Genomic DNA, 1,153,433 nt, shown 5'->3' with positions numbered 1-1,153,433 from the left:
ACCCCTAATGAGGGCATGCCTCTGTCTGTCTGACTGTTCGGCTTTGACTTGTTCACCTATCTCGATTAATTCTCTTTCTTGGGCTCGTTCTTGGGATTCTCTACTTAACTCTGACTTTCTGACTTCCTTTTCGGTTCTTCTATGCGCTTCTTTGCGCCATAACTCGATGGCATCTTTCTGTGACTGTCTGGCTTTCTTTTTCCATAATGCTTCTTCTACTCGCATGATACATTCGGCATCCCATGTACCCGATACGGGCCATCTATACTTTTCTTCTAACTGTTTGGTATACTCTACCCATAAATCTAGATACAATATGGCGCTTATGCCATGTTTCTGATACATAAAATGACCTGGACTGTCCCTAGGCGGAACAGGAACTGCTTCTTCTAATAAACCCTTCTTAGTTTTTAACTGTCGTAACTTGGAAAAGAGCGGCATTGTAAACTTGAATCGGAACACAATACAATACACAAAGAACAATAACAATTGGGAAAACAATTCAGGCATACCACGATATTGGAAATACATTGAACAACATCATAACATAACAGTTCGGACAGAATACTACCTGAAAATACTGAGAACAGAAACAGAACAGATTTTCTCGAGAACGGAACAGACTAGAGTTACTGGATGCACTGCTGTAACAGTACGGAACATACCGGTCCCATAAAGGGACGCATCAAGACCCGTATCCACCTAGGTGAACACTTCGTTTGTGAGTCTGGGTACCACCAACCCACGGACCAGGAGTCAATTTAGATTGGTCCTGTCTAGATACTACCCCAGCAATGGTACTCACCGGGCAGCACGGAACGGAAGGCCTCGGACTGGACTGGACGACGGACGACGAACTTCGGACTTCAGTTACAGGTGGGCCTCCGGATACCTCGGACCTTGGACTCTCGGCTTGGGCTCTGGTCGGGACTCGCCGCGTTCCTCCACCGTCTCGTTCGGATGCTGGACCGCCTCCTCCGTCTCCTCCGTGGGCCTGAGGGATACTTGGAGCAGAAATATCTGCCAGTGCACGGTATGGTTCCGTCACGACTGCAGAGGGTCAGGGGGTCGGCGTGGCTTCACCGACGCGTGGGGAAAGGGCAAGTCCCTATTCGGGCGCCATTATGTGGTATATAAATAAATAATACCGGATCTATTTTTGAATGAATGAATAAATAACAGATAGCTCAATAAAATAAGAGTCAAGATTCGAGGTAGTAGGAGTTTCTGCAGGTTTATTACAGCATAAGGACAGGATCAGGACAACCTGCATAGAACAGGGGTAACAGGGCCCGGCAGGACAACCGGGGCCCAGCAGCTGCCGGGGCTTGATCTGGGATGAGCGCGCTGACTTTTAATAGCAATACATCAACTTATATACATAGCGCAAACACATAGCATTACATTGCAGTAGGCGTAACAGTGGGTGGAGCAGAAGGCGTGACGCGTAGCAGTCACGAGAGATAACAGTAAAAGTAGGTGTAACTGGGAGTATACATAGACATGTGATGCAAACGTAACAGAATATGTCATGAATGGGGCGGAAACATAGGAGGGGGCTACCTAAGGAGCCGGGACCTCTAACCTAATGGTGCGCGAAAACTGGCAATGACGTATTACTAGGAGAAGCTGGGGGCTACGAACTCTGTGCTAGGAGCAGAGACTAGAGTCTGGAGGGTCGGAGCGACATGTACCTAAACCCTATCTGGTATCTGATGTTTAGGGAACATGTTGATATAAACTAGAAGTCATGAGGGGAAAAGCTAACTTGACTCTAAGACTGGACCATGCATTATTCTACATGTAGTGCGAGATGAAGAATATTAAATGACCATTAATACAGTATTTCTCTAACGTGGAGCCGAATAGGCTAGACAATGACGGAAACTATTGATGCAGTTCAGTAGCTCAGGAATGCAGAGAAGGAGGACTGAACTGATAACTGGAACTATAACATACTTTTGGCAGACTCAGAGGCAGAGCCAAGCTGCACCGGGCACTGCGAGGCAGGAAGTAAGTGAAGGGTCGAGGATACAGGTGGGGGCTGTATCGCTCCTCAGCGAGGCTTTCAGGAGACAGGAGCTGAATCTGTTGTCCGGGCCCTTTTGAGGCCTGGAAACGGGGACATTATTATGGAGTAACGTGCACACTGAGAAACGTGGCAACATAACTTTACCTAGGCCTGATATTCGTAGTATTCACGAGGACTGGAAAATGACATACCAGAGGTGGACACTACTGGAATTGCGTCATTAATCGGACATGGGGAATAACATATGCATATTGGTCATGCACACATGACATATGATGGATGAGGCGTAGGGACACAGAACATGGCAAAATTTACTTTTCCACAATGGTCATAGGTAGAACTTTGCTGCTAATGGTGCTAACAGTGGAGGTGGACAGTGCTCTGCTGCTGTGGTGTTTCTGATAATGGGAATGCTATGGCTGTATCCGTTATGTAAAGGGTGCTAGGCTGTGCAAGGGGCTGTCCAAGGTGTTAGTGGTGCCTTGCAGCCCAAGGGGCTGTCTAAGGTGTTACTGGTGCTGAGCTGTTGGAGATGCTCTTGGTGATGTCAGTGGTGCTGCAATGTTGGAGGTTCTGTCCACGGTGCTGGTGGTGCCTTGCAGCACAAGGGGCTGTCCAAGGTGTTACTGGTGCTGAGCTGTTGGAGGTGCTCTTGGTGATGTCAGTGGTGCTGCAATTTAGTAGGTTCTGTCCAAGGTGCTGGTGGTGCCTTGCAGCACAAGTGGCTGTCCAAGGTGTTAGTGGTTCTGTGCGACACGATTTGTGGATTGTGGTGTAAGTGTTGCGTTGATAACTAGATGATCTCCCCATGTTGTCAGAGGTCTAGTGCTGTTAGATGGTGCTTGCATAATCAACTTCCAGGCACATGTATGCAGCGTTAGAGGTTCAGAGACACCTTATCACACACCTCCAGTGCTGAGCACTCACAACCTGCTGAAGCTTCTTCATTAGTCTTGTGACATGCATATCAACGCTGGACTCACTCATAGACAATGTGTAAACTTTTCATTAACACAAACTTTATTGCATTTTCATCAAAATTAAGCATTACAGGACAATGACTCTTCAATAAGCAAGTTAGTGCAGTCAAATCGAAACAATAGCATGTGTATACAATGCCCAGGGTGTGCCATTTAATCTCAGTCCCAGTCATGCCAAGATGGGAGTAAAATAATTGTATAATATAACCAACTCCCCACCCGGATCCCAAAACAATCAAAAAGTGTCACCAAGGAGCTTTTGTATCCATTGTCAGGGGAGAAATGCGTGTGCGTGTGTGTTAAAGTCTGGATATGGACCAGTACATCCATTGGCGCTGGAACCTCTGCAGCATACAGCTACACAAGGGCGCAGTTAGCACTGGACTCATGTGGCCAACCCGCTTTGCCATAGTATCACATTAGGGATCTGAGCCTTGTGCTTTTAAGCCCCAATATCGTATCCCATTCCATGGAGATGGGCGTTTTACGCAGACCCCTGTATTCCTCCGCCTGAGTGCTGCACTTTCTGCAAGACCCCCACAATGGACCTCCCTCTGCCAGTCCTCCACTTTTGGGGCAGATCAGCACTTCCAGCATTAGTGAGGAGGCATTTCGCTAGTAGTGATGCTAAATTTGTGAACCGCACTCCCATCTTGGATACTCTAGGTCTCATGTGCAGCCCAATATACACTGTTCTAAGTCATCCCCACTTGCCTGTGTAGGAAGCTGGCTCTGTATAAACTATACCAAAGTCATTTATAGTGTGCACAGAGTCCAGGGAGTCCCAAGAGGTATAGCAGAGGCTAAATTAGACAAGTACCACAGCTCTCTTTGTGGTAGTGTGGGTGAGCAGTTAGGCTTATGACTTAGAGATCCTAGTACTGGTCAGCCCGTGAAGCCCAAGCGGGCCCATGTACAACAAATACAGGTCGTGTGGGAGTTATTCTAGTTTTTGTATTAGTTCTTCCCTCTTTCTCCCAAACCTACAAGTATCTTTACAGGGGTACCTTTTTCTTTTTTTTTTGCTGTTTTTATGACACACTCAGTGACTGAATCCACACCCATTAGATAAGTCTAAGAAAGGTATATGTATATTTTATTTTGTAGACCCAACCAGGACTTGGTACAGGCAAGTAAGAAATACTTTTGAATTCTAAAGCTGTACACATAAATGCAATTGTGGATTACATTGGAATTGGTTACAGGTTTGTATACATTTCAGAACAGTTTGAAATACAGCCAAATTTCTTTTGATAACTCTTGAATTACTTTTCAGTTACTTTCAGGATTTTAAGTGATATGCTGAGATATCACACACTGGATGTTGCCGCTTACAGGTAAGTAAGACAATTCTTAAGTTAAGTTAAAGCACAGTTACTTTCTTTTCATACAAAACAGTAGGTCAACACAGTTATTTTTTAGAAACTAAACACGTAAAATTGGTTATTATGGAAAAAAGAGTGTTATCGGTTCTCAGGTAAGTAAACGACTTACGAGAAGTAGTTTTGGGCGTTAGGACCAAAGTTCCCCAACGTCCAGTTGGGCATTCAAATAGCACCACCAGTGACACTAGGGCGTCCGGGTGCAGGGACCCAATGTTAGCCGATGGAGTTAAGTGGGCCTCTGGTCAGGGACTGCTTGCGAGCCGGTCACTTGTAGGAGCAGAGCTCCTGGGGTAGAGATCAGCACTACAGGGGACAACAATCAGCACAGGAGCTGCACCATCATCGTCACAGGGGTGGCCGGATGCAGAGGGCAAAGGAGACGTCTGGGACCCTGTGGATTCCAATGGAGTTCGGAAAAGATGCTGCAGGTTCGGTCAGGGAGGTTTTGTAGTGCACCCTGCTAGCGGGGTGCCTTACCTAGGCCACAGGCAGTGGATCGCAGGAATGGCACACAGGGATGTGTGTTATGTCGACTCTTCACTTTTCTTTGCACTAAAATACGCAGCCTTCAATAGCAGTGTATGAGTGTTAAGGTACAGGGCCTCTAAGGGTGGCAAAAAAGGTGCTGCAGCCCTTAGAGGCCTTCCCTGGTCACAGTGCCCTTGGCACCCATGATGGGAAAAAGCATTTACAACACCTTGCTGTAGATCACATGTAATTACAACGTGAACCATTACATCGCAAGGAGTTACAATGACTTGCTATAGGGGGCAGAAGGTGCTGGATTTACAGTCCAACACCTTCCCCGCTGTTGCACAAACTGGAGTAGGAATAGTAAATTATACTATTCCTAAGTCCAGCGCGCCCCGTACAGCAAGTCGTTGTAGCGACTTGTGATGTAATGGTTTGCATTGTGACAACACGATCGTTGTAACGACCGCAGTGTATTGGCCTGCAATCTAAAGCATACGTTGTAAAGACATATATTCACCCATGATATCTTTTACAAGGGGCTTACCCTTGGCCAGAGATGTGCCAATTGTGGTTACAAGGTACAGCTTTGGGAGAGAACGTAGGCCCTGAGAACCTGATTAGTAGGAACCCACGGCACACCAACTCAAAGAACATCATGTGTCAGGCACAAAGTGGTGGGTAACCATGCCAAAAAGGGGCACTTTCCCACATCCTACCCCATGTCATTGCCTAATGTTCCCTGCTATTCCCACCCAGTAGCTTGAGAGTTGTGGACAAGACCACAGCATATGAATTAGGTCAGGCCGGAGCACAAGGCAAGAGGACACATCAAGGATGCAGTGGGGTTCATCTAGTTGATTTTGTGTGATGTTAAATATGATCTGTGTAGTATAGCAAATTGAATGAATTTGAATCTCGAGTTGCAGATAGTATAATGGGTTATTGTAGAATACATGGGCACTCATTTTCTGAGAGTTCCCTAGCCAAATCCGTCTCCCACCTACATTTCAAGGAAGCGAGTGATGCCATGAGGTGTTTCCGGAATCCCTTGTACAGCCACCGCACCAAGCACTGACCGTGCCCCATCGTGTGCAGCACCCGGAGGAGTTTGTGGATCAAGGGGGCATATTATCAAGGGGCTTTATCTCCGCTTTTTTGGCTTTAAAAGCCAAGAAAGCGGAGATAAAATGATCTCCCTATTACCAAGCTGTCGCTAACACCAGTTAGTGACAGCTAATAGGAGATAGTGACCATCTTGGGCCCCGCTTTGCATGTCAGTGATATTTATCACTAATGACATGCAAAGTGGGCGTGCCAAGATGTTAGCGACTGAAAACAGTCGCTAACATCGCTATCTCCTATTACCAACTTTTGGAGATATTCGCGCTAAGCGCGAATATCTCCAAAAGCTAACACTTGCCCAGGAGCAGTTCTTAGCCATGTTATCCAATGGGAGGTGGATAACATGGCTAAGAGCATTTGCTCGATAATGCATGAATATCGCTGACTTTTCAGCGATATTCATGCATTGCGGCCGTTTTTTATCGCATTTGCGATAAACCTTGCTAATAGCAAGGTTTATCTGCGATAAAAATCGCCGATGTGCGGCGATAATTTTTGTCTCTAAACAAGTTAGAGACAAAAATTATCTCTATTGGTTGGTAATATGCCCCAAGAACTCTTGTCTGTCTGCCGCCCAATATTTATGCACATATCAAAGGATACTAGCATGAGTGAGGAATAGGGAGTCGGAGAGATTACGAGGGTGTATAAAATCCTCGTGGGTCATTAGGGAGCCACTTCTAACTAACTTCCCAACCATAGTGACCCCAGCTTCCTCCTAGAGTTTTAGTCTGCATCTAGTTAGAGTGCCTGAGGTGGTAGGGAGACCTTGTGGAAAATTAGTACGGTTTGTTAAACATTATCTGCGCCATCTTGCCTTCTCCCCTGATGCCACACTTTTTGTCGTGCGCACCCGCCATTTTAGGTGCCTCGATCAGAACCACCCTCTGCATACCACTAACCCCCACTCACTGGCCACCCCCGCTCTCACATGCCCTGGGTCATAAACCCCTCTTCAGCGCAGCCCTGCCTCAGAATCCCATCCTGTTCCTAGCGCGACACCTCCCTCCATTCCTTTCATGGTCCCAGGTCCTTTGATACAAGCCCTGTTTTCCTGTTTGCCCGTTTGTCTTCCTCGTTCCCAGGCCGCCACCTGGCCCTGCGGATATTGTTTATTGCCCCCCCCCTCCCCGTACAGTAGGAAGCTTCCCCCCATTAAAGGACCCTCGAATTGATCAAAGCCCCCACCCTATAAGATCCGATCAACCCCACACATTCCGTGAATCGGCGGAATGTCCAGCTGCGCGATAATCATCACCTGTTGTGACCGGGGTGGGGACTTCAACTGTAAATGTGTGTGGGAACGGGCCTGAAGGAGGGATTCAGAGGATGTCTTTTCATACTACAAAGCATTACAAGAATGTGTTACCTGCAATAAAGATCATAAACGTGTGTATAAGAGGCCAGGCCTCAGAGATGCGGTTAGAGCACCTCGTGACGATACTTGCTGTCCGAACTGATGTGTTCTCCTCCGGAGAGAATAAACCCTTGTTTCCTGCCTTCCCGTCTCCAGCGCCTGCCTCTTCATTGATTAATATTTTGTGGGTTAAAGAGGCGATACCGCCGGGCAATACTTAAGGATCTTTGTTTATCAGTTGTCCGTGACCTTTTTTACAATTGGCGTCCCAAACGTGGGGCCCATCAGTGACTCGTGGATCCAGTGGGAGAGGTCCTGACGACAGAGTGAACGACTGCAACGATCGGGAAGTGCACCTGTCCGATAGACCCTCGTCTGACAGCCGATCATCCGAACTTCACTAGTTCCGAACAGACCTCTCTCGAGTGATCTACAGTCCTGACTGGGAACCATCAGGAGTGCCGCGAGGATTACGAAGAAAAGAGGACGATCGGGCGCTGGATTCGGAAGACAAGAAACTGTCCATGCGGTCCGGGTAAGGTCGTGTAAACACGACGAATTGCGAAATGATTGTTTAATTGTTTAGAAAATACTAGTATTACTCTTTGTTGATTTGTTTGGAGATTCGCTGTCTGCAAACGGAGAAACAACAGGCTCTCCCTTTGCAAGCAGTGAAGGATAGGTAAGGCAGCCGTCGTGCCTATCTTTCTCCCCCACTGATTAATTATTTGAACACGAACTATTGTTCACGGATTGTTTTCTGGAGATTCTCTGTCTGCAAACAGGAAAGAGCAGCCCCCCTTTACAGATAGTGAAAGGGTAGGTAACGCAGACCTTTGCGGGCCTACTTATTCTCCCCACTGAATTGTTTTGATTGACCGAACGTTGACTATTCGATATTGGTTCATGAGGTATTCACTGCCTGCAAACAACGTAGAATAGGAATATTCTGTCTAGTCTTTGCACGCAGTGATAAGATAGGCAGTGCTGACTTTTGTCCCCGTTGTGATCCGTCATGTCTGTCTTCTCCCCACTGATTGGTAGCCTGTTTAGCCCGGACCGCTTATTAGAGATGAACCATCCGGCTCCACTGGAAGGCACCCCTAATAAGGACATGTTCATGAAGCATGGATTGATCGCTATAGCCTATAACAAACTGTGGCATAAATATACGAAAAAGGATCGAGAAAGTCAGTGGCCACTGATAGGATCCTTCGATCTTGATAAAATAGAAACGTTAGAAATAGCCCTTTGTAATAGTAAGACAACACCTATTATGCTCGACAGTCTCGGTATGTGGCGCAAAGAAGCAATGCAACGAAAGAAAAGAGACGAAGTCAGAGTAGGTAAAGAAACGCGACAGACAACCTTCCAAGCATCTGGTAGGCAAAAGGAAGGGATAGCGGCAACACGGTTCCAAGGAGTAAACGCAGGAAGGGAACGGTGTAAAGGAATATATCGACAGGACAACCCCAAGACACAACGACCCGAAAGTAATCCCCCGACACTACGCGTAGGACAACCAGACTTAGGGCAAAACCAATGTGCTTTTTGTAAATATTCCGGGCACTGGAAAGCCCAATGCCCGACTCTACTGAATGAGGGTAAGAGCAGAGGGCCGACAGAAATAACAGGCCGGCAGAAAGGGAAAAGGCGTGAGACAAAGATGAATCAGACTGACACGGACAGGCCAGATAGAACCACCACGTTTGATTACGCCCGACGGCACAGATTTCGCCAGACCGATTTCAGCGACATGTTTGAATCCTCATAGATCGAACAACGATAAGACGGGAAACCCAGACTAGCTCTAAGTTACCCGGTGACGAACCCCGTACTACCGCTACCATTCCCTGACACAAAAAGCCACCCTTTTCGGATAACATACAGAAACAATACACAGAGTAGTCTCGGACAGATTAGTATACATTCCATTAATGAACTCAAACTTCGAGTGCAATGGGACTGATTACTCTCTGCCGCCCCCCCCACTCTGTAAAAAGAAAAAGCAATTACAGGCCTGCATAGACAACCCCCCATTACCCAGACATGCCTGTCCAAACAAAATACCTACCCCCACTCCGGAAGTTCCCGAAATGCCGCAGGTCACCGGTCACGCCCATCCGGAAGGTGAAACACACAGCACGTGTGGGGCGGGGCCTGCTGACAGCCATCGATCGAAAAGATCGCCAGTGGGATGTCCAGGAGGCACCACGGGCCCGGCATGAAATGGCCTTCCCGTCCTCTTCTTCCTGGGGCGGCGTCCCCCGGGCCACGAGTAGGGAGGGGGCGGATGCAGATGACCCCCTCCCTCGGATCTCCTGGTCCGGCCATCACAAATACCTCCGCCGAAGAATTGGTGCAGGGTGGGCTGGGAAGGAGAGGCGACGCGGACGGGCCTCTCCCACCTCCCCGGGTAGGAGGTTTCCCAGCCCCGGCCCGGCGCCGAAATCCTCCAGCCGGGCGGCGCCCATACTTCCGCAGCACAGGCCATAGAACAGCGGCGCCCATACTTCCGCAGCACCGGCCATAGAACTGCGGCGGCCATACTTCCGCAGCACAGGACATGCACCGCGGCGGCCATACTTCCGCAGCACAGGCCATACAATGGCGGCGACCATACTTGCGCAGCACAAGACATACGATGGCCCTCAAGTGCACTTGTGGAGTACGGGATATGGGGTGGCCATCATGCATGCCCATGAAAGAGGGCAGCGTGGAGTGCACCGGGAGAGGGAGACGGCGCGAACGAGTCTCCCTCGCCTCCCCAGGTGGAGGCGCCACAGTTGCACCCTAGCGCCTCGAGCTGAATGTCCTGCTCCTTCGGCATGGTGTTCCATTTTTCGCCCCAAGAAGTCTCTTCCACTCTTGTAGACACGACGAAGGGCGGCTGCTGCGGAGTCTCAAAATGGCGTCTGGTCCCCCTGGAAGGCGGGTCTAGGCCGCTAGAGTAACTTTGACCAGCGATGTAACTCGGACGCTTGCCCACCGGGGCATGAGCCCCCACCTCCGACAGCATCCCCACAGCCTTGAAGATTCTGCAAAAAAGTCCCAGGAGCCCTCGGCCCCTACAGGCTTCCGGTGAGGAACAACTGCCTTGATCGCTAACGAAATAAGCATGACATAGCCACTCCTTCTGTTAGCACAAGTCTTTTTGAACTGCCAAAAGGGACTCTGGTCCAACCGCCGGTTGTGGAAAACATTTTTCCTGATGCTACTTCCGGACTAACCCGGCCTCGCCCAAAATGGCGCCGGTATCAATAGGAACTTACGAACACCTCGTGGTGTTTTTAGCTAATAAAACTTGATGTTCTGAGATATGTATATGCTCTTTTGTACACTTCACTTGGCGAACATGTAAAAGGATCCCGTTAAAATGTTGATTTCAATGTACGATTTATTATGATATTATTGTAACTGATACGTAACCTCGCTTATGACACACGCCCACGGTATGCATATAGGAAATTTGATTGCAACTAGTCCGACTGTGCTTCCAATTATGAAATGAATGCCCCTTGATCCCTCAACTATTGATAGACGTTTTTAGTTTCCTGCAAATGAATGAATAAACCCTTTTTTATTACATGTTTTTAATGCTGCAAAATAGCCCCCCCCTACTGTACGCACTTTAGCCATCGCCGTGTCCGGCCAAATACAATTGCATTCTCATATCTACATGCTGAACGATTGTGCAAATAAAGGTTTTCCAAACTATGAACAGGTATTGCATGCTTTTTGTAAAATGTGGGATCAGCGGGAGAGTTTTTTGTGCGCTCTGCTTTGTTCTCTTTTTAAGGTTATTAGAAGACGGTTGCTCAGCCCCGGATGGAGGATCGAATCTAAGGCACGATACTCTGCCCCCCGAATAAGCGACTGGATCAGGAACTAATGCATGGAGAAGGACCTCGACTTCCGAGGGCGGGTAAAGTGAAGTGGTGTAAATGATAGAATGTTATAAAGGTATGGTACTCAAAGGTACTAGGGAACAGGGTTGGCCGAAGAGCTGATATGCCTTAGGACAATCACAGCGTTGGAAAAAAAAGAAATTTAAGGACCCCGATAGCTAGATACATCTACAAACTAGATACCTCGCACTAAGCGCCTCTGATTTTTAACGTTTCCCTATACACGGCCTATAATGTCACACTCGGACCGTCTCCCTCATGAACAACCTATCGCTCGCCATCCTTGCCACACTACCCACCCCCCCCCCGGCTTCGGAAACCAAGACCCCAGGGATTATATCCCGAGGAGATAAGACGAGTATGTGGTAAGTAAAGGATTTTCGTGCCCGTACGTTTGATATGCCCGAATGTTGTCCCCCTCCCTTCCCCTCTTTTCCTCCCTCTACAGGTTACATTGGAATTACGACTGAGATATGGTGAAGATCTGAAACCTCGCCATGTCTGATACATGAAGCGGACTAGCGCTGCAAGGTGGCACCTAAGGACACCCACAAACTACTCTTGTAACGAAAGAGCCAATAAGTTGTATGATATGATGAAACACGATCACCCCTAATCCGTGTTGCGTGAATGAGCACGTGTCATGTACGTCTGAAACTATGAGAAAATGTTTTTATACGACTAAAGCATTGACTTAACTAGTCAAAGGACCGAGAGTGCGAGAAGTGCGACACAATGATGCCTTTTACTCAATGCATGTCCCTTTGTACCCGGCCTAATGCTCATCCGTCCCAAACTGCATGCTTTCAAAGTTCTAACACAGACCCGTAATGTCTCATGTTGTTTAATGCGCTGAATAGCCTATCTTAATACACGGCCACTCCCTATGTCGCACGTGTACTATTTAGCCTATTGTTGCACACCTCTCTCTCTCTCTCTCTCTCTCTCTCTCTCTCTCTCTCTGTCTCTCTTCTCCACACTCTCACTCTCCCTAACGACTGACTCCAAATTGGCAAACCACCACCCAATTTGCTCCAAATACCGCAAGTATTTGCACAAATTTGTCTTCGATAAAATCACTTTGATGCCATGTTACTACCTCTCCTTTCTACTAAATATTGATGAAACCTAAAATTGGCCGAAAAGGAAAGGACAGGTAAGACGACTGAGGTTCCCTAATCTGACCCATAATAAGGGAACTACATGTCAGTGGCTACTATGATAAAAATGCCTCAGGTAACACGACCTTCCCCGTCCCGAACTGTCTCGATGCCCAAACAGTAAAAGTGATCGAAGCATCCCCGTCTTCCCAGAACGCCCCCAGTTTCGTATCAGCTGATCCGGACGAGAGTTTTAAAAATGTCCCTCACCCCCAGTTGTAAGAGATGGGTCGACTTACAACTAACACAGGCCAGCCGTTGTCCCTAGGAATGATTTGTTGATGAGCAAGCTACAGAGTTTAGAATTCGAGAAATGTCACTGAACGCTTACCAACTGAACTGTGGCCTTCTGCTAGATAACGCCCTCATGACACAAAGCAAGACGATAGTCCCTCACCCCAGTTCGCTATGCTCCTAGTTGTTTTCCATAAGACCCCGGTTTTTAATGAAGTAGTCAGGTTGTAAGAGACTCTGTAGGAATTAGGATGATGTTTGCAAAGTTAAGATTAGACCGAAATGAAGAAATTGTTGCAATAAACCCTGTTAAAAGTAAAATGTTTAGCTGAAAGGTGAGATGCATTGATATAATGGAAAATTGTTTAGCCTATGTTCCTTCCTCAGAAAGATACCTGTCAGACCATGGTGATAGCACGTTGCACTTTTTCGTAAAATACAAAGCCCTGGAGAACGGTGTAGCTTCGTGAGGCTCGTACTAGGAAAGTGGGTCTCTGCCAGAAGAACTGACATGACTGTAATAAACAAATGCAATGAATAGGTATCAGATCTCGTACCACGACAATGAATGTAATACCAACAAACACCAAAGAAATAGTTACGAAGGAAAGTCATAGGAAAATCCAGCAAACCCATCATCAATTATTTATATGTTGGTTGTAAACCCCAATGTAACGGATGTTTCTCAGTTGCTTGGAGTTGGGAGAGAAATAGACTTATGTGATTACCTTCCTTTGTCAATTCTCTAAAGACTGTCTTTTCAAACTCATTTAAGGGTACCCCTGTCGGAGGAGAGAAAGACCGGATGTGGGAGCACGCGGCCTGACTGCAGATCGTGGAACATCTGCGACATTGGCCAAGGCGAGACCGCAACAGTAAGGAGTCGCAGGACGAGGCACTGTTTTCGACAAAATGAGAGGAAAGGGCTGACCTGATGCCCCTGCTCGATGATCAACATGTGCCGAAAAGTCCATGCCCTCTGAACCCGGTCATGGGCCCGCCCACCTGAAGTTTTCCGTCCCCCTGGTCTGTTCCCGATCTGGCCCTGCTCCATCCCCTTTTCCTCCGACCTACCCTAAGGACTACTCGCACACCCCCTTCTTCCACCTGAACTCTTTGACAATCGACTCGACACAGGGCGAAAAAGGACCTTTTTGACCAGGAAAACGAGGAAAAGGTCATGCCCTGCAACGCAGGACCTAGAATAGAGCTGGACACATAGCTCCACCGCCGGTGCTCAACAGTGCCAACAGAAGACGACAAAGAATGCTGAGAACTCACTTATAATGGTCCACGACGATAAGACTTCCCCTTCGAACAATGACACCCCTGATTATCGTTTTTACTACGTCTTATTTCTCTCCCAGCCACCATTGTATTGATTATGCTCCAACCGAATGCGAAATGAACTTACATATGTAATAACCTATCAGTCCATATTCCGAATGACTATAAGCATCTATGAAATGTACCCAATGCTCTCACTACAGAATCGTTTTTGTCCGATATTGCATTACTATGACTTCCCTGCAACGAGCTTAACGATAGGCCCGCCTCCTAGGATGAAAGATTTTAAATGTAATGTTTACAGCTCCTTCACTTGGGTTCCTACTCCTTTACTCATGACCGCCACAGTAGACATGGATAGGAAATAGGCCAGCAAGATGTCTTGGAAATGTTAAAGGGAGGACTGTGGAAAATTAGTACGGTTTGGTAAACATTATCTGCGCCATCTTGCCTTCTCCCCTGATGCCACACTTTTTGTCGTGCGCACCCGCCATTTTAGGTGCCTCGATCAGAACCACCCTCTGCATGCCACTAACCCCCACTCACTGGCCACCCCCGCTCTCACATGCCCTGGGTCATAAACCCCTCTTCAGCGCAGCCCTGCCTCAGAATCCCATCCTGTTCCCAGCGCGACACCTCCCTCCATTCCTTTCATGGTCCCAGGTCCTTTGATACAAGCCCCCTTTTCCTGTGTGCCCGTTTGTCTTCCTCGTTCCCAGGCCGCCACCTGGCCCTGCGGATATTGTTTATTGCCCCCCCCCTCCCCGTACAGTAGGAAGCTTCCCCCCATTAAAGGACCCTCGAATTGATCAAAGCCCCCACCCTATGAGATCCGATCAACCCCACACATTCCGTGAATCGGCGGAATGTCCAGCTGCGCGATAATCATCACCTGTTGTGACCGGGGTGGGGACTTCAACTGTAAATGTGTGTGGGAACGGGCCTGAAGGAGGGATTCCGAGGATGTCTTTTCATACTACAAAGCATTACAAGAATGTGTTACCTGCAATAAAGATCATAAACGTGTGTATAAGAGGCCAGGCCTCAGAGATGCGGTTAGAGCACCTCGTGACGATACTTGCTGTCCGAACTGATGTGTTCTCCTCCGGAGAGAATAAACCCTTGTTTCCTGCCTTCCCGTCTCCAGCGCCTGCCTCTTCATTGATTAATATTTTGTGGGTTAAAGAGGCGATACCACCGGGCAATACTTAAGGATCTTTGTTTATCAGTTGTCCGTGACCTTTTTTACAACCTCACAGGGAAATATTAGGTTCAAGAGGCTCCCGGACCAACATATATTTCTTTGGTAGTTTCCAGTACGTCAGTGCAGTGCGCAATAGCAATGTAGGTGTGGCCAGCAAAGGGGCATCAGGGCATAACAATCTATGTAACTGGCCACGCTCTAGCTGAGCCTCAGTATGGTTCTATTTCGGTTATGACCAGCCAGTATGCCAATCACTGCAGCAGCACAGTGTAGGAAATTGCCTCTTTTGGTCACGGTTAGCCCCACCTTTTTGCCTGGAAAATGGTGTAACTTCGACTAGAAGATCACAGGGTCCCTGCCAACCGGATCCCTTGTGCCAAGCTCTTTCCCTAAACTAGGTCTTTTGTTTCCCAATTGGCACAACTTCAGCACCCCTTGTAAGTCCTTAGTAAATGGTCCCCCTGGTACTTGTGGCATTGGCACTGAATAGGGATCCCAACTGTAGCAGCATGAATTGTGCCACCCTAGGCTTCCCTCACCAATGCCATGCTCACTGCCATTGCAGCCTGTAAGCATTGTTGCAGACAAAACCAAAGAGTCGACATAGCAGACATCCCTGTGTGCCATACCCACTGACACTGCAGGGGATATAGGTAAGACAACCCTCAGGCAGGCCTTATAGCCCTAAGGCAGGATATACTATATCTTCTGTGAGGACAAATCTATCAGAGTAGATATGCCCCTGTAATATCCATATCAATTCTTGGATATTGTAGGTGAAACGGGAAGCCATAAGGAGTGCATGGGCTAGACACTCGCCATTACGAGTTCCCAGCTCCATGATGGTTTCACAGTATTATAGGATGATTGGTACTGAATATCTCATCTTAATAAACCAGCACTGATTCCAGTAATTGTAACTTTGATTATTACATTTATTGTGATTTTATCGTATTGCAAAATGTATTTACCTTGTATTCGAAATTCTTGGTCTAAATATTTATATAAAAAGAAGTACTACTTTTCCAATTTGGTCTCGACTTCCTTAATTGACTGTATCATTTATTGCCTCTGTGAGTACAACAAAGGCTTAGCACTACCGTCTAATAAACCTAACTGCTTCCCCACACTATAACAAAATAGTGTACGTATTATCTACTTTTGCCTCTGTAAACCAGTAAGGGTTTCCGCGACCTCCCTGCACAGTGTACCCCATTGTGGTGCACTATATAGAGAGGTGGGCTTTCTACATCCAACTCTGCATTAGGCTTTGAAGTCTGGGGCCCCCATTCCTCCCCTCTCTTTTTGCACTGGTAGTTCTCCTAGGCTGACTTTGAGGCACCCCTGTCCCCATACCAGGTCCAATTCCAATTTGACTTTATTCGGTTAAAAGAATAAATAACCATAAAAGTACATAAAAAAAAGCAGTTCATAATAGTACAATATCAGTACATAGTACAGAAAATTCAAGTACAACATGGATTAAGTTTCAGTATACATATGGGACCCCTTCCCAGCAGATGGGTATAGTCCGCCTTTGATCGTATTGTCGGGATATATGTGGTGCTTTGGGTAAAAATCATGTAAGTCCCACACAGATATAGGGCTGTCTCTTTTTTGGGGCCGGTTAGATCGTAGATAGGGGACAATGTTCCTATTTCTAAATTTCACTAGGACCAGATCCCCACTAATGTCTTTGGTTAAGGACCCTAGCCAGCCCACCCTTCTGACACAAAGGATTCCACCGTCGTGATTGGGTGCAAGTGGTCTGTTTTTAGATAGCCAGAATATAACCTTATTGAGAAGTTCCTGGCGTCCTTCAGGTTTCCCGTGGGAGGGTGCCGGTATTCCCGAAAGAACAAGAACAAATGGGGCGGCTTCTGGGGGTAGATGTATAAATGCTGCTCTTTTTGGGTCCCGTCTGGCAGCAGTATGCTTAATAAACCCAGATTTGGGGGCGACTTTAGGGACAGTTATAGCAGTTTTATTAGAAAGTTGTGGAGAAGTCTGGGCATATTTACTTATGTTAATAGACAAAGGAGCATTGGGGGTAATAGATAGGTCAGAACCATTGATTATTACCTTCTTAGTAAAGGACGGAGAATTGATTTTAGTGTTTTTCTCTTTTATTATGATAGTAGCCGGAGGGGCTCTTCCCCCATTAGATGGATCTTTGATAATTGGTGGATAGTTGGCTTGAATGATTTTCTCTATACCTGTAAATCTATCACCCAAGACATTAATTTTTTCTACCAATGGTGATACGATGGAATTTAACAGTAGCTCTAGCTGAGACAGTAGAGGGAAATAGGGAGAAGGTACTTAGTCTTCACATTTTCCAGTCTCCACCGTAATTAAGGTAGGGTTAGTGACTGGTGATGTGGGGCCAACACACATTTTTGGTAATTTCGGATGATTCCCGCTGTCATTAGACCCATTGTACTTCCTTTTAGCATTTGGGCCCTGAAAACATGCAATACCTTGGGTATTATCTATTAGAGATGGTAGAGATAAATCACAAGGTTTCCTATTACGGGTAATGGTACTGGTGCTTTTTACGGGGGATGGCGATGCCACAGGGGCATACTTAGTGCCACATAAAACGTTTATTTCCTCCCAAAGAGAGAAGTTCTGCGGACTATCAGGGATCAATGGGGAAGATTGCCTAGTTGCTATCGTTTGGCGCAGCTCATTCTCCTCTTCACTAGTAGTGGGCTGAGTTCTACTGGTCACAGTAAAGTTTAAAGTCCCTTGACCTGGGTCGCGCTGTGAAGGAGATTTATTATAGGTCCCCTTGCGTGACATGATACAGTGTGGTAATATTTAAACGGTGAAGATGGCTTACTGGGGTAAATACACTGTCCGCAGAGTGTTGATGTATAGTTCAAAACAGTGTACCTCCTCTTGTCGCCGATCCAAAGGGGGTGGCCCGTCCCGTCCTCCTCTGGCCTCAGAGGGCCACAGAGGGCCCGCCCTTTGCTTGGGCTTAGCCCGGCGTCCCGCGAGGGAGGGCTGACGGTAGTTTTATGCGCCTCCTGGCGCTAGGATTGATCACGTGGTTCTCTGGGCTGGTGGGGCTTGTAGTTTCCCTAGCCTGCACTCCGCGCAACGGCCAGCGCGTCCCCTGATGGTAGTGGGAGAGGGCAGTGGGAGGCAGGCAGGCAGGTGGCAGGCAGGCGGCAATCCCTGCGGGTCAAATTGGTCAGCAGTCCTCCACCCGGTCTCCCAGCGGCAACAGGCAAGTTCCTGATTGCTCTCCCCCGCTCAGCAAGGCTGACGGTAGTTTTATGCGCCTCCTGGCGCTAGGATTGATCACGTGGTTCTCTGGGCTGGTGGGGCTTGTAGTTTCCCTAGCCTGCACTCCACGCAATGACCAGCGCGTCCCCTGATGGTAGTGGGAGCGGGCAGCGGGAGGCAGGCAGGCAGGCGGAAGGCAGGCGGCAATCCCTGCGGGTCAAATTGGTCAGCAGTCCTCCACCCGGTCTCCCAGCGGCAACAGGCAAGTTCCCGATTGCTCTCCCCCGCTCAGCAGGGCTGACGGTAGTTTTATGCGCCTCCTGGCGCTAGGATTGATCACGTGGTTCTCTGGGCAGGTGGGGCTTGTAGTTTCCCTAGCCTGCACTCCACGCAACGACCAGCGCGTCCCCTGATGGTAGTGGGAGAGCGGGCAGCGGGAGGCAGGCAGGCAGGCGGCAGGCAGGCGGCAATCCCTGCGGGTCAAATTGGTCAGCAGTCCTCCACCCGGTCTCCCAGCGGCAACAGGCAAGTTCCCGATATCTCTCCCCCGCTCAGCAGGGCTGACGGTAGTTTTATGCGCCTCCTGGCGCTAGGATTGATCACGTGGTTCTCTGGGCTGGTGGGGCTTGTAGTTTCCCTAGCCTGCACTCCACGCAACGGCCAGCGCGTCCCCTGATGGTTGTGGGAGCGGGCAGCGGGAGGCAGGCAGGCAGGCGGCAGGCAGGCGGCAATCCCTGCGGGTCAAATTGGTCAGCAGTCCTCCACCCGGTCTCCCAGCGGCAACAGGCAAGTTCCCGATTGCTCTCCCCCGCTCAGCAGGGCTGACGGTAGTTTTATGCGCCTCCTGGCGCTAGGATTGATCACGTGGTTCTCTGGGCTGGTGGGGCTTGTAGTTTCCCTAGCCTGCACTCCACGCAACAGCCAGCGCGTCCCCTGATGGTAGTGGGAGCGGGCAGCGGGAGGCAGGCAGGCAGGCGGCAGGCAGGCGGCAATCCCTGCGGGTCAAATTGGTCAGCAGTCCTCCACCCGGTCTCCCAGCGGCAACAGGCAAGTTCCCGATTGCTCTCCAGGTCAATCTGTATGGTATTCAATAGCTTAAACACCACAGCCACTACTACAAGGTTGACGAAACAACGCAGGAAAATACTCTGCATGCCTTTACCACGCATTTTTTGGAACGCATATGCTTTTACAATGCCCCAAACTTACTTTAAATGTGTGGTAAAGGGATACGTTGTATAAGCAGATGTGTTCTAAAAACATGTGTGGTAAAAAAAGTGTGGTAAAGGTACAACGTGGTAAAAACCACCTTGTAAAGGCAGTTTCCTGTACTGCAATATGTTTGTTCATGAGGTGATACAACAGGCGTGGTAGCATCATCATTTTCGCAAAGGCCAGCCATCCAGTTACAGAAAGGGGTAAGGTAACCTAGAAGGCCACCTGAGATTTCAGTGCTGTGCTGTGATCGTACATGTGAGATTGCTTTCCAATAAATCAGGGGCGTCTCTGTATACTTGAACCCAAGATACCGAAAGGAGCAAGGGGCCACTCGAATCATAGAATCGCTGAAATGGAGTGTGGGCTCCACATACGTGCTGGCAAAGGAGTTAGCACGCTATTTGTCCATATTTATGCAGAGGCCTTTCTAAAGCTGGACAACAATTGCGCCATCTCTACCTGAGCCTCCCAAATATCTTTGAAATACAAGATCTTATCATCATCATAGAGTTTTATAGTATGTACTGCTTTGCCTATGGGGATCCCCGGTGACCTGCCTTCTGTCGAATCCTTTGAGCTATCCGCTCAATTTCCAGTATGAAAAGAAGGGGAGAAAGGGGACAACCCTGCCTCGTGCCCCGCCATACCGGGTAGGTATCGGATATGTATAGACCTGTTCAAACTTTAGCCGTGGGAGCAGTACATAGCAGTTTAACCTATTTAATGTATGCTGGCGGTATCCCAAATTGGGTCTGGGCTGCTATTTTGAAATCCCTGCTCAGGGTATCAAAAATTTGTCGAACATCCAAGGAGAGGCATCCGCAAACAGGTAAAGGTCCATGAATCCATTATCTTGAACAGTCACTGAATATTCAAGGAGGTATTTCGGCGAGGAACAAAACCACACTGGTCAATATGTATCAGTTGTGGGAGCAACGGGAGCCAGAATCTTGCCAACTATTTTATATTCAGTGTTTAGTATCGACTGTGGGCAATACGAGGATAATTCTCACTGGGCTTCCCTGGATTTAGCAAGGATGTCACTAGCGCCTCTCTAGTAGATGAGGGTAGAATGCCCATGTCAAGGGATGTGTTGTAAACTTTTTCAAGATGTGAGACTAGCTTAGTGGAGTATGTGGAATAGAACTCCACTGGGAGTCCATCATACCCTGGCATTTTATTGCATGCCAGCTCCTCCAGAGCCCCTCTGATTTCTTTCGTCGTGATAGGAGCAGATAAATCCTCCCTGTCAGCTACCTGTACCCTTGGAATTATCACCTGCTTGAGGAAAGCTGCCACCTCTGCCGGGAGGAAGGTGTGCTGAGTATAACTGTAATAGTCATAAAACGCTGTGTTGATCCCGATTTGAGTTACTTTGTGCCCAAGGCTGGAGTATTAACTGCTAGAATCGATGTGGCGGAGTGCTGGATGTATTTGGTGCACCAGTAGTGCACCCATTTAACTGCCTCAGTGTGCACCTTCAGCGTATACATCATATGGTCCATCACTAAGAGGCATTCTAGTAATTCCACATATGGTACCCTGGCTTCCGGTAACTGAGACGCTATGTCAGCATTATCGATCACTGCCATCACAAGTTGACCCAGGGAGTCCTCTACACAGGATTACCTTCCTAGCCCTCACCATTGTGTTGATGGTGTGTGCCCCAGAAGCTCACCTTAAATGCCTCCCCTTCCACCATGGGCAGGGAAGCAGTGCCAGCGTTGTCTGAGAAGTATGTGTCAATGGCAGTTGCCAGGGTGTCCCGTAATACTACATCCTTTAAAAGGCAGGGTTGGGGTCTCCAAGTGGGGATTGAAGCTGGTACACGGCCGTAAGAAAGTGTGATCTATAGAGGATTATGATCCGCTATGGTCTTACCCAAGTAGATGGCATGGGTACCGCTCTTCTTGAGATGTGCTGGGTGGAGGAATCGGTCCAATCTTGAGTGTAGTGCATGTGGATGTGAATGAAATGAATCCTCCATCATGTCCTCATTGCGACCATACGATACATTGAACACCCTCCAACTGTCCCTCCATTGTTTCAACATTAGGGCTTGCTGTGCCAGCACGGCACCCAGTATTAGGGGGAGTGACCTATCCAAAAAGATATCTAGTACAGCATTGAAATACCCACCCAGTACCCACGGTAAGGGGCCCAGTCTGCTAATACTGATAAAAAATGTGTGTAAAAGGCTTCCTGATCTGTATTAGGCACATAAATACACACTAGCATGATTGCCTTTCCATCTAGAGTGCCCCTCTACAGCACACAGTACCCTCTGTGCCTATCCTGGAGTCTTGGACCCCAAATGGCATTCCTTCCCAGATCCAGAGCGCCACCCCCTGTGTGTTGGCCAAATAAGACATGTGAAAGAGTTGTCCTCGCCATCGCTTGTGCAGTTTGGTAACCTCAGAGGCAACAAGATGTGCTTTCTAGAAAAAATGTATTTGTGCTTGACGTCAATGCAATTGGGCCAGTATTCTTTGTCTCTTTTGTATGGATTCAATACCCCGCACATTCCTATATCTGTGGAACTGCATATATGGTATGGCTCGAGCACCCCACAGAACTACTCGCTTATCATCATTGCAGTTGCCACAATCAAACAGATCAAAACATTTCCCCAATACTCGGTCCAGCGAGTCTCCGTCATTCAACTAAGCCTGAAAAAAGATAATTTTAATACAATACAAACATTGTAAACTAGGTGCACCTGCTATAGGGGAGTGAGCACTCAAACCAGCAAAAGATGTTGCTGCTATGCAACATTGACAGAGACCCTTCAAGAGACTCCCTGATCCCTGAAACAGTACTAACAACATGACAGTAACGGGTCTCGACTGAGAGCAAGCTGCCTGTGGTAGAGTGCAGGCAACGAAGAGCTTTCTATCTTAATAGGACCTCTAGCCATAGTGGTTTGAGGGCGTCCTCCCATAAGGGGAGCAAGGACGCATTAGCAGTGGGTAGCAGCATACTGACAACTTAGCTCACCCCCCCGCCCCCAGCTGAGTGCAGGAATTGACAACGGCCCTACAATTTACCCACGGTTTGTGGAGTGACCGTCAGGAACAAAAATATACTCCCATTAGTGTCTGAGTCTAAAGCATTGTCTTGGGACAAACTAGAGCTAATGTGCAGATGAGAGGTCTGTAGGGTTGCCGAACAAATAGCCACCAGTTGACCTGCCAAGACATATTGCGGGGAAGGGGGTCCCTCTGCGACCCTACGGACTGTCAGCCTGGGCCGCCATCTCCACTGTCTTGCCAACCCGATCTGTTCCCACCTGCAGGATTAAGGAAAGTGGCAATCCAGCCAGCCACTTCAAGGCTTGTTCTGGGGCCTCAAAGAAATTAGCCTTTTGGTCATGCAGCACTTTAGGTTTGGCTGGGAAGAGAAGCACATGTAGTTGCTTTTTAACCTCCTGAAAAGAGGCCCGTGTGCGCTGTACTGCGATGGAATAGTTCGGGAAGAAGAAGACTCTCACATTGTCCACTAGGGTGGGTGCTTTTTCCCTGACTGCTTTCAACATCACATCTTGGTTTCTAAATTTAAGGATCTTGGCCACTATGGGTGACTATGGGTCTCCGAAGTTCTCCCGGGAAACGTTTTCTGATGTGGACCCTGTGGGCCTGCTCAACCACAAACATGTCAGATATGCCCTTGCTGGCCACCACCATCCAGAGTCAATCCTCCACAAATTGAGTTTCTTTGGGGAATCCAATTATTTGCATATTGTTCCATTGAGCTCACCCCTCTGCATCCTCGGCCCAGTCCTAAAGAAGATCCACCCGATGTTGTAGCTGTGCCACATGTGTGGTGAGTACCCCGTGGCTAGGGGACATATTTAAGAGTGCCAGCTCGTTAGCTTTGGCCCTGTCAAACAGTTGATGATGGTCATCTTTCAAAAGGCCTAAGTTTGTGGTCATAACCCCCAGCTGTTGCTCAATGACAGTCCTAGATTCCTGTATTTACTCCAGAATAATATTTCGCTTATCAATTGGAGTTGCCACTTCAGATGAGGGTAGGTCAGCAGCTGGTGTCTTGTCTGGAGAAATCTCCGACTGAGTCAAGTGGGAGCACACCGGAGGTGCCAGCCGGTCATTTGAGGACCTAGGGTGTCCCATGTTAAAAAACAACCAAGGGTTAACCCTGTGAGTGGGTTAGGTGTAGCGCTCCAGTGGCATTGTAGTATGGCCTGAGGCCTGCTTTGCGCGCATGTTATATTAGCATGCCTCATTAGAAGTTTACCTTTTGCTTCTTTTGCACACAACACTGCATAGCTGTTTTTGTAAGTTAGCCTTCACGAATGTCTTCACATGAGAACATTTTTTTATTTTCGACATCTCTAGACTTACATCGTGCCCCTAGTCTGTACAGTGAGTGCTGAAGCCGTCAAGGTTATCAAAACATGTTAGCTGTTTTTTTACATGTTCGAGTAACGCTTTCTAGACACAACATTTTGGCAGCTGTGAGCCAAGTAAAATTCTGGTGCCTTTATTATTCCACACTTGCCATGATTTCACACACTTGGTATATTTCCTTTTCCAGGGAAGCAGAGAGCCTATGCTGATCCAGATGTAATTTACTCTTACTGAGCTGAAAGGTAATGGGGTTCCCCACACAAGCCTAAGAGACCTTCTATAGTTTATAATATAATAGTTTATAATACATAGTTCCTATATAGGGAGGGTGTTAAAACTAGGCATTATAGGGCCTGTTTTCACCATCATTGTAATATGATTTCTCCTTTTGTATTTTATGGAATTGTAACCATGCTGATCATATTATTTTTAATCATATGTCTGCTTATGTTGGCTAAGATACTGCACCTGAGATCACGTTGTTAAAATAAATATTTTAACCTTACTGTGTCTCTTATTTACTCCTGTTATGGACTGGTATGAGAGTATAACAAAAGAGTTTTCTCACTTCCCACCATTCCTGAGATGGTCCTAAGTCGCATGTTCTAGGTTGTCTAATCATTGGTTACTTTGCTATAGGATGAAGAGCTAATGTGACACTGATGCTAGCTGGTTGGGGGTTTTCTAGGTACGGAGGTGAGTTTCTGGTACACCACAATTCACTTACATCCTAGGTCTCGGTGCACAGTGCTGTGTATGAGCAGGATGCTTGCAACATGGCGCCCAACGTGGGTCCTATAGCGCCTAGTTTTAACACCCTCCCTATATAGGAACTATGTATTATAAAATATAGAAGGTCTCTTAGGCTTTGTGGGGGACCCCATTATCTTTCCACTCAGTAAGAGTAAATTACATCTGGATCAGAATAGGCTCTCTGCATCCCTGGAAATGTAAATCTTCCAAGTGTGTGAAATCATGGCAAGTGTGCAATAATAAAGGTGCCAGAATCATACTACAAAAGGGGTGGTTATGGACGGAGCATCTGAACCAATCAAACGCTCACACCCAGTGAATAGATCTGGGTTTAATCCATCACCGTTCTTTAGCCCACTCTGCTACCCCAGTTCAGACATGGCCATATGCAAATCAGTCTGACCCTGTGCCTCATTGGAACAGTCCAGCCCGAACTGCCAAGCCATGCCTTCCCTGGACCAGAAACAAGCTTCAGAGGACCGGTTTCTGGCATTTCAGCCGTCTTCAGCCTCGCTTGCTTGAATCCAGTGGCAAAGTGAGCAAGCACAGACGTGAGTCCCTTGCTCACTTTGCCACTGGATTCAATCAAGCTGGGCTGAAGACGGCTGAAATGCCAGAAACCGGTCCTCGGAAGCTTGTTTCCGGTCCAGGGAAGGCATGGCTTGGTACTTCGGGCTGGACTGTTCCCATGAGGCACAAGGTCAGACTGATTTGCATATGGCCATGTCTGAACTGGGGTGGCAGAGTGGGCTAAAGAACGGTGATGGATTAAACCCAGATCTGTTGACTGGGTGTGAGTGTTTGATTGGTTCAGAGGTTCCGTCCATCACCACCCCCTTTTGTACCAGAATCATACTACAGCATCAGCCCTATATCACCAAATCAGATGGGTAAGTATAGCCCCCAAGCCTCCAGGAGTGTCCCCAGCTCTGTGGCAGCCAGGTGCAGTGGCCACCAGCACCCAAGCGTGCACTGATCATTGAGGCCTAAGGAGACACCAAGAACCTCATTGGTTCCTCAGCACCAGCCAGGATAGAGGCACAGGCTCAACACTCTATCTCTAGGTGCTTAGTCCCTCCAGTCATGGGGATTTCATTTTGCGTACGGCCCGCCGTTGTCTGTGCCTTCCACGTGTGCCTGCCGACTGCTGGCCGCCCCCACCACAGTAGAAGGCACAGGAGCAGTGCGATGGCCCTAATTTCACAGAAACACATATCCTCATTGACGTGAAGCATGGGTTGACTTTAACAAGGGGTATCAGGCCTACCCTCATTTTGACGAGACCACGAAGAAGATCGTGTTGGTTATGATATCTAAATGGTTAATGAAGAGGGAGTACTGGACCTCGAGTTAGTGTGCTTGGTATGTCTCAGTGCCATACAAGTATCTCCATTACAGATTCTTCTGTGGTCAGTGGGCTTCTATGATAAGGTACGCACGCGTTGTCAAGTTCGCACTGTGAATAATTATGCCATAGCACATCCTACTATGCTCCCTTGTGCAAGATCACACTTTGCTAATTTCAGATCTTGAGTTTGACTCAATGTTTTTTACATTTTCGGTGATGTTCGCTGATTGTAAATATTTGAATCAGCGAAGAACCTGCATTGAAACTGTTTAAAAACTGCACTGTACCCTCATGGTGGTCAGAACGTCCCACCTTATGAATACAATCAATCTTTTCTACAGTGCGTGTTCTTATTTTTGTTGGAGTGTGTTTTTATATTTTCTACTCTTTGAGCAAAGCAAATACCAGTGGACTTGTTGGCGCTATAAAAATACACGAGCAATGTCAGCACCTAGCATTTGATGCAGGAGACTTATTGACGCACAGGGTCTTTTTTTTAAATAATTGCTCTTTATTGTGTTGTAGTTGCATTTATGTTGTGGTCACTACCCCTGACGAGGTATGGAAGCAATTTACTCCATGAACCGCGCTACTGTGGAATCCACGGTTAGTGGTAAATTTATGGTTAGGTTGGAGGGGTATGACTTTCGAAGGAGGAGAGGTTGTGATCTTTCAAATGAGTTGTGACAAGTTAGCAGGAATACAATATTGGTCATTGAGGCCAGCATGCATGCACCTTAGTGTAGGCTGTGTTTACGGATAGGAGGTATGCATGAGGTGGAAAGTAAGAAGAAGGTAATCAGTTTCAGATGTATGCTGACAGTATCTGTTAAAAAGGTCACGGACAACTGATGAACAAGAGATCCTTAAGTATTGCCCGGCGGTGTCGCCACTTGAACCCATAGAACATTAACCAATGAAGAGGCAGGCGCTGGAGACGGGAAGGCAGGAAACAAGGTTTATTCTCTCCGGAGGAGAACACATCAGTTCGGACAGCAAGTATCGTCACAAGGTGCTCTAACCGCATCTCTGAGGCCTGGCCTCTTATACACAGTTAACTGAATTTTATTGCAGGTAACACAGTCTTGTAATGCTTTGAAGTATGAAAGGACATCCTCTGAATCTCCCCTACAGGCCCGTTCCCACACACATTTACAGTTGAAGTCCCCACCCCGGTCACAATAGGTGATGATTATCGCGCAGCTGGACATTCCGCCGATTCACGGAATGTGGGGGTTTGATCGGATCTCATAGGGTGGGGGCTTTGATCAACTCGGGGGTCCTTTGATGAGGGAAGCTCTCTAGTGTACGGGGAGGGGCGAAAAACAGTATCGGCAGAGCTAGGTGTCGGCCTGGGAACGAGGAAGACAAACGGGCACAGGAAAAGGGGTTTTGCATCAAAGGGCCTGGGACCATGAAAGGAATGAGGGGAGGTGTCGCGCTGGGAACAGGATGGGGCTCTGAGGCAGAGCTGCGCTGAAGAGGGGTTTATGACCCGAGGCATGCGAGAGCGGAGGGGGGGGGGTTGTCAGCGTGCGGGTTTTGCGAGGGTGAAGGGCTATGCTGGGGGGCCTGTGGCGTGCAGAGGGTGGTTCTGATCGAGGCACCTAAAATGGCGGGTGCGCACGACAAAAGTGTGGCATCGGGGGAAAAGGCAAGATGGCGCAGATAATGTTTACCAAAACATATTAATTTTCCACAGTCCTCCCTTTAACATATCTAGCCAACTTGTCTACTCAATGTCAATCTTCATCAAATTCTTAACCTCGGCATCATATAAAGCTCCCATGCATTCGTTTCCAAAGTCCACAGTCTTAGGGCAAATACAGTTTGCGCATAATGAACACAGGGGTGGCAGACATTGGATTCCCAAGCATAGACCACATATTACAACTACAGGAATCAGGATAATGGTGAACAGTCTCCAGCCCCAGGTCTTAACGGTGTTCCAGAACCAACCACCAAGCGACCATTCTTCCTGATCCTGGTGGACTTCTGAAGAGAGTCTGTGAAGATGTTCGATGGCCTTGTACACTGAGGGCGAGTTGTCCGGTATGTATGTACAGCAGCTGGACCCAATAATGCGGCATGCTCCCCCACGGTCCGCAAGAACCACATCTAGGACAAGGCGGTTCTGGAGGGCCACCAGGCGGACCGCCTGAAGCTCGGCGGTGTTGTTAGCAAAGATACCAGCGGTGATGTTCATTGTGGTTTCAACTGCCTGAGTCAGATGTCGGATGGCACGGCTGTTTGCCATCAGGCCCCAGAGGGGAACGAGTCCCTTGATAGCATCGAGGAACTGCGCTCCTGTTGAATCGGCTTGCTCAATGTCCTTGGCTCGTTTTTGTCTATGGTGATTCGCTGGGGCCACATAAGTCGGAGGAAGGATGAAGGAGATGAAGCAAGTGCCCCCCCAGCCTTTGGGGAGCCAGGTGTAAGCTTTTGTGCCGCAGACGAAATACATGTTTGGGGACGACACAAAGGAAGGTGGATCCATGGAGTCCAGAGTCCTGGTAAAACGGCAAGCACTGTGACCCACCAGCTGTGTCCCAAGTCCTTCTATGCACAGGTGGCCTGTGACGTTGATGACTGACAGGGCTACAGTCAAGGTGGCGGCCGTTCGTTTCCGCAGGTAGGAGAAGGTGGGCCTGGTTGGATTGTTGAACACCTGCATTTCAATTCGCTCTTTAGCAGGGATGTCCATTTGGGTTGAGTCGTTGGAGGTCTGCGGGCAGAAGTGTGTCTTTGTTCTGTTTCGCCTGACCCCGTGGGAGAAATGCGTTACGGTTTTGCTGGAGGTGGTATTGTCCTTATAGCTTTCCTGCAGGAGGATCAGCCAAGCAAGGCAGGAGCCATGAACTGAGAAGGGCGAAGGGATGAATGGTATCGAGTGTCCAGTGGCGTGGGGTAGCAACCCACAGATCCAACAGTTGGTAGCATTGGTAGCAAGATTGTGTTGGTGAAGTAGTTGTACGAAAGAGTTATTCCAAAACTCCTTTCGTCTCTCTCGGAGTTGAGGAGAGAGCGGAATCAGATAATGTTCCTTTATGGTGGTAGGCTGAGCGGTGGTCAAGAATGTTTCGTGAGCGGGTGCATTCTCTTCCACAATCCAGAGTGTGGTCATGAGGAGAAAGCAAAAAAGGATTGTGATGAAGAGTGCGATTGTCTTTGAGCTGTGGAGTCTGTCTGTTCTTGGGTTTCTGTAGTGGGTATTTCCTGCTGCCTCCATCATCTTCTTATTTGGCGCTTCCATCATCTTCTTATCTGGCGCTTCCATCATCTTCATCTTCAAGGTGCTCGGTAGTGGGCAGAACCACAGACTTAGTTAGCTTCTCTCCAGGTAACCCTTGGTTGCTTTGGGTCACCGTTCTGAGATTCAACTTGTTTGTGGTCTACTTAGCCGAAGCTCCCTCCTTTCGACGCAGGAAATACCCTTCTCTGGATGGCACGGTGGGATCAGAGAATCTCGAAAGTTCAAGTGCCTCGGTATCAGGATAGCAGGTTAGCGACGGTCGATCCTTGTTCAGGAGCTCTTCTTGGTTGTCGATGTTGTCTGTCGTGGCCAGGGTCGAGGAGACCTTCTTACAGTGGTGTGCGTGCAGCCAATGCCTTTTCCCCTCCACACGAAGAGCTGTCTGGGTGGTGATTAACACTTGCCAGGGGCCCGTCCACCGGGGTTCCAAACTCTTCGACCGCTGAAAATTTCGGATCAGCACGAAATCCCCGGGTTGGATGGTGTGTCCCGGACCCCTGGAAGCATCGGGGATGGCCTGCTGCACCTGCTGATGAATGACAGACAGAGTTTCAGTCAATTTATACAGATAATCAGACATTAGGACGTCCGGGACGTCATGAATGGAAGTCGGTTTCGGTGCTGACCAGGCGCTCATGGGTCGGCCGAAAACAACTTCATAAGGTGTCAAGTGATGTTTGGTGGGGGTGGAACGCATCGATAGCAATGCCAATGGGAGGGCGTCTGGCCACTTCAGACCTGTGGTAGCCACTATCTTGGCCAGTTTAATCTTCAGTGTGGCATTGTGTCGTTCAACAAGTCCAGCAGACTGGGGGTGGAAGACTGCGTGGAACATCTGTTTGATGCCCAACCCCTTTAAGATGAGTTGGATGACTTCGGCTATGAAGTGGGGGCCATTATCGCTCCATAAAATACGACAAAGGCCGTAACGGGGGAAAAACTCCTTTAACAGTACTTTTGCAGTGGCCATAGCAGTGTTGTCACGGGTTGGATATGCTTCCACCCATTTGCTAAATGCGCACACCACGACAAGTACATATTTCAGGCCTTGACATCTGTCTAGTTGGATGTAGTCCATCTGCAGGACTTCGAACGGGTGATCTGGGACCCCAAATCCCCCCCAGGGTACTACAGTTCCCTTCCCGGGGTTGTGTTGCAGGCATATCAAGCACTGTTGGACCAGACGTTTGGCGGAGTCTGCGATTTTATCATTGTGCCAAACTCTGGAGACAAGTTCAATCATGGGGGCTGATCCTATGTGGGCAGGGGAGTGTGCCATAGTCAGTATGGGAATCAGGTACGAGTCAGGTAGCAACCATTTGTTCGTGTCTCTTGTCCGCCAGCAGCCTTCGTCATCTTTCAACCCCACCCGTGCCCATTCAGTCAGTTCGTGCTGTGTGCTAGCCATTTGAATGTCTCTAATAGTGTCCCTAGCGTCAGTCCATTTTTCTGCTTGTGACCTGGTCACGTACATACGTGTTGTCGTCCTGTTTTCAGCTGTCGTTCGGGCAGTGATGTCGGCTAGTGCATTTCCCTGTCCAATAATGTCTGTCACCTTTTTGTGTGCCTGGCATTTGATGACGGCAAGCTTCTTGGGGAGGAGGACAGCTTCGATCAAGGCGGAGACTAGATCCCCGTGCAAAATGGGGGTGCCGTGTGAGGTCAGGAATCCCCTTTCCCTCCAAAGGAGTCCAAAATGGTGAGCCACCCCGAAGGCATACTGGCTGTCGGTGTAAATGTTCGCTGTGGTTCCTGCTGCCAGAATGCAGGCTCGTGTCAGGGCGATCAGTTCTGCTGCCTGGGCGGATCGTTGCGTGATGCGGGCTGTCTCGACTACAGTTCGAGCCGTGGTGACCGCATAGGCAGCGGAAGTGGTGCCGTCGGGGAGCTTGATGCAAGAACCGTCCACCCACAGCTCCCCGTCAGGGTCAGGGAAAGCTGTGTCTCTGAGGTCAACCCTACTTCTAGTCTGTTCGTCCGTAAGAGTCACGCAGTCATGTACGGGATGCGCATTGGGATCGTTCTCTGGCAAGGGTAACAGAGTTGCCGGGTTCAGTGTGGTGCATCTTTTCAGGGTGATGTGGGGTGCAAGCAAAGTCAGTTCGTATTTAGTCAGTCGTGCACTCGTTAGGTGTTGTGTCTTGGTTTGGTTCAGGAGGGTGTCAACTGCATGGGGCACCAGTACCGTGAGGGAGTTCGAGAGTACGATCCCCTCACTCTGTCGGATAGAGATTGCAGCGGCAGCTACAGCTCGAAGGCAGGCAGGCAAGGCTCTGGCTACAGGGTCAAGAGTGGCAGAGAAGTAAGCGCACGGTCGTTGCTTTGGGCCAATGGCCTGGGTCAGGACAGATAAAGCGCACCCCTCCCTTTCGTGAGTGTAAAGGGAGAAGGGCTTTTTGTAATCGGGGGTACCTAAGACAGGGGCCGAACAAAGGGCATCTCGTAGTTCCGTGAAGGAGGTTTGACACTCAGGGGTCCAAGGGAGTGGGAAGGGGACATCTTTACCTAGCAGAGAAAGCAGCGGTTTCACAACGAGACTAAAGTTTGGTAACCACTGTCGGCAGAAAGAGGTGAGGCCTAGTAGGGAGCGAACCTGTTTCTGGGTCTTAGGGACAGGAGTGTCGAGAATGGTTTGGATTCGATCAGGAGTGAGTTTCCTTCCCTCTTTGGACAAAAGGTGGCCGAGGTAAGTGACCTGGGGTTGACAGAATTGCAACTTCTTCTTGGAGACCTTGTGGCCATTTTCCGCAAGGAAGCGCAGGAGCTGAATGGTGGCTGTAACTGCCAGTGGAGTGGTGTCGGCCGCCAAGAGGATGTCGTCGACATATTGCACTAACACTACTCCATCGGGTAACTGGACTTGATCCAGTTGTCTCTTGAGGGCCTGGCTGTAGATGCTAGGGCTTTCTGTGTAGCCCTGGGGTGCTCGACAGAACCTATATGAGCGGGCTTTTAGGGTGAAGCCAAAGAGATATCGGCTGTCTGGGTGGATGGGAATGGAAAAGAATGCGTTCTTAAGGTCAATGACAGTGAAGGTGGTGGCAGTAGAAGGAATCAAAGTCAGGATGGTGGTGATGTCTGAGACCACAGGGTACTGGGGTACTACCACTTTGTTGATCTCTCGAAGGTCGATGATAAAACGGTATGCCTTCTCATCTCCCTCTCCCTGTTTCTTGATGATGGGCAAGATAGGGCTATTGCAAACGTTGCTTACCACTTCCTCTACCACTCCTGCATCTATTAGTGACTGAATAATCTTCACCAATGCCTTCTCGCCCTCGGGCGATATCCGATATTGTGGAAGTTTCGGGAGTGTTGCATCGGGTTGGACAGTAATGTGTACTGGGTCAATCAACATACGCCCTACGTCCGAATCCGTTTTGGCCCACAGATACGGAGGCAGGGTGTCGAGCAGGGAGGTGTCGGCATCGGTGATGGAAAACATGCGTCGTGGAGGGCAATGTCTAAGCAGAACGGGGTTGTCGTAAAGGAAAACTCGAACTCCGTCTTGAGAACATCTGATTGTCGCTCGGAAGTGTTTCAATAAATCAAGTCCCATAATGGCGTCAGGGCTATTTGAGGAGAGCAAAAACGTGGTGTCAGTGGTGTTATTTTCTATGTCAAAGAGGATTGGGGCAGACAAAGGGTTAGTGGAGGGCGTTCCATCGAAACCTGTCGATGTTATAAGTGAGCCAGACAAGGGTGCCCCCGGAATCAGTTGTTTAGATAACGCACTACGTGTTGCGCCAGTGTCTACCAGAAATGGAGACTTGGTACCCAGGACCTTAGCAGTGACGTAAGGGCCTTGCTGGTCAACATAGAGCTCGACTGGATCCCTCCCTTGCCCCTGGCAGTCCTATGCAAAGTCGTGGGCGTCATCGTAGTCAGATTGCTGGTATTGGTTCTGTCTGGGTCGATCAAATGTATTTGGTCTGCCTGATCTATCGTTAGTTGTGTCGTTTGGAGGCCCTCGCTGTTGTCCCTTATTTCTCGGTCCACTTACTATGTCCTTGGGGTCTTTGTTTCTGATTATTTCCAGAAGAACTGGGCACTGGGATTTCCAATGGCCAGTTCCTTTGCAAAAAGCGCACTGGTCCTGTCTAAGGTCTGTACGTCCGGTGTGGGGAGTCAATGTGCGGTCCTGGGGAAATGCAGCCTTAGGGGCGTTCGTCTGGTAGTTTCCCCGGTATTGGTCTCATCCTATAGTCACCCCTTGCAGTTGGGCCATCATCACCCTCTCTTTCAAGTCCTTCTTCTTTCTCTCTGTTGCCCTATCGTTTTAATTTTTCTGATGCTCATAATATTGGGCCATCTGGAGGATAGCCGTAGGTTTGGAGGCTGCCCAACTACTCTCGCTAGCCTGCAGTTTCTGGGAGACCTCCGATGACAGACCCTTAACATAATTCTGGACAAACAGATGGTGTCCGGTTGCAGTGGTCATGTCCTGGCCGCTGTAATCGGAGAACACCGTTTCAAACCGGGAGAAGTATTCCGATACATCCTCCTGGGGTTTCTGGCGACAGGCCGTTACTATCGACCAGTCCACTTTCTTTTCTGGGATCAGGGTTTTCAATTTCAGCACTATTTTATCTGGAAGGTCTAGAATGGATTTTATAGGCTTTTGTCCAGGTCCTCGTTGTTTATCGATGGTATCGAGTTGTGACCAGGTATGTCCAAACAGCTCAAGGTGGTCGACCTTTCGGATTTGCTTCCACACATCAGCTGGTAGACATAACCCGAAAAACAAGTCGATGTCAGCCAGGGTCATGATCGTGGAACCTAGGGCTGTACCCAATTCAGTGTAGAAGGCCATGGGGTTTTTACGTAGGTCAGGCAGAGATTTCCGGAATGTCAGAATCTCTTGCCGGTCCCAAGGCTGGTAGACCCAGTTGTACACTACCCTTCCTTTTGCATCTGGGTGGTTTGCATCATCGTTAGTCCCTGCACCTCGTGGTGGAACCCAGTAAGGGGCAGCCTCTCGTATCGGCATCATGGTGTTAGATTGCTCAGTTTGTGGCTCGGTCACTACGGAGGTCGTGGGTTTAATTCCCGACTCTCGTTCAGTGAGGTGGCGGAAGACCTCAAGCGTACGCATAAGGAGGTCCGTCACATCACACTCGCCCTCATCCCCGATATCGACCTTCCGGTACAGAGTCGTAAGGCTCTCGGGACCTTTGTCTCGATATCGGTCCTTGTATGCGTTCAAGACATGGTAACACAGTCGTACGGTAAAATGTCGTCTGTGACTCCCAGTATACGATTTAAACATATCCGTGATGTACCCTTCACCTTCCTTCCTTTCTACCAGTGTCCTTGCTATCTTTTCGATCCCTGTTCGCTCATCTTTGCTTAGTCTGTTTGTTCTTGCAGAACCAGCCCTTCGGGTCTCAGGGTCGTCCAACGTTGTCGTTTGCGTAGTATTTAATACAAGGGGTTCGGCCGGTACAGAGGCCACGGGGCCGAAGCTGTGGCGGTACCCTCGTTCGTACCTGGGGGAGGTGGGTGCTGTGCTAAGGGTTGGGAAGGGGCATATGGAGGGGGCATGTAGATGATCGGAGGACCTAACAGCAGATCATCATTGGCTCGTTGTTTCGAGGGTAAATCAGGGTAGAGCGTGGAGGACGTTCTAACCGGACACTGGCTTGATGTTTCCCTATCTAGTTTCTGTTTGGCTTTCTCTCTCTCCTTTATCTCCCCTTCTAGTTTCTGAGCAGCTAGGTGGGCTGCTTTTCGCAGCTCTTTTCCCAACCTACTCTCGGTTTTCTTTTTACGTTGTTCAGTTTCTTTGCGCCACATGCCGAAACTATCGAGCATAGTGGGTGTTGTTTTATTTTTACCAAGGGCTGCTTCTGGCGCGCTTATTTTGTCATCATCAAAGGATCCTATCAGTGGCCACTGACTTTCTCGATCCTTTTTCGTATATTTATGCCACAGTTTGTTATAGGCTATAGCGATCAATCCATGCTTCATGAACATGTCCTTATTAGGGGTGCCTTCCAGTAGAGCCGGATGGTTCATCTCTAATAGGCGGTCCGGGCTAAACAGGCTACCAATCAGTGGGGAGAAGACAGACATGACGGAGCACAATGGGGACAAAAAGTCAGCACTGCCTATCTTATCACTGTGTGCAAAGACTAGACAGAATATTCCTATTCTACGTTGTTTGCAGGCAGTGAATACCTCATGGACCAATATCAAATAGTAAATGTTCGGTCAAAACAATTCAGTGGGGAGAATAAGTAGGCCCGCAAAGGTCTGCGTTACCTACCCTTTCACTATCTGCAAAAAGGGGAGGGGGCCCTTTCCTGTTTGTAGACAGAGAATCTCCAGAAGACAATCTGTGAACAATAGTTCAGTTTCAAGTAATTAATCAGTGGGGGAGAAAGATAGGCGCGGCGGTTGCATTACCTATCCTCCACTGCTTGCAAAGAGAGAGCCTGTTGTTTCTCCGTTTGCAGACAGTGGATCTCCAAATAAATTAAAAAGAGTAATACTAGTATTTTCTAAACAATTCAAATAATTATTTCGCCATTCGTCGCGTTTACACGACCTTACCCGGACCGCATGGACAGTTTCTTGTCTTCCGAATCCAGCGCCCGATCGTCCTCTTTTCTTCGTAATCCTCGCGGCACTCCTGATGGTTCCCAGTCAGGACCGTAGATCACTCGAGAGAGGTCTGTTCGGAACCAGTGAAGTTCGGATGATCGGCTGTCAGACGAGGGTCTATCGGACAGGTGCACTTCCCGATCGTTGCAGTCGTTCACTCTGTCGTCAGGACCTCTCCCACTGGATCCACGAGTCGCTGATGGGCCCCACGTTTGGGACGCCAATTGTTAAAAAGGTCACGGACAACTGATGAACAAGAGATCCTTAAGTATTGCCCGGCGGTGTCGCCACTTGAACCCATAGAACATTAACCAATGAAGAGGCAGGCGCTGGAGACGGGAAGGCAGGAAACAAGGTTTATTCTCTCCGGAGGAGAACACATCAGTTCGGACAGCAAGTATCGTCACGAGGTGCTCTAACCGCATCTCTGAGGCCTGGCCTCTTATACACAGTTAACTGAATTTTATTGCAGGTAACACAGTCTTGTAATGCTTTGAAGTATGAAAGGACATCCTCTGAATCTCCCCTACAGGCCCGTTCCCACACACATTTACAGTTGAAGTCCCCACCCCGGTCACAATAGGTGATGATTATCGCGCAGCTGGACATTCCGCTGATTCACGGAATGTGGGGGTTTGATCGGATCTCATAGGGTGGGGGCTTTGATCAACTCGGGGGTCCTTTGATGAGGGAAGCTCTCTACTGTACGGGGAGGGGCGAAAAACAGTATCGGCAGAGCTAGGTGTCGGCCTGGGAACGAGGAAGACAAACGGGCACAGGAAAAGGGATTTTGCATCAAAGGGCCTGGGACCATGAAAGGAATGAGGGGAGGTGTCGCGCTGGGAACAGGATGGGGCTCTGAGGCAGAGCTGCGCTGAAGAGGGGTTTATGACCCGAGGCATGCGAGAGCGGAGGGGGGGGGGTTGTCAGCGTGCGGGTTTTGCGAGGGTGAAGGGCTATGCTGGGGGGCCTGTGGCGTGCAGAGGGTGGTTCTGATCGAGGCACCTAAAATGGCGGGTGCGCACGACAAAAGTGTGGCATCGGGGGAAAAGGCAAGATGGCGCAGATAATGTTTACCAAAACATATTAATTTTCCACATATCCATGTCAAAATCCACCTCAAATGCAACCTAGCAGTGCACAGATAGGACTGGCCTGGGCAAGGGGTCCTCAAGCCATAGTGAACACAGCCGCATATATGCTTTGCTTTCACCAAGAACTAAAACAGATCATTGCTGCTGCCCTGATCCTTTAGGGTTTGCAAGCATTGTTTAATGCAGTGGATCATGATGTCCTATGTAAAGCATTTGGGGGATTTAGGACTAAATAATCATGTGCTGAATTCGTTTATTTAATTTGGAAACTCCGGTGCTACTCGGTGATGGTTTCTACATATCACTCTAATGAGCAGGATAACGTGTGGGGAGCACCACAAGGGACTTCCATGTCACCCACACTTCTTAACATCTATTTACGACCTCTATTCCCCCGGGTTGAATTGTTTAGGTAATCTGTTGTCTCTTATGCTGATGACACCAATCTGATTCTAAGACTAGACCAAAAAGCCATTGTCTCTGCAGGGAGCATGACTTGGTGTTTCTTGGCAGTACTCATGGATGGCAAAGGATTTTTTTGCCGCTCCATTCCAGTAAGATGAAGCGTCCACGTTAGTCCTGCTCTTGAGTAAAGTTATACCTCCGAACTAAGCAGAAGGTTCTTTTTAAAACCCTTTGCTTCATTTTTAAGAAGTTTTTCTGATCTGAAACAATCTCCCTAAGGAAATTGATTTCAGCCCTACCTAACTATCAATTGATGTAAGTGTTACCTAGGGTTACAGTCAGGAATGGGAGGCAGAAGTCTTGCTCACTTTAAACCTTATCTTTGGAATAAATTGCCGATTTAAATTTTAAGCAATCAGCTCATTAACCTGAGGACCCTTAAAACTCAATTCTTTTTATGGGCAAGGTAGTTTTTTGTGTGTAATTCTGTCCTGCTTCTATTGGTCTTTATTGCCAAAATGTGTTTTGGGGTGAATTTCTTTACTCTGTAAATGTTTCTCTTTTCCCTTCAACTTGATTTAAATTGTGGCATACTAAGATTTTAACAAAAGCAGCACTACAAGATGCCAGAATAAAAAGAAGTTACCTATAGTGAAACCTATTTTCACCATAGCAAGAGCTTTCATATCAAAGAAACATATCTGATAAGATGCTTTATACAGAAACAATGAATACAAAAATCTGTGGAGATAAAATTAAGCTGTATGCCACCCCGCAGAGACAGAATCTTTTCAAGGCCTGGAATGAGACCCGAGACACTTAAAAGCATCTCTGAGATAAAAAGTTGAGAAACCAGAGAAAAGTTTGTCTATCAATGGCATGTTCAGAGAGCTGGATCAAAATTACAACGTGATTAACCATATCAAAAGCTGCTGTGAAATCCAGCACGCAGTAGTGGCCAGTATTAAGGCAGAGTGCCGGGCGAGCTTTGGGGGGGGCGGGGAAACAGACTACGACAACACAAAAACAAAATACAGAACTTTCCTGCTTTTCTGCCCTCCACATCTCCGCTCTTCTGCTCCTCACTGCAGCACAGGCTCCCAGTCTCCACTGCGGCCAATCCTGACATTGCTCTTAGGCATTAGAGCAGCATCAGGATTAGCCTGAGCACTCGCGATTTGTGCTCCCAGGGAGACCTGGCGCGTGTGCTTTGCTGTCTCCAACCTGGCAAAGCAGCTGGGTTGGAGACAGCTCAGTGCGCATGTTAGTTTGGTTGTCCTGAGACGGCTGGCCAAACCGTCATGCTCACTGACAGCAGGGCACCTACCACTCCTCCTGGTGATTGCCCTGTGATGGCCCCGCCCCCCAGGACTCGCCCCGGCCCAGAACTTGAAAAATAAAATGATAGTAAACCTGTTTTATTATCGTTTTCTTTCTCAAGTTTTGGAGGCTGCAGGCAGGGGGGTCAACGGTCTCTGCCAGAGTGGAGGAGCCGCCGCTGCCAGTAGGACCAATGCAGTAGGGAACATAGGCATTGGCAGCCAGTCATAAATAGTTCAGAAATGAGACAGCGATGATGTACAGAATACCACCTGGGAGCAGTGTAGGAGTCCATTGATGGTCGCAAAGCACATACGTTGTTGGAAGACCACTCGCGTCAATAGCTTACTGGGCAAAGGCAGCTGGGAAGTCGCATCTCTGTGTTTGTTGCAAACAACACATTATGTCTTGTTCGTCCCTATGTTTGCGAAGTTAGGAAAGGCACCATCGCCCTCAACCGGCACCCCAAAAATGTCACTTTCTCAGGTCTGGCCGTTGAGGCAGTGCAGGTAAGTTGCCAGACTATTGGTTTTCCTGCATAAGTCATACATAATACACATACATCGAGTGGCTTTCAGTCAGCAGGTTTCATCCGTTAGCCTGTTAAATTGCCACTTTCACCTACCACACACAGCATGCATCACGGGTCGCCGTGTCAGCCATTTTACCCCTCAGATCCCATCACTTTGAGGGCCCGCAGAGAGCCGGTGCACATTGGTGACATCCGCATAAAATAGTTTCTTTCTCTTCAGTTGCAGAGCTAGTTCTAAAGGTGCTTTTCATTTTTTTTGTATTTTATATATTCAAATTAAATATCAGTTTTTTTATGTACTACTTTGTTTAAATTCATGTTATAAATCCTAGCCTTATTTGATTAGTATCTACCTAAGCAGTGTGTCTTTGTTGCAATCAACCAATCTGATCGTGAGACACATCGGAATGCAAAGCAATGCTGCTTCATGATCGTCCTACAGCCTTAAACGATAAAAGACGCTGACGTGAAAGAAGCGCCCTCCTAGAACCAGAAGTGACAATGATGCATCCATACTTACATGTCACATCAGAACCAAACTGAAAATGAATAGAAAAGCAGCATCAATATGTCTACGAAGTTTCAAAAAATTACATCACCAGGAACAAGGAACTCTATCAAAAAATGACAGAAACCACTCAGGTGCCTAGAATGTAAAAAGGATCTCAGACCACTTCAAGACAACCATGATTTAAAAAATCATTTCATCGAAAGTGAGATTAAAAACAACAGTGGTCGCATTAGTAAAGACCTGAAGGAATGCATACCAGATGTGTGTCATAGCCAATTCAAAAGCACCTTGTTATGTTGTGGTATTTACTGCTTTGTTAAATATTGGGTGTATTTCTTTACATGGTTTGGTACCTCTGTTTCCTTTTGGTATGTTGGAACAAGTGGCGGTTGTTATTTAATAGCGGTGGGGCGGAGGGAATGAAAAAAAGATGTAAACACTTACCTGTTGTCACCAGCTCTCGTTCCTCTTCGCGCTCTTCATAGCCAATCACAATGCTGCAATGCAGTTTTGTGATTGGTCTGAGCGTCGTGGTTCGGCTTGGACTGGGAGCCTGGGCATGTCCTCCACACAGGCTGTAATGCAGCCCCTGGGTGGAGAACATGCAAACGGCGCATGCTGGTTTGGCCGGCCCGAGACTTTGCTCACTTGGAGTGGGCAAAACACTCCTGCCCTGCTCTGTGCGCAGAGCGGCCCTGCCCCGCCCCTACCCATCTGAGAAAGGATGGAAAATAAAATGATAATAACAATGAGATCTTTTTTCTGTATTGGCCTGCTCAGTTGGGTGATGCTCCTCCGCCTTAGAGGAGGAGCCGCCACTGGTTGGAACATTGCTTTAACCCTTGCCTGCTGATGCTCTGGATTTGGGTCACTTCTTACCTGGAACTGGTGCGATCACCTGGGTACCTTGAGTACTTTCATACCTTCAAGCTATATATGAAGCATTTTATCAAGCTTCCTGTCTGTTCTGTTACCCATCACACCACGCCTGTCTCTGGAACAGTTTCCCAGATTGAAATGCTGAAGCCACCGTCCAGAGGTGCAGACAAAACAACCAGAAAGAGACTACAGAAAAGAAAAACATATACTCATTTTTATTTGCACATCATATCGTCACTGATGTGTTATCGTAGAACTGCTAACATGGAACACATCCTTTAATGAAAGGGAGCACTAATTCTGACATCCTGGAGAAAGGCCATAAACTGCAGAATCGTTTGTGAGAAGTAGTTCCATGGAGTAGGATACGCTCGCATTCCAGTTACCCAGTCGATTCAAGATCTTGTAGCCTGGTGGTTGATTACCTCAACCTTAGACCAGGGGGTTTGTTTGCGCAAGATCTTGAACACAGATGACAGCAATCTGAGTTGGAGGGAAGTTGAGGGATCTCAGTTACTATAAACCCTAAATCGTCTCTGAGAAGGTCGTCCCCCAAGCCAGGGTAAAGAAGGCAAAGTAAACCACAGGGAGGAAAATAGCATCCAACCGCAGGACTTATGACCAGTAAGGAATCCATTATTCCCTTCATCATTCTATTCCTTCTGCACTGTGGTAATCCATCAGGTGCAAGCCTTTTTTTGTTATTACTCAAATAGGGACAACAGATAAAGCTTGAAGTAATAAAACACAACATTTAATACATCACGCAGACCTGAAGAAAGCTCACAATGACATAACCTCCAGTGCACAGCACTGCATGGACCGGGTAGCATCCACCCTATAGCTGTCCACACCTGAGATCAGAACAGAAGGCAAAGTTAGCGCTGTTTCCCTTGAGAGCAGCATCCCTTCAATGCACTCCGTAGAACAGGTTAACCAAAACCCAGCCTGAATTTGTCCTTTGCATGACAAAACCAATATACATTATCTAATGCATATACAATTATCAGCATCAGTATTATGATATATTAAATGTGTGCCTTACTTGGTTGCTTTCAGAATTATGTCCCCTGATGAAGGGCGAACGCCCGAAATGCATTGGGCTGACAAGAAATATACGTTTGAATACATTATGAATTAATAATGTGGAACATGAAAATCATTGAAAAAGAATAAAAAGACTACGCACGAACCATCGTAAGAAATTTTTATTAAGCAAATTCAAAGAACGTGTTCTTCGGAGTGCATTGAAGGGACGCTGCTCTCGAGGGAAACAGTGCTAACTTTGCATTTTTACAACCCTCAGCACAGGGGGTTTTACTTCAAAGCACCACCCAACTCATTAACCGATCGCACCTTTACTCGACTCGTGTGCGATTTCCACACCCCATTCTTTTGGACTTCATATTATCCCAGCTGTGCTACCGTGGAATCAGCACCAATTATGCACAATGCAATTTGAAGATATCTCACACGCAACTGACCAAAGAGCAGATACCTTGGCATTCACCGATGCAGATTCACAGCGCATTTACTCACTCATCCCAGATGATGAAGGCCCAAGTACAAGCACTGGTTCTACACAAGCAAACCTAAAACAACTGATCTACATGTCAAAACGGATTATCAATCAGCGTCTTCACGCCAGTATGTTGATAAAATACCACAAGGCACAACAAATTCTGCGTGGCCTCAGGATATCATTGAAATCTACCCTGTGCAAAAACAACGCACGATTTACAGAAAAATGGTTCGCCATACTTAATAAATGTTCGCTAGATCTTATACTACTAATAATTGAAGAGTTGGCGAAACTTTTAGAGGATCTTAACAAAGAAGCATCCCAACTTAAAGAAGAGCTTAATTCCATGATGACTAAGGATGAATGTGACCAGGCTCTCAAAGATATAAATATCCAATTGGACTCATATACTAAAGAAATCAATGAACGCAAACTAAGGAAATTTAAGAGAGACACCACTGACTATTGTACCAGAGAAGTATACAGTTGGGCCGACATGTACGCCCGCCGACGACAACAGAGACCAACCCAAGACAGGTCATCGGATGAAAGTTCGTCAGACGATTGATTCACAGCATCACAGAAGAGGTCCCATGTACCAAAGAAAAGAATCACAAGTTCAGAGTGATATCCTCACTGAAGACAATTGAAGGTAAGAATCAACCACTCCTTTTTTAGAGAGAGGCCGAGGATCCCAGAAAGAACCAGGAGGGGCAGGAATAGGAGCAAAAACAGGACCCTCAACAGAATCGGTTTCCAAAAACACGAGGAGCCACAGAACCTAATAATCAACATATCCAAACATGAAATAATAAGATTTCAAACACAAACACTACAAAAAGGAACATCGTTTGTCCCCGCGAACCATTCGAACATTCTAGAGACACAAGTTTGCGTGTACAAATTCTTAAGGAGTTTGCGCCTCAGGCATTTCTTTACCAACATTATTGAGAGACCAAATCAAGAGGAAATCATGAAACCTGATATACTTATGGGACTCAGAAATCCGAGCAAATTTCAACCTCCTATCAGTCATAAAGTACTCGACGCGTTTGAAAAAGTAGTGAGCCAGGATATCGTTAAGATCTTCAAATCTCCAAGAACCAAAAAGACCAACATGACACAAAAAGAGTGACAGGCAATTCAAACCTTAGCGAACAACAAAGACATCCAGTATGCCAAGCAGACAAGGGCGGTGCCCTAATAATCATGGACACTGAGTTTTACGGGAAAAATGTAATGGAACACATTAATGACAAGGACACCTACATGCGATTGGAAAGTGATCCGACTAAGGAATTCGTCAAAATCTTAACCAAAATCATTGACACATCTATTGAGATAGGTATCATCACCACAAAGGACAAAGAATTTTTGGGGAAACAAAATCAATCCATCCCATATATCTACATGATCTCCAAAATCCATAAACATCCAACCATTCCTCCATTCCGTCCAATCGTGTCCACCATCAATTCCATCCACGAACCGGTGGGCATATTCATTGATAAGCATCTGCAACCACTAGTCCAAAAGATACCCACGTACATCAAAGATACCACGCATTTTTTGAACATTCTGGAAGAACAAAAAACATCATTCACCACCAATATGATTTTAAGCACCATTGATGTCAAGGCATTATACACCTCCATCCCCCACAACCTGGGATTACCTGCAATTGAGAACGCACTGCTAAACAGTGACAAGGAAGAAAACTTGAAACTACTATTGATGGAACTAATGCACTTTACGGTGTTTCACAGCTACTTTCAATGGGAAAACCAATTTTATGCTCAATGTTCAGGTACATCCATGGGAAATTGTGCGGCTCCATCTTTCGCCAATATCTTCATGCACCAATTTGAAACAGAACACATATTAACCAACACGGAGTGGCAAGACAATCTCATTCTATATAAACTTTACATCGATGACATTTTCATCTTATGGAAGGGATCAACCATTGAACTACAAACAGCTATCCAAAACCTCAACAATGTTAATGATCGCATTCAATTCACATCCAACATTAGTGACACACAGTTATCTTTTTTGGACGTCCTGGTCACAAACAACCAGGGCACATTACAAACCAGTGTATACCAGAAATCCACTGACAGAAACAACCTCCTTCACTTTCACAGTTTCCACCCTCCATCACTCAAAAAACATCTACCATTTTCCCAATTACTTCGTTTTAAGCGAAGAGCTTCCTCTCAAGACACCTACGAACAACAACAAATCACCACTATCAAACAATTTAAAGATCGAGAATATCCTGAAACCACGTTGCATCAGGCCGTTGACCGAGCACAAGAAATAAACAGAGCCCAACTGTTACAATCATTCCATGCAAAGGACGAACAGAGGGCTGTATTCATCTCCAAATACTCCACCAGAAGTGAAAACATCAAAAGAGTAATTCTAAAACATTGGCCATTACTAGCAGTGGAGGAAGACTTCAATGGCATGTTTTCATTAAACCCAAGATTCGCCTATGAAAGAACCAAAAATATCAAGGAATTACTGAATTGTAGGACTAATGTCCCCACAAAAGAATTCAGAGGAACGCTACCGTGCCACAACTGTGGGAACTACAATTCTATTATCAAAGGCAATGAAATCACTCACCCACTACACGGAACTAAAATTAAACTCAACATAAATGGAACGTGTGATAGCATTAATTTGGTGTACATGTTAAAATGCCCGTGTGGCCTCACATACGTGGGAAAAAGAGCCAGAAAAATAAAAACACGAATAGTGGAACACAAGAGTAACATTCGTTTACGATCCACGAAATCCACAGTGGCCGCCCACTTTAATGAACATAATCACAATCCCAGTCAACTGCGATATTGTATCTTAGAAATGGTACCTATATTACCTGGAAGAGACAATGCCCAGTACCTACTCAGAAGAGAACTCTACTGGATACACCGGTTGTCTTCGGTACAGCCCATAGGACTCAACGAACGTTTGGAATTCAGTTGTCACCTATAAATGAACTTTGTAGTTGAAAGTTACTGAAAGTCATTGTAATTTACTCCCATTTAATTAGGTTCATAACTGTGTCTATTACCTTTATTGTTTCCATTATATCTTTTCCACTACTATCCTTACCCATTCTTTCTTTCCAGCATTTTTGTACACATTCAATCCTAACAGGTGATCCCACACTCCTATCGCTGTACGATAAAGTTTTTGCCCAAAAAACACGATTACGGTTCACGTCACCATAGAAACGCACCATCTGACCTCTTTTCCACCTAACGGAAAGTAGTACGTATTCCATCGGACACGGTTACGGTTCACGTCACCATAGTAACACACCTATCAGAAATTAATACGCATTCCACTGGTCACATGATCGCTCCGAACCTAATGGAATTCTCCACACATGCCCGAGTTATTTAGATCATGGCGGTGGCCGTCCAACACTTTGGAATCTCATACCCGTGTGGAGAGGACTACACGTTACACCCACAAGAGCTCGAGGTAAGCCTTAGTGCCGTTTTACGCGCCCAAACACCTGACCTCTGTGATCAGGTTGTTTAAACCGTATCAATCTTATCATGCATTTACATTTCTTACAGACGGCAGCCACGATCTGTACACGGTACCGAGCGTACTTTTACGCATCAGTAACAGGTCAGATTTAAAGGCGTGACTTGATTTACTCTATTTGCACAAGCGCATGAGTCACACGCACTTGGTAATCCTAGTTCACACCGTTGTCATACACATCTTGGTGTATTTAGCACTGATAACTATGTTCTCATATTCAGCCTTTTCTCACCGAAATGACCACTCCTTTCTTTTCTTTGTTTTTCTTGAGTCTAACACTCCCCTTTCGTTTTCCTTCATCGAGATTTATAGGTTAACCAAACCCAGCCTGAATTTGTCCTTTGCATGACAAAAACAATTATCAGCATCAGTATTATGATATATTAAATGTGTGCCTTACTTGGTTGCTTTCAGAATTATGTCCCCTGATGAAGGGCGAACGCCCGAAATGCATTGGGCTAACAAGAAATATACGTTTGTATACATTATGAATTAATAATGTGGAACATGAAAATCATTGAAAAAGAATAAAAAGACTACGCACGAACCAATCTTAAGAAATTTTCATTAAGCAAATTCAAAGAACGTGTTCTTCAGAGTGCATTAAAGGGACCCTGCTCTCGAGGGAACCAGCGCTAACTTTGCATTTTTACAACCCTCAGCACAGGGTGTTTTACTTCAAAGCACCACCCAACTCATTAACCCATCTCACCTTTACTCGACTCGTGTGCGATTTCCACACCCCATTCTTTTGGACTTCATATTATCCCAGCTGTGCTACCGTGGAATCAGCACCAATTATACACAATGCAATTTGAAGATATCTCACACGCAACTGACCAAAGAGCAGATACCTTGGCATTCACCGATGCAGATTCACAGCGCATTTACTCACGCATCGCCGGATTTTATAGCAGAGATAACGTGCTATTAGCAACGGGTATCTACAAAGCGATAAAATATCCGGCGAAAGTGGCGAAATGCGTGAATATCGCTGATAATTCAGCGATATTCAGGCATTATCGCTATTAGGGACTTAACCTCCCATTGGATATACAGGCTAAGAAGTGGTCCGAGCAGGCGTTAGAATTTGGCGATATTCGCGCTTAGCGCAAATATTTGAATCGCTACGCCTGCGTTGATAATAGGCGATAGCGAAGTTAGCGACTGCCTTCAGTCGCTAACAGGTTGGGTACACCCACTTGCATGTCATTAGCGATAAATATCGCTGACATGCAAAGCGGGCCACAAACCACTCGCTATCACCTAAAAGCTGTCGCTAACTGATGTTAGCCACAGCTTTCTAATAGGGCGATGAAATTATCGCCGCTTTTCATTTTGCTTGCCTTGGTAACAACATCAGTGGTGCTGGTGTTAGGTGAACGTTGTTAGAAGCTTTACTGATGCTCTTAATTGGCAGTGTGTAAACAATGGTGTACTTAAGTGTTGATCAGCAATTGTGTAAGAGTCTCGAGTTTTTTGTTATGAAAACGTAATCAATAAATACATTTTAAAAAAAAATGTGGGTGTTTTGAAAAAAATCATATACATAGCCTTATAAAACAACATCACTGTCAAGGCTTGACTTCTGGGGCTCTGATGTACTGGGTGGTTTCCAGATCCTGGTGTCAAGGAGGATGACATAACATATTGGATGGCCCAAGTTATCGGTACACTGCAAAGATTGAGGCTATTGACGCATACATTTACCTGTTATTGGTTCCTTCGTCCTGTCCATTGTGAGTGGGAGACCCGCTAGCCTCAGACTGGCCTGTAATTGGCTGTACCAACGCTCTGTCCATGGGGAATCTTGAATATCCTTTGGAGTCTTGATGCTATCCAGGCAGGTCTCTTTATCACATGGAGACTTCATCAAATCGTAAGACCTGAAGTTAGGGCTCTCTGTATTAGATTGATCCATGTCCTTAGAAACAAAAGGCGACTGATGGGGAATCTGATCCTGAGACATCTGTGGGAAAGAAAGTGAAGTGTCAGACTTCCAAACCTTACCTGCTCTCAGTGCAGAAGGCATGTATCAAGATTGGTGGCCTGGTTGTGACCACTAAAGCCTTTGTGTAATATGGCCACGACTGCTACATGTAAATACAAATAATGCAATCATTTAAAAAATGAGGATATAAAAAGTCAGATTTAGCGTGGCAGCAGCTCGCCTTTGGAACAGCCTCCCCTTAGAAATAAGGAGAACGCAAGGCTTGCTGCTGTTCCGCAAGAAAAGAACCTTGTTATTCCCCAGGATATAATATGCCTCTTTGTGAGGGGTAGAAGTAGATTCTCTGGTTAGCATGTCTATCCCCTATTATGTAGCTGACTAGCGCCAGGATGCCCGTTGGGTTGCAGTGCGCTCTATAAGTGTTTATAATAATAATAATTGGGCTACTTTTGAGAATTCAGAAGCACAATGTTAATTTCCTTAGTTTATAAACTACACCTTTTTATAATTTCTGCCATCCCTTTATAAATGGCCAGTGTGTACAAGTCCTCCTTGGGAAGCAGTGTTCTAGGAAATTCCTGTGAAACTGCATGTTGAAGAGTTTGGCAGAGTTCCCTCAACCAAGCGCAGTTTCCACTTGAAGGATGGGCAAACCATCTCACTCTACATAGTAAGTAGGTGTAGGTGTGTGTGGGGGAAGAGTGTTTTGGAGCAGGCAGTTCATTGAGAGTTAGTTTGAGTATCTACAGAGCTGACACTATCTTGGGCACTTGTAATGTTTGTTTGTGCTTAGCGAGCCGTGGTTTTGACCATGAGCTGCACACACAAGGAGGCCTCAGTAGCTGCCCACCTCCATTTCCAACATTTTGCTGTTTCTTTTCTTATCTGTGGTGCTTGTGTGAATACATACTTTGGGGCCTACAGGCAGGTGGTCCCTATCCTTCTTCTGTCGCTCCATAACTGGTTGTTGACAGACCGTTGTACTCATATTAAGTTTGAAACAGGGGTCCCCCATTCTTCTAACATGCAATACAATGATTGATCCCTGTGCACAAGTGCTGCTCTAACTGGTAACTGGAAATTCAGCTCAAGTGAGCGCCATTTTGTCTTGGGGGTCGTACATGTGTACCGCAGTCTTGTGGAAATAGAACGTGTTTGTATTGGGTTTTTTTAGATCATTTTTATTGGCTTTTCAACAGTGTACAATGTTACAGGAGATACATCATCGAAGCGCAGCATATGGATCCCAGTGACCTTTTACAGTTTGACGATAGTAGCAATTTGAAGGCTGTCAGCACATCTGTTGTGTCATATGCAAGTATCACATGCCAGTAAATTCAATGAGATCCAAGAGAATAAACAAGAAACCTACAAAGATTAAAGAAAATGATGCCCCTCTCCCACCCACACTCTGATTCAGTACCAATAAGCGCAGCACAGTATTAGATTGCTGCTGTGTTAGGGCAGTAAAGAAGAGATCTCTCCACAGCATTAACAGTGCACCCAGCCCATGTCAGAGTTCATGCAGCTTTTTCACAGTGTTTGTGTGTCAACAGTACCAGGAGGTACATCTTCTGACATCTTTCCTGCAGCAGAGCAGTCGTTGTTGTCATCAGCGGTCAACTTCTGAACCATGCCTGCCAACGCCATTAAATCATCTGCCACTTTATCAATCAATCAGTCAGGGAATTGAAAGCGCACTACTCACCCGTGAGGGTTTCAAGGCGCTGCAGTGGTGGGGGTGGGTAAGAAGTTCCGTTCAGTCAAAGAGCCAAGTCTTGAGTGCCTTCCTGAAAGCGTTCCGGGAGGGGGCGCGTCTGATGTCGAACGGGAGCTTGTTCCAGGTCTTGGCCGCGATGTAGGAGAAGGCTCTTCCTCTTGTTCTGCCTCTGCGGATGTGCGAGGTTTTGGCGAGGGCGAGGTTGGCAGATCAGAAGTTTCTATTAGGTACATTGAAGGAGATTCTCACATTGAGGTAATGGGGTCCGGTGTTGTGGAGGCATTTGTAGGCGTGGGTGAGTACCTTGAAAATGGCTCTCTTCTTGACGGGTAGCCAGTGGAGGTTTCGTATTTGTTGGCTGATGTGTTCGTGTCAAGGGGTGCTGAGGACGAGTCTGGCTGCGGTGTTCTGTATTGTCTAGAGCTTGCTGAGTAGAGACTTGTTGATCCTGGGACCTTATAGTCGCGTCTTATTTTTTCATATGGATTTCTTCTGTCCCAGCCCATTCCATTGGAGCTCTCAGCCATTCAACCAACAAGGGAGGTCTAGGGCTCAGCCATCTAATGGCAATAGGTTGCTTAGCCAGTGTCAACCCAAGTATTACAAAATATCTGCTAAGTTTCTGTAATCTCTTTGTAGAACTAGCCCCAGTAAACAGTGTTTCAGCTCTATTGGGAGTATCCAGCCTGGGACCCTCTGTAAGTGTTGCCAGATCTTATCCCAGTAAGGTGTGATTTGAGAACCCCACATGACGTGGAAAAAGTCAGCTGCTGTGTGTCCACATTGCACACACCCAGGATCGCTGTCTGGGAAAATAGCATGCAGGATTTTGGGGGAGAGGTATGCAATGTGAATTATGTTGTATTGGATTAGTTTAAATCTAGAATTTACTGACACTTCCCGCACCCTTCTGTGTACTTTAGACCATTCTGCAGATGTGCTGGGAGGTTCCTACATCTGATGCCATGTGTCCTCGATCTTTAAAGAGTGCTCCCACCTGTCTGTTCGGAGGGCATGATATATGTGAGTGAGTCGGTCGAAGTAGGCAAGAGTAGCATCGGCTGACAATGCAGCCTTGGTCTGTCTAAATGTTTCTACTTGCTCTGCCCCCACGCCCGAGCACTAGACGACTTGGTGAGCTCTCTGAGTGGGGCAGTGATGTCCGACAGGTTCTGCATGAAATGCCTGCAGTACGTTGCCATCCTCAGGAAGCTGCAGATTCCTAACATTGAGGAGGGAGTGGGGGCATCCTGCATGTCTTTCACTTGGATCGGGCCAATGCCTCTGTGCGAGAAGTGATACCTGAAGAAGCTGATGTCCTTCCACAAGAAGTCACATTTTTCATGATGAAGCATCAGCCCTCATTCTTAAAGCCATGTGACGACTGCATGGAGATGGGTCAAGTGTTCTCCTAACATGGGAGCGTGGATGGGAATGTCGTCACTCACATTCAGCACGCCAGGCAGGCCCTGTAGAACATTTCCATTTTGGAAAACTTTGTCTGCGCTTGAAATATCAAAGTTTAATTGGGTGTACCTCCAAAGGCTGGTATGTGTGTAGAATGTGGTGATAGGGTGGGACTTCGGGTTTCGAGGGATCTGGTATTAACCAGATCAAAGTTCCATTTTGGAGAACCACTTGGAACCCTCCAGATACCCAATGATGTCATCTATGGTTGGTGTGAGATGACGTTCTCGCTTGATCACCAGCTTAGGGACCCTCATGTCTACACAAATGCGGATTGCCTCTGGTTGTTTGGGCTTCTTCATCACCATGATTGGGGAGACCCATGGTGCGGGGCCTCTCATACATTTGATAATGCCCGCTCTCTCAAGTAGTTTTTGCCACAGGGGTGACAAATTCATTGATGTCTGGTTCCACTGTGCAGACCGCTTTCCTTGGAGCTTTGGCCTGTTGTCGCTGAGATGAGCAGCATGCTTTAGAGAAGTGGTTTGGTTTGCCACATGCACTGCAGGTGTTGCCGCTGGTGAGGCAGGCTCCAGTGTGAGGGTATGAGACAGCACACCAGCCACACGTGCAGGCTTGTGCTACCTGTTTTGTGGGGATTGATGACGGCTTGGTGGGCTCTGGTTCTGAAGTCCGTGCCCTTTTTTGGACAGCGTTGACAGGCTCTTTTTTGATGGAGGTTGATGCTTTGGGGGTCCATGTGCATAGTGTGAGCTTTACAAAGCTCCTTGGAGTGACACAGTGTCATGATGTCCCTCATGGACATGTTGTGCTCTTGGAGGATTGTTTCTTGAAGTTTGGAGGACGTGCATCCTTGAATGAATTGGGTGCATACTTCATTGTTCTCATCCGGATGACTGCATGTACTGGCAAGTTCACTCAGCCAACTATGGAAGACATCCATTGATTTGTTGGGTTGCTGCCTGGCGCAGAATGAACCTTTTGTAGTCAGGTTGGCATAATGCATGAAGTGCGTTGTGATGGCGTCCCTCAGGGTGGTATAGTTCCGTGGGGAACTGGCCTCAACAACAGTCTTTGAGATTTTATGGATGTCAGCACCCCCTAGATGTAGATGCATGGTATGCCTACAGCTTACAAGCATCTTTGAAATAGTTCTCCAAATGTTCCAGCCACCCCACCCAGCGGTAGCTTGAGAGGCTGGAGGCCCTGTGACCGTGAAGTGTTCCAAAGCAGTCCAGAGAAGCAGCAGGGCTGGCAGCTGGAGAAAGAAGGCCACGTGCCTGGGTGAGACAGGGAAGTGGGCCTCAATGGAGAAAAGTAGCAGGGTGGCCGGGGATCATGCACAGTTCACAACCCTGGCCCCAACCAGAGGAGCAGAGAAGACAGATGGGCCTGGACTGCAGTAGCGAGAGTGGGAGGGGGGGAGTGGTTGGACCACTGAACTTCGTGAGACTCACCGAAATGGCAGAACAGCGTCGGCCTGCCACGTGGAGATGGCCCAAAGCTGGGAGAGGCAGGGGCGCTTGCTCTTGCGAGAAGGAGGAGCCTCCGCCCACCATGTCCACTCGAAGCGGCTCTGCATGGAGGAATGCAGCGTAGGCCACAGCATGAGGCTGACGAGGGTTCTAGCTGGAGGAATCTTGCATGTCACAGTTGGCAGCGCTGCCCTCTGCATGTGTTGAGGGGGTCAGCGCCAGCTGAGGGAGCAAGATGGGCCGCAGGTAGCGACAAGTTGAAGGGGAGGCCATTTAGGCCCCCTCGTCGCCAGTGTAGTGTGTTAGCGGCCAGGCTTGGAAGAAAGACCACTCAGGTGTTAAGGTGGTGGTCTCAACTCTGACTATGCCTGGGTCCACGAGCTATTTATTCTTACGTCTGCTGCATACACATGACACTAGCACCTTACTTACACATGCGGGGTCTACGTGCCTTGCCCCTGCGCAGCGAACAACATAGTGTAGCCCACCTTCCCGCAACACTACAGGCCGGTCCCAGGCCAACAGAATTTGCCTCCCAAGATAGTAATGAAGTCCATTCACGCTCTGGATCGCCAAGTCATCAGTTTGGCGTACCAGCCAGGTTGGCGCGGTCGCCAACCGCAGCCCCCAGAAGTCAGCTCACTCGCTTTGGAATAAAGTGGTACGGGGTGTCTCTGCATGACCTCAGCAGGGCCCCCACAAATTACCTTAGTCTCATAGGCCCCAAGACCACCACAAAGGCATTGTTTTATAGTGAATGGACAAGGATTAATCAGCGGAAGCTTACAGGAGTCACAACCAGGCAGCCATCTTGCCAGGCCAAACACCCCTGTTTGTATGGGTTATTTAGAGTATGTTGGAAACCCTGTTGGATGTCCCAGGGACCAAATGTGCCCCACTCTGATTAAAGCTAGCAAACCTCATCTCCAGATATACTTACCAAAGGATACCTCAGTTCACTCTAAAGACATCTGGGGACATCTCAAGAGGTGTAGTCAGTCCTTCTCATGTGATGTGTGAGGAAGGGAACACATTTTGTGTGACTCAGCTGTGTGGTAACTGGAGAGTTTGGTCTATTGCCCAATTAAAAAGCTGTTTAATCTTACAGGGACTTGAACCTCATTTCAACACAATGCTACTTTAGCTGGCTTCACTTCATTGCATCATATCATGATAGGCGCTGACACTCAAAACTATCACTCACACACTTCAAATGCCATTTATGATTAATTGTACTCTGTTTATTTTGACAGGCTTCCCAGTTGAGCAAAGGTAATGAGTGAGGAATGAAAACAGTGAAAAGAAGTAAAGAAGAGAGGTTGAAAGAAGGAAAACAGTGGGATCAGTTTAAAGAGAGTGAGGATACAATGTGGGTAGGGATAAAAGGCAGACAGAAGTAAATCAGACTCTTACCTTTCTCCTAGGGTGAATGCCACTGTGAAGAAACAAATACACGTTTAGGATCAGAAACTGTTCTGAAGTACAAGCAATCCAGCTTAATGGCACAGTTATTATTGTACACACACAGTGGAGCCCCCCAGGGAAGTGGCTAACCCACCTTCAGAGTGGGGAGATATAAAGAGTAACAACAGGTACACTATATGGAATAATCAACACAGGGCATTACACTTTTTCTCAGTTCCTCAATTATGAAAGGATCAGTATTGGCACAACCTGTAATTGCAAATAGGAGGGAACCAATATTACCAATCATCGGGTGCCCCTAAACAACCCGGTGGCAGGGAAGACTTACATGATGGTGTCAGGATGGTTTCTCGGTCCTTCAAGCATCTACTCGTCTGAATGAAACCCATAGAAAAAAAGACTTGGGGCCTGATTTAGGTCTCGGTGGGTGGGTTACTCCGTCCCAATGGTGATGGATATCCCACCAAAATATAAATCCCATCGGATATAATGAGATTAATATTTTGCCGGACGTGATTTCCATCACCGTTGTGACATGGTAACCTGTAAGCCAAGATCTAAATCAGGCCAAAGTTAGAGCAAGATAAATAGAAAGGAAGGACTAGAGAAGAAAGAAACAAACAGGGAATACAGACTAGAAAGACTCAGGAAAGGAGATGGTGGACATAGAAAGCGTGAAAAAGATCTCATGACTACTCAACAGTAAGAAGGAAGCTATAATGACTTACTCCAGGCATAAAGAAGTTTATAATGCTGTTTATTAGAGCATCAAATATCAGCTTGTTAGCCTCTGAGGTCTCTCCATACAATTGAACTTGTATCTCTTTAAAGACCCCCAACCTTTCATACCAGAACGTCCCTACATCATAATGATGTACATCATTACATTCTCCCCCTCTTTGAAATAAAAAGAAAAATAATAAATAATAAATAAAAGAAAAACACATTTAGCAATGTTCAATTAAACGTAAGGGTTTCTTTGAAACTTTTTCAGACTTCCTGTTTAGTTGTACGTCTTGTTGATTATTTGACTGCATGTTTTCATGCTCATCAAGGTTAACTTTCTTACAGAATGTCTTGTTTCTTGTTATAGTCTTATTTTCATTTTCAGCCGTTAAGGCTGTTCCATGGACTTTTGTTATTTCCAAAGGCTTTAGATAAAATCTTTGAGATGTTTTTGTTTGTTGTTGACGAACAAGTACTAGATCACCTACTTGCTACTCTCGATTTTGACATCTTCCTCTGCTCTCTGCATAGTATTTTATTTTTTATTTTGCTTCTTTGTCTTTTTTTAATACTTCATTATGAATTCTTGGCAGATTTGCTGGCAAGTGAGGTATGTCTTGATTGACCAAACATTAATTCTGACAGGCACTTTCCAGTTGATGTATGAGGAGTACTTCTGTAATCTCTTAATACTTGACATAGTGCTTGATTTATTGAAACTTGTGTCAACTTTGCTCTTTGTACAGCCTTTTTAATGGTGGCCATTAACCTTTCCACCATTCCATTAGCTTGGGGCCACATAGGAGTTATTTTCCGGTGCACAATTCCTAAATAATTCATGATTTTTTTTAAAGTAATTTCCATTGAACGGAGGACCATTGTCTGTTTTAAGCACATTAGGTATTCCCCATGTTGAGAAAATGTCATCTAGACCTGGAAGTACTGCTGTTGTTAACGTTGAAGATACTACTTTAACAACAGGGAATCGAGACTATTCATCTATTATAGCTAACAGATAATGTCCTGAATCTAAAGGTCCATAGAAATCTGCTGCCACATTAACCCATGCAGCGTCTGGAAGTTCTGACATGTGAAGCTCTTCTATTCCTTTTTCTCTTGAGGTACATTGGCATATATGACATGACTGAATTACTTCTTCCACTTGTTGATCCAACTTTGAGAACTCTGGACCCGATTCACAGAAAGAACTTAAGACTCAATCCTAAACTTACTACTATTTTGGTATTCACAGAATGCACTTACTACTTTTGGCATTCACAGAATGAACTTACTACTTTTGGTATTCACAGAAGTTAGGATTTTGTCTTAAGTTTGTCTTAAGACAAACTTAAGACAGACTTAAGACAGACTTAAGACAGACTTAAGACAAACTTAAGACAGACTTAAGACAAAATCCTAACTTAAGTCTGTCTTAAGTTTGTCTTAAGACAAACTTAAGACGAAATCCTAACTTCTGTGAATACCAAAAGTAGTAAGTTCATTCTGTGAATACCAAAAGTAGTAAGTGCATTCTGTGAATACCAAAATAGTAGTAAGTTTAGGATTGAGTCTTAAATTCATTCTGTGAATCGGGCTCCATAATTTTTCTCTTACGATATTTTTAGTAGCAGATATACCTCTATGGCTTTCATGAGCTAAATTAATAACTCGTCGCTGTAAAGAAGCTGGAATAATTTTCTTATTTCCTCTGAGTAATATTCCCAAGGATGCTACTGATAGTTCTGACTGAATGTTCTTAAAGTCCAAAATATCACTTTTTTTCACACTTGGTTTGAAACGACTTGCACCATTTATTAATCTCCAAAATCTTTTCATGTATTATTCTAATTACCTCTTGCACAGTATGATCCGAACATGTGGCTTCAACCAATTATTTTTCTGTAATAACTCCAGGTATTGCTGATTTAATTAAAAAACAAATGTATTTCTCTGCTTCTAGATGTTGGTCTGTTTTTGAGTTAGAAGGGTGCCTGGATAAATAATCTGCTGGATTATACTCTTTTCCGGGTTTATTAATAATTCTAAAATCGTTAATTCCCTTAGAGGTGAACTTAATGTTTTAAAATTGTTGACGTATCTTGCACAATAGCTGGCCATTCCTAGAAATGATCGCAGGTGTGTTATATCTTTGGGTCTTTGTATTGCATTTAGAGCAATTATTTTTTTGGGATCTGGTTTCATTCCTTCACGAGAAAATATATGTCCATAAAATGTTAATTCATTTTTAATAATTTCTAATTTTTTTAAGATTGAGTTAAACCAGCTTTGATGAGTTGTTTACATACACCATCTAGGGCTTGATCATGCTCTTCCTGATCTTTACAAAAAACTAAAATGTCATCATTATAATTCATGCTATTCTGTATCGGCCTTACGACATTTTTTATAATTTCCTGAAAGATTTCTGCAGCAGAACATATTCCACAGTTTAGACGTTTGTATCTAAACAAACCTAAATGAGTTGAAAACATTGTAATATATCTTGACTGATTGTCAATTTCCAACTGATGATACCACTTACCTAAGTCAAGTTTTGAAAAAACAACGGCACCATTGATATTACTGATCATATCATTCAAATGAGGGCCTGGGTATCTCTCTCTTTCGATAGCAATGTTCGGAATTCTCATATCTACACAGATCCTAATATCTTCAGTGTCTTTTTTAGAATGATTACAATGGGAGATACCCATGGTGTTGGACCTGTTGCTTCTTCAATTATGTCTTGTTCCAGAAGTGCTTTGATTTCTTTTCCAACTTTTGCTTGCATATGAATTGGAACTCTTCTGTGAGTTGCACTACAGGCTTTATTGTTTCATTTATATGCAAGGTGATTGTTTTATCTTTTAATTTTCCTAGACCATCAAATAATTGTGGATACTTTCGCAAAATAGGATTGTCATTAGTTAAATTACAGGTTACTGCTAGTAACCCCATAAACCGAGCAGTTATGTTGCTTAATATGCATGATCCTTGAACTTCCCCTTGTAAGACATGTATTACTTCTTTGCTGCTTATATCTTGATGCTTTAAGATTTCTTAAAATTTTCCTAAACAGGAAACAGGACGCTTAGCTCCCCACTCAAAAACACTTACATTCGAAGGTTTAAGAGTAGGTTTTTCAGTCATTTTGCATACTCAGTAACACACATTATATTGCATGTTGCTCCACTATCAAGAACCAAAGGTACTTTTTGAGAACCCACTAATAAATCAACTGAAGTTGTTTTTTAATGTCATCTTTTCTTATCATGTTGAGTTGTAGAACTTCATTTCCTTCTTGCATCATGTATAACCTTTCACTATGTTCAAATTCTTTTTCAGATTCTTCTTCTCTTTCAATTTCTTCCATTCCTTTTATGTATTTTATATTTTCATTTCTTCTTTTTCCATCTAAATCAAATTGTTTGTTTCCACTTTCTTTCTTTGTCCAGCTTTCCTTCTTCCCTTTCTTGAATCTACACATACTTGCAAAATGGTTATATCTTCCACATTCTTTTTACATTGTTGGCCCATTGCTGGACAAAGGTTTTGGTGAGGAAATTGAAACCCGCACTTATAACACAATCTCTTTTCCTTGTAAGGTAGCTCAATTTTTCTTGCGTTGTTTACTTTTTTCTGACATTTGTCTCACTTGCTCTAAAGCTTTTATTCTTCCTTCTTCCATGTTCATGGCATGTTTCTCAGCTCGCACCTCTGTTCTTGCCATGTGTAAAATTTCTTGTAAATCATGTGTTTTCTCTAAAAGTTTTTTTCTGAATTTCTTGGAGTTACAAACTTGTATTACTCTTAGCCTTATTGCTACTTCATTATTACATTTTTCAAATTCACAAAATGTTACCAATTTTTTAAGCCTTGTAACAAAATTATCTAATGTTTCATCTTCTTTTTGACATGTTATATTGAAATTATATCTCTCAAAATCTGAGTTTCTCTGAGGGTCAAATTTATCATTTAAACATGTTATAAGTCCCTTATATGGGTACCGTTCTTGTTCTGGAAACGTAATTATTAAATCTACCTTGTCTCCAACAAGATTAAGCAGCAGATCTTTTGCTTGCTCATCGGTATGATTTTTACATGTTGCATTTAAAAAATGCTCAAATCTTCTTGTCCACTTCTCCCATCTTTGAGTAACATGTTGTTGTTCTGAAAGATCAAAAGGTAGTGTCTTCTTAAAACAGTACTCAATATTTCTCCTGTATCATTTTCCTCATCATTTACTGTTACTTCCCTTTGTGTTGTCATGGCAGTTATCTTATTGTGTAATTTTTCTTATTAACAAATATTTTAATATTGTTTCTTTCTTCTAGTGCTTACTATTGCTGTAACAAACGCTATTATTGACTATAAGCAAAACAAAACACACACAAGCTGTGTGCATCAGCGGTGCAAATTGAGCTGTGTGTATCAGCGTTTTAAAATACACAATTCCAACATTCCAAATTAATTTTCTCACTTTAATGCACCTGTGCACATCAGCGTGTTGTATAATTATTAGCTGAAATGCACTTTGACGATCGAGATCGGAGCGTCTTTACTGCCTGACCTAAATATGGCAACATACCTGACGTGCGTTGCCTGATGTGCTTTGCGCATGCGCACAGTCAACAGTCACTGAGGTCCAAATAGTGAGAAAAAAAAAGTTCAATACTCGCATGGGCGCTTGCCTCTGTTTTCGTCTCTTCACAACTTGGCAATGCGCAAAGAACTCAAAGATCGCGATTATACCCCAGAGAAAAAATGCGGCGCTACACTCATCACATATCCTCCACTGGCAAACAGCGTGTCACTCACCACCATTGGCTCCTCATTGGACCGGATTTAGAGAGCCTTAAATTGCAGCAATACTCTTCGAAGAAGAAAACAGTCTCAGGTAATGTTTCAATGCACGTTGATATCCAGTGAATTTCAATGTTCGTGGATTCTTCCTCCTCGTCGCCAGTATAATGACTTACTCCAAGTATAAATAAGTTTATAATGCTGTTTATTAGAGCATCAAATATCAGCTTGTTAGTCTCTGAGGTCTCTCCATATAACTGAACATGGATGCCTAGAGCGAGAGAAAAAGAGGATTTTTTGCATTACAGAAGGAATTGTTCATCGACTAAAGACTATATGGAGCAATCCCAGAGATTAACAATGAAGTTACATCAGAGAAATTATCCTTCAAGAGTTATCAAACAAGCCAAGAAAAGAGCTTTGAGTACCCCCAGAAGTGTCCTCTTAGAGAAAAATGTGAAAGAAAAAGACGAGTGCGTCCCAGTAGTCATTACCTTTGATCCGTTATCAACTAGGATCAGGCAGTCCATTCGTAAGCACTGGACGATTTTATCAAACAGGGATTTTAAAATCCCACCACCCAGGTTTGCTTTTAAGAGATCTAGCAATCTGAAGGACAAACTGGTCCATACTCGAGTTCCACCTATTTTGAAAACGAAGGTGACCACCATCCCTAAGGGACATTTCCACTGTGGTTCTTGCTCAGTCTGCCCTCTTACTAAAAAAAACTAAGAGCGTGTTTCTAAAATCAGGAAGGGAGTGGTTTCTTAACCACTTTAGCAATTGTAATAGCACTAATGTGGTATATAGACTACTCTGTGAATATGGCCTTCAATATATAGGGCTCACGTCTAGAAAAATCAAGACCAGGATGCAAGAACACTTGAGCACTATAAAGACGGGGAAACTAACAACTAAATTGGTACAACACTGCCACACTGCAAAATAATAAATAGCTTCACCTGGGTAGTCCTTGAACAGGTACTGGGTAATTTGCAGAATGTTGATAAGATCCTGCTTTCAAAGGAAGCACGGTGGATCGATCACGAAAAGAGTGATCAACAGGGACTTAATGAGGTTATTGAGTGGAATAGGGTTGGCTAATCCTTTTCGCACATATTACTTTCAGCACACATTATTTGTCCTTTCCTTATTTTCTGAGCCTTTGGTATCAGTGATGGTTAATCTGACATTTTTCCTCTGAGGCTCCATGTTGTGGAGTCTTATTGTAGGAACAGATATAAAATGATGCTATTGGCAGAAGAGATCACACATGAACTTGACTGGTATAGTCTGCTTGAGTGATGGTAGACATAAATAACAGCCTAAGTATAAGATATGGAGATTACAAATTATTTTAATAAAGACCTTGGTAATTGTTCTACACAATTCCAGCAAGGACCGCATGAGGAGTGTCTATTAAAAAGTGTTCGTGCTACCTAATATAGTTTGGTGGTTTCAAATACATACCGCATAAAATAAGTAAATAGTGTGGTTGTATGTCAATACAACGCGGGCTTTTACCCCGCATTTCATTACAACGCGGGGATTACAACGAAAGTCGTTACAACGACTTTCTCTGGAGGGCGCTGGATAGTGGAATAGTTTAATTTTCTATTCCAACTCCAGCCCACGTTGACAGTACGGAAGGTGTTGGATAGAAAATTAAACTATTCCCTATCCAACAGCTCTCTCCAGCGAAAGTCGTTGTAACGACTTTCGTTGTAATCCCCGCGTTGTAATGGCAGTGCGGGGTAATCCCCACGTTGTTATGGCTGTTCTCCGCCTGGACCATAGTTTTCAATCCTTTTTTTAAATGAGGCGATATTATTGTGTTCGGGAAAAGTAAAAGAAAGAGAGAAAGTTTTCCCTTTCAAAGATGGCGGATACGCATAACAAGTTGGCCGCGGTATCACGTGACCGCTTTTTGAAGAGGCTTTAACATCGAAACGAAGTGGTAGCGGGATGCAGGAGGAGACGCCACGCTCCATGAGGCCCCAGCCGGTGAGGAGCAGGGGGGCCGGGCAAGGAGATTTTAGTTGCGTGTCTGAGGACTTATTGATTGCTTATTTATGCACTCTGTAGCGGCACAGGATAGAACTCCACTCCTAAGTGAAATAAGAATGTAATAGGAGATTTGTAGGATGCTAAATCAGGATTAATGGTCATGAGGCAACAATATACTGAGGCTGTGTGGTGTAACAATACGTTGTGTGTGCAAGTGTTTATAGCTCAAGAAAACGTATTAAGTTTTTTTAACATCTTACTCCTCTCTGGGGGCATGGGTCTAGATTGACACAATGACTGAAGGGTCAATCAAAAAGGAGGACTCACAAGAGGAGTTTTGTTCTTCGTTATTTTTACCTCACAAGCTGGTATGAGAGACATAAGCTGAGTGAAGGTAATTATAATGTTTTTAACTTCAAAATATGGTTTACTATGGGGGTGAACTAATGTGTTCATTACACAGTGTTTTGTTTTCTGTACTTTTCTCAATCGACAGTCAACCAGAATGGTATGTCCAACACTGGTGCTGTGGCGAAGTGTCTGGCCCTGAAGAACTTTCCTAAAATTTCATGGGAAAGAAACATGTTGGCATGTAGCATTGGTATGCAAGGTTAGCAACCAGCTCATTTTTAATTTGACAGCACACACTTAGTGACTAATAAAGTAATTGTAATACAAGTGTGGCTGCCAATGTTATTCACTTTTTGTCACAAGAGTGGAGTGTTACTGTTTGTCACTCTAATGCACTTACACAGTTTTATTTCATTTCTTTGGGACAAAATGACCGCCAATGATGAGAATAGTGGGCTTATCTGGTGAGTACCTACCAGTTACCCTGTTGGTGATGCGCCCGTTAGGGGTCATTTTGTCCACCGCACATTTTTTCCACATTTTGTTGGTGGTTTTTGGTGAACTGAATGTATTGAGAATTGCTTAAAGTCATATTTTCAGTCACTATCTACCTTCTTGGGTACTGTCTGTTGAGAAAGGTCTTTTAAAAGTAGGCAAAAAAGTATTAAAAAACCACCATATAGGAAATAAAGAATAGTGGGTTTTGTAGAGTAAGAAATTGGCTTCTGATTTAAAAGGGGGGAGGCGGACTCTTTGGGTTCTTCCGGCAAGGAATGAGATGATCCAGTCCAAAGCTTTTCCTTGTATTCCGACGTCGTTGAGGCGTTGTATGAGGGTGCTATGACAGACTGTGTCGAAGGCAGCGGATAGGTCAAGTAGGATGAGGGCAACTGTTTCTCCTTTGTCCAGTAGTTTTCGGATGTCGTCTGTTGCTGCGATGAGGGCGGTCTCGGTGCTGTGTTTGGCTCGGAAGCCGGACTGTGAAGGATTGAGGGATTTGTTGGATTCGAGGAAGGCAGCGAGCTGACTATTGACGGCCTTCTCAATGACTTTGGCGGGGAATGCGAGGAGCGAGATGGGGCGGTAGTTCTTAAGTTCGGTGGGGTCTGCTGTGGGTTTCTTCAGAAGGGCGCTGAGTTCGGCATGTTTCCAGATTTCCGGGAAGGTAGCGGAGTTGAAGGAGCAGTTGATGAAATCGCAGAGGTGGGGTGCGAAGACGGAGTCTGCTTTGTTGAAAATGTGGTGGGGACATGGGTCGGTTGCCGATCGTGAGTGGATGGAGTTCATCAGTCGGATGGTGTCTTCGGTGGTGATTGGTTTCCAGGCGCAGAGGTTGCTAGATTGTGGTTTTTGTTCGGGGGGAAGGTGGAGTGGGCTGGTCTTTGGACTGGTTTTCAAAGCTGGTATGTATTTCGGCGATTTTGTTGTGGAAGAATGAGGATAGAGAGTCGCAGAGATCTTGGGAGGGAGTGATGTCGTTGGTGCCGGCGGTGGGGTTTGTAAATTCTTTGACGATGTTGAATAATTCCTTGCTGTTTTGGGTATTGTTGTCAAGTCGGTCTTTGAATGCTGATTTCTTGGTGGATCTGATCAGTTGGTGGTGTTTGCGGGTGGCGTTCTTGAAGGTGGCTAGGTTGTCAGTGGTTGGGTTTTTTATCCAGGTTTTTTCGAGAGTACGACAGAGCTTCTTGGATTTCTTAAGGTCATTGTTGAACCAGGAGGCTTTTTTGTTACCTTGCTTGATTAGTTGGTTTTTCAGTGGTGCTAGTTCGTCGGCGCTGTGGCTGATCCATTGTGTGAGGTTAGTGGCTGCTTGGTTTGGGTCCGATGATTTGACAGGGGGGTTTTGGTGAAGCGATGTGAAGAGCTGGTCGGTGGTGATTTTGTTCCAATTTCTTCGGGGAATAGGTTGTGGGGTCGTGGTCTTTTTGTAGTTGAAGTAAACGCAGCTGTGGTCCGTTCATTGGAGAGCTGTGGTGTGATCGAAGGAGATGTGCTTGCTGGAGGTGAAGATAGGGTCGAGCGTGTGTCCTGCAAGATGGGTGGGGGTGTCGACAAGTTGTTTGAGTCCTAGATTGGCCAGGTTGTCCAGAAGGGTGGTGGTGTTGCTGTTGTTGTTCTTTTCCAGGTGGAAATTGAGGTCTCCCAGTAGAATGTAGTTCTCGGAGGGGAGGGCATGTGGGCTGATGAAGTCAGTGATGTCTTCGCAGAATTGTGTGCGTGGTCCTGGTGGTCTGTAGATGAGGGTGCCTCTGAGTGTGGTTTTGGGGTCGGTGTGAATCTGGAAGTGAAGGTGTTCGGCGGAAGTGAGGTTATCGTCGGAACTGGTCGTGATGCGGATGGTGTTCTTATGGACGATAGCGATGCCTCCTCCTGTTTGGTTGGTGCGATCCTTTTGGATGATCTTGTAGGCATCCGGGATAGCTATGGCGATGTCGGGTGCTGATGAGGCGTTCATCCATGTTTCTGGAAGGAAGGCGACGTCCGGCGATGTGGTGTCGAGTAGGTTCCAGAGGTCAATGGAGTGTCTGTGGACTGAGCGGGTGTTCAGCAGGATGCACTTTAGGTGGTTAGTGTCGGAGTTCTGATTGTAGTTTGTGGATTTGGTGTGGGTCCTGATGCAGTCGAACTTGCAGGAGTGGCAGGTGAAGGGTCCATGGGTGTGTCCAGGCGCAGCTAGATAGCAGTTCGGGTGTCGGCCGGGGTTAAGGGCTGAGAGGGTTGCGGCGTCGTACGTTATGCGGGTGGAGAGGGTTTTGCGAGGGCCAGGGCGTCTGGCGCTGCGCGCGGTCCAGGCGCAGACGGGCGTAGACGGGCTTACCTTTGGCGCACCTTCGGCGCACATGGGGCGCGATCGCTGTGCGTGAACGCTGCGCGCAAAGGCATCTGTCATATATGGATGGTGGAGGGGGAGGGGCGAGGGAGGAGCAGCTGGGAGGCGGTAGCGGGGTGGAGGTCCGGGCAGGGAGTCACAACAACAAACAACAAAATGGCTGCAGGCCAAAAGCAAAACTGGATTGGGGCACAAGCTAACCCCAGGATCATCACTCAGTCCCACCCTCTTCAACGTATACATGAGTCCCCTCGCATCCATCGCACGCCAACACAACCTCAACATCATCTCCTACGCAGACGACACCCAGCTAATCCTCTCCCTCACCAAAGACCCAAACACAGCCAAAACCAATTTACACGAAGGAATGAAAGAAGTAGCCGAGTGGATGAAGAACAGCCGTCTTAAACTTAACTCGGACAAAACGGAAGTCCTCATCTTAGGATCCTCCCCCTCTGCCTGGGACGACTCATGGTGGCCACCGGCCCAGGGAACTGCACCTATACCTACGGATCACGCACGCAACCTGGGTTTCATCCTGGACTCCACCCTCTCGATGACCAGACAAGTCAACGCTGTCTCATCATCATGCTTCAACATCCTACGCACGCTAAAAAAAATCTTCCGTTGGATCCCCACCAAAACAAGGAAGACGGTCACCCACGCACTGGTCACAAGCAGACTGGATTACGGTAACACCCTTTACGCCGGAACCACAACCAAACTACAGTAAAAACTCCAACGCATCCAAAACGCCTCAGCCAGACTCATTTTGGACATCCCTCAGCAAGCGCACATTTGCGGCCACCTAAGAGACCTCCACTAGCTCCCTGTCAACAAAAGAATAACGTTCCGTCTCCTCACCCACGCACACAAAGCCCTCTACGACCTAGGACCCGATTGCCTCAACACATGACTTTCCTTCTACACCCCCTCCCGCCAACTACGATCGTCCACCCAAGCCCTCGCCGCAATCCCGCGCACCCACAGATCCACCATGGGGGGAAGATCATTCTCCTACTTAGCGGCCAAAACCGGGAATTCCCTACCCACCCACCTCCGCCTTACACAGAACCACCTCTCCTTCAGAAAACAACTAAAAACCTGGATATTCGATAAGTAAAGCACCTCCCTCCCTCAAGCACCTTGAGACCCTCTGGGTGAGTAGTGCGCTATACAAATTCTGAACTTGAACTTGTAAGGATACATACACTACGCAATGTAGAAAACCATTGGGATATACACACTCCGTTTATAAATTAAATTGCCTCAGAGACCGGGTTTTTTGTGTGTTTATGATTTTTGAGTGGAGGGCGACCCAGAGTCTCTTGTTCCCTCTGTGCTCCTATTTGATTAGAGGACTATATAAGAGACTAACCAGAACTGAGTAAAATGATATTTAGAGATTTGATCTGTAGAAATGAAATGAAATGAAATTTAATTTATAAAGCGCATGGCTGCCCGAAAGCGTCCCAGCGTAGAAACAAAAATAGAAGTATGAGAGCTAGAAAAAGACATTTTTTCAAAAGGAAATAAGAAAAAGTGAAGCATGAAGGTGATGGAGCGAGGGGGAAAACAAAAATTTTTGTATACCCCTGATGAAGTCACCTTCCCATAACCGTAATATGTTTGAATTGTGTGGTTTTAAAATTAATCAACGTAGAATAGAAAGCACACACACAAATATACGTGGGATACTAATTTGCTTGTGTTGCAAACCGTAATACATTAATTGTGTGAAACTGTCTTACTAATATAGTGCGCAAATGCTATAATCTAAAGGCTATGCGTGTATGCTTCTTAAAGGTATAATTGTGGCAGAAATGACGGAGAATGGTAAGAAACAACGCATATGTGTGGCTTTTAAGCTAGGTAATAACTAACAGGGTGAACTTAGAAGGAGGGAGGTAAACAGAAGGGCTTTACTTTGAAATCTAACGTTTAATTGTGTTTGTTTCTATGATAGTTCCCGTTATGGCCCATGCAGCCTAGTAAAACATGGAGGGTTTGCAGGAATCCAAAAGAATGTCTTTTTTCTACGCATGCGAGACTGTGCTAGAGAGATGTGCAAGCAGTCTTTGCCTGTGCGGCTGGTGTCTAGGTCAGCGTGGCCTGAAGAGCAGAATGGTGCGAAGTTAAGATGTCCGTGTTGTGAGCCTGGGAAAGTTCAGCAAAGTGACAAGTTAACCCTTTTCCTGCGGCTGCGATTTTGTGGCAGTGCGGCACTTCCGCAAAATGGGCGGGGCAACGTCTGCCATTGGCCGACGGCAGCACCAGGGAGGTAGTGCTGACGTCGGCCAACAGCCGACAGAAGCAGGCAAGGGGTTAAAGAACAAGGTGAAAGAATGCCATAACAAACAATCGGAACTTTATTGTGCTTAGAACTATGACTAGGCGGCAATAAGGACAATGAGGAGATGAGGTTATCCTCATACACCCCTTGAATGGACCAATGAGGATTGAGTGTGGACCCTAAAAGTTTCAAATTTTAGCTAGATAGTTAGGGAAAAAGGGTATAAAAGAGGTCGTTTGGAATAGAGAAAAAAGCTTGCTTTGAATTACTTTTCAAACCACAACATGCTGTCGGACTGATCGATTTGCCTTGGTGCAAAGACTTTGACATTTTTCTTGACTTTAACTTTTGATGGGTCGGAGTCCTGATGGGTGGTGAACATCGAGAAAGAATAGAGAGGCTGTTTTGGGGAACTTTGCTGTTCTAATCCGGATTTCCATTGCCGAGAAGATTGGTAATATATCTTTGACTTATTTTTCTGAACTATTCTGCTAATAAATGTAAACTGTTTGAATTAATTATCTCTTTCTTTAGATGATAAATAAAATGTTTAAATTGAATTAGAACCAAAAGTTTAATAAAGTGAGGTCATGCTAGGAGATCCAACATTTTAAATAAAATTTAATAAATGGAGAATTAAGCTGGTCTTATTGTCCATTAGTTAACTTTTACTAGCTGATCCATTGACCAAAAAGTGGGGTGTCTTAAATGTTTTCTCGAGAATTAAAACCATGGTAAGATCTAATAAAATGCATATGTATATATTGTATAGAATTTAGATTAAATAGATGAAGTAGGACACTTTGCAATTCCAGCAGCTCATCCTCTGGTTTTCACTGATCTTGGGAACAGGGTGATTTGTGTGAATGAGTGACTCGCTGTGTTATGGGCCCCACTGACGAGTAAAGCGTGATTGCTCCTGGGAGATATAGTGATGGTTTAGAGGCTTGTTTTAGAGCAGCGCTGGATCCGTTTTTCTTGGTAGCGGGAGTCTGGTTGCTATAGGTTATCTTGGACAGGCAACCCGGAACACATTAACAAAGAAAAAACTAAATAAACTGATACGTGCTCAATATCTAAATTTTTTTCCTACAAAAAAGAAAGAAATAAACAAACTGAAAAATCAACTGAGAAGAGAAAAAACCAGTAAGAAAAAGACCTTTCACGATCGCAACTGGGTTGACTTACAAATTGCTGCAAAAGAACACAACCAGAGAACATATTGGTCCCTAATAGCTAAACTAACAGGAACAAAAAAGAAATTATTAGCTGTACCGGTTCCGCCGAAAGAGTGGGAAATTTATCTGACTGATCTCTATAAATCAAATATGGTTAAACTACAAGAAAATAGTACAGATAAAGTAAAGGAAAAACATAAATTCTTAATTCCTCAAACAACGGCAATAATGGTAGAAACCCATATTCGAAAAGCCAGAAGCACAGGTGCCTTCGGTCCCGACCAAATACCGATCAAGGCCCTGCAGGTAGATCCTAAGGAATGGAGTTTTATGTTAACCCCACTTTTTAACTATATTTTGACCACTGGACAAGTACCAAAATCATGGCAGGGGAGCATAATTATCCCTATACACAAAAAAGGTAGCAAAACGGTAGCAGGAAACTACCGTCAAATAGCATTGATGGATGCCACCGGAAAAATCTTCGCTGCGGAAGTATTATATCATCTGAAAAATTGGGCTTTTTCGCTGGGTCTAATACCTATGTTTCAGGCTAGATTTAGACCTAAGCATTCTGTCACGGATAATATTGCAATTATTCAGGTCATCCTCGACAAATATGTGACACGAAAAATTCAGACTGTCTATATGGCATTTATAGATTATTCGACTGCATTTGATCGTGTCGATCGACCCACATTATGGAATAAATTGAGGAGTCTTGGAATCAACGAACACCTATTACAAGTAATAATAAGCCTTCACACCAAAACTTGGTGTCAAGTCCAAATGGGGGGCGAAAAAGGCTTAACGAAAAGAATAAATACAGCTAATGGTCTTAAACAGGGATGTCTCCTAACCCCTATGTTATTTTCGTTATACCTCAGCGACCTGCCAAATCAGTTACAACAGGGCTCGAGCCTGCCTCCAAAAATAAACAAACAAAGTATACACTCGTTGCTTTATGCGGACGATATAGTGATGTTTGATCTCACTCCATTTGGTTTGCAAAATTCTCTGGACATCTTGTATCAATATTCAAAAGTAAATTTCCTAATCCCAAATATAAAGCAAACAAAAGTTATAGCTTTCTCTGGGAGAAAAAAAAGTGTTAAATACAACTGGAGGCTAGGCGGAGAAAAAATCGATGAAGTTAATGAATATATATATCTTGGTAGGATTCTCTCAAAGAATCTAACAAACACAAAACATTTAGATAATTTAATAAAGAAATCTGATTTACATGCTGGAGCACTCTCAAGACTTTATAGCGCTACTGGGAGCAGGCATTTCTCCTCACTATTAAAAATATATAAAGTAAAAATTCCGGCAGTCCTGTCGTACGCAATGGAATATATCCCTATCAAACAATGGGGCTTCATGGATCGCCAAGAAGGAAAAATCTTGAAAAGAATCATGAAGGTCCCAGCTGCAACACCAGTACAAGTTCTAAGGCTAGAATTTGCTATAACAAGTGCTTATGCCACGGCTGTGGCCAATATCATTAGGTGGGCCTACAACCTCCTCCACGCAAAGGAGGGAACACTTAGATTCCTGCTGAACAAAGAAACTTTTGATACAGAAGCAGCTAAGCAAACCTTCCTAGGGAACATGACAGCTGCATTTCGAATGGCTGAAATTACTACAGATATATTACTCACCTGGTCTGCATCGCAATTAAAACTTTTTCTTAAATGTTTCACCCCAAGGCTGAGTTTTGATCTGGACCTTGCGCATAGTAAAAAATTACCAACATACAAATCTTTCACTGACCCATTAGAGTATAAACACATCCAGCCTTATATTGGGTTTTCCCTTACACATAGTGCAAGGAGGGTGATCCTGATGTTACGATTAGGTATTTTACCTGTGCAATCCTATAAATCAAAATGGTCAGCGGGGAAATTCTCCTCTCTCTGTTCTTTATGTCAAGGGGGCGAGCAGACCATGGAGCATTTACTATTTGTTTGCCCTAGTTCTAAAGTAGTAGTAGCTCGTGCTATGTATCTTGATCCAATATATCGTACCTGCAGGATAACAAAGGAAAAAGAACTATTAACAGTGGGCAAATTGCCCCCGAACGAACTTGTATGTTATAATTTGTACAAATTCTTTAAAACTATGTTGTTTTTATATTAATTAATGATGTATATTCCTTTTTACTTTCGTTTTAAAATGCTATATTTGTGGTCCTCTGTCGAGTACCAACACAAATAAAATCTTTTTGACTTTGACTTTGACTTTGACTTTGACTTTGACTTTGACTTTGGACAGGCAATGTATAGATTTACTAGGGTAATGCATATAGAGTTTTGATGTACAGAAATTATGACTGACATTATATGTTGAGTCTGTATTACGTTATGTGTAGGCGGAATTGTAAGGCTTCTCGGAAGTAGGAAGCTGGTTACTCTGCCTAGGAAGGAAGAGGAAAGTGTGGCAAGTAAGTCGCACATTACATAGTCTGTTTCAAAGTGGTAATATCGTCGTGTATTACAAGATAGGGACATTTTACGTGTAAAAGTGGTGAATGAATAGCGAAGGCAACATATAAAATCTTGGGCTTAAGCACAAGAATCAATTGGGTATTCCGATTAAAACTTATCCCTGAGAGAGTAATAGAGTTTTCACCTAAGCTTAAGGTAGAGGAAGTGCTACTTTATCGGCGAAACTTAATTCTGTGGTAGAGAAGAGGTAAGCGCTGTCTACTGGAAATACAGCATTCTTGTGAGTTTGAAGAAACTATCACTTTAGTTTTATCGAAACAGACAAATGGAAATGTTTTATGTGGTTACTAACTGGTTTTAGATGTATAAAGGTGTAGATACAGTGTGCCAATAAATTTTGTAAAGGAGGGGTCAGCCAGGGCTACAGAAGTCGAAGCAGGGCTGATTCAGAGGTGTCGCGCTGGGATTGGTCCGCGTGACTGGAACGTAGTGAATACTGATTGGTGCGTTATCAAAAGCTGTGAAAGCATTCGCTGAAAGTGATTGTGACGTATTCTGTGCTGATTGATGCTTTAGTGTGAACCGCTCTGTGATAGGTTGGTGTAGCGAAGCAGTTTGCAGAAGAGTGCGCGATTGTTTGAAAATTAGGAGACAATTGAAAAAATTGAGTTTTATTATGGGGAAGAAAGAGAAAAACCTACATGGTTTAAGAAATTGAATAACATGTTTAAAAAGGACATCGTTAACTATTCCTTTGAATCCGAGTTTACAAAAAGTCAGAGAAAAGGTTTATCCAGATTTATCTGAAGTTAGGCATACTAGACATATGACACCACCTGATTTGACCTTTAATCAGAGTCTCCCATATAAGTTCCCGATGGGTGAAAAATCAGATTCTGCAACTCCTGAAAGGAGTGTAGAGAAAATTGATTTAATGCAAACTTCTGTAGGACCGACAGAAAAGGAATTAGGGAATTGGCTCAAAACGTTGAAATTAAAAGATCAAGAACTTAAAGCATTAGATGTGGTTAGATAAAAAATCGACATGGAAGAATTAATAATTGGAACAATTGGGACGGATAGATTAAAAGCATGCCAAGATGATGAATTAATGTTCGTTACATGGAGAGCTAAAAATCTGCATGACCGATTAGAGGGATTGGCAAATGAACTTGATGTAGACTTTGCAAAGATTGGGACATTACAAAAGCCTTACAGAGTAGATTTTACTCAAAAAGATATTGATAATATGAATACTGCCGGAAGATTAACTCAGATAAAAGAATTCATTGTGTGGTTGAGGAAGTGATGAGATGTGGAACGGTGCAAGAGTAAATGGACAAAGAATAGAGAAGAAACTAATGACAAAACATCATTAGCGTTTCCAGTTGGAGAAAAAGAGCATGTAGCGAATGAGTTCCCTATGGGAGAAATACCAGGAGGAGGGTATGTGCATGTTCCCTGGACTAGACAGGTTATTTTGTCATTTACAAATGATTTCCCTAGGTTACGAGAGAAACCAGTGGAATGGTACCGACAAGCGGATCGATTTGTAAAGGTCTCAAAAGTGTTATGGGAAGATTTAGATGGGTTGTTTGACATAGTAGTATCAGCAGATTTATGGTCTGAATGCAAGATTACTGTGGATTGGCCAAAAACAGAGTACAAAAGAGATTAAAAAACGGATGCTCCAGGACCTGAAGTAATGCGGAAATATGGACAGGTAATAACATTCTTGAAGAATAAAATTCCTCCAAAAGAAACATATTGGGTAAAGATTGACAGAACATTGCAAGAACCCAAAGAATCAGTACATTCATATAATGAAATATTGCTGTTAGTGTTTAAGCAGATCTGTTGATATGAGGAATTAAGCGAAAAGGACATGAGTCATTTCGTGTATCGATTTGTCTTTGAATTAAGACCAGAGATAGGGGGATATGATCAAGCATAACTTGATGGGCTGGCAGTCATGCTCTGTCGATGAAGTGTTGAGGCATGCAAAATATTGTAGTGATGAGATTGAAGTTAAGCAAATAAAGCTTAAAGAGAAAGCCATGTGGTCAAAAGTGAAAGTAGCTGAACATCAAGTAGCTCAATTAGAGAACAAAAGTTATGATGGAGGTCAAGTGAAAATGAAAGGGCTGATTGTTTCGGAAACGCCGTCTCGGTCGGGTTTTAAGTAAATGAAGACCTGAGTATCTTGAAGTAGCACGAACAAGCAAACTGAAAGAGTTGAGCCAGGACCTTTGTTTACTGGCTGTGCCTTTAACTAGCAGCGTTTTTGGAAACTTGGGTCATTTTGAATAAGCTGCTCTGACCCGCTTTCGGAATTGACTTTTCCGGCGAACATTTCTCGTCATTGATGGACTGAGAGAACACTTTTCTCATTTATTTGATGATTGGAGCACATCATTTATTGGTGGCTAACCTCCCTTTTTTGGGGTGCTGTCCTACTACAATTTAGGTTCTCTCCTACCCCCCCCGTCCTGATGAAGACCCGTAGCTGAGGTGTTAATCCTCCCACCAATGCGCAAGGGTTGAAACGTAGACAAAACCCCCACCCCCAATTGTTAAGCCTGAACCCTAACCCCTTTTCTTTCCCGCCCCCCTCCTTCCCTGAATAATGCCATTTAGAATCATTTGAATAAAGACGTGGTCAGGCTCATATGTAGGGAATTAAACCTTATTTTTGAAATTATTTGATTTTGCTTTAACATCCCTTTCTTATTCTTTCACTTGAGCACAAACCTTTTTGCACCCTTCACTGCATCTGGCAGCATCCCGTTGATTTTTGTAAACTGTTTTTATTAATATGTATATACTAATGTGAAATAAATTAAATAAATAATGAAATTAAATAAATTGTGAATTGATATGTCTGGATGTAACATCATGTTATGTATTATTGATGGGTAATTCTTTTTATTTGGCTTACAGAAACGCATTTGGCTCTTTTCTATGTTTCTCCATTTTAGGATTAAGTCCTATGTAATATATAATTTTTTGATTCATTAGCAGTATTTTCTTGAACATAATCATAGATCTAGGACCATTTCTTTATTATACCTCCAGGCAGGGAGGCAGAGAACCTTTTTATGGGGTCACAGCCCCTCTTTTATACATATATTCCCTTTGTCTCAGGCTGCAGGGTTAAGGAAAAACCAGATGCAACTGGTTTTGGAGCACTCTGTTGTGCTCAGCCCCTCTCCCCATTCACAGGACAGGCTAGGGACATCAGGCGCACCACAGGGGGCTGAGCCAGCATTGTGTAGGGAAGGCCCAGTCCTATTCAGCTTCCAGGTGCACTCCTCCCTGCCATCAACATGCAGCTCTCTCCATTCACCACCGGGGCAGACCCATCCTGACTCCTGGAGCCAGGCACATCAGCCAGCTCCAGCCAATCACAAGCCAGACAGTCAATTCACATTTATTACACAGACACACCAACTTCTAGAAGTGGCACTTCCACACCAGACACATTAAATCTGCGCACATCATCGCACAGCATTTAATCACACAAGTCCACACATACCAAACTAGACCCTGCACTCCCCACACATCAGGAACTACCATGTACACACATATCCCCCATGCATTCCTATGGGAGGGCAGGCCAATCTCACAACATGCACTCAGAGTGCGCACGCACTTTACACTGGGACACAGGGCCCGATTCACATAATGAACTTAAGACTCAATCATATATCAAAGTCATATATCAAAGCAAAAACTTTAGGGGTGAACCTGCCAAACGGGCCAAGTGCAACAGTAGGTTATTGTCGGCAATGAATCCGTTGATTTTCCCTGATAGCAAAGTCATTGCAGAGATTGACAAGAGCAGATGTAAAAGACCCCATAGTGCTAAACAAGACAGAAATGGAGGCCTATGAATGACTGAAAACCAGTCTGTGTGAAGCACCAGCATTGGGTATGCCTGATGATGAGAAAGAGTATGAACTGTATTGCTGTGAACGAGAGGGATGTGCATTATCAGTTCTAATTCAGAGACATGGGAAATTGAGAAAGTCAATTGCATACTTCTCAGCTGTATTGGATCCAATTGCCAAGGCATTGCCAGGATGTCTGAAAGCAGTAGCTGCTACAAGTGTGAGTTTGGAACAGAGCGTAGTCATTGTGATGGGATACCCGGTGAAGGTATATGTACCTCATTCAGTGGAAATTCTCCTCACTAGGACTAAAACACAGTTCCTTACAAATAACAGGATGACAAAGTATGAAAAGGTAATTCTAGGTGCAGATAATGTGACAATAACACGATGTGTAAATGTGAATCCTTCTACATTGCTACCTGATGTCATGGATGGGGAGGTGAAAAAGGAAGTTGATCATAAATGTTTGGATGTTCTTGAGTATTGTACCAACCCAAGACCTGGCTTTAAGGATGAGCCATTACCTGAATCTGATTATGTGATGTTTGCAGATGGTTCATGCTTGAGAACAGATGAGGGTGCTTTGAGTGCTGCATATGCTGTATGTACAGTGACAGATGTCCTGGAAGCATCTTGTCTGAAAGGAATTTGTTATGCTGAAGTAGCGGAGTTGATTGCTTTGATTCGAGCATGTCAACTGGGAAAAGAAATCAGAGTTACCATAGTGACTGACAGTCAGTATGGCTTTAGGGTTGTCCATGATTATGGTCAACTGTGGTCCCAAATAGGTTAGTTAACTTCAGCAGGATCCCCCATCAGAAATGCTGAGTTTGTGAAAATGTTGATTGATGCAATCCAGTTACCTAAGAAAATTACTGTTGTGAAATGTGCAGCTCACAAGAAAGGAGATGATTATGTCACTAGAGGCAACCGCTTTGTTGACTCTATTGCTAAATACAGTGCTAAAAATCTTGCATCTATAAATCGGGACAGAAAAGAGGAACATGTTTCAAGTCCTTTAATGCTAACAACAGTGGTTGAGACTCGGCAGGAGGTAAAACAAATGCAAGAAGAAGCAAATGAGGAAGAAAAAGACATTTGGTTATAAGCAGGATGTAGACAAAAAGAGGAGGATGAAATTTGGGTTTACAAAGATGAAAGACCAGTAATGCCTGATAGCATGATCTCTAACATGGCCCGAATGTACCATGGTAAAGCTCATGTTGGAAGGGATGCGATGATAAGACTGTTTAGGCAAACCTGGTACAATCACAAATTCAGGATGATCGCTGAGAGCCTTTGTCAGCGATGTCTTGTATGTCAGCAGATAAACCCAAGAAGGAAAACAGTTGTGAGTTTGGGAACCACAGGGCAGTAGGAAGGAACATTTACAAGAATGCAGTTGGACTTCATTGAGTTGCCACCCTGTAATAGGCTTCGATATGTACTTGTGATCATTTGCCTGTTTTCCTGGTGGGTGGAGTCCTTCCCTACCAGACGAAATGATGGAGTGACTGTTGCAAAACTATTGTTAAGAGAGATCATTCCACGTTTTGGTTTCCCAATAATGATTGAAAGTGACTGAGGAGTTCATTTTCAGAATGAGTTAATACAGATGATTTGTGAGGCACTGGACATTCATCAGAAATTAGATTGTGCTTACAGACCAGAGGCTTCTGGGGTAGTTGAGCAGGTAAGTGAAACAATAAAGGACAGAATTTCAAAAATGTGTTTGGTCACTGGACTGAAATGGCCCGATGCTTTGCCACTTGTTCTGATGACCCTAAGGAATATACCTGATAGAAAGACAGGATTGAGTCCTCATGAGATTCTGATGGGAAGAGTGATGAGACAAGCATTTGTGCCAGTTGATAAACTGTTGACTATTAATGATGATATCATACTGGATAATTGCAAGAACCTGTCTGACATGGTAACTTCTGTGTTCCATCAGGTGGGACCTGAGGCCACCTCAAAAGAGAAACATCCAGCTCATGATCTAGTCCCTGGAGATTGGGTTCGGATAAAGGTACTCTTGAGAAGAAACTGTCTAGTTCCTCGTTGGCAGAAACCAAGACAAGACATTCTAGTTAGCACCACTGCAGTTAAGTGTGCTGGAGTAAAGAGATGGGTACATGCCAGCCTTACAATCCGTGTACCTGAGCCTGAGAATCCACAAGAAGAAGCAGAAAGCACAACTGACTCGGATTCTGAAGCTGAACCGGACAGAAATCCAGATACGGAAGTTCGACCTGTTTGTCGACATCTGGAAATATCAGATACAAGCTCTGCATCTGAAGGAGAAAGTGAAGTCATTGAAGTACCAGATTCTGAAGATTGACCCGAAAGTTGAGATCTGGCAAGGTCTGATACCAGTGTGAACAATGATCAAAATAAAGATAAACCTGGTAGTCAGAAAAGTGTTAAAGGACAGTTTGAAAGCTCTGGAAGCAGGAAGGCAAATCTTGAAACTGGTGAAAAGCAAACAACTCACGATAAAGATGAGCTTCCAAGTACCAGCTATGGAGTGGTTCCTAACAGAGTGAAAGAACTGACAAAAGAAAAAACTCATTCCGTGAATGAAATAGACATTATAAAGTTCACCATAAAGGAAACTGATGAAAAATCTGAAACTGAGTCTGATGACAGTGAGGATGAAACTCAATTAAGGAGGAGCAAAAGAAAGAGTGCTTGGAGAGTGGAATGTGGTACTGTCGAACCTGAAAACAAAAGACCACGTAAAGGAGATAATTGGCCTAAGGGAAATGATGGACTGAAATTCAAACTGGTCAACAAAGCTAAAGTTTAAGAAGATCAAGTAAACGAAATAACCAGTCAGAAGGATTTGTTGGGAGTAAAGATAGAGATTTTGCAAAGGCCAAAAAGAGTAAGGAGACCAAATAAAAAATACAAGTAACCTGATTGGTCATATGTTGCACTGCCTCCAATAAAGGAAGTCAACAGCAGTCAAGAGAATTTGGATCATCAAAGTGAGGAAAAACAAAATGAGTGAACTGAAACTTAAAAGAGACAAAAGAGTACATAAATTGGGAAACCAAAGATAGATATAGAAAGGTGAAAGGAACAAGATTGTTGATTTTGGATGATAAGGACACTTTTAAGTGCAAAATGATTTGAAAAAGACACTATAAGGTCAGAAAAGATTGTAATAAACGTGCTGTAAAAAAAATGGCTACTAATGATGTACAAAGATTGAAATGTACTATTTTTAGAAAGTGGTGTAGAATATGGTTAATATGCACAGGGTTATTAATGTTGGTATGGTTGATATTAGCTATTGTGATTTCTTTCAAGCCTGATTTTGAAAAAGCAAAGGCAAATGAGAGTATGAAAGAAAAGGCCTATGAGTCAAAGGGTGAAATGAAACACATATACAAAACAGAAGTGCATCAAGATAATTCCATTAGTGACTACTCTAGAAACATATTTTCGAAGTTATTGTCTGAATATGTGAGAACTATGGATGCCAGTGATTGTTACGTTTGTGTGAAATTACCTGCATTGGTATCAGAAGGTGTGACATATCACTACCTTCCAATAACATATGGGGTTACATGTACTGTGTTAGCTAGTCTGTTTTACAAAACCACTAAATTAGAGTACTATTATTCAAATTTGGATGATGTTTTTGCAAAATTGAAAGTGGTAGCTGGATTGAACAAAATCAAACCTGTGAAATTTGACTTGTAAAATGAGAATTGAGGAGAAAGTCTTTTTGGACATGGTAGAGGAAAGGAGAATCCAAAAGAAAAGAAAAGAAAATGCAAAGAAATCTAAATCTACAATGTGGACATTTGAGGATGACAATATTGAGGGACATAATGTGTATGTGGCCATAAGTATAGATACTCCACTATTAGGAAAGCTATGTATTTGAAGAGACAACACTGTGTATGATAATTATTTTGTGGGAGCGAGTCAATGTGAAGATACATATATTAATAAAGGGGGTTGGGGATTTAAAGGAGGTAATGATCCTGTTTTTCCTGATATCTATTTCTTGTGTGGGAACAAAGCTTATTATAGATTGTCTGATCACTGTTATGGGTCATGCTATATCTGGTCTTTCCTAAAATTTTCCATGTAGATAGGGGAACTAACGGAATTCATGAGATAGGTAACCCTTTAAGTCATAAAAGAAGAGAGAGTGTGATAGAAATAATAGGTGATGTTTTTGGAGCATTGATACCAGCAGTGGGTATATCTTTTAATGCAAACAAAATTCGGAAATCGTCAACGATAGTAGATCGTTTATAAGCAGACACTGCAGGGGGATTTTTAATGGTAAACACAGAAATGTTTGCCATGAGAGCTATGGTGATGCAAAATCGACTTGCTCTTGATATAATCTTGGCAAAAGAGGGAGGAGTCTGTGGAATTTTAAAGGTACAGCACTGTTGTACCTATATTCCTGACAAAAGTCAAAACATTGAAAGGTATATTACAAACCTTACAGAATTGCATAAAGAAATTATACAACTGGAGGTTGATGGTGTTCTTGAGAAACTTGGTAAGAGTATTTCAGCTGTTAAGAAATGGTTTTATGAAATAGGTAGATCAATAATAGGGAAAGCATTAATTCTAGTAACCATAATGATAGTTATATTCTTAGTCTTAGGTTGCAAACTTAGAAAAAGAAGAAAGCTTAAAAAGTCTATAAAAAAGAAAATTAAAGAAAGCAAAGGAAGAGAACGTGAATGGGGGACATTGAAATGGAAGAGTTTAAATAGAAACTGTATCAAGATAGAAAGAAAATGGAAAATACCCTAGTGTAAACCATACTAATTGAAAAGATCTTGAAACATGTGTTGAACATGTTATGAAAAAGTTTGGGTGTTATTTGGTGACTATTCACCAAAGGGGGGAGTTCATGGAGCGAGGGTGAAAACAAACATTTTTGTATACCCCTCATGAAGTCTCCTTCCCAGAACCGTAATATGTATTATTTGTGTGGTTTTAAAATTAATTAACGTAGACTAGAAAGCACACACACAAATACACGTGGGATACTAATTTGCTTGTGTTGCAAACTGTAATACATTAATTGTGTGAAACTGCCTTACTAATATAGTGCACAAATGCTATAATCTAATGAAAGGTTATGCATGTATGCTTCTTAAAAGTATAATTGTGGCAGAAATGACGGAGAATAGTAAGAAAACAACGCATATGTGTGGCTTTTAAGCTAGGTAAGAACTAACAGGGTGAACTTAGAAGGGAGGGAGGTAAATAGAAGGGCTTAACCTCGAAATCTAATGTTTAATTGTGTTTGTTTCTATGATAGTTCCCGTTATGGGCCATGCGGTCTAGTAAAACATGGAGGGTTTGCAAGCCTCCAAGAGAATGTCTTTCTACGCATGCACAACTGTGCTAGAGAGATGTGCAAGCAGTCTGTGCCTGTGCGGCTGGTGTCAAGGTCAGCGTGGCCTGAAGAGCAGAATAGTGCAAAGTTAAGATGTCCGTGTTGTGAGCCTGGGAAAGTTCAGCAAAGTGACAAGTTAAAGGACACGGGTGAAAGAATGCAATAACAAACAGTTGGAACTTTATTGTGCTTAGAACTATGACTAGGCGGAAATATGGACAATGAGGAGATGAGGTTATCCTCATCCACCCCTTGAGTGGACCAATGAGGATTGAGTGTGGACTCTAAAAGTTTCAAATTTTAGCTAGATAGTAAGGGAAAAAGGGTATAAAAGAGGTTGTTTGGAAGAGAGAAAAAAGCTTGCTTTTGAATTACTTTTCACACCACGACATGCTGTCGGACTGATCGATTTGCCATGGTGCAAAGACTTTGAGATTTTTCTTGACTTTAACTTTTGATGGGTCGGAGTCCTGATGGGTTGTGAACATAGAGAAAGAATAGAGAGGGTGTTTTTGGGAAGTTTGTTGTTTAAATTGAATTAGAATCAAAAGATTAATAAAATAAGGTCATGCTAGGAGATCCAAAATGTTAAATAAAATTAAATAAATGGAGAATTAAACTGGTCTTGTCGTCCATTAGTCAACTTGTACTAGCTGATCCATTGATCAAAAAATGGGGTGTCTTAAATGTTTTCTCGAGAATTAATACCATAGTAAGAGCTAATAAAATGCATATGTATATAATGTATAGAATTTAGATTAAATAGATGAAGTAGGACACTCCGCTATTCCAGCAGCTCATCCTCTGGTTTTCACTGATCTTGGGAACAGGGTGATTTGTGTGAATGAGTGACTCGCGGTGTTATGGGCCCCAGTGAGGAGTAAAGCGTGATAGCTCCTGGGAGATATAGTGATGGTTTAGAGGTTTATTTTAGAGCAGCGCTGGATCAAAGGCAAAGAAAGTAATAAGGTGGTTCATGGGACAGTACGGCCTACTGAAAGTTTGAGAGTACTGATATATTTATTTTCCTTCCTACTAATTTCACAAATGACTGCTTTTTTTATGAGTGGAATACTCCTCTGGGGAAGAACAGAGAGGTGGTAAAGAGACATTTTACCACGTCATTGCTTTTTTGCTGTTGGGGGAAAGACTTGATACGTTTGACCTGTTGGGGAAAAGACTAGATAAGACTTGACCACATACTACCTCCTAGTTCGCCTTCTGTTGTCCTAACCTGAGTCCCACGTTAACAAGTATTGTCTTAATTGGGATTTCTTTGGCTGACAGAATATGGAAGCATTAGTTCAGCAGCGCGCAGAGGGTCAGATAAAGCTGGAATGGGCTCTAGAAAGATATATTCAGTCATCACCACAAGATAGTCATTCTCAGCAGATTGGACTATTGTAACGCCTTATTATTGGAGGCCCCATAATCTTTGGTTGAACGTCTTCAAAGAGTCTAAACCTTGGGGGCCAAACTAGCACTGGCTAAACCACGTCGTTCATCAGGCTCTTTGGCCCTTGCAGAGCTTCATTGGTTACCTATAAAGCAGAGGGCCTAGGTCAAGTCTCTCTGCCTGGTTTTCAAGGCTTTGCATGGTTTTGGACCTAAACCTCTTCAGGAGACTTTTGTATGGTATACTCCATCGAGGTGCCTTCGCTCTTCCACAGCTTGTTTGGTGAGAGCTCCTAAAATTTGCAAAGCCAAATCAGGAAGCAGGGTGTTTAGCTCTGCCGCTGTTAATCTCTGGAATAACCTCCCTCTGGAAATCAGACAGTCTCAAGATCTTCTGCAGTTCAGGAAGGAGGTTAAAACATGGTTGTTCCCTAGAACCTGACAGTTCGGAGGGTCTCTTTCTAAACTCATTTCTGGTATCTTCCACTGACTGACGGTTCACGTACTATGGCGCCAAGATACCCATTGGGTGATAGTTGCGCTCTATAAATACTGCATACAATACAATACAATATAATAGTCACTCTTTACAACAAACTCTTCAGATTCATTTGGAACAGACAAGTCAAATAACTGTTTCTCAAGATACAATCCCGGTCAAACTAGCCAATGTACTGTCCCAACAGAGAGCCAGTTCGAAAGTTCCATCTGTGATATTACAAAAATATATCCCACAAGAAGACACACATCTTTTTCACCAATTTTGAGCGAAATCTCAAAATTAATGCTGGCCAAAAGAAAGGAGAGGACTCTATGGAGCACTGCTATTAGTGGGAGAGCTCCAAGCAGCTAACTAAGCTGCCTCTCTAGGGTGGAACATACCAAACACTAAAATTATCATTTTTAAAAATAAATATTCTTGAGAGACTAGTCATTGACATGGAGACATATTGCTTGTGTTTCATGAAAGAGAAATGCTTTGTGGGAGAGACTCAAAGGCATTATATTAATAAATTGAAGACAAATGATATGTGGCACACGCCTAAACTTTCCACTAAGAAAGTAATTGTGGGAAAAATGTATATTAAACAGATTTTAAAATACCTTACTTCCTAATATCCCGAGAAGGGTTTGACAATGAAGCAAACGTACTTTACTTACTTCTACATAGATAACATGTGACTTTTCATGAGCTCTGGACTGGAAAAGTAAGACTGGGAAAAAAATTTCTCCATCAAAGAAGGTAGAACAGTAGTTCTACAAAACATGAGACACCTTCAAACCACACACCAGGTGGTCGCACTGCTCTTCCTCAAAAACCGGTTTGTTTTGATTGTGGGGACTGGGACCATATAGCCCGAGTTCCCCCTAAAAAGAAGGAAGAGTAACCCATGAAGATTGGGATAATAAATAGTTATATGTATTTTATCAAAGAACAAGTCACATATTTCTATTGTCAAGTGAAAGTTAGTGGAAAAAGAGTAATTACCTAGATAGATATCAGCTGCGAACTGAGTGTGTTCTTGGGCATAAGAAGAATTATCCTTTATGACAAATACAACTCGAAGAGGAAATGTTCCAGCACAAGTCAGAAAAATGCCAAATGTTCCAAATGAACTATTTGTCATGGGAATTGACAATCATCAATGTGATGTCCTGCTAAAAGAAACTATTCAGCAGGAAGACCATTGGCTGCTAGAAGCTCCTTTTTTCCCATTAAGTTAATACATTGTATACAAAATTGTTAATATTGTGAATATTGTAAACACTGTCCAGTATGTTACTCCAAAAGCAGTTTTACAAAAGAGGCCTTTTATTGATTTTCCCTTTCATCAAATAGGTGTAGACATAGTAGGATCTCTGATACCCTCTTTTAAGGGGCACACGTATATATAGTGATAATCTTTGAGTACACCACGCAATATCTCGAGACTATACTCCAGAAACAGATTGGTACCTTACAAATAGCTGCGGCAATGAAAGAAGTCTTCCCTCAAACTGGAGTTCCTAAAGAAGTCCTGACTGATCATGGACCTTTTTCTGGCACCAAACTGTTGGCTCAGATATGTGACATAGGTTTCAAACAACTCCAGACCTTTGCCTACCACCCACAGATAGATTGGTTAGTGAACGGGTATTTTGCTACTCTAAAGTTAACTTTAAAAACTATGCTTGATACGAAGGGCATACATTGGGATAAAATTGCTACCTAAAGCCCTCTATGTTATTATGTGTCAAACTCAAGCAAGCACTGACGTTTTGTTTTTAGAACTATTGTTTGGCAAAATCAAACCAACACATTATTAGAAGTGGCAGAAGAGGCTTGGGAAGAGAAGCCAAATAATAGTAAACCCTCAGTGGAATATCTTATCCAGTAACCCTTTAGTTAAAATGAGAAAATGAGTTACAGAAACTTTTGAGTAGCTCAATGTCATGAATAACATAATTAGAATCACTGTATTAAAATAAGAGAATTTCGGGCCGGATGACTGGGTCACTTTTGATCACTACAGGAGATCCCCGGCTTGGGGCTGAGGCAGGGCGATATCCATCAGTCACTCTGCCCTTAGTTGGCCATGTGCATCACTGCCACTTATTGGTACTATAGTAGCTTGCACCCAGTGCACATTCACCCTACTGAAAATTACATAAATGACTGGAATTCAGTCACAAAACATTGATAAATAGCTTAACAAATCGCTATTAGCAATAGATGCCCTAACACGCCTCTTCCAAATAGTGATTCATTACACCCTTTTTGCGATTCCATAACCTGTTACCAAATCACAGACTAAATTTAGTATGTCACAGAAAGCCATTTTGCATTCACAAACCATGGGTTTTTCCAAATCACAGGCTTTGAGACTTAAAAATGGCTTTGTACGGGGGGCATCGGAGTGCTAGCGAAGAAGATAGCCACCCGATAAGCAAGCTCCGGTGGTGGCCTCCAAACACCTATTTCTGCCTGTACTGACCTGCGGGGAAGCTTCTACACCATGGTGTGTGTGTGACATAGATCTCCAGGAATGGACCCCTGGACCTCCTCAGCTTGCTACCTGTGCCTCTGTGTGCATTGGGGTGCGTCCTATTGCTGTATTGTGCCGGGTCGGCCGTCTCGCTCTGCCTTGGTGCCACTTGGGCCCCCATCGGACTCAGCACCTCGCTGACAGCAGTGGTCACCTCTCGGGGGACATGGCTCAGCATCACACTAACTTCACGCACCTCCTCGGGGGCCCATTGGGGTTTGGTGCTAAACTGAGCAGCCGACCCCTTCTCTTCCTCGACGGAATCTGCTGTCTGCAGACTCAATATGCTGAGCAGTCCGAGCGCAGCCCTAGTCGCCGCTCTCTCTCCAATGTCCGTGCCGCCCGCCTCCCACTGCTCTGTGGCAGGTCCAGTCTCCAAGTGTTGTCAGGGAGGCTGTGGGCAACTACTGTGTGGTTATTGTCCCTTGCGGTGGCAATTTATTTCACGCTGGACCTGGCCGCAGACTATGTGGGCCCTTTCTTTTCTGGCTGCGGCCTTCCAGAGTGCCCTGTGACCCCGACTTCCTATCCATTGATCTTTGTGCCAGCGCCAATTAGGGCCCACTGATACGTTTGGATTTGACAATCTAGCCTAGTACTGCGGTCAAGCGGCCAGTGCCACCCCTCTTTTGCTTTTGAATTTGGGTGTTCTGTGGCCTGGTCATCTGCCTCACGCTTTCTCATTTGTGCAGCTCAGAATGTGGGGATTGTGATCTGCACGGCTATTTGCTGGGTCATCTACCTTTTAGTCACTCCAGTAGCTTCTTTCCTCCAGCGACACTAGGTGACAGCCCTTCTCTGCCTGTATACTTGCCCACAGTTGCAACACTGGGCATAGTGTTTCCCCTCCACTACAGATCAGGTACTTTTCTCTGTGGGCAAAGTGGATCATAAACAGTCCAAGGCCCAATTTGACAAATGTCAGTCCAGGATGCACAGCGGCTCACCGACAGGCGACTCACACTCACCGGACAATGCTGACATAACTGCCATGTTCATGGAGCCTAGGGAGGGCATACGCTCTATTGATGGCAAGATGGACTTGCTGACAGCTCATCTATACAGAATTCAGGAGGAAGATGATAAGTATTTGTGGACACCCCAACAAGAATGACCTGTCGGTCCAGCCCTGGAATGTGAATGGTCTGGAAAACAAGACTAAGAGGACGCTGGTTCTCCAGTATTTGCGCAGGCACGCCCCGGATCTGGTCCTACTTCAGGAGACACACTTAAAAGGTCAGCATTACGGAGCCCTTGACTGATTTGGGTTTCAGCTAGGTGCACATGCTGGCCATCGAACAGACTCACGAGTGGTGGGAATCCTACTCAAGGGCTCTGTCCCACTTGTAGGCTTGGTTTGGCACAACACCCAAGGCAGATATGTAGCGCTTTCTGAATCCTGAGAGGGCATGACAGTCAAAGTCTGCACAGTGTATGTCCTGCTGAGTTTACATGGGGGTACCCTCCCATTGGTGAGCGTCCTCTGGTTAGACTGAATTCTGGTGATGGGCGGAGATATGAACGCGGTGGTGGAGCCAGGGCTCAATAGGGAGTCTGGATCAGTCCTCCCGGGTAAGAGGGGGCCAATAGTGTCAGGATCCTGGACATGCGCCTACATTGCCTAGCCATCCGGCTTACACCACGCACAGAGGAGGAGTGACATGCCAGGGAAACTACAACTCCCAGAATCTCCGGCAGAGGGGAGGTTAGATTAGTGCTGCTGACACGCATCCTGTTGCGTGTAATTCGTCTTCCTTCCTGTTCCTTGCCGGCTGGCAGAGGAGCACCCTTTTCTCGTCACCCCTGACTGCAGGTTTCCTGTATTCTGAGAAGCCGTTTGTTCGATCCTGTTCCAAGGTAGGAGTGGGAACTAGTGTCTGTGGACTAAAGCCCTCGCTGAGCGCTTTGCCGTTCAGCAGCATTGCAGTTGGAAAGTGCTTGTTTGAGTATTATTCAGAAGCGGAGCGCAGTAGTAATCGGCTACGCGTTGCCGTTTCCACACAGCTTTTGGTAGAGAGCTCATCTTCCAGAAGTGTTTAGATATTGTTTCTTTTGGGACAGACTCGGTGCAGGAGGATAACTGGCGGAGCGCGGTAGTGGTCACAACTACGCGCTGCCGTGCGGTTTAACTTTATTGGTACACCTTGTGACATTCGTGGAATACAGTCAGTGCTGGAGTTCCCAGGGCACTTGGGTATTTCATATGGACTTCAATGTTGTGTACCATGCGTATACTATAGTTTCTTATCCATGACAGAGATGAGTGTTGTGGTTCTTGCACCCTACACACTGCCGTATCTGTAAGACAGTGGGAATCATTTCCGTTTGTTCTTTAAGTTACTTTCCTGACGATTACCAAAGGAAATATTGACCAGGGTGATCATTATATTTCTTTCTTTCATCAGAACCCATTATTGCAAGGCATCCTCACACTATAGTCATGGTAGGTTGAATGGTGGTTGATGTTATTCTTTAAGTGAAAGCCCTATGTGTTTTCCATATGATCCTTATGCTTGTTTATGTTTCGTATAGACGCAATACTGTCAAGGCTGGTGGTGAATGAGGAGGAATACTACAGAATTTTGTTTCCTTTATTTTGCAGGTACTACTGATCATTTAGTGAGACCATTTGAGAGTAGCCAATGTATATGGAATTGTTCTAAGTGTATGTTCTTTGTCGTTACAGGTTACTCCCTTTCCCTGCGGTCCCTTCCCTTTCCCTCCCTTGTCTTTTTTCCCTCACCTAATGGCTCAAACTCTCTGTGTAATATATGAGGAGTGTTTGTGACGTTGGGAGGTGGACTATTATATACTACAACCGGATCCTGCGGAGCTGAATCTGACAGAATTACACGCCCAAGAATATAGCTCTGCCCGGTTCGGTTGTCATTATAATGGCTACTATGGAGGATGTTCTCCAGGCATTAGTGATGGTTCAGCAGGAGTTAGCCTCCTCTAAAGCAGAAACAGCAGCGTTAAAGGAAAAGGTAGACAAGCTGAATAGAAACCCCTTTGATGCATCCTCTCCCCAGGTACAGGTTACAGTACCTCCTCCCACCCCTCTGGCCAGTCCCGAGCGCTATTCTGGAGACCCTGCTAAGACACAGGTATTCCTCACTCAAATTATGCTTCACTTCTCTTGCAAATCAGCATCCTTCCCCAATAATCACTCACGAGTGGCGTTTGCCATTTCCTATCTTGTAGGCGATGCAGCAAACTGGGCGGTTCCCCTCGTAAGGAAGAACGACGCTATTCTATCGGATTGGTCGGCGTTTCGCGCAGAGTTCGAAAGAGTGTTCGATCGAAGGGCCACCACGTTCAGTGCTGACCGAGAACTTCTTACTCTTAGACAGGGAAAGCGTGATTTAGTGTCCTATCTCACTGAGTTTAATAGATTGATAGCGGAAACTGACTGGCCTGAAGAAAAAAGAATGTCTCTTTTCTATCAAGGGCTAAGAGATGGCTTAAAGCATATCATTGCGCAAATTGATCCTCAACCCGTTACCTGTACGGATATGATAAATTTGACGTTACGATTGGATGGTAGGTTAACAGATAGAGGGGGTGATAGGAGACGTTGGGACAAAACTTCTTTTAGTTCTGAGGGTAACCCTCGTAGAGCCCTACCATCATCAGAGACTGGTAGCAAACCCATGGAAATCGGTGCAGTAAGAGCACCGTTATCCAGAGAGGAGAAAGAGAGCCGCAGGGCATTGGGGATTGTGTATGTACTGCGGGAAGAAGGGGCATTTTGTAAAAGAGTGCCCCACCAAACCTAAGACCTCGGGGGTATGGAATAGGAGCAAAAGATTAGCGGTTTCTGTCGTAGGTATACCCGACAGGAGATCCGAGATACCGCAGGATAGGGACACAGCCTTTGAGGATCCCTTCTCTACCATTTTGACCTTACAAGACTCAGAACCCCATATCATTCTTCCCATGATACTTGAGAGTCAACTACAGGTACATCATGTTAAAGTCATGATAGATTCGGGGGCCACGGGCAATTTTATAGACAGTGGTTTGGTGTCCTCCTTATCTTTAGACCGTGTGCCTCGAACTACGCCTGAAGAGGTGTTAGCAGTGGATGGAAAACCATTGAAATCTGGTCTCCTCACAGAACAGACTGATTTAGTGTTTCTGTCTGTGGAAATGCCTGAGGGTAGACATAGAGAGGAACTGATGTTGAACATCATAGAGGCCCCTCAGTATGAGGTCATTTTGGGAATGCCTTGGTTAAGCAATCACAACCCTACTATTGATTGGAAGGCCAAACAGATTCAGTTCCTGTCGGATGAATATATGGAGCACGTGAAAGCAAATAAGACTTCTCATTCTGCAGCTTTGTTGTTACCGGTGGTGGTGGCTACAGCTGCTGAGAAAATGGTTACCTTGCCTTCTGAATATCTGTGTTTTAAGGATGTGTTCAGCGAAAGCAAGGCAGAACAATTACCACCACATAGGATGTATGACTGTCGTATTGATCGAGTGGAGGGGGCCACCATTCCATCATGTCGTGTGTATGCCCTGTCAGTTCCCGAAACCAAACATCTGAAGGAATACCTAGATCACTATGTGAGAATTGGGTTCATTAGGCCGTCCAGATCTCCTGCTGCCTCTCCTTTGTTTTTTATCAAGAAAGCGAATGGTGATCTGAGAGCATGTGTGAACTATCGCATGTTGAACAAGAATACCGTAAGAAATCGATATCCCTTGCCTCTCATATCGGTGCTCTTGGATCAAGTGCGGGATACACAGATATACACCGGACTGGACCTCCGTGGCACGTACCATTTGGTGCGCGTGCGGGAGGGGGATGAGTGGAAAACTGCCTTCAAGACTCGTTATGGGTTGTATGAGTACACCGCCATGCCGTTCGGGCTCTGTAATGCCCCTGTGGCATTCTGATACTTCCTAAACGATGTCTTGAAGGAGTTTGTGGACATCTGTGCGGTAGTCTACATAGATGATATCCTGATATACTCTGAAAGGATCGAAATGCACAGACAGCATGTTTCAGATGTATTACTGAAATTGAGGGAACATAGGCTTTACTGTAAGTTGAGCAAGTGTGAATTCAGTGTGCCCGAGGTGGAATTTTTGGGGGTGATGCTTTGCCCCACGGGTTTACAAATGTCTGATAGAAAGTTACAGGAAGTACAAGAGTGGCCCATCCCCACCTGTGTGAAAGATGTACAGAGTTTTCTAGGGTTTGCGAACTACTATCGCAGGTTTATCCTCCAGTTCTCACAGGTGGCTGTGCCTTTGTCCAGATTGCTCAGGAAAGGGGTGTCTTTTCTTTGGACTAGCGAGGCAGCAGAAGCTTTTAGGAAACTAAAGGAGGCTTTTACCACAGCTCCCATTCTAGCCCATCCAAAACCCGAAAACCCTTACATAGTGGAAGCCGACGCTTCGGATGAAGCGATAGGGGCTATTCTATCACAGAGAAACCAGATCACAGGGCAGCTGCATCCAGTAGCGTATCTGTCAAAGAAATTGAGCATGGCAGAAAAGAACTACACCATTGCTGAGAAAGAGCTGTTGGCAATAAAAAGGGCTTTCCAAGAGTGGAGACAATTCTTGTGGGGAGCAGATTTCCCGATCACTGTATTCACTGACCATAGAAATCTCCAGTTTATGAAGACAGCACGACACCTCACTCAGAGACAAATTAGGTGGATGCTGTTCTTTTCGGAGTATGACTTCGTGATCACTTTCAGATCTGGGGCGGAAAACAGGAAAGCGGACTCGCTGTCCAGACAGGATCAGACCAACAAGGACACTAGCAAGGAAGTATTCGAGGCAATTGTGGATCCTGCAAAGGTGGTCTGTGTGAATCAGGCAGACAGTTTTTTGGACATGATCCGCAGAGCTAAAGATCAGGATGCATGGGTGTTGTGGCCACTAAAGGTAACAGTCGTGTGCTAAAGCAAGGGCTTCCTTTCCACGATAACAAACTGTTATACCTACCAAGACCTTGCAGAAGAAGGCTTTTGAGTGGTGTCACGATTCCCCTTTAGCAGGTCATCAGGGTGTGAGCAAGACTGTTCGATTGTTGCAACGTCATTTCTGGTGGGAGTCCGATAAAGACGACGTCTCAAATTGGGTAAGGCAGTGTGAAGAATGTGCTCGTGCAAAAAATGAGACAGGAAAAAAGAAAGGGATGTTGATGCCTCTGCCCTCACCTAAAAGACCATGGCAATCCATCAGCCTAGATTTCATTACGGGTCTACCACTAGATCAAGGCAAGACGGCCATACTGGTGGTTGTCAATAGTATCACAAAGATGGGACATTTCATTCCTTGTGTTAATCTTCCCACAGCTAGACAAACGGCACAATTACTGCTGAGTAACGTGATACGTTTACACAGAGTACCAGATGTCATAGTGTCGTATAGGGGCCCGCAATTCATCGCTAATTTCTGGAAAGTGTGGTGTCAGGCGATGCATATCCAACCTTCTCTCTCCACTAGTTTCCACCCGCAGACTGATGGGCAAACAGAAAGACTTAACCAAACCCTGAAAAAGTACCTACGGTGTTATGCGGCGGATGCTCATGACTCGTGCGTCTCTTTATTGTGGATGGCCGAGATAGCATACAACAATGCCTGGCATAGTTCAGTGGGGGTGTCTCCATTTTGTGCCACCTATGGTTTTGACGCTCGGATACTGCCTATCAGCATCCCGGAGGGAGTGGCCGAGCAACCCACGGTCATGGGACAAATGCGGAAACTGCAAAAGGTGCACAAGAAGGTCAGGGTGCATCTACAGAAGGCGAAGTTGGAGTACAAGAGGTGGGAGGATAAGCATCGGAGAGCGGGCCCGATATATCAAGTGGGTGACAGGGTATGGCTGTCCACCAAGAACTTCAGGTTCAAGTTGCGAAGCATCTTTCATCCTAGGTACATCGGTCCTTATGTCATCCTGAGGAAAATCAATCCTGTGGCCTTCAAATTGAAATTGCCTGGTACTCTTCGGATACATCCTGTGTTCCATTGCAGCCTGCTGAAGCCCGCTTTCTCTGCTAGGAGACGTGCTCTGTGATGGGGGTTTCGAGTATGTGGTGCGGAGCATAAAGGACTCTAAGTGGAGGAGGGGTGTGTTGTGCTATCTGGTTTCCTGGAAGGGGTACTCGGCGGAGGATGATTCCTGGGAACCTGTGCATAACGTCCATGCCCCTGAAGCCATCCGCTCTTTCCATCGTAGGTTCCCTATGCGGCCTGGTCCTAGGAGGCGCTAGGTGGGAGGACATACTGTCAGGATCCTGGTCATGCGCCTACATTGCCTAGCCATCCGGCTTACACCACGCACAGAGAAGGAGTGACATGCCAGGGAAACTACAACTCCCAGAATCCCCGGCAGAGGGGAGGTTATATTAGTGCTGCTGACACGCATCCTGTTGCGTGTAATTCGTCTTCGTTCCTGTTCCTTACCGGCTGGCAGAGGAGCACCCTTTTCTCGTCACCCCTGGTTGCAGGTTTCCTGTATTCTGAGAAGCCGTTTGTTCGATCCTGTTCCAAGGTAGGAGTGGGAACTAGTGTCTGTGGACTAAAGCTCTCGCTGAGCGCTTTGCCGTTCAGCCGCATTGCCGTTGGAAAGTGCTTGTCTGAGTATTATTCGGAAGCGGAGCGCGGTAGTAATCGGCTACGCATTGTCGTTTCCACACAGCTTTTGGTAGAGAGCTCATCTTGCAGAAATGTGTTGAGATATTGTTTCTTTTGGGACAGACTCGGTGCAGGAGGATAACTGGCGGAGCGCGGTAGTGGTCACACCTACGCGCTGCCGTGCGGTTTAACTTTATTGGTACACCTTGTGACATTCGTGGAATACAGTCAGTGCCGGGGTTCCCAGGGCACTTGGGTATTTCATATGGACTTCAATGTTGTGTACCATGCGTATACTATAGTTACTTCTCCATGACAGAGCGGAGTGTTGTGGTTCTTGCACCCTACACACTGCCGTATCTGTAAGACAGTGGGAATCATTTCCGTTTGTTCTTTAAGTTACTTTCCTGACGATTACCAAAGGAAATATTGACCAGGGTGATCATTATATTACTTTCTTTCATCAGAACCCATTATTGCAAGGCATCCTCACTCTATAGTCATGGTAGGTTGAATGGTGGTTGATGTTATTCTTTAAGTGAAAGCCCTATGTGTGTTCCATATGATCCTTATGCTTGTTTATGTTTCATATAGACGCAATACTGTCAAGGCTGATGGTGAATGAGGAGGAATACTACAGAAGTTTGTTTCCTTTATTTTGCAGGTACTACTGATCATTTAGTGAGACCATTTGAGAGTAGCCAATGTATATGGAATTGTTCTAAGTGTATGTTCTTTGCCGTTACAGGTTACTCCCTTTCCCTGCGGTCCCTTCCCTTTCCCTCCCTTTTCTTTTTTCCCTCACCTAATGGCTCAAACTCTCTGTGTAATATATGAGGAGTGTTTGTGACGTTGGGAGGTGGACCATTATATACTACAACCGGATACTGCGGAGCTGAATCTGACAAATAGGACCATTTGTGGAGGCATAGGGGTTGGTGGACCACTGGTAACTCCACCACCCTCTAGTGAGACAATATTCCTACTATTTGGCATCACACAGCAGTTTTTCTCACATAGACCATCTGTAAACACAGTAATAAAACACTGGTAGATTCAAGAATGCATTGCAGTATGCAAGGGGTTTAATGTTGGAAGGGCCCACGTAGGAATGTGTCCTACATAAAAAGGGCAAGCCACCTGCAGAGTGTGGTTCTGTCCCATATCCCCGTTGAATGTTGAGACAAAAGTGCTGTCCAAAGTGTTGCCAACCAGATTGAGGACCATCATCGCATCCTTAATTCATCCTGATCAGTCCGGCTTTATGCCGAAGCGCAGTACCCGCCTGAATATATTATGCATATTTTGAGTACTCCACGAGACAGGGGGACCTAAGGCAGACCCACCACTGGTAATGTCCCTTGACAGCAAAATGGCATTGGTCTGTATAGAGGGGAATTATATTCTGGCTATGCTAAGAAGGATGGGACTGGGCCCGAGGTTTTGTGCATAGGTCAGACTACTGTATCAGCAGCCGTTGGGCAGAGTGTAGGTCAATGGAGCGGATTATTTTTCAGAATCTTTGCCCTTCATAGGGGTACGAGACAGGGAAGCCCCCTCTCTCCCATGCTCTTTGCTATGGCTCTCGAATCACTCGCAGCATGGGTGAGACAGGACCCATTGGTATGGGGAGTGCAATGTCGGGGACAGTGGGAGGAGCTAATTTCCTTGCATGCCCATTATATTCTGTTGTACCTATCCAGATTCACCTCCTCCATAAGCAGAATTCTACATGTATTAGAGCTCTTTGATAGTTATTCCGGTTATGGTATTAACTGGGCCAAGTCATAGGTCTTCCCATTGGTGAGCAAAGAGCTGCATCTTCCCCGGTCCTGCCTTGTAAGGGACAGTTTCCTATATCTGGGGATACACATTACCCTTTATCCACAGAATTTTATGTGCCTAAACATGATTCCACCACTAGACAGACTGAAGAGTGATGTCCAGGACTGGGTAACCTTGACGTTGACATTGATGGCGAGAGTGGCGTTATACAAGATGATGTCTCTCCCACGCTTGATATATGTTTCATGACAGGTAATTTTGTATCCCTATGGAATTCTTTGTCAAAATTGAACATGAAGTGCGGGACTTCCTTTATCAGGGCGGGTACCCCACGTACTTTGCTGTCCACAGTGATGGCCGGCATGGCTTGTGAGTGGGAGGGCTGGGTGCGGGAGGGTCGTGGGGGAGGTCACCCAGGAGGGGGTTCATAATAAAATTATTTTTTTAACTAACATTGAGGCTGGGTCCCATGCCTTCTCTGCTTCAGCTCTCCTGCTCCCCTGCCTCTGACAGGAACAGGAAGTAGGCAACCAGGCTCCCTCCCCTAAGCTAATCACAACACTGTGTGCAGTGTTGCGATTGGTCTGGAGCACCGTAACACTGTGCTCAGCCAGGGGCTAGAGGGGTGGGTTTGTTCTCTATGCAGGTTGCATTTCAGCCTGCATGGAGAAGGGAAAAGAATGCATGTCTGGTTTGGGCAGCCCAAGAGGGTAACCAAACAGTCTTTGCGCACTCAGGAGTGGGCACACCACTCCTCCCCTGCCCTGCTCCAAGAGTAGAGAAGCCCCGCCCGCCAACAAAGCAAACATAAAATGATAATAATTAAAAGGTATTACCAAATTATGTTTTTGCTTCTCGCACTGGGAGAAAGTAGTGGGGCAACGCTCCTACGCTACAGCGGAGGAGCCGCCGCAGGCTGTCCAGGCTACAGAGGGGGGTTACGATGGTGGTCTTGCGATACCAGACATTCAGGAAGTAACATTGGGCCTCCATATTGTTAATGGGTAATGACGGGGTCTTTGCGAACCGACAGAAGCCTCCATATAGAGTGTGCTGGGCTGCTATGGGCCGAAGAGTTCACAAGGGGGTTCTGTATCAGAAAAGGAAAGAACAAGGCTTACCCCAACATTGGTTCGCACGTGGAGCGAGGCTACAAGGTTCTTAGGCTGGGAGGACAGACTAACCAACATGACTCCGCTATGGAGTAGTGACATGCTGCAGGAGCTGGAGAGCCTGAAAGGGTTCTCTCGATGGAAACTCATATGAGTGGAGCATCTAGGGGATGAGTGGCAGGGTCAGGCTATTGTTTCGTTTGACACTTTAAAAAGGGAATTCCAGTTGAGGGAAACCGAGAGATTTAAATACCTACAAATTGGAAATGCATTGCGGAGGGATTTGCTAGAGGGGGAACAATTGCCGATTGACTCCCCTCTGGAGGACCGTCTCCTCACTGAGGACACTCTGGAGAGGAAGATCTTAGTTATTAACTGTAAGCTGGTTAAAAATTCCCTGGATCCCCTAGTAAGGTAAAGGGAGGCTTGGGGGAAAGATTTGGGAGACCTGGATGATGAGGAATGGGAAGAGGCACTGCAAAGCCTTCAAAAGATAGCTAGGAAGGCATATAGGAGATTTTGAGGTGAGTGTTTGGGGCATGCAAAGACTGAAACTGGGCCGCGAGGAGACACTGAACAGATTGCAGGCTATGTTGGAGTTGAGGTGTAAAAGTGCCCCGTTTACTGTACTATGAATTCGGTACACCACCGAGGGATCTATACACTTGCAATGTATGTAATATATATGAACAGAACTGGTTTTGCTCAATTATCATGTGATGAGCAAAGTTCAATAAAGAGTTCCAAAAAAATAAAAAGAGAGAATTTTGTATTTGCGGCCATAAGACGGTTAGACACAAATCAGCTGGGGTCACTATGGTCAAATAATTGACCAGCTGGAATTATCCGAGAAGCCCATATTTTAGTCAGGAGCTTATAATCTGCATAGAGCAGGCTAATAGGTCAATAGGATTTAAAATTTGTTTGAGTCTTGCCTTTTTTAACAAAGCTCACTTTTGAGGGCTCTTTAAAGGAGAGGGGAACCTCCCCCTTCCTTTATAAAATTAAATAATTCAGTTTGAAAGGGTACAAGTTCTTTTACAAATGATTAAACAATTCGACAGGGTAGTCATCATTGCCAGATGCTTTGTGTTGGGCATATTGACCAACGCTGAAAGAACCTTGGCCTCTGTTATCTTTCTTCACCCTGATGTAATCAGAGACTTGAAAAGTTGAGGCAAGGAAAAGGAACTAAAATACTGCTCCATATAAGAGGGAGACACCGTGTACATAATTTTATATAACTACTTATGATGTTGTAAAAAGATTGAAGCAACCTCGTCTTTCTTTGATACTGATGGAGAAGTGGTTGGATTCTCAATTTTCCTTATAACAGATTTATCCTGCTTGATTTGTGTAGGCCGAGACAGAAATGTACCTATCTGCTGGCTCTCCTCATACTGATGAGCTTTTGAGCTATTCATTTCTTCTAGTACAAATAAGTCTCTCAAAGTTTCTGTAGCCTCTTGTAGGCCGGTTTCTTAGAGCCTACTTCCAGCTGACCCTATAGTTGCCCTTGTAGCATCATTCACGCTAGTTGTAATCTCTGTATTTGGCTGTCATGTTCTTTATTCTGGTGAGCTTTATAAGCAACAATTTGTCCTCGTGCTGTAGCTTTGAAGGCTTCCCATACGGCAAAAAAGAGAAAGCCAAATGCCTATTAATTAAGAAAAACCTCACTATGAATACGCGCATATCCTCTAGCCATTCTCGATTGGATAGTAAAGCTGTATCGAGCTGCCACCTGGGCCCTTCTTTAGCGGGTGTGGCCAATTCGATTGTAATAGAGACTGCCTAATGATCGGAAAAGGCTTTCTCCCATGTATCTGACCCAAGCCTTTTAAGAGACCAGCAAAAAATCAAGACGTGAAGCAGTTTTAAAGCAGTGTGGAAAACATGTATATTGTGCTGTGCGAGGATGATCTGTGTGCCAGGGATCTATTAAAATGAAATCCTGTTTCATTGAGGAAATTACTTTTTTGGTCTTGGGCTTCTGCTATTTGTTAGCCTTATTCGATTTATCAAAAGAAAGATCCTGAATGAAATGAATGCCCCCCCTCATCCCCAATATCACTGGGCTCACTGCACCCATAGCTATATTGTGATTATTTAATAAAGAATCCCCCTCATCAGTAAAGGGGCCATAGTAGCTCAATAGAATACAGGGAAGACCTTGAATCAAGACTTTTAGCCACAGCCATCTACCTCGAGGGACACAAATTACTTCCCTTACCTCCCAGTCAATACCATTCCCTAAATAGATCTCTACACCCCTGAAGTGAAGTAGACCTGAGAATACTTCTTAGTAATAGAAACCTTGGTAGCACTGTTCTTCGAATGTGTCTCCTGTAAGAAAATTACCTCTCTAGAATAAAACATCAGCTAACTTATCAATCGGCCATATTTAGACTTGTTCAAACATACATTAACATTGCCAGCAATTGACTTTACATTTTGCATTACTAAACTTCTGTTTTCTGCTGTCTCTTGCCCTGAACTGCGGCCTCTATAAACCACCTTATTAGATCACGCTCTTTTTTTTCTTCACTGACGGTGCCCCCTCCCACCCAAGCCTCCTCCACATAAAGCACCCGTGCCCCTCTGTGCTCCCTTACCCGGAGGGGGAATTACCCACACTCCCCCTCTCCAAACCCTGCAAAAAAGGGACACCATGGTTCTGCACCCTACTTCACTCATGCCTTGGGTGACCAGCCTCCGTAAATTTCACGGACCGTCCATTAATTGGAAGTCACGTCCATTGTCTGTGACGATCCCTCTTACGGATGCCTTTTTGTCCGTAATTTGGGGGCTGACAGTGACCTGCACTGCTCACCTCTGAGAAACCTCAGTGTTCTGAGAGCTCCCGGCTGGGGCCGCCTCACACTCCTCTGTGCTCAAGAGCAGCCCCTCCCCAGCCTCTCACAGACTGAGATGGTCCCATTGTCATTTTATATGCTGGCTGATTGTGGCATACAGAATGACAATATGCCAGTCTGGGCAATTAAGGCATGTGGTGGGCATGAAGGCAAGGGGGAAAATATTAACACATTAGATGGAAGTAACATTGTCCAGTTAATTTAAAAAAACAAGCATATGCAATTGGTTACTCATTTGTACAAGTTACAGTTTTTGTTGCTCTAATACCTAATATAAACTTATTTTGACTTGCACTTATGTTGGTTGTAGATTTACTTACATATTATTGCGCGATCTCCCCAGATGTGTCTTACCTTCTGTCCGGAATTTTTGTCCTGAATTTTGACCTTTTGTCCTGAATTTTTCAATTTTTACACCCACCGTCCTGAATTTGCACCCATGCCAGTTGGTCACCCTACTCATGCCTCTGGGATAGGGGTGCCTCCCTATCCCCACAGAAGCACCCCCAAAATTGCCCCTCAATTTATATATTAGAGCCCCTACAAGCAAAAAAAAAAAAGGATCGGGCCCAGAAATTAAAACTTCAGACCTAGTGCCATGTGCAAAGTCCAAGAAGTAGTTCGAGATTTTCTGGAGAAACTCCCAGAAAACATGAAAGTGTCCTTTACTCAGCACTTCTTTGAGCTTGGATTGCTGTGCAATGGATGCCTGCCTGGCCTCACTGTGATTTGAAAGAATTGATCATCCAGATAAACTCTCTTTCCAGATGCCGACATGTCCAAGAAGGTTCGAAACTGAGGCGCTTCAGTGGTTGAGAAACTCTTCTTTTCTGTGGAATGTGCTCCTTGATTTGATAGGGAGCGAAATTCATCGAAACAGGGCGGGGGTACTTCGAGCTGGGGAATCGATAGGTTGGTTCTCGATGAGCCCAGTGAGAGTCAAGACCGAAGGCTCACTTGAGGCAGCCATCACCACAGACACAGATTTCATCGGTTTTGAGAACAGCTGGTGTTATTTAGGCTTTACTTTACCCGAGGCTGTTTCCCCTCTAATTTCTCCTACGGGCTCAGTATTGTTGCCCACTAGTCACAAAAACCACCCACTCCGCCGGTCACATGCTTGACCCCATCTTCTCCCCTAGCCCCCACGTCTCCTTCAACCACACCACCGAACTTCACTGGACCGACCATCGCAGCACCCACTTCACCATCAAGAAACTCACCACGCACCACCGCACACAACAGATGCCTCGCCGATGCTGGAGCTGTCACCGAAGACCAGCTAACCACTACCCTCACCCAGAGCCCACCGCCGACCCCGACACCGCTGCCCGCAACCTCAGACAGTGGATCAACAACTGCGCCAACACCCTCGCCCCAATCAAGAAACCCTCCAACAGTCACACCAACAAGAAAGCTAGCTGGTTCACTGAAGACCTCCGTGCCTCTAAGCACATCTGCAGAAAGCTGGAGAAGATCTGGCTCTGTGAATGAGCACCGGACAGCCACGCAGCCCACAAGAACGCCACCCGCAGACACCATCACCTCATCAGATCCTCCAAAAGGGCCTCCTTAATAGACCGCCTACAAAATAACGTGGACAACAGCAAAGAGCTCTTCAACATCTTGAAGGAACTCTCCAACCCCAGCTTCAACACCAACGACGTCGCACCCTCGCAAGACCTGTGCGACTCGCTGGTCACCTTCTTCCACTGCAAAATCGCAGACATCCACAACAGCTTTAACACCACGACCGCCCCGACAACCACTGAGACCTCCGCCCCCACAACCACCATCCGCATCAACCACCTGCTCTCCTGGACCAACATCAACGACGACGACACCATCAACATCATGAACATCATCCACTCCGGATCTCCGTCAGACCCATGCCCACACCACCTCTTCAACAAAGCCAGCACATCCATCACACCCCATCTCCAGAAAGTCATCAACACCTCCTTCGAGACAGCAACCTTCCCGGAGAGCTGGAAGCATGCGGAGATCAACGTCTTACTCAAGAACTTCTGGCCCATCTCCCTGCTCCCTTTCCCCGTCAAAGGTCATCGAGAAGACCGTCAACGAAAAACAGACCCGCTACCTTGAGGAGAACAACATCCTGGATCTTTCCCAGTCCGGGTTCAGCAGCAACCACAGCACCGAGACTGCCCTCATCGCCGCCACCGATGACATCAAGTCCCTGCTGGACAACAGAGAAATGGTGGCCCTCATCCCCCTGGACCTGTCAGCTACCTTTGACACGGTCTGCCACCACACACTACGAACACGCCTCCACAAGGCCGGGATTCAAGAGAAGGCCCTGGACTAGACCACCTCCTTCCTCTCCGGCAGAACACAGAGCGTCTGCCTTCCCCCCTTCCACTCCGAAGCCAACGAGATCATCTGGGGCGTACCCCAGGGCTCATCCCTCAGCCCAACTTTGTTTAACATCTACATGGCACCGCTCGCCCACGTCGCCCGTTGGCACGACCTCAACATCATCTCATATGCCGATGACACCCAGCTAATCCTCTCCCTCACCAAGGATCCCCACACCGCCAAAACCAACCTTCACAAAGGGATGAAGGCCGTCGCTGAATGGATGAGGAACAGCCGACTGAAGCTGAACTCGGACAAGACGGAGGTCCTCATACTCAGATCCACCCCTTCGGCCTGGGATGACTACTGGTGGCCAACCGCACTGGGAACCGCTCCAACACCCACCAACCACGCATGCAACCTAGGAGTCATCCTCAACTCCACCCTCTCGATGACTAAGGTCAATGCCTCCTGCTTGAGCACCCTCCGCATGCTCCACTGGATCTATGAGTGGATCCCCACTGAAACAAGAAGAACGGTCACCCAGGCCCTCATCAGCAGCAGGTTGGACTACGGAAAAGCCTCCTCCAAACTCCTGAGACGGCTCCAATGCATCCAGAATGCCTCTGCACGCTTGATCCTCGACATCCCTTGCCGCAGCCACATCACACCCCACCTGAGAGACCTGCACTGGCTCCCGGTCCACAAGAGGAGAACCTTCAAGCTCCTCACCCACGCACACAAGGCACTCCACAACACTGGACCAATGTACCTCAACAGACGACTCAGATTCTACACCCTCACCCGCCAGCTCCGCTCCGCCGACCTCGCCCTCGCCACAGTCCCCCGCTTCCGAAGAGCGACCTCTGGTGGCAGATCATTCTCCCACCTTGCCGCCAAGACCTGGAACCCCCTCCCCATCCACCTACGGCAGACCCAAGACCTGCTGACCTTCAGAAAACTCCTCAAGACCTGGCTTTTCGAGCAGTAGCAGCATTCCCCACCCCAGCGTCTTGAGACCCTCACGGGTGAGTTGTGCGCTTTACAAGTGATATGATTGATTGATTGATTGATGCTGTAGCAGTTACTTTTGTGGTTACATTTGCTGAGAATGAAACAAGAGGCACAAACTCGGGAAGCTAGGTCTGGCTGACGGCTCCAGTAGCCGCTGTTCTGAATACTGCATGCTTCTTGGCTCAAGCTCCTTACAATCACTCAGGGGCACCCTTATCCTTGATTTTCTCTGTGCCAAAATAGCCATGCAGTAAGGTCGTAATGTTTTATCAACCAAAGGCGACGGGGAACCCTCTGCTGGATAAACAGCCTTAATCAGTTTTTCCCGAATGAAGCACGGGTCGCCAGCTGCTTGCCAGCAACAATCTGGGTCTATATGACCTCAATAAACTTTTTTTAGTTCACTACTTCCTTCCTTCGGAGCCTGAATTTGGGAGCTTCGAACACCGCAAATGCCACTGCCTGGGGAGAGAGACACGTGTCCTTTAAGCTGCAACAACCCCCATCAAGATGAGCCCGTGCCGCCCGACTCCTCGCTCACCTCAGTGTTGTCAGCTACCGGCCACCAGGAAACTGGTGAGCGTACCCGCTGGTCTTTTGCGAATGAAGAAAAGATATGATCGGGGGAATCCGCTGGACGCCAGGGTTAATTTCTTTGTAGGGGGAGTGGCTATATGAGCATGGACCAGTGCGCTCCTGCCCATAAACATTCAACTTCAGTCTGTCTGGCCCTTGAACGGTAATTGCAGGTTTTACCTCCACTCTGCACCAGGCCCAGCTCCAGGAATTTTTTATTTGGGTGAGCCTAGGGTGCAGTTGGGTGGGCCACTGCGGGCACAATTTGTTGCTTCTTGTGGTATCCTACATGACCTAGATTACATCATATCTACTTGCAAACAGTCACCATGATACAACAGATCGATTCTGTGGGTATACAGAGCATGTGGGGAGTTATTTGAAAGTAAGAGCAATATCTGGACCTAAGTGCAAACCCTCAAATTCCAGCGGGCCAGGCTTCAACATAAGTACTTCCAGGTCTGATTATCCACTTTTCTACCATCCCTCTCCTGTGCACCTTAGCTCACAGCTGACCTTGGGCCTCAGCCTCATATCAGCCACCATCCAGCTCCACTTTCATTATTCCACCAAAAAACATTACTAAAATCCCCTTCAAACTTCAAATATTGAATATATCAGTAAATATTATTAGCATGCACTTTAAAATATGTTCCACAGTTGCCCTAATGACCTGACTACTAATTAAATCAACAAAAACAGAAAGACCATGACAGGGCCGGCTTTAGCACTAGAGCGAAAGTATTTTTTGACGCCCCACCAGTGACCACTTTCTCTGCATATACCTTTAGTACAACATTCCCCCTCATCTCTCCATATCCCTTCTCTCATATGCATTTAATTTGTTGTATAGCACTACTTATATCAGTGTAGGGTGTCACAGTGCTTTACATCATGCACACATTATACAGAGACAATGAATCATACAAGTATGTAAATCAGCCTAAAGGGAATGTCACAAACGCCAATGAGGATTACAACGTGTAGGAATCAGTTGTCATCCATACTGGCGGGCAGTATATTTTAAGGGGATTTGGACTGGGGAAGCGCAAACTCAGGATTTAAAGCATACCCCAGTGGTTGGGGGTTCACTTTACTAATAAAATTGTATATCTGCCCAAACTCTTTTAATAAACATTAAAATAATGAAAGACTGGGGAAGTTCTAACTATATAGCAACACAAAAAAAGTGAAGTTCTAACTATACCATTGAGATTTGCATGCAGCTCTTTGATGACAGTTCATAGGCCACTGTCCTGTGTTTGGATTGTCATTTCTGAAGTGCAAGTAACAAAATATTCTCTGTGACAAGGGTAGTAACCGACTGAGCTATCCATATAAAATACATCTTATCTGCATTTCAAAACTACCAACAGACAAAGGATTGCACTCCAGCGGATCACCAGTTACTTGGACATTTTTATTGTTGTTTTGCATCCATGGCCATTATATTGAAAAAACTATTTAAATGAACCTAACTCAAAGTATGTGCCTTGCTGGGCCTGTGCAGATTTAAAAAAAAAAAAGAACAAATAGTAACACATTCTCTTACCTACTCAGTTAGTCACACTTTGTGTTACAGCCTGATCTGATAAGCTGCTGCAGGGGTCAGGAAAGGTGAATAAGGATAATCAAACTTCTTTTCTCCAGCGCTGAATACACAGCAGGATTGAAGTAACTCAGTGGCAAATAAAGAATGTTTCCCCTTCGCCATGCCCCACTGTACTTGCACAACACAGCCCACCTTCTAAAATGAGATGCATGATTGGGGGTGCCTGTGAGAAAGAGCCCAGGCCCAATCACGTAACTCCCAGAAAGGAAGAAAAGCAACGTTTTTAGGAACGTTTTAAATGAAAGATGTCATTTTCTATTGGCCTTCATGTCCTCCCTGCGAGGGCCAAGTCTCTTGTTTGGGTGGTACCCAAGGGGATGATGGACAGAGCGTTTGAATAAATCCCGGGATGCTTGTTTCTGGTCCAGGCAAGACATGGCTTGGCAGTTCGGGCTGGACTGTTCCCATGAGGCACAGGATTGGACTGATTTGCATATGGCCATGTCTGAACTGGGGTGGTGGAGTGAGCTAAAGAATGGTGAGGGATTAAACCCAGATCAGTTGACTGGAGGTGAGTGTTTGATTTGCTCAAACGCTCCATCCATCATCCCCTTTGGTATCGCTTTGTTCGCCCCAAGTTGGCAGGGTATGCCCAGACGTGGGTCCCTTGCTCACTCTACCACTGGATTCAAGATAGCCTGGCTGATGAGGATTATGAATCCGAAACCGGTCCCAAGATGCTTGTTTCCAGTCCAGGGAAGACATGGCTTGGCAGTTCGGGCTGGACTGTTCCCATGAGGCACAGGATCGGACTGATTTGCATATGGCCATGTCTGAACTGGGGTGGTGGAGTAAGCTAAAGAATGGTGAGGGATTAAACCCAGATCAGTTGACTTGGGGTGAGTGTTTGATTTGCTCAAACGCTCCGTCCATCATCCCCTTTGGTATCGCTTTGTTCACCCTAAGTTGGCAGGGTATGCCCAGACGTGGGTCCCTTGCTCACTCTACCACTGGATTCAAGATAGCCTGGCTGATAAGGATTATGAATCCGAAACCGGTCCAAGGATGCTTGTTTCTGGTCCAGGGAAGACATGGCTTGGCAGTTCCGGCTGGACTGTTTCCATGAGGCACAGGGTCAGACTGATTTGCATATGGCCATGTCCGAACTGGGGTGGTCAAGTGAGCTAAAGAATGGTGATGGATTAAACCCAGATCAGTTGACTCGGGGTGAGTGTTTGATTTGCTCAAACGCTTCCTCCATCATGTTCAAGTTCAAGTTCAGAAATTTGTCTCAAGGCACTTGTGGGAGGGGGTGCATTATTTATCGAATAGCCAGGTTTTAAGTTCCTTTCTGAAGGAAATGTGGTTCTGTGTGAGGCGGAGGTGAGTGGGGAGAGAGTTCCAGGTCTTGGCCGCCAGGTAGGAGAAGGATCTTCCTCCCATGGTGAATCTGTGGATGCGCGGAACTGCGGCAAGCGCTTGGTTGGAGGATCTTAGTTGGCGGGTGGGTGTGTAGAAGGACAGTCGTGTGTTGAGGCATTCGGGTCCTAGTTTGTAGAGGGCCTTGTGAGCGTGGGTGAGGAGACGGAACGTTATTCTCTTGTTGACGGGAAGCCAGTGGAGGTCTTTCAGGTGGCCGGTAATGTGAGCTTGGCGAGGGATGTCCAATATGAGTCTGGCCGATGCATTTTGGATGCGTTGGAGTTTTTTCTGTAATTTGGCTGTGGTTCCGGCGTAGAGGGTGTTTCCATAGTCCAGTCGGCTAGTGACCAGTGCGTGGGTGACCGTCTTTCTTGTTTCGGTGGGGATCCAACGGAAGATTTTTTTGAGCATACGGAGTACGTTGAAGCAAGAGGATGAAACTGCGTTAACTTGTCTGGTCATCGAGAGGGAGGAGTCTAGGATGAAGCCCAGGTTGCGTGCGTGGTCTGTGGGTATGGGTGCTGTGGCCAGGGCCGATGGCCACCAAGAGTCGTCCCAGGCAGAGGGTGAAGATCCTAGGATGAAAACTTCAGTTTTGTCTGAGTTAAGTTTTAGGCGGCTGTTTTTCATCCATTCGGCTACTTCTTTCATGCCTTCATGAAGATTGGTTTTGGCGGTGTTAGGGTTTTTGGTGAGGGAAAGGATCAGCTGGGTGTTGTCAGCGTAGGAGATGATGTTGAGGTTGTGTTGTCGCGCGATGGATGCGAGGGGACTCATGTAGACGTTGAAGAGGGTGGGGCTGAGTGATGATCCTTGTGGGACTCCGCAGATGACTTCGGTGGTCTCTGATTTGAATGGGGGGAGTCGGACTTTCTGGGTTCTCCCAGCGAGGAACGAGATGATCCAGTCCAAGGCTTTCCCTTGTATTCCGACGTTGCTGAGGCGTTGTATGAGGGTGCTATGACAGACTGTGTCGAAGGCGGCGGAGAGGTCGAGTAGGATGAGGGCAGCTGTTTCTCCGTTGTCCAGTAGTGTTCGGATGTCATCTGTTGCTGCAATGAGGGCGGTTTCGGTGCTGTGTTTGGCTCGAAAGCCGGACTGTGAGGGGTCGAGGGAGTTGTTGGATTCAAGGAAGGCGGCGAGCTGGCTATTGACGGCTTTCTCAATGACTTTGGCAGGGAAAGGGAGGAGGGAAATGGGGCGGTAGTTCTTAAGTTCAGATGGGTCAGCTGTGGGTTTCTTCAGGAGGGCAGTGAGTTCGGCGTGTTTCCAGCTTCTGGGAAGGTAGCGGAGTTGAAGGAGCAGTTGATGACATCACGGAGATGGGGTGCGATGATGGAGTCTGCTTTGTTGAAGATGTGGTGGGGACAGGGGTCGGTTGGTGAGCCTGAATGGATGGATTTCATTAGGCGGATGGTGTCTTCAGTGGTGATTGGGTTCCAGGCGTTAAGGTTGTTAGGGAGCGGTTCGGGTTTGGAGGTGTGTGAGGTGGGCTGTTCTTTTGAAATGTTCTTAAAGCTGTTATGTATGTCGGCGATTTTGTTGTAGAAGAAAGAGGATAACGAGTCGCAGAGGTCTTCGGAGGGAGTAATGTCGTTTGAGGCTGCGGTGGGGTTGGTAAATTCTTTGACGATGTTGAATAGTTCCTTGCTGTTGTAGGCGTTGTTGTCGAGTCGATCCTTGAAAGCTGATTTCTTGGTGGATCGGATCAACTGGTGGTGTTTGCGGGTGGCTGCCTTGAGGGTGGTCAGGTTGTCAGTGGTTGGGTTTTTTCTCCATGTTTTTTCGAGAGTACGGCATAGTTTCTTGGAATTCTCAAGGTCATTGTTGAACCAGGGGGCCTTTTTGCTACCTTGTTTGATATGCTGGTTTTTTAGGGGTGCTAATTCGTCAGCGCTGTGAGTGATCCATTGTTTGAGTTTGGTGGCAGCTTCGTTTGGGTCCGATGAGAGGGCTGGAGGGTTTTGGTTGAGCGATGTGATGAGTTGGTCGGTGGTGATTTTGTTCCAGTTTCTTCGAGGAATAGGTTGTGGGGGGTTGTGAGCCTTGGTAGTTTTGTAGCTGAAGTGAACACAGCTGTGGTCTGTCCAATGGAGAGCTGTGGTATGATTGAAGGAGATGTGTTTGCTGGAGGTGAAGATAGGGTCGAGCGTGTGACCGGCTAAGTGGGTGGGGGTGTCAACAAGTTGATTGAGTCCGAGATTGGCCAGGTTGTCCAGAAGGGTGGTGGTGTTGCAGTTGTTTTTCTTTTCTAGGTGGAAATTGAAGTCTCCCAGTAGAATGTAGTTTTCGGAGGGGAGGGCATGTGGGCTTATGAAGTCAGTGATGTCTTCGCTGAATTGTTTACGGGTTCCTGGTGGTCTGTAGATGAGGGTGCCTCTGAGTGTGTTCCTGGGGTCGGTGTGGATCTGGAAGTGGAGGTGTTCGGCGGTAGCAAGGTAGTCGTGGAAGCTGGTCGTGATTCTGATGGTGTTCTTATGGACGATGGCGATGCCGCCTCCTGTTTGGTTGGTACGGTCTTTTCGGATGATCTTGTACGCGTCCGGGATGGCGATGGTGACGTCGGGTGCTGATGATGCGTTCATCCAGGTTTCTGTAAGGAAGGCGATGTCCGGTGACGCAGTGTCGAGTAGGTCCCAGAGTTCTGTGGCGTGTTTGTGGATCGAGCGGGTGTTTAGCAGGATGCATTTCAGGTGGTTAGAGTCGGAGCTGTTTTTGGAGGTCGTGGGTTTGGTGTGGGTCTTGATGCAGGCGAACTTGCAGGAGTGGCAAGCGAAGGGACCGTGGGTACGTCCTGGGGCAGCTTCGTAGCATTGTGGTGTGCCTCCGGGGTTAAGGGCTAAGAGGGTGGAGGCGTCATACGTTATGCGGGAGGAGTGCGGTTTGCGGGGGTCAGGGGGTCTGGCGCTGGGCGCGGTCCAGGCGCGGACGGGCGTAGACGGGCTTACCTTTGGCGCACCTTCGGCACGCATGGGGCGCGACCGCTGCGCGTGAACGCTGCGCGCGGGAGCATCTGTCATATGTGGATAGTGGGAGGGGAGGGGCGAGGGAGGAGCAGCTGGGATGCGGGAGGCAGGGTGGAGATCCGGGGAGGGAAGGCAAAACAACAACAAACAAGCCAAAATGGCACTCAGCCAAAAGCGATGCAGGGTTGGGACACAGAAATGGTGAAACGCGAATATAATGACACAGTCAGGTACACATTGAAAATAAAGGCAGCACAAATGACAAGAGTGTTGCAGCGCGCTATCGGCGACTCGCGCTAAGGTGATATGCTAATTAGTCAGGTTCAACAGGTTTAAAGTCGATGTGTAGCGATCTGGCGTTCGGTGCTAATTTAAATACTATATGCGTCTACAATTAAATATTATATGCGTCAACAATGCAGGCGGTCGACTTGCAATAACGATACCCGTCTGGTGTCAGGTGAAGGAGCAGCGTGAGGAGGAGCGACCGTGTCTGAGGAAATCAGGACGGTCACAGAGGACTCGAGGAAGAGTGGAGCCTGACGATCTGTGGGAGGGAGGAGCAGATGGGATGCGGGAGGCGGGGTGGAGATCCGGGGAGGGAAGGCAAAACAACAACAAACAAGCCAAAATGGCACTCAGCCAAAAGCGATGCAGGGTTGGGACACAGAAATGGTGAAACGCGAATATAATGACACAGTCAGGCACACATTGAAAATAAAGGCAGCACAAATGACAAGAGCGTTGCAGCGCACTATGGGCGACTCGCGCTACAGTGATATGCTAATTAGTCAGGTTCAACAGGTTTAAAGTCGATGTGTAGCGATCTGGCGTACGGTGCTAATTTAAATATTATATGCGTCTACAATTAAATATTATATGCGTCAACAATGCAGGCGGTGGACTTGCAATAACGATACCCGTCTGGTGTCAGGTCAAGGAGCAGCGTGAGGAGGAGCGACCGAGTCTGAGGAAATCAGGACGGTCACAGAGGACTCGAGGGAGAGTGGAGCCTGACGATCTGTGGGAGGGAGGAGCAGCTGGGATGCGGGAGGCAAGGTGGAGATCCGGGGAGGGAAGGCAAAACAACAACAAACAAGCCAAAATGGCACTCAGCCAAAAGTGATGCAGGGTTGGGACACAGAAATGGTGAAACGCGAATATAATGACACAGTCAGGCACACATTGAAAATAAAGGCAGCACAAATGACAAGAGCGTTGCAGCGCGCTATGGGCGACTCGCGCTAGAGTGATATGCTAATTAGTCAGGTTCAACAGGTTTAAAGTCGATGTGTAGCGATATGGCGTACGGTGCTAATTTAAATATTATATGCGTCTACAATTAAATATTATATGCGTCAACAATGCAGGCAGTGGACTTGCAATAACGATACCCGTCTGGTGTCAGGTCAAGGAGCAGCGTGAGGAGGAGCGACCGTGTCTGAGGAAATCAGGACGGTCACGGTCATGCCCTCTGGTACGCTTTGTTCGCCCTAAGTTGGCAGGGTCGTGGGTCCCTTGCTCACTCTACCACTGATTCAAGATAGCCTGGCTGATGAGGATTATGAATCCCAAACCGGGCCCAGGATGCTTGTTTCCGGTCCAGGGAAGACATGGCTTGGCAGTTCGGGCAGGACTTTTTTTTAAATTTTTTTGTATTCCTCATATACCAGATTGGGTGTTCTAGCTAGGGCATCTCCTCCTCCCTACATTACGATGCACGAAACCTCGAGGATTATGACCTTTGTAGGGAAGGAGGGTGAAGACCCCGATCTAGACTTGGCTGTTTGCTATGTCCGCTCCATACCATTTCGACCTTGAAAACCCTTTCTTCGGCAGGAGAACAAGCACCAACAGTACCCAGGTGAAATCATAGGAACACTGTCATCGGTTCCGCCAAACCACGAGGGCCGCCCAGATCTTATCTTGACTAGAACTATCACAAGCCATATCGGACTCACTCACATTGATAATATATTTCAGGCATTCCGTGAATGTAGGGGCATTCTCTGACTTCCAGGCCTTACAAATTTCACGCCTTGATAGAATAATTATATAAAAGATGAATTTAGTCATCAGATCCTGAAGCTGGTATTCTGCCCCTAACCCAAAAAAAATTATCCTAGAAGAGATCTCAATATTTATGCCTAGTACGTCAGATATGAACTCTCCAATTTTAGTCCAATAGGGTAACAAACTTGGACATTCTGCGAACATGTGTATATCGTCTACCGCAGGGGCCTTACAACGTGGACAGCTATATTCCAGCTTTGTAATTTTAACCAGTTTTTTTGGAGTTATGTAGACTCTGTTTAGGGTGAACAGATGATTGCGCTTTAAGGGGGCAGATTTCACCACTATGTTTAACAATTTAAAGGAGTCTCCCCATAATGCTAACAAGTTATCACATTGCAGGTCGTCTATACCTCCCCAGAGTTTGTTAAGTTCACTCTCTGAGATTTCATCCTTCTCATTTAAGGCCTCATACCAAAAGGAAATCTCCTTTTTCCATTTACCCTTTCTCATCACAGATTCAAATTTTGGGTTGGTTGTGAACTCCCATGGAATGGTAGACCACCAGCTAGATAGCTGATAGTATTTGAATCTGGTGAGAGTTCCATTTGTCAACCTGGAGAGTGAATCCCACCCCAGTAGCTGGGAATTATCCGTAAGATCCTGCCATTGCATAATACCGGCTGTTTAAAGAGGAATTGATAATTGGTCTCTGAGACATTCTGGCATCCCAGGCGAATCCCATATAGGGGCCTGGGGAGTGTAATAGGGAATACCCAGTTTCTTTCTCACAAACACCCAGTTTCTCAGGGCAGTTCCTAGCACCTTTAATCTAACCTTCTTGTAAAATCTTGGATCCCCAAATTTAAACAAAAAGAATTCTTGCCCTAAAGGGGTGCCATGTAATAACGCCTGGAATAGCCGTCCTAAAGAAGATGTATCAGCTTTGTCTGCCATACACCTGAAGTTTTTAAAGTGAAAAGAATGACAATAATACAAAATATCTGGCATGGCAAGTCCTCCAGCTTTCAATTTCCGTTGCAATTTTTTTAAAGAAATTCTGGGCGATTTACAATTCCAGATGAAGGATCCGATTCTTCCCTGTAGTTTGGCAATATCTTTAGGATCAAATGACAAGGGTATTGAATTAAAAAGGAAAGTAACCTTTGGCAAAATAACCATCTTAATTAAATTAACCCTTTCAAAGATGTTTAGTGGTAGGCCAGACCAACGTTGTAAAGTCCCACAGATGTCCTTGTAAACTCTATCCAAATTCACCTTGGATGTTTCTACAATGTTCTGAACTAAATGAATTCCAAGGTATCTCATCCGGGGTTTTGATTCAGGAAGTTTATCCTCATAATTCCATTGCATGACCTCCGTTTTTTCTTTATTAATTCTATATCCTGAGATCACCCCAAAACTTTTGGCATGATGAAATAGGCGGTGGATGGATATCTCAGGATTAGATGTATACATTAGGAGGTCATCAGCATATAGTGCAAATCTCAGGTCTAACTCATTAATCTGGAAGGGTTTAATCAGAGTATCAGATCTTAACTGGTTTACCAAAGGCTCTATATAAAGATTAAACAATAGAGGAGACAGGGAGCATCCCTGTCTGGTACCCCGTGTTATTTGAACCCAATCTGTTAGCAGATTATTTACAAGGAACTTGGCCTTAGGACTATGATATAGCGCTTTTATGGATGCTATAAAATTAGCTGGAATGCCAAACTTAGACAGAGCCTCCCATAGATATAACCAGTGGACCTGGTCAAAGGCCTTAGCGGCATCGATTGCCACGATAGTCAAGGGTTTTTTTTGCTCTGAAGCATAGTCTATTGCAGCAATGGCTTGATGGGTCAGTTCATTTAACTGCCTGCCTGGCATAAAGCCCCTCTGATCCTCATGTATTAAGGACTTAATTACTTTGGCCAATCTCGCCGCCAAAACCCCAGCAAACATCTTATAATCTATATTTAGCAGCGAGATTGGCCTATATGACTCAACTGTCAGCGGTTCCTTATTGGGCTTTAGAACTAACGTTACTGTGGCTTCCAGCCAGGTCGGTGGGATAGACTGTCCCTCAAAATGTATCTTATTAAATAGAGACATAAGAATTGGAACTACTATGGCTGCCCCCATTTGATAAACTTCAACTGGAAGCCCATCTGGGCCAGCTGATTTTCCTCTGGCCATTCTTTTGAGCTGATCGTGAATCTCCCCCTCTTTAATCAAAGAGCCTAGCATTGAACTATCCTCATTCTTTAAGTGTGGGAGGTTGAGCTCCTCCAGCCAGTGAGCTGCTTCTTCAGTGGAAGTTTTATTGTCTATACCTGTATATAGGTTCTACATATATAGCTTAACTTCTTCCAATAGCTCCTCATTATTAAATGTTATTTCGCCAGAGCTCTGTATCTTTAGCCTGGTTATCTGGTTTCTAGTTCGATCGGACCTGGCCTTCCAAGCCAAAATACGACAACATTTTTCGCCATAGGAGAAGTTCTGCAATCTACTAGCATCCCACCTCTCTTTGATGGTCTTTTCAAGATTTGCCTGGTATTTGACTTTTAAGTTCTCTAGCTCCTTCTGAATGGAAGGCAAGTTGGTTTGTTGCTCTAGTGAGGCTCTTTGTAGCTCTTGCTCCTTTTGTTTGATTTTATAGAGCGAATCTTCCTCTGTCTTCTTCCTACTTATATTTCTCTGTATCATTATGGTAGAAAGTACCCCCCTTAAGTAAGACTTAAATGCTTCCCATACAGTTTGTTCTGACGCAGTGGTGTTATTGATTTCAAAATACTCCTTTATATGCTTTAGTAGGTCATTTTCTTAACCTTCCTGTAATAGGAGGGATCTATCTAGGGTCCAACGTCTTACCTGGACACATTGAGAAAATACAACCGTTCGGGCTGGACTGTTCCCATGAGGCACAGGGTCAGACTGATTTGCATATGGTCATATCTGAACTGGGGTGAGGGAGTCAGCTAAAGAATGGTGAGGGATTAAACCCAGATCAGTTGACTGGGTGTGAGTGTTTGATTTGCTGAAACGCTCCGTCCATCATCCCCTTTGGTATTGCTTTGTTCGCTCTAAGTTGGCAGGGAATGCCCAGACGTGGGTCCCTTGCTCACTCGACCACTAGATTCAAGATAGCCTGGCTGATGAGGATTATGAATCCGAAACCAGTCCCAGCATGCTTGATTCCGGTCCAGGGAAGACATGGCTTGGCAGTTCGGGCTGCACTGTTCCCATGAGGCACTGGGTCAGACTGATTTGCATATTGCCATGTCTGAACTGGAGTGGTGGAGTGATCTAAAGAATGGTGAGGGATTAAACCCAGATCAGTTAACTGGGGGTGAGTGTTTCATTTGCTCAAACGCGCTGTCCATCATCCCCTTTGGTATGGCTTTGTTCGCCCTAAGTTGGCAGGGTATGCCCAGACGTGGGTCCCTTGCTCACTCTACCACTGGATTCAAGATAGCCTTGCTGATGAGGATTATGAATCCCAGGATGCTTGCTTCCGGTACAGGGATGACATAGCTTGACAGTTCGGGCTGGGTTGTTCCCATGAGGCACAGGGTCAGACTGATTTGCATATGGAAATGTCAGAACTGGGGTGGTGGAGTGAGCTAAAGATTGGATGGGATTAAACCCAGATCAGTTTACTGGGGGAGAGTTGATTGATATGCTCAAACGCTCTGTCCATCATCCCCTCTGGTATCACTTTGTTCTTGTTTGGGTGGGCCAGGCTCATGTTTGGATGGGCCTGGCGCACCCGCTAGAACCAGGCCTGCTCAGCACTCACCAAGAAACAAAGAGATGCCAGGAATATTACGATTGGAGGCATCCCACCCAGGCATCAAGGTATGCCATAACAGGCCCATCAGTCTTTCTGCATCTCCTGCCCACCCAGAAAGAGACTAGGAGGTTTACCCTGAATCTGCTCCTCAAGGAGGAGGTTGCAGACAGGTGAAACTTTGTCAAAAAAGGGATGTTTTCGCCAATCAAACAAACTGGCCATGCCCCTCTTGCAAAAATGAACTCAGCATTCTTGTTGCCCACCCCAAGGCCAGCAGGTTGGTGGGTTATCTCCAATCTGCCTCTCTGATTTGGCAATGGACCATTAGACACCAGAACAAAATTAATTAATTAAATTGAAAGGGTGCAGGTCATGCCCCCACCCCATAATGGCCCCACTAGTCATTCCTTGTACGAGGTGGGGGGCAGCTTGGAGAGTTTTACCTCTAATCTTCCCCTCAACTCCCATCAGGCCCCAATACGCCTTCTGGACTCAGAGTGGAATTCAGAGTGGGGTGACGTGCGGATCCCACTTCATTTTCCAATCTATGGGGAGCCACAATGTTGGTAGCACCCAGCATTCCCATATTTCTCATAGTAAAAATGTTATCCAACATTTATGAATGTGCCTATCACCTGAGATAGGTACAGATGAAAACTGTGACCCTCTGAAGTCAATGTATTATCACTGTGGTCTTTGCATGTTCCATGAATTAATCAGTTTTGTCTCAGGTTACAGGCTCAGTCACACACTCACACCACATTGGACTCTCCTGGTGTCTAGTTCTAACAAATATCTGGGTTAAGTAGGTGGCGGACGAGTCCTGGCTCAAATACAACAGCTTCCCACCTTGTCAAAATGGGTCAGTTTCCATGATGAACACTTGATGCTGTCATGGGGATGTGCCTTGCATTTACACTGTGTTAAGTGTGCATTAGCTTATTAGAAGTTTAAACGCCATTTTTCCTTTCTGCTGCCTTTGCACACGGCACACATTATTACAAAATGTTTAGAGTTTAGCAGACTGTTTTGCTTCACACGAGAATAATATGTTTTCCTATAGTAGCAGCTTTGTTTGGTAAGCTTTGTCTGAACACTGAGTGCCGGGGCCTTCAAGGTTATTTCAACACAGTGGTTGTTGTCCGGTCTGATCAGCGCACGTTCAAGACATAACATATATGCAGCTGTGGCCACCTCTGATTTTGGGCGCGTTTAATAATGCACCGCATAGGCATGCAAACACACACTTTGGAGAACATTTGCATGCAGAGAGCTGGTGTAGAAAATTATGTGATCCATTTCTACTAGGACCTGAGGTATGGGGCCGCCCTTGTAAACCCAAGAGACCTTCTGTAGATATAAAATAACCTAATAGCGAGGGAGCGTGAAATCTAGGTGTAATCTAGCCTATTTCCATTTAGCATTTTAACATGCTTTCTCCTTTTGTATTTTATGGAATAGTAACTATGCTGATAATCTTTTTGCTTATAATATGTCTGCTTGTATTAGCTAAGATACTGCGCCTGAGAACACGGCATGAGAAATAAATATTTCAAACTTGCATGTGTCTTCATTTACTCCCAGTTTTTTTGGACTAGTATGAGTGTATAACGAAAGAGTGTTCATGTGTTCCACATTGCCTGAGGTATTCTAAGTTCCATGTTCTGGGTTGTCTTATCATTTGGGGTATGGAAGAACCAATGAGACACTGATTGCTAGTCTGGTAGGGGATTTTGGCTACTAAGGTGAGTTTTGGTACACCCTAATTCACTGAGGTTCCAAGTCTCAATGCACAGTTCTGTGTATGAGCAGAGTCCCTGCTACAATGCCTCCAAATTGCATTTTGGGACCTTTTTGTTGCAGCAAATAGGCCATCCACACAAGTGGGGTATTGTGTTTATCAAAACAAGTGGGGGAAAACAGAATAATAGAATATTTGTTATTAGCAGTTATTGTTTCTTCCAAATGAAATCCAATGTGGAAGAAAGAATACATTTAGATATATGCTCTCTGAATTAAATGATAATATGGATAACTTCAAATTCAGAGTTGTGCAAATATTCATTATTCCTAAACTCAGTATCTGAAGCCCATCTCTAAAATGCGTGCTTCTGCGAACTCATGGTTCATTCATGAAATTTTACCTTATGAATTAATGCATGGTCGGTACACAATGAAATATCATTATGCAAGCTGCAACTCAATTGTCGGCTCTGAGTGTCACCTGTTTGTAGGCAACTAAAAACCACAATATGTTTCTTCAACCAGAAGGGTCTAACGGACAAACTGTAATAATATTTTGGTTAAATCTGTGATAGGGGCAAAAAAATACAGATGAAGACATTGTCTGCTATTGCTGGTTTCCCTATGTATTTTCATATTTTTTTAATTCAATGATTAGTTTCTCGGGGGAAACCGTGATTGATCTACATGAAAAAACCCTTTCTGATTTTAGAACTTAGTGTACATTTCAGAAATGTATAGCTTACCAGATTCACCCATGGATTACACACTTGTATCCACCACAAAGTGGAAAAATTGGCTACTGCTTAGGAAATCAAAAAACTGTGGTAAAAACTATTTTTTTGTTAACTCCTGAAAGTTCAGAAGGGTGTGATCTTACCACAACAAGCCATTTCTTGATGCAATTTGTAGGGAAACAATCGTGTGCTCTCTTGCACAGCACTTTTCCCCATCTTTCAAACAAACTGCATTTTGCTATAATTATGGCTATTTTCCCGGTTTCTTCTAGGGAAATCCACAAACCATGGGTACCTTCAGTATCCCTTAGATGTGTGGGAAAAAGATGCAAATCCGCCTTGGATAGCTTTTGTGGAAAAAAGTTACGAAGGCTTAAGTGTGCAGTACTAAAGACATCAAGAAAAGGAGACAGCACTTTGAATGGGGAATCATCAACAGTTGAGGGGTTGACAGCAGGGATTAGCTTTTACACATCGCCCTTTGTGACAAGAGAACACAGTACCCTCTCCAAACCTTCCTCTCACACATGCATACCCTCTTACTCATCCACACAGAGGAAAACTACTATGACACAACTCTTCACACAGAGACATCCTCTTCAGGTTTTGTAAACCCCAGTCAGCCATGGAGACCACACATGTAACTTCTCCAGTTCCTTATGCGCTCTGAATACTTGCAGAATCCTAATTTAATTAGATTTACCCATCTCATCAACTCTTGTCTAAAACATTCACTCATATAATCATATTTCACTTCGGTCTTATCTTGTTTCTTGTCAAAATATAGGAAACTCATTCAAGATATATTTTATTTTACGGAGTTTTATATAGCGTAAACTTGACCCGATGGTATCGGGTATCAGAGCGCTTTACACCAGCACCAGTTGCATTACAAGACGACACAATCATTTTGTTTGGCACGGGGAGATGAAGGGGCATATTATCAAGAACAGCGATACAATTATTGCCGCTTTAATAGCAGGAAACTGCTGCTAAAGCGGCGATAATATGCTCTTGTGAATTCCCATTGCAGGCCAGGTTCTGGTGTTAACCTGGGCTGCTATAGAAATTTACAAGGGCATATTAGCAAGCCCATTATCGCTGCTTTAGCAGCCGTTTCCTGCTAATTTTATCACCGTTCTTGATAATATGACCCTAAGTGATTTGCCCAGAATCACAGGATGTTGCACGTCTATGCCGAGACTCGAACCCGGTTCCCCAGATTAGAGTTCGACCAACCTAGCCTTTAGGCCAACTCCTCTCCTTGCAACTTGAAGTTAGGCTCCCAGCCTCTTAGCACCTCAGAAAGAATCAGCCCCGCTGTGGCAGGTGGAGTCATCCTATATGTGTTCACCTCTCCCTTCACAACCACCTTACTGCCAGCTCACCATCTTGTGGCATCACTACACTTCTCTTGTGTGTTCACCTAAATCTCTCCACACCCCACTGGTCTGTGTTCCATGGGTTCGGCACCACTGTGTCTAAGATAATCCCCATCTCAGTGAGATGAGTTAAACATCATTGCCTGTGAAAGAGCATCAGGGGTCCCTTCCCTAACTAAAACGCCTCCCGTAAACTCAATGATTGTCTTTGTTTTATTTCATGTCATCAACGCCACATACTTTAATTAATGTAATAATAATCATTTTATTCAGTAGTCATTCATCCAAAAAGGGCATACATACATAAACAGTATTTTGGAATCCAGATTAATCTTCCCATAAAATACATTCAGACACAAAAATGGAGCATTCTAGCTGTCTCCAGTCTAACATCAGCACCTAATACACAGGTAAAGTCATTTCTTCCAGCTGCTTTGTAGCTTTGTACCACCCGAGAACTCCACATTGCCCTGGCCTGTGCAGTCCACCACAAAGTGCTAATTGCTAGATTTATGCATTTTACAAGCCATACATACATGTACTGTAATGAAAGTATTTCTGCATCAGTCCTCACATTCACAACCTGAGCAGTTTTCACACCGCAGGCACAACAATGTATCTGCTCTGGCACCAGCATTCTAAATAACAGTGTCTTAATCCATCACTGTACCTTTGTATCCTCGACCCCGCTGGTTCTGGCACCTTGTCTCCAGCAGTGGACCCCGGGTGTGTTTATAAATGCCTCTCAAGCTGGGAAAGACGTTTGTTCAAATGTTTGAATTTGTATCATTAATATTCATAGGTTTGATCAGTAAATGCTTCCCTAATTTTTTTTTATGTATTTTCCAACCTTGTTGACTTTATTTTAGCATGAGAAGTCATCTGCTGTTTGCACCACCCTCACTGAGCAAGTGCCATGTCACTGCAGAAGAAAACTGTAACAACAAAATGATTTAGGCTGCCTGGTGTCATCCAATCTGTGTTCTTTATGTTTTCGATATTTAGAGGGAAAGATAGTAAAAATCTTCTAATGAATTGAGAGTTTGTTTTGTATTTTTTAAACTGAATTTCCACTTTTCAGAAAAAAGTACAAAACTAGCATGCCATCAGCATTTTTCTTATTTGCTACACACTGTACATTCACATTAATTAAATAGATATGGCATATGGCCCCGCTCAAATGTAATCACCATAAACTGGTTGTTGGTGAGTATATCAGGATCTTCCAGTAGTGAGCCGCCAAAGGGGCCCATATATGTATGTCTAGGGCACGAGGCAGCTGATAACTTCGTATGTCTCCATGCTGTCTCTACAGTTATATCCCATATCCAACACCCATCCTTTAAGCTTGGGTGACACACGCTTTCCCCAATGCATTGGCACCATTCTTTTGGCCAATGCAAGCGCCTGTGCTTCGAAACTGCGCCCTGTAGGCTTCAACTTCTTAACCAGTCCCAGTGTCCACATTGGTATAGTGCAATCTACTGAATCTGACGCCATAGCACATAGAACTTGGAGTTGCTGCTGTTCCAGTAGCCCCCTTTCTCCCGACAGATGCGCTGTAATGGGGTTCCCTGTAGCACCCTCCTCAGCTGGCATTTTGGTACCACCCTTCTTTATTATAGTCTGGACATCGCTCTGAAAAAAAAGAAATATTTTCTGTATGTATTTAGAGCATGTCATTTTATTGCATTGGTGTATTTTTGTGGACCTCCGTAGGAGTTCCATAACAAACAAATAAAAATGGAATTGGGGCACAAAGATCTTGCACCACCTGTTGCTAGTACCTCTGCACCTGGGCACCGCTTCATGCCAGGTGCAGGAAGTCTGCATGGGTCATCCCACACCCTGACAGCGTGTATCCTTTTGCTGTCCATATCTATGTAGTCTGGCAGCTGTATAGTACATTTGCTGAAAGTACTTAAAGTATATGATGCGCAAATTACAATATTGGGTTAGTAGCCCAGTCAGAGTACAGCAGAAACTCCATTCCTCTTGTGTTAAAGGTGTGTCTATTGTGGTGTTCCATTGTTCTAGTGCTTCATCTGCTAGCAGTGGATTGTTTTCCTGTGCTCCAATGTATAATTTCGTAACCATATGGTGGCATAGTTGGCTAGTCAGTAGCATATGTAACATATAAGCATGGGCAGATATAGCGGATCTCGCGTACGCGAATTTGCGAATTTACGGATTCGCAATCCGCAAAATCTGCGAACTCTCGCGGATTTGCGGATTTTTATGTTTTTTGTGTTGGCGAGCGTTCGCGAGGATTTGTGGACCATTTCGCAATTGCGAACTTACTTTTCGGCTCGCAACGGCCGCGACTATGTTGTTTCTACGTCTGGTTTATCATCACAGGTTCACAGCACCCTCTGTTTCACCACTGCCACCCTCTGGTACACCCATGCCACCCTCTGGTACATCCTCACTGCCACCCATTAGGTTTGTTTATCACTGTAGATTATGGGGGTGAAAAAAAGCAAGCACACCTGCCCTGCTTCAACTGCCATGAATTAATTTGGGGTTGATTAATGTGTCAGTGATTTTGAAACTTCCAGTCTGGCTGGCACCTGCTTCCTTCCTTATCTGTAATTTGCTTTCTGTTGCAGTGAAAGCAAGCACACCTGCCCTTCTTCAACTGCCATGAATTAATTTGGGGGTGATTAATGTGTCAGTAATTTTGAAACTTCCAGTCTGGCTGGGACCTACTTCCTTCCTTATCTGTAATTTGCTTTCTGTTGCAGTGCAATTTTTTTTCACAGGACCTTTATGGTCTACTTGTAGCTATTCTATGAGCCTGCTGTTTGGGTCATAGCAGAGTCATAGAATATTTGCAAATAGGCAACTGAACTCTGGAGGGGCCCCTCAGGAAGCACTAGAGTGAATGGTTACTAATGTTAAGTTTGAACTTTTGCACCTGCTGATTGCTTTCAGTTTAGCAAAAATCATTTTTCTACAATTTCGCGCGATTTGCGGGGCGCGAATCCGTGCGAGATCGATTTCGGAAGCCGCGAATGCGTGCGAATACACAATTTTTTTTTTGCGGCGTGTATGTTCGCGTGATTTTTTGCATGTTCGTACACGGGCGAGGCCATCTTCTTTGCGTGACGTAATTCCGTTTCCGGACGCTATGTGTAATCTCGCAAAGTGTGCTGCTCGCTAGTACAATTTTGCGCGTGATCGCAAGGAAAATCTCGCGCGAACTTACCCACGCGGTCGTGAATGGGTGCGGCCATCTTGTTTCTCATTCATTGCTATGGTTCTGGGCATGCTTTCTGTATCCTCTCTGAATCTCTGCCATCCTTTGCTTGTTTGAAGTTTATTTGATCTATTTTACTTATTATCTATCCCTCTATTTTTCTAGCTCTATATTTTTGTGTTTTCTGCTACTTTTTGTTAATTTTAAACTACTTTTTTAAACTCTTTTATTCTTCCCTATTTTATTTCTTTTTTATTATTTAACTTCATTTCTGCCCAGACCATGGTAAAGGGAGCCGGGAAGCACCCTGAGAAGGGGAAGGGTCCCGCACCCCGTGCCCGGCTCCCGTGCGGGCGTTTGAGGGGGGAGACAGTGACAGCCCGGGAGATTTTTAGTGCGGAGGAGGTGGCCGCACTAATATTCCACGTCCAGCGCCGCCTCCCCAAGACCATCCTGGGAGGCGGGCAGATCGCAACCGGCTATGGCATCCGGGAGCGCCGGAAGCGGTGGGAGAAGGTGTGCCGGGCCATGTTTAAACTCTCTGGGGTCCGGAGCACCTATAACCAGGCCACCCACCGCTGGACGGACGTCATGGACCGGGAACGCGACTTGCTGGACGCGCTCGGCGTACAGGTCCCCGGGCTTGGTGAGTAGTAGTAGCTATTTCTAGCTATTTCATCACTACTGTGTTTTACCCGGCTCTGTTATTTGCAAATCTTTGTTCTTTACCAAGAGCAATAATGCTGCCGATTACATTGTAGGTAAATTATATTTCAAAATCTTCTATGCATTTCAGGTGCACTGCTCTCCTTCTCAGTAGCCTTGCTACTATACTTATTTGTTTTGTATTTTGTGTTCATTTCATTGGCCTGAGAAATTATGTATGAGTGTAGTGTAAAGAACTGCGTAATGCTAGACACTAAGGGTCATATTTTCAATTACCGGCGCATCCCTGCAAAGTAGCAGGGATGCGGCAGTAATTGTGCGCCATGCCACCACCACCACCCATGAGCCCAAAACGTCACAGAAGCCTTACGCATCTGTGCCGTAAAGGCGGCCCATTGCTGGAGTAGCGTGCCAACGATGGCGCAGCTCCAGCAATGCTCTGGGGTGCCCTATCTCCCCAATGCTGCATCAAGTCGTACGTCGGCTTCAAGCAGGCGCAGTGTTTCAGTCACGCATCATTGTCCTAAAAGTGACTGATTGACATCTTGTAGATTTCCCTCAGCCACTTTTAGGATTCGTTCCTGCGCAGGAACGCCCTCCCTTGCGCCGGAACGCCCCCTGATGGCGCAGGGCTTTACAACGTGATGCATCTCCCATATGCGTATTTTTTTTTTTTTATATACGCCGCACCATGGCGCCTCTTTTGTTCTGCCGCTGCGTCACAAAAGTCACGCAACAATGGAGGAAAATGAGCCGGAAGGGACTTCTAAATCAGCCCCAACAGACTGAAGTCCAGTACTTCCTTTAGACACATGGCTATAAGAAGAAATAGTGGTGGTGGTCGGTGGATTGATAGTTTGAGTATTCACTGATCTGCAAGCACGATGGACTTTGTCTGTCGCTTCGCGTGCTGCGGACTGCTGCCTGCCAGGCCTAGGCAAACCTTTTTAGTAGTCTGTTTAGTGAGTTACATAGGAACTTTCAAAGTCAACGGTCCGCAAATCAGGCAATACGAATAACGTAGTATACCACATGAGATTGGTCAATATATCCCGTGGGATAGTTGTCTATCTATTTGCTATTTCTCCAAAATATTTTGTTATTGTTCTTTTGAAATGTTTGATTTGGTTGACAAATCTCATCCATGTTTTCTGGTCTTTCTTTCTTTCATGTTGTACATCAGCTCCCCCCAAGGGCAAGAGGACACAGGAGGAGGAGGAGAGTGCTGTTCAGGAGGATGCAGGCCAGGATCGGGCAGGCGAGGGCTCCTTTGCTGGCCCCAGTAAGTTTTAATTTTAATATAGAGTACCTATTTTTTCCTAGCGTTCCTCATTCGATTTTTTCTAAATCGTCTTTGATCTTCTTGTAGACTGGATCTAAATTCTTATCCTGCCTCAACTATGACTCCCTGTGGTATTACTAGATTATTCTTATTAGTCTGTCTGTGTAGCTAACTAAGATTGCACATTTGGCAATTCCATTGGACTCCCATTCTAGTCAGCAATAGCTCTATGCACTGAGTGCAGTCCTCTGGGATTGTCCATAATGTCTTTTCAAGTCTTCTAAATGTTTATGCTTTGACAATTGCCAACAATAAAAAGGTGAATGACCACCAAGACAGAATAAGATACTACTTTACTTTTGGTTTGGATAGGAGGACAATCCATTCTACTACTGTTGCAGGGACAAATCTGCACAAACCGAACTATGAACACTAAATAGTGCATTGTTTATCAATTATAATAGGCGCAGGTAGACTTTCTTTCCACATACCTCAGTGATATCAGACTTTGAAGAACCCCCAATCTCCTTACTGACTAGATAGTGTGGCAGAGTCATTTAGCTCCCAAAGTCACCGATGATTGATCCCCAATGATGATTAGATTATCCAACGCAGGACAAGAGTACGGAGTCACAGTCAAGAAGTGTCGGAGGCACTCATGCTTGCAAAAATTCCAAAACCTTTAGCTCATCCACTCTAGTCTGGAGGACCAAAAACCACAGAGTCTATTTAAGTTTAAAAGCTTTATTAAAACTAAACACATTTATTCAAATCAACTTTGTCATAAAAGTAAACGTTTAACTGAAAATGGAAAAGTGCTTAGTGCTAACGATTAATTGGACACATTTCTTGTGGTCGAGCTGAGCTCTCACCTGGTTTGAACTTGAGCTTGACCCTGATCGTGTTCTTAGAAGTCAAGCTTCTGTTAGGAGAAAAAGTGGTGTGTGTTAAAAATAAAAAGCAAGCATTCATCAGTTGTGCCAAAAAGTGCTGCAAGACAACAGCCTTCCCTGGAAAAAGGGACATTTTTACTTTAGAGTATACAGTTACAAATTATTACATTGTATTTCATTTTTTTAACATTTCTTTATTCCTCCTAGACCAAATATTATATAGTAGTGAGTGGTGTATTTCTAACATTCTTAAATGTACTTTGTAGGTGTAACATCTGGTGGCGGGGACAGCGCGGAGGTGGTGGTGTTGGACGAGGACTCTGGGGAGGATGCGGTGCAAGTGCTATGTAAGCTATATATTCCTTACTTATTGAGATTGAAGACTGCATAGTGTGCTTTCTGCATGGGTGTATTATAAATCAACCAGGTAGTATCCTCCTCTAAATGTACTTCGACTTAGCTGTGAAGTTTTTGGTGAGAAGAATCCCAATAAGATCTTAGATGAACTTGGTGGATGGGATGAACGAAAAGCGAAAGAAGGGTGTAAGTAAGTGTGGAAGGACGAGAAATTTTATGATGGCTGGCAAAGAAGAATGATATGTGTTTGCTTGGTCCCCGAGGTGGCTGGGAAGGAAAGAATATGGTATGGTGCATGGCTGGGTCAATGATGAAGCAAGGATGGGTGGAAGGAGAACAGCCTGGGTGGGTGAAACAGAAACTGTATGTGTGCATATACTTTGAATGGATGGATGCCTGGAGCATGGTATTATCTGACTCTTAGATAGCATATGTGTATCTAGAGAGAGTAGATGGTCACTGGATGAACTAAGTGTTACCTTGAAGAGCATGTAACACCGCACCCGCACGTCCGTTCCAGTGTAGGGAAGGCAAGGAAAAGAAGTTGTAAATTTGTCCAATACTACCATGAATAGTAGCAGTAGTTTGTATTGCAACTGCAAGCACAGCATATATCCGGTTATTACGGTGGACACTCCGTACCTCTCTTAATAACTTTAGTTTAGTAGTAGTACGTCATTCATGTGTGGGTGTATCACTGTTCACTCAATAATAAGCAAAGCACCTAAAGTCATCCCATATGTCATCAAATACATCCCATGTGAAGTGATAGATAATCAAACTATTTAGCTTCTTCATTTTCCTTTTCTAGTACTCATTTGCACTGTAGGGTGAAAGGTAAATTAATTAAGCAGTAGCCCTTGTAACAGAGTATTCTCAGTGCCACCCGTAATAGAAAAGTAATAGCTTCACCACCTGCATGTACTGGACCGGTACAGTAACGCAAGTCTGTCTCACTCATCATGGTGTGCGTCTGTTTTTCTCGGGTGCAAGTTCACTGCGCTGGCATTCTGCCGGCTTGCATAAGATAATGTACCAATTTTCCTAAACAAGAGAGAAGAAGAAGAATAAGACTGGTGTACTGTCATAGTCGACTGTAATGGAAGTCCATAGTGGTCGTAGAATTTGTTCATTAAACTCCCACTAATGTTAGAGCAAGGATGCAGAAGTGGGAGGTTAGATAGATACTGTCCTCAATAGTTATGTACTGTGCTTTCAATTTGCTACTTGTACTGTGACACAACTTTCGGCTCAATCACTTTATGTTATTAATGTTAAGGAGCATTAGTTACAGACTATGTCTTTCTTTCTTCATATAGTTGCTCCTTCCAAATCGATATCACGGAGGGAGCAGGCTCGAATGGCCCGGCAACGGAGGCTGGATGCCACTGTCGCCGAATATCGGCGGCTGGTGTCCCTGGAGGAGGAGGACACGCAGTCAACCGGTGGAACCACAACATCCTCAACTGGGACAGCTGCATCCTCCTCCGTGCCCCCACGGGCTGCCAGCCAGCGCAGTGCTCCAGCGGTACGGAGCCGGGCTACCAAAGCCAACCACCACCGCCAAGCAGCAAAGACATCAGCTGCCCCCCACAGGAGTTGCAAGGCACGCCAGCGCCGCTTATCCCTAAGAGTGTCCTACCTGGAGCAGGAGGTCCATAACTATAAGAACTTGGTGGAGGGCCTCCGCTTCGACCATGCCACCCTCCGCAAGGAGTATGATGCCCTGGCCGCTAAATTCAACAGCACCCTCCAGTAGTGTAGTGTCCCTTGCCCTTTTTTTAGAGACTTTTGGGGGGTGGGATTTGGGAGTTGGGTTCTTTTTGGGACTTTTGAAAGACAATCGTTGGGGTTAGGGAGGGTCTTGAGGGAGATTATTTTGTTAGGGCTACATAAATATACTTTTTTAAACTTTATCTGACCATACCTGTTTTTTACTGCTTTTGAGTCTGGTGGGTGGGGGTTTAACAGTAAGTTTGTTTTCCTGAAGAGTCCTAGGACTTTAGTAGTACTACCGTCAATCTCTCGTCTAGTCCTAATACTCCATTATACTACCTCCCACCAAACGCTTATCTTACCTGTAATTTGTGTTTGAAAGTACGGCTAGGCCCAGGACTGGCTCCACGGGAAATGGGGATTAAGGTTGGCAATCCTGGGCGGATGAAATGTCCTCATTGCGGTGGTACTAGTGGTGTGACACAGTGGCAGTTGCATGCCTATGGAAAAAAAGAAAACGAAACCTGGTTTGTCCTTACTGTAGCATTACAACGGTTACGGTACGATAGAGAATATAGCAGGTGACAGTACACTAGAACAGTGCCACAATGTAGCCTAACAAATGGTAAAGTATTGCAAGTATAACTAGTACTTGCGTTGAATTTATTTGACATTGGCTCCTACTACTACAAGAAATAGTACTGAAGCTGAGTAAGTCTAGAATATATCCTCGGATTCCTTCACCAGCCTGTTGCTATGACCTTATCCTCCCCAGCAAGTGTGTGGAATTATTGATGTCATTTAGTCACACATCAAGCAAAACCACACATGACTAGCCTATCTCTGCACTCAGAGAAACACTTCTTACATTAAAGTAGGTTTAAAAATTAGCCGAAGTAAAACCTATAGAATGGCTGTAGGGATCAATTTAGAAGCAGAGAGAGATCCAAGAAATGCAGTCACACTCATAGAAGAAAACATTGGATACAGTATCTGTATGTTGTTGGAGTTGTCCTGTTGAATTTGGTAAGTAAGTTGCATGCAGCAAACAATTCCTCTTATTAGCGGCACTCCTCCATTCCAGCTGACGCTTCGTCCATCAATGTTGGTGACCACTGACAGAAGACACCCTGTCCACTGCCTGCCTGGCGGATGTTGAATTGCGGCTCGTTAATGTGAAGCCTGACCCCATCTTTTTTCCCCATTGCACAGACTGAAACCCGGCCTGTAATTATTGAACGGAAAACAGTAAGTGCTACTACAATACCACTGATAAATAAATATAAGGTATGTACGCTGTGTGGTGCAAACAGTCACACTTTGATTTTCCTAATAGACAGTACAATATTTTTGAAATTGCGTACTCTGTCTGAGTCACCTTTTGAAGGATAAATAAGTATGGCCAAATTAATTTAGCGGATCTTGGGGGAGGAGCTTCGCGCGCACCCAAGATGGTCGCGTGAGCACGGGGCTCCCGGACCCTCGCCACCTCCATCGACTATCCTGTACTTTATCCTGGTTCGGACGACGGGTGTTTATTGGCGTAGTTCTACTGATCATTTATCTGTTCCAATAAACCTTTTTGGACTTCGGGGTCCAGAGTTACAGATCGCCGCAGTTTTCTGGCCTGCTCCACGGTGACGCCCAGATCTATCTTGTCTGGCCTGCCGTCCAGTAAGTGAACAACAACGGATTGCTGGACTTGCATGGGCTTGGCGATCGCTTTTGGTTTCGATTCCTGTCCGGAGATCGGCCTGACTTTGTTAGCTACGCAGACAGCCAGACGTGCCTATACTTTTGGTCTATCCGCTTCTGATGCCGATCTGTCGTGGCTTTCAGTTCTGAGACTGGCACCACCTTGGCCCTTTTGGTCCTGCATTTGCCACCGCAGTCACCATTTTCACCCGACAACAGGCGACCCGTACGGGTCCAGGATCTAAGATGGCCACCAAGCCAGAGAGTGAGAGGCGCAAGACTAAACCGGGCGTTCGAGGGAGTGCTTTGCAAACGAACATTATGGACCGGTACACCCTTACTAAGGGATCGCCGGGCGCAGCATCTAAACCCTCGACGACAATGCCGGAGGACTCATCGATTGAGGAAGAGCCCTCGTTGCGGGATGTCATGGGCGCCATTACCGGTATGAAGGCTTCATTGGGGCAACAATATGAGGCCTTGACTCTCAAACTGGACACTGTGTCGATTGATGTCAATTTGATCAGGGCGGATTTGGCGAAGACAAACGAAAAGGTCAAATCCCTGGATCTCAAGACCACTAGCCTGGTTACGGACGTCTCTGATTTACAGGCTGAAGTCGGGAATTTGCGGAAAGCTAATGACTATTTCTCTGGGCGCCTGGAGGACTATGAAAGCCGTGCCAGGCGCAATAACATCCGCCTGATTGGGGTCCCGGAATCATCGACTGCTGCCTCGACGGACTTATTGGTGGAAGACCTGGTGCTGAATCACTTGGCGCCCAAGGGTCTTAGCAAGTTTTTCGCTGTCGAGCGTGCACATAGGATCCCCGGCGGCACACCTAAATCGGGTGCTAACCCACGACCCATCATTGCGAGGATCTTTCATTTCCGGGACAGAGACGCTATCCTGCAGGCTTCGAGGCAGTCTGGTCCCATTGCCTTTGAGAACTCTACTGTCAGCTTCTATCCGGACTTTACACAACAGGTCCAGAAACAGAGGCTGGGGTTTCAAGGGGTCAAGAAGAGACTCAGGGACAGGTCTATGAAGTATGCCATGCTCTTCCCGGCCCGTTTGCGGGTGGTTCATAGGGATCGTACTTTTTTCTTCGACCATCCTGGGGTCGTGAGTGACTGGCTTGACTCGCTGCCTGCGGATCGAGAACCTTCTGAGGACTCTGGCAGGTCGGATCGGGCGGAGGGTGGCCCGACGGAGCAGGAGTAGATATTGACTTTGACCCCGTACCCTACACGTTGGCTTTGAACTGTGCTAATGCCGTGTCATTACTGTTTGCTAGTATTAGTCCTTTTGGGGGTGGGTGGGGGGTGAGCGGGTCCTTTCTTCTCCTGGGTTTTCTTTTCGTAGATTAGTTGGGTGGTTGGGCGACAGGCGCACTGCAAGTTTATGGGGCTTTTTGGTCTTCAGCAGGGGTGCGGGGTGGGGGGTATAGTTGTTTTGGCATTGTTGGGGGGACTGGGTTGTTGGTTTGAATTTTAATGTTATTTGCAAGGCGAGGGAAAGGCAAACTCCTGTTTTTTGAAGTTGCTTCGGGTGTGGGGCGGGGGAGGGGCTGAATTCGGGGATGGGGGGTAGGGGACTTCAGATACTGTGTTGGAACGTGAACGGGTTGGGGGATGGGATCAAGAGAAGGGTGGTGCTGCAATTGCTGAAACGTTTGTCTCCTGATGTTGTCTTACTGCAGGAGACACATTTGCTCGGCAACAAGTGCTACGCTTTGAATAGGCGTGGTTATCGCCTTGTGGCGCACTCGGGTTTCACTTCGGGCTCCAGAGGGGCGGGCATTCTGGTTCGGGCCTCCCTCCCCTTGGCCATTGATGATGTCATACTGGATGATAAGGGACGATACGCCGCCATTGTGGGGCGCTGGGAGGGGAAGGTTCTTATTCTGGTTTCCGTGTACGTGCCCCCGGGCCTCCAAGCCACCACATTCGCTGATCTGAGTGGACTTATCCTGGGTCTCCCCGAGGGTCTGCTTTTGGTTGGGGGTGATTTTAATGCGGTGGTCTCTGGGATGTGGGACCGTCACCCTCCCAGGGAACTGCCGAAGGCCCAGACTTGGTTGAGTGACTTCCTAGAGATGCTGGGGCTCACTGATTGCTGGCGCTTGCTTCACCCGGGGCAGTTGCAATATACTTATCATTCTGGTGCTCATGGTAGTCTCTCGAGGTTAGATCATATATTAATGCCCTCGGCCCGTGCATCCCTCATACGGGAAGTTAAACATCTGGCAAGGGGTATCTCGGACCATTCTCCGCTTTGGCTGGTAGTTGATGCACAGCGGGGTTCGGCGGGCCGAGTGGCTCCGATTAACCCCTGGTATTTGAAGGACCCCAGGGTCAGGGCTGAGCTGGTTAAAACACACGATTGTTATTTTGCGGAAAATGTGGGCTCTGTTTCCTCCCCAAGTTTACTTTGGGAAGCTTACAAGACTGTCATTCGTGGCCAGGCCCTCTCGTTGATTGGTAGCGTGAAGTTGGCCAACCGTGCTGAGATGGTTCGCCTGGAGGGAGAGGTCACAGCCCTAGAGGGGTGCTTGGAATCTGGGGTCACCGCTGAAGGGTTACATCTATTGGAGTTGAAACAACATGAATACAGGGCTCTGGTCACGGAAGCTGCTAAGGAAATGGGAAGGGAACAGCAGGGCCGCCTGTATGATGTGGGTGATAAGGCTGGGAAATTACTGGCTTGGCTGGATAAGAGGGAGAATGCAAGTCGTGTTGTCCCTGTGATTGTTGCGGAGAATGGAGAGTGTTGTACTGACCCTGCTGATATTGTTACATGTTTTGCCGATTACTTCCGCGAGGTGTATTCCCAGGTGTCTGATCGATCTGAGCAGGACTCCCACCTATTATTGCAGAATATTGCACTTCCCCGATTGCTTGTTATTGATAGGGATGCTCTGGATGCGCCGCCTACTGTGGACGAGATTGCCGCTGCTATCCGTTCGGTCCGATCCGGCAAGGCTTCGGGCCCTAATGGGCTCCCCATTGAGCTATATAAACTACGCCCGGACACGCTAGCTCCGCATCTGCGCTCTATGTTTCTCGAGTCTTTGGAGGTGGGTTCTCTCCCACCAGACCAGAGACTGGCCTCTATAGTCGTCATCCACAAAGATGGTAAACCTCGGGATCGCTGTTCCTCCTTTAGACCCATTTCGTTGATTAATGCGGAGCCTAAAATCCTGGCCAGACTGCTGGCGACACGTTTGGCGACTGTCATTGGGGACCTGGTTCACCCTGATCAATCCGGCTTTATACCGCAGCGTAACACGGCGCTTAATCTCCGAAGGTTGCATGGCGTCTTGGCGCGAGCCGAGACGCTACGTGAGCCCGCCATCTTGGCGTCCTTGGACGCTACGATGGCGTTTGATACAATAGAATGGCCGTATTTGTGGGCGGTTCTTGCCAAGTTTGGTTTCGGTCCGGAGTTCGTTTGGTGGGTCAAATTGCTTTACGCCGGTCCCATGGCTCAGGTGGTGGTCAATGGTCGGGTCTCTGCACCCTTTGCACTGGGCAGGGGTACGCAACAGGGCTGTCCCCTGTCCCCTTTGTTGTTTGCTCTCGCCTTGGAACCACTGGCGGCCTGGTTGAGGTGGGAACCGTCCCTGAAGGGCATTAGATGGAACTCGGAGTTTGAGGACCGTGTATCTCTCTATGCTGATGATATTCTGCTGTATCTCACATCTCCTCGTAAATCCCTCATTGTACTTTTCGATGTCTTAACGTCCTTTCGTAAAAACTCGGGTCTTGTCATCAATTGGTCGAAGTCCTGTGTATACGTCCTGTCGGGAGACGCCCCTCTTCTGCCGAGTGGTTGTCCCATCGCGATTGTACGGGATGGCTTTAGATACCTAGGCATTTTTATCACTCTGAAACCTGAACTGCGGTTTGAACGGAACTTGCTGCCCCCTCTTCAGCGCCTTCGGGCAGATGTTGTTGCTTGGGGGAAACTCCCTCTCTCTCCCCTAGGTAGAGCGGCATTGTTTAAGATGATGTCACTGCCCCGCTTCCTCTACGCATTGCAAAACACACTTGACGTTGTCCCGGCTAAATATTTCCGTGAGGTTGAGAGTTTACAAAGACAACTGGTGTGGGGGGGGTAGGCCCCGGATCGCCATTGCTAAACTGTCGCTCCCGTGGTACGATGGTGGAATTGCTTTGCCTGATACCCGTCGCTATTATTGGGCGTCTCAACTGGGGGCAATAAATCATTACATGTACGGCCCTTCGCCGAATCCGGCCTTCGAGATGGACAAATGGTTGTTGCCGGGGGGTGACTATAATAGAGCCCTCTACTCGAGACTCACCCCTCGAAACGTAACGGGCCCCACTAGGACGGCTGTCCAGGTGTGGAGACATGCCTCCATGGCGCTTGCGTGGACTGATAAATTGACTCGTGCCACCCCATTGTATGCATCCGATAGACTTGGATCTCTCTGGCAGTCGAAGGGGTTTGATAGGTGGGACTTGATAGGTATCAGCAGGATTGACGACGTTTGGACCAAAGGGAGAATGAAGACGTTTGAGGAATTGAAAACCGAGTACGCTCTGAGCGATCGTGAATTTTTTCGCTATGCACAGGTCCGCCACGCAGTGCTCTCGGTCTTCCCTTCGGGGGTGGAGATTCCGGAGGCGTCCCCGCTTGAGGACAGGGTACTGGACGGACATGTTCCTGATAGTACGATTTCGCTTATTTATAAAAAATTGATCAACTCCAGGTCTGATCTCCTGTTTCGCCTTAGAGAGGTCTGGATTGGTGACGGGCTGGAGCTGGACGATGAGGACTGGCAGGCGGCGATCTCCTCCCCTAGAGAGGTAGCCATCCAGGCGCGCCTTAGATTTGTGCAACTTAAAATCCTGCATAGAGTGTATGTGACTGGTCCCCGTTTGGTGCACATGGGCTTTTCTGTGGATGGTTTGTGCCGGCGTGGATGCGGTCTCCTGGGAACCTTTTTACACATCATCTGGGAGTGCCCTGATATAGTGCGATTCTGGACCCGTGTGCATGAGGTGATGAGTGAGGTTACGGGGGTGCGATCGGTGCCGGAGGCTAGGAGATGCTTGCTGAATGTGTGGGAACCGAACGACTACTCCGTATCGCAGCTTCGATGGGTGACCTTGGGCAATATGATCGCCAAAAGAGACATTGCGCAATTGTGGGGCGCTCAGGGACCGCCCGGAATTCGGAAATGGAAACAAAACATGGATTGGTGTATGTTCAGGGAAAAAACTGTATATATTTCTCGGGGTACGCCCCGAAAATGGGGGAAGATATGGACTCAATGGAACACTTACCGTGGCGATATATGTGCCCCCCCTCTCCCAGACCCAGATGTTGCACCTACGTCCCCGTAACCCGAGGGTTCCTCCACTTGCTGCTGTGTATTGGACTACATTTTGTTCCTTCTGCCCCCCCCATGCGAGACTCTTTCTTGAGGTAACATATGCTCATTGGTTGACCTTCCCGCTCCCACACCATGTAATGCAACGTTGTTTATATTGATGTCTTTTCTTCTTCTCTATGCCTTGCAAGTTGTTTGTGTTTGTATTATAAAATTATTAAAAAGTTTCAAAAAAAAAAATAATAAATTTGCGGATCTTTCCCCTCAAGCTAGGTGTACTGTAAACTGTGTTTTAGAACAAAATTAGACCTTCCCAGCAGTGCTCCTACCCAGACCCTTACTAAAGCCAGTCACAAAAATGTAGAAGACCCCCAATCAGATCTCAAAAAACGAGGCCTAGCAGAAAAATGGTGACAAAACGTACTTTGAAAGTAAAAATAGGCCCAAATACCCCCTTACCCACCGTGGATTGTATTCAAACCACTTGCAAGCAAGCAAAAGTATCCATAGCCAGCATCGCTCCAAGAGTGCTCTAAGACCCCAGAACTCAGTTGCAAAAATCTAGAACACCCCGAAACACATGCAATCCTGCTGCTAGGACTAACCCTAACGAACCCTAAGTTACAAAAAGTGCCAAAAGGCTTTTCCTTATGGATTTTGTCCAAACCACTTCTATCCGGTATTAGACCTTCCCAGGAATGCCCCAAGAGACCCGCCAACCCACCCGCAAAAAAGCACGCGACAACACCCCCAAACAGCCAAAAATCAAAATCTCATACTTACAATATCTCTCGGCCTTCGGTCCAAACGCGCTGTGCAGCTAGGTCATCATCATAACTCCTGTTTTCCACCACGGATTTCCTGAAAAGCAAATGCAATCAAGATTAGACTGTCGCAGCAGTGCTGCGACAGAGACACCAAAACCCACCCACAAACACCAGGAAGCCCCCCAAACAGGCCCCCGAAAACGCTACATTGAGCAAGATGTCAGAAGAAATAGCAAAAAAAAATTCTGCATGGATTTTGTCCAAACCACTTCTATCCGGTATTAGACGTTCCCAGGAATGCCCCAAGACCCGCCAACCCACCCGCAAAAAAGCACGCGACAACACCCCCAAACAGCCAAAAATCCAAATCTCATACTTACAATATCTCTCGGCCTTCGGTCCAAACGCGCTGTGCAGCTAGGTCATCATCATAACTCTTGTTTTCCACCACGGATTTCCTGAAAAGCAAATGCAATCAAGATTAGACTGTCGCAGCAGTGCTCCGACAGAGACACCAAAACCCACCCACAAACACCAGGAAGCCCCCAAACAGGCCCCCGAAAACGCTACATTGAGCAAGCTGTCAGAAGAAATAGCAAAAAAAAATTCTGCATGGATTTTGTCCAAACCACTTCTATCTGGTATTAGACCTTCCCAGGAATGCCCCAAGACCCGCCAACCCACCCGCAAAAAAGCACGCGACAACACCCCCAAACAGCCAAAAATCAAAATCTCATACTTACAATATCTCTCGGCATTCGGTCCAAACGCGCTGTGCAGCTAGGTCATCATCATAACTCCTGTTTTCCACCACGGATTTCCTGAAAAGCAAATGCAATCAAGATTAGACTGTCGCAGCAGTGCTCCCAGACCCCAAAACTCACCCACAAACACCCGGAACCCCGCCAAAGAGCACCTCAAAGGCAAGCAAGTCAGCAAAAACTGCAAGAAATTTCCGCCTCATATTTGGTCCAAAACACTTTTATCCGTTATTAGAGCTTCACAGCAATGGGCCCAGAGCCGTCAACTCACCCGCAAAGAAGTAGAACACCTCCACAAGTGCTGAGTCTTTCTTCATTGGGCGTAATCCAGCCCTCTGCTTTGAGGGAAATAGGAGAATGGAGGAGGAGGATAGAGGAGCATGTTCTTCTGAACTTGTGAACCTGAGGAATGTAGACTGCGGCACCTTCAAATCAATAAGCAAACAAGTGAAGACAGTTCTGCTGATGGGCTTGTTTTTGTGATTAGGGGATTAAAGTTTGAATTAAATTAACTGTGCAAAACAAAGAAAGACAGACACACAGGAATAAAAGTGAATAATTAAGGACGAAAAAGAAAGTTATTGATTCATTGTCTCATTTTCAGGGCTCGGTGTCATGGAATAAGAATAAGAGTTCGTCATCATACTCTGCGAATTCAGGCAGGATGAGGTCAGCGTCACCGAACAGAGAAGAAATTCCCTCATCTACGTTGCTGTCCTCCTCGTCTTCATGCGGCGTGCTTTCTCGTACTTTGTAATCTGGTGGTATGAGGTGCTGATTCATCTTGATCATTGTTAGCCTCTCCACATTTTTGGGCGAGAGGCGGCTCCGTTTGGGAGTTACAATGCCACCAGCAGCACTGAAAACACGTTCAGAAGACACACTTGCGAGTGGGCAAGACAAGTAGTTTATAGCCAGGTTGGAGAGTTGTGGCCACAATTGTTTTTTCCCATGCCAATACTGCAATGGATCATCATTAAGAAAGACCTCTGTTGAGTCATTCAGATAGTCCTGCACCATCGACTCAAGGTCCTCAACGGTTCCTCCACTTTGCTTACTTTTTGCTGTGCTCGTGACCTTTTTTCGAGAACCATACCCAAGACAAGTTAGCCAATCCTCTTCAGCAGCCAATGTTACTCTTGTGTGTGGTGCAGATGATCCGGTTGCCGGTGTCTTTAACGGCTGAGAGGTCACTTGTGCCACAGCCACAGGTGCAGAAGTGGATTCTTTTGACTGGGGATGGCCTGCTGATGCTGATGCTGATGCTGATGTACTGCCTTCTCCTTCAATATCCTGCCGTTCTTTTTCAAACCTCTTGGCTGACCAGGCTAGCCAACGTTTGTACTTTTTAACATCTTCATCAGCAAAAGGAAAGAATGCTTGGCCTGCCAGCGCCTTTTTGTAGCGTGGATCCAGAATAGTAGCACAAATGTAATGCTGTTCTGAGTTGATCATTTTAAGACGTTCATCACCACGTAGGCGCTCTAATAATTTTTCCGACAAAACAAAAGGGTCTTTGTTTTTTTCGTCTTTTTCTAACTCAGAAGACACCGCCTTCAGTTGGTGCTCCAGCATGCACAACAAATGGATAGCTTTTCCCAAATTACAGTCCTCCTTGCTGACTGCACACGTGAAGACCTCAAAAGGACGAAGCATGTCTGTCGGGCTTTTAACTATGTCCCATTGCGCCGCACCCAGCCTCAGGTCCTTCTGAGCTGTACCCTGTTTTAAGAAATAGTGATCGAGTACCGTATACTGCTCATACAGACGCTCAAGCATGAGGAAGGTTGAGTTCCAACGTGTTGCCACCTCCTGGATGAGTGCTTTCACTGGCATTCGACGTTCATGTAGCAGGCTCCTCAGATGCTTCCGGGCCTTAAAAGAATGGCTGAAATGGTTGCACATTTTTCGGCAGGTGGCCATTACCTCGCACGCTGGACTGTCTTTATCACTCAAGAATTTTTGAACTACCAGGTTGATACAGTGCGCCAAACACGGCACTCTGAAATAGTCACCCAGCACCATGGCTTTAACTACATTGGCGCCATTATCCGTGGAAACATAACCAATCCGGCGTTTTTTTGGGGACAGCCAGTGAAAGACCTTTTTGTTAAAGTCGTCCAAAATGTTTCGTGCTGTGTGACTTTTCTCCAAGCCAAACATGGCTAGTGTTGCATGTTTCCGAGCAGCTTTAAAAACTTGGTCCGGGTCAACACCTGCGTTTAGCTTTGCTTTAACACCTGAAAAAGAGACCCAGTGTGCAGTGATGCACATGTAATCCGCGCCTGCGCCACTGGTCCACATGTCTGTTGTCAGATGTATAGTGTGAACAGCACTCTTCTGCAAAGCTGCCCCAATCACCTCCAGCACATCTTCATGTAGTGCTGGAACCGCAACTCTGGCAAAATAGAACCGGCTACGAACCTTCCATTTAGGGCAGAGCCCTGTCACTAATTCTAGAAAACCTACTGCTTCTACAAAAGAAAAAGGGTAAAGGTCCACAGCTAGCATTTTAGCCAGCTTAGTGTTATACAGACGCGTCAGTGGGTGGTTGCGTTCATATGGCGCGTCTGAAGAAAACATGGTTCTAATGTTGCCCTGGACCAAGCATTTACGGGATGATAATGACTTCGTTGACCCAATTATGCTCGCTGGTGAACTTTTTCGCGTTGGTGCCTCACTCGCTCCAACACTCTTAGTGTGCCTTACATGGGGTGTGCTGCTGACAGGGGTACTGGGTGTAAGTGAAGTGTTTGACACGTCTTCTTCCTCCTCGTCATCATCAGATGAAACATCAAAGTTTTCTTGACTTCCAATTCGGGCTTCCTTGATCGCATTTAGGTGCGCATACCATTGGACAGCGTGCTGTCTCCTAAGATGACCTCTCTGGCCTCCGGTACCATAGTTGGTACCAGACTTACCACGACTAACTGCAAGCTTACAAATGCTACAAATGGCGTACTTTTGCCTTTTTGGGCAAACACTAAAGAAGTCCCAAACTGGGGACTTGAATTGTCTGTGGGGGCCGGAGGAGGCGGCGATGCTGGTGGTGGTGGTCATGCTGCTAATGCCAGATGAAGTGGAGGATGTGGATTGCCGAACTTTAGTACGTTGTGCACTTTCACCACCACTAATTGAGATCGAGGTGGATGGAGGTCCCTTCTGGCGAGGAAGAAATATGGCAGCGGTACGAGTTGGTGTACTAGTTAACTCCAATGATTGTGGTGTTTCCACTGCCTCCTCGTCGACAACATCATCATCATCACGCTCAGCAGCTTTTCGGGCTAGGGTCAAAATGTCTGTTTGCTGCATGCCCGCTGGGGCTGCAGTGACCTTTATGATGACTGGGTCGTCGTTGTCAGAGTCTTCATCAGCAGCAGTATCCGCCACTTCTTGTTGAGCCTCATCATCACACTCCATAACTCTGAGACTTTGGACGAGCTTCTTTTTACGCTTAACTACCTTTGTCAGATCACATGGTGTGCCTCACTCTCAGACGGCAGTGGTGCTGGTTCCCAATTTTGATCCGTATCATCAGAAGGAGGTGTGCTTGAAGAAGATGTAGACACCACCCTTGATCTCTTCCTTGCTAGGGGTGTGGAAGACAATGAATGATCATCAGGAGGAGTGGCTTCCTCAAATGATACCTCGCCTTGATTGTCGATTTCCTGATGTGCCCCTACTTCGGGAGGAACAACTATTGTGGGCACTTGTGACCCTCCATGCACCTCTGCTTGCGCATCTCCTTGCGCTGCCTCTCCTTCCACATGTACTTGGGCTTGTACTTGCACATGTGTTTTTTGTTGCGGCTGTGGTTGTTCAACACTCGTCAGATGAGTTACAACAACCTGTGTTGATTGAGGGACATTGCTGCTACTTTCTTGCGATGAGCCAACATCACTGGTCGATGGTGATTGAACAACTAGACTAAGTGCCTCTGCAGCAGTCAAGGGCTTGGACTTAAGTTGGCGTGGTGGTGGTGGTGGCACTGAGCCCAATGGAGCGGGGGTGCTGCTCCCAGCTTGGTCCCCAGCAGATTCCGCTGCTGCTGCAGGCGTACTTTTTTTTTTCCTCCCAAAAAAAGAGGCGGCCGGCACACCAGTCTTCTTGGTAACTTGCTTCTTCTGCTCCTTACTGGCAACTTTCTTGCTAGAGGAGCTACGGGTAACTTTTTTTGGGGCCATCTTCTTCAGAGCAGGTCAGAACAGCAGGCAGCAGTTGCACGAGTTGCAGAGTTGTCTGTGTCCAGACGTGACGTCGCGTGACGTTATGTTGCACACACACACCGCTGCAGGACTTCTTCCTGGCACTGGTGGTTCTCTTGAGTCTTGTGCACCTAAAAGCAATGAAAGACAGAGGAACATCCGTTCAGTTATACACCCCAAAAAATCGAAAAACACAGAAAAATCAGCACAATCCCATGCCATCCATGATGTTTACATTCAAGACACCACACAGAAAGACTAGGCCCATGCAACACTCACTACCCCTGGGGATAATGGATGAAAAGTAGGCAAAATAAGTGCAGGCCTCAGACACTGCCTCTCTTCAAAATGGCCCCTTGCACCCCAAGCGCATGTTGCCTGTACCAGCCAGCACTCAAGATGGCCACCACCACCACCCACATGGCCAGTCCACATCAACAGTACACCCCAAAAAAACCGAAAAACACCCAAAAATCACCACAATCCAATGCCATCCAGGATGTTTACATTAAAGAGAGTGAGACCCCACAGGCACACTCAGTCCATGCACCACTACCCCTGGGCAAAAGGCCACACCAGCAGCCCCAAAAAAACGACAAAAACCACAAAAATCAGCACAATCCCAGCCCATCCATGGCCTCAATGATGTTTAAATTCAAGAAGACACCCCACATAAAGACTAGGCCCATGCAACACTCACCACCCCTGGGCAAAGGGCCCCACCAGCAGCCCCAAAAAACGACAAAAACCACAAAATTCAGCACAATCCCAGCCCATCCATGGCCTCAATGGTGTTTAAATTCAAGAGGACACCCCACAGAAAGACTAGGCCCATGCAACACTCACCACCCCTGGGCAAAGGGCCCCACCAGCAGCCCCAAAAAACCGACAAAAACCACAAAATTCAGCACAATCCCAGCCCATCCATGGCCTCAATGATGTTTAAATTAAAGAGGACACCCCACAGAAAGACTAGGCCCATGCAACACTCACTACCCCTGGGCATAATGGATGAAAAGTAGGCAAAATAGGTGCAGGCCTCAGACACTGCCTCTCTTCAAAATGGCCCCTTGCACCCCAAGCACATGTTGCCTGTACCAGCCAGCACTCAAGATGGCCACCACCACCACCCACATGGCCAGTCCACATCAACAGTACACCCCAAAAAAAAGAAAAACACCCAAAATTCACCACAATCCAATGCCATCCAGGATGTTTACATTAAAGAGAGTGAGACCCCACAGGCACACTCAGTCCATGCACCACTACCCCTGGGCAAAAGGCCACACCAGCAGCCCCAAAAAAACGACAAAAAACACAAAAATCAGCACAATCCCAGACCATCCATGGCCTCAATGATGTTTAAATTCAAGAAGACACCCCACAGAAAGACTAGGCCCATGCAACACTCACCACCCCTGGGCAAAGGGCCCCACCAGCAGCCCCAAAAAACGACAAAAACCACAAAATTCAGCACAATCCCAGCCAATCCATGGCCTCAATGGTGTTTAAATTCAAGAGGACACCCCACAGAAAGACTAGGCCCATGCAACACTCACCACCCCTGGGCAAAGGGCCCCACCAGCAGCCCCAAAAAACGACAAAAACCACAAAATTCAGCACAATCCCAGCCCATCCATGGCCTCAATGGTATTTAAATTCAAGAGGACACCCCACAGAAAGACTAGGCCCATGCAACACTCACTACACCTGGGCATAATGGATGAAAAGTAGGCAAAATAAGTGCAGGCCTCAGACACTGCCTCTCTTCAAAATGGCCCCTTGCACCCCAAGCACATGTTGCCTGTACCAGCCAGCACTCAAGATGGCCACCACCACCACCCACATGGCCAGTCCACATCAACAGTACACCCCAAAAAAAACGAAAAACACCCCAAAATCACCACAATCTAATGCCATCCAGGATGTTTACATTAAAGAGAGTGAGACCCCACAGGCACACTCAGTCCATGCACCACTACCACTGGGCAAAAGGCCACACCAGCAGCCCCCAAAAAACGACAAAAAACACAAAAAACAGCACAATCCCAACCCATCCATGGCCTCAATGGTGTTTAAATTCAAGAGGACACCCCACAGAAAGACTAGGCCCATGCAACACTCACCACCCCTGGGCAAAGGGCCCCACCAGCAGCCACAAAAAACGACAAAAAGCACAAAATTCAGCACAATCCCAGCCCATCCATGGCCCCAATGGTGTTTAAATTCAAGAGGACACCCCACAGAAAGACTAGGCCCATGCAACACTCACTACCCCTGGGCATAATGGATGAAAAGTAGGCAAAATAAGTGCAGGCCTCAGACACTGCCGCTCTTCAAAATGGCCCCTTGCACCCCAAGCACATGTTGCCTGTACCAGCCAGCACTCAAGATGGCCACCACCACCACCCACATGGCCAGTCCACATCAACAGTACACCCCAAAAAAAACAAAAAACACCCAAAAATCACCACAATCCGAAGCCATCCAGGATGTTTACATTAAATAGAGTGAGACCCCACAGGCACACTCAGTCCATGCACCAATACCCCTGGGCAAAAGGCCACACCAGCAGCCCCAAATAAACGACAAAAAACACAAAAAACAGCACAATCCCAGCCCATCCATGGCCTCAATGGTGTTTAAATTCAAGAGGACACCCCACAGAAAGACTAGGCCCATGCAACACTCACTACCCCTGGGGATAATGGATGAAAAGTAGGCAAAATGAGTGCAGGCCTCAGACACTGCCTCTCTTCAAAATGGCCCCTTGCACCCCAAGCACATGTTGCCTGTACCAGCCAGCACTCAAGATGGCCACCACCACCACCCACATGGCCAGTCCACATCAACAGTACACCCCAAAAAAACCGAAAAACACCCAAAAATCACCACAATCCAATGCCATCCAGGATATTTACATTAAAGAGAGTGAGACCCCACAGGCACACTCAGTCCATGCATCACTACCCCTTGGCAAAAGGCCACACCAGCAGCCCCAAAAAAACGACAAAAAACACAAAAATCAGCACAATCCCAGCCCATCCATGGCCTCAATGATGTTTAAATTCAAGAAGACACCCCACAGAAAGACTAGGCCCATGCAACACTCACCACCCCTGGGCAAAGGGCCCCACCAGCAGCCCCCAAAAAACGACAAAAACAACAAAAATCAGCACAATCCCAGCCCATCCATGGCCTCAATGGTGTTTAAATTCAACAAAACAGTTGTATCATGCACCCATAACCAACCCTGGTCCTACTGGATACTGTGGCTACCCACAATATATTTTATTTAATGTTCTGAAAAAGTTCCAAAATTGTAGTTGCAGCAACTGTAATGCCCCAAACAAACTTACTTTTGAAAGTTGATTTCTAATCCAAAAGTGATCCAAAGAAAGTCAAAAAGGCCTCAAACCCAAATATCCAGCAGCACCCACAAAAAGTAATCCTTCCAGGTCAAGGTCCAAATGAAAGTGACCAGCACATGAAGAAAGCACTGGGAGGAGCCTGCTGGACAGGAACAGGAAGTTGGAGACTGTGGGGCACTTCCTTCCTCCCCCCCCCCAAAAATGGACTCCTTGCAAAAAAAAAGGCCATGCAAATGTCAACCTGAGGAGTGATTCTGATAAAAATCATCATTTTCTGAAGGTTTATCCTGTTTGCTGGTGGATTTCTTGTGCAGAATTGCAAAATCTCTATTTCGCGAGTGCGAGATTGTTCCTGTCCGCCGCAACTACGTGTTCGCAATTGCGAACTCTCGCGAGGCATGCTGTGCAAGGTGGCAAGCCGCGATTACGTATTCGCGGGCGCCAAACTCCCGCGGGATCCCGCAGCAAGATCCAAAATGGTGCAGCACTCGCAAAATATGATCGAGAAAAACAACTCGGCAAACGCTTAATGACGGAAAGTGAACGCTGTGCACCACGCCGCGCGCCGCAATATTGTATCACCAAGCAAATAATCCGCCGCGAACGAATTCACGGATTTTCGACAAATTCGCGAGAGTTCGCGGATTGCGAATTTGCCAAAAATCCGCAAAATCCGCGATCGGAGCGGATTTTACGCCCATGCTTAGTAACATACTCAGGGGCCGATTAGGATTGCGGACGGATCGCTACCGCCATGCAGGTGGTGGCGATCAGTCCGCCATCCATGCCCGTCCGCCACCTATTTCCCCCCCGACATATTACAATGGCGGGGGGGACCGCGACGGACGGGAAGACCGTCCACCACTTTTCCACCACGGTCGCTTTGCGACCGCGGTGGAAAAGGTCTAATATGGTTGCGGTGTCTATCAGACACCGCCAGCCATATTAGGATGTGCTGTGGGCAATGCCTTTCTGCCACGAAAAGGCATACGGTCTTTGCTTTGGGGGCCCGTTGCAGGCCCCCAGGGTGAAGGGGAGGTGAGGAGTGCACATGTGGGGTACCTATGGTACCCCACTGAGTTTCAAAACACAACATGGCAGGCACCGCGCGATGCCTGTCATGTTGTGCTTTGAAACGCACAACATGCATTTTTAGCATTGCGGCGGGCGGTGCTTTTAGCACTGCCCGCCACAATGTTAAAAATGCGGTATGCATCCGCCACTGTGGCGGGTGCATCCTAATTCGAGGCACGGGACCTCCGCCCCTCTGGTGCCCCATCCTAATTGACCCCTCAGTGTTGGGGTTGTTCAGGAAACATTAGGAATAAGGCTCTAACAGCCAAGCGGACCCGGTGGTAGGTAAAAGTAATGAGTGTCATCACACTTCTTATGAATGTCAGGTCATTTGAGTCTAGAAACCTTCCCTCTGGGTATATGTCCCCCATCGTCTCGATGCTCACTTGTTTGAAGATTACAAAAACTCCTTCCTCTTGCTTTACAGAGAGGGATAGATGATGTCCTACTGAGAGTGCAGGGGCGTACCATGGGAGTTTACCGGCTCTCACGCCCAGGGAATGCCACACAGTCCTTGTGCAGTTGATTCTGCTTCTTTCTGTGCATGGTACACCCTTACTTGTGCGAGAAGGATGTTTCTAAGTGTGGCAGGATATGTGTACTCATCTTTGATTGCTAAATGGGGCATGTAGGTGTGGGGCCGTACCAGTAGTGGGCACATAAATAGTAATGTTAAAAATCTGGCGCCTCAAAGCCGCCTTTCACGTATGGCTACGTCATTGTATCCAGAGAAGAGGGTATGCAGTTCCTTTAGGGGTAGAGGGACAAGGAGGGAGAGATTCACACTAAAACCTCTTGAGAGTAGAGCGCAGTTAGTGAGATATATTTGTGGCGGGACCAAAGGAAACGAATACTCTGTACGTGCAGGTAAGGCTGGTTTTATTGCTATTAACAAGCGCTTGCGCTGCTGAGGAGGATTGCGATAGTATGGCAGAGGCGCTTCGGTGCTTCTTCTCACAGGTGAACTCTTCTCTTTTCTTATCTCACTCCCGGGTCTTCCTCCCTTGCTTGGAACTCTGGGTCCTGTAGTCCCGTCCGTCTTGACAGGCGGTGTCACCAAGCCGGATATGTAAGGAAGAGAAGAGAATACGTCTTAGGCAGACGTTCCGGGTTGCCAAGACAGTGTGGGAAGGGTAAGTGAGGGGAAACACACGTGCAGCACAGCAAACAGCGAAGTGGCGGCGTGCAGTAGGAAAGGGGCACAGTGAAGGGAGAACGAGTAACGGGTGCACTACGGAGGTTTTAAGCCTCGTTTACCCGCCCAGCCCACGATACGATCCCGTACCTGGGTTAGCCACACTTCCCTTGAAGCGCCGTGTCGGTGGCCTCCTGGCTCAGCTACAGCTGGGCTCGCCTCCTCCGCCGTCCGCTCTTCTCCTTCACTCTCGACCACGGGTCCGTCCTCTTGGTTCGCTTCTTCCTCGTCCTTCTTCCTCCTCACTCCAACTCCTCCGGGTGATGAACACACCCCCGTCTCCGGCGTCTCTACTTTTATTTCCGGGTCCATGGCCGGCCAGGGGGCGTGGTCCGCGACGTCCTCAGTCCACTTAAAGTAACAGTACCCGTCCTCTTCTCTCGTGCTGACCTCCTCCCCAGGCGCTGCCCCAGTCCAGTCCACCGGCCGCTGTAGGGATGATAAAGAGGTGAGCACGGATGTAGTGACAGGGGGGAGATGCCCTTGTGATAGGGACCCCGCCCCCGTGCCACACACCTCCCCCCCAGGAATCTCCCGATCGGGGAGAGGGTAGCGTGAAAGGAAGTCTGCACTACCATTGTCCCTGCCCCTGCGGTGACAGACCGAGAAAGCGAAAGGCTGGAGAGTCAGAAACCAGCGAAGGACCCTCGGGTTGTTGGACTTGTTCCTGCTCATCCAAGTCAGAGGGGCATGGTCGGTGTATAGGGTAAAGGGGTGCCCTTCCAGGTAATACCTTAGCTTGTCCACCGCCCACTTAATGGCCAGGCATTCCTTCTCTATGGTAGGGTACTTGACCTCCCGGGGAAACAGTTTCCGACTAATATAGAGAATCGGATGCTCAGTACCTTCCTCAGACATTTGAGACAAAACCGCCCCCACCCCATAGTCGGATGCGTCGGTGTGGAGAATGAACGGTTTGTGGAAGTCCGGGGACCGCAACACGGGGCTCGTGGTGATAGATTTCTTTAGCGTGGTAAATGCGGCCCACATGGCAGTCGTGGGAGTCCTTAATCCCGCAGGATTGTACCCGTTCTTCAGGGTGTCAGTGAGGGGACTTGCCAGATCGGAGAAGGAAGGGATGAACCGGCGATAGTAACCTATCAAGCCGAGGAAGGCCCTCATGTCTTTCTTGGTTTGGGGAAACGGCGTCTCTGCGATGGCTCTGATTTTCTCGATCTGTGGCTCGATTAACCCGTGTCCCAGTAGGTACCCCAGGTATTTGACTTTCTGGAAACCCATTCTGGTCTTTTTGGAGTTTATGTGTAAGCCTGCCTTTTGGAGCTGGTTCAGAATGGCTGTCAGATGCTGCTGATGTTCCTCCCAGGAGGCGCTGAACACGATGATATCATCCAGATATGCGGAGCTAAAAGCTTGGTGTTCTCGCAGGACGTGGTTCATTAAACGCTGAAACGTCGCGGGTGCTCCGTGAAGGCCGAAAGGCAATACATTAAACTCGTACAATCCGTCCGGTGTGGAAAACGCTGTTTTCTTTCTGTCCTCTTCTTTGAGGGGGACCTGCCAATATCCCTTGGTCAGGTCTATCGTGCTAATGTATTTCGCCCGACCCAATTTCTCGATTAACTCGTCGATACGGGGTATGGGATACGCATCGAAAGATGATACAGCGTTCAAGGCGCCGAAGTCCATACAAAATCGCGTGCTGCCGTCGGGTTTCGGGACCATCACTATGGGGGATGACCACTCGCTCCGTGAGGGTCGGATAACTCCCATCCGTAACATCTCTCGCACCTCTTTTTGGATGGCGTCTCTCCGCGCTGCTGGAATGCGGTAGGGTCTCTGTTTTACAATGGTTCCCTTTGGGGTTGTGATCCTGTGTTCAATATAGGACGTTTTTCCTGGTCTATCCGAAAACAGATGGGCAAAAGGTTTCAGCGTCTCATCCAACTCCTGGCGTTGGCCTTTCCGGAGATCCTCGTTGATGACGAGATGTTCCAGAGTCGTCTCGGGGCCTGACCCAGTGGGCAGGGTGTAATGATGGGCAAGAGGGGGTGGTCCGATCCATTTCTTCAGGATATTGATGTGGTATATCTGTGATTTTCTGGCTGATATCCTCAATTTATATGTTGTCTTCCCGACGGTTTCTAGCACTTGATATGGCCCCTGCCATTCGGTATGGAATTTTTTTGTCGTGGATGGTAGGAGGACTAGGGCCCAGTCACCCTCCTCCAATCTCCTCCATCTCTTCCCCTTGTCGTAACACGTCTTCTGCTTGACCTGGTTTTTCTCCAGTTGGGAATAGGCCAGCTCTCTGATTTTCCCCAGGGTATTCTTCAAAGCTTGGCTGTAGTCGAGAAGACTCCTGACATCGCCCTGTTGGTCGGATTCCCATACCTCTTTAGTCATTTCCAGCAGACTCCGTGGTTGCCGACCGTATAACATCTCGAACGAGGAGCAACCGAGGCTGCTTTGTCGTTGTCCTCTGATCACGTATAAGGCCAAGGGGAGGATTCGGTCCCATTCACTCCCGTTCACTGACAACATTTTCTTCATGGTTGTCTTGAGGGTACCGTTGTATCGCTCCACCAGTCCGTCCGTTTGAGGGTGATACACTGAGGTCCGGATCTGGTGGAGATTCAGCAGCGCACACACCTCCTTCATAAGTCTGGACATGAACGGGGTGCCCTGGTCGGTGATCACTTCCTTCGGAAAACCGACCCTTGAAAATAGGTCCAGAAAACGTTCGGCTATGGCCTTGGTGGTTGGGGCTCGGAGCGGAAAGGCCTCTGGGAACCGTGTCGCATAGTCAACTATGACAAGAGCGTACATGTTGCCTCTCTTTGTTTTCGGAAGTGGACCGATGAGGTCCATGGCGACCCGCTCAAATGGCACCCCTATTATAGGCAGCGGCTGCAGGGGTACGGCCGGGGCACGGGTGGTATTCTTTTTCTGGCATATGTTGCAGGCCTGGCAATGGTTTTTGAGGTCTTTGTACACCCCTGGCCAATAGAAGTAGCGTAAGACGTTCTGAGTAGTTTTCTCCGTTCCGGAGTGTCCAGCTAACAAGTGAGTATGTGAATAGTACATGATTTGTTCCCTGAAGTCTTGTGGGACCAGCAACTGCGGAGCATCTGTGGGGTTCCCCTGTCTATACAGTAGGTCGTTTTGGATCAGAAAACGAGGGTACCTGACAGGGTTGTCGTCCTGTGTGTGATGGGCTTGTTCCCAGGCGTTGTAGAGACTGGCGTCATTTGCCTGCGCGAATTTAAAGCTCCGATCCGTAACCCATGGATCGGCGGTTATCATGGCGGTTGCCGGCCCGTCCTTGTTCTCTTTTTGTAGGGTTTTCCCGAAGGTCTCTAAAAAATGGGGATTGTCCGTCCCTATGATGATCTCCTCCGGTAGAGTCTCTAACACCCCCACTTTCACCGCTATCGTCTTTGCGTCGGGCATTAGAAGGGGAATGTATGCAACCGGATATGATTTTACGTCCCCATGGACGCATTTGATGTGTACCAGAGTATCGGGCACGACCTGTCCCTCTCTCACCAGGGACCCCTGTACTACCGACTGTTTACAGCCGGAGTCTAATAGTGCTTTAGCCCTTGTCCCGTTCACCCAAACACTTACATAAAAGGCACCTCCTAACTCCGCTGAATACATGATGGGTTTCGGAAGGTAGCCGACCTCCATCGGCTCTTCAGGAGGGGCTCTTCGCTGGGGACACATCCGGGCTATGTGGCCCCATAACCCACACTCGAAGCACTGCGGCCCCTTGAACAGCGGTCCCTCGGGTTTAGTTGGTCTCAGTGGCTGGATGTTGGACAGGGGACGGAACGGCTGGACCCCAGGTGGGGGTCGGGTAGTCTTTGCAAACCGGGGTGGTGGTCGGTTCGGTTTTTCCAGTTCCATCGGAAGGGTCTTTGGTTGGGCCCTGGAAAAGGTAGTCGCCATTTCCATCGCCTGAACGGTAGTCAGATTCGAATGCTGTCTCAGCCATTTTTGGGTGGCGTATGGGAGGGCTTCTAGATATTGCTCCAGATATATTTTGTCCATTATTTCTTCTTTGGTGCTCGTTAGGGGAGTCAGCCATTTGTCGGCCGCCATCTTCATCCTGAAAAACAATGTTTTGGGGTTATCTCCAGGCGTCCCCCGTTCCTTCCTGAAACGAACCCTGTAAGCTTCGCTATCCATCCCCAGATGGTCCAATATGATGGCTTTAATTTGGCCGTAGGGGGTCTGTCCCCCGGGGTTGGCCACTTGATAGGCCGCCTGTGCTTCATTGGTCAGGAGAGGGGCAAGGAAGAACGGCCATTTCTCAACCGGCCACCCACAGGCCAACGCCACCCTCTCAAAGTTGGTCAAAAATGCGTCTGGATCGTCCCCAGGGATATATTTTTGCAGTGATATACCTGACGGCGTGGGATGCATAGCTCTGGGCTCTCTAAGGGCCGGACTAGCGGTGTCCCCCATTATTTTCTGTAGTCCCTCCATCTGTGAGGCTACCGTGTTTCTGAATGTCTCTCTGTCCGCCTGGGCGGCCGTGAGCTGTTGTTCTACAGCCCATCCTAACTGTTCTTGGCCTTTTACCAGGGTCTGTAGCAATTCTTCCATCTTGGGTTGACAGATGGTTAGTTGGTTGCCCGCATTCTCCACCACTTGTGGCGGGACCAAAGGAAACGAATACTCTGTACGTGCAGGTAAGGCTGGTTTTATTGCTATTAACAAGCGCTTGCGCTGCTGAGGAGGATTGCGATAGTATGGCAGAGGCGCTTCGGTGCTTCTTCTCACAGGTGAACTCTTCTCTTTCCTTATCTCACTCCCGGGTCTTCCTCCCTTGCTTGGAACTCTGGGTCCTGTAGTCCCGTCCGTCTTGACAGGCGGTGTCACCAAGCCGGATATGTAAGGAAGAGAAGAGAATACGTCTTAGGCAGACGTTCCGGGTTGCCAAGACAGTGTGGGAAGGGTAAGTGAGGGGAAACACACGTGCAGCACAGCAAACAGCGAAGTGGCGGCGTGCAGTAGGAAAGGGGCACAGTGAAGGGAGAACGAGTAACGGGTGCACTACGGAGGTTTTAAGCCTCGTCTACCCGCCCAGCCCACGATACGATCCCGTACCTGGGTTAGCCACACTTCCCTTGAAGTGTGGCTGGGCGAAGCGCCGTGTCGGTGGCCTCCTGGCTCAGCTACAGCTGGGCTCGCCTCCTCCGCCGTCCGCTCTTCTCCTTCACTCTCGACCACGGGTCCGTCCTCTTGGTTCGCTTCTTCCTCATCCTTCTTCCTCCTCACTCCAACTCCTCCGGGTGATGAACACACCCCCGTCTCCGGCGTCTCTACTTTTATTTCCGGGTCCATGGCCGGCCAGGGGGCGTGGTCCGCGACGTCCTCAGTCCACTTAAAGTAACAGTACCCGTCCTCTTCTCTCGTGCTGACCTCCTCCCCAGGCGCTGCCCCAGTCCAGTCCACCGGCCGCTGTAGGGATGATAAAGAGGTGAGCACGGATGTAGTGACAGGGGGGAGATGCCCTTGTGATAGGGACCCCGCCCCCGTGCCACAATATTGTTCTTAGATAGCTGCCGCTCAGGCAGTCAGCCTACCAGAATAAAGGTATTTTTAGGACTAACTGACCTATTTTACTCACTTCCTTTTACCACTAAACCACATCTACACTTTCTAGGCCCTTGACCCCCACTGCACCAATTGGAAGGAACAAAAGATCTCCCCTAAAGAGCCCCTCATTGGGTGCCCGTCGGGTATTGCAGTAGTTAACTTTAGGACTCCTAAACTGCCCATGAATAGTGAACATAAAATTCCATTCTATAGAGTCAAAGGCTTTGGCGGCATCCAATAATCACGGTTCAGCTGTTACAGGATCGTGAAGATTGCGTTTAGGTTATGTGTAGTGGAGCGAGTAGGAGCTAGAGTCTGCTAGCTAGAATTTTCGGCAGGATCTTAGCATCCATGTTTATAAGCGAGAGATGAGATGATATGATTCGTAACATTCTGGCTGTTTGTCGGGTTTCAAGAGTGCGATAACAAGTGCCTTGCGGAGCATTAGCGGGAGGGTCTTCTTGGTATATTTCTCTGCATACATTACTTGGAGTTGGGGGGCTCAAGAGCCAGCATAATCTTTATATAATTCACTGGGAAGCCCATCCATACCCGTGCTGTTCCTTTTGAAAGTGATCATATATCCTTGCGTACATCCTCTTCCTCTATCGGCTGTGAAAAGTATTTTCTTTTCCCCGATGACAGTCACGCAACGGCAATATCATCTAGGTATTCAGTAATCTCTGCTGCCTGTGCTATCCCGCATGTGGTATATATTTTCCCATAGAAGTCAGAAAAAGCGCCCAAGATATCTGCGGTTTCATAGTGGTCAACCCCAATACTGTCCATCATTTCATCACATTCTTGGGTCCCCAGGTGGGTCTTAGCTTCTCCATATGCCTTCGCCGTGTGTCGATGTTATATGAAGTGCAGTTCCTAATGAGAGTTTAAAGCAGGTGGTTATTGTTAGAAATGGGGTCTCTAGTTGGCAGTGATTTGCACCCCCTCCAAGCAGGGACCAACACACTAATCAGGGTAAGTGTGGTACACACTAAGTTTACCTGTGCTCACCCTCTGGTAGTTTGGCTCAGAGCAGTCAGACTAAACTAAAGAGACAATGTGTAAAGTATTTGTGCACATACACACAGTAACACAGTAACAGAACACCATAAAAGGACTCCACACCAGTTTAGACAAATAGCCAATATTTATCTGAGTGAAACAGGACCAAAATGAAAAAAAAACAATATACGCAAGTCAAGATATGAATTTTTCAATATTAAACATAGTTATAGCATGTAGAAACACTATAGCTCTGGCTGGGGCTATCTCAAAGTGCTTGACAGAGTTGAATCCACAAGTTTGGCCAACTGCGATGGAACACCGGCCAGCTGCGGAGTCACACTTATCCCAGTACCATACCCTGGAAACATTGAGAAACTAAGACAGTGCAAGGCACCAGGGAGGTCAGGCGTCGTGTAGGCAGGTGCGGTGTCGGTTTGTTACTGCTGAGCAGGTCGTTGGTGCGTCGGCGCTTGGGGACGGTGCGTTGCACAATGGAAGTGAGGCAACCTTTTTTTTTTTATTAATATTTTTATTTGCATTTTGTTCATAACTCAACAGTACAGTGATGTAATTAGCAACCTTTATCCCCCTGCTCCCTCTCCCGCCTCTCCACAATCGTATTTTTCCGTTACATTTCATATAATACAGGTACATTGTCCATTCATGCGATAAACAGGTGTATCTCAGCATCCCCTCCCAGACCCTCCCTCCGGCTCCCGTGCGGACTTGTATTTCGGTAGTGAGTTCATCTCTCTCCCAGTCCCCCATCCAGACCATGATAGTGTCTCCACCTGGACCAAACTTTCGAAACTTTTTAGGACACCCTCTGGATTTATAGGTCACTCTCTCGGCTACCATATTATGTGATAGAAATCTCCGCCTTCCCTATGGCATCGGAGGCATCTAGTATCCTCTATTTTTCCTAGTTTATGGAGTCTCACCCTGTCATAATAGGTTCTATGGAGCACGTTGTATTGGATGAGGCGGAGCCTAGACTTAATCGCCACCTCTCGGGGATGCATTAACACTATGTACCAATCTAGGTCATCAAGTGTTCCCACTTCACCTTCCCAAGTGTTTCTGAGTTTCGCCAGATCCCCTAGCATATTATTGGTTAGAGTTTTGAACGTGAGTGAGACTGCCTTCCCCTGAATCTGTTCCTGCAGAAGCCTACCCTCCAATGGTGCATAATCCGGAAGCCCTGACAATTGTATGTTCTGTGCTCTCCAGGCATGGCGCAGCTGGGTGTATTTGAAGAGCTGTGAGTGTTGGAGCCCAAACTCTGACTTCAGGGCCTGAAAAGATTTTAGTTCCCCCTTAGCGACCACATCTCCAATAGTGGAGATCCCGATGTAGTCCCACCGTTTAAAACCTTTGAGTTTATGAAGTTCGGTTAGCCACGTGCAATGCCATAATGGCGTCTGCTGGGTGGGTGTCTTCTCCCAGCCTGTACGGCTTGTGGCCTTGTTCCATGCCCGTAACGTTATAAGAGTCGCTGGAAGCAGTGGCTCCTGTACGGGGCCTACGTATACATAATAAAGTATATTGTGCTGGGACAGCTTATGTCGTTCTAGGGCATATGTGGGATGGTCTGCCTGGGTATGTAGCCAGTCATTAATTGGAGTCATGTGTTCCGCCCAGTAGTAGGCTTCAAGGTTTGGGAGTGAGATACCTCCACTATATTGGTGCCTTTGGAGAGTGGTCAGCGCAATTCTGGGTTGTTTTTCTAGCCAGAGAAAAACCCTAAGATCTGAGTGAATTTTACGCAACAATGTCTCCGGGAGGGCATAGTATTCGTTTTGCATGGCATATAGATACTTGGGGAGAATAATCATTTTGTACATGGTCGCTCGACCTAGGAGTGTAAGTGGTAGGTGTCTCCAGCGCTCCATATCAGCATTGGAATTCAGCATGATCCTCTCTATATTTTTCTGTAGCGAGAGTCTCTTATCAAGGGTAATGTATATCCCGAGATATTGAAAGCCCTCCGTTGTTTTAATCAGTTGCTCTGGCAGCTTCGTCCAGCGGCGCCACCCCCGGGGTCGTATAGGATCGATTTATGCCAGTTTATTTTGTATCCGGAGTATCTACCATAGCATTCCTGTTCCAGGAACAGCTCCGGGACCGTAGTTTCGGGGTTGGTGATGTACAGGAGTACATCATCCGCATAAAGGGATAGCTTCTCCTGGACCAATTCCGAATCGGTTCTTCTGAATCCAGTGATCCCTGGATTTTGCCGGACCCTAGCTGCTAGGATCTCGATGGTGAGTGTGAATAAGAGGGGCGACAGAGGGCAGCCCTGGCGTGTCCCTCGCTGGATCTGGAATTCACGTGACAGTCTCCCATTTACCTTTACTTTAGCTCGCGGTGTGGTGTATAGGAGCCAAACCCAGGTCTGAAACTTGGGGCCAGAGCCAAATCTCTGAAGCACCCCTTCCAGGAACGGCCAATGGACCGCATCGAAGGCTTTCTCTGCGTCTAGGGATAGAAACCAGTGCGGTGTGTCTCTACCTCTCACCTCTTGCAGCCAGTTGTGGGTGCGTCTAAGGTTTAGCTTGGTGGCCCTGTCTGGTAGGAAGCCGGTTTGATCCAAATGTATCAGATCCGGGATCACCGACCTCAATCGTAGCGCCAAGACCGTCGCCAGTAGTTTCACCTCAGTATTTAGGAGGGAGATAGGTCGGTAGGACACACAGTCCTCCCGTGGTTTGCCCTCTTTATAAATCGGGATAATTGTCGCCATGGAGAGGTCCGGGGGGAGCCTCCCCTCCTGAAATGCTCCTAGGAAGAGGTTCCTCAAGTGGGGGGCCAAAATATCCACCGTGTATTTGAGAAATTCTGCCGGAAAGCCATTTGGTCCCGGCGTCTTCCCAGCCCTAAGTCTAGCAATGGCTACAGAGATCTCGTCTACCGTGATGTCAGCCTCGAGCGTATTAAGGGCCTCAGGATCTAATGAGGGTAGATCAGTCTGTTCCATGTATTGGAGAGCGGCTTCATGCGTGCCTAAGTCTCTGGCAGTGTAGAAGCGTTCATAGTGGGTAACAAAGGCCTCGGCAATATGTAAATCTGTGCTAACAAGCACTCTGTCTGCATTTCCAACCCGTTCCACCCATCGTTCCGCCTGCTCCTTCCTACTGAGCCACGCCAGGAGTTTGCCCGACTTATCCCCACGTCATACAGGCGGTGGAGGGTGGCCAGGTTCTGAGTCTTAGCCTCAGCAGTTACTAGTTCCCTATATTGGCGCTGTGTATCCACCAGTCTCCGTAGAGTTTCGAGATTTCTTGTATTCAGATGTTCTCTCTCCAAATCTACTATGGCCCGTTCGATAGCCGCCACCTACCCCTGGAGTTTTTTCTTTTCCCCTCCCAGTCTATTTTGTATTCTGTCTCTCATTACAGGTTTCAAGGCTTCCCAAAGAGTTACCCCTGAGTCAACTGATCCCTCGTTCTCGGCTATGTACACCTTTGTATCTGCCCTCACTCAGTATCGTTGGGTTTTTAAGGTCCCATGCAGCGAGACGCCAGGAGGCCCCGCCAGCACCCCGATTCTGACCCACCCTCACCAACAACGGTGAGTGATCCGATACTCCCCTCGCATTGTACTCCGCTGCAGCATCTACGGTCAAGTACTGCCTGGGCATGAATATGTAGTCCAGTCTTGAGAACACTTTATGTGCGGCCGAGTAGAAAGAGTAGGCCGATCGGCCCAGGTGCAGCCATCTCCAGACATCAGTGAGGCCTATAGTGGTGATCATCTGGGCTAGGTGGGTCTGGGTCTCCCTCGTGGGTGGCACCCCTGATCGGTCAATCCCCCTATCCATCACGTCGTTGAAGTCTCCACCTACTATTTGAATGGTATCTGCAGTGTCGAGAAGTATGTTGGCCAATGTCTTAAGTGTGTTTGTCTGTAGCTTGGGGGGTGCGTACACAGATATTAGTGTGTATGTGCATCTACGCCATGTCCCCTGGAACCCTACACAGGTCCCCAGTGGATCTACCCAAGTACGTGTAATAGAAAACGGGGAGGTGTTCTTTATAATGATTGCTACCCCTCTGGAGTCAGTTGTGTACCCCGCGTGTGCCAGAACGTTATGACGTCCCCTGGCTATGAAGGGTCAGTTGGTACCCTTAAGATGGGTTTCTTGTAGGAATGTTATGTCTGGGCTTATTCTTTTAAGGTAGGCGCTTACTAATCCTCTCTTAATCTTGTTATTAAGACCGTTTACATTCCATGTCAGGACACTGAGTTCCCCGTGATCCGCAGGTTGTGGTGCTAATGCACTTGCCATTCTAGGGTACAATCAAGACAGTGTGGACGGTCCCAGGTGTAGGAGTGTATCGTGTCGCGCTCATATACATGACTGTATTCAACCAACTGCTTCCCCTCCCACCCACCCTCCCTTCAATAAAACTGTACTAAAATCCCCGATCCCCACCACCCCCTCCCAACCTTCTCCTCCCGTCCATCCCATCTGTGCAACAAGTGACTTACAGGACTTTCAGGCGGTAAAGGTCTGTCGCCCTCCCACTAACAACCCCAAATAGGTTATCTCAAGGGTTTGACTAAGGCTCCACCGGGACCCTCAGGACTGAACCGTCCAGCTAACAGTGGGGCAGGTCTATCCTTACCGCGTGGGCCACTAGAGGAGCCAACAAACCAACCAACCAACGAACAATGTTGTAAGTCAAATCAGAAAGAAAAAGTGTTCGTAACTTGCGTGCCCCAGCAGCGGTGTGCTGCCGTTACGGATATCAGTTCCATACTTCCTCAGGAGTGGGAATCTTGAGTTTCCACGTCACGATCTTCCGCTGTGCCAGTCGCTCCTTGCTCCATTTCCCGGATCGCTACGGCTAGAGGGTGTAGCGAGGGGTCCGTCCAGTCGTCCACGTCAGACATATGTTCGCTTTCCATGTTTTCCACTTCTGCTCCAGTAAGATGTGCCAGGTTGCTGAACCTGGACCCCGGAGACGGGTTCTCCTCCACGGTCGCATTACATCCCCGTTTCCCCCAGCTCGTCGCGGGTCTCTCCGGGCAGGGCGACGGATGCGAGTATCTTCTCATTCTCGGGATTTGAGACCTTTGTGCCTTGGGCGGGCTCCTTCGGAAGTTGGCTGCCGCCATTTCGGATCGGATTCTTCGACCTTCCTCCTCGGCCTCGCGGAGCAGGGGACGTTCCTCGAGCCACTGCCATGCCTCCTCAGGTCGATTGAAGAAGTGGGATCTGCCTTTGAAGAGTACTTTCAATTTCTCCGGGAAGAGCAGCATGTATGATATATGTAGATCTCGCAGTTTTGCCTTTACTGAATCATATGAGCGCCGTTGTTTCTGTACCTCCTGGCTATAGTCCGGGAAAATCATGATGTTTGTGTTTTCCACTCTAACTTCCCCTTTCTTTCTGGCTTATCTCAGGATGAGGTCCCTATCTGCAAAATTAAGGAAGCGTGCAATGATCGGTCTTGGTCATGCCCCCTCCGGCGGTTTCACCAGCAGGGCCCTTTGCACTCTTTCTATGACGAAGCAGATCGAAAATTGGGCCTGCGAAAAGGTCGTCGTTAGCCAGGTACGTAGGAAAGCTGCTACATCAGTCTTCTTGATGCCCTCTCTAAAGCCTACGTAGCGTAGGTTGTTGCGTCTCGCCCTGTTTTCGGCATCGTCCACAGCAGCTGTCTGTGTGACGCTTGTAGCTCCGCCATATCCTTTCGGAGGGTGGTAAGGGAATCTTCTGCTTCTCCGAGTCTGGTCTCCGCTGTGGTCACCCTCTCTGTCAAGTTTCGAAAGTCTTGGCGGAGCAAGAGGACCTCAGAGCCCACCTCACCAATTTTAGTCTCCAGTGCCGCTCTAGAGTCCTGTATATCTGTCCTAAAGGCCTGAATTGCCTCCAGGAGCATGGCCGTGTCATTGCGTGGGCCCAGCGTCACTGGGGTCGCCTCCTTCTGTGCCCGCGTTGTGGCATAGCTCTCGATGGTTTCCTGCCTCGCCGGCCTCGCAGCCGGATCCCTTTTCCCCATTTTCTCTCCCCGTCACAGGCCGAGCGGCGGGAATGGGAGAGAGGCCCGGGTCAGTTTCCATGTGTCCGCATCGTTCCGACAGTGGGCCTGCCGCACCAACCTATATCCACCGCAGGCAGTGAGATCTCCACCCCACAGACCGCCGCTCTGCAAGGCCCTCAGGGGAACTCCGCTCACGGAAGCCCAGGGGGAGCGATCCACAAGCACCCAATGCGGTCCGCAGGCCGAGCGGTGCACCTCAGGCGCTTCCAGGCTCGTCTCTCTGTGTGGGCCCCTCCAGGAGGAGTGCAGGTATTCAGGGTCGAGACTCCGGGGGGGAGAAGCACTTCCGCAGGCCAGACCCCTAGATGTCGCAGTCCCCAGTCTCCCTACGGGACGGAGGCCTCCTCCTCTGCCGCACGTCCCTCCCCTGGCGCCCGTGGGCAGTCGGCCGTGGCTCAGGATGCGGATTCTGGTCGACACAGTCCAGGGCCTCCACCCGCTCCTAGTGCGTGATGGCGGGGGGGAGGGGGAGATGCGCCCGTTCACTCACCGGCCGGTACAGGATTTGCACAGTTCAGCTGCCGTCTGTGTTCAGGAACACTCGTGATGCGTGGTCTTCGTCTCAGACGGGGCCCCTGCTGATTATCCGAGTGTCTCACCAGGCCTGGGTTCAGGGGTGCAGGTGATCAGGGCACTTGCTCCGGCCGTCTACCGCTGGAGTCCCCGGGCCTCTCCGTGTCTCGGCTCCTCTCGGGCCGCAGGTCCCGCAGCCCCCACCAGCGGCTGTCCCCTCACAGCCCCCGCACGGCCCTCCGCTATGTCCCAGTCAGGCGGCGGTTCTCCGTCCGATGTCCCTTTCGGCCGCCCCAGGCACCGGCCGACCCGGCCCCTCAGTCAGCAGCCACCAGATGGGGGAGGGGGACGAGCGGGGGGGGCCCGCGGGACCACTTCACCGCCGGTCGGGCTCCCTCTCAGGTCTCGCGGACACCGATGCACCCAGGACCGCGGGCTCCGAGGCCAGGGCGAAGTTACCCTCAGACTGCAGGAGCGGACCCGGTTGCCATCTTGGGGAGGGTAGCTCGTAGCAACGGAGTCACCTCGCCGCCGAACAGCGCCCTCAATCAGCAGGATTTCCCGGTGATCTAGGTGGCAAAAGTGTTGGGACTGGTCCGGTCGCCGGTTTTAGTTTTTTTTTGAAGGTTTGCAAAAATAGTTATAGCGTCACCGGGAGCCGAGCAGGAGCACGTCTTACCCCGCCATGCAGTTGGCCACGCCCCTCGGAGGTGAGGCATCATTGACACTAGTGCAGGGTCATTGAGCCACTGCAAGGCGCAGGGGAGGTAATGTGGCTCTTGCGGCAATGCCTTGCTTTCAATGTCGGTGCGGTGTTGATGAAGCTCTGAGGGTCAGCCATGAGGTGTAGACTTTGAAGTGTTGAGGTCACACCATGGGACAACAGGTGCTGCAGCGTAGTCATGCACCACAGATGTCGGTGAAGTGGTACTCAAGACTCATGTTGTGGCAGTTCTTAAGAGGTGCTGTGACAGCATCAGGGCCTGCATTTTAAGTTACGTTTGTTGCATTGAGTAGGGACTGCTGCTTCGGTGCAGGCTGTAGCATGGGGTTGGAGAGCTGCACCGGTTCCGAAGTGAGGCTTAAAGTCGATGTGATAATTTCTTATTTTCTAGCACAGGAAACTCACTTCCAAGGGCCCAGGAACTGGATTTACCACTACTTGACAGAGAAAGGCTCTCAGCAAGAGAGCCCAGGTGCTACAGGTGAAGTCTTTGAGGGCCCTGAGACTTCCAACAAGAGGCAAGCTCAACTCAAGCCCATAAAGAAACTTCGGAAAGCAGGATGCAGAGAGAGAAAACTGCACACACAAGCTCTGCAGTGTTAGGCCCGAGACATGTTTGAAAGGCTACTCATGTGATTGGCACAATCAGTGCTGCCCAATAGTAGCATTTAACTTACAGGCCTTGGGCACCCGTAGTGCACTGTACTAGGGACTTACTAGTAAATCCTATATGCCAAAGCTGGAGAAACCAATTACCATTACCTTTTAGCACTGGTCAGCAGTGGCAAAGTGCCCAGAGTCCAACAATCAGCACACAGTCAAAAACAGGAGGTCAGAAGCAAAAAGACAGGGGAAACCATACGAAGGCAGGCCTAACAGTTATGATTTGCTGTCAATGGATTTTCAGTTACTTATATGTAGCCAGAATTGATCAGGTTCATGCAGTATATCAGTCTTGAATTTTCACACTTTCTTGCTATTATCTTGAAATCTTGGATTGTATTCCTACATACCAGTTGATACATACCAAATATTGGCCCCACCAACTTCCTGTCACAAGACAACAAAGGCTAACTGTTGAAGTACGTGACACGGATATCCAATGATTATACAAATTAGGATATTTATTGTAAAAGTTTGGTCTCTGGAGGAGCTCTAACTCTCCTGCCTCGACATCCGCCTTTCTCACAATACAGAGAATCTGGAACTCTAGAAGTTCCATAGATGACAACATAGATTCTCATGCCTGCACGAGGACAGTGAAAGAAACATCATAACATAAATTCCTTTCTTACAATAAACAAAGAAACATTAAATCCATAAAATATAGAACACAGGTGAGAACAACAACTCATAGAGAAACTTAAATTATATAAGCACACTAAAAATGAAATGAACAAATACATTTTTACAACACATATTTTTTCCCGTTAATCTTCCAATGGTAATTAACACTTAATACATAAGAAAATTATCATATTTGTTTGGAAGACGGCACTGACGTACAGGTTTCATTCGTTTAACTTCCCGAATCTCTTTGCAAGGAAAAGGCTTTCTAAAAATATAATCTCTAGAACCTGTGACATTAATTCTCTTAATATAGGGCAATTCTTCTGAAGGTCCAACATTGCCCCTTTTCCAACACCACATGCCACTTGTGAACCTCCTTAACTCTAAAAGGATCTGAAAATGTATTTATACCATGTTCTCTCCTTCCTAACTTTATTTTGACTAAATCTCCTACTTCTACCCTTGCCATCTTACCAGAGAGAGTAGTAGTAGGTAAGGACGCATCCTTTTCATACAACCAGTGAGGAATTAATTTGGTTTTGGGAACCCTACCACGCATCACCTCAAAAGGAATGGCATTGGTAACACTATGGATAGTGATTTTGTACGACCAAACCAAATCCTCCACAGCTCTTTGAACATCACAATGACCTTGAACAGACATTTGAATAGTACCCTGCACCATTCTATTCATGCGCTCCACAATACCATTCCCTTGTGGGTTATACAAGAAGGTACACATTTGTTTGATCCCATGATTTGAAAGAAACGTGCGCATAGCCAAAGAAGTTAGTTGGGTACCATTATCTGTAAGTAGGACACGTGGAAAACTCTCTTTTAAAAAAATAGATCTGAGTTGCTTAATGACACTATCAGTAGTTACATTCTTCATGAATTCTACACACATCCAACGTGAACAAACATCCACTAAAACCATTGCAAAACAAAATTCAGCAGATAAGAAGTCCATCGGACCAATAAAATCCAAGCAGACTTTCTCCCAAGGTAAGTCTGTACCAAAATAAATAGAACCTTGAGAATGTGAATCGATTTTCAACATTTTCTCACTTTCTTTACATAGTGCACAATTCTCAACCCACAGTTGAACATCATCATCCATTCCAGGCCACCAAAAATTAACCTTGAGACGTTTAGTAGTCATGCTTTGACCAAGATGACCCTCCTGCACCAGAAGAAAAAGTTTTTTCTTGAGTGAATTTGGTGGAATGAATCTTTCACCTCCCATCACCAAATCATTAGAACAACTAAGACTCAGGGGCCTATTACCAAGGGAGGCGATAGGCAATTATCGCAGGTTTAGCGTCCGTTTTCGGCGGCTAAGCGGCGATAATTCTATCGCTCTATTAGCAAGCTGTCGCTAACTGATGTTAGCGACAGCTTTTAGGCGATAGCGAGCGGTTTGGGGCCCGCTTTGCATGTCAGCGATATTTATCGCTAATGACATGCAAAGTGGGCGTACCCAACCTGTTAGCGACTGAAAGCAGTCGCTAATGTCGCTATCGCCTATTAGCAAGGCAGGCGTAGCGATGGAAATATTCCCGCTATCGCCAAAAACCAACACCTGCTCAGACCAGTTCTTAGCCATGTTATCCAATGGGAGGTGGATAACATGGCTAAGAGCATTTTGTCGCTAATGCGTGAATATTGCTGTATTCTCAGCGATATTCACGCATTTTGCCTGGTTTTTATCGCTTTTGAGATAAACCTTGCTAATAGCAAGTTATCTCAGCGATAAAAACCAGTGATGCGCGGCGATAAAAATATTGCCGCTAACCCTACTTAGCGATAAATATTGCTATTTGTTGGTAATATGCCCCTCAGTTCCTCTTGCAATTTAACAAAATTACGTAAGGAAGGTTTCACCTTACCCTCACGTCTCCAAACAAGGCGTATGGCACTAATTAAGTCAACAAAATCTGGGTCTTCAATAACTGCCTGATGCCATTCATCTTTAGAAATAGATTTGACACCACCTGAACACATATCTTCAAAACTTGCTACTAGACATACATTTTCTTCTTCAAACTCATCACAATTTCCAGACTGAATAGGTAAACGAGACAAGCAATCTGCCTGTATACTTTTCCATCCAGAAATGTGTTCCAATTTATACGTATGCTCTTGTAACTTGGCAGCAAATCTCATTAAGCGAGGAGAATCATTATTAGCACCTCCTGGAGATAAAATCCTAATAAGAGGCTTGTGGGCAGTTCTTAATGAGAATTGCACTCTCCACACATAGGTACGATAATGCGAAACTCCACACACAGCAGCTTCACGCACAATCACGGCATAATTACGCTCCGAACAACTGAGTGAAAGAGAAGCGAAAGCAACTGTTTTGGCCTCATCATTTTTCTTTAGGGATAAAATAGCACCAATACAATGAGCACTTGCATCAACAGTTACATAAGTGTCTTTACATAGTTCAAGTGTAGTAAGTATACCTGCTAGGACAATCTCAAGTTTAATTTTCTCAAAAGCTTCAGATTGTTGAGATTCACAAGTGAATAGTACCCCTTTTCTAAGCAACAAGCGCAACGCTTCAGTTTTATGCGCAAAATTAGACACAAATTTGAAGTAATACTCTACTAACCCTAAAAATGATTTTAATTGATCCTTATTGCACACCTAATAGCTTTCAACAAGTCTTCTTTTGGTTTGACTCCTGATTGAGATATGGTATAACCCAAATAGTCTATCTCTGTCATTAGAAATTTGCATTTATCTTTCCTCAACGTAAGACCAGCATTTAGCAAAATATGTAGCACTTTAGCAAAATTTGTATTATGTTCACATTCATCTATACCAGTAATTAGAATATCGTCTTGAAAATAGTGAACGTGTTTCAAATCTTTTAGTAAAGAATGCACCATGCGTTGGAATACGCTGGCCGTTGAGGCCAGCCCGAAGGCAACCTTTAAAACTGAAATACTCCTTCAATGGTTAGAAATGCAGTAAGTTTCCTAGAATCAGGGTGTAATACTACTTGATGGTTGGCTGATCTGAGATCAAGTTTGCTAAAAAAAACTTTGCCTTGCCCATCAAGAGTACCATTTCCGAGATATTAAGAAGGGGAAACTTATCTCCAATAATGTTATGATTAAGAGACCTGATGTCAACACAAAAATGAAGTTTGACATCCTTTTTTTGTGTGACCACTACCGGAGAAAGCCACTCGAAGGCTTCCACTAGTTCTATTATATCTTGTTTCTGCATATCTTCAAGCACTTCATTAACTTCATTTTGTATCGCAATAGGAATTCTTCTAAGAGAATGTTTTACAGGAGTAACATTGTTTTTCAATTTAATTTTATGTACATGCCCCTCCAACTTACCAAAATTAGAGCAAAAAACATCATTGGACTTAGTAAGAACAGCATTATTATTAGAAAAAAAAATCGATGACAAAGACCTTATCCACAGATCTGGGATCCAAAATAATATGTAAATCATGTTGTAGTATCCAACCCAAAATTGCTGGACCATTATCAGAAATATACACCTTTCCTGGCGAAGACCTGCCTTTGAATTCAAAAGAAGTATCCATGACGCCCTTTATGTTAATAACTTCACCTCCATATCCCTTTGGCGTGATATCACTCTCAGAGATTGGCATATGTGGCCAACACTCTTTAAATAAGCGAAAGGGAATGATGGTGAACATGGAACCAGGGTCAACTAAGAGCGTCACTGAAACCCCATTCAAAACAAAAACAGCTTTAGGCCTTTGGAGAACACCATAGAAATTATCTTCGATACACAGAGACATATCAGGAGGAAGAACATTGTTATCAACAAAAGCAACCCTATTGACTGAAGGATTTCTATAAGCTTTGCTAATGAGACCCCTTTTTCCGCATTTCTTGCAGATCTTGTCTGGGGCAAAACAGCCATGAAATTCCGCTGCATGAGTCATACTCTCACAGCAAAAACAACCAACAAATTTGCTTCTACCTTCAGAGAAAGACCCTTTTTGTTTTGACTTAAAAGAAGAAAACTTAGGTCTAACATCAGGATATTTTGTGTCAATAGGTGAAGAAGAATCTTTTTCAGACTTGTCATGCTTGTTGATTGTATTGACTGTATCCTCTTTTTTCATTTCAAGTGCACGCATTTCTTCCATGCATTTATCAGATTCTTCTACGACTTTGGCAATAGCAATTGCTTCCATTAAAGTCGGATTTTTCGCTGCCCAAAGCTTTTGTTGCATTCTTTTGTTTTTACACTGCACAATCAACTGATCTCTGATAAGTTGATCTGTCATTGTACCAAAATCACATTTTAGTGAGAGTTCCCTCAAGCTAGTTACCATTTGATCAACAGTTTCTTTCTCTTTTTGTGGAACAGTGTAAAATTTGTGTCTCTGCATAACAATATTAACTTGCTTTCCAAAATATTTTTCTAGTCTTTGTTGTAAGGATTATCAATGGGTTGGCCATCTGCACCTAAGAGTTCAGGTAAAAATGTAAAGGCATGTTGGCCCGCTTTTCCAAGAGAGTTCAAAGAAGAATTGCTTTTTTTTCTTGTGGCTTGAAATCTAAGACCATCAATGGCTTCTAAATAATTTTCAAAAATGCTTATCCATTCTTCCCATTCAATATTAGGAATGTCGGGGGGCGTGGCTTGAACGCCGGGAAGATGGCGGCGTGATCCGTTTGCTCCTCCGAGCACAAAACACCTCATAGACGCTGGATCTGTAATGGAGAGATATTTCCGAATCTGAGGGAAGAAGCGAGAAGCGGAGTGTCTCGCCCGAGTGCGGAGCAAGTTTGGAACAATTCCGACACTCGTGCGCGAAGAAAACGCACTTATCATCTCCACCGCTGGCGAGCATGGGGAAGGCGGAGCTCGGCGGTGGCTAGACTAGCAGCATGACTCCCGGGGCGGAGCGGTAAAAAGTACGAACACCGGCATTATTGACCCCCTCGCTACACATGGAGAAGAAAGTCCCTGTAACTACAAAACAGCAAGTATATGACCCCCGACACTGAGAAATTAATCTTGTTTTGTTATTAGAGCAGGAATGAAAGGCGTGAAAACGGCTCTTTTTTAAAATGGCGGCATAAGCGTTCGACTCACCAATGCACCGCTTACAGCCAATGCCCTCGCTCAGTTAGCCTAAACTGCGGACTTGGGGATAATTTGTGTCCGACCATCTACTGCATGCTATTAGCACCCAGCTGGGAGGAAGGTGAGGGTTGCATATCTGAAGGCTCGCAGACGGGCCCCAAGAGGCACTTGTGTACCAACACCTACCGAGCATCAGAGTAGCGGTTGGGCCGGCACCCGTATGCTGCAATTGACCAAATGCTGACCTGGGTGGTTAAATAAGGAGCTAAAGACTGTCGAAATACTACCCTGTGACCTCATCTGCAAGACACGTCCATATTGCGGACAACAGCTCACCGCAGCCCTAAGGTCACGTTGAGCGATCAGATAATGGAGAGGATCGTCATGGGGGAATTAACCACCTAAGGCATGTTTGCATGTTTGCATGATATCTACTTAGTGATCTGTAATGTGCCTCCCAGACTCCACTAACAGAGGGCTAATGTATGTTAAAAGTGATACTGTGTACTTCACGACCGGCCCATAAATCTGACTCTAAGCGCGAAACTGCAAGACGCTCTCACAAAATGGCGGCTATCATCCTCGAGATCGAACACAAGAACTGGCCAACTACGCTACACTAGCGATGCACCTCTTGACTTACCTTCCTTCTCAAACATAAAACGAACACTGCAGGGTCTCAGATGTGCTAATATGGAATGCTAGGAACGCAAGGAATTGTACAGCTCATGAGACCGATGTGTGCAGTTGAGACATAGCCTCATATTCTAGCATAGTTTTGCTCTCGCTGGCTTCTCCGGGCTTCATTTCTCTACGCCTGCTTACCCCGTGTACAACAATCAGTTAATAGTCCCCTAACCACAGCGCCTAAATTGCGACCTGCAACATCCTAACAGGATTAAAGTCTCTTAGTGCGACACTCAACGGTGACACGCTAGACAAGTGTAGGGGGGACCTGTGATCTGGCTATACGTAAGGAAGTGCACTATTAGTGACACCCTCTGTAGGCTGCTTTCAAAATGGGCGACAAAAAAAATGGGAAAAACTCCAAACGTCTGAAGTCTGAACCGCAAGCTCCAGTCTCACCGTTTAAGGGGAAAAAAGAATTTAGTGATGCAATAGAGACTATCTTGAATAGATTGGAGGAAGTCAAAGACCTGGCCAAATCCACCAAAGAGGAGGTAGTTGCAGTCAGACAAGACATTAGAGACATCAACTCAAGGCTGGCAGAATCTGAGACTAGGATAAGCAAGCTGAAAGATTCTGAGACCAAAACCTGTGGAGCTATAAAACACCTCACCCTGTGTTCTGACCACCTCTCGAGGAAAGTTGCGGAATTGGAGGATAGAAATAGGAGAGGGAACCTGAGAATTTTTGGCTTACCAGAAAAATCAGAAGACTCCCACGAATATTGTATAACTTTCCTTGAACAATGGTTCACACAGGCCACGAACCTCACCTTCGCTCAGCCATTGGAGTTTGACAGGGCGCATAGAGTCCCGGGAAGAATAATGAAAGATCATAAGGGCCCAAGAGCAATAGTATGTAAACCACTGAGATTTCAGCATGTTGAACAAATTCTCACATTTGTCCGTAAACATAACCATGTCTTGTGGAAGGGTCACAAAATTTACATTTTGCAAGACTTCAGCAAAGAAACTATGGACATCAGGAAAGCATTTCTTGCAATGAGACCACAGCTAAAATCACTTGGCCACCAATATGGATTTGTCGGACCAGCGAGATTTAAAGTAACGATACAAGATGTGACCCATGTTTTCTCTTACCCACAAAAACTAAGACGCTTGATATATAACCAAGGAGAAGGTCATATGGAAGTATCCCCTCCTGAACTAGTGGATGCAACGGCATCCGGATACAAGTGATCACAGTTATCGAATCCCAAGTGTTTCTAACAAGTCCAACCTGACGTTAGGTTTCACCCATGTTCCAAACTCATGCTACCTGAGCCTTAGCCCATTGTCGGGTGCTTACGCTCTGTGTCATGATCTATGGCCTACATTGTTATGGTTTCGGTCATTACCTGCTGATATCTACTTAATATCGATATATTATGGCTTTCATCCATTGTTACTCCACTTTAAGGCCCAATGTCTACGTACTATGAATGATCACTCCTTTGACCCGCCGTAGTTACTCAATATTCACCCCACATACAGTTACCGTCTAGTATGAACCAGGGATAAGCCACTGTGGAACCTACTACTGGTAGTCCAAGTTCAATGTCTTATTACTAAGATGTTGGTGATGCGGTTAGAGCTACCTTGTAGTGTCACAAATATACACATGAGACCGCAGTTAATGAAACACAACACATTACGAATCATTGTTTATTCATTGTTATGCCGCATGGGCTCGATTTGTTGTTCTTTATGCTGGCAGTGCACTCTCATTGATGAAACTGGTTGGAAATCAAGTACTGTTATTACTTGGAAACAATGATGTTCAATCTCAATCCATATGTCAGCAGTATAAATATAATTGTCCATCTGTTTTTAACGAGCTATGTGGAACCTTATTGTGATTTATTTACCTTACTCTCTTTATTTGTATTAATTTACTTTGTTTCCTTACTTTATTGTATTTCAACCTGGAAAGAACCACATATATATGTACTTTTGCTTGTATTCTTTTTGTCTTCATTTGCTGACCAATAACAACGATTTGAACACAATATTAGGAATGTCTCCATCAATAAGAAATGGTGGTGGTGGGGATATTGTTTGATTAGCTGTTGTTGCCATGAATAAATAAATAAAAATCTCGCGGAATTAAGCTGAGGCAGGAGCAGTAAATTAAGAGAGCTGTACTATTGACAAATGTAATGTTTTATAAAATTGAATAAAACAGCTAATGCAAAACGAGTGAGCACAAATCGCTAAATCGATAGAAAAGTGCTTTGTGAAAAACGTGGTTGGCAAATATTGGTTGGCAAGGTGTAAATAGAAAAATAAAATGGCCGCTATGCGTATGGAGCATGATAACGTCACTGCAGAACAATGCTCCATTTGGTCTTTGTTAACGCGGCTGGAAATGCACTCGCAACTTGAAGTAGAAGAGCTTGGCAACCTGAGAGTCCTTGACAACACGGCTTAATGCCTGAGCGCAATTCCAACGTGAAATGCGTCTTGCGCGACTTACAGAATGCGCGTGAAGGGACGACGAAGCGAGGTTGCCTAGCAATAAAAAAAAAACTACCAAAGAAATAAAAATAAAAATGCCAATAAAAAGATGCTAGGAACAGTACCTTGAAAGGTGATCATTTTCGCCAGAGAACTTTGATGACGGATGAAAAACGCTATGCCAGCAAGTCTTGACAAGGAACGATGTGTAGTCTTGATGGTAGAAGACGAGGTAATGAAGATCAATGTGGGGGAGGGGAGGAATACGTGATCCGTTCAGTTTCCTGTAATCATATATTATCTGATCAAATGAGAAGGATCACTTGTCCTGCATAACATCGGGTATGTGGGAACGGTTCTTTCTAGTCTCAATAAAAAACCCTCATGAAGTGTATAAAGACGTGGAGCGTCTTTATGTTTGAAATGTACTCCTAAGAATTTCTTAGTGTATCTGTGTTACAGGAACATAACTTTATGTTTCCGGGACCAATGGTGGCAGAGTCAGAACCAGTCAAGATACGGAGTGACCAAAGCAGGCCTCGCTGACCCACATGCATCCTGATGAGGTTTATTAAAACCGGTATCGAAGGTATCAAATGACCTTCAGGAACTACCTAAAGTTATGTTCCTGTAACACAGATACACTAAGAAATTCTTAGGAGTACATTTCAAACATAAAGACGCCCCACGTCTTTATACACTTCACACCCTGGTCCTGAAGAAAGCCCACCCGACCGTCTGGTGGTTGAGGGCTGAAACATGTTGACCTATACCACATTTCTAGTGTGAAAGAGTCATAATAACTCTCAGTCACTTACATTATTTTTTATTGCCTCTAGAAACCAGAATAAATAAAAAATTGTGTCTGGAACCCAGAAACTTTTATTAACCTTCACTATATCACCTCACTGGCACTATCACTGGTCACTACTGTTTTTAACAAAGGGTATTACCTCCTGGTGGAGGTTGCATAACCACTAAACCCTATGATTATGCAGACACGTGTGAGGGCTAGCGGAGAACCACGATATACCGCTTGACGTTACCATCAACCAACACGTGCATGAGGGTTTTTATTGGGACTAGAAAGAACCGTTCCCGCATACCCGATGTTATGCAGGACAAGTGATCCTTCTCATTTGATCAGATAAAAGAAGACGAGGTAAGTCAAAACAGGATCGTCGCCAAAATGTTGAAGTACGTGACACGGATATCCAATGATTATTCAAATTAATATATTTATTGTAAAAGTTTGGTCTCTGGGGGAGCTCTAACTCTCCTGCCTCGGCAACCACCTTCCTCAGAATACAGAGAATCTGGAACTCTAGAAGTTCCAAAGATGACAACACAGATTCTCATGCCTGCAGGAGGACGGTGAAAGAAACAACATCATAACACTAAAATTATGCAATGACCCTTTATGCCTGCCCCAACATGCAGCCCTTTTAAGAACATAAATTACATTATAAAGAAAGCATTCCATCTTATAATATTCCAAACAACATATATAACTCCATCTCAGTATGCATCTTCGTATTTATGCTGTGAAGAAACAAGTGATACTTCTTTGGTTTGATCCAAAAAAGTTCTTACTGTGAAGAATTATCTGAAAAAGAAGAAACCAAGTGATACCACCCCAAACATTAATTCAAAATAAATAAACATTTATCTCTATAAGGAAAAATATCAAATTAATGATATAATCACAAAAAGCTGTAGTAAACTATTGACTCAAATACACACAAATGCAAAATAATTAAATGGGAGTGGTGGGTGGGATGTTAGCCTCCATTGTCTTTAATGAAATCTGGTTTCCATATGTATGTTAATTGGAGAATTGCTATTTCATTACAAGACCAGAGGCTACAATAATGCATGTTAAAAGCTTCCCAGGGCCACACTGCTCACATGATCCACTGGCCTAAGATAAAAGCTTTCAAAAGTGTTAGCACCTGACCAGTCTGCTGCTTTCCTTATGTCTGCAAGTGTATCTTATGCCTAACACACCTTACTGCCCATTGCACCCTTAGAAGAGTGACCTCCAAACTTGGACAAACCTATTCCTGCCTCGGACATCACTGCCCTCACCCATTGTGAAATAGTAGCTGTAGAAACTGCCCGATAGGGTTTATGCTAAACCCTATCGAGCAGTTTCTACAGCTACTATTTCACAATGCATATTATAATGCATGATTAAAGGGCAGGGATGGTTTACCACCCGAAGTGTGACACAGCCTATTAGCGCCCCCACTCCAAGCCAGACGCCTCAACAACCAGGGCACTTACTTTACACTATGAGCATGAACAGACAACAGGGACCTCACTGCGCACCTAGTTACGTAATGAGTCATTTAGGTTGCATAGTTTTGTATTAAATACAGGATATTTATGGAATGGCTCCCTTCAGATGTTTACATACAGATCATACATGACTCCCTCTCAGTAATACACAATAAAACTTAAGAGACAACCATAAGTCGTCATGACTCCAATACATGTACAAGATAAGAGATGGTAAGAGGAAGCACACAGTAATAAGCATGAATTTATCTATGACTTGACCTATAACGATGCTGTGATATGACTTGTACTAATGAATATTGTTGCTCTTGTTGATCACTGAAACAAATGTCAATAAAAATATGTTTTAAAAAAAATGAGAGTTCCCCCCCGGGACCATTTCCCTCCAGTTTCTAACTCCCCTAATCTCGCACCCCAACTAAGGTTGCTTGCATCCGATTCTACAGCGAATCCCGGGACATTCCGAAAAATAGCTTTGCTGTTCCAGCTGTCCAGGTTGCTCAACCACCATTAAGGGTCCTCTCAAGCCTCTTGGGACAGGGGAACTGTACCTGCGTACAACAGACCTTTCTTCAAACTCATGGACTTCAGCCTCGGAAGAGCCCTGTAATGCAACAGGCCTGGGGAAAGGCTGCCTCCTGCCCTCCCGGAAGTTATTTAAACACCGGGCAGTCGACCTCACCGATCTAAGGGTAGCGGTCACGCTGAGGGGCTCTACATAGACCTGCCTTGATAAAATTTTATATTGCGCATTTGCACATTACAATTCTAGCTACTGGCACGATTTGCTTCGTGGGTTTTTAAAAATTTGTATTTGGATGCTTAACCCCCTTTTTGTTATGCAGGTGTATTTCTACTGTTGCTCTATTTGATTAGCGCTCCCAGCGCTTACCTGGGCACTGCTATCGCCGTCTTCGCTCGCCAGCCGATCTAGGTGCTGGGGCGATTGACGTCCGCCATCTTGAGGTAGTCAGGTCAGCGCTCTAGTCGCTGGCTGCCTCCTACCCTCCTCACCACCTATAAATGTGTATCCCCTACAGACGGCGCAGCGGGCTGGCGCAGCGGGCGCGCCGGAAGCGTGCCGAAGTCAAGCCAAAGTCCAGCCCGTCTGCGCCCGTCCGCGCCGGGCCCGTGCCGAGTGCTAAAACCCCTGGTACTGCGACCAGATTGGTCTACTCATCTGCATCTCTTTCGGCACTTCGATCACCAGGCACCGATTGCTGTGTTACCTATGACCCTCTTTCATTTACCGATGTACCCTACCGATTATCCTGCTCACATTGCTCATTTCAGACACACATTGTCAACCATAAAATTAAGGCCCTGACTACTCCGCCTCCTCCTATCACCTCTTTTCACTTAGCACTTATTAATGCCCGTTCCATGTGCAAACATAGGCAAGAAATTGCAGACCTAATAATAGACGCCCACCTGGACGTCCTGTTTATAACGGAAACATGGACGGATGGTGCCTCGGACCCTGACTTGGTTATAGCAGTCCCTAGTGGTTTTACCATTCATAGACTGGATAGAGTAGGTCAGCAGGGAGGTGGGGTAGCAATCATAGTTAGAGACCACCTCCCAATCAGGACCACACCGATACCATCTACATGTTGCGAAGCTCTACTATTCAGTATTAAGCTCACACCCCTTTTCAATTTTAAAGGCGTACTGATATATCGCCCACCGGGAGCACGAGCCCCCTTTTTACTCAGCCTTGGGTCTATATTGGAATCCATAGCTCTGGAAGACCATTTTGCAGTTTTAGGCGACTTTAATTTCCATCTTGATTCAAGCAGTGACACAGACACTGCATGTCTCCTAGCGGACATGGAAATACTAGGTCTTTATCAACGCATCTCTGTCCCTACCCATGATGCTGGTCACACTCTCAACGGCATTTTTACCAATATGGAGACGCTACATATTACAGATGTCCTCCCCTTGGCATGGACCGATCATCACGCCATTATAAGTTATTTAGCTATTCCTGACGCCTCTAAAAGGAAGGCTGTTAACAATAGCCCCAAACAGGTGAGAGCATGGAAGGACATAAAGGTGGGGACGCTGAACACATTCCTGGCTAGAACATTGCCACTGCTGTCAGATGACCCTACTGTCGCCACAAACCAGTTCAATAACTGGCTTAATCAGGCCACACTTGAGCTAGCGCCCGTAAAATCTATCTCCCAGAATCGAGCCTCTCCTAGTGCTCCTTGGTTCTCAGATGAACTCAAAAAACAGAAACAATTAAATAAACAAAGAGAAAGACTCTGGCGGAAGCGCTACGACCCAGAAAGCAAATCATCATACAAAGATTCACTGGCCCGGTACAAACAGATGATCGCAGTGGCGAAAAAAGCCTATTATGCAGCTCAAATTGAGACTGCCAAAAACTCATGTAAAGAGCTATTCGACATTACTAAACGCTTGTCGGGTGGCATGCACGATCTTACACCACCTCCCTCACAACATCTTTGCGACGCCTTATCTGATTTTTTCTTTAAAAAAGTTAATGACATCTATCAGGCTTTTTCTTCAAACACGGACACTACTCCGCTATCCTTGTCCTTCACCTCACGGGATAACACACTGACCCGTTTTGTCGATCTTACTACGGATCAGACAAGGAGCATTATCTCAAGGATTAAATCAGGTTCAGCTCTGGATCCGTGTCCGCTTAAAGTTCTTATGCCAGTTATGGACACGTTGATACCGGTCATAACCCATGTTTGCAATACCATGTTTAGCTCCGGAATTTTCCCGGCGTCTTTGAAACATACGTTGGTCAAACCTCTTTTAAAGAAAGTCAACTTGAATAAAGATGACCTGAAAAATTATCGTCCGATAGCCAGTCTTCCTTTTCTGGCTAAGGTAATAGAAAAAGCCATGAATCAGCAACTGTCGGAATTTGTGGAGCAGCACCAGTTGCTCGACAACACCCAGTTCGGATTCCGCAAATGTCATGGCACGGAAACTGCTCTCCTAAAGGCTGCGGACGATATTAGAGCCATACGAGACCAGGGGGGGACAGCAGTCTTGGTACTGCTGGATCTTTCGGCGGCCTTCGACACGGTCGACCATAAGATCTTAGTCGACCGTGTCGAACGACTGGGGGTCCAGAAAACTGCGTTGGACCTGCTCGTATCGTTCTTGGCCAACAGATCACAGGCAGTATCTCTAGGACCCTACCAATCATCGAAGGTGTCTCTGCCGTGTGGGGTCCCTCAAGGCTCATCCCTGAGTCCGACACTATTCAATATCTATGTGTCGGACCTTGCTAGTGTCATCAAAGCATTCGGGATGAGCCTGACCTCCTACGCTGATGACACCCAACTGGTACTGGCTATCAAAGGGGACGGTGAGGAAGTGGCCAATCGATTCACGACTGGAATGACGGTAATAGGTGACTGGATGGCCACGAACTGTCTGAAACTTAATTCAGAAAAGACTGAAGTGGTCATCTTTGGTCACCTTTCTCCGGGCTGGTCACCTGTCTGGTGGCCACCATCTTTCGGTCCTCTGCCTAGTCCAGCCAGCAAAGTGAGAAATCTAGGCGTCACTTTTGATGTTGGCCTCAATTTTATGGCACATGCTAATAAAACTGCGGCCACAGCTCATATGAAATTGAGATTGATTAGGAAAATATTACCTTTCTTACCGAACACTGCCGGGAAAACACTGGTCAGCTCACTAGTCCTGTCCTCCATGGACTATTGCAATGCCTTATTACTAAAGGCCCAAGTCGAGTGATAAATAGGATGCAGTCAATCCAAAATGCTGCTGCACGAATGTTGGCTGGGATCCCCAAGTTTGCACCAGTCGCAAATACCATCAGGGATCTCCATTGGCTCCCGATGCGCAGTCGTATTAAATTTAAATCGCTGTGTATCGTCTATAAGTCACTCAATAATCAGGGTCCCCATTTTCTCAAACAGAATCTTCTTCATTATGCTCCAACCCGATCCCTTCGGTCCTCTTATCAGAACCTTTTGACTGTGCCTCGCACTAGAACAGTCACATGGGGCGACAGGCGTTTCCTTGTCGCCGCCCCGAAACTTTGGAACACCCTTCCTGCACACATCCGGGCAAGTCCCTCCTTGTTCACATTTCGCAAACAGCTAAAGACGTGGTTATTTGACCAATAGCCTTTTTTCTTCATTACCCCAGTTTGCTGATCTATGCCCTTAATTAGCGCCGAGACGCCCACGGGTATTCGCCGCGCTGTATAAATGTCAATAATAAATAATAAATAAATAAATAAAGGACCTGAATGGAGGATGAGAAAAGTCCTACCACTCTTGCTGGACCTCTCAAATACACCACGTCTTGCGATAGTACATGAGCTACTTCCTTCTTATTCTTTGTAAATTTCATCTGAAGGAGTCATAATTGTGTCATATTAGTATGTACCTGAAACCCCCAAAACTCTAAGCTCTGAGCAGGAATCACAACAGACATCTCTGCGTTGAATATGAACCCCAAAGCGTCTAAAGATATCTGTTGACCACATCATGTCCTCCAGCAATTCTCCCCAAGACATCAGTTACATGTGTAGATAAATCAATAATTGCACTCCTCTCTCTCAAGAAAGTAATTACTGGGTGCAGGATTTTGATGAAGCACCAAGGGACTGATGACAGGCCAAAAGGAAGACAGGAAAACTGGTGCAGAATAACTCACCATCTGAATCGTAAATACTTCTGAGAACCTGGATTTATAGGAATTATGAAGTAGGCATCCTTGAGATTCAGCTTCACAAACCAGACCTTTTCTTGAAAAATGTCCCACAGAAGATGGTTTATTTCCATCTTGAAGTGCCTGTAAACCAGAAACATGTTCAGCTCTTTCAAGTTTATTACAGGATGCCAGCCCTTGTCCTTCTTCTTCACTAGGAAAACAGTACTTACTCACCTTGCAAATTGCTCCCTTGAGCAACATTTGTGCCAACTCTGAATCTACGAGTGGCGATTGTTCCTGATTTAAGGGTAAATCCCTTGGCCGACACTTTTGGTAAAGAACCTGACAAAACTCTATTTTGAAACCTTTCCCAGTCTGTAACACTCAAGAATCCTTTGTTATGGCAGATCAATTTTGGGTGAAAACATTTAACCTTCCCCTACCTTAGAACATTTACATCTCTTACAACGACTGCAGGTGGTGCAGAACTCGGCCGCACGTGCCATTTTTGGCCTTCACAGGCGAGCCAGAGTTTCCGGCCTCCTGCAGTCGCTACATTGGCTGCCTATCCGGAAGCGGATAGTTTTCAAGGCTTTGACCTTGGCTCATAAGGCTCTCTATGCCTCGGGGGCAAAATATCTTCAACAGAGGTTTGCCTTTTATCGGCCGGCCCGATCTCTGCGATCCGAATCTCTGTTTCTTGCGGTGGTCCCCCGAGTAAAAAGGGCCCGCATTTGGGGTCGCTCCTTTAGGCTGAAGGCACCGCAGCTTTGGAATGCTCTGCCATTGGCATTGCGCAGTACGTCTAATTTGCTGAGCTTTAGGAAGGGCCTTAAAACCTGGCTTTTCGTCCTCTAGTATGTTCCCTTCTTCTGTCTGCTGATCCTTGTTTATTTTACTGTGTTATGTTTTTCTTTTAGAGCTGCCAATAAAAGCGCCGGGACACTCCAATGGAGTAGCCGCGCGCTATAGAAATCCAAATTAACATAACATAAAATAGCATAACATTTAACCTTCCCCTACCTTAGAATGGGAAGGACCAATTGGAGAGTTGAACCTTACCTTGATCTCCAGCTCCCTGGAACCTGCCACTGCTACCTTGTGAGTGAGGGGCTTGTCCTTTTTGTGGGAAGAATCTGTTATTCACATGGAAATGAGTTCCATGCCCCGCTGGTCCTGGTGGCACTATTGGGACCTTTGTTGTCCACGGTTGACAGTCAGTTCTCTCCTGTTAGCCCTTCCAAAAATTCGATTGCTGAACATTCATCTCATGTTATTCTGCACCTTATTGAAGGCATTGAAAGTAGAGACATATTTTCCCAGGGTTTTAATAAAACTCTCCACGAAGAGAAGGCCATTCGGGTCCCCTGGGGTCTTCTTGTTAGCAAGATTTCCCAACTTTGACTTCATCCCCATCAGAATAGCCCTACGTTGCTCAGCAATTAAACGATCATTGGCATTGCCGAGCAGGCATAAGGCTTGCTGGCTCCAGCCACGGAGACGTTCCACATCCACAGAGGCCTCCTCAACCATATCCAAAATTCTGCCCAGTGAACCCTGTGTCTAATAGTTAGCCTGGACACTGCTTAAGGCAGCACTCAAGATCTTTCCTAGGATCTCTCCCAGGGATGTATGTCAGTACAACTTTTAGATCGCGGTACTTTACAACGCGGTTTCTACAACGCAAGTCGTTACAACGACTTGCGTTGGAGGGCGCGGATTTAGGATTATTATAATTTTATATTCCAACACCAGCCCACGTAACAGTAGGGAAGGTGTTGGAATATAAAATTACAATATTCCTTAACCAACAGCGCCATCCAGTGCAAGTCGTAGTAACGACTTGCGTAGTAAGGGCAGCGTGGTAAAGGTAGTGCGATGTAAACACCGCGTTGTAAACGATGTTTCCCTCTCCCAGTCTTAAAAAGGAAAGAAAACAGCTCTGGGTATGAATTAGGTGTTATTCCTGACTTGTTATCCAGGAACGGGCTGCAACATTCGGCTCTCATTAGATTCACATCTCTTTATTTAATGCTGGTAGAATTGTACATTTCCACACCTGTAAGGTAATAGACTTTGTACTTCAAAGATGATCCACATCCTCATCAAGGAAATCATCATCTAACGTCTCTAGAGAATCGAAGACACATTCATCCGCTCTGTCCTCTATCTTCATACCATATGGGTACTTATCATCAGTATCAAAACTACGGCCTCTTGTACCATGAAGGCCGCTCATTCTCTTTGTGCCACGGGAGACACTCATGCCAACTGCGTCAACATGGTCGCTCTTACTAATTGTTCAGCTATGGACACCACTGTCATTTGTAGTGCTCAGGCTGCCCAAGGATAGATCACGTTCTCTTGCAGCGCTTAGGCTACCAAAGGAAAGCTCTTCGCTGGTCAGGTTTTTAGTTTTTTTAGGGGCCTTCTCTGCCTTCCTAAGTAAAGGGATTTCCATTTCCTCCTCTGAAAAGGACAAAAAAACCTTCTCAACTGGTGATTCGCTTTTTCTCTTACTAAAAACAGCTTCAACCGCCTCTTTTAGGGAAGATTTAAATTCCTTCTCAAATTACCTTCTGAAAATATCTTCAAAATTATCTTCACTGAGGGGGAAGGTCAGAGGTTCCCTAGATGTTATTATCAGACATTGTCCCACAATAAGTATAAGAGTGGCCAGAAGGGGCTTAACATTTTTATTAACTTGCTCTTGCAATTATTTTCCTTCTTTTTTAGGTCGAGCCTTCGCAGCGCGCATGCGCTTCAAAGGAAAACAATATTTTCCGAGTGAGCTTTTCAGCCAAGCACGTGCACGCGTTCCATTGCCTTCAATGGCAACGCGTGCACGACAGGAGATTCACTTGCGGGAGCGCGCGGCCCATCTGGTCGCAATTATCGCTCCTGCGAGTGAATCGCGCCTGCCCCCCTTCTCTCCCCCACCCACCCCGCCGCGCGAGGCGCTCATGTTTGTTACTTGTCTTTCTCACTATTTGTTTCTCTCTGACTTTGTGGCTCCGAATCTCTGCCTCATTTTTCTCCTAGATTGTGCCCCTCCCTCTTTCCTCCTTGTTCTCACAGTCTCTCTCATTTCTGCTCCATGGTCCTCGCCCACTCTCGCTGATTTGCTGTCTCTATGTCCCTCTTGCTCTCAAGCACGTGCACACCCTTTTTAATTCGCATCTTCAGCTTCACTCCCTCTTGAGCTTTACTTCTCGCTTCTCCACAGTTTCTAAACTTTTTCCTGTTTTCTTTGATCTTGACACATTCTGTTTACCGTACTGGCATCCGTTCTTTTCTTTCCTCTATTGGCGTTGTGGTCTGAGGAGGAAAAGGCTGCTTGGGAGGTTCCTAGGAATGAAGGCATGGCAGCCAGGAGGCAGAGGCCCGCTTTAAAACACAGCCACACAGCGTTTGTCTGTTTACCTGCGTCTTTAGAAATATCGTCTTAATTGAAGACTGCACTACCCTGTGCCATTTTAGTTACTGTACTGGGTCCGACCGGGTGCAGCTGAAACTACAAAGCGGCCCTTGTTGTCAGTAACGTGACTCACATATCAGCCTCTTATTTGCTGTCAGTGGCTTTATTAAAGTCTACGGTTTCAGCCCCAGAACCCTATCCATTGTAAGGTGGCCCCACAGACTCCTCCAAGGAGAGTTCACAATCGTCGGCTTTCTTACAGGAGTACGCACAATGCACTCAAGTGGCACCATTGATGTGTGCAGCTACTGAGGGTGACGTCACACAGCAGACTTGTTAAGCAGTGCTCAGATGTGTAAACATATTCTATCACAGCTTTTAATGATTACAAGGCTGAAACAAAGGCAGACATACAGAGGCTGTGATAGATAGATAGATAGATAGATAGATAGATAGATAGATAGATAGATAGATAGATAGATAGATAGATAGATAGATAGATAGATAGATAGATAGATAGATAGATAGATAGATAGATAGATAGATAGATAGATAATTTTGTGGTATAACATTGCATTTGTATCTGCATTCAACTACAGATCTGATGTATTTGGCAGCGACAAGACATAATATAGTATATTAGTATAAGACAACTGCCCCATTTTCTGATCTGCATGGTCAACTCTGTTTGTAGACTTATCCCGTTCCTGCTCCACGTACATATTAGCGATTTTACGTAAGAAGCTGACGGAACATGAAGGCTTATCTGTCCCTGTGGGTAGGGGAGGCCAAACACCCAAAATGAACCGAAACCTCAGAGCAATGGCCACACAAACTTGAAAGTAAAGAGTCCAAAACAAACTGAGAGAAAAACAAGACTGGTAAATTTGTAAAGGACATGGTCTGCTCAACTGTTTTTAGGTCGAGCCTAGTGTTCCATCGCGCATGCGCTGCTCGCTCTGTAAGGCATGCTGTAGTAGGTTATGTTGTGGAAGTGCTGTGGAAGCCTCGCCCACTCTCCAACCATATTTGTAATTGGCTGGTGTCAATGTCCTTGGCAAACGCTGGCTTCTGATTCATTATGAGGCTTGTTAGTCCTGCCTCGGTACCGCCCTGTCTCCATTTGTTGCCGCCCATAAGGACTGGACCTTTTACTTTGCTCATAACACAGCATTCTTTATCTAGTGGCTGAGCACTATTTACTTTATTGACAATGGCGGCGGTCCTACTGCAGGCACAACGTGCTTTGGTGCCTTTACTCCTCCCTCCTTCCTGTTGTTTGTGCCTTCTCCCCCCTCCCATTGTCCGTGCCTTTAAATAACATCCCCCGCGGTACCTTCCGTTGTCGTGATGCCTACTGTGCCTTAAAACTCACGTTTTCCGTGCTGCCCCCACCCATTGTCCGTGATCACTACCATTTGCAAAGCAATAGCTCTTGCGTAAATGCGAGTCCTATTGCATTGTGAATGCTTGCTATTATTTATTTATTAATTTTCAGCGAATAGTACAACGCCATCATGTTAACATTTACTGCATCCTAAATTTGAAGTAAATGTAAACGTGAAGTCTTATACTTCAGTTTTTTTTTTACTTACAAGGTCCCAAAGGCGAGACCCATTGGCTATGCCAATGCTTGTTTCATTTTGTTAGTGTTTTTTCTTTACAGAAGACTTCTCTTGTTGGCTCGATGTTCCGCTTCTTAGGTGGCTGGTTATCAAGGTTGCGCTCCCATAAGACTGCACTCCTTTTGTCTAACTGATTGCCCCTGTGGCCAGGGATGCTACCCGCGGCCTCCCAGTAGTTTGCTTCAGACGCTTGCTCCTTCGGGACGCTTGGTATCCTTCCCGCCCCTTGTACTTCAGGAACTAGACGACCTTCTCACCACGACCAGATCAGGCTCCCCCTTAGATCCCTGTCATCTCATGCTTCTTAAGCAGGGTAAGGAGACCCTGCTACCTCCCCTTCTGGAGATCATGAATGGGGCAATGAGGTTTGGCACCTTCCTCAGCAATGGAAAAGGGCAGTGGTGAAACCATTACTTAAGAAGCCAACACTGAACCCTGGGGTACTTAAAAACTTTCGCCCCATCTCGTTGCTCCCTGCCGCTGCGAAGATGCTGGAAACACATCTTAATAAGCATCTCGCGGCCTTTCTGGAGAACTCTGGCCTTTTAGATCACTCGCAGCATGGATTCATGAGGGAGCATAGCACCGAGTCGGCCCTTACCATAGTGCTGGATAATATCCGCACTCGAGTTGATAGGGGCCAGACCACCCTCCTCATCCTGCTAGATCTCACAGCTGCGTTTGACACCCTTTCTCCCTCAGTGTTAACATCTCGCCTGAGGGAGATTGGGGTGGAGGGGGCCGCTCTTAATTTGATGACTTCCTTCCTAGACCAGAAGGAACAGAGAGTGATGCTGGGGGAGTTTCTTTCTCCATCCCTGTCTGGGCAATGTGGGGTCCCTCAGGGGTCGGCATTAAGTCCGACCCTTTTCAACATCTATGTGACCCCACTTGCCAGACTGATAAGATCTTTCGGGATGGAGGTAGTCTCCTACGCCGACGATACCCAGATCCTGGTCTCCCTCTCCCAGTCTATCAACGAGGCTGCCTCCAATTTTAGATCTTGTTTAGAGGCAGTCGCACAATGGATGACATATAATTCATTAAAACTGAATGGGGAGAAGACGGAGATCTTGGTGTTTGGGGGAAAGGAGGACATCTGGTCGGCAAATTGGTGGCCTGCCTCCCTGGGAGCTCGTCCGGTACCCGCCGCTCTGGCTAAAAATCTAGGAGTTTTGATCGACCCTACCCTCAATATGCGTCAGCAGGTGAATAGAACAGTTTCCACCTGTTGGGGCATAATTCACATCTTGAGGAAGATTAAACATTACTTATCCCAGCAGGCCAGAAAGCAAGTCGTGGTTGCACTCATGGGCTCCCGACTTGACTATTGCAATGCGCTTTATGCGGGACTCAATAGGGGGCTGCTGCAGCGCCTTCAAATGGTCCAAAATGCGGCGGCCAAGTTTGTGTTGGATTTCCCCAAACGTGCGTCGGCCACCTCCGCGAGGAAGGTGTTGCATTGGCTCCCTATTGAGGACAGGATTTCTTTTAAAATCCTGTGCCTGACCTTTGGCGCCTTAGCGAGAAATAGGTCAGGGGGGATTGGGGCTCTTTTGGCCCCCTATAACCCCTCGAGGAATCTGCGCTCTGCCAACAAATCTCTGCTATTTGTACCACGCATTCGCAGAGTCAAATGGGGTGGCAGAGCTTTTTCCACAATAGCATCAAAAATGTGGAATGCTCTTCCTGTGGAAATTAAGGCCCTTTCCACTCTTCCGTCCTTTAGAAAAGCCCTGAAGACACGGCTATTTGCCAAAGCATACCCGTAGTTTTGTCTCTGCCTTTTTCTGATTCTTTTGATAGGCGCCTTGATGCCTTCGGGTTTTAGTTGCGCGGTACACATTTTCTGAACCTCATCAGAAGCGGTCGCTCCTCACGCTGCTCCCAAGCTGGTATCGTAGCGCTATACTGCCAGACTGACATTTGCATTTTTAAAACAACTGCCCATTGCTCGCATTGACCCTGCTTTCATTCATTTGTGCCTCATTTGTACCGGGTTGTAACTGCATCGTAGCGCTATATTACACGCTGAGCTGCGCACTCATTAATTGTCATTGATTTTCGTCTGTGCATTGCTGCCTTTTACTGTTTTACTCATTTTGCTCCTTATTGCGATTTGAACCGGTGACGCTTCCCTCTTTGACCAAATATTGTGATCCCAGCCTCGTCCTGTTTGGCTTTAGGGTCGCTGCCATTTTGTTGATTGTTGTTGCCTCCTAGCACCGCCTCTCCACCCCGCTCCCGCCTCCCAGCTGACCCCCCCCTCCCACAGAAAGGATAGCCTCTTCCCTCCTAAACAAGCGCCGTGACCGTGCTGAACCTCATCGGAAGCGGTCGCTCCTCACGCTGCTCCCAAGCTGGTATCGTAGCGCTATACTGCCAGACTGACATTTGCATTTTTAAAACAACTGCCCATTGCTCGCATTGACTCTGCTTTCATTCATTTGTGCCTCATTTGTACCGGGTTGTAACCAATGTTCCCTCTAATTATTCGTCCTTGTGTGCGGCAGCAGAATGTTTGCGTGCACATGTTTCTAGCTTGTGTGCGCAACCGAGCGCTGAGATGTGCAACCAGGAAAATCGACTAGCTACCACTTGAAGGTTGATAACAAGCATTGGCAAGGTCAATAGGTGTGGCTTATATATGAAATTGCCTCTTTAGACATTAATGTGTTTAGGTACAGAATAAGTTACCATACATGCAATATGTTACTCATCCTTGCATTCATGCATCTGTTCATCACTGAGTCACTCTGGCGTTCACCCATTCACACAAGCACAATAAAATGCATACACAAACTCAGCAACATAGGCAAGAAATTAAAGAACTCCCCCCCAAAAAAAGAAAACAAGCTATATCCTAAAAATGGCAGACATATGCTTGCAATAATGAAATTGAACACAACAGCAGGTGGCCGTCTTGCAATGGTGCTGTACATAGTGTATTGTTTTATAGTTACATCTAACTGCCACGTTTAAAACCAACATGTTGGCCATTTTTCAATGTTAAAAACAATGAAACCGTATAACAATATTATTCCATGGTCGTCAGGTGGTATAGATGCAGTGGCTGTACATGTTGGGGTACACTGCAGATGGAGTGAGGACAAGGAAGCAGTGAGTTAGAACTGTCTTTGGAGGTGTGGCATGCTTTAATCATGAAAATAAAAGGAGAAGAAGGAACGAAATGAAAAGAGACCTGTAGCTATAACTTGAAAAACAAAATGACTTACCCAGCATTCCTGGCACTGAAATGCACTCATTTTCAGGTGGATGTGCACAAGGTCAGATAAATGTAATTTACAAGGCAAGATAGTCAATGACTGGAGTGGTGTATATATATATATATATATATATATTCACAGAAAAAACCATAGGTTATAGACCATATATAGTTAGGAATTAGCATTTAAAAAACCTTATTTTACTCACACAAAACCATTGAAATTCCATATATAGTTAGTTGCACTAACTATATATCGCGCACCCGCAATCCACTGCTGATGATGTCACATATTACATCATTCATGACATGGTCAGTGACATCACTGATGACATCACTGATGACATCTCAAATGACATCACTGATGACATCACTGATGACATCTCATTTGACATTACTGATCACATCACTGATAACATCATTCATGTGATGATACGATGAACCTCTTCAGACTCTAATATAACCTTAGATACACTCAGTGTAAACAGACACTCACAGACTGTCACTCATCCATGGAGTTACTCACACACCTAGTCAGTCTTGCAAAGAATCAATCACACCTCCATTTCCTCAACTATATAGTTATACACACCTTACTTATTGAAACATATAATAACACATATTTACTCTGTTATACAATCCCTGATACAAGTTCACAATAATCCATACAGCCACTCACACATTCACTGGTTCTTATGCACAGTTATTTATATATGTCAACTATCACATGTACTGTGTTTTACATATGTACTTACTTTGACATGTAGCACTGAGATATCCATTCACTCACCAATACACTCATGCATACAGTCAACTGCCCAAACAGCTGTTTCCACATGCACTTTTGAACCCATACATCTGCTCACACATCTATGCACAGAGTCATACACCTCCCAGCCACCCACACACACACTCAGTCTCCCATACAAATACTTGGGCAACCAATCAATAACCCATATAGTTACTCATTTAGCTACTGATCAACACATGCATCAGATTACAGAACAACAGACACAATAATGCACAATTTAAAACAGTTTAGTCACTAACCCATGCACTCAGTGAGACACATTTAATCACTCACTTATACAGTCAGTCATGCACCTACTAAATCCTTCATCCAGACACTTATACATCCACTCATTCTTCAATATGTAAGACATATTTTAACTTTACAGAAACATACAGTCACTGGATGTTGTCATCAGTGATGTCATCAGTGATGTCATTTGAGATGTCATCAGTGATGTCATCAGTGATGTCACTGACCATGTCATGAATGATGTAATATGTGACATCATCAGCAGTGGATTGCGGGTGCGCGATATATAGTTAGTGCAACTAACTATATATGGAATTTCAATGGTTTTGTGTGAGTAAAATAAGGTTTTTTAAATGCTAATTCCTAACTATATATGGTCTATAACCTATGGTTTTTTCTGTGAATTTCATTGGTTTTTTAACAGCTAATATCTGTAGCTGTAAAATGTATTCTTCTTTAAATCCAAAAATATATTTTATATGTTTATGAATAATTTTTTTTTTAAATATTTTTTTTTCTTCGTTCCCGCTTCGCGAATCGGGAAGCTTCCCGTTAGCTGACCTTGATGCCGCGAAATAGACCGCGAGCCGGTAAACGTTTCTTTACCGCAAGTGCCGCGTTACAAAACAACATCGTGACGCCTCCCGTCCGCATGACGTTTCACGTTGTCGCGTGATACGTCATATGACGTGCTACGTTAGCGAACTGGTACGCGAAGCGAGTCGCAAAGCGCAGGTTTCTGGAAGCAAACCGGGAGGCCCTGCAAAGCGCTTAACGTAAACACAGCAAGTCATGTGACTTGGTAATAACACTTTTCATTGGTTCATTTCACTTTTGGTTTCCTAATGATGTAAGACTAGGTCATATAATCTAAAATGAACACTTTTGATTGGTTGAGAACTCTTGTTTTTCCCAAATGATGAAAATCCCTCCTTCTTTCCTCACTCTGACTTTCATCATTGTGAGAGAAAGACCCTTTGTGATCACTGAGCAATGGCTTCTTTAGTAGCTTCAGCTGGTGCTTCCCCACCACCTCCACCACATCCAAGGAAGAGTGGACCACCTGCTCAAGTTGTAATTCAACAAGAAGAAGAAGAAGAGGAACAGGAGGACGAGCACGAAGAGAGGCAGTTTTTGCCTGAGCAGCCCAGGACGTCTCACCGGAAAGAAAACTTAATTTGGCAATTTTTTAAAATTCCCAAAGGTCAGAAAAAAGTAAATGCAAGATACGTAACTTGCCTTATATGTCAAGATAGACTGTCCAGAGGGACCGACAAAAAATACAGTTTCGGAAACTACACAATGCATCGCCATATGACTAGGTGGCATCCTAACAACTACAGTGCTGCACAGTTTCGGAACGACCTAGATAATCTCCCTATTATGGCCAGAAGATCTGTTGTACCGGAAGTAACGGGACCAGAGGGCAGGGAGATGGTGCCAAATATACAAATGAGATTTGGTGAAGTAAAACACACCTGCGTATTTTGCGATGGATTCATTTCCTACGGAGAAAGAAGCATCACTCTGATCAACAGAGCTATTGACTATCATATGCAAGTTTGTCCGAAACGCCCAAAATAATAAATACTTCTTTTTTTTGTTTTGTTGCTCCTGTTGAGCCCTTTACAATGAATCGTTTTCATTGCCCCCTCCAAGAAAAACCCAAAAAAATATAAAACTGTTCCGAAAAATTCAAAAACAGTAAAAAAATGTTCAGAAAAATAAAAAAAAAAGTTCTTTTCAGAACTACCTCCCCGTTATTAAAAAATTGGTACAATATTTGGAACTGTGCCAACCTCTATTTCTCTTAGTTCGCTTCCCAGTTCGCTCGCGGGTACGAGAACCGGAAGCGACCCAAAAACAGTAAGTATAAGGGAAGGAAACAGACACTTATGTTAAAAGAAAGACAGCTATAAGGGAGTAAACTAGAGATACCATTACCCGTAATCCACTGCTGATGATGTCACATATTACATCATTCATGACATGCTCAGTGACATCATCAGCAGAGGATTGCGGGTTTTTTGGCAACATGCCTTACCCACGGTTTAATAACGCTGCCTTTTGCTTTATATAAGTTTTCAAATTGTATGAAATATATACCAATAGGTCGTTATGAACCTTTAGGTAGTGCTTTTCTTCATGAGGTCTGGTCGCTTCCATACACATACAGATGTTTCAAAGATGATCAAGAAGTTTATCTGAATGGAGAGGAATGCACTGAGACGCCAGATCATTCACTAATGTGTAGGCACATACAGTTACACGGTTCATGCAACAAACACCGACCAAATATGTAAATAAAGAAAGGCAACAGGCGATAGGGCGCACAGCTAATAATTTAGGCTATTTTCAAATGACGTGTAACTCCTCTTGCTACTAGGCAGAATAGGGAGGTTACCTATCTCCCTTACTAATACACTGATCCCAGGTATTAAATAATTCAAAAGGTTTTTCTGCCGAGCAAAAAATTATATTAGATAACAACACTCTCAAAGTTCTTCGTCACCAATACATTCGTGTTTTGAATTTATAAATTGGTGATTCCCAGTGTCATAAAGTAGTACACATCAAATTCATTCGGATCTTTAGCCTTCTGTACGCAATCTGTACACTTGTATATACATTTTCACATGAGTTTTACAAAAATTATTCACTCTTCTATCTTAATCTATGGAGTGGTATGTGGCCCCCCGCCTCGTCCTGTTGATCACCGCCACTTCAACCCCAATGTAATTGTATTACTCTACATATCTACAAAGTCCATTTACCTACAGTTTAAGATGAGGTTTTTTACCTTTCTCTAGGTTTCAGTTCTCAATTCAATAATATTTTCCTTCCGTTTCTTTAAAGTTAAATTTCCAATTTTATTTTGCAGGTTCTGTAAAGAGAGGGACATGCCTATATATGTGTGTCCTCAGTTTACTCAAAATACGTGTTAATCATAGCTGGGGAAAGGTCTTACCAGTTAGATATCCAGAGTTCGCTTATTACTTCTATATGCGCGGTACCGATAACCTTGTTTGAGCTATAAGGGGGTAAATTAAAATCATAATTCACCCCTATATCCGTTTTAGTTCGCAGCGGTTTTTAGCAACTATTTTAAACAGGAAACCTTACCTATAACGTAATCTGTGATTATAGTATTATTATCCACTTCTTAGTCATCTGTTAGTATCTGGTATTATTATCCAATTCTTAATCGTCTGTCAGTATCTATGAAAGTACATTTTTAACAGCATTAGTGTCTTAAAATTCGATTTATATATCAAAGTATCTCGATTTAAAGCACAATCGGTGAAATCATTTGCACTCACCTAGTAAGAGTGTCTATCTCCTCTTACTTCTTCCCTTCTCCTCGCGTACCGGCGTTTGTTCTGAGCGCCATCTTGTTTAAGTAAATATTTTACAAGTATGAACCGCGTGTTGAGGTTTTGCGCGGCCATCTTGTGTAAGTACTAGCGTGATTGCGAGTGCTACATATATATCTAAATCAAACAGTTTTAAGCCGCTTAGTACCTTTCCTTGTGATTTTCTAGTGTAAATTGCAGCCAAGTTAATGTGCTCAAATATATAGGTTGAACATTATATACTTTGGAATGAGTGTTTTTGTTCAGTGAATTTGGCAGCCATCTTGTGTATGGCTTAGCGTAATTTAGCGCGTTACTTATATAGTAATACCCAAAGTAGTGAAATCCGTATTATAGTTATTTTAAAACAATTGCAATAATAATTAGTTTGGCAATTTTAATGCAATTTACAGAAGTCTTGAACTCAAAAAAGTTTTTTTATATTTGTAAATGGTCTGACCCTCTCTGATCTAAAATAAATTATTCTTTTAAGTTGGCCATAATCCCAAATGGCTATATAGTGATGTTGTACTATCTACTGACAGAAAAGACCTATATAGTGATGTTGTGCTATCTACATGGCAGTAAAGAGCACAGCCTGCTTACATGTATTTATCATTCCACATTATATTAAAGTGGTCTGTTTATCAGTGTATTTCAATAGTGAAAAAGTGGAAATAAAATCTAATGGGGTTGGCATAGCGGCGACCCCCAGTGTCAAAGCTGTTGGCATCGCACACCATTCCATTACAATCTCTCTTTCAAGACATTAAACATAACAACCTGTGGGGGATTAAAGGCATAGGCAGAAGTGTGATCACATCTCGTAAAATTACATCTGATTATATCATGGTTACAGTAATGATAAATAGATCCTCTATACAGACGTTTTATCATATTCTTAATGGTCTCCTAAGTAATATTGGAGCTCAGAATCAATGTTAAGACCATCTTCAACTGCTCTAAGGACCATAATCCATCTTGCCTCTCTACGTCTTAAGTGCAGTAGTCTATTCCCTCCTCGTCTATCTAATGTCACTTGCTCAATTCCATGGTATGAAAATTTATGCCTTACAGAATCATTATTATTTTGGATCAGGTGTGAGGAAATTGGGTACCTGGTATCACCATTCTTCAATGCCCGATAATGTTCAATCATACGGTCTTTCAATTTCCTCACGGTGCTGCCTACGTATATTTTTCCACATAGGCATGCAATTACATATACAACATTTGATGTTTCACAATTAATGAAAGATTCAATACGGAATGTCCCAGTATTATTATATTCAAAAGTTTGTACTTTTCTCATTGCCCATCTGCATGAGCTGCAGTTTCCACAGTGATAAAATCCCTTTGGACATGTCCGAAGCCAATCACTTTGACTTGTTGGTGTAACCGGTTTGGGGTAGCTTGGACTCACTATATTGGCAAGTGACATTCCCTTTCTGTATGTTATACTTGGGCGTTCTGTTAAAAAAGGTTTTAGGTCTTTGTCAGAGATAAGCATTTGCCAATGTTTATTCATGATATTAAAAAGTTTATGACTACCCTTACCAAAATTGGTAATCATTCTTAGTTTCTGGTCATGGGACAGGACCTCAGATTTATTTTTAGATTTCAATGTTTCATCTCTCTTTAACCTATTGACTCTGCGAACCGCTTTAGTGATTACAATATCTGAGTATCCTCTATTAGCAAATCTCTTAGTCATGTCTATGACATTTCGGTGAAAATCTTCATCTTTAGAGCAGTTCCTTCTTGCTCGTATCATTTCCCCATATGGGATTGATGTTATTTGGCTAGTCGGGTGGCAACTATCTGCTCTAAGTAGTGCATTGCAGCTGGTTTCTTTACGAAACATACGGCTGCCCAGTTTATTATTCTCCACAAAAAGTTCAATGTCTAAAAAGGTCAGTTTATCTTTACTAAAATGGGTAGTGAATGACATGTTCATATAATTTGTGTTCAAATATTGAAAGAAACTATCTAATTCTTCAGGTGTGCCTCTCCAGAATAATAAGCAATCATCTATAAATCTACCCCAGTAGTAAATATGATCGATCCATTGACAGCCTTTTGGGCCCCAAATAAGCTCCGCCTCCAATCTCCCCATAAAGAGGTTCGCGAAGGACGGAGCAAATTTGGAACCCATCGCTGTCCCAATCTTTTGTCTGTACCAGGTAGATTCAAATAGGAAATAGTTATTTTCCAGTACAATTTTGGTCATTTCCAGTAGCATGGATGTATGATTCAGGTATTCTATTGGCCTGCCATTTAAGAAAGTTTCTATAGCTTGTATTCCTTTATCGTGGTCGATGTTAGAATAAAGGGATACTACATCCAAAGTTGCTAGGATCATGTCATTCTCCCATGTCACATCATTCATTATATTGAGAACATGTTTCGTGTCCTCAATATGGGACGGTAAATTTTGCACATAAGGTCTAAGGTATGAATCTATAAATTCAGACAGTTTCTCAGTAGGCCCCCCAATGCCCGAGATTATTGGTCTCCCTGGCGGTTTCTCTTTGTTTTTATGTATCTTGGGCAGACAGTACATACAAGGTGCTTTTGGGGAGTCAATTTTAAGAAATAAGTATTCATCGTGGTCTAATAGACTTGTTTCATACCAGACCCTCAGTTTAGTGTTTATATTAGTCTTGATCATTTCCAGGGGATTAGATTTAATCTTCTCATAATATCTGCTATCCCTCAGTTGTGACAATACTTCACCATTATAGTCGTCGCGATTCATAACAACAATGTTGCCACCTTTGTCAGCTCTACGTATTATTAGTTTTGGGTGGTCTGTAAGTTTACGTAATGCTTCCCTTTCATCCGTTCTTAAGTTGTCTAGAAAGATTCTTTTATGATGGTGCTCTTTTTTAATCTGGTTGTCAATCTCAAGATTAACCGATTTATAAAAGGCATCAACCACATTACCCGTGGACAGCTGAGGTGTCCATTTGGATTTTTCTTTTAAGCCACTCTTACTTGAGAGGCTTGGATTTATTTCTAAGTCATGTAAAAGAGAATTCATGGTTACTGGATCCTCTTCAGATTCCGTCAATGAGAGCAGTAATCTAGTATCATACAATTCTTGGATAGTTAATTCGCTCAAAACTGGTTTATTTAGAGTTTTCACAGCAACATCCTCCTTAGTCGAGAATTTTTTTTTTAGCTTCAACAACCGTACAAATTTATACAGGTCAATCTTAGTGGTATACCAATCAATATTTTTGGTGGGACAGAATCCAAATCCTTTTCTTAAAACACTAGTCATACTCTCAGACAGCTTAACAGAAGAAAGGTTGATTACCTCAATTTCGCTGGTTCCTGAAGTTACTTCCTCCATGATCTCAGTCTCTCTCTCATCCCTGGGGCTACTTCTCCTGCGTTTGCCACGTCTCCCCCTTCTTGTCTTCCTGTTTGATTGTTGCCAAATCTCTCCCCTATATTCCGATTGCTTTTTCTGATTCGTCTGACCTCCACTAAAAAATTTATATTGGAGGTGATATTATCTCCAGTGGGAGCAGCGGGGGTTTCTGTATTATCCTCATTTGTAGATAAGCTGCTTGTAGATGTGTTTGCAGCTGAGCTAAGAGGGGTGGGAGTTCTAACTTTACCTGACCCTTTTGGGAAAAGATAGTCAAATTTGCGTGCAAAGGTAAATACCCTCCCCGTTAGGTAGTCTTGCTCATCCCTCTTGATCTTACGAGCTTTCCTTCTCTTGATATCTGCTTGTAAATTCGCCAATATCTCATCTAGTTTGTTATAATTTTTTATAGTTGCCTCTGGTAGATTTAATTGCTTGATCTCATCCTCAACAGTTTGAATTTCAACCAGTAGTTTCGCTATTTTACGTTCAGCATTGTCGATGAGAATTCTCATCAGATTGCAAGAGCTAGTAGTTAATTCGTGCTCCCATTTATCAAGAAGATCTGGTTCCAGATCTTCATATGCTGGCAAAATAGTTGACCTTAATCCTCTCGGGATTCTATTGGTGGTTAGGTACTGCTTTAGTGTTACAGCATCCCACCATTTATTAAGTTCTGTAATTTTTAATTTTTCCAATTTGACGAATTTGGCTCTAAGACCCTCTTGTTTGGTGTGTGTTGTCGAGGCTACTGCTACATTAATAGAAGAGCCTGTACTTAGGTTTTTAAATAGATCAAGTGCTTCTTGCTCACGGTTCATAGTTATTATACGCCTATGGCGGCAGCCCAACCTAATAAACAGTAAATAAAGAAAGGCAACAGGTGATAGGGCGCACAGCTAATAATTTAGGCTATTTTCAAATGACGTGTAACTCCTCTTGCTACTAGGCAGAATAGGGAGGTTACCTATCTCCCTTACTAATACACTGATCCCAGGTATTAAATAATTCAAAAGGTTTTTCTGCCGAGCAAAAAATTATATTAGATAACAACACTCTCAAAGTTCTTCGTCACCAATACATTCGTGTTTTGAATTTATAAATTGGTGATTCCCAGTGTCATAAAGTAGTACACATCAAATTCATTCGGATCTTTAGCCTTCTGTACGCAATCTGTACACTTGTATATACATTTTCACATGAGTTTTACAAAAATTATTCACTCTTCTATCTTAATCTATGGAGTGGTATGTGGCCCCCCGCCTCGTCCTGTTGATCACCGCCACTTCAACCCCAATGTAATTGTATTACTCTACATATCTACAAAGTCCATTTACCTACAGTTTAAGATGAGGTTTTTTACCTTTCTCTAGGTTTCAGTTCTCAATTCAATAATATTTTCCTTCCGTTTCTTTAAAGTTAAATTTCCAATTTTATTTTGCAGGTTCTGTAAAGAGAGGGACATGCCTATATATGTGTGTCCTCAGTTTACTCAAAATACGTGTTAATCATAGCTGGGGAAAGGTCTTACCAGTTAGATATCCAGAGTTCGCTTATTACTTCTATATGCGCGGTACCGATAACCTTGTTTGAGCTATAAGGGGGTAAATTAAAATCATAATTCACCCCTATATCCGTTTTAGTTCGCAGCGGTTTTTAGCAACTATTTTAAACAGGAAACCTTACCTATAACGTAATCTGTGATTATAGTATTATTATCCACTTCTTAGTCATCTGTTAGTATCTGGTATTATTATCCAATTCTTAATCGTCTGTCAGTATCTATGAAAGTACATTTTTAACAGCATTAGTGTCTTAAAATTCGATTTATATATCAAAGTATCTCGATTTAAAGCACAATCGGTGAAATCATTTGCACTCACCTAGTAAGAGTGTCTATCTCCTCTTACTTCTTCCCTTCTCCTCGCGTACCGGCGTTTGTTCTGAGCGCCATCTTGTTTAAGTAAATATTTTACAAGTATGAACCGCGTGTTGAGGTTTTGCGCGGCCATCTTGTGTAAGTACTAGCGTGATTGCGAGTGCTACATATATATCTAAATCAAACAGTTTTAAGCCGCTTAGTACCTTTCCTTGTGATTTTCTAGTGTAAATTGCAGCCAAGTTAATGTGCTCAAATATATAGGTTGAACATTATATACTTTGGAATGAGTGTTTTTGTTCAGTGAATTTGGCAGCCATCTTGTGTATGGCTTAGCGTAATTTAGCGCGTTACTTATATAGTAATACCCAAAGTAGTGAAATCCGTATTATAGTTATTTTAAAACAATTGCAATAATAATTAGTTTGGCAATTTTAATGCAATTTACAGAAGTCTTGAACTCAAAAAAGTTTTTTTATATTTGTAAATGGTCTGACCCTCTCTGATCTAAAATAAATTATTCTTTTAAGTTGGCCATAATCCCAAATGGCTATATAGTGATGTTGTACTATCTACTAACAGAAAAGACCTATATAGTGATGTTGTGCTATCTACATGGCAGTAAAGAGCACAGCCTGCTTACATGTATTTATCATTCCACATTATATTAAAGTGGTCTGTTTATCAGTGTATTTCAATAGTGAAAAAGTGGAAATAAAATCTAATGGGGTTGGCATAGCGGCGACCCCCAGTGTCAAAGCTGTTGGCATCGCACACCATTCCATTACAATCTCTCTTTCAAGACATTAAACATAACAACCTGTGGGGGATTAAAGGCATAGGCAGAAGTGTGATCACATCTCGTAAAATTACATCTGATTATATCATGGTTACAGTAATGATAAATAGATCCTCTATACAGACGTTTTATCATATTCTTAATGGTCTCCTAAGTAATATTGGAGCTCAGAATCAATGTTAAGACCATCTTCAACTGCTCTAAGGACCATAATCCATCTTGCCTCTCTACGTCTTAAGTGCAGTAGTCTATTCCCTCCTCGTCTATCTAATGTCACTTGCTCAATTCCATGGTATGAAAATTTATGCCTTACAGAATCATTATTATTTTGGATCAGGTGTGAGGAAATTGGGTACCTGGTATCACCATTCTTCAATGCCCGATAATGTTCAATCATACGGTCTTTCAATTTCCTCACGGTGCTGCCTACGTATATTTTTCCACATAGGCATGCAATTACATATACAACATTTGATGTTTCACAATTAATGAAAGATTCAATACGGAATGTCCCAGTATTATTATATTCAAAAGTTTGTACTTTTCTCATTGCCCATCTGCATGAGCTGCAGTTTCCACAGTGATAAAATCCCTTTGGACATGTCCGAAGCCAATCACTTTGACTTGTTGGTGTAACCGGTTTGGGGTAGCTTGGACTCACTATATTGGCAAGTGACATTCCCTTTCTGTATGTTATACTTGGGCGTTCTGTTAAAAAAGGTTTTAGGTCTTTGTCAGAGATAAGCATTTGCCAATGTTTATTCATGATATTAAAAAGTTTATGACTACCCTTACCAAAATTGGTAATCATTCTTAGTTTCTGGTCATGGGACAGGACCTCAGATTTATTTTTAGATTTCAATGTTTCATCTCTCTTTAACCTATTGACTCTGCGAACCGCTTTAGTGATTACAATATCTGAGTATCCTCTATTAGCAAATCTCTTAGTCATGTCTATGACATTTCGGTGAAAATCTTCATCTTTAGAGCAGTTCCTTCTTGCTCGTATCATTTCCCCATATGGGATTGATGTTATTTGGCTAGTCGGGTGGCAACTATCTGCTCTAAGTAGTGCATTGCAGCTGGTTTCTTTACGAAACATACGGCTGCCCAGTTTATTATTCTCCACAAAAAGTTCAATGTCTAAAAAGGTCAGTTTATCTTTACTAAAATGGGTAGTGAATGACATGTTCATATCATTTGTGTTCAAATATTGAAAGAAACTATCTAATTCTTCAGGTGTGCCTCTCCAGAATAATAAGCAATCATCTATAAATCTACCCCAGTAGTAAATATGATCGATCCATTGACAGCCTTTTGGGCCCCAAATAAGCTCCGCCTCCAATCTCCCCATAAAGAGGTTCGCGAAGGACGGAGCAAATTTGGAACCCATCGCTGTCCCAATCTTTTGTCTGTACCAGGTAGATTCAAATAGGAAATAGTTATTTTCCAGTACAATTTTGGTCATTTCCAGTAGCATGGATGTATGATTCAGGTATTCTATTGGCCTGCCATTTAAGAAAGTTTCTATAGCTTGTATTCCTTTATCGTGGTCGATGTTAGAATAAAGGGATACTACATCCAAAGTTGCTAGGATCATGTCATTCTCCCATGTCACATCATTCATTATATTGAGAACATGTTTCGTGTCCTCAATATGGGACGGTAAATTTTGCACATAAGGTCTAAGGTATGAATCTATAAATTCAGACAGTTTCTCAGTAGGCCCCCCAATGCCCGAGATTATTGGTCTCCCTGGCGGTTTCTCTTTGTTTTTATGTATCTTGGGCAGACAGTACATACAAGGTGCTTTTGGGGAGTCAATTTTAAGAAATAAGTATTCATCGTGGTCTAATAGACTTGTTTCATACCAGACCCTCAGTTTAGTGTTTATATTAGTCTTGATCATTTCCAGGGGATTAGATTTAATCTTCTCATAATATCTGCTATCCCTCAGTTGTGACAATACTTCACCATTATAGTCGTCGCGATTCATAACAACAATGTTGCCACCTTTGTCAGCTCTACGTATTATTAGTTTTGGGTGGTCTGTAAGTTTACGTAATGCTTCCCTTTCATCCGTTCTTAAGTTGTCTAGAAAGATTCTTTTATGATGGTGCTCTTTTTTAATCTGGTTGTCAATCTCAAGATTAACCGATTTATAAAAGGCATCAACCACATTACCCGTGGACAGCTGAGGTGTCCATTTGGATTTTTCTTTTAAGCCACTCTTACTTGAGAGGCTTGGATTTATTTCTAAGTCATGTAAAAGAGAATTCATGGTTACTGGATCCTCTTCAGATTCCGTCAATGAAAGCAGTAATCTAGTATCATACAATTCTTGGATAGTTAATTCGCTCAAAACTGGTTTATTTAGAGTTTTCACAGCAACATCCTCCTTAGTCGAGAAATTTTTTTTTAGCTTCAACAACCGTACAAATTTATACAGGTCAATCTTAGTGGTATACCAATCAATATTTTTGGTGGGACAGAATCCAAATCCTTTTCTTAAAACACTAGTCATACTCTCAGACAGCTTAACAGAAGAAAGGTTGATTACCTCAATTTCGCTGGTTCCTGAAGTTACTTCCTCCATGATCTCAGTCTCTCTCTCATCCCTGGGGCTACTTCTCCTGCGTTTGCCACGTCTCCCCCTTCTTGTCTTCCTGTTTGATTGTTGCCAAATCTCTCCCCTATATTCCGATTGCTTTTTCTGATTCGTCTGACCTCCACTAAAAAATTTATATTGGAGGTGATATTATCTCCAGTGGGAGCAGCGGGGGTTTCTGTATTATCCTCATTTGTAGATAAGCTGCTTGTAGATGTGTTTGCAGCTGAGCTAAGAGGGGTGGGAGTTCTAACTTTACCTGACCCTTTTGGGAAAAGATAGTCAAATTTGCGTGCAAAGGTAAATACCCTCCCCGTTAGGTAGTCTTGCTCATCCCTCTTGAACTTACGAGCTTTCCTTCTCTTGATATCTGCTTGTAAATTCGCCAATATCTCATCTAGTTTGTTATAATTTTTTATAGTTGCCTCTGGTAGATTTAATTGCTTGATCTCATCCTCAACAGTTTGAATTTCAACCAGTAGTTTCGCTATTTTACGTTCAGCATTGTCGATGAGAATTCTCATCAGATTGCAAGAGCTAGTAGTTAATTCGTGCTCCCATTTATCAAGAAGATCTGGTTCCAGATCTTCATATGCTGGCAAAATAGTTGACCTTAATCCTCTCGGGATTCTATTGGTGGTTAGGTACTGCTTTAGTGTTACAGCATCCCACCATTTATTAAGTTCTGTAATTTTTAATTTTTCCAATTTGACGAATTTGGCTCTAAGACCCTCTTGTTTGGTGTGTGTTGTCGAGGCTACTGCTACATTAATAGAAGAGCCTGTACTTAGGTTTTTAAATAGATCAAGTGCTTCTTGCTCACGGTTCATAGTTATTATACGCCTATGGCGGCAGCCCAACCTAATAAACAGTAAATAAAGAAAGGCAACAGGTGATAGGGCGCACAGCTAATAATTTAGGCTATTTTCAAATGACGTGTAACTCCTCTTGCTACTAGGCAGAATAGGGAGGTTACCTATCTCCCTTACTAATACACTGATCCCAGGTATTAAATAATTCAAAAGGTTTTTCTGCCGAGCAAAAAATTATATTAGATAACAACACTCTCAAAGTTCTTCGTCACCAATACATTCGTGTTTTGAATTTATAAATTGGTGATTCCCAGTGTCATAAAGTAGTACACATCAAATTCATTCGGATCTTTAGCCTTCTGTACGCAATCTGTACACTTGTATATACATTTTCACATGAGTTTTACAAAAATTATTCACTCTTCTATCTTAATCTATGGAGTGGTATGTGGCCCCCCGCCTCGTCCTGTTGATCACCGCCACTTCAACCCCAATGTAATTGTATTACTCTACATATCTACAAAGTCCATTTACCTACAGTTTAAGATGAGGTTTTTTACCTTTTTCTAGGTTTCAGTTCTCAATTCAATAATATTTTCCTTCCGTTTCTTTAAAGTTAAATTTCCAATTTTATTTTGCAGGTTCTGTAAAGAGAGGGACATGCCTATATATGTGTGTCCTCAGTTTACTCAAAATACGTGTTAATCATAGCTGGGGAAAGGTCTTACCAGTTAGATATCCAGAGTTCGCTTATTACTTCTATATGCGCGGTACCGATAACCTTGTTTGAGCTATAAGGGGGTAAATTAAAATCATAATTCACCCCTATATCCGTTTTAGTTCGCAGCGGTTTTTAGCAACTATTTTAAACAGGAAACCTTACCTATAACGTAATCTGTGATTATAGTATTATTATCCACTTCTTAGTCATCTGTTAGTATCTGGTATTATTATCCAATTCTTAATCGTCTGTCAGTATCTATGAAAGTACATTTTTAACAGCATTAGTGTCTTAAAATTCGATTTATATATCAAAGTATCTCGATTTAAAGCACAATCGGTGAAATCATTTGCACTCACCTAGTAAGAGTGTCTATCTCCTCTTACTTCTTCCCTTCTCCTCGCGTACCGGCGTTTGTTCTGAGCGCCATCTTGTTTAAGTAAATATTTTACAAGTATGAACCGCGTGTTGAGGTTTTGCGCGGCCATCTTGTGTAAGTACTAGCGTGATTGCGAGTGCTACATATATATCTAAATCAAACAGTTTTAAGCCGCTTAGTACCTTTCCTTGTGATTTTCTAGTGTAAATTGCAGCCAAGTTAATGTGCTCAAATATATAGGTTGAACATTATATACTTTGGAATGAGTGTTTTTGTTCAGTGAATTTGGCAGCCATCTTGTGTATGGCTTAGCGTAATTTAGCGCGTTACTTATATAGTAATACCCAAAGTAGTGAAATCCGTATTATAGTTATTTTAAAACAATTGCAATAATAATTAGTTTGGCAATTTTAATGCAATTTACAGAAGTCTTGAACTCAAAAAAGTTTTTTTATATTTGTAAATGGTCTGACCCTCTCTGATCTAAAATAAATTATTCTTTTAAGTTGGCCATAATCCCAAATGGCTATATAGTGATGTTGTACTATCTACTAACAGAAAAGACCTATATAGTGATGTTGTGCTATCTACATGGCAGTAAAGAGCACAGCCTGCTTACATGTATTTATCATTCCACATTATATTAAAGTGGTCTGTTTATCAGTGTATTTCAATAGTGAAAAAGTGGAAATAAAATCTAATGGGGTTGGCATAGCGGCGACCCCCAGTGTCAAAGCTGTTGGCATCGCACACCATTCCATTACAATCTCTCTTTCAAGACATTAAACATAACAACCTGTGGGGGATTAAAGGCATAGGCAGAAGTGTGATCACATCTCGTAAAATTACATCTGATTATATCATGGTTACAGTAATGATAAATAGATCCTCTATACAGACGTTTTATCATATTCTTAATGGTCTCCTAAGTAATATTGGAGCTCAGAATCAATGTTAAGACCATCTTCAACTGCTCTAAGGACCATAATCCATCTTGCCTCTCTACGTCTTAAGTGCAGTAGTCTATTCCCTCCTCGTCTATCTAATGTCACTTGCTCAATTCCATGGTATGAAAATTTATGCCTTACAGAATCATTATTATTTTGGATCAGGTGTGAGGAAATTGGGTACCTGGTATCACCATTCTTCAATGCCCGATAATGTTCAATCATACGGTCTTTCAATTTCCTCACGGTGCTGCCTACGTATATTTTTCCACATAGGCATGCAATTACATATACAACATATGATGTTTCACAATTAATGAAAGATTCAATACGGAATGTCCCAATCTTTTGTCTGTACCAGGTAGATTCAAATAGGAAATAGTTATTTTCCAGTACAATTTTGGTCATTTCCAGTAGCATGGATGTATGATTCAGGTATTCTATTGGCCTGCCATTTAAGAAAGTTTCTATAGCTTGTATTCCTTTATCGTGGTCGATGTTAGAATAAAGGGATACTACATCCAAAATTGCTAGGATCATGTCATTCTCCCATGTCACATCATTCATTATATTGAGAACATGTTTCGTGTCCTCAATATGGGACGGTAAATTTTGCACATAAGGTCTAAGGTATGAATCTATAAATTCAGACAGTTTCTCAGTAGGCCCCCCAATGCCCGAGATTATTGGTCTCCCTGGCGGTTTCTCTTTGTTTTTATGTATCTTGGGCAGACAGTACATACAAGGTGCTTTTGGGGAGTCAATTTTAAGAAATAAGTATTCATCGTGGTCTAATAGACTTGTTTCATACCAGACCCTCAGGTTAGTGTTTATATTAGTCTTGATCATTTCCAGGGGATTAGATTTAATCTTCTCATAATATCTGCTATCCCTCAGTTGTGACAATACTTCACCATTATAGTCGTCGCGATTCATAACAACAATGTTGCCACCTTTGTCAGCTCTACGTATTATTAGTTTTGGGTGGTCTGTAAGTTTACGTAATGCTTCCCTTTCATCCGTTCTTAAGTTGTCTAGAAAGATTCTTTTATGATGGTGCTCTCGACCAAATATGGCTTGCGTGTTGCAAGGCACGCCAGTTCCTGCTACCATCCCCACGTTCAAGTTGTTGGAAAATGGTAGTTATTTGATGCTCAATAATGAAGATTGTTCTGAGTTAATTAAAAGTATTCCTTTTATCGTAACAGTAAGTGAACGGGTTATTTGCTGCAGAAATGTTCTATTTCCTCCCACACATGAACATAGGGAGTTTTCAATCTGGCCACAAATACCAACCTTGGGACACGTTTCAACGGCATGGCAAGAATAAGAGCTCTTTTGTCTCAGAGAGAGGTGGCCTTGAGTTCGGCCCGTGAAACTTTCGTACTTCACATAGCGAACACCCATACAGAGGTGCAAAACCTTTTTCAATTAACATTTGCCTTTCAATTTCAGCAACATGTTTCCGACTATCTTTAACGCATCCTCCACAAAGTCCCTGGTGCACTTTTTTAAAGTTGTTACCAGTGGTCTCGTGACTTCATTTGAGAAAATCTTTGGAGTCATCCCTGCTTCCTTTCATTGTATTTTCTGCACTCTGGTTCGTGGATTGGCATTTTTACTTGCATTACCAGCGGACGCTCTTGTGCTTTTTTACATTTTTAAATATGGATGTCCCTCCTATGCAACCTCCGACCCTGCAGCTGCTGACACTGTTCCGCAATCGCATGCTAGAATATTATGGCACAATGCCGTTGGCGATATTAAGCACGGCATATGGATTATCTTTTCGGTTCTCCTACTTCACCTGTGTCCAGCCTGTATTTCACTGCCTGACCTGTGATTTTGATTGGGCCATTGATTTGTGTCTCTGCGGACCGGTTTCTCCTGACGTCGACTTTAATCAGCTGATGACTCCTATCATTACTCACGAGTTGGTTTGTCCTGGCGAAAGGATTATGGCTGTGGCATTGATGCATGGACTACTTGGTCCCTGGAATTTACTGGCGGCAGCACAGTCTTTCTTGGAAGAGAGCTTTCTTGAAAACCCACCGAGCTGTCCTCTGATGGTGATAGAGGATCCGGTGCTGGGAGAGCACGTATGTTCTTTTCCGCTTTTAAATTGGATGGCTGAACTGTTTTCGGATGAAGACGGTGACTTCCTATTGGAGGCTGTTGCAGCTTATTTTGCATACACAGTTATGTCATAGACCTTTTTCATGTTTGATATGCTGAGTACTAGCATTTCATTGACAATTCATTGACTTATTTGTCAAGTTTTTATTATTTACCTTGCCTATTGGCTTAAGACTCGATAAAGTACTTGGCTGTTTTATTTTTCTTTAGCATTAAATTTTCCTAGTTTTTAATGCTTTACCTTGCGGACCGTCCACATATAAACTTGCAATCTGCTCTCATGAGATGGCACTTCTATTATCTTATTCAGTTCGTTTCCGGATCATGAGGAGGTGTCATCTAGGTCCTGGATATCTTTACACCGTGTTAAGTTAGCATGGGCTCATTACCGGTTTAAACGCCATTTTTCCTTTTTTGCAACTTCTGCACACGACACTTAGTTGTTGCTTTAGCTTTCCACCTAGTAGTTCATCGTGGTTTACATGAGAATAATATGTTATTGGTCTACTATCTGCTTTACTTGTTAAACTATATCTGTACAGCGAGTGCTAAAGTTTCAAGAACAACACGATACAGAATTGTTATGAGGTCTGATCTCCACGACTTCATACTCATAACATAAGTGCAACTTCTGCCAATTCTGGGCATGAGACGGGTTTTATATTGCTTTGCCGAACACACATACACAACAGTTGATGCGGTTCACATGAAGAGAGAGCTGGTGTATGGTGATGTGATTCCTTCAAATCTAAGACACTAAAGTATGGGCACGCCCTAAACCAACACAAAGAGACCTTCTTAGCAAATAATATAATATGTGTATTAGGGAGGGTGAGATATAAGCAGCCGCGGGCCGTGGAGGGAGTTACGATGGGGCAGGGAGGCGGGGAGGGGGAGAAGCAGGGTGGAGCCCTCTCTACCTTGCCCCTCCCCCTCCCCGCCTCCCTGCCCCACCGTAACTCCCTCCACGGCCCGCGGCTGCTTATAAGTGTTGCTAACTCTTATTCATTTACAGCATGTTAACATACTGTCACCATTCGCTTTTTATGTACTAGTAACTATGCTGGTAATTTTGCTACTGATAATATGTGTACTTGTATTCTCCACCCTGCTTCTCCCCCTCCCCGCCTCCCTGCCTCACCGTAACTCCCTCCACGGCCCGCGGCTGCTTATAAGTGTTGCTAACTCTTATTCATTTACAGCATGTTAACATACTATCACCATTCACTTTTTATGTACTAGTAACTATGCTGGTAATTTTGCTACTGATAATATGTGTACTTTTATTATCTAAGGTACTACGCCTGAGAAGACGGCATTAGTAAATAAACATTTCAAATACACATCTGTTCTTCTTAACTCCATGTTCTGGTTTCTAAGAAATCTATAACGACCGACTGTTCATGAGTTCCACGTATCCTGAGGTACTATAAGTTCATATTCTGGATTGTCTAAACATTGAGAGTTTGTTATATCCAATGTGACACTGTACCTAGCTTGCTAAGGAGTTTTTGATTACTAACGTGAGTTTTGGGACACCCTAATTCGCCGAGGTTCCAATCCTCTGTCCACAGTTCTGTGTGACAACAGAAACCCTGCGACAGGGGCACCCCCGACCCTTGCTGGAGCTTCATCACACTTGCGATACAACTCCAGCAATGCATTCGCCGAGGTTCCAATCCTCTGTCCACAGTTCTGTGTGAGAACAGAAACCCTGCGACAGGGGCACCCCCGACCCTTGCTGGAGCTTCATCACACTTGCGATACAACTCCAGCAATGCGCCACCTTTACGGCACAGATACATCACGCATCTGTGCTGTTTTTGCCCCATGATGCGCCGCATTGTAAATGCAGCACACCATAGGTGACGGAACAGCGGCACAGAATGACTAACACATCCCTGGTGATGCGCCAGTCATCATAAATGTATCCCTATGCTTCTTATCTTGTTAGAGATGAACCGCCATATATATCATCAAAGTTTTTTGCATTTCCTAAATAGCGAACTTTAAGGAATAAATAGCGATTCTTTACCATTCCTAGTTTGCGATGAGCTATTTGCTAATTAGCCGAATGTAGCCCAATGAAGCCCAATGTAGCCCAATGTAGCCCAAAGATGGCCGCCAGACACACAAAAAAACAAATGTAGCCCAAATATCAGCCAGATGTAGCCCAACTATAGCCCAGTGACAGAATGACCAATCAGCTTCGCAAACCTCCGTTACGCGAAGCGGAGCGCTGTTACAGATATATATCTTTTTTTGAACGTTAATTTCTCAAAATCCACTGGAGCACATATATTGAGACCTAGCAAAGGCACATCGGGCTACCAGTCCCTAATATTTTGCCAAGTTTCGTGCAAATCCATTCAGCCGTTCAATTATTATTATTATTATTTTTTTTTGCCCCGCGGGGCCCTTTTAAAACCTCCACATCAAACCTAGGGGGTCAGCGAGGATCTACTATGCCCCCTTATAGTTATTTCCCCCTTTGTTTTGACCTCCTCTTGTCTCTCGATCCTACCGAGAGACAAGATGGCGGCCGCTACGGACTGTTTGGAATGTTGACAGACGCCGGAGAACCAATCAGCTTCGCTTCACAAAGCTCCGTTGCGCGAAAAGTCCGCGAACCAGAGCGCTGCCCGGTCCGCTGTTACAGATATATATCTTTTTTTAAACGTTAATTTCTCAAAATCCACTGGAGCACATATATTGAGACCTACAAAAGGCACATCGGGCTACCAGTCCCTACAATTTTGCCAAGTTTCGTGCAAATCCATTCAGCCGTTCGGGCTAAAAGTGAGGCCAACCGCCCTATGGAAAACTCAATGTTAAAAACACGTTTTGGGACCCCCCTTTTTTCTCGGCCCCCACTGGACGAACCCCCCCCCAAATTTTCAAGGGCTGCTCAGAAACAAAATGTGCCATTTTCCTGAAAATTTCAGCCAATTCCGTCCACAAACGCCAAAGTTATTAGACATAGAATTTTCAAAAAACCCATAGAGAAAAAATCCTAACTATATATACCTACTGGCGACCGCCAGTAGGTAATATATATATATATATATATATATATATATATATATATATATATATATATATATATATATATATACCAGTGTATGCCTGTCAGACTTTCTGAAGAAATTCTAGAAAAAATTATTACAGTCCAAATTGTGTACCCCTCAGGTTTGTCCAGATAGCAATAAACACAATGGGGTAGAGTTACTAAGATTTTACGCTGTTTGTGTCACAAAATTGATGTAAATGGGTGAAAAATCTTTTTGTCCGATTTTCTTTATAGCGTTAAACTTGTTTAATGCTGGAAATAATGTGAAAGTAATGTAAAGCAGTACGTACCATGGGTGGTGCATGGACATTCCCATGGAACCTCCTTCAGTTTCTGGCACTAAACCCAATTTACTAAATAAAGTAGACAGGGTTTACCGTCAGAAAATAGTGCACCCTTCAACAAGGCGCTATGAAGGAAAATGCTGTTTTTCATATTTATTTTCTGAATACACGTGTGTGCTGCACTTTACAGCCCACATACAAAGTTGGAAAATGTTTATATGTAGTCTAAGCATACTATTTTGTAATGGAAGGATATCCTTCCAGTACAAATCCTATGCTTGACTCATGAGACACCCTTGCACTGTGGCGCAAAGTTGTCTCCATGGTGCACAGGAGCTAATTTCAGCGCTGGCGCTAGGGAGAGAGGAGGAGAGTGCAATATTTTGATAAATCTGGTGCTCTTCTGCTCTCGCCTTCTCACACATCACAGCATTTGCGGCTGCTGCACTGCATTGCATGAAAATGTTTTCATCTGATCAACAGTCTTACCAAAAACGAATTTCTTAGATTTCACGTAACAAGGGAGGCTTTAACAGGATGCAATAACAATCCATCCGTAATGGCCTATTCGCTTTAACAGGTGTATTTCATAATAAATAAATCAAGTCTTCTGCCAGGGTTAGAATTTTTCATAAGGGATAGATCAGACCTATGGTATATGCAATTACATTTCCCAATAAACTAATCAAATCTATAGCTTTTGTGATTGGATCATCACTGTAATGGAGCCAGGCCAACTGTACTGAGCATAAACTTTACTACAGGGCAACCATCAGTAAAATTGTAAACATATACAAAATTACCGTTGTCTAAAAAGTGCAAATAATTCTCTAAGAAGACCTAACAAGGATTAGCCTAGTGCAAATCTTCTATGTCCATAGTTTATTCGAGTCAGGCGCCCATACCAGAACCCTTGCCTACTACAGTAATCTGTGAAATTCCATGCAAGTATTGTAACAATCCGCAATATAGGCCTATTGGCTTTACAGATGCTTTCATAATAATCAAGCCAGTCCTACTGTCTTCGTAATAGCTTTTTCTAATAAACAGTTCAGACATAACATCGAACAGGTCTATAGCCAGGCAGTCAATCAAAAATTAGTTATTCGGCTAATAAAAGCCATAAAAGCACAGAATAAATAAATACATACACCAGCAGCAATTTTTGAGACAAGACAATGGAACATTATAAATACACAGCAAATACAGGTTACACATATAATTTTCCCTAAAAACGTATAAAAATAGAGAATAAAAATAAGTATATAACTCACAGAGTATAAAAATTCAACATATGAAATTCATCAATAAAAAGGGTCACCTACATTTAATTAAGGAGAGCGCAAATTAATTTAGACCGGAGCCAACATTTTCCTAATTCTTATAGCACTCAAAAAATAGCTAGCAACTCCAAAATACACCATGGGCGACGAAAGCATCTGCAGATATAACAATGCTGGCTGCTTAGACAAATTGGCAAGGGCTCAAAAGCGGAAGAATATATTTTTTACGCAGACGGACATAAAATTCTCAAAAAAGGTATATATAGTAATTTGCCTTGGCTTCATACCATAACCGGTCTAGTGCGTAAAGATTTTAACCAGTGAGAGTCGATTTGTGATTCTGGTGCCACCAGTGGTGTGTTAGACATTACTAAATTGGAAGAAGTGTGCCACCCCTAATGCTGTGCATACTTATTCAGTAATGTGCTCTTGCAACCTTTTCCCTTCCACCGTCTTTCTGAGCTCCCAATCACCCAAGGATGATGCAGGAGCAGCTCAGCCCATCTATGTTTTTATTTTAAATTATGGAGCTTGCATTCTTGAAGTAGTAGGATATATAGCACTCTAGGTACCAGAATGCAAAGCAGAAACTGACCATGATGGATTTGGACCTGGGAAGCTTAAGACTGTCACTAGACACGTTACCACTGTGCATTCTGACCTAACTCCACACAACCTCCCAGGCAAGGACTGGAAGGGGCGGCCCTGGGGGATCTGTAGGAAGTGCAGAGCCTGCGGTGAGATCGTTTGTATGAAGTGCAAGGAGTCAGAGGGGCAGCGCTGAAATGCAAAACATTTCTCTGAGCCCATTCCTTGCAGACTTCCCAGCAGGCGACAGCAGTTGCAGACTGATGGATCTGTACATGGATGCAGTCAGAAGTCCTGTTACTTGTTCAAATCTACAGCGAAGGATTGTGTGATTTATACCTGTATCTTGTGTGAAGACAAAAAAAAATTCCTTTACAGATCTGCCCAAACATACAGAAACAAGGCTGTGATTGCTTATATTCAACTACTAAAAAAATATACTAAGAAAAAGCTATATCCATTGTAAATAGCAACTTTGAACCGGGGACAGAGCTCCAGTGTGTACAAGGGTGTTGTGAAAGGTCAGGGTTCACAAACTTCGTTGTCATGTTTGTCACCTTCAAAAATTACCCTCATCAGCAAACTAGTGTTGTGCTGCAGAGGAGTTATAAACAAACTTTCAGTCCGATCATAAGAAGGCAGGCACACCAAAAACCTCCTTTATTTTATTGCACCACCTAGTACATCTGTACTAAACAATTTGGAAGTTATTTTGGTCCAAAAAAGTTTATAATTGTCCCCCGCGCTGCCCCACAACTTATCCCTGCTGGCAGCTGCCACTGCTTCCAGATTATGTTAATATCTGACAACGTGCCTCAGCTTCGACTCGGGCTGCAGTGAAGGTTTCTGGCTGCTCTCCTGCTGATGTAGACTGCCCTTAACTGCAGGCGTTTAATCTGGCTCGATTAGCATTTTTAAAGACAAAAACACGTCTTTAAAAATGCATTTACCATCGCAACTTAATCACTTTCGACGCATTTCAAAGACTCCGATTTAACACTTAAGAAATCCTTTGTTGTGCGCGGCGTTTGTAGGTCTCTGCGCGGAGAGAAATCAAAGTGTGGGCGCCCGCTCAGGCGCGCGGTCTAGAGGGAACTATGGTTGTAACTGCATCGTAGCGCTATATTACACGCTGAGCTGCGCACTCATTAATTGTCATTGATTTTCGTCTGTGCATTGCTGCCTTTTACTGTTTTACTAATTTTGCTCCTTATTGCGATTTGAACCGGTGACGCTTCCCTCTCTGACCAAATATTGTGATCCCAGCCTCGTCCTGTTTGGCTTTAGGGTCGCTGCCATTTTGTTGATTGTTGTTGCCTCCCAGCACCGCCTCTCCACCCCGCTCCCGCCTCCCAGCTGACCCCCCCTCGCCCCGCCCCCCTCCACTCTCCATTTATGACAGATGGACCTACGGGCAGCGTCCACGCGCAGCGGTCGCGCCGAAGGTGTGCCAAAGGTAAGCCCGTCTACGCCCGTCCGCGCCTGGACCGCGCCCAGCGCCAGACCCCCTGGTCCCCGCATCACCCATCCCTCCCGCATCACATACGACGACTCCACCCTCGTAGCACTTAACCCCGGCCAACTCCCTAACTGCGCCCAAGCAGCACCAGGACACACCCATGGACCCTTCAGCTGCCACTCCTGCAAATTCACCTGCATCAAGACCCACACCAAACCAACAAACACCAAACAGAGATCCAACACCAACCACCTTAAATGCATCGTTCTCAACACCCGCTCGGTTCACAAACACGCCACCGACCTTTGGAATCTACTCGACACCATTTCTCCGGACATCGCCTTCCTAACAGAAACCTGGATGAATGCCTCTTCAGCTCCAGACATCACCATAGCCATCCCGGACGGCTACAAGATCATCCGTAATGACCGCACCATTCAAACAGGAGGAGGCATCGCCATCGTCCACAAGAACACAATACGCGTCTCAACCAGCTCAGAAGACAATCTCGCTATCGCCGAACACCTTCACTTCCAGATCCACACCGACCCCAAGACCACACTCTACAGGCCACCAGGACCCTATACAAAATTCAGCGAAGACATCACCGACTTCATCACCCCACACGCCCTCCCCTCGGAAGAATACATTCTACTGGGAGACCTTAATTTTCATCTGGAAAAGAGCAACGACAGTAACACTACCACCCTTCTGGCCAATCTCGCCAATCTCGGACTCAAACAACTTGTTAACACCCCCGCACACTATGCAGGACACACACTCGACCCTATCTTCACTTCCAGCAAGCATATCTCCTTTACTCACACCACACCCCTCCACTGGACGGACCACAGTTGCATCCATTTCATTTACAATAAGATCACGATCCACAACCACCCTCAACCAACTCTGCGAAGAAATTGGAACAAAATCACCATCGACCAGATCTCCACATCGCTTCTTCAAAAACCCCCTGCCTATTCAACCAACCCTAACCAAGCAGCCATCAACCTCACACAATGGTAAACCCAAACCGCCGACAAACTAGCACCCCTGAAAAAACATCAAATCAAGCAAGGAAGCAAGAACTCCCCCTGGTTCAACGATGACCTCAAGAAATCCAAGAAGCTCTGTCGTTCCCTTGAGAAAACTTGGAAAAAAGACCTAAACACTATCACCCAAGCCGTCTTCAAAAACGCCACCCGCAAACACCACCAACTAATCCGGACAGCCAAGAAATCAGCACTCAAAGACCGACTAGACAACAACGCCCACAACAGCAAGGAACTTTTCAACATCATCAAAGAATTCACCAACCCCACCGCCAGCTCTAACGACATCACCCCCTCTCAAGTCCTCTGCGACTCCCTCGCCTCATTCTTCCATGACAAAATCGCCGACATTCATAACAGCTTTGACAACCAACCCGTAAACCAGTCCTCCCCACTCACCTCCGAACCTGTACCTCCTCCGAATAACCTTTTTCGACTGGAACCCAATCACCACAGAAGACACCATTCGCCTGATGAACTCTATCCACTCAGGATCCCCTACAGACCCATGCCCCCATCACATCTTCAACAAAGCAGATTCCATTATCGCACCCCATCTCCAAAACGTCATCAACTGCTCCCTCAATTCCGCCACATTCCCAGAAAGCTGGAAACACGCCAAACTCAGCGCCCTTCTGAAGAAACCCACAGCTGACCCCACCGAACTCAAAAACTACCGCCCCATCTCTCTCCTCCCATTCCCTGCCAAAGTCATTGAGAAAGCCATCAACAATCAGCTCGCCGCCTTCCTCGAAACCAACAAATCACTCGACTCCTCACAGTCTGGCTTCCGAGCCAAACACAGCACCGAGACCGCCCTCATCGCAGCAACAGACGACATTCGAACACTACTGGACAACGGAGACACAGTCGCCCTCATCCTCCTTGACCTCTCCGCAGCCTTCGACACAGTCTGCCATAGCACCCTGATACAACGCCTCAGAAACATCGGAATTCAAGGAAAAGCACTGAACTGGATCATCTCGTTCCTCGCTGGAAGAACTCAGAGAGTCCGCCTCCCCCCATTTAAGTCAGAGGCCACCGAAGTCATCTGCGGCGTCCCGCAAGGATCATCACTCAGCCCCACCCACTTCAACGTCTACATGAGCCCCCTCGCAACCATCACACGTCAACACAACCTCAACATCATCTCCTATGCTGATGACAGTCAGCTGATCCTATCACTCAAAAAAGACCCAACCACCGCAAAAACCAACCTACATGAAGGGATGAAAGAAGTAGCCGAGTGGATGAAGCACAGCCGTCTGAAACTGAACTCGGACAAAACGGAAGTCCTCATCTTAGGTTCATCCCCTTCCGCCTGGGACGACTCTTGGTGGCCAACGGCCCTAGGAAAAGCCCCCATACCGACGGACCACGCACGGAACCTGGGCATCATCCTGGACTCCTCACTCTCGATGACCAGACAAGACAACGCTCAAAAAAACATTTAGCTGGATCCCCACCGAAACAAGAAAAACGGTCACCCACGCACTGGTTACAAGCCGTCTGGACTACGAAAACACCCTTTACGCCGGTACCACCGCAAAACTGCAGAAAAAACTCCAACGCATCCAAAATGCTTCAGCCAGACTCATACTAGACATCCCCCGCACAGACCACATTTCCGTTCACCTGAAAGACCTTCACTGGCTCCCCGTCAACAAGAGAATAACGTTCCGTCTCCTCACCCACGCACACAAAGCCCTATACGAAATTGGACCTGATTGTCTCAACACGCGCCTTTCCTTTTACACCCCCACCCGCCAGCTGCGTTCGTCCAACCAAGCCCTCGCCGCTGTTCCGCGCATCCACAAAGCCACCATGGGGGGAAGATCCTTCTCCTACTTAGCGGCCAAAACCTGGAATTCCCTTCCCATCCACCTCCGACTTACTCAAAACCACCTAGCCTTCAGAAAACAGCTTAAAACCTGGATATTCGATAAGTAATCCTCCCCCACCTTCCTCAAGCGCCTTGAGACCCTATGGGTATGTAGTGCGCTATATAAATTCTGACTTGACTTGACTTGACTTGATTCATTCATTCATTCCACTTTTCAAAAGACACACGGGTTAAAGCAGGGGCTTGTATTATTGAATAAATACAGGAAGGCAGTAGAGGCACTCTCTCGTCTTTCGAGAGGAATGCCTCTGCTTTCACAACCAAGCTGCAATCATCAGGCACATTCATGGAGTCATCAATAAAGTCCCTGAGAAATAGGAATGGGAATCAGCAGTAGCAGCCATTTTCCCTTAGGAGTAGGCCCTTTTTGCTAAGGTGAGCTCAGTGCACGTACTGTGTTGCCATAGCAACGCGAGCTGCCAACTGTTCCCGCTTGACGTCTGAACCTTTGTCTCTGTGGTTATGGTCTGAGTAGTGGCTTTCTTGGGTGTCAAGTGAGTTGTGAAGAAATTTAGGAGGTTATTGAAGGTGTCCTTGTTAACTCTGCCTGTTTGCCCAGACTGAATAATTCTGGACGAGCTATCTCTTTCCCTGAACTTCCTTTTTAGGTCAAGCGTAAGCGTACGAGCTCTTGTATACGTAAGTATACATATATCTATGTGGGCCAAATGCCATTCCTTGCTTCTCATTTGTTTCTCTCAATGTCCTTTAAAAATTCCTTGCTTACTAGTGGCCAGTCCTGCCTCTTTATCCCTCCTTTTTCCTCCAAGAAGCAGGGACTTAGTACAATATGATTACACTTTGTTCTGTTGATCTGCTCGTGGGGGGGAGGGCTATTTTATTATGTTATTATCCTCTTGTACACTGTGGGTGCTTACATTTTATTGCGGCGTTCTTGGCTGCTGGATGAGGAGTTGGAAGTTTCTCATCATCAGTTTTGCGCGGCCAAAATGTTTCCTTCTGGAAAAATTTCCCTTTAAAAATGTGCAATTGAATGTATTACATTAAATAAAAGTAGAACAAGAACACAGGGCCAGGACATGGCTGTGCATCCCACTGGATACTGACTTCAGAGGGGCAATGTTTCCGAGTTTATTTTGCTTTTAAAAGCACTCCACACATTCCTGGCCTCCTGCAATTTCCAGACAAATAAATTGTTGAGATAACTCCGGTGATCGATGTTCTTGCCGGAGAGATCAGAGTTGTCTAGTGGAAGAAGTTTTAACTCATTGCAAGGTAGCCAGAGGGTTAATATGCCAGCTGCGAAGAAAGTGTACCATGCAGAATACAAAGTGCATAAAATGTAAATGGTGCACATACATAATATCGACTCCAAAATATCGTTTGGACAGAATATCGAGTTTAAAATATCGTTTGGACAAAATATCGACAGGACAGAATATAGACAAAATATCGTTTTTAAGGTAAGTGAAGTAATATCGACTGTAAATAATATAGAAAGTGAAAATATGTAAGTATATAATATAGATAGTAAAAAAAATCGTTTTTATTTTTAGGGTTCAGGGTCAGTTTTGGGTTTTTGGGTAAAGGGGTATTTTTAGGGTTCAGGGTCAGTTTTCAGTTTTTGGGTAAAGGGGTATTTTTAGGGTTCAGGGTCAGTTTTCAGTTTTTGGGTATTATTTTATTATATTTTGTTACTATATATACATATGTTTTAATAAATATGAAATAAAAAAATATTTATTTAACTTTCATTAATTATTTAATTATTATAAGTTAATGTAAGTAATTTTAAGTATATTTTAGTAATTAATTATTAATATTAATTTAATTTAACACTGTTTTTAGTAAATACGATATTTTTTACAACTATATTTTTGTAAACGATATTTTTAACTCCATATTTTTGTACTTACCTGTTTGTAGATAGAAACTCGATATTTTGTCTCTCGATATTTTGTCAACTATATTTTTGATGGTCGATATTCTGTCCCTCAATATTATTTCAGTGATCCAATGTAAATAGGTCAATGGGTTACTGCTTTTCTGTTACATGCAGCTTGTAAGTCAAACCCCTAACAGAACAGTGAATTTATAACTGTCATCAAAGAACTGCATGCACTGCAAAGCAAAGATTAGAGGAGATATTAGAGTTGCCACCTCATACCCAGAGCAGCAGCACCACCTCAGCCTCTCTCAGCACCACCTCATCATCACCTCAGCATCATCTACTCAACAGTTCATCCCCAACTCAGCATCAGCACAACACAACATAAACATCAGCACAGCACCATTTCTGCATTAGTGCACCACCACCACCTCAGCAGCAACTCAGCACCCATGCAGCACCACCTCAGAACCAGCGCGGGTCCACCACCTCAGCATGACTCAGTGCCACAGAGTCACTCAGCACCACCTCAGCATCACTCAGCACCCCCGCAGTAACATTCAGTATCACCTTCACACCAGCACACAACTACATCAGCATCACTTAGCAAAACCTGAGTTTCATTCAGCATCACCTGAGCATCACATCTGTACCAGCACACCAACACTTCAGCATTATTTTATTTATTTATTTATTTTATTTTAAAACTTTTATATAGCGCTGGCTAGACCCGGTGGTATCAGAGCGCTTTACATGAGCATCAGATCATAGTTACAGGTTACTGCTCATGTTGTAATTCAGGTAGTATTTCTCAATCTCCACTCTCCTATTGTTTATGTCCCTGCATAACAAAAAAACTATAACAAACAAGCATTGCAACAGGCAGGAAGAGGTTGCCAGCATTGCATGGACAAAAAAAACTAGAAGAAATGTTTTGATAATTCTTTTTTTCAAAGAGCCATTCAATTGTACACAATGTCTTCTTTAAACTCCACTACATAACACTCCTCAACACAAAATACCACTCCACATACTTACATTTCATTACACACAGTCTCACACCACATAATTCCAATACACTCAAAAATACATAATTACGATCCACAAATACAACTGCACACAATACCACATAATTCCACTACACAAATCCACACCACACTGGTTCACACCAAACAATCCCAAAACGAACAAGTCCAAACCACATAATCCACTCCAATCCATAACACATAGGTAAGAGATATTTACATTTACAATGCCAATAGTTCTAACTCTTTCCTTTTTTTAAAAAACTCATAGATCTGATGCTTAGCTTCCAATCCACACCACATAATTTAACACCAAACCACGTAATACAACTCAACAACACAATGAAACAACACCACATACATCCAATCTACACAACAAAATTCCACATTGTGCCTCAAAATTCAACTGCACACCACATAATGACACTGTACAAGTTACCACTCCACACAATCCAAGTACACATAATGCCACTACACTGAATGCCACAAAATTGCTAACCATGTTTTCACAGCACACCATGCCACATAATGCTACTACACAAATACACTCCACACCACACAACTACACTCCACACAATTACAATCAACCCACAAAGTTCCACTACACACCACATACATACACTCCATAACACATAAGTAGAGTACATTGCCATTTACAATGCCAATAGCTGCAACACAAACAAATGCGAGACCTCTTTGCATGAGTGGGCACATGAGGAGAAACAACATGTCAGGTCCGGCGTTGGTTCTCTTCGGGGCTGTGTTGATTGTCCTATAACCTCCCCCACACGACTCTCTCAGAGTCTGAAACAAGTAATACAGACTACCAAGATTGTCCCGTGAGGGCGGGAAAGGAAGGGGACAGCGGGAAGGGAGATCTGAAACGACAAGGACAATGAGTTAGAAAACACCCCCCTAGAACCCCACAAAGGAATATCCTACAATCCTTTCTATTATCCACAGCCTTGTTCTATGCCCCTACCTGTGAAGGAAATATAAGGATCTTTGTATTTGGGGAGGAATGATGAGGTCTTGATTGGGAAAGGAAGCCAACTGCAACAACAAGCACATAGGAACACAATAAACATCTGAACGCATAAGAAACTATGTTACTTCCTCAATTCAATCTACCTACCACTCGTATACAGTGTTCTTCTTTAGGCTAGATCTATTCCCATGATCAAGTACCCGTTTAGCGTCTCCCCTGTATTGTCAAAATGCAAAGTGCAGGATTATGATGAAACGACAGAAAAGTCACAAAATGAAAATACGACAGAATAGGTTGAATTCACCCTTATCTCTCTTTCCTGCCAAAGGTTTGAGTTTTCTCCTTTTAGGGAAGGATTCCAATTCTTGGCACCCTCGTGTTTAACACAACACGAAATCTCCTTCCACACACATAGATTGAATAGCCAGTTCTATTCACCGTATCTACATCCAAAACGTGCAAGAAGGTAGTGAATCAGAAAGCAATGCTCTAGCTTGAATTGATATTACACCCAAAACCTATCCCCGCAATGAGAACGCGGAAAAGCGTCTCGTCCAACGGGAATAGGAGCAAAAGACCTTGTTAAATCACAAAGTCAATAATCACGGTTCTTTGTCAGTGCACACATCCGTAATGCACTCATACTTCATATCCAAAAGGCTTTCACCCGACCCAGCGCGGGGTGAAAATAAACAGAAACAAAGTCGGATACTGAGTCTCCTTACGGAGCTTACCGCTACCTCTCCTCACTGGCTCGTCAAGGAAATAATTATCGGCACCGCGATTGAGTGCCGACAGTGTTTATTTCCGGATGGTGAGTGACCGACGTCTTGGAATGTGACGTCTTTTCCCGGCCTTCTGGGAACTAGAGTTTGTTCCGTGCGGTCGCCAATTCTCCCGCATTAGGCGGACGGCGTCCATACACGGTGGAAACCTAACACAACATCTAAATGAGAGTGTAGTCTTCTCGCAAATGGTCTGCCTTGCCGTAGTCACTGGTGTGCAAGTTTAAACTTGCTTCAAAGTAGGATGGGGTATGATTGCTAATAAAATTATAGGGTGTACCGATGTGTACCCTTGGTGTACACCAACCAGTTATGCATTTATTGTGAACCACAGGTGCCACCATTTTACAGATTTATTCTTTTTTATGTGTTCTTGTCCTTGCCTTCAGTGACCTTTTATTTTCTGTTGTTTCTTTCTGTATTTGCTTTGCTTTATGTATATTTTGCTATTTATATAGTGTGAACCTAGTTAGAAAGCAACTAAGCACTGTATGAAGTTTGAATTACACAAATATATTTTCATATATTACAGTTCCTTAAGAAATTGGGTATTTAGTTGAATGTGTCCTTCACAAGTAACACGTCCACAACTTTATATGTACTGGGAACCAGCTACCCAATCGTAGCTCTTGACTCTCTTTGGGTAGCAAAGCAGAGTATTCCAAGGCCTACTAAGTGGAGGTGATGTGGGGTAGTCTCTTATTTTACTGGTACACAAAACAACACAGAAAAAATCACTATCCAGTCAGTGTCGAGCCAGTGCTTTTTTTATTTAATGAAAAAGTGCTATTATTACACATATTTGCAAATACTGTTTAGTTACAAATGTATACAGTCGGTAATACCTAAGGTGACCTTCTCAGTGCAGTTTACACCACCAGAAAGCCCTAAACCTGCATTCACAATCTCCCCCATTTATGTATTTGAGTTATTTTTTATTTTTTTATTTCAACTTTTAGGATGCTGCTACAGCAGTTTAACTACCCACCAACAAGGGTCCCTTCACTCTGGAGACTGTATACAAAAACAGTTTCCAGAAGTGTTTTACAATGAGTGGATATCCTTATTTCAAAGATAACTGTACACCGAAATGGTAATCGAAGTCCCCCCTCAGGACTGGATTACACATTTTGAGTCAATTTTTAATCCAGGTGCATGTAAACCCACTGTAATGCAAAATATCACCATTATGTTAGTAGAACCTACAAACTCTGCTCCCATTAGACTACGGAAATTAAATTAGCCCTTATAAAGAGTGCCAGGGGGAAAGCGGCTGGTCCGGATGGCGTACCAATTGATGTCTTTAAAAGTAATATGGAATTCTGGACCCCAATATTAGTGAAAGTTTTAAATGCTGCTATGGGAGGAGTTATATCCGCATCATGGTCCCAAAGCCTAATTGTACCTATTTTCAAAAAGGGAGATCGAGGAAAGGCCAACTCTTACCGCCCTATATCCCTTCTGGACTCTGTGGAAAAGTAAATTTTGCCATGTTATATGTGCCTACGTGTTCCCCATCCTATGTTATATGTGCATGATCGATATGCATGTATCCCCCTATGATTGATTAAAGACGCAATTATAGTTGTGTCCAACTCTAGTATGCCAGTCTCCAGTTCTCGTGAAAGCAACGAGTATTAGGCCGATGTTGCCACGTTTTACAGTGTGCACGTTAATTCAGAATAATGTCCCCGTTTTTAGGCCTCAAAAGGGCCCGGACACCAGATTCAGCTCCAGTCTCCTGAACCCTCTCCGAGGAGCGATACAGCCCCCACCTGCATCCCTGACCCTTCACTTCCTTTCGCGCAGCACAGTGCCCGGCCCGGCCTGGCTCTGCCTGCCTGTCTGCCAAGAGTATGTTATGCTTCTAGTTATCAGTCCAGCTTTCCTCCTTTTGCATTCCTAAGCTACTGAACCGCATCAACAGTTTCAGCTATAGTCTAGCTTTTCTGTCTCCATGTAAGAGAATTACTGTATTAATATTCATAGAATATTCCTAACACACAATACATGTAGAATACTGCATGCACCAGTCTTATTGTCAAGTAGCCTTTACCCTGATAACTTTTGGATTCTATCAACATGTACTCCAAAACACCAGATACTAGATATGCCTTAGGTACATGTCGTCTTGACTCCGCAGACTTTAGTCTCCTCTTCTAGCGCAGAAGTCATAGCCCCCAGTTCTCCCTAGTCACACGTCATTGCCCGTTTGCGCGCACCACTAGGTTAAAGGTTCCAGCTCCTCAGGTAGCCCCCTCCATGTTTCCACCCATTTCATGACACTTCTGTGACGTCCATATCACATGTCTATGTATACGCCCTGTACACGCCTCTTGTTACACCCATTTCACTCTTATCTTTCGCGACTGCTACCAGTTACGCCTACTGCTACGCCCACTGTATTGAATACTATTGTAAATATAATGTATATATACTCTGTACTGTTACTTTTTACGTGTGCAGCTGCCATCCTAATTCCGTACAGGCTATCCCGTTCCTGTCCCTTCCCTTATGCATAATTAAAGCCTGTAAGACTCAAGATACCTCGAATCCTGTCTCTTATTTATTGAGCTATCTGTTTATTCCATGTATTCAAAAATAGTACCGGTAATTAATTATTTATTTACCACATAATGGCGCCCGAATAGGGACTTGCCCTTTCCACACGCGCCGGCGAAGCCACGCAGGGCCCCTGACCCTCTGCAGCCGTGACGGAACCATACCGTGCACGTGCAGATATTTCTGCTTCAAGTATCCCTCAGGCCCACGGAGGAGACGGAGGTTGCGGTCCAGCATCCAGACGAGGCGGTGAGGAACGCGGCGAGTCCCGACCAGAGCCCAAGCCGAGAGTACAAGGTCCGAGGTATCCGGAGGCCCACCCGTAACTGAAGTCCGAAGTTCGTAGTCCGACGTCGTAGTAGTCCAGTCCAGTCCAGTCCGAGGCCTTCCGTTCTTGCTGCCCGGTGAGTACCGTTGCTGGGGTAGTGACTAGACAGAGTCATTAATTTGTCTCTTGTCCGATGGGTTTGGGTACGCAGATCCAGCACGAAGTATCCACTTAGGTGGGTACGGGTCCAGACGTGTCTCTTTATGGGACCGGTATGTTCTGTACTGTTTTAGCAGTGCATCCAGTATTCCTAGTAAGTTCCGTTCTCGAGAAATTCAAGTGTTATGTTTCAGTGTATCAGGAATACTACCTGATAGTAATATTCTGTCCGAACTGTTATTCTAAATGTTATTCATGTATTTTTATGTCGTGGTATGAAAGTTTTGTCTGCTATGTTATTATTGTGATTATTGTATATTGTATTTCAAGTGTATTCCCGTAATGCCTCTGTTTTCCAAGTTACGTCAGTTAAAGACCAGAAAAGGGCTGCTCGAGGAAGCAGTCCCTGTCCCGCCTAGGGACAGTCCAGGACATTTTATGTATCATAAGCATGGCTTGAGTGCCATAATATATCTAGACTTATGGTCTGATTACACCAGACATCTCGAAGAGAAATATAGATGGCCCGTATCGGGCACATGGGATGCCGAGTGCATCATGCGAGTAGAAGAAGCATTATGGAAAAAGAAAGCCAGACAGTCCCAGAAAGATGCCATCGAGTTATGGCGCAAAGAATCTCATAAGAGAACCGAAAAAGAATTCAGAAAAACCGAATTAAGTAGAGAATCCTCAGAGAGAGCCCAAGAAAGGGAATTAATCGAAATAGGTGAACGAGTTAAAGCAGAACAGTCAGACAGACAGAGGAATGCCCTCATTAAGGGTATGTACCCTCTTCTTGCCGAGGGCTTACCGAAGGCCACCCCGGAGGCATCCAGTAATTTTCCGCCATCACTAGTTCCGACTAAGCTACGTCATAAACCGACCGCAGCTGATATTTTTCTTTCATCCTATTTGGACGACACAGTCCCAGAATATGCAAATCCTGTTCCGCCTGCTCCTGTAAATAATGTAATTCCTGTTCTTCCAGCCACTGGTCCCGTGGGTCCAGTTAATGTTACAGCATCTGTTACAGCACCCCCGGCCCAGTCCACAGTACATGTACCCGTTTTACCAGTCACTCTACCAGCACGTACAGTACACACCGACGATTCTAGTTTAGGAGCCGCGGGGGGAGATTCTCCTCGTACCCCGCCTCAACACAGACGTATGACACTACATGAACTAGCGTTACAGCGTACCCCAAAAGTAAATACATACATAGATATCAAACGAGCACTTACTGAATGTCGTTATGATCCAGTTCCAGGCGATGGCCACATGGTCATATATTCATTACGTTTAAGAAGGGTGACCGATTATTTGGACACCCTGCCCAATATGAAAGAACATCTAGACAGAATATATCGTTTTATCCGTACAGGAGTGAATCCAGAAAGTGTTCACGAAGCCATGGCTCAAAGAAAAGTCGAGACTCAGCTCATGCTTCTAAAGTTTTTAATTAACTGTTTAATAAGAGAACAAGATCGTCCGGAAAAAGATCAAGAAGAAATGAAAGTTCTGACCAGGTGGAGTGACAATATAGCCGAGGGAAAACACAAGACACAGAACTGTATAGAGAGTATGTACAAGAAAATACGAAAAGAAATTGTAAGTATACACGAGAAAGAGAGAGTAAGTAGAGCAAGCGAGAAAGAGAATGACTCTTCTACTGAAGAGGTAGACAGCGAAAATCCCGACAGAATAGCGTATGTAGGTAGAACTAGACTTTCCGACAGACATTCACGCCTAGATTACAAGAAACCTGTTCCTTCTCCAGTACCAGAACAATGTTCTCTAGAACAAGTATTCCAGGTTACAGATAAAATTCTGAAATCACGAATAAGCTATAGTGAGCTTAGTACCATGCATGAACAAGAACTAGCCCGATCAGCAGTCCGGTGGACTACTGATTCCGCCACGTTTCCGGACGAAATAGTGGCTCAAACATTTCTGAAACTGCCCCCAGCCGAGCAGCGACTGGTGGGTATGTATATGATCCAGCACCTCATCACGCTGTATGAGGATCAGCATTCCGATCCAGGTCCACTACATGATGTATTAAACGAGTTACTCCAGTACAGATGGAAAGGTCTAGGTACCGATTTAATTAGTGTCATTCTAGAACAACGCCACAAATACCGAACGTTCCTGAACCCGCATTTTGTTCACGTCTCACCCCCAGAGAGTAAATCATTCTATATAGACAGACTGAATCCGTTACGAGAAGTACATCCAGTCAAGAAAGAGGGTGGTGGTCTAGAACGAGTATTTGTTTACACCCCCATCACAAAGATGGAACTCTTAGAAATGAAAAAGTTAATTCCCTGTCATGATAAAGATCCAGCAGGGTTCCGCCGAGAATTAAAGGACATGCTCCGTATGGGAGAATACACGTATCCAGATATCATTAAAATGTTAAAGGTCCTGTTGCCTGCGGGCATATATGAGAAACTCAAAGAAAAAGAATGGGAGGTGGGAGAGAAAAAGATAGATTGGACAGCTCTAGAAGCTGAAGATAATACACGTGTACCAGGTACCGGTCTTGGAGATAAAGTTAAAGAATTGCCCGAGTTATTGATACAAGTTTTGCCAAGATTACTAGCCACGAAAAAGGAAGACTGGGATGCCATCTCAGCCTGCAAACAGAAACAAGACGAAGATACTAGTGATTTTTATTCTAGATTTGAAAAATGTTTTATTATTAATAGTGGTCTGAAAACAAGTAGTGAATCATACCCTCATCTTTTTGTTACTAAACTAGTCGAGAATTCAAGTCCACAAGTTAAAAATCGAGTTTTGAAAGTCGAAAGTACCTGGCAAGCTAATACTCCGTCACAAATGTTACAAATTCTCCAGTACCACCAGAACAGAATCAGGGAAGAGCAAGAACATGAAAGAAGACGTATGAAAGACACGAAAATGAAAGTATTAGTTGCACAATCTGTTCCCCAAGACAGTCAGAAGAGGGGTACGAATCAAGTTAGTCATCCTGCAGCTCCCGTTAAAGGGACATGCAATTATTGTAAACAGCCAGGTCATTTTATAAACGAGTGTGCAGTTCTGAAACACAACATAGCTACTGGTAAGACTAAAGAAAGACCACGTCCGCCTAGACAAGAACAAGTTTCACAAACTTCCCAGTTACCACAGAATGCACAACAGACAGTTACCGTACCGCAGCCTATAGCTGCCACACAGCACGTTACACAGCAGATGTACCAGTATGCACAGTCCGAGTATCCAGATTATGGGCACCCGGTGCGTGGGCCCCTCAGCCTGGTGAAGGAAGGATGGGAGAAGTCTCCCAGAAAACCTCCCCAGGATGTGGTGAGCTACATGTTGGCCTTCAGAAGCCAGATGGCCAAGTTGTGGAAGCAGGCTGCTGACAACTTGGAGGCCAGTCAGGCAGTCATGAAGGAATGGTATGATCAGAATGCTCACCCGGTGGAGTTGGAGCCTGGCCAGAAAGTCTGGGTGATGGAACCTGGAGAGCTAAGTGCCCTTCAGGATCGTTGGACAGGCCCCTTTGAGGTGTTGGAGAAAAAGGGTAAGGCCACTTACTTGGTGGATCTTAAGACCCCGAGGCAGCCCCTCCGGGTGCTGCATGCCAATCGCCTCAAACCCCACCATGAGAGGCCAGAGGTCATCCTGATGATGGTGACTGATGGTGCTGAGGAGGCAGAAAGCGAACCTCTCCCAGACCTCTTTTCATGTCAAGAGAAGGATGGGTCGGTGGAGGGAGTGATTCTCTCCCCGTCTCTCACTCCTGAGCAACGAGAGGACTGCCGACAGGTATTGGGGCAGTACTCTTCACTGTTTTCCCTTGTCCCAGGAAGAACCCACCTGTGTACCCATGATGTGGACACAGGAGACAGCCCCCCAGTGAAATCCAAGACCTATAGGCTGTCGGACAAGGTGAAGGCTAGCATCCATGGCGAAGTTGCCAAGATGTTGGAGCTAGGAGTGATAGAACCGTCCAGCAGCCCTTGGTCCAGTCCGGTGGTGCTAGTCCCAAAAGCCGCCCCACCGGGCACCACACCAGAACTGAGGTTCTGTGTGGATTACCGAGGACTGAACTCAGTTACCAAAACTGATGCTCATCCAATCCCCAGGGCGGATGAGTTAATTGACCGGCTAGGAGCTGCCCAATACCTAAGTACCTTCGACCTTACTTCAGGGTACTGGCAGATCTCCTTGACAGATGGAGCAAAGGAAAGGTCAGCCTTCTCCACGCCTGAGGGACACTTCCAGTTCTGTGTGATGCCCTTTGGGCTCAAGAACGCCCCTGCCACATTTCAGCGACTGGTGAACCAGGTCCTCTCTGGAATGGAGGGTTTCTCGGCTGCTTACCTGGATGACATTGCTGTCTTCAGTAGCAGTTGGGAGGACCACTTGCAACATTTGCAAGCAGTTCTCCAGGCGCTGAAACAAGCTGGATTGACCATCAAAGCCAGTAAATGCCAGATTGGTCAGGGGTCGGTGTGTACCTTGGACACTTGGTGGGTAGGGGGTCCGTGCAACCCCTACAGGCGAAGATTGAGGCAATCATGGCCTGGGAACCCCCCAAGACACAGACTGAGGTCCGAGCTTTCCTGGGCCTCACAGGTTACTACCGTCGCTTTGTGAAGGGGTATGGCACTATTGTAGCGCCCCTCACAGAGCTCACCTCTAGGAAACAACCTCGACGGGTAGTTTGGACAAAGGCTTGTCAGCAAGCCTTTGAAAAGTTGAAGCAGGCAATGTGCGAAGCACCGGTCCTGAAGGCTCCCAATTTCTCCAAGGAGTTTATTGTGCAAACAGATGCATCCGAACATGGCATTGGGGCAGTGTTATCGCAACTCAATGAAGAGGGCCTGGATCAACCTGTAGTCTTCTTATCCAGGAGACTGCTTCCCCGGGAACAGAAGTGGAGTGCCATTGAGAGGGAAGCTTTTGCGGTGGTGTGGGCTCTGAAGAAGCTGCGGCCATACCTCTTTGGCTCGCACTTCCTGGTTCAGACTGACCACCGACCCCTTCGTTGGCTGATGCAGATGAAGGGGGAAAATCCCAAGTTGTTGAGATGGTCCATCTCCCTACAGGGAATGGACTTCCGGGTGGAACATCGGCCTGGAGTGGACCACGCCAATGCAGACGGTCTCTCCAGGTATTTCCGCCTTAGTGATGAGGACTCCCAAGGGGTTGGGTAGTTCTCCCCACTTTCAGCTGGGGGGGACGCGTGTTAGACCTGTCTGGCTTTTTGGCGAAGTCCCTCCTAATTTTTATTTATTTTGTCCCCTTTTCGCCCCTCATACCCTTATTAATTTTTTGTGTCTACTGACTTTTTGTAGGTGTTGGCCAGGGGGATAGGTGTTCTCTCTCCCCCTCATAATCTTTTACCTCAGGCCCAGAGGCCTGTTCTGACAGGAAAGTTGGCACCACCTAAAATGGTGGCCACCAACTGCCCCAACTGTCACCAACAGAACTTGGCCATAGCCTAACATAGGGCATTCCAGAACCTTCTGGTCCATTCTGGACCACTGAAGGGCAGCCTATATAAGGCGGAATGCGGGGCAGCCATTTGGTCTACCTGTGGAAGTCAGCTGGAGGACAGGTGGTAGCTAAGGGTGGGAAAAGGTTGGACTTTGGATTGATCTCCTGGACTTGGAAGCTGTCTATTTGGTCCAGCCCACAACTCCCCTTTTAGTTATTTGTCTTGGCCCCGCTGTGGGAAGTTTCTGGAGACCCTGGGCGCCTAGCTTGCCCCTTGTTTAAAATTATACAGGGGAAGCCTGTAGGAGAAGGAGACTGTAGTGCTGCGGTGCACAGTCCTCTGCCCAGCAGAGAGAGAGGCTCTTCGTGAGCAGTGGTCAGTATAGGTAGGGGTAGATTCTGTGACCCCCCCCTCCCCCCAGTAGCAGTGGCCAATTGTAGTCTGCCGCAAGTTGCAGTGACTTTCCTCGCTGACAGAGCCTTGACCCCCCCCCCTTCTAAGTACTTCACTTACTGGCAGAAGCGGAGACTTGCTGCGAGGAGGAGCCCTCCCTTGAAGGGGCAGAAGTAGGGTGAGGCGACCCCCAGGCCAGCGCTGGTGAAGTAGCGCCGGTTCATTGCCTGGGTCGCTAGGACTTGTTGAAGACATAGTGAGGCTGACGCTGGACGCCGGAGCCGTCTTGTGGTGATTTCCCTGGCCCCAGTGTGAGGAGAGCGAGGGGAGGCGCTGTTACAAGTGCGCGATCGCTGGGCTGGAGACTCTGCTCCCTTGCGCATGCCCTGTGAGATCGCCGGTTTCTGGGAGGCGGCGCCGGCTGGAGCTGAGGAAAGGAGCGGAAGCGCGGTCTCTGTCCGTGAGACGCTCGCTTCCCGCGCATGCTCGACGGAGCCCCAGGCTTCGTGAGGCGGAGCTGTCCGTGCCAGTGTTCTTGCCGCTCGGCGCTAAGAGGAGGCGCCGGCGACTTCTGCGAGTTGCGGTGAGAGCTGACCGTTCCTCCTGCCGGAGCGCCACACGGAGAAGCTGGCCCAGGCAGGGGGGAAAGATTCGAGACCCGGTAGGAGTCTGGGGCCTCGTGGTGTCTGCCCTGGTGGTTCTACCTTTGCGCGAGGGCAACAGCAAGGAGTCCTCCTGAGCTGGGGGAAGCCCCGAGGTGTCTATTGAGGCGTGAGAGCCTCTTCAGCCTCGGTTCCTCGAGCCGCCCTCCGCTATCGCTATTCCCTCTGCCACGGACCCAGGAAAGAACAGATCAACAGTGTGGTGACAAGTAAGGAGATAGTTAAATGGGGGAAGAGCCTTCTACATAAGAAACTGGGGTTCTGGCTAGATACCTCACCAGTGTGTTCACTGAGACACTGTCCCCAGGAGTACAGGGTCCACAAGGAAGCCCAGGCAGGGCTCATTTAACTGTTGGTTTAATTGGTGCTTAATCAATTGCTTCTACATAGGTTCAGTAGGAAAACTGTACTGTTATCCATGTAATGAAAAGTGTTGCTCTGATCGGATTCAAGTGCTGTTCTTGTTAAATTTTAAAAGTGATGACATAGAGTAACTAATTGATAACCTGTGCAGCAGTTTAGCAGTGTTATTGGAAGATATAGAACCAAGTGTAGAGTACAGGCTATATTTCAACTGGCCTTTGGAAGAGTAAGTGTTACCTACCAGTCAGGGTTATGGTGTGACTAAACATAAAGTACAATATATACTGTATGCAAAAGTGTAATAGAAGCTCAAGAATATAGTAACTGCTTTGAAGACAAAGTGATAATCTGCTAGTAATTTAAAAAGTGAAATTGCTGATCCTAAAAAGTGACTTGAAATGTTTTGAGCTATTTAAATGTGAGCTACTAATATTTGACAACAAAGAGAATATTATTTTTATATAAAGCAGTACGTATTTTCATATAATTTTGGTGTAGTGTTTTCTTTTTGAGTGCTATTGCGTGGAATTACTTTTGGGTGGTCTGCAACCTTTACACTGTGCCTCTGATATGCTAGTCTTGCCCTAGGCCAGGCTACCTAATTCCAACACAGATTATCAGCCGTATTCATGAAACAGCCTAGAGAGGGAGGTAGGCTTGCCTCTCATCGAGATACCTGTAGATCAAGAGGGTCCCTACGTACACAGTCAAGTATTAGGGAAAGACAGAAAGTTTCTGATTGATACAGGGGCAAGTAGGACTACCATCAGTCATGACGAGGTTCCAGGGGCTCCGCTCTCAGGCTCTAGAAATGTTTCCCTTGGATTTTCAGGAAAGCCGATTGTTAATGAAATATCGAAACCAGTTTCCCTGGAAGTTGGTCCATTATCTAGAACTACAGATTTGTTACTTACAAAGTCATGTCCAGAAAATCTGTTAGGTATTAAAACACTGAAAGAATTAGGTGCAATTATATGCTGCTCCCCAGAAGGAGTACGATTGTTTTTAAGAGATTTTAAAGGTCATTTTGTATTACGTGATTTTGATCCAAGATTATTGAATGTACCACAGCATTTATGGGCGCAAGGTCCAACTGATGTAGGTTGTATGCATATCACACCCCATCGTGTGACTCTGAAGCAAGGTGTAGTATTACCACGAATCCGACAGTACAAATTGCCACCTGAGGCTGTAGCAGCCTTATCCAAAATTATTGACGAGCTCATTGCTCAAGGAGTGGTTGTAGAAACTGACTCCAATGTATGTAATTCTCCTATCATTCCAATTCTGAAACGTACTGATCCAAATGCACCTCCAGTTTATCGATTAGTGATTGACCTTCGAGAACTTAATAAATGTATCATTCCCCAGTATCCAGTAGTCCCAGATATTTCTTCTCTATTGACAGCCATTGATTCTGAAGCTACGTTCTTTACAGTTATTGATCTCAAGAACGCATTTTTCAGTGTTCCCATTCATCCAGACAGCCAGTTCCTTTTCGGATTTTGTTTAAATGGAAGGAGCTATAAATTTACACGAGCTCCTCAAGGTTTCACAGAAAGTCCCAGTATTTACAGTCAAGCACTTAAAAGACAACTAGACAACATTCACATGCCAACTGACACTGCCCTGATCCAGTATGTCGATGATCTACTGATCACAGCCCGTTCTGAACGTGACTGCGAGCGTGCGTCTCTTACAGTCCTGTATTTCCTAGCCGAGATGGGGCACAAGGTGTCCCCTTCGAAGCTTCAATTCTGTGTCCAGCAAGTGGTCTACTTAGGACACTTACTGTCCAAGAGGGGTAGGCAGTTGACACCAGACCGTATCCAGTTAATAGCATGTCTTCCATAGCCCAAGACCCAGAAGGAGGTACGAGCTTTTATCGGCCTCACTTCTTACTGTAGACAATGGATTCCTCAGTACGCATTTCTAGCCAAGCCACTGATACAGTTAACGACACAGGAGGCAGCCGCATCGACTGTCCTCCCTTGGACCCAGGAACATACACTTGTCTTTAATGAGTTAAAGAAAGCCTTATGTCAAGCACCTGTTCCAGCAAAACCGAACTACAGTAAGCCTTTTACACTTTTTGTTACAGAACGTGATGGTACTGCATTATCTGTTCTCACACAAGATCAAGCAGGACAATACAAGCCCTGTGCTTATTTTTCCAGCACATTAGATCCTGTGGCCCAGGCTCTGCCTGCGTGCCTCAAGTCAGTTGCAGCCACAGCACTAGCTATCAGACAAAGTGATTCCATAGTGTTAGGACATTCCCTGACAGTACAAGTTCCACACTCTGTGGAAGTTCTTTTAAACCGAACCCAGACTCAGCACTTAACAATTGCACGTTTAACAGGTTATGAACTGACACTGTTCCAGCCACACATAGAAATCAGACGCTGCAACACTTTAAATCCAGCTACGCTGTTGCCGTCAGTTACTTTACATCCTGCCACACATGACTGTGTGGAAGTTGTTAACACCGTGACAAAGCCAAGACAAGACTTGACAGATATTGCATTACCTGATCCCGACCTGACACTTTATGTGGATGGTTCATGTATGAGAACAAGTACAGGAGAACTAGTAGCCGCGTATGCAGTGACTACTGAAACTGAAGTTATAGAAACGCATCGTATTGACACCCTGTCTGCTCAAGCAGCAGAGCTAGTCGCTCTGACCCAAGCCTGCATACGTGCCAAAAACCTGAAAGTAAACATATACACAGACTCACGTTATGCATTCGGAGTCGTACACGACTTCGGAGTGCTCTGGCAAGAAAGAGGTTTCATGACTTCTCATGGAACCAAGATTCAGCATGGACTCCTTATTCAAGCTCTGTTAGATGCGATACATTTACCGACAGCTATCGCTATCATGAAGTGCAAAGCACATACGAAAGTTACTGATATCATTTCCCAAGGTAACGATCTAGCAGACCGAACAGCCAAGCTCACAGCTCAGACTCCAGACATTCCAGTTAACACGACACTGACATACACTCCAGAACAGACTACTTGTATGACAGTTAAGGACCCTACGCAAGATGTCATAGACATACAGTTACATGCTACTCCCGCCGAAATAAAGAAATGGTCCGAACAAGGAGGGGTCCAGACAGATCAAGGATGGTTGACGAAGGGAAAGGCCACATGGTTTCTTCCCGACTCTATGGTTCAAGTCATTATTAACACCGCACATAGTCCTGCACATTTAGGAGAAAAAGCCATGCTAGACAGCATCCAGAACATTTGGTTCAACAAGCATTTACGAACAGCAGCCAAGCAGAAAGTCCGTACCTGTATGATATGTTGTCAGTTCAATCCAGGTAAAAGTGTCCAGGTGGAACAAGGGGGATTCCAACCTCCTGACCACCCTTTTGAAGTCCTCCAGATGGATTATATTCAGATGGAGCGATGTCGAGGTTTCAAGTATGTCCTCGTAGTTGTATGCGCTTTGTCCAGATGGACAGAAGCATATCCAGTTCCAGATTACACAGCCGCAACCACTGCCAGGCAGTTGGTTCGTGAGTATTTCCCCCGCTATGGATTACCTAGGGTCGTGTATTCAGATAACAGCCAGCCATTCTCTTCTGAGCTTATGAAACAAGTTTCCCTTCTGTTAGGGTACCAGTGGAAGTTCCATTGTGTACGCCATCCTGAAGCAGCCGGTCTCGTAGAGAGACATAATCAGACATTGAAAATCCGCCTTGCTAAAGTATGCGTAGAGAAAGGTGTAGATTGGTTGGTAGCCCTGCCAATTGCCCTGTTTTATATGCGAATGGTCGCACACTCCAGATCAGGTCTGTCCCCGTATGAGGTCGTATTCGGCCGTCCTCCAAACATGTGGGGTACACCTAGACCCCGAAAGATTACCGATGTTTCCAGTAATATGCTGACAGATTACCTAGCTTCCTTGATGTCTGCCCTACACTCTTGTCGTTCACAGGTTGCCGCTGCATTTCCAGACAACACTGAGGTGAAACTGCATGAAGTCGTTCCGGGAGAATATGTCTTGGTGCGAAATTTTGATCGTTCGAGTCCGTTGGAGCCCCGGTGGAAGGAGCCCCAGCTGGTGTTGTTGACAACAAGGACCGCCGTGAAACTAGAGGGCAGGAAGGGGTGGGTCCACCTCAGCCATATCAAAAAGTTCCATGGATTCCGAGAAAAGACTTTTGCTAAGGACTGCCCTATTCCTAAAGACTGCCCAAGTACAAACTCTGAATCAAAAATTCCCCTGTTAGAGAAAACTCCGCAGCAGGAGTATAAACAGAAACTCCGGTCTAGTAAAATAAGTCAGCCAGTTTAATTGTTTAAGTCCCTCTCGGGTGAAGCGGTTAGACAGGTTCCTGACATGTATAAGACAGACCCACACAGTGAGAGAGTTAGTCAAAACTCTAAGAGAATCCTTTATCGAAAAAATGTTTGCAGTAGATGCATTGTCACTCTGTTATTTCTTATGTTTTTGAGTCTAATGGTTACATGTATAAGTTATGCTTTACATTTATGTTTTCCTATTTCACATGTACATATGTTTTCTAATGTTACAGTAGAGCACACATTCAGTGATCTGCCTCCTCACGAGCTATCCTATCGTCTTGCTATGCGTAACAATACTTTTATCCGAATGTTGCATTATTCACACCAGACCAGCAATGCCACTAATTGTTGGGTGTGTGGTCGACTCCCCCCTTTCCAGACACCGAAGGGAGTTCTGCCCCTCTTTCCTTATCCATTTTCACATAATGGTTCGCGTGGAGCATGGTCCACGTTAACGTCATCCTCAACTGATATGTCCCTTCTGAATCGAACATGTTTCCCAGACAAGCAAGGTCTTTCCCATAGAACAGGGTTAGATCTAGAAAATGAAGTGTATGATTTAGGTAATTATTCCTCGAATTTCATGGTCTTGAATGTTCAGTCCGATACTACTCCAGTTTTGCCTGCTATTTCAGTACTACCAGTCAAAGGTGAATTATGTGTCAGAAAGAATGGTTCCGCACATGTAGGACATAGTGATTGTACTACTATTATCAAGTATAGTGACAGTGGGAAATCTATTTTCAAAGCCTCACGTCATTCTTATTTTGTTTGTGGTCAGACCGCATATATCCGTCTGCCCCTCGATTGGGATGGAACATGTTACATTGCCTTCCTACTGCCACCAGTTTTTCTAGCCCCATCCGATTATCACAGAAACACGCACCTAGTACACATTAGACATAAAAGGGAGATCGAGTCCCCAATTGTCGATCAAACTGAAACTACTCTAGAACAGTATCAAGACTTCAATAAAGGCTTCTTCTTCTTTATAGGCCCTGTCCAGAATAGTAAGCTAATACGTAGGTTAACCAGAACCCATGAAGCAGTAGTGAATGAGACTACTTCCGCTCTAGGTAACTTAACTGAAGAACAATCTGCTATGAGATTTGTCGTGCTCCAAAATCGTCTCGTTCTTGACGTCATACTGGCTGATAGAGGAGGAGCTTGTAGAGTCATCGGATCTAGTTGCTGCATTTTCATTCCTAATAACGCGCCGTCTGTTTATTCAGCTATAACCAGACTTCATAAAATTGCCCATCAGTTACACCAAAATCCAGGCACCTGGACATGGTCCGGTTGGCTCTGGAGTATAATTTCTGCCTGGGGATGGAAAGTATTGTCATTCCTAGGCATAGCAGTAATGATCATATTCAGTTGCTGCCTCTGTTTACAATGTGGCCCTGCGATTTGCGGCATTTGTGCTACATCCTGTATTCCTAGTCCTAAATCCCGATCCAAGACAATTCGAGACGAGCAAATGATACTGTATGAAATGATAGATGGTATCATGAACATTGATGTTTCCTGATGGAAACGTAGGGCACAAGGAGGGAATGTGGAAAAGTAAATTTTGCCATGTTATATGTGCCTACGTGTTCCCCATCCTATGTTATATGTGCATGATCGATATGCATGTATCCCCCTATGATTGATTAAAGACGCAATTATAGTTGTGTCCAACTCTAGTATGCCAGTCTCCAGTTCTCGTGAAAGCAACGAGTATTAGGCCGATGTTGCCACGTTTTACAGTGTGCACGTTAATTCAGAATAATGTCCCCGTTTTTAGGCCTCAAAAGGGCCCGGACACCAGATTCAGCTCCAGTCTCCTGAACCCTCTCCGAGGAGCGATACAGCCCCCACCTGCATCCCTGACCCTTCACTTCCTTTCGCGCAGCACAGTGCCCGGCCCGGCCTGGCTCTGCCTGCCTGTCTGCCAAGAGTATGTTATGCTTCTAGTTATCAGTCCAGCTTTCCTCCTTTTGCATTCCTAAGCTACTGAACCGCATCAACAGTTTCAGCTATAGTCTACCTTTTCTGTCTCCATGTAAGAGAATTACTGTATTAATATTCATAGAATATTCCTAACACACAATACATGTAGAATACTGCATGCACCAGTCTTAGTGTCAAGTAGCCTTTACCCTGATAACTTTTGGATTCTATCAACATGTACTCCAAAACACCAGATACTAGATATGCCTTAGGTACATGTCGTCTTGACTCCGCAGACTTTAGTCTCCTCTTCTAGCGCAGAAGTCATAGCCCCCAGTTCTCCCTAGTCACACGTCATTGCCCGTTTGCACGCACCACTAGGTTAAAGGTTCCAGCTCCTCAAGTAGCCCCCTCCATGTTTCCGCCCATTTCATGACACTTCTGTGACGTCCATATCACATGTCTATGTATACGCCCTGTACACGCCTCTTGTTACACCCATTTCACTCTTATCTTTCGCGACTGCTACCAGTTACGCCTACTGCTACGCCCACTGTATTGAATACTATTGTAAATATAATGTATATATACTCTGTACTGTTACTTTTTGCGTGTGCAGCTGACATCCTAATTCCGTACAGGCTATCCCGTTCCTGTCCCTTCCCTTATGCATAATTAAAGCCTGTAAGACTCAAGATACCTCGAATCCTGTCTCTTATTTATTGAGCTATCTGTTTATTCCATGTATTCAAAAATAGTACCGGTAATTAATTATTTATTTACCACAACTCTACCTTAAAATAATTAATGGGTAGGATTCTCTTGGGGGGATTAGAAGACTGGGTGGGCGAGAATAACATTCTCTCAGAAGCCCAGTTTGTGTTCAGAAGGGGCATGGGGACTGTGGAACAGTACCTACATTTGGAACTCCTAATTGGATAGTACACATTGGAGAAGGAGGGGGTCCTCCATCTATGCTTTGTGGACCTTACAAGTGCCTTCGACTTTGTTAATCATGCGAAGTTTTCGCAAACTTTAAAATAGATAGGAGCACCAAACAAAATTATTGTATTCCTATCCCAAATGTGTAAAAGGTGGGGCAGATTTCAATCGATAATACCCAAGTATTGCCCGGCGTTAGTCGCCTCTCATACCACTCGAGATTATCAAACAAAGAGGCAGGCGCTGGAGACTGGAAGGCAGGAAACAGAGGTTTATTCCGACGGAGCAGAACACGTCAAATCAGACAACAGGGTATCTTCTCGAGGTGCTCTACCCGCATCTCTGAGGCCTGGCCTCTTATACACAAGTTTATGACTTTATTGCATGAAACACATTCCTGTCAATGCTTTGAAGTACGGAAAGACATCCTTGAAATCCCTGTTTCAAGCCCGTTCCCACACACATTTACAGTAGAAGTCCCCACCCCGATCTCAGCAGGTGATGACTGTCGCGCAGCTGGATATTCCGCCGATTCCCGGAATGTGTGCGGCTGATCGGATCTCATGGGGTGGGGGGTTTCGATTAGTCTTAGATCCTTTGAAGAGGGGCAGCTGCCTACTGTATGGGCAATAAACTGCATCCGCAGGGCTAGGTGACGGCCTGGGATCGGGCTGGACAATCGGGCACAGAGGATGGGGGTTCATCAAAGGATGTGTGCATCAAAGGGACGGAGGGAGGTGTTAGCCGGGTACGGGATGTGGTTCCGAGGCAGGGTCGCGCTGAAGGAGGTGGTTTATGGCCCGAGCGTGTGAGAGCGGGGGCTGTCAGTGCGCGGGGGATGTTTGCGAGGTCGAGAGAGAGATGCGCTGGGCATTGGCAGTGGGCAGAGAGGCGATGGCATTCAAAATGTCTGCTGCTTACGCGCACATATGAGCCTGAAAGGGACAAGATGGCGCCGATAGTGTTTAAGTCGCAATCTAGATTTTAACAGTCCTCCCTTTTCAACATATCTAGCCAGCTTGTCAGTCTATGTCTATCCACATCATGTTACGGATCTCTACATCATACAATGCTTTCATGTGTTCAGTTTCAAAGTCCAGAGTCTTAGGGCAGATACAGTTGGCACAAAGTGAGCACAGGGGTGGCAAGCATTGAATACCCAGGCAGAATACACATATTACAATAATCGGTATCAATATGATCATAAACAACCTCCACCCCCAGTCCTTTACAGTATTCCAAAACCAACTCCCAAGCGACCATTCTTCTTGTTCCTGATGAACTTCTGAGGAGAGTCTATGGAGATGTTCGATGGCTTTGTAGACTGAGGGCGAATTGTCTGGTATGAAGGTGCAGCAGCTGGACCCAATGATACGGCATGCTCCTCCACGATCCGCTAGAACCACATCCAGAACAAGGCGGTTCTGAAGGGCCACCAGGGGGACCGCCTGAAGCTCGGCTGTATTGTTTGTGAGGATGCCAGCTGTAATGTTCATTGTCGTTTCGACTGCCTGGGTCAAATGTCGGATGGCACGGCTGTTCGCCATCGGACCCCAGAGTGGAACAAGTCCTTTTATTGCATTCAGGAATTGTGCTCCGGTGGAGTCGGCTTGTTCAATGTCTCTCGCTCGCTTTTGTCGGTGATGGTTTGCTGGAGCCACATAGATGGGAGGAAGGACGAAGGCAATGTAGCAGGTACCTTTCCAACCCTTTGGGAGCCAAGTGTAGGCTTTTGTACCACAGACAAAGTACATGTTCGGAGAGGTGACAAAAGAGGGTGGATCAGTTGAGTCCAAAGTTCTGGTGATGCGGCAAGTGCTGTGGCCCACCTACTGTGTCCCGAGACCTTCGATGCATACAAGGCCCGAGATGTTGATGACCGACAGGGCTACAGTCAGGATGGCAGCTGCTCGTTTTTGGAGGTAAGAGAAGGTGGGTCTGGCTGGGTTGTTGAACACCTGCATTTCAATCCTTTCTTCGGCCGGAATGTCCATGTGAACTGAGGTATTGGTTGTCAGCGGGCAGAAGGGAGTAGCAGTTCTTCCTGTTTTGTTCAGCCAGACTCCATGATAAAAGTGCGACATGGTTTTTCCAGAGGTGGCATTATCCCTGTAACTCTCTTGCAAGAGGATCAGCCAAGCAAGGCAGGAACCATGGACAGAGAAAGGTGAAGGGATGAAGGGGATGGAATGTCCAGTGGCATGTGGTAACAGCCCACAGATCCAGCAATTTGTGGCATTGGCGGTAAGGTTATGTTGATGTAGCAACTGCACGAAAGAGTTGTTCCAAAACTCCTTACGTCTCTCTCGGAGTTGAGGTGAAAGAGAGACCAGATGGTGTTCTTTCATGGTGGTAGGCTGTGCAGTGGTTAGAAATACCTCACGAGCTGGTGCACTTTCTTCCATGATCCAGAGGGTGGTCACGAGGAAGAGGCAAAAGAGAAGGGCGATAAAGAGTGCAATAGTCTTTGAGCTGTGTAACCTGTCAGTCTTTGGGTTTGTGTAGTGGGTCTTCGGATATCCGGTTGCTTCCTTCATCTTCGTGTCGGGCGCTTCCATCATTTTCAAGGGGCTCGGTAGTGGGCAGAACCACAAACTTCGTTTGGCTTCTCTCCTGGCAGCCTTAGTAGTGTTAGGCCACCGCTCTGAGAATTGTAACTTAGTCAGTGGTCTGCTTAGCCGAAGCTCCCTCCTTTCGTCGCAGGTTATACCCTTCTCTGGATGGCACAGTGGGATCGGGAAATTCTGCCAATTCAAGCGTCTCTGTGTCAGGGTAACATCTCAGGGATGGTCAGTCTTTGTTCAGGAGCTCTTCTTGGGTGGCCACGTCTTCGGTCGTCGTCAGTGTTGAGGAGATTTTCTTACAGTGGTGTGCGTGCAGCCAATTTTGTTTCCCTTCCACTCGAAGAGCTGTTCGGGTGGTGATCAAGACTTGCCAGGGGCCCATCCACCGAGGTTCCAGACTCTTTGCTCGCTGGAAGTTCCGGACCAATACGAAATCACCGGGTTGGATGTTGTGTCCGAGGCCCCTGGAAGTGTCGGGGATGGCCTGCAGCCCCTGTTGATGGATAATAGACAGTGTTTTGGTCAAATTGTACAGATAGTCAGACATAAGGACGTCGGGGACGTCATGAATGGATGTCGGTTTCGGTGCAGACCAGATGCTCATAGGCCGGCCAAAAACGACCTCGTAAGGGGTCAAGTGGTGTTTGATGGGGGTGGAACGCATTGACAGCAACGCCAATGGGAGAGCGTCTGGCCATTTCAGTCCTGTGGTGGCCACTATCTTTGCTAGTTTGAGCTTCAGTGTGGCATTATGTCGCTCAACCAGCCCAGCAGATTGGGGGTGGAAGACTGCGTGGAACTTTTGCTTTACACCCAACCCCTTCAAGATGAGTTGGATAACCTCGGCGACGAAGTGGGGGCCATTGTCGCTCCACAAAATTCGACAAAGGCCGTAGCGAGGGAAGAATTCTATCAGTAAGACCTTTGCAGTAGCAATGGCAGTGTTTTCGCGAGTTGGATAGGCTTCCACCCACTTGCTAAATGCGCACACGACAACAAGTACATACTTTAGGCCTTGGCATCTCTCTAGTTGGATGTAGTCCATCTGCAGGACTTCAAATGGATGATTGGGGACCCCAAACCCTCCCCGGGGTACAACAGTTCCTTTCCAGGGTTGTGTTGCAGGCATATCAGACATTGTTGGACTAGGCGTTTGGCTGAGTCTGTGATCTTGTCATTGTGCCAAACTTTGGAGACAAGTTCGGCCATAGGGGCAGATCCTATGTGTGCAGGGGAGTGTGCCATGGTCAGTATGGGGCTCAAGTATGAGTTGGGTAGCAACCATTTGTTCGCCAGCAGCCTTCATCGTCTTTCAGTCCCACCCGTGCCCATTCAGTCAGCTCGTGGGGTGAGCTCGCCATCTGGATGTCCCTAATAGTTTCCCTAGCGTCCTTCCATTTTTCTGTTTGTGACCTGGTCACATACATGCGTGTCGTTGTCCTATTCTCAGCTGTGGTCCGGGCAGTGATGTCGGCCAGTGCATTCCCCTGCCCAATGATGTCCGTAACCTTTTTGTGTGCCTGGCATTTGATTACAGCAAGTTGTTTGGGGAGGAGGACTGCTTCAGTCAGAGCGGAGACTAGATCTCCGTGTAGGATGGGTGTGCCGTGTGAGGTCAGGAATCCCCTCTCCTTCCACAAGAGCCCAAAATGATGAACCACCCCGAAGGCATACTGGCTGTCTGTGTAAATATTCGTTGTCGTCCCGGCTGCTAGGATACATGCTCGTGTGAGGGCAATCAGTTCCGCTGTCTGTGCGATCGTTGTGTGATGCGGGCCGTCTCAACTACAGTTCGGGCTGTGGTAACTGCATAAGCGGCTGAGGTAGTGCCATCGGGGAGTTTGATACACGAGCCATCTACCCATAGCTCTCCGTCAGGATCTGGAAAAGCGGTGTCTCGGAGGTCAACTCTACTCCTGGTCTGTTCGTCCGTGAGGGTCACACAGTCATGTATCGGGGGCATATTGGGGTCGTTCTCAGGTAGGGGCAACAAAGTGGCTGGATTCAGTGTGGTGCATCTTTTCAGAGTGATATGGGGTGCAAGCAGAGTCAGTTCGTACCCAGTCAGTCGTGCACTAGTCAGATGCTGCGTCTTAGTCTGGTTTAGGAGGGTGTCAACCGCATGGGGCACTAACACCTTAAGGGAATTCGAGAGTACGATCCCCTCACTCTGTCGGATAGAGATAGCAGCGGCAGCTACAGCTCGAAGGCAGGCAGGCAAAGCTCTGGCTACGGGGTCAAGAGTGGCAGAGAAGTAGGCACATGGGCGTTGCTTGGGGCCAATGGACTGAGTCAGGACAGACAAAGCACACCCCTCCCTTTCGTGAGTGTAGAGGGAGAAGGGCTTTGTGTAATCGGGGGTTCCTAGGACTGGTGCGGAACAAAGGGCGTCTCGTAGTTCTTTGAAGGAGGATTGGCACTCGGGGGTCCAAGGGAGCGGGAAGGGGACATCTTTAGCCAGCAGGGAAAGTAGTGGCTTCACAATGAGGCTGAAATTTGGTAACCACTGTCGACAGAAGGAGGTGAGGCCTACTAGGGAGCGGACTTGTTTCTGTGTCTTAGGGACAGGGGTGTCTAGGATGGTCTGAATTCGGTCGGGCGTAAGCTTCCTCCCGTCTTTGGACAAGAGATGGCCTAGGTAAGTGACTTGGGGTTGGCAGAATTGCAACTTCTTTTTGGAGACCTTGTGGCCATTCTCCGCAAGGAAGTGCAGGAGTTGGATGGTGGCAGTGACTGCGAGTGAAGTGGTGTCGGCCGCCAAAAGGATATCATCGACGTACTGTATCAACACCACTCAATCCGGTAACTGGACTGCGTCCAGCTGTCTTTTGAGGGCCTGGCTGTAGATGCTGGGACTTTCAATGTAGCCTTGGGGTGCTCTACAAAATCTATATGAGCGGGATTTTAAGGTGAAGCCGAAAAGGTAGCGGCTGTCTGGGTGGGTAGGGATGGAGAAGAAGGCGTTCTTGAGGTTGATCACCGTGAAGGTGGTAGCAGTGGAAGGAATCAGAGTCAGAATGGTGGTGATGTCTGAGACTACGGGTTACTGGGGTACAACTACTTTGTTGACCTCTCGCAGGTCGATGATGAAGCGGTACGCCTTTTCATCTCCCTCACCCTGCTTTTTTACAATGGGTAGGATAGGGCTGTTGCAAACGTTGCTAACTACTTCCTCTACCACTCCTGCATCTATCAGGGACTGGATGATTTTTACCAATGCCTTCTCGCCCTCGGGCGATATCCGATATTGTGGGAGTTTCGGGAGCACTGCGTCCTGTCGAACAGTTATGTGTACAGGGTCAATCATCATGCGTCCTACGTCCGAGTCAGTCTTTGCCCATAGGTACAAAGGTAGAGTGTCGAGTAGGGACAAGTCAGCGTCAGTGATGGAAAACATGCGTGGAGTGGGACAGGATCTGAGCATAGTCGGGTTGTCGTACAGAATGACTCGGACCCCATCTTGTGAACACCTAATAGTAGCTCGGAAATGCTTCAATAAGTCAAGTCCCATAATAGCATCGGGGGTGTTGGATGAAAGTAAAAATGTGGTGTCAGTGGTGTTATTTTCCAAGTCAAAGGAGATCATTGCAGACAAGGGGTTAGTGGAGGGCGTTCCATCAAAACCTATCGATGTTATATGTGAGCCAGACAAGGGTGCCCTCGGAATCAGTCGTTTAGATAACGCGCTGCGTGTTGAGCCAGTGTCTACCAAAAATGGAGACTTCGTACCCAGGACCTTAGCGGTGACATAAGGACCTTGCTGGTCAACATGGAGCTCGACTGGATCCCTCCCTTGCCCTTGGCGGTCCTATGCGAAGTCGCGGGCATTGTCGTAGTCAGACTATTGGTACTGGTTCTGTCGGGGACGGTCAAACGTATTCGGTCTGCCTGATCTGTCGTTGTTGGTGTCGTTTGTGTTCCCTCGTCCCTGTCCTCTATTTCTTGGCTCACTTGCTACGTCTCTCGTGTCCCTATTTTTGATTGCTTCTAGCCGAACCGGACACTGGGATTTCCAATGACCAAATCCTTTGCAAAACGCACACTGGTTCTCGTCGATGTCTGTTCGTGGAGTGTAGGGTGCGGGTGTATGCTCTTTAGGGGGTGGATTTCTAGGAGCATTCGATTGGTAGCTTCCTTTGTACTGTTCTCTTCCACTAGTCACCCCTTGCAACTGAGCAATCATCACCCTTTCCTTCAGGTCCTTTTTCTTTTTCTCAGTCACCCTATCGTTCTCATTCTTTTGATGCTCGTAGTACTGGGCCATCTGATGGATAGCCGCGGGTTTGGAGGCTGCCCAACTACTCTCGCTAGTCTGTAATTTCTGTGAGACCTCCTGCGACAGACCTTTGACATAATTCTGGACAAACAGATGATGTCCGGTCGCAGTGGTCATGTCCTGGCCGCTGTAATCGGAGAACACCGTCTCAAACCGGGAGAAGTATTCTGATACGTCTTCCTGGGGTTTCTGGCGGCAGGCCGTTACTATCGACCAATCCACTTTCTTTTCTGGGATCAGGGTTTTCAATTTCTGGACGATCTTGTCTGGGAGGTCTAGAATGGATTTTAAAGGTTTCTGCCGAGGCTCTCGTTGTCTATCTATGCCATTGAGTTGAAACCAGGTATGTCTGAACAGCTCAAGGTGGTCGACTTTCCGGATTTGCTTCCACACATCAGCTGGCAGACATAGCCCGAAAAACAAATCGATGTCCGCTAGGGTCATCATCGTCGAACCCAAGGCTGTGCCTAATTCAGTATAAAAGGCGGTGGGGTTCTTTCGTAAATCAGGCAAGGATTTTCGGAAAGTCAAAATGTCTTGCCGATCCCATGGTTGGTAGACCCAGTCATAAACAACTCTCCCTCTTGCATCTTGGTGGTTAATGTCATCATGTGTTCCCTGTCCTCTTGGGGAAACCCAGTAGGGAGCGGCCTCCTTTATAGACATCATTGTATTAGCTTTTTCTGTTTGGGGTTCGGTCGCTACAAGAGTCGTAGCGCTAGTTTCTGGTCTCTGTTCAGTGAGGTGGCGGAAAACTTCAAGCGTACGTGTGAAGAGGTTCGTCACATCACACTCGCCTTCATCCCCAATGTCAACTTTCCTATAGAGAGTCGTTAACCTCTCAGGACCTTTATCTTGGTATCGATCCCCATAGGCATTGAGGGTGTGATAACAAAATCGCACAACAAAGTGTCGTCTGTGGCTATTGGAATACGAATTGTACATATCTGTTACGTATTCCTCACTCTCTTTTCGTTCCACCAGTGTCTTCACTATCTTATCGATCCCTACTTGTTCATCTTTGCTCAATCGGTTAATTCTAGTGGAATCTTTCCTTCTAGTTTCAGGGTTCATCTAGTGTTACTGTTTGTGCTGCGTTGAGTACAAGGGGTTCGTCCGGCGTGGAGGCCGTGAGGACCGAGGTCTTGGCACTATTCTCACCCGTACTTGGGGGCTGCGGGTGTTGTACTAAGGTTTGGGAAGGGGCGTATGGGGGAGGCATGTAGATGATTGGGGGACCTAATAATAAATCATCGTTCGCTCGTTGTTTCGAGGGTATCTCAGGGTAGAGCGTAGAGGGTGTTCTAACGGGACACTGGCCCAATGTTTTGGACTCTTGCTTCTGTTTGGCTTTCTCCCTCTCCTTTATCTCTTCCTCTAACTTTCTAGCAGCTAGGTGAGCTACTTTTCGTAGCTCTTTCTCTAATCTGACTTTGTTTCTCTTTTTCCGTTGTTCTGCTTCTTTGCGCCACATGCCGAGGCTGTCGAGCATAGTGGGCGTTGCCTTATTGTTAAGAAGGGCTGTTTCCAACACGTTTACTTTATCATCATCAAAGGATCCTATCAGTGGCCACTGACTTTCCTGATCCTTCCTTGTATATTTATGCCATAGTTTACTATAAGCTATGGCGACTAGTCCGTATTTAGTGAACATGTCCTTATTAAGGTTGCCTTCCAGTGGAGCTGGATGGTTCATCTCTAATAAGCGGTCCGGGTTGAACCAACTACTAATCAGTGGGGAAAAGATAGGCATGACAGATTACAGAGGGGGACAAAGGTCCGCACTACCTATCTTTTCACTACTTGCAAAGACTAGACAGAATATTTCTATTCTACGTTTTTTGCAAACAGAGAATACCTCAAAAAGAACCAGCTTTGAACAACCAATGTTCGAACAATCAATCAGTCAGTGGGGAGAAAAATAGGCACGACAGATTACAGCGGGGGACAAAGGTCCGCGTTACCTACCCTTCACTATCTGCAAAGGAAGAGAGAATATTTCTATTCTTCCCCGTTTGCAGGCAGAGAATATCTCAAAAACAATCAGTGAGCAATAGTAGTTTTTTCAGACAGTCAGACAATCGTTTCGCAATTTGTCGTGTTTACACGACCTTACCCGGACCGCAAGGACAGTTTCTCGTCTTCCGCTTCCAGCGCCCGATCGTCCTCTATTCTCCGTAATCGCCGCGGCACTCCTGATGGTTCCCAGTCAGGACCGTAGATCACTCGAGAGAGGTCTGTTCGGAACCGGTGAAGTTCGGATGATCGGCTGCCAGACGAGGGTCTATCGGGCAGGTGCACTTCCCGATCGTTGCAGTCGTTCACTCTGTCGTCAGGACCTCTCCCACTGGATCCACGTGTCGCTGATGGGCCCGACGTTTGGGATGCCAATTGTAAAAGGTGGGGCAGATTTCAATCGATAATACCCAAGTATTGCCCGGCGTTAGTCGCCTCACATACCACTCGAAATTATCAAACAAAGAGGCAGGCGCTGGAGACTGGAAGGCAGGAAACAGAGGTTTATTCCGACGGAGCAGAACACGTCAAATCAGACAACAGGGTATCTTCTCGAGGTGCTCCACCCGCATCTCTGAGGCCTGGCCTCTTATACACAAGTTTATGACTTTATTGCATGAAACACACTCCTGTCAATGCTTTGAAGTACGGAAAGACATCCTTGAAATCCCCGTTTCAAGCCCGTTCCCACACACATTTACAGTAGAAGTCCCCACCCCGATCTCAGCAGGTGATGACTGTCGCGCAGCTGGATATTCCGCCGATTCCCGGAATGTGTGCGGCTGATCGGATCTCATGGGGTGGGGGGTTTCGATTAGTCTTAGATCATTTGAAGAGGGGCAGCTGCCTACTGTATGGGCAATAAACTGCATCCGCAGGGATAGGTGACGGCCTGGGATCGGGCCGGACAATCGGGCACAGAGGATGGGGGTTCATCAAAGGATGTGTGCATCAAAGGGACGGAGGGAGGTGTTAGCCGGGTACGGGATGTGGTTCCGAGGCAGGGTCGCGCTGAAGGAGGTGGTTTATGGTTATGGCCCGAGCGTGTGAGAGCCGGGGCTGTCAGTGCGCGGGGGATGTTTGCGAGGTCGAGAGAGAGACGCGCTGGGTATCGGCAGTGGGCAGAGAGGCCATGGCATTCAAAATGGCTGCTGCTTACGCGCACATATGAGCCTGAAAGGGGCAAGATGGCGCCGATAGTGTTTAAGTCGCAATCTAGATTTTAACAAATGTATAACTCCTGAACTTCTAGAATTCGTTTTGGGAATAAAGGAGAATGTACACAGGATTTTATGGTCACTAGAGGTGTACGCCAAGGATGTGTAATGGCTCCACTGTTGTTCTCCTTATACATCAATAATTTGGACTCCTTTTTGCAAACACAGAAAGCTGATTGCCGTAAAGTAGGAAGTCGTAATACCCCAGTACTACTTCATGCGGACGACGCTGTCCTCCTGTCAAAGAACAGCAAATGATCTACAATGTCTAATTGAGAAGTTCTCCCAGCATATGAAAGAAAAGGACTTGCAATTAACCCTTACCAAAACCTTTGTTATGACATGTGGTAAGTCCAAATCCAAGAGTAGACAACACAATGTGGGGGGAATGGTTATAGGTAGAGTGCCTAACTTTGTCTACCTAGGCCTTCGTTTTAATACCAAGGGCAGCTGGAGACCACATATTGATACCGCTCGTAAATTGAAGAACACAGCAGACTTTGTTTGTGGCCGTATCTGGGGCAGTTTGATTTGCGGAGCCCTTTGGGAATCATTCCCTGTGACCTGGGAGCACACCAGCTCGGTCACCATCGCGTTTCTTGCTGGGGGATAGCCACTAACGTCACCGGCCCAGGGAGCGGGACTGCGAGGACCACAAGTGCTTGCGCCGTCCACCGCGCGCACCTGGTTCCTCTTCCCGCCCCCTCCTCTCCTCCTCCATTTTAACTCCGCCCTGAACGCGAACGCGGGACGCGTGCGGACGAAGAAGCGGGCGAAGACCGGGCAAAGAGCGGGCCGTTTGAGGCCGTTCGAGTACGGCAGAGTCCGGCCTAGGCCCACCCCCCATGGCCTAGCGGAGGGCCTCAAGGTAGGCGTCTGGCTGTGCGCTCCCATCGTCTGCCTTTGGTGTTGTTAAGCCTGCCTAAAACTTTTGTGAGATCCACCATCCTGTGCTATTCGCTATGACGCAACGGTCAGGCAAAGAACGATCTGTCAACATCCACACAACCAAGGGGGTTGTATCTGGCCCCCTTGATGCTTTTATCACAAGGGCTACCGGGATTCTGGAGAAGGAAATTGCCATGGTTGAAAAAAGACTCTCATTAGACCTGATTACTGGCAAGCGATCCTCATTGGGGGCCATAGCCACCTCTATCTCCCCTGCACCCCCTGTACTACACGCAGCTTATAACTGTGTCTATACCTCCCCCACAGACGCTATCGTCCATCTAGAAAGTGTAGGGGTGAGTCCAACAGCTTCCACACCGAGGGAAGAAGGGTACAGTATAGATGCCTCTCAGAGCAGTCAGGGGGATGATTCACATAACTGTGGAGGGCTTGATCCTAGCCAGCTCTCTGGATACCTTCCTCTTAATACTCTTAATCTTGTTGAAACCGTTAACCATCCCGTACCTAATCTTTGTTCTAACGCTAAAAAGAGAAAGCTGGTCTCCAGATTGTCGGGGGAGAGAGACCGGAAGATCCCTAAAACAATTGTTGTCCAAGATGAACGTAGCCAGGGGTCTGATCGTCCTCCAGATACTCTAAACCCTGCTGTATTTACCAACATGTTATGCCCCTCCCTCACGTCTGTGGGTTCTTCTAGCACTTGCCCTATGTGCCTTAATAGCGATCAAATCCTGCTAGTAAAAATGGAGGCCATGTTTATAACTTTATTACTTCCTGTTCTAGAGCGGACAAGGCTCATGACCTCAAAAATTGATAGCATGGAGGTTACAATTAATACTAACCACGCTATGTTACAAACCTTACTTGGCACTAACCATACTGGCCCCAGCAAATCATAAATACCCACTAAGGCACCGATCAGTAATAACATGGCATGGAGCAAACCACTATCTAACAAAACAACAGGGCCAACTTCCATCACGTCCAATAAGGGGGAAAAACCAAAATCCATACCTCCCAAACCAGCCATTAGTACCATCACACAGGCCCCCAAGACCAAACCCTTGGTTAAGCAAAATCCGGTGGGAATCAAAGTATGGGACCCCCCTCACAACCTACAACTAATCAGGCCCCCCTCAGTTTACACAGAGACCAACGCATTGTTAACAATAATTACAGGGAGGGGAGACGCAATACATCAACCACTCCTCGTGTTGATCTTCCACCCGAAGCAGCCCAACATACTATAGTTCTGACAGGTGTAGCTCCGTTAAAACCAGGCAGCAAGGAGTCATTTGGGGACCTTCGTAATAAAGTCATCTTTTGGCTAAATAAAAATCGCCCCCTACCTCCCGCCTCTCCTACGGAGATACTATACGTGAGAAGAGTGGACTGGGTGGGTCATGGGATTAAAGACCTGGAGGGAGATTGTATTTTGATTTCGTTTAAAGATGCATGGGTGGTAGATGCTATTAGAAGAGAACCTAGGTTTGCAAGGCAGGGGGATGTGCAAACTTTAGCCCTTTCTTACTTCTACCCACTCAGGCAAATGCCCCCACAACCCCAACCTTACCCCTTATTTCGGCAGGTTCCAGCCAACAGACACACCGTGGCTTTAACCCCTCTCGACTGTCGGCGCCCTTTCCTTTTTAATCACTTTGGCCCCCTTTCTGACCTCGAGGCCATCGATTGACATCATGGTCCTCCTAGTGAGCCTTCCCCTGTAGAAGCAGTAGTCCATGAGTTTATTGGGCACAGTGTGGCAAGCACATCGCCTAGTAATCCAGCAGCTATGGGTGAAGGCCCAGAGTTTAGACCAGCTGATCTACCACCCGATAGAGATACCCAAGAGACCTTGACTAATGATGACCCTATAGTCCCTGTTGACCACGCTAAGCTCATTGAGGTTAACAATGATAGAGGATATTCTCAGGCAGTCATACCGCCTTTATCTTTGCAACCTTCCCCTTCTTCTAAATTGAATGGCAACCTGAAAATCTTGTCTTGGAACATAGCAGGAATCAAGTCCCGTCTCCCCTCTACTGATTGGAGGAATTTTGTGGACAACTACGACATCATCTTGTTGCAAGAAACCTGGGCAACTGAGCCAGTCCACATCCTGGGTTTCATTAACTTCTTCAAACCTGCAATTAAAGGGGGCAAAGGGCGTGCCTCAGGTGGCCTGTTGATTTGGGTGAAACAGTCACTGGGTCTCCATCCAACTGAGCTCTCTGCCCAGCACCTGGATCTCATTCAAATTAGACTAAGCAAAGCCAATCAACGAGATGTGTACATCTTCAACATTTATGCCAGAGGCCTGCCCGGTGGTCGAAGCCCGCCATTGTTGAGCATCATTGACTATAGAATCTCTGAAATAGGCAGTGGGAATGTTACTATCCTAGCAGGAGATCTAAACTGCACCATAGAGCCTTTGTTCGACATGGGGGACAGTTGGAGCATGGCTGAGGACGCTGCTTGGAACATTCCCGATCTAAAAGCGGTAAAAGTCACAGAGGCGGCAGTGTCCTGGATGGCATTTTGCCTCAATAGGGGATTTCGTGCATGTAACGGCCGCACAAACTCGGACAAAGAGGCAAATTGTACCTTTGACAGTGGGCAGAGACAAAGTCGTATTGACTATATCCTGTTAAATTTAGAACAGTGGCCTTTATTAATTGACATGGCAGTACTAGAGCGCCCGGAAAGCGACCACAACCCGCTGTCACTATCTCTGATTCTGCCAGGCCTAAAGAGACAAGAGGAGCCTACTACTACTCAAATAGGGGATGTTATTTTAACTAACGACAGGAGGAGACTGAAATGGCCACGGGTCATGGAGGATAAAGCTTTATGGGACAGTGTCAATTCAGTGGCCAATAATGCTTTTAATGAGATATTGAAAATTGATTCGATGGGGTCTAATTCGGGACTGGGTAATAACATTATGATTCTTCACACTAGATGCTTCGATCAGTTAAAATCTCTACTTTCCCGCCCGTGCCGAAGTGCTTCCATTAAATCTAATCCCTTGCCACAGAAATGGTATAATAAAAAATGCAGGGAGGCACATTCGGCTCTCATTTCATCCATTAAATCACGGGACATGGTGGCAGTCCAGGCGGCCAGGCTCCATTATAAGAAAACCCTCCGAGAATCTAAACGGGAGTGGGAAGATAGGTTTTGGTCTGACCTTCTAGAAGCGTCCATCTCAAATAATCAAAAAAAGTTCTGGGACCTAGTTAAATGGGGGAACAACCCGGACTCCTCCACCCCGGCTAATAATGTGCCCCTTGATGAATGGGTTTCATTCTACTCTGCCCAATTCAGAGCAGATGACCCTAAAGTTATAAACCCCTCGGGCAGGACATCCACGTCGTGCTCTCACGGGGAAAAATTAATCTTCACAGTGGCCGAGGCCGAGCTGGCCCTGGCACTGACCTCCCGAGGGAAAGCTCCTGGTATGGATTTGATACCGGCGGATCTATTTAAATCCAATCCCGGCTTGTGGCTCCCGTATATTACCATGATAGCTAACTCCCTAGCTCACGGAGCCACGGTCCCAAAATCATGGAAGGGAGCCGAGATAATCCCGGTTTATAAAAAGGGCGACAAGTCCACACCAGGGAATTACCGCCCCATCAGTTTGATTGATTCTATACAGAAAATCATAGCTCGTATGGTTTTGGGCCGGGTCCAGGGCTGGATCGAATTAGAGAGCATTCTATCCCCCATGCAGGCGGGCTTCAGATCGGGAATAAGCACCATAGATCAGGTGTTTAGACTCTGCCTGATCTATTGGAAGGTGGTCTGGCTCGGCGGCGGTACCATCTTTGCTGCATTCATCGATCTGAAGTCCGCCTTCGATCTGGTACCAAGGGACAAATTGTGGGGTGTGTTGGCCAAGTTAGGATGTCCTCCGGAACTACTAGACCTCATTATTAGACTCCATGAGGATAACTACGCTAGAGTAAGGTGGGGCAGTCAGGGACAGGTGACGGAAACATTTCCCGTAACTCGAGGTGTCCGTCAGGGGTGTGTCCTGGCCCCAACTCTTTTTCTTCTCTTTATTGACCAAGTGGTCAAATTCTTCATGGATACCCCCACTGACGCACCGATGTTGGCTGGGACGAGATTCCCCCTTCTCATCTTCGCCGACGACACCCTACTTCTCTCAAGAACACGTAGCGGTCTCCAGCGGGCACTGGACCACTTCGAGAAGTATTGTATTATTAACAATTTGGCGGTAAACGTGGGGAAAACGAAGTTTATGGTCTTCACAAAAAACCACTCAGTTCGCAGTTCTGTGAGGTTGAACGGTGTAAACCTGGAGCAAGTAGATTCCATGACCTACTTGGGGGTTACTCTTGACAGCCGTTTGAGATGGAAAGACCAAATCAACATCCAACATCTCAAATTTGCAAGGTTGACTGGCTGTCTTATAAAAGAGCAAAGAGAATCGACCACTAAACGGGTCCTCCCTGCCCTCAGGATCTATGATGCCAAAATCTCCACCGCCATTCTTTATGGCGCCGATCTTTGGGGGTATATGGACCTGCTCAACTTATTCAAAACCCAATGTAAGTTTCTTCGCAACCTAGTAGGTCTTCCTCAGTCGACCCCCTCCATCCCCCTCTGTCTGGACCTAGGGTGTCCCCCGATCAACGAGATGGCTAGATTCAGGTTGGTGGCTTTGTGGAGACGTATATGGACGTCCCCAGACCTGTCTCTTTTTGCACGAGACTTGACAGAAGTCAGGTCCATCACCGGATCCGGGAAAATTCCCTGGTTCTCTGCTGTAAAAACCATCCTCATTGATATGGGCTTAGAAAATCTTTGGTTATCCCCTCAATCCAATGTTTTTCCGTCTAAACACGAGTTTAAATCCCTGTACTGGGCCTCGATTCGCCTAAAAAGAGCTGTATTATCTAGCAATAACAGTCTTACAGGCAGGTTTTTAAGATTCAAACTTGACCTATTGCGAGAGTCCTATTGGGATGTAATAACTAGACCGTTAGACAAAAAACTGTTTCACCAATTTAGAGTGGGGTCTCTGCCTCTAAACTCCTTCTCATACAAATGGTCTACTGGATCTTCAACCGACTGTAAATGTTGTCCAGGTTATAATGAATCAGAGGGACATTTTCTCTTTGCCTGTCCTAGATATGCTGCACCCCGCAAGAAATGGTTAAAACCACTGTTTCAAAGCTTGCCATTTAAAACATCTGCAGATGCAATTTGGGTGCTAAAGACCAACACCTCCGAACTCTTTGTTGTATGTTTGGCAAAATATTTGGGCTGGGCCTGGCTTTTAAGGCTAAAACATATGTTATAGCCCCTGCGATCCACTTTCATTGTTCTGCTAATCGATTGCATATGTACCCGTTTTATTCATTGGTTATTAGTTCCATCCAATTCATGTACTCTGAACACTAAGCAAGTATTAGTTTACCGTTAATTCATCTGAATTGTTATGAATTTTTAAAAACAACTTGTGTTTTTTTTTTAATACGGGTTCCTTCTTAATTGATATTTAATGCTTGTCATACTTATCTTATTTTTTATTAGTTGGTCTAAATGTGTTTAGTTTCTGATTAGTGATGTTTGTTTTATTCATTTTTAAACAGTCTTTTTTGCTTAAAATCTTGTCTGACAGATAATCATCGACTTTTTAATGTGTCTTTTATGATTTGATAAAAATCGAAATAAAGACTTGAAACCTGAACCTGATACCAGTAATTTGAAATTTTTAAGAGTAGTCGAGGGAATGTTAAGATTTTCATCCAAAATGGGAAACAAGCCCGTTAGGGAGATACTCACTTTGTATAGGACAAAGTGTGTGACTGGGGCCTGCTAAGGAGCAGAAATATGGGGAAGAGCAAGTACAGACTCCCTGCAAACACAATAAAATAAGTTTCTGAAAAGACTTATGGCAGTACCTAGCTCCACAGCCAATTATATTGTACATAGAGAACTGGCTGTACCATACATAAACGATACTAATAGAATAGCTGGTCTCACTTTTTGGCAAAGGCTGTGGGCAAAGGATGAGGCAGAACTTACAACTGATATAATAAAAGATTGCCTGGCCCTCGATAACTGGAAAAAAATCCCATGGCTTGAGTACATTCACAATTTATTGATGAATTGCAAGACAGATTTTAATAAAGGGGACCTAATATCCATACGAGACATTAGTAACATTGATTTGAAGTTGAGATATATCTCGCTCATGGACTGTGCTAGAAGTGAAGAAGCCAAACATAAATGTAGCTTTACTGCTTATTGCCAAATCCCTTCTGTTCCGGCTTTACAAAGTTACCTAAAAATGATTGTAAATTCCCAGCACAGATTCTATCTGACTAGGCTGAGATTTGGTACTAAACATTACCTTGTAGCATTTGGTGACAAAGAAAAAGGTTTCCATAAGTTACCGAATTGCCCGTGTAACGGGAAAACCTCTCAGTCTACACTACATTTTATATTATTTTGCACTCTGTATAGTGATAAAAGGAAATTAATCTTAAGACCCCTTTTCCTTGAAAATAGATTGTTTAATTATAAAAATGCTTTTAATTATTTATGTGCACTTGACAATATGAAGATTATACGCATTGTTGTACATTTTATTGTACGTGCAATAAGGAAAAGAAAGGAATTGGCGTACTTAGATGTATTATCATATGTAAATACTGATGAGGATAAGTAGAGTTGTTACAACAAAAGTGTAGAACTCTTATTTTATAGTGATTTTAATCATATGCGATTTTTTTGCACAATAGGCATCTATGTTGCACAATGTGTTTCACTTTTTAATATTTTTACATTCTTGTGTAAATTTAAATTACATCATTAGCGCGAATGTAATTATGAAGTGAAGGCTTCTATAAATTCCCTTGACTAACTTACTCTATATAGTATTGTTTGTTAACATATAATGGTAACACTTGCATTTAATAAGGTTTTAAGAAATGTAGTGAAGGAAAATGTCTGAATTTAAAAAAATGTATATATTGTATTTCGGATGAATTTAACATTGTTTTGTTTTAGAATGCTTTTATGGATGTATATTTTACTCTGAATAAAGCTGTTTTGAATTGAATTGAATTGAGTTGATATCTCTCCCCGGGGGCAAAAATGCACCCCCTGGGAGCCTTTTAGTGCCTTTTGTAAACTCTAGGGGGCAGGATGCATCACTATTACCAGCCCTTTCCCCAAATACTTTCCATAAACTTTGGCAATGACCTTGCCCTCCTGTGGCAGCACAAGAAACATTATACACATGGAGAGGGCCTCTACCACGGACTACTTGGTCCCTCGCCAGTGCCACAGGCATGCATATCAGATGAATGACTTTGACGCTTTTTGTTTCACTCTGCAGCCTCAGCATACCTTTCCTTTTCTTATTTGGTGCCCTGGTCCCTGTCCGTCACCACATGCCTTTTTTTTGTTGAGGACCTCCTGAGGAGCCTCAATGCCCCCAGAGGACCCTGATGCACTCCTTGTGATGTCAGCAGTGTACTCTCCGCTCCTGTGGACACAGGCACATGAAGCAGGTGCTCACACCACCATCATTGAGTGCAGCGGTGCTATTCCGGATAGACGGAGTGCCAAGGACAGTTGTTTCTTGCATAGTGCCCTGGGGGATAGTGCAGCGGAAGATGTCGCAGCGGGGCCCAGGCATGCCTTCGCCCCATCAAAAATAAAATAATGGAGTTTCACTGACTCCAGTGGGTGACCCTTCCTGGGGTAAACTTCGCAAATTCTGGCAGAGAACAACGGGCCCGATTCACAGAATGAACTTAAGATTCAATCCTAAACTTGGAAAACCATTAATTCGCTAATACGTCCGGCAAACCTGGGGGTCTTATCAAACATCACAGAGGAAACATGGGCATCCTATCTTGGCAAGCACTTTAATCAAGACCCACCCATAAACCAGGTCTTATCTACATCGGATAACAGAAGAGACCACAATGCTGTCAATGCACTACAAACGCAATTGTGCACAAACATTAAAGACAAATATGAACTAACTAACACCTCAAAGCTTCAACACAGCATTGAATGTCAAATTAAAAAAGGTAGCAGGGAAGGAGCTCCGGGACCTAATGGGATCCCCCCAATCCTCTTCAAGCAAGATGTGGGTTACTGGGCAGCAGCTCTTGAACCCCTTTTTTTGGAAATCAGGTGCTCGAACATCTTGCCAGATTCCTGGAAGGGCTCTATTATTACCCCAATATATAAAGCAGGGAATAGGGCTCTTCCCCAAAACTACCGACTAGTGGCCCTAATAGACAATGAGGCGAAGTACTTCGCAGGTTTACTGCTGGAGGAACTACAGGAATGGGCTGCAAAGAAATCCCTGATACCGGTTTATCAGACAGGCTTTGTTAAAACAGTGGGCACGATGACTAATATTCTAACTATGGGCCTACTAATAGACACGGCAGAGACGAGAAAATTGCCTCTACATCTCTGCTACATAGACTATAAAGTGGCTTTTGACAACATTAACCGGAATCTCCTGTGGTCAAAATTAAAAAATTGGGGGATCTCAAAACCGCTGTTGGACCTGCTAATAAACCTGGATACGGATAAAGGTGGGGGACGGCTCACTGCTGTCTAGGCGCATACCGACAAACAATGGCCTCAAGCAGGGCTGTGTCCTGGCCCCAACACTGTTTAATCTGTTTTTGGGCGACCTGGCGCCAATTTTGACTAACTGCAATTCACATGCTCCTAAACTAGGAGGGCTTAATCTACCATGCCTCTTATATGCGGGCAACATTTTTCTAATAAGCCACACCAAAGTAGGGCTTCAAAGCCTCCTGAACACCACACAGAGTTATTCCGAGGCAAATGATCTAATAATAAATCTAGAGAAAACTCAAACTATGACCATCAGCAAAAGAAAAAGAAAAACCTTCACGTGGTTCTAGAACAAATCTCGCATCAAAGACTCGCCGATATATAAATATTTAGGCGTGAAGATTGACAACGGCGGCCGATTCAGTGTACAAAGATCTTGCATCAAAGGCAAAGGAATAGCTTTGGCAATTGCTTTAAAAACCTTGAATAATAAGCTATCTGGTCCATCACTAACACATTTGGTACAAGTTATTCGAGCTAAATTACTGCCTACAATCACCTATAGAAGTGAGGTCCTACGAGGCAGAGATGCAACAATACTAGATAGCACAATCATAGCCGCATATAGAATTATCTTTAGTCTTCCTAAGCGGACCTCCCCACCACAGATCAGGCTGGAGTTTGGCATCCAACAACAACTCCTGGCACGTCAGGGGGCCTACATCGGTGTATGGGATAAAGTGAGGAAATCTGCACAGGGAACATTGAACAAATATTTGTGGAGGGAGATAGAGCAGTTTTCGACCTCGCCTGCAGCCAAATATCTAGCAAAAAGTCTTGTAAATACCGGGCTGCAACAGCTTTGGGCTTCCTCCTTAGACCACAAAACGTTCAATAAATTGGTAAAGCAGCGCGCACCCAAGATGGTCGCGTGAGCTCAGAGCTCCCGGACCCTCGCCACCTCCACCGACTATCCTGCACCTTATCCTGATTTGGACTAGGGGCTTTTGTGGCCGTGACCCTGCTGATCATTTCCCGGTTTCCGCATTTCGCTTTGGCTTCCGGGAGCCGAAGATATGGACTTTTGAACATTTTCGGCCTGCTCCGTGGTACTGCCCCGGGCTTGATTTCCCTGCCAGCCGGGTGGTAATTGAATACCAAACGGCACGTGCGAGTCTCCCCTGCCCGGTCTTCAACTTTCGGTTTCGATTCTTGTGCCTCCACCTCATGGACTCTGCCTTGGTCGCCTTGGTGGTTTGCTCCTTTCTACATTGCGCGCCATCGCTTGGCGATCCTGGTTTTCACTGCTTCTTGACTGGTGGCTGGCCTTTAACCTATTCTCCGAATTGCTGAGGGCGCTTCGAGTGTAGCCATTTTCACTAGGTCTCAGAATACCCTCCGGGGCGCACGACCTAAAATGGCCACCAAGCCCGAGGAAGAAAGACGTAAGACCAAACCGGCAGCTCGAGGAGGCTCTGTGCAGTCCAACGTCATGGATCGATATACCCTCACTAAGGGCTCTCCAGGCGGACCGCCCAAACCCCCGGCCAACCTTGGGGACGATTCCCTGTTGGGTGGAGATCTGTCGTTGAAAGAAATCATGGACGCCATTACTGGGATGAAGGCCACGCTAGGACAGCAATATGAGGCCCTGACCCATAAACTGGACACAGTTGCCATAGATGTTACCCTGATCAGGGCGGACCTTGCGAAGACTAACGAGAAGGTCAAATCCCTTGATCTGAAGACATCTACAGCCTGATTCATGAAGCTAAATTGCACTCGCAAAGGGCAAGATTCTCAGAATCTTGCCTTTTGCGAGTGCAATTTTGGCTTTTGGGATTCACAATCCCAAATGCTAAAATATGCGAGGATTAGCATTTAAGGAATCTCTATTAGAGATTCCTTAAATGCTATTCATGACACTTTCAAAAATTGCGATTTTGCTAATTTGGGCCGCTATTTACCGAGAGGTCAGACCTCTCGGTAAATAGCAAAAACTCAGTAAAATGCTTTTAAAAGCATTTTTCTAAGTTGCATGTTGCACACACACATGTCCTTTGGACATGTGTGTGCGCAACACCTGTTCAAATGTGCATTTTAGGGGTGCTACAGGGTGTCCTTTGGACACCCCTGGCACCCTTAAAATCGCTATCTTATTTGCGAGTAGTAAATTGCTACTCGCAAATAAGGGATACTCCCCATTCATTCCTATGGGCCTTTTGGCCCATAGGAATGAATGGGGAGTTATTCCTTTTTTTGCGAGTAGGAAATTTCTACTCGCAAATAGAGAACATGTAGGAATCGCTATTTATTTAGCAATTCCTACATGAATGCCGTTTTGCGTGTCCTCAATAGCGAGTCGCTATGATTCGCTATTAGGGCCACGCAAAACGGCCCGTACATGAATCAGGCTGTTAGTCTTATTACCGACGTCTCCGAATTACAGACTGAGGTTGGTAACCTGAGGTCCGCCCGTGACTACCACTCTCGACGCCTGGACGATTTTGAAGGCCGCGTATTCCGACGTTGCTGAGGCGTTGTATGAGGGTGCTATGACAGACTGAAGGCGGCGGAGAGGTCAAGTAGGATGAGGGCAGCTGTTTCTCCGTTGTCCAGTAGCGTACGGATGTCGTCCGTAGCTGCGATGAGGGCGGTTTCTAAACAAGTTAGAGACAAAAATGATCTCTATTGGTTGGTAATATGCCCCTTTGTTTTGAGACTGACAAACGCCTGATTGCTTTCAAATATTAAAGTTTTCAAAAGCCAACATGAAACATAACTGCCAAAAGACAATGCTTGCTTACACCCCGAGCATCATTGACAGTGAAACCTCATCAGAATTGTGTATTTATTGAGAGTGTTAGACTTCACATCAGTTTCTGACTAACTTACAAGCACAAGTTTTGCACACTGTAATTTGTTTCCGGTTAATGGTTCTGCCACTTGTAATCTGGAGCAAAGACCTTATTGTTAGAACTACAAAGATAGACAGAATGAGATTGGAACTCCTTTGCTGTGTGTCAATCGTTTTTTTAATGGTGCACAGTACTTGATCCATCTAATAACCTCCTGTATGAACTACGTGTACATATATGTTTCTAGAGAACACAAATGTTTGCCACCAAAGTACCCTCCAAGTCTGGACCTCTCAGTGGAACATGTGCCTATTAGTTGTGAGTTGGTTGCTACACTGAGCTGTATCCTTCACACGAGCCACATTAGATGTGTACCATTCTGATCTTCCCTCTATTGAAGCAAGCAGGTGCAGTAAATAATTAAGGAAGAGGCAATCACTGAAAACACACTGAGCATAAAATGCAACATTCCATTACTCTATCATTACCAACAAACGTTATTAATGAGTGTACCCATATCAAATGTTAGCAATAACGGAGTGCTGAGGGCAACCATATTTGCCTGTTAGTTTAGCCTTGTATTTGACTCATAGTAATCTGGCATATGTTCTCATTGATCATTACCCCAATCCAATTTGTTTTGTTTATGCTTGTCTTCCCTTTGAGACCTCTTTTATTTCAAATGTTTACGTGTCCAATGTGCATGTAAGACACCAGCACAGCCACATGAGGGAACCTTCAACCCCTCTCCCCTGGCCTCCAAAGACACCTTCAACCCCTCCCAGTTCATTGTTTTTATGACTGGACTTGGCTTATGTACATGCAACACAAGAGATGTTATTTCACATGTCATCGCAAAGCAGGCCACCAAACATATTGAGAAACCATTTCCATTGTACAAATATACCTCAAATGCCCTGCTAATACTATCTATTGTTGCTGCTTATTTGGAAGATATAAACTTCCTTTCCTGTACGAAAGAAATATATAGAGAAATATATCCTCTATCAAGAAAGGATAGAGATTGTTTCTGGATAGTCAGAATATAAGGAGCAAGACTCTTTGGAGTTGATGAATCTTCCAATTGTGTTAAGACTTCTGCTTTCCCTTGTCGATCGCCAGTTCAGTAGTACACTGGAAAGTTGTACGAGGAAACATCCATTGTGCATGTTGGTGTCAGTGCATCTCATGGATTTAGGAAATCTTCTGTTCTGGCCATCTAGATAATGTCTCAATTGAATGAAGGCTTGTTTTATCACCAATAATTCTCTGCCATAAAAGATATATTGTTGTTCCTTATCATTGGCATCATGAAAGGAAGACTAAAGGGTGGAGAGGTTTTGGATTATGGCTTTATTGTGATAAGTATGTCCCTATAGTTGTTGGTAAAGCATCTCTCTCTCCCACAAGAGGCAGGTCTTGATTAAGATGTAAGATGTATTGTAGCTAAAGCAAAAGCGTTTTTCATAGCAATGAATGGTTCATGATGTTTTTAACTTCACCAAAAAAGAATGGTTTACTTATGTGACGCGGGGGACCCGGACACGGGCCCCCCTGGCCTACCTAGTAATGTGTCACCTCTATTGTTACAGCACACAGACACCTGGAAAACCACGGACGTGGTCAGCTGCCTTCTGGTGATGGACAGTGAGGGACCCTGTACCTTTAAGTGGGCGGCAACAGAGCAGGAGCCTATCCTCAACAGCACAATAAAGACCGGACCTGCCCCTGGACAGGTGTGTGTTACACCTGGAGGCGGTGAGTGGAGACTGGAGTGCGAGGACGGAGGGGAGCGGCGAAGGAGCGAAGACGGAGAGGAGCGGAGGAATATCGAGGACGAGGAGGAGTGGTGGCGATTCAAGGACGGAGAGGAGCGGAAGACGAGGCAGGACGGAGAGGAGCGGTGGAGAACCGAGGACGGAGCGGAGGAAGGGGAGAACACCGACCCCCACGGGACCAGGCGGGACCAGGACGGACTGGGAGCGGAGAGCAGAGGAGGCAGCCCTACGGAGAAGCGAGACTGCAGCGACACGCCAGGAGGCCACCGAGAAGGCGCATCGCCCAGCCACGCTTCCCGGGAAGTGTGGCTAGGACAGGTACGGTCCCGTTTCCTGGGCTGGGCTGGCCGTACTCTGGGAAAACCCCCTTGATCCCTACGGGACACCGTTAAGCATATCCCCCTCCTGCTTGTTTGGTTTCTTCACACTCCCGCACAAATAGAGGGGTAGATAATTTGCACCACCCCTTTCCCCTCACTCTGTTTTGGCTGGGACAACCGAGTAATACTGGTTTCCTTTTGTTTTGGTTCCCGCTGGGCGAAACCCCCTGGACCCCTCTCGACCACGGCGGAAACACGGACTACGACTCCCAGCAGGCACCGGGAGACGAGGAGGCGGAGCGGAGTACGAGAGGCAGCAGAGGAGGCGGCCAACCCTCTTCCCTTTTACAGAGTACCAGCGATAAAACGGAGACTGTACAAAGTAATAAAACCCGCTCTTCCAAAAACCCCTGTGTCACTGGATTTGTTCGACAACCGGGCTGAAGTTCCACAACTTAGTTAATTGATTTAATTGAGCAATGATGGCAGAGAAGAAGCAAATGATTTGCCTGTACAAGTTGCAAATCCAAGGAAATGTTGAACTTTCTTTGACATTCTTTGGTAAGGGCCAATAAAGAACTGCTTTAGCTTTACCTTTCTTCGTTATAACTTCTGCTTAGATAGTAAAGCCTTAAAATGTAACAGTTGAAACTTCAAAAATAAAGTTTTCTAGTTTGATGCACAGATTGTGTTTCCGTAATCTCCTTAACATTTAAGTCACGTTGTTCCACCAAGATAATATACAAAAAAATAATATGTAATCGAAATACACTGTAACACAAATGTCCAAAATGTACGTCAATGCATCATTGATGAGAGGCTCAAAGGCAGAAGAGGAATTATATAATCTTAAAGGCTTAACTAAATATTTGTAATGCCCCAGCTTGGTGTTAAAGCTTTTTTCCACTATCTACCTCTCTGACTCATAACTGTGGCTCATCCCAACTGATCCAATAGCAACTGACATGAAGGACAATGGATATCTGCTCTTGATTAACACTTAATTAAATGCTCTTAAGTCCACACATTGACTTTACTCTCCATTCTGTTTGGAAAGTAAAAAGAGAGGAGCGCCTGCACAGACTACTGAATTCCTTATGTACGCTTTAGTAAAATCTTCTTAAATATGATGTTTTAATTCAGCTTAAAGCGAGTGGATTTTAGCCCCAGGATTAAATTCTTTGGCACAATCGAAGTTTGTGTGTGGCTGGAAAACATCAGCAGACATTTTGTTGAACACATCTGCAAATGCTTGGTAGGAAGAGGCAATACATTGACGTTTTCCTGTTTAGAAGTATTAAGACACGACAGAAGTTCTGTGATCTGCCGGAGTGTAATCATAAAACAAGTCTTCTGTCAGTAAGCAGATGAAAGTGTTATTCTCGCTTGAGTCGAATCAGTTGAAGGATTATGTCTCTTTAAACTGCGCCACAATTTAACATGGCCCTCATGTCCTTGGGCCCGATTCACAGAACTAACTTAAGACAAAATCCTAAACTTACTACTTTTGGTATTCACAAAAGTTAGCATTTTGTCTTAAGTTTGTATTAAGACAGACTTAAGACAGACTTAAGACAAAATCCTAACTTAAGTCTGTCTTAAGTCTGTCTTAAGACAAACTTAAGACAAAATCCTAACTTCTGTGAATACCAAAAGTAGTAAGTTTAGGATTTTGTCTTAAGTTAGTTTTGTGAATCGGGCCCCTACATCCCAAAATGTCCTCTTTTTTTCTAATGTTTAGGCAACCGGCTGGTCACCCTTGCACAGTCAATGGGCCCAATTCACAGAATGAACTTAAGACTCAGTCCTAAACTTACTACTATTTTGGTATTCACAGAAAGCACTTACTACTTTTGGCATTCACAGAATGAACTTACTACTTTTGGTATTCACAGAAGTTAGGATTTTGTCTTAAGTTTGTCTTAAGACAAACTTAAGACAGGCTTAAGACAGACTTAAGACAGACTTAAGACAAAATCCTAACTTCTGTGAATACCAAAAGTAGTAAGTTCATTCCGTGAATGCCAAAAGTAGTAAGTGCATTCTGTGAATACCAAAATAGTAGTAAGTTTAGGATTGAGTCTTAAGTTCATTCTGTGAATCGGGCCCATTGTTTTTACTTTGTCACCATGTTAAGATGTTGTTGGATCTGCAACATTTTCAGTGTGTGCACACAGACTTTCTTAAAGACACAATGAAATCAATGGCTGTTTGACTAATAAATCAACTATAGTTTGCCTTGTATATCGTTTAAGTTCACCAGTTACTCTGTAAACTTCATCTTATGACCACTTTTCATAACACTCGCCTTAGAAGGTATAGCGTAACTCTAATAAAGCAGTCTTTTCAGCAAAGGGGGCCCTACCTCCTTCTTCCCTATCATTGTATTTTAAGATGTTGTTTCATTGTTGCATTTTCTTTTTTGGATGGCTAGGAGCACTACACACACAGTGGCTCAACAATGACCAACATTTCCCAGACCTGTTGGCTCTGCCAATGCTTGTTAATTACGGTTTCGTAAGAGCTATTCATCTCCCCTTCAATAAATAACCTAAATCCTTATTCAGGGGATGGGTTCCAAGAAGCATTACTACATCCATTATGCATAAGTATTGGGAGAAAAGTTCTTTGTACACTTTACCTGGGAATGTAATCCATTATCATCCTGTGAACCTAGAAACTGTGCAGGTGCTTGTCATATGCCATACCTAGAAGTAGAAGGAGGGCACTTTTGTGCATATGCACTTTAGGTGGTAAAGGGTTGCCAGAAACCAAAACGTCCTCAAATTTAAAGGTCTATAACAAGCTAGACAACTACTGCACAAATCCTTCGGAATATTGCCAAAATCTACGTCCAAGAAAATAAACCACTGCTAATGGACAAAGTCTGAAGCAACCTAAAAACAGTGCTAGGAGCAATATCTATCCACACCACCCACCCCACTCACATCAGCAAACTCGACATTACCACCCAAGCCAATGCCTCATGCTTCCATACCCTGAAGATGCTGAGCAAGATTTTAAAATTGCTTCCAATAAGCACCTGGCAAACTGTCAAGCACGTCCTGTTCACAAGCAAGCTGAGCTGTAGGAACACCCTCTTTGCCGGGTTCAACTAAAAATATACCAGATGGGTGCAGACCATTCAGAACTCGGCGGCCAGAATCATCCTGGACCTCCTATGAGGCACCTGCATCACATCACACCTGAAGGAGCTCCACTGGCTCCCCATTCACAGACGAGCAAAATTGGAACTCCTCACCCACACTTTCAAGGCACTACATAGCACTGGCCCAGCATATCTCAATAATCCAGACATCTCGGCTCGACGGGACTCCTACTTAAACAAATCGCACACATACGAAAAACCAGATCCTGCTGTCAAGCCTTCTCTTACATCACTCTTAAGGAGTGGAATGACCTGCCGCTACATGTAAGGGCCCCCTCACTTCTCGAATTATGCAAGAAGCTGTAGACTTGGATTTTCGCACTAGGCTCTGGGTGTTGCTAGACTTAGATCTGCTCAGCACCAGGATACCCTCCCAGATGATAGTACTGTAGTGTAGTTCCTATATTCCCAATAGGCTCTACGCATTGGAATAATATATGCTAGAGATGTGACGTAGGACTTAGGTCGACTAGGTCTCTATCGAATATATTAGACTTAATTGTGAGTGCCTGCTAGCTCAGAGGTCACTAGAAACTTCCTCGAATGAACAAGAAGGGATTCGTTTCTGACAACCGCATAAACATGACAACTTTGTTTCCCCAAGATAAAACTGATCTTCAGAGTCGTTGAAACAATAGATAGAAATTTTACTCAGTCAATCGTGCATGCTTCGTTTCACCAGAGGTGCAGAGAAATAGAGAGACGGGCGTTTTCAATAAAAGTATTTATTGAACAGTCTTCTTTCTCATGCAGAAGAAATGAACTGCTACAATTGTAATACTGGCTGTAAAGTATAAGGCGTACAGCAAGAAAAGTATTATACAATAATACTGTAAAAGCATGTTATGGTTTCTAGACCATAAATAAATACATATATAAATAACAAAGGCTAAAAAGTACTCAACTGGTGCTTCTAAAATACACCTACCCCCATGTACCTAACCTAAGTTAGGTACGAGGGAAGAAGTAAGTGAGGTGTAGCATAAATCTAGTATTCTTTTGCCAAGAGTCTATCCAAGATTTCTCTTAGGGTCTAATCAGCTCCGTACCTTGGTTTAGAATGAAGGAGGTCAGTCTCAGGACTCGATTTCCCAACAGCCCATAAGGGTAGCTTGGAAACACTGGTCCAAACCACCGTGTGTTTGCTATGGCAAATGTGGACATAGTTATACCTTGAAGGTGCGAGATTGACGTAAAGGTGGACATAATAACGACATCAAAGAGTCTCAGTTCTTTGAAAACTCATTGAGTTCTTGGACAAGTCAGTATTCAAGCAAGGGGAAGTCCCTAGCTGCTGAAGCCGAGTTTTCCAAGAAATCGTTGTGGATTTTTGGAACTAGGGGAAGTAGCCATGCCGTATTTGGACTGCATGAGCTATGTCTAAATTTGGTTGTGATTAGGGGGCCCGATTCACAGAATGAATTTAAGACTCAATCCTAAACTTACTACTATTTTGGTATTCACAGAATGTACTTACTACTTTTGGCATTCACAAAATGAACTTACTACTTTTGGTATTCACAGAAGTTAGGATTTTGTCTTAAATTTGTCTTAAGACAAACTTAAGACAGACTTAAGACAGACTTAAGACAGACTTAAGACAATATCCTAACTTCTGTGAATACCAAAAGTAGTAAGTTCATTCTGTGAATGCCAAAAGTAGTAAGTGCATTCTGTGAATAGCAAAATAGTAGTAAGTTTAGGATTGAGTCTTAAGTTCATTCTGTGAATTGGGCCCTCTATGCCTATATAAGGACATGGTGATTTATACCAATATAAGGGCATGAATCGGGAAAATTACACTAGGGTCCTAAAATGCTGTACAACACTCACTCCACTTTATTATGTTCGATATTACTAAATCCTAAACACTAAAACATACCTAAAGCATGTGTTTACAATCCCACCCAAAAATGCATAAAATGCATTTAAAAATTGTTATGCACACATAAAAATGAGCATTTGTACAGTACGCATTTAAAAGCAATGATCTCATTTTAAGCATATAGTGTAATATTGGCAATGCTAACTGAATGAATCATGAAATTACATTGATGAAATGACTCTTAGTTACAGAAGAAAAAGTCGAGACCATCCCATAGCAGACTATATAAACTGTTTTGGTTTGTAGATAAGGTCAATATTGTTTCTAGGAAGTATTCAAAGAATTCTTGTTCTCTAAGAATAGTTCTACTTTAAGCAGATTACTTTTTTAATTAATGCCTTGACATAGAAGAGTTCCGCTTAGTGCGTTGTTGCAACTTTTACCACTAAGAAACACCTCCTTTCCCCCACTCCAACATTTGTGTGTGTATGGTAAAGCCCAGGCCGACTTTATGTACTCTTTACCCAACTTTTCATACAGGCCTGCTGATGTGTGTTTTAAGCAATACTGAAACTGGAAAATCGTCACTGGTATCGTGATGGTGCCATGTATTATCCATTCACCGGCTGGTTTCTCAGAAACGGTTCATGGTCATCTCTCCAGTTTTTCTATGCTCAGCACCGTATAGTATGCTCCCCTCTGTGCCAAAGAGGTTTGTTTATGTGTAAGGTTAAATCCAGTAAACAATGACGTGGTGTTGATACCAAGGTAAACCCCTACTGCTGCATAGCGCTGCGCGCTATTTCCATTGCGCCTTATTTTAAAACTACCTTTGAGATTATTTGCTTTTGATATCATTTTCGTTTTTCCCTGTTATTAACTACAGGCTGCTCCTTGCCCCCTTACCTGCATTATAATAGTACTGCACCGCTATTTGGCGGGTCCGGCTCTTGGGGTGGGAAAACATCGCGCGCCATCTTGGAGTGGTGTTTGGTGTGAGGGGGGCGTCGCCACGAGCGGACTAGCGCTCCGGGTGTTCTGAGGCAGGCCTACATAAGGCGACCGGCCTCAGAGCTCTCCCTTACCAAGGTAAACCCCTACTGCTGCATAGCACTGCGCGCTATTTCCATCGCGCCTTATTTTAAAACTACCTTTGAGATTGTTTGCTTTTGATATCATTTTCGTTTTTCCCTGTTATTAACTACAGGCTGCTCATTGCCCCCTTACCTGCATTATAATAGTACTGCACCGCTATTTGGCGGGTCCGGCTCTTGGGGTGGGAAAACATCGCGCGCCATCTTGGAGTGGTGTTTGGTGTGAGGGGGGCGTCGCCACGAGCGGACTAGCGCTCCGGGTGTTCTGAGGCACGCTTACATAAGGCGACCGGCCTCCGAGCTCTCCCTTACCAAGGTAAACCCCTACTGCTGCATAGCGCTGCACGCTATTTTCATCCCGCCTTATTTTAAAACTACCTTTGAGATTATTTGCTTTTGATATCATTTTCGTTTTTCCCTGTTATTAACTACAGGCTGCTCCTTGCCCCCTTACCTGCATTATAATAGTACTGCACCGCTATTTGGCGGGTCCGGCTCTTGGGGTGGGAAAACATTGCGCACCATCTTGGAGTGGTGTTTGGTGTGAGGGGGGCGTCGCCACGAGCGGACTAGCTCTCCGGGTGTTCTGAGGCACGCCTACATAAAGCTCCCTTGCTAGCGCAGCGGGATCGCGCAGCGGGAGCGCCCTCGCTTAGCCTGAGTCGTGCCAAAGTCCTGCCCGTCTGCGCCCGTCCGCGCTAAGGACGCGCGGGGCACAGCGGACTACATGGCCATCTGAGGTAAACTTCCTTTGTGTATCGCTATGCTCACCTACTCTAGAGAGAGCCTTTGGTTTATTGGGCAGACCGTCCCGAGATGTGACCTTGCACCAATTCATCCTCTATGCGGCCCTTACCATTGTACCTGCAAGAGATGGATGCTCGACTCCCCTGTGCCTATTCGCCAGAGGGATATTATATCTGTCCCTCGAAGCAAATGCTCCGTGCGTACGCTTCGGGTGCTGAATTTGAATGCTAGGTCCGTGGTGAAACACCACCAAGCCATCCATGATCTCATTAAGGACGAGTCTCCTGATATATTTACCATTACAGAAACCTGGCTTCAGGAGGCTGATGTGGCCATTATTAACTTGGCCTGTCCCCCTGAGTACTCTATTTACACCCTGAACCGGCCTACCAGAGGTGGTGGCATTGCCCTCATAGTTAGGTCTTGCTTTTCCTGTAATTGGAATGGCCTTAACATCGCCGGATGCGAAAGTGCCTCATTTAAGATCTTAATCAGCCCCCAGTTTACGCTCTCTGGGATGGTTGTCTACCGACCTCCGGGTAGTGATGTAGCGTTTAGAGAAGCCTTTCCAGACGCCGTTAGTGCGTTAGCTATGGGATGTGCTAATTTTTCCATCCTGGGTGATCTGAACCTTCATTTTGACAACCACACCATCCAGGCGGTTAATAGTATTCTAGCTGATTTAGAGGCCCTTCAGCTATCCCAACTGGTATCTCAGCCTACCCACGTAGGGGGCAATACTTTGGACCCTTTTTTTACTAACTTAGCCGAGGCTAGTGTCCTGTCCATCTCCCCATTAGGGTGGACGGATCATTTCCTTTTGTCCATTAGGTACCCTCTGCCTGAGACCCCTTCTATTCCATCTGTCAGACAGGTCCCTAGGCGGCATTGGAAGAAACTCAGGCTGGATGACCTGCATCGTATCATGGTGGAAGAGCCGTTAGGCCCTCTGGATAACGTGGAAACGGGCTATGATCAGTTCTGCAGGTGGATCTCCAGGGCCCTGGACTCTCTGATACCCATCACTTTGAGCAAACTGAGCTCTAGAGAGTCGAGTCCCTGGTATGATAGTGCCTTACGTGCTTTGAAGGGTTCTTGTAGACGGGCGGAAAGAGCATGGCGGAAGGCCTATGAGGTCGATAAGAAAGCCGCATATGTTGCCTCCGTTAAGCTCTACCATCGAGCCATCTGTAGAGCTCTCGCGGCGTTCTATGCTTTGGAATTCCGCAACAGTTCGAACCCGTCTAAAACTATCTTTAAAGTGGTTAAAGATCTTCTGGCGAAAAGGACTTCCTCTCTGGCAACCGGTTCCATCTCTCATTGTGAGGCTCTGGCATCCTTTTTTCCGGAGAAGGTCCAGGTTATTTACCAGGCCTTCCCTAGTATTGGGCCAGTTCCGGGAGTCCCAGATTGCGCTCAAGGTCATACCATCCTGCACTCTTTCCCCCCGTTATCACCTGAGGGGTTCAATAAATTGGCCCAGCAAATTAAGGCCGGCTCTCCTTCGGATCCATTAAGACTTGCTCTCTTTAGAGACCAGTCTTTTCTGGGACGCTCTACGGTGTGTTCCCTAGTCAACCTTTCGCTGGCCTCGGGTATGGTACCAACCAAATGGAAGCAGGCGGTGGTCTCTCCTATTCTGAAAAAGTCTTCTTTGGATCCTTTGAAACCAGAGAACTACCGCCCTATTTCATTACTCCCTTGGCCGGCGAAAGTTACGGAGGCCCATGTTAATCTGGCCCTCTCAGACCATCTCACTCGGGCCAATGTCCTGGACCCCACGCAGAACGGCTTCCGTGCTGGTCACAGCACGGAGACGGCCCTTCTCGCCATGGTGGAGCATCTGCGTGCGGTGTTGGATGCTGGTCAGACGGCGGCGTTTGTACTATTAGATCTTAGCGCCGCCTTTGACACCGTCTCTCATCGCATTCTGCTGCACCGTTTGGAGGAGATTGGCATCGGGGGGCCTGCTCTGCAGTGGTTCCGCTCCTTCCTTGACAATCGCTCTTTTTGCGTAGCCATCCCACCTTATCAGTCCAAATTCCATCCTCTGGCCATGGGGGTTCCGCAGGGATCCTCGCTGAGTCCCACGTTATTCAATCTTTACGTGAGACCGCTGGCTGAGGTCGTAAAGCAGTGGGGCCTGACCATGGTTTCATATGCTGACGACACTCAACTGGCGGTTACTCTCAGTGGGGATGCCGAGTTGGATGCCCCTAGATTTCAGAACGGACTGAAGGCGGTGGCTATCTGGATGACTGCGAATTGTCTCCAGCTCGACGCAAGAAAGACAGAAATCATGATTGTCGGTAAGAGAGCGGAGCTCTGGGGGGACAGGTGGTGGCTTCGGAATTGGGACCATCTCCGACTCCGGTTTCGGAACTAAGAAACCTGGGAGTATGGCTGGACTCTAGCCTCAACTTTGTTGGCCATACAAAGAAAACCGCGGCCTGCTGCTTTGGTGTTCTTCGGGGCCTAAGACCTGTCCTCAAATTCTTTGATGCCCCGACCAGGCAGCTGGTGATTCAGGCGACGGTAATTTTCCGGCTTGATTACGCCAGCTCTCTCCTGGTGGGGGCTAACCAAGCAGAAATCACCCGCCTGCAGCGTGTCCAAAATGCTGCTGCCAGAGCGATAGTTGGCCTGCCCAGATTTTGCCCCGTTTCTAACACCCTTCGCTCTCTACACTGGTTGCCGGTGAGGATGAGAATCCATTTTAAGGTCCTATGCCTGGCCTTCAAAATTTTGAAAGGCACTGCCCCCCAGATCCTGTCTAATCTTTTATCTTTGTATGTCCCGACACGCTCTCTCCGATCCTTGGGCCAGGCTCTCGCCGTGGTCCCCTGGTTCAAGCTTTGCCGTGCCGGGGGCCGATCCTTTCGAGTGAGAGGTGCGGCTATCTGGAACTCTCTTCCGGTTGAGATTCGTTTGTTGGAGGATCTTCTGCAGTTTCGTAAGGCTATCAAAACCTTCTTATTTTAACTCTGCCCCTCAGTTGTTCTTTTTTCTGTTCCTGCTTTTAGCGGTGTGGTGTTTTACCTTGTTTTGCGCCAGGACGCTCCTTTGCTGGAGCAGCTGTGCGCACGATAAATGCCTGTAACATAACATAACATAACATAGGACGCCAAGGCACAGAGCCGGAACGAAGGTTTTGTAATGTCCAGCCTAGCAGCATTATAGAACGCAATTGAGACTGGCCATGTTGTAACATTAGCAAGTCCTGTTCCATTATGTCTATGGCAGAGGATACAATGCTGTCCAAAGAATAAATTCTGGATGACAGAGTTGTTGAACCATTGTCAACTACAGAGAGAGCTTTTTCTAAATTAATACGATCAATTTCTCATATTTGTTCTGCAGTTTCCATTTGCGTGACTTTCCATGATTCATTATAAGAAGCGTATATACCGGCGTATATGAAACATTTATGACGTGGTTTAGGAGGCCCTTGTAAGAAGTCTCTCAAATCAACACCATCTTTAAGTAAAGTTAAGTGTTGTTTTATATCTGGGAATGTGGACTTTTGTAGCCACTCAAGGCACAGTTTTCCTACACTGTAAGTTGTTATTATCCCTGGATGTTGTCTCTGGGCATATCTTGGATCTGGCCTAGTTACTGTAAATCCTTGTATCTTGTTCAGGAATCTATCTTGACAGTTATTCGTGTCTGTGGGCCAGATTAATCATTTTTTTCCATTCAATATTAGTTCTGTTCTGTTTTAAAATGTAGTTTACGTCTACCTCCTCATCTGTAGTGGTATTACTATCAGGTGTGGGCTTAGGTGTGGACGGTTTGTTTAAATCTTTTATCTTAGCCAGGCCAAGACAAGATGTCTGTTGAATAGTTTCATTTAAAAACATTGGGGCATATTATCAAGAAAGGGCGTTACATTATCGCAGCTTTTATCGGAAGGAAACTGCCCATAAAGCGGCGATAATGGGCTTGATAATATGCTCTATGAATTCCAATCGAAGCCCATGTTAGATGTGAAGACATCTAACATTGGCTACGATTGGAATTCATAGAGCATATTGTCAAGCCCATTATCGCCGCTTTATCTGCAGTTTCCTGCCGATAACAGCGACGATAATGTAACGCCCTTACTTGATAATATGCCCCATTATTTGGTCTGGGATTATGCAGGATCTAATTAAGGCTTCTAAACCTTGCACCTGCCAGTCTTTTGTTCCCCAGACAGTTTTTGTCTCAATGTTGTCTTTCCAAAAGTCAAAACCTAATGTGGACAATCAAGCATACTTCTCATTCCTGTTATATTAACATTTTTAAAGTAAAATGTTTCCGGATTTGTGACATTAAAACCTGAGAACTTTGGACATTTTTCATAAAATATTTTTGAGCTACCTTTTGGTGGTGTTGGACAATGTTCCCATTGAGTATAAGAAAAAACATTTCTAGGATTTACAGATTTGTGCAAATAATGGTTACCAAAATGATTAAAACAATACAATCTGATGAACCTTCTAAGTATTCATGTTTTGTACATTTTGCTGACATTTCTAAGTCTGCCTTCACCAACAGTTTCAAAGTCCCAATCAACAGAAAATGTGCTGGGTGAAACAAAATCACTCAAGGAAACCTTACATTGGTGTAGAATCTTCAACAGCTCTACCGGACCATGAATGTCATAATCAGTTATGTCCCATGCTATACCACCAGGTAGAGGAACGGCTGAGATGTTCACTGATGACAGGTCTCTTTGTTCACGATGAGATGATTTGTGTGGCTTCAGGAGCAAGTTTATGTTCTTACTTGCTGTGTCCATATTACTATATTTTCCATCTATCAGCTTTCCCAAACTTAAAACGAGAATGAGCCATAGTAGGAGAAAAAGTACACCTAACACAATCCAAAATTCAACCCATGGTGAAGCCAGATATGTATTTGTGAGCTGGTGACAAAAGTTGAATTACTTGTTCCTTGAAAGTTTTATTAGCTGGCGTTGTTTCTGGCTCACTGGGATCCTCATAAAAGTGATCAAAGTTGATGAAATAGCCAGAGGCAGTTCTGTCAATTGTCTGTATTGCATCCGGATTATTCGAAATCTCTGGAGCTGCTTGGTCCCTTGACATGTTAGTATAGTCAGGTGTTACATCATTGTAGACAGGAGATTCTTGACGAACTGTTATTTGGGTTTCAAGAGGCTCAAGTTCCATGGCTTTGTTGCATAGTCCTTCTTTTCTCACTGCAGAGTCTTCAAAGATTCCTTTCAGTTTGAACCTCTTGGATAGTAGCTAAGTTTGGTCTTCTGCTACATCTTTGGAGTCCACTGGGCCTACTACTTATTATCGGCCACATGGTGTGGTTTGACCAGGTCAATTGATAAGGACCGGTTCTCCATTCTTCCAGCGAGGGGCTGCAGTCACACTGTTTTTGATCCGTGGACTGCTAGTACAGGTACTGGTTTTCTATAAGAAGGCCCAAATTCCTTCTTATCCGCTATTTTCTCCCTGACTAGATCCCCAATCTTTGGAATCCAGACAGGTCTTGCTGGGACAGGTGGTTTATCTTCAGTGGTCGTTGGCTTTTGTATTGTGTTGCTTAGACTTCTTCTTGTTTCATTTAAGTCCTGCAAAACAGCCAAACTGTCTTTGATATCAAAGGGTTTTTGTTCTACCTCTGAAGTATGATGATCGAGGTCTTCGACAATCCTTCTAGTACCAAAAAGGATTACATATAGAGTGATTCCACCCAGAGAATTTCTTGGCAGGTTATTAAGGCTACGTTGGACACTTATTAGATGTCTGACCCACCCGTCACCCGAGATTAATACCCTAGCTGTTATAGATTGCTTTATGTCCCGGTTTTTTTCTTTCCACTACCGAATTTCCCTCAGGATGGAATGGACTTGAGTACCGCAATGCAATTCCAAGATTGGCCATGGCCTCTTTGTAAGTTTTGGAGCTAAAAGCAGGACCCTGGTCAGAATGCAGCGTGCCGATTGCGTATGTGCCGATAAAGACTCGCAAATCTTTTATAACAGTTCGAGCATCAGCCGAGTGCTGAGGCCACATCTAAATGAATCTTGAGCAGGAATCCACTGCGACCATGATATATTTATAGTTGCCATCCCTCTGTAGGGGCCGCAGTGGTCCAGATAAATGCACGCTAATGGTTTATCTAAAATTAGAAGGGCCATCTGCGCCGAGCGTTTCACTGTTGAAACTTTCATTTGCTAGCAGATTTCACATTCCTAAACGTAGTTTTGGGTATGTTTCCTCATGCGCGGCCACCAGTATCTCTGCTTTAATAATGACACTATGGCGGAAACACCTGCATGTGCAGAGGCAAGCCTTTCATGTGCTGCTAAGATTAGTCCTAATCTGTGTTCCATGTTTGGAATTACTCTATCCCCCACTCCAGGGATTCGAGCAAAAGGAACATTATTTGCATCAGTTTTATAGGAGTACTTGAGTGGAAGGCCTTTCGGTAACGTTTTACCACTGTCTTTTACTGAGGCAGTGACAGCTTGCATTATTTCGCTGTCTATTTTTGTTTTTGAAAGAGCTATTGCAGCTACGGAAGCCATTTGCACAGCTGCCCTCGCGGCTTCATCCGCCAATGAATTCCCTTCAACGTGAATGCCATCACGCTGATGACTTGGTGTATGGATTACGTGAGTCTTTAGAAGTTCTTTCTGTAATAAAAACAACTTGTTCCCAAATTAATTTATTCTTGATTGTGCCACCTATTGCGTCTTTGAAATTGTTTTGAACCCAGTTCTGCAAGTATTCATTGTAAGACTAGACGCAGTAATACGAATCGCACACTATGAGTGTGGGAAATTCGCGATCGTTATTCTCAAGCGCCATCTTGAAAGCCTGTTGTTCAGCTCGCTGAGCTGTACAGTCTCCAAGAGACTGAGTTTTTGTGACCATAGGTCTGAATATACCATCGCGCCAGCAACCTTTAACAATCACACACGCAGCACTATAAGCTTGTTTACCCCCAGTTGCGGGCTGTGCTGATCCGTCTGTATAGATTATACATCCGTAATGTTCTAGAGGCAGAATCTCAGTGGGCAGAGGACATTCTTGATTGTATTGGAGAAATTCTTGAGTTTTCAAGTAGGGGTCAAAAACGTATTCAACGTCTATTGCAGCAAGAGAATTAACCCATTGGATCCATCTTGGATGTAAAGCCTTTGCATTCGGAAGTCTTGCTTTTGTCCCTCCCTCTAAGGCAGGTACAGGAGTAACAACTTTTATGCATTTTCCCTGGGCGAGGGCTCTCTCTTTTGCTACTGTAGTTTGAACCGCTGTCAGAATTTTTTCAGTCACCTGTTGGATCCAATCTTGTCCAACCTTTCGTTGGACTGTAGTTTACCCGCTCTTCCTCTAGGGTGGCCTGATCATTATGCTATCCAATTTCAATTGGTCACCTTGGGGGACACTGCGCCAGCCTGCAGAGATAACTCACTCAGTAGGAGGCTTTGGAACAAGCTAGATTTAGATTCCAATAATAGTCTTCTAATGGCGAACCCACCGGACATCAATTTACCTTTTTGAACCTTAAATCCTGCGGTGTCTAACTGGTTAGCTAGGTCCTTTAACTCCTGCCTGCCCTTGGTACCAAAATGCAGTTTGACTCACCCCCCTCCCGCCCCATGGTTCAATAATGAGCTAAAGGTCATGAAATCCAAGTGCAAGCACTTGGAAAGAAGATGGGGTGAGACCTATGCCCTCAGTGGCAAGTCCGATTACAAGGCCGCCTTAAACACGTACCACCTGGCCTGTAAGGCGGCGAAAGCCTCCTTTGTTTCGAACACCATCATTAACTCAATGAACCGTCCACGGGCTTTATTTTCCATGGTCAATAAGCTGGCAGGATCGAACACCGCACCGGTGCCACCTGCCCTTGACGAGACTCAATGCAATAATATTGCAAATTATTTCATCACTAAGGTCGAGACTATATACAGCTCATTAACGACCTCCCCTCCTGTGAACACAGAGAGTCTCATGTCTGATATGACCTGCGGGAGCCACCATTCCTCAGCAGCTAAGATCTCCATATGGTCTCCTCTTGATGATAGATCTTTTTTTGACTGTCTAGCTCGGATAAAATCTGGCTCTCCTTTAGACCCTTTACCTGTTAGCATCCTGCAACAGCTTTCGCCAGATGACCTTGGAGTTCTTAAAGAACTTCTGAACTCCTCTTTACGAGAGTCATGCGTCCCTCTGGATTGGAAGCGCACAATGGTTGTTCCTTTGTTAAAAAAGCCCAGAGCCGATCCCACGATTATGTCAAATTTTCGCCCAATTTCACTGTTGCCTGTGCTTTCCAAAATTTTGGAAAAACGCGTTTATTGTCAGCTCTCAGCTCACGCGGAAAGCTCGGGCTTTTTACACCCTTCCCAATCAGGATTTAGAACTCATTTTTCTACAGAGACCACTTTGCTGGGGGTCACTGAGAAATTGCGCTCCTGCCTCGATCGGGGGGAGACTACGGCGCTCATTCTACTTGATTTGAGCGCTACATTCGATACAGTGTCACATACCATCCTCTTAAAGTCTCTCCAGTCGGCAATGGGTTGAAGGCCCCGCTCTAACTTGGTTGGCCTCCTTTCTCAGTGACCGTACATTTCAGGTCTTCTCTTCCAAATCCTCATCAACCATCCGGTCATCTGCGTATGGAGTCCCCCAGGGGTCCACTTTGAGCCCTGTGCTCTTTAACATCCATGTGAGACCCCTTGCGTCTATTGCGGAAGATGCAGGTTTATCCCTTTACTCGTACGCCGATGATGACACTCAAATTATTTTTTTCTTTGTCCTCCACTAAGGAAGCTTCTATATCTTCCCTTCAGCTTGGTCTACGGCGGGTGTCGGAGTGGATGTGTTCTAATCTGTTGAAACTAAACGGAGACAAGACCAAAGTTGTTATTTTAGGCAAACACAAGCATCTCTGGGGTCCCCAACATTGGCCCCAGGAAATGGGTCCTCTTCCTCAACCTGTTACCGAAGTTCGCAATCTTGGGTTTATTATTGATAACAATCTCTCAATGCGGCAACAGGCGGTTAGCGTTGCTGCCACCTGTTTTACCATCTTAAGGTGGTTGCGGAAGATCATCTGGATGCTCCCGGACTCCACTAAAAGAACGGTAGTCCAGGCACTTTTTACCTCTCGCCTGGACTACGGTAACATTCTTTATCTGGGTGGAAGTCAGGAGGTACTAAAGAAGCTCCAGGTGATCCAGAATTCCACAGCCCGCCTCCTATGTCATGTCCCAAGGAAAATATCCATCTCTCCTTTCCTTCCGGACCTGCATTGGCTCCGCATTGACAGTCGTATCAAATTTAAGACCCTGTGCTTTGTCTTTAAAATCAAACAAGGGACCGCTCCGTTCTATCTTCAGGAGCTTATCCATCCATATGTCCCTTTCCTGTCTTTACGCTCAGCCACGCGAGCGTAACAACCAGTTATAAACTAACCAGAATGGGTGGTCACTCCTTTTCATATCTCGGACCCAGACTATGGAATTCCCTCCCCAGTTCCATGAAACATGAATCTTTCTACCCTAAGTTTCGGCGAGATCTTAAGACCTGGCTTTTCTCTCAGTGATCAGCTTTCCATTTACTCAGTCTGCAGTAGTGGACATGCCTGCGATGGGAAGCCCTGTCAAGGGTAGCTGTGCACATTATAAATTTAATTTAATAATAATAATAAGTGAATTTCATTACAGCTTGTGTGTACAAGTGTGATTTGTAAGCTATTGGTACCTTTTCACCTTCATTAAAGGTTAGGTATGTGAATCTGCATCTCCCTGGTATGATTCGGATTACAAGGTTGCGTACGTTGTCGCGTGTCTGTAAATGTGTTGTTGCTAACATGTCTGTTTGCACTGAACGTAAAATTTATGTGTGTTTTTGAGTCCAATTAGTTTGTTTGAAATCAGGTTTGATTAATTCGTAGAGGGGTTTTACCCTTTCTGCGTAGTTTAGAAATTCAGAAATTCAGGAAACCTAAAATTGACTGAAAGTTTTTCAGCGTTCTGGGAGGTTGGAGCAGCGCACACTTTTCTAAAAAGTTGACTGCCAGGCTTTTGCCTTCACTTGAAAGTTCATATCCTAAGTATAGGACGTTGAGGGAGGCAATTCTTGATTTCTTAAAATTGAATTTGTACCCTTCAGATGCGAAGCCAAGCATTATGGTGTTCACTCTGTTCAAGTGCCTGTCCAAATCATCGTCTGTAAGAGAGATGTCATTGACATAAGACAATGCTTTATCATCATACGTTTGTAGTAACTCTGTTACTCTGGCTGAAAATAACCCTGGACTGTTCTTGAACCCCTGGGGGAGACGACAGAAGTGTCGTTGTGTCCCCATAATTGAGAAAGCGGTCAAATACCTGCATTCAGGTGCAATATTTTGACAGAAGAAACCATTTGAAATATCTAATGTGGTTTCATATTTTTTGCGCACCATGTTATTCATCAGTGCTGCACTGTGTGCATTTTGTATTGCAAATGTTTTGCAACAAGAGTTTAAATGTCTGTAGTCCAAAACTAGACAATATGTATTGTCTGGTTTGGAGACAGGAAACAAAGGGTTTTTCATGGACAACGTGCATGTTTCAATCACCCCTTGGTATTCAAGTTGTTCTAGGATCTCCCTTACCTGTTTTTTAGCTTCTTGCTTAACTGGATACTGCTTCTGAGCAGTAGGTTGATTTTTTAACTGGATCTTATGGTGAGGAGAGTCCTCATCCCATCCCACGTGATTTTTCGGTCAAGCATACATCGCTTGCGCTGTAGCTTTACGACCTCTTGTGTATGGTTTAGGAGTTAAACTCAACCCATTACTTGCCAGTGCTTTTTATTTGTCTGGGTTGGTGTCAGTTAAAAAAAACTTGCATTCCAATGGGCAATCTTCTGCCGTCGTCCCTCCTTCTAATTTCTGGTTTTCTCCGTGCAGCACCGACTAAGTACAACATCATTATGCTTTACGTGTTTATTTCTTTGTGCGGGGACTACTTTTCTTCATCATGCGTTTCCCTTCCTCCGGGCCACACATGCTTCACATCCAGCGCGCTTCCCATTTGTAGAAACTTCAAAAGGACCGAAACACTTCCTTGTTAGACTGGCATATGCAAAGTCAATAACAAGGAATTCACTTAATTAATATTAATGACTTTGCAACATTGTAGCACACGCTTACGGCGCTACTTTATTAGTTTAACCTACCGGCAAGCTCTCTAATGTTGTGGGCGTACCCATGTGACGTACAGGTGACATCACAATCGAAGACGGCTGCCTCTCTGCTGGCACAGGGGAGAGGCGCCATGGTTGTTGCTATGACAAAGTTAGTGAGGGCGCTGTTGGCTGACGTGAGTATTGATCTTCTTCAGCTCTGCTTGTGTAGCTGTTGCTGAGCCACACAATCCACTCATGCCCGGTCCGGTGCTTGCTGCTGGAGGGAATCATTGCAGCGAGGTGTGGCCCGGGCCGTACAATTGCTGTATCTCTCTTTTTTTCAAAGTGTACATTAAAATGTTGGTAATAGCACTAGCGCACCGCCATTGCTGCCGGTTTTATTACTTTCAGTGCCAGAAAACTTTATTCAGCACAGCTCACAAATGTGCGCAGGAGCCCCTCTTTTTATCTGGGCAGTGTGTTGGCTCTGCATTCACATTACATTACGTTATGTAAGTTATTTCATAATGTGTTGTGTTGCAGAGGCCTGCCTGGGAACTGTTTAGCAGTGAGCCTGGTGCATTTAAATCAGACCCCCTCTCGTTATGCACATGCGCTGACTGCTTTTGATCTCCACGACTGTGTATTTTTGTTTAAATGATTAAATTTTATTTTCCACCCAAGGGTTGTTTCTTGGAGTGCATTATGGCATCTTGAGGTCACCTAAACGCGCTGGGAGTTCTGGAGTTAGTTTTCATGTTAGAGTGCTTCATCCGTATGGGAGGGTACTTGTGCCCTGCTCTCCACAAGCGGCCTAAGCAGCATATTGCTTGTGAGTCTTGAAACAGATTCTTCAATTAACCACCAGGCTCAGGCTGTGCAGGAAAGGCCTCAGGCCGTTTCTCAGGTCTTTAGCAGGTATGAAGAGTGTGCTGTGTTGCTAAAACAATGCATATCCTTGCTGTTCCGATGGCCCTGTACATCTTTCTTTAAATATAAGCATGTCCCCCATGATGCGGTTCTTCTGTTTGCAAGTACTACATACTATGTGGGCTGTAGCAGGGATTAGCCCGACCGACTCTTTAAAAAACACATTGTCGAGGAGGCACGCACTGAAATATTCTAGTAGATACCATTTTCCAAATCTTTACCCCACCTCTTGTGCATTTTATTTAACACACCCTCATCATAGCTGCTATTGTGCTTTCACTCCTCATCTTTGTTTTTTCTCTTCGCTGTTCACTTTACCGCCAACTCTCGACTATTTCTCTTACAATTTGCTCCTTTCCTCCTTATCTCTTCTACTTCACCCTCACCCCCTCCATCTGATTCTTCTTTCAACACTCACAAACCTTTGAACCTCTGCCGTTTTACCACTTCTTCGCCTTGCACTCTTCCTTTCATCTTTATCTCTCCTGCTTTTTGCTTTCACTTATTTCGAACACCTTTTGGCCCTCCTTCCTTTATGCGTCTCTTAACTTCATTTCAATATTTTCTTCCTTCTTCTACTCTTTCCCTCCTCCTTTCCCAACTCACTTTCTCCCTTTCTTTCCTCTTCCCCCGCACCCTGCAACCCCTTAACTTTTACCCCTTATTTCTCGCCACCCTGTTCGCTCCTCTTCTGCCTCCCTTACTCTTCCCCCTGGTATCCTGGAAATCACCAAATTGAGGGACGATCTCCGGCCTCTCATGCTAGAGGAAGAGGCGGCTAAGGGGCGGGCAGCCCCCGCTGCCCCCTCAGTAGTATTAGCTGCATCACCTCCCTCACCTCCAATGCAAGTTCATTTCTTTCTTTCAGAAGGTAATGCCCAAGCCGGCATAGGCACTGCTGCAGCACCTGTGAGAGGGGTAGCATCTCCTAGCAGGCACCATGCAGGGCACAGCGGTGTGTAGCCATGTTTGTTACTTTTAGTGTAATGTTTTCACTGGAAAACATTCTTTGCAAAAACACAGACTCAAAAACAGATTGTTCATGAATATCTCCATTCAAAAAGTCGACCTGCATTTAAATCCATATCAAGCGCATGTCCCAAATTATAAACAAAGATCATCTACAAATATAGTGTGACTACATTGATCTATTTCTTGATACGGTGCATCTCAATCCCACGTGGAATCAGATCACATGGCATGATAAAGACAGATAACTTCTCTGCGCAAACAAGTACATTATTTCCTACTAATATCTGCTTAGCTTCGTGGCCATGCCTCACACACCCATGTTACTTTTTGCAAAACTGGAGACTGGGGTGGCTATTTATTGTGTACATATACTAGGAGTCAAGAGGGAAGTACAGGACTAGGTCGCCCTCCACTCAGTCAATCAATAATCACAAAAAGACCTAGTCCTAAGGGCAATTTATCTTATGGATCTGTGAACATCTATGGATTGCCAAAAGATCATTCCAACCACACCTCTAATTCTAGAGATTATTACCATGTTCCAGTCTATTGCCAAGATAAAAGATAGCTATTCTCTGATAAACATGTAACCGGACAGCACAGGACATACATTCACTAGAAGGACAACATTTGAAAAAATGTGTGAATAGCTAGATGACACCTCACGGGCGTACCACCAATGGGACCCTTGGTTGGTACTCACCAGGATGGCCCTGTTCTCATCATCGGTGTCACCTAGCTTAACGTAAACGTGTCCGAAACCCAAAGGAAAAGGGACAGTGAATGGTGCAGTGTACGCAAAACTTATATGTGACAAGGACTGACAACGTTCAACATATAACACAAATACTACTGTGCAAACAAGATACAGAAACCTTTTACTCGCATTCTCTTGTTGCAAACAGTAAACACATATACATAAAAAGGAGAGATGCGAATACTACCTATCGATTCGCACTCTGCTCACAGCCGACATGTATCATTGCCTTGGTCTTTATCAGGCAATTTCTTCAGGGCAAACAGTATTGAGCTGCCACTGCCAGAGGTACTGTGCTTTGCGTGCTGTAAATCAAGATAGACGTGTACGTATGAGGGACTGCCTGTAGTTCCACTGTGTAGTTAACACAGCGCAAACTTTTTGAATTACACCATAATGGACAATAATTACCTAGTTGGCCAATTTTTCTTTCATACCGTTCACGAAAACCACTTTCTAAAATCAAGTTCCAACTCCCAATCGGTGAGTATGGTCTTGTCTCCCTTCAATACTTTTATCTGGTAAAAAAAGGGAACGCCACACGGGCGATAATTAGAAGCGGTATTTCTAGTCTCACCGAAGTTGTCTTCTATTACCCCACCAAATCTGGCCGTTTCGCAGCGTTTACCAGTGGAGAGTACTCGTTCGGCGTCTTCTCGGCACCGGAACGCCGAGCGAGTGATGTACGATCTATTTACTTTCCAGACGCCAGCCTTACTCGGCTCCGATTGGTCGATATAGTCACATGGCTTGCGTGACATTGGGTTCGAGCTTTGCCACAATATTTACATATCTTTTCCTTAGCGTTTAGTTTTATCAGTACTACGTGTCCTGGATGTAAGGGGCAAGTAGTACACATGCCTGGGTGGCCTCATGCTTACCACTGACGATCCTATTCATTACCGGCACACCGAGTACACTCCGTTAAATTGTGCGGCCATCTTGGAACGGTCTATCGAGAGTTAGCGCTGTGTGTCCCTAGAACCCGCTATTTACACTCAAGGCAATGTTGGCAGTCTCATCGCTGTATTAAGTGTGGATTAAAATCATTGAGACTGAGTGCTCCAACGAGTGCACGTGTTTTTACTTCTTAATGTGGGGATTTACTTCTTAATGTATGAATTTAGCATACACAACCCTTGTATATTATAGGGATTCAGGTAGTGAATATGTTCACAGGGTAATCGCCACTTTTTTAAGCTTTCTTGACATACCTCCTTAATATACAAATTAAATTTAAAGTTTTTCAAGTTTTTCAGTATAGATCATTTTTACGCTACTGCATGTTTATTAAGGCTAAGACCCTAAGCTTATAGGGGTGATAGTACAAGGTATATTGATTCACGTGGCACAGTTTAAACAGCTGGGCAAAAGGAAAAGAGGGGATTAGATAACGGAACTTAAACAGTGAACACATTATGTTATATGTTTGAATACCGAACATTAGGTTGCTGAGCCATGGAACATCTATATTGGTATTTTAACGTAACTTATTCCATTCCAATAGTTCATTTAATCCTTGCTGTTCGCTTCGTTCCTGGTATATCCAGCGTGCTTCTTTTATTACCAGGCGTCTTTCCATGAACTGCGCCTCGCCTACCACTCTTTCCAGGACCACCCAAGTAAAGGAGTGTTTATTACGGTGGCAATGTTGCACCAACTTGGTCGTCAGTTTGCCCTGTCGTATTGTACTCAAGTGCTCTTGTATGCGGAGCTTGATCTTGCATGTCGTCAGTCCGATGTACTACATTAGTAGTGTTACAATTACTGAAATGATTCAGTGTCCATATCTTTCCCGATTTTAGCACAACTGTAGTACTTTTGTTCGTAAGGTGGAAAACCGAACAATTCCCACATGGGTAATGTCCATTCGGTACAGTGGTTGTTTCTGTTTGTATTTTCTCTATCATTCTTGTATGGACCAGTTTGTCCTTAAGATTGTGGGCCCTTCTAGCAGGTCCCTCCCTTTTTAGTGACAACCCCCTAACAGGGACCAATAAAGTAAGGGAAGAATGGGAGAAACTAAGTAATCTAAAAAAGAAGCATATAAGAATTGCCTTACATGGAGCCCTTATGTCTGAATATTATCAAGCGGGAGCTTCCCCTGCTAGTCTTATAGTCAGAATCGAACTGCGCATCTTTTTGGACGATAAACAATTCCGATGTGATTGGAGTTATATCGCCAACAAGTGTACCAGGGACTGGTTATTTCTCATAATCAGTACAGCCCAGCGACTAAGCGAAGAGGTTTTGAAAGAAATCGCTGAACTAGAAGAAACCATTAATCGTGACAGTAGCTTTGCTGATGCCAAGGAACATCTAGAGAAGATCAAAATAGATCTGGAAGAATATAAGCAATACATGGTGACACAGAAAATTAGAGGACTGCAACGTAACCTTCAACGCTACACACACGAGTGGGCTTTCCCTTACATCAACGACTCATATTATCAGTCAGCCCAAGAACAACAATCACATACTGGGGGCAGTAGAAGTGGCAGGGGAGCCCGGTTCCAACAGCACAAAAGAACACCTGCAAATTGGTCGTTTGCTAACACGTCAAGTGAAGAAGATCCTGAACCAGGCCCTAGCACTAATAGAGTGAGATTTAATCAATCAGAACCATCTAACACCGATTTAAATACACTGTTGAGGAATTTTTTAGAAAAGGGCCAAGCATCCAACAAAGGCCCGGGATTCCAACAACAACAAGGAAGAGGGAGAGGACGGGGCAATCGACCCCAACCACAATGGCAAACCTCTTCACCACGAATGACGCGGAGCAGAGGGAAGAAACCAATGTGAAGAGCATTGTAGTCAATCTATCTAATCACCTTCTGACACCCGAGGAAGAGAAGGTGTTAAATAAGGGATTAGGCTTTGTGCCCACACCTAACCATGATGCTTTCAAATGTCGAACCGAGTTCCACGAGACGATGCGTAGAATCAAATTGAAAAAATTCTTCTTGAAACAACCGTCTGAAGAAAGTAAGGGTTTTAACTCCAACCTAAGAAAACCCTCCACCTTTGTCCTCCCAACGCAAAGATTGGTCCAGAAGTCGCAGTGTTTGAGGCAAAGGTCTTAGAAGAGATTGGAGTCATAGAAAATAAGAACAAATCAATGGGGTTCAAAAACATGACGAAAGAGAATTGGGAAGCCATTAAGTCCCTTCAGAATAACGACAAGATAACTATAAAGAGCACCGACAAGGGCGGCGCTATTGTTATCTTAAATACGTCTGACTACGAAGTGGAGGTACGAAAACTTTTAGACATTAGAACTAACTATCAACCCCTTGCTAGAGACCCCACGCCGGAATTGAAGGATATCATCACACAACTTGTCAGGACTGCAAAGGAAAAGAAATGGATAAGTGCGAAAGAGGCAGAGTTCCTCATTAATACCACCCCGAGGACTGCGGCCTTTTATATCCTCCCGAAAATACATAAGCCTGCCAGGCCACCCCCCTGGCAGGCCTATTGTCTCGGGTATCCAGTCCATTCTGGAACCCCTTTCCCAATTCGCAGACTACTACCTTCGCGAATCGGTGATAACCCAAAACTCTTACGTGAAGGACACCACAGACATTCTGAACGTCCTTGACTCCATGTCTTATGACCCGGACACTGAGTATATCGTAACTATCGACATCGAGTCCCTATACTCATGTATTCCACAAGCATTGAGAAAACAGGAATGGTTTTACGATGCGCCGCAGAGCTTCATCCTAAAATGCGTCGAATTGGCGCTTACAAGAAACTTTTTCTGCTATAAAAATGACCTCTTTCTTCAAGTGACGGGAACATCAATGGGTGCCACGATGGCGCCAAGCGTGGCATGCATCTATGTGGGACAGTTTGAGGAGCACGTCATCGAGTCTGATAATAATCCCTTTAAAGACCATCTACGCCTGTGGAGACGTTACATCGATGACGTGCTCCTTATCTGGTCAGGAGAAGAAGATTCGCTCCTTCAGTTCCTTAACTGGTTAAACACGCAGGACATGAGCCTACGGTTCACGTGGAAATACCATCACACAAGTGCAGTCTACCTTGATTTGGATATTGAGGCCTCCGAAGGAAAGTTTGCTACCAGCGTGCATCAAAAACCTACTGATAGGAATTCATTACTGGCCTACCAATCATACCACCCAAGGGCCCTCAGGGACAACCTCCCAGTGGGCCAATTCATGCGATACAGGAGGAATTGTTCTTCTACTGAAGTCTATAAAGAACAAGCCAAAGACCTGAGTAGTAGGTTAAAAGCACGGGATTATCCATGCAAAGTAATCCGCCAGGCGAACAAGAGGGCCTTGAATACACCTCGGACAGCCCTTTTAGAATCTCAAAGTAAAGAGAAATCAGAATGTCTGCCAGTGGTCATGACTTATGAACCGATGGCTTCGAAGATTCGCCAAGCCATCAGAAAGCATTGGCCCATCCTTACCACGCCAGACCACAAGATGCCTCCACCCCGCTTCGCCTTCCGAAGGGCCCACAATCTTAAGGACAAACTGGTCCATACAAGGATGATAGAGAAAATACAAACAGAAACAACCACTGTACCGAATGGACATTACCCATGTGGGAATTGTTCGGTTTGCCACCTTACGAACAAAAGTACTACAGTTGTGCTAAAATCGGGAAAGATATGGACACTGAATCATTTCAGTAATTGTAACACTACTAATGTAGTGTATAGGCTGAGATGTGAATGTGGTCTTGAGTACATCGGACTGACGACACGCAAGATCAAGCTCCGCATACAAGAGCACTTGAGTACAATACGACAGGGCAAACTGACGACCAATTTGGTGCAACATTGCCACCGTAATAAACACTCCTTTACTTGGGTGGTCCTGGAAAGAGTGGTAGGCGAGGCGCAGTTCATGGAAAGACGCCTGGTAACAAAAGAAGCACGCTGGATATACCAGGAACGAAGCGAACAGCAAGGATTAAATGAACTATTGGAATGGAATAAGTTACGTTAAAATACCAATATAGATGTTCCATGGCTCAGCAACCTAATGTTCGGTATTCAAACATATAACATAATGTGTTCACTGTTTAAGTTCCGTTATCTAATCCCCTCTTTTCCTTTTGCCCAGCTGTTTAAACTGTGCCACGTGAATCAATATACCTTGTACTATCACCCCTATAAGCGTAGGGTCTTAGCCTTAATAAACATGCAGTAGCGTAAAAATGATCTATACTGAAAAACTTGAAAAACTTTAAATTTAATTTGTATATTATGGAGGTATGTCAAGAAAGCTTAAAAAAGTGCCGATTACCCTGTGAACATATTCACTACCTGAATCCCTATAATATACAAGGGGTTGTGTATGCTAAATTCATACATTAAGAAGTAAATCCCCACATTAAGAAGTAAAAACATGTGCACTCGTTGGAGCACTCAGTCTCAATGATTTTAATCCACACTTAATACAGCGATGAGACTGCCAACATTGCCTTGAGTGTAAATAGCGGGTTCTAGGGACACACAGCGCTAACTCTCGATAGACCGTTCCAAGATGGCCGCACAATTTAACGGAGTGTACTCGGTGTGCCGGTAATGAATAGGATCGTCAGTGGTAAGCATGAGGCCAACCAGGCATGTGTACTACTTGCCCCTTATATCCAGGACACGTAGTACTGATAAAACTAAACGCTAAGGAAAAGATATGTAAATATTGTGGCAAAGCTCGAACCCAATGTCACGCAAGCCATGTGACTATATCGACCAATCGGAGCCGAGTAAGGCTGGCGTCTGGAAAGTAAATAGATCGTACATCACTCGCTCGGCGTTCCGGTGCCGAGAAGACGCCGAACGAGTACTCTCCACTGGTAAACGCTGCGAAACTGCCAGATTTGGTGGGGTAATAGAAGACAACTTCGGTGAGACTAGAAATACCGCTTCTAATTATCGCCCGTGTGGCGTTCCCTTTTTTTACCAGATAAAAGTATTGAAGGGAGACAAGACCATACTCACCGATTGGGAGTTGGAACTTGATTTTAGAAAGTGGTTTTCGTGAACGGTATGAAAGAAAAATTGGCCAACTAGGTAATTATTGTCCATTATGGTGTAATTCAAAAAGTTTGCGCTGTTTTAACTACACAGTGGAACTACAGGCAGTCCCTCATACGTACACGTCTATCTTGATTTATAGCACGCAAAGCACAGTACCTCTGGCAGTGGCAGCTCAATACTGTTTGCCCTGAAGAAATTGCCTGATAAAGACCAAGGCAATGATACATGTCGGCTGTGAGCAGAGTGCGAATCGATAGGTAGTATTCGCATCTCTCCTTTTTATGTATATGTGTTTACTGTTTGCAACAAGAGAATGCGAGTAAAAGGTTTCTGTATCTTGTTTGCACAGTAGTATTTGTGTTATATGTTGAACGTTGTCAGTCCTTGTCACATATAAGTTTTGCGTACACTGCACCATTCACTGTCCCTTTTCCTTTGGGTTTCGGACACGTTTACGTTAAGCTAGGTGACACCGATGATGAGAACAGGGCCATCCTGGTGAGTACCAACCAAGGGTCCCATTGGTGGTGCGCCCGTGAGGTGTCATCTAGCTATTCACACATTTTTTCAAATGTTGTCCTTCTAGTGAATGTATGTCCTATGCTGTCCGGTTACATGTTTATCAGAGAATGGCTATCTTTTATCTTGGCAATAGACTGGAACATGGTAATAATCTCTAGAATTAGAGGTGTGGTTGGAATGATCTTTTGGCAATACATAGATGTTCACAGATCCATAAGATAAATTGCCCTTAGGACTAGGCTTTTTGTGATTATTGGGTGGCTATTTATTGGCCTTCGTATTCGCACAGCACATTGCTACCGCTGGTGGTCGTCAAGCACTGTGCAGAAGTTGTGCACTACAGTACTTATTATAGTGCGCCCTTCCCGGGAAGCGTTGGATGGTGCACGTGAGATCCTGAGGGGATCGCAATTGTCACTGCAGACTTGGCACCGTGCTTAATTTGTGCTGGTGGTTGCAGGTAGTTGCAGGTAGTTGTCCCTGGCATTCCTTTCTGGGGACCAGAATTTATTTGTCAAGATCAGACTTTCAACTGAGAGCAAGAGAGGCAAACGTAGACGATTATGACAAAGGAGGAAGTGGGGATGAAAAGAGTCTGCAAGAGTTGCCTAACTATTCATTCCAAACCATAGATCCGTGTTACGGCCCCAGAGAGTCAAATCAATGCTGTTCAAGGAGAGTCGGCCCTGTGCTGATTTTTTCTGCTTTTCCGTGTGAGACAGTCAATGGTGCCATTGAGGGGGGTCTTAACCAGCAAGCCACCTCCCTTCAGGGAATATTTCAGTAGGTTTCTCTTGCCTTCATTTTTGATTAACTTCAGGTCAGACGTTTGAAATCCAGGTCTATTAGAAATAGTGGGGCCTGGGTCTCTCCAACATCAAGCAATGCCCCTCTATGGCCACCTAGCCTTTAATGTCAATCCATGCAACTTGTTTTCAAACACTGCTACCTTTTTCACCATTAAATTGTAACATTTTCACATGTGCTCCCTTATTTGGTCGATTGCTCCAATTCTCAGTAGACTCGTCTGTGTTCGATAAAGACAGAAAAAAAAATAATTCTAAGTACTTTTATGTTCACTTTAGGAGAATCAATTATGAATCTACACTGTCAGAAACTCCCCGGAAATATTAACAATGAAATAATTTAGAGCTCAACTGCTATGACCAAAACGCAATGCTGTCCAGACAGTTACCGGCCACACAATTCAACTCCACACATTTCCCATCCACACTACCTAATTTGACACCAAACCACATAATACATCTCAATAAAACAAAACAATTACTAAACACACCACCTAGATCCAATCCACACATAATTAAACTCCACTACATACCACTCCAAATGCATTTGACAAAAGCTTGTCACCTCATTCTTGATCTCTGCACATTCAACTTTCAAGCAAAACAAGCATTTGCAATGCAATAGGTCTTGCATTTTAGAAACTTTGACCTATTGGTATTCTAAATGACACTGCCTTTTAGTATTGCAGATTTTTTAAACACATAAATAAAAGACATTGTCATTTACAATGCCAATAGCTCAAAATCCTGCAATTGCGAGACCTATTGCATTGCAAATGCTTGTTATATAATGCTGGAGCCTTGGCCACAGCCCATTTTCTGGCATAGGTGTATTTTTTATGAATAGGAATATGATTGGAGAAGGCTGGCATAAATATTTCTTCGCCATGTGGGTACTCCCTGACAGTCTTTTTCAGCTAGAAGAATATCATAACCCTTTGAGAGCTTCTCCCAAAAGAGTGCTCTTTTTTTCTAGTAATATCCCCCTTTATCTTGAGTGTTACTTCGTATAATTTATGGGGTACACTAACCCTGGTATCTGCAGTTTCAACCTGAATGCATTCATTCAGATCCACTGTCTCCAGATGATCCTTGAGCATCCTGCGAGCTATGGTAACCTCTGCTGCGCTGTCCAGCATTGTCTGAGCCTACTCCCCGTACTTGAGTTGTGTCCTCAAGATCCTCGGCATGTCTGAATATAAGACTTGCTATCTTCTTTTTTGAGAATTGAGTTTTCTTATATTTTGGAACGTGTTGATCGTCTTTGGACTTCATACATTCTTCCTTGTGTTCTGATCGTCCTCTTCTGTCGGATTTCTGCGAGGAAGTCTGGAAGGTACGAAAGGAACGTGTATCAGTATCTTGATATCTATCAGGTTTTCTCAAATTATCCCTATTTATTATGTTATATCTCTTTTCAGAGTGCTCCTTTTGAGGAGACCTACCTCTGGATTGAGAACGCTTCTTTTTAGGAATTGTCTGTTTAGTATTTTCCCACTACTTTTTAGGAGTAGTGAGTGTGTTTTTAATAAAAACTTTTGCAGGATTTTCTGTTAGTTCAGGTTTTACTGGTTTCCCTCCTAAACTATCTCTTCCTAGTTCCTCATAGGATTTTTCTAATATTCTGGCAAGTTCGTATGGTTGTTCAGTTACATCAAGTTCTTTCCGTTTTTGGCGGATTGCCACTGATGCTGCTTCACCTTTAATATTAGCTAATATTATAGCCGAGACCTGTTTGAAATCCTTCAGTAACTTCATAACAAGATTTAAAGCAGGTGCTGCCCCGTATTCTTTTTTAATCTGTTTCAGGACGTCTGGAATTACCGCCATGGACGGAACACCATGTGTTTTCATGTAAATTGCAGAAAAGACTGTACCCCAAGTGTCACAGTCCTCCAGGTGTGGTGCGATCCCCATTGGTAAACAGATTGTTAGAATCCCGTATTTCTCATGAGGTGTACTATCGGGAAATACTGCCTCGATCTGAGTAATTATTTTAGCTAACGAGAATGGAATTTGTTCCCTTTTTCTGCAAAAATCTTCCAATGACTGATTGTATAGTCTTTGGTGTAATCATGTTTGTGTTCCCCTGATGAGGGGTGTGCTGTGGAATTCCTATAGCAGGTTGGACTGTTAAAGTCCCCATGACATATTGTACCAATTGTCTATGTATTTTAATTAATTGTTTTACCTGAGCTAACAATTCTGGAACTTTCATTTGTTCAATGGCAGGCTAGGGTGTACAGATGGCTAGTACCGGCCATGTTGGTCCTGGTCTTCCTATTGGACCGAGCCTGGTAATGTGATTTTGATGTTGTAGGGTACCTTTAAACCAGAGCTGATGCTCTTGGTATTTTAATGGAATTTCAACGTCCTCGAAAGGAAAGTATTCCGCTGGATGTTCCTCTATTTTATAGAAGTGGAACACATGTGTTGTTGGATTTGCTTGTGGAAAGATAATCCATGAATAGAATACCTCTGTCTGCCCATATTCATGTGCCTCTATGGCAAATATAACTCTTCCACCTTTTGGTGATAGGCCATTTTCTGTAAGCTTTATAGCTATAGTTTTCCGGGATGATTATCAGCGTCATCTTCATTAAACCCTGTAACGTCTAAACCCGGTTGGTTTGCAATCACTCCAACTCCACTGGTTGCGTTTTCAGTTATTTTGTTTGACTGAAAGTTTGCAGAGTAAGTTTCAAGGAAACAAAGATAAGGTGTACAATATTTTGGAACACTGTATCCTTCAACGTTGAACAAAACCAAGAACTAATACATAGGATAGCATCCTACTTAGTTATGGTGGATATTTTATCCTTTAACCCACTCCAGACGTCTATTGGAGTATTTTACGGGGAAAAGGGGTCTCTATGAAAAGCACGACTGAGTTACTCTAGTATCTAGCATTAAATTAGTGCCTTACCAAACGTTGGGCGCCATGTAGTGTAGTTCCTATATCCCCAATAGGCTTTGCGCATTGGAATAATATATCCTATAGATGTGACGTAGAACTTAGGTCGACTAGGTCTCTATCGAATATATTAGACTTAATTGTGAGTGCTAGCTAGCTCAGGGGTCACTAGAAACTTTCTCAAATGAACAAGAAGGGATTAGTTTCTGACAACCGCATAAACATGACAACTTTGTTTCCCCAAGATAAAACTGATCTTCATATGGAAACAATAGATAGATATTTTATTCAGTCAATCGTGCATGCTTCGTTTCACCAGAGGTGCAGAGAAATGAAGAGACAGGCGTTTTCAATAAAAGTATTTATTGAACAGTCTTCTTTCTCATGCAGGAGAAATTAACTGCTACAATCGTAATACTGGCTGTAAAGTATAATGCGTACAGCAAGAAAAGTATTATAAAATAATACTGTAAAAGCATGGTATGGTTTCTAGTACCATAGATAAATTTATATATAAATAACAAAGGCTAAAAAGTACTCAGCTGGTGCTCTAGTACGCGGGAAGAAGTACGTGAGGTGTAGCATAAATCTAGTATTCTTTTGCCAAGAGTCTATCCAAGATTTCTCTTAGGGTCTAATCAGCACCGTACCTTGGTTTGGAATGAAGGAGGTCAGTCTCAGGACTCGATTTCCCAACAACCCACAAGGGTAGCTTGGAAACACTGGAGCTGGATTTCTTGGCAAGGGAAAAGACAGCGTTTCTCTCAGTGCATCTGCTGGAGGGTCGGCTTCCTTCGGCACCTGTTGTGGCGAGCTGTGTCGGGCAAGTAGATTGTTGAACTACTCCAAAGCACAGTGGGCCCGATTCACAGAATGAACTTAAGACTTAATCCTAAACTTACAACTGTTTTGGTATTCACAGAATGCACTTACTACTTTTGGCATTCACAGAATGAACTCACTACTTTTGGTATTCACAGAAGTTAGGATTTTGTCTTAAATTTGTCTTAAGACAAACTTAAGACAGACTTAAGACAGACTTAAGACAGACTTAAGACAAAATCCTAACTTCTGTGAATACCAAAAGTAGTAAGTTCATTCTGTGAATGCCAAAAGTAGTAAGTGCATTCTGTGAATAGCAAAATAGTAGTAAGTTTAGGATTGAGTCTTAAGTTCATTCTGTGAATCGGGCCCCCTATATAAGGATATGGTGATTTATACCAATATAAGAGAAAAACAAAAGGAGCCAGGCCCTTAAGGACAGGTGGGAAGGCTGGACCTTATCTTAAGCAAAAATACCAAAAATTGCCTCACCACCTACATTTACAACCACATTTAAGGTAAGCTGAAAACGCTAGCTGTCGAATTCAACCAGGTACTTTTATTTATACCAATAATTTTTTGTTTCATCAAAATTTGTCAAAAACAGTACATGAAGACACACAAAGACACTCATTTACATTACATATTTACACTATAATTATCATCATCTTCTCTGGACAAATGTATTCTAAACGAAAAAGCACAAAAAACAGTCAAAAACTAAGTATTAAGGCAAATCTACAACAAAACAGAACAATTTAAACATGTGCAAAAAAGGACAACTAATTCTCTACAAATGTGATAGATGAATAAAGCATCAAGAAAAGTTTTTAGAAAAAGAAAAAAAGAAAAAGAGTAAGAAAGGAATACAGACAATTTATGAATCGTTTTGCCACCAGCAGTTGCTAGTATAAAGGACTAAATCCCAATTGATCCTTTCTAACTAGCCGACGCGTTTCGATTCCAGGTAGTAATTTCCTGGAGTCTCATCAGGGCGCAATAAGTCTGTCTGTTGGAAGAAGGGGAAGGATTTTTAGTGTTTAGAAATATGGACTCGTCTCTCCATTGTGTGACACTCAGAACAAAGTGTGAACCTACCGGGTTAAAGAAGAAGCAAATTAATGGGACAGAGCACGCAGGGTCTAGCTGTGCAGAATAAAACGTCTCATTGTGCAATCAAGGAGAGCGGGGGGCCACCTGGAAAATAATCAAGTGGTAAGAAAATACCCTCGTGTATCTGTAAACACAGTGTTGAAAAAATAAATAATGAGCAATCTACCTTCAGCCAGTAAAACGAAGGAAGCTGACGGCTGCCACCGTTTTAACGTGGTTGCCTGGCGAGTTTCAACAAGGGCGTGGGGACGTGAGCGCTAAAACAAGGGGGGAAGAGAGACAAGGAGAACGTTTTAGTGGGTTTTCCTTGAATAAAATCCACCCTTTAGCGGCGAATTTTACATAAAGACATACCTTCGAATTGCGCCTATAACGAATTGGTGCTTCGAGATTCCAATTTTTCAGGTGATTGTTTCCTCATGACCCAGGGTCGTGGAGGCTTCCGCTGTTGGAAATAGCGGAACAAAATTATTCACGGAGTTCTAGTTGCCCCGCATGAATCTTTTAAGAAAAATAGAATGCACGACTGTGGCATACCTGTGTCCGCCCTAGTCCTTGTCTACGGCGTTCTGCAGTCAATCCAGGGTGGACCCGGAAATGTTTGCCTAATTAAGTCCCTCGCCATGGTAGCTGTGATTTATGGGATATGTAGTTCATTATATACACAAACCAGAAAATAGATTACAAAAATTACGGAATGGAGATTGCACGAGTTGAATGGAGGTGGCGCACCCTGAGTGGGGGGTGCAGGAATTAATCGAGGATGAATGAGACGGGCAGAGCTGCCTTGGCCGCTACATGACGCCAAAGAACTATGGCATTACAGTCTTGCGATTTCCGATAAGCTGTTGAGACCTTTCCGCACACTATTGAACTTAAGGATAAGGTATGCTTCTTTTTAAGAAGCATTTTGTCAACGTCCGCGTTGCGGTATGAGGATCGAATGGTGTGTAACACCGTCCACTTCAGATCCTTTTCATCATGTTTGGCTGTCAAAAAATGTTCAACCATTGGGGCAGTCATGATTTTATTTTTTATCCGTGATCTGTGTTGGCAAATCCGGGTGTTAACTTGTTGTCTTGTTTTGCCGATATAGATTTTATCGCAGGGACATTGGACTGGGTAAACTACATTTTTGGTCTTGCAATTAGAAAATTATGTATGTTTCCATCTAGTCTCTCCAAGTTGGAACTCACAACCTTCGATTGTATTCGGACACACCACGCAGGTACCACACTTGTGGTGTCCTGTGATTGGTTTAAGATTCCATTGGGTCAATAAATCGTTTTTCTTTTTTGGTAAGGATACATCAGCCCTCATGATTTGTTGGCCTATATTTTGATTTTTCTTATATGCGAACAAGGGACGTGGGAAGGGGCATTCAAGATTATCTAACAAATGCCAGTTGTTCAACACAGCTTTTCTTAGTTTATGAGTGTCAGGTCCAAAAGTGGTGACGCAGACTAATCTTTCAAGTACAGGTTTAGGTCGAACTTGAAGGAGGGTTTCTCGGGGAGTGAAACGCGATCTCTTGAAGGAGTGCTTCAATAATTTCTTTGGATACCCTCTTTCTTTCATTTCCTGACAAAATATCTGTGCATGGGACGAAAAATCTTCCAAGTCAGAGCAGTTCTCCTAATACGTAGTAACTGCCCGTAGGGAAGGTTAGATTTCAAGTTTCGAGGGTGTGCACTCTTGTGATGCAGGACAGTGTTTCTATCCGTATCCTTTTTATAGAGGGAAGATTTAAGTTCCCCTTCGATGCATGATATTTCCACATCGAGGAAAGTCATCTTTTTATTGCTATGTGCAATTGAAAACTTGATGTCTGCATGTCTGTTGTTCAGCCATTCGTGGAACTCCACCAGACGAGTCTGGCTCCCCTGCCACAGGAGCCAGACGTCATCTATGTATCGGTACCACTGTACGACATGCTGTTTAAAGGGGTTATTGGTGTCAATAAATCTTTCCTCGTATTGTACCATATATAGTACGGCCATTTCTGGAGCATAAGGGCACCCCATCGCGGTGCCCTTAACCTGCATATAGAATTCCCCCTTGAATAAGAAATAATTCTTCCTTAGGGCAATCTCAGCCAACTTGAGAATAAAGGCGGTGGGTACACGATGCGGTCTTTCTCTCATCTCCAGGTAAATCTCCATCACCTCTAACGCTTCTTCCTGTGGGATCTGCGTATAGAGGGAGGTAACATCCATCGTTACCCTTAATTGGGTATCTGCATCAAATTGGATTCCTTCCACCTTAAGTAGAAAGTCCGTAGTATCTCTCAAGTATGATTTTACTTGAGAGATACTTGGTAAAAAAGAACATGAATACCTGTCTAAAAAATGCCCCAGAACTCCAGTCTTGTACCTTTTGCCTAAAATTCACAAGGGCCTCCATGACCCCCCCGGACGTCCAATTGTTTCAGGCTCCGACTCTTGCCTTGAACCACTTTCCCAATATGTGGATTTCTTTTTAAAACAATTTTTGACTCAAGTAAAATCTTACTTGAGAGATACAACGGACTTTCTACTTAAAGTGGAAGGAATCCAATTTCAAGAGAGCGCGTTTCACTCCCCGAGAAACCCTCCTTCAAGTTCGACCTAAACCTGTACTTGAAAGATTAGTCTGCGTCACCACTTTTGGACCTGACACTCATAAACTAAGAAAAGCTGTGTTGAACAACTGGCATTTGTTAGATAATCTTGAATGCCCCTTCCCACGTCCCTTGTTCGCATATAAGAAAAATCAAAATATAGGCCAACAAATCATGAGGGCTGATGTATCCTTACCAAAAAAGAAAAACGATTTATTGACCCAATGGAATCTTAAACCAATCACAGGACACCACAAGTGTGGTACCTGCGTGGTGTGTCCGAATACAATCGAAGGTTGTGAGTTCCAACTTGGAGAGACTAGATGGAAACATACAGAATTTTCTAATTGCAAGACCAAAAATGTCGTTTACCTAGTCCAATGCCCCTGCGATAAAATCTATATCGGCAAAACAAGACAACAAGTTAACACCCGGATTTGCCAACACAGATCACGGATAAAAAATAAAATCATGACTGCCCCAATGGTTGAACATTTTTTGACAGCCAAACATGATGAAAAGGATCTGAAGAGGACGGTGTTACACACCATTCGATCCTCATACCGCAACGCGGACGTTGACAAAATGCTTCTTAAAAAAGAAGCATACCTTATCCTTAAGTTCAATAGTGTGCGGAAAGGTCTCAACAGCTTATCGGAAATCGCAAGACTGTAATGCCATAGTTCTTTGGTGTCATGTAGCGGCCAAGGCAGCTCTGCCCGTCTCATTCATCCTCGATTAATTCCTGCACTCCTCACTCAGGGTGCGCCACCTCCATTGAACTCGTGCAATCTCCATTCCGTAATTTTTGTAATCTATTTTCCGGTTTGTGTATATAATGAACTACATATCCCATAAATCACAGCTACCATGGCGAGGGACTTAATTAGGCAAACATTTCCGGGTCCACCCTGGATTGACTGCAGAACGCCGTAGACAAGGACTAGGGCGGACACAGGTATGCCACAGTCGTGCATTCTATTTTTCTTAAAAGATTCATGCGGGGCAACTAGAACTCCGTGAATAATTTTGTTCCGCTATTTCCAACAGCGGAAGCCTCCACGGCCCTGGGTCATGAGGAAACAATCACCTGAAAAATTGGAATCTCAAAGCACCAATTCGTTATAGGCGCAATTCGAAGGTATGTCTTTATGTAAAATTCGCCGCTAAAGGGTGGATTTTATTCAAGGAAAACCCACTAAAACGTTCTCCTTGTCTCTCTTCCCCCCTTGTTTTAGCGCTCACGTCCCCACGCCCTTGTTGAAACCCGCCAGGCAACCACGTTAAAACGGTGGCAGCCGTCAGCTTCCTTCGTTTTACTGGCTGGAGGTAGATTGCTCATTATTTATTTTTTCAACACTGTGTTTACAGATACACGAGGGTATTTTCCTACCACTCGATTATTTTCCAGGTGGCCCCCCGCTCTCCTTGATTGCACAATGAGACGTCTTATTCTGCACAGCTAGACCCTGCGTGCTCTGTCCCATTAATTTGCTTCTTCTTTAACCCGGTAGGTTCACACTTTGTTCTGAGTGTCACACAATGGAGAGACGAGTCCATGTTTCTAAACACTAAAAATCCTTCCCCTTCTTCCAACAGACAGACTTATTGCGCCATGATGAGACTCCAGGAAATTACTACCTGGAATCGAAACGCGTCGGCTAGTTAGAAAGGATCAATTGGGATTTTGTCCTTTATACTAGCAACTGCTGGTGGCAAAACGATTCATAAATTGTCTGTATTCCTTTCTTACTCTTTTTCTTTTTTCTTTTTCTAAAAACTTTTCTTGATGCTTAATTCATCTATCACATTTGTAGAGAATTAGTTGTCCTTTTTTGCACATGTTTAAATTGTTCTGTTTTGTTGTAGATTTGCCTTAATACTTAGTTTTTGACAGTTTTTTGTGCTTTTTCATTTAGAATACATTTGTCTAGAGAAGATGATGATAATTATAGTGTAAATATGTAATGTAGATGAGTGTCTTTGTGTGTCTTCATGTACTGTTTTTGACAAATTTTGATGAAACAAAAAATTATTGGTATAAATAAAAGTACCTGGTTGAATTCGACAGCTAGCGTTTTCAGCTTACCTTAAATGTGGTTGTAAATGTAGGTGGTGAGGCAATTTTTGGTATTTATACCAATATAAGGGCATGAATCGGGAAAATTACACTTAATCCTAAACTTACTACTATTTTGGTATTCACAGAATGCACTTACTACTTTTGGCATTCACAGAATGAACTTACTACTTTTGGTATTCACAGAAGTTAGGATTTTGTCTTAAGTTTGTCTTAAGACAAACTTAAGACAGACTTAAGACAAAATCATAACTTAAGTCTGTCTTAAGTCTGTCTTAAGTCTGTCTTAGTTTGTCTTAAGACAAACTTAAGACAAAATCCTAACTTCTGTGAATACCAAAAGTAGTAAGTTCCTTCTGTGAATACCAAACGTATTAAGTGCATTCTGTGAATGCCAAAGTAGTAAGTGCATTCTGTGAATACCACAATAGTAGTACGTTTAGGATTGAGGCTTAAGTTCATTCTGTGAATCAGGCCCTGTGTGTTTGCTATGGCAAGTGTGGGCATATTTATTCCTTGATGGTGCTGAGATTGACGTAAAGGTGGACATAATAACGTCATCAAAGAGTCTCAGTTCTTTGAAAACTCCATGAGTTCTTGGACAAGTCAGTATTCAAGCAAGGGGAAGTCCCTAGCTGCTGAAGCCGAGTTTTCCAAGAAATCGTTGTGGATTTTTCAGAACTTGTGGAAGTAGCCATGCCGTATTTGGACTGCATGAGCTATGTCTAAATATGGTTATGATAGGATATGGTGATTTATACCTATATAAGGGCATGACTCGGGAAAATTACACTCGGGTCCAAAAATGCTATGCAACAGTACGCTCTACAAATCGACATAACAGCCAGAAATGTACTATGGGAAAAGAAAGTACAGCTACAGAACATGTTTCCTACAACGGATATATATATTTCACTGACTGAAATGCTGGAGTTTGCAATTCGTTATTCTGTGTGTTTTCCAGCCATGGTGGTGAAGTTGGAGGGGTTGGCAGCTTTGTTCCGTGTTGGCTGTGCGCACGGCCAAGGGGTCACTAGGAGCGCACACTTCGTCCCAAACTCTAAGAGAGCCAATTGCTGCGTGACAGTGTGAATGTCTTCTTTAGTGCATGCAAGGTAATTGAAAATGCTTCGCACTGTTAACTTAATCAGCACAGTTAACAACCTGCATACCCTCCTGGTGTTTGACCACAGTGAAGAGTGTTAATTGCTGACACCAACACTGTGTTATACCTGTGTCTTCCCGTGAACTTTTGTTTTTGGTTTCTGTCCATTGAAACCTCAACCCGTTGTTTAGTGCAAATGAGCTACTTTTCTTAAAAGAAAAGAAGGATTCAGTAGGTGTGCGGATTCGGCACAGCAGGACATACTGCTACACATTACTTATCAAAGCCAGCCAGCAAGTGAAAATTAAATCCTACCCACAAGTTGCCCTCTTAAAAATTAAACCTGAGGGAATCGTGTCAGAGGATAGAACAGGGAGCAGGTGAGACACACTGTGTCTATTTCAACACTTGCAAGCACACTTTCACTGTGTCTATTTTAACACTTGCAAGCACTGTTTCACTGTGTCTATTTGTAACACTTGCAAGCACTGTTTCACTGAGTCTATTTGTAACACTTGCAAGCACAGTGGGCCCGATTCACAGAATGAACTTAAGACTCAATACTAAACTTACACCTATTTTGGTATTCACAGAATGCACTTACTACTTTTGGCATTCACAGAATGAACTTACTACTTTTGGTATTCACAGAAGTTAGGATTTTGTCTTAAGTTTGTCTTAAGACAGACTCAAGACAGACTTAAGTCAGACTTAAGACAACATCCTAACTTCTGTGAATACCAAAAGTAGTAAGTTCATTCTGTGAATGCCAAAAGTAGTAAGTGCATTCTGTGAATACCAAAATAGTAGTAAGTTTAGGATTGAGTCTTAAGTTAATTCTGTGAATCAGGCCCTGTTTCACTGTGTCTATTTGTAACACTTGCAAGTACTGTTTTACTGTGTCTATTTGTGACACGTGCAAGCAATGTTTCACTGTGTTAATTTGTGACACTTGCAAGCACAGTTTCACTGTCTTTTTTTGTAATCTATTTGTAACACATGCAAGCACTGTTTCACTATGTATATTTGTAACACTTGCAAGAACAGTTTCACTGTGTCTATTTGTGACACTTGCAAGCACTGTTTTACTGTCTGTTTATGACACGTGCAAGCAATGTTACACTGTGTCTGTTTTGACACTTACAAGCACAGTTTTACTGTCTTATGTTGTAATCTATTTGTAACACTTGCAAGCACTGTTTTACTGTGTCTGTTTGTGACACGTGCAAGCAATGTTACACTGTGTCTATTTTAACAATTGCAAAACAGTTTTACTGCCTATTTGTAACAAGTGCAAGCACAGTTTCACTGTGTCTATTCTTAACACTTGCAAGCACTGTTTCACTGTGTCTGTTTTGACACTTGCAAGTACAGTTTCACTCTGCTGTTTGCAACACGTGCAAGCACTGTTTCCCTATGTATATTTGTAACATGTGCAAGCAATGTTTCACTGTGTTTATTTGTGACTGTTGCTAGCACAGTTTCACGGTCTTATTTTGAAATCTATTTGTAACACTTGCAAGCACAGTTTCACCGTGTATATTTGTAACACGTGCAAGCACTGTTTCTCTGTGTCTGTTTGCGACACTTGCATGTACAGTTTAACTGTTTATTTTTGTAATCTATTTGTTACACTTACAGGCACTGTTTCACTGTGTCTATTTTCAACACTTGCAAACACTGTGTCACTGTGTATATTTGTAACACGTGCAAGCAATGTTTCACTGTGTTTATTTGTGACACTTGCAAGCAATGTTTCACTGTGTTTATTTGTGACACTTGCAAGCACAGTTTCACTCTGTCTATTTGCAGCATGTGCAAGCATTGTTTCACTGTGTCTATTTTATCACTTGCAAGCACTGTTTTGCCATGTCTACTGTTAACATGTGCAAGCACTGTTTCACTGTGTCTATTTGTGACACTTGCAAGCACAGTTTCACAGTCTTTTTGTATTATATTTGTAACACTTACAAGCACAGTTTCACTGTCTATTTGTAATACTTGCAAACACTGTTTCACCATTTCTATTTCTAATCTACTTGTAACACTTGAAAACACTGTTTAATTGTGTCTATTTGACACACTGCCAAGCACTGTTTCACAGTGTCTGTTTGTAATCTTTGCAAGCACTGTTTCACTGTGTCTATTTGTAACACTTGTAAGCACTGTTTCACAGTGTCTGTAACATTTGCAAGCACTGTTTCACAGTGTCTATTTGTAACATTTGCAAGCACTGTTTCAATGTGTCTATTTGTAACATTTTGAAGCACTGTTTCACAGTGTCTATTTGTAACATGTGTAAGCACTGTTTCACTGTGTCTATTTGTAACATTTTAAAACACTGTGGTTTCATTGTGTCTACATGTACAGTGCGGAATAACACATGTTCCTGCTTTTTGGGTTACCCTTTCACTAACTGCTGGTTCAGGAGAGCATAGACTGGTGCTGGCATCTCTCAGAGTGGGTCTCGACATTTCTCACCACTTCTGAATCTCCGCTACCCCTCTTGCAAGGGGGTGCCCTTGTGAGAAAGCTGAAGGGGTCTTTTGGGGGATTAACTCCAAGTGGCCAGCTAGTTCCACTGCTCCTGACATCTAACCTGTGCCATATCCATTGGAAAATGGCACTCTCTGAAGGGTCACCCCAAACATTTTGCTTTCCTCCTCCCCTTTTTCTGACCTTGTTTTTGCTGACTTTAGGACTCTGAGCAGTTTACCACTGCTAACCAGTGCTAAAGTGCATGTGCTCTATCCTCCTGGCATATTTAATTTAATTATAAGTCCCTAATAAAGTACACTGCATGTGTCCAGGGCTTGTAATGCTACTAGTGGGACTGCCGCAATGATGGTGCCACCCACAAAAGTAGCTCCTTAACAATGTCTCAGGTCTGCCACTGCAGAGCCTATGTGTGCACTTACACGCTGACATGTCAACCTGGCAAGTAAAACCTCTTCCCAGTTCTAAACCTTCCTTTTTAATACATATAGGTCACATCGAAGGTAGGCCTTAGACAGCCCTAGGGCAGGGGATATTTATTTAAAATGGTGGACATGTATTTTTGAGTCTTACATGTCCTGGTAGTGAAAAACTATTAAAGTTGTTTTTCACTACTGAAAGGCCTATCTGTCCTATAGATTAGCATTGGGATTGCCTTATAACATCTTATAAGTGTAATTCCCAATAGATATTTCAGGTTTGGTGTCTCTGGACTGACAATTCTAAATAACGACTGATACTGAAGTTGGGTTTTAAATTGTAAGTTTAAAAATGCCACTTTTAGAAAGTTGCCATTTCTTTTACTTTAACCAATCATTGCTTTTGCCTTTCTCTGAATCATACATCGGGGTGGGTGACAGAATGGCTGTGTGCATTCCCTCTAGACAGCCACACGCAAAGGGGGCATAGGTGTGCCTGATAGGCCATTCATATCCTGATGGCCCATCACCTGGCTAATGTGTCTTCCTGAGCTAGATGGGAGGGAGGATCTGACACATGCACCAGAATAGGGCTGTGCCTGTCCCCACACAAAGAGCTGAATACCCCTCTGTAGTCAAAGAGCTGAATACCGCCCCTGTAGTGAGTCTGGAGCCGGGACAGGAAGGGCAGGGACCTCATGCATTTCAAAGCTCTTCATCAGAATTTCCACCCACTTCAAAGGCACAACTGGTATACCCTTGACACTACCAGAGTACACTTCTGGACCTGTGACTACTCTGCCAGGAAGAGGAACTGCTTTGCTGCTGAAATGACTGCCACTCTGCTGGACTACTGCTTTGCTGAACTCTGTCTTGCTGTGCCCTTCTCTTGAAAGCTGCCCTGTTGCCTTCTGTTCCCCTGCCTGGGTGAGAAGGACTGGACCTGCATCACTTGAACCTAGAGTGACTCCAAGGGCTAGCTAGATTGCCTCCTGTTGCCTAAGTCTCAGGCACACAAAATACTTAAAACCTTCCTGTTCTAATTCTTGGACTCATCTGCTTGTGAGTCTGTCCTACCAAGTGGTGTCATCCCAGTCCTGGTCCCTTGGAAGTGTACCTAGGGGTTTGCTCTAGTGAAAGTGACACATTCTCTGCTGTCAGAGGGGAAAAATCACCTCGCCGCTGTTGCAGGAACCGGACCCAGCACATTGCACTCAAAACCACTGCATCACACTCCGAACCAGCGCTGTGGAACCGACACATCACCGCCACTGCCTGGAGAAGATCACCGCATTGCGTCTATGACGTGGAGAAACTTGGCGCATCGCATTTGGAACCACCACACTTTGGAACTGGTGCTTCGCTCACAGACCCAATACATCACCTTTCCTGTATGGGGATCAATGATGCATCATGCTGTTGCGACCAGGATTAAGGTACTTTTGCTCAGCTGTCCCTGTGTGGGTCTTGCATCTGACCTGCGCTCCAACTCAGCAACCTGAACTCTTGACTTTGTCCGGTCCAGCATGACCAATTAACTCTTTGAGTCCTATTTGCTTCTGAGCGCTATCTTTTGCATTTAACATTTTAGAATTCATATCTTGACTTCTACTGAATATTTTTTCATTTTGGTCTTTTTCTATTTATTAAATCATAATCTATTTTTCTAACCTGATATGATCTTTTTGTGGTGTTTTCACTATGTCGCTGTATGATTTACTGCACAGATAATTTACAAATTGCCTTCTAAGTTGAGCCTGCCTGCTCTGTGCCAAGCTACCAAAGGGTGAGCACAGCATCATTTAGGTTATGTTGTGACTTGCCTTGACTAGGATTGTGATCCCTACTTTGACTGGGTACATACCTTCCAAGTAGGGACACAATGTTTTGAAATATCCCATTCTGATTAGTTGTAACTGCGGGTGGTAAACGGGTCTGGCCAACCCTTAGTCTGCTATGCTGTCTCCTTCTTCAGGGGGTCCACAAGGATGCTGGTGTAGGTAGCCATGTTGCTCTGGACCTGATAATGTAATTCAAGCGAACCCCAGTAGTTTGAGCCCATCTACAAAGACTCCACTATAGGGAAAATTTGCGTTCACTGCAGTTCATTCCAGCTAGCGGCCCAGCACCTGGGGTGAAAGTATAAGCCCATGAACCAAGTAAGAGAGGGGGAACTACCCTGGCCAAGGAGCCACCATTGCTGCAATTCTTGTTTCTAAGCACACAAGGGAGAATTTCAGCATGTTCCACATGTGTTCATGGTCTCACAAGCCTCTTTTTTTACACAGAGACAAGACCTCTGCCCTCTCCTCCGTCCCAGGAAGGTGGTTTGAGCCCAGAGATCTGCCAAAAAAGATAACCTAAACCTGTCAAGGTCCAAGAGAGTCCTAACCAGGTTTCTGGGCGTAAGGAATCAAAAGACCTCACTGAGTCGCTGGACATCTTCGAAGTACTTTGCTCCACTAAATTAGGCCCTTATCTAGTAGTAGGCCAGTTCACATTGGGGTTATATTCTCTTTGAGAGAGATTCAATTTGAATTATTTTGCATCTGTAAAGTCCGTCTAATCACCTAAAATTCAGGGAAGCCTTAGGGGCCTAGTAGCATGCTCTTACCTCAATTGTGGTACCACCACGATGCTTCCTGGTGAAAATGTGTGGTTTGAAAGCAGAATGCGAAATCAAACTCCTTTGGTCTTGGTAACGTTTTATTTCAGAATTCTTCAAGCCAAGCCAAGGGAGCCTTGTGACTGAGTCTGACATTAGCCAAAGCTTTTTGGTTTTATTAGAATTATGTTTGTATATAATGTAAACAATTGGTCTGTTACTGTCATTCAACTTTATTTCTACCCACTACAGCATACAGAATGGAGTAGTGGGTCAGCCCACTTCAGAAGCATTAGCTAAATTCATTGTGAGTGATGACATTCTGATCATTCACAATGAGCACATCTTTGTGTAGTGTCCTGCTAGACATGTTCTAGTGTCTCATCAGGCATTGAATTTACCAGTCACTCTCTAGAGGACTGGATACACTCGCACCCCACACCCATCAATACCACAGGCATCAATTGATGTGACCCTGCAAATAAAAAGGCCCGGGTGCACGTGCTTGTGGCCAGTTAACCAGTATAGCCATAGAGTCTGTGTGCATTATTATAGTAACATGTGGGCGTAGGGCCCACCACACTACAATGGCGGTGAGGGTTCTAGACCCCACACACCATGATGCTTACGGCCCTCTGCCATGAAGGAGGAGGTGTATGGCTCTATAGATGTACAAGATCACCCGAAAGGACCGCATCAACCAAACAGGAGGAGGCATCGCCATCGTCCATAAGAACACCATCCGCATCACGACCAGTTCCCACGATAACCTCGCAGCCGCCGAACACCTTCACTTCCAGATACACACTGACCCCAAGACCACACTCAGAGGCACCCTCATCTACAGGCCACCAGGACCCCGCACACAATTCAGCGAAGACATCACCGACTTCATCAGCCCACACGCCCTCCCCTCCGAGGGCTACATTCTACTGGGAGACCTCAACTTCCACCTGGAAAAAAAACAACAACAGCAACACCACCACCCTTCTGGACAACCTCGCCAATCTCGGACTCAAACAACTTGTAGACACCCCCACCCACTATGCCGGGCACACGCTCGACCTAATCTTCTCCTCCAGCAAGCACATCTCCTTCAATCACGCCACAGGACTCCATTGGACTGACCACAGCTGCGTTCACTTCAACTACAAAAAGACCACGACCCACAACCACCCACAACCAATTCCCCGCAGAACCTGGAACAAAATTACCACCGACCAGCTCTTCACATCGCTTCACCAAAGCCCTCCTGCCAAATCATTGGACCCAAACCAAGCAGCCATCAACCTCACACAATGGATCAACCACAGCGCCGACGAATTAGCACCCTTGAAAAACCATCAAATCAAGCAAGGTAGCAAAAAAGCCCCCTGGTTCAATGATGACCTTAATAAATCCAAGAAGATCTGTCGCACCCTCGAGAAAGCCTGGCGAAAAAACCCAACCACCGACAACTTGGCCACCTCCAAGAACACCACCAACTAATCCGATCCACCAAGAAATCAGCATTCAAGGATCGACTCGACAACAACGCCCACAACAGCAAGGAACTATTCAAGATCGTCAAAGAGTTTACCAACCCCACCGCCGGCACCAATGACATCAATCCCTCTCAAGACCTCTGCGACTCTCTAGCCTCATTCTTCCACAACAAAATCGCTGACATACATAACAGCTTTGGCGACCAGTCCACCCCACCCGCCTCCGAACCAAAACCCCCCTCCAACAACCTTTGCGCCTGGAACCCAATCACCACTGAAGACACCATCCGCTTGATGAACTCCATCCACTCAGGATCGCCAACCGACCCATGTCCCCACCACATTTTCAACAAAGCAGTCTCCATTATCGCACCCCATCTCCGAGATGTCATCAACTGCTCCCTCAACTCCGCTACCTTCCCGGAAAGCTGGAAACATGCCGAACTCAGCGCCCTCCTGAAGAAACCCACAGCAGACCCCACTGAACTTAAGAACTACCGCCCCATTTCGCTCCTCCCATTCCCTGCCAAAGTCATTGAGAAAACCGTCAACAGTCAGCTCGCCGCCTTCCTCGAATCCAACGTCTCCCTCGACCCATCACAGTCCGGCTTCCGAGCCAAACACAGCACCGAGACCGCCCTCATCGCAGCAACAGATGACATTCGAACTCTACTGGACAACGGAGAAACAGCTGCCCTCATCTTACTTGACCTCTCCGCAGCCTTCGACACAGTCTGTCATAGCACCCTTATACAACACCTCAGCAACGTAGGAATACAAGGAAAAGCATTGAACTGGATCATCTCATTCCTCGCCGGAAGAACCCAGAGAGTCCGCCTCCCCCTTTCAAATCGGAAGCCACTGAAGTCATCTGTGGCGTTCCACAAGGATCATCACTCAGTCCCACCCTCTTCAACGTATACATGAGTCCCCTCGCATCCATCGCGCGCCAACACAACCTCAACATCATCTCCTATGCAGACGACACCCAGCTGATCCTCTCCCTCACCAAAGACCCAAACTCCGCCAAAACCAACCTACACGATGGGATGAAAGAAGTGGCCGAGTGGATGAAGAACAGCCGTTTCAAAACTAAACTCGGACAAAACGGAAGTCCTCATCTTAGGATCATCCCCCTCCGCTTGGGACGACTCATGGTGGCCACTGGCCCTGGGAAACGCACCCAAACCAACGGACCACGCACGTAACCTGGGCTTCATCCTGGACTCCTCCCTCTCGATGACCAAACAAGTCAATGCCGTCTCATCATCATGCTTCAACATCCTACGTATGCTCAAAAAAATCTTCCGCTGGATCCCCACCGAAACAAGAAAGACGGTCACCCATGCACTGGTCACTAGCCGATTGGACTACGGAAACACCCTTTACGCCGGAACCACAGCCAAACTACAGAAAAAACTCCAACGCATCCAGAACGCCTCAGCCAGACTCATCCTAGACATCCCCCGCCAGGCTCACATTTCCGATCACCTGAAAGACCTCCACTGGCTCCCCGTCAACAAGAGAATAACGTTCCATCTCCTCACCCACGCACACAAATCCCTTTACGACCGAGGACCCGAATACCTCAACACGCGCCTGAACTTTTACACCCTCTCCCGCCAACTACGATCATCCAATCAAGCCCTCGCCGCGATTCCTCGCATCCAAAGATCCACCATGGGGGGAAGATCCTTCTCCTACTTAGCGGCCAAAACCTGGAATTCTCTCCCCACCCACCTCCGCCTCACACAGAACCACCTCTCCTTCAGAAAACAACTTAAAACTTGGATATTTGATAAGTAACGTACACCCCCTCCCTCAAGCGCCTTGAGACCCTCTGGGTGAGTAGTGCGCTATACAAATCTTGACTTGACTTGACTTGACTTGACAGCCTGCCAGGGGAACTGCGCTCATCACCAACCTTTTTTCATGTAGGAGGGAGGAAATAGAGACCCTCCAGCACCTCATCGCACCTGTTTCCTGAGAGACTATGTAAGGCGGGCAACGCAAAAGGTGAAACGGTGAGAAGCAGTGGTATCTGCAGGATGTCAATGAAAGATGGGCCCTGATCCTCAAGGTATGACAGGCGTCCGTTATGCCATATTCCATACCTCGTGAAGTGGCTACGTTTGCCTCAATTTTGTCCCTGAGAGGTGACAGAGCGCCTTCCCAACAAGACGCTTCTGCACTCCAGCAAGGCCCATACCGGAGCCACCTCACAGCGCCAATTCAAAGCGCCAGCCTGAGGTACAAGGCGAGAGAACTAGAGAAAATAACCACCAGCCACATACCCACCAGTGTTATTCGATGCCAACGCATGTTATCAGGAGCCAGTAACAACAGTCACCAGGTCCAAAAGTGCAGTGTACCTCTAGAAGAAAGACTGCCGGCTCATGCCCAACTGCGCTCGCAGGAGAGACAGACTGGCACAATGCCTAGCGAGACACACCCTTGGAGACACATGCCAGAGAGAGTCAGAGAATGCCCTTCACCACTACTGCAAGTGAGAAGTTCAGGGGCACCCTCACAGATCCAAAGCGTTACACTTAGAGCCCGGTTGCCTGCCAGGTGCCCGCAAAGGACGCTCTGCACATGTCCAGCACTCCTCGAAGAAAAGAGGGGAGTAAAAGCCTAGCGTGGCATTAATGCAGGAGGGAAAGCCTCTACATTTTACACTGCACTAGCACAACCTCGCAGTGGGCCAAAGACTGCCGGAAGATTATGCAGGAAGTGCCCCCAACTGTCGCACATTGGCCCATTACAGGCATGAGGAGAGCCGCACGTCGCCCACAAGCTATCTCCACTGCAAAAAGAATGTGGCACAACACCACATCTTGAAAGAGAAGAGTGTCCTCCCCCACACTGCCTCAAGATGGAGTCGTCAGTGGCCCAAGACAGGCAAGAGGAGAGTCACACACTCCAAGTGACAAGCCACCACTCCAGCTCCCTACTGCTAGTAGAAGCTATTCCCAGAAGAGTGAACACCCGGAGTAGGAGCTTCATGAAGCTCCCTGAAGAGGGAACACATGAGACAAGTGGCTGGATGCCACCCAGCACCCAGGAGGGAGAAGAGAGAAGAGGGACTGAAGTCTTGCCAGCATGGTCCAGTGACCATTGAATGTTGATAGGCCCTGTGGGCCTCTTTGGAAGATGGTGTATGCCACTACAACAGGAGGAAGAACTGAAAAGAAGAGTGACAATCTCAGCTCTAACAAGAACCAGACAAGCAGAGAATAACAAGGGAGAAGTATGAGGAATCATACCACTACAACCCAAGTGTATACCCGCGGACACAAGACAGCCACCAAGGCGGAGCGACTTCCCTGGAGACAGCTCGATGGGAGAACCACAGGTAAGCCACCAGCAAGTGCAACCTGCGTCGCTCCCCCTACACTTCTCAGTGTTACCGTCAGTTACTGAGAGTCTGCAGTTTGAGTCAAATGGCATCCCTGCTTGCGACTGCTGATGTCACGGGAGAAGTACGACACCAGCAAAAAACATGTGGCTGTGAAGTCCCTCTAATCATCCTTACTCCAAGTGAATTATAACTACTTGTCTGCCATGTATAAAGGCAACCACATCATCATTGACATGTGTATGCCACCACACCCAGCAGAAGATATGGAAGAGTAACCGGCTGGTCTACATTAGGAACCTAAAGACCGAACAAGTTCAGGAGGGAAAGTTATGGGAGGCCAGGCATGAGGCTGAAGAAAACTTGAGATGCGGAGGGAGCACATCCAGGCACACAAACAGCAAGCCAACTAGGTGACACAACACAAGAACGACCTGGCGGGATACCAAGAGTCAGCTGCAAGCATACGCAAACAGAGTCCCTGCATCACACTTCTCAGTGTATCCATCATGCCCCTGTCACTGATGGCTCAGTAATCCTAGAGATCTAAGCGCAAGGATGCAGATGTCTCCCCATAGGAAATGGAAGAGCCTGGCCACTCCCATTCGCGGTGATCAACTCAAGAACGAAGGCCTCCAACCATCATGGCAAGTCCAGACAACAACCTAATGTCGTCCAGATTTACCACGCGGCTGTCAACGCCATCACGCCAGCCCTTAACAAGTGCGTCAAACACTACCATTCCTAGAGTACCGAACACCTAGACTGGTGTCCCACACAGTTGCCACACCAGCTGACAAGAAGAACCAGAGACTAGCCACTAACCTGGCTTACATCTTAATTTCAGCAGGGTGAGTACATCTTGTCCAAGACCCATCCACCCCTGAGGTTTGTGCAAGTGACTGAGCACTGGCTCCTCTGTGGTCTTGCAGCTGCCCCCACGTAGGCACACATGCAGCCCCAGCGCAACCCACAAGCAGTCCCGTGGCAACCCAGACAAGAAGCCTTCCCCAGGCAGGAGAGTTGGACTTAATATTGCCCACTGATGGACTACAGGATACAGTGAGGTCGTCTAACGCAAACTTCAGTTGACCAAGCAGCACCTTTGTGAACCTTCACCATGCACTCCAACCATGTTCATGACGCACCCTGTTTTATGAACTGGTAGAACCCACCACAGAGCATCCTCAAGGTCAGTGGAGCGGAGCAACTTCAAACCAAAGGAAAGGTTTCCACTGGTATGCTGCCAGAGTGCGGCTGACGTCTCCAAGCCAGCATTCGTGTCCTGAACCACTCAGGTTCAATTATGAGTGCAAGTGAAGATGTCCTGCTGCAGTCCGAGTCACCAGCCCCATGTCTGCTGTCTTCCCGCTGCACGATTCTAGAGGCTGATGGACCATGTGGTGATTATTTGATTGTTGTTTACCCCCAAAGGTTGGACTGGTGTTTGTTTGTTTTTTCAATGAAGCTTGGGAGGAATGTATTGTCCTGCTGGACACGTTCATGTATCTCAGCAGGTATTGAAAGTACCTGCCACTCCCTAGAGAGCTGAACACGCTTGCACTCCACACCCATCCACCACAGGCATCACAAGTGATGTGACCCTGCAAATAAAAGGGCCTGGTGCAATACTCATGGCCAGTTAACCCGTATAGCCATGGTGTCTGTGTGCATTATTATGGTAGCATTTGGGCCCACTACACTACACCATGCACAAAGTTCTTACAGTGTCAGGTACTACCATAATGTGTGCTTTTTCAGACCAAAATTATTTTTGCTTTTAGTTAATTATTTTTGTTATTTGTGAGGGTCCAACAGCTCTCCCAACAATAAGGTTTTACAAAAACCATGACAAAAATAAAAACAAACACTGACAAACCCAAAAGGCTGGCTGACATTACTAGACCTATTGACTTTGAGAATGCTTGTTTTTGTTTGAAAAGGATCTCTTGCTGTTGGTGGGGTTCACCTACGACCTTAGAACTCAGTGGTGCTTCCCGCAGTTGGCGATAACTGCTGTGCTAGGAGACTTGTTGGGAAGTAGTGTGTGTCTTAGTCGGGCCATTGTTGAAATGCAAGGTTATGAGTGAACTGACTCCATATCATGCAATTGTTATCATTCAGTCTATTTAAGAGTGCAAAGAATGGTAGGTTTTGATGTTTAGTTTAACTCTTCCGCTCTGGACAGCCCATCAGAACGTATGCAGGAAAGGTCTTCTTCATTCTTCCTGCAAAAGCTAGTGGAGGATTGTCGTGTTCTCCTGTAGCCCTTATCGTGACTGGTCAGCTCTTCAGTCTTAACAATTTATTACAGAGTTTATATATATCTCTCCACATTCGAGACACCTGCATTAGCTCCCTGTGGAACAACATTTTATTTCAAAACTCTGACGTCAACTTTCAGAGCTTTTCTTGGTGATGCACCACACTATCTGTTGACTAGACTGTTTCCATGCACTCAAGAGAGGGTACATAGATCCAACAGTAGTCGCCTCCTGCGGATCCCAAAATTCTTGAAGTCTTGTTGCAGCGACAGGTCCTTTACTGTGCACACTGGAAAATTAAGGAACAATCTTCCTTTTAATGAACTGCAGGTTGAGTCTGTTACTTTAGCCTGCCTTATACTGTCTGCTAGAGGGCCAGGACGCCTCAGTTGAAGCAGCTGTGCACTTTATCAAGTGTCATTTGATTTGATTTGATTGTTTCTCAGGAGCATCAGCACCTTCAGAGGTAAAGTAAGTGACTTAAAACTAATTTGTCCCATTTCACATAGAGCACAGCCTGGCCCCGCCTCAACCAGTTAATGCTGCTCCTAATAACCAAACTGCAAAGATCTTTCGAGGGACTTAGCATCAGGAAAAGCCTGATGTGAATTATCCCAGTTCTGGCACTTTTCCTGCACTCTGTCTTATTCTGGATAGTGGTAGCACTGGGTGGGACCACATGTGCCCCACACAGTCTCCCTCACTTCTTTCCTAACCCAACCATTAGTGGGCAATGAACAGTTTTTTTTGTTGTGAAATGAAATGCTGAGCCAGAGTTGAACCCGGACAAAACTTATGGATGTGTTGGTAAAATTAATTTTCCAAATTATAAAATACTTTTTGAAATACACCTTAGGCCCTAACACTGGTTGAACTTTGACTCACAGACATGTCTACAAGAGTCTAAACCAATTTGTAAATTCATGGCATGAAATTGGGCAAGAAACTCTGGGAAAATGTAGTGGCACCCATTTTTTACTTTTTTTTAAAGAAAAACCAGGTGATGGATGAAATGCTTGACATCATCTCAACCATTGACAATCAATTGATAAGCACTGGTTTCAACCTTAATGAGGACTATCAGCCAGGTTTCGCTTGGCTCCAGGGGCACAGTGAGCACAGAACCCATGTTTGGACCTACCCGTCACACTTAGGGCATCAAAAACAAGGTGATGTGTGGAATACTTGAATTACTCTCAGACTCTAGCAGTTGCTCGAGTTGCATCCCAATCCATTGTTTTTTGCCCACCATTCTACCTCAGGTTTGTCCAGTCATATGCAAATCAGTCTTGGCCCTTCTTGAATGGGAACAATCCTGTATGAACTGCAAGGCCAGCTCCTCGCCAGACCTGAACACAAGCAGCCTAGTTTTATTTTGAAGCACATTAGATCAGAACAAGTAGTACAAACCTGAAAGGATTTCAAGACTACTTAGTAAGTGGGGAAGGTGGAATCGCCAATGCTTTCTTTAGAAAAATAACTAACAGTGCTTTTTCAATGATATGTTGTCATTATCAATGTTAAAATGTGCAAGACATTAAAAAGTGATATACAGGGGGACTATTTGTGGTTTTCCTCTAGTAAACATTTGGAACATCGAGTATCGCTTCTAGACCAAATTTGTGAAAATGTAGGATTTAAATGTACATATTTGCTTGCTGGTACATGGTGCAAACTTAGTTGGCTACAACCAGCGTCTTTAAATTTCAAAATTATGTTTCATCTTACATTTTTTAATTAAATTAAATTTCACATATATTTAAAGTTGTAGGCGTAGCAAGATGAAGTGGTTGGTCTAGTATCACACTACTTCCATGGCCTAGTTTCACACTACTTCCAGTCAAATGCTGGAGTTGGGATATGAACCCAGTTGCCCAGGTTCCAAATTGAGCAGCTTAGCTGCAACCAAGACAAACTACTTTGGCAAGCAGGGGAGGCACAAACCAATGGATTTGTAAAAGTACATAGGACTTACTACAAGTATGAACAATGAAAAATCATGCAAAGCTCAGTAGACAAGCAACATCATGGAGCATTGGCTAACTTTCTTTAAGAATAATAATAGCATTGTATTCCCTGTAGGAGTTCACAGCTTTTAGATTCAAGTACTTTCATACTGTTAGAAGCCTGGGGCCATAAACCCTTGGTGACACAACTTTCAAGGTACACATTTTCATGATGCATGTCTTAGCGTTCTCTGTCTTGAAAGCTTTGTTAACGCAGGATTTCTGGTCTATTATTATAGATCTAGATCCCAACTCAGGTCGACTAGACCGTTGGTACCTGTCATGGAGTAAAAGGCGATCCACTACTAGGTCAAACAGTTAAGGACTTACACCACTCTAAAGAACCACCTACCACGAATACGTTTTAAAAGAGTATTATTAAGCCAAAGTTAACTGGAGATACAAACATCTCAAAATAAGGTTTAAAAGATATACAGGTATCAAAACAAACATGAATTTTCTAAATGCTCTTAGTCGGCAGAAGAATATCACCAAAACCAATTCAAGAATCATCAGAGTTGCAAGAATAGACACAAGTCGTAACTTGTGAGTCATTTACAGAAAGGAAAAATTCAGGTTAGACTGTCCCTACACTAGACTAAGTGACATCCCTACTTAGCAGAATCTTAACCTAAAAAGGTGTCAGCCGTGGTGACTTCCAAAGAAGATCACACACTTCCCTTAGTCTTCGTTGTGAATCGATCTCTCGCAGTTAACCTATCTGCCTACCCATCCGCTCTCTTAGGTTCCTCAGATCATCTGCCTTAACTCCACCCAGGGGTGCTGTCCCTAATACAAAAATCACATTTACAATAGAAACGCCCCTTAGAGACGCCCCTCACGTGGTGTCTTTTCTTGGTATTTTCCATGCTGATACTCCTCTGGGTCCATCGTTAGCGTGGTGACCTTGCTTCTCATGCGCTTCTCCGGCAGGACGGTACCCCCCAGGAAATTCCTGAAGCCTCCTCCAGGCCTGTGCCTGGCTCTCTGAACAAAACCCTATTCATCACTCTCCTGATTGGAACCTCCTCGCACCTGCAAACAGACACTTGTACTGTGGGCCCCAAATTCCGGCCTCCACCGTATCTTCTAAGTCGTAAACCATCGAGCAGGCTCCGCAATTTATGTTTCACATGACCTTCCTTTAACTAGCACATGCAGATCTAAAGAAATGACTTTCTCCATTCAGGCCTATTAGAATTACATGAAACGGGCCTGTGCACTCTGCAAACCTTTAATTTCTTAGTCTAGACAATATTCTAACTTATTACACACAATGGTTATATAAAACACTTTCGTTCCCTGAGAACTGCCATGTGGCCTACACGTTTCTACGTTTAGCTGAATTACATTCTCCTCTACAACAGCCACATAACATGAGATTTCAACATCATTCTAACATTTCTACACTCTTCTACATTAGCTTTTCACATTGATATATGCATTCTATTTTGATTAAACACTCTTATGTATTTTCACTCTATAAATTCGACACTCTTATGTATTCTTTACTAAACTGATACAACGTGCTTGTAAATATGGTGCACTTCTATATTTTTTCTCAATTTGCGCTCTCTCAGTCCCCCCTTTGATGACTTTTAGTAGTCATCACCATTACAACACCATCCCTAAAGTATGAACTGAGTCAAACTGAACTAGTTGCAGTACTCCCTCGTTTCATCATCTCTAGAGCCCTCAGACTCCTGTACTGGTTATCCTGCATCGCAGCTAATCTCCTTTCCTGCTCTCTCATAGATCTCTGTAACCTATTTGATCTATACCATTGGTACAGCCGCACCAATCCCCACAAGGTGATTATACAAATCACTATTATGATAATAGGTTTCAGTATGTACCAAATGAAACTTTTTCCTAGGTTGGCAAACCAACCTCCAACTTTACCCATTCCATGACCTACTTTTTCCCACACATTTATCTGTGTAAAATCCTCTATCTCATGATGAATTTCAGTAATGTTCTGTATGTACTTTTCTAGAGGTTTTGAATTGTCTGGAATGTAGGTGCAACATTCCTGAACCTTCAAAGCCTTACAGACTCCTCCTTCTTTGGCTAACAGAACGTCTAGAGCAAGTCGGTTCTGAAGAACCATTGCCCTTATCGATTGCATCTCTCCCTCCACTAGCATTAATGATCTAGCAGTACTAGCGGACAACCTATCTACAACTGTTGCCAATCTCCTAATCTTGACATCATTCAGTATTATCCCTAAAATAGGAAACGCAGCACCAAATACGTCTCCTACTACCTCCTCATAGTGTACATCCCTTCTTCCTCTAGCTTGAGTTCCTCTCTCTATAATTTCCAAATCCTCAGCATGGTATATTTTGGGGAAGACAATTGCCAAATAACATGATCCATACCAATTATCCGGTAGTTTCACATATGCATTTCTTCCACAAACAAAATATACATTTGGGATCACCTGCATTTCCTTCAAGAAGTCCTTGTTCTAATATTCTAATTGAAAAGCATGTTCACAACTTACTTCTCCCACAAACACATTCTCGTAATAGGTTTCACCCCTATGTATACACAGTTTCCCCTTTTTCTCTCGATCTAATGCTATTGGACCATTACTACCCTTTCTTTGGTGTGACCTTTCTTCCTCGGTCCAATCTGTTTTCCATTGGCCTGAAGCTTTTAAGATCTTCTGTCTCCTATACCGATCATCCACCTGCCCTATAAACTTTTTCTCAATTTCTGACACTTTACAAGTCAAATTATTTCTTCGGGCATGTGAAGTATCCAACGTTTTCCAAGGAATGAAACATTTCTGTAATCTATCTTCACTCTTATAATAATCCCACTTGTTCAAGTGCTTGTAGTTTGGCACTTCTGGTAAAACAGCATCAAAATTTGAAAAATAATACTCAAACCCATCACGTTCATAAAATATGCTCAGCAACAAACTACATGTGATTCCATAAGTCAATGGAAGATGATGATATCTAATACCTTCGTCTACAGAGGCTGGCAATTGCATGCAAACATAACAATTTTTCGCCTCCATAACATCAATATATTCATAAAGCAATTTAGCATATGCATTTGATTTAAAATTTCCCTGTGATTCATCCACATGCAACCTACGAGTCTCTGCTGCTAGTAAAGCTTTATCTTTCTCAGTATTGTCCCCCTTTTAACAGCAGTAGTAGGTTTATGTGTCGATACGATTTTTGCTTCCTTTGTTGCTTTCTCTTCATTTCTATGTCCCTCTACATATGATATGGTAACTACTAAAACTATGAGAAAAATTACTCCCACTAAAAGTGTGCCTACTATGCATTTTGTCCTGCGGTTCGGGTTGCCAGCCTCCATGATCTCAAGACAGTGTAGTTCTGATTTTCTTTCACAACGCAAAGTCTCTTTTCTTTGCTTACTCAGCCTTTCCGAATAACACCTGGAAGCTGATAATCCCTTCTGCAAGATCAGTCTTTGAGTTCTATAGCAACGGACAACCCTAGCCCTTCTCCGTCCACTAAATGGAAGTCCCTAAATTTCTTCTTCTTCCACTTGGCGCTAGGTTATCTCTCAATCTGTTTATTTACAAAGTCTTTAGCAATCTGCAATTATACGTGTTCCAGCAGCTCTGATCACGTAATCCAATATTTCAAAACGAAGAATGATCTCATCATGTGTTGGGCTCATTGAACAAGAAGTCGGAAATTCTAGTCTGTTTAAAACCATGTCTCTTATCCTGCTCAGTAGGGGAGGATTGGGAATAGTGGATGTCAGCAACCCTTCGACCTCCACTCCTGGTATCAACAACACTATTTCCAATGTTATGATTGGGTCAGTACTGATCAGTAGCACTTCCCTCACCCTCCCGGATCTCCGTGCACAGGACATCTGCAGCTAGGTAGGTCCACTCAGGAGTAGCGTATCTTCTGCAGGGCACTCGCACCCTCCTTGTTCTTCTCGGACCTTCCTGTTCCAATCCTTGTGCACCTTCGTCCAGATCCGAGTCTTCAGATATAGGAGCAAGAGTTCTCTCTGGAGTTGACTTTAAGCTCGGCCTCTGCTTTCTTTCAGGCCAACTAGCTTCTCCACGCCTTGTTCTCCTATTTCTTGTCCTCACACTCGGTTCTTGATCACTCTGGTACTGATCTGTGTCTGAGCCGTATTCACAGCAACTTTCTCCTTCAGTGGCAACTTCAGTTTCACTGCCGTCCTGTCTTTCTTCTTCTGGATCTGTAGCACTCCCAACTTCTTCCGACACCCCCACAGCTTGACCGGTCCCCTCTAGTGGTTCGTCGTCCACAGCTGGATTTTCATCTGTGAGAGGAGCTGTTTCTTCTAGGGGTGCTGGAACTCTTCGAGTATGGGAAGCATGCATCCAGTTTGGCAGCCCTCCACACTTTACAGCAGTATTCGTTGTCAGGATTATTTGGTAGGGCCCCTTCCAACGCACGTCTAGGCAGTTCTTCCGGACGTGCTTCTTCACCAAAATCCAATCACCAGGGCACAAATCGTGACATAGGTCTCTGGAAGATGGAACTTCAGCAGCCTGCACCTGAAGAGACACAGAATGAATGGCGTCAGACAGTCCCTTGCAGTAATCCAGGATCAGGTCATCTGTAATATTCAACAAGGCTGTAGTTGGAACAGACGGAAGTCTCATTGCCCTCCCCATCAACACCTCATGTGGAGAGAGACCTGTCCTCCTGTCCGGTGTACTACACATACTCATGAGTACCAAGGGCAGAGCATCAGGCCAGCTTAAGGACGTCGGCGAACATACTTTGTCTATTCTGGACTTCAGAGTCCCATTTATCTGCTCCACGATACCTGAAGCTTCTGGTCGATAGTTACAGTGCAATTTCTGATCAATGTTCAATGCCGAACAAAGCATCTTCACAAATTCACTGTTGAAATGAGTTCCCCTATCTGATTCCAGGGAGGTCGGCACCCCGAAGTGCGGGATCAACTCTCTAAGCAACAACTTTGCTACTGTGCGTGTATCGCACCTGCGTGTAGGATATGCTTCGACCCATCTGGAAAATATGCATACAACCACCAGAACATACCTGAGGCGGTTGACTTTTGGCATCTCAATAAAATCTAATTTCATTCGGTTGAAAGGCCCCCCAGACCTCCCAATGTGACTCATTGTAACTGGTGTTCTTTTCCCTACATTCAATTGCTGACATGTGACACATCGTTTACACACTGCTTCTGCTGCAATCCTAAACTTGGGGCAATACCAAGTCTGCCTAAATAACCTCAGCATGGCATCTCTTCCCAAGTGAACTGGACCATGTATTTGTCGTGCCATTGGACTCACTAATTCCTCAGGTAATACTGCCCTTCCATCTGCTGAAACCCACAAATCCATCTCACCTTTCACACAACCTGCTGTTTCCCATGCCTTTTTCTCAGAATCAGGTGCGTTTTCTTGCATGTATTTTAAATCTTCCCAAGTATCTTCTGTTTCTAGCACCAGGTTTAACTCTGTCTTTTCCTCAGTCCCACCTACTTCCACCTCCGTAAAAGAATATCCTTGCTCCGCGCAATATCGCGCGACTTCGTCTGCATATCGATTTCCTTGCGACACAAAATCTGTATTTTTGGTGTGGGCTACACATTTAACAATCGCAATTGCTGCTGGTCCTTCTAATGCTTCTAACAACAGTCACACAAATTCCCCATTCCGAATAGGCGAACCAGAGGAGGTCATGTAACCTCTCTGAGACCACAATTGCCCAAAATCATGAACTACACCAAAACCATATTGGCTATCGGTATAAATGGTGACTCTAATTTTTCTACCTGCTATACAGGCACGTGTCAATGCAATGATTTCGGCTACCTGAGCGGAGTGTACTCCTTCCAGGCAAGCGGCTTCCACAACTCCAGTAATGGTGCAAACAGCATAAGCTGCTCTCAACCGACCAGTATCGTCTCTTAAACATGAGCCATCAACAAAGAAAATTTCATCAGGGTCAGTCAATGGCTCATCCACAATATCTGGTCTTGGCTTGGTGCATAGTTCAGTCACATCAAGGCAATCGTGATCTTCACATTCTTCGCCTTCTATATCATTAGGAAGTGGCATCAATGTAGCAGGATTCAAAACAGAGCACCTCTTAAGGGTCACGTTCTCCGCAGCAAGAATAACTTGCTCGTAGCGCGTGAGCCTATTACTGGTTAAGTGCTGTGTCTTGGTCCTGGTCATTAACAGTTCTACAGAATGTGGTACGTACACCACTAATTGGTGTCCCATGACAATGTTTTCACACTTTTCAATGCTGACACCTGTTGCAGCAACGGATTTGAGACATCCGGGCAACGCTGCGGCTACCGGATCTAAAGTAGCCGAAAAGTATGCAACTGGTCTACGGGCATTTCCATGAGTTTGTACTAAGACTGACAAAGCACAACCCTCTCTTTCGCAGCAGTAAAGTGACAATTGTTTTTCGTAATCAGGCATCCCCAAAGCTGGAGCACGGCACAAGTCCTCTCTCAGCTGTAGGAACGACATCAAACAATCCTTGTCCCATGGTACCGGATCACTCACCTCCTTGTGCGTCAGTTTTTGTAAGGGTTTTGCTTTCAGTGAAAAGTTAGCTATCCACTGTCGGCAATAACCAACCATTCCTAGGAACATCCTGACTTCTCTCTGTGTTGTAGGCGCGTTCATCTTCATTATCGCCTCTATCCTATCTGGTGACACCTTGCGCTTTCCTTTTTCTATCCGGTGACCCAAGTACTGTACTTCTGTCAGACAGTACTACAATTTGCTCGGAGATACCTTGTGTCCATTTTCAGCTAAATGGTTCAGCAAGGCGATGGTGTCTATCTTACAAGCTTCTTCTGTTCCTGACGCAACAAGTAGGTCGTCTATGTACTGGACCAGAACCGAGTTCTGTGGCAGTACTAGATTTTCAAGATTTTTCTTCAATAGCTGGTTGAAAATTGATGGGCTTTCTGTATACCCTTGTGGGATACGACACCATGTTAAAACACGATTTTCCAGCTTAAAAGCAAAAAGATACTGGCTCTCCTCATCTAATGGAATTGAAAAGAAGGCCTGACAAAGATTTATCACTGTGAACCACTCAGCTTGGAATGGTATCTGAAACAATATCACTGATGGATTCGGTACCACTGGACAACATGAAATAACTATGTTATTAATCTTTCGAAGGTCTTGTACTATTCTAAATTTCCCACTAGGTTTCTGCAAACCCATAATCGGGGAGTTGCATGGACTACCCACGATTTCCTTCAGTATTCCCTGTTGAATCATAGAGTCGATCACGGGTTTTATTCCTGCAATCGTCTCCGGGGTCAATTTGTATTGGGGCGTTCTTGGGTACTCAACATTTGGTTTTACCATGATCTTCACTGGTTCTACTCCTTTGATCAATCCTATCTCTTCTCCAGTGAAATCCCATACCTCTGATGCCACTGTATCTCGTAAGTCCCAAGGAAGGTCCTCCACAGTCAGGGTAGGATACAGTTCTACGCATACTCTCGAATTTGCAACTTTAAAGGTAGCATCATCGTCTGTAGTCTGTACCTCCACTCCCTGAGGTGTGCAGTATATTGTGCAATTCAGTTTGCACAATAAGTCCCTTCCTAACAGACACACAGGACTAGAATCACATACTACAAACTGATGTTCATCGGTGTAGTTTCCTATTCTCACTGACACTGGTTCCGTCAAAGGGCTAGTCATTCTCCTATTTGCGACTCCTACCACCTGAATAGTTTCCCCCGACATTGGTAGATCTGGAACCACTGCCGATCTCAAAGTTGACCGAGTAGCTCCGGTATCCACTAAGAATGTTGTAGGACACCCTGCAACTTCAGCCTCAACAAACGGTCCTCTTTGATCCACCTCTAGAACTGCCCCGAGGGTACAGTCCTCTTCTCTACTTACACGTCGTCCCGTCAATGGATCGACGTAGTAACACTCTTCTTCGTCTACAAAAAGAGGCATTTGTCTATGGATCTTTCCCCCTGTCGTAATCCTTGGTGGCTGCGGGAACTGAGCTCGTGGAGCCGAAGTCCCCCCTTTGGCCACCTTACTCCTTGACACTGTCACCCCTTGAACTGGAACTTCTTGAACTTCCTCCTCTACTTCTAGTTCTCCGTTTTCAGGGTTAAAGGGACACTCGCGTTTCCAATGTCCCACCTGGTGACACTGGTGACACTTTGTCGTTTTTTTTAATGTAGCAAAGTCTATTAAAGGTCTCAGGTTTTCCTCGTTGTTCTTATTCTGACTATTTGTTTTCCGCCCCATTGTCCCTGTTCCCTGTTGCTGTCCGCCCTTTCCAGCCGACTGCATCTGCACCATCATCAGTTTCTCTTTTAGTTTCTTTGCTTTGGAATCTATTTCATCACTGCAATACCTTGCATATCTCAAAACTTCATCTAATGGTTTGTTTTGCCAACAAATTAAATGTTGTTGAATCATCAAACAAATATCAGGTCTTAACCCCAAAACAAACTTCGATACAAACTGTCCTATATCCTTGGGATCCATTACATCTAATCCACTGTATTGTCTGAACGTTTTCAACAATCGCTCATAATACTCATGAACTGTCTCCTTGGGTTCCTGTCTTGTTCGGTCTATATTTACCCAATCTATATCTTGTGGTGGCACCTTCTCTTTCAGCCAAGTCATCACCCTTTCATATTTTAACATTACGCTTTCTGACGGTCCATTAGTAAGAGCATTCCTTTCTGGTTCAGCAGTTGGCCATTCGACACTAACCTTGCATGCTATCCACAAGTCTCCTGGGACCACAATGTCGAATAAGGTGTTCAAATCTATCCACAATACCTTTGAAATCTTGACAAACCTCTCTACCTGCTTGTACCACTCTACAGGATTCTCCCTTAACTTCGGAAATGAGTTGGTAAATGCAGCTAAATCTCCCCTACTCCAGGGCACGTGTACATAACTCCCATTTGCTATTTCTCGCAAAGGGAATGCCTCCATCTGCATTAGCCTTCCCTCCGGAGACATCGCATTCACGCTCCGCCTAACAGTTCCCCTTTTGGACCATCTCTCTTCCCATTTGTCCAGATCTCTCCATGCTCTTATTCCTGTGATCAGTTCCCTTATGTGTGTTTTTAATCCAGTTGTCCTCCTCTCATCTAGGTCCTGATCTGAATAATGCAACCTATGGTTACCCTGCAATGCCTTTGTTCTGGACAAGTCTACCATATACTTCTCTGCCAGTTCAGACAGTTTCTCATGAGTTGCCCTCGCCTTCCGAGTAATATCCTTTGCTATTAACAGCAGCTCATCTTGTTCGTATATGTTAATCCTTTCTAAAGGCAACACTCCCTCTATTATATCGTCCAGGTCAGATCTTAAGCTGGTCACATCGAGTCTTTTGGCTTTTATCACAGCTTTCAGTATGCTATCTCTAGAGAGTCCATTTACATCTCTCCCATCACAGCTCTGAGTCCTACGTCTGGGCTCAGTCGTGTTATGGGGAGTCCTCCCATGCTCCCATCTCTCCAGGTCCCATGCAGTTCCATCCTCTCTGGGTGTATAGTGAAACACTTTTCTATTTCCCATAGTCCCACATTTCTCATTCTGCCTGGTTTCTCTAGGTGCATGGTAAGACATTCCATTATTCCCCGTGCCTTCGCAATTCGCCTGTGACCTCTGATCACTCGACGCATGGCAAGATCCTTCTCGGTTCCCCATGTTCCCACGATTCCACTGCTGTATGTTATCATCAGGTGCGTGGAGAGTGCACTTAATCCTATCCCTGTACTCTTGCGTCCTTTGGTCTCCCTCACTTTGAATGAGACGAGACATCTCTCCACACTCCGTACTTCTGCCTTTTTGCTCCTGCCCATTTCCACCGTCAATATGACGTGTAACTCCTCTGCTCTCCTGACTTTTACCATCCCACTCCTGACCGCTTTCGCTAGCCCCGCAGTGAGATAATGTCCCGTTGCCTCGACTTCCCCATTCAGGTTCTGCTCTTGACCTGTTGCTTGGTGCTTCTGTGGACCTATCCCATTCTCTCAAGTCAGCCCTCAGCTCTTTATAGGATTTCGGCCGTGGTCCCCTCAGGTCCATCGGTCCTCTCTGACCCCCCTGCTCTGTTACGGGATCCACTGCTGAAGCCAATGGGGTGCTCCACGTTATCGGTCCTGGCAATTGCCTCCAGGCATTTGTCGTGTTATTCCTTCTTTCCATCTCAACTCTTTCTCTGTCTAGCCGTACTTGTTCTTCCTCTCTCCCTTTCTCTGGATGATAAACCGACACTATAGGACCTATGGTAACGGGTACTTGAAGAGCATCTGGCAATCCATAAGACTCAACCCTCTCTTTTGCTGGCATCTTCTGCACCACAACCCTTCCGACTACTCTCTGTACAGGACTATGTTGAGGTGTCTCCTCACCTTTAGTAGGTACCCAATTCGTTATAGAGAGTGGCCTATTCCCTTCTATGTCAACTCTATCTTCCCTTGGGAATTCCGTACTCTCTATCTCCCTATTGTCCGGAGGCGGTCTATCTATCAGCAATCTATTTATTAGGCCATCCTCCAACTCGCTCTCGTCATCCTCTTCGATGGGTCTCTTTTCTCCTGTAACCTCTCTCATTGGGTACAACTTATCCACTTCAATCGTCTGTACCCTCCATTTCTTGGCTTCCTCATCCCATTTGGCATCTTGCACTGCCCTTACTGATCGCCTTACCCTTTCCTGGCGTCTGTTCTGACTCCTGTCGTGCGCCGCCCTAATCCACGCATTAAGGGCCTCAAACTGTGTTGGTCTGGGCAAAGGTCTCAATGAGGACATCACTGCTTTCAGCTGATGCAACACTTCTAGTCTAAACGTTCCGTATTTCGGAAAAGTCAGTTCCTCATTCCCCTCTGTAATCTTACTCCAAGTATCAAGCCATAGTATAGTATGCAACCCAACATTCGTTGCCATATAGTGAGCTGGTGTACCCTCTGGCGGTGCCTCTTCCCCGTAATAAGATTCTCTTCTTTTTCTCTTAAAGATCGTTCTCAAACATTTAAAACACTTCATGTTCAAAATCTACAAAATTTCTATTTTCTCCGCGTTCGTTTACTTCCTGATGACAATCCACCAATCTCAGCGCGGTTCTCGCTAACCGGCCTATCACAGCGCGGCTTCACACCAACCGGCCTATCACAGCGCGGCTCTCTGCTGTCGTCACACCAACCGGCCTATCACAGCGCGGCTTCACACCAACCGGCCTATCACAGCGCGGCTCTCTGCTGACGTCACTCGTCCCCTTTGCAGCAGTTCCCCTCCTTTCTCCGCTCGTCTCCCGGTCATGCATGCGTCCCATTCATTCTCTGAAAAATGATTACTTCCGACCAAGCGATCACTTTCCTTGACTGTACGCCCACAGTCTAACTGTAATTGTCACCTTAACTGACGAAATGTCTTTCCGTATACGTCCGGACAATCGCCTTAACTGATAGGTTACTTACACACGGTAACTTTCGACCTGCGTCCGTTACCCACACACTCACTCTTACGTTCCCCCTATCTCGGTCCTGCGGGCGATCAATGGTACCTCATGACCCCCTTTACTCTGGTCGACAACTACTCTGGATGTTCGATACACCCGAACCACTTAAGCTCTTCCCCGAACTTAAGATTTCCCAGTTTACCAGGTTGAGCGCGCTCACAACCCTCTCTCAATCACTCTACAGGCATTCAACTCCGCATGACATTACAATACAGATACAACACAAAACACCGCAATCTGTCAACGCATGACCCTTGTTATACTCACTCTCGTCCGACCCTGCTGCTTTTCTCTCGCACCGTCAGTACCTTCTTCGGCAGGCGATTCTTCCGCTGCTCATCTCTCGATCTCTAGGGACCTTGGGGTAATCTAACCTAGTCTAGATCACCTTCCTCAAGAAGGTAACCATCCTCACTCTGCTACCAACTGTTAACGCGGGATTTCTGGTCTATTATTATAGATCTAGATCCCAACTCAGGTCGACTAGACCGTTGGTACCTGTCATGGAGTAAAAGGCGATCCACTACTAGGTCAAACAGTTAAGGACTTACACCACTCTAAAGAACCACCTACCACGAATAAGTTTTAAAAGTTTATTATAAAGCCAAAGTTAACTGTAGATACAAACATCTCAAAATAAGGTTTAAAAGATATACAGGTATCAAAACAAACATGAATTTTCTAAATGCTCTTAGTCGGCAGAAGAATATCACCAAAACCAATTCAAGAATCATCAGAGTTGCAAGAATAGACACAAGTCGTAACTTGTGAGTCATTTACAGAAAGGAAAAATTCAGGTTAGACTGTCCCTACACTAGACTAAGTGACATCCCTACTTAGCAGAATCTTAACCTAAAAAGGTGTCAGCCGTGGTGACTTCCAAAGAAGATCACACACTTCCCTTAGTCTTCGTTGTGAATCGATCTCTCGCAGTTAACCTATCTGCCTACCCATCCGCTCTCTTAGGTTCCTCAGATCATCTGCCTTAACTCCACCCAGGGGTGCTGTCCCTAATACAAAAATCACATTTACAATAGAAACGCCCCTTAGAGACGCCCCTCACCTGGTGTCTTTTCTTGGTATTTTCCATGCTGATACTCCTCTGGGTCCATCGTTAGCGTGGTGACCTTGCTTCTCAGGCGCTTCTCCGGCAGGACGGTACCCCCCAGGAAATTCCTGAAGCCTCCTCCAGGCCTGTGCCTGGCTCTCTGAACAAAACCCTATTCATCACTCTCCTGATTGGAACCTCCTCGCACCTGCAAACAGACACTTGTACTGTGGGCCCCAAATTCCGGCCTCCACCGTATCTTCTAAGTCGCAAACCATCGAGCAGGCTCCGCAATTTATGTTTCACATGACCTTCCTTTAACTAGCACATGCAGATCTAAAGAAATGACTTTCTCCATTCAGGCCTATTAGAATTACATGAAACGGGCCTGTGCACTCTGCAAACCTTTAATTTCTTAGTCTAGACAATATTCTAACTTATTACACACAATGGTTATATAAAACACTTCTATAAAACATATATTTCATTTCCATGATCAATAATACTTTGAATTATAACAACATTAAAATCCACATTATATGAGAGTGTAACAGCATCTTTCGTTCCCTGAGAACTGCCATGTGGCCTACACGTTTCTACGTTTAGCTGAATTACATTCTCCTCTACAACAGCCACATAACATGAGATTTCAACATCATTCTAACATTTCTACACTCTTCTACATTAGCTTTTCACACTGATATATGCATTCTATTTTGATTAAACACTCTTATGTATTTTCACTCTATGAATTCGACACTCTTATGTAATCTTTACTAAACTGATACAACGTGCTTGTAAATATGGTGCACTTCTATATTTTTTCTCAATTTGCGCTCTCTCAGCTTCCACAGTACTCCTATTGCACACTCTTTGCAAACTCCCTAGTGCGAGAGTTGTTTCACATTGTAATTGCACATGTATAGGACGTGCTTTGCAAGTGTTGTTGTCAGCACATGTTGTATGTTTCCAGGATTCTCCAGGTAGAAGACTTTGCAATTTTCGGTAATACCCAATTTTCATAATTCTCTGGTCACCACATTCTGCAAACTTCATTTTTAAGTACCATGAAATGCCGGCTTTATCATTTTGCTATGTTTCCCCAAAGTCACTGGCAAGCAACAGTGAGCAACACAAGTTGACCACCACTACTAGGGATTTTAGAGCATTCGCCAACCTATACTTAACTTTATGTATATACCTTCACACTATTCTGCTAGTCAAATTTATGGCCACAATTTTTTGGCAGGTCGGTATTTATAACTCAGTATTCCAGTAGCATTGTTTGATTTCAGTAGAACAGCTCATTACTGATGTACACCTGCCTACGCAGACCATATTTACTCTTCAAAGGATCCACCTTTGCACTCCTGGGGAGAGGTGTATGAGTGGCCTGGCTGGGCCGTGTCCTGCTTGGTTGCTTCAATAGAGGCCCTATTCTGGGATTGGTGCAGATCAGAGTAACTCTCATCATTTCAATGGAGTGGTAAGCTCCTGTCCTCTTTCTGACAGCCCACCTCGAGGGCTGATGTCCCTGGAGGTGAGTTGGGTGTGACCTGTCAGTCACTTCAGCCTCAAGGATTCTACACAGCTGCCCTCAGACCCTGCCTGCACCTCCAATTATTGCTAAATCACGTCGGCCTTTGAAAGATGCTATTGTGGAAAGGGTGGACGCTCGGCCCCCCCACACGTATGGCGGGGTGCCGGCCCCCTCACTCCCACCTTGCACTCTCGGCGGTGGGGCATCATGAAGCGGCACGCCCCACCACCGATTGGTGCTGGCTCCCGCTTTGATCCGGAAGCAAATATTTGGTTGGGAGACCACATGGGAAGTGATTATTCACACAGCTACACAGGCATGGGGGGGCTGATATAAAATACCGGTTTCATGGTATAGGATTAAGGGCAGGCCTGGTATAATTGCTGTAGGTCAACACTGTGTTAGAGTGCTGTTTATGAGCACATATTTTTGTTTCATTAACATTGAGGGTGCAGGACAGTACTGTCCAGGCGTGGGGTTTTCTGGCTTAGTGAACTACTGCCATCACAATAGGGTCCTGTGTCCGTCCTCGTGGTTATAGGTTCAAAACACAGTGAGTCCATTTAATGTTAAAAGGGAGCAGCTAACAGGAACAGGGGGGCATATTACCAAGGGGGGCGATAGACAATTATCGCCGATTTAGCGGCGATAATTCTATCGCCCCATTAGCAAGCTGTCGCTAACTGATGTTAGCGACAGCTTATAGGCGATAGTCGCTAATGACATGCAAAGTGGGCGTACCCAACCCGTTAGCGACTGAAAGCAGTCGCTACCATCGCTATCGCCTATTAACAAGGCAGGCGTAGCGTTGGAAATATTTGCGCTAAGGGCGAATATCTCCAAAACCTACGCCTGCTCAGACCAGTTCTTAGCCATGTTATCCAATGGGAGGTGGATAATATGGCTAAGAACATTTTGTCGCTAATGTGTGAATATCGCTGTATTCTCAGCGATATTCACGCTATCGCCAGAAAATTTATCGCTTTGGAGATAAACCTTGCTAATAGCAAGTTATCTCAGCGATAATTTCTGGCGATGCTTAGCGATAAAAAATTTGTTGCTAAGCCTAGTTAGCGATAAATATCGCTAATCGTTGGTAATATGCCCCAGGGTTTCTTTGTGATATTGTAATTTATACTGGCGTTGTTGCACTGTTGCTCAGGAAAGAGGTGCTGGGAATCAGCTGCAAGGTGGCAATTTCTTTTAAGTGCAACAGCACGGACAGTACTGTATGCTAACTTTCTTATCATCGTAGGCCATCACTGAGGGGCACTGCGGGCTGAACCAACAGAGAGTGGCGCGGTGGACAACGCTATCAGAGGGCCCAGGCAGGCCTGCATTTCACTGCCTCTGTTGGGCCGCCGTGCTAGAGTGCATTAGAGTGCGCTCGCCCAACACCCAGGCTATCTGGTGTGTCGCGGTCACAGTTGCGAAGTGCTTACGGCCAGTCTGTGTACCTCCAACTAAGTAAAGGTAAAAGCCAGGCAGGCCCTGGTGGGTGCAGGAATACATCGTGCTCATAGGTTGGCAATAAGTGTAGGTGGTTTACCTGTTGCAAGGCAGAAGGAGGATGGCTAGTTGATGTGGCGCTAAGCGTTCCTGCATGGAGCATATGCTGCAGGGCATGATGCGCAAGATGACAGCAATGGACAGGAGATGGGGGAAAGTAGACCAGATAGGTAGGAGCGTGGCGGAGCTCAGACAGAGGCTTGATGATCAGGCTGGGCCAGCTGGGAGACCCAAACGGGTAATAGTACCCCCTCAGCCCAGGGGGGATTTGGATGCATTGCCCAAGCGGGTCAGGGCCAAGAGGGGTAGGGGTCGGGTCCCCAAGCCACAGGGAGAGGTGGGGCTTCCTGGGGTGGTCCTTGAGGGAGGGCTTACGCCACCGAAAGCTCCCATGCCTACTCCCATAATCCCGACAGGGGTACCGGTAACACCGGCGCGGCCTTGCCGGCACCAGCACCAAGCATAGTGCCCCAGGTGGTTCCAACGGTAGCCCCGATGGTACCCGTGTTTAACCCGGCACCTATTCCGGTACCCGGCACGGGATCCCCCATACCAGTTTCATCACCTCCAGTGGTTGGTTAGGTACCTCCAGAGCTGGCAGCGCAGATAGCGGCTGTACTCCCTTGGCTAGGGATAGGTGGGATGTTACCTTCTTCAGTGGGTGCCATGGAGGTAGGAGAGGACCCCTCTGCAGAGGCCCAAACAATGGTAGCAAGTATCATGAGTGCTCAGGGTGGCGGCGGGGGGGGCCAAGCACGCCTATTACTCCACAAGCAACATGTCCGGCAAGCGACTCTTCAAAAGACGAGATTGTTGGAACAATGGCAGTCGCAGAAAGTGGTAAGGAGGTGGCATTACCAGTACTGCGGGAAGGTAGAATACCATCCAGGAGGGAAAATCTTGGCCAACATGTAACACAAGAAGTGAAGGATTTGATCTGGGCGGGTGAATATGTCAATATGTTTTCTCTGCTGGTTGATAACAGGGAAATGGAAAATGCTAGGAAGCACAAGGACTGGATGTTGCCAAGTGAATGGCAGGGCCAAATGGCTAGATTCAGGGTGGAGGAGACATTGATCAACTGGATTATAGCCGTTTTGGTGTTTAAGGCGATTACAACCGAGCGTTTCCCAAATTTGCAGGCAGAGATGGCATGTTACCAGAGTAGGATTACTCTTTTTAGTGAGAAATATGGAGGGGAGGGGTGGAAGGAGTACGACATGACCTTCAGGAAGGCTAAAGAGTTTGACCAAGCACTATCCTGGGACAGGGTGGATTCCATTTCATGGTATGGCCAGTTCACGGCCGGGCAACCAGGGAGTGCGGGCCCAAGTTGGAACAAAAGCTACCCCCTCCAAACCCCAGCAGCCCTTTCGGCCAGCACAGGGGGGGTGACAAGGCTACAAAGACTTGGAGCAGCGGTGGGCGAAAAGGGTTGTGCTGGGATTTTAACAAGTGTTCATGCACCAGGGCACAAGGCACTTGTAAGTTCAAGCACGCATGTTCCATATGTGGCCACCCTTCCCACCCTGAAACAACCTGCTGCTCTAAAGGTAACACCTCTGGAAACAAGGGAAGAAAGAAACAAGATTAAGGGGGGAGGACGGCTGGTAGCTCATTCACCCATTTACGTTCTGTCTATAACTCCTTGGCTGAACAGGTACTCAGACCATGCCTCTGCAAGGATGTTGCAAGAAGGTTTTTTGCAGCGCTTTAGGATCCCAGCGGTGGGATATACCGGGACACCAGAATGTAGGAATCAACTCTCAGTTAGGCACAACTTAGATGTTGTGGTGACAAAAATTGCTAAAGAGCTGCGCTTGTGTAGGATAGCGGGTCCTTTTAATGACATTCCTGTACCTAATTTTGTTTGGTCGCCCCTCGGCGTGGTCCCAAAGAAGGAGGAGGGCGAGTACAGGCTGGTCAGCACCTAGGGGTACCTTTTTAAACAACGCTATAAATGAAGACATTTGTAGTGTTAAATATGCATCTTTTGACCAGGCAGTGGAGATGTTGAGGACTCTCGGACCTGGGGCCTTGCTGGCCAAGTCAGACATTGAATCTGCTTTTCGGCTACTGCCGGTCCATCCCCTAGATCAGCGCCTGCTAGGTTTTGCTTTTCAAGGGAAATTCTATATGGACATGTGTATGCCCATGGGTTGCTCTGTTTCATGCGCCTACTTTGAGAAATGTAGTTCCTTTCTGGAATGGGCTTTTAGGCAATCAACAGGACACCACCATGTCATGCATTACCTGGATGACTTTCTCTTTCAGGGCTCGGCGGGCTCACAGGAGTGTGCGTGGGCATTGCAGGAATTTTGCATGCTCATGCGGGCTTTCGGGGTCCCGCTGGCACCTGGAAAAATGGTGGGTCCGGCTACCAACTTAGAATTTTTAGGCATAGAATTGGAGTCAGTGGAGGGTTGTTTCAGGTTACCCAAAGACAAAATCACGAAATTTAGAGCAGCTCTCCAGCAATGTTTGGTTAAAGAAAAAGTGACACTCCAGCAGCTCCAGAAGACTGTGGGCCAGCTGAACTTCACACTAAGAGTAATACCCATGGCACGCCCCGTCTCACGCTCAATCTCGAAGGCCAGAACGGGCCTGCGGGAGAAACACCATTGCACTAGATTGTCGGCCGAGGTTCGCCAGGACATGCGTAAATGGATTGCATTTCTCGAGGATTTCAACGGCAGAGTAGTGTGGTGCGGCCCCCTCACTACGTCTGCTGAGTTAGGTCTATTGACGCTGCGGGCAGTGTGGGGTTTGGCGCCATCCTTGGAAACAAGTGGGTGGCCCAACGGTGGCCGGTTTGGTGGAAGGAGAGCTGCTTGACAGCTAACATCGGCTTTTTGGAGCTATTTCTAATCTGGGTTGCATTAACAGTTTGGCCTGATGTAGGGGCATCATTTTAAAGATTCGGTAAATTTACCGAATCTGTAAAATACCGAATCGGTAATTTTACCGATTCGGTAAATCTAAGATGTAGGTAGCACTGTTTACAGTGCTACAGGCCTTCAGAATTCGGTATTTTACCACACAATCCTATTGTGTGGTAAAATACCGAATTCAGGTGTGCATGCACATCTGTGCATGCACACCTATGCCATGTGACAGACAGATATGCCCTTAGGGCATGTCTGTGTGCCACATGGCGCACATGCCTGTATTTGGGGTGCTAGAGGGTGTCAAAGTGACACCCCCTGCACCCTTGCTGGAATCGGTATTTACCGATTCCGTAAATACCGATTCGGTATTGCCCATTGATTCCTATGGGCTTCAATGCCCATAGGAATCAATGGGCATTACCGAATCGGTATTTACAGAATCGGTAAATACCGAATTATAACGATTCGGTATTTACCAATTCAGAAATACCTACGTCCCCCCCCCTCTATTTTCACACTTCTTAAATACCGAATGGGTAAAATTCGGTATTTAAGAAGTGGTAAAATAGAATTACCTACATCTAGCCCTGAATGTACAGTTTAGGGCCAAACATGTCCCAGGGGTGTTGAATAACCCAGCTGACGCACTTTCTCGTTTTAAGATGCATGTATTCAAGGAACATTTACCATCCGCAGAGGCGACGCCTGCACACTTCCCAACAACACTCTGGCAAATTGATGCCCCCAGCTTCAGAACCTCGTGGCAACTAGCCTAGCACCCAGGACCAGAACAGCTTACGAAGGGGCGTTTTTGTCTTATTGCTCCTTTTTGGGACAGGACTGGGCAGAGAAATGGAATCAGGAATGGAATTTCACTCAGTACATCGATGCATTGCATAAAGAGGGGCGCTCAGCAGCGACAGCAAGCAGACACATGGCGGCAGTATCTTTCCTTGCGCAGCTTAAAGGGGCCAAAGATCTCACGAATAGTTTCATCGTGCGGAAGGCACTGAGGGGTGGCGGCGCCTGCAAGCAACTGCCACAGATTCCAGACAACCGATAGGTTTAGAACGGCTGGCATCATTATTGAAGGCCTTGTCTGACACCTGTAGTTCATCCGGGGAGGTAGTCTTATTCAGAGCCGCCTTTTCATTAGCCTTTTATGGGGCACTACGGGTGGGGAAACTGGTGGCAAGCAGCAAGCAGGACATGCTAGGGGGTCTTCGGTTGAAACACACAGAGATATTGGGCGATACTCTGTTGATTATCATACGTAAATCCAAAACTGATCAGGAGGCCCGGGGGGATAGTCTGGTACTACACCATGCACGGACTAATCCTTGCTGCCCAGTGTTCCATGTAGAGGCCTTTATCTAACAACGAGCTGGCACAGCGGAGGGAGCATTGTTAATGCATGCAGCCGGTACCCCATTGACCAGGTTTCAATTCCAAAGAGTGTTGGCAATGATAATTGGCAAGGCTGGTCTAAATGCAAAAGATTTTGGGACACATGCTTTCAGGATAGGGGCGGCCACTGAAGCGACGGCTAGAGGGTTGCATGTGAACAGTGTGAAAAGGAATGGGAGATGGTCTTCCAATTGTTACAAGCGTTATCTGCGGCTGCACATGTGAGGTACCCAGTAAGTCACGCTGACGCCTGTCTTGTTGTTTGCTTGTATTTCAGTTTCTCGAGCCTGTCACGCAGGGCGGAAACTATTACCGGATCACCAACAGCAAGTATCTTCATCACGGCGGACCCAGAAACATAGGAAGGAGACACAAGTGGTATGGGTGGTTGGTCACTCGTATGTGAAGCGCATTAAATCTGTTTTCTTTTCAGGCAAATATAGACAGAGGGCAGAACATGGAGGTTTCAAGGTTTCCTTTCATGGGAGGTGTGGTCTTTCCCTCAGTCAGTTTAGATTTTTTTTTTACAGAATCGCTCGATAGGCACACCCCACCGCCCTCAGTGGTTATCTTACATGTGGGTGGCAAGGATTTGGTAAGTCTGGGCAGGAGGGTCCTGATGGAAGAGATAATCTCAGTAGTGAGCTGGTTAGCCAAAATACGCCAGGGCTGCACCATAGTGTGATCTCAGATGATCCCTAGGCTGAGTTGAAGGGGGGGCGACTCTGTCAGGGCGTTGAATCACTCGGTAAAGAGGACCAACAACAAGATAGAGAAATTATTTTGGTCACCTCAACTGCAGAATATACCACATGGGTGAATATGGGGGGAACATCTCTTCATACAATATGGGGTCCACCTGACTAGGGCAGGCAACGAGCTGTTTATGGAGAATATTTTTTAGCATGGCTGGGAGGGTTCTAAGTAGGCATGACCTTTCAGGAGAGGAGGATTGGTGGGGCCAGATAGTCAGGCAACTATGCTGGCCTGTGGCGGTAAAGTCATGATCGGTGAGCAGTCAATTTAAGGTCCTTAGGGGGCATCACCATTCTTGAATGGGGTCGCCCAGGGGGAGGGGCAAGTGGTCTCTCATAGAACTCCAGGGGCGGTACATCCGCTTGGTTGAATGGGTGCGGGGTAGGGGGGGAGTCACGCTTTCTTTGGGCTGGTTAGCCACCCCGCACGTGCAATATGACGTCATTAAACGGCGCAGAGTGCAAGGGCCCCACTTTTGGGTAATAGAGTTCGCGAAGCGTACGGGGGTAACCGGGAGGGGAGGAAGTACCCTCTCGGTAAACGGGTCCTCTGCGCATGCGCACTCATACGCGAGGGCGTAGCTGCTTAATAAGGATCTGACACCGGTTAGCGACCTTGCCGTGGGCCCAAAACTAGGATATGCAGAAAAAGTTATAAGTATGAAGTTAGATTCAGTTAGGAAACACGCTGTATTAGACATTTGTTATGGTTAGCTCTTTGATACCTGTCTACATTGATTGTAATCTAATGTCAACATTTTTGTGCATAAATGCTTGTGTAAATATTGTTTACTTCAATTTTAATTTGTTTTCATGTTTTAATAAATACGGCTGGGGGGTCGCGAGACCCTCTGCCTTCCAAGGAAACTCCTCTCATGTCCAATTGCTTTAATTGTAATTCATGGTGGCGCCCAAGTCGGGAAAGGGGTTGGTCGGTAGTCCCTGACCATATAAGAACTCCTTTTCTTTATCTATGCTTGGGTCACAGTGACTGCTTCTGCACAGGGCCCGCCGCACCATCACCAGCACCCATGGAGAGAGAAAAGCTGCTCTTCGCAGCACCAAGCTCCAGGAATGTAAACCGAGCAACGGGCAGACTTGTCAGTTCACTTCGCTTCCATGTCTGTGGCCAGTGCTGGTGACAACGGAAGTGCATCGGGCGACCTGGATTGCGCATGCTTCACACATGTACTCTCCACAGACATGCTGCACCTGGACTGTGAAGATGGATTAAAGAAGCACGACCGAAAGACAGACAGAAGGGAGGGAGATTTACAGATGAGCGACATGGAAACAGACTGATGAAAGGAGGGATTGAAGAGGTGAGATAGACTGTAGAAGTGAGAGGAGAGATAAATACAAACTGCAGGGAAGGTTAATGGTGGAAGGGATCTCGAGAGAGTCAGACTGCAGAAAGGACAACTGCTAGAACTGTTCACACTCATCACATGATCGTCCTTTAACATGGCGGTAAGCTTCTAAAACGCAAGACATCATTCGGGTGCCTCGTTATTCACCTGAGGAGCACTAGTTACCTTTTCAATAATGTGCAATGGTTCCGTTGCCGTATATTTGTTTGAATATCTACCCTAGTCACTATTACCGGGGACATTAGTCAAATTCACCAACGGATTCCCAGGCACGTTTTCTCAGTCAAGTTTTCGTTTGTTTACTTTTTCATTTCGAATTCATTGGTGAAGCGTTTGTCTTGGGAGACACATTTTTAGCGTTGTTCTACCTGCATATTCTTCTCACCGTGATTTCATTTTCTTAAGCATGGTATCCACTTCATTATTGTAAACAAATGCTACATTTCACACAGTTTCATTACCGCCCAGTTTGTTCACTTTTTCGTCACTGCTTCATTGGTGAAGCTTTTGTGTTGAGGTACACTTTTTAGTTCTTTTCCACTGTGTTTCCTTTTCACCTTGGGTTAATATTTTTATGCCTGGCACTCATTTGACCATTTTTGACTGATGCCATACTTCATTTAGTTTTATTACCGTCCCGATGCGGCCCCCGGGGGAAAGCAGGTCGGCAAACCAGTCTTTTCCCCGGGGTGTTCGCGCGAGGCATGACGTGCAGGAAGTAGTTAGGGGGTTAGGTCAGGGGTGGGAGGGGTTAGGAGGTTTATTTAAGGGGACAGGAAGGGCAAGGACTTCCTCTTCCTGTCCCCGGTGCCTCAGGGAAAGAAGTTAGTTGTAGTCGGAGCTGTAGGCGGTGTGTGATTTAGAGGTTTTGGTCGTGTTCTGGTGCCCCAGAGCGACTTATTAGGCAGGTTTACTGGTGTAGGTAGGTGGGCTGTCATTTAGGCGAGTTTTACAGCGGGTGGCCAACTTGTGTCCCGGTGCGGCGCGCGGCGGTGCGGAATCCCACGCATCTCGCGGACGAGTCGGGGTTGCCAAACCTCACGCATCTCGCGGACGGACTGGAATTGTGGTTGCCAAACCTCAGGCATCTCGCGGACGGTCAGAAAACACTTTTGGAGGTATGGCAACACCTGATGCAGAGGCGGTGAGGGCTGCACTGCTTGTGCTTGGCCGGGCGGGGAGGACGGACCTCCTGCAACCCGGTGTCCTCGACCAGGCATGGGTGGGGATGACCCGCACGCCCCGGTCGGCGTCGGCGGGGGTGGCTGCAGTTGTCGCAGCGTGTATGAATGAGCCCGCTGGGGCTCGGGAGGGTGCGCCTAAGAAGGCTAGGGGCAAAAACCAGCAGGGGGCGCCCAAGAAAGGGGGGAGGCGGCTGAGCCTCCCGGCCAAGATCGAGGCCAAGGAGGCGGTTTCCGGTGAGGATGGCGGGGCGGTCATGACTCCGCTGGCACTGCGTGCCGGGTGGTTGGGGAGCGTGGGCCAACTGGTGGGGTACGATGAGAGCAGTGAGGGCAGTGGGGGGGAGGACCTGGGTGAGTGGGAGGTGGCGGCTGGTGAGGAATTTGCGCTCACCCTGTCTGGGTGGGGAGTCTGAGGGGGAGGAGGAGTTTACCATCTTGGAGCAACCGGTCGACCTTTTGGGGGGCTGGAAAGGGGTGGTCAAGCAGCAGGGTTCCAAGGGCAAAGGCCCCTTGAAGGCGCAGCAGCAGAGTGGGGCAGGGGGTGCTGCGGCACCCGCGCCCGGGCGAGGAGGCCTGGGGGAGTCTGGGCGGTTGTCCATGTATGACAGGTGGGAGCGCATGACCGAGGAGGAGAGGGCTCGCGACCAGCGTCGAGTCATTGCTGAATATGAGCAGGAGTGGCAGCGCTTATGCGAGGCCAGGGAGGCGAAGGCGGGGGGTGCTAAAGGGCGATGAGGCCCTAGCGCCTGCGCGTGGCAAGGGGGCAACTGGGGGTAGAGGCAGGGGGGCTCCTGGGACACGTGGGCAGTGGGTCTGGGTGGACAGTGCAGGGACTGCCTTGACGGATCAGAGACCTGTTGGCACCGGGGCCTCCCCGAGCGCATACAGCTCGGCGGGGTGGGTACAAGCCGGCGGGGTCAGCTGGCAGAGGCCGGGGTGGGCCGGCGGGGCGCAAAATGGCCTCCAAATGCCGGGGCGAAGAAGCAGGGGGGTCCACGGCGGCCTGCCCTCCATCGAGGGAGCGGGCACCAACGATGCTGGAGTGCGAGTTTATGCCTGGAGTGAAAGGGAAGGGTGCTAAGAGAGTGGTTACGGAAGTGGTGCCGCTGGATGTTCAGGATGAGTGGTTGGACTATGAGGATGAGGAGGATGATTTGGAAGAGTGTGAGTTGCGCGAGTCGGAGTGTGTGGACAGGGCTAAGGTGGCATCCGCCACGGTCGGTGTTTCCCATGAGGCACGAGATGGTGCCAGTCGGGCCAACAAGGGGACCATGAAGCCGGCGGACGCACAGCGACGGGAGATGGACGCTCCTACAACCTTGTCAGGTGAGGGCACTTGGTGGTACGCATGGACTGAAGGGGGGAAAGGAGGGAGGAAGAAGCCCTGCCGGTCGGTAGGGGTGGGGGATGGGTCTGTGCGGGCGGGGGGCCATGTTGGGGTGGAGCCGGTGGCGGCTGCTGGGGGGAAGCACGTCACGACGGCCAGTGCGCAAACTGACAAGGTGGAGGATTTGGGGGGTAAAGATGATGGAGTGGAGAAGCTCCGAAAGAAATTGCCATATATGGGTTGGCCATGCCCCTGGGTTCGCATTTGTCTGAAAAAACGAGAGGGAAGATTTGGAGGAATGATTATGTGGATGTGTTTAAGCTGCTACATAGAGAGATTCAGGCGAAGGAAGGGTCCGAAGAGGAGGAATGGGAGTTGACCAGGCGGCCGAGGGTGCCGGTAACGATGGAGAATTTGACGTCGGCTTTCTTGATTTACACGAGTATATATTGTGAGAAGCACGGTGATCGGGCGATTGCTCTGTTCAAGTATATGGACGTGATCAGGAAGGCGCATCTGCATTTCGGGGGTTTTGCTTGGCTGAGCTACGACGAGGAGTTTAGGGCCAGGGTCAGCGTCAATCCAGACAAGCCATGTCTTGAACCATTGGACCAAGAACTTTGGATTCAATGGATGTCTTCGACGCAGGCGGCCGCTTCCACTCAAACGGCTAGCGGTCTTCCGGTGACTTATCGGTTTTTTCAGTCGCGCCCTGCCCAGTCTGGGGCGGGTAGCCAAGGAGGTGCCGGTGGTTTGGGAAACCAGGCGGTGTGGTCAGGGGCTGCGGGACAACAGTACAAGCCAGTGTCTTCGGGAGCCTGTTGGGGTTTCAATAAAGGTTTCTGCAACCGCCCCTCTTGTAAGTTCAAGCATGAGTGTTCGAAGTGCGGGGCGGCCTGCAGTCACACAGTGCCTCACGTTGGCTTCGCCGTCAGAGCAGTGGAAACTTGCCACGGGTAGGGGGCAGCCTGGGCCGAAGGGCCCATACTCCGGTTAGGGTGGAGGCCATGTGTCCATGGCTCTCCCGGTACCCTGATAAGGAAGCGGCATTGCGATTATACTGGGGGTTCACGGAAGGTTTTCGGATTGGTTATCAGGGGCCGAGGGAGAGACGTTGGGCTGAGAACTTGCGGTCCGCCAAGGAGTTGCCGGAGGTAGTGGCACGTAAATTGGAGAAGGAGGTTTTGGAGGGCAGGATTGCGGGTCCTTTTGCAGACTGGCCAATGTCGGATCTCATTGTTTCACCTCTTGGGGTGGTGCCCAAAAAAGAACCTGGGGAGTTTCGATTGATTCATCACTTGTCCTGGCCGGAAGGAGGGTCGGTGAATGATTTCATTGCTGAGGAGGACTCAAAAGTGCTGTATGCGTCGGTGGATGATGCCATAGGCTTGGTGAGGTCCTGTGGGAGGGGGGCGGAGTTGGCCAAATGTGACGTCAAGTCGGCCTTTCGCCTCCTCCCCATTCATCCTGCGGATTTTCCCCTGTTGGGCATGCAGTTTGATGGGTCCATCTCCGTGGACATGGTTGTGCCGATGGGCTGTGCGATTTCCTGCGCGCTTTTCGAGACCTTCAGCTCCTTTTTGCAGTGGGCCTTTGTGGATCGCAGTGGACACCGGCTGGTGTCTCACTATTTGGATGACTTTCTGTTTGTGGGCGCGGGTCACTCTGGCGCCTGCGGCGAGGCTTTGCGGCAGTTTCAGTTGTTGGCGCAGGATTTTGGGGTGCCGTTGGCACCAGAGAAGACGGAAGGGCCTAGTTGTTGCCTGACTTTTCTCGGGATTGAGTTGGATTCGGTGGCTTGGCAGGCGCGTCTACCGGTACGGAAGGTTGCGGAGATGCAGGAAGCTTTGAGAAGCGCGATTGAGGTTCGGAAGCTGGAGTTGAGGTCTGTGCACCGCTTGTTGGGGTTGTTGACCTTTGCGTGCAGGGTTGTGAGGGCCGGAAGGACGTTTTGTAGGCGACTCAGCATGGCCATGTCGGGGGCGGCCCTCCCACACCACATGATCAGGATCACGCTGGGTGTTCAGTCAGACTTGCGAGTGTGGCTGGTTTTCCTGGAGGATTTCAATAGTGTGTCCTTGGACTTTGCGCGCGACAGGATGGTGTGGCAGGTTCAACTTTACTCGGACGCGGCGGGTGCGGCTGGCTTCGGGATTTTCTGGGACGGCCGCTGGTGTGCAGAGCAGTGGCCAGCTCATTGGCTGCACCAGGGCTGGAGCATCGCGTTTTTGGAGTTTTTTCCCTTGTTGGTGGCATTGTTGGTGTGGGGCCCGGAGTTCAGGAACAGGTCTGTGTTGTTTCATGTGGACAATATGACTGTAGTGGACTTGGTGTACAACCAGAAGGCGAGGGACCTGCGAGTGCTGCGCTTGCTGCGAAGTTTCATGCTGCTGTGTCTGCGTTTCAATGTGCTGTTTCGCGCGCAACATGTGCCTGACGTGAGTAACGAAACTGCGGATGCGTTATCTCGTTCGCAGTGGCAGCGCTTCAGGGAGCTGGCGCCGGGAGCGCAAGTTTGCAAGACACAGGTGCCAGAGGGTATCTGGGCCTGGGGGGAGTGAGAGTGGTGGGGTTGGTTGAGAGGTCGATAGCGGAGTCCACTAGGCGGGCGTACAGGTTGGCCTGGGCTGAGTTTGGGTCCTTGGTGGGGGGGGGGGATGGGAGTGGGAAGGTTGTCCAAGGAGGAGTGTGAGCGGGGGGTGGTGCAATTTGTGTTGGATGGCATGGATAAAGGGCTGTCGCAAACGACAATTGCTGGCAAGTTGGCAGGAGTTTCTTTCTACAGCATGGTGTATTTGAGTTTTGATCCGGCTAGGTCGGATCTGCTGAGTCGAATGTTGAAGGGTTGGGGTCGGGTGAGGGCGGAAATGGGCGGGGGGAATTGCCGCGTGAGGCGGTTACCTTTGATTTGTTGGAACAGGTTTTGAGGGAGTTGTTTTTCTGTTGTTATGATGGCGAAAAGGTGGCGCTGTTTCCCCTATGCATGATTTGGATGTTTTTTGGTGCCTTTCGGGTGTCGGAGTTGCTTGGGACGCGTGGGGCGCCGGGTCGGATGTTTGCGGATGTGCGTGTGGATGGGGTTCGGTTGGGCATATGGTTGGTGCGTTCCAAGACAGACCAGTGGGGTCGGGGCAAATGGGTGTGGCTGTCGGTGTGTGGGTGCGAGGGTGTGTGCCCGGTGCGCGAGTGGCTGGGCTTTTGTGGTAGAGAGCGGAGGTTGGATGGGGAGATTTTTGTGCATGCATCCCGGAAGCGCTTGACGTCTTCTCAGCTGCTGGCGGTTCTGCGGATGGCTTTGCGTCGGCTGGGCAAGGACCCGGCGCGTTTTGGCACACACTCGTTTCGGATCGGGGCAGCCACTGCAGCGGCGGGTTTGGGTTAGTCGTGGGAGGAGATTCGGAGGATTGGTTGATGGCGTTCGCGGTGCTGTGAGCGTTACATGCGTAAATGAAGGGGTGGGGCGTGCTGCTTGGCCGGCTGCACTGTTTGTTGTTGTTTTTCTTGTTCTGCTGAGGTACTAATCTCTTTCTCTTCGTAGGTTGTGTTCGTGGGCCGGGGGCCAAGATGGTCACCTGGGTCGTTGGGCACTCTTTTGTGCACTGGGGGGAGAAATACACTGCCAGGCGGGTGTACGGCCGTAACCTGGGCCTGAGGAGCAGCCATCACTAAGTGCAATGGTGGGGTAAGAGCGGAATGCGTTGGGGAGAACTGCTACCATGGCTCACAAGGAAAGTGTCGCAGCTGGGATGCCCGGACATGCTTATCATCCAATTGGGCAAGAATTACTGGGTGAGGCAATCAGGGTTGTCACTTTTGCATTTGATGCAGAGGGATTTGGAAGCGATGAAACGCAATCGGGCTGGCGCCTGTATTGTGTGGACTGAGTTTGTTCCGCGAAGGATTTGGAGGGGTGTGCTCAAGCCTGCGGCCGTGGAATGGGCCCGCAGGAAACTGAACAGGGCTATGAGACTCTTTTGTGCGGATAAGGGGATCAACGTGCTGGCTCATGTCGGGCTTCAGCTGGAGCAGCCACTTCTTTTCCGAGATGATGGCGTGCACGTTTCTCACATGGGGAATGCTTTTTACCTGATGGAGTTGCGAGACCTGATTAGCCATCTGTGGAATGAATCGATCTCGTGTCCGAGAGAATGAGTTCGAAAGGTGTACGCTTGGTGGGGCAGGTAACTGCCGTCCGGGGGTTCCCTGGGTGGCGGGAACTGGGAGGGGTGGGAAGTCCATGACGGGCAGAATCACCCTTTCAGGGAGGGGGTTACAGGTGCAGGATGGGGGGAGTGGTAGACAGGAGTGTGATGGATGGAGATGACGGAGGAGTTGGAAAGTGAAAGGGGAAAGTGAATGAGATGCAAAGAGGTCATGGTGTGAATTGGGAGTGGCTGGTGGAACACCTGAGTGGATGATGGGGTGAATGGCAGGATGATGGTGGGATTGTTCAAGTTAATGATGTTATGTTTATTGCTGAATGTCATGCCTGTCCTAACAAATGGCTTTTTACGCTAACTGATGCGTGGAGTGGTTATTGCGCGATTGACTTTTGGGAAAACTTATTTTCCCTTGTGCTTTCCGCTTCATTATCCACAAATATAATTTACCCTGACGGTGGGATAGTTCGAAATGCATTGGGCCTAGAAGACTTTGACTTACCATCTTCATGACAATGTGATAATCTGAAGGAAACCATTAGTGTTTATAGCTTCTTTACGCCAAAATACAATTAAAAACTATCATCCATGGACATAACCTTGCTGATCAATCCTTGGATTAAACTCCCCCATGGGAGTCCAGCAGTGCAACCGGGAGACGTTTCCCAGTAGGATAACCTGCTTCATTTCCATTTTCCTTACGCTGGTGGATCAGTCAGCGATACCCAGGCTGCGCGCAGAACATTATTACCATTCCAAATCTATTTTACCTTGGTGTGCTTATACCACTACTTCCCTATATGTAGATTTCCACACAAAGAAGTTTGCCTTTGTGAACAGGCCCATAAGATGGTATTATTAGCTTAATTTGTGGGAGCAGCCAACTGCATCAAACAGAATATTGTGTGGATGATTGGTAGCGTAGATTGAAGTGTCGGTATGCCAAAAAAAAAAAATGTATTAAGAGCAGAGCAAAAAAAAAAGCAAAGTTATCTGATAGAGTCTGCTGTATCACTTTTGTCTTTTATAATCAAACGAAAAATTGAACAGTTTCAACCTTAATGTTAAAATTAAAAATAGGATGTTTGCATAATTTTTGTTCGGGAATTAAATAAAACATTTTGTAATTTGTGTAATGAAGGCACTTCTGCTGATATCGCGAGGTCCCTGCATGCTGAGGCTTTGCCAAGCAGCTGACTCAATCAATCAATCAATCAATCAATCAATCAATCAATCAATCAATCAATCAGAATACTTGTAGAGCGCGCTACTTACCTGTGAGGGTCTCAAGGCGCTGAGGGGAAGGGGGTGGGTGCTGCTACTGATCAAAGAGCCAGGTCTTGAGGAGTCTTCTGAAGGCGAGTAGGTGTTCCAGGTCTTGGCCGAAGGTAGGAAAAGGATCTGCTGCCGGAGGTCGTTCGTTGGATGCGGGGGACAGCAGCGAGTGCGAGGCTGGTGGAGGGGAGCTGGCGGGTGGGGGTGTAGAAGCTGAGTCTGCTGTTCAGGTAGGCTGATCTGGCATTGTGGAGTGCTTTGTGTGTGTGGATGAGGAGCTTGAAGGTGATCCTCTTGTCGACGGGGAGCCAGTGTAGGTCTCTCAGGTGGGGGTTGATGTGGCTGCGGCGAGGGACGTTGACGATCAGTCGGGCGGAGGCGTTTTGGATACGTTGTAGTTGTTGTAGGTGTTTGGCTGGGATTCCTGCGTAGAGTGCGTTGCGGTAGTCCAGTCTGCTGCTGACGAGGGCCTGTGTCACCGTTTTTCTTGTTTCGGTCGGGATCCACTTGTAGATCCTGCGAAGCACGCAGAGGGTGTTGTAGCAGGAGGAGGAGATGGCGTTGACCTGCTTAGACATGGAGAGGGAGGAGTCGAGGATGAATCCTAGGTTGCGTGCATGGTCGGTGGGTGTTGGTGCTGTTCCCAGTGTGGTCGGCCACCAGGAGTCGTCCCAGGCTGAGGGGGTGGGTCCGAGGATGAGTACCTCCATCTTGTCCGAGTTCAGCTTCAGACGGCTGCTCCTCATCCAGTCGACGACAGCCTTCATTCCCTTGTGGAGGTTGGTTTTGGCGGTGTGTGGGTCCTTGGTGAGGGAGAGGATGAGCTGGGTATCGTCAGCGTAGGAGATGATATTGAGGTCGTGATGGCGGGCCACTTGTGCGAGGGGGGCCATGTAGATGTTGAACAGTGTCGGGCTGAGGGATGAACCCTGGGGGACGCCGCAGATGATGTCGCTGGCTTCAGATTGGAAGGGTGGGAGGCAGATGCTCTGGGTTCTGCCGGAGAGGAAGGACGTGGTCCAGTCAAGGGCCTTCTCTTGGATTTCGGCTTCGAGGAGGGGTGTCTTTAGAGTGCCTTGGCAGACCTTGTCGAAGGCGGCCGACAGGTCCAGGAGGATGAGGGCTGATGTTTCACCGTTGTCTAGTTGACGCCTGGTGTCGTCTGTGGCGCCGATGAGGGCTGTCTCAGTGCTGTGGTTTCCTCTGAATCCGGATTGGAATGGGTCCAACATGTTGTTGTCTTCCAGGTGGCGGGCCAATTGCTTGTTGATGATTTTTTCGATGACCTTTGCCGTGAATGGAAGCAGGGAGATGGGCCGAAGTTCTTGAGGTCCTTGGGGTCCGCCTTGGGCTTCTTGAGGAGGGCGTTGATTTCGGCGTGCTTCCAGCTTTCTGGGAATGTTGCTGTTTCGAAGGAGATGTTGATGACCTTCCGTAGTTTGTTGAATACGTGGTGTGGACACAGGTCTGACGGAGACCCTGAGTGGATGGAGTTCATGACCTTGCGTGTCTCATCGTCGTTGACGTTGGACCAGGAGGTCAGGCGGATGCCGCTGGTGGTGTTCACAGGGAGGTGGAGTCCGGCGTAGTCAGGGCGGTCGTGGTATTGAAGCTGTCGTGGATGTCAGCGATCTTGAGATGGGAGAAGATGGCTAGTGAGTCGCACAGTTATTGTGAGGGTGGGATGTCTTTGACGTTGGCCCTGGGGTTGGAGAGTTCCTTTACGATGCTGAACAGCTCTTTGCTGTCGTGCGTGTTGTTATCCAAGCGGTCTTTGAAGGAGGATCTCTTGGCTAATCTGATGAGGTGGTGATGTCTGCGGGTGGTGTTCTTGTGGGCTGCGTGGTTGTCTGGTGTGCGTTCATGGAGCCATATTTTCTCCATTTTCCGGCATGCGCGTTTGGAGGTCTGGAGTTCGTCGGTGAACCAGGTGGCTCTCTTACTGGTGTGGCTGTTGGAGGGTTTCTTGAGCGGGGCGAGGGTGTTGGCGCAGTCGTCGATCCACTGTCTGAGGTTGCGGGCTGCAGTGTCTGGGTTGGTGGGGTCGGTGGGTGGGTTCTGGGCGAGGGTGGTGATCAGCTGGTCTTCAGTGACTTTGCTCCAGCAGCGGTAGGCAGCTGTTGGGTGCGGTGGTGCGTGGTAGGTCTCTTGAAGGTGAAATGGATGCAGTGGTGGTCAGTCCAGTGGAGTTCGGTGGTGTGGTCGAAGTCAACGTGTTCCTTGTGGAGAAGATGGGGTCCAGCGTGTGGCCGGCAGCGTGGGTCGGTGCGGTGACGAGTTGTCTGAGGCCGAGGTTGACGAGGTTGTCGATCAGGGTGGCGGAGTTGGCGTTGTTGTTGTTCTCTGGGTGGAATTTCAGGTCCCCGAGGAGGATGTAGTCAATGGAGACGAGTGTGTGGGTGCTGGCGAGGTCTGCAATGGAGTCACTGAACTGAGCCTAGGGTCCGGGGGGTCGTTAGATGAGTGTTCCTCTGAGGGTGGTGTTGGGGTCAGTGTGGATCCGGAAGTGTTGGTGTTCGGCAGTGTTGAGGGTGTCGTCTACGTGGGTGATGACCTTGAGGGTGGACATGTGGACGATGGCTATTCCTCCTCCGGTTCCGTTGGTGCAATTCATGCGGGTGATCTTGTAGATGTCCAGGATGGCTATGGCTATGTCGGGTGCCGAGGAGTCATTCCACCAGGTCTCGGTCAAGAAGGCCACATCTGGGGTAGAGGTGTTGAGTAGATCCAAAAGCTCGACGGCGTGTTTGCGTGCAGGGCGGGTGTTGAGAAGTATGCAGCGGAGGTGGTTGGGTCCAATCCCTGGAGGTTTGGTGGTTCTGTCGCAGGTGAAGCTGCAGGTGCGGCAGGAGAAGGGTCCGTGGGTCCGTTTCGGCGTGGCTTGGAAGCAGGTGTGGTTTAGGCCGGCGTTTAGTGCGTGGAGGTTCCTGGCGTCATAGTGGAGTCTGGTGTCGTGCCGTTCGCGGTGTCCAGGGGTTCTGGCGCAGCTGCTGCCATTTTAAGGGGAGCTGAGAGGGAAGAGCAACTGGGAGGCGGGAGGCAGGGGTTGATGAATGGGCACGGGGGGGTGCAGGGGCAGCAGTGGCGGGAATGGCGAGCAGGGGCATGGGGGGCGAGGGAAGACAGCGCCTAGGAATGGGCAGCAGAGACAGAGGGTGCAAGGCTCTGGTGGAGCTGAGCTGCAGCGGGGGTGAGCAACCTACCTGGCAAGGTCAGGGGTCGCTCTCCTAACTGTGCACTGCCACCAAATTTAAGGGGAGCTTGGAGGGAGGAGGAGCTGGGAGGTGGGAGTCGGGAGGCAGGTGTTAACGAATGGGCGCGGAGGGGCGGGCCGCAGGGGCAGCAGCGGCAGGAACGGCAAGCAGGGGCACGGGGGGGCGAGGAAAGACAGCGCCCAGGAATGGGCAGCAGAGACCGAGGGTGCAAGGCTCTGGTTGAGCTGAGCTGCAGCTGGGGGTGGTTGGAGCGACCTACCTGGCAAGGTAGGTCGCTCTGTGAGGGTTGTCCAGTTCGGGCCCAAGACGGGGTCCTACATTCTGTCCCACCAGGTAATGGGGTTGGATCATCCACACACACCCTTGACACACATAGGGTAGGGATTGCATAAGAGGAGTACACCTGATTACTACCTTGTTTTATTGACCTGCATATAGACACTGTTTTTAGCACCGTGGTGGAACTATACCTGCTATTTACTATTTTGGTACATGTAATCCCTTCCATATGCTTCTGTCTACTGATTATCGCAGAACATGTACTCTATACCATGATAATATGGTTCAATAAATGTATTGAAAAATGTCCCTTTGTGTATGCTCTATATATTTCTGTGAGAACAAGAGTGCACTAGTGACTGAGATAAAGGGTTTTAGATCTGTTGCCACGATCCCTAAGGGGTCAATGTTGTCATGTTCAGTGATTGCCAGAAACTATTCGCTCCCTGTTTAGGTTAGCAGGACTTACGGTGGCACTGTGAGCTAGCTGGTCTCTAGGCCGGCATATACTATGGGGTGCATGGGATCAGTTTAGGCACCTCACCCAAAGTTCATGTTTTTCACAATGCGCAGATCCTGCTGATTAATGGGAACGGAACTACATGACACTGTAGGCCATCTAATAATACAGTCAAACATTTTTTTAATTCACATACTCCCTCACCTAACTCCTATTAATTTAATCTACCACACAGAAACTAGAGTGCGTTTAAAGATTTCCTTAAGAGCACAAGACTAATTCAAATGACCAACAAAAACCACTGAAAAACTTCCAACCTTCTGTTTCAGAACAGCATGGTCTTGGTGTAAAGTGCTTCAAAGGCTCTCTGGTGGTAACCTCTATATAAGTGTAGTCACTACACAACAGAATATATATATCCCTTCTGACCCACATTAATGCAAATATCATAACACTCAGCAGTCATGCACTCAAGTATAGTTCATACAACAGCATAATAATTCTCCTAAACTACTGGACACACTAACACTCACAACCATAGCCCTGAGAAGGCAACATGATCCCAGAAGGAGAGCTCCAATGTCCGAGGAGAACTTTTCAGTGCGCCAGCTCCCGTAGGCCAGGCATCGCATTTGCCCTTTCATTAATATACTGAAGGCTGTAATGTTTGGGACATTATTTGAAGTTGGTTTTCTCTTGCCATCTAGTTCCTGATCTCTCAACTTGAAGTGTAACCCTTGTTATTTACTATCCCTCTGGGGGAGGGGGGGGAGGGTCTGATTGCTCTCTTACTTCTTATTTGCTCAGGTGATGACAAAAATTACTGGGACTCAAGTGGCATCCACGCTTCAATGTGAAATGCACTTAGATCGACTGTATGCTGGAAAGGGAGATGGGGGTAATAAGCATGGAAATTGCGCCCAAGGAGGGAGGATCTTGCTGAATAAGGACACAATGCCCCCCTGTTATTAACATTGAGGGGAATTTGGGAGATCCATTGGTTGTAGTTTCTAGGAATAGTCTACCTGGTAATGGCTTAACTGGCTGAAAGGCATCATCCATCTCTGTTTGTGCCTCTGATAGCATAACTTTTTTTCTCCATCTTCATGTCATTAAGAAAACAAAGCGAGTAATCTGCAGTAAATCAAAGTTATTGCCGGGTACAGCAACCCAGGCCAGTCAAACCGAGGGTGTAGATGTATTCCCATCTGACAATTTACTTTCTACTGTGCTCTGTCCACTGTTGAGGGCTTGGGGTCTACAACCTTGAGCCACCTTTGTAATGAAGGGGCCATGCATCCTTGGTGCAATAACAAGAAGGAAATTCTCCATTCTGAACTTTCCCCTCTCATTGAGTGGCTTAAAGATGTTGAGTTACAAATTGCACCTCTGTCTGATAAATTCAGTGAAGTGGAGCCTGCTGGCCAAAGGTCTGATGTTTTTAAGACTGTTTGTAAACCCCTGCTCTTACCTTGCATCCCTGGGACTCTACTCACTCCAAAAGCACCTGAAGGGGTCTCTTCTAATTAGCCAACAAATATATTGTCTCTTTTGGGCTGTGCTCGCATGCATCAGGCAAGACTAGATAATGGAGTGGAGAAGTGTGGCTCACCGATTAGAGCGGCAGACCCTGAGGCAGAGGTCTGGCCTGGACCAGGGTTCAATTTCCGACGCGGCAGGGTCTTGGGCTCAATGTCCACGGACTCGATAATTCTCGCCTTGGTGCCTACTCTAATCATGGGTCCCACTCTGCAACTCTGGGCAATAGCTTGCTTAATCTCCCCAACGGCCCCGAAAGCGCTAGGATGCCTGGCTTCACCTTGGGGGCACCCAGTAGGGGGCATCTCACAGGGAAAGCCAGGAAGGGTTCCACAGAGGTATACAGCGCCAGTATGCCTGAAAGGTGATAGTGCGCTTTACAAGTATACATACATTTTTGTGTACTGAGTTACACACTTGTGCCACTCATCCTAAAATTATTCTCCCACCAGCAGCGACCTTATGTGGCCATTAGAATTGGAGTACCCCCTCTGCGTAGAGGGCATACTGAGTCAAATTAGGAACTAGGGGGCATATTACCAACAACTAGCGATAATTATTGCTATGTTGGCTTAGCGGCAATATTTTTATCGCCGAGCTGCGGCGATTTTTATCGCTTAGGAACCTTGCTATTATCAAGGTTTATCTCCTAAGCGATAAAAATCGGCCAAAATGCATGAATATCGCTGAAAAGTCAGCGATATTCATGCATTACCGAGCTAATGCTCTTAGCCATGTTATCCACCTACCATTGGATAACATGGCTAAGAACTGCTCAGGGGCAGGTGTTAGCTTTTGGAGATATTCGCGCTTAGCGCGAATATCTCCAAAAGTTGGTAATAGGAGATAGCGATATTAGCGACTGTTTCCAGTCGCTAACATCTTGGCACGCCCACTTTGCATGTCATTAGTGATAAATTTCACTGACATGCAAAGCGGGGCCCAAGATGGTCGCTATCTCCTACTAGCTGTCGATAACTGGTGTTAGCGACAGCTAGGTAATAGGGAGATAATTTTATCTCCGCTTTCTTGGCTTTTAAAGCCAAAAAAGCGGAGATAAACCCCCTTGATAATATGCCCCTAAGTAACAAAGGTCTGGTCTGGTCTGGTTAGTAAGGAGTGTCTCCTTTTCATCTGCCAATTATATCTTGTTCACCTGCAGAGTAGGATTGATAGGGCCTGGATCACCTGTACCTATTTTTAAAATACTTTTGACCATTGCAAGTCTATTTATAGATGATGTATCAGTGGACCAGTTACCAATGGGTTCGACTGAATCTTCTTGCCGGCCAGTCGCTGAATTAACTGCTCTGGAAAAATCCTGTTCCGTCTGCATCTATGAACCTCTTATCTTTGTTTTGTGTTTTTTTTATCTGAGTAAACGTGTGTTTTTATTTAACCAGCAGCATTTACTTTTATATTTTTTAAATAGTCTAATAGTCTAATGTCACAAATGCGTTTTAGCCGCAGCAACTGCATGCAGTTAAAGCCAGTATTGTGGGTTTTGGGCATTTCTTGAGAATGCAAAAGCCTCATGAAAGGGTTTTAATGCTTTTGCATCTGACTCATGAGGGACATCTAGTAGCTACTAGTGGAACTGCTGCTTGATGTAAGAATAATTTCAATGACTTTGTATTTGACTTGTGAGGGACATCTAGTAACAACTAGTTGAACTGCATCTCTTTGTAGAATTATTTTGACATTGAATACTATAATATTCACTGCCCACTGCTAATCTCATCCCATAATGTTTTGCAGGGCCTTTGGTTGGGATTATTTGTTTGCCAATATCTGTGCTTGGGGTGGTCCTAAGAGGATGGGACCACCACCAAATCGTTCAACAAGATGTGTGTTTTGTTTTCAAGGCATCTGCTTGGTTCTCTCCCTAGGTTAGGGAGGATCCCAAAATCATCAAGTCTCTCATCGCTAACTAATTTTTCAGTTTCACTTTTGTAAAAGTACTGTATGCTCTTTAGCATATAATGATAAAAATATAGATACTTCTTTTATCATAACTGGCACTGTGCAAGATGCCATTTGCAATTATTGCACAGTGCAGACAAGTAAGCAGTGCCATCAGCTACGCACTATGCAACTTTGTGTACTACATGTAGTTCAAAGTATACAACGTGCAGCTCAGTGTAGTGCTACTATGCAAACTACTCCCAGGGTTAGTTTTTTTACTCTAGATTTGGACGGTGGGACAAATTATTTATTTAGGAAAGAACTGGAGACAAGAGCAAGGTGGGGCAGGTGTTTGTCTCAAAGCACTTCCAAACACAACTTCTGTAACTACAGGCACCATTGGTTTCCTGGAGCACTCTCAGAGAAAGGCTAAGGAGCAGCGGCAGTAACACAAACCTGCCCTCCTTTACTGTCTCCTTCACATCCACAAAGGTGTTCCAGGCAGGTGGAAACCCTTTAAAAGGCCAGGTCCCCGCCATGTGTGTGGACATCTCTGTGTCCAGGTGTCCTACTCAAGGGATGGGAGGTAGGCGCCCTGAGGCGTGGTTGCCTTGTAATTTTGGGAGCAACCATAATCATGTGTTTGTGTGCACTTACAAACTCCTCTCTCCCCTTCCCACACTACTCCTCTCTCTCTCCTTTCCACACTACTCTTCTTTCTCCCCCTTCCCACCCTACTCCTCGTCCACCCCCTCCCCACCCTACTCCTCTTCATCCACCTTCTCACCCTACTGCTTTTCCTTCCCTTTCTATGCTGGAAGGGTCATCAGTTACTCGCCTTGTAGGGAAGAAGGGGAAAGAACCACCCTCAGATTTGGTTTGGGTGTATGGAAAGACTTTTGACCCCTGGGGAAAAATGATTTCCATATAGAGACAAAAAAAGGTGAATTTGCAAAGGAGATTCTGTTCTGCCTGTGAGGAATTATCTACCGCGGAGAACTCTATGCAGGGGGAATAGCAGCCCCTGGAGAGGTCACCTGAGCCTATACCTGACCAAACATATAAAATGAGAATAATATGGGAATATTCACAGAATATTATTTTACAATTAGTGCAAATGGAAAGGTCTGTGCTCTCTTTTGACTTTTACTAGTAGGGAGTTGGACGTTTCACAGCCGAATTGCAAAGGCATGTCAGAGTAGGTTAAAAGTATTCCTGTGGTATTGCTTCCTGAACACTTACATGCTTGTGTGACTCAGCCCTATTGTTTAGAATATGGTGCATGCAATGCGGCTGTCGCTTTGAATTCTATGCTTCATGTTTCTTATTATGCATTTGTATTGCTTCTCTTTTGCACAGATTTGGCAGATAGTGAAGATTTTTCAGAGCCCCAGAGGCCCAACAGCAGTTCTCAATGCATTTCCCACCAAGTGGTTGAGTCTAGCAGCTGTAGTAGGCGCATACAAGGTGGCATACAGAAGCCAGAGCTAGCCCTAAAGAGAGGAGCATTGCTTGAGTGCCAGGACACTCTACATAGGGAAGCATAGGCTAACCATGTGGGGTCCCTCTAGAGGCATATGGGAGTTGAGCAGGAGGACTCATTGAAGAGGGACACAAGGCCTGAGGTCAAAGTCAGTCCAGAGAGAGGTCTAAAGACAAAGAATCAGGACCCCCAGAAGATGAGTGTGGAGGTGGAGCAGCGGGACCAGGAGAGAGATGATGGGGACACAGTACAAGGCACCAGCTCTTGTAGCACCTCTGGTGGCCAGTAAACCTCTGTGTCAGCCAGCCTTGCTCCCGCACCTGTGAAGAAGAAGCAGCATCTTCAGTAACTTTCAGCTAGAGGAGTTGGAAAGAGCCATCGGCAAGTCCCACTATCCAGATGTCTTCAGCAGGTGCGCTACTATGTTCCATATGATTTCCACATTTACCAGGGTTTGGGGTTGTGATATTACAGAAGGTAACATGACAGCAAAGGATATCACCTGAATTGATAAAACAAGAAGTAACTGATTATATGTAGTGCTGCAGACGCCACTAGTCAAATACAACATTCATTGGCAAATCCAACATGTCTACCTTTCATGTCCTCATGAATGCAAATATAGGGATGCATAAATTATATTCGACTGTGCCCAAAAAAGCAGACACTGCATAAGCGCTGCGAGGCCTCCGGGTAGATACGCGCTATATAAGTGCAATTTAATAATAATAATAATAAGTAAAATCATAGACCTTCCTGTCCTTAGTTGGAAACATTCAGTACTTCTCTCAACCAATATACCTTAATCAGCATCTTGTAAGCAGCAAAAACTGAATGAAACATATTTTTAGAGAAGAATCCTATCAGATTTAGAAATAAGAAATTAAAAGGGAATAAAACAGAAAGTACTATGTCGATAAGGACAAATACCATCAGTCAGAAATCCTGATTGGAGCTTGAATTAAAAGCAGTCACAAACAAGATACATATTAAACAACTTAGTTATAATTATTTTTTATTTATATTTGAAGCATATGCCACAAAAAGAAATAAGCATTGACAAAGCACATAGGTCTGGCGTTTAAGGAGTTTGTGTTTGAATATTTTTTGGCACAGTTTATTCCCAACTTTGTGGTCAAATAGTGCATGACGTGTTGAAAACAACAGGTCAGACATCTTAGAACAGTATAGCGATGCTACAGAATGGCTTTTTATGTCTGTGCACGAACCGGCAGTCACATGTGAATGTATTTGCTATATTTTATCACTTGCCATTCCAGGATAGCTTATGTCTTTAGAGGCAAAGCCAACTAAATATGGGAAACCCCATCTCTCCTTGCACAGAGCCCTTGTGTCCACCCAGAGGTGTAGCCAAGGTAATCAGCAATCTTCTCCTCTGCAGTCATTCCAAGTAATTCCGGGGACAACTTTCCCTCTTCGGGCCAACATAATAGGAAGGACAGAAGTTGTGGCTTTTCCAGGTGTTTTCCAACATTGACTTGTGGGAGGGGTGGCCCCTGTGAAGCACATTAAGCTCCTGTGTGCGCCCCTAATGTCTTCCTGCCACAGGAACAAACACCTCCCCACGCCCAAGCTATTGTCTTTGTCCTGGTAGCAGTATTAACATCTCATATGGGCTAATTCAGACTTGACTACTGCTGGGGTGCTAATGCAAATTAGCCCCTAGGAACCTAAGGCGGGAAAAGATAACATTGTAAGAGTAACTTTTCCTTAATATTTATTAAAAATCCAACTTCACAGTTAAGTTGGGCTTTAATCAATATAAAAAAGAGTGACTTAATTATGATTCTAGCTGGCCCTAACACAGAGATAGCAGAATTTATTTTTAATCTCGCTTCCCAGTGTTTTTCAATGGGCCAGCCAGAGCCCCCTTACAGCGAAAATAGCTTTTACGGCCTTGTGGTTGCAGGTACATGGTGAACTTAATTTTCTGGTGTTCTGTTTACCATAACCTTCTCAGCCCTGCAGTATTGAGCAATGAGCATACACTTTTTTACAATGCAAAAGCAGCAATATGAGCACTGTTTTCCAGTAGAATCAGGCAACTTCTTACCAATCAAAATCTGTATTCAAGACAATCAACATTTGGTGGTGCAGAGCCCCTCTCAATAGTGCTTCTTCTAGCTGTTTTACTGTTGATCACAGATGGTGACAGCTATCTGTCATGCTAGACCTAAACAAAACACTAGACCATGAGTAAAGTGCCTATTTATGGCATTTTTACAGTGTCACATGTAGCAGAGTGGTGATACAAAACAAAACAAGGCTGACTGTAATTGATAAACATAACTTTAAAAGTTGTGGATTGACCAACGAACCCGGCTGGATCCGCAATGACATTTTTAGGTTGAGTCTGGGCAGAACATGCGCTGCTCTGTGAGGCATGCTGTATTTGGCATTTGGGCTGTCAGGGACTTTGGACACGCTCACCGCTTTCGGTTGGTTAGTTGGGCTGCTTATTAAAATTCCTTTTCTCTTGTTGGTTAATACTGTGCATCTGTCCCGCCTTTCGGTGCTTGTTTCCCTCCCAGCGGACATCACCAATTGATTCTTTTGGTTGGCCAGCTCTGGCCAGCTCTTCACTCCTTGCTCGCGCACCCTCCCCCCGTCACGTGCAAATGCAGAATCCATCCATGTCGTTATCAGGAGGGGGAAACATATAGGCCATTTTTTACAGGCCACTGGCCTGCTGAAGAATGTCATGGGATCCTGGAGTTAAGATCAACATTATCCCGAGTCTCCCCGACACAGGCCACACAGCAGTATAGCTCTACAAACTCAACTTCGGCTGTTCCTTCAAACAAAATGGTCATCCGGATTACGCCACGCTCATGTAAGGCCTGCAGAGTCTCCAGGCTGGCACTGGTTCGCAGAGCTTGTTGGTGCAAAGGTTGCACACACAAAGTACCCACTAGATGAGTGCGTGGTCGGGCACGTCGTACTGGCATCAATGGTGGCACACTGCAGGCCACCATAAGATTGGCCAGCATGATGTCTTCACCGTAGATCTCCAGGATCCAGTGACGCAGGAAAAATCCTGCCATTCGGGCATTGATCTCAATGAGCTTCGGCCCTGTAGGCATCATCTTAAACTCTACATTAAAGACTCCATCAACCAGCCCACAACTAAGACAGCTTTGGTAGGCGGCCATCACAAGCTGGGCCTCCTTGTCTGCTGGGAGAAATGTAGGCATGCAGGCAGCAGTCTCAGTGAAATCGGGTACCCTGGTGGGTCCGTTATCAGAGACAAATGCTCCCATAAGCTGGCCATCATAGATGATGATGTCAACATCGTGTTCTGAACCAGAGACATATTCCACAAGCACCATGGCATTTCCATAGCTCAGCCCAATGCCGGGGCAGTGCCTCTCCTCTTTCATGTTGCTTGATATATGCTTGTAGTGCTGGTGACACTGCTCTTTATTCTCCACCAGTTTAACTCCAATGGCTCCGCTCCCCAATTCTAATTTCATCACACAAGGGTAGGCAACGCAGTTAGAAACCTTCTCAATATCGGTGTGACTTTTCACTTGGTAGGATGGCAAGGCATAGGAAGAAATGGTATTCGTGAAAGCACTGTCTTTGCAGTTAAGCAGGCTGAGGTGGGTGCGACTCTTCTGCTTAGATAGGAGTATGGCTGACACTGAGTTAGAGCGGAGGCCTAGCTGCTCACATACTAAGGCAGCAAGGATAGTGCAGTCATTCCAGAAAGCGACACATCCATCCAGATGCATTGTACGGTCACGTACCATCTTCAAGATCCACTGGGCATGAGACTCATCCTGCTTGTGGTCAGTCATGTCATAGTGAATGAAGTTGTGCACAATGCTCGCAGCAAAGTGATTTGGGTCTGATTCAATCAGGTGAATCTAGAAACAGAATAAGAGACAGAATGTTAATATATAACCCAGCGCTTACTCTAACCAGATAGTTATTTCATCCAGCCAATTGTTTTAAGGTGCATCAACAGGCACTACCACCCACAAAGTATCCATCCACTTACATTTACCTTTCATTGTTTCTCCCATTGACTTATCTATCCATCTCTTCATTCGTTGACCTAGCCATATAGCTTTCCATAGAACCAGGGTCCCACAGATATTCCATAAATATGCCATATGCTTACCTGCCCTTTCTAACTCATCCATCTGCCTAAACTTTATTTCACCTGCATTACACAATACAAACAATAATGCTACAACTGCAATCTGCATGGGCTTTACATTCCACTGAGCCTTACATTTTTGGTCCATATAGACCCTGTGTTCTAACCTTGCGTCCTCAAGTTGCTTCCGCAACCTTGGCTGAACATCGGGTGCCACATTCTAGCTTTTAGCAGACTGCCTATTGTATCCTCCAAGATTTTTAGGCTTGAACGTTAAGCCCTTTTTTTAGCAGAAGACAAGCTTTGCAGTTTCCCTCTGAGAAAGGCCTTAAACATCCATGTAGATTTTTTAATATGGGGAAAAAGCTGGTGCACTACTGGCCTGGGAAAGCTCGGACAGACATGTCTTGGAATTGTATTGAAAAGTTGGTCTTAAATGAAGAGGGGTCATCTCAGGGGAGCAAAAAGATATGCAGACCTGTTTAATGTCTCTCTATTCTAGCCTGTAAGGGGAAGAAATCTCTCCTGATTTGGGGTGGATTAAGTCATGGCTGAGGAAGCTGCAGCTCCCCAACTTAAAATATGAGGGTAGTGAGGCTCTTGATGCCCTAATCACTAAGGAGGAGATCCGTTTGACTATATCTAAGGGTAGGAAAGGTAAAGACGTGGGTACTGATGCCTTACCAAATGAAGTATATAGTCTTCTAATTGAGCAACTGATGTCATTACTGGAAGCTCTGTTTAACTCTATCTAATTTATAGGTATGGTGGCCAGGTACCTAAATCTTGCAAAGAGGCCTCCATAGTTCTCATTTTGAAACCTTTGAAAGACCCTACTAGGGCAGACTCTTAAACGGCAAATCTCTCGGCTTAATGCGGGTTATAAGAACTTTGGGCCCGATTCACAGAATGAACTTAAGACTCAATCTTAAACTTACTACTATTTTTGTATTCATAGAATGCACTTACTACTTTTGGCATTCACAGAATGAACTTACTACTTTTGGTATTCACAGAAGTTAGGATTTTGTCTTAAGTCTGTCTTAAGTCTGTCTTAACTCTGTCTTAAGTTTGTCTTAAGTTTGTCTTAAGACAAACTTAAGACAAAATCCTAACTTCTGTGAATACCAAAAGTAGTAAGTTCATTCTGTGAATGCCAAAAGTAGTAAGTGCATTCTGTGAATACCAAAATAGTAGTAAGTTTAGGATTGAGTCTTAAGTTCATTCTGTGAATCGGGCCCATAATGAGTTTTTTAGCAGGGAAAATGGCTATACTCGCTTCTCAGCTCATCCACTTAGATCAGAAGGGCTTTATTCCTAAGAGATATATACAGGAACAGACCCAACAGTTAATTGGCATGATTGATCTTGACATAGAACGGTCTGCCCCTTTGGCCATAGTAGCGTTAGATGCCGTAAAGACGTTTGACCGAGTATGCTGGGTCATCCGCTGGGAGGTATTGAGTTCAGTGGGATTCAGCCCTAAATTTATTAGCACACTTAAGGCGATCTACGCGGGAACTAAGGCCAGGATATTTTTGAATGGTGTATTATCCCTTAGTTTTAATAAAATAAGAGGGACACGACAGGGTTGTCCTTTATCTCCCCTTCTTTTTTATATTTATATAGAGCCTCTCGCCCAACAGCTGAGATTGGATGCTTTAGTTGTCCCATTCAGTTCCTCGCCATATTGCTGTAAAGTCGCGCTTTATGCCAAACACTTATTAATCTATACGGCTTACCCCTTAAACTCTAAGTTTAGATATCTGGGTATCACAGTAGTAACCAATATAGAAAGAATCGCACATCTTAATCTATCAAGGGTAACTAAAGAGACCTGGGGCCCGATGTAGGTAATCCCAGATTACCGATTCTTAAATACCGAATCATACTGATTCGGTGTTTAAGACCTGGCAATCGGGATGTAGGTATTTTTACCGATTCAATTGCCGAATCGGTAAAAATCGGTAATTACCGAATCGGTATTTACAGATTTGGTAATTGCCATTGATTCCTATGGGCCTTGAGGCCCATTGGAATCAATGGCAATTACCGAATCGGTAAATACCGATTCGGTAAAATTACCGAATTTACAAGGGGGACAGGGTGCCACTTTGACACCCTGTTGCACCCCAGATTCTGGCTTATGTGCAATGTGTATGTGTGCCACATGGCACCGGTGTACATGCACAGATGTGCATGTACACAGAAATTCATAATTTATCACCAAATATTATTTGGTGGTAAATTATGAATCGGTAATGGCCTGTGGCACTGTTTAAAGTGCCACCTACATCTTGATTTACCGATTCGGTAACTTTACCGATTCGGTATTTTACCGAATCGTTAAATATACCAAATCGGTATAATTCAGGCCACCTACATGTCCAATCCCAAATACCGGTCGTTAACGGCCAAAATCGGCCATTACCGACCGGTATTTGGCGACCTACATCGGGCCCCTGATGCCTATTAAGTAGGTGGAAAAATCTCCCGTTGACAATCTATGGATGAGTCAATCTGATAAAACTGGTTATCCTTCCTAAACTAACCTATCTTTTTAATGCTATTACACTTGGGTTTCCCAATCAGGGTATTGATAAAATTCAGGGGAAGTGACGAGTTTTATTTGGGCCCATAAAGGAGCTACACGATCCTGGAAAAACTTAGGCGCAAGCTGAATAAAGGGGATTTGCTCTACCTGATTTTAATTGGCATTGTGTTGCTTTTCAATTTAAAAATATCCGGATGCTTCTGGTAAAAGCACATGGTTCCACTTGGGGGACATTTTTGGGGGAGATAGTAAGGCACTGGAGTGTGGAGGGCTTTCTATATAAATTTGGTGCTCCCACCTTCTTTAAGAAGGTTCGATTAAAGGTACTGAGATCTGCCTTGGATATTTGGTATAGAGTTAGGAGGAAGCGGGGCATGGGATACTATTCAGATTTTGCTCTAATTTGGGACTCCCTAGAACACCAGAATGTTTAAAGGATGCTTTAAATCTTCTAATCAGAAGGTGGGGTTACAACTTGGTCTGATTTGGTATGATCGGAAGGAGTGCACCCGTGGGAAGTATTGAATGCTAAAACCAGCAATGAGTTGTCTAGATTTAAGTTTATCCAACAATCCTGCTGGTTTGTGGCATCAAAAAACGAGATTAGGGTTGATTATGATTTGGAGTTGTCTCTCCAGGACATGAGGCTTAAGAATGAAGAGGTGGCAAGGTGGTATGAGGGATTCTTGGTAACAGAGGAAGAAACGTTGTCGCCTCCCTATGCTGTATGGAGAAGGACCCTTTCAGAGGAGGTCTTCAAGTCAGCTTGGGATAGTTCATTGAAAACTTTGTGCTCAACTGTTAGACCTGCTAACTTGAAGCGAAACCACTTTTTCACAATTAATCGTCTCTATTGGACTACGCACAAAATATCCAAGATTGCCCATCAACTTCCCCCTAAGTGTGTGAAGTGTGGCTGCTTAGGAGCCAATGATGTCCACATTTTCGTTGAATGCCGTGCCTGAGAGATTTCTGGGATGGTATAGAATTAGCACTAAAAGGTATCTTCGACCGGAGAGATTAAATTGAATGCATCACTTATCCTCCTAGGAGATGATGGAGCGCTAACTTTGCTGTTGAGGCAGTCCCACAGAAGGTTGCTCTTTTATTTGATTCTTATCGCCTGCAAGGAAATTTGCTTGAAATAGAGAGATCCCATGCCCCTGACAGCGGAAGACTGGGTCAGGGCTGCAGTCCGGATCAGCTACCTTGATCAGAGAACAGCTAAGAGACCTGTCTATATGTTTGGACTTTCAAATTTGGTGTCGCTCCTTGGGTGTTGGCTACCCGTCCCTCTGATTACAACGATTCACTGCCAAAGGTGAGGGTCCAGGTGGAAACGGACCAGGGCGATTGCAGTGACTGCTGGGCCGATAGTTAGACGATGTGATTTTTCTTGCTTTGCAGACGCTCTTTTGTGATGTGAGGAAAACAAGTAAAAAAAGGAATAATGCTTAAACAGTATCCATCCATCCACACACTCTGCACCTGATTTCTATCAACACATCCGTCAACCAACCAATCCATTCTTCTACAGGTCTTCTAATTCAGTCACACTCCCTTTCAAGGCAGGCCTCCACTCCATTTCCTTATTACTATTGTGGAGTACAATCACAATATACCCATCTTAATATCTTTAAACTAGCTGTGGATTGAAGCAAGACGTATTCTTAAACTGGTCCACATTATTCGCAAAGTTCTTCACACAAAGTCCACGATCTATCTCTCAGAATTGATAATTTCTGGAGGTCGATTTCTCCTTTGTAGCTCCAAAACCTTCTACTGAAGCTTTCCTCTTGACAGAGAAAAATAACCCTCAAGCCTATTCAGGGTGTGCTCCCAGTTACAGCCCTCACTAACAAAGGTTGGGTGGAAGGAGTGTGGGGGGGATGTTTGAGTAAGCGCAGGGTGAGGGGGGACGGATGGGTTAAGAATAATAATTCAAAAACACCTACCTGACGTCGCCAGCTATCTCTTCTGTCGTGTCGCTCCTGCTGGCCTCTTCTGGGTCCCATCAGCCCCTAGGACAGACTCCCAGCCAATCCCCATGCTGCAGAACAGCACAGGGATTGTCCTGAGTGGGCAGGAAAGACACTCTACTCAGGTCATGGAATCCATGGGATTTCTCCAGCCCGGCTGCTGAATGCAGCCGGGTTGGAGAAACCCAAGTGCGCATGTGTGTTTTGGTCAGCCTGATACGGCCAGCCAAACACACATGAGCACTTAGGGAGTGCACAACACTTCTCTTCCACCCTCCAATGCCCCGTCCATCCATGCACAAGCTGGCTCAGACCCAGCAAATGAAAAATAAAACAATGCTGGGGCATCATTTTATTTTTGTTTGCTGGCTCTGCATCAGGCAGTGGGGCAATGCTCCTGTGCCATTGCAGAGGAGCCACCACTGTGTGCTCTTGTGTTGTGGGAGGATATTCTCCCACCAATTAGATCTAACACTACTCTTAAGGTCTTCAGAGGGGATATGAAAACATGACTCCTCCAACAATACCTCCTAGATGGCGCCATCATCTACACATTACAGTTCACTTTTAGAACAACCGTAGAAGCTTATCAGGGCATTCTCTACTACAGTACGCACTAGGGGTGGGTCTAGTTGGCGGAGTAATACAATGCGGAATTCCACAAAGTTGAACAAAAACTCTGGGAATTCCGATTCAGCAACTTCAATCTGTCGGACTCCCAATTAATAAAACAGAAACCTCATATACTTTTGATAAAATAACAAGTGTTTCTGTCTTTACATGCTAAAATGCATATAGTCATTTCACAAACGGGAAAATGAAAATTTAGCAAGCAGTGATAGAGGTGATGATTTTGGGATTCTCCCTAACCAAGCAGATGCCTTGAAAACAAAGAGCACACCTTGCTGAACGATTCGGTGGTGGTCCAATCCTCTTAGGACCACCCCAAGCACAGTAATTGGCAAAAATACAATCCCAACCAAAGGCCCTGCAAAGCATTATGGGATGAGATTAGCAGTGGGCAGTGAATATTATAGCATCCAAAATCAAAATAATTCTACAAAGAGCTTCACTTCATCTAGTCGTTACTAGGTGTCCCTCACGAGTCAAATGCAAAAGCATTGAAAATATTACATCAAGCTGCAGTTCCACTAGTCGTTACTAGGTGTCCCTCATGAGTCCAATGCATAAGCATTGACCTGCAGCTTGATGTATTAATTTCCAAAGTTCATTTTTGTGAATTGGGTATGTGCTTTTTAGCATCTAAAGTTGTTTTATCAAAGCATTTGTGGGTGCAGTTTAGTAGCTGATTTTGCTATGTGGAGGAATGGAGTACATGCGTAGTTACCAAAACTCCAGTAACAGAGCGGAGTTCATTGCCCAGGGTAATACTCACCCATTACATGGATGGGATTTAAAAACAATGCAAGCATATTCCACCTTTCACTTGTTTTGTGATGCTTCCTTCCTAAAGATTTCGATATAACATGTGCATGTTTCTTTATTGGTTGTAGGCTCTTCTCTTTGGGTCCCCAGGGCTTCTGTCTGAGCCTATGCTTTTTAATATTTACGTGGCCCCTCTCACTAAGATAGCCAGAAGTTTTGGATTTGAGATGATCTCATATGCTGATGATATAAATGGCCCCTCTCGCTTAGATAGCCAGAAGTTTTGGATTTGAGATTATCTCATATGCTGATAATATGCACCTAATTTTCTCTTTTGGCTCTAACCTGTCCAAATCCAAAGCCATTTTCTCCTCTGGGATGAAGGCCGTAGCCACCTGGATGTTGGATAACTGACTGCAACTCAATCCTACAAAAAAAGAAATTATGCTATTCGGACATGCCCAACTTCTTTGGGCCCCAGAATGGTGGCCAGCTGAACTGGGCCCCAGCCCTTCAACTAAATTGGTAGTAAAAAATATTGGTGTCCGCTTAGATCAATCCTTTTCTATGAAAGAATACATTTCTTCCACCACTGCATCCTGCTTTCATATGCTACGCCTGTAGTGAAGAGTTTATCCCTATTACCTCTTTGCTCAAGGAAAACCTTGATTCAAGTCCTGGTACCCAGCCGCCTTGATTACGGCAACTCACTTCTGGCATCCATCAACGAGTCTCTACTGTCCAGACTTCAGGTGTTCGAAAATACTACTGCACGCCTTGTCTGCAACCTCCCTCCACGCTTGACCTCACCCCCTCTTCTGCGGTCCCTACATTGGCTTCCAGTGAAAAAAAAGAATAATTTAAAAATTATATTGCCTAACCCGCCGTGCCTTTCATGGCCAAGGGCCTTCTTTTAGCTGCTAAGATTCTTCCCTACACTCCAGTGAGACTCCTTAGCTCCAGTGACAAAGCTCTTCTTACAGTCCCCAGATTTAAGAAGGCCAGGACTGGCTGCAGATCTTTCTCGTTCCTTGCCCTTCATCCTTGGAATTACTTGCCCACACAACTTCGTGTCTGTGAAAACCATTTTCTTATTAGGAAGGCACATCAGACTCACTTATTCTAGTGAACCCCAACCTGTCCTTTGACCCTGTCTCGCGCCGAGATAGCCCTTTGGGGTTGATTCAAGCTCGTAATAAATTAAAAATTACATAACATCTGTGGGGGTATAGCGGCCCCCGATATTCAATCGTATCATGCAGCATCCCACCTTTTGGTCTTAAACAACTGGTGGTATGGAATTAGCAACGACCCGGCCTATCAGGTGGAGAAATGGCTGATGGGAGAAATGTTGCCACACAGACTACTCTATACCCTGAGAGAGCTGCGTAAACTGCCGTCAGCTACTCGAGTAATCTTTGGGGTGTGGACGGACTCGCTCTGCCAAGTGGGGTGGTGGAAGCGGCTGACGGGGGAGACCCCTCTCTGGCAGAGCGGCCTTACACCACAGGTGACCGCATTAGCAGGGTTTAAACAATGGGACGCTATTGGTATTTGTACTTTGGGTGATGTTCTGCATGGCATCACAATGAAATCCTTCCAGGAACTCAGACATGTATATGACACGCCACATACTCAATTCTACAAATATTAGCCACTGAGACATGCCTTATCCCCATATATTACGAACCTAGAATCCCTTCCCAAATTCAACCCTATGGAGGCCAATGTTTTTATGGGGGACTTGGGCGACCATAAAACCGCAAAGATCTACCAAATGTTAGTGACAAATCTTTCCACGACTTTAGATCCCCTCCAGGATAAATGGCAGAACGACTTGGGTCCTTTAGACAGCGATGACTGGATAGAGGCCCTGGAGTCCCCGAGAGCTGCTGCAATTGCATCCCGCCTTAGCCTAATCCAATTGAAGTATTTACACTGCGCTTATTTCACAAAATATCGACTGTGGGGGCAGGGCTGATGGACTACCCTATGTGCCTACGATGTGGTAGCCAGGAAGATACATTACTGCATACAATTTGGAAGTGTGATGCACTGGGCCGGTTTTGGAGGGGTGTTACTCGTTGCTTATCTGAAATGTTAGGTTGGGGCATACCTCTCTCTCCCAGGCTCGTTCTTCTGCACATCACAGACACAATTAGGGGTAACATCTATAAAAGACTTTTTTTTTTTTTTTTTTATATTTTTATTGAGTTTTGCCCCTCATTTTTCCAATAAAGCCAATATATTTTAGCAGTACAGAAAATAAATAGAAGAAAATCGATAGAGACATTTCACAAAATTCAGATACAAATACAAAATTCAAATACAATCAAAATCAGCCTTCATATGTTTTAAGCCTCTTCTTACTCCTATTCTTCCATTTCTCTATGGGTGACCAGATCCTACCCCCCAATGCCCTTGCCCTTCCACCTTTCCTATCATAGATGGCCTTCTCTAAGTTATATGTGGAGAGAAGCCTTGCTATCCATGTCTGAAATGTGGGTGCCGTCTAATCAAGCCAAGCCCTTGCAATAATAATCCTTAAAACTGCCGTAGCCATAAACAAAAATTCAGGATGTTCATTGCTATCTCTTATATTCACCCCTAGTATTATCAGTTCTTCCGACAATTTAATCTTTATCCCTAGAGAGACTTCCATAAATTCTTCGATTGCCAGCTTTAATGTATAAAGTTGTGGGCATTGTGCAAACATGTGTACAATGTTGGCACCACTTGAGTTACATCTTGGACATGTTATGCCCGTAGTGCCCCCCCACTGGGCAATTCTTGCCGGCGTATGATAAAGAGAATAAATCGTCTTGTAGTGCTGGGTTTGTAGCGTAGCTGAGCACAGCACCGACCGTCCTAGGTCTAATGAGTTTTGTAGATCGTCAGGGTGCGCCCCTACTTGTTCCACCCATTTCTTGGAGAATTTCTCTCTATCACCTGTTTTTAGTGCATAAAGTTCAGCATAAATTTGTCTAATTGTTGCCCGTGTACTACGCTCCAAGTAGTCCATTATCCTACATTGAGACATCCCTACTGTCCCACCCTGTTACTTATAAAAATAGCTTCTAACTTGTAAATATTTAAAAAAAATTACATCCTGAAATATTAAACTTGGTTTGAATCTCTTGAAATAACAGGAACACCCCTTCTGCATCCAACAGGTCACCTAGTTTTTTAATCCCCTTACCATCCCATTCCTTCATGACTGTATCTCTGAAGATTTCTGCGGGGAGATCATTGTTAGAGTGTAACCGAAGATATCTATTATATCTCCTGATTCCTAGTTTTTTCCCGACAGCCTTCCAGATTTTATAGATTGCGCTCAGTGTCTTGAACCTAGTATGTTTGAAATATACATAATCCACTGTATTCACCAAGGCATTCCCTGCCTCCTTACCCAGAACTGCTTCATAAGCGTTCACACTGCCCGATCTCTCTCCACCCTGGCTGCTATCGCCTAATAATCCTTGCGCGTATTGTAGAGCTGCTGCCCAGTAATATAGTCTAAAATCAGGTGCACCCCAACCTCCTTCTCCCTCGATAGTGTCAAGAAACGATACGCCCTTCGTGTCTTCCCCTGAGCCCATATAAACCTATTCATAACTGCTTCTATTTTATTAAACCATGTGCCCTCAATATATAAAGGAATTGCTCTAAGGATATATAGAATTTTCGGAAACGTGACCATTTTAATCATGTTAATTCGCCCCATTAGCGTCAGATGTAAATTATTGACTCTCTCTAAGTTTCTTTTAACTTTCCCTAAGAGTGGCTCTATGTTAATCTCTACGACTCTGTCCAATTCTGCTGATACCCTGATCCCCAAATACGTTGCTTCCGGAACTACTCTAGTATCCTGGCAATTGGCAAACCTGTTCTGCACTATCTGCGTCTTACCTCTATTTATAAGATACCCCGAAAAAGTCCCGAAGTTTTTTGCCTCTTGCTCTATTTCTATTAGGGCCCCCTCTGGCTCTGAAGTTATGATTGCTACGTCATCCGCATAGGCAAACAACTTATATTCCTGTTCGTGTAATCTGTCTGGGGGGATCCTGTGATTACATGTCAGTCTTCTTAGCAACGGATCTAGGTATATGGCAAATAGTAGAGGTGAAGCTGGACATCCCTGCCTAGTCCCACGTCGGATTCGTTCTGCCTCTGTGTATGATTTATTAATTCTTATCCTGGCCGTTGGTTGTTTATAAAGTGCTTGAACTGACTTTATATAGCCTTCACCTATCCCAGCCCATTCCAAAGCTTTCCACAGATAGTCCAAGGAGACCCTGTCGAAGGCCTTCTCAGCATCCAGAAGAATAGCTGCGACAGGGTCTCCTGCCACCTCAGTTGCGTCCAGGACGGTGATCATCTGTCTGGTATGCTGGGTGGTTCCCTTACCTGGTATAAAGCCATGTTGTTCTGGGGACACCAAACTCTCAATAACCCTACTAAGCCTTTTTGCTAGTGTTTTAGAGAATATTTTTGCATCTGCGTTTAATAACGTTATTGGCCTATATGATCCTGGCTCTACTGGAGGCTTATCCTTTTTTAATATTACAATTATATCTGCCCCGGCCCAGGACTGTGGAACCACCCTTCCCCCCTGCGCCATACAGCATATTGACCAGAAATCTGTACCCAGCACGTCCCAAAAGGTCCTATAAAATTCTACCGGAATTTGATCTTGTCCTGTTGCTTTGCCAGAGGGGAGGCTAAATGTTGCTTCTCTTACCTCCCGTAGCGTTAACTGAAGGTCCAACCTCTCCCTTTCTTCCGTACTTAACCCTCTGTTTGGTGTTTGTGACAGATATTCTGTCATCCTTGACATATCATTACTTGCATCCTGCTCATATAGTGATTCGTAGAACTTCCTAAAGACTTCCTGCACTTCCTCCACCTTATTAACTATAGTCCCTGTACTGTCCTTGATTTCTTTTATTTCCCCTGCAGCTAACGTTTGTCTAGTTCTTATTGCCAATAAATGACCTACTCTTTCGTTGAACTCGTAGCATTTCTCTTTTTTTGCTAGAAAGTTCCCTGCTGCCTTTTGCGCCATCGTTGCTCCTATCTCCGCTTTCCGTAGCTCTATGTCCAATAAAATCTGTTCAATAGGTGCTTGTCTGCTTATTGCACCCACTAGACCCTCCTCTAAACTTGCCAGACTTCTAAGCCTCCCCTCTATCCTCTCCCTTTCTTTCTTGTTTCTTAACATAGTATAACTTAGTGTCTCTCCCCTTACCCCAGCTTTAAAGGCATCCCACACCATATCCGCTGAGGCCGAGTATCTATTTATATCCCAATATTGTGTAATCCATTCCTGCATCCTTTTCACATACTCCGCCTCCTTTAGCAGCCCCCGTTCAAACGTCCATTGATTATGCGTCCTATCCCTTTCTCTACCAGATGTCAAGCTTAAAACCAGCGGATTATGATCCGACACTAACCTAGGGAGTCGTTCAATATCAGCTCTACCCATCAGTGAACTCGAGATGAAGAAATAGTCCAGTCTAGTAACCTTTCTATGGGGAGCTGAATAGTAGGTACTGCCTGTGCCTATGGGATTTTTCTCAGCCCATATATCCACCAAGGCGTTGTGTCGAGCTAGATTCTGTACTGCTTTATGTGTCCTTATCTTCCTGCCCCGGTATTTACCCCCATCCCTCTTGATTAAGCCATCCAAGCCATTAATATTGAAGTCCCCGCAACATACTACAGGCTCCGGCCAAAGTGCCAATTCTCCATCCAGGAATTCCAGCAGTTCAGATTCATCTTCAGTTGGCCCATATATTGAGTTAATTGTGAGTCTCCCGGCCACTGTTTGCACATCCAACAATACCCAACGCCCATCTTGATCCTCTTTCTTCCTTTTAACTTTTACAACCCCTTTCCTAGCTAATATCGCCACCCCCTTTTTCCTATCTTCCTGTCCTGTATAGGCAAGCACCTCAAACCCCATTTGCTCAAGCATGTAGTTATCTTTCCTAGCCACGTGCGTCTCCTGTAAACAAACTATATCAGTTCTCCAAAATCGTAATGCTGCGGCTAGTTTTTGCCTTTTCTCTGCATTATTTAGCCCACAGATATTGAGCGTGATTATCCTAACAGCCATTAATCGGGTTTAATTTTGCCATCTCTCCCATTCCTCCTATAAAATTAAACAGTAGTTGTCTCTCTCCTTTGTGCATCTTACACATCTGTACTGCATATCTCTCTTCTCCTACGCCACCACCACCACACCCCACGCGCCCCCTTAACCCCCTCCCACCCCTCCACCCACCAGATACCCTCCCCCCTAACACAGGCAAATAGGTCAGAGCTGACCTATGCGTGATCGCTGTGCGTTGCAGTGTCGCCCCCCCTCTCCTACCCTCTTCTTCCCTTGGTACCCGCAATGACTCAGGTTAAATAACAAAAAAGCATATCGCAGCCCTCCCTATTCAGTTTTTTCCTTTTCCCCCTATTCCTTCACTTTACCAATTCCTTGCTCCTATCTCTGCGTTGTTCTGTCAACTCTACCAAAAATTCCCCTGCCTTTATCTCAGAAAAAAACATTCTCATACGTCCTGCAGATATAACTTTTAACTTTGCCAGAAACATTAGGTACGCCTCTGCCCCTTGTTTCTGGAATGCTGAAATTAGCTGTCTGAGGCGCCATCTCCTCTCCACAGTCACATGACAAAAGTCAGGTCTGGCAAAGAATGTTACACCATCAAAGGATTTCCTGGAATCTGGCCTAGCCTTGTCCATCAGTTCTTGTCTCGCCAGAAAGTTCCCGAAGAACACCAGCATAGCCCTTGGGAGTGTGTCTGTGCCCCCATCCTGTCTTTTCTTTCTGGTGAATGGAAATCTATGGGCCCTCTGGAATTCCATCTCCCACTGCCATGGCACATCCGGGAAAGCCCCTTTTAGAAACTTGATAACAAACCCTCTTGGATCTTGTTGTTCCACCCCTTCCTCTATCCCAAGGAGCCTGACGTTATTGCGCCTCTGGCGATTCTCCAACTCCTCCACTTTCCATTGCAAGTCCACCACAGCCTTTTCCTGTTCCACTTTATATGCGTTCCAGTCTGTTGCTTCATCCTCCAATCTACCAGTTCTCTCTTCGACGCATACCACTCTCTCTTCCACCTCTTCATATGGGAGGCAAGATGGCCGCTGTAGCGGGGAGGCAAGATGGCCGCTGTAGCGGGGAGGCAAGATGGCCGCTGTAGCTGTAGCGGTGTAGGCAGAAGTCGCACCTTACCCCCCTCTCTGACCCAAAGCCTAAATGAGGAGACGGATGATCCAGGGACTATAGGAATGCAGTCCTCCCCTCAAATTACAAGGATTTATCGAGGCGAGAGCAGCAGAGTGAACTGGCAGAGGAAAAGCGGCGTAGTTGTCAGAGCTGTATCCCTCAGGAAGAAGACCAGGGCTCTGTCCACCGCTTTGGTTGAAGCACTACACTGTTTTCTGGCTGAGAGGGTGATGGCGCAGCGCGGCAAGGAGAAGCAACAGCTGCTGTCTGGCAGCACGACTAAAAAGGCTAGTCAGAAGGATGCAGTGAAATTGGGCGCAATCCCCAAAACCAAGATGCTAATGCCCCCTGCTAAGAAAGCCACGCCGGCTGCCCTAACATCGTCTGCTGCGGTGAAAGCGCAGCAGCGCAAGCTGGAGAAAGCTCAAGAAAAGGAGAGTAAGTTGACGCGAAGCGCTGCTGCTATGGCCCGCAGTAGCGGGGGTCAGGAAGGGCCGGCCCGGGGTCTGACGGATAAGAAAAGAACCGACAGAGACCCTACCTTGAGGCAGCCCTCGGTAGCAGAGGCGTTTGGTTCGATGGTGAACACGGGGGAAGCAGGAACAGCGGCGGCAGGCAAACCGACTGGAGCTGCAAACAGGAACGTCCTCGAGGACGCCAGCGACTGCGTTGCTAGGCAACAGGATTACGCGGTCCTCACACTTCCCGCGGAAGTATCAGCAACCTCGGCAGTAACCTCAGCAGTAATGGCAGACGGTCTACAGCAGGAACCGGAGAGCCAGGATGAACTGGGAAACGCTGCCTGGAGGGTAAGGGAGGACACTGATGGGGCAGAGAGTCACAATAACTCCCAAATGTTGAAGGCCCTAAAGGAGGTGGAAGCAGAGATGCTGGGGGGACAGAAACAGCAACCGGGGCCCAAGGAAGTAGAATGTGGCAGCCTGGTGAGCCTGGTGAGCACGGATTCACAGAAAGAACTGACAGAGCCAGATTTGGCTGAAGGGGCTGAGGGAGACAGATTTTTCACAGTCCCAGAGGGCTCGGAGTCTACCATTGCCAGTAGCGACGAGCAGAAAGAATTTTCAGATGTAAGTCTTGGCACGGATAGCGGTAGCTCTAGGGGGTCCAGGGGGAGACGCACCCTGAAAAAACGCAAGGTGGGAGGAAGGCGGGCTGGATCCTCATTCTCCCGAGCGGTTGCCGGGTGAGGTGAGGTCTTCACCCACACAAAGCTGGGTGAGTATCACTGTGAGGAAATGCCTCTATGTGATCAGGCTATTATGTTTTTTATATTATGCGGAATGTAAATTATTCACGCAGGTGTGTTTAAATGCACGGCGACTGTGTATTCATGCAGATGTGTGTGTGTAACCTTGGAGTGTTGAGTCATTATTATTATTTGTGTCCCTTGACAGGAAGAATTCATGTCCTTTTCTCCAGTGAACATTGGATTGTCAAGTTCCTGGTAGATATGTACACTTTATGTTATTTCTGTGTTCACTACTTTCTGTTAGCTGCAGTAGCGTCACATACTATAGGTCCTGAAGAAAGCCGGGGAAATTACCCCCGAATGGCTGAAACATGTCGACCACTCTACACAGCGCTTTTGAGTAGTTCCAGCTCATAACTACTCAGCGTATTTTTAATTCTTGACACCCAGACTTCAGCTAGAAAGTCTCCTGAGTCTTGGGAGAGTCCAGAATCCAGTAGGTGGTGCTGTTGCGCAGAATTTTGCAGCATTCGTGAGAACCAGAGAGTTGGAAGGAGCGAGCCGGTGCTCGGAGGAGCCCTCCGCCATCCGTTACACTACCTTTTCACCACCCTCGAGAGAGCGGCTGAAGAGCGGCGGGTCCTGCAGAGGCAGGAAGCAGGAAACCCGTGGCGCAGGAGAGGGTGACTCGCAGGCGCAGGCTCAGCAGCAACCCAGCAAAGCACAGGAACCAGGAGCAGCGTTCTGACGCGGAGACGGCGTGAGGGTGACCCGCGAGGCACTGGCACAGGCAGAACAACTGTCCGGTAAGCTCTGGGAGCCGGGGGGCACAGGAGTGTTCTGCCGAGCTGAGCTATCGCTGTGCTAACTCGGCCACTAGGGATTACTCCACGAGACAAAGAGCAGTGAGTGGCAAGGGGGAGCCACACCCCGCCTACAATCGCACCGTGCCCTTGCCCAACTCCCTGCCCCCCAGTTCCACACTGCCCACTAGTGTGTCAAAGGACAACAACTTTTTTTACAACCAGTGGTCGGAGGACAGCTAAATGTGTCCATGTGTAAAGTAGCTGGTGTTCATTGTGGACCAAAGCAATTGCAATACCAGGCCATACCAGAGAGCAGCAGAGAGCCGCAAAGCCGCAGCAGTGCTAGGAGAGCTACGGAGCTACCGGAGCTGCGTCCACAGCTGCCACAGCGTTTGTGCAGCGTTTTGGCCCCCGGAGCTACTGGAAAGTCGCCGGGTCCCTCAATAACTCAGAGGCAGCACCAGTAAGGGGGTCCAGCGGCCACTACTGAGTCCTGACAGAACATTTGAAAACTAACTCCAGACCCAGGGTGATACTTGATCTTACTAAATACCTGGTAAATCTACCCTTTAAAAGTGTCTTTTAAAGCAGCACTTACCAGAACTTGAACGATACACCTCGCTAGTCTCCGCAAAAAACGTAACAGCACCTCGCTATCCTCCCTGACGGCAGCTATTCCTATTAGAGGGGTAGATAGGCTTGGGAGGTGGGGGAGTGCAGGTGGAGTGGGATTGGAGGTACAGTGGTAGAGCTGGCACAACGGACACCAGGACACCAAGTCATCAAGGTATCAGTCTGCTAGGTTTTCTACCTAATAGATCTAAAGAATGAGATCTGGAAAACTGCGTCTCAATATAAGCGCAAGATCAAGAATAGACGAAGAAGACCAGAGCCAGGGCTCAAATAAGCCAATTAAAAAAAGGAAGAGGATGGCACAACAAAGAAAGAGACTAGTGTCAGCACCTGAGCTAACATCCCCTAGCTCAAAACAACGTAACATAGGGATTCAAAAATTCTTTTCTCCTAAGGACCCCATGACGACAATTCATGGGCAAACGCAGGATCAAGTCCTCCAATCAAACCCGATTACACCGGCACCATATATAAAGGAGGACGTGCAACGCCAATCAAATAGTACAAAGGAGAAAGACAAGGATTCACAGGACACTCACAGTGAGAGTTGTCCTATTAACAAATCATCTGACAAGAAACAAATCTCTCAGTCTCCAGACAAACAAAAAAGCAACATTGGTTGCGGCAATCGCATCATGGTAATAGCCCAAATAAATAAGAGCGCTTCCCAATCCCATGAAAGTGATAAGGAAAAAAAGTCCATGGTCCAGGGTAAAGTGGAAGAAGTAATACCAAGGATTAAATCGGTGGCGGGTCAAACTGTCACACAGGAAGACTCATGGCCGACTTCCTTCTCCCTACCTGATGACATAAGCTTGGACATACAAACAGGAACGGTAAACATTAACCAACCCCAGTTACAAGTTCATCTAAAACATAGCCAAGGTACTCATGACACCTTCAGATCTCAAGATCATGTGAAAAATGGACCAGGGTACAACGGAAGACTGGAATCTACACCTTTACACCCAAACGTCAACTCCCACGAATGGGACAAAGACCGAAATAAAAAAAATACAGGAAGGAGCAACAACATTCTAAACCAGGAATCTCCAATCACGATATCTTCAATGAGCAGGACAGACGAAGATTTAGATGTCCAGGAAACATGGCCCAAAGAAGAAGATAAGACCTCATGGAGTAAAACACTTCTAAACACCTTAGAGCAGGCAATCAAAGCTCTGAACTTCCAGTCGGATAAAATGGACGTTCAAATCGATTTAATAAATCTCATTGCGAGCCATATCTCTGGCATAAACATCAGGCTGGACCACATGGCAACCCTACTTCAAGGGAAGGCTGACAAGGGACTTTGTACAGAGATTATCCAGCCAAGTTGTGTTTGTGGCAAACTAGTGGATAATTTGTCAAATTTACCATTAATATTAAATGACATACTAAGGGCTGTCCAGTCATCAATGGATATAAAACATAACTCCAAAACTCCGAGTAACATTGAGTCAATAAAATCAGACGTGGGAATTGCAAGCCAACTCATAGTAAGAGATTCCACTCAAAATAGCTGTGTAGAGGAAGAAATAAGCAAGCAGTGTAAAGAAAAACCTGACAACGATCCAGGTCAAAAAGAGGAAGCACAACACGTAATGACCCAGTCTAAAAATAAGCTAACAAAAAGACAAAGGAAACGCGCAAGGAAAGGGAGGGTTCAACTTAAATTCCAACCTTCAACAGATATTCATACCTATCCCATTTTTCATCACACCGCTAATAGGAAACAGAAACCAGCACCTGAAGTAATTGCATCAAAACACATCAACACGCCCCTGGTCCAACCAAACCAGTCAAATGCTGTGAACTGGACCAGCCTGAGTATAGAATCTTCACCCCTCCAAACCTCCTCAAAACCAAACCATACACAATGGATCACACAACCGAAAAGTCAAATAAAGAAAAAAGAAAACTCCCCAAGAACTCAGGATAAAGATAAGACGAAAGAGGAGTCTGATGAAAGGGTCTTAACTAATGAAGTCAGTGTAAATCACACAGTAATGATCCACCAGACAGATGAAACGCACTCACTCCAGGTCAAATCAACAAACCAGGAATTAAGGCACCAAAATGGCCCAATCTTTGTGGATACCGAACAAAATATAACAGATAAATACAAACATAATCCCCCTATAAAAAGAGCAGATGAAAAGGAAAACAAAAGATCACCAATAAAAATAAACTTAAACGAAGATGGACGAACCTGCAGCACTTACCAAACAAATAAACAAACAAGGCGCATACATATATCACAAAACCCGATCATCGATAAAAACACGGACAGGATTAATGAACCAACCACCTATCTGAGAAGAACAGATGGTCCATTCGAAGATCTAACAATAAAAACACTAAGTCAAGGGAGAAGAATAATTACAAAAGGGGAAACAACAGTAAATTCAAACCCAGAAGAAGACACACAAGCTAAAACGAGCTCACAATTACAAGCAGAAACAAATAATAAACTGTCATTTATACCGGAATACCAGCCATCAGGTCCTCAAGATTTTCTGAATAGAGGTAACATAATGAGGCTATTAAGAGAAATTCCAGAATTGAACGACATAGAATCTCAAGATCTCTTGTCAGTAGAATTTAGGTGCACCAAAAATATGCCAGAGGTAGAAGAGTCCTTAACCTCCTGGTCAACTATAGAAATAGTTAATAGAATACTTGAAATGAGTTTGTCATTTGAAGCCTGGGGCATTACACTGAGGCGAGACGATCGGAAAAAATATCCATTTCCACTTTTAAAAACTTTAACCTTATGTAAAAAGACAAAGGCTGAGGGGATCAGCCAAAAATCATGCTTAAAAGGTGCGTGTGCGGTATCTCCGCAAAAAAATACACCGCAAAATGGACACGTAAATGCAGCGGCTCAAAGAGGCACCCGTGAACAGGCAACAGATTGGTCCTGGGTAGCTTCGGCTTTGAGCAAAAAATGCCCCTAACAAGACGAGTCATTTAGAAAAAGATACCATGTTACACCCACGGCCAACAGCTGACAATCAAGAGGAATCCATTGCTGTACATCCAAACATGATCAGCCTCTGTTCCTGGAACGTACATGGTTTCAACAGCTTGTGCCATGACCACGAAACTGCAAACTTCTTGGATCAACACGACTTAATACTGCTACAAGAAACCTGGAACCTGCGCCAAATCTCGATCCCGGGATACATCGAATTTCACGTCCTCGCCGAAAAATCCTCTAACTTTGGTCATCCTAGTGGAGGCTTATCAACGTATATCACCCAACAACACAGATGGCATACTGAAGAAGTAGACTCTATGGTTAACTGGATACAAGTAATAAAACTCACGGAGAATTTGGATGCCGGTACAGGCTCTTGTAATCTACTACTGCTCAACGTTTATGTTCATCCGGAAAAGAGGGAAAAAAATGAAAAACTGATTACTCTATTCACCTTGATCAGGGCTTTGCAAATCACTCATGAGACGTATTCCATGATTATATCAGGTGACTTTAATAGCAACCTAACAAAAGATGATAAGATAACGCAAGTTCTTGAAGAACTGGGCCTTTTTATTCTAAATAAGAAAGTCAGTGGGAATAATGGTATACCTATAACCTTTCTAAGCGGTAACCGAAAGTCAACAATAGACTTCACAATATTGAGCAACAGCCTGTTACCAACGGTGAGTGCTTTTTCAGTGGAACAACGAGTGGAAAGTGACCATTTCCCTCTAATTACCAAAATGATATTGTTGGTTACCGAGACGGAAAAACAAAATACCATCGTCCAGTATACTGAAAAATTTAATTTACGTAAATTAAAATGGAGAGGAAAGGATATAAAACCAACAATGGATAAAATTACAAAAGAACTGCATAGTTTAACAACGGAAGAAAAAGGAAATCTGGTAAAAACATGGGAACACCTATGCGAAGCAGTAACAAGTAATCCCCCACGTACAAATCAAAACCCAATAAGATTCAATACTAGCAAAAAGCCTTGGTACACTACTACCCTGAGGGAAGAAAAAAGAAAAATTGCACGTGAAGTCCGCAAGCAGGCATTATTGATAAAAAGTGGAAAAAAATCAAATAAAACGGAATTGAAAGTTATGCGAAAAAAATATAAGATCATGCTAAGGAAAGCAAAAATACTGTACCAAGAGGAAATGTGGACTAACTTACTAATAGCCAGTAAACACAAGAATGCCAGTACATTTTGGGGTATTATCAATAAACTGACAAGGGGGAATACCCTAAAACAGGAGGCAGGTATTGGAGAAAATATATGGACCCAGCACATTGAAAACATGTTCAGCGACAGGACGGGAGGTGAAAAAAGGCACTGTAATCCGGAGTGCAAAGTATGCGCTAGAAACGGCGACCATGCAGAAAATTTGCTGGGAAAAGGAGTTAATGCTCCAGGAGACAAGCTGAAGCAATTGTTGGGTAATGGAAACGAGATCAACCCCGAAAACCCACAGTTTAGTAAATCAGGAAAAATATTGAATGCCGAGACCGACTCCCTAGTAACAACAGATCAGCTTAAAGACAAGATAAAACGTCTGAGAAAAGAGGGTGCAGCGGGTCCAAACGGGCTCCCAAATGCAATTTTTAAATATTCGCCTGAATTTTGGGCAGAATATTTAACTCCACTCTTTAATGCAATCTACAACCAGAACAAGCCACCAAGATCCTGGAAAGGGAGCATAATTCACCCCATTTTTAAACAAGGTGACCACAACGAGCCGGGGAACTACAGGCTGATATCGCTAACGGATGTTGAGGCAAAACTATATGGATCATGCCTATTATCCCTCCTTCAGGACTGGATGGAAGATACGAACATAATACCAATGTTCCAAACTGGTTTCCGGCCAAGGATGGGTACATTGACAAACTTGACAACCCTGGCGCTCTTGAAGGAAAAAGCCGCAAAAAGGGGGACGAGACTGTATGCTTGCTTTATAGACCTCCGAGCAGCCTTTGATAAAGTGAACAGATCCCGGTTATGGGAAAAACTAAGATCATGGGGTATCCCGAAGAAGCTATTAGAGGCAATTATAGTCCTGCACAGCAACACCTGGGCTCGAGTAAAACTGGGAGACGGTAGCAGCGTAACGGCCAAAATAAGAACACAACAGGGACTAAAACAAGGCTGTGTACTGGCCCCAAGTTTATTCAACCTGTACATGGCAGATATTGTCAATCACATGGAGATTGGGGAATGCCATCCACCCCACATGTCAAAAATCCCAATTCCCTTCCTGCAGTATGCAGACGATATTGTTGTTCTGAGCCAAACCCCAATAGGGTTGCAAAGATCGATCAATAACCTGACAACCTACTTGGAGCACGAATGCTTGGAACTAAATAAAGATAAAACTAAGGTTGTCCGCATTGTGGATCCTAAAAAGCAAATATTCAAATGGTATGCAAATAGCTCCCCAATAAAGGAGGAAACTTCATACAAATACTTGGGTTTGAAATTGGGGCGAGGGCCGACGAACAAAGAACATAAAACCGAGCTAAAAGCAAAAACACAGTCTCTAATCTACGCATACCGGCAATTACAAAATAAACTAAGTTGTCCAAATTATTCACACCTGCTGAAAGTGATCAAAGCTCAAACCCTACCATCCTTATCATACGCATTGGCCACCTGGTGTGGCAAAGAAGCAGGGCTGTTAAACAGCCTACAAACAAAAGTATACAAGGCAGTACTAAACCTTCCAAAATCATCAGCTCCAGCACAGGTTCGCCTAGAATTTGGCCTTCTAAATCAAAAATTTCGCAGTATGGGAACCTTTGTGAAACTCTGCCATAAAATACGCACGTCGGAAGCCAACACATTGGACAATCTGTGCTGGAAAGAAATCGATACTCAACAGAAACAGCAAGTTCCAAACAGTTGGGGAAGCTATCTGTCTCAATCGCTAATCTGCATAGGAATTGAAGAATCCTGGGACATGCATCCAGACAGATCCACTTTTGATAAAATTGTAAATAATGCGGTCAAATGGGAATCCTATCTGGAAGACAAGATAGTTACCGCAAAAAGACGACACGGGTGGACCGTGATAAACTCATATACCGGGATAAAACCGCAGTCCTACCTAGAAAGCCACTTTAACAATTCGTTAAAACAAAGATATATAAAACATCGACTAGGTCTACAGTTCTCAAAGGACCTGCTACCAGCATGGAAAAACTGCCACACCGACCCCCATTGTCGCCTATGTGGATATCGAAATGAAACACTACCGCACTTACTGTGTGTGTGCCCGGCACTTAAGGCCTTGAGGAGACGGCTTTTAAAGAACATTTTTAACAAATTGAATATTCGGACTTGTAGGCAAGCCGTAATCCAATGGCTAGATGGATCATGTCCTATGCTGGCCTGCAGGGGGGTCAAATTTATGATGAAAGCCCAATCTCTCCTACAGCAAGCTGACCTTGGAATTATACCACCAACTTGAAATAACTGACTCTTACTTGCCACTTACAAACAGTTTTATTTGCCAATTTTTAAAATGTGTTTTATGTCCCAAGTTGATCTAGATGCATTTTGTAATGATTTTTAATAATTTTATACAATAAAAATTGACTTGACTTGAGTCTTGGTAGTTAATTTTAACCATCACAATTACTCAAGCACTGCACTTTATGTCTATGATTACTATTATTATTTTCATTTTCATTTCATCATCACTATTTTTTGAGTATCATGGCTAGAGTTTTGGCTTTGATTCCCGACACTATATGGTCGGGGCAAGAGTGACCACCACTCCCCATATGATGACATTCCACCACGAGGGTGGTCTGATGGGACTTGTCCTAGCCAGTGTTCTAGTTTTTGACACACAACAACATTTGTTCACATACACACCTAACTGCTTCGCGGTCTCCGGTATGGCTACACACCATCTTCATGACCTGGTCTGCTCTCTATGTGTTATATATTGAGAGTAGGGGTTCAAGCAGATAGGTCGTTAAAGATATTCCCCTTGACCCTCCACAAATTCTTGTTTTTAGGGACAGAAACAGCAACAGGGGCCCAAGGAAGTAGAATGTGGCAGCCTGGTGAGCCTGGTGAGCGCGGATTCACAGAAAGAACTGACAGAGCCAGATTTGGCTGAAGGGGCTGAGGGAGACAGATTTTTCACAGTCCAGAGGGCTCGGAGTCTACCATTGCCAGTAGCGACGAGCAGAAAGAATTTTCAGATGTAAGTCTTGGCACGGATAGCGGTAGCTCTAGAGGCTCTAGGGGGTCCAGGGGGAGACGCACCCTGAAAAAACGCAAGGTGGGAGGAAGGCGGGCTGGATCCTCTCCGAGCACTCACAAAAAACTACTATGGGACTATTCAGCTACATCTAGCATTTATAAAGAGGATGGGCAAGATGGGCAAGGCGAGGGGGAGAAACTTGATATTATGTTTGCCATGTTAAAGCAAATGCAAGTAGAAGCCAGAGCGGAAAGCAGAAGAGCTAGGCACGACACCAAGAAAATCCAAGCCACAATCAGGAAAGTAAATAAAAAATCTATAAAAGACTTATGCTGTCCTTGGGTCTTACCCTAGGTAAAAGGGATATTGCAAGGGCATGGAAGGATCCGGCTCTACCTAAATTGAGTGCTTAGAGGGCGGGTTTCGACTGGTGTATGGTTCAGGAGCAGCCCATCTTTAAAGCGCGAGGGTGCCCTCAGAAACCATTTAAAATACGGAAACAATGGGTGAATTTTAGGGGCCTCTCATTAGAACCGCATCCTCTACAACCTGCGGAATTTGAAACCATATAGGGAGACATCATAGGTCAGTAACGTTGTTCAATTAGGTATGATGGACATAAATAGGCTTGATGGCCATGACCTGGTTTTGTTCTGCGGTATGCGACACAGCTGTTAAAAATGTTTAGGACTGTTCTTTACGGACCCGAATGGTTTACTTTCTTGCTCTACATGCTATATTAATAGTCACCTGCCTAGAAATCAGTATATTGACTACTGTATGTTTTCATTACTTTGTAATGCTTGCTATTACTATATCTGCTGATTTAATAAAATGAGTTTTGAAGAAAAAAATAATAATATAACATTCCTGATTTATTTCGATTAACATACTTGACCATTTTATTGGAAGTCGTACATCATTGTACATCATGTGTTTTATTCACCTACCGTACTGTGTACATAAGCTCTTTATCTTTGGTTATTACTTCTGTCTACTTTGTACGGTAGCACTCTAAAGCCTCTTGGGATCAAGACAGTGCTAAATAAAACCCTCTAAACATAAATAAAAAAATAAAGAATAATCCTACTAACCATCCCCATCCAATTATTCTGTTGCGCTGCAAAACACATGCCAGCTGACGACAGAAAAAACCTTTGCTGATGCCTTGCTCACAGTTTATTTATTATTGACAAAATTAAACAATGTTTAATATAAAAACTAAAAATTGCTGAACCTTAAAAGTTGTTTAAGCTTATTTATTCATATGCTTTCCATGGGTCTGTAGGATCATATTCACGTCAATTGAATTTAAGGCATATTGTCCCTTTATACAGGAGATATGTCTGCGTGGATCAACAATTTTCTACCCACCATTTTTATCGGGGGAACGCTGGGTGGGAGAAAATTTGTGTGAACCCAGTGATGCCACGCTTTCCCACACAAAAATGTGTGAAAAAACTGATTTTTTTCAGCTAAAATCGAGGTTTGCAAGGGATTCTGGGTAAAGGAACGTTGGAGGATCCACGCAAGCCATACCTCGTTGGAAGCCCCCGGGTGTCTACTTTGCAGAAATGTGTGGGTTTGGTAGGTTTCCCTAGAAGGCCGTCGAGCACGGGGCCAAAATCCCAGGTGACCCCCCATGCAAAAGTAGGTGGTTTTAACATAGGCAATTTTGAAGTCGCCTCACTACGTTTTGGGCCCTTGCCTGACGCAGGTACTTGAGCCTCCCACACAAGTGAGGCACCATTTTTATTGGGAGATCTGGGGGAACGTTGGGTGGGAGGAAATTTGTGTGAGCCCAGTGATGCCACGCTTTCTAACACGAAAATGTGTGAAAACACAGATTTTTTAAGAAAAAGTTGAGGTTTGCAAGGGATTCTAGGTAAGGGAACGTTCGGGGGATCAACGCAAGCCATACCTCCTTGGAAGCCCCCTGGTGTCTAGTTTTCAGAAATGTATGGGTTTGATAGGTTTCCCTAGATGGCCGCCGAGAACAGTACCAAAAACCCAGGTGACCTCCCTTGCAAAACCAAATTGTTTTGACTGAATTAAGTTTTCAGTTCGACAGCGTGAGATTCTTGGGACAATGTTTCATGGAAATTGTGACAGACATTTTTCAAGTTTGCGGGGCATTGTAGATAAAAAAATGACTTAGAATTCACAAGAAAGACATGACCATATACTCCCATTGTTTAACAATAATATCTACATTTAGTAAGTTGTTTATAGCTGTAATGTACACCTTAACAGAGTAACTCAAAAGTCAAACATTCCAAGACAGCTATCTATTCCTCAAACACACACACATACTGGTTGGATTTGGCACGAGGGCGAGTGATGGTTCAGTACATAAAATTATATTAACAAGATATTTCACAGAAATGAAATGCTCTGTCAAAAAATAAATGCATAAAAACTGAACCAGTGACTCGCAACTCGTGAGCTGTAAAGCCACGACATACACCAACCGTTTTATAGGCCATTCACGCACCTTTCATACCTGATACACACCAGACCATTCACACCATCCGGAAGGAAAAGCAACACAATACAACATTCACAAAAAATGACAAATATTACTTCACAGCCATCTAATCCCCAAGCACACACACATACTGGTTGGATTTGACACGAGGGTGAGTGATGATTCAGTACATACAATTGTATTCGCAAGTTATTTCACAAAAATGAAATGCACTGCGAATAATTGAAAGTATGATAAACTGAACCACTGACTCACAGATCGTGAGCTGAAAAGCCACGTCAAGGCACCAACCTCTTTACAGGCCATTCATACACCTTTCATACGTGTGACACATACAAAACATTCACACCGCCAGCCTCGGGCCCATCACATTACAACACTCACACCAGCAGACAGCGCCATTCAATGGCCCATGACTTTCACACGCCCACATTCCTGACACAGCAAGTACACAAAATGATGGACTGCGTGGAGTGTCGCTCAACTAGCAGTGTGTGTAGTGACCAACAGAAAGTAACTATTCACACACCGCCAGCCGAGCGCCAGTCCACCCACACCACCATCCAAGCACCAGGACATGCACACGGCCAGCCAAGCACCACTCCACGCACACCGCCAGCAAAGCACCACTCCACGCACACCGCCATCTAAGCGCCACTCCACGCACACCACCAGCCAAGCGCCACTCCACGCACACCAACAGCCAAGCGCCACTCCACGCACACTGCCAGCCAAGCGCCACTCCTCACACACCGCCAGCCAAGCACCACTCCACGCACACCGCAAGCCAAGCGCCACTCCACGCACACTGCCAGCCAAGCGCCACTCCACACACACCGCCAGCCAAGCGCCACTCCACGCACACCTCCAGCCAAGTGCCAATCCACGCACACCAGCCAAGCACCACTCCACGCACACTGCCAGCCAAGCGCCACTCCACGCACACCGCGAGCCAAGCGCCACTCCACGCACACCGCAAGCCAAGCGCCACTCCACGCACACCGCAAGCCAAGAGCCACTCCACGCACACCGCCAGCCAAGCACCACTCCACCCACACCACCAGCCAAGCGCCAGCCTACACACACCGCCATCACATTTTAATTTTTTTTAAACAAAACAAACAAAATAATTGCAAATAGATAAAAGTCTAGTAACACAAAATCTGTAACCAAATACATTGCACAAATGCCAACCTTAAACCAGAATACAATTTTTATTAAAACACAGACCAGGCAGTACATTTTACCACTCATGGATACTCCCAAAAATTCTTTTGTGTGTGGTAAGCTCTATAACAAGCAGGCACACACAGCCCAGGGTTGGAAGGACACCCAGGGCGGTAAAGACGAGTCTCCTTCCGCACACCTCTTCGCCAACAGACTCTACATCTCCTAGTGGGAAAGTCTTTTGTGGATGTGGGGGGAATGTAATCAGGAAAGTCGCGATCTTTCAATCGAGCCACATCCTCCACCACTCCAAATCTAGGAACAAGTACTTGCTCTACCACAACAAAGATAGATATCACAGAGTGCTGAAACTGAAGAAATGTCAACTTTGACCCAGGAGAACACTCCTTGAACACAATAAAAGGTTTGAAAGTTGCTAAGTTGAAAAAATGGATGGCCAACTTCTTATACCAAACATAAGCCTTCCGAAAAGCAGTGTAAGGTTCCAACCTCTGATCAACTCTGTCAACACCACCCATGTGCTTATTGTAGTCCAGAATGCACACAGGTTTGTGCACTTCAGCAACCTGACCCCAAACTGGCAGAGGTGAGGTACTCTCATCATGGATGGTAGTCAGCATGTACACATCCCTCCTGTCCACAAATTTCACAGCTAGTAGTTCTTCACAACGTAAGATACTGCACTGACCCCTCTGAAGTTTCTTGCAAACAAGCTCCTTCGGAAAACCTTTGCGGTTAGAGCGGATTGTGCCACATGCAAACGTGTCCACTTTAAACAATTCCTTAAACAATTGCACAGCAGTGTAGAAGTTATCAAGGTACAAATGGTGGCCTCTGTTGAACAGTCTTCTAGCAAGATCCTACACAATTTTCTCAGACCCTCCAAAAGTGGATGGACAACCAGGGGGGTCAATAGTGGAATCTCTACCAGTGTACACACGAAAATTAAAAACATACCCAGTCTTACTCTCAGACAACATATACAGTTTAATTCCATAGCATGCCCTCTTGCTAGGGATGTACTGCCTAAAAACCAAACGACCCTTCAACAAAACCAAAGACTCATCAATAGATATTTCTTTCCCTGGAATGTAAATCTCTGAAAAATTGATCAACAAAGTGATCAAGAACAGGCCGAATCTTAAAAAGATGGTCACAGTCAGGGAGACTACGTGGCAACGCCAAAGAATTATCCACAAAATGCAACATGCGTAGCAAAAGTAAATACCGATCACGAGTCATAGCAGCTGGAAATATGGCTATTGCCATCAAGGGACTGGTAGACCAATATGAAGCCAGGTTTGGCTTCTTTAACAAACCCATCAATAAACTCATTAAACAACAGGGGGTGGTGATGGACAGAGCTTCTGAATTAAGCAGAATCTCTCACCCAGTCAAGAGATCAGGGCTAGATCCAACACCGTTTTTTAGCTCATTGCACCATCCCAGTTTCAGAACCTGGCTGTATGCAAATTTGTCTGTCCCTGGCCCAGTGCATCATGGGAACAGGGCAGACCAGACTACAAAAGCCAATTCTTTCACTGGGAAGGAAACAAGCTTCCGGGGACCGGTTTCTGGCATTACAGCCGTCTTCGGCCCGGCTTGCTTGAATCCTGATGGTGCAATGAGCAAGGGACTCACGTCTGAGTATACCCTTCCACGCTTATGGTGGACAAAATAATTAAACAACAGGGGGTGGTGATGGACAGAGCTCTCCACACCACTGGAGTCAAGCTATCCAGGCTGATGAAGGCTGATAGCCAGAAACCGGTCCTTGGATGCTTGATTCCGGTCTGGGAAAGACATGGCTTGGTAGTTCGGACTGGACTGTTCCCATGAGGCACAGGGTCAGAGCTGATTTGCATATAGCCAGTGTCTAACCCAGGGTGGTGTGTAGAGCAAAAAAACGATGGATTTAGGCCCAGATCCTTGTACTGGGGTGAATGTATGACATTGTTCTACATTCTGTCCATCAACTGTGTTTTTTGCAATTTTCACCCCGAGTGGGCTGGGTATGCTCAGACGTGAGTCCCAGGCTCTCCACACCACTGGAGTCAAGCTATCCAGGCTGATGAAGGCTGATAGCCAGAAACCGGTCCTTGGATGCTTGATTCCGGTCTGGGAAAGACATGGCTTGGTAGTTCGGACTGGACTGTTCCCATGAGGCACAGGGTCAGAGCTGATTTGCATATAGCCAGTGTCTAACCCAGGGTGGTGTGGAGAGCAAAAAAACAATGGATTTAGGCCCAGATCCTTGTACTGGGGTGAATGTATGACATTGTTCTACATTCTGTCCATCAACTGTGTTTTTTGCAATTTTCACCCCGAGTGGGCTGGGTATGCTCAGACGTGAGTCCCAGGCTCTCCACACCACTGGAGTCAAGCTATCCAGGCTGATGAAGGCTGATAGCCAGAAACCGGTCCTTGGATGCTTGATTCCGGTCTGGGAAAGACATGGCTTGGTAGTTCGGACTGGACTGTTCCCATGAGGCACAGGGTCAGAGCTGATTTGCATATAGCCAGTGTCTAACCCAGGGTGGTGTGGAGAGCAAAAAAACGATGGATTTAGGCCCAGATCCTTGTACTGGGGTGAATGTATGACATTGTTCTACATTCTGTCCATCAACTGTGTTTTTTGCAATTTTCACCCCGAGTGGGCTGGGTATGCTCAGACGTGAGTCCCAGGCTCTCCACACCACTGGAGTCAAGCTATCCAGGCTGATGAAGGCTGACAGCCAGAAACCCATCCTTGGATGCTTGATTCCGGTCTGGGAAAGACATGGCTTGGTAGTTCGGACTGGACTGTTCCCATGAGGCACAGGGTCAGAGCTGATTTGCATATAGCCAGTGTCTAACCCAGGGTGGTGTGGAGAGCAAAAAAACGATGGATTTAGGCCCAGATCCTTGTACTGGGGTGAATGTATGACATTGTTCTACATTCTGTCCATCAACTGTGTTTTTTGCAATTTTCACCCCGAGTGGGCTGGGTATGCTCAGACGTGAGTCCCAGGCTCTCCACACCACTGGAGTCAAGCTATCCAGGCTGATGAAGGCTGATAGCCAGAAACCGGTCCTTGGATGCTTGATTCCGGTCTGGGAAAGACATGGCTTGGTAGTTCGGACTGGACTGTTCCCATGAGGCACAGGGTCAGAGCTGATTTGCATATAGCCAGTGTCTAACCCAGGGTGGTGTGGAGAGCAAAAAAAAACGATGGATTTAGGCCCCGTTCCTTGTACTGGGGTGAATGTATGACATTGTTCTACATTCTGTCCATCAACTGTGTTTTTTGCAATTTTCACCCCGAGTGGGCTGGGTATGCTCAGACGTGAGTCCCAGGCTCTCCACACCACTGGAGTCAAGCTATCCAGGCTGATGAAGGCTGATAGCCAGAAACCGGTCCTTGGATGCTTGATTCCGGTCTGGGAAAGACATGGCTTGGTAGTTCGGACTGGACTGTTCCCATGAGGCACAGGGTCAGAGCTGATTTGCATATAGCCAGTGTCTAACCCAGGGTGGTGTGGAGAGCAAAAAAACGATGGATTTAGGCCCAGATCCTTGTACTGGGGTGAATGTATGACATTGTTCTACATTCTGTCCATCAACTGTGTTTTTTGCAATTTTCACCCCGAGTGGGCTGGGTATGCTCAGACGTGAGTCTCAGGCTCTCCACACCACTGGAGTCAAGCTATCCAGGCTGATGAAGGCTGATAGCCAGAAACCGGTCCTTGGATGCTTGATTCCGGTCTGGGAAAGACATGGCTTGGTAGTTCGGACTGGACTGTTCCCATGAGGCACAGGGTCAGAGCTGATTTGCATATAGCCAGTGTCTAACCCAGGGTGGGGTGGAGAGCAAAAAAACGATGAATTTAGGCCCAGATCCTTGTACTGGGGTGAATGTATGACATTGTTCTACATTCGGTCCATCAACTGTGTTTTTTGCAATTTTCACCCCGAGTGTGCTGGGTATGCTCAGACGTGAGTCCCTGGCTCTCCACACCACTGGAGTCAAGCTATCCAGGCTGATGAAGGCTGATAGCCAGAAACCGGTCCTTGGATGCTTGATTCCGGTCTGGGAAAGACATGGCTTGGTAGTTCGGACTGGACTGTTCCCATGAGGCACAGGGTCAGAGCTGATTTGCATATAGCCAGTGTCTAACCCAGGGTGGTGTGGAGAGCAAAAAAACGATGGATTTAGGCCCAGATCCTTGTACTGGGGTGAATGTATGACATTGTTCTACATTCTGTCCATCAACTGTGTTTTTTGCAATTTTCACCCCGAGTGGGCTGGGTATGCTCAGACGTGAGTCCCAGGCTCTCCACACCACTGGAGTCAAGCTATCCAGGCTGATGAAGGCTGATAGCCAGAAACCGGTCCTTGGATGCTTGATTCCGGTCTGGGAAAGACATGGCTTGGTAGTTCGGACTGGACTGTTCCCATGAGGCACAGGGTCAGAGCTGATTTGCATATAGCCAGTGTCTAACCCAGGGTGGTGTGGAGAGCAAAAAAACGATGGATTTAGGCCCAGATCCTTGTACTGGGGTGAATGTATGACATTGTTCTACATTCTGTCCATCAACTGTGTTTTTTGCAATTTTCACCCCGAGTGGGCTGGGTATGCTCAGACGTGAGTCCCAGGCTCTCCACACCACTGGAGTCAAGCTATCCAGGCTGATGAAGGCTGATAGCCAGAAACCGGTCCTTGGATGCTTGATTCCGGTCTGGGAAAGACATGGCTTGGTAGTTCGGACTGGACTGTTCCCATGAGGCACAGGGTCAGAGCTGATTTGCATATAGCCAGTGTCTAACCCAGGGTGGTGTGGAGAGCAAAAAAACGATGGATTTAGGCCCAGATCCTTGTACTGGGGTGAATGTATGACATTGTTCTACATTCTGTCCATCAACTGTGTTTTTTGCAATTTTCACCCCGAGTGGGCTGGGTATGCTCAGACGTGAGTCCCAGGCTCTCCACACCACTGGAGTCAAGCTATCCAGGCTGATGAAGGCTGATAGCCAGAAACCGGTCCTTGGATGCTTGATTCCGGTCTGGGAAAGACATGGCTTGGTAGTTCGGACTGGACTGTTCCCATGAGGCACAGGGTCAGAGCTGATTTGCATATAGCCAGTGTCTAACCCAGGGTGGTGTGGAGAGCAAAAAAACGATGGATTTAGGCCCAGATCCTTGTACTGGGGTGAATGTATGACATTGTTCTACATTCTGTCCATCAACTGTGTTTTTTGCATCAATAAAGTCAAACACAAAAACTTCTTCAGCTCTTCCAGATTTGTCCACCGGGTAGCTCTAGAGTGGGGCCTACGTTTGTCACTGTTGACGCTCAAAAACTGTTCAGCATACAAATTAGTCTGCTCAACAATCTCACCCAAAAACACATCATCCATAAATAACTGAAAATACTGTATACGCAAAAAGTTTTCACAATCCACTCTACACCCTGCATCACCGCTAAAGGCAGGCAACACCGGCTGCACCATGTTAGGATCAACCCAGAGTCCAACACTTCCAGTAGGAAGACTAGCAGCCTCAGGCTGCAATCCAGATGCCTCTTGCACCATTGGCACAGCAGTGTCCTCCTCTAAAACAGGCCCTTCATCTGCACTGAGAGTATCTTCATCATCCGATGATTCCATGTGGAGAGAAAACTCACTGCCAGAATCTTCCCCTCCCTCCTCTCCCTCAGATGCACTGTCAGTGTCATAATCCGGCTCAGAGGAAGACTCAAGAAGCATACCAACCACCTGTTGAGCAGTCATTCTACGGCTAGCCATAAGGATTACTAATAAAAGTAACTTGTTACACAAGTCAACAACAACAATCACTATGGAAAATAAGCAATGAAAAAAATTCACCTTTATCAAAAATACCTATACACTGCAAAACAAAACAACTCACTTGCCAGAAGCAGCTAAACTCAACACCACGTACTCTGCACAGACACAGTATTGATCAACAACATCACACTAAAAAAGAAAGAGAAAACAAAAATACACATAAGACAATGCAAAACACATCACAAAGATTTTCATGCTCAAAACAGTAACTAAATGTCACTATGACACCACTTTCAATTTTTTTCCGTACATTGCAATATTACTCATTTAGAGTACATACAACAAAAATATTTTTCTTACCTAAAAAATGCAACTATTCAAAACTGCAAACAGTAAGCAAAAGCTTTACACTAGATTTAAAAAGAAGAAAAACAAAATTAAAATCACATATTCAAAAAATGCACCAGTCCACCTGCCAAGCTAAGGGGTAGGTGGGCCTAACAGTATTAAATCAAAAGGGGTGCAACCCTTGCCCGTGAGGCCACCCCCACCAAAACAAAAATTTAAAAAACTTTGGGGACAGATGGGACTTAACACATACTGCTACTCTACCACTCAAAGAGGCAGTAAAGGCCACAATCATCCTCCCATAAAGGGGGGACGACCCACGTCCAAGGGGCGGATCCCCAACATAAAAATAAACCCTGGTGCCCTAGTGACCCATAAAACAACACAGCAAAACTGCCCTTCAAGGCGATACCAAAAGGGGGATGATGGACGGAGCCCTTGAGCAAATCTAACACTCACCCCCAGTCAACTGATCTTGGTTTAATCCATCATCATTATTTAGCTCAATTCATCAACCCAGTTCAGACATGGCCAAATGCAAATCAGACTGACCCTTTGCGCTTTGATTGCCCTAAGTTGGCAGACGTGGGTCCCTTACTCACTTTGCCACCGGACTCAAGCTAACCAGGATGATAACGGCTGATTAGCCAGCAACCAGTCCCATTATGGTTGTTTCCGGGCCAGGTAAGATATGGCTTGGCAGTTCGGGCTGGACTGCTCCCATGAGGCATAGGGTTAGACTAATTTGCATATGGCCATGTCTGAACTGGGGTGCTGCAGTGAGCTACAACCTAACATCATGGGCATATCAAAATGGCAAGGCAAAATATTTGTGCCAAAAAAGGGTAGTGACCTTTGCCCAAGGGGACACTCCCCACTACATTTACACAATTGGCACAGTGTGTCAAATTAATTATTGCAACTTTTATTTTGCCAAGGGGGGCAAACAAAGCTAAAAGGATGGCCCCAAAACAAAAACAAAAATAGTGGGCATCCAAAAAAGGCCCCCAAGGGGAGAGACCCTTGCCCAAGGGGCCACTCCCCAGCACATCCCAAAATTTAAAATAAATTTGCCCCCAAGAGGGGAGCGACCCTAGTCTTAGGTGGTCACTCCCCTACACAAAAAAAAAATGTGGGCTACCTAAAATGGCCCCCAAGGGGAGTGACCCATGCCGAAGGGGCCACTCCCCAGCACATCCTTTTCATTTTCGAAAAATTTGACCGCCCCGGGGGGCAGCCAAAGGCTTATGAAATGCCCCCTAAAGGGGAGCAACCCTTGCTAATAAATATTTTGCCATTGACCTAAATTGGCCCCCGTGGGAGTGGCCCTTGCCCAATGGGCCACTCCCCAAAACAAAGCCCGATTTTGCTTTAAAAAAAAATATATATATATAAAGTTGTGCCCCCTCTCGGGTGGCCAACAACTTAAAAAATATGTCCCCAAAAGGGGAGTGACCCTTGCCTAAGGTGTCGCTCCCCAAAACTGAATAAATATTTAGCCATGGAACTAAAATGGCCCCCGTGAGAGTGGCCCTAGCCCAAGGGACCTCTCCCCAAAACGATGCCTGATTTATTTATTAATTTTTTAAAATAAATAAAGTTTTGCCCGCTCCCGGGTGGCCAACAACTTAAACAATATGCCCCCTTAAGGGGAGCGACCCTTGCCCAAGGGGCCGCTCCCCAAACCAACAAACTTTGCGAAAATAGCAAAAAAAAACTGAATCCCTGGTGTCTAGTGGGCATTCCTGCTGCACGATCGCACGATCGTGCAGCAGGAATGCTCTAAAGAGGCATCGAGGGAAAGGAAAACCCTTTCCTTTCCCCCGATGCCTCTTTAGTTTAAATCCCCCCGCCCCAGCCCCCAAACTTATCTGTTTCTCCTCCGACGCGCAGGATGCAAATGGCTTCCCTGCGCGTCCGAGGAGAAAGGGAACCTCCAATGACGTCAGTGCGCCTCGCACGCTGACATCATTGATGACGTGGGCGGAGGGCGGGGGGAGGCAGGGGAGGGGAAGGTCTTCCCCTGCCTTCCCCGTAGAAATGAAGGAAATCGGGCACGCCCGGGGGGGAGCGCCAGTGGGGTTCATGATGAGCTGAGCTCGTCATGAGCACCCGAGCACTGTATGCCATGACGAGCTGAGCTCGTCATGAGCATACAAGTGGTGAAAAACCCCTCATACACGCACGTAGTTCGAGGGCGGTATATCTTGATTCCCCGCCAGTTATAATGCACTAATGCATCATCATCGGGTCTTTGTTTGTTGTATGCTTACCTGTAGCCGGAGGTAACCACTGGACATGTAGCAGTGTCCAGATATAGGGCCAGATGTAGGAAGCCCTTTACTGGTCGGTAATGGCCGAAAATCGGTATTTTCGGCCGTTACCGACCGGTATTTAGCTTTCAGGATGTAGGAAACCGAAAATCGTCCGAATCGGTAAATTTACCGATTCGGGAAAGTTACCGATTCGGTAAAATACCGATTCGGAAATAATACCGAATCGGTAAATTTACCGAATAGCAACGGTTTGCGATTCGGTAAATTTACCGATTCGGTAAATTTACCGATTTGGTATTTTACCGATTCGGTAACTTTACCGATTCGGTAAATAAGAAGTGGTAAAAATGGATATTGAGATGTAGGGAAGCTCTGAAATACCGAATTTGCTTGAAATTCGGTATTTAAGAGTCGGTATTTACCATGGATTGGAATCAGGTGGTAACTAGGTGCAACTTATAAAAATGGACCCAAAATGCACTTCTGTTTGCACAATGGCGGCATTTTATGTCATTGCAAGACGGCTACAGGAGGAAGGAGAGAGGGAATGGCAGAGAGAGGAGCAGGTCTACAGGCAGAGGGTCACCTTGTTCATGCTCACAGAGGCAGAGATACTGCAGAGGTACAGGTTGGCCCCAGACACCATCTTGGAGCTCATCAGGGACCTCCAACCACTGTTGTGGCACACTACCCCAAGGGCACATGCAATTCCACCACATGTCCAGGTGCTGTGCAGCCTCCACCCGCTTGCGTCTGGAAGCTACCAGAGCGTGGTTGCTGCGGTAGGTGGGGTGACACAGAGCAGCCTGTCAAGGTTTTTCCACAAATTCCTTGAAGCCATGTTACACAGGATGAAGCATTACATATCTTTTCCTGCTGCCCATGCTGAACTGGTGCAAACAAAATCTGACTTTTACCAGATGGCTCGATTTCCCAATATAATTGGCTGCATAGATGGCACACACATTCCCATTTGTCCCCCTGCTGCCACAGAATATATCTACAGGAATAGGAAGTCAACACACACCATCAATGTGCAGGTGATTTGCAATGCAAAGTACGCCATAACTGACATTGTGGCAAAATTCCCTGGGAGTACCCACAACTCCTATATTTTTCAGAACAGCGGCATCTATGCACGGCTGACTGCAGGGGAATTTGGTGAAGGATACCTCCTAGGTAAGACACAGTGTCTGACCCCCATAATACCTATTGCAGTAAGAAGTACATGTATGCATGTGAGTAATGTATTCCCTTTTCCTTTTAGGAGATAGTGCATATGCCCTCCGCTCATTTATACTCACCCCCTACCTCAACCCCTCAACCCCCAGCCAAAGGAGATATAACCGGGCCCACAAAGCACACGGAATGTTGTTGAACGGACCTTTGGTATCTGGAAAAGCAGATTCAGATGCTTGCACAAGAGTGGAGGTACAAGGCAGTATACCCCCATCACCTGCTGTAAGATAATAGCTGCCTGTGCCATGTTGCACAACCTTGCTGTTAAGAAGGGTACTGAGGTGGAGTTGTCTGACTATGAGGATCATGACGATGACATTGCTGTGCCTGAAACACAATCTGCTGGAGTGACAACACCAAGTGATGGCAGATACAGACGTGAGGAGATTACACATAACTATTTCTGAGTAAGTAATGAGACACAGACAGGTTGTGAATAAGAAGAACGTATTTTAATGTTGCCACAACGTTCATGCACTGAAGTGCAACAAATTAAACATAATAAACATGGGGACTGCATGTCCTGGGTTACTTCACCCAAACTGGCAATGTCACTTGCGCCCGCGCTTCCCAGAGCCACTGGGATGTTGGTCACTGCTTTCCGCATGGCCTGCAGCCTCAGATGGGCGCCTGCTGCTCCTACGTGGCTCAACTACAGTGCTTGCTAAGCTGCTGTGGCTAATGCTGTCGTCTCCCTCTGCCACATCCAGGGCAGGATTCAGTGCAGTATGTGATATGATCATAGCCTCTAGGGCACTGGTGATCCTGGCCATGCCCCTGGTGACCTCGGCCGTGTTCTGTGTGAGGCTCTCCTGCATATTAATGCCTCTACGGCATAGCTGGGATGTGGCAGTGGCCAGGCGATTCATGGCCCTATTTTGTACACGGGCGTCCCTGCGCCTTGTGTGTTCCAGGCTGTCCAGTTTAGTGCAGAGCTGGGAGATGGACTTGCTCATTTGCTGCATTCCTGCAGAAAGGTCAGCATTTATTTTTTGCTACCTCCCTATTGGTTTCTACGATGTCTCTGATCCCCTTCCCCATGTCTCCTATTTGTTAATTTAGGACCCGAAATTGGCGGTGGCAGGCCTGTATGGATTTTCCCTGCATCCGTTGTATGCGCACCATGCTCCCCTCCAGCCCACGGAACACAGTGCCATCTCCAGGTCCACCTGCACTGCTGGGTCCGCGTTGGCGTCTGTGTGAGGTAAATGACTCATTGGTGGACTGCAGTGCAGCAGGAGTCACAGGCGCAGTGACTTGAGCCTAGCCCTCTGCTGCCTCCATTACTGGCAGTGGGGCCACGACTCTCCTTCTGGCTGGGGAGGTTGCAGGTGCTGACAGGGACAGTGATGGGGAGGTGTCTGGTGAGAAAACCAATGGAGGGGATTGTGAAAGGTGTGGGGAGTGCGGAAACACGGGGGTCTGTACTGTCTCATCTTCCTGGGTGATGGCAGTCGTGTCTTCTTCCTCATGCGAGGCTTCTACATGGCTTGGCCCTGCCTCCTCACTCTCCTCCCTCGCTGGTGCAGTCCCTTCTGTTGCTGTGGCTCGACTGCCTGATGTAGCCCCTAGGTATAAAAAAGCGTATGTCAACTGAGTGCTACTGTGTCACAGTCACTACAATAAATGCTTTACACATTTAACTTTCATTTTTCTGCATTACTTTCAGTGCCTTGCTGATGTCTGTGCAGTCACACATGGTCTTACATTAGCTGACTACATTTCCCATAATGCATTGCTCCTGTATAGTGCTAGCAGTACTGGACTGGGGTTGGCCAGTACACAGAGGCTAAAGGGAAGCAGGTTGCTATGGGGTGTCATGCTGCACATGCGTCTTACCTTGTCTTGCTGCTCTGGCTGAGCTGTCCAGATCTCCAAGTCCCACAACACTGTCTGGCTCGATGGTAGAGGCCACCAACTCCTCAAGGTCAGTCAGGGGGGGCGCTGGGTTCCTGCCTCCACCGGTGGCACCAGCCTGCTTATGGATTTCTGCCATCTTCTTTTTTGTGAGGCTCCTGATATCATAAAAGCGTTTCTTCAGGTCCTCAATATTCCTGCTTGTGCTTGTGCATTGACCTTTTCTCCAATTGCAAGCCACATCTTACGTTTTGCAGACTCAGGTACAGTGAGGGAGTGCCTGCCAAATAGTTGTTTGTGGACTCTCACAACCTCCTCCACCAGTACCTGAAGCTCCATGCTGCTGAACTTAATTTTTCTTTTCCTCTCTGCCTTCTGGCTCTCACTGCTGCTTGCCATTTTTCTTGTGGAAAACACACAAAAAACTCTCCCTGCTGCTCTGTGTCTCTGCTCAGCTCTGGCTGCCTCTCCAGAACCTTCTAATGAGTTGCAACTGCCTGGGTAGCCACTTCCTGGTAGGGAGGGGGAGGGTGGTAGCACCTGATTGGCTGTTTTGATTAGTTTCACTTTTGCTTGCTTTCCGATTCGGAATTTACTGATTCGGTATTTACCGATTCGGTATTTACCGAATCGGTATTTCCAATGCATTCCTATGGGCCTTTTGGCCCATAGGGATGAATGGGAATTACCGATTCGGTGATTACCGAATCGGATTTTTACCGAATCGGTAAAAAATACCGATTTTTTCACTACATATCATTTACCGATTCTTGAATACCGATTCGGTAAAATTCGGTATTTAAGAATCGGTAAATGACATTTACCTACATCTGGCCCATAAGTGCTCAAAAGTGGTGTGGGTTAAAAAGTTCCTGCTCATCTCAAAGTAAATTTGTTTATTCCAAAAAAAGATGAGTCAAAATGGTTAAAAACACTGGGGTGTAGATATGGATCGGGTAACAGGATCCTCAATACGTCTAATTAAATATCAGGCCGACATGTTTCTGGCCCATTGTGCCCAGCCGGGTCTATGGGGCTTTCATCAGCGCTAAAGGTAAGTACTTACACAATTTGTGAAGCTACTTTCAGTGGGTCTTGTGTTCCACTAATAATCTAAGGAAGGCCAGACATGCCTGTAAGTGAAAAAACACAGAAGACAGAGACAAATACAACAAACATAAATAGTTGCAATCAACTATTTGCTACTAGACCTCTTCATTTTCTCAGACATTATAAGGTGTTTTCAAACATTGGAAGTACATTGAGGATTTTAAAAAATATATCTCAGAGTTCTTTCTCGAGGCTCTAGATCTTTTTTGTTCACTTCTATGTCCTGAAATGCCCCGACTGTGTTACTTTCTGTCATGTTAATATGTGGACTCTTTGCGATGTTGTAAGGCTATTTCTAATCATGTGCCCAAGCTTATAGCCTCTATGTCGTGTTGTGGTCCACTAAGAACTACGTTCTCCTAATAGTATGGCATATTGGTCTGCTTTAGGGTTGTCTATTTTTCTCATTAAAAACTTGAATGCTAGTTTCTCGAGGTACAAAATAAAATTAATACGTTTTTACCAGCGTTAAGAATTAAAAAAGAACATTTTATGCAGGTGGCTCATAAATGAATGTCTTCCCTATTACGGTCGCTTCTCGCCCCAAGACCGGGATTATCAATTTTGCTCTACGTAAAAGAACCGGCGTTTTTATGCATTTACAAAATAGCGGTCGGAGGTTCTTAGTTATATTATTACCTTATGTTACGAAGTCGGGGGATTCGAGATATTTTCTCCAGGTCTGTGTAGAGAGAGGGGAATGCGTATTTAGACTTTAAACTTACTTCAAATGCCGCATCGGAGCCCTCGAATCCCTCTCTGCCCCCGGAAGATCCGGGTCGGGTGTTTTCCCATTCTTTTCAAGGACGCCGACCTTGTTACGGCCGTGATCATAGAAAGGGGACTTTCACATTTGTAAAAGAAAGAGTGGAAATACTTGTTACCCTTATTTATATCGAGTCGTGTTTCTAATCTATACTAATATAATAAAGAAAGAGCCCAAACTTTTGAGGCGGGTAATCTCAGGAACCACAGCACCAATCACAACACCCAATACAGCATTGGAAAGGGCAGTTGCAGCAGAAGGAAATAGGCTATGCAGACACCCACCATATATATTTAAATGGTAAAAGAACCGTGCCAGCAAAGTAGTCCCATGTGGGCGTGTCTCCGTTGTGCTGTGGGCGTGTGCTGGGGGCGTGACAAACGCTGGGGCGTGTGGTACGTTCCGCCCTTCATGCCATGTCTCATATCGTGTGCTGTGGGCGTGTGCTGGGGACGTGGGCGTGTGCAGGGCGCGGGATTACGGAAAGTGAGCGTTGTGCTCAATATTTCATTGTTTTTTCTTTTCAGGTTCTGTACATTCCAGCTCCGGGTGTGCACCCTGCTCCCTTTAAATACCCCTGCACCCCATAATCATAACCCACCCTTACTCCTTAAAATACCTCAACACCCCTAAACACTAACCCATCTTAACCCTATAAATATACCCTGTACCCCAAAACCAAAAACCTATCCCTAAACCCTAAAAATACCCCTGTACCCCAAAACCCAAACCTAGCCCTGAACCCTATAAATACCCCTGTACCTCAAAACTCAAACCTACCCCTGAACCCTAAAAATACCCCTGTACCCCAAAACCCAAACCTAGTCCTGAACCCTTAAAATACCCCTGTACCCCAAAACCCAAACCTACCCCTGAACCCTAAAAATACCCCTGTACCCCAAAACCCAAACCTACCCCTGAACCCTAAAATACCCCTGTATCCCAAAACCCAAACCTAGCCCTGAACTCTAAAAATACCCCTGTACCCCAAAACCCAAACCTACCCCTGAACCCTAAAAATACCCCTGTACCCCAAAACCCAAACCTAGCCCTGAACCCTAAAAATACCCCTGTACCCCATAAGCCAAAACTATATCTGAACCCTTAAAATACCCAAACACCCCAAAACATATACCTCAGTACCCCAAAACATATACCCCTATACCCATACTTACCTTATCCAAACATTTAAAAAAAACATGCTTTTACCATTCATGCATTTACAACGAATTTCGTTGTAATTGTATGCGTGGTAAAAGCATATAAAATGTAATGCCATGCGTTATAATGGCATTGCGGAGTCATGGTACTTTCGTAATGAAAGTATGCGGAGTGATGGTATGCGGAAAGAAAGTTGCAGAATAATGGGTGTTTACCCTCCCCCAGTAAGTACATTGGTGGCACGGCGGCCCACATCTCCAGCAACATACTCATATTTTTTCACCACCGTTTTGATGGCCAACACCGACATACACTTTTAGACACACCTCCCACCACAAGTTCTAGAATTGCGTACTTTAGAGCTGGGGAGCTACGTTCGAATCTCGGCATCAGCTCAACATCCTGTGATTCCAGGCAAATCGCTTTGTCTCCCCGTGCCTACCACAAATGAATGTGTTCTTCTGTAATGTAAATTGTGCTCATGCCATGTTGTTGAGTTCGCACTATATAATATTGCAAGGAAAAATAAAGTAGGGAAACTCGAGTTCACACACTACTGAACGCGCACTCTTAAGTGCATAAGCAGTGCATTGTGAATCGGAGCGTTTCACAGGCCTGTCACAGATAAGAAATGCTATCAAAACGAATCCTACAAAACAATATACTACTGGCCGCCAGCAAATCATACCCGGACAACGTCGGGACGGGCTGCTAGTGTTTTATAATCCCCTGTTATCTGATATAAAACCAAGAATGTGGTGCAGTATCTATTATGCACATACATTTATTTTTATTGTTATAGTAAATGCGATTCTCATGTACTTTTGAGAGCTATTTTACATTCTAAAAACTGTACAAAATGGGGTATTAATTTCTATTGTCCCCAGAAGCCTCAATTAGAAGTCATTTAGTTGTAACGTGTTTTCAATTCTAGTGTACATGATTTTATCTCGTACATATCGCTGGTGCACTCAATAGTTGGAGGCTTGATCTTGTGTTTATTAGTTCTTTCGGTGTGGTTAGAGGGGGATTCTTGAGAACTCTTTTCCATTTTAAACAATATACAAAGCGGGGTATTAGTTTCTGTTGTCCCCAAAGGGCTTGCACGAAGGTTATTTAGTTGTGACGTGTTTACACTGACCTGACACCGGGCCCGATTCACAGAATAAACTTAAGACTCAATCCTAAACTTACTACTATTTTGGTATTCACAGAATGCACTTACTACTTTTGGCATTCACAGAATGAACTTACTACTTTTGGTATTCACAGAAGTTAGGATTTTGTCGTGAGTTTGTCTTATGACAAACTTAAGACAGACTTAAGACAGACTAAGACAAAATCCTGACTTCTGTGAATACCAAAAGTAGTACGTTCTTTCTGTGAATGCCAAAAGTAGTAAGTGCATTCTGTGAATACCAAAATGGTAGTAAGTTTAGGACTTCCTATCCAAATTCAGTCCCCCCCCCCGCTACTGCCCCTACCCCGCCCAGCTCAACCCTTAAAGTCTGCAAAAGAGACTGGAAAAAATTATATATGTATATATATATAGATACATCCTTAATCAGGTCCTAGACTAAAATCCTCCTTCAGCTTTTTCCAATATGGAAATAATTCTAGGAGATATAGAAACTCTATCAGGAAAGGTTGACGATTGGCGTGCGGGTGCCATAAACACCTGTTTCCCCCTTTCACAGAAAAAACTAAAGGACCATAGAATTCTAGCTCCCTGGTTCGGCGAATCATTAAAAGCTGTAAAATCCACATGAAGTGCCTAGAACGGAGTTGGAGGAAGGACTATTCGCCCGAATCCAAGGAGGCCTACAAAAAAGAATTAAAACAATATCACAAATTATGCACTACTGCAGTCCGGAGAAGGTGAAATGTGCACTAATAGTTACCCTGAACCGGGCACATTCACATTCCCTAATATTCTCCTTGATAAAAGAACAGGGATACTGAGATTTGTAAATTACCGCAATGCCCCCACCCCTAGAATCCCTGTTTATGGCACTGATCGAGTAACCTATAAGGAGGGTGAGATTAGGTACAGCTACCATGTCATCTTTAAGCCATGTTTCACATACAAAAAGAATGTCCAGGGACTCCTCAGAGATGAAATCGTGAATTTCCATATGATGCTTGACGAGTGACCTCACATTTAATTGAAATATTTTAAGCTGAGCTGGCTGCACTCTTTCCACTGCTACTCGAGCAAGGCCAGGGGAAGGGGTGTGCTGAAATTGCAAGTATCGCATTTCAAATTTGTTTCCCCCATAAGAGAGGTTAGCTTACCACATACTCCGGTGTCGGGATTCAGAGCTAAGAGGGTCTCTCTGTCATAGCAGAGTGAGTCTCTCAGATTTTGCCCAGGGGTTTTGGCGAGCGGCGACATCCAGGCGCAGACGGGCGCAGACGGGCTTGCCTTCAGCGTGCCGTCGGCGCGCCCGCTGCGCGGCCGGATGCTAGTGGCCATTTATGAGGACAGAAAGAGGGTGGGAGTATCCAAACAACTGGGCCACAACCCTGAAAATCGAACCAAAATGGTGTCTTACCCCCGAGCAAATCCCATGTTAGCGCCTAATCGGCTGCGAGGGATCAAGGGTGGAGATGCGGTGGAAATACGGTGAGTAGGCACAGAGAGAGTAGTACAATAACAGTTTTAAAAACACAGTTTAAAATTATATTTCCAAGCCTAGCTTTCCCGGCTTCCACCTCAGGAAAGTGTTCCAGATCTAGTGTACGCGCGAAGATCCTAACGCGCTTTAAATACCAGAGAGGGCGGGAGTATCCAAACAACTGGGCCGCAACCCTGAAAATCCCACCAAAATAGCGTCTTACCCCTGAGCAAATCCCACAATAGCGCCTAATCGGCAGCGAGGGATCTAGGGTGGAGATGCGGTGGAGATACGGTGAGTAGGCACTGAGAGAGTAGTGCAAATAACAGTTTTAAAAACACAGTTTAAAATTATATTTCCAAGCCTAGCTTTCCCGGCTTCCGCCTCAGGAAAGTGTTCCAGTCCTCGAGCCACTCTCCAAGTTTGCAGACCAATATTTAAAGCCCTTGGTTCAACGAACGCCCACTTATTTGAAAGATACAAGAGATTTACTGAACGAACTGATTAGCAAGCCATTTAATGAAGAGGAGATGCTCCTGGTAGGGTTAGATGTAGAGAGCCTCTACACCAGTTTCCCCCGACAAGAAACCCTTCAAACATTAGAAAACATTCTTTTTTCGGAACAATGGAATTACAGAACACCCAGACACTTCGTGTTAGAATGCTGCCGACTGGCATTAACCAAAAACTTTTTTGAATAAATATAAATAAGGGTAACAAGTATTTCCACTCTTTCTTTCACAAATGTGAAAGTCCCCTTTCTGTGATCATGGACGTGACAAGGTTGGCGTCCTTGAAAAGAATGGGAAAACACCCGACCCGGATCTTCCGGGGGCAGATCCAGCACAAGAGCGCAAAACGCGAAGGGCTGGTAAGAGGGATTTGAGGGCTCCGATGAGGCATTTGAAGTAAGTTTAAAGTCTAAATACGCATTCTCCACACAGACCTGGAGAAAATATCTTGAATCCCCCGCTGAAGTATACGACTTCGTAACATAAGGTAATAATATAACTGAGAACCACCGACAGCTATTTTGTAAATGCATAAAAACGCTGGTTCTTTTACGTAGAGCACAATTGATAATCCCGGTCTTGGGGCGTGAAGCGACCGTAATAGGGAAGCCATTCATTTATGAACCACCTGCATAAAATGTTCTTTTTAAATTCTTAACGCTGGTAAAAACGTATTCATTTTATTTTGTACCTCGAGAAACTAGCATTCAAGTTTTTAATGAGAAATAGACAACCCTAAAGCAGACCAATATGCCATACTATTAGGAGAACGTAGTTCTTAGTGGACCACAACACTACATAGAGGCTATAAACTTGGGCACATGATTAGAACTAGCCTTACAACATCGCAAGGAGTCCACATATTAACATGACAGAAAGTAACACAGTCGGGGCATTAAGGACATAGAAGTGAACAAAAAAGATCTAGAGCCTCGAGAAACAAATCTGAGAAACAAAATCGATATATTTTTAAAAATCCTCAATGTACTACCAATGTTTGAAAACACCTTATAATGTCTGAGAAAATGAAGAGGGCTAGTAGCAACCTTGTGAATCTAAGCTAAAATGTAGGTAAAATAGTTGATTGCAACTATTTATGTTTGTTGTATTTGTCTCTGTCTTCTGTGTTTTTTCAATTACAGGCACGTCTGGCCTTCCTTTGATTATTAGTGGAACAGAAGACCCACTGAAAGTAGCTTCACAAATTGTGTAAGTACTTACCTTTGGTCCTGATGAAAGCCCCATAGACCAGGCTGGGCACAATAGGGCAGAAACATGTCGGCCTGATATTTAATTAGACGTATAGAGGATCCAGTTACCCGATCCATATCTACACACCAGTGTTTTTAACAATTTTGACTCATATTTTTTTGGAATAAACAAATGTACTTTAAGATGAGCAGGAATTTTTAACCTACACCACCTTTGAGCACTTATAGACACTATGGGCCATATGTAGGTAAATCAAGAATACCGAATCCTTAATACCGAATTTTACCGAATCGGTATTAAAAATTCGGTAAACGCGATGTAGATAAAAAATCGGTAAACATTACCGATTCGTTCAAATTCGGTAATAAATACCGAATGTGACCGAATCAGTAAAAAATTAAAATACCGAAAGAAAAATACCGAATCGGAGTTACAGAATACATTACCGAATCGGTAAATACCGAATCGGTAATTCAAAAATTCGTAATTCGTTGAATCAGCAAATCCTGTATCACCCAATTACCTCCCAAACAGGAAGTGGCCACACCCAGTCAGGTGCACAGGACCTGGAGCTCACTGTGAGGCAGGCAGGCAGGCAGGTGAGCTGAGGAGCCAGCAGTAACAGAGCCTCATAGCTACAAGCAAGATATAAAAACAAGATAACAAGCATTGAAATGGCAATCCAGGACAGGGAGAAGGAGGGAGGTGATAGGAAAAGAAAACTGAAGTTCAGTGACAAGGAGCTGGAGGTACTGATCCAGGATGTCATCCAAGACCATCACAAGCTTTTTGGAGCCCAGTCCCACCAAGTGCCCGAGTCACAGAAGAGGCAAATCTAGAGTGGCATTCGGGAAAAAATCAATGCCATAGGTGTGACCCAGCGCACCATAGAGGACATCAGGAAGAGGTGGTACGACCTCAGGAAGACAGCAAAACTAAGGATGGCAGAGAGACAGAGGCAGGCTGCCAAAACAGGAGGAGGAAAGAACCGAGCCCCAGCACCAACACCACTGGAACTGATGGTGGAGTCCACCATCCAACCGGAGAGTGTGAGTGGTGTGGGAGACGCAGACAGCTCCGCCAGAGCAGCAAGAAAACAAGGTAAGAAGCATGCCCAGCATGCTGTGCTACCCCTCCCCAACCCCAATCCCCATAGTGGCATAGGGGCTCCCACTCCACTCCATGTCTTACTGATTACCTGCAACGCATTATGGGTGATGTAGTCAGAGGGAACTTATGTATGGGACAGTCAGGCTAGCAAACACAATAGCATGGTAAAGTAATTGGCTACGTCAGGACAATCACTGTGCTCATGATGTTTAATGTAATTCCATTGCAGACAGAGCAGTGAGTATATCTACATTTGTGTCATTACAGGCGAGTCATCTCGCAGTGCAGCAGAGGGCAGCAGAGCTAAGTCAGCCAGGCCAGAGGGGAGGCAAAATGAGGATGACTGCATGCCTGCAGGGGACCACAAGCTCGGTGCCATCACAGCCATCAAATCCTCCACCACAGCCATCACCACAGCGCCAGGGAAGGCCGTAATCCCCTCTCACCCAGTCCCCACTGCGATGATCACCAACACCACCACCACCACAGTCAGGCAGGAGGCATGCCGTGGCCACCCTCCAGCAGATGGAGGAGTCGTCAGAGGAGGGCACAGTGGGCGAACAAAGTCCAATACATGAGGGATCTAACAGGGAGAGGGCTGGTACTCCATCCGAGGGCGCCCACAGTTCCCCCAGACGCCGCAGGGCAAGGCCGGACAGTCCAGAAGCATCCGATCAGGGTGAAAGTGTGTTTTCTGGACTGGAAGGCAACATGCTGAAGGTCCAGCGACTGCAATGGAGGGAGATGAAATCAATGCACAGGGAGGTGGCACACATCAACAAGCACATACACAGGATGGAAAAGGACATCAGTGCAATGGGAGACAACTTGTGTGCGGGAATGGAGAGAGTAGCAACCTCTGTGGACAACCTCTGCAGCCAGCTGCAGCAGGACCGTCTTGGCAGGCGCAGGGAGAGGCAGAGGCTCCAGGCCTATACCAAGTCCGTGAACCGGCTGGCCACTGCAACATCACTGATGTGTTGAAGGTCCATCGCCATGCAGGAGGAGATGGCGCATTGCAGCAGGGATGTGGCCAGGGGGATGGTGTCTATGACCTCAGCTTTAGAGCTCCTGCAGAATGCTAAGGCGGCCACAATGGAAAGGGGGGGACACTGAGGAGGCTACCAGCCGTGGTAGCATTACGCCCTCACCCACCGAGTGCAGGAGGCGCAGTGAACGCCACGGGCTGCACAGGAACAGTCCAACACACCAGACAGTGTTACTAGGGAATGTGCACGTGCAGGCCGTGGACGCACCAAGTAGAGACCTATGCCTGTTGCCATACATGAGATGGGTGATGTAACCCATGTCCGATTGGACATTGATCACAATACTGGAGGTGTGCTTAATAAACACCTTAACATGTAACTGTTACTGGCTCTGGCTCGTTACTCACTCAGAAATAGTTTGACGTGATCTCTGCCCGTCTCTGTCTCCCATCATGTTCATTTGCAACACCAGCTGCGCAGGGCTCTGGCTGAGGGTTGTCCTCGTCCTCGTCCTCTGAGCCAGTTAGTTCCACTGCTGTTCCTTTTTTTGTGGCCAGATTGTGTAACATTGCACATGTAGCAATTATCTTGCAACATTTGATGGGGCTGTACAGACGTGCACCTCCAGTTTTGTGGAGGCAACGGAATCTGCTTTTAAGCAATCCAAATGTGTGCTCCACCACGTTGTGTGTGCTCCTATGTGCCACATTGTATCTCCTCTCCCTTGGGGTGGTTGGGTTAAGATATGGTGTGAGTAGTCAAGTCCGGAGGGCATATGCGCTGTCACCTATGTACCGAAGAAAGTGCCATTAATTTGAGTGACCACCAGTTGGGGCCAGGGTGTACATCAGGGTGTGTCACATTGACTTACCTAGTAGGTATCCATCTCCAAATTCACCAGCAAGCAGACGTGTATGGATGCCACTGTTCCGGATGATGTACGAGTCGTGGCTACTCCCGGGGAATTTGGCCACGATGTCAGTTATAATGTACTTGCCATTACATATCACCTGAACATTGATGGAGTGGGTGGATTTGCGGTTTCTGTAGATGTATTCATTTGCTGCAGGTGGGCAGATGGGTATATGGGTCCCATCGATGCAGCCAATTACGTGTGGGAACTGCGCAAGTTGGTAGAACTCCAGCTTGGTCCTCTGCAGCTCCACCTGTGTACTGGGGAAGGTAATGTAATGTTCCATTCTGTCCATCATGGCATCCAGGAAGGTGTTGAAGAAACGGGATAGACAGCTCTGTGACACACCACCCACTGCGGCTATCACACCCTGGAAACTTCCTGATGCAAGGAGGTGCAGGCAACAGAGTACCTGGACATGGGTGGGGATTGCATAGGCCCTTGGTGTCTGATGCTCCAGATAGGGTTTTAGGTCCCGTATTAGGTCAAGGATGGTATCTGGGTGCAGTCTGTACCTTTCATGGATTTCAGGTTCAGTCAATTGGAACAATGTGATGCGTAGTTTGTACACCCGCTCTTCCCGTTTCCAGATCCTTACTCCTGCTGCTCTCAAGCGTTGCCGCCTTGCTATGAGGTAGAGGGCCGCCATTGTGTTCACACAGATGCATTTTAGGCCTGTTTTTATGCACTGCACCTGATTACCACCTGCTCAGGAAAAGTGGTAAATACTGAATCGTTATTACCGAATTTGGTCATATTCGGTAATAACGAGTTTTGCTACATCGCATTTTTGGGGTTTTTACCAAATCGTTATTTCCGATTCGGTATTCATTGTTTCGGTATTCTCCGATCGGTAAATAAGGAATCGGTAATTTTTTACCGATTCGTTATTATCGATTCAATTCGGTATTACGTACATCTCACATGGCTAAATACCGGTCGGTACCGCCGAAAATGACCCATTTTCGGTGTTACCGACCGGTATTTGGCCACCTACATATGGCCCTATATCTGGACACTACTACGTGTCCAGTGGTTACCTCCGGCTAGAGGTAAGCATACAACAAACAAAGACCCGATGATGATGCATTAGCGCATTGTAACTGGCGGAGAATCAAGATATACCGCCCTCGAACTACGTGCGTGTATGAGGGTTTTTTAATACGGTAGAAAATAAACCCTGGAAATGTAGTTACAAGTGGTCCATTCTCCCCCACTTTGATTTTCTAATATTGAGCAATTAAGCTGAATGGACTGTTTACCTTCCTCCTCCCTCCCTGATGATTTTGAAAACATTTTTGGTATCAAACATGTTGAAATCTTTTCCCAACACCGATTCCAATGTTGAATATAGGGTTCCATTTAATCCCAGTACCAACCTTTCAGGGTCGAACAGCAAGCTAGTGCTGCTGCCGACCACAGACACAGTTCTGCCATCCTGCTGCAGAGCCAGGCTCAAGCAGGGGAAGGCAGGACAATATGTTTCCTGTCACAGGGATGTGTGACCACCTCCCAGTTAGGATTTAGTGTATTGGGTTGGGGTGGGGGTACTTGCCAGCTCCACCAGACTGCTATGAAGGGCACATTTGGTACCCTCCTTGCATACTTCAGTTGGAACCAGCTCAGGGAGCCATTAGCTCGCACTCTGGCGTGAAACTGTACAAAGGACATTGGAGTACCTCCCCGCTGTCTAGTCCCTACTCTAGGAGGGACCCCTGAATCATCCCAACCCTTTCCTTTGGGTGCTTAAGGGCTTACCTGTGTGTGGCTCTTCAAATTCATCATGGGACAAGATTCAAATCCGAAACCACTTTATCTTGAACCATCTGGGCACTTTTAACATCTCTGGATTTCACTTTGGGAACCAAGACTGAATCTGGAAGTCTCCTGTTGCTCCTGGTCTTGTCGTCCTGCCAGTCTTCTGTGTCATCTGTGCCTGTGCTCCATAAAGGTTCTTCTCCAGGCCTGTGCACATCCAAGACACCTGTAGAAATCTCCTATGGAGTGAAGGAGTCACTTCCCTGCATCTGCAGGCACCGCAACTAAGCTGACTGGTCTGCTTCTCCTGACGTCCCAAGGACTCAAAGAGGCTCAGCAACAGAGGTTGTGGTTCTGCAACTCCCTCGAGGCCTGCACTGTCTTCTCACCGAGTTTGAGGCCAGTATCCCTTGTCGGAACAGCTGGAACAGCACCCCTGCGCACCTCGGTGATTTGCCGTTGCCAAGGCTTATTGACTCTCTTCTCCAGAAATCTTCGTACTCCAAGAAGCTCTAGCTTATAGCATGTCTTGGTAGCAAGATCTTCATAATCACTGCATTCTCTGTACTGTGGGTTTGCATCATTGGTTAGCTGCTCGAGGTCCTCTTGCGACTCCTGTGCGACTCCTGTGCCCCTGGCCTGTGGGTCTTCTTAAGGGTCTTCTTTGGCTCCAGTGGGCTCCCCTGCTTGCTCGGGCCTGCCCTGACTCTCCTGCACTTGGTGAGTACCTTGGACCTTGCTGGTCCAGATACTGCATCTTCTTTGCTTTTCTCATCTGTTGCTGCTGCCAAGGCTTGTTGGTGCTCCCGACGGACACCGAACTCCTGGTTCTCGACTTCTGATGTGGGACAGCTTGTGAATGGCATCGCCTGGTCCTCACAGCTGCTGCGACAAGGTCAACGTCAACTCTCGTGCATCTCCGTTCATCGTTGGTCATTGGTCTTCCGTGCCTTCTGGTCACTCACGAGTGACATAGACTCTGTCCCCTTGCCTGCAGGTACTCTTGTTCTAGAATCCATCCTTGGATCCCATCAGATTCTTTCACCTTCTTCGCCAGCGGCATCTTCACAGATGTCTTCCATTGTGCTCTACGGCGGTTTCAAAAGTTACTTCACACCTATGCACTTGGCTTTCCTGGTGTAGATATCCTTGTTTCTGGGATATCCACAAGTGGGGAGACTCTCCCACCTTCCATCTTCCACGAGGTTTTTACAGGGTCCTCTGGGAAGGGTCCTTCTTCTTAAAAACTGCAACTTACCCATTGACTTGTATTGAGCATGCAGTTGTGTTTCCACACTGCACACGGCCTCCGTGGGGTTCCTGGATACTTACCTTAGGTGGTTCATTGGATACCTGGCACTTCTAAGTCTTCTGGGTCCAGTCTTGACTTCAGTCGTGGTTCGCATTCCACTTTTTTTTCCAGGAAACCACTGTGCATCTCTGCTACTTACCTGTTCTATTACTGAAGTATTGTGTGTTTTGTAATTATATCCCTGGGTAGGAGATATTTCAGTGTATTAGAAAATGTTTATAATAAGTACATATTTTTGTAACTACACTGTGTGGTTCTTTATTTACTTAACCTACACTATACGATTAGTACTGGTAAAACACATTGCTTTACACTCCTTCTGGACTAAGCCTGAAGGCTGCTCTCCACAGCTACCACTTAGAGAGCTTTCTATGGGTATCTACGACCGCTAAAATTACCAAAAGAGTTGTCTGGATTAGTGCAGGGTGCTTCACTTAAATAAGTGTGCACCATATACTATATATATATATATGTATTACCTACTGGTGATAGCCAGTAGGTAGTAATAGTTAGGACCATAGTTACCATAGGAAAAGCGTTTTTTTGTTTGCTAATAACATTGGCACTGCTTGACGAATCTTCACGTAATTTCCACAAAACTTCTCTTTTTTGGTTCAGTTGCTGTGTTGAAAGTTTCGAGGTGATTTGTCAAGTGGGGGCTGGGAGAAAAAGGGGGTCCCAAAACACATTTTCCCCATGTTATGTCTATGAGGATTTTATATTATTTTAACACAACTGCAGCCCAAACCACTGAAGGTGAAGGAAGGAGAGGCACTATTAACGAAGAAGCTGGTAGTCCTGAAATTGAAAGAGTCAGGCTGTGTTACTCAAGGGGTGGGCTTTGTTTGTGAAGGAGATAGATTGTGTTGACACCTCTACAGGGTGATGTTTCTGTCAGTGAAGGAGAGTGTACTCCTCATTGAATTAAGTGTGGCTTGGTTATTTAAGTGGGGTCTCTGTCACTGGAGGACAAGGGCCTGGCTGAAATAGGTGATTGGTATGTTACTGGTAGACCTGGGCGTAGTTTGTGTAGCAGCACTTCATGTAGCTTAACGTAATGCACATAGTCTGCGTAGCGTAGCTGGTGACACTATGTACTAGTCTGCACTGTGAAAAAATTGCAAAGTAATTGCAAACGGCATCCAGCACAGTGCCAGTTATGATAAAATAAGTATCTATATGCTAAAGAGCATACAGTACTTTAACAAAAGTGAAACTGGAAAAGTAGCAAGCAGTGAGAGAGGTGATGATTTTGGGATCCTCCCTAACCTAGGGGGAGTACCAAACAGATGCCTTGAAAACAAAAAAGCACATCTTATTGAACAATTTGGTGTTGGTCCCATCCTCTTAGGACCTCCCCAAGCACAGTTATTGGCAAAAAAACATTCCCCACCAAGGCCCTGCAAAGCATTATGGGATGAGATTAGCAGTGGGCAGTGAATATTATATAGTATCCAATATCAAACTAATTCTACAAAGAGCTGCAGTTCAATTGGTGGTTACTAGATGTCCCTCACAAGTCAAATGCAAATGCTTGATGAAAGGGTTTCAATGGTTTTGCATTTGACTCGTGAGGGACATCTAGTAACGACTAGTAGAACTGCAGCTTTATGTAAGAATAATTTCAATGCTTTGCATTTGACTCGTATCTGGTACCTTTTCCATTGACTGAGCCCTTAACTTACTGGTAATGCTGGAGCAAATCCAACCAGGTGGCAACCCTACTTGTAACATGTAGATCCCAGATTTGTATTGTATACAGATCGCTCAGTAATTTACTGCGTTTTGTCACAGAGATCCTATAGTCACTAGCAGTTAATAAGTTAAACTCCTTCTAACATAACAGTGAACAAAGAACGGGCTTCAAGGAGCTGTATACAAACTGAAAGGCATAGCTTTAGACCCCCCCCCCACCGTTTGTTATTCCAACATTGATAAAAAGGGCTCATTTAGATAATAATAAAGGGGTATATTATCAAGGGGTTTATCTCCGCTTTTTTGGCTTTAAAAGCCAAGAAAGCGGAGATAAAATTATCTCCCTATTACCAAGCTGTCGCTAACACCAGTTAGTGACAGCTAATAGGAGATAGCGACCATCGTGGGCCCCGCTTTGCATGTCAGTGATATTTATCACTAATGACATGCAAAGTGGGCGTGCCAAGATGTTAGCGACTGGAAACAGTCGCTAACATCGCTATCTCCTATTACCAACTTTTGGAGATATTCGCGCTAAGCGCGAATATCTCCAAAAGCTAACACCTGCCTGAGCAGTTCTTCACCATGTTATCCAATGGGAGGTGGATAACATGGCTAAGAGCATTTGCTCGATAATGCATGAATATCGCTGACTTTTCAGCGATATTCATGCATTGCGGCCGTTTTTTATCGCATTTGCGATAAACCTTGCTAATAGCAAGGTTTATCTGCGATAAAAATCGCCGATGTGCGGCGATAATTTTTGTCTCTAAACAAGTTAGAGACAAAAATTATCGCTAGTTGTTGGTAATATGCCCCAAAGTCTTATCAGCACAAGCAACCACTGCATTATGTTGTAAATCCTGGTTTTAAGTTTCTTCAGATCAAGTACTCTTACATTAATGCCTACCAGTATGGATGATATGTGACACCTACACTTTGCAGCACATGATTGCCTTATGTAAAAATCCCTTGTACACTGTTTTACACGCTTGTATGTTTCATTGTTTCTGTATAATATGTTTGTGTGCTGTACAGCACTCTGACACCATAGACCATCAGCCAGGATGGGACTCCAACAACAGGAGGGCTGATGGCCCTTTAACTGAGGACTTTGGGGCATATTATCAAGGGGGTTTATCTCCGCTTTTTTGGCTTTAAAAGCCAAGAAAGCGGAGATAAAATTAGCTCCCTATTACCTAGCTGTCTCTAACACCAGTTAGCGACAGCTAGTAGGAGATAGCGACCATCTTGGGCCCCACTTTGCATGTCAGTGATATTTATCACTAATGACATGCAAAGTGGGCGTGCCAAAATGTTAGCGACTGGAAACAGTCGCTAACATCGCTATCTCCTATTACCAACTTTTGGAGATATTCGCGCTAAGCGCGAATATCTCCAAAAACTAACACCTGCCCTGAGCAGTTCTTAGCCATGTTATCCAATGGGAGGTGGATAACATGGCTAAGAGCATTAGCTCGGTAATGCATGAATATCGCTGACTTTTCAGCGATATTCATGCATTGCGGCCGTTTTTTATCGCATTTGCGATATACCTTGATAATAGCAAGGTTTATCTGCGATAATTTCTGACGATGCTTAGCGTTAAAAAATTCGTTGCTAAGCATCGTTAGCGATAAATATCGCTTAACGTTGGTAATATGCCCCTTTGTTTTGAGCCCAGATCGAAATGAGAGTAAGAAACCCCCTACAGGTTGCTTCTCTGGAAGTAAATAGTTCTAGAATATACTATAATTTAGCCATATGTTGCATGAAAGTAAAACAACAGAAGCCTAACGTCTAGAAAAAGCAAATATTTCTGGGAATGAAGTTAACCATGTGAAACATAAACAGGTACTGCTTTGCTGACATGAACTGCCTTGGGGTTTTTACAGTCATTGGTGAAAAATCGATGTGCTTTTGCCTTTAAAGTTACCTACATGAACATAGGTAGCCATTTCAAAGTCAGTTTGGGCCCACCCCAAGTACAGTTCATTTTGGGTGATCAGCATAAAAAGCTGCACAGGCTCATGAGACTGCCCAGGTCAGCAGTGTAATGATAGCGGGACAGCCCGAATGATGAAGGGAAATGGATTGGGTGGGGCAAGATAAATTATGAGAACATCAGTGTTTAGATGTTGAGTGAAGGGTGTGGCCGAACGTTCTGGGAAAAGGGTTCTTTTGGACCCCAAACAAACACATCACGCCAAGACTGGGAGCATTTGTCTAGTTTGTGCTACGACACAAAGGAAACAGCACAGGCACTGTATTACTTTTAGTGCCACATTACGTGGTCATGGTGAAGTACTTTGGAGTGAAATGCAGTAAAGGGAATTGATCAGAGTAAGTGAATGTCTCTTTTCTGGCCTCTCATCTTTCTGCAGTGACATTAGCAGCATTTAAACAGGAATCTTTTTCTAATCTTTTAAGTTTTCACACTGTCACTTCATATTTAAGCACAATTGTTATTTGTCTGCCACAATGGTTTTTTTTCTGCCCCAAACTGTCATGAATGCCTTGTAAAAGAAGCTTTTTTGTTTGAATTTCTTCAGGCAAATACATAGAATGCAAACCTTGCAAGCCAAGTCATACTCTAAATAATTTAACACAATGGTTGTTTCTTAATACATGTGTCATTGTGTGGTGCTACCTCTGCAAGATCCATTCATTGTTCTTTTATGGAGCCATTCTGCTGAAATAGCTTTGGCATTCCAGTTTTTAGATTTCATTAACTCTGATTATAATCTGATCATGTAGAGGTAATTCAGGAGTACTAGGCTCGAGTTTGCAGTGCTGCTTAGAAGGTCACAGTGGAGACTGGTTAGCAAAATTAGTGTTTTTAATGGAATTTTATTGCACCAGATGTTGTTATTTAGGACACTTAGTGGTGCGTGTGAGAAGTATTGTTTTAATACCGCACGTAGACAGATTTACCTGTGTGTGAATTACGGAGGCTGCTTGAAGGACCGTTTCCCCTGAGTCCTTCCTTAGTGTTGTTGAATCAGTATGAAACACGCTGTTACGGTATTTAGTATTTTGAGGAACAAGGGAACCCACTGGGTAAGCAAGGACCAGGGGAATTAGTATTATAAGTAAACAACGGTCCTTAGCAATTAAATATACAGACTTTAAATAATTATTGGCCACAATCTGCTCTATAATAAGTAAGGTGTCCAGCCGGACCCTATGATTTAATAATGACAAAAATAGAAGAAAATTTCAAAAGAACACATATAGTGGGACACAGTCCTGTATCCACAACAAACAACAAGGCTAGACAAACAATATACACAGGGTAGGAGGTTTCTCAGGCAATTTTACAATTTATGAGCCGCTAGTGGAAATGGAAATAATTCAACCTAGCTTTACTCATGTAGTGAAAACGTAATTATGTCACACAGTGGGGAACTAGTGTTTAAACTACATCAACTGTCGACTGCGTTTCGATCCTGTTAAAATAAAGGATCATCATCAGGACAACCAATGTATTGCCTGAATGTACAAGCCTGTAATAAAAATGGGGAAAAAATCACAATGGACATTTGTTTAAAATCTCCCCACAACCTACGGTACATAGCATCAAGGGGTTTCCATGCCATGCCTTAAGGTGAAAACCTTGCATACGTGCAGGTGATTGCCATGTCAAGTGACATCCATCCAGACAATACATGGTGTGAATAAGGAGCAGTTTGTGAGGTGCTGTGTGGGAATAATAGGGGCTGTGGTGGGCAGTATAACAAGCCAGAGTGTTGCGATAGGTATGATCAGAGGTGAGAAGTCGAGGTAAGATACCTAATTACGAAGGAAGGTCCAGGGATAGGTCGGTTCCAGCTAGGTGATGGCTGTCCCTGGAAGCACTGCAGGCCGGTATCGAAACGCAGCACTAGGGCGCGAGGGAGACAACCACTTGGTTAGCTGCGTGGAAGGGTGAAAGCTGGGTTAAGCTCGGAGGTCATGTAGCTAAGAGAAGCATGACAAGGAGGTGGCAGGCGAGGATGCTTACCTAGGGCTACAAATGCCAGGGCGTCCCGTCCAGTGGCGCCGCTGCGGCGGAGGTGTTGACCCGAAGTAAGGGATTTATCTTGTGGGAAGGGGAATCAGTTTAGGGTCCGAGCAGGCACCAGGAGGTTAAGGCTAAGGTGCAATTAAAATTAAATTAAAAGTGTGCTTACCCTGGAAAATTAAGGTTATAGATGTCCAGGATGTTGAGGGCGTGTAGATTAATATTGCGGTGAATACCGGCAAGAAGTAACCTGTTGGGGAATCAGCCCATCGGTCCACAAGGCCTACCAGTAACGCGGGAATTGGAGGGCAACAGCAGGGAACTAGCGCAGTGCTTACCGAGATGTTCACAGTCGAACAGCTGCATACGTCTGGAGGGCCGAATCGCACCAGTCAGACGGGGAGTTGCTAGCGTGCGGCAAGGAAGTAGTCTTCCGGCCATATTAAGTGGGGCTGGAGTGCTCGTGAAGGGAGACTGCGGCGGCCATTTTGGGATGGGAAGAAGGGCAACGGGTAGTGGCCATTTTGTAGTGGTGTGAGAAACGTCGCGGTGAAGGAAGGGTGAGTTATAATTGTACATTTGAAGGTAGAGCACGGTAACGGTGCAGTGAGTGCAAGTAAATGTAAATGTAGTTGAGCTTATATAGCGCACAGCTACCCGCAGTGGGTTTCCCGGCGCTTGCTTAGGGAACCCGTCCTGGTATTCCCCTGTGAGATAGCAGGGTATCCACAAGGTGAAAGTCAGGCATCCCGCTGCGAGGGGCCGTTGTGGAGATTAAGCAAGCTATTGCCCAGAGTCGCAGAGTGTGAACCCGTGAGTCGAGGAGGCACCGGGGCGAGAATTATCGAGTCCGTGGAATTTTTAGTCCAAGACCCGCCGAGGCGGGGAATTGAACCCTGGTCCAGGACCGATCTCAGCTTCCGGGTCTGCTGCCTCTAACCCCTGAGCCACACTTCTCCAAGTGGATAGCATTCAATTGCAGAATCGCCCATAGGTAGCAGTTAACGGTGGAGACTGTGAATTACTTAACCATGCAAGTGACAGGTTATAATACCACACATTAGTAATTTAAAACAATTTTGGCAATTGAATTGAACAGCATTAGATTAATGTAGCCAAGGGCTACATATTTACAGAAGTGAGGTCCAGTCTTCATTGCGATTCAGCCCATTACTGATACTGTCCATGAGTAAGATCATTTTCAATTCCTCTCTGTTCAGTAGGTGTGCAATGTCTCCTCCGCGAGGTAGCAGTTTGACTGATTTTAGGGCAGTTCATTGTCACTGTGTCCTTTCTCCGTGAAGTGGTCCACCAAGGGCGCGTTGGGGGTCTTGCAACGGATCCTGCTACGGTGATGGCCTATCCTGGTTTTTATCTTTTGCTTGGTTTGGCCAACATACACAAGTTTGCAAGGACACTGAATCAGATAAATCACATCACTGCTGTTACAATTGGTGAAGGTTTTACAGTTGACCGTGACATTATTAAAAGTGAAGGATTTACCTTCCATAGTGAAATCACACACGTTACACGATCCACACTTTGCATGCCCCACAAGCGGTATTTGGTTCCAAAGGGAATCTATTGTGTCGCTTATTGGGGGGCTAGGGAGTGCAGCCCTGAACAGATGGTCCTTTAGGTTGGAGCTCTTCTTGAATACAAACAAGGGACGATCAATCTGCAAGGTACCAGCATTAAGTATGGGCCAGTGTTTGATTATACTTTTTTTCAGGGCATTGGAAACCGGTGAGAATGTGGTCACACATGCTATTCTTGAACTGGATTCTTTTTGTTTGGGACAGAGGAGGATCTCCCTTGGGCAGTACCAAGCCCGTTTTACTGCGCTCCTAACCAGTCTGCCGGGGTAGCCCCTGTCTTTAAGTTTGTTCGATAAGACTGCGGCTTCCCTGAAGTAATCCTCTTTGGCGAAGCAATTCCGTCTAAGGCGAAGGAATTGCGAGTAGGGTAAGGAGTCCCTAAGTGCTCTGGGGTGATTGCTATTGTAGCTTAATAGTGTATTTTTTTCAGTGGGTTTGCGGTATAATCTGGTGTGTAGTGAGCCTTCAGATTGATAGATGGTGAGGTCTAGGAAGGGAATGGACTGTGCGTCAATTGTGTTGGTAAATGTGACACCGCAACAATTATTATTGAGCCAATGAGTAAACTGATTCAGGCTGTCCTGATAGGTATTCCAAATTAGGAAAATATCATCGATGTAACGCCTCCAGATGGAAATGGCAGGAATGGGTTAGAGGGAGTCAGTATGGTGTCGGTCTCAATTTTATCCATAAAGAGTATGGCCAGATTGGAAGCAAAAATAGCCCCCATAGATGTGCCCTTGACTTGTTGGTAATATTGTTGCTCGAATGCAAAGAAGTTTTTTGTCAAGCAAATTTCCAACAGTTGGAGGCACCCGGTGTGGTCTGGGCCTAGTTTCAAATATGTCCCGGATGACTAGTAGTGCTGCAGTTTGGGGGATGTTCGTGTACAAGGACTCGACGTCCATTGTACACAACAACTGGTTCCCCACAGAGAAGGGGGTCTCTTCAATCAGGTTCACCATGGCCATGCTGTCCCTGACATAGCACTGGGGGATGGGTACGAAATCTTTATTAAAGTAATTCACATAATGTCCAAGGGGCTCAAGAATAGAGCCGCAACTGGAAACTATTGGCCTGCCCGGTGGGTTTAGGACACTTTTGTGGACCTTCGGCAGGGTGTAAATTACAGGCATTCTGGGCGATTTGATGTTCAGAAATTGAAATTCTTTTTGGATAATGATTTCCAATTCTAGGGCCCCTATGGTGATTTTGGATATGAGATTTGGTAAGTCTTTAGTAGGATTGGTAAGGAGCCTCATATAGTGGTCAGTATTTGCTAGTCGGCTAAGTATTTCTGTGGTGTATGTGTCTCTGTTTTGTAGGACAATGCCTCCACCTTTATCCGCACTCTTAATGATCAATGTGTCAGAACTTCTCAGTGATTGGATTGCTTTCTTTTCTTCCATCGGCAAGTTATATGGAATGAATTTTTTGGTTTCCTTGAGAGCATTAAGCTCTTTGGTCACCGTTTTTTCAAAAGTGATTACCTCTGGAGGGACCATCACCGCTGTAGGGGAAAAAGTGGAGGGTGGTCTAAAGGGGGTGTTTGAAATAGCCAGAGGTGTCGGGTACTCCGAACCACTTTTTCCACACGATGTTTGTTGGAGTGGGTAGAGTGACCCGTCCCTGTATATTAGGGACTGGAGAGTGCTTTCTGCACTAACTTTGAAGGTACATTTAGGGTTTTGATGACACTGATGTTGGGTTCTGTTTCTTTCCCTTGCCTTTTGCTTTCTTCTAGTACACTTTAGAGCATGCATTGCTGTGGATCGCACGCTTTGTTTTGTTTTGGTGTTTCCATTCTTTTTCTTGACTGGGTTTAAGGTAACCTCTGTGGTCCTTCTCTGGAGCCGCACCCGATGCTTTGGCACTGCATAATCATTTACGGGATAATGTTAGAATGGCAGAACCGATTGTTGGGCCCGATTCACAGAATGAACTTAAGACTCAATCCTAAACTTACTACTATTTTGATATTCACAGAATGCACTTACTACTTTTGGCATTCACAGAATGAACTTACTACTTTTGGTATTCACAAAAGTTAGGATTTTGTCTTAAGTTTGTCTTAAGACAAACTTAAGATAGACTGTATATAGAGATGAATGCAAGGTAGGGTGTTTCATTGTTGTATAGTCCCTATTATATATGTATTATTCTTTATTTGTCTCTGTGCCCCACCTTGTCTTTTGACATGTATATATATTTTGTTGTGATTTGTGAATATAAATGACTTAAAAATATTATATTGAACATCAGGGTAATTAGTTATACCTTGTATGCAAATTAATGTTGAATCAATCCCTCTGTAGTACTTTTTTGTTTATACACATCGTTTGATGTCCCTTGCTCATGTATAGGAGGGTGATTTGGTCATAACCCCTGTTTTTTTTCTAGCGTTTAATGGAATTTAGGCATGATTTCAGGAGCCCATTGTCGCCCAGTATTGCTCCTCCTACCATATGTATATTAAATAGGGGGACGCGCTGAACCTCGGAGACCAAGCCGTATGGGGAATGGCCACCTTATTGCACTTACCTGCTACCTGCACACGGGGGCATTTTGTTCTTTATCGCTGGTGCCACCGCCGTGAGGAGAACGACCATCGACCATCTGCGCTCGCAGCCCCCTCTGTGCCTACATCTACCAGGGGGCTGCGCGAGGCGCACTTGTGACACATCAGTGGAGGGCGCCGGAGCCTTCAAAGCAGGCCCAGCCCTCCTGCAGCACGTGACACGCTGAACCTCGGAGACCAAGCAGTGAGGGGAACGGCCACCTTATTGCACTTACCTGCTGCCTGCACACGGGGGGATTTTGTTCTTTATCCCTGGTGCCACCGCCGTGAGGGGAATGGCCATCGACCATCTGCGCTCGCAGCCCCCTCTGTGCCTACATCTACCAGGGGGCTGTGCGAGGCCCGCTTGTGACACGTCAGTGGAGGGCGCCGGAGGCCTTCAAAACAGGCACGGCCCTCCCGCAGCGTGGGACGCGCTGAACCTCGGAGACCAAGCCGTATGGGGAATGGCCACCTTATTGCACTTACCTGCTACCTGCACACAGGGGCATTTTGGTCTTTATCCCTGGTGCCACCGCCGTGAGGAGAACAACCATCGACCATCTGCGCTCGCAGCCCCCTCTGTGCCTACATCTACCAGGGGGCTGCGCGAGGTGCACTTGTGACACGTCAGTGGAGGGCGCCGGAGGCCTTCAAAGCAGGCCCGGCCCTCCCGCAGCACGTGACGCGCTGACCCTCGGAGACCAAGCCGTGAGGGGAACGGCCACCTTATTGCACTTACCTGCTGCCTGCACACGGGGGGATTTTGTTCTTTATCCCTGGTGCCACCGCCGTGAGGGGAATGGCCATCGACCATCTGCGCTTGCAGCCCCCTCTGTGCCTACATCTACCAGGGGGCTGCGCGAGGCCCGCTTGTGACACGTCAGTGGAGGGCGCCGGAGGCCTTCAAAGCAGGCACGGCCCTCCCGCAGCGTGGGACGCGCTGAACCTCGGAGATCAAGCCGTGAGGGGAACGGCCACCTTATTGCACTTACCTGCTGCCTGCACACGGGGGGATTTTGTTCTTTATCCCTGGTGCCACCGCTGTGAGGGGAACGGCCATCACCCATCTGCGCTCACAGCCCCCTCTGTGCCTACATCTACCAGAGGGCTGCGCGAGGCATGCTTGTGACACGTCAGTGGAGGGCGCCGGAGACCTTCAAAGCAGGCCCGGCCCTCCCGCATCGCGGGACACGCTGAACCTCGGAGACCAAGCCGTGAGGGGAATGGCCACCTTATTACACTTACCTGCTGCCTGCACACCGGGGGATTTTGTTCTTTATCCCTGGTGCCACTGCCGTGAGGGGAATGGCCATTGACCATCTGCGCTCGCAGCCCCCTCTGTGCCTACATCTATCAGGGGGCTGTGCGAGGCGCGCTTGTGACACGTCAGTGGAGGGCGCCGGAGGCCTTCAAAGCAGGCCCGGCCCTCCTGCAGCGCGGGACGCGCGCGGGCGAAGACCGGGCCAAGGGCGGGCCCGTCCGTGCCCGTCAGAGGCCGGAAGAGGCCAGGCAGGGCCAGCTCTCTTACTTCCAAGCTCGGGGTGCTGAAACCAAGGTACTGTCGATAACATCATTGATACGTCAAGTTATTGGGGTTACAACCGGACTCTTATCAGATCACAGCCAGTCCAGTGTATAGTATACAACATTACGGCCACAGCAGGAGGACCTAAGTGCACTAGAATTGTTTGCTTATCTGGATTTTTATAACCAATGTACTTATTTTGGCTCTGCCCCTAAGCACAGATCGAGCTGTGCACCTCTTGTTAGTCGAGTAGTGTGTCCTTGTATTTTTCTTACATTTTACAGTTAACAGGGAATTTTGACGCAGAACAGCCAGAATGGGGAGAAGAGCTTGTGTGGAGAAGAAGCAGTTTCCGCTTAAGCCAACACTAAAACCTACCTCCATTGACAGGATGCTAGAAAAGGCACTGGGTGCCGTGACATCCAAAATCGAACGGACTCAGAGACGTTTGTCCCTGACCCCCAATTTAGAGATTCTCTCACCTGATCCTAGAACTTCGCAAATTTTAGGGGTTTCACTGTCCGAGCCTTCTAGTGACCAATTACTAACAAATGAAGTCATTACTCAAAGCAAATCTAGGGTCACTCCACAAGTTCAACTAGGCAGGAATAGCAAAACTAAACCCAAGGCGAAACCTGTTGTAAGGAGGAAGAAGGTCCAGGGTCAAATGGTAGACAAGGGGAAAATAGGGGTGGGTATTCAGCAAGGGGAGAACGTGGAAACTGTCAGTGAACAGCCAGTATGGGTCACAAGGTTGATAGTGGACCTACAGTTACAAAAGAGGGATATTGTAAAGGACAAACTTAAGTTCCTTCAAGAGAAGGTTGAGGGTTTGACTACGCTTTTCTAATGACTGGATGCAGAGGGGTACAATTTATGGCTCCGCCAATGTTAGGACACAATCCCGAACCACCATGCTCCAGAGAATGTCCACTCTATGTAATAGAGGCTAATAGGGATAGCATTGCTAAGTCCCCCCTGGTTACCTCAAATCAACCCACAAGTTTACCCCCTTTGATCTTGCGCGCAGAGCACTCAGCAGTAAATTCTAGACAGGTGGGAGGCTGTGTTTCCAAAACAAAAAGATGACACCAATTGTTCTTACCCCCCCAAGAGTTATTAATCTCCCCCCTGCATCTACCCCATATGTTCTCATCCTTGCAAGTGCCCCCGAACTCAGGAAGGAGCAATTCGAATCCCATCGGGACCTAAAGAATAAATGTGTCCACTGGCTGGTAAATAATAGTGGTATCCAGGTCCTTCCACTAGGGTATTTTTACCCCCCTAATACCTATTTTAATGAATTTTGGCAAGGGGAACAGTGAAGGAGAAATGATGACAAGTTTTTTGCACCACCACACCTAGATCAGCATTGGCAGGGAAAGTCTATCTATAACATACCCACCGCAAACAGATATAGTTGCCTAGATGGAGTAGATTGACTGAGGGAAAAGTCATTTACCACTATAACACAAACTGCTCCAGCACAACTGGAAATCCATGCTGAGGGGGAACAGTAGGGTCCTGTATTATATCTAGAGGGGACCAAAGCAGAAGGAGCATGAGCGGCTCCCCTGCTTGTACCCATAATGAGGGCGATTCAGTAAGGAATGTTAACATTATAACTACATTATCACAAGGGCCAATCCCCAAAGATGACAGTGGGATAATAAAAGCAATAACACCGTCACCCGTGGTAGAGCCCCTAACACCAAAATCCACTAAACCCTTAATAATAAGAACTATATCATGGAATGTGGCAGGGTTGAATAATAAAGTGGAGAACCCCATGTGGGGCTCCTTCACCAACCAATTTGATATCTGCATGTTTCAAGAAACCTGGGTTAGAGGGGTGATCTCCAGGTTGGGCTTTGCCACCTTTAATATCCCTGCAACCTCTGAAGGTAGAGGGAGACCATCAGGTGGCCTTACTACGTGGGTGGGTGTTCACTTAGGATGCCAGGCCGAGCAGATAAACACAGGGTCAAAAGACATACTATGTGTTTTACTATACTTTCCATCAAAGATGTCTGTAGCCCTCATTAATGTATACTCAAGACCCACAGTTTTAGCCAAAGAGTCACAAACGCTGGAAGAATTATCTAATTTTCTAGGCACCATTGCTGATAAACATATGGTGATTTTGGGTGGGGATTTTAATTGCCAATTCGAGCCACTTGAGAGTTTACTCAAGGATGGTTTATCTGAGGAGGACAATTTCTGGATAATTCCGGAGACAGTTGACCACCAGTAAAAAAAGGTCACCTTTGGTGATGCAACTGAATTGCCTTACATTAAAATGTTCATTTAGAGCTTGTAATGGCAGAACCCCTTCTGAAACTTCCAATGGTTACACTTTTTATCGAAATGATCAAAGATCCCTATTAGATTATATTTTAATTGATTCTAAATCCTGGGAGAGGGTCTTAGATTTTAGGGTTATCCAACAACATGATAGTGATCATCATGCGCTGGCGTTGGAATTAAAAACCTTTAACCAAGGGAGTGTCACTGCTACGGAAAACCCCATAGACCATAGGTTGACTATCTCTAATTGCAGGCGACGAGCGAGTTGGTCGGACCTCAGTCAATCCCAAGTTAAAATGAGCTCCCTATATGAAGTTCTGATTCCAGTACTCCAAACAGCATCCCTTTCACTAAACCAAAAGGGGGATGGTTTAGATCTGGAGATGGTGAAGAAGAACCACGCCAAACTAGAAGAGGTCACATTAGATTTCTTCTATCCCAAAAAAATCAATAGAATAAGAAAGAAACCCCCCCACCCGTGGTATAATGATCACTGCCGCAAAATGAAAAGAAAATTGGTATTATCCATCAAGGCCAATGATCGTCCGTCAATTCAAATTTGCCAGGACGACATAAAAAAAGGCAATTGTAGAAGCAAAGGAAAGATGGGAAACTGACAGGTGGGAGGACCTAAAATGTGCTTTGGGAGCAAGGGACATGAGGTCATTCTGGAGAGTAGTCAATCTGGATAGCTCTGGCCCTAGATCTCCGGCAGACCCTAACCTGGGAGAGGAAATTTAGAGGGAACGCTTTCAACCCCTATACTCTAAAGAAGAAACAGTGGTTGGTGTCCCAGATGATGGCTGCCTAATGGGGGCTGATCCTTCTCTTGACCTAAGAGATTACAAAGAAGCCACTGGTGTCCCATGTAACGTAATCATAAGCCTAAATGAAATCAAGGGAGCTCTAGCTAAAATAGCACCCAGGAAAGCTCCTGGCCTAGATAAAATTCCAGGGGACCTTTATCGCAATGAACCCTCTGTATGGGCGCCATATCTTTGAGTCCTTTTTAATGCAATTTTACAGGGCATGAAGATCCCCTGGAGCTGGGCAGGAGCGGAAATAATTCCGATTTACAAAAAAGGCTCCCCACTCCTGCCAAATAATTACAGGCCAATTAGCTTGATTGATATTTCACAAAAGGTTTTCACGCGTGTAGTGCTCCTTAGAGTCCAATCCTGGATGGAGGAACAAAATATACTCACCTCCCTTCAGTCTGGATTTAGAGAAAAAATGTCCACTATCGACCAAATTCTAAGGCTCCAGATGTTATACTGGAAGACCGTGTCTTTGGAGGGTGGCAGCCTCTATTTGATATTCGTTGACCTCCGGTCAGCCTTCGATCTGGTCCCTAGGGATAAACTTTGGTCAGTCCTCTATGATATGGGGGTCCCCATAAATTTAATTCACCTTATCAAGCTGCTACATGAGGAAAACTTTGTGCAAATTAGGTACGGTAAGGATGGGAATCTAACCGCACAAATTCCAATCAAGTGCGGAGTACACCAAGGCTGCGTGCTTGCCCCCACCTTGTTTAGTCTTTATATCAATGGTTTAATAGATTATCTAGCAACAGTAAAAGATCTTGATGCCCCTAAACTAGCCTCCCGTCCGATATCCGCAATGATGTTCGCGGAAGATACCTTGTTGGTGTCAAAATCCCCCATGGGGATCCAGAGGGTTCTTGATAAATTTGAACTTTTCTGTAGTCAAAGGGGTTTGGAAATAAATCTACAGAAAACAAAATGTATGGCGTTTAATTGCCCTAAAAGCACAAGATCTAGCCCTACATTATCTGGTAAACCCCTTGAAAGAGTTATCTCATTTGATTATCTAGGGATAACAGTATCAGAAACAATGGAGTGGGGGGCTCAAGTTAAAAAATCAGCTCTCAAATTAATGCAATCCTCAGGAGGCATCATGAAGGTCTTTTGTAAATCTAGTCAGAAATTATTGAGCCCGGCCATTGAAATTTATAAAGTACAAGCACGGGGAGGGGCATTATATGGCGCAGAACTCTGGCGGCATGTAAGCCAAGAGAATCTCATTCAGGTAGAGAATAGTTTCCTCAGACAGTTAGTAAATCTCCCACGGAGCACTCCGCTCATCCCGCTACGCTTAGATTTGGGCCTTTTGGCAATTGCGGATATAACAAATCTGAAACCTTTACTCTACTGGCGTTGCCTATGGGTTACCCCCGAACTTTCATCATACAGCGAGGAATTAATGGAAATATTGAACCTGCGAGGGGCCGTTAGACTCCCGTGGTTTGCCCATACCAAACAATGGCTGCTTCGTCTTGGGTTGGATGAGCTTTGGGATCATCCAGATACCGCCTGTGCCATCCACCCCAGGAAACTATTGAAGGCATACTACGAGGAGTATAAACTATCTCAACTTCATAGCTGTCCCCGAACAGGTAGATTAACTACAGTTTTTCTAGAAATTAAAGATAGGTTTAGCTTTAAGCCGGTTCTAGATGAAATTAAACCGGCAGCGGCCAAAAACTTATACCTCCAGTTCAGATATGGGACTCTTCCTCTTCGATGTTTTACTTATAAATGGGGGGATGTACAAAGTGAAAACTGCCCTGTGTGTGATTGTACTGAAGAGACTATTCCGCATGCTTTATTCATTTGTCCCGCCTATCAAAAGGAAAGGAAACAATGGTTGGTCCAGATTTGTAGGAACCTAGGAAATAGGGGGTCCATTAGGATGGCGGACGGATCGCCAATGCCATGCAGGCGGTGGCGATCCGTCCGCCTTCCCTGCCCGTCCGCCACCTTTCTTCCCCCCGCCATATTACGATGGCAGGGGGGACCGTGGCGGAGGGGTAGACCGTCTGCCGCTTTTCCACCGTGGTCGACTTGCGACCGCAGCGGAAAGGTCTGATATGGTGGTGGTGTCTATCAGACACCGCCAGCCATATTAGGATGGCCGGTGAGGAATGCCTTGCCGCCACAGAAAGGCATATGGTCTTTGCTTTGGGGGCCTGTTGCGGGCTCCCCGGGTGAAGGGGGGTGGGGGGGTGCACATGGGGGTACCTATGGTACCCCCAGCATTTCAATGTACACCATGACCGGCAGCGCGCGGTGCCTGTCATGTTGTGCAATGAAATGTACAACGTGCATTTTTTGCATTGCGGCGGCCGGTGCTACAATCACCGTCCGCAGCAATGTAAAAAATGCAGGATGCACCTGCCACTGTGGCGGATGCATCGTGATTGGGGGCACGGTTCCTCTGCCCTTGTGGCGGACGGTACCGGCCCCCGACAGGGTGGCGGACGGACTTTGCCCGTCTGCCATCCTAATGGACCTCTAGATGTTGTTCTGAGGCTCTCAGGATACTGAAGTATGATACTAGTATCCCAATAGTGTACTCAGTCGCTGGGTTCCTATTTTCTATGTGGTGTACGCGCCGGACATACTTGAAAGCGTGAGTGAGGAATAACAGGGCCTTTCTCCATGCCGGATGTGAATTACTCCATCATATGAATTGATTAGTAGTTGGACAACAATTATAGTACCCTAGCCTGTTAGTTTTAAATTAGGCCTCGTTTTTCATTAGAATAATTTAAGATTGTCGTTGGCCTTAGACCCTATTATAGAGAACCTTGATTCCCAGGTATCATGTTTGAAGAATGATAAAGTATAGGTCACCCTTTTTTAATATGTCTGTAAGGTAAATGAAATGTTTTCAGGTAATTTATTTATTTATTTATTTAGCACTTTGCACTTCCCGAGTATGGAGCATTATAGACACCAATGAACCAACCCTTGCTTTTTGCACTTTCCCATGATAAATTAACTTGATGTGTATTTTTTTTTTTTATTGCTGTTGTTGTAAATTTTAAATGTATTTGTCATGTTTTGTGATTGTACTTTTGAGGTTATGTGAACCGAAATAAAGTCTTTTGAAATGGAATGGATATTAAATAGACTATAGAATTAACTTTAAAATGTGTTCTGAAGGCTGCTTTTGAAAACTTTGAGAGTTTCATCTTTGGGCTGGTGTTTGGGCTGATACTGCTATGCGTTGGGCTGAAGTTGGCCTTGTACTTGGACAGCTTTGGGCTTAGGACGGGTCTCAAAATCTGGCAACACTGAGTGACTGGCAAGTTTTCAGGGTCACAAAAAGGAGAATGTATAAAGGGTGATAACAGATTTTAGTTACAGTATAAATCATTTGTTGATGGTACCATGCTAATTTTAAGAATTGTGGTGTGTTCTAATGTGATTTTATCCTCTGGAGAAGCCTTCTGCTGTGATTTCAAGAATCATGTTTGAGAGAAAACTGTTTTCTGATGATTTCCCTACAGAGGTTATGGAAGGTGCTCCAGAAGCTAAAATGAGAGCATGCTTTCTGTACATTCACACTATCTTTCTCAGCGATATGAAAAAAATGAAGTCTGACAGTCTCAGTAAATCATGTACTTTCAACAGGAGCAGCCTGTCAATTAAAAATGTGCAAACATTTGTGACAATAATTTTCAAATCTATTAAGGACATGGAGGCAAAGATTTTATGCTTCTCATTCCTCTACTACTTTATTCATAGCAACCAATGAAAGAAAAGTTTCAATAACACTAGCTTACCCATGAATATCAATGTGTCACATGACCAACCATAGAGCACAGCCCTATATAAGCCCTAATCAAGGTAACTTTCTTTGAGTAAAACCCAACAGTTAAGTCAGTTCCAGCCAAGTAACTTGAAAACATCGATCCAGCATTCACCGGAAATCTTCCCATGAGGATCCAACCTGGAGCCCAACGGGGCTCAACTCTTGATCTCGCTCCCGGACAAACTGAAGTCCAATGACTGTACAACACTAAGGTGTTCTTTTTTTTTAGAGATTCTTTATTGTTCAGTTCAAAGCATGTTTATACTTCCAAATCAATAATTAAATCATCGATGCAGACATCATTTATACGACAAAGAAGAACATTAAAAAAAAAGTGTTACATGAATATCTAGGAGGTTAGATGTTTTTCATAGCGATTTGTCCATATGGTGCAACATAGGCCCCCAAATGATGGCCCCCAATTTCTTTTTTTTTCCTCATTGATTCAATGCAATAGAGCCTATATTCCAAATTAAATACATTATAAAACTTTGCGCGCCACATTTCAAACAAAGGTGCTTCCGGCTAAAGCCACACAGTAGCAATACATAGACGTGCAACTGCAGCTGGCATAAACATAAGAGGCCTCATTTATGAAAAGTGACGCATCGCTGCGTGAAAACAGCGATGTGTCACTTTTCACTGCGCCCTCCTTGCGACACCAATGGTGCGTCATATTTACAGTATGACGCATCATTGCGCAAGGAGTTACAGATACGTCAGTATTTCTGACGTATCTGTATGGCGCAAAAGTTACGCATTGCTGGAGTGTGTCACAAAAGTGACGCAACTCCGGCAATGTATCCTTTCACATGGGGCAAGCCCCATGTGAAAGGGCCTGTGTCAGTCTTACACCTGCTGTGAGGCAGGCGTAAGAAATTGACGCATTTGTGTCCTAGAAGTGGTGCAGGGAAATCTCATAGATTTTACTGCGTCACTTCTACGACCCTTTCTTGCGTCAAAACGCCCCCCTTGCATACATTATACCTGGCGCAGGTATAATGTGGCACAGGGGTTTACAAAGTGATGCATCTACCTAGATGCGTCACTTTGTAAATATGGTTCAACAAGGCACATTTTTTACGCTGCTGGTGCGTCACAAAAAGTGACCCACCGGCAGCGTAAAAGTGACGCACGGCCTCATAAATGAGGCCAAAGATATCTAAATGAGTAACATGTCTGAGTAGGTTGTGTGCCTTCACCCACTCCTGTCTACATCACTTCTCTAGAAATAGTCGCATGTACCCCTGTAATACGAGTCAAAAACTCCTCTCGAAACTGATCTAAGCCTGTACAATCAAAAAAATATGCACAATATCAGCATTATCCATCTGACACCTAAAACATTTCCCATTGTGGGGTCCCCCCGACGTCTGCATTTTAACAGGGGTATGATATAAGTTAAACAAAGTTTTATAGTGCTGCGTGCTCAAGTTCGCTGTCAACATAATTTTAGCTGCAATGTCAATTGATTGTTGCATATATGTGCTTATAGTCCCAAATCTTTCGCTCCACTTCACATCATGTCTCTCTATATCATCCGGCAGGGTCTCAATCAAAATACCATGTAATGTCCCAATCCTGGCTCTTTTTTCAACAGCCTCTATTAACGTATAAGATGTTACCACTAAGTGTCTTTGATGTTTAGTTAAACACCTTCTTCTTTTCCTAAGAAGGTGTTCTTATCCACAAACTGCAGTGTGTGAACGTGGAAAATAATCCATTTCATTGTGCATTAGAGCACATTTGCACCTGGAATTAAAAAGGGAAGACCATAACACTGGTCTCATCACATATGCTACCAATCATGACAAATAAGGAAAAGGAGAGGGAAAACATAAGAAAACGTTTTCAGTACATTAATACATACAATGTAAACAACTTTAACCTGGCCTCCGTGTCCTTAATAGAATTGAAAAATTGTAATTCTATGTCAGGACTAGAGGCTCCAAATATGCTTGTTTAAAGTTTAGCCACCACAACAGAAGCCACATCAACAATCGGTTCGTAATAAAACGTTTAAAAAGTAGGCTCTGTTGACCAATCAGCCGCATTCATGATATCCGCAAGGCTGACCCCCAAGGCGAAAGATTTTGAGGCCATAGCCCCCCTAGCTGAGTGTGCTCCAGATCTGGACACATCAATGCCTGCTTCGCCCATGAGCCAATGCACTCATCTCGCTAGGGTGGCTGGGGTCACTGGGTGGAAAGTGCTTTGTAACACAATTAATAATTGACCCCCTCATAGCTGAATGAAAATCAGCAGTACTCACCTCATATGCTTTCAAGCATTGTACTACACAAAGCTTAGGGTTATCAGGAAAAGCCGGATAGGATATTGAAGACGTATTGCATTTAATTTGTTATGAAATGGAAAATGTAACCCCTTCTGGGGAAAATCTGTGTCTCGCCAAGTCCAAAGCATGGACATCTGACACTTTTTTACATGAGATCAGACACAGTAATATGGTCAGTTTGGCTGATAATTGTTTCCTCGATAAATACTTATTAGAAGGCCATGATTCTAAAAATCTTTAAAAAATGGACACATCCCATAGAACAGAGTACTTCGGAGCTGGGGGCCTGACCATCCGGATACCTCTAAGAAGTTTGCACAGCAAGGGGTGTTCTCCCACCGGTTTAAAATCGTGGCCTGCTGAGATGGCGGACAGAACATTATTTACCATTCTGTAGGCCATTCCTGCAGAACTGAGGGATGATAGAAAATTGATAACTAAAGAAAAATGCGCATTAACTGGATTGTCATCCCATTCACTGCACCAGCTGCACCATCGTTTCCAAGCTGTGGGTATTAGCTGACCAGGCTTCACTGATAAATTTGTTAGCGTCTCTCGAAAGGCCAGGGACACTCCATCTGTCCTGGAAAACCACAAAGCTACCACAGAAAGTTGTTCTGATGAAATGATCGGATGTGGAGATCCCTGCAGGGCCAGCAATAGGATCCAACATTGTGGAAGGAAGAACAGGGATGCAGACGACATCTCCAGAAGAACTGGGAACCATGCCGGCGCTCGCCAGAGTGGGGTAATAAATATTTATTCCACCCGTTGGCGCCAAGTTTGTGCCACCGCTCTGGGACCCATCATGAATGGGGGAAACGCATAACACAGAGTTGTTGACCAGTTTTGGAAAAAGGCATCCGTGGCTACTGTCTCCACATCTGGGTGACAACTGAAGAAAGCTGGGATTTATCTGTTGAGACACAATGAAAAAAGTCCAAGTGGCAGGGACCACAACGATGGTTCAGCGCCTGGAAAATCAGAGGATGGAGGATGGTCTTGTCTCAGAGCAGCACACAAGTGTTTAAGTGCAGCCAGCAGAGGTAGGAGGCATTTTTAAAAACCAGCCTACAATACATATTTACAGACATTCTGTTTGTATGAACTGGGTTTAAAGCAATAATCGCTTATATATTTAAAACACTTTGGGGCCGATTAGGATGGCGGACGGATTTGCGTCCGTCCGCCATCCCAGAGGTGGAGGGACCGTCCGCATGGGCTGCGGCGGTCCCTCCGTGCAAATTAGGATGTGACCGCCACCCTGGCGGTCACATCCTGGATATTTAACATTGCGGCGGGTGCTGCTTCAAGCAGCACCCGCCGCAATGTTAAAAGTGCATGTTTTACATTTACATGCACAAAGCGGCAGGCACCGCGCGGTGCCTGCCGCTTTGTGCATGTAAATGCTGGGGGGTACCATAGGTACCCCCCATGTGCACCCCCCACCCGTCCACACTCTGGGGGCCCGCAACGGGCCCCCAAAATCCAAAGTACGCATGCTTTTCCACGGCGGAAAAACCGCCGCGGAAAAGCATGTTTACTAATGTTTCCTAATTTGGCTGGTGGTGTCTGATAAGACACTGCCAGCCAAATGAGAGCTTTTCCGCCGCGGTTGTAATCCGACCGCGGCGGAAAAGCAGCGGACAGAAACCAAGACCCACCAACCATCATAATGCGGCGGTGGGTCTTTGGTGACTCCGCAGAGGATTTTCCGCCTCCTCCGGGCCGGAGGTGCCTTCCGCCGGCCCGGAGGAGGCGGAAAATCCTCCATCCTAATCGGCCCCTTTGTTTTGGAAACAATCTGCTTTGCCACACTTTTCGAATCATCGTTGTTTAACTAGTCCCACCGTCAATGTACTTTGCTTTACCTCTCAAAAAGACAAATTTTTTTCTTGGAAAATGGACTTTGGGAGATTCAAGTCGTTACCGAACCCTTACCTCAGCTACCTCACCACAAGGATGGGGCACCGCAATCTTACTGCTTTGTCACACGGTAGCTGCTGCTGAGGGCACATTATTTCAGGGGTCAAGAATTAGGTTTTCAGGGAAAGGCAATGGGATCGGTAGGTCCAAGTGTACGTGATTCAGGACCCAAGAGTAAAAAGTACATCATTAGAATACTCTGCATGCTGCAGAGAGAAGGGAATTAAACATCTTTCATCAATAGAATGAAAATGCAGCTCTGCCAGGGTTTTCTCCCCTCACTGCCAAACAAACTATGTCCATCCTATTCCCCTTCTTTTCAGGCTTCAAGCACAAACATTTTTTTGTAGTGACACTGTCCAATCATGTTGATTCACCTCATGCACTCTAGCTTAGCCATTCTAGTAGTAAGACGATCATTAACCCTCGAAGTTGTCTACTTGCTTCCTAAAAGCACCACACATGCAGTGGTCGAAAATCGGCAGGGCACGGCGTACCCCTACTTTAATTTGATAGATTCCGTTCCCCTGCTTTTTTATTTTAAACATGCATCACAGGATGGCAGAAATAGCCAAGGCCCACAGATCATACTTGGTATTCCTGGCAGTTCGGGCGGGCGGGTTTAGAAGGAAATGGGCTCTGTCTCTTCCTTCTTGCTCGGAGAAGAAAAAGACAGTGTTCACTTCTGCTGTGCCACTAGCCAAAGCACTCACTGATTTCTGAATAATTAATGTAAAAGCGTTGAGGTAACCATGTTGTTCCTGTTTACATTTCACATGCTTTACTTAAACTTGCATTCCCTATGAGTGTTTGCTTTTTCCATGATTTTGTTTTTTTCCTAGGCAGTATATTACTTGCGTCTACTGCATAATTTGAATTGGGTTGCATCCAGGCGTTTATAGCGGGGCACTGTTGAATTGTAGCTGAAGACAGCGCAAATTTCTCTCAATGTTGCAGTATGGTATTCAGTGGAGGAGAGGATGTGGCACTATGGTCAGAGCTGCCGAATTTGGAACTGGGGAACCATGTTCAGCCTTCATGACCAGTTCACCAAACCACTCTCCTGAGGGAGCACATTCCCTTGCTAGAACTTAGAAGCCCTGGTGTCTTAGCACCAGCATGTGGACCCTAATGGTGGCAATTGTGGATTATGTTAAAGACCTGTCAACCACAATCCATACTGAAGTTCTCCTCCAGTCTTGCGGGCAGGCCTATGAAGCAGTACACCCTAGCGCGACAGTCTTCAAGGTCACAGGACCCTTGAGCAAGGTGGGCGCTGACTTTGGGTGGGGTGACATTCTTGCACGTGTATTATGTTTCTAAAAGCACTTGCTGCCTCATTCCTGGCCACCAGCAGTTTTAGGAAACAATAAAAATGTAATGATAACTCCAGTGATTAATGTCCTAGAGAGAGATGGAGTTTTGTCAAGTGGAAGTTTTAACTCATTGAAAGGTAGCGCAGAGGGCTAATTTGCCTGCTGCAAAGAAAATGTACCATCCAGATCACATAGTACACATAATATAAATGGGTCAGTGGGTTACTGCTTTTGTCAGTGAGATCCTTTTGGTACTTGCAGTTTATAAGTCAAAATCCTAACATAGAACAGTGAGCTATTAACTGTCATCTGAGAGCTGCATGTTTTTCCCCTTTCTGATTATCCTAATGTTGCAAAAAAGGTTCATTTTAAGTAGAAATCAATTCTGGTTATTAAAGAGAACCCCCAGCCATGGTATTACGTTCTAAATTCAGTGTGTTTCTCCGGATCATTCACTATTAAACTATACTGCCTACTAGTATGGATGTCATGTGACTCTACACCTTGTAGTCCTTTGTCTTATGGAACATTTCCTATACAGAGATTTACACACAAACGACTAATTGTCTCTGTGTAATGAGTGTGATGTAAAGTGCTCTGACACCATACACTGGTATCAGTGGTGCTGTAAATCAAGTTAAATTTATCTGAGCGAGAGTATGGTTATGGAGACTTTTGGGGCACTGTTGAAGGGTGGTAGTGAGGGAATCAGTGGCGGAAGGAGTCATTGGGGGGCACCAACTCGCACAGGGCTCCACCGGCGCTAAAGCCAGCCATGCCCTTAAGGCCAGGCCGCCTCACCCATTGGTCCCTCCGTTGGCCTTGTTTCAGCAGTAGTAGCTGTAACTCACCATGGGTAGGCAATGCAGGATTTACAAGCACACCAAACTAAGTTCACAAACATCAGTCTCTCTGCTTCATGCACAAGTACTTTTAACATGTGCTGCCTGCTTTGGGGCCACTGGAATTATGCAGCAATGTAGGACAAAAGTATGCTGCAGTGTTGACTAAATTATGCAGCAAAAGAAAGGCTGCAGCGTAATGCAGTATATTTTCTGATACTTTATTATTTTTTACATTTTTACAGATGCTAAGTGTCTCTGGAAAAATGTTGCCTTATTAGTACCAGTTTAACATACAAATCCAGCAGTGACAGAGGTGATCAGTCAACCTTTGCAAAGGGCTGTCCACTTCGCAGAAACACTAGTCACATTTTTTAGTAACATTGGAGCGTTTGAGCTATAAACTATTATTTAGTTAAAATTGTTAAATTATGCCGCAGATGATGCATTATGCGGTAAATATTACAGAAGCAGAATTATAGAGAAAAGATTTGCATAGGATATTTTGCCATTCATGCTTGAACTGCTCTTGTTGAAAAAGGGAGGAGAAGTGCTGGTGAAAGAAGCTGCATGGCTTGGAGGTAAACGGTCTGTTCTTCCACTTTCAAGCTTATGTCAGCTGGAAGTAAATGCCATGTTTGTAGGCTTGCTTCATTTCTTCTCTTAATAGAGCGCAGCTGCGGGGTTATTGTGCACCTTTGTTAACGTTTTCATGTTAATGGCAGTGCCCTTCAGGATCTGCAATTAATATGAAAACTTAAAAAAAAGGCACACAATCACCCGAAGCCCAGCTCTATTAAGAGACGAAATACAGCAAGACTACAAACACAGCGTGTGAGTGGTTTTAGGTGATTCTAAAAGCACAAGCTGTGTTTGGTGCTGCATGTCTTTTGTTTTCTAGAGTGTGGCTGCGGGGCAGATTGTGTGCTTTTGTTCAAAGCATTCATGTTAATCGCAGCTCCTGACAGGCTCTGCAATTAACACGAATACTTAAACAAAAGCACACAATGAGCCCACGAGCCACACTCTAGAAAACAAAAGAAATTTAGCAAGTGCACTTGCTAAATTCCTCTTCCTCTGCAAGTTTGAAATGCCCGTTTTTCGCGCTGCAGCAGCAGCCCCAATGCTCTCGGGGATGTGTGTGCATGCCACACACACAGCCCTACGTGCACTGTGGTGCACTGAGGTGCGCCTGCGCAGGTGTGTACCTTCGAGGGAACACTGGTTACCACTAATTGTGGCAACGTGCCATGATTAATATGTCGTCCAGGTAGATGATTAGACGAACTCCCCAAACCCTCAAGGATTCTACTACCGGTCAAAGGAGTTTCATGAAGCGCCATGGTGCAGATGAAAGACTAAAGGGAAGAACCTAGTATTCAAAGTAAACTCATTGCTAGAGGAACTGTAGGAAGCGCTGATGTGGCACAAAAATGGAAACGGAAAGGTACGCGTGTTTTAGGTCCAAACAGACCATTCAATACCCTTTCTGGAGAAGATCGCAAAGAAGATGGATGCCCTCCATCTTGAAGTGTCAATAGACTACCCATCCATTGAAGTATTTTAGATTAAACACAAGTCTGGATCTGCCCCTTTCTTTTCGACCAAGAAAATACTGATGATAAACCTCCTGGGGTGAGGATCTGTGACTACTAAGGCCCCTTTCTTCAGAAGAGATTGGATTTCAGATAAAATATTGCTCTTGCCGGGAAAAATACATCATTGGTGGAAGGGACACTTGACTGGGGGAGCTGTACAATTCCAGTTTGTACCCCTGCACTGTCTCTAGATCTCAGGCATCTTGTGAAACGGTGTGCCATACCTGTACAAAGGTTTGGATTGTGCCCCCCAACACCACTTATGAGCATATAAAATGTGTCACCTGTGGTTCCGCATCCTCGTTTCCGCCCTACCTTTCCTAAAATGATTTCTGGAGCATCGGGTAGGGAGGAACGATGCAGTGTTGGAATCCTGATAACCCCCGCGTTGCTGGTGGTATTGACCATGTGGGGCGCCTTGCTGGTAACCCCGGCTGAACAAGTGCCCTCTATATTGTCTGGCCCTACTGAAAACCGGTCTAAAGGCATGTCGTAGGGACCCATGCGCCTTATCCAGACAGCTAAATGTAGCCACAAAGTTGGTGAGTTCCTTGAGGAAGGGGTGTCCAAAAGCAGGCCTTGAGCCAAAGAACCGAACTATGATGTGGAGAGTTCTGACAGTTTAGAATCCAGCTTTAAGAGGATAGAGTGCCATCTTTCACTGGATATTGCGCAGTTCACGTTTCCTAGCTGGCATATAGCCCGTTGAGCCCAGCCTATAATCGCCTCTGGGTCTATAGCCAAGGCAGATTCCTTTGCCTTAAAACCCAACTCCAGGATCTTCGTCAGAGGGCCTGTCATGTCGAGGAGTTTGTCTTGACAAGAACACCATGCCCTGTCTATGCCATTCTTAGGGTGTTTGAATATTTCTTTAGGTAAGTCACCATAGTGGGGTCCACTTCAGGGGTCTCAGCCACCTTACCCGCAGGTCTGGTCACAGGCACTCGGAGCGTAACCTTGCTCTAAAATCTTTGTTGCAAGCCTGGCGTAGGTGAGCCTGGACGTAATCTGTCACCTAATGAGGGGGTAACCAGGCAGCAGAGTTGGGGTGTATGACCTCTGCCGGTTCAAAGGTACGTACTCTCGGTTGTGAATGAGGATCTATATGATGCTCCTTTCTTGAGCGTTTGCTAGGTTTAAGGGCTACGTCTTGGTCAGACGTGTGACATGATGAGGTATCCTCATCGTCGTAGTGGAAGAATTCTGTCGTCGCCGCCTCAGGAGTGGGTCGTTATAATCGTGCTCATTGGTCAAGCTCTTGGCCAGTTTGGCGAAGTCTGTTCTTGGCCCCTTTCCCTCTGGATTTTGGTTGCATAGTAGGAATGGGGAGCCAACCTTGTTGCTGAGCATAGCCACCAAGGTGGCCTTTCAAAGGCTCTATGGCTCGCACTAGGGCTTTGTTAACAGAATACTGAGCCCCTGCATCTAGTGCATTAACGAGATCCTGCTCCAAAGCCCCAGAGGGTTCCTCATCAAAATACTCCTCATCGTAATGTTACTCTGCCATGGTGAGAGTCTGCAGTTCAGCTGTATTATGCCACTGAAGGAGGGCAAATGACTCAAATATGAGGGGTTAATACCCCAGAACAGGATATATCAAGGGGGACTGGAGCAACCCCAAGCAAGCCAAATATAATATTATGGATATGAGGTGGAGGGAGGGCTTGCCACAAACCACTTCAGGCAAAGCCTTTGTAAATATTATACAGCCCTGCTGGTTAGAACTTGCAGTATGTCACTGGGAGCAAAAACATGAGGGTCTGGGACAGCCGAACAGTTTCACGCTGCTGCCGCGTTTGTTTAAGCCTTTCGAGTGAATGAAAGGCACCAAAATGGTAGCCGCGCATGCATGGGGCACGCCACTTGTGAAACTAGAAAGAGGACTGCGCTTCTACCAGATGCGCATCCTAGCTCCCCTCTCACTCTCCACCGGAGACACAGACGCAGGTGCAAGGCGCCCCGTCAGGAGACAATGCGCTCCAAAGTCGACCGCAAATGCGCATGAGTTCTGCTCTAGACTTGACAAAGCAGCAGGCCGTCTTCTGAGCCCGAGGTGAAGTTACAAATTAAACTGGGCACAAATCACCAATAATAAACACCTAATTCCAAAATCGCTAACCGCGATAAGGAGAAGTATGCATCAAAAAACACAATATAACCATACAGTACAAAGCGTGATCAATCAATACACTGCGATAACCAAACAGGTCAAACATTAGTAAAATGGAAGAGCACTTAACTGTCTGCGGAACAGCAAAGAAAGAGTACACAGTTACCTTGATTAGGGCTTATGTAGGGATGTGCTCTATGGTTGGTCATGTGACATATTGGTATGTAGTGTTATTGAAACTTTTCTTCCATTGTCTGCTGGGAATAAAGTAGTAAAGAAATGAGAAGCATAATCAGAGCCTCTGGTCCTGACATAAAATTGATTCCCTTGTGTTCTACTGCAGCACCCCAGAGTTTTCTAAAGAACAACTATAGTGCTAATAGTGTTACTTATGACAAAAGTATATTGTAAAAGGACACGTAGACCCAATTCGTAATTGGTCAGGGACCTCTGGGTAATTGTACTATTTTCTAAAGACAGCGGTCCCTAGACAAAAAATTGTTGAAAGACAATAAATATAGACCCAATCAGTACTATATTATAGAAATATGTCCAGTCGGACAGATAGTTAATGTGCAAACAATTCAATATATACCAAGAGTAACAAGAAGCAGTTTTAAGTGGGACACAAGCCCGTATCCAAATTTAGCAAGAAAGACGTACAACGTAAAGTGAAAGGTTCAGGCAAGAGAAAATGTTTATTTTCAGCACATTTCTAATAGAACAAACAGAATATACAGACACCATTACACAAAAATTAGGACATTTTAAACAAGCGTATATGGTGTGCAAGGTGTCGACGGCGTTTTGATGCCTTAAGAAAATACTGGGATCATTTTCAGGACATTTTAATAAGCATGCCTGTATATATATGACTTAATTGCTAGTACCATAGGAGAAATTTAAGGAAGAAAAAAGAAAGGAAATTTTTAGTTAATTTACATACAAGAGGAATTTGGCATACGTCAAGGTGCTTGTGAGATTGCCTATAGTGAGATTTCCGGTTTTCAATGCGTGAGGCTCCTCTATTTAGAAACAAGCACATGAAAATAAACGTGAAGTGAAGAATTCTAGAGAAGGTGATGAGAGGAGACAGATAAAAGGAAAAAAGAAAGCTGGCGATCAGGATGGAAGCGAGAGCTGGCAAGGGTGTTTGAAGGGGTGAAAATAACCATATTTGTAGCTGTGTGGTATGTGGCAGTGTCACGGAAATGACAGATTTTCCAGCCGTTAGAGAAGTGCGTTAAATCTATTGCATGGGGGGGCCTGAGAGGTAAGGTAAGATTGGCTTACCCTGGGTTAATGGCCAAGCTGCCTATGGAGTCAAGATTGAAAATGAAAATCAGTCTCCTCTCATCACCTTCTCCAGAATCTTTCTCTGCACGTTTATTTTCACATGCTTGTTTCTAAATGGAGGAGCCTCACGCATACTTAATGTCGTCGCTGTCAGATGCGCTTTTTTATGGATCTGGAAGGATGGTATCCTAGAAGATAAGGTTCACCATACGACATACTCATGCCACTGGTAAGGGACACACCCTTACACACAGAATTCTTTTTTTTCCTTGTACCTGTAGTGGGAATGGTGTGCTTGAACTTCAAAACGCCTCGCATTTCCTTTGATGCGTCTAATGTTGAGTACTGGTCAGAGAATTTCCATAGGTTTTGACTCATTGGTGGTTGTTGACTAGTTTCACAGGGTGTTGAGTGCAGTAATGTGACACAATCAGAATAGAGTTTACAGTTAGCTAATGGAAACCTTTGGGTCCTGTGGTATTTCAAAAACCTCAGCTAAAGAAGGGCACCATGCACACACAGGAAAGGATATGGATGAAAAGTAGATGCCCAGGTGACAAGGAGCGCTTTACAGATCTACTGATTGATTGGGCACATCATACTGTTTAAATATCTCTGCTCAACACGCAGACTCCACTTCACGACAGCCAAAGTCACGTACTACACTGATGCCATCAGTGAGGCATCCAACAGAAGCAGAACAGCCTTCAGGATAGTAGGGGACCACTTTAACCAGCTCGCTGGTACACCAGCCTGATGCCAGGCCAAGAAGTACACCTTATTTAACAAAAATGCAATCTAACAGCACCAAGTAGATATTCCTCAGCCACTTCTGCCTCCACAAAACATCCCACACCGGCCATCCTTCAATCTCCTCTCTCATAGACAACACTGCCGTGGCCAACTACATTAAACTCAACTTCAAGTGAAGACACTGTCATTAACTCATTGCGAAATAAGATATTGGTGACGAAAGATGCAGCAGAGACGATGAAAACCCATTAGGAATAGGTGAAAGATTTAAGTATGTGCCTGATGACATCAAAAGGGCCAGACTGGCCATACCGGGCATCAGGCGTTTTCCCAGGAGGCCGGAAGGGAGGGGTGGGGGCTGGTTTTGTTACTGGGGGCCGATTTTCAAGTGATGCTGCATTAGCGGCCTTCAGTTATGAAAGCAGCAGTGCTTCACACTTGTTCCACTGCTCATCCCCCCTCCCAAACCCCACCCTTGGACTGGTCCGACTAAATTGCCACGGCTGCTATAAGTACCCAGTCTGGCCCTGGATGTAAAGAAACTGGAGGTAAACAGTGTTGATCAAGGGAATATTCACGAAGTTAAGTAAAAGGGAGGAACGAGGTGTCCTGGTCCCTTGCGTGGTGGCAGTACCAGAGACAAGGAAAGAGAAGTTTGCAACCGATAATATGGATAGCAAGAAAGAAAGGGAGATGTGGGAAAGTGCATGCTTCAGGTGCGGAATCAATAGATGTGACAGCAGCTCAGACAAATACAAAGACGATGTAATTCAATGGGCATCGCCCCCATACGTACAGGGGTAGAAGCAGTGTTAGTTAGGGTTTGTACAGGGACATAAACATTGTTGAGGTGAGTGATGAGGGTTACCTGGAGTGGGGTGAGAGAAGAATGTATTCTTCAGACGTGTGGAATGATTGAGGACCAAGGTATGCTATTTTATGAGGTCAAGGTTAATGGCAAGCCGGTAAACGTTATGCCTGACTTTCGGTACATTAAACATTAATTGGGAAAACAATGAATCATGGGTATCAAGATAAAAAAAAATGAACATCAAATTAATGGCCTATTTGAAGAAAGGAATAGTGGTAATAAGTTGTTTTGGGGCACAGAGCTGGTTCAAGGAGAGGCATGCTTCTCAGTCACCGAAGGTATATGTAGCCAGAGTTGGGCACAATGCTGGATTACAACAATCCTGATCATGTGTCCTGTGTTGTGGTGGGGAGTTGATACCACATGTTGTGTACAACAAAATAGAAGGAGAAGACACTAATGTGGTTAGCAAGAAGTTATATTAACTGATGGAATTTAACATAATTTTAGATTGCACCAAGGGGTGATACTAAAAGTGCATAAAGTAAGGCCAGTGCAATTAATTTGTTACAAAGGCTTCTGAGTTCACACACTTTTAAGCGCAAATGTTAAGGTGTTCTCAAGATGCATGCTTGAGCCTGGGGATAAAGTTAGTAAGACTTTGGAATATCTACCACCTTGTGTTCCTCATCCTGGTGAACAATATGATGAGAATGAAGTGGTGGTAAGGAGGTTGGAAAAATGTGAGTTTTGTAACACTGTGGTGGGGTAGTTGAGTTATTATAGCTGAAGATGATCCTCCATCAAGGATCATGGATCAGATATCTTTTCTAGGTTTATGCAATTTTTTTGCTAAGTCGGTAACAGCATCAGTTTCTTGATCCTTGAAGTATAATTTTCCAATAGAACACATTCTAAGAAGTAAAATCAGGTTAATTATATAACAGGAAAAAAGAAAGAAAGAGAAAGTCGACCGGAGTGAGATTTTGGAATGGTGGTGGCCACCGAGTATATGGAAAACAGAACTTGTTTTACTGAAAGTCAGTAGAGTAGAGAGAAGTCTTGGCTGAAGATCAAGTTACACTCAAAGTCATGAGTGTAAAAACAGGGTGGCCTAAGAAAGGGTGTTTTAACTGGGAGCTGCAGTCATTCGCTAAGACCACTGCAGGACTTTCCAATGAGAATAGTATGTAGTGAGAGATTAGAAATTGATAGTACATACTAATTTACTTTCTAGTGTAATTGATGCATTTAGAATGTCTTGGAATGATAGAGAAGATAAAAAGGTTAAAAATTAGTTTCTGTTAACCGCCTGTGGAGCGGGATGTCTGTCAGATCATCAAATTCATAAGACAAGAAAAGACACCAGGGAACATGGTGGTGAAAATAACTGCTGACAAATACATCCAAGAAAAAATCGATTAGTTATCCTACATCATCCACTCTAGGGATGGCCACAGCGAGTAATTCTCGAAGGTCAACAGAGGCAGACGTGTATAAAGGCCTACCAAATTAATATGTAGTTGTCTGGCAAGGTTAGGCGACCCATGCAGGTAAGAGCGGAGGGCTGTGTGGCAGGGTGGGGGGATTCAACAGACGACGACGAGGGAAAATGAAATAAATATTTAATTTTCCCTCATCGTCTGTCGAATCCCCCACACCCCACCCCACCATACCGCTCTTACCCGCACAGTCTGCTGCTACCTGATTGTCCCATAGTCCAAATCTGGTGTCAGACAACTGCAGTTGTTAAGACTCCTTTGCTTACTTTCAGTTCTCACACAGTGTTCCCTCCCTTCACCTTTGATATTTTCTTCCTTCTTTTTTTAACATTTATTTTACTTACTTTATAACACAATACTTTATAACACACAGCTCAATTCTATAACTGGATAAGAAGATTGTAGTAACAATTGAAGGGTCAGCAATCATTCCCGTTGCTTCCCAATTCACATACATTTAGTCAAAATAATTCCCCCATCCATCCCATATCTTCTGTTTTGTGGGCAACCACTTCCTTTATACACAGTTACCTCACCTGCTGCACATATATCCATACCCGGGTTAATTCTTTAGTTGTGGAGGGGATGGCATAGCTGCCAATGTTTTAGATTGCTTATGTGTGCCATTTTCATAGTGTCAGTGCAAATATGAGTGATATTCTCTGACTATGAGTGACAGTTTCTCACAAGCAAAATCAAGCAATGAAGACGAGAGAAACATATAAATATCAGAAATGACACCCACATTAGTGCAACGAGAAACAACAAGAACTTGGGGACAGATGTACAACCGTATTTTGCAGTCACAAACGGGACATCGGCCCGTTTGGGACTGCAAAAAAGGTTCCTGGCATGTACAAAAGCTACTGACTTGCGAGTGCTCTGGACAGCAGCGGAGGAGCTATAAATGAGTGACTGCATTTCAGTGGGGTGATGCAAACCACCAGAATGAAATGCTTTTGTCTAGCTCATGATGCGTGATACTTGGTAGGTCTAGGATGGGTGTGATCCAGTGACTGGCAAAGTCTGTTTCGCCACCAGCAATCCAGCGGCCTCCATTTGGTTGGCACCCACTGAATCAGTGTCTATCTCTTCAATACCCAGGCTCGCATTTTTTATGATTTGGCACTGGGCTATAACCCACTATACCACTGAGCCCACAAAGTATTTTGGTCTAGTATTGGGGAAAAACCATAACATATGTCTTTTCGTCCTCCTTGGAGCTCTCGGTCTCTGAACTATTTCGAGTATGTTATTCATCTATGTTGTTAGCTCTTTGTCCCTTTTTGTAGACTTTTCCATACCAGTGCTGCAGTTTTGTTTATTCTACTTCAGGTCTTCAGTAAGACTAGTGGTGTACCTGGGAGATAGTAAATTTTCATTTGCACTCTGCACCTGCTAAGTTAAGTGCTGAATTCTTTTGATAAATTCAAAAGTGCCTGTGAATCATACTTTCCCTGCTTACTATGATCATGATCTTCTGGTAGCGAATTCACAGTCCCCCAACTACTGTCCAATAATGTGCTACAGAATGTGCTTCCAGAATTGGTCCAGATCTAAGCTGGCGCCACTAAGGGCCTCTGCTAACTCTGCTGCTAGGCTCATTACAGGACCTGAAAGAAACAATCACATCACTCCTCATTTGACTCCAATATGAGGCTGGGATTCATTTGAAAATTGCCTGCATGACCCGTCGACGGCGTTAGCCTCTGGACCAGCAAATAGTATTCCGTAACATAAGCTAACAGAAGTGGCATATAGGAATAACTGCAACTGAGTGCTACACTTGCCAACATTCCTTCTCCCCCTTCCCTTTGCTCACTTGTACATAAAGTCACTAGTTGATGTCACCTTATCACTACATGTCACTGCGCACGTAATATCACGCTCACTGTATCTGATGCGACGCTCTGTAATTGTGCTTGAATTTTTAAGATTTGAAACAGGGTATCTATGAATGCAATTAATTCATATAAAGATTTGTTTGTACCCTATTTGGCTTGGATTTGCAATTTCGTTTTGTTTATAGTTTTGATTGACTCAACTAACGACCAATGAACCTTTGAACAAATTGTTCATAATTGAAAGCAACCAGGTCTGAAACCCGACAGAACCATTGTGTATTTAATATTGTACTGCCCAAGTTCTGAGGGATACTGGGTTACCCCGTATTAATTTACATACATGACCCGTAAAGCCCTACAATTGCACAAAAATTGGAGCTATTGGGTGGCAGTGGAGCATCTAGTGGCACTAGTTCCTTACTGTTAAAACCACTGAACTTCTATAAGAAGAAACATATAACTGAGCCTTCTCAGGTATTGCCCTGAGAATCTGGAACTCCCTACTCCCTAAAAGGGGACAGAACCCTTCAACTGCTTCATTCAAGAAAGAAGTTAAAGTGATACTGATGAACACATTTCTGCTGTAGAACTCATGAACTATACTGCAGGATACGATTTGTGCCTTTGTCTGCACGGGTATTTAGAGAAAATATTGAGTTGGAAATGTCGACATGCACAAATATCAAGTTGAAAGTATCGTAACACAGAAATATCGACAGCAAGAATATTGTGGTCAAGAATATCAAATTTAAGGTAAGACATATTGTTGTCAAAAATATAGAAGCCATTAATATCGTTTGCAAAAATATAGTTGTTTAAAACATCGATTTTTTAATCACTGTTATGTATTTTCGTATATCTTTTAAATGTATGTGATGTATTTTTTTGTATAAGTATTGATTATGTTTTTTAATATATGCTACATTTTTAGTAGTTATCAATTTTATTTTAATTAAATTTAGCTTTTTTATAGTTCCGTAGCGGATTGTGGGTTTATAGGGGAATAGAGTTGAAAGTAATTTAATTATAATAAGTTAATTATTATTTTTTATTTATTATTTATTTAATTGAGATTCTTTAGTGTTAATTGTGGGTTTTTTTTGTAAACTTTATGTGTGGGTTGTGGGGTTTAGAGTGGTATGAGTGGGATGTAATTTATTTTTAATTAGTTATTAATTGGTTGTTAATTGTTTAGGTTCAGGATGTGCAGTTTACAGGGGGTAAAGTGTGGGAAGTAATTTATTTTTAATTAAGTACCGTATTTTCCAGCGTATAAGACGACTTTTTAACCCTTTAAAATGTTCTCGAAAGTCGGGGGTCGTCTTATACGCCGGGAACCACATTTTTGGGAGTGGAAACAACCCTCCACCGACTTTGAAATTGGAGCAGAAATGATCAAACATCAGAGCCTGCGCTTCAACGGCTGCATCCTAATCGAATCCCCAATATAAAAGAATATTCATAACCCCATTACAGGCTAATCAAATAATTACTCCGCCGAGCTTTGCAGACGACAAGGAAGTTTAATATACCGTAATGCGGAAGGAAAAGAAACCAAAGTCCAACCATCAGCATAGAGGATCAACCTAAAACTGTGCAAATCACAACATATTACGGTAATATGCATAGCAGTAATACAAATGACTCGACATCTCAGTCAAGAGCACCCGATTTAACAAGCAACGCACAAGTCTGTGATGGGCTATCATCCAGAGCGGAAAACATAAGAGATAATTCTGGCACATCAATCACCAGAAATTGTACCCATGAGGCTTTTACGCAAAACAAGGCATCAACACAAAGAACGTACCGTAACTGTGGAAAGATCACTGGAGCTGACTGACAAAGATACGGTACCCGGGAATCAATCCACACAGAAGGCACATGGGCTGATCTGGCATCTCTCTCTCCTTCCGATGTGGCCATAAATCTTGCGTTCATCGGAAGGAGAGGAGCGTCAGAACGTGATCTCCTCAGTTCATGGCCATAGAAAGGGGACTGTAGAATTTTCCCGCAGGCAATACAGTACATAATGTTTTGCTGCAGTTACTTCAGAAGGGTGGTTACGGTACATTCCTGATGAATCACAAACACACTGCATTTCTTTTTAAGGTCGGATGTTGAATCCCTACACACCTTCTTTTGATACACACGCATAATACCTGAAATGCACTATGCTGTTCTGCATGGCTGTTTAATAATGAAAGGAGATGCTTGGAGAGGGCCTATAGTGTGATCACATAGTAAAGATAACACTAACAACACGTTTTAGAACATGAGAGGAACTACAAACCTCCAAATCCAAGCAGAGTTTGTATGCAGTGTGCACAGGAAATACCGGTACCAGTACCAGTAAATCGCTTGCTGTGATTGGTTGGTTGTTGTAAACAGGAAAGGCAGATACATGTGGTGGTGAAGACAGTACAGCACAGCACTCGTTTCTGTACCGTTTCATACAGTACAGCACCAGTACATACACTACAGTATGCAAATGGCTAACAGTCAAGAACCCATCATGGCTCCAGCAGCAGCAAGAAGAAAGAAATATGAAGCCAGTTACAAACTTAAAGTTGTAAACTTTGCCATGGAACATAATAACTGTGCTGCTGCAAGACAATCTAGAGTAACAGAAAAGATGGTTTGGGACTGGAAAGCAAATGAAAAAGCATTAAGGAGTATGCCCAGGGGTAAGTGTGCATTAGGAAGAGGCGCCCCACATTGGCAAGAACTCGAAAAACATGTAGCAGACATGGTGAATGAGCATCGCCAAAGCGCTTATGTAGTGACACGAAATAAAATTAGTTTGTTTGCACTTCAGTGGGCCAAATCTAACCCAGATCTCAGCAACAGATTTAAGGCCACTGTATCCTGGTGTACTAGATTCTTGGGAAGGCATAATCTGGTATTGAGGCAAAAGACGAAAATTGCACAAAAATTACCTGCAGATCTTGATGCCAAAGTACATAGTTTCAATCGCTATGTAATACAGCAGCGCAATAAACATGGCTATGCGTTAAGTAGTATCGGAAATATGGATGAAACTCCAATGAATTTTGATATGGTTGCAAATGAAACTGTCCATCCAAAAGGTGAAAAAACAATTTTAATAAAAACAACAGGACATGAGAAGTCCAGTTTTACAGTGGTACTAGCTTGCACAGCTGATGGCGCCAAACTGAGACCAATGATTATTTTTAAAAGAAAAACAATGCCGAAACTCAAGTTTCCTGTTGGTTGCTTTGTAGATGTGAATGAAAAAGGCTGGATGTATGAAGAAGGGGTAAATCTATGGCTTGATAATGTATGGAGCAGGCGACCAGGTGGACTTATTCAAAAACGTAGTCTACTGGTGTGGGATATGTTCAGGGCTCATTTAACTCCCAGCACCAAGCAAAGGCTGGCAAGAATAAAAACAGATGCTGCAGTTATTCCTGGAGGATTGACATCGTTGGTACAGCCACTGGATGTGTGCCTAAACAAGCCATTTAAAGATCGCATTCGAGAACAGTGGAATGAGTGGATGGTTAGCGGCGAAAAGTCATTCACAAAAGGAGGAAACATGCGTGCTCCACAGTTGGATGTTTTGTGCAAGTTTGTTATAAAAGCCTGGAATGATATTGATGCAGAAACAGTCATCAAGTCTTTCAAGAAGTGTGGCATATCAAATTCATTAGATGGTATGGAGGACGACTACTTGTGGCAAGATAAAGAGGAAGCCGAAGCCGAGACCACACCATCTGATACGGAATGAAATCCATACAATGACTGCTTTACAAATGTACCACAAGATCTCATTGATTTACTTATGATATCAGATGACAAAGAGGTGGATTTTCAAGGCTTTTAAAGGGAAAGTGTCATGCCAGCAAATCCTGTAAAAATAGCTTGGAGTTATGAAAAGTTTAATCCACTTGCACTGTTTTATGTTTACCGTACATGTTTGATAACAAACAACCTTATGTTTACGAGTGACTGTTTTTTATTTGGTTCTAAAAAAAAATTGTGAATAAAGCAATATTGTTTATACAAACAATTGGTTTGAGTTCAGTCATTGAGTGTGTACAATAAATGCTTAACACTGTCCTCTGATAAAGCCTTACTGCTCACCCACACTACCACAAACTGAGAATAAGGTGCTCTCTACTTTTACCTCTGCCTACCCTTGGGGTTCCACTGGAGACTGTGCACACTATACCTCACTTTGGTATAGTATATACAGAGCCAGCTTCCTGCAATTGCATGTCTATCAACAAGACAGGATTGAAAGACAAGATCCAATGACACACAGTACTAAAACTACGATAACTCCAGAGACCTCCTTGTTCCGCTTTCCTACTCTCTTCATGCTAGCAAGATCATGGGTAGGAATTTCCTCATGAAGGTTCAAAAATAAGGGCCATAATCAGAAACATCCATTGTCGCATATGAGAGCAAGCCCACTACCGACAGTACCTCCACTTAGACTGTTCCATTCCACAGAATATATGGCAACGGGTAAACTATAGACACCAAGATGGGGCACCAACAGGACTATGCCCATATTCAAAATATATAGGAACAGGACAGTTCTTTACACTTCATGTCACGGAGGAGGCTAGAATCACTAATAAGCCCAAAATAAATTCTCAAAATGGCTATGCAGGACTGCATTGGAAGAGGGGTAGTCTTATACGGCGAGTATAGCACGCAACTTACATTTTATCAAAAAAAGTAGGGGGGTCGTCTTATACGCCCAGTCGTCTTATACGCCGGAAAATACAGTAATAATTAGTTGATAATAATAAATAATTCATAATTAATTTTGTTAATTGTTTAATTATATTTTGTGAGGTGTGGGTTTTGTGTTTATAAAGGTAAAAGGTGGGATGGTATGTATTTTTAATTAATTAATAATTAGTTATTAACTAATATTAATTAAATATTATAAAATTAAACATGGAAATTGGGTGTATTTAATTTTAGGTGTGGGTTGTGGGCTTTATAGGGGTAAAGGGTGGAAAGTAATTTCTTTTGAAATAATTAATAATTAGTTGATAATTAATATTAAGTAATTGATAATTAATTAGGGTACTTGTCTAATTTGTTTTTTGTGCAAGGGTTTTGGTGTTTTAGGGGTAAAGGGTAGGGAGTAAATTCGTTTTACTTACTTTATAATTAGCTGCTCAATGATATCAGTTTTTTAATTGAAAAACATTTTTAATTGAAAAACAATTTTAATTATGTAATTCGTTTTTTTACAGTTTAATTTTAGATGTGGGTTGTGGGGATTATAGTGGTAAACGGTGGGAAGTTAATTATTTTTTATGCGTTTTAATTTGTTTTTTAATTAATAATATTTCTTTAATTATTAGATAATTATGTTTATTATGAAAGTACATTTGTTTAAAATTTAGATTTGGGTTGTGAATTGTGTGGTGTTATAGGGTAGGAAGTAAATAAACTAAATGTATGTAATAATGAATGTTTTTGTACATACATAATTTCTAAATAAAGACATTTCTTTAATATAATATTTGTAGGTATTTGTGATATGTATTTAACATCATAAAATGTTTTGATTTATTTTTAATATTAACTATATGTCTATTTATATTTTGAACATGTATTATTTTTATGTATTTTGTTTTGAATTTTTTTGGGGGTTGTTGACATTTTGCTTGTTTTAAATTTTGAACTGCCTCGCACAGTAATTTTTTCCCCTCCGCTATCCAACACTTTCTCTACTGTTGCACTCATTGGAGTGGAAATAGTAAATTTTACCCCTCTGCTATCCAACACTTTCTCTACTGTTGCACTGACTGGACTGGGAATACTAAATTTGATCTCTCGCTAACCAACACTTTCCCTACAGTTGCACTCACTGGTGTGGGAATAGTATTTTTTACCCCTGCGCTATCCAACAGTTTCTCTACTGTTGCACTGACTGGAGTGGGAATAGTAATTTGTACCCCTGCGCTATCCAACAGTTTCCCTACTGTTGTACTGACTGGATTGGGAGATGTAAGTTTAAAGAATTTTAAATAATTTAATGTTTTAATTTATAATAGATTTTTTAAGTAGATTTTATGTTATTGGTATATGTATATATATATTCATTGCTGAATTTGTATATAATTAAAAAAAATGCAATTAATAGTTTATTAATTTTTTTAATGTAAATATATATATATATATACATAAATATATATATATATTATTGTTATGTGTGTTTAATTTTTTTAATTGAGTTTGTTAAATTTGTTAAAATGTATATGAAACATTTTTTAATGAATTTTATTATTTAATATATTTAATTTTTATATTATATAAAAAACGATATTTTGTACAACTATGATTATGACATTGATAATATTTTTGTACTTACCATGATAAATATATGACATCGATATTTATAACTCGATATTGTAGTATGGGGATATTTTAGGTGTTGATATTCTGTCAGTGAGCTTCTGCACGCATCTTTATTCAGCAGCGTCTCCTCCGCTAAAGTGGAGGAGCTTCGCCCCACTGTTCTGCGAACAGTTCAAATAGGAAAACTAAAATGATGATAGCGGAATGTTATTATCATTTTATTTTTCCGTTCCTGCTTAGGTGCAGGGCGGGGCTGGGCTGGCCAAAGCAGGGACGAAGGGGAGGAGTGGTGAGCACACACTAACTTCATATGATGGTTTGGCCTTCTGTCTTGGGCCGGCCTCGAGGCCTGTAGGTTAGTGGATTCATTTGTATCCCGCCAACGCCACACCCGTTAAGCAGCAGATGCCACTGTCCTTATTTCTCGCATGCTATGTTCTTATTTTTGAGTTATTGTCCGTCTTGGACATTGAGGGGTTCTCTTTGGGGGATTCTGCCATACTGTATCCCTCCCTTGATGATGTTGTTGTTTTTCAACCTGTCACCTTGTATAATGCAAAGCGCTGTGATACCCTCAAGGGTCATGTTTGCTCTATATAAACCTTTATAAATAAAATGAAATATTCCACTCCAGGACTTCAAATACTTGCTTGAACAAATGTTTCTCTCTCTCCACCCCTTTTTTCCCTCGCACATAAGTTCCCTTCACAATCCTAAAGTCTAATACACCAGGTGAGCAGGCTTGATGGGGAAGGAAGAGAGATTGGACTATATCCTGATTAATTTGCATGTGACAGCTTAGAACTCGCAGTACAGAATTGTGAGGCGTGTGAAATGTCTGACAAGAATCATAGTATTAGACCACCAGTAGCACGGGTAACATTTCCAGAGAATGTCTGGGAAAAGGTAGGCGTATAACTGTTTAGGACTATTTTATTACTTATTCCATGATTTATGTTTTGCCATTGTTTCAGTTAGTTACAAATTCAAATGGTGGTCACATTTTTAAGTACTCCTCACACTAAGGATTTTTATTGGCTGTGCTTCCAAGGGAGGTTTTCCTAAGACAACCATGTCCTGTTCATTTCTAAAGAGAGGCTTGGGCTGAGCAAAACAGGTTTAGTGTCTGTCACCACCAAGACAATGCTTCAGTGGAGCATACAAAGAGAATACGGGGCAGTGTGTACACGTGACTGTAGCCAGTCAATCATGGTAAGTATACTTTTTTTAAAGTTACCCTTTTTCTGGCTCTCGCCTCCAGAGGCAACTGTCCTCCAGGAGCTGAATAGCTCCTTTGATGAGGTGTGAAATTGCTCCCAGAGCTGAGAAAAAGACCTTGAGTGGGAGGAGGTGTTCTGTTCCTCTGGCAGGCTGACTATCTGGGCTGTGCCTGTAACCTAATTAACTTCAAAAGGACATGTCCCATCACAAACAGATACAGCTAATATCTGGGCCTGGCCCCTTCATTGTCCAACTAGCCAGGAGGCACCATGCCGAATAGGAGAAGAGCTGCCCCAGAACTGGTTTAGAGTGATGACAGTGGATGGGTTGCTCCGTTCCTTGGCCCCACCTCTAGGGTGAGCACAGGATCTCTGTACATGGGAAAAAAGGTTCTTTCATATTGATTCAGTAGAGAGAGGGGCACTGTTGGATTGTTTGCAGTAGGGCACACAGGAAGTGGTGCCCAAGCAGGTAGGGTTGCCCCTGGAAATGTATACCTCACTGGTTAGGGTGGAATCTCGAGTCACCTCGTCCTACAGGCTGATGCCAGGTGTAAAAGTAGCACCCGTAGTACCATCTTTAAAGCATGTTCCAGGTGTGTGAAAGAAAAGAAGGACTAGACATGCTGCCTGTGACTGAAGTAGAGACAAGAAAACTTTACCTGCTCACCCTGTTGTAACCAGGACAAAGAAGTAGCATCCCAGGGTCATACGGCAGATCCATTCCCGCTACAGGGACATAACCAGCTAGAAGAAACATTTCCTGCAATTTCGCAGCTCACCAGTATGCCCTTGACCTACCCTTAACACTACTGCTGGTCTCTTCTGGAGTGAATCTTGACCTGCGAGTGTTGTCCTCGAAGTCCTGCACCGTTAGCTGGTGTCAAAGTTTACTCCTAACTTTTCCTGAATTTTTTGGGAATGACCTTATTTGTAATTCTCAGCCAATTGTGGCATATTTCACTGGTCTTTAGTTTTGAGCAGTGTTTCTTCTATTTCCATGATAGTTCCAAAAATCCATAGACTTCTTTGTAACCGCTCCCTTTTTATACTTGATTGATATGGGTCCGCTTTTAGTTTCATTATTTATATTTTCCCCTGCTTTATTTTTGATTTAATCTTCATTTATAACCAGACCCTGTTTTTTTCCCCTTTTTGCAGTGTGCACACCACAAACGGATAATTTGACACTGCTGTATCTGAGGCTTTTGGCAGGATCTCTGTAACCAATTAATCTGTGAGTGACCTTCCTTACCTTTTACATTAGATGCACTTTCCCTTTTTTGCAAAGGTATCTAACCCATTCAATCACCTTGTGTTGGGGGTTCCTTCCATGTTTATGTATTTACATATTTTGGCAGAGCTGCATGCTTTATTTTGTATTCACATCTGCATTCATTGTTTTCCATCTTTGCAGGGACTTTTTGCTACTTTAACATTGTCTGCTCAGGGATGCCACAAAGATTCCTGGCACATTATATTCTTTCATTCACTGACATTGTAATAGTCTGTATTTTTTCAGGTTCAACTATTACGTCCACTTCATTAAGGCGATTTATTTCCCCCTGCATATTAGTAGATTTCTTTGAGAATTTATTTTGAGTCCAGTGCCCACTATGTTCAAGGTATGCTCCAAATAGTTTGGGTTTTTCCTTTACTTTTTCCCTTTCAGGTTGCTACCATTAATTTTGGTCTGATGATGACCCTAGATAAATCCCTATAGGGTCGAAACATCAACAATTTGAATAGTGTACTGATATGATCTATTTTTTATGTACACGTTGTATTTTGCATCATGCTGGGAATCCATAACTTTATTAGCACCTAATGACATGTGTACATATGTTGTGAATATATTTTGTGTAGACCAACGCACAACCTTTCATTAGTCACTATTCACCCTCACTACGTCGTTTTTTTGAGCATCAACAATGTGATATGATATACTGAAAATAACTTTATACAGTTAATGAAATGAACTGTATACTCACAATGTACTGTATTATTATCAAACTACTTTGCCTAGGAGATTTAGGGCCTTATTTAGATCTTAGCGGATGGGTTACTCCATCACAATGGTGACAGATATCATGTTCACCGAAATATAAGTCCCATTCTATACTTTCAGATTTATATTTACGTGGACAGGATATCCGCCACTGATGTGACGGAGTAAGCTGATCTAAATCAGGCCTTTAGTCTTTAAATCTGTCCCGAAGGAAACAATTGCTACTATTGTCGAGTGACGAAAGGGCATGGACTGGTGCGCACAGCTGTAAATACCTATACTTGCTGGCAGAGGCTCCCCACGGAAGCACTCCCAGATATGAGACAAATGGATGGACTACTATGGACAAGGCAACTAAACTTCTCATATGTATGACCATTGTATGACCAGTGAACCACACCGGAATATGTGGGATGAAGGTAGATCATATGTTTTATTTGTTTGATTGTACCATCCTCAACTGACAAATCAATAACATTGTTTATCAAAAACAAAAGATGACATTATTTAAAATGCGATCACAGACAGATCAGCAACCATCCCTGTGATGGCATCTGCTGTAATCTCAATGTATAATAGTTTGCCCCTCCTCCCCGATCTTCTTTAGAATGTTGGTATGTTCTATCTTTTGACAGTTGACTGGAGCTTTACTTAGAATGTTGACAAGGCTCAGCTGAGGCAGACTGCTAAGGACATGTGGAGTAGTGGAGACATGTAGTAAAAGCCTTTCAAAGAACCTACTTTTCGCACGTTCTTACTTACAACACGACGACTGGCTTCCAAAAGGGGGCTTGAACCGTCTCCTCCCCTTCTGGTTCTCCACAACTGAAGTCTATTTGAGTTTTCCTCCATCCTCTTCAAGGAACACTGAGAAGTTCTGCGCTGGTACTGACATTACTTGTTTACTCCTCTCCGAGGTAAGCCCTCTGAAGCACTCTTTCTTGTGTATTTTTCACATCGAGTACAGATCTTCGCTGTCTATATAGTCTGGTGCAGCACTATTCTGTGACTGAGGGAGTCCCCTATGAAGCAAAGACTCTTCATTTTGGTGCTGCTGTACAGAACGCTTTATCTTTGTGGTGTGGTGCATATATTTTTCTGCCGCGACTCACGTCCTCGCTGTGAGTTATTCACTGGTCTTCGCTTCCCTCTCGAGCCTCACAGAGACTCTCTTCTCTGTTTTGATTGTGACATGTCACACCTTGCCTACACTGTCAGCTGCTGTTCTTAGAGCACGATGAACCGTCTCTGTTCTTTCTCCTTCTGCTCGTCATGCCTGGTCTGTGGCGTCGGCTGCTGCTCGGAGAGCACGACAAACCGCCTAGGTCATCCTGCTATCACACGTGGCTCTCCTCAATGTTTTAACACGACAAAACACGCATTTTTCTACAATCGATGCTGATCTTCCTTGAGGCGGTACAAAAGGGGGTGGTGATGGACGGAGCATCTGAACCAATCAAACACACCCAGTCAACAGATCTGGGTTTAATCCATCACTGTTCTTTAGCCCACTCTGCCACCCAGGTTCAGACATGGCATATGCAAATCAGTCTGACCCTGTGTCTCATGGGAACAGTACAGCCCGAACTGCCAAGCCATGCCTTCCCTGGACCGGAAACAAGCTACCGAGGACCGGTTTCTGGCATTTCAGCCGTCTTCAGCCCGGATTGCTTAAAACCAGTGGCAAAGTGAGCAAGGGACTCACATCTGAGCATACCCTGCCAACTTATGGCGAACAAAGCGGTACAAAAGGGGGTGATGATGGACGGAGCATCTGAACCAATCAAACACTCACACCCAGTCAACAGATCTGGGTTTAATCCATCACCGTTCTTTAGCCCACTCTGCCACCCCAGTTCAGACATGGCCAGATGCAAATCAGTTTGACCCTGGGCCTCATGGGAACAGTGCAGCCTGAACTGCCAAGCCATGCCTTCCCTGGACCGGAAACAAGCTAACGAGGACGGGTTTCTGGCATTTCAGCCGTCTTCAGCCCAGCTTGCTTGAATCCAGTGGCAAAGTGAGCAAGGGACTCACGTCTGAGCATACCCTGCCAACTTATGGCAAACAAAGCAGTACAAAAAGGGCGTGGTGATGGACGGAGCATCTGAACCAATCAAACAATCACACCCAGTCAACAGATCTGGGTTTAATCCATCACCGTTCTTTAGCCCACTCTGCCACCCCAGTTCAGACATGGCCATATGCAAATCAGTCTGACCCTGTGCCTCATGGGAACAGTCCAGCCCGAACTGCCAAGCCATGCCTTCCCTGGAATGGAAACAAGCTACCGAGGACCGATTTCTGGCATTTCAGCCGTCTTCCGCCCGGCTTGCTAAAATCCAGTGGCAAAGTGAGCAAGGGACTCACGTCTGAGCATACCCTGCCAACTTATGGCGAACAAAGCGGTACAAAAGGGGGTGGTGATGGACAGAGCATCTGAACCTATCAAACACCCACACCCAGTCAACAGATCTGGGTTTAATCCATCACCGTTCTTTAGCCCACTCTGCCACCCCAGTTCAGACATGGCCATATGCAAATCAGTCTGACCCTGTGCCTCATGGGAACAGTCCAGCCCGAACTGCCAAGCCATGCCTTCCCTGGACAGGAAACAAGCTACAGAGGACCGGTTTCTGGCATTTCAGCCGTCTTCAGCCCGGCTTGCTTAAAACCAGTGGCAAAGTGAGCAAGGGACTCACGTCTGAGCATACCCTGCCAACTTATGGCGAACAAAGCGATACAAAAGGGGGTGGTGATGGACGGACCATGTGAACCAATCAAACACTCACACCCAGTCAACAGATCTGGGTTTAATCCATCACCGTTCTTTAGCCCACTCTGCCACCCCAGTTCAGACATGGCCATATGCAAATCAGTCTGACCCTGTGCCTCAAGGGTACAGTCCAGCCCGAACTGCCAAGCCATTCCTTCCCTGGACTGGAAACAAGCTACAGGGACCGGTATCTGGTATTTCAGCCGTCTTCAGCCCGGCTTGCTTGAATCCAGTGGCAAAGTGAGCAAGGGACTCACGTCTGAGCATACCCTGCCAACTCATGGCGAACAAGGCGGTACAAAAGGGGGTGGTGATGGACGGAGCATCTGAACCAATCAAACACTCACACCCAGTCAACAGATCTGGGTTTAATCCATCACCGTTCTTTAGCCCACTCAGCCACCCCAGTTCAGACATTGCCATATGCAAATCAGTCTGTCCCTGTGCCTCATGGGAACAGTCCAGCCCGAACTGCCAAGCCATGCCTTCCCTGGACCGGAAACAAGCTACGAGGACCGGTTTCTGGCATTTCAGCCGTCTTCAGCCCGGCTTGCTTGAATCCAGTGGCAAAGTGAGCAAGGGACTCACGTCTGAGCATACCCTGCCAACTTATGGCGAACAAAGCGGTACAAAAGGGGGTGGTGATGGACGGAGCATCTGAACCAATCAAACACTCACACACAGTCAACAGATCTGGGTTTAATCCATCACCGTTCTTTAGCCCACTCTGCCACCCCACTTCAGACATGGCCATATGCAAATGAGTCTGACCCTGTGCCTCATGGGAACAGTCCAGCCCGAACTGCCAAGCCATGCCTTCCCTGGACCGGAAACAAGCTACCAAGGACCGGTTTCTGGCATTTCAGCCGTCTTCAGACCGGCTTGCTTGAATCCAGTGGCAAAGTGAGCAAGGGACTCACGTCTGAGCATACCCTGCCAACTTATGGCGAACAAAGCGGTACAAAAGGGGTGGTGATGGACGGAGCATCTGAACCAATCAAACACTAACACCCAGTCAACAGATCTGGGTTTAATCCATCACCGTTCTTTAGCCCACTCTGCCACCACAGTTCAGACATGGCCATATGCAAATCAGCCTGACCCTGTGCCTCATGGGAACAGTCCAGCCCGAAGTGCCAAGCCATGCCTTCCCTGGACCGGAAACAAGCTACCGAGGACCGGTTTCTGGCATTTCAGCCGTCTTCAGCCCGGCTTGCTTAAAACCAGTGGCAAAGTGAGCAAGGGACTCACGTCTGAGGATACCCTGCCAACTTATGGCGAACAAAGCGCGGTACAAAAGGGGGTGGTGATGGACGGAGCATCTGAACCAATCAAACACTCACACCCAGTCAACAGATCTGGGTTTAATCCATCACCGTTCTTTAGCCCACTCTGCCACCCCAGTTCAGACATGGCCATATGCAAATCAGTCTGACCCTGTGCCTCATGGGAACAGTCCAGCCTGAACTGCAAAGCCATGCCTTCCCTGGACCGGAAACAAGCTACCGAGGACCGGTTTCTGGCATTTCAGCCGTCTTCAGCCCGGCTTGCTTGAATCCAGTGGCAAAGTGAGCAAGGGACTCACGTCTGAGCATACCCTGCCAACTTATGGCGAACAAAGCAGTACAAAAAGGGGGTGGTGATGGACGGAGCATCTGAACCAATCAAACACTCACACCCAGTCAACAGATTTGGGTTTAATCCATCACCGTTCTTTAGCCCACTCTGCCACCCCAGTTCAGACATGGCCATATGCAAATCAGTCTGACCCTGTGCCTCATGGGAACAGTCCAGCCCGAACTGCCAAGCCATGCCTTCCCTGGACCGGAAACAAGCTACCGAGGACCGGTTTCTGACATTTCAGCCGTCTTCCGCACGGCTTGCTTGAATCCAGTGGCAAAGTGAGCAAGGGACTCACGTCTGAGCATACCCTGCCAACTTATGGCCAACAAAGCGGTACAAAAGGGGGTGGTGATGGACAGAGCATTTGAACCAATCAAACACTCACACCCAGTCTACAGATCTGGGTTTAATCCATCACCGTTGTTTAGCCCACTCTGCCACCCCAGTTCAGACATGGCCATATGCAAATCAGTCTGACCCTGTGCCTCATGGGAACAGTCCAGCCCGAACTGCCAAGCCATGCCTTCCCTGGACCAGAAACAAGCTACAGAGGACCGGTTTCTGGCATTTCAGCCGTCTTCAGCCCAGCTTGCTTGAATCCAGTGGCAAAGTGAGCAAGGGACTCACGTCTGAGCATACCCTGCCAACTTATGGCGAACAAAGCAGTACAAAAAGGGCGTGGTGATGGACGGAGCATCTGAACCAATCAAACACTCACACCCAGTCAATAGATCTGGGTTTAATACATCACCGTTCTTTAGCCCACTCTGCCACCCCAGTTCAGACATGGCCATATGCAAATCAGTCTGACCCTATGCCTCATGGGAACAGTCCAGCCCGAGCTGCCAAGCCATTCCTTCCCTCGACTGGAAACAAGCTACAGAGGACCGATTTCTGGTATTTCAGCCGTCTTCAGCCCGGCTTGCTTGAATCCAGTGGCAAAGTGAGCAAGGGACTCACGTCTGAGCATACCCTGCCAACTTATGGCGATCAAGGCGATACAAAAGGGGGTGGTGATGGGCGGGGCATCTGAACCAATCAAACACTCACACCCAGTCAACAGATCTGGGTTTAATCCATCACCGTTCTTTAGCCCACTCAGCCACCCCAGTTCAGACATGGCCATATGCAAATCAGTCTGTCCCTGTGCCTCATGGGAACAGTCCAGCCCGAACTGCCAAGCCATGCCTTCCCTGGACCGGAAACAAGCTACCGAGGACCGGTTTCTGGCATTTCAGCCGTCTTCAGCCCGGCTTGCTTGAATCCAGTGGCAAAGTGAGCAAGGGACTCACGTCTGAGCATACCCTGCCAACTCATGGCGAACAAAGCGGTACACAAGGGGGTGGTAATGGACGGAGCATCTGAACCAATCAAACACTCACACCCAATCAACAGATCTGGGTTTAATCCATCACCGTTCTTTAGCCCACTCTGCCACCCCAGTTCAGACATGGCCATATGCAAATCAGTCTGACCCTGTGCCTCATGGGAACAGTCCAGCCCGAACTGCCAAGCCATACCTTCCCTGGACCGGAAACAAGCTACCGAGGACCGGTTTCTGGCATTTCAGCCGTCTTCAGCCCGGCTTGCTTGAATCCAGTGGCAAAGTGAGCAAGGGACTCACGTCTGAGCATACCCTGCCAATTTATGGCGAACAAAGCGGTACAAAAGGGGGTGGTGATGGACGGAGCATCTGAACCAATCAAACACTCACACCCAGTCAACAGATCTGGGTTTAATCCATCACCGTTCTTTAGCCCACTCTGCCACCCCAGTTCAGACATGGCCATATGCAAATGAGTCTGACCCTGTGCCTCATGGGAACAGTCCAGCCCGAACTGCCAAGCCATGCCTTCCCTGGACCGGAAACAAGCTACCAAGGACCGGTTTCTGGCATTTCAGCCGTCTTCAGCCCGGCTTGCTTGAATCCAGTGGCAAAGTGAGCAAGGGACTCACGTCTGAGCATACCCTGCCAACTTATGGCGAACAAAGCGGTACAAAAGGGGTGGTGATGGACGGAGCATCTGAACCAATCAAACATTAACACCCAGTCAACAGATCTGGGTTTAATCCATCACCGTTCTTTAGCCCACTCTGCCACCACAGTTCAGACATGGCCATATGCAAATCAGTCCGACCATGTGCCTCATGGGAACAGTTCAGCCTGAACTGCCAAGCCATGCCTTCCCTGGACCGGAAACAAGCTACCGAGGACCGGTTTCTGGCATTTCAGCCATCTTCAGCCCGGCTTGCTTAAAACCAGTGGCAAAGTGAGCAAGAGACTCACGTCTGAGGATACCCTGCCAACTTATGGCGAACAAAGCGGTACAAAAGGGGGTGGTGATGGAAGGAGCATCTGAACCAATCAAACACTCACACCCAGTCAACAGATTTGGGTTTAATCCATCACCGTTCTTTAGCCCACTCTGCCACCCCAGTTCAGACATGGCCATATGCAAATCAGTCTGACCCTGTGCCTCATGGAAACAGTCCAGCCCGAACTGCCAAGCCATGCCTTCCCTGGACCGGAAACAAGCTACCGAGGACCGGTTTCTGACATTTCAGCCGTCTTCCGCCCGGCTTGCTTGAATCCAGTGGCAAAGTGAGCAAGGGACTCACGTCTGAGCATACTCTGCCAACTTATGGCCAACAAGGCGGTACAAAAGGGGGTGGTGATGGACAGAGCATTTGAACCAATCAAACACTCACACCCAGTCAACAGATCTGGGTTTAATCCATCACCGTTGTTTAGCCCACTCTGCCACCCCAGTTCAGACATGGCCATATGCAAATCAGTCTGACCCTGTGCCTCATGGGAACAGTCCAGCCCGAACTGCCAAGCCATGCCTTCCCTGGACCAGAAACAAGCTACAGAGGACCGGTTTCTAGCATTTCAGCCATCTTGAGCCCAGCTTGCTTAAAACCAGTGGCAAAGTGAGCAAGGTACTCACGTCTGAGCATACCCTGCCAACTTATGGCGAACAAGGCGGTACAAAAGGGGATGGTGATGGACGGAGCATCTGAACCAATCAAACACTCGCACCCAGTCAACAGATCTGGGTTTAATCCATCACCGTTCTTTAGCCCACTCTGCCACCCCAGTTCAGACATGGCCATATGCAAATCAGTCTGTCCCTGTGCCTCATGGGAACAGTCCAGCCCGAACTGCCAAGCCATGCCTTCCCTGGACCGGAAAAAAGCTACCGAGGACCGGTTTCTGGCATTTCAGCCGTCTTCAGCCCGGCTTGCTTGAATCCAGTGGCAAAGTGAGCAAGGGACTCACGTCTGGGCATACCCTGCCAACTTATGGCGAACAAAGCGATACAAAAGGGGGTGGTGATGGACGGAGCATCTGAACCAATCAAACACTCACACCCAGTCAACAGAGATGGGTTTAATCCATCACCGTTCTTTAGCCCACTCTGCCACCCCAGTTCAGACATGGCCATATGCAAATCAGTCTTACCCTTTACCTCATGGGAACAGTCCAGCCCGAACTGCCAAGCCATGACTTCCCTGGGCCGGAAACATGCTACTGAGGACCGGTTTCTGGCATTTCAGCCGTCTTCAGCCCGGCTTGCTTGAATCCAGTGGCAAAGTGAGCAAGGGACTCACGTCTGAGCATACCCTGCCAACTTATGGTGAACAAAGCGGTATAAAAGGGGTGGTGATGGACGGAGCATCTGAACCAATCAAACACTAACACCCAGTAAACAGATCTGGGTTTAATCCATCACCGTTCTTTAGCCCACTCTGCCACCCCAGGTAAGACATGGCCATATGCAAATCAGCCTGACCCTGTGCCTCATGGAAACAGTCTAGCCCGAACTGCCAAGCCATGCCTTCCCTGAACCGGAAACAAGCTACAGAGGACCGGTTTCTGTCTTTTTAGCCGTCTTCAGCCCGGCTTGCTTGAATCCAGTGGCAAAGTGAGCAAGGGACTCACGTATGAGCATACCCTTCCAACTTATGGCGAACAAAGCGGTACAAAAGGGGGTGGTGATGGACTGGGCATCAGAACCAATCAAACACTCACACCCAGTCAACAGATCTGGGTTTAATCCATCACCGTTCTTTAGCCCACTCTGCCACCCCAGTTCAGACATGGCCATATGCAAATCAGTCTGACCCTGTGCCTCATGGGAACAGTCCATCCCGAACTGCCAAGCCATGCCTTCCCTGGACCCAAACAAGCTACGGAGGACCGCTTTCTGGCATTTCAGCCGTCTTCAGCCCGGCTTGCTTGAATCCAGTGGCAAAGTGAGCAAGGGACTCACATCTGAGCATACCCTGCCAACTTATGGTGAACAAAGCAGTACAAAAGGAGGTGGTGATGGACGGAGCATCTGAACCAATCAAACACTCACTCCCAGTCAATAGATCTGGGTTTAATACATCACCGTTCTTTAGCCCACTCTGCCACCCCAGTTCAGACATGGCCATATGCAAATCAGTCTGACCCTGTGCCTCATGGGAACAGTCCAGCCCGAACTGCCAAGCCATGCCTTCCCTGGACCAGAAACAAGTTACCGAGGACCGGTTTCTGGCATTTCAGCCGTCTTGCTTGAATCCAGTGGCAAAGTGAGCAAGTGACTCACGTCTGAGCATACCCTGCCAACTTATGGCGAACAAAGCGGTACAAAAGGGGGTGGTGATGAACGGAGCATCTGCACCAATCAAACACTCACACCAAGTCAACAGATCTGGGTTTAATCCATCACCGTTCTTTAGCCCACTCTGCCACCCCAGTTCAGACATGGCCATATGCAAATCAGTCTGACCCTGTGCCTCATGGGAACAGTCCAGCCCGAACTGCCAAGCCATGCCTTCCCTGGACCGGAAACAAGCTACTGAGGACCGGTTTCTAGCATTTCAGCCGTCTTCAGCCCGGCTTGCTTGAATCCAGTGGCAAAGTGAGCAAGGGACTCACGTCTGAGCATACCCTGCCAACTTATGGCGAACAAAGCGGTATAAAAGGGGGTGGTGATGGACGGAGCATCTGAACCAATCAAACACTCACACCCAGTCAACAGATCTGGGTTTAATCCATCACCGTTCTTTAGCCCACTCTGCCACCCCAGTTAAGACATGGCCATATGCAAATCAGCCTGACCCTGTGCCTCATGGAAACAGTCCAGCCCGAACTGCCAAGCCATGCCTTCCCTGGACCGGAAACAAGCTACAGAGGACCGGTTTCTGGCTTTTTAGCCGTCTTCAGATTGGCTTGCTTGAATCCAGTGGCAAAGTGAGCAAGGGACTCACGTCTGAGCATACCCTTCCAACTTATGGCGAACAAAGCGGTATAAAAGGGGGTGGTGAGGGACGGAGCATCTGAACCAATCAAACACTCACACCCAGTCAACAGATCTGAGTTTAATCCATCACCGTTCTTTAGCCCACTCTGCCACCCCATTTCAGACATGGCCATATGCAAATCAGTCTGACCCTGTGCCTCATGGGAACTGTCCAGCCTGAACTGCCAAGCCATGCCTTCCCTGGACCGGAAACAAGCTACGAGGACCGGTTTCTGGCATTTCAGCCGTCTTTAGCCCGGCTTGCTTGAATCCAGTGGCAAAGTGAGCAAGGGACTCACGTCTGAGCATACCCTGCCAACTTATGCCAAACAAAGCGGTACAAAAGGGGTGGTGATGGACGGAGCATCTGAACCAATCAAACACTAACACCCAGTCAACAGATCTGGGTTTAATCCATCACCGTTCTTTAGCCCACTCTGCCACCCCAGTTCAGACATGGCCATATGCAAATCAGCCAGATCCTGTGCCTCATGGCAACAGTCCAGCCCGAACTGCCAAGCCATGCCTTCCCTGGACCGGAAACAAGCTACCGAGGACCGGTTTCTGGCATCTCAGCCGTCTTCAGCCCAGCTTGCTCAAAACCAGTGGCAAAGTGAGCAAGGGACTCACGTCTGAGCATACCCTACCAACTTATGGTGAACAAAGCGGTACAAAAGGGGGTGGTGATGGCTTGAGCATCTGAACCAATCAAACACTCACACCCAGTCAACAGATCTGGGTTTAATCCATCACCGTTCTTTAGCCCACTCTGCCACCCCAGTTCAGACATGGCCATATGCAAATCAGTCCGACCTTGTGCCTCATGGGAACAGTCCAGCCCGAACTGCCAAGCCATGCCTTCCCTGGACCGGAAACAAGCTACCGAGGACCGGTTTCTGGCATTTCAGCCGTCTTCCGCCCGGCTTGCTTGAATCCAGTGGCAAAGTGAGCAAGGGACTCACGTCTGAGCATACCCTGCCAACTTATGGCAAACAAAGCAGTACAAAAGGGCGTGGTGATGGACAGAGCATCTGAACCAATCAAACACTCACACCCAGTCAACAGATCTGGGTTTAATCCATCACCGTTCTTTAGCCCACTCTGCCACCGCAGTTCAGACATGGCCATATGCAAATCAGTCTGACCCTGTGCCTCATGGGAACAGTCCATCCCGAACTGCCAAGCCATGCCTTCCCTGCACCGGAAACAAGCTACAGAGGACCGGTTTCTTGCATTTCAGCCGTCTTCAGCCCAGCTTGCTTGAATCCAGTGGCAAAGTGAGCAAGGGACTCACGTCTGAGCATACCCTGCCAACTTATGGCGAACAAAGCGGTACAAAAGGGGGTGGTGATGGATGGAGCATCTGAACCAATCAAACACTCACACCCAGTCAACAGATCTGGGTTTAATCCATCACCGTTCTTTAGCCCACTCTGCCACCCCAGTTCAGACATGGCCATATGCAAATCAGTCTGACCCTGTGCCTCATGGAAACAGTCCAGCCCGAACTGCCAAGCCATGCCTTCCCTGGACCGGAAACAAGCTACCGAGGACCGGTTTCTGGCATTTCAGCCGTCTTCAGCCCGGCTTGCTTGAATCCAGTGGCAAAGTGAGCAAGGGACTCACGTCTGAGCATACCCTGCCAACTTATGGCGAACAAAGCGGTATAAAAGGGGGTGGTGATGGACGGAGCATCTGAACCAATCAAACACTCACACCCAGTCAACAGATCTGGGTTTAATCCATCACCGTTCTTTAGCCCACTCTGCCACCCCATTTCAGACATGGCCATATGCAAATCAGTCTTACCCTTTACCTCATGGGAACAGTCCAGCCCGAACTGCCAAGCCATGACTTCCCTGGGCCGGAAACATGCTACTGAGGACCGGTTTCTGGCATTTCAGCCGTCTTCAGCCCGGCTTGCTTGAATCCAGTGGCAAAGTGAGCAAGGGACTCACGTCTGAGCATACCCTGCCAACTTATGGTGAACAAAGCGGTATAAAAGGGGTGGTGATGGACGGAGCATTGGAACCAATCAAACACTAACACCCAGTCAACAGATCTGGGTTTAATCCATCACCGTTCTTTAGCCCACTCTGCCACCCCAGTTAAGACATGGCCATATGCAAATCAGCCTGACCCTGTGCCTCATGGAAACAGTCTAGCCCGAACTGCCAAGCCATGCCTTCCCTGGACCGGAAACAAGCTACAGAGGACCTGTTTCTGGCTTTTTAGCCGTCTTCAGCCCGGCTTGCTTGAATCCAGTGGCAAAGTGAGCAAGGGTCTCACGTATGAGCATACCCTTCCAACTTATGGCGAACAAAGCGGTACAAAAGGGGGTGGTGATGGACTGGGCATCAGAACCAATCAAACACTCACACCCAGTCAACAGATCTTGGTTTAATCCATCACCGTTCTTTAGCCCACTCTGCCACCCCAGTTCAGACATGGCCATATGCAAATCAGTCTGACCCTGTGCCTCATGGGAACAGTCCATCCCGAACTGCCAAGCCATGCCTTCCCTGGACCCAAACAAGCTACGGAGGACCGCTTTCTGGCATTTCAGCCGTCTTCAGCCCGGCTTGCTTGAATCCAGTGGCAAAGTGAGCAAGGGACTCACATCTGAGCATACCCTGCCAACTTATGGTGAACAAAGCAGTACAAAAGGAGGTGGTGATGGACGGAGCATCTGAACCAATCAAACACTCACACCCAGTCAATAGATCTGGGTTTAATACATCACCGTTCTTTAGCCCACTCTGCCACCCCAGTTCCGACATGGCCATATGCAAATCAGTCTGACCCTGTGCCTCATGGGAACAGTCCAGCCCGAACTGCCAAACTATGCCTTCCCTGGACCAGAAACAAGTTACCGAGGACCGGTTTCTGGCATTTCAGCCGTCTTGCTTGAATCCAGTGGCAAAGTCAGCAAGTGACTCACGTCTGAGCATACCCTGCCAACTTATGGCAAACAAAGCGGTACAAAAGGGGGTGGTGATGAACGGAGCATCTGCACCAATCAAACACTCACACCCAGTCAACATATCTGGGTTTAATCCATCACCGTTCTTTAGCCCACTCTGCCACCCCAGTTAAGACATGGCCATATGCAAATCAGCCTGACCCTGTGCCTCATGGAAACAGTCTAGCCCGAACTGCCAAGCCATGCCTTCCCTGGACCGGAAACAAGCTACAGAGGACCGGTTTCTGGCTTTTTAGCCGTCTTCAGATTGGCTTGCTTGAATCCAGTGGCAAAGTGAGCAAGGGACTCACGTCTGAGCATACCCTTCCAACTTATGGCGAACAAAGCGGTACAAAAGGGGGTGGTGATGGACGGAGCATCTGCACCAATCAAACACTCACACCCAGTCAACAGATCTGGGTTTAATCCATCACCGTTCTTTAGCCCACTCTGCCACCCCAGTTCAGACATGGCCATATGCAAATCAGTCTGACCCTGTGCCTCATGGGAACAGTCCAGCCCGAACTGCCAAGCCATGCCTTCCCTGGACCGGAAACAAGCTACCGAGGACCGGTTTCTGGCATTTCAGCCGTCTTCAGCCCGGCTTGCTTGAATCCAGTGGCAAAGTGAGCAAGGGACTCACGTCTGAGCATACCCTGCCAACTTATGGCGAACAAAGCGGTATAAAAGGGGGTGGTGATAGACGGAGCATCTGAACCAATCAAACACTCACACCCAGTCAACATATCTGGGTTTAATCCATCACCGTTCTTTAGCCCACTCTGCCACCCCAGTTAAGACATGGCCATATGCAAATCAGCCTGACCCTGTGCCTCATGGAAACAGTCTAGCCCGAACTGCCAAGCCATGCCTTCCCTGGACCGGAAACAAGCTACAGAGGACCGGTTTCTGGCTTTTTAGCCGTCTTCAGATTGGCTTGCTTGAATCCAGTGGCAAAGTGAGCAAGGGACTCACGTCTGAGCATACCCTTCCAACTTATGGCGAACAAAGCGGTACAAAAGGGGGTGGTGATGGACGGAGCATCTGAACCAATCAAACACTCACACCAAGTCAACAGATCTGGGTTTAATCCATCACCGTTCTTTAGCCCACTCTGCTACCCCAGTTCAGACATGGCCATATGCAAATCAGTCTGACCCTGTGCCTCATGGGAACAGTCCAGCCCGAACTGCCAAGCCATGCCTTCCCTGGACCGGAAACAAGCTACTGAGAACCGGTTTCTGGCATTTCAGCCGTCTTCAGCCCGGCTTGCTTGAATCCAGTGGCAAAGTGAGCAAGGGACTCACGTCTGAGCATACTCTGCCAACTTATGGCAAACAAAGCGGTATAAAAGGGTGTGGTGATGGACGGAGCATCTGAACCAATCAAACACTCACACCCAGTCAACAGATCTGGGTTTGATCCATCACCGTTCTTTAGCCCACTCTGCCACCCCATTTCAGACATGGCTTTATGCAAATCAGTCTGACCCTGTGCATCATGGGAACTGTCCAGCCTGAACTGCCAAGCCATGCCTTCCCTGGACCGGAAACAAGCTACCGAGGACCGGTTTCTGGCATTTCAGCCGTCTTTAGCCCGGCTTGCTTGAATCCAGTGGCAAAGTGAGCAAGGGACTCACGTCTGAGCATACCCTGCCAACTTATGCCGAACAAAGCGGTACAAAAGGGGTGGTGATGGACGGAGCATCTGAACCAATCAAACACTAACACCCAGTCAACAGATCTGGGTTTAATCCATCACCGTTCTTTAGCCCACTCTGCCACCCCAGTTCAGACATGGCCATATGCAAATCAGCCAGACCCTGTGCCTCATGGCAACAGTCCAGCCCGAACTGCCAAGCCATGCCTTCCCTGGACCAGAAACAAGCTACAGAGGACCGGTTTCTGGCATCTCAGTCGTCTTCAGCCCGGCTTGCTCAAAACCAGTGGCAAAGTGAGCAAGGGACTCACGTCTGAGCATACCCTACCAACTTATGGCGAACAAAGCGGTACAAAAGGGGGTGGTGATGGCTTGAGCATCTGAACCAATCAAACACTCACACCCAGTCAACAGATCTGGGTTTAATCCATCACCGTTCTTTAGCCCACTCTGCCACCCCAGTTCAGACATGGCCATATGCAAATCAGTCCAACCTTGTGCCTCATAGGAACAGTCCAGCCCGAACTGCCAAGCCATGCCTTCCCTGGACCGGAAACAAGCTACCGAGGACCGGTTTCTGGCATTTCAGCCGTCTTCCGCCCGGCTTGCTTGAATCCAGTGGCAAAGTGAGCAAGGGACTCACGTCTGAGCATACCCTGCCAACTTATGGCGAACAAAGCGGTATAAAAGGGGGAGGTGATGGACGGAGCATCTGAACCAATCAAACACTCACACCCAGTCAACAGATCTGGGTTTAATCCATCACCGTTCTTTAGCCCACTCTGCCACCCCATTTCAGACATGGCCATATGCAAATCAGTCTGACCCTGTGCCTCATGGGAACTGTCCAGCCCGAACTGCCAAGCCATGCCTTCCCTGGACCGGAAACAAGCTACGAGGACCGGTTTCTGGCATTTCAGCCGTCTTTAGCCCGGCTTGCTTGAATCCAGTGGCAAAGTGAGCAAGGGACTCACGTCTGAGCATACCCTGCCAACTTATGCCAAACAAAGCGGTACAAAAGGGGTGGTGATGGACGGAGCATCTGAACCAATCAAACACTAACACCCAGTCAACAGATCTGGGTTTAATCCATCACCGTTCTTTAGCCCACTCTGCCACCCCAGTTCAGACATGGCCATATGCAAATCAGCCAGATCCTGTGCCTCATGGCAACAGTCCAGCCCGAACTGCCAAGCCATGCCTTCCCGGGACCGGAAACGAGCTACCGAGGACCGGTTTCTGGCATCTCAGCCGTCTTCAGCCCGGCTTGCTCAAAACCAGTGGCAAAGTGAGCAAGGGACTCACGTCTGAGCATACCCTACCAACTTATGGCGAACAAAGCGGTACAAAAGGGGGTGGTGATGGCTTGAGCTTCTGAACCAATCAAACACTCACACCCAGTCAACAGATCTGGGTTTAATCCATCACCGTTCTTTAGCCCACTCTGCCACCCCAGTTCAGACATGGCCATATGCAAATCAGTCCGACCTTTTGCCTCATGGGAACAGTCCAGCCCGAACTGCCAAGCCATGCCTTCCCTGGACCGGAAACAAGCTACCGAGGACCGGTTTCTGGCATTTCAGCCGTCTTCAGCCCGGCTTGCTTGAATCCAGTGGCAAAGTGAGCAAGGGACTCACGTCTGAGCATACCCTGCCAACTTATGGCGAACAAAGCGGTATAAAAGGGGGTGGTGATGGACGGAGCATCTGAACCAATCAAACACTCACACCCAGTCAACAGATCTGGGTTTAATCCATCACCGTTCTTTAGCCCACTCTGCCACCCCATTTCAGACATGGCCATATGCAAATCAGTCTGACCCTGTGCCTCATGGGAACTGTCCAGCCTGAACTGGCAAGCCATGCCTTCCCTGGACCGGAAACAAGCTACCGAGGACCGGTTTCTGGCATTTCAGCCGTCTTCAGCCCGGCTTGCTTGAATCCAGTGGCAAAGTGAGCAAGGGACTCACGTCTGAGCATACCCTGCCAACTTATGGCGAACAAAGCGGTATAAAAGGGGGTGGTGATGGACGGAGCATCTGAACCAATCAAACACTCACACCCAGTCAACAGATCTGGGTTTAATCCATCACCGTTCTTTAGCCCACTCTGCCACCCCATTTCAGACACGGCCATATGCAAATCAGTCTGACCCTGTGCCTCATGGGAACTGTCCAGCCTGAACTGGCAAGCCATGCCTTCCCTGGACCGGAAACAAGCTACCGAGGACCGGTTTCTGGCATTTCAGCCGTCTTTAGCCCGGCTTGCTTGAATCCAGTGGCAAAGTGAGCAAGGGACTCACGTCTGAGCATACCCTGCCAACTTATGCCGAACAAAGCGGTACAAAAGGGGTGGTGATGGACGGAGAATCTGAACCAATCAAACACTCACACCCAGTCAACAGATCTGGGTTTAATCCATCACCGTTCTTTAGCCCACTCTGCCACCCCAGTTCAGACATGGCCATATGCAAATCAGTCCGACCTTGTGCCTCATAGGAACAGTCCAGCCCGAACTGCCAAGCCATGCCTTCCCTGGACCGGAAACAAGCTACCGAGGACCGGTTTCTGGCATTTCAGCCGTCTTCCGCCCGGCATGCTTGAATCCAGTGGCAAAGTGAGCAAGGGACTCACGTCTGAGCATACCCTGCCAACTTATGGCGAACAAAGCGGTATAAAAGGGGGTGGTGATGGACGGAGCATCTGAACCAATCAAACACTCACACCCAGTCAACAGATCTGGGTTTAATCCATCACCGTTCTTTAGCCCACTCTGCCACCCCATTTCAGACATGGCCATATGCAAATCATTCTGACCCTGTGCCTCATGGGAACTGTCCAGCCTGAACTGCCAAGCCATGCCTTCCCTGGACCGGAAACAAGCTACGAGGACCGGTTTCTGGCATTTCAGCCGTCTTTAGCCCGGCTTGCTTGAATCCAGTGGCAAAGTGAGCAAGGGACTCACGTCTGAGCATACCCTGCCAACTTATGCCAAACAAAGCGGTACAAAAGGGGTGGTGATGGACGGAGCATCTGAACCAATCAAACACTAACACCCAGTCAACAGATCTGGGTTTAATCCATCACCGTTCTTTAGCCCACTCTGCCACCCAAGTTCAGACATGGCCATATGCAAATCAGCCAGATCCTGTGCCTCATGGCAACAGTCCAGCCCGAACTGCCAAGCCATGCCTTCCCTGGACCGGAAACAAGCTACCGAGGACCGGTTTCTGGCATCTCAGCCGTCTTCAGCCCGGCTTGCTCAAAACCAGTGGCAAAGTGAGCAAGGGACTCACGTCTGAGCATACCCTACCAACTTATGGCGAACAAAGCGGTACAAAAGTGGGTGGTGATGGCTTGAGCATCTGAACCAATCAAACACTCACACCCAGTCAACAGATCTGGGTTTAATCCATCACCGTTCTTTAGCCCACTCTGCCACCCCAGTTCAGACATGGCCATATGCAAATCAGTCCGACCTTGTGCCTCATGGGAACAGTCCAGCCCGAACTGCCAAGCCATGCCTTCCCTGGACCGGAAACAAGCTACCGAGGACCGGTTTCTGGCATTTCAGCCGTCTTCCGCCCGGCTTGCTTGAATCCAGTGGCAAAGTGAGCAAGGGACTCACGTCTGAGCATACCCTGCCAACTTATGGCAAACAAAGCCGTACAAAAGGGCGTGGTGATGGACAGAGCATCTGAACCAATCAAACACTCACACCCAGTCAACAGATCTGGGTTTAATCCATCACCGTTCTTTAGCCCACTCTGCCACCCCATTTCAGACATGGCCATATGCAAATCAGTCTGACCCTGTGCCTCATGGGAACTGTCCAGCCTGAACTGCCGAGCCATGCCTTCCCTGGACCGGAAACAAGCTACCGAGGACCGGTTTCTGGCATTTCAGCCGTCTTTAGCCCGGCTTGCTTGAATCCAGTGGCAAAGTGAGCAAGGGACTCACGTCTGAGCATACCCTGCCAACTTATGCCGAACAAAGCGGTACAAAAGGGGTGGTGATGGACGGAGAATCTGAACCAATCAAACACTAACACCCAGTCAACAGATCTGGGTTTAATCCATCACCGTTCTTTAGCCCACTCTGCCATCCCAGTTCAGACATGGCCATATGCAAATCAGCCAGACCCTGTGCCTCATGGCAACAGTCCAGCCCGAACTGCCAAGCCATGCCTTCCCTGGACCGGAAACAAGATACCGAGGACCGGTTTCTGGCATCTCAGTCGTCTTCAGCCCGGCTTGCTCAAAACCAGTGGCAAAGTGAGCAAGGGACTCACGTCTGAGCATACCCTACCAACTTATGGCAAACAAAGCGGTACAAAAGGGGGTGGTGATGGCTTGAGCATCTGAACCAATCAAACACTCACACCCAGTCAACAGATCTGGGTTTAATCCATCACCGTTCTTTAGCCCACTCTGCCACCCCAGTTCAGACATGGCCATATGCAAATCAGTCCGACCTTGTGCCTCATAGGAACAGTCCAGCCCGAACTGCCAAGCCATGCCTTCCCTGGACCGGAAACAAGCTACCGAGGACCGGTTTCTGGCATTTCAGCCGTCTTCAGCACGGCTTGCTTGAATCCAGTGGCAAAGTGAGCAAGGGACTCACGTCTGAGCATACCCTGCCAACTTATGGCGAACAAAGCGGTACAAAAGGGGGTGGTGATAGACGGAGCATCTGAACCAATCAAACACTCACACCCAGTCAACAGATCTGGGTTTAATCCATCACCGTTCTTTAGCCCACTCTGCCACCCCAGTTCAGACATGGCCATATGCAAATCAGTCTGACCCTGTGCCTCATGGGAACAGTCCAGCCCGAACTGCCAAGCCATGCCTTCCCTGGACCGGAAACAAGCTACCAAGGACCGGTTTCTGGCATTTCAGCCGTCTTCAGCCCGGCTTGCTTGAATCCAGTGGCAAAGTGAGCAAGGGACTCACGTCTGAGCATACCCTGCCAACTTATAGCGAACAAAGCGGTACAAAAGGGGTGGTGATGGACGGAGCATCTGAACCAATCAAACACTAACACCCAGTCAACAGATCTGGGTTTAATCCATCACCGTTCTTTAGCCCACTCTGCCACCACAGTTCAGACATGGCCATATGCAAATCAGTCCGACCATGTGCCTCATGGGAACAGTTCAGCCTGAACTGCCAAGCCATGCCTTCCCTGGACCGGAAACAAGCTACCGAGGACCGGTTTCTGGCATTTCAGCCATCTTCAGCCCGGCTTGCTTAAAACCAGTGGCAAAGTGAGCAAGAGACTCACGTCTGAGGATACCCTGCCAACTTATGGCGAACAAAGCGGTACAAAAGGGGGTGGTGATGGACGGAGCATCTGAACCAATCAAACACTCACACCCAGTCAACAGATCTGGGTTTAATCCATCACCGTTCTTTAGCCCACTCTGCCACCCCAGTTCAGACATGGCCATATGCAAATCAGTCTGACCCTGTGCCTCATGGGAACAGTCCAGCCTGAACTGCAAAGCCATGCCTTCCCTGGACCGGAAACAAGCTACCGAGGACCGGTTTCTGGCATTTCAGCCGTCTTCAGCCCGGCTTGTTTGAATCCAGTGGCAAAGAGAGCAAGGGACTCACGTCTGAGCATACCCTGCCAACTTATGGCGAACAAAGCAGTACAAAAAGGGGGTGGTGATGGACGGAGCATCTGAACCAATCAAACACTCACACCCAGTCAACAGATTTGGGTTTAATCCATCACCGTTCTTTAGCCCACTCTGCCACCCCAGTTCAGACATGGCCATATGCAAATCAGTCTGACCCTGTGCCTCATGGGAACAGTCCAGCCCGAACTGCCAAGCCATGCCTTCCCTGGACCGGAAACAAGCTACCGAGGACCGGTTTCTGACATTTCAGCCATCTTCCACCCGGCTTGCTTGAATCCAGTGGCAAAGTGAGCAAGGGACTCACGTCTGAGCATACTCTGCCAACTTATGGCCAACAAGGCGGTACAAAAGGGGGTGGTGATGGACAGAGCATTTGAACCAATCAAACACTCACACCCAGTCAACAGATCTGGGTTTAATCCATCACCGTTGTTTAGCCCACTCTGCCACCCCAGTTCAGACATGGCCATATGCAAATCAGTCTGACCCTGTGCCTCATGGGAACAGTCCAGCCCGAACTGCCAAGCCATGCCTTCCCTGGACCAGAAACAAGCTACAGAGGACCGGTTTCTAGCATTTCAGCCATCTTGAGCCCAGCTTGCTTAAAACCAGTGGCAAAGTGAGCAAGGTACTCACGTCTGAGCATACCCTGCCAACTTATGGCGAACAAGGCGGTACAAAAGGGGATGGTGATGGACGGAGCATCTGAACCAATCAAACACTCGCACCCAGTCAACAGATCTGGGTTTAATCCATCACCGTTCTTTAGCCCACTCTGCCACCCCAGTTCAGACATGGCCATATGCAAATCAGTCTGTCCCTGTGCCTCATGGGAACAGTCCAGCCCGAACTGCCAAGCCATGCCTTCCCTGGACCGGAAAAAAGCTACCGAGGACCGGTTTCTGGCATTTCAGCCGTCTTCAGCCCGGCTTGCTTGAATCCAGTGGCAATGTGAGCAAGGGACTCACGTCTGGGCATAATCCCAGCCAACTTATGGCGAACAAAGCGATACAAAAGGGGGTGGTGATGGACGGAGCATCTGAACCAATCAAACACTCACACCCAGTCAACAGAGCTGGGTTTAATCCATCACCGTTCTTTAGCCCACTCTGCCACCCCAGTTCAGACATGGCCATATGCAAATCAGTCTTACCCTTTACCTCATGGGAACAGTCCAGCCCGAACTGCCAAGCCATGACTTCCCTGGGCCGGAAACATGCTACTGAGGACCGGTTTCTGGCATTTCAGCCGTCTTCAGCCCGGCTTGCTTGAATCCAGTGGCAAAGTGAGCAAGGGACTCACGTCTGAGCATACCCTGCCAACTTATGGTGAACAAAGCGGTATAAAAGGGGTGGTGATGGACGGAGCATCTGAACCAATCAAACACTAACACCCAGTAAACAGATCTGGGTTTAATCCATCACCGTTCTTTAGCCCACTCTGCCACCCCAGGTAAGACATGGCCATATGCAAATCAGCCTGACCCTGTGCCTCATGGAAACAGTCTAGCCCGAACTGCCAAGCCATGCCTTCCCTGAACCGGAAACAAGCTACAGAGGACCGGTTTCTGTCTTTTTAGCCGTCTTCAGCCCGGCTTGCTTGAATCCAGTGGCAAAGTGAGCAAGGGACTCACGTATGAGCATACCATTCCAACTTATGGCGAACAAAGCGGTACAAAAGGGGGTGGTGATGGACTGGGCATCAGAACCAATCAAACACTCACACCCAGTCAACAGATCTGGGTTTAATCCATCACCGTTCTTTAGCCCACTCTGCCACCCCAGTTCAGACATGGCCATATGCAAATCAGTCTGACCCTGTGCCTCATGGGAACAGTCCATCCCGAACTGCCAAGCCATGCCTTCCCTGGACCCAAACAAGCTACGGAGGACCGCTTTCTGGCATTTCAGCCGTCTTCAGTCCGGCTTGCTTGAATCCAGTGGCAAAGTGAGCAAGGGACTCACATCTGAGCATACCCTGCCAACTTATGGTGAACAAAGCAGTACAAAAGGAGGTGGTGATGGACGGAGCATCTGAACCAATCAAACACTCACACCCAGTCAATAGATCTGGGTTTAATACATCACCGTTCTTTAGCCCACTCTGCCACCCCAGTTCAGACATGGCCATATGCAAATCAGTCTGACCCTGTGCCTCATGGGAACAGTCCAGCCCGAACTGCCAAGCCATGCCTTCCCTGGACCAGAAACAAGTTACCGAGGACCGGTTTCTGGCATTTCAGCCGTCTTGCTTGAATCCAGTGGCAAAGTGAGCAAGTGACTCACGTCTGAGCATACCCTGCCAACTTATGGCGAACAAAGCGGTACAAAAGGGGGTGGTGATGAACGGAGCATCTGCACCAATCAAACACTCACACCAAGTCAACAGATCTGGGTTTAATCCATCACCGTTCTTTAGCCCACTCTGCCACCCCAGTTCAGACATGGCCATATGCAAATCAGTCTGACCCTGTGCCTCATGGGAACAGTCCAGCCCGAACTGCCAAGCCATGCCTTCCCTGGACCGGAAACAAGCTACTGAGGACCGGTTTCTAGCATTTCAGCCGTCTTCAGCCCGGCTTGCTTGAATCCAGTGGCAAAGTGAGCAAGGGACTCACGTCTGAGCATACCCTGCCAACTTATGGCGAACAAAGCGGTATAAAAGGGGGTGGTGATGGACGGAGCATCTGAACCAATCAAACACTCACACCCAGTCAACAGATCTGGGTTTAATCCATCACCGTTCTTTAGCCCACTCTGCCACCCCAGTTAAGACATGGCCATATGCAAATCAGCCTGACCCTGTGCCTCATGGAAACAGTCCAGCCCGAACTGCCAAGCCATGCCTTCCCTGGACCGGAAACAAGCTACAGAGGACCGGTTTCTGGCTTTTTAGCCGTCTTCAGATTGGCTTGCTTGAATCCAGTGGCAAAGTGAGCAAGGGACTCACGTCTGAGCATACCCTTCCAACTTATGGCGAACAAAGCGGTATAAAAGGGGGTGGTGATGGACGGAGCATCTGAACCAATCAAACACTCACACCCAGTCAACAGATCTGAGTTTAATCCATCACCGTTCTTTAGCCCACTCTGCCACCCCATTTCAGACATGGCCATATGCAAATCAGCCAGATCCTGTGCCTCATGGCAACAGTCCAGCCCGAACTGCCAAGCCATGCCTTCCCTGGACCGGAAACAAGCTACGAGGACCGGTTTCTGGCATTTCAGCCGTCTTTAGCCCGGCTTGCTTGAATCCAGTGGCAAAGTGAGCAAGGGACTCACGTCTGAGCATACCCTGCCAACTTATGCCAAACAAAGCGGTACAAAAGGGGTGGTGATGGGCGGAGCATCTGAACCAATCAAACATTAACACCCAGTCAACAGATCTGGGTTTAATCCATCACCGTTCTTTAGCCCACTCTGCCACCCCAGTTCAGACATGGCCATATGCAAATCAGCCAGATCCTGTGCCTCATGGCAACAGTCCAGCCCGAACTGCCAAGCCATGCCTTCCCTGGACCGGAAACGAGCTACCGAGGACCGGTTTCTGGCATCTCAGCCGTCTTCAGCCCGGCTTGCTCAAAACCAGTGGCAAAGTGAGCAAGGGACTCACGTCTGAGCATACCCTACCAACTTATGGCGAACAAAGCGGTACAAAAGGGGGTGGTGATGGCTTGAGCATCTGAACCAATCAAACACTCACACCCAGTCAACAGATCTGGGTTTAATCCATCACCGTTCTTTAGCCCACTCTGCCACCCCAGTTCAGACATGGCCATATGCAAATCAGTCCGACCTTGTGCCTCATGGGAACAGTCCAGCCCGAACTGCCAAGCCATGCCTTCCCTGGACCGGAAACAAGCTACCGAGGACCGGTTTCTGGCATTTCAGCCGTCTTCAGCCCGGCTTGCTTGAATCCAGTGGCAAAGTGAGCAAGGGACTCACGTCTGAGCATACCCTGCCAACTTATGGCGAACAAAGCGGTATAAAAGGGGGTGGTGATGGGCGGAGCATCTGAACCAATCAAACACTCACACCCAGTCAACAGATCTGGGTTTAATCCATCACCGTTCTTTAGCCCACTCTGCCACCCCATTTCAGACATGGCCATATGCAAATCAGTCTGACCCTGTGCCTCATGGGAACTGTCCAGCCTGAACTGGCAAGCCATGCCTTCCCTGGACCGGAAACAAGCTACCGAGGACCGGTTTCTGGCATTTCAGCCGTCTTCAGCCCGGCTTGCTTGAATCCAGTGGCAAAGTGAGCAAGGGACTCACGTCTGAGCATACCCTGCCAACTTATGGCGAACAAAGCGGTATAAAAGGGGGTGGTGATGGACGGAGCATCTGAACCAATCAAACACTCACACCCAGTCAACAGATCTGGGTTTAATCCATCACCGTTCTTTAGCCCACTCTGCCACCCCATTTCAGACATGGCCATATGCAAATCAGTCTGACCCTGTGCCTCATGGGAACTGTCCAGCCTGAACTGGCAAGCCATGCCTTCCCTGGACCGGAAACAAGCTACCGAGGACCGGTTTCTGGCATTTCAGCCGTCTTTAGCCCGGCTTGCTTGAATCCAGTGGCAAAGTGAGCAAGGGACTCACGTCTGAGCATACCCTGCCAACTTATGCCGAACAAAGCGGTACAAAAGGGGTGGTGATGGACGGAGAATCTGAACCAATCAAACACTCACACCCAGTCAACAGATCTGGGTTTAATCCATCACCGTTCTTTAGCCCACTCTGCCACCCCAGTTCAGACATGGCCATATGCAAATCAGTCCGACCTTGTGCCTCATAGGAACAGTCCAGCCCGAACTGCCAAGCCATGCCTTCCCTGGACCGGAAACAAGCTACCGAGGACCGGTTTCTGGCATTTCAGCCGTCTTCCGCCCGGCATGCTTGATTCCAGTGGCAAAGTGAGCAAGGGACTCACGTCTGAGCATACCCTGCCAACTTATGGCGAACAAAGCGGTATAAAAGGGGGTGGTGATGGACGGAGCATCTGAACCAATCAAACACTCACACCCAGTCAACAGATCTGGGTTTAATCCATCACCGTTCTTTAGCCCACTCTGCCACCCCATTTCAGACATGGCCATATGCAAATCAGTCTGACCCTGTGCCTCATGGGAACTGTCCAGCCTGAACTGCCAAGCCATGCCTTCCCTGGACCGGAAACAAGCTACGAGGACCGGTTTCTGGCATTTCAGCCGTCTTTAGCCCGGCTTGCTTGAATCCAGTGGCAAAGTGAGCAAGGGACTCACGTCTGAGCATACCCTGCCAACTTATGCCAAACAAAGCGGTACAAAAGGGGTGGTGATGGACGGAGCATCTGAACCAATCAAACACTAACACCCAGTCAACAGATCTGGGTTTAATCCATCACCGTTCTTTAGCCCACTCTGCCACCCAAGTTCAGACATGGCCATATGCAAATCAGCCAGATCCTGTGCCTCATGGCAACAGTCCAGCCCGAACTGCCAAGCCATGCCTTCCCTGGACCGGAAAAAAGCTACCGAGGACCGGTTTCTGGCATCTCAGCCGTCTTCAGCCCGGCTTGCTCAAAACCAGTGGCAAAGTGAGCAAGGGACTCACGTCTGAGCATACCCTACCAACTTATGGCGAACAAAGCGGTACAAAAGTGGGTGGTGATGGCTTGAGCATCTCAACCAATCAAACACTCACACCCAGTCAACAGATCTGGGTTTAATCCATCACCGTTCTTTAGCCAACTCTGCCACCCCAGTTCAGACATGGCCATATGCAAATCAGTCTGACCTTGTGCCTCATGGGAACAGTCCAGCCCGAACTGCCAAGCCATGCCTTCCCTGGACCGGAAACAAGCTACCGAGGACCGGTTTCTGGCATTTCAGCCGTCTTCCGCCCGGCTTGCTTGAATCCAGTGGCAAAGTGAGCAAGGGACTCACGTCTGAGCATACCCTGCCAACTTATGGCAAACAAAGCCGTACAAAAGGGCGTGGTGATGGACAGAGCATCTGAACCAATCAAACACTCACACCCAGTCAACAGATCTGGGTTTAATCCATCACCGTTCTTTAGCCCACTCTGCCACCCCAGTTCAGACATGGCCATATGCAAATCAGTCTGCCCCTGTGCCTCATGGAAACAGTCCAGCCCGAACTGCCGAGCCATGCCTTCCCTGGACCGGAAACAAGCTACCGAGGACCGGTTTCTGGCATTTCAGCCGTCTTCAGCCCGGCTTTCTTGAATCCAGTGGCAAAGTGAGCAAAGGACTCACGTCTGAGCATACCCTGCCAACTTATGGCGAACAAAGCGGTATAAAAGGGGGTGGTGATGGACAGAGCATCTGAACCAATCAAACACTCACACCCAGTCAACAGATCTGGGTTTAATCCATCACCGTTCTTTAGCCCACTCTGCCACCCCATTTCAGACATGGCCATATGCAAATCAGTCTGACCCTGTGCCTCATGGGAACTGTCCAGCCTGAACTGCCGAGCCATGCCTTCCCTGGACCGGAAACAAGCTACCGAGGACCGGTTTCTGGCATTTCAGCCGTCTTTAGCCCGGCTTGCTTGAATCCAGTGGCAAAGTGAGCAAGGGACTCACGTCTGAGCATACCCTGCCAACTTATGCCGAACAAAGCGGTACAAAAGGGGTGGTGATGGACGGAGAATCTGAACCAATCAAACACTAACACCCAGTCAACAGATCTGGGTTTAATCCATCACCGTTCTTTAGCCCACTCTGCCACCCCAGTTCAGACATGGCCATATGCAAATCAGCCAGACCCTGTGCCTCATGGCAACAGTCCAGCCCGAACTGCCAAGCCATGCCTTCCCTGGACCGGAAACAAGATACAGAGGACCGGTTTCTGGCATCTCAGTCGTCTTCAGCCCGGCTTGCTCAAAACCAGTGGCAAAGTGAGCAAGGGACTCACGTCTGAGCATACCCTGCCAACTTATGGCGAACAAAGCGGTACAAAAGGGGGTGGTGATAGACGGAGCATCTGAACCAATCAAACACTCACACCCAGTCAACAGATCTGGGTTTAATCCATCACCGTTCTTTAGCCCACTCTGCCACCCCAGTTCAGACATGGCCATATGCAAATCAGTCTGACCCTGTGCCTCATGGGAACAGTCCAGCCCGAACTGCCAAGCCATGCCTTCCCTGGACCGGAAACAAGCTACCGAGGACCAGTTTCTGGCATTTCAGCCGTTTTCAGCCCGGCTTGCTTGAATCCAGTGGCAAAGTGAGCAAAGGACTCACGTCTGAGCATACCCTGCCAACTTATGGCGAACAAAGCGGTATAAAAGGGGGTGGTGATGGACGGAGCATCTGAACCAATCAAACACTCACACCCAGTCAACAGATCTGGGTTTAATCCATCACCGTTCTTTAGCCCACTCTGCCACCCCAGTTAAGACATGGCCATATGCAAATCAGCCTGACCCTGTGCCTCATGGAAACAGTCTAGCCCGAACTGCCAAGCCATGCCTTCTCTGGACCGGAAACAAGCTACAGAGGACCGGTTTCTGGCTTTTTAGCCGTCTTCAGCCTGGCTTGCTTGAATCCAGTGGCAAAGTGAGCAAGGGACTCACGTCTGAGCATACCCTTCCAACTTATGGCGAACAAAGCGGTACAAAAGGGGGTGGTGATGGACGGAGCATCTGAACCAATCAAACACTCACACCAAGTCAACAGATCTGGGTTTAATCCATCACCGTTCTTTAGCCCACTCTGCTACCCCAGTTCAGACATGGCCATATGCAAATCAGTCTGACCCTGTGCCTCATGGGAACTGTCCAGCCTGAACTGCCAAGCCATGCCTTCCCTGGACCGGAAACAAGCTACCGAGGACCGGTTTCTGGCATTTCAGCCGTCTTTAGCCCGGCTTGCTTGAATCCAGTGGCAAAGTGAGCAAGGGACTCACGTCTGAGCATACCCTGCCAACTTATGCCGAACAAAGCGGTACAAAAGGGGTGGTGATGGACGGAGCATCTGAACCAATCAAACACTAACACCCAGTCAACAGATCTGGGTTTAATCCATCACCGTTCTTTAGCCCACTCTGCCACCCCAGTTCAGACATGGCCATATGCAAATCAGCCAGACCCTGTGCCTCATGGCAACAGTCCAGCCCGAACTGCCAAGCCATGCCTTCCCTGGACCGGAAACAAGCTACCGAGGACCGGTTTCTGGCATCTCAGTCGTCTTCAGCCCGGCTTGCTCAAAACCAGTGGCAAAGTGAGCAAGGGACTCACGTCTGAGCATACACTACCAACTTATGGCGAACAAAGCGGTACAAAAGGGGGTGGTGATGGCTTGAGCATCTGAACCAATCAAACACTCACACCCAGTCAACAGATCTGGGTTTAATCCATCACCGTTCATTAGCCCACTCTTCCACCCCAGTTCAGACATGGCCATATGCAAATCAGTCCGACCTTGTGCCTCATGGGAACAGTCCAGCCCGAACTGCCAAGCCATGCCTTCCCTGGACCGGAAACAAGCTACCGAGGACCGGTTTCTGGCATTTCAGCCGTCTTCCGCCCGGCTTGCTTGAATCCAGTGGCAAAGTGAGCAAGGGACTCACGTCTGAGCATACCCTGCCAACTTATGGCGAACAAAGCGGTATAAAAGGGGGTGGTGATGGACGGAGCATCTGAACCAATCAAACACTCACACCCAGTCAACAGATCTGGGTTTAATCCATCACCGTTCTTTAGCCCACTCTGCCACCCCATTTCAGACATGGCCATATGCAAATCATTCTGACCCTGTGCCTCATGGGAACTGTCCAGCCTGAACTGCCAAGCCATGCCTTCCCTGGACCGGAAACAAGCTACGAGGACCGGTTTCTGGCATTTCAGCCGTCTTTAGCCCGGCTTGCTTGAATCCAGTGGCAAAGTGAGCAAGGGACTCACGTCTGAGCATACCCTGCCAACTTATGCCAAACAAAGCGGTACAAAAGGGGTGGTGATGGACGGAGCATCTGAACCAATCAAACACTAACACCCAGTCAACAGATCTGGGTTTAATCCATCACCGTTCTTTAGCCCACTCTGCCACCCAAGTTCAGACATGGCCATATGCAAATCAGCCAGATCCTGTGCCTCATGGCAACAGTCCAGCCCGAACTGCCAAGCCATGCCTTCCCTGGACCGGAAACAAGCTACCGAGGACCGGTTTCTGGCATCTCAGCCGTCTTCAGCCCGGCTTGCTCAAAACCAGTGGCAAAGTGAGCAAGGGACTCACGTCTGAGCATACCCTACCAACTTATGGCGAACAAAGCGGTACAAAAGTGGGTGGTGATGGCTTGAGCATCTGAACCAATCAAACACTCACACCCAGTCAACAGATCTGGGTTTAATCCATCACCGTTCTTTAGCCCACTCTGCCACCCCAGTTCAGACATGGCCATATGCAAATCAGTCCGACCTTGCGCCTCATGGGAACAGTCCAGCCCGAACTGCCAAGCCATGCCTTCCCTGGACCGGAAACAAGCTACCGAGGACCGGTTTCTGGCATTTCAGCCGTCTTCCGCCCGGCTTGCTTGAATCCAGTGGCAAAGTGAGCAAGGGACTCACGTCTGAGCATACCCTGCCAACTTATGGCGAACAAAGCGGTATAAAAGGGGGTGGTGATGGACGGAGCATCTGAACCAATCAAACACTCACACCCAGTCAACAGATCTGGGTTTAATCCATCACCGTTCTTTAGCCCACTCTGCCACCCCATTTCAGACATGGCCATATGCAAATCATTCTGACCCTGTGCCTCATGGGAACTGTCCAGCCTGAACTGCCAAGCCATGCCTTCCCTGGACCGGAAACAAGCTACGAGGACCAGTTTCTGGCATTTCAGCCGTCTTTAGCCCGGCTTGTTTGAATCCAGTGGCAAAGTGAGCAAGGGACTCACGTCTGAGCATACCCTGCCAACTTATGCCAAACAAAGCGGTACAAAAGGGGTGGTGATGGACGGAGCATCTGAACCAATCAAACACTAACACCCAGTCAACAGATCTGGGTTTAATCCATCACCGTTCTTTAGCCCACTCTGCCACCCAAGTTCAGACATGGCCATATGCAAATCAGCCAGATCCTGTGCCTCATGGCAACAGTCCAGCCCGAACTGCCAAGCCATGCCTTCCCTGGACCGGAAACAAGCTACCGAGGACCGGTTTCTGGCATCTCAGCCGTCTTCAGCCCGGCTTGCTCAAAACCAGTGGCAAAGTGAGCAAGGGACTCACGTCTGAGCATACCCTACCAACTTATGGCGAACAAAGCGGTACAAAAGTGGGTGGTGATGGCTTGAGCATCTGAACCAATCAAACACTCACACCCAGTCAACAGATCTGGGTTTAATCCATCACCGTTCTTTAGCCCACTCTGCCACCCCAGTTCAGACATGGCCATATGCAAATCAGTCCGACCTTGTGCCTCATGGGAACAGTCCAGCCCGAACTGCCAAGCCATGCCTTCCCTGGACCGGAAACAAGCTACCGAGGACCGGTTTCTGGCATTTCAGCCGTCTTCCGCCCGGCTTGCTTGAATCCAGTGGCAAAGTGAGCAAGGGACTCACGTCTGAGCATACCCTGCCAACTTATGGCAAACAAAGCCGTACAAAAGGGCGTGGTGATGGACAGAGCATCTGAACCAATCAAACACTCACACCCAGTCAACAGATCTGGGTTTAATCCATCACCGTTCTTTAGCCCACTCTGCCACCCCATTTCAGACATGGCCATATGCAAATCAGTCTGACCCTGTGCCTCATGGGAACTGTCCAGCCTGAACTGCCGAGCCATGCCTTCCCTGGACCGGAAACAAGCTACCGAGGACCGGTTTCTGGCATTTCAGCCGTCTTTAGCCCGGCTTGCTTGAATCCAGTGGCAAAGTGAGGAAGGGACTCACGTCTGAGCATACCCTGCCAACTTATGCCGAACAAAGCGGTACAAAAGGGGTGGTGATGGACGGAGAATCTGAACCAATCAAACACTAACACCCAGTCAACAGATCTGGGTTTAATCCATCACCGTTCTTTAGCCCACTCTGCCATCCCAGTTCAGACATGGCCATATGCAAATCAGCCAGACCCTGTGCCTCATGGCAACAGTCCAGCCCGAACTGCCAAGCCATGCCTTCCCTGGACCGGAAACAAGATACCGAGGACCGGTTTCTGGCATCTCAGTCGTCTTCAGCCCGGCTTGCTCAAAACCAGTGGCAAAGTGAGCAAGGGACTCACGTCTGAGCATACCCTACCAACTTATGGCAAACAAAGCGGTACAAAAGGGGGTGGTGATGGCTTGAGCATCTGAACCAATCAAACACTCACACCCAGTCAACAGATCTGGGTTTAATCCATCACCGTTCTTTAGCCCACTCTGCCACCCCAGTTCAGACATGGCCATATGCAAATCAGTCCGACCTTGTGCCTCATAGGAACAGTCCAGCCCGAACTGCCAAGCCATGCCTTCCCTGGACCGGAAACAAGCTACCGAGGACCGGTTTCTGGCATTTCAGCCGTCTTCAGCCCGGCTTGCTTGAATCCAGTGGCAAAGTGAGCAAGGGACTCACGTCTGAGCATACCCTGCCAACTTATGGCGAACAAAGCGGTACAAAAGGGGGTGGTGATAGACGGAGCATCTGAACCAATCAAACACTCACACCCAGTCAACAGATCTGGGTTTAATCCATCACCGTTCTTTAGCCCACTCTGCCACCCCAGTTCAGACATGGCCATATGCAAATCAGTCTGACCCTGTGCCTCATGGGAACAGTCCAGCCCGAACTGCCAAGCCATGCCTTCCCTGGACCGGAAACAAGCTACCAAGGACCGGTTTCTGGCATTTCAGCCGTCTTCAGCCCGGCTTGCTTGAATCCAGTGGCAAAGTGAGCAAGGGACTCACGTCTGAGCATACCCTGCCAACTTATAGCGAACAAAGCGGTACAAAAGGGGTGGTGATGGACGGAGCATCTGAACCAATCAAACACTAACACCCAGTCAACAGATCTGGGTTTAATCAATCACCGTTCTTTAGCCCACTCTGCCACCACAGTTCAGACATGGCCATATGCAAATCAGTCCGACCATGTGCCTCATGGGAACAGTTCAGCCTGAACTGCCAAGCCATGCCTTCCCTGGACCGGAAACAAGCTACCGAGGACCGGTTTCTGGCATTTCAGCCATCTTCAGCCCGGCTTGCTTAAAACCAGTGGCAAAGTGAGCAAGAGACTCACGTCTGAGGATACCCTGCCAACTTATGGCGAACAAAGCGGTACAAAAGGGGGTGGTGATGGACGGAGCATCTGAACCAATCAAACACTCACACCCAGTCAACAGATCTGGGTTTAATCCATCACCGTTCTTTAGCCCACTCTGCCACCCCAGTTCAGACATGGCCATATGCAAATCAGTCTGACCCTGTGCCTCATGGGAACAGTCCAGCCTGAACTGCAAAGCCATGCCTTCCCTGGACCGGAAACAAGCTACCGAGGACCGGTTTCTGGCATTTCAGCCGTCTTCAGCCCGGCTTGTTTGAATCCAGTGGCAAAGGGAGCAAGGGACTCATGTCTGAGCATACCCTGCCAACTTATGGCGAACAAAGCAGTACAAAAAGGGGGTGGTGATGGACGGAGCATCTGAACCAATCAAACACTCACACCCAGTCAACAGATTTGGGTTTAATCCATCACCGTTCTTTAGCCCACTCTGCCACCCCAGTTCAGACATGGCCATATGCAAATCAGTCTGACCCTGTGCCTCATGGGAACAGTCCAGCCCGAACTGCCAAGCCATGCCTTCCCTGGACCGGAAACAAGCTACCGAGGACCGGTTTCTGACATTTCAGCCGTCTTCCACCCGGCTTGCTTGAATCCAGTGGCAAAGTGAGCAAGGGACTCACGTCTGAGCATACTCTGCCAACTTATGGCCAACAAGGCGGTACAAAAGGGGGTGGTGATGGACAGAGCATTTGAACCAATCAAACACTCACACCCAGTCAACAGATCTGGGTTTAATCCATCACCGTTGTTTAGCCCACTCTGCCACCCCAGTTCAGACATGGCCATATGCAAATCAGTCTGACCCTGTGCCTCATGGGAACAGTCCAGCCCGAACTGCCAAGCCATGCCTTCCCTGGACCAGAAACAAGCTACAGAGGACCGGTTTCTAGCATTTCAGCCATCTTGAGCCCAGCTTGCTTAAAACCAGTGGCAAAGTGAGCAAGGTACTCACGTCTGAGCATACCCTGCCAACTTATGGCGAACAAGGCGGTACAAAAGGGGATGGTGATGGACGGAGCATCTGAACCAATCAAACACTCGCACCCAGTCAACAGATCTGGGTTTAATCCATCACCGTTCTTTAGCCCACTCTGCCACCCCAGTTCAGACATGGCCATATGCAAATCAGTCTGTCCCTGTGCCTCATGGGAACAGTCCAGCCCGAACTGCCAAGCCATGCCTTCCCTGGACCGGAAAAAAGCTACCGAGGACCGGTTTCTGGCATTTCAGCCGTCTTCAGCACGGCTTGCTTGAATCCAGTGGCAATGTGAGCAAGGAACTCACGTCTGGGCATACCCTGCTAACTTATGGCGAACAAAGCGATACAAAAGGGGGTGGTGATGGACGGAGCATCTGAACCAATCAAACACTCACACCCAGTCAACAGAGCTGGGTTTAATCCATCACCGTTCTTTAGCCCACTCTGCCACCCCAGTTCAGACATGGCCATATGCAAATCAGTCTTACCCTTTACCTCATGGGAACAGTCCAGCCCGAACTGCCAAGCCATGACTTCCCTGGGCCGGAAACATGCTACTGAGGACCGGTTTCTGGCATTTCAGCCGTCTTCAGCCCGGCTTGCTTGAATCCAGTGGCAAAGTGAGCAAGGGACTCACGTCTGAGCATACCCTGCCAACTTATGGTGAACAAAGCGGTATAAAAGGGGTGGTGATGGACGGAGCATCTGAACCAATCAAACACTAACACCCAGTAAACAGATCTGGGTTTAATCCATCACCGTTCTTTAGCCCACTCTGCCACCCCAGGTAAGACATGGCCATATGCAAATCAGCCTGACCCTGTGCCTCATGGAAACAGTCTAGCCCGAACTGCCAAGCCATGCCTTCCCTGAACCGGAAACAAGCTACAGAGGACCGGTTTCTGTCTTTTTAGCCGTCTTCAGCCCGGCTTGCTTGAATCCAGTGGCAAAGTGAGCAAGGGACTCACGTATGAGCATACCATTCCAACTTATGGCGAACAAAGCGGTACAAAAGGGGGTGGTGATGGACTGGGCATCAGAACCAATCAAACACTCACACCCAGTCAACAGATCTGGGTTTAATCCATCACCGTTCTTTAGCCCACTCTGCCACCCCAGTTCAGACATGGCCATATGCAAATCAGTCTGACCCTGTGCCTCATGGGAACAGTCCATCCCGAACTGCCAAGCCATGCCTTCCCTGGACCCAAACAAGCTACGGAGGACCGCTTTCTGGCATTTCAGCCGTCTTCAGTCCGGCTTGCTTGAATCCAGTGGCAAAGTGAGCAAGGGACTCACATCTGAGCATACCCTGCCAACTTATGGTGAACAAAGCAGTACAAAAGGAGGTGGTGATGGACGGAGCATCTGAACCAATCAAACACTCACACCCAGTCAATAGATCTGGGTTTAATACATCACCGTTCTTTAGCCCACTCTGCCACCCCAGTTCAGACATGGCCATATGCAAATCAGTCTGACCCTGTGCCTCATGGGAACAGTCCAGCCCGAACTGCCAAGCCATGCCTTCCCTGGACCAGAAACAAGTTACCGAGGACCGGTTTCTGGCATTTCAGCCGTCTTGCTTGAATCCAGTGGCAAAGTGAGCAAGTGACTCACGTCTGAGCATACCCTGCCAACTTATGGCGAACAAAGCGGTACAAAAGGGGGTGGTGATGAACGGAGCATCTGCACCAATCAAACACTCACACCAAGTCAACAGATCTGGGTTTAATCCATCACCGTTCTTTAGCCCACTCTGCCACCCCAGTTCAGACATGGCCATATGCAAATCAGTCTGTCCCTGTGCCTCATGGGAACAGTCCAGCCCGAACTGCCAAGCCATGCCTTCCCTGGACCGGAAAAAAGCTACCGAGGACCGGTTTCTGGCATTTCAGCCGTCTTCAGCACGGCTTGCTTGAATCCAGTGGCAATGTGAGCAAGGGACTCACGTCTGGGCATACCCTGCTAACTTATGGCGAACAAAGCGATACAAAAGGGGGTGGTGATGGACGGAGCATCTGAACCAATCAAACACTCACACCCAGTCAACAGAGCTGGGTTTAATCCATCACCGTTCTTTAGCCCACTCTGCCACCCCAGTTCAGACATGGCCATATGCAAATCAGTCTTACCCTTTACCTCATGGGAACAGTCCAGCCCGAACTGCCAAGCCATGACTTCCCTGGGCCGGAAACATGCTACTGAGGACCGGTTTCTGGCATTTCAGCCGTCTTCAGCCCGGCTTGCTTGAATCCAGTGGCAAAGTGAGCAAGGGACTCACGTCTGAGCATACCCTGCCAACTTATGGTGAACAAAGCGGTATAAAAGGGGTGGTGATGGACGGAGCATCTGAACCAATCAAACACTAACACCCAGTAAACAGATCTGGGTTTAATCCATCACCGTTCTTTAGCCCACTCTGCCACCCCAGGTAAGACATGGCCATATGCAAATCAGCCTGACCCTGTGCCTCATGGAAACAGTCTAGCCCGAACTGCCAAGCCATGCCTTCCCTGAACCGGAAACAAGCTACAGAGGACCGGTTTCTGTCTTTTTAGCCGTCTTCAGCCCGGCTTGCTTGAATCCAGTGGCAAAGTGAGCAAGGGACTCACGTATGAGCATACCATTCCAACTTATGGCGAACAAAGCGGTACAAAAGGGGGTGGTGATGGACTGGGCATCAGAACCAATCAAACACTCACACCCAGTCAACAGATCTGGGTTTAATCCATCACCGTTCTTTAGCCCACTCTGCCACCCCAGTTCAGACATGGCCATATGCAAATCAGTCTGACCCTGTGCCTCATGGGAACAGTCCATCCCGAACTGCCAAGCCATGCCTTCCCTGGACCCAAACAAGCTACGGAGGACCGCTTTCTGGCATTTCAGCCGTCTTCAGTCCGGCTTGCTTGAATCCAGTGGCAAAGTGAGCAAGGGACTCACATCTGAGCATACCCTGCCAACTTATGGTGAACAAAGCAGTACAAAAGGAGGTGGTGATGGACGGAGCATCTGAACCAATCAAACACTCACACCCAGTCAATAGATCTGGGTTTAATACATCACCGTTCTTTAGCCCACTCTGCCACCCCAGTTCAGACATGGCCATATGCAAATCAGTCTGACCCTGTGCCTCATGGGAACAGTCCAGCCCGAACTGCCAAGCCATGCCTTCCCTGGACCAGAAACAAGTTACCGAGGACCGGTTTCTGGCATTTCAGCCGTCTTGCTTGAATCCAGTGGCAAAGTGAGCAAGTGACTCACGTCTGAGCATACCCTGCCAACTTATGGCGAACAAAGCGGTACAAAAGGGGGTGGTGATGAACGGAGCATCTGCACCAATCAAACACTCACACCAAGTCAACAGATCTGGGTTTAATCCATCACCGTTCTTTAGCCCACTCTGCCACCCCAGTTCAGACATGGCCATATGCAAATCAGTCTGACCCTGTGCCTCATGGGAACAGTCCAGCCCGAACTGCCAAGCCATGCCTTCCCTGGACCGGAAACAAGCTACTGAGGACCGGTTTCTAGCATTTCAGCCGTCTTCAGCCCGGCTTGCTTGAATCCAGTGGCAAAGTGAGCAAGGGACTCACGTCTGAGCATACCCTGCCAACTTATGGCGAACAAAGCGGTATAAAAGGGGGTGGTGATGGACGGAGCATCTGAACCAATCAAACACTCACACCAAGTCAACAGATCTGGGTTTAATCCATCACCGTTCTTTAGCCCACTCTGCCACCCCAGTTCAGACATGGCCATATGCAAATCAGTCTGACCCTGTGCCTCATGGGAACAGTCCAGCCCGAACTGCCAAGCCATGCCTTCCCTGGACCGGAAACAAGCTACAGAGGACCGGTTTCTGGCTTTTTAGCCGTCTTCAGATTGGCTTGCTTGAATCCAGTGGCAAAGTGAGCAAGGGACTCACGTCTGAGCATACCCTTCCAACTTATGGCGAACAAAGCGGTATAAAAGGGGGTGGTGATGGACGGAGCATCTGAACCAATCAAACACTAACACCCAGTCAACAGATCTGGGTTTAATCCATCACCGTTCTTTAGCCCACTCTGCCACCCAAGTTCAGACATGGCCATATGCAAATCAGCCAGATCCTGTGCCTCATGGCAACAGTCCAGCCCGAACTGCCAAGCCATGCCTTCCCTGGACCGGAAACAAGCTACCGAGGACCGGTTTCTGGCATCTCAGCCGTCTTCAGCCCGGCTTGCTCAAAACCAGTGGCAAAGTGAGCAAGGGACTCACGTCTGAGCATACCCTACCAACTTATGGCGAACAAAGCGGTACAAAAGTGGGTGGTGATGGCTTGAGCATCTGAACCAATCAAACACTCACACCCAGTCAACAGATCTGGGTTTAATCCATCACCGTTCTTTAGCCCACTCTGCCACCCCAGTTCAGACATGGCCATATGCAAATCAGTCCGACCTTGTGCCTCATGGGAACAGTCCAGCCCGAACTGCCAAGCCATGCCTTCCCTGGACCGGAAACAAGCTACCGAGGACCGGTTTCTGGCATTTCAGCCGTCTTCCGCCCGGCTTGCTTGAATCCAGTGGCAAAGTGAGCAAGGGACTCACGTCTGAGCATACCCTGCCAACTTATGGCAAACAAAGCCGTACAAAAGGGCGTGGTGATGGACAGAGCATCTGAACCAATCAAACACTCACACCCAGTCAACAGATCTGGGTTTAATCCATCACCGTTCTTTAGCCCACTCTGCCACCCCATTTCAGACATGGCCATATGCAAATCAGTCTGACCCTGTGCCTCATGGGAACTGTCCAGCCTGAACTGCCGAGCCATGCCTTCCCTGGACCGGAAACAAGCTACCGAGGACCGGTTTCTGGCATTTCAGCCGTCTTTAGCCCGGCTTGCTTGAATCCAGTGGCAAAGTGAGCAAGGGACTCACGTCTGAGCATACCCTGCCAACTTATGCCGAACAAAGCGGTACAAAAGGGGTGGTGATGGACGGAGAATCTGAACCAATCAAACACTAACACCCAGTCAACAGATCTGGGTTTAATCCATCACCGTTCTTTAGCCCACTCTGCCATCCCAGTTCAGACATGGCCATATGCAAATCAGCCAGACCCTGTGCCTCATGGCAACAGTCCAGCCCGAACTGCCAAGCCATGGCTTCCCTGGACCGGAAACAAGATACCGAGGACCGGTTTCTGGCATCTCAGTCGTCTTCAGCCCGGCTTGCTCAAAACCAGTGGCAAAGTGAGCAAGGGACTCACGTCTGAGCATACCCTACCAACTTATGGCAAACAAAGCGGTACAAAAGGGGGTGGTGATGGCTTGAGCATCTGAACCAATCAAACACTCACACCCAGTCAACAGATCTGGGTTTAATCCATCACCGTTCTTTAGCCCACTCTGCCACCCCAGTTCAGACATGGCCATATGCAAATCAGTCCGACCTTGTGCCTCATAGGAACAGTCCAGCCCGAACTGCCAAGCCATGCCTTCCCTGGACCGGAAACAAGCTACCGAGGACCGGTTTCTGGCATTTCAGCCGTCTTCAGCCCGGCTTGCTTGAATCCAGTGGCAAAGTGAGCAAGGGACTCACGTCTGAGCATACCCTGCCAACTTATGGCGAACAAAGCGGTACAAAAGGGGGTGGTGATAGACGGAGCATCTGAACCAATCAAACACTCACACCCAGTCAACAGATCTGGGTTTAATCCATCACCGTTCTTTAGCCCACTCTGCCACCCCAGTTCAGACATGGCCATATGCAAATCAGTCTGACCCTGTGCCTCATGGGAACAGTCCAGCCCGAACTGCCAAGCCATGCCTTCCCTGGACCGGAAACAAGCTACCAAGGACCGGTTTCTGGCATTTCAGCCGTCTTCAGCCCGGCTTGCTTGAATCCAGTGGCAAAGTGAGCAAGGGACTCACGTCTGAGCATACCCTGCCAACTTATAGCGAACAAAGCGGTACAAAAGGGGTGGTGATGGACGGAGCATCTGAACCAATCAAACACTAACACCCAGTCAACAGATCTGGGTTTAATCAATCACCGTTCTTTAGCCCACTCTGCCACCACAGTTCAGACATGGGCATTTGCAAATCAGTCCGACCATGTGCCTCATGGGAACAGTTCAGCCTGAACTGCCAAGCCATGCCTTCCCTGGACCGGAAACAAGCTACCGAGGACCGGTTTCTGGCATTTCAGCCATCTTCAGCCCGGCTTGCTTAAAACCAGTGGCAAAGTGAGCAAGAGACTCACGTCTGAGGATACCCTGCCAACTTATGGCGAACAAAGCGGTACAAAAGGGGGTGGTGATGGACGGAGCATCTGAACCAATCAAACACTCACACCCAGTCAACAGATCTGGGTTTAATCCATCACCGTTCTTTAGCCCACTCTGCCACCCCAGTTCAGACATGGCCATATGCAAATCAGTCTGACCCTGTGCCTCATGGGAACAGTCCAGCCTGAACTGCAAAGCCATGCCTTCCCTGGACCGGAAACAAGCTACCGAGGACCGGTTTCTGGCATTTCAGCCGTCTTCAGCCCGGCTTGTTTGAATCCAGTGGCAAAGGGAGCAAGGGACTCACGTCTGAGCATACCCTGCCAACTTATGGCGAACAAAGCAGTACAAAAAGGGGGTGGTGATGGACGGAGCATCTGAACCAATCAAACACTCACACCCAGTCAACAGATTTGGGTTTAATCCATCACCGTTCTTTAGCCCACTCTGCCACCCCAGTTCAGACATGGCCATATGCAAATCAGTCTGACCCTGTGCCTCATGGGAACAGTCCAGCCCGAACTGCCAAGCCATGCCTTCCCTGGACCGGAAACAAGCTACCGAGGACCGGTTTCTGACATTTCAGCCGTCTTCCACCCGGCTTGCTTGAATCCAGTGGCAAAGTGAGCAAGGGACTCACGTCTGAGCATACTCTGCCAACTTATGGCCAACAAGGCGGTACAAAAGGGGGTGGTGATGGACAGAGCATTTGAACCAATCAAACACTCACACCCAGTCAACAGATCTGGGTTTAATCCATCACCGTTGTTTAGCCCACTCTGCCACCCCAGTTCAGACATGGCCATATGCAAATCAGTCTGACCCTGTGCCTCATGGGAACAGTCCAGCCCGAACTGCCAAGCCATGCCTTCCCTGGAGCAGAAACAAGCTACAGAGGACCGGTTTCTAGCATTTCAGCCATCTTGAGCCCAGCTTGCTTAAAACCAGTGGCAAAGTGAGCAAGGTACTCACGTCTGAGCATACCCTGCCAACTTATGGCGAACAAGGCGGTACAAAAGGGGATGGTGATGGACGGAGCATCTGAACCAATCAAACACTCGCACCCAGTCAACAGATCTGGGTTTAATCCATCACCGTTCTTTAGCCCACTCTGCCACCCCAGTTCAGACATGGCCATATGCAAATCAGTCTGTCCCTGTGCCTCATGGGAACAGTCCAGCCCGAACTGCCAAGCCATGCCTTCCCTGGACCGGAAAAAAGCTACCGAGGACCGGTTTCTGGCATTTCAGCCGTCTTCAGCCCGGCTTGCTTGAATCCAGTGGCAATGTGAGCAAGGGACTCACGTCTGGGCATACCCTGCCAACTTATGGCGAACAAAGCGATACAAAAGGGGGTGGTGATGGACGGAGCATCTGAACCAATCAAACACTCACACCCAGTCAACAGAGCTGGGTTTAATCCATCACCGTTCTTTAGCCCACTCTGCCACCCCAGTTCAGACATGGCCATATGCAAATCAGTCTTACCCTTTACCTCATGGGAACAGTCCAGCCCGAACTGCCAAGCCATGACTTCCCTGGGCCGGAAACATGCTACTGAGGACCGGTTTCTGGCATTTCAGCCGTCTTCAGCCCGGCTTGCTTGAATCCAGTGGCAAAGTGAGCAAGGGACTCACGTCTGAGCATACCCTGCCAACTTATGGTGAACAAAGCGGTATAAAAGGGGTGGTGATGGACGGAGCATCTGAACCAATCAAACACTAATACCCAGTAAACAGATCTGGGTTTAATCCATCACCGTTCTTTAGCCCACTCTGCCACCCCAGGTAAGACATGGCCATATGCAAATCAGCCTGACCCTGTGCCTCATGGAAACAGTCTAGCCCGAACTGCCAAGCCATGCCTTCCCTGAACCGGAAACAAGCTACAGAGGACCGGTTTCTGTCTTTTTAGCCGTCTTCAGCCCGGCTTGCTTGAATCCAGTGGCAAAGTGAGCAAGGGACTCACGTATGAGCATACCATTCCAACTTATGGCGAACAAAGCGGTACAAAAGGGGGTGGTGATGGACTGGGCATCAGAACCAATCAAACACTCACACCCAGTCAACAGATCTGGGTTTAATCCATCACCGTTCTTTAGCCCACTCTGCCACCCCAGTTCAGACATGGCCATATGCAAATCAGTCTGACCCTGTGCCTCATGGGAACAGTCCATCCCGAACTGCCAAGCCATGCCTTCCCTGGACCCAAACAAGCTACGGAGGACCGCTTTCTGGCATTTCAGCCGTCTTCAGTCCGGCTTGCTTGAATCCAGTGGCAAAGTGAGCAAGGGACTCACATCTGAGCATACCCTGCCAACTTATGGTGAACAAAGCAGTACAAAAGGAGGTGGTGATGGACGGAGCATCTGAACCAATCAAACACTCACACCCAGTCAATAGATCTGGGTTTAATACATCACCGTTCTTTAGCCCACTCTGCCACCCCAGTTCAGACATGGCCATATGCAAATCAGTCTGACCCTGTGCCTCATGGGAACAGTCCAGCCCGAACTGCCAAGCCATGCCTTCCCTGGACCAGAAACAAGTTACCGAGGACCGGTTTCTGGCATTTCAGCCGTCTTGCTTGAATCCAGTGGCAAAGTGAGCAAGTGACTCACGTCTGAGCATACCCTGCCAACTTATGGCGAACAAAGCGGTACAAAAGGGGGTGGTGATGAACGGAGCATCTGCACCAATCAAACACTCACACCAAGTCAACAGATCTGGGTTTAATCCATCACCGTTCTTTAGCCCACTCTGCCACCCCAGTTCAGACATGGCCATATGCAAATCAGTCTGACCCTGTGCCTCATGGGAACAGTCCAGCCCGAACTGCCAAGCCATGCCTTCCCTGGACCGGAAACAAGCTACTGAGGACCGGTTTCTAGCATTTCAGCCGTCTTCAGCCCGGCTTGCTTGAATCCAGTGGCAAAGTGAGCAAGGGACTCACGTCTGAGCATACCCTGCCAACTTATGGCGAACAAAGCGGTATAAAAGGGGGTGGTGATGGACGGAGCATCTGAACCAATCAAACACTCACACCAAGTCAACAGATCTGGGTTTAATCCATCACCGTTCTTTAGCCCACTCTGCCACCCCAGTTCAGACATGGCCATATGCAAATCAGTCTGACCCTGTGCCTCATGGGAACAGTCCAGCCCGAACTGCCAAGCCATGCCTTCCCTGGACCGGAAACAAGCTACAGAGGACCGGTTTCTGGCTTTTTAGCCGTCTTCAGATTGGCTTGCTTGAATCCAGTGGCAAAGTGAGCAAGGGACTCACGTCTGAGCATACCCTTCCAACTTATGGCGAACAAAGCGGTATAAAAGGGGGTGGTGATGGACGGAGCATCTGAACCAATCAAACACTCACACCCAGTCAACAGATCTGAGTTTAATCCATCACCGTTCTTTAGCCCACTCTGCCACCCCATTTCAGACATGGCCATATGCAAATCAGCCAGATCCTGTGCCTCATGGCAACAGTCCAGCCCGAACTGCCAAGCCATGCCTTCCCTGGACCGGAAACAAGCTACGAGGACCGGTTTCTGGCATTTCAGCCGTCTTTAGCCCGGCTTGCTTGAATCCAGTGGCAAAGTGAGCAAGGGACTCACGTCTGAGCATACCCTGCCAACTTATGCCAAACAAAGCGGTACAAAAGGGGTGGTGATGGACGGAGCATCTGAACCAATCAAACACTAACACCCAGTCAACAGATCTGGGTTTAATCCATCACCGTTCTTTAGCCCACTCTGCCACCCCAGTTCAGACATGGCCATATGCAAATCAGCCAGATCCTGTGCCTCATGGCAACAGTCCAGCCCGAACTGCCAAGCCATGCCTTCCCTGGACCGGAAACGAGCTACCGAGGACCGGTTTCTGGCATCTCAGCCGTCTTCAGCCCGGCTTGCTCAAAACCAGTGGCAAAGTGAGCAAGGGACTCACGTCTGAGCATACCCTACCAACTTATGGCGAACAAAGCGGTACAAAAGGGGGTGGTGATGGCTTGAGCATCTGAACCAATCAAACACTCACACCCAGTCAACAGATCTGGGTTTAATCCATCACCGTTCTTTAGCCCACTCTGCCACCCCAGTTCAGACATGGCCATATGCAAATCAGTCCGACCTTGTGCCTCATGGGAACAGTCCAGCCCGAACTGCCAAGCCATGCCTTCCCTGGACCGGAAACAAGCTACCGAGGACCGGTTTCTGGCATTTCAGCCGTCTTCAGCCCGGCTTGCTTGAATCCAGTGGCAAAGTGAGCAAGGGACTCACGTCTGAGCATACCCTGCCAACTTATGGTGAACAAAGCGGTATAAAAGGGGGTGGTGATGGGCGGAGCATCTGAACCAATCAAACACTCACACCCAGTCAACAGATCTGGGTTTAATCCATCACCGTTCTTTAGCCCACTCTGCCACCCCATTTCAGACATGGCCATATGCAAATCAGTCTGACCCTGTGCCTCATGGGAACTGTCCAGCCTGAACTGGCAAGCCATGCCTTCCCTGGACCGGAAACAAGCTACCGAGGACCGGTTTCTGGCATTTCAGCCGTCTTCAGCCCGGCTTGCTTGAATCCAGTGGCAAAGTGAGCAAGGGACTCACGTCTGAGCATACCCTGCCAACTTATGGCGAACAAAGCGGTATAAAAGGGGGTGGTGATGGACGGAGCATCTGAACCAATCAAACACTCACACCCAGTCAACAGATCTGGGTTTAATCCATCACCGTTCTTTAGCCCACTCTGCCACCCCATTTCAGACATGGCCATATGCAAATCAGTCTGACCCTGTGCCTCATGGGAACTGTCCAGCCTGAACTGGCAAGCCATGCCTTCCCTGGACCGGAAACAAGCTACCGAGGACCGGTTTCTGGCATTTCAGCCGTCTTTAGCCCGGCTTGCTTGAATCCAGTGGCAAAGTGAGCAAGGGACTCACGTCTGAGCATACCCTGCCAACTTATGCCGAACAAAGCGGTACAAAAGGGGTGGTGATGGACGGAGAATCTGAACCAATCAAACACTCACACCCAGTCAACAGATCTGGGTTTAATCCATCACCGTTCTTTAGCCCACTCTGCCACCCCAGTTCAGACATGGCCATATGCAAATCAGTCCGACCTTGTGCCTCATAGGAACAGTCCAGCCCGAACTGCCAAGCCATGCCTTCCCTGGACCGGAAACAAGCTACCGAGGACCGGTTTCTGGCATTTCAGCCGTCTTCCGCCCGGCATGCTTGATTCCAGTGGCAAAGTGAGCAAGGGACTCACGTCTGAGCATACCCTGCCAACTTATGGCGAACAAAGCGGTATAAAAGGGGGTGGTGATGGACGGAGCATCTGAACCAATCAAACACTCACACCCAGTCAACAGATCTGGGTTTAATCCATCACCGTTCTTTAGCCCACTCTGCCACCCCATTTCAGACATGGCCATATGCAAATCAGTCTGACCCTGTGCCTCATGGGAACTGTCCAGCCTGAACTGCCAAGCCATGCCTTCCCTGGACCGGAAACAAGCTACGAGGACCGGTTTCTGGCATTTCAGCCGTCTTTAGCCCGGCTTGCTTGAATCCAGTGGCAAAGTGAGCAAGGGACTCACGTCTGAGCATACCCTGCCAACTTATGCCAAACAAAGCGGTACAAAAGGGGTGGTGATGGACGGAGCATCTGAACCAATCAAACACTAACACCCAGTCAACAGATCTGGGTTTAATCCATCACCGTTCTTTAGCCCACTCTGCCACCCAAGTTCAGACATGGCCATATGCAAATCAGCCAGATCCTGTGCCTCATGGCAACAGTCCAGCCCGAACTGCCAAGCCATGCCTTCCCTGGACCGGAAAAAAGCTACAGAGGACCGGTTTCTGGCATCTCAGCCGTCTTCAGCCCGGCTTGCTCAAAACCAGTGGCAAAGTGAGCAAGGGACTCACGTCTGAGCATACCCTACCAACTTATGGCGAACAAAGCGGTACAAAAGTGGGTGGTGATGGCTTGAGCATCTCAACCAATCAAACACTCACACCCAGTCAACAGATCTGGGTTTAATCCATCACCGTTCTTTAGCCCACTCTGCCACCCCAGTTCAGACATGCCCATATGCAAATCAGTCTGACCTTGTGCCTCATGGGAACAGTCCAGCCCGAACTGCCAAGCCATGCCTTCCCTGGACCGGAAACAAGCTACCGAGGACCGGTTTCTGGCATTTCAGCCGTCTTCCGCCCGGCTTGCTTGAATCCAGTGGCAAAGTGAGCAAGGGACTCACGTCTGAGCATACCCTGCCAACTTATGGCAAACAAAGCCGTACAAAAGGGCGTGGTGATGGACAGAGCATCTGAACCAATCAAACACTCACACCCAGTCAACAGATCTGGGTTTAATCCATCACCGTTCTTTAGCCCACTCTGCCACCCCAGTTCAGACATGGCCATATGCAAATCAGTCTGCCCCTGTGCCTCATGGAAACAGTCCAGCCCGAACTGCCAAGCCATGCCTTCCCTGGACCGGAAACAAGCTACCGAGGACCGGTTTCTGGCATTTCAGCCGTCTTCAGCCCGGCTTGCTTGAATCCAGTGGCAAAGTGAGCAAGGGACTCACGTCTGAGCATACCCTGCCAACTTATGGCGAACAAAGCGGTATAAAAGGGGGTGGTGATGGACAGAGCATCTGAACCAATCAAACACTCACACCCAGTCAACAGATCTGGGTTTAATCCATCACCGTTCTTTAGCCCACTCTGCCACCCCATTTCAGACATGGCCATATGCAAATCAGTCTGACCCTGTGCCTCATGGGAACTGTCCAGCCTGAACTGCCGAGCCATGCCTTCCCTGGACCGGAAACAAGCTACCGAGGACCGGTTTCTGGCATTTCAGCCGTCTTTAGCCCGGCTTGCTTGAATCCAGTGGCAAAGTGAGCAAGGGACTCACGTCTGAGCATACCCTGCCAACTTATGCCGAACAAAGCGGTACAAAAGGGGTGGTGATGGACGGAGAATCTGAACCAATCAAACACTAACACCCAGTCAACAGATCTGGGTTTAATCCATCACCGTTCTTTAGCCCACTCTGCCACCCCAGTTCAGACATGGCCATATGCAAATCAGCCAGACCCTGTGCCTCATGGCAACAGTCCAGCCCGAACTGCCAAGCCATGCCTTCCCTGGACCGGAAACAAGATACAGAGGACCGGTTTCTGGCATCTCAGTCGTCTTCAGCCCGGCTTGCTCAAAACCAGTGGCAAAGTGAGCAAGGGACTCACGTCTGAGCATACCCTGCCAACTTATGGCGAACAAAGCGGTACAAAAGGGGGTGGTGATAGACGGAGCATCTGAACCAATCAAACACTCACACCCAGTCAACAGATCTGGGTTTAATCCATCACCGTTCTTTAGCCCACTCTGCCACCCCAGTTCAGACATGGCCATATGCAAATCAGTCTGACCCTGTGCCTCATGGGAACAGTCCAGCCCGAACTGCCAAGCCATGCCTTCCCTGGACCGGAAACAAGCTACCGAGGACCAGTTTCTGGCATTTCAGCCGTTTTCAGCCCGGCTTGCTTGAATCCAGTGGCAAAGTGAGCAAAGGACTCACGTCTGAGCATACCCTGCCAACTTATGGCGAACAAAGCGGTATAAAAGGGGGTGGTGATGGACGGAGCATCTGAACCAATCAAACACTCACACCCAGTCAACAGATCTGGGTTTAATCCATCACCGTTCTTTAGCCCACTCTGCCACCCCAGTTAAGACATGGCCATATGCAAATCAGCCTGACCCTGTGCCTCATGGAAACAGTCTAGCCCGAACTGCCAAGCCATGCCTTCTCTGGACCGGAAACAAGCTACAGAGGACCGGTTTCTGGCTTTTTAGCCGTCTTCAGCCTGGCTTGCTTGAATCCAGTGGCAAAGTGAGCAAGGGACTCACGTCTGAGCATACCCTTCCAACTTATGGCGAACAAAGCGGTACAAAAGGGGGTGGTGATGGACGGAGCATCTGAACCAATCAAACACTCACACCAAGTCAACAGATCTGGGTTTAATCCATCACCGTTCTTTAGCCCACTCTGCTACCCCAGTTCAGACATGGCCATATGCAAATCAGTCTGACCCTGTGCCTCATGGGAACTGTCCAGCCTGAACTGCCAAGCCATGCCTTCCCTGGACCGGAAACAAGCTACCGAGGACCGGTTTCTGGCATTTCAGCCGTCTTTAGCCCGGCTTGCTTGAATCCAGTGGCAAAGTGAGCAAGGGACTCACGTCTGAGCATACCCTGCCAACTTATGCCGAACAAAGCGGTACAAAAGGGGTGGTGATGGACGGAGCATCTGAACCAATCAAACACTAACACCCAGTCAACAGATCTGGGTTTAATCCATCACCGTTCTTTAGCCCACTCTGCCACCCCAGTTCAGACATGGCCATATGCAAATCAGCCAGACCCTGTGCCTCATGGCAACAGTCCAGCCCGAACTGCCAAGCCATGCCTTCCCTGGACCGGAAACAAGCTACCGAGGACCGGTTTCTGGCATCTCAGTCATCTTCAGCCCGGCTTGCTCAAAACCAGTGGCAAAGTGAGCAAGGGACTCACGTCTGAGCATACACTACCAACTTATGGCGAACAAAGCGGTACAAAAGGGGGTGGTGATGGCTTGAGCATCTGAACCAATCAAACACTCACACCCAGTCAACAGATCTGGGTTTAATCCATCACCGTTCATTAGCCCACTCTTCCACCCCAGTTCAGACATGGCCATATGCAAATCAGTCCGACCTTGTGCCTCATGGGAACAGTCCAGCCCGAACTGCCAAGCCATGCCTTCCCTGGACCGGAAACAAGCTACCGAGGACCGGTTTCTGGCATTTCAGCCGTCTTCCGCCCGGCTTGCTTGAATCCAGTGGCAAAGTGAGCAAGGGACTCACGTCTGAGCATACCGAACAAAGCGGTATAAAAGGGGGTGGTGATGGACGGAGCATCTGAACCAATCAAACACTGACACCCAGTCAACAGATCTGGGTTTAATCCATCACCGTTCTTTAGCCCACTCTGCCACCCCATTTCAGACATGGCCATATGCAAATCAGTCTGACCCTGTGCCTCATGGGAACTGTCCAGCCTGAACTGCCAAGCCATGCCATCCCTGGACCGGAAACAAGCTACGAGGACCGGTTTCTTGCATTTCAGCCGTCTTTAGCCCGGCTTGCTTGAATCCAGTGGCAAAGTGAGCAAGGGACTCACGTCTGAGCATACCCTGCCAACTTATGCCGAACAAAGCGGTACAAAAGGGGTGGTGATGGACGGAGCATCTGAACCAATCAAACACTAACACCCAGTCAACAGATCTGGGTTTAATCCATCACTGTTCTTTAGCCCACTCTGCCACCCCAGTTCAGACATGGCCATATGCAAATCAGCCAGACCCTGTGCCTCATGGCAACAGTACAGCCCGAACTGCCAAGCCATGCCTTCCCTGGACCGGAAACAAGCTACCGAGGACCGGTTTCTGGCATCTCAGCCGTCTTCAGCCCGGCTTGCTCAAAACCAGTGGCAAAGTGAGCAAGGGACTCACGTCTGAGCATACCCTACCAACTTATGGCGAACAAAGCGGTACAAAAGGGGGTGGTGATGGCTTGAGCATCTGAACCAATCACACACTCACACCCAGTCAACAGATCTGGGTTTAATCCATCACCGTTCTTTAGCCCACTCTGCCACCCCAGTTCAGACATGGCCATATGCAAATCAGTCCGACCTTGTGCCTCATGGGAACAGTCCAGCCCGAACTGCCAAGCCATGCCTTCCCTGGACCGGAAACAAGCTACCGAGGACCGGTTTATGGCATTTCAGCCATCTACCGCCCGGCTTGCTTGAATCCAGTGGCAAAGTGAGCAAGGGACTCACGTCTGAGCATACCCTGCCAACTTATGGCGAACAAAGCGGTACAAAAGGGTGTGGTGATGGACAGAGCATCTTAACCAATCAAACACTCACACCCAGTCAACAGATCTGGGTTTAATCCATCACCGTTCTTTAGCCCACTCTGCCACCCCAGGTCAGACATGGCCATATGCATATCAGTCTGACCCTGTGCCTCATGGGAACAGTCCAGCCCGAACTGCCAAGCCATGCCTTCCCTGGACCGGAAACAAGCTACGAGGACCGTTTTCTGGCAGTTCAGCCGTCTTACTTGAATGCAGTGGCAAAGTGAGCAAGTGACTCACGTCTGAGCATACACTGCCAACTTATGGCGAAAAATGCGGTACAAAAGTGGGTGGAGATGGACGGAGCATCTGAACCAATCAAACACTCACACCAAGTCAACAGATCTGGGTTTAATCCATCACCGTTCTTTAGCCCACTCTGCCACCCCAGTTCAGACATGGCCATATGCAAATCATTCTGACCTTGTGCCTCATGGGAAGAGTCCAGCCCGAACTGCCAAGCCATGCCTTCCCTGGACCGGAAACAAGCTACCGAGGACCGGTTTCTGGCTTTTTAGCCGTCTTCAGCCCGGCTTGCTTGAATCCAGTGGCAAAGTGAGCAAGGGACTCACGTCTGAGCATACCCTTCCAACTTATGGTGAACAAAGCGGTACAAAAGGGGGTGGTGATGGACGGAGCATCAGAACCAATCAAACACTCACACCCAGTCAACAGATCTGGGTTTAATCCATCACCGTTCTTTAGCCCACTCTGCCACCCCAGTTCAGACATGGCCATATGCAAATCAGTCTGACCCTGTGCCTCATGGGAACAGTCCATCCCGAACTGCCAAGCCAAGCCTTCCCTGGACCCAAACAAGCTACGGAGGACCGCTTTCTGGCATTTCAGCCGTCTTCAGCCCGTCTTGCATGAATCCAGTGGCAAAGTGAGCAAGGGACTCACGTCTGAGCATACCCTGCCAACGTATGGTGAACAAAGCAGTACAAAAGGAGGTGGTGATGGACGGAGCATCTGAACCAATTGAACACCCACACCCAGTCAACAGATCTTGGTTTAATACATCACCGTTCTTTAGCCCACTCTGCCACCCCAGTTCAGACATGGCCATATGCAAATCAGTCTGACCCTGTGCCTCATGGGAACAGTCCAGCCCGAACTGCCAAGCCATGCCTTCCCTGGACCGGAAACAAGCTACCGAGGACCGGTTTCTGGCATCTCAGCCGTCTTCAGCCCGGCTTGCTCAAAACCAGTGGCAAAGTGAGCAAGGGACTCACGTCTGAGCATACCCTACCAACTTATGGCAAACAAAGCGGTACAAAAGGGGGTGGTGATGGCTTGAGCATCTGAACCAATCACACACTCACACCCAGTCAACAGATCTGGGTTTAATCCATCACCGTTCTTTAGCCCACTCTGCCACCCCAGTTCAGACATGGCCATATTCAAATCAGTCCGACCTTGTGCCTCATGGGAACAGTCCAGCCCGAACTGCCAAGCCATGCCTTCCCTGGACCGGAAACAAGCTACCGAGGACCGGTTTATGGCATTTCAGCCGTCTTCCGCCCGGCTTGCTTGAATCCAGTGGCAAAGTGAGCAAGGGACTCACGTCTGAGCATACCCTGCCAACTTATGGCGAACAAAGCGGTACAAAAGGGTGTGGTGATGGACAGAGCATCTGAACCAATCAAACACTCACACCCAGTCAACAGATCTGGGTTTAATCCATCACCGTTCTTTAGCCCACTCTGCCACCGCAGTTCAGACATGGCCATATGCAAGTCAGTCTGACCCTGTGCCTCATGGGAACAGTCCATCCCGAACTGCCAAGCCATGCCTTCCCTGGACCGGAAACAAGCTACAGAGGACCGGTTTCTGGCTTTTTAGCCGTCTTCAGCCTGGCTTGCTTGAATCCAGTGGCAAAGTGAGCAAGGGACTCACGTCTGAGCATACCCTGCCAACTTATGGCGAACAAATCTGTACAAAAGGGGGTGGTGATGGACGGAGCATCTGAACCAATCAAACACTCACACCCAGTCAACAGATCTGGGTTTAATACATCACCGTTCTTTAGCCCACTCTGCCACCCCAGTTCAGACATGGCCATATGCAAATCAGTCTGACCCTGTGCCTCATGGGAACAGTCCAGCCCGAACTGCCAAGCCATGCCTTCCCTGGACCAGAAACAAGTTACCAAGGACCGGTTTCTGGCATTTCAGCCGTCTTGCTTGAATCCAGTGGCAAAGTGAGCAAGTGACTCACGTCTGAGCATACCCTGCCAACTTATGGCGAACAAAGTGGTACAAAAGGGGGTGGTGATGGACGGAGCATCTGAACCAATCAAACACTCACACCAAGTCAACAGATCTGGGTTTAATCCATCACCGTTCTTTAGCCCACTCTGCCACCCCAGTTCAGACATGGCCATATGCAAATCAGTCTGACCCTGTGCCTCATGGGAACAGTCCAGCCTGAACTGCCAAGCCATGCCTTCCCTAGACCGGAAACAAGCTACCGAGGACCGGTTTCTGGCATTTCAGCCGTCTTTAGCCCGGCTTGCTTGAATCCAGTGGCAAAGTGAGCAAGGGACTCACGTCTGAGCATACCCTGCCAACTTATGGCGAACAAAGCGGTATAAAAGGGGGTGGTGATGGACGGAGCATCTGAACCAATCAAACACTCACACCCAGTCAACAGATCTGGGTTTAATCCATCACCGTTCTTTAGCCCACTCTGCCACCCCAGTTCAGACATGGCCATATGCAAATCAGTCTGACCCTGTGCCTCATGGGAACAGTCCAGCCTGAACTGCCAAGCCATGCCTTCCCTTGACCGGAAACAAGCTCCAGAGGACCGGTTTCTGGCATTTCAGCCGTCTTCAGCCCGGCTTGCTTGAATCCAGTGGCAAAGTGAGCAAGGGACTCACGTCTGAGCATACCCTGCCAACTTATGGCGAACAAAGCGGTACAAAAGGGGTGGTGATGGACGGAGCATCTGAACCAATCAAACACTAACACCCAGTCAACAGATCTGGGTTTAATCCATCACCGTTCTTTAGCCCACTCTGCCACCCCAGTTCAGACATGGCCATATGCAAATCAGCCTGACCCTGTGCCTCATGGGAACAGTCCAGCCCGAACTGCCAAGCCATGCCTTCCCTGGACTGGAAACAAGCTACCGAGGACCTGTTTCTGGCATTTCAGCCGTCTTCAGCCCGGCTTGCTTAAAACCAGTGGCAAAGTGAGCAAGGGACTCACGTCTGAGCATACCCTACCAACTTATGGCGAACAAAGCGGTACAAAAGGGGGTGGTGATGGCTTGAGCATCTGATCCAATCAAACACTCACACCCAGTCAACAGATCTGGGTTTAATCCATTACCGTTCTTTAGCCCACTCTGCCACCCCAGTTCAGACATGGCCATATGCAAATCAGTCCGACCTTGTGCCTCATGGGAACAGTCCCGCCCGAACTGCCAAGCCATGCCTTTCCTGGACCGGAAACAAGCTACCAAGGACCGGTTTCTGACATTTCAGCCGTCTTCCGCCCGGCTTGCTTGAATCCAGTGGCAAAGTGAGCAAGGGACTCACTTCTGAGCATACCCTGCCAACTTATGGCTAACAAGGCGGTACAAAAGTGGGTGGTGATGGACAGAGCATTTGAACCAATCAAACACTCACACCCAGTCAACAGATCTGGGTTTAATCCATCACCGTTGTTTAGCCCACTCTGCCACCCCAGTTCAGACATGGCCATATGCAAATCAGTCTGACCCTGTGCCTCATGGGAACAGTCCAGCCCGAACTGCCAAGCCATGCCTTCCCTGGACCAGAAACAAGCTACAGAGGACCGGTTTCTGGCATTTCAGCCATCTTCAGCCCAGCTTGCTTAAAACCAATGGCAAAGTGAGCAAGTGACTCACGTCTGAGCATACCCTGCCAACTTATGGCGAACAAAGCGGTACAAAAGGGGGTGGTGATGGACGGAGCATCTGAACCAATCAAACACTCACACCCAGTCAACAGATCTGGGTTTAATCCATCACCATTCTTTAGCCCACTCTGCCACCCCAGTTCAGACATGGCCATATGCAAATCAGTCTGACCCTGTGCCTCATGGGAACAGTCCATCCCAAACTGCCAAGCCATGCCTTCCCTGGACCGGAAACAAGCTACAGAGGACCGGTTTCTGGCATTTCAGCCGTCTTCAGCCCGGCTTGCTTGAATCCAGTGTCAAAGTGAGCAAGGGACTCACGTCTGAGCATACCCTGCCAACTAATGGTGAACAAAGCGGTATAAAAGGGGTGGTGATGGACGGAGCATCTGAACCAATCAAACACTCACACCCAGTCAACAGATCTTGGTTTAATCCATCACCGTTCTTTAGCCCACTCTGCCACCCCAGTTCAGACATGGCCATATGCAAATCAGTCTGACCCTGTTCCTCATGGGAACAGTCCATCCCGAACTGCCAAGCCATGCCTTCCCTGGACCCAAACAATCAACGGAGGACCGCTTTCTGGCATTTCAGCCGTCTTCAGCCCGGCTTGCTTGAATCCAGTGGCAAAGTGAGCAAGGGACTCACATCTGAGCATACCCTGCCAACTTATGGTGAACAAAGCAGTACAAAAGGAGGTGGTGATGGACGGAGCATCTGAACCAATCAAACACTCACACCCAGTCAACAGATCTGGGTTTAATCCATCACCATTCTTTAGCCCACTCTGCCACCCCAGTTCAGACATGGCCATATGCAAATCAGTCTGACCCTGTGCCTCATGGGAACAGTCCATCCCGAACTGCCAAGCCATGCCTTCCCTGGACCGGAAACAAGCTACAGAGGACCGGTTTCTGGCATTTCAGCCGTCTTCAGCCCGGCTTGCTTGAATCCAGTGGCAAAGTGAGCAAGGGACTCACGTCTGAGCATACCCTGCCAACTTATGGTGAACAAAGCGGTATAAAAGGGGTGGTGATGGACGGAGCATCTGAACCAATCAAACACTAACACCCAGTCAACTGATCTGGGTTTAATCCATCACCGTTCTTTAGCCCACTCTACCACCCCAGTTAAGACATGGCCATATGCAAATCAGCCTGACCCTGTGCCTCATGGAAACAGTCTAGCCCGAACTGCCAAGCCATGCCTTCCCTGGACCGGAAACAAGCTACAGAGGACCGGTTTCTGGCTTTTTAGCCGTCTTCAGCCCGGCTTGCTTGAATCCAGTGGCAAAGTGAGCAAGGGACTCACGTCTGAGCATACCCTTCCAACTTATGGCGAACAAAGCGGTACAAAAGGGGGTGGTGATGGACTGGGCATCAGAACCAATCAAACACTCACACCCAGTCAACAGATCTTGGTTTAATCCATCACCGTTCTTTAGCCCACTCTGCCACCCCAGTTCAGACATGGCCATATGCAAATCAGTCTGACCCTGTGCCTCATGGGAACAGTCCATCCCGAACTGCCAAGCCATGCCTTCCCTGGACCCAAACAAGCTACGGAAGACCGCTTTCTGGCATTTCAGCCGTCTTCAGCCCGGCTTGCTTGAATCCAGTGGCAAAGTGAGCAAGGGACTCACATCTGAGCATACCCTGCCAACTTATGGTGAACAAAGCAGTACAAAAGGAGGTGGTGATGGACGGAGCATCTGAACCAATCAAACACTCACACCCAGTCAATAGATCTGGGTTTAATACATCACCGTTCTTTAGCCCACTCTGCCACCCCAGTTCAGACATGGCCATATGCAAATCAGTCTGACCCTGTGCCTCATGGGAACAGTCCAGCCCGAACTGCCAAGCCATGCCTTCCCTGGACCAGAAACAAGTTACCGAGGACCGGTTTCTGGCATTTCAGCCGTCTTGCTTGAATCCAGTGGCAAAGTGAGCAAGTGACTCACGTCTGAGCATACCCTGCCAACTTATGGCGAACAAAGCGGTACAAAAGGGGGTGGTGATGGACGGAGCATCTGAACCAATCACACACTCACACCAAGTCAACAGATCTGGGTTTAATCCATCACCGTTCTTTAGCCCACTCTGCCACCCCAGTTCAGACATGGCCATATGCAAATCAGTCTGACCCTGTGCCTCATGGGAACAGTCCAGCCCGAACTGCCAAGCCATGCCTTCCCTGGACCGGAAACAAGCTACCGAGGACCGGTTTCTGGCATTTCAGCCGTCTTCAGTCCGGCTTGCTTGAATCCAGTGGCAAAGTGAGCAAGGGACTCACGTCTGAGCATACCCTGCCAACTTATGGCGAACAAAGCGGTATAAAAGGGGGTGGTGATGGACGGAGCATCTGAACCAATCAAACACTCACACCCAGTCAACAGATCTGGGTTTAATCCATCACCGTTCTTTAGCCCACTCTGCCACCCCAGTTAAGACATGGCCATATGCAAATCAGCCTGACCCTGTGCCTCATGGGAACTGTCCAGCCTGAACTGCCAAGTCATGCCTTCCCTGGACCGGAAACAAGCTACCGAGGACCGGTTTCTGGCATTTCAGCCGTCTTTAGCCTGGCTTGCTTGAATCCAGTGGCAAAGTGAGCAAGGGACTCACGTCTGAGCATACCCTGCCAACTTATGCCGAACAAAGCGGTACAAAAGGGGTGGTGATGGACGGAGCATCTGAACCAATCAAACACTAACACCCAGTCAACAGATCTGGGTTTAATCCATCACCGTTCTTTAGCCCACTCTGCCACCCCAGTTCAGACATGGCCATATGCAAATCAGCCAGACCCTGTGCCTCATGGCAACAGTCCAGCACGAACTGCCAAGCCATGCCTTCCCTGGACTGGAAACAAGCTACCGAGGACCGGTTTCTGGCATCTCAGTCGTCTTCAGCCCGGCTTGCTCAAAACCAGTGGCAAAGTGAGCAAGGGACTCACGTCTGAGCATACCCTACCAACTTATGGCGAAGAAAGCGGTACAAAAGGGGGTGGTGATGGCTTGAGCATCTGAACCAATCAAACACTCACACCCAGTCAACAGATCTGGGTTTAATCCATCACCGTTCTTTAGCCCACTCTGCCACCCCAGTTCAGACATGGCCATATGCAAATCAGTCCGACCTTGTGCCTCATGGGAACAGTCCAGTCCGAACTGCCAAGCCATGCCTTCCCTGGACCGGAAACAAGCTACCGAGGACATGTTTCTGGCATTTCAGCCGTCTTCCGCCCGGCTTGCTTGAATCCAGTGGCAAAGTGAGCAAGGGACTCACGTCTGAGCATACCCTGCCTGCCAACTTATGGCAAACAAAGCGGTATAAAAGGGGGTGGTGATGGACGGAGCATCTGAACCAATCAAACACTCACACCCAGTCAACAGATCTGGGTTTAATCCATCACCGTTCTTTAGCCCACTCTGCCACCCCATTTCAGACGTGGCCATATGCAAATCAGTCTGACCCTGTGCCTCATGGGAACAGTCCAGCCTGAACTGCCAAGCCATGCCTTCCCTGGACCGGAAACAAGCTACGAGGACCGGTTTCTGGCATTTCAGCCGTCTTTAGCCCGGCTTGCTTGAATCCAGTGGCAAAGTGAGCAAGGGACTCACCTCTGAGCATACCCTGCCAACTTATGCCGAACAAAGCGGTACAAAAGGGGTGGTGATGGACGGAGCATCTGAACCAATCAAACACTAACACCCAGTCAACAGATCTGGGTTTAATCCATCACCGTTCTTTAGCCCACTCTGCCACCCCAGTTCAGACATGGCCATATGCAAATCAGCCAGACCCTGTGCCTCATGGCAACAGTCCAGCCCAAACTGCCAAGCCATGCCTTCCCTGGACCGGAAACAAGCTACCGAGGACCGGTTTCTGGCATCTCAGCCGTCTTCAGCCCGGCTTGCTCAAAACCAGTGGCAAAGTGAGCAAGGGACTCACGTCTGAGCATACCCTACCAACTTATGGCGAACAAAGCGATACAAAAGGGGGTGGTGATGGCTTGAGCATCTGAACCAATCAAACACTCACACCCAGTCAACAGATCTGGGTTTAATCCATCACCGTTCTTTAGCCCACTCTGCCACCCCAGTTCAGACATGGCCATATGCAAATCAGTCCGACCTTGTGCCTCATGGGAACAGTCCAGCCCGAACTGCCAAGCCATGCCTTCCCTGGACCGGAAACAAGCTACCGAGGACCGGTTTCTGGCATTTCAGCCGTCTTCCGCCCGGCTTGCTTGAATCCAGTGGCAAAGTGAGCAAGGGACTCACGTCTGAGCATACCCTGCCAACTTATGGCGAACAAAGCGGTACAAAAGGGCGTGGTGATGGACAGAGCATCTGAACCATTCAAACACTCACACCCAGTCAACAGATCTGGGCTTAATCCATCACCGTTCTTTAGCCCACTCTGCCACCGCAGTTCAGACATGGCCATATGCAAATCAGTCTGACCCTATGCCTCATGGAAACAGTCCATCCCGAACTGCCAAGCCATGCCTTCCCTGGACCAGAAACAAGCTACCGAGGACCGGTTTCTGGCATTTCAGCCGTCTTCAGCCCAGCTTGCTTGAATCCAGTGGCAAAGTGAGCAAGGGACTCACGTCTGAGCATACCCTGCCAACTTATGGCGAACAAAGCGGTACAAAAGGGGGTGGTGATGGACGGAGCATCTGAACCAATCAAACACTCACACCCAGTCAACAGATCTGGGTTTAATCCATCACCGTTCTTTAGCCCACTCTGCCACCCCAGTTCAGACATGGCCATATGCAAATCAGTCCGACCTTGTGCCTCATGGGAACAGTCCAGCCCGAACTGCCAAGCCATGCCTTCCCTGGACCGGAAACAAGCTACCGAGGACCGGTTTCTGGCATTTCAGCCGTCTTCCGCCCGGCTTGCTTGAATCCAGTGGCAAAGTGAGCAAGGGACTCACGTCTGAGCATACCCTGCCAACTTATGGCGAACAAAGCGGTACAAAAGGGCGTGGTGATGGACAGAGCATCTGAACCAATCAAACACTCACACCCAGTCAACAGATCTGGGCTTAATCCATCACCGTTCTTTAGCCCACTCTGCCACCGCAGTTCAGACATGGCCATATGCAAATCAGTCTGACCCTATGCCTCATGGAAACAGTCCATCCCGAACTGCCAAGCCATGCCTTCCCTGGACCAGAAACAAGCTACCGAGGACCGGTTTCTGGCATTTCAGCCGTCTTCAGCCCAGCTTGCTTGAATCCAGTGGCAAAGTGAGCAAGGGACTCACGTCTGAGCATACCCTGCCAACTTATGGCGAACAAAGCGGTACAAAAGGGGGTGGTGATGGACGGAGCATCTGAACCAATCAAACACTCACACCCAGTCAACAGATCTGGGTTTAATCCATCACCGTTCCTTAGCCCACTCTGCCACCCCAGTTCAGACATGGCCATATGCAAATCAGCCAGACCCTGTGCCTCATGGCAACAGTCCAGCCCGAACTGCCAAACCATGCCTTCCCTGGACCGGAAACAAGCTACCGAGGACCGGTTTCTGGCATCTCAGTCACCTTCAGCCCGGCTTGCTCAAAACCAGTGGCAAAGTGAGCAAGGGACTCACGTCTGAGCATACCCTACCAACTTATGGCGAACAAAGCGGTACAAAAGGGGGTGGTGATGGCTTGAGCATCTGAACCAATCAAACACTCACACCCAGTCAACAGATCTGGGTTTAATCCATCACCGTTCTTTAGCCCACTCTGCCACCCCAGTTCAGACATGGCCATATGCAAATCAGTCCGACCTTGTGCCTCATGGGAACAGTCCAGCCTGAACTGCCAAGCCATGCCTTCCCTGGACCGGAAACAAGCTACCGAGGACCGGTTTCTGTTATTTCAGCCGTCTTCCACCCGGCTTGCTTGAATCCAGTGGCAAAGTGAGCAAGGGACTCACGTCTGAGCATACCCTGCCAACTTATGGCGAACAAAGCGGTATAAAAGGGGGTGATGATGGACGGAGCATCTGAACCAATCAAACACTCACACCCAGTCAACAGATCTGGGTTTAATCCATCACCGTTCTTTAGCCCACTCTGCCACCCCAGTTCAGACATGGCCATATGCAAATCAGTCCGACCTTGTGCCTCATGGGAACAGTCCAGCCCGAACTGCCAAGCCATGCCTTCCCTGGACCGGAAACGAGCTACCGAGGACCGGTTTCTGGCATTTCAGCCGTCTTCCGCCTGGCTTGCTTGAATCCAGTGGCAAAGTGAGCAAGGGACTCACGTCTGAACATACCCTGCCAACTTATGGCGAACAAAGCGGTACAAAAGGGCGTGGTGATGGACAGAGCATCTGAACCAATCAAACACTCACACCCAGTCAACAGATCTGGGTTTAATCCATCACCGTTCTTTAGCCCACTCTGCCACCGCAGTTCAGACATGGCCATATGCAAATCAGTCTGACCCTGTGCCTCATGGGAACAGTCCATCCCGAACTGCCAAGCCATGCCTTCCCTGGACCGGAAACAAGCTACCGAGGACCGGTTTCTGGCATTTCAGCCGTCTTCAGCCCGGCTTGCTTGAATCCAGTGGCAAAGTGAGCAAGGGACTCACGTCTGAGCATACCCTGCCAACTTATGGTGAACAAAGCGGTACAAAAGGGGGTGGTGATGGACGGAGCATCTGAACCAATCAAACACTCACACCCAGTCAACAGATCTGGGTTTAATCCATCACCGTTCTTTAGCCCACTCTACCACCCCAGTTCAGACATGGCCATATGCAAATCAGTCTGACCCTGTGTCTCATGGGAACAGTCCAGCCCGAACTGCCAAGCCATGCCTTTCCTGGACCGGAAACAAGCTACCGAGGACCGGTTTCTGACATTTCATCCGTCTTCCGCCCGGCTTGCTTGAATCCAGTGGCAAAGTGAGCAAGGGACTCACGTCTGAGCATACCCTGCCAACTTATGGCCAACAAGGCGGTACAAAAGGGGGTGGTGATGGACAGAGCATTTGAACCAATCAAATACTCACACCCAGTCAACAGATCTGGGTTTAATCCATCACCGTTGTTTAGCCCACTCTGCCACCCCAGTTCAGACATGGCCATATGCAAATCAGTCTGACCCTGTGCCTCATGGGAACAGTCCAGCCCGAACTGCCAAGCCATGCCTTCCCTAGACCAGAAACAAGCTACAGAGGACAGGTTTCTGGCATTTCAGCCATCTTCAGCCCAGCTTGCTTAAAACCAATGGCAAAGTGAGCAAGGGACTCACGTCTGAGCATACCCTGCCAACTTATGGCGAACAAAGCGGTACAAAAGGGGGTGGTGATGGACAGAGCATCTGAACCAATCAAACACTCACACCCAGTCAACAGATCTGGGTTTAATCCATCACCGTTCTTTAGCCCACTCTGCCACCTTAGTTCAGACATGGCCATATGCAAATCAGTCTGACCCTGTGCCTCATGGGAACAGTCCATCCCGAACTGCCAAGCCATGCCTTCCCTGGACCAGAAACAAGCTACAGAGGACCGGTTTCTGGCATTTCAGCCGTCTTCAGCCCGGCTTGCTTGAATCCAGTGGCAAAGTGAGCAAGGGACTCACGTCTGAGCATACCCTGCCAACTTATGGTGAACAAAGCGGTATAAAAGGGGTGGTGATGGACGGAGCATCTGAACCAATCAAACACTAACACCCAGTCAACAGATCTGGGTTTAATCCATCACCGTTCTTTAGCCCACTCTGCCACCCCAGTTCAGACATGGCCATATGCAAATCAGTCTGACCCTGTGCCTCATGGGAACAGTCCAGCCCGAACTGCCAAGCCATGCCTTCCCTGGACCAGAAACAAGTTACCGAGGACCGGTTTCTGGCATTTCAGCCGTCTTGCTTGAATCCAGTGGCAAAGTGAGCAAGTGACTCACATCTGAGCATACCCTGCCATCTTATGGCGAACAAAGCGGTACAAAAGGGGGTGGTGATGGACGGAGCATCTGAACCAATTAAACACTCACACCAAGTCAACAGATCTGGGTTTAATCCATCACCGTTCTTTAGCCCACTCTGCCACCCCAGTTCAGACATGGCCATATGCAAATCAGTCTGACCCTGTGCCTCATGGGAACAGTCCAGCCCGAACTGCCAAGCCATGCCTTCCCTGGACCAGAAACAAGCTACAGAGGACCGGTTTCTGGCATTTCAGCCATCTTCAGCCCAGCTTGCTTAAAACCAATGGCAAAGTGAGCAAGTGACTCACGTCTGAGCATACCCTGCCAACTTATGGCGAACAAAGCGGTACAAAAGGGGGTGGTGATGGACGGAGCATCTGAACCAATCAAACACTCACACCAAGTCAACAGATCTGGGTTTAATCCATCACCGTTCTTTAGCCCACTCTGCTACCCCAGTTCAGACATGGCCATATGCAAATCAGTCTGACCCTGTGCCTCATGGGAACAGTCAAGCCCGAACTGCCAAGCCATGCCTTCCCTGGACAGGAAACAAGCTACCGAGGACCGGTTTCTGGCATTTCAGCCGTCTTCAGCCCGGCTTGCTTGAATCCAGTGGCAAAGTGAGCAAGGGACTCACGTCTGAGCATACCCTGCCAACTTATGGCGAACAAAGCGGTATAAAAGGGGGTGGTGATGGACGGAGCATCTGAACCAATCAAACACTCACACCCAGTCAACAGATCTGGGTTTAATCCATCACCGTTCTTTAGCCCACTCTGCCACCCCAGTTCAGACATGGCCATATGCAAATCAGCCAGACCCTGTGCCTCATGGCAACAGTCCAGCCCGAACTGCCAAGCCATGCCTTCCCTGGACCGGAAACAAGCTACCGAGGACCGGTTTCTGGCATCTCAGTCGCCTTCAGCCCGGCTTGCTCAAAACCAGTGGCAAAGTGAGCAAGGGACTCAGGTCTGAGCATACCCTACCAACTTATGGCGAACAAAGCGGTACAAAAGGGGGTGGTGATGGCTTGAGCATCTGAACCAATCAAACACTCACACCCAGTCAACAGATCTGGGTTTAATCCATCACCGTTCTTTAGCCCACTCTGCCACCCCAGTTCAGACATGGCCATATGCAAATCAGTCCGACCTTGTGCCTCATGGGAACAGTCCAGCCCGAACTGCCAAGCCATGCCTTCCCTGGACCGGAAACAAGCTACCGAGGACCGGTTTCTGTTATTTCAGCTGTCTTCCACCCGGCTTGCTTGAATCCAGTGGCAAAGTGAGCAAGGGACTCACGTCTGAGCATACCCTGCCAACTTATGGCGAACAAAGCGGTATAAAAGGGGGTGATGATGGACGGAGCATCTGAACCAATCAAACACTCACACCCAGTCAACAGATCTGGGTTTAATCCATCACCGTTCTTTAGCCCACTCTGCCACCCCAGTTCAGACATGGCCATATGCAAATCAGTCCGACCTTGTGCCTCATGGGAACAGTCCAGCCCGAACTGCCAAGCCATGCCTTCCCTGGACCAGAAACGAGCTACCGAGGACCGGTTTCTGGCATTTCAGCCGTCTTCCGCCTGGCTTGCTTGAATCCAGTGGCAAAGTGAGCAAGGGACTCACGGCTGAACATACCCTGCCAACTTATGGCGAACAAAGCGGTACAAAAGGGCGTGGTGATGGACAGAGCATCTGAACCAATCAAACACTCACACCCAGTCAACAGATCTGGGTTTAATCCATCACCGTTCTTTAGCCCACTCTGCCACCGCAGTTCAGACATGGCCATATGCAAATCAGTCTGACCCTGTGCCTCATGGGAACAGTCCATCCCGAACTGCCAAGCCATGCCTTCCCTGGACCGGAAACAAGCTACCGAGGACCGGTTTCTGGCATTTCAGCCGTCTTCAGCCCGGCTTGCTTGAATCCAGTGGCAAAGTGAGCAAGGGACTCACGTCTGAGCATACCCTGCCAACTTATGGCGAACAAAGCGGTACAAAAGGGGGTGGTGATGGACGGAGCATCTGAACCAATCAAACACTCACACCCAGTCAACAGATCTGGGTTTAATCCATCACCGTTCTTTAGCCCACTCTACCACCCCAGTTCAGACATGGCCATATGCAAATCAGTCCGACCCTGTGCCTCATGGGAACAGTCCAGCCCGAACTGCCAAGCCATGCCTTTCCTGGACCGGAAACAAGCTACCGAGGACCGGTTTCTGACATTTCAGCCGTCTTCCGCCCGGCTTGCTTGAATCCAGTGGCAAAGTGAGCAAGGGACTCACGTCTGAGCATACCCTGCCAACTTATGGCCAACAAGGCGGTACAAAAGGGGGTGGTGATGGACAGAGCATTTGAACCAATCAAACACTCACACCCAGTCAACAGATCTGGGTTTAATCCATCACCGTTGTTTAGCCCACTCTGCCACCCCAGTTCAGACATGGCCATATGCAAATCAGTCTGACCCTGTGCCTCATGGGAACAGTCCAGCCCGAACTGCCAAGCCATGCCTTCCCTAGACCAGAAACAAGCTACAGAGGACAGGTTTCTGGCATTTCAGCCATCTTCAGCCCAGCTTGCTTAAAACCAATGGCAAAGTGAGCAAGGGACTCACGTCTGAGCATACCCTGCCAACTTATGGCGAACAAAGCGGTACAAAAGGGGGTGGTGATGGACAGAGCATCTGAACCAATCAAACACTCACACCCAGTCAACAGATCTGGGTTTAATCCATCACCGTTCTTTAGCCCACTCTGCCACCTTAGTTCAGACATGGCCATATGCAAATCAGTCTGACCCTGTGCCTCATGGGAACAGTCCATCCCGAACTGCCAAGCCATGCCTTCCCTGGACCAGAAACAAGCTACAGAGGACCGGTTTCTGGCATTTCAGCCGTCTTCAGCCCGGCTTGCTTGAATCCAGTGGCAAAGTGAGCAAGGGACTCACGTCTGAGCATACCCTGCCAACTTATGGTGAACAAAGCGGTATAAAAGGGGTGGTGATGGACGGAGCATCTGAACCAATCAAACACTAACACCCAGTCAACAGATCTGGGTTTAATCCATCACCGTTCTTTAGCCCGCTCTGCCACCCCAGTTAAGACATGGCCATATGCAATTCAGCCTGACCCTGTGCCTCATGGAAACAGTCTAGCCCGAACTGCCAAGCCATGCCTTCCCTGGACCGGAAACAAGCTACAGAGGACCGGTTTCTGGCTTTTTAGTCCTCTTCAGCCCAGGTTGCTTCAATCCAGTGGCAAAGTGAGCAAGGGACTCACGTTTGAGCATACCCTTCCAACTTATGGCGAACAAAGCGGTACAAAAGGGGGTGGTGATGGACGGGGCATCAGAACCAATCAAACACTCACACCCAGTCAACAGATCTTGGTTTAATCCATCACCGTTCTTTAGCCCACTCTGCCACCCCAGTTCAGACATGGCCATATGCAAATCAGTCTGACCCTGTGCCTCATGGGAACAGTCCATCCCGAACTGCCAAGCCATGCCTTCCCTGGACCCAAACAAGCTACGGAGTACCGCTTTCTGGCATTTCAGCCGTCTTCAGCCCGGCTTGCTTGAATCCAGTGGCAAAGTGAGCAAGGGACTCACATCTGAGCATACCCTGCCAACTTATGGTGAAGAAAGCAGTACAAAAGGAGGTGGTGATGGACGGAGCATCTGAACCAATCAAACACTCACACCCAGTCAATAGATCTGGGTTTAATACATCACCGTTCTTTAGCCCACTCTGCCACCCCAGTTCAGACATGGCCATATGCAAATCAGCCAGACCCTGTGCCTCATGGCAACAGTCCAGCCCGAACTGCCAAACCATGCCTTCCCTGGACCGGAAACAAGCTACCGAGGACCGGTTTCTGGCATCTCAGTCACCTTCAGCCCGGCTTGCTCAAAACCAGTGGCAAAGTGAGCAAGGGACTCACGTCTGAGCATACCCTACCAACTTATGGCGAACAAAGCGGTACAAAAGGGGGTGGTGATGGCTTGAGCATCTGAACCAATCAAACACTCACACCCAGTCAACAGATCTGGGTTTAATCCATCACCGTTCTTTAGCCCACTCTGCCACCCCAGTTCAGACATGGCCATATGCAAATCAGTCCGACCTTGTGCCTCATGGGAACAGTCCAGCCTGAACTGCCAAGCCATGCCTTCCCTGGACCGGAAACAAGCTACCGAGGACCGGTTTCTGTTATTTCAGCCGTCTTCCACCCGGCTTGCTTGAATCCAGTGGCAAAGTGAGCAAGGGACTCACGTCTGAGCATACCCTGCCAACTTATGGCGAACAAAGCGGTATAAAAGGGGGTGATGATGGACGGAGCATCTGAACCAATCAAACACTCACACCCAGTCAACAGATCTGGGTTTAATCCATCACCGTTCTTTAGCCCACTCTGCCACCCCAGTTCAGACATGGCCATATGCAAATCAGTCCGACCTTGTGCCTCATGGGAACAGTCCAGCCCGAACTGCCAAGCCATGCCTTCCCTGGACCGGAAACGAGCTACCGAGGACCGGTTTCTGGCATTTCAGCCGTCTTCCGCCTGGCTTGCTTGAATCCAGTGGCAAAGTGAGCAAGGGACTCACGTCTGAACATACCCTGCCAACTTATGGCGAACAAAGCGGTACAAAAGGGCGTGGTGATGGACAGAGCATCTGAACCAATCAAACACTCACACCCAGTCAACAGATCTGGGTTTAATCCATCACCGTTCTTTAGCCCACTCTGCCACCGCAGTTCAGACATGGCCATATGCAAATCAGTCTGACCCTGTGCCTCATGGGAACAGTCCATCCCGAACTGCCAAGCCATGCCTTCCCTGGACCGGAAACAAGCTACCGAGGACCGGTTTCTGGCATTTCAGCCGTCTTCAGCCCGGCTTGCTTGAATCCAGTGGCAAAGTGAGCAAGGGACTCACGTCTGAGCATACCCTGCCAACTTATGGTGAACAAAGCGGTACAAAAGGGGGTGGTGATGGACGGAGCATCTGAACCAATCAAACACTCACACCCAGTCAACAGATCTGGGTTTAATCCATCACCGTTCTTTAGCCCACTCTACCACCCCAGTTCAGACATGGCCATATGCAAATCAGTCTGACCCTGTGTCTCATGGGAACAGTCCAGCCCGAACTGCCAAGCCATGCCTTTCCTGGACCGGAAACAAGCTACCGAGGACCGGTTTCTGACATTTCATCCGTCTTCCGCCCGGCTTGCTTGAATCCAGTGGCAAAGTGAGCAAGGGACTCACGTCTGAGCATACCCTGCCAACTTATGGCCAACAAGGCGGTACAAAAGGGGGTGGTGATGGACAGAGCATTTGAACCAATCAAATACTCACACCCAGTCAACAGATCTGGGTTTAATCCATCACCGTTGTTTAGCCCACTCTGCCACCCCAGTTCAGACATGGCCATATGCAAATCAGTCTGACCCTGTGCCTCATGGGAACAGTCCAGCCCGAACTGCCAAGCCATGCCTTCCCTAGACGAGAAACAAGCTACAGAGGACAGGTTTCTGGCATTTCAGCCATCTTCAGCCCAGCTTGCTTAAAACCAATGGCAAAGTGAGCAAGGGACTCACGTCTGAGCATACCCTGCCAACTTATGGCGAACAAAGCGGTACAAAAGGGGGTGGTGATGGACAGAGCATCTGAACCAATCAAACACTCACACCCAGTCAACAGATCTGGGTTTAATCCATCACCGTTCTTTAGCCCACTCTGCCACCTTAGTTCAGACATGGCCATATGCAAATCAGTCTGACCCTGTGCCTCATGGGAACAGTCCATCCCGAACTGCCAAGCCATGCCTTCCCTGGACCAGAAACAAGCTACAGAGGACCGGTTTCTGGCATTTCAGCCGTCTTCAGCCCGGCTTGCTTGAATCCAGTGGCAAAGTGAGCAAGGGACTCACGTCTGAGCATACCCTGCCAACTTATGGTGAACAAAGCGGTATAAAAGGGGTGGTGATGGACGGAGCATCTGAACCAATCAAACACTAACACCCAGTCAACAGATCTGGGTTTAATCCATCACCGTTCTTTAGCCCACTCTGCCACCCCAGTTCAGACATGGCCATATGCAAATCAGTCTGACCCTGTGCCTCATGGGAACAGTCCAGCCCGAACTGCCAAGCCATGCCTTCCCTGGACCAGAAACAAGTTACCGAGGACCGGTTTCTGGCATTTCAGCCGTCTTGCTTGAATCCAGTGGCAAAGTGAGCAAGTGACTCACATCTGAGCATACCCTGCCATCTTATGGCGAACAAAGCGGTACAAAAGGGGGTGGTGATGGACGGAGCATCTGAACCAATTAAACACTCACACCAAGTCAACAGATCTGGGTTTAATCCATCACCGTTCTTTAGCCCACTCTGCCACCCCAGTTCAGACATGGCCATATGCAAATCAGTCTGACCCTGTGCCTCATGGGAACAGTCCAGCCCGAACTGCCAAGCCATGCCTTCCCTGGACCAGAAACAAGCTACAGAGGACCGGTTTCTGGCATTTCAGCCATCTTCAGCCCAGCTTGCTTAAAACCAATGGCAAAGTGAGCAAGTGACTCACGTCTGAGCATACCCTGCCAACTTATGGCGAACAAAGCGGTACAAAAGGGGGTGGTGATGGACGGAGCATCTGAACCAATCAAACACTCACACCAAGTCAACAGATCTGGGTTTAATCCATCACCGTTCTTTAGCCCACTCTGCTACCCCAGTTCAGACATGGCCATATGCAAATCAGTCTGACCCTGTGCCTCATGGGAACAGTCAAGCCCGAACTGCCAAGCCATGCCTTCCCTGGACAGGAAACAAGCTACCGAGGACCGGTTTCTGGCATTTCAGCCGTCTTCAGCCCGGCTTGCTTGAATCCAGTGGCAAAGTGAGCAAGGGACTCACGTCTGAGCATACCCTGCCAACTTATGGCGAACAAAGCGGTATAAAAGGGGGTGGTGATGGACGGAGCATCTGAACCAATCAAACACTCACACCCAGTCAACAGATCTGGGTTTAATCCATCACCGTTCTTTAGCCCACTCTGCCACCCCAGTTCAGACATGGCCATATGCAAATCAGCCAGACCCTGTGCCTCATGGCAACAGTCCAGCCCGAACTGCCAAGCCATGCCTTCCCTGGACCGGAAACAAGCTACCGAGGACCGGTTTCTGGCATCTCAGTCGCCTTCAGCCCGGCTTGCTCAAAACCAGTGGCAAAGTGAGCAAGGGACTCACGTCTGAGCATACCCTACCAACTTATGGCGAACAAAGCGGTACAAAAGGGGGTGGTGATGGCTTGAGCATCTGAACCAATCAAACACTCACACCCAGTCAACAGATCTGGGTTTAATCCATCACCGTTCTTTAGCCCACTCTGCCACCCCAGTTCAGACATGGCCATATGCAAATCAGTCCGACCTTGTGCCTCATGGGAACAGTCCAGCCCGAACTGCCAAGCCATGCCTTCCCTGGACCGGAAACAAGCTACCGAGGACCGGTTTCTGTTATTTCAGCTGTCTTCCACCCGGCTTGCTTGAATCCAGTGGCAAAGTGAGCAAGGGACTCACGTCTGAGCATACCCTGCCAACTTATGGCGAACAAAGCGGTATAAAAGGGGGTGATGATGGACGGAGCATCTGAACCAATCAAACACTCACACCCAGTCAACAGATCTGGGTTTAATCCATCACCGTTCTTTAGCCCACTCTGCCACCCCAGTTCAGACATGGCCATATGCAAATCAGTCCGACCTTGTGCCTCATGGGAACAGTCCAGCCCGAACTGCCAAGCCATGCCTTCCCTGGACCAGAAACGAGCTACCGAGGACCGGTTTCTGGCATTTCAGCCGTCTTCCGCCTGGCTTGCTTGAATCCAGTGGCAAAGTGAGCAAGGGACTCACGGCTGAACATACCCTGCCAACTTATGGCGAACAAAGCGGTACAAAAGGGCGTGGTGATGGACAGAGCATCTGAACCAATCAAACACTCACACCCAGTCAACAGATCTGGGTTTAATCCATCACCGTTCTTTAGCCCACTCTGCCACCGCAGTTCAGACATGGCCATATGCAAATCAGTCTGACCCTGTGCCTCATGGGAACAGTCCATCCCGAACTGCCAAGCCATGCCTTCCCTGGACCGGAAACAAGCTACCGAGGACCGGTTTCTGGCATTTCAGCCGTCTTCAGCCCGGCTTGCTTGAATCCAGTGGCAAAGTGAGCAAGGGACTCACGTCTGAGCATACCCTGCCAACTTATGGCGAACAAAGCGGTACAAAAGGGGGTGGTGATGGACGGAGCATCTGAACCAATCAAACACTCACACCCAGTCAACAGATCTGGGTTTAATCCATCACCGTTCTTTAGCCCACTCTACCACCCCAGTTCAGACATGGCCATATGCAAATCAGTCCGACCCTGTGCCTCATGGGAACAGTCCAGCCCGAACTGCCAAGCCATGCCTTTCCTGGACCGGAAACAAGCTACCGAGGACCGGTTTCTGACATTTCAGCCGTCTTCCGCCCGGCTTGCTTGAATCCAGTGGCAAAGTGAGCAAGGGACTCACGTCTGAGCATACCCTGCCAACTTATGGCCAACAAGGCGGTACAAAAGGGGGTGGTGATGGACAGAGCATTTGAACCAATCAAACACTCACACCCAGTCAACAGATCTGGGTTTAATCCATCACCGTTGTTTAGCCCACTCTGCCACCCCAGTTCAGACATGGCCATATGCAAATCAGTCTGACCCTGTGCCTCATGGGAACAGTCCAGCCCGAACTGCCAAGCCATGCCTTCCCTAGACCAGAAACAAGCTACAGAGGACAGGTTTCTGGCATTTCAGCCATCTTCAGCCCAGCTTGCTTAAAACCAATGGCAAAGTGAGCAAGGGACTCACGTCTGAGCATACCCTGCCAACTTATGGCGAACAAAGCGGTACAAAAGGGGGTGGTGATGGACAGAGCATCTGAACCAATCAAACACTCACACCCAGTCAACAGATCTGGGTTTAATCCATCACCGTTCTTTAGCCCACTCTGCCACCTTAGTTCAGACATGGCCATATGCAAATCAGTCTGACCCTGTGCCTCATGGGAACAGTCCATCCCGAACTGCCAAGCCATGCCTTCCCTGGACCAGAAACAAGCTACAGAGGACCGGTTTCTGGCATTTCAGCCGTCTTCAGCCCGGCTTGCTTGAATCCAGTGGCAAAGTGAGCAAGGGACTCACGTCTGAGCATACCCTGCCAACTTATGGTGAACAAAGCGGTATAAAAGGGGTGGTGATGGACGGAGCATCTGAACCAATCAAACACTAACACCCAGTCAACAGATCTGGGTTTAATCCATCACCGTTCTTTAGCCCGCTCTGCCACCCCAGTTAAGACATGGCCATATGCAATTCAGCCTGACCCTGTGCCTCATGGAAACAGTCTAGCCCGAACTGCCAAGCCATGCCTTCCCTGGACCGGAAACAAGCTACAGAGGACCGGTTTCTGGCTTTTTAGTCCTCTTCAGCCCAGGTTGCTTCAATCCAGTGGCAAAGTGAGCAAGGGACTCACGTTTGAGCATACCCTTCCAACTTATGGCGAACAAAGCGGTACAAAAGGGGGTGGTGATGGACGGGGCATCAGAACCAATCAAACACTCACACCCAGTCAACAGATCTTGTTTTAATCCATCACCGTTCTTTAGCCCACTCTGCCACCCCAGTTCAGACATGGCCATATGCAAATCAGTCTGACCCTGTGCCTCATGGGAACAGTCCATCCCGAACTGCCAAGCCATGCCTTCCCTGGACCCAAACAAGCTACGGAGTACCGCTTTCTGGCATTTCAGCCGTCTTCAGCCCGGCTTGCTTGAATCCAGTGGCAAAGTGAGCAAGGGACTCACATCTGAGCATACCCTGCCAACTTATGGTGAAGAAAGCAGTACAAAAGGAGGTGGTGATGGACGGAGCATCTGAACCAATCAAACACTCACACCCAGTCAATAGATCTGGGTTTAATACATCACCGTTCTTTAGCCCACTCTGCCACCCCAGTTCAGACATGGCCATATGCAAATCAGTCTGACCCTGTGCCTCATGGGAACAGTCCAGCCCGAACTGCCAAGCCATGCCTTCCCTGGACCAGAAACAAGTTACCGAGGACCGGTTTCTGGCATTTCAGCCGTCTTGCTTGAATCCAGTGGCAAAGTGAGCAAGTGACTCACATCTGAGCATACCCTGCCATCTTATGGCGAACAAAGCGGTACAAAAGGGGGTGGTGATGGACGGAGCATCTGAACCAATTAAACACTCACACCAAGTCAACAGATCTGGGTTTAATCCATCACCGTTCTTTAGCCCACTCTGCCACCCCAGTTCAGACATGGCCATATGCAAATCAGTCTGACCCTGTGCCTCATGGGAACAGTCCAGCCCGAACTGCCAAGCCATGCCTTCCCTGGACCGGAAACAAGCTACCGAGGACCGGTTTCTGGCATTACAGCCGTCTTCAGCCCGACTTGCTTGAATCCAGTGGCAAAGTGAGCAAGGGACTCACGTCTGAGCATACCCTGCCAATTTATGGCGAACAAAGCGGTATAAAAGGGGGTGGTGATGTACGGAGCATCTGAACCAATCAAACACTCACACCCAGTCAACAGATCTGGGTTTAATCCATCACCGTTCTTTAGCCCACTCTGCCACCCCAGTTAAGACATAGCCATATGCAAATCAGCCTGACCCTGTGCCTCATGGAAACAGTCTAGCCCGAACTGCCAAGCCATGCCTTCCCTGGACCGGAAACAAGCTACAGAGGACCGGTTTCTGGCTTTTTAGCCGTCTTCAGCCTGGCTTGCTTGAATCCAGTGGCAAAGTGAGCAAGGGACTCACGTCTGAGCATACCCTTCCAACTTATGGCGAACAAAGCGGTACAAAAGGGGGTGGTGATGGACGGAGCATCTGAACCAATCAAACACTAACACCCAGTCAACAGATCTGGGTTTAATCCATCACCGTTCTTTAGCCCACTCTGCCACCCCAGTTCAGACATGGCCATATGCAAATCAGCCAGACCCTGTGCCTCATGGCAACAGTCCAGCCCGAACTGCCAAGCCATGCCTTCCCTGGACCGGAAACAAGCTACCGAGGACCGGTTTCTGGCATCTCAGTCGTCTTCAGCCCGGCTTGCTCAAAACCAGTGGCACAGTGAGCAAGGGACTCACGACTGAGCATACCCTACCAACTTATGGTGAACAAAGCGGTACAAAAGGGGGTGGTGATGGCTTGAGCATCTGAACCAATCAAACACTCACAACCAGTCAACAGATCTGGGTTTAATCCATCACCATTCTTTAGCCCACTCTGCCACCCCAGTTCAGACATGGCCATATGCAAATCAGTCCGACCTTGTGCCTCATGGGAACAGTCCTGCCCGAACTGCCAAGCCATGCCTTCCCTGGACCGGAAACAAGCTACCGAGGACAAGTTTCTGGCATTTCAGCCGTCTTCCGCCCGGCTTGCTTGAATCCAGTGGCAAAGTGAGCAAGGGACTCACGTCTGAGCATACCCTGCCAACTTATGGCGAACAAAGCGGTATAAAAGGGGGTGGTGATGGACGGAGCATCTGAACCAATCAAACACTCACACCCAGTCAACAGATCTGGGTTTAATCCATCACCGTTCTTTAGCCCACTCTGCTACCCTAGTTCAGACATGGCCATATGCAAATCAGTCTGACCCTGTGCCTCATGGGAACAGTCCAGCCCGAACTGCCAAGCCATGCCTTCCCTGGACCGGAAACAAGCTACCGAGGACCGGTTTCTGGCATTTCAGCCGTCTTCAGCCCGGCTTGCTTGAATCCAGTGGCAAAGTGAGCAAGGGACTCACTTCTAGCATACCCTGCCAACTTATGGCAAACAAAGCGGTATAAAAGGGGGTGGTGATGGACGGAGCATCTGAACCAATCAAACACTCACACCCAGTCAACAGATCTGGGTTTAATCCATCACCGTTCTTTAGCCCACTCTGCCACCCCATTTCAGACATGGCCATATGCAAATCAGTCTGACCCTGTGCCTCATGGGAACTGTCCAGCCTGAACTGCCAAGCCATGCCTTCCCTGGACTGGAAACAAGCTACCGAGGACCGGTTTCTGGCATTTCAGCCGTCTTTAGCCCGGCTTGCTTGAATCCAGTGGCAAAGTGAGCAAGGGACTCACGTCTGAGCATACCCTGCCAACTGATGCCGAACAAAGCGGTACAAAAGGGGTGGTGATGGACGGAGCATCTGAACCAATCAAACACTAACACCCAGTCAACAGATCTGGGTTTAATCCATCACCGTTCTTTAGCCCACTCTGCCACCCCAGTTCAGACATGGCCATATGCAAATCAGCCAGACCCTGTGCCTCATGGCAACAGTCCAGCCCGAACTGCCAAGCCATGCCTTCCCTGGACCGGAAACAAGCTACCGAGGACCGGTTTCTGGCATCTCAGTCGTCTTCAGCCCGGCTTGCTCAAAACCAGTGGCAAAGTGAGCAAGGGACTCACGACTGAGCATACCCTACCAACTTATGGCGAACAAAGCGGTACAAAAGGGGGTGGTGATGGCTTGAGCATCTGAACCAATCAAACACTCACAACCAGTCAACAGATCTGGGTTTAATCCATCACCGTTCTTTAGCCCACTCTGCCACCCCAGTTCAGACATGGCCATATGCAAATCAGTCCGACCTTGTGCCTCATGGGAACAGTCCTGCCCGAACTGCCAAGCCATGCCTTCCCTGGACCGGAAACAAGCTACCGAGGACATGTTTCTGGCATTTCAGCCGTCTTCCGCCCGGCATGCTTGAATCCAGTGGCAAAGTGAGCAAGGACTCACGTCTGAGCATACCCTGCCAACTTATGGCGAACAAAGCGGTATAAAAGGGGGTGGTGATGGACGGAGCATCTGAACCAATCAAACACTCACACCCAGTCAACAGATCTGGGTTTAATCCATCACCGTTCTTTAGCCCACTCTGCCACCCCATTTCAGACATGGCCATATGCAAATCATTCTGACCCTGTGCCTCATGGGAACTGTCCAGCCTGAACTGCCAAGCCATGCCTTCCCTGACCGGAAACAAGCTACGAGGACCGGTTTCTGGCATTTCAGCCGTCTTTAGCCCGGCTTGCTTGAATCCAGTGGCAAAGTGAGCAAGGGACTCACATCTGAGCATACCCTGCCAACTTATGCCGAACAAAGCGGTACAAAAGGGGTGGTGATGGACGGAGCATCTGAACCAATCAAACACTAACACCCAGTCAACAGATCTGGGTTTAATCCATCACCGTTCTTTAGCCCACTCTGCCACCCCAGTTCAGACATGGCCATATGCAAATCAGCCAGACCCTGTGCCTCATGGCAACAGTCCAGCCCGAACTGCCAAGCCATGCCTTCCCTGGACCGGAAACAAGCTACCGAGGACCGGTTTCTGGCATCTCAGCCGTCTTCAGCCCGGCTTGCTCAAAACCAGTGGCAAAGTGAGCAAGGGACTCACGTCTGAGCATACCCTACCAACTTATGGCGAACAAAGCGGTACAAAAGGGGGTTGTGATGGCTTGAGCATCTGAACCAATCAAACACTCACACCCAGTCAACAGATCTGGGTTTAATCCATCACCGTTCTTTAGCCCACTCTGCCACCCCATTTCAGACATGGCCATATGCAAATCAGTCCGACCTTGTGCCTCATGGGAACAGTCCAGCCCGAACTGCCAAGCCATGCCTTCCCTGGACCGGAAACAAGCTACCAAGGACCGGTTTCTGGCATTTCAGCCGTCTTCCGCACGGCTTGCTTGAATCCAGTGGCAAAGTGAGCAAGGGACTCACGTCTGAGCATACCCTGCCAACTTATGGCGAACAAAGCGGTACAAAAGGGCGTGGTGATGGACAGAGCATCTGAACCAATCAAACACTCACACCCAGTCAACAGATCTGGGTTTAATCCATCACCGTTCTTTAGCCCACTCTGCCACCGCAGTTCAGACATGGCCATATGCAAATCAGTCTGACCCTGTGCCTCATGGGAACAGTCCATCCCGAACTGCCAAGCCATGCCTTCCCTGGACCGGAAACAAGCTACCGAGGACCGGTTTCTGGCATTTCAGCCGTCTTCAGCCCGGCTTGCTTGAATCCAGTGGCAAAGTGAGCAAGGGACTCACGTCTGAGCATACCCTGCCAACTTATGGCGAACAAAGCGGTACAAAAGGTGGTGGTGATGGACGGAGCATCTGAACCAATCAAACACTCACACCCAGTCAACAGATCTGGGTTTAATCCATCACCGTTCTTTAGCCCACTCTGCCAACCCAGTTCAGACATGGCCATATGCAAATCAGTCTGACCCTGTGCCTCATGGGAACAGTCCAGCCCGAACTGCCAAGCCATGCCTTCCCTGGACCGGAAACAAGCTACCGAGGACCGGTTTCTGGCATTTCAGCCATCTTCAGCCCGGCTTGCTTGAATCCAGTGGCAAAGTGAGCAAGGGACTCACGTCTGAGCATACCCTGCCAACTTATGGCGAACAAAGCGGTACAAAAGGGGGTGGTGATGGACGGAGCATCTGAACCAATCAAACACTCACACCAAGTCTACAGATCTGGGTTTAATCCATCACCGTTCTTTAGCCCACTCTGCTACCCCAGTTCAGACATGGCCATATGCAAATCAGCCTGACCCTGTGCCTCATGGAAACAGTCTAGCCCGAACTGCCAAGCCATGCCTTCCCTGGACCAGAAACAAGCTACAGAGGACCGGTTTCTGGCTTTTTAGCCGTCTTCAGCCTGGCTTGCTTGAATCCAGTGGCAAAGTGAGCAAGGGACTCACGTCTGAGCATACCCTTCCAACTTATGGCGAACAAAGCGGTACAAAAGGGGGTGGTGATGGACGGAGCATCTGAACCAATCAAACACTCACACCAAGTCAACAGATCTGGGTTTAATCCATCACCGTTCTTTAGCCCACTCTGCTACCCCAGTTCAGACATGGCCATATGCAAATCAGTCTGACCCTGTGCCTCATGGGAACAGTCCAGCCCGAACTGCCAAGCCATGCCTTCCCTGGACCGGAAACAAGCTACCGGGGACCGGTTTCTGGCATTTCAGCCGTCTTCAGCCCGGCTTGCTTGAATCCAGTGGCAAAGTGAGCAAGGGACTCACGTCTGAGCATACCCTGCCAACTTATGGCGAACAAAGCGGTATAAAAGGGGGTGGTGATGGACGGAGCATCTGAACCAATCAAACACTCACACCCAGTCAACAGATCTGGGTTTAATCCATCACCGTTCTTTAGCCCACTCTGCCACCCCATTTCAGACATGGCCATATGCAAATCAGTCTGAGCCTGTGCCTCATGGGAACTGTCCAGCCTGAACTGCCAAGCCATGCCTTCGCTGGACCGGAAACAAGCTACCGAGGACCGGTTTCTGGCATTTCAGCCGTCTTTAGCCCGGCTTGCTTGAATCCAGTGGCAAAGTGAGCAAGGGACTCACGTCTGAGCATACCCTGCCAACTTATGCCGAACAAAGCGGTACAAAAGGGGTGGTGATGGACGGAGCATCTGAATCAATCAAACACTAACACCCAGTCAACAGATCTGGGCTTAATCCATCACCGTTCTTTAGCCCACTCTGCCACCGCAGTTCAGACATGGCCATATGCAAATCAGTCTGACCCTATGCCTCATGGAAACAGTCCATCCCGAACTGCCAAGCCATGCCTTCCCTGGACCAGAAACAAGCTACCGAGGACCGGTTTCTGGCATTTCAGCCGTCTTCAGCCCAGCTTGCTTGAATCCAGTGGCAAAGTGAGCAAGGGACTCACGTCTGAGCATACCCTGCCAACTTATGGCGAACAAAGCGGTACAAAAGGGGGTGGTGATGGACGGAGCATCTGAACCAATCAAACACTCACACCCAGTCAACAGATCTGGGTTTAATCCATCACCGTTCCTTAGCCCACTCTGCCACCCCAGTTCAGACATGGCCATATGCAAATCAGCCAGACCCTGTGCCTCATGGCAACAGTCCAGCCCGAACTGCCAAACCATGCCTTCCCTGGACCGGAAACAAGCTACCGAGGACCGGTTTCTGGCATCTCAGTCACCTTCAGCCCGGCTTGCTCAAAACCAGTGGCAAAGTGAGCAAGGGACTCACGTCTGAGCATACCCTACCAACTTATGGCGAACAAAGCGGTACAAAAGGGGGTGGTGATGGCTTGAGCATCTGAACCAATCAAACACTCACACCCAGTCAACAGATCTGGGTTTAATCCATCACCGTTCTTTAGCCCACTCTGCCACCCCAGTTCAGACATGGCCATATGCAAATCAGTCCGACCTTGTGCCTCATGGGAACAGTCCAGCCTGAACTGCCAAGCCATGCCTTCCCTGGACCGGAAACAAGCTACCGAGGACCGGTTTCTGTTATTTCAGCCGTCTTCCACCCGGCTTGCTTGAATCCAGTGGCAAAGTGAGCAAGGGACTCACGTCTGAGCATACCCTGCCAACTTATGGCGAACAAAGCGGTATAAAAGGGGGTGATGATGGACGGAGCATCTGAACCAATCAAACACTCACACCCAGTCAACAGATCTGGGTTTAATCCATCACCGTTCTTTAGCCCACTCTGCCACCCCAGTTCAGACATGGCCATATGCAAATCAGTCCGACCTTGTGCCTCATGGGAACAGTCCAGCCCGAACTGCCAAGCCATGCCTTCCCTGGACCGGAAACGAGCTACCGAGGACCGGTTTCTGGCATTTCAGCCGTCTTCCGCCTGGCTTGCTTGAATCCAGTGGCAAAGTGAGCAAGGGACTCACGTCTGAACATACCCTGCCAACTTATGGCGAACAAAGCGGTACAAAAGGGCGTGGTGATGGACAGAGCATCTGAACCAATCAAACACTCACACCCAGTCAACAGATCTGGGTTTAATCCATCACCGTTCTTTAGCCCACTCTGCCACCGCAGTTCAGACATGGCCATATGCAAATCAGTCTGACCCTGTGCCTCATGGGAACAGTCCATCCCGAACTGCCAAGCCATGCCTTCCCTGGACCGGAAACAAGCTACCGAGGACCGGTTTCTGGCATTTCAGCCGTCTTCAGCCCGGCTTGCTTGAATCCAGTGGCAAAGTGAGCAAGGGACTCACGTCTGAGCATACCCTGCCAACTTATGGTGAACAAAGCGGTACAAAAGGGGGTGGTGATGGACGGAGCATCTGAACCAATCAAACACTCACACCCAGTCAACAGATCTGGGTTTAATCCATCACCGTTCTTTAGCCCACTCTACCACCCCAGTTCAGACATGGCCATATGCAAATCAGTCTGACCCTGTGTCTCATGGGAACAGTCCAGCCCGAACTGCCAAGCCATGCCTTTCCTGGACCGGAAACAAGCTACCGAGGACCGGTTTCTGACATTTCATCCGTCTTCCGCCCGGCTTGCTTGAATCCAGTGGCAAAGTGAGCAAGGGACTCACGTCTGAGCATACCCTGCCAACTTATGGCCAACAAGGCGGTACAAAAGGGGGTGGTGATGGACAGAGCATTTGAACCAATCAAATACTCACACCCAGTCAACAGATCTGGGTTTAATCCATCACCGTTGTTTAGCCCACTCTGCCACCCCAGTTCAGACATGGCCATATGCAAATCAGTCTGACCCTGTGCCTCATGGGAACAGTCCAGCCCGAACTGCCAAGCCATGCCTTCCCTAGACCAGAAACAAGCTACAGAGGACAGGTTTCTGGCATTTCAGCCATCTTCAGCCCAGCTTGCTTAAAACCAATGGCAAAGTGAGCAAGGGACTCACGTCTGAGCATACCCTGCCAACTTATGGCGAACAAAGCGGTACAAAAGGGGGTGGTGATGGACAGAGCATCTGAACCAATCAAACACTCACACCCAGTCAACAGATCTGGGTTTAATCCATCACCGTTCTTTAGCCCACTCTGCCACCTTAGTTCAGACATGGCCATATGCAAATCAGTCTGACCCTGTGCCTCATGGGAACAGTCCATCCCGAACTGCCAAGCCATGCCTTCCCTGGACCAGAAACAAGCTACAGAGGACCGGTTTCTGGCATTTCAGCCGTCTTCAGCCCGGCTTGCTTGAATCCAGTGGCAAAGTGAGCAAGGGACTCACGTCTGAGCATACCCTGCCAACTTATGGTGAACAAAGCGGTATAAAAGGGGTGGTGATGGACGGAGCATCTGAACCAATCAAACACTAACACCCAGTCAACAGATCTGGGTTTAATCCATCACCGTTCTTTAGCCCACTCTGCCACCCCAGTTCAGACATGGCCATATGCAAATCAGTCTGACCCTGTGCCTCATGGGAACAGTCCAGCCCGAACTGCCAAGCCATGCCTTCCCTGGACCAGAAACAAGTTACCGAGGACCGGTTTCTGGCATTTCAGCCGTCTTGCTTGAATCCAGTGGCAAAGTGAGCAAGTGACTCACATCTGAGCATACCCTGCCATCTTATGGCGAACAAAGCGGTACAAAAGGGGGTGGTGATGGACGGAGCATCTGAACCAATTAAACACTCACACCAAGTCAACAGATCTGGGTTTAATCCATCACCGTTCTTTAGCCCACTCTGCCACCCCAGTTCAGACATGGCCATATGCAAATCAGTCTGACCCTGTGCCTCATGGGAACAGTCCAGCCCGAACTGCCAAGCCATGCCTTCCCTGGACCAGAAACAAGCTACAGAGGACCGGTTTCTGGCATTTCAGCCATCTTCAGCCCAGCTTGCTTAAAACCAATGGCAAAGTGAGCAAGTGACTCACGTCTGAGCATACCCTGCCAACTTATGGCGAACAAAGCGGTACAAAAGGGGGTGGTGATGGACGGAGCATCTGAACCAATCAAACACTCACACCAAGTCAACAGATCTGGGTTTAATCCATCACCGTTCTTTAGCCCACTCTGCTACCCCAGTTCAGACATGGCCATATGCAAATCAGTCTGACCCTGTGCCTCATGGGAACAGTCAAGCCCGAACTGCCAAGCCATGCCTTCCCTGGACAGGAAACAAGCTACCGAGGACCGGTTTCTGGCATTTCAGCCGTCTTCAGCCCGGCTTGCTTGAATCCAGTGGCAAAGTGAGCAAGGGACTCACGTCTGAGCATACCCTGCCAACTTATGGCGAACAAAGCGGTATAAAAGGGGGTGGTGATGGACGGAGCATCTGAACCAATCAAACACTCACACCCAGTCAACAGATCTGGGTTTAATCCATCACCGTTCTTTAGCCCACTCTGCCACCCCAGTTCAGACATGGCCATATGCAAATCAGCCAGACCCTGTGCCTCATGGCAACAGTCCAGCCCGAACTGCCAAGCCATGCCTTCCCTGGACCGGAAACAAGCTACCGAGGACCGGTTTCTGGCATCTCAGTCGCCTTCAGCCCGGCTTGCTCAAAACCAGTGGCAAAGTGAGCAAGGGACTCAGGTCTGAGCATACCCTACCAACTTATGGCGAACAAAGCGGTACAAAAGGGGGTGGTGATGGCTTGAGCATCTGAACCAATCAAACACTCACACCCAGTCAACAGATCTGGGTTTAATCCATCACCGTTCTTTAGCCCACTCTGCCACCCCAGTTCAGACATGGCCATATGCAAATCAGTCCGACCTTGTGCCTCATGGGAACAGTCCAGCCCGAACTGCCAAGCCATGCCTTCCCTGGACCGGAAACAAGCTACCGAGGACCGGTTTCTGTTATTTCAGCTGTCTTCCACCCGGCTTGCTTGAATCCAGTGGCAAAGTGAGCAAGGGACTCACGTCTGAGCATACCCTGCCAACTTATGGCGAACAAAGCGGTATAAAAGGGGGTGATGATGGACGGAGCATCTGAACCAATCAAACACTCACACCCAGTCAACAGATCTGGGTTTAATCCATCACCGTTCTTTAGCCCACTCTGCCACCCCAGTTCAGACATGGCCATATGCAAATCAGTCCGACCTTGTGCCTCATGGGAACAGTCCAGCCCGAACTGCCAAGCCATGCCTTCCCTGGACCAGAAACGAGCTACCGAGGACCGGTTTCTGGCATTTCAGCCGTCTTCCGCCTGGCTTGCTTGAATCCAGTGGCAAAGTGAGCAAGGGACTCACGGCTGAACATACCCTGCCAACTTATGGCGAACAAAGCGGTACAAAAGGGCGTGGTGATGGACAGAGCATCTGAACCAATCAAACACTCACACCCAGTCAACAGATCTGGGTTTAATCCATCACCGTTCTTTAGCCCACTCTGCCACCGCAGTTCAGACATGGCCATATGCAAATCAGTCTGACCCTGTGCCTCATGGGAACAGTCCATCCCGAACTGCCAAGCCATGCCTTCCCTGGACCGGAAACAAGCTACCGAGGACCGGTTTCTGGCATTTCAGCCGTCTTCAGCCCGGCTTGCTTGAATCCAGTGGCAAAGTGAGCAAGGGACTCACGTCTGAGCATACCCTGCCAACTTATGGCGAACAAAGCGGTACAAAAGGGGGTGGTGATGGACGGAGCATCTGAACCAATCAAACACTCACACCCAGTCAACAGATCTGGGTTTAATCCATCACCGTTCTTTAGCCCACTCTACCACCCCAGTTCAGACATGGCCATATGCAAATCAGTCCGACCCTGTGCCTCATGGGAACAGTCCAGCCCGAACTGCCAAGCCATGCCTTTCCTGGACCGGAAACAAGCTACCGAGGACCGGTTTCTGACATTTCAGCCGTCTTCCGCCCGGCTTGCTTGAATCCAGTGGCAAAGTGAGCAAGGGACTCACGTCTGAGCATACCCTGCCAACTTATGGCCAACAAGGCGGTACAAAAGGGGGTGGTGATGGACAGAGCATTTGAACCAATCAAACACTCACACCCAGTCAACAGATCTGGGTTTAATCCATCACCGTTGTTTAGCCCACTCTGCCACCCCAGTTCAGACATGGCCATATGCAAATCAGTCTGACCCTGTGCCTCATGGGAACAGTCCAGCCCGAACTGCCAAGCCATGCCTTCCCTAGACCAGAAACAAGCTACAGAGGACAGGTTTCTGGCATTTCAGCCATCTTCAGCCCAGCTTGCTTAAAACCAATGGCAAAGTGAGCAAGGGACTCACGTCTGAGCATACCCTGCCAACTTATGGCGAACAAAGCGGTACAAAAGGGGGTGGTGATGGACAGAGCATCTGAACCAATCAAACACTCACACCCAGTCAACAGATCTGGGTTTAATCCATCACCGTTCTTTAGCCCACTCTGCCACCTTAGTTCAGACATGGCCATATGCAAATCAGTCTGACCCTGTGCCTCATGGGAACAGTCCATCCCGAACTGCCAAGCCATGCCTTCCCTGGACCAGAAACAAGCTACAGAGGACCGGTTTCTGGCATTTCAGCCGTCTTCAGCCCGGCTTGCTTGAATCCAGTGGCAAAGTGAGCAAGGGACTCACGTCTGAGCATACCCTGCCAACTTATGGTGAACAAAGCGGTATAAAAGGGGTGGTGATGGACGGAGCATCTGAACCAATCAAACACTAACACCCAGTCAACAGATCTGGGTTTAATCCATCACCGTTCTTTAGCCCGCTCTGCCACCCCAGTTAAGACATGGCCATATGCAATTCAGCCTGACCCTGTGCCTCATGGAAACAGTCTAGCCCGAACTGCCAAGCCATGCCTTCCCTGGACCGGAAACAAGCTACAGAGGACCGGTTTCTGGCTTTTTAGTCCTCTTCAGCCCAGGTTGCTTCAATCCAGTGGCAAAGTGAGCAAGGGACTCACGTTTGAGCATACCCTTCCAACTTATGGCGAACAAAGCGGTACAAAAGGGGGTGGTGATGGACGGGGCATCAGAACCAATCAAACACTCACACCCAGTCAACAGATCTTGGTTTAATCCATCACCGTTCTTTAGCCCACTCTGCCACCCCAGTTCAGACATGGCCATATGCAAATCAGTCTGACCCTGTGCCTCATGGGAACAGTCCATCCCGAACTGCCAAGCCATGCCTTCCCTGGACCCAAACAAGCTACGGAGTACCGCTTTCTGGCATTTCAGCCGTCTTCAGCCCGGCTTGCTTGAATCCAGTGGCAAAGTGAGCAAGGGACTCACATCTGAGCATACCCTGCCAACTTATGGTGAAGAAAGCAGTACAAAAGGAGGTGGTGATGGACGGAGCATCTGAACCAATCAAACACTCACACCCAGTCAATAGATCTGGGTTTAATACATCACCGTTCTTTAGCCCACTCTGCCACCCCAGTTCAGACATGGCCATATGCAAATCAGCCAGACCCTGTGCCTCATGGCAACAGTCCAGCCCGAACTGCCAAACCATGCCTTCCCTGGACCGGAAACAAGCTACCGAGGACCGGTTTCTGGCATCTCAGTCACCTTCAGCCCGGCTTGCTCAAAACCAGTGGCAAAGTGAGCAAGGGACTCACGTCTGAGCATACCCTACCAACTTATGGCGAACAAAGCGGTACAAAAGGGGGTGGTGATGGCTTGAGCATCTGAACCAATCAAACACTCACACCCAGTCAACAGATCTGGGTTTAATCCATCACCGTTCTTTAGCCCACTCTGCCACCCCAGTTCAGACATGGCCATATGCAAATCAGTCCGACCTTGTGCCTCATGGGAACAGTCCAGCCTGAACTGCCAAGCCATGCCTTCCCTGGACCGGAAACAAGCTACCGAGGACCGGTTTCTGTTATTTCAGCCGTCTTCCACCCGGCTTGCTTGAATCCAGTGGCAAAGTGAGCAAGGGACTCACGTCTGAGCATACCCTGCCAACTTATGGCGAACAAAGCGGTATAAAAGGGGGTGATGATGGACGGAGCATCTGAACCAATCAAACACTCACACCCAGTCAACAGATCTGGGTTTAATCCATCACCGTTCTTTAGCCCACTCTGCCACCCCAGTTCAGACATGGCCATATGCAAATCAGTCCGACCTTGTGCCTCATGGGAACAGTCCAGCCCGAACTGCCAAGCCATGCCTTCCCTGGACCGGAAACGAGCTACCGAGGACCGGTTTCTGGCATTTCAGCCGTCTTCCGCCTGGCTTGCTTGAATCCAGTGGCAAAGTGAGCAAGGGACTCACGTCTGAACATACCCTGCCAACTTATGGCGAACAAAGCGGTACAAAAGGGCGTGGTGATGGACAGAGCATCTGAACCAATCAAACACTCACACCCAGTCAACAGATCTGGGTTTAATCCATCACCGTTCTTTAGCCCACTCTGCCACCGCAGTTCAGACATGGCCATATGCAAATCAGTCTGACCCTGTGCCTCATGGGAACAGTCCATCCCGAACTGCCAAGCCATGCCTTCCCTGGACCGGAAACAAGCTACCGAGGACCGGTTTCTGGCATTTCAGCCGTCTTCAGCCCGGCTTGCTTGAATCCAGTGGCAAAGTGAGCAAGGGACTCACGTCTGAGCATACCCTGCCAACTTATGGTGAACAAAGCGGTACAAAAGGGGGTGGTGATGGACGGAGCATCTGAACCAATCAAACACTCACACCCAGTCAACAGATCTGGGTTTAATCCATCACCGTTCTTTAGCCCACTCTACCACCCCAGTTCAGACATGGCCATATGCAAATCAGTCTGACCCTGTGTCTCATGGGAACAGTCCAGCCCGAACTGCCAAGCCATGCCTTTCCTGGACCGGAAACAAGCTACCGAGGACCGGTTTCTGACATTTCATCCGTCTTCCGCCCGGCTTGCTTGAATCCAGTGGCAAAGTGAGCAAGGGACTCACGTCTGAGCATACCCTGCCAACTTATGGCCAACAAGGCGGTACAAAAGGGGGTGGTGATGGACAGAGCATTTGAACCAATCAAATACTCACACCCAGTCAACAGATCTGGGTTTAATCCATCACCGTTGTTTAGCCCACTCTGCCACCCCAGTTCAGACATGGCCATATGCAAATCAGTCTGACCCTGTGCCTCATGGGAACAGTCCAGCCCGAACTGCCAAGCCATGCCTTCCCTAGACGAGAAACAAGCTACAGAGGACAGGTTTCTGGCATTTCAGCCATCTTCAGCCCAGCTTGCTTAAAACCAATGGCAAAGTGAGCAAGGGACTCACGTCTGAGCATACCCTGCCAACTTATGGCGAACAAAGCGGTACAAAAGGGGGTGGTGATGGACAGAGCATCTGAACCAATCAAACACTCACACCCAGTCAACAGATCTGGGTTTAATCCATCACCGTTCTTTAGCCCACTCTGCCACCTTAGTTCAGACATGGCCATATGCAAATCAGTCTGACCCTGTGCCTCATGGGAACAGTCCATCCCGAACTGCCAAGCCATGCCTTCCCTGGACCAGAAACAAGCTACAGAGGACCGGTTTCTGGCATTTCAGCCGTCTTCAGCCCGGCTTGCTTGAATCCAGTGGCAAAGTGAGCAAGGGACTCACGTCTGAGCATACCCTGCCAACTTATGGTGAACAAAGCGGTATAAAAGGGGTGGTGATGGACGGAGCATCTGAACCAATCAAACACTAACACCCAGTCAACAGATCTGGGTTTAATCCATCACCGTTCTTTAGCCCACTCTGCCACCCCAGTTCAGACATGGCCATATGCAAATCAGTCTGACCCTGTGCCTCATGGGAACAGTCCAGCCCGAACTGCCAAGCCATGCCTTCCCTGGACCAGAAACAAGTTACCGAGGACCGGTTTCTGGCATTTCAGCCGTCTTGCTTGAATCCAGTGGCAAAGTGAGCAAGTGACTCACATCTGAGCATACCCTGCCATCTTATGGCGAACAAAGCGGTACAAAAGGGGGTGGTGATGGACGGAGCATCTGAACCAATTAAACACTCACACCAAGTCAACAGATCTGGGTTTAATCCATCACCGTTCTTTAGCCCACTCTGCCACCCCAGTTCAGACATGGCCATATGCAAATCAGTCTGACCCTGTGCCTCATGGGAACAGTCCAGCCCGAACTGCCAAGCCATGCCTTCCCTGGACCAGAAACAAGCTACAGAGGACCGGTTTCTGGCATTTCAGCCATCTTCAGCCCAGCTTGCTTAAAACCAATGGCAAAGTGAGCAAGTGACTCACGTCTGAGCATACCCTGCCAACTTATGGCGAACAAAGCGGTACAAAAGGGGGTGGTGATGGACGGAGCATCTGAACCAATCAAACACTCACACCAAGTCAACAGATCTGGGTTTAATCCATCACCGTTCTTTAGCCCACTCTGCTACCCCAGTTCAGACATGGCCATATGCAAATCAGTCTGACCCTGTGCCTCATGGGAACAGTCAAGCCCGAACTGCCAAGCCATGCCTTCCCTGGACAGGAAACAAGCTACCGAGGACCGGTTTCTGGCATTTCAGCCGTCTTCAGCCCGGCTTGCTTGAATCCAGTGGCAAAGTGAGCAAGGGACTCACGTCTGAGCATACCCTGCCAACTTATGGCGAACAAAGCGGTATAAAAGGGGGTGGTGATGGACGGAGCATCTGAACCAATCAAACACTCACACCCAGTCAACAGATCTGGGTTTAATCCATCACCGTTCTTTAGCCCACTCTGCCACCCCAGTTCAGACATGGCCATATGCAAATCAGCCAGACCCTGTGCCTCATGGCAACAGTCCAGCCCGAACTGCCAAGCCATGCCTTCCCTGGACCGGAAACAAGCTACCGAGGACCGGTTTCTGGCATCTCAGTCGCCTTCAGCCCGGCTTGCTCAAAACCAGTGGCAAAGTGAGCAAGGGACTCACGTCTGAGCATACCCTACCAACTTATGGCGAACAAAGCGGTACAAAAGGGGGTGGTGATGGCTTGAGCATCTGAACCAATCAAACACTCACACCCAGTCAACAGATCTGGGTTTAATCCATCACCGTTCTTTAGCCCACTCTGCCACCCCAGTTCAGACATGGCCATATGCAAATCAGTCCGACCTTGTGCCTCATGGGAACAGTCCAGCCCGAACTGCCAAGCCATGCCTTCCCTGGACCGGAAACAAGCTACCGAGGACCGGTTTCTGTTATTTCAGCTGTCTTCCACCCGGCTTGCTTGAATCCAGTGGCAAAGTGAGCAAGGGACTCACGTCTGAGCATACCCTGCCAACTTATGGCGAACAAAGCGGTATAAAAGGGGGTGATGATGGACGGAGCATCTGAACCAATCAAACACTCACACCCAGTCAACAGATCTGGGTTTAATCCATCACCGTTCTTTAGCCCACTCTGCCACCCCAGTTCAGACATGGCCATATGCAAATCAGTCCGACCTTGTGCCTCATGGGAACAGTCCAGCCCGAACTGCCAAGCCATGCCTTCCCTGGACCAGAAACGAGCTACCGAGGACCGGTTTCTGGCATTTCAGCCGTCTTCCGCCTGGCTTGCTTGAATCCAGTGGCAAAGTGAGCAAGGGACTCACGGCTGAACATACCCTGCCAACTTATGGCGAACAAAGCGGTACAAAAGGGCGTGGTGATGGACAGAGCATCTGAACCAATCAAACACTCACACCCAGTCAACAGATCTGGGTTTAATCCATCACCGTTCTTTAGCCCACTCTGCCACCGCAGTTCAGACATGGCCATATGCAAATCAGTCTGACCCTGTGCCTCATGGGAACAGTCCATCCCGAACTGCCAAGCCATGCCTTCCCTGGACCGGAAACAAGCTACCGAGGACCGGTTTCTGGCATTTCAGCCGTCTTCAGCCCGGCTTGCTTGAATCCAGTGGCAAAGTGAGCAAGGGACTCACGTCTGAGCATACCCTGCCAACTTATGGCGAACAAAGCGGTACAAAAGGGGGTGGTGATGGACGGAGCATCTGAACCAATCAAACACTCACACCCAGTCAACAGATCTGGGTTTAATCCATCACCGTTCTTTAGCCCACTCTACCACCCCAGTTCAGACATGGCCATATGCAAATCAGTCCGACCCTGTGCCTCATGGGAACAGTCCAGCCCGAACTGCCAAGCCATGCCTTTCCTGGACCGGAAACAAGCTACCGAGGACCGGTTTCTGACATTTCAGCCGTCTTCCGCCCGGCTTGCTTGAATCCAGTGGCAAAGTGAGCAAGGGACTCACGTCTGAGCATACCCTGCCAACTTATGGCCAACAAGGCGGTACAAAAGGGGGTGGTGATGGACAGAGCATTTGAACCAATCAAACACTCACACCCAGTCAACAGATCTGGGTTTAATCCATCACCGTTGTTTAGCCCACTCTGCCACCCCAGTTCAGACATGGCCATATGCAAATCAGTCTGACCCTGTGCCTCATGGGAACAGTCCAGCCCGAACTGCCAAGCCATGCCTTCCCTAGACCAGAAACAAGCTACAGAGGACAGGTTTCTGGCATTTCAGCCATCTTCAGCCCAGCCTGCTTAAAACCAATGGCAAAGTGAGCAAGGGACTCACGTCTGAGCATACCCTGCCAACTTATGGCGAACAAAGCGGTACAAAAGGGGGTGGTGATGGACAGAGCATCTGAACCAATCAAACACTCACACCCAGTCAACAGATCTGGGTTTAATCCATCACCGTTCTTTAGCCCACTCTGCCACCTTAGTTCAGACATGGCCATATGCAAATCAGTCTGACCCTGTGCCTCATGGGAACAGTCCATCCCGAACTGCCAAGCCATGCCTTCCCTGGACCAGAAACAAGCTACAGAGGACCGGTTTCTGGCATTTCAGCCGTCTTCAGCCCGGCTTGCTTGAATCCAGTGGCAAAGTGAGCAAGGGACTCACGTCTGAGCATACCCTGCCAACTTATGGTGAACAAAGCGGTATAAAAGGGGTGGTGATGGACGGAGCATCTGAACCAATCAAACACTAACACCCAGTCAACAGATCTGGGTTTAATCCATCACCGTTCTTTAGCCCGCTCTGCCACCCCAGTTAAGACATGGCCATATGCAATTCAGCCTGACCCTGTGCCTCATGGAAACAGTCTAGCCCGAACTGCCAAGCCATGCCTTCCCTGGACCGGAAACAAGCTACAGAGGACCGGTTTCTGGCTTTTTAGTCCTCTTCAGCCCAGGTTGCTTCAATCCAGTGGCAAAGTGAGCAAGGGACTCACGTTTGAGCATACCCTTCCAACTTATGGCGAACAAAGCGGTACAAAAGGGGGTGGTGATGGACGGGGCATCAGAACCAATCAAACACTCACACCCAGTCAACAGATCTTGTTTTAATCCATCACCGTTCTTTAGCCCACTCTGCCACCCCAGTTCAGACATGGCCATATGCAAATCAGTCTGACCCTGTGCCTCATGGGAACAGTCCATCCCGAACTGCCAAGCCATGCCTTCCCTGGACCCAAACAAGCTACGGAGTACCGCTTTCTGGCATTTCAGCCGTCTTCAGCCCGGCTTGCTTGAATCCAGTGGCAAAGTGAGCAAGGGACTCACATCTGAGCATACCCTGCCAACTTATGGTGAAGAAAGCAGTACAAAAGGAGGTGGTGATGGACGGAGCATCTGAACCAATCAAACACTCACACCCAGTCAATAGATCTGGGTTTAATACATCACCGTTCTTTAGCCCACTCTGCCACCCCAGTTCAGACATGGCCATATGCAAATCAGTCTGACCCTGTGCCTCATGGGAACAGTCCAGCCCGAACTGCCAAGCCATGCCTTCCCTGGACCAGAAACAAGTTACCGAGGACCGGTTTCTGGCATTTCAGCCGTCTTGCTTGAATCCAGTGGCAAAGTGAGCAAGTGACTCACATCTGAGCATACCCTGCCATCTTATGGCGAACAAAGCGGTACAAAAGGGGGTGGTGATGGACGGAGCATCTGAACCAATTAAACACTCACACCAAGTCAACAGATCTGGGTTTAATCCATCACCGTTCTTTAGCCCACTCTGCCACCCCAGTTCAGACATGGCCATATGCAAATCAGTCTGACCCTGTGCCTCATGGGAACAGTCCAGCCCGAACTGCCAAGCCATGCCTTCCCTGGACCGGAAACAAGCTACCGAGGACCGGTTTCTGGCATTACAGCCGTCTTCAGCCCGACTTGCTTGAATCCAGTGGCAAAGTGAGCAAGGGACTCACGTCTGAGCATACCCTGCCAATTTATGGCGAACAAAGCGGTATAAAAGGGGGTGGTGATGTACGGAGCATCTGAACCAATCAAACACTCACACCCAGTCAACAGATCTGGGTTTAATCCATCACCGTTCTTTAGCCCACTCTGCCACCCCAGTTAAGACATAGCCATATGCAAATCAGCCTGACCCTGTGCCTCATGGAAACAGTCTAGCCCGAACTGCCAAGCCATGCCTTCCCTGGACCGGAAACAAGCTACAGAGGACCGGTTTCTGGCTTTTTAGCCGTCTTCAGCCTGGCTTGCTTGAATCCAGTGGCAAAGTGAGCAAGGGACTCACGTCTGAGCATACCCTTCCAACTTATGGCGAACAAAGCGGTACAAAAGGGGGTGGTGATGGACGGAGCATCTGAACCAATCAAACACTAACACCCAGTCAACAGATCTGGGTTTAATCCATCACCGTTCTTTAGCCCACTCTGCCACCCCAGTTCAGACATGGCCATATGCAAATCAGCCAGACCCTGTGCCTCATGGCAACAGTCCAGCCCGAACTGCCAAGCCATGCCTTCCCTGGACCGGAAACAAGCTACCGAGGACCGGTTTCTGGCATCTCAGTCGTCTTCAGCCCGGCTTGCTCAAAACCAGTGGCACAGTGAGCAAGGGACTCACGACTGAGCATACCCTACCAACTTATGGTGAACAAAGCGGTACAAAAGGGGGTGGTGATGGCTTGAGCATCTGAACCAATCAAACACTCACAACCAGTCAACAGATCTGGGTTTAATCCATCACCATTCTTTAGCCCACTCTGCCACCCCAGTTCAGACATGGCCATATGCAAATCAGTCCGACCTTGTGCCTCATGGGAACAGTCCTGCCCGAACTGCCAAGCCATGCCTTCCCTGGACCGGAAACAAGCTACCGAGGACAAGTTTCTGGCATTTCAGCCGTCTTCCGCCCGGCTTGCTTGAATCCAGTGGCAAAGTGAGCAAGGGACTCACGTCTGAGCATACCCTGCCAACTTATGGCGAACAAAGCGGTATAAAAGGGGGTGGTGATGGACGGAGCATCTGAACCAATCAAACACTCACACCCAGTCAACAGATCTGGGTTTAATCCATCACCGTTCTTTAGCCCACTCTGCTACCCTAGTTCAGACATGGCCATATGCAAATCAGTCTGACCCTGTGCCTCATGGGAACAGTCCAGCCCGAACTGCCAAGCCATGCCTTCCCTGGACCGGAAACAAGCTACCGAGGACCGGTTTCTGGCATTTCAGCCGTCTTCAGCCCGGCTTGCTTGAATCCAGTGGCAAAGTGAGCAAGGGACTCACTTCTAGCATACCCTGCCAACTTATGGCAAACAAAGCGGTATAAAAGGGGGTGGTGATGGACGGAGCATCTGAACCAATCAAACACTCACACCCAGTCAACAGATCTGGGTTTAATCCATCACCGTTCTTTAGCCCACTCTGCCACCCCATTTCAGACATGGCCATATGCAAATCAGTCTGACCCTGTGCCTCATGGGAACTGTCCAGCCTGAACTGCCAAGCCATGCCTTCCCTGGACTGGAAACAAGCTACCGAGGACCGGTTTCTGGCATTTCAGCCGTCTTTAGCCCGGCTTGCTTGAATCCAGTGGCAAAGTGAGCAAGGGACTCACGTCTGAGCATACCCTGCCAACTGATGCCGAACAAAGCGGTACAAAAGGGGTGGTGATGGACGGAGCATCTGAACCAATCAAACACTAACACCCAGTCAACAGATCTGGGTTTAATCCATCACCGTTCTTTAGCCCACTCTGCCACCCCAGTTCAGACATGGCCATATGCAAATCAGCCAGACCCTGTGCCTCATGGCAACAGTCCAGCCCGAACTGCCAAGCCATGCCTTCCCTGGACCGGAAACAAGCTACCGAGGACCGGTTTCTGGCATCTCAGTCGTCTTCAGCCCGGCTTGCTCAAAACCAGTGGCAAAGTGAGCAAGGGACTCACGACTGAGCATACCCTACCAACTTATGGCGAACAAAGCGGTACAAAAGGGGGTGGTGATGGCTTGAGCATCTGAACCAATCAAACACTCACAACCAGTCAACAGATCTGGGTTTAATCCATCACCGTTCTTTAGCCCACTCTGCCACCCCAGTTCAGACATGGCCATATGCAAATCAGTCCGACCTTGTGCCTCATGGGAACAGTCCTGCCCGAACTGCCAAGCCATGCCTTCCCTGGACCGGAAACAAGCTACCGAGGACATGTTTCTGGCATTTCAGCCGTCTTCCGCCCGGCATGCTTGAATCCAGTGGCAAAGTGAGCAAGGGACTCACGTCTGAGCATACCCTGCCAACTTATGGCGAACAAAGCGGTATAAAAGGGGGTGGTGATGGACGGAGCATCTGAACCAATCAAACACTCACACCCAGTCAACAGATCTGGGTTTAATCCATCACCGTTCTTTAGCCCACTCTGCCACCCCATTTCAGACATGGCCATATGCAAATCATTCTGACCCTGTGCCTCATGGGAACTGTCCAGCCTGAACTGCCAAGCCATGCCTTCCCTGGACCGGAAACAAGCTACGAGGACCGGTTTCTGGCATTTCAGCCGTCTTTAGCCCGGCTTGCTTGAATCCAGTGGCAAAGTGAGCAAGGGACTCACATCTGAGCATACCCTGCCAACTTATGCCGAACAAAGCGGTACAAAAGGGGTGGTGATGGACGGAGCATCTGAACCAATCAAACACTAACACCCAGTCAACAGATCTGGGTTTAATCCATCACCGTTCTTTAGCCCACTCTGCCACCCCAGTTCAGACATGGCCATATGCAAATCAGCCAGACCCTGTGCCTCATGGCAACAGTCCAGCCCGAACTGCCAAGCCATGCCTTCCCTGGACCGGAAACAAGCTACCGAGGACCGGTTTCTGGCATCTCAGCCGTCTTCAGCCCGGCTTGCTCAAAACCAGTGGCAAAGTGAGCAAGGGACTCACGTCTGAGCATACCCTACCAACTTATGGCGAACAAAGCGGTACAAAAGGGGGTTGTGATGGCTTGAGCATCTGAACCAATCAAACACTCACACCCAGTCAACAGATCTGGGTTTAATCCATCACCGTTCTTTAGCCCACTCTGCCACCCCATTTCAGACATGGCCATATGCAAATCAGTCCGACCTTGTGCCTCATGGGAACAGTCCAGCCCGAACTGCCAAGCCATGCCTTCCCTGGACCGGAAACAAGCTACCAAGGACCGGTTTCTGGCATTTCAGCCGTCTTCCGCACGGCTTGCTTGAATCCAGTGGCAAAGTGAGCAAGGGACTCACGTCTGAGCATACCCTGCCAACTTATGGCGAACAAAGCGGTACAAAAGGGCGTGGTGATGGACAGAGCATCTGAACCAATCAAACACTCACACCCAGTCAACAGATCTGGGTTTAATCCATCACCGTTCTTTAGCCCACTCTGCCACCGCAGTTCAGACATGGCCATATGCAAATCAGTCTGACCCTGTGCCTCATGGGAACAGTCCATCCCGAACTGCCAAGCCATGCCTTCCCTGGACCGGAAACAAGCTACCGAGGACCGGTTTCTGGCATTTCAGCCGTCTTCAGCCCGGCTTGCTTGAATCCAGTGGCAAAGTGAGCAAGGGACTCACGTCTGAGCATACCCTGCCAACTTATGGCGAACAAAGCGGTACAAAAGGTGGTGGTGATGGACGGAGCATCTGAACCAATCAAACACTCACACCCAGTCAACAGATCTGGGTTTAATCCATCACCGTTCTTTAGCCCACTCTGCCAACCCAGTTCAGACATGGCCATATGCAAATCAGTCTGACCCTGTGCCTCATGGGAACAGTCCAGCCCGAACTGCCAAGCCATGCCTTCCCTGGACCGGAAACAAGCTACCGAGGACCGGTTTCTGGCATTTCAGCCATCTTCAGCCCGGCTTGCTTGAATCCAGTGGCAAAGTGAGCAAGGGACTCACGTCTGAGCATACCCTGCCAACTTATGGCGAACAAAGCGGTACAAAAGGGGGTGGTGATGGACGGAGCATCTGAACCAATCAAACACTCACACCAAGTCTACAGATCTGGGTTTAATCCATCACCGTTCTTTAGCCCACTCTGCTACCCCAGTTCAGACATGGCCATATGCAAATCAGCCTGACCCTGTGCCTCATGGAAACAGTCTAGCCCGAACTGCCAAGCCATGCCTTCCCTGGACCAGAAACAAGCTACAGAGGACCGGTTTCTGGCTTTTTAGCCGTCTTCAGCCTGGCTTGCTTGAATCCAGTGGCAAAGTGAGCAAGGGACTCACGTCTGAGCATACCCTTCCAACTTATGGCGAACAAAGCGGTACAAAAGGGGGTGGTGATGGACGGAGCATCTGAACCAATCAAACACTCACACCAAGTCAACAGATCTGGGTTTAATCCATCACCGTTCTTTAGCCCACTCTGCTACCCCAGTTCAGACATGGCCATATGCAAATCAGTCTGACCCTGTGCCTCATGGGAACAGTCCAGCCCGAACTGCCAAGCCATGCCTTCCCTGGACCGGAAACAAGCTACCGGGGACCGGTTTCTGGCATTTCAGCCGTCTTCAGCCCGGCTTGCTTGAATCCAGTGGCAAAGTGAGCAAGGGACTCACGTCTGAGCATACCCTGCCAACTTATGGCGAACAAAGCGGTATAAAAGGGGGTGGTGATGGACGGAGCATCTGAACCAATCAAACACTCACACCCAGTCAACAGATCTGGGTTTAATCCATCACCGTTCTTTAGCCCACTCTGCCACCCCATTTCAGACATGGCCATATGCAAATCAGTCTGAGCCTGTGCCTCATGGGAACTGTCCAGCCTGAACTGCCAAGCCATGCCTTCGCTGGACCGGAAACAAGCTACCGAGGACCGGTTTCTGGCATTTCAGCCGTCTTTAGCCCGGCTTGCTTGAATCCAGTGGCAAAGTGAGCAAGGGACTCACGTCTGAGCATACCCTGCCAACTTATGCCGAACAAAGCGGTACAAAAGGGGTGGTGATGGACGGAGCATCTGAATCAATCAAACACTAACACCCAGTCAACAGATCTGGGTTTAATCCATCACCGTTCTTTAGCCCACTCTGCCACCCCAGTTCAGACATGGCCATATGCAAATCAGCCAGACCCTGTGCCTCATGGCAACAGTCCAGCCCGAACTGCCAAGCCATGCCTTCCCTGGACCGGAAACAAGCTACCGAGGACCGGTTTCTGGCATCTCAGTCGTCTTCAGCCCGGCTTGCTCAAAACCAGTGGCAAAGTGAGCAAGGGACTCACGTCTGAGCATACCCTACCAACTTATGGCGAACAAAGCGGTACAAAAGGGGGTGGTGATGGCTTGAGCATCTGAACCAATCAAACACTCACACCCAGTCAACAGATCTGGGTTTAATCCATCACCGTTCTTTAGCCCACTCTGCCACCCCAGTTCAGACATGGCCATATGCAAATCAGTCCCACCTTGTGCCTCATGGGAACAGTCCAGCCCGAACTGCCAAGCCATTCGAGCCACAAGGGACTGACGTCTGAGCATACCCTGCCAACTTATGGCGAACAAAGCGGTACAAAAGGGGGTGGTGATGGACGGAGCATCTAAACCAATCAAACACTCACACCCAGTCAACAGATCTGGGTTTAATCCATCACCGTTCTTTAGCCCACTCTGCCACCCCAGTTCAGACATGGCCATATGCAAATCAGTCTGACCCTGTGTCTCATGGGAACAGTCCATCCCGAACTGCCAAGCCATGCCTTCCCTGGACCCAAACAAGCTACCGAGGACCGCTTTCTGGCATTTCAGCCGTCTTCAGCCCGGCTTGCTTGAATTCAGTGGCAAAGTGAGCAAGGGACTCACGTCTGAGCATACCTTGCCAACTTATGGCGAACAAATCTGTACAAAAGGGGGTGGTGATGGACGGAGCATCTGAACCAATCAAACACTCACACCCAGTCAACAGATCTGGGTTTAATACATCACCGTTCTTTAGCCCACTCTGCCACCCCAGTTCAGACATGGCCATATGCAAATCAGTCTGACCCTGTGCCTCATGGGAACAGTCCAGCCCGAACTGCCAAGCCATGCCTTCCCTGGACCGGAAACAAGCTACCGAGGACCGTTTTCTGGCATTTCAGCCGTCTTACTTGAATGCAGTGGCAAAGTGAGCAAGTGACTCACGTCTGAGCATACCCTGCCAACTTGTGGCGAACAAAGTGGTACAAAAGGGGGTGGTGATGGACGGAGCATCTGAACCAATCAAACACTTACACCCAGTCAACAGATCTGGGTTTAATCCATCACCGTTCTTTAGCCCACTCTGCCACCCCAGTTCAGACATGGCCATATGCAAATCAGTCTGACCCTGTGCCTCATGGGAACAGTCCAGCCCGAACTACCAAGCCATGCATTCCCTGGACCGGAAACAAGCTACCGAGGACCGGTTTCTGGCATTTCAGCCGTCTTCAGCCCTGCTTGCTTGAATCCAGTGGCAAAGTGAGCAAGGGTCTCACGTCTGAGCATACGCTGCCAACTTATGGCAAGCAAAGTGGTACAAAAGGGGGTGGTGATGGACGGAGCATCTGAACCAATCAAACACTCACACCCAGTCAACAGATCTGGGTTTAATCCATCACCGTTTTTTAGCCCACTCTGCCACCCCAGTTCAGACATGGCCATATGCAAATCGGTCTGACCCTGTGCCTCATGGGAACAGTCCAGCCTGAACTGCCAAGCCATGCCTTCCCTGTACCGGAAGCAAGCTACCGAGGACCGGTTTCTGGCATTTCAGCCGTCTTGCTTGAATCCAGTGGCAAACTGAGCAAGGGACTCACGTCTGAGCATACCATGCCAACTTATGGCGAACAAATCGGTACAAAAGGGAGTGGTGATGGACGGAGCACCTGAACCAATCAAACACTTACACCCAGTCAACAGATCTGGGTTTAATCCATCAGCGTTCTTTAGCCCACTCTGCCACCCCAGTTCAGACATAGCCATATGGAAATCAGTCTGACCCTGTGCCTCATGGGAACAGTCCAGCCCGAACTGCCAAGCCATGCCTTCCCTGGACCGGAAACAAGCTACCGAGGACCGGTTTCTGGCATTTCAGCCGTCTTCAGCCCTGCTTGCTTGAATCCAGTGGCAAAGTGAGCAAGGGTCTCACGTCTGAGCATACGCTGCCAACTTATGGCGAACAAAGCGGTACAAAAGGGGTGGTGATGGACGGAGCATCTGAACCAATTAAACACTCACACCCAGTCAACAGATCTGGGTTTAATCTATCACCGTTCTTTAGCCCACTCTGCCACCCCAGTTCAGACATGGCCATATGCAAATCAGTCTGACCCTGTGCCTCATGGGAACAGTCCAGCCCAAACTGCCAAGCCATGCTTTCCCTGGACCGGAAACAAGCAACCGAGGACCGGTTTCTGGCATTTCAGCCGACTTCAGCCCGGCTTGCTTGAATCCAGTGGCAAACTGAGCAAGGGACTCACGTCTGAGCATACCCTGCCAACTTATGGCAAACACAGCGGTACAAAAGGGGGTGGTGATGGACGGAGCATCTGAACCAATCAAACACTCACACCAAGTCAACAGATCTGGGTTTAATCCATCACCGTTCTTTAGCCCACTCTGCCACCCCATTTCAGACATGGCCATATGCAAATCAGTCTGACCCTGTGCCTCATGGGAACTGTCCAGCCTGAACTGCCAAGCCATGCCTTCCCTGGACCGGAAACAAGCTACCGAGGACCGGTTTCTGGCATTTCAGCCGTCTTTAGCCTGGCTTGCTTGAATCCAGTGGCAAAGTGAGCAAGGGACTCACGTCTGAGCATACCCTGCCAACTTATGCCGAACAAAGCGGTACAAAAGGGGTGGTGATGGACGGAGCATCTGAACCAATCAAACACTAACACACAGTCAACAGATCTGGGTTTAATCCATCACCGTTCTTTAGCCCACTCTGCCACCCCAGTACAGACATGGCCATATGCAAATCAGCCAGACCCTGTGCCTCATGGCAACAGTCCAGCCCGAACTGCCAAGCCATGCCTTCCCTGGACCGGAAACAAGCTACCGAGGACCGGTTTCTGGCATCTCAGTCGTCTTCAGCCCGGCTTGCTCAAAACCAGTGGCAAAGTGAGGAAGGGACTCACGTCTGAGCATACACTACCAACTTATGGCGAACAAAGCGGTACAAAAGGGGGTGGTGATGGCTTGAGCATCTGAACCAATCAAACACTCACACCCAGTCAACAGATCTGGGTTTAATCCATCACCGTTCATTAGCCCACTCTTCCACCCCAGTTCAGACATGGCCATATGCAAATCAGTCCGACCTTGTGCCTCATGGGAACAGTCCAGCCCGAACTGCCAAGCCATGCCTTCCCTGGACCGGAAACAAGCTACCGAGGACCGGTTTCTGGCATTTCAGCCGTCTTCCGCCCGGCTTGCTTGAATCCAGTGGCAAAGTGAGCAAGGGACTCACGTCTGAGCATACCCTGCCAACTTATGGCGAACAAAGCGGTATAAAAGGGGGTGGTGATGGACGGAGCATCTGAACCAATCAAACACTCACACCCAGTCAACAGATCTGGGTTTAATCCATCACCGTTCTTTAGCCCACTCTGCCACCCCATTTCAGACATGGCCATATGCAAATCAGTCTGACCCTGTGCCTCATGGGAACTGTCCAGCCTGAACTGCCAAGCCATGCCATCCCTGGACCGGAAACAAGCTACGAGGACCGGTTTCTGGCATTTCAGCCGTCTTTAGCCCGGCTTGCTTGAATCCAGTGGCAAAGTGAGCAAGGGACTCACGTCTGAGCATACCCTGCCAACTTATGCCGAACAAAGCGGTACAAAAGGGGTGGTGATGGACGGAGCATCTGAACCAATCAAACACTAACACCCAGTCAACAGATCTTAGTTTAATCCATCACCGTTCTTTAGCCCACTCTGCCACCCCAGTTCAGACATGGCCATATGCAAATCAGCCAGACCCTGTGCCTCATGGCAACAGTCCAGCCCGAACTGCCAAGCCATGCCTTCCCTGGACCGGAAACAAGCTACCGAGGACCGGTTTCTGGCATCTCAGCCGTCTTCAGCCCGGCTTGCTCAAAACCAGTGGCAAAGTGAGCAAGGGACTCACGTCTGAGCATACCCTACCAACTTATGGCGAACAAAGCGGTACAACAGGGGGTGGTGATGGCTTGAGCATCTGAACCAATCACACACTCACTCCCAGTCAACAGATCTGGGTTTAATCCATCACCGTTTTTTAGCCCACTCTGCCACCCCAGTTCAGACATGGCCATATGCAAATCAGTCCGACCTTGTGCCTCATGGGAACAGTCCAGCCCGAACTTCCAAGCCATGCCTTCCCTGGACCGGAAACAAGCTACCGAGGACCGGTTTATGGCATTTCAGCCATCTTCCGCCCGGCTTGCTTGAATCCAGTGGCAAAGTGAGCAAGGACTCACGTCTGAGCATACCCTGCCAACTTATGGCGAACAAAGCGGTACAAAAGGGTGTGGTGATGGACAGAGCATCTGAACCAATCAAACACTCACACCCAGTCAACAGATCTGGGTTTAATCCATCACCGTTCTTTAGCCCACTCTGCCACCGCAGTTCAGACATGGCCATATGCAAGTCAGTCTGACCCTGTGCCTCATGGGAACAGTCCATCCCGAACTGCCAAGCCATGCCTTCCCTGGACCGGAAACAAGCTACCGAGGACCGGTTTCTGGCATTTCAGCCGTCTTCAGCCCGGCTTGCTTGAATCCAGTGGCAAAGTGAGCAAGAGACTCACGTCTGAGCATACCCTGCCAACTTATGGCGAACAAATCTGTACAAAAGGGGGTGGTGATGGACGGAGCATCTGAACCAATCAAACACTCACACCCAGTCAACAGATCTGGGTTTAATACATCACCGTTCTTTAGCCCACTCTGCCACCCCAGTTCAGACATGGCCATATGCAAATCAGTCTGACCCTGTGCCTCATGGGAACAGTCCAGCCCGAACTGCCAAGCCATGCCTTCCCTGGACCGGAAACAAGCTACCGAGGACCGTTTTCTGGCAGTTCAGCCGTCTTACTTGAATGCAGTGGCAAAGTGAGCAAGTGACTCACGTCTGAGCATACCCTGCCAACTTATGGCGAAAAATGCGGTACAAAAGTGGGTGGAGATGGACGGTGCATCTGAACCAATCAAACACTCACACCAAGTCAACAGATCTGGGTTTAATCCATCACCGTTCTTTAGCCCACTCTGCCACCCCAGTTCAGACATGGCCATATGCAAATCAGTCTGACCTTGTGCCTCATGGGAAGAGTCCAGCCCGAACTGCCAAGCCATGCCTTCCCTGGACCGGAAACAAGCTACCGAGGACCGGTTTCTGGCTTTTTAGCCGTCTTCAGCCCTGCTTGCTTGAATCCAGTGGCAAAGTGAGCAAGGGACTCACGTCTGAGCATACCCTTCCAACTTATGGCGAACAAAGCGGTACAAAAGGGTGTGGTGATGGACAGAGCATCTGAACCAATCAAACACTCACACCCAGTCAACAGATCTGGGTTTAATCCATCACCGTTCTTTAGCCCACTCTGCCACCGCAGTTCAGACATGGCCATATGCAAGTCAGTCTGACCCTGTGCCTCATGGGAACAGTCCATCCCGAACTGCCAAGCCATGCCTTCCCTGGACCGGAAACAAGCTACCGAGGACCGGTTTCTGGCATTTCAGCCGTCTTCAGCCCGGCTTGCTTGAATCCAGTGGCAAAGTGAGCAAGGGACTCACGTCTGAGCATACCCTGCCAACTTATGGCGAACAAATCTGTACAAAAGGGGGTGGTGATGGACGGAGCATCTGAACCAATCAAACACTCACACCCAGTCAACAGATCTGGGTTTAATACATCACCGTTCTTTAGCCCACTCTGCCACCCCAGTTCAGACATGGCCATATGCAAATCAGTCTGACCCTGTGCCTCATGGGAACAGTCCAGCCCGAACTGCCAAGCCATGCCTTCCCTGGACCGGAAACAAGCTACCGAGGACCGTTTTCTGGCATTTCAGCCGTCTTACTTGAATGCAGTGGCAAAGTGAGCAAGTGGCTCACGTCTGAGCATACCCTGCCAACTTATGGCGAAAAATGCGGTACAAAAGTGGGTGGAGATGGACGGAGCATCTGAACCAATCAAACACTAACACCAAGTCAACAGATCTGGGTTTAATCCATCACCGTTCTTTAGCCCACTCTGCCACCCCAGTTCAGACATGGCCATATGCAAATCAGTCTGACCTTGTGCCTCATGGGAAGAGTCCAGCCCGAACTGCCAAGCCATGCCTTCCCTGGACCGGAAACAAGCTACCGAGGACCGGTTTCTGGCTTTTTAGCCGTCTTCAGCCCGGCTTGCTGGAATCCAGCGGCAAAGTGAGCAAGGGACTCACGTCTGAGCATACCCTTCCAACTTATGGCGAACAAAGCGGTACAAAAGGGGGTGGTGATGGACGGAGCATCAGAACCAATCAAACACTCACACCCAGTCAACAGATCTGGGTTTAATCCATCACCGTTCTTTAGCCCAATCTGCCACCCGAGTTCAGACATGGCCATATGCAAATCAGTCTGACCCTGTGCCTCATGGGAACAGTCCATCCCGAACTGCCAAGCCAAGCCTTCCCTGGACCCAAACAAGCTACGGAGGACCGCTTTCTGGCATTTCAGCCGTCTTCAGCCCGTCTTGCTTGAATCCAGTGGCAAAGTGAGCAAGGGACTCACGTCTGAGCATACCCTGCCAACTTATGGTGAACAAAGCAGTACAAAAGGAGGTGGTGATGGACGGAGCATCTGAACCAATCAAACACCCACACCCAGTCAACAGATCTGGGTTTAATACATCACCGTTCTTTAGCCCACTCTGCCACCCCAGTTCAGACATGGCCATATGCAAATCAGTCTGACCCTGTGCCTCATGGGAACAGTCCAGCCCGAACTGCCAAGCCATGCCTTCCCTGGACCAGAAACAAGTTACCAAGGACCGGTTTCTGGCATTTCAGCCGTCTTGCTTGAATCCAGTGGCAAAGTGAGCAAGTGACTCACGTCTGAGCATACCCTGCCAACTTATGGCGAACAAAGTGGTACAAAAGGGGGTGGTGATGGACGAAGCATCTGAACCAATCAAACACTCACACCAAGTCAACAGATCTGGGTTTAATCCATCACCATTCTTTAGCCCACTCTGCCACCCCAGTTCAGATATGGCCATATGCAAATCAGTCTGCCCTGTGCCTCATGGGAACAGTCCAGCCCGAACTGCCAAGCCATGCCTTCCCTGGACCGGAAACAAGCTACCGAGGACCGGTTTCTGGCATTTCAGCCGTCTTCAGCGCGGCTTGCTTGAATCCAGTGGCAAAGTGAGCAAGGGACTCACGTCTGAGCATACCCTGCCAACTTATGGCGAACAAAGCGGTATAAAAGGCGGTGGTGATGGACGGAGCATCTGAACAAATCAAACACTCACACCCAGTCAACAGATCTGGGTTTAATCCATCACCGTTCTTTAGCCCACTCTGCCACCCCAGTTCAGACATGGCCATATGCAAATCAGTCTGACCCTGTGCCTCATGGGAACAGTCCAGCCTGAACTGCCAAGCCATGCCTTCCCTGGACCGGAAACAAGCTCCCGAGGACCGGTTTCTGGCATTTCAGCCGTCTTCAGCCCGGCTTGCTTGAATCCAGTGGCAAAGTGAGCAAGGGACTCACGTCTGAGCATACCCTTCCAACTTATGGCGAAGAAAGCGGTACAAAAGGGGGTGGTGATGGACGGAGCATCAGAACCAATCAAAAACTCACACCCAGTCAACAGATCTGGGTTTAATCCATCACCGTTCTTTAGCCCACTCTGCCACCCGAGTTCAGACATGGCCATATGCAAATCAGTCTGACCCTGTGCCTCATGGGAACAGTCCATCCCGAACTGCCAAGCCAAGCCTTCCCTGGACCCAAACAAGCTACGGAGGACCGCTTTCTGGCATTTCAGCCGTCTTCAGCCCGTCTTGCTTGAATCCAGTGGCAAAGTGAGCAAGGGACTCACGTCTGAGCATACCCTGCCAACTTATGGTGAACAAAGCAGTACAAAAGGAGGTGGTGATGGACGGAGCATCTGAACCAATCAAACACCCACACCCAGTCAACAGATCTGGGTTTAATACATCACCGTTCTTTAGCCCACTCTGCCACCCCAGTTCAGACATGGCCATATGCAAATCAGTCTGACCCTGTGCCTCATGGGAACAGTCCAGCCCGAACTGCCAAGCCATGCCTTCCCTGTACCAGAAACAAGTTACCAAGGACCGGTTTCTGACATTTCAGCCGTCTTGCTTGAATCCAGTGGCAAAGTGAGCAAGTGACTCACGTCTGAGCATACCCTGCCAACTTATGGCGAACAAAGTGGTACAAAAGGGGGTGGTGATGGACGAAGCATCTGAACCAATCAAACACTCACACCAAGTCAACAGATCTGGGTTTAATCCATCACCATTCTTTAGCCCACTCTGCCACCCCAGTTCAGATATGGCCATATGCAAATCAGTCTGCCCTGTGCCTCATGGGAACAGTCCAGCCCGAACTGCCAAGCCATGCCTTCCCTGGACCGGAAACAAGCTACCGAGGACCGGTTTCTGGCATTTCAGCCGTCTTCAGCGCGGCTTGCTTGAAGCCAGTGGCAAAGTGAGCAAGGGACTCACGTCTGAGCATACCCTGCCAACTTATGGCGAACAAAGCGGTATAAAAGGGGGTGGTGATGGACGGAGCATCTGAACAAATCAAACACTCACACCCAGTCAACAGATCTGGGTTTAATCCATCACCGTTCTTTAGCCCACTCTGCCACCCCAGTTCAGACATGGCCATATGCAAATCAGTCTGACCCTGTGCCTCATGGGAACAGTCCAGCCTGAACTGCCAAGCCATGCCTTCCCTGGACCGGAAACAAGCTCCAGATTACCGGTTTCTGGCATTTCAGCCGTCTTCAGCCCGGCTTGCTTGAATCCAGTGGCAAAGTGAGCAAGGGACTCACGTCTGCGCATACCCTGCCAACTTATGGCGAACAAAGCGGTACAAAAGGGGTGGTGATGGACGGAGCATCTGAACCAATCAAACACTAACACCCAGTCAACAGATCTGGGTTTAATCCATCACCGTTCTTTAGCCCACTCTGCCACCCCAGTTCAGACATGGCCATATGCAAATCAGCCTGACCCTGTGCCTCATGGGAACAGTCCAGCCCGAACTGCCAAGCCATGCCTTCCCTGGACCGGAAACAAGCTACCGAGGACCTGTTTCTGGCATTTCAGCCGTCTTCAGCCCGGCTTGCTTAAAACCAGTGGCAAAGTGAGCAAGGGACTCACGTCTGAGCATACCCTACCAACTTATGGCGAACAAAGCGGTACAAAAGGGGGTGGTGATGGCTTGAGCATCTGAACCAATCAAACACTCACACCCAGTCAACAGATCTGGGTTTAAATCATTACCGTTCTTTAGCCCACTCTGCCACCCCAGTTCAGACATGGCCATATGCAAATCAGTCCGACCTTGTGCCTCATGGGAACAGTCCCGCCCGAACTGCCAAGCCATGCCTTTCCTGGACCGGAAACAAGCTACCAAGGACCGGTTTCTGACATTTCAGCCGTCTTCCGCCCGGCTTGCTTGAATCCAGTGGCAAAGTGAGCAAGGGACTCACGTCTGAGCATACCCTGCCAACTTATGGCTAACAAGGCGGTACAAAAGGGGGTGGTGATGGACAGAGCATTTGAACCAATCAAACACTCACACCCAGTCAACAGATCTGGGTTTAATCCATCACCGTTGTTTAGCCCACTCTGCCACCCCAGTTCAGACATGGCCATATGCAAATCAGTCTGACACTGTGCCTCATGGGAACAGTCCAGCCCGAACTGCCAAGCCATGCCTTCCCTGGACCAGAAACAAGCTACAGAGGACCGGTTTCTGGCTTTTTAGCCGTCTTCAGCCTGGCTTGCTTGAATCCAGTGGCAAAGTGAGCAAGGGACTCACGTCTGAGCATACCCTTCCAACTTATGGCGAACAAAGCGGTTCAAAAGGGGGTGGTGATGGACGGAGCATCTGAACCAATCAAACACTCACACCAAGTCAACAGATCTGGGTTTAATCCATCACCGTTCTTTAGCCCACTCTGCTACCCCAGTTCAGACATGGCCATATGCAAATCAGTCTGACCCTGTGCCTCATGGGAACTGTCCAGCCTGAACTGCCAAGCCATGCCTTCCCTGGACCGGAAACAAGCTACGAGGATCGGTTTCTGGCATTTCAGCCGTCTTTAGCCCGGCTTGCTTGAATCCAGTGGCAAAGTGAGCAAGGGACTTACGTCTGAGCATACCCTGCCAACTTATGCCGAACAAAGCGGTACAAAAGGGGTGGTGATGGACGGAGCATCTGAACCAATCAAACACTAACACCCAGTCAACAGATCTGGGTTTAATCCATCACCGTTCTTTAGCCCACTCTGCCACCCCAGTTCAGACATGGCCATATGCAAATCAGCCAGACCCTGTGCCTCATGGCAACAGTCCAGCCCGAACTGCCAAGCCATGCCTTCCCTGGACGGGAAACAAGCTACCGAGGACCGGTTTCTGGCATCTCAGCCGTCTTCAGCCCGGCTTGCTCAAAACCAGTGGCAAAGTGAGCAAGGGACTCACGTCTGAGCATACCCTACCAACTTATGGCGAACAAAGCGGTACAAAAGGGGGTGGTGATGGCTTGAGCATCTGAACCAATCAAACACTCACACCCAGTCAACAGATCTGGGTTTAATCCATCACCGTTCTTTAGCCCACTCTGCCACCCCAGTTCAGACATGGCCATATGGAAATCAGTCCGACCTTGTGCCTCATGGGAACAGTCCAGCCCGAACTGCCAAGCCATGCCTTCCCTGGACCGGAAACAAGCTACCGAGGACCGGTTTCTGGCATTTCAGCCGTCTTCCGCCCGGCTTGCTTGAATCCAGTGGCAAAGTGAGCAAGGGACTCACGTCTGAGCATACCCTGCCAACTTATGGCGAACAAAGCGGTACAAAAGGGCGTGGTGATGGACAGAGCATCTGAACCAATCAAACACTCACACCCAGTCAACAGATCTGGGTTTAATCCATCACCGTTCTTTAGCCCACTCTGCCACCGCAGTTCAGACATGGCCATATGCAAATCAGTCTGACCCTATGCCTCATGGGAACAGTCCATCCCGAACTGCCAAGCCATGCCTTCCCTGGACCGGAAACAAGCTACCGAGGACCGGTTTCTGGCATTTCAGCCGTCTTCAGCCCGGCTTGCTTGAATCCAGTGGCAAAGTGAGCAAGGGACTCACGTCTGAGCATACCCTGCCAACTTATGGCGAACAAAGCGGTACAAAAGGGGGTGGTGATGGACGGAGCATCTGAACCAATCAAACACTCACACCCAGTAAACAGATCTGGGTTTAATCCATCACCGTTCTTTAGCCCACTCTGCCACCCCAGTTCAGACATGGCCATATGCAAATCAGTCTGACCCTGTGCCTCATGGGAACAGTGCAGCCCGAACTGCCAAGCCATGCCTTCCCTGGACCGGAAAAAAGCTACCAAGGACCGGTTTCTGGTATTTCAGCCGTCTTCAGCCCGGCTTGCTTGAATCCATTGGCAAAGTGAGCAAGGGACTCACGTCTGAGCATACCCTGCCAACTTATGGCGAACAAAGCGGTATAAAAGGGGGTGGTGATGGACGGAGCATCTGAACCAATCAAACACTCACACCCAGTCACCAGATCTGGGTTTAATCCATCACCGTTCTTTAGCCCACTCTGCCACCCCAGTTAAGACATGGCCATATGCAAATCAGCCTGACCCTGTGCCTCATGGAAACAGTCTAGCCCGAACTGCCAAGCCATGCCTTCCCTGGACCGGAAACAAGCTACCGAGGACCGGTTTCTGGCATTTCAGCCGTCTTCAGCCCGGCTTGCTTGAATCCAGTGGCAAAGTGAGCAAGGAACTCACGTCTGAGCATACCCTGCCAACTTATGGCGAACAAAGCGGTATAAAAGGGGCTGGTGATGGACGGAGCATCTGAACCAATCAAACACTCACACCCAGTCAACAGATCTGGGTTTAATCCATCACCGTTCTTTAGCCCACTCTGCCACCCCAGTTCAGACAATGCCATATGCAAATCAGCCAGACCCTGTGCCTCATGGCAACAGTCCAGCCCGAACTGCCAAGCCATGCCTTCCCTGGACCGGAAACAAGCTACCGAGGACCGGTTTCTGGCATCTCAGTCGTCTTCAGCCCGGCTTGCTCAAAACCAGTGGCAAAGTGAGCAAGGGACTCACGTCTGAGCATACCCTACCAACTTATGGTGAACAAAGCGGTACAAAAGGGGGTGGTGATGGCTTGAGCATCTGAACCAATCAAACACTCACACCCAGTCAACAGATCTGGGTTTAATCCATCACCGTTCTTTAGCCCACTCTGCCACCCCAGTTCAGACATGGCCATATGCAAATCAGTCCGACCTTGTGCCTCATGGGAACAGTCCAGCCCGAACTGCCAAGCCATGCCTTCCCTGGACCGGAAACAAGCTACCGAGGACTGGTTTCTGTTATTTCAGCCGTCTTCCACCCGGCTTGCTTGAATCCAGTGGCAAAGTGAGCAAGGGACTCACGTCTGAGCATACCCTGCCAACTTATGGCGAACAAAGCGGTATAAAAGGGGGTGATGATGGACGGAGCATCTGAACCAATCAAACACTCACACCCAGCCAACAGATCTGGGTTTAATCCATCACCGTTCTTTAGCCCACTCTGCCACCCCAGTTCAGACATGGCCATATGCAAATCAGTCCGACCTTGTGCCTCATGGGAACAGTCCAGCCCGAACTGCCAAGCCATGCCTTCCTGGACCGGAAACGAGCTACCGAGGACCGGTTTCTGGCATTTCAGCCGTCTTCCGCCCGGCTTGCTTGAATCCAGTGGCAAAGTGAGCAAGGGACTCACGTCTGAACATACCCTGCCAACTTATGGCGAACAAAGCGGTACAAAAGGGCGTGGTGATGGACAGAGCATCTGAACCAATCAAACACTCACACCCAGTCAACAGATCTGGGTTTAATCCATCACCGTTCTTTAGCCCACTCTGCCACCGCAGTTCAGACATGGCCATATGCAAATCAGTCTGACCCTGTGCCTCATGGGAACAGTCCATCCCGAACTGCCAAGCCATGCCTTCCCTGGACCGGAAACAAGCTACCGAGGACCGGTTTCTGGCATTTCAGCCGTCTTCAGCCCGGCTTGCTTGAATCCAGTGGCAAAGTGAGCAAGGGACTCACGTCTGAGCATACCCTGCCAACTTATGGCGAACAAAGCGGTACAAAAGGGGGTGGTGATGGACGGAGCATCTGAACCAATCAAACACTCACACCCAGTCAACAGATCTGGGTTTAATCCATCACCGTTCTTTAGCCCACTCTGCCACCCCAGTTCAGACATGGCCATATGCAAATCAGTCTGACCCTGTGTCTCATGGGAACAGTCCATCCCGAACTGCCAAGCCATGCCTTCCCTGGACCAGATACAAGCTACAGAGGACCGGTTTCTGGCATTTCAGCCGTCTTCAGCCCGGCTTGCTTGAATCCAGTGGCAAAGTGAGCAAGGGACTCACGTCTGAGCATACCCTGCCAACTTATGGTGAACAAAGCGGTATAAAAGGGGTGGTGATGGACGGAGCATCTGAACCAATCAAACACTAACACCCAGTCATCAGATCTGGGTTTAATCCATCACCGTTCTTTAGCCCGCTCCGCCACCCCAGTTAAGACATGGCCATATGCAATTCAGCCTGACCCTGTGCCTCATGGAAACAGTCTAGCCCGAACTGCCAGGCCATGCCTTCCCTGGACCGGAAACAAGCTACAGAGGACCGGTTTCTGGCTTTTAAGTCCTCTTCAGCCCAGGTTGCTTCAATCCAGTGGCAAAGTGAGCAAGGGACTCACGTCTGAGCATACCCTTCCAACTTATGGCGAACAAAGCGGTACAAAAGGGGGTGGTGATGGACGGGGCATCAGAACCAATCAAACACTCACACCCAGTCAACAGATCTTGGTTTAATCCATCACCGTTCTTTAGCCCACTCTGCCACCCCAGTTCAGACATGGCCATATGCAAATCAGTCTGACCCTGTGCCTCATGGGAACAGTCCATCCCGAACTGCCAAGCCATGCCTTCCCTGGACCCAAACAAGCTACGGAGTACCGCTTTCTGGCATTTCAGCCGTCTTCAGCCCGGCTTGCTTGAATCCAGTGGCAAAGTGAGCAAGGGACTCACATCTGAGAATACCCTGCCAACTTATGGTGAACAAAGCAGTACAAAAGGAGGTGGTGATGGACGGAGCATCTGAACCAATCAAACACTCACACCCAGTCAATAGATCTGGGTTTAATACATCACCGTTCTTTAGTCCACTCTGCCACCCCAGTTCAGACATGGCCATATGCAAATCAGTCTGACCCTGTGCCTCATGGGAACAGTCCAGCCCGAACTGCCAAGCCATGCCTTCCCTGGACCAGAAACAAGTTACCGAGGACCGGTTTCTGGCATTTCAGCCGTCTTGCTTGAATCCAGTGGCAAAGTGAGCAAGTGACTCACGTCTGAGCATACCCTGCCAACTTATGGCGAACAAAGCGGTACAAAAGGGGGTGGTGATGGACGGAGCATCTGAACCAATCAAACACTCACGCCAAGTCAACAGATCTGGGTTTAATCCATCACCGTTCTTTAGCCCACTCTGCCACCCCAGTTCAGACATGGCCATATGCAAATCAGTCTGACCCTGTGCCTCATGGGAACAGTCCAGCCCGAACTGCCAAGCCATGCCTTCCCTGGACCGGAAACAAGCTACCGAGGACCGGTTTCTGGCATTACAGCCGTCTTCAGCCCGACTTGCTTGAATCCAGTGGCAAAGTGAGCAAGGGACTCACGTCTGAGCATACCCTGCCAACTTATGGCGAACAAATCTGTACAAAAGGGGGTGGTGATGGACGGAGCATCTGAACCAATCAAACACTCACACCAAGTCAACAGATCTGGGTTTAATCCATCACCGTTCTTTAGCCCACTCTGCCACCCGAGTTCAGACATGGCCATATGCAAATCAGTCTGACCCTGTGCCTCATGGGAACAGTCCATCCCGAACTGCCAAGCCAAGCCTTCCCTGGACCCAAACAAGCTACGGAGGACCGCTTTCTGGCATTTCAGCCGTCTTCAGCCCGTCTTGCTTGAATCCAGTGGCAAAGTGAGCAAGGGACTCACGTCTGAGCATACCCTGCCAACTTATGGCGAACAAAGTGGTACAAAAGGGGGTGGTGATGGACGAAGCATCTGAACCAATCAAACACTCACACCAAGTCAACAGATCTGGGTTTAATCCATCACCATTCTTTAGCCCACTCTGCCACCCCAGTTCAGATATGGCCATATGCAAATCAGTCTGCCCTGTGCCTCATGGGAACAGTCCAGCCCGAACTGCCAAGCCATGCCTTCCCTGGACCGGAAACAAGCTACCGAGGACCGGTTTCTGGCATTTCAGCCGTCTTCAGCGCGGCTTGCTTGAAGCCAGTGGCAAAGTGAGCAAGGGACTCACGTCTGAGCATACCCTGCCAACTTATGGCGAACAAAGCGGTATAAAAGGCGGTGGTGATGGACGGAGCATCTGAACAAATCAAACACTCACACCCAGTCAACAGATCTGGGTTTAATCCATCACCGTTCTTTAGCCCACTCTGCCACCCCAGTTCAGACATGGCCATATGCAAATCAGTCTGACCCTGTGCCTCATGGGAACAGTCCAGCCTGAACTGCCAAGCCATGCCTTCCCTGGACCGGAAACAAGCTCCCGAGGACCGGTTTCTGGCATTTCAGCCGTCTTCAGCCCGGCTTGCTTGAATCCAGTGGCAAAGTGAGCAAGGGACTCACGTCTGAGCATACCCTTCCAACTTATGGCGAAGAAAGCGGTACAAAAGGGGGTGGTGATGGACGGAGCATCAGAACCAATCAAAAACTCACACCCAGTCAACTGATCTGGGTTTAATCCATCACCGTTCTTTAGCCCACTCTGCCACCCGAGTTCAGACATGGCCATATGCAAATCAGTCTGACCCTGTGCCTCATGGGAACAGTGCAGCCCGAACTGCCAAGCCATGCCTTCCCTGGACCGGAAAAAAGCTACCAAGGACCGGTTTCTGGCATTTCAGCCGTCTTCAGCCCGGCTTGCTTGAATCCATTGGCAAAGTGAGCAAGGGACTCACGTCTGAGCATACCCTGCCAACTTATGGCGAACAAAGCGGTATAAAAGGGGGTGGTGATGGACGGAGCATCTGAACCAATCAAACACTCACACCCAGTCACCAGATCTGGGTTTAATCCATCACCGTTCTTTAGCCCACTCTGCCACCCCAGTTAAGACATGGCCATATGCAAATCAGCCTGACCCTGTGCCTCATGGAAACAGTCTAGCCCGAACTGCCAAGCCATGCCTTCCCTGGACCGGAAACAAGCTACCGAGGACCGGTTTCTGGCATTTCAGCCGTCTTCAGCCCGGCTTGCTTGAATCCAGTGGCAAAGTGAGCAAGGGACTAACGTCTGAGCATACCCTGCCAACTTATGGCGAACAAAGCGGTATAAAAGGGGCTGGTGATGGACGGAGCATCTGAACCAATCAAACACTCACACCCAGTCAACAGATCTGGGTTTAATCCATCACCGTTCTTTAGCCCACTCTGCCACCCCAGTTCAGACATGGCCATATGCAAATCAGCCAGACCCTGTGCCTCATGGCAACAGTCCAGCCCGAACTGCCAAGCCATGCCTTCCCTGGACCGGAAACAAGCTACCGAGGACCGGTTTCTGGCATCTCAGTCGTCTTCAGCCCGGCTTGCTCAAAACCAGTGGCAAAGTGAGCAAGGGACTCACGTCTGAGCATACCCTACCAACTTATGGTGAACAAAGCGGTACAAAAGGGGGTGGTGATGGCTTGAGCATCTGAACCAATCAAACACTCACACCCAGTCAACAGATCTGGGTTTAATCCATCACCGTTCTTTAGCCCACTCTGCCACCCCAGTTCAGACATGGCCATATGCAAATCAGTCCGACCTTGTGCCTCATGGGAACAGTCCAGCCCGAACTGCCAAGCCATGCCTTCCCTGGACCGGAAACAAGCTACCGAGGACCGGTTTCTGTTATTTCAGCCGTCTTCCACCCGGCTTGCTTGAATCCAGTGGCAAAGTGAGCAAGGGACTCACGTCTGAGCATACCCTGCCAACTTATGGCGAACAAAGCGGTATAAAAGGGGGTGATGATGGACGGAGCATCTGAACCAATCAAACACTCACACCCAGCCAACAGATCTGGGTTTAATCCATCACCGTTCTTTAGCCCACTCTGCCACCCCAGTTCAGACATGGCCATATGCAAATCAGTCCGACCTTGTGCCTCATGGGAACAGTCCAGCCCGAACTGCCAAGCCATGCCTTCCCTGGACCGGAAACGAGCTACCGAGGACCGGTTTCTGGCATTTCAGCCGTCTTCCGCCCGGCTTGCTTGAATCCAGTGGCAAAGTGAGCAAGGGACTCACGTCTGAACATACCCTGCCAACTTATGGCGAACAAAGCGGTACAAAAGGGCGTGGTGATGGACAGAGCATCTGAACCAATCAAACACTCACACCCAGTCAACAGATCTGGGTTTAATCCATCACCGTTCTTTAGCCCACTCTGCCACCGCAGTTCAGACATGGCCATATGCAAATCAGTCTGACCCTGTGCCTCATGGGAACAGTCCATCCCGAACTGCCAAGCCATGCCTTCCCTGGACCGGAAACAAGCTACCGAGGACCGGTTTCTGGCATTTCAGCCGTCTTCAGCCCGGCTTGCTTGAATCCAGTGGCAAAGTGAGCAAGGGACTCACGTCTGAGCATACCCTGCCAACTTATGGCGAACAAAGCGGTACAAAAGGGGGTGGTGATGGACGGAGCATCTGAACCAATCAAACACTCACACCCAGTCAACAGATCTGGGTTTAATCCATCACCGTTCTTTAGCCCACTCTGCCACCCCAGTTCAGACATGGCCATATGCAAATCAGTCTGACCCTGTGTCTCATGGGAACAGTCCATCCCGAACTGCCAAGCCATGCCTTCCCTGGACCAGATACAAGCTACAGAGGACCGGTTTCTGGCATTTCAGCCGTCTTCAGCCCGGCTTGCTTGAATCCAGTGGCAAAGTGAGCAAGGGACTCACGTCTGAGCATACCCTGCCAACTTATGGTGAACAAAGCGGTATAAAAGGGGTGGTGATGGACGGAGCATCTGAACCAATCAAACACTAACACCCAGTCAACAGATCTGGGTTTAATCCATCACCGTTCTTTAGCCCGCTCCGCCACCCCAGTTAAGACATGGCCATATGCAATTCAGCCTGACCCTGTGCCTCATGGAAACAGTCTAGCCCGAACTGCCAGGCCATGCCTTCCCTGGACCGGAAACAAGCTACAGAGGACCGGTTTCTGGCTTTTAAGTCCTCTTCAGCCCAGGTTGCTTCAATCCAGTGGCAAAGTGAGCAAGGGACTCACGTCTGAGCATACCCTTCCAACTTATGGCGAACAAAGCGGTACAAAAGGGGGTGGTGATGGACGGGGCATCAGAACCAATCAAACACTCACACCCAGTCAACAGATCTTGGTTTAATCCATCACCGTTCTTTAGCCCACTCTGCCACCCCAGTTCAGACATGGCCATATGCAAATCAGTCTGACCCTGTGCCTCATGGGAACAGTCCATCCCGAACTGCCAAGCCATGCCTTCCCTGGACCCAAACAAGCTACGGAGTACCGCTTTCTGGCATTTCAGCCGTCTTCAGCCCGGCTTGCTTGAATCCAGTGGCAAAGTGAGCAAGGGACTCACATCTGAGAATACCCTGCCAACTTATGGTGAACAAAGCAGTACAAAAGGAGGTGGTGATGGACGGAGCATCTGAACCAATCAAACACTCACACCCAGTCAATAGATCTGGGTTTAATACATCACCGTTCTTTAGCCCACTCTGCCACCCCAGTTCAGACATGGCCATATGCAAATCAGTCTGACCCTGTGCCTCATGGGAACAGTCCAGCCCGAACTGCCAAGCCATGCCTTCCCTGGACCAGAAACAAGTTACCGAGGACCGGTTTCTGGCATTTCAGCCGTCTTGCTTGAATCCAGTGGCAAAGTGAGCAAGTGACTCACGTCTGAGCATACCCTGCCAACTTATGGCGAACAAATCTGTACAAAAGGGGGTGGTGATGGACGGAGCATCTGAACCAATCAAACACTCACACCAAGTCAACAGATCTGGGTTTAATCCATCACCGTTCTTTAGCCCACTCTGCCACCCGAGTTCAGACATGGCCATATGCAAATCAGTCTGACCCTGTGCCTCATGGGAACAGTCCATCCCGAACTGCCAAGCCAAGCCTTCCCTGGACCCAAACAAGCTACGGAGGACCGCTTTCTGGCATTTCAGCCGTCTTCAGCCCGTCTTGCTTGAATCCAGTGGCAAAGTGAGCAAGGGACTCACGTCTGAGCATACCCTGCCAACTTATGGTGAACAAAGCAGTACAAAAGGAGGTGGTGATGGACGGAGCATCTGAACCAATCAAACACCCACACCCAGTCAACAGATCTGGGTTTAATACATCACCGTTCTTTAGCCCACTCTGCCACCCCAGTTCAGACATGGCCATATGCAAATCAGTCTGACCCTGTGCCTCATGGGAACAGTCCAGCCCGAACTGCCAAGCCATGCCTTCCCTGGACCAGAAACAAGTTACCAAGGACCGGTTTCTGGCATTTCAGCCGTCTTGCTTGAATCCAGTGGCAAAGTGAGCAAGTGACTCACGTCTGAGCATACCCTGCCAACTTATGGCGAACAAAGTGGTACAAAAGGGGGTGGTGATGGACGAAGCATCTGAACCAATCAAACACTCACACCAAGTCAACAGATCTGGGTTTAATCCATCACCATTCTTTAGCCCACTCTGCCACCCCAGTTCAGATATGGCCATATGCAAATCAGTCTGCCCTGTGCCTCATGGGAACAGTCCAGCCCGAACTGCCAAGCCATGCCTTCCCTGGACCGGAAACAAGCTACCGAGGACCGGTTTCTGGCATTTCAGCCGTCTTCAGCGCGGCTTGCTTGAAGCCAGTGGCAAAGTGAGCAAGGGACTCATGTCTGAGCATACCCTGCCAACTTATGGCGAACAAAGCGGTATAAAAGGCGGTGGTGATGGACGGAGCATCTGAACAAATCAAACACTCACACCCAGTCAACAGATCTGGGTTTAATCCATCACCGTTCTTTAGCCCACTCTGCCACCCCAGTTCAGACATGGCCATATGCAAATCAGTCTGACCCTGTGCCTCATGGGAACAGTCCAGCCTGAACTGCCAAGCCATGCCTTCCCTGGACCGGAAACAAGCTACCGAGGACCGGTTTCTGGCATTTCAGCCGTCTTCAGCGCGGCTTGCTTGAAGCCAGTGGCAAAGTGAGCAAGGGACTCACGTCTGAGCATACCCTGCCAACTTATGGCGAACAAAGCGGTATAAAAGGCGGTGGTGATGGACGGAGCATCTGAACCAATCAAACACTCACACCAAGTCAACAGATCTGGGTTTAATCCATCACCGTTCTTTAGCCCACTCTGCCACCCCAGTTCAGACATGGCCATATGCAAATCAGTCTGCCCTGTGCCTCATGGGAACAGTCCAGCCCGAACTGCCAAGCCATGCCTTCCCTGGACCGGAAACAAGCTACCGAGGACCGGTTTCTGGCATTTCAGCCGTCTTCAGCGCGGCTTGCTTGAAGCCAGTGGCAAAGTGAGCAAGTGACTCACGTCTGAGCATACCCTGCCAACTTATGGCGAACAAAGCGGTACAAAAGGGGGTGGTGATGGACGGAGCATCTGAACCAATCAAACACTCACACCAAGTCAACAGATTTGGGTTTAATCCATCACCGTTCTTTAGCCCACTCTGCCACCCCAGTTCAGACATGGCCATATGCAAATCAGTCTGACCCTGTGCCTCATGGGAACAGTCCAGCCCGAACTGCCAAGCCATGCCTTCCCTGGACCGGAAACAAGCTACCGAGGACCGGTTTCTGGCATTACAGCCGTCTTCAGCCCGACTTGCTTGAATCCAGTGGCAAAGTGAGCAAGGGACTCACGTCTGAGCATACCCTTCCAACTTATGGCGAAGAAAGCGGTACAAAAGGGGGTGGTGATGGACGGAGCATCAGAACCAATCAAAAACTCACACCCAGTCAACAGATCTGGGTTTAATCCATCACCGTTCTTTAGCCCACTCTGCCACCCGAGTTCAGACATGGCCATATGCAAATCAGTCTGACCCTGTGCCTCATGGGAACAGTCCATCCCGAACTGCCAAGCCAAGCCTTCCCTGGACCCAAACAAGCTACGGAGGACCGCTTTCTGGCATTTCAGCCGTCTTCAGCCCGTCTTGCTTGAATCCAGTGGCAAAGTGAGCAAGGGACTCACGTCTGAGCATACCCTGCCAACTTATGGTGAACAAAGCAGTACAAAAGGAGGTGGTGATGGACGGAGCATCTGAACCAATCAAACACCCACACCCAGTCAACAGATCTGGGTTTAATACATCACCGTTCTTTAGCCCACTCTGCCACCCCAGTTCAGACATGGCCATATGCAAATCAGTCTGACCCTGTGCCTCATGGGAACAGTCCAGCGCGAACTGCCAAGCCATGCCTTCCCTGTACCAGAAACAAGTTACCAAGGACCGGTTTCTGGCATTTCAGCCGTCTTGCTTGAATCCAGTGGCAAAGTGAGCAAGTGACTCACGTCTGAGCATACCCTGCCAACTTATGGCGAACAAAGTGGTACAAAAGGGGGTGGTGATGGACGAAGCATCTGAACCAATCAAACACTCACACCAAGTCAACAGATCTGGGTTTAATCCATCACCATTCTTTAGCCCACTCTGCCACCCCAGTTCAGATATGGCCATATGCAAATCAGTCTGCCCTGTGCCTCATGGGAACAGTCCAGCCCGAACTGCCAAGCCATGCCTTCCCTGGACCGGAAACAAGCTACCGAGGACCGGTTTCTGGCATTTCAGCCGTCTTTAGCGCGGCTTGCTTGAATCCAGTGGCAAAGTGAGCAAGGGACTCATGTCTGAGCATACCCTGCCAACTTATGGCGAACAAAGCGGTATAAAAGGGGGTGGTGATGGACGGAGCATCTGAACAAATCAAACACTCACACCCAGTCAACAGATCTGGGTTTAATCCATCACCGTTCTTTAGCCCACTCTGCCACCCCAGTTCAGACATGGCCATATGCAAATCAGTCTGACCCTGTGCCTCATGGGAACAGTCCAGCCTGAACTGCCAAGCCATGCCTTCCCTGGACCGGAAACAAGCTCCAGATTACCGGTTTCTGGCATTTCAGCCGTCTTCAGCCGGCTTGCTTGAATCCAGTGGCAAAGTGAGCAAGGGACTCACGTCTGAGCATACCCTGCCAACTTATGGCGAACAAAGCGGTACAAAAGGGGTGGTGATGGACGGAGCATCTGAACCAATCAAACACTAACACCCAGTCAACAGATCTGGGTTTAATCCATCACCGTTCTTTAGCCCACTCTGCCACCCCAGTTCAGACATGGCCATATGCAAATCAGCCTGACCCTGTGCCTCATGGGAACAGTCCAGCCCGAACTGCCAAGCCATGCCTTCCCTGGACCGGAAACAAGCTACCGAGGACCTGTTTCTGGCCTTTCAGCCGTCTTCCACCCGGCTTGCTTGAATCCAGTGGCAAAGTGAGCAAGGGACTCACGTCTGAGCATACCCTGCCAACTTATGGCGAACAAAGCGGTATAAAAGGGGGTGATGATGGACGGAGCATCTGAACCAATCAAACACTCACACCCAGCCAACAGATCTGGGTTTAATCCATCACCGTTCTTTAGCCCACTCTGCCACCCCAGTTCAGACATGGCCATATGCAAATCAGTCCGACCTTGTGCCTCATGGGAACAGTCCAGCCCGAACTGCCAAGCCATGCCTTCCCTGGACCGGAAACGAGCTACCGAGGACCGGTTTCTGGCATTTCAGCCGTCTTCCGCCCGGCTTGCTTGAATCTAGTGGCAAAGTGAGCAAGGGACTCACGTCTGAACATACCCTGCCAACTTATGGCGAACAAAGCGGTACAAAAGGGCGTGGTGATGGACAGAGCATCTGAACCAATCAAACACTCACACCCAGTCACAAGATCTGGGTTTAATCCATCACCGTTCTTTAGCCCACTCTGCCACCGCAGTTCAGACATGGCCATATGCAAATCAGTCTGACCCTGTGCCTCATGGGAACAGTCCATCCCGAACTGCCAAGCCATGCCTTCCCTGGACCGGAAACAAGCTACCGAGGACCGGTTTCTGGCATTTCAGCCGTCTTCAGCCCGGCTTGCTTGAATCCAGTGGCAAAGTGAGCAAGGGACTCACGTCTGAGCATACCCTGCCAACTTATGGCGAACAAAGCAGTACAAAAGGGGGTGGTGATGGACGGAGCATCTGAACCAATCAAACACTCACACCCAGTCAACAGATCTGGGTTTAATCCATCACCGTTCTTTAGCCCACTCTGCCACCCCAGTTCAGACATGGCCATATGCAAATCAGTCTGACCCTGTGTCTCATGGGAACAGTCCATCCCGAACTGCCAAGCCATGCCTTCCCTGGACCAGATACAAGCTACAGAGGACCGGTTTCTGGCATTTCAGCCGTCTTCAGCCCGGCTTGCTTGAATCCAGTGGCAAAGTGAGCAAGGGACTCACGTCTGAGCATACCCTGCCAACTTATGGTGAACAAAGCGGTATAAAAGGGGTGGTGATGGACGGAGCATCTGAACCAATCAAACACTAACACCCAGTCAACAGATCTGGGTTTAATCCATCACCGTTCTTTAGCCCGCTCCGCCACCCCAGTTAAGACATGGCCATATGCAATTCAGCCTGACCCTGTGCCTCATGGAAACAGTCTAGCCCGAACTGCCAGGCCATGCCTTCCCTGGACCGGAAACAAGCTACAGAGGACCGGTTTCTGGCTTTTAAGTCCTCTTCAGCCCAGGTTGCTTCAATCCAGTGGCAAAGTGAGCAAGGGACTCACGTCTGAGCATACCCTTCCAACTTATGGCGAACAAAGCGGTACAAAAGGGGGTGGTGATGGACGGGGCATCAGAACCAATCAAACACTCACACCCAGTCAACAGATCTTGGTTTAATCCATCACCGTTCTTTAGCCCACTCTGCCACCCCAGTTCAGACATGGCCATATGCAAATCAGTCTGACCCTGTGCCTCATGGGAACAGTCCATCCCGAACTGCCAAGCCATGCCTTCCCTGGACCCAAACAAGCTACGGAGTACCGCTTTCTGGCATTTCAGCCGTCTTCAGCCTGGCTTGCTTGAATCCAGTGGCAAAGTGAGCAAGGGACTCACATCTGAGAATACCCTGCCAACTTATGGTGAACAAAGCAGTACAAAAGGAGGTGGTGATGGACGGAGCATCTGAACCAATCAAACACTCACACCCAGTCAATAGATCTGGGTTTAATACATCACCGTTCTTTAGCCCACTCTGCCACCCCAGTTCAGACATGGCCATATGCAAATCAGTCTGACCCTGTGCCTCATGGGAACAGTCCAGCCCGAACTGCCAAGCCATGCCTTCCCTGGACCAGAAACAAGTTACCGAGGACCGGTTTCTGGCATTTCAGCCGTCTTGCTTGAATCCAGTGGCAAAGTGAGCAAGTGACTCACGTCTGAGCATACCCTGCCAACTTATGGCGAACAAAGCGGTACAAAAGGGGGTGGTGATGGACGGAGCATCTGAACCAATCAAACACTCACACCAAGTCAACAGATCTGGGTTTAATCCATCACCGTTCTTTAGCCCACTCTGCCACCCCAGTTCAGACATGGCCATATGCAAATCAGTCTGACCCTGTTCCTCATGGGAACAGTCCAGCCCGAACTGCCAAGCAATGCCTTCCCTGGACGGAAACAAGCTACCGAGGACCGGTTTCTGGCATTACAGCCGTCTTCAGCCCGACTTGCTTGAATCCAGTGGCAAAGTGAGCAAGGGACTCACGTCTGAGCATACCCTGCCAACTTATGGCGAACAAAGCGGTATAAAAGGGGGTGGTGATGGACGGAGCATCTGAACCAATCAAACACTCACACCCAGTCAACAGATCTGGGTTTAATCCATCACCGTTCTTTAGCCCACTCTGCCACCCCAGTTAAGACATGGCCATATGCAAATCAGCCTGACCCTGTGCCTCATGGAAACAGTCTAGCCCGAACTGCCAAGCCATGCCTTCCCTGGACCGGAAACAAGCTACAGAGGACCGGTTTCTGGCTTTTTAGCCGTCTTCAGCCTGGCTTGCTTGAATCCAGTGGCAAAGTGAGCAAGGAACTCACGTCTGAGCATACCCTTCCAACTTATGGCGAACAAAGCGGTACAAAAGGGGGTGGTGATGGACGGAGCATCTGAACCAATCAAACACTCACACCAAGTCAACAGATCTGGGTTTAATCCATCACCGTTCTTTAGCCCACTCTGCTACCCTAGTTCAGACATGGCCATATGCAAATCAGTCTGACCCTGTGCCTCATGGGAACAGTCCAGCCCAAACTGCCAAGCCATGCCTTCCCTGGACCGGAAACAAGCTACCGAGGACCGGTTTCTGGCATTTCAGCCGTCTTCAGCCCGGCTTGCTTGAATCCAGTGGCAAAGTGAGCAAGGGACTCACGTCTGAGCATACCCTGCCAACTTATGGCGAACAAAGCGGTATAAAAGGGGGTGGTGATGGACGGAGCATCTGAACCAATCAAACACTCACACCCAGTCAACAGATCTGGGTTTAATCCATCACCGTTCTTTAGCCCACTCTGCCACCCCATTTCAGACATGGCCATATGCAAATCAGTCTGACCCTGTGCCTCATGGGAACTGTCCAGCCTGAACTGCCAAGCCATGCCTTCCCTGGACCGGAAACAAGCTACAGAGGACCGGTTTCTGGCATTTCAGCCAGCTTTAGCCCGGCTTGCTTGAATCCAGTGGCAAAGTGAGCAAGGGACTCACGTCTGAGCATACCCTGCCAACTTATGCCGAACAAAGCGGTACAAAAGGGGTGGTGATGGACGGAGCATCTGAACCAATCAAACACTAACACCCAGTCAACAGATCTGGGTTTAATCCATCACCGTTCTTTAGCCCAATCTGCCACCCCAGTTCAGACATGGCCATATGCAAATCAGCCAGACCCTGTGCCTCATGGCAACAGTCCAGCCCGAACTGCCAAGCCATGCCTTCCCTGGACCGGAAACAAGCTACCGAGGACCGGTTTCTGGCATCTCAGTCGTCTTCAGCCCGGCTTGCTCAAAACCAGTGGCAAAGTGAGCAAGGGACTCACGACTGAGCATACCCTACCAACTTATGGCGAACAAAGCGGTACAAAAGGGGGTGGTGATGGCTTGAGCATCTGAACCAATCAAACACTCACAACCAGTCAACAGATCTGGGTTTAATCCATCACCGTTCTTTAGCCCACTCTGCCACCCCAATTCAGACATGGCCATATGCAAATCAGTCCGACCTTGTGCCTCATGGGAACAGTCCAGCCCGAACTGCCAAGCCATCCCTTCCCTGGACCGGAAACAAGCTACCGAGGACATGTTTCTGGCATTTCAGCCGTCTTCCGCCCGGCTTGCTTGAATCCAGTGGCAAAGTGAGCAAGGGACTCACGTCTGAGCATACCCTGCCAACTTATGGCGAACAAAGCGGTATAAAAGGGGGTGGTGATGGACGGAGCATCTGAACCAATCAAACACTCACACCCAGTCAACAGATCTGGGTTTAATCCATCACCGTTCTTTAGCCCACTCTGCCACCCCAGTTCAGACATGGCCATATGCAAATCAGCCAGACCCTGTGCCTCATGGCAACAGTCCAGCCCGAACTGCAAAGCCATGCCTTCCCTGGACCGGAAACAAGCTACCGAGGACCGGTTTCTGGCATCTCAGCCGTCTTCAGCCCGGCTTGCTCAAAACCAGTGGCAAAGTGAGCAAGGGACTCACGTCTGAGCATACCCTACCAACTTATGGCGAACAAAGCGGTACAAAAGGGGGTGGTGATGGCTTGAGCATCTGAACCAATCAAACACTCACACCCAGTCAACAGATCTGGGTTTAATCCATCACCGTTCTTTAGCCCACTCTGCCACCCCAGTTCAGACATGGCCATATGCAAATCAGTCCGACCTTGTGCCTCATAGGAACAGTCCAGCCCGAACTGCCAAGCCATGCCTTCCCTGGACCGGAAACAAGCTACCAAGGACCGGTTTCTGGCATTTCAGCCGTCTTCAGCCCGGCTTGCTTGAATCCAGTGGCAAAGTGAGCAAGGGACTCACGTCTGAGCATACCCTGCCAACTTATGGCGAACAAAGCAGTACAAAAGGGGGTGGTGATGGACGGAGCATCTGAACCAATCAAACACTCACACCCAGTCAACAGATCTGGGTTTAATCCATCACCGTTCTTTAGCCCACTCTGCCACCCCAGTTCAGACATGGCCATATGCAAATCAGTCTGACCCTGTGTCTCATGGGAACAGTCCATCCCGAACTGCCAAGCCATGCCTTCCCTGGACCAGATACAAGCTACAGAGGACCGGTTTCTGGCATTTCAGCCGTCTTCAGCCCGGCTTGCTTGAATCCAGTGGCAAAGTGAGCAAGGGACTCACGTCTGAGCATACCCTGCCAACTTATGGTGAACAAAGCGGTATAAAAGGGGTGGTGATGGACGGAGCATCTGAACCAATCAAACACTAACACCCAGTCAACAGATCTGGGTTTAATCCATCACCGTTCTTTAGCCCGCTCCGCCACCCCAGTTAAGACATGGCCATATGCAATTCAGCCTGACCCTGTGCCTCATGGAAACAGTCTAGCCCGAACTGCCAGGCCATGCCTTCCCTGGACCGGAAACAAGCTACAGAGGACCGGTTTCTGGCTTTTAAGTCCTCTTCAGCCCAGGTTGCTTCAATCCAGTGGCAAAGTGAGCAAGCGACTCACGTCTGAGCATACCCTTCCAACTTATGGCGAACAAAGCGGTACAAAAGGGGGTGGTGATGGACGGGGCATCAGAACCAATCAAACACTCACACCCAGTCAACAGATCTTGGTTTAATCCATCACCGTTCTTTAGCCCACTCTGCCACCCCAGTTCAGACATGGCCATATGCAAATCAGTCTGACCCTGTGCCTCATGGGAACAGTCCATCCCGAACTGCCAAGCCATGCCTTCCCTGGACCCAAACAAGCTACGGAGTACCGCTTTCTGGCATTTCAGCCGTCTTCAGCCCGGCTTGCTTGAATCCAGTGGCAAAGTGAGCAAGGGACTCACATCTGAGAATACCCTGCCAACTTATGGTGAACAAAGCAGTACAAAAGGAGGTGGTGATGGACGGAGCATCTGAACCAATCAAACACTCACACCCAGTCAACAGATCTGGGTTTAATACATCACCGTTCTTTAGCCCACTCTGCCACCCCAGTTCAGACATGGCCATATGCAAATCAGTCTGACCCTGTGCCTCATGGGAACAGTCCAGCCCGAACTGCCAAGCCATGCCTTCCCTGGACCAGAAACAAGTTACCGAGGACCGGTTTCTGGCATTTCAGCCGTCTTGCTTGAATCCAGTGGCAAAGTGAGCAAGTGACTCACGTCTGAGCATACCCTGCCAACTTATGGCGAACAAAGCGGTACAAAAGGGGGGGGTGATGGACGGAGCATCTGAACCAATCAATCACTCACACCAAGTCAACAGATCTGGGTTTAATCCATCACCGTTCTTTAGCCCACTCTGCCACCCCAGTTCAGACATGGCCATATGCAAATCAGTCTGACCCTGTTCCTCATGGGAACAGTCCAGCCCGAACTGCCAAGCAATGCCTTCCCTGGACCGGAAACAAGCTACCGAGGACCGGTTTCTGGCATTACAGCCGTCTTCAGCCCGACTTGCTTGAATCCAGTGGCAAAGTGAGCAAGGGACTCACGTCTGAGCATACCCTGCCAACTTATGGCGAACAAAGCGGTATAAAAGGGGGTGGTGATGGACGGAGCATCTGAACCAATCAAACACTCACACCCAGTCAACAGATCTGGGTTTAATCCATCACCGTTCTTTAGCCCACTCTGCCACCCCAGTTAAGACATGGCCATATGCAAATCAGCCTGACCCTGTGCCTCATGGAAACAGTCTAGCCCGAACTGCCAAGCCATGCCTTCCCTGGACCGGAAACAAGCTACAGAGGACCGGTTTCTGGCTTTTTAGCCGTCTTCAGCCTGGCTTGCTTGAATCCAGTGGCAAAGTGAGCAAGGGACTCACGTCTGAGCATACCCTTCCAACTTATGGCGAACAAAGCGGTACAAAAGGGGGTGGTGATGGACGGAGCATCTGAACCAATCAAACACTCACACCAAGTCAACAGATCTGGGTTTAATCCATCACCGTTCTTTAGCCCACTCTGCTACCCTAGTTCAGACATGGCCATATGCAAATCAGTCTGACCCTGTGCCTCATGGGAACAGTCCAGCCCAAACTGCCAAGCCATGCCTTCCCTGGACCGGAAACAAGCTACCGAGGACCGGTTTCTGGCATTTCAGCCGTCTTCAGCCCGGCTTGCTTGAATCCAGTGGCCAAGTGAGCAAGGGACTCACGTCTGAGCATACCCTGCCAACTTATGGCGAACAAAGCGGTATAAAAGGGGGTGGTGATGGACGGAGCATCTGAACCAATCAAACACTCACACCCAGTCAACAGATCTGGGTTTAATCCATCACCGTTCTTTAGCCCACTCTGCCACCCCATTTCAGACATGGCCATATGCAAATCAGTCTGACCCTGTGCCTCATGGGAACTGTCCAGCCTGAACTGCCAAGCCATGCCTTCCCTGGACCGGAAACAAGCTACAGAGGACCGGTTTCTGGCATTTCAGCCAGCTTTAGCCCGGCTTGCTTGAATCCAGTGGCAAAGTGAGCAAGGGACTCACGTCTGAGCATACCCTGCCAACTTATGCCGAACAAAGCGGTACAAAAGGGGTGGTGATGGACGGAGCATCTGAACCAATCAAACACTAACACCCAGTCAACAGATCTGGGTTTAATCCATCACCGTTCTTTAGCCCAATCTGCCACCCCAGTTCAGACATGGCCATATGCAAATCAGCCAGACCCTGTGCCTCATGGCAACAGTCCAGCCCGAACTGCCAAGCCATGCCTTCCCTGGACCGGAAACAAGCTACCGAGGACCGGTTTCTGGCATCTCAGTCGTCTTCAGCCCGGCTTGCTCAAAACCAGTGGCAAAGTGAGCAAGGGACTCACGACTGAGCATACCCTACCAACTTATGGCGAACAAAGCGGTACAAAAGGGGGTGGTGATGGCTTGAGCATCTGAACCAATCAAACACTCACAACCAGTCAACAGATCTGGGTTTAATCCATCACCGTTCTTTAGCCCACTCTGCCACCCCAGTTCAGACATGGCCATATGCAAATCAGTCCGACCTTGTGCCTCATGGGAACAGTCCAGCCCGAACTGCCAAGCCATCCCTTCCCTGGACCGGAAACAAGCTACCGAGGACATGTTTCTGGCATTTTAGCCGTCTTCCGCCCGGCTTGCTTGAATCCAGTGGCAAAGTGAGCAAGGGACTCACGTCTGAGCATACCCTGCCAACTTATGGCGAACAAAGCGGTATAAAAGGGGGTGGTGATGGACGGAGCATCTGAACCAATCAAACACTCACACCCAGTCAACAGATCTGGGTTTAATCCATCACCGTTCTTTAGCCCACTCTGCCACCCCAGTTCAGACATGGCCATATGCAAATCAGCCAGACCATGTGCCTCATGGCAACAGTCCAGCCCGAACTGCAAAGCCATGCCTTCCCTGGACCGGAAACAAGCTACCGAGGACCGGTTTCTGGCATCTCAGCCGTCTTCAGCCCGGCTTGCTCAAAACCAGTGGCAAAGTGAGCAAGGGACTCACGTCTGAGCATACCCTACTGTAGGAAGGTTGATCCCTGACTATGGTTGCCCCCAACTTTTTGCCTAGTGTTTTGCTGGTTTTCTGACTTAGTTGACCTGGGACCCTGCTATTCAGGGCCCCAGGCCTACTGCTCTCTCTGTAAAATGGATTCCATGTACCTTAGGTACATATCTAAATTGGATACTGAGTCACCTTATCAGTCCCTGTACAGTGTACCTTAGGTACCCAGGGCATAGGTGTACCCAGGGCCTACCAGGGGCTGCAGCATGTATTATGCCACCCCTGGCTGGCCATCCAAATCTGACACAACTGGCTGCTTGACAGCTGGGGCAAGGTGGTGTAATCACCCTTTGCTTTAGATATAGTATACCTATATCTAACCCTAAAAATGGACACACAGATCTCCTATCAGTCACTCCTATGGCAGGCCTTAACAATCCTGAAGGCAGAGTGCTTGGAATCATGTGAGATGGTGCTCTGGCATGAGCTGAGCCTGTCTGCGGCTTTCGGGATCCATCCCTTAGCCGTTTCCATGATATCGCATACCATATACTCTTAAGTGCATTATAATCCTCGCGGTTATATGCCAACTCTGGTATCGCTTTATCAAAACATGTCGAGTAAGGTGTCATACGAATTGGAATACTAACCCCTCGCCAATTCTGGCGACGGGGTTAGCATTCCACCCTTCTAGAGGGACACGACATGCATGTAACCTATAACCCGGTTAAAAGTCAGACAGAGCCTTAGCATCCACAAAATGGATGCTGCCACCGAGACACAAGTCTGCCCTCCTGCTGCTGGGAGTCCTCCCAGAGCAGGAGATAAGGACAAAGGGTTTCCTGCCAGGGGCGGTGCCAGCACCGTCCCAGACAGGGTTTTGTGTATTGTAGGTAGGCAGGGCTTTAGAGGAAGGTGACTGCACGTGGCACCCCGGTGCTCACTGTGCATAGGCTGGCTGGAACCAGTTCCAGGGTCACTCCAGACCCTGTGCTGGGGAAAAGCCCGCCAAGGAAGTGGGTGTAACCACCCCCCTCCTAGTCCCACCCATAGGGCAGGACTTAGTCGCGTGCCAGCCCCTTTTTACAGGATAAAGGTAGAGACTGGCCCCCTTCCAAATCAGATCATCTTTGAATCCTGAAACTACTTTCCACGAAAGGAACTCAAGACTTCTTCCTAAGATTTCTCCCTTGTGACTAAGGAGTAGTCACCCTGCACCCGCAGGCACCATCTAAGAACACTGCGGTCTGCTGCAAGTCCTTCCTCCGGAATCCGACTGCCCAGCTCGACGAGAACCGGCTTCCCTGGCACCTCTGACCTCTACCTGCATCATCAGTCACGCTGAGATTCGTGGGTGTGACGAGACCTCGAGGGACCGGCCATCTTCAAGACTGCACGACTTCTTTCCAGCAAGCCCGCCGAGGGAATTCCTGGTGAGTGCTTTGGGGTCCGAGAAGCCCCCACCCTGAGCAGCTCCAGCACCGAAGAGCAGCCCCCCAGCATCTCCACGATCTGCGTGGGGCCCTTCTGCTTTTTGCTGCTCACCGCGTTGTTTGGCTACTAGCCCGCTGGCTTGTGGCCTTCCTGACGACGCCCGACGACATTTCTGCTGCTGGTCTGGTTGCTCCAGACTGGCCCTTGCTCCCTTCCAGATGAGGAGCACCCCGGACCCTCCTGGTCCACTCAAGACGCCATTTTGAGTCCACCGCGTGGGCTTGAATTAGCCAAGGCTTGTTGCCCACTGCTGGGTAACTTCGACGCCGACGACTTCATCCTTCGTGGGACAGCTCGCACCTCCATCCTGGTCGCCGACAACGCCTCCTGGTCCGAGAGACTGCAGAGCCCAGCAGCGCCCACTCACCTGACTGCGGTGACTTCGCCCGGTGCCATCCTGGTGCCCACTTAATCACTGGCTAGTGATTCAAGAACTTGGTCCCCTCTGCTTTCAGGTTTTCTTCTTCCTTGATCCAGGCTTGGATCCATCGAACTTTTCTTCACTGGTCGCCTGCCAGCAACTTCTTCCTTCCAGGCTCCTGGTCCGGCAACGAGACCCCCGACGTCTTTTCAGACCTATGCAGCTGCAGCCCCTGGGCTAGGTAACTTCGGCACTCCGGTGTCCCAGCATAGCCTCACTATCCAAGGGTCAGGATCCACTGTCGTTTTCTCCCTACCAGGTCGGGTTCGCCCGTGAACACTAATTTTGTGAATTCTAGCTTCCATAGACTTTGTCCCGCATCCCGCGTGAGAGTGCACACTCTGCACCCGAGTCCCCTGGGCCTCCTAGTAGTAATCTAACGATTCCCTAGTCCAGTCCTAGCGATTCCAAAGCCTATTAGAACTGTTACTTACCTGCTAGTAATTCGCATTCCACTTTTAGCGTATATGGTTTTTCGTGCCCCTCGGGCATTTGTGTAACGTGCTAACTTAAAAGTATTTTCGTAAGAGTTTTGTTGTGTGCTTAGCTCCCTGTCTCATAAAGAGCCAGGGTAGTCTTGTTATAAATAAATACACTGTTTATTTTCATAACAACTTGTGTGGTGTCCTTTCACGGGGTGTTCAAGGGGTAATGTGATGGTAAAACAGCTGGCTTAACACGCCCTCTAGAGTCTTAGCCTTAGACTGCTCGTATCCATGCTACTAGGATAGCTGGTCTATAAGGTTGACTTACAACCAATCATCAATAAGGGTTGTTTGGACTGATATATAGTGATCACTAGAATAGTGAGCACTGCACATCAGGCCAACTTCTCACATTGGTGGCAGCGGTGGGATTTGAGCTTGCTGTTGTTTTGCCACACATATCCTAAGAATATCTTGTGAAAGATCGCATAAGTACTAAAGGTACATATAACTTAGCTTAGAATACTCTGAGTTCTACTGAACCAGCTGTTGTAGCTCCTAGGGCCTAGCACACCCTAAACTACAACTCTAGCAAGGGATCAGTAGGCAAACATATAGTGTAGGTAAGTGCACCACTTACACCTCACTAGAAAAGCATGTCGACTCAGGAGGACTCTACTGAGACTCCCCTGGTCAGTGTTGACCCTCCACAGGTCACTTCAAGATATGCAGCTCTCAGTTTCCATGAGATGAGACAGATCTGTGTCTCCAGAAAACTGAAGCAGGGGTCTAACCCCACCACTTCCTTTCTGATAGGTCTCTTAGAGACATATGATGCCAGAAAGCTTTCTCAGTTACATGAGAACATGCCAGCCTTAGAGGGAACCTCTGGGGATCCAGATCTCCACAACACTGATTCAGCAGTGGAGGAGGAGGATCAGGAGGTACTCTCTGGGGATGAGGTAGACAAGGGTCTTGAGGTAGTCAGAAGGCTAACTAGGACCAACTTAGACTTACTTGGGCTAGGATCTGGGGGCCCCCCAGTACTGACCCGAAGTGGGCCTAACCTTGGAGTTAGGAGAGATAGATCTCTTTCTAGGGACTCCAATAGATCTCTGCACTCTAATGCCTCTTCTCAGGGGAGAAGGAATCCTCCACAGAGGAGATTTACTTCCCCTCAGAGAAAGGAGCATGAAGCTAGGATGAGACAAGCTGAACTGAGGATTGAAAGGGAAGAAATTGCCCTGGCCAAAGAGAAGCTTGCCCTGGCAAGAGAGCAGCAGATGAGTGGGCTAGCTCCCACTGGTGGCAGCAATCTCCCAAGAGATAGAGAGAAGGGTTTAGATACTAAACACCTGACTAAAATAGTGCCCCCCTTTAAGCAAGGGGATGACATCCAGAAATGGATGGCTGCTCTGGAGAGGGCCTGCACTGTGCAGTGCATTCCCCAGAGTCAGTGGGCAGCTATACTGTGGCTCTCCTTTGATGGCAAAGGTAGAGATAAGCTCCTCACTACTAGAGTTGAGGATGCTAACAATTACCAGGTCCTGAAAAATGCACTGGTTGATGGGTTTGGCTTAACCACTGAGCAGTACAGGTTGCTGTTCAGAGACACCCAGAAAACTCAGTCTCAGGACTGGTCTGACTTTGTTGATTGTGCCACTAAGGCTTTGGAAGGCTGGCTACTGGGTAGTAAGGTTACTGATTTCAAGGGATTGTATAATCTAATTATGAGAGAGCAAGTCTTAAATAATTGTCAGAACCAGTTATTACACCAGCACCTGGTAGACTCTGATCTGACCTCTCCACAAGAATTGGGTAAGAGGGCAGACAAATGGGTCAGAACCAGGATTAGGCCCAAGAACCAAGGTGGTGACCAGAAAAAGGAATCAACCAAGCCTCAAGAGAAGGGTGGGAATAAATCTCCAGATCAAACCACATCAGGGCCCCAAAAATCCTCTGAGGGGGGTGGGTCCCAGAATCCTTCCAACAACCAGAAGAAACCTTATTGTTATCCCTGTAAACAGGTGGGTCATTTAAAAACTGACAGCAGTTGCCCAAAGAATAACAATAAGGAAAACATACCCCCAAGTAACATTCCCAAACCTCCTGTTACTATTAGTAGTAATCCCCCAGGTGGTGGGAGTGCCCCCAAGAATTTGGGTGCATTTACTTTGGGAGTTCCTGGGGACTCTGGCCTAACCAGGTCCCCTGACTTAGATACTCTTGTCTGTGAGACTGGCATGGGGTTTGCCAACTTCACAACTTGTCCCAACACGTTGGGCAAGTACAGACAGGAGCCCCTCATCAATGGTATAAAAGTTGAGGCCTATAGAGATACAGGGGCTAGCATCACTATGGTGACTGAGAGTCTAGTCCCCTCAAGGCAACTTTTACCTGGTGCCACATACCAGGTGACCAATATTGATGGAGTACAGAGAGATCATCCCATGGCAGTGGTCAATCTCAGCTGGGGAGGTGTCACTGGCCACAAGAGAGTGGCAGTGTCACCAAACTTGCCTGTAGATTGCCTACTGGGGAATGATTTAGAGCTCTCAGCCTGGGCTGAAGTTGAGCAAGAAACCCATTCTAAAATGGTAAACATCCATGGTAAGGTTAGTGGGGCAGTGATAGCCACAGCCCCAGTCCAAGATATCCTCCCTGAACAGGTCAGGAGGGTTGTGCCAGTCACAACCCAATCTCAGGCAACTTCCTTCCCAGAACAGGTTGTCAAGGCTGTAATGGTAACAGCCCACACCCAAACTGAGCCCCCTCCTGAAAAGGTTGGGAGAGTTGTGATGGCCACAGCTCAAACTCAGACAGATGACAGTGTTGTGAAGCCTGAAACTATGGATCACTCCACTCAGACAGAGAGTATTGAGGAGGAAGAGAAATCTCCCTCCCACCAGACTTTAGGAAAGGATCAGCCTCCTCAGGGAACTGATCTGACCCCTTGTGAAGAAACTGCCACAGAGGTAGTCAGGCCTAGCCTGGCAGAACCCCTGATGTCAGTGGACCCTTCCAAGGTGGGACCCAGTCTGGAGCAGGTAACCTGCCCCTCTCTACCCTGCCTCAGTCAGCCCAGGGCTGTAGAGGTCAGGGAGGCCAGTGTTGGACCCCAAGGGGCCCCCTGTCCAAAAGAATTTCCCAATCAGCAGATTAAGGGCACTGAAGCTAGTAGTCCTAGCCAAGTGAAAATAAAACATACTCCTGAGGGATCCCCCTTAAAATTAGTTAGGGACCTCCCACAGATGGACACTGTTGGGCACAGCCAAACTTGGGACCTGAGGGCCCCAGACCTGACCTGTCCCTCCAGTAAGCCAAACAGAGGGACCCAACCTCCAGCTGTAGGTAGCCAGAGGTTGACCCTGAGAGCCCAAAACAACTCAGTCTTGGAAAGAAAGGCCTCTATGGTGGAAAATGATTGGAGGAAGTTGAGCCCAAAATTAGTGGAGCCTCACTTCAGTACTCCATTTCAGCACCAGCCTTTTTCTTTGACAAAACACACCACAGGTAGAGATTCCCTATGGTGGAGACCCTCAGACACCCTTAGGGTGAGGGATTGCTTAGTGGACCATGACATAGGGGGTAACCATGCCAGTGCTGGTACTTCCTTAAATGGCCACTTAGGCAATATAGGCTTACCTGGACAAGGATAGCCTTATCTCCTTTCGTTTGGGGGGGGGGGTTATGTAGGAAGGTTGATCCCTGACTATGGTTGCCCCCAACTTTTTGCCTAGTGTTTTGCTGGTTTTCTGACTTAGTTGACCTGGGACCCTGCTATTCAGGGCCCCAGGCCTACTGCTCTCTCTGTAAAATGGATTCCATGTACCTTAGGTACATATCTAAATTGGATACTGAGTCACCTTATCAGTCCCTGTACAGTGTACCTTAGGTACCCAGGGCATAGGTGTACCCAGGGCCTACCAGGGGCTGCAGCATGTATTATGCCACCCCTGGCTGGCCATCCAAATCTGACACAACTGGCTGCTTGACAGCTGGGGCAAGGTGGTGTAATCACCCTTTGCTTTAGATATAGTATACCTATATCTAACCCTAAAAATGGACACACAGATCTCCTATCAGTCACTCCTATGGCAGGCCTTAACAATCCTGAAGGCAGAGTGCTTGGAATCGTGTGAGATGGTGCTCTGGCATGAGCTGAGCCTGTCTGCGGCTTTCGGGATCCATCCCTTAGCCGTTTCCATGATATCGCATACCATATACTCTTAAGTGCATTATAATCCTCGCGGTTATATGCCAACTCTGGTATCGCTTTATCAAAACATGTCGAGTAAGGTGTCATACGAATTGGAATACTAACCCCTCGCCAATTCTGGCGACGGGGTTAGCATTCCACCCTTCTAGAGGGACACGACATGCATGTAACCTATAACCCGGTTAAAAGTCAGACAGAGCCTTAGCATCCACAAAATGGATGCTGCCACCGAGACACAAGTCTGCCCTCCTGCTGCTGGGAGTCCTCCCAGAGCAGGAGATAAGGACAAAGGGTTTCCTGCCAGGGGCGGTGCCAGCACCGTCCCAGACAGGGTTTTGTGTATTGTAGGTAGGCAGGGCTTTAGAGGAAGGTGACTGCACGTGGCACCCCGGTGCTCACTGTGCATAGGCTGGCTGGAACCAGTTCCAGGGTCACTCCAGACCCTGTGCTGGGGAAAAGCCCGCCAAGGAAGTGGGTGTAACCACCCCCCTCCTAGTCCCACCCATAGGGCAGGACTTAGTCGCGTGCCAGCCCCTTTTTACAGGATAAAGGTAGAGACTGGCCCCCTTCCAAATCAGATCATCTTTGAATCCTGAAACTACTTTCCACGAAAGGAACTCAAGACTTCTTCCTAAGATTTCTCCCTTGTGACTAAGGAGTAGTCACCCTGCACCCGCAGGCACCATCTAAGAACACTGCGGTCTGCTGCAAGTCCTTCCTCCGGAATCCGACTGCCCAGCTCGACGAGAACCGGCTTCCCTGGCACCTCTGACCTCTACCTGCATCATCAGTCACGCTGAGATTCGTGGGTGTGACGAGACCTCGAGGGACCGGCCATCTTCAAGACTGCACGACTTCTTTCCAGCAAGCCCGCCGAGGGAATTCCTGGTGAGTGCTTTGGGGTCCGAGAAGCCCCCACCCTGAGCAGCTCCAGCACCGAAGAGCAGCCCCCCAGCATCTCCACGATCTGCGTGGGGCCCTTCTGCTTTTTGCTGCTCACCGCGTTGTTTGGCTACTAGCCCGCTGGCTTGTGGCCTTCCTGACGACGCCCGACGACATTTCTGCTGCTGGTCTGGTTGCTCCAGACTGGCCCTTGCTCCCTTCCAGAAGAGGAGCACCCCGGACCCTCCTGGTCCACTCAAGACGCCATTTTGAGTCCACCGCGTGGGCTTGAATTAGCCAAGGCTTGTTTCCCACTGCTGGGTAACTTCGACGCCGACGACTTCATCCTTCGTGGGACAGCTCGCACCTCCATCCTGGTCGCCGACAACGCCTCCTGGTCCGAGAGACTGCAGAGCCCAGCAGCGCCCACTCACCTGACTGCGGTGACTTCGCCCGGTGCCATCCTGGTGCCCACTTAATCACTGGCTAGTGATTCAAGAACTTGGTCCCCTCTGCTTTCAGGTTTTCTTCTTCCTTGATCCAGGCTTGGATCCATCGAACTTTTCTTCACTGGTCGCCTGCCAGCAACTTCTTCCTTCCAGGCTCCTGGTCCGGCAACGAGACCCCCGACGTCTTTTCAGACCTATGCAGCTGCAGCCCCTGGGCTAGGTAACTTCGGCACTCCGGTGTCCCAGCATAGCCTCACTATCCAAGGGTCAGGATCCACTGTCGTTTTCTCCCTACCAGGTCGGGTTCGCCCGTGAACACTAATTTTGTGAATTCTAGCTTCCATAGACTTTGTCCCGCATCCCGCGTGAGAGTGCACACTCTGCACCCGAGTCCCCTGGGCCTCCTAGTAGTAATCTAACGATTCCCTAGTCCAGTCCTAGCGATTCCAAAGCCTATTAGAACTGTTACTTACCTGCTAGTAATTCGCATTCCACTTTTAGCGTATATGGTTTTTCGTGCCCCTCGGGCATTTGTGTAACGTGCTAACTTAAAAGTATTTTCGTAAGAGTTTTGTTGTGTGCTTAGCTCCCTGTCTCATAAAGAGCCAGGGTAGTCTTGTTATAAATAAATACACTGTTTATTTTCATAACAACTTGTGTGGTGTCCTTTCACGGGGTGTTCAAGGGGTAATGTGATGGTAAAACAGCTGGCTTAACACGCCCTCTAGAGTCTTAGCCTTAGACTGCTCGTATCCATGCTACTAGGATAGCTGGTCTATAAGGTTGACTTACAACCAATCATCAATAAGGGTTGTTTGGACTGATATATAGTGATCACTAGAATAGTGAGCACTGCACATCAGGCCAACTTCTCACACCTACCAACTTATGGCGAACAAAGCGGTACAAAAGGGGGTGGTGATGGCTTGAGCATCTGAACCAATCAAACACTCACACCCAGTCAACAGATCTGGGTTTAATCCATCACCGTTCTTTAGCCCACTCTGCCACCCCAGTTCAGACATGGCCATATGCAAATCAGTCCGACCTTGTGCCTCATGGGAACAGTCCAGCCCGAACTGCCAAGCCATGCCTTCCCTGGACCGGAAACAAGCTACCAAGGACCGGTTTCTGGCATTTCAGCCGTCTTCCGCCCGGCTTGCTTGAATCCAGTGGCAAAGTGAGCAAGGGACTCACGTCTGAGCATACCCTGCCAACTTATGGCGAACAAAGCGGTACAAAAGGGCGTGGTGATGGACAGAGCATCTGAACCAATCAAACACTCACACCCAGTCAACAGATCTGGGTTTAATCCATCACCGTTCTTTAGCCCACTCTGCCACCGCAGTTCAGACATGGCCATATGCAAATCAGTCTGACCCTGTGCCTCATGAGAACAGTCCATCCCGAACTGCCAAGCCATGCCTTCCCTGGACCGGAAACAAGCTACCGAGGACCGGTTTCTGGCATTTCAGCCGTCTTCAGCCCGGCTTGCTTGAATCCAGTGGCAAAGTGAGCAAGGCACTCACGTCTGAGCATACCCTGCCAACTTATGGCGAACAAAGCGGTACAAAAGGGGTGGTGATGGACGGAGCATCTGAACCAATCAAACACTAACACCCAGTCAACAGATCTGGGTTTAATCCATCACCGTTCTTTAGCCCACTCTGCCACCCCAGTTCAGACATGGCCATATGCAAATCAGCCAGACCCTGTGCCTCATGGCAACAGTCCAGCCCGAACTGCCAAGCCATGCCTTCCCTGGACGGGAAACAAGCTACCGAGGACCGGTTTCTGGCATCTCAGCCGTCTTCAGCCCGGCTTGCTCAAAACCAGTGGCAAAGTGAGCACGGGACTCACGTCTGAGCATACCCTACCAACTTATGGCGAACAAAGCGGTACAAAAGGGGGTGGTGATGGCTTGAGCATCTGAACCAATCAAACACTCACACCCAGTCAACAGATCTGGGTTTAATCCATCACCGTTCTTTAGCCCACTCTGCCACCCCAGTTCAGACATGGCCATATGGAAATCAGTCCGACCTTGTGCCTCATGGGAACAGTCCAGCCCGAACTGCCAAGCCATGCCTTCCCTGGACCGGAAACAAGCTACCTAGGACCGGTTTCTGGCATTTCAGCCGTCTTCCGCCCGGCTTGCTTGAATCCAGTGGCAAAGTGAGCAAGGGACTCACGTCTGAGCATACCCTGCCAACTTATGGCGAACAAAGCGGTACAAAAGGGCGTGGTGATGGACAGAGCATCTGAACCAATCAAACACTCACACCCAGTCAACAGATCTGGGTTTAATCCATCACCGTTCTTTAGCCCACTCTGCCACCGCAGTTCAGACATGGCCATATGCAAATCAGTCTGACCCTATGCCTCATGGGAACAGTCCATCCCGAACTGCCAAGCCATGCCTTCCCTGGACCGGAAACAAGCTACCGAGGACCGGTTTCTGGCATTTCAGCCGTCTTCAGCCCGGCTTGCTTGAATCCAGTGGCAAAGTGAGCAAGGGACTCACGTCTGAGCATACCCTGCCAACTTATGGCGAACAAAGCGGTACAAAAGGGGGTGGTGATGGACGGAGCATCTGAACCAATCAAACACTCACACCCAGTCAACAGATCTGGGTTTAATCCATCACCGTTCTTTAGCCCACTCTGCCACCCCAGTTCAGACATGGCCATATGCAAATCAGTCTGACCCTGTGCCTCATGGGAACAGTGCAGCCCGAACTGCCAAGCCATGCCTTCCCTGGACCGTAAAAAAGCTACCAAGGACCGGTTTCTGGCATTTCAGCCGTCTTCAGCCTGGCTTGCTTGAATCCATTGGCAAAGTGAGCAAGGTACTCACGTCTGAGCATACCCTGCCAACTTATGGCGAACAAAGCGGTATAAAAGGGGGTGGTGATGGACGGAGCATCTGAACCAATCAAACACTCACACCCAGTCACCAGATCTCGGTTTAATCCATCACCGTTCTGTAGCCCACTCTGCCACCCCAGTTAAGACATGGCCATATGCAAATCAGCCTGACCCTGTGCCTCATGGAAACAGTCTAGCCCGAACTGCCAAGCCATGCCTTCCCTGGACCGGAAACAAGCTACAGAGGACCGGTTTCTGGCTTTTTAGCCGTCTTCAGCCTGGCTTGCTTGAATCCAGTGGCAAAGTGAGCAAGGGACTCACGTCTGAGCATACCCTTCCAACTCATGGCGAACAAAGCGGTTCAAAAGGGGGTGGTGATGGACGGAGCATCTGAACCAATCAAACACTCACACCAAGTCAACAGATCTGGGTTTAATCCATCACCGTTCTTTAGCCCACTCTGCTACCCCAGTTCAGACATGGCCATATGCAAATCAGTCTGACCCTGTGCCTCATGGGAACAGTCAAGCCCGAACTGCCAAGCCATGCCTTCCCTGGACCGGAAACAAGCTACCGAGGACCGGTTTCTGGCATTTCAACCGTCTTCAGCCCGGCTTGCTTGAATCCAGTGGCAAAGTGAGCAAGGGACTCACGTCTGAGCATACCCTGCCAACTTATGGCGAACAAAGCGGTATAAAAGGGGCTGGTGATGGACGGAGCATCTGAACCAATCAAACACTCACACCCAGTCAACAGATCTGGGTTTAATCCATCACCGTTCTTTAGCCCACTCTGCCACCCCAGTTCAGACATGGCCATATGCAAATCAGCCAGACCCTGTGCCTCATGGCAACAGTCCAGCCCGAACTGCCAAGCCATGCCTTCCCTGGACCGGAAACAAGCTACCGAGGACCGGTTTCTGGCATCTCAGTCGTCTTCAGCCCGGCTTGCTCAAAACCAGTGGCAAAGTGAGCAAGGGACTCACGTCTGAGCATACCCTACCAACTTATGGTGAACAAAGCGGTACAAAAGGGGGTGGTGATGGTTTGAGCATCTGAACCAATCAAACACTCACACCCAGTCAACAGATCTGGGTTTAATCAATCACCGTTCTTTAGCCCACTCTGCCACCCCAGTTCAGACATGGCCATATGCAAATCAGTCCGACCTTGTGCCTCATGGGAACAGTCCAGCCCGAACTGCCAAGCCATGCCTTCCCTGGACCGGAAAAAAGCTACCGAGGACCGGTTTCTGTTATTTCAGCCGTCTTCCACCCGGCATGCTTGAATCCAGTGGCAAAGTGAGCAAGGGACTCACGTCTGAGCATACCCTGCCAACTTATGGTGAACAAAGCGGTATAAAAGGGGGTGATGATGGACGGAGCATCTGAACCAATCAAACACTCACACCCAGTCAACAGATCTGGGTTTAATCCATCACCGTTCTTTAGCCCACTCTGCCACCCCAGTTCAGACATGGCCATATGCAAATCAGTCCGACCTTGTGCCTCATGGGAACAGTCCAGCCCGAACTGCCAAGCCATGCCTTCCCTGGACCGGAAACGAGCTACCGAGGACCGGTTTCTGGCATTTCAGCCGTCTTCCGCCCGGCTTGCTTGAATCCAGTGGCAAAGTGAGCAAGGGACTCACGTCTGAACATACCCTGCCAACTTATGGCGAACAAAGCGGTACAAAAGGGCGTGGTGATGGACAGAGCATCTGAACCAATCAAACACTCACACCCAGTCAACAGATCTGGGTTTAATCCATCACCGTTCTTTAGCCCACTCTGCCACCGCAGTTCAGACATGGCCATATGCAAATCAGTCTGACCCTGTGCCTCATGGGAACAGTCCATCCCGAACTGCCAAGCCATGCCTTCCCTGGACCGGAAACAAGCTACCGAGGACCGGTTTCTGGCATTTCAGCCGTCTTCAGCCCGGCTTGCTTGAATCCAGTGGCAAAGTGAGCAAGGGACTCACGTCTGAGCATACCCTGCCAACTTATGGCGAACAAAGCAGTACAAAAGGGGGTGGTGATGGACGGAGCATCTGAACCAATCAAACACTCACACCCAGTCAACAGATCTGGGTTTAATCCATCACTGTTCTTTAGCCCACTCTGCCACCCCAGTTCAGACATGGCCATATGCAAATCAGTCTGACCCTGTGTCTCATGGGAACAGTCCATCCCGAACTGCCAAGCCATGCCTTCCCTGGACCAGATACAAGCTACAGAGGACCGGTTTCTGGCATTTCAGCCGTCTTCAGCCTGGCTTGCTTGAATCCAGTGGCATAGTGAGCAAGGGAATCACGTCTGAGCATACCCTGCCAACTTATGGTGAACAAAGCGGTATAAAAGGGGTGGTGATGGACGGAGCATCTGAACCAATCAAACACTAACACCCAGTCAACAGATCTGGGTTTAATCCATCACCATTCTTTAGCCCGCTCTGCCACCCCAGTTAAGACATGGCCATATGCAATTCAGCCTGACCCTGTGCCTCATGGAAACAGTCTAGCCTGAACTGCCAGGCCATGCCTTCCCTGGACCGGAAACAAGCTACAGAGGACCGGTTTCTGGCTTTTAAGTCCTCTTCAGCCCAGGTTGCTTCAATCCAGTGGCAAAGTGAGCAAGGGACTCACGTCTGAGCATACCCTTCCAACTTATGGGGAACAAAGCGGTACAAAAGGGGGTGGTGATGGACGGGGCATCAGAACCAATCAAACACTCACACCCAGTCAACAGATCTTGGTTTAATCCATCACCGTTCTTTAGCCCACTCTGCCACCCCAGTTCAGACATGGCCATATGCAAATCAGTCTGACCCTGTGCCTCATGGGAACAGTCCATCCCGAACTGCCAAGCCATGCCTTCCCTGGACCCAAACAAGCTACGGAGTACCGCTTTCTGGCATTTCAGCCGTCTTCAGCCCGGCTTGCTTGAATCCAGTGGCAAAGTGAGCAAGGGACTCACATCTGAGCATACCCTGCCAACTTATGGTGAACAAAGCAGTACAAAAGGAGGTGGTGATGGACGGAGCATCTGAACCAATCAAACACTCACACCCAGTCAATAGATCTGGGTTTAATACATCACCGTTCTTTAGCCCACTCTGCCACCCCAGTTCAGACATGGCCATATGCAAATCAGTCTGACCCTGTGCCTCATGGGAACAGTCCAGCCCGAACTGCCAAGTCATGCCTTCCCTGGACCAGAAACAAGTTACCGAGGACCGGTTTCTGGCATTTCAGCCGTCTTCAGCCCGGCTTGCTTGAATCCAGTGGCAAAGTGAGCAAGGGACTCACGTCTGAGCATACCCTGCCAACTTATGGCGAACAAAGCGGTATAAAAGGGGGTGGTGATGGACGGAGCATCTGAACCAATCAAACACTCACACCCAGTCAACAGATCTGGGTTTAATCCATCACCGTTCTTTAGCCCACTCTGCCACCCCATTTCAGACATGGCCATATGCAAATCAGTCTGACCCTGTGCCTCATGGGAACTGTCCAGCCTGAACTGCCAAGCCATGCCTTCCCTGGACCGGAAACAAGCTACCGAGGACCGGTTTCTGGCATTTCAGCCGGCTTTAGCCCGGCTTGCTTGAATCCACTGCCAAAGTGAGCAAGGGACTCACGTCTGAGCATACCCTGCCAACTTATGCCGAACAAAGCGGTACAAAAGGGGTGGTGATGGACGGAGCATCTGAACCAATCAAACACTAACACCCAGTCAACAGATCTGGGTTTAATCCATCACCGTTCTTTAGCCCAATCTGCCACCCCAGTTCAGACATGGCCATATGCAAATCAGCCAGACCCTGTGCCTCATGGCAACAGTCCAGCCCGAACTGCCAAGCCATGCCTTCCCTGGACCGGAAACAAGCTACCGAGGACCGGTTTCTAGCATCTCAGTCGTCTTCAGCCCGGCTTGCTCAAAACCAGTGGCAAAGTGAGCAAGGGACTCACGACTGAGCATACCCTACCAACTTATGGCGAACAAAGCGGTACAAAAGGGGGTGGTGATGGCTTGAGCATCTGAACCAATCAAACACTTACAACCAGTCAACAGATCTGGGTTTAATCCATCACCGTTCTTTAGCCCACTCTGCCACCCCAGTTCAGACATGGCCATATGCAAATCAGTCCGACCTTGTGCCTCATGGGAACAGTCCAGCCCGAACTGCCAAGCCATGCCTTCCCTGGACCGGAAACAAGCTACCGAGGACATGTTTCTGGCATTTCAGACGTCTTCCGCCCGGCTTGCTTGAATCCAGTGGCAAAGTGAGCAGGGGACTCACGTCTGAGCATACCCTGCCAACTTATGGCGAACAAAGCGGTATAAAAGGGGGTGGTGATGGACGGAGCATCTGAACCAATCAAACACTCACACCCAGTCAACAGATCTGGGTTTAATCCATCACCGTTCTTTAGCCCACTCTGCCACCCCATTTCAGACATGGCCATATGCAAATCAGTCTGACCCTGTGCCTCATGGGAACTGTCCAGCCTGAACTGCCAAGCCATGCCTTCCCTGGACCGGAAACAAGCTACGAGGACCGGTTTCTGGCATTTCAGCCGTCTTTAGCCCGGCTTCCTTGAATCCAGTGGCAAAGTGAGCAAGGGACTCACGTCTGAGCATACCCTGCCAACTTATGCCGAACAAAGCGGTACAAAAGGAGTGGTGATGGACGGAGCATCTGAACCAATCAAACACTAACACCCAGTCAACAGATCTGGGTTTAATCCATCACCGTTCTTTAGCCCACTCTGCCACCCCAGTTCAGACATGGCCATATGCAAATCAGCCAGACCCTGTGCCTCATGGCAACAGTCCAGCCCGAACTGCCAAGCCATGCCTTCCCTGGACCGGAAACAAGCTACCGAGGACCGGTTTCTGGCATCTCAGCCGTCTTCAGCCCGGCTTGCTCAAAACCAGTGGCAAAGTGAGCAAGGGACTCACGTCTGAGCATACCCTACCAACTTATGGCGAACAAAGCGGTACAAAAGGGGGTGGTGATGGCTTGAGCATCTGAACCAATCAAACACTCACACCCAGTCAACAGATCTGGGTTTAATCCATCACCGTTCTTTAGCCCACTCTGCCACCCCAGTTCAGACATGGCCATATGCAAATCAGTCCAACCTTGTGCCTCATGGGAACAGTCCAGCCCGAACTGCCAAGCCATGCCTTCCCTGGACCGGAAACAAGCTACCAAGGACCGGTTTCTGGCATTTCAGCCGTCTTCCGCCCGGCTTGCTTGAATCCAGTGGCAAAGTGAGCAAGGGACTCACGTCTGAGCATACCCTGCCAACTTATGGAGAACAAAGCGGTACAAAAGGGCGTGGTGATGGACAGAGCATCTGAACCAATCAAACACTCACACCCAGTCAACAGATCTGGGTTTAATCCATCACCGTTCTTTAGCCCACTCTGCCACCGCAGTTCAGACATGGCCATATGCAAATCAGTCTGACCCTGTGCCTCATGGGAACAGTCCATCCCGAACTGCCAAGCCATGCCTTCCCTGGACCGGAAACAAGCTACCGAGGACCGGTTTCTGGCATTTCAGCCGTCTTCAGCCCGGCTTGCTTGAATCCAGTGGCAAAGTGAGCAAGGGACTCACGTCTGAGCATACCCTGCCAACTTATGGCGAACAAAGCGGTATAAAAGGGGGTGGTGATGGACGGAGCATCTGAACCAATCAAACACTCACACCCAGTCAACAGATATGGGTTTAATCCATCACCGTTCTTTAGCCCACTCTGCCACCCCAGTTAAGACATGGCCATATGCAAATCAGCCTGACCCAGTGCCTCATGGAAACAGTCTAGCCCGAACTGACAAGCCATGCCTTCCCTGGACCGGAAACAAGCTACAGAGGACCGGTTTCTGGCTTTTTAGCCGTCTTCAGCCTGGCTTGCTTGAATCCAGTGGCAAAGTGAGCAAGGGACTCACGTCTGAGCATACCCTTCCAACTTATGGCGAACAAAGCGGTACAAAAGGGGGTGGTGATGGACGGAGCATCTGAACCAATCAAACACTCACACCAAGTCAACAGATCTGGGTTTAATCCATCACCGTTCTTTAGCCCACTCTGCTACCTCAGTTCAGACATGGCCATATGCAAATCAGTCTGACCCTGTGCCTCATGGGAACAGTCCAGCCCGAACTGCCAAGCCATGCCTTCCCTGGACCGGAAACAAGCTACCGGGGACCGGTTCTGGCATTTCAGCCGTCTTCAGCCCGGCTTGCTTGAATCCAGTGGCAAAGTGAGCAAGGGACTCACGTCTGAGCATACCCTGCCAACTTATGGCGAACAAAGCGGTATAAAAGGGGGTGGTGATGGACGGAGCATCTGAACCAATCAAACACTCACACCCAGTCAACAGATCTGGGTTTAATCCATCACCGTTCTTTAGCCCACTCTGCAACCCCATTTCAGACATGGCCATATGCAAATCAGTCTGAGTATGTGCCTCATGGGAACTGTCCAGCCTGAACTGCCAAGCCATGCCTTCCCTGGACCGGAAACAAGCTACCGAGGACCGGTTTCTGGCATTTCAGCCGTCTTTAGCCCGGCTTGCTTGAATCCAGTGGCAAAGTGAGCAAGGGACTCACGTCTGAGCATACCCTGCCAACTTATGCCGAACAAAGCGGTACAAAAGGGGTGGTGATGGACGGAGCATCTGAATCAATCAAACACTAACACCCAGTCAACAGATCTGGGTTTAATCCATCACCGTTCTTTAGCCCACTCTGCCACCCCAGTTCAGACATGGCCATATGCAAATCAGCCAGACCCTGTGCCTCATGGCAACAGTCCAGCCCGAACTGCCAAGCCATGCCTTCCCTGGACCGGAAACAAGCTACCGAGGACCGGTTTCTGGCATCTCAGTCGTCTTCAGCCCGGCTTGCTCAAAACCAGTGGCAAAGTGAGCAAGGGACTCACGTCTGAGCATACCCTACCAACTTATGGCGAACAAAGCGGTACAAAAGGGGGTGGTGATGGACGGAGCATCTGAACCAATCAAACACTCACACCCAGTCAACAGATCTGGGTTTAATCCATCACCGTTCTTTAGCCCACTCTGCCACCCCAGTTCAGACATGGCCATATGCAAATCAGTCCGACCTTGTGCCTCATGGGAACAGTCCAGCCCGAACTGCCAAGCCATGCCTTCCCTGGACCGGAAACAAGCTACCGAGGACCGGTTTCTGGCATTTCAGCCATCTTCCACCCGGCTTGCTTGAATCCAGTGGCAAAGTGAGCAAGGGACTCACGTCTGAGCATACCCTGCCAACTTATGGCGAACAAAGCGGTATAAAAGGGGGTGATGATGGACGGAGCATCTGAACCAATCAAACACTCACACCCAGTCAACAGATCTGGGTTTAATCCATCACCGTTCTTTAGCCCACTCTGCCACCCCAGTTCAGACATGGCCATATGCAAATCAGTCCGACCTTGTGCCTCATGGGAACAGTCCAGCCCGAACTGCCAAGCCATGCCTTCCCTGGACCGGAAACGAGCTACCGAGGACCGGTTTCTGGCATTTCAGCCGTCTTCCGCCCGGCTTGCTTGAATCCAGTGGCAAAGTGAGCAAGGGACTCACGTCTGAACATACCCTGCCAACTTATGGCGAACAAAGCGGTACAAAAGGGCGTGGTGATGGACAGAGCATCTGAACCAATCAAACACTCACACCCAGTCAACAGATCTGGGTTTAATCCATCACCGTTCTTTAGCCCACTCTGCCACCGCAGTTCAGACATGGCCATATGCAAATCAGTCTGACCCTGTGCCTCATGGGAACAGTCCATCCCGTACTGCCAAGCCATGCCTTCCCTGGACCGGAAACAAGCTACCGAGGACCGGTTTCTGGCATTTCAGCCGTCTTCAGCCCGGCTTGCTTGAATCCAGTGGCAAAGTGAGCAAGGGACTCACGTCTGAGCATACCCTGCCAACTTATGGCGAACAAAGCGGTACAAAAGGGGGTGGTGATGGACGGAGCATCTGAACCAATCAAACACTCACACCCAGTCAACAGATCTGGGTTTAATCCATCACCGTTCTTTAGCCCACTCTGCCACCCCAGTTCAGACATGGCCATATGCAAATCAGTCTGACCCTGTGTCTCATGGGAACAGTCCATCCCGAACTGCCAAGCCATGCCTTCCCTGGACCCAAACAAGCTACCGAGGACCGCTTTCTGGCATTTCAGCTGTCTTCAGCCCGGCTTGCTTGAATTCAGTGGCAAAGTGAGCAAGGGACTCATATCTGAGCATACCCTGCCAACTTATTGCGAACAAATCTGTACAAAAGGGGGTGGTGATGGACGGAGCATCTGAACCAATCAAACACTCACACCCAGTCAACAGATCTGGGTTTAATACATTACCGTTCTTTAGCCCACTCTGCCACCCCAGTTCAGACATGGCCATATGCAAATCAGTCCGACCTTGTGCCTCATGGGAACAGTCCAGCCCGAACTGCCAAGCCATGCCTTTCCTGGACCGGAAACAAGCTACCGAGGACCGGTTTCTGACATTTCAGCCGTCTTCCGCCCCGCTTGCTTGAATCCAGTGGCAAAGTGAGCAAGGGACTCACGTCTGAGCATACCCTGCCAACTTATGGCCAACAAGGCGGTACAAAAGGGGGTGGTGATGGACAGAGCATTTGAACCAATCAAACACTCACACCCAGTCAACAGATCTGGGTTTAATCCATCACCGTTGTTTAGCCCACTCTGCCACCCCAGTTCAGACATGGCCATATGCAAATCAGTCTGACCCTGTGCCTCATGGGAACAGTCTAGCCCGAACTGCCAAGCCATGCCTTCCCTGGACCAGAAACAAGCTACAGAGGACCGGTTTCTGGCATTTCAGCCATCTTCAGCCCAGCTTGCTTAAAACCAATGGCAAAGTGAGCAAGGGACTCACGTCTGAGCATACCCTGCCAACTTATGGCGAACAAAGCGGTACAAAAGGGGGTGGTGATGGACGGAGCATCTGAACCAATCAAACACTCACACCCAGTCAACAGATCTGGGTTTAATCCATCACCGTTCTTTAGCCCACTCTGCCACCCCAGTTCAGACATGGCCATATGCAAATCAGTCTGACCCTGTGCCTCATGGGAACAGTCCATCCCGAACTGCCAAGCCATGCCTTCCCTGGACCAGAAACAAGCTACAGAGGACCGGTTTCTGGCATTTCAGCAGTCTTCAGCCCGGCTTGCTTGAATCCAGTGGCAAAGTGAGCAAGGGACTCACGTCTGAGCATACCCTGCCAACTTATGGTGAACAAAGCGGTATAAAAGGGGTGGTGATGGACGGAGCATCTGAACCAATCAAACACTAACACCCAGTCAACAGATCTGGGTTTAATCCATCACCGTTCTTTAGCCCGCTCTGCCACCCCAGTTAAGACATGGCCATATGCAATTCAGCCTGACCCTGTGCCTCATGGAAACAGTCTAGCCCGAACTGCCAAGCCATGCCTTCCCTGGACCGGAAACAAGCTACAGAGGACCGGTTTCTGGCTTTTTAGTCCTCTTCAGCCCAGGTTGCTTCAATCCAGTGGCAAAGTGAGCAAGGGACTCACGTCTGAGCATACCCTTCCAGCTTATGGCGAACAAAGCGGTACAAAAGGGGGTGGTGATGGACGGGGCATCAGAACCAATCAAACACTCACACCCAGTCAACAGATCTTGGTTTAATCCATCACCGTTCTTTAGCCCACTCTGCCACCCCAGTTCAGACATGGCCATATGCAAATCAGTCTGACCCTGTGCCTCATGGGAACAGTCCATCCCGAACTGCCAAGCCATGCCTTCCCTGGACCCAAACAAGCTACGGAGTACCGCTTTCTGGCATTTCAGCCGTCTTCAGCCCGGCTTGCTTGAATCCAGTGGCAAAGTGAGCAAGGGACTCACATCTGAGCATACCCTGCCAACTTATGGTGAACAAAGCAGTACAAAAGGAGGTGGTGATGGACGGAGCATCTGAACCAATCAAACACTCACACCCAGTCAATAGATCTGGGTTTAATACATCACCGTTCTTTAGCCCACTCTGCCACCCCAGTTCAGACATGGCCATATGCAAATCAGTCTGACCCTGTGCCTCATGGGAACAGTCCAGCCCGAACTGCCAAGCCATGCCTTCCCTGGACCAGAAACAAGTTACCGAGGACCGGTTTCTGGCATTTCAGCCGTCTTGCTTGAATCCAGTGGCAAAGTGAGCAAGTGACTCACGTCTGAGCATACCCTGCCAACTTATGGCGAACAAAGCGGTACAAAAGGGGGTGGTGATGGACGGAGCATCTGAACCAATCAAACACTCACACCAAGTCAACAGATCTGGGTTTAATCCATCACCGTTCTTTAGCCCACTCTGCCACCCCAGTTCAGACATGGCCATATGCAAATCAGTCTGACCCTGTGCTTCATGGGAACAGTCCAGCCCGAACTGCCAAGCCATGCCTTCCCTGGACCGGAAACAAGCTACCGAGGACCGGTTTCTGGCATTACAGCCGTCTTCAGCCCGACTTGCTTGAATCCAGTGGCAAAGTGAGCAAGGGACTCACGTCTGAGCATACCCTGCCAACTTATGGCGAACAAAGCGGTATAAAAGGGGGTGGTGATGGACGGAGCATCTGAACCAATCAAACACTCACACCCAGTCAACAGATCTGGGTTTAATCCATCACCGTTCTTTAGCCCACTCTGCCACCCCAGTTAAGACATGGCCATATGCAAATCAGCCTGACCCTGTGCCTCATTGAAACAGTCTAGCCCGAACTGCCAAGCCATGCCTTCCCTGGACCGGAAACAAGCTACAGAGGACCGGTTTCTGGCTTTTTAGCCGTCTTCAGCCTGGCTTGCTTGAATCCAGTAGCAAAGTGAGCAAGTGACTCACGTCTGAGCATACCCTTCCAACTTATGGCGAACAAAGCGGTACAAAAGGGGGTGATGGTGGACGGAGCATCTGAACCAATCAAACACTCACACCAAGTCAACAGATCGGGGTTTAATCCATCACCGTTCTTTAGCCCACTCTGCTACCCTAGTTCAGACATGGCCATATGCAAATCAGTCTGACCCTGTGCCTCATGGGAACAGTCCAGCCCGAACTGCCAAGCCATGCCTTCCCTGGACCGGAAACAAGCTACCGAGGACCGGTTTCTGGCATTTCAGCTGTCTTCAGCCCGGCTTGCTTGAATCCAGTGGCAAAGTGAGCAAGGGACTCACGTCTGAGCATACCCTGCCAACTTATGGCGAACAAAGCGGTATAAAAGGGGGTGGTGATGGACGGAGCATCTGAACCAATCAAACACTCACACCCAGTCAACAGATCTGGGTTTAATCCATCACCGTTCTTTAGCCCACTCTGCCACCCCATTTCAGACATGGCCATATGCAAATCAGTCTGACCCTGTGCCTCATGGGAACTGTCCAGCCTGAACTGCCAAGCTATGCCTTCCCTGGACCGGAAACAAGCTACCGAGGACCGGTTTCTGGCATTTCAGCCGTCTTTAGCCCGGCTTGCTTGAATCCAGTGGCAAAGTGAGCAAGGGACTCACGTCTGAGCATACCCTGCCAACTTATGCCGAAGAAAGCGGTACAAAAGGGGTGGTGATGGACGGAGCATCTGAACCAATCAAACACTAACACCCAGTCAACAGATCTGGGTTTAATCCATCACCGTTCTTTAGCCCACTCTGCCACCCCAGTTCAGACATGGCCATATGCAAATCAGCCAGACCCTGTGCCTCATGGCAACAGTCCAGCCCGAACTGCCAAGCCATGCCTTCCCTGGACCGGAAACAAGCTACCGAGGACCGGTTTCTGGCATCTCAGCCTTCTTCAGCCCGGCTTGCTCAAAACCAGTGGCAAAGTGAGCAAGGGACTCACGTCTGAGCATACCCTACCAACTTATGGCGAACAAAGCGGTACAAAAGGGGGTGGTGATGGCTTGAGCATCTGAACCAATCAAACACTCACACCCAGTCAACAGATCTGGGTTTAATCCATCACCGTTCTTTAGCCCACTCTGCCACCCCAGTTCAGACATGGCCATATGCAAATCAGTCCGACCTTGTGCCTCATGGGAACAGTCCAGCCCGAACTGCCAAGCCATGCCTTCCCTGGACCGGAAACAAGCTACCAAGGACCGGTTTCTGGCATTTCAGCCGTCTTCCGCCCGGCTTGCTTGAATCCAGTGGCAAAGTGAGCAAGGGACTCACGTCTGAGCATACCCTGCCAACTTATGGCGAACAAAGCGGTACAAAAGGGCCTGGTGATGGACAGAGCATCTGAACCAATCAAACACTCACACCCAGTCAACAGATCTGGGTTTAATCCATCACCGTTCTTTAGCCCACTCTGCCACCGCAGTTCAGACATGGCCATATGCAAATCAGTCTGACCCTGTGCCTCATGGGAACAGTCCATCCCGAACTGCCAAGCCATGCCTTCCCTGGACCGGAAACAAGCTACCGAGGACCGGTTTCTGGCATTTCAGCTGTCTTCAGCCCGGCTTGCTTGAATCCAGTGGCAAAGTGAGCAAGGGACTCACGTCTGAGCATACCCTGCCAACTTATGGCGAACAAAGCGGTACAAAAGGGGGTGGTGATGGACGGAGCATCTGAACCAATCAAACACTCACACCCAGTCAACAGATCTGGGTTTAATCCATCACCGTTCTTTAGCCCACTCTGCCACCCCAGTTCAGACATGGCCATATGCAAATCAGTCTGACCCTGTGCCTCATGGGAACAGTCCAGCCCGAACTGCCAAGCCATGCCTTCCCTGGACCGGAAACAAGCTACCGAGGACCGGTTTCTGGCATTTCAGCCGTCTTCAGCCCGGCTTGCTTGAATCCAGTGGCAAAGTGAGCAAGGGACTCACGTCTGAGCATACCCTTCCAACTTATGGCGAACAAAGCGGTACAAAAGGGGGTGGTGATGGACGGAGCATCTGAACCAATCAAACACTCACACCAAGTCAACAGATCTGGGTTTAATCCATCACCGTTCTTTAGCCCACTCTGCTACCCCAGTTCAGACATGGCCATATGCAAATCAGTCTGACCCTGTGCCTCATGGGAACAGTCCAGCCCGAACTGCCAAGCCATGCCTTCCCTGGACCGGAAACAAGCTACCGGGGACCGGTTTCTGGCATTTCAGCCGTCTTCAGCCCGGCTTGCTTGAATCCAGTGGCAAAGTGAGCAAGGGACTCACGTCTGAGCATACCCTGCCAACTTATGGCGAACAAAGCGGTATAAAAGGGGGTGGTGATGGACGGAGCATCTGAACCAATCAAACACTCACACCCAGTCAACAGATCTGGGTTTAATCCATCACCGTTCTTTAGCCCACTCTGCCACCCCATTTCAGACATGGCCATATGCAAATCAGTCTGAGCCTGTGCCTCATGGGAACTGTCCAGCCTGAACTGCCAAGCCATGCCTTCCCTGGACTGGAAACAAGCTACCGAGGACCGGTTTCTGGCATTTCAGCCGTCTTTAGCCCGGCTTGCTTGAATCCAGTGGCAAAGTGAGCAAGGGACTCACGTCTGAGCATACCCTGCCAACTTATGCCGAACAAAGCGGTACAAAAGGGGTGGTGATGGACGGAGCATCTGAACCAATCAAACACTAACACCCAGTCAACAGATCTGGGTTTAATCCATCACCGTTCTTTAGCCCACTCTGCCACCCCAGTTCAGACATGGCCATATGCAAATCAGCCAGACCCTGTCCCTCATGGCAACAGTCCAGCCCGAACTGCCAAGCCATGCCTTCCCTGGACCGGAAACAAGCTACCGAGGACCGGTTTCTGGCATCTCAGTCGTCTTCAGCCCGGCTTGCTCAAAACCAGTGGCAAAGTGAGCAAGGGACTCACGTCTGAGCATACCCTACCAACTTAGGGCGAACAAAGCGGTACAAAAGGGGGTGGTGATGGCTTGAGCATCTGAACCAATCAAACACTCACACCCAGTCAACAGATCTGGGTTTAATCCAACACCGTTATTTAGCCCACTCTGCCACCCCAGTTCAGACATGGCCATATGCAAATCAGTCCCACCTTGTGCCTCATGGGAACAGTCCAGCCCGAACTGCCAAGCCATGCCTTCCCTGGACCGGAAACAAGCTACCGAGGACCGGTTTCTGGCATTTCAGCCGTCTTCCACCCGGCTTGCTTGAATCCAGTGGCAGAGTGAGCAAGGGACTCACGTCTGAGCATACCCTGCCAACTTATGGCGAACAAAGCGGTATAAAAGGGGGTGATGATGGACGGAGCCTCTGAACCAATCAAACACTCACACCCAGTCAACAGATCTGGGTTTAATCCATCACCGTTCTTTAGCCCACTCTGCCACCCCAGTTCAGACATGGCCATATGCAAATCAGTTCGACCATGTGCCTCATGGGAACAGTCCAGCCCGAACTGCCAAGCCATGCCTTCCCTGGACTGGAAACAAGCTACCGAGGACCGGTTTCTGGCATTTCAGCCGTCTTCCGCCCGGCTTGCTTGAATCCAGTGGCAAAGTGAGCAAGGGACTCACGTCTGAGCATACCCTGCCAACTTATGGCGAACAAAGCGGTACAAAAGGGCGTGGTGATGGACAGAGCATCTGAACCAATCAAACACTCACACCCAGTCAACAGATCTGGGTTTAATCCATCACCGTTCTTTAGCCCACTCTGCCACCGCAGTTCAGACATGGCCATATGCAAATCAGTCTGACCCTGTGCCTCATGGGAACAGTCCATCCCGAACTGCCAAGCCATGCCTTCCCTGGACCGGAAACAAGCTACCGAGGACCGGTTTCTGGCATTTCAGCCGTCTTCAGCCCGGCTTGCTTGAATCCAGTGGCAAAGTGAGCAAGGGACTCACATCTGAGCATACCCTGCCAACTTATGGCGAACAAAGCGGTACAAAAGGGGGTGGTGATGGACGGAGCATCTAAACCAATCAAACACTCACACCCAGTCAACAGATCTGAGTTTAATCCATCACCGTTCTTTAGCCCACTCTGCCACCCCAGTTCAGACATGGCCATATGCAAATCAGTCTGACCCTGTGTCTCATGGGAACAGTCCATCCCGAACTGCCAAGCCATGCCTTCCCTGGACCCAAACAAGCTACCGAGGACCGCTTTCTGGCATTTCAGCCGTCTTCAGCCCGGCTTGCTTGAATTCAGTGGCAAAGTGAGGAAGGGACTCACGTCTGAGCATACCCTGCCTACTTATGGCGAACAAATCTGTACAAAAGGGGGTGGTGATGGACGGAGCATCTGAACCAATCAAACACTCACACCCAGTCAACAGATCTGGGTTTAATACATCACCATTCTTTAGCCCACTCTGCCACCCCAGTTCAGACATGGCCATATGCAAATCAGTCTGACCCTGTGCCTCATGGGAACAGTCCAGCCCGAACTGCCAAGCCATGCCTTCCCTGGACCGGAAACAAGCTACCGAGGACCGTTTTCTGGCATTTCAGCCGTCTTACTTGAATGCAGTGGCAAAGTGAGCAAGTGACTCATGTCTGAGCATACCCTGCCAACTTATGGCGAAAAATGCGGTACAAAAGTGGGTGGAGATGGACGGAGCATCTGAACCAATCAAACACTAACACCAAGTCAACAGATCTGGGTTTAATCCATCACCTTTCTTTAGCCCACTCTGCCACCCATGTTCAGACATGGCCATATGCAAATCAGTCTGACCCTGTGCCTCATGGGAAGAGTCCAGCCCGAACTGCCAAGCCATGCCTTCCCTGGACCGGAAACAAGCTACCGAGGACCGGTTTCTGGCTTTTTAGCCGTCTTCAGCCCGGCTTGCTTGAATCCAGTGGCAAAGTGAGCAAGGGACTCACGTCTGAGCATACCCTTCCAACTTATGGCGAACAAAGCGGTACAAAAGGGGGTGGTGATGGACGGAGCATCAGAACCAATCAAACACTCACACCCAGTCAACAGATCTGGGTTTAATCCATCACCGTTCTTTAGCCCACTCTGCCACCCCAGTTCAGACATGGCCATATGCAAATCAGTCTGACCCTGTGCCTAATGGGAACAGTCCATCCCGAACTGCCAAGCCAAGCCTTCCCTGGACCCAAACAAGCTACGGAGGACCGCTTTCTGGCATTTCAGCCGTCTTCAGCCCGGCTTGCTTGAATCCAGTGGCAAAGTGAGCAAGGGACTCACGTCGGAGCATACCCTGCCAACTTATGGTGAACAAAGCAGTACAAAAGGAGGTGGTGATGGACGGAGCATCTGAACCAATCAAACACTCACACCCAGTCAACAGATCTGGGTTTAATACATCACCGTTCTTTAGCCCACTCTGCCACCCCAGTTCAGACTTGGCCATATGCAAATCAGTCTGACCCTGTGCCTCATGGGAACAGTCCAGCCCGAACTGCCAAGCCATGCCTTCCCTGGACCAGAAACAAGTTACCAAGAACCGGTTTCTGGCATTTCAGCCGTCTTGCTTGAATCCAGTGGCAAAGTGAGCAAGTGACTCACGTCTGAGCATACCCTGCAAACTTATGGCGAACAAAGTGGTACAAAAGGGGGTGGTGATGGACGGAGCATCTGAACCAATCAAACACTTACACCCAGTCAACAGATCTGGGTTTAATCCATCACCGTTCTTTAGCCCACTCTGCCACCCCAGTTCAGACATGGCCATATGCAAATCAGTCTGACCCTGTGCCTCATGGGAACAGTCCAGCCCGAACTACCAAGCCATGCCTTCCCTGGACCGGAAACAAGCTACCGAGGACCGGTTTCTGGCATTTCAGCCGTCTTCAGCCCTGCTTGCTTGAATCCAGTGGCAAAGTGAGCAAGGGTCTCACGTCTGAGCATACGCTGCCAACTTATGGCAAGCAAAGTGGTACAAAAGGGGGTGGTGATGGACGGAGCATCTGAACCAATCAAACACTCACACCCAGTCAACAGATCTGGGTTTAATCCATCACCGTTCTTTAGCCCACTCTGCCACCCCAGTTCAGACATGGCCATATGCAAATCGGTCTGACCCTGTGCCTCATGGGAACAGTCCAGCCTGAACTGCCAAGCCATGCCTTCCCTGTACCGGAAGCAAGCTACCGAGGACCGGTTTCTGGCATTTCAGCCGTCCTGCTTGAATCCAGTGGCAAACTGAGCAAGGGACTCACGTCTGAGCATACCATGCCAACTTATGGCAAACAAATCGGTACAAAAGGGGGTGGTGATGGACGGAGCATCTGAACCAATCAAACACTCACACCTAGTCAACAGATCTGGGTTTAATCCATCACCGTTCTTTAGCCCACTCTGCCACCCCAGTTCAGATATGGAAATATGCAAATCAGTCTGACCCTGTGCCTCATGGGAACAGTCCAGCCCGAACTGCCAAGCCATGCCTTCCCTGGACCGGAAACAAGCTACCGAGGACCGGTTTCTGGCATTTCAGCCGTCTTCAGCCCGGCTTGCTTGAATCCAGTAGCAAAGTAAGCAAGGGACTCACGTCTGAGCATACCCTGACAACTTATGGGGAACAAAGCGGTACAAAAGGGGGTGGTGATGGACAGAGCATCTGAATCATGGACAGAGCATCTGAACCAATCAAACACTCACACCCAGTCAACAGATCTGGGTTTAATCCATCACCGTTCTTTAGCCCACTCTGACACCCCATTTCAGATATGGCCATATGCAAATCAGTCTGACCCTGTGCCTCATGGGAACAGTCCAGGCCGAACTACCAAGCCGTGCCTTCCCTGGACCGGAAACAAGCTACCGAGGACCGGTTTCTGGCATTTCAGCCGTCTTGCTTGAATCCAGTGGCAAACTGAGCAAGGGACTCACGTCTGAGCATACCATGCCAACTTATGGCAAACAAATCGGTACAAAAGGGAGTGGTGATGGACGGAGCATCTGAACCAATCAAACACTTACACCCAGTCAACAGATCTGGGTTTAATCCATCAGCGTTCTTTAGCCCACTCTGCCACCCCAGTTCAGACATGGCCATATGCAAATCAGTCTGACCCTGTGCCTCATGGGAACAGTCCAGCCCGAACTGCCAAGCCATGCCTTCCCTGGACCGGAAACAAGCTACCGAGGACCGTTTTCTGGCATTTCAGCCGTCTTCAGCCCTGCTTGCTTGAATCCAGTGGCAAAGTGAGCAAGGGTCTCACGTCTGAGCATACGCTGCCAACTTATGGCGAACAAAGCGGTACAAAAGGGGTGGTGATGGACGGAGCATCTGAACCAATTAAACACTCACACCCAGTCAACAGATCTGGGTTTAATCCATCACCGTTCTTTAGCCCACTCTGCCACCCCAGTTCAGACATGGCCATATGCAAATCAGTCTGACCCTGTGCCTCATGGGAACAGTCCAGCCCAAACTGCCAAGCCATGCTTTCCCTGGACCGGAAACAAGCAACCGAGGACCGGTGTCTGGCATTTCAGCCGACTTCAGCCCGGCTTGCTTGAATCCAGTGGCAAACTGAGCAAGGGACTCACGTCTGAGCATACCCTGCCAACTTATGGCAAACAAAGCGGTACAAAAGGGGGTGGGGATGGACGGAGCATCTGAACCAATCAAACACTCACACCCAGTCAACAGATCTGGGTTTAATCCATCACCGTTCTTTAGCCCACTCTGCCACCCCAGTTCAGACATGGCCATATGCAAATCAGTCTGACCCTGTGCGTCAAGGGAACAGTCCAGCCCGAACTGCCAAGCCATGCCAGCCGGAAACAAGCTACCGAGGACCGGTTTCTGGCATTTCAGCCATCTTCAGCCCGGCTTGCTTGAATCCAGTGGCAAAGTGAGCAAGGGACTCACGTCTGAGCATACCCTGCCAATTTATGGCGAACAAAGCGGTACAAAAGGGGGTGGTGATGGACGGAGCATCTGAACCAATCAAACACTCACACCCAGTCAACAGATCTGGGTTTAATCCATCACCGTTCTTTAGCCCACTCTGCCACCCCAGTTCAGACTTGGCCATATGCAAATCAGTCTGACCCTGTGCCTCATGGGAACAGTCCAGCCCGAACTGCCAAGCCATGCCTTCCCTGGACCATAAACAAGCTACCGAGGACCGGTTCCTGGCATTTTAGCCGTATTCAGCCCGGCTTGCTTGAATCCAGTGGCAATGTAATGTAATGTAATGTAATGTATGTATACTTGTAAAGCGCACTGTTACCTCGTTACGTGGTGTCCTGGCGCTGTATACCGCTGGGGAACCCGTCCTGGCTTTCCCTGTGAGAGGGCACCCCAAGGTGAAGCCAGGCATCCCCGGCGTTGCTAGGGCCGTTGTGGAGATTAAGCAAGCTATTGCACAGAGTTGCAGAGTGGGACCCATGGTTAGCGTAGGCACCTAAGCGAGAACTATCGAGTCCGCGGACATTGACCCAAGACCCTGCCGCGTCGGGAATTGAACCCTGGTCCCGGGCCGACCTCTGCTTCAGGGTCTGCCGCTTCTAACCAGTGAGCCACACTTCTCCAAAGTGAGCAAGGTACTCACGTCTGAGCATACCCTGCCAACTTATGGCGAACAAAGCGGTACAAAAGGGGGTGGTGAGGGACGGAGCATCTGAACCAATCAAACACTCACACCCAGTCAACAGATCTGGGTTTAATTCATCACCGTTCTTTAGCCCACTCTGCCACTCCAGTTCAGACATGGCCATATGCAAATCAGTCTGACCCTGTGCCTCATGGGAACAGTCCAGCCCGAACTAACAAGCAATGCCTTCCCTGGACCGGAAACAAGCTACCGAGGACTGGTTTCTTGCATTTCAGCCATCTTCAGCCCGGCTTGCTTGAATCTAGTGGCAAAGTGAGCAAGGGACTCACGTCTGAGCATACCCTGCCAACTTATGGCGAACAAAGCTGTACAAAAGGGGGTGGTGATGGACGGAGCATCTGAACCAATCAAACACTCACACCCAGTGAACAGATCTGGGTTTAATCCATCACCGTTCTTTAGCCCACTCTGCCACCCCAGTTCAGACATGGCCATATGCAAATCAGTCTGACCCTGTGCCTCATGGGAACAGTCCAGCCTGAACTGCCAAGCCATGCCTTCCCTGGACCGGACACAAGCTACCGAGGACCGGTTTCTGGCATTTCAGCCGTCTTCAGCCTGGCTTGCTTGAATCCAGTGGCAAAGTGAGCAAGGGACTCACGTCTGAGCATACCCTGCCAACTTATGGCAAACAAAGCGGTACAAAAGGGGTTGGTGATGGACGGAGCATCTGAACCAATCAAACACTCACACCCAATCAACAGATCTGGGTTTAATCCATCACCGTTCTTTAGTCTCTGTCACCCCATCAAGCTTGTGTTGGGCTTTTAATATATAGGCCTCCGGGACCCATAGGCCTCTTTTTTGAGGAACTGCAGGCTGTTCTTTCGGTACTGTGTCTAAAATCAGAACACTGTATACTGTTGGGAGATTTTAACTTACACATGGATGTAGGGAGTGACACTGATGTTGCCAAGTTGTGGGACATTTCAGCTCCTTTAGGGCTGGTACCCTATGTCTCTGCTCCCACACACAACAAAGGGCACACTCTCGATCAAGTTTTATCTACAGTATCGATCAGCACGTCCCCCCCGATTCCTGTCCTATGGTCTAATCACTATTTAATAAAAAATGTTATCCCCCCAGTCACCACTACCTCTTCAAGACCGTTGGAAGGCCCTAGAGGGACTGCACGGGCATTTCACCGGGTGTCCTCTGAAATGTTGGTATCTGCACTCTCCTCACACCCTTGTCAACTATCTGGTAGTTTAGAGGAGGATCTGGATTTGCTACATAGGTGGCTCGTTGACAGATTTGAGGAGCCAGCTCCCATGGTAATTTCTAGTAAAACCAGCAGGCGCGCTTCTGCCCCGTGGTTCACTCCCTTTCTCGGTGAGTTGCGTAGAGAGTGTAAAAAAGCCGAAAGGGCCTGGCGTCGCCTGTACGATCCCAGTGACAAACATAAATATAGGGAATCAACTAGGCTCTATCACCGCCATATTATGGCTGGGAAAAAAGCCTATTTCGACAAAAGAATAGAGGATGCGGCGAATATGAGTAAAGAAATATTCCGCATTGTAAAAGATTTCATCTCCCCCACCTCGATTTTGCCTTCTCACTCCCACACTGAAGCCTGGGTCTGTCAACTTGCACTCTTTTTTGCCAATAAAATTAAAGCTATTCAAGACACTTTTCTCTCCCCTAGTTTAGTATCTGCACCTGAGGTCAAGCTTTCTCGGTTTCCATCCTTGGTAGTGGAAGGCCCCTCTCTCTCTGAGTTTCCATCTCTGTCTCTCCCTGCCTCACTTGACCTTTTTACCCAGCTTAAGTCCGGCTCTCCGCAGGATCCCTGCCCTGCAAAATGTCTTGGAAGAGTAGCCCCTGCCATAAACTCCTTGCTCAACCCGGTGCTCAATATGTCCTTAACCACGGGAGTGGTCCCCCAGGCCTGGAAACATGCCTTGATCCTGCCGCTTATCAAGAAGCCCAATTTGGACCTATTGGTCCATGCTAACTATAGGCCGATCTCCCTTCTCCCGGCCTTGGCAAAGGTGGTGGAGAAGCACGTGCACATCTCCCTATCTAACTTCATTGAGAGTAATGATATTTTACTCGACACTCAGTCGGGTTTTCGTGCCAACATGAGTACGGAGACCGCTCTTCTTGAAGTCACCGATGCCATTAGGGAAGTATTAGACACTGGAGGAAAGGCCATATTAGTTATGCTGGATCTGTCGGCGGCTTTCGACACCGTTCCCCACGACGGTCTCCTTTTAAGACTCTGGGAGATCGGACTACGTGGAACGGTGTTGAATTGGTTTGAGTCATTTCTGGCCGGCCACCGGCAAACGGTCTGGGCGCCACCTTTCTCCGCCGATATGCCGCCATTGGAGGTGGGGGTGCCTCAGGGCTCTATCTTAAGCCCCACCCATTTCAACATCTATATGGCCCCTCTGGCGGCAGTGGCGGAGTCGTTTGGTGCCCAGATCGTATCTTACGCTGATGACACCCAGCTCCTTTTTACCTGCACAAAGGGCTCTGACTTTGACGGTAGGCGGATCAGAAGCTGTCTGGGGGCAGTCTTTGACTGGTTTAAAGAGCACAGTCTGAAATGTAATTCCGATAAATCGGAACTGCTTTTCTTTGGCTGCTCGCCGGATCCTAGATGGAAGACCTGGTGGCCTCCGGACATGTATCCTCCGGCAGACGCCTCATCCAAAGCAAAGAACCTCGGGTTTCAGATTGATGATGGCCTTTCTTTTGGGCCTCAGATTCGTGAACTTACAGGGAAATGCTTCGGCATTTTGAAAATGTTAAGGAAATTCCTCCCAATCTTGTCCCTTGAGCACAGAAAAATTACTGTGCAGGCATTGATAGGCTCACGCTTGGACTATGCGAATGTGCTCTGCCTGGGATTGCCAAAATTTCTTCTGGCGCGCCTTCAGATGGTGCAGAACTCCGCCGCAAGGGCCATTTTTGGCCTTGAGCGAAGAGTGAGTGCATCGGAGTTGCTTAAAAAGCTCCACTGGCTTCCTATCTCAAGACGGATTACTTTTAAGGCACTGACTCTTGCCTTTAAGGCGCTACACCATGTAGAGCCCAGATATATTAGGAGGCGCCTGACCTTCTACGTGCCTTCCAGAAGTTTGAGATCAGCTTCTTTGGCTTTGGCTTCTGTTCCTTCCATCAGGCGGGCTAGAATTGGAGGACGCTCTTTTCGATGCTTGGCACCTCGATGTTGGAATTCTTTGCCCGTCTCCCTCAGGAAAATCAGTAATCTACTGGCTTTTAGGAAGGAGCTGAAGACATGGCTGTTTACCCATTAATTTTCCTGTTTGCCCTGCATCTGCCCCGGTCTCTTCTTTCTCGGGTTTTTGTCAAAGCGCCGGGACACTCCTATGAGTAGCCGTGCACTATAAAAGACCCGTTTTAACATAACATAACACTCTGCACTCACACTCTGCACTCACACTCTGAGCAGATGCATGACTGGGTATACACACTTGTTTTTTTAAGTCCTACACTGGATAGTAGGTGCCGTTGGTTCTCGTATTTGGCACCACTGGCAGCGGCCTGAAGTAGGGCAAGCAGCAGTGGCCTCCTCAGAAATATTTTGGGCCCTGGCACTCATTATGGCACAAATTAAGCACTGCTAACAAGTGATTTTGCTTTCTAGCAACCACGTCACTGCCTCATTATTTACTGCTCTGTTTTCACTTATGTTCATGGACAAATCATTGTTTTGTGCTTCCGCGCCAGTGGCGCTTTCCATTAATGTACTTGCACGCAAACCGTAACCTGTTGCATAACTTGCAGATTTCAACAAAAAACATATTGTGCCTGACCCGACAGACTCCCGAGCAGCCTTCGAGGCACGCACCTCTGCCAAGCCGAGGCCCAGGAGGAGAGGCTGGAGTGCACGCGCGCCCAGCATCATCCAGTCCTGACACTAAATGCACATGCTCCAGGAATGCCAAATACAGTTCCAAGGCATCCGAGAGCAGACAGCAAAGAATGGTGCACGCGCGCCCAGCATCTGGATTCAATTACCGCGACCCTGACAGCTGGTAATTGATGATGTACAGCCTTTTGCTGCGCGTCTCCGCACAGAATATGCAGGAAGTGGAGAAACTCTACAGACTATGGCCTATTGCGTGCTGCCTTGTAAAAACACAGCCATGCGATGGCCAATTGACATGCAGCTGCCAAATGTGTAGGTTAGACTTTCGAACTCCTCTCTAAAGGACTCTGAAGCCCCACCCACTTCGTGGGATGTAGGCCGAGCCCTAAAAAGACAAGTGCCAATTAGGTGTAGATGTTGTTGAATACCTAGGACACACCATTTCCAAGGTTGGCTTTAAGCCCAAATGATGTTTACTACAGGCAGTTAAAAAGTGCTCCAAGTAACAAGGACAAGTTAAGGTCTTTTTTAGGTTTATTGGAGTTCATGGCAAAATATGTTAAAGATTTTGCTGAGCTTACCTATATCCTATCCTAAGAGATTTGATGAAGAGCCATGTTCACTTTAAAGGGTTATTGAACCATCAAAAGTGTTTTGAGGAATTAAAACAAGCCATTTTGTCAGCCCCTTATTTAGGTAACTTCGATCAGAACAGGAAAACTAATCTTGCCACAGATGCCAGCAACAAAGGTCTTGGGGCACATTCCCAATCTATTGATGGTAAAGAAAGAATTGTAGTGTTCGCTTCCAGAGTCCTTAGCAAATCAGAAGCCAACTACTTGGTTGTAGGAAGAGAGGCTTTGGCATGTGTTTGGACTGTCAAGCATTTTAAATGCTATCTGTGGGGCATTCGATTTGATATCCGCACTGACCTCAAACTCCTGACTTACATGTTCTCACCTAAAAGTTCCTACAACAGCTCTTCACAGATTGCTATAAGGATTCTAGGGTTGGAAAGTTTCTTCTACAAACTTGAATATGTCCCGGGAAAGCAGAATAAAGCAGCTGACTTTTTATCAAGCGTGCCATTTGACATAGCGGAGGAATTTGATATTGCATAATTTCCTATCCTGGCTGTCAATTCCTCCTCTAGAGCCAATGATGATTGGATGTTGGCCAGCTCCAATGACACTACTTTAGCTAAACTCAAGTCATATGCTCTACTCGGTTGGCCCAATTACAAGAGTGAATTTGATGATGACACAAAAGGTTTTTGGGACGTTCATAATGAAATCAATGAGAACGGCTTGGTTCTACGAAATGATAAGATCATACCTCCCATACCTTCAAGACAAAATTATAGACTTAGCCCATGAAGGCCCTCTGGGCAGAAGTCTCACCAAAGCTCGTGTGAGAGAATTTTATTGGTTTCCAAACATGGATTCCCAAACTGAATCCAAGGTAAAGGACTGCAGTATTTGCTCCAACAGTGATAAGTCCAAAATAGTTCACAAGGCCCCGTTATCCCCGGTAATTGTTCCAGAAAAAACGTGGGAAAAACTAGCTCTAGATATAATTGGTCCTATTAATCGTTGGGGGGGGGGGGGACAAAATTATTTGCATTTGTTTTAGTCAACTATCATTCCTGTTGAGTTGTCACCAAAATGGTCCACCATGTGACCACTGTTTCACTTATTGCTTTTCTCAAGGATTTTTTCTCTTCGGAAGGCATACCTGCCACTCTGGTGACAGACAATGGAGTGCAATTGACTTCACATACCATGTCTGAATTTCTCTCACATCTCAACATCAGACACCTCAGGTCATCTCCATATTGTCCAAGTGCCAATGGCCTGGTAGAGAGGATCAATCGCATGGTCAAGGAATGTATCCAGTTAGCCATTTTCAATCACTTAAAGTTGGAAGATGCCATTAAAGACATGTTATGGGCATACCATACTATTCCTAACTCTGTCACAGAAATCTCACCTTTTTCTGCTTTGAAGCACAGGAAACCAAGCAGCAAGCTATTTCCTTGTTGGTTGGGAGGAAGTGTCAAATCAGAACACAACTCTACTGTGTGCATTAAACCAGGTATAAGAAGTATTATGATGTAAAACAGGGTGCAAAGCATCAAGTATTGAAAGCTGGTGACTGGGTAAGAGTCAAAAAGCTAATTAAGAGAGGAGGTATGGATTCTAAGAATTTTGAACCTATGCGCATTTCCATTGTCAAAAAGAACGTTGTTATAATGGAAAATGGTCAATGTTGGAGCATAGATAAACTTGTGAAATCATTGACTCTGCAAAATTCTTGGGAATCACCATAGACAAACACCTCAACATGCAGGTGCAAATTACTACTGCCACCAAGAGAGCTAGTTACCAGTTGAGTATACTAAGGAAACTTAAACCCTTCCTCCCTCAGACCAACTTAAAAATGGCAGTACAAGCCCTTGAGCTTCCAAGGCTAGACTATGGATGCAAAACTCTATGCGGTCTCCCCAAATACAAGCTGGCCCTGTTGATGGCATCGCTTAATGCTGCGGCCAGACTGGTATCAGGAATTAAATAAATACCCCACATTTCTTCGATTTTGAAAGCTCTGAACTGGCTGCCCTACAAGGCAAGAATTCACCTAAAGATCGCCTGCATGACCCATAAAGCACTCTATAGCAATATCCCCAGTTACTTAGCTTTAAAGCTAGAGCAATTGGGAGGATGCAGACAATTGTGAAGTGCGAATTCACTACTACTGAAACCAAAATCCTGCCATAAAAAGAGAACGGGTTGCACAGCATTCTCAGGGATTGTACTGAAGACTTGGAACTCCCTACCTCCAATGATATGTGGAACCTCTTCCTTTACCTCCTTCAAAAAAGAAGTAAAAATGCTTCAAATGAACAAATTCACATCCTAAGATTTTAACTCTATGTTGACATCTAGTCACCTATGTGATCCACATATTACTGCCTAACTCTTTTGTATTGAAAGAGATTATCGAATGTATGTTTACTACATCACTTAATATTTGATAACTGTGTATTATGAAGCGTACTGATTCCCTCATGGATCATTCTTTGTTGACTACTAGTCACCTATGCTATTCATGTACTATTATCGACCTTCTTTGTACTGAATGGCGAATACCGAATGTATGTATACTACCTCAACCATCTAAGGTTAAATAATTGTATATTGTAAAGCGCTCCGGTTCCCTCGTAGGTCAGGTTTGCGCTATATTAAACTTTATGAATACACAAATAAATAAATGTTAATAATGTGTCCTCAGGTGTTAACTCCTCTAGTTCCAGTGGAAATAGAACCTCAAGGATGTATTTTTTCAATTTTCTTCATTAGGTACATCTGTATACTATTACCCTGACTTCATATGTTCTCTCTTTCTCTCTCTCTCTTGATCTCTTTTTGCTTTTTTTCCACCTCTTCCCTTTTGCCTTATTTTCTACTCACACGTATCTATTGCACCAGTGGCGAAAACTGAATATAAAGCATCCCTAAGATCGTATAAAAATTATTGAAATCTACACAAGCAGCATACTACCAGGGTAAAATCTCGGAAGCAGCCAATGCCCCCAGAGAGATTTTTAAAATCTTTCAATCTCTGGTCGCTACTCCTAGGGTTACTAGTCCTGTTCCGGACCCTCAGAAACATTGTGAGGACCTAGCTGTTTTTTTCGCGTCCAAGGTGTCCAACATCTACTCCAGCTTTGTGCCAACTCCATATATTCCAGACAAAATCGAGAGTGGTAATGAGAGGTCTGAGGGGGGAGCCCCTAACTTATTTGGAGATCTCAAAGCCTTCCTGCTGGTTGATCTCGTTATTGCGGAAAGCCTCCTTAACAATCTAAAATCGGGCTCTCCTCAGGATGTTGCTGTTCCGGCGGTTCTTAAGCAGGTATCGAAAACAGTATGCCGGTGATAATGCAGGTCATTAACGCGTCCTTGGCCTCAGGAGTAGTTCCTCCCAACTGGAAGAAGGCAAAGGTCCGGGCCCTGTTAAAAAAAACCTAATCTGGACCCGGAAGATCTGGCTAATTACAGGCCTATTTCGCTGCTCCCGAGTCTCAGCAAAATAGCTGAAAAACATGTTAACCAGGCCTGGTTGTTGAGTCTACGGGCTCATTACATTCAACCCAGACTGGGTTTAGAGCCAAGCAAGGAACAGAGACAGCTCTGGTGGCGGTGGTGGAGGCAACTAGGGGTATTGTGGATTCGGGAGGCTGTGCCGCGGTGGTCCTATTGGACCTCAGCGCAGCCTTCGACACTGTAAACCACTCTCTCCTGCTGCACCGGCTACGTCTTGCAGGGGTTTCTGGATTGGACCTTAAATGGCTCCATTCTTTTCTATCGGACAGGTGCTTCTCCGTTTTTGAGGAAGAGGTGTCATCAAGCCAGCTGCAACTGAGTCACGGCGTTCCCCAGGGATCATCACTCAGCCCCCCGTTGTTTAACATTTACATGAGATCTTTGACTGATGTGGTGCTTCCCTGGGGAATCCAGCTTGTCACCTACGCCGATAACACGCAGCTGGTCGTTTCTTTGGTGAGGGACGATGCCTTAGATCAGGGGATCAACAATCTGACCCCGAGTCTCACCAAAGTTCTTGAATGGATGACCTCGTCTTTTTTAAAGCTAAATGGGGACAAAACGGACATTATGCTGTTGGGCTACAAAGCCCCAATTAACTTGGACCCCTGGTGGCCGCACTGTCTGTGACCTCCTCCGGTGCCTAAGACCAAAATAAAAAGCTTGGGGGTCTGGTTGGACTCTTCCTTGAGCTTCCAATACCAGGCCAAGAAGGTGGCCGCAACCTGCTACGGATTGATGCGAGTTCTTAAAAAAATCCTAGATCTTCTTCCATTTGAGGCCAGACGCGTATTGGTCCAGTCGTTCATTCTTTCGCGACTGGACTATGCAAATGCCGTCTATATGGGGGCACCAGCAGCTACCATAAAAATTCTGCAATCTGTGCAGAACTGTGCAGCTCGCTTGCTCACGAAAGTCCCCAAACGATGTTCGGCGAAGGCCTCAATTCGGTCGCTTCACTGGCTACCAATTCAGGAAAGGATTGTGTTCAAGACCATGTGTTTGGCACATAAGTCCATCCATAATGCTGGCCCGTCCATTCTTGATTCCCTGTTTCGTCGCCATCAATCGGTGAGATCTCTTAGATCCAACCAACCAAATCTGCTGGTGGTACCCAGGGTGAAGTTGGCCCGGATGGGCGGTGTTGGACCCGGCCTCGTGGCGTGGTCCCACTTCTCCCGCATAGCGGGCCCTGGACAACAGCAACCCCTATCCCCCGGCCTAAAATTATCCCCTCCAAACTTCACGAGAGCCGCCACCCCAGGCGACCCCCGGCTCTCCCCCTCGGGAGCCCGGTGACCCCTGCTCGCCCCACTCTGCGGATCCGACCCCGATTCCGGCCCACCATTTCAGGCCCCGACTCCATCTTGGACCCTACACGTCCGGACCACGTGGCCTCGGCCCGACCTCGGCCACAGCCCCAGCGAAGCCCCGACATCGAGGCACCAAGATCCAACCAGGTGGTAAAGCGGCCACTTGACGGATCCAGGAGGAGGGGAGTTTCGATGGGCCTCCAGCCGTCCCCGGACACCTGGTTTCGATCGCCCTCCGGCCTCCCTGGGCGCTGGCTCCACCCCCCTGCTGGGTGTCTGGACACTCTCATCCCGGCCCCGCTGACGCCCAGGCGCGAGGGTCCGGACATCAAAGGACTCCAGACCTATATCTGGGGCAGCTCTGGGATGGGTCAGTAGTTGTATCCTGGAGTCGAGAGCCCTGCTGACGCTGTCGCAGCTGACCCCGATAAGAACTCACTACTTGGAACCCTGAACCTTTGAAGTCGTGCTGGCGCTGCCGCGGCCCAACCTCGCTGAAACCATCTGTGGAGTCCTGCTGGCGCTGCCACGGCCCAACCTCGCTGAAACCATCTTTGGAGTCCTGCTGGCGCTGCCGCGGCCCAACCTCGCTGAAACCATCTTTGGAGTCCTGCTGGCGCTGCCGCGGCCCAACCTCGCTGAAACCATCTCCAGAGCCTGCTGGCGCTGCCGCGGCCCAACCTCGCTGAAACCATCTTTGGAGCTTGCTGGCGCTGCCGCGGCCCAACCTCGCTGAAACCATCTTCGGAGCCTGCTGGCGCCGCCGCGGCCCAAACCTTGCGGGACCCCCCAGCTCGAGGATTGAGAGCTGAGCGTAGGGTATCCCCGGACCAGACTGGTATTAAGACTGTCCCGCTACCCCTTTCCCCCCAGTTACCGAGACTCTAAGGATCCCTCGATCCGTTGTACATATTACCGAAGGAACCAATCATTAATGCTGATAAAGATTCTAAGAAGTACTATCTCGTGTGGTGTCCCTTTGTAGTGTTGTGATTACTCTGCTGTGACGATTCTAGGAGAGGGCCCTCACCCATGAGGCCTCTCGACGGCGCTCGGCCAAGTCCTTAAGGAGAGGTGGGCCTCGGGGTGGTCAGTCAGACATCTTCTGCCTCCCCAGGGACCGCCTTTCTAACATTGGTGGCAGGCAGTGCGATCCGAACCGACGCAAATCGTACAGAGAGTGACTCACCCACTACTGACAGAAACACACCACAACCATGACTACCAAAGAAACCAGACCAACCGCGGAGTTCCAGAAAGAACGGCTAGACGATTACAACCACAAAGAATTGAAACAATTCTGCAAGGACCTGGGCATCACTACCACTGGACTAAGCACCAAGGAGGATTTCAAGCAGGCCCTACAAACATGGGTGGAGGCAGGAGCAACGCCACCCCAGAGCGAAGACAACACAGGTCCGAACATACACCCGGAGACCAACGCAACCCCAGCGGGGGAAAGACCTACGAACATAGCCACGGGCCTCTCCCCCGAAGACGCCCGAGAGCGAGAAAGGAGCCGGCTCCACGAATTGGAGCTCGCCCGACTCCGCCTGGACGGAGAACTGCAACTGGCCTAGAAAAAAATAGCCCTTGAGCAACTACGACTGCAAGGAGACCTAGAGGAGAAACGAAGGCAGAGAGACTTGGAGGAGAAGAAGCTCACGTTCGAGCACGAGCGTGGCTTAAAAGAACTGGAGATCAAGGCCAAAACTGGGGAGGCCAATGCCTCCGGGAACCGGAGCCCACCTCCTCCTGCGGACATGAAGGTCCACATCCCCAAAGATGTCGTCAAGGAATATTATAAAAACTACGACATCCAGCAGTGGTTTAAGGCCTACGAGGTAGCCATGGCCTCTCATCGAATACCCCAGAAAGACTGGGGTGCCGGCTTGTGGGGGAAGTTCATCAACAAAGGGAGAGACGCCCTGCTGGAGCTCCCAGACGCAGAAGTGACCTCATATGAACACATGAAAGCCGCCCTTCTTACTCGCTATGGACTCACCCCCGAGATGTACCGGCAGCGATTCCGCGACTGCAAAAAACTCCCCGGTACTACATGGGTGGAGTACGTGAACTTCTATAGCAGAGCCCTAGAGGGGTGGATCAAAGGCAGCCAGGTCACCACTTACGAGCAACTGTTCAACCTCATTGTATGGGAGCACCTCTCCAACAACTGTTTTATCGAACTCAGGCAGCATCTCCTCGACAGCAAACTGACCGAGCCACGTAAACTAGCCGTCGAGGCCGATCGATGGGTGAGCACCCGGGTCCCTCGGAGCCCGATGGGAGACTACAGCCGAGGTTCCCCGGGGAACCACCGCCCGCGAGGCGGCGGAGGAGGCCAGAGCAGGAGCTGCGACTCCCCCGCGGGGCCGCCCACGACCTCCACTTCACCGTCCCTGGCCAGAAGAGGGGCCCCCCCAGCACGGCCGGGGCCCCGCCCGAACATTACCTGCCACAGATGCCAGCGCCCCGGTCACTATGCCAATGACCCCCTCTGCCCGATGAGCCAACGACCCGGCACCACCGGTCCTCCAAACTGCCAGATCGCCGCCGCCGCCCAAGGAGAAGAAAGGGGCGAGGAAGAGGACTATGACCACGATCAGGCCGAGTGGGAGCCCGCCGCTATGTCCCTGGTATGTCTGGGCGAAAGAGACATGATCCCCCGGGCCCGATCCCGGGCAACACTCAGAAGTACCGCCAGTGGGTCACCATTAATGGGCACCAGACCGAGGCCCTCCGCGACACCGGAGCCAGCGTGACGGCTGTCCGTTGCCACTTGGTGACCCCTGACCAGATCCTGCCCAATGTGCTGTGCCCCGTACGGTCGGCAGACAATTCCGAAAGCCTGTGCCAGATGGCCCGTATCCCCTTCGAGTGGGGAGGGTGTCAGGCATGCTGAAAGTTACCGTCCGGGACGATGCCCCCGTGGACTGCCTCCTCGGGGACGACCTAGAAAGTTCCCCCTGGGCCAGCGTCGAATGGAGAGAGCATCTGGGGATGCTAGGCCTTCCAGAGTGGGCCTGCGCGACCACCCGATCCATGGCCGCCCGGGTCACCACCCTGATGGAAGTCGCCCCGACTGAAGACCCAGAGTGGCCCGCACCTCCGCCGCCCGCCGTATCCGAAGACAGCGACCCAAAGCCCGACCCACTGAGGCCCAACAGTGAAGAAATTGCAGAGCTTGGCAACCTCCCGGAACTAGCCCAGTGGCGCCAAGAAGGTGGCCCCACACGAGAATAGTTCCGGCAGGAACAGAAAACCTGTCCCTCCCTCGAGGGAATCCGACAGCAAGCCGCCACTCAAGCCGCCGGAGACCCCTCGGGGTCCCACTGGGTCTATTGGGACCACGATCTCCTCTACAGTGAACAAAAGATTGCCGAACTAGGGGCCAGCCGGGTGCTGGTGGTCCCCCTCCGATTCAGAGACTTCCTCCTGAACCTGGGACACGACGTGCCCCTCGCCGGGCACCTGGGGTAGGACAAAACATACAGCCGCCTGGTGACCCATTTCTACTGGCCCAAAATGAAAAATTATGTGAACAATCACTGCCGGACTTGCCCCACCTGCCAAGCCAGCTGGAAGAGTGGAGGGAAGCACAAGGCCCCCCTCCAACCCTTCCCAGTCGTCAGCACTCCCTTCGAGCGAGTGGGAATAGACATTGTGGGGCCTCTGGATCCACACACCTCCCAAGGACACCGGTTTATTCTCGTCCTGGTGGACCATGCCACCCGCTATCCCGAAGCCATCCCTCTCCGGACTGTGACGGCCCCCGTGGTGGGCTGGGTGCTGATGGGGATCTTCTCCCGGGTGGGCTTCCCCCGAGAAGTCATCAGTGACCGGGGTACGAACTTCATTTCTCGATACATGAAATCCCTGTGGCACCAGTGCGGGGACAGGTATAAGTTTTCGACCTCCTACATCCCCCAAGGGAATGGGTTGGTGGAACGTTTCAATAGAACTCTCAAAGGGATGATCATGGGCCTGGAGGAGCCCTTGCGTCGCCAATGGGACGTGCTGCTGCCCTGCCTCCTCTTCACCTATCGGGAGGTCCCTCAGAAGTCCCTGGGATTCAGTCCCTTCGAACTATTGTACGGACACCCCGTCCGGGGTCCCCTCAGCCTAGTCAAGGAAGGCTGGGAGGTCGCAGCCCAAGGCACTCCTGCCGACGTCTACCGGTACCTCCTAACCCTCCGAAATCAGACTCGGAAGTTCCGGGAACTTGCAGAAGCCAACCTCAAGGCCAGCCAGGAGGAGATGATACGCTGGTACGACCAAAACACCTCTTCCATTGAGTTCGAGCCGGGCCAACAAGTTTGGGTCATGTCCCCGGTCGAGCCCTGTGCCCTCCAGGACAAGTGGACGGGGCCCTTCAAGGTGGTGGAGCGCAAGAGCCCTGTCACTTACCTGGTGGACATGGAGACCCCCAGGAACCCCCTCCGGTGCCCTTCGGGATGAAGAACGCCCCCGCAACCTTCCAGAGGCTGGTGAATAAGGTATTGGCGGGACTAGAAGGGTTCAGCGCCGCATACCTGGACGATATCGCGGTGTACAGCCTCCACTGGGCCGAGCACCTCAAGCACCTCTGGGAGGTCCTGACGGCCCTCCAACGGGTCGGACTGACAATCAAAGCCAGCAAGTGCCAGATAGGACAAGGTTCCATGACCTATCTGGGACACCAAGTGGGGAGCAGCCATGGGGCTCACTACTTGGAACCCTGAACCTTTGGAGTCCTGCTGGCGCTGCCGCGGCCCAACCTCGCTGAAACCATCTGTGGAGTCCTGCTGGCGCTGCCGCGGCCCAACCTTGCTGAAACCATCTTTGGAGTCCTGCTGGCGCTGCCACGGCCCAACCTCGCTGAAACTATCTTTGGAGTCCTGCTGGCGCTGCCGCGGCCCAACCTCGCTGAAACCATCTCCGGAGCCTGCTGGCGCTGCCGCGGCCCAACCTCGCTGAAACCATCTTTGGAGCCTGCTGGCGCTGCCGCGGCCCAACCTCGCTGAAACCATCTTCGGAGCCTGCTGGCGCCGCCGCGGCCCAAACCTTGCGGGACCCCCCAGCTCGAGGATTGAGAGCTGAGCGTAGGGTATCCCCGGACCAGACTGGTATTAAGACTGTCCCCTACCCTTTCCCCCCAGTTACCGAGACTCTAAGGATCCCTCAATCCATTGTACATATTACCGAAGGAACCAATCATTAATGCTGATAAAGATTCTAAGAAGTACTATCTCGTGTGGTGTCCCTTTGTAGTGTTGTGATTACTCTGCTGTGACGATTCTAGGAGAGGGCCCTCACCCAGGAGGCCTCTCGACGGCGCTCGGCCAAGTCCTTAAGGAGAGGTGGGCCTCGGGGTGGTCAGTCAGACATCTTCTGCCTCCCCAGGGACCGCCTTTCTAACAGGCGGACGCCTGCTTTCTGTCCAAGCAGCCAAAGGATGGAACAAACTCCCAGACAACATCAGGCATGAATCTAATCATCTGGCTTTCAGGAAGCGACTAAAGACATTCTTGTTTCAATAATGTCCTTTTAATGTCCTCTGGTCTTACAGCACTGGGATACTCTAGGGTAGCCATGCGCTATACAAGAAAGTATTCATTCATTCATTCATTCATCCATCCACCCTGGTTTCCTAGAAAACATTTGGAGGGAAGATGTGTTGTAATCTAAATATATTATAGTTTGCCTCTCCTACCCTATCTTCTTCAGAATGTTGGTATGTTCTATCTTCTGACAGTTGCCTTGAGCTTGCCTTAGAATGTTGACTATGCTTAGCTGGACATGTGGAGTAATGGAGACATGTAATAAAAGCCTTTCAAATAACCTACTTTTCGCACATTCTTACTTACAACAGCATCCAGTTGTAGTGAGTCTCAATTTACAGCCTACCTCATGAATAGCCTTTAAATAGGTTGGATTAGTACTTTGGCCCGTTTGCCAAATTCCTTTATATTCGTAAAATGTTAATGCGCATATTGCAACCAGTTTTTGCAAAGGGAAATTTCATGCATTAAGCCCCATATTATTAGTTCTTATATGTATGGTTCCTTCTTGTATGCTTTCCAGACTTTACTAACTGAGGGATTTCATCATCAATGTTTTGGTGTAAAGTAGTTGTGTTGGTTCCTTTTCACTCAGTAGTAGGCAGCCAGGTAATTCTATGTCTACTCTGTATTCATCTCCAAACCAACCTGCCACCTATTGGATTTGTGCTGCCTGATAACATGCTTCAGTATCTGGTACCCATTGCCATCTTCTTTATGCATGCATATCAACTGTTTAAATTTTTACTCTACATCTCTTTTTCCCTCCAGATTCAGTTGGACATTGCTGGGCCTCATTTATGCGTCACTTTTACGCTGCCGGTGCATCACTTTTTGTGACGCACCAGCAGCATAAAAAATGTGCCTTGTTGCACCATATTTACAAAGTGACGCATCTAGGTAGATGCGTCACTTTGTAAACCCCTGCGCCACATTATACCTGCGCCAGGTATAATGTATGCAAGGGGGGCGTTTTGACGCAAGAAAGGGTCGTAGAAGTGACGCAGTGAAATCTATGAGATTTCGCTGCGCCATTTCTAGGACACAAATGCGTCAATTTCTTACGCCTGCCTCACAGCAGGCGTAAGACTGGCGCAGACCCTTTCACATGGGCTTGCCCCATGTGAAAGGATACATTGCCGGAGTTGCGTCACTTTTGTGACACACTCCAGCAATGCGTCACTTTTGCACCATACAGATACGTCAGAAATACTGACGTATCTGTAACTCCTTGCGCAATGATGCGTCATACTGTAAATATGACGCATCATTGGTGTCGTAAGGAGGGCGCAGTGAAAAGTGACGCATCGCTGTTTTCACGCAGCGATGCGTCACTTTTCATAAATGAGGCCCTGCCGATCTCAGTTTCTTAAGTGTTTTTCTTGGTACTGAGAACATGAAGCACTGAAATAAATACAGACATCTTGACAGCACTATCATTTTAATGATCAAAATTTTACCTGCTATTGACAGTGGGAGTGACACCCTAACATATATTGAATTATTAAAGCCAACATCTGTGTTCATTCCTGCCACTTATTTTCTGAATGTGTCACCATAGAGCCCAAGCATCTGTTCTTGTTAAGGGCTTCTCTTTGGAGCCCCATGGGTGTTCCCAGTGGAAAATGTACAGACTTTTGTTTACTTATGTGCATTCCCAACTGCTAACCAAAGTGTTTTAAGATTTCCTTGACGAATGGCACAGGCAGCATCCTCAGACAAAACCATAGGGCGACTGCATAAATCAATACTGTTACCCTGCTATTTCTTACATCGATTCACCAATCTTTTAATGAGAATCTTGAATGGCGCGGCCATGGTTTTACTGCCAACACAAACAATAACATGGTAGGCTGTCACCCCGGTCTGAAACCCCTTACCAATTCTCATTCCTCAAAAATGATGTCATTAGTCTAGTCCCTCCACTTTCTTCTAGTTTCATTATGATAAAGTCCTCGCTTCCTGTTGATCATCATATCCTTACTCTATTTTGTAGTCTGAGGTCCAGGTAGGACATTGCCACCTTCTCTGCATCCTTATAAACTGCAGGTTATTTGTGGTAGCCTTTATCTCCATCGAAATAACCCTGGATGGCAACTTGAAAATGCAGGACCACATCAACTTGATGGCTAAATCTGCCAGATTCCACCTGAGCTATCTAAGGAAAATGAAACCCTTCCTTGACACTCCCGATTTGAAAATGGATGTTCAGGAATTAGTCATCTCAAGAGTGGAATATGGCTGCTCTACCCTCTCTTGTGTACCCAAGATCTCGCTGGCACCTTTAAAAGCCTGCAGCAGCGCAGACACCAGGCTTCTAACAGGCTCAAGGAAGATCGACCATATCTCACCAGATTTAAAAGGGCTGAACTGGCTCCCTCTACAGGCTAGAATCGAACTCAAAATGACATGAATCACACACAAGGCATTATGCACAAACTCCCCTGCATATCTTGCCCAGAAACTCGTGCTATCCGGAGGGACTAGAAACTCACGGTCCTCCAGAGACCTCCTGCTCCAACCTGCACGTTTTAGGAAAAAGAAAACTTACAACCCGGCCTTCTCTGGAGCCGCACCAAGAATATGGAACTCACTCCCGCCCGCCATCAGAAGAATCCCGTCACTGGCGCGCTTCATAAAAGATGCCAAAACCTTCCTAATTGGTAAATTCCTTGCCTAAACTCTGCCTGCTATCTCACCCAGAGATGAAATCTTGCCCCATCTCCTTGCTATGCATCCCCGGGAATACACAGGCGCTTTCCTACGGGATCCTCTGGACTTCCCACCATTGACTTTGAAACCTTGTTTTCCTGTGAACTGTAAATGTAACTGTTACTTTGTCCCCTTTTTTTTCCCCTCTGTAGCACGCCCCCCACCCACCTCGCCAAGTCCTTGTATACTGCTGCCAATTCCTGTAAAGCACTCTGATACCCTAACGGATCAAGTTTGCGCTCTATAAAACTCAAACATAAATAAATAAATAAATCAATAAATAAACCTTTGCTCGGAATTAATTCAATAGTTTGGTAGTCTGGATGGAGAATGATACACCAGCAACAATTTCCTACTTCTGTGGCACAACAAGTTATAGGCCAAATCTGTACTGCAGCGTCCTTTTCTGACAGTATTTCCTGAGTTTCATCTGTACAAATATTGGTATTTTTCTGTTGATTGCATTGTGCATTATGTACAGTAGTTTGAATATAGATGGTCTAATAGCAGGCAGTCGTTGCAGAGTCGGGAGAGTGCTGAGATGTGGCTGAGATGTGGCTGCAGAGTTAATTTGCTGCTGCATTTTTAATTCTTTGGATTTGTCATATTGGATGTTGATACTCCATAGTATAGTCCATTGGAATAGTCTGGAAAGGTGAGGTGGCTGCCTGGACTTTCTTCGGGAATTGAAAATGAAGGCAGATGCTTCAGAGTCTCCTCAGTTTGTGGAATATGGATTTCGTCAATTTTTTTGACTTGTGGAGTCATGGGGCACCTGTCTTAGTAGGTTGTAGTCTTTCCATTCCCCTATTTTATGATTTCTGTTTTTGAGGTGACTGTCCATAATGTATTGGTCAGTGGCTAATTTGGGCCATTGTTTGCTGTCAGTTGTCTTATTTTGAAGGATGAAGGTAGTTTGGTTTACCTAGTTCGAAGATCATCTGGGTTCCATCAGCATAGTTGTAGCATGTGTCGGTGAAAGAATGGATGACAACTCCTGTCTCAATGCCGGATTGTACGGAGGAGAACAGTAGCTAGAGAGGATATATGACCTATCTTCTATCAGGGCCGGATTGGGAACCACAACCAGCCCTGGCAAAATGCTCGGCTGCCCCCCCCCCCCCCACTCGGGGGGGTTGGAGGTGCTGCCGAGCTCTTTGCCGTGGCCAGTTTTTGGCCAATTTTGGTACAGGGCAAAAACGGCCCTGTAACAAAACCGGCCCCCACCCATGCGGCGCACGGGGGGATTGCCCGGTGCCCTCTATGGCCAATCCGGCCCTGTCTTCTAGAAGTCAATCCAGTTCACTATATTTTCTTCGATACCCTTCTCATTTAGGGCCTGATTTGGTGGACAGATTACTCTGTCACAAATGTGATGGATGTCAAATCTACTTTATTAAAAGTGCAATAGGGTATAGTGCACTTCTAAAAAGGCAGGCGGGATAGCCCTCATGTTTGTGACAGAGTAACTCTAAAGTCTGCTCAGTAACACTTCATGGTGTACTGTCAAGTCAAGTCAAGTTAATTTTATTTGATTTAGTTCTCAACTGAGAACCACTAATATTCAGTACATAACATAACATTTTTAAACAATTTTGTTAAAAAGGAAGGTTTTCCATTCTAATACAGAATTAAAATAGATTTTAAAAATTTGTATAGATTGTAGCAGACAAACTCATTTGGAGGAGCCTTACATAGTATGATCAATTCCTTTACCCAGTTAATTTTACATTTTGTATAGATTGGTTGTAAAAATCTTTTCCTTGCCTTTACCACTTTCGCATTTGGGCAAATGAACAATAAATGTTCCAAGTCCTGCTCCCCACCATTACACAAATTACAGATAGTGCTTGATTTTTCTTTTGGTAGCCACCTATAGGTATAAGATTTTAAAGGAAGTATCCCAAATCGAAGCAGCACAATTGATCTCCTGACCCCGTGCTTTAAATTAAAGTAAATATACTGTTGTGTTTTCTTAAAAACTATAGTTTCTGTGAATTTTTTATATATAGACAATTTAATGCAGTATTGAGAATCTAGATCAAAGCTGAGTCTCGGGGTAAAGTGTTTTAAAAAGAGCTTCAGCAGAACAGGTGTCCACGATTGTAACAAATTAATATTGACATTAGATAACTTAAAAGCTTAAAAGCAGTTAAAATATTCCTTGAAAATAAAAAATTCGAAGATTCTCTTTCAAATGTTTCTGTTTTAAGAAGAGATCGAAGCGTTCCTTCTTCTGCATGGAGGAGATTATATGCCCATCTAATGATATTGGTAATTCCTCTGGCATAGGAGCTGGCTAATGAGAACTCGAGACGGAGAGCTTGTACCGGTACAGCTTGAGACAGCTTTGTTAGCTTCCTTAAGATCTTCCCTTCTTTTAGGTCCAGATAGTTCCACTGGCTTATTGGGATGTATTCGAGAGCATATGACAGCACTGGTGGCAGTTCCTGGGTGTGACACGCCGGTAGAGCCTACCTCCTGTTTGTCGAGGCTCCACTGAGACGTGCAGCTTGTTCCCCGGGACCGAGGGGCGGCCGGGCTTTGCTCCGCCGCTGCAGCGCATCATCCTGCACTTCCGGCTGGCCGGGCTTGGCTCCGCCGGTCGGGAGCTCCTGACACTACAGCCCCCAGCAGCCCTGTGGCCAGGTCGCCTCCCCCATCGTCAGCACGCAGCACCAGGAGGCGCATAAAGCAGCAACTACTGCCGAGGACCGAGTGGCAGTTCCTGGGTGTGACACGCCGGTAGAGACTACCTCCTGTTTGTCGAGGCTCCACTGAGATGTGCAGCTTGTTCCCCGGGACCGAGGGGCGGCCGGGCTTTGCTCCGCCGCTGCAGCGCATCATCCTGCACTTCCGGCTGGCCGGGCTTGGCTCCGCCGGTCGGGAGCTCCTGACACTACAGCCCCCAGCAGCCCTGTGGCCCGGTCACCTCCCCCATCGTCAGCGCGCAGCGCCAGGAGGTGCATAAAGCAGCAACTACTTCCTTGTCCCGCGAGGACGCGCGCGGGATGCGCCGGGCGAAGCCCGGGCAAAGGGCGGGCTCTCTGAGGCCCTCAGAGACCGCAGGAGACTGGGCTGGGCCACCCCTCTTGACTTAGTCTTCTTCTGTATAACCAAGGTAATCACCTACTGTGCTTGACTACAAAGATTAATAGCTTGTAATAGCCCTGATGGAGGGTAAAAGCAAAAGCAGAGCGGTGGTAAGAAAAACACCTATGCATACACGTTCCGCCACAAGAAAACAAACATTGGTGCCAACTCCTTTACCTACCTTAACCGCTATCAACAGAATGCTGCAGCAAACAATTGGGGTTGTCGTTAACGCTATTGAAAATACAGAAAGGAGACTCTCCCTACCAGCTAGTATGTGTTTAAAAACCCAATCGCCAACAGTAGCCAATACACATGTTAACATTACAAATGAAACAACGTTATCACATGACTCTCTTCTGTTACAATCTTTTGCAGGTTTGCCAAGGTATGACCAAAGTCAATCTGACGTACCACAACCTTTAGAACCTACTGTGTTCTGTGTTAGGGAGAGCAGATTGTCAATAACGCCTGACCTGACAGCAAGTGTCACACCGCAGCCCACAATACAGAATGAGGTGTCTAATGACATAGGGGAACTGGTTGCTTGTGATACTAATGGCATTATCCCCATTGTAGAAACTAGTGACACCAGTTTGTTAAGTAGTGAAACTGATTGCGGGTCTGTCCCGTCTAAAAGAAATCTACTCATAGTAGGAAAAGGGTGATAATCAATAAGCAGGGTAAGATATATAGAAGCAAAACGAAGAGAGTAGTACAAATTCCTGTAGCCCATGAGAGGGAGGGTGAGATACACCAATGTAGCGGTAATACACACTCAAAGGATACATACCCAAAGGAAACACTAATTCCAACAAGTGTCGAGGTACTGGTGAAATATTTGGACAAAACGATAAAATCCTATATTGCACCAGTGATGGAAACTCTCGAAATTCTAAGCAGCAAAGTAGAGAACCTAGAAAAATTGGGTATAGCTAACTTGGATGTCCTAGAACATCTGGGCACGCAAGCCAGATCTCCCACAATTAATGTACCATCTGGGAGACTGAGCAAAAATACATCAAGTATAGTAACTCGCATTCCAAGTGTGCCCACTACGGCGGTGAATTCGGTAGCAACCACAAGTGGAACGCATAGGCCAGCAACCACCTCCCCAAATACAATAACTGGGCAGAAAGCCGTTGGGGGTCAGAGGAATACAGGTGATCACGTCTATAACAATAAGAATCTGCCAGTACCGAGGCGCCACACTAATAACATCATCCCAGCCACAATTAATTTACCACCGGAATGTAGACCATATGTAGCGATTCTCGCTAATGTCCCCAAACTGCTGCCCACCCAATTTGAAAATCCTGAAACTTTAAAAAATAAAACCCTGCATTGGTTGGTGAAAAACTGTGGCTACCCGATACGAGGGGCTGGTGAGATTATTACTACACAGAGGGTAGGATGGGTGGGACCAAATAAAAAGGAGATAAATGGGGACTGTATAGTTTTAAATTACAGGACTACTGAATGGGCGAGAGATTCGATTTTACATGCACCTATGCCATCTAATCAAGAATATAACATCACGCTGTTTCCACTTGATTATTTTTATAGGAATCAGTCAGGAAGACAATTCACCACGCATTCCTTTCAGCATCCAAGAGTCACCCATATCAACCATCCTAATGTTGCCCCCATTTCATCTCCTTCATTATGTAATATATATGACAACTTTACGGTCCCAATTTCCAACAGATTTTAGTTGTTCGACTCATTAGGGGAGAATGACCGACTGAATGCATCATCTATGGCCCTTCATTCCGAAATTGTTGTAGCTGGTGATACAGTAACCATGGAAAAAGAGTTGGGGTCCAAAGTTGTGTAATAGTTGTAACCGAGTTAAATTCAAACTTGTCCAGTAATGAATTATGCAAAGATAATGATGTCATTGTGACAAATGTAAATGTTACACATGAGACTAATATGATAGCGAGTCCAGAAACTCCATCTTTGACTAACCATCCTGAGGCCACAGGAGGCAGTCATGCCGACTCCCTTGTAATTACCACCTGGAATGTAGCGGGAATTGCTGCAAAATTAAGCACCCCGTTTTGGGAGAATTTTATTATATATGGTTATTATATAATATGCTTACAAGAGACGTGGCACAGAGAACAAATACAAGTTGAAGGTTACACCTCCTACAGTGTGGCAGCAGTAGCATCTAAGGCTGGTAGAGCAAAGGGTGGCCTACTGACTTTGGTCTCCACAAAGCTAACGGAATTTAATGCTGGGGGATATGCGGTGGTGGGTGAGCATGCGTCAGTCTTGCGCTTAACACACAGCCAAGGCAGGGATTTAATTATTGTAAACTTTTATAATAATATTGTGGGTCCCAACCGGGATAAGATCGTTCCGGATGTCGAGCGTGCAATTGAAGCAGCAATCGCACTTTCAAAAAATAGCTCTGTAATACTCTGGACAGGAGATTTTAACATCAAAGCTTGTAGTCACGCCCGGAAGGGGATTTGTGGACACCGGGAAGAGTATCCGGGGGGTGAAAAAATCTTTTTTAACCATTTTCCGCACAGTAATTATGGTAGTGCACTGAACAACCTGGTAGCTAAATTAAATCTAGAGCTACAAGATTGCACAAAGAACAAAAACAATGAAATGTGCCCCACATTTAGAGGGAGGGACGCCCACTCCAACATTGATCATATTTTGGTGTCTAATGGCTCTGTTTATTCCAACGTCTGGGTAATAGAGCAGCCCGCAGCCCGTGAGTGACCATAACAGTATCTCAGTGGAACTAATGGGTTGGGGCCCAAAAACAATTGTGTATGGCAGGCCTGTCCAAGGGATCACGGCCGTGAGACCGAACGGCATGAGAATCAAATGGACCAAAATAGACCCTAATAAATTGACGAAGGATATTAGCTGCAAATGTAGCAGTGAGGTTGATTACTGCCTAGCACCAAATGTGACTGCGCCCGCCTTACTCTCTAATTTTCTAAAAATTACGAGTACTGTAGAGAACACTTTGGTCGTAAGAAACAGAAAGCACAAAAGAAATAAAACTGTGTGGTTTGATAAACATTGTGCCCAGACTCTAAAAAAGCTAAAACAAGTGCTTGATGACAAACCAAGAGACAGCGATAGAGTTAGAGAAGAACAAATTAATTACAAGTCTGCTCTGGCATCCAGGAAAAAAGAGTTGCAAAATGATGCCTGGAACAAACTTGATATGGCTGCTGAAACAAAAAATCATAAACTATTCTGGGAAACTATCAACGGCCCCTTCCTAAAGAATGATAACATTCTTGAAGTCAGTTCTTATGTCAGCTGTCATGCATGGATTGTTCACTTTTCAGAGATTTTTAACTCTGATTTTAATTTAGATGGGTCTATTTTTAATACTGATACAGCAACATGTTCTAAATGGCAGAAAATGCAGTTGCATTTAACTCTGGATGAAGTCACAGAGGCAATTAAAAATAGTAAGGGGGGTAAAGCCCCTGGGCCTGATGGGGTACCCATGGATTTTTATAAACATGAAATGACTCTATGGGCCTCAATTTTAACACGTTATTTTAATGCTGCGGTGGAAGATAGTTTACCACTGACATGGGGTCAGTCAATTATTGTACCCCTCTACAAAAAAGGATCTAGGTCCGAGGCCCGAAATTATCGCCCAATCTCACTTTTGGACTCGACAGTTAAAATTCTTAGTCGAGCCCTATTAGTGAGATTGGAAGCCTGGGCTGAGGAAAAAAACATCTTATCCCCAGTCCAGTATGGGTTCCGTAGAGGAATGGGTACAATGGAGCAGTGCGTGAACCTGGAACTCATAGTCGGCAAGTATACCAAAGCTAAAGCTGGTGATCTTTACCTGTGCTTTGCCGACTTGAGTTCAGCATTCGATCTGGTGGAACACGCACTGCTCTGGCCCACTCTATTGGCAATGGGTGGCCCTATTGAAATCATCCATCTGCTTGCTCGACTGTACAACAATTTGTCTAGTAAAGTTAGATTTGGAACAGATGGTGAGTGCACCCCTTTTTTTAAAGTCAGGAGAGGTATCCGACAAGGATGCGTACTTGCCCCTCTACTGTTTTCTCTTTTTATAAATCAGGTTGATCAAATTTTAAGACAGACTAATGCAGATGCACCTTGCATCAATGGTAACCCGATACCAATCCTCTTATACGCGGATGACGCTGTCCTCCTTTCTAGGACTCACAATGGACTGCAACATTTAATTAATCAATTCCACGTATTTACTGAAAGTAGGAAGTTGAAAATTAACAAAGGGAAGACGGTTACAATGATTTGTGGTAAGAGACCAAGAAAATGCAAGCCCTTCTTTTTAGAGGGGGAGAGGTTAGAATCTGTCAGTAGTTTTTGTTATTTAGGTATTACTTTTTCAGGAGACGGGAAATGGGTTAATGAACAAAAAAGTGTCCTTTTTAAAATGGTTAGGAACACAAGTTGTATTTTTAGATTTGCAGCCAAATTAGGGGGTCGCAGAATTTACGAAATGTTAACCATATTTAATGCAAGATGTATATCTTCAGCCATATACGGGGCCGGGGTTTGGGGGCACGATGCCCAGAGTGCCAAACTGGTCCAGCGCGAGGAGAATGTGTTTTTAAAACGATTAATCAGTGCCCCGGCTAGGGCTTCAACTGAGTTAATACATAGGGATCTAAACATGAATCATGTTAATGATTCAATTGTTCTACGTCCCTTGTCCCTATGGCGCTCAATTTGGGAAAAGGAGGAGACAAAGTTTACACAGGATGTAATTACCGATTGTATTAAACTTGATCGCCGATCAAATATCCCTTGGCTGAGCCATATACAACACTGGTACAAAACACTGTATGGTTTAAACATCTTTAAAGATCCAACAACAGGTTCTACATTATCGAAGCGGGAGTTGAAAGTCTCACTCCTTAAATATACAGCTGGGATTAGAATGGAAAGATATGCAAAACAAAGTACATTCAATCTCTACCTGGAATATAACATCAATGAAGGCTTCCAAACTTATCTTGCTGCTGTTAGTATTAATTCCCATCGTTTTGTATTAACCCGTCTCCGTCTGGGAATTGTGCACCACCTAGTGGCTTTTCCCGTGGTTAAGAAACCCGGCACCTGTTTGTGTCCTTGTGATAATAAATCCAAACAGAGCACCCGTCACTTTATGCTATCCTGTAATTTTTATATTTCTTTTCGAAAATTTTATTTGAAAGCCATCTTTTTAAAATACAACACTTGTGGCATACAAACAGCGATGCAACTGATGTTTAACCTAGAGACTCCAGATGTATGTTTTCATGTAGCCACTTATATTTTAAAATGTATCTCTGTAAGAAAATCAATTATTATATGAATTCATTTTTCCAGATTCGAGCTGCTAATTGCCTTTTGCACTTTGGGAAGGATGGTACTGACACTTTGCACTTTATCATGCTAATTTGCACATATATGAATGTTGTATAATTGCTGCTATTGTATATTGTGCACTGATAGAATGATACAGCGCCTGTACTTTACTTCGACATAGTTAGAAGTCTTTTTAAATGTTCGACTCTATGCTGCTAAATGCATATCGCACTTTAGGAAGGAAGGTATTGAACTTTTGCACTTTATCAGGCCATTTGCACATTAATTAATATTGTACAAATGCTGCTATTCTCTATTGGACACAGAAATAATTGTATAATGTTTTGTGTTTTACTCAGATACATCTTGAACATATTTCAGTGGAAGTATGTTCTGAAATACCGAATCATATGTATGCTGTTTTATTTACTATGTCTGTTGCTATATGGTTGTATCTTTACACACCGAATAAAGCATCTTTGACTTTGACTTTGACAGCACTGGTGGAATCTTGACGCTGTATACCCGAAGCAGAGAAAAAAAGTGTCTTTGACCAGTTGAAGCATATAAACGTGAAAGTGCCCCCACATGAACGTCAGATTTGTGAATCAGATTCTGAGTATGGAGCATGTTTTGTAGAGACTTTGTGAAGATTCGACCTAAATAGGTATATTCATTTGCCACTTCCAATGATTTTCCTCCTAAAGTCTAGTTGAATTTGGCACTCTGTATCTTTCCTGAAAACTGAACTATTTTTGTTTTTGCGATAGTCGGTATTAAATAGTTTTCCTCTGTGTAGTTGTGGAGTGCTTGGAGGCTTCTTTGCAGACCAAATGGTGTTAGATCTAAAATGATTACATCGGCTGAATACATCATGGTATGAATTTTATGGAGGGCAATTTTAGGTGGAAAGTTGCAGATCTGTTTAAAGCATTCACGCAGGTCGCTGAGATAAAGGGAAAACAATAGAGGAGCAAGAAGACATCCTTGCCTAAGGCCGTTTGAAGTCGGGATAGGGCTTGTGAGACCCTTTTCCCTCCCCATTTGAACCTGACATCAATGCAATTATGTAATTTATCCAGGATACCCATTTTGCTGAGTTTTCTCCAGAGTGTTCCTCTATCGACTCTATCAAATGCGGTGGTAAGGTCAATAAAAGCAGCATAGACGACCTGGGATTTTATTGTCACATATTTGTCTAAGATGGTTTGTAGCACAGCAATATTATCAATGACCGAGTGCTTAGGTCTGAATCCAGCTTGATATAGGGGGATTACACCTGATGAAAAAGCCCAGTCCTTAAGATGGTCTAATACTGCTGCTGTGAAGGACTTTCCTATTGCATCTAGAAGGGCTATCTGCCTGTAGTTGTCCGGATACAGACTTGAACCCTTTTTGTGTATGGGTATTACGATACTCCCCTTCCAAGATTTGGGGATTTCCCCGGTGGTAAAGATATGGTTAAGAAGGGGAGATAACATGCTTTGGGATTGCATTGGAGGACCTTAATTGGGATTTGGTTAGGGCCCGTTGCTCCCGTCGTTCTTGCCTTTTTTATATATAACTCAATTGAGAAGGGACTTGGTGCTATGATATTTAAAGATTTCACTTCTGGGTTTCTAGCCAAATCTTTAAGGTTTTTTGGATTAGTATTTAGGATGGCTTATTGCTTTTTTTGTGCCCGTTTCTTTAGCAATTATGTTCCAGTAGGCGCGTTGGTTATTTTGTTTTGCTGCTATCTGCATATCTACCCAGTTTTTATCCTGGGTTATTCTCTTGTTTTTGCCTTTTCTCTCCTACGTTGGTTTTTCAGTTTTGTTAATTTCTAGCTGTTTGGATGCTGAGTATTCTAGAAACTGCGATCCTATCAGTTTGTTTAATTGTTTTGTATTAGTAGTTAATTTTGGTTTGTCGTATTGATTCTTTATTGTACCCAATTGCTTTCATTTTTCCTGTAGTTTTTGTAATAACTTTTTGATAGCCATTTCAAAATTTATTATCGGATTTATAGAATGAGTTATTTGCAGTAGTTGTTTTGTATCGATTATGGTAATAATTTTATTGAGTGCTGCTGAATTCCATTGAATCCGTCTTTGGGCCTGATTTACCAAAACTGTGCTATGAATGTACATAATATGGCTCGACGAGGAAAGTTGTAACTTCCACTCTATGTCTGCTTGCAGGATAGCATGGTCACTTCCAAGAACAACAATAATTTAACTTGTGAATCTGTTCCAAACAGGTCCGCGCTACAAATCATGCGGTCCAGGAGTGAGGAACTATAGTTCCCTTATCTTGTATTTGATGCAGGAATATCTCCTTCTGCATTACCATTTAGTATTATTCCACTTGATAATGAGAGTGAAGCTACTAGAATTTTCCCTCTTTTATCCGCTTTATTTTCTTTAGGAAATAGTGGAATGGAGATTCCCAGAGCCTCTTCTTTGTGCCAGTTTGCTCATTTTTGAAGCACCTCATTTGAGATTTTCCCATTGAAGTCGCCCATAATGAAAAACGATGGATAACCTTGTCCTTCTATTGTTTTTTCGATATCCTTGAGGATTTCTGTAGCAAGTGCATCCATTTTTGCTCCAGGGGGGATATAAACATTACAAATTAGTAGATCGTTTAGGGTTTGTAGTGTGTTTATCCCAAACTTAATCTTGATACATTGAAAATTCTTTGTGTAAGTTGGAATTATTTCTTGAGCCCACTTGTAATCTTCATTAAGTAAAATTGCTATCCCACCTTTCGCATGACCCCGATCAACCTGCTCTGCAGGAATATCATATACGTAGTATTTTTCTTGATCGAAATTTGATGTAGACCAGGTTTCTTGTAGGGCCACTATCGCTGGACAGTTTTTTTATTATTTCAGCCATCTTATTTTGAGTTCTCCCGGCAATGTTCCAGGATGAGATAGACAAGCCTATGTTAAACAGAAGATTTATTATCCTTAAGTTGTTTGTTACTGTTCAGGGTCTCCGAAATCCAGGCCCATGAGTAATCCCTCGTTGTTATTTCCCTCATGTCTTAAATACTACTGATAGGTCCCAGAGCATGAGTACTGACGCTCACTCTCTATCCACTAGAGATTTCAGACAGTGCCAAATGAGGACCAGGGCCGATTGAGGGCCTCTTCCCCTCCAGAAGTTTATGTGGCTCATTATCCCCCACTTCTGTTACAGAGGAAGGTGCATGGCATCAGAAAGGTGCGCAGACATAATATCGACTCCAAAATATCGTTTGGACATAATATCGACTCCAAAATATCGTTTGGACAAAATATCGACAGGACAGAATATAGACAGCCAAAATATCGTTTTTAAGGTAAGTGAAGTAATATCGACTGTAAATAATATAGAAAGTGAAAATATGTAAGTATATAATGTAGATAGTAAAAAAATGTGTTTTTATTTTTAGGGTTCAGGGTCAGTTTTGGGTTTTTGGGTATTTTTAGGGTTCAGGGTCAGTTTTGGGTTTTTGGGTAAAGGGGTATTTTTAGGGTTCAGGGTCAGTTTTCAGTTTTTGGATAAAGGGGTATTTTTAGGGTTCAGGGTCAGTTTTCAGTTTTTGGGTAAAGGGGTATTTTTAGGGTTCAGGGTCAGTTTTCAGTTTTTGGGTAAAGGGGTATTTTTAGGGTTTAGGGTCAGTTTTCAGTTTTTGGGTAAAGGGGTATTTTTAGGGTTCAGGGTCAGTTTTGGGTTTTTGGATAAAGGGGTATTTTTAGGGTTCAGGGTCAGTTTTCAGTTTTTGGGTATTATTTTATTATATTTTGTTACTATATATATATGTTTTAATAAATATGAAATAAAAAAATATTTATTTAACTTTCATTAATTATTTAATTATTATAAGTTAATTTAAGTAATTTTAAGTATATTTTAGTAATTAATTAATAATATTAATTTAATTTAACACTGTTTTTAGTAAATACGATATTTTTTACAACTATATTTTTGTAAACGATATTTTTAACTCGATATTTTTGTACTTACCTGTTTGTAGATAGAAACTCGATATTTTGACTGTCGATATTTTCTCAACGATATTTTTGATGGTCGATATTCTGTCCCTCGATATTATTTCAGTGATCCATCAGAAACAACCTGTGTCTGTAGCATTAGCTCAGGAAGGACCAATCTCTGACCATTTCAGCTATGAGTGACAGCATAATGGGTCACCTGCTTTTACAAAGTCTCCATTTACACAATCCTTTATACTTCACTTACAAAATTGTAAACAAGTGTTCTTTAGACTGAACATTCCATATTTACAGCTGAAGGTTGTAGACCATGAAAACCTATTGTGTGATTCTCATAGAAAACTCACAGGGATTTAAAGTTAGCATGTTAATACACACAACTAGGCCTTCGCTTTAAATTTAAGGATGATATAACTGATCCTGTCCCAACCCCCCTGTTACCCTTAGTTTGGCACAGGCCCAGGTAGAAGTGAATGCTAATCACTGAAGGCTTAAACAGTTTTAAGCCTTCAGGTCACCCACCATTCATCTCATTGAAAAGCAAGTAAGATGCATGGGTGCTCCATCGGTCTTGCCACTTCTCTCCATACAGCTCTCATAGTTATGTGTGCAGTCTCCTTGTTGTCTATAAGTGGGCTTCTTACTATGGGTCTAGTTAGGTCTAGCTAGCAACAACTGCGATTATTGTCAATACTTTGTAAAACGAGGCTTCAGTGGAGTATTTCTCTCTCACCACATGCTAGTGGTGGCTGCTTAGGTGTAAATGTTTGCCTTGCGTGCCTCAATGCACGAGGTATAGGCGGGGACTCGTTTACCCAACTACAGTAATATATCACATTGTTGCACTCTCATTGCACTGAGATTATCAACCCCCGTGACATTCTAGTCTAGCTCTGCACTACCACCCTGTGCACATACTGCCACTCAACACTACCAGCCCATCAGCAGCATAATACTACCCAAAACTACTGCACTACTTCCACTTGGCCTCCTCACCCCACCCCCAACAGCACCACTCCACCACTTCACTACCATCTCCAGTCACTAAGAAAATACTTCATACATTAGCACTCAGCACCCTTACAAAAACCACTGCTCTACCACCATGCTGCCATTTGTAAGTACCCCACTAACACACACCACCACCATCACATTACCACTGCCACTTCACGGTACCACACATTCACCTCAGTACCACTCTACTCCCAAAGCACTGCACTACCACCTCATACCACAGAATGACCATAGCACACAACCATAAAGAGCATACACAGGATGTCATAGTTCACCTCAGAACATCTAACTACAACAACCATCACAGGCGCCAATATCTCTACAGCACCAACTACCAACCCAACCATGTAATTACTAATCCCACCACAGATCTACGTCACAGCACCATGATTTCACTCAACTCCACAGCACTGCCACACTCTGTATTACAACCTAATAAAATCACAGCACTATCTCCATCATCACACTAACAAATGCCACCTATATGCTACTACCTCCAAGCCCTACACGTCAATCCCTATCAAGACACTATGGCCTAACAGCACTAAATTATCACTACTCATCCACAAACTGCATCCACCAAGACTGTGCTACCATACTTCATTGGCGCATTATCAAGTTGTGGCAACAAATATCTTCTACCACTACATTAGCTTAGTAATCAAGTGGTAAATACAACGAACAACATATAAAGATTTAAAAAGAAGAATTCACAAATCTCACTTTGATCCCATAATCTCTGGTTGACTCCCAGATGTACTTCTTGCTGATGCCTGCGGCTCCTATGACGAGCACCTCCTTCCCCTCCATGATGTAGCACTGAGACCTCTTCACCATGGTCTGGATCAGCAAACTGGAAGCTGACTCTGCCCCTGCACATGCTGCTGACACATTGAGGCAGTTCATTGTGTCGAACACCCCACAGGACCTGAGGCAGAGGTGGGAGTTCAACCCCAAGGCAACAGGGGTAATGGCCTGGTCCACACAAGTCAATATAAAGTCAACACCTAGGAGTGAAGGAACAAACACACAGGTTGGAAGCAAGAACTTCAGCCAGATATTCCTAAATCAGCCTTGTGCTCTATCCTGAAACAAGTGAAAAGAGTGGAATCCTATTTAATATTGTAAAGTACTTTTAAAAACCAGGGACCCTATTGCATATCAGGTGCCCATTCACCTTCTGTGCTACAACTCACCTTTAATTGCGGTATGCCTGATGGTGAGAAGGAAAGTGCACCCAGTTACAAAAAATGCTCTGTTCCCGGTGCAAGTGCAAACTCTACCCTAGAGAGTGAACATCGCATTAGAGAAAGACGGACTTGTTTAAATCTTTAGTCCTCCTTTTACTGCATTTGGTGCCTGAGCTTCAGTTTCAAGAGGGATCGGTGTTGGATTGCCAACACTTGCACTCATCATGTCTGTAGTACAACACCTGTTCTACGGTGTGATCCACGTTAGGGAAGAGATTCCACCAGTATCTGCGACCCCGTCTGTAATATGACAGAGCCTCACGTGCCTATAAAGAATATGGCTCCGACCCTCCAATAAGGATGCAGGTCTAGTAAATGTTGTAGTAGTAATGTAGACAAGTAGATAAGTGGATGGTTCCAAAGATGTAGATGTATTATGTTTCAATTCCAAATCAAGTAGATAGTAGATAGTTTGATAAGATGGTAAAAGAGTAGCCCCACCAGGAGCATCTTCTTATATGCTCAGCCATCTATCGCCAACTGTCTCTCTCTTACATCATCAAGCACACCAACATTTCATGACGGAATCATACAATCTGCTTACATACAGACTGAGCAATAGAAAAGGTGGGAATGAAAGGAAGAAGAAGCAATACACTATACTACAGTAAGCAACACAAATACGAACTCTAAGTAAAATCACACAAGAAAGGTGGTAAAATGTAAGTTATTTTTAGTAAGGGAATTAAAAATCTGACTTCGAATTTGTTTTTCTGAATCATGTAGTGTAGGTAGAAATTGTAGGGCTATGGGTGTGCAACCTTTTAGTAGCTCCTCCTATCACTCTCGGAAGCTCTACTGCTCAAAGACCTTCCCTCACTGGTCATTGGCCCCTTCCTCCCAAGGTGAAGCTCCCTATCCAGTGTGTGATGGCAGTGTACTTCTGGGTTTGCTCTTAGTTTGATGCCTGGCTATCTGCTCCTAAGTCCTTTCCAAACCAGTGCAATGGAAAGGAATTGAGCATACCCTCACCTTGAACCCAGTGCTTACACTGCCCCTCACTGAGGGCCTCATTTATGAAACGTGACGCATCGCTGCGTGAAAACAGCGATGCTTCACTTTTCATTGTGCCCGCCTTGCGACATGCTGGATGCGTCATATTTACAGTATGACACATCATGTCGCAAGGAGTTAGATACCTCACTATTTCTGACGTATCTGTCGGCGCAAAAATTACGAATTGCTGGAGTGTATCATGAAAGTGACGCAACTTCAGCAATGGATCATTACTCATGGGCAAGTCCCATGTGAAATGTGCCTGCGTCAGTCTTACGTCTGCCTTCAGGCAGGCGTAAGATATTGATGCATTTGCGTCCTAGAAGTGGCACAGTGAAATCTCATAGATTTCACTGCATCACTTCTACGTGGCTTACTTGTGTCAGAACGCCCACCCTGCATACATTATACCTGGGGCAGGTATAATGTGGCGCAGGTGTTTACAAATTGATGTATCTACCTAGATGCGTCACTTTGTAAATATGACACAACATGGCGCGTTTGTTATCCTGCTGGTTCTCACAAAAAGTGATGCACCAGCGGCGCAAAAGTGATGCAAGGGCTCATAAATAAGCCCCTATGAATGTAGGCATAATGGTCTTCTACTAATCGTTCACAAAGTCATGTGACACTGTGAAGACGATATGCATTAATAGTGGTACAAGACCGTACAGACTGAGAAAGAGCAGGGTATCAAAGCACAATGGGAAAATAACCAATTACTCATATATTGTGTGTGGAAGATTTTTTCCTACTCAGGCCTCTTGCTTGTGACTTCACTGTTGACATGAGGTATTTGTTTTATTTTACCCAGGTTGATTTTAATTCCACTGACTGATAATATAGTTTGTCTGTCGTTTTGTACATAACTCTTGGTTTCTTCAGCAACCTGGCAAATGCTCTGCTATTGAACATCTACTTAGACAGCATTCTTGAAAATCATTCCCCATGACATTTGGAGGCTGAATTTTTGAGATCCTTTTTTGAAACAAAATACAGATCTTTCACCACCCATCAAGACAAACAGGTACAGCTTTCTTGACATCATGATTCCTTTTTCACTAAATATTTTACCGTATCAATATTATCACATACTCAAGAAAGCCAGGCACATTTCTGAATTGGCAGCGCATTCTCTTTTGGAAACCACAGATTTCTTGGTTATTGAATGTAGAGAGCAAAAAGCAGTCTCACTGATGAAGTGAGAGTTGTCTTCTAAACCACATTCAGTTGTTAACCTGTGTATGTGTAAATGTACTGATCAATGTAACCTTTTCTGAGATTATGACGACTGATTGAGAAACTACGTTATTCCTTCTTGAATGTTTTTTCTCGCTGACTTAGTTGATTTAACATTGTGCTCTGTATTGAATATAATGCTTAACAGTTGTGGCCCCAGTGGGTGATGTGATTCCATGGCTGTGACCATCTTGTCTTGTACTCGCTGGGATATTATGTGTGAAGCTGTACTCTTGCACTGTACGTTTTTCTGTTAGTGGCGGCTCCTTTGCTATGGCGGAGGAGCGTCGCCCCCCAGCTAGACCGAAAACCTGAAAAATAAAATGATAATAAAACGGGTTTATTATTGTTTTACTTTTCAAGTTCTATTCTAGGGCCATTTTGGGGGAAGTCATAGAGGGGAGTGGTGGACACTGCTATTAGTGCGCATGTTGGTTTAGACAGCCGACTCAGGCCGGCCAAACAGACATGCACACTGAGCTGTCTCCAACCCATCTGAATTGCTGGGTTGGAGACAGCAAAGCGCAGACTCCCAGTCTCTCAATGAGCAGAAATTCACAGCGCTCGGGTCAATCCTGATGCTGCTTTCAAAGATGAGAGCAGCGTCAGGATTCACCGCAGGATCCCTCAGCATTTTCTTGCCTAGAATCCCCTGCAAACCTTCAATTTCCTTACAAAGTCACATCTTCCTCACATTTCTGTGTTGGTAAGTTGTAGGATCACCGCATACGCACAAATTTCCTAGCACCCAGCGTTCCCCATGGTCTCCCGAGAAAAATAATTCCTCACGTTTGTGGGTGCCTAAAGTAGCGTCAGACTAAAAACATATAAACAAACTGCCCTTTTGGACCTGCTTTGTACCCACCTCAATCTCTACCTCTACATGTTTTTGGCCCTTCCATGTCATAGGCACAAGCCCATCCACACAAGTAAGGTGTCATTTTTATCAAGCGACTGAGGGGAATGCTGAGTAGTAGGACATTTGTACTGTGCAGCTATCCCACAACTTTTCCACACAGATATTAGAGGAAAATGTGACTTTAGCTGAATTTGAGGTTTGCAGCAGATTCTGGGAAGGAAAATGTTGAGGGATTAACGCAAGCCACACCTCCCTGAACTCCCCCGAGTGTCTAATTTTCAGAAATGTCTGGGTTTTTAAGTTGCCCTAGATGTCTGCAAGCGTGGGACAAAAAACACAGCTGCCCACTCATCTATAACAAAACAACCTGGTTTTTCAAGGGGGGTCATCTGCGCTTTTGTTCCCGGGCTCAGTGGCCATCTGGGGAAACCTAGCAAACCTAGACATTTCTGAAAACTAGACACCTACAGGAGTCCAGGAAGGTGCAGCTTGCGTGGATCTCCCATCATTTTCCTACCCAGAATCCCCTGCAAACCTCACATTTAGCAAATAAGATCAAATTTTCCTCACTTTTCTGTGTGGGAAAGTTGTGGGATCACAGGGCCGCCACAAATTTCCTACCACTCAGTGTTTTCCCAGGTCTCACAATAAAAATTGTTCCTTACTTTTGTGGGTAGGCCAAATGGCCCAAAATGTACAGTGGAAACTTCAAATTAATCGATTGCAAAACTACCTGGTTTTGCGATGGAGTCACCTCCGTTTCTGGTCCCAGTCTCAGCGGCCATCTATGGAAACCCCGCAAACCCAGAAATTGCTGAAAACTAAACACCAAGGGGATTCCAGGGCGGTGCAGCTTGTGTAGATCTTCCAACATTTTCCTACCCAGAATCCCCTGCAAACCTTAAATTTAGCTAAACACATCACGTTTTCCTCAATTTTCTGGGTGTGAAATGTGTAGGACAACCGGGCTGATACAAATTTCCTTCCACCCAGCATTCCCCTAGGTCTCCCGATAAAAATGTTACCTCGCTTGTGTGGGTGGGCCAAGTATCCACAACAGGGAAGGGCCCAAAACATATTGTGGGGACATCATAATTATCTATCCCAAAACAACCTGGTTTTGCAGGGGTGTCTCCTGCGTTTTTAGTCGCGGGCTTGGCAGCCATCTAGGGAAACCTACCAAATCCAGATAGTTCTGAAAACTAGACACCTAGGGGAGTCCATGGAGATGTGGTCAGCATGGACCCCTCAGAATCCCCTGCAAACCTCAAATGTATCTAAAAAAAAAAACATTGTTTTGACATTTCTGTGTGGGATTACCGCACAGGCACAACTTTCCTACCGCCCAGCATTCCCCTCAGTCTCCCGAGTAAAATGATACCTCACTGGTGTGGGCCTGAGACCAAAATCGCAGGTGACTCCCTCACAAAACCAGGTAGTTATGCGATCGATAATTTGGAAATCTCCACAGTACATTTTGGGGGTGTTTCCTGTAATGGGCACTATGCCTACTCACCCAAGTGAGGTACCATTTTAATTGGAAGACCTGGGGGAACGTTAGGTGGTGAGAAATTTGTGGTGTCCCAGTGATCCTACAACTTTCCCCCAGAGAGAAGTGAGGAAAACATCATTTTCTTTAATTACATTTGAGGTATGCAGGAGATTCTGAGTAGCAAAATGTTGGGAGATCCACGCAAGTCGTACCTCCCTGGACTCCCCTAGGTATCTAGTTTTCAGAAATGTTTTGGATTTGGTAGGTTTCCCAATATGGCTGCTCAGTCCAAGATCAAAAACGCAGGTGACTCCCTTGCAAAACCAGTTAGTTTTGCAATCGATAATTTTTAGGTCTTCACAGTACGCTTTGGGGTATTTCCGGTCACAGGCACTAGGCCTACAAACACAAGCGAGGTACTATTTTTATCGGGAGGCTTGGGGGAATGCTGGGTGGTTGAAAGTTGTTGGCTCCCCGCAGATTACAGGACTTTCCATCACAGAAAAGTGAGAATTTTTTTTTTTTTTTTTTTACAAATTTTGAGGTTTGCAAGGGATTCTGGGTAACAGAACCTGGTAATAGCCACACATGTCACCCCATCCTGGATTCCCCTGGGTGTCTAGTTTAAACAAATTGATAGGTTTGGTAAGTTTCTTCAGTTGCCGGCTGAGGGACGATCCAAAATCCATAGCTTGGCACATTGTGAAAAAATGGTCAGTTTTCACTGTAAAAATGTGATGGCCCACGTTGCGTTTTGGGCTGTTTCCTGTCACGGGCACTTGGCCTACCCACACAAGTGACGTACCGTTTTTATTGGGAGACTTGGGGAAATGCTGGATGGGTAGAACTTTGTGTCTCCCCGCAGATACCACAACTTTCCAACACAGAAAATTGAGGAAAATGTGTTGTTTTTTTTACAAAGTTTGAAGTTTGCAAGGGATTTTAGGTAACAGAACTTGATGAGAGCCACTCAAGTCACAACATCCTGGATTCCACTGGGTGTCTAGCTTTAAACAAGCACTGGAAATGCAATAGGTCTCGCATTAGGAAAGTTTGAGCTATTGGTCTTATAAATGACATTTATTTTATTTATGTGTTGTTTTTTAAATTAATAGCTTTGTCATTTACAATGCCAATAGTTATAACTTTTGCAAATGTGACACCTATAGCATTTCTAATGCAACATGCAAGAGTGACAGAAAAGGAAGAGTGACGGCGAGCGAGAGAGACGGACGATAGAAACAGAGAGGGGAGAAAGTGAAGGAAACGAGAGGAGAGGGAAGACGGAAGAAGGCAGACAGTGAGGGAAGCAGGGAGCGAGATACAATGATGGGAGATTGAATGAGAATACAATACAGACAGTGCTCAATTTGTTAAAAAAAAAAAAAGGAGACACGGCGTGGAGGGAGAGAGAGGGAGGACGAGAGGGAAGGAGGGAGAGGAGATGGAGTGGAGGGAGAGAGGGAGAGATAGAGAGGAGAGCAATAGAGAATAAATGGAGGCAAAAATCAATGCAGGCAACATTAACAGTCAAGGATGATGATGTACGATAAAATATAATTCAGGTTGAAAAACACAAACACTTGAAAATAAAACTTTGAAAAGATTCACCCAAGAATGATGCTTTTAATGCTAAATCAATAAGATAGTGAAGCAATAAGTAAGCACAAGATTGCCTTAAATGTATTCTCAAATGTGCACTAACAGGTACCTTAAAGTACTTTTAACCTACAGTTAACCCATTTGTAGACTATTGTGCATGGGATCCTAAATGATCGATGCTCTCGTGGTTTGTTTTCTAAACTCCAAAAAAAAATCCCTTTTCTCATATGTATATAATCAATGCTAATGTACAGTCTTGATACGCTAAGCTAGTGGACACAACTACTCATTTTACGATAGAACTACGATTTGGAGTTTGATTATATTCCTCCCAACTAGCGTTTTTCATCACTTTTAAATTGGAATTATTTTTCTTCATGTTTTTCTCGCACAGTATGCATTGATTAGATAATTATTAATTGTGTTTTTATTGATGCCCTATTGTTTTTAATAATGCTGTAATAAAGTGTACATTTTTTGACAAATCAATCACCTTTACTCCTTTAGTTTTTATCTGTTGTTTAGTAACTGTACTTTTGTATGATATGGTGTTGGAAGTAACTGTTGTTATGCTATAAACTTACCCAAAGGGGAAACGTTTCTGACAAAATGAAGAAGACGTTGTACCAGGCACGTCGGTGAGACGGTTTCAAAGTCTGACGACAGCTCCAGCAGCACCAAGACAGCCACCCCACCCTGATCCACCTGGCACCTATACTAACTATGGCAGCCACCAGTGCCGTTCTGTACTATGGCTTCTTCTGGAAGCCATTCTGTGACGGGTCCAATATATCGCATGGCACAATGAGCTTCACCAATTCCTGATTAAGTTATTTCTCCAGGATGTTGGCCAGTGTAGGCAGAAGTAAGATAGAACAAAAGTTTTTCATATCATCCAGATCAGTGTTCGGCTTATTTTGAAGATGGATTACAGTAGCCTCCTTCCAGGTTTGGGAGAAAGTCTTAGAATCAAGGGCATGACTAAGTACATGCTGTAGAGTTTTGGTAACGCAATCAGGTGCCAGCTGCAGAATTGTAGGTGGACAGCGGTCCACTGGGGACCCTAGTTTCAGGCTCATGAGACGTGCCTTGGCTTTCTGCTCAGGGATGGGAGGAAAGACTTAGAGCTTGGAGGGCTCAGCAGAAATGCCTTATGATTCCATCAGCAAACTGGGTTCAACAGAAGGGGGGAATTCAGAGTATATCTTAATAATTCCGTCTCTGAAGTGGGTGGCCACTCTATGGCAAAAATCTTGTGAGGTCTCTATAAAGACGGGATAAGAAGGCTGAGACAACTGTTTAACAACTCTAAAGAGTTCTTTAGAGGAATTTCTTGCCCCTCTAATATTGTCGGTGTAATATGTGGATTTAGCATGGTCGATAGCTCATTTATATTGAAGATTAAGAACTCTATGGCTTATTTTATCAGTAGGGGCGCAATTCAGTTGGCATTTCTGTTCTTGTCTCTGATAAGTTTGCTAAAGCTTTTTTAGATTGTCAGTAAACCAGAGCGCAGAAGGCTTCAATCTTGTGCGACACCTACTTGTCAGAGGGGCAACAATGTCAAGGAAGACTGCTATCCAGTTTTGAAATCCCTCAGCCGAGAGAGCAGGTAGTGTACCTGCAGGGCTGTCAAGCAAGTTGAGCAACTGTTCAAGGGCTTCAGATGTAATTCTACTCCAGTTTCTGCCAAAAACTGTCTAAGGTTTAGACAGTCCCAATCCTACCCCCTTGGACAACAGTACAGGGCAGCTCACATTAAAGGTAATTATATAATGATCCACTCAGCTGAGCGGTATGGCTTCATTAAATGTCAGCACAGGAGAATTTAAAAAGATACCATCTAAAGTGTGCTCCGCAGAGTGAGTGGGGGCTTTCACCACATGAATAAAACCATATATCATATATTCTATTAAGGATAAGGAGTTCTTGTTGGATAAATCTTCTAAAGGAAAGATGAAATCGTCAAGTGCTGCAAATTCTGATGGACCAGAAAGGATCTAGGTCTTGAAGCCAAGCTTCAAGATAATCAGTTCCGGGCCTATGCAAAAAGGGTGCAGCACCTCGGAGTCGTGACTTCTGACCCATGTTGAGTAATGGCTTCAAGAGTGTAGTTAAATGAGTCCTTGAAAATGATTGCTAGTCCGCCACCTCTGCAACCAAGATGATCTTGCTATAGATATAGTATAGCAGGGGGTATAGCGGCTACCAAATGAGGGCATGAGGGCCCTGAAGCCCCGGTTTCCATAAAAAAAAGGCTGTCAAGATGGCGGGAAGTAATGAGCTTACAACTTTCAATATTGTGTTTGCACAAAGAGCGTGCGTTAAGTAATGCACAGGAAATATAGGAATTGATAGTATGTTTACTGTCCCTCTCTTTAGAGCCTGCCCCACAACAGGGCTGAGTAGGGATACCTACAGGTAGGGTAAATCTAAAGTTACAGCTGGGGCTGCTAGACATTATGTCCTGAGTTTAGTCAGCCCTCATGCATTTAATAACCTTCTTTCGGGCAGAACTGCAGGAGCTGTATCCGAGAATAAAACACTAAAGCAATTTTGAGGTAATCTGAGTTGGAACTGTCAGTATCCATGGCCTCTGGCATCATCCAGGCACTGAGGGGCACAGACAAGCATCGGTTGTCCACAGTGGCATGTGTCCTAAATAGTTTAGGATGGCCAGGAAACTAGCCCGCCAACCTCGCAAGATGGTGCCCAGAACGGAGCAGCCAAGTTTGGAAAGCAGAGGACCCTTTCCTTGCAATCATTCCAAGGCTGCGGTGGACCAAAGGGCAAACAGCAAGAAAAGCAGAACAACAAAAAGGTAAGGCCACCTCCCCAACCCAAGCCCCTTCAATAAAATGCAGCGCTGGTTAAAATGGTTAACTTACACCCCACAATGCACTGCTTATGACCTCACATATTGCATCACTCATGACATGGTCAGTGACATCACTGGTGACATCACAGATGACATTTCAAATTGCATCACTGTGATCACATTATCCAGTGATTGTGAGTGTTTTCTAAAGGTTTTTGTGTGTTCAGCGTATATACTAAGGTACCACAAAAGTTACATTAGTGTACTTTGTGTACTACTAATGAGTGATTCCATTTTCAGGTCGGGCCTGAGCCAGCGTACCAGCTCTGCTCTGGCGATCATGTGTTGTAGTTCAGTGTGGGAGATAAGCCCCGCCCACTCCCCCACCCATATTTTTCATTTGCTTGTGTCTTTGTCCTTCATAAATGCTGTCTTCTGATTCCTAGTTAGTCCCTTCTTAGTATGGCCATGTTGCTTGCCTCTTTACTTGGTTGTTACAGAGTATGTGTACTATTTTATTTATTGAGTTTCTCCTGTATTAGGAACGACGACGTGCTTTGCTTACATTCAGTGGACCTCGCCCGCTTTCACTTTCAAAGCAGCCGGGACAATGGCGACCACTTTGTTGCAAATAGCATTGCAAATATTTTCTCAGATTGGAAACTTGTTGTTTTTCACCTCCTTTGTGCTCTCTCTCGCTCAGCGCTTCGCCCCCATGGTTCTGGTGCTGATAGCGGGCCTGGCGCGTCGGTTCGGTCCCAAGGATCTCAGTTCAGGCACTGGGTGTCGAAGACCGTGGACCCTCCCAGCGCCGCAGAACGCCGGACCGTTGGATCTGTCCGCGCCCTTGAACCCTCCCCACCCTTTATAATCAAGGATCTCGGTTCAGGCACTGGGTGTCGAAGACCGTGTGCCCTCCCAGCGCCGCAGAATGCGGGACCGTTGGATCTTTTCGCATCCTTGAACCCTCCTCACCCTTGATAATCAAAATAAACATATTCTTGAAATGTTGAGAGCGGAGCTGCCTTACCCATCATTCAGCGCGTAACCCCTATCTCCAGGTGCCAGACATCTTCCGCAGTGCAGAGTTTCTGTCTGTCCAATTGCTGTTAAGTAAAAGTTTTAAATAAAGCATGTCCTCCTTTTGTGGGCCTTTAGAAACATGCCTTGAAAATCAGTTTACTTAATTTTAGGAAATACATTTTGATTATTTTCAATTTAACAGCTATTGCAAGAATAATTAATCGTATTAACATATCAGGGCGCTGTTTACTGGCAACATTTCTCATACTGGGTGTGTGAAATGTCACTTTCCTGGCAGGAAAGTGTGTTTAGAGTGTGCTATTACAGGTATTGGGAGTATCTGCAGCGAGGGCCAAAACACGCCAACAGCTGCTTCCCTTACACTGAGCGGAGCCCGCTAAAGGCAATATATCACTCAACATTTTCACAATGACACCAGCTAATAATCTTATTAAAAAGAGGAGTCCTGTGTGGGATTTACTTTTTGGGATCAGATAATAACAAATAACAAATAACAAAACATAAGTGGGCAATAAAAAAAGACAGTGCAGAAATTGGATTCCGGAAACCGTATGCCCATGAAATGCTGTGGCTTTTTTGCGTGTCCAATCGAATCAATCTTCTTTTTTTAAATTGCTTGTCAACACCTCCAGTGAACACAGGGCCTATAAAAAGGAAGCAGACACTAGCTTGCTGCAACTCGTCCAGGTTCATGATGAACGCTCCATTTCACAGCACATAAAATACCAGCCGCAAACTCCTATAAATTTCCGCCGTAAAGCTAGGCACCTGATGGCCCTACCACTGTAGGCCCCTAGCAACAAGGGCCTCCTGCACCCTTGGATAATTCCGGGAAACCAGTGGATCACCCCGATCAGGGCTTAGATTTCCCGAAGAGTCCGATCCGACAGGCAGGTGGGATCAGTGAGCCTTGATGGTGCTGCGGCTGCCATAGCGTGAGATAGAGAAGACTCAGCATGTTAGGGTGAGAGTCCGACCCCATGCCCCAGAGCCTCCATTATCATCATTAACATCTAGCTCAGAGGTCTTCAAACTTTTGGGTGCTTAGACTCCACCGTCAACATTTTCAGTTGTATGGAACCCCTCCTGACAAACATTTCTACACCTGTAGGCAGGGCTACTGGAAGTATGAGGCAGGTGAGGACCAAATTACATGACAGGCTTGACTAAATTGTGTTGGAAGAAAATTTAAATAATGTTATGTGATGCCGCGTTTTTTTGGGATAGAATTGCTTCATTATTTTGACATTTTTTGTACACAGGAACACTGAGGAAAGATTTCACCCCATCAGTACCAGTTTATAACCAAAATACTACAATTAACATCAGAAAGATGTCTAGTTAACCGGAATACCTGCTGCTACATTAGAAGCTCACCTGGCTCTGGCCGGGAGCAGCAGTGGTCCCTTAAAACCTTGGCAGTCTTGTGCAGGGTTATCAGTTTACCCATGCCGCTTTACTCTCACCTCTCCCCTCCATCCCTCTCTCCTCTGCTCTCCCAATTCTGGATCCCTCTCTCACTTTGCAGGCTGTTTTCTTTCACCCCTTTTTACAACTTCCGAACTCTCCTCATTCAACTTCTCACTTCATCCTTAATCACCTCTTGCCATTTTGTCATTTTACTGCCCTCATCTCTAACAGTCTCTCATATTTATCTCATGGCCTCTCTGTCCCGTCACCTCCCGAGCCCATCCGCACTTCTCATTCACCCCAAGTCTCTCCATTAAAATTGTTGTCTATTTGTATCTTACACCTCTCCAGTCCCCCCATTCCTCTTCCACATCTCTCCTTTGTTCTTCCACACCTTCTTGAATGAATGCCCCTCTTCCCTGTTACCTCCGCACCAGTGCTTCATTTGAGCAGGTGGTTTCCAGTGCTCCGCACTGGCACTTAATCGTGCACAGTGGCGCTATGACCATCTGCCACATTGTGGCTCTGTCTGTGTAATTTAGAGATGAGCAGTGTTAAACCTGTCAGCCCTTTGGGTGGTCCCTCCTAATTATTATTTATTTTATCCCCTTTTTGCCTCTGTATTTTTCCGGATGTCCACTACATTTTTTTTTTCTGGTGTTAACCCTAGGTCTCAGGGCGCCTCATTATTACTTAATAGTATTGTGGCGCAGGTGCTCCTGTAAAATGGAGGGAGTGTAGGGAGACACAAAATGGTGGCCTGCTCAAATCACCTCAGAACCTGGGGCCATAGAGTTGCATGAAGGGTTCTAGAACCTGCTGGACCCTTCTGGACTCTCTTGGCCCAGACTATAAAAGGTGGAATGGGACGGCCATTTTGGTTCGTCCAGTCAGTGAGGAGAAGGAACAGACAGGAGTCAAGGCTTCTGAGAGGAGAGGTTGGTGCGCAGAGGGGAGAATTGATTGTCTTCAGGCCTGACCCCCCTTTTGCTGATGCCCCCCCCTTTGTCAGATGATCTAGCCCTGCTCTTGGTTTCGACACCCAAGTGAGATACTCGTGAGGCATCCCTTGTAAGGAAACCCGGTTTGGTCAGGAGAGTGGAGGACCATAAGCCGGGAGCCAGAGGGTGTGAAACTGCCTGTTGTGCTAACTCTCTGAACTAATACTGAATAGAGGCAACAGGAGGTTCACCAGAAACGGATCTTGCATAGCGCCTCACTAACTCGCGCTGGTCGGCACTCACCGCTACTCATCTAACCTTGCTGAGAAGAGTGAGCAGTCTGGGCGTCCTGGTGAGCGGCTTCCGCGTTGGTTACTAAGGAAGCGAAGGGCCTGTGAAGCTCCGCCCGGCCCGTCAGCAGGAGGCGAGGTGCAGTAAGGTGAGGGGCGGGCTGCAACGAAGGGACTGTGAAGCTCCGCCCGGCACGTCAGCAGGAGGCGAGGCGCCGTAAGGTGAGGGGCGGGCTGCGAGAGGGCCGGACCAGAACAGAGTACTTCCTCGTATAGCGGGCTGAGGGCGAAGCCAGGAATTAACTCCCCCCCCCCTTTCTTGGCCGGATTTTGGTGAATTCAGCTGTCGGAGTCCCTCAGGTTGCGCGGGGACTCGGTCGAGTGCTCTCCACGTCATGACTTTCCCGTAGAGCCGCCACTCCCGAAGTAAGCAGGGAATCACAAGGCGGGGAGAGGGTTGAACGTGTGAGCGCAACGTGAGCCTTGCTGGATTAGAACTGTGGTTTGACTGCTTGGTCTAGTGGACATCGAGATTGTAAGGCCAGCCGGCCTCTAACAAGCGGAGTTTCATAAACAAAAAGGAACGTAACGAGGGAGAGTATCACCTGCCACCAGTCATCCTCCGTCAGACTACTCCCCAGTGGTGGGCTGGGGACAGGGTGGCTAGTGGGAGGTAAATTCTCAAAGGGTCCAGATGGCCATGCCTGTCTAGGAGTAGAGACGGAACAATCACGCTGGGGGAACTGAGTATTGCCAGTCTTAGGTAGGAGGGTTTATGATCAATGGGAAATCTGTTTGCCCCAAAGTATTGCCTGCCTTTCTGAGTTGTAAGTAGAAGATATTTATGACTTGTGTGAAGTAACGTTTCCGACCTACATTTTGGTATTCTAGGCAACCTACTACATAACCAGTAGTGTAATTCCTGCAGAGCGGTTTTTGGACCTTGTACCTCTTGCATTCGTAATTCCATTGTGTCCTATATGGTAATGCACGATTTACATCTCCCTGTTCTAGACTAAAAACGGAAATGATTAGGAAAGATCTGCTTATGAATTTAGAATGTATGTAATTCTCATGAATGTATAAAAGTATGTAAAATGACGGTGATATCTAAAATGCAAATGTAAGAATTTTGAGGTAACCAAAAGCTAATTTGAAGAGAAGATAAAGCTTTTCTAACAAGGTGTGGTGTCATTTTTAGTGGATGGACGCTGAACTGCTGTAGTGAGTGTGACGCAAGGTTAGCACAGTTGCTTTAGAGATAGGCCTTACCGCTCCAACAAGCAGAACAGCAATTCAATATTCATTAAAAACAATAAACTCCTGACATCCATGCCATTCTTATAGCTTTGGGGGCTTGAAATAGTTACACTTGTACAGGTTTTATGGTTGGTAGTTGCATAGGTATTGTCTTTGGCCCCACAGGTGAGGTCTGTGGCACATGTTTTATTACAAACTAATCACTGCTCAGCACCCACCCTAGTACTCCCTCTCTTCCCTTATTGCTGCTGTGTCTCACCCGTGTCGCATCAAATTACTTTTTAGGTCACAGATCATCTCTCAGCTATCTTCTCTCACAGTTTGACAGTAGTCCCCAACTTTCCCTTACACTCACTTCTTGCATGTCCGCACTTCCCTTCAGCACTTCACATTTCTCCTCATCCCTGACCTCTTCAATCAAATTCTCTCACTCCCTTGCCGTCCTTTCTCATCCTCTCATCTCTCCTCACCGAACACATGGGTTGGACCTGCATGCTTCTCTTGGCCTGTGCCACTCTGCTTATTGTTCCCTAATTCAGGAAGGCACAAATTGTCTGTCTTGCTGTATTGGTGCAGGCCACACAGTTATGGAACGTGCACCCTCCTTTGCTTCGCTCCACCAATAATCTATTATCCTTTAGGAAGATATACAAACCTGGCTCTATGCTCTGTAGGTCATCCCATTTGGCTGGTTCTCCTTCCTCTTCTGTGTGTTACTCATTTGCCTTCAGGCCACAGATGGCTATTAGCCCCAGGACACCTTTTGGTCACAGTAGCACACTACAAATGTAAATAATAATAGTAATAGGCAGAAGCAGGGGAGCCACTAGACCCCACCTTCGCGGGGGGCCTACACTCCCAGGCAGGGCTGGCCCTAGCACTGGTCACACACGGCGCAGCATTTTTTTTTTGGGTGCCCCATCCCCCATTTCCTCCTTCTCCATAAATTGCCTCACTCCCACTCACCAACAATGCATCTAATCTCTCTGTAGCACCTTTTTGACAAACATTTTTTTTTATAGCGCCACTCATAGTTTACTCACACTCAGTTCTGTGATCTGCATAGTACATGTTCTTTGTAGCAGGCACATTAACCCCCTGCACTCTGTGGATGACAAGAGTGCCCATGTGAGTGCACGGTGAGCGATGCAACAGTGTGAGAGTAGGGAAAGAGGAGTGACTGCAGGGTGAGTGAGGTGACAATATGAAGTTGGGTGTGGATGTAATTGCAGAGTGGGATGAATTAATGCATGGTAAATGATGGGCTTGTTTGAGTGAGTTGCAAATTTAGCAGTGAGGGGGCAGGTGAGTGAGGTTGTCACATGAGTGCTGGGTGAGTGCAGATAAGTAGTGTGACTGCAAGGTGAGGTACACAGTGAACAACACAAGTGCATTGTGAGTGCACAGTATTCACTGCAAGTGCAGGGTGAGGGGGTGAATGATGTAAGTACATGGTGATCAGTGTGAGTGCATTGTGATAGCTGTGAGTGCAGGGTGAGTGAGGAAGTGAGGGGCAAGAATGAGAAGTGAGTTCTCTGAATACAGGGTGCATTCCCAGACACTTGAAGTAACTCAGCATATTATTGACGGGGGCGTAACGTTTAAGATGTAAGTTAAACTATTGCTATTATGGCATTAATAAGGGATCGAGGGTGGAGGACATAAATAATATGCTGATCCTGCAACACACTTCCAGTCCTATGATTAGGGTTGCCTGCTCATTATTTTGATGTCCAAGATGGTACAAAAATAAGCAGTCACCAAAAGCTGTATATTCAGCAATCATCTGTGCGTACTTGGAACAGCAAATATAAATAGAAATAACTTTTAATTGTGTTCTAGGGCTGCCTCAATGATCCATGACTGATAATTAAAGGGAACAAAGACAGAAAAGTCACATTACGAATGAATGCATATTATTTTATTTACAATTCTATTAAGTGCCAGGAGTAGGCCTTTGCAGGCTCTTTAAACATCAAATGGCTGGTATTTTTCTTCTGGCAACCCCATTTTATATTTCTTTTCATGAAATGCATTCTCACACTACTGTAGTGAATGTTAAAATACAAATGTAGGGAATAGGCAGAGTGGGGACCTAGGGGGTACTGGAACTAGAAAAAAAACTAAGCCTCAGGAACCAGTTTACAAAAGGTATGTAAATATGCAAATGGTCTTTAACGACCTGTGAAAAACTCAGGTGTGCCAAGCTGTGCTGGAGATAAGACTGCAGACACAGCCCCGCGGAGCCCACAGCAGCTCGAGCTGAGACACACTACGGGGGAGGAGATGGACTGAATCCCTTGTAGTCCTATGGGCCTGGGCAGAAGTGTGACCGGGAATGCGCTACCCCCTTTCCATCACTCCACGGCCCCCCTGGGGGTCGCGCCCCACACTTGACCCCTGCTAAAGCTGAACAAAGACCCCCACCAAAGAATCCTCCCCTTCTACCTCCCCCACTGCATGCACGTGCCCCCTCCCTTGGCCCCCATCACGCATCACTTCCACTCTTGGGGCCTCATTTATGAGGCCGTGCGTGAGTTTTGCGCTTCCGATGCGTCACTTTTTGTGACGCATCGGCGGCGTAAAACATGCCTCCTGATGCGCACTATTTACAAAGTGACGCATCTAAGCAGATGCGTCACTTTGTAAACCCGTGCGCTACATTATACCTGCGTCAGGTATAATGTATGCAGGGGGGGCGTTCACCCGCAAAAAGCCTCGTAATAGTGACGCAGTGAAATCTATGAGATTTCACTGCGTCACATTTAGGATGCTGTTGCGTCAAAATCTTGCGCCTGCCTCACAGCAGGCGTAAGACTGACGCAAGCCCTTTCACATTGGCGACGTTGAGCAGAAGGAACTAAACAACCACAGAGGGAGGAGTACTCCACTGGTGAAAAGAACCACACGGATTTTGAGGAAAAAGGAAAAAAGCGCTCCCATTTCAAAGAACCACGCAAGTTTTGGAACAAAGAAGAACCTTTTATTCCATGTCAAAAGTACTGTAATGGAAATATCTTTGCTACCTTGAGGAAGAAGAAATATTACGTTGTGAACTGAGGCCTGCATAGCTTCCAAAACAACTGGTGAGTTTGGGAGAACATTTGCCTATTTATATCTTGTATCTAATAGAGACTTTGTCACGCTGGGATTATAAAGAAGCGCACCTTGCTAAAGGAATTGTATCCAATGCTACATTTCGGAAACTTTGGACTAAAAAGAAATTCTTAAGCACGTTTAAAAAAAAAAATATTAAGGAAAGCGAGGGCGCAAATTCTTAAAAGGAAACGGAGCGATTTGCGTTGTATTTGTGTGACATTCAAGATATATTAGACTTTTCCCTCGTCTGAACCGGCATCACCGGTACAAATTCACAGGTTGCATCTTTTAAAAGTCTCCTCGAGCAGAGAGACACACGAGCAGACTCCTCGAGCGGAGAGACACACGAGCAGACTCACCATTCGATTTCACTGGCATTGTTTTGCTTCAACGGAGCCGCGTCAAGAAGGAAGCACTCGAACAAGAGAGGAACAAGCGTCATTGACGGAGATGACGTGCCGGCAGTGACGCGACTGCGCAACGCAACGTACGTGGCGGCCATCTTAAAACTTATTTGGTATCTTAGCAACTGGCATCTCTCCTTTAACATCGCACCAAGTTGAAACCGATGCTTCAAACGGCATACCGTGTGACTGGAAAGAGCCTCTAAAAACGGAAATGAGTGTCAGCAAGAGAAATTTAAGGGTGAGAGTGTCATTTACAAATTGAATTTATAATTTGTTTTTTTTGGACTCTAAACAGCGTACATGGAAAAGTCACCACGAACACATTTCCCTACATAGTTAAGGTAGAGAAAGAGTGGGAAAGCACATATTGCACGTTTTAATGAGGAAGAGTTGACATTTTAATCGAGTTTCACTATCTCTGTGTTAAAGAGAACAGTGCTCCTCTAAAGAATTTTGGAATGGAAAATCTGAATGTCATAGCACCTCCATTGTTCCTACAAGCTACTGGAGATCCACCCATTGAGTGGGATGAATGGATAGACATTTTTGAGAACTATATCGAAGCACTTGATGGGAAAGATTTCAGTGCAATTAGAAAAAAAGCCCTCTTGTTAAGTGCATTAGGCAAAGAGGGTCAACATTCCTTTAAATATCTTCCAGTAGCAGTTAATCAAGATGGTAGGGCAATAACCAATGTATACACAGAAGCCAAAGCTCGGATGAAAAAACAATACGCAAAAGAAGTAAATATTGTCATGGCGAGGCACAAATTTTACACCCAACCCCAGAGGAATGAGGAATCAGTAGACCAGTTTGTAGCTAGGCTACGTGAGCTGTCAATAAAATGTAATTTTGGAGAGATAAGAGACGAAATGATAAGAGACCAGCTGATAGTACAGTGCCGAAACAAAAAAATGCAGGAGAAACTGTGGGCGGCAAAAAATCCTACCATACAAATGGCCATCGACATAGCAAAAGTGGTTGAAGAATCGAATGCATGCATGAAAGAGATGGAAAAGAAAGATAACACAAAAGAAAATGTTCAAGGGAATGGTGTTTCTTGTGTTGATCATGATGAAGTTGCTGTTGTGAATAAGAGAAGTGTAGATCAAGGGGGAAGTGGTCAGAGGAGATTTAACAATGCGTTCTCAGGCAGTGACAGGAATAGATCCCAAGGAAGAATGTGCAGTAGGTGTGGGAGTACTTTTCACAGTTCGGACTTCAGGAGATGCTTTGCTATTGACAAGATGTGTAGGAAGTGTGGGCGGAAAGGACATTTTGCGAAGATGTGTAGGGGTACAAATGTTGATAAAGTAGCTGTTGTCAAAAACAGGGATGAAGTAAGAGACATCGTTAGTATTGAGGGTGCCAACAAAATATTGTGTCTAAGTGGGGATGGTGTGAATGAAGGTGAGCCTGGGAGAAGATTCAGACCAAAAGCCCTGTTCCTTATAGATAAAGTTGAGGTCCAGCTGATGGTTGACCCTGGATCCTTATGGACCATTATTCCCAAGAATATGTATTTAACAAATTGGAAGGATGTGCAGCTATCTCCTAGTGACATTAATGCCTGTGGTTACCAGGGCGAAAGTATAGAGGTGATTGGGTTTATGGTGTGCGTAATATCATTCGAGGATCGCTCAGCCGAAGGAAAGGTGTATGTAGCCAAATCTGGTCCTGCAATTTTAGGATGGGGACAACAGTATGACCTCGGAATAATAATAAATCCTAGGGCAGCACAACAAGTGATGGTGGTAGATAACATAACCACAGATTCGATAGTTGAAGGGATGAATGGTCAGTTTGATGAACGTATAGGAGAGTTGAAGGGTTATGTACATAAAATTGTTTTGCGGAATGATGCCATACCCATGCAACACAAGGTGAGAAAAGTTCCTTTCATTGCACGCGAGGAAGTGAAGAAGATATTGAAAGAGATGCTAGATCAGGGTGTGATAGAGCAGATCGAAACGTCACCCTGGATTTCCCCCGTAGTTATTACGACCAAATCCGATGGAAAATTTCGTTTTTGTGTGGACCTTCGCACCCTGAACCAAAACATTGTAGTAGACAACTTCCCCTTACCGAACATCAATGAGTTGGTTTTATCACTTAAAGGTGGAAAGTATTTTTCCAAATTGGACCTTCGCAGCGCCTATCATCAAATAAAACTGCACCAAGGCTCAAAAGCACTGACAGCGTTCATAACAACCGAGGGAATATACCAATTTACGCGAATGCCTTTTGGACTCGCCTCTGCAGCCGGGGTATTTCAAAGGATGATGGGTGCTGTACTGAAGGGCATGAACAATGTAGTGTATTTTCAGGACGATGTCCTGATATTTGGAGCGACTATTGAAGAACACAACGTGATCTTGAAGACCGTTTTGGAGAGGATGGAACAAGCAGGATTGACTCTTAAGAAAGAGAAATGTAAATTTGCGGTGGAGGAGGTTGAATATCTTGGGTATACCTTGTCTGTTGACGGGGTAAAACCCAAGAGAGACTTATTAGACTCCATTAGAAATGCACCACCTCCAGGTGATAAAGATCAGTTGAGGTCATTCCTTGGCCTCATCGAGTACTACGCTAAGTTTGTAAGAGATTTTGCAGAGAAAACCGAAAAGATCAAGGTGCTGTTGAGGAATGGATGCAAGTTTGTGTGGGGTGTGGAGCAAGACGAGTGTTTTAAAAGAATCAAGGTGGAAATTTGCGAGGCAGGCATTTTTACACCGTTCGACACCAACCGCAAGTCAGTTTTGACAGTAGGCGCGAGTGCTGTGGGTGTTGGTGCGGTTCTGGCTCAAGTACACGAATCTGGTCTTAAAACTGTAGCGTTTGCCTCGAGGACACTCACTACAACCGAGAGAAATTACTCTATAATCGAGCGTGAAGCTCTAGCCGCAGCATGGGGTTGCGAATATTATAGGATGTACCTGTGGGGGTTCAAGTTCACGCTGTTGACAGATCACAAACCCCTAGTTAAAATACTTTCGCCTGGCGGTGCTGGCAAGGGTTCTGCCAGGTTAGCCAGACTCGCTGCCAGGATCCAAGAGTACTTGTACACTGTGGAATATATTCCCGGTTGGAGGAATTGCCAGGCGGATGGACTCTCTAGACTTCCACTACCTTGGGAGAAGGTGGACAAGTTAGGAGTAGAATCTCTCAACTCAGAGGGTTCTGTTGCCGCTGTAGACGAAGTGGTAGATATGTGTGCTGGGGCAATTAATAGGAGTTTGTGGAATACATCTATGGCTAAAGATGTGGTGTTGTGTGGAGTCAAAGACCTGATAGCGAATGGTCCAAGGAGAGAGAGTTGCTTATCTCCCGCACTTCGTCCCTATTTAAAGGTTCTGGAACAATTGTCTATCCTGGACAAAGATGGTTTCATGATTTTAATGGACGACAAATTCATTCCTCCACAAGAAGTGCGTTTTACTTTATTTAAGTTAGCCCATGAGGGTCACCTGGGGCAGTCCCTTACTAAGAAGAGAATCAGGGAGAATTTTTGGTGGCCCGGAATGGACTCCGAAATCTCGCAGTGGGTAGAGAGATGTACCGATTGCTTGGAAAGCGAGAAGAGACTTAAAGTGGGTAATCATACTGGTTGTGGTTCAATAGTAGATCCCGGGTGTCCTTGGCACACCATATGTCTTGATTTTATTGGCCCATTCTACCAGTTGAGTCAAGACATGAGGTTTGGGTTAGTGGTAGTTGATGTCTTTTCCAAGTGGTTGGTAGTCAAATTCATGAGGGAGATCACTACGAACAGCACCATTACTGTGCTGAGTGAGATCTTTAAAGAGGAAGGTTTTCCCACAAGGATCATTACCGATAATGGGACGCAGCTCACCTCCCTAGAGATGGCTAATTTCTTGGGAAAATGTGGTATTGCACACTCAAGGACCTCACTTTACAACCCCCAGGGGAATGGCATAGTGGAGAGAGCCAACCGCATGGTTAAAGGTGCCATTCAAATGGCGATTTCTTCAAGAACGGATGTGAGGAGTTTGGTTAATGACCTGGTTTGGGCCTACAGGACTACTGAAAATAGTGTGACCGGTATGATCCCGTTTTCTGTCATGAGGGGACGTTCAGCGGGCACTAAACTGGTGGCTGCGTGGATGAAAGAATATCTGAACGCTGACCTTCCTGCTGCTCCCGGTGAGCCTGACACCGTGCGTGAATCAGATGGCGCGTGTAGATTTGCTGTGAATGATTGGGTGAAAGTCAAACCGGGTCGAGTGAGTGTCGGATTGACGAAGTTCAGGGGACCATTCAAGGTCAAGTCTGTTCATAAAAGATTTGTCACTCTATATAATGGTGAGAGTTGGAACTTGAGACGTGTGGCACTGTATAAAAAAGCCGAGCAAGAACCGGTGAGAACCGATGAGTCAAGTGCCAGTACTACCAATGGGTCTTATGCCAGTAGAACTCAGAGAGTAAGAAGACCTCCAGGTTATTTACATGACTATATTTGCAAGTAAGGTTTCTCTCTGTAACGAAGAGCATGTACTTATTATGTTTTTTTTAGATTTACTTTCCTTTGGTTTTTTTGTTTCTCCATATGAAGGGAAGAGGATATGTTGTATTCTCTTCACTCATGTTTCTCTGTACCCCTTTAAGTCCTGCATTCCATTTTCCCTGATGTCATCTTCTCCTGTGTTCTGCCCTGTCAGTTAGCTCCCTGCTTTCTGATGGGAACACCAGTTATTCTCTGTGGTGCTTAATAAATAAGTATTAAGCCTTACATCTGTCTACTAACTTCATTTACAACACTTTCCCCATGTGAAAGGAAGCATTGCTGGAGTTGCGTCACTTTTGTGACACACTCCAGGAATGCGTCACTTTTGAGCCTACAGATACATCAGAAATACTGACCTATCTGTAACTCCTTGCGACATGATGCGTCACACTATAAATATGACGCATCAATCATGTCGCAGGGAGAGCGCAGTGAAAAGTGACGCATCGCTGTTTTCACGCAGCGATGCGGCACTTTTCATAAATGAGGCCCTTGATATCTGCAATGGAGGTTTCTCCTATTTATCCATTAACTCCTTGCCTCATTACTGCGAGTGGACCCCATAAAGAGCCTATGACCGTGCATCATGTCATAGAAACTCCCCCCACGCCATACATCACAGGCGCGGGAGCTGTGTTCATACTGTGGGCTGAGATGTCATGATTTCTTACACCTCGAATAGTAACCTGTTAATTTCTGCACTCAGAAACCCTAAACACGAGGGTGCCTGGGCACCCTTTGCTGGAGCTCCTCCTTTTAGCAAAGATGAAAGAATAGTTCTGCAGTCGTTGGTATCTGTTGTTTGGAGGGGGCGCCGCGCGGCCTGCGTGTTGTGAGGCAGGGGTGGGTTTTACCGTTGGGTTAACGGAACAGGAGCAGCGTGGGAGTAGAAATGTTACCAGCAGCTGGAAATGATTACATGCAGTGCTTTAAGGGGAGCTCCTGGGGATGAGGAGCTGTATGCGTTGGTTAGGTTGTTCGTCTTGTACTCACTAACACTGTTTTCCCTGGACTGGCCTTTCCTGTGACTTTCTGATGCATTCTGGGTGCTGTAGGCTTGGTTTACTAACACTGATTATTTAACAACTATACTTCGTGTAGGAATGAACTGAAAGTAAAAGGCCCGCACCAGACGCAGGGGTCTGTGATGAACATGGCGTGAGTTAGGTGGTCACCCAAGGTGAGGGGCTGTGATGGTACCAGGTGGGTGTAAAGTGGGTTGGTAATCTGCAGATTATGTGGGTGAAGATTATTAAGAGAGCTGCTCTTGTAGGAGAACCAAAGGAAGCTGTTTTTTCATTGCCATGCCTCATTAAATGGGTTGTTCTTGTGGATGAACATTACTGATGCAGGTAGAGTGAAGTAAATTTTGTAATGTGTTCTGGTTGTACTGTATTGGTGCATTGTTTTCATCTGGGAAAGCTCACTAGGGGAGCAGTTCCTTCGGTTGGATTCTATCGATGCAAGCGTTCCTAAGGACAGGATACATTGAGTGAACTGTTCTAGTAGGGTGCAAGTTGTTAAGGCAGATTTAAAGCTCATTTAGAGAAGCATTCTTTTGGCTGTATCATATTGATACCAGTTATCTTATAGGGAAAGCTAATTTAAAGCCGCTAATATTTTGGTTTATCTATATTTATGCAGGTTTTCTTAAGGATAAAACTTAAAAAGTAAGATCTTTTTGTGGGTGAACTCCACTGATGCTTTTTTAGGTCGAGCCTGGGCAGCACTAGCTCTGCGAGGCATGCTGAGTTCAGGTATGGACTTGAAGCTCCGTCCACTCTCCGACCACATTTTTCATTGGCATGTATCACTGTCCACTGTAAACTGTGGCTGTTCATTGGTCAATAGGCTTAGTAGTCCCTCTTTAGTACAGCCTTAGCTCACGTTGTAACCTCCCATGGCGACACCCCCTGTTAAGTCTGTTGTTAATCAGTAGGCTTTAATTACCGCTTTTTAGCACTATTTTCTCAAATAGCTTCGTTCTGCCTGCTCTGACACACTTTCTCCTAACGCTTTTAAATTTTTTTACAGCACAAAAAAAGCCTTTTTATTTATCTGTTTAAAAAACACATAAATAAAAGTCATTGTCATTTACAATGCCAATAGCTCAAACTCTCATAAATGCGAGGCCTATTGTATTGCAAATGCTTTTTTAACATAGTTTATGTGAGCCGCTGTGTCACTGTATATATCCGTGTGTAAGTAGGTGCCTGAGTAACTGTACAGGGGTGTGATTGGGTGTGGGAGTGGCTGTCTGAGGACCTGTGTGGGTGACTTACTGGCTGTGTGAGTGGCTGCATTGATGAAAGAGTGGGTGTGTCTGTATGGGTGGATGAGTGAGTGGCTATGTGAGTGGCTGTATAGGTTGGTGAGTGGGTGTGTCAATAACTGTATGGGTGAGTGCTTGGATAACAGAATGGCTATGAGTGAGGGACTGGGTGTTTAAGTGGCTGTAAGGGTGAGTGGCTATTTGAGTGAGTTTCTGGTTAAGTGAGTTGGTGTGTGAGCGGCTGTATGAAAGAGTGAATGAATGTGGGACTGGCCGTATAGATGTGGGAATGGGTATGTAAGTGGTTGTGTGGGTATGTGAGAGAATGTGTGGGTGGTTGTTTGCGTGAGTGAGTGGTTATGATGAGAGGCTGTAATGGTGAGTGAGTGGGTGTATGAGTGGCTGTATAGGTGAATAACTGGGTGTGTCAGTAGCTGTATGGGTAAGTGTGTGGCTGTATGAGTGAGCAACTGTTTGTATACCAGGCTCTATGAGTGAGTGAGTAGGTGTGTGGCCCTATGGATAAGTGAGTGGTTGTGTAAGTACTTGGGTGGGTCTGTGAATTGCTATGTGAGTGGTTTTGTGGGTATGTGAGTGGGTGTATAAGAGGTTATATGAGGGTGTGAGTGGCTCTATAGATGATGTCATCAGTGATGCCATCAGTGGTGTGATTTGAGATGTCATCAGTGATGTCATATGTGAGGTCATAAGCAGTGCCTTGCAGGACGTAAGTTATAGTTAGGTCTGGTAACTATAATTGCTGAATTTCACTGGTTTTGTATGAGTAAAATCTGAGCCTAAATATAACGTCCCTGCAACCTTTAGTCAATCAGTCAATCAATCGGGGTTTGACAGCGTGGCCACTCACGCGTGTGGGTCTCAAGGCGCTGTGGAGGGGGGCACAGCGGATCAGATTAAGTGCTGAGTTCATTCGAAGAGCCAGGTCTTGAGGTCCTTCCTGAATTGCGTCAGCACAGTGGTTTCCTGAGGCGGATTGGCAGGGTGTTTCATGTCTTAGCAGTGAGGTAGGAGAAGGACATTCTGACTGTTCTGGTCTTGTGGATTCATGGGACGGTAGCCAGGAAAACTGGGCAGAGCCGATGTGTCTGTTGGGTACGTGGAATGTGAGGTGGTGATTGAGGCATTGTGAAGGGCCTTGTGTGCGTGGGTGAGGAGTTTGAAGGTTATTCTTCTGTCAACTGGGAGCCAGTGGAGGTCGCAGAGATGTTGAGTGATGTGGCTGCGACGGAGGATGTTGAGGATTAGTCTTGCTGTGGCATTCAGGACATTCTGAAGTCTTCGGAGGAGTTTCTGGGTGACACCGGCGTAGATTGCATTACCGTAATCGAGTTTGCTGCTGATGAGGGCATGGGTGACCATCTTCCTGGATTCGATGGGGATCCATCTGTAGGTATTTTAAAGCAGGCGGAGTGTGTTGAAGCAGGCTGAGGAGACTGTATTTATCTTGCAGTCCATTGTGAGCGAGGAGTCCAGTACCATGCTGAGGTTTTGTGCGTGCTTCATGGGGGGAGGGGACTTCCTAGAGCAGAGGGGCCAAGGAGTCGTTCTAAGCGGATGGGGAGGCTCCCAGGATGTGGAATACTGCCTTGTCCGAGTTGAGCTTTAGGCAGATGTCCGTCATCCAGGCGGCAATAGCTTTCATTCCTTCGTGGAAGTTGTTTCTGGTGACAGTGGGTTCTTTGGTGAGGGAGAGGATCAGCTGGGTGTCATCGTTGTAGGAAACGCTGTTGATCCTGACGATGGCTGCGAGGGGGGCCGATGTATACGTTGATGAGGGTGGGGCTGAGGAAGCAGCCCTGTGGTACTCCGAAGCTGATCTCTGTCAGTTTCAAGAGGTATGGAGGGAGTCTAATCTGTTGTGTTCTGCCAGTGAGGAAAGAGCAGATCTTGTTGAGTGCCTTGTCTCGGATACCAGCATCGTGAAGTCTTGTGGCTAGGGTTTGGTGAGAGATGGTGTCAAAGGCCGCCGAGAGGTCCAGTAGCACAAGGGCCTGGTCGAGGAGGGAGCAGATGTTGGTGGCGAGGAGGGCGGTCCTGGTGCTGTGATTGCTTTGGAATCCAGATTGGGAGATGTCCAGGATGTGGCTAGTTTCGATAAAGTTGGTGAGCTGGACGTTGATAGATTTGTTTGATGACTTTGGCTGGTAAGGAAAGTAGGGATATGAGGTCTTGAGGTACTTCGGGTCCACTGAGTGTTTCTTCAGTAGGGGGTTGATCTCGGCGTGTTTCCAGTCATTGGGGAAAGTGGCTGTCTTGAGGGAGCAGTTGATGGTTTGGCATAGTTTGGGTGCAATGGAAGAGGATGCTCTATGTAAGATGTAGTATATGCGGGGGTCCGAAGGTGCCCCGGAGTGGATGCTTTCCAAGGTCTTTATGGTGTCGTCCATAGTGAGTGGGGACCAGCTGTGCAGAGTAGGTTGGGGAGGGTTCGGCATCGGGTGTGGTGGTTGCTGGCCTGGTGGAGTCGTTCTGGGTGTAGGAGTTGTCATAGATAGTCTTGATCTTATGGTAGAAGAAGGTGGCAAGTCTGTTGCAGAGGTCTTTGGAGGATGAGACGTGTGTGGCCCCGCTGCTGGGTTTGGCAAACTCCTGAGGATGCTGAAGAGTTATTTGGTGCGTTGTTGATGATTCTCTCTTGGAAGGCCTTCTTTCTTGTAGTTTTGATGAGGTGGTGGTGTGCAGTGGTGGCTGCTTTGAAGGCGGTGTGGGCCTCCGGGTTTTTTTTCTTTGTCTTCTTGAGCCATCTACAAGTGGATCTGGACTCTTGAAGAGCGGCGGTGAACCAACTTGCTTTCTTGATGTGTTGTTTGCCAGTGTCTTTCTTGAGGGGGGCAAGGGTGTTGCACAGTTTGTGATCCATTGTTGGAGGTTGTGTGCTGTGGTGTTGATGTGGTCTTGAACACCAGACCCCTGAAGGGTCAGAGCACACTCAGGGGGGCAGCTACTTAGTGGTGGAGCTGAGCGGGGAAGAGCAGCGACACTGACGAGGTCAGTGGGCTTGTCAATGAAATTCTGTTTAAAACAAAATCTATTTCCTAACTATAAGGTCTCTGTAACCTTTGTTTTTCAGTGAATTTCTACATTTTTTTGAAAAACTTTTTCATAACTATAACATTCCTCTAACCTTTGGTTTTTAAAGTGAATTTGTAAGGTGTTTTTAATTGATTTCCTAATTGTAACCACTAACCTTTGACACTGAGTCTTTGAGTGCATGGGTGTCTGAGTGGGTGTCTGAGTGTCTGAGTAGATTTGTAAGTAGGGGTGAAAGAGTATGAAGTGGGTTGTATGTGGGTATATGAGTGTCTCAGTGGGTGTGTGAGTGGATGTAGGAGTCTCTGAGAGGGTTTTCGAGTGAAGGCATGAGACTCTTGAGTAGATCTGTGAGTGGGTGAGAGAGTATGAGTGATTCCGTGAGTGTGTGCATGAGTCTCTGACTGTGTCTGTGATTGGGTGTATGTCTCTGAGTTTATCTGAGAGTGGGTGCCTGAGTGGGTTCTGCTCGTTTGCTGTAGGCCTGGTTGGAGCTCCGGAGATTCACTATGCTGAATGATGCTGAGATACAAAAAACTTCGCCAAATTCCTTGGAGTTCCGCAAGTGGGCAGAGTATTGATGAGTCATATCTAATGAAGTCCCCTTGGCTGCTGGGGGTTGTGGGGACCAAGAACCACTATTGTTGCGACAAGTAAGCCCCCACAGTAGGATTGCTGAGACCTCGTCACAGGCCCTGACCCTTTTCTCAACTACTCTGCAAACACACCTCCTAACGCACTACTGGTTGAGGGATGAACTCTTCTTGGCGGCTGAGGGTAGTTGGGGGGGTCAGGTAAGTCCCTCACAGCGGGATTGTGGAGACCTCGTCAAAGTCCACGCCCCCTTTCTCACCCACTCTGCAAATGGGTCTCCTGGCGCAATAAGGGTTGGGGTAAGACGTCCCCTTGGCTGCTGAGGCTTGTTGGGGGCCAAGAACCCCTATTCTTGCCAAAAGTAAGTCCACCACAGCGGGATTGCTGAGACCTCATTGGAGGTCCCACCCCCTTTCCCAACCACTCTGCAAAGGGCCCTCCTGGCGCACTACTGGTTGGGGATGAGCTCCCCTTGGTTACTGAGGGTTGTTGGGGGCCAAGAACCCCTATTGTTGCCACTAATAAATCCCCCACAGCAGGGTTTAGGAGACCTTGTTGAAGACCCCGCCCCCTTTCTCAACTACTCTGCAAACTAGCCTCCTGGCGCACTACTGGTTGGGGGGCGAAATACACTTGGCTGCTGAAGGTCATTGGGAGCCAAGAGCCCCTATTGTTGCCACAAGTAAATCCCCCACTGTGGGATGGCAAAGACCTCATGGAAGGCCCTTGTCTCTTTCTCTCAAGCACTCTGCAAAGGGGCCTCCTGGCTCACTATTGGTTGGGGGATGAAGTCTAGGCATCAGCGTGCCTGTAAACTCTGCTCTGCCGGTGGTTGGCAACGTTTTTGCAGAATTCTTAGTTCCCAGCGGAGTGGCAAAACTCCGCCAGCAAAGTGGAGTTTACGTCTCACCTCTAGTTTTCTGCCTTTTTTCTGCCACTTCCGATCTTTATTTTGCCTCGTTGCTGTCTTTATTTTTCCTCTCTCTGCATTTTTCTAACCTGTATTTTGCCTTGTTCTGCTCATTTCTCACCATTATTTTGCCTCTTCCTGCTTGTTTTGATCTTTATTTTGCTTCTTTCTGCTCGTTTCTGATCTCTTTTCTGCATCTTCTGCTCATTTCTCACCTTTATCATTCCTCTTTCAGCTCAATGCTCACCTTTATTCTGCCTCTTTCTGCTTGTTTCTCACCTTTATTTTGAATCTTTCTGCTAGTTGCTGACCGTTATTTTGCTTCTTTCTGCTAGTTTCTGACCTTTATGCTGCCTCTTTCTGCTCATTTATCACCGTATTCTGGTATGGTTGGACCCAGTTCTTATTTGCTTAGCTTTGTAGTGAAGCCTTAACTCTAACATCTAGGCTGGAGTAAGGGGTGAAGCTGAGTTCCTCAACTATATTCCCCAGATTGCTCAATATTTTTCTATAGTGGGGTTCTTCTTTTTGGAAAACCTACACTAACAGTTCTAGATACTCAGCGTATCAAGTCAGGTTGCATCAGATGTCTGGCAAAAAGTGGGGGTAACCACACAAAAAAGGGCCCATTGGCTAACCTTGGGCCCCTGCACTCTGTACTCGGCCGCCCCAGTGCAGCTGGTGTTGCAACTCGTGTGCCCAACTGGACCTTGGGGAACTTTGGTCCTAACATCCAGAGCTCACCCTCATAAGTCGAATACTTACCTCCAAATCTGATAGCTACTTTTTCTCCCATAGGGATCCATGTTATAAAATGTTAGGCCAACAATTGTTTTAAGTGTGGAACTAATAATGTATAGGGAAAACTGAGCACTACTGCAAAGTATAAAAAGTTGTGCTTACCTTGTATGTAAGAATCCCCTAGGGTGTGGTATCTAGGCATACCACCCCCAGTACTCAAGAAATCCAAAGTAATCCCAAAGTAACTGAAAAGTAATTACTGTGTAATTCAACATGCATTTTAAAGTGATACGAACCTGTATCTGTTAGAATTTATTTATTTAAAGAGTTTTAAATAGCGCTGGCTAGACCCGTACGTTTCAGCGCGCTTTACATAAGGTCAGCAAAGTTACAACAATAATAACAATTACACGTTACATCATATACATGAGACACATTAACAGGAGATAGGAGAGACCAGTAGAGAGGGAAGCGGGAGAGGGGGAGTGAGAAGGGTGAGGATGAGGGGGAAGACGGAATAAGAGACAGAGGTAAAGTCAGCCCAAAGACCGAATGGGTAGGTGACGGCCAGAGAGGTAGTCCAAGGCCAGTCTCTCCTATAGCTCTGAAGGAAGCTACAATGGGTATCGGTTAGACAGGTGGATAGAAAGGAGACAAGGCAAAAGCTGAGCGGTAGAAATACAATAAGGGGGAGGGTGGGCGAGACAGGGAGAAGGGGAGAAACTGTGCCCGGCTGGGTAGGTGACCACCAGGGGATGAACCAAGTCCGATCTTATTAGCTGAAAAGAGCAGCTCCACCGGGCGTCGGACATAATGCTCGGACTCCGCTGTCAGGAAAGTGGTCATGTGTACTCAGGGATTGTCAGAGTAGTGTGGGGGGGAGCCATGGTCCGAAAGAATTCTAGAAGTCCTCTTAAGGTCAGGCACAGTCCTGAAAGGGTTGAGTAAGTAAAAGTTCAGCAAGGGGGAAGAAGTCACCATTGTCAGCCATGTTGGGGTCAGGCATCCTGGCACCCTTTTTCAAACCCAGAGTGTGCTGAGTATGACAGAGCTTTGTAAGGAGGGAAGGGTCAGACTCCCATTAGTTCTTAAAATGAATCCTACACTTGAGTGTGCTCGGTAGCGGGGCTGCAAGAGTGTATCAGATCCCAGGGCATCAGCCTCAGACCAGATGAAGATGAGATGTTACCTCAGGTTTAGAATGTACATGATTATATCTTCCTAATAGATGATGAGAGTGCTGGCGTCTGCATGTTTGGCGACTGGGTGACGTGCCACGGCTCAGCAGAGCTCCTCAAGGGTGGTGTGGCAGAGCATATGTGGCGCAGTGAAGCCAGGTAGGTTGGCAGAGTGCTCTTCCTGAGCTGTAATGGAGTGGGGTGCTCAGGCAGGGAGCCGTCTGGGGGGTCAATGGGTCCCCAAGCTGTCAAGCGGAGCGCAGCGCCACGGCAGCCCCAGCCACAGAGTGTCGGGCCACCTAAAGCCGCGTCTACCGCCCCGCAGCCCGTAACCGCGATGAATCACCGAGACGTCCGCTGCCACCCTAGCGTACTTCGCCAACTGCGCGTAGGGGGGCCTAGGGAATGCGCACCACACAGTTCCGGCTCAGCCTGCCAGTACTAGGCCGGGAACCTGCAGGCCTGGTCCTTCCTGCCGCCCCCTACCACAATCACAGGCTGAGGCCACTCACCACACCAAAGTCGCCTGTTGTCTTCCTCCGCGATGATCGGCGGGGTCCACAGTGCCGCCTCCGTCAATCTCGTTAAAGCAGCTCCTCCGGCAGCCACGTCTCACCAAGGGCCGTAGTACCCTGCACAAGCTGTTCCGCTCCTTCCCGCCTTTCTGTACAAGTACAACTTCATTTCCTTGAACAGTCGTGCATTTGAAAGTATCTATTACCTACCTGTGCAAAGTCCTGCTTGGTTCTAAAAATAAACCATAAGTATACTTTTTTATACATACCTATTGATCTGGATTCTGTCTTCGAGTTTGTGCCATCAGTCTTGATTAAGTGAATACAATGAATGCCTAACACACCCTCTGTATGAGCCTAACTATTCGACCACCCTACCCCACACAGAGCTGTTAGTATTTACCTATTTTAGCCTCTGCTATACCTCTGGGGACACTCTGCACTCTGTGCACACTGTACTACATTTGTGGATCAGCGGTGAGATGTAAAGCCTTGCATTTATTGGACTAAATTAGTTAACCTCTGATCACATGACAAGATTCCACAAATTGTCCTTAGTACAAATCATTTTTGAATTGACTATTTGTCCAAACTCTAAAGCTCTTGTTAGGTCCTTGTGTTAAGTCCATGTAGCAGTTTGTAGAAAAGTAAAAGTTACTAAAGTTAGGGGGCAGTATCTAGAACTGTTAGTGTAGGTCTTCCAAAAAGAACACCACCAAAAATAATGAGCAATACAAGGAATATGGTTGAGGAGCTTGACCACACCCGTTAGTCCAACCTAGAGGTTAGAGAGTTAAGGCTTCTCTGTATGGATAAGCAACTAAGAAATGGGTGCAACCCTACCAGAATAAGACTCCTGGAGTTCCTGGCAGCGTATGCAAAGGACCACCCCACTGAAGAAGTTGACAACTTTCAGGAGTATGGGGAAAGTGGTGAGGAGAATGAAGTCCTAAACCAACCCTCTCAACTACTTAGGGAGAAAGGGAGTTTTGTGTCCTACCCTTCACACCCAAGCGGTATGGGGTGGCTGATACAGAGGTAGGGCCAACTCCCTACCGTACAATGAGGACAACCGCACTGAGGAGGACCTCTTTTAAAAAAGGATGGCCAAAAGCCTAGAGCTAGAGACTAGGCTCTGGCTCTGTAGAACAAGAGAGCAGAGATGGGCCTGGGACTACTCAATGGTAGCAGCATTTTAAAAAGTTTAGAAAAAGAAGTATCCTATACTCCTAAATTTCCCAAAGAGATTGCCCCTAAATTTGAGGATGGTGATGATATCACCAAGTGGTTCACAGTCTTTGAGAGGGTTTGTGAGGAACTGTCATGGGGGGCACTTCTGTGGGGAACTGTTCTCTGGTAAGTGCTGAGACAGACTTCTAACCCTCAGTGGGGCAGAAGCAGAGTCCTATGAACCATGAAGGGCATCCTGATTGAGGGATTTAGACTCACTACTGAGGAGTACAGAATTAAGTTCAGGGGTGCTCAGAAATCCCAGAGTCAGTCCTAGGCGGAATTCGTAGACTGCTCAGTAAAAAAAACTAGGTGGCCGGTTGACTGGAAGTAAAGTGTAAGATTATGATGGTCTTTATAATTTGTTTATGAAAGAACACATTTTAAGTAATTGCATCAATGAAAAGTTGCATCGGTATCTGATAGACCTAGGTCCAATTTTTCCCTAGGAATTAGGAAAAGAAGGCAGACAACTGGGTCAAGACAAGAGTAACCAAGACAACCACTGGGGTGTCCAAGGAAAGGGGTCACAAAGCCTTCTCGGGGGAAAGAGGGTGAGAAACACAAATATAAAATACAAGAGTCTTCTAAAAGCTTCCAAAATCCTGGTCAGGGGAGTGGGCCCAAGAACTCTTCCCAGCTCAATTTTGGGTACATGGGAAAAGATTTCGATCCTGCAAAGGCCTGGTTTTCTCACTGTAACAGGACGGGACACTAAACTGGAGATGCTGCCTATCCTAACAAACCTATTTACAACAAGGGGTGGTGAGGGACAGAGTCTCTGAATTAAGCAGAATACTCTCACCCTGTCAAGAGATCAGGGCTAGATCCAACACCGTTTTTTAGCTCACTGCACCATCCCAGTTTCAGAACCTGGCTGTATGCAAATTAGTCTGTTCCTGTCCCAGTGCATGATGGGAACAGGGCAAACCAAACTACAAAAGCCAATTCTTACACTGGGAAGGAAACAAGCTTCCGGGGACCGGTTTCTGGCATTACAGCCGTCTTCGGCCCGGCTTGCTTGAATCCTGATGGTGCAATGAGCAAGGGACTCATGTCTGAGTATACCCTTCCACGCTTAGGGTGGACAAAAATATTTACAACAAGGGGTGGTGAGGGACAGAGTCTCTGAATTAAGCAGAATACTCTCACCCTGTCAAGAGATCAGGGCTAGATCCAACACCGTTTTTTAGCTCACTGCACCATCCCAGTTCAGAACCTGGCTACATGCAAATTAGTCTGTCCCTGGCCCAGTGCATCATGGGAACAAGGCAGACCAAACCAGAGGGGGTGGACTAGGACTTATATTTAGAGAGTAGTTTGGTCTGCCCTGTTTCCATGATGCACTGGGCCAGGGACAGACTAATTTGCATACAGCCAGGTTCTGAAACTGGGATGGTGCAATGAGCTAAAAAACGGTGTTGGATCTAGCCCTGATCTCTTGACTGGGTGAGAGTACTCTACTTAATTCAGAGACTCTGTCCATCACCACCCCTTGTTGTAAATTATTTTGTCCACCCTAAGCGTGGAAGGGTATACTCAGATGTGAGTCCCTTGCTCATTGCACCATCAGGATTCAAGCAAGCCGGGCCGAAGACGCCTGAAATGGCAGAAACCGGTCCCCGGAAGCTTGTTTCCTTCCCAGTGTAAGAATTGGCTTTTGTAGTCTGGTCTGCCCTGTTCCCATGATGCACTGGGCCAGGGACAGACTAATTTGCATACAGCCAGGTTCTGAAACTGGGATGGTGCAATGAGCTAAAAAACGGTGTTGGATCTAGCCCTGATCTCTTGACTGGGTGAGAGTACTCTGCTTAATTCAGAGACTCTGTCCATCACCACCCCTTGTTGTAAATTATCCTAACAAACCAGCTCCTAGTCCCCCACTTGAATCAGAATATATTTTATTGTTTAGTTCATTAAAACCCACTGCCTCGGTCTTAAGCCCCTCCACCCAAGCGCCAAGAAACCGCTGGTGAACGTGCGCTCTATAATTAACTTTTATCATATCATATCAAATCATATCATAGCGCTACGTGTAGCTACACAAAGTGCACTTCGCAATACGCAAGCTGTGCGTAGCTTCGCAAACTGCATAGTGTACTGTGCAAGGTGCTGTTCGCACTGATTGCACAGTGCCGGATGTTTGTCCGCACTGTGCAATCAGTGCAAACTGCATCTTGCACAGTGCAAGAGGTCGTTTTCTGCCGCTCAAGTAGATTTCTACTCGAGCGGCAGCTTTCTCAACACGGACTGGTAGTTTCTCATCGCGAGCGGTCGCGAGTATACGCGACCACTCGCAATGAGAAACCTGGCCTCCCCACCTTGAGAAGCTCGCCGGGAGGTTTATTTTCCACGCTCGTGATCGGCAACTTGATGTTGCTGATCGCGAACGAGGAAAAAGTCTCGCTGGGATGTCATTTTGCTTGCTCGCGGTCGCCAACTGAACTTTGAGGACCGCGAGCAAGCAAAAAATGACCGCTGCACTACGCTACGCGTGTTTGCACTGTGCGACTTGCAATTCACGTAGTGCGAAGTAGCGCAAACTTCACAAACTATGCGAGCGTAGCGTAGTGCTTTGCCCAGGTTTAATAATAACCATATTTCTAAATGTGTTTGCTTTGTGCAGGAAATGATTGCCATAGTGCAGGTAGCAGAATAAGTCTGCATAATTAGCTGAATTTAAATACCAATCTTCAGCATCAAAAGCAGCATAATTTTTCAAATCAGAAAAAAAGGCCTCTACGGCTTGGACATCCCAATCGTCAGATCTTATGTTTTGTTTTACAACATCCCCCATCGAAAAACGAAGTACATTGGGGACATTTATAACCTCAGTAGGGCCATGAATCAGAATTTTAACTGCATCCCATACAATCCCATCTGCACAGGCTATGCAGATGTTTACAAAAGTCTGGTCCCTCTTCATGATGTGGGACGAGCAGTGGGGTGCCAAAGTTCCATCAATTAACCTAATTGAAGATCTTTCTTTAACATAATGTCCATTCACTAGACGAAAAATGACAACTACAAATCCAATTGACATGAATAAAAACTTTGACAAAAGGACCAGCCAAATGTAAGTCCAAGGAGGTATCAAAAAATCTCTTTTGAACCAAACAGCAAAAATAGAATTTTTCGATGGGGAACTTGATGTTGTAGAGTTAGTGTCAAATGAAATACGTGACTGGTCAACTGCACCTGTTTGCACACCAGGCAACGACACATCTGTGGGATACGTATACTCATTATCTTCATGGGGATCACCAGCCAGTGGATTCAATGATGGATTAGTAACTCTAGGCATCTCAATGGCAATGGCAATGGCAGGCCTGATGTTGTTTGCAGAGGCCAAAACAGAATTTCTCAGCATTGCTGGCCAGGAGACCGCTGCAGTCATACTAAGAAGAATCAGCCACTCGCTGTAATTTGACATTGTCAATGGAGATGTACCTGTTATCCTTGCGACCAGGAAGTGGGGGTAAAATGAATGTTCTTGTACCCTGCACTCGAAGCACAGGACCTGGTGTATGATATGAGGGGCCGAGCTCCTTCTTGTTCTCCACCTTCTCACGGACCAGGTCACCGACTCGGGGTAGCCAGCCAACTACCGGAATCTGAAGCTTACATCAGTTGTGGAGGGCAAGTGTTCCTTTGCAAGACAGTCACAAGTCTCTTGTAGGTTCTGTAATATAGCTAAATGATCACCTACGTCAAAGGCTGTGGCAGACGCCACCATGTCTAGACCCTCAAGGTCCAGCACAAACATTTTTATGCCAAAGAGCATTTTGTAAGGGGTCAGCCCACCCAGAGACCTTCTACGGAGATTATAAGTGCACCTTGAACTCTATACAGATGGGCCAACCAGTTTCTGCCAGTACCTAAGACTCTAGCTGTCAAGGATTGCTTTAAGTCACGGTTCAGTCGTTCTAGAACCGAATTGCCCTCAGGCCTGTATGGAGACATAAATTTTACCAGCACCCCCAAAGACCTCATGGCTTCCTTGTACGCCTTAGAGGCGAACACTGGACCCTGGTCAGAATGGAGGGTGCCACATGCAAAAATTCCCACAAAGGCACGCAAATCCCTTATGACAGTTCGAGCATCAGCGCTGCGTTGTGGCCAGACCCATAAGAAGTGTGTGCACGAATCAACTGCAACTAAGATGTACTTATACGCAGTATCAGAGGAGAAAGGAACGCAGTGATCTAAATACACACACCCAAGCGGTTTATTAGATAATAAAGCTATGTTTGTGGTGGACACGCAACAGTCAAAAGTTTAATCTGCTGGCAAATGTACAATCCGTGCCACCAGTAACGCTGCTGTAAGATAGAGACAGCCGCTGAAATGCTGGCATGAGCAGAAGACATACCCTCGTGAGCGGCTGTTATTAAGGTTTGCCTACGGTCTGCGTTGGGAATCAATCTGTCACCAACGTTGTTAATTCTCTCATAGGGAACTTTATCAGGACTTAAATGATAAGAGTATTTAGAAGGGAACCCTCTAGGGTAATTACCTCCTGTTGTAGCAATGGCTGCCAAGATGTCATCATCAATCTTAGTTTTGGAATGTTTAACTGTTGCTACTACATATGATGCCACTGCCGTCTTCGCTGCTTCATCAGCAAGACTATTACCAACAGCGTGTACTCCTACGTGATGGTGACCAGGAGTATAAATTATATTCACAAGAGGCAGACGTTCTTTAAGTTCTGCGACTCGAACCCAAAGCATTTTGTGTTTGATTGTGCTACCTTTGGAATCTGATACTCATTCTGAGTCCAAAAGAATAAATTGTCATTGAAAGACTGAACACAGTAGTAAGAGTTACTTACAATTTGAGTAGTCATACGCGGATCAGCAAACTCTAATCCAAGCACCAGAGCACGTAGCTCTGTCAACTGGGCGGTACAGCCCCCTAATGTCTGCGTGTGCACGACATCGGACTTGAATTCGGCATTCACGATGGTACCCACCACTATTGCGCAGGCCGCTGAATAAGCATGCTTAGATCATGTCCCTGGTTGCGCTGAACCATCAGTATATAAGATACAATGGTAATCCACAAGCGGGCGCAAATACAAAGGAGCAGGATGAACAAATTCATACTGTAAGTACTTCTGAGTTTGCAATGAGGAATCAAAGATAAACGTGACATCAGGATAAGTCAAGGAAGTGGCCCATTGTATCCAACGAGGATGCAAAGCTTTTGAATTAGGTACACTGGCTTTTGTCACTGCCTCTAGGGCAGGATACGGTGTTACAACCAACATGTGTTTCCCTTGCGACAGCGCTCTCTCTTTTAGAATCGCCATCTGCACTGCAGTCAAAACTTTTTCTACAGTGGAAAATCGCATTTCAGCCGAAGTGTACAAGTGTGGCTTGTAAGCAATAAGGACTGTGTCTCCTTCATTAAACGTCAAGTATGTCAAACCACTGCTCCTGGCACAATTCTTATTACCATGTTTTTGTGGTTGTCACGAGTCAGTAGGTATTTAGATTCAAGAAGATCAGACTGCAAAGGTTGCAGTATTGCTGAATGTTCTGGCACCCAGCAAGATTTGTAAAAGTAGGTTGTATCAAGGCATATAGGGGCTTGATACGCTGGGCATAATCGGGAATATAGGTACGCCCAAAATTCAACAAACTCAGTAAAGAATGTAGTTTTTTCAGAGTTGTTGGAGCGCGCAACTGTGTGCATTTCTCCAAAAAGTGAGGTGCTAAACCTCGAGTTTCGTTGTTGAGCTCATAGCCCAGGAACAACACTGTGTACTCTGCAATGTGAGATTTTGCAAAGTAAAATTTGTGAACGAAGTCCGCAAACATAACAATGCTGCAGTCAACGCAACACAGATGCGGCCATAATTCGTCATCTGTGAGATAAATTTCATCACCATAATAGTACGCATCAGGGTCGATGCTCTGTATCAGAGATACTACCCGAGCGGCAAAGACGCCTGGACTGTTTTTACACCCCATGGCTAATCTTTTGAACTGTTTTTGTTTGCCGCCAGAAGTAAAGGCTGTCCATTGACTACTAATAGAGGACAGGTTATGGCTAAAAAAGTAATTGGATATGTCCAGCGTGGTCTTTTTAAACCTTTTTCTCACAAGACTATCCACCAGGGCAGAACTGTGAGTATTCTGTACCGCGCATGGCCGACAATGAGAGTTTAAATGCTGGTAATCCAATACTAGGCGATACGACCCATCAGGTTTGGTTACAGTGAACAGAGGATTATTCATGGGTGACACACATGTTTCAATCACACCTTGATATTCCAAATGATCAAGTATTTCTGCAACAGGAGCTTTCGCTTCTCGTCGCATGGGATATTAGGGTTGAGGCTGTGGCATGGACCGCAGTGGAATCTCATGTCTGGGCAAAAGCATGTCCCATCCACATTCAGTACGGTACAAAGCCGGTGCAAGCACCAGAACCCACTCTTCTGCAAAATTCTGTGCCTGATCCTTCAGCACAGAGTGTGCGAAACTAGGGAGGGTTACCTCCTCCCCCCCTCGGAGCGGCCAAAACAAAAGGTGGGGGGCCAGTCTGCCTGCGCTAACAAAATGTCGTATTTAGAGGTCAGATTTTCCCCAAATATCCCTTTTATTTTACGTTGTATGTCACCTTCATTTAAAAGAACTATGTCATATAGTCTATTAAGGGGAGCCGCTCTAGTGTCAGCTGTCTCTACGGTGATGAACGTGTCAATTGCTGTCGCCTTTAGATACGGATGGTGTGCTGGCCACACTACTGTAACCTCCACTGCGCTGTCTAGCAGCGTTAGCGCCCATGTCTGGTTCCGAAGCTGTGTTCTCACTATCCATGCTGCGCTGTTAAAGCAGCAACTGTCTTTTTCTGAAACTGAGAGCGTTGACATTGAAAGTCGTCCTGCGTGCCTTTACCTTCTGTGAGGTGGGGCTGCTCACATCCTTGTGGGATACCCCGGCCTCTGCCGAGTTATCCTCCGCCGGTTTGTGAGATCAATGTTTCCTGTAAAGAAAGAGGAGAACGTTGATCAGGAACCCGAAATCTATCAGGTGACATAATACTCGCGGGGTCGCGCAAATCATATGCGCAAGCAGTAGACACAGGTATTGGTGACGCAGGACGTGACCCTTGTTTCTTTTGCTGCTTCCCCTGTTTCTTATTTTTCCAATTCTATTTAGGAAAAACTGGTCGGTCGTCCTTATTAGACTTAGCCGTCTGAGTTTGTGGTTGAGCTGCTATTTTAGCAAAAGGCTTAACACCCAAACTATTGCGGCCAATGGTCATATAAGCCGCCGCAATAATTTTTGGCAGCTGCCGGAGTTTATCGGCATCGGGGACATTGCGCAAAGCATTAGACTCCTGAAAGTTTACTGCATCTCCTTTGACGTTAGCAAGGATGAGATCGGAAACTACGTCAAACACTCCGACAAGTCGCTTTCCCAACTCAACAGCCGCCTCAGGACCATGTTGATTTGAACACACTTGATCACGGAGGGCAGAACAGTCATAGATGGTGTGCCGAAACACTTCGCATATACTGCTGCAAAAACTTTACCCCAGTTCTCACAATCTGTTACCTCAGGCACTAAGTCTTTCTGTAAACTAATGGTGAGAATCCTGTGTTTTTTCACAGGAGACGTATTAGGAAAAACTGCTTCCAGTTTGTCAAATTTCTCAGCAAGCCAAAAAGGCATTTCGTCTTTATCTTGGGGGCGCTTGCCCATAACGGAATTAACCATGACGGGACTAATTTTTATCCCGGCTGGTCCAACTGGTTGCCCTGCAGCACGAGGTACCAAGTATGAGCGAAATTTGCGAATTCGCGGTCCGCGAATTCGTGCGAAATGGCAAAAAAATCAGCGAGTTCGCGAATTTCCCCGCGAACTCGCGGATTTTTGTGCCATTTGCACAAATATGTGAACACGTGTGCCTGTAACTTTGCCAGCGCGCCAAAAGGCGCTGAAGTCCCTTGAGTGAGCTGGCCATTATAGTGGGGACGTGCGGGAAGACATTTCATACTGCTAGTGTGTGGTGGATGGGGCCAAATGGGCGGGGCTTCTATGCGAGTTCACATGCATCTTGTTAATAAAGGGTCAGAGACCGAGCAGAGCAGCAGATGAGGAGAAAGCAGCCTCCTGGTCACAGGAGCTACACAGGGATGGCGCTCGGGAAACTCATGGATACAAAAATAAGTTTGGCACAGGACACCAGAATCCTTCTGATGTACAAGATAGCTCTGCTGCGCGTGTTGGTACAAAGCCATTCGGATCCTGCTCAGTGGGTTCAGGCGCATGCAGCTGCTGCTGCTGGACAATGTCCCATCTCATACTAAACTGCCCCGTACAGACATATGCTGGCGCTGGGCAGTAGGGTGCAATGGCATGCGGGTGCTCCACGCCTGGTACATGCGCATACCGGTGCCAGGGGGGACACGCGTTTATTGGTGCTATGTAGCAAGTTATGACTTTACATTTTGACTGCACCAGACGGTGGTACCACCTACACGGATCAGGAGCATCCAGGCACCAGACTTCATGGTGCAGGAGCATAATGGTGCTGTGCGGTACGGGTATATATGTACTGGGGGCAGGGGGGCACTTAGAACAATGTGTGCTCACACCCAGAGGGCTCCCAGGCAATTGAGCAAGAATGATTTTCACACTGAGAGGGCTCCGGGGCAGCTCAGCAGCACGGGGGCTCACACCCACTGGGCCCCGGGGCAGTTCAGTAGCGAGTGGGCTCACAACCCCTGGGCAGCTCAGCAGCGCGGTGGTCACACCCACAGGGCTCCCGGGCAGTTTAGCAGCGCCACCCTCTCGTTCATCACTGCCACCCTCTGGTTCATCACGGCCACCCTCTGGTTCATCACGGCCACCCTCTGGTTCATCACTGCCACCCTCTGGTTCACCACTGCCACCCTCTGGATCATCACTGCCAACCTCTGGTTCATCACTGCCATCCTCTGGTTCGCCACTGCCACCCTCTGGTTCGCCACTGCCACCCTCTGGTTCATCACAGCACCCTCTGGTTCACCAGTGCCACCCTCTGCTTCATCAATGCCACCCTCTGGTTGATCACTGCCATCCTCTGGTTCATCACAGCACCCACTGGTTCACCACTGCCACCCTCTGGTTGATCACTGCCACCCTCTGGTTCATCACAGCTCCTTCTGGTTCACCACTGCCACCTCTGGTTCATCACTGCCACCCTCTGGTTCATCACAGCACACTCTGGTTCACCACTGCCACCCTCTGGTTCATCAATGCCATGCTCTAATTCATCACTGCCACGCTCTAGTTCATCACTGCCACCCTCTGGTTCACAACTGCCACCTTCTGGTTCACCACTGCCACCCTCTGGTTCATCACAGCACCCTCTGGTTTACCACTGTCACCCTCTGGTTCACCACTGCCACCCTCTTGTTCACTCCTGCCACCATCTGGTTCATCACAGCACCTTCTGGTTCACCACTGTCACCCTCTGGTTCACCACTGCCACCCTCTGGTTCATCACTGCCACCCTCTGGTTCACCACTGCCACCCTCTGGTTCATGACTGCCACCCTCTGGTTCATCACTGGCACCCTCTGATTCATCACTGGCACCCTCTGGTTCACCACTGCCACCCTCTGGTTCATCACTGCCACCCTCTGATTCATCACAGCACCCTCTGGTTCATCACTGCCACCCTCTGGTTCACCCTTGCCGCCATCTGGTTCATCACTTCCACCCTCTGGCTCACCACTGCCACCCTCTGGTTCATCACTGCCACCCTCTGGTTCACCACTGCCACCCTCTGGTTCATCACTGCCACCCTGTGGTTCACCACTGCCACCCTCTGGTTAATCACTGCCACCCTCTGGTTCACCACTGCCACCCTCTGGTTCATCACTGCCACCCTCTGGTTCATCACTGCCACCCTCTGGCTCACCACTGCCACCCTCTGGTTCATCACTGCACCCTCTGGTGGTCCACGAATTTGTGCGAAATGGCAAAATAATCCGCAAGTTCGCGAATCTCCCCGCGAACTCGCGGATTTTTGTGCCATTTGCACAAATATGTCACCACATGTGCCTGTAACTTTGCCAGCGCGCCAAAAGGCGCTGAGGCCCCTTGAGTGAGCTGGCCATTATAGTGGGGACGTGCGGGAAGACGTTTCATACCGCTAGTGTGTGGTGGATGGGGCCAAACGGGAGGTCTTCTATGCGAGTTCACATGCATCTTGTTAATAAAGGGTCAGAGACCGAGCAGAGCAGCAGATGAGGAGAAAGCAGCCTCCTGGTCACAGGAGCTACACAGGGATGGCACTCGGGAAACTCATGGATACAAAAATAAGTTTGGCACAGGACCCCAGAATCCTTGAGATGTACAAGATAGCTCTGCTGCGCGTGTTGGTACAAAGCCATTCGGATCCTGCTCAGTGGGTTCAGGCGCATGCAGCTGCTGCTGCTGGACAATGTCCCATCTCATACTAAACTGCCCCGTACAGACATATGCTGGCGCTGGGCAGTAGGGTGCAGTGGCTTGCGGGTGCTCCACGCCTGGTAAATGCGCATACCGGTGCCAGGGGGGACACGTGTTTATTGGTGCTGTGTAGCAAGTTATGACTTTACATTTTGACTGCACCAGACGGTGGTACCACCTACACGGATCAGGAGCATCCAGGCACCAGACTTCATGGTGCAAGAGCATAATGGTGCTGTGCGGTACGGGTATATATGTACGGGGGCAGGGGGGCACTTAGAACAATGTGTGCTCAGACCCTGAGGCCTCCCAGGCAATTGAGCACGAATGATTTTCACACTGAGAGGGCTCCGGGGCAGTTCAGCAGCACGGGGGCTCACACCCACTTGGCCCCGGTGCAGTTCAGTAGCGCGTGGGCTCACAACCCCTGGGCAGCTCAGCAGCGCGGTGGTCACACCCACAGGGCTCCCGGGCAGTTTAGCAGCGCCACCCTCTGGTTCATCACTAGTACCCTCTGGTTCATCACTGCCACCCTCTGGTTCACCACTTTCACCCTCTGGTTCATCACTGCCACCCTCTGGTTCACCACTGTCACCCTCTGGTTCATCACTGCCACCCTCTGGTTCATCACTGTCACCCTCTGGTTCATCACTATCACCCTCTGGTTCATCACAGCACCCTCTGGTTCACCACTGCCACCCTCTGGTTCACCACTGCCACCCTCTGGTTCATCACTTCCAACCTCTGGTTCATCACTGCCACCCTTTGGTTCACCACTGCCACCCTCTGGTTCATCACTGCCACCCTCTGGTTCATCACTTCCACCCTCTGGTTCACCACTGCCACCCTCTGGTTCATCACTGTCACCCTCTGGTTCATCACTGCCACCCTCTGGTTCACCACTGCCACCCTCTGGTTCACCACTGCCACCCTCTGGTTCATCACTGCCACCCTCTGGTTCATCACTGCCACCCTCTGGTTCACCACTTCCACCCTCTGGTTCACCACTGCCACCCTCTGGTTCACCCCTGCCACCCTTTGGTTCATCACTGCCACCCTCTGGTTCATCACTGCCACCCTCTGGTTCACCACTGCCACCCTTTGGTTCATCACTGCCACCCTCTGGTTCATCACAGCACCCACTGGTTCACCACTGCCACCCTCTGGTTCACCACTGCCACCATCTGGTTAATCACTTGTACCCTCTGGTTCATCACTGCCACCCTCTGGTTCACCACTGCCACCCTCTGGTTCATCACTGCCACCCTCTGGTTCACCACTGCCACCCTCTGGTTCATCACTGCCACCCTCTGGTTCATCACTGCCACCCTCTGGTTCATCACAGCACCCACTGGTTCACCACTGCCACCCTCTGGTTCACCACTGACACCCTCTGGTTCACCACTGCCACCCTCTGGTTCATCACTGCCACCCTCTGGTTCACCACTGCCACCCTCTGGTTCATCACTGTCACCCCCTGGTTCATCACTGCCACCCTCTGGTTCATCACTGCCTCCCTCTGGTTCATCACAGCACCCTCTGGTTCACCACTAGCACCCTCTGGTTCACCACTGCCACCCTCTGGTTCATCACAGCACCCTCTGGTTCACAACTGCACCTTATGGTTCATCACAGCACCCTCTGGTTCACCACTGTAGATTATGGGGAAAGGGCACACCTGCCCAGCCTCAACCAGGGGCTGGTTAATGTGTTACTGAATTTGAGCTTCAAGTCCGGCACCTGCTTCCTTATCTGTAAGTGCTTCCTGTTTTGGTTTAATTTTTGTGACAGCCTGTAGCATTGTGCCATACTTGTAACTATTCTCTGACCCTGCTTCGAGGGTCAAAGCAGGGTCAGAGAATAGTTGCAAGTAGGCAGCAACTCTGGAGGCGCCGCTCAGGAAACACTTACAGGGTTACAGCAGGTGCCCAAGTTGAAGTTAATTTCTTTGTAACCATTTTCTAAATGGTTACAAAGAAATTAGCTTCAACTTGGGCACCTGCTGTAACCCTGTAAGTGCTTCATGTACTTCAGTTTTTGAAAATCAGTCCCCCACGCGCTTCTGCGGATTTTTCTGCAATTTCGTGAGATTCGCGGACCGCGAAATTGCAGAAAATCCGCAAATTCCGCGAACGGAATGGATTTATTGCCCATGCTTACCAGGTACCCCAACCTGGATGTTGCTTGAAACGTATTGCACCAAAGCCTTAAGCACCCCTACAACAGAGGAATAAAAGACTCTCAAGTCCGCAACGGGGACCATAAGGTAGCATGGGTGAGGAGTAAACCCGGCTAAAACAGGCCAAGTGGCCCCATGAATAGACAAGGGACCCAAACGAACTGCACCCACGGTGTGGGGAAGGGTGCCATCAAACCAAACATGATGATGTCAATCAGAAATCAGAATCTCCTGTATCTTTAGTTATCTGAACTGCACAGGAGCAGAATGGCGCTAAATCCCAATGCCCTTCTCTGTACCTTCCCTGCCAGGTTTTCAGTGTTCCATCGCAGGTAAGTACTAAGAGGGGTTGGGACAGAGAAGAGACTGCTCCAAAGATCTGCCTGTTCTGCTTCGTGTTCTTCTTCTTTTTCTTACAGGACTGCCAACATTAACATTTTCACATTAATTTAACTATTACCTTGAACTTACTGTCTTTTCAGTTTTATTATAGATCACATGTCTTACCAGAATATCTTTTGAAGCTCACTTCTCTTCTTACTTCTCATTTATTAGTTTGTACTGTTGGTACAAGAAGTCTTCACTCTATTCTCTTCTTACTCCTAGGTACGTTCTGTGCTGGAGCCTGCTAAGTCTTTACAAGAAAAAAAAGTGTGTGTGTCTATCTTTTATACCTTTTTTAACGGATGATCTCTAGTTTCTTTTTTCTCTCTTTTAACTCACTATGAAGAGATGGAGTGAAGCCTTTAAATGTGGGTTATGTTTCTGCCTTGAAATTCGTTTTCTGTTACTTTTTCAAATAAAAATAAGAAGTCTCTGAGTTTAGATGTGGAAATATTTTCTGACTTCATCAAGTGGAAAGTTTATTCAATTAACCTATTGACTTTTCAAAAAGACACTAAGACAATCTATTCTGTGTACTTTCTGACCTTATTATTCCTTAATTAACTACTTGAATTAAAAGGCTTTTAGAAAACAGGAGCAGTGTGTTGAACAGCAATTCCCGGACCTAATTTATTTCTCTTGGTTATGAAACATGAGAAGAGAAATGTAAGCTTTTAAACTCTTTATTTTTTTTTGGAGGATTTCTGGAATCGAAGGTTATTTAGACAGACGTGGCGTCTAACTAAATCGAAACAGCTGAGGCTAATAGCTGTACCAAAGGTCTCTGAGTTCACACAAGCTGTGGAGAAGAATGTACATGAAGGATTTTTATCTGCAGATGGTTAAAATGAAATCATCTGTGAGAATTCTTTAGCCCTCGGAATTAGTTTGTAAGAATTACATTCGCTCTGATTATTTTATTATGACTACTAATGACACTAACCTGAAGACTGAAGAGAATAACCGAATTCCGACGAAGCTAACCCCGGATTTTCCGCGACCTACCCTAACTAACTGACACGACGCTGGAAACAGATGCTCTTCTCATAATCTCTTATGTTAAGTGCACCGTGGAAAGTGCACCGTGTTCTGAAGCCTAAAGGACTAGACTGCTAACAGCGGTGTGCTGTTGCAGTATGTGCATGTTGGAAGCCATCTTTGAGTTCCATTGGTGCCAACAAGCACTCCAGGTTGAGGGATGAACTGACTTTTGATCATTTAGTAGGAGGGAGATGGTAGCCAGCGTTACATTAAAAGGAGGAAACCTCCTGTGAGTCCTGACAGTGTCATGGACTCTTACAAGCACTATTCGAGAGTCTCGAAAATAAGACCAAATGTTGGGTGCGCCATGTTGCAGGGATTCTGTGTAGGCACAGAACTGTGTGCAGGAAACCAGGACCTCGGTGACTTATGGTGTACCAGAAACTCACCTCATTACCTAGAACCCCTATCCGACAAGCATCAGTGTCTCATTAGCTCTCCGTCTTACAGCGAAGCCACCAATGATTAGACAACCCAGAACATGCGACTTGAGGTACCCTCAGGAATGGTGGGAATCAAGAACACTTTCGTTTTTATTCTCATACCAGTCCACAACGTGAGTAATCAGAGACACGGAAACGTTTAAAACATTTATTTTAACGACGTGCTCTAAGATCCAGTATTTTGGCTAACATAAGCAGGCATTTGATTAAAAATAATACAATCAGCATTGCTACAATTCCATAAAACACAAAGGGAGTAATCATGTTATACTGATAGTGGAAACAGGTCATATAGTGCCTTGTGACCCACCCTCCCCTGCTAGGAACTAGGTTTTATAATAATAAAAGGTTAATTAGGCTTGAATGGGGAACCCCATACCTCCAAGATCAGCAGAGGTGAATCAAATCTCAGGATCAGAAAAGTTCTCTGTGTTTGGAAAAGGTTGTCTTCCAAGTGTTCAAATCATGCATGCAGTGCAATATTAAAGGCACTAGAATTTCAGTTGGCTGCAGCTGTTTTGGTGTTGTGTCTGCAGCGTGGGCCGATCAACCTGAATACATTGTTATGTTGAACTTGAAGGCTTCTGCACGCAGTACACAGACGAAGGTTGTGATGTAAGTCTACGGATGTGCAAAACAGACCGTTCTCATGCGAGGAAAATTAAGCAGTTTAACTTACAACAACAGTTACATATAGTGTCATGTACAAAAGCTGCAAAGTGACAAAATGGTGTTTAACTTCTAATAAGCTTATGCTAACATAGCAATGTGTGACAGCAGGGCCCTGCCTTCACTACAAGATAGTGTATGTGAAAACCTGAGCACAATGGCTATCACAGAGAGAGCAAGTGGTATTGGATCCTGAAATGATGGCCCAACCTCTCAACCTCCCAAGAGAAAAGGTAGGAAGACAGGTGAAACAGCTTCTATATAACAAAAATATCAGGAACCCTCTCTTCAAGTAGAGGACTTTTCAGCCCCAGAGGGAACTGAGCCTAAAGCGCTTGAACCTTACGAGCTAGAGCACTTTGGACCAAAGGGAAACTCTACGGAACAGCTGTGCCCTGTACAGCAGGTCCGCCCCACTCTTGAATGCCAGAGGCAGCAAGCTGCTACACAGGAGCAGGGAGATTCCAATGGTTCCCACAAAGTCTATTGGGAGGAAGGGCTCCTGTGCAGACGCCAGAATCCCCAAACCTGGAGCCACTAGGAAAGTGGTAGAGCCTCAGTTGTATGGGGAGTTTCTACTAACTTTAGCACATGACATCCCCCTAGGTAGGCATCTGGGCCAGAACAAAACTTGGGAAAGATTGGTCACCCACTTTTATTGGCCCCAGATGTCCCAAAAAGTGAAGGCGTTTGTAATCTCCTGTGTCACCTGTCAGGCCAGTGGCAAGACAGGAGGACACCCAAAGGCCCCCTTAATTCCACTACCAGTGGTTGGGCTTCCCTTTGAGAGGGTAGGAATGGATATAGTGGGTCCATTTGAACCTCAAACAACCTCGGGAAACAAATGTATACTACGTGTAGTGGATTAGACTACTAGGTATTCTGAAGCAATTCCCCTTAGAACTACTACAGCCTCTGTGGTACCCAATGCCCACATTGTGCCCTCGTTATGCCTTCATACCAGGGTAGGGCCTCCTAAGCAGATAGTATCAGACTGAGGTACCAAATTTATGTCTGCCTACTTGAAACATGTTTGGGATGAGTGTGGAGTAACCTGCAAGTTGACAACACCTTACCACCCACAAACTAATGGCCTTGTTGAAAGGTTTAACAAGACATTGAATGCATGACAATAAGACTCCCTAAAAAATTCAAAAGGAGATGGAATGTTCTGTTGCTCTGCCTGCTTTTTGCCTACAGAGACGTGCCTCAGAAGGGAGTAGGGTTTTCACCCTTTGACCTTCTATTTGGTCACCATGTAAGGAACCCACTTTCACTTGTGAGGAAATGATGGGAGAGACCCCATCATGTACCAAAGCAAGTTGTGGTGGACTATGTACTAGGCCTTCGTTCCAGGATGGCAGAGTACATGCAGAAAGCATCCAAACACCTTGGGCCCGATTCACAGAATGAACTTAAGACTCAATCCTAAACTTACTACTATTTTGGTATTCACAGAATGCACTTACTACTTTTGGCATTCACAGAATGAACTTACTACTTTTCGTATTCACAGAAGTTAGGATTTTGTCTTAAGTTTGTCTTAAGACAAACTTAAGACAGACTTAAGACAAAATCCTAACTTCTGTGAATACCAGAAGTAGTAAGTTCATTCTGTGAATGCCAAAAGTAGTAAGTGCATTCTGTGAATTACAAAATAGTAGTAAGTTTAGGATTGAGTCTTAAGTTCATTCTGTGAATCGGGCCCCTTGAGGCCAGCAAGGACCTCCATAAGCTCTGGTATGACCAAATAACTTCACTGGTAGAATCTCAACCAGGGCAACAGGTGTGGGTTTTGGAGTCAGTGGCACCAAGAGCCCCCCAGGACAAATGGAGTGGTCCTTACCCTATCCTAGAAAGAAAGAGTGAGGTCACCTATTTGGTAGACGTGGGCACTAGCAGGTCCCCCCAAAAGCATGATACATGTGAACCGTCTCAAGCTCTATTGTGATAAGGGCTGATGTAACCATGCTGATGGTTACTGATGAGGATCAATCGACAGAGAGTGAACCTCACTCTGACCTCCTTTCTTAGAGCCCCCAAGATCGGTCAGTGGATGGAGTGGTCTACTCATACACCCTCGCTACCCAACAGCAAGCTGATTGCAGACAGATTCTGTACCAGTATGCACAGCTCTTTTCCTTGACCCCTGGTGTACCAATGATGTGGACACTAGAGAAAACGTGTCTGTCAAATCAGGAATCTATCACCAGTCTGATCAAGTGGAGGAAAGCATCAAAGCTGAGTCAGCAAGATGATGGAGTTGGGGGTCATTGAGCATTTTGAGAGTCCCTGGGCCAGTCCAGTGGTCCTAGTCCCCAAATCTCATCCACAGGGTGGAAAGAGAGAAATTAGGTTTTGTGTGGACTACAGAGGCCTCAATCCTGTCACCAAGATCCCATTCCATCCCCAGGTCTGATGCATTGACAGATAGGTTGGAGACTGCCAAATACTTAAGTAGCTTTGACTTGACATCAGGGTACTGGTAGATTGGCATGACCACTGGAGCAAAAGAAAAGACAGCTTTCTCCACACCTGATGGACACTTCCAGATTAGTGTGATGCTCTTTGATCTAAGGAGGACCCTGTCACCTTCCATAGGCTGGTGAATCAAATCCTTGCTGGGTTGGAAGACTTCAGTGCAGCTTTTCTTGATGATATTGATCTGTTCAGCTCTTCCTGGCAGGATCACCTGGTCCACCTGGGGAAGTTTTCACTGGCCTTGCAGTGGCAGGCCTAACTATCAAGACATCTAAGTGCCAGATAGGACAGGGAAATGTTGTGTACTTGGGCCACCTTGTAGGTGGAGGCAAGTCTAAACCCTCCAACCCAAAATCCAGACCATCCTGGATAGGGAAGCTCCAACCACCCAGACCTAAGTCAAGGCCATTCCTTGGTTTGACTGGGTACTATAGGAGGTTTGTAAAGGGATATGGGTCCAGTGTGACTCTCCTCACAGAACTTACCTCCAACAAGATGCCAGAGAAAGTGAAATTGACATTTGGCTGCAAAAAAAGCTGATGACACCCTAAAATAGGCAATGTGCTCAGCACCGATTCTCAAAGCTCCAGATTACTCCAAGCAGTTCATAGTGCAGAGCTAGGGGTTAGGAGAGGCCCTATCTCAGACAAATGATTACGTACAAGACCAACCTGTTGCTTTCTTAAGCAGAAGGCTGCTCCCCAGAGAGCAGCATCGGAGTGTGATCGAGAGGGAGATGTTTGCTGTGGTTTGGTCCCTGTAGAAGCTGAGACCGTACCTGTTTGGTACTCACTTCCTAGTCCAAACCGACCACAGACCTCTCAGATGGCTAACGCAGATGGAGGGAGAAAAAACAATAATTTTGAGGTGGTTTATATCTGTACAGGAATGGACTTTACAGTGGACCATAGACCTGGGACTGCCCATGCCAATACAGTTGGCTTTTCCAGATTTTTCCACTTAGACAATGAAGACTCTCTTGGGAAAGGTTAGTCTCATCCTCTTTCGTTTGGGGGTTGGGTTGTGTAGCAAAGTGCCTCTTTTTGCATGGTTACCCTTAACCTTTTGCCTGACATCTGATGTAACCTGACTTGATGTGTCCTGGGACTCTGTCAATCAGGTTCCAAGGGCCTGTGTTCTTTCCCAAGACTGTACCTTTGAATCCACATTTGGCACATCCCTGGCCACAGGCAAGCCCCTTGTAAAAGGTACCATGGGTACCAAGGGCACTGTGGCCAAGAAAGGCCGCTAAGTGCTGCAGCACCTACTGTGCCACCCTCAGAGGCCCTGCACCTTAACCCACACATTCGGCAGGCTGTGTGTTTTGGTGTAGAGAAAAGTGAAGCGACGACATGGCACACATCCCTGTGTGCTGTGCCGGCAACCCACTGCCTGAGGCCTAGGTAAGTCACCCCTCTAGCAGGGTACACTAGACCCTCAGGTGAGGGTACAGTGGCATGAGCCCTGTACCCCTACAGTGTATAAGGCCATTCTTAGACATTGTAAGTGCAATGAGGCCTTAAAGAGTATATGGTCTAGGAGTTGGTCATCACAACTCCACAGCTCCATAACGGCTTTACTAACAACTTCACAGCACGTTAAAATCATGCTGATGCCGTTGTGGTATTTAATGTTGAATGCACTAACGAGGGCATCTTAGAGATATCCCCTGAAAGTCAACCAGCCCTGGTGTGGTTCCTGAATGGTTGCCTGCCATTTGCCACCACCAGACAGGTTTCTTGACCCCTGGGTAAAGGGCCTCACCTCTCTGGGTTCAGAAACAAAGCCATCCAGGGCAGAGATGTCATGACTCCTCCCCCAGCATGGACCATGTACAAAAAAGGGGAAACTTCAAATGCCTTCCAACTTTACCCCCTGTCCCTGCCTTTTGCTGCCCTCAGGAACTGGCTCCAACCGGTTCTGGCCACCACTTTGGGCAGGAGAATCAGTTGGAAATCCTAGCTAGGAAAAGAGATGCACCCACCTTTGCCAATCCCACCCCTCAGGTAGGGGAGGCGAGGTGAGGCACTCATCTCAGTCCCCTCCATCTTGAAGTTGAGGGGGTTCAGCCAGTTAGGAAGAGGATCATGCCCTTTCCCACTTGCGGGGGGCATAATAGAGAGTGTACCCACCCCAAGGAAGTGACCTATTGGTCCCAACCTGCACACCCCTTTAAATCTCCTAAATTTAGTATTTAGGGGTGACCCTGAACCTTGACTCCTCAGATTCGAGGAAGAAAGGAGGACCAAGGAGCTGTGCTGACCCAAGAAGAAGAGGATACCAATTGCTTTGGCCCCAGCCCTACTGGCCTGTCCTGTCAACGACCTGCCTACAGCAAAAGAAAGCAGCCTCTCCAAGCAGCAGGAGCCCCCCAGAGTCCAGAGGTCATGCCCTACACTCAACTGACAAACTCTGTCTCCTGTGAGTACCAGATTTGCTCAAACCAAGATTAACCTTCAGAATCCAGATTCCATCAACTCTGCGATTCTTTACCACTCTGCACCCGGCTGCCATGGCCCGAGTCCGAGTGGCTCAACACCACAAGTAGGTCTCCATAGCAATCCTAGCCTGGGGTCTGGTGACCCCTGATCTCCAACATGCTTTGAAACAACACCTGCAGGACCGCCCGACTGCGACTGAAGGCGGTAAGATGAACTCGTCCTTGATTGAAGTGGTCCAGGAAGTCCGTCTATGACCGACCACAGTCTGAAGAATTCAACATCAGAAGACACCCTTGCACCGATGCCCCACGGACATGGGTGGCCCAACCGCAGATTTCCAGGCATCCCCCAAGATCCCAACTTGTCTCCCCAGTCATTGGTCACCTTCAAAAAGTCTCCTTGACTGAGTCTGCAGTATCTTTCCAAAACCGTGGGTCTCCATTGGGAAACACAGAGTCCCCAACGTCTGCTTCGCACTCTGCACCCGTCCGACCCGGTGCCGCTGGTGGTGCAGCTCCTGTGCTGATCATTGGCCCCTGCAGTGCTGACCTAAACTCTAGGAGCTTTGCTCTCACACCCGAATGGTCTGCTTACCAGCAGTCCCTAACCAAAGGCCCTTTTTGCCCCGCTGGCTAAAGTTGGGCCCCTGCACTCTGCACCCTGCTGCCCCAGTGCCGCTGTCGGTGCAACTTGAGTGCCCATCTGGACCATGGGGAACCTTGATCCTAACCTCCAAAGCTCACCCTTGTAAGTCGAAAACTGACCTCTAAATCCGAGAACCACTTTTTCTCCCATTGGGATCCATGTTATTAGATTTTGGGCCTAAAATTGTGGAACTGCTAATGTATGGGAAAAAGTGAACAATGTTGCAAAGTACAAAAATTCATGCTTACTTTGTATGTCAGAATCTTAAGGTGTGGAATCTAGACATACCACCCCCAGTACTCAAGTAATCCAAAGTGATCCATAAGTAATTACTGTGTAATTCAACCTGCATTTTAAAGTGATACAAACCTGTAACTGTTACAATTACAAGTAGAACTGCATTTCCTTGAACAGTTGTTTATTTGTAAGTATCTATTACCTACTTGTGCCAAGTACTGCTTGGTTCTAAAAAACAAATCATAAGCATACTTTTTTTATACTTACCTAATTGGTCTGGATTTTGTCTCTGGGTGCGTGCCATCAGTCTTCATTAAGTGAATACAATGAATGCTTAACACAGCCTCTGGTTAAGCCTACCTGCTCGCCCACACTACCACAAAGAGATCTGTACTTTCCTGATTTAGCACCTGGTATACCTCTGGGGCCTCTCTGGACTCTGTGCACACTATACCTTATTTTGGTATAGTATATACACAGAGCCAGCTTCCTACACGAGGCCATATTGTATCTTAAAAGTCTTCATTTAGTAAATACAATGAATCCTTAACACAGCCTCTGGTTAAGCCTACCTGCTCGCCCACACTACCACAAAGAGAGCTGTACTTTCCTAATTTAGCATCTGGTATACCTCTGGGGCCTCTCTGGACTCTGTGCACACTATACCTTACTTTGTTATAGTATATACACAGAGCCATCTTCCATCACGAGGCCATATTGTATCTTAAAAGTCTAATACAATCAGAAGCTGAAATATGATCTTTCAAATGCTGCTGTCAGCAGTATTAGAAGTATACCAACAGTGCAGCTTATATAGTGCCGCAAAGATGTGCTTCAATCTCAAGAATTAATTATTGAGTGTCCATTAGCCCAACACTTATAAAACAGGGATCTGGTAATGTATACCACCTTTTCTGTGACCCAATGAGTCACCCAACACTCTATGAGTGTATGATCCTACCCCTGTCTTAAAGGATTCCAAACAACAGTAACTGCTTGTGTAACATCCCTGCCTAGACTGTTCTTCAACCGTTGGGTGTTTGTTGTTGATTGACAGCACCAATTTGATACTAAATCGCCCCTTGGGCTAGAATATCTTTATTAGAAATAGAGAGACTAAGATAGGGGTCGGGGTGGCCGTTTTCTACACTGCGGATCTTATCTGCACCGAGCTACTTCTATCAGGCTATCAATCATTTGAATGTATTGATGCTCATTCTACCCTCAACACTACCAGGTCCTTGATTACTGCAGAGAACTACTATAGTCCTGGATTGACCCCTACATATAATCTTGGATCAATAAAACATGATGGGAATAATTTTACCATTAATTGCTTTAATCATTGGTGTTGTTACCATACCCCCATAGCCTGCTTTAAATTTAAGGAGTTCAGCTGGAGCAGCCATAGCTTTTGTTTTTATCATTTCTAAATTGACATCCCTTGTTAGTAGTTTAGTAAACAGCATTCCCAAATAGATATATTTGTCATCGATTTAATTCTCCATGTTCTGGTGTGAACATGGGCTTCTATTGGAATTCTCCAGGGCATATTATCAAGGCCATTATCGCCGCTTTAGCGACAGTTTTCTGCCGCTAAACCGGCGATAATTTTAACGCCGTCCTTGATAATATGCCCACAAGATATTAGCAGAACTTCTAATGTCTCTTCCTAAATACTAAATCACAAGGCCTGATTCAGAAATCGGCAGACGGATTACTCCATCACAAATGTCCCATCTGCAATATTACAAGTGCATAATAACCAATTGCATTGGTAATATGGTGGATAAGGTGTATATCCCATTTGTGATGGAGTAACCCATCCGCCGCACTTTGGTCTTGAAGAGATTCATATATTTTTTGCTGACAACACAATAATTTTGAAGTTGCATATTGTTACTTTGGAGACTTAAAGTCTTCACATCCAAAAAAACAGGAGAATCATCAAATAAAAGGCAGCAAAAGTGAAAAAAAAACATTTGTTTTTGGGGGGAAAAAGAATTATTGCTATTTGCATTTGGGAAGCCAGAAATAAAAATATTAACTAATGATGATGCTAAGACACCATGAATTTAGACTATTTTTAGTACCACCGTTATTAGTTATTAGCCCACCTAAGATAATTCTGACCTCACCCAAGTTTCACTATTAAACAGATAGTAGCACAAACGGAATCTTTTGAGGCCATCAGTTTGTCTAAAGCGATCAGAAAGTGGCAAGTGGTAGCAACATTATCCAGGAGGGGAAATGAGATAAGGTGCACTGAAATACTTCAGAAATGCAGCCAGGAGCTGCGACTTAGAGGGCTTTATTGCGTAAAGCATGCACTACAAGTTGGACCGGGCTTCTCCAACAAATAGCTCGTGAGCTATTGGTAAATCAGCAGTTACCTTTAATTAGCTCTCTTGTGTCTAGTCCAGCCTACTAAACTGGAAGCTTTTGCTTGATTCAATTAATTATGTATACCAAAATTGGAAAGTGAGTATTGAAGATGAAAATGTGTGTATTTTCTATACCCATTATCTCTGTTCTGTATTCAAAGCTGATATTGGAATGATAAATCATGCAGCATTGTGAGAATCATGACTAACATTATTACCTTGCTATTATTACCTTGGTGCCAGGTGCATTGCAGCTGTGGCTATTATATATTACCCCAGTAGAGTCATTAAACATTTAAAAAGCCTTTTTCAAATTACTCCTGGTAATCCTTATAGGAAAGTAGGATCTGCTTTCATGGTTACCCCCACTTTTTGCTTTTGTCATTCTGTTTTCTGATTGGTTTGACTTGGATCCTGCTAATCAGCACCCCAGTCACTGTGCTCTCTTCCTAAATTGAACTATGGTACTTTAGTACCTTCATAATTGGCTGCTGATGTACCCTTCGAAGTCCCTAGCATATGGTACTAAGGTACCCAGGGCATAGGTATACCAGGGGTCTCCCCTGGGCTTCAACAGGTATTATGCCACCCAGGAGGGACCACCCAAACTGTGACTACAGGCCTGCCATTGCAGCCTGTGTGAGCTGGTGCTAGCATCACTCACAACAGATATAAGTTTACATATAGCTGAGGTAACTCCACTTAAAACCTATAAGTCACTCCTAAAGTAGGCCTTTCAGTCATGAAGGCAGGGTGCAAGGTTATAAATGTGAGGGTACCCTACATGTGCAGGACATCCCCTACAAACCCAGGAGTCAATTCTACCAACTTTTGTATGTGCTGTCAGTCAACAAGATGTCTAACTATGTATTGGCTGCACCGAACCGGTCATGTTTGGTATGAAATATGTCAGAATCCTACCCCAACACCGATTTCAGTGTTGGGTGTAGGATCCCATGTACTGGGGGCTCCCCTAGGGTGCCCCCCAGTATTCCCGGTACCAGCCTTTCAGAGTCTAACAGCAAGCTAGTGCTGCTGCTGACCACAGACACAGTTCTGCCCTCCTGCTGCTGAGGTGAGCTCAAGCGGGGGAAGATAGAACTAAAATTTTCCTGTCACAGGTAGGTGTGACTACCTCCCAGACAGAACTTAGTGTATTGGGCTGGGGTGGGGGCAATTTCCAGCACCACCAGATAGCTTGAAGGGCATATTTGGTGCCCTCTTTGTATACTCCAGTTGGAACCAGTTCTGAGAGCCCTTGGTTCCTGCTCTGGCACAAAACTGGACAAAGGACATGGGAGTATCCTCCCCTCTGTCCAGTCTCGACCCATTTCCTGGTGTACTTAAGGGCTTACCTGTAAGTGTCTCTACAGATTTGTTTTGCGCCAATGCCAAGGAGTGCTGACTCTCTTCTTCAAAAATCTTTGGGCTCCAAGAAGCTCCAACCTCCAGCACCTCGTCCTGCCAAGAGTTTGGTCCTCACCATATCCTCTGCACCATGGGTCTGCATCTTTGCTGAGCTGTTCAAGGTCCTCCTGTGACTCCTGTGCCTTTGGCCTGTGGGTCCTCTTGAGGGTCTTCTTTGGTTCGAGTGGGCTCCCCTGCTTGCTCAGGGCCTGCTCTGACTCTCCTGAATTTGGTGAGTCCCTTGGACCTCCCGCCACTGCACCTTCTGCCTTTTCCACGTCTGTTGCTGCTGCCAAAGCTTGTTAGTGCTCCTGCCGGACCCTGACCCCGCTGGTTCTTAACTTCTGACATGGGACAGCTCGTGAAAATCTCCTGGTATTCCACAGCATTGCCTGGTCCTCACAGCTGGAGCGACAAGGTCACTGTCAACTCCTGGGTTTCCGTCTTTAGTGGTCCTTGGTCTTCCGTGCCTCCTGGTCACCCCTGAGTGGCATAGACTCTGTCCGCTCTGCTTGCAGGCGCTCCTCTTCAAAAATCCACCTGTGGATTCCACTGGACTCTTACACCTTCTTTGTCGGTGGCATCTTCACTGAAGTCCTCCATTGTGGTCAACGGCGGTTTCCGACTTCACTTCGCACCTATGCACCCGGCTTCCCTGTTGTAGGTATACTGGTTCCTGGGGTATTCACGGGTGGGGTGACTCTCCAACCTTCTATCATCCGCTGGGAAGGGTCCTTCTTCTTGAACACTGCAACGCTGACTTTCCCATTGACTTGCACTGAGTATGCTGCTATGTTTCCAATCTGTACATGGCTTCCATGGGGTCCTGGGTACTTACCTTGGGTGGTTCCTTTGGTCCCCATTTCTTCTTAGTCTTCTGGGTCCAGTCTCCACTTCGGTCGCAGTTCGAATTCCACTTTATTAGTATATGATTTGGGCTCCCTCTGGAGACCACTGCGTGTTTGTGCTACTTAACTGTTTTCCTTTTGAAGTATTGTGTGTATTGTGTTTATAGGCAGGCAGGAGATATACCTATGAGTTAGTGAGCGCGTATAATAAATATTACTATTTTTATAACTACACTGTGTGGTTCTTTTTCGTTTAACCTACAGTACATGATTAGTACTGGTAAAACAAGTGCTTAACACTCGTTCTGGACTAAACCTGAATGCTGCTTTCCACAGCTGCCACTTAGAGAGTTTTCTGTGATTGTCTAAGGCCACTAAAGTCACCATAAGAGTTGCCTGGATTAGTGCATGGCGTTTCATTTAAATAAGTGTGCGCTATAGACTAAGCCAGCCTCCTACAATCCTGCACTGAGGTGATCATGGCTGGTAATCCTGCATAGGGTGGCCACTAATACAACCTTTTGTTATGTGTATGCCACTAATATTATTAGTAGCTCTGGATGATTTTCCTTGAACATAAGTAGCTCTTATTACTGAAAAGGTTGGAAACCCCTGTTTTGGACTGACTAGTGTATTAACAAGATGAAGAGCTGGAGCAGCGCTATTTACCACTTCAGGCAGTGGTAAATGGTTGCTTGTCACAAAAACTGTTTGGGCATGCACTGCTTTTGGCTGGAAGTGTAGCACGATTTGTTAACATATCTAAAGTAAGTGACGGAAACTAACACTATACATACACAAAGTAACATAACAGCACAATTAAAACAGTGCACAACAAAGTAGTAAAATCTGACCCAAACTTAGCAGCCACAGTGGAAAGCCACAACATCACACTGAAATACTACTGATCAAAACACAGCAGTACAAAAAGGAACAGAACAGATCACCACCATATCAAAATGCGCCACATAATTATTCTCAGACATCTCCAGAAACATCTTTAACTTAAAACGAGAACATTAAATAGCACCAGTCCAAAACGGTTTGTGATCCGGCCCATAGTGAATATGGTATGGCAGGATCAATGGTGGTTCAATAATCCTCATATGTCACCAATTGCTTCATGGTGATTAAAAGAAAAAAAGACAGGTTAGGAGTATCGCAATGTTTACCAAGCGTAGAACCATGTAGGTATCATACAAAAGCACAAATGTAGTTGGCACTACATTAATGGCCACCATAAGGTATTAGCAGAGTTGAGGGATTCACAGAGATTGCTTCGAGACGAGACATCTAAAAAAACTAAAGCAGAGATGGGAACACACAAGAACCAAGCACAGAGGGATTAGGATCCAAATATATACGGATGGCACCTTCCAGACACTTAAGGTATCACCAAAGCTTTGTTAGCAGCTTCCACTTCGACACAAGGACCTCATAACAACAACTGACTTTCCACGGACCCTCACCTAATCATCAGGATCCCAACATTCCAGATTAAAAGAACACCTACATTTTATCTTGTCATGTTATGTTATGTGTATTTGTAAAGCATGCTAAACACTTGTGAGGGTGTATAGGCGCTTTGCAGGCAGCGGGCAGCTGTCTCCTGGTGAGGTTAATCGAACAGCCAGATCTTCAGCTTCTTACAGAACTTGAGAAGCAAGGAGGAGTCTCTGATTTGGTGAGGGAGGTTGTTCCAAATTTTGGGGGAGAGATATGAGAAAGTGCGGCCTTCCGCTTAGCAGATGTGGTGTATACGTGCCAGTGGGGGTTCGGCTTTTCCTGGGAGGTTGGTAGAAGTGTAAGCAGCTGTTAAGATAGGCAGGGCCGGTGTTTTGTAGTGCTTTGTATATGTGTGTGAGATGAGGGGTGACATGAGTGCGATGAGGTAGGTTGATTATGAGTCTTGCTGCGGCGTTATAATTGGGCCTCAACCAGTTCTGGAGTTTCTTAGGGATTCTTGTGTAGAGTTCATTGTCGTAATTAAGTCTGCTGTTAGTCAAGGCCAGAACGATTGTTTTCTAGGTATTCTTGGGAAGCCATTTAAAAATCTTTCATAGTGGAAAGGCAAGATGGCGTCCGCGCGAGTAGACACGTAAACTGACCGCTTCTGCCTCAGCCTGCAAGTTATACAGTTGCATGGATGGAAAATGGGCGGGAATTAAATGGCGGCAACGTGTTTTGAGGCGGCGAAGTGCTGTCGGTCTTTGAGCCCTCAGCGGGAGCAGGGTCATACCTGGTTGAATTTCTTAATATCGGCAGAAACGGCAGAAGAAGCGGCGGAACCGGCTGATGCATGTAGCTCTGCTAGCCTTCCTGGCAGGACTCCACAGGTAGTGGCGCAGTAGCTGGGCGGTCTCCCTCGGTAGAGTCCTGATTGCTCACACCTGTTGCTGCTCTTGGAATCACACTGGTGGATACGAGTGCTCTTGAGAGATGCCGCCGAAAGGGGTACGAGGAAGACCGCGAGCCCAGGAAGAACAATGCTTAAGCGATGAGACTGAGGAGAGCAACACGAATCCTGCCAACCCGCTTAGAAATGCAAAAAACATTAAAAATTATTTGGAAGGTACAAAAGCTAAGGCGGGTATCGCTGACAAAAGAACTATCCCCGCGATTTTCACTGCAACGAAAGATAAGTCCAAGGGGAAAAAGGTGCAGCCTACTGCTGAAAATAGACTACAAGTACCAGAAGTAGTAGAACTACCGGCAATAGGAGCAGCTGCAGGGGATACAGGGGCATATTACCAAGCAATAGCGATAATTATCGCTATTGCTTGGTTAGAGACAAAAATTTACAGCTGAGCTGCGACGATTTTTATCGCAGATAAACCTTGGTATTACCAAGGTTTATCGCAAATGCGATAAAAAACGGCCGCAATGCATGAATATCGCTGAAAAGTGAGCGATATTCATGCATTACCGAGCTAATGCTCTTAGCCATGTTGTCCACCTCCCATTGGATAACATGGCTAAGAACTGCTAAGGGCAGGTGTTAGCTTTTGGAGATATTCGCGCTTAGCGCGAATATCTCCAAAAGTTGGTAATAGGAGATAGCGATGTTAGCGACTGTTTCCAGTCGCTAACATCTTGGCACGCCCACTTTGCATGTCATTAGTGATAAATATCACTGACATGCAAAGTGGGGCCCAAGATGGTCGCTATCTTCTACTAGCTGTCGCTAACTGGTGTTAGCGACGGCTAGGTAATAGGGAGATAATTTTATCTCCGCTTTCTTGGCTTTTAAAGCCAAAAAAGCGGAGATAAACCCCCTTGATAATATGCCCCACAGTGAATAATGTAGCAACGACGATGGTTAACTCAAGCTCACTGATTCAGTTAGATATAAATCCTCCTATCTCTGCAACCAATGAAGCAGGTATTCACGGTTCAAAGCAAGACAGTAATCATGGTGACAACCTCCACCTTGGTATACCGCCAGGAGATGTTCAAGCTCAAACACAGGATGCAGAATCAGGGGACTTTTGGGGCATATTATCAAGGGGGTTTATCTCCGCTTTTTGGCTTTAAAAGCCAAGAAAGCGGAGATAAAATTATCTCCCTATTACCTAGCTGTCGCTAACACCAGTTAGCGACAGCTAGTAGGAGATAGCGACCATCTTGGGCCCCACTTTGCATGTCAGTGATATTTATCACTAATGACATGCAAAGTGGGCTTGCCAAGATGTTAGCGACTGAAAACAGTCGCTAACATCGCTATCTCCTATTACCAACTTTTGGAGATATTCGCGCTTAGCAGTTCTTAGCCATGTTATCCAATGGGAGGTGGATAACATGGCTAAGAGCATTAGCTCGGTAATGCATGAATATCGCGGACTTTTCAGCGATATTCATGCATTGCGCCTGTTTTTTATCGCATTTGCGATAAACCTTGGTAATACCAAGGTTTATCTGCGATAAAAATCGCCGCAGTTCAGCGCTAAAATTTGTCTCTAACCAAGCAATAGCGATAATTATCGCTATTGCTTGGTAATAAGCCCCTCAGTTTCAGGCCAAAGGGGCGCAGGCATACTTAATGAATCCTGCTAAGTTGAAGATTATTTTTCAAGAACGCACACGCTTTTTTACCAGTGAGGGTTCTGCCGAAGAGTACTTGAATGTTATTTAGAGATAGTAGTGCTAAGGAGGTACAATGTGTGTATGTACTTCAGGGTTTTTTTCCCCAGCATACTCCTAATTAATTATGTAGTAACTATTCCCGTTCCTTCCTTCCTTACTTGATAAGCAGTAATGTGTAAATTGATTTCCTAACACTCTGGGCGGAGAGAAGGCTTTTCTCTGTCACGAATGGAAGAACAATCCACTCCACCCACCTCCGAACCAAAACAGCACTCTAACAACCTCTGCGCCTGGAACCCAATCACTACTCAAGACACCATCCGTCTAATGAACTCCATCCACCCAGGTTCACCAGCTGACCCATGCCCCCACCACATCTTCAACAAAGCAGACTCCATCATCGCACCCCATCTTCGCGACGTCATCAACTGCTCCATCAACTCCGCTACCTTCCCAGAAAGCTGGAAACATGCCGAACTCAGCGCCCTTCTGAAGAAACCCACAGCGAACCCCTCTGAACTTAAGAACTACTGCCCCATCTCACTCCTCCCCTTCCCGGCCAAAGTCATCAAGAAAGCCGTCAATAATCAACTCGCCGCCTTCCTCGAATCCAACAATTCACTCGACCCCTCACAGTCCGGCTTCCGAGCCAAACACAGCACCGAAACCGCCCTCATCGCTGCTACAGACGACATCCGAATGCTTCCGGACAACGGAGAAACAGTTGCCCTCATTCTACTTGACCTCTCCGCCGCCTTTGACACAGTCTGTCATAACACCCTCATACATCGCCTCAGCAATGCCGGAATACAAGGAAAAGCGCTGGACTGGATCGACTCGTTCCTCGCCGGAAGAACCCAGAGAGTCCGCCTCCCCCCATTCAAATCAGGGGCCACCGAAGTCATCTGCGACGTACCACAAGGATCATCACTTAGTCCCACCCTCTTCAACGTTTACATGAGTCCCCTCGTTTCCATCGCACGACAACACAACCTCAACATCATCTCCTACGCAGACGACACCCAGCTAATTCTCTCCCTCACCAAAGACCCAAACACCGCCAAAACCAACTTACATGAAGGAATGAAAGAAGTAGCCGAATGGATGAAGAACAGCCGTTTAAAACTAAACTCGGACAAAACGGAAGTCCTCATCTTAGGATCATCCCCCTCTGCATGGGACAACTCATGGTGGCCACCGGCCCTGGGAACCGCACCCATACCAACGGACCACGCACGTAACCGTGGCTTCATTCTAGACTCCTCCCTCTCGATGGCCAGACAAGTCAACGCCGTCTCATCATCCTGCTTGAACATCCTACGCATGCTCAAAAAAATCTTCCGCTGGATCCCCACCGAAACAAGAAAGACGGTCACCCACGCACTAGTCACTAGCCGACTAGATTATGGAAACATCCTTTACGCCGGAACCACAGCCAAACTACAGAAAAAACTCCAACGCATCCAAAACGCCTCAGCCAGACTCGTGCTGGACATCCCCCGTCAAGCACACATTGCCAGTCACCTGAAAGATCTTCACTGGCTCCCCGTCAACAAGAGAATAACAGTCCATCTCCTCACCCACGCACACAAGGCCCTCTACGACCTAGGACCCGAATGCCTCAACAAACGACTGTCCTTCTACACACCCACCCGCCAACTACGTTCTTCCAATCAAGCCCTCGCCGCAATCCCGCGCATCAATAGATCCACCATGGGAGGAAGATCTTTCTCCTTCTTAGCGGCCAAGACCTGGAATTCTCTCCCCACTCACCTCCGCCTTACACAGAACCACCTCTCCTTCAGAAAGCAGCAAAAAACCTGGCTGTTCGATAAGTAGTGTACCCACCCTCACTCAAGCGCCTTGAGACCCTGTGGGTGAGTAGTGCGCTATACAAATCTCTGAACTTGAACTTGAACTTGAACTTGTAGGCAAGGGCAGGAGATTACGGTAGCTGACATCTGCAGGACCATTAGTCCTAAAGCCTTTTTAAAGGGAGGAGTTGGGTGGGGGAGGAGGTTGAAGAGTCGTGGAGGGTTTGGGAGGGTTGCAGGTTCACGGTGGTGGTAGAAAAAGGGGGAAAAATCCAGTTTCAGCGAGGGAGAAATGCCAAAAAATTGAAAACGCCGCAAAGAGTTTGGTGTTTATCTTATGGTATAAAAAGGTTATTATGTTATTTACTATCAAATTTGATTTGGCTTTCTGATGGTATTTAGAGGGATTAAAATTTGCTCTTTAAATCTCTCTGGCCTCAACAATATCGATAAAAGGAGGAGGATAGCTGTTGAGCTACGCAATATTCAGCCGGATTTTGTATGTCTTCAAGAGACACATTTGCCTTGGAGCAAGCTTCATCTTTTACCCGATTTAGGATTTTCAGTAGTTGTCACTTCTCAGCAGTCAGTAATGATTCGGGGGGTTGCAATTTTAGCTAAACCTAACGCTTATACAGTTAGTCGCTGCTTGGCAGATAAACTTGGCCGATGGGCCTTAGCTGAATGTAGAGGGGGAAATCGTAATTTCACTTTATGTACTATTTACGGGTCTAATTTAAATGAGGTTACAATTCTAGAAGATCTAAATTTAGAGTTAGCGACTTGGATAACCCCGCTGATTATTTGTGGAGAACTGGAGATATAAACATTAATTTAACCAATCAGGATCTCATGGGTGGTTCCCAAAGCTATACAGGGCGTAAATCTCGGGTCTTTAAGGCCCTGTATAACTTACTAAAGGACCCTTCCCAGTCCGGGTTCTGCATCTACCACAGCACCGAGACTGCCCTCATCGCCGCCACCGATGACATCAAGTCCCTGCTGGACAACGGAGAAACGGCGGCCCTCATCCTCCTGGACCTGTCAGCCGCCTTCGACACAGTCTGTCACCACACACGACGAACACGCCTCCACAGCGCTGGGATCCAAGAGAAGGCCCTGGACTGGACTACCTCCTTCCTGTCTGGCAGAACACAGAGCGTCCGCCTTCCCCCCTTCCGCTCCGAAGCCACCGAGATCATCTGCGGCGTACCCCAGGACTCATCCCTCAGCCCAACCCTGTTTAACATCTACATGGCACCGCTCGCCCACGTTGCCCGTCGGCACAACCTCAACATCCTCTCCCATGCCGATGACACCCAGCTGATACTCTCCCTCACCAAGGACCCCCACACCACCAAAACCAACCTTCACGAAGGAATGAAGGCTGTTGCTGAATGGATGAGGAACAGCCGACTGAAGCTGAACTCGGACAAGACGGAGGTCCTCATCCTCGGATCCAACCCTTCGGCCTGGGGCGACTCCTGGTGGCCGACCGCACTGGGAACCGCTCCAACACCCACCGACCACGCACGCAACCTAGGGGTCATCCTCGACTCCACCCTCTCCATGACTAAACAGGTCAATGCCGTCTCCTCCTCCTGCTTCAACACCCTCCGCATGCTCCGTAGGATCTACAAGAGGCTCCCCACTGAAACGAGAAGAACAGTCACCCAGGCCCTTGTCAGCAGCAGGTTTGACTATGGAAACGCCCTCTACACAGGAGCCTCGACCAAACTCCTGAGACGGCTCTAACGCATCCAGAACGCCTCTGCACGCCTGATCCTCGACATCCCTCGCCGCAGCCACATCACACCCCACCTGAGAGACCTGCACTGGCTCCCGGTCAACAAGAGGATAACCTTCAAGCTCCTCACCCACGCACACAAGGCACTCCAGAACACCGGACCAACGTACCTCAACAGACGACTTAGCTTCTACACCCCCACTCACCAGCTCCGCTCCGCCGACCTCGCCCTCGCTACAGTCCCCCGCTTCGGAAGAGCGACCTCAGGCGGCAGATAGTTCTCCCACCTCGCCGCCAAGACCTGGAACACCCTCCCCAACCACCTACGGCAGACCCAAAACCTGCTGACCTTCAGAAAACTCCTCCAGACCTGGCTTTTCGAGCAGTAGCAGCATCCCCCACCCCAGCGCCTTGAGACCCTCACGGGTGAGTAGTGCGCTTCACAAATGATATGATTGATTGATTGATTGATCATGGTTGACAGACGCATAGGGTAAATTATGTCCAACGGATCCAGGACATACGTTTTATTCTTCCCCCCCCACAAAAAAGGTGAGATTGGACTACTTTTTTTAACTGCTGCTTCTTTGGTGGGGGTGGGAATGCATATATTTCCTAGGATTTTGTCGGATCATGCCCCTAGTCTATTGGCAATGCCAGGCTTGGGAGATGTGGTTAGACCCAAAAACATTTCCTTTGACCGGAAACTATGTGTGAATGACCATTTTAGAGAACATATCTCCAGTTGGCTTATGAAATTGTTTGACAAGAGCAGACATTCGGCTCGAATAGACATCGTATGGGATACGTTTAAGGCTTATTTTAGGGGTGAAGTACTGAGTTATGGTCTGTTCCATCAAAAGAAACTCAAAGTGGAGATGAAGGGTTTATACTCTGCTCAGAAAAGGGCAGAGGAGAAACTTACTCAGGGTATAGCACTTCAGGGTAACATTCAAGATTTAGAGGATGATGTGGGTAGGAAACTGGCTAAAATAAGGGGAGTTTGGGACAAGGAGAATGCAAGAAAATTTCTGACTCACAGAAAGCAATACCACGATTATGGGGAAGCAGTTGGGAGATGCCTCGCACGTTCTGACCCGCAAGGGATTTTGGCCATTTTCCATCAGTTTTACACTCACCTTTATACACAGCAGAGAGGGGTGGCAGAAGTTGTAAATTTATTGAAGATGGGGTCCTCTCCTGAATTGGATTAAGAGGCAGCAGCCCAGCTTGATATCCCAATCACTATGGAAGAGTTAGAAAATGCAGTCAAGACCTTAGAGATGGGGAAAGCTTCAGGCCCTGATAATATTCCGGGAGAGATATACAAGCTTTTTTTTGAACATCTGAAGGAAATGATGTTTCCTACGTTTAGGGCAGCTCAAATGGGGTTGGCTCCTAAATCTTGGGATGAAGCCACAATAGTTGTCTTTAGTAAGAAGGGCAAAGATCCAGAGCTACCCGGGTCATATCATCCTATTTCGTTACTGAACAGCGATGGCAAAATATATTCGAAAATATTGGCCAAGCGTCTTTCTAAGGTTATCACTTCGTTAGTTTCACATAATCAGCATGGATTTATTCCTGGTAGGGGTACAGTGTCACATATCAACAAAGTGGTTACCCTTTTTGGAGTGGAGTGGGATTATTTGTGGAGATTAATTAAGAATGTGGGATTTCGAAAGGGCTTTATGACTGCTCTACAGGTCTTGTATGCTTCGCCGGTTGCCAGAATAGCAGTAATGGGAATGAATTCAGAGGTAGTAAAAATTACTAGAGCGACGAGGCAGGGATGTCCTTGTTCCCCTTTACCTTTTGCTTTATGTATCAACCCGTTTGTTTAGATGCTATGCAAGAGTCAGTTGATTAGGCCTTTTGTTGTACATGATGTCCTCCATTCAGTATTTGCATATGCAGATGACATAGCTGTGACTTCTGAGGACCCGGCTACTGCACTGTTAGAGATTGAGCGGTTTGCACTTGAATTTGGCCAGATAACTGGTTATAAATTGAATGTCACTAAAACGCAACTTGTATGCACTGATAATGTTGTATTACAAGATCCCAGAGTGGTTGGTGAAGCCACATACTTGGGCGTAAAAATTAGGACATCAATGACAGAATTAGTATTATTATTATTATTATTATTATTATTATTATTATTATTATAATTGCATTTATTGAGCGCACAGCTACCCGAAGGTTTCCCGGCGCTAGAGCAAACGGAGGATGGTCCAGTGAAGAAAACATAGGCGTGGCAGTTACATGTTAAAAAGCCAGGTCTTAATACCTTTGCGGAATGTCATATAACAGACTTCCGAGCGCAGGGATTGGGGCATAGAGTTCCATAAGGAGGGAGCCAGAAAGGCGAACGAACGTCCGCCCATCTTGGCTCGCTTGACACGTGGAATTTGAAACTTGTTTTGGGTAGATGATCTTAAAGTGCGGGATGGGACATAGTGCTGGACCAAGGAAGATAGGTATTTCGGGGCTTTGTCCATTTTAATGCGGTGCATAATGCAAAGGGCTTTGAATTTTATACGGCTCTCAATTCGTAACCAATGCAGTTTGTGCAGATGGGTAATAGCCGAAGATCTAGCAGGTAGGTTACATATCAGGCGCACAGCCATATTCTGAACCACCTGAAGTTTCTTTAATACCTCCTTACAGGCGCCCAGGAGTAGTACGTTCCCGTAGTCCATCCGAGAGATGACAAGGGCTTGGACCACGGTTCTCAGGGTATCCGCTGGGAGCATCCATGTGATTTTTCTAAGCCACCTGATGATGGTGGTACAGGTGGCGGAGACCTTTACCACATGTTGCTTCAGTGACAACTGGTTGTCGAGCAGAACCCCGAGATTACGGGCAGAATCTGAGGGGGTAGGTAATGGGCCCATCTGCGGAGGCCAATGTTGCGGGCCCCACAAAGGTGCATTGGGACCGAAAAGGAGCAGCTCCGTTTTGTCCCCATTGAGCTTTAGTTTATGTCTCTGCATCCAATTGGCAATCTGTTCCAAGCCAGACTGCAAGGAAGAGGAAGGCGAGTGATTCTTGGTGGAAAGTGAATAGACGATTTGAGTGTCGTCAGCGTAAGAATATATTGTGAGACCCGCTTGCTCTGCCAAGAAAGCAAGCGGTCTCACATAAAGATTAAAGAAAAGGGGACTAAGAATCGACCCTTGGGGAACACCGTGAGGGGAAGAGTAGATAGAAGAAACAGAAGTAGCAGAAAAGACCTGAAAAGTGCGATTAGAAAGAAAACTAGCAATCCAAGCCAGGGCTGGGCCAACAACCCCCACGGATTGCAAGGTGGACAATAAGATGGGATGGGAGACGGTGTCAAATGCGGCACTCAAATCCAGCAAGATGAGTGCCACAGTCTCCCCATTGTCCACCTGTCTCCTGATGGTCTCAGACACGCCAGGAAGCGTAGTCTCCGTGGAGAAGCCAGCCCTGAACCCAGACTGAGAGCAGTGAAGAAGGTGAGAAGATTCAACATGAGAGGTGAGAGAAGAATTCACATGTTTTTCAAGAATTTTGGAATAACAAGAGAGGAGAGAGATAGGACGAAAATTAGAAGGGTTATTAGAATCCGCATTGGCCTTCTTTAGCAATGGAACCACCATTGCGTGTTTCCATTCGCTGGGGACTGAAGACTCCTCCAGTGAGGCATTCAACATATCTAAAATGATCTGAAGCAAATTTGGGTCCAGGGAGCCCATTATTTGAGGGGGCAGAGGGTCAGTGGGGGAACCCGATTTAATTTCATGTAAATATTTCTGGAGGAGCGGAAGAGATATCGGTTCCCAAGAGTGAATTGGTGAAGTAGTATGAGTACCATCATCAACAACAGCGAGACAGGGAGTGGAAAATACGGGCTCAGGGATAGTAGGAGCATTGGGAGTGGCGTCAAGAATAGCATAGATCTTATCAATTTTGTCCAAGAAGAATTTAGCCAAAGCATTGCATTGGGAAGAGTCCAAGGAAGGGTCTTTAGGTACAGAAGACATGCCAGAAAGATCTTTTACTAGTTTAAACAGAGCCTTAGGTCTATTTTGGGCCTTGAGTATGATGCTGTTTGCATGATTGGCTCTGGCAGTGTCACAGGCGGAGTGGTATGTCCGAAGAGCAGCCTTATAATTTGCTTTCTTAAGTGTGCAATAGTCCGAACGCCATAAGCGCTCCAGTTTCTTGCAGCGGGACTTTTCCAGACGCAATGAGTCATTAAACCAGGGAGCTGGTGGGTGATGGAACTGTGACTTATTCCTCTGAATGGGAAGACACAAATCTAGGGCTGTATTTAGCCAGGAATTGACTACAGAAACCTCCTTGGTAGAGATAATAGGAGACGTTGGTTTGCAATTGTCAAGGCAAGAATTTAGTTTGTCTATATCCAAACGTTTCCAGTTCCTACTAGCTTTATGAGGGGGAAAGCTAGAGGAATTATTATGAGCTGGTATTCTAATTGAAAAGTTGACAATAAAGTGATCAGACCAAATGACAGGAGAAGAAGAGTGGTGAGTGATACAGTTAAGGTTTGAGATGATGGGATCCAATAAATTACCGGCTTTATGGGTGGGGCCGGAATTGTGTAGGTGGAGGTCAAGAGCAGCTAAGTCCTGAAGTAGGCGCATACCAATGGGACAAGATGTGAGATTAAAATGAATGTTTAAGTCACCCACTACTAAAAAGTTATTGGATTGTAAAATAAGAGGAGCGATAAGCTCGGGGAAGGAAGAGGCCCATGAATTGGCCGAACCCGGGGGGCGATAAATCAGGGTTCCAGTCAAAGTATAAATCAGGGTTCCAGTCAAAGTATAAATTAGTAGATGCTAATTGGGGGGCATTACTGCGCAATATTAGTGACTCATTGGAGAGATGGGGACGATTACATTTTACTTTAATAGGTAGAGGGAATATTGTAAAGATGAATATCCTTCCTAGGGTATTATATTTATTTAGATCTAGCCCACTTGAAATATCGGCAACTCAATTGCAAAACTTACAGTCACTCTGCTCTAAATTTCTCTGTGCCCACAGGAAACCTGGGTGTGCCAGCCGATTCATGACTCTTACAATTGCAAGGGGTGGCTTACCGATAGCTGATTTTCTTTTATATTATTATGTTTGTTTTTTAAAGAAAATGTCTGTTTTATTGACTGGTGAGGATGTGGGCAATACTGCAGAGGCCCCTTTGATTTTTCAGTTACTTTTAGGGTCAGAGGCAAAACAATGTTTATTTAAAGAAATTGATTGGAGCCATTATAAAAGGACCAGGTTCAAAATTTTGAAAGCAGCTTTTAAAGTCTGGAGGAATATACACAAACTAATTGACTTTGACGGACTAACATACTATACACCTATGAATGCGCTAAAGCTGCTCCCAATAATATTTTGGGATAGGGTGGCTGTAGGCTGGAGACATAAGGGTATTCTCCAGATTGGAGATCTATATGTGGAAGGGGGACTTATTAAGCTGTATGAAGATCTGGCCTCACTCACAATTTTTTTAATTCCTCCAAATGCGGGATTTCCTCAGTCGTAGAAACCTAAAATTGAATCCATACCCACTTATTGAGGCTGTAAGGTCTCAGGGGAAAATAGGGGTGTTATATAAAATATTATTTTCCTTTAGAATGGATGATATGGGGAAACATAACGCGCAATGGGCTGCGACATTGGGAGAATCTGATATATCAATAGAAGACGCAATTACTAGATCTAATGAAGTTTTTTTATCTGCAAATTTAAAAGTACAATTCTTTAAAACTGTATTTCATTTATATTACACTCCTGCACGCATGTATAGGTGGGCAGATCGCTATGATGGCAAATGTTTTCGTTGTGGGGGACATAATGCAGACAGTATCCATATATTTTTTTGTTGTGTTAATCTGAGTAACTATCTGTAGGATATTGAAAAAATTGTATCTAACATTCTTGGGTATCCACTTAACATCACACCGTCCTTAATGCTTTTAGGGATTGGGCAGGTTGTTAATAAGGGGATTTTTTTTTAATAAACATCACTATTTTTTATTTGCGGCAATGACTGTGGTACGCTTATGTATCTCCTCTGATTGGTATGTCCTGACCCACCAATGTTTGAGTGTTGGCGGGCCAAAATGTATAACTTAGCCAATTTAGAACTAAGTCTGTATTCTATAAAGGGGACAAGGAAACGAAAATTGGAATTGTATATATGGGGGGCTTTTTCTGCTCATATGAATGCATGATTTATGGCCTTTTCGTTATTCTGTTATTGCTTATGTATTTTTACTATGGCTGTATGGCTTATTTTTGCTGTTTCTCTTGTTGCTAAACTGTGAAAATAAAACAAACAAAAAAATCTTTCATCGCATCCTGAGGATGTAGAAGCAGGAGGAGGTCACTGCATTTACTTGGGTTGTCATGTTGAGCTTGTGATACGGGATGATTCCAAGATTTCTTACGTGGGTGGAGGGGGTGGGTGAAGGTCCAATGTTAGTTGTCCACTAGGTGGAGTCCCAGGCAGATGCTTCCCTTCCAAAGATCACAACTTCAGTTTTGCCTATGTTCTGTTTGAGGCAGTTTGGATTTTCATCTATGTGTTTATTACAAACATGCATTGTAGAGGTATTTTTTATAGTTGGGGTTTTGTCCGATACGGAGAGTATTAAGTGGGTATTGCAGCATAGGAGAGCAGGTTGATGTTTTAGGATCGGATGAGGTTGGCTAGCTGAGTCACGTATATGTTAAATAGTGTTGGGCTTAGAGATGATCCTTGGAAGTCTCCAACTATGAGGTTCATGACCTTTGAAGTGTGAATATATGACGTTACAATGCATGCAATTACAACGCATGCTTTTACAACAAAGTCTTTATATCGCAATTACTATTACATTGCATGACTTTACAACGCATGCCATTACAACGCATTTTTTTAAACTACCATTACGACATATACCATTACAGCGCATAATACTTTTAGGGCAACAGTAGGGTAAGTGTTGGATAGTGTAGGGGTAAAAATTACTATTACCACTCCAGTAAGTGCAACAATAGGGTAAGTGTTGGATAGTGTAGGGGTAAAGATTACTATTCCCAATCCAGTTAGTGCAACAGTAGGGAGAGTGTTGGATAGTGTAGGGGTAAAAATTACTATTCCCATGTACCCCAAAAGCTATACCCATAATAATCCTAAAATTATCTCCATTACTGACCTTATAGTGTGTTGTAATGGCATGTGTTGTAAGGGTATGCATTGTAATGGCATGCGTTGTAGTGAAATACGTTGTAATGGCATGCGTTGTAATGGCATGCGATGTAACAGCAGTTGCATTGTAAAGATAGGTTGTTGTATTGACTGCATTGTAATGGATGTTTCCCTTGAAGTGTGTGGTGGCAGGTTGACTCTGTGTTCTATCCATGAGGAAAGAACAAATCCAGTTGAGGGCAGGTCCTTGTATTCCGGTCTTGTGCAGTCTAATGATCAGGGTGAAGTTGGAGACAGTGTCGAAGGCTGCAGAGAGATCAAGTAGTATAAGGTCTGCTTTGTCTCCTCGGTCTAGGATCATCCTGATATCATTGGTTCCTGCGATGAGGGCGGTCTCGATGCTGCGGTTCAGCCTGAAACCTGATTGCGTGTTGTCCAGGAGTTGGTGTGTGCTGAGGTAGTGGGAGATTAGTTTGTTTATGGCTTTTTCCATTGCTTTGGCAGGATGGAGTACAAGGGAGCTCAGGTGGTGCTAGTTGCTTGGGGTCTGTCAAAGGATTTTTTAACAGTGTGTTGACCATTGCATGTTTCCAGGATCAGGAAATATCTCGGAGGTGTTGGAAGGGTTCATAATGCAGATGAAGCCTTCACTGATGGGGTGGCTTACAGTTTGCAGGTGTGGTGGGCGCAGGGGCTTGTCAGTGCCCCAAAGTGGATGGGTCTCATGATGCTGGCTGTGAAAGTTTCCCAGGCCCTCTTGGTATTTTTGTGTGTTAGTAGGTAGGCTGGAGAAAAGGGTGTAGGGGTTCTTTGCCAGTCAAAATTGTTGTATAAGACCTTGATTTAGTTGCTGAGGACTTCTAAAAGGTTGTCACATAATTCTTGCAAGGGGATGATACAGTTGGTGGTGGTGGCTTGTGAAATGAGGTCTTTGATGATTGTGAGGATTTCCTTTCCACTGTTGGGGCTCTGCTAGGGAGTTCTCCTATTTGTGGTTATGGTGTCTCAGGGCTGTCATGTACGTCATTTTGTCATTTTCTAGGTGGTGTGTTCTCCATTTTCTTTCCTGTTGTTTGCTGTTTTTCTGTTGTTCTGTTGCACAGAGTTCCTCAGTGTACAAGGTGGCCTGCTTCCATTGCTTCCCTGTTCTTCTCTGCTCATTGTGTTTACTGGATGTAAGGGAATCTGTTCATTTTGTGATTCTAACGTCCAGGTGCTCAAATCCTGGAAGCAGCTCTAACATTGTTTGGGTACATTTGTGGTAATGGACTTTGTTGCACCAATGAGACACTGGATGATGACATGGTTGATCCAGGTAAGTGGTGCTGTTGTTTAGATTTCAATGTTGTTGAAGGGGTGAAATTGGGTTAAGGGTGTGTTCGGCAGAGTGTGTGGATCTATTGATGTTTTGTGTGAGTCATATGTTCTCTAGGCTCTCGAGGAGTCCGGTAGTGTTGGGGTGCCTCATGTCTTCAAGGTGAAAGTTTAAATCTCTTTATTGGATGTGGTTACTGGAGTCAATGGCAAAAGGTGTGATGAAGTCACCGATGTTGTCTGTGAAGGTGGCTCTGGGTCCTGGCATTCTGTATATGAGGGTCCCACTTAAAGTTTACGTTGCTGAAGTTGTAGCTTGAAGTGCATGTGGTCCATGTAAGGGGTTGCGGCTTCTGTTGTTGTAGTGCAGTTGAAGGAGTCCGTGAATATGATTGTAATTCCTCCTCCTTGTCTGTGCTGGCAGTCATGGTGTGCAAGTTTGTATTCTGCTGGGACAGCCGCGGTGATGTTGTGTGCCGATTCGGAGGCCAGCCATGTTTCCATACGGAAGAGCAGAGCTGGACCGTCATCCTGTAGGGGGGTCCCAGATTTTGATGTTGCGTTGGCTCAGAAAGCGGGTGTTGAAAATCCGCAAATCCGCTCGCAGAACATCCGTAGTGTACCAGTTGCAGCAGAGGTATCAACACGGTGGCATCTTCGTGGATAAATATGCAGGCAGGATTCATTCTGGCACGATGCCCCTGTCACAAAAATTAAACCTCAACACACAGGAAGCACTTACACAGGAAGCACTTACAGATATAAATAAAGCAGGTGCCCGAGTTGAAGCTCAAATTCAGTAACGCATTATAATCAGCCCCAACAACTAGTGAGCACGGTCGAGACTAGGCAGGTGTGCTTCCTCCCCATATCTACCGCCTACAATTAGATGTAATCCTTGATGGAGGTATTTGCATCCATGAGTTTCTCGAGCGCAATTCCCGTGTACTGCCTGTGACCAGAGGCTGTTCCTTCTCATCTGCTGCTCTGTTCGGTCTCTGACCCTTTATAAACAAGAGGCATGTGAACTCGCATGGAAGCCCTGCCCATTTGGCCCCGCCCCACACACACTAGGGTATGCAACGTCTTCGCGCCCTTTCCTCACTATGATGGACAGCTCACTCGAGGGACCTCGGCGCCTGTCAGCGCGGTGGCAAAGTTACAGACACACGTGGTCACTGGAGACAACTCTTTTGGCCCTTTACGCAGCTGTAGTGTAGCAAAAGTACAATACATTTACCCAACGAGGTAGCACTTACTGATTAGGCAGTAGAAAGTACTCCAGTTGAGTAGAGGTATGGCACAACACGGTGGCATCTTCGTGGATAAATATGCAGGCAGGATTCATTCTGGTACGATGCTCCTGTCACAAAAATTAAACCTCAACAGGAAGCACTTACAGATATAAATAAAGCAGGTGCCCGAGTTGAAGCTCAAATTCAGTAATGCATTATATTCAGCCTCAACAACTAGTGAGCACTGTCGAGACTAGGCAGGTGTGCTTCCTCCCCATATCTACCGTCTACAATTAGATGTAATCCTTGATGGAGGTCTTTGCATCCACGAGTTTCTCGAGCGCAATCCCCGTGTATTTCCTGAGACCAGGAGGCTGTTCCTTCTCATCTGCTGCTCTGATCGGTCTCTGACCCTTTATAAACAAGAGACATGTGGACTCGCATGGAAGCCCTGCCCGTTTGGCCCCGCCCCACACACACTAGGGTATGCAACGTCTTCCCGCCCTTTCCTCACTATGATGGACAGCTTACTCGAGGGACCGCGGCGCCTTTCGGTATGGTGGCAAAGTTACAGTCACATGTGGTCATGGTCATTTGTGCAAATCCGCGAGTTCGCTGATTTTCACGCGAACTCGCGTATTGTTTTGCGATTTAGCGCGAATTTGCGGACCGCAAATCCGCAAAATTCCCCCATGCTTAGTGGTGGGTATTGTATTGTAGGTGAGTGCAGGCGAAAGCTCCTCCTGTGTAGCATGGGGCAGCACATCGATGTGGACACCCCGGGTTCAGAGACAGGAGGAGTTCTATGGGGTAGAGTAGGGGGTAAAAGAACGAGGGTCTGTGGATCTGGGTGCGGTCCAGCTGCAGACAGGCACAAACGGACTTGCCTTTGGCACACCAACAGCACACCCGCTGTACTTCTCCACTCGTAGTCCCTGGATGGAGGAGGTGGTCAGGGGGCAGTGGATGGGGCTAGTGTGGTGCATAGGAAGGAGAAGTGGCACAGGAGTATCAGGGGAGGAGGGGGGGTGTGGGAGGCAGAAAATGGAGTGTGAGGGTACAGTGATGCAACAGAAGCGTGGGATAAACAGAAAGGCGCAATAGGGTGTTAATATTGAGAGAATCAATGTCAATATGAATAACGATACATTCATGTAAACAAACACAATCGCATCTTTATCAACAAATTCGCCCGTTGTGAATTTTTCTCGGATGCTTCGAAACTCACAAAAATGAACTTTTACGATGACGACATTAGGTAATGAGAGAGCTGATGATTTTGGGGTCCCCCCTAACCTAGGGGGAGCACCAAGCAGATGCCTTGAACACAAAGAGCATAAACAAAAAGCACATTTTGTTTAACTTCAGTGGTGATCCCATCATTTTAGGACCACCCCAAGCACAGTGTTTGGCAAAAAACAATCCCAACCAAAGGCCCTGCAAAGCATTATGGGACAAGATTAGCAGTGGCAGTGAATATTATAGTATCCAATATCAAAATAATTCTACAAAGAGCTGCAGTTCCACTGGTCGTCCCTAGATGTCCCTCACAAGTCAAATGCAAAGCATTGAAATTATTCTTACATCAAGCTGCAGTTCCACTGGTCGTCCCTAGATGTCCCTCACAAGTCAAATGCAAAACCATGAAAACCATTTCATCAAGCATTTGCATTTGACTCGTGAGGGACATCTAGGGACGACCAGTGGAACTGCAGCTCTTTGTAGAGTTCTTTTGATATTGTATACTATATAATATTCACTGCTCACTGCTAATCTCATCCCATAATGCTTTGCAGGGCCTTTAGTTGGAAATGTTTTTTTGCCAATAACTGTGTTTGGGTTTGTCCTAAGAGGATGGGACCACAACTAAATCGTTCAATAAAATGTGCATTTTTGTTTTCAAGGCATCTGTTTGGTACTCCCTCTAGGTTAGGGAGGATCTCAAAATCATCACATCTTCCACTGCTTATCAATTTTTCAGTTCCACTATTGTGAAAGTACTATTTGTACTTTAGTATATAAAGATAGAAAAGCTTATTTGATCATATCTGGTCATGTACAGGAAGCTTTTTGCAATTTTAGCACATTACAGACAAGTACACAGTGTCCCAGGTCACTTATTGATAGGAGAATTGACACCACAATGGTACAGGGAGATTGGTCCCAATACAGCACACATGGCTGGAGTGGTGTGCCTGCTCCCAAAACACCATAAAGTCAGATGCCACATAGAGTTAGGCACACATAGCCAATCAGAACACAGCACACACAGTGATCAAGAGCTCCCCATGCTTGATATTTGTACACATTACCTGCTGGCTGCATTGTGTCCATTCAATGTCGAGGCCCACCTGGATTTCCTATTAGATATATTAATTTATGACTACTCAGACAGCGGTTCCCATTCCTTACCAAAATAGGATTGACGGAACTGTTTATGACATCCAATGAACTGTATAAAACCTACTCCAGATTGATTGTAAATTTAGACAGTCCTCAGAACCTGTGACTCTGCTCTCAGCTGCATTGTTTAATTAAACAAACTGTTCCTATTTTGCCAAATTCCTCCTGTCTCTTGTTTTTTTCAAGGTATTTCATGTTCAAGCAGCAAGGGTGTAAAACAGCATTGAAAGACAACAGAAGGGCAGTGGTGGCTCCTCCACTAAGGTGTAGGAGATTTGCTCACTGCTTTTTAGCAGTGTAAATAAAGAAAACATAAATGATAATAACTTGATGTTATGAACATTTTGTATTTCCTTGCTGTGGCAGCTTTGTGGGTGGGGTGGGGTTGTTCTGCTCTCGGGACAGAGCAGGGGAGGAGAGGTTTGCCCACCCCAAAAATGCATGAAAGCATGGTCGGCTGTCTTGGGGCGGACATACATTAATGGGTACAGTGAGAAGTTGGCCTGATAAATGATGCTCACTAGTTCTAGTGATCACCTTGTATCAGTCCAAACAACCCTTATGGTGATTGGTTGTAAGTCAACCTTATAGACCAGCTATCCTAATGGTAGCATGGACAAAGCAGTCTTAGGCTAAACTCTTTTGGCATGTGAAGCCAGCTGTTTTACCACAAAATAACCCCTTGAATACCAGATGAAAGGACACCACACAGGTTGTTATGAAAATAAACAGTATGGGAAAGATTTATGAAGGCCTTGCGCCGCCGGTGCGTCACTTTTTCCCATGTTAAAAATGACGCACCGGCGGCGCAAGGCCTTCATAAATCTGCCCCTATATTTATTAATAACAACACCTCTGAACTCTTTATGAAGTCAGAGGGCTAAGCACATGACAATCTCTTACGAAAAATACTACAAGTTGCACAAAATTACAATGGTGCCCTAGGGGCACGACAAATCGTATACTAAGTGGAATGTGAGAGTCGATAAAAGGAATGGAGCTGTCCAGAGGCTGTAGGATCGATGGGACCATGCTACACTAACTTCAGGTAAGTAATAGGAGGCCCACGGAACGTGTGTGCAGAGTGTGAACTCACACGCGAGATGCGTAACAACGTCTATGGACAGTACAGTTCAAGTAAAAGGTAAGTACGGACAATCCTGACTAGGTAGGACAACAACGACTGTGGAACTGGACACTAGGACAGTTAAACTACCCTTGAGCACCGAAATGCTCTCGTTACCTTACCCACGGACTGTAGGTGCACAGGTGTCAAAGTGCGTCGGGTTCTCGCGTTGAAGTATATGGAGCCTGAAAGAAAAGATGCTGGAGGCGACCAGGAGGAAGATGTCCGGTGCGATCCAAGGGTGGATCGGTGAAGAAGAAGACCTGAAAGCAGAGGGGACAATGTTCACAGTCACTAGCCAGTGACTGGAGTGGAACCAGGAAGGAACTAGATGTCGACGTCGCGATCAGGTGAAGAGTGGACGCTTGACTCTGCAGCCACGTGGACCAGGAGGTGTCTTCGATGACCAGGATGGAGGCACGAGCTGTCCCGTACAGGCTCTCGCTGTCGACGGTGTTGGATCCGGAATCGGCATCAACAGGCCTTGGCAAAGGCAACCCACGCGGTGAGTGGAGAAAGCGTCTGCTGCGGACTAGGAGAGTCCGGGGTGCCCCTCTTTTGGAAGGGAGCAAGGGCCAGTCTGGAGCAACCAGACCAGCAGTGAAGATTCAAAGGTTCGTCGTCTAGGAGGCCACTAGACAGCCGGCAAGTGACCAGACAACGCGTCGAGCAGCAAACAAGCAGAAGGGCCCCACGCAGATCTCGTGGATGCTGGAGGGCTGATCTTCGGTGCAGGGGCTGCTCGGGGCTGGGGCTTCTCAGTCCCCAAAGCACTTGGTTGAGTTTACCTCGGGAGTCGTGCTGGAAGCGAAGTGCAGGTTCGTTCAAGATGGCCGGTCCCACATGTCTCGTCGCACCCACGGGTTCTCAGCTTTGCTGCAGATGTGAGTTGAGGTCGGAGAGGTCTGGGAATCCAGGTCTCGCCGGGCTCTGAAGTCTGGATCCTCGAGGGAAGACGACAAAGTGAAGCCGCTGGACGCTTGATGGTGCCTGCAGTTGCAGGGTGGACACTCCTTGCCCTCAAGGGAGATCCTTCAGTCTTCTGTGGAGCAGAACGTCGAAGGCCAGAGTTTCTTCTTGTTGAATAGTTCAGGATAATCTAATTTGGAATGGGACCAGCTCCTACCTTTATTCTCCTAAAGGGGGCTGCACTACTGACTAGGTCCCTCCCCTGGGTGGGACCAGGAAGGGGGGTGGCTACACCCCCTATCCTTTGTCCGGTTTCCCGCCAGAGCTGGGGCAGGGATGCCCCAGCAACTGGTTTGAACCGGTGTATGCACAGGGCACCTTGTGTGCCCCAGGCATGTCTCATTCCTTTCAGGCCTATCCTCCCCAATACACAAAGTCCTGTCTGGGGTGGTGCTAGCACCTCCCAAGGCAGGAAACCCTTTGTCCAGGCCATCCTCGCTGGAAGGACTACCAGCAGCAGGAGGTCAGACTTGTGTCTGTGGTGGCAGCATCCATTTTGTGATGCTGAGGCTCGAGTTAACTTTAACCGGGGTTCACAGTTACATACATGTCGTGTCCCTCTAGAAGGGTGGAATGCTACCCCCGTCGCCAGAATTGGCGAGGGGGTAGTATTCCAAATCGTATGACACCTTACTCGACATGTTTTGATAATGTTATACCAGAGTTAGCATTTAACCGTGAGGTTGATAATGCACTTAAGAGTATATGGTATAGTGTTATCATGGAACAGCTATTAGGACTTGGTTCCGCAAGCTGCAAACGGGCTCAGCTCATGCCAGAGCACCATCTCACATAATTCCAAGCACTCTGCCTTCAGGATTGATAAGGCCTTCCATAGGAGTGACTGATAGGAATATATGTGTCCATTTTTAGGGTTAGATATAGGTATACTATATCTATAGCAAAGGGTGATTACACCACCTTGCCCCAGCTGTCGTGCAGCCAGTTGTGTCAGTTTTAGATGGCCAGCCAGGGGTGGCATAATACATGCTTCAGCCCCCGGTAGGCCATGGGTACACCCATGCCCTGGATACCTATGGTACACTGTACAGGGACTGATAAGGTGGCCCAGTACCAATTGGTAAATGCACCTAAGGTACATGGTTGTCAATTTAGAGAGAGAACAGCTAGGCTGTGGGTCTGATTAGCAGGCCCACAGCCAGGGAAAGTCGTAAACCAGTGAAGCAAAAAGCAAAAATCTGGGGTGACCATAGGATTGCAGACCCCACTCTCCTACATAACCACCCCCCCCAAACTTAGGGACATTAAACTAACCTTGACCAGGTGAGTCTTCCTGTTCTAAGTAGAAATACCTGGAGAGACTATCTGCATTGCCATGGTCAGTCCCTGGTCTATTCTCCACTGTAAAGTCCATCCCCTGTAGGGAAATGGACCACCTAAGAAGTTTGGGGTTTTCACCCTTCATCTGATTTAGCCATAAGAGGGGCTTATGGTCGATCTGAATCTTGAAGTGAGTTCCAAACAAGTATGGCCTCAACTTCTTCAGGGCCCAAACCACAGCAAAGGCCTCCCTCTCTATAGCTGACCAACGTTTCTCTCTAGAGGTCAGCCTTCTGCTTATAAAAGCAATGGGCTGGTCATGACCATCAATATTCAGTTGAGAAAGAACAGCTCCCACACCCAACTCAGATGCATCTGTTTGGACAATGAAGGTTTTGGAGTAGTCAGGACTCTGAAGAATAGGTGCAGTACACATGGCCTGCTTTAGGTCATCAAATGCCTTCTGACAGCTAACTGTCCATTGAACTTTCTTTGGCATTTTCTTGCTTGTCAAGTCATTAAGTGGTGTCACAATGGACCCATAATTTTTGACAAACTTCCTATAGTAACCAGACAGGCCCAAGAAAGCTCTGACCTGTGTCTGGGTGGTTGGAAGAGCCCAGTCCTTTATGGCCTGTATCTTGCTCTCCAAGGGTTGAACCTGACCTCCACCCACAAGTTGGCCCAGGTACACAACCTGACTCTGCCCTATCTGGCACTTAGTAGCCTTGATAGTGAGGCCTGCCTTTTGCAGGGCCTCCAAAACTTTCCTCAGGTGGATCAGGTGATCCTCCCAGGTGGAGCTAAAGACAGCAATATCATCTAGATATGCTGCACAGAAGTCATCCAACCCAGTGAGAACTTGGTTCACCAACCTTTGAAAAGTGGCAGGTGCATTTTTCAAACCAAAGGGCATCACCACAAATTGGTAATGACCTCCTGGGGTAGAAAATGCTGTTTTGGCCTTGGCATCCTCAGCTAACCTGATCTGCCAATACCCAGCTGTTAGGTCAAATGTACTTAAGAAAGTTGCAGAAGCCAACTTGTCTATCAGTTTATCTGCCCTAGGTATTGGATGGGCATCTGTCTTAGTGACAGCATTGAGACCCATGTAGTCTACACACAACCTCATCTCTCTCTTACCATCTTGGGTGTGAGGTTTAGGCACTAGAACTACAGGACTAGCCCAAGGGCTCTCTGAGGGTTCAATGACTCCCAATTCCAACATCTTTTGGACTTCTTTCTTTATGCAGTCCCTGACGTGGTCAGGTTGCCTGTAGATTTTACTCTTGACAGGCAGACTGTCACCAGTGTCCACCTCATGGGTGCACCAGTTTGTCTGACTGGGGGTCAGTAAAAACATTTGCCTGAAGGATTGAAGAACCTGTTTACAATCCTCTTGTTGATGAGCAGAGAGGCTGTCAGAAAATACTACACCATCTACTGACCCATCATCAGGGTTCTGAGTGAGCAGGTCTGGGAGAGGGTCACTCTCTTCCTCCTGCCCCTCATCTGTGGCCATGAGCAAGCCCATGTCCTCCCTGTTGACAAATGCTTTGAGCCTGTTTACATGAAGCACCCTGTGGGGGCTCCTGGGGGTTCCCATGTCCACCAAGTAGTTGACCTCTCCCTTTTGCTCAATGATGGTATGGGGTCCAGACCATTTGTCTTGGAGAGCTGCTGGGGCCACTGGCTCCAACACCCACACCTTCTGTCCTGCATGGTACACAGTTAGGACAGCCTTTTGGTCATGCCAAGCTTTTTGAAGTTCCTGGCTGGCCTCAAGGTTTTTAGATGCCTTCTCCATGTACTCTGCCATCCTGGAGCGGAGACCAAGTACATAGTCCACTATGTCAAGTTTAGGCTTTTTTAGAGGTAACTCCCATCCTTCCTTCACCAGACATAGGGGTCCTCTTACAGGATGCCCAAACTGAATCTCAAAAGGGCTGAAACCAACCCCCTTCTGTGGGACCTCTCTGTAAGCAAACAGGAGGCAGGGTAAAAGGATGTCCCATCTTCGCCTAAGCTTTTCAGGTAACCCTTTTATCATCCCTTTGAGGGTCTTGTTGAATCTCTCAACAAGCCCATTGCATTGTGGGTGATAGGGTGTGGTGAATTTATAATTGACACCACATTCCTTCCACATTGCAGTCAAGTATCCTGACATGAAGTTTGCACCTCTGTCAGAGACAACCTCCTTAGGAAACCCCACTCTGGAGAAAACTCCAAGTAGGGCCCTATCCACAACAGGAGCTGTAGTGGTCCTAAGGGGAATAGCTTCTGGATACCTGGTGGCATGATCCACTACCACCAGTATAAATCTGTGCCCAGATGCTTTTGGGGGGGTCCATTGGTCCAACAATGTCAATCCCCACTCTTTCAAAGGGAACCCCCACCACAGGTAGTGGTATAAGGGGGGCCTTTGTTGTGCCACCTGATTTGCCACTGGCTTGGCAGGTGACACATGAGCGACAAAACTCTTTAGTGTCTTCAGACATATGAGGCCAGTGAAAGTGTGGGGCAAGCCTGTCCCAAGTCTTGTTCTGGCCTAAGTGACCTGCAAGGGGAATCTCATGGGCTAAGGTGAGAAGGAAACCTCTAAGGGACAAGGGGATGACCAGCCTCCTGGTAGCACCAGGCTTGGGGTCTCTTGCCTCAGAGTATAGGAGTCCATCTTCCCAATATACTTTATGGGCACCTGTATCATTCCCTGCAGCCTCAGCAGCAGCCTGCTGTCTGAGGGGTTCGAGAGAGAAACAATATAATTGGGCCTGCCTCAAGTCTGCCCTGGAAGGTCCCCCTGTCCCAAGAAACTCAACCTGATCAGGTTCAAGCTCTTCTAGGATAGTTCCTTCTGGGGTCTCTGGGTCAGCCTCCTGAGAGGGCTGATCCTCAACCTGAGGCAGGGGGGAAGGCTCTGCCTTAACCCTACCATTCCTTCTCTTGGGTAGTGTCTGGTCCATTCTTCCAGGATCCAGCACTTGTTCAGCTGGGCATTTCTTGGCCTGTGACCTAGTCACATCAAGGGCATGTGAGGAGAGACCTAGCATTTCTACATGAGTCCTGTACTCTACATCTGACGACAGTGAGGATTCCAAATCATTGCCCAAAAGACAATCTACTGGGAGGTCTGAACTAACTACAACCCTTTTGAGGCCAGTTACCCCTCCCCAGGAGAAATTAACAACTGCCATACTGTGATTAGTAGTGACATTGCTAGCATTGGTCACTAGGTAATCTGAACCTAGCATGATCTGGTCAGGGTCCACAAATGTTGGTGTCACCATGGTGACACTGGCACATGTGTCCCTGTAGGCCTGAGCCATTTTTCCATTATTTAAAGGCATTTGTCTGTATTTGCCCGGAGTACTAGGACTTACAGTAGGGGTCATATCCATGTCCCCAGTACAAACAAGAACTGCCTGAGTAGGAATTCTGACTAAGTCAGAACCCACCTCAGGTCCCAGGGTTAACCCAACTATAGCCTTGGGAGGTACACTACCACTACTAACTGTACTAGGGGGTGCAGGTGTCTTAGGAACAGTAGTGGTAGGAGTTTGGCCTTTCTTGGTGCACTCACTAAACCAGTGAGTCTTACTTTTACAGGATTGGCACCATGGTTTCTTAGGACCATCATTCTTCTTCTTTTGGGAAGTTTGGGACCCACCCTCCTTAGGTTGTTGGGGCCCTGTTGAAAACTTCTGGTCATTTTGCTTATTCTCATTACCCTTCTGGTCTGCTTTCTTCTGGCCACCGCCCTGGTTCTGGTTCTGCTGCTTGACCCTTGTCCTGACCCATCTGTCTGCCTTCTTTCCCAATTCTTGGGGAGAGGTCAGATCTGAGTCAATCAAGTGCTGATGCAACAACTGGTTCTGACAATTATTTAAGATTTGTTCTCTCATAATTAGATTATACAATCCTGTGTAATCAGTAACTTTACTTCCCAGTAACCAGTCCTCCAGAGCCTTAGTGGCACAATCAACAAAGTCAGTCCAATCTTGAGCCTGAGTTTTCTGGGTATCCTTGAACATCAACCTGTACTGTTCAGTGGTTAAGCCAAACCCATCACTCAGAGCAGTTTTCAAGACTTGGTAATCATTTGTATCCTCATCTCTAACAGTGAGGAGCTTGTCTCTACCTTTACCTTCAAAGGAGAGCTACAATATAGCTGCCCACTGACTCTGGGGTACCTGCTGTACTTTGCAGGCTCTCTCTAAAGCAGTTATCCACTTGTGGATATAATCTCCTGTCTTATAGGAGGGCACTATTTTACTCAGGTGTCTATTATCAAAACTCCTGTCTCTATCCTTAGGGATATTGCTGCCACCAGTGGGGACTACCCCACTCAACTGTTGCTCTCTAGCAAAGGCAAGCTTCTCTTTGGCAAGGGCAAGTTCTTCCCTCTGGATCCTCAGATTAGCCTGTCTCATCCTTGCTTCATGCTCTCTCCTTTGAGGGGAAGTCATTCTCCTCTGGGGAGAAGTCCTTCTCCCCTGAGCAGAGGCATGAGAGTGCACAGATCTATTGGAGTCCCTGGAGTGAGATCTATCTCTCCTAGCTCCAAAGTTAGGCCTGCTTAGGGTGGAGTGGTGTGGCTCACTGGTTAGAGGCGGCAGACCCGAGAGCAGAGAATGGGCTGGGACCAGGGTTCGATTCCCGACGTGGCAGGGTCTTGGACCAGGATCAGCGGACTCGATAATTCTCGCCTCGGTGCCTACTCTATCCAGGGACCACACTCGGTAACTCTGGGCATTAAGCTTGCCTCATCTCCACAACGGCCCCTCACAAACGTCAGGGATGCCTGGCTTCACCTTGGAGACTCCCAGGAGGAACTATCTCACAGGGAAAGCCAGGACGGGTTCCCCAGCGGTCTATAGCGCTACGAGGCCTGCGGTGCGGGTAGCAGTGCGCTTTACAAGACACACTTTCATTTCATTTAATTTCTTAGGGTCAGTACTGGGGGTCCCCCAGATCCTTCCCTATGTAGGTCTAAGTTGGCCCTTGTAAGTCTGGTGACTAACTCAGGACCTTTGTCTGCCTCATCCCCAGAGGTGTCCTCTTCTTCCTCCTCCTCTTCTACATTCTCTGTTTCAGGGAGAACTGGATCACCAAGTGTACCTTCTAAGGGGGGCATGCTCCTATCTGGATTAGAGGGGTCTGTGTTGGCAGCCCTTCTGGCATCATATGTCTCTAAGAGACCTAACAGAAAAGGAGTGGTTGGGTTAGAACCCTGTTTCAATGTCCTGGAGGTACACAATTGTCTCATCTCCTGGAAACTGAGAGCTGCATATCTGGAAAGGACCTGTGGAGGGTCACTAACCACTAGGGGAGTCTCTGAAGACTCTCCATGGGTAGACATGCTTTCTAGTGAGGTGCAAGTGATGCACTTACCTACACTATGGGTTTTCCTACTGATCCCTTGCTAAGAGTTGTAGTCAGGGTGTGCTAGGCCCTTTCTACTACAACAGCTGGTTCAGTAGAACTCAGAGTATTTCTAAGCTTGTTATATGTACCTAGAGTACCTTATGTGATCTTTCAAATGATATTTCAAGATTATACGTGGAAAAAACAACAGCAAGCTCAAATCTCAACCGCTGCACACCAATGTGAGAAGTTGGCCAGATATATGATGCTCACTAGTTCTAGTGATCACCTTGTATCAGTCCAAACAACCCTTATGGTGATTGGTTGTAAGTCAACCTTATAGACCAGCTATCCTAATGGTAGCATGGACAAAGCAGTCTTAGGCTAAACTCTTTTGGCATGTGACGCCAGCTGTTTTATCACAATATAACCCCTTGAATACCAGATGAAAGGACACCACACAGGTTGTTATGAAAATAAACAGTATATTTATTAATAACAACACCTCTGAACTCTTTATGAGGTCAGAGGGCTAAGCACATGACAATCTCTTACGAAAAATACTACAAGTTGCACAAAATTACAATGGTGCCCTAGGGGCACGACAAACCATATACTAAGTAAGTGGAATGTGAGAGTCGATAAAAGGAATGGAGCTGTCCAGAGGCTGTAGGATCGATGGGACCACGCTACACTAACTTCAGGTAAGTAATAGGAGGCCCACGGAACACGTGTGCAGAGTGTGAACTCACATGCGAGATGCGTAACAACGTCTATGGACAGTACACTTCCAGTAAAAGGTAAGTACGGACAATCCTGACTAGGTAGGACAACAACGACTGTGGAACTGGACACTAGGACAGTTAAACTACCCTTGAGCACCGAAATGCTCTTGTTACCTCACCCACGGACTGCGAGTGCACAGGTGTCAAAGTGCGTCGGGTTCTCGCGTTGAAGTCTATGGAGCCTGAAAGAAAAGATGCTGCAGGCGACCAGGAGGAAGATGTCCGGTGCGATCCAAGGGTGGATCGGTGAAGAAGAAGACCTGAAAGCAGAGGGGACAATGTTCACAGTCACTAGCCAGTGACTGGAGTGGAACCAGGAAGGAACCAGATGTCGACGTCGCGATCAGGTGAAGAGTGGACGCTTGACTCTGCAGCCACGTGGACCAGGAGGTGTCTTCGACAACCAGGATGGAGGCACGAGCTGTCCCACGCAGGCTCTCGCTGTCGGCGGTGTTGGATCCGGAATCAGCGTCAACAGGCCTTGGCAAAGGCAACCCACACGGTGAGTGGAGAAAGCGTCTGGTGCGGACTAGGAGAGTCCGGGGTTCCCCTCTTTTGGAAGGGAGCAACCAGACCAGCAGTGAAGATTCAAAGGTTCGTCGTCTAGGAGGCCACTAGCCAGCCGGCAAGTGACCAGACAACGCGTCGAGCAGCAAACAAGCAGAAGGGCCCCACGCAGATCTCGTGGATGCTGGAGGGCTGATCTTCGGTGCAGGGGCTGCTCGGGGCTGGGGCTTCTCAGTCCCCAAAGCACTTGGTCGAGTTTACCTCGAGAGTCGTGCTGGAAGCGAAGTGCAGGTTCGTTCAAGATGGCCGGTCCCACGTGTCTCGTCGCACCCACGGGTCTCAGCTTTGCTGCAGATGTGAGTTGAGGTCGGAGAGGTCTGGGAATCCGGGTCTCGTCGGGCTCTGAAGTCTGGATCCTCAAGGTAAGACGACAAAGTGAAGCCGCTGGACGCTTGATGGTGTCTGCAGTTGCAGGGTGGACACTCCTTGCCCACAAGGGAGATTCTTCAGTCTTCTGTGGAGCAGAACGTCGAAGGCCCGAATTTCTTCTTGTTGAATAGTTCAGGATAATCTAATTTGGAATGGGACCAGCTCCTACCTTTATTCTCCTAAAGGGGGCTGCACTACTGACTAGGTCCCTCCCCTGGGTGGGACCAGGAAGGGGGGTGGCTACACCCCCTATCCTTTGTCCGGTTTCCCGCCAGAGCTGGGGCAGGGATGCCCCAGCAACTGGTTTGAACCGGTGTATGCACAGGGCACCTTGTGTGCCCCAGGCATGTCTCATTCCTTTCAGGCCTATCCTCCCCAATACACAAAGTCCTGTCTGGGTGGTGCTAGTTCCTCCCAAGGCAGGAAACCCTTTGTCCAGGCCATCCTCGCTGGAAGGACTCCCAGCAGCAGGAGGTCAGACTTGTGTCTGTGGTGGCAGCATCCATTTTGTGATGCTGAGGCTCGAGTTAACTTTAACCGGGGTTCACAGTTACATACATGTCGTGTCCCTCTAGAAGGGTGGAATGCTACCCCCGTCGCCAGAATTGGGGAGGGGGTAGTATTCCAAATCGTATGACACCTTACTCGACATGTTTTGATAATGTTATACCAGAGTTAGCATTTAACCGCGAGGTTGATAATGCACTTAAGAGTATATGGTATAGCGTTATCATGGAACAGCTATTAGGACTTGGTTCCGCAAGCTGCAAATGGGCTCAGCTCATGCCAGAGCACCATCTCACATAATTCCAAGCACTCTGCCTTCAGGATTGATAAGGCCTTCCATAGGAGTGACTGATAGGAATATATGTGTCCATTTTTAGGGTTAGATATAGGTATACTATATCTATAGCAAAGGGTGATTACACCACCTTGCCCCAGCTGTCGTGCAGCCAGTTGTGTCAGCTTTAGATGGCCAGCCAGGGGTGGCATAATACATGCTTCAGCCCCTGGTAGGCCCTGGGTACACCTATGCCCTGGGTACCTATGGTACACTGTACAGGGGCTGATAAGGTGGTCCAGTACCAATTGGTAAATGCACCTAAGGTACATGGTTGTCAATTTAGAGAGAGAACAGCTAGGCTGTGGGTCTGATTAGCAGGCCCACAGCCAGGGAAAGTCGTAAACCAGTGAAGCAACAAGCAAAAATCTGGGGTGACCATAGGATTGCAGACCCCACTCTCCTACCGGTACTTTGCATGTTCTCCACTGCATTACAGCCTGGGTGGAGAACATGCCCAGGCCCCCGGACTATGGCTGAGCACCAAACCACGGTACTCATACTAATCACAACGCTGCATTGCAGCATTGTGATTGGCTATAGGGAGCCTGAGAGCTGGGTGCTTCTTGTTTCCCTGTTCCGGCCTGAAGAGATGATGAAGGAGAGAGGAGGAGGAACGTGGCAATCAGGTATGGTTTTTCTTTTTTTTTAATCCCCCGAATCCCCCTGCTGCGGATCCATGCCGACCGCCGCTGCAGAAAGGTGATAAAGAGCGCAAATGATCAGAAGTGCAAAACAGACAGGTAAGAAAGAGTGAGAGAGAAGAGCAAAAAGCAATAGAAGGGTGAGAAATAATGTGAGAAAAGAGCAAAAGGCAGCTAGAAAGGCAAACATCAAATGGCAAAAAAGGCCAAAGGCTGAAGTCCAAGAATGGCGAAGTCGATGACAGAGGAGGCACAGACATGATAGAGAGTGTGCACACGAGAGGAGGTGGGATCCTCAAAGCATTGGAGCTGGGTCTGTGATGGCCTTGACCAGCCAGAGGACTGGTCTGTATAAGTCAGGGAGCAATCTAGGCTCTTGCCTTAGACACAAGACACGACCCATACCACCAGCAAGAGGTCCATCAAGGACACAATAGCTGGCATGGCTTGAGAGGGGACCATATGGGGCAGATCCCCCTTGTGAGCAACCACAGAGTGCCAACCCACTCAATATTTGACATCCACACGGGTTAAGGTTGAAGGTTCAAGACCCAGTCACCCAAGGAGCACCTCTGTAGGGATATCCCTCACCAATCCAAATCACTTGTTGAAACCAAACATAGATCAATGGTAGAAATTGCACAGTGGAGGATCACTGCCTGGAAGGACTAGTAACGCTGACTGAAGTCTGAACAAAGCTCCAGCATGCCAAGTGATTAGCGAAGACACACTCAGCAAATATCCAGTAATACAACATGACACAATTCAGTTCCTCTGCTCTCCACTGACAGGTATTGATTATGGGGTTTGTAAAGAGGCCATAATCTGCCTATTTAAATTTATAGCTAATGAGTTTTTAATTCTTGGCAATCTTTTATAAAGAGGAGTTCAAATGTTGTGGATGAGCTTACATAGGTGGCACCAATGTGAGTCCTCAACTCACCATTCTTTCTTATTAAAAGGGTTGAATTGGTAGTCCTTCATTATTCCTCACCAATGACATCTGTCTGTGCTCTCCTGCCTCCACGCTGCTCCAGTGATAGGCTCTTTTCCATCTCAATAACAGCTCTCAGAGCGTCCTCAGCCTTGTCTACCACCTTTTGGTGAATAGCCTTGATCTGTGTCTCATCAGTGATCCCCCATTGCTGCAGAGTTGTTTCTAGTGTCTGGGGTACTGATGTCTGATGGACCAGCGGTTTATCGGCTCGCCCCGCTGAACAAATGACCTGTGGTGAGAACAGACAAAAATAGGAAAGTTAACCTGAGATGAGAGAAGAATAAATATCTCAGGTTTATAAAGTATGAGACAATATGAGACTTCAGGATTATTCAATCAAACCCATCTCTGATTCTGGCAAGTGCCAACCATTGGGATTTTGTACACTCAAAGCACCATGACAGTCAACCAGGTACCCGTGGGCCATTATCAAATCTTTAACTGCATCAGACCTTGCTTGTCCTACACCCAAAGCTCTCATTTACAACTCTACAGTCAATTACATCAAGCTGTTAATCCAACAGACACCTATTATCTTTTCATTGTTTCCCTTTTTATTTAATGTTGTATCTATATCCTAGTAGGATGAAAGAAATGGTAAACGATCTTTATCTTCCAAGACAACATGGAGGTTTAAAAGAATTAGGAGTGTTCACTAGTGAAATTTTGAGAAAGAGACCACATTTCCAGCATTACAAATTTGCAAACTGTGTCCCTTTAACAAAATGTCAGCTAAGAGTGAACTTTTTTAGCAAGAAATGTTTTGTGGAGGACTTTCAGTGAAAAACCTTTTGGGAATTCTTTCACAAAAGATGGGCTTTGCAGGTTGTATCCTTCTCCCAAAAATTCTTCTTGCTTTAAAACTACTAGAGATTCAAGAGATTACAAAGTTAAATGTGGCAAAAAAGCAAACTTTTTAATTTTGATACTCCTAATTATTTTGCAGTAATTTAGTTTTGCTATAGTTTCCAAGCAATGTAGGGTATATTGCACAGAGAAAGATGTAGTTGATGAACACATATATGTATGTGTATGTATGTGTGTGGGTATGTATAACGTATTTCTAGAGAATGGACTGAAAGGCAGCAGAGAGCTGCACAGGTTCAAAGACAAGCATAATGTCAACAAGTAATTGGAGAGGTAGCTGAGTTGTGGATGGTTAATGCATTCTGACGTAGTGTTCTTTAAAGAGGTGAGTCTTCCACTCTTTCCAAAATTGAAGTAGCTTTAGGATGGTCCTGATGGATATGGAGATGTTGTTCCAGATCCTGGGCACTTACATGGAACAGGTGTGCTGCCTTGTTTTTTCTTTTTCACAAATTTTAGTCTGCAGTCTGATGGTATCCTGGCTGTGAGTGTGCAGAGAACCATCAGGGATGATGACCTTTCTGCCAGATAAGTAAGGGTGTTTTGGTCATGATGGCTTTATAAACAATGCTGAATTTTAAGATGGTGCGGTCAGGAAAGAGGAGCCAATGGTGTTCCATCACAAGCCATCTTTGTACTGTTTCTTGTATGTCCCGCCTCCCAGCTGCTCCTCCCTCCCTCCCCGCCTTAAATGCCGGTCGCTCCCCGGACGTGCAGCGGGCGCGCCGATTGCCCTCCAAAGGTCAGCCCATCTGCGCTCGTCCGCGCCTGGACCGCGCCCAGCGCATGGACCCCGCAGACGCCACGACGCCAGAATCCAATAAGATGCAAACACTCTCCACGGTCTCAACACCGGCCGAGACCACCGCTGCTTCCAGACCGCCCCGAACCACACCCACGGTCCCTTCTCGTGCCACACCTGCAACTTCACATGCCACAGAACCACCAAACCCCCAAGGAATGGACCCAACCACCTCCGCTGCTTACTCCTCAACACCCGCTCCGCACGCAAACATGCCATTGAGCTCTGGGACCTGCTCGACACCACCGCCCCAGACGTTGCCTTCCTGACCGATACCTGGTGGAACGACTCCTCAGCACCTGACATCGCCATAGCCATCCCGGATGGCTACAAGATCGCCCGCAGAGACCGCACCAACGGGATGGGAGGAGGAATAGCTATCATCCACAAGTCCACCCTCCAGGTCCACACCCTCGCAGACTACTCCCTCAATTCCGCCGAACACCATCACTTCCGGATCCACACTGACCCCAACACCACCCTCTGAAGAACACTCATCTACAGACCTCCTGGACCCCGGGCCATCTTCAGCGACTCCATCGCCGACCTCGCCGGCACTCACGCACTCGCCTCCACAGACTACATCCTTCTATGGGACCTGAACTTCCACCTCGAGAACAACAACGACGCCAACTCCACCGCCCTGATCGACAACCTCGGCCTCCGACAACTTATCACCGAACCCACCCACGCCGCTGGCCACACGCTCGACCCCGTCTTCTCAACAAGCACCCACATCGCCTTCAACCACACCATCGAACTCCACTGGACTGACCACAGATGCATCCACTTCACCTTCAAGAAACCCACCACGCATCACAGCACTCAACAACTGCCTCGCCGCTGCTGGAGCAAAGTCACCGAGGGCCAACTGACCTCCACCCTCGCCGAGGAACCATCCCACCGACTCCACCAACGCCGCTGCCTGAAACTTCAGACAGTGGATCGACAACTGTGCCAACACCCTCGCCCCGATCAAGAAACCCTCCATCAACCACCCCAGCAAGAAAGCCGCCTGGTTCACCGAAGAACTCCAGATCTCCAAACGAACATGCCGGAAGCTGGAGAAGAAATGGCTCCACGACCGCGTGCGACGCAGCTCACAAGGACGCCATCCGCAGACATCACCACCTCATCAGAACAGCCAAGAGATCGTCCTTCAAAGCCCGACTGGATAACAATGCACACGACCGCAAAGAACTTTTCAACATAGTGAAGGAACTCTCCAACTCCAGCGCCAACACCAACGACATCCCGCCCTCGCAAGATCTGTGCAACTCACTGGCCACCTTCCTCCATCGCAAGGTCGTCGACATCCACGACAGCTTCCACTCCTCATCCGCCCTGACCGCAACAGACCACACCCCGAACACCACCTGCACCAACCAGCTGACCTCCTGGTCCCGCGTAAACGACGAAGAGACACGGAAGGTCATGAACTCCATCCACTCAGGTTCTCCGTCAGACCCCTGCCCACAGCACGTGTTCAACAAAGCTGACGCTACCATCACACCCCAACTACGGAAGATCATCAACACCTCCTTCAACACAGTGACCTTCCCGGAAAGCTGGAAGCCCGCCGAAATCAACGCCCTCCTCAAGAAGCCCAAGGCGGACCCCAAAGATCTCAAGAACTTCCGACCTATCTCCCTGCTTCCCTTCCCGGCTAAGGTCATCCAGAAAATCGCCAACATGCAGCTGACCCGCCACCTCGAGGACAACCACATACTAGACCCATCCCAGTCCGGATTCAGATGTAACCACATCACTGAGACTGCCCTTATTGCCACCACAGACGACATCAGGCGCCAGCTCGACACCGGCGAAACTTCAGCCCTCATCCTCCTGGACCTGTCAGCCGCCTTCGACACGGTCTGCCACCGCACACTAAGAACACGCCTCCAAGAATCCAGAATCCAGAAAAGGCCCTGAACTGGACCACGTCCTTCCTCTCCGGCAGAACCCAGAGAGTCCACATCCCGCCCTTCCGATCCGAAGCAACTGACATCATCTGCGGCGTACCCTAGGGCTCATCCCTTAGCCCGACCCTGTTCAACGTCTACATGGCCCCCCTTGCACAAGTGGCCTGCCAGCACCACCTGAACATCATCTTCTACGCTGATGACACCCAGCTCCTCCTCTCCCTCACCAAGGACCCGCACACCACCAAAACCAACCTCCACGAGGGAATGAAGGCCGTCGCCGACTGGATGAGGAGCAGCCGTCTGAAGCTGAACTCGGACAAGACGGAGGTCCTCATCCTAGGCCCCACCCCCTCTGCATGGGATGACTCCTTGTGGCCGACGACACTGGGAGCAGCCCCAACACCTGCGTACCATGCACACAACCTAGGATTCATCCTCGACTCCTCCCTCTCCATGTCGAAGCAGGTCAACGCCATCTCCTCCTCCTGCTACAACACCCTCCCAAGACCTCGTCAGCAGCAGGCTGGACTACGGCAAGGCACTCTACGCTGGAATACCAGCCAAACACCTGCGACGACTACAACGCATCTAAAACTCCTCAGCCCGATTGATCCTCAACATCCCCCGCCGCAGCCACATCACCCCCCCCACCTAAGAGACCTGCACTGGCTCCCAGTCAACAAGAGGATCACCTTCAAACTCCTCACCCACGCACACAAAGCACTCCACAACACCGAACCAGCCTACCTTAATGACAGACTCAACTTCTACGCCCCGCCCGGCAGCTCCGCTCTGCCAGCCTTGCCCTTGCCGCCGTCCCGCGCATCCAACAAACGACCTCTGGCGGCAGATCCTTCTCCTTCCTCGCCGCCAAAACCTGGAACACCCTCCCCACCCCGCTACGGCAGACCCAAGACCTGCTCACCTTCAGAAGGCTCCTCAAGACCGGGCTCTTCGAGCAGTAGCAGCTCCCTCCCCCCCCCCAGCGCCTTGAGACCCTCACAGGTAAGTAGCGCGCTTTACAAGTTCATTGATTGATTGATTGATTGATTGTTCTTGACAACTACCATGGATTCTGTCTTGGTTGGGTTGATCTTCAGGTAAACACTGGACTTTCTGGTTTAGCTGGTGCGCAGGTAGTGTTTGAGGCATTGGTTGTCGGTAGCAAAAGGGACTTTCAAGTAGAGTTGTGTATCATTGGCATATTAGCGATTCTTGAAACAGACATCTGTGAGTAGAGCATGAATCGGCTTCATATAAAAGTGCTGTAGAGTAGTAGAGATTTTTTTTATTATTATTTTATCTACAGCTAGTTGTCAGTACACAAAGCGTCAACAAGACATCAAAGTGTGACAATCATATATTGCAGTCAGATTTACATAACTGGTATATCCGGTGCGGTCCGGTGCAATGGGCAATGTATTGCGGGCTAATGTTAGCAGTCCTGGCCTACGTCTCCATACACGATTGATATACAGTGGGCCAAAAGATCCCAGCATATATCTCTATTAGTTAAAAGGATATAACTCATAAAGCAGTGTGCTCAACTTTGGAAGGGTGTTCAGCCCCTGTGGGGGAGGCTGAGTCACGTCGGTCACAAAAGGTAAAAGGTATAAAGCTCACATATATCTCTAGGATGGAATTTCTGCGGCATAAGCTTCCAGAATGCAGTAAGTCGTTACTGACAGTATAATATGTCAGTGACCCATGCTTGGATTGTTGGGGCCCTCGACCTGTACCAGTGCAGTGCAACCCTACATCTTGCTAATAGGAGCATTATAGCTGCTAGTCTGCAAGAAGCATGTGGTACCTCTTTCACATATCAAAGCAGCCCAGTTACTGGAGATAAGGGAATGGGTGTATCAATGACTTCCCTCAGTGTGTAGAAGACCACGGTCCAGAAAGCTGCGACCTCTGGGCAGTTCCATTCTAGATGTATGAAGTCAGCGTGGGGTATGCGGCAGCGGCGGCAGCGGCGGCAGCAAGAGTCAGGGACGAGCCCCTTCTGCAGCAATTGTGTAGGTTTACGGTATAGACTATTCGGGAATTTGAAAGGGGAAAACTAGAAAAATACTAATCAATTTCAAAACTTATACAACTAAAGAGCTAATCCTCTCCACAGCCCTTAGGGGGAAGCAGTTTAAAAAACAAGACTGGTCCTTTACGATCAGGCCAGACATTTTGAAAGCCACGCACACTCACCAATGGGAATTAGGGAAGTACATCCAAGAATTGAAGACCCTAGGAGCAACTGCACAGTTGAAATTCCCAGCAACCCTCAGAGTGATGTGAAACAATAGAATGTACAATATGAGAGAAGGAGTGGAGGTGGAGAATTTAATTGCCAAAATCAAGTCGAATAAAGATTTCTAAACGTGCTTTAAGTAACTGTAAAAGGTGGAGGCAGGAGCTCAAATAGGGTATGTTGAAATACCCAGGAAAGACACAGGGTGGGTTCCCGAGGGTGGGTGGGAGGGAGGCCACGCAGGAGTTTGTGTGCCTTTTCGGCACTTTTTTGTTTATTTATGTACCGGGTGGGGAGCAGATAGGGAAAAAATCAAAAAATCATATGGTCCTCATTAGAGCAAGGAGACAAGTTTTTAGGAGCGAGAGAATGGCTTAGAAGGTTGGCATTGTACAGTGAGTGGGAAGGAATAACTAAAGAATATGGCTAATATTCTAAAAATAATGTCCAGGAATGTAAATGGCTTAAGGGTGCTTCCCAGGCGAAGGAAAATTTTGGAATTTTTTAAACTCTCTGATGCCGATATCATCTTAGTGCAAGAGACACATTTACGTCACGAAGAGTGGTCAGAAATTTTAAAGAGGAATAGATGGATTTCACATCTGGTGTGTACTAACCAGTCATGTAATGTGAAGGGAGTGGCAGTTATATATAAAAATGTGGCTCAGTTTAGGATAGAGGGCTCTAAGGTGGACTCTGGGGGTAGATGTAAAAATTCATAATAGAGGTTATGCCTTTGTGTCCTATTATGGTACAAATATTAGTGCTCCTGCATCGCTTAAGGAATTGTATCGAGACCTTCTTGAGACAAAATATCATATTATTTTGTGTGGAGATTTTAATATCCTGCTGGACCTGGCCGTGGATAAATCAACTTCTAGGCCAGCAGTAAACTCCCCCAACATGAGGGAGTTTGCCCATTTTATAATAAAAAATTTAGCATTGGTAAACATTTGGAGACTAAAAGCGGGACAGGAGAGAGGGTACACTTTTCAAAATAAAAAACTGGCCCACTCATCAAGAATCAATTTCTTTTCAATAGACCAGAAGCTTAACAACAGCTCCCTTAAGATAACCCCTCGACCTCTACATTTATCTGATCATGCAGCAGTTTCCTTAGCGATATCAGTTAAATTCCCACCTGTACAGTCCAGGTGGACTTTAGATAGAACCTTATTGCGAGACCCAGAAATAGTAAAATCCCTGAAAGAGGAAACATTGGTTTTCTTTCAGCATAACCTTGGTACAGCCCCACCACATATCATATGGGATGCGTTTAAAGCGTTTCTGCAGGGGAAACTAATTAATTTAGCTGCTCATAAGCATAAAATGAGGAAGAATAAAATAAGGGAACTTGAACAAAATATTAGCCAGATTCAGTGTGAAATAGCAGAAAGGGATCCTTCTCAAGCTCAGGTAATAGAGTGTTTGCAAAGTAAGTTGATAGAAGCAAAGAGTATTTTATCTGATTATTTAGAGGGGTTAGTGAAACAGAGATGGAAGGCAAGCCGGCTTGTGAATTATGAATTTGGCGAAGGTAGTGGGAAGATGTTAGCAATGAAAGCCAGACAGGACCAGGTTAGGAATGAGATAGAAGAAGTAATAAACAAGGAAGGAACCAAATGAACGGAATCTGAGATAATAGGAGACGTTTTTGCAAACTTCTTTCAAGATCTATACACTGACGACGCAGAAGGGACATTAGCAGAAGTAGGCAATTGGTTAAAAAGCAGGATAGTCTCTCCTCCCTAGATGCGTTTCAGCAGGCCGTTCTTAATCAAGAAATTTCAAGGGAAGAAATAGGGGTAGCTATCAAGAAATTAAAGAATGGAAAAGCCGCTGGATCTGATAGTTTACCAAATGAAGTATATAAAATCTTGGAAATGGAACTCACCCCTTTCTTTAAAGAAATGCTAAACTCTATATATTTAAGTCAGACGCAGATTCCGGCCACTTGGAGTTGAGAAGTATTTATTTTAATTCTTAAGCCGGACAAGGACGCAAAAAAATGTGTATCCTATAGGCCTATCTCGCTCCTAAACACGGATTACAAATTATACTCACAAATTCTGGCCAGATGATTAGATAACATTTCTGGAGATATAATAGGCATAAATCAAAAGGGGTTTATGAAAGGAAGACAGCTCTCAGACCTTACACAGGATCGTGTCTGTGCAATAGATACTTCCTCAGTAACAGAGACCCCCCTAACTATAATTATGGTCGATGCCGCTAAGGCATTCGACAGAGTGAGCTGGTCCTATCTATATGAGGTGCTTAAACAAAATGGCTTGGGAGGAAACTTCCTTCAAGCTATTCAAGGTATATATGCTTCTCCCACAGCAAAATTATTGATTAATGATCATTTAACTTCTTGCTTTCGGATAAGGAGGGGCACTCAACAAGGTTGCCCACTTTCGCCGCTACTATTTAATCTATATTTGGAACCTCTGGCAAGGAAAATAGGAGCAGCCCCAAGAATCCTTCCTTTTCAACATGGGGAATGGCAGATGAAAGAAGCTCTGTATGCAGATGATCTGGTAGTCTATACAGCGAATCCGGAAATAGCCTTGCCAGCAGTAATGGAGTTAGCAGGAAGTTTTGGGCGAATCTCGGGCTACTTAATTAATGAAGACAAGACTGAGATTGTGTCTTGGAACAATCACATCCCTGACCACCATAGACATTTAGATAGGACTGAATTCAGATATTTAGGCATGCGGGTATCAAAAGATTGGGATCATATGGCATGGGAAAACTTCAACCCACTTATGCACGAAACTAAAAAGCTTCAGAAAAGCTGGGATCTCCTGTCACTCTTTCCTAGGAAGAGCAAATCTACTCAAAATGACAATCCTTCCTGAATTTACATTTATGTTTAACACTCTCCCTCTTTTTTCAAGCCTGCCTGGTTTAAAATTCTTCATGGGCAACTTAGCAGTTTTATATGGAAGAACAAATGTGTGAGAATATCCTGGAAGAAAAAGATGGAGGGATGCATAGCACTACAGGATTTTCAACTGTATTATTGGGCTTTCTTCTTGAAAAACTCGAGGCGATTATTGTTGATTCCTAAGGATATGCCAATGAGATATAGATCTATAATAAGCAATCTGGGAGAAGAAGGCAAAGGTTTCTTATTTAAATTTGCCAATGCTACATTCTTTAAAAAAGTCTAATTTAAGACACTACCAGCAGCCTGTAAAGTCTGGACCCTGATGAAAAAAACTCTAGGGATTTCTTACTATAATGCTATGGCTCCAATCTGGAATTCCCCAGGAACACCACCATGTATGATGGATAGTTTAACTCTCCCTTAGGTAAAGGCAGGTCTTTCAAGATGGGGTCAATTAACGGAGGAAGGCACAATATTAACATGGCCCAAATTAAGCCAGATAATGGATTTTAAGATATCTAGAGTTAAGTACTACCAGTTGGTCAGCTGGTCACAATCGCAGCCAAGCCCTGGGATGGAGTCAGAGGCAGAAAAAGACTTATTAAAAACACAAAACTATAAGAATGAGGTCTCCAAATGGTACTGGGTACTAACACAAGGAGATGATAACGCTGAGACTTTAGCTAAAGAAATTTGGAAGCTGGACATGCCGGGCTGTGATATTCGAAACCTTTGGCAAGTATCTGTTGCTACACTTTGGGCCTCAGTAACCTCGGCTTTACTTAGGAGAAATCATTTGTTCACCCTCTACAGAGCCTACTGGTCCCCCAAGAAATTGGCCAAGAAGGGAGGCACAAGAAGAAGATGCTGTCCAAAATGTCATTTGGAAAACGCAGACAATCTACATCTCTTTTGGCTTTGTCCAGCCATCCAGATCTTCTGGCAAGAAGTGGGTAATGTATTAGCAAAAATGCTGGGCTGGAATTTTGAGGTAAGCCTTCCCTTGGTTATATTTGGGGTGGACAAAAATAACTGGGGGAGGAATATCAGATGTCTGGTATTTATCTTAATGATATTAGCGCACAGGGAAATCTCTGTAAAATGGGTTTCTGAACTTGCCCCTACATGTGTGGGCTGAATGAACTTTGTAAGACATATAGCGAGACAAGACTGTCAACTAGGGTCAGCGAAGAAAGAAAAAATATGGGCCCCCTTTGCTTCTCTTGATTATGGCTATTCGCATGCATGACTTCTTTTTTTTTTTCTTTGTTGTCCAAGGATTAAGACCAGCTCAATGGGTTGACAAGATCGGTGGTGGATACCATCAGACTCTATATCAACTGTGAGTGGAAAGGGCCTTGGTATAAGATCTTAGAAGGTACTTGGCGCCCAGATCTCACAGTCCTTCAGGGGGATCTCGCTTAGAGCATTTGTTAAATATAAGAACAAAAAAAAAAAAAGACTTACAAGCTTAAATGGAAGCGGTTCTGTATATGGTGCAAACATACGGAGATAGATCCATTTCTCTTTGCTCCGGTAGACATCCTGCCTTACTTACTTTCTCTAACTGTGATGTATTCCTATAGGTTCTGTATCGATCCCCCTAGTCCTGACCCTATTCTGGTTAACAAGTTAACTAGCAGCCAGCCCATGATGCAGAAAACCCCCATGATGCAGGAACCGTTATCTGATTAAGCCACACTACGGCACAGGAACGTGTTATCTGATTAGGTCATAACGCTTGCCATCTAATTAGACAAGCGATATTCCTCCAGCCCCTGATAAGGCATACGGAGTTCTCAAAACAAATCAAACCTATGACAACCTGGGAAAAACCCTGCGGCCATTGTTTTGATTTCATCGAGAACTTCAGCAAAAGAATGTGCTAACGACCAAGTCGTATGACATCCTTATTGACGTATCTATGTCCATCCTTGCGTCAATCTCGGCACCTTAAAGGTATAAATATTACCGATATTGCCCTATGCAAAGACACGAGGTGGTGACGAGATCGGAGCAGCCAGACTTGCCGAAGCCCAGAGCAGAGCAGACCCCGCTGGCGCAGCCCCGCCTTCCTGACGCGCTGAGAACGACACGCTGCTTTTCTCCTGCCGAGAAATCCAGCACCGGCGCTTCCGGGTAGCCCTCACAGGCAGCCTGGAATATCGAGACCAGAGACGAGAGATACCATCCCTCATTCATCCTAGATTCCAGGTACAGAACTGAATAACCCCTCGCAGAGAATTCTTTAGTCAGTCACTTGGCAAAAACAAACTTAACTTAAACTGTAACTTTCTATTCCCGCCCACGTATTAGGCTTAGGTCAGGTACACGGGGTAGGCGTAGCTAGAAACACCAGTTGAGTACGATTAGTCAAATGTATATGTGTATGTATCTATTTTATTCATTTTAAACCATCATATGGCTTAGAAACCATATAAATGTTTTTACAGTATTATTTTATACTTCTGCTTTTAATGTATGCACTTTACTTAACTATAAGTATTGCAATAATATCGATCCATTTCTCTTGTATGAGAAAAGAGACTGATCAATAAATACCATCTTTTATTGAACACGCCCGTCTCTTCCTTTTCTCTACAATCTGGTGAGACTAAGAATGCACGTACTGACTGAGTAAAATAAATTGCCTTTTGTTTTCACACGACTCTAGAGATACACTCTTGATTAGGGGAGAGCAAAGTTGTCATGTTCTATGGTTGTCAGAAACTAAATCCCTTCTTGTCTATCCAGGGAGGTTCAACTCCTCCTTGCCTATTCGAGAAAGTTTCTAGTGAACTCTGAGCTAGCTGGCAAACCCAAAACTTTAAGTCTAATATCGACAGTAGTAGACCTAGTTAACGTCTGGTCTAGGCCTATACTATTGAAGGTATTGTTCCAATGCGCAGAGCCTATTGGGATAATAGGAACTACACTACATGGCGCCCAACTCGTTTGGATAAGGCGATAAAACTAACGTAAGACATTTAGAGTAACTCAGTCGTGCTTTCTCACTCAGACCCCTTTTTTCCCATAATACTCCAAAGACGTCTGGAGTGGGTGAAAGGTAATATCCGCCAGACCTCGCAGGAGGAAACTCATATGTATGGTTCTTGGTTTAGTCAACGTTGAAGGATACACTGTTCCAAAATATTGTGCATCTAATCTTTGTTTCCATAAGAAACCTGATCTGCAAACAAAAGAAATAACCGTCCTGTCGGTAAAATGGTAGACAGTGATGATGAAAGAGAAGCAGTTAGATTAGCAACTGAACTCGCAGCAGCTGATACTGCTATACAAGAAGCAGACCAGGATATAATACTCATCCCGGTCATCAAAAGGAAATCTATAACCTTAAAACTTATAGAAAATGGACTGACACCTAGAGGTGGCACAGTCATATTCGTAATTGAGGCACACGAATATCGGCAGACAGAGGTATATTATTCATGGATACATTTTCCAGCAGCAAATGCTCTAACAAAGTACTTCCACTATTACAAAACAGAGGAACCTCCTGATACGTACACTCCTTTCGAGGAGGAGGAAGTACCACTTAAATTTCAAGAGTATTTGCTCTTATTTAATGGCGCCCTAAAACATAATAATCACATCACCAGGCTCGGTCCCTTAGGTAGACCAGGAGCAACGTGGCCGGTCCTAGCCGGATACACACCACATCCAGACATCGACGGGATGTCTGCAGCAGAGCTTTTAACACAGCTAAAACAATTAATAAAAATACATAGACAATTAGTCCAGTATGTGATGCGGACTTCAACAATCCAACCAGCAATTAAAATTCCACAGCTAACCCCGCACCAGGGGAACACAAATAAAATTACACCACAGAACATACAGTCCTGCCTAGGTAAAGTACCGGCTAAACGGGAACAAATACCATTCTGGCTAGCACAGAAAATCACCCAAATAGAGGCGGTGTTTCCAGACACCACCCCGCTAGAAAAACACAGGATTCTGACTATCTGCCTTCCAATGGGAATCGCACGACACGTGGAGGACTGTGACACTTGGGGTACAGTCTTTGCTTCCATTTACACAAAAACACATGGTGTTCCATCCATTTCGGTAATACCAGATGTGCTAAAACAAATACAAGACGAATATGGTCCAGAACCAGCTTTAACTCTTGGTATGAAATTACTGAAAGACTTCAAGCAGGTCTCGGCTATATTATTAGCCAACATAAAGGGAGAAGCAGCAAACGTGGCGATCCGCCAGAGGTTAAAAGAGACAGATATAGCAGACCAACCAGCTGAAATTGTCAGAATCATAGAAAAATCCTATGAGGAACTAGGTAGAGATAGTTTAGGTGGAATACCAGTAAAACCACAACTGATTGAAAGTCCTGAAAAAATATTTTTTAATAATAATTCAACATCACCAAAAAAGAGCTGGGATGGAAACAAACAATCCAATCCTAAAGAAAAGAAATTCCAGTCCAGAGGAAGGTCACCTAGGCGGAGAGAAAAATCTCCGAACCAAAGACACAGGTCACCCCAAAGTGATCCCTCTGGGAAAAGATATAACCTTATAAATAGGGATAATATAAAAAAGCCTGATAGATATCAAGACATTGATACACGTCGCTCTCAATCTTTTCAGACTTCCTCGCAGAAATCGGAAAGAAGAGGACGATCAGAACAAAGAGAAGAGCACGCCAAGTCCAAAGACAAGGAACCTGCTCATCTAAAAAAGAAATTACAATTTCCAAAAAAGAAGGTAGCCAGCATTAAAATAGTTAACAATGCCGAGAATTCTGAGGACACAACTGAAAAACGGAGAATGGGCTCAGACAATGCTAGACAGTGCAGCAGAAGTGAGCATAGCTCGCAAAGTCCTGATGAATCATCTGGAGACAGTGGACACGAATGAATATCTTCAAGTGGAAACTGCAGACACCAGAGTTAGCAAACCTCACAAAATATATGAAATAACATTACGTATAGAGGGGGATAAGACTAGAAAAATAAGGGGACTATTCTGGGATAATCTCTCCAAGGGCTATGACATCCTTCTAGCTGAAAAAGACTGGCCACCAGAGTTTGTCAGGGATTGCCCTCATGGCGAAGAAATAATTATGCCTGCCTTCTCAAATCATATCCCAATTCATAAAAAATACACACTTGCTAGAAAGTGGGCAGTAGCTCTAGCTCCTGCTTTATATAAAAATCATGTAGGATGGGATGAGGACTCTCCTCCTCACAAAATCCAGTTAAAATCACAACCTACTGCACAAAGGCAGTGCCCAATTAAGCAAGAAGCTAAAAAACAGGTAAAAGAAATACTAGATCAGCTAGAATACCAGGGGGTGATTGAAACTTGCACCTCACAAATGAACAACCCTTTGTTTCCGGTCTCCAAACCAGACAATTCATATCGTCTAGTTTTGGATTACCGACACCTTAACACATGTTGCAAAACTTTTGCAGTGCAAAACTCGCATAGTGCTGCACTAATGAATAACATAGTGCGCAAAAAATACAAAACAACATTAGACATCTCTAATGGATTCTTTTGTCAAAACATAGCACCAGAGAGCAGATATTTGTCTGCGTTCTCAATAAATGGCACTCAAAAACAATTCTGTCGGTTAGCCCAGGGGTACAAGAACAGCCCAGGGGTATTCTCAGCGAGAGTAACAGAATTACTACAAACATATGATGACGAAGCATTATCTTATGTCGACGACATTTACTTAAGAGATGATGACTTGGATACTCACTTGAAGAGAGTGAACACCATAATACTTGGGTTCGCAGCAGAGGGTTACAAATTCAACTTTAAAAAATCCAGAATTGCCCATCTGACAGTCCGGTTCTTAGGATATGAATTATCAAGTGAAGGCAAAAGCCTGGCTGACAATTTCCTAGAGAAATGTGCCGTACTCCAAGCACCTAGAACATTAAAAAACCTACAGTCAATTCTAGGCTTCCTAAATTTCAGAAGAACATACATTGCAAATTACGCAGAAAGGGTCAAACCCCTTTATGATCTAATAAAACCAGATTTTAAAAGAACCAATTGGACTCAAATACACACAGAAATTCTGAGATCCTTACAAACAGACATGTTAATTAAAACAAAATTAGAAACACGTGATAACACACGCAATCTTGTGATTCGAGTCATCCCAGGAAGATGCGGATTCACATACCTGACCTCTAATGAGGGAGAAAAGGTACCAATTGCATTCAAATCACACTTGTACACAGAGGTTGAAAAGAAGTTCAGTATTAAAAAGAACATTGTTCATGCAGTTCAAACCGCAATAGCTAGAGAAAAAGATAAAGCTGACGGTAGACATATCACAGTCAGAACAGCAGAATCAGCCTTTGAGACACTAACAACACCGTGTAATTTACCAACAACAACATTGAATCCGGAATGGATACAATGGGTGAATTCACTTACAACGGACAAAGTATACTATTACTTTGATCCAGAACTAGAAGAAATGGAAAATTTAGAATATGAAAGAACATTCCCTCTGCCAATCGACATTCTGCCCTTACGACAATACGCTTGTGTAATCTATACAGACGGACATGCTCAACCCTCCGTTTGGGGAGAACAAGCATACAACCACACATGTGGGATTACAAAAGAAGTGTGGCGCGGAGGTAAACTAAGACCTCTATTAACAAAAACACACTCAGTAGAAACTAATTCAGAACAACAAACTGAAATATTAGCATTGAAAATGGCGCTAGATAATGCGGATCGCGAATTCCCGACACTTATAGTGTCAGATTCATATTACTGCGTCAAATCATATAACAGCGATTTGCAGACATGGATTCAAAACGGTTACAAAGATGACACAGGTGCAACAATAAAGCAAAAACTGCTTTGGGAACAACTAGTTCTGTTACAAAAAGAACTACCAAAGACTCACGTGACACACTCACTGAGTCATCAGCGTGATGGCGTTCGCGTTGCAGGGAATTCATTGGCTGAGACAGCCACAGCGGCAGCAACTAAATCGGCTTCCGTAGTCTGAAAAAAGCGTACATTAAAATACATTGACGGTGAAACAGTGCTGGCAGTGAAAACGTCATCAAAAGGCGACTGCTCAGCGTTACCGATCAACTATCCACTCAATTACACATACATAATCGATGCAAACTCCGTCCCTTTTGCTCGAATCCCTGGAGTGGGGGATAGAGTGATTCCAAACATGGACAGGAGAACATTGTTAATTGCAGACGCACATATGGGCGAGGGTCTCGGACACCTCAAACTAAAAGATTCTCTGGAAGAATTACAATCAAGGTACTAGTGGCCAGGCATGAGCCTGCAGCATCACATTTTTGTAAAAAAATGCCAGGACTGCAACAGAGATCGCAGTGGTGAGAGAAACGGTATAATACCGTGGGGTCTCACTCCAGAAAGAATCAACAGTAAAAAGCAAAGCGTCCGATTAACATATACAGGCTAGTTTCCACTTATAATGTAGATCCTCAGCACTCGGCTGACGTCTGGACTGTTATACAAAGATTTGCGAGTCTAAATGGCATATACGCTAGGAACATGCTACGTTTGACCCATGTTTTCACATTAGCCCTCAAGCCTGTGGGGAAACATGGCCAAATGAGCATAGCACAGCGGGATTCTTCTCACTTCCTTCCTGAGGGTACGGGATGGTGTAAAGAAAAAACCAAGGCAGAAAGCAATCTATAACGGAAAGGATATTAGGTTCGGGAGCTGGGTGGGTCAAACATCTAATAAGTGTCCAACGTAGTCTAAATAACCTGCCAAGAAATTCTCTGAAGGGATTCAGTCCGTACGAATTATTATTTGGAACTAGGATGTTAATCTCTGACCTTGACAGTCAGACTTCAGTGGTGAAGGAAAAAAGCTTTGATATCAAAGACCGTTTGGCTATTTTACAGGACTTAAACGAAACAAGAAAAGACCTGAGCAACATAAAGTTGAAACAGCAGCCAACAACCACTGAAGAACCACCACCTGTCCCAGCAAGACCTGTCTGGATTCCAAAAGTCGGGGATCTAGTCAGGGAGAAGATCGCGGTAAAGAAGGAATTTGGGCCTTCTTACAGAAAAGCAGTTCCTGTCTTGTCTATCAACGGGACAAGATCAGTTGTACTACCGCCGCTTGCTGGTAAAAAGGAGAACCGAGTTGTATCCATCGACGTGGTAAAACCACAATCATGTGGCCGATAACAAATAGTAGGCCAAGTGGACTCCCAATAAGTAGCAGAACACCAAGGTTTGCTACCAACACAGAGGTCCTAACTAAGAGGCTAATCACATTCGAAACGCCTACAGAAGAACAACAAGGACTATGCAACAATGCAATGGAACTTAGACCTCTGAAAACCCAAATAAAAACATTTAGCAGAGACACACCAATCTACAATGAAGTACCAAATGATAATGCAAGAAACAGTAATCCTGAAGCAATTGGAACAATTGACAGAACTGCATCCGGCTACTTCATAAACTTCGATGATTCCTCTGAAGGCTTCAGTGAATCAAAGACACAGCCATCATCAAAAACCTTTAAAGATAAAGCTAAAGAACTTTTGAAACAACTGAAAGAAACATATCTAATTTCTCCATGGATCGAATTTTGGGTGGGTTTTGGTGCATTTATCCTCATACTTTGGCTCATCATGGTACTAACTTTGGGACGCTTCATTGAGGGAAAATATGCTAAAATGGACACAGCAAGTCAGAAAATCAACTTGATCCTCAAACCACACACATCTTCACACGTCGAGAAAAGAGAACTTTCTTCAGTCAACTTCACAGCCAATCCTATACCGGGTGGGGTAGCATGGGACAACACTGACTACGAAATCTATGGTCCGGTTGAAATCCTGAAATATCCACACCAAATTAAGATCTCATTAAGTGACTTTGTAAAACCGAGCTCATTTGCTGATGATTGGGACTTTGAAAGTATAAATAATATGATGTCTGACTTAGTAATGTCTGCTAAATTTACCAAACATGATTATTTGCAGGGTTCGACAAATTATGATAGTATGTACTGTTACAACCACTATGGTAACCATTTTCTACATAAATCTGCACAACCTAGAAATGTTTTAAATTATAATCAATGGGAACATTGTGCAACCCCTCCAAAAGGAAGCTCAAGAACCTTTTATGACAAATATTCATATTTTTCAGGTTTTAACACAAGTAATGCTGAAACATTTTATTTTAAATTGTCAAATAAGACAGGGACAAAGACCATGATAACAAACACGAAATTGATATATTCAGACTCATTCTTTGAACAAATGAATACTTTTGGTTTTGATTATTGGGACAAAAATGTTGAATTGAAAAGTGTTTGGGGTACGAAAGAATGGCAAGTACAAGGTATAGAATCTTTGTTTAGAGCCTGCATGATCCCAGAACAAATTATATTTTTAAATGACACTGTTCAACAAACTACCTGTCTTGGCCTAGCCAAAATCAAAGACTTAAATAAACCGTCTATTCCAAAGCCAACAATGTACAGCAATAGCTCTACAGATGAAGAGATAGACGTAAACTATGTATTAAACCAAAACAGAACACATCCTGATTGGAAACAGTGGTTGATCTGGCCCACAGATACTAATAACTGTCAAGACAGATTCCTGAACAAATCACAGGGGTTCAAAATGACCAGGCCAGACCCTAGATATCCCCAAAGACATCACCCAGGGATAATAACCACCTACAGTGTGGGCAAATTATGCCTTCAATGGCTACAAACTTCCACACTGGCAGAAATTAAGCAACACCTAACTTTACTTACTGATGGTGCTGACTTGCGTGATTTCATAATGGGACCACGCAAACAGCGTAAAAAATGTTTCATAGCAGCCTCCATATATGCAGCATACAACGAGGCCTGGAAGGTGACTCAAATTGAAACAGCAGAGAGAATACGGGAAATTGACCGTATTAATTTGGAAAAATCACTTTCTGTAGTGGACAATGGGTTAATGACTCTGTCCTCCAGAATTTTTTCTTTGGACAGCATTGTGTCTTCAGCAATCGACATATTATCGCAGGACTTACTGTTGTTACAACACGGTCAGTCTCAATTGGGTTCTATTGTACAGCTTGGCTGGACGTTACAAAATCTGCGTTCAGGCTATCTGCCTTGGCGTTTAATCAACACAACGTCACTTTTCCATATCTTTAACCTTACTGATAGACAAATCAGTATGGCACAAAAGGGTGCTGATTATACAATCCTGAGCATTGAGAAACTCGAAAGATTACCAGTGACAATGTCAGAACGACCTGTCAGTGAATGGATAATACATGGGATAATTAATATTCCAATATCAACCTTCAGGTTTCAATACTGCCAAAAATATATACAAGCTGGCATGTACGAAAAATTGGGAAAAGGGTACATTAAAACAACATGGAACCTGCCCTATTCACATGCATTTGTCAGTAATAAAGGACAGAAAGTGTTTCTTAGTGGCAATAATTGTGCGATGTCACTAAGCGGTACACTTCTGTGTAATGGAATTAGTTTGCATGGAGCCTGTGAAGGGAACTCAAATAACCTTTCATGTCACCAGCAAGGCGCACCTGCAACAGAAATAGAGCCATTCTTTCAAAGACTCTATAATGGGAGTTACATTCTAATTGTAGATCGCAGATGTTGTAGTCTTATGCCCGGGACTCCTTATCTCGTAACTACGACTGCGAAGGTCAAGTGCTGTGGACACTCATTGTTCCCCAGCTCCTTTCCAGACAGGGAGGCAAGGGCATGGCCCAACTTGAAAATTACTTCTATTCGAATAGATACTTTAAGCAGAATGAAAACAGTGCTTCTTCAGACGCCGACCAGGCTCACGTCATCAAAAGAAACGTATGATCTCCAAGTCGCAAGGACGGCTGCAGAGATACACTCTTTATTATCAACTAATTCCCCCATACATTTCGCAGAAATCCTGAATGAAATCTTAAATATTTCTGATACCAGTGGAGTCTCAAAAGTATTTAAGACAGTATTTTCGATGGCATTAACACCATTCAAAGCCATACTGGGTATTTTTCCAGATTTCGTCCATTCGATTTTTGGCGGACTTCCCCTCATTTTGGGACTAATTGCAGGAATCCTATTCTTGGTCCTAATATTTCGTTATGGCAAACCATGTCACAGACAAAACACCTGCGACAAGGGAAGAAACAATCCTAGCCATTGGATACCGGGACCGGATATCAAAAATCCTGGGATTATCCCGGCTTAGAGACCTGAACATGACTTGGTTTCTATCATTTCGACCAATGTGGCAACGATGTGTTTTACCTGTATTAAGGTGCCTGCTATGCGGAGAAGAATGCGTGTTAGACACCTGTCTGACGCTACAATCGGATGCGCCAATGGATGCAGAAACATTGTTGAGTCCAACAAAGGCTCATGCTTTGTGCTGCCCTCAACGGCTACAAATCCTGATGACGGCATTCGTGGAAGCTTCACCACTACTATTAAGGGGTAGTAAAGTTCAAGATGAAAGCAGCATCGATCAGGTACGACCTTCTGTCAGCAATCCAAATCAGAACGTCAATGGAGACAATCATGCGCACGAATGCATGGTTACACCTTTTTCCGAGTTAGTGGAACTCTCCCAGGAAGCTGTTGACAGTTTTTTCGAAAGCCTAAATGATATGATGTTCTCACCAGAGCAGAAATAGAGACTTTTGAGCAAGCTAGCACACGGCGTTCCCTGAATTTGGCCTTCAACTTTAATAATAGAGTCACATGAACAATTTTCCCTCCAGTTCACGGACAGCAATTTTTTCAGCAGCCCCAAAATATTTTTGCATATTTTTCGGGACACTTATCTTCTGCTTAAAGTAAGAACTATTCTTAGAGAACTAAAATTCCTAATTTTAGATACTTATAGACATTAGCTGCCCGCTGGTATGTTCATAATTATTTTATTCTGTGATGGAATGGTCTCGAACCTTTTTTCTGTATTAAGAGCCATTTCATGTGTAAATTCTCATATACCAAATAGCAATAATGTATACAAATGCGTGATTACTTTAGCATTATTCTACAGCTTGAGTGCATACAATACATATGCCTTTTTTCGTATATTTGATAATTTCAAAATGCATTTATGTATTTTGGGGTGGTAAGGTATACACAATACTCTATAGTATGTTGTACTATGTTTTACTATGCCTAGATTAGTAAATATGTCCATAGTTAGCGTGGAGTGGGTGTGATGTATTCCTATAGGTTCTGTATCGATCCCCCTAGTCCTGACCCTATTCTGGTTAACAAGTTAACTAGCAGCCAGCCCATGATGCAGAAAACCCCCATGATGCAGGAACCGTTATCTGATTAAGCCACACTACGGCACAGGAACGTGTTATCTGATTAGGTCATAACGCTTGCCATCTAATTAGACAAGCGATATTCCTCCAGCCCCTGATAAGGCATACGGAGTTCTCAAAACAAATCAAACCTATGACAACCTGGGAAAAACCCTGCGGCCATTGTTTTGATTTCATCGAGAACTTCAGCAAAAGAATGTGCTAACGACCAAGTCGTATGACATCCTTATTGACGTATCTATGTCCATCCTTACGTCAATCTCGGCACCTTAAAGGTATAAATATTACCGATATTGCCCTATGCAAAGACACGCGGTGGTGACGAGATCGGAGCAGCCAGACTTGCCGAAGCCCAGAGCAGAGCAGACCCCGCTGGCGCAGCCCCGCCTTCCTGACGCGCTGAGAACGACACGCTGCTTTTCTCCTGCCGAGAAATCCAGCACCGGCGCTTCCGGGTAGCCCTCGCAGGCAGCCTGGAATATCGAGACCAGAGACGAGAGATACCATCCCTCATTCATCCTAGATTCCAGGTACAGAACTGAATAACCCCTCGCAGAGAATTCTTTAGTCAGTCACTTGGCAAAAACAAACTTAACTTAAACTGTAACTTTCTATTCCCGCCCACGTATTAGGCTTAGGTCAGGTACACGGGGTAGGCGTAGCTAGAAACACCAGTTGAGTACGATTAGTCAAATGTATATGTGTATGTATCTATTTTATTCATTTTAAACCATCATATGGCTTAGAAACCATATAAATGTTTTTACAGTATTATTTTATACTTCTGCTTTTAATGTATGCACTTTACTTAACTATAAGTATTGCAATAATATCGATCCATTTCTCTTGTATGAGAAAAGAGACTGATCAATAAATACCATCTTTTATTGAACACGCCCGTCTCTTCCTTTTCTCTACAATCTGGTGAGACTAAGAATGCACGTACTGACTGAGTAAAATAAATTGCCTTTTGTTTTCACACGACTCTAGAGATACACTCTTGATTAGGGGAGAGCAAAGTTGTCATGTTCTATGGTTGTCAGAAACTAAATCCCTTCTTGTCTATCCAGGGAGGTTCAACTCCTCCTTGCCTATTCGAGAAAGTTTCTAGTGAACTCTGAGCTAGCTGGCAAACCCAAAACTTTAAGTCTAATATCGACAGTAGTAGACCTAGTTAACATCTGGTCTAGGCCTATACTATTGAAGGTATTATTCCAATGCGCAGAGCCTATTGGGATAATAGGAACTACACTACATAACAAGATAAGGCCTTTCACACTCGTCAGTCAGAGTTCACCTGGAAGCCATTTCATGATACAGACGATCGCCACATACTCTGACTTCACGGTCATCAAGAGTGGCAAAACAATTCATGAAGGGACTATTTAGAGCTTTCCCGCCCATCAAAGCTCCACCTCCGGAATGGCAGCTTAACCCTTTTACCCCGGCGGCAATTCCGCTGCGGTGCAGGCATTCCAATGAGCGGTCGGGCCGCGTCGGCCGACGGACGTGCGCAGCACTATCGAGGTAGTGGTAGCGATTGCCATTGGCCAATGCATGCATGCAAGGGGTTAATGTAGTGTTGTCTCAGGTGCCAAAACAACCATTTGAGCCCATCCACAAGGCTGAATTGAAGTATTTGACCTGGAAAGTCGCTCTTCCACTGGTTCTGACTTCGACAAGGAGGGTTAGTGAGATACAGGCCTTCACTACATCTGAAAGAAACAGGTTAGTGTTAGATTCCTTACCTCAGAATATCCCCAGGCGTCAGACTGGATCCGGAAACTTTTGCGTAGCAGTACCCTTGTGCGTCAGTAGGCGTCGTCTGCGGCTCCACGTCCGTCATCAGCGTCGTGGGCGCCGTGATGACGTCATAGGAGTACTTAGACGCCGCCTCCGCGCGCTGACGTCAGTTATTCTTTTTTCCGCGCCAGCAGCGCAGATCCGGAAAAAGTGGTACCTTAGTCATTTTTTACTAAACTTTTTACGATCCCTTTTGATAATTTTTCGAGTCTTCGACTCCGAACGGTGCCGGTAGGGATGCCAGGTTTTAAACCCTGTGAGAACTGCGACTGACTGATGTCGGGCACCGACCCTCACCGCCGGTGCCTCCACTGTCTCGGCGTCGACCACGACGACAAGACCTGTTCCGACTGTCGGGCCCTGACTTCGAAAGCTAGGCGGGAGCGGTCCCGCAAGCGGCTCGAGCTCCGGCAGTCAGCCCCGCGCCGCGAGAGGTCCCGGTCCGGACGGATGTCGAGGGACCGGTCGCGGGGTCGGAGCCATCATAGCTCCGGGAGTCGACATCACTCCTCAGGTTCGAAGTCGTCAGGTAAGCACAAGAAGTCGAAGAGACGTCATCGCTCTTCTGACTCCCCCGACGCTCGCACGACGCGGCCGGGGGTTCGGGTGACACGGCCCACGCGGCTCCATCGGAGTCGCAGGCATCGCAACGTGCCCCATACCCTCCGGTCCCTGGGCAGCATGCGACGCCGGAGGAGATCGAGCGCTTCCTCATGGCCATGAGGTCCCTCTCTCCGACGACGGGCTCCGCAGCGCCTCCGGGCCCAGTGGACCCGTCTGGGGCCCCTAGCGGGTCGGGAGCTTCGGCCCCGACGCTGCCGGCGCCTTCGGGCCCGGTGCCGCAGGGCCCCGCTGGATCCGCTTCTGGATCCGGGTCATCGCCGGTCGACCTGACGACCTCACCGTCCCTGATGCCCCCCTCGATCCGGTTCCGGTGCCGGAGCGGCGCCGCTCTCGACGCCGATTGGGGAGTTTTACTTCAATGAACTGGCCCCATCATTTGACAACCCTGATTATCAGGAGATGGGTGATGAGGAGGAGTGTTGGGTGGGGTCTGAGGACCCTCTGACACGGGAGTGTCAGTCCCAGGAGGACTGGGCAGGTCGACTTGGGGATACCAGTGGTCTGGACACCTCGCCAGACATTGGCGTTGTCTCACCTCCTGCCGTGGCTTCGGAGGAGGGGGAAACCTTCAGTGTGGTGTTGGGCCTTGAGCTCCCCGTCGCGGCCGTGAGGACTAACCTCCTCACTGAGGTCCTTAAACCGCAGTCAAGCTTGGCTGAGCCTCTGCTGCCGTTTAATGAGGCCTTGACTGACGTTCTTTTGGGCACTTGGTCCAGGCCCGCTACAGGTTCGCCTGTAGATAGGAACGTGGCCAGACGCCACCGCCCGGCCCTTGTTTCCTGTCCACCCATCCCACCCCCGAGAGCCTGCTCATCCAGGCTTCAAATTCCCAGACCGCATTCCTGTCGGCTCCGCCTGACCGGGAATCCAAGAGGTATGAGCAATACGACAAGAAGGTATTCTCCTCCCTGAGTCTGGGACTGCGGTCTTCCAACACCGCATGCCTCTTGGTCCGCTACACCCACTCCATGTGGGACACGGTCGCGGACGTGCTGCCAGAATGCCCGATGGAGGTGCGGGCTAAACTCGGCCAAGCCCTTGTGGAAGGCCGGGATGCGGCACGGTATTCCATCCGGTGTGGGCTGGATACCACCGACTCACTGGGCAGGGCGATTTCAACGACAGTGGCGATACGTCGCCACGCCTGGTTGAGGTCCGCCAACTTCTCGGCCGATGTCCAGAATACCCTCATGGACATGTCGTTTGATGGCCATCGCCTTTTTGGCGACAAGGCAGACCATGCGCTTGAGCACTTTAAGGACTCCAGGGCTACGGCCAGGTCCTTGGGCCTCTCGGCGCCGCGCCAGCAAATGGCTGCCTTTCGCTCCTATCGTGGCCAAGGAAGGGGCGCCCCCAAACGTGCTGCCAGCCACGCACCGCAGACTAACATCCAGCACGGTGGCGGCCGTGGAAACCGCCGCAGCGGCGGTCGGGGACAACGGCGAGGCCAGTCGACACCTTCCCCCGCAGCATCTGCCTCAAAACCCTCCTAGTCCATGCTTCCAGGCCCATGTGATGCCAGTGGGGGGCAGGGTTCGCCATCACCACCACCACTGGCGCACTGTCACTTCGGACAGGTGGGTGCTGCAAATCGTTCAAAGGGGCTACTCCCTCCCCTTCGAGGGGTCCCCTCCAGCCATGCCACTGCAGTACCACCGCGTGTCGGGGGATCACTTGACACTTCTACAAGAGGAAGTTGCGGCTCTCTTGGCCAAGGGGGCCATCGAGCGCGTTCCTGGGCCAGAAGTAGGGTGTGGTTGTTACTCCCACAACTTTCTGGTACCCAAGAAGGGCAAAGGGGGCCTACGCCCTATCTTGGACCTACGTAACGTCAACGGCTTCCTCCGGAAGGAGAAGTTCAAGATGCTGACATTGGCTCAGGTCTTAGCTGCCCTAGACCCTGGAGACTGGATGGTAGCCTTGGACTTGCAGGACGCTTATTTTCACATCCCCATACTGCCGGCGTTACCTGCGGTTCACGGTAGGCCATGAGCACTTTCAGTTTACCGTGCTCCCCTTCGGCCTTACCAGCACCCCACGGGTGTTCACGAAGGTGATGGCGGTGGTCGCAGCTCATCTGCGCAGCTTAGGGGTTTCAGTCTTCCCCTACCTCGACGACTGGTTGTTGAAGGCGGGCTCGGACGACGGCAGACCTCCTTCACCAGCTGGGGTTTTCCATCAATGTGCCGAAGTCACATCTGTGCTCCTCCCAGAAGCTCCTCTTTATCGGAGCGGTTCTCGACTCGGCACAGTTTCGGGTTCATCCTTCCGAACAGCGGGTTTGGGATATTCAGGCTCTGATTCCTCTCTTTCAGCCTTTATCCCAAGTCTCGGTCAGGTTGACGCTGCGGCTTCTGGGGCTGATGGCCTCCTGCATCCTTCTGGTGCATCACGCCAGGTGGCGGATGCGGGCTCTGCAGTGGACCTGAAGTTTCAGTGGGCTCAGCATCAGGGCAACCTGTCCGACCATGTCCTGATCTCGGAGGGCACTGCGAGACAGCTGCAGTGGTGGCTCACGGACCGCGATTAGGTCAGCGGCAGATCCCTCTCCCATCCCCAACCGGAGCACGTAGTTGTGACGGACGCGTCCCTCCAGGGCTGGGGAGGCCACATGGGAGAGGCGAAGATCAGAGGCCTCTGGTCTCCGGCGGAGTCCTGGCTTCATATCAACCTTTTGGAGCTGCGGGCGATTCGTCTAGCACTGAAGGCATTCCTCCCCTCTGTCCGGGGGAGTGTAGTGCAGGTGTTCACGGACTACACCATCGCCATGTGGTACTCCAACAAACAGGGCGGGGTGGGGTCATGGACCCTCTGTCAAGAGGCTCTGCGCCTTTGGCAGTGGCTGGAACATCCGGGCGTGACCCTGGTGGTTCAACACCTGGCAGGTTCTCTGAGCGCCAGGGCAGACGAACTCAGCCCCCGGTGCATGATGGATCCCGAATGGCGTCTGAACTCGGATGTGGCGCAAGGCCTCTTTCTGCAGTGGGTAGAGCCTTGGTTAGATCTATTCGCCACAGAAGAGAACGCGCAATGTCATCAGTTCTGCGCGTTGGAATTTCCAAGGCGGCACTCGCTCGGAGACGCCTTTCGTCGCGAGTGGAGTTGCGGTCTGTTATATGCCTTTCCGCCTATACCACTTCTGCCCAGAGTACTGCAGAAGATCAAACGCGACCGGGCCCAAGTCATCCTTGTGGCTCCGGACTGGGCACAAAGATACTGGTATCCCGAGCTACTCAGTATGTCAGTCGATCCCCCGGTTCGTCTGCCTCTTCAGGAGGACCTTCTGTCGCAGCAGCAGGGGACGGTCCTCCACCCGAACCTGTCCAGTCTCCCCCTCCATGCTTGGAGATTGAGCGGCGACAGTTGAGGCCATTTGACTTGCCTCCTGAAGTCTGTACTGTTATTCTGGCAGCCAGGTGTCCCTCCACAAAGTATACGCCTGCAGGTGGAACAAATTTGTGGCATGGTGCACAGCAAAGGCTGTGGATCCTCTCTCTGCCCCTCTTTCTGAGGTTCTTCTTTTCCTTCTTTCTCTTGCCCAGCAGGGCTCTGCTCTGGGCACTATCAAGGGCTACCTTTCTTCCCTTTAAGCCTTTCTAAGGCTGCCTGATCAACCTTCTTTGTTCAAGTCCCCTATTGTATCTCGTTTTCTGAAGGGCATCACACACATGTTCCCTCCTGTTCCGTTTGTGATGCCTCAGTGGGACTTGAATCTTGTCCTTACCTTTCTGATGTGCACTCCCTTTGAGCCACTTCACAACTGTCCTCTCCGCCTTCTTACTCTGAAGACTGCTTTCCTGGTTGCCATCACCTCTGCCAGGAGAGTGAGTGAGCACCAGGCTCTTTCGTCCAAACCCCCTTTCCTTTCTGTCCATCCGGACAAGGTTGTGTTACGGACTAGACCCTCTTTCTTGCCCAAGGTTGTCACGGCCTTCCATATCGGGCAGCCTATTACCTTACCCACCTTCTTTCCACCACTGCATCCCTAAAAAGAGGAAAAGCGGCTCCACCGTCTGGACCCAAAACGTGCGATTTCGTTCTATCTAGATCGCACACGCCAGTTCCGGGTGGATGACCAACTCTTTGTTGGTTACGTGGGCGCTAAGAAGGGACGGGCGGTGCACAAGAGGACCATCTCTCGGTGGGTTGTCTTGTGTATCAAGGCTTGTTACTCCTTGGTGAAAAAGGAGCCTCCTATTGGGCTGAGGGCCCATTCCACTAGGGCCACGGCGGCTACTACTGCCTTGGGCCGGGGAGTACCTTTGCAGGACATCTGTCAGGCAGCTACGTGGGCCTCGCTGCACACGTTCGCAAGACACTACTGCCTAGACAGCCAAGTCCAGAGGGATTGTATCTTTGGCCGTTCTGTCCTCCAAGACTTTCTGGTGTGATTATTGGTTCGCAGACCCACCACCGGGGTTGGTATTGCTGGGGTATCTATTCTAAGGTAAGGAATCTAATACTAACCTGTTTCTTTCAGATGAACAAGTTACTTACATTCGGTAACTATATATCTGTAAGAAACAGTAGTTAGTATTAGATTCCTCACCGCCCCACCCATCCTCCCCGTTCTGTGAACTGATATCTAGGGTTAAGGTCATCCCCTTTCAGGGCCCTAGTTTCAATGGCTCCAGTGTTGGTTTTTAACATGGCTCTGCGTTTCTGGTGCGGAAAAGCTGTGACGTCAGTGCGCGGCGTCTAAGTACTCCGACGACGTCATCACGGCGCCCACGACGCTGAAGACAGATGCGGAGCCGCCGCCGACGCCTACCGACGCGCAAGGGTACTGCTACGCAAAAGTTTCCGGATCCAGTGTGACGCCTGGGGATATTCTAAGGTAAGGAATCTAATACTAACTACTGTTTCTTACATATATATCGTTACCGAAGGTACGTAACTTGTTCTTCCCATCCATTTCTGCGATTCACTGATCAGATGATCATTCTAAGAACGAACCCCAAGTTCATTCCTAAGGTCCCTACTCACTTCTATTTGAATGAAAAAGTCATTCTAATGATGTTCTTCCCTAACCCATCCACGCCTGCTGAAAGAGCACTACACACGTTAGACCTCAAGAGATGTCTTAAATTTTATTTGCAAAGGACTATGGACATAAGGAAATCGAATCAGCTATTTATAGCTTATGGTCAAACCTGTCAAGGAACTGCAGTCGCTAAAGTTACCATAGCTAGGTGGATAGCGAATGCTATTCAACTTTGTCATGACAAGGTTGGCAAGCCTTTATCAAGGACTGTGAGAGCGCACTCCACTAGATCAGTTTAAGCATCAACTGCTCTTTTTGCTGGAGTGCCACTTAAAAAAATCTGCAAAGCTGCTACGTGGCAGACGATGCACACGTTTGCAAAGCATTACTGCCTGGAATCATCACAGCGTGCATGCGCATCAGTGGGACAGGCAGTGTTAACCACATCGCTGCTTGAGAGTTTCCCCTGCTGTGCTGGACAGCAACGAAAACGGGTGTGGTCATGACGAGCTCAGCTCGTCATGAGCACCTGAAGGGGTTAGGAAACCTATTCTCTTAAGGTAAGCCTCTTTATAGAGAGGTTTGATTGTTATATACGTCTTTTAAATGTATAACATGTTTCATATTTGAATATTTGATCTTTTGACTAGTATTGCATGTCACGTTATTTAAGCACTACCCACCGTCCACAACGGTGCTTCTCTTTGGCTACATACATATGGACAGATAAGGAACTGCCTACTATTCTGATGCAGGCATGTGAAGCTATGAAAGATACCCCAATACTGGATAAGAAACAAGTTACTTACAGTTATCCAGTATTGGTATCTTTAATAGATTCACATGCAACCCACCCTCCTCCCCGAAGAGGCACCTCTAGAATATAGTACTAACTACACTCATGCTGAAAACTGCTGGAGGGACTCAGCCTCTCCGGGGAAGGATCTAGAGGGTGCTGGTTGCTGATTGGCTGAGTTTTTACTTTGGTCCTTTTTGTAAAAGAATACAAATAGGCTATATAATACATGGTTGCTACCATAGTAGCCTATGGAAAGGTACTCATTTTTACCTACTACTTTGTTATTTATGTAGCGTGGGACTCCCACTCCAACGATGGGGAATGATTCAGGCATGTGAATCTATGAAAGATACCAATACTGGATAACTGTAGTTACAGGTAAGTAACTTGTTTCTTCTTTCCCAAGACTGAACCTTTGTACCTACAATTGGCACATTTCTGAACACAAGCAAGTCCCTTGTAAAAGGTACCATGGGTATACCAAGGGAACTTTGACCAGGGAAGGCCTCTAAAAACTGCAGCACCTATGTATGGATGTTAAGGCCTTAGAGGACTTACCATCCATACACTGCCATGGCAGACTGCATGTTTTGCTGCAGAGAAAAGTGAAGGGTTGACATGGAACACATCCCTGTGTGCCATGCCTGCAAGCCACTGCCTGCGGACTAGGTAAGTCACCCCTCTAGCAGGGTGCACTAGCACTAAAGTGAGGGTACAGTGGCATGGCCCCAGTACCCCTACAGTGTCTACGTCCATTCTTAGACATTGTAAGTGTAGTGAAGCCATAGAGAGTATATGGTCCGGGAGTTGGTCTATTGTGTAGTTCCACTAATCCATAGGATCTGCACATTGTTTGGAAAACATAGACTAAGGGCTTGGCGCCTAGACTGGATCCGGTCACTCCCACAGGATATGTTGGTCTATAGACCAGCTAGCTCACAGTGCTACCATAAGCCCCCCTAACCTTACCAGGGAGCGAATAGACTCTATCAACCACTGAACATGACAACCCTGATCACTCAGGGATGGTGAAAACAGCACTGAATCTTTCATTCAGTCACTCCTGCTTACTTGCTCTCAGAGAAGTATACAGAGAGTGCACAATGGGACGTTTTCAATATATTTATTAAACCAATGTTATTCTTGTATTAAATACATGTGCTGTAATGATTAGGAGACAGAAGCAAGTAAATGAGATTACAAGCACCAAAAGAGTGAAAAGTAGATTTATTTCTACCATGGTGCTGAAGCAATGAATAAATGCAGGCATATATGCAAAATGGTGATTTATTGCACTCCTACAATGCGTACCCTACTCTAGGTAGACCTAGAGTGTATGTAGATGTAAAGCCAAGAATAGCCTCAAGGGACGATCCAACCCCATTACCTGATGGGAGAAACTGAAGGACCCTGTCTTGATCTCAAGTTGGACAGCCCTCACAGAATGACAGACCGGTGCGTGGTGATTTCTCAGCATGCAAGAACCTTCGTGCCAGCAGAAGTGTCTCCTCGACCAATCTTTCAGGATGCCTATTATTTATAATAAAAAGCAGCCTCGCGATGTTCGCTTTAGATTAGTGAATTTATGAATATGTAGATATCGCTTTCGCCTCGTGGATGAAGATAGGACGGGTTTTGTACCCAGTGCGTAGAGAGGCCTAGTACATGATGTTCAAGGCATTGTGATAATGTTGTGTGAAGCTGGATGTGTAAACAATGTAGTTTCAGAGAAACTAATCCAACATTATCATGCATGCTAAAGGGTGCAAATGTTCACAGCTGGAATGTTATTTCCTAGGACAATGTAAGAAATAAGTTTCTTTGCTACAAGGGCCTAACTCAGGAATATAACCCGCACTCCTCATACTAAGGGTCGAGATATAAAAGCTATCTAAAAACCCAGCATACAATAATGGAATAAAAAAATCTTTAAAAGTTAAGAACTATTCTTAAAATCATCTAAAAGCAAGCATCCCTTTTAAAATATTCATAAAAGCCTTAAAATGATTATACCATTTGAAAACCTAAGCACTCCGAAAGCCATGGTGCCTAGAAAAATAAAACAAAACTATTTTGGATTCATTTGTTTTTAAAAACAAGCCGAATTGTTCCCACATGAGGGAGGGACTGCATCCTGCAGGTGTATCATAGAGCCAATGTCCAAGTCACTAGGAGCTGAAGAAACCCAGGGTGGCTCAAGAAAAGCATTCCTCAGCAATAGTTTGCACTGGAGGCAACAATACCCATGGGCCATTAAAGGGTCCATCAGTACATCAATGTCCAGTGGTGCAACCAATTGTGATCCTAGGTATAGATTTAATACACATTTGGGGCGGCAAAGTAGGCAGCGGAATTTAGGTTGTATGCAGTGAAGCCATACAGACCTCAAGGACAAGAACCAGTGTTTATCTAGTTGTCAAAGTCAAAGTGTGACAAAGCTGTGTACCATGTGCCTACAGCATTTCAGCACAAGCAATGCTGACTCCATTCCAAATTGACCAGGGATGTCCATTGCGAAGCAGAAAAAATAAAATCAATAATCTCTCCAAAAGTAGCAGGACAAGAGGGAGCCCTTCAAAAACGCTTCCCAGAACAGAGTGTATGAACGATGGAATTGTCTGAAAAGTGCTAACCAGTCCAGCTCTGATACATTAAAAAAGTACTCTATTCCCTTTGAATCAGAAATGATAAAGATATGATGGACCAGTTCCCCAAAATGCAGTGGAAAATTTGTGTCGAGCAGTGCCTGAATCTCAGACGAGGACCTTGCAACCTAGAGATCAAACATCTCTCTGGCTGAAGTTAAGGCACATCCTTTTGAAAAAGCATGGCTTTCGGTCTGCTAAGGGAATAAAACCATATGTTGGAAACATTTATTGAAGCGTTACCTCCCTACTTTTTTGGGCAGGTGGAAACAGTACTTGTGTACTACAAGTGACAAAGGAATTAACCATCACCAGATATGCGATGCCCATTTCCTCAGGATTAAAAGACGCTCTTTAAATCCTTCTAAACTGCACCTATTTCTCCAGCAGCACTCGGAATCATCCGATGTGACAACCCTGGAAATATAGTGCTACGGACGTAGCGGGGCATCAGAAGAGCCCGTTTAGCATACCGGAAAGAGCCAGCTTATTTCAGCTTCCCTCATAGTGAGGTAAGGCACACCTGAGTGCTAGTTCTTTATTATATACACGAACTGCTCCACATGTGAATATCCTATGTAATCATGTCCCTTCATTCCTTGGCCACACATTGAAGAACACGGCCGGGTCCTCACATGAGTCCTTCTTATTCCTTTCACCACACTTGGGTCACGTCACTTTCACTAAGCTGCGCCTTACGAAACCAGGTAATTGTCTTCTACCATAGCCCTTCAACTAGTTTTTCGCATATGTACCGTTAACTTGGGCCTAATGCTCTCCTTATCCTTTGTAGATGTCCCCACATAAACAGTACTGAGCAGACCACCCATACATAGTGGGTCGAAACGTCATCGACAACTTTACAGAACAGACCATCATTCAGCCAATGTCACCTTATTCCTAGGCTGTTGACAAATGTACAAATTGAATGGTCGATTCTTGCTTTTATGGAAACCCCTTGTAAATTGTTCACTGTATATAGTCACACTTTTTGGTTCCATGTTTCGCTTGGGGACACAACACACAAAGTGTAGCGCTTTTTGAATTTAAGAAACTGTTTTATACTATCTGATTGTATATTTATAAAAACATTAACGATCAAACTGTGTAGAGTGTCCATTTTGCCCTCTGATTTTAATAGGGCCTTTACAAAACTTACTGCCATTGTGCATACTTATTACCAAAATTGCTTTCCTATTATCCACTAGAACCATAGTTTTCTTGTATAAAACTAGTACCCTGGTTCCTTGTGAATAGGGTTCCCCTGTCCTTAGCTGTGACAGTTCCATTCCACGGCAAACTTGATCATTCAGTATCAAATAGCTTCCATTCGAGAGCAGTTTTATGACCCTTCAGATAACAGGACAAGTTTGCAACAGAAGCATTGCCTGCCTCATGAAGAGAAATGTCTTTTCAAATTAAGGATATGCTTAAAGAATCCTCACAGTTGGTACCACTAAGGAAAAAGTCCGTGTCCCTTTTCCTGAATCTAAACCTGAATGGTAATTCCCAGTATTCATAGATATAACCTTCCTCTGGCACACAGCTGTCGTGTCCCATGTGTGGGTGTGTCGCAGGATGATGACGTCTGCGCAGCAGATTAGGGGAATGCTCTCTTAGACGTTGCGTTTGCATTCAGTACGAAGTACGCATTGGAAGGAGAAGCGTTAGACGAGCAAGACCTGAGAACGCGGCTGTGTTCCCTTTGAGAAGCAGGGACCACGGAGCCCCATCCCAGGCACTCGGAAGGTTGTCGGCCTGTATCTTGGTTTTTCTTTGGGCGCTCTGTTTGCATAGCACGCCGCAGTGGCGATCCAGCTCTCTCACTTTGCATTGTAATTGCCACAAACAGTTTGTTGTTTTCTGCCCTGCAGTTTGCGCGACAAAGCTCTTGTGTCGTGAGAGAAAAAGATCCAAATTTTCGATCGCACGTGGTGTTTATTTTCTCGTACTCCTTCATAGCTGCCAAGGTTTTAGATTGCCTTAAAAGTAAGATCATTATTTTTAAAGATCACTGCTATACATGCTGATAGTCCAGTCTGAGGCGGTAGACGGAGTCCAGCTTTATTTTAGCCCCGCTGCTGGCCCTAGGACAGCCCTACTCCCAACACCTAGGCCTGGCCTGATAGCTCGACTGGCATAACAGTACGCTCCTATTTGTATGGCTGAGTCACCCAACTGCGCTCCTGACTGTCCCAGCCCCATCGGACAAACACAGATTAGGACACAAAGGCCGTGGAGCAGACCTGCACTGGAGTTAGTCAGGTCAGTTCGCTGCGTGCCCCAGCCTGGACCGCCAGGTGTGGAGAGGAACATCGAGTCCTGGTCCAAGGGGTTAAAACTGCTGTGTGCTTCCAAATCAACTCTACTTCACCAGGGAGCCAGTGACCTGGACGACTGGATTACTTTAGCTGGGGAAGAAATAGTGCATCACCGTTACCCCGGAATCTCCACCTCCCGAGCCAGTCTGGAGTTCCAGGGCCAGGGGCTCGCCAGTGCACAGTGCTGGAGGTACCCTAGAGCTTGCGAAGAGAGAAAAGTGCATAGCATAGTGGGAAGCACTCATTTAGGTCACAGGTAAGCATGGGCGTAAAATCCGTTCCGTTCGCGGAATTTGCGGATTTTCTGCAATTTCGCGGTCCGCGAATCTCGCAAAATTGCAGCTAAATCCGCGAAATTGCGTGCGGGACTGATTTTCAAAAATGGAAGTAGGATGGGAGGTGCATAGTGCTTTGAATATAGTACGCTCCTTAATGGGCAGCCAGTGAAGTGTCGCCAGTGCTTGCTTCCCAGATGCTCTTCTCGATAGGTTCAGCACCCACCAGGCGGGCAGCAGCGTTTTGAGCACTCTGCAACTGCTTTAGCCCTTTTTGACTTAGACCAATGAACAGGGAGTTTCCATAATCTAAGTGAGGGGTAACTAGAGCATGTATCAAGGATTTCCTAGTACTGATAGGCAGGAGATCTAGTATTTTCCGTAAGGTTTTAAGGATTCCGTAACACTTGCCCGTCACCTTAGCAATATGTTGCTCAAAAGACAGACCAGAGTTCAGCAAAACCCCTAAGTTCTTCACTATCTCTGAGGGGGCAGGTGTCTGTCCTAATTCGACGGCCACCACGCCGATGACCAAATTGATGGAGTTCTCCCAATTACCAACACCTCTTTCTTGTCTCCGTTAAGACGCAGACAGTTGCTATTCATCCAACTGGCCACACCCGTAAGGCAGGCGGAAAAGTTTGCTGCCGTCTCACTCTGACCCTGCGCAAGGGTAATCATTAATTGAGTATCATCGGCATATGTGACGATGTCTACTCCAAATGATTCCACAATGCGGGCATGGGGTTCCATATAAAGATTAAATAATGTTGGGCTCAGACTAGAGCCCTGTGGAACCCCATGCCTTAACTCTTGAGGGGAGGATTTGAACGGGGGACAATGCACTTGAAAACTTCTATTCGCTAAGAAGGATCCTATCCACTCATGGGCCGGCCCTTCTACTCCCATTTCTGACATACGTGCTAGCAGCGTGGTGTGCGGTACGGTGTCAAACGCCGCACTTAGGTCTAATAGTACCAACGCTGCTGTGCGCCCCTCATCCGCTGTTTGTCTCAGAAGTTACGTGGAGTATAGGATGGCTGTTTCCGTAGAATATCTAGCTCTGATTCCAGATTGAGTTGGATGCAGGAGATGGCCTTCTTCCAGATATTCCATAAGCTGCAAATTGACCACTTTCTCCACCACTTTCATGCAGATCAGAAGGAGAGAGATAGGGCGTAAATTCTGTAACTGGGAGATATGCAAATTAGATTTCTTTTTCAGAGGAATCACCTGCGCCCTTTTCCATGCGTCAGGCACATGGCATTCCTGAAAAGACAAAGAGGTCATATGACTGATGTGATCCATCACCCCATCAAGAATGCTCCTGAAACTCTTGGGCGGGGCAGCATCATTCGGGGAACCTGAGTGGATGCTATTTGCAATGCACAGAATTGCCTGTCTTTCCGGGACTTTAAATCTATTTAAGTGCCCGGCTGTCGCCGAGCTCCTTCCCTTTTCATACTGGCCCAAGGATCCGTCAGTCCTAACCGTGAAAGATGCATGTATTTGTTCCACTTTGTTAACAAAATGGTCTGCAATTGAATCACATAGTTCGTCAGAAAAGGTGTCTTGGGTGTTAATCTTTCAGGGGCCGTGATCTCTTTATATATAGCGAATAGTTCTTTTGACGGGTTGTCCGCATTTTCAATTCTTTCCTTAAAGAACACTCCCTTTGTAACTCTAATAAGTTTATGATATTTTTAAGTTCCGTTCTATAAAGCTGCTTACACTCTGAATCATAAGTTTTCCGCCAGTTGCGTTCTAAATATTTGCAGGCAGCTTTAGCTTCTATTAGCTCTTTACTAAACCAAGAAGCAGTTTTAGTCTGTCTTGCCGGAGCCTTGTTAGTCCAAGGCGCTACCGAATCTAAGGCCTTTGCCATCCACTCCTTGTGTGCCCTCCAAGCCCCGTTCAGAGTATTGCTCCGCGGGAGTGGTTCCCCTAACAGAGCCAGTCTATAAGCTACCTGGGAGAATTTTTTCCAATTCCTGCGCTTGTGTGGCTGGGGCTTAAGCTGTTTAGGTTCATATAGGTCATATTTCGTCTCAAAAGGAATGAGACAGTGGTCAGACCAAGGAATCCTGATCGGAAGAGAGACTGTCAGTCCATCCCAATTAGCAAATATGGGGTCCAACAAATGGCCCTGCTGATGTGTGGGCGTGGATGATTGTAGTTCCATCATGAGAGATTTCAATGCCCCCGCTACCACCTGCGCTTCCTTACAATCACCATCCTCAAAATGATAATTTAAATCACCTAAAATGAGGAGCCTCTTGTAGCGCAGAGTGACCATCTCTATCAAACTGTCGCCAAACAGTACAGCCGAGCCCGGGGGACGATAGATCAGAAAGCCGCTAATAATGTTTTTGGGGGTAACATTTATAGTGAAAAATCCTGCCTCACTGTTCAATAACTTAACTTGTTCTAGAGGGCACAGCAACTCACTTTTATGAATTATCGCAATTCCTCCCAACCTCTGGAGCCCTCTATCCACTCTCAACAGGCAGTATCCCGAGGGAATGGCTTCAAGGGTTTCTGGAGATGATGTCTCATCCAGCCATGTCTCGGTAAGAAAAAGCACATCAAGCCTATGGACCACTAAAAGATCGTGGATTTCAACTGTGTGCTTCTTCATAGATCGGCAATTTGGATGAACTCGCATAGAAGCCCCGCCCGTTTGGCCCCGTCCGCCACACACTAGCAGTATGAAACGTCTTCCCGCCCGTCCCCACTATAATGGCCAGCTCACTCAAGGGACCTCTGCGCCTTTTGTCGAGCTGGCAAAGTTACCGGCGCACCTTGTCACATATTTGTGCAAATGTCACAAAAATCCGCGGGAAAATTCGTGAACTCGCAGACTTTTTTTGCAATTTCGCACAAATTTGTGGTCCGCAAATTCGCAAATTTCGCCCATACTTAGTCAAAGGCACGCCTAAAGTATATTTTCTTTTTTAGACAGATGAGATTACGATTTTAAAAGGTCTGTGCCACCTCAAACTGTGCAGTGAGTGTGGCATTTCTGCCCCATAACAGGATTCGTTGTAGCTTGACTGGTGTGATCAGATGTACTGGGTGTGGACTTGGGTCACCTTGTTGCTCACTCCCTCCATTTAATGACAGTGTATGTGTTGTCGACAGTGGTGGCGCTGATATTTAAAACTGGTTGGATGTAAATGTTTTAAAGGTGGAAGTTATGTCGAGAGCAAGTCTAATTGACATAAAAGGGGTTTGTGGAAGGGAGTTCTCCCCCAGAAAATAACAACAACAAAAAAAGTTTGGGCAAATAGTGCGTTTTAATTGTTCCAGCGCCACTCCAGCCTCAATGGGAGACCAGATTGATAGACCTGATGCAGTTAGTTATCAATAGTATTCTCATCTCTAAAACCGAATCTGCACACAAAGTAAGAATGCTGTTGTTTTTATTCAAAGTTTTTCATTCTTGCACATGTTTACATATTGTTACTCATATAGGACATCATGTTTTGGAAATGTATGTGTTTTATATTACAAAACATATATATATTTTTAAAATCAATGAACGGTTTTCGTGAGATATATTGGGCCCGATTCACAGAATGAACTTAAGACTCAATCCTAAACTTACTACTCTTCTTGTATTCACAGAATGCACTTACTACTTTTGGCATTCACAGAATGAACTTACTACTTTTGGTATTCACAGAAGTTAGGATTTTGTCTTAAGTTTGTCTTAAGACAGACTTAAGACAGACTTAAGAGAGACTTAAGACAGATTTAAGACAAAATCCTAACTTCTGTGAATACCAAAAGTAGTAAGTTCATTCTGTGAATGATAAAAGTAGTGAGTGCATTCTGTGAATACCAAAATAGTAGTAGTTTTAGGATTGAGTCTTAAGTTCATTCTGTGAATCGGGCCCTCTGTGTCCCCATACATTTTGATATTTACAATTTCTATGACATATATGTAATGGTCCTTATTTCTTATATGCAGTTAATGCTAACTCAAAGTGCTGAATGGAAAAACATATGACTCGTCTTATTTTCTGTTGCCTTTTGGCGCGCTGCATGGAGGAAAGTGGTCCCACCTGAGTGCAATGCGCAGAGACTGGCTGAAAAATTGCCTGATTGTTTTATCACTCACAATTCCCCCTTCCTGAATTAATTTTTGTATAACTCATATTCAGCAAGGCAGTAGGCGGGTTTTGTGCGTGGTTGAAAGGGTTGGCAGTGCGTGCACACGCCATTTTTGTGCCGTAAATCACTGGGGCATGTGTCAACGTGTGCAAGATTATGTTCTTCTTTCATGCACAAACCTAACCTTGCTTACACTCAGTTTTGCCAGTCACTGTCTTTGTTAGAACAGATTCAGAATTGCTTTATTAACCTTCCTGCTTTCTCAAATTTTCTTGGAAATGCACCATTTGCCCACTACTTTTTCAACCCCCTGAACCCTTCTTAGGTGGTTCGAGATTGCTCGCTCGCGTTACTGTGTCCCTAAAAAAAGATTGCCTAAAAGGTGTGTCACCAACATGAAAAGTTTGGAAAGCTGCGCTCCAGCAGTTCGTATCTGCCTACCTGTTGGTATTGGCGACAATATTGGAATAGGAAAGTCGCGATTGGTAGGGTGATATAACCATGGATAATCCAGTCTGTGGATGGTTTCTCCGCCACAGTAAAAGGTAATTGGTAAAAAATTGAATAGGACGAGAAACACCAATGGCTGTACAGGAAGATAAACGATAAAGGATCGGGTAGGTTAATATTTTGCTGCTAAATGGTGTGGTGTTCCAGGCACCAGGATCTTTCTCCTTCCCTTTATAAATATTTTGATCTCAGATATGCCGTTGTATGAATTTGTATATACTTGCTATTTAATTATTCCGAATTATTATGCTCATCAATGATTGTATTTCCTTAGATATTAAATAGTTAGTAGAACGGACTTTTACTGGAATTAAATTTTATGTTTTTATATATCTATGAAATGTAATATCTTTTTAATAGAAGAATGTCCATTTTTATAAAATGTATGTTTAATTATGCTGTCACCCCCAAATGGTTGGGTTGATGTTATATTTGTCAATGTCTTTTATGATCTTAAGTGATCGCAATAAAGATTATATGAATCGGTCTCTTTTTTCAATGTGCAGCCGGAGTATCTTGCACCTCTGTGTGCCATAATTAAGCATGAGCGCAAAATCCGCTACGCTCGCGGATTTTGTGAATTTTCGGTAAATCCGCGAACTCTCGCGAATTTACCGAAAATTCGCAATCCGCGAGCGGCGGATTCCGGGGGAAAAAGTTCAAGCCTTGCTGGCCTGTTGTAACTAATTTACGATGGCGCCGGCAAGCTGCCAGCGCCATCCTAAGATAGTTACTAAATTAGCTTCAACAGGAAGCTCTAATAGATAAGATAAAGCAGGTCATCGAGCGCCTGCTTTATTTTATCTATTACAGCTTCCTGTTGAAGCTAATTTAGTAACTATTTTAGGATGGCGCTGGCAGCTTGCCGGCGCCATCGTAAATTAGTTACAACAGGCACAAAACGGTGGCGTCTTCTTGAATAAATATGAAGGGCAGGGTTCATTCTGGCACGACGGTCCTGGCACAAAAATTAAACCTCAACCGCAGGCACTTTCAGATAACGATTAAGCATGTGCCCTAGTTGAAGCTTAAATTCAGTGACTCATTCATTGGCCCAAAAACAATCGTGAGCGTTGTCAAGGCTAGGCAGATGTGCCTTCTTCCCTAATATACCATCGCAAATCAGCTGTGATGCTGGACAGAGGCCTTTGCATCCTTGACTTTCACGAGCGCAATCCTCGTGCTGTTCCTGTGGCCAGGAGCTTCTGTATCTTTATCTGCGGCTCTGATCGGTCTCTCACCTTTAATGCACACTAGAGGCATGTGCACTCGCATGGAAGCCCCGTCCGTTTGGCCCCGCCCACACACTCGTGGTGTGCACCGTCTTCCCGCCATTTACCCACTATGACAGCTCACTCACGGGACCCCTGCGCCCTTCGGCGCGATTGCATAGTAACACACACCTGGTCGCTGTAGACAACTCTCTGGCACTTTAGGCAGCTGTAGTGTAGTAAAAGCACTATACATCTACCCAACGAGGTAGCACTTACTGATTATCTAGTAGGAAGTACTCCAGTTGAGTAGAGGTATGGCACAAAACGGTGGCGTCTTCTTGAATAAATATGAAGGGCAGGGTTCATTCTGGCACGACGGTCCTGGCACAAAAATTAAACCTCAACCGCAGGCACTTTCAGATATCGATTAAGCATGTGCCCTAGTTGAAGCTTAAATTCAGTGACTCATTCATTGGCCCAAAAACAATCGTGAGCGTTGTCAAGGCTAGGCAGATGTGCCTTCTTCCCTAATATACCATCGCAAATCAGCTGTGATGCTGGACAGAGGCCTTTGCATCCTTGACTTTCACGAGCGCAATCCTCGTGCTGTTCCTGTGGCCAGGAGCTTCTGTATCTTTATCTGCGGCTCTGATCGGTCTCTCACCTTTAATGCACACAAGAGGCATGTGCACTCGCATGGAAGCCCCGTCCGTTTGGCCCCGCCCACACACTCGTGGTGTGCACCGTCTTCCCGCCATTTACCCACTATGACAGGTCACTCACGGGACCCCTGCGCCCTTCGGCGCGATTGCATAGTAACACACACCTGGTCGCTGTAGACAACTCTCTGGTACTTTAGGCAGCTGTAGTGTAGTAAAAGCACTATACATCTACCCAACGAGGTAGCACTTACTGATTATCTAGTAGGAAGTACTCCAGTTGAGTAGAGGTATGGCACAAAACGGTGGCGTCTTCTTGAATAAATATGAAGGGCAGGGTTCAATCTGGCACGATGATGCTGGCACGGAAGCCCCGCCCCAAATCCGCCGATCCGCAAAATCCGCGGATTTTGCGGATCCACGGTCCGTGAATACGCAAATCCGCGAATCGTGGATCCGCAAAATACGCCCATGCCTAGCCATAATTATCTGCCTTTCTGTCAGATCATATTCAGAAAACAGGCTGGTAGTGTTGATATAATGCCACGACACATGGCCAGAGTGTAATGTTTGTAACGTCCAGCTCAGTATTATAATTGATCGTAATTGTGACTCTCTATGTTGTAAAATAGACATGTCCTGCTGAATTATGTCGATTGCAGAAGACACAATGTTGCAGAGTGAATAAATTCTAGATGATAATGTGGTCATACCGTTGTCAACCACAACCAAACCCTTTTCCATATTAATCCTGTTGATCTCGCGCAATCTTTCTGCAACTTCCTGCTGATAAATCTTCCATAGCTTGTTGTATATTCCATACAAGAAGGGCTTTTGACGTGGCTTTTTGGGACCTAATAGAAAATCCCAATGATCCAGGTCATCAGAAAGAAGGGTCTGGTGTGTTTCACCTCTGCAAGTGTTGAGGTTTACAGCCATTCTAGGCATAACTTCACAACACTATACGATTTCACCACACTTGCGTGTTCTGATTGTACATAGCATGGGTCAGGCCTGTTGATCTTAAACCCCCCCGTGCTACCCAGGAATCTAGACTGTCATTCATTTGTATCTATGGTCCAAACTAGCCAACTCTGCTGATCGGGGTCTGATGTATTGCATGATCCATTGCGGAGCATGTCATCTAGCTTATCCTCACGGTGTTTTGTTGCCAATGTTCAAAACATGCAAATGTGGGAATGCAAGGTGTGTTAAAATCTTTTCCCCTAGCTAAACCAAGACAGGAAGTATGTTGCACTGTTTCTTCAGGAAAATCTATTGATGTGGTATGAGGCATGCTCTGACTAAGTCCGCTTGTTCCTGAACCTGCCAATCTCTTGTTCCTCAGGCCGATTTTGTGTGTATTTTGTCTTTCCTAAAGAGGATACCCTGTATAGACAGTTGAGCAATAAGGTAGCAGAGTAAACCACTTTGATGTTTGTGAGCATATTCTTCGCAGATGTAGGTGCAAGCCTATAGATATTAGAGGCTGGGTCTGATGTGCCAAACCAAGAAAAATATGCAAACTTCTGTGCAAATGTTTTTGAATTACCTTTTGGTGGTGTTGAGCAGTGTTCCCATTGGGTGTAATTATAAACAGCACGTGGCTTACTAGCTTTGTGTAGAAAATGGTGACCATAATGTTGATAACAAAACATGTTGCCAATAGTAGATGTACCATCATACAATTAATGATTAAAAAATGCAGCTGATTGCTCTAGATCTGAACGCAAGTTATGCACAGTTTGTACTAGTGGTGATGATATAATTTAAAGAAATTTTAAACAAATATGCAAGTTACAAAAGTTCAGTTGGACCATGCACTTCATACGATACCCTGCCCTATACTATTCCTTCAGGAATTCAAATTGCTGTAATGTTCACCATGGACAGGTCCCTTAGCTCACGGTGCGATGATGAATGTGATTTTAGTACCAAGTTCACATGTTGGACTGCAGAGCATTTAGGAAGATAATGTCCATTCAAAAGTAGAAACAAACAGCTACCAAACCAATCCATAGTACCAGGAAAAGTAAACCAATTGTAACCCAGAGATTTATCCAGGGAGCAACCAAGGTATGTCTTTTGAACCAAAGATAGAGAGAATAAACTTGTATCTTGAAAGGGAGTGGTGGTGTTGGCAATTCAGGTTCACTTGGATCCGATGAAAAGTCATCATGATGCTTAAAGTAGCCAGACGCAGTTCGGTCTTTTTTTTGGCAGCTCAGCAGGTTGTGTAGACTCAGGAAATGACTCGACCTGTGGAGTATTCAAATAGATGTCGTCAATTTGTTGAATTTAAATTTCTGTACTAGTTGATTGTACAGTTGTGGTTGTTTCAGTAGGGAGAAGTATCAGTTCATTGTTGTTTACTGCTTCTCTTTGGAAAGTTAAGTCCTCATTAAGGCTTCCAGCTGAACTTCCTCCACAGTAGCCAGAGGAGATCAGCAGCTACCCAGGATCCAACGCGGCCTATAGTTGAGAATCGGTCACATAATGTGGTTTTATATGATCGATAGAGACAAACCTTTTGTCTCAGAGGCTGGCAAGAGGCGGAAGTAGTACAGTTCTGTTACCTTCAACAGTGAGGATGGGTACAGGTGCTCTGTAAGATGGTTCAAATTCATTGTTGTCCACTATTTTTCCTCTGACAGGACCCCAATCTTCGGAACCCAGGCAAGTCTTACCGATACTGTTTACACTTCTCCAGTGGAGGTGCGTTTTACTTGGAAGTTGCTTCTAGAAGCTGCAAATTCTTTTAGGTCCTGTAAAACATCTAAACGAACATTGTTGTCAAATGGAGTTTCAGCCGCCACTGCTCTGACACCATCGAAGTCTGGTACCCACATTCTCACCCCAAACAAGAGTTCATAAGGTGTACAACCCTCCCAGGGATTTTCTTGGCATATTATTGAGTGCCCTCTGGACTCCATATAGGTGATTGAACAAGCTGCCAACTAAACCTAGAACCCTAGCTATTAAGGATTGCTTTAAGTCCTGGTTCTTCTGCTCAACGACCAAATTTCCCTTGGGATGGTAGAGGGAGGAGTACCACAAGGCCATACCCAAACTTCCCACAGCTACTTTGTAAGCCCAAGAGATAAAGGCAGGATCCTGGTCAGAATGTAGTGTGCCAATTGCGGATGTGCCGATAAAGACTCGCAAATGCTCTACAACAGTTCGAGCGTCAGCCGAGCGGTGAGGCCAAACCCATAGGAATCTAGAGCATGAATCCACTGCCACCAAGATGTACTTGTGAGCCCCGTCTGAGTGTAACAGTGGTCCAAATAGGCACATGCGAGAGGTTGTCTGAGATTAATAAAATTGTGATGGTCATGCTACGGTGCAGCCTTTCATCTGTTGGCAGATGTCGCATTGTAGGACAAAGTCCTTGGTCTGTTTAGTGAGACCTGACCACCAATAGCTCTGCTTAAGTAGTGAAACTGTAGCAGTAATCCCTGCGTGTACTGAACCCAGACCCTTGTGTGCAGCTAGTATCAATCCCAGTCTCCGATCAATGTTTGGGATTACTCTATCCCCATTCTGAATCCGAGCATACAGAATATTTTGTGCATCTAACTTTTAGGAGTACTTGAATGGAAAGCCTTTTGGCAGTTCTGAACTGTTGCGCGTGGCATTGACAGCCAACATAGTGGTTTTGTCTATTCCCGTACCAGAAAGAGTAATTGCAACAACGGCAGCTGTACGAACTGTTGCCTAGGTGGCTTCTTCTTCCCAAACATAAGCAGCACTGCAGTGGCAGCAGAGACAGGCTCTAAACCTGTTAATCACAAACACACCAAGACGCCCGTGAAAATAGAGCTTCAACTGAATTGATGCACCAACCTGCACAACTGAAAATAGCCATTTATGCAGGCCCCACCGTCACCTCCAGTGCCAGAAATTTTCGAATTAGTAGGAACATCTTCCTTTCCACAACATAAGAACACACCACGTCCAAGTCCTGACGAAAACCCCTGACTGCTGAAGGGGTTGAAAACGCGTTGACAACAGCGTCTGGAAAAAGCAATCCCTATTGGCTTAGGAGAAGGCTTAATTCATTCCCTCAAAAAGCCACTATCAACCAAATTCATGAGATACCCAGAGCTGTGCATATAGGCAGGAGTATGAATAATGGTAGTAAACTGTGACGCTACTCCGCCTTGATGCTTTTTTTGATTTATGGACTGGTGCTTTATGTACCCTTTTTGTGTTTTTGTAATTGTCCTTTAATTACACACAACTTATCAATTTATTTATTTATTTATTTGCGGGTTTATACCGCGCTAGGATCACCTCCCGGAGGAGTATCTCTGCGCCTTTGAAAACCTTTTCAGCTTGTGACAGTAGGTATGCAGATCTCACTAGTTAGGAAATAGGACGTTTTTTAACTGTTTTCTAAACGGGAGATATTCCTGACAGAGTCTCAAAGAAAGAGGGAGGCTGTTCCACAACCTTGGTCCGGCGATAGATAGAGCTCTTCCACCTTGCCTGGTCTTTCTGGCTCTTGGAACCTGTAGTAGAGCTTGTTCACTGGATCTCAAGGATCGTACCGGTTTATAGAGGGAGAATCTGCTATTTAGATACTCTGGACCTTTATTCTGGAGACTTTTATGTATAGTACACCCTATCTTGTACTTCACCCTTTGTTTAATGGGCAGCCAACTTAAGGTGTTCAAAAGAGGCTTCGATGGTGTGCGGGGAGGCTGATTTAGGACAAGACGGGCCGCAGTGTTCTGGACTACTTGCAATCTCGCAATAACTCCCTCGTTTGCTGATAGGAGCATCCCGTTGCAGTAGTCCAGACGACTCATTATTAGGGTCTGCACTAACGTTCTCCTAGTTGAGTCAGGGAGCATAGGGAAAACTTTCCTCAACATGGCGATCACATGAAAACATGAGCTCACCACTTGGTTGCTGTATTGTTTCAGAGAGAGCTCCTGGTCCAGACGCACACCGAGATTTTTTACCACCTGCTTTGGCTCTGGAACTGGGCCAAGATCTTGCGGCCACCAGTCTGGGGACCATAGGAGCTTTGCCTCACCGAACAGCATCACTTCCGTTTTTGCAACATTACATTGCAAGAAGTTGGATGCCATCCAGTGGGCCACTGCCTTCATCCCCGTGGAGAAAGAGTTCCTGACCGTATCCGTAAGATGTTTAAACGGGAAGAGGAGTTGGGTGTCATCCGCGTATGACATAGGGATGAACCCATGGGATCTCAATGTATTAAACACATTTGCAAATACTGTTTCACATTTGTTAATTGTTTTTGTATTTCCTATGTTGAAAAATGTCATCAGTTTGTGTTGTCCTTAATGTTTGACATTAATTGAATGTTGTTGCATTTACGAAATAACCTAGAAAAAATAGTGAAATAAATCAGAAGAGCCTATGTATTTATTCCATTGGCTCTTTTCTTGGTTAAACTTTAAATAGTAGCTACTGGATACTTTCAAGTATATAAGAACTGTTGCTCGTGGCATTGACAGCCAACATAGTGGTTCCGTCTATCCCAGTACCAGAAAGAGTGATTGAAACAACGGCAGCTGTACAAACTCCTGCCTTGGTGTCTTCATCTGCCATAGGATTCCGTCCAACATAAACGCTAACACACTAATGACTTTACAAATGCTGGCATTTACAATTTTTTATTTGTTTCAACCTTTGGAATCTCAAAACCCATTTTGGCCCCAATAGTAAAGGTATTCATTATAAGACTGGACACAGTAAAAAGAATCACTCATTATAAGTGTGGGGATTTCGTGGTCCGTATTTTCTAGTGCCAGTATTAGGGCTTTAGGTTCTGCCAGCTGCGCTGTAAATGTTGTATACTTGTAAAGCGCACAGCTGCCCCAGTAAAGGGGCGTCCCGGCGCTGTATACCGCTGGGGAACCCGTCCTGGCTTTCCCTGTGGGATGGTAACTACTGGGAATCCCCAAGGTGGAGCCAGGCATCCCCGGCGTTGGTGGGGCCGTTGTAGATATTAGGCAAGCTAATGCCCAGAGTTGCCGAGTGGGACCCCAGGTTAGAGTAGGCACCGAGACAAGAATTGTCGAGTCCGCTGACCCTGGTCCACGACCCTGCCCCGTCGGGAATTGAACCCTGGTCCCGGGCCAACTTCTGCTCCCGGGTCTGCCGCCTCTAACCAGTGAGCCACACCACTGTACAGTCCTTTAGGTACTCAGTTTGTGTTCTTTCAGGTATTAACTTTCCGTCAAGCATGCACCCCTTTACTATTATGCATACCGCGGAATATTGCTGTTTCGTTCCTATGGCTGGCTGGGCAGATCCATCGATATAAATGATACATTCATATCTATCTAGAGGCATAATTTAATTAGGCAGAGGATATTCTTGTTTGTAGTGTAGGAACGCTTTTGTTTGTAATGTAGTGTCAAATCTATAATCTACATCTGCTGGAGTGAGAGAGTTGGCCCATTGAATCCTTCTTGGATCTAAAACCTTAGCATTTGGAATGCTTCCTTTAATGACGGCCTCTAAGGTCGGTACTGGGGTAACAACAATTATTTGCTTACCCTGAGCCAATGATATCTCTCTCACTACAGCAGTCTGTACAACTGTGAGTATTTTCTCAGTGGGTGCAAAACGCTTTTCATCGTTTGTGTACAAATGTGATGATTTGTATGCTAAAGGTACTCTATCACCCTCATTCTAAGTGTACAAGTGTACCCAGTTGGTCCAGCAACTAGGCGGGTCACCAGGTTAGTTGTGTTGACACATGTGTGCAAATGTTTGGAAACTATCATATCAGCTTGTACAGAACGTAAAATATCAGTGTGTTCCTGTGTCCAACGATGCACTGAAAAATCAGGTCTAATTAAGTCATAGAATGGTTATACTCTTTCTGCGTAATCCAAAATGTATGTTCTGCCAGAATAAAATAATCCTACAACGGATTGTAGTGTTTTCGAGGTTGTTGTAGGCTGGAGCAATGCAATTTTTTCTGAAAAATATGTTGCCAGGCTTTTGCCCTTACTTGATAACTTGTATCATAGAAACAGGACCCTGAGGTGGGCTATTTTCAAGTTCTTGAAATTACATATGTAGCCCAGGTTAGCAAACCCCACTATTATGTTGTTCACTCTAGCCAAAATGTTCCGTTCATTTTTCGTCCGTCAGATAAATATAATTTACATAGGACAATGCCTCCTCATCAAACCTTTGAAGTAATCTGTTACTCTGGCTGAAAACCACCCAGGGCTATTCTTATACCCCTGGGGCAAACAACAAAATTGCCGCTGAGACCCTAGCGCCGAGAATGCGGTCAAATATCTACTTCCAGGCACTATATTCTGGCAGAAAAACATTTGAGATGTCAAGTGTTGTTTTGTAATTCTTCTGCACAATGTTATTCATCAGTGCGGCATTATGTGCATTCTGTACTGCTAATTGTGCCTGTGGAAGCGTTTAATTGTCTGTAATCTAATACTAGACTATGTGAATTGTCAGGTTTCATTACGAGAAACAAAGGATTATTCATAGACGAGGTGCAACTCTTGATTACACCCTGGTATTCAAGTTGATCTATGACCTGACTTTCTTCTTTCCTTCATGTTTTATTGGGTACTGTCTCCTCAGATGAAGGATCGTTTTTAATGGGATCTCGTGGTGAGGAGACTCATCATCCCACCCAACATGATTGCGGTATAGAGCAGGAGCTAACGCTGATGCCCACTACTGTTCATATACATTTTAAACTGATTCTAGTACGATGTCAGAGAAAGCAGGTAAAATGACTTCTTCCCTCACTGCGCAATCCATTACAAACTCAAGTGGCTAATTTTTTTCAGCCCAAAGAATGTTGTAACCATATGTCAGGTCCTCTCAAAAGAGATCCATCACTTGCCTTTGTATGTCCCCCTCTATTTGGAGTGTTATGTCATATGAACTATGTGGGACACTTTCTCTTATATCAGGTGTTTCCACCGAGATATACTCTCTCAGCGCTACTACCCCCAGAAAAAATGCATCAGGTTCTGGGGAGGTATTGTGACTTCTGCCATGTTGGCCTGCATCGTCACTGCCCATTCCCCGTTCAGAAGCAGTGTCCTAAGCAACCTGGGCATTTCTAATCTTGATCCCGGCTACCTTTTTCTTTTTGAATTGAGGTTTTTTGGATTTATGTTTATCTTCTTGTGTGATGATGTCTGAAGTGTGATGTGTCTCACTTTCTGGCTTGACTCGCTCTTCTGATCTTTGTTCTGCCCGTCACCTCTCTCCAAGCATTTCTCAAATTATTTTGAAAAGAGCAAGAGGATAGTGTATTGGTATCCTGATACCGGACAGGCTTTCTAATATTATCACGATTCCTGAGATTGTATGATTTTTCGGGGTGTCTTGTGGAAAACCTACCCCATGACTGTTGTTTGTTTTGTATTTTTTTTTTGTTTATTATCCCATTTCTTTTTAGAAGAATCAAGTGCTTGGTTTGAGTTATCCTTACCAGAATTACCCTTAACCCCTGGTTTCCCAGGTCTGGCTCCCAGATTATCTGTTTCCAGAAAAGTGTATGTTTCTTCAACAATCTTAGGCAGCTCTCTCACCTGTTGTGCAGGAGTGAATTCCCTCAAGCGTTGGCGTATAGCCACCGTGACTGCCTTCCCTTTTATGTTACTTAACATAATTGCAGAAACATGGGTGAAATTGCCTATTAGTTTCATCCCTAAGTCCGGAGCAGGTTCTGCCCCGTACTCATTTTGCTTTCTATTTCATCTGGTGTCACCGCTATTGAAGGGGTACCATGAGTTCTGGTGTAAACAACAGCGACGGTTGTACCCCAAGTTGCACAAAATTCTATAAGGGGAGCCATCCCCATTGGCAAGCAAATAGCTAAAATTCTGTGTTTTTCCTGAGGGCCCATATAGCGAAAAACTGCTACAAGCTGTGCTGTTTTCTGTGCTATCCAAAATGGGATTTGCCCCCGACCATTTAGCCAAGGGTGGCCAGAACAGGTAAGGGCGGTGGGGTGGGCAGTCCGCGGGCTGTGGGGGAAGCAGACGGATGACAGAATAGGTGTTATTTATTTATTTAATTATACCTATTCTTCATCTGTCAAAATTTGGAGTCATGAGTATCTCTAAGTATAGGCATAAAATGTGTTCCCCTTGCGGAATTTGCAAATGTTTGGCAATTTTGCGATCCGCGAATCGCCCAAAACTACCCCAAAGTCCGCAATTCGCGAGTTGGCGGATTTTTTTCTCTTGTTCGTGCTTCAAAAATACAATCTCGCGCGCGCGGCATTGACTTACCATGATTCTGCGTTCACTGATGAGTTTTCCTCGCTGTTCGCGTGCGCTGCGAGATTTTGGTAGCTGGCCGAGCGATGCCGCGAACATGTCATTGTGACCCGAAACAGGAACTTGCGAACACGTCCTTGCGATCCGAAACAGGAAATTGCGAACGCAAACACGTAATTGCGACCCGAAACAGGAAAAAGGCATTGCAAGCAGGCTGGTTAAGTGGAATCAACATGTTTGCGACCGTTGCGACCGCATGCGCAAGTTCTCGTTCCCGAACTGGTAAAAAAATCTCGATAACTCGCAAAAAAAAGTTTTGGAGGAACAACGCTATCAAGCAGAGGAAGAAATGGAGGAAGGTGAGCTTGAGGAGTCAGAGGACTTGTATGAAGGGCTGAAGGAAGCTAGTGGGCTAGATACGTCCCCGGAGTGGGAACTTTCTCCTAATACGGATACTCCTTTTAAAGATGTGGCTCCTTACCACACAGTGATTAGAAAAGCAGCTTTTAGATCTGCAACTTCCAACTGCTGAGTTTAAATCTAACATTTTAACTGAGGTACTGCACTCTCCTTCCACTGTGATTGAGCCATTATTGCCCTTTAATGATACTATCACTAAAACAGTGTTGGAAGTCTGGCGTAAACCCTTTTCAGCTCCTGCAATATCAAAGTCAGTTGCCAGGAGGTACAGGGCGGCTCCAGGAGACCTGGATTTCCTTACATCTCGTCCTTCTCCAGAGAGCCTCGTGGTGCAAGCTGCTTGCTCTAAAAAATCTTCTGGGGCTTTTCCTCAAGTCCCTGGGGACAGAGATTCTAAGAGACTTGATCAATCTGCTAAAAAGATCTTTTCATCAGCAAGTATGGCCTTGAAGTCCACTAATGCCACTTGTCTATTGGGCCGTTACATGCATGCTCTTATGCACTCAGCGAAGCAGATTGTTTCAAAATTGTCTGAAGAGGACAGACTGAATTTTAATGAAGTCTTGGTGGATACTCAAGCCGCTGCACGCCAAGTTATACAGAGTGGTCTGGACACTGCGAACTCGGTTGCTAGAATCATGGGTACTTCTGTTGCAACGAGGAGAAGTGCTTGGCTCCGGTCTTCGGAGTTCTCTTCGGATGTACAGGCTACTCTTCTTGACCTCCCTTTTGATAGCTCTGGACTGTTTGGTAAAAAAGCAGATGCAGTTTACAAAGGTTCAAAGACAGCAAAGCCACTGCATAATCTCTGGGCCTGCAGGCGCAGCCTAGAGGCTCCGGCTACAGAAAGTTTCGAGGTTTTGGAAGGTCATCCTTTTGGTCCTACAAGCAGTCTCAGCAGTAGCACAAAAACAGACTCCTCTGTATAAGACCTACAGAGGCAAGAACAGAGGTCCTCCTCGAGGTCGTCAGCCCTCCTCCTCCTCTACCTCCCCTCCTATTGCGGGTTCAGCAAAGCAGCCATAGATCCACCATCCTGGATCATGTGGGTCCTGTGGGAGGTCGGCTTACCCATTTTCTTCAAGATTGGGAATCGGTCACTACGGACCTTTGGGTTCTAAATCTTGTGGAAAATGGGTATGCTCTTCCCTTTCGGGAATTTCCTCCAAATTACACTCCTTGCCAAGGGGCAAGTTCAGAGGAACATCTTCTGCTTCTACAGGAGGAGGTCCTTATATTGCTAAAGAAAGGTGCGATAGAGGTGGTCCCGGAGCGGGAGAGGGGTCAGGGATGCTACTCCCGGTATTTCCTGATTCCCAAGAAGGATGGCAGGTTACGTCCAATCCTGGATCTCAGGATGTTGAACCTTTTTCTGAAGCAGGAGAAGTTCAAGATGCTCACCCTTGTGCAGGTTCTTCAAGTGCAGCAACAAGAGGACTGGATGATGTCCATCGACTTACATGATGCGTATTTTTATATTCCTATCCTGAAGTCACGCAGGAAGTATTTCTGTTTTACGGTAGGTTCGCAACACTATCAGTTTGTGGTTCTCCCGTTTGGACTTATAACTGCACCTTGAGTCTTCACCAAGGTGATGGCAGTGGTGGCAGCCCATCTCAGGAGGTTGGGGATCCCAGTTTTCTACTATCTGGTTGACTGGCTGCTTAAAGTGGAGTCGCCAGAGAAGGTGCTTCATCATCTGCAGGTGAGAACCCAGCTGTTGTACACATTGGGTTTCTCGATAAACGTGCCAAAATCTCACCTGATGCCCTCTCAGTGCAACCTGTTCATTGGGGCGGTACTGGACACTACTGTGTGCCGAGCATTCCCGCCTCCACAAAGGATTCTCGACATTCAGGAAAGTATTCCTTTATTCTACAATGCAGCGGACGTTCCAGTCCTGAAGGTCCTTTGCCTGCTCGGTCTGTTTGCTTCTGTATTCTGCTGGTCAACCATGCACACTGGCATATGAGGGCACTCCAGTGGTGCCTCCGCAGGCAGTGGTTTCAACACAAAGGGGATCTCAGGGAGTCGATCAAGATCTCCAGAGACACTGCAGCGGATCAGGCTTGGAGCGTGGGGGCAATCTGTCTCAAGGAAAGCCCTTCCATCTTTCTTCATCGGTGGCCACAGTGATAACGGATGCCTCCACTCTAGGGTGGGGTGCTCATCTGGGGGACCTGGAGATCAAGGGTCTTTGGTCTCCAGAGGAAAGGTTACTTCACATCAACCTTCTAGAGTTGCGGGCAATACCTTTGGCGCTCAAGGCCTTCCTCCCTTCCATTCGCGGTCAGCCGGTTCAAGTCCTGACGGACAACACTACCCCGATGTGGTACGTTGACAAGCAGGGAGGAGTAGGGTCGCATCGTCTCTTCAGAGAGGCTCTGCGTCTCTGGTCCTGGGGTTAGGACCATCAGATTTGTCTGATGGCAAATCATCTGGCCGGAGTTCTGAACGTTCGTGCAGATAGTCTCAGTCGGCAGTTCTCTGGCGACCACAAGTGGAGGTTTTATCCAGAGGTGGTTCATCACGTCTTTCGGACGTGGGGAACCTGTTTGCCACTCATGAGAACGCTCACTGCCCGTCATTCTGCAGTCTTCAGTGTCCGATGCAGGGAGCTTTGGGGGACGAGTTTCAGTTGAGTTGGAGCTCACAACTCCTTTACGCGTTTCCTCCCATTCCCTTGATTCCTCGGGTTCTGAGAATGATTCACCAAGACCGGGCCCAAGTCATAGTGATCGCCCCGGATTGGCCAAGAAGGGTGTGGTACACAGATCTACGTCACCTCTCGTCGCACCCTCCGCTCCGTCTGCCTCTCAGGGCAGACCTCCTCTCGCAGTCGCAGGGGCAGGTTCTACACCCCCACCTCCAGAGCTTACACCTTCATGCCTGGAGATTGAACGGGCCACCTGAATTCTTTTTCTCTTCCGCCTGACGGGGTGGACATTATTTTATCAGCCAGGCGACACTCCACCAAGTCTATCTATTCCTACAGGTGGTCCAAATTTGTCAAATGGTGTGTGGCTGTGTTTCCGCCTACTCCCTTTATTGTGCCTCAATGAGACTTAAATCTTGTCTTGACCTACTTGACCTACTTGATGGGTTCTCCCTTTGAGCCCTTGCACAAGTGTCCCTTGAGACTGTTGTCTTTTAAGACAGTTTTTCTTGTTGCCATTACCTCGGCAAGGAGGGTAAGTGATCTTCAAACTGTGAGTTCGAAATCCCCTTTCTTGACCACCCATGCTGAAAGGATGGTACTCAGGACCAGGGCTGCTTTTCTGCCTAAGGTGGTAACTTACTTCCATTTAGGGCAGTCCATTACCCTTTCTACCTTCTATCCTCCCCCTCACCCTTCCAAGGAGGAGGAGCGGCTTCACCGTCTGGACCCTAAAATGGCGGTGAGTTTTTACCTCAATAGGACTAAAGACTTTCGTGTGGATGACCAGATCTTCGTGGGCTTCATTGGTCGCAGGAAAGGCAGAGCGTTACACAAGTGCACCCTTTCCAGATGGATTATCTTGTGCATCAAGTTCTGTTACTCTTTGGCCGGTAAGGATCCTCCAGAGGGAATAAGAGCTCACTCTACCAGAGCAAAGTCTTCTACTTCTGCCTTGTCTAAAGGTGTTCCTGTAGAGGACATTGTAGAGCGTCAACTTGGGCCTCCCTTCACACTTTCACAAGGCATTACTGCTTGGATTCCGAAGTGTGGAGGGACGGACACTTTGCGCGTTCCGTCCTACAGGACTTTTTGGTATAGAAGGGTGGACACCCTCCTCCAGGAGTGGGGACTGCTGTGGAACCCTATTCACAAGGTGAGGAATCCACTGGCAGATGTATTCATCAGAAGAACAAGTTACTTACCTTCGGTAATGCTTTTTCTGGTGGATAAAGTATCTGTCTGTGGATTCCTCATTGACCCACTCACCTCCCCATTGTCCACCCTTGTATACCTGCAATAGTGATAATGTTATAATATCTATCCGTTACTTTCAAAGGAAGTGCATTATTCTTTTTGCTTTCATGCATTGATTTCACACTGTGTGTGTTGGTTTGATTACTGTGTACTGTGTATACTATATATATTTGTGTTGGTCTGACTGTATGCCTCAAAGGCACGGAAAAAAATGGCGGAACTGACGTCATCACGCCAACGAGGCTCTCTTATAGCTCCAGTGACGTCAGCGGAGCCATGCTATTGTGATGACGTCCTCATCGGCGAGGAGAGCTACAAAATATTTCCGAATGCTGCTGGCGCAGAGAATATTCACAAGGTGAGGAATCCACAGGCAGATACTGTATCTACCAGAAAAAGCGTTACCGAAGGTAAGTAACTTGTTCGATGGGACCAAGCTAAAATGGAATCAGAGTTCCACTTTATATAAAGACCTGTATGGGCCATTTTTGCTTCAGGAAACTACTGAAGACAGCTTTGTTCTTAGCTGGTCACGCTGTGCTGATTGGCTGCCTGGGTGATTTGTGTGCGTTATAAATGGCTTTAACATTAACAATAGTGAGTGAGTGTACACAACAAGCACTGTCTACAACATAAGTTCAGGCTTCAAAGTAACAGTGTGGGTTCAGTAAACGTTTATGGAATTTACAGTCAAGTATTGAGCCCTTTGGTATCAGCAGATCAAATGAACCTGTTCCAGGACTCAAAATCCCTCTGCCCACGACAATTCTGGGCCAGTTCTGACTATTCTTGCAAACATTTCTAGAGTTCCAATTAAATTTCCAAATAACTAACATTTGAGACTTTTCTTTGCTTACTAACAAAAACATCTACTCAACAAAATACAAGGGGTAGCGGATGTGACATCATGAACCCTTTGACCACCAGTGACATCACATAGTTAAAATAATGCCCCTTGCTCAACAGCTAAAATGTCTTACAATTACTTCTCAGGATTGAGGAGAAAGGAGTGAAAACACCAGAAGTAAACATGGTCCTTACAGTCTTCTTTACTTTATGTTCCCTGCCCTGCTTTCACTGTCTTGAGATTAGGGAAAGCGGAGGCGTGCCAGTAGTACCAGAGGGCAAGGCATGGATAGCAGCTGATAAATATGGTAACCCTAATTGATACCCATGAATAGTGATTCCAAATATGAAATTAGGATCCATCTTCACAGCATGGCAGAGGTACATGCACTTACCTTGCTAAGCTGAGGCAGATTGCCCTGGGATCGGCAGACGACAGCGCAGATCCAAACCGCAAAGTCAAGTTTTGGGGATGAAATTCCTGAAAAAATCAAAAAGATGAAAAACATGTAATGGCAAAGAATGAAGAAGGACAGTGAGAGAGAGTGCGAGAGAGAGAGCAGGGAGGAGAGAGGAAATATAGGTCAAAAGATAGTTGTAGGGCCTGATTTACAAGTGAAGGCTGGTGAACCAGAGTGTTGAAGTCCACCACATCACAGAAAGCCAGGCAGGAGTCTACGGCGCACAGGGGGGACACCAGTGGCGGCTGGTGACAATTGAAAGTGGTAAGGCGGAGCGAGCGAGCGAGCGAGCCTGAACCATGTACGGGGGTTCCAGGGGTCCATCCCCGGGGATGGATCCAAAAAACACACAGATCATAGACCGCTAAAAACTGCCATTTCTTTCTAGTGAACAGCACAAACACCCCCAGGAACATTAAAAACACCCCTAGGACTAGGAACAGTAAAAACACACCCACGAACAGCACAAACACTCCTAGGAACAGCACAAACACCCCCAGGAACAGCACAAACACCCCCCTAGCACTTGAAACAGCACAAACACATCCGTACAGTGACACATCAGCTGGACATGCAATGTGGCATGACCCGGCTGTGCGTGGAATCCTAGCGCCAAAAGATAACAGGCCCAAATAATGACCATGATTCAGGGTGCGTAATATGTGTAACCTTTGTGGAAGTTGCAAATAGCACCCAAATCACTCTCAGGGGGGGTCACATAAGTGACGATAGAACTCAACTGCAAAATAGCGCTTTATCAGGACCTGTGCTCATCGGCACAACACTAAATCAGGCTGGCCATTACATTAGTGCAGCACTGTTTGCATCGCAGACGACATCATGGGTACACACGTTTTGTGGATACAACACTACAATTTCACTAAAATATTGCTGTGTAAACCAACTGTGTGCGTAACTCTCAAAAGGTTACAATTTGTAGGCTGCGCAGCACATGAAAATAATGTAGCGCCACCTGGCAATATTCTCGTAGCATTTACTGTAAGAAGGTGGTAGGCCGGTATACGATCACAATAACGGGGTCACTCGGGAAGGGTAGAACACCTATAAACATAGGAAAACACCACTTGTTTCATGGGCATGGTGATTGCACATTAGTTAGGGTGTAAGAAAAGGCCATAGGCTTTGTTATTGATTTTGTTGGCAGATAATTGTTCTTAACTCCCTGACTAACTCCTCATTTGCACAATCAGTGCCAGCGGTGTGTGTGCACCTGAACATGCTCAGCTCTCCTCCTGTGCGGACGTGTCTTTCTCCATCACGCGTTAAAGGCATTTCAGAGTTTTATTCTTAATCCCGGTTAAACATTTCAGCCGGTAGAGGAGCGTGATGTGTTGGATTTTGGTAGCTTTGACCCACGCTGAGCATTGTATCCATGACATTTATGCAGCGAATGATCCTCTGCCACGCTACACACTACCCTGGCCTTTGCGTGAATGGATTTTTTACTTAACTTTGGCCATGCTGGTGTTTTAGGAATTCACAGGGGAAAGATAATGCCGTGACCGTGAAGGGCCTGTGGGGGTGTCGTGGTTAATTGCGGCCGTCCGGCAGGCGGGTGGAGGGAGAGGGGGTGGAGATGTAGTCGTCCCGGGGGAGTATGGGGGGAGACGGGAGGGGGTTGTTTAATTAAAAAAACGAAAACATATATATATATATATATATATATAAAATAAGGTAAAACTTAACTTACCGTCCTGCGCCTCAGCTTCTGGATGGGTCCACCGTCCAACTCCCGCCGTCCTGCCTTTTTCAAATGGAATTGGCTGCATTGTCATCAGCCAGGAAAGGCAGCTTCCCTCCCTCCCGTCTGCCAATCACCACACTGCAATGGCAGCATTGTCATTGGTTAGGCGCAGCGGAGCGGGTCTCACCCAGGTCATTTTCTCTATGTATGCTGCTGCATAGCTGTGGGTACACTTCCAGCACCCAAAAGGATGGTGGGATTGTCCGCCAGAATATTCCCATCTAGGCAGCTTCCACCCTGCTGATGGAAGCCACCACGTCCACCCAGCGTGTTTAGTGTACAAGCACTGGGTTATGCTTCCTATAATCAATTGTTGCTAATCTTTTTTGAAAGTTTTTAGTCTGTAAGTTGGTGGGGTTTTATATTTTGACTATTTGAAACGCTGCACTTTTGCTCAGTCAGCACTTTGGTTCCTCCTCCCTCTAATGGAGCAAGGACTCGTATAAAAGAGACTTGCTTGAACGCAATCCTCTCATATAAACCCATATCGAAGTACTAACAATGTATTTGACACTAATATGCACCACATTCCATATATCTCTAGATAGAGGAAGCTTGCCTATGTATTTTACTAGCAAGTAACCAGAGTGTGATTAAAGATGGCTGATAACGCACGAAACTGTATTGCGTATGTGTCAACTGCATCTACGCAGATTTACGTCTTTACGCTTGGAGGGAAAATTCTGCTTCTGCGCAATAGCATTTAAAATGGCCGCTTGGAAACTCACATGCTAAGCATCTGCTTTGCTGAAAACTAAAATGAGTTGTATACTAAATGCTAATGCATGAAGAGTATTCATAAGTAAATGGGATTAGAGTAGAGATAGGTGGTATACAGTAAAATCATTTTATTTTGAAATTAATACTTTTTCTTTTGACTTCTCTGTTAGTTCGTATTTGGGCCTCTGAATGGTGCAAAAGTCTGCCACCCATGTGGTTTCTCCCACATGCACACAGATGACAAGTGCGAAACAGTGATGACATGTCTTGAAACTTATCCAAGGACAGTATCAGTACATGTCCTAGGTACCAGCTGAACATCCTGAAGATTCAATGGACAACTGTGAAATGTGTACATTGGTGTTGATAAAATTTGCAAATACGGGTGGGAAATAAAGCATGGGAGGACAAAATTAATGGGCGGTCATTTAAAACAATGAACTAAAGAAAATTATTAAAACTCAGCATGGTGTGATGATCATTCCCTCAGCTCTTCCAATCAAAAATAGGAGTTCCATAAAGTTGAAACATTCAGGGGTGGTACATGCCATTAAGAAAGTATAATTGGGGTACTTAGTTAGATTAGTTACTGCAGTTGCAGCCAGAACGCTGAGAGAACGAGATGCTGTCCGAATGCTGATCGAATACTCAAAGATACAGACTTAGAATTTCAGAGCAAATTAGAACTAGAAGAAGATCGCGGTAGAATCGAGGAGGTAATAGAGTTAGAAGAAGATCGCTGAAGTATCGAGGAGGAAGTTAGTGTCAGAGAGGGGTGAGCTGCAGGCGTCGAATCCAGAGAGGTCATCTACCCTGTCCTGAACCTGTCGTGAGGTCCTTGTTACCTGAATTTTTAAGAGGCCCATTAACTCTTGGCCAGAGAGGTCTGATTTTCACACCATCCTAGATAAATATAATCTACGTTTGTGTCAATGTACTTTTCTCTATCTATCCTCTCCTTTCCTGAGGTACTCGTTGTTGTGAAATATCATTTAATAGAATACTAAAAAAAGAATATAATGATCATACTGTCTCGGATTAAGATGGAGTTGACACTGTAATTTGTTTTGCTCATATGAATAATTAGATAAACATTTTAAAACTTTCCCGAGTCAGTGATTATTTAAATAGGATAAAGGGTAAATTAACCTATGTCATATCACCAATTACTTCTCAACTCCAAAATAGATCCTTTAAGTAAAGAAAGGGCTTTGGGTCAGTGAGAGATTAGAGATATGATAAGGACACGATCTGTTTAAAGCTCTTATAAAAAATTGATCCCAAGCGGTGTTGACCAGCCTATATGAGTGAGGGTGTTTATGGGCCCTTATGATTACATAGTGATAGTTTTGCGCACGTTGGTAACCCGCTGGATCACCTCGCTTGGGGATGCTGCCTTAATAGTAGTTAATGCTCTAGTGGTTGGGCTAGTCTCCGGCCCAGCCTCCACCTAATGCTACTGAATCTGCACCTGTGCAGCCTCCAGGGTGTACAAACGAGGGGTTGCGAATCCTTAAATTGCTGCTAATTCTTTGTAATTGGTTTACTGTATGTTGGTGTTTTATAACACAGTGCTCACTTTGCTCAGCTTGCACTATTGCCACTTTGCACTTTGACTCTTTGCTTGCTTGTGCCACGGGAAAGCTGTCACTTTGGAAGTTAGCGCTCTAGTGGTTGGATAAGTCCCCGCCACAGCCTCTTCTTAATGCAATCAAACGTGGGACAGTGTAGCAGGCGCGTCACAGGCGCCGAAGGTGAGCGAAAGGCTAGCCCAACTGAAAACATCCACACCCGAATGGCGCCTGGCAGCGAGACATGCTACCAACTCCGGGTGTCTCTTTCTCCTACTATTATTCTCAATAGTGCCCTTCATTCTCATACCCTACTTCCTATTTCTAGCCCACACAAAGCTGTAGAAATAAATATCCTGGCAGATTTCCATCACCATGCAGCTAGAGCAGTAAAAAGCTCTTAAGCCTTCTGCCGGAGGACTGTTCCTCTATCTCTCCCCATCCAACTATGGGCCAGATGTAAGTAAATATATTTTACCAACTCATAAATACCGAATTTTACCGATTCGGTATTTAAGAATCGGTAAAATATAAGGAGGGAGATGTAGGTAAATCCAGATGTGGATTTACCGAATCTGTAAAAGTCGGTATTTACCGAATCGGTAAATACCGACCGGTAATACCCATTCATTCCTATGGGCTTTGAAGCCCATAGGAATGAATGGGCATTACCGATTCGGTATTTACCGAATCGGTAAATACCGAATTTCACAAGGGTGCAGGGGGTGTCACTTTGACACCCTCTAGCACCCCCAAAACAGGTTCGGGTGCCATGTGGCAGGCATACCTGTCCTAAGGGCAGGTCTGCCTGTCATATGACACAGGTGTGCATGCACACATGTGCATGCACACCGGAATCGGTATTTTACCATCAAATTGAATTTGATGGTAAAATACCGATTCGGTAAGGCTTGTGGGACTCAGAAGAGTCCCACCTACATATCAAATTTACCGAATCGGTAAAAATACCGATTCGGTATTTTACAGATTCGGTAAATTTACCGATCGGTAAATTTACCGATTCTGTAAATATATGCTCCCTACATCTCAAATTCCATTTACCGGTCGGTAACGGCCGAATTCGGCCGTTACTGACCGGTAAATGCCTACCTACATCAGGCCCCTAGTGTCCTACCTTCCATAACTATTTACTTGGCACTCTTATTGATGCTCTTATTGCTGCTCATTCTGCCGGCCGGCTCTGATTGGAGGGGGAGGATGTGGGAGGTAAGGGGGGGGGAAGGGTGAGAACGTGGGGGAAGCGGGAATAAAAAAAAAATAAAGACTTACCTTTTCGCTGCTTCATCGCCTCTGTAGTCCTCCCTCGCTCTGCTTTACTGGAAGCATAACCAGGAGACCAGTCAGCCAGTCACAAACCCTCCCTAGCTGTAATGCAGCCTGCATGGAGTACCTGCGAAGTGCTCAAAACTGTTTTGGGAAGCTCGAGTGGGCTGGCCAAGCAGTGACCGCGCATGTTTGGATGGTGCTACCAGTGCTCCCCTGTCCCAGTCCCCTAACGTCAATTGGGCAAACATAGGAGAAAATACCATTATAATAACGCAAGTTATTACCATTTTATTTTCCATTTGTATCACTGTAAAAAAACAGTGAGTGACGCTCCTCCACCTTGCGGAAGAGCCGCCACTGGATCTGCCTTTTGTCTTTCTTAAACCATGGGCGGCCGAGCCATTACAGTGGCAGCAGCCAGGCTCTGAGTTGCCATTACAGACTGGGTCAGCCGCCCTTCTGAAGTTTAGTAAAGCCTTGAAAACCTGGCTCTTTCATCTCTGTAAAGACAACCTCTGGTTTAATGGAGTGTGTGTACACTTTACGCTTTAATCTTGCGCCACGGTACCCATGTGGATGTTGTACTTTAGAAATATAAAATGAAATGAAGGTGTTTCTGTCCCCCCACCCCGCCTCACCCCCTCTACAGATGACACTTCCATTCCCAAAACTCCAGATAAGGCTGAAGGTGATGGCAAGAGAGACCCGCAAGCGATAGAAAAGCAGAGCAGCAAGAGGAGAGGTGAGTTAGAGGGACTGGGAAAGGATGTGGAGAAGAGACTTGAAACGGACTAGGCACCCATGAAGAGACAAAGGTAACAAGCATTTGCAATGCAATAGGTCTCGCATTAGGAAAGTTTGAGCTTTGGTAGTGTAAATGACAAATTTTTAATTTATGTGTTGGTTTGAAAATAGCGAAACTAATAGCTTTGTCATTTACAATGCCAATCGTTTTAACTTTCGCAAACTTGACACCTATAGCATTTGTAATGCAATATGTGTTGTATTTACGTGACTTAGATGTGTTGATATTACAAATAATAATGGCTTTTAATTTTTTTAATAATTAATACTTAAATAAAAGTTATTGTAATTTATAATGGCAATGGCTTAAACCTTTGTAAATAACTTGTGTGAAGATTATGTTCAGTGTATTTTATTGTGACGAAAATCCAAGAACAGAAGTGAAATATTAACATCTTTTTGTGACATTTGTAATAAAGCTTTAAACATTGAGAGAACATATTTGAACCAGTTGTTGTTGAATGGTTGCGCAGATTGATGCTGTGGTGGCGCTGAGTGATGTGGTGGCGACGAGTGATGCTGTGGCGTTCAGTGATGCTGTGGTAGCGCATGGTGATGTTGCGGTGCCCCTGAGTGATGCTGTGGTGGTGCTGAGTGATGCGATAGATAGAGTGAGTGCGATAGATAGATAGAGTGAGGGTGATAGATAGATAGATAGATAGTAATAGATAGCTAGATAGATAGTGATAGAGTGAGGGCGATAGATAGATAGAGTGACGGCGATAGATAGAGTGAGGGCGATAGATAGATAGATAGAGTGAGGGCGATAGATAGATAAATAGATAGAGTGAGGGCGATAGATAAATAGATAGATAGATAGATAGATAGAGTGAGGGCAATCGATAGATAGATAGATAGATAGATAGATAGATAGATAGATAGATAGATAGATAGATAGATGGAGTGAGGGCGTTAGATAGAAAGAGTGAGGGCGATAGATAGATAGAGTGAGTGGGTAAGTGCAATAGATAGATAGAGTGAGGGCGATAGATAGAGTGAGGGAGATAGATAGAGTGATGGCGATAGATAGAGTGAGGGCAATAGATAGATAATGTGAGGGTGATAGATAGAGTGAGGGCGATAGATATATAGAGGGCGATAGATAGATATATAGATAGAGTAAGTACAATAGAACGATAGATAGATAGATAGAGTGAGGGTGATAGATAGGTAGAGTGAGGGTGATAGATAATGTGAGGGTGATAGATAGAGTGAGGGCGATAGATTGATAGGGTGAGGGCGATAGATAGAGTGAGGGCAATAGATAGAGTGAGGGTGATAGATAGAGGGGGGTGATAGATAGAGGGGGGTGATAGAGTGAGGGTGATAGATAGAGTGAGGGTGATAGATAGGTAGAGTGAGGGTGATAGATAGTTAATGTGAGGGTGATAGATAGAGTGAGGGCGATAGATTGATAGGGTGAGGGCGATAGATAGAGTGAGGGCGATAGATAGAGTGAGGGTGATAGATAGAGGGAGGGTGATAGTGAGGGTGATAGAGTGAGGGTGATAGATAGAGTGAGGGAGATAGATAGATATAGATAGATAGATAGATAGATAGATAGATAGATAGATAGATAGATAGATAGATAGATAGATAGATAGATAGATAGATAGATAGATAGATAGATAGATAGATAGATAGATAGATAGATAGATAGATAGATAGATAGATAGATAGATAGATAGATAGATAGATAGATTAAGGGCTATAGATTGAGTGAGGGCAATAGATAGATATAGTGAGGGCGATAGATAAAGTGAGGGCGATAGATAGATAGAGTGAGGGCGATGGATAGTTAGAGTGAGGGCGATAGATAGTTAGAGTGAGGGCGATAGAGTGAGGGCGATAGATAGATAGATAGATAGATAGAGTGAGGGTGATAGAGTGAGGGTGATAGATAGATAGAGTGAGGGCGATAGAGTGAGGGTGATAGATAGAGTGAGGGTGATGGATAGAGGGAGGGTGAGAGATAGAGTGAGGGTGATAGATAGATAGAGTGAGGGCGATAGATAGAGTGAGGGTGATAGAGTGAGGGTGATAGAGTGAGGGTGATAGATAGAGGGATGGTGATAGATAGAGTGAGGGTGATAGATAGATAGAGTGAGGGTGATAGATAGAGTGAGGGTGATAGATAGAGTGAGGGCGATAGATAGATAGATAGATAGCAATAGAGTGAGGGCAATCGATAGAGTGAGGGCGATAGATAGATAGAGTGAGGGCGATAGATAGATAGATAGATAGATAGATAGATAGATAGATAGATAGATAGATAGATAGATAGATAGATAGATAGATAGATAGATAGATAGATAGAGTGAGGGCGATAGATTGAGTGAGGGCGATAGATAAAGTGAGGGCGATAGATAGATAGAGTGAGGGCAATGGATAGATAGAGTGAGGGCAATGGATAGATTGAGTGAGGGCAATGGATAGATAGAGTGAGGGCAATAGAGAGATAGAGTGAGGGCAATAGATAGATAGAGTGAGGGCAATAGATAGATAGAGTGAGGGCGATAGATAGAGTGAGGGTGATAGATAGATAGAGTGAGGGCGATAGATAGATAGATAGATACATAGATAGACTGTGTGAGTGCAATAGATAGATAGAGTGAGGGCGATAGATAGACAGATAGATAGAGTGAGGGTGATAGATAGACAGATAGATAGAGTGAGGGCGTAGATATATAGATAGAATGAGGGCGATAGATATATATATATATAGATAGATAGATAGATTGAGGGCGATAGATTGAATGAGGGCGATAGATTTGGTGAGGGCAATAGATTGAGTGAGGGCAATAGATAGATAGAGTTAGGGCGATAGATAAAGTGAGGGCGATAGATAGATAGAGTGAGGGCGATGGATAGAGTGAGGGCGATAGATAGATAGATAGAGTGAGGCCAATAGATAGATAGATAGATAGATAGATAGATAGATAGATAGATAGATAGATAGATAGATAGATAGATAGATAGATAGAGGGCGATAGATTGAGTGAGGGCGATAGATTGAGTGAGGGCAATAGATTGAGTGAGGGCAATAGATAGATAGAGTGAGGGCGATTGAGTGAGGGCGATAGATTGAGTGAGGGCAATAGATTGAGTGAGGGCAATAGATAGATAGAGTGAGGGCGATAGATAGATAGAGTGAGGGCGATAGATAAAGTGAGGGCGATAGATAGATAGAGTGAGGGCGATGGCTAGATAGAGTGAGGGCGATGGATAGATAGAGTGAGGGCGATGGATAGATAGAGTGAGGCCAAAAGATAGATAGATAGATAGATAGATAGATAGATAGATAGATAGATAGATAGATAGATAGATAGATAGATAGATAGATAGATAGATAGATAGATAGATAGATAGATAGATAGATAGATAGATAGATAGATAGATAGATAGATAGATAGATAGATAGATAGATAGATAGATGGAGTGAGGGCAATAGATAGAGTGAGGGCGATAGATAGATAGATTGAGGGCGATAGATGGATACATGGATAGATAGATAGATAGATAGATAGTGTGAGGGCGATAGATAGATAGATAGAGTGAGTCTGATAGACCGATAGATAGATAGATAGATAGATAGATAGATAGATAGATAGATAGATAGATAGATAGATAGATAGATAGATAGATAGATAGATAGATAGATAGATAGATAGACAGAGTGAGGGCAATAGATAGATAGAGTGAGGGAGATAGATAGATAGATAGATAGATAGATAGATAGATAGATAGATAGATAGATAGATAGATAGATAGATAGATAGATAGATAGATAGATAGATAGATAGATAGATAGATAGATAGATAGATAGATAGATAGATAGATAGATAGATAGATAGATAGATAGATAGATAGATAGATAGATAGATAGATAGATAGATGGCAATAGATAGAGTGAGGATGATAGATAGAGTGAGGGCGATAGAGTGAGGGTGATAGATAGATATATAGAGTGAGGGTGATAGATAGATAGATAGATAGATAGATAGATAGATAGATAGATAGATAGATAGATAGATAGATATATAGATAGAGTGAGGGCATTAGATAGATAGAGTGAGTGCGATAGCTAGATAGAGTGAGGGCGATAGAGTGAGGGCGATGGATAGATAGAGTGATGGCAATAGATAGAGTGAGGGTGATAGATTGAGTGAGGGCGATAGACACATAGATAGATAGATCGAGGGAGGGTGATAGATTAATAGATAGATGGAAAGAGTGAGTGAGTGAGGGCAATAGATAGATAGATAGATAGATAGAGGGAGGGCGATAGATAGATAGATAGATAGATAGATAGATAGATAGATAGATAGATAGATAGATAGATAGATAGATAGATAGATAGATAGATAGATAGATAGAGGGCAATAGATAGATAGAGTGAGGATGATAGATAGAGTGAGGGCGATAGAGTGAAGGTGATAGATAGATAGAGTGAGGGTGATAGATAGATAGATAGATAGATAGAGTGAGTCCGATAGACCGATAGTGAGGGCGATTGATAGATAGAGTGAGGGCGATAGATAAATAGAGAGATAGAGTGTGGGCGATAGATAGATAGCATGAGGGCGATAGCTAGATAGAGTGAGGGCGATAGATAGAGTGAGGGTGATAGATAGATAGATAGAGTGAGGCGATAGATAGATAGATAGAGCGATGGCGATAGATGGATAGAGTGAGGACGATAGATAGAGTGAGGGTGATAGATAGATAGAGAGATAGAGTGAGGGCGATAGATAATGTGAGGGTGATTGATAGATAGAGTGAGGGCGATAGATAGAGTGAGGGTGATAGATAGAGTGAGGGCGATATATAGAGTGAGGGTGATAGATAGAGTGAGGGCGATAGATAGATAGAGTGAGGGCGATAGATAGATAGAGTGAGGGCAATAGATAGAGTGAGGGTGATAGATAGATTGAGGGTGATAGATAGAGTGAGGGCAATAGATAGATAGATAGAGTGAGGGCAATAGATAGATAGATAGATAGATAGATAGATAGATAGATAGATAGATAGATAGATAGATAGATAGATAGATAGATAGATAGATAGATAGATAGATAGATAGATAGATAGATAGATAGATAGATAGATAGATAGGAGGGCGATAGACAGATAGAGTGAAGGTGATAGATAAAGTGAGGGCGATAGATAGAGTGAGGGCGATGGATAGAATGAGGGCGATAGATAGATAGATAGATAGATAGATAGATAGATAGATAGATAGATAGATAGATAGATAGATAGATAGATAGATAGATAGATAGATAGATAGATAGATAGATAGATAGATAGATAGATAGATAGATAGATAGAAGGGCGATAGACAGATAGAGTGAAGGTGATAGATAAAGTGAGGCCGATAGATAGAGTGAGGGCGATGGATAGATAGAGTGAGGGCGATAGATAGATAGAGTGAGGACAATAGATAGATAGATAGATAGATAGATAGATAGATAGATAGATAGATAGATAGATAGATAGATAGATAGATAGATAGATAGATAGAGTGAGGGCGTTAGATAGAGTGAGGGCCATAGATAGATAGAGTAATGGCGATAGATAGAGTGAGGGCAATAGATAGAGTGAGGGCGAAAGATAGATAGAGAGCTAGAGTGAGGGCGATAGATAGAGTGAGGGCGATAGCTAGATAGAGTGAGGGTGATAGATAGATAGAGTGAGGGCGATGGATAGATAGATAGAGTGATGGTGATAGATAGATAGAGTGAGAGCGATAGATAGATAGATAGATAGATAGATAGATAGATAGATAGATAGATAGATAGATAGATAGATAGATAGAGTGAGGGCGATAGAGTGTTACACACTCCAGCAATGCGTCACTTTTGCGCCATACAGATACGTCAGAAATACTGACGTATCTGTAACTCCTTGCGCAATAATGCGTCATACTGTAAATATGACGCATCATTGGTGTCGCAAGGAGGGCGCAGTGAAAAGTGGGGCCCTAAGTGAATAGTATACGTCTATGTGAACATTTGCACGTGAGTATGTAATGCATAGGTGCATACATGTGCGAATGCGTCTGTGAGTGTGTTTTTTGTATGCATGCTATTTTTTGGTGTAGTCAAGATTTTCCAAGTACCTGTATGACTTTCTGTGTGCTGTGGAAGGCGGCGCTCTTTCGTATACGATTGTGTCTGGTGCGTGAGTGTGTGTCAAAAAGATGACAGCGCAGTGACTCACTGGGACGGTTCCTTCAGTTCTTGTCAGCCTGGCCTGGTTTTTAGAATTAAAACTGGGTTGCGCCTACATCTGTTTGCAGAAAGCAATCATTTTCTATCAACGCGAGGCAGGTTACAGAGGCCAGGTTAAGTTCTATGCAAGCAGGTGTCTGTGCTGAAGACTTTCACAACAATCTGGTTGTAGGATCTTGCACGCACTGTGGTACTCAAGCTCACCCGGCTATGCCGAGGTTTCTTAAAATTATACATGGCCGCTAAGGGTTTGGGTTATAATGATTGGCGATCTCTCAGTTTATGCTATGATGATTGGCATGCCTGTGGTTTATGCAATGTCACACCTCTCAGGTTAAGCTATGATGAGAACACTCACAGGCTTATGCTTTCATTACTGGTGCATTCCTTAATTTATGCAATGATGACGGACACACCTCGGTGGTACACCCTTCATTTACAGTATGATGAATGGCACTTTCTTCATGTTATGCAAATTTGAATGCCGCACCCCTTCATTGATAATATGAGATGGATGTCGACATGAGCTTCATCGATTTTGGCACACACTTCAGTTTATGCTGAGATCATTGGTGTACTCCTCAGTGTATGCTTTAATAGTCTGTGTACCCCTAGGTTCATGCTTTATCGAATAGCATCACCCCCTGGTTTATGCTTTAATGAATGGTGCAGCACCCCAGTTTATGTGTCAGTGATTGGGCAACCCCTTGGTTTATGCTTTAACCACTTGGACGCTCATGACGAGCTCAGCTCATGACGAGCTCATGAGAACTGCTCAGTTGTAACGCGGCTTTTTAAAAAACGCAGCGCGCAGTGGGAAAACCGCTAGCGCGCATGCAGTTAAAGAACTGTGCTACCCCTAGGTTTATGCTTTGATGAATGACACTACTTTTGAGTTTTATGCTTTGTTAAATCAAGCTACCCACTGGTTTATGCTTTTTTTTTTTTTTAAACCTTTATTGAGTTAATCAAAGTAGGACAAGCGCAGGCCTACAACCACAGAGGCCGGCCGCAAACACAGGAATCAGATCAGGAGTCATGCACGTGTATACGACCAAATGATATCGACAATACAGATACAGCATGTGATTGTATATGCCTCAACGCAGAAGGATATCAAAGGTTTAATTTTAAAGTTATAAAGAAGCAGGAGTGGCTGTACTATCGGTGGCGTCACACCATAACATGAAGTTAAGAAGAGATGGGGGGGAGGTACCCCGCAGTGCAAACAAGACCAGGTGATGAGCAATATAAACCTTGGGCACACTATGCCCGCCGAGGCTGACGAGGAATAAAAGACAATGTAATAGCAAGCGATTAGCGAGCATACCCTCCCGAAAACCCACCCTCCGGAGACAGTAAGGTATAGGCAAGTATAGACGCCAAACAGAGAAAGAAAAAAGATAAGGAGAGACAGCCAACCCTACTGTAAGGGAGGAAAAACCCTACCCAACGAAAGAGAAAGAAAGAAAGGGGACCATAGAACAAAACAAACTAAAATAACAAACCCCCCCAACACCCGCCACCCTGCACCCCTGTAATGGCTACGGCCTACCCCACTAACAGCGTGCCTGTCGCCCCGGAACACCCCAGAGAAAGAAATAAAGAAAGCGGAGGAGGAGAAGAACAAACACACTCCCGGCCACCTATACCCCCCGCCATTAGCGACCTCCCCAAAACACATTGTCCATTATTAAAAGCAAGTATTAAGCACCAATATGGGGAGGACCTCAACCAAAACCCCACCGACTCCCAGTGAGACACACAGTACAATCCCGGCATAGATCACAAAGCGTAGCTAACCCCAAAAGTCAAAGACAACCATGACAGTTCGGTTCTTCACGATAATCTACGTCGCCAAAGCCAGCAATCTCGCAGAAAGCGAAGCGTCCCAGATAGTACAAAGCAGTGGCATCGGATCTAAGGCAGGATACAAGATGAAGTCAGCCCTGACCAGTGTGATTCTTTATGAAAACCCATGCCACCCAAGCCACAGTATCCATGTGGTAATCGAAAAGTCCATAGCAGGTCGAAGCAGCTGAATCGAACCGAGGACAGGATACAAGATGGCGGCATCCACAGGACCAACGGGGAAAAATGAAGGAGATAAGCAGACCTCTCCGACGGTCACTAAAGAGCTGTTCTTGGCGATCAAAACCTTCGGCAACGATGTGTCGCCAAGCAGGAGTCATACCGGGAAAGCTAACTACGGTCTTAGGTGCAACATTCACGAGGCCAAAATCATCGACGTGAGCTGAGTCAGGCTGCCGCGCGGGAACCTCAGAACAGTAGGCCAAATCTTCCACCGGAACCACAAAATGCTGATCTTGTGTCGCAGCATCATCGTCCGGTCGCAAGCAGATATTTCCCAGCGTTTCCGACATTTGGTCATACGTGACTGTGAATTGGGAGTGGAGCGCCCCAATGGCGGCCATCACTGACCTCAACGAAGGTGCGCCATCTGTCCTCTCCATCTCCCCCCCCCAAAGAGACGAAGCAGGACTCGAGCCCCAGACTCACTTCCGAGGCTCCAGGCACACACAAAGCCGATGGCAACAGCATGCGCTCCCTCAGCTGGTGATCACAGCACCTTCGCCGACCGTGGGGGCCCCCCCTTCAACACCGCCGTCCCCAGCAGGGTCTCCGGGCGAGCGGTCCCCGACCGCGGCGCACGATGCACACCCTGTGTCACGAGACCGAGTACTCAGTGCCAGCTGGTAACTGGATTGCACATCGGAGATGCATAAAAAGATCCGAGTACGGAAGACCGGACGAAACACTGGTTCCACAGCCGCTGTTGATCAATTCCAGCCCGGATGGGCTAGAAATCGAGGTCCCGGCTACAGCCCTGGAGTAGGCCGAAAATGGAACACGACATAACTCCACCGCCCAGTATGTTAGGGAGTCCGGGATTGCACCACCGGTATCAGGCGAGCTTCATACACACGGGAGTCCGGCGTAGGTAAAGGATAAATGACAGGATATGCGAGCTGCCGGCAGAGGTCGACGGAGCCGGGAGCTTAAGCAGCCATCTTGGATCGTAGCGTAGCTCCTCCCCCCGGTTTATGCTTTGTTGAATGGCGCTACCCATTGGTTTATGCTTTGGACATAAGGGTACAACCCCTAGGTTTATGCTTTATTGAATGATGCAAACCCTGGGTTTATGCTTTAATGAATAGTGCTACCTCTGCATTTATGCTTTAATGAATGGTGCTACCACTGGGTTTACACTTTGATGAGTGGTGTAACATTGGGCCAATGCTTTGATGAGTAGTATACCACTGGGCGTATGCTTTGATGAGTGGTGTACTACTGAGCTTATGCTTTAATGAGTGGTGCACCACTGGGCTTATGCTTTGATGAGTGGTGTACCACTGGGCTTATGCTTTGATGAGTGGTGTACCACTGGGCTTATGCTTTAATGAGTGGTGTACTACTGTGCATATGCTTTAATGAGTGGTGCACCACTGGGCTTATGCTTTGATGAGTGGTGTACCACTTGGCTTATGCTTTAATGAGTGGTGTACCACCAGGCTTATGCGTTAATGAGTGGTGTACCACTGGGCTTATGCTTTAATGAAGTGCGCTCCCCCTTGCATGTATGCATTGATAAATGGTGCTACCCTTGGGTTTATTCCTTGACCAATATTGATACCCATTGACTCATTTAAACGTCCATCTTAGCACTTTTCTTAAGGATCATTCTTTGCTGGATGTTTCTCAGCACGGATTTAGAAGCCATCGTAGTACAGAAACCGCACTTACTATCGTCTTCAATACTATCCGTACTAAAGTGGATGAAGGGCACACAACCCTGCTCGTTCTTCTTGACCTCGCCGCAGCCTTTGATACCCTGTCTCCCCAGAGGATGGTTCAACGCCTCAGGGAGATTGGGATCGGAGGCTCGGCTTTGAGGTTGCTTTCTTCCTTTCTCAGTGACAGGGCCCAAACCGTGAAATGTGGCCCTTTCTACTCTGCTTCTAAATCCTTGTCTTGTGGTGTGCCTCAGGGCTCTTCCCTGATCCCAACCCTTTTTGACATTTATGTGGCACCCCTGGCAAAGTCATAAGATCATTTGGACTTGAGGTGTTGCCCTATGCGAACGACACCCAAATTATGGTCTCCATATCCCATAACATCAGGAACTCTGCTCTTAACTTCAAACTCTGCCTGCAGGCCATTTCCTCCTGGATGGTGGAAAATTTCATGAAACTAAACGGAGACCAGACAGAAGTACTTGTCTTCGCTAGTAATCAGAACATCTGGTCTACGGACTGGTGGCCTGTTAGCCTAGGTGCCTGCCCTTGTCCGGTTTCTCATGGAAAAAACCTATCGGTCATTGTTGACAATTCTCTTTCCATGGAGCGCCAGGTTAGTAAGACCATCTCCACTTGCTTTGGCATTATTAGGGTCCTTCGGGAAATTGTTCACTTTCTCTCCTTTGAAGCACAAAAGCAGGCTGTGGTAGCACTGGCAATGTCCAGATTGGACTATTGTAATGCCCTATATTTGGGTATTAACAAGGGTCTGGTGCAACGTCTGCATTTGATGCAGAGGGCTACAGCTAGACTGGTGATGAATCTTCCAAAATTTCATCCAGTCAGTGCAACAATCAGGTCACTGCACTGGTTGCCTCTTGATCAAAGGATCCTTTTCAAGTCCCTCTGTTTGAGTCCAATACTTACTTACTTACTGACATATGCAATGATGACCAGTGCACATCTTGGTTCATGCTGGGATTAATGGTGCTCCATCAGTTTATGCTTTACCATACGGTGCACCCCTCAGTTTATTCTATAATGACTAGCGCACTCTAGCTTTTACACTTCACAGCACACCCTAGGGTTATGACATTCCTCGGTGTTCTCATCAAAAGCAGAGCCCCTATATTCTAACTTAGAACACAGAATTTCACTTACAGGAAGGAAACAATTACTGCACAGGATCGAGGGTACCTGTAGTGTATAGCCAATTTGTGAATGCCAGGCCCATTGATTAGCTCGGAGTCTAGTGTGTCTTGGGAAATAAGAGTTTCTTTTGAATAGGTTTCTTTTGTGGGACCATTGAAATAACTCGCTATATTGTATATATATATAGATTTGTTCATTGAACTTGTTCACATCGCTAACTAGTGTTTTCTATAGGAAAGGGTAGAGCCAAAGCAGTCTTGCTGATACCCTAGCCCTCTTCAGAAGTCAGACTTGCTTGGCAACCCAGAGATTCTCTGAAATAATGTATGAGTTTTCTTCTATGAATGCCTAGAACTGTATTTTTAGTCCATTTATCACAGAAATAGTTCTAAAAATCGCACCGAAAAGATGCCAATTAAAAAAAAAAGTCTTCACGGGGGAAAACCACCCGAACCTCCCTTATTGCCATAGGTCTCGCTCGCTGCGCTTGCTCGCTTACGTTGATTCGTTCTGCTTATGCCTCACCAGTTTAAAATGTCACCAGCCACCCCTGCTAGCAGGCAACCATCCCTGTGACAGCAGCGAATCCTAGAGGGTCACAAATTGTGACCTACCTCATTAGTATTCATGAGATAGGTCGGTTTGTGGCTCACAAGAATGGCTAAATGAAATTCAATAAGTTTAATACATTAGAAAGAGCAAAATTGTAATCACAGTTCACAAATATATCGCAATTAGGAAATCGATATTCCTAATCTTCGTACGCCTAGCTATAGTTCTGTTCTGCTCCTAACCTGAGCGTCTTATTCAATGTGCTCATAAAACTCTCTGATTGCCCTTCACTTGTGGAAATTGTGGGGTAATATTTTGTCGGGCGAAGTCTAGTTCATTCATGTATCCCTTGAAGTCAGATCCTTGAAAGGGATATCCATTGCTCACCATCACTGACTCCGGATGCAGTATGTTGAGAAATTTTCAATAGCTCTATTTGGACGTGGTCAAAGGATGTAGGATTTAGGATTTCGATTGGTATTCTATAAACATATCATTGATCAACAACAATTACTTCCCAAAGACAAAAGTCCACAATGAGCGTGTATCAGAGGTTGCGCAGGCTTTGGGCTATCAGTTGCATGACACAAAAGTCAGATGGCAAAGGTTTCTTCCACCTGGTTGTTCATGCCTGGCTACCACAATTTCTTTTGAAGTCCGGCTTTGGGCTTGATGATCCCTTGGTAGCATTGGTATGCAAGTTGAATCACGTGGCCTCTGAAAAACAATGGGACTATGATTTTGGATTGTCCTACTACCATGCTTTATAGAGCTGATTTAATCCCTTATTCTGCACAGATTCAGGAAGGGGCATTGACTTTCAAGGTTTTTGTTTTATTTTTGGAATTTTTAAATTTGTAGTACCAATTGGAGGCAAGTGTCTTCTGAAGTGAACTTTTCGAGAACTTACAGGAAAAGTGCTCTTGGGCATGTTAAGTGGGCCACCAAGCTGATAAGTTTCTCAGCATCATCCGGTGGCAGCAGCTGACATTTTCTGGAGTTAAGAAGGAGAAAGTTAGGTTGGCTCTTACAGTTGGGGTGTATGTGTTAAGCTAAATGGATACCTCTACAGAATCCATTTCCCAATGCTTGGTGGATAGTGGTGGGGTGTTTCTTCAAACAGGTATATAAGTGACTTGTGGTCAGTGGATATTCTGAATTCATGTCCATGCAAGTAAAGGTGGAAATGTGTGGAGCTACATTTTGTGGCAGGTGCTTCTTTCTTGATCTGGGTGTATTGAGTCTCTGTGCTTGAGATCATGCCACTTGCAAATGCTACCGGGCAATGTGGCTACCTGCTTTTCTTGCAGCAATACTACTCCTAGCCTCACTGGAGTTGTACTAGTAACTAGGTCGGTCTAGGTCGGTCTTCAGCTTCAGAATGAAATATTTTGGGATTATGTAACAAAGTAGTGCATTCTTGACTTCAGAGAAGTCTTTCTAGTGTTCTTCAGTCCATTACGAGGGGCTCGTGTTGGGAAGAATCACTCACACTAGGTGACCATCGCTAAGGAACTTTCCACTTCTGGTGTATTGTGAGGTCCCTTGACATCTTTAATGTTAATAACATTCTGGGGATCTACGCTCACCCCCTGTTGTGAAAAGATAGAGCCATAAAAGCTGATTTTGATTGTACGGAAGGCACATTAGGATGTTGCAGTTTGAGACCACACTCCAATATCCTCTGTAAGATGCTCCATGTGGTGCTCTGTAATTGATTTGGCATGGATGAAATGTGATTGACGATATTTAGGACTTCCTCTAGACCAGGCATTGCCTTGTTGATGGTAAATTGGAAGATCCCTGTTGCCGAAGAGGTAATAAAAATCAGGACATGTACCTTTGCAAGACACATGAGTGGAGGTTGTCATTTTGTATGCTTTGTCACCCTAAGTGTACCCGGTATGCCCAGACATGGCTGAAGAGGGGTGATACCCTGAAACTCTTCCCAGAATGCTTGTTTCTGGTCCAGGGAGGACCTGGCCTTGCAAGTCGGGCTGGACTGTTTCCATGAGAAGCAGGGTCAAGGCTGATTTGCATATGGCTAGGTCCAAATTAGGGTGGTGTGGTGAGCAAAACACAATGAATTAAACCCAGATCTGTGACTGGAGGAGAATGTTTGATTTGTTCCACATTCTATCCATCGTTTGTGTGTTTTTTGCTTTTTTTTTATTATGTAATGTCTAGCCTCATTTAGTTGCAGTTAGTGATAGCCTGAATTTAAAATTGCTGAGTATACTGTCTACAGTAACAGTGCAGTGGCATTTTTAAATTTTTATTTCCTGGACAGTGTCATATCAATACAAATGCGCTTGGCACTGGGTTGTTTGGGTTTTATGGGTAATCAGGCAGACACTTTTTTGATTATATTGGTTTCCTCTAGCTTTTGTAGGTCTTGCTCTACCTACAGTCGGAGGTGAAAGAGGACACTTCTATATCTCAGAGCTGTGGCAGCTCAAGCAGTCAATGTGCAGTCATATCGGTTTTGGCTTTGTGGCATCTAACACCCTGTAACACATGTTGAAAATCTTTCAGTAGGTCTTTGATGCTGCCTGGATGCATCTCGGGAGCAAAGGCATAGATTAAGTGTTTCCGCTATTGCCCAGATGATCAGTGGGTTTTGGTGATGGATAATTTGGGCATTTACAGAAGCTTCGGTAACTATGAGGGTGTGCACATCAACTTCATGTACTTTGCATTTGGATCTTGGTGGCTTCCCCCTGAGAATGATTTGTGACGGAACTGAGGAGGCTCTCTTTATCTTATCCATATTCGCTTGTGATTGGCCGGGTCGATCACCTTTGTGTCGCTCCTGGCTCCTGTGAGACAGCATGGAGTGTTTTTTCTTTGGGTATCCTGTTTCTCAGGCTTTGTCCTTGGCATACTCTTCCATAGTGGTTTGCCTTTCTACAGCTTGAGCACACCTTGCCTTGTGCATGACACAGGCCACTAGGTGTGGGTCTGCAGGTGTGGCATGGACATGTGCTGCTTCTTACATTACCCCCTCTTCCAGTGGCTTCAATCATCTCAGGCATAATGGAAGGGTCCACATCTGGTTCTTCCTTTATTGACTTTGCTAACACATAATCAGTGCATTTAGCTCTTACATTAGACAGTTCATGTGATCTTTCTAGCATTAGGGCTCATCTGGGGTTCTTTTCCACCTGTCTGGTATGCCTTAGGGACAGCTCTTCCTGTCTGCCCACAACATCAAGTTGTCTCCTGTGGCTTCCCATTCAATATAATCACTGTCACATATGATGTTTAGTGGATGGAGTCAGTGACATTTGCTTTTTGGAGATTGACCCACAGAGGCAGTGATTCCGGTTAAGTGGCTCCTCTTTGAATCTCTGATCTGATTGGTGGTATTCTCCCGCTTATTTGTGGGCTTGCAGATGGGCACTAATTGGCCTGTGCTATGTTGTCCAGCCCCGGAATACAGTCTGTGATGCACTATCCTTTTCTCCCCCCTGGTTGTAGCTGCTGTCTTTCTCATGTGGACTGCTTCTTCTGCCTCTGTTCTGCAATGGGTAGCCTGCACATGTGGGACGCATGTTGGCAATGGTCAGCATGTACTGGGGGCTTGCCTTTCGCCATGTCCTTGTTTCTCAGGGTTCTGTGTCCTGGTGCCCCACGGGACAGTGCTGTTGGGCTCAATGACTGTTACTTATCAGATATGTGACTCTTGAGGCACCTGCCAGTGTGAGATGGAGAACTGAGAACTCTGCAGCAGCCATTGGGTGGGCTCCTTGGTTACTGCCAGGATGCTGCCCCCTGCACGATTTTACTCCACACTTTAGTTTTTCCGAGCTGATTACTTTCAGGGTGTGTTGGACCTGCATCGCAGCTACTGGTCTCCCTACATGGGTTGTCAGTGATTGAAGGGGCCAGCCGGGTGGCTAGCTGCCTCGTTGCCAGTGTAGTGTGGGTGGAGCAAGGACCCACTGCTGCTTAGGGTGCAGGTATTACAGACACACGCCAGCCTAGTGTATTTTCCGGACTGAACTAACAGTTATGCACAGTCACTCCCTCTGACAGTGCACGACCTTTGGGTGTGGGCAGCCACCTTACATCACGGTGTAGTGCAGGGGGTGGCACACTGCAGAAGCATGCCAATGGGTTGCTGATGACTGAGTTTAATTCATGTTTTCTTTACTTTACTTACTCTTAGCTATAGAGTACTTTGCGACACTAAAACCAGTTTTTGCTACATAATAATGCAATATTGACAATTAAAAAGAAGTCATACCGAGACATTACTTACAGTTAAAGACATATAATACATTTGAAAAATGCTTGTGTCACACAATTTCATGGATGGTAGATACTTAAATATTGGGGTCCCTAATCCCACTGCCCACAAGTGCTGCATTGCTCTTACTCTGGAAGGCAGCGGGGGTCTCCATAGCGGGTGCCCGCACTACTGGAAGGGGTGAACAGACTGCCTCTAACAGGATACTCTCTCCTTGCTCCAGCTTCTGCAGCAGGGACTTGACTGCTAGGAGGACGCCAGGGAAGTCACAGCTGGGGTGATAGGTTGCGGTACATCTCTCGCTCCATCGTGGGCCTGTGGACTCCACTGCCACCTGGAGAGAAGACACACATGAGCTTCAGCAAACAATCGTTGGAGGGCTTTGACATGTTTGTGGAGCTTACACAACATGTGATGTAAAGGCCTCCAAGCACTAAAAGAGGCTAAGGGTTCTAAGTCCTATTAGAGCATTGGAATGTTGAGTGCTCCATTGAAAACAATGGAGAGCTGAAGCCTTTAATAGTCGGTAGAATCCCGGAGCATCAACATTCCAATGTTTGGTCACACCAACAGCTGTGACGAAAAGGCCTCATGGAGCCCGAAGAAATTTCAACCCCATCGGGCTCGGTGAGGCCTTTGCTTTGCAAATAAGTACATTCTGCCTTCTAGGGGCAGAATTTTGTAATAGCCTTAGAGCCCGTCGGAGTGGACTCTACCACCCATTAAAATCCTGCTTCGTTGTTAAAGGCCCTCACCTTCAGCTCAGGCCTTTAACGCTGGACCGAGCCTTTAATGGTCAGTAGAGCCTGCTATGGCAGGCTTTAAAGCTACAATATGGAGCACAAATGCACTGTAAATTATTACAGAAACAAAATACCTTAAACATTACAACTGCATCAATAAATAGGCCACATTTTGCTCTTCCCGACATGCTGCTCACTCCAGCACAAGTCTTGTTTTTCACCTACAGCACATCCATACATGTATTTACATGTATGTCTACAATGTTGCTATTATATTGAAATTCCCTTGATTATTTACGTTGGGAGCGCCTAACACCTTGAGAAATGAATGACTTATAAAGCTCAACTGTTTAAAATTTTGAAACTAGGTCACTGCACTTTTCTCTACATGGAACGGACCTTGTATTTGCTCAGGTGATGAGATGGCAGGAGCTGAGAATCAGCTTTTATCCCTCTCTATTCTTCTCAGACTTGGATTGGAGTTAGATTCAGAAAGCATACTTTGTGCAAACAAGTTAAGCTTCCTCCAACAAGTCTACCAGACTACTAGTTCTGTCCGAATAAATCAAAGTTTTTTTATTCATTTTCTTTTCAAAGTCGAAACATAAATGTAATTCTTTCTTTTACATCTTTACATCCTAATTATTTACAAAAAATAAGCTACAGTTCATCGCACTCTTATGGCGATCTTAACATGGTCTACGCGTTTCAAACTCATTATGCTTTTAGAGTTCTCATCCGGACCAAAGGCTGTGAAGGAAAAAAAACAGAAGCTGTTTTAGCCTAAAGCTTAAATCTGACCGTTCCTCTTTTCAGCACCTCCTCATCACTCTCTTACCTTTTCAACATGGAGCCTCTTCAACCGGCGCAGGACACTGTATCAAAAACAGTAATATTAGGAATCGTCTCATAATCCAGAACCAGCTAAATAGCGGCCTTATGCAAAATATAAACCACAAACCAGTTCCGCAGGCACACTTTTACTTACATTAATAGTTCTGTTTGCCCGTCTTATTGGGGATCAATGGCCATCAGGAAAATTGAGGGGGACCTAAAACATGATTGAGCCCACATGTAAGCTTAATTATCATAAATCTAGCCTTATCTTTAAACGATACAACGTGTGGGAGCTGGCTTACTTTTTCCGCGGTCGCTTTTGGTTTGCAACTTGGGCGGGCGCTTTTGTCGAATGAATCTAAACAGAAAAGAGAGAGCGGGCGTCTGCTTGTAATAGCGTGCAATAATCGGAGCGTTGGGCAGTATTAAGCTGCGGGGCTGGGAAGCTTACCTCAAAGCTGTCCCCAGATGGCCACAAGTCTGGATTTCCGCTCAAGGTTTCAAAGTACCGGCAATACCGAATTACACTTGCGGCGTCTTCCTAGATTAAAAGGATCCTGGGATGTGTAGTTGATGATGTCACCACTGAGGGACTCGTAATTTTTGGGCAAACAGAATTATTAATGTAAGTAAAAGTGTGCCTGCAGAACTGGTTTGTGGTTTATATATTGCATAAGGCAGCTAGTTAGCTGGTTCTGGATTATGAGACGATTCCTAATATTACTGTTGTTGATACAGTGTCCTGCGCCGGTTGAAGAGGCTCCATGTTGAAAAGGTAAGAGAGTGATGAGGAGGTGCTGAAAAGAGGAACGATCAGATTTAAGCTTTAGGCTAAAACAGCTTCTGTATTTTTTTCCTTCACAGCCTTTGGTCCGGATGAGAACTCTAAAAGCATAATGAGTTCGAAACGCGTAGACCATGTTAAGATCGCCATAAGAGTGCGATGAACTGTGGCTTATCTTTTGTAAATAATTCAAATCATTCACAATTTGTTGTCTATGGCTATGTAAAAAAATTGAAGTACAGAAAAGAATTGTATTGTATATATTGTTGTGTTGCACCGTGAGTGGATGAGTTGTTGTGAATGGTTTGTGAAGTTGGAATGAGATAATGAATGTATGATGGGTCATTTTTGTATTATTGAATGTTTTTTATTGTGTAATTAGGATGTAAAGATGTAAAAGAAAGAATTACATTTATGTTTCTACTTTGAAAAGAAAATTAATACAAAACGTTGATTTATTCGAACAGAACTAGTAGTTTGGTAGACTAGTTGGCGGAAGCTTAACTTGTTTGCACAAATCAAGGCATGAACAAGATGACAGTAGTGGCGATTGTTTAGTTGGATATTGTTCAGAGGCTTGGCCTTACTGTTGGGAGCCCAAACCCTGTGGTGTATTTAGAGGACTGCAGCAGCACATATTATGCCGCCACGAGTGAGACAAAGCACGGTATGACTCCCAGATAGCCACAGATGGCTGATAGGGCGCTTTACAACTGCTTACTCAACTTTGCATTTAAAGTAAGGCAAGGCAAAACTTCCTTTTGAATATTTATAAGTGACCCTTAAGGCAGGCCTACTGAGCCCTATAGGCCGGGTGTTTGGACTTGTGTTTTTAACTACCATGACAGATCAGACCTGGCCATGCTGACATATGGAGGGGAACAGGAGGAAAGTGAACCTCTTCCTGACCAGCTGTCAAGCAATGCCAAAGATGTCTCAGTGGATAGAGAAGCCCTTTCCTCAACTTTGACAGGACAACAACGCAGAGACTGTTACAGCTTGTTAAAACAGTTTGCTGGGCTGTTCTCCTTGACCCCAGGTGAGACAACTTGATGTGTCCCTTATGTGGACACAGGTGGCAGCTTGCCTGTCAAAAGTCAAAGTAATAGCTTGGCAGACCAGGTCAAAGCTAGCATTAAGTTTGAGGTTGCCAAGATGCTGGAGTTTGGGGTTTCTTGAGCCCTCTACTAGCCCATGGGCCAGCCCAGTGGTACTGGTTCCACACCAAGTCCAAAAGGTGGGAAGCCTGACATGAGATTCTGGTCTGACTACAGAAACCTAACTGCAGTCACCAAAACTAGTAGGTGACTTATCCCCAGAGAGCAGTGTTGGAGTGCCATTGAGAGGTAAGCCTTTGCTGTGGTTTCGTCCCTGAAGAAGTTGTAAGACCCTACATGTTTGAGACTAACCACAGACCTCTGAGGTAGCTCATGCAGAGAACTCCAAACTGTTGAGGGGGTCTTTTAGGCACGGGGCATGGACTTTACATTGGAGCACATACCTGGTACTGACCCTGCCAATGCAGATGGCATTTCCAGGTTCTTCCACTTGCATTATGAGAACGGCCAGGGTTTAAGTTTGTTGCTTTATACATTTTATTTGGAGGGGGCCATGTACGGAAATGCCTCTTTTTGCATGATAACCCCGAAGGTTGTGGACTGATGCTTCAGGGCTTGTCGACTCTGAAGGGTCCCTGAGTCCTGCCAAACAGGCTTAGTGCCACTGCTCTGACCCATAAAAAGTATATATCTGATTTGTTCACCGATATTTGGCTAAGTTAATTTAGTATAAGTCCTTACACAGCATGCGATGTAAAGTCCACTAAGCACTAAAGAGGCTGGGGGTTCTAAGTCATAATATGAAGCACAAATGCATTCTAAATTATTACAGAAACAAAATACCTCAAACATTACAACCGCATCAAAAATGAGGTCACATTTTGCTCTTCTCTACATGCTGCTAATTCCAGCACAAGGGTTGTATTTCACTTACAGCACACCCAGAGATGTATTTACATGTATGTCTGCAGTGTTGCTGATGATATTAAGATTCCCTTGATTGGCTTAGTTGGGAGCTACTAACACTGGGAGGAATTAATGACTTGCATAGCTCAACTTTGAATATCGTTGAAACTAGGTCACTGTGCACCTTTCTCTCTATGCAGTGGACCTGGTCTTTGCTCAGGTGATAAGATGGCAGGAGCTGAGCATCCGCTTTTATCTAGGTATATGGTACTTAGGGGTCATTGAGAGATCTTAGTGCTTGGCCTAGTCCTGCGGTTCTAGTACCAAATGAAAGGTCTACTTAGTTGCAGTTCTGTGTGGATTACTCAGCCCTCAATGAGGTAACCAAAAGCAATGCCCATCCAATCCTAAAAGTGGAGGAGCTTGTGAATCAGTTAGGTGCTGCATAGTACTTGAGCACTTTGGATTTGAAAAGTGGATATTGGCAGATACCTTTGGCACTGAACACCAAGGAGATGACAGCATGTTCCATGGCAGAGGGGTTGTATCAATTTAAGGTAATGTCCTTTGGGTTGAATAATGCCCCTGCCACTTTTCAGTGCCTTGTGAACCATGTTTTTGCAGGGTTGGAAGAGGTCTGTGTGGCCTACCTGGATGATGTTGCGGTGTTCAGCAATTTATGGAAAGACCACTTGAGGCACCTCGAGCAGATGTTGGCCAGGATACATGAGGCTGGCCAGCAACCATTTCAGTGGCTCATTATCTGTTCACACCACAAATTTAGTGCCCAAAAAATTTGGGTGGAACTTAAGCAAAATCCATACTGTGGCAAACCACTCCTCAGTAGTTGCCTAGTTCTGCCCTCTAGGTAGTTATCTCCTTCTAATAAAGGCTACTGGGCACTCTCTACTTTTGTCATCCAGTTGAGATGACACTGCTCCAACTCCTTTGTCCAAGTCATCCATTTATACAATGAAGGGTGACTGTAGTAAGTTGCATTCGGTACCAGTGCAGTGCATAGTGCCTTTGTCAGTTCCTCAAATGATTTCTGACACACTTCAGTCCATATTACCTTCTCGATATCTTCTCCAAAGAGTAAAAATGTCTGCTAGGTCAGTTGCTAGCCCCAAACTTGAACAGTTATTTCACCAATGATTTTTCAAAGATGAATTTGTTTGTCACTAAATAGATTTGAAGTCTGTGTAGTCAGGAGAAATAAGTGTAAAGACCTGGTTGTAGAGACCAGTATACAATTAAACCTATCCGGTACGAATAAACGGAGAAGACTGGGGACATTTGTCCTATTGTGTAGTCGAAACAATGAGCTCTTAATTTCTACACAAAGTCATCCCCAAAAGGTGGTGTCCTGTGGCAGACACAGGACGGCACCGTTTGTGGATGACTTCTAGATCCTCTAGCTGGGAGACATGCTGCCTGGGAACAAGATGTATGTGAAGGAGATGAGGATGAGTGCTGGGATGCTAAACTTGCGCTTAGGATAGTAGAAATCCACTCAAATCTCCAAATGATCCAATTCAGTTACCTCCATATAACCTAATACAGCCCAAAAGACTGGAAGATGGGCCGAGGACTATTGATCGTTGATAATGCCTTTTCTCCATGTTTGGTTACTATTTTGATCTACAAGTGTAAAGTAGCTGTTGGCCGAACAATGGACTCTGTGTCATTTGCTGCCTACAGTTATGTGTTGGAATACTAACATATTTAAAATATGTTATAGATTTATAAAAATAGAAAAAATCTTCAACCAGATTTTGCACAATTTCTTAATTGTGGTGGATCTCTATTAGAAACTGTTTTCTAAATACGGATTCTAAATCATCCCCTTACAAACACTATATCTTTCATCTGAGAATGTCCATGTCGTAGTCCTCTCAGTTTCCCACACATACCACACCTCTAATTGCTGTTCCCACCTTTGCACCCAAATCTTGGATTATAAATGAGCCTTTTCCTCCTATGATGACTCTCGCGATAAACCTCATTCTATTGTTTGTCTAAGGCTGATCATCATCCAAGGGCTCAGCTAATGAATTTGTCATATCAGCCCACTTAGCCAGGTTATCTGCTGCTTCCGTGTCTGTTCTTACCCCTCTCATACTCAATTATTTATCCAGGGCCCCATCCATCTTGTGTATTTCATGATCTGACTTGACAGCACAGCTGTCACCAGACAAATATGTGAGAATCACTCGGAGAAGAGCTTTGGCTCTGCCCACTTGTTGGGGACCAAGATTACATGATTTGATAGAGAAGACGTTGTCTTTTTCCACATAATGTTCCTACTCTAAACGCAGCAGTGATCATTTATCAAGCTTTATATTATGATGTTTTCCCCTGGCAGCAGACCATACGGAAGGAAGGCAGTCACTATCCAACGCTTACTCTACTGTTGAACTCACTGGAGTGGGAATAGTAATTTTTACCCCTACACTATCCAACACTTACCCTACTGTTGCCCTAAAAGTATAATGTGTTGTATTGGTGTGCGTTGTAATGGTATGCATTGTAATGGTAGTTTTTAAAAATGGGTTGTAATGGCATGCGTTGTAAAATTATGCAATGATTCTTCAAATAAATATCTCAGCTTCGTATTTAAAACAATGTTCAATGGGATCAATGACATGTATGAGAACGAAAGGCAATTCTCGCTCAATGTAATTAACAATACTCTGGGTAGTTTTAATAATGTATACAAAAAGTGATGGACGGAGAGCTTGAATTAATCTCAGCCATTGGTAACTTCTCAGGTCTGCATCCTAGTCCATTGTTACTTTTGCACAAAATGCCACCTTACTTTGGCCAAAGTTATATGCAAATCAGTTTTGACCCTTCTCCAATGGGAACAGTTGAACCTAAACTGCCAAGCCAGGTTCCACCCTGGAGCGGAATGGAAGCAACCCGAGACCGTTTCACCCTTGTTATGGGTAGTTTAGTATATCATCGTAAGTAGGTCGGGTATGCCAGATGTAGAACCTGTGCTCACTGTCCCACTGAAATTAGGCTATACCTGGCTGATGAGCCTATAATAAGGGTGAAACCAGTCCTGGGTTGCCTGTGTTCCCCATCCTTGAGCCTTTGAAGGCCCTGGACACCCCGCCTGTGGCCAAAATATTTGCCACAAATTTGTAGAGAATCTACGAATCAGAATCAAAATTATAAAAAAAACACTTATTTTCATAACCGCCCCTTCCTCCTTCCCACCTACCTCTGGGTCAGTCAGGCCCGAAGGGCTTCAATAGGTGTTTATATTGGGTTGAGGGTGTGTCTCCTCCTCAAGCCTCTAAGAGGCTCTGGGGCCACAGTAGTAAAAGAAAAGAGTGAGCGCACGGGCCCCCTCCTGGAGCCTATTTAGGCTCCGAGCACACCATCACCCGGGCCTAAATATGAAATAAAAGACCAGGGAGGCACCCCCATCCTTAAGCCTAAACAAAACCCTGGGGACATTATCTCTGGGGCCGAAATGTATAATAAAAGGGCTGGGGAGCCACGCCACCGCCGAGCCTTAAAAAGACTCCCCATGGCCAATTGACAATAAAATAGGGAGAGAGACAGCACAGCTCCCTTCCCCGAGCCATATATTAGGCCCTAGAAATCTCATAGCCCTGAGTTGCATGTCAATATGAAGAGGAGGGGTTTTGCGTGCCCCCCACAGCTTATTAGGCCCCAGGGACCCCATCCCACAGGGCCACATTTATTTATAAAAAGGATGGGTCTGCATGGCCCCTCTCACTGAGCTTTATTAGGCCCCAAGGACTCCATCCCCGGGACCTGAATTTATGATAAAAGTGGAGGGGGGCTACGGGTTCCCCTCCCCAAGCCTTAAAAAGCCCCTGGGAACACCATTTCCGGGGGCCACATGGCATTATTAGAACGCGGGGACTCCATTCCCCGGGACCTCATGTCATTATAAAGGGAGGTGGTCACATGTGCCCCCTCCCTAGCCTTATTAGGGCCTGTGGAACCCATCCCAATGGCCAAATTCCATATTTAAAGATGGAGGGGCCATATGTCCGCCTCCATAAGCCTTATTAGACCCCTGGAACCCCATCTCCCAAGGACTGCATGGCCCCCCTCCCTGAGCTTTAGTAGGCCCCGGGGACCCCATCCCCTGGGTCCAAATTCCACCGGCGGTGGTGTGCGGCCTTCCTCCCGACCCTTTTTTGGGCCCCTAGGCCCCATCCACAGAGCAAAAGTTGGGTGTCCTGGTGCTCACCCAGTGCACCCAAAAACCTAAAGTTGGGGGATGCGTGGGGGAACTGGCAGGGCTACCATCTCCCTAGCCAGCTTCCCGCATAGTGAGGGAGCTGGCATTGCTCTGGCCTGGGGGAAGCAGCTATTTATACTTGCTTCCTCCAGACAGGAGCGAAATCTCTTCTGTTTCCTTTTGGAAACCAAAGTCTGCTCCCATCTAATGGGAGCATTGTTAAATCTCCCGCTGGCTTTGAGATAGAAATGCCTACCCCGCCCCCACTACTGCAGGCAGGGAAAATATTTTTGCTCCTACTTGGCGGGAGATTTCAAAATCCTCTCTCGAGATGGGATCAAAGATATGCTTCCCTGCCGGCATCAGTGCGGGCAGGGAAACTACTCTGCCTGCGTTGGACTCCCTGGGACACAGTAATAGAGCCAGCCCCCGGGCATGGGGTCTCTGGGGTCTTGTAAGGCTTGGAGTGGGGGGGGGGCTGCACACCCCTCATAGTACCAGCACCTCTTAGAGACTCTGGGAGGAGGGCAGCATTGTAGCCCCCATCCCTTTCATTCAAATATTGACCCCGGGGGGATGGAGACCCGGGCCCCTTAGAGGCTTGAGGAGGGGTCCATGGACCCTCGGCCCAAAAATCATCTGTGAGTTCAGCCACCCCACTCTCCCCCCCGCCTCCCCCACCCCGGGCCCTGAATTTGTACCATAGCAGAGACCGCATAAAATCTTTTTTATCCTCTGTGAATTGGCACCTAATTTACCTACCCTACCCCTTTATGTCTCTTTTAACCCTTTTGTTGTAGGACTCTGGACCACAGCAATTCCATCCTGTTAGCAACCCCTAAAAAACGATTGTTTCAACATCTGCATTTACTTTGAGGAATACAAAAATAATCAGTCATGCATGACTGAAATAATCTTCTTTGGCTCACAACCCATGTCCATTGCTCAAAGAGCTATCTATTCTAAGTGCACTGACTTTATGGCTAAATAATTCTCCTTGTATATGTTACCATGCTTATGATCTCAAACACTTTTTAAATTGCAGATCTCTAAAGTTCGGACCACAACTTTTGGGGATATTTTTTTCTGTTTACCCTTTGGAAACTATCCTCATTACTTCTTTTCAGAAATGTAATTGCATCTTTTTATTACCTACTGATCGTCTCAATAACACAATCTTGTAACTCATTAATCATTAATCTGATTAACAGTTAGTTTATTGATGTGGGGCACCATGAAACCAATATTTGTTTGTGTGCACTTTACAAATACCATAACCAGTGCTTCTACTGTGGGTCTGAAGTCTTCTGGTGGAATGGAATTATCCTTTTTTACGAAGGTGCGGTTGGTGCATTGCTACTTTTGTTAGATTGTTAGATTTTCTAGGTGACTGGTGAAGTTTAGAGATCTGTCAAGTGAGAACCCAAGAGATCTGGATACTGAAGAGTGATTGATATACCTAAGGAGTCTAGTTCATTCAGGCATCTTTATATTTATGAGTGAGCACTGTGTGAATGTATGAGTTTTATCTTGGTTGGTTAAATTTCAGGAAGATAGCAGCTGTTCATTGATCATCTGATGAGGACAGTTTTTTAGGCTGCTTACATTACATACCCAAACATTGAGTTCACCAGCAATATTTCTAACAGGGGTTCCTTCACCTTTGGTGTTATTTGCCCTTCTGGTTTCCTTCTCGAGTTATTGTAGATATATATTTTGTTTGTCCTACTGTTCTTCTGTTGCAGTGATTGAGACTTCAGGTATTTGTCTCTCTCTGGATTCAGGGTGGTAAACCGGTCAATGTCTGGTCTTGGTCTTGTTGCTACCAATAGTGCCCTCGATCAGCATAATCTACTCTATGTGCCAATGAGTAACTCCTCTCTGCACCAACTCATAGTCGGTAAAACTTGTACATTAACCTGTTGGCTTATCCCTTATTTATTCAGAACAACACCACTCTCTGGGCCCGATTCACAGAATGAACTTAAGACTCAATCCTAAACTTACTACTATTTTGGTATTCACAGAATGCACTTACTACTTTTGGCATTCACAGAATGAACTTACTACTTTTGGTATTCACAGAAGTTAGGATTTTGTCTTAAGTTTGTCTTAAGACAAACTTAAGACAGACTTAAGACAGACTTAAGAGAAAATCTCCTCAGTTTTGTCTTTTGACATAAAATCATTGGTTAATTTGGTTAGTGCTTAATTTAGTGCTTAATTTAATGGTTTGTAAAAGGGCTTTGGGCATAGGCAAGTTTCTGATGTTCAAATGTATATTATCTTCCTGCTTTCTCTACTACTGACATTTAGCTCATTGTTTTCCCAGGGTTTAAGCAGTCTTTCAGTTCTTTTTAGATCTTGGTTCTATCTCGAAAAAGACATGTTGTATATACTTTGTGGGCTTTAGCTCACACATAGGCATTTCATTTGCTGGCTACATCGTCACTCTCCTATTCTTTCTCCCCATTTGTCCATGGCATGCAGGCGTCATGCCTCTTCCTGTGTTTAGCCCTCCCCAAGAGCTTGGACCAATTCCTACTATCCATCCACTGCACCCATTCAATTACCCTTTTAGGAATGTCTTTTTTCTTTGTTTAAGAGCCCTGGTCAGGAGCACTCATGTTTTCACTTGCTCGGAGCGCTGTTGTAAACAGGGCTGTAAATCATGATCTTATCGTCATATTTGCTGAGCATTCAAAGACTGAGATTAAATGTCAGCTGCTGTTTTTATTAAGTGCATGTTCCGTGCACATCCCCCCATTGCTGCTTGACCGGTCTACCCCCCCCACCCTCTTGTCCCCTCCGTCCATCATTGTTTTGACCCAGTGCATGCTGTGCCGCTGTACTTAGAAGAGGAAATGAAAGCTTTAGAGTTGGACTGCTCACTGTCCTCGTGTCCACTCACACTGTGCACATTCCTGGTGCAAACACGCGGTCCAGTCTTATCTTTTTGTTTTTTTGGCATGACATTATAGCTCTTTACATGAGCACCCGATTATATTACATGAATTCAGATCAATTTTTATAGGCATGGGCTGATTAACTGATTTGCCAATAATCACAGGATGTTGAGTTAAGCAGAGGCTCAAACCTGGTTCTGCAGTTCCAAATTTGATGTATTTGGCATTAGGTCACAACTCCTTTGTGACCAGACCACTGTGAACTCGGTGAATTGGGTCTCTGTTGGCACGCTGAATTTTCACGGGGTAGACTTAATCTGACCAGGCTTGTTACCACAGCAGTCAATCAATCAATCAATCAATCATTTGTAAAGCACACCACATACCCGCGAGGGTCTCAAGGTGCTGGGTGGGGCTCTACTGATCGAACAGCCAGGTCTTGAGTATCCTCCTGAAGGTCAGCAGGTCTGTCGTAGGCTCAGTGGGAGGGTGTTCCATGTCTTGGCGGCGAGGTGGGAGAAGGATCACCCACCGGTGGTTGTTTTTCCGATGGGCGGGACGGTTGCGAGTGAGAGGTCGGCGTAGCGTAGCTGGCGGTTGGGGATGTAGAAGGAGAACCGTCTGTTGAGGTAGGCTGGGACGGTCTTGTGGATTGCATTCTGTGCATGGGTGAGAGCTTGAAGGATATCGTCTTGTTGACGGGGAGCCAGTTCAGGTTTCTCAGGTGTGGGGTGATGTGGCCGTGGCGTGGTACATCGAGGATCAGTCGTGATGAGGCATTTTGGATGTGTTGTAGTTGTTTGATGAGCTTTGTTGGAGCTCCCGCATAGTGGGTGTTTCCGTAGTCAAGTCTGCTGCTGACGAGGGCCTAGGTGACTGTCTTTCTTGTATCCAATCGGATCCATCTGTAGATCTTGCGGAGCATGCAGAGGGTGTTGAAGCAGGAGACGGAGATGTGCAGGCTTGAGGAGAAGACGGGGTTGAGCTTGTGGCCGGCGGAGTGGGTGGGTGTTGTGGCGAGTTGCTTCAGTCCGAGGTTGTCGAGGTTATCGATCAGGGTTGTGGAGTTGTTGTCAATGTTGTTCTCAAGGGGAAAGTTCAGGTCTCCGAGGAGGATGTAGTCGGTGGAGGTCAGGGCGTGCGTGCTGATCAAGTCGGCGATGGAGTCGCTGAACTGGGGGCGGGGTCCGGGGGGTTGGTAGACAAGGGTGCCTCTGAGAGTGGAGTGATGTTGGTTGCGAAGGAGTATTATACCAGGACTCTGTCAGGAAGGCCACATCCGGGGCTGTTGTGTCGAGCAGGTCCCAGAGCTCGATGGCATGCTTGCATGCGTAGCGGGTGTTCAGTAAACAGTGGTATGCATCGGAGGTGGTTGGGGTCTTTCTTGGCGGGTGTTTCGTCGGCTCTGAGGCTGGTGTAGCTGCAGTTCCGGCAGGTGAAGGGGCCCTGTGTGCGTTTTGGGGCGGCCTTGAAGCATGTGTGGCTCCGTCTGGAGTTGAGAGCATGCAGAGTGCTGGTGTCGTAGTGGCGGCGGTCGTCGTGGCAGGTGCAGGGGCCAGGCGTTCTGGTGTTGGGCCCGGTCCAGGTGCGGAGAGGCGCAGACGGGCTTGTCTTAGGCGCGCCTTCAGCCGGCATATATGGGGAGGTGGGAGGGAAGAGCAGCTGGGAGGCGGGGCAGCGAATGGGCAGTGGGCAGTCAGGGTGGCAGGATCGCAGGGGACGCAGCGGCGAGGGCGGTGAGAGACAATAAAGGTAACAGAAGGAAAAAGGGGCACAGAAACGAGGGAAAAATGAGTGGCACAGAGGGCAGAAGGGCACAAATAAACAAGTGGAACAGAGGGCAGAAGGGCACAAAAAACGAGTGGAACAGAAGGCAAAAGGGGCACAAAAAGGAGGGAAAACGAGTGACACCGAGGGCAGAAGGGCACAAAAAAATTAGTGGAACAGAGGGCAGATGGGCACAAAAAATGAGTGGAACAGAAGGCAGAAGGGCAACATAAACGAGGGAAAAACGAGTGGCACAATGGGCAGAAGGGCACAAAAAAATGAGTGGAACAGAGGGCAGAAGGGCACAAGAAACGAGTGGAACAGGAGGCAGAATGGCACAAAAAACGAGGGAAAAACGAGTGGCACAGAGAACAGAAGGGCACATAAAAGTGAGTGGAAGAGAAGGCAAAAGAGGCACAAAAATGAGGGGCGCAGAAGGTAGACAGGCACAAAACGAGTGGAACAGAAGGCAAAAGGGGCACAAAAACGAGGGAAAAACGAGTGATACAGAAGGCAAAAAGGGCACAGAAATACCGGAAAAACAGGTGGCACAGAGGCAAAATACAGAATACAGAAATACAGGGGCAGCTAAGAACAGAAGACAGATCGGGCAGAGAGACGCGGGGGCAGCGAGGGGAACAGAAGGAAAAACCGGGCAGGGACACGGGGGCAGCGAGGGGTACAGAAGGAAAGACCAGGCGGAGAGAGCACAGGGACAGCGATGGGAACAGAGGGAAGAAAAAGTGGCACGGACCACCTACAGGCAGCGGGGGAAGACAGACAACAGAAGTCACAGACACAACAATGAAAATACAGGCAATACAACAAAAGCAATAAAGCGTAGGATGAACAAACCTACCAATGGCCTACCACTGGCCACCAGGGATGAGGCACAGGTGGTAGCCTGCGGGTGGTGAAGGGCCTTGAACTTCCCCAGCAGCGACAGATGGGGCAGGGACACACAGGCGGTGCTGTGCGGAGGGGGAGCGACCTACCTGGTAGGGTCAAGGGTTGCTCCAAGTTCCAAAGGGTAGTTTACCAGTGCATGTCACCAAGGCCGTACATTCTTGTGTGGTGTGTCACTTTCTGCAGTCCCTCAGCTTCCTTTCCTGTCCCTGTGTTCGAGGGCCTCAGTTATTTGTACAGCAGAGCCAGCAGTTGTTACTTGCTGCCTTTACTGAGTTCACCTGGTGTGTACAGTGCTCAACGTCCTGAGCTGAAAACTGGACAAACTGGTCTCTAATATTCTAGCCTCCAATCCTGCTTCTCTGCCACCACCTGGGGCTATGAAAGCAGTGAATGACTAACCTGAAGTCAGGGGCTGTCTTCAGGCCTCTGCACCACATAGCCTATCCTCCAAACAAAATGAGATTTAGCATGGCTGCTATTACTAAAGGCATCTCAGACGGCAGGGCAAAGCCTTCCAGTTACTACGGCTAAATAGCCACTCCATAGCACATGGCTAAAATACAATAGCATTGACAACCCGAATACAGCTTGGATTGTCGAGACCTATTGGCACTGCCAATGCTTATTTTTGAGAGTAAGTGGAGCTAGTTTATTGTTGATGTTGGTAGTGGTTAGTGAGTACATCAGTTTTTGTAATCACTTTTGCTTCCTTTGTGATTACTTGCAGCCTTTCTGTCAAGATACTTAGGTGAATGTTTTTCATGTGTCTTTTCCACGCCTTGATGGAATGTGGTTGAGTTTTTAATAGAAGGAGTGTTGTGGATGTTGAGAATAAAATGGTGTGGTAATTCGTCTGATAGATAATGAGATAGTCAAAGACTTTGTTGAATTTGTTTAATTGCAGCTGTGCAAGGATCAGGCTCAGATGTTATTCTCTTTTGCATTAGGAAGTTAATTAACTGTGTGAAGTTATCCCGAACGTACAGTTTCCTGGCAAGATTGTCATTTTCAGTTTTTCCAGGCATTGTATTGTATTGTAATTGCATTTATTTAGTGTTTACTACACCTGATGAGGCGTCAAGGCACTTTTCCGGCAAGTAGCACGCTACTCCGGAACCCATAAAGGATTAAAAGTGAATTATTATAGTGAAAATATGAAAGTAATTTGAGTGGTGGATATGTTAGTCAGTTATTTGGATTGAGAAGGATAGTGGAGGGATAGAGATGGGAAAAGGTTTGCATTTATATAGCTCTTGCTACCCTGGTTGGGGTGTCAAAGTGCTTTTTCGGCGAGTAGCACGCTACTCTGGAACCCATACCGTGTTAGAGGTAAATAAGTATAGTGAAATAGTAAAGTAATGATGAAATTGCTTAAATAAATGTGATTGGCATAGTGTGAGAGCATATTTAAGATAAATTATTCAAGATGTTCCGAGAAGATGGGTTGTGTCTCGGGCGGTATATGATGTGGAAACACTAGGTCATATTGTGGTTTGGGTTGAAAGAGATCAATAGGAGTTTGGAAGAGGGAAATTTGAATGAGGCTGATTCTACACAGAACCAAAGCTTTTGTGAATTATGGTTAAACCTCCTCCATTGTTAATCAATCTATCTTTCTGATTAATGGAGTAAACGTCTGGTGCTGGGATGTCTAGAGGTGAGTTGGATGTAGGAGTGAACCATTATTCTGTGATAATATGTTATTTATTATCTTGTATACTATATTCTGTGATATATTGTTATCTTTTGTTTTTTGTGTTGTGTTTTTTGGTGTTGTTTTGAACTGTTTGTATTATGTTGTAGTGTGTGTTCATTGTGCTGTTTAATTGTATTGTTAACTTGTATTGTTGTTATGTTTTTGTATTAGTTTGCAGTTGTGTTGTTTGCTCTGTGTCATAAACAGAGTTACTGTGGTTCTGTATTATTGTTATAGGAAGAGTTTATGTTCAAGTAAAAAAAACTACCAGTTCTTGGTCCTCCCTTTAATTGCAGGTAGGATGGTAGCACACCACATCCTCTCCATCATTGGTGTGGAGAGCTCAGCTGTATGTCTTTAAGAATTCCTTTATAAAGTGCATTCTCTGTGTTATATACCTTCGAAGTAAGTGCTCATTAACGGAATGTTGGGTGTGTCGTCTGTTGATTGTTTGGGGGTGGGGTGTATTTATCTAGAATAAACCCTATACATAGCACAATGGGCGCGTTCGGGGGTATAAATGTGTGAATGCTTTACTAAACATCTTTGAGTAAGTCAAGAGTGCAGATCCTAGGGAAGGGATGTAGTGAGGTACTGAGAAAAGGAAATGCATAATAATTTACACAGTGGATTGTGGTTGGTCCGGAACCTAGACTTTAAACTACATAAAGAACATATAGAAATACAAGTCTTCACATTCACGTGTGTGAGGGTAAAAAAAATGGGATGGAAAGGACAGTATGATGAAAAGACTGAAGGAGAGAGAGACATATTTAGCAAAAGAGGCACCTTGAGAAATGCAAAGCTTTGTGAACTTTGCGACTTACCTGCTGGACACTGTGCATGCCTTGTGACTGCAGAAAGTTCTGGATCTCCTCCTGAAGCAGGGTCTCTTCTCCCTCCTTCTTGCTGACCTCCACCGTGAACACGTGGCTGCTTGCTGCATGTGCTTGTTTGTATGTAAAGGCCAGTGTGGGTGGCACCACAACGCCGACATTGTCGAGGAGCAGGCGTGTCACAAGTTTGTTGTGCAGGAGCTGAGAGAGTGATTCAGAGCCACCTGAAGGACATTCCAGATCAGACGTCAGTGCCACCAGCCCTGGCAGGCACTCCTCATGGGAAGACCACGAGGTGGTATAAAAATAGGTGACGCGGCGTGGCGGATCAAAGTTGTCCAAGTAACTGCGTCCCCCAAGGTCAAATGTCACAGCTTTTTGTAGAAGGAGAGTGTTTTCACCTGGTTTCATCTTTGATGGAATTTTGGAAAGCCAGTTGGGTGAGAGACACAGCAGGATGCTACCTAGGAAAGGAAACAGAAGGAGAGAAGGGATCAATGATTGGGTTGGGAGAAGGTCAGGAGACAAATAAATATGGACTGGAGATGGGTGGGACGAAGAAATAGAGAGAGATAGGCAGATGGTGACTGAGGGCCCGATTCATGGAATGAACTTAAGACTCAATCCTAAACTTACTACTATTTTTGTATTCACAGAATGCACTTACCTCTTTCGGCATTCACAGAATGAACTTACTACTTTTGGTATTCACAGAAGTTAGGATTTTGTCTTAAGTCTGTCTTAAGTCTGTCTTAAGTTTGTCTTAAGATAAACTTAAGACAAAATCCTAACTTCTGTGAATACCAAAAGCAGTAAGTTCATTCTGTGAATGCCAAAAGTAGTAAGTGCATTCTGTGAATACCAAAATAGTAGTAAGTTTAGGATTGAGTCTTAAGTTCATTCTGTGAATCTGGCCCTATGAGAGGCGGAAAAAGGAGAAGAATATGATATTGGGACAGAAGAGGGAAAGGTGATATAATGAGGCGAAAATGTTTTGGGGTGATGGGGTAGGAGTGAATGAAGAAATCAAGCGAGAAAAGAGTATGGTCTGGCATGAGTGTAGCAAGAAGTGGGGAGATGGGACAGAGAAGGGAGGAATAAAGGCTAGAAAGTATAGGAAGAGATGTAGTCAGAAAAGGCAGATGGTGAGGGGAAAGACAAGACTGGAAGAGTAAGGGCGGTAAAATCAAAGGGCATAAAAGAAGAGATTAAAGAAGAGCCAACGGGCAGTTATTAACGAAAGATTGATGATTAAAAGATTGTTACAGCTTCAGAGTGAGTGCATGTTGCCTTTTTTAAACAGCTAGAACATTGTTCGCTGTCACTGCATTCTGCTTTTTATAGGTTAGCTCTGCAAAAGCTAGGAAAGGGGACTGTGAAATGTTACCCTGCAGAGATGCCTGTAAATCATTGATGTCTCTTACTTCCGATATTACCATTATACCTTTCTGCTAACCCATTGAGAATATGGTGGGATAAACAATGGTGTGGAGGTGTGTAAATCTACAGACAAATGAAGATGTTCTACCAGATAACAGCTGCAATGTATATCTTGTGCTTCCCTTAGCTCTGACTGTCCTCACCTTCCAAGCAGATTTTATCTATTTCTCCAGCAATTTTTCGTTCATAGAGTCACATTCTTGAATCATCCCTGCAGTCAAGCCAGAAGTCTTAATGTGATATTTTAAAGTACGTAGTTCAAAATTAATCAAATTTCAACCAATCAGGAGTTGTGAACCAGCACCCCGCCCCTCCAGGGCCACCGTACTTCAGATTTCTTACCACACATCGTGTGAATGTAGTATACTCGAGCTCTGCTCAGTTTTTCTGCTCCAAGCACGTGTTTTCTTCAATTATAAGTCTATATGATGACTACGTGTAGCAAATCATCCTTCCTCACCTCTTGATGATTTTGTCTGACAGAGAATATGACAGATGCTCCTAAAAAGGTCATTGAAGTTATTGTGGTTCCTTTATAAAATTAATACTACAATCTGAAGATACCCACAAAGATTGTATTTGCTATCTTCATCTCAGACCTAAGACCAAGGAATTTAAGATCTGTTGCACCTTCTCTACAAAGACTCCTAAAGACTGAGAAGGTACATTACTTGTTTGGCAACTAAAGATCAAAGCCAAGGAGGCACCATCATCAGGAGAAGAATGAGAAGGTATGGCAAAATCCTCTTAAAAAGGCACACAAAGGGGACCATTCTGCAGAACGTTCACCTAAACATTCTGCATAAGGGGAATTTTCTGGTAAACCAAACAGAAAAAAGCATAAGGCCACAGTGGTAACACCACCAAGATGTCATGGTTCTGCCCCAGACATCCTGTAATTTTCCAGTCCTTCTAAATTTGCAATCTGAACCTCCCACTCCATCTCTGAAGGTTCGCTCTCTCGACTCGTCCAAGTACAAATCAAAATGACCATAGACAGATCCTTTGTTGGCAACACCATTGACGAAAACATCTTTGGCGAGACACACTGACAATAGCAGATTGACGATGGTCCCTAAACCTTCTGATGGGAACACCTTCAACGGCAATCCCTACATCAGTCTTAAAGTCAGCAACAATAATGAAGCCTCTTTTGACATCACCATTAACATACTCATTGATGAGGCCACCCAAAGTCATATTAATATCTGAAAAGAGCATTCTTGTACCAGAACACACCCTCACCTCGCCCAGGAAAGTCACCTCACCCTCACCTCACCCAGGAAAGTCTCGAAATGTTCACTGTGATTGGATAGATCAGTTTTGCCTGGCTTACAGTACCACCCAACTTCACATCAAATATCAGGAGGACGATGATCAATATCTTTAGGATGAATACTCTTTTCCTGAGCAACCTGCATCCCAATCTTTGCAAGACCAATATAAATATGAGTCCTGTGAAGTGAGTTCCATTACCCAAAGGAGTAATTCAAGCACCCAGAACGTTAGTTAAAGACCTAGGCGTAATGATAGCTTCCCAGAGCAATCTACTCACCAAACTTCACCTAGATCTCAGCTTTCGACTCATCTATTTACACCTCGAACCCCGAACAAAATGCCTTCTCTGGGCAGACCTCTGCTCAGGAAACATTTCCAGATCCAGTATGACACCTGGGGATAATTCTACGGTAAGGAAATCTCGATCAGATTAGGATGAATATGCGGCAATATTATCTGCTCCATCTACTCTGCACACAGCAAATTCGCCTCCTGATGACATCGGAGAATTAAATGCATTGCTTGAGAGAGCATCGAAGAGATTTTACCCTACCTCTACCTATGAAACCATCAGAATGCACTTGAATGAACCAGCTCAGAAGTTGGTTCAGTCTATCTCGAATATTGATTATATCTACTTCTTCAAAAATCTTTATTCGATTGTAAATCTTACAATCATAAAAGTACAATTGATTATATCTAAATGAAAGGCTTAAGAAAAATGGCAAGGCCAGCAACTGTAGCCATCATTGTCTCTTGTCTGGACAAAAAATCCAACTCTCCTGTATGCCTCATAGGCCGCGCTAGGATGGACTCTGTTTTGACGCAAGCAGCACAAAGGAGGTCTAGGAATCCTTCTACACCATGCTGTACTCCATCTGACAGGGAGGGTAGAAGGTTAGATAACATGAGAAAATGTCTTTTGGCAATGCCTGCTACCAGTTTCAGAACTTCCAATCCCTTAGCTATTCTGGGAAGATACAACAGGCTGGTGTGGCCTGACTTAAGTTCAGTACTTGTATTCCTCTCGGAATCAGGGGCAGGCTATTCTACAGGAATGTATGAAACTGGCTTTTTATGTAGTGGTGCCAGTGTAAAGCCACAACATGCAAAAAATCCAGAAGACCCTTATTGGTTTACAGAGCTTACTTTAATAATCCCGAGCAGTGGCATAGCAAGATGGGTGCAGGGGGTGGTTCACCCCGGGCCCCATGAGTTTTGGGTTGGGACCTCACCCCACCCCCGCTCTCAACTGCGGCCAGGCGGGGAGGCAAAATCAGAAATCGATCACCGGCTCTCCCGCTCCTACGGTCCCTGTGGTTCGCAAAGGCTGGTACCGCCACGGGCAGCAAAAGGCCTAGCTACGCCACTGATCCCAAGTGCTCTATTTGTGGTAGTGTGATTGAGCAGCTCAGGCTTATCCGAGAAGAGTAAAATTTAAAAATAAAGCATATTTTTATAAGAATTTAGACACCAAGATCTTTAGAAGTGGAGATACTTTTTTTTAGGTCAGAAAAATAGCTCAAATAACAGTTTTGAGGCATGAGCCTCTAACGCTACAATATTATCCTATGATATAGAAAGCCCTTATAGCAAACAAGACCTTGTGATTGGAGTTCAGAGGTGCCGTTTGGAACTGAAGGTGTTAGGGGGTTAGAGTCCAAAGTTCCACGAGCAGTTTTGCTTTACATGCCCTGGGGTGTCTAGGTCCGGAGGTGGATGTCGGGATGGTAGCCTCGAGCACTAAACCATTGAAGTCAACGGGTCTTGAAACAAGGACTGCTAGGAGGGACTTGGGGCCAAGTTGGGAGAAACCCAAAGGAGGGCTCAGGTAATGGGGACCCTTAGGACAAGGGGACTTAGTCAGAAGTTGTGGTTCCAGGCTGTGGAGCTAAGGTGCAGAGAGTCTCGGCTCGCTTGCCACTTGTTTTGTGGCTCTCACGGTTTTAGGTAGATCTGCAGAGGGAAGGAAAACAAAATAGCAGGGGCACTCTGGTCATGGGTCTCATCTGTCCTGATTTCCTCCAATGTGCAGGAAGATTTTCAAGGTGGTGGTGTCCCGACTAGACACAAAACAAGCCTTGGCTTGTGCAAGTGCCCCGGTTCAGAGGGTATTTTTGGGATGGTGCTCCTGGGGCGTCTAGTATCTTCAAACGGAGGTGAGATGGGGCTGAACACCTAGAGCCATGAAGACCTCCTTCTGGCGTAATGCTCCCTTGGTGGGCCCAATGGCCAGCAACACTGTGAACCGGACAGATGCAGTCAGTGCCTTCAGATGCAGGGGGTGGCTCCTCCACCCCAAGGGAGATAATAACTGGTGGTCAAAGTGCTGGACAATCCTCCAAGTCTTGGGGAGGATGCAGAGCTGAAGGATGAGTTGGGTCTTTGAAATTATTAAGGAGCAAGCAGCAAGACAGGGTTTGGCACCATTTCTTTGTAGGTCCTTGGTTCTCACTGTGTCATCTATTTTTTGTCCTCTTCAGTACCCAGGAAGTCGAATCTGTGAACCTGGTGTCAGAGGAACCCCTGAATACTCAATTTAGGGTTGTTTAGAGGAGTACACACAAGTAACAAATAGGCTACCTACCACTAGGGCAACAGCACCACTTATATGACCACTTCCTGTGAGGAGTGGGCATAATGCTGACCCAGAAGTCCCTATTTAACCAAAAACAAGTTGTTGAAAACCTTCTCTGGCTGTTCACTTAAGGTAGCCCACCTAAGGGGTGTAGTGAGCCTGAGGGTGAAACACACCTCTTGAATAAATAATTTCCCACCTGCTCCGGTGCCAAATAGGCCCCAGTACAGGGAGTGGTGCTTCCCAGGTCGGGGGGGATTGAGGGTTGCATGTCAAACGCGATAGAGACTTTGCAGCCTCTGGCCTTGATATTCTAAATTGCTGGCCATCCTACTGGAGGAGCTAAGAACATCTTCTTCCGAGCAGTTATTGTTCCTGGCCTTTGAGAGCACAGGCTCTACCTTCCAGGGGGCCGGATATCCATATGTGGTGGCAGGCTGGAAGATACCAGTCAGCCAACATGCTATAAGGCTAGTGGGTTTACAGGGTTAACTTCTGAGTGCAGGTCCTAATAAATCAGATGCTGGCATCAGTACAGATGTAATAAGACATGGTGTTTGATTCCAAACAACCTTACTCCCAGTGAAGCCATTATGTAGCTGGGTAACTCGTAATGTCCAGTGCCCCCAGTACATGTCCTCCAGGGGCAGTTTCTGTTCTACGGCGCTGGGGCCACGCCCCTCTACTTTTCCTTATTTTTTTTTTTTTACTTTTTCATTATTTGAAACACAAAGAAACAAAACATCAAACAAACAAGCAAGGCAGTACAGTGATAATACAGCCATTAGGTCCGCGCTCAAGGAGGATGGGAGATAAATGATAGCAGGAGAAAAAAGTCTTTGAATACAGATGAGGGGAGGGAGGCAGAGGCAGAATTGCATATGAACAGCACAATATACCACAGCTAGAAGGAATGTAGGTCAGGGCGACTGGGAAGGACTCGGGATAGCGGCGAGCGGGGGCGTACAAATGTCTCCACGGTATGAGTTCCAAGGGTTCCAAATCTTCCCCCATTTTTTGGGCCTGCCTCTTGCGATATACACTGTTTTCTCTCGAAACATGCACCAGTTCAGACTCTCTTTCCAAGCAGTCACTGTAGGTGGCCTTGGGGATCCCCACAACTGAGCAATATCCCTCTTCGCAACCATATATACCACAGCTAGAAGGAATGTAGGTCAGGGCGACTGGGAAGGACTCGGGATAGCGGCGAGCGGGGGCGTACAAATGTCTCCACGGTATGAGTTCAGAGGGTTCCAAATCTTCCCCAATTTTTTGGGCCTGCCTCTTGCGATATACACTGTTTTCTCTCGAAACATGCACCAGTCCAGACTCTCTTTCCAAGCAGTCACTGTAGGTGGCCTTGGGGATCCCCACAACTGAGCAATATCCCTCTTCGCAACCATATTGGCCAGTGTCACCCACCGAAGCTGCGACACGTCATAGTCATTCGGACCCCATACATTCAATAAACATTGTCGTGCTTCCGGCATCATCACAACATCCGTAACATCATCCATAATCTCATGTATACGTTTCCAAAATCGCACCAACTCAGGGCATTCCCATATGATATGGAGATAGGTGCCAAGGAGACCACACCCACGCCGACACATGCCATCCGTAGAGAAACCCATATGAATCAGACTGGGACCAGTGACATAAATTCTGTGGAGGATCTTGAGTTGGACCAGACGGAGGCGGGCCGGAATCGCCACCTCCTTGGGAGAGGAGATCGCAGACTGCCAGTCCTCGTCATCCAGTTCAATACCATCAGCAATCCAGGCCTCACGGAGGCGATCGAGCAGACTCGATCGGTCATTAATCATTTTCTTATAGAACAGTGAGATAGTACTATCCGGCACATAACCATCTAGTATACGATCTTTGAGGGGGGAGGAATCCGGAACAGCACTACCCACTGGCAACACAGAGTTCAGAGCATGACGTACCTGGATGTAACGAAATCTTTCCCTGTCACTCAGCTTATACTCTATTTGCAGTTCCGAGAAGGCCTTAACCTTTCCTTTAACCCAGAGATCACGCACTTTACCAATACCGATCATGTCCCACTTATCAAATCCCTTCGTCCTCCATAGGCCACCCAGCTACGCAGAGGCATAGAGCGGTGTCGCACCCGTTAATTTATCACTCCAGCCCATAGCCGCCGTTGCACTATGCCATACCCGCACAGCTATAGCGGTAGGTCCCGTGAGTTGTGAACGGGAGGATCCCGAATAAAGTGCCCTGTAGTAATCACCACCCGGGAGCAGCCACTTGTCCATTTGGAGAAGTGTGGCTCAGGGGTTAGAGGCAGCAGACCCGGAAGCTGAGATCGGTCCTGGACCAGGGTTCAATTCCCCGCCTCGGCGGGTCTTGGGCTAAAAATTCCACGGACTTGATAATTCTCGCCCCGGTGCCTCCTCGACTCACGGGTTCACACTCTGCGACTCTGGGCAATAGCTTGCTTAATCTCCACAACGGCCCCTCGCGGCGGGATGCCTGACTTTCACCTTGTGGATACCCTGCTATCTCACAGGGGAATCCCAGGAAGGGTTCCCTAAGCAAGCGCCGGGAAACCCACTGCGGGTAGCTGTGCGCTATATAAGCTCAACTACATTTACATTTACATTTCAAATGCTGGATTTAACGCCGGGCCATACATCCCGTGGTTGATTGCAGCAAGGTGGGAAGCCCAATAATACCTACGAATATCCGGGAGTGCTATACCGCCATCATACCAGGGGAGTGTCAATTTCAGAAGAGCTATGCGCGAACGTCCGTCCCATATTAGTTGCCTCTGCAAAGATTCTACTTCCCGAAAATATTTCGACGGGATGACATCAAAACTATTCTGGAGAGCATATAGGAACCGCGGTAAGAACATCATCTTAAAAAGGGCCGCGCGCCCTAGGGGGGACAACGGTAATTTATGCCAACGCGCTACATCGGAGCGTAACCGTTGGAGTGGGGGGAGCAAATTACGTTCATAGCGAACCGCCGGATCCTTCGAGATAAACACACCCTAGTACTTAAAGCCAGACTGCGACAACTGGATGGGACAGCCCGGCGGCAAACGAGGGACATCACCCGCGAGTACATAAATGGAGGATTTCGACCAATTAATGATAAGGCCCGAGTTCTTCCCGAAGGAGTTAAGTACGTCAAACAATACATTGAGGGATTTTTGGGGAGATGTAAGGTACAATAAAATATCATCCGCGTATAAGGAAATGCGATCCTCAAATTCCGGCGTCCAGCGTATACCCTTCATCGAAGGTTCCCACCGTATCCAAGCGGCAAGAGGCTCCAACGCCAAAGCAAAGAGGAGCGGGGACAACGGACAACCCTGACGCGTGCCCCTCCCAAGAGTAAAAGGCACGGAGACGCGGCCATTAACCACCACCTGGGCTAGTGGCGTTTCATACAGGAGCTTGACCCAACCAATAAAACCCGCGCCGAATCCAAACTTGGCGAGTACCGCCCAGAGATAAGACCACTCGATTGTATCAAAGGCCATCGTGGCGTCCAAGGACGCCAAGATGGCCGGTTCACGCAGCGTCGGGGCCCTCGCGAGAACACCATGCAGACGTCGCAAATTCAATGCCGTGTTACGGTGCGGGATAAAACCCGACTGATCCGGATGAATCAGGTCGCTAATAACCGTAATCAGATGATTAGCAAGCAATTTGGCGAGGATCTTGGGCTCCGCATTTAAGAGCGATATGGGTCTATAAGACGAGCAGCGATCTCGTGGTTTACCCTCCTTATGGATCACCACAATGGTCGCAAGAGACTGATCTCTAGGGAGGGAGCCATTATCTCGCGCAGCCAAAAACATATCACGGAGATAGGGAGCTAAAGTATCGGGGCGTAACTTATACAGTTCCACAGGAAGGCCATTGGGACCCAGAGCCTTGCCGAGCGAAGGGAGCGTAGCGCGAGAGCCACCTCATCCACCGAGGGCGTGGCATCCAAGCAATCACGATCCGATTCCGACAAACATGGGAGTGCTATGTCCCGAAGCAACAAGTGCGAATCCTCCTCAGGCCTGTCGGACACCGAGGTATAGACCTCTCGAGAATAATCAGCAAAGCATTCAACAATTCCAACAGGATCAGTTACACTCACACCACCGCATGTCTCAATCACCGGAACCACTCGATTCGCTCTCTCCCTTCTGTCCAGCCAGGCAATCAATTTTCCTGCTTTATCACCCACATCATAGAGTCGTCCCTGCTGTTCCCTACTCATCGTCTTTGCCGCATCAGTAACCAAAGTTTTATATTCTAATTGTTTAAGGCGGAGGACATGTAATGCTTCTCGAGACACCTCCCGCTCCAATGCCGTCTCCAGGTCTGTGATTTCAGTCTCGAGCTGAACAATTGCCTCATTCTTACATTTCTTGGCACACCCCACCAAAGACAATGCCTGTCCCCTGATCGCAGTCTTAAAAGCTTCCCACAATGAGACAGGCGAGGATACAGAACCAGCATTCTCAGTAAAATACAGATCAAATGATTTAATCAATTCAGTGCGAGTCTTAGGGTTGAGGAGATACCAGGGGTTAATCGGAGCCACCCTGCCTTCGGCCCCGATGCGAAGATTAAAATGAAACCAAATAGGGGAATTGTCCGATATACCCCGGGCCAAGTGTCTAATCTTTCCTATCGAGGGGGGCAGTGCCACCGGTATCAGGATATAATCTAATCTAGAAAGACTACCATGAGCTCCCGAGTGGAAAGTAAACTGTGTTTGCTCTGGATGCATTAGTCTCCAACAGTCTATGAGGCCCAATGTTTCCCGGAAGTCACCCTACCAGGATTGCGCAGCAGGAAGATCTCGGTGGGGATAGCGGTCTATCCTGCCAGAAATGACGGAGTTAAAATCACCACCCAGTATTAAAACACCCAGAACCATCCGTCCCAGGTCCGTAAATGTCGTGGATTGTAAGCCCGGGGGGCCATAAACTGACACCAACGAGATTGGTTTTCCCTCCCACCGCCCGTCAAGTGCAACATATCGAACCCTGGCATCAAGGATCACATCATCAACCTCGAGGGGGAGGGAAACCCTAAGCAGAATACCCACTCCTCTAGAACTAGATGTAAATCCAGAATGGGCAGCAAGACGATAACCCCGTCTATTAAGAGCGTGACAAGTGTTTCCTATCAAGTGTGTCTCTTGTAGCAAAACGACATCAGGCGAAAGGCGCCGCAACAGCTGCATAACCACCCCTCTCTTTATGCGATCACCCAACCCATTCACATTCCAGCATAATACCCTCAACCCTCTACCCCCCATCCAGATCCACAATGAACTCCCATCGCAAAGCGAGCATCACACCAATGTCAAAGATAAGGAAAGTACCTTGCCTTGAAGAAGAAAAAACAAACAATCCCAGAACATGTCCCTCCCTCCCCCCAAGGTTCCCAACACAACTCCCCCCCCACCCCAATTTGCAGTGTGCCTGTCGCCCTAGCAATTACAAACAAAGAACTAATCTACACAAAGAAACCCCCAAAGGAGGAAAGGGTCCCGCCATCCCCGCTACCTCCGAAGATACGAATGGAATGATCAAAAAAGTCAGTGAGCTTCGGCTGGTCACGTTGAATAGTGTTCCGGACACAGGCACCATAATCATTCTCGGTCCATCAGTCCCCCTTCAGCACCACCAGCATGTTCCTGGCCAGCACGGCGCGTCGGCAAAGTGTCCAACCAATCACTCGCTTCCTCAGGCCTGACAAAGAAAAATGTTCGATTGTCATATTCAACACGCAGTCGGGCCAGGAATAACATAGCATATTTTAGTTCCATGTCTCTTAGTCGCCGTTTCACACCTTGAAATCCCATACGTTGTTTCTGGACCGACTGAGAAAAGTCCGGATAAAAATTCACAGCGGCGTTCTCGAACTGCGTAGGGCCGCTTGTCCGTGCCGCCTGCAAAATGGCGTCGCTATCTCTAAAGTTGAAGATCCGTGCAATAATCGGACGGGGGGAAGACCGGGCTTCGCCTGCCCCCCTGGCACTCTGTGCGCACGTTCGATGGCAAAGAATTTGCTCAGGCCCTTTGGTGCAAGATGATTAAGAATGAGGTCCTCCACTCGAAGATCAGTGGCGAGTGAACTAGAATCTTCCGGGACCCCAATAATACGCACGTTATTGCGCCGTGCACGGCCTTCAAAATCCTCCAAGCGACGAGCAAAAAAGTCATTAGCAGATCTAAGATTGCACACTTCTGTTTGCAAGTCGGACACATCCGTGGTAAGGCTGGATGTCTTTAGGTCCAATGACTTCACTTTCTCATTCGTCTTGGCCAAGTCAGTTCGAATGAGGTTGACATCAATAGCCACTGTGTCCAACTTCAGAGCCAAGGCTTCATACTGTTGGCCAATAGAAGACTGAATACCAGCAATGGCGCCCGTCACGTCTTGTAGTGTTAAGTCCGCCAACACAGCAGGATCGTCGACAACCTCCTCTCGGGTCTTAGGTGCGCCACCAGGGGATCTGCGCCACCAGGGGATCCTTTGAAAAGTGTATAGCGATCCATGAGGTTCGTTTGGGTTGAACCTCCACGGATAGTGGTCTTGACCTTCCGTTTCTCACCCTCAGGCGTGCCCGTCATGGCGAGTCGGGTGCCCCGGAGGGAGGCTTGGGATCTGGTCCAAATGGCTCCTTAAAATTCACACACGAAAATACAGGAGGCAAAGTTGAGCCAAGTGGAGTCCACAGCCAAACAGTCGCCCTCTCGAAACTCAATGAGCTGGCATCGGGGCTCGTCCGATCAACAGACACACCGCATATATGAGGCAGTGCGCCGGAGAAACGAAACCGAAAGTTAAGTGAGGCTGTGGTCTGATCCCCTCAAGCCGTTGTTGTTAAATTACGACCTGGGCACTGCTACTAACTCAAGGTCCAGGCTGTTCCATGGAGAAGGCCTCAAATTTCAAGATGGCAAAACTCTGGAACCCTGCGTCCGATTTCGACCCAAAAACCTGCTAGTACATCAGCCGGGTTGTGTCTTCAATGACCTTCCATCAAATCAGGATATCGTCCAGGATAAATGCGGGAGGCAGCGAGGGTCCTCGGGAGCCCTGTGCTCACGAAGCCATCTCGGATAGGCGCGAAGCTCCTCCCTGCCCCTCTACTTTTCAAAGTTATAATGCATTGCCTCGGTCTTGCAATACTAAAACTATCTGGCTGTCTGTCCCTGGTGCGGAGCATGAGCAGAATCAGGCAGTGAAAGGCAGCCCACTGAGCATGTCTGGGCTTATCTTTTCACAGCCCATGGGTGTTATAGCAGAAGGGGCTGCATCAAAGACGAGAATGTTGCAGAAGGTATATTGTGTTACTGGGCGATGGATTCTGAAGCTCTGCGTGATGCCGTCATCACCACACATTTTGTTCCAGTTTAAACTCCCGTTTTACCGTCCGTCTTCAATGTTTACTTTAAGACAGAGCCTGGCCAGCAACTTAGGGGCTGATTTTCCCATGTGACGCAAAAGTGGCGCAAGGGGCTTGTAAATCTGTCATTAGTGTCTTTGCACTGATGGAGCCAATGGAGAGGGTATATCATTGATATAAATGAATGTATTTAACGTAGGCAAAACATTTGTTAGGATGAATTGTCCATTATTCCGCACACATGCTCCATGCTGAGTGCAGCCTGTCGATTTACAAGATGAGCGTTAGCTCCTCGGAAGCAACAACGTATGTAGACTGGAGGTAAATATGTTCACAGTGAGGTGTCTTAATTTAATACCTTACATTCACAGGACGGCCTGAGTGTCATATCTCGAAGGGAGACTCCCTTTATCTTGCAGTTTTTCTTAACTTTCTAATATGGGGCCTGGCTCTTTATACTCTGCCTGCTTGCCTTTACTTTACCTTACTTAAGCGTATAGTGCCCTTTCCTTGGCCATTTACCGAGCAGTGTTTGTATTATGTATTACCTTTTCCATGAAATGTGTTAAACTGCACTTGTGAGTGTCTGTGTGTTTGTATGTTTGCATGCGTGCACACATGCGTGAGTGTGCCTGGATTGTTTTTCATGCTGCTGCTTGCACCATATTCAAAGCCCCCCACATACTGCTGGGAACTGGTGAAAACTACAAAGACACCAGAGCAGCTACCGCCATGAGCCGTATCCTGGCCTTTCCAGTAAATATACCACGTTTTATTTTATTTTATTTATTTATTTATTTTTTATTTTGGAATTGTATAAAGCGCTTGGTTACACGCTCCGGCGTGTCCCCGCGCTGAGAGTACATCTGTGAGAGGATCGGGAGGCTATAGCAGTGCTAGGCGGAAGAGATGAGTTTTGAGGGCTCTGCGAAATTTGGTCTCAGAGGGTTCGAGGCGCAATTCAGTGGGGAGCAGGTTCCAATTCTTGGCCGCAAGGAGCCGGATGTATGCAACAATCACAAGAGGTTTGCTGCTTGAGTATGCAGGCCAAAATATTATTTTCTGTAATTGTTTGTTTACCACATAATTCCATCCTGCAGCTCTAAATCACAAGTAAACACGTGGTATGTACTTTTATAGAGCGATCGTAAACAAAGGCACATACTACGCGTTAAAAGGATCACATTTTACATAGGACTTTTAGGAACTCGAGGGCGTTTTGGCAGATCTTTTTATTGCAGTTAAAACTGTATATATTTTTATCTACTTTAGTCTTTATTTCTCTATCCGAATTATTGTGAATATAAGATCCAATGAAGCCTTTGAGATTCTGACCTACCAACTGCTGTTCAGAAACAAATCGCAGCAGATGGTGCATAACTCACTGAGCAACCTCATAGGTTTTGAGCTCATTGATTACCAACCTGAAGGAGGAATTGAATTATTTTAAAAACAAATCAGGCACCAATTGGACTAACTTTTGATCCCTAAAACCACCGGCCATAATTTATTTCAGCTTGATAATTTGTGTTTCAAGCAAAGTACTACAGAAAGGCAATTTCTTATCACCCAATTAATCAGAGGATTGCCCCTTACGCCTACCAGGTGGGAGCTGTTTATCCAGTCATTTCATTATTTGCATTGTTTTCTACTACAAATGTAGAGATACAAGGAGCACGATGCAAAGATAAATAGGACAAGATAATATATTTATTACTTTAATGGTTCAGTTTCAGATGCACACAGCGTTCTCCAGCCCCCAGCATTTGATAATAAACAATGATGGGGTACACTAGCCAAACAGCTCGACAGTATGGAGATAAAGCACTGAATAAAATGTATAAAGAGATGATTCTTTGCAAAGACATGTGTACACTGAACATGTCTGTGGTATGCATATGTATATTTATGTAGATTTAAAAGTATGCATCTATTTAGGCGTGGAAGTATGTGCATATCCATGCCTTTTTGTATATGTAAAAATTTGCATTTTGTTATGCAAACATGTACCTACCATTTACACATGTAAGTGTGAATGTATTTGTACACGCATAAATGAATCCCTACAGGTATCTCTATACATGTGCATGGACTTCCTGAATCATCATGCATAAATCAGAATTGATTCATAGTAAAAACTAAACACTTCTGCTGCAGTTATCAGCAACCATGCAGTTAATCCTTGAGTATTGTTTCAGTATTTACTGGAAAAGATACCATTTTACCCTGCGTTTTTACAAAAAGATCTTTGGGTTTGTATCCAGATCAGTTTGAGCTAACAGTGACATGCTGCACATTTGGTGGACACTTTACGCCTCACCACTTTCAAATTTCACCAGCTGCCACTGATATCCTCAAAATGTCCTCCTAAACACTTGCAATGTCTAGCAATGGAACAAGGCATCACAGGGTCATACCATCCCATGCATATGTGCCCTCACATGTAATATAATACACCCTGGCACAAGGCTCCACATACCTACTGTATGGGGTGACTTGCATATAGTACATACAGTGTACATGGGAAGTGGGCAATGTCGTGTTTTCAAAATGGCTTGCACCATTTCACATATTCTCCATTGGCAGTCTGCATGTAGTTTCCATGGGGTTCCCTTTAAGTGGCATAATACATGCTTTGGCCCTTAGGGACCCACTTTAGTACCCATGCCCTGGGTACTTTTTGCCAGCCTCTTATGAGGGTGCTAAAGTCATTGTCAATTGGGTTACAATTAACATGTGTGTAGTGTTTAGGGAATGGTCACTGGCAATGGGGCCTGGTTAGCAGAGACCCTGTGCACATCCAATCAATAGCATCAGTACCGGAGGGCAAAAAGTGGAGGCGGCTAAGTCTAAAAGAGGCTTTTTCCTACACACCCTCAACACCCAAATGAGAGGGGATAAGTCTAACCTTTCCCAAGGGAGTCTTCATTGTCTAAGTGCAAAATCTGTAAAGGCCATATGCATTGGCATGGTCAGTCCTAGGTTTGTGTACAACTATAAAGTCCATTCCTTGTAGGGAGATGGACCACCTCAACAGTTTGGGGTGTTCACCTTTAATCTGCATTGAACACAGGAATGGTCTGTTTGAATGAGGAAGTGAGTACCAAAGAGGTATGGTTTCAGGTTCTTACGTGGCAAGACCACAGCAAAGGTATCCCTCTCTGTGGCACTCCAGCGCTGTTCTTTGAAGAGTAACCTCCTGCTAATAAAAGCAAGAGGCTGGTTCTGGCTTTCATTGTTGGTCTTGGATAGTACTGCCGCTATCCCATGCTCAGAGGCATCAGTCTGCACAATGAACTGCTTAGAGTAGTCTGGGGCTTTGAGTATGGGTGCTGAACACATTGCTTCTTTCAGAGTGTCAAAAGCCTTTTAACAGCTCACTGTCCAGTTAAACTTCTTTGGCTGCTTCTTGTAGGTCAATTCTGTGAGGGACTTTCAGAGGGTTCAGTTACTCCTTACTCCAGCATCTTGCTGACCTCAGCTCTAATGCTTTTCTTAACTTGGTCAGATTGCCTGTAAAGTTTCTTTTTGGCAGGATGGCAGTCCCCACTGTCCACATCAAGTATGCACCAGGTTGTCTGACCAGGGGTTAGGGAAAAGAGCTCAGCATAGTGCTCCTTGCCTGTGGTCAGTATGCTGTTGGGCAGTGAGGGTGTCTAACAAGACTACTCCCTCCACAGACCCCTCTTTGGGGTTGCTCGGGAGGAGCTTGGAGAGAGGTGCACGCTCTTCTTCCTACCCCTCATTAGTGACCATTAGCATGGTCATATCAGCCCTGGGAGTGCCTTCTGGGAGTGCTAAAGGTCCACCAGGTAGGTGACCTCCCACTTTCTTTCAAGGATAGGTTAGGGTTCACGCCATTTACCCTTAGGGGCTCAAGGTGCCACAGGATCCAATACCCATACCTTTTGCCCTGGTTGAAATCCAACTAGTTCAGCCTTTTGGCCAAACCATTGCTTTTGAAACACATGGATAGCCTCAAGATTGTTGTTCGCATTTCCATGTACTCACCCATCCTCGAATGAAGGCCAAGTACATAATCCACTATGTCCAGTTTAGGCTCTTTGAGCGGCTTCTCCCAGCTTTCCCTCACCAGACTCAGAGTACCCTTAACAGGATGACCAAACAGAAGCACAAAGGGACTAAAGCCACTCCTTTCTGTGGCACCTCTGTACGCAAAAAGCTGGCATGCTAACAGGACACCCCATCTCCCTCTGAGCTCTTCAGGGAATCCCATAATCATACTTTTTATGGTCTTCTTAAACCTTTCAAGTTGTTTGTGGATGATATGGTGGTGAACTTATAAGTCACTCCAAGTCCACACAGCACGTAAGCAGATATGAAGATTGTACATCTGTCTGAAACAACCTCCTTAGGGAATCCCACTCTAGTGAAGATTCTTAAGGGGCCCTAACAACTGCAGGGGCAGTGACAGTACTAAGGGGAATGGCCTCAGGACACATGGTGGGATGATTGTTGCCTGAAGCTATTTGAGGGACTTAACAATTTCAAAGAGAACTCTAACCACTGGAAGTAGAATTAAAGGGGCCATTGGTTTGCCCCCTGTATTTCCACTTACATGACAGGTGACGTAGGTGTTACAGAACTCCTTCACTTTCTGGGACATGTTTGGCCAGTAGAAGTAGGTTACCTACCTACTCCAAGTTTTGGTCTGGTCAAGATGCTCAGCTAGGGGAAGGTCATAGGCCAAAGTGAATAGAAGCTCTCTGAACATTTGAGGCACTACCACTCTCCTAGTGAGACCAGGTTTTGTGTACAAGAGTCACTCCTCCTAATAGGTCCTGTGGGAACTACTGACATCTCTTTCCTGTTCAGCAGCTGGCTTTCTCAGTCTCTCAAGAGTGGGGCATGTTTGTTGTCCCTGGCATAGATCTTCCCTAGAGGGTCCCTCTGGACCTAGGAGCTCTGACGTGTAATGCCCACGTTCCTCAGGTTCAGCTCCCCCAAGGGCTAATAGGTCTTCTCCCTGGAGAGAGGGTACCTGAGCTTCTGCCTGTGTGAAGTTGGTTTCCCACTCTTCCTGCCTTTTCTCTTGGAGGCTTCTTGGGCCATTATTCCACTCTCCAATGCCTCTTTTTCACCCTGAGCTTTGCTTTTGCTTTTACACAATCCCACTCAGGTATTACCAGCATGGCTGCATGGGTTCTCATATCTACCTCTGCTCATGCTGTGGTCTCCAGATCATTCCCTAGAAGACATTCAACTGGCATGCCAGAGGACACAAACACCTTCTTCTGGCCAGTAACCCCTCCCCATTCCAAGTCAACCATTGCCATGGGGTGAACCTTGATAACATTGCCAGCATTTTAAACTGGATACGTCTGGCCAGTGAAGCACTGTTCTGATATGTTTTTCAGTCACCCGTGTAACACTTGCACCTGTATCTCTCTGTGCATCCACCTCAATCCCATTACTAAGTGGCTTCTGTCGGTACTTCTCCAGGTTACTTGGCCAGACCACTCGGGTAGCCATATCCACCTTACCCTCAGAGACTAAGATAGTACAGTGTTCTCCCTGACTTGGCCAGGGCACACCGGGAATCCCAACTGGAGACTAGCAACCTCTTAGATTGCTGCAATAGGGGTAGCCCATTTGGGAATAGTATAGGTCCCAGTTTGGTGTCCATTCTGCTTACAGAGATGGCAGCAAGCCTGAACAGGTTGTTGTGGACCTTTAGAAGACTCCTTGGGGTTTTTCCCTTTGAGTACCACCACTTTTACCTTGGGAGGGGGAAGTAACTCCTTTCCTTTGGTCACCTCCACAGTGGGTCTTTCTGGACACCCTTGTTTTGACACTGTGGTCTGCCTTCTTCCCCAACTCCTGAAGAGAGCCTAACCCTAAGGTCACTAGGTACTGATGCAGTTTCTCAGTTGTGCAGTTACTCAACGGATGCTCCTTCATCACCAAATTGTAGAGACTTTTATAATCTTGCACCTTACTGCCCTTCAACCAGCCACTTAGTGTCTTGACTAAGAAGTCAACAAAGTCTACCCATAATTGACTCAAGGATTTTCTGAAGTCTCCCTGAACTTGACCCTATGCTCTTAAGTTGTGAGGCCAAACCCCTAAGTTAGGTCATAGGACTCAGCTTCTTCCTCATCAAATGTCAGGAGTCTATCCCTGCACTTTCCTGAAAACATTTGCCATAGTAAACAGCCCTAGTGTCTCTGGTGTAGCTTTGTGATCTCTCAAGCCCTCTTAAAGGCTGTGAACCATTTTGTGGTGGCATCACCCTCAACATATTTAGGGACAGTCACTTTTGGGCTTTTGGTATCAAAAGTGTCATCCTTATCCCTAGTTATTTAGTTGCTGCCACCATCCAGTGCTGCTAGACCTATGTGTTAGAAGGCAGATTATTGGTAGGGGTAAGTATGCTCCTTCCACTAGCAATAAGGACATCAACCCAATATAGGGTACAGACAAGGTCCCAATAAATTATTCCCTTGGTAGCTAGCAACAAGCAGGCAGGCTTAACTTAGGAACCAGGCATGTAAAACACAAATAAATTCAATATTTGTATTTTTAAAATGACACCAAAATGACAAAAATCCAATGTAGGGAAATGGAAATATGATTTTTTTTAAGAATTAACACGTTCTAGTGCTTTAATACCTATAGCACCACCATGGGACATCAAGTCGCGCTTGACCAGGACAAAGTCAGAGTTTGAAGCCAACCACGTTGGAGCCCTGGTCAGATACACTAAGCGGGATGTTCGGGTCAAAATTTTACCTTGGACTTAAAAACTTTTCTGGGATTTTTCTATCGATGTCAGGCAGTCCCCTCCAGCAGGACGATTTTGCTGCAACATTGTTGGATTGATTTTCAATGAGGCCTCGGTAAAATCCTGGAAGTCTGGCACTCCAGAGCTTTCAGTAGGACGAACCTGAAATGCATTCTGGTTCGCGGTTGAAGGTAGCTGGCTTGGCTCTCGACGCCAGATCGGTCCACCAATAGACCTTTTTCCAAAAGTTGTCTCAAACTTCTCCAAATTTCTTCCTGAAGTTCCCCTTGAGGGGTCAAAGTTTCCAAAACACAAATCCAAAAAGGGTCTAGAAGCTCTGAGATGTTCCTTGAAAGTTTCATCTACACTTCTCACAATGCACATGTCCACATGAGATGGTGTAGGGTAGCTCTGTTAACTGGTTGCTTTCAGGGCGTCCACACTCGATGCAGTGGCTAAGGATCCGATGATGAAGCATGCCACTGGTGGTACTAGTGGATGAGGATCCTACTAATATATCCATGTGATGCAAGGGTCGCACCGATTCACCTTTCCACTTTGATATATATTGAGACTAGTTAATTTGACCTCTTAAAATGCTAGAAGTTCATCAGTTGTGAGGCTTATCCTCTTTTGTGTACTAATTACAACGTTGAAGGGAGGCTGAGTGTTTCTGCAACTTATCTTCTCACTCATTGTTTTTCTACATGCTAAATTGCTAGCCATCCTGCTGAAGGAGGTAAGAACACCTTCAGCCAAGTAGGCATTGTTCCTGGCATCTGAGAGCGTGGGTTCTCCTTCGCAGAGGGCCAGAAATCCATCTGTGGTGACAGGCTGGAATATACCAGTCAGCCAAAACACTTAGAAACTAGTAGGGCTCCCTCTGAGTGAAGATCCCAATAAACTAATACTGGCATCAGTACCGATTGAAGGTGATACCAAACACCCTTATTCTCAGTGAAGCCATTATATAGCTGATTAATTCGTAATGACCAGTGTCCAGTACATGTCCTCAAATTGGCTGCCTGAACACTTGCAATATCTAGGAATGGAACAAGGCATTGCAGGGGCATACTGGCTCTCACATGTAATATAATGCACCCTGCCTTAGGGCTCTAAAGGCCTGCTGTATGGGTGACTTACACATAGTACATGCAGTGCACACGGGCATTGCATTCAAGAGTGGACGATGTTGTGTTTACAAAATGGCTTGTGCTATTTCACGCATTGGGGTTCAGTGGCAACATATCAAAACTACAAATATTGTGCTGTATAAATAATGTGTCTAAAATACAGAGCACAAAAATATCCTTGTCCTATACTTATAAGGTAAATAACAAAAACAGCTAAGAAAAAATATATAATTGTACACTAATATCGAAGACAAAAATATTGTTTTTTAACATATACATAGTTAGAAATGGCAAATATTAAATATATCAACATTTAACAGTAATATAATGTAAATTAAAGATATTTCAATAATTAGAAAATATACATTAATGTTAAATGTATTTATAACAAAGCACACATATATATGCAAATATATATTTATATATCTACATATTTATATATATATATATATATATATATATATATATATATATATATATATATATATATATATATATATATATATATATATATATATATATATATATAAAATTAAAAACCATTACAAATAAACTGGGAATTTTTTTAAAAACATGCCTGCTGGAATGGGTGAATACGATGTCAATGAATACCACGATATGTGCAGGCCCAACAACGGCAATGCCAATAAATGCAATGTCAACCTATGCCATAACCTGTGGCTGCATAACAATGTCAATACCCATAAATGTAATGTCATAGTATGCCATAATCTCTGCCCGCACAACAGTGTTGATACCGGCAGTAACAATGTCAATGTATGCCTTAAGCCATGCATGCAAAACAATGTTGTTACCCATTGAAGCAAGGTTGATTTACGCCATGATCTAGGCACGCATAACTATGTCAATATCAGTAAAGACAATGTTGATGTACACTTTGACAACTTTACACACAATTTTGGGAATGCCGATAAGAATGATATCAATGACTACCATAATATTTTCAGTAGTTGCAATGAACTAATATCATTGCTGTTAGATTCACCCAAAGTGACCTCCCCATCAACCCTGAGTCAGAGATACGTGGTCTGACAGGTCCTGCTATCTTAAAACACACCTATCGAGTGACAGGTCCCAGGTGGGATCTCACTTAGCCAAAAGATAAACATGCACCCAGTGAAAACCCTCATTGATCCCACAGATAGATATTTCCACCACAAACAGGTCTGAGGAAATTGGCCCCAATAAAACACATTTGGCCAAAGGCTTGTGTTCCCGAAAAATACCACAAAGTTAGATACCACATGTAGATAGGAACACTCAGCCTATCAGGACACAACATGCACACCCCACGTAATGATGACGCACTCCCCACACCAGGCATCTGAACACATAGACACTGGCTCACACTAGCTCTCCCCGAGATTGAGAGCCATCTGTGTCCTTATCAGATGCAGAAACTTATTAATTTACGACTGAGATGCTTCTTCAAAAATGCAGAATTGTTTCATTGTACCTCCTGAGATTTATATATTGTCAGCGAAAACTTGGATAAAGAGAGACTTTCCTCAGACGCATTCTGTTGAGACTCTCTGCTACTAGGAGTGCAACTATTGTCACAGAATGGGCCACATGGCTAACCAGTGTCAACTAAAAATGTACTACGATCAGAATAAAATAGTAAAGGGACAGTCCTGGTAGAGCATTAACTGCCAAAACCAAGCTCAGAAGAGCGCACATGGATCGCACAATCAGTTTCAAGGAAATCATGCTGCAGCACCCCACCACAACAAGGGCCAGGTGGTTGGCCGAGCGCAGGCAATAGCTGAAACAGACAGGGACCTCAGTCCTTCAGGGATTGGGCCCACATTCATGGTAAGCAGGGGTTACTGTCTGGGGGTGGCAATGCCCTATCACAATCACAGGGTAAAAATACACCATAAGTCCAAAATCATCGCCCAAAATGACCTACCACCTTCATACTACTCCAAGTCATATTTCCCTACCCACCTTTACATCCAGCCTTCAGGACGGCTGTGCTATGTCAACCAGAAATCCATGCTAGAATCATCCTTACGGGTACCCGCAGGGGCCCCCACTGCTGTTGATCCCCTGGGGAGGGGTTGGCTACCACGCCCTGCGTGGGAGGACAGTCTGATGAGGGAGCAGGACGGGCCCCAAGTTGGTGCATAAAACAGGCACCCAAAACCACCCACACAAGTCCAACTTTGGGGGGGCAATGTAAGTATTGCCCATCTCAGGGTTTACCACTAAGTGGAGGCACTCCTTTTGGTCCAAAACGAGCCGAATGGTCCGTCGTCGGGATTTGGGTTCTTCAATAGGTGTAGGGCAACAATGGCCTCAAAACTCCAAAGAAATCCAATTAACACTAAGGACACTACACTGGCTCCCCATCGAGAATAATAATAATAATAATAATAATCCACATTTGTAAAGCGCACAATCACCCGTAAGGGTCTCTAGGCGCTGGGGGCCGTCGGGAAGATTAAGCAAGCTATTGCCCAGAGTCACATGGTGCTGGGCTAATCTGCCGCCGGACCCGGGGATCGAACCGCGATCCCCAGATTCCGGAGTCAGTCGCCCTAGCCGCGGCGCCACACCTCTTCCTCAAGAGAAGAGAATCACCTTCAAGCTTCTCACCCACAAAGCACTCCACAACACCGGACCCGCCTACATGAACCACTGTCTCTCATTCTACGCGCCCCAAAGATCACTCAGCTCAGCCCAGGTCTCCCTTGTGACAGTGCCGCACATCAAGAAGACCAGAACAGGAGGTCACTCCTTCTCGCGGCCAAAGCATGGAACACCCTCCCTTTCCACCTCCGGCAGAAACCAACACTCTCCAAGTTCTTGAAGGACCTCAAGACTTGGCTTTTATGCGAATCACCGAGTACATCCAGGAGCTGCACCCCCCCTGCCAGCCCCCCACCCCCAGGGTCTTGCGACCCTATCGAGTGAGTAGCTGCTCTTAACAAACTCCTGATTGATATGATTGATTTAACGTTTTTAATGAAATGGAAGTTTAAAACTGTACTACAGGCTGCAGTGACAGAATGAGTGCTGCAGCCCTCGAGTAGCATTTAATGTATAGGTCCTGGGTGTGTGTAGAACCATGTACTAGGGACTTATAAGTAAATTAAGTATGCCAATCAGGTGTAGGCCATGTATACTATGTTTTAGGGAGAGAGCACAAGCCCTTTTACCACTGGTTTACAGGGACAGTGTGCAAAGTCCTGGTGCCAACAAAAACAAGTTCAGCAACACAAGGCAAGAATCTGAGGGGTGACCCTGCGAAAAGGACCATTTCCAACATGACTCCCCTTCAGCCAAAAGCTAGGGTGGACTATTGAATACCTTGTAGGATTTCCCTGCTTAGGCGATAGAACATGTTATGTTATACTGGGGTTTTATATAGCGCACGGCTACTCAAAGAGTGTCCCGGCGCTTTGTTTTGTAAACTATCTACAACACAACAGATAAAAACAGAAAGGAAACCGACGGAGCTCAGAGAAAAAAACTAAGAGGTGAAAAGCCAAGTTTTTAGCCCCTTCCTAAAGGCCAACAAGTTTGGAATACTGCGCAGGGCCATTGGCAGCTTATTCCACAATTGGGGCGCCAGTAGTCTAAAAGAACGGCCACCAATGCGTGCCCTCTTCACACGAGGTACTGCCACAAGAAACAGGGATTCTGACCTCAGCGACCTGACTGGATGGTAGAAGGTCAGTCTTTTTTGGAGATATTTTGCCCCGGAGGCATGCAGGGCTTTGTGCGCCAGAGTCAGAATCTTAAAAATTATCCGTTTCCGGACAGGCAGCCAGTGCAGTGCCTCCAGGAGACCCGAGGCTCTAGCACGGCGAGATAGTCCAAAGATGGCCCGAGCTGCAGAGTTCTGGACCACCTGTAGCCGTTGAAGCAGATATTCCGGCAGGCCGAGATAGAGAGCGTTAGCATAATCAATTCTCGAGCCAATTATCGCCTGCACAGTGATCTTCCTGTGTTCCTGCGATAACAGAGGGAGGAACTTACGCAACATCCGGAGCAAGCCGAAACAGGTGCCCGTGAGACCAATTACCTGTGAGCGCAATGTGAGGCCGTTGTCCATCTTAATCCCAAGGTTTTTCGCCACCTGGGATGAACTTGCTGGTGGAAACATGTTCTCCGGCCACCACACTTTCCAGTCCGGATCCGAACTGCACCCGAAGAAAAGGACCTCAGATTTATCCGAGTTGCACTTGAGGCTATGATGTTGAAACCACTGAAATACAGCCTCAAGGCAACCCTGGATCCTACCTCCATCGAAATCCGCACCTCTCTCACAGGTGAAGAGGAGCTGGGTGTCATCAGCATAGGAAACGATCTGAGCCCCGAAAGACTCCGCCAGAGCCGCCAGAGGGGTCAAGAAGATGTTAAATAGAGTTGGGCTCAATACTGAGCCCTGGGGAACCCCGACACCCAGTGGCGACATCTCGGCGGAGCAGGCGGAGGCCCAGACCGTTTGTCGACGGCCTGCCAGGAATGATCGAAACCACTGGAGCACCGTTATCCCGAGACCAATCTCTGAGAGTCTTGCAAGGAGGCCCTCATGGGGGACGGTGTCAAAGGCCGGCGACAGATCTAACAACACCAGCATCGCCCTACCACCCGAGTCCAGCACCTCCTTAATCGCCTCCGAAACTTCCAGGAGGGCAGTCTCGGTGCTAAGATTGGTGCGGAAACCCGATTGAGTGGGGTGCAGTAGACCATGGGACTCCAGATAGTCGGCCAGCACCTTGTGCACATGCTTTTCAATGATCTTCGCGAAAGCAGGCAAGAGCGAAATAGGCCTGTAGTTTGCTAACACCTCCACATCCAAACCTGGTTTTTTGAGCAGGGGGATGATCATTGCCTGCTTCCAGGACTGGGGAACCACACCCTGTACAAGAGAGCAATTCAACAGAGGGTTCACATATGGATTAATGATAGCTGCCATTTTTGCCAAAAACTTGGCAGGGCAAGCGTCCCGGGGAGAGCCTGATTTGAGACAGGCCATCAGATCAAATGAGGCGGTCATAGAGAGAGAGGGAAAAGTTGACAGGGCCACACCTGCACTAGGCAGGGTGGCAGCAACATTCTCCACCCAACAGGCCGCCTCGGGTCCCTGCACAGGGAAAGAGTCTTGGATCGATTGGATCTTAGAGGTGAAAAAATCCGCGATCGCTCTGACCCAAGGGGCAGGAGGGGGGGTCTGCGTCGATGCACTCCGTGAAATCGTAAACTCTCGCACAATGGCAAAAAGCTCCTTACAAGAATTGGAGGCCGCTTCGATTTTACTCGCGAAGTAAGCCTTCTTCGCAGAAAGGATATCTCGATGGTAAACCTTCGCCAAGGACCTGTAAGCAAGCTTCGCTGACGGGTCGTATTTTGCGCGCCATGCTCTTTCCGCAACCTTACATTGTCGACGTGAAGCCGCCAACGCTTCCGTAAACCATGGGGCGGATGCACCTTTATCAGGTTGGCGCGAAGGCCTCAGAGGGGCAAGATCATTTAACCTTTCTGAGAGCCAGGTCTGAAAGCGCCCCACATCCTCATCTAAATTCCCCATCGGGGCATAGGGATGGTCCGCGCACGACTGTGCCAGTAGTTCCGGAGTGACCCGGTGAAATCCCCTAAATCCCTGGGAGGCTTGCCGAGGGGCACCAGAGGGCTTCCTGACTTCCAAAAGAAAGAATTTAACCAACCTATGGTCAGACCACAGCACCTGAATAGGAGCAAGCATCTCTATAGGGGTCGTAGAGAAAGTCAGGTCCAGAGTGTGTCCTTTCTCATGAGTCGGCCCGACGTAATAAGGCACCAGGCCCAGAGGGGCTGTAACATCCAGCATTTTAATAGCGTCAGCATCTGTTTCCACGTCCATATGGACGTTAAAATCCCCGGCGACTATACAATGCTCTGACGTAAGTAGCAACGATGAGGCTACCGACTGGAGCTCTTCAAAAAAGGAGCCCGTGGGCCCTGGGGGTCGATAAACCAAGAGGCCTTTCACGGATTGGTGTGGTGAAAGAACAATGGAAAAAGCGAGGGATTCACAATCCTTAATCGCTTCGGAGGGAATGATGATACAAGTGGCACTTTTGTTTACTATCAATGCCACCCCGCCTCCGCGCCCCTTCAGTCTATCCTGCCTGAAGATATTGTAATCAGGCGGGATAGCTGTGGCAATATCTGGGTTGGATGACTCGCCGAGCCATGTCTCGGTGAGCATCAGAAACAATGGTTTCTCAGATTCCAACAGGTCAAAGATTTCAAGAGCGTGCCGGCCGAGAGATCGAGTATTAAGCAGTAGGCAGGTATGTTTAACACTAACTGCCTCCTTCTGCAGAGCGCCGGCCAGATGTTTCTGAGGGCGCCAACATGGACAATGGCCCTCTTTTGTAATGACATATTGGGGCCTAACGGTATCCCTGTATCCCTCAGGCATTATCCCAGGGGTCAGTACAGTAGCCCATGGGGAACCCTTCTCCTCAATTGGGTACCCCATCTGTGAATTTCCTGACCTCAACAAGGTGATTGGCCATGGTCACGATCCCAGGGAAAACAATACCCATCAAGACAGCAAACAACAGAGTCCACTGACAGCTGTCAGTGTCAAAAGTGAGGCCCTTGGGTACGCCGCTCTTTCAGACTTTGGTCAAGCAAGGATTGTCCTACATGCTCCTGTGGTTTTCCTGACCTCTGCAGTTTCTCAGAGTGGGGAGGGGAGGCTCACGCCCCGGGTGTTAGGCATCCCCTATCCCACCAGTTCAGAGGAGGTGCCTGGTAAATCAAGACTTCCAGGGGAAAACCACCCACCCCATAAAAGGTGACACACTCTGTGTCATACTTGGATCTGCTTGGTACAGGTCTCCTGTGTAGAAGTGTCTCTGTATATACTGCACCAAAGTAAGGTACAGTGTGTACAGAGTCCGACAGTCCCCAGAGGTTTGGCAGAGGTTAAAGTTAGATATAACCTTACTCTCCAAAGTGGTAGCTTGGTCGAGCAGTAAGGCAGTATCAGAGGACAGTGTAAAGCATTTGATGTACACACTCACAGAGGACAGTGTAAAGCATTTGATGTACACACTCAGTCAGCAACTTGTCTCACACACTCAAGAACTGAACTCTAGGCCAATTGTTTTGTATATAAAAATATATTGTTGTTTTATTTTAGAACTACAGGTTGGTATAAAAATACTTTCTCAGAATGCGATGCTACAGTTGAATACTTTCAATGAGCTGTAGACTTTTGAATACAATAGAAACAGGGATTGCAATGTGCAACACAATCCTAACACAATTATAACATTGAGCTCAATGGGAATTTTAAGCAAACTGCAATAACATTTACTTTACGAATGTTTTTTTACCCAGGGCTTGATCCTGGATTCAGCCCAGGTGCATTTCCTGAAAACAGTAGAAGGAAATCTTTTTTGTTATACAGGCCATTTTTAAGGAATATTTGGAAGTTGCAAAAATCGACACTTAGAAGAATTTCTGGCAAAAACCAGGCAATGTTATCCTGTGGAGGAAAGTTAGGTTATCGGAAAATCACAGTTGTAATTACTTTTTCTGGTCAGTGCTGGGTACCTAGATCCAGTACTGGGATCTCTCCTGGTAACAGGTGAGTAATTTAGTTTTCATTGATCGGGTGATTTTTAGTGAATATTTTAAAGTTTCGAAACTCAACACAGAATGCACATGGACTGACTGCCTACTACATCTTGTCCTGTGACCCAGGAAACAGGTTGCTGGCACCAAATGGCTAGGACAAGAAAATGACACTTTCTAAAAGTGACATTATCAGAACTGTGACTCAAAATTCGACTTTATGAAAAATGATTTTAAATTACAATTCCCTACACACATAACATAATGTTTCTACCTGCTCCCAAACAAATGTTATCACTTATATTAAGTTAACCCGATGTTATCCTATGGGAGAGGTTAGTCTCACAGTGATGAAAAGCTAATGTTTGAATTTGTCACTACCAGAATATTTAAAACTTTAAATTATATGTCCAACTATTTTAATACAGTGCACCTCGTCTCTGGGCTGTTTAGGGCTTATCTTAGGGATGCCTTATACATATTAAAAAGGTAGTTTTACGCCTGGCAGGGGTTCTAGGTCAAATAGGCAGTTTAAAACTGCCTACAGGCTGCAATGGCAAGGCTGAGACATGTTCTAAGGGACTACTTGAATGGGTGGCACAATAAAGGGTTGCAGGCCTACTAGTAGCATTTAATTGATCTGCCCTGGCTATTTTCTATACCACTCTACTAGGGACTGATAAGTATATTAAGTATGCCACTTAGGTGTAAGCCAATTTTACCATGTTTTCATGAGTGAGCATAAACCCTGATTAGCAGTGATCAAGTGCACAGAGGCCTAATGCGAACAAAAACAAATTCAGCAAAATAAGAGGAGTGAAGGGCAAAAGTTTGGGGAAAGACCACCCTAAGACTGACAGAGCGAACAACTCTCCTCAGTGTCACTCTGAGGTACCTTCTTGTGGACCCTGGTGTTGAACTAGCGATCTACTTTTTTCATAAGCTCCCTGGCCCAGAGAGCTTGCTATCTATCAGATGTTAGCAAAAAATGGGACTAGGAGGATGGCTTAGTATATGACAACCCTTATGGTGGTTTTACTGGTCTTAGACAACTTTCAAAAGCTCTCTAAGTGGTAGCTGTGTAGAGCAGCATTCAGGCTTAGTCCAGAAGGAGTGTAAAGCAGCTCGTTTTACCAGTACTAATCATATAGTGTAGGTTAAGTGAAAAAGAACCACATAGTGTAGTTATAAAAATATGTATTTTTTATAAACACTCACTAACACATTGCAATATCTCCTACCCAGAGATACAATCACAATATACACAATACTTTAGTTATAGAACTTGTAAGTAGCACAAATACACAGTGGTCTTCAGGGGGAGACCAACCCATATACTATGAAAGTGGAATGCAAACCATGAACCAAGTTGAGACTGGACCCAGAAAAGGTAGAAGAGGTGGGGACCCAAGGACCCACCCAAGGTATGTACTTAGGTACTATACGGAGGCCGTGTCCAGACGGGGAACACAACCATGTGCTCAATACAAGTCAATGGGCAAGTCACTGTTGCAGTTTTTAAGAAGAAGGACCCTTCCCAGAGAAATCTGAAGAAACCCTGTGGAAGATGGAAGGTTGGAGGGTCACCCCACCTGTGGATATCCCAGGAACCAGGATACCTATTCCCTGGAAGCCAGGTGCATAGGTGTGAAGTGACGTCGAAAACTACTGTTGGCCACAATGGAGGACTCCAGTGAAGATGCCACTGGCGAAGAAGGCAAAAGAGTCCGGTGGAACCCAAAGGTGGATTCAAGATGAGAGGTATCTGCAAGATAGAGTCTATGCCACTCAAGAGTGACCAGGAGGCACGGGAGATGAATGCTCTCCTATGTCAGAGATGCAGGAGAGTTGACGGTGCCCTTGGAGCTGCAGCTGTGTGTACCATGCGACGCTGTGGCAGACCAGGAGCTGTACATGAGCTGTCCCATGTTGGATGTCAAGAGTCAGGGGGTCCGTGTCTGTTGGGGGCATGAACAAGTCTTGGCAACAGCAACAAACTTAGTATGCGAGAAAGGTGCACAGTCGGGACCGCAAGGTACAAGTGACTCACCATGAGCAGGTAAGTCAGAGCAGGCCCAGAGCAAGCAGGGGAGCCCACGGGAGCCAAAGAAGACCCTCTACAGGGCTCACGGGCTAAAGTCACAGTCGCAAAAGGACCTCACCAAAGGATGAAAGCCCCTGGTGCAGAGGATGTGGTGCAGGTGAAGATCTTGGTTGCAAGATATGCTTGAGTCTGGAGCTTCTTGGAGCCTGAAGATCTCTGGTGAAGTCAACAAGCCTTGGCATCGACAAGTTGACCTGGTTCACAGGTGTACTGCTCCAGAAGTTCCAACAAAGGATACTGGCTTCAAACTTGCTATGAATGCAGTGCAGGCCTTGAGGGAGATGCAGAACCCCCACCTGTGTTGCTGAACCTTTCGGAGTCCGTAGGAGCTCAGGAACAGCAGACTGGTCAGCTTTGTTGCAGTGCCTGCAGATGCAGGGAAGTGACTCCTTTGGGTGTCTTAGATGTCCACAGTCAATGTGAGAAACCTGTATGGAGCACAGTCACAAAAGGGGCAAAAGACTGGCAGGACTACAAGACCAGGAGCAGCAGGAGGCTTCCTAGTTACAGTCTCGGTTCGCAGAACGAAGTCCAACAAAGTCCTAAGTGTCCAGACTGTTGAAGACGAAGTGGTTTTGGATCTGAATCTTGTCCCACGACAAATCTAAGAAACCACCCACAAGTGAGCTCATAAGACGCCTAAGGAAAGGGTTGGGACAATTCAGGGGACCCTCGCAGAGGAGGGGCTGGACAGTGGGGAGAATACTCCCATGTTCTTTGTCCAGTTTCGCACTTTCGCGGAAGGTAAGTGCTCCCTGAACTGGTTCCAACTGGAGCATGCAAGGAGGGCACCAAATGTGCCCTTCAAAGCAGTCTAGTGGTGCTGGCAAGCGCCCACACCCTGGCCCAATACACCTCCCTGTGACTGGAAACCTATTGTCCTGCCTTCCTCTGGCTCAGTAGCAGGAGGGTAGAATCGTGCCTCTGGTCGGCAGCAGCCATACAGCCTGATTCATGTACATGCCGTTTTGCGTGTCCCTAATAGCGAATCATAGCGATTCGCTATTGAGGACACGCAAAACGGCATTCATGTAGGAATTGCTACTTAAATAGCGATTCCTACATGTTCTTTATTTGCGAGTAGCAATTTGCTACTCGCAAATACTCCCCATTCATTCCTATGGGCCAAGAGGCCCATAGGAATGAATGGGGATTTGCGAGTAGCAATTTGCTACTCGCAACTAAGATAGCGATTTTAAGGGTGCCAGGGGTGTCCAAAGGACGCCCTGTAGCACCCCTAAAATGCACTTTTGGACAGGTGTTGCGCACACACATGTCCAAAGGACATGTGTGTGTGCTACATGCAACTTTGAAAAATGCTTTTAAAAGCATTTTTCTGAGTTTTTGCTATTTACCGACAGGTCTGACCTGTCGGTAAATAGCGGCCCCAAAAGTTCAAAATCGCTATTTCTTGATGTTTCATGAATAGCATTTGAGGAATCTCTATTAGAGATTCCTTAAATGCTATTCCTCGCATATTTGCGACTTCTTAAATAGCGATTTTTGCATTTGGTATCATGAATACCAAATGCAAAAATCGCACTTGCAAAGGGCCAGATTCTCAGAATCTGGCCCTTTGCGAGTGCAATTTACCTACATGAATCAGGCTGTTAGTTTGCTGTCCAGGTCTTCGGGAGCACTGAGGGCCTCCCGACGGAACTTTATAGTGCATGGGATCATACCTCCAACACCATTTACGATGTTGGGGTATGATGCCAACATGTTTGATACCAAACACGACAGGGTTCGTTACAGCCAGTTTAGAGTTAACCATCGTGTAATGACTCATGGCCACTTTATATATCATAATGGCTGATGCCCTTACAACTCGGGAAAATGGACTCCCCGAATTGTAGGGGTGTCCTGTTCATGCAGAGGCACCCTCACACTTCTAACTGAACACCCTGCCTTCAGGATTCAAAGGCATGTCTTAGGGGTGATTTATAGCTTTTAAGTGCAGTGACCTCAGATATAAAGGAACCTATATCTGTTGTAAGTGGTGCAGCTTACACAGGCTGCAATCGAGGCCTGTGGCTACAATCCGGGTTATAGTGCACTACTTAGGGCGGATAGTCTCCATCAGTATGTGCTAGTTCCAATAGAACTTGCACGTGCAAAAATCTGGCTGTGGCTATCATACCACTCTCTCTTTTCACCCGTTTATAATTTGGCATTGAATTACACCAACCTATTTGGTTGTTGCCTTCTATTGGCAATGCACCGAAGAAGTCTTTTGTTTAAAAGGACGAAAATTGGTGGCTGATGGTTTATTTTATGAACTGTATAAAAAAGAAAATACTGTATCTCGTGTAGTTGCAGCCATTTCCTTAATTGATTCTTCAATATCCATGGACATTTGATGATGGACTTTTTTTGACTAACGGTGGTGCGGTTCCAATCTAGTTTCTCTGGTATATTTCTTTGTACTAGTAATTATTGCTTGTCCTGTCTGAGGTAGGGAGATTCTCTACAAAATGCTGTTCTGTTGGCATCTTACCCCACACCACCTGCATAATATCAAACCTGCTTACTCTGACGCTTGCTGGCGTAGTTGTGAAGAAACAGCCTCTCTCATACACATCCTGTGGCCCTGCTCACATTTTGTTGATTTTTTGGATAATATATTCTTTGCAATTTCGTAGATCCAGGGTGAGACCATAGACAGACTCCCTGAATTGGCCTTAGTTGGCAGACCATTGGCAGGGCTATGCCTACTCCACTATATTATGGGTACAAGGATATTCCATTTCCTCCCGACAGCGAAACACACCATTCTCTCTCTGTTTGGAAAACCAACAAAGCCAACCTTTGACCTTGTGGTTACATAAACCTTGGCAGCTATTAGGTCATGAGAAAGTAGTGTACGATCTTGCCTACAGAAGTCAGTTTTTAGGTCTAGGCTAGACAGCGCATGTGCTGTCTCAAAGAGATGAGTTGTGTTTAATCGGTGAGCTTCAGCCCTCCCACAGGCTTCCCATTAGCTCGCTCCCTCATCTGTCTCATACTCTTTGTCACCATTTGTCCATTGCATGCATGGTCATGCCTCATGGGCCAAGTGCTTGTAAACATCTACTGCATCTGTTTTTAGGACCATTTTAGGATCTACTTTTTTCTTTACTTTTCAATACTCTATGCAGTGCTTCCCTCTCCTCTCAAACACACTCCCCCCCCAAAAAAATAACATCCACAACGTACACTGCGCTTTACTGCTCCCTTGGCTTGCTTTTTTTGATGTACAATTGAGCACGGTACTGGAATGTTGCTTCCGTGATATCCAGTTGGTTGCTTTCCCGTTCCTAATGTACTGCGCAGATTACTACTCCCTTGACTTGCTCGCCCTCATTAATAATAGCTGCACATGTGAGCGGACCATGACGGCGCTGCTCCTCTGCAATACGAGTCAGATATCAATGCACGCTCTTAAAGTCTGATTTATGACCAAGGTACGATCGCATCAACAATTCAAACTTCCAACAAGGATTACAAAACTACGGGGCATATTATCAAGGGGGTTTATCTCCGCTTTTTTGGCTGTAAAAACCAAGAAAGCAGAGATAAAATTATCTCCCTATTACCTAGCTGTCGCTAACACCAGTTAGCGACAGCTAGTAGGAGATAGCGACCATCTTGGGCCCCACTTTGCATGTCAGTGATATTTATCACTAATGACATGCAAAGTGGGCGTGCCAAGATGTTAGCGACTGGAAACAGTCGCTAACATCGCTATCTCCTATTACCAACTTTTGGAGATATTCGTGCTAAGCGCCAATATCTCCAAAAGCTAACACCTACCCTGAGCAGTTCTTAGCCATGTTATCCAATGGGAGGTGGATAACATGGCTAAGAGCATTAGCTCGGTAATGCATGAATATCGCTGACTTTTCAGCGATATTCATGCATTGCGGGAGTTTTTTATCGCATTTGCGATAAACCTTGGTAATACCAAGGTTTATCTGCGATAAAAATCGCTGCAGCTCAGCGGTAAAATTTTGTCTCTAACCAAGCAATAGCGATAATTATCGCTATTGCTTGGTAATATGCCCCTACATGTTTTTGTTAATGTGTTTTTTGATAAGTATGTGCAGTGAAAAGCTTGCTTCCTAGTTTGTTAAAAGCTCTCCTCTATCCTTCCTTTCATAAGCACTGAGTTAGAATGTGGAGAAATTGCTTGATTGGCCAACCTTGAAGCTGAGGAATTGGGTTTGTGTCTTGGCTGCAGGCTCCATATCCTATGAATCTGGGCAAATCTTGGCTTGTTTTATAGTTGCAATGTTTGCTGCTCTTCACCGCCTTTATTTATTTACACCTGATGTGTGCCTTGTAAAAGCTTACCTTCTAATTGGAGAAAAACATTCGCCTTTACTGTTCCGTTATGCTTCCTTTTATAAACACCTGGAGAGGGTGTGGAATAACTCCTTGAGTGGCTGACTTAAAAGGTGGGGAACTGGGCTCAAGTCTCTGTGTCAGATCTCATCCTGTGATTCTGGGCTAATCATTTCTCCATTCCTAAAAATGAATGAATGCAACTGGTGCGTATGTACAGTGCTACGATACCTTCGGCTTAAGTTTGTGGTGCATACAACTACAAAAAAGGTGGTTTCTTACTTAATACTCGGGAATGCATTTTAAAATAGGTATGATCTTTTTACTTGTTGTAATGATTTTGCAATTAAAACATTATGCACCCAGTTATGTTATGTTATGTTATGTTATTTTAATTTATACAGCGCACAGCTACTCGGAAGAGTCCCGCGCTTACAGAAAACAAGGCGGCAAATGAACAGATACTAATTAAAACAGAAGGGTTTTTAGAGCTTTCCTAAACAGAAGGGGATCCTGAGTAGCTCTCAAGGCCAAGGGCAGCGCATTCCAAGCCAAAGGAATTCCCCCCCAGTCGATGGCGCTTAAACTTCGGAGTCTGCATCAGCAGCTGAGAGGAAGAACGCAGCTGTCTCACTGGTGTATAGAAAACCAGTCTCTTCTGCAAATAGCTCGGGCCGAAATCGTAGAGGGCCCGTCGCATAAATGAGAGCATTTTAAATTTCAGGCGGGTTTCAACAGGAAGCCAGTGTAAAGACCTAAGGAGAGTCAAGGCACTGTGCCTGGATGACAACCCCCCTAGGAGTCTAGCAGCCGAGTTTTGGACCACTTGTAGTTTCTTCACAAGGAAACCTGGCTGCCGACTAGGAGGGCGTTGGCATAATCCAAGCGAGAGAAAATCAGTGCCTGAACGACCGTCTCCCTAGCCGAACTCGGCAAAAAGGGCAGAAACTTTCTCAAACTTTTCAACACACCAAAGCATGTGCCAGACAATTTTTTTGCATGTGTCACAAAATTCAGATTATCATCAAACCAGACGCCGAGGTTTTTGGCGGCACCCTTATTCTCAGGCGGGCAAGGAAAACGAGGAGGCCAGAATCTCCCTCTAAAATCCGAAGCAAAAGAGCCAAACAACAGTACTTCAGACTTTCCCTCACTGCATTTAAGCTGCGCATTGGCCAGTCAATGGAAGACCGATGACAAGCACTGATGGGGTCTCATAACCGAGTCCTCCTCCTTGCTCCAGGTAAACAACAACTGGGTATCGTCGGCATAGGCCATCACCTTAGCCCACAGAGACTCCGACAAAGAAATCAGCGGAGTCACATAGATGTTAAATAATGGAGGGCTAAGTGAAGACCCCTGCGGAACCCCAGTTGAAACCCTCAAGGGCACAGAGGCACACGGCGGGAGCCAAACCTGCTGCGACCTTCCCTGCAAAAAAGAGTTGATCCATTGCAAAGCTGACCCAGAGATCCCTATTTCAGATAGGCGATCAAGGAGCATGACGTGAGGCACCGTGTCGAACACCGCCGAGAGATCAAGCATGACCAATGCTGCTCTCCGCCGGCATCAAGACACTCCCGAATCAATTCCGTAACCTCCAGAAGAGCGGACTCCGTGCTATAAGTGGCAAGGGAAGCCAGACTGCGCCGGATGAAGCAAGCCAGCCCCCTCAACAAAGTTAGTAAGTTGGAAAGTGACCACTTTCTCACAGACTTTGGCCAGACTGGGCAAAAGTGAGATAGGACGATAGTTTTCTGGGACCAGTGGATCAAGTGATGATTTTTTGAGTAAGGGAAGGATCAGGGCATGTTTCCAGGCTGTCGGCACACAAGCTTCCCGCAGCGATTTGTTGACCAAAAAATTCACCTCCGCATTAATGCTGTCAGCCACATCTGAAAGTAAACGGGACACACAGGGGTTGTTAGGAGAGCCGGACTTAAGGGCTTTAAGGATTCGGAGAGAACCAGCAAGGTCAATAGGATACAATTCCGAGAGAGGGTGGGGCCAGTTCTGCCCTGGGCGGATGCAGCGGCAAGGACGAGAGGATGGGGGAGGACAGAAAAGTCTCCTGTATGCTGATTATTTTATCCCTGGAGAATGACGGCAGGTGTTACACCAGGACTCCGTGGCAGGAGCAGCCGCCACCTGGGCGCTGGGGGACAGGAAGCTCTGCACAATAGCAAAAATGTCTTTATAATTGTTATTTGTCCGCTCAATACGAGCGGCATAATACTGTCCTTTAGCCTCTCCTATCGCCACGTAATAAAGTTTTTGTTTGGCTCTGAGGATGTTCTTATCAGGGAGGTGGTAGCCGCCAGAGCGCCAAGCCCTCTCCGCAGCCTTGCAGGCATGCTTCAAAGTCTTCAGCACGGGAGTAAACCATTGCTTAGAAGGAGATTCACGGCGCAGCCTTATCTGACGCTGCTCTGACCCATTAGCGGCAGCACCCGCAATCCAATCGGCGAATTGCGTTACATTCTCTTCCAAACAACCCGAAAAAGAGGGCCGGGAAGCAGCAAGCGAAGCGCTTAACTGGCCAGGATCCACCTTCCTGGAGACAGGGGGCGACGGCAATTTGCCTGCCGAGGAGAGTTGTCCAAATCCCATGAAAAAAATATAGGAAAGTGGTCTGACCAGAAGCCTTTGTTCTCCACCAAAAGTGGAGAACAGAAGCCTTTGATAAAGGTTCGCTAAGTGGAGGGAGTCCTATGGAGTCCCCCTCCTCGGAATGGTCAAGGTGGATGTTAATGTCCCCAAGGAGCACAAACTTCGAAATTCACACACTTACACCTAGAGCCATTCTACACGTCCACAGGCTCCGGTTTCATGCTTTTTTATTACTTCTCTTTCAGCCATTCTAAACAGAAGACGTGCTGCTATTAAGCATGGCTAAAAGACATTAATATTGACCACACCAATAACTCTCTGATTGCCAAGACCTATTGGTTTCGCCAATGCTTGTTTAATGAACAGAGATGTCCTGTTCTTACACATCTATATGAGGGATGCAGGTGTAAGACATGCCCACAGACTCTGAGAGCACTGGGACTGATCGTCCCCACCTTCCTTCCATGTTGAATGTGTGGGAACTCGGTGTAGGGGATGGGTACTTGGGAAGGGGACAGGGAGTTTAATGGTGGTGACTGTGTTCACCGAAAGATGTTCTGGTTAACCTTTTTATATGGCATAATGAATCGAATAAAAACCATTGGAAAGTAATTTACTATGTTGGTCTCTACATACATTTAAGTGACGCACTCTTTTATTCAGAAATTAGTTCAAAGACAGATCTGAACTGGTCTGTGCACACAGAGCAGACTGGTGGACAGTGGACGTTGTGTAGGTCAGCTCCTCTCACCTGGACACAAGTTCGCTCCTCCCAGCAGGATGGACAGACATGTTGATGGGCTTCCCAAGATACAGACCGTGACGTCAGACAATGTGAATGCTAAAAACAGAAGACATCAGTTATTTTACAGCCATGAACACGATTACTGTAATAGCTTGTTCAAGCATAAACATCTTTGGAAAAAAACAACTTCAGAACTGTCTAAATGATGGCCCTCCATACACTTAAATAAAAAGTTCTCGACCTGCACCTAACCCGCTAGCAAGCACTCGCCATCAGATAAGCTAGGGAGGAAGGTAGACAAGTAAATTAGTCCAGTAAATTACATAGGACGTTATTTTGACGTTATTGAGGAATTTCATTTCAGAAGAAAATGTTTGCAAGGATATATTTCTGTGCTGTCCATGTTATTGGTATGCCCTGTGTTGCTGAACATTCTGCTGTTGCAAGTGCTGTGGTATTAGCGGGTGCCACATTGTTGGGGTGCTGTCCATGGTATGGTTATTTTATTACTGTGCACTCATGGTGTGTTAGTGGGTGCTGTACTGCTGAATGTGCTCCCTTTACTGGGGTGTTAAGGGGTTCTGGTTTGCTCTGGATGATCATTATTTTTGTGGGTGCAGGACTTGTGTTGAGTGCTGCAGAGCCTGTTGTCCATGGTCATAGGTAGAACTTTGCTGCTAATGGTGCTAACAGTGGAGGTGGACAGTGCTCTGCTGCTGTGGTGTTTCTGAAAATGGGGATGCTATGGCTGTATCCGTTATGTAAAGGGTGCTAGGCTGTGCAAGGGGCTGTCTAAGGTGTTACTGGTGCTGAGCTGTTGGAGATGCTCTTGGTGATGTCAGTGGTGCTGCAATGTTGGAGGTTCTGTCCACGGTGCTGGTGGTGCCTTGCAGCACAAGGGGCTGTCCAAGGTGTTACTGGTGCTGAGCTGTTGGAGGTGCTCTTGGTGATGTCAGTGGTGCTGCAATTTAGTAGGTTCTGTCCAAGGTGCTGGTGGTGCCTTGCAGCACAAGTGGCTGTCCAAGGTGTTAGTGGTTCTGTGCGACACGATTTGTTGATTGTGGTGTAAGTGTTGCGTTGATAACTAGATGATCTCCCCATGTTGTCAGAGGTGTAGTGCTGTTAGATGGTGCTTGCATAATCAACTTCCAGGCACATGTGTGCAGCGTTAGAGGTTCAGAGACACCTTATCACACACCTCCAGTGCTGAGCACTCACAACCTGCTGAAGCTTCTTCATTAGTCTTGTGACATGCATATAAACGCTGGACTCACTCATAGACAATGTGTAAACTTTTCTTTAACACAAACTTTATTGCATTTTCATCAAAATTAAGCATTACAGGACAATGACTCTTCAATAAGCAAGTTAGTGCAGTCAAATCGAAACAATAGCATATGTATACAATGCCCAGGGTGTGCCATTTATTCTCAGTCCCAGTCATGCCAAGATGGGAGTAGAATAATTGTATAATATAACCAACTCCCCACCCGGATCCCAAAACAATCAAAAAGTGTCACCAAGGAGCTGTTGTATCCATTGTCAGGGGAGAAACGCGTGTGCGTGTGTGTTAAAGTCTGGATATGGACCAGTAGATCCATTGGCGCTGGAACCTCTGCAGCATACAGGTACACAAGGGCGCAGTTAGCACTGGACTCATGTGGCCAACCCGCTTTGCCATAGTATCACATTAAGGATCTGAGCCTTGTGCTTTTATGCCCCAATATCGTATCCCATTCCATGGAGATGGGCGTTTTACGCAGACCCCTGTATTCCTCCGCCTGAGTGCTGCACTTTCTGCAAGACACCAACGATGGACCTCCCTCTGCCAGTTCTCCACGTTTGGGGCAGATCAGCACTTCCAGCATTAGTGAGGAGGCATTTCGCTAGTAGTGATGCTAAATTTGTGAACCGCACTCCCACCTTGGATCCTCTAGGTCTCATGTGCAGCCCAATATACACTGTTCTAAGTCATCCCACTTGCCTGTGTAGGAAGCTGGCTCTGTATATACTATACCAAAGTCAGGTATAGTGTGCACAGAGTCCAGGGAGTCCCAAGAGGTATAGCAGAGGCTAAATTAGACAAGTACCAACAGCTCTCTTTGTGGTAGTGTGGGTGAGCAGTTAGGCTTAGGCTAGAGATCCTTGTACTGGTCAGCCCATGAAGCCCAAACAGGCCCATGTACAACAAATACAGGTCGTGTGGGAGTTATTCTAGTTTTTTTTATTAGTTCTTCCCCCTTTCTCCCAAACCTACAAGTATCTTTACAGGGGTACCTTTTTCTTTTTTTTGCTGTTTTTATGACACACTCAGTGACTGAATCCACACCAATTAGATAAGTATAAAAAAGGCATATGTATATTTTATTTTGTAGACCCAAGCAGGACTTGGTACAGGCAAGTAAGAAATACTTTCGAATTCTAAAGCTGTACACATAAATGCAATTGTGGATTAAATTGGAATTGGTTACAGGTTTGTATACATTTCAGAACAGTTTGAAATACAGCCAAATTTCTTTTGATTACTCTTGAATTACTTTTCAGTTACTTTCAGGATTTTAAGTGATATGCTGAGATATCACACACTGGATGTTGCCACTTACAGGTAAGTAAGACACTTCTTAAGTTAAAGCACAGTTACTTTCTTTTCATACAAAACAGTAGGTCAACATAATTATTTTTTAGAAACTAAACACGTAACATTGGTTATTATGGAAAAAAGAGTGTTATCGGTTCTCAGGTAAGTAAACGACTTACGAGAAGTAGTTTTGGGCGTTAGGGCCAAAGTTCCCCAACGTCCAGTTGGGCATTCAAATTGAACCACCAGTGGCAGTAGGGCGTCCGTGTGCAGGGACCCAATGTTAGCCAATGGAGTTAAGTGGGCCTCTGGTCAGGGACTGCTTGCGAGCCGGTCACTTGTAGGAGCAGAGCTCCTGGGGTAGAGATCAGCACTACAGGGGACAACAATCAGCACAGGAGCTGCACCATCATCGTCACAGGGGTGGCCGGATGCAGAGGGCAAAGGAGACATCTGGGACCCTGTGGATTCCAATGGAGTTCGGAAAAGATGCTGCAGGTTCGGTCAGGGAGGTTTTGTAGTGCACCCTGCTAGCGGGGTGCTTTACCTAGGCCACAGGCAGTGGATCGCAGGCATGGCATACAGGGATGTGTTTTATGTCGACTCTTCACTTTTCTTTGCACCAAAACACGCAGCCTGCAATAGCAGTGTATGAGTGTTAAGGTACAGGGCCTCTAAGGGTGGTAAAATAGGTGCTGCAGCCCTTAGAGGCCTTCCCTGGTCACAGTGCCCTTGGCACCCATGATGGGAAACAGCATTTACAACACCTTGCTGTAGATCGCATGTCATTACAACGTGAACCATTACATCGCAAGTAGTTACAATAACTTGCTATAGGGGGCAGAAGGTGCTGGATTTACAGTCCAACACCTTCCCCGCTGTTGCACAAACTGGAGTAGGAATAGTAAATTATACTATTCCTAAGTCCAGCGCGCCCCCTACAGCAAGTCATTGTAGTGGCTTGTGATGTAATGGTTTGCGTTGTGACAACACGGTCGTTGTAACGACCGCAGTGTATTGGCCTGCAATCTAAAGCATACGTTGTAAAGACATATATTCACCCATGATATCTTTTACAAGGGGCTTACCCTTGGCCAGAGATGTGCCAATTGTGGTTACAAGGTACAGCTTTGGGAGAGAACGTAGGCCCTGAGAACCTGATTAGTAGGAACCCACGGCACACCAACTCAAAGATCATCATGTGTCAGGCACAAAGTGGTGGGTAACCATGCCAAAAAGGGGCACTTTCCCACATCCTACCCCATGTCATTGCCTAATTTTCCCTGCTATTCCCACCCAGTAGCTTGAGAGTTGTGGACAAGACCACAGCATATGAAGTAGGTCAGGCCGGAGCACAGAGCAAGAGGACACATCAAGGATGCAGTGGGGTTCATCTAGTTGATTTTGTGTGATGTTAAATATGCTCTGTGTAGTATAGCAAATTGAATGAATTTGAATCTCGAGTTTCAGATAGTATAATGGGTTATTGTAGTATACATGGGCACTCATTTTAGTATACATGGGCACTCATTTTCTGAGAGTTCCCTAGCCAAATAGTCTCCCACCTACATTTCAAGGAAGCGGGTGATGCCATGAGGTGTTTCTGGAGTCCCTTGTACAGCCATCGCACCAAGCGCTGACCGTGCCCCATCGTGTGCAGCACCCGGAGGAGTTTGTGGATCAAGAACTCCTGTCTGTCTGCCGCCCAATATTTATGGACATATCAAAGGATACTAGCATGAGTGAGGAATAGGGAGTCGGAGAGATTACAAGGGTGTATAAAATCCTTGTGGGTCATTAGGGAGCCACTTTTAACTAACTTCCCAACCATAGTGAACCCAGCCTCCTCCTAGAGTTTTAGTCTGCATCTCGTTAGAGTGCCTGAGGTGGTAGGGACACCTCACAGGGAAATATTAGGTTTATGAGGCTCCCGGACCAACATATATTTCTTTGGTAGTTTCCAGTACGTCAGTGCAGTGCGCAATAGCAATGTAGGTGTGGCCAGCAAAGGGGCATCAGGGCATAACAATCTATGTAACTGGCCACACTCTAGCTGAGCGTCAGTATGGTTCTATTTCGGTTATGACCAGCCAGTGTGCCAATCACTGCAGCAGCACAGTGTAGGAAATTGCCTCTTTTGGTCACGGTTAGCCCCACCTTTTTGCCTGGAAAATGATGTAACTTTGACTAGAAAATCACAGGGTCCCTGCCAACCAGGTCCCTTGTGCCAAGCTCTTTCCCTAAACTAGGTCTTTTGTTTCCCAATTGGCACAACTTCAGCACCCCTTGTAAGTCCTTAGTAAATGGTCCCCCTGGTACTTGTGGCATTGGCACTGAATAGGGATCCCAACTGTAGCAGCATGAATTGTGCCACCCTAGGGTCCCCTCACCAATGCCATGCTCACTGCCATTGCAGCCTGTAAGCATTGTTGCAGACAAAACCAAAGAGTCGACATAGCAGACATCCCTGTGTGCCATACCCACTGACACTGCAGGGGATATCGGTAAGACAACCCTCAGGCAGGCCTTATAGCCCTAAGGCAGGATACACTATATCTTCTGTGAGGACAAATCTACCAGAGTAGATATGCCCCTGTAATATCCATATCAATTCTTGGATATTGTAGGTGAAACGGGAAGCCATAAGGAGTGCATGGGCTAGACACTCGCCATTACGAGTTCCCAGCTCCATGATGGTTTCACAGTATTATAGGATGATTGGTACTGAATATCTCATCTTAATAAACCAGCACTGATTCCAGTAATTGTAACTTTGATTATTACATTTATTGTGATTTTATCGTATTGTGAAATGTATTTATCTTGTACTCAAAATTCTTGGTCTAAATATTTATATAAAAACAAGTACTACTTTTCCAATTTGGTCTCGACTTCCTTCATTAACTGTATTATTTATTGCCTCTGTGAGTACAACAAAGGCTTAGCACTACCGTCTAATAAGCCTAACTGCTCCCCCACACTATAACAAAATAGTGTTCGTATTATCTACTTTTGCCTCTGTAAATCAGTAAGGGTTTCCTCGACCTCCCTGCACAGTGTACCCCATTGTGGTGCACTATATAGAGAGGTGGGTGTACTAACGAGGTCCACACGTTGTAGAGTTCAAGACATTTATTAGGTTCAATTCACCATAGGTGCTCCCTGCTTGACAGGATCATAACAAACCAACATTCCACAGCTGCCTTCAAGTGACAGCACGGGTCATACCAAGGGGAGAGAAGCGGGAGGGGGGAAACAGGGTAAAGAGGAAGGAACCAAGTGACAAGTTACAACACATCATCCTCCCTAGGGAAACAAAAGGGGATAAGGCAGGGGACAGCTGTAGGGGGAGCGGAGTGGAGAAAAGAGAGAGAGAGAGAGAGAGAGAAAGAAAGAAAGAAAGAAAGAGAAAGACCGAAGCATGGAGAGAGAAGATAACTGCAACAACATAACAGGCGAGAAAGCGGGTCCTACAAGTAAGACCTCAGCCCCTGCAAGAACCTAGTACCTCGGGGAAGAAGAACCCAAGGCCTCTAACAAAACTTTGGCAGAGAGCCACTTTAAACCAGAAAACAGTCTGTGTGAGGACGGGGTGGAGAAATCCAGGAACGGGGTAGATACCTGCGCCTCTATCTACTCTTCCCCTCCCTTTACCATAAACCGTGGGATGGCTTTGAATCCCCTTAGTCTCCCGGTTATATGAGAGAGAAGGATAAAACTTGGAATGGACACCCCAAATTCCCATCCACCCCGAGCCCCTAAAATACTAACAAGTGACTGTGGGAAATAATGCTACTAATAGTATGTGTGTCTGTCCACAAGGAAATAATGTAGACACTGGTAGGAAATAACTACCCCATCGTCATGTCCCAGGGGGCCAACACTTCAGGCTTCTAATAGAACTCTGTTAAAATTTCACATGTGGTACTACTGTAAACAAGGGTTATTAGTTCTGAGATGGCCAACCCAAAGTCAAAGTTAATAACAATCCTCAGTTCCAAAATTTCCCAGGAGGTATTACAGTTAAAGAGAGTTATCCGTTCTGTGATGGCCAACCAAAAGTCCTGGCCTTAATCCAACGTGGAAAAACAGATTTCCCTGACGGATGCTGCAGAGTAAATGATAACTGGAACTCCTGCTTTTCTGCTAAGCCAGACAGCCACCAGTCTGTTCCTAAGTTTACCTCGAGAAGGAGCGTTGCACCAGATGGTGTGCCTCTTTACCCTCCTTCGCTGTCTCCTCTGAACTTTCCAAACACCTGTGAATTCTTTACAATTATGCTCCAGGATACTCTCCAACGTATCTTCACCTCCATGCAGGTGAGAGATCCCAACTTTAAGATCTTCTCCTTGGGTAGTTTCCTGGACCAGACCGCACTACGTCTGCGCCTTGTAACCACACAGACCTCATACACCTTATCATAATAGTTGTCTGGTCTAGACCATCCTCCCCCTTCGGATCTCTTTCCGTACTCAGCACCTGATCCTCTGGTAATGGGTTCACACCAGGTAACTTCATGCCACTCTCTCCCAAAATTGTGTCGAATTGGCTTACTCTTTTCCTCCTTTAGTCTTTTAGTTGGAGTAACCTTACATTTTCCTTCACTAACAAGCTCATTTTCATTTTTTCTAACTTCTGCACTTTCTTCCTTCACAGATTCCATGCTTATATTTTTCCTCCCTTCAAGTCCTTTATATATACCATGTTTTTCTTTGTGTTTGTCCATAACTGCTTTTTTTTTTCCATTCCACTCTCTCCAAGCAGTTCCTTTCCATGCCACCTCACCCTTATATGGTGGTTTCCTCTCTTTTAACTGCTCAAACCAGGCTATTTGTGTGCTGTTGATTTTCACCAGATCACTCCAGAGTTCATTGCTTTCTAGATATATCACCAATCTTAATATCTTTTGTTCGACCCCTCTCAGATGGGAGGGTTCATTTTTTGTGTTATAAATCTTTTTCTTTGTACTTCTTTTCCTGTATCTCACTTCCCACTCCTTGCCCCCTATAATGTTATGGTCAACATCTATGTATATTTCAAGGTATTTGTTGGTCTCTTTGCATTCAAATCCAAACGCTTCAGTTAACATACTTTTCCACAAAACTGTGCTCACCGTTGAATAATGTGACACAGAATCAGCGACAAAACTAATTTCGCTTCCTCCAAAGTTGATAGTACGCACAGGGTTACTTATACTCATGTTCATTTCCACTTTGTCATCCTTGTCAACCCTGATAACTTCATAACTTTGTACCTCACGAGACATCATTTGCATATAATGATCCCTAATATCTTCCATAACTTCTTCACCGACGTTCCTTTCAACTCCCTCTTGGTCCTTCTTTTCAATGTTAATGTAGACTTCTTCTCTTCCTGCTCCTAATCTATTCAACAATATTTCCACCTTATCATTGGGTATTAATGGTTGTTCCTCATTTACTATAATAGCTACCCAATTATGAAAATATTCCTTCCACTTTTCCTTTGTATTAGTAGTAATACCATCTCTTCCAAAGAATGGCTCCAGTGGAGCTAGATTATACGTTTTGTTTATTTCCATGTTAATTTCGCTGTAAAACCAGATGAATAGAACACAACCAGTAAGTTTCTCTGGGTACTATATTACTAGCGATACACGTAAAAGTTGAAAAGTGTAGGAAAGCTAAATTCTCTTAATTCCACCCAGCGCGATGGCGTGTTTGCTCCGGAGCACAGTTGTCAATTACCTTTAGTAGCTCCAAAAATAAAAATCTTACTTCCAAAGTTAGAACACGATTTATTGCTAGTGCCTACCACAGCTTTTGTTTTAATGTATATATTTTCTTTTATCAACTCCCTGTGTTATTCCGTTTTCCTTTGAAGTTTTACGAAAATACTTGTTTCCATAAATTCCTACTTTTCATTGACCTTGTAATTACTGATCATTTTACTCAATACTGTATAGTCTTGATATACTCAGATGGTGCAATTTGGGATTATATTCCCTTCAGGACATAACACGCGCTATTAATTAGCAAACCCAAAAGGTGACTTACTCACTCAAAATGGCCGTTAGGCGCAATTTCGCTATGACGTTTGATCTTGACTGAACGCTGGAGATCAGAGGGGAAACTCAATTGACACTCTAGAGATGTTACTTTACACCCTTCCTTCCCTTACTTGCGAAAATTACACCTTAAAGTCTCTTTTTTGTTGCTCGACTTCGTCGCGTTATTATTTGAAGCCTCTATTATTTTCTTATTAAGCACCTTCTCACTCTTGTTCAGTTGAAATCTCAAGGGAAAAAAAAACGTCTGATATGACACCAATTATGCACAGCTTTTAAATTAATTATTTCATGCGTCTTGCCCTCACGCTGCGTGTTAAAGTGTAGGCTGCGCTAAGTCTCTTTACCAGCACACGCTCTACTACGCAACTGGTTGATTCTATACTTGTTTCAAATCAGCCCTTGTAATCTTTAAGTTCTCCATAGGGTGACTCCCCCACGCTCTCAGCCGTGCCTCACAAAAATTCAAAATGCAGTTTCGGAGAGTAAACCGCTCCCTGCCTCGCTCACTTCACCTCCTCCCAGCCTCAATGACTCACCAATAAGCCTTTCGTAGATACTAGTGTGCGAAATCTCCAGGTCTTCATATTCCCTTCAGTCGATACTCTCAGATGCTGCTTTACTGCCACGGTGTAGTTAAATTCCTACACATAGCACTGAGGAGAGTACACTTCTTTCATTACGGCATTTTACACAAACGAGGGAAACAGCCTCTGAACTGAGCTTCACTTTCCCTTAACGCTGTAATTGTCATGCGCTGAAGTGTTCTTTCTGGAGATTTTCACTCGCTTAAATGCTTCAAATGGCCACAAGGTGGCAGTGCCTTCCCAGATAGGTATGAGGTTTACACTGTAGATTTGAGGGGAATTTCGTAAAAATGTGACAGAACTTTGGCTGCAATAACGGAAACTGAGGAGGGTTAAATTTCGAGCGTGAATTGCGCAGGTCCACCTCAATATCACTTGCGGGAACAGAGGGCACTTGGTACATATGCCACGCTCATATTTCAACTCAGTCACCAAGGCTCCATTATAAAGTTCACAACACGGCATCCACGATTCCAAAACCGTTCACCGCTCCACTCAGCTCTCCTCACTAAGCTGAAACTGCTCACCTCGCGAACTTTCACCATATACTTGAGTTTTGCTCCTCTCACCATTTCATTTTCACTCGGACTTTCACCTCTTCCCAGAGCTCGTTTTTTCAATTCAGTCACCAATGCTCATATTTTCAACTTCATAACGCGGTGACAACGAGCTCCCCTCCTGAGCTTAAGCTGCTCAAATCACGAACATTAGCCTCTTCAAAGCTCAAGAACTCGGGTCTTACACCTCTTTCCAATCTCAAATACAAGAGCGCCCGATGTAAATCATCAAATAATTTCTTTGTCCTTGTTCAAGCTCAAAAATTCCAGGGGAGAGCACCACGCTGACCCTGGCTCAGCTCCGTTTCCGTCGTCGCCAAAATGTACTAACGAGGTCCACACGTTGTAGAGTTCAAGACATTTATTAGGTTCAATTCACCATAGGTGCTCCCTGCTTGACAGGATCATAACAAACCAACATTCCACAGCTGCCTTCAAGTGACAGCACGGGTCATACCAAGGAGAGAGAAGCGGGAGGGGGGAAACAGGGTAAAGAGGAAGGAACCAAGTGACAAGTTACAACAGTGGGCTTTCTACATCCAACTCTGCAATAGGCTTTGAAGTCTGGGGCCCCCATTCCTCCCCTCTCTGTTTGCACTGGTCGTTCTCCTAGGCTGACTTTGAGGTACCCCTGTCCCCATACCAGGTCAATCTGTATGGTATTCAATAGCTTAAACACCACAGCCACTACTACAAGGTTGACGAAACAACGCAGGAAAATACTCTGCGTGCCTTTACCACGCATTTTTTGGAACGCATATGCATTTACAATGCCCCAAATTTACTTTAAATGTGTGGTAAAGGGATACGGTGTATAAGCAGATGCGTTCTAAAAACATGTGTGGTAAAAAAAAGTGTGGTAAAGGTACAACGTGGTGAAAACCACGTTGTAAAGGCAGTTTCCTGTACTGCAATATGTTTGTTCATCAGGTGATACAACAGGCGTGGTAGCATCATCATTTTCGCAAAGGCCAGCCATCCAGTTACAGAAAGGGGTAAGGTAACCTAGAAGGCCACCTGAGATTTCAGTGCTGTGATCGTACATGTGAGATTGCTTTCCAATAAATCAGGGGCGTCTCTGTATACTTGAACCCAAGATACCGAAAGGTGCAAGGGGCCACTCGAATCATAGAATCGCTGAAATGGAGTGTGGGCTCCACCTACGTGCTGGCAAAGGAGTTAGCACGCTATTTGTCCATATTTATGCAGAGGCCTTTCTAAAGCTGGACAACAATTGCGCCATCTCTACCTGAGCCTCCCAAATATCTTTGAAATACAAGATCTTATCATCATCATAGAGTTTTATAGTATGTACTGCATTGCCTATGGGGATCCCCGGTGACCTGCCTTCTGTCGAATCCTTTGAGCTATCGGCTCAATTTCCAGTATGAAAAGAAGGGGAGAAAGGGGACAACCCTGCCTCGTGCCCCGCTATACCGGGTAGGTATCGGATATGTATAGACCTGTTCAAACTTTAGCCGTGGGAGCAGTACATAGCAGTTTAACCTATTTAATGTAGGCTGGCAGTATCCCAAATTGGGTCTGGGCTGCTATTTTAAAAAATCCCTGCTCAGGGTATCAGATATTTGTCGAACATCCAAGGAGAGGCATCCGCAAACAGGTAAAGGTCCATGAATCCATTATCTTGAACAGTCACTGAATATTCATGGAGGTATTTCGCGAGGAACAAACCCACACTGGTCAATATGTATCAGTTGTGGGAGCAAAGGGAGCCAGAATCTTGCTAACTATTTTATATTCAGTGTTTAGTATCGACTGTGGGCAATATGAGGATAATTCTCACGGGGCTTCCCTGGTTTTAGCAAGGATGTCACTAGCGCCTCTCTAGTAGAAGAGGGTAGAATGCCCGTGTCAAGGGATGTGTTGTAAACTTTTTCAAGATGTAGGACTAGCTTAGTGGAGTATGTGGAATAGAACTCCACTAGGAGTCCATCATACCCTGGCATTTTATTGCATGCCAGCTCCTCCAGAGCCCCTCGGATTTCTTTTGTCGTGATAGGAGCAGATAAATCCTCCCTGTCAGCTACCTGTACCCTTGGAATTATCGCCTGCTGGAGGAAAGCTGCCACCTCTGCCGGGTTGGGAGGAAGGTGTGCTGAGTATAACTCTGTGTAATAGTCATAAAACGCTGTGTTGATCCCGATTTGAATTACCTTTGTGCCCAAGGCTGGAGTATTAACTGCTAGAATCGATGTGGCGGAGAGTTCTGGATGTATTTGGCGCACCAGTAGTGCACCCATTTAACTGCCTCAGTGTGCACCTTCAGCGTATACATCGTATGGTCCACCACTCAGAGGCATTCTAGTAATTCCACATATGGTACCCTGGCTTTCGGTAACTGAGACGCTATATCAGCAATATCGATCACTGCCATCACAAGTTGATCCAGGGAGTCCTCTACAAAGGATTACCTTCCTAGCCCTCACCATTGTGTTGATGGTGTGTGCCCCGGAAGCTCACCTTAAATGCCTCCCTTTCCACCATGGGCGGGGAAGCAGTGCCAGCGTTGTCTGAGAAGTATGTGTCAATGGCAGTTGCCAGGGTGTCCCGTAATACTACATCCTGTAAAAGGCAGGGTTGGGGTCTCCAAGTGGGGATTGAAGCTGGTATTCGGCCATAAGAAAGTGTGATCTATAGAGGATTATGATCCGCTATGGTCTTACCCAAGTAGATGGCATGGGTACCGCTCTACTTGAGATGTGCTGGGTGGAGGAATCGGTCCAATCTTGAGTGTAGTGCATGTGGATGTGAATGAAATGAATCCTCCCTCATGCCCTCATTGCGACCACACGATACATTGAACACCCTCCAACTGTCCATCCATTGTTTCAACATTAGGGCTTGCTGTGCCAGCACGGCACCTGGTATTGGGGGGTGTGACCTATCCAAAAAGATATCTAGTACAGCATTGAAATACCCACCCAGTACCCACGGTAAGGGGCCCAGTCTGCTAATACTGATTACAAATGTGTGTAAAAGGCTTCCTGATCTGTATTAGGCACATAAATACACACTAGCATGATTGCCTTTCCATCTAAAATGCCCCTCTACAGCACACAGTACCCTCTGTGCCTATCCTGGAGTCTTGGACCCCAAATGGTATTCCTTCCCAGATCCAGATCGCCACCCCTTGTGTGTTGGCCAAATAAGACATGTGAAAGAGTTGCCCTCGCCGTCGCTTGTGCGATTTGGTAACCTCAGAGGCAACAAGATGTGTTTTCTAGAAAAATGTTATTTGTGCTTGACGTCAATGCAATTGTGCCAGTATTCTTTGTCTCTTTTGTATGGATTCAATACCGCGCACATTCCTATATCTGTGGAACTGCATATATGGTATGGCTCGGAGCACCCCACAGAACTACCCCCTTATCATCATTGCAGTTGCCACAATCAAACAGATCAAAACATTTCCCCAATACTCGGTCCAGCGATTCTCCGTCATTCAACCAAGCCTGAAAAAAGATAATTTTAATACAATACAAACATTGTAAACTAGGTGCACCTGCTATAGGGGAGTGAGCACTCAAACCAGCAAAAGATGTTGCTGCTATGCAACATTGACAGAGACCCTTCAAGAAACTCCCTGATCCCTGAAACTGTACTAACAACATGCAAGTAACGGGTCTCGACTGAGAGCAAGCAGCCAGTGGTAGAGTGCAGGCAACAAAGAGCTTTCTATCTTAATAGGACCTGTAGCCATAGTGGTTTGAAGGAGTCCTCCCATGAGGGGAGCAAGGACGCATTAGCAGTGGGTAGCAGCATACTGACAGCTTAGCTCACCCCCCCCCCCCAGCTGAGTGCAGGAATTGACAATGGCCCCCCTACAATTTACCCATGGTTTGTGGAGTGACTGTCAGGAACAAAAATATACTCCCATTAGTGTCTGAGTCTAAAGCATTGTCTTGGGACAAACTAGAGCTAATGTGCAGATGAGAAGTCTGTAGGGTTGCCAAACAAATAGCCACCAGATGACCTGTCAAGACATATTGCGGGGAAGGGGGTCCCTCTGCGACCCTCCGGACTGTCAGCCTGGGCCGCCATCTCCACTGTGTTGCCAACCCGATCTGTTCCCACCTGCAGGAATCAGGAAAGTGGCATTTCAGCCAGCCACTTCAAGGCCTGTTCTGGGGCCTCAAAGTAATTAGCCTTTTGGTCATGCAGCACTTTAGGTTTGGCTGGGAAGAGAAGCACATGTAGTTGCCATTTAACCTCCTGAAAAGTGGCCCGTATGCGCTGTACTGCGATGGAATAGTTCGGGAAGAAGAAGAGTCTCATATTGTCCACTAGGGTGGGTGCTTTTTCCCTGACTGCTTTCAACATCACATCTTGGTTTCTAAATTTAAGGATTTTGGCCACTATGGGTCACTATGGGTCTTGGAAGTTCTCCCGGGAAACGTTTTCTGATGTGGACCCTGTGGGCCCGCTCAACCACAAACATGTCAGATATGCCCTTTCTGGCCACCGCCATCCAGAGTCAATCCTCCACAAATTGAGTGGCACGTGGGCCCTCCGTTTCTTTGGGGAATCCAATTATTTGCATATTGTTCCACTGAGCTCACCCCTCTGCATCCTCGGCTCAGTCCTAAAGAAGATCCACCCGATGTTGTAGCTGTGCCACATGTGTGGTGAGTACCCCGTGCCTAGGGGACATATTTAAGAGTGCCAGCTCGTTAGCTTTGGCCCTGTCAAACAGTTGATGATGGTCATCTTTCAAAAGGCCTAAGTTTGTGGTCATAACCCCCAGCTGTTGCTCAATGACAGTCCTAGATTCCTGTATTTACTCCAGAATAATATTTCGCTTATCAATCGGAGTTGCCACTTCAGATGAGGGTAGGTCAGCAGCCGGTATCTTGGCTGGAGAAAACTCTGACTGAGTCAAGTGGGAGCACACCGGAGGTGCAAGTCTGTCATTTGAGGACCTAGGGTGTCCCATGTTAAAAAACAACCAAGGGTTACCCCTGCGAGTGGCTTAGGTGTAGCGCTCCAGCGGCATTGTAGTATGGCCTGAGGCCTGCTTTGCGCGCATGTTATATTAGCATGCCTTATTAGGAGTTTACCTTTTGCTTCTTTTGCACACAACACTGCATAGCTGTTTTTGTAAGTTAGCCTTCACGAATGTCTTCACATGAGAACATTTTTTATTTTCGACATCTCTAGACTTACATCGTGCCCATAGTCTGTACAGTGAGTGCTGAAGCCGTCAAGGTTATCAAAACATGTTAGCTGTTTTTTTACATGTTCGAGTAACGCTTTCTAGACACAACATTTTGGCAGCTGTGAGCCAAGTAAAATTCTGGTGCCTTTATTATTCCACACTTGCCATGATTTCACACACTTGGTATATTTCCTTTTCCAGGGAAGCAGAGAGCCTATGCTGATCCAGATGTAATTTACTCTTACTGAGCTGAAAGGTAATGGAGTTCCCCACACAAGCCTAAGAGACCTTCTATAGTTTATAATATAATAGTTTATAATACATAGTTCCTATATAGGGAGGGTGTTAAAACAAGGCATTATAGGACCTGTTTTCACCATCATTGTAATATGATTTCTCCTTTTGTATTTTATGGAATTGTAACCATGCTGACCATATTATTTTTAATCATATGTCTGCTTATGTTGGCTAAAATACTGCACCTGAGATCACGTTGTTAAAATAAATATTTTAACCTTACTGTGTCTCTTATTGACTCCTGTTATGGACTGGTATGAGAGTATAACAAAAGAGTGTTCTCACTTCCCACCATTCCTGAGATGGTCCTAAGTCGCATGTTCTAGGTTGTCTAATCATTGGTTACTTTGCCATAGGATGAAGAGCTAATGTGACACTGATGCTAGCTGGTTGGGGTTTTTCTAGGTACGGAGGTGAGTTTCTGGTACACCACAATTCACTGACATCCTAGGTCTCTGTGCACAGTGCTGTGTATGAGCAGGAAGCTTGCAACATAGTGCCCAGCGTGGGCCCTATAGCGCCTAGTTTTAACACCCTCCCTATATAGGAACTATGTATTATAAAATATAGACGGTCTCTTAGGCTTGTGTGGGGGATCCCATTATCTTTCCACTCAGTAAGAGTAAATTACATCTGGATCAGAATAGGCTTTCTGCATCCCTGGAAACGTAAATCTTCCAAGTGTGTGAAATCTTGGCAAGTGTTCAATAATAAAGGTGGCAGAATCATACTACAAAAGGGGGTGGTTATGGACGGAGCATCTGAACCAATCAAATGCTCACACCCAGTCAACAGATCTGGGTTTAATCCATCACCGTTCTTTAGCCCACTCTGCCACCCCAGTTCAGACATGGCCATATGCAAATCAGTCTGACCCTGTGCCTCATGGGAACAGTCCAGCCCGAACTGCCAAGCCACGCCTTCCCTGGACCAGAAACAAGCTTCCGAGGACTCACGTCTGTGCATACCCTGCCAACTTATGGCAAACAAAGTGGTACAAAAGGGGGTGGTTACTTTTTTCCCCATAAGTTGACAGGGTATGCTCAGACGTGAGTCCCTTGCTCACTTTGCTACTGGATTCAAGCAAGCCGGACTGAAGACGGCTGAAATGCCAGAAACCAGTCCTCGGAAGCTTGTTTCCGGTCCAGGGAAGGCATGGCTTGGTAGTTCGGGCTGGACTGTTCCCATGAGGCACAGGGTCAGACTGATTTGCATATGGCCATGTCTGAACTGGGGTGGCAGAGTGGGCTAAAGAACGGTGATGGATTAAACCCAGATCTGTTGACTGGGTGTGAGTGTTTGATTGGTTCAGATGCTCCGTCCATCACCACCGCCTTTTGTACCAGAATCATACTACAGCATCAGCCCTATATCACCAAATCAGACGGGTAAGTATAGCCCCCAAGCCTCCAGGAGTGTCCCCAGCTCTGTGGCAGCCAGGTGCAGTGGCCACCAGCACCCAAGCGTGCACTGCTTATTGAGGTCTAAGGAGACACCAAGAACCTCATTGATCCTCAGCACCAGCCAGGATAGAGGCACAGGCTCAACACTCTATCTCTAGGTGCTTAGTCCCTCCAGTCATGGGAATTTCATTTTGCGTACGGCCCGCCGTTGTCTGTGCCTTCCACGTGTGCCTGCCGACTGCTGGCCCCCACCACAGTTGAAGGCACAGGAGCAGTGCGATGGCCCTAATTTCACAGAAACACATATCCTCATTGACGTGAAGCATGGTTTGACTTTAACAAGGGGTATCAGGCCTACCCTCATTTTGACAAGACCACGAAGAAGATCGTGTTGGTTATGATATCTAAATGGTTAATGAAGAGGGAGTACTGGACCTCGAGTTAGTGTGCTTGGTAAGTCTCAGTGCCATACAAGTATCTCCATTACAGATTCTTCTGTGGTCAGTGGGCTTCTATGATAAGGTACGCACGCGTTGACAAGTTTGCTCTGTGAATAATTATGCCATAGCACATCCTACTATGCTCCCTTGTGCAAGATCACACTTTGCTCATATCAGATCTTGAGTTTGACTCAATGTTTTTTACATTGTCGGTGATGTTCGCTGATTGTAAATATTTGAATCAGCGAAGAACCTGCATTGAAACTGTTTAAAAACTGCACTGTCACCCTCATGGTGGTCAGAACGTCCCACCTTATGAATACAATCAATCTTTTCTACAGTGCGTGTTCTTATTTTTGTTGGAGTGTGTTTTTATATTTTCTACTCTTTGAGCAAAGCAAACACCAGTGGACTTGTTGGCGCTATAAAAATACACGAGCAATGTCAGCACCTAGCATTTGATGCAGATGACTTATTGACGCACAGGGTCTTTTTTTAAAATAATTGCTCTTTATTGTGTTTCAGTTGCATTTATGTTGTGGTCACTACCCCTGACGAGGTATGGAAGCAATTTACTCCATGAACCGCGCTACTGTGGAATCCACGGTTAGTGGTAAATTTATGGTTAGGTTGATGGGGTATGACTTTCGAAGGAGGAGAGGTTGTGATCTTTCAAATGAGGTGTGACAAGTTAGCAGGAATACAATATTGGTCATTGTGGCCAGCATGCATGCACCTTAGTGTAGGCTGTGTTTACGGATAGGAGGTATGCATGAGGTGGAAAGTAAGAAGAAGGTAATCAGTGTCAGATGTGTGCTGACAGTATCCATGTCAAAATCCACCTCAAATGCAACCTAGCAGTGCACAGATAGGACTGGCCTGGGCAAGGGGTCCTCAAGCCATCGTGAACACAGCCACATATATGCTTTGCTTTCACCGAGAACTAAAACAGATCCTTGCTGCTGCCCTGATCCTTTAGGGTTTGCAAGCATTGTTCAATGCAGTGGATCATGATCTCCTATGTAAAGCATTTGGGGGATTTAGGACTAAATAATCATGTGCTGAATTCGTTTATTTAATTTGGAAACTCCGGTGCTACTCGGTGATGGTTTCTACATATCACTCTAATGAGCAGGATAACGTGTGGGGAGCACCACAAGGGAATTCCATGTCACCCACACTTCTTAACATCTATTTACGACCTCTATTCCCCCTGGTTGAATTGTTTAGGTAATCTGTTGTCTCTTATGCTGATGACACCCATCTGATTCTAAGACTTGACCACAAAGCCCTTGTCTCTGCAGGGAGCATGACTTGGTGTTTCTTGGCAGTACTCATAGATGGCAAAGGATTTTCTGTTGCTCCATTCCAGTAAGATGAAGCGTCCACGTTAGTCCTGCTCTTGAGTAAAGTTATACCTCCGAACTAAGCAGAGGGTTCTTTTTAAGACCCTTTGCTTCATGTTTAAGATGTTTTTCTGATCTGAAACAATCTCCCTAAGGAAATTGATTTCAGCCCTACCTAACTATCAATTGATGTAAGTGTTACCTAGGGTTACAGTCAGGAATGGGAGGCAGAACTCTTGCTCACTTTAAACCTTAACTTTGGAATACATTGCCGATTGAAATTTTAAGCAATCAGCTCATTGACCTGAGGACCCTTAAAACTCAATTATTTTCATGGGCAAGGTAGTTTTTTGTGTGTAATTCTGTCCTGCTTCTATTGGTCTTTATTGCCAAAATGTGTTTTGAGTTGAATTTCTTTTCTCTGTAAATGTTTCTCTTTTCCCTTCTACTTGATTTAAATTGTGGCATACTAAGATTTCAACAAAAGCAGCACTGCAAGGATGCCAGAATAAAAAGAAGTTACCTATAGTGAAACCTATTTTCACCATAGCAAGAGCTTTCATATCAAAGAAGCATATCTGATAAATTGCTTTATACAGAAACAATGAATACAAAAATCCGTGGAGATAAAATTAAGCTGTATGCCACCCCGAAGAGACAGAATCTTTTCAAGGCCTGGAATGAGACCCGAGCCACGTAAAAGCATCTCTGAGTTAAAAAGTTGGGAAACCAGAGAAAAGTTTGTCTATTAATGGCAAGTTCAGAGAGCTGGATCAAAATTACAACGTGATTAACCGTATCAAAAGCTGCTGTGAAATCCAGTACGCAGTAGTGGCCAGTATTAAGTCAGAATGGCGGGCGAGCTTTGGGGGGAGGGAAACAGACTACGACAACACAAAAACAAAATACAGAACTTTCCTGCTTTTCTGCCCTCCACATCTCCGCTCTTCTGCTCCTCACTGCAGCACATGCTCCCAGTCAATTCAATTCAATTCAATAAAACTTTATTTCGGTTTTGTTCGAAAACCATAAAAGTACACATACAATAGCACAAAATTCATTGTTATTAAAAAATACATGCCATATCAGGATACAGAAGGTGCAAAATACAAAATCAACAATACAGACAAAAAAAAAGTACATCATTTTTCCAAGTTGTACATACAATTTCATAGAAAAGTTTCATTGAATAAAAACCATTACAAATCCATGCATTTTCTGTACTTGACAGTTGATTTTAAGAATCCAAGTACATGGAGAATACTAACACTGTGCAAAAGTTGTAAATACATCATAGCTGGTCTGATCTGAGAAAAATTAAATTTTCTTAAAAGTGTCACCAGATAGCGTTTATAGGGATATTCATAAAAGCTACATAAAAACATAAAATGCAGCATAAGAAAGTCCAATTGGTCGCACACTGCTTGTCCTATCAGCGTGTTGCCCCAAAGCATTGTGGTCCATGAAGTAAGCATCAGCGGGTGTGCCTCTGCCAGGGTCTTGAGCAAAAAATCACTGTCGCGTTGGCCATCCCTGGACACGTGTTTCGAGGTTGTTACCTCTCGTCAGCAGGGAATAGGCATATATGTAGGGGTGCTGCGTAGGCTGCCAAAAAATATCCTCAGGTCCGGTACCACTCGTGGCGCGCAGGTGCGTAACCCGGGCTCGTCAGCCCCACCAGCTCAAGGGAGCTTGAATACAAAAGAAAGTCCAATTGGTCGCACACTGCTTGTCCTATCAGCGTGTTGCCCCAAAGCATTGTGGTCCATGAAGTAAGCATCAGCGGGTGCACCTCTGCCAGGGTCTTGAGCAAAAAATCACTGTCGCGTTGGCCATCCCTGGACACGTGTTTCGAGGTTGTTACCTCTCGTCAGCAGGGAATAGGCATATATGTAGGGGTGCTGCGTAGGCTGCCAAAAAATATCCTTAGGTCCGGTACCACTCGTGGCGCGCAGGTGCGTAACCCGGGCTCGTCAGCCCCACCAGCTCAAGGGAGCTTGAATACAAAAGAAAGTCCAATTGGTCGCACACTGCTTGTCCTATCAGCGTGTTGCCCCAAAGCATTGTGGTCCATGAAGTAAGCATCAGCGGGTGCGCCTCTGCCAGGGTCTTGAGCAAAAAATCACTGTTGCGTTGGCCATCCCTGGACACGTGTTTCGAGGTTGTTACCTCTCGTCAGCAGGGAATAGGCATATATGTAGGGGTGCTGCGTAGGCTGCCAAAAAATATCCTCAGGTCCGGTACCACTCGTGGTGCGCAGGTGCGTAACCCGGGCTCGTCAGGGATGGCAAGCACACTAGTGAACACCCTCAAGACTCAACACTCGGGTAGAAGCGCACCCGCTGATACCGACTACATCGACCATCATGCTTCGGGGTCACACGCTGATGGGACGAGCAGTGTGCGACCTCATTCGGACATACTATTTATACAGGCTCCCTTGAGCCGGTGAAGGTGACGACCTCGAGATAACGCACCTGCGCGCCTTAAGAGGTATCCGGACCTATGAATATTTTCGGCATCCCACGCAGCAACCCCGTGCACACGCCTAATCCCTGCTGATGAGCGTTAATGAACGCGAAACACGTGTCCAGGGATGGCAAGCACACTAGTGAACACCCTCAAGACTCAACACTCGGGTAGAAGCGCACCCGCCGATACCGACTACATCGACCATCATGCTTCGGGGTCACACTCTGATGGGACGAGCAGTGTGCGACCTCATTCGGACATACTATTTATACAGGCTCCCTTGAGCCGGTGGAGGTGACGACCTCGAGATAACGCACCTGCGCGCCTTAAGAGGTATCTGGACCTATGAATATTTTCGGCAGCCCACGCAGCAACCCCGCGCACAAGCCTAATCCCTGCTGATGAGCGTTAATGAACGCGAAACACGTGTCCAGGGATGGCAAGCACACCAGTGAACACCCTCAAGACTCAACACTCGGGTAGAAGCGCACCCGCTGATACCGACTACATCGATCATCATGCTTCGGGGTCACACGCTGATGGGACGAGCAGTGTGCGACCTCATTCGGACATACTATTTATACAGGCTCCCTTGAGCCGGTGGAGGTGACGACCTCGAGATAACGCACCTGCGCGCCTTAAGAGGTATCTGGACCTATGAATATTTTCGGCAGCCCAGGCAGCAACCCCGTGCACACGCCTAATCCCTGCTGATGAGCGTTAATTTATTTATTTATTTATTTATTTTTTACACTTGTAATGCGCACAGATACCCACAAAGGGTTTCCCGGCGCCAGGGTTGAAAGATTGGAACACAGAGAGCAGCAACTGTCAAGGACCACAGTTATTTATTAAAAAGCCAAGTTTTAACATTTTTCTTAAAGCAGGCAAGGTTATCCTCCTTGCGTAGGGCTAAAGGAAGGGAGTTCCAGAGGACTGGTCCCAGGTGGGAGAAAGATTTCCCCCCCACTCGGGCCAGTTTAAATCTGGGAACCACAAAGTTTGCTCCGTTTAGAGAACGGAGATTCCGCACAGGAACGTGGGGCCTAACCAATTTTTGCAGGTACTTTGGGGCGGTCCCTGCCCTGATCTTAAACATGTATGTCAGGGCTTTGAACCGAACCCGGTTCTCGACCCTCAGCCAGTGCAAGTCCCTAAGGTGCTTCGAGATCCTTGCTGTCCTAGGGATCTTACACAGCAACCTGGCTGCGGAGTTCTGGACCAGCTGCAGCCGCCTGGTTACGGCTAGATTGGAACCCAGGTATAAGATGTTACCGTAGTCAAGCCTAGATGTAATTAGTGCATTGACTACGGTCTTCTGGGTATCCACAGGCAGCATCCAGATAATCTTCCGCAGCCATTTAAGCATCGTGAAGCAGGTACCAGCCACTTTATTAGCCTGCTGTTTCATCGATAGTGAATCATCGATACACACCCCTAGATTTCTAACCTGGGCAACCGGGATGGGGAAAGTGCCCAAGGATGGCGGCCAGTGGATGTCCTGCCACAGATCTCTATTTTTCCCCAGGAGAAGAACCTCTGTCTTCTCCCCGTTGAGCTTCAGCTGGTTCGTTGACATCCAGCTGAAGACTTCCTGAAGGCCTAGTTTCAGCACGGAGGGGGATGAAGACTCTGAGTTGGTAAGAGAAAAGATGATCTGCGAATCATCCGCATAGGTCATGAGTTCTAGACCTACTCGCTCTGCTAGATCGGCGAGGGGGCGGAGATACAGGTTAAAAAATAGTGGACTCAAAATTGAGCCCTGAGGCACGCCGTGGGGTGGCAAAAAAATGTCCGACTGGGCATGTGAGGACGAGATCTGAAACGTCCGGTTGCTCAAGTAAGATCTAATCCAATCCAGCGCAGTCCCTCCGACACCGTCCTCACTCAGCCTGACAAGCAGTCTGTCGTGTGAGATGGTGTCGAAAGCTGCGCTCAGATCAAGCAGAACAAGAGCAACCGTTTGCCCGTCGTCCAAAAGTCCCCTGATCTTCTCCGTAACTCCCAGGAGGGCAGATTCGGTGGAGTGGCCTGCCCTAAAGCCCGACTGGGAAAAATGGAGTAAATTGTTATTCTCCGTGTGTATTGAGAGTACACCATGGATGTGCTTCTCCAAGATTTTTGAGAAGGCGGGCAGCAGGGATATCGGGCGATAATTGGCCAGCACCTCTGGATCAGCAGACGGCTTCTTCAACAGAGGGCTGACCATGGCGTTCTTCCAGGACGCTGGGACAGTTGCCAGATGAATGGAGGCATTAAGTGTCTCGGCAATAATCCCCAAAGCAACGTCGTCCAATTGGCTCAGAATGTTAATTGGGAGGGGATCGCATGGAGAGCCCGATTTAATGGAAGTCGCTAAGGATTTCAAAGTGTCCAAGGAGATGGATGGCCAGGAGTCAAGCCGATTTCCTGATGAGCTTTCTAGAGGAGAAACTTCCCTGTCATCCCTCACCGGGGGATTAATATTGGCAAGAATAGTCTCGATCTTTTCCACAAAATACGTGGCAAGATCTTGACATTTTTGAGGGGTAAGGGGACGTGCAGCTGCCATGGAGTTTGCTCCGGCTAATTCTTTAACTGTGTTAAAAAGGGTCCGTGCTTTATTTGCAGCAGTGTTGATGGTCTCTGTTACATAAGATGCTTTGGCTCTAGTACAGGCCGTGTGATAGAGATTTCTGGCCTTACGATATGTTTCCTGTTTTAGAGGATCATAATGTTTGCGCCATTTTCTCTCAAGTCCCTTACACTTGGTTTTTTCTAATTTCAATTCTTCCGTATACCAGGGGGCCGGGGGACGATGGACATTCCCTCTACACCTGGTAGCTGGCAGGCAGATATCAACTGCTCTCTCCAACCAAGTGTGGGCTTCCAGCGCATTTATTTCCATGTCAGCACCCAAGACCGGGGGGGATACCTGTAATGCGTTCTGCAACTCGGACAAATCTAACTTTTTCCAATTTCTCATGTAAATTGGGGGCCGAGCAGAGCCTGACGACTTGATTTGCCTAAGAGTAATACTAAAGAGCGTTAAAAAATGGTCCGACCAACAAATAGGGTCAGTTTTTAACCATTTTAGCTCCTGTATGTTGGAAATAATGGGGTCTAACAAATGCCCAGCTTTATGAGTGGGACCCTCATTTCGCAGAAACATATTCAAAGTATTAAAATCCTCCAAAAGGTTGACAGCTATGCTGTTAGATTTATCTTCCAAGTGGAGATTTAAATCCCCCAGTATAGTCAGGTTTTGGGCATTCAAAAAGTAAGGCGAAATAAAATTAACCAAATTCGCAGCCCAAACACTGCTGTTTCCCGGCGGGCGGTAAATTAAAAAACCAGAAAACATAAAATTTGGGTTCAATGAAATTTTAAAAAATGCTGCTTCGCATCCGGGAATGTTGACAGTTTCAAAGTCACAATTAAAATCCCTGTTAAAGATCACAGCAATACCCCCTCCTACCTGTCTTTCTCTGTCTACTCTAACAATGGCATAGTTAGAGGGCAAGGCGGCGGCTATATCGGGACCTGCACCATCATGCAGCCAGGTCTCCGTTAGGAATATTGCACATGGTTTTTCTTCAGCCAAGAGGTGATAAATGTCTGCTTTATGTTGGGGCAGAGATCTGCAATTAACAGTATAAAAAGTGAAAATACAGGGATTTAGATCAGAGATTTGAGTAAGTGACTTAGGCTTGTGTGATACCTCTGGGTAAGGCTGAACATTGGTTAGGGCAAGAGCACAGTGAGGACATGCTTGTGTACCCGTTAAGGAAGGCTTTAGGACGGAACATTTACTGTTGCTACTAGGGCGCAATGCCGTAAGCTGATCCGCAGAGATCATACCTGTGGCAGCGTTTCCTGCCCCGTGACCCGACCTGGCCCGGACGGGCACAGACGGGCTGACTCTGGCTGGACTCCGGCGAAGACGAGGCGCGTCCGCAAAACGCGTCCGCTATCGCGGAGAAGGGCTGTTTCCTTTTATCCCATGCACTAGAGCGCTCTCACCGCTCTATCCCGCCCCAAGATGGCCGCTACAGAGTCCCTGAAGCTCGGTGCCTTGCCCTAAATCGGCAGGTACCGAGCGCGTGTGTGCAACAGTGAGTGCAAGTGGCAAACAGGTATTTTAAAAGCAAATTCCGTTTTTAAAATGCGCAGGTCAAATTCACAAAATACAATTTTAAAAGTTTCAGATCGCTACAATTTGGGCTTTAAATCTCTTTGGCAGAGTGTCTGAGCAGTAAGGTGACGAACTGCCCAAGTGCTCGATATTTCGTTAATGAACGCGAAACACGTGTCCAGGGATGGCAAGCACACCAGTGAACACCCTCAAGACTCAACACTCGGGTAGGAGCGCACCCGCTGATACCGACTACATCGACCATCATGCTTCGGGATCACACGCTGATGGGACGAGCAGTGTGCGACCTCATTCGGACATACTATTTATTCAGGCTCCCTTGAGCCGGTGGAGGTGACAACCTCGAGATAACGCACCTGCGCGCCTTAAGAGGTATCTGGACCTATGAATATTTTCGGCAGCCCACGCAGCAACCCCGTGCACACGCCTAATCCCTGCTGATGAGCGTTAATGATCGCGAAACACGTGTCCAGGGATGGCAAGCACACCAGTGAACACCCTCAAGACTCAACACTCGGGTAGAAGCGCACCCGCTGATACCGACTACATCGACCATCATGCTTCGGGGTCACACGCTGATGGGACGAGCAGTGTGCGACCTCATTCGGACATACCATAAAATGCAGCATATCCTGTGGAGACTTTTCGTCGCAGCCGCAGGGAGCTGCAACTTTACTAAAAATAGCAGTTCTTGGCCTAACAAGCAAAAGATAAAAGAGATTCAGTCTAAATCTAGTCAAAACATTTTTTTCATGAGAGGTCAGAGAGCCCATTAAATAAGGCTCGATAGATGCAGATGTTTTTAGCATAACATATTTTCTGACACTCGGCTTCTGGATCTCAATGGCTTCCCTCTGGATCTTCCTATCCATGAGGTAAGCCAGTTTTGTTGCCTCCAGGTCCTTCTTAGTAATGCTACTAGGGTTCTCAAACAACTCAGAACGCCCCAATCTGTGAAAACTAGACTTCAAGTATTTCAACCATGGAATAGCCAATGCATTATCCTGAGACAGACAGTCTTTCACAATTGAGTGCGTTAATGGAATATCAGGATTCAGCCAAAGTTTTAACCAACAGGTCAGTGGACGTTGGGAGAAAATATCGCTTACATACTGTGTCCCCAATTCTTCATGGACTGCTAAATTAGACGTGCCCGAGGGGACACACAAAAGACGTTTCAGAAAAGAGTTCTCCGCAATCTGGAGCTGCTCTCCCGCAACATACCCCCATATTTCACTGCCATATACAGCCGTGGCCACTGATTTGGCAATATATAATTGCAGCATGGCACCAATAGGTTTTTTCCCCAGTTTGGATTCAAAATTAAAAATAGATGCTTTCACCCTAACGAGCTCCCCTTTCTTTTTAAGAACATGCGGGCCCCAGTTTAATTTACTATCAAAGAGGACCCCAAGATAGGAGAACGTCTTAGATATAGGGATTACTGCATCATCTACTTTAAATACAAAGTTCCCTCTGGATTGTTGACCTACTTGCATGACACATGATTTAGAGTTGTTTATCGGTAAGTCCCTATCTGTCAAGGATTTAAAAGCATTTAAAATAGCTTGGAGACCTCTTTCAGTCCTAGATATGAGGACTGCATCGTCCGCATATAATAGGCCTGGAATAACCCGACGACCGACTCTAGGGCAGTCAGCCGCCACCTCCTGTAAAACACTATCCAGGTCGTTAATGTAAAAATTAAAAAGAAAAGGAGCCAAAATACATCCTTGTCGGACTCCTTTTCTGATGTTAAAATTATTTGTCACACTCAGATCTCGGGAAAATCTAACATTTGCTCTAGTATTGCTATGAAGGTCTACCAGGAAGTCGACAATACCACCGTCCACCCCCTTCGCCCTCATGGACTGCTACAGCTTCCGCCTGTTCACACAGTCAAAAGCTGAGGACAAGTCCATGAAGGCGAGATGGACGGTACCCCTGTGAGCCACTGTGTATTTACTTAGAATTAAAAAGAGGTTGAGGCATTGGGTTGTTGTTGAATGACCACTGCAGAAACCATACTGGGAGATGGACATGATGTTATTATCCTCAACCCAGGATGAAAGTCTCTGCAGTAGTATCCTTCCTATTATTTTCACCATAGAATCTATGAGTGAAATGGGTCTGTAGCAATGTGGGCTACATTTATCCCCTTTTTTAAAGACAGGGACAATTGTGGCGACCCCCCAGGATTGGGGGCATCCACTTTGTACTGCAGCATTAAAAATGGACTCCAAAATAGGAGCCCAGAAAGAAGGCTCTGACTTAAATAAATCCGGGGGAATCCCGTCTGGTCCGGGTGCTTTCCCGGCTGTTACATTCAAGGATTTCACCCCTGTCAATTGTAATTTTATTTCCGTTATTGACAGGTGCCGGGCTAGCAGTATCTTCCAGGGGACAGGCGTACAGATGCTCAAAATGTGCTTCCCAGTCCTCCTTGGGTATGTGACAATCAAGCCCATCACCGGTCTCCTGAGCAAGAAAAGGCTTTTTCATTACGCCCCAAAACTTAGAGCTATTCTTAAGAGTTTCAGGGTCTAATAGCTCATTCATGCCTCAACCCTTAGGATCGCCTTATGTTTGGCTAGTATTATCTTGTAATACTTCCGACACATTTGTACATTAACCTGTACTCTTGGTTTAGCTGCTAGAGCCACCCTTAGATTGCTGGCTGCTTTGGTGCAGTCGTGGTCAAACCACTTAGGGCCCACATTAATTTGATTTTTAGCTGGTGCGGACAGCAGCTTCTTGACCTTGTCTGAGAGTGATTAAAATGCCCCGAGCACCTTCGTATGCTGATTACCTCCTTGGGTGCAGGTAACAATTTCATCTGCACAAATTACATTAATATCTTTATAAAATATATCAGGGGTAATTTTAGACCATTTCAGTCTGCGCCTTCCATGAGTTGTGCATAACCTGCCCTGTCTGGGATTAGGCCCCTCCTTTGCTATCCATGGTCCAAGCAAACGCAAAGAAAGATGATTGTGATCGCTAAATTCACTCTCCTCAATTAAAAAAGAATCTACAAAAATCTGCATAGATAATGAAATTAATACATAATCAATGAATGTTCCCTTCCCATGGCCCTTAAAGGTGGGTACCTCAAATCTAGTGGAGAGATCCCTCAGGGCCATGGTGGGTGTCATATCATAGTCATTCAACAAATCATTAAGGAGCTCCCCCTCAATCGAGTGTTCGCAATGCAAACCATGAGATCGCGAACAATTTAGTTCTAGGATGCATTTAAGTAGCGGGTCACCACAGGGATGTACATTAAAGTCACCCACAACCATAAGGTTGTGCAGACTATGACTCTTTGACGTGTTAATAAAAACATTCAAAGCAGATAAATTACATAGTCTAAGCATGAATTAACTGTATTATAAAAATTTACTAGACCAGCTATACAATTTTCTCCTTTTAGAGTTAAACCAAGAATGCCTTAGTTAATGGATGATACTCTACGCACTTTACAGGCCAGCACCACTGAAATATAAATAACCAACCCCCCCTTTGGTCTTCCACTAGTGGTAGCAGTGGCTGGAACAAAATATGCCTTCCAGAAGTGGTTGCATTCAACAGACCATGTTTCTTGTAAACAGATTATCAAGTACTGCCTAATATAAGTAATCCAGCTACAATCCTACATCTTAGCAGCTAGACCTGCAATATTCCAGGAGATGACATTATTAGAACTCCTCCTACACGGACTGGCTTCTTTGGCTGCCAGGTCATTCAGCCTTCCACCATCCTGGTCTTCTGGTACCTTAAGTCAATCACAGGCCTCCAGGCCAGACAGAAGTTCAAATCTGTTTTGGACTGGAAGTCCATGCCTGTTCGTACCTGGGTTACTAAAATTATTATATTGCAACCTAGGGGGCGGGTAGCTGGTGTGAAATCTCACCCTTGATTGATCTTTAATACACCAATTGCCTCCCAGAGTGGGTCGTGCCAGGCCCCTCCAATAGGTGGGCCTATAAAAAAACCCCAGGGGAGGTAGTTAAATTGCCGTACCAGTCATTTGCTGATGACATTGACCATTAGATAGTAGTTGGCCTACAGTGGAAGGGTTATCAAAGTTAACAATAATGCAATCCCCACTCCCTGTTTTGTTTGATCTGCCAATCCAACTGACCCTACGTAACATTATTATATTGTCAGTAACATTCATCCCACCTGGAGTATTTTGATTAAGCCAAAATGTTGTTTTGTTCCATAGTTGCTCGTAGCTCTCTGTCTCTCCTGATGGGAGAACAGGAGCATGCCCCAGTATGACCACGTAAGGGGTCACTTCCGGGGGTAGATTAATAACTATGGGTCGTGGAGCTGCACTAGGACCCTCGCCCAATCTTGGCTAAGAGTCAGATGTAGGCGTTTTCTTCCTTGTGCTTGACTGTTGTGGAGTGGTTTTAGTGACACCATCTAAGACTGGGGGACTTAATGTGTTTATTACTGGATCAGTCAAATTTTTGCTATTACTGGGTGTCCTATTCTTCCTACTAGAAGACGATGAGTTTTCTGTGTTTGTATGAGCTCTGTCTGCTGTTTTCATACCATTCCCCATGGAAGATTCCAGGAATGTAAGCCTGGACTCTACCCCACTTAGTTTCAGCATAATCGGTTCCAACAGCGTTTGCAACATACCTTCTAGTTTCCCCCCAAAATCTCCCCCGGCATGATTACAGCTCAGTGTTACTCCATCACACTGGGTATTATGAATTATGCTACTATCAGCTTTCTCCCCAGTGTTGTGTATTTCTACAACAGTTACTGCCTTCCTACCAATAGCTACATAATTCTGTTTAGGTGCCCTAGACTTTTTAGAAGTAATGGGTTTTTTCGGGCAGTTCAAGACTGGTTTTTGTTTTGACCTCTCGCCCGTAGTCTAGACTTTACCAGGCTAGGAGCCAGCTCTGGTGACCCAGAAATTAGACTATCACTCAATATGGAGATGTCACCCTCTAACAGGGCCACCGCAGGTTGACCAGGAGGGGGTTGTTAATGCCGTGTTAGTCATTGGGGCTGCAGAAGCTGTTAATCTACCAAATGAGGGATCCATGGAGAGCCTACGTTCAGCCAGAATAATTTCCTTATTGACGGCTGACTCAGCCCTGGTCAAATAGGTGTCTAGGGTCCCAATCATCCCTGTAGTACCTGTATCTTTCCGTGGTGCCATTGTGCACACCACAGTGATTTAGGGAAACCTAATTATAAAAAAGATCTAACATACAACTGGTAAAAATAAAACCTGAACGCTGACCACAATATCGTTTACACCATCTGATTGAGTCCACACAGTTACTAATACACATATAAATCCTGATATACAATGAAATGGTTATTACTAAAGGAAATAAAGTATAGGCTCCTTATGCCTTACAATCCATTTAAAATAGTTCACTCAATATTGAGTAACTACCATTTAGCGTAATCCAGGGGAAGAACTTCCAATCTGTGCCTCTTGAGGATTGTCATTTACACTAGGTGCATATATAGTTACTCACAGGTTTTATGGCAATATTTTAAGGGGGTGGCCCAGCCCAGCCTCTTCTGGCCCCTGATGGCCACAGATGGTCCCGCCCTTGTCCCGGGCTTCTCCCGGTGCTGCCCGCGCGCGTCCCGCGACGCGGGAGGAGCAACTCGCTTTTAAGCGCCTCAGGGCGCATGTGTGGGCGGAAGTGGGCATGCCAGCAGGGGACGCTGGGACTTGAAGTCCCCCCCTCTCGGCGGCCGCTTGATGGTTCTGGCGGCAGCGAGGGAGACAACAGCAAATGTCCCCGGGCTCCTGTGTGACCTGTGGCAGGTAGGACTGCCACGTAGTAATCCGCCCTGTGTGGATAATGCCCCCGCTCCACCGCAGGAGCAACTCGCTTTTAAGCGCCTCCGGGCGCGTGTGTGGGCGGAAGTGGGCGTGCCAGCAGGTGACGCTGGGATTTGAAGACCCCCCTCTCGGCGGCCGCTTGATGGTTCTGGCGGCAGCGAGGGAGACAACAGCAAAGGTTCCCCGGGCTCCTGTGTGACCTGTGGCAGGTAGGACTGCCACGTAGAAATCCGCCCTGTGTGGATAATGCCCCCACTCCACCGCAGGAGCAACTCGCTTTTAAGTGCCTCCAGGCGCGTGTGTGGGCGGAAGTGGGCGTGCCAGCAGGGGACCCTGGGATTTGAAGTCCCCCATCTCGGCGGCCGCTTGATGGCTCTGGTGGCAGCGAGGGAGACAACACTAAAGGTTCCCCGGGCTCCTGTGTGACCTGTGGCAGATAGGACTGCCACGTAGAAATCCACCCATATTCAGTCCAGAAGCTCCCGACATCAACAGCTCAACCCTTCCCCTTCCTGCAGAATGAGTTCAAACAAACACAAACAATTCCGGCTCTTTTGCGACAACGCACTGCAGCACATGTTCCCAGTCTCCACTGCGGCCAATCCTGATATTGCTCTTCTGCATGAGAGCAGCATCAGGATTAGCCTGAGCACTCGCGATTTGTGCTCCCAGGGAGACCTGGAGCGTGTGCTTTGCTGTCTCCAACCTGGCAAAGCAGCTGGGTTGGAGACAGCTCAGTGCGCATGTCAGTTTGGTCGTCCTGAGACGGCTACCAAACCGACATGCTCCTAGCAGGGCACCTACCACTCCTCCTGGTGATTGCCCTGTGATGGCCCTGCCCCCCAGGACTCGCCCCGGCCCAGAACTTGAAAAATAAAATGATAATAAACCTGTTTTATTATCGTTTTCTTTCTCAAGTTTTGGAGGCTGCTGGCAGGGGGGTCAACGGTCTCTGCCAGAGTGGAGGAGCCGCCGCTGCCAGTAGGACCAATGCAATAGGGAACATAGGCATTGGCAGCCAGTCATAAATAGTTCAGAAATGAGACAGCGATGATGTACCGCACGCCTGCACAGAATACCACCTGGGAGCAGTGTAGGAGTCCATTGATGTTCGCAAAGCACAAACGTTGTTGGAAGACCACTCTCGTCAATAGCTTACCGGGGAAAGGCAGCTGGGAAGTCGCATCTCTGTGTTTGCTGCAAACACATTATCTCTTGTTCGTCCCTATGTTTGCGAAGTTAAGGCATCATCGTACTCAACAGGCACCCCAAAAAATGACACTTTCGCAGGTCTGGCCTTTGAGGCAGTGCAGGTAAGTTGCCAGACTATTGGTTTTCCTACATAATTCATACCTAATACACATACATAGAGTGGCTTTCAGTCAGCAGGTTTCATCCGTTAGCCTGTTAAATTGCCACTTTCACCTACCACAGCATGCATCACGGGTCGGCGTGTCAGCCATTTTACCCCTCAGATCCCATCACTTTGAGGGCCCGCAGAGAGCCGGTGCACATTGCTGACATCCGCATAAAATAGTTTCTTTCTCTTCAGTTGCAGAGCTAGTTCTAAAGGTGCTTTTCATTTTTTTTTTTATTTTATATATTACAATTAAATACATTTTTTTCTGTAATACTTTGTTTAAATTCATGTTATAAATCCTAGCCTTATTTGATTAGTATCTACCTAAGCAGTGTGCCTTTGTCGCAATCAACCAATCTGATCGTGAGACACATCGGAATGCAAAGCAATGCTGCTTCATGTTCGTCCTACAGCCTTAAACGATAAAAGACGCTGACGTGAAAGAAGCGCCGTACTAGAACCAGAAGTGAAATGAAACATCCATACTTACATGTCACATCAGAGCCAAACTGAAAAGAAATATAAAAGCAGCATCAATATGTCTGCGAAGTTTCAAAACATTACTTCACCAGGAACAAGGAACTCATCAAAAAAATAACAGAAACCACTCAGGTGCCTAGAATGTAAAAAGGATCTCAGACCACTTCAAGACAACCATGATTTTAAAAATCATTTAATCGAAAGTGAGATAAAAACAACAGTGGTCGCATTAGTAAAGACCTGAAGGAATGCATACCAGATGTGTGTCATAGCCAATTCAAAAGCACCTTGTTATGTTGTGGTATTTACTGCTTTGTTAAATATTGGGTGTATTTCTGTATCATGGTTTGGTACCTCTGTTTCCTTTTGGTAGGTTGGAACCAGTGTCGGTTGTTATTTAATAGCGGTGGGGGCGGAGGGAATGAAAAAAAGATGTAAACACTTACCTGTTGTCACCAGCTCTCGTTCCTCTTCGCGCTCTTCATAGCCAATCACAATGCTGCAATGCAGTTTTGTGATTGGTCTGAGCGTCGTGGTTCGGCTTGGACTGGGAGCCTGGGCATGTCCTCCACACAGGCTGTAATGCAGCCCCTGGGTGGAGAACATGCAAACGGCGCATGCTGGTTTGGCCGGCCCCAGACTTTGCTCACTTGGAGTGGGCAAAACACTCCTGCCCTGCTCTGTGCGCAGAGCGGCCCTGCCCCGCCCCTACCCATCTGAGAAAGGATGGAAAATAAAATGATAATAACAATGATATCTTTTTTCTGTATTGGCCTGCTCAGTTGGGTGATGCTCCTCCGCCTTAGAGGAGGAGCCGCCACTGGTTGGAACCTTGCTTTAACCCTTGCCTGCTGATGCTCTGGATTTGGGTCACTTCTTACCCGGAACTGGTGCGATCACCTGGGTACCACGAGTGCTTTCATACCTTCAAGCTATATATGAAGCATTTTATCAAGCTTCGTGTCTGTTCTGTTACCCATCACACCACGCCTGCCTCTGGAACAGTTTCCCAGATTAAAATGCTGAAGCCACCTTCCAGAGGTGCAGACAAAACAACCAGAAAGAGACTACAGAAAAGAAAAACATATACTCATTTTTATTTGCACATCATATCGTCACTGATGTGTTATCGTAGAACTGCTAACATGGAACACATCCTTTAATGAAAGGGTGCACTAATTCTGACATCCTGGAGAAAGGCCATAAACTGCAGAATCGTTTGTGAGAAGTATTTCCATGGAGTAGGATAAGCTCGCATTCCAGTTACCCAGTCGATTCAAGATCTTGTAGCCTGGTGGTTGATTACCTCAACCTTAGACCAGGGGGTTTGTTTGCGCAAGATCTTGAACACAGATGACAGCAATCTGAGTTGGAGGGAAGTTGAGGGATCTCAGTTACTATAAACCCTAAATCGTCTCTGAGAAGGTCGTCCCCCAAGCCAGGGTAAAGAAGGCAAAGTAAACCACAGGGAGGAAAATAGCATCCAACCGCAGGACTTATGACCAGTAAGGAATCCATTATTCCCTTCATCATTCTATTCCTTCTGCACTGTGGTAATCCATCAGGTGCAAGCCTTTTTTTCTTATTACTCAAATAGGGACAACAGATAAAGCTTGAAGTAATAAAACACAACATTTAATACATCACGCAGACCTGAAGAAAGCTCACAATGACATAACCTCCAGTGCACAGCACTGCATGGACAGGGTAGCATCCACCCTATAGCTGTCCACACCTGAGATCAGAACAGAAGGCAAAGTTAGCGCTGTTTCCCTTGAGAGCAGCGTCCCTTCAATGCACTCCGTAGAACAGGTTAACCAAAACCCAGCCTGAATTTGTCCTTTGCATAACAAAACCAATATACATTATCTAATGCATATACAATCATCAGCATCAGTATAATGATATATTAAATGTGTGCCTTACTTGGTTGCTTTCAGAATTATGTCCCCTGATGAAGGGCGAACGCCCGAAATGCATTGGGCTGACAAGAAATATACGTTTGAATACATTATGAATTAATAATGTGGAACATGAAAATCATTGAAAAAGAATAAAAAGACTACGCACGAACCATCGTAAGAAATTTTTATTAAGCAAATTCAAAGAACGTGTTCTTCGGAGTGCATTGAAGGGACGCTGCTCTCGAGGGAAACAGCGCTAACTTTGCATTTTTACAACCCTCAGCACAGGGGGTTTTACTTCAAAGCACCACCCAACTCATTAACCGATCTCACCTTTACTCGACTCGTGTGCGATTTCCACACCCCATTCTTTTGGACTTCATATTATCCCAGCTGTGCTACCGTGGAATCAGCACCAATTATACACAATGCAATTTGAAGATATCTCACACGCAACTGACCAAAGAGCAGATACCTTGGCATTCACCGATGCAGATTCACAGCGCATTTACTCACTCATCCCAGATGATGAAGGCCCAAGTACAAGCACTGGTTCTACACAAGCAAACCTAAAACAGCTGATCTACATGTCAAAACGGATTATCAATCAGCGTCTTCACGCCAGTACGTTGATAAAATACCACAAGGCACAACAAATTCTGCGTGGCCTCAGGATATCATTGAAATCTACCCTGTGCAAAAACAACGCACGATTTACAGAAAAATGGTTCGCCATACTTAATAAATGTTCGCTAGATCTTATACTACTAATAATTGAAGAGTTGGCGAAACTTTTAGAGGATCTTAACAAAGAAGCATCCCAACTTAAAGAAGAGCTTAATTCCATGATGACTAAGGATGAATGTGACCAGGCTCTCAAAGATATAAATATCCAATTGGACTCATATACTAAAGAAATCAATGAACGCAAACTAAGGAAATTTAAGAGAGAAACCACTGACTATCGTACCGGAGAAGTATACAGTTGGGCCGACATGTACGCCCGCCGACGACAACAGAGACCAACCCAAGACAGGTCATCGGATGAAACTTCATCAGACGATTGATTCACAGCATCACAGAAGAGGTCCCATGTACCAAAGAAAAGAATCACAAGTTCAGAGTGATATCCTCACTGAAGACAATCGAAGGTAAGAATCAACCACTCCTTTTTTAGAGAGAGGCCGAGGACCCCAGAAAGAACCAGGAGGGGCAGGAATAGGAGCAAAAACAGGACCCTCAACAGAATCGGTTTCCAAAAACACGAGGAGCCACAGAACCTAATAATCAACATATCCAAACATGAAATAACAATATTTCAAACACAAACACTACAAAAAGGAACATTGTTTGTCCCCACGAACCATTCGAACATTCTAGAGACACAAGTTTGCGTATACAAATTCTTAAGGAGTTTGCGCCTCAGGCATTTCTTTACCAACATTATTGAGAGACCAAATCAAGAGGAAATCATGAAACCTGATATACTTATGGGACTCAGAAATCCGAGCAAATTTCAACCTCCTATCAGTCATAAAGTACTCGACGCGTTTGAAAAAGTAGTGAGCCAGGATATCGTTAAGATCTTCAAATCTCCAAGAACCAAAAAGTCCAACATGACACAAAAAGAGTGACAGGCAATTCAAACCTTAGCGAACAACAAAGACATCACAATACGCCAAGCAGACAAGGGCGGTGCCCTAATAATCATGGACACTGAGTTTTACGGGAAAAATGTAATGGAACACATTAATGACAAGGACACCTACATGCGATTGGAAAGTGATCCGACCAAGGAATTCGTCAAAATCTTAACCAAAATCATTGACACATCTATTGAGATAGGTATCATCACCACAAAGGACAAAGAATTTTTGGTGAAACAAAATCAATCCATCCCATATATCTACATGATCCCCAAAATCCATAAACATCCAACCATTCCTCCATTCCGTCCAATCGTGTCCACCATCAATTCCATCCACGAACCGGTGGGCATATTCATTGACAAGCATCTGCAACCACTAGTCCAAAAGATACCCACGTACATCAAAGATACCACACATTTTTTGAACATTCTGGAAGAACACAAAACATCATTCACCACCAATATGATTTTAAGCACCATTGATGTCAAGGCATTATACACCTCCATCCCCCACAACCTGGGATTAACTGCAATTGAGAACGCACTGCTAAACAGTGACAAGGAAGACAACTTGAAACTACTATTGATAGAACTAATGCACTTTACCTTGTTTCACAGCTACTTTCAATGGGAAAACCAATTTTATGCTCAATGTAAAGGTACATCCATGGGAAATTGTGCGGCTCCATCTTTCGCCAATATCTTCATGCACCAATTTGAAACAGAACACATATTAACCAACACGGAGTGGCAAGACAATCTCATTCTATATAAACTTTACATCTATGACATTTTCATCTTATGGAAGGGATCAACCATTGAACTACAAACAGCTATCCAAAACCTCAACAATGTTAATGATCGCATTCAATTCACATCCAACATTAGTGACACACAGTTATCTTTTTTGGACGTCCTGGTCACTAACAACCAGGGCACATTACAAACCAGTGTATACCAGAAATCCACTGACAGAAACAACCTCCTTCACTTTCACAGTTTCCACCCTCCATCACTCAAAAAACATCTACCGTTTTCCCAATTAGTTCGTTTTAAGCGAAGTGCTTCCTCTCAAGACACCTACGAACAACAACAAATCACCACTATCAAAAATTTAAAGATCGAGAATATCCTGAAACCACGTTGTATCAGGCCGTTGACCGAGCACAAGAAATAAACAGAGCCCAACTGTTACAATCATCCCATGCAAAGGACGAACAGAGGGCTGTATTCATCTCCAAATACTCCACCAGAAGTGAAAACATCAAAAAAGTTATTCTAAAACATTGGCCTTTACTAGCAGTGGAGGAAGACTTAAATGGCATGTTTTCATTAAACCCAAGATTCGCCTATGAAAGAACCAAAAATATCAAGGAATTACTGAATTGTAGGACTAATGTCCCCACAAAAGAATTCAGAGGAACGCTACCGTGCCACAACTATGGGAACTGCAATTCTATTATCAAAGGCAATGAAATCACTCACCCACTACACCGAACTAAAATTAAACTCAACATAAATGGAACGTGTGATAGCATTAATTTGGTGTACATGTTAAAATGCCCGTGTGGCCTCACATACGTGGGAAAAACAGCCAGAAAAATAAAAACACGAATAGTGGAACACAAGAGTAACATTTGTTTACGATCCACGAAATCCACAGTGGCCGCCTACTTTAATGAACATAATCACAATCCCAGTCAACTGCGATATTGTATCTTAGAAATAGTACCTATATTACCTGGAAGAGACAATGCCCAGTACCTACTCAGAAGAGAACTCTACTGGATACACCAGTTGTCTTCGGTACAGCCCAAAGGACTCAACGAACATTTGGAATTCACTTGTCACCTATAAATGAACTTTGTAGTTGAAAGTTACTGAAACTTATTGTAATTTACTCCCATTTAATTGGGTTCATAACTGTGTCTATTACCTTTATTGTTTCCATTATATCTTTTCCACTACTATCCTTACCCTTTCTTTCTTTCCAGCATTTTTGTACACATTCAATCCTAGCAGGTGATCCCACACTCCTATCGCTGTACGATAAAGTTTTTGCCAAAAAAACACGATTCCGGTTCACGTCACCATAGAAACGCACCATCTGACCTCTTTTCCACCTAACGGAAAGTAGTACGTATTCCATCGGACACGGTTACGGTTCACGTCACCATAGTAACGCACCTATCAGAAATTAATACGCATTCCACTGGTCACATGATCGCTCCGAACCTAATGGAATGCTCCACACATGCCCGAGCTATTTACATCATGGTGGTGGCCGTCCAACACTTTGGAATCTCATACCCATGTGGAGAGGACTACACGTTACACCCACAAGAGCTCGAGGTAAGCCTTAGTGCCGTTTTACGCGCCCAACTACCTGACCTCTGTGATCAGGTCGTTTAAACCGTATCAATCTTATCATGCATTTACATTTCTTACAGACGGCAGCCACGATCTGTACACGGTACCGAGCGTACTTTTACGCATCAGTAACAGGTCAGATTTAAAGGCGTGACTTAATTTACTCTATTTGCACAAGCGCATGAGTCACACGCACTTGGTAATCCTAGTGCACACCGTTGTCATACACATCTTGGTGTATTTAGCACTGATAACTATGTTCTCATATTCACCCTTTTCTCACCGAAATGACCACTCCTTTCTTTTCTTTGTTTTTCTTGAGTCTAACACTCCCCTTTCGTTTTCCTTCATCGAGATTTATAGGTTAACCAAAACCCAGCCTGAATTTGTCCTTTGCATGACAAAACCAATATACATTATCTAATGCATATACAATTATCAGCATCAGTATTATGATATATTAAATGTGTGCCTTACTTGGTTGCTTTCAGAATTATGTCCCGTGATGAAGGGCGAACGCCCGAAATGCATTGGGCTAACAAGAAATATACGTTTGTATACATTATGAATTAATAATGTGGAACATGAAAATCTTTGAAAAAGAATAAAAAGACTACGTACAAACCAATCTTAAGAAATTTTCATTAAGCAAATTCAAAGAACGTGTTCTTCGGAGTGCATTAAAGGGACGCTGCTCTCGAGGGAACCAGCGCTAACTTTGCATTTTTACAACCCTCAGCACAGGGTGTTTTACTTCAAAGCACCACCCAACTCATTAACCCATCTCACCTTTACTCGACTCGTGTGCGATTTCCACACCCCATTCTTTTGGACTTCATATTATCCCAGCTGTGCTACCGTGGAATCAGCACCAATTATACACAATGCAATTTGAAGAAATCTCACACGCAACTGACCGAAGAGCAGATACCTTGGCATTCACCGATGCAGATTCACAGCGCATTTACTCACGCATCGCCGGATTTATAGCAGAGATAACGTGCTATTAGCAACGGTTATCTCCAAAGCGATAAAATATCCGGCGAAAGTGGCGAAATGCGTGAATATCGCTGGAAATTCAGCGATATTCAGGCATTATCGCTATTAGGGACTTAACCTCCCATTGGATATACAGGCTAAGAAGTGGTCTGAGCAGGCGTTAGGATTTGGCGATATTCGCGCTTAGTGCAAATATTTTAATCGCTACGCCTGCGTTGATAATAGGCGATAGCGAAGTTAGCGACTGCTTTCAGTCGCTAACAGGTTGGGTACACCCACTTGCATGTCATTAGCGATAAATATCGCTGACATGCAAAGCGGGCCCCAAACCGCTCGCTATCACCTAAAAGCTGTCGCTAACTGATGTTAGCCACAGCTTTCTAATAGGGCGATAAAATTATCGCCGCTTTTCATTTCGCTTGCCTTGGTAACAACATCAGTGGTGCTGGTGTTAGGTGAACGTTGTTAGAAGCTTTACTGATGCTCTTAATTGGCAGTGTGTAAACAACGGTGTACTTAAGTGTTGATCAGCAATTGTGTAAGAGTCTCGAGTTTTTTGTTATGAAAACGTAATCAATAAATACATTTTAAAAAAAAGGTTGGTGTTTTGGAAAAAAATCATATACATAGCCTTATAAAACAACATCACTGTCAAGGCTTGACTTCTGGGGCTCTGATGTACTGGGTGGTTTCCAGATCCTGGTGTCAAGGAGGGTGACATAACATATTGGATGGCCCAAGTTATCGGTACACTGCAAAGATTGAGGCTATTGACGCATACATTTACCTGTTATTGGTTCCTTCGTCCTGTCCATTGTGAGTGGGAGACCCGCTAGCCTCAGACTGGCCTGTAATTGGCTGTACCAACGCTCTGTCCATGGGGAATCTTGAATATCCTTTGGAGTCTTGATGCTATCCAGGCAGGTCTCTTTATCACATGGAGACTTCATCAAATCGTAAGACCTGAAGTTAGGGCTCTCTGTATTAGATTGATCCATGTCCTTAGAAACAAAAGGGGACTGATGGGGAATCTGATCCTGAGACATCTGTGGGAAAGAAAGTGAAGTGTCAGACTTCCAAATCTTACCTGCTCTCAATGCAGAAGGCATGTATCAAGATTGGTGGCCTGGTTGTGACCACTAAAGCCTTTGTGTAATATGGCCACGACTGCTACATGTAAATACAAATAATGCAATCATTTAAAAAATTTGGATATAAAAAGTCAGATTTAGCGTGGCAGCAGCTCGCCTTTGGAACAGCCTCCCCTTAGAAATAAGGAGAACGCAAGGCTTGCTGCTGTTCCGCAAGAAAATTAAGACCTTGTTATTCCCCAGGATATAATATGCCTCTTTGTGAGGGGTAGAAGTAGATTCTCTGGTTAGCATGTCTATCCCCTATTATGTAGCTGACTAGCGCCAGGATGCCCGTTGGGTTGCAGTGCGCTCTATAAGTGTTTATAATAATAATAATTGGGCTACTTTTGAGAATTCAGAAGCACAATGTTCATTTCCTTAGTTTATAAACTACACCTTTTTATAATTTCTGCCATCCCTTTATAAATGGCCAGTGTGTACAAGTCCTCCTTGGGAAGCAGTGTTCTAGGAAATTCCTGTGAAACTGCATGTTGAAGAGTTTGGCAGAGTTCCCTCAACCAAGCGCAGTTTCCACTTGAAGGATGGGCAAACCATCTCACTCTACATAGTAAGTAGGTGTAGGTGTGTGTGGGGGAAGAGTGGTTTGGAGCAGGCAGTTCATTGAGAGTTAGTTTGAGTATCTACAGAGCTGGCACTATCTTGGCCACTTGTAATGTTTGTTTGTGCTTAGCGAGCCGTGGTTTTGACCATGAGCTGCACACACAAGGAGGCCTCGGTAGCTGCCCACCTCCATGTCCAACATTTTGCTGTTTCTTTTCCTATCTGTGGTGCTTGTGTGAATACATACTTTGGGGCCTACAGGCAGGTGGTCCCTATCCTTCTTCTGTCGCTCCATAACTGGTTTTTGACAGACCGTTGTACTCATATTAAGTTTGAAACAGGGGTCCCCCATTCTTCTAACATGCAATACAATGATTGATCCCTGTGCACAAGTGCTGCTCTAACTGGTAACTGGAAATTCAGCTCCAGTGAGCGCCATTTTGTCTTGGGGGTCGTACATGTGTACCGCAGTCTTGTGGAAATAGAACGTGTTTGTATTGGTTTTTTTTAGATCATTTTTATTGGCTTTTAAACAGTGTACAATGTTACAGGAGATACATCATCGAAGCGCAGCATATGGATCCCAGTGACCTTTTACAGTTTGACGATAGTAGCAATTTAAAGGCTGTCAGCACATCTGTTGTGTCATATGCTAGTATCACATGCCAGTAAATTCAATGAGATCCAAGAGAATAAACAAGAAACCTACAAAGATTAAAGAAAATGATGCCTCTCTCCCACCCACACTCTGATTCAGTACCAATAAGCGCAGCACGGTATTAGATTGCTGCTGTGTTAGGGCAGTAAAGAAGAGATCTCTTCACAGCATTAACAGTGCACCCAGCCCATGTCAGAGTTCATGCAGCTTTTTCACCGTGTTTGTGTGTCAACAGTACCAGGAGGTTCATCTTCTGACATCTCTCTTGCAGCAGAGCAGTCGTTGTTGTCATCAGCGGTCAACTTCTGAACCATGCCCGCCCACGCCATTAAATCATCTGCCACTTTATCAATCAATCAGTCAGGGAATTGAAAGCGCACTACTCACCCGTGAGGGTTTCAAGGCGCTGCAGTGGTGGGGGTGGGTAAGAAGTTCCGTTCAGTCAAAGAGCCAAGTCTTGAGTGCCTTCCTGAAAGCGTTCCGGGAGGGGGCGCGTCTGATGTCGAACGGGAGCTTGTTCCAGGTCTTGGCCGCGATGTAGGAGAAGGCTCTTCCTCTTGTTCTGCCTCTGCGGATGTGCGAGGTTTTGGCGAGGGCGAGGTTGGCAGATCAGAAGTTTCTATTAGGTACATTGAAGGAGATTCTCACATTGAGGTAATGGGGTCCGGTGTTGTGGAGGCATTTGTAGGCGTGGGTGAGTACCTTGAAAATGGCTCTCTTCTCGACGGGTGGCCAGTGGAGGTTTCGTATTTGTTGGCTGATGTTTTCGTGTCAAGGGGTGCTGAGGACGAGTCTGGCTGCGGTGTTCTGTATTGTCTAGAGCTTGCTGAGTAGAGACTTGTTGATCCTGGGACCTTATAGTCGCGTCTCATTTTTTCATATGGATTTCTTCTGTCCCAGCCCATTCCATTGGAGCTCTCAGCCATTCAACCAACAAGGGAGGTCTAGGGCTCAGCCATCTAATGGCAATAGGTTGCTTAGCCAGTGTCAACCCAAGTATTACAAAATATCCGCTAAGTTTCTGTAATCTCTTTGTAGAACTAGCCCCAGTAAACAGTGTTTCAGCTCTATTGGGATCATCCAGCCTGGGACCCTCTGTAAGTGTTGCAAGATCTTATCCCCGTAAGGTGTGATTTGAGAACCCCACATGACATGGAAAAAGTCAGCTGCTGTGTGTCCACATTGCACACACCCAGGATCGCTGTCTGGGAAAATAGCATGCAGGATTTTGGGGGAGAGGTATGCAATGTGAATTATGTTGTATTGGATTAGTTTAAATCTAGAATTTACTGACAATTCCCGCACCCTTCTGTGTATTTTAGACCATTCTGCAGATGTGCTGGGAGGTTCCTACATCTGATGCCATGTGTCCTCGATCTTTAAAGAGTGCTCCCACCTGTCTGTTCGGAGGGCATGATATATGTGAGTGAGTCGGTCGAAGTAGGCAAGAGTAGTATCGGCTGACAATGCAGCCTTGGTCTGTCTAAATGTTTCTACTTGCTCTGCCGCCACGCCCAAGCACTAGACGACTTGGTGAGCTCTCTGAGTGGGGCAGTGATGTCCGACAGGTTCTGCATGAAATGCCTGCAGTACGTTGCCATCCTCAGGAAGCTGCAGATTCCTAACACTGAGGAGGGAGCAGGGGCATCCTGCATGTCTTTCACTTGGATCGGGCCAATGCCTCTGTGCGAGAAGCGATACCTGAAGAAGCTGATGTCCTTCCACAAGAAGTCACATTTTTCATGATGAAGCATCAGCCCTCATTCTTAAAGCCATGTGACGACTGCATGGAGATGGGTCAAGTGTTCTCCTAACATGGGAGCGTGGATGGGAATGTCGTCACTCACATTCAGCACGCCAGGCAGGCCCTGTAGAACATTTCCATTTTGGAAAACTTTGTCTGTGCTTGAAATATCAAAGTTTAGTTGGGTGTACCTCCAAAGGCTGGTATGTGTGTAGAATGTGGTGATAGGGTGGGACTTCGGGTGTCGAGGGATCTGATATTAACCAGATCAAAGTTCCATTTTGGAGAACCACTTGGAACCCTCCAGATCCCCAATGATGTCATCTATGGTTGGTGTGAGATGACGTTCTCGCTTGATCACCAGGTTAGGGACACTCATGTCTACACAAATGCGGATTGCCTCTGGTTGTTTGGGCTTCTTCATCACCATGATTGGGGAGACCCATGGTGCGGGGCCTCTCACACATTTGATAATGCCCGCTCTCTCAAGTAGTTTTTGCCACAGGGGTGACAAATTCATTGATGTCTGGTTCCACTGTGCAGACTGCTTTCCTTGGAGCTTTGGCCTGTTGTCGCTGAGATGAGCAGCATGCTTTAGAGAAGTGGTTTGGTTTGCCACATGCACTGCAGGTGTTGCCGCTGGTGAGGCAGGCTCCAGTGTGAGGGTATGAGACAGCACACCAGCCACACGTGCAGGCTTGTGCTACCTGTTTTGTGGGGATTGATGACGGCTTGGTGGGCTCTGGTTCCGAAGTCCGTGCCCTTTTTTGGACAGCGTTGACAGGCTCTTCTTTGATGGAGGTTGATGCTTTGGGGGTCCATGTGCATAGTGTGAGCTTTACAAAGCTCCTTGGAGTGACACAGTGTCATGATGTCCCTCATGGACATGTTGTGCTCTTGGAGGATTGTTTCTTGAAGTTTGGAGGACGTGCATCCTTGAATGAATTGGGTGCATACTTCATTGTTCTCATCCGGATGACTGCATGTACTGGCAAGTTCACTCAGCCAACTATGGAAGACATCCATTGATTTGTTGGGTTGCTGCCTGGCGCAGAATGAACCTTTTGTAGTCAGGTTGGCATAATGCATGAAGTGCGTCGTGATGGCGTCCCTCAGGGTGGTATAGTTCCGTGGGGAACCGGCCTCAACAACAGTCTTTGAGATTTTATGGATGTCAGCACCCCCTAGATGTAGATGCATGGTATGCCTATAGCTTACAGGCATCTTTGAAATAGTTCTCCAAATGTTCCAGCCACCCCACCCAGCGGTAGCTTGAGAGGCTGGAGGCCCTGTGACCTTGAAGTGTTCCAAAGCAGTCCAGAGAAGCAGCAGGGCTGGCAGCTGGAGAAAGAAGCCCACGTGCCTGGGTGAGACAGGGAAGTGGACCTCAATGGAGAAAAGTAGCAGGGTGGCCGGGGATCATGCACAGTTCACAACCCTGGCCCCAACCAGAGGAGCAGAGAAGACAGATGGGCCTGGACTGCAGTAGCGAGAGTGGGGGGGGGGGGGGGTGGTTGGACCACTGAACTTCGTGAGACTCACCGAAATGGCAGAACAGCGTCGGCCTGCCACGTGGAGATGGCCCAAAGCTTGGAGAGGCAGGGGCGCTTGCTCTTGCGGGAAGGAGGAGCCTCTGCCCACCGTGTCCACTCGAAGCGGCTCTGCATGGAGAAATGCAGCGTAGGCCACAGCATGAGGCTGACGAGGGTTCTAGCTGGAGGAATCTTGCAGGTCACACTTGGCAGCGCTGCCCTCTGCATGTGTTGAGGGAGTCAGCGCCAGCTGAGGGAGCAAGATGGGCCGCAGGTAGCGACAAGTTGAAGGGGAGGCCATTTAGGCCCCCTCGTCGCCAGTGTAGAGTGGTAGCGGCCAGGCTTGGAAGAAAGACCACTCATGTGTTAAGGTGGTGGTCTCAACTCTGACTATGCCTGGGTCCACGAGCTATTTATTCTTACATCTGCTGCATACGCATGACACTAGCACCTTACTTACACATGCGGGGTCTACGTGCCTTGCCCCTGCGCAGCGAACAACATAGTGTAGCCCACCTTCCCCCAACACTACAGGCCGGTCCCAGGCCAACAGAATTTGCCTCCCAAGATTGTAATGAAGTCCATTCACGCTCTGGATCGCCAAGTCATCTGTTTGGCGTACCAGCCAGGTTGGCGCAGTCGCCAACCGCAGCCCCCAGAAGTCAGCTCACTCGCTTTGGAATAAAGTGGCACGGGGTGTCTCTGCATGACCTCAGCAGGGCCCCCACAAATTACCTTAGTCTCATAGGCCCCAAGACCACCACAAAGGCATTGTTTTATAGTGAATGGACAAGGATTAATCAGCGGAAGCTTACAGGAGTCACAACCAGGCAGCCATCTTGCCAGGCCAAACACCCCTGTTTGTATGGGTTATTTAGAGTATGTTGGAAACCCTGTTGGATGTCCCAGGGACCAAATGTGCCCTACTGTGATTAAAGCTAGCAAACCTCATCTCCAGATATACTTACCAAAGGATACCTTAGTTCACTCTGAAGACATCTGGAGACATCTCAAGAGGTGTAGTCAGTACTTCTCATGTGATGTGTGAGGAAGGGAACACATTTTGTGTGACTCAGCTGTGTGGTAACTGGAGAGTTTGGTCTATTGCCCAATTAAAAAGCTGTTTAATCTTACAGGGACTTGAACCTCATTTCAACACAATGCCACTTTAGCTGGCTTCACTTCATTGCATCGCATCATGATAGGCATTGACACTCAAAACTATCACTCACACACTTCAAATGCCATTTTTGATTAATTGTACTCTGTTTATTTTGACAGGCTTCCCAGTTGAGCAAAGGTAATGAGTGAGGAATGAAGACAGTGAAAAGAAGGAAAGAAGAGAGGTTGAAAGAAGGAAAACAGTGGGATCAGTTTAAAGAGAGTGAGGATACAATGTGGGTAGGGATAAAAGGCAGACAGAAGTAAATCAGACTCTTACCTTTCTCCTAGGGTGAATGCCACTGTGAAGAAACAAATACAGGTTTAGGATCAGAAACTGTTCTGAAGTACAAGCAATCCAGCTTAATGGCACATTTATTATTATACACACACAGTGGAGCCCCCCAGGGAAGTGGCTAACCCACCTTCAGAGTGGGGAGATATAAAGAGTAACAACAGGTACACTATATGGAATAATCAACACAGGGCATTACACTTTTTCTCAGTTCCTCAATTATGAAAGGATCAGTATTGGCACAACCAGTAATTGCAAATAGGAGGGAACTAATATTACCAATCATCGGGTGCCCCTAAACAACCCGGTGGCAGGGAAGACTTACATGATGGTGTCAGGATGGTTTCTCGGTCCTTCAAGCATCTACTCGTCTGAAGGAAACCCATAGAAGAAAAGACTTGGGGCCTGATTTAGGTCTCGGTGGGTGGTTTACTCCGTCCCAATTGTGATGGCTATCCCACCAAAATATAAATCCCATCGGATATAATGAGATTAATATTTTGCCGGACGGGATATCCATCACCGTTGTGACATGGTAACCTGTAAGCCAAGATCTAAATCAGGCCAAAGTTAGAGCAAGATAAATAGAAAGGAAGGACTAGAGAAGAAAGAAAGAAACAGGGAATACAGACTAGAAAGACTCAGGAAAGGAGATGGTGGACATAGAAAGCGTAAAAAAGATCTCATGACTACTCAACAGTAAGAAGGAAGCTATAATGACTTACTCCAGGCATAAAGAAGTTCATAATGCTGTTTATTAGAGCATCAAATATCAGCTTGTTAGCCTCTGAGGTCTCTCCATACAATTGAACTTGTATCTCTTTAAAGACCCCCAACCTTTCATACCAGAACGTCCCTACATCATAATGATGTACATCATTACATTCTCCCGCTCTTTGAAATAAAAATAAAAATAATAAATAATAAATAAAAGAAAAACACATTTAGCAATGTTCAATTAAACGTAAGGGTTTCTTTGAAACTTTTTCAGACTTCCTGTTTAGTTGTACGTCTTGTTGATTATTTGACTGCATGTTTTCATGCTCATCAAGGTTAACTTTCTTACAGAATGTCTTGTTTCTTGTTATAGTCTTATTTTCATTTTCAGCCGTTAAGGCTGTTCCATGGACTTTTGTTATTTCCAAAGGCTTTAGATAAAATCTTTGAGATGTTTTTGTTTGTTGTTGATGAACAAGTACTAGATCACCTACTTGCTACTCTCGATTTTGACATCTTCCTCTGCTCTCTGCATAGTATTTTATTTTTTATTTTGCTTCTTTGTCTTTTTTTAATACTTCATTATGAATTCTTGGCAGATTTGCTGGCAAGTGAGGTATGTCTTGATTGACCAAACATTAATTCTGACAGGCACTTTCCAGTTGATGTATGAGGAGTACTTCTGTAATCTCTTAATACTTGACATAGTGCTTGATTTATTGAAACTTGTGTCAACTTTGCTCTTTGTACAGCCTTTTTAATGGTGGCCATTAACCCTTCCACCATTCCATTAGCTTGGGGCCACATAGGAGTTATTTTCCGGTGCACAATTCCTAAATAATTCATGATTTTTTTTAAAGTCATTTCCATTGAACGGAGGACCATTGTCTGTTTTAAGCACATTAGGTATTCCCCATGTTGAGAAAATGTCATCTAGACCTGGAAGTACTGCTGTTGTTAACGTTGAAGATACTACTTTAACAACAGGGAATCGAGACTATTCATCTATTATAGCTAACAGATAATGTCCTGAATCTAAAGGTCCATAGAAATCTGCTGCCACATTAACCCATACAGCGTCTGGAAGTTCTGACATGTGAAGCTCTTCTATTCCTTTTCTTTTTCTCTTGAGGTACATTGGCATATATGACATGACTGAATTACTTCTTCCACTTGTTGATCCAACTTTGATAACTCTGGACCCGATTCACAGAAAGAACTTAAGACTCAATCCTAAACTTACTACTATTTTGGTATTCACAGAATGCACTTACTACTTTTGGCATTCACAGAATGAACTTACTACTTTTGGTATTCACAGAAGTTAGGATTTTGTCTTAAGTTTGTCTTAAGACAAACTTAAGACAGACTTAAGACAGACTTAAGACAGACTTAAGACAAACTTAAGACAGACTTAAGACAAAATCCTAACTTAAGTCTGTCTTAAGTTTGTCTTAAGTCTGTCTTAAGTTTGTCTTAAGACAAACTTAAGACGAAATCCTAACTTCTGTGAATACCAAAAGTAGTAAGTTAATTCTGTGAATACCAAAAGTAGAAAGTGCATTCTGTGAATACCAAAATAGTAGTAGGTTTAGGATTGAGTCTTAAATTCATTCTGTGAATCGGGCTCCATAATTTTTCTCTTACGATGTTTTTAGTAGCAGATATACCTCTATGGCTTTCATGAGCTAAATTAATAACTCGTCGTTGTAAAAAAGCTGGAATAATTATCTTATTTCCTCTGAGTAATATTCCCAAGGATGCTACTGATAGTTCTGACTGAATGTTCTTAAAGTCCAAAATATCACTTCTTTTCACACTTGGTTTGAAACGACTTGCACCATTTATTAATCTCCAATTATTTTCATGTATTATTCTAATTACCTCTTGCACAGTATCATCCGAACATGTGGCTTCAACCAATTATTTTTCTGTAATAACTCCAGGTATTGCTGATTTAATTAAAAAACAAATGTATTCCTCTGCTTCTAGATGTTGGTCTGTTTTTCAGTTAGAAGGGTGCCTGGATAAATAATCTGCTGGATTATACTCTTTTCCGGGTTTATTAATAATTCTAAAATCGTAATCCATTAGTCTTATTCCCCATCTTTCTATCTTTGATGGCATTTTTGTTCTTGGATTCCCAAAAATGGAAGTGAGAGCTTGGTGATCTGTTATGATTACAAATGGTTTTCCATATATGAAGTCATGATAATGTTCACATGCCCAGACAACCGCTAGACTTTCTTTTTCAGGCTGGGAATATTTTTTTTCAATCTCAGGGAGGTTTTTACTAGCATGAGAAACGATATACCTTGGAGTCTCTCTTCCAGGTTTATTTTCTACCAATATAGCATCTAGCCCTACAGGACTTTCGTTCACCACCAATTCCTACATAAATTTGGATCAAAATATTTTAAGTTTGCTGCCATAGTTATTTGTGACTTTATTTCTTCAAACGCTTGTTCACAATCAACATTCCACTCAAATTTACAACATTTGTTTGTTAATTCCCTTAGAGGTGAACTTAATGTTTTAAAATTGTTGACGTATCTTGCACAATAGCTGGCCATTCCTAGAAATGATCACAGGTTTGTTATACCTTTGGGTCTTTGTATTGCATTTAGAGAAATTATTTTTTTGGGATCTGGTTTCATTCCTTCACGAGAAAATATATGTCCATAAAATGTTAATTCATTTTTAATAATTTCACATTTTTTAAGATTGAGTTAAACCAGCTTTGATAAGTTGTTTACATACACCATCTAGGGCTTGATCATGCTCTTCCTGATCTTTACAAAAAACTAAAATGTCATCATTATAATTCATGCTATTCTGTATCGGCCTTACGACATTTTTTATAATTTCCTGAAAGATTTCTGCAGCAGAACATATTCCACAGTTTAGACGTTTGTATCTAAACAAACCTAAATGAGTTGAAAACATTGTAATATATCTTGACTGATTGTCAATTTCCAACTGATGATACCACTTACCTAATTCAAGTTTTGAAAAAACAACGGCACCATTGATATTACTGATCATATCATTCAAATGAGGGCCTGGGTATCTCTCTCTTTCGATAGCAATGTTCGGAATTCTCAGATCTACACAGATCCTAATATCTTCAGTGTCTTTTTTTAGAATGATTACAATGGGAGATACCCATGGTGTTGGACCTGTTGCTTCTTCAATTATGTCTTGTTCCAGAAGTGCTTTAATTTCTTTTCCAACTTTTGCTTGCATATGAATTGGAACTCTTCTGTGAGTTGCACTACAGGCTTTATTGTTTCATTTATATGCAAGGTGATTGTTTTATCTTTTAATTTTCCTAGACCATCAAATATTTGTGGATACTTTCGCAAAATAGGATTGTCATTAGTTAAATTACAGGTTACTGCTAGTAACCCCATAAACTGAGCAGTTATGTTGCTTAATATGCATGGTCCTTGAACTTCCCCTTGTAACACATGTATTACTTCTTTGCTGCTTATATCTTGATGCTTTAAGATTTCTTAAAATTTTCCTAAACAGGAAACAGGACGCTTAGCTCCCCACTCAAAAACACTTACATTCGAAGGTTTAAGAGTAGGTTTTTCAGTCATTTTGCATACTCAGTAACACACATTATATTGCATGTTGCTCCACTATCAAGAACCAAAGGTACTTTTTGAGAACCCACTAATAAACCAACTGAAGTTGTTTTTTAATGTCATCTTTTCTTATCATGTTGAGTTGTAGAACTTCATTTCCTTCTTGCATCATGTATAATCTTTCACTATGTTCAAATTCTTTTTCAGATTCTTCTTCTCTTTCAATTTCTTCCATTCCTTTTATGTATTTTATATTTTCATTTCTTCTTTTTCCATCTAAATCAAATTGCTTGTTTCCACTTTCTTTCTTTGTCCAGCTTTCCTTCTTCCCTTTCTTGAATCTACACATACTTGCACAATGGTTATATCTTCCACATTCTTTTTACATTGTTGGCCCATTGCTGGACAAAAGTTTTGGTGAGGAAATTGAAACCCGCACTTATAACACAATCTCTTTTCCTTGTAAGGTATCTCAATTTTTCTTGCGTTGTTTACTTTTTTCTGACATTTGTCTCACTTGCTCTAAGGCTTTTATTCTTCCTTCTTCCATGTTCATGGCATGTTTCTCAGCTCACACCTCTGTTCTTGCCATGTGTAAAATTTCTTGTAAATCATGTGTTTTCTCTAAAAGTTTTTTTCTGAATTTCTTGGAGTTACAAACTTGTATTACTCTTAGCCTTATTGCTACTTCATTATTACATTTTTCAAATTCACAAAATGTTACCAATTTTTTAAGCCTTGTAACAAAATTATCTAATGTTTCATCTTCTTTTTGACATGTTATATTGAAATTATATCTCTCAAAATCTGAGTTTCTCTGAGGGTCAAATTTATCATTTAAACATTTTATAAGTCCTTTATATGTGTTCCGTTCTTGTTCTGGAAACGTAATTATTAAATCTACCTTGTCTCCAACAAGATTAAGCAGCAGATCTTTTGCTTGCTCATCGGTATGATTTTTACATGTTGCATTTAAAAAATGCTCAAATCTCCTTGTCCACTTCTCCCATCTTTGAGTAACATGTTGTTGTTCTGAAAGATCAAAAGGTAGTGTCTTCTTAAAACAGTACTCAATATTTCTCCTGTATCATTTTCCTCATCATTTACTGTTACTTCTCTTTGTGTTGTCATGGCAGTTATCTTATTGTGTAATTTTTCTTATTAACAAATATTTTAATATTGTTTCTTTCTTCTAGTGCTTATTATTGCTGTAACAAACACTATTATTGACTATAAGCAAAACAAAACACACACAAGCTGTGTGCATCAGCGGTGCAAATTGAGCTGTGTGTATCAGTGTTTTAAAATACACAATTCCAACATTCCAGATTAATTTTCTCACTTTAATGCACCTGTGCACATCAGCGTGTTGTATAATTATTAGCTGAAATGCACTTTGACGATCGAGATCGGAGCGTCTTTACTGCCTGACCTAAATATGGCAACATACCTGACGTACGTTGCCTGATGTGCTTTGCGCATGCGCACAGTCAACAGTCACTGAGGTCCAAATAGTGAGAAAAAAAAAGTTCAATACTCGCATGTGCGCTTGCCTCTGTTTTCGTCTCTTCACAACTTGGCAATGCGCAAAGAACTCAAAGATCGCGAATATACCCCAGAGAAAAAATGCGGCGCTACACTCATCACATATCCTCCACTGGCAAACAGCGTGTCACTCACCACCATTGGCTCCTCATTGGACCGGATTTAGAGAGCCTTAAATTGCAGCAATACTCTTCGAAGAAGAAAACAGTCTCAGGTAATGTTTCAATGCACGTTGATATCCAGTGAATTTCAATGTTCGTGGATTCTTCCTCCTCGTCGCCAGTATAATGACTTACTCCAAGTATAAATAAGTTTATAATGCTGTTTATTAGAGCATCAAATATCAGCTTGTTAGTCTCTGAGGTCTCTCCATATAACTGAACTTGTATCTCTTAGAAGACCCCCAACCTTCCATACCAGAGCGTCCCTACATCATAATGATGTACATCATTGCAGAAGCCAACCTTTAACCATGGATGCCTAGAGCGAGAGAAAAAGAGGATTTTTTGCATTACAGAAGGAATTGTTCATCGACTAAAGACTATATGGAGCAATCCTAGAGATTAACAATGAAGTTACATCAGAGAAATTATCCTTCGAGAGTTATCAAACAAGCCAAGAAAAGAGCTTTGAGTACCCCCAGAAGTGTCCTCTTAGAGAAAAATGTGAAAGAAAAAGACGAGTGCGTCCCAGTAGTCATTACCTTTGATCCGTTATCAACTAGGATCAGGCAGTCCATTCGTAAGCACTGGACCATTTTATCAAACAGGGATTTTAAAATCCCAACACCCAGGTTTGCTTTTAAGAGATCTAGCAGTCTGAAGGACAAACTGGTCCATACTCGAGTTCCACCTATTTTGAAAACGAAGGTGACCACCATCCCTAAGGGACATTTCCACTGTGGTTCTTGCTCAGTCTGCCCTCTTACTAAAAAAAACTAAGAGCGTGTTTCTAAAATCAGGAAGGGAGTGGTTTCTTAACCACTTTAGCAATTGTAATACCACTAATGTGGTATATAGACTACTCTGTGAAAGTGGCCTTCAATATATAGGGCTCACGTCTAGAAAAATCAAGACCAGGATGCAAGAACACTTGAGCACTATAAAGACGGGGAAACTAACAACTAAATTGGTACAACACTGCCACACTGCAAAATAATAAATAGCTTCACCTGGCTAGTCCTTGAACAGGTACTGGGTAATTCGCAGAATGTTGATAAGATCCTGCTTTCAAAGGAAGCACGGTGGATCGATCACGAAAAGAGTGATCAACAGGGACCTAATGAGGTTATTGAGTGGAATAGGGTTGGCTAATCCTTTTCGCACATATTACTTTCGGCACACATTATTTGTCCTTTCCTTATTTTCTGAGCCTTTGGTATCAGTGATGGTTAATCTGACATTTTCCTCTCAGGCTCCATGTTGTGGAGTCTTATTGTAGGAACAGATATAAAATGATGCTATTGGCAGAAGAGATCACACATGAACTTGACTGGTATAGTCTGCTTGAGTGATGGTAGACATAAATAACAGCCTAAGTATAAGATATGGGGATTACAAATTATTTTAATAAAGACCTTGGTAATTGTTCTACACAATTCCAGCAAGGACCGCATGAGGAGTGTCTATTAAAAAGTGTTCGTGCTACCTAATATAGTTTGGTGGTTTCAAATACATACCGCATAAAATAAGTAAATAGTGTGGTTGTATGTCAATACAACGCGGGCTTTTACCCCGCATTTCATTACAACGCGGGTATTACAACGAAAGTCGTTACAACGACTTTCTCTGGAGGGCGCTGGATAGTGGAATAGTTTAATTTTCTATTCCAACTCCAGCCCACGTTGACAGTACGGAAGGTGTTGGATAGAAAATGAAACTATTCCCTATCCAACAGCTCTCTCCAGCGAAAGTCGTTGTAACGACTTTCGTTGTAATCCCCGCGTTGTAATGGCAGTGCGGGGTAATCCCCACGTTGTTATGGCTGTTCTCCGCCTGGACCATAGTTTTCAATCCTTTTTTTAAATGAGGCGATATTATTGTGTTCGGGAAAAGAAAAAGAAAGAGAGAAAGTTTTCCCTTTCAAAGATGGCGGATACGCATAACAAGTTGGCCGCGGTATCACGTGACCGCTTTTTGAAGAGGCTTTAACATCGAAACGAAGTGGTAGCGGGATGCAGGAGGAGACGCCACGCTCCATGAGGCCCCAGCCGGTAAGGAGTAGGGGGGCCGGGCAAGGAGATTTTAGTTGCGTGTCTGAGGACTTATTGATTGCTTATTTATGCACTCTGTAGCAGCACAGGATAGAACTCCACTCCTAAGTGAAATAAGAATGTAATAGGAGATTTGTAGGATGCTAAATCAGGATTAATGGTCATGAGGCAACCGACATACTGAGGCTGTGTGGTGTAACAATACATGGTGTGTGCAAGTGTTTATAGCTCAAGAAAACGTATTACGTTTTTTTAACATCTTACTCCTCTCTGGGGGCATGGGTCTAGATTGACACAACGACTGAAGGGTCAATCAAAAAGGAGGACTCACAAGAGGAGTTTTGTTCTTCGTTATTTTTACCTCACAAGCTGGTATGAGAGACATAAGCTGAGTGAGGGTAATTATAATGTTTTTAACTTCAAAATATGGTTTACTATGGGGGTGAACTAATGTGTTCATTACACAGTGTTTTGTTTTCTGTACTTTTCTCAATCGACAGTCAGTATCAGTATCAAAAACTTTTATTCGATTAACACTTGGTAATCATAAAAAGTACATCATACAATTTAAATAAGATTTACATTAAAACACATTAGTACATTGCAAAGTGATGTTTAAAAACTTTGTATAAAACCAGTGCACACATTGGATCTAATAAGCATGAGATCAGAGGGACGGTAACCCAATTTTACTACGTGCCTTCAAACAAAATTTTAAGAAGAGAGCAACGTTTTTGGCTACATATTGGGAATCTACTAGCTGAAGTGCCAGAAAGGCTGGGCGACAGGTCCTCAACCCCATTTGATGGAGAAGAGGGATAATCCAACGCTTACGTGGTTGCTCGTAATATCGGCAGAACAGAGTGAGGTGGATAGTCGATTGGGGAGAAACACCGTCACACGGGCATTTGATCAAGTCGTGAGACCAGTTTGACTCAGTGGGGAAAGTAACAAGACGAAAAAATAAGTTAAAACGAAACCTGGTTAGTACATATTTCTCAAAATTGGAAAGATAAAAAGTAAGGTAAGGCTGAATACCAAACGACAGTCAACCAGAATGGTATGTCCAACACTGGTGCTGTGACGAAGTGTCTGGCCCTGAAGAACTTTCCTAAAATTTCATGGGAAAGAAACATGTTGGCATGTAGCATTGGTATGCAAGGTTAGCAACCAGCTCATTTTTAATTTGACAGTACACACTTAGTGACTAATAAAGTAATTGTAATACAAGTGTGGCTGGCAATTTTATTCACTTTTTGTCACAAGCGTGGAGTGTTACTGTTTGTCACTCTAATGCACTTACACAGTTTTATTTCATTTCTTTGGGACAAAATGACCGCCAATGATGAGAATAGTGGGCTTATCTGCACACGTTAGGGGTCATTTTGTCCCCCGCACATTTTTTCCACATTTTGTTGGTGGTTTTTGGTGAACTGAATGTATTGAGAATTGCTTAAAGTCATATTTTCAGTCACTATCTACCTTCTTGGGGACTGTCTGTTGAGAAAGGTCTTTTAAAAGTAGGCAAAAAAGTATTAAAAAACCACCATATAGGAAATAAAGAATAGTGGGTTTTGTAGAGTAAGAAATTGGCTTCTGATTTAAAAGGGGGGAGGCGGACTCTTTGGGTTCTTCCGGCAAGGAATGAGATGATCCAGTCCAAAGCTTTTCCTTGTATTCCGACATCGTTGAGGCGTTGTATGAGGGTGCTATGACAGACTGTGTCGAAGGCTGCGGATAGGTCAAGTAGGATGAGGGCAACTGTTTCTCCTTTGTCCAGTAGTTTTCGGATGTCGTCTGTTGCTGCGATGAGGGCGGTCTCGGTGCTGTGTTTGGCTCGGAAGCCGGACTGTGAAGGATCGAGGGATTTGTTAGATTAGAGGAAGGCAGCGAGCTGACTATTGACGGCCTTCTCAATGACTTTGGCGGGGAATGGGAGGAACGAGATGGGGCGGTAGTTCTTAAGTTCGGTGGGGTCTGCTGTGGGTTTCTTCAGAAGGGCGCTGAGTTCGGCATGTTTCCAGATTTCCGGGAAGGTAGCGGAGTTGAAGGAGCAGTTGATGACATCGCGGAGGTGGGGTGCGATGACGGAGTCTGCTTTGTTGAAAATGTGGTGGGGACATGGGTCGGTTGGCGATCGTGAGTGGATGGAGTTCATCAGTCGGATGGTCTCTTCGGTGGTGATTGGGTTCCAGGCGCAGAGGTTGCTAGATTGTGGTTTTTGTTCAGGGGAAGGTGGAGTGGGCTGGTCTTTGGACTGGTTTTCAAAGCTGTTATGTATTTCGGCGATTTTGTTGTGGAAGAATGAGGATAGAGAGTCACAGAGATCTTGGGAGGGAGTGATGTCGTTGGTGCCGGCGGTGGGGTTTGTAAATTCTTTGACGATGTTGAATAATTCCTTGCTGTTTTGGGTATTGTTGTCAAGTCGGTCTTTGAATGCTGATTTCTTGGTGGATCTGATCAGTTGGTGGTGTTTGCGGGTGGCGTTCTTGAAGGTGGCTAGGTTGTCAGTGGTTGGGTTTTTTCTCCAGGTTTTTTCGAGAGTACGACAGAGCTTCTTGGATTTCTTAAGGTTATTGTTGAACCAGGGGGCTTTTTTGTTACCTTGCTTGATTAGTTGGTTTTTCAGTGGTGCTAGTTCGTCGGCGCTGTGGGTGATCCATTGTGTGAGGTTAGTGGCTGCTTGGTTTGGATCCGATGATTTGACAGGGGGGTTTTGGTGAAGCGATGTGAAGAGCTGGTCGGTGGTGATTTTGTTCCAATTTCTTCGGGGAATAGGTTGTGAGGCGTTGTGGGTCGTGGTCTTTTTGTAGTTGAAGTCAACGCAGCTGTGGTCCGTCCATTGGAGAGCTGTGGTGTGATCGAAGGAGATGTGCTTGCTGGAGGTGAAGATAGGGTCGAGCGTGTGTCCTGCAAGATGGGTGGGGGTGTCGACAAGTTGTTTGAGTCCTAGATTGGCCAGGTTGTCCAGAAGGGTGGTGGTGTTGCTGTTGTTGTTCTTTTCCAGGTGGAAATTGAGGTCTCCCAGTAGCATGTAGTTCTCGGAGGGGAGGGCATGTGGGCTGATGAAGTCAGTGATGTCTTCGCAGAATTGTGTGCGGGGTCCTGGTGGTCTGTAGATGAGGGTGCCTCTGAGTGTGGTTTTGGGGTCGGTGTGAATCTGGAAGTGAAGGTGTTCGGCGGAAGTGAGGTTATCGTCGGAACTGGTCGTGATGCGGATGGTGTTCTTATGGATGATAGCGATGCCTCCTCCTGTTTGGTTGGTGCGATCTTTTCGGATTATCTTGTAGGCATCCGGGATGGCTATGGCGATGTCGGGTGCTGATGAGGCGTTCATCCATGTTTCTGTAAGGAAGGCGACGTCCGGCGATGTGGTGTCGAGTAGGTTCCAGAGGTCAATGGAGTGTCTGTGGACTGAGCGGGTGTTCAGCAGGATGCACTTTAGGTGGTTAGTGTCGGAGTTCTGTTTGTAGTTTGTGGATTTGGTGTGGGTCCTGATGCAGTCGAACTTGCAGGAGTGGCAGGTGAAGGGTCCATGGGTGTGTCCAGGCGCAGCTAGATAGCAGTTCGGGGGCCGGCCGGGGTTAAGGGCTGAGAGGGTTGCGGCGTCGTACGTTATGCGGGTGGAGAGGGTTTTGCGAGGGCCAGGGGGTCTGGCGCTGGGCGCGGTCCAGGCGCGGACGGGCGTAGACGGGCTTACCTTTGGCGCACCTTCGGCGCGCATGGGGCGCGATCGCTGCGCGTGAACGCTGCGCGCAAAGGCATCTGTCATATATGGATGGTGAAGGGGGAGGGGCGAGGGAGGAGCAGCTGGGAGGCTGTGGAAAAGTAAATTTTGCCATGTTCTGTGTCCCTACGTGTCATCCATCATATGTTATGTGTGCATGATTAAATATGCATATGCATTCCCCATGTTCGATTAATGACACAATTACAGTTGTGTCCACCTCTAGTATGCCAGTTTCCAGTCCTCGTGAATACTACGAATATCAGGCCTATGTAAAGATACGTTGCCACGTTTCTCAGTGTGCACGTTATTCTATTATAAAGTCCCCGTTTCTAGGCCTCAAAAGGGCCTGGACACCAGATTCAGCTCCTGTCTCCTGAAACCTCGCTGAGGAGCGATACAGCCCCCACCTGTATCCTCGACCCTTCACTTACTTCCTGCCTCGCAGTGCCCGGCCCAGCCTGGCTCAGCCTCTGAGTCTGCCAAAAGTATGTTATGATTCCAGTTATCAGTTCAGTTCTCCTTCTCTGCATTCCTAAGCTACTGAACTGCATCAATAGTTTCCGTCATTGTCTAGCCTTCACGTCTCCACGTTAGAGAAATACTGCATTTAATGGTCATTTGATATTCTTCATCACGCACTACATGTAGAATAATGCATGGTCCAGTCTCAGAATCAAGTTAGCCTTTCCCCTCCTAACTTCTAGTTTATATCAACATGTTCTCTAAACATCAGATACTAGATACTGTTCAGGTACATGTCGCCCTGACTCTCCAGACTTCAGTCTCTGCTCCTAGCACAGAGTTCATAGCCCCCAGCTTCTCCTAGTGATACGTCATTGCTAGTTTGCGCGCACCATCAGGTTAGAGGTCCCGGCTCCTTAGGTAGCCCCCTCCATGGTTTCCGCCCTATTCATGACATATTCTGTTACGTTTGCATCACATGTCTATGTATACGCCCTGTTACACCTCTTTTCGCCCTTATCTTTCGCGACTGCTACGCGTCACGCCTTCTGCTCCACTCACTGCTACGCCTACTGCAATGTAATGCTATGTGTTTGCGTTATGTATATATGCTCATGTATTGTTATTAAAAGTCAGCGCGCTCATCCCAGATCCAGCCCCAGCAGCTGCTGGGCCCTGTCATCCTATTCCTATGCAGGTTGTCCTGTTCCTGTCCTTATGCTGTATTAAACCTGCAAAACTCCTACTACCTCGAATCTTGACTCTTATTTATTGAGCTATCTGTTATGATATATGTCTAGTCAAAAAGAGAGGTATTATTTATTTATTTACCACATAATGGCGCCCGAATAGGGACTTGCCCCTTCCCCACGCGTCGGTGAAGCCACGCCGACCCCCTGACCCTCTGCAGTCGTGACGGAACTCTTCTGTGCACCGGCAGATATTTCTGCTTCAAGTATCCCTCAGGCCCACGGAGGAGACGGAGGAGGCGGTCCAGCATCCAAACGAGACGGTGGAGGAACGCGGCGAGTCCCGACCAGAGCCCAAGCCAAGAGTTCAAGGTCCGAGGTATCCGGAGGCCCACCCGTAACTGAAGTCCGAAGTTCGTCGTCCGTCGGCGTAGCAGTCCAGTCCGATCCGAGGCCTTCCGTTCTTGCTGCCCGGTGAGTACCATTACTGGGGTAGTATCTAGACAGGGTCAATCTAAATTGACTCTGGTCCGTGGGTTGGTGGTACACAGACTCACAAACGAAGTGTTCACCTAGGTGGATATGGGTCTTGATGCGTCCCTTTATGGGACCGGTATGTTCCGTACTGTTTCAGCAGTGCATCCAGTAACTCTAGTCTGTTCCGTTCTCGAGAAATTCTTGTGTTTCTGTTCTCAGTAATTCCAGGTAATATTCTGTCCGAACTGTTATGTTATGATGTTGTTCAATGTATTTCCAATGTCGTGGTATGCCTGAATTGTTCTCCCAATTGTTATTGTTCCTCGTGTATTGTATTGTGTTCCGATTCAAGTTTACAATGTCTCTCTTTTCGAGATTACGTCAGCTAAGAACTAGAAAGGGTTTGTTAGAAGAAGCAGTTCCTGTTCCGCCGAGGGACAGTCCAGGTCACTTTATGTATCAGAAGCATGGCATAAGCGCCATATTGTATCTAGATTTATGGGTAGAGTATACCAAACAGTTAGAAGAAAAGTATAGATGGCCCGTATCGGGTACATGGGATGCCGAGTGCATCATGCGAGTAGAAGAAGCATTATGGAAAAAGAAAGCCAGACAGTCACAGAAAGATGCCATCGAGTTATGGCGCAAAGAAGCTCATAGAAGAACTGAAAAGGAAATCAGAAAGTCAGAATTAAGTAGAGAATCCTTAGAACGAGCACAAGCAAAAGAACTAATCGAGATAGGTGAACAAGTCAAAGCCGAACAGTCAGACAGACAGAGGCATGCCCTTATTAGGGGTATGTATCCTCTCCTTGCCGAGGGCTTGCCAAAAGCGACCCCAGAGGCATCCAGTAATTTCCCGCCACCATTAGTTCCGACCAAGCTACGTCACAAACAGACCGCAGCTGATATTTTCATTTCGTCCTATTTGGACGACACAGTCCCAGAATATGCAAATCCTGTTCGCGCTCCGCCAGTCCCTGTAAACCAGGCACTTCCCGCTTCTCCAGACACCGGAGTACCTGTCACGGTACCCCCGGTCCAGCCCGCCATACAAGTCCAGCCTACATTTCAATTTCCCACTCTGCCAGGACGAAGAGCCTCAGTAGACGACTCTAGTTTAGGGGCCGCAGGGGGAGGTACTCCTCAAACCCCGCCGCCACACTAGCGTTTAACGACAGCCGAATTACATGCACAAGCGTCACAGCGTACGCCTAGACATCAGACTGTAGCAGAAATAAGAAAATCCCTTGCCGAATGCGGCTATGATCCAGTCCCAGGCGAGGATAATATGGTTTTATATTCATTCCGCGTAAGAAAGGTGGCCGAGTATCTAGTCACCTTACCGAATATGAAAGAAGATCTAGACAGAATATATCGTTTCATCCGTACAGGGGATGATCCAGAAAGCATTAGCGAGGCCATGTCTCAAAGAAAAGCCGAGATCCAGCTCATGATATTAAAGTTTCTGATCAATTGTCTAATAAGAGAACAAGATTACCCGTCTAAAGATCCGGCCGAAATGAAAATCCTGACAAGGTGGAGTGATAATATAGCCGAGGGTAAGCACAAGACCGTCGGTGCTGTGGAGAGTATGTACAAGAAAATCCGTAGAGAAATAATAAAGATACACGAACAACGTAAAGCAGCACAAGTAAGCGAGAAAGAAAGTAACTCTGATACTGAAGAGGTAGACGACGAGAATTCCACCAGAATAGCGTATGTAGGAAAATCTAGATTTCCAGATCGCCATTTACGCCTAGAACACAAGTCTACTTTTCATCATCCAGCACCAGAACAAGGTTCACTAGAACAAGTATTCCAAGCTACCGATCACATTCTGAAATCACGAATCGGTTACAGTGAGTTAAGTACCATGCATGAACAAGAACTAGCCCGATCAGCAGTCCGATGGATTACTGATTCTACCACTTTTCCAGACGAAATAGTGGCACAAATGTTTCTGAAAATGCCCCCAGCCGAACAACGACTGGTGGGTATGTATATGATCCAGCACCTCATTACTCTGTATGAGGGTCAGCACTCTGATCCAGGTCCGTTACACGATATTCTGAACGAGTTACTCCAGTATAGATGGAGAGGCCTAGGTACCGATTTAATTAGTATCATTCTCGAACAGCGCCACAAATATAGAACGTTTCTGAACCCGCATTTTGTTCATGTCTCACCCCCAGAAAGTAAACCATTTTACATGGAAAGACAGAACCCGTTACGAGAAGTGCATCCAGTTAAGACAGAGGACGGTGAAATGCAACGAGTGTTTGTTTACACCCCGATTACAAAGATGAAACTCCTCGAAATGAAGAAATTAATTCCCTGTCATGACAAAGATCCAGCAGGGTTCCATAGAGAATTAAAAGACATGCTCCGTATGGGAGAATACACTTACCCAGATATCATTAAAATGTTAAAGGTCCTGTTGCCCGCAGGGGTGTATGAAAAGCTAAAGGAAAAAGAATGGGAGGTGGGAGAGAAAAAGATCGATTGGGCAATTCTAGAAGCTGAAGACAAGGCACGAGTACCAGGTACTGGTCTTGGGGATAAATGTAAAGAATTACCAGAATTATTAATACAAGTTTTACCCAGATTATTGACAACGAGAAAAGAAGACTGGGATGCAATCTCAGCCTGTAAACAAAAGCAAGATGAGGATATTAGTGATTTTTATTCTAGATTTGAAAAATGTTTCAGTATCAACAGTGGCCTCAAGACGAGTAGTGAGTCATACCCTCACCTTTTTGTTACCAAATTAGTCGAGAATTCAAGCCCACAAATTAAAAATCGAGTTTTGAAAGTCGAAAGTACCTGGCAAGCTAATACCCCGTCCCAGATGTTGCAGATGCTTCAATACCACCAGAATAGAATCAGAGAAGAACAAGAACACGAAAGAAAACGTATGAAGGACACGAAAATGAAAGTACTAGTTGCACAATCTGTTCCTCAAGACAGTCAGAAGAGGGGTCCGATTCAAGCCAGTCATCCTGCAGCTCCCGTTAAAGGGAATTGCAATTATTGTAAACAGCCAGGTCATTTCATAAATGAGTGTGCAGTTCTGAAACACAACATAGCTACTGGTAAGACTAAAGAAAGACCACGTCCGCCTAGACAAGAACAAGTTTCACCGATTCCTCAGCCACAGAATGCACAACAGACAGTTACAGCTCCGCAGCCTATTGCTGCAACACAGCATGTTACATCGCAGATGTACCAGTATGCACAGTCTGAGTATCCAGAGTACCAACAGTATTCATGAAACAGCCTAGAGAGGGAGGTAGGCTTGCCTCTCATCGAGATACCTGTAGATCAAGAAGGTCCCTATGTTCACAGTCAAGTATTAGGGAAAGACAGAAAGTTTTTGATTGATACAGGGGCAAGTAGGACCACAATTAGTCACGCCGAAGTTCCAGGGGCTCCGCTCTCAGGCTCAAGAAATGTTTCCCTTGGATTTTCAGGAAAACCTATCGTAAATGAGATTTCAAAGCCAGTTACTCTAGGAGTAGGTCCATTGTCCCGCACTACTGATCTGTTACTTACTAAGTCATGTCCAGAAAATCTATTAGGCATTAAGACACTGAAAGAGTTAGGTGCAGTTATATGCTGTTCCCCAGAGGGAATACGATTGTTCCTACGTGACTTCAAGGGTCACTATGTATTACGAGATTTTGATTCAAGACTGTCTAATGTTCCGCAGCATTTATGGGCGCAAGGTCCAACTGATGTAGGTTACATGCAAATCACACCCTATTGTGTGACTCTCAAGCCAGGTGTAGTGTTACCACGAATCAGACAGTACAGATTGCCACCTGAGGCTGTAGCAGCCTTATCCAAAATTATTGACGAGCTTATTGCTCAAGGAGTGGTTGTAGAAACTGACTCCAATGTATGTAATTCTCCGATCATTCCAGTCATGAAACGTACTGATCCAAATGCACCCCCAGTATATCGATTAGTGATTGACCTACGAGAGCTTAATAAATGTATTATTCCTCAGTACCCAGTTGTCCCAGACATCTCTTCCCTATTGACAGCCATTGATTCCGAAGCCACGTTCTTCACTGTAATAGACCTCAAGAACGCATTTTTCAGTGTTCCTATTCATCCAGACAGCCAGTTTCTTTTCGGATTTTGTCTAAATGGAAGGAGCTATATGTTTACACGAGCTCCTCAAGGTTTCACAGAAAGTCCTAGTATTTACAGTCAAGCACTCAAGAGACAACTAGACAACATTCACATGCCAACTGACACTGCCCTGCTCCAGTATGTCGATGATCTACTGATCACAGCCCGTTCTGAACGTGCTTGCGAGCAAGCATCCCTTACAGTCTTGTATTTCCTAGCCGAGATGGGGCACAAGGTGTCCCCTTCTAAGCTTCAATTCTGTGTCCAGCAAGTGGTCTACTTAGGACACTTACTGTCCAAGAGGGGTAGGCAGTTGACACCAGACCGTATCCAGTTAATAGCGAGTCTTCCTCAGCCCAAGACCCAGAAGGAGGTACGTGCTTTTATCGGCCTTACTTCTTACTGCAGACAATGGATTCCTCAGTATGCATTTCTAGCTAAACCACTGATACAGTTAACGACACAGGAGGCAGCCGTATCGACTGTCCTCCCTTGGACATCTGAACATACACTTAGTTTCAATGAGTTAAAGAAAGCTTTATGCCAAGCTCCAGTTCTAGCGACACCGAACTACAGTAAGCCTTTTACACTTTTCGTTACTGAACGTGAAGGTACAGCATTATCTGTTCTCACACAAGATCAAGCAGGACAATACAAGCCCTGTGCTTATTTTTCGAGCACATTAGATCCTGTAGCCCAGGCTCTGCCTGCGTGCCTCAAGTCAGTTGCAGCCACAGCACTAGCTATCAGACAAAGTGATTCCATAGTCTTAGGACATACCTTGACAGTACAAGTTCCACATTCTGTGGAAGTTCTTTTAAACCGAACACAGACTCAGCACTTGACAATTGCACGTTTAACAGGTTATGAATTGACACTGTTCCAGCCACACATAGAAATCAGACGCTGCAACATTTTAAATCCTGCTACATTGTTACCATCAGTTAATTCAAATCCAGCCACACATGATTGCGTGGAAGTAGTTAACATTACGACAAAGCCAAGACAAGATCTGACAGATATTCCGTTACCAGATCCCGACCTGACACTTTATGTGGATGGTTCGTGTATGAGAACTAGTACAGGAGAACTAGTCGCCGCGTATGCAGTGACTACTGACACCGAAGTTATTGAGACACACCGTATTGACACCCTGTCCGCTCAAGCAGCAGAGCTAGTTGCTCTGACACAAGCCTGCATACACGCCAAGAACTTGAAAGTTAATGTTTACACAGATTCACGTTACGCATTTGGAGTCGTACACGACTTCGGAGTGCTCTGGCGGGAGAGAGGTTTCATGACTTCTCATGGAACCAAGATTCAGCATGGTCTCCTTATTCAAGCTCTGTTAGATGCCATACACTTGCCGACATCTATCGCTATCATGAAATGTAAAGCACATACGAAAGTTACTGACATTATTTCCCAAGGTAACGATCTAGCAGACCGCACAGCCAAGCTTACAGCACAGACTCCAGACATTCAAGTTAATCCGACACAGACACATACTCCAGATCCGACTACATGTATGACAGTTAAGGACCCTACACAAGATGTCATAGACATACAGTTACATGCTACTCCTGAAGAAATCAAGAAATGGTCCGAACAAGGAGGGGTCCAGACAGATCAAGGATGGTTAACGAAGGGTAGAGCCACATGGTTTCTCCCCGACTCTATGGTTCAAGTCATTATCAATACCGCACATAGTCCAGCACATTTAGGAGAAAAAGCTATGTTAGACAGTATCCAGAACATTTGGTTCAACAAGCATTTACGAGCTGCAGCCAAGCAGAAAGTCCGTACCTGTATGATATGTTGTCAGTTTAATCCAGGTAAAAGTGTCCCGGTGGAACAAGGTGGATTCCAGCCTCCTGACCACCCTTTTGAAGTCCTCCAGATGGATTATATTCAGATGGAGCGATGTCGAGGTTTCAAGTATGTCCTTGTAGTTGTATGCGCTTTGTCCAGGTGGACAGAAGCATATCCAGTCCCAGATTACACAGCCGCGACCACTGCCAAGCAGTTGGTTCGTGAGTTCTTCCCCCGTTATGGACTCCCTAGAGTCGTATATTCTGACAACGGCCAGCCATTCTCATCTGAACTCATGAAGCATGTTTCCCTTTTGTTAGGGTACCAGTGGAAGTTTCATTGTGTACGCCATCCTGAAGCAGCCGGTCTCGTTGAGAGACATAACCAGACCCTGAAAATCCGTATTGCAAAAGTGTGTAAAGAAAAAGGTGTGGACTGGCTAGTAGCTCTACCAGTCGCTTTATTTTATATGCGCATGGTCGCACATTCCAGATCAGGTCTGTCCCCGTATGAGGTCGTTTTCGGCCGCCCCCCTAATATGTGGGGTACTCCTAGACCCCGAAGTATTACCGATGTTTCAAGTAATATGCTGACAGATTACCTAGCTTCCTTGATGTCTGCCCTCAACTCATGTCGTTCACAGGTTGCTGCCGCATTTCCAGACAATACCGAGGTGGCACCGCACGAAATCGTTCCAGGATCCATGGTGATGGTCCGCAACTTTGACAGATCAAGTCCGCTGGAGCCTCGTTGGAAAGAGCCCCGACAGGTCCTCCTCACCACCCGTACAGCCGTGAAGTTGGAAGGACGCAAAGGCTGGGTGCACCTTTCTCATGTTAAACTTTTTAATGGACTGAAACCCGTCTTAAAGAACATTTCCCAGGATTTGAAGGATTGCCAAAGCATTGTTCTCAAGGACTGTCCCGCAAAAGACATTGCTACAACCCCATCCCTGTTAGAGAAAACTCCGCAACAGGAGTACAAGCTAAAACTTCGGTCTAGTAAAATAAGTCAGTCAGTTTGATTGTCTAAGTCCTCCCCTAGGTGAAACGGTTAGACTGTTTCTGACATGTATAAAATAGACCCCCATAGTGAGAGAGTTAGTCAAAACTCAATCCGATGTATCGTTTTTCTATGTTTCATATTGTTTTTCAGCCTTATGATTTCCTGCACCAGTTATGCATTTTTCCTGTATTTCCCAGTTCTTCATGTAAATAAGTCTGCTAATGCTACAGTAGAGCACACGTTTAGTGATCTGCCTCCTCATGAACTCTCTTACCGCCTCGCCATGCGAAATAACTCATTTATCCGCATGTTACATTACTCACACCAGACCAGCAATGCCACTAATTGTTGGGTGTGTGGTCGACTCCCCCCTTTCCAGACACCGAAGGGAGTTCTGCCACTTTTTCCTTATCCATTCTCACATAATGGTTCGTGTGGAGCATGGTCCACGTTAACGTCATCCTCAACAGATATGTCTTTTCTTAACAGTACATGTTTTCCAGACAAGCAAGGTCTCCCCCACAGAACAGGTTTAGATCTAGAAAATGAAGTGTATAATTTAGGTAATTATTCGTCGAATTTTATGGTCCTGAATGTTCAGTCTGACTACCAGTCAAAGGCGAATTATGTGTCCGAAATAAGGGTTCCGTACATGTATGACATAGTGATTGTACTACTGTTGTCAAGTATAGTGACAGTGGGAAATCTATCTTCAAAGCTTCACGTCATTCTTATTTTATTTGTGGTCAAACCGCATATGTTCGTTTGCCCCTCGATTGGGAGGGAACCTGTTACATTGCCTTCCTACTGCCACCTGTTTTTCTAGCCCCACCTGATTATCATAGGAATACACATCTAGTACACATTAGACATAAAAGGGAGTCCCCAATTGTCGATTATACTGAAACTGCTCTAGAACAGTATACAGATTTCAACAGAGGTTTCTTTTTCTTTATAGGACCTATCCAGAATAGTAAACTGATCCGTAGGTTAACCAGAACCCTCGAAGCTGTAGTAAATGAGACTGCCTCTGCTCTAGGTAACTTAACCGAAGAGCAATCTGCTATGAGATTTGTCGTTTTACAGAATCGTCTCGTCCTTGACGTCATACTGGCCGATAGGGGCGGGGCCTGTAGAGTCATCGGATCTAGTTGCTGCATTTTCATTCCAAATAACGCGCCGTCTGTTTATTCAGCTATAACCAGACTCCATAAAATTGCCCATCTGATACACCAAGATCCAGGCACCTGGACAAGGTCCGGTTGGTTCTGGAATATAATTTCCGCATGGGGATGGAAAATATTGTCCTTTCTAGGTATTGCAGTAGCGATCATATTCAGCTGCTGTCTCTGTATACAATGTGGCCCTGCGATTTGCGGCATTTGTGCTACCTCTTGTATTCCTAGTCCCAAGCCCCGTTCTAAATCCCGTTCCAGGATAATTCGAGACGAGCAAATGATACTGTATGAAATGATAGATGGTATCATGAAAATTGATGTTTCCTGATGGAAACGTAGTGACAAGGAGGGAATGTGGAAAAGTAAATTTTGCCATGTTCTGTGTCCCTACGTGTCATCCATCATATGTTATGTGTGCATGATTAAATATGCATATGCATTCCCCATGTTCGATTAATGACGCAATTACAGTTGTGTCCACCTCTAGTATGCCAGTTTCCAGTCCTCGTGAATACTACGAATATCAGGCCTATGTAAAGATACGTTGCCACGTTTCTCAGTGTGCACGTTATTCTATTATAAAGTCCCCGTTTCTAGGCCTCAAAAGGGCCTGGACACCAGATTCAGCTCCTGTCTCCTGAAACCTCGCTGAGGAGCGATACAGCCCCCACCTGTATCCTCGACCCTTCACTTACTTCCTGCCTCGCAGTGCCCGGCCCAGCCTGGCTCAGCCTCTGAGTCTGCCAAAAGTATGTTATGATTCCAGTTATCAGTTCAGTTCTCCTTCTCTGCATTCCTAAGCTACTGAACTGCATCAATAGTTTCCGTCATTGTCTAGCCTTCACGTCTCCACGTTAGAGAAATACTGCATTTAATGGTCATTTGATATTCTTCATCACGCACTACATGTAGAATAATGCATGGTCCAGTCTCAGAATCAAGTTAGCCTTTCCCCTCCTAACTTCTAGTTTATATCAACATGTTCTCTAAACATCAGATACTAGATACTGTTCAGGTACATGTCGCCCTGACTCTCCAGACTTCAGTCTCTGCTCCTAGCACAGAGTTCATAGCCCCCAGCTTCTCCTAGTGATACGTCATTGCTAGTTTGCGCGCACCATCAGGTTAGAGGTCCCGGCTCCTTAGGTAGCCCCCTCCATGGTTTCCGCCCTATTCATGACATATTCTGTTACGTTTGCATCACATGTCTATGTATACGCCCTGTTACACCTCTTTTCGCCCTTATCTTTCGCGACTGCTACGCGTCACGCCTTCTGCTCCACCCACTGCTACGCCTACTGCAATGTAATGCTATGTGTTTGCGTTATGTATATATGCTCATGTATTGTTATTAAAAGTCAGCGCGCTCATCCCAGATCCAGCCCCAGCAGCTGCTGGGCCCTGTCATCCTATTCCTATGCAGGTTGTCCTGTTCCTGTCCTTATGCTGTATTAAACCTGCAAAACTCCTACTACCTCGAATCTTGACTCTTATTTATTGAGCTATCTGTTATGATATATGTCTAGTCAAAAAGAGAGGTATTATTTATTTATTTACCACAAGGCGGTAGCGGGGTGGAGGTCCGGGCAGGGAGTCACAACAACAAACAACAAAATGGCTGCAGGCCAAAAGCAAAACTGGATTGGGGCACAAGCTAACCCCAGGATCATCACTCAGTCCCACCCTCTTCAACGTATACATGAGTCCCCTCGCATCCATCGCACGCCAACACATCCCCAACATCATCTCCTACGCAGACGACACCCAGCTAATCCTCTCCCTCACCAAAGACCCAAACACAGCCAAAACCAATTTACACGAAGGAATGAAAGAAGTAGACGAGTGGATGAAGAGCAGCCGTCTTAAACTTAACTCGGACAAAACGGAAGTCCTCATCTTAGGATCATCCCCCTCTTCCTGGGACGACTCATGGTGGCCACCGGCCCTGGGAACTGCACCCATACCTACGGATCACGCACGCAACCTAGGCTTCATCCTGGACTCCACCGTCTCGATGACCAGACAAGTCAACGCCGTCTCATCATCATGCTTCAACATCCTACGCATGTTAAAAAAAATCTTCAGTTGGATCCCCACCGAAACAAGAAAGACGGTCACCCACGCACTGGTCACAAGCAGACTGGATTACGGTAACACCCTTTACGCCGGAACCACAACCAAACTACAGAAAAAACTCCAACGCATCCAAAACGCCTCAGCCAGACTCATTTTGGACATCCCTCAGCAAGCGCACATTTCTGGCCACCTACGAGACCTCCACTGGCTCCCTGTCAACAAAAGAATAACGTTCCGTCTCCTCACCCACGCACACAAAGCCCTCTACGACCTAGGACCCGATTGCCTCAACACACGACTTTCCTTCTACACCCCCTCCCGCCAACTACGATCGTCCACCCAAGCCCTCGCCGCAATCCCGCGCATCCACAGATCCACCATGGGGGGGAGATCATTCTCCTACTTAGCGGCCAAAACCTGGAATTCCCTCCCCACCCACCTCCGCCTTACACAGAACCACCTCTCCTTCAGAAAACAACTAAAAACCTGGATATTCGATAAGTAAAGCACCTCCCTCCCTCAAGCGCCTTGAGACCCTCTGGGTGAGTAGTGCGCTATACAAATTCTGAACTTGAACTTGTAAGGATACATACACTACGCAATGTAGAAAACCATTGGGATATACACACTCCGTTAATAAATTAAATTGCCTCAGATACCGTTTTTTTTGTGTGTTTATGATTTTTGAGTGGAGGGCGACCCTGAGTCTCTTGTTCCCTCTGTGCTCCTATTTGATTAGAGGACTATATAAGAGACTAACCAGAACTGAGTAAAATGATATTTAGAGATTTGATCTGTAGAAATGAAATGAAATTAAATGAAATTTAATTTATAAAGCGCATGGCTGCCCGAAAGCGTCCCAGCGTAGGAACAAAAATAGAAGTATGAGAGCTAGAAAAAGAACTTTTTTTCAAAAGGAAATAAGAAAAAGTGAAGCATGAAGGTGATGGAGCGAGGGTGAAAACAAAAACTTTTGTATACCCCTCATGAAGTCACCTTCCCATAACCGTAATATGTTTGAATTGTGTGGTTTTAAAATTAATCAACGTAGAAGAGAAAGCACACACACAAATATACGTGGGATACTAATTTGCTTGTGTTGCACACCGTAATACATTAATTGTGTGAAACTGTCTTACTAATATAGTGCGCAAATGCTATAATCTAAAGGCTATGCATGTATGCTTCTTAAAGGTATAATTGTGGCAGAAATGACGGAGAATGGTAAGAAACAACGCATATGTGTGGCTTTTAAGCTAGGTAATAACTAACAGGGTGAACTTAGAAGGAGGGTGGTAAACAGAAGGGCTTTACTTTGAAATCTAACGTTTAATTGTGTTTGTTTCTATGATAGTTCCCGTTATGGCCCATGCAGCCTAGTAAAACATGGAGGGTTGGCAAGAATCCAAAAGAATGTCTTTTTTCTACGCTACGAGACTGTGCTAGAGAGATGTGCAAGCAGTCTGTGCCTGTGCGGCTGGTGTCTAGGTCAGCGTGGCCTGAAGAGCAGAATGGTGCGAAGTTAAGATGTCCGTGTTGTGAGCCTGGGAAAGTTCAGCAAAGTGACAAGTTAACCCTTTTCCTGTGGCTGCGATTTTGTGGCAGTGCGGCACTTCCGCAAAATGGGCGGGGCCGCGTCTGCCATTGGCCGACGGCAGCACCAGGGAGGTAGTGCTGACGTCGGCCAACGGCCGACAGAAGCAGGCAAGGGGTTAAAGAACAAGGTGAAAGAATGCCATAACAAACAATCAGAACTTTATTGTGCTTAGAACTATGACTAGGCGGCAATATGGACAACGAAGAGATGAGATTATCCCCATACACCCCTTGAATGGACCAATGAGGATTGAGTGTGGACCCTAAAAGTTTCAAATTTTAGCTAGATAGTTAGGGAAAAAGTGTATAAAAGAGGTCGTTTGGAATAGAGAAAAAAGCTTGCTTTGAATTACTTTTCAAACCACAACATGCTGCCGGACTGATCGATTTTCTTTGGTGCAAAGACTTTGACATTTTTCCTGACTTTAACTTTTGATGGGTCGGAGTCCTGACGAGTGGTGAACATCGAGAAAGAATAGAGAGGCTGTTTTGGGGAACTTTGCTGTTCTAATCCGGATTTCCATTGCCGAGAAGATTGGTAATATGTCTTTGACTTATTTTTCTGAACTATTCTGCTAATAAATGTAAACTGTTTGAATTAATTTTCTCTTTCTTTAGATGATAAATAAAATGTTTATATTGAATTAGAACCAAAAGTTTAATAAAGTGAGGACATGCTAGGAGATCCAACATTTTAAATACAATTAAATAAATGGAGAATTAAGCTGGTTTTATTGTCCATTAGTTAACTTTCACTAGCTGATCCATTGACCAAAAAGTGGGGTGTCTTAAATGTTTTCACGAGAATTAAAACCATGGTAAGATCTAATAAAATGCATATGTATATATTGTATAGAATTTAGATTAAATAGATGAAGTAGGACACTTTGCAATTCCAGCAGCTCATCCTCTGGTTTTCACTGATCTTGGGAACAGGGTGATTTGTGTGAATGAGTGACTCGCGGTGTTATGGGCCCCACTGACGAGTAAAGCGTGATTGCTCCTGGGAGATATAGTGATGGTTTAGAGGCTTGTTTTAGAGCAGCGCTGGATCCATTTTTCTTGGTAGCGGGAGTCTGGTTGCTATAGGTTATCTTGGACAGGCAATGTATAGATTTACTAGGGTAATGTATATAGAGTTTTGATGTACAGAAATTATGACTAACATTATATGTTGAGTCTGTATTACGTTATGTGTAGTCGGAATTGTAAGGCTTCTGTGAAGTAGGAAGCTGGTTACTCTGCCTAGGAAGGAAGAGGAAAGTGTGGCAAGTAAGTCGCACATTACATAGTCTGTTTCAAAGTGGTAATATCGTCGTGTATTACAAGTTAGGGACATTTTACGTGTAAAAGTGGTGAATGAATAGCGAAGGCAACATATAAAATCTTGGGCTTAAGCACAAGAATCAATTGGGTATTCCGATTAAAACTTATCCCTGAGAGAGTAATAGAGTTTTCACCTAAGCTTAAGGTAGAGGAAGTGCTACTTTATCGGCGAAACTTAATTCTGTGGTAGAGAAGAGGTAAGCGCTGTCTACTGGAAATGCAGCATTCTTGTGAGTTTGAAGAAACTATCACTTTAGTTTTATTGAAACAGACAAATGGAAATGTTTTATGTGGTTACTAACTGGTTTTAGATGTATAAAGGTGTAGATACAGTGTACCAATACATTTTGTAAAGGAGGGGTCAGCCGGGGCTGCAGAAGTCGAAGCAGGGCTGATGTCAGAGGTGTCGCGCTGGGATTGGTCCGCGTGACTGGAACGTAGTGAATACCGATTGGTGCGTTATCAAAAGCTGTGAAAGCATTCGCTGAAAGTGATTCTGACGTATTCTGTGCTGATTGATGCTTTAGTGTGAACCGCTCTGTGATAGGTTGGTGTAGCGAAGCAGTTTGCAGAAGAGTGCGCGATTGTTTGAAAATTAGGAGACAATTGAAAAAATTGAGTTTTATTATGGGGAAGAAAGAGAAAAACCTACATGGTTTAAGAAATTGAATAACATGTTTAAAAAGGACATCGTTAACTATTCCTTTGAATCCGAGTTTGCAAAAAGTCAGAGAAAAGGTTTATCCAGATTTATCTGAAGTTAGGCATACTAGACATATGACACCACCTGATTTGACCCTTAATCAGAGTCTCCCATATAAGTTCCCGATGGGTGCAAAATCAGATTCTGCAACTCCTGAAAGGAGTGTAGAGAAAATTGATTTAATGCAAACTTCTGTAGGACCGACAGAAAAGGAATTAGGGAATTGGCTCAAAACGTTGAAATTAAAAGATCAAGAACTTAAAGCATTAGATGTGGTTAGATAAAAAATCGACATGGAAGAATTAATAATTGGAACAATTGGGACGGATAGATTAAAAGCATACGAAGATGATGAATTAATGTTCATTACATGGAGAGCTAAAAATCTGCATGACCGATTAGAGGGATTGGCAAATGAACCTGATGTAGACTTTGCAAAGATTAGGACATTACAAAAGCCTTACAGAGTAGATTTTACTCAAAAAGATATTGATAATATGAATACTGCCAGAAGATTAACTCAGATAAAAGAATTCATTGTGTGGTTGAGGAAGTGATGAGATGTGGAACGGTGCAAGAGTAAATGGACAAAGAATAGAGAAGAAACTAATGACAAAACATCATTAGCGTTTCCAGTTAGAGAAAAAGAGCATGTAGCGAATGAGTTCCCTATGAGAGAAATACCAGGAGGAGGGTATGTGCATGTTCCCTGGACTAGACAGGGTATTGTGTCATTTACAAATGATTTCCCTAGGTTACGAGAGAAACCAGTGGAATGGTACCGACAAGCGGATCGATTTGTAAAGGTCTCAAAAGTGTTATGGGAAGATTTAGATGGGTTGTTTGACATAGTAGTACCAGCAGATGTATGGTCTGAATGCAAGATTACTGTGGATTGGCCAAAAACAGAGTACAAAAGAGATTAAAAAACGGATGCTCCAGGACCTGAATTAATGCGGAAATATGAACAGATAATAACATTCTTGAATTATAAAATTCCTCCAAAAGAAACATATTGGGTAAAGATTGACAGAACATTGCAAGAACCCAAAGAATCAGTACATTCATATAATGAAAGATTGCTGTTAGTGTTTAAGCAGATCAGTGGATATGAGGAATTAAGCGAAAAGGACATGAGTCATTTCGTGTATCGATTTGTCTTTGAATTAAGACCAGAGATAGGGGATATGATCAAGCATAACTTGATGGGCTGGCAGTCATGCTCTGTCGATGAAGTGTTGAGGCATGCAAAATATTGTAGTGGTGAGATTGAAGTTAAGCAAATAAAGCTTAAAGAGAAAGCCATGTGGTCAAAAGTGAAAGTAGGTGAACATCAAGTAGCTCAATTAGAGAACAAAAGTTATGATGGAGGTCAAGTGAAAATGAAAGGGCTGATTGCTTTGGAAACGCCGTCTCGGTCGGGTTTTAAGTAAATGAAGACCTGAGTATCTTGAAGTAGCACGAACAAGCAAACTGAAAGAGTTGAGCCAGGACCTTTGTTTACTGGCTGTGCCTTTAACTAGCAGCGTTTTTGGAAACTTGGGTCATTTTGAATAAGCTGCTCTGACCCGCTTTCGGAATTGACTTTTCCGGCGAACATTTCTCGTCATTGATGGACTGAGAGAACACTTTTCTCATTTATTTGATGATTGGAGCACATCATTTATTGGTGGCTAACCTCCCTTTTTTGGGGTGCTGTACTACTACAATTTAGGTTCTCTCCTACCCCCCCCCCGTCCTGATGAAGACCCGTAGCTGAGGTGTTGATCCTCCCACCAATGCGCAAGGGTTGAAACGTAGACAAAACCCCCGCCCCCAATTGTTAAGCCTGAACCCTAACCCCTTTTCTTTCCCGCCCCCCTCCTTCCCTGAATAATGCCATTTAGAATCATTTGAATAAAGACGTGGTCAGGCTCATATGTAGGGAATTATACCTTATTTTTTGAAATTATTTGATTTTCCTTTAACATCCCTTTCTTATTCTTTCACTTGAGCACAAACCTTTTTGCACCCTTCACTGCATCTGGCAGCATCCCGTTGATTTTTGTAAACTGTTTTTATTAATATGTATATACTAATGTAAAATAAATTAAATAAATAATGAAATTAAATAAATTGTGAATTGATATGTCTGGATGTAACATCATGTAATGTATTATTGATGGATATTTCTTTTGATTTGGCTTACAGAAACGCATTTGGCTCTTTTCTATGTTTCTCCATTTTAGGATTAAGTCCTATGTAATATATAATTTTGTGATTCATTAGCAGTATTTTCTTGAATATAATCATAGATCTAGGACCATTTCTTTATTATACCTCCAGGCAGGGAGGCAGTCCCCAGTGGCGGTTCCTCCTGGTGCCCAGCAGCAGCAGGCCCCCTCTCAAGTCAGGATCAGACAGAGAACCTTTTCATGGGGTCACAGCCCCTCTTCTATACATATATTCCCTTTGTCTCAGGCTGCAGGGTTAAGGAAAAACCAGATGCAACTGGTTTTGGAACACTCTGTTGTGCTCAGCCCCTCTCCCCATTCACAGGACAGGCTAGGGACATCAGGCGCACCACAGGGGGCTGAGCCAGCATTGTGTAGGGAAGGCCCAGTCCTATTCAGGTCCCAGGTGCACTCCTCCCTGCCATCAACATGCAGATCTCTCCATTGACCACCGGGGCAGACCCATCCTGACTCCTGGAGCCAGGCACATCAGCCAGCTCCAGCCAATCACAAGCCAGACAGTCAATTCACATTTATTACACAGACACACCAACTTCTAGAAGTGGCACTTCCACACCAGACACATTAAATCTGCGCACATCATCGCACAGCATTTAATCACACGAGTCCACACATACCAAACTAGACCCTGCACTCCCCACACATCAGGAACTACCATGTACACACATATCCCCCATGCATTCCTATGGGAGGGCAGGCCAATCTCACAACATGCACTCAGAGTGCGCACGCACTTTACACTGGGACACAGGGCCCGATTCACATAATGAACTTAAGACTCAATCCTAAACTTACTACTATTTTGGTATTCACAAAATGCACTTAGTACTTTTGGCATTCACAGAATGAACTTACTACTTTTGGTATTCACAGAACTTAGGATTTTGTCTTAAGTCTGTCTTAAGTCTGTCTTAAGTTTGTCTTAAGACAAACTTAAGACAAAATCCTAACTTCTGTGAATACCAAAAGTAGTAAGTTCATTCTGTGAATGCCAAAAGTAGTAAGTGCATTTAGTGAATACCAAAATAGTAGTAAGTTTAGGATTGAGTCTTAAATTCATTCTATGAATCGGGCCCACAGTGTTAAAGTGCGCAGTAGCCAAAAACAACCAACACCAAGTCATATATCAAAGCAAAAAGTTTAGGGGTGAACCTGCCAGAAGAGCCAAGTCCAACACAATCCCCTTCCAGCCAAAACGCAGGGTAGACCAATCACCACCGGGCTTCCCTGCTTGGGGCAAAAGAACATGGACGCGGGCCCGCAACTGCAGGGACACCCTCGGTGAACCCATGTGGTTCCTTCTAAAAAAACTATCTGGAACAACTGGGCTACCCCACTGGTACTCCCAAGCTGTCCGTGGCCAGGACCAGGCCCTGGGCCACCCAGGTGCCACTGGTCCTTGCCTATTCACAGAGTTGGGGGTAGTAAGCCCTGGTACATAGTAGCCATTCTCCACTCTTCCTCTCCTCAGGGCAGTTCTAGACGGCCAGAAGTCACGGGTGAGGCTCTCCTCCCCCTACCTCTCGTCTAGGGTTCCACCCTCTCCTCCTTTGAGGGCTACCCATAGAACACAACTCTCCCAACCTAGGGTTTAACCGCTCAAGTTGCACCGGGGTCAGAGGCGAGGACTCCCACCCCCTTCCAGAGTTCTGCACCCTCCCAACTGGAGTGGTACCCCTGGAAGATGAACCGGTCAGGACGCTGGTTACAGACGTCCTACCCTTCCGGTCAGGCTGATCCTGAACCTGGCCTCTCAACCTTGGGTCTAAAACCTTTGGTGGAATACTTGCCTGGCACTCCAGGACTTCGGGGGACTTACACTATCCCCCTGAGGCTAACACATGACTCATATGTTGTGTGACTGTCTGTCTGGCGCAGTTCTCCCAACCCCTGTCCACCTGACAGTGTGCGAAGATCCCCCAGAACAGAAGTGGGGTCACCATGGTCACTCCAAGGGAACATAGCCCAACTGGCTAGTCCCTGACCCACCGGTTCTTCCACTGGGGAACACATCCCCCATTCACTCCTCACTTTGGACTTCTGTGCCCTCCCAACCGGAGTGGCACTGCCGGACACTAGAACCACGGGAGCTCTGTTTAAGGACGCTCCAGGTCCTCTATACACTAGGAGATCCTCCTCAAGTGGACTAACAGGACACCTGGATGGTTTCCCTAAAGAAACCATCCAGGCTCTGAGACAGGGCTTCGGGCGTCTGGGGACTCTCGGTCACACACTCACTCCTACTCCGCTGAGACAGGTCGTGAGCCCCTACACACCTCTCACTACTCTGGGACCTAGTTGGGCTACTCTGAACCTCCTCCACCACTCTGGGCTGGAAGATACCTGAACCACTACTTTTGGAATCACTCACCAATGACTCTGCAGAACCTCTCGCACTTTCCCAGCGGTCTGCTTCCTCTGCAAGCTCCCAAGGATCAAAGTGCTGGCGCAACTCCGGCCAACAACAAATAATGAGCATTTGCTCTTTGAGAACCATATTGAGCTGTTCCTCAAAAGTCTGTTCCGGGTTAAGCTTTACCCAATTGACCAGTGCATCATCACATTCATTCACAAACTCCTCCCAAGTCTGGTGAGACAGTTTCTTACTGCCCCTGAATTTCAACCTATACTCCTCCTCTTGGGAAACGGGTACCATACTCTGGGAACTGGGAATGGGACTTCCTGTACTGAAGTCTAAATCGCTGCCACCACTGGACTCAACCCTCCCTGGGGAATCCAGAAAACTATAACTGCGCTCAGGTGATGATCTACCCTCCAAAGCTAACTTCTCTCTGGTGAAGGCCCTCTCAGCCTCCTCCATTCTCTCCTGCGCTAAGACCCTCTCAGTCTCTAGCTTTTTCTTCTTAACACCCAGTTGTGTCATCTCCTTGGCATGCTCTAACCTGAGCTGTTCCAAAGCCAGCTGGTGCTCCCTTTCTTCCCTCCTATCTACCCACTCCTCTGGGGACAGGGAAAGGAACGAGGCACTGCTCCCGACACTGGACCCAGCAAGGGACTCCCTATCTACGGGGTATTCACTATCTACTGGCATCCATGTACTGTCATCTTCTCCCTCCTCTTCAGACTCTTCAGGGCTCCCCGTAGACCCACTACCCTCATGGCGTGCGGCCCGGGCCCTTTCTTCCTTACTGCGCTCACATTCCCATTCATCCTTCTGCCATTGGATTAGGTTGTCCCTCAGTTTGGACTGGGTGTCTGACTCACCCACCTCTATGTCTCTCTCTTCACAGAACCTTACCAACTCTAACATACTGTATCTAAACAGACCACAGAAATCAAAAGCAGGCTCCATTTTGGCAGACGTTCAAGAAAAGTTCAAGGCAAGGAACCTAGGTGTCTGAGCTAAAACAGGAGTACACAATTCACAAGGTATTCAGCAAGCTCCCTATCTCAGAGAACTCACACCCACTTGTTCAGCAAGTTCCCTATCACAGAGAACTCACACTCACTTGTTCAGCAAGTTCCTTATCTCAGAGAACTCACACTCACTTGTCCAGTGCAACATACCATTCATCTACACCCCCCCCCAGACTGGTGAGACAGTATCTACTGTCCCTGAATCTCAACCTGCACCCCTCTTACTGAGCACCAGGTACCATACTCTGGGAATGGGACGGGGAACACATGCACTGGACACATTAATGCTGCTACCACTTCCCACCCTCACTGGTGAATCCAGACACGCACTTTTGTTGCTTCCACTGGAACCCACCCTACTGGTGAATCCAGAAAACTCACACTGCACTTAGGGGATAATGTACCCTCCAGAGCTAGTGACACCTAACTCACAGTGCACAAGAAACACATTTCCAAAAAAATGACATTTAGAACAAACTTAGAAACAATAGTCCCCTTCCATGTGACTATCTAAAATGCAGAGTTTTGTAATGGAGCCAGTTGTCGCTGTGGACTGCGCAAACACAAGTCCTCATCCTTCCGCTTGCTAACAGTGTTAGAAATGGGATTTCTGGTTGGCTAAGGCTTGCGCCAAAGCCAGGCAGAAACCACCACTCTAGTTAGGGCAAGGAAGTTACACTCCAGTGATAACCCCTGCTCACCCACTTGGCAACGTGACACGAGCAGTAAGGCTGATCCCGGAGGCAATGTGTAAAGCATTTGCGCACGCACAGACCAGCAACAACATCCCAGGCCCCCCACAAAAGGAACTCCATACAAGGTTATATATAAAAATAGCCTTTGTATTATCATAAACACATTAGATCATAATCACATATTTACACTGTGCCAACTGGCACTGGGCAGTATATACAGGGGATTATATACACCGGACAGGGCCATGGGGACCACTGTCAGGAATAGCACTTAGTAGAACTAGCACTTTGTAGGAATAGCACTTAGAACATGGGATAATTGTAGTACCAAAGAACAAGTGTAGAACACAACCAGTAACAACTGGTAAAAAGGGTAGGTACAAACTACGCAATCCTAACCACCTTAGGCATATATCATGCAGGGAACCATGAACTCACTAGCATAACTATACTAGGTAAAAGAACCTCCTAGGCATGAAAACACATTTAGAGGTATAGGCAAAAAGGCATGGCATATTATGCATAAATCACATTAGACAAGTAATCACCTTTGCGCAAAAATCACATAAGGCAAAACCATGTAGGGCACAACACATGAAACTGTCCCCAGGCCAATTTGGCTTCTCAGGGGGCTGAAACGCCCTTTGTCCAAAATGTCAAGGCTTGGCTGCGCAGGCAGCCAAATAAGAATGCGCAAGGGTTTCAGGGCCTAAACGATGCAGCTGCCCACTAAGTGCTGGGAAGCTGGGGAACTGAGCCTGGGCACCAGCGTGCACCCTGGCTCTCCTCTGGAGCCCTTAAAGCAACAATAGTGCCCCCAAAACAACGTTGGAGCCACGGGGCTCGGAATAGCCAAGAAATGCCGCAAAAACACGGTGGGAGCGGCCCGCTGCCAACTGGGGCCGCTTTATGCCAACCGAAACTGCCCGCGTACTGGTGGAGCCTCTCAGGCTCTAAATAAAGTGTTGCCCAATTCCGTTGGAGCCTTGTGGGCTCTATATTCAGTAATGCCCCCTAATCAGATGGGAGCCACGGGGCTCTGAATGGTGAGGAAATACCCCAATGTTCGTTGGAGCGGCCCGCTGCCTTCTGGGGCCGCTCTAAAACTAGGTTGGCGCTTCTCCCACCCCGAGGCGCCCTCACTCACTGGGCTCTCTTTGGCCTTGTCTCGGCTCCCTCTGTGGCTCGGGCAGGATGGCTGGCCTTCTCTGGTCGGTGGCGGGGGTAGCGTGGGGGCTCCTCGTGGCTTGGATCCCAGGCGGCGCAGCCTCCACTTCGGGGAAGCTTCCCCAGAGCGGGGTGCAGGCTGGCTGGGCAGCCAATCGCAGCGCGGCCCTCCAGACGAGCCTCCAGGCTCAGCGGCGCGTTAGCCAATGGCGGCGCGGCCTTCCCAATGAAGCCCCCGGGCAGCGGCGGTGATTCCTCTGGTGAAATGCGGGGTAGGCACCCATTTAAAGGCATGAGTCCCTGGCGGGGTGGGCACCCGCTAGGGATATTAAAACTCTGCAAAAACGGGGCAGGCACGCGTAATAAGGGCACAATTGCCGGGGGATCCCCGTGCTGGAATCACAAACTAGAAGTGCCCTTCAGGAATAAGGATACAGCACTCACAGGGCGCTTAGAGGCACAAAAGTCAAGGGCAAAGCTCAGGAAGACGTCCTTAGGATGCAGGCAAAAAGGGGGGGCAAAGGCTGGGCCTAGGGGCCAGCTCACAGGGCCCTCCAGGCAGGGAGGCAGTCCCCAGTGGTGGTTCCTCCTGGTGCCCAGCAGCAGCAGGCAACCCTCAAGTCAGGATCAGACAGAGAACATTTTTATGGGGTCACAGCCCCTCTTTTATACACATATTCCCTTTGTCTCAGGCTGCAGGGTTAAGGAAAAACCAGATGCAACTGGTTTTGGAGCACTCTGTTGTGCTCAGCCCCTCTCCCCATTCACAGGACAGGCTAGGGACATCAGACGCACCACAGGGGGCGGAGTCAGCATTGTGTAGGGAAGGCCCAGCCCTATTCAGGTCCCAGGTGCACTCCTCCCTGCCATCAACATGCAGATCTCTCCATTCACCACCTGGGCAGACCCATCCTGACTCCTGGAGCCAGGAACATCAGCCAGCTCCTGCCAATCACAAGCCAGACAGTCAATTCACATTTATTACACAGACATGCCAACTTCTAGAAGTGGCACTTCCACACCAGACACATTAAATCTGCGCACATCATCGCGCAGCATTTAATCACACGAGTCCGCACATACCAAACTCGACCCCACACATCAGGAACTACCATGGACACACATATCCCCCATGCATTCCTATGGAAGAGCAGGCCAATCTCACAACATGCAATCAGATTGCGCATGCACTTTACACTGAGACAAAGTGTTAAAGTGCGCAGAAGCCAAAAACAACCAACACCAAGTCATATATCAAAGCAAAAACTTTAGGGGTGAACCTGCCAAACAGGCCAAGTGCAACAGTAGGTATTGTCGGCAATGAATCCGTTGATTTTCCCTGATAGCAAAGTCATTGCAGAGATCGACAAGAGCAGATGTAATAGACCCCATAGTGCTAAACAAGACAGAAATGGAGGCCTATGAATGACTGAAAACCAGTCTGTGTGAAGCACCAGCATTGGGTATGCCTGATGACGAGAAAGAGTATGAACTGTATTGCTGTGAACGAGAGGGATGTGCATTATCAGTTCTAATTCAGAGACATGGGAAATTGAGAAAGTCAATTGCATACTTCTCAGCTGTATTGGATCCAATTGCCAAGGCATTGCCAGGATGTCTGAAAGCAGTAGCTGCTACAAGTGTGAGTTTGGAATAGAGCGTAGTCATAGTGATGGGATACCCGGTGAAGGTATATATACCTCATTCAGTGGAAATTCTCCTCACTAGGACTAAAACACAGTTCCTTACAAATAACAGGATGACAAAGTATGAAAAGGTAATTCTAGGTGCAGATAATGTGACAATAACACGATGTGTAAATGTGAATCCTTCTACATTGGTACCTGATGTCATGGATGGGGAGGTGAAAAAGGATAGTTGATCGTAAATGTTTGGATGTTCTTGAGTATTGTACCAACCCAAGACCTGGCTTTAAGCCATTACCTGAATCTGATTATGTGATGTTTGTAGATGGTTCATGCTTGAGAACAGATGAGGGTGCTTTGAGTGCTGCATATGCTGTATGTACAGTGACAGATGTCCTGGAAGCATCTTGTCTGAAAGGAATTTGTTCTGCTCAAGTAGCGGAGTTGATTGCTTTGATTCGAGCATGTCAACTGGGAAAAGAAATCAGAGTTACCATAGTGACTGACAGTCAGAATGGCTTTAGGGTTGTCCATGATTATGGTCAACTGTGGTCCCAAATAGGTTAGTTAACTTCAGCAGGATCCCCCATCAGAAATGCTGAGTTTGTGAAAATGTTAATTGATGCAATCCAGTTACCTAAGAAAATTACTGTTGTGAAATGTGCAGCTCACAAGAAAGGAGATGATTATGTCACTACAGGCAACCGCTTTGTTGACTCTATTGCTAAATACTGTGCTAAAAATCTTGCATCTATAAATCGGGACAGAAAAGAGGAACCTGTTTCAAGTCCTTTAATGCTAACAACAGTGGTTGAGACTTGGCAGGAGGTAAAACAAATGCAAGAAGAAGCAAATGAGGAAGAAAAAGACATTTGGTTATAAGCAGGATGTAGACAAAAAGAGGAGGATGAAATTTGGGTTTACAAAGATGAAAGACCAGTAATGCCTGATAGCATGATCTCTAACATGGCCCGAATGTACCATGGTAAAGCTCATGTTGGAAGGGATGCGATGATAAGACTGTTTAGGCAAACCTGGTACAATCACAAATTCAGGATGATCGCTGAGAGCCTTTGTCAGCGATGTCTTGTATGTCAGCAGATAAACCCAAGAAGGAAAACAGTTGTGAGTTTGGGAACCACAGGACAGTAGGAAGGAACATTTACAAGAATGCAGTTGGACTTCATTGAGTTGCCACCCTGTAATAGGCTTCGATATGTACTTGTGATCATTTGCCTGTTTTCCTGGTGGGTGGAGTCCTTCCCTACCAGACGAAATGATGGAGTGACTGTTGCAAAACTATTGTTAAGAGAGATCATTCCACGTTTTGGTTTCCCAATAACGATTGAAAGTGACTGAGGAGTTCATTTTCAGAATGAGTTAATACAGATGATTTGTGAGGCACTGGACATTCATCAGAAATTAGATTGTGCTTACAGACCAGAGGCTTCTGGGGTAGTTGAGCAGGTAAGTGAAACAATAAAGGACAGAATTTCAAAAATGTGTTTGGTCACTGGACTGAAATGGCCCGATGCTTTGCCACTTGTTCTGATGACCCTAAGGAACATACCTGATAGAAAGACAGGATTGAGTCCTCATGAGATTCTGATGGGAAGAGTGATGAGACAAGCATTTGGGCCAGTTGATAAACTGTTGACTATTAATGATGATATCATACTGGATAATTGCAAGAACCTGTCTGACATGGTAACTTCTGTGTTCCATCAGGTGGGACCTGAGGCCACCTCAAAAGAGAAACATCCAGCTCATGATCTAGTCCCTGGAGATTGCGTTCGGATAAAAGTACTCTGTTGTGCTCAGCCCCTCTCCCCATTCACAGGACAGGCTAGGGACATCAGACGCACCACAGGGGGCGGAGTCAGCATTGTGTAGGGAAGGCCCAGCCCTATTCAGGTCCCAGGTGCACTCCTCCCTGCCATCAACATGCAGATCTCTCCATTCACCACCTGGGCAGACCCATCCTGACTCCTGGAGCCAGGAACATCAGCCAGCTCCTGCCAATCACAAGCCCGACAGTCAATTCACATTTATTACACAGACATGCCAACTTCTAGAAGTGGCACTTCCACACCAGACACATTAAATCTGCGCACATCATCGCGCAGCATTTAATCACACGAGTCCGCACATACCAAACTCGACCCCACACATCAGGAACTACCATGGACACACATATCCCCCATGCATTCCTATGGAAGAGCAGGCCAATCTCACAACATGCAATCAGATTGCGCATGCACTTTACACTGAGACAAAGTGTTAAAGTGCGCAGAAGCCAAAAACAACCAACACCAAGTCATATATCAAAGCAAAAACTTTAGGGGTGAACCTGCCAAACAGGCCAAGTGCAACAGTAGGTATTGTCGGCAATGAATCCGTTGATTTTCCCTGATAGCAAAGTCATTGCAGAGATCGACAAGAGCAGATGTAATAGACCCCATAGTGCTAAACAAGACAGAAATGGAGGCCTATGAATGACTGAAAACCAGTCTGTGTGAAGCACCAGCATTGGGTATGCCTGATGACGAGAAAGAGTATGAACTGTATTGCTGTGAACGAGAGGGATGTGCATTATCAGTTCTAATTCAGAGACATGGGAAATTGAGAAAGTCAATTGCATACTTCTCAGCTGTATTGGATCCAATTGCCAAGGCATTGCCAGGATGTCTGAAAGCAGTAGCTGCTACAAGTGTGAGTTTGGAATAGAGCGTAGTCATAGTGATGGGATACCCGGTGAAGGTATATATACCTCATTCAGTGGAAATTCTCCTCACTAGGACTAAAACACAGTTCCTTACAAATAACAGGATGACAAAGTATGAAAAGGTAATTCTAGGTGCAGATAATGTGACAATAACACGATGTGTAAATGTGAATCCTTCTACATTGGTACCTGATGTCATGGATGGGGAGGTGAAAAAGGATAGTTGATCGTAAATGTTTGGATGTTCTTGAGTATTGTACCAACCCAAGACCTGGCTTTAAGCCATTACCTGAATCTGATTATGTGATGTTTGTAGATGGTTCATGCTTGAGAACAGATGAGGGTGCTTTGAGTGCTGCATATGCTGTATGTACAGTGACAGATGTCCTGGAAGCATCTTGTCTGAAAGGAATTTGTTCTGCTCAAGTAGCGGAGTTGATTGCTTTGATTCGAGCATGTCAACTGGGAAAAGAAATCAGAGTTACCATAGTGACTGACAGTCAGAATGGCTTTAGGGTTGTCCATGATTATGGTCAACTGTGGTCCCAAATAGGTTAGTTAACTTCAGCAGGATCCCCCATCAGAAATGCTGAGTTTGTGAAAATGTTAATTGATGCAATCCAGTTACCTAAGAAAATTACTGTTGTGAAATGTGCAGCTCACAAGAAAGGAGATGATTATGTCACTACAGGCAACCGCTTTGTTGACTCTATTGCTAAATACTGTGCTAAAAATCTTGCATCTATAAATCGGGACAGAAAAGAGGAACCTGTTTCAAGTCCTTTAATGCTAACAACAGTGGTTGAGACTTGGCAGGAGGTAAAACAAATGCAAGAAGAAGCAAATGAGGAAGAAAAAGACATTTGGTTATAAGCAGGATGTAGACAAAAAGAGGAGGATGAAATTTGGGTTTACAAAGATGAAAGACCAGTAATGCCTGATAGCATGATCTCTAACATGGCCCGAATGTACCATGGTAAAGCTCATGTTGGAAGGGATGCGATGATAAGACTGTTTAGGCAAACCTGGTACAATCACAAATTCAGGATGATCGCTGAGAGCCTTTGTCAGCGATGTCTTGTATGTCAGCAGATAAACCCAAGAAGGAAAACAGTTGTGAGTTTGGGAACCACAGGACAGTAGGAAGGAACATTTACAAGAATGCAGTTGGACTTCATTGAGTTGCCACCCTGTAATAGGCTTCGATATGTACTTGTGATCATTTGCCTGTTTTCCTGGTGGGTGGAGTCCTTCCCTACCAGACGAAATGATGGAGTGACTGTTGCAAAACTATTGTTAAGAGAGATCATTCCACGTTTTGGTTTCCCAATAACGATTGAAAGTGACTGAGGAGTTCATTTTCAGAATGAGTTAATACAGATGATTTGTGAGGCACTGGACATTCATCAGAAATTAGATTGTGCTTACAGACCAGAGGCTTCTGGGGTAGTTGAGCAGGTAAGTGAAACAATAAAGGACAGAATTTCAAAAATGTGTTTGGTCACTGGACTGAAATGGCCCGATGCTTTGCCACTTGTTCTGATGACCCTAAGGAACATACCTGATAGAAAGACAGGATTGAGTCCTCATGAGATTCTGATGGGAAGAGTGATGAGACAAGCATTTGGGCCAGTTGATAAACTGTTGACTATTAATGATGATATCATACTGGATAATTGCAAGAACCTGTCTGACATGGTAACTTCTGTGTTCCATCAGGTGGGACCTGAGGCCACCTCAAAAGAGAAACATCCAGCTCATGATCTAGTCCCTGGAGATTGCGTTCGGATAAAAGTACACTTGAGAAGAAACTGTCTAGTTCCTCGTTGGCAGAAACCAAGACAAGTCATTCTAGTTAGCACCACTGCAGTTAAGTGTGCTGGAGTAAAGAGATGGGTACATGCCAGCCTTGCAATCCGTGTACCTGAGCCTGAGAATCCACAAGAAGAAGCAGAAAGCACACCTGACTCGGATTCTGAAGCTGAACCAGACAGAAATCCAGATACGGAAGTTCGACCTGTTTGTCGACATCTGGAAATATCAGATACAAGCTCTGCATCTGAAGGAGAAAGTGAAGTCATTGAAGTACCAGATTCTGAAGATTGACCTGAAAGTTGAGATCTGGCAAGGTCTGATACCAGTGTGAACACTGATCAAAATAAAGATAAACCTGGTAGTCATACAAGTGTTAAAGGACAGTTTGAAAGCTCTGGAAGCAGGAAGGTAAATCTTGAAACTGGTGAAAAGCAAACAACTCACGATAAATATGAGCTTCCAAGTACCAGCTATGGAGTGGTTCCTAACAGAGTGAAAGAACTGACAAAAGAAAAAACTCATTCCGTGAATGAAATAGACATTATAAAGTTCACCATAAAGGAAACTGATGACCAATCTGAAACTGAGTCTGATGACAGTGAGGATGAAACTCAATTAAGGAGGAGCAAAAGAAAGAGAGCTTGGAGAGTGGAATGTGGTACTGTCGAACCTGAAAACAAAAGACCACGTAAAGGAGATAATTGGCCTAAGGGAAATGATGGACTGAAATTCAAACTGGTCAACAAAGCTAAAGTTCAAGAAGATCAAGTAAACGAAATAACAAGTCAGAAGGATTTGTTGGGAGTAAAGATAGAGATTTTGCAAAGGCCAAAAAGAGTAAGGAGACCAAATAAAAAATACAAGTAACCTGATTGGTCATATGTTGCACTGCCTCCAATAAAGGAAGTCAACAGCAGTCAAGAGAATTTGGATCATCAAAGTGAGGAAAAACAAAATGAGTGAACTGAAACTTAAAAGAGACAAAAGAGTACATAAATTGGGAAACAAAAGATAGATATAAAAAGGTGAAAGGAAAAAGATTGTTGATTTTGGATGATAAGGACACTTTTAAGTGCAAAATGATTTGAAAAAGACACTATAAGGTCAGAAAAGATTGTAATAAACGTGCTGTAAAAAAATGGCTACTAATGATGTACAAAGATTGAAATGTACTATTTTTAGAAAATGGTGTAGAATATGGTTAATATGCACAGGGTTATTAATGTTGGTATGGTTGATATTAGCTATTGTGATTTCTTTCAAGCCTGATTTTGAAAAAGCAAAGGCAAATGAGAGTATGAAAGAAAAGGCCTATGAGTCAAAGGGTGAAATGAAACACGTATACAAACCAGAAGTGCATCAAGATAATTCCATTAGTGACTACTCTAGAAACATATTTTCGAAGTTATTGTCTGAATATGTGAGAACTATGGATGCCAGTGATTGTTACGTTTGTGTGAAATTACCTGCATTGGTATCAGAAGGTGTGACATATCACCACCTTCCATTAACATATGGGTTACATGTACTGTGTTAGCTAGTCTGTTTTACAAAACCAGTAAATTAGAGTACCATTATTCAAATTTGGATGATGTTTTTGCAAAATTGAAAGTGGTAGCTGGATTGAACAAAATCAAACCTGTGAAATTTGACTTGTAAAATGAGAATTGAGGAGAAAGTCTTTTTGGACATGGTAGAGGAAAGGAGAATCCAAAAGAAAAGAAAAGAAAATGCAAAGAAATCTAAATCTACAATGTGGACATTTGAGGATGACAATATTGAGCGACATAATGTGTATGTGGCCATAAGTATAGATACTCCACTATTAGGAAAGCTATGTATTTGAAGAGACAACACTGTGTATGATAATTATTTTGTGGGAGCGAGTCAATTTGAAGATACATATATTATAAAAGGGGGTTGGGGATTTAAAGGAGGTAAGGATCCTGTTTTTCCTGAAATCTATTTCTTGTGTGGGAACAAAGCTTATTATAGATTGTCTGATCACTGTTATGGGTCATGCTATATCTGGTCTTTCCTAAAATTTTCCATGTAGATAGAGGAACTAACGGAATTCATGAGATAGGTAACCCTTTAAGTTATAAAAGAAGAGAGAGTGTGATAGAAATAATAGGTGATGTTTTTGGAGCATTGATACCAGCAGTGGGTATATCTTTTAATGCAAACAAAATTCGGAAATCGTCAACGATAGTAGATCGTTTATCAGCAGACACTGCAGGGGGATTTTTAATGGTAAACACAGAAATGTTTGCCATGAGAGCTATGGTGATGCAAAATCGACTTGCTCTTGATATAATCTTGGCAAAAGAGGGAGGAGTCTGTGGAATTTTAAAGGTACAGCACTGTTGTACCTATATTCCTGACAAAAGTCAAAACATTGAAAGGTATATTACAAACCTTACAGAATTGCATAAAGAAATTATACCACTGGAGGTTGATGGTGTTCTTGAGAAACTTGGTAAGAGTTTTTCAGCTGTTAAGAAATGGTTTTATGAAATAGGTAGATCAATAATAGGGAAAACATTAATTCCAGTAACCATAATGATAGTTATAGTCTTAGTCTTAGGTTGCAAACTTAGAAAAAGAAGAAAGCTTAAAAAGTCTATAAAAAAGAAAATTAAAGAAAGCAAAGGAAGAGAACGTGAATGGGGGACATTGAAATGGAAGAGTTTAAATAGAAACTGTATCAAGATAGAAAGAAAATGGAAAATACCCTAGTGTAAACCATACTAATTGAAAAGATCTTGAAACATGTGTTGAACATGTTATGAAAAAGTTTGGGTGTTATTTGGTGATAAATCACCAAAGGGGGGAGTTCATGGAGCGAGGGTGAAAACAAAAATTTTTGTATACCCCTCATGAAGTCTCCTTCCCAGAACCGTAATATGTATTAATTGTGTGGTTTTAAAATTAATTAACGTAGAATAGAAAGCACACACACAAATACACGTGGGATACTAATTTGCTTGTGTTGCAAACTGTAATACATTAATTGTGTGAAACTGTCTTACTAATATAGTGCACAAATGCTATAATCTAATGAAAGGTTATGCATGTATGCTTCTTAAAAGTATAATTGTGGCAGAAATGACGGAGAATAGTAAGAAAACAACGCATATGTGTGGCTTTTAAGCTAGGTAATAACTAACAGGGTGAACTTAGAATGGAGGGAGGTAAATGGAAGGGCTTTACCTCGAAATCTAATGTTTAATTGTGTTTGTTTCTATGATAGTTCCCGTTATGGGCCATGCGGCCTAGTAAAACATGGAGGGTTTGAAAGCCTCCAAGAGAATGTCTTTCTACGCATGCACAACTGTGCTAGAGAGATGTGCAAGCAGTCTGTGCCTGTGCGGCTGGTGTCAAGGTCAGCGTGGCCTGAAGAGCAGAATAGTGCAAAGTTAAGATGTCCGTGTTGTGAGCCTGGGAAAGTTCAGCAAAGTGACAAGTTAAAGGACACGGGTGAAAGAATGCAATAACAAACAGTTGGAACTTTATTGTGCTTAGAACTATGACTAGGCGGAAATATGGACAATGAGGAGATGAGGTTATCCTCATCCACCCCTTGAATGGACCAATGAGGATTGAGTGTGGACTCTAAAAGTTTCAAATTTTAGCTAGATAGTAAGGGAAAAAGGGTATAAAAGAGGTTGTTTGGAAGAGAGAAAAAAGCTTGCTTTTGAATTACTTTTCACACCACGACATGCTGTCGGACTGATCGATTTGCCATGGTGCAAAGACTTTGAGATTTTTCTTGACTTTAACTTTTGATGGGTCGGAGTCCTGATGGGTTGTGAACATAGAGAAAGAATAGAGAGGCTGTTTTTGGGAAGTTTGTTGTTTAAATTGAATTAGAATCAAAAGATTAATAAAATAAGGTCATGCTAGGAGATCCAAAATGTTAAATAAAATTAAATAAATGGAGAATTAAACTGGTCTTGTCGTCCATTAGTCAACTTGTACTAGCTGATCCATTGATCAAAAAGTGGGGTGTCTTAAATGTTTTCTCGAGAATTAATACCATAGTAAGAGCTAATAAAATGCATATGTATATAATGTATAGAATTTAGATTAAATAGATGAAGTAGGACACTTCGCTATTCCAGCAGCTCATCCTCTGGTTTTCACTGATCTTGGGAACAGGGTGATTTGTGTGAATGAGTGACTCGCGGTGTTATGGGCCCCACTGACGAGTAAAGCGTGATAGCTCCTGGGAGATATAGTGATGGTTTAGAGGTTTGTTTTAGAGCAGCGCTGGATCAAAGGCAAAGAAAGTAATAAGGTGGTTCATGGGACAGTACGGCCTACTGAAAGTTTGAGAGTACTGATATATTTATTTTCCTTCCTACTAATTTCACAAATGACTGCTTTTTTTCTGAGTGGAATACTCCTCTGGGGAAGAACAGAGAGGTGGTAAAGAGACATTTTACCACGTCATTGCTTTTTTGCTGTTGGGGGAAAGACTTGATACGTTTGACCTGTTGGGGAAAAGACTAGATAAGACTTGACCACATACTACCTCCTAGTTCGCTGTTAGACCTGTCTGGATTTTTTGCGCAGTCCCTCCTCATTATTATTTATTTTGTCCCCTTTTTGCCCCTCATACCTTTGATAATTTTTGTGTCTACTATTTTTTTAGGTGTTGGTCAAGGGGATAGGTGTTCTTTTTCCCCCTATAATCTTTTACCTCAGGCCCTGAGGCCTGTTCTGACAGGATAGTTGGCACCACCTAAAATGGTGGCCACCAACTGCCCCAACTGTCACACCTAGAACTTGGCCATAGCTTAACATAGGGCATTCTAGAACCTTCTGGTCCATGCTGGACCATTGGAGGGCAGCCTATAAAAGGCGGAATGCGGGGCAGCCATTTTGTCTACCTGTGAGAGTCAGCTGGAGGATAGGCTATCTTGGAAGGTGGGGAGAGGCTAGTGTGAGGGTTGACCTCCTAGACTGGGAAGCAGCCTAGATAATCCACTTCTCTACTCCTCCTTTGGGATCCTTGTCTTGTCCCCGCTGTAGCTGGTTAAGGGAGACCCTGGGCGCCTGACTGACCCCTAGCTTCAACCTAGTGGGGTGTGAACAGGAGAAGGAGACTGTGGTGCTGCGGAGCACAGTCCTCTGTCCAGTGGAAGGAACTCTGCTGATTCCCTAAGACAGTGGAGGGTTAATGCTGGTGGCCCCCAACCTGTTATTCATCTCTCAAAACCATACTGCCCTGGTTTTTATTGACTGTCCCCTCATGCAATTACCCCCGTCGAGAGTTACCTCTCATCTGCTTTGAGCTGTGGCCAGGAGAGATCGGCGCCGGATTGCGACTGGGAACCCCTGGGGCACCATTCGCGCATTAGTCTGGTCCACCCCGGGATCCACTGAGGCTGAGGAACCTTGCTGGGCTTCCTCTCGTGAGCGGGACCCCAGGGGCGCTTTCCGCGCTTCCGTGTATGGCCGAGTGACAACCGGTGTTCTGAGGAAAGCCCGGTGAGACACTGCTAATTGGCGCCTTCGCGCATGCCTGGTTGTGGCTGTTTTCCCCGGAAGGAGGGGCAGAAGAGTGAGCAGGCCCAGGAGTAAAGTGTCTGCTCTTTGAACAAGTGCAGACTGAGGCGGCGCCAGCCTAGCGCTACTGCGCATGCCCGAAGAGGAAGCGTCCTGGAAGTCCGACGCTGAGGGAAGGCGCCACAGGTCCCAAGGGAGCGTCGAGTGATCTGTGATTCCCTCCTGCTCGAGCGCCACTCTGCGAATCGGGCGCGAGCAGGGAGGGAGTGTTGGGAGACCCGAGAGGGGCTGGTGAAGCCTGAGCAATTTGCCCCGGTCGGCCTCCGCTTGGGAGCCCCACTGAGGAACCGGCCCGAGCTCTGAGGGCCTCTTCAGTAGTAAATCCCTGACCCCCCTTCATTGGCTGTTCCCCTCTCGAGCCTGGAGCAGGACGATCACAACTTCCAGTAACAAGTAAGGAGGATGAGACATGGGGGAGTGACTTCTACTCCATAAATTGGTGCCATACATTGAGGTTCTGGCCCCCCATGAGTACAGCGTCCTTGAGAAACCCCTGGCCAGGTTTTAAGGGAAGCTGAATTGAGTGCTATTTACCAATGTCACCTTGGATAAGATAAGTAGGAGAATTGTAAAGTTGTTCATTCAAAGGACACTGGTTACCCAGGCTGAACTTGTCAATAGTTAAAGTAATGTTGTGATGAGGGACGCATTTGAGTAAGCAAAGTATGATAAATGCACCACAGAGCTAATGAGATGTACTGCTAATACTGGTTAGTGTGGTAATTTGATACTTTGAAAGTACCTTTATTGACTTCCTGACAAATGTGATGAATCCTGTAGTTTAAATAACAATTTGCTTAACAGTTCGAAAAGTATTTTTGCTGATCCTAAAGTCGCCTGAAATGTTCTAAGCTGTATATCTTGAAAGCAAAGAGTATATTATTTTTATAAAGCAGTACTTATTTTTCCACATTTTTGGTGTAGCGTTTTCTTTTGTGTGATATTGCGTGACTTTACTTTTGGGTGGTCTGCAACCTTAACACTGTGCCTCTGAAATGCATGTCTTGCCCTAGGCCAGGCTACCCAGTTCCAACATTTGGTGCCTAGCGGTGGGATAACTGACTTGGTTGCAGCTACTCACTAGTAATTCAACGCAATACACTAAACCTACACCAGGAGTTTTCTCCTTGCGGCCCTCCTAATTTACATTTTTGTTTTTTCTAAATTTATTTCTGGTGGTGGGTGGAGGTTAACCCTAGGACACTTTCGGTTTCCTCCTGTGTGAAAATGTTATACTCTAGCAAAAATGGAGATAAATGTGGAAGAGCTGGATAACTATACTGTGACCCAACTAAAGGACTGGTGTCAGCAGCAAGGTGTGTTTTTCAACAAGGGTGCCAAGAAAGGCGAGCTGCAGACCAGCATACGGGCATGGGTGGAGGCTCATTCCGGGGAGGTACCAGTGTCAGAAGGGAGTGACAGGGACACTGTCGTTGAGACTGCAATGCTGTACCAAGCGGAGGGGGGAAATCTACTGACAGGTTCCAAGACACCTCCCAGGGCAGGCAGCAGCGTCTCAGAGAAGGGTTTAACTGAAGCCGAGCTAGAAGATAGGAGGGAGGAGAGGAGAATGAGGCTGGAGTTAGCTAGGATGGATATGCAAAGGGAGGAAAGGAGGTTAGCTCATGAGCGAACCCTCAAGGAGATGGACCTACAGGTCCTAATATGAAGGCCTCCCACTCCAGACAATGGTGGCAGCGAAAAGAAAGTAGACACCAGGGAATCCAGACCCTACTTACCTAAAGATGTCATCGCTAGTTACACCTCAGGTGATGACATTGCCAAATGGTTAGCCGCCTACGAAGTTTCTTTAAGGGCTCATGGGATCCTAGAAACTCACTGGGGAGGTGGGTTGTACAAATACATGCCACCTGCTGGCAGAGACACTTTGTTGGCTCTGGAGCAGAATGAGCAAACCCACTACCCTGCCATGAAGGTGGCACTGGTGAAAAAGTTTGGACTTACCCCTGAAAGGTACAGACAAAAATTCAGGGGAAGTCACAAAATGAGTAACCAGAATTGGGTAGACTTTCTAGACTACGCCAAGAAAGCCTTAGAGGGTTGGGTCAAGGGCAGCGAGGTAAAAGATTATGAGGGGCTGTACAATCTATTTTTGAAAGAACACCTCCTCGAGAAATGTTTTCCCGAGTTGCGCCAACACCTGGTGGACAGCAAGCTGACCGATCCCCGGAAGCTTGCAGAGGAGGCGGACACTTGGGCAAGTACCCGGGTGTCCTCCAAGGGGACTGGAGGGGATTCTCAAAAAGCCGGACAGGGCGCCCCCCAGAAGAAAGAGGGAGGAGATAAAAAGAAGGAGTTCTCCAAAGGTCCCCAAAATAATTTCCAAGGTAAGGGAGCAGGTTTCACCCCTAGGGCAAACCCGCCCAGAAACCCTAATCCTGGCCAAAGCCAGCAGCCAAGGGTTCTCCACTGTTTTGAATGCGGTGGTGTTGGACATTATAAGGGAGATGTCAAATGCCCAAAGAGACCACCCCCTCCCACCGGAGGAAAGTCACCGGGAGTAGCTAGTGTAGCGCTCGGGGAGGAGTTGCCCTTAGATAAGGGGGGTGAGTGGGCGGGTGTCACCTTAGTGTCCCTGGGAGAGCGGGAGATGGTGCCAAAGATCCAGGTGCCCCCAAATACTATCAAGTATGGGCAATGGGTTACCATCAATGGCCAAAGAGGGGAGGCTCTGAGAGATACAGGAGCCAGTATGACTATGGTAAGAAGTCAACTGGTGTCTCCAGAGCAGGTTGTTCCTAATGTACTCCACCCCGCCGCGATGGCTGACGGCAGAATGGGCCACTATCCAGTGGCTGAGGTTCCCTTTGAGTGGGAAGGGGTTGCAGGTTCACTTCGAGTTGCCGTAAGCCCTGCCGTGCCAGTTGATTGTCTGTTGGGGAATGACATGGAGCACAACACTTGGAGAGAGGTGGAATACCGGACGCATTCTGCGATGCTGGGTACACCTGACTGGGCCTGTGTAAGCACACGGTCTGCGACTGCCCGGAGGGGGAGTTCGCCTGGGTTGGAGCCTGGAACAATGGCCCAACCCGCTGCCAAAAAGGGTCAGAAACGGAGACAGGGACAGCCTGCTTCGGCTTCCACGCCCCATGAGACAGATCGGCCACCTGCAGTGGTAGGCCAGGAGTCCGTGGAGGGGGAAGTAGACTCTCTGGAGGATTTACCCATCCCTGCTGAATGGCATGTGGAGGGAGGTCCTACCAGAGAAGAATTCTGTAAGGGGCAGAGAGAGTGCCCTACCCTTGAGGGACTGAGGCGTCAGGCCAAAGCCCAGGCAGCAGGTGATGCTACGGGACACCACCATATTTACTGGGAGGATGGCCTCCTCTACAGTGAACCCAAGGTACCTCTACCTGGCTCATCAAGGGCCTTGGTGGTCCCGCAGCAATACCGAGCCTTTCTGCTGGAATTGGCTCATGCGATACCACTGGCAGGACACTTAGGCCAGGACAAGACCTTTGCACGACTTGTCCTCCACTTTTACTGGCCTCAGATGAAAGTGGCGTCCAACACATACTGTAGGACATGTGTATCCTGCCAGGCCAGTGGGAAGACAGGGGTGAAGCTAAAGGCTCCCCTGGAACCACTTCCTGTCGTTAGCACCCCCTTTGAAAGGGTGGGCATCGACATTGTAGGGCCATTGGATCCACCAACAACAGCTGGTCACAGGTTTATCCTGGTTCTGGTGGATCATGCCACACGGTACCCAGAGGCCATCCCTCTGAGGACTGTTACTGCACCTGTGGTAGCTAGGGCCCTGATGGGAATCTTTACTAGGGTAGGATTCCCGAAGGAGGTTGTGTCTGACAGGGGGACTAACTTCCTGTCTGCTTACATGCGGACCATGTGGAAGGAGTGTGGGGTGACCTACCGGTTCACCACTCCCTATCACCCCCAGTCCAATGGACTGGTTGAGAGGTTCAATAAGACCCTGAAGGGCATGATAAGAAGTCTGCCAGAGAGCTTACGGAGGAAGTGGGACATCCTCCTACCTTGCTTACTGTTCTCCTACAGAGAGGTGCCACAGAAAGGAGTGGGCTTCAGCCCATTCAAATTGTTGTATGGGCACCCGGTGCGTGGGCCTCTTAGCCTGGTGAAGGAAGGATGGGAGAAGTCTCCCAGAAAACCTCCCCAGGATGTGGTGAGCTACATGCTGGCCTTCAGAAGCCAGATGGCCAAGTTGTGGAAGCAGGCTGCTGACAACTTGGAGGCCAGTCAGGCAGTCATGAAGGAATGGTATGATCAGAATGCTCACCCGGTGGAGTTGGAGCCTGGCCAGAAAGTCTGGGTGATGGAACCTGGAGAGCTAAGTGCCCTTCAGGATCGTTGGACAGGCCCCTTTGAGGTGTTGGAGAAAAAGGGTAAGGCCACTTACTTGGTGGATCTTAAGACCCCGAGGCAGCCCCTACGGGTGCTGCATGCCAATCGCCTCAAACCCCACCATGAGAGGCCCGAGGTCATCCTGATGTTGGTGACTGATGGTGCTGAGGAAGCAGAAAGCGAGCCTCTCCCAGACCTCTTTTCATGTCAAGAGAAGGATGGGTCGGTGGAGGGAGTGATTCTCTCCCCGTCTCTCACTCCTGAGCAACGAGAGGATTGCCGACAGGTATTGGGGCAGTACTCTTCACTGTTTTCCCTTGTCCCGGGAAGAACCCACCTGTGTACCCATGATGTGGACACAGGAGACAGCCCCCCAGTGAAATCCAAGACCTATAGGCTGTCGGACAAGGTGAAGGCTAGCATCCATGGCGAAGTTGCCAAGATGTTAGAGCTAGGAGTGATAGAACCGTCCAGCAGCCCTTGGTCCAGTCCGGTGGTGCTAGTCCCAAAAGCTGCCCCACCGGGCACCACACCAGAACTGAGGTTCTGTGTGGATTACCGAGGACTGAACTCAGTTACCAAAACTGATGCTCATCCAATCCCCAGGGCGGATGAGTTGATTGACCGGCTAGGAGCTGCCCAATACCTAAGTACCTTTGACCTCACTTCAGGGTACTGGCAGATCTCCTTGACAGATGGAGCGAAGGAAAGGTCAGCCTTCTCCACGCCTGAGGGACACTTCCAGTTCTGTGTGATGCCCTTTGGGCTCAAGAACGCCCCTGCCACATTTCAGCGACTGGTGAACCAGGTACTCTCTGGAATGGAGGGTTTCTCGGCTGCTTACCTGGATGACATTGCTATCTTCAGTAGCAGTTGGGAGGACCACTTGCAACATTTGCAAGCAGTTCTCCAGGCGCTGAAACAAGCTGGATTGACCATCAAAGCCAGCAAATGCCAGATTGGACAGGGGTCGGTTGTGTACCTAGGACACTTGGTGGGTAGGGGGTCAGTGCAACCCCTGCAGGCAAAGATTGAGGCAATCATGGCCTGGGAACCCCCCAAGACACAGACTGAGGTCCGAGCTTTCCTGGGCCTCACAGGTTACTACCGTCGCTTTGTGAAGGGGTATGGCACTATTGTAGCGCCCCTCACAGAGCTCACCTCAAGGAAACAACCTCGACGGGTAGTTTGGACAAAGGCTTGTCAGCAAGCCTTTGAAAAGTTGAAGCAGGCAATGTGTGAAGCACCGGTCCTGAAGGCTCCCAATTTCTCCAAGGAGTTTATTGTGCAAACAGATGCATCCGAACATGGCATTGGGGCAGTGTTATCGCAACTAAATGAAGAGGGCCTGGATCAGCCTGTAGTCTTCTTATCCAGGAGACTGCTTCCCCGGGAACAGAAGTGGAGTGCAATTGAGAGGGAAGCTTTTGCGGTGGTGTGGGCTCTGAAGAAGCTGCGGCCATACCTTTTTGGCTCGCACTTCCTGGTTCAGACTGACCACCGCCCCCTTCGTTGGCTGATGCAAATGAAGGGGGAAAACCCCAAGCTGTTGAGGTGGTCCATCTCCCTACAGGGAATGGACTTCCGGGTGGAACATCGGCCTGGAGTGGACCACGCCAATGCAGACGGTCTCTCCAGGTATTTCCGCCTTAGTGATGAGGACTCCCAAGGGGTTGGGTAGTTCTCCCCACTTCCAGCTGGGGGGGACGCGTGTTAGACCTGTCTGGATTTTTTGCGCAGTCCCTCCTCATTATTATTTATTTTGTCCCCTTTTTGCCCCTCATACCTTTGATAATTTTTGTGTCTACTATTTTTTTAGGTGTTGGTCAAGGGGATAGGTGTTCTTTTTTCCCCTATAATCTTTTACCTCAGGCTCTGAGGCCTGTTCTGACAGGAAAGTTGGCACCACCTAAAATGGTGGCCACCAACTGCCCCAACTGTCACACCTAGAACTTGGCCATAGCTTAACATGGGGCATTCTAGAACCTTCTGGTCCATGCTGGACCATTGGAGGGCAGCCTATAAAAGGCGGAATGCGGGGCAGCCATTTTGTCTACCTGTGAGAGTCAGCTGGAGGATAGGCTATCTTGGAAGGTGGGGAGAGGCTAGTGTGAGGGTTGACCTCCTAGACTGGGAAGCAGCCTAGATAATCCACTTCTCTACTCCTCCTTTGGGATCCTTGTCTTGTCCCCGCTGTAGCTGGTTAAGGGAGACCCTGGGCGCCTGACTGACCCCTAGCTTCAACCTAGTGGGGTGTGAACAGGAGAAGGAGACTGTGGTGCTGCGGAGCACAGTCCTCTGTCCAGTGGAAGGAACTCTGCTGATTCCCTAAGACAGTGGAGGGTTAATGCTGGTGGCCCCCAACCTGTTATTCATCTCTCAAAACCATACTGCCCTGGTTTTTATTGACTGTCCCCTCATGCAATTACCCCCGTCGAGAGTTACCTCTCATCTGCTTTGAGCTGTGGCCAGGAGAGATCGGCGCCGGATTGTGACTGGGAACCCCTGGGGCACCATTCGCGCATTAGTCTGGTCCACCCCGGGATCCACTGAGGCTGAGGAACCTTGCTGGGCTTCCTCTCGTGAGCGGGACCCCAGGGGCGCTTTCCGCGCTTCCGTGTATGGCCGAGTGACAACCGGTGTTCTGAGGAAAGCCCGGTGAGACACTGCTAATTGGCGCCTTCGCGCATGCCTGGTTGTGGCTGTTTTCCCCGGAAGGAGGGGCAGAAGAGTGAGCAGGCCCAGGAGTAAAGTGTCTGCTCTTTGAACAAGTGCAGACTGAGGCGGCGCCAGCCTAGCGCTACTGCGCATGCCCGAAGAGGAAGCGTCCTGGAAGTCCGACGCTGAGGGAAGGCGCCACAGGTCCCAAGGGAGCGTCGAGTGATCTGTGATTCCCTCCTGCTCGAGCGCCACTCTGCGAATCGGGCGCGAGCAGGGAGGGAGTGTTGGGAGACCCGAGAGGGGCTGGTGAAGCCTGAGCAATTTGCCCCGGTCGGCCTCCGCTTGGGAGCCCCACTGAGGAACCGGCCCGAGCTCTGAGGGCCTCTTCAGTAGTAAATCCCTGACCCCCCTTCATTGGCTGTTCCCCTCTCGAGCCTGGAGCAGGACGATCACAACTTCCAGTAACAAGTAAGGAGGATGAGACATGGGGGAGTGACTTCTACTCCATAAATTGGTGCCATACATTGAGGTTCTGGCCCCCCTTGAGTACAGCGTCCTTGAGAAACCCCTGGCCAGGTTTTAAGGGAAGCTGAATTGAGTGCTATTTACCAATGTCACCTTGGATAAGATAAGTAGGAGAATTGTAAAGTTGTTCATTCAAAGGACACTGGTTACCCAGGCTGAACTTGTCAATAGTTAAAGTAATGTTGTGATGAGGGACGCATTTGAGTAAGCAAAGTATGATAAATGCACCACAGAGCTAATGAGATGTACTGCTAATACTGGTTAGTGTGGTAATTTGATACTTTGAAAGTACCTTTATTGACTTCCTGACAAATGTGATGAATCCTGTAGTTTAAATAACAATTTGCTTAACAGTTCGAAAAGTATTTTTGCTGATCCTAAAGTCGCCTGAAATGTTCTAAGCTGTATATCTTGAAAGCAAAGAGTATAATATTTTTATAAAGCAGTACTTATTTTTCCACATTTTTGGTGTAGCGTTTTCTTTTGTGTGATATTGCGTGACTTTACTTTTGGGTGGTCTGCAACCTTAACACTGTGCCTCTGAAATGCATGTCTTGCCCTAGGCCAGGCTACCCAGTTCCAACATTCGCCTTCTGTTGTTCTAACCTGAGTCCCACGTTAACAAGTGTTGTCTTAATTGGGATTTCTTTGGCTGACAGAATATGGAAGCATTAGTTCAGCAGCGCGCAGAGGGTCAGATAAAGCTGGAATGGGCTCTAGAATGATATATTCAGTCAACACCACAAGATAGTCATTCTCAGCAGATTGGACTATTGTAACGCCTTATTATTGGAGGCCCCAAAATCTTTGGTTGAACGTCTTCAAAGAGTCTAAACCTTGGGGGCCAAACTAGCACTGGCTAAACCACGTCGTTCATCAGGCTCTTTAGCCCTTGCAGAGCTTCATTGGTTACCTATAAAGCAGAGGGCTCAGGTCAAGTCTCTCTGCCTGGTTTTCAAGGCTTTGCATGGTTTTGGACCTAAACCTCTTCAGGAGACTTTTGTATGGTATACTCCATCGAGGTGCCTTCGCTCTTCCACAGCTTGTTTGGTGAGAGCTCCTAAAATTTGCAAAGCCAAATCAGGAAGCAGGGTGTTTAGCTCTGCCGCTGTCAATCTCTGTAATAACCTCCCTCTGGAAATCAGACAGTCTCAAGATCTTCTGCAGTTCAGGAAGGAGGTTAAAACATGGTTGTTCCCTAGAACCTGACAGTTCGGAGGGTCTCTTTCTAAACTCATTTCTGGTATCTTCCACTGACTGACAGTTCACGTACTATGGCGCCAAGATACCCATTGGGTGATAGTTGCGCTCTATAAATACTGCATACAATACAATACAATATAATAGTCACTCTTTACAACAAACTCTTCAGATTCATTTGGAACAGACAAGTCAAATATATGGTTCTCAAAATACAATCCTGGTCAAACTAGCCAATGTACTGTCCCAACAGAGAGCCAGTCCGAAAGTTCCATCGGTGATATTACAAAAATATTTCCCACAAGAAGACACACATCTTTTTCACCAATTTTGAGCGAAATCTCAAAATTAATGCTGGCCAAAAGAAAGGAGAGGACTCTATGGAGCACTGCTATTAGTGGGAGAGCTCCAAGCAGCTAACTAAGCTGCCTCTCTAGGGTGGAACATACCAAACACTAAAATTATCATTTTTAAAAATAAATATTCTTGAGAGACTAGTCATTGACATGGAGACATATTGCTTGTGTTTCATGAAAGAGAAATGCTTTATGGGAGAGACTCAAAGGCATTATATTAATAAATTGAAGACAAATGATATGTGGCACACGCCTAAACTTTCCACTAAGAAAGAAATTGTGGGAAAAATGTATATTAAACAGATTTTAAAATACCTTACTTCCTAATATCCCGAGATGGGTTTGACAATGAAGCAAACGTACTTTACTTACTCCTAGATAGATAACATGTGACTTTTCATGAGCTCCGGACTGGAAAAGTAAGACTGGGAAAAAAATGTCTCCATCAAAGAAGGTAGAACAGTAGTTCTACAAAACATGAGACACCTTCAAACCACACACCAGGTGGTCGCACTGCTCTTCCTCAAAAACCGGTTTGTTTTGATTGTGGGGACTGGGACCATATAGCCCGAGTTCCCCCTAAAAAGAAGGAAGAGTAACCCATGAAGATTGGGATAATAAATAGTTATATGTATTTTATCAAAGAACAAGTCACATATTTCTATTGTCAAGTGAAAGTTAGTGGAAAAAGAGTAATTACCTAGATAGATATCAGCTGCGAACTGAGTGTGTTCTTGGGCATAAGAAGAATTATCCTTTATGACAAATACAACTCGAAGAGGAAATGTTCCAGCACAAGTCAGAAAAATGCCAAATGTTCCTGAACTATTTGTCATGGGAATTGACAATCATCAATGTGATGTCCTGCTAAAAGAAACTATTCAGCAGGAAGAACATTGGCTGCTAGAAGCTCATTTTTCCCATTAAGTTAATACATTGTATACAAAATTGTTAATATTGTGAATATTGTAAACAATGTCCAGTATGTTACTCCAAAAGCAGTTTTACAAAAGAGGCCTTTTATTGATTTTCCCTTTCATCAAATAGGTGTAGACATAGTAGGATCTCTGATACCCTCTTTTAAGGGGCACACGTATATATAGTGATAATCTTTGAGTACACCACGCAATATCTGGAGACTATACTCCAGAAACAGATTGGTACCTTACAAATAGCTGCGGCAATGAAAGAAGTCTTCCCTCAAACTGGAGTTCCTAAAGAAGTCCTGACTGATCATGGACCTTTTTCTCGCACCAAATTGTTGGCTCAGATATGTGACATAGGTTTCAAACAACTCCAGACCTTTGCCTACCACCCACAGATAGATTGGTTAGTGAACGGGTATTTTGCTACTCTAAAGTTAACTTTAAAAGCTATGCTTGATACAGAGGGCATACATTGGGATAAAATTGCTACCTAAAGCCCTCTATGTTATTATGTGTCAAACTCAAGCAAGCACTGACGTTTTGTTTTTAGAACTATTGTTTGGCAAAATCAAACCAACAAATTATTAGAAGTGGCAGAAGAGGCTTGGAAAGAGAAGCCAAATAATAGTAAACCCTCAGTGGAATATCTTATCCAGTAACCCTTTAGTTAAAATGAGAAAATGAGTTACAGAAACTTTTGAGTAGCTCAATGTCATGAATAACATAATTAGAATCACTGTATTAAAATAAGAGAATTTCGGGCCGGATGACTGGGTCACTTTAGATCACTACAGGAGATCCCCGGCTTGGGGCTGAGGCAGGGCGATATCCATCAGTCACTCTGCCCTTAGTTGGCCATGTGCATCACTGCCACTTATTGGTACTATAGTAGCTTGCACCCAGTGCACATTCACCCTACTGAAAATTACATAAATGACTGGAATTCAGTCACAAAACATTGATAAATAGCTTAACAAATCGCTATTAGCAATAGATGCCCTAACACGCCTCTTCCAAATAGTGATTCATTACACCCTTTTTGCGATTCCGTAACCTGTTACCAAATCACAGACTAAATTTAGTATGTCACAGAAAGCCATTTTGCATTCACAAACCATGGGTTTTTCCAAATCACAGGCTTTGAGACTTAAAAATGGCTTTGTACGGGGGGCATCGGAGTGCTAGCGAAGAAGATAGCCACCCGAAAAGCAAGCTCCGGTGGTGGCCTCCAAACACCTATTTCTGCCTGTACTGACCTGCGGGGAAGCTTCTACACCATGGTGTGTGTGTGACAGAGATCTCCAGGAATGGACCCCTGGACCTCCTCAGCTTGCTACCTGTGCCTCTGTGTGCATTGGGGTGCGTACTATTGCTGTATTGTGCCGGGTCGGCCGTCTCGCTCTGCCTTGGTGCCACTTGGGCCCCCATCGGACTCAGCACCTCGCTGACAGCAGTGGTCACCTCTCGGGGGACATGGCTCAGCATCACACTAACTTCACGCACCTCCTCGGGGGCCCATTGGGGTTTGGTGCTAAATTGAGCAGCTGACCCCTTCTCTTCCTCGACGGAATCTGCTGTCTGCAGACTCACTATGCTGAGCAGTCAGAGCGCAGCCCTAGTCGCCGCTCTCTCTCCAATGTCCGTGCCGCCCGCCTCCCACTGCTCTGTGGCAGGTCCAGTCTCCAAGTGTTGTCAGGGAGGCTGTGGGCAACTACTGTGTGGTTATTGTCCCTTGCGGTGGCAATTTATTTCACGCTGGACCTGGCCGAAGACTATGTGGGCCCTTTTTTTTCTGGCTGCGGCCTTCCAGAGTGCCCTGTGACCCCGACTTCCTATCCATTGATCTTTGTGCCAGCGCCAATTAGGGCCCACTGATACGTTTGGATTTGACAATCTAGCCTAGTACTGCGGTCAAGCGGCCAGTGCCACCCCTCTTTTGCTTTTGAATTTGGGTGTTCTGTGGCCTGGTCATCTGCCTCACGCTTTCTCATTTGTGCAGCTCAGAATGTGGGGATTGTGATCTGCACGGCTATATGCTGGGTCAACTACCTTTTAGTCACTCCAGTAGCTTCTTTCCTCCAGCGACACTAGGTGACAGCCCTTCTCTGCCTGTATACTTGCCCACAGTTGCAACACTGGGCATAGTGTTTCCCCTCCACTACAGGTCAGGTACTTTTCTCTGTGGGCAAAGTGGATCATAAACAGTCCAATGCCCAATTTGACAAATGTCAGTCCAGGATGCACAGCGGCTCACCGACAGGCTACTCACACTCACCGGACAATGCTGACATAACTGCCATGTTCATGGAGCCTAGGGAGGGCATACGCTCTATTGATGGCAAGATGGACTTGCTGACAGCTCATCTATACAGAATTCAAGAGGAAGATGATAAGTATTTGTGGACACCCCAACAAGAGTGACCTGTCGGTCCAGCCCTGGAATGTGAATGGTCTGGAAAACAAGACTAAGAGGACGCTGGTTCTCCAGTCTTTGCGCAGGCACGCCCCGGATCTGGTCCTACTTCAGGAGACACACTTAAAAGGTCAGCATTACGGAGCCCTTGACTGATTTGGGTTTCAGCTAGGTGCACATGCTGGCCATCTAACAGACTCACGAGTGGTGGGAATCCTACTCAAGGGCTCTGTCCCACTTGTAGGCTTGGTTTGGCACAACACCCAAGGCAGATATATAGCGCTTTCTGAATCCTGAGAGGGCATGACAGTCAAAGTCTGCACAGTGTATGTCCTGCTGAGTTTACATTGGGGTACCCTCCCATTGGTGAGCGTCCTCTGGTTAGACTGAATTCTGGTGATGGGCGGAGATATGAACGCGGTGGTGGAGCCAGGGCTCAATAGGGAGTCTGGCTCAGTCCTCCCGGGTAAGAGGGGGCCAATAGTGTCAGGATCCTGGTCATGCGCCTACATTGCCTAGCCATCCGGCTTACACCACGCACAGAGAAGGAGTGACATGCCAGGGAAACTACAACTCCCAGAATCCCCGGCAGAGGGGGGGTTATATTAGTGCTGCTGACACGCATCCTGTTGCGTGTAATTCGTCTTCGTTCCTGTTCCTTGCCGGCTGGCAGAGGAGCACCCTTTTCTTGTCACCCCTGACTGCAGGTTTCCTGTATTCTGAGAAGCCGTTTGTTCGATCCTGTTCCAAGGTAGGAGTGGGAACTAGTGTCTGTGGACTAAAGCCCTCGCTGAGCGCTTTGCCGTTCAGCCGCATTGCCGTTGGAAAGTGCTTGTCTGAGTATTATTCGGAAGCGGAGTGCAGTAGTAATTGGCTACGTATTGCCGTTTCCACACAGCTTTTGGTAGAGAGCTCATCTTCCAGAAGTGTTTAGATATTGTTTCTTTTGGGACAGACTCGGTGCAGGAGGATAACTGGCGGAGCGCGGTAGTGGTCACAACTACGCGCTGCTGTGCGGTTTATCTTTATTGGTACACCTTGTGACATTCGTGGAATACAGTCAGTGCCGGAGTTCCCAGGGCACTTGGGTATTTCATATGGACTTCAATGTTGTGTACCATGCGTATACTATAGTTTCATATCCATGACAGAGCGGAGTGTTGTGGTTCCTGCACCCTACACACTGCCGTATCTGTAAGACAGTGGGAATCATTTCCGTTTGTTCTTTAAGTTACTTTCCTGACGATTACCAAAGGAAATATTGACCAGGGTGATCATTATATTTCTTTCTTTCATCAGGACCCATTATTGCAAGGCATCCTCACACTATAGTCATGGTAGGTTGAATGGTGGTTAATGTTATTCTTTAAGTGAAAGCCCTATGTGTGTTCCATATGATCCTTATGCTTGTTTATGTTTCATATAGACGCAATACTGTCAAGGCTGGTGGTGAATGAGGAGGAATACTACAGAAGTTTGTTTCCTTTATTTTGCAGGTACTACTGATCATTTAGTGAGACCATTTGAGAGTAGCCAATGTATATGGAATTGTTCTAAGTGTATGTTCTTTGTCGTTACAGGTTACTCCCTTTCCCTGCGGTCCCTTCCCTTTCCCTCCCTTGTCTTTTTTCCCTCACCTAATGGCTCAAACTCTCTGTGTAATATATGAGGAGTGTTTGTGACGTTGGGAGGTGGACCATTATATACTACAACCGGATCCTGCGGAGTTGAATCTGACAGAATTACACGCCCAAGAATATAGCTCTGCCCGGTTCGGTTGTCATTATAATGGCTACTATGGAGGATGTTCTCCAGGCATTAGTCATGGTTCAGCAGGAGTTAGCCTCCTCTAAAGCAGAAACAGCAGCGTTAAAGGAAAAGGTAGACAAGCTGAATAGAAACCCCTTTGATGCATCCTCTCCCCAGGTACAGGTTACAGTACCTCCTCCCATCCCTCTGGCCAGTCCCGAGCGCTATTCTGGAGACCCTGCTAAGACACAGGTATTCCTCACTCAAATTATGCTTCACTTCTCTTGCAAACCAGCATCCTTCCCCAATAATCACTCACGAGTGGCGTTTGCCATTTCCTATCTTGTAGGCGATGCAGCAAACTGGGCGGTTCCCCTAGTAAGGAAGAACGACGCTATTCTATCGGATTGGTCGGCGTTTCGCGCAGAGTTCGAAAGAGTGTTCGATCGAAGGGCCACCACGTTCAGTGCTGACCGAGAACTTCTCACTCTTAGACAGGGAACGCGTGATTTAGTGTCCTATCTCACTGAGTTTATTAGATTGATAGCGGAAACTGACTGGCCTGAAGAAAAAAGAATGTCTCTTTTCTATCAAGGGCTAAGAGATGGCTTAAAGGATATCATAGCGCAAATTGATCCTCAACCCGTTACCTGTACGGATATGATAAATTTGACGTTACGATTGGATGGTAGGTTAACAGACAGAGGGGGTGATAGGAGACGTTGGGACAAAACTTCTTTTAGTTCTGAGGGTAACCCTCGTAGAGCCCTACCATCATCAGAGACTGGTAGCGAACCCATGGAAATCGTTGCAGTAAGAGCGCCGTTATCCAGAGAGGAGAAAGAGAGCCGCCGAGCATTGGGGTTGTGTATGTACTGCGGGAAGAAGGGGCATTTTGTAAAAGAGTGCCCCACCAAACCTAAGACCTCGGGGGTATGGAATAGGAGCAAAAGATTAGCGGTTTCTGTCGTAGGTACACCCGAGAGGAGATCCGAGATACCGCAGGAAAGGGACACAGCCTTTGAGGATCCCTTCTCTACCATTTTGACCTTACAAGACTCAGAAACCCATATCATTCTTCCCATGATACTTGAGAGTCAACTACAGGTACATCATGTTAAAGTCATGATAGATTCGGGGGCCACGGGCAATTTTATAGACAGTGGTTTGGTGTCTTCCTTATCTTTAGACCGTGTGCCTCGAACTACGCCTGAAGAGGTGTTAGCAGTGGATGGAAAACCATTGAAATCTGGTCTCCTCACAGAACAGACTGATTTAGTGTTTCTGTCTGTGGAAATGCCTGAGGGTAGACATAGAGAGGAACTGACGTTGAACATCATAGAGGTCCCTCAGTATGAGGTCATTTTGGGAATGCCTTAGTTAAGCCATCATAACCCTACTATTGATTGGAAGGCCAAACAGATTCAGTTCCTGTCGGATGAATATATGGAGCACGTGGAAGCAAATAAGACTTCTCATTCCGCAGCTTTGTTGTTACCGGTGGTGGTGGCTACAGCTGCTGAGAAAATGGTTACCTTGCCTTCTGAATATCTGTGTTTTAAGGATATGTTCAGCGAAAGCAAGACAGAACAATTACCACCACATAGGATGTATGACTGTTGTATTGATCTAGTGAAGGGGGCCACCATTCCATCATGCCATGTGTATGCCCTGTCAGTTCCCGAAACCAAACATCTGAAGGAATACCTAGATCACTATGTGAGGATTGGGTTCATTAGGCCGTCCAGATCTCCTGCTGCCTCTCCTTTGTTTTTTATCAAGAAAGCGAATGGTGATCTGAGAGCATGTGTGGACTATCGCATGTTGAACAAGAATACCGTAAGAAATCGATATCCCTTGCCTCTCATATCGGTGCTCTTGGATCAAGTGCGGTATGCACAGATATACACCGGACTGGACCTCCGTGGCACGTACCATTTGATGCGCGTGCGGGAGGGGGATGAGTGGAAAACTGCCTTCAAGACTCGTTATGGGTTGTATGAGTACACCGTCATGCCGTTCGGGCTCTGTAATGCCCCTGCGGCATTCCGATACTTCCTAAACGATGTCTTGAAGGAGTTTGTGGACATCTGTGCGGTAGTCTACATAGATGATATCCTGATATACTCTGAAAGGATCAAAATGCACAGACAGCATGTTTCAGATGTATTACTGAAATTGAGGGAACATAGGCTTTACTGTAAGTTGAGCAAGTGTGAATTCAGTGTGCCCGAGGTGGAATTTTTGGGGGTGATGCTTTGCCCCACGGGTTTACAAATGTCTGATAGAAAGTTACAGGCAGTACAAGAGTGTCCCACCCTACCTGTGTGAAAGATGTACAGAGTTTTCTAGGGTTTGCGAACTACTATCGCAGGTTTATCCTCCAGTTCTCACAGGTGGCTGTGCCTTTGTCCAGATTGCTCAGGAAAGGGGTGTCTTTTCTTTGGACTAGCGAGGCAGCAATAGCTTTTAGGAAACTAAAGGAGGCTTTTACCACAGCTCCCATTCTAGCCCATCCAAAACCCGAAAACCCTTACATAGTGGAAGCCGACGCTTCGGATGAAGCTATAGGGGCTATTCTATCACAGAGAAACCAGATCACAGGGCAGCTGCATCCAGTAGCGTATCTATCAAAGAAATTGAGCATGGCAGAAAAGAACTACACCATTGCTGAGAAAGAGCGGTTGGCAATAAAAAGGGCTTTCCAAGAGTGGATTCAATACTTGTGGGAAGCAGATTTCCCGATCACTGTATTCACTGACCATAGAAATCTCCAGTTTATGAAGACAGCACGACACCTCACTCAGAGACAAATTAGGTGGATGCTGCTCTTTTCGGAGTATGACTTCGTGATCACTTTCAGACCTGGGGCGGAAAACAGGAAAGCGGACTCGCTGTCCAGACAGGATCAGACCGACAAGGACACTAGCAAGGAAGTATTGGAGGCAATTGTGGATCCTGCAAAGGTGGTCTGTGTGATTCAGGCAGACAGTTTTTTGGACATGATCCTCAGAGCTAAAGATCAGGATGCATGGGTGTTGTGGCCACTAAAGGTAACAGTCGTGTGCTAAAGCAAGGGCTTCCTTTCCACGAAAACAAACTGTTTATACCTACCAAGACCTTGCAGAAGAAGGCTTTTGAGTGGTGTCACGATTCCCCTTTAGCAGGTCATCAGGGTGTGAGCAAGACTGTTCGATTGTTGCAACGTCATTTCTGGTGGGAGTCCGATAAAGACGACGTCTCAAATTGGGTAAGGCAGTGTGAAGAATGTGCTCGTGCAAAAAATGAGACAGGAAAAAGAAAGGGATGTTGATGCCTTTGCCCACACCTAAAAGACCATGGCAATCCATCAGCCTAGATTTCATTACGGGTCTACCACTAGATCAAGGCAAGAGGGAACATAGGCTTTACTGTAAGTTGAGCAAGTGTGAATTCAGTGTGCCCGAGGTGGAATTTTTGGGGGTGATGCTTTGCCCCACGGGTTTACAAATGTCTGATAGAAAGTTACAGGCAGTACAAGAGTGTCCCACCCCACCTGTGTGAAAGATGTACAGAGTTTTCTAGGGTTTGCGAACTACTATCGCAGGTTTATCCTCCAGTTCTCACAGGTGGCTGTGCCTTTGTCCAGATTGCTCAGGAAAGGGGTGTCTTTTCTTTGGACTAGCGAGGCAGCAATAGCTTTTAGGAAACTAAAGGAGGCTTTTACCACAGCTCCCATTCTAGCCCATCCAAAACCCGAAAACCCTTACATAGTGGAAGCCGACGCTTCGGATGAAGCTATAGGGGCTATTCTATCACAGAGAAACCAGATCACAGGGCAGCTGCATCCAGTAGCGTATCTATCAAAGAAATTGAGCATGGCAGAAAAGAACTACACCATTGCTGAGAAAGAGCGGTTGGCAATAAAAAGGGCTTTCCAAGAGTGGAGACAATACTTGTGGGGAGCAGATTTCCCGATCACTGTATTCACTGACCATAGAAATCTCCAGTTTATGAAGACAGCACGACACCTCACTCAGAGACAAATTAGGTGGATGCTGCTCTTTTCGGAGTATGACTTCGTGATCACTTTCAGACCTGGGGCGGAAAACAGGAAAGCGGACTCGCTGTCCAGACAGGATCAGACCGACAAGGACACTAGCAAGGAAGTATTGGAGGCAATTGTGGATCCTGCAAAGGTGGTCTGTGTGATTCAGGCAGACAGTTTTTTGGACATGATCCTCAGAGCTAAAGATCAGGATGCATGGGTGTTGTGGCCACTAAAGGTAACAGTCGTGTGCTAAAGCAAGGGCTTCCTTTCCACGATAACAAACTGTTTATACCTACCAAGACCTTGCAGAAGAAGGCTTTTGAGTGGTGTCACGATTCCCCTTTAGCAGGTCATCAGGGTGTGAGCAAGACTGTTCGATTGTTGCAACGTCATTTCTGGTGGGAGTCCGATAAAGACGACGTCTCAAATTGGGTAAGGCAGTGTGAAGAATGTGCTCGTGCAAAAAATGAGACAGGAAAATGAAAGGGATGTTGATGCCTTTGCCCACACCTAAAAGACCATGGCAATCCATCAGCCTAGATTTCATTACGGGTCTACCACTAGATCAAGGCAAGAGGGAACATAGGCTTTACTGTAAGTTGAGCAAGTGTGAATTCAGTGTGCCCGAGGTGGAATTTTTGGGGGTGATGCTTTGCCCCACGGGTTTACAAATGTCTGATAGAAAGTTACAGGCAGTACAAGAGTGTCCCACCCCACCTGTGTGAAAGATGTACAGAGTTTTCTAGGGTTTGCGAACTACTATCGCAGGTTTATCCTCCAGTTCTCACAGGTGGCTGTGCCTTTGTCCAGATTGCTCAGGAAAGGGGTGTCTTTTCTTTGGACTAGCGAGGCAGCAATAGCTTTTAGGAAACTAAAGGAGGCTTTTACCACAGCTCCCATTCTAGCCCATCCAAAACCCAAAAACCCTTACATAGTGGAAGCCGACGCTTCGGATGAAGCTATAGGGGCTATTCTATCACAGAGAAACCAGATCACAGGGCAGCTGCATCCAGTAGCGTATCTATCAAAGAAATTGAGCATGGCAGAAAAGAACTACACCATTGCTGAGAAAGAGCGGTTGGCAATAAAAAGGGCTTTCCAAGAGTGGAGACAATACTTGTGGGGAGCAGATTTCCCGATCACTGTATTCACTGACCATAGAAATCTCCAGTTTATGAAGACAGCACGACACCTCACTCAGAGACAAATTAGGTGGATGCTGCTCTTTTCGGAGTATGACTTCGTGATCACTTTCAGACCTGGGGCGGAAAACAGGAAAGCGGACTCGCTGTCCAGACAGGATCAGACCGACAAGGACACTAGCAAGGAAGTATTGGAGGCAATTGTGGATCCTGCAAAGGTGGTCTGTGTGATTCAGGCAGACAGTTTTTTGGACATGATCCTCAGAGCTAAAGATCAGGATGCATGGGTGTTGTGGCCACTAAAGGTAACAGTCGTGTGCTAAAGCAAGGGCTTCCTTTCCACGATAACAAACTGTTTATACCTACCAAGACCTTGCAGAAGAAGGCTTTTGAGTGGTGTCACGATTCCCCTTTAGCAGGTCATCAGGGTGTGAGCAAGACTGTTCGATTGTTGCAACGTCATTTCTGGTGGGAGTCCGATAAAGACGACGTCTCAAATTGGGTAAGGCAGTGTGAAGAATGTGCTCATGCAAAAAATGAGACAGGAAAAAGAAAGGGATGTTGATGCCTTTGCCCACACCTAAAAGACCATGGCAATCCATCAGCCTAGATTTCATTACGGGTCTACCACTAGATCAAGGCAAGAGGGAACATAGGCTTTACTGTAAGTTGAGCAAGTGTGAATTCAGTGTGCCCGAGGTGGAATTTTTGGGGGTGATGCTTTGCCCCACGGGTTTACAAATGTCTGATAGAAAGTTACAGGCAGTACAAGAGTGTCCCACCCCACCTGTGTGAAAGATGTACAGAGTTTTCTAGGGTTTGCGAACTACTATCGCAGGTTTATCCTCCAGTTCTCACAGGTGGCTGTGCCTTTGTCCAGATTGCTCAGGAAAGGGGTGTCTTTTCTTTGGACTAGCGAGGCAGCAATAGCTTTTAGGAAACTAAAGGAGGCTTTTACCACAGCTCCCATTCTAGCCCATCCAAAACCCGAAAACCCTTACATAGTGGAAGCCGACGCTTCGGATGAAGCTATAGGGGCTATTCTATCACAGAGAAACCAGATCACAGGGCAGCTGCATCCAGTAGCGTATCTATCAAAGAAATTGAGCATGGCAGAAAAGAACTACACCATTGCTGAGAAAGAGCGGTTGGCAATAAAAAGGGCTTTCCAAGAGTGGAGACAATACTTGTGGGGAGCAGATTTCCCGATCACTGTATTCACTGACCATAGAAATCTCCAGTTTATGAAGACAGCACGACACCTCACTCAGAGACAAATTAGGTGGATGCTGCTCTTTTCGGAGTATGACTTCGTGATCACTTTCAGACCTGGGGCGGAAAACAGGAAAGCGGACTCGCTGTCCAGACAGGATCAGACCGACAAGGACACTAGCAAGGAAGTATTGGAGGCAATTGTGGATCCTGCAAAGGTGGTCTGTGTGATTCAGGCAGACAGTTTTTTGGACATGATCCTCAGAGCTAAAAATCAGGATGCATGGGTGTTGTGGCCACTAAAGGTAACAGTCGTGTGCTAAAGCAAGGGCTTCCTTTCCACGATAACAAACTGTTTATACCTACCAAGACCTTGCAGAAGAAGGCTTTTGAGTGGTGTCACGATTCCCCTTTAGCAGGTCATCAGGGTGTGAGCAAGACTGTTCGATTGTTGCAACGTCATTTCTGGTGGGAGTCCGATAAAGACGACGTCTCAAATTGGGTAAGGCAGTGTGAAGAATGTGCTCGTGCAAAAAATGAGACAGGAAAAAGAAAGGGATGTTGATGCCTTTGCCCACACCTAAAAGACCATGGCAATCCATCAGCCTAGATTTCATTACGGGTCTACCACTAGATCAAGGCAAGACGGCCATACTGGTGGTTGTCGATAGTATCACAAAGATGGGACATTTCATTTCTTGTGTTAATCTTCCCACAGCTGGACAAACGGCACAATTACTGCTGAGTAACGTGATACGTTTACACGGAGAACCAGATGTCATAGTGTCGTATAGGGTCCCGCAATTCATCGCTAATTTCTGGAAAGTGTGGTTTCAGGCGATGCATATCCAACCTTCTCTCTCCACTAGTTTCCACCCGCAGACTGATGGGCAAACAGAAAGACTTAACCAAACCCTGAAAAAGTACCTACGGTAATATGCGGCGGATGCTCATGACTCGTGGCTCTCTTTATTGTGGATGGCCGAGATAGCATACAACAATGCCTGGCATAGTTCAGTGGGGGTGTCTCCATTTTGTGCCACCTATGGTTTTGACGCTCGGATACTGCCTATCAGCATCCCGGAGGGAGTGGCCGATCAAACCACGGTCATGGGAAAAATGCGGAAACTGCAAAAGGTGCACAAGAAGGTCAGAGTGCATCTACAGAAGGCGAAGTTGGAGTACAAGAGGTGGGAGGATAAGCATCGGAGAGCGGGCCCGATATATCACGTGGGTGACAGGGTATGGCTGTCCACCAAGAACTTCAGGTTCAAGTTGCGAAGCATCTTTCATCCTAGGTACATCGGTCCTTATGTCATCCTGAGGAAAATCAATCCTATGGCCTTCAAATTGAAATTGCCCGGTACTCTTCGGATACATCCTATGTTCCATTGCAGCCTGCTGAAGCCCGCTTTCTCTGCTAGGAGACGTGCTCCTCCTCCGGTGCTCTGTGATGGGGGTTTCGAGTATGTGGTGCGGAGCATAAAGGACTCTAAGTGGAGGAGGGGTGTATAGTGGTATCTGGTTTCCTGGAAGGGGTACTCGGCGGAGGATGATTCCTGGGAACCTGTGCATAACGTCCATGCCCCTGAAGCCATCCGCTCTTTCCATCGTAGGTTCCCTATGCGGCATGGTCCTAGGAGGCGCTAGGTGGGAGGACATACTGTCAGGATCCTGGTCATGCGCCTACATTGCCTAGCCATCCGGCTTACACCACGCACAGAGAAGGAGTGACTTGCCAGGGAAACTACAACTCCCAGAATCCCCGGCAGAAGGGAGGTTATATTAGTGCTGCTGACACGCATCCTGTTGCGTGTAGTTCGTCTTCGTTCCTGTTCCTTACCGGCTGGCAGAGGAGCACCCTTTTCTCGTCACCCCTGGCTGCAGGTTTCCTGTATTCTGAGAAGCCGTTTGTTCGATCCTGTTCCAAGGTAGAAGTGGGAACTAGTGTCTGTGGACTAAAGCCCTCGCTGAGCGCTTTGCCGTTCAGCCGCATTGCCGTTGGAAAGTGCTTGTCTGAGTATTATTCGGAAGCGGATCGCGGTAGTAATCGGCTACGCATTGTCGTTTCCACACAGCTTTTGGTAGAGAGCTCATCTTGCAGAAATGTGTTGAGATATTGTTTCTTTTGGGACAGACTCGGTGCAGGAGGATAACTGGCGGAGCGCGGTAGTGGTCACAACTACGCGCTGCCGTGCGGTTTAACTTTATTGGTACACCTTGTGACATTCGTGGAATACAGTCAGTGCCGGAGTTCCCAGGGCACTTGGGTATTTCATATGGACTTCAATGTTGTGTACCATGCGTATACTATAGTTTCTTCTCCATGACAGAGCGGAGTGTTGTGGTTCTTGCACCCTACACACTGCCATATCTGTAAGACAGTGGGAATCATTTCCGTTTGTTCTTTAAGTTACTTTCTTGACGATTACCAAAGGAAATATTGACCAGGGTGATCATTATATTTCTTTCTTTCATCAGAACCCATTATTGCAAGGCATCCTCACACTATAGTCATGGTAGGTTGAATGGTGGTTGATGTTATTCTTTAAGTGAAAGCCCTATGTGTGTTCCATATGATCCTTATGCTTGTTTATGTTTCATATAGACGCAATACTGTCAAGGCTGGTGGTGAATGAGGAGGAATACTACAGAAGTTTGTTTCCTTTATTTTGCAGGTACTACTGATCATTTAGTGAGACCATTTGAGAGTAGCCAATGTATATGGAATTGTTCTAAGTGTATGTTCTTTGTCGTCACAGGTTACTCCCTTTCCCTGCGGTCCCTTCCCTTTCCCTCCCTTTTCTTTTTTCCCTCACCTAATGGCTCAAACTCTCTGTGTAATATATGAGGAGTGTTTGTGACGTTGGGAGTTGGACCATTATATACTACAACCGGATCCTGCGGAGCTGAATCTGATAAATAGGACCATTTGTGGAGGCATAGGGGTTGGTGGACCACTGGTAACTCCACCACCCTCTAGTGAGACAATATTCCTACTATTTGGCATCACACAGCAGTTTTTCTCACATAGACCATCTGTAAACACAGTAATAAAACACTGGTAGATTCAAGAATGCACTGCAGTATGCAAGGGGTTTAATGTTGGAAGGGCCCACGTAGGAATGTGTCCTACATAAAAAGGGCAAGCCACCTGCAGAGTGTGGTTCTGTCCCATATCCCCGTTGAATGTTGAGACAAAAGTGCTGTCCAAAGTGTTGGCAACCAGATTGAGGACCATCATCGCATCCTTAATTCATCCTGATCAGTCCGGCTTTATGCCGAAGCGCAGTACCCGCCTGAATATATGATGCATATTTTGAGTACTCCACGAGACAGGGGGACCTAAGGCAGACCCACCACTGGTAATGTCCCTTGACAGCAAAATGGCGTTGGTCTGTATAGAGGGGAATTATATTCTGGCTACGCTAAGAAGGATGGGACTGGGCCCGAGGTTTTATGCATAGGTCAGACTACTGTATCAGCAGCCGTTGGGCAGAGTGTGGGTCAATGGAGCGGAGTATTTTTCAGAATCTTTGCCCTTCATAGGGGTACGAGACAGGGAAGCCCCCTCTCTCCCATGCTCTTGGCTCTGGCTCTCGAATCACTCGCAGCATGGGTGAGACAGGACCCATTGGTATGGGGAGTGCAATGTCGGGGGCTGTGGGAGGAGCTAATTTCCTTACATGCCCATTATATTCTGTTGTACCTATCCAGATTCACCTCCTCCATAGGCAGAATTCTACATGTATTAGAGCTCTTTGATAGTTATTCCGGTTATGGTATTAACTGGGCCAAGTCGTAGGTCTTCCCATTGGTGAGCAAAGAGCTGCATCTTCCCCGGTCCTGCCTTGTAAGGGACAGTTTCCTATATCTGGGGATACACATTACCCTTTATCCACAGAATTTTATGTGCCTAAACATGATTCCACCACTAGACAGACTGAAGAGTGATGTCCAGGACTGGGTAACCTCGACGTTGACATTGATGGCGAGAGTGGCGTTATACAAGATGATGTCTCTCCCACGCTTGATATATGTTTCATGACAGGTCATTTTGTATCCCTATGGAATTCTTTGTCAAAATTGAACATGAAGTGCAGGACTTCCTTTATCAGGGCGGGTGCCCCACGTACTGTGCTGTCCACAGTGATGGCCGGCATGGCTCGTGAGTGGGAGGGCTGGGTGCGGGAGGGTCGTGGGGGAGGTCACCCAGGAGGGGGTTCATAATAAAATAATTTTTTTAACTAACCTTGAGGCTGGGTCCCATGCCTTCTCTGCTCCAGCTCTCCTGCTCCCCTGCCTCTGACAGGAACAGGAAGCAGGCAACCAGGCTCCCTCCCCTAAGCCAATCACAACACTGTGTGCAGTGTTGCGATTGGTCTGGAGCACCGTAACACTGTGCTCAGCCAGGGGCTAGAGGGGTGGGTTTGTTCTCTATGCAGGTTGCACTTCAGCCTGCATGGAGAAGGGAAAAGAATGCATGTCTGGTTTGGGCAGCCCAAGAGGGTGACCAAACAGTCTTTGCGCACTCAGGAGTGGGCACACCACTCCTCCCCTGTCCTGCTCCAAGAGTAGAGAAGCCCCGCCCACCAACAAAGCAAACATAAAATGGTAATAATTAAAAGGTATTACCAAATTATGTTATTGCTTCTCGCACTGGGAGAAAGTAGTGGGGCAACGCTCCTACGCTACAGCGGAGGAGCCGCCGCAGGCTGTCCAGGCTACAGAGGGGGGTTACGATGGTGGTCTTGCGATACCAGACATTAGGAAGTAACATTGGGCCTCCATATTGTTAATGGGTAATGACTGGGTCTTTGCAAACCGACAGAAGCCTCCATATAGAGTGTGCTGGGCTGCTATGGGCCGAAGAGGTCACAAGGGGGTTCTGTATCAGAAAAGGAAAGAACAAGGCTTACCCCAACATTGGTTCGCACGTGGAGCGAGGCTACAAGGTTCTTAGGCTGGGAGGACAGACTAACCAGCATGACTCCGCTATGGAGTAGTGACATGCTGCAGGAGCTGGAGAGCCTGAAAGGGTTCTCTCGATGGAAACTCATATGAGTGGAGCATCTAGGGGATGAGTGGCAGGCTCAGGCTATTGTTTTGTTTGACACTTTAAAAAGGGAATTCCAGTTGAGGGAAACCGAGAGATTTAAATACCTACAAATTGGAAATGCATTGCGGAGGGATTTGCTAGAGGGGGAACAATTGCCGATGGACTCCCCTCTGGAGGACCGTCTCCTCACTGAGGACACTCTGGAGAGGAAGATCTTAGTTATTAACTGTAAGCTGGTTAAAAATTCCCTGGATCCCCTAGTAAGGTAAAGCGAGGCTTGGGGGAAAGATTTGGGAGACCTGGATGATGAGGAATGGGAAGAGGCACTGCAAAGCCTTCAAAGGATAGCTAGGAAGGCATATAGGAGATTTTGAGGTGAGTGTTTGGGGCATGCAAAGACTGAAACTGGGCCGCGAGGAGACACTGAACAGATTGCAAGCCATGTTGGAGTTGAGGTGTAAAAGTGCCCCGTTTACTGTACTATGGATTCGGTACACCACCGAGGGATCTATACACTTGCAATGTATGTAATATATATGAACAGAACTGGTTTTGCTCAATTATCATGTGATGGGCAAAGTTCAATAAAGAGTTCCAAAAAAATAAAAAGAGAGAATTTTGTATTTGCGGCCATAAGACGGTTAGACACAAATCAGCTGGGGTCACTATGGTCAAATGATTGACCAGCTGGAATTATCCGAGAAGCCCATATTTTAGTCAAGAGCTTATAATCTGCATAGAGCAGGCTAATAGGTCAATAGGATTTAAAATTTGTTTGAGTCTTGCCTTTTTTAACAAAGCTCACTTTTGAGGGCTCTTTAAAGGAGAGGGGAACCTCCCCCTTCCTTTATACAATTAAATAATTCAGTTTGAAAGGGTACAAGTTCTTTTACAAATGATTAAACAATGCTACAGGGTAGTCATCATTGCCAGATACTTTGTGTTGGGCATTTTGACCAACGCTGAAAGAACCTTGGCCTCTGTTATCTTTCTTCACCCTGATGTAATCAGAGACTTGAAAAGTTGAGGCAAGGAAAAGGAACTAAAATACTGCTCCATATAAGAGGGAGACACTGTGTACATAATTTTATATAACTACTTATGATGTTGTAAAAAGATTGAAGCAACCTCGTCTTTCTTTGATACTGATGGAGAAGTGGTTGGATTCTCAATTTTCCTTATAACAGATTTATCCTGCTTGATTTGTGTAGGCCGAGCCAGAAATGTACCTATCTGCTGGCTCTCCTCATACTGATGAGCTTTTGAGCTATTCATTTCTTCTAGTACAAATAAGTCTCTCAAAGTTTCTGTAGCCTCTTGTAGGCCGGTTTCTTAGAGCCTACTTCCTGCTGACCCCATAGTTGCCCTTGTAGCATCATTCACCTCTAGTTGTAATCTCTGTATTTGGCTGTCATGTTCTTTATTCTGGTGAGCTTTATAAGCAACAATTTGTCCTTGTGCTGTGGCTTTGAAGGCTTCCCATACGGCAAAAAAGAGAAAGCCAAATGCCTATTAATTAAGAAAAACCTCACTATGAATACGCGCATATCCTCTAGCCATTCTCGATTGGATAGTAAAGCTGTATCGAGCTGCCACCTGGGCCCTTCTTTAGCGGGTGTGGCCAATTCGATTGTAATAGAGACTGCCTAATGATCGGAAAAGGCTTTCTCCCAAGTATCTGACCCAAGCCTTTTAAGAGACCAGCAAAAAATCAAGACGTGAAGCAGCTTTAAAGCAGTGTGGAAAACATGTATATTGTGCTGTGCGAGGATGATCTGTGTGCCAGGGATCTATTAAAATGAAATCCTGTTTCATTGAGGAAATTACTTTTTTGGTCTTGGGCTTCTGCTATTTGTTAGCCTTATTCGATTTATCAAAAGAAAGATCCTGAATGAAATGAATGCCCCCCCTCATCCCCAATATCACTGGGCTCACTGCACCCTCAGCTATATTGTGATTATTTAATAAAGAATCCCCCTCATCAGTAAAGGGGCCATAGTAGCTCAATAGAATACAGGGAAGACCTTGAATCAAGACTTTTAGCCACAGCCATCTACCTCGAGGGACAAAAACGACTTCCCTTACCTCCCAGTCAATGCCATTCCCTAAATAGATCTCTACACCCCTGAAGTAAAGTAGACCTGAGAATACTTCTTAGTAATAGAAACCTTGGGAGCACTGTTCTTCGAATGTGTCTCCTGTAAGAAAATTACCTCTCTAGAATAAAACATCAGCTAACTTATCAATCGGCCATATTTAGACTTGTTCAAACATACATTAACATTGCCAGCAATTGACTTTACATTTTGCATTACTAAACTTCTGTTTTCTGCTGTCTCTTGCCCTGAACTGCGGCCTCTATAAACCACCTTATTAGATCGCGCTCTTTTTTTTCTTCACTGACGGTGCCCCCTCCCACCCAAGCCTCCTCCACATAAAGCACCCCGTGCCCCTCTGTGCTCCCTTACCCGGAGGGGGAATTGCCCACACTCCCCCTCTCCAAACCCTGCAAAAAAGGGGCACCATGGTTCTGCACCCTACTTCACTCATGCCTTGGGTGACCAGCCTCCGTAAATTTCACGGACCGTCCATTAATTGGGAGTCACGTCCATTGTCTGTGACGATACCTCTTACGGATGCCTTTTTGTCCGGAATTTGGGGGCTGACAGTGACCTGCACTGCTCACCTCTGAGAAACCTCAGTGTTCTCAGAGCTCCCGGCTGGGGCCGCCTCACACTCCTCTGTGCTCAAGAGCAGCCCCTCCCCAGCCTCTCACAGACTGAGATGGTCCCATTGTCATTTTATATGCTGGCTGATTGTGGCATACAGAATGACAATATGCCAGTCTGGGCAATTAAGGCATGTGGTGGGCATGAAGGCAAGGGCGAAAATATTAACACATTAGATGGAAGTAACATTGTCCAGTTAATTTTAAAAAACAAGCATATGCAATTGGTTACGCATTTGTACAAGTTACAGTTTTTGTTGCTCTAATACCTAATATAAACTTATTTTGACTGGCACTTATGTTGGTTGTCGATTTACTTATATATTATTGCGCGATCTCCCCAGATGTGTCTTACCTTCTGTCCTGAATTTTTGTCCTGAATTTTGACCTTTTGTCCTGAATTTTTCAATTTTTACACCCACCGTCCTGAATTTGCACCCATGCCAGTTGGTCACCCTACTCATGCCTCGGCGATAGGGGTGCCTCCCTATCCCCACAGAAGCACCCCCAAAATTGCCCCTCAATTTACATAATAGAGCCCCCACAAGCAAAAAAAAAAAAAGGATCGGGCCCAGAAATTAAAACTTCAGACCTAGTGCCATGTGCAAAGTCCAAGAAGTAGTTCGAGATTTTCTGGAGAAACTCCCAGAAAACATGAAAGTGTCCTTTACCCAGCACTTCTTTGAGCTTGGATTGCTGTGCAATGGATGCCTGCCTGGCCTCACTGTGATTTGAAAGAATTGATCATCCAGATAAACTCTCTTTCCAGATGCCGACATGTCCAAGAAGGTTCGAAACTGAGGCGCTTCAGTGGTTGAGAAACTCTTCTTTTCTGTGGAATATGCTCCTTGATTTGATAGGGAGCGAAATTCATCGAAACAGGGCGGGGGTACTTCGAGCTGGGGAATCGATAGGTTGGTTCTCGATGAGCCCAGTGAGAGTCAAGACCGAAGGCTCACTTGAGGCAGCCATCACCACAGACACAGATTTCATCGGTTTTGAGAACAGCTGGTGTTATTTAGGCTTTACTTTACCCGAGGCTGTTTCCCCTCTAATTTCTCCTACGGGCTCAGTATTGTTGCCCACTAGTCACAAAACCTACTCACTCCGCCGGTCACATGCTTGACCCCATCTTCTCCCCTAGCCCCCACGTCTCCTTCAACCACACCACCGAACTTCACTGGACCGACCATCGCAGCACCCACTTCACCATCAAGAAACTCATCACGCACCACCGCACCCAACAGATGTCTCGCCGATGCTGGAGCAGTCACCGAAGACCAGCTAACCACTACCCTCACCCAGAGCCCACCCGCCGACCCCGACACCGCTGCCTGCAACCTCAGACAGTGGATCAACAACTGGGCCAACACCCTCGCCCCAATCAAGAAACCCTCCAACAGTCACACCAACAAGAAAGCTAGCTGGTTCACTGAAGACCTCCGGGCCTCTAAGCACATCTGCAGAAAGCTGGAGAAGATCTGGCTCTGTGAATGAGCACCGGACAGCCACGCAGCCCACAAGAACGCCACCCGCAGACACCATCACCTCATCAGATCCTCCAAAAGGGCCTCCTTAAAAGACCGCCTACAAAATAACGTGCACAACAGCAAAGAGCTCTTCAACATCTTGAAGGAACTCTCCAACCCCAGCTCCAACACCAACGACTTCGCACCCTCGCAAGACCTGTGCGACTCGCTGGCCACCTTCTTCCACTGCAAGATCGCAGACATCCACAACAGCTTCAACACCACGACCGCCCCGACAACCACTGAGACCTCCACCCCCACAACCACCATCCGCATCAACCACCTGATCTCCTGGACCAACATCAACGACGACGACACCATCAAGATCATGAACACCATCCACTCCGGATCTCCGGCAGACCCATGCCCACACCACCTCTTCAACAAAGCCAGCACATCCATCACACCCCATCTCCGGAAAGTCATCAACACCTCCTTCGAGACAGCAACCTTCCCGGAGAGCTGTAAGCATGCCGAGATCAACGCCTTACTCAAGAAACCCACGGTGGTCCCCAAGGACCTCAAGAACTTCTGGCCCATCTCCCTGCTCCCTTTCCCCGTCAAAGGTCATCGAGAAGACCGTCAACGAACAACAGACCCGCTACCTTGAGGAGAACAACATCCTGGATCTTTCCCAGTCCGGGTTCAGCAGCAACCACAGCACCGAGACTGCCCTCATCGCCGCCACCGATGACATCAAGTCCCTGCTGGACAACAGAGAAATGTTGGCCCTCATCCCCCTGGACCTGTCAGCTACCTTTGACACGGTCTGCCACCACACACTACGAACACGCCTCCATAACGCCGGGATCCAAGAGAAGGCCCTGGACTGGACCACCTCCTTCCTCTCCGGCAGAACACAGAGCGTCTGCCTTCCCCCCTTCCACTCCGAAGCCACCGAGATCATCTGGGGCGTACCCCAGGGCTCATCCCTCAGCCCAACTCTGTTTAACATCTACATGGCACCGCTCGCCCACGTCGCCCGTCGGCACGACCTCAACATCATCTCATATGCCGATGACACCCAGCTAATCCTCTCCCTCACCAAGGAACCCCACACCGCCAAAACCAACCTTCACAAAGGGATGAAGGCCGTCGCTGAATGGATGAGGAACAGCCGACTGAAGCTGAACTCGGACAAGACGGAGGTCCTCATACTCAGATCCACCCCTTCGGCCTGGGATGACTACTGGTGGCCAACCGCACTGGGAACCGCTCCAACACCCACCAACCACGCATGCCACCTAGGAGTCATCCTCAACTCCACCCTCTCGATGACTAAGGTCAATGCCTCCTGCTTGAGCACCCTCTGCATGCTCCGCAGGATCTATGAGTGGATCCCCACTGAAACAAGAAGAACAGTCACCCAGGCCCTCGTCAGCAGCAGGTTGGACTACGGAAAAGCCTCGTCCAAACTCCTGAGACGGCTCCAATGCATCCAGAATGCCTCTGCATGCTTGATCCTCGACATCCCTCGCCGCAGCCACATCACACCCCACCTGAGAGACCTGCACAGGCTCCCGGTCCACAAGAGGATAACCTTCAAGCTCCTCACCCACGCACGCAAGGCACTCCACAACACTGGATCAATGTACCTCAACAGACGACTCAGATTCTACACCCTCACCCGCCAGCTCAGCTCCGCCGACCTCGCCCTCGCCACAGTCCCCCGCTTCCGAAGAGCGACCTCCGGTGGCAGATCATTCTCCCACCTTGCCGCCAAGACCTGGATCCCCCTCCCCATCCACCTACGGCAGACCCAAGAGCTGCTGACCTTCAGAAAACTCCTCAAGACCTGGCTTTTCGAGCAGTAGCAGCATTCCCCACCCCAGCGTCTTGAGACCCTCACGGGTGAGTTGTGCGCTTTACAAATGATATGATTGATTGATTGGTTGATGCTGTAGCAGTTACTTTTGTGGTTACATTTGCTGAGAATGAAACAAGAGGCACAAACTCGGGAAGTTAGGTCTGGCTGCCGGCTCCAGTAGCCGCTGTTCTGAATACTGCATGCTTCTTGGCTCAAGCTCCTTACAATCACTCAGGGGCACCCTTATCCTTGATTTTCTCTGTGCCAAAATAGCCATGCAGTAAGGTCGTAATGTTTTAACAACCAAAGGCGACGGGGAACCCTCTGCTGGATAAACAGCCTTAATCAGTTTTTCCCGAATGAAGCACGGGTCGCCAGCTGCTTGCCAGCAACAATCTGGGTCTATATGACCTCAATAAACTTTTTTTAGTTCACTACTTCCTTCCTTCGGAGCCTGAATTTGGGAGCTTCGAACACCGCAAATGCCACTGCCTGGGGAGAGAGACACGTGTCCTTTAAGCTGCAACAACCCCCATCAAGATGAGTCCGTGCCGCCCGACTCCTCGCTCACCTCAGTGTTGTCAGCTACCGGCCACCAGGAAACTGGTGAGCGTACCCGCTGGTCTTTTGCGAATGAAGAAAAGATCTGATCGGGGGAATGCGCTGGACGCCAGGGTTAATTTCTTTGTAGGGGGAGTGGCTATATGAGCATGGACCAGTGCGCTCCTGCCCATAAACATTCAACTTCAGTCTGTCTGGCCCTTGAACGGTAATTGCAGGTTTTACCTCCACTCTGCACCAGGCCCAGCTCCAGGAATGTTTTATTTGGGTGAGCCAAGGGTGCAGTTGGGTGGGCCACTGCGGGCACAATTTGTTGCTTCTTGTGGTAGCCTACATGACCTAGATTACATCATATCTACTTGCAAACAGTCACCATGATACAACAGATCGATTCTGTGGGTATACAGAGCATGTGGGGAGTTATTTGAAAGTAAGAGCAATATCTGGACCTAAGTGCAAACCCTCAAATTCCAGCGGGCCAGGCTTTAACATAAGTACTTTCAGGTCTGATTATCCACTTTTCTACCATCCCTCTCCTGTGCACCTTAGCTCACAGCTGACCTTGGGCCTCAGCCTCATATCAGCCACCATCCAGCTCCACTTTCATTATTCGACTAAAAAACATTACTAAAATCCCCTTCAAACTTAAAATATTGAATATATCAGTAAATATTATTAGCATGCACTTTAAAATATGTTCCACAGTTGCCCTAATGACCTGACTACTAATTAAATCAACAAAAACAGAAAGACCATGACAGGGCCGGCTTTAGCACTAGAGCGAAAGTATTTTTTGACGCCCCACCAGTGACCACTTTCTCTGCATATACATTTAGTACAACAGTGCCCTTCATCTCTCCATATCCCTTCTCTCATATGCATTTAATTTGTTGTATAGCACTACTTATATCAGTGTAGGGTGTCACAGTACTTTACATCATGCACACATTATACAGAGACAATGAATCATACAAGTATGTAAATCAGCCTAAAGGGAATGTCACAAACGCCAATGAGGATTACAACGTGTAGGAATCAGTTGTCATCAATACTGGCGGGCAGTATATTTTAAGGGGATTTGGGCTGGGGAAGCGCAAACTCAGGATTTAAAGCATACCCCAGTGGTTGGGGGTTCACTTTACTAATAAAATTGTATATCTGCCCAAACTCTTTTAATAAACATTAAAATAATGAAAGACTGGGGAAGTTCTAACTATATAGCAACACAAAAAAAGTGAAGTTCTAACTATACCATTGAGATTTGCATGCAGCTCTTTGATGACAGTTCATAGGCCACTGTCCTGTGTTAGGATTGTCATTTCTGAAGTGCAAGTAACAAAATATTCTCTGTGACAAGGGTAGTAACCGACTGAGCTATCCATATAAAATACATCTTATCTGCATTTCAAAACTACCAACAGATAAAGGATTGCACTCCAGCGGATCACCAGTTACTTGGACATTTTTATTGTTGTTTTGCATCCATGGCCATTATATTGAAAAAACTATGTAAATGAACCTAACTCAAAGTATGTGCCTTGCTGGGCCTGTGCAGATTAAAAAAAAAAAAAAAGAACAAATAGTAACACATTCTCTTACCTACTCAGTTAGTCACACTTTGTGTTACAGCCTGATCTGATAAGCTGCTGCAGGGGTCAGGAAAGGTGAATAGGGATAATCAAACTTCTTTTCTCCAGCACTGAATACATAGCAGGATTGAAGTAACTCAGTGGCAAATAAAGAATTTTTCCCCTTCGCCATGCCCCACTGTACCTGCACAACATAGCCCACCTTCTAAAATGAGATGCATGATTGGGGGTGCCTGTGAGAAAGAGCCCAGGCCCAATCACGTAACTCCCAGAAAGGAAGAAAAGCAAAGTTTTTAGGAACGTTTTAAATGAAAGATGTCATTATCTACTGGCCTTCATGTCCTCCCTGCGAGGGCCAAGTCTCTTGTTTGGGTGGTACCCAAGGGGATGATGGACAGAGCGTTTGAGTAAATCCCAGGATGCTTGTTTCCGGTCCAGGCAAGACATGGCTTGGCAGTTCGGGCTGGACTGTTCCCATGAGGCACAGGATCGGACTGATTTGCATATGGCCATGTCTGAACTGGGGTGGTGGAGTGAGCTAAAGAATGGTGAGGGATTAAACCCAGATCAGTTGACTGGAGGTGAGTGTTTGATTTGCTCAAACGCTCCATCCATCATCCCCTTTGGTATCGCTTTGTTCGCCCCAAGTTGGCAGGGTATGCCCAGACGTGGGTCCCTTGCTCACTCTACCACTGGATTCAAGATAGCCTGGCTGATGAGGATTATGAATCCGAAACCGGTCCCAAGATGCTTGTTTCCAGTCCAGGGAAGACATGGCTTGGCAGTTCGGGCTGGACTGTTCCAATGAGGCACAGGATCGGACTGATTTGCATATGGCCATGTCTGAACTGGGGTGGTGGAGTGAGCTAAAGAATGGTGAGGGATTAAACCCAGATCAGTTGACTTGGGGTGAGTGTTTGATTTGCTCAAACGCTCCGTCCATCATCCCCTTTGGTATCGCTTTGTTCACCCTAAGTTGGCAGGGTATGCCCAGACGTGGGTCCCTTGCTCACTCTACCACTGGATTCAAGATAGCCTGGCTGATGAGGATTATGAATCCGAAACCGGTCCAAGGATGCTTGTTTCTGGTCCAGGGAAGACATGGCTTGGCAGTTCGGGCTGGACTGTTCCCATGAGGCACAGGGTCAGACTGATTTGCATGTGGCCATGTCTGAACTGGGGTGGTCAAGTGAGCTAAAGAATGGTGATGGATTAAACCCAGATCAGTTGACTCGGGGTGAGTGTTTGATTTGCTCAAACGCTTCCTCCATCATGCCCTCTGGTACCGCTTTGTTCGCCCTAAATTGGCAGGGTATGCCCAGACGTGGGTCCCTTGCTCACTCTACCACTGATTCAAGATAGCCTGGCTTATGTGGATTATGAATCCCAAACCGGGCCCAGGATGTTTGTTTCCGGTCCAGGGAAGACATGGCTTGGCAGTTCGGGCTGGACTGTTCCCATGAGGCACAGGGTCAGACTGATTTGCATATGGTCATATCTGAACTGGGGTGAGGGAGTGAGCTAAAGAATGGTGAGGGATTAAACCCAGATCAGTTGACTGGGTGTGAGTGTTTGATTTGCTGAAACGCTCCGTCCATCATCCCCTTTGGTATTGCTTTGTTCGCTCTAAGTTGGCAGGGAATGCCCAGACGTGGGTCCCTTGCTCACTCGACCACTAGATTCAAGATAGCCTGGCTGATGAGGATTATGAATCCGAAACCAGTCCCAGCATGCTTGATTCCGGTCCAGGGAAGACATAGCTTGGCAGTTCGGGCTGCACTGTTCCCATGAGGCACAGGGTCAGACTGATTTGCATATTGCCATGTCTGAACTGGAGTGGTGGAGTGATCTAAAGAATGGTGAGGGATTAAACCCAGATCAGTTAACGGGGTGAGTGTTTCATTTGCTCAAACGCGCTGTCCATCATCCCCTTTGGTATCGCTTTGTTTGCCCTAAGTTGGCAGGGTATGCCCAGACGTGGGTCCCTTGCTCACTCTACCACTGGATTCAAGATAGCCTTGCTGATGAGGATTATGAATCCGAAACCGGTCCCAGGATGCTTGCTTCCGGTACAGGGATGACATAGCTTGACAGTTCGGGCTGGGCTGTTCCCATGAGGCACAGGGTCAGACTGATTTGCATATGGAAATGTCAGAACTGGGGTGGTGGAGTGAGCTAAAGATTGGATGGGATTAAACCCGGGTCAGTTTACTGGGGGAGAGTTGATTGATATGCTCAAACGCTCTGTCCATCATCCCCTCTGGTATCACTTTGTTCTTGTTTGGGTGGGCCAGGCTCATGTTTGGATGGGCCTGGCGCACCCGCTAGAGCCAGGCCTGCTCAGCACTCCCCAAGAAACAAAGAGATGCCAGGGATATTACGATTGGAGGCATCCCACCCAGGCATCAAGGTATGCCATAACAGGCCCATCAGTCTTTCTGCATCTCCTGCCCACCCAGAAAGAGACTAGGAGGTTTACCCTGAATCTGCTCCTCCAGGAGGAGGTTGCAGACAGTCCTCTAGCGATCAGGTGAAACTTTGTCAAAAAAGGGATGTTTTCGCCAATCAAACAAACTGGCCATGCCCCTCTTGCAAAAACGAACTCAGCATTCTTGTTGCCCACCCCAAGGCCAGCAGGTTGGTGGGTTATCTCCAATCTGCCTCTCTGATTTGGCAACGGACCATTAGACACCAGAACAAAATTAATTAATTACATTGAAAGGGTGCAGGTCATGCCCCCACCCCATAATGGCCCCACTAGTCATTCCTTGTCCGAGGTGGGGGGCAGCTTGGAGAGTTTTACCTCTAATCTTCCCCTCAACTCCCATCAGGCCCCAATACGCCTTCTGGACTCAGAGTGGAATTCAGAGTGGGGTGACGTGCGGATCCCACTTCATTTTCCAATCTATGGGAGCCACAATGTTGGTAGCACCCAGCATTCCCATATTTCTCATAGTAAAAATGTTATCCAACATTTATGGATGTGCCTATCACCTGAGATAGGTACAGATGAAAACTGTGACCCTCTGAAGTCAATGTATTATCACTGTGGTCTTTGCATGTTCCATGAATTAATCAGTGTTGTCTCAGGTTACAGGCTCAGTCACACACTCACACCACATTGGACTCTCCTGGTGTCTAGTTCTAACAAATATCTGGGTTAAGTAGGTGGTGGACGAGTCCTGGCTCAAATACAACAGCTTCCCACCTTGTCAAAATGGGTCAGTTTCCATGATGAACACTTGATGCTGTCATGGGGATGTGCCTTGCATTTACACTGTGTTAAGTGTGCATGAGCTTATTAGAAGTTTAAACGCCATGTTTCCTTTCTGCTGCCTTTGCACACGGCACACATTATTACAAAATGTTTAGAGTTTAGCAGACTGTTTTGCTTCACACGAGAATAATATGTTTTCCTATAGTAGCAGCTTTGTTTGGTAAGCTTTGTCTGAACACTGAGTACCGGGGCCTTCAAGGTTATTTCAACACAGTGGTTGTTGTCCGGTCTGATCAGCGCACGTTCAAGACATAACATATATGCAGCTGTGGCCACCTCTGATTTTGGGTGCGTTTAATAATGCACTGCGTAGGCATGCAAACACACACTTTGGAGAACATTTGCATGAAGAGAGCTGGTGTAGAAAATTATGTGATCCATTTCTACTAGGACCAGAGGTATGGGGCCGCCCTTGTAAACCCAAGAGACCTTCTGTAGATATAAAATAACCTAATAGCGAGGGAGCGTGAAATCTAGGTGTAATCTAGCCTATTTCCATTTAGCATTTTAACATGCTTTCTCCTTTTGTATTTTATGGAATAGTAACTATGCTGATAATCTTTTTGCTTATAATATGTCTGCTTGTATTAGCTAAGATACTGCGCCTGAGAACACCGCATGAGAAATAAATATTTCAAACTTGCACGTGTCTTCATTTACTCCCAGTTTTGGACTAGTATGAGTGTATAACGAAAGAGTGTTCATGTGTTCCACATTGCCTGAGGTATTCTAAGTTCCATGTTCTGGGTTGTCTTATCATTTGGGGTATGGAAGAACCAATGAGACACTGATTGCTAGTCTGGTAGGGGATTTTGGCTACTAAGGTGAGTTTTGGTACACCCTAATTCACTGAGGTTCCAAGTCTCAATGCACAGTTCTGTGTATGAGCAGAGTCACTGCTACAATGCCTCCAAATTGCATTTTGGCACCTTTTTGTTGCAGCAAATAGGCCATCCACACAAGTGGGGTACTGTGTTTATCAAAACAAGTGGGGGAAAACAGAATAATAGAATATCTGTTATTAGCAGTTATTGTTTCTTCCAAATGAAATCCAATGTGGAAGAAAGAATACATTTAGATATATGCTCTCTGAATTAAATGATAATATGGATAACTTCAAATTCAGAGTTGTGCAAATATTAATTATTCCTAAACTTAGTATCTGAAGCCCATCTCTAAAATGCGTGCTTCTTCGAACTCATGGTTCATTCATGAAATTTTACCTTATGAATTAATGCATGGTCGGTACACAATGAAATATTATTATGCAAGCTGCAACTCAATTGTCGGCTCTGAGTGTCACCTGTTTGTAGGCAACTAAAAACCACAATATGTTTCTTCAACCAGAAGGGTCTAACGGACAAACTGTAATAATATTTTGGTTAAATCTGTGATAGGGGCAAAAAAATACAGATGAAGACATTGTCTGCTATTGCTGGTTTCCCTATGTATTTTCATATTTTTTTAATTCAATGATTAGTTTCTCGGGGGAAACCGTGATTGATCTACATGAAAAAACCCTTTCTGATTTTAGAACTTAGTGTACATTTCAGAAATGTATAGCTTACCAGATTTACCCATGGATTACACACTTGTATCCACCACAAAGTGGAAAAATTGGCTACTGCTTAGGAAATCAAAAAACTGTGGTAAAAACTATTTTTTTTTAAACTCCTGAAGTTCAGAAAGGTGTGATCTTACCACAACAAGCCTTTTCTTGATGCAATTTGTAGGGAAACAATCTTGTGCTCTCTTGCACAGCACTTTTCCCCATCTTTCAAACAAACTGCATTTTTCTATAATTATGGCTATTTTCCCGGTTTCTTCTAGGGAAATCCACAAACCATGGGTACCTTCAGTATCCCTTAGATGTGTGGGAAAAAGATGCAAATCCGCCTTGGATAGCTTTTGTGGAAAAAAGTTACGAAGGCTTAAGTGTGCAGTACTAAAGACATCAAGAAAAGGAGACAGCACTTTGAATGGGGAATCATCAACAGTTGAGGGGTTGACTGCAGGGATTAGCTTTTACACATCGCCCTTTGTGACAAGAGAACACAGGGGCATATTACCAACGTTAAGCGATATTTATTGCTAACGATGCTTAGCAACGAATTTTTTAACGCTAAGCATCGTCAGAAATTATCGCAGATAAACCTTGCTATTATCAAGGTTTATCGCAAATGCGATAAAAAACGGCCGCAATGCATGAATATCGCTGAAAAGTCAGCGATATTCATGCATTACCGACCTAATGCTCTTAGCCATGTTATCCACCTCCCATTGGATAACATGGCTAAGAACTGCTCAGGGCAGGTGTTAGTTTTTGGAGATATACGCGCTTAGAGCGAATATCTCCAAAAGTTGGTAATAGGAGATAGCGATGTTAGCGACTGTTTTCAGTCGCTAACATCTTGGCACGCCCACTTTGCATGTCATTAGTGATAAATATCACTGACATGCAAAGTGGGGCCCAAGATGGTCGCTATCTCCTACTAGCTGTCGCTAACTGGTGTTAGCGACAGCTAGGTAATAGGGAGATCATTTTATCTCCGCTTTCTTGGCTTTTAAAGCCAAAAAAGCGGAGATAAACCCCCTTGATAATATGCCCCACAGTACCCTCTCCAAAACTTCCTCTCACACATGCATACCCTCTTACTCATCCACACAGAGGAAAACTACTATGACACAACTCTTCACACAGAGACATCCTCTTCAGGTTTTGTAAACCCCAGTCAGCCATGGAGACCACACATGTAACTTCTCCAGTTCCTTATGCGCTCTGAATACTTGCAGAATCCTAATTTAATTAGATTTACCCATTTTATCAATCCCTTGTCTTAAGCATTCACTCATGAAATCATATTTCACTTCGGTCTTATCTTGTATCTTGTCAAAATATAGGAAACTGTTTTCTGCATGAGAGTCTCATTCAAGATATATTTTATTTTACGGAGTTTTATATAGCGTAAACTAGACCCGATGGTATCGGGTATCAGAGCGCTTTACACCAGCACCAGTTGGATTACAAGACGACACAATCATTTTGTTTGGCACGGGGAGATGAAGGGGCATATTATCAAGAACAGCGATACAATTATTGCCGCTTTAGCAGCAGGAAACTGCTGCTAAAGCGGCGATAATATGCTCTTGTGAATTCCCATTGCAGGCCAGGTTCTGGTGTTAACCTGGGCTGCTATAGGAATTCACAAGGGCATATTATCAAGCCCATTATCGCTGCTTTAGTGGCCGTTTCCTGCTAATTTTATCACCGTTCTTGATAATATGACCCTAAGTGATTTGCCCAGAATCACAGGATGTTGCACGTCTATGCCGAGACTCGAACCCCGTTCCCCAGATTACAGTTCGACCAACCTAGCCTTTAGGCCAACTCCTCTCCTTGCAACTTGAAGTTAGGCTCCCAGCCTCTTAGCACCTCAGAAAGAATCAGCCCCGCTGTGGCAGGTGGAGTCATCCTATATGTGTTCACCTCTCCCTTCACAAGCACCTTACTGCCAGCTCACCATCTTGTGGCATCACTACACTTCTCTTGTGTGTTCACCTAAATCTCTCCACACCCCCCTGGTCTGTGTTCCATGGGTTCGGCACCACTGTGTCTAAGATAATCCCCATCTCAGTGAGATGAGTTAAACATCATTGTCTGTGAAAGAGCATCAGGGGTCCCTTCCCTAACTAAAACGCCTCCCGTAAACTCAATGATTGTCTTTGTTTTATTTCATGTCATCAACGCCACATACTTTAATTAATGTAATAATAATCATTTTATTCAGTAGTCATTCATCCAAAAAGGGCATACATACATAAACAGTATTTTGGAATCCAGATTAATCTTCCCATAAAATACATTCAGACACAAAAATGGAGCATTCTAGCTGTCTCCAGTCTAACATCAGCACCTAATACACAGGTAAAGTCATTTTTTCCAGCTGCTTTGTACCACCCGAGATGTCCACATTGCCCTGGCCATTGCAGTCCACCACAAACTGCTAATTGCATTTTACAAGCCATACATACATGTACTGTAATGAAAGTATTTCTGCATCAGTCCACACGTTCACAACCTGAGCAGTTTTCACACCACAGGCACTACAATGTATCTGCTCTGGCACCAGCATTCCAAATCACAGTTTCTTAATCCATCACTGTGCCTGTATCCTCGACCCCACTGGTTCTGGCACCTTGTCTCCAGCAGTGGACCCCGGGTGTGTTTATAAATGCCGCTCAAGCTGCGGAGAAGTTTGTTCAAATGTTTGAATTTGTAACATTAATATTCATAGGTTTGATCAGTCAATGCTTCCCTAATTTTTATTTGATGTATTCTCTAACCTTGTTGATTTTACTCTAAAGCATGAGAAGTCATCTGTTTTTCCTCTGCACCCAAACTGTAACAACAAAATGATTTAAGCTGCCTGGTGATATCCAATCTGTGTTCTATATGTTTTCAATATTTAGAGGGAAAGATAGTAAAAATCTTCTAATGAATTGAGAGTTTGTTTTGTATTGTTTAAACTGAATTTCCACTTTTCAGAAAAAAGTTCAAAACTAGCATGCAATCAGCATTTTTCTTATTTGCTACACACTGTACATTCACGTTAATTAAATAGATATTCTATATGGGCCCGCTCAAATGTAATCACCAGAAACTAGTTGTTGGTGAGTATATCAGGATCTTCCCGTAGTGAGCCGTCAAAGGGGCACATATGCTCACTGCACCATCAGGATTCAAGCGAGCCGGGTCGAAGACGGCTGCAATGCCAGAAACCGGTCCCCGGAAGCTTGTTTCCTTTCCAGTAAAGAATTGGCTTGGTAGTTTGGTCTGCCCTGTTCCCATGATGCACTGGGCCAGGGACAGACTAATTTGCATGTAGCCAGGTTCTGAACTGGGATGGTGTAGTGAGCTAAAAAACGGTGATGGATCAAGCCCTGATCTTTTGACTGGGTATGAGTGTTCTGTTTACTTCAGATGCTCTGTCCATCACCACCCCCTTTTCTGAATCGTTTTGGCCACTATAGGAGTGGCAGGGTATGCTCAGATGTGAGTCCCTTGCTCACTGCACCATCAGGATTTAAGCAAGCCGGGCCGAAGACGGCTGCAATGCCAGAAACCGGTCCCCGGAAGCTTGTTTCCTTTCCAGTAAAGAATTGGCTTGGTAGTTTGGTCTGCCCTGTTCCCATGATGCACTGGGCCAGGGACAGACTAATTTGCATGTAGCCAGGTTCTGAACTGGGATGGTGTAGTGAGCTAAAAAACGGTGATGGATCAAGCCTTGATCTTTTGACTGGGTATGAGTGTTCTGTTTAATTCAGATGCTTTGTCCATCACCACCCCCTTTTCTGAATCGTTTGGCCACTATAGGAGTGGCAGGGTATGCTCAGATGTGAGTCCCTTGCTCACTGCACCATCAGGATTCAAGCAAGCCGGGCCGAAGACGGCTGCAATGCCAGAAACCGGTCCCCGGAAGCTTGTTTCCTTTCCAGTAAAGAATTGGCTTGGTAGTTTGGTCTGCCCTGTTCCCATGATGCACTGGGCCAGGGACAGACTAATTGGCATGTAGCCAGGTTCTGAACTGGGATGGTGTAGTGAGCTAAAAAAACGGTGATGGATCAAGCCCTGATCTTTTGACTGGGTATGAGTGTTCTGTTTAATTCAGATGCTCTGTCCATCACCACCCCCTTTTCTGAATCGTTTTGGCCACTATAGGAGTGGCAGGGTATGCTCAGATGTGAGTCCCTTGCTCCCTGCACCATCAGGATTCAAGCAAGCCAGGCCGAAGACGGCTGCAATGCCAGAAACCGGTCCCCGGAAGCTTGTTTCCTTTCCAGTAAAGAATTGGCTTGGTAGTTTGGTCTGCCCTGTTCCCATGATGCACTGGGCCAGGGACAGACTAATTTGCATGTAGCCAGGTTCGAACTGGGATGGTGTAGTGAGCTAAAAAACGGTGATGGATAAAGCCCTGATCTTTTGACTGGGTATGAGTGTTCTGTTTAATTCAGATGATCTGTCCATCACCACCCCCTTTTCTGGATCGTTTTGGCCACCATAGGAGTGGCAGGGTATGCTCAGATGTGAGTCCCTTGCTCACTGCACCATCAGGATTCAAGCAAGCCGGGCCGAAGACGGCTGCAATGCCAGAAACCGGTCCCCGGAAGCTTGTTTCCTTTCCAGTAAAGAATTGGCTTGGTGGTTTGGTCTGCCCTGTTCCCATGATGCACTGGGCCAGGGACAGACTAATTTGCATGTAGCCAGGTTCTGAACTGGGATGGTGTAGTGAGCTAAAAAACGGTGATGGATCAAGCCCTGATCTTTTGACTGGGTATGAGTGTTCTGTTTAATTCAGATGCTCTGTCCATCACCACCCCCTTTTCTGAATCGTTTTGGCCACTATAGGAGTGGCAGGGTATGCTCAGATGTGAGTCCCTTGCTCACTGCACCATCAGGATTCAAGCAAGCCGGGCCGAAGACGGCTGCAATGCCAGAAACCGGTCCCCGGAAGCTTGTTTCCTTTCCGGTAAAGAATTGGCTTGGTAGTTTGGTCTGCCCTGTTTCCATGATGCACTGGGCCAGGGACAGACTAATTTGCATGTAGCCAGGTTCTGAACTGGGATGGTGTAGTGAGCTAAAAAACGGTGATGGATCAAGCCCTGATCTTTTGACTGGGTATGAGTGTTCTGTTTAATTCAGATGCTCTGTCCATAACCACCCCCTTTTCTGAATCGTTTTGGCCACTATAGGAGCGGCAGGGTATGCTCAGATGTGAGTCCCTTGCTCACTGCACCATCAGGATTCAAGCAAGCCGGGCCGAAGACGGCTGCAATGCCAGAAACCGGTCCCCGGAAGCTTGTTTCCTTTCCAGTAAAGAATTGGCTTGGTAGTTTGGTCTGCCCTGTTCCCATGATGCACTGGGCCAGTGACAGACTAATTTGCATGTAGCCAGGTTCTGAACTGGGATGGTGTAGTGAGCTAAAAAACGGTGATGGATCAAGCCCTGATCTTTTGACTGGGTATGAGTGTTCTGTTTAATTCAGATGCTCTGTCCATCACCACCCCTTTTCTGAATCGTTCTGGCCACTATAGGAGTGGCAGGGTATGCTCAGATGTGAGTCCCTTGCTCACTGCACCATCAGGATTCAAGCAAGCCGGGCCGAAGACGGCTGCAATGCCAGAAACCGGTCCCTCGAAGCTTGTTTCCTTTCCAGTAAAGAATTGGCTTGGTAGTTTGGTCTGCCCTGTTCCCATGATGCACTGGGCCAGGGACAGACTAATTTGCATGTAGCCAGGTTCTGAACTGGGATGGTGTAGTGAGCTAAAAAACGGTGATGGATCAAGCCTTGATCTTTTGACTGGGTATGAGTGTTCTGTTTAATTCAGATGCTTTGTCCATCACCACCCCCTTTTCTGAATCGTTTGGCCACTATAGGAGTGGCAGGGTATGCTCAGATGTGAGTCCCTTGCTCACTGCACCATCAGGATTCAAGCAAGCGGGCCGAAGACGGCTGCAATGCCAGAAACCGGTCCCCGGAAGCTTGTTTCCTTTCCAGTAAAGAATTGGCTTGGTAGTTTGGTCTGCCCTGTTCCCATGATGCACTGGGCCAGGGACAGACTAATTGGCATGTAGCCAGGTTCTGAACTGGGATGGTGTAGTGAGCTAAAAAAACGGTGATGGATCAAGCCCTGATCTTTTGACTGGGTATGAGTGTTCTGTTTAATTCAGATGCTCTGTCCATCACCACCCCCTTTTCTGAATCGTTTTGGCCACTATAGGAGTGGCAGGGTATGCTCAGATGTGAGTCCCTTGCTCCCTGCACCATCAGGATTCAAGCAAGCCAGGCCGAAGACGGCTGCAATGCCAGAAACCGGTCCCCGGAAGCTTGTTTCCTTTCCAGTAAAGAATTGGCTTGGTAGTTTGGTCTGCCCTGTTCCCATGATGCACTGGGCCAGGGACAGACTAATTTGCATGTAGCCAGGTTCGAACTGGGATGGTGTAGTGAGCTAAAAAACGGTGATGGATAAAGCCCTGATCTTTTGACTGGGTATGAGTGTTCTGTTTAATTCAGATGCTCTGTCCATCACCACCCCCTTTTCTGAATCGTTTTGGCCACCATAGGAGTGGCAGGGTATGCTCAGATGTGAGTCCCTTGCTCACTGCACCATCAGGATTCAAGCAAGCCGGGCCGAAGACGGCTGCAATGCCAGAAACCGGTCCCCGGAAGCTTGTTTCCTTTCCAGTAAAGAATTGGCTTGGTGGTTTGGTCTGCCCTGTTCCCATGATGCACTGGGCCAGGGACAGACTAATTTGCATGTAGCCAGGTTCTGAACTGGGATGGTGTAGTGAGCTAAAAAACGGTGATGGATCAAGCCCTGATCTTTTGACTGGGTATGAGTGTTCTGTTTAATTCAGATGCTCTGTCCATCACCACCCCCTTTTCTGAATCGTTTTGGCCACTATAGGAGTGGCAGGGTATGCTCAGATGTGAGTCCCTTGCTCACTGCACCATCAGGATTCAAGCAAGCCGGGCCGAAGACGGCTGCAATGCCAGAAACCGGTCCCCGGAAGCTTGTTTCCTTTCCGGTAAAGAATTGGCTTGGTAGTTTGGTCTGCCCTGTTTCCATGATGCACTGGGCCAGGGACAGACTAATTTGCATGTAGCCAGGTTCTGAACTGGGATGGTGTAGTGAGCTAAAAAACGGTGATGGATCAAGCCCTGATCTTTTGACTGGGTATGAGTGTTCTGTTTAATTCAGATGCTCTGTCCATCACCACCCCCTTTTCTGAATCGTTTTGGCCACTATAGGAGTGGCAGGGTATGCTCAGATGTGAGTCCCTTGCTCACTGCACCATCAGGATTCAAGCAAGCCGGGCCGAAGACGGCTGCAATGCCAGAAACCGGTCCCCGGAAGCTTGTTTCCTTTCCAGTAAAGAATTGGCTTGGTAGTTTGGTCTGCCCTGTTCCCATGATGCACTGGGCCAGTGACAGACTAATTTGCATGTAGCCAGGTTCTGAACTGGGATGGTGTAGTGAGCTAAAAAACGGTGATGGATCAAGCCCTGATCTTTTGACTGGGTATGAGTGTTCTGTTTAATTCAGATGCTCTGTCCATCACCACCCCTTTTCTGAATCGTTCTGGCCACTATAGGAGTGGCAGGGTATGCTCAGATGTGAGTCCCTTGCTCACTGCACCATCAGGATTCAAGCAAGCCGGGCCGAAGACGGCTGCAATGCCAGAAACCGGTCCCTCGAAGCTTGTTTCCTTTCCAGTAAAGAATTGGCTTGGTAGTTTGGTCTGCCCTGTTCCCATGATGCACTGGGCCAGGGACAGACTAATTTGCATGTAGCCAGGTTCTGAACTGGGATGGTGTAGTGAGCTAAAAAACGGTGATGGATCAAGCCCTGATCTTTTGACTGGGTATGAGTGTTCTGTTTAATTCAGATGCTCTGTCCATCACCACCCCCTTTTCTGAATCGTTTTGGCCACTATAGGAGTGGCAGGGTATTCTCAGATGTGAGTCCCTTGCTCCCTGCACCATCAGGATTCAAGCAAGCCAGGCCGAAGATGGCTGCAATGCCAGAAACCGGTCCCCGGAAGCTTGTTTCCTTTCCAGTAAAGAATTGGCTTGGTAGTTTGGTCTGCCCTGTTCCCATGATGCACTGGGCCAGGGACAGACTAATTTGCATGTAGCCAGGTTCGAACTGGGATGGTGTAGTGAGCTAAAAAACAGTGATGGATAAAGCCCTGATCTTTTGACTGGGTATGAGTGTTCTGTTTAATTCAGATGCTCTGTCCATCACCACCCCCTTTTCTGAATCGTTTTGGCCACCATAGGAGTGGCAGGGTATGCTCAGATGTGAGTCCCTTGCTCACTGCACCATCAGGATTCAAGCAAGCCGGGCCGAAGACGGCTGCAATGCCAGAAACCGGTCCCCGGAAGCTTGTTTCCTTTCCAGTAAAGAATTGGCTTGGTGGTTTGTATGTATGTATGTATGTATGTATTTATAATCTTTTATAGCGCGTATCTGTCACCCCACGGGTATCCTGGCGCTTTGACTGATGAAAATCCTGCTAAAACATTCTACTGGAAATTAGGAATTAAGAAGAATTAAGAAGATACAGTCCTAGGAAAAAGATGTGTTTTTAAGATTTTCTTGAAAGAGGCAAGGTCTTGTGTACTTCTCAATTCAAACGGAAGAGTGTTCCATAATCTGGCTGCCGTAAAGCTGAAAGAACGGCCACCCAGCCGAGCTCTCAAGACTTTAGGCACCACAACAAGATGAGCGGAAGCCGAGCGAAGGGATCTGGACGGAGTGTACCAATGAAACATATTCTGAAGTGGTACTGGACCGTGTCCGTGGAGGGCCTTAAAGACAATACATACAGATTTAAAATCGATCCGTTGAAGGATCGGTAACCAATGAAGGTCCCTTAATGCCTGGGATGAGGAGTCATAGCGGCGGCGAGCAAGTGCCAATTTGGCTGCAAGATTTTGCACCCGTTGTAATTTTCCTATCAAGGTGGCTGGTGCTCCAAGAAATAGGGCATTGCAATAATCCAAACGGCTTACAATAATGCTCCTCACCACTTCAGGCCTACTGTCCTTAGGAAGCATCGGGAGAACCTTTCTCAACATGCGAAGCAGTCCCATGCAAGTGCTTACTGTTTTATTAACCGCTGCATCCAGCTGGAGATTGGACCCAAACCTCACTCCCAAATTACGGACCGAGGTGGTAGGCCCAATCGTACTTTGGAAGGAAGGTGGCCAGAAGTCCGGTGGAAGAGGTCTAGGGATGCGATCAGTGGTGCAGTGTAAGACTTCAGTCTTAGAGCTGTTAAACTGCAGCGAATTCTGATTCAGCCAGTCCGCAGTTGCGAGCATACAGCGGTGGAAGGTGTCAAGAGTCACTGCTTCCTTGCCCTCAAGTGAGAAGACAAGTTGAGTGTCGTCTGCGTAGTTCGTCACCGCTATGCCAAAAGATCTGATCAGCGCAACTAGGGGCCGCAGGTACAGGTTAAAGAGGATAGGGCTAATGGCCGACCCTTGTGGAACACCTTGCGCCACTTTTTTGATGTTCGATTGAAACGGTGGCAGTGCCACTACCTGGTGACGGTTTCCAAGGTAAGATGTCAACCACTGTAGGGCAAGGCCAGTTACCCCTACTTCCTCTAGTCTTTGAATCAGAATTGCGTGACTGACAGTGTCGAACGCGGCCGACATGTCGAGCAGCACTAAAAAGGCTGCTCTTCCATGGTCGGCTCGCGTTCTGAGGTCGTCAAGTACAGTCACCAGCGCTGATTCCGTCCCATGGGCCGGTCTAAATCCGAATTGGACTTCATCCAGACAGGACCCAATCTCCAGATGTTTTGATAGATGTTTTGTCACCCATTTTTCCAGAATCTTTATTGGAAACGGGAGCAGGGAGATGGGTCGATAATTTGCAGGATTAGCCGGATCCAAGGTGGGTTTTTTGAGTAAAGGGGATACAACGGCAAGTTTTCAGCAGTCTGGTACCCGTGCTGAAGCCAGGGACTGATCGCAGATGGTAAACAGCGGAAGGAAAAGTTCATCCCGAAAGATCTTCCAATACTTATGCGGTATTGGATCTAGAGGAGATCCCGACGATACACTGTTGGCCAAGGAGCAAAATTCCTCAAAAGTTGGAGAAGGGAAGCAGTCCAACTTAGCACTGTTGGAGGTACCGTCTATGATAGACCCAGCGTGCGTTTCCGTACGGCTCTCAGGATTACCGCTAGATGTTGTGCCAAGACTGTTCAAAATGGCCGCGATTTTATCCTCAAAGGCCTGTGCAAGTGAGTCGCACAGGGACTGAGATGCAATGATGGTATTTGTCGTACTAACAGGGCATGACAGATCCTTCACGATCTTAAATAAGGTCTGTGATTTATTAGCTGCTGCCCGCAGAGACTCTTCCAGAAACCTGGCCTTCGCACATTTGATCTGTGCTTTATAGATGGACAAGGCTCGTTTGTAAAGGTTCCGGTCTGAGTCCAGATATTTCTTTCTCCATGTGCGCTCAGCCCGCTTGCATTGGAGTTTTAGTTGAAGTAGCTCCTCGGAAAACCATGGCATCGCTGGTGTGGGCCTATTTCTTAGTTTACGTATAGGGGCCAAAGAGTCGAGGGAGGACACAATCCTTTGACTAAGTCTTTCATAGCTCAGATCTACGTCTTCCTCTAAAATGAAACCCTCCGAAAGTAAAGAGGGTAAGGGGGACTGGCGCAGGAGTTTAGACCATTGTCTGGTGCTTTTAACTCCACCTGAGTTCCTATTTCTCCCCTGCTCCAACTTGGGCGTAAAGGAGAAAAGGATTAATGCATGGTCCGTCCAACACTGAGGCAGAATATTTTGAACAATTGCAAACTCTGGGTCGGCAAAGATGAGGTCTAATATATGGCCCTTTTGATGGGTGTGAGTAAGGACCAACTGCTGCAGTAAGATACTCTGACAGGTCTGGGTCAGGTCTGCGAGTGCGGTATCTCCAGAGCCGCCCATCCAAAGATTAAAATCGCCTAAGACCATTAGCCTTGAATGCGAGGTGGATAAATCGAGAATTAACTCAATCAGCCCCGTCACAGCAGATAAAGGGCTAGATGGGGGTCTATAACAAAGTAGACCAGTGAATAGGGCGCCCCCCTGTCCATTCAGAGAGAAGGCAAGTAATTCATAACCGGGAATGGTCTTAATATCAATAAGAGAGAGATTAATAGACTCTCTAAATATAAGTCCTAGTCCACCCCCTCTGGTTTGGTCTGCCCTGTTCCCATGATGCACTGGGCCAGGGACAGACTAATTTGCATGTAGCCAGGTTCTGAACTGGGATGGTGTAGTGAGCTAAAAAACGGTGATGGATCAAGCCCTGATCTTTTGACTGGGTATGAGTGTTCTGTTTAATTCAGATGCTCTGTCCATCACCACCCCCTTTTCTGAATCGTTTTGGCCACTATAGGAGTGGGAGGGTATGCTCAGATGTGAGTCCCTTGCTCACTGCACCATCAGGATTCAAGCAAGCCGGGCCGAAGACGGCTGCAATGCCAGAAACCGGTCCCCGGAAGCTTGTTTCCTTTCCGGTAAAGAATTGGCTTGGTAGTTTGGTCTGCCCTGTTTCCATGATGCACTGGGCCAGGGACAGACTAATTTGCATGTAGCCAGGTTCTGAACTGGGATGGTGTAGTGAGCTAAAAAACGGTGATGGATCAAGCCCTGATCTTTTGACTGGGTATGAGTGTTCTGTTTAATTCAGATGCTCTGTCCATCACCACCCCCTTTTCTGAATCGTTTTGGCCACAATAGGAGTGGCAGGGTATGCTCAGATGTGAGTCCCTTGCTCACTGCACCATCAGGATTCAAGCAAGCCGGGCCGAAGACGGCTGCAATGCCAGAAACCGGTCCCCGGAAGCTTGTTTCCTTTCCAGTAAAGAATTGGCTTGGTAGTTTGGTCTGCCCTGTTCCCATGATGCACTGGGCCAGTGACAGACTAATTTGCATGTAGCCAGGTTCTGAACTGGGATGGTGTAGTGAGCTAAAAACGGTGATGGATCAAGCCCTGATCTTTTGACTGGGTATGAGTGTTCTGTTTAATTCAGATGCTCTGTCCATCACCACCCCTTTTCTGAATCGTTCTGGCCACTATAGGAGTGGCAGGGTATGCTCAGATGTGAGTCCCTTGCTCACTGCACCATCAGGATTCAAGCAAGCCGGGCCGAAGACGGCTGCAATGCCAGAAACCGGTCCCCCGAAGCTTGTTTCCTTTCCAGTAAAGAATTGGCTTGGTAGTTTGGTCTGCCCTGTTCCCATGATGCACTGGGCCAGGGACAGACTAATTTGCATGTAGCCAGGTTCTGAACTGGGATGGTGTAGTGAGCTAAAAAACATTGATTGATCAAGCCCTGATCTTTTGACTGGGTATGAGTGTTCTGTTTAATTCAGATGCTCTGTCCATCACCACCCCCTTTTCTGAATCGTTTTGGCCACTATAGGAGTGGCAGGGTATGCTCAGATGTGAGTCCCTTGCTCACTGCACCATCAGGATTCAAGCAAGCCAAGCCGAAGACGGCTGCAATGCCAGAAACCGGTCCGCGGAAGCTTGTTTCCTTTCCAGTAAAGATTTGGCTTGGTAGTTTGGTCTGCCCTGTTCCCATGATGCACTAGGCCAGGGACAGACTAATTTGCATAAAGCCAGGTTCTGAACTGGGATGGTGTAGTGAGCTAAAAAACGGCGATGGATCAAGCCCTGATCTTTTGACTGGGTATGAGTGTTCTGTTTAATTCAGATGCTCTGTCCATCACCACCCCCTTTTCTGAATCGTTTTGGCCACTATAGGAGTGGCAGGGTATGCTCAGATGTGAGTCCCTTGCTCACTGCACCATCAGGATTCAAGCAAGCCGGGCCGAAGACGGCTGCAATGCCAGAAACTGGTCCCCGGAAGCTTGTTTCCTTTCCAGTAAATAATTGGCTTGGTAGTTTGGTCTGCCCTGTTCCCATGATGCACTGGGCCAGGGACAGACTAATTTGCATGTAGCCAGGTTCTGAACTGGGATGGTGTAGTGAGCTAAAAAACGGTGATGGATCAAGCCCTGATCTTTTGACTGGGTATGAGTGTTCTGTTTAATTCAGATGCTCTGTCCATCACTACCCCCTTTTCTGAATCATTTTGGCCACTATAGAAGTGGCAGGGTATGCTCAGATGTGAGTCCCTTGCTCACTGCACCATCAGGATTCAAGCAAGCCGGGCCGAAGACGGCTGCAATGCCAGAAACCGGTCCCCGGAAGCTTGTTTCCTTTCCAGTAAAGAAATGGCTTGGTAGTTTGGTTTGCCCTGTTCCCATGATGCACTGGGCCAGGGACAGACTAATTTGCATATAGCCAGGTTCTGAACTGGGATGGTGTAGTGAGCTAAAAAACGGTGATGGATCAAGCCCTGATCTTTTGACTGGGTATGAGTGTTCTGTTTAATTCAGATGCTCTGTCCATCACCACCCCCTTTTCTGAATGGTTTTGGCCACTATAGGAGTGGCAGGGTATGCTCAGATGTGAGTCCCTTGCTCACTGCACCATCAGGATTCAAGCAAGCCGGGCCGAAGACGGCTGCAATGCCAGAAACCGGTCCTCGGAAGCTTGTTTCCTTTCCGGTAAAGAATTGGCTTGGTAGTTTGGTCTGCCCTGTTCCCATGATGCACTGGGCCAGGGACAGACTAATTTGCATGTAGCCAGGTTCTGAACTGGGATGGTGTAGTGAGCTAAAAAACGGTGATGGATCAAGCCCTGATCTTTTGACTGGGTATGAGTGTTCTGTTTAATTCAGATGCTCTGTCCATCACCACCACCTTTTCTGAATCGTTTTGGCCACTATAGGAGTGGCAGGGTATGCTCAGATGTGAGTCCCTTGCTCACTGCACCATCAGGATTCAAGCAAGCCGGGCCGAAGACGGCTGCAATGCCAGAAACCGGTCCCCGGAAGCTTGTTTCCTTTCCAGTAAAGAATTGGCTTTGTAGTTTGGTCTGCCCTGTTCCCATGATGCACTGGGCCAGTGACAGACTAATTTGCATGTAGCCAGGTTCTGAACTGGGATGGTGTAGTGAGCTAAAAAACGGTGATCGATCAAGCCCTGATCTTTTATTATTATTAGTATTATTATTTAAAATCTTATATAGCGCGCAGTTACCCTTGGGCATCCCAGCGCTTTTCCAGACAACATCCGATGGTACTGGGGGACAGAATTAACGCACTAGACGGGGAACAAAAAGGTTTTAAGGCCTTTGCGGAAACGCAGTGTGCAAGACTCGGCGCGTAGTTTTAGAGGGAGCGAGTTCCAAATCTTTGCTGTATTAAATGCGAATCTTCTCCCACCCGTACGGGCCTTTTTGACTCTAGGGACTAGCAAGAGATGTTTCCGATCAGATCGCAGCGTTCTGCTTGCTTTGTATGGAATAACTAGGTTTTTTAAAATGAGGGGACCTTTCCTTGAGAGGATTTTATGGGCAGTGCAAAGTGCCTTAAAAGTCACTCTCTCCCGTACTGGGAGCCAATGCAGCGCCTTCAATGCCGGTTTCGCTGATTGCGTCCTCGGGATATCCATAAGCAGCCTTGCCGCTGCATTTTGGACCTGCTGAAGGGTCTTGAAGGTGGATTCAGGGGCGCCCAGAAAAATGGCGTTACTATAGTCAAGTCTAGATGTTATAAGACCCTGAATCAACAGCTTCCTCGATGTTAGCGGTAGGAGAGGGAACATTTTTCGAGCCAACCGAAGCAGGGCATAGCACACTCCTGCGGTTTTCTTGGCTTGGGTGCGAAATGACAAGTCTGGTTCTAGCCAGACTCCCAGGCTCTTAATTGCTTCTTTGGGGGCTGGGAGGACACCCATGCATCTCGGCCAGTGAATCGAAGGGAAAAGGGGAGTTTTACTCCCCAGCAGCAATATTTCCGTCTTCGAACCGTTCAGCTTAAGGGAGGATTCTTCCATCCAAGTATGAACATCCGACAGGCAGGAGTTCAAAGTGTCCGGGTTGTCGGCCAGATGGGATAAAGAAACCACCAGCTGCGTATCGTCAGCATAGCTGACGATTTTGATGTCATATGGGGACACTACATCCTCCAGGGGGGCCATGTAAACATTGAATAATGTAGGGCTCAAAGAAGAGCCCTGTGGCACTCCACACTGGAGGGGAATTGACTTGGAACTCTCACAGCCATCCCGAACCTGGTAAGATCGTCCGGAAAGGAAAGATCTCAGCCACTGCAGGGCCAGCCCTGACACCCCTACCTCAGCCAGCCGCCGAATCAACACCTGATGGTTCACGGTGTCAAACGCCGCACTGAGGTCCAGGAGGATCACTGCCACTGACCCTCCTGAATCCAGAATCCGTCTAGTTTCATCGACGACCACCAAAAGGGCCGTGTCGGTGCCCTGACCTGGGCGAAAGCCGGTCTGCGAAACCCGGAGGAGTCCATTCGACTCCAAGAAGGCTGACAATTGCTTGTTGACCAGCCGTTCCGCGATTTTGCCGAGGCCCGGCAGCAGCGAGATGGGCCTAAAGTTCGACAGGTCCGTGGGGTCCAGATTAGGCTTTTTTAAAAGAGCCTTCACAACAGCAGTTTTCCAAGTAGGTGGCACCACACCCTGGACAAAAGAAGCGTTCATTAGGTCCGTCACGGGAGCCACAATGGATGCGGTTACCTGTTTGAGGAACCTCATGGGGACCGGGTCCATGGGGGAACCACTTTTAACCGATGCTAAGGTTTTGGCTACCTCGCTCGCAGATACTGGGCCAAGGGAATCAAGATGGAAAGCTGTCTCTCCGACCTGAGTTCCCAAAGTCTGCTTCCCATTATCCTGAGACAGCATAGGCTGGGGTAGGGAATTTAAGATCTTCTCAATTTTTGTGTGGAAGAACTCAGCAAGCTCCGTGCATTTTTGTTTGTCATAAGTGGCAGCCGGCTCAGGAACTTTAAGCAGTTCTTTAACCACTTTAAAACTCTCCCTAAAAGAACTAGAAGCAGATTTAATACGATCTTCAAAGAATCGGGCTTTTGCCTGTCGAAGAGCGGACTTATAGCCCCTCATTGCAGCCCGATAATCTTCTCTCCTCGATAATTCCCATTTCTTCCTCCATAACCTCTCCATCCTTTTACATCCCTTCCTGAGTGTGCGAAGTTCTACAGAGTACCACGGAGCAGAACCTACTCTTTTCTCCCTCTTTTGAACTCTTTTTTTGGGAATAAGAGCGTCCAAAGAAGCGGATAACCAATTGTTAATATTGGCGTCAGCCTTAACTGGGTCCGACTCAGAAGGGGGGGGCATGTCTTCCAGCTTGGCGGTCCAGTTGTTAACCGTGAGTCTGGACCAAGCTCTGTCCACTAAAAAGGCCTGCTTGGCACTTGTAGGCGGTGGATCAATTTGCCAAAGTGCTGATACCATGAAGTGGTCTGACCATGGAAGGGGAAGGGCCGGCCTAGCTGTAAAGCGGGGAATGTTGGAGAACATCGGGTCGAGTAGGTGTCCCTTTTCGTGAGTGGCCCCGGAATTAATTAGGCCCAACTCACACTCTTTTAAATCGCCCTGGAGATCCTGAGCTGCTTGGTCAGTGGGATCGTTGAAGTGAAGGTTGAGATCACCTAATACCATGAAATTAGCCGTAGATGCGGCCAGGGTCGTCACTGATTCCACAAGGGAGCTCACAAAATTACCCAGAGCGCCCGGGGGCCGATAAATCAGTAAGCCTGATATCGAAACTGTAGGGGATATCCGGAAAGCGAAGTGGCAGCTCTCACAATCCGAGAGTGAGCCATTCTGCGCCCTGCATACAAACAAATTCCTGTATACAATAGCGAGGCCGCCCCCTCGCCCCTCTGGTCTATCCAAATGATAGATAAGGTAGCCCGGCGGAAGAGCCTCCACAATATCCGCATCGGAACTGGGAGTAATCCAAGTTTCCGTTAAAAACAGAAGATCTAAAGCAGAGTCTTGAATGAGTAGATTAACTTCTGCCGAGTGACGTGGAAGGGATCTACAATTGAGTAGACCTACAACCAAGTTGTTCTTACCTTTACTAGTGAGATTGTTCATCCCGATTCCCTACCCCACCGCCTGAAGGGGGAGAAGGGCGTTGAATAGGGGAGTCGTCGCTGTCGGTAATTATATGACGAAGAGCCATGAGTTCCTCGCGCTCATAAGAGCGCATCGTGGGATCACGTTTAGACAGTGTATCAGGCCGTGAGCCCGTCTGTGCCCGGACGGGCCCAGACGGGCTGGACTCTGGCGTGACTCCGGCGCTGAAACAGCGCTTCCGCTGCGCGTCACCGCTGCGCGTCTTCATGATAGCTTTAAATAGGGGCAGCGCCTCCTGTGCCTGAAACTAGAGCGCTCGCGGAAGTGGCGCCTGTACAGAGTCCCTAAACTACTACCAAGATGGCGGCGATGGAATTCACAAGCCTAAAGACCCGCGAAAAGCGCGGTGAGGGACACAGTTTAAATTGCAAGTAAGTGCTACTCTCCAAAGATACTTTAAAAGCAAGGGTCAAACATCCAACTACATAAACAATATTTTATGGGGAAAAACGAGGCAATCGGTTAAAAACGCGCTGCTAAATCCACACACTGTGCTGGCATAGTAGGGTAGCTCCTACGCTCGATAATGCAAATAATTAATGCTGTCCGCTGTAAATCAGGTAGGACGATGTCAAGGGGTATGAGTGTTCTGTTTAATTCAGATGCTCTGTCCATCACCACCCCTTTTCTGAATCGTTTTGGCCACTATAGGAGTGGCAGGGTATGCTCAGATGTGAGTCCCTTGCTCACTGCACCATCAGGATTCAAGCAAGCCGGGCCGAAGACGGCTGCAATGCCAGAAACCGGTCCCCGGAAGCTTGTTTCCTTTCCAGTAAAGAATTGGCTTGGTAGTTTGGTCTGCCCTGTTCCCATGATGCACTGGGCCAGGGACAGACTAATTTGCATGTAGCCAGGTTCTGAAGTGGGATGGTGTAGTGAGCTAAAAAACGGTGATGGATCAAGCCCTGATCTTTTGACTGGGTATGAGTGTTCTGTTTAATTCAGATGCTCTGTCCATCACCACCCCCTTTTCTGAATCGTTTTGGCCACTATAGGAGTGGCAGGGTATGCTCAGATGTGAGTCCCTTGCTCACTGCACCATCAGGATTCAAGCAAGCCGGGCCGAAGACGGCTGCAATGCCAGAAACCGGTCCCCGGAAGCTTGTTTCCTTTCCAGTAAAGAATTGGCCTGGTAGTTTGGTTTGCCCTGTTCCCATGATGCACTGGGACAGGGACTGACTAATTTGCATGTAGCCAGGTTCTGAACTGCGATGGTGTAGTGAGCTAAAAAACGGTGATGGATCAAGCCCTGATCTTTTGACTGGGTATGAGTGTTCTGTTTAATTCAGATGCTCTGTCCATCACCACCCCCTTTTCTGAATCGTTTTGGCCACTATAGGAGTGGCAGGGTATGCTCAGATGTGAGTCCCTTGCTCACTGCACCATCAGGATTCAAGCAAGCCGGGCCGAAGACGGCTGCAATGCCAGAAACGGGTCCCCGGAAGCTTGTTTCCTTTCCAGTAAAGAATTGGCTTGGTAGTTTGGTCTGCCCTGTTCCCATGATGCACTGGGCCAGGGACAGACTAATTTGCATGTAGCCAGGTTCTGAACTGGGACGGTGTAGTGAGCTAAAAAACGGTGATGGATCAAGCTCTGATCTTTTGACTGGGTATGAGTGTTCTGTTTAATTCAGATGCTCTGTCCATCACCACCCCCTTTTCTGAATCGTTTTGGCCACTATAGGAGTGGCAGGGTATGCTCAGATGTGAGTCCCTTGCTCACTGCACCATCAGCATTCAAGCAAGCCGGGCCGAAGACGGCTGCAATGCCAGAAACCGGTCCCCGGAAGCTTGTTTCCTTTCCAGTAAAGAATTGGCTTGGTAGTTTGGTTTGCCCTGTTCCCAAGATGCACTGGGCCAGGGACAGACTAATTTGCATGTAGCCAGGTTCGGAACTGGGATGGTGTAGTGAGCTAAAAAACGGTGATGATCAAGCCCTGATCTTTTGACTGGGTATGAGTGTTCTGTTTAAGACAGATGCTCTGTCCATCACCACCCCCTTTTCTGAATCGTTTTGGCCACTATAGGAGTGGCAGGGTATGCTCAGATGTGAGTCCCTTGCTCACTGCACCATCAGGATTCAAGCAAGCCGGGCCGAAGACGGCTGCAATGCCAGAAACCAGTCCCCGGAAGCTTGTTTCCTTTCCAGTAAAGAATTGGCTTGGTAGTTTGGTCTGCCCTGTTCCCATGATGCACTGGGCCAGGGACAGACTAATTTGCATGTAGCCAGGTTCTGAACTGGGATGGTGTAGTGAGCCAAAAAACGGTGATGGATCAAGCTCTGATCTTTTGACTGGGTATGAGTGTTCTGTTTAATTCAGATGCTCTGTCCATCACCACCCCCTTTTCTGAATCGTTTTGGCCACTATAGGAGTGTCAGGGTATGCTCAGATAGTCCCTTGCTCACTGCACCATCAGGATTCAAGCAAGCCGGGCCGAAGACGGCTGCAATGCCAGAAACCGGTCCCCGGAAGCTTGTTTCCTTTCCAGTAAAGAATTGGCTTGGTAGTTTGGTCTGCCCTGTTCCCATGATGCACTGGGCCAGGGACAGACTAATTTGCATGTAGCCAGGTTCTGAACTGGGATGGTGTAGTGAGCTAAAAGACGGTGATGGATCAAGCCCTGATCTTTTGACTGGGTATGAGTGTTCTGTTTAATTCAGATGCTCTGTCCATCACCACCCCCTTTTCTGAATCGTTTGGCCACTAAAGAAGTGGCAGGGTATGCTCAGATGTGCGTCCCTTGCTCACTGCACCATCAGGATTCAAGCAAGCCGGCCGAAGACGGCTGCAATGCCAGAAACCGGTCCCCGGAAGCTTGTTTCCTTTCCAGTAAAGAATTGGCTTGGTAGTTTGGTCTGCCCTGTTCCCATGATGCACTGGGCCAGGGACAGACTAATTTGCATGTAGCCAGGTTCTGAACTGGGATGGTGTAGTGAGCTAAAAAACGGTGATGGATCAAGCCCTGATCTTTTGACTGGGTATGAGTGTTCTGTTTAATTCAGATGCTCTGTCCATCACCACCCCCTTTTCTGAATCGTTTTGGCCACTATAGGAGTGGCAGGGTATGCTCAGATGTGAGTCCCTTGCTCACTGCACCATCAGGATTCAAGCAAGCCGGGCCGAAGACGGCTGCAATGCCAGAAACCGGTCCCCGGAAGCTTGTTTCCTTTCCAGTAAAGAATTGGCCTGGTAGTTTGGTTTGCCCTGTTCCCATGATGCACTGGGCCAGGGACAGACTAATTTGCATGTAGCCAGGTTCTGAACTGGGATGGTGTAGTGAGCTAAAAAACGGTCATGGATCAAGCCCTGATCTTTTGACTGGGTATGAGTGTTCTGTTTAATTCAGATGCTCTTTCCATCACCACCCCCTTTTCTGAATCGTTTTGGCCTCTATAGGAGTGGCAGGGTATGCTCAGATGTGAGTCCCTTGCTCACTGCACCATCAGGATTCAAGCAAGCCGGGCCGAAGACGGCTGCAATGCCATAAACCGGTCCCCGGAAGCTTGTTTCCTTTCCCGTAAAGAATTGGCTTGGTAGTTTGGTCTGCCCTGTTCCCATGATGCACTGGGCCAGGGACAGACTAATTTGCATGTAGCCAGGTTCTGAACTGGGATGGTGTAGTGAGCTAAAAAACGGTGATGGATCAAGCTCTGATCTTTTGACTGGGTATGAGTGTTCTGTTTAATTCAGATGCTCTGTCCATCACCACCCCCTTTTCTGAATAGTTTTGGCCACTATAGGAGTGGCAGGGTATGCTCAGATGTGAGTCCCTTGCTCACTGCACCATCAGGATTCAAGCAAGCCGGGCCGAAGACGGCTGCAATGCCAGAAACCGGTCCCCGGAAGCTTGTTTCCTTTCCAGTAAAGAATTGGCTTGGTAGTTTGGTTTGCCCTGTTCCCATGGTACACTGGGCCAGGGACAGACTAAGTTGCATGTAGCCAGGTTCTGAACTGGGATGGTGTAGTGAGCCAAAAAACGGTGATGGATCAAGCTCTGATCTTTTGACTGGGTATGAATGTTCTGTTTAATTCAGATGCTCTGTCCATCACCACCCCCTTTTCTGAATCGTTTTGGCCACTATAGGAGTGTCAGGGTATGCTCAGATGTGAGTCCCTTGCTCACTGCACCATCAGGATTCAAGCAAGCCGGGCCGAAGACGGCTGCAATGCCAGAAACCGGTCCCCGGAAGCTTGTTTCCTTACCAGTAAAGAATTGGCTTGGTAGTTTGGTCTGCCCTGTTCCCATGATGCACTGGGCCAGGGACAGACTAATTTGCATGTAGCCAGGTTCTGAACTGGGATGGTGTAGTGAGCTAAAAAACGGTGATGGATCAAGCCCTGATCTTTTGACTGGGTATGAGTGTTCTGTTTAATTCAGATGCTCTGTCCATCACCACCCCCTTTTCTGAATTGTTTTGGCCACTATAGAAGTGGCAGGGTATGCTCAGATGTGAGTCCCTTGCTCACTGCACCATCAGGATTCAAGCAAGCCGGGCCGAAGACGGCTACAATGCCAGAAACCGGTCCCCGGAAGCTTGTTTCCTTTCCAGTAAAGAATTGGCTTGGTAGTTTGGTCTGCCCTGTTCCCATGATGCACTGGGCCAGGGACAGACTAATTTGCATGTAGCCAGGTTCTGAACTGGGATGGTGTAGTGAGCTAAAAAACGGTGATGGATCAAGCCCTGATCTTTTGACTGGGTATGAGTGTTCTGTTTAATTCAGATGCTCTGTCCATCACCACCCCCTTTTCTGAATCGTTTTGGCCACTATAGGAGTGGCAGGGTATGCTCAGATGTGAGTCCCTTGCTCACTGCACCATCAGGATTCAAGCAAGCCGGGCCGAAGACGGCTGCAATGCCAGAAACCGGTCCCCGGAAGCTTGTTTCCTTTCCAGTAAAGAATTGGCTTGGTAGTTTGGTCTGCCCTGTTCCCATGATGCACTGGGCCAGGGACAGACTAATTTGCATGTAGCCAATTTCTGAACTGGGATGGTGTAGTGAGCTAAAAAACGGTGATGGATCAAGCCCTGATCTTTTGACTGGGTATGAGTGTTCTGTTTAATTCAGATGCTTTGTCCATCACCACCCCCTTTTCTGAATCGTTTTGGCCACTATAGAAGTGGCAGGGTATGCTCAGATGTGAGTCCCTTGCTCACTGCACCATTAGGATTCAAGCAAGCCGGGCCGAAGACGGCTGCAATGCCAGAAACCGGTCCCCGGAAGCTTGTTTCCTTTCCAGTAACGAATTGGCTTGGTAGTTTGGTATGCCCTGTTCCCATGATGGACTGGGCCAGAGACAGACTAATTTGCATCTAGCCAGGTTCTGAACTGGCATGGTGTAGTGAGCTAAAAAACGGTGATGGATCAAGCCCTGATCTTTTGACTGGATATGAGTGTTCTGTTTAATTCAGATGCTCTGTCCATCACCACCCCCTTTTCTGAATCGTTTTGGCCACTATAGGAGTGGCAGGGTATGCTCAGATGTGAGTCCCTTGCTCACTGCACCATCAGGATTCAAGCAAGCCGGGCTGAAGACGGCTGCAATGCCAGAAACCGGTCCCCGGAAGCTTGTTTCCTTTCCAGTAACGAATTGGCTTGGTAGTTTGGTGTGCCCTGTTCCCATGATGCACTGGGCCAGGGACAGACTAATTTGCATGTGGCCAGGTTCTGAACTGGGATGGTGTAGTGAGCTAAAAAACGGTGATGGATCAAGCCCTGATCTTTTGACTGGGTATGAGTGTTCTGTTTAATTCACATACTCTGTCCATCACCACCCCCTTTTCTGAATCGTTTTGGCCACAATAGGAGTGGCAGGGTATGCTCAGATGTGAGTCCCTTGCTCACTGCACCATCAGGATTCAAGCAAGCCGGGCCGAAGACGGCTGCAATGCCAGAAACCGGTCCCCGGAAGCTTGTTTCCTTTCCAGTAAAGAATTGGCTTGGTAGTTTGGTCTGCCCTGTTCCCATGATGCACTGGGCCAGGGACAGACTAATTTGCATGTAGCCAGGTTCTGAACTGGGATGGTGTAGTGAGCTAAAAAACGGTGATGGATCAAGCTCTGATCTTTTGACTGGGTATGAGTGTTCTGTTTAATTCAGATGCTCTGCGATACAAAAGGGGATGATGGACGGAGCGTTTGAACACATCAAACACTCACCCCCAGTCAAATGATCTGGGTTTAATCCATCACCATTCTTTAGTTCACTCAGCCACCCCAGTTCAGACATGGCTATATGCAAATCAGTCTGACCCTGTGCCTTGTGGGAACAGTCCAGCCCAAACGGCCAAGCCATGTCTTCCGTGGACCGGAAACAAGCATCCTGGGACCGCTTTCGGATTCATAATCCTCATCAGCCAGGCTATCTTGAATCCAGTGGCCAAGTGAACAAGGGACTCACGTCTGAGCATACCCTGCCACATTTAGGCCGAACAAAGCGATACAAAAGGGGATGATGGACGGAGCGTTTGAACAAATCAAACACTCACCCCCAGTCAAATGATCTGGGTTTAATCCATCACCATTCTTTTGTTCACTCAGCCACCCCAGTACAGACATGGCTATATGCAAATCAGTCTGACCCTGTGCCTTGTGGGAACAGTCCAGCCCGAACTGCCAAGCCATGTCTTCCCTGGACCGGAAACAAGCATCCTGGGACCGGTTTCGGATTCATAATCCTCATCAGCCAGGCTATCTTAAATCCAGTGGGCAAGTGAACAAGGGACTCACGTCTTAGCATACCCTGCCACACTTAGAGCGAACATAGCGATACAAAAGGGGATGATGGACGGAGCGTTTGAACAAATCAAACACTCACCCCCAGTCAAATGATCTGGGTTTAATCCATCACCATTCTTTAGTTCACTCAGCCACCCCAGTTCAAACATGGCTATATGCAAATCAGTCTGACCCTGTGCCTTGTGGGAACAGTCCAGCCCGAACTGCCAGGGAAGACATGGCTTGGCAGTTCGGGCTGGACTGTTCCCACGAGGCACAGGGTCAGACTGATTTGCATATAGCCATGTCTGAACTGGGGTGGCTGAGTGAACTAAAGAATGGTGATGGATTAAACCCAGATCAGTTGACTGGGGGTGAGTGTTTGATTTGTTCAAACGCTCCGTCCATCATCCCCTTTTGTATCGCTTTGTTCGCCCTAAGTGTGGCATGGTATGCTCAGACGTGACTCCCTTGTTCACTTGGCCACTGGATTCAAGATAGCCTGGCTGATGAGGATTATGAATACGAAACCGGTCCCAGGATGCTTGTTTCCGGTCCAGGGAAGACATGGCTTGGCAGTTCGGGCTGGAATGTTCCCACGAGGCACAGGGTCAGACTGATTTGCATATAGCCATGTCTGAACTGGGGTGGCTGAGTGAACTAAAGAATGGTGATGGATTAAACCCAAATCAGTTGACTGGGGGTGAGTGTTTGATTTGTTCAAACGCTCCGTCCATCATCCCCTTTTGTATCGCTTTGTTCGCCCTAAGTGTGGCAGGGTATGCTCAGACGTTAGTCCCTTGTTCACTTGGCCACTGGATTCAAGATAGCCTGGCTGATGAGGATTATGAATACGAAACCGGTCCCAGGATGCTTGTTTCCGGTCCAGGGAAGACATGGCTTGGCAGTTCGGGCTGGACTGTTCCCACGAGGCACAGGGTCAGACTGATTTGCATATAGCCATGTCTGAACTGGGGTGGCTGAGTGAACTAAAGAATGGTGATGGATTAAACCCAGATCAGTTGACTGGGGGTGAGTGTTTGATTTGTTCAAACGCTCCGTCCATCATCCCCTTTTGTATCGCTTTGTTCGCCCTAAGTGTGGCAGGGTATGCTCAGACGTGAGTCCCTTGTTCACTTGGCCACTGGATTCAAGATAGCCTGGCTGATGAGGATTATGAATCCGAAACAGGTCCCAGGATGCTTGTTTCCGGTCCAGGGATGACATGGCTTGGCAGTTCGGGCTGGACTGTTCCCACGAGGCACAGGGTCAGACTGATTTGCATATAGCCATGTCTAAACTGGGGTGGCTGAGTGGACTAAAGAATGGTGATGGATTAAACCCAGATCAGTTGACTGGGGGTGAGTGTTTGATTTGTTCAAACGCTCCGTCCATCATCCCCTTTTGTATTGCTTTGTTCGCCCTAAGTGTGGCAGGGTATGCTCAGACGTGAGTCCCTTGTTCACTTGGCCACTGGATTCAAGATAGCCTGGCTGATGAGGATTATGAATCCGAAACCGGTCCCAGGATGCTTGTTTCCGGTCCAGGGAAGACATGGCTTGGCAGTTCGGGCTGGAATGTTTTCACGAGGCACAGGGTCAGACTGATTTGCATATAGCCATGTCTGAACTGGGGTGGCTGAGTGAACTAAAGAATGGTGATGGATTAAACCCAGATCAGTTGACTGGGGGTGAGTGTTTGATTTGTTCAAACGCTCCGTCCATCATCCCCTTTTGTATCGCTTTGTTCGCCCTAAGTGTGGCAGGGTATGCTCAGACGTGAGTCCCTTGTTCACTTGGCCACTGGATTCAAGATAGCCTGGCTGATGAGGATTATGAATCCGAAACCGGTCCCAGGATGCTTGTTTCCGGTCCAGGGAAGACATGGCTTGGCAGTTCGGGCTGGACTGTTCCCACGAGCACAGGGTCAGACTGATTTGCATATAGCCATGTCTGAACTGGGGTGGCTGAGTGAACTAAAGAATGGTGATGGATTAAACCCAGATCAGTTGACTGGGGGTGAGTGTTTTATTTGTACAAACGCTCCGTCCATCATCCCCTTTTGTATCGCTTTGTTCTCCCTAAGTGTGGCAGGGTATGCTCAGACGTGAGTCCCTTGTTCACTTGGCCACTGGATTCAAGATAGCCTGGCTGATGAGGATTATGAATCCGAAACCGGTCCCAGGATGCCTGTTTCCGGTCCAGGGAAGACATGGCTTGGCAGTTCGGGCTGGACTGTTCCCCAGAGGCACAGGGTCAGACTGATTTGCATATAGCCATGTCTGAACTGGGGTGGCTGAGTGAACTAAAGAATGGTGATGGATTAAACCCAGATCAGTTGACTGGGGGTGAGTGTTTGATTTGTTCAAACGCTGCGTCCATCATCCCCTTTTGTATCTTTTTGTTCGCCCTAAGTGTGGCAGGGTATGCTCAGACGTGAGTCCCTTGTTCACTTGGCCACTGGATTCAAGATAGCCTGGCTGATGAGGATTATGAATCCGAAACCGGTCCCAGGATGCTTGTTTCCGGTCCAGGGAAGACATGGCTTGGCAGTTCGGGCTGGACTGTTCCCACGAGGCACAGGGTCAGACTGATTTGCATATAGCCATGTCTGAACTGGGGCGGCTGAGTGAACTAAAGAATGGTGATGGATTAAACCCAGATCAGTTGACTGGGGGTGAGTGTTTGATTTGTTCAAACGCTCCGTCCATCATTCCCTTTTGTATCGCTTTGTTCGCCCTAATTGTGGCAGGGTATGCTCAGACGTGAGTCCCTTGTTCACTTGGCCACTGGATTCAAGATAGCCTGGCTGATGAGGATTATGAATCTGAAACCGGCCCCAGCATGCTTGTTTCCGGTCCAGGGAAGACATGGCTTGGCAGTTCGGGCTGGACTGTTCCCACGAGGCACAGGGTCAGACTGATTTGCATATAGCCATGTCTGAACTGGGGTGGCTGAGTGAACTAAAGAATGGTGGTGGATTAAACCCAGATCAGTTGACTGGGGGTGAGTGTTTGATTTGTTCAAACGCTCCGTCCATCATTCCCTTTTGTATCGCTTTGTTCGCCCTAAGTGTGGCAGGGTATGCTCAGACGTGAGTCCCTTGTTCACTTGGCCACTGGATTCAAGATAGCCTGGCTGATGAGGATTATGAATCTGAAACCGGTCCCAGGATGCTTGTTTCCGGTCCAGGGAAGACATGGCTTGGCAGTTCGGGCTGGACTGTTCCCACGAGGCACAGGGTCAGACTAATTTGCATATAGCCATGTCTGAACTGGGGTGGCTGAGTGAACTAAAGAATGGTGATGGATTAAACCCAGATCAGTTGACTGGGCGTGAGTGTTTGATTTGTTCAAACGCTCCGTCCATCATCCCCTTTTGTATCGCTTTGTTCGCCCTAAGTGTGGCAGGGTATGCTCAGACGTGAGTCCCTTGTTCACTTGGCCACTGGATTCAAGATAGCCTGGCTGATGAGGATTATGAATCCGAAACCGGTCCCAGGATGCTTGTTTCCGGTCCAGGGAAGACTTGGCTCGGCAGTTCGGGCTGGACTGTTCCCACGAGGCACAGGGTCAGACTGATTTGCATATAGCCATGTCTGAACTGGGGTGGCTGAGTGAACTAAAGAATGGTGATGGATTAAACCCAGATCAGTTGACTGGGGGTGAGTGTTTGATTTGTTCAAATGCTCCGTCCATCATCCCCTTTTGTATTGCTTTGTTCGCCCTAAGTGTGGCAGGGTATGCTCAGACGTGAGTCCCTTGTTCACTTGGCCACTGGATTCAAGATAGCCTGGCTGATGAGGATTATGAATCCGAAAACGGTCCCAGGATGCTTGTTTCCGGTCCAGGGAAGACATGGCTTGGCAGTTCGGGCTGGAATGTTTCCACGAGGCACAGGGTCAGACTGATTTGCATATAGCCATGTCTGAACTGGGGTGGCTGAGTGAACTAAAGAATGGTGATGGATTAAACCCAGATCAGTTGACTGGGGGTGAGTGTTTGATTTGTTCAAACGCTCCGTCCATCATCCCCTTTTGTATCGCTTTGTTCGCCCTAAGTGTGGCAGGGTATGCTTAGACGTGAGTCCCTTGTTCACTTGGCCACTGGATTCAAGATAGCCTGGCTGATGAGGATTATGAATCCGAAACCGGTCCCAGGATGCTTGTTTCCGGTCCAGGGAAGACATGGCTTGGCAGTTCGGGCTGGACTGTTCCCACGAGCACAGGGTCAGACTGATTTGCATATAGCCATGTCTGAACTGGGGTGGCTGAGTGAACTAAAGAATGGTGATGGATTAAACCCAGATCAGTTGACTGGGGGTGAGTGTTTTATTTGTACAAACGCTCCGTCCATCATCCCCTTTTGTATCGCTTTGTTCTCCCTAAGTGTGGCAGGGTATGCTCAGACGTGAGTCCCTTGTTCACTTGGCCACTGGATTCAAGATAGCCTGGCTGATGAGGATTATGAATCCGAAACCGGTCCCAGGATGCCTGTTTCCGGTCCAGGGAAGACATGGCTTGGCAGTTCGGGCTGGACTGTTCCCCAGAGGCACAGGGTCAGACTGATTTGCATATAGCCATGTCTGAACTGGGGTGGCTGAGTGAACTAAAGAATGGTGATGGATTAAACCCAGATCAGTTGACTGGGGGTGAGTGTTTGATTTGTTCAAACGCTGCGTCCATCATCCCCTTTTGTATCTTTTTGTTCGCCCTAAGTGTGGCAGGGTATGCTCAGACGTGAGTCCCTTGTTCACTTGGCCACTGGATTCAAGATAGCCTGGCTGATGAGGATTATGAATCCGAAACCGGTCCCAGGATGCTTGTTTCCGGTCCAGGGAAGACATGGCTTGGCAGTTCGGGCTGGACTGTTCCCACGAGGCACAGGGTCAGACTGATTTGCATATAGCCATGTCTGAACTGGGGCGGCTGAGTGAACTAAAGAATGGTGATGGATTAAACCCAGATCAGTTGACTGGGGGTGAGTGTTTGATTTGTTCAAACGCTCCGTCCATCATTCCCTTTTGTATCGCTTTGTTCGCCCTAATTGTGGCAGGGTATGCTCAGACGTGAGTCCCTTGTTCACTTGGCCACTGGATTCAAGATAGCCTGGCTGATGAGGATTATGAATCTGAAACCGGCCCCAGCATGCTTATTTCCGGTCCAGGGAAGACATGGCTTGGCAGTTCGGGCTGGACTGTTCCCACGAGGCACAGGGTCAGACTGATTTGCATATAGCCATGTCTGAACTGGGGTGGCTGAGTGAACTAAAGAATGGTGGTGGATTAAACCCAGATCAGTTGACTGGGGGTGAGTGTTTGATTTGTTCAAACGCTCCGTCCATCATTCCCTTTTGTATCGCTTTGTTCGCCCTAAGTGTGGCAGGGTATGCTCAGACGTGAGTCCCTTGTTCACTTGGCCACTGGATTCAAGATAGCCTGGCTGATGAGGATTATGAATCTGAAACCGGTCCCAGGATGCTTGTTTCCGGTCCAGGGAAGACATGGCTTGGCAGTTCGGGCTGGACTGTTCCCACGAGGCACAGGGTCAGACTAATTTGCATATAGCCATGTCTGAACTGGGGTGGCTGAGTGAACTAAAGAATGGTGATGGATTAAACCCAGATCAGTTGACTGGGCGTGAGTGTTTGATTTGTTCAAACGCTCCGTCCATCATCCCCTTTTGTATCGCTTTGTTCGCCCTAAGTGTGGCAGGGTATGCTCAGACGTGAGTCCCTTGTTCACTTGGCCACTGGATTCAAGATAGCCTGGCTGATGAGGATTATGAATCCGAAACCGGTCCCAGGATGCTTGTTTCCGGTCCAGGGAAGACTTGGCTCTGCAGTTCGGGCTGGACTGTTCCCACGAGGCACAGGGTCAGACTGATTTGCATATAGCCATGTCTGAACTGGGGTGGCTGAGTGAACTAAAGAATGGTGATGGATTAAACCCAGATCAGTTGACTGGGGGTGAGTGTTTGATTTGTTCAAACGCTCCGTCCATCATCCCCTTTTGTATCGCTTTGTTCGCCCTAAGTGTGGCAGGGTATGCTCAGACGTGAGTCCCTTGTTCACTTGGCCACTGGATTCAAGATAGCCTGGCTGATGAGGATTATGAATCCGAAACAAGTCCCAGGATGCTTGTTTCCGGTCCAGGGATGACATGGCTTGGCAGTTCGGGCTGGACTGTTCCCACGAGGCACAGGGTCAGACTGATTTGCATATAGCCATGTCTGAACTGGGGTGGCTGAGTGGACTAAAGAATGGTGATGGATTAAACCCAGATCAGTTGACTGGGGGTGAGTGTTTGATTTGTTCAAACGCTCCGTCCATCATCCCCTTTTGTATTGCTTTGTTCGCCCTAAGTGTGGCAGGGTATGCTCAGACGTGAGTCCCTTGTTCACTTGGCCACTGGATTCAAGATAGCCTGGCTGATGAGGATTATGAATCTGAAACCGGTCCCAGGAGGCTTGTTTCCGGTCCAGGGAAGACATGGCTTGGCAGTTCGGGCTGGACTGTTCCCACGAGGCACAGGGTCAGACTAATTTGCATATAGCCATGTCTGAACTGGGGTGGCTGAGTGAACTAAAGAATGGTGATGGATTAAACCCAGATCAGTTGACTGGGCGTGAGTGTTTGATTTGTTCAAACGCTCCGTCCATCATCCCCTTTTGTATCGCTTTGTTCGCCCTAAGTGTGGCAGGGTATGCTCAGACGTGAGTCCCTTGTTCACTTGGCCACTGGATTCAAGATAGCCTGGCTGATGAGGATTATGAATCCGAAACCGGTCCCAGGATGCTTGTTTCCGGTCCAGTGAAGACTTGGCTCGGCAGTTCGGGCTGGACTGTTCCCACGAGGCACAGGGTCAGACTGATTTGCATATAGCCATGTCTGAACTGGGGTGGCTGAGTGAACTAAAGAATGGTGATGGATTAAACCCAGATCAGTTGACTGGGGGTGAGTGTTTGATTTGTTCAAACGCTCCGTCCATCATCCCCTTTTGTATCGCTTTGTTCGCCCTAAGTGTGGCAGGGTATGCTCAGACGTGAGTCCCTTGTTCACTTGGCCACTGGATTCAAGATAGCCTGGCTGATGAGGATTATGAATCCGAAACAGGTCCCAGGATGCTTGTTTCCGGTCCAGGGATGACATGGCTTGGCAGTTCGGGCTGGACTGTTCCCACGAGGCACAGGGTCAGACTGATTTGCATATAGCCATGTCTCAACTGGGGTGGCTGAGTGGACTAAAGAATGGTGATGGATTAAACCCAGATCAGTTGACTGGGGGTGAGTGTTTGATTTGTTCAAACGCTCCGTCCATCATCCCCTTTTGTATTGCTTTGTTCGCCCTAAGTGTGGCAGGGTATGCTCAGACGTGAGTCCCTTGTTCACTTGGCCACTGGATTCAAGATAGCCTGGCTGATGAGGATTATGAATCCGAAACCGGTCCCAGGATGCTTGTTTCCGGTCCAGGGAAGACATGGCTTGGCAGTTCGGGCTGGAATGTTTCCACGAGGCACAGGGTCAGACTGATTTGCATATAGCCATGTCTGAACTGGGGTGGCTGAGTGAACTAAAGAATGGTGATGGATTAAACCCAGATCAGTTGACTGGGGGTGAGTGTTTGATTTGTTCAAACGCTCCGTCCATCATCCCCTTTTGTATCGCTTTGTTCGCCCTAAGTGTGGCAGGGTATGCTCAGACGTGAGTCCCTTGTTCACTTGGCCACTGGATTCAAGATAGCCTGGCTGATGAGGATTATGAATCCGAAACCGGTCCCAGGATGCTTGTTTCCGGTCCAGGGAAGACATGGCTTGGCAGTTCGGGCTGGACTGTTCCCACGAGCACAGGGTCAGACTGATTTGCATATAGCCATGTCTGAACTGGGGTGGCTGAGTGAACTAAAGAATGGTGATGGATTAAACCCAGATCAGTTGACTGGGGGTGAGTGTTTTATTTGTACAAACGATCCGTCCATCATCCCCTTTTGTATCGCTTTGTTTGCCCTAAGTGTGGCAGGGTATGCTCAGACGTGAGTCTCTTGTTCACTTGGCCACTGGATTCAAGATAGCCTGGCTGATGAGGATTATGAATCCGAAACCGGTCCCAGGATGCTTGTTTCCGGTCCAGGGAAGACATGGCTTGGCAGTTCGGGCTGGACTGTTCCCCAGAGGCACAGGGTCAGACTGATTTGCATATAGCCATGTCTGAACTGGGGTGGCTGAGTGAACTAAAGAATGGTGATGGATTAAACCCAGATCAGTTGACTGGGGGTGAGTGTTTGATTTGTTCAAACGCTGCGTCCATCATCCCCTTTTGTATCTTTTTGTTCGCCCTAAGTGTGGCAGGGTATGCTCAGACGTGAGTCCCTTGTTCACTTGGCCACTGGATTCAAGATAGCCTGGCTGATGAGGATTATGAATCCGAAACCGGTCCCAGGATGCTTGTTTCCGGTCCAGGGAAGACATGGCTTGGCAGTTCGGGCTGGACTGTTCCCACGAGGCACAGGGTCAGACTGATTTGCATATAGCCATGTCTGAACTGGGGCGGCTGAGTGAACTAAAGAATGGTGATGGATTAAACCCAGATCAGTTGACTGGGGGTGAGTGTTTGATTTGTTCAAACGCTCCGTCCATCATTCCCTTTTGTATCGCTTTGTTCGCCCTAATTGTGGCAGGGTATGCTCAGACGTGAGTCCCTTGTTCACTTGGCCACTGGATTCAAGATAGCCTGGCTGATGAGGATTATGAATCTGAAACCGGCCCCAGCATGCTTGTTTCCGGTCCAGGGAAGACATGGCTTGGCAGTTCGGGCTGGACTGTTCCCACGAGGCACAGGGTCAGACTGATTTGCATATAGCCATGTCTGAACTGGGGTGGCTGAGTGAACTAAAGAATGGTGGTGGATTAAACCCAGATCAGTTGACTGGGGGTGAGTGTTTGATTTGTTCAAACGCTCCGTCCATCATTCCCTTTTGTATCGCTTTGTTCGCCCTAAGTGTGGCAGGGTATGCTCAGACGTGAGTCCCTTGTTCACTTGGCCACTGGATTCAAGATAGCCTGGCTGATGAGGATTATGAATCTGAAACCGGTCCCAGGATGCTTGTTCCCGGTCCAGGGAAGACATGGCTTGGCAGTTCGGGCTGGACTGTTCCCACGAGGCACAGGGTCAGACTAATTTGCATATAGCCATGTCTGAACTGGGGTGGCTGAGTGAACTAAAGAATGGTGATGGATTAAACCCAGATCAGTTGACTGGGCGTGAGTGTTTGATTTGTTCAAACGCTCCGTCCATCATCCCCTTTTGTATCGCTTTGTTCGCCCTAAGTGTGGCAGGGTATGCTCAGACGTGAGTCCCTTGTTCACTTGGCCACTGGATTCAAGATAGCCTGGCTGATGAGGATTATGAATCCGAAACCGGTCCCAGGATGCTTGTTTCCGGTCCAGGGAAGACTTGGCTCGGCAGTTCGGGCTGGACTGTTCCCACGAGGCACAGGGTCAGACTGATTTGCATATAGCCATGTCTGAACTGGGGTGGCTGAGTGAACTAAAGAATGGTGATGGATTAAACCCAGATCACTTGACTGGGGGTGAGTGTTTGATTTGTTCAAACGCTCCTTCCATCATCCCCTTTTGTATCGCTTTGTTCGCCCTAAGTGTGGCAGGGTATGCTCAGACGTGAGTCCCTTGTTCACTTGGCCACTGGATTCAAGATAGCCTGGCTGATGAGGATTATGAATCCGAAACCGGTCCCAGGATGCTTGTTTCCGGTCCAGGGATAACATGGCTTGGCAGTTCGGGCTGGACTGTTCCCACGAGGCACAGGTTCAGACTGATTTGCATATAGCCATGTCTGAACTGGGGTGGCTGAGTGAACTAAAGAATGGTGATGGATTAAACCCAGATCCGTTGACTGGGGGTGATTGTTTGATTTGTTCAAACGCTCCGTCCATCATCCCCTTTTGTATCGCTTTGTTCGCCCTAAGTGTGGCAGGGTATGCTCAGACGTGAGTCCCTTGTTCACTTGGCCACTGGATTCAAGATAGCCTGGCTGATGAGGATTATGAATCCGAAACCGGTCCCAGGATGCTTGTTTCCGGTCCAGGAAAGACATGGCTTGGCAGTTCGGGCTGGACTGTTCCCACGAGGCACAGGGTCAGACTGATTTGCATATAGCCATGTCTGAACTGGGGTGGCTGAGTGAACTAAAGAATGGTGATGGATTAAACCCAGATCAGTTGACTGGGGGTGAGTGTTTGATTTGTTCAAACGCTCCGTCCATCATCCCCTTTTGTATCGCTTTGTTCGCCCTAAGTGTGGCATGGTATGCTCAGACGTGACTCCCTTGTTCACTTGGCCACTGGATTCAAGATAGCCTGGCTGATGAGGATTATGAATACGAAACCGGTCCCAGGATGCTTGTTTCCGGTCCAGGGAAGACATGGCTTGGCAGTTCGGGCTGGAATGTTCCCACGAGGCACAGGGTCAGACTGATTTGCATATAGCCATGTCTGAACTGGGGTGGCTGAGTGAACTAAAGAATGGTGATGGATTAAACCCAGATCAGTTGACTGGGGGTGAGTGTTTGATTTGTTCAAACGCTCCGTCCATCATCCCCTTTTGTATCGCTTTGTTCGCCCTAAGTGTGGCAGGGTATGCTCAGACGTGAGTCCCTTGTTCACTTGGCCACTGGATTCAAGATAGCCTGACTGATGAGGATTATGAATACGAAACCGGTACCAGGATGCTTGTTTCCGGTCCAGGGAAGACATGGCTTGGCAGTTCGGGCTGGACTGTTCCCACGAGGCACAGGGTCAGACTGATTTGCATATAGCCATGTCTGAACTGGGGCGGCTGAGTGAACTAAAGAATGGTGATGGATTAAACCCAGATCAGTTGACTGGGGGTGAGTGTTTGATTTGTTCAAACGCTCCGTCCATCATTCCCTTTTGTATCGCTTTGTTCGCCCTAATTGTGGCAGGGTATGCTCAGACGTGAGTCCCTTGTTCACTTGGCCACTGGATTCAAGATAGCCTGGCTGATGAGGATTATGAATCTGAAACCGGCCCCAGCATGCTTGTTTCCGGTCAAGGGAAGACATGGCTTGGCAGTTCGGGCTGGACTGTTCCCACGAGGCACAGGGTCAGACTGATTTGCATATAGCCATGTCTGAACTGGGGTGGCTGAGTGAACTAAAGAATGGTGGTGGATTAAACCCAGATCAGTTGACTGGGGGTGAGTGTTTGATTTGTTCAAACGCTCCGTCCATCATTCCCTTTTGTATCGCTTTGTTCGCCCTAAGTGTGGCAGGGTATGCTCAGACGTGAGTCCCTTGTTCACTTGGCCACTGGATTCAAGATAGCCTGGCTGATGAGGATTATGAATCTGAAACCGGCCCCAGCATGCTTGTTTCCGGTCCAGGGAAGACATGGCTTGGCAGTTCGGGCTGGACTGTTCCCACGAGGCACAGGGTCAGACTGATTTGCATATAGCCATGTCTGAACTGGGGTGGCTGAGTGAACTAAAGAATGGTGGTGGATTAAACCCAGATCAGTTGACTGGGGGTGAGTGTTTGATTTGTTCAAACGCTCCGTCCATCATTCCCTTTTGTATCGCTTTGTTCGCCCTAAGTGTGGCAGGGTATGCTCAGACGTGAGTCCCTTGTTCACTTGGCCACTGGATTCAAGATAGCCTGGCTGATGAGGATTATGAATCTGAAACCGGTCCCAGGATGCTTGTTCCCGGTCCAGGGAAGACATGGCTTGGCAGTTCGGGCTGGACTGTTCCCACGAGGCACAGGGTCAGACTAATTTGCATATAGCCATGTCTGAACTGGGGTGGCTGAGTGAACTAAAGAATGGTGATGGATTAAACCCAGATCAGTTGACTGGGCGTGAGTGTTTGATTTGTTCAAACGCTCCGTCCATCATCCCCTTTTGTATCGCTTTGTTCGCCCTAAGTGTGGCAGGGTATGCTCAGACGTGAGTCCCTTGTTCACTTGGCCACTGGATTCAAGATAGCCTGGCTGATGAGGATTATGAATCCGAAACCGGTCCCAGGATGCTTGTTTCCGGTCCAGGGAAGACATGGCTTGGCCGTTCGGGCTGGAATGTTCCCACGAGGCACAGGTTCAGACTGATTTGCATATAGCCATGTCTGAACTGGGGTGGCTGAGTGAACTAAAGAATGGTGATGGATTAAACCCAGATCCGTTGACTGGGGGTGATTGTTTGATTTGTTCAAACGCTCCGTCCATCATCCCCTTTTGTATCGCTTTGTTCGCCCTAAGTGTGGCAGGGTATGCTCAGACGTGAGTCCCTTGTTCACTTGGCCACTGGATTCAAGATAACCTGGCTGATGAGGATTATGAATCCGAAACCGGTCCCAGGATGCTTGTTTCCGATCCAGGGAAGACATGGCTTGGCCGTTCGGGCTGGACTGTTCCCACGAGGCACAGGGTGAGACTGATTTGCATATAGCCATGTCTGAACTGGGGTGGCTGAGTGAACTAAAGAATGGTGATGGATTAAACCCAGATCAGTTGACTGGGGGTGAGTGTTTGATTTGTTCAAACGCTCCGTCCATCATCCCCTTTTGTATCGCTTTGTTCGCCCTAAGTGTGGCAGGGTATGCTCAGAAGTGAGTCCCTTGTTCACTTGGCCACTGGATTCAAGATAGCCTGGCTGATGAGGATTATGAATCCGAAACCGGTCCCAGGATGCTTGTTTCCGGTCCAGGAAAGACATGGCTTGGCAGTTCGGGCTGGACTGTTCCCACGAGGCACAGGGTCAGACTGATTTGCATATAGCCATGTCTGAACTGGGGTGGCTGAGTGAACTAAAGAATGGTGATGGATTAAACCCAGATCAGTTGACTGGGGGTGAGTGTTTGATTTGTTCAAACGCTCCGTCCATCATCCCCTTTTGTATCGCTTTGTTCGCCCTAAGTGTGGCATGGTATGCTCAGACGTGACTCCCTTGTTCACTTGGCCACTGGATTCAAGATAGCCTGGCTGATGAGGATTATGAATACGAAACCGGTCCCAGGATGCTTGTTTCCGGTCCAGGGAAGACATGGCTTGGCAGTTCGGGCTGGAATGTTCCCACGAGGCACAGGGTCAGACTGATTTGCATATAGCCATGTCTGAACTGGGGTGGCTGAGTGAACTAAAGAATGGTGATCGATTAAACCCAGATCAGTTGACTGGGGGTGAGTGTTTGATTTGTTCAAACGCTCCGTCCATCATCCCCTTTTGTATCGCTTTGTTCGCCCTAAGTGTGGCAGGGTATGCTCAGACGTGAGTCCCTTGTTCACTTGGCCACTGGATTCAAGATAGCCTGGCTGATGAGGATTATGAATCCGAAACAGGTCCCAGGATGCTTGTTTCCGGTCCAGGGATGACATGGCTTGGCAGTTCGGGCTGGACTGTTCCCACGAGGCACAGGGTCAGACTGATTTGCATATAGCCATGTCTGAACTGGGGTGGCTGAGTGGACTAAAGAATGGTGATGGATTAAACCCAGATCAGTTGACTGGGGGTGAGTGTTTGATTTGTTCAAACGCTCCGTCCATCATCCCCTTTTGTATTGCTTTGTTCGCCCTAAGTGTGGCAGGGTATGCTCAGACGTGAGTCCCTTGTTCACTTGGCCACTGGATTCAAGATAGCCTGGCTGATGAGGATTATGAATCCGAAACCGGTCCCAGGATGCTTGTTTCCGGTCCAGGGAAGACATGGCTTGGCAGTTCGGGCTGGAATGTTTCCACGAGGCACAGGGTCAGACTGATTTGCATATAGCCATGTCTGAACTGGGGTGGCTGAGTGAACTAAAGAATGGTGATGGATTAAACCCAGATCAGTTGACTGGGGGTGAGTGTTTGATTTGTTCAAACGCTCCGTCCATCATCCCCTTTTGTATCGCTTTGTTCGCCCTAATTGTGGCAGGGTATGCTCAGACGTGAGTCCCTTGTTCACTTGGCCACTGGATTCAAGATAGCCTGGCTGATGAGGATTATGAATCCGAAACCGGTCCCAGGATGCTTGTTTCCGGTCCAGGGAAAACATGGCTTGGCAGTTCGGGCTGGACTGTTCCCACGAGGCACAGGTTCAGACTGATTTGCATATAGCCATGTCTGAACTGGGGTGGCTGAGTGAACTAAAGAATGGTGATGGATTAAACCCAGATCCGTTGACTGGGGGTGAGTGTTTGATTTGTTCAAACGCTCCGTCCATCATCCCCTTTTGTATCGCTTTGTTCGCCCTAAGTGTGGCAGGGTATGCTCAGAAGTGAGTCCCTTGTTCACTTGGCCACTGGATTCAAGATAGCCTGGCTGATGAGGATTATGAATCCGAAACCGGTCCCAGGATGCTTGTTTCCGGTCCAGGAAAGACATGGCTTGGCAGTTCGGGCTGGACTGTTCCCACGAGGCACAGGGTCAGACTGATTTGCATATAGCCATGTCTGAACTGGGGTGGCTGAGTGAACTAAAGAATGGTGATGGATTAAACACAGATCAGTTGACTGGGGGTGAGTGTTTGATTTGTTCAAACGCTCCGTCCATCATCCCCTTTTGTATCGCTTTGTTCGCCCTAAGTGTGGCATGGTATGCTCAGACGTGACTCCCTTGTTCACTTGGCCACTGGATTCAAGATAGCCTGGCTGATGAGGATTATGAATACGAAACCGGTCCCAGGATGCTTGTTTCCGGTCCAGGGAAGACATGGCTTGGCAGTTCGGGCTGGAATGTTCCCACGAGGCACAGGGTCAGACTGATTTGCATATAGCCATGTCTGAACTGGGGTGGCTGAGTGAACTAAAGAATGGTGATGGATTAAACCCAGATCAGTTGACTGGGGGTGAGTGTTTGATTTGTTCAAACGCTCCGTCCATCATCCCCTTTTGTATCGCTTTGTTCGCCCTAAGTGTGGCAGGGTATGCTCAGACGTGAGTCCCTTGTTCACTTGGCCACTGGATTCAAGATAGCCTGGCTGATGAGGATTATGAATCCGAAACTGGTCCCAGGATGCTTGTTTCCGGTCCAGGGATGACATGGCTTGGCAGTTCGGGCTGGACTGTTCCCACGAGGCACAGGGTCAGACTGATTTGCATATAGCCATGTCTGAACTGGGGTGGCTGAGTGGACTAAAGAATGGTGATGGATTAAACCCAGATCAGTTGACTGGGGGTGAGTGTTTGATTTGTTCAAACGCTCCGTCCATCATCCCCTTTTGTATTGCTTTGTTCGCCCTAAGTGTGGCAGGGTATGCTCAGACGTGAGTCCCTTGTTCACTTGGCCACTGGATTCAAGATAGCCTGGCTGATGAGGATTATGAATCCGAAACCGGTCCCAGGATGCTTGTTTCCGGTCCAGGGAAGACATGGCTTGGCAGTTCGGGCTGGAATGTTTCCACGAGGCACAGGGTCAGACTGATTTGCATATAGCCATGTCTGAACTGGGGTGGCTGAGTGAACTAAAGAATGGTGATGGATTAAACCCAGATCAGTTGACTGGGGGTGAGTGTTTGATTTGTTCAAACGCTCCGTCCATCATCCCCTTTTGTATCGCTTTGTTCGCCCTAAGTGTGGCAGGGTATGCTCAGACGTGAGTCCCTTGTTCACTTGGCCACTGGATTCAAGATAGCCTGGCTGATGAGGATTATGAATCCGAAACCGGTCCCAGGATGCTTGTTTCCGGTCCAGGGAAAACATGGCTTGGCAGTTCGGGCTGGACTGTTCCCACGAGGCACAGGTTCAGACTGATTTGCATATAGCCATGTCTGAACTGGGGTGGCTGAGTGAACTAAAGAATGGTGATGGATTAAACCCAGATCCGTTGACTGGGGGTGATTGTTTGATTTGTTCAAACGCTCCGTCCATCCTCCCCTTTTGTATCGCTTTGTTCGCCCTAAGTGTGGCAGGGTATGCTCAGACGTGAGTCCCTTGTTCACTTGGCCACTGGATTCAAGATAGCCTGGCTGATGAGGATTATGAATCCGAAACCGGTCCCAGGATGCTTGTTTCCGATCCAGGGAAGACATGGCTTGGCCGTTCGGGCTGGACTGTTCCCACGAGGCACAGGGTCAGACTGATTTGCATATAGCCATGTCTGAACTGGGGTGGCTGAGTGAACTAAAGAATGGTGATGGATTAAACCCAGATCAGTTGACTGGGGGTGAGTGTTTGATTTGTTCAAACGCTCCGTCCATCATCCCCTTTTGTATCGCTTTGTTCGCCCTAAGTGTGGCAGGGTATGCTCAGACGTGAGTCCCTTGTTCACTTGGCCACTGGATTCAAGATAGCCTGGCTGATGAGGATTATGAATCCGAAACCGGTCCCAGGATGCTTGTTTCCGGTCCAGGAAAGACATGGCTTGGCAGTTCGGGCTGGACTGTTCCCACGAGGCACAGGGTCAGACTGATTTGCATATAGCCATGTCTGAACTGGGGTGGCTGAGTGAACTAAAGAATGGTGATGGATTAAACCCAGATCAGTTGACTGGGGGTGAGTGTTTGATTTGTTCAAACGCTCCGTCCATCATCCCCTTTTGTATCGCTTTGTTCGCCCTAAGTGTGGCATGGTATGCTCAGACGTGACTCCCTTGTTCACTTGGCCACTGGATTCAAGATAGCCTGGCTGATGAGGATTATGAATACGACACCGGTCCCAGGATGCTTGTTTCCGGTCCAGGGAAGACATGGCTTGGCAGTTCGGGCTGGAATGTTCCCACGAGGCACAGGGTCAGACTGATTTGCATATAGCCATGTCTGAACTGGGGTGGCTGAGTGAACTAAAGAATGGTGATGGATTAAACCCAGATCAGTTGACTGGGGGTGAGTGTTTGATTTGTTCAAACGCTCCGTCCATCATCCCCTTTTGTATCGCTTTGTTCGCCCTAAGTGTGGCAGGGTATGCTCAGACGTGAGTCCCTTGTTCACTTGGCCACTGGATTCAAGATAGCCTGGCTGATGAGGATTATGAATACGAAACCGGTACCAGGATGCTTGTTTCCGGTCCAGGGATGACATGGCTTGGCAGTTCGGGCTGGACTGTTCCCACGAGGCACAGGGTCAGACTGATTTGCATATAGCCATGTCTGAACTGGGGTGGCTGAGTGAACTAAAGAATGGTGATGGATTAAACCCAGATCAGTTGACTGGGGGTGAGTTTTTGATTTGTTCAAACGCTCCGTCCATCATCCCCTTTTGTATCGCTTTGTTCGCCCTAAGAGTGGCAGGGTATGCTCAGACGTGAGTCCCTTGTTCACTTGGCCACTGGATTCAAGATAGCCTGGCTGATGAGGATTATGAATCCGAAACCGGTCCCAGGATGCTTGTTTCCGGTCCAGGGAAGACATGGCTTGGCAGTTCGGGCTGGACTGTTCCCACGAGGCACAGGGTCAGACTGATTTGCATATAGCCATGTCTGAACTGGGGTGGCTGAGTGAACTAAAGAATGGTGATGGATTAAACCCAGATCAGTTGACTGGGGGTGAGTGTTTGATTTGTTCAAACGCTCCGTCCATCATCCCCTTTTGTATTGCTTTGTTCGCCCTAAGTGTGGCAGGGTATGCTCAGACGTGAGTCCCTTGTTCACTTGGCCACTGGATTCAAGATAGCCTGGCTGATGAGGATTATGAATCCGAAACCGGTCCCAGGATGCTTGTTTCCGGTCCAGGGAAAACATGGCTTGGCAGTTCGGGCTGGACTGTTCCCACGAGGCACAGGTTCAGACTGATTTGCATATAGCCATGTCTGAACTGGGGTGGCTGAGTGAACTAAAGAATGGTGATGGATTAAACCCAGATCCGTTGACTGGGGGTGATTGTTTGATTTGTTCAAACGCTCCGTCCATCCTCCCCTTTTGTATCGCTTTGTTCGCCCTAAGTGTGGCAGGGTATGCTCAGACGTGAGTCCCTTGTTCACTTGGCCACTGGATTCAAGATAGCCTGGCTGATGAGGATTATGAATCCGAAACCGGTCCCAGGATGCTTGTTTCCGATCCAGGGAAGACATGGCTTGACCGTTCGGGCTGGACTGTTCCCACGAGGCACAGGGTCAGACTGATTTGCATATAGCCATGTCTGAACTGGGGTGGCTGAGTGAACTAAAGAATGGTGATGGATTAAACCCAGATCAGTTGACTGGGGGTGAGTGTTTGATTTGTTCAAACGCTCCGTCCATCATCCCCTTTTGTATCGCTTTGTTCGCCCTAAGTGTGGCAGGGTATGCTCAGACGTGAGTCCCTTGTTCACTTGGCCACTGGATTCAAGATAGCCTGGCTGATGAGGATTATGAATCCGAAACAGGTCCCAGGATGCTTGTTTCCGGTCCAGGAAAGACATGGCTTGGCAGTTCGGGCTGGACTGTTCCCACGAGGCACAGGGTCAGACTGATTTGCATATAGCCATGTCTGAACTGGGGTGGCTGAGTGAACTAAAGAATGGTGATGGATTAAACCCAGATCAGTTGACTGGGGGTGAGTGTTTGATTTGTTCAAACGCTCCGTCCATCATCCCCTTTTGTATCGCTTTGTTCGCCCTAAGTGTGGCATGGTATGCTCAGACGTGACTCCCTTGTTCACTTGGCCACTGGATTCAAGATAGCCTGGCTGATGAGGATTATGAATACGAAACCGGTCCCAGGATGCTTGTTTCCGGTCCAGGGAAGACATGGCTTGGCAGTTCGGGCTGGAATGTTCCCACGAGGCACAGGGTCAGACTGATTTGCATATAGCCATGTCTGAACTGGGGTGGCTGAGTGAACTAAAGAATGGTGATGGATTAAACCCAGATCAGTTGACTGGGGGTGAGTGTTTGATTTGTTCAAACGCTCCGTCCATCATCCCCTTTTGTATCGCTTTGTTCGCCCTAAGTGTGGCAGGGTATGCTCAGACGTGAGTCCCTTGTTCACTTGGCCACTGGATTCAAGATAGCCTGGCTGATGAGGATTATGAATACGAAACCGGTACCAGGATGCTTGTTTCCGGTCCAGGGAAGACATGGCTTGGCAGTTCGGGCTGGACTGTTCCCACGAGGCACAGGGTCAGACTGATTTGCATATAGCCATGTCTGAACTGGGGTGGCTGAGTGAACTAAAGAATGGTGATGGATTAAACCCAGATCAGTTGACTGGGGGTGAGTGTTTGATTTGTTCAAACGCTCCGTCCATCATCCCCTTTTGTATCGCTTTGTTCGCCCTAAGAGTGGCAGGGTATGCTCAGACGTGAGTCCCTTGTTCACTTGGCCACTGGATTCAAGATAGCCTGGCTGATGAGGATTATGAATCCGAAACCGGTCCCAGGATGCTTGTTTCCGGTCCAGGGAAGACATGGCTTTTGAGTTCGGGCTGGACTGTTCCCACGAGGCACAGGGTCAGACTGATTTGCATATAGCCATGTCTGAACTGGGGTGGCTGAGTGAACTAAAGAATGGTGATGGATTAAACCCAGATCAGTTGACTGGGGGTGAGTGTTTGATTTGTTCAAACGCTCCGTCCATCATCCCCTTTTGTATTGCTTTGTTCGCCCTAAGTGTGGCAGGGTATGCTCAGACGTGACTCCCTTGTTCACTTGGCCACTGGATTCAAGATAGCCTGGCTGATGAGGATTATGAATCCGAAACCGGTCCCAGGATGCTTGTTTCCGGTCCAGGGAAGACATGGCTTGGCAGTTCGGGCTGGAATGTTTCCACGAGGCACAGGGTCAGACTGATTTGCATATAGCCATGTCTGAACTGGGGTGGCTGAGTGAACTAAAGAATGGTGATGGATTAAACCCAGATCAGTTGACTGGGGGTGAGTGTTTGATTTGTTCAAACGCTCCGTCCATCATCCCCTTTTGTATCGCTTTGTTCGCCCTAAGTGTGGCAGGGTATGCTCAGACGTGAGTCCCTTGTTCACTTGGCCACTGGATTCAAGATAGCCTGGCTGATGAGGATTATGAATACGAAACCGGTCCCAGGATGCTTGTTTCCGGTCCAGGGAAGACATGGCTTGGCAGTTCGGGCTGGAATGTTTCCACGAGGCACAGGGTCAGACTGATTTGCATATAGCCATGTCTGAACTGGGGTGGCTGAGTGAACTAAAGAATGGTGATGGATTAAACCCAGATCAGTTGACTGGGGGTGAGTGTTTGATTTGTTCAAACGCTCCGTCCATCATCCCCTTTTGTATCGCTTTGTTCGCCCTAAGTGTGGCAGGGTATGCTCAGACGTGAGTCCCTTGTTCACTTGGCCACTGGATTCAAGATAGCCTTGCTGATGAGGATTATGAATCCGAAACCGGTCCCAGGATGCTTGTTTCCGGTCCAGGGAAGACATGGCTTGGCAGTTCGGGCTGGACTGTTCCCACGAGCACAGGGTCAGACTGATTTGCATATAGCCATGTCTGAACTGGGGTGGCTGAGTGAACTAAAGAATGGTGATGGATTAAACCCAGATCAGTTGACTGGGGGTGAGTGTTTTATTTGTACAAACGCTCCGTCCATCATCCCCTTTTGTATCGCTTTGTTCGCCCTAAGTGTGGCAGGGTATGCTCAGACGTGAGTCCCTTGTTCACTTGGCCACTGGATTCAAGATAGCCTGGCTGATGAGGATTATGAATCTGAAACCGGTCCCAGGATGCTTGTTTCCGGTCCAGGGAAGACATGGCTTGGCAGTTCGGGCTGGACTGTTCCCCAGAGGCACAGGGTCAGACTGATTTGCATATAGCCATGTCTGAACTGGGGTGGCTGAGTGAACTAAAGAATGGTGATGGATTAAACCCAGATCAGTTGACTGGGGGTGAGTGTTTGATTTGTTCAACTGTGGTATATAAATAAATAATACCGGATCTAGGTTTGACTAGGCATAGCAATAACAGATAGCTCAATAAATAAGAGTCAAGATTCGAGGTAGTAGGAGTTTTGCAGGTTTAATACAGCATAAGGACCGGAACAGGACAACCTGCACAGGAATAGGATGGCAGGGCCCGGCAGCTGCCGGGGCTGGATCTGGGATGAGCGCGCTAGCATTTAATAACAATACACAAGCATATATAGTAAAACAGTTGCATTACAGTACATATGATAGGCGGAGCAGTGGGTGGAGCAAAGATGTGACGCGTAGCAGTCGCGAAAGATAAGGGTGAAAGTGGGTGTAACAGGGCGTATACATAGACAGGTGATGCAAACGTAGCAGAATATGTCATGAATGGGACGGAAACATGGAGGGGGCTACCTAAGGAGCCGGGACCTCTAACCTGATGGTGCGCGCAAGCTGGCAATGATGTGTTACTAGGAGAAGCTGGGGGCTACGAACTCTTGTGCTAGGAGCAGAGACTGAAGTCTGGAGAGTCAGGGCGACATGTACCTAAGCAGTATCTAGTATCTGATGTTTAGAGAACATGTTGATAGAATCCAAAAGTTATCGGGGTAAAGGCGAACAGACTCTAAGACTGGAGCATGCATTATTCTATATGTAGTGCGTGATGAAGAATATTAAATGATCATTAATACAGTATTTCTCTAACATGGAGACGTAAAGGCTAGACTATGACGGTAACTATTGATGCGATTCAGTAGCTTAGGAATGCAGAGAAGGAGGGCTGGACTGATAACTAGGATCATAACATACTCTTGGCAGACTCAGAGGCAGAGCCAGGCTGAACCGGGCACTGTGAGGCAGGAAGTAAGTGAAGGGTCAGGGATACAGGTGGGGGCTGTATCGCTCCTCAGCGAGGGCTTCAGGAGACAGGAGCTGAATCTGGTGTCCGGGCCCTTTTGAGGCCTAGAAACGGGGACTTTACAATGGAATAACGTGCACACTGAGAAACGTGGCAACGTAACTTTAAATAGGCCTAATATTCGTAGTATTCACGAAAACTGGAAACTGGCATACTAGAGATGGGCACAAATATAATTGCGTCTTTAATCGAACATGGGGAATACATATGCATATTAATCATGCACACATAACATATGATGGAGGACGCGTAGGGACACAGAACATGGCAAAATTTACTTTTCCACATTCCCTCCTTGTCACTACGTTTCCATCAGGAAACATCAATATTCATGATACCATCTATCATTTCATACAGTATCATTTGCTCGTCTCGAATTTTCTGGGAACGGGTTTTAGAACGGGACTTGGGACTAGGAATACAAGAGGTAGCACAAATGCCGCAAATCGCATGGCCACATTGTATACAGAGGCAGCAGCTGAATATGATCGCTACTGCAATACCTAGAAAGGACAAGACTTTCCATCCCCAAGCGGAAATTATATTCCAGAACCAACCGGACCATGTCCATGTGCCTGGATCTTGGTGTAACAGATGGGCAATTTTATGGAGTCTGGTTATAGCTGAATAAACAGACGGTGCGTTATTTGGAATGAAAATGCAGCAACTAGATCCGATGACTCTACAGGCCCCGCCCCTATCGGCCAATATGACGTCAAGGACGAGACGATTCTGTAAAACGACAAATCTCATAGCAGATTGCTCTTCAGTCAAGTTACCTAGGGCAGAGGCAGTCTCATTTACTACAGCTTCAAGGGTTCTGGTTAACCTACGGATTAGCTTACTGTTCTGGATAGGGCCTATAAAGAAGAAGAAACCTCTATTGAAATCTGTATACTGTTCTAGAGCAGTTTCAGTATAATCGACAATTGGGGACTCAATCTCCCTTCTATGTCTAAGGTGTACTAGATGTGTGTTTCTATGATAATCAGATGGGGCTAGGAAAACTGGTGGCAGTAGGAAGGCAATGTAACAGGTTCCCTCCCAATCGAGGGGCAGACGAACATATGCGGTTTGACCACAAATAAAATAAGAATGACGTGAAGCTTTGAAAATAGATTTCCCACTGTCACTATACTTGACAATAGTAGTACAATCGCTGTGTCCTACATGTACGGAACCATTATTTCGGACACATAATTCGCCTTTGACTGGTAGTACCGAAATAGCAGGTAAGTCTGGAGTAGTATCAGACTGAACATTCAGGACCATAAAATTCGAAGAATAATTACCTAAATTGTAAACTTCATTTTCTAGATCTAACCCTGTTCTGTGGGGAAGACCTTGCTTGTCTGGAAAACATGTACTGTTAAGAAAAGACATATCTGTTGAGGATGACGTTAACGTGGACCATGCTCCACACGAACCATTATGTGAAAATGGATAAGGAAAGAGTGGCAGAACTCCCTTCGGTGTCTGGAAAGGGGGGAGTCGACCACACACCCAACAATTAGTGGCATTGCTGGTCTGGTGTGAATAATGTAACATGCGGATAAAAGAATTGTTACGCATAGCGAGGCGGTAAGAGAGTTCATGAGGAGGCAGATCACTAAACGTGTGCTCTACTGTAACATTAGAAGACTTATTTACATGAGAAACTGGAAAATACAGATAAAACGCATAACTGGTGCAGGAAATCATAATACTGAGAAATAATATGAAACATAGAAAAACGATACATCGGATTGAGTTTTGACTAACTCTCTCACTATGGGGGTCTATTTTATACATGTCAGAAACCGGTCTAACCGTTTCACCTAGGGGAGGACTTAGACAATCAAACTGGCTGACTTATTTTACTAGACCTTAACTTTTTCTTATACTCCTGTTGCGGAGTTGTCTCTAACAGGGAGGGTGCAGTATCAGTGTCTTTTGCGGGACAGTCCTTAAGAATAGTACTTTGGCAGTCCTTTAAATCCTGGGAAATGTTCTTTGAGACTGGCTTCAATCCATAAAATCTTTTGATGTGTGAAAGATGCACCCAGCCTTTGCGTCCCTCCAACTTCACGGCTGTACGGGTGGCCAGGAGGACCTGTCGGGGCTCCTTCCAGCGAGGCTCCAGCGGACTTGAGCGATCAAAATTTCTCACTAAGACCATGGATCCGGGAACGATTTCATGCGGTGCCACCTCGGTATTGTCTGGAAATGCGGCGGCAACCTGTGAACGACAAGAGTTGAGGGCAGACATCAAGGAAGCTAGGTAATCTGTCAGCATATTACTTGAAACATCGGTAATACTTCGAGGTCTAGGAGTACCCCACATGTTAGGGGGGCGGCCGAAAACGACCTCATACGGGGACAGACCTGATCTGGAATGTGCGACCATGCGCATATAGAACAGGGCAACTGGCAGAGCTATTAGCCAGTCCACACCTTTCTCTTGACAAACTTTTGCAATTCGGATTTTCAGGGTCTGATTATGTCTCTCTACGAGACCGGCTGCTTCAGGATGGCGTACACAATGGAACTTCCACTGGTACCCTAACAAAAGGGAAACGTGCTTCATGAGTTCAGATGAGAATGGCTGGCCGTTGTCAGAATATACGACCCTAGGGAGTCCGTAACGGGGGAAGAACTCACGAACCAACTGCTTGGCAGTGGTCGCGGCTGTGTAATCTGGAACTGGATATGCCTCCGTCCACCTGGACAAAGCGCATACAACTACAAGGACATACTTGAAACCTCGACATCGCTCCATCTGAATGTAATCCATCTGGAGGACTTCAAAAGGGTGGTCAGGGGGCTGGAATCCACCTTGTTCCACCGGGACACTTTTACCTGGATTAAACTGACAACATATCATACAGGTACGGACTTTCTGCTTGGCTGCAGCTCGTAAATGCTTGTTGAACCAAATATTCTGGATACTGTCTAATATTGCTTTTTCTCCTAAATGTGCTGGACTATGTGCGGTATTAATAATGACTTGAACCATAGAGTCGGGGAGAAACCATGTGGTTTTTCCCTTCGTCACCCATCCCTGATCTGTCTGGACCCCTCCTTGTTCGGACCATTTCTTGATTTCTTCGGGAGTAGCATGTAACTGGATATCTATGACATCTTGTGTAGGGTCTTTAACTGTCATACATGTAGTCGGATCTGGAGTAAGTGTCTGTGTTGGCTTAACTGAAATGTCTGGAGCCTGTGCTGTAAGCTTGGCTGTGCGATCTGCTAGATCATTACCTTGGGAAATAGTGTCAGTAACTTTCGTATGTGCTTTGCATTTCATGATAGCAATGGATGTCGGTAAGTGTATGGCATCTAACAGAGCTTGAATAAGGAGACCATGCTGAATCTTGGTTCCATGAGAAGTCATGAAACCTCTCTCCTGCCAGAGCACTCCGAAGTCGTGTACAACTCCAAATGCGTAACGTGAATCTGTGTAAACATTAACTTTCAGGTTCTTGGCGTGTATGCAGGCTTGAGTCAGAGCAACTAGCTCTGCTGCTTGAGCAGACAGGGTGTCAATGCGGTGTGTCTCTATAACTTCGGTGTCGGTAGTCACTGCATACGCGGCTACTAGTTCTCCTGTACTTGTTCTCATGCATGAACCATCCACATAAAGTGTCAGGTCGGGATCTGGTAATGGAATATCTGTCAGATCTTGTCTTGGCTTTGTCATGATGTTAACTACTTCCACACAGTCGTGTGTGGCAGGATTTGGATTAGCTGATGGTAACAGTGTAGCAGGATTTAGGACGTTGCAGCGTCTGATTTCTATGTGTGGCTGAAACAGTGTCAATTCATAACCTGTTAAACGTGCAATTGTCAAGTGTTGAGTTTGTGTTCGGTTTAAAAGAACTTCCACGGAGTGTGGAACTTGTACTGTCAGGGAGTGTCCTAAGACTATGGAATCACTTTGTCTGATAGCTAGTGTTGTGGCTGCAACTGACTTGAGGCACGCAGGCAGAGCCTGGGCTACAGGATCTAATGTGCTCGAAAAATAAGCACAAGGCTTGTATTGTCCTGCTTGATCTTGTGTGAGGACAGATAATGCTGTACCTTCGCGTTCTGTGACGAAAAGTGTAAAAGGCTTACTGTAGTTCGGTGTTGCTAGAACTGGAGCTTGACATAGGGCTTTCTTTAACTCATTGAAACTAAGTGCATGTTCAGATGTCCAAGGGAGGACAGTCGATACGGCTGCCTCCTGTGTCGTTAACTGTATCAGTGGTTTAGCTAGAAATGCATACTGAGGAATCCATTGTCTGCAATAGGAAGTAAGGCCGATAAAAGCACGTACCTCCTTCTGGGTCTTGGGCTGAGGAAGACTCGCTATTAACTGGATACGGTCTGGTGTCAACTGCCTACCCCTCTTGGACAGTAAGTGTCCTAAGTAGATCACTTGCTGGACACAGAATTGAAGCTTCGAAGGGGACACCTTGTGTCCCATCTCGGCTAGGAAATACAAGACTGTAAGTGAGGCTCGCTCGCAAGCACGTTCAGAACGGGCTGTGATCAGTAGATCATCGACATACTGGAGCAGGGCAGTGTCAGTTGGCATGTGAATGTTGTCTAGTTGTCTCTTGAGTGCTTGACTATAAGTACTAGGACTTTCTGTGAAACCTTGAGGAGCGCGTGTGAACATATAGCTCCTTCCATTTAAACAAAATCCGAAAAGAAACTGGCTGTCTGGATGAATGGGGACACTGAAAAACGCGTTCTTGAGGTCTATGACTGTAAAAAATGAAGCTTCGGAATCAATGGCTGTCAATAGGGAAGAGATATCTGGGACAACTGGGTACTGGGGAATAATACATTTATTAAGTTCTCGAAGGTCAATCACTAAACGATATATTGGAGGTGCATTTGGATCAGTACGTTTCATGACAGGAATGATCGGAGAATTACATACATTGGAGTCGGTTTCTACAACTACTCCCTGAGCCATGAGCTCGTCAATAATTTTGGATAAGGCTGCTACAGCCTCTGGTGGCAATCTGTACTGTCTTATTCGTGGTAACACTACACCTGGCTTGAGAGTCACACGATGGGGTGTGATTTGCATATAACCAACATCAGTTGGACCTTGTGCCCATAGATGCTGCGGAACATTGGACAATCTGGGATCAAAATCTCGTAATACATAGTGACCCTTGAAGTCGCGTAGGAACAATCGTATTCCCTCTGGGGAGCAGCATATAACTGCACCTAACTCTTTCAGTGTTTTAATGCCTAACAAATTCTCTGGACATGACTTCGTAAGTAACAGATCAGTAGTGCGGGACAATGGACCTACTTCTAGAGTAACTGGCTTTGATATTTCATTTACAATAGGCTTTCCTGAAAATCCAAGGGAAACATTTCTAGAGCCTGAGAGCGGAGCCCCTGGAACTTCGGCGTGACTTATAGTGGTCCTACTTGCCCCTGTATCAATCAGAAACTTTCTGTCTTTCCCTAATACTTGACTGTGAACATAGGGACCTTCTTGATCTACAGGTATCTCGATGAGAGGCAAGCCTACCTCCCTCTCTAGGCTGTTTCATGAATACGGTTGATACTCTGGATACTCGGACTGTGCATACTGGTACATCTGCTGTGTAACATGCTGTGTTGCAGCGATAGGCTGCGGTGCTGTAACTGTCTGTGGTGCATTCTGTGACTGAGGAGTCTGTGTAACTTGTTCTTGTCTAGGCGGACGTGGTCTTTCTTTAGTCTTACCGGTAGCTATGTTGTGTTTCAGAACTGCACACTCGTTTATAAAATGACCTGGCTGTTTACAATAATTGCAGTTCCCTTTAACGGGAGCTGCAGGATGACTGGCTTGATTTGGTCCCCTCTTCTGACTGTCTTGAGGAACAGATTGTGCAACTAGTACTTTCATTTTCGTGTCTTTCATACGTTTTCTCTCGTGATCTTGCTCTTCTCTGATTCTATTCTGGTGGTATTGAAGCATCTGTAACATTTGGGACGGGGTATTAGCTTGCCAGGTACTTTCGACTTTCAAAACTCGGTTTTTAATTTGTGGACTTGAATTCTCGACTAATTTAGTAACAAAAAGATGAGGGTATGATTCACTACTTGTCTTGAGGCCACTGTTGATGCTAAAACATTTCTCAAATCTGGAATAATAATCACTAATATCTTCATCTTGTTTCTGTTTACAGGCTGAGATTGCATCCCAGTCTTCTTTTCTAGTTGTCAATAATCTAGGCAAAACTTGTATTAATAATTCTGGTAATTCTTTACATTTATCTCCAAGACCGGTACCTGGTACTCGTGCCTTATCTTCGGCTTCTAGAACTGCCCAATCGATCTTTTTCTCTCCCACCTCCCATTCTTTTTCTTTGAGTTTCTCATATACCCCTGCGGGCAACAAGACTTTTAACATTTTAATGATATCTGGATACGTGTATTCTCCCATACGGAGCATGTCTTTTAATTCTCGGTGGAACCCTGCTGGATCTTTATCATGACAGGGAATTAACTTTTTCATCTCTAAGAGTTCCATCTTTGTGATCGGGGTGTAAACAAACACTCGTTGCATTTCACCACCGTCTGTCTTAATTGGATGTACTTCTCGTAACGGATTCTGTCTGTCTATGTAAAAGGGTTTACTTTCTGGGGGTGAGACATGAACAAAATGTGGGTTCAGAAACGTTCTGTATTTGTGGCGCTGTTCTAGAATGACACTAATCAAATCGGTACCTAAACCTTTCCATTTGTACTGGAGTAACTCGTTCAGGACATCGTGTAACGGACCTGGATCAGAATGTTGATCCTCATACAATGTAATGAGGTGCTGGATCATATACATACCCGCCAGTCGTTGCTCGGCTGGGGGCATTTTCAGAAACATTTGTGCCACTATTCCGTCTGGAAAAGTGGTAGAATCAGTAATCCATCGGACTGCTGATCGGACTAGTTCTTGTTCATGCATGGTACTTAACTCGCTATAACCGATTCGTGATTTCAGAATGTGATCGGTAGCTTGAAATACTTGTTCTAGAGAACCTTGTTCTGATGCTGGATGGTGAAAAACTGGCTTGTATTCTAGACGTAAATGGCGATCTGGAAATCTAGATTTTCCTACATACGCTATTCTGTCGGGATTCTCGTCCTCTACCTCTTCAGTATCAGAGTTACTTTCTTTCTCGCTTACTCGTGTTTCTTTGCGTTGTTCATGTATCCTTATTATTTCTTTACGAATCTTCTTGTACATATTCTCTATACTACTGATGGTCTTATGCTTACCCTCGGCTATATTATCACTCCACCTTGTCAGGACTTTCATTTCGGCTCGATCTTTGGTCGGATAATCTTGTTCTCGTATTAAACAATTAATCAGAAACTTTAATAGCATGAGCTGGACTTCAACTTTTCTTTGGCACATGACGTCACTAATACTTTCTGGATCATTCCCTGTACGGATGAAACGATATATTCTGTCTAGATCTTCTTTCATATCTGGTAGGGTGACTAGATACTCGGTCACCTTTCTCACGCGTAATGAATATAAAACCATATTATCCTCGCCTGGGACTGGATCATAGCCACATTCGGTAAGGGCTTTTCTTATTTCTGCAACAGACTGATATCTGGGCGTACGCTGTGACGCTTGTGCATGTAATTCGGCTAACGTTAAACGCTTGTGTGGCGGCGGGGTTCCTGGAGGACCTCCCCCTGCGGCCCCTAAACTAGAGTCGTCTACTGATGCTCTTCGTCCTGGCAGAGTGGGAAATGGAAATGCAGGCTGGACTTGTATGGCGGGCTGGACCGGGGGTACCGTAACAGGTACTCCGGTGTCTGGAGGAGCGGGAAGTGCCTGATTTACAGGGACTGGCGGAGCGGGATTTGCATATTCTGGGACTGTGTCGTCCAAATCGGACGAAATGAAAATATCAGCTGCGGTCGGTTTGTGACGTAGCTTGAGCGGAACTAATGGTGGCGGGAAATTACTGGATGCCTCCGGGGTCGCTTTTGGCAAGCCCTCGGCAAGAAGAGGATACATACCCTTAATAAGGGCATGCCTCTGTCTGTCTGACTGTTCGGTTTTAATTCGTTCACCTATCTCGATTAATTCTTTTTCTTGTGCTCGCTCTAAGGATTCTCTACTTAATTCAGACTTTCTGATTTCTTTTTCGGTTCTTTTATGAGATTCTTTGCGCCATAACTCAATGGCATCTTTCTGTGACTGTCTGGCTTTCTTTTTCCATAATGCCTCTTCTACTCTCATGATGCACTCGGCATCCCACGTACCTGATACGGGCCATCTATACTTTTCTTCCAAACCTTTGGTATACTCTACCCATAAATCTAGATACAATATGGCGCTTATGCCATGCTTCTGATACATGAAATGACCTGGACTGTCCCTAGGCGGAACAGGAACTGCTGCTTCTAGCAGACCTTTTCTGGTTTTTAACTGACGCAGTTTTGAAAAGAGCGGCATGACTGAACTATAATCTGGACACAACACAATACGATACACGATAATTACTTCACACTCATACCACGACATTAAAATACATGAATAACATTCAGAATAACAGTTCGAACAGAATACTACCTGGAATACGGAAAACAGAATACATGAATTTTCTCGAGAACAGAACTGACTAGAACAGGAACTAGATGCACTGCTAAAACAGTACTAAACTTACTGGTCTCATAAAGAGACACGTCAGGACCCGCATCCACCGAAGTGGACACTTCGTTTGGGATATGTGTACCACCAAAACCCCACGGACCAGAGTCAATTAGATTGACCCTGTCTAGATACTACCCCAGCAACGGTACTCACCGGGCAGCAAGAACGGAAGGCCTCGGACTGGACTGGACTGCTTCGACGCCGGACGGACGAACTTCAGACTTCTGTTACAGGTGGGCCTCCGGATACCTCGGACCTTGGACTCTCGGCTTGGGCTCTGGTCGGGACTCGCCGCGTTCCTCCACCGCCTCGTCTGGATGCTGGACCGCCACCTCCGTCTCCTCCGTGGGCCTAAGGGATACTTGAAGCAGAAATATCTGCACGTGCACGGTATGGTTCCGTCACGGCTGCAGAGGGTCAGGGGGCACGCGTGGCTTCACCGGCGCGTGGGGAAAGGGCAAGTCCCTATTCGGGCGCCATTATGTGGTATATAAATAAATAATACCGGATCTAGGTTTGACTAGGCATAGCAATAACAGATAGCTCAATAAATAAGAGTCAAGATTCGAGGTAGTAGGAGTTTTGCAGGTTTAATACAGCATAAGGACCGGACAACCTGCACAGGAATAGGATGGCAGGGCCCGGCAGCTGCCGGGGCTGGATCTGGGATGAGCGCGCTAGCATTTAATAACAATACACAAGCATATATAGTAAAACAGTTGCATTACAGTACATATGATAGGCGAAGCAGTGGGTGGAGCAAAGGATGTGACGCGTAGCAGTCGCGAAAGATAAGGGTGAAAGTGGGTGTAACAGGGCGTATACATAGACAGGTGATGCAAACGTAGCAGAATATGTCATGAATGGGGCGGAAACATGGAGGGGGCTACCTAAGGAGCCGGGACCTCTAACCTGATGGTGCGCGCAAGCTGGCAATGATGTGTTACTAGGAGAAGCTGGGGGCTACGAACTCTTGTGCTAGGAGCAGAGACTGAAGTCTGGAGAGTCAGGGCGACATGTACCTAAGCAGTATCTAGTATCTGATGTTTAGAGAACATGTTGATAGAATCCAAAAGTTATCGGGGTAAAGGCGAACAGACTCTAAGACTGGAGCATGCATTATTCTATATGTAGTGCGTGATGAAGAATATTAAATGATCATTAATACAGTATTTCTCTAACATGGAGACGTAAAGGCTAGACTATGACGGTAACTATTGATGCGATTCAGTAGCTTAGGAATGCAGAGAAGGAGGGCTGGACTGATAACTAGGATCATAACATACTCTTGGCAGACTCAGAGGCAGAGCCAGGCTGAACCGGGCACTGTGAGGCAGGAAGTAAGTGAAGGGTCAGGGATACAGGTGGGGGCTGTATCGCTCCTCAGCGAGGGCTTCAGGAGACAGGAGCTGAATCTGGTGTCCGGGCCCTTTTGAGGCCTAGAAACGGGGACTTTACAATGGAATAACGTGCACACTGAGAAACGTGGCAACGTAACTTTAAATAGGCCTAATATTCGTAGTATTCACGAAAACTGGAAACTGGCATACTAGAGATGGGCACAAATATAATTGCGTCTTTAATCGAACATGGGGAATACATATGCATATTAATCATGCACACATAACATATGATGGAGGACGCGTAGGGACACAGAACATGGCAAAATTTACTTTTCCACACAACCGCTCCGTCGATCATCCCCTTTTGTATCTCTTTGTTCGCCCTAAGTGTGGCAGGGTATGCTCAGACGTGAGTCCCTTGTTCACTTGGCCACTGGATTCAAGATAGCCTGGCTGATGAGGATTATGAATCCGAAACCGGTCCCAGGATGCTTGTTTCCGGTCCAGGGAAGACATGGCTTGGCAGTTCGGGCTGGACTGTTCCCACGAGGCACAGGGTCAGACTGATTTGCATATAGCCATGTCTGAACTGGGGTGGCTGAGTGAACTAAAGAATGATGATGGATTAAACCCAGATCAGTTGACTGGGGGTGAGTGTTTGATTTGTTCAAACGCTCCGTCCATCATTCCCTTTTGTATCGCTTTGTTCGCCCTAATTGTGGCAGGGTATGCTCAGACGTGAGTCCCTTGTTCACTTGGCCACTGGATTCAAGATAGCCTGGCTGATGAGGATTATGAATCTGAAACCGGCCCCAGGATGCTTGTTTCCGGTCCAGGGAGGACATGGCTTGGCAGTTCGGGCTGGACTGTTCCCACGAGGCACAGGGTCAGACTAATTTGCATATAGCCATGTCTGAACTGGGGTGGCTGAGTGAACTAAAGAATGGTGATGGATTAAACCCAGATCAGTTGACTGGGGGTGAGTGTTTGATTTGTTCAAACGCTCCGTCCATCATCCCCTTTTGTATCGCTTTGTTCGCCCTAAGTGTGGCAGGGTATGCTCAGACGTGAGTCCCTTGTTCACTTGGCCACTGGATTCAAGATAGCCTGGCTGATGAGGATTATGAATCCGAAACCGGTCCCAGGATGCTTGTTTCCGGTCCAGGGAAGACATGGCTCGGCAGTTCGGGCTGGACTGTTCCCACGAGGCACAGGGTCAGACTGATTTGCATATAGCCATGTCTGAACTGGGGTGGCTGAGTGAACTAAAGAATGGTGATAGATTAAACCCAGATCAGTTGACTGGGGGTGAGTGTTTGATTTGTTCAAACGCTCCGTCCATCATCCCCTTTTGTATCGCTTTGTTCGCCCTAAGTGTGGCAGGGTATGCTCAGACGTGAGTCCCTTGTTCACTTGGCCACTGGATTCAAGATAGCCTGGCTGATGAGGATTATGAATCCGAAACCGGTCCCAGGATGCTTGTTTCCGGTCCAGGGAAAACATGGCTTGGCAGTTCGGGCTGGACTGTTCCCACGAGGCACAGGGTCAGACTGATTTGCATATAGCCATGTCTGAACTGGGGTGGCTGAGTGAACTAAAGAATGGTGATGGATTAAACCCAGATCAGTTGACTGGGGGTGAGTGTTTTATTTGTACAAACGCTCCGTCCATCATCCCCTTTTGTATCGCTTTGTTCGCCCTAAGTGTGGCAGGGTATGCTCAGACGTGAGTCCCTTTTTCACTTGGCCACTGGATTCAAGATAGCCTGGCTGATGAGGATTATGAATTCGAAACCGGTTCCAGGATGCTTGTTTCCGGTCCAGGGAAGACATGGCTTGGCAGTTCGGGCTGGACTGTTCCCACGAGGCACAGGGTCAGACTGATTTGCATATAGCCATGTCTGAACTGGGGTGGCTGAGTGAACTAAAGAATGGTGATGGATTAAACCCAGATCAGTTGACTGGGGGTGAGTGTTTGATTTGTTCAATCGCTCCGTCCATCATCCCGTTTTGTATTGCTTAATTCAGATGCTCTGTCCTTCACCACCCCCTTTTCTGAATCGTTTTGGCCACTATGGGAGTGGCAGGGTATGCTCAGATGTGAGTCCCTTGCTCACTGCACCATCAGGATTCAAGCAAGCCGGGCCGAAGACGGCTGCAATGCCAGAAACCGGTCCCCGGAAGCTTGTTTCCTTTCCAGTAAAGAATTGGCTTGGTAGTTTGGTCTGCCCTGTTCCCATGATGCACTGGGCCAGGGACAGACTAATTTGCATGTAGCCAGGTTCTGAACTGGGATGGTGTAGTGAGCTAAAAAATGGTGATGGATCAAGCCCTGATCTTTTGACTGGGTACAGGCGGTAAGGGGGACGGTGGCAGCTTTCCTTAAACCCGCTTGGCGCCAATTTTAGAGCGTTTTGCTCGTTATCATTTTAAAATTGTAAAATCCTAGGAATTATTTCTACTGTGAAAGTATAGCCTCGCTGTGTTGTAGACTGATTGCTAGTTTGCACAAATATTGAAAAACCACTCACCCACACGCACTGAGGGACGAGCTCTTGCTGTAAGTTGATTGTGCCTGCCCGCCCAGTCCGACCCTCCAGCCTATCACGGGTGCGGAAGGCGGGGCAGAGCCAGGAACATCGTGGGAGGGGAGCGGTTAGCGCTCTAGCTTCCCAAACTCAAGGGCCATAAAGGTAGCGAGGAGGCACTCGCCAGCGCGGTAAGGGGGACGGTGGCAGCTTTCCTTAAACCCGCTTGGCGCCAATTTTAGAGCGTTTTGCTCGTTATCATTTTAAAATTGTAAAATCCTAGGAATTATTTCTACTGTGAAAGTATAGCCTCGCTGTGTTGTAGACTGATTGCTAGTTTGCACAAATATTGAAAAACCACTCACCCACACGCACTGAGGGACGAGCTCTTGCTGTAAGTTGATTGTGCCTGCCCGCCCAGTCCGACCCTCCAGCCTATCACGGGTGCGGAAGGCGGGGCAGAGCCAGGAACATCGTGGGAGGGGAGCGGTTAGCGCTCTAGCTTCCCAAACTCAAGGGCCATAAAGGTAGCGAGGAGGCACTCGCCAGCGCGGTAAGGGGGACGGTGGCAGCTTTCCTTAAACCCGCTTGGCGCCAATTTTAGAGCGTTTTGCTCGTTATCATTTTAAAATTGTAAAATCCTAGGAATTATTTCTACTGTGAAAGTATAGCCTCGCTGTGTTGTAGACTGATTGCTAGTTTGCACAAATATTGAAAAACCACTCACCCACATGCACTGAGGGACGAGCTCTTGCTGTAAGTTGATTGTGCCTGCCCGCCCAGTCCGACCCTCCAGCCTATCACGGGTGCGGAAGGCGGGGCAGAGCCAGGAACATCGTGGGAGGGGAGCGGTTAGCGCTCTAGCTTCCCAAACTCAAGGGCCATAAAGCAACTCGTCGGTCCAACGCGCAGTGTTGACGCGTAGTGTGGCGCCTAAGCCTGCGCCTAAGACGAGCCAAAGACCAGCCCGTCTGCGCCCGTCCGCGACAGGACGGGGCTAGGGGCAGGGGGCCATGGCGGTCAGGACACTTCCTACAGAGAGGGGTCAGGACACTGTTCTGTCATACTCACGTAGGAGTCTCACGGATATAGGCAGATATGTTACTACTTTGTGCCCCCACCGGACATGCTCCAGTGTGGGAGGACCCTTCACCTGCTTGAGGTGTCACACCCAATTTTCTAATACCGGGGTAATCACACCCAGCCCTGGAAAGTGTGCCATTTCAGCCCTCAGCAACAACTCTGTAATACTTGATTCAAATGCCCCTAATAATTCGCCCCTAACATGTAAAAACCTGTTGTGTAATGTCCGCTCCCTAGTCTCTCATGCTACACAGGTTTGGGACCTCATTACAACGGAGAGGCCTCATCTGTGTTTCTTAATGGAGACCTGGCTCAAGCCCCACACAGTCCCAGCTATCACACTGGGGGTACCAACGGGGTTTAAAATAGCTAGGTCGGACCGCCCGATTAAAACGGGAGGAGGGCTAGCCATTGTGTTTCAACAGGAGATGGAGGTCGCAGTTATAGAAACTGTGTGCACCCCAGATATGGAGCTCATGGTTTTTACGATCAACCCTACTGCTAGGGAAATGAGGAAAGGTGCACTTTTGTACCGCCCTCCTGGCTCGTGCGGGTCCTTTTCCATTAAACTAATGGAACTTTTGGCACCCCACATGCAAGCCAACTCTGAGTTCATTCTGGTGGGGGATTTTAATATCCACAGTGAGATCACCACGTGCACTGATGCACAGACTGTGTTAACAGACCTGGCCACACTTGGACTCACTAAAAAGAATCAGGGGCCGACCCATTCTGCGGGCCATACCCTCGACCTAGTGCTTTACAACTCAGTAGCTATCAATTGTCTTCCCCCCAACCAAGTTGATTGGACTGACCACTCAGTCATTGTGTTTTACACTCGTGCCAACAACAAAGCCAAAGCTATCCATAAGAAGATGGCCAATGTTAGAAGGCCCTGGCACAGATTAACCCCTGACAAATTCAGGGCCAATTACTCGGAACCCAAGTGGGAAGCATTTGGTGATGACGCCACCTTAGCTCTAAAGGCTTTCAGTGACGCTGTATCAACAACTATCAACCATGTGGCCCCACTAAGAACCTATAAACCACGACCGGCCCCCAAACAAGAAGTCTGGTTTACTGGAGATCTCAGGCAGCAAAAAAAGATCATGAGAGGGTTGGAGAAAAAATGGAGAGTCACACATAAGGCAGACGATACGGAGAATTTCAGGAGGTCGTCCAAAAAATATCATAAGGCTATCCGAGCTGCCAGGAAACAACACATAGCAGCCCAATTATCAGCTGCTGGCTCCAATGCAAAAACCTTGTATACAATTCTGCAGACTTTCACCAAGCCCACTGCCTGTGACACTGATGGGGTCGAATCCCAAGAAATCTGTGACAACATCTCACAGTTTTTCGTAAGGAAAATTGACGCCATTTATAATAAAATACTAACATCCAAATCCCTCTCTAATGACCCAGTGATAACAACTGACTGTCAAACCCCGTCATATACCATGACTTCAGACAACGAGGCTAAGACGCTTATCGCCTTCCCATCTATCTCTATGGAAGAGCTGACTGCCCTTGTCATGCAAACAAAGAGTGGGTGCCAGTCTGACATCATCCCAGCACGTATTATGCCAACTTTGCTGGAGGTTTTGGGGGCTGGAATACGGCAAATAGTTAACTTGTCTTTGCTTACTGGGGAAGTACCGTTGGAGTGGAAACAGGCACTTGTGAGACCTCTGCGTAAGAACAACTCGATCCCTTGGTCTGAGTTGACAAATCTGAGACCGATCTCTCTTCTCCCTTTTATAGGGAAGCTTGCTGAGAGGCATGTGAATCAGCATTTGTCAAAATTTATTGAACACGCAGGTGTACTGGACCCCTCCCAGTCGGGCTTTAGGCCCAGGCACAGTACTGAGACTGCCTTGCTGTCTGTCGCTGACAATCTCCAGAGGCTACAGGACAAGGGCTATTCCGTTGTTCTGGTGCTTCTGGACTTGTCAGCGGCGTTTGACACTGTGTCACACGACATCATGACCTCCAGACTAGTTGACATCGGTCTGGAAGGCAAGGCCCTGGCTTGGCTTAGGAGTTTTTTCAGCGAACGCACCCAGAGAGTCATTTTGGGACCATATCAATCAGAGGAGGTGGTGATCTCAAAGGGGGTGCCACAGGGCTCTTGTTTGAGCCCCACGTTATTTAACATCTATGTGGCCCCCCTAGCTAACATCATGAGATCCCACGGATTCATTCCGGTATCATACGCGGATGATACCCAACTCCTCTTCCCTTTTAAAACAATGACTCCTGAGGTGCGGGACTCCTTCGCACGAGGGATGAAGGAGGTGTCCCGCTGGATGGCAGCTAATTATTTGCAGTGCAACGTCTCCAAAACGGAGGTTATGCTATTCGGAGAGGCAAAACGGTTGTGGACCCCGGACTGGTGGCCTCAAGATCTTGGCCCGGTCCCTGTGCCCAAAACCGTGGTAAAAGACCTGGGAGTCAAACTGGATCATGAGCTTACCCTCACACAACAAACTAATCAAGTGGTGGGCTCATGCTTCCATGTCATCGGGCTTCTCAGGAGAGTATTCCCCCTGCTACCAGATACCACCAGGAGAACGTTGGTCCAGTCGCTAGTTTTAAGCAGGCTGGACTACTGCAACGGGTTAATGTTAGCTGCCAACGAGGGCATCTTCGCTAGATTGCAGGTTGTGCAAAACACGGCTGCACGACTGGTTCTGAATGTCCCGCCCCGCACTCCCTCAAAACCACTGTTGGCCAAACTGCACTGGCTTCCGGTTAAGCAGAGGGTGATGTTTAAGATCTGCTGCGTCATCCACAAATGCTTGACTGGAACTGGTCCGGGTTACCTTACTGAGAAATTTATCCCTTATGTACCGTCCAGATTCCTGAGATCAGGAGATCAGGAACTACTATGTGTTCCCAGGGCCATGAAGGCAAGAAAGGGGGGAAGAGCCCTATCGGTAGCGGGTCCAAAGTTGTGGAACCTACTCCCGAAGGAAATTAGAGTATGTAGGGAACATTTCCCTTTTAGGAAAAAACTTAAAACATTCCTCTTCAAATCTCTAATTGACTGATCTCTTGCCGATTTCATTAAAATGTTGACGAGTCTTTCTGTTCTCTGGTTGTGGCCTAAGGCGCGGAGATATTCCTTCGGGAATCGATTCACAGCGCCATACAACACTGAAAATAAATAAATAAATAAAATATGAGTGTTCTGTTTAATTCAGATGCTCTGTCCATCACCACCCCCTTTTCTGAATCGTTTTGGCCACTATAGGAGTGTCAGGGTATGCTCAGATGTGAGTCCCTTGCTCACTGCACCATCAGGATTCAAGCAAGCCGGGCCGAAGACGGTTGCAATGCCAGAAACCGGTCCCCGGAAGCTTGTTTCCTTTCCAGTAAAGAATTGGCTTGGTAGTTTGGTCTGCCCTGTTCCCATGATGCACTGGGCCAGGGACAGACTAATTTGCATGTAGCCATGTTTTGAACTGGGATGGTGTAGTGAGCTAAAAAACGGTGATGGATCAAGCCCTGATCTTTTGACTGGGTATGAGTGTTCTGTTTAATTCAGATGCTCTGTCCATCACCACCCCCTTTTCTGAATCGTTTTGGCCACTATAGGAGTGGCAGGGTATGCTCAGATGTGAGTCCCTTGCTCACTGCACCATCAGGATTCAAGCAAGCCGGGCCGAAGACGGCTGCAATGCCAGAAACCGGTCCCCGGAAGCTTGTTTCCTTTCCAGTAAAGAATTGGCTTGGTAGTTTGGTCTGCCCTGTTCCCATGATGCACTGGGCCAGGGACATACTAATTTGCATGTAGCCAGGTTCTGAACTGGGATGGTGTAGTGAGCTAAAAAACGGTGATGGATCAAGCCCTGATCTTTTGACTGGGTATGAGTGTTCTGTTTAATTCAGATGCTCTGTCCATCACCACCCCCTTTTCTGAATCGTTTTGGCCATTATAGGAGTGGCAGGGTATGCTCAGATGTGAGTCCCTTGCTCACTGCACCATCAGGATTCAAGCAAGCCGGGCCGAAGACGGCTGCAATGCCAGAAACCGGTCCCCGGAAGCTTGTTTCCTTTCCAGTAAAGAATTGGCTTGGTAGTTTGGTCTGCCCTGTTCCCATGATGCACTGGGCCAGGGACAGACTAATTTGCATGTAGCCAAGTTCTGAACTGGGATGGTGTAGTGAGCTAAAAAACGGTGATGGATCAAGCCCTGATCTTTTGACTGAGTATGAGTGTTCTGTTTAATTCAGATGCTCTGTCCATCACCACCCCCTTTTCTGAATCATATATGTCTAGGGCACGAGGCAGCTGATAACTCCTCTGCGTATGTCTCCATGCTGTCTCTACAGTATCCCATATCCAACACCCATCATTTATGCTTGGGTGGCACACGCTTTCCCCAATGCATTGGCACCATTCTTTTGGCCAATGCAAGCGCCTGTGCTTCGAATCTGCTCCCTGTAGGCTTCCACTTCTTAACCAGTCCCAGTGTCCACATTGGTATAGTGCAATCTACTGAATCTGACGCCATAGCACAAAGATCTTGGAGTTGCTGCTGTTCCAGTAGCCCCCATTCACCCGACAGATGCGCTGTAATGGGGTTCCGGTAGCACCCTCCTCAGCTGGCATTTTGGTACCACCCTATTATAGTCTGAACATCGCTTTGAAAAAAAAGAAATATTTTCTGTATATATTTAGAGCATGTCCTTTTATTGTATTGGTGTATTTTTGTGGACCTCCGTAGGAGTTCCATAACATACAAATAAAAAAATTGAATTGGGGCACAAAGATCTTGCACCACCTGTTGCTAGTACATCTGCACCTGGGCACCGCTTCATGCCAGGTGCAGGAAGTCTGCATGTGTCATCCCACACCCTGACCGCGAGTATCCTTTTGCTGTCCATATCTATGTAGTCTGGCAGATGTATAGTACATTTGCTGAAAGTACCTAAAGTATATGATGCGTAAATTAAAATATTGGGTTAGTAGCCCAGTCAGAGTACAGTAGAAACCCCATTCCTCTTGTGTTAAAGGTGTGTCTAATGTGGTGTTCCATTGTTCTAGTGCTTCATCTGCTAGCAGTGGATTGTCTTCCTGTGCTGCATTGTATAATTTCGTAACCATGTGGTGGCATAGTTGGCTAGTCAGTAGCATATGTAACATACTCAGTGTTGGGATTGTTCAGGAAACATTAGGAATAAGGCTCTAACAGCCGAGCGGACCCGGTGGTAGGTAAAAGTAATGAGCGTCGTCACACTTCTTATGAATGTCAGGTCATTTGAGTCTAGAAACCTTCCCTCTGGGTATATGTCCCCCATCGTCTTGATCCTCACTTGTTTAAAGATTACAAAAGCTCCTTCCTCTTGCTTTACAGAGAGGGATAGATGATGTCCTATTGAGAGGTCAGGGGCGTACCATGGGTGTTTACCGGCTCTCACGCCCAGGGAATGCCACACAGTCCTTGTGAAATGAAATGAAATGAAATTTGATTTATAAAGCGCATGGCTGCCCGGGAGCGTCCCAGCTCCGTAGAACCAAAAGCAAAACAACTGAGGAGGGTACCATTAATTAGGGCTCAATGGGAAAAAGAAAAGTTTTGCAGTTGATTCTGCTTCTTTCTGTGGATGGAACATCCTTACTTGTGCGTGGAAGGATTTTTCTAAGTGTGGCAGGATATGTGTACTCAGCTTTGATTGCTAAATGGGGCATGTAGGTTTGGGGCCAGTACCAGTAGTGTGCACATTACGCTTGGGCACATAAATAGTAATGTTAAAAATCTGGCGCCCCAAAGCCGCCTTTCACGTATGGCTATGTCATTGTATCCAGAGAAGAGGGTATGCAGTTCCTTTAGGGGTAAGGGGACAAGGAGGGAGAGATATACACTAAAACCTCTTGAGAGTAAAGCGCAGTTAGTGAGATACATTGTTCTTAGATAGCTGCCACTCCACAGTTTTAATCAGGCAGTCAGCCTACCAGAATAAAGGTATTTTTAGGACTAACTGACCTGTTTTACTCACTTCCTTTTACCACTAAACCACATCTACACTTTCTAGGCCCTTGACCCCCACTGCACTGAATGGAAGGAACAAAAGATCTCCGCTAAAGAGCCCCTCATTGGGTGCCCATCAGGTATTGCAGTAGTAAAGTTAGGGCTCCTAACTTTAGGACTCCAAAACTGAGAAAAATCCTAACTTTAAGATTTTCGGAATTCACAACAGGCATTTAGGAGTCCTAAAGTTAGGAGTCCTAACTTTACTACTCCTAAACTGAGAAAAATCCTAACTTTAAGACTTTCCGTATTCACAGAAGGCATTTAGGAGTCCTAAAGTTAGGAGTCCTAACTGCTGTGAATACCGAAATGAGTAAGTGCCTTCTGTGAATACCAAAATGAGTAAGTGCCTTCAGTGAATACCAAAATGGTAGTAAGTTTAGGATTTTGTCTTAAGTTATTTCTGTGAATCGGGCCCCATGTCTTCTCTGGACCAGAAACAAGCATCCTGGGACCAGTTTCAGGGTAGGTAACACCCCATATTATGTAGGCTAGCTTGAATCCTGTGGCAAAGTGAGCAAGGGACCCACGTCTGGGTATACCCTGCCAACTTAGGGTGAACAAAGGAAACACATGGAGATGATGGATGGAGCGCTGAAACTTTTCAGACACTCACCACCAGTCACAGATCTTAGTTGAATCGATCATTGTTCTTTAGCTCACTTTGCCACCCCAGTTCAGACCCAGCTATATGGAAATCAGTCTTGACCCTGTGCCTCATGGGAGCAGTCCAGCCCGAACTGCCTAGCCGGAACTGGAAACAAGCATCCTGGGACCTGTTTAGAGGTAACACCCCCCATCAGCCAGGCTACATTGAATCCTTCATATCCCTGTGTTTGTTTTGTGATTCAAACCTGACATATTCTCTGAGTATTAGCACATGGTGTATTGTGGGGTGTCTCACATATACAACCATGTCATCCGCAAATAGCGATATGCCCATGGGAAGTTGCCTGAATTGGAATGCTGCATGTCATTGTCGGATTACACAGGCAAGAGGCTTTGGGGTTAGCATGAACAGGATTAGGGAAGAGGACATTCCTGTCTCATCCCCAGTTGTATTTGTAACTGTGGCAAAATGTACCCATTTATGCGAATCCTAGCAACTGGGTCGGTGTACAGCAGTTTCGCCCATAGCATAAAACTATCAGGTATCCCCATATGCCCATGAATAGTGAACATGAAATTCCATTCTATAGAGTCAAAGGTTTTGGCAGCATCTAATAATCAGGGTTCAGCTGTTACAGGAGCTTGAAGATTACGTTTAGGTTATGTGTAGTGGAGCGAGTAGGAGCTAGAGTCTGCTAGCTAGAATTTTCGGCAGGATCTTAGCATCCATGTTTATAAGCGAGAGATGCGATGATATGATTCGCAACATTCTGGCTGTTTGTCGGGTTTCAAGAGTATGTATGTATGTATGTATTGGCATACTTATATAGCGCTATGTCTGTCACCGAAACGGGCATCCTGGCGCTTAGACTTTGATCATCCATACAAGATGTTACCAGCTACTGTCCCACTTACTCTGCTCTGGGAAAGAGGTAAGTTTTTAAGGCTTTCTTGAAGGAAGTAATATCTCCCGTGGTTCTCAACCCCAGCGGCAAGGAGTTCTACAGTCTTGCTGCAGTAAACCTAAAGGATCGGCCTCCCATCCGGGATCTCAGAATCTTGGGAACTGATACCAAGCAGGCTGAGGCCGAGCGGAGAGATCTGGAAGGAGTATACCAGGAGAACAAGTCTTGCAAAGGTGCCGGTCCCTGGCCATGAAGGGCCCTAAACACCAAGCAGAGGGCTTTAAAATCAATCCGCTGAGAGACTGGCAACCAATGGAGATCCTTTAGTGCCTTTACAGAGGAATCAGAGCGACAACGCGAAAGAGCCAATTTAGCAGCAAAGTTCTGCACGCGCTGCAATTTCCCCACCAGAGTCGTTGGCGCCCCCATAAGTAGTGCGTTGCAGTAATCGAGTCTACTCAAGACAATGCTCCGCACTACCTCAGGCCTAGCCTGCACGGGGAGCAAGGGTAAGATTTTCCACAGCGTGCGAAGCAGGGCCATACAAGTGCCCACCGTTTTGTTCACGGCCACGACCAGCTGAAGGTTGGAACCAAACATCACCCCCAGGTTCCGAACAGAGTCAACCGGCGCACTAGTGCCCTGAAAGGAAGGGGGCCAAAAGTCCTGTGGCAGAGGCCTTGGAATGCGATCCGTTGAACAGTGCAACACCTCGGTTTTGGAGCTGTTGAATTGCAACGAATTGTGACTCAGCCATTCCGCCGTAGATATCATGCAGCGGTGAAAAGTTTCTTGTGACACGGCCTCCTTGCCCTCAAACGAAAAGACAAGCTGGGTGTCGTCAGCGTAATTGGTGACTGCTATGCCAAAAGATTTTATTAACTTGACCAGGGGGCGGAGGTAGAGATTGAAAAGAATTGGGCTGATGGCAGACCCCTGGGGTACACCCTGACCAACCCTTCTGATGTTAGATTTGAAGGATGGCAGGGCCACCACCTGGTGTCTGTAACTAAGGTACGACACCAGCCACTCAAGGGCTAGGCCAGACACCCCGCCTCCTCCAGCCTCCTGATCAAGATCGCATGGCTGACCGTGTCGAACGCGGCCGACATGTCGAGCAGCACTAAAAAGGCTGCTCGACCTTGATCGGCACGAGTCCTAAGATCATCCAGGAAAGTCACCAATGCTGACTCCGTCCCGTGGGCTGGTCTAAAACCAAATTGAGCTTCGTCCAAACAGGCCTTAGACTCCAAGAAGCGTGACAGATGTTTTGTAGTCCATTTCTCCAAGATTTTAATTGGAAAAGGAAGCAGGGAGATTGGTCTGTAATTCGCTGGGCGAGAAGGATCCAAAGTTTCCTTCTTGAGGAGTGGAGATACCACTGCCAACTTCCAGCAACCCGGGACCCGTGCGGACCTAAGGGACTGACCACAAATGGCAAAAAGTGGAGGAAAGAGCTCTTCGTGAAACAGTTTCCAATATTTATGAGGAAGTGGGTCAAGGGGCGAGCCCGACAAGACACCATTGGCTAGTGTACAAAAATCCTCAAAAGACGGAAGCGGGAAACTGTTCAGTCGAGCTAGGCTAGCATCTCCCTCCATGGTAGAAAACAAGGAGAGGTTAGGCTGAGGTTGAGGATCAGAGCCTGGTGGAATGGCGAGATGACATAAGATGGCAGCGATCTTATCTTCAAAAGCCTGTGCCAGCGAATCACATAAAGATTGAGATGCGGAGATGTTGTTTACAGTACAGGCAGGACGTGACAGGTCTTTTACAATCTTGAACAAGGCCTCGGATTTGTTCGCCGCTGACAGTAACGACTCCTCTAAAAATCTAGCCTTTGCACATCTAATCTGTGCTTTATAGGTCGCCAAAGCCTGCTTAAAAAGAGCCCTATCAGAATCAAGATATTTCTTTCTCCAGGCACGTTCAGCCCGCTTGCACTGGAGTTTTAGCTGAAGCAAATCCTCAGAGAACCACGGCCTAGCGTGTTTGGTCCTGTCTCTAGTTTTATGCAGCGGAGCCAAATAGTCCAAAGAGGCCACAATACGCTGACTGAGAGTTTCATAACTCATGTCCACACTGTCTCCCAAAATAAAGCCATCCGGAAGCAAAGTAGGCAGAATTGGCTGTTTCATGAGCTTAGACCACTGTCTGGCCACCTTAGTAGCTCCTAAACTGCCTTTCTTCGCTGAGGCGGCAGAGAGTGAGAGAAAGAAATGTACAAGCGCATGATCCGTCCAGCACTGAGGTAAAATGTCCCGTATGGTCACATGGCAAACGTCTGCAAAAATCAGATCTAAAATGTGGCCCTTTGAATGGGTCTGGGAAAGTACTAGCTGCTGCAGCTGGATGTTGCGGCAAGCCTGGATCAAGTCTTTATAAGCTGAGTCCACAGAACCATCCGGCCACAGGTTAAAGTTGTTAGGGGTGTTACAGGTCGTCTAGCTTGATTCTGAATTATTTTATATATAATATGAAATTCTGTAAATATAAAAGAAACTGGAAGTTCAATTTAATGTTTGTAAATAAACTCAGGAATCGTTTTTTGATATGAAACCTTTTATTCAGCTGTTGTAAAAAGCAGCTTTCAAATTTGTATTTGCCAATGCTTATTGTTTTTGGGTCCTTTGGAAATGCATACAGAATCTTCCCATTCAGATTGTGCACTCTTCATGAGAGAGGCTCGCGCAGGACCTCGTGGATGGAGTCTTCAAGGAAGAGAGCTCGCGCTGGCTCTCGAGACTGTGTGAAGTCTATAAATAGACTTCATCTCCAACGGCTCGGCGCTTCGTCTGACGTTGTTAGTCTAACGAGCGCTTCTGTTTCTGAGTCTGTGAATCGTGAGAGCACTTGAAGAGTTAATTTCCCTTTCAAACCCCTTTAATTCCAAGACATCGCTTCCCTTTCCCTGTCCCTCGACGTGTATCGTGGTTAATCAACGTCTTCAGAGGAAACGTGTGTTTCTCTGAGTGTGAAGACCCGAGGATTTCCTTTCCGGGACAGTCAGCTGAGGTATCGAGTTACTCCGTCTTCCTCCTGAAAGCCGGTTCAAGACACCTGTTCGCCGCGCTGAACCAGAGAAAGGGCAGTAAGATTTACAACTTGTTAAAAGAACTGAAGAGCCTATTGAACTTCGAGCGAGTGTTCAGCAAAACTGTTGAACTTGAACTAATGAACATTTATTAAATAGGCTGAAAGCCTGATAGTCCGTGTTAAAAGTCAAGCCTTGGCTAAGACAAGGAAGTTTTAGTGTTATAGCCTGAAATGTATATTTTAGAGTCTATTTGGTGTTAAGGTTTGAGGTAATCTGTTAAATCTCCTGAGTTAAAAACAAACCTTGGCAAAAGCAATTATTCAATTGTATATCCTCAGTAAAGTACCAAAAGGTGTAAATAAGAAACTTAGGAAACTTGAAAAAAGAGCACTAGTTGGAAGGGTTATTTTCAAGGGAGTTTTTGGAATACACATTTAAATGTACAGCAGTTATATGCAGTAGGTTGTTGTCATTTAATATCTCCCAACTCCAGATTATCCTGGAATTTAAGGAATTGCAGATGTCACAGGTATGAGTAGTTGCATGAATGAAAAAGTTAGTTCACTAAAACCAATTAACTAACTAACTCGTTTTTTTAGAGATAAGTTTTAATTGACTTGTAATGTTTTTTCAAAAGGCAACTAAGTTTGAGACTGTGCAATTCAACTACTGATAGAGTGTGAACAAGGGCCTTCATTACCAATAGTCAGTAAATGGCGAGATTATTTATTTTCTTGAGACCAGGATAACTAGACTGAATAATAATCAACTGTAAACTTTTCACAACAGTTCTGCGTGAAATCTGTGAAACGCATTTTAAAGAAAGATCTCGGCCTGGAGCACTCTTTGAGAAACAACAGCTGAAGCCAGTGTTTTGTTTATATGTTGTTGGTTTCTCTGTCCACTTCCCCTTTCCCTTGGGGAAAAGTTGTCTCAGGCAGAGCAGAAATCCTGATTGTGTCGATTGATCCTTGAGGGAGTTGGGAGTTTGCAGCTTCAAGAGGAAACGTCAGAAGTGACTCACTGGACTTTCACAACAAAAGTCCCCCAACACCATAAGTCTCGTATGGGAGTTAGATAGATCATGAATAAGATCAATGAGCTCAGCCACATCAGACAGAGCACTAGACGGAGGTCTATAGCATAACAGCCCCGTGTATAAGACACCTACCTGCCCATTTAAAGAAAAGCCCATCAGTTCACATCCTGGGATTGCCTTAATGTCAAGCTGGGTGAGATCTAATGTCTCCCTAAAAATCAGGCCGACTCCTCCCCCTCTAGCCCCTACCCGGGGGTTATGTCTGATTTTATAGCCAGGGGGGGGCAAGCGAGGCCCAACTCCACCGCACTATTCGCTCTTGTCCAGGTCTCAGTCATGAGAAGAATGTCTAACTCATGAGAGTCAATGAGTAACGCAATTTCCTCATGATGTTTGCTGAGGGATCTTACATTCAGCAAACCACAGGACAAGAATTCTGGATGCCTACTGATGGTATAAGACTGGCAGCTAGGAAAGGTGCTGGGGTTCAGGCGGAGAAGTTCATCTCTAGAGTATGTGAGGGCAGCTCGATACAGAGAGGCAGCATGTCTGGCCCCCGGCGCGTCCTGTGCGTGAACGGGCGCAAACGGGCTTACCTCTGGCGCACCTCCGGCGCGCTTCCGCTGCGCGCCCTCGCTGCACGCTAGATCGCCGTTCATATTAAATACCCGTACGCGTGGGAGTCTTGCAGGGGAAAGCAACTAGTCCCCCAACAAAGATGGCGCCCTTAATCGGCAGCCCCAGATTCCCTCTCCCAAGATGGCGGCCAAAACGCTGCGAAGCGATCAGAGTCGGTGCCTGACTGTCCTAAATCCTGTCAAGTGCAGGTGAGCCAACTATTACTGTGCAAGTAAGACTACAGCTAAATAATGTTGCCCCCAGTCAGCCCAGTACAAGCCAGCAAGCGCAGGTATGCAGCGCGTTCTGAATAAATTTAAAATCAAGCGCAGGATATACAGCGTGGTAAATAATAAAGATAAGACTTTAAAAACAAGAGCGGCAAAATAGCACAGTGCGCGCTGAGGTAAGCAAGTCTACCTGCCAGCGGCTGAAGCCAGGTTTAAATAAGCTCCTGTAAGCTCTTCCAGGCGTGGGAGTCGTGCAGGGGAAAGCAACTAGTCCCCCAACAAAGATGGCGCCCTTAATTGGCAGCCCCAGATTTCCTCTCCCAAGATGGCGGCCAAAACGCCGTGAAGCGATCAGAGTCGGTGCCTGACTGCCCTAAATCCTGCCAAGTGCAGGTGAGCCAACTATTACTGTGCAAGTAAGACTACTGCTAAATAATGTTGCTCCCAGTCAGCCCAGTACAAGCCAGCAAGCGCAGGTATGCAGCGCGTTCTGAATAAATTTAAAATCAAGCGCAGGATATGCGGCGTGGTAAATAATAAAGATAAGACTTTACAAACAAGAGCAGCAAAATAGCACAGTGCGCGCTGAGGTAGGCAAGTCTACCTGCCAGCGGCTGAAGCCAGGTTTAAATAAGCTCCTGTAAGCTCTTCCAGGCGTGGGAGTCGTGCAGGGGAAAGCAACTAGTCCCCCAACAAAGATGGCGCCCTTAATCGGCAGCCCCAGATTCCCTCTCCCAAGATGGCGGCCAAAACGCCGCGAAGCGATCAGAGTCGGTGCCTGACTGCCCTAAATCCTGCCAAGTGCAGGTGAGCCAACTATTACTGTGCAAGTAAGACTACTATGAGTGCGATAACAAGTGCCTTGCGGAGCATTAGCGGGAGGTTCTGCTTGGTATATTTCTCTGCATACATTGCTTGGAGTTGGGGGGCTCCAGAGCCAGCATAATCTTTGTTTAATTCACTGGGAAGCCCATCCAGGCCCGGTGCTGTTCCTTTTGAAAGTGATCATATATCCTTGCGTACATCCTCTTCCTCTATCGGCTGTGAAAAGTATTCTCTTTTCCCCGATGACAGCCACGCAATGGCAATATCATCTAGGTATTCAGTAATCTCTGCTGCCTGTGCTATCCCGCATGTGGCATATATTTTCCCATTGAAGTCAGAAAAAGCGCCCAAGATCTCTGCGGTTTCATAGTGGTCAGCCCCAATACTGTCCATCATTTTATCACATTCTTGGGTCCCCAGGTGGGTCTTAGCTTCTCCATATGCCTTCGCCGTGTGTCGATGTTATATGAGGTGCAGTTCCTAATGAGAGTTTAAAGCAGGTGGTTATTGTTAGAAATGGGGTCTCTAGTTGGCAGTGATTTGCACCCTCTCCAAACAGGGACCAACACTCTAATCAGGGTAAGTGTGGTACACACTAAGTTTACCTGTGCTCACCCTCTGGTAGCTTGGCTTTGAGCAGTCAGACTAAACTAAAGAGACAATGTGTAAAGTATTTGTGCACATACACACAGTAACAGAACACCATAAAAGGACTCCACACCAGTTTAGACAAATAGCCAATATTTATCTGAGTGAAACAAGACCAAAACGAAAAAAAAAACATACGCAAGTCAAGATATGAATTTTTCAATATTAAACATAGTTATAGCATGTAGAAACACTATAGCTCTGGCTGGGACTATCTCAAAGTGCTTGACAGAGTTGAATCCACAAGTTTGGCCAACTGCGATGGACCACCGGCCAGCTGCGGAGTCACACTTATCCCAGTACCATACCCTGGAAACATTGAGAAACTAAGACAGTGCGAGGCACCAGGGAGGTGAGGCGGCGTGTAGGCAGGTGCGGTGTCAGTTTGTTACTGCTGAGCAGGTCGTTGGTGCATCGGCGCTTGGGGACGGTGCGTTGCACAACGGAGGTGAGGCATCATTGACACTAGTGCAGGGTCGTTGAGTCGCTGCATGGCGCAGGGGAAGTAATGTGGCTGTTCCGGCAATGCGTTGCTTTCAATGCCGGTGTGGTGTTGAGGAAGCTCTGAGGGTCAGCCATGAGGTGTAGACTTTGAAGTGTTGAGGTCACACCATGGGACAACAGGTGCTGCAGCATAGTCATGCACCACAGATGTCAGTGAAGTGGTACTCAAGACTCATGTTGTGGCAGTTCTTCAGAGGTGCTGTTACAGCATCAGGGCCTGCATTTTAAGTCACTTTTTTGCATTGAGTAGGGACTGCTGCTTCGGTGCAGGCTGTGGCATGGTGTTGGAGAGCTGCACCGGTTCCGAAGTGAGGCTCAAAGTTGATGTGATAATATTTCTTCTTTTCTAGCACAGGAAACTCACTTCCAAGGGCCCAGGAACTGGATTTACCACCACTTGGCAGAGTAAGGCTCTCAGCAAGAGAGCCCAGGTGCTACAGGTGAAGTCTTTGATGGCCCTGAGACTTCCAACAGAGGCAAGCTCAACTCAAGCCCATAAAGAAACTTCGTAAAGCAAGATGCAGAGAGAGAAAACTGCACACAGGCTCTGCAGTGTTAGGCCCAAGACATGTTTGAAAGGCTACTCATGTGATTGGCACAATCAGTGCTGCCCAATAGTAGCATTTAAGTTACAGGCCCTGGGCACCCGTAGTGCACTGTACTAGGGACTTACTAGTAAATCCTATATGCCAAAGATGGAGAAATCAATTACCATTGCCTTTTAGCACTGGTCAGCAGTGGCAAAGTGCCCAGAGTCCAACAATCAGCACACAGTCAAAAACAGGAGGTCAGAAGCAAAAAGACAAGGGAAACCACACCAAACGAAGGCCGGCCTAACAGTTATGATTTACTGTCAATTTATTTATCTATTTATTTATTTTAACGATTTGTAGAGCGCGCAAATACCCGTGGGTGTCTCGGCGCTAATGGATCGTGGACTAGTTCAGATATCTGGGGGCCGCTGGCTGAGTAGCTGGATTCTTGTCTTCTTCTATTGGTTGAATAACCAGGTTTTTGTCTTTTTCCTGGAGACAAGTAAAGATTGGCTCGATCTAATCTCTGCCGGTAGGGTGTTCCAGAGTTTAGCAGTGGCCACGGTGAAACGTCTATCTCCCCAAGAAACAGTTCTGGTACGAGGGATCGAGAGGAAGTTAGCCGTGGAGGACCGGAGGTCTCTGGGGGGAGCATAGGATTGTAATGCATTGTTGAGGAAGAGGGGAGCAGCTTTACAGGATGCATTATAGGCAATACACAGAGCTTGGAACTTTATGCGGTTTCGTACTGGAAGCCAATGATAGTGTCGAATGATGTGCGAGATGGATTGCCGTTTTGGAGTTCCAGAAAGCATTCTGGCCGCTGCATTTTGCACCAATTGAAGTCTGCTGACGATTTTAGTTTGGGCGTTCAAAAAGAGTGCATTACAGTAGTCGATAGTAGACATTACCAATGTGCTAACTAGTGTTTTCCCTGCTTTTAGGGGGAGAAAAGGAAGTCGTTTTTTTATCATACCCAGTTTGAAGAATGAAGATGAAACCACAGTATTTGCATGAGGTGCAAAGGACAGCCTGTCGTCGAATATGACCCCTAAGTTTCTGACCTTAGTGACAGGTGTGGGGGGTGGACCTTGAGAGGAAGGCCACCAGCTGGGTGACCAGGTGGGCAGTAGGTTACCAAATATCATTACCTCCGTTTTCGCGGAGTTGAACTTGAGACAGTTTGTGGTCATCCAATTGCTGATGGCAAGCATGCCCTTCTGAAACTTGGCAGCAACTAAATCCCCATCATTACGCACCTTGAGCACCACTTGGGTGTCGTCAGCGTAGGATGTGAGTCCCATCTCGTGTGAGTTGATGACTGTCGCCAAGTCCGACACATAGATATTAAAAAGTGTCGGTCTTAGGGATGATCCCTGAGGGACACCGCACTGGAGGGCTAGTTGAGGGGAGTTAAATGGGCCAATATTTACCGATTGGGTACGGTCGGTAAGGAAAGATGATAGTAGGGCTTTGGCTGCCTGCTGAATACCCATATGAGAGACACGGTCGATCAGGATGGTATGATCGACCGTGTCAAACGCTGCTGACAAATCTAGCAGAATGAGGACAGCCGTTCCTCCTTGATCGAGAGCGGTTCTTAGATCCTCTGATGCTTTGATTAATGTAGTCTCTGTACCGTGGCCTTTACGAAAGCCAAATTGAGAGTCATCCAAGAGTTGGTGATCTTCAATGTACTTAGAGAGCTGTGTATTGATCACTTTTTCAAAATTTATTGCAGGGAATGGAAGACTTGCTATTGGCCTGAAGCTCTTAGGTTCAGTCATATCCAGATTAGATTTATTTAGCAGTGGCTTAATGATGTTTTTTTTCCAGATCTTTGGGTAAGTGCCTGACGCAAACATGGCATTGCAGATGTTAGATAGTGTAGGAGCAGCAACATCTGCAAGTATTTTAAGTATTGAGGAGGGGCAAGGATCAGTAGCTGATCCGGATTTCATAGTAGCTATTAAATTTGCAATCTGTTCCGGAGTGGTAGTTTCAAATTTTACTAATGAGTGTGCACAATCTTGGGTTTCGGGTTTCAATAACTGGTTCTCTTTATGCTTTTGTGAAGAAAAATGTATGTAAATTTTGTTGACTTTTTCATAGAAGTAATCCGCAAGGGAATTGCATAGTGTCTGAGATGGGGCTGGATTGCAATTTGGAACTTGCCCAGTTAGATTAGTGACTACTTTATAAAGCTGTTTACTAGAGTTTTGGGCAGTCTCGATCTGAGTGATGTAATACTTGCTTTTCTCCTCAATAATTAAAGATTTGTATTTGTTAAGGGATTATTTGTGACAATTTTTTTTCCGATGATTGTAATTTTTTCGCCACTGCCTTTCAAGATTCCTGCAGATTTTTATCTGTGCTCTTAGGATTTCAGAGAACCAAGGGGCGCATGGAGAACGGCAGTTTTTGGAAAATGTTTTTTTTTGGCACTAGTCTGCCAAAGGCTTCATTCAGCCAGCTTATGTAGTTTGATGCTGCTAAGTCGGGGTCTGGACATGGTTCTGGTTGGGTAAGGGTTAAATGTGCTTTGGGTAATTCAGGGTCCAAACTCTTCCAGGCTTTAATAAGTAAATGAGGGGCGTAAACAGTGTCCAATGAAGATTTTTTATCAGTGGTGATATTGAATATAATAGCATGATGATCTGACCAAGTCAGGGAAAGAATGGTTTTTACAGATAGATTAAGTGCATTAGAGAAAATGCCATCTAGCGTGTGTCCAGCTATGTGTGTAGGACCAGTTATACGTTGTGAGAGTCCTAGTGCTTCCAATTCTGATGATAACAAGATTGTATCGTTGTTGAGATTATTTTCGAGATGAAAGTTAAAGTGGTGGGTTCAGTGGCCACAAGTTCCAGTAATTTATTTAGTGAGTCTAGAAAGGCAGTCCGTGCTCCTGGAGGTCGATATAACAGGATGCCTTTGAAGATTTGAGAGGGGGTAAGAAGGATAGAGAAGCACACTGCTTCGCAGGTAAGAGAAGATATATTTTTAGCTTTAATGGTGACATTTTTGCGGTGGATTATCACTAGCCCTCCCCCTTTTTTAATGGGTCTGTCCTGATGAATGAAAGTGTAGCCATCAGGGGTAGCGGCCATGAGGTCTGGACCTGAGGAAGCATCAGTCCAAGCTTCGATTATGAACATCATGTCAAGGTCATATTCTGTAATAAAATTATATATCTCATATTTATGTTTAACGAGTGATCGTGCATTTACCATTGCTGCTGTAATCGTTTCCCGAGAAATAGGAAGAGGATGAGGTTGAGAGGTCCTTGAGTTAGGCTGTATAAGTATAGGTATTTCACAGAGATGACATGTCAATGGCTTTTCAGTTACTTATATGTAGCCAGAATTGATCAGGTTCATGCAGTATATCAGTCTTGAATTTTCTCACTTTCTTGCTATTATCTTGAAATCTTGGATTGTATTCCTACATACCAAATGATACATACCAAACATTGGCCACACCAGCTGCCTGTCACATGATGATTCCAAGAAAACCTGCTAGCTAGGGAGGCCTTAATTTCAGTCCACATTTTCAGGGCATTAGGTCCAGGTGCAGGATCCAATAACGTTTGAAAAAGTATGAAATAGAAACTGTCTTAGCTGGTGCTCCAACTCCAACCACTCCTTGTTCGAGTTTGAGAAAACATTTTTAGTTAAAGTTTGGTTGGACTACGATCATAGACAGGAAGCAGTAGTGTGTGGTGTTCCTCTTACCAGGAGACCCTTCTGAACAATTAAAGAACTTTGGAACAACCATCACTAAAAAAGATCCCAAATTATTGCACATACCTCTTTCCCATGGCAGCTCTAACAAACTTGAACACATTAGAGAAACACTGTGTTTATGTGACATATCACTGCTGTGACACAGAGTGTACTCTTCCATAACCCTTTCCTCTTTTATGTTCATTCTATACCGCCAGTAATTTCCGATGAAATATTGGTTCTTTTTTTCATTCTTGGATGTCCCTCCCGTAGAAGGGAAATCATGTTTGTTCTTCGTGCCTTCAAAAGTAAGTGGTTTAATTTTTTTACATTTTATTTTCCATCGTAGTCATCTGTTGACTTCACCCCTACCCAGCTCCACCACTCTTACCTGCACAGGCTGCGGCTGAGCAGGAGTGAGACTGGCTGACAAGACGTCAGCAGTCCCACCTGCCTTATTTTGATCAGACTGCCGTGTAGGCGATCATAAAATGCCTTTTTTTACTGCAGCTTCTGCTGGGGCCCAGGAAATGGTCACAGCACAAGCTGCAGTCAAAAAAGGCATTGTTAAAACATGCATGCACAGTGTGCCAGGCACTCAGTGGTGCCTGGCACACAGTGCACAGATGTTTGGGGAGGCACCACATGTGCCCCCCTGGCCACTTAGCAGTGGCCCACAGTAGACAGTGGCCCTTTGCTGTGGCCTCCAAGTCCCTTTCTATAAGCCTTTTCATGGCAGTGGGACCAACATGAAAAGACTGTGAGGAAATTGGGAAATGGACATCATGATCCTGATGGCGATGCCTGAGCGGGCACCACCTCCATTCAGGATGATGATTACGACCTCCGCCCTGTTGGGATCAGTAGATCTTGGTGTTTGCTCTGGTCCGTCCCCCGAGATTTTAGGGTTTGACCGCCTGCAACATAATGTAGCGGTTGGCCCGAAGAGCTGTATGTCGTGGGACAGCCACCTATGGACTGTCGTTAGCAGTGATTTTGCCCTAGTTGTAATTAATTGTCCATGGTCATCTGGGACAGGATATCTTTTGATGGCGCAAGCAGCACTAGAACAGTTGCTCTTCCTTAAGTGACTGTGTTGCACCTTCTCTGTATCCTAGTTGTTGGACTATGGCACAGAATAGCGATTCTCTAAATAACATACAGAGAGAATCTTGGTTTCATTAAAGACAACAAAGACTAACTGTTGAAGTACGTGACACGGATATCCAATGATTACTCAAATTAAGGTATTTATTGTAAAAGTTTGGTCTCTGGAGGAGCTCTAACTCTCCTGCCTCGGCAACCGCCTTCCTCACAATGCAGAGAATCTGGAACTCTAGAAGTTCCATAGATGACAACACAGATTCTCATGCCTGCACGAGGACAGTGAAAGAAACAACATCATAACATATCTTCCTTTCTTACAATAAACAAAGAAACATTAAACCCATAAAATATAGAACACAGGTGAGAACAACAACTCATAGAGAAACCTAAATTATATAAGCACACTAAAAATGAAATGAACAAATAAATGTTTACAACTCACATTTTTCCCCGTTAATCTTCCAATGGTAATTAACACTTAATACATAAGAAAATTATCATATTTTTTTGGAAGACGGCACTGACGTACAGGTTTCATTCGTTTAACTTCCGGAATCTCTTTGCAAGGAAAAGGCTTTCTAAAAATATCATCTTTAGAACCTGTGACATTAATTCTCTTTGAATATAGGGCAATTCTTCTGAAGTTCCAACATTGCCCATTTTCCAACACCACATGCCACTTGTGAACCTACTGAACTCTAAAAGGATCTGAAAATGTATTTATACCATGTTCTCTTCTTCCTAACTTTATTTTGACTAAATCTCTTACTTCTACCCTTCCCATCTTACCAGAGAGAGTAGCAGTAGGTAAGGACGCATCTTTTTCATACAACCAGTGAGGAATTAATTTGGTTTTGGGAACCCTACCATGCATCACCTCAAAAGGAATGGCATTGGTAACACTATGGATAGTGGTATTGTACGACCAAACCAAATCCTCCACAGCTCTTTGAACATCACAATTACCTTGAACAGACATTTGAATAGTACCCTTCACCATTCTATTCATGCGCTCCACAATACCATTCCCTTGTGGGTTATACAATGAGGTACACATGTGTTTGATCCCATAATTTGAAAGAAACGTGCGCATAGCCAAAGAAGTTAGTTAGGTACCATTATCTGTAAGTAGGACACGTGGAAAACTCTCTTTTAAAAAAATAGATCTGAGGTACAATAAAATACAGGGATAAGACTCTGAACATGCACTCATGGTACAAGCACGGCATCACAACGGCCAGCAACCTACAGAAACAAGGCACAAACGTAACCTTCGACACACTCAAGGAAGAACACGACCTAGAGAGCATAGAATTGTACAACTTCCTGAAGATTAAGGTGGCAATAAGGAAGGCAAACCTGAACGGACTAACACCATCACTCATACAATATGCTACTAACCTTAACAAACTCAACTGGGTCACTTTCTTACGAGGGGCGGGCACCATCACAGCGAAACACTCACCCAAAACACACAGGCAGTCAAGTATGTGGGAGTCCCTAGACAATTACCTATCGTCGCACAAACCCCCATAGGTAGCACAGCCAGACACCAAACCAGCAGCGGCCGAGTACCCCTGACCTCCTGATAGTGCGCACACCAGAAACCCGCACTGCTCCTTTTCTCTCCTCTCTCTCTATCTCTCCCGCATGCGGCCGGGGTGTGGGACGAAGAATGACAATCAATGCAACACGGGGGACGGAGGACCAAACGACAAAGCCGCGCTCGAACGACTGGAAATCGGACTTACTCCAATAAGACTGGAAGCTGGAAACGAAGCAGTGACCCCCCCCCCCCCGGTCGTTTTTCTTTTTTTTCTTTTTCTTTCTTTTTCTTCTTTTTCTTCCCCCACCCATGTATATGTTTATGCTCCATGTAAATATATATCTTTTTTCTACAATAAAAAATTACAGAAATAAAAAAAAAAAAAAAATAGATCTGAGTTGCTTAATGAACCTATCAGTAGTTATATTCTTCATGAATTCCACACACATCCAACGTTAACAAACATCCACTAAAACCATTGCAAAACAAAATTCAGCAGATAAGAAGTCCATCGGACCATTAAAATCCAAACAGAGGGCCCGATTCACAGAACTAACTTAAGACAAAATCCTAAACTTACTACTTTTGGTATTCACAGAAGTTAGGATTTTGTCTTAAGTTTGTCTTAAGACAGACTTAAGACAGACTTAAGACAAAATCCTAACTTAAGTCTGTCTTAAGACAAACTTAAGACAAAATCCTAACTTCTGTGAATACCAAAAGTAGTAAGTTTAGGATTTTGTCTTAAGTTAGTTCTGTGAATCGGGCCCAGACTTTCTCCCAAGGTAAGTCCGTACCAAAAGAAATAGAACCTTGAGAATGTGAATCGATTTTCAACCTTTTCTCACTTTCTTTACATAGTGAACAATTCTCAACCCACACTCGAACATCATCATCCATTCCAGGCCACCAAAAATTTACCTTGAGACGTTTAATAGTCGTGCTTTGACCAAGATGACCCTCATGCAGAAGAAAAAGTTTTTTCTTGAGTGAATTTGGTGGAATTAATCTTTCACCTCTCATCACCAAATCATTAGAACAACCAAGACTAAGTTCTTCTTGCAATTTGACAAAATTACGTAAGGAAGGTTTCACCTTACCCTCACGTTTCCAACCAAGGTGTATGGCACTAATTAAGTCAACAAAATCTGGTTCTTCAATAACTGCCTGATGCCATTCATCTTTAGAAATAGATTTGAAACCACATGAACACACATCTTCAAAACTTGCTACTAGACATACATTTTCTTCTTCAAACTCATGACAATTTTCAGACTGAATAGGCAAAAGAGACAAGCAATCTGCCTGTATATTTTTCCATCCAGAGATGTGTTCCAATTTATACGTATACTCTTGTAACTTGGCAGTGAATCTCATTAAGCGAGGAGAACCATTATTAGCACCTCCTGGAGATAAAATCCTAATAAGAGGCTTGTGGTCAGTTCTTAAAGAGAATTTCACTCCCCACACATAGGTACGAAAATGCGAAACTCCCCGCACAGCAGCTAAAGCTTCACACCCAATCACGGCATAATTACGTTCCGAACAACTGAGTGAACGGGAGGCGAAAGCAACTGTTTTTGCCACATCATTTTTCTTTTGGGAGAAAATAGCACCAATACCATGAGCACTTGCATCAACAGTTACATAAGTGTCTTTACCTAGTTCAAATGTAGTAAGTATACCTGCATTGACAATCTCAAGTTTAATTTTCTCAAAAGCTTCAGATTGTTGAGATTCCCAAGTGAATTGTACCCCTTTTCTAAGCAACAAGCTCAATGCTTCAGTTTTATGTGCAAAATTAGACACAAATTTGGAGTAATACTCTACTAGCCCTAAAAATGATTTTAATTGATCCTTATTTAAAGGAGTGGGTGCACACCTAATAGCTTTCAACAAGTCTTCTTTTGGTTTGACTCCTGATTGAGATATGGTATAACCAAAATAGTCTATCTCTGTCATTAGAAATTTGCATTTATCTTTCCTCAGCGTAAGACCAGCATTTAGCAAAATATGTAGCACTTTAGCCAAATTTGCATTATGTTCACATTCATCTACACCAGTAATTAGAATATCGTCTTGAAAATAGTGAACGTGTTTCAAATCTTCTAGTAAAGAATGCATCATGCGTTGGAATACGCTGGCCGATAAGGCCAGCCCGAAAGGCAACCTTTAAAACTGAAATACTCCTTTAATGGTTAAAAATGCAGTAAGTTTCCTAGAATCAGGGTGTAATACTACTTGATGGTAGGCCGATCTGAGATCAAGTTTTCTAAAAAACTTTGCCTTGTCCATCAAGAGTACCATTTCCGAGATATTAGGAAGGGGAAACTTATCTCCAATAATGTTCTGATTAAGAGACCTGAGGTCAACACAAAAACGAAGTTTGCCATCCTTTTTTGTGTGACCACTACCGGAGAAAGCCACTCGGAGGCTTCCACTGGTTCTATTATATCTTGTTTCTGCATATCTTCAAGCACTTCCTTAATTTCATTTCGTATCACAATAGGATTCTTCTAAGAGAATGTTTTACAGGAGTAACATTGTTTTTCAATTTAATTTCATGTACATACCCCTCCAACTTACCCAAATTAGAGCAAAAAACATCATTGTACTTAGTAAGAACAGCATTATTATTAGGAAAGTCATCGATGACAAGGACCTTATCCACAGACCTGGGATCCAAAATAATATGTAAGTCATGTTGTTGTATCCAACCCAAAGTTGCTGGACCATCATCAGAAATATACACCTTTCCTGACGAAGACCTGCCTCTGAATTCAAAAGAAGTATCCATGACGCCCTTTATGTTAATAACTTCACCTCCATATCCCTTTGGCAGGATATCACTCTCAGAGAATTGCATATGTGGCCAACACTCTTTGAATAAGCGAAAGGGAATGATGGTGAACATGGAACTAGGGTCAACTAAGAGCGTCACTGAAATCCCATTCAAAACAAAAACAGCTTTAGGCCTTTGGAGAACATCTCAGGAGGAACAACATTGTTATCAACAAAAGCAACCCTATTGACAGAAGGATTTCTACAAGCTTTGCTGATGTGACCCCTTTTTCCGCATTTCTTGCAGATCTTGTCTCGGGCAAAACAGCCATGAAAATCCGCTGCATGAGTCAAACTCCCACAGCGAAAACAACCAGCAAATTCGCTTCTACCTTCAGAGAAAGAACCTTTTGGTTTAGACTTAAAAGAAGAAAACTTAGGTCTAACATCAGGATATTTTGTGTCAATAGGTGAAGAAGAATCTTTTTCAGACTTGTCATGCTTGTTGATTGTATTGACTGTATCCTCTTTTTTCATTTCAAGTGCACGCATTTCTTCCATGCATTTATCAGATTCTTCTACGACTTTGGCAATAGCAATTGCTTCCATTAAAGTTGGATTTTTCGCTGCCCAAAGTTTTTGTTGCATCCTTTTGTTTTTACACTGCACAATCAATTGATCTCTGATAAGTTGATCTGTCATTGCACCAAAGTTACATTTTAGTGAGAGTTCCCTCAAGCGAGTTACCATTTGATCAACAGTTTGTTTCTCTTTTTGTGGAACAGTGTAAAATTGTGTCTCTGCATCACAATATTAACTTGCTTTCCAAAATATTTTTCTAGTCTTTGTTGTAAGGAATATCAATGGGTTGGCCATCTGCACCTAAGAGTTCTGGTAAAAATGTAAAGGCATGTTGACCTGCTTTTCCAAGAGAGTTCAAAAGAATTGCTTTTTTTCTTGTGGCTTGAAATCTAAGACCATCAATGGCTTCTAAATAATTTTCAAAAATGCTTATCCATTCTTCCCATTCAATACTAGGAATGTCTCCATCAATAAGAAATGGTGGTGGTGGGGCTATTGTTTAATTAGCTGTTGTTGCCATGAATAAATAAAAACGAAATCACGCGGAATTAAGCTGAGGCAGGAGCAGTAAATTAAGAGCTGTAATATTGACAAATGTAATATTTTATAAAATTGAATAAAACAGCTAATGCAAAACGAGGGAGCACAAATCGCTAAATCCATAGAAAAGTTTTTCGTGAAAAACGTGGTTGGCAAATATTGGTTGGCAAGGTGTAAATAGAAAAATAAAATGGCCGCTATGTGTAAGGAGCGTGATAACGTCACTGCAGAACAATGCTCCGTTTGGTCTTTGTTAACGTGGCTGGAAATGCACGTGCAACTTGAAGTAGAAGAGCTTGACAACCTGAGAGTCCTTGACAATGCGGCTTAATGCCTGCGTGCACAATTCCAACGTGAAATGCGTCTCGCGCGACTTACGGAATGCGCGTGAAGGGACGACGAATCGAGGTTGCCTAGCAATAAAAAAAAACGACCAAAGAAATAAAAATAAAAATGCCAATAAAAAGATGCCAGAAACAGTACCTTGAAAGGCGATAATTTTCGCCAGAGAACTTTGATGACGGATGAAAAACGCTATGCCAGCGAGTCTTAACAAGGAACGATGTGGAGTCTTGATGGTAGAAGACGAGGTAAGTCAAAACAGGATCGTCGCCAAAATGCTGAAGTACGTGAAACGGATATCCAATGATTATTCAAATTAAGATATTTATTGTAAAAGTTTGGTCTCTGGAGTAGCTCTAACTCTCCTGCCTCGGCAACCACCTTCCTCAGAATACAGAGAATCTGGAACTCTAGAAGTTCCATAGATGACAACACAGATTCTCATGCCTGCACGAGGACGGTGAAAGAAACAACATCATAACACTGACATTATGCAATGACCTTTTATTCCTGCCCCAACATGCAGCCCTTTTAAGAACATAAACTACATTATAAATTAAGCATTCCATCTTATAATATTCCAAACAACATATATAACTCCATCTCAGTATGCATCTTCCTATTTATGCTGTGAAGAAACAAGTGATATTTCTTTGGTTTAATCCGAAAAAGTTCTTACTGCAAAGAATTATCTGAAAAAGAGGAAACCAAGTGATACCACCCCAAACATTAATTCAAAATAAAAAAACATTTATCTCTGTAAAGAAAAACATCAAATTGATGATATACTCACAAAAAGCTGTAGTAAACAATTGATTCAAATACACACAAATGCAAAATAATGAAATGGGAGTGGTGGGTGGGATGTTAGCCTCCATTGTCTTTAATGAAATCAGGTTTCCATATGTATATTAATTGGAGAATCGCTATTTCATTACAAGACCAGAGGCTACAATAATGCATGTTAAAAGCTTCCCAGTGCGACACTGCTCACATGATCCACTGGCTTAAGATAAAAGCTTTCAAAAGTGTTAGCACCTGAACAGTCTGCTGCTTTCCATATGTCTGCAAGTGTACCTTATGCTCAACACACCTTACTGCCCATTGCACCCTTAGAAGAGTGACCTCCAAACTTGGACAAACCTATTCCTGCCTCGGAAATCACTGCCCTCACCCATTGTGAAATTGTAGCTGTAGAAACTGCCTGATAGGGTTTAGCTGTTAAAGGGCAGGGATGGTTTACCACCCGAAGTATGACACAGCCTATTAGCGCCCCCACTCCAAACCACACGCCTCAACACCCGGGCACTTACTTTACACTATGAGCCTGAACAGACAACAGGGACCCCACTGCGCACCTAGTTACGTAATAAGTCATTTAGGTTGCATAGTTTTGTATTAAATACAGGATATTTATGGAATGGCTCCCTTCAGATGTTTACATACAGATCATAAATGACTCCATCTCAATACATGTACAAGATAAGAGATGATAAGAGGAAGCACACAGTAATAAGCATGAATGTATCTATGACTTGACCTATAACGATGCTGTTATATGACTTGTACCAATGAATATTGTTGCTCTTGTTGATCACTGAAACAAATGGCATTAAAAATATGTTTTAAAAAAAATAAGGAGAGTTCCCCCCCGGGACCATTTCCCTCCACTCCCCTAATCTCGCATTCCAACCAAGGTTGCTTGCATCCGATTCTACAGTGAATTCCGGGACATTCCCAAAAATAGCTTTGCTGTTCCAGCTGTCCAGGTTGCTCAACCACCAATAAGGGTCCTCTCAAGCTTCTTGGGACAGGGGAACTGTATCTGCGTACAACAGACCTTTCTTCAAACTCATGGATTTCAGCCTCGGAAGAGCCCTGCTATGCAACAGACCTGGAGAAAGGACCTGAATGGAGGATGAGAAAAGTCCTACCACTCTTGCCAGACCTCTCAAATACACCACGTCTTGTGATAGTCCATGAGCTACTTCCTTCTTAATCTTTGTAAATTTCGTCTGAAGGAGTCATAATTGTGTCATATTAGTATCTACCTGAAACCCCCAAAACTCCAAGCTCTGAGCTGGAATCACAACAGACATCTCTGCGTTGATTATGAACCCCAAAGCGTCTAAGATATCCGTTGACCACATCATGTGCTCCAGCAATTCTCCCCAAGACATCAGTTACATGTGTAGATAAATCAAAAATTGTACTCCTCTATCTCAAGAAAGTAATTACTGGGTGCAGGATGTTGATGAAACACCATGGGACTGATGACAGGCCAAAAGGAAGACAGGAAAACTGGTGCAGAATAACTCACCATCTGAATCGTAAATACTTCTGAGAACCTGGATCCATAGGAATTGTGAAGTAGGCATCCTTGAGATCCAGCTTCACAAACGAGCCCTTTTCTTGAAAAATGTCCCACAGAAGACGGTTTATTTCCATCTTGAAGTGCCTGTAAACCAGAAACATGTTCAACTCTTTCAAGTTTATTACAGGATGCCAGCCCTTGTCCTTCTTCTTCACTAGGAAAACAGTACTTATAATACCCTTTCCTGAGTCCGTCACCTTGCAAATTGCTCCCTTGAGCAACATTTGTGCCGACTCTGAATTTCGAGTGGCGATTGTTCCTGATTTAAGGGTAAATCCCTTGGCCGACACTTTTGGTAAAGAACCTGACAAAACTCTATTTTGAAACCTTTCCCAGTCTGTAACACTCAAGAATCCTTTGTTATGGCAGATCAATTTTGGGTGAAAACATTTAACCTTCCCCTACCTTAGAACATTTAACCTTCCCCTACCTTAGAATGGGAAGGACCAATTGAAGGGTTGTACCTTACCTTGATCTCCAGCTCCCTGGAACCTGCCACCGCTACCATGTGAGTGAGGGGGGGCTTGTCCTTTTTGTGGGAAGAATCTGTTATTCACAAGGAAATGAGGGGCATATTATCAAGGGGGTTTATCTCCGCTTTTTTGGCTTTAAAAGCCAAGAAAGCGGAGATAAAATTATCTCCCTATTACCTAGCTGTCGCTAACACCAGTTAGCGACAGCTAGTAGGAGATAGCGACCATCTTGGGCCCCATTTTGCATGTCAGTGATATTTATCACTAATGACATGCAAAGTGGGCGTGCCAAGATGTTAGCGACTGGAAGCAGTCGCTAACATCGCTATCTCCTAGTACCAACTTTTGGAGATATTCGTGCTAAGCGCGAATATCTCCAAAAGCTAACACCTGCCCTGAGCAGTTCTTAGCCATGTTATCCAATGGGAGGTGGATAACATGGCTAAGAGCATTAGCTCGGTAATGCATGAATATTGCTGACTTTTCAGCGATATTCATGCATTGCGGCCGTTTTTTATCGCATTTGAGATAAACCTTGGTAATACCAAGGTTTATCTGCGATAAATATCGCCGCAGCTCAGCGGTAAATTTTTGTCTCTAGCCAAGCAATAGCGATAATTATCGCTATTGCTTGGTAATATGCCCCTGAGTTCCATGCCCCGCTGGTCCTGGTGGCACTATTGGGACCTTTGATGTCCACGGTTGACAGTCAGTTCTCTCCTGTTAGCCCTTCCAAAAATTCTATTGCTGAACATTCATCTGATGGTATTCTGCACCTTATTGAAGGCATTGAAAGTAGAGACATGTTTTCCCAGGGTTTTAATAAAACTCTCCACGAAGAGAAGGCCATTCGGATCCCATGGGGTCTTCTTGTTATCAAGTTCTCCCAACTTTGACTTCATCCACATCAGAATAGCCCTAATTGGCTCAGCAATTAAATGATCATTGGAATTGCCGAGCAGGCATAAGGCTTGCTGGCTCCAGCCACGGAAACGTTCCACATCCACAGAGGCCTCCTCAACCATATCCGAAATTCTGCCCAGTGAACCCTGTGTCTAATAGTTAGCCTGGACACTGCTTAAGGCAGCACTCAATACCTTTCCTAGGATCTCTCCCAGTCTTAAAAAGGAAAGAAAACAGCTCTGGGTCTGAATTAGGTGTTATTCCTGACTTGTTATCCAGGAACGGGCTGCAACATTCGGTTCTCAATAGATTCACATCTCTTTATTTAATGCTTGTAGGATTGTACATTTCCACACCTGAAAGGTAATAGACTTTGTACTTCAAAGATAATCCACATCCTCATCAAGGAAATCATCATCTAACGTCTCAAGAGATTCGAAGACACATTCATCCGCTCAGTCCTCTATCTTCATACCATATGGGTACTCATCATCAGTATCAAAACTGCAGCCTCTTGTACCATGAAGGCCACTCATTCTCCTTGTGCCACAGGAGACACTCATGCCAACTGCGTCAACATGGTCGCTCTTACTAATTGTTCAGCTGTGGACACCACTGTCATTTGTAGTGCTCAGGCTGCCCAAGGATAGATGACGTTCTCTTGCAGCGCTCAGGCTACCAAAGGAAAGCTCTTCACTGGTCAGGTTTTTAGTTTTTTTAGAGGCCTTCTCTGCCTTCCTAAGTAAAGGGATTTCCATTTCCTCCTCTGAAAAGGACAAAAAATCCTTCTTAACTGGTGAATCGCTTTTTCTTTTACTAAAAACAGCTTCCACCGCCTCTTTTAGGGAAGATTTAAATTCCTTCTCAAAATACCTTCTGAAAATATCTTCAAAATTATCTTCTCTGAGGGGAAGGTCAGAGGTCCCCTAGATGTTATTATCAGACATTGTCCCACAATAAGTATAAGTGTGGCCAAAAGGGGCTTCAAATTAGTATTAACTTGCTCTTGCAATTATTTTCCTCCTTTTTTAGGTCGAGCCTTCGCAACGCGCATGCGCTACAAAGGAAAACCTTTTTTTCCGAGTGCTTAGGCTTTTCAGCGTTCCATTGCCTTCAATGGCAACGCGTGCATGTCAGGAGATTCTCTTGCGGGAGCGCGCGGCCCATCTGGTCGCAATTATCGCTTCCGCGAGTGAATCGTGCCTGCCCTCCTCCTCTCCCCCACCCCCCCCGCCGCGCCAGGCGCTCATGTTTGTTGCTTGTCTTTCTCACTATTTGTTTCTCTCTGACTTTGTGGCTCCGAATCTCTGCCTCATTTTTCTCCTAGATTGTGCCCCTCCCTCTTTCCTCCTTGTTCTCACAGTCTCTCTCATTTCTTCTCCATGGTCCTCGCCCACTCTCGCTGCTTTGCTGTCTCTGTCTCCCTCTTGCTCTCAAGCACGTGCACACCCTTTTTAATTCGCATCTTCAGCTTCACTCCCTCTTGAGCTTTACTTCTCGTTTCTCCTCAGTTTCTAAACTTTTTCCTGTTTTCTTTGATCTTGACACATTCTGTTTAACGTACTGGCATCCGTTCTTTTCTTTCCTCTATTGGCGTTGTGGTCTGAGGAGGAAAAGGCTGCTTGGGAGGTTCCTAGGAATGAAGGCATGGCAGCCAGGAGGCAGAGGCCCGCTTTAAAACACAGCCACACAGCGTTTGTCTGTTTACCTGCCTCTGTAGAAATATCGTCTTAATTGAAGACTGCACTACCCTGTGCCATTTTAGTTACTGTACTGGGTCCGACCGGGTGCAGCTGAAACTACGAAGTGGCCCTTGTTGTCAGTAACGTGACTCACATATCAGCCTCTTATTTGCTCTCAGTGGCTTTAATAAAGTCTGCGGTTTCAGCCCCAGAACCCTATCCATTGTAAGGTGGCCCCACAGACTCCTCCAAGGAGAGTTCACAATCGTCGGCTTTATTACAGGAGTACGCACAATGCACTCATGTGGCACCATTGATGTGTGCAGCTACTGAGGGTGACGTCACACAGCAGACATGCTAAGCAGTGCTCAGCAGGGGCCGCTGGTGACATTTGAAAGTGGGGGGGCGTAAAAGTTTTGGAGGAGTGGTTGATCGGCATCCGAGTGCTTCAGTGCGTTGGAAGACTGGGGTCGGGGTCTATAATGTAGTACTTTATTCCCATTTGTGATGGGAGGAAACAGCATTGCTGTAATTGTGTGTACACATCTCTGCACCTACCGCATAAGGGGAATTTCTATGGAAAATGAAGTACTTGGCGAAAGTTCCTATATAAACGCCTCCTTTAGTATTGTGTACACTTATGACATTTTCCTAAACATGCGTAACAAAGGGGTAAATTTGCGTATTTTTTAATTTGCACAGAAAATAGAGTTTTTATTCAAATACCTGATGCCGTGTGCCAGCCAGATGGCAACGTAAGTAAAGAAACATGTCGCACCAAACCGCATCATCCAAAGCATACTTGGTTGCACCACAGGCTGCATCTGCAGATTTACTGCCCCAGCCTTTGTAATTTGTATTTTTTTTATATTAGTATTCGGATACCTAATTAAAGTAGCTTGAGGCCCCTGCCAACCTCTGCATCTCTCTTCATCGCACGTTGAAAGTGTTATACTTCAAAAGTGTAATTGTAATTGTAAATAGCTTTATTTCGATATAATTAATATCATAAAAAGCAATACATATACATTAAAAACAGTAAAAAACAACGAACATTAAAATTACCTAAGCTCTGTGCAACTTTACATGTGTAACTGCAATAAAACAGTCTAAAATACTCTCAGACAAGGTAGGAGAGTCTATTAAATCTAATGCGCCATGCCCAGCCAAAAAACTTAGCCAGTCCACTAGCAAACAGGGGGCGCGGGTTAAGAATTCTTAAGGCCTCCTTATGTGACCTAGTCCCAAATTCTCTACAGAGTGGCTTCAGCCATCTGCTACGGGGGACTGCGTAGGCCGGGCATTCAAACAATAAATGGGGGACTGTCTCTAGTCTGTCCAAACAACAAGGGCAAAAATGGGAGGTCTGCGCAGGGACCTTCCAATTGGCAGTCACAGTTCCCACTGGAAGAACGCCTACCCTGAATTTGAAGTAGAGGGCTCTATCCCAAGGAACTATGATAAGATCCAAATATGGCTCACGGAAGTGCACATCTTTTACCAAGAGGAATTCTACCGTTGACCTACACAAATTAACATTCCTCTTTCTGCCCTCAACCACCCAGGACCAAAATAGTTTTTTCAGAATTGACTTTGGTGGGGCAGATCTATTGATCCAGTCGACCTCAAGGCCCAGATCTATTAGAAGGCGTTTAACTTCCTTTAGCCACTGAATCTTAGCCCAGCCAGGCAATGCGAGGATCTCTTTTAGACCATCTGCATAGCTGGACAATTCAGGGGCTCTCCAGATACGAGCCCATAAAAGGAGTGGGCGCAGCCTCACTTGATCACTAATAGGGCGAGTGCCCATATCTAAGAGAAGAGGAAGGGTTGGGGTGCTGTAAGGAAGGGCCATTAGATCTTTGTGGAATTTGTTTTCAGAGCGGGTCAACTGGTCCACGTTCTGCACACCCCATAGTTCTGCCCCATAGAGAGCTGCACTGACCCCTCGTGCCCTATAGATATCAAGAACCGGTGCAATTGGTTTGTAAGAAGAGCCCCGATGTTCCTTGAGAAGGACACCCGTCACTCTCTTATGGGACAGCAGCATCTTTTGGAGATGGAATTTCCAACTCATGGAGTCGCAGAGACGAATGCCAAGATAGTCAAACTCCTTAACCCTCTCGAGTGGGACTAAGTCAAGGCTAGGTGGTTTGACTGATTTCTTGGGGGGGTTTAAGACCAGGAACTTCGTCTCCCCCGTGTTTATGGCTAGACCTCTTGAATCGCAGAAGGTCTTAAAGCTGTTTAAGAGACTCTGCAAGCCCACTGGTGACTTAGAGATCAGGAGGGTATCATCTGCAAATAGGAGGGTAGGTATTTTCTTACCCGCCAGGGATGGTGCGTCTGCTGGATGTTGTAGCAGATGCTCCACCACTCCGTTAACATATAATGAGAACAGAGTGGGGGCCAAAACACAGCCCTGGCGGACACCTCTATTTACAGGAATTCGCGATGTTTTTTGTCCCTGGGCACCCCACCTGATCTGTGCAAAGTTGTCTGCATGGAATTTTATCAGCATATCCAGAAGATAAGGGGGAATGCCTAACACATCGAGAACGCGCCAGAGCTGATTACGTGGGACCAGGTCAAAGGCAGTCCTTAGATCTATAAATGCAAGGTACAGGCTGCCTTTGCCCAGTACAACCACTTTCCAATAAAGCATCAGCAGCCGGAATGCTTGCTCGATCGTCCCCGTGCCAGTTCTAAAACCGGCTTGGAAGTCTGACAAAATATTGTTCTCTTCGACCTACTGCGTAATTCTTCCTAGGACAACTTTGCCTGCCACCTTCTGCGAGGAATCCAGGAGGCTAATGGGACGGTAATTAGCAGGGTCGTCCCGACTCCCTTTCTTAAAGATAGGGACGACCTCTGCGCCCCTCCATGAATCTGGTAAGGCCGCTCCAGCCAAGCCAGCATTCATTACGGAGGCAATAAGTCTCCCCCACTCGTCTAGGTTGACACGAAGTAGATCCCCTGGAAGGCCATCGGGGCCTGCCGCCTTGTTGGGGACCAGGCGCTTAATCGCCCCTTCTACTTCTTTGCAAGTGAATGGGGCCCTCGGCCGCTGCATAAAGCTTGAAAAAATGGTCAAACCATACTCCCTCAGTTATATTACATGTTATGAGCGAGTCCGTGGGTTTGACCTTAGTTCTTATTAGGTCCCAGAAGCCTTTGGAGTCCTTCCTAAGACTAGCTGCCAATAGGTCCTGCCAAAACAAGATCTCATGCTCAGCCCTTGCCTTTACTAAGGTCTTTCTATAGTTACGCCTAGCCAAGCTAATCTGGCCCCATCCTTAGCTCTTACCGCCCTGATCAGCTCCCTTTTGGCAACACTGCAGGCGTGTGAGAACCAACCCGCATTGCGCATAGGTCTACCCTTTGCGCTGCCCCTTGAACCTGAAGAGTGAACCACAAACAGTTACCTAACGCAATAGTTGTTTCAGAGAACAAGTTAGGAACCTCAAGATCAATGGCTCCTATGGAGTCTAACCACATCGCGGTGTTGGACATTACAGATTTGACACCCCGGATCTTATCCTCATTTGCCGCAAAGGTATTCCATTTTAGGCGTCTGCCGCAATTAGAAGGGATTACTTCATTTGTTGATTTCCAGACATGGGGGGTTGGGGCTGGATACACACCCATCCAGAGGGAAGACAAGGACAGGAATAGGGGATTATGGTCACTAACAGAAGACTGGAGGACCTCCTCGTCAATTAAGTGTGCCCAGAGGCTGTAGTTCAATAGAATGAAGTCAATTCGCGAGGAATGACCCACTCTATTAAACGTATGAGCTCCTGTCTGATCTGAGTTAGATCTACCATTAGTGGCCCTAAGGCCGTGTTCCAGGCAAAGGGCATTAAGATCGATGGCATTTTGGGACCAGCTTCTGATAGGTGCCAGTGAGAGGGGTGGAATGCCTCTCCTGGCATCATCCTCCCAGGTGCCCAATATATCTTCGCTTGCCAGGGGTTCAAATGTGCAGTTGAAATCCTGCTAGTATAACAAGGGCATCGGACGCACAAGAACTTAGACCCTCCGTAATACCCGTAAGAGACAGTGTGGAGGACCCGCCCCTTGCCCCTCTAACATAGATGTTAAAAATTTCAAGCCTCCTCCCCCCATGTGGCCCTCTAACTGAAATTCTCTGAAGGTCAGGTGATTTATGGGCAATATGCCTAATAGAAAGACCCAGCGAGATATTAGCCCAAATTAGTAGGCCGCCGGAGGGACGGCCTTTCCCTCCTGGAGATTGTATCGCAGGAACAAAGTAGGTGGTGAAACCCACCTTATGGTATGGTTCCAGGCACCAGGTTTCCTGGAATAGGCACAACCCGAAGGGTTCAACAAATGTTTTCCAATCGGGGTATGTCTATATTCCGCGCAAGGCCTGCTATGTTCCAGCTAAGCACCTTCAGTCCTTCGCCACCAATTCCCTCTGGGCCCCGCACCTGGTCATTTGTCGGAGGGGCAAAGACAATACTAGGGGCAATACTAGAGGCCTCAGCCGGGGTCAAAGATACAATTTCCCTTCCAGAGACCGCCACGGGAGAGCAGGGAAGCTCCCCCCCGTAATCAACGGCGGCGGTAGAATATAGCTGCTGGCCTGAGGTCCCTCACCTCGGGTGGCCACTTCGGATGGGGGTAGCTCTGGGGAAATCAATCCCTCTAACAATAGCCTGCCTGTTCCAAACGACTCCCTGAAGAGGAGATTACCCTTGTCATTATAGTCAACTGAGACTACCTGGCCTAATTTATCGTCAAGGGACTCAGAGACTATTTCAATTAGTCGAGATTCGACAACTCTGCCCTCATTGGGCAAAGCCCTATTCTCCGATAAATGGCAATTTTTAGGGATGCATATGGCTGACACAGGGACAGGGCACAGTGAGGGGGAAGGTAGGTCCTCAGAAGAAGTTGTGCGAGGTACCCTGCCAGTGAGTCAGTCAACATCCTCAAGACAGCCAAATCTATTATAGGTGGGTGCCCCATTCCACCTGCCTTGAGTGCCCTGCCAACAATCTACTGAACCACCCCATACATGGTTTCTAGCCGAAGGCCAATTCCCCCCGTTTTTGGTGCGTGGAAGCAGGGGATAAAAGTAGGTTAGGGGTCTAGGTACTATGGACGAGTTCCCCCCATAATCGTTCCATGTGCATATATGATGTGCTGTATTGGGGTCATCAAAAGAGATAATTATACAATCACCTATGATTGATTTGTGCGACGTGCCTATCCATGGTACCCTTCGCACCATAAGAATTTTACTCCTCAGGTGGATGGGTAACGGCCTGTTTTTGTTTAGCCAGTGTGTTACCTTGTTTCTCAGTGATCCGAAGTTTTCCTGCTGGTGATATGCAATTTCCGGAACTCCTGTTAGGACCACTACATAGGGCCTAACATCCGGGGGGAGATCGATGTAACCCCCACGCTGTTTCTCCTTAGGTTTTACCCCCTGTGTCTTCGGATAATGGGTCTTAGGTTCTTTAGCCCTCGAGGCTGCTGTGACTTTCGGGGCTGAAACAGGTTGTACAGGCAGTTGAATAGGTAACTCCACTGTAGCATTAATGGTATTACTTATGGCAGCCTTGGATCGAGGTTTGGGAATAGGTTTGGTCACAGGAACCATGGGTGGGATAGCTGTGGTTGTTGGTGTAGGATGAATTACCCCAAGTGTGCTATTCGGTTTATTATCAGCTATACTTAGAGTTGCTAGGGTTAAGATGCTCTTTTCTGTCTTAAGCAGCTGGTTTTCTATACGCGATAGTCTGACTTCCAGGGGGGTAGAAGTTTTTTTAGCGTTTCCCAGACAATCGTTAGAAATTCCACATCTCTTCCCTCTATCACACACACAGGAACCCCATCATTCTCACCTTCTATTACTAGATCGTGCACCCCCACTGAAGCTGCCCGGCTAGTTTCTGCAGCAATGGGGCTGTTATATCCTGTAGGTGGTGGTACTTGGGGGGATAAATGGGGGGGTATGGCGGCCACCCCCCATACTGTAGGATTAGCACCCCTGAAGATCTGGGCCTTCGCAACCTTCGCCTTCTTCCTAGAGAAGGCAGATGTGGTGTTGCGCTTGAGTTTTTGGACGGCACCCTCTTTGGTTGTGAAGGGATTCTTCCCACCCTCCCCCTTAGGATTAGGGGATATCTCCATTGGGGCCCCCTTGGCCGGCACCACCCCACCCAAGGAAGGACTATGATTGGAGGTTGATGAAAGGGGTAGCCCCACCATAGGGGCTGCGAGTGGGGAGACCGATATCTGGTGGACACCTGCCTGCGTCAGAATAGGAACAGGGCCTACTCGACGCTCGGGAGTTTTGGCTGAGGCAAAATGACCTAGGGATGATTTCCTCGCCAAGGACAGCTCCTGGGATAATCTTCTAGCTGCATCAAGGTCCATAGAGACTCTCTTCTGCATTTTATTGATTTCCACATCAATAGCAGTGTTAGTCCTAGTTATAAAATCATCGAGAGTCCCATTCAGCTTCTTCCCTTTAGCTGCCCTGGTTCTACATTCGCGCACAGACATTGTACCTGTACCTTGGGTTCATCAAGGGCTAATGGGAACAGGACAAGGATTGGAAATACAATGAAGGAGCCAAGGGGGGTGGCCCGGTCCGGTCTCTACCGTTCTCTAACGGCCTCAAACGGCCCGCCCTTGTCCCGGCTTCTCCCGGGACGCTCCCGCGCAGCGGGCGCACAGCCTTCTAAAATAGCAAGAGAGGGGAGTGATGGGCGGGGGGGTGGGGCCAGCAGGGAGAGCAGCCCAGGTGGAGCAGATTGGGCTCGCAGGGACTCCTGGGTGATTGAGTCCCTGCTACCGTGCTCGCAGCCCTGCCAGCAGCAACACGCCTCAAGCCCTAGCACAGGTGACCGCCCCTCTCCCAGCAGCAGCTCCCGCTGTTCTCAATGCGCTGCGGGACCCGCGAAGCGGGTCCGGCGAGTTGCTGAGGGTTTCTCCCAAGGGCAAAAGTCGTGAGGGAAAGTAGCAGCAGTCTGGTCCAAACGAAGGGCAGGTAAGCGTCCCACCAACAAGTCCTGGTGGGGGCGAGGCCAGCAGGGAGAGCAGCCCAGGTGGAGCAGATTGGGCTCGCAGGGACTCCTGGGTGATTGAGTCCCTGCTACCGTGCTCGCAGCCCTGCCAGCAGCAACACGCCCCAAGCCCTAGCTGCCCCAGCCTTTGTAATTTGTATTTTTTTATATTAGTATTCGGATACCTAATTAAATTAGCTTGAGGCCCCTGCCAACCTCTGCATCTCTCTTCATCGCACATTGAAAGTGTTATACTTCAAAAGTGTAAATAGTGCTTTAATGCTGAGCTCTTCCTGCTCAAACTGGCGTTTTCATGGCGTCCCCTGGCCTATAAAAAAGCTGCTTTCCTCAGCCTGCGTTATGGTAGCAGATCTTTACCAACCCCCAAGGCATCCTAGATTCATATCTCATTGCATTTGCGTTGAAAACGAATGGACAGACAAAACAACCCAACCAAATATTAGTAGCAAAGGTCATGGCAGTCCACCCAGCGCTTGTGTGCCATTCCAGCCCCAATTAAGAGAATACAAATCTATACAAATGTATTATCATATTCTGGAGATCCTAGCCGCTGTGCAAAGCAAAAAAGTCCCTGGCAGCACTCTTGCACTTTAATGTACGAATTAGCTCATGTAAATCTGCTAAACTGTGGGCCGGATTCACAGAATGAATTTAAGACTCAATCCTAAACTTACTACTATTTTGGTATTCACAGAATGCACTTACTACTTTTGGTATTCACAGAAGTTAGGATTTTGTCTTAAGTTTGTCTTAAGACAGACGTAAGACAGACTTAAGACAGACTTAAGACAAAATCCTAACTTCTGTGAATACCAAAAGTAGTAAGTTCATTCTGTGAATGCCAAAAGTAGTAAGTGCATTCTGTGAATACCAAAATAGTAGTAAGTTTAGGATTGAGTCTTAAGTTCATTCTGTGAATCGGGCCCTCCATGTTTAAGTCAAAGTGCCTGCCTGCCTTTTTCCACTATGAATATTCCCATTCGGCACACTTTCATTTCTTGTACATTTTACAGATCGCGCTCCATAAGAGGCTTATCGCTGCACCACTTTAACACCCTTTAGCAAGCTGTATCTAATTTTAATTTCATACTGCAGCATATGCAAGGGGGTGCGCAATATTTCATTAGCATTTATGTGTTTTAATTACGCGCATCCTCGGCGGTAAAAGGTCTCTCGGACATACACTTTATGCAGATGGAAAATTACTTATTAAAAATTTCGTAGGTGAAATCCAAAGCTCTTGAGAGGTCCCAGAGAAAGAATCCTTTTTAAGAACACCTAAGTAGTATAAGCTTTCGCCTGACTGTCACCTTTCTGCCCCCGCCAGATGTGGGGCCTCTTTTCCTGTGTTTGTTCAGTCCGTCTTAAAAGGTCTGCTAGTGTTTCTGCTGATGATTATCACTGTTAAAACAAAAGCAAAACTCACCTCTGCTTCCCTTGGCCGGTTTCACGTCCTCTCGAATGGCAGTCCAGCAGCCCCTCTCAGCCAATCCTGGCGCTGCTGCAGCGCCAGGATTGACTTGGGGCACAAGGTACTCTTCGCCCTCGGCACGCCCATTAGGAGCCCAAAGGGCTCCTAATGGGCATGCGCAAAAAAGCTCAAACACAAGTGCGCACGCGTGGGCACGGGTACAAAATGTGCCCTCCGTCCCCACTCATGCGCACTAGTGTTGCTGCCTGTGTTGCCCTGGTGACAATCATGTCAGTCAACATGACGCTGACGTCATGCTGACTGACATAATTGTCAGTTCTCCCTCGGCGTTTGAACTTAAGTAAACTGATTCAGTTTACTTAACTTCAAATGCCGAGGGAGCTGCTGCGGGCGGGGGGGCTACGCCCCCACGCCCTAATGGACGCACCGCCCCTGGTGCTCAGATATGTAAACATATTCTATCACAGCGTTTAATGATTACAAGGCTGAAACAAAGGCAGACATGCAGAGGCTGTGATAGATAGATAGATAGATAGATAGATAGATAGATAGATAGATAGATAGATAGATAGATAGATAGATAGATAGATAGATAGATAGATAGATAGATAGATAGATAATTTAGTGGTATAACATTCCATTTGTATCTGCATTCAACTACAGATCTGATGTATTTGGCAGCGACAAGACATAATATAGTATATTAGTGTAAGACAACTGCCCCATTTTCTGATCTGTATGGTCAGCTCTGTATTGTAGAATTATCCCATTCCCGCTCCACGTACATATTAGCGATTTTACGTAAGAAGCTGACGGAACATGAAGGCTTAGCTGTCCCTGTGGGTAGGGGAGGCCAAACACCCGAAATGAACCGAAACGGCAGAGCAATGGCCACACAAACTTGAAAGTAAAGAGTCCAAAACAAACTGAGAGAAAAACAAGACTGGTAAATTTGTAAAGGACATGGTCTGGTCAACTGTTTTTAGGTCGAGCCTAGTGTTCCATCGCGCATGCGCTGCTCACTCTGTAAGGCATGCTGTAGTAGGTTATGTTGTGGAAGTGCTGTGGAAGCCTTGCCCACTCTCCACCCATATTTGTAATTGGCTGGTGTTAATGTCCTTGGCAAACGCTGGCTTCCGATTCATTATGAGGCTTGTTAGTCCTGCCTCGGTAACGCCCTGTCTCCATTTGTTACCGCCCATAAGGACTGGACCTTTTACTTTGCTCATAACACAGCATTCTTTATCTAGTGGCTGAGCACTATTTACTTTATTGACAATGACGGCGGTCCTATTGCAGGCACAACGTGCTTTGGTGCCTTTACTCCACCCTCCTTCCCGTTGTTTGTGCCTTCTCCCCTCCTCCCATTGCCTGCACCTTCAAATGACATCCCCCCGCCGTACCTTTCGTTGTCGTGATGCCTAGTGTGCCTTCACTCTCACGTTTTCTGTGCTGCCCCCACCCTTGTCTGTGATCCATACCATTTGCAAAGCAATAGCTCTTGCGTAAATGCGAGTCCTATTGCATTGTGAATGCTTGCTATTATTTATTTATTAATTTTCAGCGAATAGTACAACGCCATCACGTTTACATTTACTGCATCCTAAATACGAAGTAAATGTAAACGTGAAGTCTTATACTTCAGTTTTTTTTTTACTTACAAGGTCCCAAAGGCGCGACCTATTGGCTATGCCAATGCTTGTTTCATTTTGTTAGTGTTTTTCTTTACAGAAGACTTCTCTTGTTGGCTCACTCAATGTTCGGCTTCTTAGGTGGCTGGTTATCAAGGTTGCGCTCCCTTAAGACTGCACTCCTTTTGTCTAACTGATTGCCCCTGTGGCCAGGGATGCTACCCGCGTCCTCCCAGTAGTTTGCTTCAGACCGTTCCACTTTTCAAAAGACACACAGGTTAAGGCAGGGGCTTGTATTATTGAATAAATACAGGAAGGCAGACGAGGCACTCTCTCGTCTTTCGAGAGGAATGCCTCTGCTTTCACAACCAAGCTGCAGTCATCAGGCACATTCATGGAGTCATCAATAAAGTCCCTGAGAAATAGAAATGGGAATCAGCAGTAGCAGCCATTTTCCCTTGGGAGTAGGCCCTTTTTTGCTAAGGTCAGCTCAGTGCACGTACTGTGTTGCCATAGCAACGCGAGTTGCCAACTGTTCCCGCTTGACGTCTGAGCCTTTGTCTCTGTGGTTATGGTCTGAGTTGCGGCTTTCTTGGCTGTGAAGTGAGTTGTGAAGAAATTTAGGAGGTTATTGAAGGTGTCCTTGTTAAGTCTGCATGTTTGCCCAGTCTGTATAATTCTGGACGAGCTATCTCTTTCCCTGAACTTCCTTTTTAGGTCAAGCGTAAGCGTACAACCTCTTGTATACTTAAGTATACATATATCTCTGTGGGCCAAATGCCATTCCTTGCTTCTCATTTGTTTCTTTCAATGTCCTTTAAAAAAATCCGTGCTTACTAATGGCCAGTCCTGCCTCTTTGTCCCTCCTTTTTCCTCCTAGAAGCAGGGACTTAGTACAATATGATTAAGCTTTGTTCTGTTGATCTCCTCGTGGGGGGGGGAGGGCTATTTAATTATGTTATTATCCTCTTGTACTTTGTGGCTGCTCAGACGTAACTGCTTCCATTTTATTGCGGCATTCTTGGCTGCTGGATGAGGAGTTGGAAGTTTCTCATCATCAGTTTTGCGCGGCCAAAATGTTTCCTTCTGGAAAAATGTCCCTTTTAAAATGTGCAATTGTCTTAAGACAAACTTAAGACAGACTTAAGACAGACTTAAGACAGACTTAAGACAAACTTAAGACAGACTAAAGACAGACTTAAGATAGACTTAAGACAAAATCCTAATTTAAGTCTGTCTTAAGTTTGTCTTAAGACAAACTTAAGATAATATCCTAACTTCTGTGAATACCAAAAGTAGTAAGTTCATTCTGTGAATACCAAAAGTAGTAAGTGCATTCTGTGAATGCCAAAAGTAGTAAGTGCATTCTGTGAATACCAAAATAGTAGTAAGTTTAGGATTGAGTCTAAAGTTCATTCTGCGAATCGGGCCCTCATTGTTTATGCCCCTGCATAACAAAAAACTATAACAAACAAGAATTGCAACAGGCAGGAAGAGGTTGCCAACATTGCATGGACAAAAAAAACTAGAAGACATTTTTTGATAATTCTTTTTTTAAAAGTCATTCAATTGTACACAATGTCTTCTTTAAACTCCACTACATAAGACTCCTCAACACAAAATACCACTCCTCATACTTACATTCCATTACACACGTGTTCACACCCCATTATTCCAATACACTCAAAAATACATAATTACGATCCACAAATACAACTGCACACAATACCACATAATTCCACTACACAAATCCACACCACACTGGTTCACACCAAACAATCCCAAAACGAACAAGTCCAAACCACATAATCCACTCCAATCCATAACACATAGGTAAGAGATATTTACATTTACAATGCCAATAGTTCCAACTCTTTCCTTTTTTTAAACTCATAGATCTGATGCTTAGCTTCCAATCCACACCACATAATTTAACACCAAACCACGTAATACAACTACACACCACATACATGCACTCCATAACACATAAGTAGAATACATTGCCTTTTACAATGCTAATAGCTTCAACACAAACAAATGCGAGACCGAGTGCATTTCCAATGCTTTTTATTTGTGCACCTCCCTTCATTTTGAATGAGTGGGCACATGAGGAGAAACAACATCTAAATAAGTGTGTTGTCTTCTCGCAAATAGTCTGCTTTGCCGTAGTCACTGGTGTGCAAGTTTAAACTTGCATCAAAGTAGGTTGGGGTATGATTGCTAATAAAATTATAGGGGTACGGGTGTGTACCCCTGGTGTACACCAACCAGTTATGCATTTATTGTGAACCACAGGTGCCACTATTTTGCAGATTTATTCTTTTTTTATCTGTTCTTGTCCTTGCCTTCCGTGACCTTTTATTTTCTGTTGTTTCTTTCTGTGTTTGCTTTGCTTTATGCATATTTTCCTATTTATATAGTGTGAACCTAGTTAGAAAGCAACTAAGCACTGTATGAAGTTTGAATTACACAAATATATTTTCATATATTACAGTTCCTTAAGAAATTGAGTATTTAGTTGCATGTGTCCTTCACAAGTAACACTTCCACAACTTTCTATGTACTGGGAACCAGCTACCCAATCGTAGCTCTTGACTCTCTTTGGGTAGCAAAGCAGAGCATTCCAAGGCCTACTAAGTGGAGGTGATGTGGGGTAGTCTCTTATTTGGCTGGTACACAAAACAACACAGAAAAAAATCACTATTCAGTGTCCAGCCAGTGCTTTTTTTATTTAATGAAAAAGTGCTATTATTACACATATTTGCAAATATTGTTTAATTACAAATGTATACAGTCAGTAATACCTAAGGTGACAGTCTCAGTGCAGTTTACACCACCAGAAAGCCCTAAACCTGCATTCACAATCTCCCCCATTTATACTTAATAGAATATCACACTATAAGGGACTGTTACTATCAATAGATCAGGCCTACTGGATTTGTCAGGGTGTCACCACATTAGTAAAAACAGAAAACATATTATAAACCACCATACCATTTAACTCAGTGGGGATAATACCAACATTGACTAAAGTTCATTATAATGTGTAGCCTTGTGTTGTCAACCTTCAACACAGTCAACAAAGCACTGTATTTGAGTTATTTCAACTTTTAGGATGCTGCTACAGCAGTTTAACTACCCACCAACAAGGGTCCCTTCACTCTGGAGACTGTATAAAATTACAGTTTCCAGAAGTGCTTTACAATGAGTGGATATCCTTATTTCAAAGATAACTGTACCGCGAAATGGTAATCGAAGTCCCCCCTCAGGACTGGATTACACATTTTGAGTCAATTTTTAATCCAGGTGCATGTAAACCCACTGTAATGCAAAATATCACCATTATGTTAGTAGAACCTACAAACTCTGGTCCTATTACACCACGGAAATTAAATTAGCCCTTATAAAGAGTGCCAGCGGCAAAGCGGCTGGTCCGGATGGCGTACCAATTGATGTCTTTAAAATTAATATGGAATTCTGGACCCCGATATTAGTGAAAGTTTCAAATGCTGCTACGGGAGGAGTTATATCCGCATCATGGTCCCAAAGCCTTATTGTACCTATTAAAGGGAGATAGAGGAAAGGCCAACTGTTACCGCCCTATATCCCTTCTGGACTCTACCTTAAAATTAATGGGTAGGATTCTCTTGGGGAGATTAGAAGACTAGGTGGACGAAAATAACATTCTCTCAGAAGCCCAGTTTGGGTTCAGAAGGGGCATGGGGACTGTGGAACCCTTTAATACCACCACCCTCCTCATTCGGGATACTCGTTGACCATACACCTCTGCGTATAAAGACCATACACCATACTATTGAAGGTCCCAATGCCCGAGCTGTATCTCAGCCCGATTATGTCTGCCATCCACTGTCCAACCTGCCTACTCCACCGTTGCTTTAGGCATATCAGTCTTCTGTCACTCTGCGATTAGAGCACTCAAGTAAACCCTGTCTACATGCATCTTTCATATGACCAGTACGGCCTGGAACCATTTCCAACATGGCCGCCACGGATTTCCGCGGGTTACTGCAGTCAGGCGGGGCAGGCTTGTTACACTCTGTGTGAGTGCCTCACGCATGCGCGGTTGAGTATGCCTACCGCCCCGCCCACCGCGAGCTTGACGAGGCGCACTGATGACCGTTACTTATACGGCGTGCTCGAGCAATGGAGGCTACCAGCTGCTCTAATGCCCTGACCAGGCTCGTGGGGGTAGGTTGCGACGGCTGTGACCGTGCATCTTCACGGTAAGTTCCTTACAGGTTGTTCTCGAGCCCTTGCTCGGCGTGAATGTATACCGTGCTGGGGACGATGGCAGTCCTGTATGTATTGGCTCTTGCACACAGAGTGTTGGTACCGACTTGCCTGTGGAGCAGGCGCTATTAGGTCTCGGTAATTGCCGGATGCTGGTTGTTAGAACTGGCTATTTCTGGTAGGCTAAGGCTGACGCCAAAGCCAGGCAGAAACCACCATTCTAGTCTGGGCAAGGAAGTCACACGCCAAGATAACCCCTGCTCACCCCCTTGGTAGCTTGGCACGAGCAGTAAGGCTAAACTCGGAGGCAATGTGTAAAGCATTTGCGCCAGCACACAACAGCAACAACATCCTAGGCACACCACAAAAGGAACTCCACACAAGGTTATATGAAAATAACTTTTGTATTGTCAAAACACATCAGATAAAAATCACACATGTACATTGTGCCAACTGGCACGGGCAATATTCATAAGGGATTATTTACTAGACAGGGCCACATGGGTCACTGTCAGAATCAACACATTTAGAAATAGTACTTTGTAGATCATAGAAAATAAGATATAAAACAAAATAACAGTTATAAATCACAACCAGTATCTACTGGTAACAGGTAAGTACCACCTACGCAACCCTAACCACCTTAGGAGAATGTCACGCAGGGGACCAGGACCTCACTAGGACCACCTGTACTAAAAAGAACAACCACCTAAGTATCACACAGCATTTAGGGGTATAAGCAAAACACATTACACATGATGCATGAAAACACATTCAGCGGTGTAGTAAGGGGATGCATAAACCTACACATTCAGCCGTGTTCAGAACAAAGCACATGATGCAATAAAATACATTCAGGGGTGCAGCGCAAGAAGACACATGATGCCTAAAACATTCAGAGGTGCAGCGCAGGGAAAGAAAGACACAACTCAATAGCGCAACGACACATGATGCCTAAACATTCAGAGGTGCAAGGAAAACCACCATTTGCACAAAACTCACATAAGCCACCACCTGTGGCAGTCCCTAGGCCAACTGGCCCTGTTGGGGCTAGGACGCCCTGTGTCTCAATGTCAGGGGCCTAAACGGTGCAGGTGCCCACTACTTGCTGGGCACCTGTAAACACTCACAAGGGCCTAAACGCTGCAGCTGGCACTAAGTGCTGCGCAGCTGTGACTGGCCGGGCACCTCTGTGCCATCGCTGTCCTCTCAGGGACTCACTCTCCATCTTGCGCCTAAACGGTGCAGCTGCCCACTAATTGCTGGGCAGCTGGAGATCATCAAAAACTGCGACAGGGCCCTCACTGACCCTTGGGCGCAAACTGCGCCCACTGCTGGAGCCACACAGGCTCTGACACCAAACACTGCGCACGTTGGAGCCACACAGGCTCTGGACATCACACATGTTCAAACGTTGGAGCCACTCAGGCTCTAAAACACTGGTGTCCCCCAAGAGCCTCACGGGGCTCTAAACATCATGGGGCAGGGAGCCTCTCAGGGCTCTAAAAACAATGGTGTGCCCAATCATTGGAGTCCCACTCGGGGGACTCAAGAGATAATGGCCCCCAGAGCCTCTCTAGGCTCGACACATAGCACTGGGGCCTCGTGGGATTCCCTCGCAGGGGGGGGCAAAAATGCCCCCAGAGACTTTCACTAGGCTAAAAGGCAAGTAAGGCCCCTCTGAGCCTCGCTGGGCTCATAGACAGCAATGTGGGCACTCCAGAGCCCCTCGCGGGCTCCTCAACAACTGGTGCCCTGAGCCTCTCGGGCTCTGTAACCACTGCCATCGGGGGCCGCCCTGACTCAGTGCCTCAAAGCGGCACCAACATCAGCGTCGCGGAGCCCCCTCCCAGCCCTTCCTACTCACCGGATGCAGCAGCGCTCTCCCAGACACATTGGAGCCTTGCTGCTCTCGTGCCGGACTTCTCTCTCTCCTCGGGGCTCTCCCTTCACTCGGGAGCCCCGGGGAACCCGGCAAACAGCTTCCTTTCCTCCTCTCGCCCTCTGGCCCGGGTACTGGCCAATCAGTACGCGGCGGCGGGGACTTCCTCCGAAAACCGGAAGTCCCGCCCCGCGTCAGGCCCTGCGATGCCTGGCTTCCCAATGGCGGCACGAGAGGGCCTGGGCGGTGACAAACAAGGGCCAAAATGAGGGGTGGGCACCCTCGCCACCACAAATAAGAGTAGAAACGGGGTGAGCACCCGCTAGGCAACAAAACAAATGGGGTGGCACCCGTAAATAAAAATACAACGATATCGGGCACAAAGCAGGGCGGCACCTGCAATTCCCCACGCATAATGCGGGGCGGAGAAACGCTCCCACAAAGCAAAAAGCGCTCCCAAGTGCTAGGAAAGACAAATCAAGCGCTCCCATGCGCCACAGCAAAGAAAAAGCACTTCCAGGTGCCCAGCGGAGCAGAAAGTCCAGCAACAAAGTCCCTTCAGGGGTCCAGGGGCTGGGCAGGGCAAAGCAAAGTCTCCCATCACCCCAGGCAAGGCAGAGGGGTCCCAGGAAGTCCCTCAGCAGCCCTGTCATCCAGGAAAGTCCATCAGGTGTCCAGGGGCTGGGCAGGGCCCAGGGATTCCCCTGGGCCCAAGCAGCAGCACGCCCCTGGTAGGATTCAAGTCAGAAACAAGAACATTTTGGAAGGGGACACAGTCCCTTCTTATACAGAGAAAAGTCTTTGAAGTCTTTGTGTAGGCAGTGTGAGAACCAGCTAGAACTGGTTATAGGGAAGTCCTTCCAGTATCAGGGACAGAGGTGACAGTCGCCCAGCGGGGAGGTGGAGCCAGCATTGTGGTCAGGCAGGCACAGCCCTTCACTATCTCCTCCCACTTCCCTGGCAGCAGATGCTGCCTTTCATTCACGGGCTGACTCAGACAACCTCCTGGGGCTCCCCAGCCCCTGTCATCCTCAAACCAGACAGTCAATCCACAAGCAGGCCCAGGCACTACTGGGCCAGGCTCACCAGCCAATCACACGCCAGCCACAGACTACACAAATATGCCAACTTCTAAAAGTGGCACTTCTAGACTAGACACAATCATGCCACATACACCATTACGCAGCATTCAATCTCACGAGTTCGCACATATCAAACTCGACCCTGCACTCCCCACACATCAGGAACTACCATGGGCATACATATTCCCCATTCATTCCTATGGGAGGGCAGGTCACTCACCACACATACACAGAGAGCTCACGCACTTTACACTGTACCACAGTGAAAAAGTGCGCAAAAACCTAAAACCATCAACACTAGGTTCCAGAAACAGGCTAGGAAAAAGCAAAAAGTTTCGGGGTGAACCTGCCAAAAAGGGCCAGGTCCAACACTGGTCCCCTGGCGGACACGAGGGCGCCGGTCGGGTCTGGCTCTACCCACGCCGGGTTGCGGCTGGGGTGGACTAGGACTCGACTGAGTTACTGAGTGTTTGCGGGGATCGGTGTTGCAACTCCGAGCACCCGCGGTCTCGCTGCTCGTCAATAATTTGTGCCAATCTTGGTGTGACAAACAGCTATTTACAAAACGGTCACCAAAACCCTTGACCACCCTCCATTAGTCGCCCCATAAGTCTGCGGCTTCGCCGCTTATTTTCTCCAAACCTACAGGTACCTGACCAATTGCGCAGGTCCCACGAGAGCAGACTGCGAGGTGTCTTAGGGAGTCACTTAGGGTAAGCTCCTTTCTTGCTTTCTCGCCCTTCTTTCAGTCGTCTTCCTTGATTTTATTGTTTTAACCATTGAGTGTGTCCTCATAAGAGTGCCTTCCCAGCATTATACGGTTGTGACCTTTAAATAGAACATTGTATTGAATCCCCCGTTGCATTTTTCTGTTTTTTTCATAGGTCGCCACTCAATAGCAGGACCTGCCGGCCTGCCTTCCTTTTGACCTCCTGGAATAAGGTTGTACATTGAGCTTTTACTCAATTTCACTGTGTAGTACTGAGCACCTAGGTCCTGAGGAATTGCCACCTGAGCAAGAAACATGTTGACCTTATCTGAGGGTCGTAGGTATTTTGCTGAACACACTTCTCGGCATATATCTCCCCTCCCACTATTTTAACCAAGGGTGTCAGCCACGCTAATAAATATCCTTGTGGACTGACCCACCTTTTTTTATTATTTTTCACCACTCCTTCACGACTACACCTTCACTTGCCCTCTCACCCACACGCACCATATGGCCGGAACAAAAGATCTCCGATAAAGAGCCCCTTTAAGGGTGCCCGTCAGACATTGCAGCGCCAGTCTGACGAGGAGCAGAACCCATATGATGAAGCATGACATCTAGCTTGCTAGGTGTGTGAGGGTTTTAGTTCCACAAAGGGAAATGCCCTTCCCTTTCTCACTTTCTGTATGCTGCACGCACTCTTGTCTCACACACTCTTGTCGGGGAACTTTGTACCCCTCTTGTGCTACGACTGTGGAACAGTGCCTAAATTTGGAACTCCTAATTGGAAAGTACACTTTGGCAAAGGAGGGGGTCCTCCACCTATGCTTTGTGGACCTTACAAGCACGTTCGACTTTGTTAATCATGCGAAATTGTCGCAAACTTTAATAGAGATAGGAGCACCAAAATAAAATTCTTGTATTCCTATCTCAAATTTATAACTTCTGAACTTCTAGAATTCGTTTTGGGAATAAAGGAGAATGTACACAGGATTTTATGGTCACTAGAGGTGTACTCCTGGTCTAAGTGGATAAGAGAGTGTCTGCTTTCTACGAAAGAGTGTGTGTATAGACTGAAGAGTAGTGAGAGCAGATAAGAAAACCCATCAGCCCACCCATTGGCGGAACTTCGTCATCTGGGATTTTTTAAGAGGATAAGCTGGTATCCACTAGATGACTCACTAGTTGTTTGTGAGTAAGTTCTAGTAATGGATCCACCAGCGATAGAGAAAGATGGTGTAAAGAGCTGTGGGCAGAGATGTTGCAGTGCTCAAAAGGTATGTGCTAGTGAAAAAGTGAAGTGTTAAAATTGACTAGCATGGTGCCTGGGGGTAACTTTTATTCTGGTGGTCACCATGATGACAAGGTTAAAATACAGAGCGCGGATAGAATCTCAGCAAATACTGCTATCCAGGTGGTAAGTTCACTGGTCGACATGTTTCAGCCAAACATGGCTTTCTTCAGGACCTATGATAACAACACTACTGCAACTATTACCAACTAAGTGTAGTGAAAGTTTACGTACCATGCGTGGATGACCTACCAACTGCCAAATTAATGAGTGGTAGCTCCAAAAGTCATGGGTATGAAATCCCCTCTCCTACAAAGGAACAAACAAACAGTGTATACAGACACACAATATGGCAGATGAAAGTAGCAAAATTAAGACAGACATATAACATCCAACGAGACATTGCTCATGTATTATTTTAATTTTTAAATAATCACTCACCCAGAAATTTGCTAGGGAGTGGCCTCACCTCGCCTGGCACTCGCTCAGGTAATGAGGCCCCGCTCTGAAGGAAATGGAAATAAGGGAAATACCAAGAAAGTCACTTGTCTGGTATTAGTTCCACTTCATTACGGTTATCACCTAGTGTAAAACAATGGCCTTGAACGGACGACGGTACTCAGCTAGCCTAGTCAGCTGATAATGGATGGTGGTAAAATAAATATGTGCATGGTTGTCAAATGGCCATGTAGCCACTGCAAATTTTCGGTTATCTACAAATTATTACTCTAAATGAAATACTGCTCTTGTTTCAGCATCATAAAGTACCAGCTATAGTATATCTGTTGATGAGATCAAGAAGAGACTCGGCTACTTTTGAGCTTTTCAACAGTCTACAAGGTTACAGGTGATACATCATTGAAGTGCAGCATTGGGGTCCCAGTGTCCTTTTACAGTCTAACAATAGTAGCAATTTAAAGGATGTCAGCACATCTGTAGTGTCATATACTTATATCAGATGTCGGTAAATTCATGAGATGCAACAAAAAACAAAACAAACAAACAAACTTTTAAGAAAACGATGCCCCTCCCCCACCCACGCTCTGACTCAGTACCAATAAGCGCAGCACAGTAATAGAGTGCTGCTGTGTTAGGGTAGTAAAGAAGAGATCTCTCCACAGCATTAACAGTGCACCCAGCCCATGTCAGAGGTCCTACAGCTTTCTCACTGTGTGTGTGTGCCAACAGTACCAGGAGGGTCATCTTCTGACATCTCTCCTGCAGCAGAGCAGTCGTTGTTGTCATCAGCGGTCAAGTTCTGAACCAGGGCCCACATGCCATTAAATCATCTGCCACTTTATCAATCAATCTACGAATTGTAAGCGCACTACTCACCCGTGAGGGTCTCAAGGTGCTGGGGGGGTAGTAAGCAGTTCGTTCACTCCAAGAGCCAGGTCTTGAGTGCCTTCCTGAAGGCGTTAAAGGAGGGGGCATGTCCGATGTCAATCTGGAGCTCGTTCCAGGTTTTGACCGCGATGTAGGAGTAGGCTCTTCCTCCTGTTCTGGCTCTGCGGATGTGCGGGGTTTCGGTGAGGGCGAGGTTGGTGTATAAGAGGTTTTTATAAGGTACGTGGAAGGAGATTCTCTTGTATTGGGGTCCAGTGTTGTGAAGGCTTTTGTAGGCGTGGGTGTGTATATTGAACCGGGCTCTTTTCTTGATGGGGAGCCAGTGGATGTTCCGTAGGTGTTGGCCGATGTGTTAATGTCGAGGGGTGCAGAGGACGAGTGTGTGTTGTTTGGAGCTTGCAAAGTAGAGACTTGTTGATCCTGGGACTTTAGAGTTGCGTCTAATTTTTTTCATATGGGTTTCTTGTGCCCCAGCCCATTCCGTTAGATCTCTCAGCCATTAAAACAACAAGGGTGGGCTGGGGCTCAGTCATCTAATGGCTATGGGTTACTTAGTGAGTGTCAACCCAAGTATTACAAAACGTCTGCTAAGTTTCTGTTTTTTCTTTGTAGGGACTAGTCCCGGTGAACAGTGTTTCAGCTCTCTCTGGATCATCCAGCCCGTGACCCTTTGTAAGTGTTGCAAGATCTCATCTCAGTAAGGTGTGATTTGAGGACAACCCCACACAACATGTAAAAAGTCTGCTGCTGTTTGTCCACAGCGTAAATACCAATGGATCGCTATCTGGGAAAATGGCATGCAGGATTTTGGGGGAGAGATACGCAATATGAACTATGTTGTATTGGATTCGCTTCAATCTAGAATTTACTGATACTTCCCACACCCTTCTGTGTAATTTCGACCATTCAGCAGATGTGATAGGAAGTTCACACATCTGATGCCATGTGTCCTCAATCTTTAAAGAGTGCTCCCGCCTATCTGTTCAAAGGGAGTGGTATATGTGAGTGATGAGTCTCCAACCACTCATCATTGTCAACAGAGTGACAAGTGTTTTAGTAAGTTCCAGGGCCTCAGGGAATTGCTCATGCTGTTGCAGTGATCTTGGCATATTGAAGGAACTGTCCTCATCCCAAATCAAATGTGTCAATCACGTCATGTAATGTAATGAAACAGCCCACAGGGATCATCTATAGTGACACAGCCCCCCTCTCCCCATCGGCCTATGGCCATCAACTGTGCTATTGGGCCCACCCCCATTCAAGCGAGCACTCGCCACATGTAGTCCCAGCAGACAGAATCAAATGGCTTGTTCCATATCCAAAAAGGCTGGAGCATGTTGATCCTGATCTATACAGGGTGCGTTAACATGTGGAACAATCATTGCAGGTTGCAGAGGGTGTTTCTGTGGGGGATGAATCCCGAATGGTTCGAATAGATTCATCTTGGGATATAACGGTATAGGCGCTTCGCCAGAAACGGCAAAGTATTTTTGATCAATGTTCTGTAATGACTAGGAGTGATAGGAGGCGGCATCCATTTGATTCTTTCCCGGCACAGGTATCAACACAACCAGGGCCTCTCTCTCGTGGAAGTCTGGAGTATATCCTGTGCAGGGGCCTCCAGATACACTAGTAACAATTTGTGAGCCATGGTCCCTGCGAATGCTCTGTGTAACTTTGCCGGAACACCACTGTCCCGGGTCTTTGCTGTCCTAAGGGAATCTGTGGCTTGTATTATTTCTTGCTTGGCCACAGGGCCATTCAAGTCCTCAATTTCAGGGACCTCTAACTGTGTCAGTGGTAGCGTACTCAAGTAGGTATACTAAAAATGATTCTGGGACCCACCAGAGGATGTGTATACCTGTCTTAGGTGTGCAGTCAGTATCTCATTTTGGCGTGTTGGGCATGTACCTCTCTTAATGCCTGATCTCTGATCACAAGTACCCGTTCAGAGTTGCGCTCCTGCTTGATTATCCTGGTCAATAAGTGACTCGCCCTGTTCTCTTATGTGCGAAGTTTGTCTATATGAGAGGTGTACATGTTTTTCAAGGCACTCATTGGAGGGGTAAAGCTGTTTTATAGCCTCACCCCACTCGGCAAGTTTTGTCTGATTGTGTGGCAATTCCTTTTCTAAGGTTGCTATTATTTCTTCCTTTAATGTTTTAGTGCCTGACGAATACCCGTATTGGTAGCCATACCAACTCCCTGATCACCACTTTCATGGAATCCCATTCCATTGCTCTATTTTGGGTACTCTCTCAATTACTTTCGAAGTAGTCAGTTAATGCCTCTGCTATCATTTCCCTTTAGACTGTGTCTGTTAGGGCCTCAGTCCTCATGCGCCACAACGGAAATTAGGGTAACCGCCTAATCAAAGAGTATGTTAAAAGAAGAGGTGAGTAGTCAGAAATGTATCTGGCCAGATAAGTCATGCCCGTCACTGCAAAGTCACCTCCTTCTGTGTGAGTAAATAGTCCAGTCTGCTGTATGTATTTGCAGCCACCCTGTAGCAAGAGTATACCCGGGTGCGCGGGTATTGAGTCCTCCACAAGTCCCGTCCCCTGCATCAATTGTCTCATGACATCAGTCAGTTTGGGTTTAGTGCCCACTCGTTAAGGTCAGCAGTCTACCATGCCGTCCATTCAACAATTACAATCTCCAGCCACAATCAACTTGGAAGAAAGGAATTTCTCAGCCATCGATAATACGTCCCCCAAAAAAGGCCGTCATCTACATTGGGAGCATAGACATAGACTAGACAAAGCTCATGTGCAGCTAAGGTTCCATGGAGTATAACATATCTCCCATCTGGGTCCACAACACACCTGTAGCTTTTGAAACAGGACCCTGGAACCACCCAAATGAGGGCGCCCTTGCATATCCAGAGTATGAGGTCGCATGGATGTGGCCATGCCACTTAAGCCATAGCTCTGGAATAAAGTCACTAAATAAGTGAGTCTCTTGTAAGAACACATCTGATATCCAATATCACTTGAGAAAGGTGTGCCTTCTATGGTATGTTTTCTGTCTGTTCAGATTACGAACATTACACGTGAGGAAATAGTATTCATGTCCTATATCCGGCATGATCATGTGCAACTAAATCGAAGGCCCACCCACCAGGCAACAGTAGCACTGATACTGCAAAACAAAAGGAACAAAAACCAGTGCTTGTCCCATATAAAATAAAAAACAAAAAGAACAATGAGCTAAACAAACAGCAACTTTTCATCGCCCCCTCCCCTTACCTCACCCCCAGGAAGAATGTGCCGAACACCTTTCAATGCAACCCTAAGCCAGACAGAAGGGGATCGGTCACCGCCCCAAGTCCCACCCATTTCCCCACTCCCTCTTCAACTAGTGTACATTCTAAGTGTGAAACAGGTTGAGGAACTGAGTTCCTCATGAACCTTCAGCCCCTATTGCAGAGCAAAGCAAAAAGATGATCCACCCCCACATACTGTGAAGCAGTCAGTGATAAAGCTAGGTTGTATGTATTTCCTGACTGCCCTTGGTAATTAGCTAATATGGCCCTATTATATAAACATTTAAGCATATATACAGTGATGCAACATTATAGGTAGGTCTCTGATTGCAGTCCAAATCTCCTATCATACCCCCAGATCACCACAGATCAATGGATGCTGGCATCATCCCCCTGGAGTGCCAGGGCAGGAAGGCCTGCTGTCACAGTCATAGTGAATTGAAAGGAAACACAGTATGTACACAGCCAGCGAGGGCACGCATGGGAGTACCCAGACTCCAGCCCATGCTAGCCAGTCTCTGTGCTGTCACTCAAAGTGTCAGTCCCCAGTACTATCCAACAACAGGCATCGCTGTGCATCGAGCCAGGGATCTCTGGTCGTAGGGTACCATCTGAGCAAAGAAGTATCCTGTCTATTTCAGGGGCTATCATACAAACCCAGCCTTCCTAGTGCATCCTCCTGTTGCAGCCAGAGCTACATAAAAAGGCCCAGGCGGGACCGCTGGCCCCTGATGCACTCACCCTATCCTCCAACCCAAGGTGTCTAGCCATTCCAGTACCTCTTGCGGGGACTTGTAGAAGTGCTACTAGCTAACGTACAGTATGTGCAATTTGGTGGCAATAAACAAGCTGTATTTAATTTTGCGTTCTTCCAGTTTTCGTTTTACCTGTAGAAATATATTGCGAAGGTTCTGTACTTTGCAAGTGGAATCAGGATAAATTACGTTTTGTTTGTCCCCCTATCTGGTAGACTGCGAGTGCGCACATTTTGTAGACTAGCATTGCGGTCTCCATTGTAGGACAAGCCAGCAATCATGACTCAATGGGGCACCCCTGTGCGCAGGATCACCACCACTGCCCTATACGCCTATTCAATGGTGAAGAAATTAGATAGTTTCGGGGGCCGCAGTGTTTTCGTAATCCATTCCTCTAGGAAGAGTTTGGCAGAAGGGCCCTCTGCCCATTCTGGGAAACCCACCAGTCGTATATTGTTGTGCCCTTCAGCATCCTCCAGGTGTCCTCCGCATGCATGGCACTGCATTTCAGTCCCTTGACCGTGGCCCTTAGCGATTTGACCTCACGTTGCAGAGCGTCCACATTGTCCTCCCCTACCATGGTGCAATCTGCAAACTTGCAAAGGTCCAAGCGCAAATGATTGGTCTCTATAGCCATTGTATCCAGCTTCCCTTCCAGAGTGACTCCAGAGCCCTGTTTTCACTGCTCTGATTTTTGCCGCATGGGCCCCCGGTCCAATGAGTCAGTAGGCCGTTCCTGGTCATGTTCTGAATATAGTGTCTCAGGCCTAGACACCGTGTATTGGTCTATTTTGTTGGTCTGAGTCATCTTTGCCCCCTTGTCTTGTCCCATTATTGAGAACATGCTAGGCAGACTGTTTGTTGCAGGAGATTTGAGGTGGAGGCAGGGCAGGGAGGATTCTGCTCACTCACTCATTTGTGGGTAGGGACCCCGGGGCAGCACCAGACGAGCAGCCTCCAGGGTGCAGGCCACAAATTACATTTAGCCGGTCAGAGCCTCAATGACCCCCACGAGAGACAGTTCACAATTTTCTCCCAACTCCGCAGACACTGGCTAGTGTTAAGAAGTTCCTCCTCATGGACTGGTCAGCTCGGGGGACAAGCGGCCCACCCCAGCCGACATCATTGTTGTCTCCCTTGTATGTCTCTGATGTCCGATGCAGGTGAGCATAGTAGTGCAATGGAGTAAGAGAGCACTGTCTCCGATCAAGCACGGGGTCACAGAAGAGCGGCATATAGCTTAGGGCCTCATCAAGAGTCACCGTAAATCCCCTCCATAAGGGTCTGGGCCCACCATCAGGGTCTGGGCCCAGTCAAATGTCAAGAGCACCAAAGAACAGCACCCGGTGCAGGCTGGCCCTCAATGTCTGTGGTATTCCCTGCAGACTGGCACACAGTCGGTACAAGGTGTTGAGGTTTGACAATAATCCGAGTATACGTGTGCAGAACCGATATTGAGAGGAAGAGGGACACTCCACCTGGTGGGTATACAGCAGGAGAGGGCGCCCACAAGAATAGTAAAGTCAGGGTCATGCGACTTGTCCGATCTGGGATATGGTGAGGGCCTGCTGGTAGAAGCATTCATGCGAATATGTGCTCATCACTACTGTACGGCAGAAGCATGTTAGATCACAGCACACAGTCAGGCCCGCTCTCACATAGGCCGCAAAAGTCAGTGGTGCAGGAGGTGCCCGGGAGGGGGTCAGCAGTCTCTAGTCACAGGGCATGTCAATGGGCCACTGTGCAAGGGTGCTCTGGAGCACAGAACCACCCATTGAGCTCCTTGAGGCAGTGCATGATCTTGTGGGAGCAGTGTTCTCTTACCGCATCGCAGAGGGTGCAGGGAGTGTAGTGTGGAGAGTGCCAGCCCCAGTCTCATTAGAAAGACCATGCACAAAGTTGTTAAGGTGGTGGTCTTACCTCTGACCATGCCTGGGTACCTGGGCTATTTATTCTTTTGTCTGGCATGTATGCTAGACACGACCACCGTACTTATGCACATAGGGGCCTACGTGCTTTCTCTCCTGTGCAGCTCATAACATGGTGTTGCCCACCTTCCCGCAACACCACATTCCTCCTACACCATGAGATAAAACATAGCAAACACTAAAATCACGATAACATTTAATTCCAGTCCAAAATATAACACACTTCCCCCCTCCCCAGCTACTTTCAACAGTTGGATGTAGAGAGTTACTTACAAATGCTGCAATATCATCAGCATCAGGTCAATCTCACACAATGTCAGTGTATCGCTGATATGGCTTGAGATGTGGCCACAGCAGATAATGTCCCCGGCCACTCCTGGTGGATGAGCCTGGCGAGGACCTCTGCTGACCTGATGAATCGGCAGCCCCTTGACTCCTGCTGCTGGCCACTGGTGGTGAGTTGGGTGCACCTGGTGATGGAACAGCTGGTGGGGTTGGGAACAGTCACTCAGAGTGGGCATCTTCTTCCTGGTCCTGACCATGGTCATCCTCACTGTCCAATGGGCCATCCATCGAGGTATCCCCTGGTGAGTCGGCACCTGCAGCTAAGGCCATCCGCCTCTGAGGAATCTTTTTGAACTGGGATGCTTTCTGGGTGACAGACTCAGTGCCCCTCTGGGCCATTACTTTTCTACCTTTGACGTCCGTGACCATCCATGGAGTGAGTTCAAATGGCAGCCTGAAATTTCCACCAGGTTCACCAAAATGTGATCTCCTACTTTGATAGGGCTCTATTTAGCTTGCCGCTTCTCGGAAGCATACTCATTGTTGCTGGCCCTTCTGGGATTGTATTGGTTCAGGGGGTTTGGCATGTCCTCCAACACAGGATGGTGGGGAATGGTATCAACCATTGTCTTTCCGAAACACAGCTTTGCTTGGTGAAATGGCAGTTGTGGAGTGGGATGTGAGTCTGTCTTCATGCAGAAAATGGTACAAGGCACAATCGATGTTGGTGGCTTCGGCCACAGTGATCTGGATTACTTTTGTGAAATTTCTCATCAGGCCTCTGTTGGCTTGGGTCCAGCAAGAGGTTATGTGGCGGTGTTTGGTGTTCCAGGAGTGCAAGTAGTCAGCCGGCTGAATGGGGGACCGTCGTCTGTATGGATTTCTCCAAAGAGGCTGTGGGTGGCCACGAGCTTCTCTAGTTTCTGGATGACCTCCAAGGTGGACATCGTAGTCGCGATTTTGAACTCCAGATAGCGGGAATACTCATCTACCACAACTAACTAACATGTGGGCCCCATTGGGGAGGCTGCCAAAGTCTGCACTGACCCTTTGCCAAAGGCACTAGGGCCCTCTTTAGTGATGATCGGCGTAGGGTGGCCGGACTGACTGGTAGCAAGACAGACAGGACAATTTCGCTCAACAGCCTCCATCTTCTGATCTAGCCCTGGGAACCAGACCTTGCTCCTGAGTCTATTCTTGGGCTTCACAATACCTTGATGTGCTCCATGTGCAAGGAAGGCTGCTTTCTGCGTTAGGCTTCCTGACAGCACCGGCCATGGGCCTTGCAACAGACAGCCCTTGCTGATAATAAATAGTTCTTGGTGGACGTTGTGTAGCGTGTTGGGAACTGATTTAGCCTCTTCATTGCGGAAGGCAGCTGGGTTCTGAAGCGGTTGCCAGCCACCAGTCATGGCCTCTTTGATGGCTATCTGTAAGCAGTCATCTAGCTGGGTAGCTTTTCCCACTTCTGCTAAGGACATTGGGAGAGGTCCGGAGTGGTCCATGATACATACTCTTCGGTCTCTAAGGCAATGGCAGTCTCAGGGGGTGTGGCTGGTTGAGTATGCCTGGGCAGAATATCAGCTGGGTGCCCGGTTGGTATTCTGCGGTAAACTAGAATTCCTCCAGCTGTGGGATCCATTGTTTATCCTTGGGGGAGGTTTTGATGAGGATACCTGCAAGAGTGGGATCAGCGGCTTATGATGGTAAAGGGATGTCCATACAAGTAGATGTAGAAATGCTGGCAGCTCCACAATATAGTGATTGCTTCATGCTCCATTTGGGACTAGTGTTGTTCAGTGGGCAGCGTGCATCTGGCATAAGTCACTGGGGCCCATTCTCCGAACTCCTGTCATTGAGCCAGCACAGCTCCAAGTCCTGTGGGGCTGGCATCCACCACCAGTTGAGAGTCTTTCTGCAGGTTGAAGTAGTCAATAGTAGTATCAGCTGACAACGCAGCCTTAGTCTGTCGAAATGCTTCTTCTCGCTCTGGCCCCCACACCCAAGGACTAGAGGACTTGGTGAGCTTTCTGAGTGGGCCAGTGATATCCAACAGGTTCTGCATGAAACGCCTGCAGAACGTTACCATCCCCAGAAAGCTGTGGACTCCTAATACTGAGGAGGGAGTGGGGACATCCTGCATGTCTTTCATTTGGATCGGGCCAATGCCTCTATCTGAGAAGCGATACCTGAAGAAGCTTTTGTACTTCCTCAAGAAGTCAAATTTTTCATGATGAACCATCAGCCCTCATTGTTTAAGCCGAATGTCTGACAAAATATCGATAACACAAATATCGATATACAAAAATATCGGAACAAAAATATCGAAGTCAAAAATATAGGAATCCTATCCCTAACAAGGTAAGTACAAATATATCGAAAAAAAACATTGAGTGACAAAAATATCGTTTTTTGTAAAATATCGTTTTTTTTTTATTAAATAAAAATCTAATATTAACAAAATAATACTTATAAATGTAATAAACATATTTAAAAATTTACTATAATATTTAAAATTAATACATAATGTAATACAAATTAATATTAATAAATATATAATACATAATATATTTTTCATTAATATTAACTCTAAATTAATTATTTTCATAACTTATAACAAAATAAAAATATAATAAATTACTAATACATTTATATACATAAAATAATCACATAAATAACAATTAATAACAACATAATACTAATAAAAAAGCTAAATACATTTTAGATAGTGTATGAGTAAAAATTACTATTCCCACTCCAGAGAGTGCAACAGTAGGGAAAGTGTTGGATAGCGTAGGGGTAACAATTACTATTCCAACTCCAGAGAGTGCAACAGTAGGGAAAGTGTTGGATAGCGTAGGGGTAACAATTACTATTCCCACTCCAGAGAGTGCAACAGTAGGGAAAGTGTTGGATAGCGTAGGGGTAACAATTACTATTCCCACTCCAGAGAGTGCAACAGTAGGGAAAGTGTTGGATAGCGTAGGGGTAACAATTACTATTCCCACTCCAGAGAGTGCAACAGTAGGGAAAGTGTTGGATAGCGTAGGGGTAACAATTACTATTCCAACTCAAGAGAGTGCAACAGTAGGGAAAGTGTTGGATAGCGTAGGATTAAAAATTACTATTCCAACTCCAGAGAGTGCAACAGTAGGGAAAGTGTTGGATAGCGTAGGGGTAACAATTACTATTCCAACTCCAGAGAGTGCAACAGTAGGGAAAGTGTTGGATAGCGTAGGGGTAACAATTACTATTCCCACTCCAGAGAGTGCAACAGTAGGGAAAGTGTTGGATAGCGTAGGGGTAACAATTACTATTCCCACTCCAGAGAGTGCAACAGTAGGGAAAGTGTTGGATAGCGTAGGGGTAACAATTACTATTCCCACTCCAGAGAGTGCAACAGTAGGGAAAGTGTTGGATAGCGTAGGGGTAACAATTACTATTCCAACTCCAGAGAGTGCAGCAGTAGGGAAAGTGTTGGATAGCGTAGGGGTAACAATTACTATTCCAACTCCAGAGAGTGCAACAGTAGGGAAAGTGTTGGATAGCGTAGGATTAAAAATTACTATTCCAACTCCAGAGAGTGCAACAGTAGGGAAAGTGTTGGATAGCGTAGGGGTAACAATTACTATTCCAACTCCAGAGAGTGCAACAGTAGGGAAAGTGTTGGATAGTGTAGGGGTAACAAATACTATTCCAACTCCAGAGAGTGCAACAGTAGGGAAAGTGTTGGATCGCGTAGGGGTAACAATTACTATTCCAACTCCAGAGAGTGCAACAGTAGGGAAAGTGTTGGATAGCGTAGGGGTAACAATTACTATTCCAACTCCAGAGAGTGCAACAGTAGGGAAAGTGTTGGATAGCGTAGGGGTAACAATTACTATTCCAAATCCAGAGAGTGCAACAGTAGGGAAAGTGTTGGATAGCGTAGGATTAAAAATTACAATCCCAACTCCAGAGAGTGCTACAGTAGGGAAAGTGTTGGATAGCGTAGGGGTAACAATTACTATTCCCACTCCAGAGAGTGCAACAGTAGGGAAAGTGTTGGATAGCGTAGGGGTAACAATTACTATTCCCACTCCAGAGAGTGCAACAGTAGGGAAAGTGTTGGATAGCGTAGGGGTAACAATTACTATTCCCACTCCAGAGAGTGCAACAGTAGGGAAAGTGTTGGATAGCGTAGGGGTAACAATTACTATTCCAACTCCAGAGAGTGCAACAGTAGGGAAAGTGTTGGATAGCGTAGGGGTAACAATTACTATTCCAACTCCAGAGAGTGCAACAGTAGGGAAAGTGTTGGATAGCGTAGGATTAAAAATTACTATTCCAACTCCAGAGAGTGCAACAGTAGGGAAAGTGTTGGATAGCGTAGGGGTAACAATTACTATTCCAACTCCAGAGAGTGCAACAGTAGGGAAAGTGTTGGATAGTGTAGGGGTAACAAATACTATTCCAACTCCAGAGAGTGCAACAGTAGGGAAAGTGTTGGATCGCGTAGGGGTAACAATTACTATTCCAACTCCAGAGAGTGCAACAGTAGGGAAAGTGTTGGATAGCGTAGGGGTAACAATTACTATTCCAACTCCAGAGAGTGCAACAGTAGGGAAAGTGTTGGATAGCGTAGGGGTAACAATTACTATTCCAAATCCAGAGAGTGCAACAGTAGGGAAAGTGTTGGATAGCGTAGGATTAAAAATTACAATCCCAACTCCAGAGAGTGCTACAGTAGGGAAAGTGTTGGATAGCGTAGGGGTAACAATTACTATTCCAACTCCAGATAGTGCAACAGTAGGGAAAGTGTTGGATAGCGTAGGGGTTGAAATAACATACTTATAAAAAATAATTCATTATTACTTAATTACATTAAAATTAGTTCCCACCATATTCCCCTATAAACACACAACCCACAACAGAACACATTTATCAATTAATGAATTATTTAAAATTAATTACCAATTAATTTTAATTGTTTACCAATTAATAACAATTAATGTATGCTTCCTACTAATTAATAATTAATTCTACATAATTAAATTACTTCCCACCCTATTCCCCTATAAACCCATAACCCGCTACAGGACATATTTATCAATTAATCAATTAATTAAAATTAATTAAAAAGAATTCTCAATTAATTAATTAATAATTCCTACTAATTAATAATTAATTTAACATAATTAAATTACTTCCCACCCTGTTCCCCTATAAACCCATAACCCGCTACAGAACATATTTATCAATTAATCAATTAATTAAAATTAATTAAAAAGAATTCTCAATTAATTAATTAATAATTCCTACTAATTAATAATTAATTTAACATAATTAAATTACCTTCCACCCTATTCCCCTATAAACCCATAACCCGCTACAGAACATATTTATCAATTATTCAATTATTATAAATATTTAAAAATTATTCTCAATTAATTAATTTATAATTCCTACTAATTATTAATTAATTTAACATAATTACATTACTTCCCACCCTATTCCCCTATAAACCCATAACCCGCTACAGAACATATTTATCAATTATTCAATTAATTATAAATATTTTAAAATTATTCTCAATTAATTAATTTATAATTCCTACTAATTATTAATTAATTTAACATAATTAAATTACTTCCCACCCTATTCCTCTATAAACCCACAACCCGCTACAGTACTAAAAGACAACATTTAATTAAATTACATTAAAAATAAATTATTAAACATAATAAATACAATATAATATACACAAAATGTATTTAAAAATCGATATTAGTAACATCGAAATTATTTACTTCGATATTACTGACATCGATATTTAAAATTTCGATATTACTAATATCGATATTAAGAGTGTCGATATTTCTTACCTTCTATATTATGTCCCTTCGATATTTAAACTTCGATATAATTGTATATCGAAATTTAAAACTCGATATTTTGTCTGTGTACCGTTTAAGCCATGTGAAGACTGCATGGAGATGGGTCAAGTGTTCTCCTAACGTTGAAGCGTGTATGAAAATGTCATCACCCACATTCAGCACACCGGGCAGGCACTGTAGAACATTCTTCATGATGTTTTGGAAAACTTCGGCTGCGCTGGTAATACCAAAGTTTAGTCGGGTGTACCTCCAAAGGTTGGCATGTGTGGAGAATGTGGTGATGGGGCGGGAGTCCGGGTGTAGAGGGATCTGGTGGTAACCAGAACAAAGGTCCATTTTGGAGAACCACTTTGAGCCCGACAGCTCCCCAATGATGTCATCTATGGTTGGTGATCACCAGTTTAGGGACCCTCATGTCTACACTATTCCGGACTGAGTCTGGTTTTTTTGGGGCTTCTTTGTCACCACGATGCGGGAGACCCATGGTGTGGGGCCTCGCACACGTTTGATAATGCCCGCTCTCTCTAGTAGTTTGTGCCACAGGGGTGACAGATTCATCGATGTGTGGTTCCACTGTGCAGACCGCTTTCGTTGGAGCTTCAGGCTGTCTGCGCTGTGATGAGCTGCCTGCTTTAGAGAAATGGCTTGGTTTACCACATACACTGCATGTCATGCTAATGGTGAGGCAGGCTCCAGCGTGAGGGTATGGGACACCACACTAGCCACACATGCTGGCTTGTGCTACCTGTTTAGTGGGGCTTGATGATGGTTTGCTGGGCTCTGGTTCCAATGTCTGCACCCTTTTTTGGACAGCGTATACAGGCTCTTCTTTGATGGGGGTTGATGCTCTGGGGTCCATGTCCATAGCACAAGCGTTGGAAAGCTCCTTGGAGTGACCTAGTGTCTGGATGTCCTTCTTGGACATGTTGGGCTCTTGGAGTATTCTTTCTTGAGAGAAGTCCACGTGCCTGGGTGAGACAAGGAAGTGGGCCTCCATGGAGAAAAGTAGCTTGGTGATCATTCACAATTCACAACCCCTGGCCCACCCAGAGGAGAGTGTGTGGAGCAGGGAAGACAGACGGGTCCGCACTGCAGCAGCGAGTGCTGGGAGGGTTGGGCCTCTGACCTTCGTGAGGCCCACCAGGCCGGGTGCAGTTCGCCTGGAATGGCAGAGAGGCGTCAGCCTGCCACTTGGAGATGGCGCCAAGCTGGGAGAGCCAGCGGGGCTCACACTTGCAGGGAGGATAAGGCTCTGCCCACCGGGCCAAATCAAAGCAGCTCTGCCATGGAGGAATGCAGCGTAGGCCACAGCACGAGGCTGACGAGGGTTCTAGCCCTGAGGAATCTTGCAGGTCACAGTTGGCAGCGCTACCCGCTGCGCCTGTTGAGGGGGTAAGCCCCAGCTGTGGGAGCGAGGTAGGCCGCAGACAGCGGGACGATGAAGGGGAGCACAGGCAGGGCACCTCATTGCCAGTGTATTGTGGTGGCGGCCATGCCCCAGGCTCAGAAGAAAGACCCCTCCAGTCTTAACTCTGACCATGCCCAGGTCCACGGGTTATTTATTCTTATGTCTGGCGTGTATTCCAGACACTACCACCTTACTTATGCGTGCAGGGGTCTACGTGCCTTCCCCTGCTCAGTGAACATCATGGTGTAGCCCACCTTCCCGCAACACTACAGGCCGGTCCCTTGTGTTCCAGGTAACAACAGAATCTGCCTCCAGTTGTAGAGCACATCGATGGGTGCATAGCTCCAAGATTGTAATGAAGTTCGGGCCCGCTCCGGGTCTCCGAATCATCTGTTTGGCATTCCAGCCAGGTCGGTGTGGTTGCCAATCGCAGCCCTCAATAGTCAGCTCACTTTCTTTGGAATAAAGTGGGACGAGGTGTTCCTGCACAGTCTCAGCAGGGCCCCCTCGAATGTCCTTAGTCTCATAGGCCCGAAGACAACAACAAAGGTATTGTTTTGTAGTGACTGGGTGAGGATTAATCAGCAGGAGCTTACGGGAGTCACGACCAGGCAGTCATCTTGCCAGGCCACACCCCCCCTGTTTGTATGGGTTATTTTGATTATGTTGGAAACCCTGTTGGATATCCCAGGGGGGAAACAGCCTTGAGATTGCATGCTTTACATTGAATGCCATTACAACGCAGTCGTTACAATGACCACATTGTTACAACATGAACCATTACATCATAACAACGACTTGCAGTAGGGGGCAGAAGGTGTCGGATTTACAATTCAACACCATCCCTGCTGTTGCACAAACTGGAGTAGGAATAGTAAATTATACTATTCCTAAATCCAGCGTGCCCTCTACAGCAAGTCGTTACAATAAGTTGCAATGTAATGGTTTGTGTTGTAACAACGCGGTCATTGTAACGACCGCATTGTAATGGCATGCGATGTAAAGCATGAGTAAATATTTGGCGCAGGGACCAATAGTGCCCAAATGTGATTAAAGCTAGCAAACCTTATTTTCAGATATTCTTACCAAAGGATACTTAAATTCACTCTGAAGACATCTGGAGACATCTCAAGAGGTGTAGTCAGTCCTGCTTGTGTGATGTGTGAGGAAGGGCACACATTTTGTGTGACTCAGCTGTGTGATAGCTGGTGAGCTTGGTCTACTGCCCAATTAAAAAACAGTTTAATCTTACAGTGACTTGGACCTCATTTCAACACAGTGCCACTTTAGCTGTCTTCACTACATTGCATCGCATCATTATAGGTGCTGACCCCCAAAACTATCACTCACACACTACCATTTTTAGGTCGAGACCTGCGTAGGCTGCGCTTGCACAGTCGCAGGGAGAGATCTTATGTTTACAGTGTGGGGGCTTGAACCCACCCCTCTTCTCCATTGGCTGGCTTCCTAAACGGAGGCCAGCCATTGGAGGAGAGGGGCGTCACTCCGTTCAAGCCCCGTCTTTTTGGGATTCGGGGGGGTGTTTTTAACTTTCTTTCTCTTTTCTTTCTCTCCTCTTCCCATTGGCTGGAATTTTACCTTCCAGCCAATGGGAAGAGGAGAGAACGAAAAACAAGCCCCCGAATCCCAAAATGACCGTGTGTTTCTCCAAGGCATTTCTGCTTCGCCTCGGAGAAACGTGGTGGTGTCATGGCGGAGCTCGCTTGTTGGAGTATTTTGGTTGGTGTGTTATATATCTGAATAGAATAGCACTAAGTTCAGAGATGCATCAACATACTTGTGGCACACTATACTTAAAGCCCTATGCCATATCCTTTATTGGACCTAAGCTAACAATGTATACAATAAGTGCGTATTGATTTCCAGATGGTCAACAAAGGATTTTTTTTTCATAGCTGCGTTAGTTAAACGCTCGCTGTTGATCGTGCTGCTGTGTAGATGGCAATGAATCCCCCCCCTGCATTCCATCCTTCTGAAGTTAGTAAAATTAGCATTTTTAAAACTTCTAACATTATCACGCTACCTGTACCGCTTAGAAACGACATTAGCGAGATATGAAGCGCTATTTAAAAAATGTCAATGTTTTCGCCAGAACACGGTGGCGGTGTTGCTAGGGTCTCGTTACCCTTCCGGCTAGCCTTAATCTCCGTCAGCAGTGCTCACCCCCTGCTCCCCCCGTGTCTGAGCCGCAGCTGATGCCCGGGGTGCCCCTCCCACCCCTGGATCGGAGCGTTATCCTTACAGCGGAAGGGGAGCGATTCATTATCCTTATTATAGTCGTGATGCAGGCGGCTTTGTGGCAGCCCCCCACAAACCCTGCGTTTGGATATGGGTTTGTTGCATTTTTGTTTCATCCCTTATGTTAAGCCGGCGGGGAGCGTCCGGCGGGTTTGTGCGCTGCCATCCACCCTCCTTGAACCCCTCGCAGGGCGCTCAGTGCTTCTTCAAGTGTCCTGAAGAAGCACCAGGGGGAGGGGAGAATTCGCTGGTGGCCTCAGCTGACAGTGTCTCTTTGTCGCTCTCACACTGGGGACCAGTGTTCCTTAAATATGATGCTAGAGCTAGAATATCATTGGGGAGCTCTAGAGACCCTTTTAATAAGATGACGGACTGTCTGGTCATCAAGAGATGGATCCGTGTGGAGCCTTCCCCTCGCGCTTTGGAATCCAGCCGTCTTCTGCTCAGCATTTCATCCTTCCGAGGTCAGTAATATAAGTATTGTTTATTTAGGTATTAAAAGAACACAGCAGTGGCAGAAAGCTCTACATAAGAGGGTCCGTTGTTGTTCTTGTTTTCCTTCTCTAATAGTCTTATTCTTGTTCTTACTACTACTGTTGGAAAGTTTAGACACGTTCCACATAGCGCTGCCTTCTGGCCGCTCTCAGTGCTAGCTCTGTGCGTGTGTGGGCAAGGCCCTGTCCTTCACTAGATGGTGCTTAGTCCTGCCTGGTCCTCTCTGCCAGAGCTGTCAACTGTCTGACTTCTCCCGTCTTCAGAAACGCAGAGTGCTTGGAAGCTAAATTGCTGAAAGAAACACTACATAAAAGCAGGGTCACTAACTCTTTTCACGCAGACGTAAACGGCGTTGGAACTGTCCTTGGTTAGTTATGGCCTGACCAGAACGAACTCTGCAAAATTGTCAAGGTTGAGAAGCTACCTGCAAGGTAGACGAACACACACAAGCATATAACTTGGTTGGTGTTTATCTACCTTTGTAGGTGGAACCTCCCTGAAACGCCCTCAATCCAGTCCCTACATTTAAATCTACAAATGTGGAAATTACAGCACAGAAACATAATTTCTGTGTTTGTAAATCCCACGTAATTGTAATTGCATTTATAAAGTGCTTACTTCCCCTGACGCGGCTTCGAACAATTTTTCTGCAAGTAGCACGCTACTCCGGAACCCAAAAAAGGATTAATGATGAATTAGAATAGGGAAATATTAAATGAATTTGAGCTGCGAACATGTTTGTCTATCATTGGAATTGAAAAGGATAGTGAAGGGATAGAGGAGGGAAGGGTTTGCATTTATTTAGCACTTGCTACCCCTATTTAGGCGTTGAATCGCTTTTCTGCGAGTGCCACGCTACTCTGCAACCCAAAACCCAAACCAGATTAGTGGGGAGTTAGTACAGGGGAAATTAAATTAAGGATAGTGGAGGGGTAGCCGAGTGAAGGGTTTGTATTTAAATAGTGCTTGCCCCCCCAGACGAGATGTCAAAGTACCCCCGGGCGAGCAGCACGCGACTCCGGAACCCTAACAGGACCAGGGGGGAACCAGCACCGGGAAATATAAAACCAACTTGAGCAACGGACATGCTACTCTGCCCCCTTGGCTGTAAGGAAGAGTGTGCAGTGGAAAATTGTACCAGTCCTTTCTGCTTACCCCGGGAGAATTTGAGTGCACAAAAAGTTTGTGAATTGAACCCTTTAGTTCTAGCCCTGTTCTCCTTTGAGCGCGTGCACTTTATAACTGTTAGCCTCTATCTCGAGATTCCTTTCACTAGGGCCCCCACAGTAACCTTGAGATTCAGTTATGTGTGTGTGTGTTCTATGACAACACCAAGAGTGTAGGCCTGAGAACATTAAGGTGCAATGGCAGCACCACTTTTAGATCTGACTTGACAGCACACTGTCAACTTCACTTATTGGTACCAGTTCATTAAAATATACATTGAATGGACTTTGGTCAGCAGAAGTATTTCTCTTTGAGCTCACACTGTTGGCTGTTTGGTGTATAATTACACCTCCAATGAGGTGCTAGCATTGAAAAGACATATCAAACGAACACTAAATAGACACACATTAAATTCAAGCAATCTGATTTTGTTTTCAACTCAATATTTTTTTCTAACAGGACTCAAAATGCAAGCCATATTTATTGTGTTTGCCAGTGCTTAGTATCCCAGTCACAGATCCCAATTACAGATCACTTCATTCGCGGCACTGGCCAGTGATGCCATGTCTTGATTCATGCTTAGCGCGCTGTGCCATTGTTAGTCTCTAGGTGCTGCATGTTTTGGGTTCGCGGCAGCTTTCGAGCAAGGCACATGGAACATCCCCAGCGAACAAGATGGCAACCTTATAAGCACAGTGCGTGGATTGAAACATTTCCCATGAAGTGTCTTGGAAACACTGCTCTGTGGATGCCGTATTGGAGGGCGGGGGGTCTTGGCGAGAGGGGCACACGTGTGGTGTGTATTCCTCCGCCGCCCACGTACTGGTAAGGCTGTTAAACATCGAGGTGGGACAGTGGTTCCGGTTTTCTGCAAAATGTGCATTTTGCCTCTAGGCAAACTGACACCACGGAAAGATTAATTTGCATGCTGTCGCTTGTTTATTTATTTTCTTCATGAATAATGGGGGTTTCGAACTGTTTTGCCTGGGTGTTTGCATACAGCAGGGTTGCATTTTTATTACAACACAAATATTTGCTCCAGGTTTCAGTCAAGTGTGAATGAGTGTGTTTCTAAACCCCTTTGCACCTGTATCCTTTAAATTCACGGCCATGAAATGTCCAACCCTGGTATCATCGCTTTAACTAGCAAGCTTCAGGGAACCGACTGTTGTAGATACAAGAGGCCAAGCTCCGGAAGGGCGCAGCCTGCGCAAAGAGGCCCGCAGCTTTGTAGGGTCACAGCAAGCGCCCCAGCACTGAGGAAAATTATATTTAGAGATCTGATCTGTAGAGACAAAAATAGAAATATGAGAACCAGAAAAAGAACTTTTTCAAAAGGAAATAAGAAAAAGGGAAGCATGAAGGAAAAGAAAGGAATAAGGTGGTTTCATAGGACAGTAGGACCTACTGAACGTTTTGAGAGGAGTGGTGTATTTATTTTCCTTCCTACTAATTTCACAAATTACTGCTTTTTTTCTAACGGGAATACTCCTCTGGGAAAGAACAGAGAGGTGGTACAGGAAATTTTGCCTCTGGAGCTTGGGGAAAAGAAACGGCCTATTTATGGTGCCTTTGGTTTTTTGCTGTTGGGGGCAAGACTTGTTAAATTTGAAGACTCTGTTTGACCATCAAAAAATAAAAGACTTGACTACAGACTACCACCTAGTTTGCCTGCTGTTGTTCTAACCTTGAGTCCCACATTAACAATTGTTGTCTTAATTGGGATTTCTTTGGCTGACAGAATATGGAAGCTTTAGTTTAGCAGCGTGCAGAGGGTCAGATAAAGCTGGAATGGGCTCTGGAAAGATATATTCATTCATCACAACAAGATAGTCACTCTATGCAACAAACTTGTCGTATATTCAGAGCCGTGCACCTAGACCGTATAAAACCCGCTTGGTCTGTATGTACCAGCGAGGTCATGTGTTGCAGGAGTCGGGTCGCCAATATCCGGCTCAAAATTTTGTAGTCCACCGTTAACATGGATAATGGTCGATAGGAGGCCACATCCATGTCCGCCCGTCCAGGTTTCAGAAGGGGAATAATCAATGCCTCACGCATGGAACTTGGCAGTTGACCTTCCTTCTCCGCCTCCTGATAGACCTCTAATAAGCGGGGAGCGAGCGCATCAATATACTGGGCATACAATTCAATGGGTAGCCCATCAGGCCCTGGCGTCTTGTTCCGGGCCATGTGTTTAACTGCACCGCGTATCTCAGCTAGAGTTATATCCTGCCCTAATAATTTAGCCTGATCTGCATCCAACCATGGTAGTGGGATTCCCTCCAGATATTCCTCTATGTCTGCCTCCGTCGCCTCCAATTTACTGCAATATAGGAATTCGTAATAGGTAAGGAACCGCGACAGCACCAGCGCCTTGCGAGTGAACCAGTAGGCCAGAGTCTGATTCTATCCGCATGATCGGGCCACTCCTCGGCACCGGATCAGCTAATTTGGCCAACAGTGTGCCAACTTTATCCCCCCCCCTGCATGAACTTTCGCCATGTAACCCTTGTGGTCAAAGCAGCGCAACCGTTCGACTTCAGCTGCAAGCAGTTCCTTCGCCTCAAGCAGCTGCGCCTGCAGCGCCGGCTGTTCCGGCCTCCGCCGCTCCAGGCCCCTCAGTGCCTCCTCCGCTTTCGCCACATCTTCTAACACTATCTTCCTAGTTCCGGAATATTTACTAATACAGAGCCCTCTAATGACTACCTTAAAGGCGTCCCACTCAACCGCCCTCGTGGACGCCGTACCCTGGTTCTCCTGAAAATAGCAGTCAATACCCTCTCCCACCTCAGTTCGAAAGACCTGGTCCTCCAAAGTTTCAGGGCGCAATCGCCACGTCGGGATTGCGGACCGCACTCTTTTCCAGTTGATCGACAACAGCAACGGGTTGTGATCAGATCTAGTTCTGGAAAGGTACTCAGTATGTGCCGCCACGTGAGCAATCGAATGGGAACAGAGGATTGCGTCAATTCTGACATGAAGCTCGTGTATGGAAGAAAAGAAAGAAAAGTCCCTATCTCGAGGATGCTGCGCCCGCCATACGTCAATCAGCCCCCACCTTTCCTGGCAGTCAGATCTCGTATTAGACAGTTTCCGAACCGGGGCGGCAGCTAGAGGAGGATGTAATCTGTCCATTTCTACATCTGCGATGGTATTAAAATCTCCTCCCACCACAGCAGGGCCAGCCAGGTAGGACGCCAGTACGCCTGACAGGTTGGCCAAGAAACGAGCCTGGTCGATATTAGGGGCATATATGCTACATAACACGATGTCCCTGCCATATAGTCTAGCCTTTACGGCAGCATACCTGCCCTCCGGGTCCAACACTTGTCTCGTGGCCTGAAAAGGGACACCCCCCTCACCCATACGAGCACTCCCCTAGCGAACACAGAATACGCTGTGCTGAATACCTGACCCCTCCACCTACGCTGCAGCGCTTGGCCGTCCGCTCTAGTAAGATGTATCTCCTGTAACAGAGCTATGTGGATTCCTCTCCTCATTAAATAAGCATGAACCTTGTGGCACCTAGTCATTGTGTGCAAGCCTCTCACATTCCATGTAATGCATTTCAAATCAGGTAACGTCCCCATTGCAGCTGCTTTTCCCTCTCAACCAGGATAGAACGTGATCGCCCACACCACCATCAAACCCCCATACACAAACACCCCACACAACCCCCTCAGCCCACCCCCCCAGAACAGGACCCAATAATAAGCTATCAGTCCCCATTACAAACTTTACAACAATACACACAACACTATCCTGCGTTAGTCACCACAGGTGGCCTTAAGGGCAATAGAAGGGTAACTCGGCCCAACAGGGAGCAGCGCTCGCCCAAGCCCTCCCGCCGTGGATCCCAGAGAATACCATTCTGTAAATATGTGTGCCCAGGCGCAACAACATTAGTTAGCTTTAGTTTGGGCTTTCAATTTGATAACGCTCTTTCTTGTAAAGCTCAAATTAACAAGGTCACGGCAGCTTGCTTCGGGAAATTACGTATGATTAGAAAGATCTTCCCGTACCTTCCTCTAGACGCTCGTAGAACCATCGTCCACGCCCTGATCACCTCACATCTGGACTATGCCAACAGTCTCTATGCCGGTGCCCCTTTATACCAAATCGAACGTCTACAGATCGTTCAAAATGCGGCAGTGAGACTGATTGGCAATATCCCTTATCGTCAGTCGGTCGCATCTTACCGTAAGAAGCTACACTGGCTTCCTATCGCCCATCGTATTCAGTTCAAGATGCTGACCTTTGCTTTTCGGGCCCTCAATGGTTCAGGCCCGGAATACTTGAGAAAGAGACTGGTACTATCTCAATCGGTTAGATCTTTGCGGTCGAACCACCTGCGTCTCTTGACTGTCCCTCGCTTTCGCCGTTCCAGAATGGGCGGCAGAGCGTTCGGGGTATTGACTGCTAAACTCTGGAACAGCCTCCCACTGGACCTGAGGTTTCTGCCCTCTGAATCACTCTTTCGTAGTAAATTGAAAACTTGGCTGTTCTCCATCTCTTGAAGCGTTTTCTCCTTTCTAAGTCTGAAGTCTACAGTGCCGGGATACCCCCTTTGGGGGTAGCCGAGCGCTTTACAAGCTTCAAAATAATAATAATAATAATAATAGCTGTTCATGACGACCATTCAGCCCCCGAAGGCTCCCTTGATATATACTATTCGTCCAACATTCCGTCCACCGTACTTGGCGTAACCGCAGGCCCCCTATAGCGCTCCTTGTCTGTCCAGCGCTATTTGAGCCAGCTGTTGTTTCTGTAGATTTTTATTCCGTTTCCGGAGACGTTGGGATTTACGCATCTGATAGGGCTTAGGCGGTGCGGCATGTTCCTGTGCCCGGCGATCCGTTCCCGCTCTATATGTTTCAAGCCACGTCAATGCATCCTCAGGCGACTGGAAGAACTGTGTCGTGCCGTCCAGCATCACTCTCAGTTTCGCCGGGAAGATCAGGGAGTATTGGATCCCCTCCTTTCGTAGTTCTTTTTTAACCGCCAAATAGGAGGCCCTCTGTCTTTGTATTTCCTGGGTGTAGTCCGGTAATATTGTGACTGTGGCGTTGCCTACTTTACAGGGTCCCGCTGTACGTGCTTTTTGAATTAGTACATCCCTATCTTTATAGTGAAGTAGCTTGGCCACCACCGGGCGAGGAGGGCGGCAGGGCAGCGGCTGCCAAGCCGGCACCCTGTGTGCCCTTTCTAGTGTGAAGAAGGAAGACAGGCCCTCCGGAGCAACCTCTGATTTGAGCCAGGTCTCTAGATAGGCAATCATGTCAGTCCCCTCTGTTTTTTCCGGCAGGCCCACCACGCGTATGTTAATGCGCCGGTTCCTACTTTCTGAGTCTTCATCCCTCTTTTCTAACACTGCTAAGCGATCAAGAGCATCTCCCAACTTGGCTTCCCATTGCTTGTGTTTCATGAAAGAAAAATGCTTTATGGGCGAAACACAAAGGCATTATAATAATAAATTAAAGACAAATGTTACGTGGCAAACGCCTAAACTTTCCACTAAGAAAGTAATTGTGGGAAAACTGTATATTAAATACTTTTTTAAATACCTTACTCCCTAATATTCACAGATGGGTTAGACAACGAAGAACACTTACTTTACTTACTCCTAAATAGGTAACATGTGCCTTTTCATGAGCTAAGGACTGGAAAAGTAAGACTGGGAAGCAAGTTCCCCCATCAAAGAGTAGTTCTACAAAACATGAGCCAGCTTCAAACCACACACCAGGTGGTCCTACTGCACTGTCTCAAGAACCGCTTTGTTTTGATTGTCGAGACTGGGACCATATATCCGAGTTCCCCCTAAGAAGAAAGAAGAGTAACTCATGGAGATTGGGATAATAAATAGTAATATGTATTTTATCGAAGAACAAGTCACATATTTCTCTTGTCAAGTGAAAGTTAAGGGAAAAAGAGTAATGGCCTTAATAGATATCAGCTGCGGACACTCAGTTATTCAGAGTCAATTTGGGAACTCAAAAAAAGTTATGTCTGCAAAAAAAATAACTGAGTGTGTTCATGGCCATAAGAAGAATTGTCCTTTATCAAAAATACAACTCGCACAAGTCGGAATAATGCCAAATGTTCCTGAACTATTTATCATAGGGATTGACAATCCTCAATGTGATGTCCTGATAAAGGACACTGGGGCATATTACCAACGTTAAGCGATATTTATCGCTAACGATGCTTAGCAACAAATTTTTTAACGCTAAGCATCGTCAGAAATTATCGCAGATAAACCTTGCTATTATCAAGGTTTATCGCAAATGCGATAAAAAACAGCCGCAATGCATGAATATCGCTGAAAAGTCAGCGATATTCATGCATTACCGAGCTAATGCTCTTAGCCATGTTATCCACCTCCCATTGGATAACATGGCTAAGAACTGCTCAGGGCAGGTGTTAGTTTTTGGAGATATTCGCGCTTAGCGCGAATATCTCCAAAAGTTGGTAATAGGAGATAGCGATGTTAGCGACTGTTTCCAGTCGCTAACATCTTGGCACGCCCACTTTGCATGTCATTAGTGATAAATATCACTGACATGCAAAGTGGGGCCCAAGATGGTCGCTATCTCCTACTAGCTGTCGCTAACTGGTGTTAGACAGCTAGGTAATAGGGAGATAATTTTATCTCCGCTTTCTTGGCTTTTAAAGCCAAAAAAGTGGAGATAAACCCCCTTGATAATATGCCCCACTATTCAACAGGAAGAACATTGGCTGCTAGAAGCTCCTTTCTTCCCATTAAGTTAATATAGTGTATACAATATTGTAAATATTGTGAATATTGTGTAAACAATGTCCAATTTGTAACATAACCAACCTGTACATTCCTCCTAAAGCAGCTTTACTAAAGATTCCTGTTATTGATTTTCCCTTTCATCAACTAAGTGTAGACATAGTAGAATTTCTCATACCTTTTTTTAAGGGGCGTACGTATATATAGTGATACTCTTAGAGTACAGTACACAATATCCCGAGACTATAACCATGAAACAAAGTGATACCTTACAAATAGCTGTGACAATGAAAGAAGTCTTCTCTCAAACTGAATTTCCTAAAGAAGTACTGATTGATCAGGGACCCTATTTTTGGCACCAAATTGATGGAGCAGATATGTGACCTAGGTATTAAACAACTTTAGACCTTTGCCTACCACCCACAGACAAACTGTTATGTTGTACATGGGACATTAAAACACAAGTCCGTCCTGAATTGATCAGAAAGAAAATTAAACTTTTGAGTAGCTCAACGTCATGAATAATATAATCATGATCACTGTAGTAAAATAAGAGAATTTCAGCCAGATGACTTGGTGTTATTCTTACTACAATCTAGTGAATGCAAGATGCTTGCAGAAGAGTGTCAATGCCATTGATCAGGTAAAATTCCCCTTAATAAAAGAATTATTAGTGATTTGCAAAAAATGGAGAACCACACTAAGAGTAGATGGCTAAATTATGTTGAGCGGGAAGTATCTTGTCTAGCCTCTTCTCTGTGCTCCAAGATGGCCTGATGTATTACATCTAACGTTGAAGGTCCACTCTCCTCTGCTGGCAGTATTTCTTTTGCTTTCGATTTCAGCAAGGGGGTGGCGGAGGAGTTATCCTGAGTTGGCTCCGTTTTCCTCCTAGACCTCCTAAAAGTAGTAAAAACCTGAAAAGATTTTCAGACTACTTAGTAAGTGGGGAAGGTGGGATCGCCAATGCTTTCTTTAGAAAAATAACTAACAATGCTTTTTAAATAATATGTTGTCATTATCATTGTTAAAATGTCCAAGACATTGAACAGTGGTATACATGGGTACTATTTGTGGTTTTCCTCTAGTAAACATTTGGAACATTAAGTATCGGTTCTAGACCAAATTTGTGAAAATGTACGATTTAAATGTACATATTTGCTTGCTGGTACATAGTGCAAACTTAGTTGGCTACGACCAGTGTCTTTGGATTTCAAAATTATGTTACATGTTACATTTTTTAATTAAATTAAATTTCACATATATTTAAACTTTTTGGCGTAGCAAGGTGAAGTGGTTGGCCTAGTATCACACTACTTCCAGTCAAATGCTGGAGTTGGGATATGGACCCAGTTGGCCATGTTCCAGATTGAGCAGCTTAGCTGCAACCAAGAGAAACTACTTTGTCAAGCAGGGGATGCACAAACCAATGGATTTGTAAAAGTACACAGGAATTACTAATAGTATAATCAATGAAAAGTCATGCAAAGCTCAGTAGACAAGCAACATCATGGAGCATTGGCAAACTTTCTTTAAGAATAATAATAGCATTGTATTCCCTGTAGGAGTTCACAGCTTTCAGATTCAAGTACTTTCATGCTGTTAGAAGCCTGGGGCTATAAACCAATGGTGACACAACTTTCAAGGTACACATTTTCGTGATGCATATCTTAGCATTCATTCTCTGTCTTGAAACCTTCCACAGTGCTCCTAGTATGCACTCTTTGCAAACTCCCTAGTGCGAGGGTTGTTTCACATTGTCATTGCACATGTATTGGACGCGCTTTACAAGTGTCGTTGTAAGCACATGTTGTATGTTTCCAGGATTCTCCAGGTAGAAAACTTTACAATTTTCGGTAATACCCTATTTTCATAATTCTCTAGTCACCACATTCTGCAAACTTCATTTTTAAGTACCATGAAATGCCGGCTATTACATTTTGCTATGTTTCCCCAAAGACACTGGCAAGCAACAGTGAGCAACACAAGTTGACCACCACTACTAGGGATTTTAGAGCATTCGCCAACCTATACTTAACTTTATGTATATACCTTCACACTATTCTGCTAGTCGATTTTATGGCTACCATTTTTTTTAAATGTAAAACTCAGTATTCTAGTAGCATTGTTTGATTTCAGTAGAACAGCCCATGACTGATGTACACCGGCCTACGCAGACCAGATGAACTCTTCAAGGGATCCACATGTGCACTCTTGGGGAGAGGTGTACAAGTGGCCTGGCTGGCCTGTGTCCTGCTTGGTTGCTTCACTAATAGAGGCCCTATTCTGGGATTGGGGCAGATCAGAGTAACGCTCATCATTTCAATGGAGTGATAAGCTCCTGTCCTCTTTCTGACAGCACACCTCGAGGGCTCATGTCCCTTGAGGTGAGTTGGCTGTGACCTGCCAGTCACTTCAGCCTCAAGGCTTGTGCACAGCTGCCCTCAGACCCTGCCTGCACCTCCAATGAATGCCAAGTCACGTCGGCCTTTGAAAGACTCCTGTTCTTTATCTCTGCTTGGGTCACAGTGGCTGCTGATGCACAGGGCGCTGCCCCACCAGCCCACTTGGAGAGAGAAAAGCTGCTCTTCGCAGCACCAAGCTCCAGGAATGTAAACCGAGGAACGGGCAGACTTGTCAGTTCACTTCGCTTCCATGTCTGTGGCTAGTGCTGGTAACAACGGAAGTGCACAGAGCAGCAACCCCAGGGGGGGTGCATCGGGCGACGTGGATTGCGCATGCGTGAAGAGCGCTTTTCATTTCCGCATCCTTCACACATGTCTCTCGACAGACATGCTGCACCTGGACTGTGAAGATGGATTAAAGAAGCACGACCAAAAGACAGACAGAGGGAGGGAGATTTACAGATGAGCGACGTGGAAACAGACTGAAAGGAGGGATTGAAGAGGTGGAACAGACTGTAGAAGTGAGAGGAGAGATAAAAACAAACTGCAGGGAAGGTTAATGGTGGAACGGATCTCGAGAGAGTCAGACAGAAAGGACAACTGCCAGAACTGTTCACATCCATCATACGATCGTCCTTTAACGTGGGGTGAGCTTCTCAAACGCAAGGCATCATTCGGGTGCCTCGTTATTCACCTGAGGAGCACTAGTTAACTTTTCAATAATGTGCAAAGGTTCCGCTGCCTTATTTTTGTCTGAATATCTATCCTGGTCACTGTTACCGGGGACATTATTCAAATTCACCAACGGATTACCAGGCACGTTTTCTCAGTAAACTTTTCGTTTGTTTACTTTTTCATTTCTAATTCATTAGTGAAGCGTTTGTCTTGGGGGACACATTTTTAGCTTTGTTCTACCTGCGAACTCTTCTCACCGTCATTTCATTTTCTTAGGCATGGTATCCACTTGATTATCCTAAACTAATTTCACACAGATACATTACCGTCCAGTTCGTTCACTTTTTTGTCACTGCTTCATTGGTGAAGCTTTTGTTTTGAGGTACACTTTTTAGTTCTTTTCTACTGCGTTTCCTTTTCACTGTGGGTTAATCTTTTTATGCCTGGCACTCATTTGACCATTTTAGACTGATGCCATCCTTCATTTATTTTTATTACCGTCCCGATTGACTTTTGGGATACCCTATTTTCCTTTGTGCTTTCCGCTTCAACATCCACAAATGTAATTTACCCTGATGAAGGGCTAGCCCGAAATGCTTTGGGCCTAGAAGACTTTGACTCACCATCTTCATGACAATGTGATATTCTGAAGGAAACCATTTGTGTTTATAGCTTCTTTACGCCAAAATACAATTAAAAACTATCATCCATTGACATAACCTTGCTGATCAATCCTTGGATTAAACTCCCCCTTGGGAGTCCAGCAGTGCAACCGGGAGACGTTTCGCAGGAGGATAACGGTCTGTGGGCCATATTATCAAGCCTGAGCGATAAAATGATCGCCGCTTTATCGGCAGGAAACTGCCGCTAAAGTGGCGATAATGGACTTGATAATAGGCTCTATGGAATTCCAATTGAAGCTCATGTTAGATGTCCTTCACATCTAACATGAGCTTCGATTGGAATTCCATAGAGCATATTATCAAGCCGATTATCGCCACTTTAGCGGCAGTTTCCTGCCGATAAAGCGGCGATAATTTTATCGCCCAGGCTTGATAATATGGCCCTTCATTTCCATTTTCCTTATGCTGGTGGATCAGTCAGCGATACCCAGGCTGCGCGCAGAACATTATTACCATTCCAAATCTATTTTATCTAGGTGTGCTTATACCACTACTTCCCTATATGTAGATTTCCACACAAAGAAGTTTGCCTTTGTGAAGAGGCCCAGAAGATGGTATTGTTAGCTTGATTTGTGGGAGCAGCCAACTGCATCAAACAGAATATTGTGTGGACGATTGGTCGCGTGGATTGAAGTGTCAGTCTGCCAAAAAATAAATGTATTAAGAGCAGAGCAAAAAAAAAAAGCAAAGTTATCTGATAGAGTCTGCTGTATCACTTTTGTCTTTTATAATCCAACGAAAAATTGAAAAGTTCCAACCTTAACATTAAAATTAAAAAAATAGGATGTTTGCATAATTTTTGTTTGGGAATTAAATACAACATTTTGTAATTTGTGTAATGGTTTAATGTATGCTTATTTTTCTAAATTGGTTTGAGATTGAAATAATTGATATTGCTTAGGCAGGGGCCAGTAGTGATTTAGTGGGGGTCCACAGAAGTTACAAGGTTAAGAACTGCTGCTCTATTCTGTTTGGGGCCTAAAAGATATCTGCAGCTGCTTGGGATACTGAATGCCTTATGAATCATTTACCAAAATGTCCTTGAATGTAATGCATCAATTCAGCTTCTTCACTTAAAGTGAGATCATATATTTCTGTATAAGGGATTTTAGCCTCAGAAGTAAAAATTTCTGTGTGGTGGTAGAGCATCAACAGATCATTTGTTGAAAACATTTGCAAATGATTGTTAAGGAGAGGCAGTACATTGACTTTCTCCTGATTGGTAGTGGTAAGACACAACAGAGGTTGTATGATCGTCTGGAGATTAATCATAAAACAAGTCACCTGTGAGTAGGCAGAGGAAAATGTTACTCTCCTCTTAGTCCAGTCAATTGGATTTTGTTTCCTTTTAACGTAACCCCAATCCAAGATGACCACCATGTGTGTCTTCCCTAAAGGTCCTCTTTTATTTCTAATATTTAATTGGCTGACAGGTGTGTAAGATGTTAGCACTGTAACATTAGCAAACATCTTCCAGTGCCCCTCTCGCCCCTTCCCCGCTGGCCTCTAAACACTTAGACATCATCTCTCCTATCATAGGTTATTGCTTACCGCACTTCAGCACCCAGTGCGACCACACCGGCCGCAGTGCCCTAAAGCCAGCCCTGTGCACACCGAGAAGACAATGCACAAGTTTGATGCTGGAAAGTTTGCTAAGCACTGACTGGAAGGGCAGTTCATCAAGACCACACCATTTTTAGGTCGAGAGTCAGTGTGCATGCGCTGTCTGCAAGACCTGTGGTAGTCCATATATAGAATGTAATCCTGCCTGCTGCTTACCATAGGCTTTACACAGTAGCCCAGAGGTGGCAATGTCTAATTACAAATGCACATCTTAGTAGTAAGTCTATCAGAAAGTGACACTCATGTATTGTATAGTGTAGTGCTTTCAAAGCAAAAAGTCTCCCTCCACCTTCAGAGAGACAAAAATAAACTCTAAGGAAAAACTTTTCAGTCGATCACAAATTACATGCACAAATGCCGAGGCACACAAAGTCAGTCCAATATGTGAAGTAGGTAGTAACCCAAATAGTTATCAGAATGAGTCCATTTGATAGTTATTTTCTTTTCTTCTTTCTCAAAGATCCAAGTATAAAAACACACTGGCAGCCGACACATGTTTCGTCCAACAGGACTTTTTCAAGGCTACAATCCAAGGGTGTATGCACCTGGCACCCCATAGCTTTGGAGCAAGCTTTTATAGACGACTGGAACTTGGAATCTTCACGTTGTGATTTAGTTGCCTACGGGTACAGGAACTCGTAGAAATAAATGCGGGTCACAGAAATCCCGATCCACATTACAGGACTTGGATACTGTGCACATCTAATCAGGAACCATTGAATACTTAGAGGACGAAGATTGCAAAACTGAACTTGACTTCATAGACTTTAAGACTCTGTGTGTCCATTCGTACGTCTGGTACACTGTTTTACGGGGTAGAACCCTTGGATTTTAGCCTTGAAAAAGTCCTGTTGGATGAAACATGTGTCGGCTGCCAGTGTGTTTTTGTACTTGGATCTTTGAGAAAAGAAGAAATAAAATAAATATCCAATGGACTCCTTCTGATTATTGTTTGGGTTACTACCTACTTCACATTTTGGACTGACTTTTTGTGCCTTGGCATTTGTGCATGTTGCTTACCATAGGCTAACTCCTGCGTCAGTCTTCTTTGCTGGCCTCTTATTTGTTGGTGCTCCCGATACATCACTTCCGTTGTATCTCAAGGGGCACCGACCAATTACAGTTTTGTTACCCTGTAAGTTTCATTTGTTGTTAGAGACTACTTCTTTTATTTTGTATTGTGCCACCACGGCGCCTAGTAAAGTGCTCAGTTTCTTTTTTATTTTTATTTGTTGTTATCACCATGGCGTTGCATCACCATACACATAACCTAAATATGCATGGGCTCTCTGCTTTATATTTTAGCCACTGGATTCAAGCAAGCCGGGCTGAAGACGGCTGAAATGCCAGAAACCGGTCCTCGGAAGCTTGTTTCCGGTCCAGGGAAGGCATGGCTTGGCAGTTCGGGCTGGACTGTTCCCATAAAGCACAGGGTCAGATTAATTTGCATATGGCCATGTCTGAACTGGGGTGGCAGAGTGGGCTAAAGAACGGTGATGGATTAAACCCAGATCTGTTGACTGGGTGTGAGTGTTTGATTGGGTCAGAGGCTCCGTCCATCACCACCCTCATTTGTACCACTTTGTTCGCCATAAGTTGCCAGGGTATGCTCAGACGTGAGTCCTTTGCTCACTTTGCCACTGGATTCAAGCAAGCCGGGCTGAAGACGGCTGAAATGCCAGAAACTGGTCCTCGGAAGCTTGTTTCTGGTCCAGGAAAGGCATGGCTTGGCAGTTCAGGCTGGACTGTTCACATGAGGCACAGGGTCAGACTGATTGCATATGGCCATGTCTGAACTGGGGTGGCAGAGTGGGCTAAAGAACGGTGATGGATTAAACCCAGATCTGTTGACTGGGTGTGAGTGTTTGATTGGTTCAGAGGCTCCGTCCATCTCCACCCCCTTTTGTACCACATTATATTTTAGCATGGCGCCAGCTTATTTTATTTTAATTGTTTCCTGATTCTAGGTGTTTTTGTTTTATATCATCATTGCACAGGCGCTGTGCTTTACATTTTAGCACAAATGCAAAACAACAGTTGATGGACAGAATGCAGAACAATGTCATACATTCACCCCAGTACAGAGATCTGGGCCTAAATCCATCGTTTTTTTGCCCTCACACCACCCAAGTTCAGACATGGCCATATGCAAATCAGCCTTGACCCTGTGCCTCATGGGAACAGTCCAGCCCGAACTGCCAAGCCATGTCTTTCCTGGACCGGAATCAAGCATCCTAGGACCGGTTTCTGGCTATCAGCCGTCTTCAGCCAGGATAGCTTGACTCCAGTATTTTAGCACGGCACCCACTTTAATTGCTCCTTCCTCGACTCTGTGTTCAAAAATAGTGTCCCGTAGATGACTCCGAAGCAGATCTCTATCTGGTTCTTTTTTTCTGCTTCCATCAACCTTTAAGAAAAACACATTTTTTGTGCTTTACATGCAAAATGGTGTTTGCTTAGCTTGCAACGTCATTGACACTACCACCTTAATCTATATCCAGCAGGAAAAAATGAAGCTTTGTTGGCATGAGACCATACTTAATGTCTCGGGACCACAACTCCCAGAAGGCACTGGTTGGTGAAAGGAAAGCTTGTTATCGGAATCATGATGCCTTCGTTCTTAGTACAGACCAATTCGACACCCGTGTGACCGTACAGTAACCTGCCCAACAATTCTTCTCTAACTCCCTTCAGCGCAGTCTGACGATGTTTAAAAACAAATAGGACTGCAAATGGGGCAATTTTTACGCTGGACAAACAGTAATAAACCTGTTTTTTAATTAGTTTCTAAGTCAAAACTCAAGGCTTTGCAAAAGCAATAATAGCCTAGCGAGTATCTGCGTTCCGTGGAGGCTGCTTATCAGGGCGTCTAGCTCTGGAGACTGCGAGGCCCTTTTCTTGCACAAGAACAGAGATTGCATTGATCCCTATTACTAACGCCCGATCCCTTTTAGTGGCCTAGTGAGCATGTGCTTTTTAAAGCCTTTGCCAGCCCGAGTCTTTTTACTGCTGGGCTATCCAGCTTACTCAGCAATAATGTGCGACCAAAAAAAGCCATGAACAGTAACTAACTTCATGTGCTGGATGTTTCAGGGCTTGTAAGTAACATAGTTATTTTGTCTTACTAACCTACTACCTAGAATTAAGATTCATACATGATCTTTTCGGCACCCAAACCACTGGGACCGTTCTTTGTAAGTAATACCGTAATTTATCTAACATTCACCCGTTTATTTAGATGTACTTGTAGACTTTGCAAATGTGTGGTGTAGAATGATGTGTTCTTTAGATCCACTTTGTGCTGCAAAAGAGGTTTAGCAAAATGTAAACATCTGTCCTTTTTACAGGTAGTACATAATGACAAAGTGTCTGTCAAGGCAGTGCCATGAGGCTTATTGCTGCCAAATGACCGCATACCCAGGAATTGCTCTTCCCCTATTCCTTTACCCTCACTACGGATGCCTACACTCTGTGCTATAAGGGAAGCGCGGCATGGCCCTGATACGCTGAAACTTTCAGAAATGTGGTCAAATGTGCTCTGTATTTCTTCATTGTTTCTGGTGCCAAAGAGCGTTCTCCCATTGCTCTCAATCACTGCTCCACTGCAGAATGAGCCAGAGGTGTGCCGGGAAGGGGGTCATCTCCGCCCTCGCTCTCGGCCTGGCCTCCCGGAAACAGAGCCACTGAAAAGGAGAGAGAGCATCAGCTGCCACATTCTCGACCCTCTCAATATGCATCGCCCTAAACTGGACATTGCAGCACAAGCAGGCCCTGACTAGCTCCCTTAGCAAGCACAGAACAAGTGGGCATCTGGCTGTCTGCCCATTGATTGCGTGCACTACTGCCATGTTATCAGACCAGAATAGAACCTTTCTGTCTGATAGCGCTTTGGGCCATAAATGCAGAGCAATTACGATTGGAAAAAGTTCTAGGACAGTAATGTTTGCTGTGATGTTACACTTGCACCAGGTGGAGGGCCACTTCTGTGCACACCATTCGATACCCATTATTGGCTGAAGCCCTCTCTGCCCGACGCATCTGTAAAGAGGCAGAGCTCCGCACTGTCAGCCCAGGGTGCCCTCCAGATGACGATACCATTGAATAGCATGAGGAACTCATGCCACATTGCAAGGTCCTTTTTCAAACCTTTCCCCAGCCGGACAAGGTGATGCTTTTTTCTTAATTTACCGTAACCAACACTAGGTCTGGGCTCATGGGCAATAAGGACAAGCCTCTTACTAAGAAAAGCCAAAACAGAGCACCAATATTGCCAACTTATTCTAATCAGGGCCTGTATTTGCCTTTAGACTAACTGAGCCAAACAGTAAGTCACTGCACCATTTTTCAATCCTGAATGAATCAATTTTAATAACATTTTTAACAACGCATTTTTAAACATATATATGATTAAGAACATTGCTTACTTCACTCCAAACCGTCTCACACACACAAGTTTTTGACGTACACTACAATCATTCAACCATTCATACAAGGCATGGAAAAACATAGAATCAATTTACATCAGTTATTACAAAACATTATTTACAAACAACATTTAAAAAAAACACAGCATTGGGAAATTTTTTGATTTTCGTCCGTTTTAGGTTTCACAATAATACTCCTAACGCTGTCTATAACAAGGTCTACGCGTTTCGATCTCCCTATGTTGGGGGGGGATCTCATCAGGACCACGTAGCTGTAAGTGAAAAAAAGGCAAATGTCAGTCTACTAGAGGCCCTCCCCTAATTCACTGACCAAAACTTAAAAGGGGCGTCTAATCCTACCTCCAAACGATGCTCTGATTCTTTTAAGTGCCGATTCTGAAAACAAACAATATCATTTAGTACCAAAAAAATCAATAAAGAAATTGTACTACTAAGATTCCTCAAAAAACGATCTCATAGCATCAAACATACTCACATACACCACTTGCAAACTGCTGGATGTGTCGTGGGAGTAGTAAAATCTATTTAAGGAAAGACCATGTGTAAGTCACGGAAACAAAGGCGGCTGTCTAACCACAAGGGATTAGGAATGCGTCTTACTTTATGTGTCAATACAGACGTCCTCCAGTAGCAGATGAGGGACACAAGCAGCTGAATGCCTGGAAACGGCAAAGAAACGCGTATGAGAGAACCGTTCGATTAACTGATCTACAACTGCCAACATGAGAGCGCCCTTTACCAATCTTCACTTATCCGTAAGGCTCGATCAGTGAGATCCTCCGCACTCCCACGCTGTCAGCCTCCGTGTTGAATTACAGGGAGACTAGCGCCATCTTAGTTACGGTTGTGTCTATCTGTACGCATTACGTAGCGCCATAGTCCCGAGGATTCTGGGAGTTGGAGTTTGTTAGCCATTGCTGTATGTGTATTCGCATATCTTCATATCAAAAGAGCCTCAATCTTCGAGGTTAAAAGTGCACATTATAAATAATAATGGCGAGGCTGAAATAAAACTTAATGACAGCCATATACAACATCCTAATAACTGAACTGATCGAGGACACCTCCCTAGATGGGTAGAATGGCATGGGGCTTAACAGCATTAATCAATAACAATTCGGGGCTCACAGGCACAGGCTGCTCCTACAGCCTATATATTTCAGAGAGTTCATTTAAGCCATCCATGGCAGTCTTAAATTTGATAATAAGCATTGCTTCAGTACGGGATAATTTCTCGTCAATGTCCCCACCTCGTTGGTCCCTCTCAATTTTAGCGATTACTGTCCATTTTAAATCGCTCAAATTGTGATTGTTAGTCTTCCAGTGATTGACCAATGGTGCCGTGATGACATTCTGTTTTATACGGGACTTATGCCGGGTGATGCGGCACCTCACCTGTTGGTTGGTTTTCCCAATGTATAGTTTTTCACACGGACATTTTATGCCGTAGATCACATAGCGCGATTTGCAATTAGAAAACTTTTCATGTTTCCAAAACACTTGATTGTGTTGAAAAAGCGAGCCCTCTTCTGTTCTGTACAATCCCTCCAAAAATTCTACCTAACATTCTGTTGTTATGTGCCTGAGGGTATGCAGACAAAATATCGAAATTAAAATATCGATATACAATAATATCGATGTTTTAATTTCGATAGTATAGAATATCGATGTCCAAAATATCGACATACAGAATATCGTTTTTTTAAGGTATGTATGTTACTAATATCGAATTCTACTAATATCGAAATTTTGTTTAGTGTTATGTATTTAATTATGTTTGTTAAACATGTTTTGTAATGTATGTTTGAAAATTTGTAAATTTGTTTACATTTTGCGTTTTAGTATCAGAGCGGGTTGTGGGTGTATAGGGGAATAGGGTGGGAAGTAATTTAATAATAATTAATTAATTAATATATGTTTGTAAATATTTTTCATTAATACTTAATTGGTAATTAATTAATATTAATTAGTTAATTAATTAATATAATTTTGTACATATTTTAATTAATAATTAATTGGTAATTAATTAATATTAATTAGTTAATTACATTAATTAGAGTAATTATTTTATATATATAATTTTTTGTTATTGTTAATTAATTAATTGGGAAACAATAATATTAATTAGTAAATTAAATTAATTACAGCTAATGTGCTAATATATTTACTTTATTGTTATTGTTAATTATTAATTAATTGGTAATTAAATAATATTAATTATGTAATTACATTATTTAGAGTTAATGTGCTAATATATTTAATGTGTTGTTATTGTTAATTAATAATTAATTGGTAATTAAATAATATTAATTATGTAATTAAATTATTTAGAGTTAATGTGGTAATATATTTAATTTTTTGTTATTGTTAAATAATAATTAATTGGTAATTAATAATTATTAAGTGATTAAATGATATGATTTATTTCTGTGTAGTGGGTTGTGTGTTTATAGGGGATAGGGTGTGATATAATTAAATGTAATTAATTAAAGAGATTGTATTTTTCTTTGGTATTTATTGTTAATTAATTAGTAATTAATATGTGTTATTTAGTTCATTTATAATTACATCAATTTAGTAATATTAATTGTTATTAATTGATTAATTGAAATTTATATTAATTGTCTTTTTTATATGTGTAGGGTGTTGTGTGTTAAAGTGGGAGTAGTGTGGGAATTAATTTTTACCCCCATGCTATCCAACGCTTTCCCTACTGTTGCACCCTCTGGAGTGTGAATAGTAATTTTTACCCCTACGCTATCCAATGGGGAAACAACCTTTACAACGCAACTTTTACAACGCACTACCATTACAACGAAATTTTTACAACGCAAAAACCATTACAACGCATGTGTTTACAACGCATGTTTTTACAACGCAGGTACCTTTACAACGCATACCATTACAACGTAAGTATAGGTAAGTATATAATAATATTATACATTTTATATGTTTTGGTTTTTTTAAGGGGTATTTTTAGGGTTCAGGGTCAGTTTTCAGTTTTTGGGTAAAAGGGTATTTTTAGTGTTCAGGGTCAGTTTTCAGTTTTTGGGTAAAGGGGTATTTTTAGGGTTCAGGGTCAGTTTTCAGTTTTTGGGTAAAGGAGTATTTTTAGGGTTCAGGGTCAGTTTTCAGTTCTTGGGTAAAGGGGTATTTTTTGGGTTCAGGGTCAGTTTTCAGTTTTTGGGTAAAGGGGTATTTTTAGGGTTCAGGGTCAGTTTTCAGTTTTTGGGTAAAGGGGTATTTTTAGGGTTCAGGGTCAGTTTTCAGTTTTTGGGTAAAGGGGTATTTTTAGGGTTCAGGGTCAGTTTTTAGTTCTTGGGTAAAGGGGTATTTTTTGGGTTCAGGGTCAGTTTTCAGTTTTTGGGTAAAGGGGTATTTTTAGGGTTCAGGGTCAGTTTTGGGTTTTTGGGTAAAGGGGTATTTTTAGGGTTCAGGGTCAGTTTTGGGTTTTTGGGTAAAAGGGTATTTTTAGGGTTCAGGGTCAGTTTTGGGTTTTTGGGTAAAGGGGTATTTTTAGGGTTCAGGGTCAGTTTTGGGTTTTTGGGGTACAGGCGTACAGGGTAAAAATAAAATAAATTTAAATTTAAATTAAATCAATTAAATGAAATTAAAAAAAATAAAATTACATTAAATTATTAAGTTTTTAATTTATTTTAAATGTATATGTATTAGTTTTAATTTTTTAATTATGTTTTAATGTTTTTATTTAATATTTGTAAAATTATATGTATTTTAAAATTATTTTTACATTATTATTTATACATTTAAATAAACGATATTTTTAATTTCGATATTTTTGTACTACGATATAAATTTTTCGATATTTTTGTACTTACCTTTATGAAGATATGACTCCGATATTTTTGATTTCGATATTTTTGTGTCGATATTTTTGTATGTAGATATTCTGTCTGTCGATATTATGTCAGACATTCAAAGGAGTCATCTGCGGCGTTCCTCAAGGCTCCTCGCTCAGCCCAACACTCTTCAACGTCTACATGAGCCCCCTCGCAGCCATCGCACGCCAGCACAACCTCAACATCATCACCTACGCCGACGACACCCAGCTGATCCTCTCCCTCACCAACGACCCCGCCACCGCCAGAGCCAACCTGCACGAAGGGATAAATGGAGGTGGGGTCGCACACTACTCACACACCGGCTGTGTCGCCCCTAAGGACTCTGGTCAATGTAGTAAAGTGTTTGCGATGCATCATCTTTCGATCTTCTGCTATCTTCGCTGTCTTCGCCATCCCTGGACACATGTTTCGGGGTATTACCCCTCATCAGCAGGGATAGGCCGTGTACTGGGGTTGCCGATGGCTGCCAATATCTGCCAGGTATAGAACCACTCAGGCGCGTAGGTGCGGGATCCCAGGCTCGTCAGCCCGCTGCTCAAGGGAGCTTTAAAGTTACAAATGGGGGTGGGGTCGCACACTACTCACACACCGGCGGTGTCGCCCCTAAGGACTCTGGTCAATGTAGTAAAGTGTTTGCGATGCATCATCTTTCGATCTTCTGCTATCTTCGCTGTCTTCGCCATCCCTGGACACGTGTTTCGGGGTATTACCCCTCATCAGCAGGGATAGGCCGTGTACTGGGGTTGCCGATGGCTGCCAATATCTGCCAGGTATAGAACCACTCAGGCGCGTAGGTGCGGGATCCCAGGCTCGTCAGCCCGCTGCTCAAGGGAGCTTTAAAGTTACAAATGGGGGTGGGGTCGCACACTACTCACACACCGGCGGTGTCGCCCCTAAGGACTCTGGTCAATGTAGTAAAGTGTTTGCGATGCATCATCTTTCGATCTTCTGCTATCTTCGCTGTCTTCGCCATCCCTGGACACGTGTTTCGGGGTATTACCCCTCATCAGCAGGGATAGGCCGTGTACTGGGGTTGCGATATTGGCAGCCATCGGCAACCCCAATACACGGCCTATCCCTGCTGATGAGGGGTAATACCCCGAAACACATGTCCAGGGATGGCGAAGACAGCGAAGATAGCAGAAGATCGAAAGATGATGCATCGCGAACACTTTACTACATTGACCAGAGTCCTTAGGGGCGACACCGCCGGTGTGTGAGTAGTGTGCGACCCCACCCCCATTTGTAACTTTGAAGCTCCCTTGAGCAGCGGGCTGACGAGCCTGGGATCCCGCACCTACGCGCCTGAGTGGTACTATACCTGGCAGATATTGGCAGCCATCGGCAACCCCAATACACGGCCTATCCCTGCTGATGAGGGGTAATACCCCGAAACACGTGTCCAGGGATGGCGAAGACAGCGAAGATAGCAGAAGATCGAAAGATGATGCATCGCGAACACTTTACTACATTGACCAGAGTCCTTAGGGGCGACACCGCCGGTGTGTGAGTAGTGTGCGACCCCACCCCCATCTGCACGAAGGGATGACAGACGTAGCCAAATGGATGTCGAACAGCCGCCTGAAACTGAACTCGGACAAGACGGAAGTCCTCATCCTGGGATCATCACCCTCCGCCTGGGACGACTCCTGGTGGTCCCCCGCCCTAGGCAGTGCACCCAAACCCACAGACCACGCACGCAACCTGGGCTTCATCCTGGACTCCTCCCTCTCCATGACCAGACAAGTCAACGCTGTCTCCTCGTCGTGCTTCAACATCCTGCGCATGCTACGTAAGATCTTCCGATGGATCCCCACCGAGACCAGGAAGACGGTCACCCAGGCCCTCGTCACCAGCCGTTTGGACTACGGCAACTCCCTCTACGCCGGAACCACCGCCAAGCTCCAGAAGAAACTACAGCGGATCCAGAACACCTCAGCACGACTCATCTTGGACATCCCCCGCCGCAGCCACATCTCCGGACACCTGAGAGACCTGCACTGGCTCCCGGTCAACAAAAGAATCACCTTCCGGCTCCTCACCCACGCACACAAAGCCCTACACAACCAAGGCCCAGGATACCTCAACAGCCGCCTCAACTTCTACGCTCCCAAATGCCAGCTTCGATCGACCGGCCACGCCCTCGCCACCGTCCCCCGCATCCGAAGAGCCACCACAGGAGGAAGGTCCTTCTCCTACCTGGCCGCCAAGACTTGGAACTCCCTTCCGACCCACCTCCGCCTGACCCAGGACCACCTCGCCTTCAGGAAGCAGCTCAAGACCTGGCTGTTCGAGCAGTAGCGGACCCCCCCCCCCCCAGCGCCTTGAGACCCTCCGGGTGAGTAGTGCGCTATATAAATGCTTTGATTGATTGAAAGGAGAGGTAGGCTCCCGCCTCAAGACACACACAAACATGGGGTGGGCACCCGCTCTTCGAACGCACTGTGGGGGAATCCCCACGTTAGGATTCCCTAGAAAATGATCGCAGCTTAGTTAGTTTGATTATATATATATATATATATATATATATATATATATATATATATATATATATATATATATATATATATATATATATATATATATATATATATATATATACACCCAGCACCCAAGGACTCAACCAAGCAGGAAACAAAAAGTAGATTCACCAAGCGCCGTGAAAGGCGAAAAGCAAAATCAAGAAGATTCAAGGAAACTGCAAACACGTCCACCCAGACGCAATTGGAGATGGCAATGGAAAAATCAGACCACAGCAGTCAAATAGTTATCAATCTAACTGACATTGATCTTAAGAAAGCAGAGGAACAATTGCTAGCTTTGGGACTTTCCTACTGCCCAGTTAGTTTGTTTGACTAACCAAGTACAAGACTGGATGTCTTCAAAAGCATCAGAAAATTAAAACTAAGGAAATACCATCTTCTAAATAAAAGTAAAGGCAATTAAACAGCATCTCAACCAAATCCCCTAATACAATGTCCCTCACTCTTAGACCCCCACAGACATGGAACATTCTCTACTACAGGTCCTATGCGATTTACTCAAAGAGAATTACACCCAAGAAGACAACACGGGGACATACACTACAATGGAACTAGACATAATACCGGGCAGAACCACCACCCCCTTTAAACCAGTCTCTAAATTCAATTCCATCACAGTAAGGGATTCTATTGACATCTTCCAAGAACGACTGGTAAGGGGGATCAAACAAATCAACTATAAAGCACAGAGAGCAAAGAAACATAAGATCAACCAGACAGAACTCAAATACCACCAACTGATTAAAAAGTTAAAAACAAACCCTGATATCATTATCCGCAACGCAGATAAGGGAGGGAATCTAGTCCTGTGGAGCAAGAAGGATTACATAGAAGAGGCCATGAACAAACTGGCAGACACGGCTTGCTACCGCAGGAGTGACCATCTTGAATTGAAAACAACAATATGAAATTGGCAATATGGAGAAATGGCGGACTAATAACCACAGAGGAATTTAAGTTTTTGAAGAAAGAAAAACGGTGATGCCAATCCTATATTTAATTCCAAAAATTCATACAAATGCACATAAACCACCAGGGAGGCGAATAATATCGCAAGGAATATCCTACTTGAGAAGACATCACAATATGTAGACTACTAACTACAGGATTTTGTGCAGACATTGCCATCATATGTCAGAGACATGAGTTATTTCCTCCTAAAGATACAGGACATACAGTGGCAGCAAGATTATCTGCTAATAACATTGGATGTGACATCTTTATATATATCCATCAACCATCAGGATGGTATGTGTGCTCTTCAACACTGTCTAGGAAGAAGGACTCCTAAACTTATACAACATAACAAAATGCTTATAAATATGGTTGAGTTCTGTTTGCATAATAATATTTTTCTATTTCAGAACACGATGTATAAACAGCAATGTGGAGTAGCCATGGGTGCCAGCTTCTCCCCCTGCTATGCAGGTTTGCATATGGGCTGATGGGAGCAGCTGGTACTCATGAAGAAATGCACCACAACAGTTAAGACCAATATCAAATGCTGGTTACGTTTTATTGATGATTTGTTTTTAATTTGGCAAGGCAATGTGGAGGAAGCAGAACAATTTATTGCAGATAATCTGAATTTATATTTTACGTCAAACATTAGTCCAACATCTATCAATTTTTTGGACGTAGAAGTCTATATCAAAGAAGGCAGACTTGAAACTAAGTTACACAGAAAGCCTACTGCTGGCATTGCGATATTGCACGCATGCAGTTTCCATCCGCGCCATTTGATTCAAAGCATCTGCTATGGGGAGATGCTGCGCTTAAAAAGAATCTGTAGCCAGGAAGAGGACCTAAACAAAGCTCAACAAGCATGTGCCAGTAGATACAGAGCAAGGGGTACTCGAACAAATGTATAGTCAGGGCATAAAGAAAAGTAGAGAACTGGCAAGAGGTAACCTGATAGGAAAGAACAGCAAAAAGAATAAACAATCCCAAGAATCTTCCACATTTAGATTTATCCTAAAATACAGTAAACAGGATAAACAAATCAGGAAGATCATCAGAAAAAATTGGCCATTCATTTTAGATGACTTTATCATTGGCCATACTCTCCCTAAGCGAGCCTCTATAACTTACACCAGAGCCACATCAATGAAGGATGTCCTGGTCAAAAACGACCCCTTTTTGCAAACTAAAAACACCTGACTATCACAGAGAAAAGGCTTTTTCCACTGCAGGACGTGCAAAGCATGCCAATTTGAAGTAAATAAAACGTCTTATGTTACTCCTTTCAGGGATATAGAAAGACCAATTGAGAAGCTCTAACCTGCAAATCTGACTTTGTGGTATATATCTTGGAGTGCCCCAGTGCCCTTAAATATGTAGGGAGTACCATACTACAGGGACACAAACGTGTATTACAACATATTAGACCCATTAAAAACAAAGACACAACGTACCCCGTATCGAGACACTTTGGGGAAAAGCACAATGCGGACCCCAAAGAACTGACATTTCTTTAATTGATGCAATCCCACCTTATAAACGAGGCGGGGACAGAGAAAAGGCACTCCGATGGTTGGAAACCAGATATATTTTAGATCTTGACAGTAAACAACTGGGAGGCCTTAATATCACTGAAGAACTTTACACCTGGTTATAATAACAAGGGTCCAAACAATACAATCTAGCAGATTACCCAATTCATCTCAAAACGGTATAAAACAAAGAATGAGGGAGATAGGAGGGGCTAATCGGACTTAGAATTAAGACAAGTGAAAATCATTGAACAGCCACTAGGTTGGTAATTAAATAAAATTATCAAAACATTATGCTGCTACAAAAGCCTATTTGGATATTATATTAAGATACACTTTTTGTACACAATTCTACACAGTCTTTTAGAAGGGGTTTATCAATTTTATATGCCGTATTTATATTATTCTCACAGGTTTTAGAAAAGTAAAGTTTGGCAGAGTCAAGGCTTGATATAATAATGTTTTATGTATATGTACTGTAGACTGCACTAGCACTTTTGATAGTCATCTGCTAAATGATTATATCTGTAATGACAGGGTATTTAAACCTGGACGTAACGAAAACTCACAATTAATTTCAGACTGCCATGTTTCATGATTTTAAGGTATTTAAACCAGACTTGTTAAAATGTATTGACAACATTGGCATTTGAAATTTCAAACAGAACTGCTAAACAGTATTTTATTTATGTCTATGCCAAACTATGCACTTTAGGCACCTGTCACTATAAGGACAAACGTGAAAAAAAGAGAAAAAAATGAGTTTAACTAATAAAGTTTGAAAAAAAACGGATGTATGAAAACAAGATTATACCATTAACGCACATCATGTGATCAAGGCACTTGTTGTGCCGAAACACGTAATGCTGCTAGTGCTGATGGAGAGCTCACTAAATTAAAAATCTGCACTTTCGCTGAGTTCCGTGCTCCGTTGTCTTTTTCGAGGAAGAGTTGGAGTTATCGGGATATATATTGAGTTATCGGGATATATAAATAAATAAATATATATATATATATATATATATATATATATATATATATATATATATATATTCATGCTCCGTTTGCCCAACAAATTGAGTTGCACTCTGACACAGGCGAAAGGTGGCAAGCCTTTATTTCCAGTATGAGCTGACATCTGCCTGCTGTTTCCAAATCCATATATATATATGTATTTATTACTGCTCCCAAATGTCCATGCCTGATGTGCATGAAGTACAGCACTCTCTAGAGTGAGTTCAATATATTCCATTGCGTGAACTCTTGCAAAAACAGACGCTTTTCGGCTGATGCCTTCATCAGTGTAATCAGGCGCACCAGAAACGGACATGTTTTAAATCAATCCTGGCACGGCCATAAACAAAGGACTAAGGATGAATAAACATGACCACCATATTGGAGTGATAAGCAAACTATACATATTGCATTTCCTTGCACAAATTCATGTTTCATGGATTCAATGTTACACTGTATGGATTCGCATTTCTATTACCTTTATTGATAGCACCCTGGATAGGCTTGAAGCCGATGTCCCTCTTTAAAATAAACATGTTTAAACAATAAGAACATCCATGTTGACATGGTTGATGGACTTAGCATGAATTACCGCCATCTTGAAATGGTATCGAGGCCACATTCTAAGGTAATTTCTTACCAAGATTTAAGATCACTCCCTGTATGGGCAACTATAGTTTCAGTAATAACCAATGGTTCATACTGAAAGTCCAAAATGGGCTAACCATTGCCTTTGGCAATATCATTTACCAAACCTTGACCATACTTAATACCATCCTGTCGATACATGTATTCATTCCTCCCTATATGGGCACAGCTCTAACATCCTCCATACAGTTCGTTACTGACTTCAATCAATATAATTGTTCGCCTTGTGTTCTTATTCATTGCAGCAACTATATACTATGGCATGATAAGACAACATGAATCAATTTGAACAATCAATCGATATTATTAGGCTAGTATTCTCAGTCCAAATGGACACTCTTCTAATTATCAAAAGAGAATATAATGGGGAAACAATAATAAGCATGAGAAAAGAAGAAGAAAATAGAAAAAAGAAGAAGAAGAAGAAAAGAAGAGAAAGAAAGGACCACAAAAAAGGAACGAAAAGGCTACATGTTCCTAAACATTGTATCTATATTACTCATGTTTTTGTTTATGTTTCAACCTTCCCCCAAATGGACTGCCAATTCCTCATTACAATTCATTCCGCTAGGGGCCTTTGTTTGGAGATCAATGATATACCTTGATTCGAGTCTTCTCAGACTTAGAATCCCATCTCCTCCCCTAGGGTTTGCTGGTACATGATCTAGGCAAAAGAAGTTAAAGAGATCCCTGTTACTATCATGTTTGGCACTGAAATGCCTGGCTTCCGGGTAGGTCACATCCTTGTTCTTAATTGCTCTGGTGTGTTCTAAAATACGTGTTTTCGTGGGTTGAAATGTACTCCCAATGTATTTCAGCCCACACGGGCAAATCAAACAATAGACAGTGTATGGTGTACTACAGGTCAAGAACTTCTGTAGATTTCTGTAGCCCAAGTACAAAGTAAGACTGGATTTTCTTGCTGTTGGAGCAGGCCTTGCATTTGACGCAGGGAAGGAATCCATGTAGTTCTTTCCCAAAACTTGTTGGTTTCACATTGGCAAAATGGCTTCAAATTATCTTTTTAGTGATCTCGCATTTTTAAAAGTTAACATAGGTTTAGATGGTATGTCTATGACCAAATCCGTTCTCAGTGTACGTTCTTAGCTCATCAGCGTTTTCAAAAAAAGTTGTAACCATTCTAAACTTTCCTGTGTCTTTTGTGTCCATGGGTTTTGTTCGGCAACAATTCTACTCTGGACAAAGAGTTTACTTCGTGTAGGGCATGTTTCAGTGTCTGTTTGTCATATCCTCGTGCTCTAAATCTATTTATACTCTCCTGGGCCGCTTTTTGAAAATCTCCTTCTCTGGTTCCCATAAGGGATACTGCTGATCTGTATACGTGGATGGTTGCTTGAGGCATGCAAAATTGAATGGCCCGCTGTAGGTTTTCTATAGAGTCTAGTACATAACTTATTTCTTGACACAAAAACTACCAGGTGCAAGAAGTTCACCGAAGTCGTACTCACCTCTCTGGTGAATTTTAGATTGACCTCATTGTTGTTAAGGACCTCTATGTGGGCCTTGGCTGACTCAGGAGACCCCCTTCCTATAAGGAAGAGATCATCAATGTACATGTACCAGGCTATCACCCTCTTTGTCCATGTGCTGTTAGCATCCGACCAGGCCACCTGCTTCTCCCACCAGCCAACTAACAAGTTCGCATAGCTGGGGGCAAAGCAGGTGCCCATGGCCATGCCTAAAACCAGTCTGTAATATTGTTCTTGATTGAGAAAGATATTATTGTTCAGACAGAACTCCATAAGTTCTAACAGCATGATAATATGTTCCACAAATTTTAATGGACGACTGTTCAAAAAATGTTTCATGGCTGCCAAGCCATTGCAATACGAGATGCAAGTGGATAAACTGGATATATCCATGACTATCAACTGGAACCCCGATTCCCACTTTATACTCTACATATGTTGTAAAAAGTCTTTTGTGTCTCTGATGTAGGAAATGTAGGCACACCCCCGCGAACTAAGCACCTGCACGCGAGTGCATGGGCAAAGGTGAAGAGCGCTGATATATATATATACCTATATATATATATATATATATATATATAGATAGAAAGATATATATATATGGTGGATATATATATAGGTGACCGTCCTGACTCGTGCAGATCCGGTTGCTCCCCTCTGTTCTCCTGCTGGGTATCGTAGCGCTTCTCCCACGCTGCTTGTATTATCTGCATTCTTCAGCTGAATCCACCATAGCGCCGCATTGTGCATTTGACTCGCTCTGTCCTCAGCGCTGCTTTGCTGCTTTGGGATTGCTGCTCTGTGTTTGCTCTGTGCCTAATTTCATAGCGCCGCCTGTCATTCTTATTGTGCTGTGCTCATAGCGCTACTCTATGTTAACCATTTCTCTTCTAAAATATATATTTTGATCATTGCACCCCACTGCTCGCCCCAACCTCTCCCTGCGTTAAGTGTTTGTTGTTGTTGCAGCCATTTGCTTCCTGTGACGTCCTAGCCCGTCCCTCCAATCACGCTCCCGCCTCCCAGCTGAGCCTGCCTCCCACAGATAGATTAGACCGACCCCTCCCCCCCGAGAGCTGTGACCGTCCTGACTCGTGCAGATCCGGTTGCTCCCCTCTGTTCTCCTGCTGGGTATCGTAGCGCTTCTCCCACGCTGCTTGTATTATCTGCATTCTTCAGCTGAATCCACCATAGCGCCGCATTGTGCATTTGACTCGCTCTGTCCTCAGCGCTGCTTTGCTGCTTTGGGATTGCTGCTCTGTGTTTGCTCTGTGCCTAATTTCATAGCGCCGCCTGTCATTCTTATTGTGCTGTGCTCATAGCGCTACTCTATGTTAACCATTTCTCTTCTAAAATATATATTTTGATCATTGCACCCCACTGCTCGCCCCAACCTCTCCCTGCGTTAAGTGTTTGTTGTTGTTGCAGCCATTTGCTTCCTGTGACGTCCTAGCCCGTCCCTCCAATCACGCTCCCGCCTCCCAGCTGAGCCTGCCTCGCCCCTCCCCTTCGACTATCCACTTATGACAGTGGCTTTTGCGCGCAGCGTTCACGCGCAGCGACCGCGCCCAATCCGCGCCGAAGGTGCGCCAAAGGTAAGCCCGTCTACGCCCGTCCGCGCCTGGACCGCGCCCAGCGCCATACCCCCTGCCCCTCGCAATGCCCAGCCCTCCCGCATTACCTACGATGCCACCACCCTCCTAGCCCTTAACCGCGGCCGTCCCCCCAACTGCGTCCAAGCCGCTCCTGGACACACCCATGGACCTTTCTCATGCTACTCCTGCAAATTCATCGGCACCGTCAACAACTCCGCTACGATCACACCTCAGATTCCCGACCCCAACCACCTACAATGCATCTTGCTCAACACCCGATCGGTCCACAGGCATGCCATTGACCTCTGGAATCTACTAGACACCATCTCTCCGGACGTCGCCTTCCTTACAGAAACATGGATGAACGCCTCCTCCGCCCCAGACATCACCATTGCCATCCCAGAAGATTATAAGATCATACGCAAGGACCGTACCGGCCACACAGGAGGAGGAATCGCTATCGTCCATAAGAAATCCATCCACATCTCAACCAGCTCTGACGTCAATCTCGCCAACTCTGAACACCTTCACTTCCAGATCCACATCGACCCCAAGACCACACTTAGAGGCACCCTCCTTTACAGGCCACCAGGACCCCGCGCACAATTTAGTGAGGACATCACGGACTTCATCACTCCACACGCGCTCCCCTCCAAAGATTACATCCTTCTGGGAGACCTCAACTTTCACCTTGAAAAGAACAACGACCGCAACTCCACCACCCTTCTGGACAACCTCGCCAACCTTGGACTTAAACAACTGGTCACTTCCCCCACCCACATCGCAGGTCACACTCTCGACCCTATCTTCACCTCCAGCAATCATGTCTCCTTCAACCACACTACGGCTCTCCTCTGGACTGACCACAGCTGCGTTCACTTCACCTACAACAAGCCCAAACCCAACAACCACCCCCAACCAACTCTGCAAAGAAACTGGAACAAAATCACCATCGACCAGATCTCCTCATCGCTTCTTCTAAACCCCCCAGCCCACTCCTCAAACCCCGACCAAGCCGCCACCAACCTCACCCTATGGTTATCCAACAGCGCCGACATCCTAGCACCACTGAAAAAACGACAAAGCAAACTTGGCAGCAAGAAGGCCTCATGGTTCAACGAGGATATTAAGAAATCCAAGAAACTCTGCCGCTCCCTTGAGAAGGCCTGGAAAAAAGACCCAACCACCAGCACCAAGGACGCCTTCAAAAACGCCACCCGCATACACCACCAACTGATCCGAAAGGCCAAGAAAACCGCCTTCAAGGACCGACTAGATAACAACGCCCACAACAGCAAGGAACTTTTCAACATCGTCAAGGAATTTACCAATCCCTCGGCCAACTCTAACGACATCACCCCCTCTCAAGCCCTCTGCGACTCCCTAGCCTCATTCTTCCACAATAAAATTGCAGACATCCACAACAGCTTCGACAACCAACCCGGAGACCAACCCACCCAACCATCTGCTGGATCTTCTCCCCCCTCGAACATCCTTAATGACTGGAACCCAATCTCCACTGAGGACACCATCCGCCTGATGAACTCCATCCACTCAGGATCCCCCACAGACCCATGCCCTCACCACATCTTCAACAAAGCAGACTCCATCATAGCACCGCACCTCCGAGACGTCATCAACTGCTCCCTCAAATCCGCCACCTTCCCGGAAAGCTGGAAACACGCTGAACTCAGCGCCCTTCTGAAAAAACCCACAGTGGACCCCACCGAACTCAAAAATTACCGCCCCATCTCGCTCCTTCCATTCCCGGCCAAAGTCATCGAGAAAGCTGTCAACAACCAGCTCGCCGCCTTCCTCGAAGCCAACAAATCCCTCGACTCCTCACAGTCCGGCTTCCGAGCAAAACACAGCACTGAGACCGCCCTCATCGCAGCAACAGACGACATTCGAACTCTACTGGACAATGGAGACACAGTTGCCCTCATCCTCCTCGACCTCTCCGCAGCCTTCGACACAGTCTGCCATAGCACCCTTCTACAGCGCCTCAGAAACATCGGAATCCAAGGAAAAGCACTAGATTGGATCACCTCGTTCCTCACCGGAAGAACCCAGAGAGTCCGCCTT

General features: G+C 46.6%; 2 protein-coding genes across 4 annotated transcripts in view; both read right to left on the bottom strand.

Annotated features, from left to right (window-relative positions):
• The window catches only part of LOC144768336 (carnosine synthase 1-like), a 557,293-nt gene extending 439,597 nt beyond the window's left edge, over positions 1 to 117,696 (bottom strand). Inside the window, exons 1-3 of one of the 3 annotated variants that reach the window (XM_078651937.1) lie at positions 117,667 to 117,696; positions 53,746 to 53,767; positions 47,469 to 47,727 (exon numbers count right to left, since the gene is read on the bottom strand). In XM_078651937.1, coding sequence (XP_078508063.1) covers positions 47,469 to 47,727 — 259 coding nt within the window. In that variant the 5' untranslated portion in view covers positions 53,746 to 53,767; positions 117,667 to 117,696. Of the gene's footprint in view, positions 1 to 47,468; positions 47,728 to 53,745; positions 53,768 to 58,525; positions 58,612 to 59,301; positions 59,488 to 117,666 lie in introns of those variants that run through there. The other 2 variants (XM_078651927.1, XM_078651919.1) reach the window with 2 other exon arrangements.
• A 233,263-nt stretch (positions 117,697 to 350,959) lies between these two features.
• On the bottom strand, positions 350,960 to 913,825 carry LOC144759966 (carnosine synthase 1-like). Its single transcript, XM_078646511.1, has 10 exons — positions 913,674 to 913,825; positions 907,669 to 907,690; positions 901,387 to 901,645; positions 860,978 to 861,067; positions 823,001 to 823,473; positions 806,469 to 806,673; positions 784,179 to 784,264; positions 728,301 to 728,532; positions 636,955 to 637,238; positions 350,960 to 352,129 (listed from the first exon to the last, which is right to left on the bottom strand). Exons 1-10 carry the CDS (start codon positions 913,688 to 913,690, stop codon positions 350,960 to 350,962), a joined length of 2,838 nt encoding a protein of 945 aa, XP_078502637.1. The 5' UTR covers positions 913,691 to 913,825.
• Positions 913,826 to 1,153,433: the final 239,608 nt, after the last annotated feature.

Source organism: Lissotriton helveticus, chromosome 1_1 (genome assembly GCF_964261635.1).
Source record: "Lissotriton helveticus chromosome 1_1, aLisHel1.1, whole genome shotgun sequence".
NCBI lineage: Eukaryota > Metazoa > Chordata > Amphibia > Caudata > Salamandridae > Lissotriton > Lissotriton helveticus.
This window is presented reverse-complemented; position numbering and strand designations above follow the sequence as displayed.

What these genes read in the sequence shown, in the direction of transcription:
- LOC144759966 (XM_078646511.1), bottom strand. An exon ending in GCATTCACCCTAGGAGAAAG is followed by an intron (nt 901,646 to 907,668) that starts GTAAGAGTCTGA and finishes TCTTTCCCACAG; the next exon opens with ATGTCTCAGGATCAGATTCC. An exon ending in AGGAGCGAACTTGTGTCCAG is followed by an intron (nt 823,474 to 860,977) that starts GTGAGAGGAGCT and finishes TTCCTTTCCTAG; the next exon opens with GTAGCATCCTGCTGTGTCTC.